Source organism: Ambystoma mexicanum, chromosome 10 (assembly GCF_040938575.1).
Source record: "Ambystoma mexicanum isolate Mex_15411 chromosome 10, UKY_AmexF1_1, whole genome shotgun sequence".
Classification (NCBI taxonomy): domain Eukaryota; kingdom Metazoa; phylum Chordata; class Amphibia; order Caudata; family Ambystomatidae; genus Ambystoma; species Ambystoma mexicanum.
Genome location: NC_090932.1, coordinates 1,270,772,070 through 1,271,925,502, shown reverse-complemented (window position 1 = coordinate 1,271,925,502; position 1,153,433 = coordinate 1,270,772,070). Strand labels below are relative to the sequence as shown.

At 46.9% G+C, this 1,153,433-nt stretch overlaps 1 protein-coding gene across 2 annotated transcripts; it reads left to right on the top strand.

Annotated features, from left to right (window-relative positions):
• Positions 1–355,899: 355,899 nt before the first annotated feature.
• Positions 355,900–949,605, top strand: DTX1 (deltex E3 ubiquitin ligase 1). Of its 2 annotated transcripts, XM_069619247.1 has the most exons (10): positions 355,900–357,902; positions 485,919–485,957; positions 613,054–613,735; positions 816,664–816,725; positions 877,522–877,683; positions 882,609–882,670; positions 893,888–894,046; positions 895,198–895,359; positions 916,711–916,800; positions 936,181–949,605. In XM_069619247.1, exons 1-10 carry the CDS (start codon positions 357,644–357,646, stop codon positions 936,403–936,405), a joined length of 1,902 nt encoding a protein of 633 aa, XP_069475348.1. In that variant the 5' UTR covers positions 355,900–357,643; the 3' UTR covers positions 936,406–949,605. The 2 variants fall into 2 exon arrangements, with proteins under 2 accessions (XP_069475348.1, XP_069475349.1); XM_069619248.1 differs by lacking the exon at positions 485,919–485,957 and having other exon boundaries at positions 355,910–357,902.
• The last annotated feature ends 203,828 nt before the right edge of the window (positions 949,606–1,153,433 follow it).

The following is a 1,153,433-nucleotide window of genomic DNA, read 5'->3' as shown; positions in this document are numbered from 1 at the left end:
ACACTCCTTTTTCTGGTGAGATGCTCTGCAACTGCAGTTGTCACACTTCCCATGATGCCTTTTGCAATATTGGAGGCTGCCGCTTTCATGTGTGGTTTAGCTAATTGAAAGCCACAGCATAAAAAGGGCATTAAGCATCTAAAATGTCTTCCAAAAATATGCCTGATTGCCTAAATCAGCTTAGTTCCTATAATATTCCATATATGCCCCATGGGTCTCCATAGTTCTTCGCCACAGCCATTATAACGCTGATTTATTCGTCTTTCAGCTGGAGTGGTTTGAAGTGCAACTGCAGTCAGATCTTTCCATATTTAAATGATGCAAACTGCCCCTGGCCGTCTCTTATCTGTATGTTGATGGTGTCAAAATGGTTTTTACACACAGGGATGTAATCGGGTTTGTTGTATTGAATGTTCACAATGCCATTGTTATTCCTTTGAATCTCCATGTTTCTAAGTAGCGGTGCATAGCTATCTCCCACCATTTGATACTCCATGATATCGCTGTAAAGCAGTAAGCGATAAAAAACCCTGTTAAGGTTGGTGCAGGTATTGTTCCATGGTTCTTTGCTTCCATTGTGTTGTACTGATCCCAATATGTTGCACTCCCCATTGTTGAAAACCTAAAAGATATGTCTGGACCATGTAGAAAAACTTTTTGCTGGTGCAGGTCTAGGTGTAGTGTCGTATCGCCATACTCGGGTATGATTGATACAGCTTTGTTTATGACTCTGACAAGTTCCTGCATATTTGGAGAGCCTCAGAGGGTGTGTTAGTTTTATGATAAACATGGCTTCCCTTGTGGCTAAAATGTCCCATGATCGGACATACTGAACTTCAGTAAGCGCTACCCTCCATTGCCCCTCCAAATGTACAGGTTTGGCTAGATTCACAGTAAAGTTGGAAATGTTGTTCTCTTGAAATGTCTCAAGTGAAGCATTGTTGTGGAGCATAATGTAAAAGTTATAGACTCCATGCCTCCCCATTACACACCTGTGGCCTCTAGGTATCCGGTGGGTCCTCAACTGTTGAATTTGTCAGGCCACCCTAGCTATTTAACTAGATGTTGCTTCCTGTCTCCACAACCTTTACTCTTTATGACTTTTTCTATTCTATAAACTCACTGTTTATTTTTACTCTCTTTCTAAATCTCCTCCCCATAAAAACACCTTCAACGATCTCCCCTGCATAATCAATTAAACTATAGATATAAAGAACCTCCCGCCGCACTACTCCATTTATGATAAATATCCCATTGCTGTAGTTATGATTATACCCCTTTGTAAAGACAGCGTTGTGTTTTGAGATAAGCCACATGATCCCCCCTATTAAGGAGTGTTAAGTGTTATCTTCTTAAAAGGTCTTTCGGCATACTGTTTTTTCCAGACTTCCAGGGAATTCTGCAGCGTTACACAAGATAGGGTGATTTTAATAGACCTATGATGCGTGTTGTTATACACATTTATGAATGCGGGTAACACCTCCACATATCTACGCGTGTTTTAAGCCATGAAGACTCACCAGAGTCGTGTTTTAAAGGTGCGTATAAAATGTTCTACAATAGAGTCTCTAACTTCCGAGTGTGTTACAAAGTGATGCACCCCGTGTTGCTTTAGAAGCCCCTGCAGCGGTTTATTTAAAAACTCTTTACCAGCATCCGTCTGTAGTTTAGCAGGGACTCTGCCTTTGTTAAATATGCATTTGAAAGCTGTTGCTACTCTGTGGTTAGTATTGTTCTTTAAAGCCTCAAGATAGGCATACTTTGATAAAACATTGATGATCGCTAGAATTAAGCGAAAACCATCATTATCTTCACGAAACTGGCTCAAATTCATAATGTCTGCCTGCCATTGTTGATCGATGTCAGATACCACAGTCATTGGCCATTTCAAATGTTTCAGGGCCAGCTTTTGCAGCATGTAGGCCTCCTGCCTGGAAACCATTCCTTAAATGATCCCTGTGACACCTTCTCACCATTGGTTTGCAGTTTACGGCCAGCCTGTGAATCCCTCCATCTCCTTCATCATAATATATTTTCAACAGCTTCAAGCCAGACATTGTTCCCGATAACCGATCAACATAAACAGACAACCAGATTTTATAAATAACATATTTTTTATCAACATTCAAAACATGTATTTTGCATTAAATCGTTTGAGGTTTGGCAGTTGCTGCACGATGACCAGTCTTTGTATGGATTCTGTAATACATAGGATTACTGCACAGACAAATTGCACATCGCCACCTTGATAAGCAAGCATGTCGACATTCCGTGTTCAATTACATAGACTTTATCCCCTCCCACTTCAAACCGTTTTCTCAACAATGTTTCTAACACCCATCGGACACATGCATCTAAACTGCTTCATTTTCAAAAGAGGGTGATTCGCTGATTCTATAGCCTAGAATGTTTTAGACATGCCCTGTTCAGTCTCTATGCCAATCCTTATCTGTGTCAGTGTCTGTGTCAATCACAGCAGATCTACAAGATATTTGAGCTCAACACGTAACATGTTTTACATAGCAAATTATCTGCATAAAATATCTTCAAACATTTGTGAGCATCCTGCTGGGGAGCCTCGGTTTTATGTCCATAGCACCATCTGTAAAATTGTAGTGGGGCAATTATTAACTAGAGAGCATGTTCAGGCTTCCTCAGAAGAAACAAAATTATAAAATAAGAAAGGACACATTTGAGACCGCACAAATTCTCCTGGAAATTCAGCTGGCACAAAGGATAGTTATTTCTCGCTAGGGACCAGATGAGGCATTAGCTTGCACAATTAGTGTGTTTAAAATAGAATAGAGTATGTGACAGGAAGGAGTGTACACAAGAGAGGGACTCACTTTTCCTTCAATGGCACACAACAGGAAGAAAAGATCCCTAGGTCTAAAACGCACAAAAGAACTAAATATTTTTTGCAAGGGGGACAATGTTGCATTTTATGAAATCCCAGCGAGTCATAAGGTGTTTGGTAAAACCAGATAGCTAGGTTGGAACTGTTAGAAACTATTAATGTCACAATAAATGCCATCAAGGAGGAGTTAAGAGCAGTCAGATTAATGACCCTATAGAACAGGCATGTTCTGGATCTCCTCACAGCCATGGAGGGAGGAGTGTGCACAAAGATAGGGCCAAGTTGCTGTACATAAGGCCCGCACATGATGAGGAGAATGGAACCTTGACAGAGGCCATATACTCCTTGAAAGAGCTGCATGATAAAATGGTGGAGGAAGTGGATGGCATTAAGGACGATAGCTTGTTCAGTTATCTATTCTCATGGATGCCTACCTGGCTGACAGATGCATTCAAATTCCTGTTGGCAATGTTGGTACTGGTCCTAATGGCTTTTTGCATCTTCAGAATAGCAATAAACCAATGTAAAAAGACTGGCAAGAAGGCACTACAAATGAAAGTAATGATTACTGTGGCTGACACAGTACAAGAGTACACTCAAACAGATGATGAAGTTTACTGTCTCATGTACCCATTGGGTCAGCAACCTGAAGCATTGTTTGCATGCTCAAAAGATACCCATAACTACAATGAGCACGGGATGAAATGTGGTGACAATGGCAAGTGCTGGCTTATGATATGCAGTGCAGCAGAATACGTAGCACAAGGAGATCACCAGAGGGTGGATGCTCAAGGCTGGCTATAATATGATGACACAAAATGAAGAAGTGGTTGATGGCTCGAGCAGAGGGGGGGAATCTAATGGGGCAATTATTGACTAGAGAGCATGTTCAGGCTCTGCCCCCCTGCCTTCCTCAGAAGAAACTAAATTATAATATAAGAAAGGACACATTTGAAACAACACTTTAAATTCTCCTGGAAATGCAGCTGGCACAAAGGATGGTTATTTCTTGCTGCACAAGTAGGGAACAGATGAGGCATTACCTTGAACAATTAGTGTGTTTTAAAATAGAATAGATTAGGTGACAGGAAGGCATGCACACAAGATAGGGACTCACTACACAAGTAGGGCAGTAAATTGTAAGGCAGATAAGGTTGCTGCTACCCATAGGGAGAAATATAATGTGACATGCATGCACCAGGAACTCGGTAAATAACAAAATAAATGCAAAATAAAGGTGTCCAGCATAGAAAAATAATGTGACAAGCAGTTGCCATTTTAAAACTAAACCAACACAGCAGAGAATTAAAAACTGCAGCTTTAAGAGAGGACCCAGCTAAGCAGGCAATTTGAACAAATACATTTAATTCATGAAAATGCTGTGGTGGCCAGATGGTCGCCTTGGTGTGTTCTTTTGAAAGTAAAAATTTGATGTGGTAGATAGTTTTACAGCAATTATCTCCCTTGTTGGAGTCAAAGGTTTTGAGTGAAGTGTCCTGTAAGGAATCACTTCATGGACGCTTCTGGTGTCTGACAGGGACGCTCCAACGAGGGTGATAATTGCTGTAACACTATCTACCACATAAAATGTTTACTTTCAAACGAACGCACCAATCCACTTACCTGACTCTGATAAGGGGGGTGGTTGCTTTAACATTAACAACAACATCAAATACCTATTTTTAAAAGAACACTCCAATCCACTTACCTGGCAACTTATAGAAAGACCCAATTGCCTTGAGAAAGACTTTCGAGTCTAAACATGTGTTGGCTGTTTTTGCTTACCTAATATCAGACAATACACTGGAATACAAATCTGTTGAAGACTTTGGGATACTATATATATATATGGACAATTGTTGCTAATTATATTGGCCAAGCGTGGAGTGCAAGTGGTTTCTTATCTTAGATGTATTTATGTAGTGGCGTCAGGGTTACCACATTCTACTCACCGTGCAGCTGGCACACAACACCTTTTCTCCCCAGCGCAATAGGACACAGTTAATCCCTGTTCTGAGTTGTTTACAATAGAAATAGTGTTGTCTTATATGCTATCATACCCCATTAACAAAACAAAGTCCTTCCATAGGTTATTAGCACTATGTGCTGGGTTTTCAAGTTGATTTGAACAGCAAGCACAGTAAATATTAATAGTCTCTGCTACAGCTTGACACTCCTCACTCCCACACACAGAACCGTGTTTTTCATCACGTCCTCTGGAGACAGGGTCAATTTCCAGCATCATGCCTCATCTGCCTGCAGAGCCATATATTCAAAGTCCCTGTCTTTGGAACCCACATCACCCATAAATGGTTGCTCCAAAGCCACATCGTCGTCATCCCAAACCTCTTCAGGGTTCATAGTCGGCCATCAAATCCTGAGCATCTTCGATCCCATCACACATCGTAAAACAATCAGAAATATGACTACCCTCGAAACACTCTGGGCTTCCTGTTTTTTTTTTCCACTTGTCGTAACTGTAGCTGTTCATAATACCTGTTTCCTGACTATCAAACCCGATACCCCCAAAAAGCTGTAAGAGCGCTTGTGTTTTCCATCCCTACTGCAAAAACTATATATCTGTATTGTAAACCCCACTCCATGGCCTCGTCATAGCCTCAGATCATGCCCAGACCTATCTATAGCTCCATCATTTTATACCAAAGGGATGTACGTTAAAAAAAAAGTATCCCAAAAGATCAAATTACAAAATCATAGAGCTCACTTGCCCGTATTTTGTAATTTGATCTTTTGGGATTTCCTCCATTTGTCCCCCTCACTTTTGCGTGGGACACCCCCGCAGACCATAATACTGAACTGGGGAGAAGGGGGCAAAAGATCTAATCTACTATGCCGACTGCACACTAAACATTCAGCATTAGATTTGATCTTTTCGTTCATCACCATAACAAAGCTATATACATGTTTAATGTTACTACCTGTGTCCTTCACATTGTAAAATAATGACATCATCTATACTCTCTATAAAACATTATAGCCGCTTCCTATCACCTTAAAGACCAAACCCACTCTGCGTCATCGCCGCATAACGCTGCAAAACCCTAGCTTCACAGTCCCTGTCTTTAGAGCTCAATTCTCCCTCCATAGTCGACCAGGCAACACCGCAACACGCTGCTCCCATGTTTACATCATTTTTATATCAAATGTATATTCACTTTATGTCCAAACTGATATAAATTATACCCACTTCATACCAAATGTACATTTTATATTAAATTGATATAAAGAAAATGCTGCTATCTCTTTTACATAAAATGTATATTAAATTGATATCAAAAACCGTAGCAAAAGGAGGGCGGGGCTAAAGCCAGAAGCAGGGGGAGTGCCCATCTGTCAAACATTTGAGTTACAAAAAAGGGGGACCTATTAACTACTACCCTTGACCTGTCTTCTTAGCTGCATGCAACATGCATCACACATATCAAGCACTCTTTCTGCAATATTATGCCCTGCCATCTACCACAGACACATACTGGCTCACCAAGCCTACTACGTTGACTGGCACAAAGGCAATGGGTTCCGGGCTGCAGAGTCATAGCATGACACACACACATATACACCCAAACACTGCCTCTTTTTTTCTGCAACCAAAGCACCAAGAGTCAATGACAATGGCATGAATCTGCGAACTGGCAAGCACCAATAACATAACATAGCAAACTTGTAATGTGCCCAACACATTATTAGTTATTGTAACAAAGTGGACATGTTAAAGTTGTTATTTACATGAAGCTTTGTGGTTAAAGCCCTGGTATACCCTGACCCCACATATGGCACTGATAGTCCAGGGGACCAGAATACCTAAGGTATATGAAACTTGGTGGTCGTCTAGGACTGGAATAGACTGCCCCAGAGGAGTAGCTCTTGATGGTTATCTGGAGTCCACAGTAACATGGACTTTGGTCGCACCCTGAAGTGGAAAACCCTGTTTCCAGGGATGCAGGCATTAGTAGCCTCCTGGACTAAGATACCTGGCACCCAGTGAAATGGAACCTGACGGTCAATAGTTACATGGCTCTTTGTGGAACCCAGGACTCCACATATGGATCTTGGAGGTCCCCAGCTCTCAAAGACCATTCTCACAGAGAGATGATGGTCCCGGAAATAGAATACCCTTTGTCTATGGAAGTAGCGCTTGATGGGCCAAGTGTTGGAATGAAATGTCCCCTCTGACGATAGACTTGGAATTCGCTGGTCCCTGAACTGAACTAAGTTACTGGGTCCTCAGTAGTTCCCTAGGTGTATATTAAAACAATATTGGCGCATGTTGCTATTATGTACGTTTTGGAAACTAATAAAGACTTGGCTCTGGGAAAGAGCTTTTAAAACATACTGATTATTTGATGGATTTGCATGGTTTAGGGCGTGCACCTATAAATGCTCGGATTACATACCAGTATTCTTCATTACTCCTAGGCCTACTCTTCCTTGTCACAGTAATTATCTATGAGGTACCTTATCTCTCATCAGGAACCCTTTTCACTTTCCTTTCTTTCCCTGCTTGGACCTGCTTCTCCCCTCCAGGGAATAATAGCCTTCCTTCACCATCCACCAACAGTTTTTACCAACTGCCATAGAAGGCCCATTTATCATAGCATCAATCGGGAGGGAGAGGCAGGACGGACGTCCTGCGATGACAAAGAGTAGTACTAGAAGATTACCGGTAAGTAATCTGAGCATTACCTCCACGTCCCGCTTCCTCATCCCAGTGCTTACCTATGAGGGATAAGACCTCTGGATAACGAATTGGCCTAGAATAGGAACACCAGACTATGCAGAGGTATGCACACCCGCCACTATGAGATGTATTCAAGAGACAACAAACCACGTCCTTGTGTTCATATCCAGTAGATTACAGCAGTGAAACTCACAAAACCCCATTACCAAAGGCCCCAGCCTCCTGACGGTGCAGATTAAGACAGCAGTGTCCAATGATGGTGTTCAGCTTCTGCCCAGGATGCCAACATGCCCTTGGTGGATCTCCCTTGAAAACCATTAGGGGGGGTAGAACCGCCCGATATGTAAGCCAGGGAAATTGCGTTTCTCAGCCAATGCCTAATGGTGGGTTCTGTTTCCTTCATTCCCGGAGATGGTCCCCCAATGGTGACAAAAACCTGGGAACTGAGCGAAAGGCCTTGCTCCACTCCAAGTATGGCAGTACAGCACGTCTGATGTCCAACTTCGACCAGAGCTCTTCCTCTGGGGATGATGGATCAGGGAAGAACAAGGGTAGAAAGAGGGCCCAAATTCCCTGATTGTCCACCCTTATAACGCTACCCCAAACCCATCCCGACCCATTTTAACCCCTTACCCCCACTGCCCTTTATATATTTATTTAATCTTTTCAGTGTTTTTCAGTGTTATTTGTTATTGTCTGCTCTGTTATGTACCACTCTGTAATGTTTGTGATAAAATGAATGGGCACTGGTAGAATGTTATCCTGTGGTTTGTGACATGTGGAAACCACCTTAGGAAGAAATGAGGGATGACACTTGAGGAGCAAAGCTTCTGGGGAGACCACTAAGTACCTGGCCTCGTGTGACAGGGCACTGATTTCCCCTAGTCTTCTGGCAGAGGTGATGGGTACCAGGAAGACGCTTTTAAGCATCCAACATTTTATATGTATTTCCCCCAAGGGCTCAAATGGAGGAAATTGCAACAACTTAAGGACCAGCGGGAGAGCCCCGTAAGGTTGCCCCGATGCCTAAACAGAGAGAAGGCCTTCAGGAAACGACCCAATAAATCCTGCAGTTTAGGAGCATTATTACCCTGGACTCGGAAGGAATGGATAGCAGGCCACTGTGCTCTGAGAGTCTAGATGAACACACCCATGTTAAAGCCATCCTGGAGGAATTGGAGAATACTCACTCTGGGGCAGGTGGACAATGAAAACCCCTGCAATTGGAATTAGGAATCAACATTTTTCCAATGCCTGTCCTATGCCCTCAGTGTGGAGGGCATTTTGTCACTGTGGATGAAACAAGCTACCTCCACAGAGAGACCCTCTGACATAATCCTCTCCCTTTCAGTTTCCAGGCCCTCCAAAATAATTTCTTTGGAGCGACCAACCCTAGCGGGGACAACACTGGCTTTGAAACAAAGGCGAGGGGAAGCTACAGCTAGGTCCAGGAGAAGGGGGAACCAAATCCTGCAGGGCCAGAAGGGAGCTACCAGAATTACCTCCACCCTGGAGTCTTTGATTTTGAGCAGAACTTTGCATTGGTGGAAGCAGAGGAAAGGGACATAGCAGCCCCTTCGACCAAGCCAAGGACATTGTGTCCATCCTCCATGCCGCTTGGAAGGGGAACCCTGAGCAAAACATTGGGGAAGCCTAAGAAATCTAGGGTTTGGAGACCCCAAGACACTGAAGATGTTCTGAAAGACCTCATCCTTCAATTCCCAGTCTGATACAGGAAACACCCTGTTCAGCCTGTCTACCACTACGTTGTCTTGGTCCCTGATGTGGAAAGCAGACAGTGCCAGGAGGATTGCCTCTGCCCAGGACCCAAAGCGAAGTGCCAGGTGGACCAAGGGCCTCAGTGCCTTAAGTGGCACTACAAAATGAGCAGGGGCTCATCAAGGGGGTGGGGCCTAATGGCGGGGGTCCTGCTGTCCCATTAGGCCACGCCCACCTGACGAGCCCCAGCTCAATGGGCTACCAGCACCCCTGCCAGGCAGCCTTTTGTAGCGATCAGCACCCTCTCCCCAAGGGGAGAGGGTGCTGATCTCTGCATTTATATTCTATAGGCTTGCCTGGCAAGGGACAGCGCCTCGCCTATTCAGCCTTAATGGTGGCGCTGCCCCTCGCCAGCTGGGGAGGGGCAGCATCACCATTATGGGTGAAAGAGTGAGGCCGCTGGAAGCAGAGGCCGTTTTCATGAAGACTGAAACTCCCACGAATGCGCGGGAGCTTCAGAATTTAGAAAACAAGGCCTCTGCTTCCAGCGGCCTCACGTTTTCTCCATAATGGTGCTTAAAGGGATGCCTCGCAGGTGCGGCACCACCATTATGGCTGAAAGGCATTTTTTTATGAAGCCTGAAGCTCTCCCACATGAGCGAGAGCTTCAGGCTATAGAAAAAAGCCTTTTCATGTAGTGGCTGGGGCTGCCACTGGAGATTAGTGGGCCCCCGCAGGGCCCCGCCTCAAAACAAGATTTTGGAGCCTGCCGGGGCCCAGCCCCGGGAGGCCCCAGCCCACTTAAAGCCCTGAAGGGCCTTGAGCGGGAAACCCACTTCTTGTTTATATTAGCCACTCTAGGGGTGTTGTCGAACTTGAAGAGGACCGACTTTCCCTTGGGCACCTCGGATAAGGTCTGCAGGGCTGTGAAGGCTGCTGCAAGCTCCCTCCTGTTGGATGAGTGTCCCGCCTCCTGACCTGATCATATCTCCTGAAGGCTCAACTCTGGGCCACTGCCCCCCAGCCTGTCTTGCTGGCTTTGGTGGTAACAATGGTCAGAGGTGGATGCTCTAAGGGAGGTACCATCTAGAGCCACCATAGTAGCTTTTCCTTTCCTGAAGAGATGATCCCGCAGGGACTGGTGCATTGAAGTCCAGGGAGCCCTCCCTGCAGAACTTGTGGAGGTGAATCAGAACGGGCCTTAGTTTTAGTCTGGCTCAGGGGACAAGAAAAATACAAGATTCAATGTGCTCCAGTACCTGAAGGAAGTCTCTTGCAGGGGCCTGGTGCCAGGATAGACATTTTCTTAAGGTGTCCTGCAACTTCAGAGCAGTATTGACTGGTAACTGCACTTGTCCCTTGGCTACCCGGAACCTCTCTCCTATGAACTGAAGGTCCTGTGACGGTTCTGATATTTTGACAAGTTGATGACCCCATGGTCTCTAGCATGTTGTATGCCGACTCTACATGCTGAACCAAAAGGGGCTTTGAGGAGCGAGTTGTCCAAGTAAGGGAGCATTTGGATTCCCTGGAGATGGAGAGCTGCCACAATGGGACCCGTTATCACTTTGTTTCATCGACAGTAGTTACTTAGTGGTAATTTACTACAAAGTAATTAATTAGAGATTTCTTAGAAAAATGTAGGGTCTCTGGGGTACGGGATAAAAATGGGTTGGGGAGAGTTTTGGGTAGCGGCAGTACAGAAAGAGAATGGGTGGCATTTGAAGACACATTTCGAAGTCATTACTTCATGGTAAATTACCACAAAGTAATTTCTGTCTGCGAAATGACATGCGACCTGGGACCCATGAACTTGGTGAAAACCCTTGGGTGATTTCAGTCAGAACGGGAGGGCCCTGAAAAGGAAATGCTCCCTGCTGACAGAAAACCACAGGAATTGCTGGTGCGTCTCCAGATCGCATATTGAAATGGGTATCCTGCAGGTCTAGCGATGCTAGGAAGTCCTTGTCCTGTACCAGCGGGATGATTTCTGCAAACATTCTATCTGGAAATGCTGTGTTGGTATACAAAGATTCAGGTGTTTCTGATATATGATGAGTCTGATCCAGAAACATTAAACACTATAGACCTCCCCCCTCTCCTTCAAAGGGACTCTCTTGATGGCTCTCTTCACACGCAGCTCATGGATCGCCTGCTGCATAGCCATCCTCTTGGCCCTGGATTGTGGGAGCAGCATCCGAACGGTGCCCGATTGGGTGTGGAAGCGATGCAAAGTCGGTCTTGTAGCCTGTTGATTCAGACATCGCCAGAAAGCTGGGTCAATTGGGTCCAGAAGTGCTGCAGACTACCCATAACTGGTCTGGCATCAGAATTTATAGTGCTTTGAGGGGGAGGGTCGCTTGATTGCCATTTCCATTTCTGTCCTGTAGTGGGGTATCCCCTAGTGCCAGGTCTTAGACCATGAGATCTTTCTGGGCGTCTGGCAGAAATGGAACATTTAGATCTGCGATACGATTTACTCCTGAGTTTCCCCGCACATTTTTCAGCTTTGAAGACATAGTGGTCATTGTCTTCCAATAGGCCCCCAAACCGCATCCGTCCTTCAAAGGGAATCCTCATTGCTGTATATCTTTGGTGAGAGTCCTTCCACCAATCCTTGATATGCAGGGGCCACCCCCAGCTACTATGGAGCCCATGAACATTACTGCTACCTTCACTCTTTCATTGCTGTCTTCAGCCTTCCCAGGGTTGTTTCTGCTGTATACGAGATGGTGGCAGATATGAGGACTAAGTAAGTACCCTCATATGCCTTCCTCAATGCGTCCTAAACCTTGCTTTCTGTAGGGTCCTTGATGGTCTCTTCTGAAACCATCAATGACCTCCCCACCCGGCTCGGGAGGACCTCATTCACCTGAATAGACTGCAGCATTGTCCTCTCCTCCCACTTCACTGAATAACGTTTGACCAGGAATCTGAGGACTACTGTCTCATCCAGCTCTTTCCACTCCCTGAAGATCTCCTCTTTTGCCTCTGGGAGAAATGGAAGCTCATTCTTCAGGGTGTGTTTAAACTGGGGAGGGGGGCCCTTGTGGCTCTGCATGCAGTCACTAGAGGCTTGGAATCAGGGAATCTATGTAATGGGCCACCTAGATGAGAACATTGGCCACTGATTCTTTGTCCAGGTACTTGCCCTTAAAGTCCTCACTGTGTGAGGAATGAGAGCCCTCTGAGCCGGAGCCATACGATTCTGAAGAAGCTGAAGAGGAAGGAGAAACATGCCTGGGCTTCTCCCGTTTAAAAATGTCCTCCTTCAGGGCTCCTCCTCGTCAGAGACCTTATCCTGTCTCCTCCTCTTATGTGATCTGACAGGAGAAGAGGAGGAAGAAGAGAAGAGTGACCTAGGCTCAACTGGGTTCCCTTTTCCAGTATCTTTCCCAGTTACAGGTTTTGCCCTGTCGAAGGAACCTGCCACACAAGGTTGCTGCTTACACAGTAGAGTCCGAGCTCCATTGCTCTTCTCCCTGTTGCGTAAATAAAGAATAATCCCTTGGGGCTTCGACTGGAGTGCACTGGTCGCCTAGCAACCCCAGCGTGATGCATAGGATGCCTCCCCTGGTTGCTCAGCAACCTGACACTCACCTTTGACTGGGACCGGATCACTGTGGGCTTCTGGGACTCCACCGGCGCTCTGCTCGATGGTCCGTCATCATCAAGGTCTTTCCTTCCCTGAGAAGACCTCCTCAACTGGCACCCGATGATTTGCATGGCCATCAAGGGTCCTTGGGCTGAAGGCCCCCTCCACCTGAGTACCCTCGCTCAGCAGGGTCTCCAAGAGCCTTGGCCACAGGCAAGGGATCCACAGACATGCAGTCTCCCTCAACTCACAAGAGTCTCCAGCAGAGGAAGATAAACTCCAGCACTTGCTCCCGCCTACAATAATTAAAACCCCAATGCAATTGTATGGGGAAATTCATTTCACCCACTTTCTGGAGCAAGGTCTCCCTCCCACCTGGCGGGAGAAAGAAATGATCTCCCTCCCCCCTAAAGAAAAGAATAACCGTCTACCACCCAACAAGATCACTCAGATCAAGCAACGATAAATAATGTGACTAAAATGTTACCATTGTAGAAACTAGCTAGATTCACAAGCCACTGAGTCCATACCAAAGAGGGCTCCCATTCCGCAAACAGCCTGCCAACTAGGCGGACAAACTACAGTACCAAACACACAGGATAACCATAGAGGTTGGATGCAGAAACGCAAAGACAAAGTGCTAAATATCAACAAAACACTTCAAATACATTTTAACCGTACCTTAAAAATTCAACTTTCCCCATGATCGCCACACAGAAACTCACACAACCACCTCTCTGCACAGCAATTTGCACGCACTTCACCACATTTCAACAACAGACTAAGAACACATAGCCCGGACCAACAGCACATGGGAATTTGGTACCGACCCGAAAACCACACTTAAGCTCAGCGAACAGTGCAAACCGAACTGAAGCAGCCAACAGAACACCACAACTCTCACTTTCCTATTCCCACTACACCTTACTAGCCCCCCCTTTCCTGACCCCATTTTTTACAATCTCCTTTTCAGATTGGCCAGAGTGCCTGGGGACCACAGCAGTGGTTTGTGCGGTACAAATGCCTTTAACATTAACATTAACATGTCAGGATCCCCCCACACTGAAGGGGATGCCTGGCCAGTGCGCTTGAACATCATGGCCCTCTTGGCTCAGCCAAGAAGGAGACTGGTGGAGGAAGGCTATTATGCCCTGGAGGAAAGAGGTGGGGCCAAGCGGAGAAAAAATCGAAAGTGAAAATGGTTCCTTATGAGAGGTAAGGTACCTCATGTGTAAGTACTGTGACGAGGAAACATGTCGTCAAGGTAATGGGTTATTATTTTATCAGGGAAGAGACGGTTTGCTTGAGTCTGTTACTGTTAAACGTTTATGCACTGTAAGCAGTGCTTAATTTGTGCCGGTGTTTGCCGGTGGGCAACACCGGCACACTTTTTTGGGCACCGGCACTCCTTGAGATTTAGGCGGCCTGAAATCATCTGGGAGACGGGCGAGGGGCCGGTCTTGCGCCGGCTCAGGGCTGCCTGCAGGCCTATTCTGATCTTCTCTGCATGATCAGGACCTGCATGCACTGAAACAGCGCGAGACACCATGGTGCCAGTGAAGGAAGTGTTACTTTTTTACAAAAACACCGGGGGCGCGCCTGGCTGGCCTCAGATCGGCCCGCTCCCAGGGTTTGGTAAAAAAGTAACATCCTGGGGCGGCACTGTGAAAGGCGGCACGCTACAAGTTGCCAGGGCCACGCGTCGCGACCCTCTCTCGGTTCCGGAACTAGCGAGCGGGAGGAGGGGTGGATCCGGACAGCTTTATTCCCCGCGGCACTAAGAGGAACTCAGCCGCCTTGCCCATACAAGAGCAGCCGTTGCCCACCACCAGCAGCACCCAGGTAATGCACACTAAAGGAGCTTTGTGTTCACAGTTGCATCCCCTGACACAAGTGCAATGGGTGGCGAGGAGCGAGTGCAGCTGCTCCACATGTGCAACAGTTGTGGAGCAGGAGCACCCCCGAGGCTGCACACGGCATCCACACATCGGCGAGGCTGCCAGCTGCAGGGAGTTTGCCCTGTTTACATCCACTCTCGTCCCATTGTCCATCTGCCCACCCACCCCTGACTTCTTAAGCTGTAATAACACAGCGGAAGCCGTGTATGTCAAAGGGGAGATGTGTTCCCTGACCTACAGTGCTCCCCGTTTTCAACTTTGCCTCTCTTGGCAGCAGACGTGCCCGAGCTGCGTGTGTTCGTGCCCGTTCTCGGGCAGGGAAGGAGCTGCTGGGGTTGCTGTCAGGACGTGCCAGTGGCTGCGCCTATGTCCCCGCTCCCCCGTTCCTCGGATAGGGACCACCATGTTCCACCTGCCCCGTGCTTTCCCCCACAAGGGCACCTAGTATTTCCGCAACATAAATGTCTGTGCTCTGGGTTGGGGTGCAAGTGGTCTAAACCACCCCAGCTGCTCTGTCCGTGAGTGGGTGTATAGGACAGGGAAGCTCGCAGGGTTTTCTTTTCTTCACCGCTGACCCCGAGTCTCAGTTTTACACCAAGGTGAAATCGGCACCTGTACAGTGCTGAAATGCGTGACATCTTCCTGCCATTAATCATTCCCATGTCTTTGAAAGAGGTGCAGGAGTGGCGTCTACAAATCATGCAACCATTTACATTGCCATTGCTAGGCTCTCCCAAGCACACGTCTGTCATGTTCTGAGTGGGTGGGAACATTGTGATTTTTAATCTGCAAATGTTCATGTTCAGTGGGCACTGAATGCTGTGGCTCTTACGAGCATGATTTGGGATGGGGGTCATTTGGGTAGTGGGAGCTCTCCTAAGCATTCCAAAGCCTCCTGTAATGGCAGCAGCATGCACATGGCGGTTTCTGCTGCCGTAGTGGAACCGTGGCTAGGGACCACTTGTCTCGAAGGCTAGACCACAGCCAGAGTGCAAGCTAAATGTCTGTGTTAGTCGGGAAAGAAATAATTCACCCCTGGCAGGAGCACTGGAACTAGCCTACATGACAACGGGGTGACTGGGCACGTTTACTAACAGGTCAGCTAAAAACCGCTGCAAGATTCGTGTGTCGTGTGCGAGTAGTGATAGATGGAGTGACGAGGATGAGTGGGTTTATGGAACGCGGAGGGAGGATGGAAGGATGTTCGAATAGAAAGGATGGCAGGAAGAGGATGGCTGAAACGACTGACGAGGATGCATGGATGAATAATCAAATGGATGGATGTAAAGGAGAGAATGGCTGGATAAGAAGGATGGGTGAATGGATTGGAAAGGGTAGGCAGGTAGATACGATTTATAGGTGGGTGGAAGGATTGGAGGGGATGGACTGGAGGGGATGATGCATGGATAATGCACACGTGCCTGGCTGTCGAAAAATCCTGGCTCAGGTAACATTTCCCGAGTTTTCCAGGCACCCAACGACCATTGCGTACGCTTCACATTTTTGTGCTTACACAAGAGCAACTTACATTTATGATTTAAATAAGTGTACACTCAATCCCATGTCCCTGTATTGCGCCGTAAAGAGACCATGCAAGTGTACGTCAGTAAACATCATTACGACCCAGGCGGTAAGTTACCACCTGGGTCGTACCTTTACCGCCATGGCGTAAACTACATTTACGCCATGGTGGTTGGCGGATTTACCGCCCCATTCCAAGGTGAGTGGGGCGGTAAATCCCTATTTCCCATTTACCCCCTTCCCCATTCCCATTTTTGCCCCATAGGGCATAATGGGAGTGGGGAAGGAGATAATTACGCCACCGTAAATTACGGTGCCGTAATTATCTCCAAGGTTTTAACGCCTGCAAAAAGCAGGCGTTAAACTCACCATGGCGCTAAGGGACCTTGTAATCAGGCGTTAAGGGTCGGCATAGGGGCTCATTACGACCCAGGCGCTAATTGCGCCAACTATACCACCATGGTGTAAGCTATGTTTACACCATGGTGGATGGCGGATTTACCGCCCCATTCCAAGGTGAGTGGGGCGGTAAATCCCCATTTCCCATTTTCCCTTCCCCATTCCCATTTTTGCCCCATAGGGCATAATGGGAGTGGGGAAGGCGCTAATTACGCCACTGTAAATTACGGTGGTGTAATTAGCATCATGGCAGGTTAGCGCCATGGATTTTAACGGCTGCTAAAAGCAGCCGTTAAAATCAAAATCAGGCGTTAAGGATTAACGACGGCGTTGACCCTTAACGCCTGGGTCGTAATGAGGCCCATAGTGAGTGAGGCACTTGGCTCGAGTTGCAAGGACCTTCAAATTCAAAGGCATGGATAGGTGTGATTGGAGCTGCTGCCACGACCTTTCCGACCACTTTTTCCCTGCCCAGCTGGATTTTATCTATCCTAAGTAAATTACAACCTGGGGCCTAACTGACGAAGCCCCTGCCTCCCTACGTGTTGAATATTTGTGGTGGTGGGCCGATTTAGTACATATCCGTCCCGGCCTGCATGCATTGCGGGCGCCGCGTGCTGGTGCCGGTATTAAGGAGCCAAGATTTTTTGGGCACTGGCACTTATTTTTTTCTACAAATTAAGCACTGACTGTAAGGATATATTTTTCTGAAATATGTTCGGCGCTCTTTTGCACCTTGGTGCTTTGTTCTTGCTGTTAAAAAGACTAATAAATAAAATAAAACTGATAGCCACACTTGACAGGAGAGGAGAATGCTTCGCAATCTGGAACTACTTTTGCAAGCAATCAAAACAGTTGCCTTCTGAATTCGTAAATATCGGAAAACTGAGCTTGGCCAGAAACTTCCGCGTCAGCCCCACAAACCCCTGAAATCTATGTGGCAGCAAAACACGTGCACAGTCACATTGCGCCCTCTTGTGGATGTAATACATGTACTGCACACAACACTAATTTAAAATGGAACACGTTTAAGTTAAAAACTAGAAATGAACCGGAAAGAATTACCATCACGAGGTTGCCGCATATTGAGGGTAGCATGAGGGTTGAACATGCTTAATTTGTGGCCCTGTTTGCCTGGGCGCAAACCTACAACTTTTATTCTGATCCGTGGCACTTAAGTACTGTTTGTTTCTAATGTTTTTTGGCAACTTTTATTATTTGAACTTTCAGTCAGTCATAATTCCACAACTAGGGGTGGACTGGCCTTAGGGAACACTGGAGATTTCCCGGGAGGCCTCTGCACCTTGGGCCTGTTTTGTGTGTTAACCTATTTTATTTCCAAATGTTCTCATAGGAAAAGGGTTGGGCTTGCTGAAAATGTGTAATATGCGGCCACTTTTTAACCTTATTTCCAGGGCCTCTTTTAGTTCTCAGTCCACCCCTATCCACAACAAGCAACAACAGTGTGCAATGTTTAGGGTCTCTGCATCCTGGGCACAGTGGCGTAACACAAAATGTGGGGGCCCCAATGCAAGCTCAGCTGATGGGTCCAGCCACAAACCCACCCGCCAGTGGGCCTCCCCGCTCGGAATGGGTAGCGTGGGGTCCCCTGCACCGTGGGACCTGCGGGGACCCCGTTACGCCAGTGCCTGGGCAGGCTCATTGTTATTCAGGAGCCTAATCTCAGGCGGACTGGGTACAGGTAGTCATCCATTTTCATTGAAAACAAGGAGTTGGTGATTGACAATACTGTGTGCTTGTGCTGGCTCTTACCACACACTGTTCCAGTCAGCTCCACTGCTGTAATAACCAGTATCACTGCCACAGCAGGGTGAGTTGACAACAACAGAAGAGTCAGCAGCCATCAGCACCACAGCAGAGGAAAGGCCAGGGAAAATGCCACTGTCGGAGAGACGTGTCGGGCATGATGCCTTTTGTGTTTTCGGCGTGTAATAAAACCATATAAAATAAAATAAAACTGAGTGGCAGACTACATTAGAAAATCCCACTGTAGTGTTTATTAGCCAAGTTCATCAGTTCAGTAATGATTTTTCCAGCATGGATTTGTCTATCAATTTACCATAGGGGCAAAGCATGTTGGGGATGGAAGGCCAATAAGTTCCATTTGCCACCTATAGAATTACAGCAAAATGTTAATGAAGTTGGTGTGTTTAAAAAAGAGCTTAAACTTTCTCCTATTTGAAGACACATTTAGTATATTATGTAATTTAGTATTAAATTGATTGGTGTCTGTAAATTACACATCTGTCGGCAGTGCATTTATCACTCCCAATGAGCCGTTGGGAGTTGCTGCTTTAACTACAAATATACTCACACTGTGGGGAGTAGCCGTGGGTGGTAGCAATTGAGTGTGGGGAGCTGCCCACCCCAATGTGTCACAGGCATGATACAAAATAGTTGATCCCGGGAACTTAATTTTTTGTACAAATTAAGCATTGGGGTAGAATGAGGCGGAAAACCAGTTGGGGGCCACCCTGTGGGTTCAGTGGCAATTTTGGGAATGGTTCAATGGAGGAATCCTCAGGCTCTAGTGATTCTGGCTTTGAGTGGAGTTCAGTTCCTTTGAAAAAGAAGTATAGGAGTCAGAATGAGACTAGGAGCAGGTCTCCTGTGGGTGGAGGGGTGACTGGTGGACGTGAGATTGCCGTACCCTCGAGATATGCGGTACTGGAGAACGAAGATGAGGGGGTGCAAGGTGGAAGGATGTTGTTGGGAAGCTGTGAGTACCACTCAATCTTGTGTGTAATTGGCAGTGCTGAATGATGCCGAAGTTGCTACCCCTGATGATAGTGATATTTTGGTCACAGTGGTGAGTACTGTAGAGGATCGGGATTTTAGAAATGTGTGCCGGGTGGAAATTGCGGCATCTTTACTGAAGAGGGTTCGGTCGCCTTGGTTTATACATAAAATTGGAGGTTGAAGGCTTCTGGTTTCTTGCAAACGTGTTGAGCAAAAGGAGGCGATATTGAGCTTCCTGCGGTGTGAACTGCACCGCCAGTGAGAGTGGAAAGAGGTGAGGGGTGCTTTATGGAGTGCCGGGCAGTCCATGTTTGGAGCTTTTAATGGTGGAGCTGAAGCATGATGATGTAGTGGCAGGCAGACGGTTAGTACTGGGGATGGGGTGGTGCATTCTACTACGGTATTGGTGATGTTTAAGTCAATGGATGTGCCACAGTATTTGAGAATAGGTTATGAAAGGTTTTGGGTGCCGAAGTATGTACCCCTTCTGTTGCGGTGGTTTAGCTGTGAGAAGTTCGGTTTGGGCAATGTTGTGCTAAATATAGAGGTTCCATGATATTAAGGACTCTTTAGATGAGAAAAGCATGAACATAGGAACTGTGGTGGGGATCACTGTGTTATGTTTAAAAAGTGCCCGGTATATAGGTGTGTGGCCAGGGTTAAACGATGGGAGTTTCTAACAATATGTCTTATGCTGATGTTTGCACAGATGCGAGTATAAGTTCAGAAGAGGAGTAGTCAGGATTGTCTGGCTTCATGTGAGTTATCAACTACTACAGGTGCTTCTGCAGATCATATGGCTCGGCACCTGGTCGATAAGAATACTTCTTTGGTGGTGACAAAAGAGAACATTTTGACTTTTGATTGAGGACATTAATTTTTCTTTTCAGGTGCAGAGTAAGATGGAAAAAACAAGTTGAATATATTAAAGATAACTGAGAAGTTCTTGAACATTGTCGGATTTAATAGGGACCACTCAAATGGGATCTTGAGCAGGGGGACTGTGTAATATGTATGAGGTGCCTTCATGGTGTGGGTACAGTGGTTATGATGTTTTGATTTTTTTCTGGAACGTTGGGCATTGATGAGGGGTCTGATTGTGTATAGTGAATGGGCGTACATCATCCAATGACAGTTAAACGCCTGTTCCACCCATCACAGGACGAAATAAAAAGAAGAACACAATTTAGATTCTTCCACCTGCTAGAAGTGCCAGCATGGACATATTTTCTTGCAGTGACATACATTTGTACTGCCATTATAGGCAAAGCCAACATGATGAGTGTGCTAACTTGTGAGAGTCGAAGCTACATTGGTGCAGGCAGCATGGAGATGTTTTCATATAGTTGGCATACCATTTTTACTGGCATTATGGGAAAAGCCAACATGGTGAGTGTTTTTTATGTGGCCATACTGGCATACATTGTTGCAATCAGTATGAATAGCTTTTCTTAAAGTGCTATCTCATATTTTACTGGCATTATGGGCAAAGCCAACATGATGAGTATGTTCATGTGGCCATAGTGGCCTACATTCCTACAAGCAGTATGTAGATGTTTCCTTACAGTGGCATGGAAGATTTGATTGTTTCTATGGGCAAAGCCAACACAATGAGTGCTCTTATGTGGGCATACTCGCCTACATTGGTGCAGTCAGTATGGAAATGTGTTCTTACAGTGGCATATCATTTTTTAGTAGCATCATGGGTAAAGTCAAAAGATGTGTGTTCTTGAGTAGCCATAGAGGCCAACATGAGTGTATCCAGTAAGTATATGTTTTCTTGTACTGGAATTATGGGCAAAATAATCACAATGACTGTTCTTACATGGCCTTACTGGCCTACCTTGGTGCAGATGGTATAGACATATTTTCTTACAGTGGAAGGACATTTTGCACTGCATTATGGGCAGAACCAACATGATGAGTCTTCCTACATGACCATACTGTCCTACAGTGGTCGGCCATTATGGAATGTCTTCTTATAATGGCATGGCATTTCTACTGGCTTTATAGGCAATCCCAACAGGAGTATGTTCTTACATGGGGATACTGGCATATGTTGATATTGGGATAGCCAGCATGGGCTTGTTTTCTTATTGTATCATTACTGGCATTATGGGCAAATTAAATATTATGCATACTTGCTTTTTGTTCCGCATTGATAGCTCCTGGTTACTGGTTAATGCTGGATACCCAGGAGTTGCTTTTAGCTCCTGCTTAGTCAATCTTAATTTTGAACCCTGGAACTTAATATAGCCACTGTGTGTGTGACGAATCAACGTCCCGGTCACCAGTGGTCCAGGGATGAATATCAGTTTCTAAACCAGTAATCAACCCTACACCTCTAGTACACCAGAAGGGATCCGAACAGATTGGAGCACAAGTGAATTATAAGACCTCCTTGTCCAATTTTCAGAACGTGGACAGAACAGCAGGCTTATCTTCGCAAGGTCGTGGAACGTTGGGTAGTTGCAACACCGCGAAAATACAATTATTTTCCAATGATAAAAGGGACTGTCCTGTCAAGGTTGTATACATATATCTACTTTACTACTACAATAGACAGTTCTAGCAAACTACAAATACGACCCACCCTGGAAAGGAACACAGAGAACAGACAGTTTTATAAAGGAACGGGATGCACTCTGGATACTGACAGGAGGGTGGTTGGTAAAGTAATCAAGCTTACAGTTCAAGGTTATTTGGTTCAAGCACCAAGGGGGGCAAAGGGTCATAACTGTCTCTTGGGGCAGTCAGAGAAGGACCATGGGGGAAGAAGCACAATGTACCTGGTTCTAAAGAAGCTCTTGGTGCTCAACAGCGTTGAGGCGGTTCCAGGGTGCTTCACAGCCCTTGAGACAGAGTTAGTGGCTGGAGACAGTTGCGGGTACCAGGCAGCAGGTAGTTCGGCAAGCAAGGCTGGACGGACGTCTGCAGGCTGTCTGGCGTGGCGGCTCAGGGCCAAGAATCATTGTCTCTGTGCTGGTTGGCAGATCTGTAATGCTGGTTGAGGCATCTTGGACGGCTCTGGTGACTGTGGCATGACAACAGTCAGCAGTGCAGCCCAATGCGGTTCAAGGACTCGACTGCCTCGAAAATGTCCTTAAAAGATGGACGCAGGATGATGCTTGTGTGGCACTCCTCCTAGCTTCTTCACAGGGCCCGTGTCCTTTCAAGGCGGGCGGCCGAAAGCTCAGGAGAGTGTTTGCAGGCAACAGACTTGTCCTTAGTTCAGATACAATACTCTCTTGCACTTCCCACCTAGGAAGCTTGCTGGCAGAACCTAACAGGGCATGCTGTGTGCTGGATGGGTACTGGTTCTGAGCTGCTGGATGGTCCTCTGAGTCCGGTATCTCCCTCTGGTTCCTGGGAGATGTTTAGGGGAGGGATCTTGCTTCCCTCTTGGAACTCCTGGCCTTCCTTCACTGGTGGGAGATGTAAGTTAGACTGTACCTTCAGCTCGGGTCCAAATTGGTCCTTCTTCTTACTCCTTTCAAAGTCTTCAGATGATCTGCTAAGTGAGGGGTTCAGCCTTCTTTTAAATCCAAATGGGCCACAGTGATTGGTGCAGGGTAAGCCTATCTAAATGAACCAATCCTGGGTCCCCACCAACAATCTTCTGTTATGCATGAGGTCAGGACCAGAGTGCTCTGCAACAGGACAGACAAGGGGGTGACAAGATATACCTAAGTCCCACCCATCTCCCTGTCTGTTGTAGATCAAAGTATCTCTCTGGTTAACTGAGCCCTCTGTGACTCTTGATTAAAGCGCAGGGTTCCCTTGAAGTTTGTGGTCAGAGCAGACTTCCTGTCTCCCCCAAACCACATACTTCTCTCCTCTGAAACGGGTCAGCTCTGCAGGGGTTTGCCTATGGTAAATAGTGGACCCAGACATGCATTTCACTGCCTTTCTTACAGAGGGGTGGGAACTAGCTTCAAGTTGACACATTGCATACCAAAGGGGTGTTAGCTCTGCCTTTCCTGTTGTCTTTTCTGCCAAGCAATCCCCTTCAGGCTTGCTTCAATAATGTCTCATTAGTATGCACTGCCACCTGCCGAGGACAAAAGGAATGCAGATCCATGGAACTTTGATATTTAAATTAGGCACTCCATGCTGGGGGAAGGTATGCCTTCCCCCTCCTTGAGATGCTTTGATGTACCCAGGGCTGTCACATTCCAGCTGAATGTGACAGGGGAAGACTGCGCCTGTAGGCAGTGTCTTCCCAGAGTACATGTGACTATGCATTTTGTGCGGAAAGCAGATGGACTGTGTGCTGAATGGCCTCACACAATCCTGAAAGGTTGATCACCCATCATTCATTTTCATTTATCAAAAAGCGTAGGCGAGCACACGCTCCCTGTGCAAATGGTCAATTTCCTCACATGCCCCCCAACATGTGAACCACCATCGTACTGAGGATCTGGTTCGTCATCAAGGTGAAGGTGCAAGCTGAGGCCACCTGCATGTCCATGCTGAGAGCCTGGCTTGTGCTGGATGTCCATAACTAATCCCTGTAGGGATATGGCCCACCGCAAAAGCTTAGGATTCTCCACTTGCATGGCCATTAACCATCGCAGAGGCCTGTGGTCTGTGTGGATCGTAAAGTGAGACCCAATGATGTAGGGTTTCAGCTTATTTACAGCCCACACGACTGCATATGCCTCTTTTTCGACATCAGCCCAGTTCCTTTCCCTTTTTGTCAATCACCTGCTAATGTAGGCGACAGGTTGCTCTAGCTCTTCAGAGTTCAGTTGTGCTAACACTGCTCCAATCCCAAAATCACAGGCGTCAGTCTGGATAATGAATTATTGACCCTAGTCTGGCACTTTCAGAACTGGGGCCCTGCACAGTCCATCCTTTAAATCCTGAAAAGAGGTTTGACAGGCGAGGGTCCAAGTTAACTTCTTCAGCATCTTTTTGGACGTTACATCATTCAGGGGCATGGCAATGGTCCCATACCCTCTGATGGACGAATGGTAGTACCCAGTGAGACCTAGAAAGACTCTCACTCGTGTCTGTGTGGTGGGGATGTCTCACTCCTTAACAGCCCGTATCTTTGCTCCGAGAGGTTGTTTCTTACCTCCACCGACCAGGTAGTCTCGGTAAGTCACGCTATCATGCGCTATCTGGCACATTGTGGCCTTGATAGCAAAGCCCGCTTTCTTCTGCGCCTGAAGAACTTGTTTCAAATAGGATACATGATCCTTCCAGGTGTGGCTGAAAATAGCAATGTCGTCTATATAGGCAATGCTGGAGGTTTCCAGTGCAGACAAAACCTGGTTAACCATCCTCTGAAAAGTGGCAGGTGCATTCTTCAATCCGAAGGGATTCACAGTTAACTGATAATGGCCTTCCAGTGTTGAGATTGTCAACCTCTCTTTCACTCCATCTATCAAGCTGACCTGCCAATACCCCGCTGTGAGGTCAAACGTACTTGTGTACTTGGCAGCTACGAGCTTTTCAATTAGCTCATCTGCCCAAGGAATGGGGGATCATCTGTCTTTTTTACCGAATTGTGCCCCCTGTAGTCCACACAAAAGCAAACATCAGTTTTCCCACTACTGGTCATTTTAGGGACCAGTACCACTGGGCTAGCCCAGGGGCTGTGTGATGGCTCTATCACTCCTAGGGACAACATCTTGGAAACGTCGTCCTTGATGGTGTCCCTGACCTTATCGGACATCCAGTGAATCTTACTCTTTACCGGCTTACTGTCTCCAGTATCCACATCATGGGTGCACCAATCCGTGACTGGGAGTCAGCGAAAACAGACCGGCAAACTGTGCCAGTAAACAGCGACAGTCTGTCACTTGCTGTTCTGATAGGTCTGTTGCAAGGTGGACACCTTCAACTGACCCATCTGTGGCTTCAGTGTGCAAGAGGTCTGGGAAGGGATCGGTCTCCCGGCTACAATGGGGTTTTAGCCGGTTGACGTGAAATACCCTGCACATCTGTTTAAGTCCTTTCATGTCAATGAGATAATTCACCTGACTGACCTTTTCCAGCACGCAGTAAGGTCCAGATCACTTGTCCTGGAGGGCACTGGGTTTGCCAGGCTCCATAATGCACACCCACTGACCTGGAGAATAGAATGTCACTGTGGTCTTTTGGTCGTGCCAGTGCTTCATCAGCTCCTGACTGGCCTTTAGATTCTTTGTTGACTGTTCCATGTACTTTGCCATTCTAGACCAAAGGCCGAGCACATGGTCCACCACATCTCGTGGCTTGGATGAGGGTTTGCTTTCCCATCCCTCCTTCAATATACTGAGGGGACCTCGTACAGGGTATCCAAACAGAAGCACAAAGGGGCTAAACCTAACTCTGTTCTGTGACACCTCCCTATAGGTGAACAGAAGGCATGGCAGGTGAATATCCCATTTTCTTCTCAGGTCCTCTTCCAAGCCACCTATCATGCCTTTCAGGGTCTTGTTGAACCGCTCAACAAGCCCATTGGTTTGTGGATGGAAGGAGGTAGAGAACTGGTAGGTGACTCCACACTCTTCCCACATAGCCTTCATATATGCTGATATGAAGTTTGATCCCCTGTCAGACACGACTTCCTTGGGGAATCCAACATGGGAGAATATCCCAATCGGAGCCTTCCCAACCACGAGGGCTTTAATGCTCCTCAGAGGGACAGCCTCAGGATATCTTGTGGCGTGGTCCACCACCACCAAGATATATCTGTTCGCTGAGCTGTTTTGAGGATCCAACTGACCCACAAAATCCATTCCTATTCTCTCAAAAGGCAGCCAAACCAGGGGTAGTGGAATTCATGGGGCCTTTGTGGCATCACCTGACTTGCCAGAAGCTTTACAAGTTGGGCAGGACCGGACAAATTTCCTTAACTTTATGCTGAACTGCGGCCACTAAAAGTGCGCAGATAACCTGTCGGATGTCTTAGTGACCCACTAAATGAATTTGGTGAGCCTTAGCTATAAGGAACTTTCTGTGACATTGGGGAACCACCAACCTTCTGTTGTCCTCGCCCTCAGAATCCTTTGGCTCACTGTACAGGAGTCCATCCTCCCAGTACACTTTGAACAGTTCAGGTGCCTCGCCCTTAGTCTGCTCCTCCACCTCCTTCTGCAGATCCACCAGAGTGGGACACTCTGGGCTGTGTACAAGTCAGTCTGATCTGTGCCCCCAGCTGATGCAAACTCATCCAGCTTAGGTAGATCGTTCAGTCTGCGCCCACCTGGTCCTCCACCTCAGGTTCCTGTGCTGCGCTAGGCAACTCTGAAGTCACATGGTCCCCCGCTACCAAAGTAGGGTCCTCCGTAGCTACTAGCCCCTCTCCTGCAGGAGTAAGTGACTCAGTAGTCTGTGGAACTGGAATAGGGGCTACCAGCCATGCTAGTCCTTCCAGCAAGCCCTCTCGAAGCACTCCAGGCCCTAAGGTTTTAAGAGCATTCAGTCTGGTGTTCTCTTTGGCCATCGATCGTGTAGCCACTGCGACTATTTGGGTATCAGGAAAATCATAACCCAACAAACATGGGACAGGGATGCAGTCTATTACCGCAACACAGCGCTGGGTCATTACACTTTGCCAGCTGAATTCTACTATCGCCAAGGGACACTTAGTCTTACCATCAAATCCACTTAAGCACATCTCAATATATACTGGCCTGGCTGTACCCACTGCCGGGTGACAGAGGTGACGCTAGCCGCAGTGTCTCGAACCACAGGAGTTTTGGGTCCGTTGATGTACACGTGCTCTAGATAGAGTTCAGTATTGTTGGGAACTGGGGTCTCTTCTGGAGAACCGGTGCCGTTCCTGTAACCAATCCACATTCGCCCACTCCCTGGAATAGTGGGAAATCCTCCTCTGAGAGGCCTGCGCTAATGATGGCCTCTTTCACGAGTCCAACATTCACTATGGCTTGCTTTGGTAAGCCGTTACAAGCAGGATCCCCTTTACTATGGCCCAGCTCCTTACACACAAAACAACCGTTGGGTGGTGAGAAAGTAACTGTCCCAGTGTTAGGGGCGACTGCGCTCTTCCTTTCGGTGTGCACGGCTGAACTAGAGTTTGGGGGTTACTCTTTGTTCTTTTGGGTACCTGAATTTGAAGAGGATTGTGAACTGAATAAAATCAGCCCCTTAAGATGAATAGCAATTACCCTGGGGATGGATGGGGATTCAGAAGTTATTCAAACATCAATAATCAAAAAATGACTCAGTTAGTTGGTAAAAAGGATAACTGTTTTATTTGTAATTGTCTAAAACAGGGAGCATAACGAACATCAACGAATTTGCTCAAGCCTCTTACTCAATAAGGTTAATAAGAAACTATATATCAAAACTTGTCATCATTGACATTGAACTGCGTCACTACCAACGTCATCCTACGTGGCAACCTACAAAAACCTAACAGCAACTGTGATAGGCTCTTAGTGAGCATCTAAATATATGATCTATTCTAGTATGGGATAGTGAGTGAAAGTGATAGGTTTCTTAACAGCAGGTGGGGCAACTAAGCCCTTCCCTCAAAATGGCCACTATGAACGTCCCATTGGCTACACAAACTATAGAACCCTTAATTAAGCGGTCCCCCACAATTGGTTGGCACTCTAATTTTCGTCAGTACTTTTCCACCTACGTCTAGCAGCACACTGATTGGACTTCCAGGTGCTGGGGAGTTCATCTTACCCCAGCTTCCCACCAATTAGCATATCAATCTATCATCACCTCAGTGGTCAGCGTAGTCAATTAGTCTTTGAAGCTCGGCCTTGAGTTTGTTCTGTACTGTGGAGAATCAGGGGAGTGAAGGCATGCTCTGCCTTCATGTGTAGGTGTGAGCATCTTGCTCGTCCAACTTCATCCTTCCACATGACTGAAGACCACAAATTGAGCTTTCACTGTCTTTAAAACAATATTTTTTAATAGACCTCTGACGTCTTCCTTATTTGTTCATGCCTTCTAAACAGGAGCTTGTTCTTTCACACGGTTTTGTATCCAATACTAGTTAACTTCATCCTGATAAGACCTTAGCTTCTTGGCTTGGCTTCATGGTTCATCCAGCCTCGCCTTTTGAGATTCACTTTTAATTCATGTGTTTTCTTACTGCAACACACTGAGAAGAGGCCTTTCTTTTTTAGTCCTAATCTGCTATAACACGTAGTGTAAACATCCATTGTTTACTCCTTATGCATATATGTATATATAGGTGCATGCCGCATTCTATACACAATAAAGCTAGCCTCAAGAATACTTCATCTGCTTGCGTTTCGTTTGCATCTGTATATATGTAAACTGACTTGATATCTTCATCCATTTTATGGCATAAGCTTCTACACCTTGATCCGAAGGTGTCACTTATCCTTGTTACTTTCTTGATGCCTTACAGAATATCTGCATTCTCTAGTCTCTGCATCATTTCTGGCACGTCAGCTCTGCTCTGTGTGACGTCACTATTCGTCTTGACAATTCATTTGTTCTGCTCCTTCTTGGATTTCATTCAAACGGCCATCATATTTTCTTGTATGCAGTTACGGTTTTCTCAATGGGAGCCTTGCCTCCAGGATTCTCTTAGGTATTGGTATTTTCACTGGTACAGCATGATTTTCACATCCGTGCCCCCAACATATAGGCAATATAGGTGAAGTAGTTGAGGTGGGAGGGGTACTTGGCTCCTCCTCTAGACTCCCCCCTCTGGGTGATTTATCAACCACTCTCTCATCATTCCTCACATCCAGACATCTTAGTCTGAAGAAGAACTTCTTTGGGACACATATCTTTTTGACTCCCTTCAGGCATCCAATTGATTTCACATGCTTATCTTTATTCCATGTCATGAGACTGCATTGTCCATTTGGACTACAATAGATCCATCTACCCACATGCTTCTTATGATTCTTTGGATACAGAAACTTCATCCCCTCAGGTGCATGGATACTGGCGTTGAATCCCTTTATGGTAGTGTTGATTGTCTGTAGCAATTCCCATTTAGTAATCTGCAGCCATTTGGTATTTGCTCCAACCTGGACACTTGGCATGAAGATCAACGAAAACACTGAATCTGTCTGTCTAAATAGTCTGTGCTCATAGGGAATAGCATCAAAAGCCTCTATACATTTTCCTGAGAAATAGTTCTCTCTCTTCATTCTACTTATCAGCTCCACAGATCTCTTCTTTCTCAGGTGAGCATCTGCTTTTGGAAAGCTGTCAAGGTTCAAATCACTTTTCGGAATCACCAATGCTGGAACATGAACATTCACTAATGAGCATCATCCTCCCCAATACTTGGGTAGCCTCATGTATGCTTTGGAGCCACAAGCCCAATAGTGATCCATGATTACTGCTGTTGCAAGTATCTTTCTTGGTACATCAAAGATTCAACCACAGTTCTGATTCTCTCCAACTTTTCATGTGCCATTATTTCTGAAGCACAGCTTTCCACTCTCCAAAGGCACTATCTGCAAGGGTCCTCCCCTGTCTTTGACCCAATACAGAAGTTTAGCAAGTCTTGGCTGTAGTGGCTTGCAGCCATTCTGCACTATGTAAAATGGCAGGGTTATTACAACCAATAACCACCCAGGCTCTGCAGATCGCCACTCCTTCTTCCCATCCATCTGGTGATAGCACTGATCCCCATAACTGCATTTCGCCTCTGTTCTTCCATATAGGGATTTCTTCTGCAGATTTTCCTGGACTCTCCAGTCTTTTGTTTACTCCCCATCTGATTTCAGCTCTATCCACTCCAGGCTTCTCGTATCTGATCACATGATTCTTAGTATGAGCTCTGTTTCATGTCTTTGTGTCCTGGACATAGTCATCATCATCTGGATCTGTCCATTCAGTTGCCCATTTGAGCTATGCATCTCAGCCCATAAACTGGCCTCTTGTTCGGCAAAGTGCTATGTGGGAAAGACAATGTTCTGTCTGGACGTCTATTTCAATATCTATGAAGATCTTATACTTCCCCATACTATAAGGCAGGAGTGCACATACAAAGCATTCCTCTTTTGAGGTCTTCTTCCCACTCTTCCCACTTTCCTCATATGTTGATACCATATGTTGTTTCCCAAATGTGCTGTACTATCCAGGTAATCATGTAGCTCAAAGTCAACTTCCCAATATCTCTTTTAGGTCTTAATCTTCTCTTATGATCTGCCACGATTATCTCATACAACATGTCAGCATAACTCATTCTTACTGGACCAATCATAGTGTATGATTTGTGACAATTATAGCCACTGCAAAACTCTTACACAAGCGATAGACAAAGATATAGCAAGGACTGGACCCTTACCCAGAGACTCACCAGCGGAGTGGATTATGGAATGCGTCTGTGTCTGAAGTGTAGGAGAACCAATGCTATAGGAATCCCCCTGAAACTCCTCTCTCACCCCGTGACACAAGGCCCCAGGTGGAGAGAAGAACTCCAGGGAAACCCTTGAGGGGAATAAAACCCTGTGCGTCTGGATATCGTCTGCCTCAGATGTTTCTTCTAGGCAGAAGGCTGGTTCAAGGCAGTGATGTCTACCAAGGAAAGACGAAATGGATATGGTAAGTTGTTGTAAAATAAAGGGTATAGTAAGGTAAGTAAAAGAGAAGCGGACGAGATTCACCCCTTTAAATGTTGAATGCAGTGGGTAATGACACAAGGACCGAGGATCCAGATCCTTGAGAGGTTTCACTATCAAAGAAATAAGAGATAGACCAAGATAGTTAGAAGGAATAGTGACTGGGTTTCTACCGACTGAAATGTACCTGGGACGCGAAACTGGATAGTATCTGAGCTGTAAACAGAAAGTAGTGTAACGCTTCTTGTAAGGAGAGGACTGAAACATAGGAGATTACAGAGTTAGGCAAGAACTAGTAGTTGAGCAGAACTAAGAAGCTAACGCGGTCCTTTACCTCCGAAGAAGCCGGAAAAGAATTGGAGTGGGAACGCAAAGGAGAAGTCTGTGTTTGTGTAAGCGTTCGTTCCGGGAAGTCTGGGATAGAGTTTTCAGGCCCGCGAGTATGAATCAATTCGCTCTGATAATTTGAAAACAGAAACAGAAAGTGAGCTTGAACAGAGTTTGTAAGAGGGACAGGAAGACAAAGCCTAGGTCCATACTTACGAAGCGTTGTTTCAGAAGAGTAGCAACGCATCTGCTTGTTGGAGAGAGCACCAGGTATGCTGTGCACGGTGTAGGGGGCGGAGTCAAACTGCCATTTGGGAGTCGAACATCTAGACTGCTGCAAGCGGGATGGACTGCCATTTTGGGAGAAAAAATGGACGCCGCATACCGTCGAGTCCACCGATGCCAGAGTGACCAGTGCCTCCCAAGGGGCGTGACAGTATGCCCCCTCGGAAGGGTCGGGGCACCCGGCTTACCAGGATGACAACGATAGAAGTGGCGAAGCAAACCCGGTACATGGACAGCAGAAGCGGGTTCCCAAGAACGCTCCGCTTGCGAATAACCTTGCCAATCAATCAGATATTGAAGGCGGCCCCTGTAATAGCGGGAGTCGCAAATGCCAGCAACCTCAAACTCAGGGCCCGAAGGAGTAGAAACAGGAGGGGGATGAGAACCCTTGAGTCTAGAATAACGGTCCACCACATCCTTCTTCAGCAGGGAAATGTGGAAAACAGGGTGAATACGGGACCAAGAGGGAGGGAGACGTAGACGAAAGGCAGCGGATCCCACACAATGTACAATCGGGAAGGGACTGAAGTACTTAGGTGACAGCTTAGAAGGCACCAAGTGACGGGGCAGAAAGCGAGAAGTCAACCATACAAGATCACCTGGAACCAGCCGCGGGGCTGGAGTATGGCATCTGTCAGCAAAACGTTTGACACATTCTTGAGCGGCCAGAACAGAGGTCCGAGTAGATCGCTGGCCATCCCGAATATCCAATAGTAAACTGTCAACGTCAGGAAACCTAGATGGGGAAGAAAGACCCACAGGAAAGCAGGTAGGATGAAAACCATAAGAGCAAAAGAAAGGACTGGCGTTCAGTGCAGAATATCTAGAATTATTATTGGCAAATTCTGCCATGGGCAATAATTCGCACCAGTTGTCTTGCGAGGCCAAAATATAACAGCGTAAGTATCCTTCAAGAGTCTGATTTAGGCGCTCTGTCTGACCATTGGTTTGTGGGAGGAATCCAGAACTCAGAGCCCTGTTGATGTTAAGACTCTTGCAGACCTGGCGCCAGTATCGCGAGGTATATTGTGGCCCTCTATCCGAAACAATGGTCTCAGGGAGACCATGCAGTGAAAATATCTGTGCGATGAAGATCCTTGCCATCTGAGCAGCAGTGGGAACCTGAGGAAGTGGAATAAAATGAGCCATTTTTGTAAAGAAGTCCACGGCCACCATGATTGTCATACAACCTTCGGAAACGGGTAGATCCACCACAAAATTGGTAGAAATATGTTGCCAAGGACGAACAGGAATGGCCATCGTGGAAAGAAGGCCCAGTGAAGCAGAAGATGGGGTTTTGATTTGTAAACTGGTAGAGCACGTTGAGACGTAATCCTGTATGTCTCTGCCTAAAGTAGGCCACCAGAAATGTCGTAGAACCAATTCTGTAGTGTTGGCAATGCCCCTGTGTCCAGCCATCTGTGAATCATGACATAATTGCATCACAGTTCTTCTGTTATCTTCTGAAGGAATGAATAAACGTTTCTCACAGTAGGCACACCCTTGGAACAATACCAGTTTCAGGTTATCCAGGACATCTGGATCAGCTTCCAGAAGGTGTTTTGTAGATTCTGTGATGGATTGTAAAAAAGTAGTAACCATCTGTAGAAATACGGCTCTGGGAAAGAGGGGTTCTGACCAAAAAGGGCTAGAAAAGTGTCGTCTTTTCTTGATAAGGCGTCAGCCTTGAGATTGATTCTGCCAGGAATAAAAGTAAAAACAATCTCGTAAGGAGAAAAAAAATGTGCCCAGCGGGCTTGTCTTCTGTTCCATGTCTGGGCATATTGTAGGGCACGGAGGTTACTGTGATCGGTTCGAACTTCGATAGCATGACTAGCTCCCAACAAAAGATGTCGCCATTCCTCAAAGGCCTGTTTGATAGCAAGCAGTTCTTCTCGAGGACGGTGTAATTCCGTTCAGAAGGAGAAAGAGTCTTGGACATGTAAGCCACAGGACATTCCACTCCCTGGTTATTCTCTTGTAGTAGAACGGCTCCTAATGCATGGTGTGATGCATCCGACTCCACAATAAAACTCTTAGTTTGATCAGGGGTTATAAGAATCGGTCTGGATACAAAGCATTTTTTGAGTGCTTCAAATGACGATTGAGCTGCCTCTGACCAACCGAAAATCGCTCCTTTCTTCAGAAGGGCGGTCATCGGTAAGATTCTTTCTGAATAATTGGGAATGAAGCGCCAATAAAAATTAGCGAAACCAAGGAACCTCTGAAGTTCTTTAACACTGCCAGGAGCCGTCCATTCGGTAATTGCTGAAACCTTTTGCGGGTCCATGGATACTACGTTGGCCGATAAAATGTATCCCAGGTACGCCACCTTTTCCTTGTGAAACTCACATTTGTCCAACTTACAATATAGGTGGTTATCAGACAGACGTTGGAGTACCTCTGTGACGTGTTGCATGTGTACAGCCGTGGAGGAAGAGAAGACCAGAATGTCGTCCAGATATACGATTACAGAGTGAAGAAGGAGATCGGAGAAGATGTGATCCATGAAGCGCTGGAAGACGGCAGGGGCATTAGAGAGACCAAAGGGCATAACTCGATACTCATAATGCCCAAAAGGTGTTCGGAAGGCCGTCTTCCATTTGTCGCCAGCTCGAATACGGATAAGATGGTAAGCCCCACGGAGATCCAATTTCGTAAAGACTACAGCCCCTTTTTCTGCTTCAAGAATCTCAGGGATGAGCGGCATGGGATAACGATCAGTAATGGTGATTTTATTCAATCTGCGATAGTCAATGCATGGTCTGAGTTCAGTAGTGTCTTTTTTCGGAACAAAAAATAAAGAAGCCCCAGCGGGCGACGTAGATTCTGCAATAAGACCATGACATAAGTTCTTTTGAAGGTAATCTTTCAGAACTTCTTTTTTTCTGGATGACAAAACGTACATCTGCCCAAATGGAATAGGGGCATCAGGCACCAATTCGAGAGCGCAGTCGTCTCTCCGGTGAGGTGAGAGTTCGGCATATTCGGAATTCGAGAATACCGTATGAAAGTTCTGAAAGATCTCAGGAACACCCTGTATATGATTAAGGACAGTGGTGTTCGGCTTGTTTTCTTGGGAGGACAACACAGGATGAAAACCCAAGGCACCACTTGAAAGACAGTTTCCTAAACAGTATTCTGAACCTAAAAAGAGGGTTCCAGCTGTCCAGTTAATATATGGGTTATGAACCCGAAGCCAGGGTAATCCAAGTATGATGGGATAATGGGCAGTTCGAATGATACCCAATATCATGGTCTCTATATGGGAAGCTATCTTCATCAAAAGAGGTTGTGTCTGTTCGGTAATGGGCCCGGAAACTAGTGGACTTCCGTCCACTGATTCCACCGGAATAGCTAGGGATTTTAATGAACTGGGTATTCCCATCGGTTTCGTCCATAGATAATCAATAAAATTACCAGCAGCCCCGCAGTCTACTACGGCAGACACCTCCACAGGTTCTGCAGTATTCCATAGAAGGGTAATGCGTAGAACGACCATGGGGAGTTCAGGTGGGGAGTTCAGGGGCTTCTGTAATCTGAGAGTGCACATGTACCGGTGAGGAACCCTTCACTAATTCCCTATCCATGGTTCCCCTGATGGTAGGGTGCGGGCGTTTCCCTGCCCCCTAACAGGAGCAATGGGAAGATTTTGCACCGCATGATCCTTTGCCCCACAATACATGCATAGCTTTAGTTGACGACGTCTATTTCATTCATCTGGAGTCAAGCGACCATGTGTCGCCCCAATCTGCATAGGCTAGTCTGTGTGGGCTTTGGTGGTAGTGGAAAAGGGAAGATCAGAAGAAATGCACAGATTCTTAGTTTTACGACATTCCCTATGTCTTTCTTGTAAGCAGTAATCCATTTGCATCAAAATGGAGATTAATTCTGCGAGATTAGGGGGGCGAGGCACTCTTGATACCTCATCCTTTAATTCCTCATTTAGTCCTCTTCTAAATATCGTGATTAGAGCATCATCAGCCCAGGATGTGCCTGCAGCCAACTGTTTGAATCTGTTAATATACGATAATAAGTCTTGTGACCCTTGTTTGAAATCTAAAAGCTGTTCTTGAGCTGAAACTGTGATTTCTTGCCTCCGGAACATGGTCCGAAGGCTATTCAAAAAGGGGGGTAGGAATCCAACAAGGGATTATTAGTGGTAACCAATGGAGGTGCCCAGGCTAAGGCAGGGCCGGTTAGATTTGAAATCATGTGCCCTACCTTGTCCCGATCACTGTGAAAGAATGCAGATTTAAATGAAAACTGGACTGTACAAGCTTCTACAAAAGCTTTTAATTTATGGGGATCCCCATCATATAAACCCCCAGGAATCGGACCGGGAGGCAATTCAGAACAACCAGGGGCTCTTCCCATATGTTGGCGAAGTATTGCATTTTCCTGTTTTAAAGCCTGAACTTCGACAGTAAGTGATTGAACAACAGCCAGCAATTGTTGTTGCTGGGCTGGGTCAATTTTTGGGGATCGACAGTCCACTGGAGCCCTCTACCAAGGGTCCAAATCCTGCCCTACTCAATATTTCTTCCTTTTGGGCGTTGCTAACTGTAGGATTTGTGACAATTATAGCCACTGCAAAACTCTTACACAAGCGATATACAAAGATATAGCAAGGACTGGACCCTCACCCAGAGACTCACCAGCGGAGTGGATTCTGGAACGTGTCTGTGTCTGAAGTGTAGAAGAATTGATGCTATAGGAATCCCCCTGAAACTCCTCTCTCACCCCGTGACACAAGGCCCCAGGCAGAGAGAAGGACTCCAGGGAAACCCTCGAGGGGAATAAAACCCTGCACGTCTGGATATCGTCTGCTTCAGATGTTTCTTCTAGGCAGAAGGCTGGTTCAAGGTGGTGATGGATATGGTAAATTGTTGTAAAATAAAGGGTAAAGTAAGGTAAGTAAAGAGAAGCGGATGAGATTCACCCCTTTAAATGTTGAATGCAGTGGGTAATGACACAAGGACCGAGGATCCAGATCCTTGAGAGGTTTCACTATCAAAGAAATAAGAGTTAGACCAAGATAGTTAGAAGGAATGGTGACTGGGTTTCTACCGACTGAAATGTACCTGGGATGCTAAACTCGATAGTATCTGAGCTGTAAACAGAAAGTCGTGTAACGCTTCTTGTAAGGAGAGGGCTGAAAGATAGGAGATTACAGAGTTAGGCAAGAACTAGTAATTGAGAAGAACTAAGACGCGAACGCGGTCCTTTACCTCCGAAGAAGCCGGAAAAGGATTGAAGTGGGAACGCGAAGGAGAAGTCTGTGTATGTGCAAGCGTTCGTTCCGGGAAATCTGGGATAGAGTTTTCAGGTCCGCGAGTATGAGTCAATTTGCTCTGATAATTTGAAAACAGAAACAGAAAGTGAGCTTGAACAGAGTTTGTAAGAGGGACAGGAAGACAAAGCCTAGGTCCGTACTTATGAAGCGTTGTTTCAGAAGAGTAGCAACGCATCTGCTTGTTGGAGAGAGCGGCAGGTATGCTGTGCGCGGTGTAGGGGGCGGAGTCAACCTGCCATTCGGGAGTCGAACATCTAGACTGCTGCAAGCGGGATGGACCGCCATTTTAGGAGAAAAAATGGATGCTGCATACCGTCGAGTCCGCCGATGCCAGAGTGACCAGTGCCTCCCAAGGGGCGTGACACATTTTATAAGATAATCGACGATTGGATGCAGACAAACTGGATGTGTCTGAACGACTCTAAAACCGAGTTGATGCTGTTTGGATCAAGTCATCAGCTAGCGAACTTGGGGGCTGAGTATAAATCGTTTAAAATCAAGAATGGCACTATCCAGGTGGTCCAGAAAGTGAAGACCCTGGGAATAATGGTCAACTCACAGGTGGATTCTCATGCCCAGACTAGCTACCTACAAAAAAATACGGCATATTACTTAAGGCTCATGAAAGCCATTAGGCCGTTTCTTAATGAGGGTAATATGGCCACCGTAGCCAGGGCCATTATACTATCAAGGCTTGACTATGGCAATGCCCTGTTATTAGGGGCCTCCTCTAAGGATGTTTCTAGTTGTCAAGTGCTTCAGAACAACGCGGTTAGGCTGGTAAAAAATCTGAAGAAAAGAGATCATGTTACTGCAGAGAGAATAGCCTTGCATTGGCTCAGAGTGGAGGAGCGTATTAAATTCAAAGCTCTCTGCCTGGTGCATAAATGCCTGTACGGCTCTGCTCCTGAGTATCTGAAAAAGGGCTTAGTGCTTCATACCCCCAGTAGGAATCTTCGTTCAAAGGGTAAATGTCTGTTGATCGTCCCCAAGTTTAAATTGAAATCTGGGCTGGGCAGTTCCTTTTTGGTGCAGGCCCCCAGCTTGTGGAACAGTGTTCCAGAAACACTCAGAACCGTTACCAACCTTACTGTTTTTAGGAAAGGGTTGAAGACTCATCTTTTCAGATGATGAACTGGGATACGGGGGATTATGACCACCTCATGGCTTAGCGCAGACGTTCCTATTGTATTGTTTTGCTTTTCGTTGTTTGCCTAAGCGCCCTGATGCCCACGGGCTATCGGCGCTATACAAAAAATAAATACATACATACATACATACATACACATAGGTACATTTGTCAGTGGGATGGGTGTGGTTACATTAATTTTCTGTGTAGATTCACCTTTCAACACCCATTTCCTTTGTCTCCCTTGCAAAGCCTGTCGCTGGTGTCTAAAAATAATCTCTAAGACACCTTTAGCATGTGACTGACTGTCAGTAACGTTTACCTCAGACTTAGGTGATTCCTCATCATTCTTTGTAACAAGCATAACTACATAGCGTAATGTCAGCCTAGTAGTTGCCACGTCTATACCTTCCTTCTGCTTAGGAAGATTCACATGAGTTTTTGTTACATTCAGATCTAAGTAATAGGACGTTCGCACAGTGAGCGAAAGCAATATTATTATGAACAAAATGCAAGCATAAATAAGGCAGAGGTATGAGAGTGTACAGCATTGATTTGTTACATACCGTGGACGTTCTCTGGATCTGGCATAATGATATTACTACTAATACTGCCCATTTTTTATTGCCTAAGGAAGGAAAAATGAACCTTTAATATGACACCATTATGCACTGGTTTCTGGATACTGCTGATCTCACTCAATAACCTTCCTTGGTCAACCGACTGCTTACTGGTCGATGAACACAAAGTCCCAGTGAACTCCTCGAATCAGCCTTTCGCTAGACGACATGATGATTTTCTTTCAGCATGAAACAAGGGTTCTTTTTTTTTTACTTAGCAATTCCTCGATCTTTCTCTCAAAGAAAAAGCCTCATTCAGATCTCAGAGTTCTCTCGAAATAAGCATTTACTTGAAATATGATGTCTCTCAAAATCTCATTTAATGCTGCATTATTTCTAGGATCCCTTAGGAACGTGCAGACATCTGTGTGTCTCCCACCAAGCTGTGGACACTCTTCAACCAAGTAATAAAATACCAAACGACCAGTCTATGTGCATTGTCAGCGGATAGGGGCATTTGTTCTTTCCCCAGCGTATTCAGGAAGATGAAGAATTTGTTCAGTGATAACTATAAGCAATCTTCTCACAACTGGGGCATTCTTAGGATCTTGCAAGAAAACAGGAATGCTAGTAGTTCTCCCCACAAGTGAAGGGTATGCACGCAATACAAACTCGAAATAAGCAAGAATAATCCATGAAACGTTACCATCAGACATCACCATGAGCAAATCCAAACAGGAACTCAATAAGAAATGAATCAGGGTACTGTACCTGCTTCCAATTGTTGAAAGCAAAATCAGGATCTGGCATATTTCTTCTTCTTATCAAGGCTTCAGCATGCCTCAGTCCAATGTCACAAACTCCTGTGGCTCAAGAACACATATCTTCCCTTAACTCTACCCCAAATGACTGAAAAGAGTGTTCGAAATAAGCCACAGTCCAAATAACTCTTTTTCTTTACTCAACAGCTTCTGCGTCCTTCTTCCTCATCACAGACCTTGTCTGGCAATTCTGAGGTTCTTTCCCGATGCTTGCTTCCGAAGGGTGCAGGGGTGATGGGGTATCTCCAGCATAGATCTTTACGTCACTTAGAAAAGTCCAAACACGTCTGCCCTGCACTCTGACTGCAGATGGCGTGACACCTTCCACGGTGAAAGGACCGTTAAAGCGGGGCCCGTCCCACTTTTTCCTTGTATGGTTGCGGATAAGGATCGCATCTCCAGGGAACACTTAAGGAACACATAATTCATGAAGTCTATTTGTTGAAGCATCTCCTTCTGCGTTCTGCGCTGCCCCACACCCTCTTCGCTGTAGCTGACCTGAACTGACAGAGATACTTGAGGTCATACACGTAAGATAATCACGTAACTCCATTGCTAACAGTTCGGACATTGGCTGAGCATCACTTCTAACTCTGGATGGAGGTGTGAGGGGGTCCTCATTCGCCTCCCTGTCACTATTTCATGGGGGGTGAGATGGTGGTCTGAACCTGGTTGGTTCCTCAATGCATATAATGCCTGTGGTAGGCAATGCAACCACTCTTTCTTCAAGATAAGCTTCAACTTGGCTATTCTTTCTTTAAGCAAGCCGTTGAGCCTCTCACAGACTCCATTCCCTTGTGGATGATAAGCCGAAGAAAACGTGTGCTTTATACCAAGCAACAAGCCAATCTGTTCAAAAACTGTGTTAACAAAATGAGAACCAGTATCTCATCTTAATACTTCACATATTCCCCATCTAGGAAATACTTCTCGCACTAATAATTTTGCTGCACAAGTGGAATCTGGGTGTGTACATGGACCAGCTTTAATCCATCCAGAAAAGGGACAAACTACCACAATCATGTATCTATACCCATTACATACTTGCAGCATGTCAACATAATCGATATGCAAATGCTGAAAAGGGCCATTAGGTCTCGGGATAACTCCTCTAACTGTGCGCAGTGTGTGCCCAGCAGTGAACTTTTGACAAATGATGCAATTCACTACATAGAATGCTACGTGTTCTAACAAATTTGGTACAAACCATTCCTCTGCAATAGTTGCAGCAAGGTTTTCTCTAGTTGTGTGCACAGGGTAGTGTAGCTGTTCCAGCGCCACCCTTAATAAGTCTACAGGCATCACTGGTTTACCAGTGCTGTCTTGTCACCACATGATTCAGAGGGGTTTAAAGAACACCCTCTTCGCATCCATAGATCCTTCTCAAACTGAGGTGCTTCTCCCCGAATCTCTATTAATTGTGTCTTTGAAAGATTACTATATGGGTCAGACACACTCATCATCACCACCATTTTTTCACATTAGGCGTATCAAAAGATATTATATCTTCTAAACATGCAGCACGTTTGGCTTCATCATCTGCTGCCTGATTTCCACGTGAGATCAAATCTGCCTTTTTAGTGTGAGCTGCATATTTAATGACTGCGATGGCTACTGGGAGTTGTAGTGCCCTAATAAGCCTATCCAATAAGGCAGCATGCTGTACTAGAGTGCCATCCGCTCAGAGGTAGCCCCTCCTTTTCCAACATGCTAATCCTACGTGCACTGTTGACATCACATAGGCAGAGTTACTGTACACCGTTACTTCCTGGTCTGCATGATTCTTGAGCGCGACTATCACTGCCACTAACTCTGAAGCCTGTGCTGAATAGTGAGCCAGGAGTCGTGCACTTACCAATGTTTCAAACTCCCCATTGGCTGTGTGCACAGAAAATGACCCCTCATTACTGGGTTAGAATCCCAATGTAATATGCAAGGGGCTTGTACCCCAATGTGGTTCTCTGTGTGAGGACTGCCGTCATAATGGTAAAATCTGTATGCAAAAACAAAAAGAATTCCCCAGCATAATTGGGAATCCCTAAAACTGGAGCTGTACAAATTGCCTTTTTCAATTCCTCAAACCCTTCTTCCATTTCCTCAGTCCAAACTATTTTCTCTTGCGTTGCCTGTGCTTTCTTCAGAGCTTTTAATAAAGACCTTGTATATGAACTGTAATCAAAGACCCATGCTCTGACATAGTTACATAACCCCAAGGTACACTGACGTATTACACGGTGACTCTGACATCACCAAGATGCCCTGATCCATCATGGCGGAAATTGTCTTAAAAATACCTTCATCTGCCTCTCGAGACATAGGATACTGTCATGTTCGAGGTAAAATTGCTCCTGTTTTCAATTTAATCTTCACTTCTCCAACCCCCTTCAATAGGCCTACGTCATAGGGGTCTGTCGGCCATAATGAAGCTGGCACTTTTGCCATGTCTTCCTCAAAATACTCGGGACAGGACACTTTTGTGTTAGCATCATTCTCTGGGGAACCTCACATTTAATGGCTCGTACCCAATAAGTAATACTCATCTCAAATATCACTTCATCATCTGATGGATGATCTCCAAAGATGTCCTCATCTGTGACGTCAGTCAATCTGTAACCCTCCCCAATGGCAATCACTGTGCACCATCGTCTGCCATCGTGGTCATGTCCATCAAGCAAAGCCATTTCCCCTTGCACTATGCCTGCTCGTAATTCTAAAGGCAAGATTTTCCCTTCCTCTTCATCGATAGGTATCTTTGGCCTGAATAAAAACTCATCAGGTATTCTCACAGTTCTGCCTGAAAGGCCTGGTAGCCATGTCAACAAAATACTTACCCCATAATGAAACACTTCATGTTCCAACGGGACTGCTCTCATGGCCACTTGTCCTGCAAATACCATAATAAATTTGCTCACATTTAAATAATGCATTCCTGGTGTTAAACACACTATACCTTTATCGGTAAACGAAATTGTCATATTCAACTTAGTCATCAGCTCTCGACCTAATATATTGACAGGTGTCTACCTTGAATACCACAGTGGCACCGACATGTCAAATTCTCCTACTGAGACGGGTAAATCTTCAGTAAAAGGAACTCTGCGTGTAGCTCCTGTGAAGCCTTGAGTATTCATGGCATTGCCAGACATTGAACATTTTCCCTCTTTTATACATGAGTGTGTTGCACCTGTTTCTACTAAAAATGAAAAACCTTTGCCTCCTATACTGACTTCTACCTTCGGTTCCTTGTGAGGATTTGTCGTCACGGAAAGTATTGAACACATCAAGTCTCCCAGTGAGCTGTCCTATTGTGGATACAGCCTCATTCCTGTACTTGTGAAAGGATTCCCTCCCTCTACAGTGACACCTCCTATCCTTGGAGTCATTAACTGTCCTGTGCTCGTGCTTTGCTGTATCTGCATAGGTGAATGCTGCGACTGCCCTTGCGGTGGATTCTCTGCCGCTTGCTGAGCTTGCAAATGTTGCTGCACTCTCTGCGCGTGTGCCTGTTGCACCATTTGATTCTGTGCAAACCCATCTCCACTCTGCTGTGAATACGCAGACGGGTTTGAAGTCCCCCCTCTTGAAAATTGACCATTTTGCACAAACCATTGACTCCTACACATGCGAGCCAAATGACCTGTCATGCCACATGTCCAACATATAGGCGGAGGTCTCCCCATCTGTCCTCCCTGCATGCCTTGATTATCATTCTGCATGTTTTGAAACCCACCTTGATTGCTCTGAAAATACCCCTGATTATTCTGATAACCTCTTCCTCTAAAACCTCCTCTTCCTCGTGGCATAAACCCATTATTACCTTGGTCAAACTGCCTTTGGTTGTTCCCCTGCAGCATGTTTATAACCTGCTGTGAATTCAATCCGTCTCCACTAGTTATCATCGCCCCTTCAATAGCGTACTTAGATAACTTCTTTTGCACTAATTTTGCCTCTTTGCCTTTCCTGATATCATATTTTTTGTGATTCTTTTCCTGCAAGAGTCTGCAATAATGTGCGATGGTCAGCTGGATTTCCGGCCACGGTTTCGCCTCCATGCGCACTAACTTCTTGAGCTGCTTCTCTACTGGGTCTGGCAGCCCTTGGCATAATATATGATAGAATACAGGTATAGATTTTCCCCAAGCTTTGTGTGTCTCCAAGCTCCAGTGCTCTTGAAAATTCTGAATGGAAGCAAGCAGGTCTTCCCCTTCCTGCATCTTTTTCATCATTATAGCTCCCATATCGGACGTGTCTGGACACAGTACTCTAAGCGCTTTCCAGACTGCTGCTCTGCAATTATTGAACAGTGCTCTGTCATGAGCAGTGTTAACCGTAGTAACACCAGCGTATCCTGCTCCGGACCAAACGTCCTCAGCTCTCTCTCCAAGTATGGCAATCGGGAGACCCTTAATGCCCCCTATGGTCAATGTATTTCCTCCTGTCATCTTTTCTAATTCATGTATCCACTTCACAGCGCCAGAAGTTAAACTCAGAAGTTTACACCTTAAATATTCCCTGTCCATCTGCGGGCGCGGTATATACTGTGGTCTGGTCCCCCCCTTTCGCTTGCAAGGGAAACTGTGAAACCCCAAACTCTCATCTCCCATCGTCAGCCCATTTAAGGCAGGGACAATATTCCTGCACCGGCTTCTTCCTGGCAGCGATCTTAATCTGCTTACACATGGTGGCGATTCCCGCTCTCACCATGAGATTGTCCTTTAGGTTAATCTGACTGTGTCGATGATTTGGATGCCCGAGATATAGGCACATCCAAATGTGACCATCTCACTTCCTTATCCATTGAAAAGCAACCCTCAGGACCACATACGACAGCCCTTTCTTCTCCACAAAAGGTGTCTCTGTCTTCATCTGACATTTCATGTGCCCAACTCGTATAACTTCTCTCCTCCTCATCTGTGTGTAGTGTCAGTCTATCTGAAGACAACTGCTTAGGGGGCTTCGTGCTACATGAGGCTCCCTCTGTATCGTACGACTGTGTACTCTCTAGTCGATCATTTTTTCCCTTCCCTTTCAATTCTTTCTGGGCTCTCATATCATGATAAACTTTATCAATTGCTTCCCCAATGCATCTAGAGTCAAACCTGTCCTCTAGATTTACTCTAGACGGGCCTGGTAATGACTCGTATCCCGGGAAGAACTCCTCTATGTCCTCCCATGCTACTTCTGGATCAGGATTCCTTACCTCATTCTCTAGTCGATCGAGATCGCATGCTATTTGCCTTCTTTTTCGTTCTATGTCATCATCAAGCTCTCTGCACTTTCTGGCTTCCTCCCTTACCCTGTCTTCCTCTTTTTCCTTCATATCCCTTCTCTCGTTTGCCCTTCGTATCTCCTTGTCCCTTTGTCTTTGAATTCTCTTATCACTTAACTTCTGTTCTTCGTCTTCTATTCTTTTCCTTTCTAACCTTTCCCTTTCATCGATTGCCCTTTGTCTATTATCTCGTTTTCTTTGTTCCTCTGCTCTTTCCTCCTTCTTCAACTGTTCATCTTGCTATCGCTGCTCTCGTCTCTGTCTATATTTTCTTTTCACCTCTTCTTCTTTCGATCGTTCCTCCCTTTCTCTATCCTTTTTATCTTGCCCATCTTGATCTTCCCGTTGTCTTACATCCTTGATGCCTTTATCATCGAGTTTGAGCAAAATCTGTCCACCGATCCATTTGTTCTGTAGACGAGCTAACTCATCAGATTTGTCAATTTCTCCCTTGCATCTCTTTATTTCTCTTCCTATATCTAAAAATGTGCTTGCGCGATCACTTCTTTCATTGTCACATCTCTCCTTGTCACTCAGGACCTTAGGTATTACATCTTTCTCTGAATTTTTCTCTGGGCCCTCTTCACTACTTAGCGCAGGCGACTCACATGCTGGTTTACTATACCCTGATGCTGCCTTAAGCTTCCTCAATGGGTATAACCCATCGTCTTCCTTGTTTTTGCCATCAATTTCTGACGGGGCGGGGGAAGCAGATGGCTCCTCAACCCCCTCTTTGCATATATTAAGGATCCAATCTATAGGAGGCGGCTCTTCTCTTTCCTCTTGGTACATTTTCCAAAGTTTTAAGCTCGCTAGTCACTTGTCTAGCTTTTTTCCCATATATGGTGCATGCAAATATGTCGTCATATGCTGCAGGACTACCTTCAACAGTGACCCTCCTTACAGTCATGGCATAAACATTTTATCTGCGGTTCCCATAACCTATTCTGCACTATACTGTCTAAGCTCAGGTGCATGTTTCGGCAATTGCTTGCAGAGGTGCACAAGTGGAGTAACATCCTCCATTTTTGACTTGTCACTCTTGACTATCAATACTCGTTTGCCTTTGTCACAGATTTGAAAAAGCAACACATGTCAGAAAAATAATAGAATATGAGCATGCACCAGTCGTCGCAGGCTCCAATCCCTTTAAATCACGTTTTTTACTTTGAATTTGAGTTGATGGTGTTTTTTAGCAAGATTAAACGATCACTTAAATTCTTTAACCTTGTGTTTCTCCTTTTTTCAACAATCACTGGTAACTATTATGTCATCATCAACACAGAAATACATAAAACGAACAGACAAACAGACACACTGGACCGGTCACATATATCTCTTTTCTGTTACGATCTTTTCTCCAAGACTCATCTTGCCCGCTAATAAATACTCCTATGGAGTTTAAATCAACCTCTTTAAGTTACGTCTTTAACGGACCTCGTCGTCTAATGCTTCCACTGTGGGATTTTAGGTTAAGATTTCTTCTGTTACGTTCTTTAAAACACAGGCATAGGGCGTATACTATTATTGTGGCACTCTCCTCACGATACCTCTAATTACTTGACCTCACACAAGTCAATTTCTCTTCAATATTTAACACTCTTATTCTCAAGTTAGGTTTATCCCACCTCCCTCCGTTTCACTTCTTTCCCTTATCACTTCTCATCACTTATAACCCATATAACGTTTTACCACTTGCTCAGTTCTTACTCAATATTCGCATGTTCATCTTCCGACACTCAGGATCGTACGCCTCTTTTACCGCCTCTCTAACTTCCTGTCCGTTCAGCTTCTCGTATACCATGGGTGGGGTTTCCGTCTGAGTCATCAAGTCACCACACACGTGGGCAAAGGCTCAGGAACCTGTGATCCCCTTTTCGTTTCCGTTCCCAGGATCCACTCTGGAATTCCATACCCAAGATATACGTGTGGTTCCCGTTCTTTTCCCCATAGCATGAGTCTGGACTGATCTCTTCCATGCACACAACATCTGCAATGTTGACCACCAAGCATGCCAGCCGTCATTGCACAGTTGATTTCAATGCATAGCACCTGCTTTAGGAAAAGCAGCCACCATCCACTGAAAGGCAGCCAGTACGCAGGCATTAGAATGATGATCCTCACGTACTGCCCTGATGGGACCCTGCATGGTGCGGGAAATCAAATCAGAAGCCGCACTGTGGGGTTTCTGCGCCGGGTCCCTGCACCGCACAGACACTCTTCTTCACCCTCCCCAGAAAGCGGTGAATTCGACAAAAGGCACCAAAAGCCTTTTTCTGCATATTCTTTCCACATTAACCTCAGTCACAATTAAGGTGTTAGAGGTGGATGTAGGTTAGTGTGAGTGTTCGCCTACCTGTGCACACTGAAATGTATGCAGTGACCAGGAGTGTAGGACACAGTACAGTTCTGAAAGGGCAAGGTAGAACCTGGGGCTCCCAGTCCATTCAACATCACAGGCTCTAGGAACCTGAAAAAAAGGTATATTGTTAGATCAAACTCACTAAATCATGCCAGTTTTAAAATCATTTACAATCCAACTGAGTTAAATTTTGTAAAGACGATTTAGAACACTTTCCTTACGTTATTTTCTTTATAAAAGACAGCATAAAAGCAACCCTTGTCCTGGATTCCCACCTCCTCCTGCTCTGCAAGGAGGCCATATAAGACCCTCTACGGCCCCTGGACCAGGACAGCGTTGGTGGGGGAATAACTCCTCGCCCCTTAACCCTGGTAAAGTAAAGGTCCCCCAAACATCTGTGTTAGGGGGCTGCATGGAGGTCTATCACTTTTCTACCATCTAATGATGAGCCTGGTGGAAAGTGTTTAAGTGACCTCAGGGAATTCCTTATATGATTGACTGGTATGCTACCAACCCCTATATTATATGAAGGGGCATCTCACATATGTTGCTTTCAAGGGCCCTACCTGGCCCAGGTCTTTACGACTGTCTTGATTAATTGGTGGCTGGTTGTGAACAGGTCTGTAAATCCCAGGCATGTCTAACGCATGTGCGCTAAAATGGTTATCTTTAAGCTTATTGACACCCCAGCTGCACATGCCACACTTAACCTGAAGACAAACAAGGAGTTTGAAAGGTTCACCTTGGGTAGCGAGGCTGATGACTCAGTCTGTTTTTTGTAGAATGTGGCTGGACTTTCTCAGGTTACAGCAATGCACATAGACGAAATCCCAATAAATACATATGGGTATCATAAAAATATAACCTGTCATTCACTTAAAATATCATAGAGTTATTGAAAATATAATCTTTATTTCACAGAACAATATCACACAAATGTACTTCAGAAAATGTACTGATAATAAAATGAAATGTGAAGACATACATTATTAGCATAATGTGGAAGCAGGCCTAGACCACTTCCAAACCCCACTTAAACAATAAGGATTGTGAATGTCTTCCCCTGAACACCCTAGACAATGAGACTCTACATCCTTATAATATTCCGCGTTTTGCCTACTGCCACTTTTTGGTATTGTACCAAGACTGGGTACCTTCAGTCCATAGGTTAAAGGTCTACACACGACAGTCAGTGGAAAAGCCAAGTGTTCGCTTATTTTGAAGGCCGCCTTTGTGGGGCTTCACAGTGGATCTGCAGTACCCCAACCAATGAGTTCAGAGCCATGTCCATGAAAAGAAGAACACCACATCAGCTGTCCACACAGATAAAAGGCTCTTCTCAGTACACATCCGATCCTTAAACCTGTAGATTATGATTGGTCAAGCGAAATGGTCTTTGTTGAAGAGCCTCAATCACAAGGCTTTGGGATGGAACCTTCAGCTCAGAGTGATGCTCTTAGGATTGGAAGTGAGTGTGCACAGAGAAGGAGCGGAGCAGCGCAGAGTTACGCTCAGCGCTGAAGACACACAGCACAATGAAGATGCAGGACCTGCAACTGAGGGTCCATTTTCCCAAGGGGGGTACACTACTTCCAAATCCAGGAGACGTGTCTGATGGGACAAAAAATTCAGGAGCCAGGAACTAGGGCTTAAGAGGAGCATCTGAGCAGCATTTTACCGGTTCTGTGTTCCTTGAGATTTTTTCATCGAGGGGAAATCCATTGAATGTTCTTTTTTTTAAAGGACATTTTACCGCAAATATACGTGGGGGGAGCCCCCCATACCCTTCTACCTCTTTTATTACCCTAACCCACCTCTGACATACATGTGCAGTAAAATGTATTGAAAGAAACTCGATGATTTCTCCCTCGAGGGAAAAACCTGCGATGGAATCTACCTATCCCTATTTTATCTCATCGGGATCGTTTAGAAGGATTGTTCAATAGGAAGAGAACCTCTGCGAGTGCAGGTGATCATCCCATCTAACCATGAGATATCCATCGTGGATACATTCATTTCTCCCACAGACTCAAAGAAACTATGAGGCTACATACTCGTAATACTTAAATTCAGAAAAGCTTTTGAATGGGGAACTTTTGGGAGCCTCTTTTATAAATCTGTTGCCACTTCGTGTGGTCTTTCCCCGACTTTCAGAGTTTTTTTTTATTCCATTCATGTGATCGTGTTGTAGTATGTTAGTGCTCAGAAATTCCACATTGAATGTTACTGACATGTTGAAATCTCTGTCGGAGGGAAACTAGTCCACCAAACTCATCACGTCTTGCGTTTGTTGGAGGAATGCGCAGGTATTTTCTGCCACTGATTGCAAGCAGATACTGATGTATTTACAATAATGGTCAATATCCGATCTGGGCACTTGAGACCGGATTCTGATTTTGGTTGCTTGTGCAAGTGATGATATAGCGCCCCTCACCACTTTTTGTAAAAAATATTATGTGCCCAGTGCTTAATTTATAAAAAAAAAGTGCCAGTGCCCAAAAAATCTTGGCTCCCTAATACCGGCCCCGGCGGGCGGCACCCGCAATGCATGCAGGCCGGGACGGATATGTACTAAATCGGCCCACCACCACATTTATTCAACACGTAGGGAGGCAGGGGCTTCGTCAGTTAGGCCCCAGGTTGTAATTTACTTAGGATAGATAAAATCCAGCTATGCAAGGAAAAAGTGGTTGGAAATGTCGTGGCAGCAGCTCCAATCACACCTATCCATGCCTTTGAATTTGAAGGCCCTTGCAACTCGAGCCAAGTGCCTCACTCACTGTGTCAGGTAAACATAGAAAAGCTTCCAGGTGGGAACAAGTTGTGTTTTCAACCAGGGAACCCAGACGCAGAAACGCAGGTGCTTCTATCACCATGAATCCAGACTTGAAAGTTAATATGTTTACCGACGTGCAACCTCGCGGCCTGTTAAGAAGTACTGCCTAGCATCTTCATAGGGAACTTGCATGGTCTCTTTACTGCGCAATGCAGGGACATGGGATTGAGTGAACAATAATTTAAATCATAAATGTAAGCTGCTCTTGTGTAAGCACAAAAATGTGAAGCCAGCCCAGCCCGCCCCCAGTCTTTTGTCAAAAAGTAACACTTCCTTCACTGGCGCCATGGTGTCTCTCGCGCTGTCTCAGTGCCTGCAGGCCCTGATCATGCAGAGCAGATCAGAAAAGGCCTGCAGGCAGTCCTGAGCCGGCGCAAGACCGGCCCCTCGCCTGTCTCCCAGTTGATTTCGGGCCGCCTAACTCTCAAGGAGTGCCGGTGCCCAAAAAAGTGTGCCGGTGTTGCCCATCATCAGGGGTGTCAGTGTGGACAGCTATGCGAGCTGCTAGACCGGAATTGCATAGCCAATACTGCATTCTAAAGTGCATGGATGGGTGGCCATGCCTGCAGCCTGTGTCCACAGACGTGGTGCAAGGTATTTATAACTTAAACTCGGATGGAGCTAATCTTCATTGTCGGTTTTCTAGGTCCAACATGATTTGCTGGTCTCTCCAGTTGTGGTCTCCCTAAAATGAAAGTCTAAGCAGTGGGAGAGGGTTCTGGAGGAATGGGGGAGTTATGTACGATCTGTGGGTGTGGGCGAATTTATCACGGCGTGCTTCTGCGAACGCTTACGGCATCCGTGGAGATTAGGGTGTATAGGTGTGTTATCGGGAATGGGCCCAAACCTTCTGCCATTATTATACAGCGACAACCTATGAATAATTTCCGTCTAGCTGGGCATACAGTGAATCTCCGGCACTAGCACAGCACCCGTCCACGTGCCTGACCTCCGGGCTGCTTACTGGAGCTTAGCCAGCTCACCTAAGTCATAAACTTGCAAAATGCACACACTCATCTTGTAAATCAACTCTTAGAATCTCCCACACATGAACTACGTTCCCCAAGGGCGTTCCAACCACAAAGCACATTGAGGCCATACAAATGGGGAAAGGGTGCAATATAAATGACGAATACAATACAATATAATACATTTCCAAAAAATTGGCATCTAATAAAAGAGTGACCAGACGTCTTGGTTTTTCCAGGACTCTACCGGAAATGGGCCCTCTGACACCACAGCCAGAGAGTTTGTTTATTTCAAAAACCACGCCCGGTCTAAAAGGGAGTGTGTCACCAACAATTATGAACTAAATATACACAATAATATTTTCACAATTTTGCCATCTGAGGGTGGCCTTGAACTGACAGTTTTCCAGGTAGTAGCCTCATGCAGTTACTGCTTGTGCCACCGAGACTAGGTTTGAGTTTCGAGTTTTGAGTTTTGAGTCATTTGTATCGCGCACCAGATGAACTAAATCGTATTTAGGCGCAGATGGAAAACTGTGGATATTGGAATGTCTTTCTCCAAAATAGTAATTAGATTGCCCTTGTCACTGTTTCCCGTGGGAAGTTTCAACAAAACAGATGGGTTTTTAGGGCCTTACGAAATATCATAAGTGTCTTGGCCTCTCTGATATGTCCCGTGAGCTTATTCCATAGTCTTGGTCCATAGACCCCAAATCTACGGTCTCTTTGCTCACATATTTTGACCGCGGAACTTGGAGTAAATTCTTTTCCCCTGAGCGTAGCTGCCGAATGGGAATGTAGTTCTTGATTTTGTCAGATAAGTAGCCTGGTGCCAATTTATTTATACATTTAAAAACCAGGCAGAGAGTTTTGAACTCTATTCGCTCTTTCACTGCTAACCAATGTAAAGAGTTCCTCAAGTTGATGATTGGTGCCTTTTTTGATACCCTACACACTAACCTACCTGCTGCATTTTGGGCCACCTGCAATCTGTGCAGCTGGAATGCTGGTATTCCTGACAACAGTGCATTTCCATAATCCAGGCGCGCTTTTACAAGTGTCCCTACTGCCACTGCTCTATCCTCATTTGCAATAAATGGCAGAATGTGTCTCAGTAATCGTAGTGTGTAAAATGCTGACTGTACCTTTGTACTAATCTGCGCTGCACAATCCATATTATCTTCCCACACGCAGCCCAAATTTTGGATTTTCTTTGCGAAGTTGAGCTGCGCTCCTAGGAAACATGGTGGCAATATCTGTTTGTTCTGTTACAGATGATGTCTTGAGGCAAATAATGATACTTCCGTTTTGCTGGCGTTCAGCAGCAATTGGTTAGCACACATCCAGGCCTCTACCTCCTGTAGGTACTGTTCCACTATTGCAAATGTGTCTTCAACTCTCTGCACCTTTAAGAACACCTGAGTGTCATCCGCGTACGAATGAAAGTTGATGGTATGTTGCCTCAGTATGTCCATAAGCAGTTTAACGTATAAGTTAAAAAAGCAAAGGGGAGAGTGAAGATCCCTAAGGAACCCCGCATTTTTGTAGGACGGAAACTGATAGGAAATCGCCGAGCCATACCCTTTGTTCTCTGATAAACAGAAAAGACTCAAACCACTGAAGGGCTTTTTCTGAGATTTTTCCTACTTCCCTCAGTCGTTTCAACAGGATCCCATGTAGGTGGGAAACAAGTGAATATAGAAAGGCATGTAATGTCAAACTGAGCAACAGCTCCTTTTGTTAGTAAAGTGCTTGCACCCACAGACAAAACCTCGCAATTTATATGCTGATACTTTGGAATGGAGGGTGAAGTGGATGGGGTTAACGGGAGGGAGGAAGGGGGCAAGGAGGGAGTGGAGTAGTCCCTCTTTTATGTTGTTGGCTGTCCCGGTTTTTTGTCTTGAAAATCTGGTCACCCTATTTAAAAGTAACACATCCGCTGCGCTATTTTTAGATGCCCCATTCTTTGAGAATCTGCCCCTTGGGTCTACCTAGCGGATTTATAAGGTCTTTGTGCATTTTGTATAAAATGTATGTGTCCTTCAAATAGTACAGTTCAGAAATTGGAATGCACAATCACTCAAGATATTGGGCCTCATTACGACTCAGGCGCTAAGTGTTTAATGGCGCCGTAAAAGGCTGTGGTGCCATTAAATACCTAGCGCCTAATTACGAGGTCCCTTTGTGGGACCCGACCTTAACGGCTGGTTTTACCAGCTGTTAAAGTAGGGACCCGCAAAGGGACCTTGGTGCTAATTACGGTACCGCAATTTGCGGTACCGTAATTAGCGCCTTCCCCATTCCCATTGAGCCCTATGGGGCAAAAATGGGAATGGGGAAGGGCCATGGCGGCATGGGGAATTACCACCCCACCAACCTCGGAATGGGGTGGTAATTCCCCATTCCGCCATGGCGGACTCCGGCATGGACCATGGTGCTAATAGCACCATGGTTTAGCGCCGTAGTCCTAATGAGACCCATTATCTTCTATCGCAACAGCTGTAAATTCCTGAATTGCCAGCCTGATGTTTTTTGTTGGGTTTTGGTGTTATATGGTGTAATTTCCCTCTTTGTTGAGTAGTGTATAAACCATGGAGCCGCACCTGATCTAACTTAACAGTGCGACCCCAACCCCTTCATCAACTAGTTTGTTGACTATGGGCCTCATTACACGGATGGCGGTAAGGATTTACCGGTACCGGTAAAATACCGGTACTGGTAAATCCTTACCGCCTTACTACGAGGTCCCTTTGCGGGTTGGGGGATTTAACGCCTGCTTTTTGCAGGCGTTAAAAACCAACCCGCAAAGGGACCCATGGAGCTAATTACGGTACCGCAATTTGCGGTACCGCAATTAGCGCCTTCCTCATTCCCATTATGCCCTATGGTGCAAAAATGGGAATGGGGAAGGGCAATGGTGGAAGGGGGAATTACCACCCCGCCAACCTTGGAATGGGGCGATAATTCCCCTTTCCGCCAAGGCGGTGCCGGTATTTTACCGGCATGAACCATGGTGCTAATAGCGCCATGGTTCTCCGCCATCCGTGTAATGAGGCCCTATATCTTTTGTCATTCTTTCATTAATAGTGAATAAATCCCATTCTAATTCTGAGAAATGACTTCTTTGGGCCCGGGGTGCTTCTCTGCTAATCTTCTCCACAAATTTCAGCATTTTGTGGGGATGGTGCCAGGGGCGTTGCAAGGCTTTTGGCCCTGCAACATATTTCTTGACCATGGTGGCCAAGGGCAATGGAGGGTGGTGTGAGAGGCTGATGCCTCTAAAACGTACAGGGGATCAGTTCACCTTAAAATAAGACAGTGTGGAAACATATAGAGAGACAATAGCAGTGAAATGGCACACATTATTTCTGAGGAGCTGCATAAGACAACTCAGGCTGTACAGTGTATTAACAAATACCCTTGTGAATAGGACCTTTAGGTGCTGGACTCTTTTTAAGGGGGCACTGATAAGTTCTTGAGGTCGCAATCTTGGTGAAGCAGAAATAAATCATGCTGCAGGTTAATGTCATGGACCCTTGCACATGGGAAGTCAGAAGAACACAACACGCTGTACAGTACCCTCATAGCAAACTCTTCCAGGGCCATATTGCAGAAAAGGGCTGGGGAAAGGTACCAGGTAATAAGGAAAGAGATGGACACGTCGTACAGCACGGCAGCTAAAAGAAGAAGCCCGTGCATTCATTTGAACATCTACAGTGTTGATCAGATAAAACAATTGGGGGAGTGGAGATAGGACAGTGCAGACGTTGTTCTGCAAGTTACAGGAGGAGGTTCTGTGGGAAAGAAGATACAAAGGGACAGTCTCCGCTGAACGGAACACACTATTTCTTGGCATTCGCTGTTTCTGGCTGCTCAGTCCATTGAAAATCATCCTGGAACCAGGGGTGTGGCAGCAGTGCAAATTGCCCCAGGTGCATGGCGGTGAATACTATGGCACTTCGCAGTCAGTCTTGTGGAAACAAAAGGGAGAGGGGTGCCTAAAGACCACCTGGTGCACTTCCAGCTTCGCTGAGGGAGGCTTACCTTTCACCCCCGTTCGCGGGACCAACTCAGTGGATCTGTTTCTTGTTTATTTATTAACAGGAAAAGAGCTCTCCGTGTATATTTGTCTGATGTGTTTTTTCTTTATGAGCAACCTGAAACAAAACAAATGATAACGGTGTCAGTGCTGGAATGAAGAATCGAAGGCTATCCGCCGCTGTTTAAGGGTTTCCCAGAGATGCATACTATTCAAGGGCCTACTAGCACGGCAGGGATAGTAATTGGTTATACGGGGATCGAACCTGTGTTGCGTCGTCTTGCTTCCAAGACGAGCGCGTTGCCCCCGAGCTATCCTCTGGCAACATGGCAGGCGCCAGTATCTAGTCATAGCATCGAATGCCTTACCGTATAAAAAAAAGTGTAAAAAAAGCATCTACTTAGGTTTTTTTAAGGTAAAGGGTTTATTTTAATTGTATTGGGTTTTAAAAGGTTAACAAAGAGGGGCTAGGGGGACCCCCCATGAACAAAAAAAAAGAAAAAAAATGCATTAGATGGTAAGGCATTCGATGCTTTGGCATTCGATGCTATAACTATAAACCCAGACGCCTGAAAGTCAATGTGATTCAAAGTGCTTCTAAGTCACACGCTTCGACTGCTCGAGTGCCAAATGTGCTGTATACTGAACAAATTCACTAAAGCCCCTTGCTTTGTTGTAGAAGTTGAGAGCACCCAAAAAAGATTAGATTTAGATAAAACACATCCAATAAATCACTCTTTGACATGACTTTGTACATGTAGGATGAGTGCACGGATGCAGGGGAAAGCTTATATAGAGCGACAGTTGGCATAACTAGCTTTCTGATACTTGTAAAGGAACCCCTCTCAGCAGGGCAGTGCAAGAGAATAAAGGTGGCAGGGAGAATACGTAGCAATTCAGGGACTTTCTAAAACGTAAATGGCTTGTTCCATAGCTTGTTTGTAAATATTGTTCCCCTATGAGGGCGGGACTGGCCTACAGGGGATTCTGGACATTTCCCAGTGGGCCTCTGCACCATGGGCCTCTCTTGTGAGGGTACTCTTGATTTCTGCTCCCCTTAGAGGGGCTGGGCTTGCTCAGATCTGGTGGGACATGGGGACACTTTGAAAGTCATTTCCCGGGGCCACTTTTGGTTCCCTGTCTACCCCTGTCCCCTAAACAGTTCTGGATGTGGGATTCGCCTGAACGAAGGAGCGAAAGTTGCTTATTTTGTGAAAAGCTGAACCTCTGCCAGAGGATGCTTGGCGAACCATTCACAGAGCAGGGAATCCAGTCCTCCTCTGCACTGGTAGCCAATGAGGTACGCGTTGGGCTGGCGAAATGTGCTTTCTACATTTCACGTGCAGTCATTGGCCTACCTGTTGTAATCACTCTAGCTTTCTTATGAGAAAAGCAGCCAGACCAAGATAACTACGAGCTGCTAAATCAAATTTTGGAGAACACAAGACCATTGTTGATTGGACCTTGTGGTTAAAAGAAAGAAGAGGGAAGATCTCTATCTATGTAGGGTAGCAAAGCCAGCCTTGGTTGCTGCAGCGATTTTTAAAGGGAAGGATGAAGACATGTAAACGATAATGCCCAACCGGGCACGGTCATAGGCGTAACTCTGTAGGCCAAATTATGATATGATATGATATGGCATTTATAATGCGCCTATACACAAGTTGAGCTGGCAAGGGAACTGTTGTGTCCACAATCAATTGCGAAAGCATTTGATTTGAATTCTTTTTTTGCCATCCACGTATTGATTTGAAGAAGGCAGGAAACGAATTGACTGTGGGTTGCTTTATCATCTGCTTGCAGACTGACCAATATCTGCATGTCGTCAGCACAGTTATACAGATATACACCTGATTATTGCAGAAGTGTTATTAGGCAAAGCATACACATGTCAATGAGTACAGTGGCAGCAAGGAGCAATGCAGGAATCTGCATTTACTGCTACCAATGAGGACTAAAAATGAGTGCCTGTTCCCTACACCAAAGCAACATTAATAATACTGGTGGAGCAGGCGGATCCTGTTGTTCAGTTGATTGAGGGGTTTGCCCAGTTCATGAGGGGTTCACCGGATCGTTCCCCAGGCAGGCACCCAACTTCAGGTCCACCAATGTTACAGGGACTGATTAGGGGTCTCAACATCTATGTGCTTGACAGGCCTCATTATGAGTAATCCGGTCTGGAAGAAATGCTGGTAAACCGCCTGTACTCCGCTCCGGCAATTTTTGCGGACCGGGTTACTTCGAGTCAGGCCCCTCCAGCCAGACAAATCACTGAAGCACTGGCACCGTTAACAATGGTGCCAGTGCTTCAGTGGTTCCCATCCCATGGAGTCCTAGGGGATGCCATGGAATGGGAACTTACTGCTGTTGCCAGCACCCATAATATCTTGGTAACACTGGGATATCAGGTGCCAGTAATTGTAAGGCAGACTGCCAGAAAACCCGCCGATAGCACCGGTGGGTTAACATCAGTCTCATAATGAGGCTCCAAGTCACACTTATGTCTTCCTCACAGTGCAATCATCACAGAATGTGCGTGTGGCCAGTGCATGACAAGAAAGCTGCATCCAACATGTATCCGAGCCTAATTGGGACCAAAGTAGTGGTGAAATGTGTTGGGGAGATGGTTGATTCAGTGGATTGATAAAAAAGACCAATACATACAAATATCATTCTCCAGTACAGTACAAGAATAGTTCATTAGCACCCTGGGCTGGGGCGACAGCCTATCAGGAGCTCGGAACGCAGGCGATATCCTCTGGTATAAGCCTGCGTTCTGAGCTCCCCCACGGTTGTGCGGCTCTCGTCCTGTGCCTCTCTTTTATTATTATTATTATTATTATGGTATTTATTTAGTGTGGACCTAACTCCGAGAAGCAATGGAGTGCTTTACAGAGGTATACACCAATAAAGATACATAACGGAGCACTTTACAGAAGTGTGCAACATTACAGATGTATAAGAGAGCGCTGTTCAGATGTAACAACAGAACAGATATACAGCGGGGCTAGGATACAAAGGGACACAGAGGATGGGTACAGTTGTACTGCATGGCGGAGAAGGGAGGTACGGCCTGCACCTAGTGAGTAGGGTGGTGCAGGGGTCGACATGATGGCCTAGGTGTTGAGGAGGAGAGACTCCTTGAAATGGTAGATCTTGAGTTCTTTTCTGAATTTTAGGAGCGTGGGGGAGAGTCTGATTCCCACATGGAGGAGGTTCCATAGTCTTGGGGCGTAGGCGGAGAAGGCTTGTTTTCCGGTCCTTTCCTTTTTGCAGCGGCGGATTTCAAGTCTGCACGGGTCCTAGCTTCTGGTGGGTGGTGCGCTGTCCGCCGGCGATGCTGAGTTTCTCTGCGAGGTAGCTGGGTGACATGATGGCAACTGCCTTATAGATGATGCATCAAGTCTTGAAGGTGATTCGTGCTACCCCCACCTCCCTCATACAGCCTTTAGCGCACGCGAGTAACCACATGTGTGGGCTAACGACTAAGTACATTAAAAAAAAAAAGCTAAACCTACCTTTCTCCTGTCAGGCGACGCTGTATCTCATACAGGAATCTGCCTGTTTATTACGTCATTGTATTCAACACTGGAAACAGACTCCTGTTGCAGGCACAGCGTCCCTAACAGGAGCAAGGTACGTTTCCTTTTTTTAAAAGAATGTACTTAGCCAATAGTATCTGCGTGTGGTTACTCGCAAGTGCTAATGGTGATATACACCGCAGTGATGGACTGACACTGCCAATAACGGCACTGCAGCCTACGTTAAAGGGCCCTTGCTTCGCCTGCCGCCTCTGTTTATATCGCCTCAATAAAAGAGTTTTCAGTGTGTCCAAAATTCCTTTCATATAGCTGCAGAAACAAGCTTAGCCATAGTTAAAGAGCATGCACCAGTTCTGATCAGGTTACATGTTTGCAATAACTTTTCATAATGGCACGCTGGGTGCAAGACCTTTGACAGCAGGTAGTAAATGGGATGGCAAATTGCATTTGGGACAGTGACTCAAAGGCATCTTTTGATAGTTTTGTAATCCACATTATAGTGCCAACTATAAACAACTGCATGTGTGCGTGATTAGTCCAGCATGTGCTTGCGGTGACCATTGAAAACATTTCTAATTTGACATATCACATGTCACCCTTTTATACTTTAGCTCTATTTACTTAGGCATAATAATATAAGGTTTTTATATAGCCCTTTCTGCTAGAGTCCTCCTGTTTCTAATTGGTGTACTAATACTCTTGACATTTTTGTGGTACTCATCAAAGTCCTTCTGATATGTTTGTGGGTACTGTAATTGCCGTGTCACTGTGATGTTGATGGCCGCATCTGAAGTGCAGTCCTGCTTCTGAGTTGGAAAGAACTGCCTAATTGTAGTCCATCTTCTATGTCGGTGGCCTGTCCCAGTTTTTCATTTGGAAAATCTGGAGGCCGTATGCTTCAGGTAAGGAGGCACTCCTGAAACTGTTGGTGCATTTTGTGATTCAAAGTACCTTGGGGAGTAGCGGTTCATCTGAGACTGCCAGCTGCTGATGTGTCTCAATGCACCTGTTCTCCCCTTTTCACGGTTTTGGTGAGCATTGTGACAGGGTTCAGCAAGGCATCCAGAATGCACAGTTGTCGAGGATTGGATCAAAGCTGATCTTGCCAGGACAAAGTGAGTCCTGGTCTCACCCTGTTAGCTTGGCATGCGGATCTCTCATGTCTTGGAAAAACATTCTTGTCGGGAGCGACTTGGGAGGTTTTGGGGTTCAGCAGGGCTTCTTCACAGCCAGTCTTTGCCAGTGTCTTCTTACAATACAATTCCTTCCCCTAAGTAGATCTCAAGCTTTACATTCATTCAAACACTTTGGTGGTCATCGAATCAGGACGACATCAAATTCACATTTCACAGGTTTCTTCCCAGACAACCTTTCCAGGTGTGGAATCCCTTCTGGGATTTGCAAGGGTTTGCGAAGGATTCACCCGCCTAGGTACTGCCAAAATTCCACATGTATGATGCTTCTGGTGAAGTCTGGGTGTCTGCTACGGAGAAAATTCATTTGTGTTTTGTCAGATTCTAATGCAATCGCACTGGGTTGAAGTCACACATTTGTAAACATTAGAACATTCATTTGTTTCCCCTTACATCTTTCTTTTAATGTAAACCTTCTGTTTGCCTTGATAGGGGCGTCGCCCCCCACCCCATGCACACAAACACTTCTGATGGACTGCTACTTCTTTCTATCCTTGTGTTTTCTTGAATTCTTCCTACCAAATTTAGAATTTGTTGGCAAAGTCCATTTTTTCTTGTAAGGAAGTTTTGCTTATTTTATGTTTTATGTACTAGTATATTTATTTAAGCCCACAATCCTTACATTTTTGGACATAACGGTTTTGTTACACGAGCGCATTGTGGTATATCGTGTTACGTCATGCCATATTATGGCATGTTTTGTCATGTCATATTTGCAATGTCAGGTCACTTTGTACAAGGCCAATAAGGGTGGTGAAGCAGCAGAAAGTTGACATAGTGCTCCAGACACGCCAAATAACATTGCCCAATGTACACCTGCGAAAGCAGACTCTCCAACCCTTCTTGAAACTAAGATAATCCCGCTGCATATGATTAACAGGATGAGGTAAATGCAGCCCAGGCTAAGAATGGTAGACAATACTGGTTTATGCAGGTGAATTACCAAAAGAGCCCATCCTCAGGTCAAGCGAAATCCAACCCCCTGCACCACCTTTATTATTGACCACTTGCAGGCATCGTGAACTTCCAAGCAGCCCAGTCCAGGTCCTTGCTTCTAGTGGAGCCACAGACTAGATGCCACCCTCATTTCAGAGTGCCTTTAATTTCCAACTTTCCTGTCTATAATGCTGGCTATTTGGGGGACTTGGGAGCAATTGGAAGAATGTTTGCTCTCCTGCCGCTTTGGGCATCCCTTGAATGCACCTATGCAAAGCCTGTGCGTAATGTTCCAGGCAGCACAGTTACCTGTGTAGCGTGCTATCCTTAATGTGAATGCCTCATTTAACCTATCTACCCTGCCGCACATTATTTTACAGTCACGCCTCCATTTGCACATACTGCATTCCAGTGACTTTGTCACCAAAACACAACATATAAGGGAAACACTTGTTCTTTCTTCTCCACCCGAGGCCAATCTGGCATGGCTTGAGGTGGGGAAATCCTATTTGTCTAACCCTTCTTTTGTGCACCCCCAGCACCCATTCTACAATTCTGGTCATCTGTGTCATTCAGTCTTGGTTTCTTGAGAAGTGGACGGATTTGTCTGGTCTTGAGAGTCGACGGGAAGGTGCCTTGAGTTAGTGAGCTGTTGATGATTGTCAGGTAAGGGAGGAGTGCTTCAGTCAGAAGGGTCTTGAATATGGTGGCAGCGAGGATGTCGTTCGTTTACGACGTGACATTGAGGGATTGCCAGGGCGGGCAGTTAGGTCTTCCATAGTCAGTGTCTTGAAGGTTGATCAAGTAGTTGTGGTTTTGTGAGGTGGGATGTGAAGTGTGCTGCCAGTTGTAGCATTGGTGTCTACGTGTGACGGATCATGCTGTTCTTGTTGATGATGAAAGAGTTGATGGCAATGCATTTTTCAAAGGAGTGTGGTATGGGTGGGCTGGGCAGCAGGTTGATGCAGTGCTTGATGGCTTTGCAGAGGGCTCTGCTTTCATTGCTGGCCTTGGCTATGGTTATTTCGTAGTAGGTGGCCTTAGCGGTGGTGATCAGTTGTCTGCGTGTAGCACAGAGTTCCTTGAGCAGGGCGAGGTCAGATGCACAGCAGGAATATGATGATGATGTATGACTGCAAGTGTGTGTAAAGTCTCCTTACAAATGTTATTGGAATGTTAGCAGTCTGATGGGTTACCTTCCACATTGTCCGGGCTGATACAACAGACAGTGCACCATGAGTCCCAGTGCCAAAGGAGGTCTGTGTTGGAGGATTCTTGTCTTTCTTTCTGATGCACCATCTTGTCCCACAGGTTGGTTAGCAGCCTTTCTATGTCTATGTTCGCCCTCTCCTCTGGGTGATCTTCAAGTGTGTGTGGGATGTCACAGTGTAGTTCAACCTAGGGGCATGCACCTTGTGTTGATCCAGGAAGGAGAAAAGTAGGGTGGTGTGGCATATAGACTAGGCTGTGTGGTGTTGCATGTTGGGAATGAGGATGCTGTGTAGAGCTTCAGAAAACATGTCAAGAATCCTACAACCTCCTCCAGCCCTTCCTGGGAATGTGTGTATGTCAAAGAGGAGCTGCTGAGGCTGACCTCTATATGTCGCAGGTCAGTCTGTCATGACATTGGAGCTTCGGTCTTTTCCTTTCATCTCTGTTCTGGACCACCATCTTGAGGTGGTAGAAACCCTCTCCACACGCTGGCTCACCCATGATGGGTGCCAGACCATAATGGTTCACCCCATGGACTTGCTTTTCAGAGTGACTTCTTTGAGGCAGTTTCCCCAGAGGCCCCTCTCGGTGGCTGGCCTTAGTCAGACATGCCCGGGAGAGAGAAGGTGGCAGCCCTTTGCCCTTCTGTGCACCTAAGCAGTCATATTTCCTTTCCAATTTCACCTTCCACCAAAATGGCATTGGCTGAGTGTAACAAGTAAACAACTGTTTTTGATATATTTATCACTCAAAGATCTCAGTAAGAACTATTGCAGGTAAAGAGAGGACAAGGCAAGTGGTAGAAGCCAAGATTTGGTAATTTCCAGATACTAAATATTGAACATGGTCCGGCTTACGCAGCGTTTGGGAGGTTACATATATCACGCTGCTAGCATTTCTCACAGGGGTATATAGGGTGGGCTGAGCACTTTGTTCATAGCATTGCTATCCACTGATGACCATCAACCCTAGGGGTGTACCATCTTTCTCTTCTACCCAATCTCATGTCATCCCCTCCACCCCATTCCATCCCCACTGCAGCCTTCTCTTGCCCTTCAGCTTGGTTTGTGCTTAATAAAACCTAAAATCATGTTAATCATTTAAATAATACACCTGATCGATCATATGTTGATCAGGATGACTATTTTCAACCACTTGCGTGCACTCTCAACTGTGGCTGCACTGCTCTGGCCCCAATCAGCTATTTTTTGTAATTAAAACCTTTATACATGAATAGACTCAATGTAACATTTCTAATAGAACATGACTTCCAATTTCAATCAGAACTTGTTAAAAATACAAATTTAAAAAATCTCAATTTAAATATCACATTCAATATTCAACCCATAATATAATACATAAAGTTAAGACAACAGTCAATCCCAAGACATTATAATGAATTCCTAAAATACCAGTCTACAGTTATCCAAATGGCCAAGCGGCTATGCGTAGGATGTGGCCATCAACAATGGTCTTGCGAGGACGTGGTTGGCCGCATCCTCTTCAATTGAGTGGTTCATAACAATAACATGTGTTCGTGAAGGCCTCTTTGAATGCTCCGGGGAAGTTGTTGAACCTCAACTTCATTTAGTTGGCCTTTCTGTACAGTGATGCTATAAGGTTAGAGCCCTGCAAGCCCAGGAGCTTAGGGGCGGAGCATTAAGAAGTGGGAAAGTATAAGTAGTGGTTAGGAGTGTAGAATGAGATAGATGAGACTGGAGCAGAATAGGTAGAGTGGTAAACATGATGTAGAGGGCTCTGCTTTAGTTATGTAGCTAGGCAGTCCCATGTCAGAAGAATGTGTTGCCAGAGGAAGGGGTGGGTACCAGGCAACAAAAAAGAAATGATTGAACCAAACGTTAGCGCCTTCTCTAGGGAGAGGAAGGAATAGTAGGGTGACTGAAGAGGAGGCAGGTGCAAGCGTTTAAATTGCTCATAAGTGGAAGAAAGCAAAGCAATACCTTTCATCATCAGTGTCAGTTGGCCTCACTCTCTTCATGAGTAAGCCAGCCCTGCCTTGCTTAAGCCCCAACCTTCCTCTCCAAGCTCCATTTACTTCCTGTCTGGGAATGATGTCCCACTGTAGGCTGCATGCCTAAACTGCCACTTCCTGTTTACGCTATGCCCCATTAATGGCTAAGCCCCACCCTTTCTATTCTAAGCCCCAGCTGCTTCCTATCTGAGCCCCATCCACTTCCTCTTTAAGCACTGCAACTTCATGTCAAATTTCCCTTCCTGAATAATCGGAGTTTGTATGAAAATATATATTTATTTCACTTTCAATATACATAAAGAAAACACTTGCACTTCAAGCGCATTTGCCATGTGCCTTTTTGTAGAAAGGCAAAACGCTCACCACAAATACCCGTGGTACTTTTCTTATTATGATATGGGGTGAACATATTTATAAAATAATAAGGTTACACCATCCAAAACATTTTCTTTGCATAGGGGAAGGCAGGGTCCGTGGAGCATTATCTAGACAGACCAATGGGGACATTTATGACAAAGAATTAGACATTAGAGCCAAGAATCAGGGTTGTAAAATTTCTGGGGTGGGGGCTAGCCATCCTCTGATCAGCCGGGCTCCCGACTTTAATAGTAGGCCATAGCATAAAACAGTTTGAAACCATTGCGTTAGAAGCCTGTCATGGTCCCGGCTCCCTTTTGCCCCACCATCACGCATGATAGCGCCACCTGCCAAAATCATGCATGAGGAACCACACACAGTGTACTATCTAATCCTCCCCACTCCTGCTCCAACATCACAATCCACGCCACTACACATGACTATGGGCTAGTCACTTTAAATATAGACACACCTAACATTAATCAACTATCGCACTCAACAAACTTGCAGAGACTCTGGACATAACCTCAGACGGAACATACCGGTGCAATAAATCCAACCACACCGCACACAAACGCACACCAACACAACCCCATCAAACACAACCGCAACAATGGATCCCCTTATGTATACAGCAAACCAGTGAGCACGATTGTACTGCCACCCTAACCGCATACGACCTACACACCCAACATAAAACAGTAGTACATATCGGAGGCACTGAGTCTTACTCTTACGGTTACAACAAGCCGGGTAGCACAACCAACCCACACGCAAGACAGCATACACAGACGCCAGTTCATCCTGGTTCTGAACTTATCCTATCATCCTATCCTCAAGAACACACCCTGTCCTCTTTTGTTGCAGAACTATGTGAGCGCCTGTAGACTGCCCCTGGGTGGTAGCAGTGCGCAGTATAGATCAATATAACATAACACAGGAAGGAGTGTCCTTACATAAGTGGTAGGGAGTCACTGCGCAGCCTACAGGAAGACACAGATTGGTCAAAAAGGTAAACAAGAATGTTACAGGCTCCTTGAGAGCCTGACCGTGATCCCAGGCTCAGAACCCATGCAAACGCTCATGAAATACAGACTGAGAGACAACAGCGTGTCCGACACAGATCAGCGAGAAACAGAGAAAGCGCAGAATAATCTGGAACACAGGGGAACACTCCTTTCTCCCCTGCACTTCTCTGCCCACAGCGACATCCGGGGGCGTGGGGGAGAGGCTGTCCTCTAGTCGGAGAGGAAAATGAACATTTCCTAACACAATTAGAGATCTCTAAACTCTCTCTCGTCCTTGGGGAAATCACGGAAACTGTGACGAGTGAAGGAAAGTATGTCTCTGTGCGTCACCAGAAGAAACAAGGCGACGCATGCAGTAGTTCCCAGGCAGCAGCTTGAAAAGGCAATATGCATAATTCCTATTTATGCGTCACTTGAGATACTCAGTTTATTTGTTTTGCGAGGGAAGAAAAATCTCTAATTTAACGAACTTCCAATAATAACGCAGTGTGCCTCGGTATGTAGTGTGTGCGCCTCTTAAACATACAGTTCTGCCCCTTGTAATGCACTATATAAGCTATGATAATGTTTCTAATACGTTGCGTTGTCCAAGCTGTCAGCCCAATAAAATTGTATTGTATCTGCATTGTGATGGGTCAGGGTGAGAGCGGGTGAAGCAGATGAAGAGGTAGGGGCTGTCCCTACAGTGTTGGCGGCCCGCTCCCAGATCACCAGAGCGGGCCACCTATGTTGTCAGGGTCACCACCCATGCACCATGGTGCTGCGTTCACGCAGCATACACTCAGCAGGAAGCACCCAGGCCGGGGTCACCGGAGCAGGACATCAGTGCTGGGGGCACCCAGGCTACAGCAGCCTCGGCTCTGGGGGCACCCAGGCCGGGGGGTTGCAACCATAGCCGTGATCACACGGTACACAACAGACAGTGGCACAGTGTTGCCCAGCAAGGGCAACGTCCGGATGCCGGGCCACGTGGGCAGGCCGTCGGCATGCTGGGAGGCACCAGCATGGTGCAAACAATCATACATAGGAGTCAGGTCTTCGTCGACTGGTGAGCCGGAAAGGTCTTGCCCCTTTTATTAGTTTGGTCACATGGCTACCACCAGGTGACCATTACACAAGTCCTCAGAGCTACCATGCTCCCAGAAGGGGTGAAATACAACACTCCTCCTTTTTCATAACGACCAAACAAAATAACATCACGCCACACTACACACAATAATACTAGGACTTTACCTGCAACTAATCTTCACACACTTAGGGGCCAAGGTCACCTCGGGGTGACAGTCAGGGTTGGTGAGCTACTGATGACACGTTGGAAACTCCACAATGCAAGCACACCCTTTGTTAACCTGGGTGAGAGAACCTTGCACCACTGCCACAACACCATCGCTCGCACCAGCCATCCTCACTACAAACCCACAAGCGCAGGAGCACAGCTTCACACAATCTTTTGGCTGGGCCAGTTTAAGCATGTCCAGGGTCTGCGGGCTCCCAGCCTTGATGTGGATGACTACTGGGTTTACTTCGAGCACTTGCCGGTCCACAGGATACCCGTCCGACTTCCAATGGGATCTTCTTCAGGACAGTTCAGAGTTCACGGGCCCGCAAAGCCGGACCTGGGGACCCAGGGGCCACATCGGCCTAGTCCTTAGCTGGTGGGGCAAAGACCATGGCAGGATGCTGGTGGTAGCAGAATGACAGACGTGTGCACAGTTCCGGGGTGGACACAACCGCACCTGGGAGCACCAGGGGCCACACTGGCCTCGATCATAGATTGGTTAGGCCCACCGTTGCAGGGTACTGGCGGCCGGATGACAAACCACTCCTTTCACTTCTCCTTCCACCTAGGGGTCCCTGGCAGGGAGGCACAGGTGACAGGGTGTCTGGGTCACATGGCCTATTCCCCTCCCTCAGGCAGGAGTCTCTGTGGCATGGGAGGGCACAAGAGCTGCAACTACCATTTGCTCCTTCTTCCTCCTCTTGGGGGTTTCAGCGCCACCTGGCTCTACCGTGGCAACCGCACGTTTGGCACACTGGCATGGGGCCTGCCCGTATATGGTGGGCATGGGCAGCCCCACACTTCCATCACTGTGCCTGCTATTGTGCCAGCAGTGCAGATGCAGCAGTGTCCTTTCCTTGCCATCCCTATCTTCTGTTTCCACACCGGACATCACCGCTGCTGGGACCAGGATCACACTCGGGCACCTCTTCTGAAAGGCTCTGACCAAGAACAGACCCATTTCACCCACCATCGGCCCGGAATGTTAGGAGGGCCACCTGCATCTTCTTTTCCTCAACCCCTTCTCCCGGGTATCTGGTGGGCCTTGAGGGACTGTCCTTATGCCCCCCACTGGACGAGTGCAGTGCCTCTCCTTGGTGAAAAATGGAGGAAATGCTGCAGGGGTTTATGTTCTCCTTACTCCCCCCCTCCTAATTCTATAGGGGGCGGGTAAATACAGCTCCTCTGTGTGGCAGTCGCGCACGCACGACCCTTTATCCCTCACTCGAGTCGGAGTTGTGCTCCTCAGCGTTCCTGTGTAATGCCACCACAGGCCTAGGTGTCGATGGCCCACGCCCCCATTCTGGGGCCGCCGCGGGCCGCAATGACCGGTTGTTCCTATTGTTGTTGTTCTTTTCGCCAGGCCCGGGTATTGACGGGGCATGCCCCTCCTTCCCGCGGCTGCCGCAGGCTTTGACACCTCTTCTTTTTTCTTTTTCCGTATTTCTTTTCTTTTTTAGTGCTCCGGTCCGGAGGATTTTTTTTCCCATCTCTGGGTGGGCGCGTTCCTCAGAGCGGTCGCAGGCCAACTGGCCTCAGCACCCCACTCTCACTGCTGTGGCCCGCATTCACGGGCACGCACCTTCATGTCGAGGCCGCCTCAGGGCCGCCTCAGGTCCACAGCTGTTTTTCGTTCGGTGGCCCCCTCCACCTCCCGTGCAGCCGACGCAGCCTTCCTCCTCTTGGGCAATCAAAGGACTGGGCCACCCAGAGCACCAGCGGCGGACGCCGTTTCTCCCTCCTTCTTAACGGGCAGCGCCGCCCTCTCACACATGGGCACCAGGCGGCCTGTGCTATTACCACACATGTGCCATCCGCCTCCTCATTGTCGTGGGCACCAGACAGCTTGTCCTGGACCACTTTCGTCGCCATTTTTGGCGGCCAGCTCCCGGATCACCAGAGCGGGCCACCAATGATGTCGGAGTCACCCGACATGGACCATGGGGCTGCGTTCACACAGCATACACTCAGCAGGGAGCACCCTGCATGCCCCAGATCACCGGAGCAGGACATCAGTGCTGGGGAGCACCCAGGCCGGGGCTTCAACCATAGCCGTGAACACACCGCACACAACAGACAGCGGGACGGTGTTGCCTAGCAGGGACACAGTCCGGATGCGGGCCACATGGGCAGGCCACTTCGCATGCTGTGAGGCACCAGCATGGTGCATACAATCAGACACAGGAGTCAGGTCTTGGTCAACTGACGAACCATAAACTGTTTGCCCCTTTTATTTGCTTGGTCACATGGCTACCACCATGTGACCATTACCCCAGTCCTGGTAGCTACCATGCTCCCAGAAGGGGTGACATACAACATACAGTGGGAGAAGGTGCACCAGTTCATGCAGGCGGTGCGTGTGCTGGGGGCTTGCCACTCTATGTAGGGATCAGGGGGTGAATGTTCCTGCAAGTGAAGAGGGATGCATGGAGTACGTTCTCAGAGGCATATAGTTATAAGTACCTGCTGGTGAGAAGGATTGACGTTTTCGGCGCAGAGAGGACGCTCAGCTCATACCCAATGCTCTGCTTCCTCATTGGGTATTGGCTTCTCCCCTCTCAGTGCTCACCCTGTTTGTAGCATCTGGTCCCATTGCTGGTCCTATTTCTATGTCAGTGATGGCGTGCGAGTGACAGTCAGCCAGGTACTGGGTGAGGAATGGATAAGAGAAGGGGCGGACTGGGCAATTATCAGTTCAGTTATTCCTGGCCCGGATCTCTTAAATGCACCCGGGCTGCTCTGGTGTTGATTTAAGGCTGCCTCCCTGTGGGTCGTCATTGCTTTCCCCCTTCCCTCTCAAACCACAGGCCGAAACAATTAAAAGCTCACATTAACGGAGCTAAAGGGCTCATGAGACTCTATAGAGCACCTCTCGCCTAAGGTTCTTGTTTTGGGGGGCACGGGAAGCACTAGTCATCTGCATTTCCATGAGTGATGTTTCCGGTCAGGACTGACGGCTCACTGTATCAGGTGCATGTTGTTCAATTCTGGGCTAAGTCTGCAGAGAACATATGTCCCATTAAAATGACTAGTATTAAGAATAGTGCAGCAAGACCACCAATTCATTTACCGCTGACACTGTCTGCCATGCTAGGAATGGGGGTAAAAGTCTTCTCTTTTGAGGCAGTACTTTTGAGTGCAAAAGCGTTCACAATGCTATTTGTGCAGATGAATAGATGGAGATTTTTCGCAAGGGCTGCAGTGCCTTAGCTCCCAGCGTGCTGGTGGCCTCCCAGTCGGCCCCCGGATAAGAGCGAGTCTGGGGTGCGCGAGCAAGCAGAGAAAGAAGCCTGCCCCTAGCAGGAGCAGCTAGTCTTGCAGTGTTGTAAGAAATATAAAAAGTGAGCCCTCCTCCGTTGTATCCTGTCTACAATGGCGATGAGCTGGGGTGCAGAGCACGCGGAAGCAAAATGAAGGTCTTGAGTTGCTTCCGGAACCGGAGATGGTTCTGCACAAGTTTAAGAGAGGCAGGGAGACTGTTCCAGAGGGAGACCCTAGCCGAGGAGATAGATCTGCCCCCAACTCTCTGCTTAGAGAAGCATCTGACCCTCAGAGTGTTGGAGGTGGATGAGCGAAGAGCTCGAAAAGGAAGATGTTTTGGAAGAGAAAGTTGGAGGTAGAGGAGTTCTGGACCCCAGAAAGCCTTGGGGACAGTGCAGAGGGTCTTGAACTTGATCCTTGCAGCAACAGGGAGCCAGTGATGAGATTTCAGAGCTGGAGAGATACAATCCCTGGGCTTGAGGACAAGGACAAGTCTGGCGTGCCTGTTCTGGATAAGTTGTAAAGGTCGAATAGTAGAGGCAGGAAGATTTAGACGAGGCTGTTGCAATAGTGCAGCCTAGAGAGGACCAGAGCTCTGGAGACATTGAGCTTCTCGGGGAAAGTGAGAAAAGGAAGAATACCTCTGAGGAGGTGCAGCTGATAGTTTGACTTCTTAGAGCCGTCAGAGATGTGAGGAGAAAAGGAGAGGGTGGAGTCGAAGATGACACCGAGGTTTTTAGCCTCACAGGAAGGAGCAGGAAGAGGGCCCTGAGTGAGCGGCCAGAAAGAGAGAGGAAAGGAGGGAGTGGTTGTCCCAATGAGGGGGATCTCAGGCTTACTGGCATTAAGGCAGAGATCAATGGTGGCACACTATTCCTGAATTGTAGCCAGACAGTCTGGTATGCAGTGGTCGAAGTGTACGAAAAGAAGTAGTGGAGCTATGTACCCTGCTGGCCTGCACCCACTTCCCACAAACCCCATTGCCACGACCCCTGCCACACACAGTACACCCCTCAAACACGTGCACCTGCTGTTTAAGGGAACGTTCAGTGCAGTGCACTGAAAGTGAAGGTTTCAACTTCTTCCTACACTTTTATTTTAAAACAAAACCATTCCGGAACGCTTTCTTTTTAAAATAAAAGTATAGGAGCTGTAAAAGATAATTTAAAAAAGTAGAGGAGCACCGCTCCCGACCGCTCCCGCTCACTTCGACCACTGCTGGTATGAGAGAAAAAGCAGAGGTGGCTGAGGGGAGCCTGAAAGAGAGCTGAGTGTCATCCGCATTAACATTGAAAATTGGAGCAGAAAGTAGTGATGTAGTGGGCAGGAGGTGCCAGGTAGTGGTTGAAGAGCCAGGGAGAGAGGTTAGACCCCTAGGGAACACCACAAGTACAGAGAGAGATAGAAGAGAGGAAAGACCCCAGTTGGACCTGAGTGGGTCGGTCGGCGAGAAAGGAGGTCTACCAGGCCAGGGCCTGATCAGTAATAACAAGGTTGTCACACCAATGCTCTTTGTGGCTACACGTTATCACACACATGTATGTGCATAAGGTAGCACCCAAAAATACAGTTGTGCCGAAGAATTGAAACACATCACACAATTTACAAAGATTTCTACTTGCTAAAGTACAACCAGTACATCAGAAAATCATGCATCACCACGCTTGCAAAAAGGATTCATGACCAACGTGCCTTTAATGGAAAAGAGAAGATGCATATATACATTTGCAGAGGTTTCTTCAGGCACATTCAGCATGATATAGGTGGAAACTAAGGTTCATGTATGCACATAACACACATGAGGTTCTGATCAGCCTGGCTACTGCTCTTCCTTGGTAACTGTTTCTGTGAGCCGGCATTAGTGGCTCGGCAGATGATCCTGCTGAGAGCACAGAATTTACTACGGTGGAAGTAACCGGCCAAATGCGCTATGTGTCATGTTATGTGCCACTAATGCTGGAAGGGGTGAGTGAGGCATACCCCATGCAAGTAAGACAGGCATTGTGTGGGGGAAAGATGGTCACCAACAAGGAGGTGGGATCTGACATGAAATTCACCCGAAGCAGTCCCTTTATTTATTGGACATGTGTATGGCACATATACACAAAAGAATGTGCTGTGCTGGAGCCGTAGCTGATTGCAAGCCTAGGCGTGCAGGTATTGGAGGTTGTGATACCCAGGAGTGAAGCATCAGCAGAAGGTAGAGGTCAGTGGCAACAAGTTAACAAGTTAATTATGAAGTCTGTCGTTCATTTTACTTTTAAAACAGAAACTCTAACTCTACACTCTTAACTCTCTAACCTCTGTAACAGTTTAACTCTACATACTAAACGGTCAACTCGCTATATACGAAACTGCGCTATATACTAAACTATGTATGATAATTTACTAAATACTTTATATCTGTTTCCTTTTCTCAGATGGAAATCAGCAGGAGTCGCAGACGAGATCTTTCAGAGGTATGGCAACAGGCAGCTCAGCACAGATGTGGGCATTATACCTCAAGAAGAGAGAGCAGCCTGCCATGACCATTGCCCCCGCCCAATTGGCACTGACGCCATACCTCTAGGTTTGGTGGCACTACCCTTCATTGACTCTGGAAGAAAAGAAATGGGTAGTTCTGGGAAATCCAAAAACAGCTGGATAACACGCAGGTTATTAAATGGCATGTTGAGGAGAGATTAGACATGGCCTTCCATGCGGTGGGACTTTTATAGACCCCTTCCCATTGTTCAATTTTTCTCCTTGTTAATGTATTTTTAATGGTAAAGTCTTTGTGACTGGACAGTGAGACACTTGGGTTCCCTTTTTGTTGTACTTTTTGTGTTGCTGTAATAGCAACATGTTTGTATCCCCTTGAAACAATTGCCATCATACGTTGTTTGGTTCTTCGGTGCTACTAGACCAGTGTTTCACTCTCTAAGTGAGTTATGGCAGGATGTCTGGGGGATCTAAGACCTACGTCACGTGTGCTACTGGAGTGTAATAGTGGTGCATGATGGTCTTCTCTTCTATAGCTCTAAAAGGCTGATATTTTCTATTTGTGAGGTGAGTTCCATTGCATTTCCACACATCATTGAGTACTTTTTGTGAAATACTTACCTTAGGGGGTAAAGAGCAGGTAGTTGTTCTTTTGTTGTGCTGTAATGTGCATGTTTAGGTTATTTCATTTCTTACAAGGGGTCCATGGACAAATAAAGCATTTCCTAAAAAGTAAAGATGCTATTTGTAAAAATCATTTTTGTGGAAGGACTTGTTAACCCGGATATTTGGTTGAATCTATGAATGAAGCTGTTCATGATTCCTACAGTCTTCCTCGTACCCTTCCCTCTAAGGTGCTGCAGCTCACACAAGCAGCACTAGTAGATGGCACAATCTTCTGCATCATTGCCATCTGAATCTGCATCACGAGCAGGAACATGTGCCAGGTCTTCCAGATGAGCTTGTTTCACATACCCATGGTTGATTAAGTTTGTTTATTTATTTATAGCGCGCACCAGACCCGAATGTGTTAGGGCGCGAGAACAAGAATACTCTAGGCTTGCATAGTTACAATGTTACAAGGTTGCGTATTTACAGTGGTACCATACCAAGTTACCTAGTTACAGGTGTAATAAAGCAACAAAACCTATGATACATGTTTGGTTACAGGCATAGTTCCGCAAAAGAAAAGCAGGATTCAGTCCGGGTTACACAGGTCTGATACAAGAAATAGCAAGTTATGCAAGAGCTACAGGTCATTTTCTTTGAGCCAGGTGATGGTATTAAATCTTAAGTGTAGGTAGGATTGGTCAGTCCTCAAGGTTGGTGGGAGGGAGTTCCACAGTTGAGCAGCTTTGACCAGGAAGCTATTGCCCCCGATTGCGGTCATTTTGAAAGGGGGAACTGATAGGCAGTTTGTATGAGTCTGATCACCTTATACAGCACGTGTTTGCAGTGCTGGTTCATCTTCATTTTTCTTATGATTCCTTTATTTTGGGTTGACAGACTTGTCTTCTGTCTCCAGTGATCCCGCTTGCTGCGCTAGAGTTGACGCTACCAGTAGGCCACTATAAATATTTGATTGCCAGCCTGCTTAGTGTTGTTACTGCTGCGTTGGCAATGCCAACTAATCAGATGCATGTAATGTATGCTCAGCAGCTCATAATCTGTGAGATGCTGCTGGAGAATGTGCTCTGTTGTCATTCTTGTCAAGGACAACTGCCCTGTTGGCTGTGACTTGAGTTCCAATTTGTCTAGTCCTTTCCAAATAGGCTTCTCTGCTAGGGAATTACACTGCCCTAGTGTGGCGGCGGTGGTGATACCAATGAATCTGCTCTGTGGGGAGGGGCACGAAGATGGCATTTCACCAGTTCCAACCATGGGAAGTTGCAAGTGAGACCTCTCCCACTGGTGTGCCAGAATTCAGGTCAAGATCCATAGCTTGCATTTTGTCATATAATACTCCAAAAGATGTACCAAAAAAAACCAGACAATTGAGATTTGTGGGGTGCATATAAAATTGTGGCACATATGAACGCTTTGGAGCTATGTTTGTGTTTTTCCTGACATTTCGTCGGCCAAGCACAGAGCTTCAAAATTACTCTCCATCCCTAATTTACTGCCCCATACTCACAAGCTGGTCGTTGAGCACATGACCCAGAGAGATCCCAACGCTGATAGTAGTATTATGATACTTCACAGCCTCTGTAGCATGTTCAGAAGGAAAAGGCTTAATGAGCCATTTCATGAGCACCCATTGCCTAGGGGTCAAAGACATGCTGGACCTTTGTGTTGCATCACAGACTCTTTGATAGCTTTGTACGGTTCGAAGAGGCATTAAATATACAAAGGTTAGAATTCCATTTGTTCAAACCACCTGTATGAGGCTAAGCTGGGGAACACCATTTGCAGTTTTAATCTGCAAATTAGAACAGTGACTTCCGGGCTTTGACAGAAGGACTGAAATTGCCACACAGGTTGTGACATATGGCCTTACATTGGCAACCTAAGAGGCTTATTCCAGAGGTTCCTGTACTACATGGTTCGAGCAGCGTGCAAAACAGGGCACACAGCAGTAGATGCCATCAACCATTGCATGCACAATGTTGCTACCATTTTCGCTGACAACAAATCCGAAGGACAATCCTTCTGATCTGAGTCATTCCAAGATCTTATCATTGAATAGTGGCAGGATGTTTTCTACTGTGTGCTGCTTCTCCAGGGCATACATTTGAAGAGTTGTTTGCTGTCAAATGTTTTGTTGTATGGTAGTTGTTCTGTAGCCAGTAGTGTGCAATTGCTCAAAAGAAGCCTAATATGCCTGTCCACTGGTCCATATGTCCATTGCCACAAATATTGGTGTGCACATTGAACCTCATGAATGATTTTCCAATTTTCATTAAAAGTGTTCATGACGATCATGCACTGCAAATGTTGAAACATATGTTTTGCCAAATTCATAGAATCCTTCAGTGTCCACGGATAAATAGGTATGGGTTGAACTGCCACCATTTTGGCAATTTTCCCATTGTTAAGCATGAACCAAGAGATGGTTTCTGTGGTACCTTGTTGACTTGGTGAAATCAGTCTTGATGCTGGATTCTTTAAGGCTGCGAAAGAGTGCTTTTACTGCAATCAGGGGGGCCTGGCTCACTAAGCATCTCTCTGATGCCTGGAGGGGGCCGCAGGGGGCATGGGGCTGGGTCTTGATGTCCTGCTTACATCCTAAGGATGTGCGCTGACAGCTTGATGTGTGCCTTTTCACACTGACAAAGTGTTATTTATATAGTGCCTGCCCCTCCTCCAGTCACTCCTCCTCCTGCTCACCACCAAAGATCAGCACTGCAGCGCCAGTTCCCTTCTTTCACATATGATTCAAATCAGATGATGCTTTGAGCTAAGTAGAACCTCCTTGTTCTCCACCGGGCTCAATACTAGGGGTTTCACCAAGTTTACCAGATTATGAGGGATACAGTAGACTTCTCCTTCAGTATGGGGATGGTTTGGTGCCAGGCTGGGCACAATGCTTGTTTTCTTGGATGTGGGGACTTTCTTTTTTGCTCCATCTTGCTTCTTTTGTGCCCTTTTGCGGTTTTACTTCTCGTGTAACGGAATCGCTTGATTAATTGGTCTGCCTGCATGGAAGAGAAAAAATATGTAAGCACGCATGCACTAATGAATATTGAAGGAATCCCGGGGGACACTAAACAAACACAGAGTTTAGGGTGTCCGTTCTATCTAATCCCGGGTGGGAGATACTTTGAGTATCAAGGAAATAGAACAGAATGGGACAGGTCTAGGAAAGTCTAAAAGCAACACCAGTTGCACTGAATATCAAAAAACACAAGTTCAATAAGTTTGAACAAGCATAAAACAGTATTAAATCAAAAAAGCACATAAATCTATAGTATAAATATAGCTTAAGTTGTTAAAACGTGATACATAGGAATACAACAAAAAAATGGAGCCTACGATTGGCTTGTGTTCCAAAGGTAAATAAAGGTAGTGCACAGAAATGTATCAGTGGATACAATTGTCAAAAACTTAACCAGCAATGCTTGATACTGTTTTATGCTTCTTCAAACTTATTAAACTTGTGTTTTCTGATATTCCGTGCAACTGGTGTTGCTTTTACACTTTCCTAGACCTGTCACATTCTGTTCTATTTCCTTGATATTCAAAGTAATGATAATGATAATAATGTTATTTATATAGCGCCTTAATCCAAAGTATGCATGCACTATACATGCAATGAATGTATTTGCTTACATTGTCAGTAGTCGGTTTTGTTGTGAAAAATACAAACGTGTCAGGAGCATATATTCATAGTGTAAATATGTCTTTTAAGGTATTTCATTCAGCTGGGACTCTGTAGGAGCTGCTGCTGTACCTGACAGGAGTAAAGGTTGCATTCAATCCGAAATGGACACATTAATGATTGCGCCATTTTTGTGATAGTGTGCACTACTGAAAATTTGAAAAAATCAGCAGTCTTTGTAATGTTTTCTTCTTTCTCATTTGTGATGCAGCAACCATTGCATCGTCTTTTGTTATTTTCCTCTACCACACTCTGTTGCAATTCCTTTACTTGCATCCACACAAACCCTTTAATTGAAATAAAATAAGGGATTCATGAAAAATGCAAAGTGATGAAAATAATATGGATCAGAAATAACAGTAATCAAGATTAATACAAACTGTGAAAAATAATACATGAAAAATACAATGTTAGTCATACAAAATAAAAGTACACATTTTCAAAAGCTGTTCACGTTAAGGCCTGCAAGTTCATTGACTATCATATTTCGTTCGTTCTTTCTTTTGACATTTGTTAAGCACACTTAGCCGGGGGGCATCTAGGCGCTGGTAACAGGAGCATGCTGGTTAGATGATCGCTTATATTGCTTATGGTAACAGTTACTCATATATTTACATTACAGATCCTCAGGTACATTTATTATGCTGTTTTACACATGGTTTCTCATGATGCTTAGGGTTACAGAATTGCAGAGGTTCTGCCGTGGAAATCTGAGTAAAACATTGGTCATACAATGGTCATGCAGGGTACATGGTAGCAGGTTCATTAATGTTAAACCGTTGTGCCGTTGTCTCTAGTTCCCCAGATTGAAGAGCCGGGATTTTTTGTTCTTTCCTAAAGGACCAGAGGGCAGCTCTCAGTGCTACTTGTACGGAGTTCCAGTGTTTAGCTGCAATTACTGGGAAGCTACTGCCACCAACTTTTTGCCGTTTGAAGTGGGGGATGTCTAGGCAGAAGGAGTAAGCAGCTCTGGTGGGCCTGGTGGATTGGGTTCTGGTGATTTGGTTCGAAAGGTAGCTGGGAAGCCTTCTGTGTTCATCTCCTTGTTGTCAGACTTTGGGATAGACTCTACTCCCCACCAAAGGTCCAGATTAATTCTTGTTGTCCTTGTGGAAGTCCAATGTTAAATCAAAGAAAGGGGGCTGCCCATGTTCTTTTAAAGGCAAAATGTCAAGGGGATTGGTCCAAAGAAAGTCTACTGTAAGTGGTCCAGTCAAGGTTGTTGTAACAAGTGCCCTTTGCCTTATGACATCACACACAGAGTAGCATGTCTAAGGAAATGGATGCGGCAGGAAAAGGAAGACAGCCCTAACAGAAATTAAGGTATTGGGAACATTCTCCTGCCTACCTCTCCCTTCTGGCTGCTGTAACTCCTCCCTATACCCATGCTGACTTAACTCCAAAGTGTCTCCAGTAGTCAACATCCTGGTGTGAGAGGGCCATTTTTATGTCAGTGGTGCCTCTGAAGCACTGGTCCAGAAGAGACCACCTGAGGGAAGTCTCTATGCCCTGAGTGAAGGTGTTACCTGCCCTGCAGGAGAATCAAAGGGGCAGCATCGTAACTATTGTTCCACATGGCTGTAGTGGAGCCATGGCTGTCACAGATTCACATCAGTCCTGCCATAGCTGACATTTTGCGAAATCAAATTGCTGTCACCGTATGATTGTCTGTGTGTATAAAGGCATGGCTTACATGTAAACATCTATGTGCCACCAGACGGACAAAGGCATACAACTATTATATTTATTATAATTTAGATCAGAGCTGCTGATAATGAAAAAAACACTGCTTCCTACAGGGAATGAGTGTCCCAGCAGCTGTCAGTGATGCACATGTGACCTTTGAATCTGCTGTGTGTCACTGCAGAACTGTGGCTGTAGATCTCAGAAGAATGGTTGCAGCCAAGGCACATGCATGTACTATACTTTTGGCATCAAGCATTTATATAAGGGGGGGTCTGATTAGCAGTCATCTTTTTCAGAAACAGAATTACCTGCATTACTTTATGTGGACACAAATAAAAAAAAAATGTGATTTTACACCTTTGCAGGTGGCAATCCGTCACAACATCCAAAACCTTTCTGTCATGGAGGTGTAGTCAGCCTCAATTTCAGGGCAGCCACGAGAGAAGAACAGGAAGTGGAGGTGGTATACTGCCTTGAGTGCATGACATGCTCATCTCTATCCTCCTCTTGGCCTTGTTGGTTTGCGAGAAATAATTTAAGCAAACAGTGTTTTGCAGGAATATTCCTTGGCACCAACTTGCTTGGTATGACGGCTAATACATTAGCAGAATTATTTCTGCGTTTGCAGCTGGCTGAGGAGTGGAAACAAGCATCACCTCCAGAGCACCATCTATCGGACGAATGAAAGCATATGCATACTTAAATGCCTGCAAAGCCCAATTTGCAGGCATTCAATGATGCCTGTGGAAAACATCAGATGCATGAGATTTGCAACGTTCTGTAGAAAGCCTCACAAAGTGTGATGTCCCACAACTCTGCACAACCCAACTAATAGTGGGAGGAATAAAGACACAGATCACAGAGCAGTGACACAAGCTGCGAAACATCACAGAGTCATTGCTGCCACAATAGTGCTTCAGAAGGGAGATGCTGTGGTTTCTGTTTCTTGACTCCATCAAGTCCTGTTAAATGTGTCAGTGCCCCAGTGAACTAGACAGGCCGGCTGTGCTGAGCATGCTTGCAATGTCTGGCAATAGTACCTGCTGATTCATCCTGACTACCAGCACCTGGCAGGTATCACGTCGTGATCATGACGATTCATGCTGTTTCCATCCTGCATGACAGGAATAAGCCTCACACCAGGCATGCATTCCAATTCTAGATGACTTCTCAGCTTGGGGAATTGGGAAGGATTACAAATAAACAGGGCCGGTTTTACAACAGATTGCACCCCAGGCGGGAAGCATCGTTGGCGCCCCCCTCCCCCGATCTGTGATCTCATGCATGCGTCATGGGCCGAGCAGCAGGAGTGAGGACTATGAGTTAATAAAATTGTCAATGCTGGCATCTGCTGAATTTCATGAACCTCAGAAAACAGCAATAAGAGGGTCAAACCCAAACAGGCCTGGTTGTTAGTCTGCTTTTGCTCTTCATTTTTAGTAACAATGACCAGTTTGCTGCTGTGACTCAGGTCAGAGAATCGACAATGTCAGATCTACACTAATCTCATTCGTATGACCTCAAACATTTAGCCACTCTTAAGAGGTGATGAACTGGTCTTGAACAGTGTTACTTGAACCTCCAAGAACAAGCACCAGCAACATACCCACCGATAGCTGTACAAGCCCGTCTATCTCAGCATTAAAATACATGCATTTATGCAATATGTATTGCATCAAATATTTCACGGGAAGTTAAATATATTTAGGAGGGACACACGTAAACAATATCACTACTCCATGTGAGTGGTAAAGTCTACTTTAAACATATGCAGAGAGTTGACATGCATGTACAATTCAACATAGCTCCCAATGTTAATGTTGGAGAGGTGGCGTTCTAAAATTATGACATTACAATGTGGACTTTACATTGAAACACACTGCAGTGCATTACCGCGGCAGAGAAATGGCAGTTCGAGTATTGGGGTTTGTTTCGCTCATGCTCGTGAACTCTCAACATTTTTACATGTTTCCTTCGTGATCACTCATTTTAGCTCCCGACAGCACCATGAAACTGTAAGATCGCAAAGAAAAACGATGTCTACCATCCCAACATAAAAACAAAAACAATCAAATTCTTAAAGGGTGTAAGGCAACCTTTTCCTGGGACTCGTTAAGTTTACTGTTTGCAAATTACTAGTTGCGTGCTGCTTGAATAACAGCGGCCCTTGCACATTGTGCAGTGTACAGATGAATTTCATTTCAAGGGACTTGGAGTACTGCGGGTATCAGGGGAAGCATCTCCAGTGTACCCCAAGCTTAGTGCGCTTTGCCCTCCACCCTCACCCCCCAGCCTTGCAGCCCTACGCTTTTTAACATTCTTCACTATGGTAAAGAACATTGTCCCGAGCTTGGGAGAGAAATGGACTATGCAGAAGGAGCTGCCTCCCTAGGGTGTGTTTAGCTGCTGGTGTATCAAATGCAGAAATCGGTGGCATCAAGAGCCCCACGCTCTGAAACACCTTTTGCGCACTGGTTGGTCACACGACAGAAAGTGTGAGCAGGTGATTCCCCAACACTTGAACCATTCTTTAGAGACCTGGCTTTGATTAATGTGGCGTTAGCTAGTCATGGCCAACCCAGCGTTTGTGTTAAAGGAGATTGGAAACTGCACCGTGCAGGGTATTTTAAAGGCCATGGATTGATGCTACAGCATGTCGCCCCCAATGGAACAAAGAAAGTGAAGCATGCATCCTGCAAGTTTGGGTACTTGCATTATACGGAAGACGGGCCAACCGTCCACGGAGACGGTTTCTACTGTAGTTGCTGAGTCGCTTTCCCAAGCCAGCTGCTGTGCAGACTTCGCTCAGCTTATGGTCCAGCGCCTGCATCCATCCTTCACACCATCATTCACAAGGCGTGCTTGTGTAGGTGTTTGTTTACCTTGTTAGATAGCGTGATTGCTATTCCAAACAAAAGAAGCACAACGACAAAGAAGAGTATAAGACAAGTCTGAGCGAACAGTGAAATGTATGAAACTCTTGCATTTAAATAAAGTCAGCAGTGGATGCCCAGGAAAGAGGAAAGAGGGAACGACGAACAATATGCTTGGGAGTGGGAACCAGGGGGGTTTAGTAACCTCCAAACCGGCCCACACATGGTACTGGCCCCCAGGGCCTCGCCCTCAAAGTGATTTTGGCCTGGCCACGGGCCGAATGGCCGACGGACGGAACAATCCAACCCTGCTGGAACTTGCAACTGTCTAAGATCTGCTGACAGTGACACTCTGCCCAGGTCTTCCGAGAACCAGCCTTTTGATCTCCTGAGGAGAGTCCACCACCAGTGCTTGCTTCCTTCTTCACAACTACTTGAGCCTTGACAAAAGTGTCTAGCTGTGTGGCCTCCAGAGGCCGTTCTTGGTTGGCCCAGTCATCCCTGCAATACCATTTTAAAATAAATAAAACACCTATGCAGCAATATGCCTCACCTGCGAGGACGGGAGCAGAAGGTAAGAAGTGTGCTTGCCTCGGCAGGCTGTAGTTACTACCGGATTTCCTGAAACAAGGCCCAATCCGCGAGGGCAGGATGTGGCAACTGTTTGTATTTGCTGATTCTGCTGCTGCTTGGGAGTGTGTGCTTGTGAACAACGTCAGGATTTAGTGACCCAATCGCTCCTCTTTTCTGTAATGGCCGGGGCCGACAACACCAGCCAGCACCAATCGATCTACACTTCAGTGTCAGTGCACGCCCATAGCCTGGAGGAGGGCACACCGTACGTGTGCTCATGGGCCTGGCTGGGGGAAGGTAATAAAGCAACAAATGTTGCTAATTTATTTGCCAATTGCCCTGCCCTGCCTGAGGGCCGAGGCCAGGCCCGTTTCTTGGCCCGGGCAAGGCGGGCAACTGCCTGGGGTGAAATAGCCCCGGGGGGCACAATTGCCCCGGTCCCTGGAGCCTCTGGAGGGGATGGAATTCCCCAGTTTGTAGGGCGGCGCATTGATGTGGTGAAAGTTCCGCAGGTCAGGTCCTGGCGCTGCTCCTTCCGACTGTAATGTCACGTAGTACAAAAGTACTACGTGACATTACAGAAGTCAGAGGCTCCCTCTGACCACTTTCGTGAGACTTGGGGTGGGGGGCATAAGCACACCAATAAAAACACCTGTATCCGACACACATTGCATAAATAAATAAATATGCAGGTACCCCACAAAAATTGCATGAATACATAAATAATCCTGGTCCATGTATCCTTACAACAGTCAAGACTTCACTGTATCAAAGCATACACTTGATTCCCATTCAAAGAATGTTAAAGTGATTTTTTATTGGGTTCAGGTGTCTCCTTGTCATTTCCCATTTGGCTGCGGTTGCCTCCAAACCCCCTTCAGCATCTTGTGTTCTTTGTTGGTTGTACATACTGCATCCTATCCCATATTCATGGTCTCTTGGTGTGCCCAGTCCTCATTATCTGCATCCTAAGTGGGGCTGAGGCATAAAATTGTCTTGGGCACCAGTGAAAAAGTGGTCCACCGTTGCAAATGGCAAATCATTCCTTGTGTGACGGACTGTTGGACTTTGGGTAGGAGTTCCTTAACGGTGTAGTTTGGTAATGTAGAGCAGGGTGCAGTGGGAGTGGTGCACGGGGTGCGGTGGGAGTGGTGTGCGGGGTACGGCGGGAGTGGAGCACAGGGTGCGGGGGGCGCACATTCCTAGTGTTTCGCCCTGGGCACCAAATGGACTAGAAACTGCCCGGGCCGAGGCCACAGCCTGCAGCAGTGCCAGTGGTAGAATAAACGTGTAACACCTTTGTTTCCTAACATTATAAAAATGAACAGGCACATTGATTTTTATAATGTTAGGAAACTAACACGTGTATTGTAGCACTGGCACTGTGGACTGCTGGTGCAGCGCCCCCCTAGAGGTTGACTGACGTCAGGCAGCCGCCTGGGCTGCCTGATGCAAAGACCGGCACTGCAAATAAATATATATATATTGGCCCTCCATTCATCAGGAATGATTTTGCAAGATTTGCCGAATAAATGGGAAGCATGCATGTCCGAACTTTATAGTTCCCTCCCGGACAGAGAAAAAGGACTACGTGCCAGGCCTTTGCAGGTTTCTCCTCTGGCAATGTATTGTGCAAAGGGTTCCTTCTAAAACCACTTGCATTACCCATCCAAGCATGTAGCATTGCCCGACTCATCTTCATGCTGGAATCAAAGGTGTTGCGCATGCAGGAACTCTGAACTCAGAGGGAGTGAAAGCAGGCGTTGCTCCTATGTCTAACGCACTGCCTAAGAGAGCAGAGCTGTCTATCCTTCAGCATCTCTCCTCTGGAGTTAGTTCTGCCTCTTATACCCCACGGTGAGTAGAGATTAGATTCTCATAGAGATGGCGGGACATAAATGTACTAACTCATCCTGCCCAAACCTAGGGACCTTTACACTGTGAACATCTTACTTTGCTGTGTGTACCTTGAAATTCCATATTTAGCATTTCATTTCTGTTGGTTTCCATGGCAATCTTCTCCACATATTTCCACCAGCGGCTTCTACTGAATGCCAGTTTTGAAAATGAATCACCATTCCACCTGATTAGACTAAGTGCAGCAATTTATTCGCATTGTTTCTGCATTTGTAATGCACTCCTAATGTCAGTTTTCAAAATAAAAACATGTATTTTCCTACTTGTTCCTGGAGTCCAATGTGCAGTGATTAAAATTATTTAGCAGCAAACGGGAAGGGGGCACTCAAGAAGCTCTGCATGCGGTCTGTATTCTCTGGTATAAGCCCACATTCCCAGCAGTCTGAGTGCTGCAGGCCAGCACCAAATTCACTTTCCCGCTCCCCCCTCATCTCTTAGCACGTGTGTAGTTCCTAAGAGGTTACTAAGAGTGTTTAATTAAAAAGAAAAAGTACCTTGAGGTGTGGAACGGTGCCACAACACGGTCTCTAAAGTCTGTTTCCTTGTTGCTGACGTCAAGGCCATCAACATAGAAAACAGACATCGGAAATTAAAGGGGGGAGCTGCACAGCATTGTAAGGTAAGTTTGTTTTTAAAACAAAGTTAAACACCATAAGCTCTTTTGTAGGAAACCACACGGGTGCAAATGGCAAATGAATCGCTTCACTCAGGCCCTTAACTTGGGCAGTGGGGCATTCCCGGCAGGGTCGGCCCCATATAGTATCAGTATTTAAAAAAAAATACTTCTGAACACAGCAGCTGCCGATCTACCTACTACAGATTTATTAAGCACTACAGTGCTGCCTTCCGGCAGCATTTGAGCACATTACAGACAAATTGAAGCTTCAGACAGCCCACAGTAAAAGGAGAAGGCAGGCATTGCCACACGATCTGTGCTTGGGCCACAGGCACTAGGGTATCAAGAGAGCCTGGAGGTCCTGAAGAACCACAAGTACCATGTTTAGATTGGCAGGAACCTGGGGGAATCAGAGGGCAATCTCAATTGAGGCTGGCAGAGATCTCAAGTTTCTCATGGGCATGGGTGAGAACGTAATCAAGTCCTGTTTTTTCCTTTTGGATCCTAGGACTTGTAGTTTTTTCTTTCCCATGTAATATTTAGGAAAAACTACAAGTCCCAGAAATCCAAGCAGAAAATAGGACTGGATGGCCTTCTCACACATAGCTATGGGAAGCTTGAGAGATCTGGTGGCAGCCTCTGGCCCTATCGGAATCCTTTTAGGGTTCCAGCTATTATGTGAAGACGGAACCCTCATAAGACAAGGCTGTGCTCCTCTGAAAGTCTTCCACATATACCACTCCATGTCAAACATCCTACCTGTGCCACGGTTACTTGTGTTTGAAGGCGGCAGCAGGGTGAACGGTGAATACATGCAAGGCTAAATCCTACTCCTGCTCTTTACACGAAAAAGATGTATGGTTGAGGAGCTTTCGATTCTGCTAATATATGTCCCAAAATTTGTTGGAAGGATTTTTGCACAAGATGAATATGGAAACTATATATTTCGAGGTTATTTGCTGATACAGGCTGATCGATTGAGGTTTCCCCTCCCCTTGGCCCCCAATGAGGATAAACAGGTCTTCCTTCCTGTACTGTAGAAACATTAACAACCGGCTTGTCTCTAGGGGCAGGCAAACCGGGCAATGGCCCAGGTCACAGTGAAGGGCAAGGGGCCCAGCAAGCAGCCTGTTAATCTCCCCCCTGAGATGTTAATATAAAACCTATTACAGGTATTTTCATCATTCAGTAAGGAACTCGCATCACTGTCAGGTATTCACACAAATGGCCTGCTTTGTCATCAGACAACAACATCTAGCACAATTTACTAGACATTTCAATATGCTGGTATTGTACCTGCATCAGCTCATCATAATTTGGTGGTTTTTGTAGAGCTTCATTTAGATGGGGCACTTCTAAGCGCTGTATTAGTCAGTGTTATTATCACCCACTGATGGCACTCGATTTATCACCCCCAGAATGAAGAAGGGCCAGAGTTTCAAACTTGTTGCATGGCATTGGCCAAACCCAGCATGCTGCACATGAGCTATCGATCCGGCATGAAACTATTTGCCAGAAATTAACATTATATGCATAAGCACTTACCCAACTAGGTTGCTGTTGTCATCAAATGCCTAAGTACTCATGCCATTTTCTAGATACTGCCATCCTTTGCTCAGGTACTCTCACCATGTACCAGTTTTTCCCACTTAATGCTCATGCACTCACATCATTTGGCAATTATTGTTATAATTAATTAATTTATTTATTTTTACATTTGTAGAGCGCTCTAAACCCGGGGGCATCAAGGCTCTGGATACAACAGATCACATGGCAACATGCCTAATTGACCCCATAGCCTACAGACTTCCCTAGTCTTCCCCTACAGCGCTTTGAAGTAGCTGCAAGGAATTCTTTGTAACCTAACCTTACTTAATATAGCTGGGAACTGCATTCTTTTTCACCACTGCCTTACCATTTACCTTTACTTCACACCATCTTCTATACTTCTGCAGGAGTATTTGGAACCGCTTCTGAGCGCTGTTCAACAATAGTAGAGAGCTATTGGCTCTTGCTACACTTTCGATTGAGAGCAAAATTGTTGGGAGAATCGATTGGAGTAGCAGCAATACACGCTTTTGTTAAAGCGTCATGTAGGGGTGTCCTTCTGTTATACATTAAAGAAAAACATGAGATCGAAAAAGAATTCCTGTTTAAAATATTGTTGTATGCAATGTTTACTCATTACATTTAAGTATACGTCAATAAACCGTTAATTAACTTGCATTAGGGGTGTATTCTGGTGTTTCGCCTCATGCACAATATTCTCTAGAAACTGCCCTGATCACCAAGGTGGTGTCTTGGCAACACGAGGAAACATGAAGCGATGCAGCTGAATGACTGAGGGTAAAGAACAATTGGGCCTAATTCATAGAACCTTTTCCTATGGGATTGCGCCATTATAAAACACTTCTGTGAATCAGGCCCAAAGTCTTCATGGCCTGGCGCAAGGCAAGTTGTTTCTCACTGACGCTGATGCACGGAAGACGGCGAGTTGCATATAGGGAGGTTTGGCTACTAGCCCTGGTCTCACCGTGTTGTTGGACTCTCTGCCTCTGAGTGGTATTTTTCCTTTCTTAATAGAGAAACTAAATTCTTACTTTTTTTCCTCACCCCATCTCTTTCTTTATCTACTAATGTTTATTGGACTGTTCAGCTTTGGCAATTAGGTGGTGCTTAAGCATCACCTATAAAACCACACTATTGAATTGAAGTACATATAGGAGTGAGATGGGATGTGAGGAGGGACTCAGCTTGGGGTGTTTTGATATTTTCCAGCTCACAATGCCTGCCATTGGAATTTATATTTCCATTCTCACCCATTACTTGCCCATCCCAGCCGAAAACACATCCTACCGGGATCTATCTGGGAGACATGTTTTAATCTCCAGACTGCAAATGTCTGGTGTAAAAGCAAGGTGTTTGCCATTTACATGTTACTTCCCAGCCAGGAAGGTTTTTAGAGGCCACTTCCCGGGATTCTGTCACCTCCGGTATCAGGGTGCTGGGTACTAGTCCCTCAGTTGCAGTGATGGTTAAGGACAAAAGCCTGCCCCCGGCTTGGAAGTCTTAGGTATTAATTTATCTGGCAGCGGGCTATGGAGCAAACTGTACTTCTTCAAACATGTTCCAAAAATGAATCCTCAACAAGGGGAGTATAGGCCAAATGTTCTGCAGATTGGTTCACAACAAGTCTGTTGGTAGGGGTCCAATCCTGGATGCTGTAAGAAGGAGCTTTGCCTTTCCATATAAGATGCAGAGTGCCTTGTCTGCAGAAGGTCGGGATGCCAGCAGGAAGTTTAGGAGCCAACAGGAAGTTTAGGACCCGAAAATCCAAACTGGTGAGACGCCTCTCTCAAATGAAACTCATTCCACCCCTTCCTCTGTCTGCCTACTTCAAAATGACTACAGTAATCAGCACCCTGGTGTGAGGGGGTCCTGTGCAAAGACAGCACTGTCTCTGAAGCACCAGCTTCCAGAATCCCAGAAGATCTCCCAGGGTGTGTCCCTGTGACCTGGAGGAAGGTGGCAACTATTCCCATGGGATCAGAGAGAGACTTCCTGGCTGGATCCAATATGGTGTTTGTGGGTAAATGCAGGCCAAACAGCTTAATGTACATCAGACCCTTTCATGAACTCTACGCCAAGCTGACAATAAGATGACATCAAATGCTTGTGTTTTCATGAGGTTGTTGCATCATCCAAATAAGCCCATATAAGCAGGTTGAAGGCAAAATGAAGGCAAAATGTTGCTGTGTGCTTTTCCAGAAGTGTCTTGTAACCTCTAATAAAGACGGCTGTGGAAACCACCCGGATGCCTGTTCTTTTGCTCCCGTCCTTACATCATAATGATTTCACAAAAGACGGAAAGCTTGATGGGAATAGATCCCACTGTTCAGTATTTCACTTTTACAGATGGCATTCAAGACACTCATGCCTACACAAAAGCCGAATCTGTTGGCTTTACTAATACTTGCTCTTTTATGTTTTTTCTCTAACGATGAGTCTGGGATCTGTCTGCTGCTACAACATGGTTTTTATGTCTCTCTCTCTTGACCCTGTAGAGAGGCAGTTATTGACTAGAGAGCATGTTGAAACTACACCTCCCCCTACTTGCCTCAGAAAAAACAAAAATATAAGGTGAGCCAGGACACATTTCAAATTGCACTCTATACTCTCGTGGAAATGCAGCTGCCATAAAGAATAGCTAGTTCCACTACACAAGTAGGAAACAGACAGTGCCTAACATGAAGGCATCATTTGCCCAAATAGTGTGCTTCAAAATAGGATAGATTAGGTGACAGGAAAGAGTGTACACAGATAAGGGACTCGTCACACAAGTAAGGCAGAAGATTGCAGTTAGACAAAGGATGCTACGTACACATAGGAAGGGAAGACATATGAAAGGCATGCACCAGGAATCGGTAGGCAGAAGAGTAAATGTGTCCTGCAGAGAATAAAACGAGGCAAGCAGTTGCCATTTTAAACTGCATAGGCACAGCTGAGAATAAAGTTATGTGGCTTTAAGAAGGTTTCACAGCAAAGCTCGCTATTCAAACAAATACAGTTAATTCTCAGAAAATCTGCAGTGGCTGCAACAGCTAATGAAAAGGAATTTGAAGGGGGAGGTAACCGAAGGGAAGTTTTTCATAAAGGAACAAAACACACAAGATATCAGTACCTGCTGTGGCGAGGCAGTCAACCATTTTAATAAATTAGTAACAATAACACATCAGACAGTGCTTTGACGTCCATGGGACGGAAGGAGCTGCCCTGAAATATCTTAGTAGTTGACAGATTTGTGTCCCAGCAACCGGCAAGGGGTAACGAACAAAGCACAGATGCGGCAAAAATAAAAATAATGCAGGAATGGAAATCTTTAAATGCGGTCAAAGTAAAATAACTCAGAACAACAAGTTCACACCCAACACTCATGGCGAACGTGTGGGGTGTCCTTTACACCATGGCAATATTGTTACCGCTCCTCAACATTAATGCATGTAAAAAAACCACTCCTGCACTTGCCCAGAACAGTACAGCCTCTAATTACTATAGACCTTATGAGTAACCTTTACTCTTCCTCAACGTGTCACCGGTCAGTGGACACTGTCACTACGCCTATTAGGAATCTACCCTGTCCCACCACCCTCAGGAATGAGAGACTTGGCTCCCGTATCACTACAAAATACCTTACGCACTACACAATCCCCCGGCCTAACTCCACACCCATCAATTCCAACTGTTCTTACACACACACTCCTAAACTACCACAAATATTTACGCCTAGCCATCCCTTATCACTCCCACTGTCATAAGTTCTGCATGTTAAAGGGGCCCTTATCAATGCCAGATCTTTAATTGCACATGCCTTAGATATGGCAGACCTCATCTCTTCCAACAAGCAGTCACAGAAACAAGCAGTCATAGAAACGTGGCTACATCCAGCAGCAAGGCCTTCTCTCATACTATCAGTCCCGGAACACTTTGCCATCATTAGAGCTGATAGAACCAGTAGCAGAGGGGGTGGAGTCGCTATCATTGCCAAAAATACTTTGGGCATCAGAGAAAGTGTTAGTTTCCCCTTCCCCTCTGGAGAACTCCTCTCTATTAAACTCCCTCTCTCATCTGCGAGTACACTTCTTATCCACATTCTGTATAGACCACCGGGCCCGATTTCCTCCTTTGAGGAAGACATCACCAGCCTTCTCTCCCAGAACACCAAACCGTGCTCCCAAATTATTAGACACCAATGCCCTAGCCTTAGAAAAGGCTATCACAGAACTAAGCCTCTCACTGCGTATATCAGATCCAACACATTGCAAAGGCAGAACCCTAGACTGGGTAGCAGATTTAAAATGCAATACAAAAATTCTCTCAAACTCCCCGTGTGGACCATAATGTCATCTCCTTGGAGATCCATGACTTTAGACAACCAATCCCCAAGGATCACCAAGCTCCACCCAGCCTTAACCAGAAATAACCGCCTGATCACGCTAGAGAGCATACTCCCCCTAATTCAACCTCAACCTATCACTAATCAACGGAAGGTCACCAAATCAGATCTATCCAAACTGGTGGACACATACAATCAGAATTTACCCAATGACCTTGACCATCTAGCCCCACTCAAACTTAGGAAAGCCAAACCACTGACACATCTTAACAAATGGTTCACATCCGAGTTTAAAACTTTACATAAAACCAAAAGAGTTGCAGAAGCGACCTGGAAAAAAAAAAGCATGTCGGCTCAGAGCAAGAAAAATTTCACAACTGCCTCCAATGCCTATAAAACTGACTTACTGAAAGCGAAAAAAGTGAGACCTTCAATAACAGAATCCACAATGCCAAATCCAGCACCAAGGAGCTCTCCACTATCCTTAAAGAGCTGGAGTCGCCTATCTCCCCACCAGACTCATGCAATAAAGACTCCATCTGGTGCGCCAACATCCAGAAGGCTTTATTGGACAAAATTGCATTACTACAAGCAGAAATTGAAGCAAAAAGAACTTGTCTGGCTGCCACGGCCAAACCCATTGACCTAGATGCAACACCGCCCAGACACAGCAATAACAACGACACAGCCCCCAATCAAGGCAATCTCTTTGAATTTACCCCAGTCACACTGAAAGAGGTAAAATCCATCTTTGCAAGCCTTGAGCTGTCCAGGAGCCAAGGACACATTTCCCCTGCATCAATTATAAAAGAGGGAGACAAAGAATTCGCCCCCTTTATCACTTCCTTTATCAACTCCCCATTTGCCTCCTACACCGTCACCAAAAATCTCAAAGATGCCTGGGTCATGCCCCTCATCAAAAAGCCTAACCTCGACCCTAATATTCCCACCAATTTTAGACCGATTACTACAGTGCCTTTTCTTCTTAAAATACTAGATAAAGCAGCCTAAATTCCAAACCATCTCGAAGCCAATAATGTTCTAGGACTCCAGCAATCTGGGTTCAGACCTAGACATGGAACCGAGACAGTCCTCTTAGATTTAAACATCCAAATTGATGAGGCGAGAGACAATGGAAAGCTGCCCTACTCCTCCTACTTGACCTGTCGATGGTGTTCGACATAGTCGACCACAATATGTTAACCAATCATCTTACCACAGCTGTCTCCTTCTCCACCAAAGCCGCAGCATTGGTTTATTCCTTCCTCTCTGACATATCTATGAGGGTATTTTCCCCAACTGCATCTGCAGAACCATCTCCAATCCAACCACCAAATAGAGACATGAAGCCATTTTAATGACGTAGTGACCGGGCTCCTAAGCACAAATTCGGGACAATCCTTTACCTAAGGGTCACACCACGTCACCAGTTATCTCCTCCTGTCTTCCCCTCGTCAACAAACAACTCAGTACTTGTAACAAATAGGTACTAAGTCACAATCACACTTTGTACAACACAATTTTAATTCCATATAAATCACAATACATTATTCAATTCATTAAAACATCGTCTTAAAATTGCAAAAATTCATAAAAAACATTTTACAACACTCTCATAAAACAATTCCCATATATAAAACAACCTGTGTTATGCTCACCCCTGTGTCAACCTGCCTATACAAAACTCAATAATGTGTAGTGTTAGGATGAACACTCTACCTCAAGAGACCAAATGGTCGGTAGCTACGTGGTTCACTTTTACTAAAGGATACCACTATACACGTAATTAATCTGTTTACTGTATTCCTACCCCCTCCAGTGCTACCCTGGGGTGGATACCAGTCCGATATATCAGAATAATTTATATATTGTCACTAAATCACAATAACTTTAGTTGCCCAACATGTTTCATTCCTCATTCATTTATTCGACCAAGTGTTAAAGAACTTCATCAGGGGGACCATCTGTACCCTTAAACAATATCTCTTCGCCTATGGTAGATCCCTCATTTTCAAAACGCTTTACTGTGCATGATTAACTCAGCATCACAGAATTCTTGACCGTGTCACTTTTTTCAAAGGTTAATTGAACAACGGTTCCTGTAGGGGAGTATCCAAACAACAATGTCGGACCGCTCAAATCCTGCTATCAGGTGATCCCAACATTCTTCAAGGTAGAAATTTAAGTCCTCATGGACCTGACTCTCTCGTCGCTAACATCACATGGGGTAGTTCTCCATATCAGTAGTAGCGTTATAGAATCAACCGTTGTGATTCAATCACACCTGCGAACCCCTTTCGTAGCCGGTACACTGCCTTTCTGTCTTCCGTCTCTCTCTCTCTACGCTGCGGCTCATAGCATTGTTGATGCCAGACGGACAACCATCTCCAATCACCTGTGGAGTCCTGCAAGGTTCATGTGTTTCCCCCACCCTCTCTAACATTTTCACAATGCTCCTGTTTGACCACCTAAATGACCTTGGTGTATCCTACATTAATTATCCAGATGATATGCAAATTCTCATCACACTCTCAGGTTCCTACCACTCAGACTCAACACTCCTTAATGAAATCTACAGTAAAATCCAAGCGTGGATGACTAAGCACGAGCTATATCTGAATGACGACAAGACCGAGCTTCTGCTCATTGTTTCTAAGCTAAGACTCAATAAGCTTGGTCCCCAATACTCCTCCTTCAATATCAACGGGAACAACATCAAAGTCGATAAGGAAGCCAAAACTCCAGGTTTTTACTTAGACTCCTCCCTATCACTCCACTGACAAGTTAACGCTACATCGTCATCGACGGCCTACACATCCAAATTGATAAATGCATGTAGACCATTCCTGTCCACCAGTAGCTGCATCACCCTGGCAAGAGCTCTTATACTCTCCAAAATAAACTATTCCAATACTCTATACTTAGGCAGTGGCCAGAGAAACCTTCACAAGATACAAGTATTGAAAAACAACACCCTCAGATAAGGCTTAAACATTCCTCGCTCCAACCAAATCATACAAATCCGACGGAACACTAACTGGCTCCCTATTCAAGACAGAATCACTTTCAGAACCCTAATAATCACCCACAAGTGACTAAATAACTCAGCCCCTAAGCACCTGATCGACAAATTCTCTAGAAAGGAATACACTAGACCCACCAGAGCCAACTACGCCCACTGCCTCAACATCCCTAAATTCAAACTGACTAAAGCCGGAGGATCTAGTTTCCCAGTGCTAGCAGCCAAGAACTGGAATACCTTACCCCCTGCCCTAAGGACAGAACCTCTGTTCCTATCCTTCCTGAATAAGGTAAAATCCTGGCTCTTTTCCCAGTCTAATTAAACGCCACAACCTGCCATCATGACTACTGACTAAACCGCAAGACCAGAATTTGCCCATAGCCTAGATATGTATCAACAGGCGACCCCTTGAGGGTCCCACCTCAATACTGTTCCAGCTATGATATGAACCTTGTATATGTCTACTATGAACCTGCAACTTGATTTGTTTCACAAGTCAAGAACCCTGTGTTCTGCATTGCACTTTTGCTTCATTTCTCTATACCTGTCCTGGTATCTGCTTCATTAGCTAGAACACCACCTGAACTGGATAAGAATATTAACTATGCCTGAACTTTAATTCTCTTGCTGTAATCTTGTGACTTGACCTGTAACACAAGTCCAACACCTCGTTTCTGTACCACACTTTGTCTGCCACTTCTCGTTGTCACATATCCTTGTAATTCTACCTCATTGTTCTTTGTTTGTAACTATTGTTCTATACCCATGTAAAAGCACCCAGATACCTCTGGGTTCGGCACGCTATATAAGCAAATAAACTAAACTAAACAGTCATTATTCATAATATGCTAAGGAAAGATGGTGCATCTACTGTGCAAGACAAGGAGGGCTGGAGTTTGGCAGACTCGCAAGAACAAGGTGTTGGAACCTCGAGAGACGTAATGACTGCGATAACATGGGCTGTTTAATTTAATTAAGAACAAAGAGCAATACACTTGTTCTGCTCCTCCCATCTACATCCATATTTCCTCATGCACAGCACTTCAGGTATCGCGTGACCACATGCTAACAGATAAACAGTACCCTTCTCACCGGAGAAGTCGTTTTTGTGCCAACCAATGATATTTAAGAATGGTGATGTGGCACATTTAATGAGATGTCTTTGGGTGGGACCTTAGATAGGGAGTTATCCACTCATTATTATGGGACATATATGAAATGTATGTAGCTTAGCAAGGAAAGACAATGAACAATAGACATTGGTTTTTAAAACTTGGTGATCATGATGACAAGAGATATGACTCATTTGTATTGCATGAACTGCTGTTTCCTGTTTAAACGTTGGCGAACCTGGAGTGAGAGTTTGCCTGTTGGTCTTGTTTTTCTCCCAGCTTTTGCATATTATTAATACGGCACACCTGTGTGATAAAGTGTCAGGTGCCCAGGTTTATTTAAATGAGTTTAGCTGACTGTCTCACACAAGGGAAATGTGAACAGCAGCAGTGGACTCAGAAATGGTTTTGGTTTGCCTTTATCAAGGAAGTGAGATGGGCACATATACAAAAAAAGAAAGGAAACTGAATACTAAGAGAAACTGACTGTCTCATCCGATGTATATGTGAGCAGCAGAAGAAGAATTGATGGATGTTCTGGATTGTCCCTTTTCGAGGTAGTGAATTGGACAAATAAAAAAAGCGAAGGAGAAAAGAAGGATCTTCTTGTTTTGATGTATCCTGGATATATATTTATTTGATGCCAAATGTATTTTAGTTCTGTTGCAGATCTGCTGTTATTTATTGATTCATTAGAATGTTTCTTATATAGAAATTTCATATCAAATTTAGTTATATGTGCTGCCAGGAGCCCCCCTAAATGTTGAATTTGTATATTATGTTGCCTGTGTGCTGTGCGCATGGTGAGGGTGTAGTGGTACTGAGTGGTATTTCCTTGAATGACTGTTGCACAGTGCAGTGTCAGTGTGGTGTGATGAGGACAGAATGTAATGTTGTGTTTAACTGTGAGTTTCTATGCTGGATGGGAATTGCTGATTTGGGTGTTCAGTGGAGTTGATTGTGTAGCCTGAGGTTTTGTGTGCAAGGGGGGAAGTTAGCAGATTACTGACCCCTTCTGTGTTTGCTGTTCTAGGTCATGGGCAGCACCACCCTTCCTTAATTTCAGTGCTTGGACTTTGGTGGCGTGGTTAAACTGCCCAGGTGTTACTCCGAGAGTTGTGATGTACCCTGGTCCATTTGTTGGGCAATCCGTGGTTCTCTCCCCTGTCATGTTTCCCCACCTCCTGTGTCTAGGTTGTTTCCTGAGTGTTTCCATGAGGATGGTTTGTGCCAGGGTGTGGCAGACTCTGTATCTGGGGGTGGCAGCCCTGGAATGTGTTTGGTTGTAGAGGTGGTATGCTGTGTTGAATGCTAGGCTGTTATATAATGTGATAGTTATGTGAGTGCGCATGTTGCTTTTGATGGTGTATGGCTTTGTGTATGGAGGGAGATGTTGTGATATAGTCTAGCCCTGTTCTGTCTTGCTTGCCATGATGCGTGCTGGTAGAATGTTGGTGAATGTAATGATAGACAGCTCAGGAGACTGTTGGGTGAGTGTTGCGTAAGAGTGTTCCATGAGTGTCAGTTGGGGGCCTGAGCTGGAGATGTAAGGATGGTCGGTGGGTGTACTGCATGATCTGTGTCCTGTACAATACTACAAGTAAATGGAACTGTCTACAGAGGTTGTAAATAAAGCTACCCTGGAACTACTACAGAGGTTGCCCGGCTGGTCTGTGAGTGAGCCTACAATACAGCTTCCATATTATAACAAGCAGGTAGACTGGTGGGGACCCCTGACGCAGCCAACCCTCAAAGGATCAGCAGATGTAAGTATGTTAAGCGTGGGGTAACATTTGGGACTTGGGGAATTTATTATGTGGTATTTATGAAACAGAGAAGTAGATAAAGATACCCCTAGACAAGGTTCTTGGAAGGCTGCATACCATCTCATTTTTGGGGGAGTAAAAGAGATAGAGAGATAACGATACCCTGTGGGAAAACTGGAAGACAGCTGTACTTTATTATGTTGTATTGTGTTTAAATTGATTATATTGTTGTGTTGTGAGATACGTCCTGCAGAGGTGTTTTTCTTCTGTATTGTGGGCGTAGCAGATAGTATTGCAGGAAGAGATTGATGACAGTAAGTATGGTTTAGATTATGAGTTGTTATTGTTGGTGTAACGTATGAGCATAATTAAAGTATTGTGGCCTCAGACAATGAAAATTGATTTAATGGTGATGTATATTTGGAGTGGGGAAGGGGTGTAAGCAAGAGGAGAGTGTGAATGTGTTGTGGAACAAAGTTTATTTTGATTATTGGTAAACTGTTTATTGTTTATATTGGTCATTTGTTTAGTGCCAAGCTGTGCGCTGCTTAAAAGTTGTCACCATGTCAGATACCCCAATAACCCACTTATGCAGGGCATTCCCTAGATATAGCACCAAAATGACTAAGTAGCATAATGAGTGGATTAAAGAGACTGCTTGCAGGATGTATATGCCATGACCAAGAGAAGACACCCACTCGAAAGATGAACTCCAGCACATGTGCACATACTTATATGCCATACACAATGGCAAGAAGCTTAAGAATATGCTAGGTATATTAGAGCTCTGCCAGGCCTTTGATGAAGAAACAGAGGGGCCTAAGAAAGAATGGATGCTTAATATGTGTGAGGGGTAACGCGAGCAGCACATGGTGCTGCTTCCATCTCCTTCCTCTGAGGAGAGCGCTCGTGCACACCAACAGCCCTGCCGTCACCAGCTGAGTCGGATGCTTACAGACAGTTCACAGTACCGCCTCCGAATGAGGAGAGTGCTCCAGCTCCGACATCCCAGGAATATACCCACTACAAGCTGCAGCTGCAGGATATAGTAACCCAGATATGAATGCCCTTATGAGGAAAGCGACGATAGTAGGAGGAGGGCGAAAGTAGTAAAAAGAAAGACACCATAATTATCAATGGAGAATGAAGCATGGCACAGCTTAGAGACACAGGTAAGGGATAAGGAAAAGAATAGAAGGCTATATAGCCTAGAAAAGCAGCTAAGAGAAGCTGAGGAGGAGCTCCGGAGAGTGAGAGGCATGCAGACAGGTGGTAAATGGTGTTAAGTGTGCCTATAGGTAATGAAGGTAGTGGGGAGACAACGATTGAACCAGAGAAGTGGGTAGGAGGAAAAATATTGCTCATACTGATTGGGAAAGGCGCAGAAAATGATTATGGTGAGGTAGTGGAGTATGAAGAAATGAAGGACGCAGCCAGGGAGGAATTCAGGAGAGAGACACAGGAGGAGATAGAGCAGAGTTGAGAGAGAGACGGTACGGGGAGAAGTAACCCCGGAGACCAGGGGCAGAGATGTGTTGCCAGAAGTAATGAGTGGAACATATATAAGAGAACCTGTTAAGGGAGTGAGTTTTAATCTCATACTTGAGGATGACGGGAGTGGAGAAAGTGACAGAGAGACAGATTCGGTAGACATTGATGATGAAGAAGTGGGAGAGGAAGCTGTGCAAGCCCCACCAATGGATACAACAGGACCAGCAGTAGGAGAGATAGCAGATTTTCTGGGGCCAGATTTAAGCATATATCCACCCCTGATATCAGTACTCCCTATAAATGAAGATCATAGATCACCATTCTTGTTAAATTTAAAATGTTTCTTTTCTTTATAGAAATGTTATTCTTAAAGAAAAAATGCCCCTGATGAAGAGTTGTTTGCTACTCGAAACGCGTTGGGCCTACCATCTTGTATGAATAATAAATCGTCTTGCTTATGAATTTATCCTTCAAGTTGTCAAAATGTAATTATTTAGTGAAATTTTGAATATATATCTGAAATGCCTTTAAAAGACTTTCCATCTTTAACGATTCTCTAATCACCATTAGGCTTTGGCCTTTTAGATAGTGTGCAGGGGACGAAGCTTTCCTAATAGGAAAACACTCTCTTTTGTCCTCTATCTCCAGCCTAGGTACCAAGGCTGAGCACCTCTCCCCCGCACCTTTTGTCATGATCTCTGCTTCCAAAAGGTCAGGGTTTTCCCAACTCCCTTGGAAGCAGATCCATAACCCAGGTTCCGAGTGCCAACCAGTCCCAATTGGGACCTTTTGGACCCAGTCCTGGCGCCAGTGGCACCAGGCTCATAAATATGCCCAGTCCCAGCGCTGGAAGCGCCGGGCTCATAATGCTTGGGTGGACTTAACTGCAGCAGACCATGCTGCTTACTTGCCTGCCAGTTGAGCCTCTGATCCTCTTCTGTTTGGAACTACTTTTCCTGTTGGGTGGGGCAGGAGCCACTCCCTAGATTCAGAACACTGGAACTCTTCTGGAAAGCAGGAACTCTTTTCTTACCTAGGCGTGGCTGTGGAAGGAGACACCTAAGCACTACAGGAGGCTATTTAAACCACACCAGATGGATGAATCTTGCTTTGCGTTATTCTGCATCCTCTGCAGCAGAACGCTCATTGTGTCTTCTGCATCTGATCCTGGGCCTAAGGAAAAAGGCTTACCATCCTGAATCCAGTCTTCAGCAACACCTATAAAGACAAGAAAGAACAGGTTAGCATTACGGTCTTCAGTGACAGCTCTTCACTTACCTGGTCCATCGGCTGTCACCAACGCCTCGCGCTGCACTCCGGCATCTGAAAGACAAAGGCTTACCTACTCTTCGTGCGCTCCGGAGGTCTTCACACTGCATTCCGGCATCTGAAAGACAAAAGCTTACCAATTCTTCGCACGCTCCGGAGGCCTTCGGCGCTGCATCCCGCATCTGAAAGACAAAACAAGGTGCGTTTAAAGACATTGGGGAACTTTAATACTCACGTGCCATTACTCCTTTCCACATCTAACCCAGTGGGTATTCCGGCACCCTGCAACCGCTCCGAACTTGTACCTGCAAAATAAAAAGACAGTTAGAGCGCATCGTGAAGCAGGCAACAAGCGCTTACTTACGTGCTTCCAGGCGCTTCTATTCATCACACGGGCTCCATCTTCAACTCACTTCAGCCCGTCATCCGCCATCGCCGGAACCCTGCAAAACAAGAAACATCATTACTAAAGACTTTAAAGACATTAGAATTACTCGAAACTTACAGTTCGTGCAGTAAACGACGGACAGCAGTCCTCTGAAGTCAAGAGGCCTGCTCCCCTTATCCAGTGAAGAAACTGGTTACAGCACCCTGCCCCGAGGCAGATGGAGAGCACGGCGTTCACTTACCTAATGTGAGAGCGTTAACCTTTGGGGTTCTACAGGAGAAGAGAAAGGGAAGAAGAGGGAGACATTCAATAACCCAGTTCCTTAATCCCATATTTTCTATCTGCAGACATCTTACCCTTCGAGGCAGACATACAGTGCACAGAGGTCCAGCCCAAAGAGCCAGCCGTGTGTTACACATCACCTTTGAAGATACGGTATACGCCCAGTCAAGACCGGCGCCTCTACGGGAATCAGGTGAGCGTTACAGAACGCAAAGCCTACCACAAAACTCCCGTCCAGGCGCTATGGAAACCTCGGATACCGACCAGCTAGCCCAGTTACTTGGGGAACTAAGGGCAGAAGTGCATGCAGCCCGTCAGGAAACGAACGCTCTAAGAAGGGAACTGATTATTTCCAAGGAGCGAACAGATGATCTCGCTAGACAATTGCTACAGTCACAAGCCGGACAGACCCCGTTACCCGCATCTGGGGGAAATCTTCCTTCTACATCCTCTATGAATCCAGTGCAGATCAACCTACCTGGGAATGTACCTCTGGCTCCGCCCGAACGATTTTCTGGTGACCCAAAGAGGTTTGCAGTATTTATCAATCAGTGCCGGTTGCATTTCTTATGCCGGCCAGCAGCCTTTCCAACAGATCAAGCTAAAGTAGCTTTCGTGCTTTCGTACCTTAGTGGCAATGCGGCAGACTGGTCGATCCCTCTAGTAAATCAAGATGATCCGGTCCTCCATGATTTTCAAGCTTTTCAGCTCAGTATGGAAAAACTGTTCGCAAGACATTCACAGGGGCAGGCCTTGGACAATGAGCTTCTTTCGTTGCGACAAGGTAATCAAGACCTTTTGGCTTATATTGCGTCTTTCAACAGACTGATAGTGGAAACTTAATGGCCTGAGGACAAAAGGATTACGCTGTTTTATAGAGGTCTACGTGGAGAGCTCAAAGATGTGTTAGCCCAAGTAGTGAATCCCCCACAAGATTGTTCGGACTATATAGACTTAGTCGTTCAAATAGATCACAGACTGCAAAACAGGAAGGCCGATCGTTCCAAGTTTGATGCTTGAGTATTTTCCAAACCGCCAACTCCTTCCAAAGGAGTAGACTCCGGGGAACCCATGCAAATAGGGGGTCTGAAAGGTCCTCTAACACAAAAGGAGCGGGAAAGGAGAAAACTGTTGCAATTATGCCTCTATTGCGGAAACTCAGGGCACTTTCTTCGAGACTGTCCGGTGAAACCTGCCAAGAAGGCAGTAGGAGCTGCAGTTACCAAAGTTACAAACTCTGAGCAGGGAAATGACCTCGCCCGACAAGAATAGAGGTCCTCTTGCCGAGCGTGAAAACCAGTTCCGTGACCTCGCATTTCGTGATACCTATGGTCCTCATTAGCCCTGATAATCCGGATCGATTACATGCAATTGAAGCTTACATCGACAGCGGTGCCATCGGCAATTATGTGGATCATGAAATGGTTTTGAGGATGAATCTAACTCTTTGTCCCAAGGCTGTAAAGGACGTCATTACTACGGTGGATGGTACGGAGATAGCCTCCGGGCCAGTAACGCATACCACTCAAGAGGTGACGCTAGTAAGTCAAGATGGACACCATGAGAAGATCGTGTTCGATGTGATCAAGGCACCTCAGTTTCAGATTATTCTAGGAATACCTTGGTTATAGAAACACAATCCTCTGATCGATTGGCGAGCAAGAACGGTCCAGTTTCCAGAATGTGTCTCTACTTGTCACCCTCCACCTGGTGTTGCACTGGCAGCAATTTCTTCAGAGACTCCCCAGTTACCTCCCGAATACCTAGAATACCAAGATGTTTTCCGGAAGGATCAGGCTAACTCTCTACCTCCTCATAGGTCTTATGACTGCCAGATAGACCTGATACCTGGATCTACTCCTCCTTGTAGTAGAATTTATGCCCTCACCGAGCCTGAGAACCTTCACCTTCGACAATACCTGGATCAATACCTGGCAAATGGGTTTATTCGTCCTTCCAAGTCCCCTGCTTCTTCAGCTTTGTTCTTCGTTCCAAAAAAGGAAGGAGACCTTAGAACTTGTATAGATTATCGCTCCCTGAACCAGATCACCGTTAAGAATAGATATCCATTACCTTTGATCCCTGAACTCCTGGACCAAGTCAGAAAAGAATGCATATATACAAAGCTGGATCTTAGAGGAGCTTACCACTTGGTACGAGTAAAAGAGGGCGATGAATGGAAGACGGCCTTCCGCACCAAGTATGGGCTATTTGAATATCAGGTCATGCCCTTCTGACTTTGCAATGCCCCGGCCGTCTTTCAATATTTTATGAACGATGTCCTCAGAGAGCTCATAGATGTGTGTGTTGTTGTTTACATTGATGACATCCTCGTTTATTCTTCATCGGAATCTGAACATCGGAAACACGTGAAAATGGTCCTCGAAAGATTGCGTCAACACAAACTTTTCGCTAAGTTGGAAAAATGTGTTTTCAACGTGACTGAAGTTGAATTCGTGGGATTCATATTATCACCTGGCGGAGTGCGTATGGATTCAAAGAAGGTCGATGCAGTTCTCAAATGGCCATCGCCATCCTCCGTAAAAGGTGTGCAAAGCATGTTAGGCTTCGCTAACTTTTACCGCAGGTTTATCCCCGAATTCTCTCGAATAGTCCAGCCCATCACTGCCTTGTTAAAGAAAAACAAACGTTTTGAATGGTCTACCGAGGCGGAACAAGCTTTCCAGGATTTGAAGACTAAATTTATCTCTGCACCAATCTTAAAACACCCTCGCCCCGAACTCCCCTACATCGTGGAAACTGATGCTTCAAGCCTTGCCATGGGGGCAGTTCTATCACAAAAGGACCCGGTAACCAATCAGTTGCATCCCGTGGCATTTTGGTCCGCAAATTCTCGCCTCCTGAAATCAATTACACGATTACTGACAAGGAACTTCTGGCTATCAAGTCTGCCTTTAAGGCTTGGCGGCATTATCTGCTGGGGGCCCGACACACCGTTACTGTGATTACGGATCACCGAAACCTGCAATATTTGAAAACCGCAAAAGCCCAATCCTCTAGACAACTCCGTTGGGCATTATTCTTTGCCGAGTTTGACTTCATAATTACCTATCGACCTGGTACAAAGAACGGTAAAGCTGATGCCCTTTCTCGGATGGGAGAGGAAGAACACTTGATCAACCCTAAACCTGTACCAATCATTCCCGGACAAAGAATTCTGGGTGTAATCGCCACAGAATCCATAGAGGAAGTTAAGGATAAAGCCAGGCAACTTGTAACTCCAGCAGACATACAGAATTGACATCTGCAGGGAAAGGACTTTGCAGTAAAGGACAACTTATTGTATTTCCAAGAACGATTATACCTACCCAGCACAGATTTACAGAAAAAAGTAATCTCTTGTTATCACGATTCTTTAATGGAAGGACATCCCGGTATGGCCAAGACCTCAGAAAAGATCAAGCGCTACTTCTGGTGGCCGTCTTGGAAAAAAGATATCAGAGACTTTATAATGTCCTGTGGAGTATGCGCCCAAAACAAGAGTCAAAAGGAAAGACCAGCAGGCCTCTTACGCCCTATTGACATCCCACCTCGCCCTTGGCATACGCTTTCTATGGACTTCATCACCGATCTACCTCCATGCTCCGGATACAATACGATTCTAGTAATCGTGGACTTATTCTCCAAGATGGCGCATTTCATTCCGCTCAAAGGCTTGCCAACAGCAGCAACTCTGGCCCGAGAATTTCTCGAAAACATCGTCCGACTGCACGGTTTTCCTTCGGTTCTAATTTCGGATCGAGGTAGTCAATTTATTTCTCATTTTTGGCAAAGTTGCTGTCGGTCGGCTCAAATTGATGTGAGACTATCGACCAGTCACCACCCTCAGACCGACGGACAAACCGAGAGGACCAATCAAACTCTGGAACAGTATTTACGCTGCATGCTGCAACAAACTGAAAAAACTTGGAAAGACATCTTTTGGATAGCCGAATATGCCTACAATAACTCTGTCCATTCGGGAACTGGGAAAACCCCGTTTTTTCTTTTGTACGGCAGTCACCCTCGAACCTCGGAGTTGGATCCCCTCCAAGATCTTGAAACACCAGCAGTAGACTACCTGCATTCTACAATCACCCAAGCCTTTAAGGAAGCTGTTTCTCACCTTCAAAGGGCTAAAGAACAATACAAGAAAGGAGCAGATCAACATCGGAAGGAAGCCCCTCAATATCAAGTAGGGGATCAAGTCTGGTTATCCACCAAATATCTACCTCTAAAAGGGCCACGCACATTCAACCCAAGATACCTTGGTCCCTATTCCATCACTACCATAGTAAACCCAGTAGCGGTCAAGTTGGACTTGCCCCCGCACATGAAGATACATCCGGTCTTCCACATCTCTCTATTAAAACCTGTGCAACCTCAAACCCGACTAACTAAATCTCCAAAACCTATCCTAGTTGATGGAGAACTCGAGTTTGAAGTCAAAAGCATTCTGGACTCCAAGATCTCCAAATCTAAACTATTTTACCTAATTGACTGGAAAGGCTACGGCCCCCAAGAGAGATCCTGGGAACCTGCTGAATATGTCCACGCTCCTCGCCTAATCAAAAGATTTCACCGAACATTTCCTCACAAGCCAAAACCCCCGGAGAAGCCCGGTTTGGGAGGGGCCTTGAGGGGGGGTACTGTCATGATCTCTGCTTCCAAAAGGTCAGGGTTTTCCCAACTCCCTTGGAAGCAGATCCATAACCCAGGTTCCGAGTGCCAACCAGTCCCAATTGGGACCTTTTGGACCCAGTCCTGGCGCCAGTGGCACCAGGCTCATAAATATGCCCAGTCCCAGCGCTGGAAGCGCCGGGCTCATAATGCTTGGGTGGACTTACCTGCAGCAGACCATGCTGCTTACTTGCCTGCCAGTTGAGCCTCTGATCCTCTTCTGTTTGGAACTACTTTTCCTGTTGGGTGGGGCAGGAGCCACTCCCTAGATTCAGAACACTGGAACTCTTCTGGAAAGCAGGAACTCTTTTCTTACCTAGGCGTGGCTGTGGAAGGAGACACCTAAGCACTACAGGAGGCTATTTAAACCACACCCGATGGATGAATCTTGCTTTGCGTTATTCTGCATCCTCTGCAGCAGAACGCTCATCGTGTCTTCTGCATCTGATCCTGGGCCTAAGGAAAAAGGCTTACCATCCCGAATCCAGTCTTCAGCAACACCTATAAAGACAAGAAAGAACAGGTTAGCATTACGGTCTTCAGTGACAGCTCTTCACTTACCTGGTCCATCGGCTGTCACCAACGCCTCGCGCTGCACTCCGGCATCTGAAAGACAAAGGCTTACCTACTCTTCGTGCGCTCCGGAGGTCTTCACACTGCATTCCGGCATCTGAAAGACAAAAGCTTACCAACTCTTCGCACGCTCCGGAGGCCTTCGGCGCTGCATCCCGCATCTGAAAGACAAAATAAGGTGCGTTTAAAGACATTGGGGAACTTTAATACTCACGTGCCATTACTCCTTTCCACATCTAACCCAGTGGGTATTCCGGCACCCTGCAGCCGCTCCGAACTTGTACCTGCAAAATAAAAAGACAGTTAGAGCGCATCGTGAAGCAGGCAACAAGCGCTTACTTACGTGCTTCCAGGCGCTTCTATTCATCACACGGGCTCCATCTTCAACTCACTTCAGCCCGTCATCCGCCATCGCCGGAACCCTGCAAAACAAGAAACATCATTACTAAAGACTTTAAAGACATTAGAATTACTCGAAACCTACCGTTGGTGCAGTAAACGACGGACAGCAGTCCTCTGAAGTCAAGAGGCCTGCTCGCCTTATCCAGTGAAGAAACTGGTTACAGCACCCTGCCCCGAGGCAGATGGAGAGCACGGCGTTCACTTACCTAAGGTGAGAGCGTTAACCTTTGGGGTTCTACAGGAGAAGAGAAAGGGAAGAAGAGAGAGACATTCAATAACCCAGTTCCTTAATCCCATATTTTCTATCTGCAGACATCTTACCCTTCGAGGCAGACATACAGTGCACAGAGGTCCAGCCCAAAGAGCCAGCCGTGTGTTACACATCACCTTTGAAGATACGGTATACGCCCAGTCAAGACCGGCGCCTCTACGGGAATCAGGTGAGCGTTACACCTTTACTTTGTTTAATATCTCTAGATATATATAAAAATATACAACCTATATGTAATAAGATCGTCCAAATCAAGGTGTGCACAGTGTGTTGTTCACGTTTCTAGTATTGTTTACACTCACGGGTTGGTACCATAGCCACACACGAGCACCCACAAACACTAAAATGTCATTCTCGACTATCAGCGCTTTAACAGACAAAGCAGCTACAACTTTGGCCTTCTCAGATGAAGAGGCGACAAGAATTCTGGGTTTAATATCAGATAATAGTAAAGATACACCAACGGGAGAGAACCCTGAACGGCTAATCCATAAATTAGAACGACTCATCAGACGAGAGATTTCTCAAAAATTACATGCAACAACCCTCCCCCAGTACTATAAGTCTAAACGGATTCCAAGAGGACTTATAGTTTATCTTGGACCTACCCTTTGCAAAGAGAATAAAGATTTTGTCATCAGATGGGAGAAAATCCTGAACAAATGCTCACTAGACCTAATATTGCTAACCATTGAAGAATTGGCAAAATCCGTTTCCAACCTTAAACAAGAGATTGATGACATCACATCCCAACTGGCTAAATTCAAAACTGCAACGGAATTGAAACAAATTTTGGAAGACACTAATACAAAGCTTGACAGTTATAAAAAAGACATCGAACAACGAAAAATAAGAAAGTTTAGAAGGGATACACTAGACTACGCGAGGGACATTGTCTACTCGTGGCAGGAATTCTATGCGAATAACCGACCACCACAACATAGGCCACCAAGACAACCGCAGCCCACTAACAACACAGAGAGCAGTGAAGTCACCAGCGGAGAGCTGGAAGAGATTCCATTCACCAGCGAAAGCGGGCCTACCGCAGCATCTCAAGTGATACCACCTACGTTATCTTCCCAAAACCAACGGTCTACACCTTTTTTAGAGGGAGGAAGACAAGAAGAGGAAAGAAGAAAACCAAGACAGAAGTAGAAATAAAACAGAATCTGGTCATTAATATTTCCTCTAAATCACTGACAACAACACAGATTCAGACATTGAATCTAGGGGTCTCATTTATTCCTACAAACAACACCTCTTTCTTTGAAGAAGAAGTTAATCTTTTCAAACTCATCCGCAAAATGGAACTGAAAGTCTTTTTCCACAAAATTGAAGATACACTGCAACCACAATCAAAATCTAAATTTTTGGAACTCAAAAACAAAAGCAGTTTTCATCCTCAAGTGAACCATCCTTTGACTAACTTGTTTAAACAAAAGACTACAAGAGATCTCAACCGACTAAAATATGGGCAGCCAAATAAAATGAATATTCGTAAACATCAGATGGAAGCCATTAAGCAATTGGCCCAGGACAGTAGTCTAACATTAAAACAAGCAGACAAAGGAGGAGCTCTAGTCCTAATGGACACTACTATGTATAACATAGGATGTCAAAAACTCTTAGATGATACTAGGACATACATACAACTAGATGGAGACCCGGTAAATTAAATCAAAGAAATGATCAAGAAGGTGGTTGTCAAAGCATCAGACATGGATTGGATCACAGACAAGACAGCTGAATTTTTGATACAAAAATTTCCAGTGACTCCGGTTTTCTATGGATTACCTAAAATCCACAAAAGTGCCACTGACACTCCCTTCAGACCCATAGTTGCGGGGACAGAAAGTATCTTTCAGCCGTTAGCCATATATTTGGACACGGCACTACAACCAGCTGTACAAAGCACTCAAACCTATCTAAAGGACACCACCCACTTCCTGAACATCATCAACTCTGTTAATCTCACAGAGGAGAGCCCAATTCTTTTCACAATGGACGTGAACAGTCTATATACCTCAATACCACACAGAGAAGGGATAGAAGCATTGGAATGGTTTCTACTAGAAAACAAAAACATCAACATTCACAAAGTACTAGCTATAGAATTAATCAACATCATTCTATATAACAACTACTTTAGACATAATGGAACATTTTATTTACAAATTTCAGGAACCTCAATGGGTTCATCAGTGGCACCTTCATATGCCAACATGTTCATGTACCAATTTGAAATGAAATTTGTACTACAAAACCAACAGTGGAAATAAAAAATTAAATTTTGGCAACAATACATTGACGACATTTTTGGTATATGGCTAGGCACAGAAAGTGAACTTCTCCAATTCTGGAAATACTTAAATACCTGCAATGAACGAATCGGGTTCACAATTGAAATTGGGAAACCTTCAGTTAATTTTCTGGATGTTACAGTGGAAATACATGGACCAGGTCTTAAGACAAAAATATACATGAAACCAACAGATGTTAACAGCTGCTTACATCATAGCAGTTTTCATCCGAAACATTTAAGGGAGAACCTCCCCTACAGCCAACTTTTAAGGGTGAAACGTATTACATCTGATAGTACCACATTACAGATGGAATATGAAACCATGCGGAATCGATTCTGTGAAAGAGGTTACCCAGGAGAAAGCCATAACAAGAACCGAATCACAGGAAAGAAAAGAACTCCTAGCAAGCAACAGTAAACCAGTTCCCAAAAATTCAATTCACTCATTGAAATACTCTAGACAAAGCTTTCAAGCCAAAAGAATAATACACAAAACTGGGTCCTGATTAAGTCAGATAAAACCTTACAAGAATTGTTTCCAGAACCCCCTATGATGGCATACAAACGAGGAAGAAATCTACGGGACCAACTCATTAAAGCGGAAAGGCCAAAAAAACCACTACAAACAACATTTTCTAAACAAAAAGCAGGCACATTTCCATGTCTCCAGTGCCAACATTGCAACAACATCATTAAAGGAGAATATGTACGACATCCCAATACAGGTAAAAAAATCAGTCTGAGACACTATGCTACATGTGACAGCAAAAACGTCATCTATGCAATCCGTTGCCCCTGCGGAGTCTATTATATAGGAAAAACCAACAGAAAAGCCAAAGAAAGATGGACAGAGCACAAGTCTTCCATAAGAACAAAAAATATCAAACCTCCTGTATTTAGACATTTCCGAGACCATAACCACAACATCTCACAGATGAAAATGATCATATTGGAAGTAATACACCCACTCCCGAGGGGTGGCGATTTACAAAGACAACTTTTACAAAGAGAACTTTTTTGGATCCAACGGCTTGACGCAATGACACCACTAGGCATGAATGAGGACTATTACCTTGGACCATTCCTCTAAAGTTTTAACATCTATGAAAGTAAACCAATTGCTGCTACCAGTTTAAACCTTATAGGTTACTATTGCTTCTTTGTTTTTAAATAGATTCTCCCATCAAACATACCCTAGCATTACTGGGGTATCGAATATTAGAACAAAGACCTTTATTTTCTTCGCATATGAGTGTTTTAGTTACATTATCTGCTGTCAATTCACTTGTGATTTTCATCTTCAAGAAACTGCTTTTAGTGATGCTTTTGCTTTAGATTGTACACCCATACAATTGGGGTAGTGCTAACACAATGGCCTATATTTGTCAAAAAGGTTCACAACATGATAAAAAGTGTATAATGGTTTACACGAGGTCCTAGATTTGTCAAATAGGCCAATCACATGTTTAAATGTGGATAATGGTCGACACTAAAATATTCATTTCTTTAACCATTAATAATCAGGCAGGTACTCCATGACTATTTTGCATCTATGACCATGTGCCCATGTAGGTTTTTCTACTTATCATTAGGTTTAACACCCTCATTTACCCAAGTATGTCCTGTGGACCTTTGAAAAGCAGTCAATAAGACCTCACAGTTACATCTGATAAAATTTAATTTGTATTTTTAGTCAAACGTGTAAACATGACGTTAGTCAAAATACAGACAGCCATTTGCACCAAACCTATCACTGGCTTATCTTCTTCATTCTCCCCTCTAAGTGTTTTAACACACATATATAGATTTAACTTGGTGGACGTACAACGTGTATATGCGATTGACGTCACTAAGTTGGAGTCATTACCTATAATGTGACATGCACCTTTTCCACCTTCATTGGAATCGTTTCCCACTTATTTTCTAGCTGTAACAAGACGACATGCCCCTTGGAGTACCTGATCGCCTAATATTCCATGTTGATTACATAGACACCTTTATTTACACGTTGCACGCGCACGCGCGAACAACGTCACTCACTCAATATATAAACAACAGTGACGTCACTCGTGCATGCGCGAATGACGTCAGCTTGTCCGAAAGGTACATAAAGACGAGTTCCATCACAAAATGGCAGACGCCTCCACAGCCTTCGCCGGTCTGGATGTTGCTCCATTTTGGGACCTGTAAAAAAGGAAGAGAAGTAAGTTGACTTGGACTTTATCACTTTATTGGTATCACTTAGTTATGTAGAATCGAAATAAGATACTTACTATTTCCAATCTGGCCACATAGCCTTAACTTGTTCTATGCCAGGTACTTTGGGGAATAAAGCTTTTCTTCTGCCAAACACTTTTATGTAGAATCATAATAAGAGACTAACCATTTCCATTCTGGCCACATAGCCTTTACTTGGTCCGTGACAGATTTTCTAAAAAATACCCCGTTTCCCCTTTACTTACCTCTACCACCTTGGTTTTTTAGGTTACTCTTCTTGGAAACAGTTGATTTGGATTAGTTTTCATCGATTAACCGTTTACCAGATTAAGATACCCAGTGACCATTGAATGGTCAGCTCTACCATTGGACCAGTTGTTCAACCAAAGACTTGTAAGTGTGTTTTCACTTATGCATAAACATGACAACCAGATACCTATATTCTTGTCATTAAGACAGCGTCTTTCTCCTTATCTGAATATTGCTTCTTAGACCAGATCTCACGACAGGTCAAGAACAAACTTTGCGAAATCATCTCAGGAACACTTTCATCTATGGCCATACAAGACACTCCATTTTTTTTGGCCTATTTTAAAGAGGTAAAAACAACTAGCTATAATTGTTCCTTATGTGACAACTTCAGTTTATCCATTTTTGTTCAAAAACACTTAGAACATTGAATTATTCTCTCCGTGAACAGCATATACAGGCATTTAGCACCAGTAATAACCTGGTTGTACGAAAAAATGTATCTGTTTTGATGAAAAATGTATCTGTTTTGATTCAAATTAAGAGTTTTAAGTTTTTGTCAATTTTTGATAACGGTTTCACTCTAAAGGCTGTTAGACACTCTAAAACAATTAAGTCCATTTGAATTATGCGCTGTACACTTTAAGTCCAGGATCTGTGTGTTGACATGTATCTCACAGATGTCCTTGAATTGAGGTTGTTTTGAAATTGTTGCTTTCGAAATTGCTTATTGACTAAAAATATTATATTGTTTAAATTTAAAATGTTTCTTTTCTTTATAGAAATGTTATTCTTAAAGAAAAAATGCCCCTGATGAAGAGTTGTTTCCTACTCAAAACGCGTTGGGCCTACCATCTTGTATGAATAATAAATCGTCTTGCTTATGAATTTATCCTTCAAGTTGTCAAAATGTAATTATTTAGTGAATTTTTGAATATATATCTGAAATGCCTTTAAAAGACTTTCCATCTTTAACGATTCTCTAATCACCATTAGGCTTTGGCCTTTTAGATAGTGTGCAGGGGACGAAGCTTTCCTAATAGGAAAACACTCTCTTTTGTCCTCTATCTCCAGCCTAGGTACCAAGGCTGAGCACCTCTCCCCCGCACCTTTACTTTGTTTAATATCTCTAGATATATATAAAAATATACAACCTATATGTAATAAGATCATCCAAAGCAAGCTGTGCACAGTGTGTTGTTCACGTTTCTGGTTCAGGGAAAATGACATCATTTATGGGTGTGCATTTATGACTTTCTTTGTTTCCACAAAGCTACTTTTTACCAAAAAAGAGTTATGGAGCAAAACTTAAAATCTAGACTAGTCACCATCATGAAAAATAGATATGCAAATTCAATGGGTCAAAGGGAATTGGACAGTCCGATCGCCAACTCTGTGTGATGTTGCATTGCTTTTTGGCACATTTTTGCCCTTTGTATGAGACACATAACATTTAAAATGATGGCAATGAGTACAAATGTGCATAAGTACATTTAGCATATTTCCCTCAAGTTTCATATTTTTTCCATTGATAATTCACCCCAAAAGACATTTTTCATGTCAGTTTCAGTTCCTCACATGCTAGAAACATGCACCTAGTCTCTTTCTGGGTGTCTAAAAATCACATGAAAACTGCCATAATATCACATTACTGCTTATTCAGGTTGCTGGGAAAAATGTCTTAATGTACAACAATTCTTTAAAGTCAATGGGCTGGATTAGTCACATGTGTGGGTGGTCCTGCAAAACCCCACAGCCAAACTGTCTCCCCCTGGGTAAGCCTGCACAAAGGCCCTCCTGGGAATGTGTGCTGAAGGAAATTGCACCTCTGGGTCAAAACACAGGGCCAGTCACTTCCTTTCTATTTTCTGGCAATCCTGTCGGCCAGTCTCACAGAACTAGTAATTATCAAGCTGTCAGCCCCATCACATGTGCTTGCAGCATCAGTTAACTGGTAGGTGCAAAAAGTGGGAGGCAAGCCTTCCTGCCAAACTGGTTTCACTGGAATTCCTGGCCCTCAGCCAGGCTGATTAATATCTTGGGGGGGAGGGAAGAGCATAATGTACATGGCTTTGCAGCCCCTCCATCCCATATGCAATAATTGTCTTGTGTCATTTGACATTTGAATTTAAATGTCATTTTTCCTTTGTTTTGCAAATAACAAAGTAACATGTGTGCAAGCTTTACATTTCCTATTCCCAATGCGGTTTATGCAGACCATATTTTCATTTCACTTAATCTTCTGCGGTTTTTACATATACAGTTGATTTACGGACTCAAAAGGATGCTGCCCAGGCTGTCTTTGATATTGACATGAGAAAAAGAAGCACTCTGTTATTTCTTTCCTTTACTACAGTTTGTGCACAATGGTTCATAGCAAAAGAAAACAATAGCCGTGTTAAGTGGAAAACAGGATTCTTTTGCCTTTCAAGTGATTTCCCAGATCATCATCTGTCCTGGAAATATGTTGCCTCACTTCTTGATAATCAGCAGAAATAAAGCATGCAAGGGGATGTTTCCCTGAAGGGCGCAACTTTGTGATGTTTTAGAATGAAATCAAGAACACAAAGCTGTCTTGGATGTCATGTGTGCAGCTTTAATGTTCAGAAAACAGAATGGCAAATGTGGTGCCATTCTGCATGTAGGTCATTTTCAGATGATTTAAATGGAGGTAAAACAATGAAGAGCACTTCTTTTGGTGGCATTCTTGTGTTCAGTGCTCACCACACATATGCACCATGGAAAGAAAAACGCAGCCATTTTTCCGCATTATTTCCATGCGGTTTTGGTTTGAAAGGGGATTTCTGCAAGAGCCTTAAATTTTACCCCACAGACCCCCCCCTGCCCTGCTGTGACTTTTTGATGAGGGAGAGTACGGCAGAGTGGGGTTCATTTGGCAGAACTCTCCTTCATCAGGGAGGAGCACTCCAGGATTTTCTTCCATCTTTCGGTTGGAGGGTATGGAGCAGCACCCTCTTTCCTTTCTTCCCCTCTCAGTCCCTGAGGAGGTCCTCACCAGGCTAGGAGGTAATGGAGTTATTATCTAATAGAAGATAGATAGAAACAAGTTTTAGTACATTTTACGGGCATTGTTCCTGAAAGATTTACAGCAGCGGAACAATGATTACAGTTTACAATTTTCTGTGCTCTCTTATTCTCATTTTCACAATAACATCAAGCACATTATTCAACAGGATAAGGACAACAACTTGACTTTTAAAACAACTTTTTCTTCTATTTATGATAATATCAAGTAAAGTACTCCCTGTTATATAGATATACCTATGCATCTATATACTTCCCTCTGCTTTTTCTTTTCCTTTTGTCTCATTCTTCCAATGGTTCCTCTGTTTGATTGTCTTTTGGCTCATCAATCAGCGGCAAAGTGTGTCTGGGGTGACAACTTTTTAATGGATTGATGTGGACTCATTTCTCTTCTAACAGCTCTCCTTTGGGGATGTAGATCCAGTAGGCGACAGGTGAAATGTTGTCTACAATTTCAAAGGGACCGCGCCAGGAGGGGAGGAATTTCCTCTCCTTAGTCTGGTTCCTCTGAAAATTGTACAAGTAGACCCTGTCTCCTACTTGGTATTCTTTTTTAGTTGTTTTTAAGTCGTAGTGGGTTTTCATCCCCTCTGCTGATTTCTCCAAATTCCACTGAGCGTACGCAAAAGCATGCTGAAGATGTTTTCTTAGATTCTCAACATATTCATGTGTTGTCGAGGTGTTAATCAGTGTCTGCTCTCATGTTCTATAAAACAGATGCTGGATGCTGGGGTAGCACCATCCTTCATGCAGTCATTAGCTCAAATGGAGATATTTTGGTCACAGAAGATGGCGTAGACCTGATGGCCATCAGGACAAGCAGTAATCGGATGTCCCAACTAGGCCCAGAGTACGCCACAAACTTCTTAAGAATGCTCACATTTGTTTTATTGTACCTCTCAACTCCCCCACTAGAGGATTGGCGGTATGCAATATGAAGTTTCCTTTTTACCCCAAGTATCTCCCACATCTTTGTTATCACTTCGCTGTTGAAGTGACTTCCTCGGTCTGACTCAATCGTTTGGGAAAGGCCAAAATGCAAAAAGATGTGGATGATCATCAGGGCAGCTGCTGTTTCTGCCTTCCAATTTGGGGCCAGGAGCCATTCCACCCATTCGGTAAACAAGCATGTTACTGTTAACATGTACTTGTTCCACCTAGAGGAACGAATCACGGGCCAAATTAAATCTACTTGTAAATCAGACCAAGGCAGTGTCATCTCCCTCTTCTGGAGGGGAGCTCGGTGTGTGGGTGAACTTGGCTGAAGTTGTGCACACACAAGACACCCCTTCAAATATTAGTCGAGGTCCTGCCCCATGTGTGTCCAGTATGCGACCTCCCGCAAGATGTCTAAAGTAGTCTGAAACCCCCGATGACTGGCTGTGGCCGCGTCATGGGCGTGACTGGGCACCAGCCTTGGAATGAGGTAGGTACCACCCACTGGTCACATCCAGAGATGGATCTCCTTACCAACAAATAGCCTTGGATTCTGAACATTTTGGGAAACTTCATCAACACCCAGAGATCCTCTTTCCCAACGTCATCGGTTTCCGTCAGGGGAAAGTTCAATGTGTTGGTAAAATGTCCCAGTAATCGGATCCACTTTTTGTGCCAGGATTAAATCAGCATCTGGGGTCTCCTTACTCCACTGGGCAGTTGAGGGTTCATTGTGGGCAAGTGTTTGGGACCTGGTGACAGCAGTGACCTGGATTTCCCCCAACAGGGACTCGATCTCAAGGGGATCCCCCTGGATGGCTCTGGTTTTGACCAATTGATCAGCCAGGTCATTTCCAGTTTTGTTTGGTCCCTCTATTCTGGAATGACCCTTAATCTTTTTCCAATAGATGGTCATCCCATTAGAGGTGACCAGATCATCAATATTTTGTATGAGTTTGCCATGCTTGAGTGGTTTATTGTTTGCACACAGCATGCCTCTGGTTTTCCAATTAATCAGGTGCTCCACGAACCCGTTCCAGACATAATCTGAATCAGTAATTATGAGCAGTTTGTGGAGTCAATGCTGCACGGCAGTGAGGATGGCCTGGTGAACTGCCATCAACTCTGCCACCTGACTGCTGTGGGGACCGATCTTGTACGCAGCAGAGGGTTTAGGGGCATCATCCACCCAGGCATTCCCAACACCTGCCACCAGTTCCTTTTCACCATTGTAGTCAACATGGTAGGAGCACTCGTCCGCATAAACTGTGGGCATCCCCTGGCACTTGTCTTATTCATAGACCTTGTGCTGCAAATTCATGTACACCTCCATGTTGTTTTGGGATTTTAGACTTTCGTCCTCGAGACAGTTTTGTCATACACAATCATGCAAGTCAGCCAAAACTTGCGCCAGAAAGAATCCAGGAAGTAATTCTGGAATTACTTACATTTTCTGCCCCGATTCTGTCACTTTGGAAGTATTGCAAAGGCTGGTGTGGAGTCTCCACAATGATGTGCTCCCCTTGAATGAACATGCGGTCATTTTTCAATGCCCACACCGTTGCGAGGAGTGCCTTCTCACAATCGTTGAATTTTTCCTCCACAGAGGATAAAGTCTTACTTGCATAGGATATTACCTTATTGACCTTGTCATGTTTTTGGTATAATACTGCTGTTAAGCATGTATTCGAGAACCCTGTCTCAGAAGAAGAAGAACTCCTTGTTTTTGATGGGGTAAGCTAGACAAAACGCTCGTGAAAGGCTTCTTTTGAGTTGTTTCACTGCCTTGGCTTGTTCTGGACCCCACTCCCACTTGACCCCCTTTTAACAAATGGACCAGGGGTCTCGTGACCTATGCATAATCCTCAATTAACTTCCTATTGTAATTAGACAGTACAAGAAGACTCCTTAGTTCACGCAGAGTTGTGGGGTCTTTTAGTTTTAGTAGTGCTTCCACTTTCTTTACCTGGGGACAGAGACCCTCAGGGGTGATTTCATGTCCCGAGAAGTTGACACAGGACCTACACAACTGTGCCTTCTGGAAGGACAGTTTTGCTCTGGCAACCTTCAACTGGGACAGAACATAGCGGATTTCTGCTATATGTTCCTCCACAGTTGAGCTTTTAATCAGGACATCATCCACATAGGCCAGGTTACCCTTTTCACCCAAGTCGGGCATGGCCTTATGCAGAAAGATGTTGAATTAATTGCCAGAGTTTATGTATCCAAAGGGAGTTTGGGTCCATGTGTACTGCTACCCCCCGAAGGTGAAGACCAGCTTGGACTGGTCCTCCTTACTGACGGGTACTGTCCAGTATCCATTGGTCAGGTCAAGGGCGGTGTACACCTTTGACCCCTGGATCTGGGCCAGCCCCTGGTCAACGTCGGAAAGAGGCCATCGGGACATGTGGCCCATTTGTTCAGCTCCCTATGTCTGTGCAAAGTCTCCATTGGCCATTTACTTTTAAAATCCCCAGTACCAGATTATTAAAGGTACTGTGTACTGGATGAATTATCCCACGGGACTCTGGGTTTTTTATGATTTCTGTAAGGGACTCTATAGAAGCGAGAGGTAAGCAATACTGCTTCATAACTACAGGAGTTATTCCAGGGTCTGTGGGAATTGAGGTAGAATGTATCTCAGTGTGTCCACAGTGGTACGAGTCCACAGCAAAGATATCTTGAAAATCCAAAAACACTTGTTTCAACTTTTGATTTTGTTCTGCGGTCTCATAGGCATCAGTGAGGTTGACCCATTCTTCAACCATCTGTCTGAAGCCTGGGAAGACCTCAGGTTTTGCAATCTCAGCGGTCTCCTCCAGCTGTGTGGAGAGATCTCTGGTTATGATGTTGACCTGGACAGAGGGTTTCAGGTAGGAGAGGCAGTCAGTGTGGACCTGGAATATCACCACATCCTTCCTGATGTCACAGGTCACCTCTACCCCCCCGTAAGGGCAGGAAGAGTACACCAAGAAATGTCCCCCTTGCCGGGTGAGGATCTTTTCAGGCAGAATGTCATTGTCACAGCCATAACAGTCATTGGGGATTGGTCCTATGATTTCATTTCCTATGTACATGGAAAAATGCTGGTCATCAACCGCCATTCCAATAAGGTGTCTGCACCCAGAGTGATACTCCTAGGGTCGCTGTTATCCACCACTATTGGTATGGTGTTGTGTTCACTAATGGTGTCGGGTGCAACCCCAACCCCTGTTGTTGGAGATGGGAACTGAAGTGTACATAAGCGTCCGGGTTTTGGAGTTTCTGTCCTCTCTTAATTTTTAAATGAAGTGGGAATTGTCGGGTCCTTCTTGGGATGGTGACCACCTCTCCAATTTGAATTTCAACTGCATACGGTAGCAATTGAGCTGACCGAAATGCCTTTTCAGAATCATCAAAGCCCATAGGGTTGCCCCCTAGTCGGGACCAGGCTTTGGAATTTATGAGGTCCAAATTAATTGCGAACGGATTGAGAATGTCACTGCCTAAAGCAGAGGGGACATCTTGCACGACCCAACAATTATGCTCTATGCTTTTGTCACATAAGAACATTTTTAGCATGCACCTGCTAGGCAGGATATGTTTGGAATTGGGAGTTTCCAGGCCCATTTCCCACTTATCAACCAATTTAAATGTGGGAATGGTTGGATCTTGTGAGAGTTTCCTGAGCAACGTTTCGCTGATGAAGCTTTTTCCATTATTCAGGCACACTCTGGTGAGAACAGGTTCCCTCCCCTCATTTAACTGAATAGGGAGGAACAGCTGTTCACCCATTTTCTGAATATCAGCCAAGCTTTGAGCTGGTTTTTCATCACTTTCTATCATGGGACTTGGATTTTCAAATTGGGAATCGGTATAGAATTTCAAGGTATTTCCTTCGAGTGTGGAATCCCACTTGAAACTGGAAGGAAGGTTGATTTTCAGGAATGGAGAGGGGGTCCCATCACCAGTTTGTTGTCCTACAGCAATTACAGTTATGTCAGGTATTTGATTGTTTTGAAAATGGAGCTCAATTTGGTCAGATCATTGTTCAACCATGTGGCATGTGCCATTTAAACTGACATAGTTGATGCTTTGTTTTAATTTTATTGGCCGGTTAGCCTGAGTCCAGAGGACCTTGTTCACACAGTCTATCAGGGGAAACAACCTCCAAAGGACGTCATTTCCTAATAGACAGGGGGTTCCCTCTGTCCCTCTGGAGCCACAACTACGACCGTATGATTCACCTTGTGTTGCCCAATTTTAATCTCCAAATCCACAGTCCCCTCAATGAGAATTTCACTCCTGTCAAAGTTCTGGAGTTGTCCAGGAAGAGAGGTGAGAGGGATATGATGTCTCTCCCCCCTTCCTGAATTTAGCTGCTCAAAGGCCCTTTGGGACCGAAGAGTGGCTTAGGATCCAGTGTCCACCAGTGCTAAAAATGCACATTGCCATTGCACACGGACGGGGGCATAGAACCTACCTTCTTTCTCCTCCAAGGGGCAAAGGAAATGGGCATTTTTGGCAAGCTGGGCAGTTAGTTTCTTTATTTTTGACTCCGACACTGTGGGGTCTTGGACAGTTTTATTGTGTCGGAGTTTGGGAATCTGTAAAGAAAATTTGGCATCCTGAAATAGATGGGATTTTGGAATCCCCTTTCTCCCTTAGGTCTGTGCTGTCCCCCTTCACCTGGAAACAGTGACTAGAACCGGTTTGTGGGGAGGATCCCTCTGTGATCGTTATGTTCTCTGGATGACATTTCTGGGGTTCAGGGATGGACGATTCTCAATCAGTCCCCACACTTAACCAGTCTGGGTTATGGTCTTTTGGGACCCATTTTTCTTTGGGAGGAATTCCCCCATCCTTGAAGGAGAAGACTTTCCTCCAAGGATTCTTCTCCTTCAAACGGGAGGACACTGACTTCCTCCACAAATGGGTCTTTTTGGTCCCTTTCTTTCTCCTACCTACACTCTGTTCCTTGGGTTGCAGGTTTACGGGGGCAGGCGATTTAAGTTCTGGTTCTGGGGTGTCTAGGGGATTTTCATGGGTGAGGAAGGAAGCTTCCTCTAGGGTTTTGCATTCCCCTCCGCCCGTGCTGCCTCCCCTGGAACCGGTCGGTTATCAGGGTTCTCTCCCCATCATTGTTCTGAGGCGCCAGACCCTTGGTTTGAGTTATTCGAGTCTGCCATGTTCATCTGAGGGTTTTGCTGAGCCCTCAACATGTGAGTCAGATCTTGAATTAGGTTCTGGACCTGGCGCTCCAGTTGGGTCACCCGCTCTGGCTGGTACGGGGGTCTTGGATCAACTCTGGGTTGCTTTGGAAGGGTAACTATCCCTTCTCCTGGAGTAACCTGGGTACTGGGGGTTTCCCTGGTAGCCCTCCAACCTTGGCTTTCCCTCTCCCGAATTTGGTGGTCTAGACTCCTGAAAGTGGGGAGAGTAAGGAGGGTTGTTCTGGATGTTGGGGTTTTGAGGGTACCTGGGGAAGAAGCTTAAACCAGAATTTGGAATGTTACTGCCCTCCTGAGGGAAGCTTGGAGGGAAAGTTTCCTGGGGCCGTACTCACCTGATTGCCCCCCCCAGGCCAGGGGAGTCCACACGTACCCCCCCAGGATGGGTCTGTTGCCGTTGTACCTAGGGTTGATGTAATTGGCAGAGTTTAGGGGGCACATTTGTGGGGTACCCTATCTGACTACCGCCTGTTTGTGATTGGTCAGAGTGTCTTCTCTGCCTCTGATTTGGTTGGTTGTGGGAAGGTGTATTTTTAAGTCCCCCCATTTATAGGACCAAAATGGGGGCAATCTTCACCTCCGCCACCTTGGTAGCAGCGGGGTGTTGATTGGTTTGGCTTTTTTGTTGGATTTTTGTTTTCTATAGGTTTTTGGACCTCGTAGATCTGGGTAGCTTACTCTATTACCCATTCCAGGGTCCTGTCATCATGAAAATCCCTTACCAACTGTGTCATGATATATTTTGGGAGTCCATGAAAATAGGTATTTATAAATTCCCTACTATTCATGCGCACCCACCTAGTAGTTTGTGCAAATGCCCGTTTTAGTTCCTGAACAAATTCTCCTGGGGCCTGATCCTCTCCACACTGAAGATTGTAAGCCGCCTTGCGGGCCTCCTGGGGGTTTCTGTGCATGGAGAAGTTCTTCAAGATGGCCGCCTTATAGGTGGACCACCATGAATGGTTCTGGTCTTCCAGCCCAGCAAAGAAGCTGCACTACTCTGGAGAGAACGTCCATTTTTCAAATACTATACAATTCTGATCATTTTTAATGTCAAAAGATGTCATCATCTGTTCATACCGCTCCAGATGCTCCAGACAGAATATTTGGCATTTTTGAGGTACAAAGTCATGAAACTCCTGATAGCTTTAATCTGTTTAATGTGGTCTTTCACAAGAGTCCTTTTTGGTTTGTTAGCCTTCTTTTGCCACTGCACCTGAGTCCATTCGCCCTCTGACTCATAGCTGCTGCTATTTGAGGTCCCATTCCTATCCTCTAGGCGCTCCCTAATTCTTTGAGCTTGGGAGTCTCTCCCAGAATGATGAGGCCTAGTCTCATCTCCCCTGTTGAATTTCTGTCTCTCTCAGTCACTCCCCTTGGACTCCCTCTTTCACACAGGAGAGTAGTCTTCTGACTGCTCCATGCTTCCAGAGTTGGTGGAGAACTCCCCCCACCTCCCTGATTGGGTGGAGGTTTTCAAAATACTCTTTTGGGGCCTCAACGCAGACTTCTTTTTCTCTGCAAAGCGAACCAAGTGGCTCCTTTGTAGCCAATGTTTCTGCAAGTCTAACACCCTAGTTATTTGGTCATAGGAGCTTTCCTGGTCAGATCTATCAGCCATGACATTTTTGAACCTGAACAGGGACGCCCGTCCATCAGTCTCTGATCTGTCAGCTCAATCATGCTAGGCCTATTTATGTCTGGCTGCCTCATGGTTCCCGGTTCTTGTGCACTGGTGGGCATGAAGTCAGCAGTGCCTTGTGCATACAAGGTGGTAAATGGGTTTGAGGTACTTGGTACAGAGGGCATCACACTGTGATCAGGGGTTGCCCTGTCCCTCTCTACTTGTTCGGGGTGGCTCAAATTTTGATTCAATCAAGCACATGCTTTTTTTAACTTCCCAAGTTTTTCCTTCTCAGCACCTACCTTTTGATAGTAGGAAAAGGCCTGAGCCTTTTGCTCTGCTATCAGGGCTTGACTGGCCTATATTACCTCCCCTTGTGCTGCTACCTGGCTCTGGAGGCACCTGATCTCATCACAAAGGGCCTTGTTGTCTTTTTGTGCTTCTTGTATTGCCTGGGAACACTGAGACCATTTTTGTTGCAGGAGATGCATCTCCTGTTTCTGCACATTTTTGGCTTGGGTGGTCTCTTCTAGATCCCCTTCTACTTGTGTCATGCACCCCATTAACTTTGTATACTCCAGTTTTGCTGGAGTGTTTTATTAATCTGAAAACATATAACCTCGAGGACCATTTTACCTTGCTGCTCGAATTTTGGAAAGGCTGCACTGCGAGCATCTGCTCTTGCCGCCACAGCCACAGCCCCTTGCAGAGCTTCGTGAGCAGGGAGGAGCCACACACTGTCACGTGACGGATCACGTGACTGGGAAGGAAGTATTTCTTCCAGCAACGAACGCTCGAGCGGCGTTCAACTTTGCTTTTGCTGGAGTGTTTTATTAATCTGAAAACATATAACCTCGAGGACAATTTTACCTTGCTGCTCGAATTTTGGAAAGGCTGCACTGCGAGCATCTGCTCTTGCCGCCACAGCCACAGACACCTTACAGAGCTTCCTGAGCGGGGAGGATCCACACACTGTCAAGTGACGGATCACGTGACTGGGAAGGAAGTATTTCTTCTGGCCACGAACACCCTTGCGGCGTGAGCCCTGGTGGCAGAAGGGCTGGTGCTTTTTGGCCGTTTGCTCTGCTCAGTGCGAGGAGCAGGTTACTGGCTCTGCAAGGGTGCCGAAGATGAAAGACTGTTGAAGCAAGTCCTCTTTGATCCCATTGTTTTCCTTTAATTGCTATTCTGGTGATTCGAAAAGCACACATATTATTTTAAGCATTCATGGTGTGTAACGTTTACAACTCTGCTTAAAACTGTGTAAGTTTTGTTTTTTTACTCATACACACATCTGGAAACGGGGACTGTGGGGTGAGGCTGTTGTCTTTACCCTTTGACCCGATTTTTGCTCAGTAATTATCCTGTTGATGGATCCCAATGAGATCAGGATTACGAAGTGGAGTTGGCTTACGTACAACTGTACACGAGCCTATGATGTTATCCTGTGGAGCTAGTGGCACCCAGTTGGGGGAATTTTCTATACCTGTAAAGAATGGGCAAAGTATACACTCTATGGTAAATGTCCCACTACCATCAGAGACAGGGATAACATTTTCTACTGATAATGAGATTCTGGCATGTGAAGTCCAGTCAACAGCTGCAAAAATGGGACATATGCCTAGTAAACCAGTCTGTGTACTTGAAACAATAGGGCCTATCCGTAAGGGGATTGGTAATAGAACAAAGGCCCTAGAATCAATGTTGGAAAGTCTCCCCATTTCAATTATTACATCCCAAGGGTATCAGAAGGGGAGCAAAGCAGTAATTTCAAATGTTTCGGCCTCTCGGGCATCTAATTCAATGCAGCTCTTAAAGCCTATCTCAGGTCAAAGAGTTATGGATCACTATTTTGTTAAAACAATTACCACAAGCACTGAGATTAAATCCTTACCAGTCTTAAAGGGAACAGCCATGTTGGACCATTCAGTGATGGATACGCAGCCCAATTTTGGGGGTCTTAAAGATCTGACCGATATTAGCATCATTGAAATGGCTAATCAAGCAGGGGACGAACTGGAGGCTCTGATATGGAACATTCTAATTCTCAGTCTCAGCGGCCTCTTCATGCCGCTACTTTTGATTCACCAACTCCCTTGGTGGATGCTATAAATGAGGAATTACCTGGTCATTACCAAGAAGACTGTCAAATTCCCTTACCAACGAAGGAGGACCTGGGAGTTTACGAAGGCTCCTCAGAGTTACATCATACATTGAAGGAGGTGGATGAACGTATTCGCTTATCTCACCCTACTGTATCAGCCTTGAATTTGGTGTTAAGTTCTTTTGTTGCCCTATATGACAACATATGGGCTGAACTGAAATCCACCAACATTATATTGACTAATGTTACTTCAAAACTTGAGGAATTAGAGTTTGAAATTCGATTTGCTAACGTGCCTATGAGAGATGAGGATCAAATTAGATCTGTATCACAGCCTAAGGCAAATTCTGATAACGCCTTGGGGTCTGTCATTGAAATCTCTAACGATCAGGGCTCTAACGATCAGCCAATCCTCATGGGAGCGAGGTCATCTTTTTAGTGGATTGGACCCTTTAATTAATTGGCCAGGACAAGGATCTACTGGGACTGTGGGGGACATTATTGATATCTCTAATGATGAAATCCTAGTAGAGGTGGTGGCCAATATGCGCCTGGAGGGTGAAGGGACACTAACCAAAGGGCCACAGGGTCTCCTAGTTCCTAAAAACAAAATGACTGTTGTGGTGAAAGGTACAGCTTTGAAGCGGAGGGTGGGGGCCAAAAATAATAGATTGTTATTTTTAAGAAAGGCCCACCGGACTCTTTTTCAGGCTAGCCTATCCCCTGTTTTGGAACAGGTAATGCCAGTACCTGAACCAGTGCTGGTAACTCAGAGTATATCTGAGAATATTTCAACTATACCAGGTAGGGTGGTTGGGGTCTCGGCTCTTCGGAACCCTATCATAGAGTCACTGGCAAAGTGTACGGATATGACAAGGGCAGGGGAAGCCACCAATATGAATCAGGGTGTGAGACTGAACGATTCTCCCATGAGCCCATTCCCCTACTTAACTCCCTCCTCCCTGCTGTGGTGAGCAGGGAGGAGGTTCTGATAGATTCAATTCATTTAATCCATTTAATTCGCTTTCTGGTGCTCAATTTCTGTCTATCTGGGGTCCATCAGAGGGGGTAACTACCTATTTTATGTTGGGGAATAAAGCGGATGGGAAAATGGTACATGCAAGCCTGATTGTAAAGCCCCCTGTAGTCCCAAAAGAGGTGCCATCAGTAAGTCAGGGTGTTATAAACGACCTTGCCAGACCCATGTTGGATTCAGGGGACACCCCCATTACTCATTTGCCCCTCCCATGTCCTAATCCTGCTTCCCTATAGACAGGGTAGTGGCAGGATCTGGGATGGGGAAATCAATATTCCTCAAAGAGGTGGTTGACCTCCCCCCAGAATCTAACTACCCTAGAGTTTCAGCTAGTATGAAGAATTTGTTACAGCGCTTTCACTTCCCCTCAAGTGTTACTGCTCGAGGGTCTACTGGTGCTTCTGTAGGTAATGCAGAGCCATGTTATGGCCCAGCGGGCGTTCCTCTAGTGAAACCTTCTTATTCGAAAGTACTTAAAGGGAAAATAGTCACTCAGCAGAGGGGGAAGGATGGGGAACATGCAATACATCAAGTTAAGATCTGCTGCATTCTAGGTTCAGACTATCAGATCTGTCTGAATCGGCCGAATATTCTAACCACTTTTGCATCTATCCGAAGTCTGGCTTTGGTGTCATCGGCAGATATTGGGAGAGTATTATGTCTCTGCCCTCTCTGCTGGTAAGGGAACTAATTTTTACCCAAAAAGAAGAACTAGCAGAAATGGGTTTTGAAATTTCTCTGATTCAGAAAACAAAGAAGGGAATTATCAGGAATGCGATGAGCCAACCTACTGTTAGTCTTCTCAAGGCTGCCGCCATTTCCGAGGGTCCGACCCAGGGTGGAGTGTCGAACGATATGGATTGGGCATCCATTATCTCCTCTTTATGGCAAAAATTGGTCCCATGAACAGACTCCCCTTGTGGGAGAGAATTGGAATAGCATAACGCTATGTTTGAAATCTTGGAATACCCGAGGCAATATCCACCTATTTACAAACCCTGGATGTATGAAAACTTTGAGAAAGGCAAACTGTATTGGTCTGCAAGAGACATGGCTATCGTCAGCACCCACTCTGGATGGCTATAATGTCTTTATCCAATCGGCTAGAGATGGGACGGGGGGGAGACCATCTGGGGGCCTTTTGATTACTGTAGATATTTCTCTTTGCCTCAGTGGTGTGAAAATTGCAAACTTGCCCTTTGGTATATTGGGGGTTGACTGTAGGTCAATAGACGGTTCACTTAATTTGCTATTAATCAATATCTATTGGCATAAAGGTATTGAATTGGTTGGCCCATTTACAGATTGCCTTTGTCGAGTGTTGGATGAGTGGATAGAAAATCACCCAGATGGCAGGGTTATAGTCATGGGAGATCTAAATGCAAATTGTGTACCTTCCCACGGGTCGGGAGAATTGGGAATGACTGGTGGGGGTATCTCAGCGAAGAAAGCAGCTGGTCAAAAATGGTTAATGAATTTGGGAGGGAGGGGTCTCTTTCCATTGATTGGGAAGAGCACTGGATCAGGGAATTCTAGCAATTGGCATACTTGGCACAGAGGGGATAGTTCCTCACTGATTGATTATATTTTCATAGACTCTTCCCTTATGAACTCATGCCTGTCATTTGAAATATTCAATATTAATTGGAGTGACCACTGCATTCTTACGGCACAATTTAATTGGGTACTCAATATCAGAAAACGTGGGCAAAAATTATATCTAGTTGTTAAGGTAGGGCAGAATGCTGTTAAGTGGACTGACCCTAAGATTCGTGCCTTGAATTCTGAAATATATCATGCATTGAGTCGTTCAACCTATGATTGGAAACTCCAAAATTTGAATGCAGTTGAGTTCCAGTCATTTGTGGGCCAAATGACTGATAAAATGGCTTTGGGAATGAAAACGAATGGTTTCTGCAAAGTTAGGCATGCCCACTGTTATAATTCCAAAGTAGCATCAGCAAAAAGGATGCTAAGAAGAACATTAAAGCAGATTCAGAATATTAATCAGGATGAGGCAGTGTGCAGAATGGTCATAAAGAAGATTAAGCAATCATATAAGAATTACTGTAAGTCTATTAAATTTGTAATTCTGCAGAATGATTCGGAAAAAATGCTTGGGACACTAATTTCTGCAAATGCAAGTGCGTTCTGGTTTTTGGTCAATGGGCAGGACCCAAATTATGCAACTTGCCAGTCAAATTCAATTTCAGAAAAAGAGTGGGTTGAATATTTGGAGAACAGATTTGGGAACTCATTGAAGGACCCACCGTTGGTTTTGGACCTGACTAGAGAAGATAGGTGGATCCCAAAAGTAGAGTTAGAAACCATTTCAAAATTAATCACCAGATGTAAGCGCTCGAGGGCTCCAGGCCCAAATGGCCTAACAAATAATACATTTAAGGATGACCCTAATTTGTGGGCTCAGTTGTTGCGCCTGGAGTTCAGTGACATTCTATCTTCAGGGATGACCCCTGTATCCTGGAATACAGTACATATTGTACCACTCTTCAAGTGTGGCAGCAGGACTGACTCGGTGAACTATCGCCCGATTTCTTTAATCAATGCAGATTGTAAGATCTTTTCATCTTTCCTGTTGTCTCACTTGGAGGAGTGGGCTTTTAGATTCCACCTGCTGGCCCAATTTCAGACTGGGTTCAGAAGGGGTCATTCGACCAATGTCAACGGTCTGGCCCTGAAATGTGTACAAGAGGCGGCATGGTCAATAGCGCAGGGGGTGCACATATATGGCTTCAATTGACCTGATGGCCGCATTTGACTGGGTTGACCGGGGCAGGTTGTGGCTAGAATTGGTGGGTTGGGGTCTACCGGTTGGGCTTTTGAGATTAATCTGTGGGGTCTATGAGAACTGCGGGGTTCGGGTTCGTTTGAACCAAGAAGTAGATCTATCAAGGAGAATTAGATTCTATCAGGGGGTCAGACAGGGTTGCACTATGGCACCCTGGCTGTTCAACCAATATTTTTCAGATGTAGCCATCGCATTTGCCGAGGAAGGACTGTTGGCCCCTAAAATCGGCAAGGACAAAATTATTTGGTTAGGTTATGCTGATGATCTGTTGATCTTTGATAACACTAAGGTGGGGTTGAAACAGTCTTTAAGAAAATTTGAAGCTTACGCTAAAACCAATGGTCTACTGATTAATCCCTCGAAAACTCGTATTCTGTCCTTTAGAAAAGCAAGGGGCAAGTCATCAGGCTTTATTGGTAAATTGGGGAGACTCCTTTGAAATTGGTTGAGTCTGTGGGATATTTGGGGTTTAAAATCTCAGCCTACTCGGGCTGTAAGCCTTTAATTGATTCTATATTGGATAAGGCAAAATTGTTAGAAACATGGGTGGTCAGGATTGACCGAAAGTTTGGTAAATTTTCTCTAAAGCCTGCCCTGATATTTTATGAGAGTAAAATCATACCCAAACTGATCTATGGTCTGGAACTGGCTCCAGAGAGAGTGAGGGAGTCACTAAATAGTATTGAGGGGCGTATTTGGAGAAGATTGCTATGTATGCCAAATGCAATTCCAATCTCTGCAATTAGATTTGAATTGGGTATTACATCAATGTGGGCTCAGGTACAGTGGGCTTCTATATCTCTTTATGCAAAAATTAAAACTGGAGTACTAAACACATTGTATCACCTACTAGACAGAAACCTAGATCACTCGAGTACACTGACTTCTTTAAGGGATCGATCAGAGGCCATTTTAGAAAAGATCGGAATGACAACTGAGTCTTTAATCTGTAATCCTATGTATGTAAAACATGCATTATTCAATTTTGATTGGTGTGAAACTGTAGATGCATTCCATTCCTATTCCTCATTGGTGCATTTGAACCATGAACATAGAGCTCGGGGATCTGCCTCAAAGGTTATTTTACAATTTCCAGATAGATTATACCGTGGTATTGTCCTTAGAGGTAGATGGAATGTACTTCCTACCAGAGACATCTTGGTCAGAAGAGGGGAGATCCCTGTTGATATGGCTGGATGCAGGTTCTGCCTGGCCAAGGAGGAGTCTTTAAAACACTTGGTTATGAAATGCGTGTTTCTTCATCCACTTAGGGTAAAATATTTGGAATCCCTAAAACTGAATTATAATTTGTTTGAGGATGAGTAGGTATGGAAAAGATGTTTAAATATTCAAACCACTCATGAGGGATTAGCCCTATCCGGATTCATTAAAAGTTTGAATTTATAAATTTATAACACCATATAGCTATATATCTAAAATTGTTATGGAAGGATCATGAAATTGTTTATGAAATTGTCTATGAAATTGTCTATGTAATGTTTGAGTATAACGAAGATCATATTTTCTTGATTTTGTGTTAATTGTCGGTAGAGTTGTTCATGTATAATGTGAAAACATTTTCTTTCACTGTGTTTTTTTTAATGGATTGTTTTTAATAGTGTTTAAATGACTGTTTTCTGATGTTTTCTAAAGGTTTGAATAAACCGTATACAAATTAAAAAAATAAAGAAATAAAAGAAAAATTAAAAATACTCAGTTTTTAGGTCAGTCAGTTCCTGAAGGTCTGACTCTCTTTTCTGTAGGTCCTTACCTAGTGCATCTCTTTCCTGATACAGGATGACCCTCTGTTCAGCCAGGTCATCCTTCTGTTGTTTTGTAGCACCTACCTTCTGGCGTTCTTGGTCAAATTCTGTTTAGGAATGAGCTGCTTCAATGATTAATGTATTATTCTCATCTTTTAACTGCTTGATCTGATCTTGCAAAGCAACCATATCTCCTAGACAGATTCTATTTCAATTTTAATTGACTCTGTTCCAGAAAGTCAACCTTTTCTTGGCACTCCTCTGTTAATGTAGCTAATTGGGCTTCCTGTTCTGAATTAGTTAGTTGCTGTGCTGCCAACTCCTCTTTTAACTGTTGGGTGAGATTTCTCAACTCTGAATCAGGATGTTGGTTCTCTTGCATATTTTCTTCTACCTGCTTTAATTCACTCTGGGTTTGATTTTAAGAGGCCAGACTGGCTTTGTGCAAAGGTTATACTTTCTTGGTATTTTCCTTCCATAAACACCATGTGGCGGTATATGTAGGAAGTGAGTCGGACCATTTTAAGCTGCTCTTCTTTGATATTCTAAGTCATGTAAAACTCAGTCAACGCTTGATGTAACAGGCCACTGTCCTGCCACACATGCTTGTGGAGGTGACCGGTTGCATCATGCTGGATAGCCGGGCTTCCAGCTCCTGCTCTGCCCATTCCCCTCGAATGAATAGTTTGGACAGAAGGTGCTGCCTAGCCATGTTAATGTCGACAATGCTCATTCTGAAAAGTGTTCTTCCTTTATTTAATTATATATTTAAGGACAAGTCTCTACCCTGCTCTTGTGCAGTTTAGAGTTAACTTTATTTTTACACACAGGCCTGAAACCTAGGGTATACATTTTGGGATGGTGCTTTTACAGTGTAACACAGTTTTCTAGACACCAAAATTATCACTACCTTTTCTGGGTTAGACTGCTGTGTTAAGCTGTCATGGGTGGAAACACTAAACTCAATCACGGCACGAGCCTCCACTGTGTAACGATTTCATGAGATACCACACTCCAGCCAGGGATGTCTTCCACTGACAATGAATATGGCACACAATAAAAACATGCTTGATTTTTATTGGAACCCTGGTTTCTTTATTGAGAAGACACCCAAGCCGTCTCACACCAACCTTATCAAATGCCCTGTGTCGCAATGGATTATGAACCAGGCTGATGTGTAACAATGAAATATTTATACATTTTTTTAATTCAATAGAAATCAAGCAAAATGGAATGATAGGGCAGCAGCCACCACTGTTGTGGCAATACAAATGCAACAATCACACAACTCAGTTAATTCAAATTCCTAGCATAATCTACATTAACCTTTAATGGAAAACAGAAGCAACATTGTTTTTTGAGAATGACAGAAGACACACAGGTTAAGCACTCCCCCTGCAACACTTCCCCCAAAACCTACTAACTAAATTCTTTTTGGATGGAAAGTAGTGGCAAGGAGTCAGTAGGAAGAGGGTAACATCAATTTAAAATATAGCCCACCACCCCAGGATGGGAAGCCAGAAATGATATTGAAAACCTTCAAAAGGAGCAAAATGGCATACTCGGATTTTGCTTATTATTTGTGCATTAGTTTGCAATTGCAGTGAGAAAGTTAGGAAAGAAATTTGGGTGGCTGCCCTTAAATAATAAGGAAGCTTACAGACTACTAATCAGGTCAGCAACTCAATGTGAACATAGGTGAGAAAATCGACTTTGGGAAGAAAACAATGCAGAAGAAAACACACGCAGCAGAATTGCAATTAGTTTTTCACACAGGCTTTAATGTGACAATCAGCTAAGAAAAGGGGCTTAGATATCAAAATCGAAAATCGGTTTTGTGGATCAGAAACACAGGAACAGAACAGATAGGATTTTGAGGGAAGAGTATTAATTTGAATTGGATGTCAGTGTGGGTTTTTCTATGGGAAATGCAAGTCGGAATTTATAGAAAAGCACAATGCACATGCAAATTCGGTTTTGTTAGCACAATGACTAGTTCTACTGAGGCTATATTTTAATAGCTATATTATTAAAGAAAGACACTGCATGCAAGGGGGTTAATTCCGAATTTGAACCAGCTCGCACCATGAACCTCCTCATAGGGGAATTAATTAATTTACTTCAAAATGGTACTAAGGACTTACGCAGATAACTGGAGAAATTCTAAAAGGAATACGCTAACAGAGATGGACTAACACAGATTCTTCAATGGAAAAGGTAAACAGATGATACTGGCACTTTGGGATTTGACTGGGATTTGAATGGAGTTTGAATAGGATGCAAGGGTCAAAAGAGTGGGATATGCAGTTTTGGGTACTGGGTGTTGTGATACTTACAAGGTAAGATTGTGTTTGGTAGTTTGGACAATCAGTGAGGTCTCTGGACAAAGGGGCCAAGGGATCTGTTCACTGGGGGTCACTGGGACTGCTGGGCTCTCCTGGGTAGGATCTGATGGGCAATGTCTGGTCACTGTGGCCAGCTGGGCTCTCCTGAATGGGATCAGCTGGGCAAGATCTGGCCACTGGGCTCTCCTGAATGGGATCAGCTGGGCAAGGTCTGGCAACTGGGCTCTCCTAGATGGGATGAGCTGCCTTTCCTCCTTTTCCCTGGATTATTGGGTAGGCCTGGATCTAGATGGGTGGTTCTGCCTCGATGGAAGGATGGTTCTGCTTTCCTGGCTCTTGAATGGATTCAGAGGCTTGTTCCTTGTGTTTCTTTGTCTCCCGCTTATATAGCCAAAGTGACATCAGAAAATGTTACGTTCTGGGGGGAAGTACTCTGGACTTACCCCTCTACTGGGATAGGCCAGGCTACTGGTGTTCCCTCCTCCCTCCGGGCTGATTGATTCAGGGGAAAATTACATCATTTATGTGTGTACATTTATGACTTTCTTTGTTTCCCCAAAGCTACTTTTTACCAAAATGAGTTATGGAGCAAAACTTCCAATCTAGACTATTCACCATCATGAAAAATAGATGTGCAGATTCAATGGTTCAAAGGGAATTGGACAGTCCGATCGCCAACTCTGTGTGATGTTGCATCGCTTTTTGGCACATTTTTGCCCTTTGTATGAGATACATAACATTTAAAATTATGGCAAACGTTCATAAGTACATTTTGCATATTTCCCCAAGTTTTATATTTTTGCCGTTGATCATTCACCCCAAAATGCATTTTTCATGGGCGTTTCAGTTACTCATGTGCTAGAAGCATTTTTTAATTTTTTTTATTTTTGCATTTATATAGCGCTACGAACCCTCAGGCATCTGAGTGCTGCTTATTACCAGCAGTGTGTGGTGCTCATTTATCAACCTCGGAAGGATGAACGGCTGAGTTTGGCCCTGCCGGGATTCAAACCTGCATCAGCAGGCTCTGCACTGATGTCAAAGGGAGCGCTCTGCTCGCTGTGCTATCTGACCGGACATGCACCTAGTCTCTTTCTAAAAATCACATGAAAACTGTCATAATATCGATTTGTAAATATTCAGGTTGCTGGAGAACATGTTTTAACATACTACAATTCTTTAAAGTCAATAGGCTGGATAAGTCACATGTGTGGGCGGTCCTGCAAACCGCCACAGCCAAATTGTCTCCCCCTGGGTCAGCCTGCACAAAGGACCTCCTGGGAATGTGTTGAAGGAAGTCGCACCTCTGGGTCAAAACACAGGGCCCAGTCACTTCCTTTGTATTTTCTGGCAGTCCTGCTGGCCAGTCTCACAGAACTCGTAATTATCACAGTGTCAGTCCCAGCACATGTCCTTGCAGCATCAGTTCACTGGTAGCTGCGAAAAGTGGGAGGCAAGCCTTCCTGCCAAACTGTTTTGACTGGAATTCCTGGGCCTCAGCCAGGCTGATGAAGGTCTTGTGGGGGGAAAAGAGCATAATGTACATGGCTGTGCAGCCCCTCCACCCCGTATGCAAAAATATTCGTGTGCTAGCAATAGTCATTTGACATTTGACTTTAAATGTCATTTTTCCTTCATTTTGCAAATAACAAAGTAATATGCTTGCAAGCTTTACATTTCCTATTCCCAATGTGGTTTCTGCGGACCATAGTTTAATTTCACTTAATCTTCTGGGGTTTTTACATATACAGTTGATTTACGGACTCAAAAGGATGCTGCCCAGGCTGTCTTTGATATTGTCATGAGAAAAAGAAACACTGCATTATGTCTTTCCTTTACTGCAGTTTGTGCACAATGGTTCATAGCAAAAGAAAACAAAAACTGTGTTAAGAGAAAAACAGAATTATTTTGCCTTTCAATTGATTTCCCAGTACATCTGCTGTTTTGGAAATGTATTGCTTCACTTCTTAGTAATCAGCAGAAATAAACCATGCCGGGGTGTGTTTCCATGAAGGGCACAACTTTGTGATGTTTTTAAATGAAATCAAGAACACATGCAAAGCCGTCTTGGATGTCACGGGTGCAGCTTTAGTATTCGGAAAATAGAACAGCAAATGTGGTGCCATTCTGCATGTAGGTCATTTTCAGATGACTTAAATGGTGGTAAAACAATGCAGAGCACTTCTTTTGGTGGCATTCTTGTGTTGAGTGCTTGCCACACATATGCGCCATGGAAAGAAAAGCACAGCTGTTTTTCCGCATTATTTCCATGCAGTTTTTGTTTGAAAGGGGATTCCTGCAAGGGCCTTAAAATGCACCCCACATAACTGCTCGTCTACACGATTACCTTTCCATCAAAATCCCCATTTCTTCAATAGGTGACTTCACCCGCCTCACAATCTCCTGCCCCCACCAACTTGAACTGGACCGTCTCCTTTCAGACCACTCATTGACTTCCCTACACAACCAAACTTCTAGATAAGGTACCCTGGTGACATTTCTAGATTCCTCTCTCAACAAAACGAATCGTGGTAGAGAGCCGCCAATCCAATATTTCTATCCCTCCTTAACCCTCCTTTCCCCCAACCTCTTCCATCTCCAAGCACAAGTTCAAACTGGACTCCCTGTCTCCCTACATTGCCGAGGTCAGGTCCTGCTTCTTAGCTGCATCTCCTCCTCAGACCACATTTATTGAAAAGACTTTTGATTTTTACCAAGTCCCAACACCCTCTTTGAAAAACATGATCCTGTTTGTACCTTTAATCCTGCTACCTCGTCACCAACTATTGACTACCATTCGGTTCCACCTTTATAATTGGCACAAATCTGTAGCGATGTAACTGCACCTCAAGAAAGACACAAACTCCAGGTAGGTGCGTGCAATAAATAATGCTGCTTTATTGCACAGGTCCTTTAAGCTCGTGGGATAGTTAGATAGAAACATGAACATAGTCAGTACAGCAAACATTGGTTCCCCCATACCCTTTGGCCAGCTCTTCGTCCACCTGCCTGAACCAACTGTCCAGCTCAGAACCCCCAGGACCAGAAAACTCCAGTCACACAAGATTCCATGCAATGACATCAGGCCAGGCCCATAGTACCAGAACCAAGACGGCACACACCTCCCCCATTACTGTTACAACAAGCATGAGAATGGAACACTAAAGATAACCAGCACCCAAAAGTCCCTCTGTCCCATGAACACCACACGCCCCAAATGCCTCCCTACAAAGTGGCCACCCAAGTAGGAAAATGCTTAAGAGCCACACGATCCAAAGGAAACCATGAAACCAGAATGGTACCACAACAAAGGACAACGCCAAGAAACAGTAGCCACTCATATAATGTGGACGAACAAGATGAATGAAACACTTCTTGGCGTGAATAGAACATGAGATAACCAGTTGTAAATAACACCTCCACAAGCAGTAACACAAAAATGCCAAAGGCAAATATGCATAAAGCCAAAAACGCTCACAACCATGTATTCCACACAGTTAGCTGCACCCCACAAAAATGCACACAGACTGAATACCGGACCAACACCACTCCCTCCTTGACCAAAAAAAAAAAAAAGCAACAACAGGAACATTTTCCACCAAAATAACCAAAGGACAAAAACTGCCACTACCATCCACAGGATAGTCACAAACAAAATAAAACAAACATCCTTTTTCCCTGGCCTGCCCCCGATGCCTCAGACCTGCCACGTCCAAGCACAAACTGCTCTCCCCTGATCAAATTTCAACAATCTAACAATTTTAACCATCAGAAAAATAAACTGAGCATCCTTATGTCTGGAACTGCCACCCCCAAAGCCTCGGACCTGCCACACCTGAGCACAAGCCAAATACTCTTCCGTGAGCAGAACTAACCCTCTAAGCCCAAAACCTGTGGGGTACACTCTGAACAAACCACACGGCAAGCATCAGCTGAAAGTCAAACTCAGGGCACAAACATATGCATCAAAGGATGACCAAAATCACCAATAATACGCCATACCAGGCACGCTAAAAACCACCTGGCAGACAGCACATTAATGTGCAAAATACAAAAACAAAAGCTGGAAAACCAGGAAGAGACACACTCTGCTAATGCCAAAACCCAAAAACAAACCACTGTACCAGCTGCGATGAAACAACAAGGTAAAGGACACATACATAAATTGTGCCATAACCCTGGCACAACGGTGGAAGACAGCCTTGTGCCAAACCCTCAACAAAAATGCATTCTACCATCAATGTTGGAACAGCCGGCAAAACACATCCTTGTGCTGAAACCCAAACCAGCAAAAATGCAGAACCCGAAACGTCAACACTGGAAATCCACCAAAACCAGCAAATACTGTTAAACTAGCAAATCCGACAAACCCAAACCAAAATCCGCTGTACCAGCTGGGCTGGAATAACTGGTAGAAAAAACACATACTTGTGCTAAAACCAGCAAATCCGCCAAAACCCAAATCAACATCCATCACACCAGCTGTGCTGGAACAACTGGTAAACCAACAACCAACAACTGCTGGAATCACCCAGAGCATAACACAGAATATTGCTATGGCCACCCGGAAATGTCCCTAATCCCCCAAAACAAGATAACACATTGACATGACAACAGATGACAAAATATGCCAATCACCCCTAGTCATGACCCCGACCCCACACCAGCATAACACAAACCTCGGGTAGCAGGTATAATGTTCCAAAAATACTTGTAAAGGAAAGCATGTTAAACCCAAATGTCCAAGTTCAGCTGAATAAAATGATCACAAAAACCCCAACCCTTATGTCCAAGAAAACTGCTAAAAACACTTTAGCAAACCCCAACCCTCATGTCCATGAGAAAAAACTGCTGAAAACATTTAAGATAAACATAATGATGACTCCTGTGTGAACCACACCCTTTAAGTCCATGAAAAACATGTAACATCAAGATCAAGCCCCAACCTAAACAGCAAAAGGCCACCACATAAACATAAACAACCTCACATCACATGCCTTGAACCTACCATAAACCTGTGACCACCACAAGGATCTTCCTTAAAAGGGCCACTACTACAAAACATTGAACAATATGACACACTGACCTGACCCCAACACAACCAAAACCTAGAGAAAGCTTTTCCTAACGATAGTCAAACCTGCCGGGGTCTGTGAACAACAGCCATAGATCAAAATCAACCTACTTCATCTTGGAAGCGATACTCTAACACCTGTTGGAAACCTCAGCAACAAACCAGTCTCCCTCCAGGCAAACACCAGAGCTCGGGAAAACCTGCTGATCCTGCGCCTCCATTGTTTCCCCATGACCAGCTGTTGCGACATGCTGGAACTCCGTTGTGCAAAACCTTGATCTTTCTGGCAGGCAAAGCAACAAATTTCCTACTGTCCTGATGACCCAGGGCATCCGCATCCCGAAATCGGTACTTGTCCAGAGCTCCAACTTCCCCTCAAGGTATTTGTGTCATTTGTGCCAGGCAACATGTCACCTGACCCCTCCGAAGTCCTGTGTGCGGCGCAACGGCCACACGCAGACTAGCCTTCTGGCTGATGACATTGCAGCGCACTGTCTGCGCTGTGCAAAGTCATTACTCCATCTGCAGCGGAATAGCATGGATCTCCTCTGTCTGCCATTCTGCGGCTGCCTGGATGTCACGGCCGCCATCTGCCTGGGTGCGACTGCGAGGAGTTGCTCACACCCACCTCGGCACCCCCGACAAAGCACATCAGCTCGCGGGACAGTTCCAGCTCGAGGGACATGGTCACCTCCTGTTGAATCCTCCCAGCCATCCAGCTGCAACGAAAATGTCTGGTTCCCGCTGCGCCTTCCCCAAAAGCCTCACTGACTGGCTCTGACCGGGCCGCCAGCCGCAGTGAAACCTGGCTCTGCTCCTGCTGGCAATAAACTGGGGAACAGAGATGGCAACCAAATGTTCTTCCCCGCAAACCCAACCCCTTTGGGTTTTCCCCACAGATGAATGAGACATTGGATTTAGTGTTGGCAATAAAAGGCAGTGGATTTTCTTGCTCACACATAAATCATAAAAACATATTTGTAATGTATTTATAAATTACACTCATAATAAAAAGTCTCATCTCTAGTTGTACTTTTGGGCACCAAAGAGGACTGGAGTTTCCCTCAAGTTACCTCTCCTCATATTTCTCATGCATAGCCTGGAGTTATGCCATTTGTTCTTTGTCTGGGTGCTTGGGTGCACCCCTGGCCAGCTGGCGCTGATGGCTCGTCACACTTTGGTGTGACAGGCCTTTCTTCTTTTGTTGCCATTGTCCCTTCCTCCTTGCCTCATCCTGTTCTTAGATCTTAGTCACCTGGCTGCTATTAGCACCCTGTTGTGCCTCCCTTCCTGTCTGGTGTTGGTGACATTGAGCCATGTGTGATGGTGGGCAAATGCGGCAGGGAGTGCTGATAATTGTTGCTGTTTATTTCACTGTTATATTCCTTATGTCCTATGGCATTGCCCCTTATCCTCTTGCTTATTCCCTCATGCCCTGTAGCTCCATGTGTCCCTCATTCCGCGGCACTGGCAATGATTTGGGGTCTGTATTAAGTCCTCAGATCCGGCTGGCCCTCACAGCAGCCCTCAATGCCCACTCCTGCTATTCCCCACCAGCAGATCTTGAAGTCAACTCGTCACCAAAATGTAGTGATGCACCTCCGGTTTAGGTAAGACACGAACTCCCGGTAAGTGCAATACATAAGGCCTCATTACGAGGCTGGCGCTCCCGTAATGAAGGGTGCCAGTATGGGACCGGCACCGTTCATTACGGGATGCCTCATCACGAGGTCCCCTAGCGGGACCGGAACAGACGTCTGGTAAAACCAGACGTCCTTTCTGGGTCCCGCGAGGGGACCAAGGAGCTAATAACGGGCCCGTTATTAACGGGCCCGTTATTAGCTCCATCCCCATTCCCTCAAATGGGAATGGGGATTGGTTTTGTGAATGAGGAATTACTGGGTCCTCCAAGGTTGGAATGACTCGGTAATTACTCATTCACAGAACCCGGTATGGAGGCAGCCATGCCCTTATTAAGGGAATGGCTGCCTCCATACTCTCAATGAGGCCCATAGTGTTGCTTCATTGCCCATGTCCTCCAAGCACGTGGAATGGTAAGTACAGCAAACATTGGTTCCCCCACACCCACAAAACGAAAAACCTATCTTTCTGAAGCTTCTGTGAACTCACGAATAACATCGTTTTGCTGTTGTGTTGGTGTATGCAGGCCGGAAGACCCCAGGTGCTGCATTTGGGGCTGTTTCTAGGTGATTTGTGTTGAGGGCACTCGAGATATATGTTTCTAGCAGGGAGTCTTGTGTGCTCATACTGCACAGACGTGTTGGTTGGGGAGGTGTTATGCAAGTTGGCAGCTAGTGTTCAATTGTCAAGTGTCTGTGCGCCTTTTACGAGGTGGAAAGAGGTGGTAGCTGGTGTGTTGGGGTACAAGGGGAGTGCATGCACCCCTTGTTTGAGGTAAAAAGATGTAAGTTCATATTTCAGATCTAAACTTACATCTTTTAACTAGTGCAACACCGTGGCAGCCGTTCTCCAAATCCACTGGACTTTATGATGGGGAAGGACACATGGGGGTCATTACGACCTGGGCTCAAAGGGATACTGGGCACCGGTAATGACACCAGTGCCGGTAATCCCTTTGCTCCCTATTCCGAGGTCCCTTTGTGGGTCCCTCCCTTAACGCCTGGTTTTACCAGGTGTTATGGACGGGACCCGCAAAGGGATACCGGGGTCAATAACGGTACCAGAATTTGCGGTACCGTTATTGACGCCTTCCCCCGTCCCATTGAGCCCTATGGGGGCTCAAATGGGAATGGGGAATGGGTTTTCAAATGGGGACTTACCGGTCCCGCAATGGTCGGAATAAACCGGTAAGTCCCCATACCACCAAGTCGGTGGCGGTACCGGTATTGGTGCTAGTCATGGCGCTACTAGCACCAACCTCGGAATGAGGGCCATGCTGACTCTGCAGTGGCGCTAAGTTACTTTACAAAAAGAGGCCAAAGTCTCTACACAAATGCAGCAGTCATTTTTTATTGAGAGGCCGGCAGGGCATTTGAGGTCTGGTCATACTGCCTTTCAGTCTGCCTGAAGCCCAACCAGAGACTTGAGCATGGGCAGGGTGTCCGGGTAAGTATGCGGTTGCAAGTGATATTGCCCCAATGTGAGCAGGTAAGAAAATACTTGTGTTTGTGTAAAGGCACACAAGCGCTCTCTGCACGCATTTGAATGCGTGCCTGTGTGGATGTTTCTGCATGTCAATGTGTGTGCATGTACGTTGACACAATACAGCCGTATATACGTGTGTGCAGGTTCGAGCACACTCTGCATGTTTGTGTCCGTAGGGGCAGAAGGTGGGGGGTCTGACGATTGTGGCGCGAAGTAGATTGTGTTGTGTTGAGTGGAAAAAGAGGTGCTGGCAGTGAAACCTCGAACTTGGAAGCCAGCATTGATAAATGATATGGCATTTAAAACGCGCCTATACTCAAGTGTTTCAAGGCGCGATTGACTTCTTTTCATTTGAAATAAATTTGATTGGGGAGGTCTTCTTAAAAAGTTATTTACACGTGATGGACCAAAATTGAGATATACTTACTTTATCTCACTAGATATCTAGAAGAACCTTCTGTACAAGGTGTTTTGCAAAGAAAAAACAAACGTTAGTATATGTACACTTTCAACATTTGTAACAAACACAATAAATAAAAATAAAACTGCCAATTTAACAATATGGGCTTCCTCAGACAAGATTTGCTGTACCTTTAGTATTGTTTTGTTTTCTACAGGAGATATCAGAGTCAATGAAGACGTCTGCTGACTCCAGGGTCTTCAGGAACACAATGTGTGGAATGGGATACATTCCCCATTAAAACCAGTCTGGATTTACAGTCATTGATTGAAGGTATGTTAAATATTTATACCAGTTTGCCATGCATGACAATTACCAATCGTTTTGTCTATCCTACAATTTGGTACAAAATCCCAACCTTTAATTTCTATCTTTGTAGTGTTCTTTACATATGATGCCTGTTGCCTCTTGACGAAGTTCAAATAATGTCTATGGGGAACGAAACATGTTAGAGATATTACTGAAACTTCCTCAGAGAAAATCCATGTCTTTCAAAAAGGAATTAACTAGGAAAGGTTTCATGGGCATGCGAGAACTGTATATGGGCATTGATACATGCTCTTATAAGCAACCTCATTTTATGGGACTATTACCCTGTTTTAGGCTGTTTAAAGTGTGCATATCTGACCCTGTTATTGTATTTTATGTGAAAAGAGACTGTAGTTTGATACTAATCTGATTTTATTTTACATGTACATGTTTTATATTATGAAATCTGGAGTAAAAAGGAATATATATGGTGATTCTGATCATTTGGCTGTGTTGATATATAGAGGTTATCTGAATATAAGTATTTTTTAACATCTCATTTAGTATAAAACAGTGCAATTCTGTCTTTGGAGGTGATATATGTGTAGTTTGTAATGAGTGGAAAATCCAACATAAATGTTCTTATGTGGGTATACTGGCATATATCGACATAGCAAGCACGGCTCTGTTTGCTCACAGTTGCATTACTGGCATTATGGGCAAAAGCAACACAATAGTGTCCTTATATAGGAATACTGTCATATATTGTCACATCTAGCATGGGATATTTTTTAACTGTGGCTATTGGCATTACAGAAAAAGCCAACATGAGGCCATCTGGCTGAAAATATTGGCAGAAATTAGTACAGCTGGCCATGGCTTGTCTTCTTACAGTGGCATTATGCCATTATGGGCAAAGGCAAAATGATTATGTTCTTGTGTGCGAATACTGCCATATATTGGAAGGGACCACACCATCTACAACTGGCTCTCCCAAATGCTCTCCCTCCAGATCTTTATGCTCCTCCTTTGCCAACTCTCTGTGTATCAAGCGCTTCTCAAAACAGCGAGATGGTGGCTGATCTCGTTCCTCGGCTGGCTCCCTCGTCTGGAACAGCCTCTCCTTCCTCTCTGTCTTGAAACGGATCTCCTCAAATTCCGAAAGCTCCTCAAGACTTTCCTTTTCACCTCCTCTTTCCCCCTACCCCTCCCTTGCTAAACCCCATAGTACCTGAGATTGGTGACTAGGGCCCTTGTGTATCCTTCTGGGTCCTGTCCTCCCTCCCCACAATCGCCATCAACCTCTGCCCACAACCAGCTCTTGCCTTAGGGTACCTAACGGACAGTGCTGTCCCACAGGACTGCACTTATTGGATTGGTAGTTGACCACTCTTACCAAGTGATCTCTGACAGGCACTTAATAGATGCTCGCAACTTACTCCCTAGCACTTCCTCCAGTGTAACTCCTAACCTTACCACCCCACCCCCTCCTTCTCCCCATCTCTCTCTCTCTGCACTTGGACGCTCTGAATGCTCACAAGGCCTAGTAGGCCAGTCTTTTTCTTTCTCCTCATTGTTATTATATGTGCCTTTCGTTCCCATGCTCCCTCCCTGTTGCCCTGTGGGCGCTATGAAACACCTTTAACTTGATGTATAAGCACCTTACAAATGCAAAATAAAATAAATAAATAAAATTGGCCGAGGCACCATGAATTTGTTTTCTTACAGTGACAATACTGACATTATTCAGCTCAATCAACCTGAAAATATTTTGTTACACTGGCAGAGTACTGTAATACCTTGTGGTCGCAGAATGTCTTCTTACACTGGAAGAACAATGGCATATATTGTGTGCAACGGCATCATGAAAATGCAATGGAAAATGCTCATGTATAATGTTGGTGACGCCTGGCGTCTGGTAGATTGTGTTCATGGTACTACCCTACGTAAACCGATTATGAATTGTATGTCTTTTTAGCCAATTTATGGGCTTCACAATGCGCCATTTTAACATATTCTTTTGAAAAATGTCTAGGGCGAGAACCCTCTACCCCCGAACCCACCTTGATTGGTTGCGGCTCATTCATTACGTTTGGTTGCTCGTGCACATCCGTGGAGAATATTTACTTCCACCTTCAAACTATCCAAAGTACTCATCAAACCATCTAATAACATAAATACCCTTATACACCCCAGAGCAAGTACATTAATGAACACACACAGATATGTGCATGTATACTCCTAAAAAGTTAACTTGCCTGTGAACTAATATTCTTATAGCACATGCAGAAGTATTCAGGAACATTGCTATAACACATCTCTCCTCCATATTGACCATCCCATTGGCAGAGACAGATTTTGGTGCTAGGTGGGAGCAGTGGCTTTTGAGAGAGGCACTGGCCAAATACAATTTTACTACTTTTAGTTTTGACTATTAGGTGGTGCTAGAGCACGACCTATATACCAAAACTATTTCATTAGAGTAAAGCTGGGGAGAAATGGCATATGAGGAGGGACACAAAGCTTGCAGGTGTTGTTTGGGTATTTACCCACCCATTGACTGCCCATGGCCAAGCTAATACCTATGGCCATTCCCACACACTTCTGGGCCCTCCCTGCACAAAACACATCCTTCAGGAATCTATTTGAGCTAGCTTTATCAACCCTTACCACTAAACGTTGTGCTCGAAGGTCCTGTCAATTTTTCTTCAAAGCAGTCTTCTGAGAGTTAATAACTTAATTGGATCTGTAAACTTGCTACTGGTGTAATAAATATGTCTTATCCAGGTCTGCATTCAGCCACTCGATTATAACTACTATGCATGTACTTCACTGAAGTTCTGTTAAAAACAAGCATTGACAAAGCTAACAATTTTGGCTTGTGTACAAGTATTAAACATTTGGCAAGCGGTGCAATTATATGCCTAGGTAATCACACCATTTTGCAGCTGCTACCATCAGTGGCCAAATTACCACTACGGCTGTGACTGGCAAATGCATTTCCCATGCCTACACAAAACCCAAAACGGTTTGGCATGGAGAATGCTTGTTGAAATTGTGAGTACATGCTCAGGACTTTTTTGTAGAGGCACAGGAGAGAATACAAAGCAGCAGGAGGCAAATCAGCTAAAGAAATGGAAGCTCTATGCTTATAAAATCTTGAATTTTGATGTCTATAACTATGGCTTGGGATCAGGCTTTGCTCAAGCCCCCTAAAAAAATGTTTCCCAAAAGTAACCTTAACTGTGTTACTCCAGAGAGACCCAAAATTATAAAATGTCAAAAATATAGAACATAAATGTGTAATTGTTGAGTGGGCACCGCTTATTCTTTTATTATCACTTAAGCAATAGGCCCGAGCAGGGGCGCATTTCCTGAACTGGTAATGCCCCCCTGCTCTGGTCCTATTGCCATTAGTACCCCGGCCCATAAGACCGGAGTACTAAAAGCATTTTTTTTATGTTCTGAAATGCTCTGGTGTTTCGGAACAGAAAGATATTTTTTTTAAATGGCCCCCGGGGAAGGAAGGGAAAACTAAATCAGTTTTCTCTTTCCATGGTGGCCATTGAAAAAAATAGAAAAAAGTAAACAAAAAATGGCCGCCATGGAAACGGGAGAAGGAACTACACATAGTCCCTTCTTCCTTTCCATGACGGCCTGTTGCAGATCTGGAGCGGATGTGCTGGGGACACAAGTGTTCCCAGCGTGTCCGTTCCTGAAATGGACAGCAAATAAGGTATGTGGGGGTGGGAGGACGTGGAGGGAATTCTGTGGATGGGGGCTGGGGGAGGGGAAGACGTACCGGTGAGGGGAGATGGCCACCGCCAGACCTGAAGAGGCTCAGGGCGGCGAGATTACCATCTGCTAACACCAGCGTTCTGAGCCTCCCCGTTGACTGGAAGGTCACCACACCCTCCTTTCCGGGTACTAATTACAGATAATTACTCCAAAGATTCTTCTTTGGTTCTGGAAATAATGTGAGTGGGGTGCAAACCCATTAATTAGTGCCTCCGTGCTGGGCACAAATGGGTAACAGGGGAAAAAGACCAAGGCTAACTAGCCTTCGGTGTGGGCTGCACACCCTAACATCCACAAAGTGGTTTTGTTAAATGCTTAGATACAGTTGCTCGTATTGTTTCAAAGTCATCTGTCTTTCATAATGTTAAGGATTTCAATCAGGCAATAAAACTGGGTCTCGCCTAGCATGTAAAGCACAGATTAAATATTTATTATGTCTATAGATTCAATATTCTGAGTGATGTACCACTCATATCACACCTGTCTCAATATACCTCCAGGTCACAGTGGACCAGGAATCGGGCTAGTTTGCAAAGGTAAATATGTATTTATTTATTTAAAATTCAAATCACACATAAGTTTTAATATATATATATATATATATTCAGTGAAAAAACTTTGTTAAAGGGACGTTATGGTTAAGTTGCGCTACTAAAAACCTATGAAATTCAGTGAAAAAACTTTGTTAAAGGGACGTTATGGTTCCAAGTAAAACCGAAAAACCCTTGAGATTCGCCAGTTATGGTAAGCTAAGCAACCATAACTCGCGCCACCACCGTGCACTGCTAAGACTAACACCCAGGACATCAAAGATGACATCACAAATGTCATTGATGACATCACTGATGACATCACATGTGTATGTACTTTTCATTAAATATGTGTACAAGGGATTCTTATTATAATGCTGCGAAAAAAGTGTCAAGGATCATTGCAATAAATATCATACCCTAATTAGTGCATTGAACGATGCATTGATATAAATAGCATTCTATTATGGGGTTCTATCTAGTATACTAAGCTACTCATGCAGAAACATAGCATTGTGTGCAGCGTACAAGATGAAGGTATAATATTCGTAATGTTAATATGTTGAATACTGAAATGATAATTGTTTTTTTAATATATTTTTGTGTACTGTGAAATATGTAATAAGTAGCTAATAAAACCCATGTATTACATAATTGCATTACTATAGACAAAACACAAAGAGACAAGAACACGTACCAATATGGGTATATACAGGGAAAGTGAAGTTAGCAAAAAAGCACAAGTAGTAGCAGAAACAATTCATAACCTAACTGATTATTTTCATGCAAATAAATGATTGCTGTTTCAAAGCTGCTATTTACCCTATGTATATGTATCACTTGATGTGATTGGACCCTAAGGAAAGTAGTGTGAGTACAATGTATACAAATATGACCATATACAGGTAAAGTACAGCCATAAAAAAACAACAGAACTATCAGAAAGTGCTGATAAGTCTATTGATTATCTTTATGCACAAAAAGGATTGCTGTCTTTCAAGCTTGTGTCTTCCCCTATGTATATGTTTCATATGATGTGACTGGACTCTAAGGGAATTACTGTAAGAACCTACTTGAAGGATACATTTACAAATAAAATACATTTTTTAGTTTTTGACTGTTACTGAAGAAAACCATGTGGCCAAGATATGTCAGCAAAAGAAAAAAGAGTGAGTCAGACATGTGATGTCATCAGTGATGTCATCAATGAAATTTGTGATGTCATATTTGATGTCGTGGGTGTTAGTCTTAGCAGTGCACGGTGGTGGCGCGAGTTATGGTTGCTTAGCTTACCATAACTGGCGAATTTCAAGGGTTTTTCGGTTTTACTTGGAACCATAAAGTCCCTTTAACAAAGTTTTTTCACTGAATTTCATAGGTTTTTAGTAGTGCAACTTAACCATAACGTCCCTTTAACAAAGTTCTTTCACTGAATTTCATAGGTTTTTAGTAGTGCAACTTAACCATAACGTCCCTTTAACAAAGTTTTTTCACTGAATTTCATAGGTTTTTAGTAGTGCAACTTAACAATAATGACTTTGACTTTATATACATATCATATGGAACTGACTGAATCTCTTCTACTGTACTTGATGTCCGCGAACTCATTTAATGTACGCTGACATGTTCGAAGAACAGTACCACTACCTAAAAACTCTGGGGGGGTATGTTTGATTGTTATATCATAACATAGGAACATTTAACAAATTCAAAAAGAAACACACAAACACATTATGGAGCCGATTCATGGAACAAACGTGCGCCGAAAATCTTTGCGCAAGCATGCGCAAGCATGCGCAAGCAGGCGCAAGCGGAAAAAAACAGGTGCACGCGCACCCGTGCGATTCATGGAAGTCCCTGCGCGTGTTCACCTCGGGATGTGCGCCAAACCCGTGCATGGCGCACAAGTCACTGCAACATCCCGAAAGGCGTGCGCAACGCGCACAGTGAAAGCGCACAACCTCGGCGCATACACCAGAAAGTGGGCGGGACACGGGGCGTAACGCGCGGAATGGGGAACAACGCGCGAAAATAAGGGCGTAACTGGGGATGTACTGCAGGGAAGCAGACGGAACGCCCACACGCACTCGAACCACACGTATTCATGGAATCGAATAGGGCAAAGCCACGCACAGCCAAAGACACGCACAAGCTGAAACACGTCCGCCACACGAAGGCAGGCGGTACAGTCCCAGCGCATCACAAAAGTGGCAACATACAGCAATTGGGCCTGTGCGAGCGCGGCACGTGTATTGCGGGGGTGCGCGGGAAGCAACACGCACGATCGAGCGGGGTACGTGTATTTCGGGGGTGCGCGGGAAGTCACACACGCGATTGAGCGGGGTACGTGTACATCGGGGGTGCGCGGGAAGTTACACGCGATTGAGCGGGGTACGTGTATTTCGGGGGCGTGCGGGAAGTTACACACGCGATTGAGCGGGGTACGTGTATTTCGGGGGCGCGCGGGAAGTTACACACGCGATTGAGCGGGGTACGTGTATTCCGGGGGCGCGCGGGAAGTTACACACGCGATTCCATCAGGGTATGTGTATTACAGGGGTGCGCGGGAAGTTCCACATGCAATTCCATCAGGGTATGTGTATTACAGGGGTGCGCGGGAAGTTCCACACGCAAACTCATCAGGGTACGTGTATTACAGGGGTGCGCGGGGAGCAGCACATGTGAATTGCACGTGTGGGTCCTCCCAGGTGTTCCCTCTACACCCTCCACGGCCCCTGCAGGTGGCTCACACCACAGGGGCCTACCCAGCACATGTCCTGCAGGCACCCCATCCACCATGGCCATGCACCCCAGCCAACCCACATGTCAACTTGCACTACTGCCCACCAACACATGTCCCCCTGCACCCCCAGCCACCAGGGGCACCCTCCACCAGGCACCCCCCCAGCAGTGCAGGGGCACCCACCGCAAGGCCCCCACCCATGTCTAACACCCCCCCACCCCCCAGCAGTGCAGGGGGACCCACCACCAGGCCCCCACCCATGTCTCCCAGCACCCCCACCCCCCAGCCACCAGGGGCAGCCTCCACCAGGCCCCCACCCATGTCTCCCAGCACCCCCACCTCCCAGCAGTGCAGGGGCACCCACCACCAGGCCCCCACCCATGTCTCCCAGCACCCCCACCCCCCAGCCACCAGGGGCACCCACCACCAGGCCCCCACCCATGTGTCCCAGCACCCCCACCCCCCAGCCACCAGGGGCAGCCTCCACCAGGCCCCCACCCATGTCTCCCACCACCCCCACCCCCCAGCAGTGCAGGGGCAGCCTCCACCAGGCCCCCACCCATGTCTCACACCACCCCCACACCCCACCACCAGGGGCAGCCTCCACCAGGCCCCCAGCCATGTCTCCCACCACCCCCACCCCCCAGCAGTGCAGGGGCAGCCTCCACCAGGCCCCCACCCATGTCTCACACCACCCCCACACCCCAGCCACCAGGGGCAGCCTCCACCAGGCCCCCACCCATGTCTCCCAGCACCCCCACCCCCCAGCCACCAGGGGCACCCACCACCAGGCCCCCAACCATGTCTCCCAGCACCCCCACCCCCCAGCCACCAGAGGCAGCCTCCACCAGGCCCCCACCCATGTCTCCCACCACCCCCACCCCCCAGCCACCAGGGGCACCCACCACCAGGCCCCCACCCATGTCTCCCACCCCCCCACCCCCCAGCAGTGCAGGGGGACCCACCACCAGGCCCCCACCCATGTCTCCCAGCACCCCCACCACCCAGCCACCAGGGGCAGCCTCCACCAGGCCCCGACCCATGTCTCCCAGCACCCCCACCCCCAGCAGTGCAGGGGCACCCACCACCAGGCCCCCACCCATGTCTCCCAGCACCCCCACCCCCCAGCCACCAGGGGCACCCACCACCAGGCCCCCACCCATGTGTCCCAGCACCCCCACCCCCCAGCCACCAGGGGCAGCCTCCACCAGGCCCCCACCCATGTCTCCCACCCCCCCACCCCCCAGCAGTGCAGGGGGACCCACCACCAGGCCCCCACCCATGTCTCCCAGCACCCCCACCCCCCAGCCACCAGGGGCAGCCTCCACCAGGCCCCCACCCATGTGTCCCAGCACCCCCACCCCCCAGCCACCAGGGGCAGCCCCCACCAGGCCCCCACCCATGTCTCCCAGCACCCCCACCCCCCAGCCACCAGGGGCACCCACCACCAGGCCCCACCCATGTCGCCCAGCACCCCCACCCCCCAGTCACCAGGGGCAGCCTCCACCAGGCCCCCACCCATGTCTCCCACCACCCCCACCCCCCAGCCACCAGGGGCACCCACCACCAGGCCCCCACCCATGTCTCCCACCCTCCCACCCCCCAGCAGTGCAGGGGGACCCACCACCAGGCCCCCACCCATGTCTCCCAGCACCCCCACCCCCAGCCACCAGGGCAGCCTCCACCAGGCCCCCATCCATGTCTCCCACCACCCCCACCCCCCAGCAGTGCAGGGGGACCCACTACCAGGCCCCCACCCATGTCTCCCAGCACCCCCACCCCCCAGCCACCAGGGGCAGCCTCCACCAGGCCCCCACCCATGTCTCCCAGCACCCCCACCCCCAAGCCACCAGGGGCACCCACCACCAGGCCCCCACCCATGTCTCCCAGCACCCCCACCCCCCAGCCACCATGGGCAACCTCCACCAGGCCCCCACCCATGTCTCCCACCACCCCCACCCCCCAGCCACCAGGGGCAGCCTCCACCAGGCCCCCACCCATGTCTCCCAGCACCCCCACCCCCCAGCAGTGCAGGGGCACCCACCACCAGGCCCCCACCCATGTCTCCCAGCACCCCCACCCCCCAGCCACCAGGGGCACCCACCATCAGGCCCCCACCCATGTGTCCCAGCACCCCCACCCCCCAGCCACCAGGGGCAGCCTCTACCAGGCCCCCACCCATGTCTCCCACCCACCCCCATCCCCCAGCAGTGCAGGGGGACCCACCACCAGGCCCCCACCCATGTCTCCCAGCACCCCCACCCCTCAGCCACCAGGGGCAGCCTCCACCAGGCCCCCACCCATGTCTCCCACCACCCCCACCCCCCAGCCACCAGGGGCAGCCTCCACCAGGCCCCCACCCATGTCTCCCAGCACCCCCACCCCCAAGCCACCAGGGGCACCCACCACCAGGCCCCCACCCATGTCTCCCAGCACCCCCACCCCCCAGCCACCAGGGGCAGCCTCCACCAGGCCCCCACCCATGTCTCCCACCACCCCCACCCCCCAGCCACCAGGGGCACCCACCACCAGGCCCCCACCCATGTCTCCCAACCCCCAGCAGTGCAGGGGGACCCACCACCAGGCCCCCACCCATGTCTCCCAGCACCCCCACCCCCCAGCCACCAGGGGCAGCCTCCACCAGGCCCCCACCCATGTGTCCCAGCACCCCCACCCCCCAGCCACCAGGGGCAGCCTCCACCAGGCCCCCACCCATGTCTCCCACCCCCCCACCCCCCAGCAGTGCAGGGGGACCCACCACCAGGCCCCCACCCATGTCTCCCAGCACCCCCACCCCCCAGCCACCAGGGGCAGCCTCCACCAGGCCCCCACCCATGTCTCCCACCACCCCCACCCCCCAGCAGTGCAGGGGGACCCACCACCAGGCCCCCACCCATGTCTCCCAGCACCCCCACCCCCCAGCCACCAGGGGCAGCCTCCACCAGGCCCCCACCCATGTCTCCCACTACCCCCACCCCCCAGCCACCAGGGGCACCCACCACCAGGCCCCCACCCATGTCTCCCAACTCCCCACCCCCCAGCAGTGCAGGGGGACCCACCACCAGGCCCCCACCCATGTCTCCCAGCACCCCCACCCCCCAGCCACCAGGGGCAGCCTCCACCAGGCCCCCACCCATGTCTCCCAGCACCCCCACCCCCCAGCAGTGCAGGGGCACCCACCACCAGGCCCCCACCCATGTCTCCCAGAACCCCCACCCACCAGCCACCAGGGGCACCCACCACCAGGCCCCCACCCATGTGTCCCAGCACCCCCACCCCCCAGCCACCAGGGCAGCCTCCACCAGGCCCCCACCCATGTCTCCCACCACCCCCACCCCCCAGCCACCAGGGGCACCCACCACCAGCCCCCACCCATTTCTCCCCACCCACCCCCCAGCAGTGCAGGGGGACCCACCACCAGGCCCCCAACCATGTCTCCCAGCACCCCCACCCCCCAGCCACCAGGGGCAGCCTCCACCAGGCCCCCACCCATGTCTCCCAGCACCCCCACCCCCCAGCAGTGCAGGGGCACCCACCACCAGGCCCCCACCCATGTCTCCCAGCACCCCCACCCCCCAGCCACCAGGGGCACCCACCACCAGGCCCCCACCCATGTGTCCCAGCAGCCCCACCCCCCAGCCACCAGGGGCAGCCTCCACCAGACCCCCACCCATGTCTCCCACCCCCCACCCCCCAGCAGTGTAGGGGGACCCACCACCAGGCCCCCACCCATGTCTCCCAGCACCCCCACCCCCCAGCCACCAGGGGCAGCCTCCACCAGGCCCCCACCCATGTCTCCCACCACCCCCACCCCCCAGCAGTGCAGGGGGACCCACCACCAGGCCCCCACCCATGTCTCACACCACCCCCACACCCCAGCCACCAGGGGCAGCCTCCACCAGGCCCCCACCCATGTCTCCCAGCACCCCCACCCCCCAGCCACCAGGGGCACCCACCACCAGGCCCCCACCCATGTCTCCCAGCACCCCCACCCCCCAGCCACCAGGGGCAGCCTCCACCAGGCCCCCACCCATGTCTCCCACCACCCCCACCCCCCAGCCACCAGGGGCACCCACCACCAGGCCCCCACCCATGTCTCCCACCCCCCCATCCCCCAGCAGTGCAGGGGGACCCAACACAAGGCCCCCACCCATGTCTCCCAGCACCCCCACCCCCCAGCCACCAGGGGCACCCACCACCAGGCCCCCACCCATGTCTCCCAGCACCCCCACCCCCCAGCCACCAGGGGCAGCCTCCACCAGGCCCCCACCCATGTCTCCCACCACCCCCACCCCCCAGCCACCAGGGGCACCCACCACCAGGCCCCCACCCATGTCTCCCACCCCCCCCCACCCCCCAGCAGTGCAGGGGGACCCACCACCAGGCCCCCACCCATGTCTCCCAGCACCCCCAGCCACCAGGGGCAGCCTCCACCAGGCCCCCACCCATGTCTCCCAGCACCCACACCCCCCAGCAGTGCAGGGGCACCCACCACCAGGCCCCCACCCATGTCTCCCAGCACCCCCACCCCCCAGCCACCAGGGGCACCCACCACCAGGACCCCACCCATGTGTCCCAGCACCCCCACCCCCCAGCCACCAGGGGCAGCCTCCACCAGGCCCCCACCCATGTCTCCCACCCCCCCACCCCCCCCACCCCCCAGCAGTGCAGGGGACCCACCACCAGGCCCCCACCCATGTCTCCCAGCACCCCACCCCCCAGCCACCAGGGGCAGCCTCCACCAGGCCCCCACCCATGTCTCCCACCACCCCCACCCCCCAGCAGTGCAGGGGGACCCACCACCAGGCCCCCACCCATGTCTCCCACCCCCCACCCCCCAGCAGTGCAGGGGCAGCCTCCACCAGGCCCCCACCCATGTCTCCCAGCCCCCCACCCCCCAGCAGTGCAGAGGGACCCACCACCAGGCCCCCACCCATGTCTCCCAGCACCCCCACCCCCCAGCCACCAGGGGCAGCCTCCACCAGGCCCCCACCCATGTCTCCCACCACTCCCACCCCCCAGCCACCAGGGGCACCCACCACCAGGCCCCCATCCATGTCTACCACCCCCCCACCCCCCAGCCACCAGGGGCACCCACCACCAGGCCCCCACCCATGTCTCCCAGCACCCCCACCCCCCAGCCACCAGAGCAGCCTCCACCAGGCCCCCACCCATGTCTCCCACCCCCCCACCCCCAAGCAGTGCAGGGGGACCCACCACCAGGCCCCCACCCATGTCTCCCAGCACCCCCACCCCCCAGCCACCAGGGGCAGCCTCCACCAGGCCCCCACCCATGTCTCCCAGCACCCCCACCCCCCAGCAGTGCAGGGGCACCCACCACCAGGCCCCCACCCATGTCTCCCAGCACCCCCACCCCCCAGCCACCAGGGGCACCCACCACCAGGCCCCCACCCGTATGTCCCAGCAGCCCCACCCCCCAGCCACCAGGGGCAGCCTCCACCAGACCCCCACCCATGTCTCCCACCCCCCCACCCCCCAGCAGTGTAGGGGGACCCACCACCAGGCCCCCACGCATGTCTCCCAGCACCCCCACCCCCCAGCCACCAGGGGCAGCCTCCACCAGGCCCCCACCCATGTCTCCCACCACCCCCACCCCCCAGCAGTGCAGGGGGACCCACCACCAGGCCCCCACCCATGTCTCCCAGCACCCCCACCCCCCAGCCACCAGGGGCAGCCTCCACCAGGCCTCCACCCATGTCTCCCAGCACCCCCACCCCCCAGCCACCAGGGGCACCTACCACCAGGCCCCCACCCATGTCTCCCAGCACCCCCACCCCCCAGCCACCAGGGGCAGCCTCCACCAGGCCCCCACCCATGTCTCCCACCACCCCCACCCCCCAGCCACCAGGGGCACCCACCACCAGGCCCCCACCCATGTCTCCCACCCCCCCACCCCCCAGCAGTGCAGGGGGACCCACCACCAGGCCCCCACCCATGTCTCCCAGCACCCCACCCCCCAGCCACCAGGGGCAGCCTCCACCAGGCCCCCACCCATGTCTCCCAGCACCCCCAGCCCCCAGCAGTGCAGGGGCACCCACCACCAGGCCCCCACCCATGTCTCCCAGCACCCCCACCCCCCAGCCACCAGGGACACCCACCACCAGGCCCCCAACCATGTGTCCCAGCACCCCCAACCCCCCGCCACCAGGGGCAGCCTCCACCAGGCCCCCACCCATGTCTTCCACCCCCCCACCCCCCAGCAGTGCAGGGGGACCCACCACCAGGCCCCCACCCATGTCTCCCAGCACCCCCACCCCCCAGCCACCAGGGGCAGCCTCCACCAGGCCCCCACCCATGTCTCCCACCACCCCCACCCCCCAGCAGTGCAGGGGCAGCCTCCACCAGGCCCCCACCCATGTCCAACTCATGTTCCCCACCACCCCCACCCCCCAGCACTGTGGGGCACCTGTCAGCAGGCCCCCACCCATGTCCAACTCATGTTCCCCACCACCCTCACCCCCCAGCACTGTGGGGCACCTGCCAGAAGGCCCCAACCCATGTCCAACTCATGTTCCCCACCACCCCCACCTCCCAGCACACTGGGGCACTTGCCAGCAGGCCCCCACCCATGTCCAACTCATGTTCCCCACCACCCCCACCCCCCAGCACTGTGGGGCACCTGCCAGCAGGCCCCCACCCATGTCCAACTCATGTTCCCCACCACCCCCACCCCCCAGCACTGTGGGGCACCTGCCAGCAGGCCCCCACCCATGTGCAACTCATGTTCCCCAGCCAACATGTCATCACAATCTAGATCCCGGGTCCCTATGGTCAGCCTCCAAATGCAAAACACCCACCCGAGTATCGCATCCACCCACTCATAATTTGCAATTACGTCACAGAACACCAATTGCAAGTTCCGAAACAAACACATTTCCCTCACATACACCCAATGGGTGTCAGTGAATCTCAAAACACATATCATGAAATGCATGAAACCAATGAGATACCACACATTGAAGTTCACCAAAAAAAATATGTATTAAAGGAAACATAAATAGAATTAAAAATGAAGAAACAGAAATGTGAATGTACAAAAATTAAAAGAAGCATGTCCGTGAAAAAAAGCAAAACCAAAAATAAAATTCCAAAGTAATGTTGTCCAAAGTCAATGTCCACAAAACAAAATCCAATGGGAAATAAAAAAGAAAGCCATTGCTCCATGGTTAAAATGTTAAAAAAAAAATACAATCCAACAGTGAACTATGTACATGGGAACAAGCCAGGGTCCATTATCCCAACAAAAGAAAGGAAACCTATCTAACTACACTAACTAATAAAATAAACTATATACAAAAATGTGGCCAATGTCCGAAAGGTCCAAATAAAAACAAAACAAAAATGAAACCTAACTCTACCTACATAACTATGTACAAGGGCAGCGGGCTAGTTTCACGGCTCACTTGTGGATGTCCCGGGCCAGGGCATCATCGAACTCCTCCTCAATGTCCCGGAGGCGGTCCTCCTCCATGGCCCCGAGGGTCCGCAGGGCCGTCGACGTGTCCACCTCCAAACCCCTGCGGATTGCCTCGAGGCACTCAGCCCGCCTCAGGGCCCTCCGCATGGAGTTCTCCACCCTGACCATTGTGAGCCGTGCCTCTTCCGCCCACTGCCGCTCCGCATCTATGGCGTGGCCCAACCGCTGCCACACGGAAGACACTCTCTGTCCTGGGTCCTCCTGCCCTCCGGCCGATGCCTGCCCCTCCGATGTTGAAGGCCCTGAGCCTTCATGGCTCCCACCACGTTGCTGCTGCTGCTGTGCCTCTGCCCGTGCACTGCCTCCTGCTGCCTGCACATCCTCCGCCGGCTGGGGTGCTTTAGTAGATGTGGCCACCCCTGCTGGACGTCCGACTCCCGACTGTGGCAGGGATGCCTCCTCCACCAGCCTGGGCGCACCGTCAGAGGCAGCTCCACAGGGCACCCAGGTGACTGATGGGTGGGAAGATGGCACGGAGGAGGACTGGCGCGTAGGGGGTCCAGTTGAGGAGGGGGTCGTAGCAAGCCCCATCAGACGGAGGAATCCGGCCTGGGTGACCTGTCCCAGCAGGCTGACTTGGTCAACGAGCCATTCGAGATGACGTGCAGTCTCCTCATGAAAAGACTGCAGGTCACCTCGCATGGCCCGTTGACGCAACGCCACACCAGCCAGGACAGGCTCAACCCGGACCCGGATAGCCACGTCCGCAGGCAGAGGAAGGCCAGTTGACGTGAGCTCATCCCCTGCCTGAAAACGCGTCTGGACGTAGGCATCCCTGCTGGTGCAAGATGATGCAGGGACAGGATCAGGGACAGGATTGCACACAGACACCTCCGCGGCGGCCTGTGCTGCCTCCTGTCCCTGGTCCTGCACTGCACCACTAGCACCAGTGGGATCCCCACCTCCAGACCCCGTCTCTGGTGCTTGCACGGCCTCCTCCTCCACCAAACCCCCAACCAACCTGGATGACTCCGTGCCATCTTCCCCTGTTGGGCCCTGTGGGGTCCCAGCTGCCACTTCTGCTGCCGAGGAGTCCAACTCCAACCTCCGCCTCTTGGACCTCCCCCCAGCAGCTGCGGCCTGGGACGCGGCACCGGACTCCTCACTCCCCGACGAGAGCACAACATGGGAGGGGAGCCGGGTCTTGCATCTCCGGCTGGCGGTGGGATCCCCGCCGCTGTGCTCCACAGCACCTTCTCCGCCCTCTTCATCAGTTGACGCTGCAGACAGGGAGAAACAAAACACAGGCATCAGGGCACTGTACAATGGACACATACACACATGACAGTTGTACATGAGTGGCATTGGCAAACCTCAGACATGTCATCACAATCCCCAACACATGTCATTTCAACTCGCACACATGAGCCATACCACAGCCATATCGCAACTGCCAGCACCATCCATACACATTCAACAGCATGAGCAGCCAAAGGTGAGCCAGACATCACATGCAACACAGGAAGTGCACCACACATGTACACACACCACCACACTTGCATGCATGTGTACACCTCTGCCAATTGTCGCAGTGTTCAGACGGGCATCCATGTCACATCTGCCAATCAGGCTTCCACATACCGCTGTCACATGCATCCATGTTGCATCACTGTTGCACCCTTGTCAAATACACACACATGCACATGTACACAGTGCTGATACATGCAGCCGAAAACAACATACATGCGTGACATCACGGACATGTCTACTTACATACACATTCATCCAAACATGTGTGCCCACACAACTGCATTTTCCATGCAAGCCTACACACACAAGCACCATCCATGTCTCACACATTCCAGCCCTCGCATGTGTTAGCCCCACGGCCCTGTACACCCCCACCCATACTCAACCCCATACAAACAGATGTGCAACCTGCACACTACAGAATAATCACCACACGCACTGCTCACAATCAGGATGCATGTACACTCACCGCTCGACTCCAGACGGGTCTGCCTCTCAAGGACCTGGACGTGGAGCGCTGGGGATATGCGTTCCAGGACCCTCATCTGTTCTTCCGACAAGTGGCCCCGGCGCCCCTTGGCATCCGCTGCCTTCAAGAGGCGCTGGGCCTTGTTCAGGGTCCTGGACCTGAAGTCCTCCCAGCGCTTCTTGATATGTTGTAAGTCGCGGACTGCCACCCCCTCCGCGTTGATGGCAGTCACAATGTCAGTCCAGATCCGAGTCCGTCCTTCCTTGTCGGCGCGGGAACTTCCGAAGAGGGCATCATACTGCCCCAGGACTTGCTCCACCAGGACACCAACTTCGGTGGCACTGAAGCTGGTGCCCCTCTGCCTCTCTGGCCGGGGGTTGTCAGTGGTCTCAGATGGTGTTTGCCCCGACATGACAACCCAAGGCAGGAGTGGGTGGGCAACTGGGTCCTGGGGCTGGGCTGTGGAGCGATGGAATCCCAGTCGGGAGTCTTCGGTTCCAGCAGGGGTGGTCACAGCAACAGCACCCCTGGCTGATGTGCAGGCAGCAAATGGCAGGGCACGTGGGAAGCAGGCAGTCAGGCAGCAGCAGATGGCAGGTGGGAGTGTGCTCGGGGCTCTGGGGGGCAGTAGTTCGGCCTTCTGGGCAGGAGCGTGGTCTTCCGTGTGCTTACGCGTGGCCAGCTTGATACGGAGTGATTTGGCACGTGAAAAATCTGCACGTCAGCGTGTGATTCGAGGAAAGGCCCTTAGCGCGTAAGCGCGTCTGCACGCATACGCATTTTCATTGGACAGAAGGCCCCTCAAGCGCAAGCGCCCCTGTGACGTGACGTGTACAGACGTGCATGGGCATTTCAGCACGCGAAAAAATGCACGTCCGCGTGTGATACGAGGAAAGGGCCCATGCGCGTAAGCGCGCGTGGAAAACTGCACGTCCGTGTGTAATACGAGGAAAGGCCCTTAGCGCGTATGCACGGCAGCACGCATATGCGATTTAATTGGACCAAAGGCCCTTAGCGCATGAGCGCGTCTGTGATGTGACGCGCGCGGGTGTTTCCCTCATTGCACGTGATGACAGAACACACGTGGATTTCCACCAATCACGTGTGAAAGTTCCCGGCACCCCGGAACACAAGTACCCAGGCTAATTGCGTGTGGAACTTCCCGCGCACCCCGAAACACACGTACCCAGGCCAATCGCGTGTACGCTCACTCCCCTCCGATCACACGCGATGACACTCGGACCTACAGTCTTACCACGTATCCGAATACGGGAAACCCGCTCACGGCAAAAGACGTGCACAGGCGTCAACGCGTCCGCCCACACGAAGGTAGGCGGAGGCATCCCCGCGCACAGCATAAAAGTGCATGCAAACAACAAACGCGTATATACAGCTACGATGAATGCCCCATTTGTCGCTGCACTGATCGTGGGACACCGCAGGAGGAGGAGAATAGCCAGGGAACGCATTTTCGCACCACGGACAAGCCTTTTTGGGATGCCTGACGACCAGGTCTACGGCAGGTATAGGTTTCCAGCCCATATCATCCTAGACCTGGTCAGGGAGTGGGAAGATGACCTCACATCCCCCACCCTTTGCTCCCAAGCATTGAGCCCCTTGGAGAAGCTGCTCAATGTCCTGCATTTTTTGGTCACTGGGTCATTTCAGCGGACCACTGCCATAGTGGGGGGGGGTCTCACAGGCCACGCAGTCACGCTGCCTACACCAGGTACTGGCAATCATGACAGCGCGCCCCTCAGTCCGCAGGCACATATACATGCCCAGAACACCCGCAGAAAGGCAGGCCGTTGTCCTGGATTTTTTCAGGGTGGCACACTTCCCCAAAGTGCTCGGTGCCATAGATTGCACCCATGTGGCCCTACGTCCACCTAGGGCCATTGAGCACATCTACCGAAACCGCAAGCACTGGCATTCCATCAATGTACAGGTGGTATGTGATGCAAAGGGAATCATCACCTCTGTCTATGCAAACTACCCTGGCTCCACCCATGACAGTTTCATATACAGAATGTCCGCCCTGAGCCGGGCCCTGGAAGCTGGGCAGCATGGCGACACATGGCTCCTAGGTCAGTACAAATGCCCTTGCACATGCATGCAAGTCACACACAGACAAATATCCAAACCCTAATAATCTCAACTATTATCACCTCCCCAGGGGACAGTGCCTACCCTCTGAGCAACCACATGATGACGCCAATCCGGAACCCCACCACACCACCCCAGGTAAGATACAACGCCGCCCATATTGCAACCAGGGGCATAGTGGAGCGCACATTCGGAGTGCTCAAGTCACGTTTCCGCTCCCTTGACCGCTCTGGTAGGCAACTACTCTATGCACCACCAGTAGTGTGCAGGATCATTGTGGCAGCATGTGTCCTGCACAATGTTGCAACATGGCAGGGCGTCCCGGTGGACATGGTGGTGCCCCCACATCCCCAACCACAGGCACAGGCGCTGCCCATGGGAGGGGACAGGGCACGTGGCGAGGAAGCCCGGACCCAGCTTGTGGCCACATTTTTCACCTAAACTCCCACCCCTGCGGAGTGCACACAGGCCTGGCACATACCAGGTGACAATCGATGATGACAAAGAGACAGTCAACTGTCACAACCCTACCACCCTGAGATAGTTGCCATGGAAGTGCCACATTGTCTGCATCCCTAGCTACTTAAACACAACCTATCCTGTGTGACCAAAAGGCACACATATGACATATGACATGATATGGGCCATACACAAGTATTCCAAGGCGCAATGAGGCAGGGAGGGGGGAACAAGGGAACACAGAGAACGGTACTACTAGGCCAGGTGTCATTGAGATCGTGCAAGTGCAGGGGTAGGGGGAAGGGAAAAGTGCAAGGGGAAGGGTGGGGGGGAGTCCAGTACAGGGGAAGTAGCCCAAAAAAATAATACATAGGTCGCCTGGTGGCAACTGCAAAGGTAAGTGCAGACAAGTGCTGGGAAGGGAGGGCTGTAGGGATAGAGAGACACTACTGCAGTGCAGGGGTTGCCAGGGAGGCAGTGCAAGTGGAGAGTGGCTGGGCCAGGGACCGAGGTCGGTGAGAGTGGCCCAGTTGCAGCTCCTGTGCAGTTCCAGTGAAGAATTCTGCAAGGGAGAGACAGAGAGTAAGCAGAAGCAAAGAGGAAGGTCTTGAGGTGCTACCAGAACTGGAGATGGTTCCGCTCAAGTTCAAGTCAGGCAGGAAGTCTGTTCCAGGGGGAGGGCCCTGCTGCGGAGAGAAATCTACCCCCAGCTAGTTGCTCTGAGAAGCGGATGACCCGGACATGCAAGGTGTGCATCACACACACCTGCAAAACAGGCCATGCCCATCACTGTCATGTCACTCAAACCCTCCCAAACATCAACATGACATGGCAAACAATACCCATACACCAACGCAGTAACGATAAGGTACACATTGCCATGTCCTAAATGTACAGTGGCATCGGACAATGATGCCTGACCCGGAATCTGATGAAATGACAGACCAACAAAATCTCCCACCCAAAATAAGTCATTTCCAAATGCATTACAACAGTCGTAGACGTAACATAACAATGAATGCCTGTCTACATGCACATTATGCATTGCAAAATCAACACTGCAGCTCATGTGTGCAGTGTCCTACTCCTGCATCACACTGCTCAGCGCACAGCACAATGAACAGCCATTGTGTGTGATGCACACCCTGAGCATCACATCTAAGTGACAGACCACATCAAACATCAAATTAGGCATGTACTGGATCCATAATCGGTCACAGAACATGTGCTGCCGGGACACAGTGGGCACCAGAAGGCAAACAGTGTACACGTGGATATGCAAGGGTGGGAGTACATGTAGTGCATCAGAGTGCAAGTGTGTGGTTCTGCAGGGACATGCACTCCACATATGCATGTGCACTCAAGTGACCATCAGTGTTCCCTACACATCACATGTGAACATCCACCATGTGTACACCCCAGCATGTCAAACCACAACTATCCCCTCGCACCTGAAAGGAAAACACAACACATGAACAGGCATTGATCAGCAGAACACAACATGTACATAGGATACCACCATTACTATGTCAGAGTTCCCATCACACTGCAGGGCAAGGCAACTATCAACAACAACCCCCCCCCCCTCCCTCACAAATGACCATGACCCACTGAACAACTGCACCTGGGTCATGGAGCCTCCAAACCTCAATTCCACCTGGCCACAGGATCACCTTTACCCTTCGTCACCATCTCCCACCTTGTGTGTAAAAAGATGCCTGAACCCTCAGAATCCACACTCATTTCCAAAATCACAAAATCCAAGGCATGAAAACGAACCCGAACACCCTCCAGTAGATGACTTGACGTAGCAGTACCTCACAAAGGCCAAGTACTACCACAATGATGCAACAACCAAGGTAGCACAGCAAAACAATGTCACGACAGGATGTGAGACATGTGTGGTACATGACATAGGATGATGCACCATGAATGGATGTGTACTGTCACAGGTCCCCTGTACAGGCGCGGGAGTGTCACGAAACAACCACCCCCACCATGTCCCGGGTGCCTGCAAGGTCAAACTCACATAGGCCCTGAGACCCTGGTGGGGAATGAGGTTCAGGGATATGCAGTCGGGACAGGTGTTGACACACTGGATGACTGGAATGAGTGGCAGGAGAGGGGAGGAGGAATGACACATGAAACTAGGGAATGCACGAAAATGTACAACCTGCATGAACACATACACAATCCAAACAAACTTGAACATCATTGTCATGGCCTTCTGTAGTCCAGGCTCAGGAGTGGTACGAACCAACCACCCCCTCTAGGGTTTTGGCGCCTGCAATTTCGGGGCTTACACAGGCATCCGCAACCCCAGTGGGGAAAGAGGGTCAGGGAACGTTGCTTGGATAGGTACGGGAAGCAGGAACACCGGGTAGAGGGTACAGGTTTCAAAATTGCATAGGATCACGGGTGATTAGGGAGGAAAAACATATCAAATTGAACCACACATACATCCATGCATCAGTACACTCCCCAGCAAGCCTATGCAGAGCAGTTCGAGAGAAAAACAACAAGACACTTAGCTCTGGTTTTGAGTGCTGGCCTCTAGCCTGCGCACTCTCAGGTCCGGTTACAGGAGCACTGCAATGCTGCAAAGAGAGCCACAGTCAACAACCTGTACATGCCAATTACACAAAAACACAACACCAAACATGCCCCATAGCAACAAACTACTCTACAAACAGACAATCTGTGCTCGATGCTTCGTACCCATATATACCATCACCCCTGTGACGGGTCATACACAGTCAATGCAGTAAGTCAGCCGCTGGTGGGTGCGTGGCAAATGGAACACCAATGTGTCACAATTCACACAACATGCAATGTTCCCTGGGTAAGCAGACAGACCCATATAGCAAGCCATGACTACAGAGCAAGTTGCGTACCACCATGACCGAAACAAAGTTGGCAGTGCATTTATCATGAAGTACGTGGAAAAGACATGCACTGCACCCGAGTATGTCCCTTGCTGTATGTCCCTGTGAGCTGCCCCTTTCCATGTCTCAGAAGGCTACATGTTTGATACAAGTGCTTCAATGGACCTTGGTGTACCGGAGGGTATGTGCCACTGCCCCTGCATGTGTCCCAGACAACCCTACTATCAACAGCCATCAGTCCACAAACACATCTGAGCTGCATTGTGTGCTTCAACACCAATATTCGTCTAAGCTCACCCTCAGTGCTGTGACTAAGCCTGCATGTGCAACTCGCCTGGTGCAAGCTTTGCTGTGTCGTGGCCCCCCTGTGATGCTCACCTTGCCTGGAGTTCCTTGGGACATGTCAGCAGTTCTAGGATGTGGGTCTGCAATCACTGTGCCTCTGCTTGTGCACACATGTGCATGTGGGCACCAACAAACGGGTCCAGAATTCCGTCGTCCAATGGGCCATGTCTGCTGGCAAAGGTGCTCTGGAGGCTCATCCCCCTGCAGAAAGGGCATGAAACACATGATTAATGCTTCAAAGTCATCTGTGTGTGTCTCATCAGGCATCTCATTACTTGACCATGTCAGAGAGTCACATCACAAATCACACCATCAGTCCGTCTTTCACCTCCAAAGTGTGGAACACTATCTACAGCATGAATTGCAACAAGCACGTGTACAGGAAAGATATGAAACATACTACACAATGCATAGCAATCAATGTACACATTGATCATGACACACCCCATCTAGCAAAAGCTGAACAGTGGACAATGACACCTAAATCATCCCCACTAGGGGTGTCAACACAAGTCACACAGCACCAGACATGCCACAGATATGACAGTCCAAAGCCCTTGTGTAATATTCTGTAACACCGAACCATCCTTGCGAGCCCATGGATAAGGGAGGCAGGAGTGGCATATGTGCGTCAAGGACCCAAAGCAGCAAACACATACACAAGACAACCATGAAGGGCCCAGCTGGAACAGACAGTGGATGCCTTCAAAAGCCACAAAGCACCGCACCGTCACATGAAAGCACAATGGACTAGCAATTTTAAACTAACTCAACTATTAACTAATTACACTAACTATGGAAAACCTACATTACCTATTTAAACTAACTATCAAACAGAAACTTAACTAACTAAACTAAAAGAAAAATCAAAAATGGCCACATACGACCAGAGGGGGAGGGGAGGCACCCAGGAGGGGGGAGGTACAGGGTGCTGCTCAACATCCACAAGCGATGATGCTGAGCCAAAAAAAAAATCCTCCATGGGCTCAACGCCTGCACAGCACGACCTATGTGGGAGATAGATGGTCGTCCGAGTCTGGCTCATCCTGTAAAGGAGGATGTGGCACAGTAGCCTGGCCATGCCTAGCCGCAGCTTGCCCCTCGTCGGCAGCAAGTCTGCCGGATGGGTGAGCCTGGTTCTGTGTGGCGATGTGACATAGGTCTGCATGCAGAACCTCACGTGATACACGTGCTTCCTCTTGCAAGGTAGCACGTGTAACACGGAGTTCCTCCTGCAAGGCCTGGCTGGACAACCGCTGCACCTCCCGGCAAGCCTGTAGCTCAGCCGAGATGGTACGCTCAAGCTGTGCAAAGCTCTCCTCTGCCTGCTGCCTCTGGGACATCATAAGGACACCCAGAGTGGATCTGAGGGAAGCATACTCCTCCCTCAGGGCATCCATGTGCACCTCTGCGTGAGCAGCAATTGCTTGACGCAGAGACGACATTTCAGCCTGGTGTGCCCAGTCTGAGGCCGCCATGCCCAGCCTGAGCGAGCGGGCCGTGGACCGTGCCGCCTGCTGCTGGAGAAGCACCTGCCTAGCAGGGGGGAGCACAGATCGGGCCACACGCTCCATGCTCTCAGCGATGTTCTCCATTGCTGCCCCCTGCCGTTCGGAATTGGCAGTCATGTCTTGCTCCCACTCAGTATACAGCGGTTGCGCGCGGCGACCGCGTTGCCGGGCTTGACCCCTGTGGGACCCAAGGACCGGGGGTCCTCGCTGTGTTGGCACCGCCTGCGGCTGCACGACGACATGCCCCCGTCGACGTGATGTCCCAGGCACATCAGTGACTGGTGTGGAGGGTGACCCTGCGTCCCGATCCACCACGGGCGGAGGAACCAAGACTGTCTGATCCCTCAGTGCAGGTGTCGCAGACAGAGGAGTGTCCACATCAGAATCACTCACCCCTGACACATGGACTTGATGCTCATCCAACTCAACATGGACGTCAGAGTCGTCATCAAGGCTGGACTCATAGGCAGCCAGAGACAAGATGGACCGCAGCACTTGGGGGTTTTCGTGGCCTACCACCCCACGACCCCCACTAGTGCCGGGTTGATGTGGTGTTACCAACCCTGAGTCTGGCATGACAACACCATCCTCCGCCTCCATTGCGTCATCACCTGAAAAATAGAGAGAAAAAGGTCACTACACATGTCAGAAGCACACGACACACACACACCCCGACAGCAAAGGCATCCGGCAGACATGTGACACACAACATATGACCTGGCATGCATGCTGGGTCTACTTTGAATAGCTTCTGTGATCAGACCTGTTGAAAGGTGGCAGTTTCCATGGAAGTGGGTCTATGCAGTGCAGAAAATGTGTACGCCACTCACTACCTACATGTACAAGCACTCCATGGTGTGTGCCAGGAAATGTGAAGGCAGTGCAATGTCAAATTCAGACATCACGTGCATTGTGCATTCAATGTATACCATGTCTAGAAGCCAAGCACCCCTCCACCCCAGTACCAAAGCAGGGATGCCTAGCATGGTATCAAAAGGCTGACCATACACCTGTGTATTGACAGGCAGTGTTGACTGGGATCAACAGCTTAATGTGATTCAAATTACAACACTGCAAATGATGCTGGGACAGTGGGCAGGACACATGATGGAAAATCCGGAGGCCGCCCACGTGTGAAGAAGACACAACAAGAGTTGGACAGAGTCATTGGCCATTGAACAGGCTGAGGCCTGTGAGCCACACAGATTGTCAGAGCCTAAACATGTGTGCAACGCAGGACTGAGCCACAGTTGACATGGGGAGGCCGATGAGATGGCAGGCAATGTATGTAACCAAGGACTCATATTACAGTGATCATCCAGTCAAGGACACATAGGGGCATGCGTGCAATGCACATGGAGCAGGAATGGGCACTCGTGTCCCTGCGGGACATCTGACCCATGCACAGTACAAGTGGGATACCCTGCATCGAGTACTAAGGCTGTACCACACGGCATATGTCTGGCAGTTTCTACGCTGGAAGTTAGCATCTACACAGGACACATGAACAAGAAACTACACATTGGCAAGATTGAAGCAGACCAGTGCAAAGGTGGAACTGGGGTGCAGAGTGGCGGAGGAGAGGCAAGGGAGCATGCCCACATGGAGTCCCGCATGCAGGCAGAGGAGACATGCATGACGGTAGCATTGCATTACTTACACATCAGAACCATGTACACGTCACATGTAGCAGCAATCATGCACAACACATCCCACAAGTGAAACACACACGTCCTCAACAAACACGCATCAACACTCACTGGACTGGGCATCAAAGTCCAGCATCTCTCCCACTCCTTCGACCAATTCAGGTGGTATGAATTCCGCAACGAGAGCCTCATGCGGAGTGAGTTCTTCCTCCTCTGGTGCAGGCTCACCGCCAGTCACCAGAGTCAAGTTGTAATTTGAGGCACGCTTAGCCTTAGTGCTGCGCTTGATGTCATTCCAGCGCTTTTTGCACTCCTGCGCCGTGCGCACCTCATGGCCGAATGAACTGACATGTTCCGCAACATGCTTCCAGTGGGTGTCACGTTGGGCAGCCGTAGTCTGACTATTGGCACCCACTAGCATGTCACGGCTGTGGCCCCGCACGTAGTCCACGAGGAAGTCCAGTTCCTGCTTACAGAAAGGCTTCTTCCTCGACGTGCAGGAGGTCGTGGCTGTGTGTGGGGTCCCAGCCTGTGCTGCAGGTGCAACCTTCCTCCTCTTGGACTGTGGCGCAGACCCTGGCTGGCTAATGCCGCCCTGACCAGTATGGCCAGTGGGTTCGGTGGATTGAGCCGAGGGAGTGGCAGGTGGAGGGATGACCAAAGGCCTGACTTGTGTCAGTGGCAGCTGGGTGCCCACTAATGGACCCTGCGCAGCAACATCAGCTGTGGCAGGGTCATTGGCCCTCATTACGACCCTGGCGGGAATCGAAAAACGATGGGGGAAATGCAATACCGCCATCGAATAGCGCTCGGTGCGACTATGACCCGTCACCGTAAAGTACGATGCCATTAGCGACACCGTAGTGAACGCCAACTCTAACTGCACCAAGTACGCGCGCGCGCGCCATGCCAAACCGTAATTAGCACCATGGCGCAAGGGTACGCGAATTCCGACCCTAGCGGACATGTACTTAACGCCATCAAGCACGGCGGAAAGTACCATTCCGCCATGGTGAGAAGTACGGCATCGCGAATCAACCGTAAACGGCCCCACTGAGTGCCTGTACACCGCTCCCTGGCCACATAGTACAACTCCCCGTAGGTGCAACGAAGTCACAATGCAACCAGTGAAATGTACAAGTCACCCATGCATGCCAACGAACAAAAGAATCACAAGAGGGGCCAATGGGAGCTGCAGGGCACAGATGGCACGAATACAGAAGCTATACCAATGGACATGACCCCAGTCTCCCACCAAGAAACGCACGCAAACACAGGCACCTGTGACCAGCAATATTCCGATAATCACATCATTCCACCAATCCACCTGGCTGACCGGCATCTGTTACACAAAACCTAATCCCCCGCCCCTGAGCATGACATCATCCAAACAGTCATATTGGCAGCCCTCACCCCTGACCTCACTGGGCTTCGTAGGCAAACGCGCCCAGCACAGTACCACGCAACTATACTCCGAAGCTGGAACCCAATGCAGATCTCCTCACAATACATCGCTCCCCAAATAGGAATATGCCACATCACTTGCAAAGAAGAACGCTACACGGCCCATATCAGAATAGAAATTTAATGCACAACAAATTCACCAAGCCCATACAGCCATTAGGCCATGAACTCCAAAACACATTTCACCATTGTGGGCTGCATCCGCAATAAATGACCAGCTACTTCTTGTGTGACGCCCTGTTCCTTCATGGTACACAGGGGCTACATTCTCGTATGAAAAGGCAACATGGAAGCGCCTAGAACCGCAGGGACGTCCCAATAGGGAGGCACTAGTCCAGCTGAAAGGCCGAAATGTTGCTCCGAGCCACTAGTACTGCGTAAGGGCATGTGGCCCATTGGCGATCGTCCCATAAGATCGTAATGCTGCTCCACTGATTAACACGAAGCAGCAGGTGTCGGGAGTAAAACCCATCTGCAGGAGTGGCATACAGATGGCAGTGGCAAAAGGGGAGGAGATACCTGTCAACCAAAAGAAAAGAAAAAGAAAAGAATGGCCATCAGAACTACATTCGAACAACTCACTTCAATGATCACACTAAATCCACAGCCATATGCATGCTAGCCCACTCCAAAGGATCATCACCACCCCAAAACCACTTGCGACTCATAACTATCCATATCGAGGTGAAAACACCATCACAAACGAGTGTACCTGTGCATGCGTCTGTGAAAACAGAATCCATCAGATGGGATTGGTAATGTGCATGGACACAAGTGTCTGAAGGCGCGTCGAGACAGGGAGGGCTCAACAAGGCCAGATAGACGATGGTCCCACTATGGCAGCCCTGCATCACATAGCGCAGGGGAGGCGGACAGATTCCAAGAAGCCCTGTACATGGCAAACACCATATCAAATCATCTGCCCATGCATCCATTCATCATTCCCTCATCCCGTAATGATAACGCCTGTTTCCATACTCACATAACATGTGAGAATTCCATTGAGTCTGTGCGTTATGCAGCCTGCAAAATCCACTGTGCCCCAGCCCGTAATTCCAGTGTTGTGAAGTAACATGTATTTGGGAACGTCCGGCCTCATCATCCACTTCGCTATTGCGCATCCCAAACTATTCATATCAATCATTGCATCCTCGCCATGGCCCCTGTCCCAAGGACACTGAACAATAGAACGTTATATTTGCAGTCAGACCTGTGGGCATCTCCTCGCCGCTAGCTGAAGACCGAAAGCGCCGCCCTTCGAATTCCTCATTTGCAACATCACGTCGAAAAGGCATCTGTGGCCGCTTGAAATCACAAATTAATCCATCTAGTGCGGCTGTGTGTGAAAATGGCAACTGCCTTCACACACAAATGGGAGGCCCCGCCCGTCGGTGAACCTCGGTACAGTGATGCATGAGGGTCCACCGTTACTCGAGTACTACGTTCCACTGACCCTTCACAAGTCTGTTCGCGACTGCAAAGAATGCATGTGAAACAATGGGACCAAAGCCGAATGAACATATCAACCAATGTTACACGGCCATCGGGTACTAATACATGATTGTAATAGCAAGATGCCATTCCTCGAATTGCAGCGTTGTGTGCGGGACGTGCTCGCCCAAAGGGGAGAGCAGCTTGCACAGGTGGAATGAATCACCACAGGTGGAGGCCATACAGCCTGAAAACACATAAATTGCACGCCCAGTCTCCTCCCACAACCACTCCGAAATGCTACCGGCAGGACTCGCGATGTTGGCCCTGGGGGACCTGATAGCACTGCAAGTACTCCAACTCCAAGAAGAAGACGAACACCAACTACAACCGGCCGCACGGAGGAGACGCAGGAGGAGGAGGAGGGCAAGGCAGGGCCAGCAAGGGCTGCCAGCACAGCCACTACCACCACGCAGGCAGCCCGCAATCCCATGCCTCCGAGCACATCCGTTCAACCTCACTGATGAGCAGATCCACACCCTCTACCGTTTGGACCGGGACACCATAGCCGCCATTGTGGACATGACACAGGCTGACCTTGTCAGCATGATAGATAGCCCAACCGCCATCCCACCCCTACTGAAGGTGGTGTCTGTACTCCACTTCCTGGCCACAGGCACCTACCAGCACACAGTCGGACAGTTGCATGGCATTTCTCAGCCACTGTTCTCACGGACACTATTGCAAGTGCTCGATGCCCTCCTGCAGCACGCAGACGACTACATCTCTCTACCACGCTCGGAGCAGGAAATTACCAACACAAAAGTGGGATTCCATGCACTTGGCGGCATACCGGGTTGCATTGGTGCCATCGACTGCACCCATGTGGAATTGGTCGTCCCACATGCCATGGAGGCCCAGTACCGCAACCGAAAACAATTTCATTCACTGAATGTACAAATGGTGTGTGACTCCAACAGGATCATTACACATTGTTGTGCCCGATTCCCTGGATCAACCCATGATTCTATGGTCTTGAGGAACTCTACAATACCACGCTACATGGAGCGACACGCAGGGAACAGATCCTGGCTACTCGGTGAGTCTCATTTCATGCATGATGATGTGGGGTATGTGATGCGGCAATGACCTGGCAGGAAGGGGGGGGGGTGCGTACGTAGCAATGGCATTCCACATAATTCGTTTATCGTCCACATACAGGTGATGCCGGATATCCACTGAAGAGATGGCTCCTCACACCAGTCCGGAACCCACGGGACCAGCATGAGGAGGACTACAACCATGCCCACTCACATACCCGTGTAGTCATTGAACAGGCATTCGGCCTACTGAAGACTCGTTTCCGGTGCCTCAGCAGGTCTGGCGGGGCACTCCTGTACCGCCATGAGAAGGTTGCAAAGATGGTGACGGCATGTGTCATGCTCCACAACATGTGCGTACGTAGAAATGTGCCCATGCCCCCTGACGCAGAACTGCAAGCACCTGAAGATGGTCATGATGAGAGTGGGGATGTGGCAGCACCTCAAGGAGTCTGCGAGGCACAGGAGGGCCGTGAAATTCGTCAGCATCTCATAGATGCATGCTTCTAGCACTCACGCCTGGTGGCTGATACATGGACACGGGACTCGTGGCACTGTGTGTGTCTGGTACATGCACAATATGGACTGTACGCCTATGATGGCCTAGTACACAAAGATCATTGTCCACACATCTCATTGTTTGATCGTGCATTGTTTATGGCATATGTGATATCATGTGGAACACCCTATCGACCCGCCACCCAAGTGAGCCCAACACACCCCCTCCACCCTCCCACCTCCCCCCCGAACACCAGTGTCCAAAGATGCTCATTGTCAGTGGGCAGTCGCTATTGCAAGCCCCCTCTGCGGGTATCAGGGGCACCCCTGCCTGTGGAGTGCAGGTTCCTCCCAGATCTACGTTGGGGGCTGCCCTGGACGGAACTTGCAACGGATGATGTCTCTGCCTGCTCACGTCCATGCATGTCCCTAAGGGTTTGTGAGAGCTCAGTGAGCACACGGCGCACTGCGGCAAGTTCGGCACATACGTCTTTGGACGTCGCATGCAGTTCCCCCCTCAGGCTCTCGGTGCTTCTCTCCATTTGGACTCTCAGGCTCTCGGTGCTACTCTCCATTTGGACTCTCAGGCTCTCGGTGCTACTCTCCATTTGGACTCTCAGGCTCTCGGTGCTACTCTCCATTTGGACTCTCAGGCTCTCGGTGCTACTCTCCATTTGTGCCCTAAGTGTCTCAGTTGATGTTTCTATGTCTGCCTTAGTGCCCCCACATCCATCGGCATGGTCCTTGAGGAGCGTGGCCAGTTGCTGCTGTTGCACGATTAACTGGTCGAGGGACTGTTGCCTCTGCTGGGCCATGGCCATTTGCGGTGGTGTCACAGAGGGGCTGTTCGCCTCATGTTGCCCTGCCACAGGGCTTGTGGGGGATGGCCAGTCGTCGTCTTGTGGGTGCCCCTGCGTGGTATCCTCATGGTGTACGGGATGGAACAGACAGGGGGATTGGGACAGGTCATGGATGGATCTGACTTCGACATCCCCGTCTTCTGTGTCGGAGCATGCTGCCATTAATGGGGTGTCACCTATGGTGCTGCTGCCACCAGAGGCAGTACCTTCTGTGGCATCCATTGGGGGGACCTGTGGTGGTGCTGTTGTGGGCATGCTGGCTGCTGGGGTGCCTGTTGATGTTCCCTCCTGTGTGCTGCCACTTGATATGTGCTGCTGCCGTGTCTTGATGCGTGCAGCTGAGGTGGAGGGTCTTTGGCCGTCGGTCTTGGCCCTCTTTGCAGGTGTGCTGGTAGGGGTGTCCTGGAGCTCGTCGTTTGGATCGGACCCTGTGGTGGAGTAAAGGAGGGCGAGCGTTATTAATGGGTCTGTGGGAATTGGAATGGCAATGTATCACATGCATTGGGGTGGTACCTGAGGGTGATTTGGGTCGGGGCCTTGGAGGTGCTTTCATTTGTGTGTGGAGTGAGGGTGCAGTTGTTTGGCAGCCTGCAGTTAGGGTGTGCCTGCTGCACGTGTAGTGGGTGTTTTTGGGGTTTTTACTTATTTATGTATTTATTGTGTGTTTTAAAGTGCGCTATCCGGCCAATGTGTGTGGACGTTCTCCTGGCCATGTGTTGCTGTTGCGCTATGTGGACACATGTGAGTCACATGATTGGACATTGTGGATTTGGCATGGTTTTATTTGGGCCACCTACCTGATTCTCCGGATGTCTGCACTCCTTTCTCCATCCCTCCGACTCCCTCTATGCTCTCCATTCCAATGGTGGAGGCACAGATTTCTTCCCAGGGGGTCAACTTGATGGGTGATTCCGACCCTCCCCCGGTGGCTGTGGCAATGTTGCGGTTGGCAGAAAGTATGCTACGGACGCGTATCCGCAGGTCGTCCCACCGCTTCCTGCATTGCTGTGGGTTGCGGGGTGCGGTCCCCACCGCACTTACCCGCTGTGCCACCAGGGCCCATATGGCCTTCTTGTTCGCAAGTGCCGTCCTGGTCATTTGCGTGGAGAAGACGGCGGCGGCATTCTCCTGGAGGGTCTCTGTGAGTACGGTGAGTTCCTCACGGGAGAAGTGGACCTGCCGCTTGCGGTCGCACGCTTTCTTCGCTACTTTTCCCATTTTTCTTGGTTTCACTAGGGTGGATGACGGGTTGGGATGTGTCTCAGGGTGGTGTTTTTAGTGGTTGTGTGTATTTTGTGGTTTTATAGGTGTACGGGGTGTTGTTTCCCGTTCCGGGCCCATGTTTTTACTTCCGTTTCCGTATATTTACGGTCGCCGTACTTTCCGGTTGGCGCTCACTGCGGTGTCCGCTATGATGGGTGGCGGTATTGCACCTAGGGCGCCGTACGGCGGCGGTGTGGGCCGTTTTGGGGTCATTTCCGCCATCGCGGACTTTGCACTTCCGCCATGGCGTGGTGCTCGTGCCCGATGGGTCGGAATGGGCCGCACTTTGCTCCATCGTGCAATGGCGGAAACGCTATTTACGCTGTGGCGGTCCGGTCAGTCACTTTCCGCAAGGGTCGTAATGAGGGCCATTGACCGCAACGGTCCTGGTTGGCAGACTCACAACCGGGGTGCTGTTGGGTGCATCTGCCCCTGCACTTGCCAACACCCGGCTGTTCGGGGCAGCAGATGACATGACTGCCCCAGGGACACGTGTCTTGGTCTGAGCAGCCCGGCGTGCCCCTATGGTTTCCCCCCTGGCCTGTTGGAGATCTACCAAGGGCTCTTCAAGTGCCAACGCAGTCTGCGCTGGCAGACCCTGAGCCTGGGTGGCGGTGTCCACAGCTGCACCTGCAGCTACCACTACCCTTGGGCCCGTGGCAGTCGATGGAACGGACTGCCGGGTCATACGGGTGCCAGTGCCAGATGCAGGAGCTGCATCCCCCGGAACCACAGGGGGTGGTGGCATGGCTGCACGACACATGGCACAACATTGTGCTCAAGTGGCGCACCCCTGCCTCTTCCCCCTCTGTGGCTGCCCTGGACACCCTGGAGTCCCCCTACTCCCTGATCACCACGGCCACGTCCCCGACCACGCCCGCCACGAGGAGTACGCCCAGCTGAGGCGCCGCTCACCTTTGGTGGCCTCCCAACCATGGCACAGATGTAGTAGTGCTGGCACAGATGGAGTGGTGCCAATGGGAGGTGTACACCACAATTGACCTGGGCAATTGGGGTGAAGGGGGTGGGAAGCAAGATGTTAACAGCCCCCCTGCACCTGCAAGGCTGTATGTGACCCCGGTGATGTGGTGACGGGTCACGCAACGCTCAGGCACCCCAAAACTGCAGTAAAACCGTGCACGCAACCCTGCAGCCTACGTGCGTGGATTCAACCTCCCGCAGTACGCGGTGGCACCCAGTAACACGAATAACGCGTACGCGTGGGACACGCAGGCTACTATGACATCGAAAATGGGTGCGATACACAGGGGCACCCGCAGTGGGAAAAAGAGCGTGTGCGACTCACCGTCTGACTAGAGTAGCCAATACCCCCGCCAAAAGAAGAGATACGTCCTTGATAGCTGTGAAGTTGTGATGGCGCGCGAAACAACAGGAAGCAGCAACACACGTCGGTCTCCACGAAAGGCACGTACAGCGAACTGCTGGGCCCGCTCACCTTTAACCCGTGCTGAGGGAAACGCACGCGCGCGTCACGTCACTAACACGCATGGGCCCTTTCCTCGTATTACATGCGGACGTGCAGTTTTCCACGCGCGCTTACGCGTATGGGCCCTTTCCTTGTATTACACGCGGACGTGCAGTTTTTCACGTGCGCTGAAATGCCCATGCACGTCTGTACACGTCACGTCACAGGGGCGCTTGCGCTTGAGGGGCCTTCTGTCCAATGAAAATGCGTATGCGTGCAGACGCGCTTACGCGCTAAGGTCCTTTCCTCGAATTACACGCTGACGTGCAGATTTTTCACATGCCAAATCACTCCGTATCAAGCTGGCCACGCGTAAGCACACGGAAGACCACGCTCCTGCCCAGAAGGCCGAACTACTGCCCCCCAGAGCCCCGAGCACGCTCCCACCTGCCATCTGCTGCTGCCTGACTGCCTGCTGCCCACGTGCCCTGCCATTTGCTGCCTGCACTTCAGCCAGGGGTGCTGTTGCTGTGACCACCCCTGCTGGAACTGAAGACTCCCGACTGGGATTCCATCGCTCCATAGCCCAGCCCCAGGACCCAGTTGCCCACCCACTCCTGCCTCTGGGGTTGTCATGTCGGGGCAAACACCATCTGAGACCACTGACAACCCCCGGCCAGAGAGGCAGAGGGGCACCAGCTTCAGTGCCACCGAAGTTGGTGTCCTGGTGGAGCAAGTCCTGGGGCAGTATGATGCCCTCTTCAGAGGTTCCCGCGCCGACAAGGAATGACCGACTCGGATCTGGACTGACATCGTGACTGCCATCAACGCGGAGGGGGTGGCAGTCCGCGACTTACAACATGTCAAGAAGCGCTGGGAGGACTTCAGGTCCAGGACCCTGAACAAGGCCGGGCACCTCTTGAAGGCAGCGGATGCCAAGGGGCGCCGGGGCCACTTGTCGGAAGAACAGATGAGGGTCCTGGAACGCATATCCCCAGCGCTCCACGTCCAGGTCCTTGAGAGGCAGACCCGTCTGGAGTCGAGCGGTGAGTGTACATGCATCCTGATTGTGAGCAGTGCGTGTGGTGATTATTCAGTAGTGTGCAGGTTGCACATCTGTTTGTATGGGGTCGAGTATGGGTGGGGGTGTACAGGGCCGTGGGGCTAACACATGCGAGGGCTAGTATGTGTGAGACATGGATGGTGCTTGTGTGTGTAGGCTTGCATGGCGAATGCAGTTGTGTGGGCACACATGTTTGGATGAATGTGTATGTAAGTAGACATGTCCGTGATGTCACGCATGTATGTTGTTTTCGGCTGCATGTATCAGCACTGTGTACATGTGCATGTGTGTGTATTTGACAAGGGTGCAACAGTGATGCAACATGGATGCATGTGACAGCGGTATGTGGAAGCCTGATTGGCAGGTGTGACATGGATGCCCGTCTGAACACTGCGACACTTGGCAGAGGTGTACACATGCATGCAAGTGTGGTGGTGTGTGTACATGTGTGGTGCACTTCCTGTGTTGCATGTGATGTCTGGCTCACCTTTGGCTGCTCATGCTGTTGTATGTGTATGGATGGTGCTGGCAGTTGCGATATGGCTGTGGTATGGCTCATGTGTGCGAGTTGAAATGACACGTGTGTTGGGGATTGTGATGACATGTCTGAGGTTTGCCAATGCCACTCATGTACAACTGTCATGTGTGTATGTGTCCATTGTACAGTGCCCTGATGCCTGTGTTCTGTTTCCCCCTGTCTGCAGCGTCAACTGATGAAGAGGGCGGAGAAGGTGCTGTGGAGCACAGCGGCGGGGATCCCACCGCCAGCCGGAGACGCAAGGCCCGGCTCCCCTCCCATGTTGTGATCTCGTCGGGGAGTGAGGAGTCCGGTGCCGCGTCCCAGGCTGCAGCTGCCGGGGGGCGGTCCAAGAGGCGGAGGTTGGAGTTGGACTCCTCGGCAGCAGAAGGGGCAGCTGGGACCCCACAGGGCCCAACAGGGGAAGATGGCACGGAGTCATCCAGGTTAGTGGGGGGTTTGGTGGAGGAGGAGGCCGTGCAAGCACCAGAGACGGGGTCTGGAGGTGGGGATCCCACTGGTGCTAGTGGTGCAGTGCAGGACCAGGGACAGGAGGCAGCACAGGCCGCCGCGGAGGTGCCTGTGTGCAATCCTGTCCCTGATCCTGTCCCTGCATCATCTTGCACCAGCAGGGATGCCTACGTCCAGACCCGTTTTCAGGCAGGGGATGAGCTCACGTCAACTGGCCTTCCTCTGCCTGCGGACGTGGCTATCCGGGTCCGGGTTGAGCCTGTCCTGGCTGGTGTGGCGTTGCGTCAACGGGCCATGCGAGGTGACCGGCAGTCTTTTCATGAGGAGACTGCACGTCATCTCGAATGGCTCGTTGACCACGTCAGCCTGCTGGGACAGGTCACCCAGGCCGGATTCCTCCGTCTGATGGGGCTTGCTACGACCCCCTCCTTAACTGGACCCCCTACGCGCCAGTCGTCCTCCGTGCCATCTTCCCACCCATCAGTCACCTGGGTGCCCTGTGGAGCTGCCTCTGACAGTGCGGCCAGGCTGGTGGAGGAGGCATCCCTGCCACAGTCGGGAGTCGGACGTCCAGCAGGGGTGGCCACATCTACGACTGCACCCCAGCCGGCGGAGGATGTGCAGGCAGCAGGAGGCAGTGCACGGGCAGAGGCACAGCAGCAGCAGCAACGTGGTGGGAGCCATGAAGGCTCGGGGCCTTCAACATCGGAGGGGCAGGCATCGGCCGGAGGGCAGGAGGACCCAGGACAGAGAGTGTCTTCCGTGTGGCAGCGGTTGGGCCACGCCATAGATGCGGAGCGGCAGCGGGCGGAAGAGGCACGGCTCACAATGGTCAGGGCGGAGAACTCCATGCGGAGGTCCCTGAGGCGGGCCGAGTGCCTCGAGGCAATCCGCAGGGGTTTGGAGGTGGACACGTCGACGGCCCTGCGGACCCTCGGGGCCATGGAGGAGGACCGCCTCCGGGACATTGAGGAGGAGTTCGATGATGCCCTGGCCCGGGACATCCACAAGTGAGCCGTGACACTAGCCCGCTGCCCTTGTACATAGTTATGTAGGTAGTGTTAGGTTTCATTTTTGTTTTGATTTTATTTGGACCTTTCGGACATTGGCCACATTTTTGTATATAGTTAATTTTATTAGTTAGTGTAGTTAGATAGGTTTCCTTTCTTTTGTTGGGATAATGGACCCTGGCTTCTTCCCATGTACATAGTTCAGTGTTGGATTGTATTTATTTTTTCACATTTTAACCATGGAGCAATGGCTTTCTTTTTTATTTCCCATTGGATTTTGTTTTGTGGACATTGACTTTGGACGACATTACTTTGGAATTTTATTTTTGGTTTTGCTTTTTTTCCTGAACATGCTTCTTTTAATTTTTGTACATTCACATTTCTGTTTCTTCATTTTTGATTCTATTTATGTTTCCTTTAATACATATTTATTTTGGTGAACTTCAGTGTGTGGTATCTCATTGGTTTCATGCATTTCATGATATGTGTTTTGAGATTCACTGACACCCATTGGGTGTCTGTGAGGGAAATGGGTTTGTTTCGGAACTTGCAATTGGTGTTCTGTGATGTAATTGCAAATTACGAGTGGGTGGATGCGATACTCGGGTGGGTGTTTTGCATTTGGAGGCTGACCATAGGGACCAGGGATCTAGATTGTGATGACATGTTGGCCGGGGAACATGAGTTGCACATGGATGGGGGCCTGCTGACAGGTGCCCCACAGTGCTGGGGGGTGGGGGTGGTGGGGAACATGAGTTGGACATGGGTGGGGGCCTGCTGGCAGGTGCCCCACAGTGCTGGGGGGTGGGGGTGGTGGGGAACATGAGTTGGACATGGGTGGGGGCCTGCTGGCAGGTGCCCCACAGTGCTGGGTGGTGGGGGTGGTGGGGAACATGAGTTGGACATGGGTGGGGGCCTGCTGGCAGGTGCCCCACAGTGCTGGGGGGTGGGGGTGCTGGGAGACATGGGTGGGGGCCTGCTGGCAGGTGGCCCACAGTGCTGGGGGGTGGGGGTGGTGTGAGACATGGGTGGGGGCCTGGTGGAGGCTGCCCCTGCACTGCTGGGGGTGGGGATGGTGGGAGACATGGGTCGGGGCCTGGTGGAGGCTACACCTGGTGGCTGGGGGGTGGGGGTGCTGGGTGACATGGGTGGGGGCCTGGTGGAGGCTGCCCCTGGTGGCTGGGGGGTGGGGGTGGTGTGAGACATGGGTTGGGGCCTGGTGGAGGCTGCCCCTGCACTGCTGGGGGGTGGGGGTGGTGGGAGACATGGGTCGGGGCCTGGTGGAGGCTTCCCCTGGTGGCTGGGGGGTGGGGGTGGTGGGAGACATGGGTCGGGGCCTGGTGGAGGCTTCCCCTGGTGGCTGGGGGGTGGGGGTGCTGGGAGACATGGGTGGGGGCCTCGTGGAGGCTGCCCCTGCAATGCTGGGGGGGTGGGGGTGCTGGGAGACATGGGTGGGGGCCTGGTGGTGGGTGCCCCACAGTGCTAGGGGGGTGGGGGTGGTGGGAGACATGGGTGGGTGCCTGGTGGAGGCTGCCCCTGGTGACTGGGGGGTGGGGGTGGTGGGAGACATGGGTGGGGGCCTGGTGGAGGCTGCCCCTGTTGGCTGGGGGGTGGGGGTGCTGGGAGACATGGGTGGGGGCCTGGTGGTGGGTGCCCCTGGTGGCTGGGGGGTGGGGGTGCTGGGAGACATGGGTGGGGGCCTGGTGGAGGCTGCCCCTGGTGGCTGGGGGGTGGGGGTGGTGGGAGACATGGGTGGGGGCCTGGTGGAGGCTGCCCCTGCACTGCTGGGGGGTGGGGGAGGTAGGAGACATGGGTCGGGGCCTGGTGGAGGCTGCCCCTGGTGGCTGGGGGGTGGGGGTTCTGGGAGACATGGGTGGGGGCCTGGTGGAGGCTGCCCCTGGTGGCTGGGGGGTGGGGGTGCTGGGAGACATGGGTGGGGGCCTGGTGGAGGCTGCCCCTGCACTGCTGGGGGATGGGGGTGGTGGGAGACATGGGTCGGGGCCTGGTGGAGGCTGCCCCTGGTGGCTGGGGGTGGGGGTGCTGGGAGACATGGGTGGGGGCCTGGTGGAGGCTGCCCCTGCACTGCTGGGGGGTGGGGGTGCTGGGAGACATGGGTGGGGGCCTGGTGGTGGGTGCCCCACAGTGCTGGGGGGGTGGGGGTGGTGGGAGACATGGGTGGGTGCCTGGTGGAGGCTGCCCCTGGTGACTGGGGGGTGGGGGTGCTGGGAGACATGGGTGGGGGCCTGGTGGAGGCTGCCCCTGCACTGCTGGGGGGGTGGGGGTGCTGGGAGACATGGGTGGGGGCCTGGTGATGGGTGCCCCACAGTGCTGGGGGGGTCGGGGTGGTGGGAGACATGGGTGGGTGCCTGGTGGAGGCTGCCCCTGGTGATTGGGGGGTGGGGGTGGTGGGAGGCATGGGTGGGGGCCTGGTGGAGGCTGCCCCTGCACTGCTGGGGGGTGGGGGTGGTGCGAGACATGGGTCGGGGCCTGGTGGAGGCTGCCCCTGGTGGCTGGGGGGTGGGGGTGCTGGGAGACATGGGTGGGGGCCTGGTGGTGGGTGCCCCTGGTGGCCGGGGGGTGGGGGTGGTGTGAGACATGGGTCGGGGCCTGGTGGAGGCTGCCCCTGCACTGCTGGGGGGTGGGGGAGGTGGGAGACATGGGTCGGGGCCTGGTGGAGGCTGCCCCTGGTGGCTGGGGGGTGGGGGTGCTGGGAGACATGGGTGGAGGCCTGGTGGAGGCTGCCCCTGGTGGCTGGGGGGTGGGGGTGCTGGGAGACATGGGTGGGGGCCTGGTGAAGGCTGCCCCTGCACTGCTGGGGGGTGGAGGTGGTGGGAGACATGGGTCGGGGCCTGGTGGAGGCTGCCCCTGGTGGCTGGGGGGTGGGGGTGGTGTGAGACATGGGTTGGGGCCTGGTGGAGGCTGCCCCTGCACTGCTGGGGGGTGGGGGTGGTGGGAGACATGGGTCGGGGCCTGGTGGAGGCTTCCCCTGGTGGCTGGGGGGTGGGGGTGGTGGGAGACATGGGTCGGGGCCTGGTGGAGGCTTCCCCTGGTGGCTGGGGGGTGGGGGTGCTGGGAGACATGGGTGGGGGCCTCGTGGAGGCTGCCCCTGCAATGCTGGGGGGTGGGGGTGCTGGGAGACATGGGTGGGGGCCTGGTGGTGGGTGCCCCACAGTGCTAGGGGGGTGGGGGTGGTGGGAGACATGGGTGGGTGCCTGGTGGAGGCTGCCCCTGGTGACTGGGGGGTGGGGGTGGTGGGAGACATGGGTGGGGGCCTGGTGGAGGCTGCCCCTGTTGGCTGGGGGGTGGGGGTGCTGGGAGACATGGGTGGGGGCCTGGTGGTGGGTGCCCCTGGTGGCTGGGGGGTGGGGGTGCTGGGAGACATGGGTGGGGGCCTGGTGGAGGCTGCCCCTGGTGGCTGGGGGGTGGGGGTGGTGGGAGACATGGGTGGGGGCCTGGTGGAGGCTGCCCCTGCACTGCTGGGGGGTGGGGGAGGTAGGAGACATGGGTCGGGGCCTGGTGGAGGCTGCCCCTGGTGGCTGGGGGGTGGGGGTTCTGGGAGACATGGGTGGGGGCCTGGTGGAGGCTGCCCCTGGTGGCTGGGGGGTGGGGGTGCTGGGAGACATGGGTGGGGGCCTGGTGGAGGCTGCCCCTGCACTGCTGGGGGATGGGGGTGGTGGGAGACATGGGTCGGGGCCTGGTGGAGGCTGCCCCTGGTGGCTGGGGGTGGGGGTGCTGGGAGACATGGGTGGGGGCCTGGTGGAGGCTGCCCCTGCACTGCTGGGGGGTGGGGGTGCTGGGAGACATGGGTGGGGGCCTGGTGGTGGGTGCCCCACAGTGCTGGGGGGGTGGGGGTGGTGGGAGACATGGGTGGGTGCCTGGTGGAGGCTGCCCCTGGTGACTGGGGGGTGGGGGTGCTGGGAGACATGGGTGGGGGCCTGGTGGAGGCTGCCCCTGCACTGCTGGGGGGGTGGGGGTGCTGGGAGACATGGGTGGGGGCCTGGTGATGGGTGCCCCACAGTGCTGGGGGGGTCGGGGTGGTGGGAGACATGGGTGGGTGCCTGGTGGAGGCTGCCCCTGGTGATTGGGGGGTGGGGGTGGTGGGAGGCATGGGTGGGGGCCTGGTGGAGGCTGCCCCTGCACTGCTGGGGGGTGGGGGTGGTGCGAGACATGGGTCGGGGCCTGGTGGAGGCTGCCCCTGGTGGCTGGGGGGTGGGGGTGCTGGGAGACATGGGTGGGGGCCTGGTGGTGGGTGCCCCTGGTGGCCGGGGGGTGGGGGTGGTGTGAGACATGGGTCGGGGCCTGGTGGAGGCTGCCCCTGCACTGCTGGGGGGTGGGGGAGGTGGGAGACATGGGTCGGGGCCTGGTGGAGGCTGCCCCTGGTGGCTGGGGGGTGGGGGTGCTGGGAGACATGGGTGGAGGCCTGGTGGAGGCTGCCCCTGGTGGCTGGGGGGTGGGGGTGCTGGGAGACATGGGTGGGGGCCTGGTGAAGGCTGCCCCTGCACTGCTGGGGGGTGGAGGTGGTGGGAGACATGGGTCGGGGCCTGGTGGAGGCTGCCCCTGGTGGCTGGGGGGTGGGGGTGCTGGGAGACATGGGTGGGGGCCTGGTGGAGGCTGCCCCTGCACTGCTGGGGGGTGGGGGTGCTGGGAGACATGGGTGGGGGCCTGGTGGTGGGTGCCCCACAGTGCTGGGGGGGTGGGGGTGGTGGGAGACATGGGTGGGTGCCTGGTGGAGGCTGCGCCTGGTGACTGGGGGGTGGGGGTGCTGGGAGACATGGGTGGGGGCCTGGTGGAGGCTGCCCCTGCACTGCTGGGGGGGTGGGGGTGCTGGGAGACATGGGTGGGGGCCTGGTGGTGGGTGCCCCACAGTGCTGGGGGGGTGGTGGGAGACATGGGTGGGTGCCTGGTGGAGGCTGCCCCTGGTGACTGGGGGGTGGGGGTGGTGGGAGACATGGGTGGGGGCCTGGTGGAGGCTGCCCTGCACTGCTGGGGGGTGGGGTGGTGGGAGACATGGGTCGGGGCCTGGTGGAGGCTGCCCCTGGTGGCTGGGGGGTGGGGGTGCTGGAAGACATGGGTGGGGGCCTGGTAGTGGGTGCCCCTGGTGGCTGGGGGGTGGGGGTGGTGTGAGACATGGGTGGGGGCCTGGTGGAGGCTGCCCCTGCACTGCGGGGGGGGGGGGGGTGGGGGTGGTGGGAGACATGGGTCGGGGCCTGGTGGAGGATGCCCCTGGTGGCTGGGGGGTGGGGGTGCTGGGAGACATGGGTGGGGGCCTGGTGGAGGCTGCCCCTGGTGGCTGGGGGGTGGGGGTGCTGGGAGACATGGGTGGGGGCCTGGTGGAGGCTGCCCCTGCACTGCTGGGGGGTGGGGTTGGTGGGAGACATCGGTCGGGGCCTGGTGGAGGCTGCCCCTGGTGGCTGGGGGGTGGGGGTGCTGGGAGACATGGGTGGGGGCCTGGTGGAGGCTGCCCCTGCACTGCTGGGGGGTGGGGGTGCTGGGAGACATGGGTGGGGGCCTGGTGGTGGGTGCCCCACAGTGCTGGGGGGGGGTGGGGGTGGTGGGAGACATGGGTGGGTGCCTGGTGGAGGCTGCCCCTGGTGACTGGGGGGTGGGGGTGCTGGGAGACATGGGTGGGGGCCTGGTGGAGACTGCCCCTGGTGGCTGGGGGGTGGGGGTGCTGGGAGACATGGGTGGGGGCCTGGTGGTGGGTGCCCCTGGTGGCTGGGGGATGGGGGTTGTGTGAGACATGGGTGGGGGCCTGGTGGAGGCTGCCCCTGCACTGCTGGGGGGTGGGGGTGGTGGGAGACATGGGTCGGGGCCTGGTGGAGGCTGCCCCTGGTGGCTGGGGGGTGGGGGTGGTGTGAGACATGGGTGGGGGCCTGGTGGAGGCTGCCCCTGCACTGCTGGGGGGTGGGGTGGTGGGAGACATGGGTGGGGGCCTGGTGGAGGCTGCCCCTGGTGGCTGGGGGGTGGGGGTGCTGGGAGACATGGGTGGGGGCCTGGTGGAGGCTGCCCCTGCACTGCTGGGGGGTGGGGGTGGTGTGAGACATGGGTGGGGGCCTGGTGGAGGCTGCCCCTGCACTGCTAGGGGGAGAGGGTGGTGGGAGACATGGGTGGGGGCCTGGTGGTGGGTGCCCCACAGTGCTGGGGGGGTGGGGGTGGTGAGAGACATGGGTGGGTGCCTGGTGGAGGCTGCCCCTGGTGACTGGGGGGTGGGGGTGGTGGGAGGCATGGGTGGGGGCCTGGTGGAGGCTGCCCCTGCACTGCTGGGGGTGGGGGTGGTGTGAGACATGGGGGGGGGCTGGTGGAGGCTGCCCCTGGTGGCTGGGGGGTGGGGATGCTGGGAGACATGGGTGGGGGCCTGGTGGTGGGTGCCCCTGGTGGCTGGGGGTGGAGGTGGTGTAAGACATGGGTGGGGGCCTGGTGGAGGCTGCCCCTGCACTGCTGGGGGGTGGGGGTGGTGGGAGACATGATTTGTGGCCTGGTGGAGGCTGGCCCTGGTGGCTGGGGTGTGGGGGGGTGGTAGACATGGGTGGGGCCTGGTGGAGGCTGCCCCTGGTGGCTGGGGGGTGGGGGTGGTGTGAGACATGGGTGGGGGCCTGGTGGAGGCTGCCCCTGCACTGCTGGGGGGTGGGGGTGGTGTGAGACATGGGTGGGGGCCTGGTGGAGGCTGCCCCTGCACTGCTAGGGGGTGGGGGTGGTGGGAGACATGGGTGGGGGCCTGGTGGTGGGTGCCCCACAGTGCTGGGGGGGTGGGGGTGGTGAGAGACATGGGTGGGTGCCTGGTGGAGGCTGCCCCTGGTGACTGGGGGGTGGGGGTGGTGGGAGGCATGGGTGGGGGCCTGGTGGAGGCTGCCCCTGCACTGCTGGGGGTGGGGGTGGTGTGAGACATGGGGGGGGCCTGGTGGAGGCTGCCCCTGGTGGCTGGAGGGTGGGGATGCTGGGAGACATGGGTGGGGGCCTGGTGGTGGGTGCCCCTGGTGGCTGGGGGTGGGGGTGGTGTAAGACATGGGTGGGGGCCTGGTGGAGGCTGCCCCTGCACTGCTGGGGGGTGGGGGTGGTGGGAGACATGATTCGTGGCCTGGTGGAGGCTGGCCCTGGTGGCTGGGGTGTGGGGGGGTGGTAGACATGGGTGGGGCCTGGTGGAGGCTGCCCCTGGTGGCTGGGGGGTGGGGGTGGTGTGAGACATGGGTGGGGGCCTGGTGGAGGCTGCCCCTGCACTGCTGGGGGGTGGGGGTGGTGGGAGACATGGGTGGGGGCCTGGTGGAGGCTGCCCCTGCACTGCTGTGGGTGGGGGTGGTGTGAGACATGGGTGGGGGCCTGGTGGATGCTGCCCCTGGTGGCTGGGGGGTGGGGGTGCTGGGAGACATGGGGGGGGCCTGGTGGTGGGTACCCTGGTGGCTGGAGGGTGGGGGTGGTGTGATACATGGGTGGGGGCCTGGTGGAGGCTGCCCCTGCACTGCTGGGGGGTGGGGGTGGTGGGAGACATGGGTCGGGGCCTGGTGGAGGCTGCCCCTGTTGGCTGGGGGGTGGGGGAGGTGGTAGACATGGGTGGGGGCCTGGTGGAGGCTGCCCCTGGTGGCTGGGGGGTGGGGGTGGTGTGAGACATGGGTGGGGGCCTGGTGGAGGCTGCCCCTGCACTGCTGGGGGGTGGGGGTGCTGAGGGACATGGGTGGGGGCCTGGTGGAGGCTGCCCCTGCACTGCTGGGGGGTGGGGGTGGTGGGAGACATGGGTCGGGGCCTGGTGGAGGCTGCCCCTGGTGGCTGGGGGGTGGGGGTGCTGGGAGACATGGGTGGGAGCCTGGTGGAGGCTGCCCCTGCACTGCTGGGGGGTGGGGGTGCTGGGAGACATGGGTGGGTGCCTGGTGGAGGCTGCCCCTGGTGACTGGGGGGTGGGGGTGGTGGGAGACATGGGTGGGGGCCTGGTGGAGGCTGCCCCTGCACTGCTGGGGGGTGGGGGTGGTGTGAGACATGGGTGGGGGCCTGGTGGAGGCTGCCCCTGGTGGCTGGGTGGTGGGGGTGCTGGGAGACATGGGTGGGGGCCTGGTGGTGGGTGCCCCTGGTGGCTGGGGGGTGGGGGTGGTGTGAGACATGGGTGGGGGCCTGGTGGAGGCTGCCCCTGCACTGCTGGGGGGTGGGGGTGGTGGGAGACATGGGTCGGGGCCTGGTGGAGGCTGCCCCTGGTGGCTGGGGGGTGGGGGTGCTGGGAGACATGGGTGGGGGCCTGGTGGAGGCTGCCCCTGCACTGCTGGGGGTTGGGGGTGCTGGGAGACATGGGTGGGGGCCTGGTGGAGGCTGCCCCTGCACTGCTGGGGGGTTGGGGTGGTGGGAGACATGGGTCGGGGCCTGGTGGAGGCTGCCCCTGGTGGCTGGGGGGTGGGGGTGCTGGGAGACATGGGTGGGGGCCTGGTGGAGGCTGCCCCTGCACTGCTGGGGGGTGGGGGTGCTGGGAGACATGGGTGGGGGCCTGGTGGTGGGTGCCCCACAGTGCTGGGGGGGGGGGTGGTGGGAGACATGGGTGGGTGCCTGGTGGAGGCTGCCCCTGGTGACTGGGGGGTGGGGGTGCTGGGAGACATGGGTGGGGGCCTGGTGGAGACTGCCCCTGGTGGCTGGGGGGTGGGGGTGCTGGGAGACATGGGTGGGGGCCTGGTGGTGGGTGCCCCTGGTGGCTGGGGGATGGGGGTTGTGTGAGACATGGGTGGGGGCCTGGTGGAGGCTGCCCCTGCACTGCTGGGGGGTGGGGGTGGTGGGAGACATGGGTCGGGGCCTGGTGGAGGCTGCCCCTGGTGGCTGGGGGGTGGGGGTGGTGTGAGACATGGGTGGGGGCCTGGTGGAGGCTGCCCCTGCACTGCTGGGGGGTGGGGTGGTGGGAGACATGGGTGGGGGCCTGGTGGAGGCTGCCCCTGGTGGCTGGGGGGTGGGGGTGCTGGGAGACATGGGTGGGGGCCTGGTGGAGGCTGCCCCTGCACTGCTGGGGGGTGGGGGTGGTGTGGAACATGGGTGGGGGCCTGGTGGAGGCTGCCCCTGCACTGCTAGGGGGTGGGGGTGGTGGGAGACATGGGTGGGGGCCTGGTGGTGGGTGCCCCACAGTGCTGGGGGAGTGGGGGTGGTGAGAGACATGGGTGGGTGCCTGGTGGAGGCTGCCCCTGGTGACTGGGGGGTGGGGGTGGTGGGAGGCATGGGTGGGGGCCTGGTGGAGGCTGCCCCTGCACTGCTGGGGGTGGGGGTGGTGTGAGACATGGGGGGGGCCTGGTGGAGGCTGCCCCTGGTGGCTGGGGGGTGGGGATGCTGGGAGACATGGGTGGGGGCCTGGTGGTGGGTGCCCCTGGTGGCTGGGGGTGGGGGTGGTGTAAGACATGGGTGGGGGCCTGGTGGAGGCTGCCCCTGCACTGCTGGGGGGTGGGGGTGGTGGGAGACATGATTCGTGGCCTGGTGGAGGCTGGCCCTGGTGGCTGGGGTGTGGGGGGGTGGTAGACATGGGTGGGGCCTGGTGGAGGCTGCCCCTGGTGGCTGGGGGGTGGGGGTGGTGTGAGACATGGGTGGGGGCCTGGTGGAGGCTGCCCCTGCACTGCTGGGGGGTGGGGGTGGTGGGAGACATGGGTGGGGGCCTGGTGGAGGCTGCCCCTGCACTGCTGTGGGTGGGGGTGGTGTGAGACATGGGTGGGGGCCTGGTGGATGCTGCCCCTGGTGGCTGGGGGGTGGGGGTGTTGGGAGACATGGGGGGGGCCTGGTGGTGGGTACCCTGGTGGCTGGAGGGTGGGGGTGGTGTGATACATGGGTGGGGGCCTGGTGGAGGCTGCCCCTGCAATGCTGGGGGGTGGGGGTGGTGGGAGACATGGGTCGGGGCCTGGTGGAGGCTGCCCCTGTTGGCTGGGGGGTGGGGGAGGTGGTAGACATGGGTGGGGGCCTGGTGGAGGCTGCCCCTGGTGGCTGGGGGGTGGGGGTGCTGTGAGACATGGGTGGGGGCCTGGTGGAGGCTGCCCCTGCACTGCTGGGGGGTGGGGGTGCTGAGGGACATGGGTGGGGGCCTGGTGGAGGCTGCCCCTGCACTGCTGGGGGGTGGGGGTGGTGGGAGACATGGGTCGGGGCCTGGTGGAGGCTGCCCCTGGTGGCTGGGGGGTGGGGGTGCTGGGAGACATGGGTGGGGGCCTGGTGGAGGCTGCCCCTGCACTGCTGGGGGGGTGGGGGTGCTGGGAGACATGGGTGGGTGCCTGGTGGAGGCTGCCCCTGGTGACTGGGGGGTGGGGGTGGTGGGAGACATGGGTGGGGGCCTGGTGGAGGCTGCCCCTGCACTGCTGGGGGGTGGGGGTGGTGTGAGACATGGGTGGGGGCCTGGTGGAGGCTGCCCCTGGTGGCTGGGTGGTGGGGGTGCTGGGAGACATGGGTGGGGGCCTGGTGGTGGGTGCCCCTGGTGGCTGGGGGGTGGGGGTGGTGTGAGACATGGGTGGGGGCCTGGTGGAGGCTGCCCCTGCACTGCTGGGGGGTGGGGGTGGTGGGAGACATGGGTCGGGGCCTGGTGGAGGCTGCCCCTGGTGGCTGGGGGGTGGGGGTGCTGGGAGACATGGGTGGGGGCCTGGTGGAGGCTGCCCCTGCACTGCTGGGGGTTGGGGGTGCTGGGAGACATGGGTGGGGGCCTGGTGGAGGCTGCCCCTGCACTGCTGGGGGGTTGGGGTGGTGGGAGACATGGGTCGGGGCCTGGTGGAGGCTGCACCTGGTGGCTGGGGGGTGGGGGTGCTGGGAGACATGGGTGGGGGCCTCGTGGAGGCTGCCCCTGCACTGCTGGGGGGTAGGGGTGCTGGGAGACATGGGTGGGTGCCTGGTGGAGGCTGCCCCTGCACTGCTGGGGGGTGGGGGTGGTGGGAGACATGGGTCGGGGCCTGGTGGAGGCTGCCCCTGGTGGCTGGGGGGTGGGGGTGCTGGGAGACATGGGTGGGGGCCTGGTGGAGGCTTCCCCTGGTGCCTGGGGGGTGGGGGTGCTGGGAGACATGAGTGGGGGCATGGTGGAGGCTGCCCCTGCACTGCTGGGGGGTGGGGGTGGTGGGAGACATGGCTCGGGGCCTGGTGGAGGGTGCTCCTGGTGGCTGGGGGTGCAGGGGGACATGCGTGGGTGGGCAGTAGTGCAAGTTGACATGTGGGTTGGCTGGGGGTCATGGCCATGGTGGATGGTGTGCCTGCAGGATATGTGCAGGGTAGTCCCCTGTGGTGTGAGCCACCTGCAGGGGCCGTGGAGGGTGTAGAGGGAACACCTGGGAGGACCCACACGTGCAATTCACGTGTGGTGCTCCCCGCGCACCCCTGTAATACACGTACCCTGATGGAATCGCGTGTGGAACTTCCCGCGCACCCCTGAAATGCGTGTACCCTGCTCGCACGGGCCCAATCGCGTGTGGAACTTCCCGCGGACCCCTGGAATAGACGTGCCGTGATGGTATCGCGTGTGGAACTTCCCGCGCACCCTTGGAATACACGTACCCTGCTGATGTTGCGTGTGTAACTTCCCCCGCACCACGAAATACACGTACCCTGATGAGATCGCGTGTGGAACTTCCCGCGCACCCCTGAAATACACGTGCCCTGCTGATGTTGCGTGTGAAACTTCCCCTGCGCCCCAAAATACACGTACCCTGCTGCAATCGCGTGTGGCACTTCCCGCGCACCCCTGAGATACGCGTATCCTGCTCGCACGGGCCCAATCGCGTGTGGAATTTCCCACGCACCCCTGAAATACACGTACCCTACTGAAATCGCATGTGGCCCTTCCCGCGCACCCCTGAGATACGCGTACCCTGCGGAAATCGCGTGTGGTACTTCCCGCGCACCCCTGAAATACACGTGCCCTGCTGATGTCACGTGTGAAACTTCCCCCGCACCCCAAAATACACGTACCCTGCTGCAATCGCGTGTGGCACTTCCCGCGCATCCCTGAGATACGCATACCCTGCTCGCATGGGCCCAATCGCGTGTGGAATTTCCCGCGCACCCCTGAAATACACGTACCCTGCTGAAATCGCATGTGGCACTTCCCGCGCACCCCTGAGATACGCGTACCCTGCGGAAATCGCGTGTGGAACTTCCCGCGCACCCCTGAAATACGCGTACCCTGCGGAAATCGCGTGTGGAACTTCCCGCGCACCCCTGAAATACGCATACCCTGCTCGCACGGGGCCAATCGCGTGAGGTACTTCCCGCGCACCCCAGTGATACACGTAGCCCGCTTGCCGTGCTGGTACAGGGTTAGCGCAGCCCTTTGCGCTGGATTGGGTATATTGATGGCTTTTCCCTGCACGAGAGGCGTTCTTGGGGGCGTAACTGGCGCGGCTGCAGGGTCGCTGCGCCACTGTGCGCCACGGCTGGTTTTGGTGGCTGGAATCCATGAACACGCCGTGCGCGGAAATGGATTTTAGCGCACGCGGCTGGCGCAGGGATTCGCACGCGCACACTGTGCGCCAGCCGCGTGCGCCACTTGTGCGCTGAATTCTATGAATTACCCCCTATATGTACTAATACATAAGAAATGTAACCCATATATACAACACACTAACCATTCATTTAAATGCACTATGTTCTAAAATGGAATATACCACAAGAAAATAAATTGGCTTCCAACATAATTACCTCACAAACACAACAGAACTGAGAACAAGAGCAGACCCACTGAGTACATAGGACATATCTTACCTGAAATAGTAAGTGTACTTAATTTTCTTCACATATTTATAAACTTTCTGTATTAGATAAAAAAATATATTATCTTTTTTTTTCTCTCACAGAAATGTCTAGTACTCTGGAATGGCTAGAGGAGCATTTCCCACATGAAGAAATGTCACAAGATAGTGAAACTAATGGTAAACACTTTATAATATAAACCATTTAATTATTATTATTTTGAATACATTTAACATATATATATTTTTTTTGTACAGAGCATACCAAAATAGAAAATACTTCAGAAAAACCTGTTATGGATAACACTTTTCACAGTATAGAAGAAAAAATGGATTCATTGTTGACTAATTTTAATAATTTGAAAACTTTTGTGGAAGATCATTTTAAACCAAAAACCTCGTACCATTGCCCCACATGTCCCTCCTCACCATATCCCAGTCAATTATCCCCAAACCCTCTCCATAACCCAAATCGTTTTGATGAGACTTCCATCCCTTCTTCACCTAATAACAATCATGTTGAAACCCCTAATTCTCCTGTTTTTGTTTCTGTTTCTGCCTCACCTTCTCTGTCATAAATTATTAATATATGTTAAATAAAATTTAATTTTTATATTGTGTTGTGAATAGTTACGTTTTAAAAAAAAAAAAAAACAATGTAGGTGTCCGCGGACAGTGCAGGTGTTCTGAAATGTTCGTAAATAAACGAAAATGGAGGTGTCCTGAAGAACACTATACCTGTTCGTACTGTTCGCTAGCAAGATGAAACTATTCTAAGAACACACGCGGTGTCCTGAAATGTTCGTAAAAAAAAAAATTAAAGTGTCCTAAAGAACACTATGGGCCTCATTACGACCCAGGCGGTAAGTTACCGCCTGGGCCGTCACTTTACCACCATGGCGTAAACTACGTTTACGCCATGGTGGTTGGCGGACTTACCGCCCCATTCCGACCTTGGCGGGGCGGTAAGTCCCCAATCCCCATTTACCCTTCCCCATTCCCATTTTTGCCCCATAGGGCATAATGGGAGTGGGGAAGGCGTTAATTACGCCACCGTAAATTACGGTGGCGTAATTAACTCCATGGTCCCTTAGCGCCATGGATTTTAACACCCGCTAAAAGCGGGTGTTAAAAGCTCCATGGCGCTAAGGGACCTCGTAATTGGCGGTAAGGGGTCGGCGCAGCTAACGCTGGCGTAAACCCCTTACCGCCAGGGTCGTAATGAGGCCCTATATCTGTCCGTAGTGTTCGCTATCAAGTTTAAACTCTTCTAAGAACACAGTTGGTGTCCTGAAATGTTCGTACATAAACAAAAATGGAGGTGTCCTGAAGAACACTATACCTGTTCGTAGTGTTCGCTAGCAAGTTCAAACTGTTCTAAGAACACACGCGGTGTCCTGAATTGTTCGTAATTAAACGAAAATGGAGGGGTCTTAAAGAACACTATACCTGTCCGTACTGTTCGCTAGCAAGTTGAAAATGTTCTAAGAACACAATTGGTGTCCTGAAATGTTCGTACATAAACGAAATTGAACGTGTCCTGAAGAACACTATATCTGTCCTTACTGTTCGCTAGCAAGTTTAAACTGTTTTAAGGACACACGCAGTGTCCTGAAATGTTCGTTTCACGTGCGATGCAATTTTAATTAGTTCAGGACCCGAACAGTGTCCGTAGAACATCAACGCGCATGCGCTAGCCAATCTCCGTGCATTTGGTGTCCTGCGGACATGCACTTCCTTCACGGACTTGTTCGCGAACGGATCATATGACCGCGCCCACGCTGATCACGTGTTCTGAATGCGGACACTGTTTGGGGCCCCGAACAAATTAAAAGTACATTTTCAATTAATCCATTATATTTTTCAGTAAAATCTCACCATGGCACAAGTCCCACATCGTAATCCTGAGTTTCTACATACCTTTTGAAACTTTTCAAACTTCTTTTGTGTTCGATCTGACCGCGGACAGCGCGCATGTCCGCGGACCGCGCACAAGGACCCCTATAAAAGACCACGCCCTAGAGCTCATTCTTATTGTGTTTCTGGCTTTTCTACAGAGCACAGCGAATTTTGCTGCCAACTGCAGATTTCCATTGCATCTTTGATGGCATCCCTGGCTGCTGAACTGCCACCCACCTGGTGCTGCACCTGCTTCAGCACCATCCCCACCCCCTCCACCACCTCCCCAAGGGCCTGAAGAGGGGAACAGGAGTGAGGATGCGGAGGAGGAAGAAGAGGATGATGAGAATGAGGTAGAGGAAAACCCTACTACCCGCACTTTGCGTGAGTCTTGGGTGTGGCGGTTATTTACCATTCATGGGACTGTTCCTAAGGCTCGTGCGAACCGTGCTACCTGCAATGAGTGCAAAATGATACTCAGTCACGGGAAGCACGGTAAGTACAGCTTTGGGACCACTACTATGAAGCGACACCTGTGGTCATTTCACTCTGGGGTTATTCGCAGGGTTGTACCTTGCGAAGAACGTAGCAGGTTGATTTCTTCTACTTCATCCTCTGTTTCTGATCCTGTCACCACAAGGACCACCTCTGTGGGACAGATTCTTCCTCAAGCTGCCTCACAGGCCATACAGAATGCTGATGACCCTTACCTTTCGAGGGTCACAGTTGTATGTATGTACTGTGACACAGTACTCTGCAGGGGGGAGCGACTTTGTAGTGCTTTTGAGACTATCGTCTCAGAGCACGAGACGATCTGCTCACTACCCAAATAAAACCCACTCTACATCTTCCTCTCTCAGCTCGCCCTTTCTTATCCCTGTGGTTGGTGCCCCCCCTTTACCTTCCTTTCCCCTCCTCTCCTAGTGTGTCGTCTATAAAAAACCAAAAAAAATACAAAATATCAAAAATCCCAAAAAAAATAAGGCTCTTTTCAGAGCCGCCTTTCACAGTTAAAAAATAGAAGTGAAAATAAATGAAGCAGGGCCCTTTGTATTTTTTAGAAGTCCGCGGACAGTTTGCGAACATTTAAAAAATTGGGTTGCTACCCCATCACAAACATTGCAATTTTCTCTGGGAGGAAGTGGTGGCTCTGAAAAGAGCCTTTGGGAGGTGTTTGTAAGTCAAAAATTATAAATGCTTAACACCTACTTCAAAATGGATGTTGTAATTCCAAAAAAGGTCGCAATGCATTTTGTACATTTCTCAGAAAAATCTGATTGCCACCATAAGTAAGATGGACGTCATCTTTGCGAAAAATGTTTGTACTACGAAACAGAATATTTTCATTGTGAAAAGAAGACATGCCAAAATCTTTTAGAAAGGCACACACAGCTTTATTAACATTGCGCCTTGCTTTTTCCATTTGTGGACCAAATGAAGAAGAACGAAGCCACATTTGTCTCTGCGCAATCCGTGAAAATATCACTTGAGAATTAGGAAACATGTCCATAACCTTCCCAAGTCCTTCTTTCATAGCAAATTGCAAAAAAAATCCAGTCACATGTCCTAAACTGTTCCCTCCACAATGAATTACAATTATGTCTGGATGTTGCTCTGTCTCCAAAGTAGCACAGAGAGGTAGCAAGTCCAACCACTTCATTCCATGTACTCCATGCCAGTGTACTTCCACATGTGGGAATCCAAGATCTACAGCTACTCCACAGCTTTCTGCATGCACCTTCAACCAATATATCCATGAATCTCCCAAAATCCATACAATCTTTTTCCTAAAATACACAGACATAGCTATCTGTTGTTCTTTTGGCAAAAACAGTATATGAAAAACTCTCTTCTGGCACAACACACCCACTAAACTTTCCTGACCAATCCCTGTTAGTACTCATTCTCATTTGCATGACTTCTGAAGCCAAAAATCCCCGGATGTAACCCCGGATGTCCGTGAACTACCGCCATGTCCGCAGACATATCGTAACATGAACAGCCCTTCTACCATTTCCACTTCACTCTCTCTGCCATTCCCTCATTGGATGTAGCTAAGAAATCACATGACAATGCACCAATCACATTCAAGACCTCTACATCTAACTGCATCATCATAGATCAGCACTGAAAATGTACTGTGAATCTCTCTGAGTACAAGTGTCATATCATTGGCAAGCACCATCTACCAGAAATACTGTACAAGTCTCCAAGATTTCTACTTCCAGCTCCATGCATATCCATGTGCATGAACACAAACTTCAGGTATGCATATTTTCTGTACAGTAGATGAACACATTTTCAAACAGACTTTTAGCTTGTGTAATTTGTAAAATGAATTTACTGTATTTTTTCAATTTCCTAAAATCAACTATCACTTATAAACCTTTATACTATTTACTTTCTTTATACACACACACACTCAAATCATGCTAAACTAACATTTTTTAAATGAAATATATAGACTACATATATTCAAACAAAATTGCATGCAAGCACAATCTATGTTTAAATCTTTAAAAAAAATACTTATACAATTTCATATTTTTTTGTTTTTCATTTATTTATTTACTTAATTACTTTAATTTAGACATGACATTGAGGCGCTATTACCTAGAACAGCTTAGTTACAGAAATAGTGGTATTCACTGGTATATTATAAATTTCACAAGACATAGTAAAGATATTTTTTTTGCTACAGTTAGTCATTCAATACAATTTGTTCATTAAGAATATATCATATGTACTGAACGGATGCAATGTATCTTATGTAAATAAATTAGTGTAATGGTTTTAAAGAAGGCACTGAGGATTTCAATTAAAATAATCAATATCTAAATTAAAAACAGCGCTATATACAAACAAAGTTACTAATTTGAAGCTTTTACAATTGCAGTGAAGACCAGTCTCCTGAAAAGAAGCAGCCGAATTCGAAGAACAAAGAAGAACTAAGAAGTTACCTGTTAATTTAAGAGAAAAAGTAAGTAGAATATCACCATAATATTTGTATTATTACTCAAACATACTATAACGTTAATACAAGCTATTTCTGTGCCTAAAAATAGCGATTGTGCACCATTCTGTCCAAAAATCCCCATGTCTTAAACAGCGATTTACAGCCAGAATGGCCCACAAATTCCTATTTTTCGACACACAAATTACCCAACTCAACCCCTAGAATTTAGATGTTGTAGAACAAACAACTGTTTTAATTGTATAGCATTAGATATACTATGTATACTTCTCCACACCACTAGCTTACTTTTTTCTGTCCTCTGAACCCCAGTTTAGTAACACATTAATTTAATAATACCCATCCCTAGTAGTTGTAGTTCCCAATGCACAATCACACACCATTACATACATCTTTATCATCTTACTCAAACACTCATGCACACACCACACATACATTGCAGAACACCCCAACCCATACCTTCTTTATTTTTTTCAACAGACCCTAAAGAAAGCCTACCAAAAGTCAAGTCTGTAGAAAGCAACGCAAAAGTAGAACAAATGAAAATAAAAGTGTCCAACATAAGCATCCATCTCTAGCAGAATTTGTAAAACAAAAGTTGAAACAAAACAGCTAATACAGTCATTTAGTGAAACACAAGAAGTTTCAAGTACAAAAACGTTGCCTCCTCTATCAAAATGTAAAACAAACCAAAAAACAATTAACAGAAAATCAGCTATCACTACAGATAAAACTACTTCTTCAAATTTTAATATAGTGCAAAGTAAGCATACCAAGAAAAGTATTTTATCCAAAATGTACCGTCACAAAGTCCTTCAAAATCTTATAAAAACAGGAGAGAAATCAAGTTCAATGCTTAAAACCTATCGTAGGAAATTAATCTTAGAAGCGTCGATGGACAGTGCAATTCTTCTCAAAAGAAAGTTATTTATATTACTGTTAAACAAAATGAAACCACTAACAAAACTAATAACTAAATTACAAAAAAGACTTCTCAATAAGCGAAATGTCAACAGAAAGAACTTCTTAAGTATCTGCGGAGGTGAATGGAATCACACTACGAGCACAGAACCATATTTTAATGAAGAAGCGTACAAACAAAAGCAAACAAATACAATTGCCATACATAGCAGTGGTCGAGGTTATGAAAAAGTGAATAATACCATAATGGAACAAGAAGTACTCCTTACAAAAATATGCCCTGAAAACTTAGAATTACCCCTCCATTCAACTGAATCAGAACGTCTAGTGTACAAATGGCCATGCACGTCAATGTGTAACATTCCCAAACAATGTTTCAAATCTTTATGCCAATTCCTCAATAAATATGTAAAAAGCAAAGACAAAATCAAAATTAAATTACTGCAAAATATGGATACCTGTCTAGTGCGCAAGTACACAGGACTACAAGGACATTCATTGGCCTGCATTACAGGACCTACTTGTAAAACCACTTTCCATGATATCAAAAGGATATCAACACATCATTCAACTATAAGAAATCTAGTCTATAAACTGTACTTTGCTAAACGTCCTGCTTTAGCACTAGCAAAGTTAAATAACATCCTTCTACATGGTACAGCAAAAGACCTACTTGAAGAAATTCACTATATCCAGAAAAAATATTTTGGAAGTGAAAGCCATTTACAGAATGAAATAGCTTTAAACCAATTAAGCAACAATTCTACACATGGCAACCTTTTGCTAAACACATACAAAAAAGAAATACTAAAATTTAAAAGTACATCAGCTGAAGTACCAAACCATGTATGTGTATGTTGCCTAGAACTTTTTATAAAAGTAACACAAAAACCTATCATACAAAATAGAAGACAATGAAGATTCTAAATGGTTTGAATTAGCTCTCTACCTTGTAGCAGAAAACAAATACGAAATAACTGAGCCCTTAATACTTTGCAGTTACTGCACTACAAAACTTGACAACAACCAAACTCCTTCAAGTGCTACCACAAATAATTTGGAATTATACCCAGTACCAAAACCCCTACAACAACTTAATTTATATGAGAGCATCATAATTCAAACAGTACACCCATTTCAAGCAATAATACGCCTTCAACCAAAAACAGCAAAATTACCTCCCTCTGAATTGGTAAAAGACATTTGTGGAAAAGTAGTTTATTTACCATTAGATCTAAAAGAAAATGTGCATACTCTAGGAGTGCAACGTCCAATGCAGCAATCTTTAATTATCTTAGTAAATGGAGTACCTACAAAAGACAAAAAAATATGGCAACAGCTGGTAGATTTATATAAAGTTAGACAAGCCTTCCAGTATCTTAAAGAGAATAATGAATATTACAAAGAAATTAATATTGAAGAAAACTTGAAAGATACAACTGAAATAATTCAAGAAACACAAGAAGCTGGTCAATTTGAGCTACTAGATCCTGCTACAATATCAAATACTTTAGACCATTATACAATTCATCCTTTGCACTGTAATGACACCGTAGAAGATGTACTGGAAACTTACCAAATGCGTCAATCAAAAGGATCGCCAATCAGCATATGGGAAAAAAGTATAGAAGCACGTGCTTTTCCTCTACTCTTTCCTACTGGCAAAGGAGGAAGTTATGATGATAGACCTATTCAAATATCAGCTTCAGAATACCGCTCATTACAGATGTATTCTGAAGATCCCAGATTTAGACAAAATGTGGAATACATATTCCACCTACTCTTTGAAAGTGAACTAGCAACTTTATGTTACGGAGTTGCACACATATTAAAATCAGGATCACACTTTCAAAATATGACAGCTGCACAATTATTAGAAAAAGTGCAACAAAAGGATAAGGTTTTACAATCAAATATTACAAATCTATTAGCAAATATGCGTGGTACTAAAGAGTACTGATTTCGACGTCATGGAGATGTACGTTGTATGATCAGAAACCTTGACCCACCCACTTGGTTTGTTACATTAAGTTATGCAGAATATGCATGGGAAGATTTACATGATTTCCTACGCATATCAAATAAAAACAAAACAAACATAGATATACTAACACCTGGAGAACTTTGTTCTTTGGATCCTGTTAATGTTTCAAGATATTTTCACCATCGCTTCATTGCTATGCTACATTTTATTTGTAATAAAACTGTTCCTTCCCTTGGAGAAGTGCAACACTTCTTTGGAGAAAAGAATACCAAGCCAGAGGAGCACCACATATCCACATGCTTTAATGGATTAAAAATGCTCCTAAATTTGGTCAAGACAGTGATGCCACTGTTTTACAGTTTATTGAAAAATATGTCACTTGTGAAATTCCATCAGAAGCCACAAATAGTGATCTTCATGCACAAATTTTACAATTTCAAAAACACAAATGTGGAAAATATTGTCACAAATACAAAAACAAAGGGAAATACTACACCAAATGCCGATTTGGTTTCCCTAGACCAGTTACAAATACAGGTCAAGTGAACAACCTCATGTCTTCAGTTAGACATAGTGTTAAAGGTAAGTCACCTAAAAATACATATTACATAAAAAGAAAAGAAGAAGAAAAATATATCAATGATTATAATGCAATCATTGCCCACTTATGGAATGCAAACATAGATGTGCAGTACATTGCAGACAATTCTACTGCAGTTGCACGATATGTCACAGCATACTTAACTAAAGCAGAAAAGACAGAGCTCCAAGACCTCTGGAATGACCTGTCATCAGATAAAACAGTATCTCAGAAATTATACAGCTTGGGCATAAAAATGCTCACCCATAGAGAATGTGGATCATATGAAGGAGCTGATCGTTTAACTGGTACTGCATTGTATGGTAAATCTGAAAATATAGTATGGCTAAGTCTTGGTCCAGCTAAATCTAGAAAAAGAGTTCTAAAATCATATGAAGATATAGAAACAATAGCCAAACATGATCCCACCAGCCAAGACATTTTAAAAAACAATTTATTGGACACATACTACCCAAACAGAAGTAATACTTTGGAAAACATGTGTCTATACCACAAAGCCCAAAACTACACATACAAAAATAATATGAAACCTGATGAAAAGAAAGGTAAATATAGAGTGACAAACTGTGAAGGCAGCTTAGTTAAACTCACTAAACCAAATTTAATTAATCATATCAAATTGTCATTAAAGACTCCTCAACATAAAGAAGTATATTACATGTCCCTGCTACAACTCTTCAAACCATGGAGAAAAGAAGAACAATTACTAGATAACTATGACTCATATGAGGATGCTATCAAAGCAAATGAAAGCACTATAACTGATGTAAACTATACACAGTACAAAACAATGTGCCCAATGAACAGCAACACGAAGAAGAACTCCAAGCCCAACTAGATAAGGACACTCCTGACAGTAGTCAACCTTCTGTAACAGGAAGCCAAGAACCACTGGGAGAACCACTAATAATAAATGATGCAGAATTAGCTATGATAGACGTAGAAAACACCATGTGTCAGTATGAAGATAAAGAAGACTTAACTATACTACAATCAAAACTAAACAATGAGCAAAGTAGCATTTTTCAAGAAGTAACAAAACAAATTGCACATGGTATAAAACATGAAAATAAAGAATGTTCCTGCCATAATTATAAACCTATACTACTGTACGTCAGTGGTGAAGCTGGTTCTGGCAAAACATTCCTAATGAAAATCATTAGTAAGTTCCTTCAACAATTGACAAACAACAAACTGTCAGCTGTTGTCACTGCCCCCACAGGTTTAGCTGCCTACAACATAGGTGGTGTTACATTACACCAATTACTACTATTACCAGTAGAACACCAGAACAAATTAGACTATTACAAACTTTCTGCAGAAGCTGCAATGGAATTACGCAGAGTATTGAAACAAATGAAAATGCTACTAATAGATGAAGTGAGCATGGTCTCCAACCTGGTGTTAGCTTTGATTCACCTCAGATTACAAGAAGTACTCAAAACAGACTATGAAGAGCTCTTTGCAGGAAAACACATTATTGTTTTTGGAGATCTGCTTCAATTAACACCAGTAAAAGGTGAGCCTATTTTTAAAACATTAGGACACAAACTCTGCCGTAAAACTGTTGGCAGCATTGGAAATGTCAACCTTTGGCAACATTTCCAATACGGAGAATTAACAGAAAACATGCGTCAATCTGCAGATCTCACTTATGCCAACATTTTAAAAAGTATCAGAGTTGGTATACTTTCTAAAGAAGCAGAAGCAATATTGAAAACCCGGCACATTAATGCACTTTATGGCGATAATGCATGTGCTACAGATGTTATGGAACAATTAGCCCACAAAAATGTCAATTAAATGGCCTTAATGCCAAATCTTGCAAGCTGTTTCAAATTCAATGAAATCATGCTAAGTAAAGAAATGCAACCAATCATGGAAATTAGCACCACAGACAAACTAGATGTACATGGTATGACACTACCCATGTGTGACCAAGCCACAACAAGACTAAATAGTTTAGAAAAATCAATCTCAAACACAGCAGGCTTAGAAAAGATATAAAAATTATCCTTAAATTGCAGAGTAATGCTTAAACGTAACCTTGATGTGGACCAATGACTAGTTAATGGAGCACTGGGTACAGTTGTTGGCTTTCAAACATACCCACGCGACAACAAAATTCAGTTTGTCAATATACTCTTTGACAAACTTTCAGAAGTAAAAAGGATAGGACGCTCAACAGCTAGATTCCTTCTCTTCAAAGATATGTATGTACGCAGAGAACAATTTTCTCTAACTCTTGCATACGCAGTCACGATTCATAAATCACAAGGTCTTACCCTAGACAAAGCAATGATAGATATTGGTAACACAGTCTTTAAAGAAGGCATGAGCTATGTAGCACTATCATGCTTACGTACACTTGAAGGCCTATTTCTAATCAACTTTGATGCAAGTAAAATAAACGCTGATATTACTTGGATTTTAGAATACAATAGACTGCGTTCACTATACACCCCCCATCTAAACACATATTCTGTTCCACAAAAAGTAAAACGTTATAAAAGAAAAATAAATCAAACAGAAATGCAACAGGATGTCACTGCAAATCCTATAAGGGAGGAAAAGAAACTAATACTTCATCAAGTACCACAAGCAAAAAAGAATCAATTAGGGAAAGTAAACCAGGTACTTCTTTAAAGAAGGAAGACAAACTCCAAAAAAAGCAGTTAGATACAGAACTACCTGGACCATATAAATTCTCAAATATAGTTGGTGTAAGTTGCTATGCAAATGTAGCAATGAATATTCTATTTCAATTACCACCAATTGTTGACAACATTTACTTACACTTTAGAGTCCCATTGTGTATGCAAATGTTAGTACTTCATAGAAACGCAAAAAACAATGCTGACAACACATATAGTGTTTATGGAATAAGACAAGAATTGGACTACTGTGCTGGAATGGTGAAATTCACTATAAACTCACAGGAAGATCCACAAGAATTTCTAATGTACTTACTACAAGTACTGGAAAACAAAAACATACCTATAAATGAAATCTTTCAGATTTCATACATGTGGAAACATACATGCACTCTCTGCAACAATGTGACACAAGAAGAAATCCCCAATGAACGCTTCATATATATATCAATACCAAATTGTGAATCCATTCCATTTCAGTGACTTGTACAAAATGCAAACCATGGTAGATTATGCTCTACCTGCAATTCAGATAATCGCTCCACGTTAGTAATACAAACACATAGTAAATACATAATACTAATGCTTCTACGTTACAATGCAGATGGTGCCAAAAACAACTGCAAGCTGACTGGATTCACACATTGTCAAATATCACTTGGTAAGAAAACCTTCACAACAATAGGTATAATCTACCACGCAGGAGCCACAACCAATTCAGGGCACTACACTGCATATATAAAAAAGAAATGTGGATGGTTTGAATGTAATGATAGTACCATTACTCTAAAGCAGAGATTACCAGGAAATCTTACAAATGCTTATTTGATGTTCTTAAAACCAAAATTTGATAACTAAACTGTATTTAAACCCTAAGTAAACTTGTGTTAAAAAAATATAAACTGTTAGAATACTCCAAAAGCTATCTAACTGCTCAAAGATTCTACAACAACTAATCAGATAAATGAATACCACTAAATTAGACCAAAAAATATACAGTTAGAATACACCAATTGGTATCTAACTGTCCCAAAATTTAACAATATCCAAATAAATAAATCAATACCACTAAAATATATAAAAAAAATAGACAGTTAGAATATGCCAATTGGTATCTAACTGCTCCAAAATTTTATAATATCAAAACAAATAAATAATATGTTACTGCTCCAAAAAAATACAACAAACCAAAGTATAAAGCATTAGCTAGAAACAACAAGTGAACACTGAAAACAAACAAACAAATAAACTGCAGCATAACAGAAAAAGTTTTTTTTTTTAATCCAACATGGATTTTTTTTCTCCCACAGACCCAATGATTTTAGCAACAAATACAGAAACTGAGCAAATTGCACAGATTTGTAATCTACTAAATATGAGGGTCCAAAAAAAAAAAGAATATTGATTATACAATGTAATAAGTCATTACAAAACACTAATACTAACATGCTATTTTCTTTTATCACAGAAATTAACAAGAAATACATGTACTCCGGTTACTAGACCAAACAATAAGTATACAATAATAAGGAGAACCATAGCAGCATATCACATCCATAGTATCTAATACCTTTGTTCCTTATACATTTGTTTTTCACCCAAAGTTATAAGCAAATATGAATGTGATATGCTGCGGTGGTTGTTGCCAGGGCATAGAGTCTTGGGTGTATGGCCAAATGGCCATGCACCCAAGACTCTATGCCCTGGCAACAACCACTGCAGCATATCACATCCATAGAGTCAAACATTTCAACTATGGTCTATGGAAACCTTTAATGTCCGCGGACATTATGAGTGTTCTTAGAACACTTTCAACTTGCCAGTGAAAAATACGGACAGCGTTTTCAGGACACCCCCTACGAACATTTCAGAACAACGCGATAGTTCTTAGAACACTTTCAACTTGACAACGAACAATACGGGCAGTGTCCTCAGAACACCCCCATTTCGTTTATTTGCGAACATTTCAGGACACCATGAGTGTTCTAAGAACACATTCAACTTGACAGAGAACAATACGAACAGCATCTTCAGGACACCCCCTACGAACATTTCAGAACAACGCAAGAGTTCTTAGAAAACATTCAACTTGACAGAGAACAATACGGACAGCGTCCTCAGGACACCCCCATTTTGTTTATTTGTGAACATTTCAGGACACTGCGAGTGTTCTTAGAACACATTCAACTTGCCAGCGAACAATACAGACTACGCCTTCAGGACACCCCCTACGAACATTCAAGGACACCGCGAGTGTTCTTAGAAACGTCTTCAGAACACCCCCATTTTGTTTATTTGCGAACATTTCAGGACACCACGAGTGTTCTTAGAACACATTCAACTTGACAGAGAACAATACGGACAGCATCCTCAGGACACCCCCTACGAACATTCCCTGATACCGCAAGTGTTCTTAGAAGCGTCTTCAGAACACCACCATCTTGTTTATTTGCAAACATTTCAAGACACCGCGAGTGTTCTTAGAACACATTCAACTTGACAACGAACAATACGGACAGTGTCCTCAGAACACCCCCATTTCGTTTATTTGCGAACATTTCAGGACACCATGAGTGTTCTAAGAACACATTCAACTTGACAGAGAACAATACGAACAGCATCTTCAGGACACCCCCTATGAACATTTCAGAACAACGCGAGAGTTCTTAGAACACATTCAACTTGACAGAGAACAATACGGACAGCGTCCTCAGGACACCCCCATTTTGTTTATTTGCGAACATTTCAGGACACTGCGAGTGTTCTTAGAACACATTTAACTTGCCAGCGAACAATACGGACTACGCCTTCAGGACACCCCCTACGAACATTCCAGGACACCGCGAGTGTTCTTTGAAACGTCTTCAGAACACCCCCATTTTGTGTATTTGCGAACATTTCAGGACACCGCGAGTGTTCTTAGAACACATTCAACTTGAAAGAGAACAATACGGACAGCGTCCTCAGGACACCCCCTACGAACATTCCCCGGACACCGCGAGTGTTCTTAGAAGCGTCTTCAGAACACCATCATCGTGTTTATTTGCGAACATTTCAGGACACCGCGAGTGTTCTTAGAACACATTCAACTTGACAGAGAACAATACGGACAGCGTCCTCAGGACACCCCCATTTTGTTTATTTGCGAACATTTCAGGACACCGCAAGTGTTCTTAAAGCACATTCAACTTGTCAGCCACAACCCCCATTCATATTTGCGAACATTTCAGGACACAGCGAGTGTTCGACAACGTCTTCAGAACACCCCCCTTTTGTGTATTTGCGAACATTTCAGGACACTGCGAGTGTTCTTAGAACATATTCAACTTGACAACGAACAATACGGACAGCGTCCTCAGGACACCCCCATTTTGTTTATTTGCGAACATTTCAGGACACTGCGAATGTTCTTAGAACAGTTTCAGTTTGCTTGCGAACAAAACGGACACATATTGAGTCCTCAGAACACCCCCATTCAGTTTATTTAGAACATTTCAGAACACCCGTGATGTCCGCAGACAAATCGAACACAAAAAGAATGTCTAACACATAAAAAAACACAACTTTCATCCTATCTCATACACTCCCACCCTCCCCAAACACTCCTACACACCAACACACTCTACTAAATACAAATTTTGAACAAAGTTTCACCGCGCTGTCCGAGGACGACCGCAAATCCAAGATGGCGGCCGCTACCGAAAATCTGACGCGCTGCACGCTCCACGCTGTCCAATCAGCGATCACGTTGCATGTCCCCCTATAACTTTGCCCCCCCCTGGACGAATCCTCACCAAACTTTGCAAAGAAATTCAGAGTGACCCAAATACTTTTTTTTGCAAAGTTTGGTGAGGATTCGTCCAGGGAGAGCGAAGTTATTAGCCACCCAAAAAATGCTCTTCCTATGGAAACACCAACTTAACCATAACTACATGGCCACTATTGTGGCCATGTAGTGGGGCAGCAATAACCAATGTGGTGACAATACAATCATAAAATAAGTAAGACAATTGAATTCACTTTTAAGCAGCACAGAAGATAAAACTCTTGGAAAAGACAGTTTTGGTTTGTGAACAGATAGCGCTTAGGTTCAGATTTCCCCCTGCGAAGTTCTTAAGTCACACATGAGCAATTCTACACAGATGTAAGTGCGCAGCAGGTATTCAGTAATGAACAACAGAATACAGTGTTGGAATATTATCTTCCCTCCCCAAACAAGAGAGAAAACGTTTATGGAACTTGGACACTTTTAAAACTGACAGTTGGAAATGGCTTTGTGAAAATGAAAAGTGTGCAAAAATGTTTAAATTGATAAAAATTCCTATAAGAGCAACACTAAATAGGTTCTAACAAACATGAGCTACAAGATAAACAACAGTACACACTTTAGATCGGAATGGAAGTTAAGAAACACTTTGAATGGAAAATGACACATGTAAAAACTTTTGCAAAATGCAAATTCGCGGCAAAATTTCACTATGCGATTTTTAATAAAAACGGGTCAAATACACTGTTCCCCAATGCGGTTTTTAGTTGTGGATGTAGCTAAGGGTCTTAGGTTTAACTGAGAGTTGAAATTAGTTTTAGTGAGAGGCATTTTTGAAAATAAGTAGAACAGAGAAAAGTAAAATTTCGGTTTTAAAAATCTCCACATTTACGCACAGCCAATTATAACTCTTCACTTGTGATACTCTGGTTTCCGTTTTGTATGGGAATTACTTTATTTAATCCAAATCACTAATGGGTTATTGTTTAATGAAACAAATGAGAAAAGAAATCTGCGCAAGAATGGTTCTGACAATATTAGAGGTTCTGAAGTTAAAGATGAGATGGTTTAAGATTGGGATAGGACAAGCAAATATACTATGGGTTACTATGATTCCTGTTTATACTTACAGTCCACTGTAATTTCAGATTGGACCATTAGGGTTCTGGTCATCCGGATCAGGTCTACCGGCAGCAGGGCACTTCTGAAGGGATCGGTCAGCGGGGCAGTTCTGGTCAATTGGACTGCACCTCAGATTGGACTGGATTGGATTGGCCCTTCTGGTCACTGGTCACGGTAGATTAGCGGGATGGCGAGTTCAGTAGGCAAGCATGAATGGTAGCAAGCCAGACAGAATTAGAAGTTTAGGATGGTTGGATTTGGGCCTAGCTGAAAAGAGTTCAGCAAGTGCTGGGCCTTGGTTTTTGCAAATAAGTCTGGAATCAGGACAAGATGAAAAGTTCTGGACAGGATGAAGAAGTCAGGAACAAAGCGCTGCACGGAAATCAGGAGGTAGTCAGGAATCAGTGTGTCTCTATGTGTGGTGAAGTTCCTATATTTATCATGCCAAGTGACATCACAAAGTTTATGGTAAGGGCAGAATTTCAAACCACACCCCCGTGGCTGTGAGTGGTCAAAGGCACTTGCCTTGTTCTGGTTAGAAGTCAGAAAAGAGCTGTCATCTTTATGATGCTTTTTGAGAACTCCCACATTGATTTGAACCACAATTTAACTTTTTCACAAATGCAAATTTCTATAATTATGCCCCCTAATAAAATCAGACACATACATAATATATTTTGTGAGTTATACTTTGTCCAATTCCCATCTCTGTGAGAGCTGTCTTTGTCGTTCTGTGGAATTTTGTTAATTTTAATCATAATGGTTTGGCCTAACAATTTCTAATTCAATACATATCTGGGCGATTACCCCTAGAACATGGGTATACAATATCATATTTGCAGCATCAATAGTTTTGCCACAATTAGGGTTTTGGTGTAACTTTGGTTCCTTGTGTAGTACAGTGTTCACTAACGTCTCGACAGAAAGAGCATAAAATTAGATTTATAACTACCAATTTTTAGATTTGTCCTCCTTCATGTTGCAAAGTTAAAGGTTTTCAAAACTTAATCACAAATATGCATTTTAAACAACAGATTGCTTTGAGCAGTTTTTTTTCTCCTTTCAACAGACAACAGCTGTCAAATCCCTTTGATCAGGGTAGGGTGTAGAGGGAAGTTTCCTGCCCCTCCCCAGAAGGGGTCAATGCTCAGCCTGTCTTTTGTCCTTGCCTCAGCCAAAGACAAATGGATAATGAGGTTTTTGTTCTAAATATGTGAGAACCTCCAGCATCAATTAAACCTTCTTGGTAACAGCATAGTGTCAACATGAAGTGTCATCTTTCCCAGGCTGGGCACTGTCCAATCAGAATTAACCAGTTAACTCCAAACTGGCTTACTTTAGGATTCACCTAAAATCTTACATTTAAAAGATATAAAAATGAACAGAGTTTGTAGGGGATTTTGACAATTAAAGGAATTAAGCCCTTCACAAAAACATGCTTTTAAACAAGCAAATTTGGCAATTTCTTAATGGAAAAAAGCACATTTAAACTGAGTCTTTTACATCAGAGTTTCCTTTGTAGCATACACATAGACTCACCACCATTTCTGTCCTTGAGTGCTGGAATTTGTTTACAATCTAGAAGTAAATACTCAGCCTTTACTTGGAGTTTTCTCTGCACAGCTGAAAATCAAATGGATTGTTATATGTTGCCACTTTTAGCCGCATTTCTCCCATGGAACTTGACATAAATGTTGCTGGGTTGGTTTTTCATGAAATACATTTCTTAGCTGCTGTCAGTCAGTGAGGCCTGGTTTTCTCTGAGCCGCCTGGAGAATCTGTGATTTCAGTACACTTTTAATTTCAACAGTTCACTTGGAAAATGACTAAATTAAGTAGGTTGTAATTTGTTGGGGAAGCTGCATTTTAAAAGGCATTTTCAGTTTTTAGCCCACTTCTGTGGCCTTGCTTCATGTTACATGTAACAGCACCCACTGGCATTCTCCTGCAGTGATAAGTTCTGTTTTTTACCCCAACTTTGACTGTGTGTGACAGGGGTGTGCAGCCTTTTGTGATGGTGAACCATGTGCCATTTTGCAGATATTTGCGTGCACAGGGGTTAGCGCATCCATTTTTGGCTGATTCTTTCCCCATTGGCAAAGGGGTGCAGTGGGACGCATCGGCATGGGTAAAAATATCCCACAAAGCCCCCGCCCCCTGCTTTGGCTTGACTTCCAGTCATGGGGAAGTCGGGCACATGGGATTTTCTTTCTGTCCATGTGAAGAAATCCGGTTGCTTCTTCCCATCAGCGATTGATGCGACACGCTCTCCTCGCCGGTTCTGGTTGGAATGGGAAGATACTCCCGTCTTCTCCCCTGCTTTCTTTTCCAGTGTGGAGCGACACTCCGGATCTCTTGAGTTGTTCCTCCCGGGTCCCGGAGGAGGTCCTCCTTGGTGATTAGGTGGATTTAGTGCAATACTAGAAAACAGAACATAACGCAGTTATGAACATTTTTCCCACTACTGTTCCCAGGTGGATTTCAGTAGTGGGATAGACGCATGCATTCAATAACAATTGACAATATTCCCCGCATGTATTCAATGACAATTCTAACAATTTCCTTGCATGTAATCAATGACAATTTAATCCTTTTCCTAGGTGTCCGGATTATCTCCCTCTGGGTTTCTGGTAGGTTCTTCTATTTGCCGCAAAGTATGCCTGGGATTGCAACTCTTTAGCTGGTTTATGTGGACCCACTTATCTTCCCCTTCTGTCAAATTTACCTTGGGGATGCAGATTCTGTAGGCAACTGGTGAGATTCTGTCGACAATTTCAAACGATCCCCATCAGCTAGGCAGAAATTTGCGCTCCTTGGCTTGGTTACTTTGGAAATTGAAGAAGTAGACCCTGTCTCCTACTTGATATTCCTTTTTGGTTGTCGTAAGGTCATATTGGGTCTTCATACTGTCTGCAGATCTTTCTAGATTCCGCTGAACATACGCAAAAGCATGTTGAAGGTGTTTTCTCAGATTCTCAACATACTCATGAGTTGTGGAGGCATTTATCAATGTCTGTTCTTGGGTTCTGTAGAGCAGATGCTGGGGTAGCACCATCCTTCGTCCAGTCATCAGCTCAAATGGAGACATTTTTGTTGCAGAAGAAGGGGTAGCTCTGATGGCCGTCAGGACAAGGAGTAATCGAATATCCCAACTTGGCCCAGAGTCTGCCACAAACTTTTTTAATATGCTCACAATGGTTTTACTGTACCTCTGAACTCCACCACTAGAGGACTTCCAGTTTGCAATGTGTAGTTTCCTTTTTACCCCAAGTATCTCCCACATCTTTGTCCTCACTTCGCTGGTGAGACTACCTCGGTCTGACTCAATCCTTTGGGGTAGTCCAAAACGCGAGAAGATGTGATTGATCATCAGGGCGGCTGCTGTTTCTGCCTTGCAATTTGGGGACGGGAGACATTCCACCCACTTAGTAAACAAGCATGTTACGGTTAACATGTATTGTTCCCCTTAGAGGAGCGAATCACGGGCCCGATGAAATCGACTTGCAAATCTGACCAAGGCAGTGTCACCCCCCTCTTTTGGAGGGGAGCATGGTGTGTGAGTGATCTTGGCTGATATTGTGCACACACAAGACACCCCTTCAAGTATAGGTGAGGTCCTGCCCCATGTGTGGCCAGTATGCAACCTCTCGCAAGACTTCTAATGTCGTATGAAACCCCCGATGACAGGCTGTAGTCGCATCATGGCCGTGACTTAGCATCAGGCTTCGGAATGAGGTAGGGACCACCCACTGCTCACATCCAGATATGGATCTCCTCACCAACAAACCGTCTTGTATTCGGAACATTTTTGAACATTTCATCAACACTCTGAGGTCCTCTTTCCCAATGCAATTGGTATCCGTCAGGGGAAAGTTCTCAGGATCCTCAATGTGTTGATAAAACGTACCAATTTTTGGATCCCCTTTTTGAGCCATGATTAAATCAGCATCTGAGGTTTCCTTACTCCACTGGGCAGTTGAGAGTTTATTGTGACCATTTGTCTGGGACCTAGTGATAGCAGTGACCTGGATTACCCCCAACAGAGACTCGATCTCAAGTAGATCCCCTTGGATGGCTCCAGATTTGTCCAGCTGATCAGCTAAGTCATTTCCAGTTTTGTCTGGTCCCTCTACTTTGCAATGACCCTTGATCTTTTTCCAGTAGATGGTCATCCCACTGGAGGTGACCAGATCATCAATATTTTGCATTACTTTTCCATGGTTTAGTGGTTTGTTAGCATTCCTCTGGTTTTCCAATTAACCAGGTGCTTCACGAACCCGTTCCGGACATAATCTGAATCAGTGATTATGACCAGTTTGTTGAGTTGGTGTTGGACAGCAGTGAGGATGGCTTGATGCACAGCCATCAGCTCTGCCACTTGACTACTATGGGGACTGATTTTGTACCCAGCAGAGGGTTCTGGGGCAACATTCACCCAGGCATTCCCCACACCCACCACTAGTTCCTTTTCCCCATTGTTGTCAACATGGTAGGAGCACCCATCCACGTAGACACCTTTGCAAACAGTTGCCGAAACACGCACCCAAGCTCAGACATTACAGTGCAGAATGAGTTAAAGGGACGGCAGACAAAATGTTCATGCCATGGCCACAAGGGGGATCTTTATCAAAGGCAGTTTTGCAGCATATGACAACATATTTGCATGCTGCATATACAGTAAAAAAGTTAGACAAGTGATTAGCGAGCTTAGAGCTCTGAAAAATGTACCAGGAGGAATGAGAAGAGCCACCTCCTGAGGATTGAATATTGAATATATGCAAAGAGGGGGGTGAGGAGCCTTCTGCTCCACCTGCCGCGCTTGAAGCAGATGGTGATAATAAGAAAGATGATGGGTTATACCCATTAAGAGTGCTTAAGGCAACGACAGGGTACAGCAATCCGGCATATGAGTCACCTGCGCAAAGCAGCAACGAGGGCCCAGAGAAAATACCTGAGAGCTATGTAATCTCTAATGTCCTGAGGAACAAGGAGAGATGTGATAAAGAGAGAAGTGAACGACCAAGTACATCCGTAGACATAGGACGCGAAATAAAGAGATGGAAAGGAGAAAAATATAAGGCTGGTGAGTTAGCACTTATACCGAACAAATGGATGGGTAGATTTTGCACAAACTTGATGGTAAGAGCATCGAGGACGTAAGGCAAAGGGAAGATCAAGGCAAACAGGAAAAACGGATAGAGAAAGAGAGAGGAAATTGAAAGAAGACAGAGCTAAAAGGAAGGATAGACAAAGACGGGAACAGTTGTATCAAGAGGAGCAACTGAAAAAACAGTAAAGAGCAGAGGAACAGATAAAGTATGACAATAGACAGAGGGCAATCGAAAAATGACAAAGAATAGAAAGAAAGAGAGAAGAAGAGGAGGAACAGGAATTAAGGGATAAAAGAATACAAAGACGAAAAGACGAGGAGATACGAAGGGTAAATGAAAGGAGAGATATGAAAAGAAAAGAGGAAACAAGAGTAAGAGAAGAAGCAAGGAACAAAGAGAGTTTGATGACGAACTAGACAGAAAGAGGAGGCAGAGAGCACATGATCTTGAATGTATGGACGAGGAATTAACAGGTCCTAATCCAGAAGTGGCATGAGAAGACATAGAAGAGTTCTTCCCTGCGCACAAGCCAATAGCAGGTCCGTCTAGAGTAAATCTAGAGGATGAATTTGACTCTAGAAGCATTGGGGATGCTATTGATAAACTCTATCATGATATGTTTGTTTGTTTGTTTTGTTTTTTTTATTTATTTATAAAGCGCGCCAGACCCAAGGGTATTAGGGCGCAGACGAAGGAAAGGAGGAATGTTCAGCTTAGTTTACATTGCTGTATGATGCAGTACAAAATATTAATAAACAGTGCTGGCCTATATCATACAAATGAGCAAGGGTAAGAAGAGGGCATCGAGCAACAGTTATATACAATATATACAAGTTATACAAATACAAATATATATACAAATATACGCAGTGTGGTAGTGGGTCAAATGTCATGCTCCTTAATCCATTGGATGAGGTTAGATCTGAAGTGTGGGTAGGGCATGTCTTCTCTTAAAGAGGGTGGGAGTGAGTTCCAGTTTTGGGCCGCTTTGACCGGGAAGCTACTACCACCAGTCTTCATACGTTTGAAACTAGGCACTTGTAGTAGGTTGGTATTGGCTGTTCTAGAAGGGCGGTTAGTAGATTGTCTCCAGAATCTGGAGGTAAGGTACTGGGGGGCGGCCATATGTAAACATTTATGAGTTAGGGAGTCTGATTTGAGGAGAATTTTATCTTTGGTGGAGAGCCAGTTGTTGGATCTTCTAAAGTCAGATATGTGGGCTTTCTTGGGAATGTTGAGGGCTGCTCTTAAAGCATTATTTTGTAAGATCTGGATCTTATTGGTAATGTATTTATTGCAGCCTATGTATAGGGCGTTGCAATAATCCAGTTTAGATAATACCAAAGCTCTTGCTAGAGTAATGCAGTTGTTAGGTGTAAGGAATGGCTTAGCTGTTCTAATATACTTGCACGTGTAAGCGGTGGCTGAAGCCATAGAATTAACTTGTTTTTTGAAGGTGAGAGTGGAGTCTAGGTAAAATCCAAGAGTTTTCACTTCCTTGGCTACTGGGATGTTGTTGTTGTCTATGATAAAGTTAGAATATAGATGGCCTAATTTATTCAGATTAGCCGTTGTGCCCAGAATAAGGAGTTCCGTTTTATCATCATTCAGGCATAGTCCATGAGAGGCCGTCCATGCCTGGATGATGAGATATGCTCTGTTCACAAAGGCCAAATCCTTGTCGTAATCTCCCATCAACGGGATGAGGATCTGTGTATCATCTGCATAGTTAGTGTAGGTGATAGCCAGGCCATCTAGATCATCAAAAAGGGGCTTTGTGAAGATGTTGTACAGAGTGGGCGAAAAACATCAGCACTGAGGCACACCACAAGTGATAGGAATAGGGTCTGCGGCTGCTGAAGGTGCGAAGACCCGCATGGTTCTATTATCTAAGAAGGATTGAATCCAGCCTATGGCTTCTTGTGAGAAGTGGGTAGCGAGTCTAAGTGGAGTCAGAGAGTCTTATGATCAACCAAGTCAAACGACGCTGAGAGGTCAAGCAGTAGAAGAAGTGCTGTGTTTCCATTGTCCCTCAGGGTGTCTATTTGAGCTTTAAGGTCAATCAGTGCAGTTTCTGTTCCGTGTTGCGGTCTAAAGCCTGACTGACGTACTCCTAGGAGGTGGTTGCATTCCAAATATTGTTGAATTTGGAGGTACGCTACCTTGTCCAGAATTTTTAGCAAGAATGGCACTGTCGTAATGGGACGATAATTAGTGGGAATGGTCGGGTCAAGTGTTTGTTTTTTTAGAAGTGGGAGGACCCATGACTGTTTCAAATTGTTGGGAATAGTGCCGGAAGAGAATGAGGCATTTATAAGTTTGGTTATGAATGGGGAAAGGTCCCTTGCGGCATCCTTTATGATTTGTGCAGGGCAAGGGTTGCCATGGCAGTTGGATGGTTTGAGAGTTAAGATAACTTTTTCAACTTTGAGAATGGATAATTTCTTGAAGTTGAAAAGGGGTTTAGGTGGTTCGGACAAGGTGAGAGGTGAGGTATTCGAGGGCGCAGGGGCTGTAACATTGTTAGAGTTAGAGGCGAGGAGGAGTGATTCTTTTTTGTTGTTGATTTTAGCCTGCAAGGTCAATATTTTATTTGCTAGAGCACTCTGAATGCTAGTGCACCAAGTTTTGTCCTTGAGGCAGGTGTCAGGGGCTTGGATAGGTGTTTCCAGTTCTTTAAGGATTGTAAATAATTCTTTAGTATTGGAATTAGCTTGGGTGATGCGCAAATTGTAGGATTTTTGTTTAGCAAGGATTATTTCTTTTTTGTATAGGGCGGCTAGTTTTTTTAGGTTGTTTTTGTTAGTTTCAGAAGGGTTTAATCTCCATATCTGTTTGCATTTACGTTTCTCAAGTCTAATGGTTTTTAGGTGGGGAGAGAACCATGAATTAACATGTTTTTTCCGTTTGCATTTTCTGATTTTCAAAGGTGCTATGGTATCCAAAGCGGATAACATTACCTTATTGTACTCTTCAACCAAGGTGAATGGGTCTGCAGAGTCAAGGAGAGAATTCAAGGTAGGGATGATCAGAGGAGTTAGTTTGTCAGCTGTAATGTTCTTTTTGTTCCTTGTAGGAATAGCGGGGGCTATACTAATGGTATGATCGGGGGCTGTGAGTTCAAGGGCGAAAGAGATCATGTGATGGTCAGACCAGGGCATGGGTGTTATGGCATTAATGGACGTTACACAATGGTGTTCCGCTATCCAATCAAGGATTCTGCCCTTAGTGTGAGTGGCGCCTGTTAGCTTTTGGGCGAAGAAAGCGGATGGAATCATTAATCTGTGTGGCGTTAGGATCTGAGGGGTCTTTGTAGCCAAGATTAAAATCTCCTAGGAGAAGACTGATAAGAGGACTAAGAAAGTGCTACAAGGGAACAGTAAAAATTATCGACTCGAGAGAATGCAGTTGTACAACAAAGAAGGAGCCTCATGCAGTTTTGAGCCAAAGGAGCTGTCTTTAGATAGAGTGACTCTAAATAGAGATGAAGCGGAGAGAAGTCACATGAGTTGGGGACAGGATATGTCAGACAAGGACAGGGAAACCTTCCATGGGAAGGAGGAAGGCAATGTATGTGGCCCTGAAGGGTGCTTTTCAATGGGTAAGGAAGTAAGATGGTTGGATCTAGACCTACCCAAATCTCGGGCGTCAGAATCACTGACACGTCTAGACCCACCTAAAGGGTGATCCCATGGTGAGAGGGGGGATTCTCCATCTTATGTGAGCAGGTTAAGGTCACTATCAGGAAGGAAGCAGAGCAGAACCATTGTACCTGTTATGAACAGACAGACAATGGGGGATGAGTGTGAGTTTGGGGTTTCACAGTTTCCCTTGTTAGAGAAAGGAGGATCTAGGCCACAGTATATACCATGGCTACAGATGGATAAGGATAATTTAAGGTGTAAACTCCAGAGTTTAACTTCTGACGCTGGGAAATGGATACTTGAGTTAGAGAAGATGACAGGAAGAAACACATTAGCAATAGGGAACATTAAGGGTCTCCTGATCACTATCCTTGGGGAAAGGGCTGATGATGTTTGGTCAAGAGCAGGGTATTCTAGTGTTACCATGATAAACACTGCTCATGAAGAAGCACCGTTTAATAACTGTAGGGCAGCGGTCTAGAAAGCACTTAGAATACAGTATCCGGACATGTACGACATGGGAGCTATAATGGCAAAAAAGATGCAGGAAGGGGGGGATCCTCTTGTTTACATTCAGAATTTCCAAGTGCAGTGGGCTTTGGAGACACGCAAGGCTTGGGGGAAATCCATAACTGTGTATTATCATATATTGTGCCAAGGGTTGCCAGAAGGAGCACAAAAGCAGCTCAAGAAATTAGTGGGCATGGAAGCAAAGCCATGGTCAGAGATACAACTGACCATTGCGCATTATTGCAGGCTTTTGCAAGAGAAGAATCAAAAGAAAGACGATGCTAGGAAAGGTTAAGAGGCAAAGTTAGTGCAGAATATACTGTCCAAGTACGCCATTGAAGGAGCAACGTTGACTAGTGGAGACGGGTCAGGTTCACAGCAAACAGTAAACATGCTATCGCTATCTTACGGCTATAGTAAAATGAGCAATTACATGTCTGAATGTTCTCAAAGTCAGAAAGCAAATTACACTCTGTAGTGGATACCATTAGACTGTTAACTGAGATTTAACAGCAGGCCATCTGCAGGTCTGGTGCAAAGTTGTCCACATGTCAAGCCTGGGTGGATCTACTTTTCAGGCTTCAGAGGTTTGCAAAATGCATACCATTGGGAGGGCTCATAACTGTCCATTGAAAGATTTAGAGTAGCACTGGGAAAGGAGCGCACTCACACGGCATTGAGCACTGTGGGCACTCGTTACCTCATACATTCAAACAAACGTCCTAAACAGCATGCCAGGGAGATAGGAAAGAAAGACACATTACAACAAAGCATTAATTGTGGCTCAATCAAATCAAGGGCCACTTTATGTGCTATGCTCAAACATTTCTACACTGTACACAAGCTTTTAGACACATGGATTTTGTCAAGTGACCGAGGACACCGAGATGGAATGTCTTGTGATGATTGTAACGGAGACAAAAGCAGAATAAAACCTGCTATAACTGCAACTTGTGAAAAGCAAAATACATAGTGTGAATCGAATGCTTATTCTACTCTAAATGATTTTTGGAAGTTTTTGTCTGCATTGTGAATTTGAGGTGCTTAAGAACAGACGAAATCAGTGACTCAACCCCTGATGGGTGCCTTTAATAAACCTTTAATGAGTCTAGCAATTATTGTTTAGAATTCCAGAAAGACACATTATTTGTTATTCCTAATCTTTCTTATTTAGGGTCACTGCTCAAAGTGTTACACTTGTGGAACCCCCCCTGTTTATATTACAAGGCCTGAAAAAGAATTTAAGAGACCTTAACACGAAAGCTAGCCACTCCAGAAGCAAAGAGCCACATGGCACTGGTCACATGCCCAACAGCTTCAATTTTTTAAAAAAAGAATACAAATAATTTTTTAAAATGTTTTTAGGGGTAGCAAGGGAGGCCACAGAGGTAGTAACCCTTAGTGACCCTCAAATGACGTCCCTGACTGGGGAATATGTCTGATCACTTTGCGAGTTTCATCTTGGAAAATGCCTGCTACCAATCAGATGCCGAAACAGAGGCATTTATACCTGAATAAACATATGTGTGTTGCAAAGTTTGTAATATATTGTGAAACTGGATGTAGTTCCAATTGGTGATAGCCTTTGTTAAATCATGCTTGAAGAATATGGTAGCACCATGTAATAGATGTGCCATGGCCATCATTCTCTCCGCTAGGTGCCTTTCCTTTTCTATGGTTTGGTTCAGTGTACACATGTCGATACAAACAAATGCATTGGCTGGGTTCTTACTTGGATACTGGCACTATTAGGGATAACCAAGGTGTCAATCTCTCACAGGATCAATAATATCCTGGTCTACTAGTGTTTTGATTTCATCTTACACCTGCAGCTGTATATTTAATGAAATTCCTTTGTAGTGTTGAGTTATTGGGTTTATGTGCTCATGTGGACTCTATCTGTTGGCCCTTTAATTTCCCAAAGTCCTGAAATAGCAAGGGAAATAGTTTCATAACTATGTCCTTGGTGCCTGATGTATAGGCCGTCATCAAATGATATATAAAGTGGACCAAGGCCATTTGTACTGCACATTTGAAGTGAAGAATACAGCTTCCTGGCACGTCCGCTCGGATGACAAAAATACCTATTCGTACTGTCTTGTCTTTGCAAGAGCAGGTTGTTGTGAACATGTCTTAGCAGGGGAATGCCAATTTTGAGCCGTAGGGATATATGTCTATGTCAACTGGATTCATCTTTGGAGTATGACTTAAGAGTGTATGAGCAGTTTCCATATGACGTTAACTGTAGCTCCTGTGCCAATTAGACCTTCAAGGGGACTTCTGTTCGGTAGAGGAGTAGGGCTGTGCTCGATGGCGGTAGGATTTCCTCTTGCAAAAACATAGCCGTGTTTTCACAACACTTGAGGAGGAATCAGATTCATTGTGCTGAAGAGTCGTGGATTCAAGATATCAGACTTTATGACATGATTTTCAATCATGAACTCTTCTAGTGCTTTCTGGTATCCAGGTGGAGATCGTCGATGATGATCTAACGATTGTTGAGATATATATGGTGAATGACGTGGGTGTTCAGGTGACTTTTTCCATGATTGTCTATAGGAGGTTGCGGCTCTTTGTGACAAATGCGTACCACTGGGGAGACCAGATTGTTGAAGGATTTGTAACCAGATATGAAATGGTTTTCTCGACCACATGGATCAAACATTTTGCATATTGCTTGGCACACGCCTTAATGTGGGAAATGTATAGAATGTGCATTTTAAAGTGGTGTTGGATCTTTGGTTTATACTGGCATATCGGCACCATTGTTCTCTGGGATATTTTTAGTTTATCCTCTGCACTGACTTGGACATCAATTGCCATTGCTTTGCAAGCCATTGTCAATATTTTTTTAGGGTTCTTGTTGTCTGTAATAATTTAGTCTTGAATGTGGATGATTCACATTCGGCAATTATCTGTGAGCGGGGGCTTCTTGATTTGAGTAGTTGTCGAAGTCGCTGCACTTTAATCGTGTTTGTAGCCTCATGACAAATCTATCCAGTGTTTCCCCTTTAGCTTGAACTGTGTTGTGGAAAATGTGCCTTTCATAGTCTACATTTTTATGGTGGGGCAAATAGTGTTTAGGCAGTCTTTCAACCCTTGAAATGTCTTTTCTGATGCTTACAGCCAGTCATATATAATGTCATACACCGTCGGACCAACTGATTACATCAGTATGCCTCTTACTCAACTGTCATCACCAATACGTTACAATCTTTCATCCATCTGGCCCAACCAGGCTCTAACTTGCTGGAATAAGCTATGTCAAATTGTGGAATTTGTAGTATTTCAACAGGATCGTTAAATACACGAGATGACAAGAGTACATCATTTGTGGAGGGGGAAAGGTCATCATCCGCCATGTTGGACAAAGAGGTAATATGTGCAGGAAGAGAACTGGTCTTAGTGAGTTGAATGTGAAGATGATAATACAATAGATGTACCTGTGTATGGTGAATGCATGGTAGAGAAACCGTCACCGAAGTGTAGACTTTGGGCCTCATTACGACCCAGGCGGTAAGTTACCGCCTGGGTCGTACCTTTACCACCATGGCGTAAACTATGTTTACGCCATGGTGGTTGGCGGACTTACCACCCCATTCCGAGGTTGGCGGGGCAGTAAGTCCCCAATCCCCATTTACCCTTCCCCATTCCCATTTTTGCCCCATAGGGCATAATGGGAGTGGGGAAGGCGTTAATTACGCCACCGTAAATTAATGTGGCGTAATTAACAACAAGGTCCCTTAGCGCCATGGATTTTAACACCTGCTAAAAGCAGGTGTTAAATCCGCCATGGCGCTAAGGGACCTCGGAATCAGGCGGTAAGGGTCGGCGCTGTTTACGCCGCCGTAAACCCCTTACCGCCTGGGTCGTAATGAGGCCCTTTGTAAGGCAGAGATCTTTGTGTCTTCTGATCTGATGCCTTGGCTATGTAATAGTAGCAGCAGATGCAAAAACCAGACGGGAGCTTTAACAGTGCGTCTTCGTTATTACTTTATTTATTCTTGCCCCTAAAGCACTTCCTCCTCTTGCCGCCCATCCCAAGTTTAGAAAGAGAAAGAGGACATTACAATCTCCATGATAGTTTTCTTTAAAAGAGACCTCATCTCCTTTTTCTCCAGGCTATCATTGCGTGATCTGGAAGAGAAGACATAGATGTGATGGAGGAGTTCTTAGTGACATGCATGTGGCTTCCTTTTGTCCATTGGTTTTTTGAGAAGCTCACTTGTATAACTCTTCTCTCTGTAGCCCACGTTGCTAAGATTTACAGGAATCAGGGACTATCCCTTTACCTGTTAAAATAATCTACTTTCTTGCCTCTCACTACACTCCAAGTAAATTGCATTGTAGCGTAAATGAATAAGGGACAGCACCAGTGCATTCCATCCCATTTATGCTTCTTGGTGCACGAGTTGGGCCTGCTGCAGCTTCTTGCTAAAATGCATGTTTCAGGTAGGACGGATTGCGTCTGTCAGCTTTGACATGATGAAATTATGTTATTCGCAAGCTTCGGAAGAAGCTACTAATTGCGTATAGCCCTCACCCCATGTCTAGGAAGCCTCCATCCACGTGAACCGTTCACCCACCTCTGCAACAGCACTGCTCTCCCAGGATGTCCCTGGTCACCGAGTTTATCAGGAGTGGGAACGGGATCTTCTGCATACTGACTGCGATATGTTCTTCCCCATCAACTAGATCCCTGCAGGAGCTGGATTGGGGCCCTCCCCCACTTTGTGGCAACTAGTCCTGCCACTCAAACCCTATCAGCAAAAGGAAGTGTACTGTTACGTGCGGGGTTGGTACATCTGGGTTAAATTATTTAGAAAAAAACTCTTTAGTCCAGCCCATCAATATAAAACTCATTTGTATATTCAGTCACATAAAACACCTTGTAGACCACAAGTATCGAAACATTTGTATATATTTTTTTACAGCAAACAATGCAAGTGCATTAAACAAATCAACATATCAAAAAAGAAACAACAAATACAGGCACAGCAACTTATAACGATCTGTACATACATATATACATATTGTTAAAAAAATATTAATTAACAACAGAAAATTAAGGAATAACCAGAAAAGAAGAAGTGTTTTTTTCAAAAGGAAGGTTTGGTGAAAAACAAAGATTCAAGAATACTTAAACATGAAAGCCCAGCAGGAGTGTTTGAGACCTGTGCATACACTAGCATGTGATTCTTGGCATCTAGACCTACTAGGGATCACTGTCTACTACTATGGAGTCTTAGTCCTCCAACTCCCAAAGGAGGGGCTCAAGACTCCTTACTTTTGCCCTACACCTCTCCTGGCCCTGCCCAGCATTCCCAACGATGCACCTATAGCAATAGCAGGCACTTGTCATTGATCTACCGCCTGGATAGTAGGTAATTGCGAGGGCTTACCTTACTGAATGGAGTCATGGAGACATGCCGTGGAGGTTTTCCAGCCACTGTCTGTGGAAAATAAAAATAGAACTAGAAGTGGGCTTGTTGGGGGAGGGGTTTATGCCCTCCTGCCCCAAGAAGGAGAGCCTCAATAAAAGCATATTTTATGGGATAGCAGCTTCTCTCTAGTTGACCGGGCCTACTCAAAGGTAAGTACAGAGAAAGATCAGATAGAAGGATTTTGTAATCTACTAAGGATGTCTGTTCCTTTGGTTACAAAACAAAGAAGAGGCGTAACAAAAAACGGAAAACTTAGTTTAGCCGTTGCTGCGGAATCGCTAGGAACAAGCTTTGGGCCAGACCGAAAAAATCATAAATAGAGAACGGATTACTTTAAAGAGAAAAGATTACTTTTGAGTATGCGCGGAAGCCAAAGAGGAGCTTGCAGCAGGACATTGGGAAGAGGTGGCAGGAACACCTGATTATCTGACTCCAAACGTTTCTGGCAGCTGGTGGCACAAGGGACAAACGTGCTCTTTTGATTTAGAAACAAATGTGCCTGTTCAGGCCTGACTGTCCACTTCTCCGGTATCTATAGGAGAAAATGTTCACAGTATGGCTGCAGGCTCTGCGAACCCTCTATTGTGTCTGGTGTGAATGAGATAGGAACATCTCCATTGGTGCTCCCGGAAGTTCACCAGGAATTGGAAGATCAGAAGCCTAATACAAGTCCAGGGCCTGATGGAATTCTCATAGATTATTTAAATATCTGGATCTGCAGGTTCCATCTCACACCCTTATAGTCAATTCCATAAAATACGGGCTTTGTCCCCCCCAATATCTGGTAACGAACATTTAGCTTCACGCTTTACACACAAGGGGATACATCGTCACCAGGTTCATATCCTCGGTACATTTTGGATGGAACTTGGAAGATATTTGGATATTGACTCCAGTTTATTGGATTGGCTTATGGAGTAGGCAATCCCAGCTGGGTCTCTGTCCAGCTTCTGCAAGGCCGTTCCCGCCCTCTTCCCCACCTCCTCCTATCTACTTTTGGAGGACCTCCATCCTATCCAGCGTCTCCCGCTTGGCAGCCCCCTCCGTATTCCCGCCCCCACCCTACCTACCCCACATGACAGCACTTACCTGCCCCCTTCTGCTCAGCTCTGCTTTTCCTCATAGGCCGTTAGGGGAAACGCGTTGCACTATTGTGCATCGGTCGTTGTCCGAAGCGCTTTAATATGTCACGGTTTAAGGGAAGGCCCAGGCACCATTGGTTATGTCATGAGCCTTTATCTTGCATTGCAAGGCTCAGCAATGTACTTGCCCTGAATGTACCTGTCAACAGCCTTCGACCTTGTGAATGAACAGGGGTAGGGGTCCTTCTGAAGGAGGCCTCTCGTAGGGACCGAAGCTATTGTGAGGTAAGACAGGGACAGTAGGACATTAGGTGTACAGCCCCAATTCACTTTAAAAGAGGGATGAGGTGGGTGGGGAACCGGGGGGAGGGGTTGTCACCCATCTTTTTTATAATTTAAACACCACGGCTCTTCAAGAGGTTTTAGTAAAAGTGATAGCTGGCGTTCCCATGTATGGCAAATGCACGCTACCTGTCCTTGCCTATGGTGATGACGTTGTCCTTATGGGCTGCAAACCAAAAGCATTACAGTCCTTAATTGATTAATCTACTCTCTTTTAGCAAGACTGGTCTCTGAAAGTATTTAAAAAATCTGTTGTTTTGTAAATTGGAAGGCCTCAAAGGGGGAAAAGGGACATTTTTCTCAGCTGGGGGATTGTTAGAGAATGCGAAAGAGTTTGACAATTTGGAAGTACGTTTTACCTCTGACCGAGGGTGGGGGCATATTGTCCAGCAGGCAGGTAGAATGGCACAGGCTGTAGGAGACTTAACTCAGCTACTAAATCGCCTTAACTGGCCGACGTAATATTTAAGTGTTATGTGGCAAACGTGCAGTCCTTGGAGATGTGGGGCTATGTGACCCTTGCTGCATACACTAGTGTTAATATGATTTGTGTATGAAAATGTTGGGGCCAATAAATGCTGCACACGTAGAGTTGGGGTTAGACTGACTTACTGGCAGGAGCTCCAACCCTTGTTTGGTGGACAGCCGGGGGCAATGGCCAAGCCACTTTCTCCAGATTATCTTTGTGTGATCAAATGGGTAGCTCACGTGCCCTCAGGATTTCCTGACGGAAAGTTCAAATCGATCTTTCTACCATCAATTGTGATGTCTGGTTCTCTTGCCCAGAAAACATCCTTGTGCGGGATGAAGAGGCTGCAAAAATCTGCTTTTGAATAGGCTCCAGACTAGTAGAGGCAATGCAGCATAAACGATGAGCAATAAGAACACGGAATGGAGGGAGGCTATTGTGAGCATTTGTGATGGCATTCAGCCGGGCCCAGGTACCTGCTCATCCTGCCACTATCCCGCACTGCCTCCAGGCCACCCCCTGCATTGGAGTCTGTTTCTGTACCCATACAGAACTTATCAGACCTATCCTGTCTGCTGCCTTAAACCTAGCATTTGCAAATTGCTGGCTGCACAACCACTGTTTGTTGACTTTTTTATTTATTGTTATTTATATGTTTCTCCTCTGCTTAGCACTTTCCACCTCTCCCCCCTTCCATGCACTTTTCCCCTCCCCCTCTCCCATGCACTTGCGCGTTCTCAATGTCACTGGGCCTAGTAAGATTGCTGTTTTGTTCTCCCCTGTTCCCCTCCCTTGCCTTGTCGCGCTCTGAAGCACTTGTGTACGAGCGCGATAGAAATCAAATGTCAATATCAATATCAATACCTTGCTGCATGGTGTATAAAGTGCAATACAGCAATAACACCGAACCGTGGCAACAGCCTAGGGCCCAAGTAATAGCGCTTGGGCCTTAACAATAGGGCCCGGTGCCGCTGCCACCCGATCCGGCGGCCGGATCCTGTGTTTTTGCTATTAGCACCTCAGGTTTTAAATCTGGAAAACCAGGGTGCTAGCAGCAGTGTATTTTGTTTTAATGAACAGGACGCATTGAAACAAAATACTTAAGATCAGAGTTCAAGTCAAGGGACCATGCGGGTGGACACTGTCCGCCCACTTTTCTGAGAGGTCAGAAGCCATCCCAAGGATTTTTAAGAAACGCAAAAAAAAAAACAGAATAACAGATTGCTGCGTTGTGGTCTTGACCTTGCGCCTCTACAACGAGACACATAACCACAAGACCAGAGCAATCGCTGGTCGAGGAGCTGCAAAATGTCTCATATTGACATCTTACTATACAGGACATGCTTTGTTACAGGCTCTCAGATTTAGAAGGTGCATACTTTTTTTTTTACTTAAGCAGCATGGTAATATAAACATCTATTCTCTTGGCAAATGCTTTAAGACAAGCCTGAATGACATTTGCATATTTCATTTGACGTCAATGACGACACTCCGCCAATGCACGTCATTGTCGCCGCACTTTATTTAGGACTCTATCCCTTATTAAGATGACCGCTGTCGAGCTGGAGCCCTTTCCATGGTGGCCGGGGTGGCCAGGACAGAGGCTGTAGCGGTGGCAGCGGTTTCCCCCACCAGAAAAATAAGGTGAGTGGGGTAGGGGGGCAGAGAGGGAAGGACACGGTGGCCAGAGGGGAGGGGTGGGTGGGTGAAGAGATCAGGGGATTCAGCCTGTGATCCGAGCAACCTGATTGGTTGGCTCCGCCACCCCAGGTGCCAATTGACATTTTTACATTACAGGAGCTAGGTTTAATATGCTCTACCTGGAAACAGTTAATGGCATTTGAAATGGCAAAGATGTAGCCAGTTGTTGTCTTTTCTGTTCTCGGGCAATTGAATCACTGCTACATGTTCTATTCCTTTACCCTAGGTGCAGGGCAATCAACAGAGGGGTCTCTTAGGTAGACCAACATTATTACTCCTTTATTTATTTATTTATTAACATGTATAAAGTGCACAGCAGGCCTAGGGCATTGTGGCTCCTAACCAGTCAAGGCGTCTAAGGCAGTTCCATTACTACTTGGGTGTTGGATCGTGTTATTTCTTTTACTTCCACTGAAAGCTGTTCCATTGTTGCCAAAGTACTCATTGAGGGAGTTAATTACCTGTGAACGGTTTCTCTCAATCCGGACTCACTACAGACGTGTCCTGCTTGCCGCATATGGGTGATCGAGGGCCCGAGCTGCTTATATGTGAACTCTTAGTCCCCTCTAGTGGTCGATCACAACAGAAGAAATACCTGAACAGTTAAAGCAGCCACATCAATGCAGCTATTGCTTTTATTATTGAAATTGGACTGGCGTCGTTTTGAAAGAGATTTGAACAGGGAGTATTTAAACGTTTTATATGAACTGCATTACCCAGAGAGTCTAGTTACTAATAAACTAAACTTCAAACTTCAAACTAAGGACGACCAGATTCCATTTCATCACAGTTGTGCCGAGAACATGCTGGTCACCTCTTCGTTTTCCCTTGCCTCCACGCCTCTGTTCCTCGTCCTATTCCTTACTATCGAGGATGTTCGGTCTCCACGCCAACTGTTCACCAACTGCTTCTTTCTTTTACCTTAAAGGGCTACACTTTAAAAATACATAACTTACCCATAATCCTCCTGATTCTGTGTGTGAAAAAGGGTGTTGATCATCCTTGTACTCGGCCTGACTGGTGGTATGTGAGTAGTAATGCTGGGTGTTGGGCTCAGCAAAGGGGGCACACCAACCACCTTTTGGCCTGCATAGCAAAAGTAAAAGAGATAAACTGTGACTGAGTGCTTTTACTACACACCAATCACTTGATAATTTAGGAAGAAGAAGAGAATGAAAAGCACTTGGAAAAGACTAAAGAAGATCCTTTGGAATCCAAATGATTTAAGGACTACAAATCCCATAATCCATACAAGCTATACGTTCCAATGCTCGTATTTCTTACACGTGGTGACGCGTGTTTCGCTCTTCAGATATTCTTCAGGGCTTAACATGAGTTTGATAATATTACAGTGAATCGTGCAGCAACAGAATGGCAAATGATTGCACAAGCATGTATCAAAAGGATTGAGGGGGTAGAAAAGCAACACATGTCTCAAGATAGTACCTACAAATTCCATGGCCGCAGGAGTATGAAGGGAGGATAAGGGGAGCCATGAGAGAGCATTGTAGAGGTGGGGGCCAGAGGAGTAAGGAACCTATATCCCAGTCGAACCCAGATCAGAACAGAGCCGCATCAGGGGAGACCACGCAAGCTGAGGGCCTCAACTCAGGATGGAGACGCAAACTAACCAACCCTACTAACAATTTCCCTTTCTGCATACACCTCTCAAACTCCAAACCAAACACAACCAAAACCTACAGCACAACAAACCGCACAAACTTCACTAAATCACAAAAACAAAACAATAACACACATAGTCATGCACAACAGTACACAACGACTACCGGCCGCAAACACCCCAGGCCCAGCCAACGGACCAACCGGGCTGAGGCCACCAACAGCACATCACTGGTCTCTTGCACTTTTCCTACTTCCTCCCACTAACTCAACTTCCCCTCCTCTTTCAGAGCCGCCAGAGCGCCAGGGGACCACTCCGGTGGTGATAGTGCGTGGTACAAATGTCCTTTAACATTAACATTAACATAGTGCTTATTCTTTTCATTATATAGTACATTTTGCCAAAATGCACACTGCATGTGCAGTGCACTGAAGCCCTTCAGTCAGTAAGCTTTAGGTAGTCTGCCCCATCAAAGCATCTATTTTATGTTTTCTTGATGAGTCATGCGGAACAATTTACAGTTCTGATTGCTTAATCAATTTAGAGCTTAATACAGCCCACCGATACTGAGGCACCTACAACTTTTTGTAACATGAGGCACGCTTAAGAAATGTAATCACCGATTGTCCAGGTAATCTAATTTGGCTTTAAACAAGCCGGCAATTAAGAACCCACCACCTGTTTATCTACTTCAGGATCAGAACAATACATTGAAATTAATCAGCACTATGATTGATGCAAATGTACTGTATTCAGATATTCATTGTCTTAAATGTCTCTTTATGGTTCACAAGGATTCAGGTGGCTTCTGGATAGTTCTGACCTTAAAGCTGGGGTGTTAAACAGAAATCATATTATGCCTCCTTTTGACTTATATTGGCCTAAGCCTAGTTGCTCTGCGAAGAAAACCGCGTTGCAAAGTTCCGATTTTGGATCGACTTCGCCGCCATTTTAGAATCATCCGCCATTTTGATTTCTGTTTGTATGATTCTCTGTTCTAAAATGGTGGACTGTGTTTCTAACTTGCAACCAAGCCTCCTGACCTTTGAGTTCTGTTAATGGTTAGACTGTCCGCGGGCCGACTGTTTAGACTAGTTAAAGAGACCCTGTACTACGAATGAACTGTCATATCAGTATTGTCTGCGCTAACAAGCCTCATCCACAAATACACATCGGCGACAATGAAATGTAAACGCCAAGCGTGGACACATGACTGCCTTTATGCCACAGAACAAGAAACTAAAGGCAGAATCGATTTGAAAGATACACCTTTGAACGATCCACAAGGGGAGCTGTTTTGTGATGGCTCCAGTTTCAAACTTCCGGATGGTACATCCACTGCTGCTTCTGCCATCACTACACTCAGCACAATTGTGGAAACTAAAAGAATTTCGCATAACTCCGCGCAGGCCGCAGAGATTATTGCATTGACCTGAGCTTGTGAACTTTCCGAAGGGCTTAGAGTAAACATATATACTGATAGTCAGTATGCTTTTGCGGTAGTTCACAACTTTGGTAAACTTTGGGCAGAACGAGGTTTCTTGACCTCACATGGAACGAAGATTCAATATGGCACCTTGATAGTTCAGCTACTCTCAGCGCTTGCACTTCCCACTCAGCTAGCAATTATGAAGTGTGCATCAGAAAATCATAGACGATGTAGGAAAAGGGAACGCTTTCGCTAACCAGATAGCCAAACAGACTGCTACTGATCTCTATTCAGATATGTATACTATAAGGGAAGCCACGAATGTCTGTACCATAGACGAAGGAATTGAGTCTATAAAAAATATCCAAGCTGACGCCACTCTAGAAGAAACTAAGCAATGGGCTGAGGGCTTGGCGCGGTTGGATGATGATGGGTGTTGGGTGGATAACCTAGAGGGAAAATAGATGCTGCCAGATGCGTATATTACTATGATGGTTTCACTGGCTCATGGTCCCACTCACATATGCACTAGGAACATTTGTAAAATGTTAGAAATTGTCTGGGTAAATGTTAACATCCCGAAAACTGCTGAGCGTTTTGTCCAGAGTTGTATGGTCTGTGTACAGCACAATATGGGGAAGGGTACATCAACATCAAGGGGTAGTTTTGGTCCACCTTCTGTCCCTTTCGAAGTGCTCCACTTCGACTTTATTGAAATGCAGCATTGTAATAATTTCATATTTGTTTTGGTTGTTATTTGTGCTTTCAGTAAATGGGTTGAAGCCTTTACCGTAAAAGATGCCACAGCAATGACAACTGCGAAAACCATGCTTAAGGAATATTTTCCTAGGTTTGGTTTGCCAAGAGTCATCTGGTCGGACAATGGTCACATTTTATCGCTGCTTTAATTCTACAGATATGTGCGGGATTACAGATCGATAAACGGTTCCATTCGGCCAGACACGCACAGATTGCTGGATTGGTAGAGAGACACAATGAACAAGCTTGCTAAGACGTGTGCCGCCACCAATTTGATATGGCCGGACGCCGTACCGATAGTGTTACTCTCGATGCGAACAACCCCACAGACTAGGACTGGGCTCTCCCCCTATGAGATGTTGATGGGGAGGCCAGCTAACATTTGGAATCTTCCTAATCCCAGGGCTTTAAGGGAAATAAAACATGCACTTCTTTCTGAATATTGCAAAAGGTTAACTAAAAATCTGTATTTGATTCATCAACAGGTGCGAGAAGCCCTCCCAGCTAAATACGAGGGGCCAGGTCATAGCATCCGATGTGGAGAATGGGTGCTGAATAAAGCATTTTAGAGAGCATCCTGTCTCGCACCGAGGTGGAAAGGCCCTATCAGGACCTATTGGCTACACAGACTGCGGTATGAGTAGCTGGAAAGAAACATTGGATACACACTTCGCATGTTTAGAGGATACCTTTCCCTTTGCCACACGATGAAGAAGATAAGGAAAAACTTACTTGCTCTGTTCTGAATGATCATCCAGCATTGAGCAGTACTGAGAGTGCTTCGGAGGTACTCCCTGAGCCTGTGGGGCCTGGGGAAACAGCTGCTTCATCTCCACACTCTCCTGCAGATCCTTTTGCATCTTTGCCTGGTTCAGCTGCAAATTCATCACTTCCATCAGGAAGCAATGACACACTGTTCGCAGATCACACTGTATGAGGAGTCACAAGGTACAACCTGCGTCCACGGAGCTAGACTTACTGCATGGTTCGGCTGTGCCCACAAGGAAAGTAACCATAGGGCTTGTCCTTCGCCCCATCTTTTGCATCTGAAGGAAAGTTGGTGGCTAGGGATAGGGAAAGACTAAGAGAATGCATGATCAGGAGATCACCAGCAAAAGGACTACAGAGTTTTCGCTTCAAAGTAACAATGCCTGTTATCGCCCCTACTCGTATGGAACAAATAAGTGACTGTGTGGCCAACAATGACAATGGATGATCAAATACATGGTCTTTCAAGACGTATTGTTTTGTTGTAATAATGTTAACTGGTTTTGTAGTATTAGTTGCCTTAGGATTTTGGTATATGGAAGAAGTACGCCCACTACAAACATTCTTGCCTACTGAGAATGTTCCAACTGTATCTACACCTTTCGTGCACCTGCACACTCTATCTCCGAGAGTACTGGAGAAAAGCATCAACCGGACCACTGACATACTCTATAACATGACTCCAGAACAGAAAGCAATCATATTAGTGGTGCTGCAAAACCGGATGGTATTAGACATCATCTTGGCTGAGCGTGGTGGAGTATGCAAATTAGTGGGGTCCGCGTGCTGCTTTTTCGTACCAGATTCCTCCAGAACCATCTTTAAGACAATACAAAATCTGCATGTACTAAGCTCTGAAGTCCCGAGGGAAATTGGGATCTTGGTGCTTGGTTCTGAGTCTTCGTACGATCTTGGGGATGGAAGCTTCTCTCAGTCTTATTGATTATTCTGGGTATTCTGTTGTTCTGTTGTTCTGTTGTTGCTGTATACAATGTCTTCCTGCCATATGTTCAATGTTAGGGGGATGTTGTGTACAGACTGTGACCAAAGGTACACATACCGGAAACAATGACCAACAAATTTGTGATGAAGGAAATTTCCATCGTAGATCTTATGGCGATTGATATATCTGATGAATGTGATTCAGGTTGTATGGACATTGAGATGTGGAGTTACTCGTAAAGTAACTAGTACTTAGTTTAGCACTTGGCTTAGGCCAAAAGAAGGGTTTGTTAAACAGAAATCATATTATGCATCCTTTGACTTATATTGGCCTAAGCCTCGTTGCTCTGCGAAGAAAACCGCGTTGCAAAGTGCCGATTTTGGATCGACTTCGCCGCCATTTTAGAATCATCCACCATTTTAATTTCTGTTCGTATGATTCTCTGTTCTAAAATGGTGGACTGTGTTTCTAACTTGCAACCAAGCCTCCTAACCTTTGAGTTCTGTTAATGGTTAGACTGTCCGCAGGCCGACTGTTTAGACTAGGTAAAGAGAACTTGTACTACGAATGAACTGTCGTCTCAGTATTGTCTGCACTAACAAGCCTTATCCACGAATACACATCGGCGACCATGAAATGTAAATGCCAAGCGTGGACACAGACTGAACTACATTGTGTTGGGATATAGAATAAAGCTTAACGTGAGATCTGAGAATATACATCACCATTGTAACTTGATGGAAATACAAACTTATGTAATCCTTCTGCATATTATTGTATAAACTGTATGTGAACTTGGCACGAACTCTAGACCACAGATTATTAACATGTAGAGGGGTTGGACAATATTGTTGAAATGTATAAAAAGCATGAATGTTCAGATGTCCAGCACTCTCTCTCCTCTCTTTGACTGGCTGGTACTCATTGTGGGGTATTAAGAGCCAGATAGCTATCTGTATCTGTTTCTATGTTTCTTTGTAAACTGCACAGAATAAAAGATCTGTGAATCTTTATTGCCCGTGTTTGGTTTATTTCTAAATTACTATAACTTAACTTCCAGCTAGAAAAGAGGGTGGAGGTTTCAAACTCCTCCGAGATCCCCTGTGTCAATCTATATGGGAGTTAATTAAATTAATATTTAATAACATATGCTAAGGGTCTACACAGTTTGCTCCCTTCCCCAACCACTAGTAAGGGAAAAATATTAGGGCAAGCAGATCCACCACACACTGAGTTTCATCTGGATTAAGCTACTTATATTGGATCTCTCTGTTTTTGGCACTCAGGAAGAGACAACAGCGTTTCAGGACTGTCTCTTGGAGAAGCACAGAGATCTGGTCAGGGACTTCAGTCAAAGATAGCCACGAACATGAATCCCTCTGTTCCTGCTCTCCTTGCCAAAATCCAAGCTTTCTTTGTCTTTCTCATTTGCTGTCATCCCAGGCAAAGTTAATCCTGCAGCAATGTTTAGGCCTTTCCAACCCAGGTAAGGCAGGCAGCTGTGTCAGTATTCACCAAGATAGTCTTAAGGCAAGTCTTCTTTCCAAGATTTTTAGGCAGCTCTCATCTCTCTGGCTTGTGCAGCCACTTTTTAACGCCTAAGTCCCACCCCCGATAAATTAAGATCAGGAGGTGTTAACTTATTAGCCTTGAATTTTCATTGGACTTTAATTGTCGTCTCCCCCCTCCAAGGGACCAATGGAGTTCTGAAGTGGAATTGATGCAAAAGATGGATCCACCCACCAGAGTTAACATTTAAACTTTTCAGATTTTTCACACCAAAAGTCACAACATAACAAAAACGTTCAATTTCCATATAAACATCATAATGGGCCTCATTATGACCTTGGACGTATCCATGCCGCTGTGTGCGGCATGGCTACCCCCATTCCGTGTACTGGGTCCGGGTTCCCTGAATGAGGAATACTAGGCCATTCAGACCTTGGAGGGCCCGGTATTTCCCCATTGAGGGGACCCGGACTCGGTACATCTCCATTCCCATTCGAGCCGCCACAGGGCTTAATGGGAACAGAGAGGATGCAAACCACAAGCCCATTAATAACAGGCCCGTGGTTTGCTTCCTGGTCTGCTCGCGGGACCCGCTAAGGACGCCTGGTTTTACCAGGCATCCTTACAGGGTCCCGTGAGCAAACCTTGTGATGAGGCGGTGGGGGGTTAACGGGGCCAGCAGCTCTACTGGCCCCGTTAACCCCTTAATGCCAGGGTCGTAATGAGGCCCAATATCTTTATATTTATGTTCCCATAATCATGGCAGATTTATCGAAATGTCACCCATTTCGGCAGGGTATTGCACGTGCGAGCTGTGGGTTTTCTCCATTCCTACACAGTTGATAAAAGTTCTGAATGTGAACTGTTCTACCCAGATATCTAATTTAATACGTCACCAGCTCCCCAACTTTCAGCTTCCCAATATTTTTGGGAAAGCTAGAAACACATTTTCGATTATTAGGGGTTTTCAAAATTAGAATTTAGATACAACTTTGATCAACTCAATGGCTCGAATTAAGCTTTAAAATGACACTTGTCCCATTTCTGCAAGTATCATGGTTCAAACAGTAACAGGTAAAATGGAATTCCTAATATTAACCTATAGTCAACTAATTACATAGATATAATTCTGAATTTAATTTGACAGTTTAAGTTCCTTGGTTTGATTTCCTTGAAACAGCATGTGTGCTTCAATGTTGACTGAGCCTGGAGTTAAATACATAATCATTCCTATGAAGTCAAAAAGTCAGAGTTAATGGATGCTTAAGATATTTTATCTGTCAAGCCAGATGGGTCTCTGATGTCATGTGACACTCTTAATGGCAGGCCATTGTCCAGTCAGGCCAGGGGTAGTCCACAAAATGTATTTGAATTTTTGAGGATTTTACAAAGTTCAGCCCCTGAACTGTGGGCTTTCTGTCGATCAACACAACAATACATTCCTGACATGAATGAGCCAAGCCCTTCTGCTCAGGCCTCAAAGGTTTAAAGCAATGGTCTTTCAGATGGGGAGCCTGAACAAAGCCAGGAATGGGGAGAAGTCATTTTGCCTGTGCCTTCACATCCAATTAGAAATGTAACTTTGGCTAAACCCGGAGTCTTTCTCCCCATGCACAAACTTCACTTTAAACATGGTATTTAATCATCAAAGAGGCCTTTGAATTGTTTTCATATATTTGCATAGCACCACCAAGGTTTATCTCCCAAGATGATAGGTTCACATTGTTTCTGGCAAAAGAGACATTTCCACTCCAAGTATTCATTGCACGCTGCAAAATGCACACACTTTTCCATTTAACATGATGTCAGTTTCTATATTGAAAAGTGGGCCTTACTCACATGAAATGAACGATACTGACAGGCCTGGAGGCAATCCATTGTGTTTGCCATATATCAAAAGGAAACAGGAAAGGAATGGCACAGAAACAGTTGCCAGTTTCTAAAATGTATAAACAAATGCAGCATATGCATACAAGAACAAACATTGTGAGGGCAAAACCATTGTACCCCTATAGAAGACTTATTTTCCTTCTTGCAGGAAAGAAAACAATAGAACAACAATGCCCGACAGCACACGGGCCAAGCGCTATAAAACAGCTACCATGTTGGGCTTGGGCACCAACGGTGATGTTCCAAAAAGCATGCTTGGCGTTTGCACTCAAGACCTTCACTGAACAGGACATGTTTCCAAGAAGCTCTGGTGCTGCACCTACATGTGAGATGCCATGCCCCACTGGAGAAGCACGCTGACCCCTTGTTTGACAAACATAAGTGCTATAGTGCTATTACAGCTCAGTGGGGTAGCAGGGAAATGCACAAGCGGCCCAGCCCCACCGGATTAGCCGGCCCCTGCTTCCATCAAAGCTAAGTGTTATTTGCCACTGCGGCCAGCAAGCACGCAAGAAGGTGCATTGATAACATGCACATACCTAACAATCTGCGCCGCACAGACTGAAAACCCCAAGGCGGTTACTAACAGTGTAGCATCCTGCATGGGAACTGATGCATGTTACAAGCCATGTGTGGCCTAACAACACATGCCATAATGCCACATACGGCCACATACCCAAACGCAATACCAGCCACATTAAGTGAATGACCGAATCCACGCATGTGGTATAGCCACGTGTGGCATCGAGGGAGCATAGGGGACGTGCACTAATTGTTGCAGCTTTTTTGCAGCATTCGACCTGCTATGGCAACACAGCATGAATTGAGGGTAATAACTTGCTCGCAGGAGAAAACGAGGGACACTCCAAGCGAACATGAACTTATGATTCTTAAGTATTGTGCATGCAATGGATAGGGTTTGCAGAATAACTCTGTGTACAAATAATCAAACCAACTCAGGAAGATGGCAAAGGTTTTATTAACAATTATCTAAAGCAGGGAGGTTACAACGGACATCAACGGACATTCCCTCAGTTCTCAACAAATTTCACATAAAAACATCCTATATGCAAAAAAATACATCATACTGCATGGCAAATAAGAAAAACCTATGAGGGATTGTGATACGTGCAGGGGGAACATCTAAGTATACTTTCAATAAAGGATGGGATTGTGATTGGCTGTCTACTGTCAGGTGGACAACTTATCCCTACAACTTATCCCTACCTCTAAATCATGTCATCTTCAACACTATTAAGTACATTCATTGGCTCTCAAACTATAAGGCCCTTCATTATACTGCTTCTACAATTGGTTGACACGCTCGTGCCATGTCTGGAACATTCAGTTCACTTAGCAGCACGTAAGCTCATTTCCAGGTGCCAGGAGGTGGACCTGACTTTACCTCCCCACCCAATTAGCCCAACATCTCTCATCACCCATGCCTTCTGCCATGCAGATTGTCTTTGAACTTGGCCTCGCAAAGTATCCTTCTCTGTCGGAATATATGGGATTACAGGATTTCATTATCATTGGCATAGGACTCCAAGCTCAACTCTATTTCTATCCTCAGCTCATGTGTCAGGAGACCATGATCCTGGTCCATTCTGCAGCATTTAAATGTCTTAAATGAATCAAATTTGGCACTCTTGGTGTTCTTTCTTTGCCCCTCGATAAGGGATGATTCATCCTTCTAACATTTATTGCTTTCAAGAATAGCTAACCAACCTTGGCTACTTCTGTTTTGATACCAGGCCAGACAGCCCTGCCAGGCTCTTCCAGATCTCAGCTTATTCAGGCTGTTACAGAATTCTCAGCCTTTTCTCTTCATGGATTTCAGCTTACTAAAGTTCATGACACCAATGAACAGTTTCTATACAATGGCGGCTTCGCCTGTAGTCTATTCACTATGTACAGCCAGCTTCTTGGTTCACTTGGTCTACTTGAGTTTCAGCATCTGTACAATCATTGAACGGTTGCATTTCTATAGCACTTTGAATGCATGCAATCTTCTTTTCTGCATATGAAAGTTTGCTTAATTCTTAACTTAGTCATCAGTTTCCGTAAGATCCATACATTCTCTTCAGTCATTATTCTCAGTGTGTCACGCTCATCTCTTGTGATGTCACTAGCTTCTCTTTCACTCTTTTTCATTTTCTTCAGGGAGTTCCTCCCTTAGATTGTCATCTCTTCGGGGATACAATAGATAGGGTTTTCTCAGAGGATCCTTTTTCTCAAACACTTGTTTCAGAATTGGCACAACTGCTGGTGTCAAACATTGCACAGTCTCCGACTTCCAACATATGGGGGGCAGGGGGTAGGGATTTCCTGCAGAGGCATGCAGCTTCTCCTATACAAACAACTAACCAAAGCAAAGTGCCACCCAAATTGTGTATCACGGTCTGCTTATGCATGACATGTAATGTCTATAAGCATATTTAGAGCTTTGATGAATGCAGAGTTTGCAGGGTCTGGGAAAACAACTGTAGCATAGTGTGTGAATGCATGTTGAAATATGCCTAATTGGTTGTGAGCTGCCCCCCCTTTTGCTGTCCCCCTCAGCTCTCACATTCCTCACCCTGGTATTCTTTCCTTCCTTTCCCTTCTTTCTACTCTCCCACTCCTCTGTCCGCCGTTCTCTATTTTCTCTCCCTCTCTATCTATCTCTCTCTCTCTCTCTCTCTCTCTCGTCAATTCGTTCGATGTTATCCCATCTGACGTTTACTCTCTACTCTTCACTCCCGCCCACTCCCCACTACACTTTACACCCACTACTCTCCACTACTCTCCACTCTGACTACTCTCCAATCCACACTATGCTCCACCCCCTTATCTTGCACTCACCCTCCTTTCACTCTTTGAGTCACCACACTTACTCAGTCTCATTTACTCCCCTTCTCTCCCACTTAGTCCCACTCACTCACATTACTCACCATACAAGTGAGCCGGTCAATTGGCACAGCGAGTAGAGCGCTCGCTTTGACATCCGTGCAGAGCCTGCTAGCGCCGGTTTGAATCCCAGCAGTGCCAAACTCAGCCTTTCATCGTTCACGGGTCGATAAATGAGCACCACACACCGTGGGTAATAATAAGCAGCGCTCAGATACCGGAGGGTTTGTAGCACTATATAAATGCCAAATTATTATTATTATTATACATAGGGCCTCATTACGACCCAGGGGGTAAGTACGCCAACTTTACCACCATGGTGTAAACTACGTTTACACCATGGTGGATGGCGGATTTACCGCCCCATTCCAAGGTGAGTGGGGCGGTAAATCCCCATTTCCCATTTTACCCTTCCCCATTCCCATTTTTGCCCCATAGGGCATAATGGGAGTGGGGAAGGCGCTAATTACGCCACCGTAAATTACGGTGGCGTAATGCGCACCAAGGCGGTTTAGCGCCATGGATTTTAACGGCTGCTAAAAGCAGCCGTTAAAATCGGAATCAGGCGTTAAGGGTTAACGACGGCGTTAACCCTTAACGCCTGAGTTGTAATGAGGCCCATAGACTATCACAGCCAAGTTTCACGTTCCCTCACCTTCAACACTCTCTCTGCTTATCTTCTCTGTGTTCCGCTTCACCAATCTGCCACTGGCTGGTGTCTTGGTCCACCTCCCTGCTCCTTGACCTCACCCAAACAACCCACACTCTCCCATTCCGTTGTCATTTTTTTATCTTCCTCACCCAACTTCAATTGACTCTCATGCTTGCCAGGTTCCCCAGGCCAATCTCTGCCTTGCTCTCCTCCTGGGGACCAGGCTACAGAGACGGAAAGGCATACAGTACAATTTAAACCAAAGCCCTTTTCAAACGCAGGTCACCTGGTCTTCCGCGATGGCGCCCGTCATAGCAACTGTCAATGTCAGAGTTCGTAGTCCTGTGCAATTGAGTATGCTATTTGCCGGTCTTTCGCGAGTAATGCTCTTCCGGCTCTGTTTTCTCCATTCCATCCAAAATCACAACTCGCAGATTATCTCTTTAGTAATAATGTGTTCTATACTGAGGGCTCTTTAAATGCACATAATATCTGAATATCACCTTCTCCAGCTTTAAGCGTGTCTCGGCAATCATCATTGTTGAACCCTGATTAGATCATAACCTTTCTTCTACACTAGGCAGTTCAGATTTCAAACTCTAAGAAGCTGTGTGAGACAGAGCCTACCTGGACCAGCTCCAGATTAAAACTCTCCTCCGCCTCTTTCTGCGACTCCTTGGCAATCACCTTGATCCTGATTGCTCTATGCAATCTTCTGCACGAATGCTCCACTTTATCAATTCCTCAATCAAGCGAACAGCCAGCTACATTTCTTCTTTGCTCAGAATCGAAAAGAAATCAATCCCCGCTCCTGGTTGGTTTAATCAGTCTCGCTCTGTTTAAACAAAGCTGTCTGCGAGCAGAGGCTAAGTGGAGAACACTGTCTCAGACGCTGCTCGGGTAGACTACAAATGAGACCTCCGAAATAGCGAGCTGCCATCCACTGCTCACAAAACAGAACAAACAGAAAAGCCAGAAGCCGGATTAGAGGGCCTTTCCGGGTCATTCCCTGGATATCACACTGCGGCCCTGTCAAGAAATGCCCTATTCTCACTCCCAGACTCCAGGGAGATCCCAGCGCATTAAAAAGCCACCACATTCATAATGCAAAGAAAACTAAAAGGTTGCGGGAAATTGTGTTAGCAGATGAAAATTCGTTTTTTTTCAAATATATATAAACATCTTAAGGCCTTCGGGGGATAGTTCCCTTATTAAACTAGCTCACAATTTACCTGCTAGCTTTCAAGACGGCAAATGTCCCTTCCCCACGAAAAATAACAAGCTCTCTACCCCCAACACCAAAATAGCCCCGGAAACGTATAACCTCTGAATTCCACAAAGCATTGCAAATGGTGCATGCGCCAATCTTAATTTTCAATGGTTTATTGTTTTTGAGAGAATGGTTCTCGAGTTTTTCCCAGAGGGTTCTTTTCTTCTTCCTGAGTTAATTCCCGGGTCCATCTTCTGGCTGTTGCATTCTGGCCTCTGGTTGTGTGTCCCTGCTTTTTCATCCCCCCTTTTCTTTGAACAGAGCTTCTGATTATTTTCCTTTTGTGGCTTCTCCCCAGCCAAAGCTCTGGCCTCTTCCCTCCACACTCCCTCTTTGGACAGAGCTTCTCCCCCTTCTCCTTTCACTCTCTTTCTTCATGGACTGCCACCTTTTCCCTTTCTGTCTTCTCCCTAGCTCCCTAATACACCTGCTCCTTAGCCGGGGCTTTGGCCTTGTCCCTCTGTGCCTTTTCCTTGGCTTCTTCTACATGGGCCGCAGCCTTAGCTGCTCCGGGGCTGTAACCTCTATCTCTGTGTTCTTTATATGTGTGCTCCACTCACATTCTTCTCCTCTCAGGTTATGCTTCCCATAAAACTCTCTTCTCCTCCTTCTTGGCATTCTCCTCTTCCACCTTCCTCCACATGCTGAGTTCTCTTTCTCTCCTCCATCCTCCGCGCTCAGGGTTTTCTATTCTCCACCACCTCTGTTGCCTCTTTCCCTTCAGCATCCTCCACTTTCTGAGCTTCTCTTGCACTTCACTTCCCCCTCTGGAGTACTGTTTACACCTTCTGGGATTCTCTTTGATCCTCCCTCTCCATTCTATCATGTTACCTCCATCTCCTTCTGTCTTAGTCTCATTGAGGTTCCTTTACAAGTCTTCTTTCTTTTCCTCCTCTTTCTACTCGTTCCCTCTCCATGATCCAGCCCACCACGATGAGCAGTCTATCTGTCTTTTCATCTGCTCCTGCTATCGTCTTCTCCTGGTGGTTCTTCCTGATGTTTCCTTCTTCTCCTGTTCCTCCTGGTTCTCTTCCCACTTTTGCTATCTTTGTCCATACCCCCCTTAGTCTCTTCACCTCTTGTACATGTACCCTGCCAACATGGCCCCCTTTCACTTTCACCTCTGATCCAATTCCACTTTTATCCCTCTCGGTTCTTTGACCTCCCCCCAAACCCTGCTGCTGCCTCATTGCTCCCTCCCTGCTCCTTCCTTCTGCTGGTTTGCTGTCCCCGGCTAAGTTTCTCCTCACTTGCACCTTTTTCCCAGCGTGCCATCACTTTGCCCCTAGCCAGCTCCGAGTGTAAATCTAGGTGCCTTTCCTGGTTTGAGGGCCCATGCCCCTCTATGATTGGTCTGTCGCATCAGGGGGGTTTATCTGCAGATCCTGGATGTACGAGCTGGACTTGCTGCCCCTGTCCCTGTCAGTCACCTCTGGCCCTGAAACTCCTTCAGGGCATGACTCTGTGGAAAGAGGCCCTGCCATGCCAGCCTGTCAGCTTGGGAAGTAGGCGAGTCCTTTAACGGCTTCAAGCTGTGGATGTCCTGCTCGCCACGTCCCTCACTCTCTGTCCAGCAGAATGCCACTCCAGACATGATGCCCCACCTCCAGACCCAGCCCCATCAACTACCCGTGGTGACTTCCCAAGGCTTTAACTGCTCGCGCATGACACTGCAATATCCCAAACCCATTTAAGGGTTTTCAAAGTGGGCTTTATGTCTGTACTGCCGGGCCATCGTCGCACCCTCTAAACTATTACCCCTAAATGGGCATTCCTGACTCCCATCACAAATCTCAATAATTATGCATCTGGAGCATCTGTCTCTGATCAATTAAATAGCATTCAAAATCCTGTTCACTCAGAGCCCACTTGTGGGTGACGTCACCTCAACTAATGACAGGTCAATAGGCAATTTGCAGACTTTCACATTTCTGGAGATGGTTGCGCAGATTCACTTACAATTCGAGGTGTGCAGCCAGGTGAATAATTTCCAGTTTAATGAGGGGCCACTGACACGGAATGGAACCAGTCCTCCAGAGAGGGACACAAGATGGAGTTCAGGCGCAGGGCGCACATATGGCGGTTATCAGTATAAGCTGGGACTGTGGCTCTCTGGACGTATGCATCGGCGATGCAGATCTGTGTTTGGCCACTTCTAGTGGGCGTATAATGAGCAAGGACGGCATCAAGGCCTTTCAATCTTTTCAAATGAAAGGGGCCTCGTGCCTCAGTGGGGCCCTCAGCAACTGCCCCCCCCAACCCATGTAGCCAGTCAGCAGTCTCGTAACACAGAAAAATATTCATGTTTACGGGATATACAGCAGTGTTATTGTGACGAATCAACTTCCAGGGCACCAGTGGTCCAGGGATGAATATCAGTTTCTAAACCATCAATCAGCCCCACACCTCCAGTACACCAGAAGGGATCCAAACAGATTGGAAACACAAGCAAATTATGAACCTCCTTGTCCAATTTTGGCAACGTAGATGGAACAGCAGATTTATCTCCGAAAAGGTCGTGGATCGTTGGTTAGTTGCAACACAGCGAAAATACATGTATCACCGAATGATAAAAGGGACTATAAAGCTTGCATAAAAATATCTACTTTATTATTATCACAGCAGACAGTTCTAGTAACAATACGAAATGCAGTCCACCATGTAAAGGAATGCAGAGGGCAGACAGTTGCAAAGAAGGAAAAGGTATGCACTCTGGATACTGACAGGAGGGTAGTCGGTATGGTAAATAACCACAATAGTATAAGGTTTCTTGATTTCAGCACAAAATAACTAACTGAATAAATTCTCATATAGCACAACACTAACCCAAAGTTCTCAGGGAGCACTGGATCTTAAAATGTCTCTAAGGGCCTCCTGGGAAGGACCAGGGGGACAGAACCACAATGTATCTTGTGCTGTAGATGTTTTTGGTGCTCAACAAGGTTGAGTCGGCTTCAGGACGCTTTGCAGACTTCTGTGACAGAGTTCAAAACTGGAGCCAGCTGCGGGTATCAGGCAGCAAGACAGTTCGGCGGGCAAAGCTGGATGAACGGCTGCAGGCTGGCCTGCACGGCAGCTCAGGGTGAGGAATCTTTGTCTCAGTGCTAGTCGGCAGTTCTGAAGCACTGGTTGAGACGCATCAGATGTCTTTAAGCAACTGCTGCTTGACAATGGTCAGCGTTATAGTCAGTTGCAGCTCGTGGAACTCGACTGGCTTGAAAATGTGTTTCTAAGGCAGACGTCGGTAGATGCTTGTTGAGGCACTTCTCCCAGCTTCTTCAATGGGCTTGTGTCGTCCTTTAAAGAGGACGGGCCAAAGTTGAAGAGTGTGTTGCAGGCAGCTGCTTGTCCTTGGTTTAGGGTTCAGAGACTCTCTGCCACTTGCCACCTAGGAAGCTTCCTGCAGAGCCTAGCAGGGCACGCTGTGTGCTGGCAGGGTACTGCCTCTTGAGCTGCTAGAGTGTCCTCTAGATTCGGTATCTCCCTCTGTTCCCTGAGAGATGTTTAGGGGAGGGATCTTGCTTGCTTCTTTGGATGTCCTGGCCTTCCTTCACTGATGGAAGATGTAAGGCGCCTTTATATCAATTGATACATGATTACTAAAGCTCCATGCTGCCGTAATATTTCTTTCCAGCTGATCACACCTGTTTCCTAAACTAAAGTATTTTTATCGTGGCTAACCTAAACTATAAGCTGTTTTGTATTTTATCCATTGATCATGGCTCTTGAGGTGAAAGATGACTGCTTATTTACCTTGGCCCCCAGGCTGTAATCATCTTTCTCCTAGTTTTTTAGACATTTTAAGCATGGCAGTGCTTTCTCATTAACTTGTTAAAACTATACGCTGCTGTAGCAATTGTTTTTAGTGAACTACATCTGTTTTCTTTTTATCCAAAGTACTTTTAGCGGGGCTATTTTAAATTGTAAGCTGCTTTCCATGTAATCTATTGTGTAATGTAAATGATCCTGATGACTCTGTGTCGAATAAAGGTATTTGAAAATGAGGAAGGCCTACTGTACCTTCAGCAAGAGTCCAATGATGAGTTCTTCTTGCTAATCCTTGCAAAGTCTTCAGATCATCTGTCAAAAGAGGGGCTCAGTCCTCTTTTTAAGCCAAATGGGTCACAGTGATTGGTGTAGGCTAGGCCTACCTTGTCCCCAAAAACAATCTCCTGTATGCGTGAGGTCATAACCAGAGTGCTATGCAACAGGGAAGGTAAAGGGGTGAATACATGTGATATTAAGTTCCACCCATCTTCCTGTCTTTTGTGGATCAAAGAGTCTCTCTGGTTAATGGATCTCTCTGTGTCCCTGTTTAAAGTGGCAGGTCTCCCTTGAAGCTGCAGTAAGAACAGACTCTCTGGCTCCTATAAAACACATTCTCGTACCTTATGATGGCATCCACCTGTTGGGTGAAGTACTGAAAACACACAGTTCACTGTCTTCAAAACTGAGGGCAGGAGCTGGCTTCAGGTTGACACAGTTGCATATGAAAGGTTGTTGTAGTTTCCTGCCTCTTTTGTTAGCCTCCGGAGCCAGGCCCCATGTGTGCCTGTTTGAATTAACCTCTAATTGGTATGCAAACCGCTGCCACCAGCTGCAGGGCCCAACAAAAGAGCAGGATGGATCCATAGAGCCTTTATTAGTTCATCAGACTGGCCATGGCAAGGGAAAGATGTGATCCTTCCCCTTATGGGGATGCATTGTGTACCCCTAGCTGTCATATCCTAACTAAATATAACAAGAGGGACTGTGCCTGTAGGCTGTGTTCATCCAGAGTACACATGTCTATGTGTTTGTCATGCTGTAAGCATAGGAAAATGTGTGTGGGTTAGCGCCACACATTTTCCTGAGGTTGGTCTACCAACATTCAATTTAATTAAACATTTCAAAAATCCCAGGGGAGCGCACACCCACCATGGCGATGGTTGAATTACACACAGTTATCAACTCATTGCCTTCTAACACTGGTTCCTCCACACCATCCCCTTGCTGACAAGGAAGGGTTTAGAGCTCTTCAGTTGGGATTTAGTGTTTAAGCTCCCTGCTGTATGGCCGTCTCGTGATAATCGGCGGCTATTAAGGTTATCTTTGCAGCCATTGTAATGTATGCACCCCAGGGACGACTCAAATGTTTTCACTCTAAGCAGGGGGTCCCCAACTATCAGGTTGAAATGGCGCATCTTCAGGCGGGCCTAATCATGAGTACAGTAATGGCACACATGAGTACAGTGGCCCATGTAAAAAGCATGCAGGAGAGCACAAATCTGACAGAGTTCAAATGCCCCCTCGTAAAGGTAGAATCCAAATGTGTGCTACATGGTGTCCACCTCGCAACACCTCTTACCCGAATTACTAGGATCCCACTTCACCCTGTAATTCCAGATTGATGCGTGAGTTGGCTGAATGGCAAAACAAAGGATAAGACTGCTGCTCTTGGGGTCAACCTCTAGGCAGAGTAACAGGGGCTAATCCCTGAAGCCCCCGTTTAATGCAACAGAGAAAAGCATGTGCAGGCAAGCATAATACATCATCATGTAACCAATAGTTACTGATGACACCAAACATGAGACATGCTACGCAGATATAGGGGGTCATTACGAGTTTGTAGGCAGCCATGGCGCTGTCAGCGCCATGGCTGCCTCCAAACTCATGTCCGGGTCCTCAGAATGGGGACTTACCGGGTCATTCCAACCTTGGAGGACCCAGTAAGTCCCCATTCTGAAAACCATTCCCCATTCCCATTCGAGCCCCCATAGGGCTCAATGGGAATGGGGAAGGAGCTAATAACCGTTATTAGCTCCCTGGTCCCTTGGCGGCTCCCACTAAGGATGGCTGGTTTTACCAGCCGGCCTTAGTGCGACCCGCTAAGGGACCTCGGAATGCGGCGGTAGGGGCTTAAAGGCACTGGCATCCTTATCGGTGCTGTTAACCCCCTACCGCCGTACTCGTAATGATCCCCATAGTCTGAGGAACTTTCTTTAGCTTAAGTTCAGGTGTGAGGCTGTACTTTTACACTAGACTTTAAATCTGGTTTAGTTGCCGTCTTTCCGGGTCATTGACAGTGTACAGGATGCAATGAAGCCTCAAGACAGTACTTCAGACCTCAGAATTAACTCAGAACTACAACCCATTCATTCACCACCATCTAAAAACATAGCACCAATGTTGAACCAACAAGTCACAGAATGCATTTGGTGTGGTTTATCTAGTGTTCTCTCTGTAAGCCAGATACAAGGATTATCGAATAAAAGTGCTACTGTTTTGTGGCAGCTGTAGTTTGCCACTAAAAAAATAACAGGGAACCAGGTGGAAACAACATTGGCAAATCGAACGGTGTTGTCTTTATGTTATGTTATGCTATGTTATGTTACTTGGCATTTATGTAGCGCTTTATGTATCATCGGTATGACCTCAAAGCACTGGTAGGTTGAACGCCCCGGGAACCGTAGTTCAAGTCAGTAGAGAGTGAGAGTGTCGTATGGTGCGTGGGTGCACTGGATATGTGTTAAGCTGGTGTGGCTGTTGCATGATAGCTGCTTCTTAGCGGTAGTTGTGGTGATGAGGAAATCAGTTGGATGTGTTCAGTCTGGAGGGTGGACACCCAGACCAGGTTCTGGCTGCGTTGGGCCTGAGGAGACGCCTAAACTAGCCGGTATGTGCTCAGCTAGTTGTGTTTTATTAGGATGATGAGGTGTTCGATGGGTCATGTTAGTATGAGAACAGCTAGACCGCATGTGTTATAGCATAGCTGTGTTCTAGTTGAATGATGGTGTATAGGAGAGTGTAAGCATAGTAGTGTGATATGGTGGTAATCAGTAAAGCTCTCAGTGGGGCCCGGCGTTCGCCATTGTGCATGAAACATTGACATGTCAATTGCGCCATCATTTCATGTGAGGAAACTCGATCGATGTTCATTATATGCTCAGACTGTGACTACATATTCATATATTTATCAAGGTGTCCAACAGCACACATAATGGTGCCAACAAATCTTACTTGCTGATTTCGGCACAATATATACTATGAAAGCCTGTATTACATGTGGCGCAGAATGCACATATCCCGTGCTCCGGATTGTTCAATGAGAACACTTGAGACATTAGATTTGATCCAAAAATAACATATATAGTAATTTATGTTAATTTGTGTGCTTTGCTAAACATTTGTACGCCCTGAAGATGACCTTTTTAGGTTGAAACGGCCTGTCTTTTGTTAAATTATTGACTTGTAATAACGTTTATTTGATGGGCCCTTACACCAGGTGTGCTCTTAAGTTTTGTTGAACCATATGTGATTCCAAAACAATCAATGTGCCAACTGATGGTTTGTGATATAGGATTAAATACTTCATTAATTCTATAACTATGATCCTCTCATCTCTTTTTACAATTTATTGTACGCTTATATAAAATGGTTTGGCGCAGTCAATGAGGTCAGTACCTCCCAAGAAAAGTTATCAGTAAAGCACCTGCGACCAAGCACGAAAGCAGGACAGGGGGCGTACATAGCGGCTTACGTATATAAAGCGACAGGATGGATAGGGGTAAACATGTGATACAGATAACATGGGGACACAGGAACGTAGCATATACATAGCACATATCGAAGATAACACCTTCCTACTGGAAGTCCCCAGATTCAAACTTACCACAGCGGGCGGTGCTAGCTTCCCAGTTAGAGCCGCACAATCATGGAACACACTCCCATCTGACCTTAGATGCCCTTTACCCTACACAAGATTCAGATCCTACGCTCTCAAATGGCTGCACAACAATGATATGCAACGACCCTCACCCTAGCGGAAACGATACAACCTGCTAATATGCTACTCTTATGCGCCTAACCCTTGTTATTTTATATGCATTGTATCACCCACTGTAAGTGACCACTGTTTTGCTGTGTTAGCCTGTGTCATGCTTTGTAACTAAGTTTCGAGTCCTCTTGTACTGCTGCGCCTAGATGCCCACGGGCTCGGAGCGCATTACCAAATAAATAAAACAAACAAACAGAGATATACAGAGATAAATCCACTCCATCCACTCTGTCCTTTCCATCCATTCCATTCACTCTATCCTTTTCATCCACTCCATCGCCCTTTTCCATCTGTTTCATCCGTTCTATCTGTTCCATCCACTTTATCCTTTCCATCCGTTCCATCCACTCCATCCGATCCATCCACTCTATCCGTTCCATCCACTCCATTCACTCTATCCACTCTAGCCACTCTATCCACTGAGGACACAGGGCCATACCATGCAGATAGAAACACTTTAAATACACCAATAAAATAAGGTGTGCAGTTATCAGAGTCAGTGGGAGATATCAGAAGCGAAGTACCACTATTTTTTTAACAGTTGCACTACTTTTTACACCCATTTCACTATTCTGGAACTGTTCTTTTTGAAGTTAAAGCATATCTCTTGGTTTTACCACCCTATGGCAGTTACAGCTAAACTGAAATCTGTTTCACCATATAGTCACACAGCCTGGATGTCCTCTCAGCCTGGATAGACTCGATCTGCCTTCATACTAACTACAAGAAGCTGCAGGAGGTTCTGCTGGCACTAAGAAATGATCTCTAGTGACACCCCATAACTCGTTTTGGAAAACTTGTCAAGTTTTATCGCATTTGATGAAAATGTTTGGCTGAAAAAACTCATAACATTACTTTTTTATATTTGGCGGGTTGCCCCCAAATCCCTCTTCCCTATTATCTAGTCCCTATTACCCACACCCTGTATCCCTTATATCTCTTTACCCACCCCCCATATTTTTCGATGAGTTTTTTCAGTCAAAAATGTTCAGCAAAAAACTCCATGAAAACAGGCCTATTGATGTAACGACGTCATACCGTGCTTCATGTTACACTTGATAAAGGTCTAACCAATTTCCACTGGCTTTTAGTTTAGCATTATGTGGCTATGTGGGAGTTGCCCATCCATGCCACTGGTCAAGGGTGCAGTCATACTAGGAGCCTTAGTGATGAATCCTTTGTACAGGTAGCATAGCTCAGTGGCAATGCGCTCATCTTGGAAGCAAGACTAAGCAGAGCAACACTGGTTTGAATCCCAGGTCCGCGCTTTGAAATCTGTTCAGTATTAAGCATGTTATAAATAACCAAATATCCAACTGCTGTTGTGCACTCCTGTGGGCTAATTCAGGACCACAGAGTATTCATATGTTAGAGCAGAGGAGATATGATTTTCCATCTTAGGATTCTGGCTTTGTATTAAATTACCAAATTCTATTCTTGGCAGCTCACATGCGTCTGTCTAGTGGCAGGCCCTTCTTGAAGCAGCTGCTGTTCGGGATGTGTGAAGTATGGGTTCCAGCAGAGCCAAGATCAGCGAATAGGGGTGATTTATTTACAAAGACCATAGTTAAATGTCCCAACTGACTGCCAAAATGAGAGAAATTAATGCAAAACAATGCAGAGGACCTCCATTTTTGCCTGTTACACCCACATGGCTGTCAGCCTGCCCCATCCACAACCCCTTAAACATGTTGCGCACCTTGCTTGTTACCCAACACAGTCGCACTACTTGTTTACCACACTTCTACCACTGCCGGCGTCACTTCAGCAATCAACTTTCACGTATATCTGTAACAAATACACTGAGCCTCATTACAAGGACAGTGGCATTCCGCCGCCGTCCCCGTAAAACAGAATCCGGCACCTGACTTGCCGGTGAAACCGGGACATTACAAGTCCCAGCGGATCGAGAAATCTGGCGCCGGAAAATGTTAGTTCCTATTCCGGGAGTGGGGACTCTGAAGCACTGGTACCGTTGTTAACATGCCGGTGCTTCCGTGACAACTCTGCTTTCCGGGGCCGTTGCACACGGCAGGTGAGACCTGCCGGGTACAAAGGCCCTGGCAGGCAAAGTTGTAGTGTGCCAGTCCGTACAGGGTGCCGGTAACTTGCAACTGGCACCCTTATTTGCAGACCGGCAAACTCGGAATGAGGCCCAGTCTGTCCGACAGCAACCTGTGCCTTACATACACTGGGGCACACTTATAGCTTATGGTGTGTTATGGGGAAAGTTAAACATTGTCAGTGTCTCACCAGAACTCCCCTTTATATAACCCATAGTGTACACTGCTGTAATGTCACTATTGTGTTCATAGCGAATAAGCCTGCTCAAATGCAATTCTGTGTACCTAAAACAGTGGACGGCCATCCCCGGCACCTTGCCATGGATCGGTAACACCTGAATCTGACAAGGGGTTGTATCATGCCCCAATTACTTACTGGTTATCGTCATGACAAGAAGGCTCTTCACCTTCCACACAGATATTCTCCATTCAATTTCTTGATTTCCTTTTCGCCCTCAGGACACTTACCATATCACTTCCTGACATCTCACACTGACAAGGCAACTCGTCCTTCAGGGAGGGAAAAGGGAGCGCAGGTACAGGGACGAGGAAGAGTAGGACTAGGACGAATGCAAATTACAGGTGAGTAATCCAGCCATTACCTCCATGTCCCCCTTCGTTGTCCCTGTCCTTACACATGAAGCATACCTACAACACAGATTGGTTTGACAGCAAAACACCATGGGCCTCATTAGGACCCAGGCGTTAAGGGGTAACGGCGCTGTTAAAGGTGTCGGCGCCGTTAAACCCTTAACGCCTTACTACGACGTCCCTTCGCGGGATCCAACCTGAACGACTGGTGTAGACCAGCCGTTAAAGTAGGGGCCCGAAAAGGGACTCTCGAGGTAAGTACGGTACCGCAATTTGCGGTACCATACTTACCGCCTTCCCCATTCCCATTATGCCCTATGGGGCAAAAATGGGAATGGGGAAGGGCCATGGTGGCATGGGGAATCACCGCCCCGACAACCTTGGAATAGGGTGGTAATTCCCCATTCCGCCATGGCGGACTCCGGCATCGACCATGGTGCTAATAGCACCATCGTTTTCCGCCGGAGTCCTAATGAGGGCCCATGACACCATCAACTGCACATCCTGTGGTTTTAAGTAAACAGAAACAATTACAGTAATACAGCCCGCAAAGACCCATTGGAAAATTCTCTCACTTCCATACCAGGTAGATGTGACCGATAGCGGTTGGCAACAGTCAACAGGGAAAAGCATGTGGCAGCCTGACAAATCTCCTAGATGGAAGCATACATCGTCCTCCCAAGATGCAGCCATCCCGCGAGTGGGACGGGCCTGCGGGAACAGGAGATTCTCCACATTGTAGGCCTTGAAGTTCATTCTCTTTAGTCAGAAGCTGATGGTAAGCAGGGAGACCATATACCCCCCAAAGGTTCCATACAGTCTATTGGATCTGCAAAGGTCGGCAGTTTTTGCAAGATACTCCATCGGACTCACCCTGACATCTAGATGAGCAAACGTGAGAGTATCTGCCGCCAAGAGGTCCATAGGGAGGGATGGGTTGAGATATCCTGATACATGTGGAAGGATGAGACCAATTTAGGCATGAACGACAGGTCCCATTGAAGAGTGACTGCCTCTGTAGATAACACTGAAAAGGGGGCTAGTAAAGAATGACCTCAAGGTCATTCAGGCCCCTCCTTGAGGTAATGGTGATCACAAAAAGTTTTCCATCTCAGGAACTTCATGTCAATGGATTCCAGGGGAGCAAAGGGGGTCCTCGAAATGCCTTTTAAGACTTTACGTTAATCCCACCCCAGGGAGATTGACTTAATGCGGGGTGGGCTGGCAACAAACACACCAGATTTTGCCCTTCCAAACCCTTCTCTCAAGGGGTTCCCAGAAACCCTTCATCACTCCCCACTGGGTCTGGAGCAAAGAGGGGGCCAGACCCAAATTGAACCCATTCTTCAAGCACTAAGAACATTCTGGGGACCCGCACTAAATCGGACGGACCCTGCGACTCCATAACAGGACACAATCGACCTTCAATGGCGCTCCTAGGAGAGAAGCGTTAAGTTCTTATGGGAAGCCTGTAAAGACAAACAGATTTCATCCATTAGACCCTGTTGCATAAGCCATTTCCCTTCAAGAGCCAAGCTACCGATTGCCAGTTTTTTATCAGCCGAGAGCCCTTGGCAGTGAGAACTGGGGGCATGAGCTGTGAGAGAAGCAAAGGAGGGGCAGATATCAACGCCATTAGATGAAGGATCTTCATCCTCAAGTCCAACAAGGCACGGCAAGGATCACCTTTGCATTTTCTGACCCTGATCCTCTGAATCACTCTGGGAATTAGCATAATTAGAGGAAAGATATAAAGAAAATCCCTTGGCCTTTGGAGAGAGAGAGAGAGAGAGAGAGAGAGAGAGAGAGAGAGAGAGAAAGAGAGAGAGAGAGAGAGAGAGAGAGAGAAAGAGCATCCATCCCCACACACCCTCCACCCTGACTATTGAATAAAAGAGGGACAGAAGGGCATTCTTCTGGTCGCAACATGTCTATTCTGGGTGCGCCCAGGTCTGTGTGAGGAAGCTGAATGTCTCAAACAACAACCTCCATGTCACCAAAGATGATGAAAATGATCAACTCAAGTTATCCATCAAAGAGCTGTTTGCCATGCTCTCAAATGGTAATGGCCCAAAATGTCGCCCTCACAATTACGATGGCCCAAAATGACGAATTGTCTTTTTACCCCCCTTACACCTCATATATATGTGGGGGGATATATGATATAATATTAATATGGAGGGCTGCTGGGGTTTTCCCCAGCATATATATGTGGTGTAAAGGGGTTAAAAAAAAGTCTGCATTCTCGACCGTCGTAATTATGACAGTCACAGTGATCACATAGATCCTCTCAAATGAACCACCCTGAAAGCAGATTGTCCTCCACCAAAGGCCAATTTGCCAGACGATCCACTCCATCTTCTTGGACATTTTACACCCTGCCAGTTCACATAAGCCATATCAGAAGACCTGTCTGTACAAACCTGGACTGCTTGCCCTTGCAGATCCTGTTAGAACAGAAACAGGGCTCGAAAAATGACCTCCAAGTCCCCACGGTTGGAGGAAGTTCTGCTTTCCTTGGGGATCCATCAACTCTTGCAAGTTCTGCACCCCAATACCATCCCAACCAGCTGCACTAACATCCATGGGGAGAATCCGAAGCAACAGGGGCTTTAATAGGATGAACCAACGGCACCCTGAGGTCCACCGAGATAGGAATTCTCTTCCCAAAATCCCAGGAGCAAGGTTTCCAGCCACATCTGATAAATATGGAACAAGAAGGGTCACAGGTGTGGGTGTGCCCACAGAGTGACAAATACTGTTGCCACCGTGAGGCCCAGGATTCGTAGACAAGACCTGATTAATGCTTTGCAGACTTCATTGAAGTAGAAAACAGTCCCTTTAAAGGACAAAGCCCTGTCCTCCAGTAGTGGGACTATTCTATCTGTAAGAAAGACAGAGCCAATGAACTGTAACCTCTCTGCTGGAGTCAGATGGAAATGTGTGAGATTTATCGGAATACCATGCGCTTGTAGAAGGCTGCAGGTCTTGCGCGATCTGAATGATACCTGGCCTAGTAGGATCGTTGTCTGTCCTCCCTCTGTGCCCCTCCCTTGCCTCGTCGTGCCTTGAAAAACTTGTGTATGGGAGCGTTATAAATGCCATATCATATCCTATCATATCATAACCCTGCGCATGGACCCAAGAGGACTCCTGAAACAATGAATCATCCAAGTAGGAAGAGATGCTCGCTGCTGCTTTGTGTAAAAGACCCACTAGCAGGTCCAGGGTCTTGGTGAACACCCAGGAGCAGATTTCAGGCTGTAAGTTAGCGGAGGCCACCATGCACCACAGGAAGTGTTGATGGGGGTAGATTGGTATGTGAAGATATGCATCCATCACGTCCTGGGATGCTAGCAAGTCCGCTCCTGCGAAGAGTGGAGTAATCCTCTGCAATGTTTCCACCTTGAAGTGAATATTTTTCAGAAAGGTGTTGACCTCCTTCAGGTTTCGAGTGTGTGGTACCTGCCTTGCCCTGAGATAGGTGGTATGCATCATGCCTTGTCCCACGGTGGAATGGGATCAAGTTTTGTTGCACTCTGGGCAGACTTTCTGCGGAAACCCAGGCTTCGGCAAAGGCCTGAAGTCAAGGTTGCTGCATATCGTATCGCCGGTCTCCGCCGCCGTAGCCGCATGCCCAGGTGTTATCTCTTGATGTGCCGTCTCTTACTAGTCTTCTTCTTCGTAAGGTAAGCCTGATCACGGCTCCCGTTTCCACCCATCAGCCACGCCACGCTATCCTACGCTTGGAAATGTGCTGTTCCTAGCATAGTGAATCGTTCACTCTATCCACCCGGAAACCTTCCTCTTTGCCCCCACTATGCTGCAGACTGTACCCCCTCATCACTGATGTATCTACACAAGTGCCCTCTATCCCATCTTCAGCTGGCGCCCTAGCCCCCATTGGAGAGTTCACCCATGGACTGCCGTGCTGGAGAAACTAGCCTGCAGAGCTGTGCCGTGAGGCAAAGTCTACCATAGCCAAAGACCCTGTCTGCCAATCGGCCTACTAGCCGCTAAGGTTTACACCCGCATCCACCCACAATACTTATCCACTTACTCGCAAACTTCTGTAAAAACATTGGCACTGGCCCGTCTGCAAGCACTGGATTACCATACCCCCCCAGGAACTCATATGCATGCTCACACAGCCGATGTAGCCCACTAGTTGTGTCTTTTCGGGAGTGTGCACACAACCTAATTTGTACTGTTCCCTTTTATGCTTTGTCTCACACAGCAGATGTAGCCTCCAGCCCCCCGGGTGTGGCTTTTCGTGGAGTGCACTCACAACCTAATTTGCACTGTTCCCATCTATGCTTTGCCTCACACAGCCGATGTAGCCCCTAACGCCTTGGGTGTGGCTTTTTTAAAAAATTTTTTATTTTTTATTGAAACATCAGCACAGCGAACCCTGAAAGCGAGCTGACAGGACGCTGAACTTTTATTACAGCAAATTATCCCGACCTTTCCTCTTTCCACAAAAAGAATGGTCTGCAAATCGTAAAAGCATCAGCCTCGATTACGAAGCTAAAAAAAAACGCGATTGCCATGGAAAAAATTAGATTAAGGAAGTCATTGTGAGGCGACATTCTCATTTAGTTGTAAAGAATCCAGGAAGTCCACAATAGCGCAGGTCAATTTAACATTGTGACCAGCGGTGGAATATAACCACCAGCTCTGATTGTCGGATTCCACAGGTCGGAAACTCCCTAAGTGGCGCATTCGCCGTGAGGTTATCGCAGGACATCTGGTGACTAGATGTTCTAAGGTTTCAGTTTTGATGTTGCAGAAGCGACAAAGATCGTCCTTTACTTCCTTCATATGCCGGCGAAATTGCATCTCCCTGGTCTTCAGGGCGTTTAGACGTAGCCTCAAGAATTGCTCACAATGATGTTGTGATGGGCAGTTTGTCAGATAGCGACACTGGACATTGAGCTTGTGTTCACCAATACCTAATTTCAGTGTAGTTGGCATCGTTTGTCACAATCGCAATTCTAGATCCAGCTCCACGACTCAAACTTCTTTTTTTTTTTTAAAATTCGTCTTTTTATTAGTTTTTGAAAGAAAAGTTTGACAATCATGTAAAGGCATTTGCAACCGAACAGTCAAGTACAAAAAAAATTATACCACATCTATAGTAAAACCGTGTATAAAACGTTTGGGATCTGATGCACATCGCATAGACTTTGAGTAGGTTCATCAAACCCAACTACCCCTACCCTTCCCCCTCACCACCTGCACATAGTACCGTCTGAAGGGCTGGAAGAAACCAGTATCTATCTCTGAACCAATATTAACTACCTGACATCAGGTACATAGACATATTTGAACTTGCAAGTTTAGCCGAGCAGCGAGATTCAGCCATCAACCAAAATGCCTCCAAACATTGTAACGCTTTGCACACATTTCTTATATCACATATTTAGCCTGAAATTCCGTCCATGCATTCTCCACTGAGGTGCGATCTCCGTGAAGGACCGCCGTGAGGGTGTCCATTCTATATATATTCAAGGCAACACTCAGCCATTCGGTTTTATTAGGGAGCCTTGCTCTTTTCCACACCATGGTGAGGCACGCTCGAGCGGCCAGCAGTAAACCCAGAATCATTTTAGGTGATTTCTTAATTGTGTCTTCTGTTTCAACCAAGCCAAACAAGATCAGGAGTGGGTGTACCTCTCTGTCATCATCATCCAGCTCCTTGATCCAGCTGAGGACCTCCGTCCAGTAGGCTTGGACCCCCTCACATCCCCACCACATATGCCAGTAATCGGCCCGTTTTCCACAGCCCCTCCAGCAATGTGGGCTTATTCCCTGATACATTCTGGCCAACCGGACGGGGTCATATTGCCACCTGTATAACAACTTGACGGCATGCAATTTATATTGGCAGAATATGGAAGATTTCGCTGTCCTTCTACAAATTTGGAGCTATAGCTTTTGCGAAATCTGCCTTCCCATGTCTGATTCCCACCTGTTCCTCAGTGTGTGTGATGGTGCAATGTCAACCTCAATCAGCGCTGAGTACATTGCACTTATCAAGCCCTTTGAACTCGTACATGTGTTGAGAATGCTTTCAAACGTGGTGAGATCCCTTAGTAGTTGTTCTTTCCATACCGCCCTTGTCATCACCCCTTTGAGTCTGAGATATAGGAAAACCGAGAGTGGGCCTATGTTGAGCGCCTCTTGTAAGTCCTGAATTGTAATAAAGCCACCGTCTCTCCAGAGTTGACCAGCCCTCTCTAATCCCGCATCGTACCATGTCTCGAAGCTCCCTGGGTCTGGGATAGCGTCCCAGATCCCCGGTGACCATAGGTGTCCAAGGGGAGATGGCCAAGTTCTTACTCCCACCATTTTCTTGCCTGGTGTCCAGATTGACAATATTGTTCCAATAATAGGGTGGTTTTTAACACTATTTCGCAATTGGGGCCCCGGAACCCATAGCCATTCGCTTAGAATGAATGGCCGGAGATGGTAGTTGTCTAGGGCTAGCCACTGTGGCTCTGACTTTTGCCTGATGTGCGGGACAAGGACACGTAATTGGGCTGCCCTGTAGTATGCTTCTATATCCGGGAGGCCCATTCCCGCGTTGTCCTTCCGGAGCTGTAGCAAGGATCTGGAGACTCTCGGCTTCTGGCTCTGCCACAGGAAGGCTAAGAGGGTTTTTCTCATGCTTGTAAAGTATTCTTTGGGCATTTTAATGGGGAGCATTTGGAACAGATAACATATTTTAGGGAGAATCACCATTTTTATTACATTTAATCAGCCCAGCCAGGAGATGGTGAGTCTGGACCACCTTTGGATGTCCTTTTGGAGGGAGAGCGATAGTGGGGGAAAGTTAGCCTCATAAAGGGAGTCAAGGTCTCGGGTCACATTAATACCCAGATATCGAAGCGTGGTGAGGCTGACCTTTACTCCTAGGGGAGCGAATCGTTCTGCATCAGAGTCTCCACTTTTGTCAAGTGGAAGGAGGATCAACTTTCCGGTGTTGATTTTAAGGCCAGCCAGTTCTCCATAGTCTTCGATGATGGTGATCGCGGCCGGGATAGAACTTAGGGGGTCAGTTACGTGCAGTCGTATATCATCCGCATAGAGGCCTAGTTTGTATTCGCAATCTCCTACCATAATGCCTTTTACTTTAGCATCCTGCCTCAATCTCTGTGCCAACGGCTCAAGAGAGAGCACGAATAGTATTGCAGATAGTGGACAACCCTGCCTCGTTCCCCTTTCCAAAGGGAACCATCGCGAATAGCCCCCGTTAACTGTCACTGATGTTGTGGGAGATGTGTACAGAGCCGTAATGACACGGCGTAATTTCGGCCCCAACCCGTTCCAGACTAGTACCCTTTCTAAGAAGCCCCAGGCAACCCAGGCAACCCTGTCGAAGGCCTTCTCAGAATCTAATGAAAGAAGAGATGGGTCCCCTCCCATTCCCTGCACCTCATAAATAAGATGTAAAGTTTTCCTCATGGTGTCTGCACTCTGTCTCCCGATGACAGAGCCAACCTGGTCAGAGTGAATTAATCGTGGTAAGTATGTTTCGAGTCGGGTTGCAATGACTCTCGCGTATTAGCATCTATATTCAGAAGAGAGATGGGGCGGTAGGAACTGCAATGCGTGGGATCTCTCCCTTCCTTCGGAATGACAGCGAGAAGGGCTTGTGAGAAGGACGGGGGTGTCTGGTCTGTTTCGAAGATGTGATTGAATAAGGATGCAAGGAAGGGGGCGATGAGTGTAGAGAAAGCCTTGTAGAATCCAGGTGTGAAACCATCGTCTCCCGGGGCCTTCCCAGTCTTTAGACATTTTATGGCCTCTGTGACTTCTTCTTCAGTGACTGGCGTGTCTAAAGATTCGGCTTCTATGGGTGTGAGTGTGGTGATCGTAACTTCTCTAAGGTAAGTGTCAATGCTTCCTAGGGGAGGGGGGGGGCTGCAAGTGTATAAATCCTCATAAAAATAGGTGAATGCCTCCTGTATCCCCTCAGGAGACGTGACGATCGTATCTATGAGGGTGCCATCAGCCCTTTCAATACGATCTACCCATCTTTCAGCTTTCTGCGCCCGAAGACGAGCCGCCAGAAGAGCATCTGCTTTATCGCCCTTTTCATAGTATTTTTGTTTTAAATATTGCAGGGTTCGGGCTGTCTTACCAACGATGAGTAGTCGGAGCTCTTCCCTGAGCCGTCTGGCTTCAGCCATGTGTTTGGGTCTGTCACACGGGGAAGATTGTACTACTTTTTGGCCTATGTGGAGCTTTTCCCTGATGTTTTTTTCTAACAGTGCACGTTCCCTCTTTTTTTGGGCCTCTTCCCTAATGAGTACCCCCCTCCAGGTGGCCTTAGCAGCTTCCCATACGTGTACCTTCCCGACCTCTCTCGTATCATTGGTAAGAAAAAAATGCTCAATCTCAGTTTCAAGGGTTTCCTTGAAGACCGAGTCAGTCCATAGGGAATCGTTGCACCTCCGTTTGGAGTTTAGAGGTGCCAAGTCGTCTCAGCACAAATCGACCACGAACATGTCATGATCTGACCACGCGGTGGGATGAATATTTGCTGCACGAAGTATCCGCAGGAGGCCGTCGTTAAGGAAGATATAATCAATACGCGTAAGCATGTTGTGGGGGAGGGAGTGGAAGGTGAAGCATCTATCTGCTGGGTGCAGGTGACGCCAACTGTCAGTGAGACCATATAGGTCAAGGGTAAGTTTAATTTCGGCTACATTTTGAGAGGTGGGTGGGTTATGCGCATCTGCCCTGGTTTGTCTATCCATCGAACAGTCCATCCAGGTGTTAAAGTCACCCCCAAGAGCTATGTGTCCCTGTGCCATGGTGAAGACTTTCTCCGTAATCTTATGGAGGAACCCATTCTGCCCCTGGTTAGGTGCATAAAGTGTAGCCAGGGTGAAAATTGTGCCGCGAATGTTCCCCACCACCACGAGAGCCCTTCCCTCATTATCCGTCCAAGTGTCAAGAGTCGCCATCCGGAGACTTTTGCGAATAAGAATCCCCACACACCCTTTTTTTGTGATATTGGAGCACCAGAAAGAGGGGCCCACCTCACGAGATGGAATAAGTTTCTCCTCCCCTCTGCGGTATCTTGTCTCTTGGAGAAACAGGATGTCTATGTTCGACCGCCTAAATTCCCTGGCCACCATGGAGCGTTTTGTGGGGGAGTTCAGTCCCTTTACATTCAGTGTGCATATGCGTAGCGTATTGTTAGTGGATGCGAATGCGGGAGACATCACAGAGTTTATGTGAATGTTTCAATGGTTGAATCGCCTGCTTCATGGCCCTTGACTTGTTTAATAGGATGGGGCGTGAGCTGTCTTTCTCAGATTGGGACCGAACATGTCCTAAGGAGGCCAGTGATTGACCCGCCCAGTACGCCCTCAGTTCCTTCATAAACTTGCATCGTATTCTTCTGCCCCTTAGGATTACCTTCCAGCATACTACGTGTCGACCCGTCCCACCTACCCACCCCTTCTCTCCTCCCCGTGCAGTCGGCATCCGGTCCTTCCAGGTTAACATCACCCAGTCGGCCTTGGACCACCAATGGGAACCGCAAAACAAGCGGTCCTATCAACGTATAAACCAATATAACAGTGAGCCCCCAACTTTGCACTCATAACATTCATCAAAACCAACTTGTAAATATGACTTCCAGCCTCAATCTTGGGCATCTGTCCAGTGTCTGACAGTAAGACAGGAGTTCGACCCTTATGCCGAGCATATCAGTGGCGCGCACCGGGAGTCAGATCGACATCAAGTGAGCTAAGTTACTCCACCCATTGTTGGGCGACGCTCATGCTCCCGGGCCCCACCATGTTATCACCTCAGTGTTTCTCTCGCGTTATGCGGCATGATGTGAGAATCCATGCCTCAGATTAATGTTCCATATCCTGGGAATTGTTCATCCTATGGAATTTTCTGGATCCATGAATTCTTCTCCGCCTTGGGCCCTTGGTGCACCACTCACCCTCCTCCTTTTTTGACTCCACAAGGGAGGAACCCTCCCCCTGGGGACCCAATAGGTCCGCTATACAGTCAGTGATATCCCTCTCCGAGCCGAGTCTCATCGCCGAGCCTTCCCATTCAAAGGTGAGGGAGAACCTTTAGCATCTTCGTGATCGGGGAGCACTTCTTCCTCAGCGCCAGCGTGAGTGATGATAAATCCTGGTAGAGTGAAATATTGGAGTCTTCTAGCGAAAGTTGTGTGGTAGTCCTGGCCTTCTCCAGGATTCTTACTCTGTCAGCATAATTGTGAAATCGGGCCAGTTCCGATCTCGGGCCTCCCGGCCTACCCCCAGCTCTGTGAATACGGTCTATTCTGGGTTCATCCACCGAATCATCCTTGAAGAGGAGCTTTAGAATCTTGTGTAGGGTCTGCTTTAGATCGAATTCAGTTTCACCTTCTCTCTCGGGAACACCAAAGACCCTTATGTTGTTGCAGCGTTCCCTGTTTTCAAGATCATCAACCTTGAGGCGGATTTCTTCCTCTTTATGTTCTATCTCGGCGATGCGATGATCCATTTGTGCCTCCATTCTGGTCATAGAGGTTTGATTATGCTCAACCTGTTCCAGCCTGTCATCCATCTTGTCCATCCTTTGTGTAATTTTGTCTATTTTGCTGCCAATGTCCGCTCTCATGCCTCTCATCTCGGTGAGTAGATCAGCGACGTCTGCCTTGGTCGCAGCAGCATCAGACCCCGCCGTCGACATCTTGGACTCAGAGGAAGATCTCAAAGGTTCGATGGCTGGTGTGAACCTGTATTTTGCCAGTTTGCCCTTAAGGTTCATGGAGGACAGGTCTCAGATGAATTTAAGAGGGTTACGCCGCCGGGGTGGTCATTCGAGTGTAATACGCTTGTGCGTGCGAGCTGTTATCCCACGTTGGCCAGGGGAGGCATTGAGGCAAAGAGCTTTTGTAAAGGTCGCCACCGACGAGCAGGGTTCCTCAGAAAATCAGGCACCACTTGACTCCTTCTTGTACCTTGTTTCGTTTTATTCTGATGGGGGTTTGTCAGTGGCATAGCGTAACGGAAAACTCAGAGGATATGTCCCCAAGAAGAGGGGCAGCTAGGCACGGGGAGGACACGGCCCTCCTGGATTCACCACGTGCGCTAATACCACTCCAGGTGGAAGGCCGGGATCGTCTTCCTAAGCCCGGGGAACTTAGGAGCGTGTATGTGGTCAGAGGCAAGCAGGGGTGCGTGCCGCAGCACGGGACAGTCTCTTGCCTGGCGGAGTCCTTCAGACAGGGGGTGAGGGGCGGCCGCTTACCTTATCTCATTGGGTGGGGCCCTTCCAGGTCCCTCGTGGGGACAGGGCTCAGCTTGCGGCGTCCGTCCCACACCGACGGGCCGCGACACGAGCAAGGCTGGGCAAGGCTCCCTCAGCCGTGTAGGGGCCGTCGCGCATATCAGCTTCTCCCCTCAGGCGTGTTTTCAGGCGCGGAGGTGTGCTTTCCGTTTGTTGCTGTGCTCGCCGTGGCCAGGGCCTCTGAACGTTTATCCCGTTTTCTCGGTGAAGACTCCTCCGATTTTCTTTGGGTTTTTCCCCAGATGGGGGGGTCGCCTTCGGACGTGTCCTGCTCCGTAACCAGCTCTGGGGGGTCATAAAAGTGGGGGCTCAGAGCCACTTTTGGGACCTCAGGTGCGGAGCTCACACGAAGAGCAGGCTCATCCGTGCACCCCCTGGTGGCCGATCCTCAAACTTCTTTTTGACACATTGGGGTTGTGAAATCAGATCGGCTATTTAAGTCAACATTATCTAGAGCATTCTTCAACAACAGTCGCCATTCATCTAGGAGGGTTGATCTCCCATAACCTGGGATTTTTTCAAAGATTTGATACGGTGGGGTCAAGGGATTCAACTTCATCTTGAATGAGAGTTCGTATCGAAGTGAGGTCATCGAGATGTAAAGAGGCAGCCTCAGTGCCCGGCGCCAAAATATACCTTCTAGTTTCTGCCAAAACTGGGCATCGATGTTCCAAACCGATTCGGACCCAAAGGTGATTGCTGGGAGAACCTTTTGAGCGTAGAAGATTAAAACTGGGGCAAGCGTGAATTTTCTATAAGACTTATTTATTTTGAGGCCTTGGATACTGAATTACGTCATTCGGTTGACAAGGTCAAGCTTCCAGTGATGTTCACTGAGAGATGTGTTAAAGTTGATGCCGAGATATCTAATGGAATTAACCAAACTTAAAGGTGTACCGTTGATTTTCCACTGGAAGGTGTTTGACTTTTTGGTTCCTGCTGCCCCAATGGTCATGATCTTAGTCTTTTCGGTGTTTTGTTCAAGATCATTCGTAATTAGATACTCGTATAGTTTGGTTAAGAGCCGTTGGAGACCAATCGGCGTTAGGTCCATTAAGACAAGATCATCGGCATAGGTTATGCAATGAATTTCCTTGTTGTTCATTTTTGGCGGAAAACAACTAACAGATTTTAGGTGTATTGGGAAGTCAGAGATGAACAGTTTAAAAAGTTCCGCAGCCAATGGGCATCCCTGTTTCACACCTTTTTCCGTTGATATTTCCTTTGATAGGTCGCCCTGATTATTTAGGCGTATCCGTATGACGGTATTGGAATGTAAGGCTTTTATTGGTTGCAACAAGTTTTGAGGGCAATTCCAGTTTGACATTTTCTGCCAAAACATACCCCGATTTACGTAAGTCGATGAATGCCAGATATAGTTTTCTTTTTGCCTTTAAGATTTCAAGTTTCAATGAGTTCAGTATCAGTAGGTTGACTTCTACTCCGACTCCCTTGGTGAATCCAGTTTGGCGGACATCGTAGATCAGTTCTCGCCTAGACCACCGGACCAGTTTTTGGTGTAAGAAAGAAGCAAAGATTTTTCCGGTAGTGTCCAGCAAGGCAATCGGGCAATAGTTGTTGGGATCAGCCCGATTGCCTTTCTTGTATATAGGAACGATAATTGCTTCACGCCAGAAATCGGGAAACAAGATTGAAGAGGACAATAAAGAGAACAGTGCTTCGATGAAGACTGACCATTGACCATCGTTTTGTTTTAACATCATGTTTGATAACATTTCAGGACCAGCAGCGTGCAAGCTTTTCAATGCTCATATTGCAGTCTTGATGTCATCCAAAGAGATTTGCAGATCCCACGAGGTAAGATTGCTTTGTGGATCAGGCATTGGTTCACTCCGGGGAGCACTAAAGATGTTCCTAAAATGCAACTCCCATTTGGCTGCTTCAATTTTGTTTGACCAAGACGCAGAGTGTTGCGAGTTTCCTGCATTTAAGAATGCCCATATTTCACGTGTGTTCTTTAGAATCAGTTGTTTCATTATTGATTCAGCTTTGTCCTGTTCAATTATCATTTTTTGAGATTTCAACCAATTTCTGTATGTTTGTCGTCGCAGCCGAATTGCAGCTTTGAGATCAGAGCCAAACATCTATGTGGAAGAAGACTTTTTCAAGGTTCTTAAGTCCCATCGCATCAGTCTCTTTTCACTTGTTACCAACATAGATGATAGATGTCTGTGAGAGATGCCCATCACCCTGTCGGACACTTTGACAGTGATGAAATCAGCAAGGAGCAGAGCGTAATTAACAGACGGAACTGCGTTTTGGTTGAATAATTGCTGGCTCATGGTGTGAATTTGAGTGCCATTGATCCGCAGTCGATTGCCCCCTGCATTGACTAGTAACAGGATTACGTAAGTCTTTGTACAACGTGTCCATTCAACTATGCAGGAGAAACGCAAGAGGTCGTGGTCACTATTTGTCATCTCACATACTACCAGATTCAGATCTTGGCAAAAAAGATTTTCAGAAACCCAAAAATAGTCAATGATTGACCGTGATTTTAAGTTTGACCAGGTTGCGCAAGGTGGTTGGTCTCCTTTAACGTTACCATTGACCCTTTTGCAGTTTCGATTTTGCAATGCAAGACTCCACATCTGACCTCTTGCATTTACCTCTTCACTCCAAAGTGGGATAAAACACTGAGTTGAGAGATCGATTTTAAACCATGTGCAGTTCAGATCACCGCAGCAAATAATAGAGATGTTCGTATAGGTTGTCAAAGCCTCATAAATTAACTGTGTGATGGAATTTAGAAAAGCCTTTGTGCTAATTCTATCGGGATTCCAATATCCATTTATAATTAATAGTTGTTTCCTTGATGTTGTATTTTCGTCTCCAGTCCGCAACAAGACACCTTGAACAAAAGGGTTAGGACACCAAGTATTCACAATTGACCACCAGGAATTGATTTTTATTAGTGTCAGGAGACCCGAAGAAGGTCTCCCTTTTAAACTTTTAATGGCTGGGTTCAATAAGGTGACATAGCCATCCCTTGATGGAGCTTCACTTAGCCAAGTTTCCTGGAGACAGATTACGAAGACTTTTTCTAGAGAAACATCAAATCTGTTGAATAAATGAGAAAAACCTCTGGTATTCCAAGATAAGAATTCACACAACTGGTTGCTTGCAACCGGTCGTGGCTAATTACAGTTCGCTGGATTTATCAGGTCGTCGTAGGCGTGAGTGAGTCGCCTTTGAGAATTAATGTTGCCATGACATGGCTTGACAGAAGTTTTCATGGCTTTGCGTATCTCAGCACGTTTGATGATCGTGGTCCTCAGATCTCGATCTCGACTTTTCCACGCTTGAGTGAATGGAGTTATGTCAAAACCGAATACAAGCAGTTCCTCGGAAGCCTTCAGAATTATATTACGAACGAAGGCGGAAACAATGTGTAGAAGAACCTGGTTACAGCATTTCTCAGTCGCATACTCGACTAGCTTTATGTCATCGGACGTGATGGTACGAAGTAATGGAATGCAATTGAAAAGTTTCATCACATTGTGACGGTTCAGATTTAGTTTGCTGTCGTCCGAATGGGGATTTTGTAATCGCAGCTTGCAGTTCACTGAGCTTGAACTTTCAGCCCGATGGACACGGGATGTATAATGGATTTGTTTATTTTTCTGAACGGTGGTTTGTTTTGGGTTCATTTTTGAGATCACTGTCGATTTACGAACAGGTGAACCTTTCTTTCCTTCCACTTGCTTGTCGCTCATCACGTTACGTTTTGTAGACTTTGATTGCTTTTGGTTTCCTTTTACAGCATCGTTATTCACCTGTTCGTGGTACTCTGATTGCTCAAGAGAGTCATCAGAGTAGGTTGACAGGTCACATAGGTCGGTGACAGACCCAGGAGATCTTATCACTGACCCTACTGTTTCCGATTCAGCTCTACGTCGTTTACTTGGAGGTACAAGTGAACGGTGTTGTGTTGGAGATGAGAAATCATCTATTTCATTACCTGCTGGAATCTGGGGATTAGATATTTCCTTTCTGCTAAACAGCCCAGGTTTTGTCAAAGGCGTCATATTTCTGATGTATTTCCGTTGTTTCGTGGAACCTTGGGCTCGTTTGGAGCCTTGACTTCCTTTTGTTGATGATGACTCCTATGAGTTTATTTTTCTTGCCGTCATTTTAGGATCAGACTTCAGATTTGGAGCTATTGAATTCGCAGCTCCCTCAAAAATCCCAAACGAGGCCGAAGGAATATCTAGGGTTTTGCTTGGATTTTGACAAGTCCTTTGTTTGATTGCGTGAATATATTGATCAGGAAGCTCAATTGTTAGGTCATTCACAATTTGACAAGCATTTTCGGGGTTACTTTGCGTAATTTCAGAAATTAGTAGTGTTTTGTTTGAATGTGGAACTTCTTGTGGAACAGGACCACCATCAGCTACGTCTAGAGTAACAGTTTGCATGTCATTATTGGACTTGGCTTTTTCCTTCACATACATCATACTGGGTCGAGGGGCATGTGGTTGTGAGTAGGTTGGCGTCTTGGCTATAGGAGCGACGGATATTTGATCTTGGGCCAGTAAAGATGCCGCTTGCTGGATCGAGGTAACAGTTCAATGTCGCATCCATTTGACAGCTTCGAGCAGACCTTCCGATAAGGCGTCATTCTGACAATGATGTCGAGCAGCTAAAACACTCAACCTTTCTTGCCAGCGTGTTGTTTGATCTGCTCTCACGTAGTAGTTGATTTTGGAGAAACAAGGTCACAGCTTCGAAGTTGTCAATTTTTTCTTTTAGAGTTGATATAAGTGAAGACTGGTCGTTGAAGGCTTAAAGAAGGGATTCATACATCTTCGGAAAGGGCAACAACGCAGTTGATGAGGCTGCGAGAACGTTGTTGTAAATCTGCACAGCTGCTGCCAACGAGAGACTGGGTTTGGAACTTGAGCCAGGGTTCTCGTCGTATTTGAATGCATGCTGTTTACCGTGTCAGAATGAGAGTCACTTGTTAAAGATGTGTTCACAACTGGAATCCTACATGGATCTCTCAATGGATAAATTGAGATTGTACGTGTGCATACAGTTCGCAGAGTACTTGAAGAGGCCTTTCTATTTCAGGATCTGTGTGATTTTGTATGCACAGCTTGCTGAGAGGCGTCATCAATAACACATTTCCTAGCTACCTCAATGTTTGGCGTTCTCATCTGGGGCCCATGTACTGCAGGTGTATTCTGATTCCCTTTGGGTTGTGTTTCATTGCCCTGAATGCCGAGGTGCATGCTGAGGTTCAAAGATGACTCCGGCAAGCGAACCTTGTATTTGGTCAATGGCACCTCCAAACAGTCAAGCAGAAAAGGAAGTGACTTTGCCATCGTCACACCATTAGCCAATTGTTGATTTACATTTGAAGCGTTCTTTTTTAGCAAGGTTGTGTCAAGCCTTGGGAGTAGATTGTGGTTATTAGAGACCACCTCACTCATAGCCTGACTCTTTACTCAGGGCTCATTTTCAGTGGCACAGGCTGCAAGAGAAGAGCTCTCCAGCGGCGTTGCAACGATTGCATGCGTTGCAGCAGCATTTAGCCCAGGCTGAAGCAGAATGGCATCCTTGTCTTGTGAAGCCTCCATAAGTTCAGCATCAGTACAGTCAAAGGGTGAGAAGAAAACATCTATGGTTTCAGGGGTGAACAAAGACGTCTCTTTGTTTGCCTTTGTTGGTGTAGGAGATCTGTGTGGAGCAAGCAGTACATTTTTCAGAGTAAGAAGCTTGGCATGTTGCTTGGCATAATGCAGTTTATCGACATTCTCGACGTTGTGAACTGCCTCAGCCAAAGTGTTTCCCAAGACGGGCACCTCACTGGGCACCGTAATCAAACCAGCATCGGGTACTTCAATTTCATCAATTTCAGATGGACAGGCGCTCGGATTGCATATCTCCTCCCCCCCTTGAGGATCCGACTCTTCCGCAAACGCGGCAGACATTCCGGGCGCCACCGCCATCACAGAAGTGTTAATGTTAGTGGGAGTGGCAAAGGTGGGTGAGGGCTCTAGGGGGTCAGGGAGATCAGAGGTTGTTGGTGGTAAGAAGCTTACCTTAAGAATTTTGATGGTCGGGTCAGCTTTCAAAGCGGTCCATGGGTTCTGCATACAGCGTTGCTGCAATGTTTTTCACCTTAGAGCAGGACCCTCGTGGGCCGTAATCGCCGTTATTAGTGTCGCAGTCCCGCAGCAGCCTGATGCAACCTGATGCGGACTGGGGCAGACTGGGAACTCGAGCCGGAACTCCGCGCCACGCTCCGCGCCCTCGAAGCATTTTTATTGCCAAACACAAACGCAGGACTCTCCCTCGTAGTGCAGCTCCTCAGGCAAAATGAACGTAGTGACTGGGGCAGACTGGGAACTCAAGCCGGAACTCCGTGCCGCGCTCCGTGCCCTCGAAGCATTTTTATTGCCAAACACAAACGCAGGACTCTCCCTCATAGTGCAGCTCCTCAGGTAAAATGAACGTAGTAACTGGGGCAGACTGGGAACTCAAGCCAGAACTCCGGTGTGGCTTCTCTGGAGTGTGCCCACAACCTAATTTGTACTGTTCCCTTCTATGCTTTGCCTCACACAGCCAATGTAGCCCCTAACCCCTTGGGTGTGACTTTTCTGGAGTGCGCCCACAACCTGATTTGTACTGTTCCCATCCATGCTTTGCCTCACACAGCCGATGTAGCCTCTAACCCCTTGGGTGTGCCTTTTCTGGAGTGCGCCCACAACCTAATTTGTACTGTTCCCATCCATGCTTTGCCTCACACAGCCGGTGTAGCCCCTAAACCCTTGGGTGTGGCTTTTCTGGAGTGCGCCAACAACCTAATTTTTACTGTTCCCATCTATGCTTTGCCTCACACAGCAGATGTAACCCCCAGCCCCCTGGGTGTGGCTTTTGTGGAGTGCACCTATGAACGGTTTTGAACTTTTCCTATACAAGTATTCCCACTGTGATCCTGCATGCCCACCATGCCTTATTATGAACCTCAAACGGGACATGTCTTAAAGATACTTCTGCAAGCTCTTATATTATTGTCATGCTCCTCAGCTAATCAACCTGTATCTACGTAACTTGCTACCATCTTGTCTCTGTGTAACATTTATCCTTACGGTAACTGTAACTAGCGCCTGAGGGCTTTGTGCGCTGCTACAAATGCAAAAATAAAAAATAAATAATAATAGATGAGAGTGGACTTTCCACCTGAGCATGTTTTCAGGTTTGTCCTGTTTGTGGACTGTAAAGTCTGGAGGGGGGTGTCTGTACTTCTGCTCTCTATATGATAGAGGAGAGGCACAGAGGACCCCAGCCAAGATTCTCTATTCAGTAGCTATGGTCGAGCAATCAAGGCCTGGCTTCTCAGGAGGTGATTCAGGCTGGTCCTTAAGTACAGTGTAGTCCCCAAGCACCCGCAAAGGAATGTCCACACACTGTATCAGTTACAACACAGTCTTTATATAATTAATATTCAAGGTCATGTACACTATCACGATAACTCACTTTGTACTCAGAAATCAACAATGGTAAATATATACAGTTCTAAAGTGGTACCACTAACGTTATCAGATCTCATTAAAGTGCATACAGTCAGAATAACACACAGATCAAAATAAAGAGGAAACCAGCAGTAGAGAGAGGAAGGAAAGGAAGATGGTTGAGCAATTGGCAGAATACTGGCCCCGTTACCTAGACACAGTTCTGTGTGGAGATCCCCCCACCTGGGCATCCTGTAGAAGAAAGATACAAGCCCAGTCCATATATTGTTCACACTAGACTTTCCGATAGTTCTGCAACCCCAAAGTACCTTGGCGTTGTAGCGTTCCACGTCGGGGAATCGACAGCCCTTCTTGAGTTTCCTCCCTTTCAGGCAGGAGTCACGGGTCGTCGAACGTCCGACGGAGAACAGGTCGAGCTACGGCAGTGAAGTGGCCACGTCGTTTCTAGCGGTGCTTGTTGACAGGGAAGCGTAAACGTCCTGCCAGGAAGAGGCGTGCGGGGCACCTCGGTGTCGATAGTTCTGGACTGCAAAGAGTTGAAGAACTGTGGCCCAGCAAGGGTGTCGAGTCGTCGGCGTCTCTGTGGTCTTTGGGTGGCGGGAAACCCACCGGTGAATGCTCCTCGGCGCGTCGATGGTCAGCAGCGACGATGCGGTCGAGAGCGTCCTTGGATCAAGGAAGTTCTTAGGCCACGGGAGCACGGCGGCTCTAGTCAGCGACGGCGGTCGTCGACAGTGACGGACAGCAATATGGGCTCTTCTCCTTGGAGTTCCGCAGCAATCCCTGTATCGGGTCGGCAGCCTGTCGAAGGTCTGTCTACCATGGAGCTTAGGCAAAGATCCGCTGTGCACGATGGTCCCTCGTAGCTCGGGAAGTGGGCGCCTTTCCAGGTCCTCTCTGGGTCAGTTCTTGAAGCACAGCAGCTTTCAGATTCTGAAGGAGAGCAACAGCAATTCTTCCCTTCCAGCAGGGTTTCAAGATCAAGCTTCAGTTACTCCAATTACTCGTCGTAGTCTACTTCAGCTTCTGAACACGATTCCTAGCATTGACAGGTCCCCAGATATACTGTTGATCTCCCATTAATTCCGCTGGGACACACTCAAGCATCCAATCAGAACTACGGTCATTCATGCAGGCAGGCAGCCAATCAGGCACACGGGGCATTCAGGCCATTCACTTCTCTCCAGACACACACAACAAGTTATGTGTATTGGGACAAGTACCGAGCCATTCAACACTCCAAGCTGCATTCATACCGGGTTCGGGCAGGGCTGTCTCAACCATTGCATCAACTACCAGATACTAGACAGCCAGAACATAGAATGCATTTTCGTCACACACTCCATTCACCCAGTTCCCACCCACAGCCGTACCCACAACATACGGTCGTTGAGAAGGCTCCAGCCAGTCTGGCCGGCACTTCCCCACACTACCATATATGGAACTTCCACCCAACAGCCAGTCAGGGAGAAAAGGCAGGACTTCCCGGGACTTCGGGAAGATCAAGGTAACAGGTGATGGATGGCAAGAGACCATGGGGGCCATTTTGTTTCCATCCGGAATCTACCAATTCCAAATGACAGGGCCTGGGCATCCCAAAATGGAGGACACTCAGGGCACTAGGCATTTCACCATGGAGCTGCCACCAGCCCATACCCTGTTCTGTGGGTCACACACAGGTGCCCAAAACATACACTAGGGGCCCAGGGTTGCACCCCTACCTATGGGTACCATAAGGGTATCCCATGGGTCTGTTCACCAAACCAAAAGAGAGAGAGTTGCACCGCCAGGAGTCCCACACGAACTCCTGCGTGGAAAACACAACAGAACACACAATAAAAAGCAGTAAAGGACAAGGATACAGAGGCCCTGTCCCTCCGATGCATTTCCAGCATCACATGGACTTGGTCGACTTTCCTTTCCAGATTATTCTCGAACAGCTTGGCACTAAGGAAGTTGTCATTTTCTGGGCGTTGTATGTCTAGTAGTATCTCAGATGGATCTGTCTCCTGGCACGATAGAGGATCCCATGGTAATGGCCGCAGCATGTACTCCATCAAAAGCCAGATTAGACAAGAAGTCTGCTTGCAGATGCAAGATTTCAATTAATCATAAGCAATCCTCCCCTGTGTGCATTAATTCCTACAAATGCTGGAAATCCTCCAGCGTGGCCTTTGCAGCATGAGAAGCATACGACCAAGATGTACTTATTTAATTCATGTGTTTATATACAGGAGGAATGATGCTCTTTTGATCACAAAAGAATGTACAACAGATAAGAAATCATATTTGACGGGAAGTGGTGAACATGTTACAATGGGGTGAGTTTGAGGGACATTCTGACCAGGTTGTGGAGGGGAGTAAATATAACAGTCACCAGGGACAACACATAAGTGGACTTACATAGATTAAGGACAACAAACATTGGACATTTTTAAGTGCCGGTAGGCGGCATGGCCAGCTGTGCTCGGGATGTGGCCATGATGGGTGAAGTGCTAGAATGGAGGCAGAGGAATTGAAGGGCAGATACAGGTTAGAAGCAAGGGAAAAGTGTTAGCTAGCAGGCAGATGAGAGGTAGGTTAAGAGGGTAACTCGAAGGTGAGCAGGTAGACTTTTAGTTTTCTTTTGAACAAATCTGTGTGGACTGTTTCTCGGATGTCCAGGGCAAGAGAATTCCATGCAACTAGAGAAAAAGAGAGAAGGAGCGCTAGCGAGAGGAAGCACAGGGAGGGTGAGGAGCCACAAGTGTAGTGGAAGAGGAAGAGACGAGATTATGAGAAGGCTAATAGTGGTGGTTAGAGGAGGATAGATACAGTGGTGCCTTACAATGGATAGATATGTGAACCAGGAGAAGACATTTCAATCTGGCCCTGTTTTGCATCATCAGTCATCCAGCCTTGTGACGGTACAAGGAAGTAGGTGTGCAGTGAGGGAGTTCAAAGAGAGCCCTGAAAGCGAAGTTAATGAACTTGTCAAGAGGACAGAAAGCATAGTTGGGGAGAACAAAGAGGGAGCTGGCACAGTAGTCCAGTTTAGAGAAGACAAGAGTGATTGAGTGATGGTTGGCGGTGCCTGATTTTCCTCATGTTTAGGAGGTTGAGGCATACTTCCAGTTTTGGAGACGACAGTAGAGATGGTGTGAGAAGGGTCCAAGATGACGCTGAGGTTTTTACCTGAAGAAGAGTAGGGTATAGTGTCTGGTGGGAACTGGATAGGCAGAGGAAGGCATGAGAGAGAGAGCTTTTGGCAGGGTAGAAGAGTACCTCTGTTTTGGTAGCGTGTAACATCAGAGAGTACATAGCCATCCAATATTTAATGGCAAAGAGGCAGTTGGAGATTTTGATAGAGAGATCACAGTAGAGTTCAGGAAGGGAGAAGAAGATTTGGGTGTCGTCCATGAAGAGTTGGTATGAGAACCAAAAGGAGGAGGTTAGTGCCCCAAGAGCAGGGGTGTAGAGTGTAAAGTGGAGCAGACCCAAGACAGAGAATTGTGCAACACCAGCAGTTAGAGGAGTGAGTTGAGAGGTATTGTTGCTGCAGGAGACAGAGAATAGGCAAGGCAAAAAATAGGATTCAATCCGGTCAAGGGCTCAATCGCAAATCCCAATAAAAAAGATAGTATTAAGGAGATCAGAGTGATTTACAGTGTCAAAGGCAGCAGATCGATCAAGGAGAATTGCGATAGAGGATAGGTTGGAGTGCTTAGCAGAGGTGATGAAGTTGGAGACATTCATGAGAGCAGTTTTTGTGGAGTGACAGGAGCGGAAACGTTTATGTAAGGGGCTTTGAAGGTTGTGGATGTGTAAGAAATTGGTAAGACAGTTGAACACAACCCTTTTGAGCTCCTTAGAGTATTGATGCAGGAGAGACAAAGGGCAAAGGTTAGCCGGTAGGTTTGGGTCAGGCACTTGCTTTTGAGAAGAGGGATGACCATGGCTGTTTTGAAAACAGAGGGAAAGTAGGCGGAGTCCAAGGACAGGTTGAAGAGTTTAGTAAGGTGAGAGGCCACTAAAGGGGCAGTAGGCTTGACTAGCTGAGGAGCAAGAGGGTTTGATGGGACACAAGAGGGGTTAGCCTTAATCAGTAGAGATGGCACATCATTTGTATTAGTGTGACTAAAGTCGGAGATAGAGGCAGGGGATAATGGTAAAGTAGGCAGTGTAAAATGTAGGAGGAGGGCGTGGGAGGAAGGTCAGGAGAGAGTCTCTAATTTTGGAAATGTTTGCAGCAACATATTCAGCTAGGTCATTCGCTGTGAGAGTGGAGTTGATAGTCATAGACTTAGGAGGAGTAAGGAGTGAGTATAGGATGCCCTGGATGGTTGGAGTTAGAATCAATGAGGGTTAGGTAGAATTTCCTTTTTGCTTTATCAAGAGTAAATTTGAGAGAGTCCAGGGCAGAGAGGTAGAGTTGCAGGTCCTCATGGGAGTGGGTATGCCTCCATTTCAGCAGCAGCTGATTGATGCATGTCTATGCAGAAGGAGCAAATGAATGGGGTGACCCATGGATGAGGATGCTGAGACTTAGGGGTGAAAGTAAGCAGTGGGAAGTGAGAGGAGAAAGAGTCATGTAGTAGGTATTGGAAGTAGGAGAAGGCAGTGTTAGTGAAAGAGGCATCGGGTATGAAGGAGGAGAGTGAAAACTGTAGGTTGGGGAATAAGGAAGGAATGGCAGAAAGTTTACACTTCCTTTTAGTAATAGATGAAGCAAGTGGTAAGGAAAGGTCAGGGTGTCGAAAGAAGATGGTGGTGGAAACAACTGAGTGATCAGATATGGATGGCGTGACAGTAGTATTAGTGGTGGAGAGAGAGGTGGAGATGGATAAAATGAATAAGAGGTCCAGAGTTACACCCTGTGTGGGTAGGTAGGTTATGGATAGAGTGGGGAGCATGATCACTATGAATAGACTGAAGTTAAGATTTCTGAAAAGTGGTTGGAGAGAGAAGGTTAAAGTCACCTAAGAGAATGAGGTGATATTTGGTGGAAAGAGAATCAAGGAGTTCAATACATCATTAAAGAATGGTCCAGTGGGACCAAGAGGGCGACAGATGGAGATGGTGTGAACCGAGTGAAACAGAGCAATAGTAGAGGTGGTGAATTCAAAAGAGGTAGGAGAGAACATGGCATTGGAGATTTGTGAGGCATTGGGACAGGAAGAGAGTAGGTGTCCGATGCCTCCACCTCTGCCAGTCAGTCGAGTAGAGTGAATGAAGGATAGTTTGGAGTTGTGTAGAGCTGCCAGAGTGGCAGTGTCATATGGAGAAATCCAGGTTTTAGTGATAGCAAGAAGGCCTAGGAGAGGAGAGCTGCAGAGAAAGTAGTGAATGATGAAGGAAGTTTTGTTGCATACAGACTGAGCATTCCAGAGTGCAATGTTCAGTTGATGAGGTAAGGAAGAGTAAAGAGGTTGAGTCTCAGAGGAAGAGAGGCGAGGTGAGGGTGTTAGAGGAGGCATGGTTAGCTCGTCGGCTTTGTTTGTTGGAAGGAGGTGGAAGAGAGGTGGAGCAGTCGGAGTTTAGAGTTCCAAGTTTTGTAATAGTTATAGGAACCGACAGTGCTTAATTTGTGGGGGGATTTGCCAGGGCTCAGCCTGACACTTATTTCTGAGCACCAGAACTTATTTTTAAGCCCAGCTTGATTATGCTGTGGTGTTTTGGCAACTTTATTATTTTAACTGTTAGTCAGTTATAGTAACATAACAACAAACAACAGTCTGTATTGGCCAAGGTCTCTGAATCCAGGGCTGGCACATTGATATTCACAAACCTGATGACCCAGGTTGGCAGGGCAGGAAGATTTATCCATTTTATTTTTTGAAAATATTTTATTGTACATAGTTTAAAACAAACCTTATACAGTTTAGAAAAAAAAGAATCAATACATAAATCTTAACACACTTCTGTAACTAAGCTTCCTAAGTATTCTTGCATTGTATTGTAACTAAGTTTCTTAAGTATTCTTGTAATGTTTGCGCCCAGCTACCTGAGGGTTTGGTTTTGTGCTATATTAAATAAACAAACAAACACAGTACACCTTAATCTGAAATACATAAGTTAAAGGGGCGGGGGGCCAATATGCACCCCTGCCTCAATCCTCGATCTGTTTTATAGGTTTGGATACATCTCCATTAATACCCAGCCTCACCTTTACCACAGTGTCGCTGTGTAATGAGATCAAAATGTCCAGCATGTGTTTTGGGAGACCCCACCTCAGGAGATTTGCCCAGATCCTAGGCCTGTCCACCTTGTCGAACACAAGGCTCAGGTCAATGCTCGTTACGTAAATAGGTTCCTTCTCCTCCACAATGGCCTTGTCAATTAGAGCCTGGATAAGCAGCCCACTAGCATCTGTACCAGTTGCCCTCCTAAATCTGGTTTTAAAACGGGATAGTCGTTCTGTCACAATGCTCCAATCCTCTATACTCATCAGGACGCATCTAGCAAAAATGTGGCTCTCTGCGTCCAGGAGAGCAATCGGGTGATAACTCGAGGGCTCCAATCGACTCCCCTCCTTAAAGATAGGGACCATTATAAAAAGTATGCCATGTAGAGTGCATATTTGTATTGTTTAGTACATTTTGGAATAAGGTATTCAGCATCATGGCCCATAATTCAGGGTTTTGTTTCAACACCAGATTACACAGCCCATTAGGGCCGGGTGGTTGTGAATTGGTCCCTGATTTTCTTATTCTAGGTGGGTGATCAATAGTAATGTTGATGTCCCAACAGACCTCACCAACCACATTAATGGGTGCATGCTTCACTTCTTGGTATAACTCTGTATAGTTTTTTTTTCCCAAACCTCTTCAGGGAGAGGATTATCCATACCCACGTCGACATTCCCATTTCTTTTATTTATGCTATTACAAAGAATTTTTTTTTTTTTTTATAACTGCTTCTATCATCAATTCCCCATCTTTTCGTAGCAATAGGTGCCTATGACTTTTCACCTAATTTTTATGGGATTGCTTTTGTTGTCTAATTAAAAGCTGTTTCTCTTTCTCGCAGGACAGCCTTAAGAGAAGCTCCCTGATTCTCCTCATCAATTGCTTTTTACTCAACTGAATCTCCCTATCATAAATATGAGGATGAGTTGAGTAGGAATAAGTGCCATGATTTGGAAGTGATTTAATCACCTTATCAATTATAAAAGTGGGAAAAGTCTGTACTCCCAATACATTAATTTCTTCAGGAAAGGTAGTGTTTTCCCAAAAGTCTCCAATCATCCCATTTATTTTTTCGAGTCCTTTCACACTTCAACTAATTATATTCTTTTTCTTGTTCAATTTTAAGTTTCTACAGACTGGCATTTCGGGCAATTTAATCTCTGTAGGAAGATGTAAGGCCAATACATCATGATCACTAAACATGTTAGAGCGTACTTTGAACAAATCTAATTCCTGGACCACGCCTTCCGAAACCACCATATGGTCAATCCATGATTGGAAATAGTCTCTATGCCAGGTGGATCTCGCAGGACAGTCTCCCAGGGGTTGCCCGTTCAAAATGTGTAAACTCCAACCTTTCCAAAGGTCCCTCCATTCCTTGCACTGCTCTATTTGGAGTAATGTGTATTTGTTGGTAAAGTCCCAATCCCTTTCCAAAACCAGGCCAAAGGGCAAACAGTGGGAATTAAAATCCCGTAACAGAATTATTTTAGATTCTGGGAATTGTACTTTATAAGTTACCAAAGGTTTCTCTATATTCCCCAACATAAGAGATAACTCACAATGGGACCGGTGCCAACAAACTTCATCAAGTAGATGTGTTTCCAGGATCAGTTAATTGCCAACTCCATGTCCACACTTAATACTCTCTGAGAATCATTAGAGAACAGACTTCCCTTAATACCCACCCCATGTTTGAGGCAGATACATAGAACCCCTGACGGGCATCCTCCATTTGTCCTGGAAGCCCTTTACTGGTAGACAAGACGACTATCGCAAACCAAATGTTCCATCGCACAAGTCTCCTGAAGACTTACAATCGTTTAGCCATTTAGCATTTCCATTATACTCAAATCATGGTTTAGCTTGCCAAAACCCCTTACATTCCATGAAGTCATAGCTTGCCTTTGACTGTTGCCGATCGGGTCCAGAGCCCCCCGAATCACCATATTTTTAGACCTCTGGTACGCTGTGTCACCGACTAGCTGGATGCCACAAGGTTGAGATAACGGTAGACCAGTCTACTTTGTTTATCCATTTTCATGAAAAACAGTGAAATGCAAGGTGACAATCCTGGGCACTGATGCTGGCCATGTCCACACATGGCTCCACTCAGCCTGCATGACATTGCTGCTAATTCTCTTGTGTAATAACCAACAGGGTGAGTTGACAACAACAGGACAGTCACCAACCAGCAGCCCCAACAAAGGAGCAAAGTCAGTGAAACAACCCATATCGAAGAGGAGAGTCAGTAATGAGTGCCAACCTAAGCAAGACGATCAGTTCAGTAAGGATTTTGCTTACATTCGTCCAACAATTAACAATAGGAGGAAAGCATTTTTGCTTTTTGTTCCTGTTGTTAAATGGTTAACATGCTCCACTTGACATCGAGAGGATTGAAGCTAAATGTTAACGATAATGTGTTTTAAAGAAACTCTTAAACATTTATTTTATTTCAAGAAACAACTAATAAGTTATGTTGATCGGTCACTCAATGAATCAGTGGGAGTTGGAGCTTTAACCCCAAATATGTTGACACTGTATGGAGCAGCCAGGTGACATTGTATAGAGAAACAGTGTTGGTGTCAACAGTAGTTGGGAAGCTGCCCCTATCCCCCATCCCACATGCAGGAACATATTTTAGCCCTGCCACTTATTTTCTTATAAATTAAGCACTGAGAAAGGAGGTAGTTGTAGCATAATTCGAGAAAGCGTGGGGAGAGGTGAGTAGGAGGAGCAGCAGGAGCAGGGGAGTAGGAGACACATCAAATCTGGGGGGACAGGGGACACCTTGGGGACTTTACTTTTTTTTATTCATTGTGTTTTAGTCAAAGAACTCGGCTTTTCACAAAATTAAAATTAAAATAGCAGTACGTATTAAATTACACATATCATCACTGTATAAAACAAGAGTAAAGAAGAAAATAAAATTAAGAAAAAGAAATGGAGTTCAAAGTATAAAATCCTTCAATTTATCATCTCACTTCAGATGCTCAGTTCACGTAAAAATGTTACCACTTCCCAGGTCAAAAGGCTTCATGGCCTGAGCAGATGGGTGTCCACCCACTATTCCTTGTCCTGTCCACAAATCACCACAGAGTAAAATGATCTGCCAATGATTTTGTAGTGAGTGATGATCATCAGCATTTGTTCACAAATCCATATCCCCTAAAGGAGTGCTTTAATCTAATGTGTGATGTGAAGATTGGAGATGTGGCTTAAGACAGACACCCAATGTTACAATTTTTTTTTAATTAGGCCCTCGGTGCTCTAAGCATGGCTTAGTGAATACCATAGGCCATTAACAGCATGTACTGCAGTTAGGATCATACTATTGGGGTAGGACTGAAGGCATCCCCTGACCTGGCACAGTGTCTATTGGGTGTGGCACCAGGCCATGAAGAAGCATTAAAAAGCCCTCTTTCCTGTATAGTGGAACAGGGCGTGCAGTGGGCTGTTGGAGTGAGAACTCTGTGTGTTTTCGGTGACAGCCCAACCCAGCCAGCCCAACCCGTCCTTCGTTATGGGTGTTCGATATGCTCGGGCCTACAACCGGAGTCTGTAATGCCCCCGCCGCGAGGGGCATATAGCAATTAGTACCCCAGCCCGCAAGATCTGCGTGACCGGAGCACTAAAAGCAACAGAAAAAAAAAATGACCAAGAAAATGGCTGCCGGGAAAGGGAAAATAGAGTCCGTTTTCCCTTTCCATGTTGGCCATCTGGAATGGACGTGCTGGGAACAGAAGTGTCCCTGCTTCGAGTCTCCACATGGCTGGAGGCTGCCATCGTCCCCCACCGGGGACAAAGCAGGCAGAAGGTAAGTGGGGGTGGGAGGGAGGAGAGGGGGGAGGTAAAAAAAAACATACCTGATCCCCGGCGGGAGACGAAGGCGGTCTCCAGAGCGGGGATGACCCTGCTTCGAGCCTCTTCATTGGCTGAGGGGCTGCCACTACCCCCGCCGGGGACAAAAGCATAAATCCAGGAATTCTCGGTCGGGTAATGCCCCGGCGAGGGCCAATCAGGATGGTCCTTTCATTCTGATTGTTACTCGCCGGGTACTAATGTTGTATAAAACACAGGAGGGCAGCGCTGTACCTCCCCAAAGTAATGGGGTGGTGGAAAGTGTTAATCGCTGCCTGATGGATGTGGTGCAAATGTCGAGTGCAAGTGATGTGGACAAGAAGGAGGCAATCTATGAAATAGTGAGTTGATTGCACCAATCTCCACACAAGGTCATGGGAGTCTGGGATTGATGGTTGCTGGGAGATGAGGCTGAGGCTTGCCATACAGGGGCTTTTTTGATGTATACAGTGTGGAACCTTCAATGGTGTTCAAAGTGCATGTGAGACATCGCTCAAATATGTGTACGAAGAGGAGGCGTGTGTTTTTGTCATTGCATGAGATCATATGGCTCCCTCATTCCAAGTCCTTCCTAGAAGGGTGTCAAATGCAGAATCCCAACCCTATAGGGTATTCTATGTCCACAAAATAACAAAAAGCTGTGCTCCCATATAAAAATAAATGTTCCCTTCCTCTTTGAGGTGCCTGAGCACCACCAAACCACAGTGGTTGAACCACGGCAGCTGGTTTCAATCTCGGCTCCTGTGCTAGCGGGCTCAATCCAACCAAAGCACATGGTCCAGGATAACTCAATTTCCTACACTGCAGGCCTCTTGTTGCCCACACCTGTGAGTAGAATGCATCAGCCCACCCATTAGCCAAAACCTGCATTAGCGTCACGTAAAGTAGGGCTGTGAGGGTTCCCCATATACAGAAACTGCCCTGTTCAGCCTCAGGTTTCCCTATACCTGCATCCCCTATCCCACAATATATAAAGCTTCTTTTATTATTATTATTTTTTTTTGCAGATGTTTATGCTACCGTCAAGAACTTATTTTTTGAAGTGCTTGCATCTTACTTTCACCAATAGACTACATGTACTCACACAATATCTTCTTCTATTGATTTTATCCTAATTGATTTGAAAAATAACAAGCATTGGCAATGCCAATAGTTTGGGCTTTTGTGTCAGCAAAGTCACTTGTGGTGTGAGTACCTGGGCATCTAACAGCAGTGCTTGGCAAATGCATAATACTTGTACACAAGCCAAAACTGCTGGCTTTTCCAATGTTTGTTTTGACCAGGACTTCAGTGAAGGACACACATAGTGCTTATAAATCGAGTGGCTGTGCACGAACCTGGTTACAACATTTTGATTACACCAATAGAGCATTGGCAGCCGCAACATCTATTTCTCAGCTGTGTGCCTACAATCTGTGGGAGCTGGCGTAGGCTGGTGTAGGCGAGCATGTTTTGCAGCATTCTGGGCCGTACTGCGGCTGAATGGGACAGAACTTCAACTGAGTATGCAGTGATTAAAGGACCTAAAGAGCCTGGTGTCCAGACTGGTGAGGTTCCATGAGGCTGAGTGGAATTTATAATGAAGGTCACTTTGGATACTTCTCTATTTCGAGCCGTACTGGTTGCCCAAACATGTGCATGTGCAGTTAATTCACCGAGATATTTTAAGAGAAGGAATCAGGATATGTGAATAAGGATCAGGCGCTACTGACTTATTATCTCACTGATGTCTGACAGACAGCAGCTTCCAGCTGCTATATTGTTAACAGCAGGGCCTAGTAGGACTGTCCTTCGTGTTTTCTTCCCTGTCCTCTGCCCCCTTTTTTGTCTTGTGCACTTTGAAACACCATTTTCTGTCCAGGCGCTTTTTTTTTAATACCCAATACATACATAAATAAATAGCTATGTTCCCATGACACCATGAACCCAGCAAAGCATTGGATTAGTGATGCACAAGTGCAGGAGCTGAAAAGGCCCTGTTGTTGTAAACACACCAATGCAAGTGTTGTGTTGCGAAGGAGCTTTCAATAAATACAAAGTTAAAATGATGTGGCAAAGGTTTCCTATGATTACTTCAGGGACGTAATTTCACCAAAATGCCAGGGGGTAGCGAAGTGACATCACACGATGCTTGACTTCTGATGACATCACAGGATGTGATGTAATTATGACCCCACCCAGTTGTGACATCACAGGAAGCGATGGAACACGACCTTTCACCCCTCGACAAAACAGGAAGTGGCATCAAATAGCATTGTTTCTAAGCACACTACGAAAAATATGGTTACGATATCACTGTAAAGTGATATACGTTTCAGACAAGAATGGATCACCATATGTATCGTTAATATCGGTGCGTCTAGGCCCATAATACTAAATCACTGGGAATGCAAGGCCAAACAATAATGATGCGTTATTATATAGCACTTATGTTTAAGCGCTTCATATAGAACAAATACACATACAATATTACCCAACCTGTGTTGGTACTCAATTTTCAACCTCAGCAGGATGAAAGGCTGAATTGACCTTGCTGGGAGTCGAACCTGCAACCTGCAGGACACGCACACATTACAGCAGTGAGCACTCAACCCACTGAGCTATCTTACTGGCTACAGCTATCGAAAAACCAGCCACTCCAGAAACAAAGAGCCACATGCTGCTGGCCACAGCCCATGAGCCTCAATTTAAAAAAAAAAATGTCTAAACACCTTTTTTGGAGATTTTCTTAGGGGTAGCAAGGGAGACCACAGGGGTAGCAAGAGAGACCTCAGGGGTCGTCGCCAATGGCATGTAAAGACACATTTTTGGACCTGATTCATGGAATTGTTTGCACGGTCGAAAGTGACTGCAAGTTTGCACTGCTGAAAAGTGACTTTGCATTGGCACTGCCGACCCAAAGCCTGATTCATGGAACCAACACTGACTTTGCACGCCAAAAATGCACTTTACACAGTTCCATGAATCAGGGTTTGTGTTGGCAGTGCAAAGTTACTTTTCAGCAGTGCACAGCCTACAGAAGTATATTTACATGTTGCCTGCAACTGCAGACAGTGGCAGAGACACAGTGCACTGTGCACAACACAGACATATTCTGGGGGGGATCAATGCCATTATATCCCCCCACTTAAAATTGTGGAGGAGATTTGACCCCCCTGCCCCCCCATGTCCTACGGCCTTGAGCAGGAGGTGCAGGAGTGAATGCATTATAGGTGAGTAGCACAGTGTGGACAGTAGAGTTATTAGGAAGCTTGGGGTACTTACAGATGCAGCAGATAGGAAGGCAAAAACAAAGGCTCATAAGCTAAGAGGCAAAGAGGCTGGTCAATGGCTGGTATTCACCCTTCACTGTTCCGTCCTTCACTGGGGCGACACCTGCTAAACACCCCAAGGAAGTTCAGAACGGATGACACATGCTATTTTCACCTGATTGTCTAGTCCATTAGTAGTTGGTCTCTATGATATTGTACCCGGTGTTGCTAGGATGAGGCGATTTCTATCTGATTGGTGCTCTCAGAGGAGCCTCTTTTGGCCTTCGACTGGAGATGGGGTTGGTCCAATATGTCCCCAGGCAGTGATGTTACTGATCCAAGATGTTAGTTTGGCTCTTATCGGAATGACACTCATCTACTGAGTGGATATTTTCTAAACAAGAATGCTTGGACTTGCCAAATTGAAGTTGTGATAACGCCTGTTGCCGTAGCTGCACCATCATTGCATTTTCTTTGCATTGACCCTCTTCTTTATTTGATATGGGGCTGTTGCTGGTCTGGTGGCCAGAGTGTTCCATTTCATCTGGCCTTCGAAGCACAGGACTATAAAAGCAAATACACTATAATGGTTCTCCTGATGAAGACATTGACTTAATCATCTCTTTACGTCGAAACCAGTTGAGAAGATAAATGGGGATGTGATCTGCTGAATAAACATCGTTGTGTTCCACCCCATTAGTAGATTACATGTGACAGAATTATTGTGATCTTTAACAATCAATATATATGCAACAAAGTTGCTTGTGGCGACAATTAGAATGTCCCACCACATAATGTTCTACTAGATTGGTATGCATTTTAGTGGCTTTTGGAGGAATGTCTGGCACTGAATTTAGTGAAAGGTGTGTATGGAGTACAAATGGTATGGCGGAGTCGGTGCAGAGTCTCGTGAGTCTCTGACCCACTGCTTTTCCTGGAGTCCCTGTTGGAGAAGTGTTGTCCTTCCTCTATTGCTACCACTAAACAGAGGGGTGTGGACTTAAAAACCTCCTCTGTCCGCGGAGCGGCGCGGAGTCGGTGCAGAGTCTCGTGAGTCTCTGACCCACTGCTTTTCCTGGAGTCCCTGTTGGAGAAGTGTTGTCCTTCCTCTATTGCTACCACTAAACAGAGGGGTGTGGACTTAAAAACCTCCTCTGTCCGCGGAGCGGCGCGGAGTCGGTGCAGAGTCTCGTGAGTCTCTGACCCACTGCTTTTCCTGGAGTCCCTGTTGGAGAAGTGTTGTCCTTCCTCTATTGCTACCACTAAACAGAGGGGTGTGGACTTAAAAACCTCCTCTGTCCGCGGAGCGGCGCGGAGTCGGTGCAGAGTCTCGTGAGTCTCTGACCCACTGCTTTTCCTGGAGTCCCTGTTGGAGAAGTGTTGTCCTTCCTCTATTGCTACCACTAAACAGAGGGGTGTGGACTTAAAAACCTCCTCTGTCCGCGGAGCGGCGCGGAGTCGGTGCAGAGTCTCGTGAGTCTCTGACCCACTGCTTTTCCTGGAGTCCCTGTTGGAGAAGTGTTGTCCTTCCTCTATTGCTACCACTAAACAGAGGGGTGTGGACTTAAAAACCTCCTCCGTCCGCGGAGCGGCGCGGAGTCGGTGCAGAGTCTCGTGAGTCTCTGACCCACTGCTTTTCCTGGAGTCCCTGTTGGAGAAGTGTTGTCCTTCCTCTATTGCTACCACTAAACAGAGGGGTGTGGACTTAAAAACCTCCTCTGTCCGCGGAGCGGCGCGGAGTCGGTGCAGAGTCTCGTGAGTCTCTGGAGGCTCACGAGGCACCCGAGGCACCCACTGTCAGCCCGCGGTCATCCAGTGTATGACTAATATGAACCGCGAAAAGCAATCATCGCGAAGCGTTCACCACCCGTTAACGCGTCTACAGCTGCGCAAGACCGAACGAGGAGTATCTTCGGAGACAACTAGCACTACGAGCCCAAACGAGGAAGATCCTGCGATTACACAAGTAAGAAAAATATCCGGTCTTTCTTCCCCAGCCCCTCGCACAATCTCCCTCCCGCACCCCAAAACATTTAAGTCACATGAAACTCGCATAAATATGAGAGCTAATGAATCTGTATTTGAGATAACTGACATGACAACTGATATGAAACATACAGCTGATGATCCACCTCAAACTCACCTCGCGGCTAAAAACCACGAGATCTTACCGCACAATCAGTCAACTTCCGCGAGGTCTGTTATGTTGGGAACTGCGGGAGTTGGTTCAGCTGCAGTGAGCAATAGTTGGCGCACCGAGGAGGAGGCTGCCGCGAATGATGCATTGGTCCGCCATGCGCCAGGAGATCAGGGTGGCCAGCATGCCTGGGGGAAGGTGTGGGGTGACCATGTCTCCACGGCGACCATGGGGGGGGGAAATCTCCTTATCTGAACCGCCACGTTTGCGAGTGTTGGCCGTGCGAGCCGCCCAGGTGGCTGAACTGGATGCGAACCCTTTGCCTGTGAACACAATGCCAAGAGACAGACGCCTAACTTCCGAATGTACAAGTGACTGGTTAGAATGCGCGCCGATCTGTCCAGGAGTCTTCGAACCCGCGCAAAAGCGCCATATACCCATCACTCACCCTGAGATCATACCCGAGCCTGGTGAAAATGACACAGACCGTACCATAGAGACTATAGAGACTCGAGAAAAACACACAGACTGCCGCAAGGAGCGCACGGCAGATTCACTTTTGATGGAAGAGACAGATGTAAACTACAGAACTAATAATCCATCCTTTGAAAAACTGGAAAGACGCAATGATGTTTCTCGCCAAGACAAGGCGGGGACTGCTTCGCCACAAGAAAATGCAGATCCTGTTTGCCCCAAGAGCAACAGTAAGAAAAAAAGCATGCAATCCCCTGCAAAAAAACAAAATTCGCTGACTATTGTAAACAAACTGCTGTTAGACTTGACTGAGCTAAACGGCTCTCTAAACTCGAAATCGGCTGTAGTCAACAACTCAAAATGCAATCTAGAAGAAATACATAACGAACCATGTCGAACAAAACAAACACCACCAATACCAGTCAAAGTCTCTACCCCGCGGAATCATTGGCCAGGTGGCGCAAGAAAAAGAAGACGGGTGGTTGAAAGTTTGTCACCTCCGTTCGAATGTTCACAAAATAGACCCAGGCTAATCAACCATACTTCTTCTATAAACTTAAACTTAAACGACAATCACCAAGAGAGATGTTCCTCACCCAAGATAACTCTCAGTCTAAGCCCAGAAGAACGGCCAGCCTCTTCCAGCAATGATGAATCTCTCGCATACTCTCCAGAAGAACAAAGGTATAATTCAAAACCAAAACGCTTGAGCAATAGAGCTCCTTCAATTAGAAGCAGGAACGATGCAAACGCTCAGAAATTAATCAAGGAAGCTCTAAACGAATTAAGACCTTTTGTCATGTCTTCACTAACAATAGCGATAGCCCCCATGCTCAAGATGCATGAGCAAATTAATGAGAACATAAAAGATCTCTCAACCCTGTCTGCCTTGATGAATTCGAGACTGCCTCTTGCAGATACCCAGGGAGCCATGACATCTGCCAAATTATGGGGAAACATTCAAAGAATAGACCAGTCCATTAAGGACCTAGCAGACCAAAAGAGAAATAATACTGAAGATAAGAGAGTTCTAGCAGAGGTGACCAAAGAGGCACTGGGTTTATTAAAACAAAGTCAAAAAATAAGAAGGGATGAAATGGACTCAAACACAATGATATCTTTGCAATCTACATCGAGGTCTGTGGTCAACCAAAAGAAAGATTCGGAGGGGCTGAATCAACAACTGGTGAGCCAGCTCACCACGGCACCACCATGCCTGCCTAAATGCCCAGACAAAGAATCAACACAAGCCTGCCTTGGAGAATTAGAAGGTATGGAACCACCTATCGTGGGAACTACATGTCCCTTGTTGTCACAAACTACACAGGACTCCTGCCCACTGCCAAAAGTGGCGAAAGCTACTCATAATAATTACCCTGTTACGTGCCAACCAAATATCTGCAATCAACTGGAACAAGAGAAGATCGCAGTCATCCAGGAGCCTACTCCCCATGCAGAAGCGTGGCCAACAATCTCTGCCAACGCTGATGGCATCATAGGATCTGGAGATACCTATCCACAATCCCCACAACTCACTCAAATTCCTCCGTCCACAGGTGAAAAGACAAATGGTGCGAATACCCTTAACATACCAAATGAAATTGATATTTCAGCTCTATGTTCAACAAATGAAGTGGAGGACTCCAATCCAAGTGGAGAAAATAGCGCTGGCCAAAAATCTAGCAAGGGCAAAACCTACGACATATTTCTGAAACCCAACCTGACCATTCCAAATCAAGAACTCGAAAAGAAGTCAAAAAATCAAAAATGTAAGAGAAAACGAAATAATCTAGGCTCAAGAAAATTTCTCAGGAACCTGAAGGCAGTGAACGTCTTTGTAAACGCAGAACAGCCGAGCAAAAGTCTCCAAAAAGCTCTGACAAATTCTAAAACAAACGAAAAACCTATTGCAGAAGATACAATTGTCATAGAGGACAGCGCAGAATTTGTACAGAGCGAACTCCTTGACTTTTCTACCTACGAGGAAGAGTCATGCAATGAGGAAACTGAAGAACAAACTGTGGAGGATTCTGAGAATCCAAGTTTTCCGCAACCTGAGAATAAGCAGGTGATAAAACACACACAAGACATGGCAAGCCGTGGAAGAATCTGCCAATTAATACTGCCTATTGAAGACTCAAAAGCCCCAGATCCAGTACAACAAAAGATCAAGTTCGAGACAATGGACGAGAAAAGAAATCGGCTAAGAGCTGCTAATGGTCCGAGTGAAACATCACACAACCGAAATGATTCCGGAACTACAATAAAAGGTCCAAAGGTGATGGACGCCCCTGAAACTTCGAGTTGCCACACTCCACCCTGTAAATCCTTGTTTAAAACATACTCAAAGGATCTCACAGTAAGATCAATCACTAACAAGAATGTCAGTACCAGCAGACAAGTCGCTCAAAAAAATAACCTGCAAAGTGTGATTCATAAAAAGTCTGGGAGGCACGTATTGATTCTGGAACGCATCTTAGACACAAAAGATGGCCTAACGCTAAATAGAAATAACGTTCTTCGCCTATTACACCATGTGCCCGGCCTTCGGTCCATAGAGTCAAACGACATTCAAACAGTCGAATTTGTAAGTGATCATCAAAACGACAAAGTTCGGCTTCACATTGACTCTAGACTAATATGTGACCTACTCTTGAACGCGATCCAGTTCCTACTGACCTTGGGATTTGACATTCATGAAGAAAGAAACACATCACGGGAAGACAAATTTTCCATCGACACCCAAAGTGAAAACCCGGCAGATGTCAAAAGTCTTGACAAACACGTTGTGAAACTTGATGCGGCTCAACCAGGATCCACCAGCGAACACGCAACTGAGCGACCAACAATACTCCAGATCGAAAAGGAGCCTAGCGACAAAAACCAAGTACGCTTTACACTTGGCGAACAAATAAAAATCACAATAAATGGAAATTCAAACCCAGCAATAATCGAAAACGACAAAACACAAGGTGCAGAAATGCAAAGTAAGTGCTCAAACTGGAATTGGCTAGCAGGTGCCTTAGGCAGCAAATCAAGCTAACGCCAACAAGGGCCAGACGGCCTGTTCATAAACATACTCTCTTGGAACACGAGAGGATTTACACATTTATTTAATGACACAAAAAACTGGAGTAATGATCACACCGTAATCTGCTTACAAGAAACATGGATGGCAACCTGTCCTGTATCTGATGAATACGAGCTGGCTATAAACCCGGCCATCACAAGAGCCAAGGGACGTCCATCCGCTGGTCTCTTAATAATGATAAGGAAGAACTCTGGCTGGAACCTAGAGAAAACAATAAACGTATCACCTTTTATACAGTATTCTGTGATTGCAGCAAAAAATGAGGTGAATAACAACAGAACCCGATTTCACATCATCAACATCTACTGGCATCACAAGAATGCAGGGAAATACAAATTCATAATAATGGTGTGCGACCTAATTGATGGAATAAACAGTGCTCATCATAACCCAAACATTATCTGTTGTGGTGATCTTAATCTGGACTGCGTGAATGAGGCGAAGATGCTTGGACCCAAAACTCCGCTACAAAATCTGGCAAAAAAATGGTGTGATGAGCTTGAGGAAAGAAATGTCATCATCTTAAATGGGAACATCATGGGGGATATTCCACCAAAAAAAACGTGGAGATCACTGAAGCAGACCTCTACCATCGACTATTTCTTCATATCTGACAGTCTGCAACAACGAGTTATTGCACTCAACATCACAGCAAACTCGAACAGTGATCATAGTCAACTAGAACTGGTAATCAAAATGTCGAACATCAAAAAGCCACAACAATGGCACAATCAGATACATGTTGAACCCAACAGATCCCGATTGAGAATAAAACCCCATGAAGTAAAGATCCTAACAAAATCTTATGACAAGCATATTCTGAGTGCAACAGAACAGAGAGCCGAATATAATTGCCTTCTACAACAATTTATGATGGTAGATTCGGGGTTGAGAAGACCTTCTCTTCAACCAATACACCGATATGACAAACAAGTTCGCGAAAGAAAACAACAACTGCGAAAGGAATTGAGGCAACATAGAAATTTGAACATTGAACAACAAAAGAAGGCGGTTAAAATCAGCAAACAGAAATACAAAAACTGGCAAATTTCGCACAAAGCAATTATGTATCAAAACAACAGCGAAACAATGCTTGCCAGCCTCAATAATAAAAATTCCTCAGAGTTTTGGAAACTAATAAACAATACCAACTGCACGCAAGACGCAATCCAAGCAAACATGGTGAATGAAAAAGATTGGATCACCCACTATAACTCAGTATACGAAAAAAAAAGCACCACCGTCGATCCGATGCTCCCCGAGCTTTCAAAATGGGACTTGCGCTTTGACAAAGAGGACATCCTACAGAGTATCCAAAGATGCTCCTCTTCCAGGGCACCGGGACCAGATGGTTTGACGAACTTCATCCTTAAACAAAACCCTGAAGAGTGGGCAAATTTTCTGTCAAAACTATTTGCCACAATTGCTAACGAAGCAAAAGTCCCAACCAGTTGGAAAACCGCAATTGTCATTCCAATCTTCAAAAAAGGCAATAGAGCCGAACCTAAAAATTACAGACCAATTGCCTTGTTAGACGTTGTGGGAAAAATATTTGCGACTCAAATACAAAAACAACTTCAAGATTGGATTCAGGAGTCAAGTCATCTGGACACCCGCCAAGCGGGCTTTGTCAAAGGTGTAGGCTGTGGCCTAAATCTTCTTTTGCTAAATCTACTCAAGATGGAAGCAATAAAAGGAAACAAAAAGATCTACCTGGCATTTGTGGACTTATCACAAGCCTTTGACAGCATAGACAGAGAGCTACTTTGGAAAAAAATGTTTGATTGGCAATGTCCACTCAGCCTACTTTCAGCAATAAAAGCATTACATACTGACACAGAGATAAAAATAAAGCTGGACAAAAGCGGCACCCTATCGGCTCCAATAAAAACTTATCGAGGAGTGAAGCAAGGGTGCCCCCTGGCCTCTATTATCTTTAATCTATTCATCTCAGACTTAGGTGATGCATACAAAGGTGCAAACACTTTTCCTCCAAAAGTAAATGGAACAGATCTTCATTGGCTCCTGTATGCAGATGACCTTGTCCTCTTGGACTTGACGCCAATAGGCCTACAACGAAAACTCGGGATCTTAGCGAAATACATCCAGCTAAACGGATTAAATGTAAACACACAAAAATCAGAAATCTTAATCCTACAAGACCTGCAAAAGAATAAAGATCCCACTGGAAAAAAAAAGTTCACGTGGAAAATGAACGATGAAAAAATTGAGCAAAAAAAACAATCCCTGTATTTGGGCATGCTGCTCAGCTCAAGCATAAACGATGCTCCATGGGTGGGAAAAGTTAAGTCAAAATGCAAACAATTGACAGCGCAGGCTTGCATTATTAACTCAAAATTCGGGAAACACTCACTAACACCTGTCTTAACATTTTATAAGACAAAAGTTATACCGGCCCTGACCCACGGAGCTGAATGTGCCTTCGGATGTCCAGCAGAACTATGGGCCTCCCTGGAGCATTCGTTCTGGTCAAAAGTCTTGTGCCTACCGCCTGGTGTACGAACTGCCTGCATAAGACATGAGCTGAGTCTTCTGTCCATTAATGGAAGGATAACGTGGAACACTTTAAATGAATTCTGTAAAGCATCTGCTAAAAAGCCGAGCATTCAATACAACATTCTAAAACCCTCGGCTACAGAGCATGGTAATTCTGTGTTCTCAATGTGGCTCCAACGCTGCGAAAAAATCCTTAGCGATATAGGAGCGGACAGAAATCTACTGCAGGAAAACCCGAACAAGGTTAAATCCTTGTTATGGATCCAAGATTGGATTGATACGGGTGACACATGCAAAAAACACAGAATCATGAAGCTGATGCCAAACAGTGAGAGAAATTTGAACAAAACTCAGCCATATTTACATACATTTCCAGACAGAAAACGCAGAACATTATTCATGAAATATCGTCTCAACCAATTTGCAACCAGAGAAAATCTAAACATACAGAATGACAAGAATCAAATCTCTACAACGTGCCGACTCTGTGGGAAAGATACTGAAACGCTAAAACATCTGACGTTGGCATGCAGCGGTCTAACACAGGAACGCACAAAGCACTTTGGAAGATTCATAAGGGCAAAGCCTTCATTGTCCGCCGAAGAATGGTGGATACGACTTTCCCAAGATGCAGATCGTAGCTTAACAATTGAACTAACCTTCTTTTTAGAATCAATGTTGGAGAAGTTACTAAAGGCCGAAATTAACTCGGAATTACAACAGCCGAAGCCATCAGAGACGGGTGAACAACCAGCTTAAGAGGGTGAATCATTCTCCCCCTAAAAACACCTAGCCTTGAAGCTCTAGCGATCGTAAAACTAACTCAAAACACTGTATCGCCAAATGCATGTCATATGAGGGACTTACAGATAGGATCATCCTCCTTGAGGGTCTCCTAGTCCGGTGGTTGCTCCTAAGCTGTGTTTACACACTCTTCTTGTGGGCTGTCTAGGCTGATGGCCCTTTATAGTCTTCCCAGCTGCATCGTGTTCTTACTTTTTTAAAGGTTTGTAACAAACCATATAAAAATAAAAAAAAATAAAAAAAAAATACTCTTTATAGCTTTTATGTAGTTTTATGCTTTCCTGCAATGCAAATTAAATTTTGAAGTGAGCTTTAATATATGATTGATTCTATTTCTATAAAATGTGTATCATGCAAAATAAATGTTGATACTTTTCTAAATAACGTCCTCTGGACATTTCTTTGGCATTCTCTGGTTCAATAATACCCTGGTCGAGAGCGTAGGGTTTTCCTGCGCTTTCCAGTTTTCCACTGATCCAAGATGGCCACAGAAGTGATGTCACCAATCCAAGATGGCTGCAGGAAATGATGTTGCCAATCCAAGATGGCCGATGGCAGTTAAGTTCCAGACAGAAAGTGAAGCCCAAAACCAGAAGGAATGACACACGCTGTTGTCACCTGATCGCCTAGTCCATCAGTTGTTGGTCTCTCTGATAATGTCACTGGTGGGCCCCAGATGGGCACCTGTTGCTTCCTCAGGGGCCATTTAGATCGACCTGTGGGGCTGGATAGTAGGGATTCCACCACAGTGGTAACTGACAGATTCTCATCTGGTGCCAGAAGGTAGAACTTATTCATAAAATGATGCACCACAATCTTCTTAGTGCCAACCCCCCACTTCTTTTAGCAGTTTTTTCCTTAATGGCAGGGATGAGGGGTAGGCCCAGGGGCACTGACTATGTGGGTGCTATGGGGCCCGGGCACCCCCCAGGAAAAGGAATATTTCAAAATGTTCCTACAACTGTAATTTAAATTCCCTAACATCTGGCTGCTGGCCCCCACCGGGCAATTCAAATGTTGGCTCTAATAGGCAGGCCTCTTTCGATTTCCTCCTCAAATCACTGAACGGTTGGATCCTCCTCAGCCTTAGGATCTAGTCCCTCAAATTTCTTGCATCTGACTGCATTGGCCAGGATCGTAGCTACTGCCTTGCGATCTAGGAGTTTGCCCTTAGGCTTGGAGGCTTCCTCTGATTCTAACGAGGAAGCAGACACAGAAGAGACAGAATGGTTCCTGGAGCACTTTATGGAAGCTCTCTTCTCTCTTAGAGTCTACCTGATTAGATCTTTTAGCTGTTCTGAACTCAGTTTCTTTTTAGCAGGAAGAGAATCAGCATCAGAAGAGGAAGAAGAAGAGAGCACCACACGCTTGGTGTTTAACATAGATTTGAGGGTGGGCGTGTGGTTAAAGAGCCATGCGACAGGATGTGCTTTTGGAGGAGCTCCTGCTGATCCTTCATGATGCGGACAAGAACTATGCAAAAAACACGTTATGGTGTGTAAACTTGAAAGAGCAGCTGTGTGAAGATCTATGGCACACAGACAGCGTGGAACGGAAATGATCGGCGCTCAGATGCGTGAGTTATGAGCAGTGAAAACCTTCTGAGACTAGCCGGAGGCAGAACCAAAATGGCGGCACTCTCTAAACAAAGATATGGGCAGGGGCGTTGCTAGCGGCGGGGGCTAAGGGGGCTATAGCCCCTGATCTTTTGGTTGTAGCCCTGGATAGAATCTCAGGAGCTACAGCCAAAAGACTAGCTAGCCCCCAGTCCCAACAGTTCCAACATCAGCTTAGCCCCGGGTCTTTTCCAGACCTAGCAACTCCCCTGGATATGGGAAGGAAGATAGAGGTCAAAATAGAGTCGCCGCCTGAGCTGATACCAAGACCGGTGAACAGCAGCGAAAGAGGTCGCCAGCGAGAAGCGGAGGAGTGATGCACAGCGTGCGCTGAGCAAAGGAGATTATAGACGGTGCCCGTGGAAGTTCCATTGCAGGAGAGGACTGTCTGCAACGGAACAAGAGAACGGGACTAGAAGAGCCCTATGCATACGGGAAGAATCGCTGATAAGTACTAGCTACTCTAGCGAGCTCAGGGACACAGTGTGGTGCAGGAGCCGAACACGGGAGCAGTAATGTGCAGCTGAGCGGGGCCAGATACATTGTAACACGCGGAAGAAGGACACACATCGAACGGACGTTGCTGATGGACGGAGCTGAGGCATGCGGGACACAGTCTCTCTCTACAAGTAGCGCTTTTGGAGCCTCGGGCATAACATACACTGCAGCAGATATATACGTCAGCTGGATGACGTCGGAATAGCTGTGAATAGTGGACACGGACGTGTGCAGCCTGATTAACTATTTGCACAGATAAGGAGGCTCATGGGTGACTGCCCGGGGGTAATCTGATAAACCAACCACAGAACTGAAGTCTGTCTCGCACAAGTGTATCTGTCCAGGGCAAGACGAGATTAAACACTGAAGTGGAGCACACTGCAGGAAACATAATGCGCCGTGAGACCTATATCCTTTGTTCAGTACAGGCCTAACAGCAGATGTGAAACTGGCCACTGGCACGGCAGCGCAGTGACACACCTCAAGCAGACAAGGTCACAGAAGAGGTGAAGATGAAGCAAGTACACTGCCAAGACAGCGAGCTGGCAACATGGGGAAGAAGTAATACACTGAGGTGATGGAGCAGCATTGGTCAACTGTCCCGGTGCAGGGGGGGCCCGTAATACGCTATCTGCAGTGACAAGAGGGCAGAGTGGATTGGCCCCACCTTGGATACTGTAGGGAATGCACGGTCTGAGGGAGGCACGATCAACGGAATTGCAGAGCGGGATGCAGTAAACACTGTCAACCCTTGCAATATACAGCTAGGACGGACCTTGCAGCCTTGGCTGTTCCTTGAGTGTGATGACTGCAAGTTTGGGCAAGTACAAGCACTGCAACAAATAGCCTTGTGGGTGCAAATATAAAAGCCGCGCTCTCCCTCAAGGCGAGGAGGCTCCCGAGAAGTGCAGATTGTATCGCATCTGAGATGGTGAATGGACATACATAAGTGGCGCAGCAGCCCATAAGTTAAGACACTGCAGAGAAGGGTCAGACTGTGTGCAGAACCCTACCCACCTGCAGTTGGACAGTCCCAACTGACGCAGATTGGAGAACGGTGGGGCAGGGTGGAGGAGAATCCGGTGGGTCGAACTGTGCGCCTTCTGGAAGCGCCCACTGGGACTTCATTGCACTAGCTAGCAGCAGTGTCAGGCGTAGAGACAAAGTGTGAGCAAGGAATGATAGAAGTGGGTGCACGCAGTAACATCTCATTGGTGGTGAAGTGCCTAAATGAGCGATCTGTGGGAGGGATAAAATAAATATCCTGAAAAATAGGGCTGGCAGACAGCTTCTGCCGCGATTAGCCCTAGGGGAGACCAGTCGGGGATGAAAACACCTCAGAGACAAATGGGATCCGAGAGCTGAGGTCTATGCGGGAGAGATACGAAGAACGCCCGAGGAGCACAGGGTCACCAGGCCACAACAAGCCGGAGGTGCATCGCACTGCCCATAACAGACAAAGAGAACATAGCGTTGGGAAGTGAGATGGCATCCAAGTCCAAAAAGTCCAAAGGGAAACAATCCTCAATGGACAACTATGCGAAACCGGCACAAACCAATGAAGCTGTGAAGACGATGGGGCAAGAGGAACAGAACGCAGAAGACCCCAGACGTTGAGGCCATCACAGAGCTGAAAACATCCTTGGAATTTAAAATGAATGTTAGTGTTGACGTTAACCTCCTGAGGCAAGATGTTAGAGCATTAGCAGAGCGCACAGGTGTGCTTGAAATAGAGGTGAAGGCTAACACGGATACTTACACCCCCAACTCTCAGGAAGTTTCCAAGCTGCGACAACAAATTCATAACTTAGAGAATAGGGCGGGAGAAGCAGAAGGGAGAGCACGCAGAAACAACGTACAAATTGTCGGGCTCCCGGAGGGAGAGGAAGGCTCAGACCCGACCAATTTCATTGAAAACATGTTGCTGCAGGAGGTTAGTGCAGGGTCCACCACCCAGGGATTTACAGTCGAAAGGGCACACAGGGCGCTGACGAGAAGGCCACCAACAGGAGCCCCACCCAGACCGGTTATTGCCAAAATACTAAACTATAAAGACAGAGAGAAGATCCTGGAACATTTGCGGAAAGGAGGAACTATCAGCAGAACATCGGCGACCATCACGGCGTACCCGGATTATACGTTTCTGATACAAAGGCAAAGACTGCACTATGTGGCGATCAAAAGGAGGTTATGCGCAGCCAACCTTAAGTATATGTTGCTATACCTCGCAAAGCTGAATGTCATACACAAGGACCGGGCTGTCTTCTTCGAAACCCCAGAAGATGTTACTAAATGGATGGATGCATTGAACTTTCCGGCAGAAGCAGACGGCCCTACCAAGAGTGGAAGTGATAAGTGAACCCATGTTGTCCGCATGATGTACATTTGAAATGCTTAGAGACCTTTGGGAAACAAATGCACTAGTAAATTTGCAGTTCAATTAAGCATGGTGATAAAGGATTGGCAAAATGCAGGAGCATCTGGATCGTCTAGACACAGACGACGCCAGGATCATGCTATCACCCCCAGTAGATTTTTTTTTTTTTTTGGGGTGTTAGTTGTAGAGTGTCCGCCTGCTGTGCACTGAAGGCAGACAGTAGAGCTGATGCCGCAGTTGGGATGGTTTTGGGGAAGTCGGCCTACAATCACACACATACTAGAGGAAGGAGGAGGGAGGAACGGTTGGGTAACAATAGGCGTGACCAAACAGAATGGGTGACCTCAAATTAATGACCTGGAATGTCACAGGGTTAAATAGCTATATAAAGAGGAACAGGGTGATGACATATTTAAAACGCCAAAAGATAGATATAACCCTATTGCAAGAGACACACTTAACCAAAGAGGCAGGAGACCTTAGCACGAAAATGGGGAGGGATGATCTTGGGTTCTACCTACTCAGCCTATGCCAGAGGGGAGTTGATTTGGGTGGCACCGAATGTCCCGCTCAAAGTATTGCAGACCTATAGGTATACGGAAGGCAGGATGGTTGTATTGCGAGGAAAGGTGGAAAATAAAGAAATATGCGTTATTAACACATACACCTGAATCATGACACAGCAGCATATTTCCGATCTTTATATGCCAAGATAGGTCAATGCAGAGACTGGGTGCTATTACGGGGCAGAGATTTTAACTGTGCGCTGAACCCATTATTGGTTAGATCGTATGGGAAGTTTGTGCACCCAACCCCTGCAGCGAAAGCGTTGAAGGCACTACTGCACACCTTCAAGTTGGAGGATGTGTGGAGAGCGATGCATGGTCAAGACCGGGTGTATTCCCACCATAGTACCCCTGCAAATCTGTACACAAGGCTGGACTATGTTATGGTGGGGGGAGAATTGTCAGGGGAGTTTGTTGGAGCAGAATATAAAGCACAGGTCCTCTCGTGCCATGCACCTCTCGTGGTTACGTAGCAAGCTCTCCCACCGAGGGCCAGGATTCCAACATGGAGGTTCAGAGTTGAGGCACTCAGAGACACTGGGTTTCGTGAAAGCCTAAGGAGAAAAGTGGAGTATTTTATCCATAACACAGGTAGTGTTGGGTCAGCGGGTACACTTTAGGAGGCTTTTAAGGTAGTGGTGAGGGGAGCAGCCATGTCCCAGTCTAAAGGAATGCAGGATGTAATATTACGGGAAAATGCGGGGTGCAGAGAATAAGCTGGAAAATATATCACAGACAGGGGACGGGTCCTTAGAAGAGGCACAAGAAGTGACACAAGTACAGCAGGAATATCGGAAACATTAGGACAGGTTGAGCAATCTAAGTTACAGGAGGTATATTGAGAGGCAGCATGCAGAGGGAGACAAGCATGGGCACTTATTAGCCTGGATTTATAAGAGTGAGAACAGACAGGAACCGATTACGGCGGTAGTAGGGGATAATGGGGAATAGCAAGAGACACAGGAGGGAGTAAATAGATGCTTTTATGAGTACTGTAAACAATTATATGAGGAGTCCTCTGCGTGTGGTGTGGTGTAGAAGAGATATGGGATGCACCGCTGGAGATAAGACTGCCCAAGTCGCGTGCAGAAGAATGGGAGGGATTGGAGGTTCCCATTTCAGTAGAGGAATTGGAATATGTGATTATAGAGCTGCCGACAGGTAAAGTCCCAGGGGCAGATGGGCTCCCTAGCGAATTCTATAAAGAATATAAGGCAGAGATTCTACCACCACTGCTGGAAATGCTTAATGAAGCATTAGAAACGGGCAGACTACCTGGATCTTTGAGGGAATCGATAATAGTTCCCCACCTGAAACTAAACAAGCCAGATACTGATTGTGGCTCATATAGACCCCTCTCGCTACTGAATCAAGATGGGAAGATATTTACAGCGGTGATGGCACATAGACTCAGGCCGCTTATAGCTAAGCTAATACATTCATACCAGACAGGATATGTCCCGTATAGGAATATAACTAGTTAGTTGCGCAGATTGCATCATGTGATAGATTGCACACATGGAGATGCGTGACAGTAAGGAGTGGCATCACTAGACGCAGTCAAGGCGTTTGATTTGGTTAGGTGGTTATGGCTTCTGACGGTGTTGGAAGAGTTTGGTATGGGACCAACATATATTAAATGGGTGAAACTGCTATACAGCAAACCGATGGCTATGGTGAAAAGAGGTACGATTATCTCAGAACAATGGCAGTTAAGTAAAGGTACAAGACAGGTGTGCCCGTGGTCTCTGATGCTATTTATATTGGCGCTGGAGCCGCTCGCAATCTATTTGCGAGACGAATATGGAAAGGCAGGGATAGCTACACCTGAAGGACAGCATTTAATATCACTGTATGCAGATGATATGTTGCTTTACCTGCAATATCCAAAGACCAATTTGCAGTTTATTCTGAAGGCGATGGAACGCTATGCCACTCTGCCCGGTATAATGATTAATCCACAAAAGTCAAATCTGTTCCCGCTAGGGGGATATGTTGGGAGCCCGTTGGACAGACTACCAGTGCTGCCAATTAAATGGGAATTAGATATGTTTCGCTATCTCGGAGTGCATATTTATCATGACCCACAGTTGGAACATACACATAACACAGTGTAAGCACTGCATGGCATCAAAAAGACCATAACCTTCTGGGGAAGATTACCATTATCTATGATGGGGAGAGGGGCACTGCTGAAGATGGTGGTGCTGCCAAGACTCCTCCACTTTTTTACAAATGTATTGTTCGCGATACCGAGAAAGTTTTTTAAATAAACTGAATAGCATATGTAGAGATTTCTTGTGGTGTAATTCTAGATGTAGGTTAGCACTCTGGAAACTCCAAAACACATACGACCTACAGGGGATAAAGCTGCTCACCTTTAAGGTCTATTTTGTTGCTAGCCAACTGCAATTTGTTCCCAAGTGGCTGTAGGATGAGCAAACGCATGAGTAACGGTTGTTGCAATTGCAAGCAACAGGGGAACAGTTTTATTGAAAGAAATTGTATAGATGGTGAACTCATTCATGGTCCGCTTACCATTGGGGTGGGAGATGTGGCGTAGAGCTAGTCAACTGAGAGAGGTTGTTTCACCATATTCCCTTTAGATCCCGCTGGTGGCATTGGAGGGAGTGAGTGACCAATTGAGGTTACATGTACGGAAATATTGGGAACCTAACGGAATAGTGACAGTTGGAGACTTGACCAAGGAGGGGGCTCCGAAAGAGTTTGAAGTGTTGGTAGAAGAGGATGGAGTGCACCCTGGTCAACACCGGGTGCACTCCTGTCTACTACGGAGTATACGCAGCAGGTGGCCAGGGATGGAAACGTAACTGCAACTGGACGAAACAATAGTGTCACTTTATGATGTGTTAGAGGGCGGACAGGAAGTCTCAAGGATATACGAGTTGCTAATGTCCAAGGCGGGGAAGGAATTAGGACAGATGAGGCAACAGTGGGAAACGGATCTGGGAGAAGCAATATCTGACGCAATGTGGAATAGAGCCATGGTGTACCACAAGAAAGTGTCTAGGAACTTTAGGCTGCAGCAGATACAATTGTACATAACCCACAGAGTGTATTTAACCCCAAACAGAATAGCAAAGTTTGGTCACGCAGCGATAAAAACGTGCCCGAAATGTGGAGAGGTGAATGCAAATTTGATTCATATGTTCTGGACCTGTATAGAAGTGCGCAGGTTTTGGGGAGAGGTGGCTCGAACACTAGCGAAAGCAGATATTAAACTGGATACTGGATCCCCTCTGGTGTGTTTAATGGGGGGATTTACGAGACCAAAAAGAGCCAAACATATAAGCAAACTTAAAGACCTAGCATATATATTGGCTAAGCGCCAGATAGCGATGGGGTGGAAGGCACAAGCGAGACCTATGGTGCAGGTGTGGTGGAAAGACCTAGTAAAATGGGTGAATGCAGAAACCGTGGTATGGCAAGAAGCAGTAGATAAGACAGAAGATCAAGGGGAAGGAGTGGTGGTAGCTTGGAGGCAGTTAATTGAGGAGTTGATCACCTCTACAGCGGGAGGAAGAGAGCCGGAACATGACCCGATCGAGTGACTGACAGTCATATGAGTCATTGCATATAGACGATGAAGTGGTGGAGTTCTATGTGGTAAAGTAGGCCCAGGAAATGGAGGGAGGCAACTGGGGGGTTTTTGGGGGATAAACATAAAATGATAATGTACTAAGACACAAAACATGATGTGATGACTGTATGTGGTTGTTTAAACTGAACATAAACATTGTTTTAAAACAAAAAACAAAAACAAAACAAAATGCATTTGCCCATTAGTAAAATCTAACCAGCCTCACAGAGACTTCTTAAACCACCTGCATCCTAGCAATGTCCAGTTGTGAGAGAGCTACATTTAAAGGAAAAAAATCTGCCTGCCGGTCGTGTGTGAAACCATTCACCCCTAAACACAGGGGTAACCTGTGTGCTGTCAACTTCTTTTCCTCCCTCTCCCACTCTCTCTAAACATATCAGGTGTGAAGAGGACAGAATCCCGTAGTTCCTCCAGTAACCCTTGTTGAGGTGACAATCTCAGTACAGGGCTGTGTAGCTGCCCTGTGCACAATGTTCTCGTACGCAGGGGAGTGGGCACCTTCACCCCATATGAGCCTTCATCTGGTGGCCTTGTGCAGCCCCTCTGAACATTGGGCACCTCGAGCGGTCAGTAGAGTGAAAAACTCACAAAGCACAAAGGCCTCTCGACCTCCCCTATCCTCCTTCCCTAGTCTGGAGGGTAGGAGATCACTTCAATTTCATGCACCTGCTCTGGATCCTGACATGAGAGACATGCCCAGCAGGGCTCCTTGATCTCCACTGAAGGACAGAAAAAAAGAGGACGTGGTATAGTGAGTGCCCTCCTTTATATGAGGGGGTGAAAAGGAAATCAAGAAATGGACAGGAGAATCTCTAGGGGGAAGGCAGAGAGCTTTCAAATGTAGGACTGAGATGATGAAGAGAGGCAATGGTGGTAATAGTTACAGGTTCACATTTTGGGACGTCCACTCAGATAATCATCCTTCAGAGGACATACAGTGAATGCTGTTGAGTTGGGTGACAATAAACAGGGAATATTGCTGTTATTCGTAAACCAATGTCTCTTACTTCCTGACCTGAGTTAGAAAAGGAAGCCAGGTGAAGGGGATTAGCAATCATCTGGAGGGGGTTTGAATCTTCGGGCTCCAGGGTTGGTGCTATGTACCCAGCTGGGAGGCAGATGGGGCAAAGCCATTCCCTGACTCGCTGATGAAGATCCCTAGCAGGAAGAAGCCTAAGAACCAGGATGAAGTGGGTTGTAAGAGGTTTTACTAGACCAATAGTAAAGTCTGTTGTTGGTATGCCTGTCCTGTCCCGTTCACCAGGACCTGAAATGAGAATACGGTCGATATTTGGTGGGCAGTTGATGAGTACAGTTGGATATGCTGTTATCTCATGATCCGTAGATGCTATAAACATCTTAGCAGGGGCAGTTCTGCAGCAAATGTAGATGTGCGTTAGTGCTATTGTGGTGTAACTCACCATTACCAAAGCTTGTATCCTGTGTGGTTTATTTTATTTTAGATATATTTTATAAGGCACCAGGTTACAACAGTATTGTTTCAAAGTGCCAGTGAGAATGCATGAGCAACTCAAGGGAGCAAGTAGTGCATACAAACAAGCAAGCATGAAAAAAGGCAGCTGCATTTCTTTTTTTCCACAAGGTATGTGAAAAGCAAGTAATGAACGTTATAAGTGCAGGTCTGCTGGGGTGTGGTGGTGTCCACATACCAAGGGGTTCGTGGCTAGGGTTGGGAATTTTAAGACTTGATAGCACTTCATACCACGAGGGAAGGCCTAGTTGAACAAAGTGCAGTCTGGGCTTCAAGAGACAATAGGTCATCATTATTCGGATGTACTCTGAAAGGAAGGGATTGCCACAAGAAAAATAGGAGCACATTGATGCGTACATGAGCCAACAGATTAAGTCGTTCAATTCAGGTTCCCTCCCTGGTGGCAGGGTTTGTCTGGGAAGCAAATGTGGCCCTGGAAATGTTTTTAGAAGTAGCCCCGTATGACACTGTTTGAGCAGGCCCAATCCCTCTAAGCACAGTTTGTGGGTTCTCCCACAAGAACATTTGGAAATAGTAGATCACAATAGTGACCTTTAAAGCACATTTGTCCCTAAATAGAGAATAAAAAGTAGTTAAACATAAAAATAAACTGCCGTAAAACATGTGCTAAAATTGAGAAATAACATACTGGGAGATTTATAACAAATTCTTTACTTCAACAGGATGTGAGGTGAGCTTATGGCCCTTTAGGAACGTGCATGCAATGGATGGGTTCACACAGAATAACTCTGAGTCCAAATAACCAAACCAACTCAGGAAGATGGCAAAGTACTGTTTTATCAACAATTATCTAAAACAGGGAGTTACAATGAACATCAACGGATTTACGCTCGATTTCTCGCAACAATCTTTTCATAAAAACATGGATATATACCCAAAATACTTCAGAGGTGACGTCATACAACATGGCAAATAATGAAAACCTACTGGGGATCGGGATAGGCTTAAGGCGAACATCTAACTATATTATCTATAGGAACTAGGATTGTGATTGGCTGCCCACTGTCAGATGGACAACACATGCCTACCTCTAAAACATGTAATCTTCAGAAACATTAGATACATGGTTTCTTATTGGTTTTCAAACTATAAGGGCCTTCGTTATATGGACAACTACAATTGGTTGGAACGCCTGTGCCATGTCTGGAACATTCGGTTCACTTAGCACAGCGGTATTCAAACTGTAGGGTGTGGCCCCGTGGGGGGCGGCGGCCACATCCCTGGGGGGCGGCAAGAGGCCAGCATGAAAAGTAAAAAAAAATGTTTTAAAATTATTTTGTTTCTTTTTTTTTAGATTGGAAGAAATGGGCAGGGGCGGCTCACATGGTCGGGCTGAAGCATGACACTGTCTCAGGCACCAATGAAAAAGTGGCCCACATTTGTAAATGGATATTCATTAACACACTGTTTGAATAGTACCTAAGGGGGTGCTTTGTGTTAAAATGTAAGTACATTGTGATATTTATAGAATATTTATTCAGCAACAATGGTCAAAATTACTAATTGCGTATGGAAGTAGCTCATTAAACTGGCCCACATTGGCCAAAAAGGTGGCCCATTTTGACTGACCCACACTAGCATTTATTATTTTTGGTACAGGCATTGCCCTATGATATGATATGATATTTTATTTGTATCGCGCTCGTACACAGGTGTTTCAGAGCGCGACCAGGCAAAGTTAAGGGGAACAGGCCAGTAGGCCAGTCCGAGCCTGGCAGCTCATCCATAATGGCGAAGGGGTGCCCACCCAGTGGCTCCCTCATCCATTATGGAGGAGCTAAAGAGCCAGCCCAGTGGAACAATGAGCACTCCCTCAGCTGCTTTTTTCAGCTGAGGGCTGGCTGAACCGTCAAATGGAACCCCTATTTCCCTTTGACAGTTCAGTTCATTCCCCAGCGCACATGCTCACTGAGCCATGCAAGGCTGGGGCGTTTTGCTTTGCCAGCATTGCATAGCTCATTGGAAATGCTGGCTGGGGCACTGCATGTCTGTATGTGCGAGGGGGAGCTCCTGCACCTCCTCGCACATACAGACAGAGCAGCCTGGAACAGGCGTCTCAGCACCCACATGCAAGCCAATGCAGAAGGTATGTTTATGTTCATTTATTTTATTGAATCATTTGTATGGATGCCTGAATGCTTGTGATGTGTGAGTGTATGGTGACAGATGCTCGTGTGAATGATAGAGTGATTGCTGCATAAATGTGTGTGTTAGTTTGTTTTGGTCCGTTGAGCTGATTTTGGCAAGTGGTGGATAGAGGGATAGAGGGGAGAAGAAGGGTTGTACAATAAAGGCATTTTAAAAATTCCAAAATGCCTTTGTTTTCACAATCCCCCTACCCACCTGCCAAAATCAGCTCTCCTGAGGTGCTGTGGAGCCCAGGGGACAGGGATGGTATTTTTTTTACTGGATTTCTATCATAGATGGCCAGTCCAAATACCATGCTTTCCCCCTTGGCACCCCAGCGCCTTGTATACACACATAACCATGTTGATTGTGTTAGGCCTAGTGGGGCCCAGGGGACAGGTATGGTATATTTTTGCTGGACATCTTTCATAGATGTCTAGTAAAACACGTCATGCCGGCCCCCTGGTCCTCCCAGCAGCAATAGCAAACTGTTAGGATATTTACACATTTTTTTTAAAGAATGCTCTACAATGCAACATTTAACCCATTATTTTATTAACAAATTCACGGGGGGAAACCCCCCAAAACCCTCTTGATTGGTTTGTACTCCCTCACTGCGCTCGGTCGCTATGGCATTTCTGGGGGAAATAGTTATGCCCCTCCACTTAAATAATTCACCAGCCGCCACTGGCTCTCGGACTGTGTTGGGAACGGGATGGGGAGCCCAGGGACTGTGGTGGGAGCAGGATGGGCGGGAACCATGGGATAGTGGTGGGAGCAGGGTGGGGAGAGCCCAGGGTGTGTGATGGTGTGGGGAGAGCCCATGGACTGGGTAGGAGTGGGATGAGGGAGCCCAGCGACTGTGATGGGAGAAGGTGGAGGAGCCCAGGGACTATACTGGGAGTAGGGTGCAGTGACGGTGCGCAATACATACTGTCCATTTGGCATTTTTTGGGGGGGCCCGGCCTGCCCAAAATTTGCACAGGGGGGCCCAGGCTAAACATTTTTGAAGACCACTGGCCTAGTGGATTTACAATGTGAGGCAACTTCTTTGATTGGCATGCTCGTCAGAGTCTCATATACAAAACAATCCAGTGTGCTCGTGTATGGACATCACACATTTCGCAGCTATCTCTATAAAAAAAGAACTCCAACAGAGAGGGGCAGGGGGTGTAGGATATTTTGTGTAAATTTGGGGTCTAGCAGTATTTTCTTACTGCCAAAAGATGAGTGGTAGTTTGGTAATAACTTATCCTTGCATTTAGATTGGGTTTGGCCTCAAATCCTTCTAGTGACCATACCTTGTTATATTAGATTGGCGAATTTAGTAATATGTACTACTCGCATTTTGTGGTGATAGGTCATTTAGTGGTGAGCATAGTTTCCTTCCCTACATTATAACCCCATCATAAACAAAACCTTCCTTTCTATTAGAATACCTCCTAGTGATCTATAGAGGGCCTTGGACCTATACACACAAGGGGACCCAACACTTTTATAAAGAATGCCACCTACAGCCTGTGGCTGGTATCACAGGTTTATCTACACCGGTGACCTATGCGCCCGTAGGCATCATTACTGGCTCATAGACCTCCAGTAATCTATGTATTATATAAGAATCCCCCAAACAACATGCAAGGAGGACACACATAGACACACACTTATTTTATGACTGCTTATTCTGTTTGTTATTCTATCTGTATGGGCAAATTGACAAATGTACTACCAAAGAAAATGAATCCCCCCCGTGTCCACATACGCAATCCCCAATGCAATAAAAAAAAACTCTGAACAAGCTGCTTTTATATATTGGTTGTATTGCAAACAAATACAATTCACAATAAAAATCTTACCACGTACATTTCACCATTATCTGTAATGAAAGAGGAAGAGAAAAACAAAAAAAAAACAACAGGTACTGAGCAAATAAGCCTTTTTAAAAATAGGCATGACTATTTAGCATTATGAACATGATGAATTAAAATGCAGGGGATTTCATTTGCTACTCTGCCTACGTGACATTTCTAGAGCGCTCATTCATAGAACAGCACACAGTGACCTCACTTAAACTGTGTCTGCTTACCAGAAATATTTGTGGCTCTCTCCCACACGACCTTGTCCTTGCTCCCCTCAGAAGAACAGGCCCAGTCAGCATGAACCGTCCCTGTAATCTTGGTGTCTGGGATGCACAGCGAAAATTCCAAGCCAGTGCTTAGTGACACCAAGAACTTCTGTCTTCAGAGCCAAGCCAACACAAACTAACTTGTCCCTGTCAGTTTTCCCCTTAGCAGAGCTCTGAACCTACCCACTTTGCCTACGTGATATATCTGCAGACACTTTCCTCCAATCAGGCAGCATCACCCTTCACTTTTACAAAATGGGATCTTTGCTCACTGAGCAACTGTTTCAATTATTATTTCCTTTCGCAAATACTTTCTGCTTTCTGCAAACACAGAAAGAGAAAGAAGAAAAAAAAATGCCAGTGCACATTTGAAAAAACGAATTTCTAAATATTTATTTTCACCTCATTTTGTACATGCGGCTACATTATAATGTTAAGGAGTTAGCATTAGTGATTAGTAATTGTTAGTTAAGTCAGTCAGTTATATAAATAATGTAGTCTTCTATGCATGAGGTATTCCAGAGAAAGAAAAAAAATGGTGCACTTTTACTCTTTGCAGTTTCACATTGAGCTTTTGCTGCATTATGGATCCTGTACCTTACATGCCACCAGCAACCTATTCACATGTTATACTGGCAGCATAAAATGGCTATATGTGTGTGCTACATTATTGCTGGCAACAAAATGCCATCACATTTATTGAAGCGCTATATACCCTAAAGCGCTATAAATATTATAAAGCGCTATATATATTACTACAGGGGTCCCGAACAATTTATTATTTGCTCAGAGGGGCCTTGGTATAAAAAGTTTAAAGACCACTGACTTAGCAGCACACAAGCCCAGACCCAGGTGAAAGGAGATGGGCCTGACTCTACCTCCCCACGCAATTAGCCCAGCATCTCTCATCAACCAAGCCTTCTGCCATGAAGATTGTCTTTGAACGTGGCCTTGTAAAGTATCCTTGTCTCTGAGAATACATGGGAGTGCGGGCACTCACAATCGTGTTCTAGGACTCCAAGTTCGAACTCTATTTTCATCTTTGGGTCACGTGACAGGATACCACGATCTGGTCTATTTTGCAGTTATTAAATGTCTTAAATGAATGAAACTTGACACGCTTGGTGTTCCTTCTCTGCACCTTAACAAGGGAAAATTCAGCTTCTCATGCCCACTGTCTTCAGGAATAGATAACTGGCTTTGGCTGCTCCAACTTTGACACCAGGCCAAACAACTTCCCCATTCGGGTCTGCAATCTCAGCTAATTCTTGCTGTGACACAGCTCTCAGCCTTTCCTCTTCATGGGTTTGGGCTTACTAAATTTGTGACACTGATGTCCAGCTTCTATACAATAGTCGCTCCGCCTGCAGTCTCTTAACTACTTATGGCCAGCTTCTAAGATTTCTTGATCCACTTGCGTTACAGCGTGTGTACCCTTATTGAATGACTTGCATTTTCTGCAGTGCTTTTCACACGTCCAATCTTCTTTTCGCATATGACAGTTTACTTGATTCTTTACTTCGTCATCAGTTTCTATGAGGTTCATACATTTTCTTCTTCAGCTAGTCTTCTCAGGGCATCACATTTGTCTCTCATGATGTCATCAATTCCTCTTTCTCTCTTTTTCATATTCCTTCAGGGAGCTCCTCCCTCAGATTATCATCTCTTCGGGGATACATTAGATAGGGTTTTCTCAGTGGATACCTTTTCCCGAATATTCGTTGTGGTATGGTCACAACTGCTGGTGTCAAGCATGCCACAATTTCAGGCTTCCAGCATACAGGTGGTAGGGGGGCGGGACTTTGTGCAGACGCATGTAACTGCTACTCTACAAATGGATAGAAAACCACAGAAGGAGTTAGAAGAGGGTTTGAAGGCAGTGCAAACGTAATTGGTGTGATTGAGGGCCCTCATGGAAGAAGGGAACAAATCAGGTTGCGGTCTAGACAGATGGAGGGCCGAAGATATTTTGTTTAGATTAGACAGTGCTGCGATCAAGGGTGTTCACATTGAGAAGGGGAAGGGGAAGAGTGATGAACGAGGAGCAGGGAGAATGGGCTAAGGAACAGTAAAGTCGGATGGAAATACAAACAGGGAGTTGCGGGAGGAAGACTGGGACACGATAGATGAATTAGAAGATCAAGAGGAGGTGCCTGTAATAACCCCATGGGTAGAAAGCTTGTGGACTCTGAAGTTTAGGAATAGATTTGGGTGGGCACCGGTGGCAAGGAAAAAAAGGCAAGTGACGGCAAGAAGGGGAGAAGGAGAGTGGGTGCACAGTTGCCATTATTGCATAAATGCCCCAGGAAAGTGGAGTATGCACATTGGGCTCAGATGGACAATAACAACCTTATTTAAGTGCTCCCGCCCCTAACTGCAGGGGCTGGGAAATGGATATATGCATTTGATAAACAAACTGTTCCCATCCCTTTAGCAGTAGGAGATATAAAATATTTGCTTGTAGCAATTGTGGGGGATTAGGCAGAGGACATCTGATTTGAGGCTGGATACCCAGGAGTTAGGAGAGATGATGATGCACATGACGGGCTGCACTTTAACAACATAAGAGCGCAGGTGTGGGCTGCACGTCAGAGGGCTTACCCCGATACACTGGACTTGTAGTCCATAATGCAGTACACAATGGGGGAAGATGAAGACCTAGCCCAATACATTTTTAAAGTACAGGAGATATGTAGGGCAGAGACGGGGGAACAGTGAGAGCGGTCAGTTCCGCTTTTCTATTTTGTGTTGAAAAGGGGATTGTCCAAGGAAGTGCAGAAAGCTCTTGATAAGATTGTGGGCATTGAGGCAAAAAGGTTCGGCTGAAATGCAGACTATAAATATGCATCACTGTAAGCAGATCAAAGAAAGAGAGAAGGAAACGTCACAAAGGTTGTAGGCTGAGGAAGCGAAGCTAGTATAGAAGAAACTAGCAAAAATTGCAGTTGAAGGGGCTGTCGCGGCAGTAACTCAAACAGACTTAGCAGAACAGGCAGCAGTGCGAACAGACACATGAATAGCAGCATTTTGGCCAGGCAGAGGGCAATGGAGTGGTGGGCCTCAGTGACAACACCCTGAGTAGTTCCAATGGGGTCATCAGCGAGGAAGAGGAGTGTTTCCAGGTGGAAGGGGAGGCAGAGGAGGATTCAGAGGAATGGGGCCGAGAAGGGAAGTGGGACCAGTTCAGTGTTGGGGATGCAGAAAGATGGGTCATTTTGTAAGAGAGTGCACATGCAGAATGAGAGCAGGATACAATCAGAACACTCCCATGGGCCCAATGCCACAGCAGCAACACTTTCTGGTGCCCCCAATGCCCACATCAATACCCTACGAGATACACCAGGCGTATACCCAGCTGCCATGAGGACCCTCTCAGACACAGTTGCCTGCCCCACCCGGCATCCCAACACAAACTGTGCCACCAGGCCAATCATATAGCACCCAAATGCCCAGAGGCAATGCTGTTCCTAATGGGACAGTGCATCCCAATCAAGGAGTAACTGTCATGGGAGGCAATCTTTTGTGTTCTTGGGTTAAAAAACATATCCCGACTAGGACAGCCCACAGAAAGCTCTTACGTGCCCAGTCCTGTCCATGACTACCCACTCAGACAAGGAACCCTTTGTGGGCGCTGAGATAGGGAACAAGCAATTCATCTTTATGGTTGACAAAGGGGCCACTAAATAATGCATTAGTGAAGGAAACTTCCTTTTATCAGTTGAAACTCTTGACATGCAGGGCTTCTCTGGGGCTGTGGCAATGGTTCCTTTTACAGAAGATGTAGCCATCAAAATAGGAGACAAGGTGGTGCGTGCACCCTTACTATGTACAGAAACCTCACCAGTAAATTTGGGATGGCGTGATCTCTTGAGCAAGCTAATATGAACATCTCTTTTACTGATAGGGGATAGTATGTGCTACCCCCGGAATGTATACCCTGAGAGCAATGATGATAATGCATGCCAGAGGTGGGGAAGTGGTGGTTCTCAGCATTCCTGTTCACTCTACATTTTTGTGTACAGGATTACAGTTTTGCTTGAAGCAGTGGCCCTGGTTGGAAAAGTATGTTGGAGGGTACCATCTGATATTATCTTTACACCCGTTGTGTCCCCGTAGCTTGTAGCAGGCACAATAATTTCACTGGACTTGCAGGGGTTGGTGGTGTCAGAAAAGAGGATTGTCGTAGTTGGGACTGATTCTGATGGGTGTAAATGGAGCAAAATATTGTGTATTGAGCCAACAGTACCCTTGAGAGAAATAAGAGATGCAGAATTGTTTGAGGATTGGGTTGTTGATGGAGAAATACCGCTGACTATTTGCATACCCTGTGAGATAATGGTGCAATATCGCAAAGTGCAGTGTTCTATGATGGCCCTTGTAACAGTGCCCCCTCTCACTGAAAATGACCTAGCACAAGTCCCTGAGATGTTCTGGACAACCAGTGCCCATGATATAGGCATCTTATAGTGAGTGGCACACATTCAAATAATGCTCAAACCAGGTGCAGTGTTACCCCAGGTGAGACAATATCCACTGTCCAAAGAAGCAGTGGAAGGGATATGATATACCATTTCTGCACGCCTTTATCAAGGAATTAAGTTGCCCTCCAACCCCCCTTGCAATACGGCTATATCCCTGATAAAAAAGGCAAAGGGGTCAAGTTGGAGAATGATTAAAGATCTCCACCCTTTGAATGACATAGTACAGGTGGAATTTCTGGAAGTTCCTAACCCTGCAACGATTCTGTACCGCATCCCAAAGCAAGCAACACATTTTACTGTTGTAGACTTGAATAATGACTTCTTTTCCATACCCTTATACCCATACTCCCAGTATCTCACTATCACACTGTTTACGCATGGCGGAAAGCAGTACGAGCACACAAGATTCCACAGGGGTACTGTGAATGCCGTAGTATCTTTAACAGAATTCTATCCAGCACTATCATTCAATATGTGGACAAATTGATAGTATGCAGTGATGAGCAACAATGTCAACAGGATTCATGCTCTGTTAGTGGAACAAAGTGGATAAGGCTAAGTTACAGTATTATCTCCAGGAGGTTCTTTATTTGGGCCAATTGATATCTGTCAATGGGAAGAAAGTAATACCAGAACGCGCTGCATCTGTGCGCAGTGCCACCCAGCCAAAAACTGTCAAACAAATGCAAAAGTTGCTCGGGTTGTTGGGGAGAAGCTGGACCCCCACCAGGGCAGTGGGGGGCCAGCAGCCATACCCTCACCATCTATGGGAGACCCCAACACCTCCCATATGGCCCCCAGAAATGCAACAGAGTCCCAAGCAGGCAGCAGCATGTTCCAAACTGCGTTTATTTCTGGGCAGCAAAAAACACGCAGAGCATCGTGCACATCGAGAGTTCAGGTGCCGTCTCCCCCGGGGCAGGCTTGCAAGCCAGCTTTGTAATCACACTGCAGGCTGACCTCACAGAATTGGATCAGCTCCCAGAAATCTCCTCCTGCTATTGGCTGCTAAGTGATAGGTTACCTATGTAGCCCTTATAGAGAGCCTGACAATTGGATGTTAGCCTTTTGCGTCAGTGGGTTGGTTTAGCTGTGCCAGCCCCCCATTACCCAATTCTAACTTGTTGCAATATGACTTTGTTCCCATAACTTTTTAGCTGAAGCAAGCAGTTTGCACCTGAGCTCTGAGCGCTGATTGGCTGGGCTGAGCCATTCTTGTTACAATTATGTTTCAAATGTTGTGCGAGTCCTTGAGAAAATGTCTTTCTTTCCCAGAAAGAAAAAAAAAACACACTGGGTTGCCGTGGTTTATTCGCATTTGTGGAGAATTAAAAATGTTTGTCTGCAGAAAGCAATCTTATCTTGAATGTGCGACCTTGGCAGCTTGTGGGTTTTGCGAGGAGCATTGCTGAAGGCTTCTGCAGCCAGTGTTCAGTGAGAGAAATGAACTTGGCTGTAATTTTCCTGAAACATGGCTTTACACTTTGCAATTAGACCATGTTAATTCATATAGGCATTTGCAAGCCTTTAAACAGGGATTTTTGTGTTTGTAGATTCTGATATTGCAGCATTGATTCTAATGTTGCATGGAAGTTGCACTGTTGGTGAAGTGGGTGTGTTTCAGCATATTTGTCACCCATGGGTGCGCTGGGGCCTGGTTCAAATGATAAGTGCGCTCCTTGTTCTTCCTGCTGTTCTTCTGTATATGCGCCTGGGGTGAGGGGGCCTGGGTTTGATCTCGGTTTTCCCTCTTCGGGGTTATGTAATTACTGTAGAGCGTGGATCCTAGATTACACTGCTTACACTAGGCCCCTATTGCAAGGTCTGAAAGAAGCACAAAAGACAGACAATAAGATAACATGGACAGAAGACATGCTCACAAGCTTAAACAGACTGAAAGAGGTTATTCCCACTGCCCCAGTTTTGGCAACCCCTGACTACACACAAGAATTGTATTTGTTCTCTAATTCTGACGGTCAAATGATGACAGCAGTACTCACTCAGAAAACCACTATGAGCCACAAGCCATTGGCCTATTACAGTGGGGTGCTAGTATCAGTAATGCATGGGCTATTCCCTTGCAAATAGGCACTTACCACTGCTGCATTTGCAATAAAAAAGAGTTCCACAATGACCATGGGATGTTCTGTAACACTGTACTTGGAGCATGCAGTATTTACCATACTGGAACGTTCTAAATCAACGTTAACCACACAGTGGGCATCCGTGTATGAAGTCATTTTATCCAGCCCAAATATTCACATAGTGCAGTGCAAAACCTTCCTGACAGAAATGTGTGTGTAGGAAGACCTTGCCAGATATGACTGTGTAACTTTTGAGGGGGAGGACATACCCAAAGCAAAAGATGGCCCACTTGAGGGGGGAGGAGTACATTTTGTTGACGGTTCAGCAACTATTGACCAGGGGACAGGCCTGAGACATGCAGGCACAGCACTTATTGGCTGTTGAGTACAAAATACTGGTACAAAAAAGGCTGCCCATGCATTATTCAGCCCAGGCACCAGAGCTCATAGTGCGTATTGAAGCACTTTTAGCATTGCAGGGATGTGGCGTGACCATTTATTCCGATTCAGCCTGTGTGACAACAACAGTGCATTCTGGGCTCGAAGATGGAAAAGGGGTGTTTGGGAGGGCTGACGGGTCCCTGGTTCAACATGCAGCATTATTGGATAAATTGATCGATGCCCCTTTTCCAAGCCCTCTGTGACGGTGGTGGTTAAATGCACTACCCTTACAAATGACATAGACAAGGTTTCACTCAGCAATGGCGCCATGGCGCCAAGCAGGCCACTTACCTTCAAGTGTCTAACATCTCTGAGTATCCAGTACTAGCACAGGGCGAGAGCAATTGCCAACACCATACACTTCACTTCAAATAGCACACATTATTTAACTGCAGACAAGAGCACCACAGGAGGAGAAGGAGATATGGTGGAAAGGAAGGTGTACATAATCCCCCACAGACTTTCAGACAAGAAAGCAGGGGTAAAGTTTTCATGCCGCACGAGCTGTTACTGGTCGCTTTTGACCAGTTGCATCATCCGTCTCATTTGTCAAAACAAAACATTGCTGCAAATATACAGGAGGACTGGTGTGTCCCTAATCTGCAGGAAATTCTTACTAAAATGCTGATGAATTGCATCACATGTCGGACCTAGAGTACTGACCACACCCTTTGAATGATACGAGGTGCACTGCCTCACCCTACTGGGCCATTCCGCGAGCTCCACATAGACTATGCTGATATGGGAGAGAGGTACAATGGGAGTAGGTATTTGATAGGTGTGGTGTGTTCCTTCTTCCGGTGGGTCGAGGCAGATCCTTGTGCACATCCAAATGCTAAATGTGCTGCCAAATCTTTTGTGAGATAGTTGTTCCCTCTCTGGGGTGTTTGCAATGTGCCTTGTGTCATTGGGATTGTGAAAGTGCAGTAACAACAAGTGCAGACAGGAGTGGGGGGGAGTGCAGGTCGGGGAAAGAGATAATGCTAGGATGGGAGGGCAGTGCAGGGCAGAGTCGAGGCATGCAAGTGCAGGGGGGATGAGGAGGGGAAGAAGATGGCCCATGGGGTTAGGCAAGTGCTAAGGGGGAAGTGCTAAGGGGCAAGTGCTAAGTGCCAGGGGATGCAGGGAGTGCAAGGAATGAGGCCCACATGCTAAGTGCAAGGACTGGGGTGGACTACCAGGCTAGGTAGAGATGCACACCCCACCAGGCTTGTCAGGGGAAGAGGGTCTGCAAGGCCAATTGCAGATTAGGTGGGTAGGGGGACTGGGGTCCTGGGGTACACTTGGAATGAGGGCCTGGTGCCCTCTAGCACTCAGAAGGGACCATGCAGTGAGTCAATGCAGCAGGGGGGGTATTAGCAGGGGAGGGTGAGAGGGAAGGTCTTCTCTCTCCTTCTTCCTTTCTGCTTCTTCTAATTCCCTCTGCCTCTTCTCCTGCCGTTCCGTCTCTTTTATTTCCCTTTCCTCCACTTCTTCTATCCCCCTTTGCCATTCGCTTTCCTCGTCCTATAACTTTTTTCTCCACCGTGCGTCTTCTTCCCCCTTGTCCTGCTTCTCTCGCACTTCTGTTTCTCTGTCTTTCATGTCACATGGGCTTTTCCTGTCTAGTTTAAGCAGTATCTGTCCTCCCATCCATTCACCTGTGCTAGTCATTGTTAAGACGGATTTCTGAACTCTGACCTGGTGGGCAGAGGTTCAGAAGGACAGCCTAGTTTCTTGGAACAGGGTAACCTTCTGGACAAGCCAGACCAATCAAGGTAGCTTGGTGGCGGTCAAGACTAGATCTCAGAAGGGTTGAGGGTGACTGAAATGAGCACAGAGAGTAAAATACACTTACAAATCACTCCCAGTCAGGTGTATATATATTAAAAATACAAATACATTTATTCCAAGGCCTTTGCAATTCAAAACACAGCAAGAAAATCACAACAATACTATTAAACCAATATCTATACACATATAAACAAGACCTATGGGGTCTAAAGAGTTAATGCATGAAATTGGTCCACAACCTAAAAGGGGAAGGAAACAGGCAGTGAAAATAGTCTTTAGTCCCTTCTATATCAACCACAATCCTAACTGAAAGGAAGTCCAATCTCTAAGACGAGTGGAGCCTATTGCTCAAATGTACTTGCAATGCTGGCTCACGCGTTAATGCAGATGGCCAAAACGGGGTCTCTTCAAGGTTCTATAGCAGCTCAGGGAGGTGGGTGAGGAGATGAAGAAGTTTGGATCTTATCCTTCGTTCAGTGAGAACTCCAAAGATCGACATGGTATGGTTGTTTGGAGCCTTCTCTTATCCAAAATCTCCTTCGTGCCAAAAAGAAGAGGACCCAATGGGAGATCTGCTCACATACAGGCATACGATACGTGGACCAATCATGGACCACGGTGGTCCCAGGCACTCACAGCACACCAGACTCTCTAGCACCCAGGATGTGTATTGGAACTAGACAGTCCAGCCCACAGTCCGGGGGCGCACACTCAAGGCATGTATAAACCAGCGAAAGCTTGGCGCTTTGTGGGAAAATGCATGCCCACATAAGGACTGACCCGAGTTGGCTCGACCTGCGGAAGGTGAAGGAGGCAAGATGGCCAAAGGACAGGAGAAAGAACCTCGTGGTATGGCCATTTTGGAGCCAGGCCACCTAACCGCGCCAAATGCAGAAAAATGCGGTTTACCTGGCAGGAAAGGGTTAAAAAGATATATGAAAAGATAAGCTGCCACCAGCCCTGTCCAAGGCACATCTGCACTTCTCCTTAAAAATCCTTTGAGAGTAACTAGGGCCTTTTTCACTGCCGATACTTACTTGACCACAAAACAGGGTTTTTTGTAATAAAATATAATTACACTTTACTCTCCCAATTTCTCATCAACAACAAATCTGTATCCTCCAAATTTCAACACTTTTCGAACCTTTCCAAAAGCCTGTCAGGCTTCATCAACACCATTTGGGGTGTGCACCACAAGCGCTGCCCCCAAACGAAACTCTGCTCTTTAAGGCCAAACTAAAGTGTCACATGCTCCTGAAACATGGACCACTATCAATACCACCTTTTTTGCCACCAACTCAAGCCAACTCCTCACCCTTCTACTGTTATCATACACCTCTAGAAAACAAACTCTTTCCGCTACTTCACCACAATCTTTGTGCCCCCTACCGAGGGCAAGCCAAATTAACTCCTCCCATCACTCCTCCAAATCCTATTCACTACCTCCTACTGGAGGACACCCCTTCAGCCACTTGTCCTTGCCCCTTTTCACTGGCACCAGTAACCTCTAAACATATAGGACATGTGAATATGCTCTCAAAACACCACACTATGCAGAATGCCCCACAACCGTCTTCCTGCTTCACTTCGACAGGGGATCCATCTTCTCATAAATAACTGCCCCTTGGGGCGAGGCGCCTTCTTATATGCCCTACACTTAGCATAACCTCATTTATTTCTTTGTTTTTCTTTACCTTTTATCTTTTCTTATCTCAAAACTCAACACACCTTCTCTGAGTTGAAGGCGCCCCCTTCCGTAACCTCGAATACAGGGAAACTGTCATAAATAACACTTTGTCACTCACAATACTCAAACAGCTCCCCCTGCCACTTTCGTTTGTCAGATTAATGCTCTCATACTTACACCAGTGGGTTAGTCAAAGCCTTCTGAACCACTCCTCACCACAATCTGCCACTCCACCCTCCAGACTGCGGGGTGTCCCCCAGGGAGCGGGCAGGGATTTCACCAAGGCGGACTCTGACGACTGTCTCAGTTCATGCGTGATTGGGATTCCGGACCTCACGGGTCACTGCGCGGTGCTTCAGGCTCATGGCAGGAAAAAGCAATAAATCCCTGAGGGCATTGGCCAACCATCCTTTGCTACCACATGTAATGATGGGGAAGAAGACCCCTGTGGAAAAGCAAGGGGACAGGCCAGGGGAAATCCCACACCCAAAAAACGGAAGAGACCAAATATTTGACAAACCCCTTTTTTATTTAACGAATCCCATATAAAACAGGGACAGCATGAACATCAAGCAAATCTCTGTGACAGTACCTTAAAAAGGGGTGTGACATCACAATTGATGTTTCATTTCAAGAAAACTCTAACTGGGAAGGAACTGGATAGGGGAATCACCTACATATGCATTGTATATGGGTTAGTACACTCATTCATTCATTGTTCATGCTCTATCTACTAACTCCACCTGAGACCACCTTCTAAGTTGCTACAGGTGAATATGTGTAATCTCTACAACATTCTATTGGCCGGGGCAACAATGTGTGAAGTTACATGGATGGGAGGTAGGGATTGGTCAGTGGAGGCTTTCTCAGCCTTGGCACTCAGGAAGGTTACCAGCACATAAGCACAACAGGGGGTGGTGAGAACAGCACCAAGGAGCTGCTTGTCCCAATAAGCTTAAAATGTCTGATTCCCTAGGTCAGAGGCCAGGATATTTCGCTTTCAATGTTGCGCTACCTTGTTTCTTTTGTCCCGAAAACTGGATGGGAACGAATGTATCTGTCTGTGTCTGTCTCTAATGTATAGACATGGGGCCTCATTATTACTTTGGAGGCAGCCATGCCCTTAATAAGGACATGGCTGCCTCCAAAACCGTGTCTGGGTTCTCTGAATGGGGAATTACCGGGCCATTCCGAGTTTGTAGGGCCCGGTAAGTCCTCCCTCAGGGAACCCGGACCCGGACCTTCCCCATTCCCATTTTAGCCCCCATAGGGCTCAATGGGAATGGGCGTGGGAGCTAACAACGGGCCGATTACGACCGGCCCGTTGTTAGCTCCCTGGTCCCCTCGCGGGACCCGGTAAGGACGTCTGGTAAAACCAGACGTCCACATCTGGTTCCGCGAGGGAACTTCGTAATATTGCGGAATGGGTTTAATGGGTCCGCCACCATTAGCGGCACCCGTTAACCCATTCCACAATACTTATAATGAGGCCCATTATCCTCCAACCGCAGGTCACGTGTGTGGGGACCACATTTTGGAATATTCTGCTCAGCATTTATAAGTAATTTAGCCCTTTTTACTGCAGATGGTGTTACCTCCCTTGGCCTCTAGAGACTTGTTTGAGTTATTTTCCTCTCAATACTGAGTCTGAGGTGGTGGGAATCTGACCTTCTGCCATTACTTGTTTTTTTACTAATCTGAGAGAACGATGTCTCCCGCCTGTGAAATAGTATTGTCTGTACATTTTGTGTGCTGATTCAGATCTGTATAGCTCTGGTAACCTTGGCAAGCATATGCTTTTCATTGTCTGGGCTGTTTGACTTAGGTTTTTCTGCTAATTCAAAGAGCCAGGTCCCCCTCCAACTGTAGAGGAGCAGCTGAATACCTCTGCAGGAAGACACCCCACCGCCTATATGTTGGAAGCCTGAGATCGTGCCATATTTGACACCAGTAGTTGTGACCATACCACAGAGAATATATGAAAGAACATACCCGCTGAGAAAGCCTTACCAAATGAATTCCTGAAGAGACGACAATCTGAGGGAGGAAATCTCCAAAGGAATATGAAAAAGAGCGAACGAGGATCTGGTGATGTCACAAGAGATGAGCGTGACGCACTGAGAAGACTGGCTGAAGAAAATGCATGGATCCTATAGAACCTGATGACGAAGTTAAGAATCGAGTAAACTTTCATATGTGAGAAGAGGATTGGATGTGTGTGACGCACTGCAGAAAATACAAGTCGTTCAATAACTGTACAGATGCTGCAACGCAGGTAGATTAAGTAATCTTATAAAATGGCTATACGTAGTGAATAGACTGCAGGTGGAACTGCAATTGTATAGAAGCACAAAATCAGTGTCATGAATTTAGTAAACCCAGACCCATGTAGAGGAAAGGCCGACAGCTGTGTTGCAGCAAGAAGTAGCTGAGATCGTGGACATGAGTGGCGAGGCTGTCTGGCCTGGTACCAAGGTTGAAGCATGCCAAGGCTGGTTATCTATTCTTAAAGGCAGTAAACGTGAGAAGCTGAATCATCCCTTGTTAAGGTGCAAAGAAAGAACACCGTGCATGCCAAGTTTTATTCATTTAAGACATTCACATGCTGCAAAATGGATGAAAATAGAGTTGGGCATGGAGTTCCAGAACTAGGATAGTGCATGCTCACACTCACTTCTATTCCCAGAGACAAGGATAATCTGCAAGGCCAAGTTCAAAGACAATCTTCATTGCAGAAGGCATGGGTGATGAGAGACATTGGACTAATTGGGTGGGGAGGTAAAGTCATGTCGAACTCCTTGTACCTGGGTGTGAGCTTAGGTGCTGCTAAGTGAACTGAATGTTCCAGACATGGTACGAGCATGCCAACCAATTATAAAGGGCCATTTAACGAAGGGCCTTATAGTTTGAGAGCCAATGATAAACTATGTACTTAATAGTGTTGAAGATGACTTGCAGTAGAGGTACGCATAAGTTGTCCTCCTGACAGTAGCCATCCAATCACAACCTCACCCCTTATAGAAAGTATACTTAGATGTTCCCCTTGATCCTATCACAACCCCTCGTAGGTTTTTATCATTTGCCACGTAGTATGACGTCACGTATGATGAATTTTTAGTATAAAGATGTGATTGTTTGTAAAATATGCTGAGAGACTCGAGCGAACGTCCATTGATGTCAGTTGTAATTCTCTGTTTTAGACAATTGATATTAAAACAGAAAACATTGCCATCTTTTTGAGTTGGTTTGATTATTTGGTGTCAGAGTTATTCTGCATCCCATCCACTGCATGCGTTCTAATCAAATGGCTCTAAGCTCACGCTTATGATATTAAAACATAAAACATTGCCATCTTTTTGAGTTGGTTTGATTATTTGGTGTCAGAGTTATTCTGCATCCCATCCACTGCATGCGTTCTAATCAAATGGCTCTAAGCTCACGCAGTAGCACTGCGGATGATTAAAAGATCCAAACCAGTTTATCTCTAGAGTTTCGGACGATCAAGTGTCCGCCGCCATTAGCTGGAAGATCGCAGGGTTTCCTGTTGAGAGCGGCTGAATAGAAATCTTGCAAGAAGTACCAAGACGGTGGGCAGGTCCCCTTTTGATGAAATCCCTGCCGGGTTTCCACGGGCACCTGTGTACAGAAGGCGAAGTGGTCAGATTGGAGGAGTCGATACCGAAGGCCTCAAGTTGATTAACGAATTAATGGTGAGTAGACTAAGGAGAATGGCAAGTTAAGAGTATGGGATTGTGATCATTTTTGGACAACGGAAATATTTTGTGTAGAGAAGAAATAGCGCATAGAGTCCTAAACTCAAGAGAGTTTCAGGAGGAGATGTCTCAAATCCCAACAGTGGTAGAGCAGAAAAATATAACGCACAAACAGGTTCGTGTAAGGTGACATCTCAAACACTGTGCAGGGTATTAAGAAAAAGCGAGAGAACAAAAAAAGTGTGATTACAGTGTTTATTAATGTGTAAAGTCGACTAGTCTGTCTGTTTGTTTATTGAGTAAGGACATCAAAGAGCGATAAAAGTTGTGAAGTCATTGAGAAAGGTTTGAGAAGCTATAGTGACTACCAAGTGAAGTGGTTGGTACCAACCACTGCTTACTGCTTACTCACTGTTCTCTTCTGCTCTCCCTTTCTCCCTTTTCCTACCTCCGCCCCTCCTCCCCTTACTTTCTTCTAAGCACTTACTCTATCAGTATTGTCCCTGGACCTAGTATGATAGCAACCTCATCTGTCTCCTCTCCCCTCCCCTTAATTTGTTCCCCCCCTTCAAGCACTATCCGAAATGTCGTCAGGCCTAGTACAAAAGTCGCTTGTTTTGTTCCTCTCTTCCCTTTCTGCACCCCTCTCTCTCACCTTTTGTTTTTCTCAGGCTCTACCAGAAATGTTGTCAGGCCTAGTACGGTAGTCAAATGCGTACAACAAGAGGGGTTTGTCCTGACTGGGGAAGTCTAAGCTGACTAAAATATATTTTTTGCAGTATAAGTTTAAAGACAGTATCCTATCTTTGGGTGTCGCAATTTATATAGTTACCCAAGATAGCAGTACATGAAAAACAACAGTAATCATCCACTTTCAAGATCATTAGTTTATGCAAGACAAGCTTTTATTAAGTGGCTTGTCCTTATTTCTTTAGACATTTTATGAAAAACTTGTAAATATCATACAAAACAGGGGGGGGGTTTGCACATATTTCACCCCCTATAGACAATAAAGTGGACTTTTTCATGGACTGAGATACAGTTAACAATACTGCATCACTGCCGGCTATTGCAAGAGAAAAATAGGAAGAAATATTAGACTAGGAAAATTGATGAAGCCAAACTAGTTCTGAAAATTGTTTCTAAATTTGCCATAGAAGGGGCGGTATTGACAAGCGGAGAAGGATTGGGAATGCAGGAAGTAATGGGTCCCGATGGATCAAGGTGGATATGGGTTTGTGCCACAAGGCAGAGATATGAGCTATATTGGAATAGGAGGAATCCAAAATAATCAAGATGGAATTCAAAATGTACAGAATGAAAATCAGAGCACCCAGGGAGGATTTAATCAAGGGGGACGTGTCAGATGAGCACCCCCAATATGTTGGACTTGTGGGGTGACAGGGCACATTGCACGCATATATGGGAGCCAAGGAAATGTACAGAATGGCCAATTCTCAAGAGAGGGGACAGCTTATCTTCCACCATATAGCACACAAACTAGGGAAGGAGATGCCCAAGATCAGACAGTGTATCAAACACAAGCCTGAATGTGCAGCAGGTACAGCAGCCAGAACAAGTGCAGATGAATCCACCACAAGGGCAGTCACAACAAGCCCCCATGCATACACAGCAGTATGCAAACACAGGACAGGTGCTGACACCCAGAATAGGAGGTGCCACTGTGGTAGGAGGAAATCCTTTCACAGGAGCGGGGATATGCCTATACCCACAATAGGACAGCTCACAGCGTGACTTGATGTGTTCAGTACTATCTGTGACACCAGACCCCCAAGAGGAACCAAGGGTCGATGCGACGATAGGAGGCAACACTTTTTCTTTTCTAATAGACACTGGGGCTACAAGTTCATGTATATGAGAGGAAAAATATCCAATGTCGGGAACTTCCATGAATGCTCAAGGGTTCTCTGGAGCTATGAGTCGAGTTCCTTTTACTGATGAATTACAAGTCTCTATAGGAGAATGTGACATGACTGTTCCTTTGTTATATTCACGACAGGCACCAATTAACATTTTTGGAAGAGATTTAATGACAAAACTTAACATGACAATTTAATTCACTGATCAAGGGATAGTGTGCTCCACTCTAGGAATACCCGATTTAAACATGGGCAAATTCATACTGGTATTCACAGGGCAAGTGGCTCTGCAAGGCGTTCCAGAGGTTTTTCTGTACGGAGTGAGCATTCTACTGACATGGCTACCTAGCTTAGTGAGAACAACTGTGAAGATACTTGTTGAGTTTTTGTTCAGACCACAAATACCTATCGACGAAGAGGGGGGACAGACAATTCCTATAGAATTAGAAAGCAGCCATAGTATGAAGGGAAATGGTGTTGCTTGAAGGAATGGACAATGAGGGCAGACCATCGAGGACAGTAATAGCTCTTAAGGGAGGATATAGAAAGACTGACATCACTGATGATGATATGTTTAGGGAAGACCGAACAGACAATGAAGTGGTGTTCTTTATGAGCATCACATACTGGATAAGGATAGAGAAGAGGGAAGGCCCACAGCGAATGGCGATAATGCGGCACCGTCCAGCATATTTTCAGGAAGACTTGGAGAAAGTGCCAACCGTCCTTTGGACCACAGGCCCTTATGATGTAGGTTTATTGAAGAGAATATGGGAGGTCAAAATAAAACTGAAACCAGGAGCGATTTTACCTCAAGCAAGACAGTACCCCATGTCTCGGGAGGCTGATGAGAGTATATTTCAGACTATCTCAGCACTGATGAAACAAGGTATTCTGGTGCCATCAGAATCATTGTGTAATACCGCTGTATATCCAATTAAAAAATCTAAAGGAGGGTCATGGAGATTTATACAAGATATAAGACCGATTAACCAGATTGTAGAGTCAGAGTGTCCTTTAGTTCCAAATGCACCGATGATACTGTGGAGTATCCCAGTGGAAGCTTGATATTTTACAGTGATCAATTTGAAGAATGTGTTTTTCTCGATCCCGTTTCACAAAGATTCACAAGATTTGACTTATTTTATGTTCTGCCAAACTCAACTGAAACATATGTGTTTGCCCCAGGGGTATTGTGAGTCCCCATCAATCTTTAGCAGAGTTCTACAGATGGATGTAGGCAATAATGCAGTGATACAGTACGTAGATGACATTATGATTTGTAGCACGACGGAAGATGAGTACAGACCAGATTGTAATCAGTTGATGACTATTCTAGCAGTCAAGGGATACAAGGTGGACAAGGAGAAGTTACAGTATTGAGCTGAGGCAATTATGAAAACCTTGAAGCCAAATACACTGAAACAGATGCAGCAGCTTTTGGGATTATGCAACTATGTTAGAGCATGGGTGTTTGATTACAGTTCGTACACGAGACCCCTTTTGGAAGCTTTAAAGAAAGCACAAGTGGATAAAGTAAAAATAGAATAGACTGGGAAAATGGAGGAAGGGTCTGAGGAACTGAAAAAAGCAATTTGTACGGCCCCTGTTCTGGGAATTCCCAATTATGCTGAGGAATTTTATTTGTTTTCACACACGAATGAGACAGTCATGACAGCCATGCTCAAACAAAGGACTACATTGGGGTACAAGCCTTTAGCATATTAAAGTGGGATTTTAGACCCATTTATGAAAGGACACTTTCCTTCCGAACAGTCATTGGCAGCCGCCACATTCGCAATTGAGAAATCTACTACAAGTATTGTAATGAGCTGCTCTATGACTCTCTTCGTGGAGCACGCTCTATTTGCCATTTTAGAGAAACCCAAAGGTACATGACATCCCAAAGAGCTTCAGCATATGAGGTGATGATTTCGAATCGGACCATTAAGATTGTCAGATGTAAAATAGTGAATCCTGCCACGTTTATAACTGAGCCAGTAGCAGAAGATGATCAGGTGCATGACTGTGCTAATTATGTTGAATTTTATGATGATATACCTCGTATAAGGGAAAATGCTTCAGCAGGAGGGGAAATTCTCTTTATTGATGGTTCTTCAAAAATTGATCAGACTAGTGGGGAAAGGCATTCAGGCGTGCAGTAGTAAGACACAGATTAAATGGAGAATTTGAAGTTGTAGCAAGCGCAAGGCTTCTGTCTCACTTTTTAGCGCAAGCAGCAGAATTAGTAGCGCTCATTGTCACGCTCGAGAAACACGAAGGACAGGAAAGGATGGTGTACAGTGACTCTGCCTATGTGACGTCAACCGTACACACAGGGCTAGCACGTTGGAAAAGGAGGGGCTGCCTCTGTGCAGGTGGCACTCAAGTGCAGCATGCATCCTTATTGGACAGTAAGTGCACAGTGCACACTAAGCAAACATATTTTATCTCTTGTGGGAAGGAAGCCGCAGAAGCTAAAAGGGTTGCATATTCCCCTGACATTTCAAGTTTAGATACTGAGAATATTAAAGAGAAAGTAGTCACAGCCATGGTATTGCAAGAAGGGTTTAATAAATTGTCAATAACCCAATTAATGGAGATTCAAGGAAGTGCACGGAGGATGAACAGGAATTATGGAAACAAAGGGGTGTTCTTCATCCCCCACTGAAGCATTATGGCGACAAGACAGCACTGGAAAGCCGGTGATGCCAGTAGCATTATTAAGGGTGGTGCTTGAACAGCTGCATTACCCAGCATATGTAACTAGCGAGAGTCTTGCTGCTACGATTGCAGAAGACTGGTTCATTCCGAATTTGTTAGAACATGTTGCATTCTTTATGGTGAACTGCAGGGACATCATTTAGCGGTATGCGACCCCTGAGTTCTCCCTTGCTATCCCTAAAAAAAGGGGTGGGGGAAAGGTTTTTTTTTCTCACAAATTGAAGCTTCGGGGCTGTGGCCAATGCCATGTGCCTAATCGTTTGTAGAGTGGCTGGGTTTCTTGTTCAGGCTTCTTAAAAAAACAGGGGGTTCCACAGTGTAACACTTTGAGCATTGACCCTAAATAAGAAAGAATAGGAATAACAAATAATTTGTCTTTCTGGAATTCTAAACAATAATTACTAGACATGTTAAAGGTTTATTTCAGGCACACTTCAGGGGGTGAGTCCCTGATTTAGTCTGTTCCTAAACACCTCAAAATCACAATACAGACAAAATCCTCCAAAAAGCATTTAGAGTAGAATAAGCATCAATTTTGGACTATGTATTTTGCTTTTCGCAAGTTGCAGTTATAGCATGATTTTTTCTGCCGATACATATGGTGATCCATTCTTATATGAAATGTATATCACGTTACAGTGATAATGTAACCATATTTTTCATAGTGTACTTAGAAACCATGCTATGTGATGCCACTTCCTGTTTTGTCAAGGGGTAAATGGTTGTGTGCCATCGCTTCCCATGATGTCACTTCATGGTGTGTCAAATGACATCACTTCCTGTGATGTCATCAGAGGTCAAGGGTTATGTGATATCACTTCCACTATCCCTGACATTTTGGTGAAATTACATCCCTGGTGAACTGCATTGTGTGTCAAATGTTTACTGCAGGCATACACTGGGAACAATTAGAGGGGCAACACCTCGACCAAATGGTCTATTTCAGCATTTACATGCTGACTATGTCGATATGCGGCAAGTACGTAATGGATACAGGTATCTTTTAGTGGTGGTGTATCCCTTCTCTAGGTGGATCGAGGCAGATCTGTGTATACACCCTGATGTCACTTGCACAGCAAAGTTTCTAGTACACAAAGTCTTCCCAAGATGGTGTGTGTGTGAAGTGCTGAGATCCAATAATGGGCCACATTTTGTTAATGAGGTGTTTGAACAAATAGGGCTTTTATTAAATATTAAACACAAGTATTCTTCTGCTTATCACCCGCAACAGAACGGGATATGTGAGAGATTCAACAGCCTCCTTAAAGAAAGGATTGCCAATATTAAATTGACATTGTAGAAGGGATGGCTATACTGCCTGCCCTTAGCTTTATATGCCCTTCGGAATCAGCTTGGTTCAGACCATCACCTCACCCCTCATGAGCTAGTGACAGGACGGCAAATGAGAATGCCTCTTACACCTCCGTCTAAGAGTAAAAGTCATGCCCGGAGTGTAGCTAAGACTTTAGGTGATGAACTGCATGATTTTTTGACATGTATGATTTCTAGCATCTCTCTCATTTCAGATCAAGTCAAGCATCATGGGGGTCGGTCTCAGAACACAGATGAAGACAAATAAACAACCAGCCCCAATGAACTTCTTTTGGCACTCAAGCTCTATGCTGGTGATTTGATATTAATAAGGAACTTTACCCGGAAGTGGCACGAGCCACGTTTTCATGGCCCCTTTTGTGTTGAAAATATAACCCCTTCAGCTGTGAAGGTCCAACGCAGGCAGGCTTGGCTTCACTTGGGCGACTTGAAAGCCTGTAAAGGTGAGAATCACCCTCCCACTGTTGCCAATCCAGTTGCAAGACAAGAAGAAGAATTTCAGCATGTGCAGACTTGATCGATGACGTAGAAGAATGACGCTAAAGCAACGGCCAGTGGATGATTCATATTTTGCTCTTGGACTGAGATATGAATGGACAATCCTTATAGATATTTTAGCAGGAGTGCAAACCCTTGCTGAGAATCTCAGGAGTTTTGGAAAATGAACTCTAGAAATACATTGACGTATCAAAGTTATGCCTAAACATCAGTTCTTGATCAGAAATTGGAAACAAGCTCAGTATACAGATTCATTTCATAGTGCATACTTGTTCTAAGCATATAAACCTTATGGTACTTACAGACAGTGATGTGCATCTGCTTGTTCTTGCTGTTGTTGTATTTATACTTCAAGCTTATCCTGCTCTTGTCAGAAGACGTTGATATTTGCACTTTTTTACAGGATCCTAAGAATGGCCCTGTGATCAGATGGCTCCTTATTGCAATTATTGATCAAATCTGTAGCTACAAGTATAAAGTAATTTGACGATTGTATTAAAGATGACACATTTGGAAGCTTGTACAGTTCTAGAGAATGAGCAACGAGTATCAGGATGGCGAAAAAAGTGGATGCCAGTGTTTTGGAGCTTATTATATGCATGCACGATTACACTCTTTGTCTTTCTGTTCCTCATTTTTCACAGTCTCTGTCGCATTGGCACTTCCACTGAGGCAGAGGCCATTATGGTTTCCCCCACCATGGGAACTGCTTTTGATTTGCTTACTTCCACTGAGATAGAAACCCCTATGGTTGCCCCATTAGAAGAACTGATTTTTGATTTACTTTGTGAGTATTGCACGAGTGAACTGGATAGTCCAGCTCCTTTGATAAGCAGCAATTACCCTCAAGATAGACGGGGATGCATTCCTTACTCATACATCAATAATAGAGCCGACTCAGGAAGCTGACAAAAGGAAGATTGTTTTAATATCAATGATCTAATAGCAAAATGTGTCATCAATTACGTCTACATCACATGTGTACTAACGTCACCCTACGTGGCAAACTAAAAAAACCTATGTGCATGTGCTATGGGTTCAGAGTGAACATCTAAGTATATGATCCATACTAGTCTAAAAAGTGTAACTATGTGATTGGTTACTTAACATAAGGTGGGGCAACTAAGCCCTCCTCTAAATATGACCACTATGAACGTCACTTAATACAAAACGTCCCATTGGTTTACACACTATAGGACCCCTAAATACGCAGTCATCTACAATTGGTTGGCACTCTTTCCATCTTCAGTATGTTTCCACTTACGTTAGCAGCCTGCAGGTCGGCCATCCAGATGCTAGTGAGGTTGCCTTAACTTTAGCTTCCCACCAATTAGCATATCAATGTATCATCACCTCAGTGGTCTACTGTCAATTAAGCCTTTGGACTTCGTCCTTGAGAGTGTTCTTAGCTCTGAGAAAATTAGGGAGTAAGAAGCACAGTCTGCCTTCAGGCGTAGGTGTGACCATCTCGTTCTTCCAACTTCATGCTTCCATGTGACTAGAGACCATAAAATCGAGCCTTTTCGTGTATTTAATTTTCTGTTCTAATAGACCTCTGATGTCTTCCTTGTTATGTTTATTCCTTTTGAAAAGGAGGTTTGTTCTTTCACACGATTTTGTATCCAAAGTCAGTTTACCCCAGTTTGATAAGACCTTGGCTTCTTGGGGCTCATCCAACCTTGCCTTTCTGAGCTCTGCTTCTGCAATTTAATGTCTGCTCTTTAACTGTGACATACTGAACTGAGGCCTTTTTGCTAATGTCCAACCTGCTATAATACGTTTAGTGGAAACATCCATAATTCTCTCCTTCCTATGTATGTATACGTTTGTGCTTGCCGCAATCTATTTTACTATAAGCTTAGAGATAGCTTCATGATTACTTTGCTGCTTGCGTTTCTTCTGCATCTGTACACGTGTAAAATCATTTAATATCTTCATCTGTTTCTGTGGCATAAGTTTCTTCACCTTGAGCCCAAGATGTCACTTATCCTTATTGCTTTCTTAATGCCTTGTAAAATATCCGCATTTTCTGGTCTCTGCTTCCTTTCATGTACTTCATCTTCAGCTCCATGTAACATATACTTGGTAATGGCTAGTGATACTACCATTCATTCTTGCCGTTTATTGGTTCAGCTTCTTCAGGGATTTCATTCAGATGGCCATCATATTTCTTTGTATGCAGATAAGGTTTTCTCAATGGGTACCTTGGCTCCCAGATTCTCTTAGGTACTGGCCCTTTCACTGGTACTGGACTGAGTCCATATTCTGCTCTTTGTTGATTCATCTGTTCTTTATATGTCACATTCTCTGGTTTCCAACGTACAGGTAACAGGGGCGGGACAATTGAGGTGGGGGTACTTGGCTCCTTCTCTACATGAATTTTCAATTTGGGAGGCATAAGAGAAATGTTGAGGAGGATAATGATGAGATAAGTACCTATCTAGACAATGCAGCACACTTAGGTCATAACATGAGGTATCAACACATGAAAAAGGTGGGAGTGAGAACATCTAGGGAGAGTTGCTACGTCTGCGCTCTCATACCCTATGCCATGGATACAGTGCAAACTTTAATTTCCAGAGAAGTTCCAGAACGTGATGCCAGGTGTCTCGTTCATCTTGCAGCATGCATGACCAGAGGACAATTCCAGGGAAGTTGGGCCATTTTACAATGGAAATCGAAATGGTTTTTTCCATTCAAGGATGATTATATCAAGACTTCAGAGATGAAGAAGCAACCTGGATGGGAGAGCAAGATGCTTGTGTATCCTGCTGATGGACAGAAAGAAGTAGTTATAAAAGACATAAAAAGAATGGAATGCCTTGATATCACAGAAATAGTTGGATCGCCTGGATGTTGGGAACAAACTCAAGTCTTAGTATATGGACAAATGAAGTCCAAGAGGGGATGGGAAGCAGGACTGATGTCCTGTGCAGCTCCTCTACTGAAGTCAGAATATGTGCAAGAGGTGCAGAGAGTAAACGATGGGTGTTTGAAGTCATGTGCTAAGCATGTCAAACTGCTGACATGGGTAGAAGATGAATCAGGTCCAATGGTTGTGATTCCATTGGCAAATGCGACATTAGACTTCCGAAGAGAAGGAAAGAAGCGTGTGGGAGATAACATAGGCTGCAAAACTACAGTTGAAGTTTCCAGAATGGGAGCAGGGACAGCCTTTCTGGTGGATCGATATTGGGCTTGTGGACCTAGAACCTACATGAAACTGCCCAAGGATTGGAGAGGAGCGTGCTCCTTATTGCTCATCCATGTTCCAGCATTATTAATTCCTCAGTGTGACCTCAACATTGGTGAATTTCCAAAGGTAGATGCCCATTTGAGAAGGAAGAGATCGATTGAATTTCTTAATCAAACCAGAAGAGAGAATAACTTCTCAGCCAGGTCAATTGAAGCATATGAGGCCATCCCTTATGAGCACAGGTTGTTCACGAAGACTGTTTCAGTATTTACGACTATCTTCATGCCTGGGATCCAGATGATGGCTAATGCCAAATGGTTGCAAATTACCAGATGGGAGCTCCTGCAGACAATTAACACTACCATAAAGGGATTCAATGCTATCAAGGAAGAGTTAAGGGCCATACGACTAATGACCCTGCAGAACAAATACGTCTTTTACATGATCACAGTGATGGAAGGAGGAGTTTGCACCAAAATTGGGCCTTCATGTTGCACGTTCATAACTTCTCATGATGAAGAGGATGGGACCTGGGCAGAGGCCATAGCGTTGCTGACGCACCTGCACACCAAGATGGAAGATGAGACAGAGGACATTTTAAAAGACAGTAGGTTTACGTCATTATTCTCATGGATCCCACAGTGAATGGCAAACATCTTCAAGTTTCTTGAGCACTATTGCTCATGGTGATGTTTGGATTCTGTATAATCAAGATAATAATCGCTCAGTGCAAGACAATAGCGAAGAAAGCAGTAGGGATGAAGATCATGATTAATGTCGAATCATAGTTTAGACGCAAGGAGTTTACTGATGAGGATGTCAGAAAATACATAGAGCCCTGCATCGTAGCACCTGAAGGAATGAAGTTTCTGTATCCAAAGAATCATAAGAAGTACGTGGGACGATGGGTCTATTGTAATCCGAATGGACAGTGCAGCTACATGGTCTGGAGTGTGGATGAACATGTTAAATCAGCCGGCATCCTGAAGGGGGTGATGAAGATCTGGAATGAAGTATCAAGATGTGGAAACCGGTGAAGAGGTGGTCGATGAATCGATCAGAGGGGGGAGTGTAGAGGAGCAGCTGAATGCCTCTGCAGGAAGTTCCGCCCCCCTACCTTCTATATGTTGGAAACCTGAGATCGTGCCATGCTTGACATCAGTAGTTGTGACCATACCACAGAGAATATATGAAAGAAGATACCCCCTGAGAAAGCATTACCAAATGTATTCCCAAAGAGATGACAATCTGAGGGAGAAACTCCCCAAAGGAATATGAAAAAAAGTGAAAGAGGAGCTGGTGATATCAATGCACTGAGAAGACTGGCTGAAGAAAATGCATGCATCCTATAGAAACTGATGATGAAGTTAAAAATCGAGTAAACTTTCATATGCGAGAAGAAGATTGCATGTGTGTGACGCACTGCAGAAAATACAAGTCATTCAATAACTGTACAAATGCTGCAACGCAAGTAGATTAAGTAATCTTAGAAGCTGACTATACGTAGTGAATACACTGCAGGCTGAGCCGCCATTGTATAGAAGCTGCACATCGGTGTCATGAATTTAGTAAACCCAGACGCATGGAGAGGAAAAGCTGAGAGCTGCGTCGCAGCAAGAATTAGCTGAGATCGTGGACATGAGTGGCGAGTCTGTCTGGCCTGGTAACAATGTTGAAGCATGCCAAGGCCGGTTATCTATTCTTAAAGGCAATAAATGTGAGAAGCTGAATCATCCCTTGTTAAGGTGCAAAGAAAGAACACCATGCATGCCAAGTTTTATTCATTTAAAACATTTAAAAGCTGCAAAATGGTACAAATCCTGGTCTCCTGTCACGTGAGCCAAGGATAAAAATAGAGTTGAGCATGGAGTTCCAGAACTACGATAGTACGTGCTCGCACTCCCTTATATGTCAAGAGACAAGAATACTCTGCAAGGCCAAGTTCAAAGACAATCTTCAGGTGATGAGAGATGTTGGGCTAATTGGGTGGGGAGGTAAAGTTATGTCCACCTCCAGTCACCTGGGTATGAATTTACATGCTGCTAAGTGAACCAAATGTTCCAGACATGGCATGAGCGTGCCAACCAATGGTAGAGGGTCGTATAACGAAGGACCTTATAGTTTGAGATCCAATGATATACTGTGTACTTAATAGTGTTGAAGATGACCTGCAGTAGAGGTAGGCATAAGTTGTCCACCTGACAGTAGCCATCCAATCACAACCTCACCCCTATAGGAAGTATACTTAAGATGTTCCCATTGATCCTATCACAACCCCTCATAGGTTTCGATAATTTGCCACATAGTATGACATCACGTATGATGAATTTTTATTATAAAGATGTGATTTTTTGTAAAATATGCTGAGAGACTCGAGCGAACATCCGTTGATATCCGTTGTAACTCCCTGTTTTAGACAATTGATATTAAAACAGAAAACTTTGCCATCTTCCTGAGTTGGTTCCAATATTTGGTGTCAGAGTTATTCTTCATCCCATCCACTGCATGCCTGCTAACAAAGGGCTCTAAGCTCACAACCTTAAAGATTCTCCACAGTCCCCCATTCACCCACATGTGGCTGCGCTGTCCTTCTTGTTTTGCAGGGCCACTCATTTTAGTTGCGCTCTGCATTAAGCAAGCATTATGTGTATTCTTGTGCGTCTTGCATTTCAGCGTAAAGCGAGTTTATGGGCCTCATTCCGAGTACGGCGCTAACCAATGGTGCTATTATAGCCTTGGTTGACGCCGTACCCGGACCGGCAGCGCCTTGGTGGATGGCGGAATTACCGCCCCATTCCAAGGTTGGCGGGGCGGTAATTCCCCATTCACCAAGGCTCTTCCCCATTCCCAAATGAGCCCCCATAGGGCTCAATGGGAATGGGGAAGATGCAAATAACGGTGACCGTTCATTACGGTCCCCGTTATTGGCTTGGAGGCCCCTTTGCGCCCTCGACTTTAACACCTGCTCAAAGCAGGCGTTAAGGGCGAGGGCGCAAAGGGAACTCGGAGTATGGCGGTAAGGGATCACCGCCACCGGTCTCTTTACCGGTGGCCGCTATCCCTTACCGCCATACTCGGAATGAGGCCCTATGTGTTCTGAAACCTAATGGAGGCAAGCATATTCTTCATGTCTAAGTGCAGTTTGACCTATTGTTCATCTATCTTCGTGGTGGATGTGTATGCGCTTCGCATCTAATGCACCTACATGTGTCAGTGTTTAGCAGTGACGTCATTTGTTCTCTTCATCTTTGATCACAGCTCGTTTATGTCCTCAAATACCTGTAGGTTCATTGCTTCTTCGATCCCTGTGGGGTAGGGCCTGTATGGTTGTCTCAGCGAGTACCGTATTTCCCATCTGTGGTACTGTTGTGGGTATGAGTCAGAGACAACCAGTGATGTGCACCTGCCATTCCTGTAGCATCGGGACAAGGGAGGGGCTGATGAAATAAATGAATGACACATTAATTTGTCTCTCTTCATTCTCACCCTAGCCCCACTTACCTTGTGCTTCATTGTCCCCCACTGGTGCCGGGAACAGTTGTGCTTCCGGCGCATCTCCAAATAGGCGTAGTCCCATTCTCCCCGATCCATGGTGGCCATCTTTTTTTGACGTTTTTTCACGAGATGACAATGACACGTTGTTTCTCATCTCGAGAAAAATACACTATTAGTACCCTGGTACAATGTGTCGGGGTACTAATAGCAATATAACCCTTGCAGGGGGGCATTTTGGGCCGGGCTTTAGTTATATTGCTTAAAAATCATGTTTTGTATTGTGCTTCATGAAAGAATCCTCACACTTTTAAGTGCTGTTATGGCTGTAGTTATCATTCAATTTATTGTGACTCAATGCATTAATCTTGGAAGCATGAAGGACCGAGTAAGCCTTGCAAGCATTCAAAAGTGCAAAATGCAGGCTTGCTGCATGTCAGAGGCTGTGACCTATCCACCTGGACATGGATAGTGCATCGATAGCACATTGAACACTAATGGGCCTGTGATCACCATAACAGTGTCATCCATGGAGGCCAAAACTAATACGGGAAAAATGTTCAATGAGCTGAAGATTTTATTCATCAGTCTCTCTATATGACAGTAAACAAAATATATTGCTGCTTTAGCAGTCCTGGTTCCTGCCTATATTATGACAAGCTATTGTGTACTTTGACACCAGAATATCTTTAACTCCCTATTCTAGCGCTGTGCAACACTATTGTTGCACCCCTTACTGTGACTTTTTGTTCATCCATCAGTCACCGAATATTTAAGAAATAAAAATGGTTGCTTGTAAAAATTGACGTTTATATTCAGGGTTGTGCCCACAAATTCATGTACGGGTGGACCTACCCCTCATACCCCGTGTAACTTATGGTGGCCTAAAACAAGTCCTCATCTATAAAGGATATGTATTAAATTGGAGTGTTGCCTTTTGTGTGCATTCTCTTGTAACCAAGCTGAGGTTTGACCCTGCCAGAATATGAACATATCCATATAGGTTCCATTTTGCAAAGAGCGGACCCGAAAACCATCCTTATCTTGTCATGCACCCACCCTCTGGAATTCGATCCCGGTGTCGGCTCGGAATGCCCCCTCAATTGTCCAATTACGCAAATCTCTATAAACATGGCTCTTTCAACAACACCTACTAATTCTAATGGACGCACACACCGACACACAGACCTCACAGTACTGCGCTACTGTTAAAAGACGCCAGCCCAAATGCCGACTACTCGCACTCTGTACAGTGCTCCACTGCTCTCCAGCTAGGTTCATGCTTTAAACAATTCAATTAAAAAACAGAAATAAAATAAAGATCTCCTGAGATCTATATGTATGTGAACCTCCTACCATTGGCTGAAGGCTATTAATCGGTCTCCCACCCCTGAGATTTCCCCATTGTTCTCTTTCTGTAGTCTCCCCTTTTCTACACAGCATTCTGTTGCTTGTGGCTTTGGTTGCGCTGTATACCTCCCAGACATTACATGTTTTCTACTGTACAAGAGTATTCTGCGTGAATAAATAACTTCTGGGTCCTAAAGTTAGTCATTCAGAAAAACCAAAGACGACTTTTCTCAGTGATCTTCATTCACACTGTTGTTTTGTAAAAGATATGGCAAAGCAGAGCGTTCAGATCCTGTTCTGTATGCCTTGCCTTGTTAGCAGATGCCATTGTATAATCCTGTACAGTTAATAAAGGACTTAAGGGAACAGAATGCAGTGTAAAGCTAAACTTAATGAATATGTCATACCTGTCTAGGGACAACTTGAGGTCTTGCCCAAATAGTTGCTTGGAAGAGATTGACAGCGTCTCTGTGGTCAGTGACCTCATATCCTAGCATTTCAACATTAATCAAAGAACATCTTTTCCCAGCTAAATGTAATCCTGCTCTGTCTGCAGGGGAACATCAGGTGATCTGGTTATACTGGACATAGGTGTACACTCACTCAAAGTGTAGGGTTCTCAAACTTTCAAAAATAATCTTCAGATTCTACCAACAGATGATATTAATGAACCTAGCACTCCATTCAATTAACAATTATGCAGCCAAAATTGCCATGTGGTGTGAAGGTGCCTTTAACCACTGGGGTTAGCACTTCGTTAAAAGCAGGCAGTGACCCAGGAGGACTCTATGTTGACACCTGCACTCAATTTGTATTGATACAACCATTTCCTTGCCAAATAACGGAGACCTGATCTAGCATGTGCCCAGCGCCATTACGGTTGGTGCTGATGTCAAAGTCCTGTTGTGTTCTGGGCACCGTGCTTTGAGGCAACGTCTCTCGGCTTTGAGGAGCTATCTTAGACTAATTCTGTCTTGGGTGATCCTGATGAATCCTTCTTTCCCCTCTCTTCTAGAGGGACTGAACACAATAGGCACAGGGTCTGCTTGTAGACACTTGAATGAAGCTCCCCGTTTTCTTGATGGAGAACTGGAAGAACCACTTCCTGTTCCCTATGAAATGTTGACATGAGAGTGCGTCGGAAAGATGGTGGGAAATGCAGAACAACCTTATCTTCCAAAAACTGGAGGGCCTTTCACATAAAATGCTCCAAATTTTCCTTACTCTACAACCTGAGGTGATGGTGAGGAGAAAAGCCACTTTGGCAGACAAGAAGCTAAGTGGGACCTCAGATAGAAGCAGCTCAGTACAGCAAGAGCTCCCCAAGTTGTGTCAGAGGACGCCTATGTTCCAAACTCTACAGCATTCTCAGCACTACATTTTCTATGTCAGCTTCCCCCCACCACTCCAAGTAAATCGGCAAAGTGGAATAGAAGTCCACTGTCCTCTCAACATGGAAGGGGACGGGTTCATTAGGAATCCATCCCAAAGGAAATTCATGATTCAAAGGGGCCTCATTACGACCCTGGCGCTCCCGTAATAAAGGGTGCCGGTACGGGACCGGCACCCTTCATTCCCTTTGCGGGACTTGGAACAGACGTCTGGTAAAACCAGACGTCCTTTCCGGGTCCCGCGAGGGGAACAGGGAGCTAATAACGGGCTGTTATTTACGTGCCCGTTATTAGCTCCCTCCCCATTCCCATTGAGCCCTATGGGGGCTCAAAAGGGAATGGGGAATGGTTCCTTCAAGGAGGAATTACCGGGTCCTCCAATGTTGGAATGACCCGGTTATTCCTCATTGAAGGAACCGGGTTTTGGAGCCCGGTATGGAGGCAGCCACGGCGCTAATAGAACCATGGCTACCTCCATACTCGTAATGAGGCGCAAGGAGTCTATGGGCCTAATTACGAGGTGGGCATCAAGGGGTTAACGGCGCAGGTAAAGGTGCAGTAGATGTTAACCACCGACAACCCTATTACGAGGTCTCCTCGCGGGACCCAGTAGGGATGCCTGCTAAAACCAGGCATCCTTAGCGGGTCCAGCTAGGGCACCGGCATGCTAACAACGGGCCCGTTATTAACGGGCCCGTTGTTAGCATGCTCCCCATTCCCATTGAGCCCTATGGGGGCTCGAATGGGAATGGGGAGGTACCGGGTCCGGGTTCCTTGAATGAGGAATTACCGGGTACTCCAAGGTTGGAATGGCCGGTAATTCCTCATTCGAGGAACCCGGACCTGGTACCCGGTAAGGCGGTAGCCATGCCGCTAATAGCGGCATGGTTAAGCCCTACCTTGTAATGACCCCCTATGAATAGCAACCAGGAACCCTTCTTCCAGCACCATTTATCAAAGAATTGCCAGTGCTGCTGGAACACCTCTAAGGTGGCATGTTTTCTAGCCTCCTCAATACACAGAGTCACCCCCTTAGAGAAACAAAGCTGCTGGAGCCCTACCCTCCTGACCACCAGGTTGTCAAGTGAAGGCTCTGGAATGTGTCTTGTGTCAACTGAGAAAATTGACGAGGCGGGAGGGAGCAGGGGTAAGAGCCATGGTTCTGTCTGAGCCAAATCAAGGAGGGGCAGGAACCAAGGCTACCTGGGCCAGAGAGGGATGATCGCTGGAGCTCTCTCCTCCTAAATCTTCCTCAGCACCCATGGGACCAGGGGAATAAAAAGGAAGGCACAAAGCATTTCTTTGGACCATCAGAAGGAGAGGGCATCTGCCCTGCAAACCTTTGGAGAGGGGGGCGCTGTGATGAAGCATGTCAGTAACTAGTCCTGTTTGGCTGTGAAGAGATCCACAGTCGGCCAAGACAAATGTGTAGAAACAGGAGAGGCCTGAGCTGAAAATACATTTATATGGGAAAGGTCCTTCTGAGGTGATCCACGTGCATGTTCTTCTTCTCTGGAAGATATGCGGCAGTTAAGGACAGAATATTCCCCTTTGTCCAATGAAAGATCTGGATCCCCCATCTCTGACAGGACTTTGGTTCACTTTCCCCCCTGGTGATTAATGCAGCTCTTGGCTACCTGGTTGGCCCAAGCTACTCCTCATCGATGAGGCCCAACAGGCTGAAACATGTTTGGGGATGCTTGTCGTCTCGTGCAGAAGGGATGTGACCTAGCAGTTCGGGCTGGACTGCCCCTTTTGGGGTGGGACCAAGCCTGATTTACATATGGTCTTTCCCCTTCTGTAATTTCTTGGCAGGCGAATAACGATTGTCTGGAGGGTTGCCCAGAGCAATGCCAGAGGTTAAGATTAATTCTAAACCTTCCAGCCATCACCTCTTTGTTTTTGCTTTGTCACTCCGGGTGGGACGGGTATGCCCAGATGTGGGTCCCGTGCCTGATGAGCCTAGAGACCCAAGCTACTCCTCACTGATGAGGGCCAACAAGGCTGAAATATGTTTGGGGATGCAGAAGGGATGAGACCTAGCAGTTTGGGCTGGACTGCCCCTTTTGGCGGGTGGGACCAAGCCAGATTTGCATACAGTCTTTCCCTTCTGTATTGGCTTGGCAGGCATAGAACAATGGTCTGGAGGATGTCCCAGAGCAATGCCAGAGGTTACAATTCATTCTAAACCTTCCAGCCATCACCTCTTTGTTTTTGCTTTGTCGGGTCAGACCAGAACTACTTGAACCAGGAGAAAAGGAGCAAATTGGAGGAGGGTCCTGTAAATGGCTGTCAGCTTGCACCAATTGGAGGACTGAAAAGACTTTAGTAGGGCCCATTTAGCCGGGACAGGTGCCTCCTCTACGATAGTCCCACACCCAAAATGATTGGCACCCATTGTGATCACCTTGGGCATAAAACGGACAGGAGCAACACCACCTGGAGATAACTGGGATTGAGCCGCCACCTGAGACTGTCCCCAAGGAGAGGAGACCATGGGATTGGTGATTCTTACCCTCCCACCCCATCACCGCCCCGTGGACTAGTGAGAGAGAATTTGTGGAACCAAGGGTTTCAGGTAAGATTGGATCCTGAGAGAAACATGGGTGATGGCCACCATGTCCCCCAGTATTCTCAAACATTACATGGCTGAGGGGGAATCCAGAGTCATTAGGTCCCTCAATCTGGATTGTAACGTCATCATTCTGTCATCTTGGAAAAACACACAGGCCAGAGCTGTATCCAAATGCACTTCGATGAACATCAGGGACTAAGCCGGTCCCAGGTAACACTTGTCCCAATTGATGAGGATCCGTGTCTTGAAGAAAATCGTACACTCTTTTACACCCCTTGAAGCCTTGAAGAATAAAAAAGCCACAATTATCAGAGGCACCAGGATCTTCGTAAAGACCTGCATGGCTGAAACCAACCTGAATCGCAGCACCAAACTATTAATGGGTTTCCTGGTAGGTGAATCTCACAGAGCTGTGGGCGACACTCCATGCAGATAGGCATCCCAGACATTGATGTCTCTTCCATGAATGAAGAAGCGGGATGATTGTTTGTACAGTCACCATCTTGAAAGGCTTGTAGGCCACCCACTTGTGGACCTGCTTCAGGTTCGGTAGTAGATGGAACTCCCCTGATGGCTTCTGAACAAGAAACAGACTGGAGTATCTTCTCCTTTCAAATTCTTAATGCGGTACCCTTGTAGTGGTCTTTTTCTCAAATAGAAATTGAATGCTTTATATCATTGTATGCCGTTTGGAAGGGTCACTTGGGCAATATGTAAGGATTACTCCTGTGAGCGGTGGGCTGGCCACAAATTCTATACTATACCCAGTGTTGACCGTTTGTAATACCCGCTGGTCCTTTATGGATATTTCCTAGATTCTTACAAATGCACTTAACCACCTCCTACTGGACCATGCTAATCTCTGTAAACTGGCTACTTATGACTTCGGGGCAGAGGAATGGCTGTGGTAGATGGTGAGAGACGATCTAACACAGGGGCCAACCAACCTCAGACCCTTCCTTGAAAGGACTGCCTGCTTTGTGACCCCTGGAGCCTGCAGCCTGCATGTTATCCTTCTGTGCAGAACGCTCCTGCGCCCAGGCTGAATTGGTTTTACAATGCTCCTGTGTCCTGTCCTCCGCCGATCTTTTCATAAGACCCTCTATTTGAGGCCCAAACAACTTGGACCCATGGAAAGACAGGTGGAGCAGCATACTCCCCTGATTGGTTTCCATTTTCGCAAACATAATCTTGCTGCTTCCTTTTTTGGCGTTGGGCATTCGCCGTTCTACACTCTGCAAAACGCTGCACCACGTTAGGCACTCATGTGACTGGATCAGCAGTTGTGCGTCGGGGGAAATGCCTCCAGCGGATGCGTAAGTGGCGTTCTTGCCCGGCGCCCACTGCTTCTGATTGACTTCGTTCTTTCCAATATCGTCTTACAGTTTATCCTTGGATCTACTTCTTGACCTGACGAACCCTCCCTGTTTTCCTGGACTCCCTGGCCTGCTGTTTCATTGTTGGATTACCACGCCCATTGCTGAACCTTGCTGCGATCTGCAGGCCGCAGGTTTGAATCCCGGGAAGGCCAACTCAGCCTTTCATCCTTCCGAGGTCGATAAATGAGTACCAATTTCAGTTGGGTGATACTGTATGTAAATATGTGCTCTGTAAAGCGCTTTGGATTAAGGCGCTATATAAATAACACATCATTATCATTATCATTATCGGACTGTCTTTCAAACAATGGGGTACGTATCTCTCTTTTTTGTTCGTGAGGGGTTATATAAGACACATAGATAGGGTGGACATAGGCTACCCCTCCCTTTTCCACCTCTAGGTCTGTGTAATGCGCCCAATTGGTGACAGATCTATGATTGCATCTGTCTTTTTCTAGCAGTACACTCACTCAATTGTTATATCACAAAATATATTGAGTTTATTTGTTTTTGTACAGTTTTTTTTTTTAAAACAAGAAAAAATAATACATGCTACAAATGTTGCAATTCAAACAAATGTTTACACAATTCATCAACAAATTCCTTTGTCGTCTATATTATCAATCATATAGAGCTACTATAGGTTGAGTCCAGTACAGCATTGTTTGGTGGGGGTAGTAATTTGTGACTTGGTGTATAGCTGTCGTTACGATAGACTTTCATAGTGACACTTATTGGTGTTTCTAGCTTGAAAACGTTGTCACTCAGTTACAGTTCTTGTGTTTGGCTGTCCTCAAGCTTTCCTCAGGACCAGGAGATATAAGCTGTCAGGCTCACCACTGTCATTAATGGTGGATTGGGCATGATTTCGTTTATGGGCGTGTTGTCAGTACCACGCTCGGTTCTGGTGCTGGCTCTCTGTAATAATCCAGGTTGTGTATCCTGGTTATCTGGAGGCGGTCACGTCCGTTATTTTCAGGGTGTTTTGCTTAAACTCCCCCCGTTCTGCAGCCGCGTATATCAGTCTGCTCTCCGGGTTCCCTTGCCTGCTGTTTCATTGTTGGATTACCACGCCCATTGCTGAACCTTGCTTGCATTATCGGACTGTCTACTGCTTGCCGTTTGGAACTTGGTTGCTCCGCTCGTTTAGAGGCCACATCTGCTTTAACGGAATGTGCAGGCCTACCGCGTTTCCCACCACTCCAGTGCAGCTTATAATTCTGAGGTGTACGGAGTCCTTTAAGATAGGTACCACTGTTTGCTTATTTCCAACCGTTGAACTGTATTGTTTACAAACCGGACCACGGGTCACTTTGCATAAAAGAACTTGCACTCCCTCATATCAATAAAACACTTATGGGATGCTCTCTGGTACAAGTGATTCTCTTCTGGATATAGTGCACTCTTCTGGACGCCTTGCTGATCGTGTTAGTGCACCATCCCGGAACTAGAGCGACCCTCGATCCGGCCGGGTTAGCTCCCTTACTAACCTTCCCATTTATTATTTTACACCTTTCGTTTTGTTCTTACCTACTGGAACCCAATTCCCATTTCCACCATCACTCCACTCCAGTGGCCTTATCCCGTAATATCCTGGCAAGAAAAGCTCTGTTTACCTTTAACAACAGTTCCTCTTGATGGGGCTCCCACATTGACGGTCTTGCTGTGCCTTGAATGAGGTACCTGAATCCTGCTGAGCTGCCTCCTTATTCCTTAAATCACCAAGCCACATAGATCAGGTTAATAATCTATACTGTGAGAGTATTGTCTACCTTTTCATAGACTTACATTAACCACTGTGTGTTTTCTTCATAGCTTGAGACCATAGCGGTGTGGGCTCCCCGCTCTTTCGCTTGATCCGTTCGTCTGTCTGGTCTAAATTGGAATACAGCAGAGGGGTGTAGCAAGAGGAAGAGCACCCTCAGGTGAGGAGGCCTGGGTAAGGAATAACCCAATCAAGCTGATCAGGCCGTAAATTCATACTCACCTTTTCGTGGCTCCATATCGATCCTAGTCGGTGAGTAACACTGCTGTGCTGTTAATGTGAACACTGTATCTCTGCATTTAGGGTGGTTGAGGTTTGGACCCTAGGCCTTTTTGATGGGTGTGAGTGGGACTAAATGACTTCTTCCCTGCAGGAGTACAAGCATAAGTAGTGGCCAAACGGCCTAACCAGCCCTCACACTTCAACAAAACAAGAGTGATTCCAATCATAAAGGTGTAACAGACACAAGTAAGAGATACCGTCCTCATCCTTTGTGATAAGGTTGGTCAAAGGCAGGCTTTACTCTTAGCGTGTGGATGTGAAACAGTAGCAACCCACACAGCAAAGCAAAACAGTCTAAAATATAGGAATGTCCAATCAAATATCTATAAACAAAACAATGGACCGGGAGCACGAGGATAGCAAGACAGTTATTCAGTAATTATTTCTCAAAAATATATTTATTTCTAAATTGTATTCATTTAGTGGTGCTAAACCAACATAGGTTTGCAAAAAGAATACATACATAAACCATACAATTCACAACTCCATTTAGTTCACTCCATCACGCATACTCACTCACTCATTCATCAACATCTACCACTTAACAATGTTATATCTAGGTCTTACACTCTATGAGGCCATTTAACAAATGTTGTCTAAAAAATGTTTACACCCCTTTCATATATCAGTGTCTCTATTTGTTCTGACACAGATGTTTTCAGTCGACACGTGTTTCAGTTGGTTTGTTGCGGGCTTAACAATGTGCCCCTTGGCATCCCCAAACTTCTTCAGGAAGGATGTTGAGCACTAATGAGGCCTCACTTCTGTATATATGGAATGGGAGACATCATCTACAAAAAATAAAAGATCGAAACCTATTACCACCATGGTTCTTACTATCCTCATTTATTCCTAATAAATGCACACAAAAATTGTGCATGTAACTCGTACGTAATTACATGGATTGTACTCACCGCCAACTTTTATTTTGGAGGCAGTTCAAAACGGTGGAGTTAATCCTAAATGCTGGGGTGCCCCAAATGATCCTTGGCCGAGACTATTGAACAAAGGCACAGTGTGAGGCCAGCTCCTTCCCTTACCCTGTCAGCCCCAAAAGAGTGCCGCTATTTACAGTGGGTCCCCCCGTCCTACTATTAGGAGTTTTTACCAACACAATGAAACAAGTACTTACTCATCTTCCATTGTGGTATCATACAGTGCCAACTTGCTTCTATGGTATTTTCTCTTCAAACAGCCTATAAGTGAAAAACAGTGCGTATGGGATCACTCATATCCTCGTGTTAAGGTGTTCCTAAAACACTTATGTCACATTTGTTTAACTTAGCAGGGTGTTCATGCTTACAGCAGCCACAAGGTCCAAAGGGGGATACCTCTGTCCAGAGAACCTCTCACAGAACTCAACTCACCCCCGGGATGACACTATTACTGGTTTGTCTTATGCACTTTCTTCACTAGGGGAAAAGAAAGGCCAGGGGATCACAAAACTACTCAAAAGGAGCTGAGATGTTTTCCTTCAGCAGCGTGTGCCGCAGTCATTAGCACATTCTTACCTGGAGGACCGTGCGTAGACCAAGTACCCTTTATTTTTTAAGAGTGTTAGTACAGCCCTTGGCTGAAAGGGAACTCACTATATCTGGCAATTGAGACTGCCTGAAGACATGGAAAATGTGAATGTATATTAATTTTCCGATGAACATTACAAGAAATGACTTAGTACCCCAGCATTGTTTACAGATGCAAGGGAGATTGAACCCATAGCAGCGCTAATGATGATTTAGAAAAAATTACGCAAAAGAAGAAAAAACAAATGCGGACAGATTTACACGGGAAATGTATGCTGGAGCATTTAAAAGCAGGCATAATTCCTGGGGGACTCCAGGTAAGAAACATTCCCAGAATCTTCATTGACAACCCAAGGTTTAAAAAAAACTTCAGTGGCGTTGGTAATAAATGCTTGCGGGACTGTATCATCCAACGGATTAGCACCCCTAAATGATTAAAATGTAGATATAAATACATATCAGAGAAATAATTACTGAATAACTTTCTCTCCTCTCCTCGTTTCTCTCCTCTCCTCGTGCTCCCGGTCCATTGTTTTGTTTATATCCATTCTTAGCTGGAGGATTGTGAGTAGACAAGGTACCATTTATTTTTTGAGACAATCAAATATCTATACAAATATAGATTACAGGGCCTGTGGTAGCGGCCCTGTAGTTATGGTTAAGTAGCTCAGCCCATAGGAAGAGCACTTTTTCGTCGGCTTACAACTTTGCCCACTCGAGACAAATCCTCATAAAACTTTTCAAAAAAAGTATATGTCGCATCAGATTGATTGTGCAAAGTTTGGTGAGGTTTCGTGAAGGGGTGTCCCAAAATGTGTGTTTTTTCCCACAGACGCAATGGAAAATGTGCTTTGCTCACGCCTACAGCCCAAATCGCTAGACGGATTTTCACCGAATTTGTGACAGGAGCGGTGGCTTGGTCCTGAAAGTGTGGTTTTGTAAATTTGGTGTAAATCCACCCAGTCGTTTTTTTTAAAAGGCTCAAAAGTAGGTCAAAAATAAAAGTGTTATCTGGGTTCTGTCGGCGGACCCACTTCCCTATTCGGTCCACAAATGGGCCTCCGATTAGCCCAGGGGGCAATGTGATGTCTGTGGACATTGGATGTGCCCGCTGATTGGATGGTGAAAAGCACAAGGTTGTGTCAGATTTTTGGAAAGGCCCGCCATGTTGGATTCGCAGACAACCGCCGTTGACCTCGGAAGCCAAGGTGCTGCATGTGCTACACCAGAAGAGGGCGTTCAAGCATCGGAAGCTTGATCCGACGTCTCCCTCCCTCAGGCTGAATCTTACGGCCTTAGAGCGGTATTAACTTCAACTTCAACTTCAAACAAAATCTACTCACCTAATTAATGCTTTGTGCCTCGTCTGGACTCCTGTTTTCTTGTATTCTTCTCTTCTTCAGGCGCCTTCTGACCTCCTTCGGACTCTCCGCCTCCTCAGCGATTTCAAGATGGCGACCTCATATTCCCCAACGGCTGTTGGTCTCTGACTTTGTCGCTCGAGCTCAACCCTGGGCCGTGGCCCCTTTGGCTCTCCTGCTTGTCTCCTGGGACCTTCTCTGCCTGCGGAACTCTGGCTGGTTCGCCTATCCTCAGCACCTTAACGGCTCTACCGGTTGCTGACTGCTGCCTCTGCGCCCGGCTCCTTCATCTTCCGCCAAACCGCTCCTCCTCGGGCAGAATTCAGCTTCTCCGCCCCGGCACCCATGCTCCCGGGGCCCCGAGCTGATCTTGTCCACTGGTGAGTCTGTCGCCTCGGAGCCTGGCTGCATCGCCCCCTGTCAGCCCGCCTCTCATCTGTTGGACTGCGGCTTCTCCAATCCGCCACCCAAGCTCCTGGGTCCTTCTGTGCCGGCTGCGTCCGCACCCGCCTTGCCACCTCGCCTCTTGCGGGCTGCGGCTCCTCCACCTCGACGCCAGTGCACCTTGAACCAACGCCTCCTGTAACCGACTGCTGCTCCTCAGGCCCCTGGCTGAGCGAATCCTGCGGCGTACTCCCCAACGGCTGTTGGTCTCTGTCTTTGTCGCCCGACCTCAACCCTGGGCCGTGGCCCCTTTGGCTCTCCTGCTTGTCTCCTGGGACCTCCTCCGCCTGCGGACCTCTGGCTGGTTCGCCTATCCTCAGCACCTTCACGTCTCTACCGGTTGCTGACTGGTGCTTCTGCGCCCGGCTCCTTCATCTTCCACCAAACCACTCCTCCTGGGGCAGAATTCAGCTTCTCCGCCCCGGCGCCCGCGATCCCGGGGCCCCGAGCTGAGTTGGTCCACTGGTGAGTCTGTCGCCTCGGAGCCTGGCTGCATCGGCCCCCGTCAGCCTGCCTCTCATCTGTTGGGCTGCGGCTTCGCCATTCCGGCGCCCAAGCTCCTGGGTCCTTCTGTGCCGGCTGCTTCTGCACCCGACTTGCCACCTCGCCTCTTGCGGGCTGCGGATCCTCCACCTCGACGCCGGTGCACCTTGATCCAATGCCTCCTGTTGTCGACTGCTGCTCCTCAGGCCCCGGGCTGAGCGAATCCTGCGACGGTCTGTTACCTCGGAGCCTGCTGCACCGCACCCGCCAGCCCGCTCTTCCTCTGTTGTTTGCTGCTCCTCCACTTCGGCGCCCGTGCTCCTGAGCACTACGGTGTCTTCCACTCCTGCACCCACTTGCTGCCTCGCCTCCTGTGGGTTGTGGCTCCTCCTCCTCAATGCCTTTGCACCTTGCACCAACGGCTCCTTTTACTGACTGCTGCTCCCGAGGCCCCTGGCAGACCGAATCCTGTAACAGTCTGCTGCCTCAGAGCCTGGCTTCACCGGCGCCCACCAGCCCTCTCTTCCTCTTTGGATTGCTGCTCCTCCATTTCGGTGCCCCTGCTCACGAGTCCTACGATGCCTTCTACTCCTGCCCCCCAGCTGCCCCGCCTCATACGGACTTCATCTCCTCCACCGCAGCGCCCGTGCTCCTGGTACCACCTCTCACTGTCTAAGTCCTCCTATCCCAACTGCTTCATCACCCCCGTACTGCTCCACTATCCAGGATCCGAGACCTCCGTGTTCAGCTGCTTCTTCACCCATCGTACGGCTCCTCCTTTGACGGGACAGCCCCCCCTCTGAGACAGGTCTCCTTTGACTCCACCAGTAGTGGGCCACAGCCACAGTGTCCTTCCAACGGCTATCTACTGGCCCGCATCATCCACTGCGACCCACCTACTGCCTGTGTTCTCACCTGATCTCACCTGCTCGCCTCTTCTGCCTGTTCTTCACTCTTTACCTCTTTACCTCTGCTGCCCTCACCGTCATCCGGCCTGCTTCTACCACTAAGGCCTCTCCTGCTTGCCTCCTGCCGCATCTTCCCTCATCTGTAACTGGCTGTGCTGTGCCCCTGCTCTCACTGGTTTCATCTCGAGTGGCTTCTCCCACCTTCCCTACTCCCTGCAGACTCTTCTCCTCGTCTGCGGCAACTGACTACTGTGCCTTCCTGTGGGCTCTTCTTCTCGCTGCTTCAGGTCTGCTTTTACCATCAAGGGATCATCAGCTCACCCTATGCCTGCTCCGTCATCTGCAGCTTCCTCTACACCTACTCCTCCTGCCTTCCTAGGACCTGCCTCAACTACAGTGACCTGCCTCTTCTCCATCCTACCTCCCCAGGACTGCTTCCTCTACTGCGGGCTCACCTAAAGTGACCTTCCTATTCACTCTCCCTTTTATGCTTTTTCCTCCCTCTCAACACTGACACTCTCCTCCCTCCCTTTTCCCCCACCACTTCCCCCTCACTTTCCTCTACATTCTTCTAATGGCCATCTCCTCTCTCCATCTTCCCCTCTCCTCCCACACCCTCTCTATCCCTCTCCCCAGCACCTCACCTCATCGCCGCAACCTTATCTATCCTCCTCTCACTAACACCTCTAATACCTTCGATGTTGCCCTTTGGAACACCAGGTCCATCTGTAATAAAACCTCTGCCGTCCTTGACCTATTCCTTCGCCTTAACCTACAATTTCTCTGCATTACTGAAACCTGGATCCCCCCTCACAACACCTCTGTTCCTGCCTCCCTCACCTCCTCTTCCTCTTCCTTTGAACATGTTCCCCACACCACTGGCCATGGTGGTGGTCTTGGCCTCCTCTTTCGCCCACACGTTACCTCTTCTCCATCCCCTACTTGTCTACCCTCTCTTCCCTCCTTTGAATACATGTTCAAAATCTTTAATTCCCCTCATGCTATCTCCTTCCTCATCATCTACTGCCCCCCTGGGCCAGTTTGCTCCTTCTATGAGGACATTGACCATCTCCTCAGTCTTATTTCCCCCAGTCCCACTCCACTTCTTCTTCTTGGTGACTTTAACCTTCATCTCTCTTCTAACTCTCCTCTCATCTCATCTCCATCCTCGACTCCTACCTCCTCTCTCCCCTCTGCTCCCCTCCTACCCACCAATCTGGCTCTACTATTGATCTCATCTTTACTTTCTCCTTCTCTGCCTCCCCCATCTCCTCCCTTCCCACTTACCTATCTGATCACTCCCTACTTTCTTTTTCCCTCTCCCCTCCCTCCCCCTCTCCTCCTCCCCCTCTATCCTCTACCTCCTTTCTCCGACGTGACCTATGCTGCTTTAACCCCTCCCAATTTCTAGCATCCCTATCCTCCTCCCTCTCCCCCATGCCAATTCTCCTCTACCTCTGCCTCTGATGCCTCCCCCATCGTATCTTCCTCCCTCTCTACTACTCTTGATCTTCTCCACCCCCCTCTCCATTTCGCCCCTCTCACAAACCTGCTCAACCCTGGCTCTCTTCTCATCTCTCCTCTATGCGCCACCTCCTTAGGCGCCTTGAACGTCAGTGGCTCAAACACCTATCCCCCTCTAACCAATCTGCCTATTTCTCCTATCATACCCTCTACGATTCATGCCTCAACTCTGCGAAACGCACCTACTACTCTGACCTTCTCCAGTCTCATTCCTCTCACCCTCGCCGCATCTTTCAAACATTAACCCGTCTTCACTACCTCCTCTCTCTGCTACTGACCTTGCCTCCTCCTTTTCTAGCAAAGTCCTCAATCTCCGCCAAACTATCATTTCCTCCCCCTCCTACTCTCCTCCCTCCCCTCCTCCATCCCCCACTACCTTCGCTATGTCCTCTTTTGCACCGGTCACACATTCTGATGTCACTCTCCTCCTATCCCAGACTCATCCTACTGCTTCCCCTTCTGATCCTATTCCCTCTCCCCTCATCCCTAAAATCTACCCCTTCTCATTCCCTACCTCACCTCTTTCTTCAACGTCTGCCTCTCCACCTCCACCTTTCCCTCTCCTTTTAAGCACGCTACTATCACCCCTATTCTCAAAAAACCCTCTGCCAACCCCCATTTTGCCTCCAATTATCGCCCCATCTCTCTTCTACCCTTCCTTTCTAAACTTCTTGAGTGTATTGTCTATTCTCTACTCTCCTCCTTCATCTCCAACCACTCACTTCATCCCTCCACCCAATCCGGCTTCTGCCCACGGCACTCTACTGAAACTGCCCTCACCTCTGTTCTCAACTCTCTCCTATCAGCACGCTATGCAAAGCACTCCTCTATCCTTATTTTCCTTGACCTCTCTGCTGCTTTTGATACTGTTGACTATCCTCTTTTCCTCACCTCCCTCTCATCATTTGGCTTTAAGGACAACGTTCTTAACTGGCTCTCCTCTTACCTTCCTAACCGTACCTTCTCTGTCTCCTGGGGTGGCTCCTCCTCCCCTTCTTTTCCTCTCAACTATGGAGGTCCCCAAGGCTCTGTTCTTGGCCCTTTTCTCTTCTCACTCTACACCTCATTCCTAGCTCCTATTATCTCCTCTTTTGGCATTTCCCACCACTTCTATGCTGATGACACCCAGCTGATGACACCCAGCTCTTCCTCTCCTTCTCCTCCTTCTCTCCTGACATTCATGATAAACTCACTTCTTGCCTCTCTGCTATTAAATCCTGGATGTCCTCACACTTCCTCACTCTGAATACTGACAAAACTGAGCTCTTTTTCTTTCCACTGCTCCTCCTCCCTCCCCTCCCCCCTTCATTCTCTTTCTCCCCACCCAGCTCTCCTTCTCTCCCCATTCCCGCAACCTTGGTCTCCATCTTGACCCTCACCTCTCTCTATCTCACCACATTTCTCTCACTGCTAAATCATGTCGCTTTCACCTCTATAACATTCGTAAAATTCGACCCCTCCTTACCTTCCATGCCACTAAACTTTTAATTACATCCCTCCTCTTCTCCAGACTCTTTTACTGTTCCTCCCTTCTCTTCGGACTCCCCTCCTCTCATCTCTCCCCTCTCAAATCCATCTACCACTCTGCCATCCGCTCCCTATGCCTTCTCTCACCTCTTGATTCCATCTCATCCTCCCTCACCTCTCTAGGTTGGCTCTCTTTCCACTCCCAACTAAAGTTCAAATTCCTCGTTCTTATCTTCAAATCCCTCTATGATCTTGCTCTCCCTACCTCTCCTCCCTTCTTTCCTTCTACACCCCTCCTCGTCCTCTCCGCTCTGCTAATCTTTTCCTACTCTCTCCTCCTCCTTCACCCTGTGCCCCCTCCCGCTTCCGCTCCTTCCAACTCCTTGCTACTGGAACCGCCTCCCCCTTCACATCCGCTCTTCTCCCTCCTACCCTTCCTTTCGCTCTTCTCTAAAATCTTACCACTTCCACTCACCTCCCTAACACCCCACATTTCCCTACCTCCTCCCTTCCGCTTTACCTCTTACTCCTCCTCTTCCTACCCTCTCCATCCCTCCGATCCCCTTCCTCCCTTCCCCCCGCTTGACTCTTGTCTCACCTTCTCCGCTCTTCCCCCTTCACATTCCTGCTCTTTCCCCCGTACTTACCGCCTCTTACACCCACCACTCCCTAGCTCACCTCCCCTTCCCACACCCTCCTCTCCGCTACATTACTGTAAGTTGCTCTTTATGCTGTTATCTGGTTGTGGTTCATTTGTCATCTAATGCTTGCTGTATATTTACTGTTCTTATGTAAAGCACTTTGGAGTAAGGGCTATATAAATTAAATAAAATACAAATACAAATGCAAATGACATTGGTGCTCTTGGCAGCTGTGCCAGAGCAGAGTGTTTATGTCTGTAAGTTAGTGTGATTGGGAAGGGGATGAGCCTATGCTTTTTTAAGTGACCCCCTCACCTTAGCCACCTCATCATTCCATTCGTAAGATGCTTGTCCAGTTCTGTTTTTTGTTTCCATTTTACGACGTGTAGTACTGGGTCACTCTATTATAAATACAGGAATACAAGTTTCAGAATATAAAGAAACAAGCATTGGTAATGCCAACAGTTTGGCTTTTTGAGTGGGAATGGGAAAGGCACTTGCCAGGCACTGCCATAGTGGTATTGGATGGCCATTGATGATAGCAGATGCAAAATGGTGCGAGTACCTGGGCCTCTAATAGCAGTGCCTGGAAATTCCTTATACTTACTCGCAGGCCCAAAGTTGGGCTTTTCCAATGCTTGTTTTTAAAAGGACTTCAGTGAAGGGCACGTTTAGTGCTTAAAAAGGCAGACGTGGTTAGACATTGTCATTGCACCAAAAGAGTTTATGGTTCCAATTAAGTCATTAACTCTCAGTTTTGGGCCAGGAGGGGCAGGAACTGGGTGGGAATGGCCATAGGGATTAGCATTGCCATGGGCTGTCAATTGGTGGACAATTAACCAAACACAATATACAAGCTTTGTGTCCTTCCTGTTTTGCCATTTCTAACTATCTGTACTCTCATGCAATAGTTTCGGCTTATAGGTGGTGCTAAAAGCCACAAAACTGCCCAAAATAATACAAATGGAACGGGACCACCATTTCCCGAATGGAATGGGGCATGTTGACATTCATGCATGAGTGTGGGGCGTGGGCCCGTGCATTGAGTGTGGAGTCTGTGATTGAACGTCTGAAGTCTGAGGGCAAGTTCAGGCCCCTGCGCTTTCGCGTGTGTGCCCCAGGCCCCGTGCTGCACGAAGTGCGGCACGATAGAGGGCCTGGGGGGTTAGGCGCAGGGTGGGGGGGATCCCAACAGGCGGGAAAGCAGAAGGGAGGGGCAGACAGAGCGGCGCCCCCACCCACGGAGCGACCAAAAGGAGACACAAGGAGGGAAAAGCAAGGTGTGAAAGTAGCAGGGGGGTGGGGGGACAGGAAGGGACACTGCGGCCCAAAATCACCACAACAAAAGGCGGAAGGGGGATAAATACCCCAGAGAAGCAGGAGCAAGACACAACCAGGTTAGGAGCTCACCTCACTCGGGTAAGCTCCCAGCCCCTGGTTAAAGGCGGTAAAGGATTCGTTTTGTCGCTTTCGCCTCTGCGGGCTTAAGCGGCGTGGTGTCGGTTCTTCCTCTTGGTTTTGCCTCTACGGGCTTTATTGAGAAAGAGACCGCCGGTGGAGCAGAAGGAAGGAAGACTCACCTCGTCGGGTCGGAGAACGGGACCACGAAGCAAGAAGACCGGAAACCCAGTGCATCGGAGGCGGCGGTCGGAAGCAGGAGAAGCCGGGAGAAGCAGTCACGCCATCGCCGGCTAGGAGAGTCTGCAGCAGAGGCGGCGGTCGGAAGCAGGAGAAGCCGTGAGAAGCAGTCACACCATCGCCGGCTAGGAGAGTCTGCAGCAGAGGCGGCGGTCGGAAGCAGGAGAAGCCGGGAGAAGCAGTCACACCATCGCCGGCTAGGAGAGTCTGCAGCAGAGGCGGCGGTCGGAAGCAGGAGAAGCCGTGAGAAGCGGTCCCGCCATCGACGGTTCGGAGAGACTGCATCGGAGGCGGAGGTCGGGAGCAGGCGAAGCCGGGAGAAGCGGTCCCGCCATCGCCGGCGAGGAGAGACAGGAAAGAGGAATTAGGTGCCCGCGGAAGAGCCGAGGAGCAGGAGAAGCCGGGAAAGCGCATCGCGGAACAGGAGCACCGAAGAGGAGGAAGCAAGCGACCGCGGAAGGTGCGGAGGACGACGTCACGCATCGGAGGCGGGCATAAAGGCATACAGGAGGGGGCCTTAAAGGGGCAGCACACCACCAAGCGAGAGCGGCCCCAGTGGCCTGATGGATAAGGCAGTGGCCTACTTAAACCAGAGATCGTGGGTTCGAGTCCCATCAGGGGTGGATCCTGGAATTTCGAAAGAGCAACGAGGGGCAGGTGGCACAGGGAGTGAAGGCGCGAGTCGCACATCAGCGGCAGTGCCTGCGAACACAGGTTCGAAGCCCGGCAGGGGCAATCTCAGCCCGCCAGGGGCAATCTCAGCCCGCCACCCTTCCGGATCAGGAAAAACACCCATCAACCAACGGCATTATTGATTTGTTTTAGCCAAGCCAGTTGCTGTGACACGGGCAGTAAGTGGCAGGATTGGCCCTGAAAGTAAATCATACAGCTCCAAAAAGATTACAAAAATTTTCACCAGAAGCAAGAAAAGGAGAGGAATGGAGGAAAAGCTAAGAAAAGCGCAGGAGTTCAGCGCATGGGCCAAAAAGGCAGAGAAAGATTATGGAGCTAAATGGGTCTTGGATGTGATACAGAAGGAGGAAAGGGCTAGGGCAATGTCGCCCCTGCTGCTGGAGGATTCCACAGACAGCGAGGAGGAAGCAGCGGTACCCCAAGGCCAAAAGAGGGCAAAAGGAACAGGGGAAGAGCTGCAAGAACCGGAGAGGCCCAGGAAGAAGCAGAAAAACAAGGGTATCTTAAAATTAAACAACAGTATTAAGCACAGCTGAGAGACCCGTGGGGCAAGTCATTCTCGGTTGGTGCCGATAGCACATGGAGCAGAACACAGAGTCCTGCGCAGAGCCGGTCGAGCTCAGGTTCGAATCCCGGCAGCATCAAACTCAACATATATCGAAGAGACCCAAAGGCAATAATCTGGAAGGAAAAGCAAAAGGCGGAAACGTAAAATGGCAGAGGAAAGGAGCAGTAAGGTCGGAAGAAAGGGCTAAGGCAATGTCGCCTCGGCTGCTTGAGGAATCCGCTGGCAGCGACGAAGAAGCTGCAGTACCACAAGGTCAAAAGAGGTGAAGAGAGATCTCAAGGGAGCGACATGAAGAAAGAGCAAGAAGAGCACAGGAATTCAGTGCATGGGCCAAAAAGGCGGAGAAGGAATATGGAGCGCAGTGGGTAATGAATGTGGTACAGTCGGAAGAAAGGGCTAGGGCAATGTCGCCTCTGCTGCTTGGGGAATCCGCTGGCAGCGACGAAGAAGCTGCAGTACCACAAGGCCAAAAGAGGTTAAGAGAGATCGCAAGGGAGCCACAAGACCCCGAGGATAAAACGGAAGAAAGGAACCACGAAAGGTATCGTAAAATTGAATAACAATATTAACAAAAATGATGAAAGTGTTAAATGCAGGTATCACGGCTCAGGATAAGTCGCCCAGAGCCAACAAGGGGAGAAGGAAGGAGTACAAAAATAGGGCAGGGGCTGCCATCCGAGGCAAATAGTAGCGAAGATGAAGAGAGGGATCACCTGCAGGCATGGGGGGAAACAAAAGGGGTAATAAGTAAAGAAAAACAGAAAGCGGATAAGGCAGGGGTAGGTCAGGGGGCAGGAGGTCAAGGGCCAACAGACAGCGGGGATCCAATAACACAAGGGCCTCCACAAAATACGGGTCCCCAGGGGTCACCTGCCATTGAAGCAGTAACTACGACAGAGCCGCCCGTAGTGAAATAACAGAGCCTACCTCAGTTATGGCTAAGTAGGCCAACGATAGGCAAGGATGCACAGGGTCGGTCCTTAAAGGCACAAAGCATGGTATAGCTATTATAGGAAACAATATGTTCAGAATGATTACGGTAACGAGTATAGGTACAACAGGAGATACGAGACTCCATATGACAGATCAAGGGAGCAGAATTCTCGGAGTAGAGAGGGCGGCAGAGCAACATATCCCCGACGGCACAAGGGGGTGGTAAAGGGAGTAACGGGACAGCGAGGTCGGAGCCAGCACTAGGAGGTGAACCCCAGCTTACCAGTGGCACCCGCAGGGTTCACCCATGTACCAACACAAGGGACAGTCATAGTCCCAGCAGGGCCACTCACTGGCACAGCAGGAAAGGAGGGTGACCCAGTATGGTGGGCCCACGGTTGGGAAGGACACCCAAGGCCAGTCCATGAAGGCACAGTCATGGCACATTAGGGAGAAGGTAAAGGAGAAAATAGGGAGAAAAGTGTTTATAGATATTTCTTTGAAGGGCCCGGATAGCTCAGTCGGTAGAACATCAGTCTTGCCCTGCTGGAATGCCAAAAGAGAGGACAGAATGCATCAATAGGGGGAGGATGAGAAAGGCGTATTAAGGTACCAAAGAGTTTTTTAAAAATAGATGGCGGTTTTTCAAATAATGTCCACTATTATACTGCAAAAATACCCAGAGGACGGGGTACCGTTGGGGAAATACCAGCAGAGAGTATTAAGGTACAAAGCATTTAGGGGGGGAAGCATGGAAAAATAGGACCACGAATTTAAGAAAGAAATGGTTTGCTTCCCAGATTTAGGTTGGAATGAGGAAAACTGCAACATGCACATGGCCCCAACACTTCAGGGGGCACCAATAGTGCCAAACTCAGGAGGGGTACCGCAAGGTACCAACCCACAGCCAATAGGACCCATAGGAGCAACAGCAGTACCAGTGGCAGGAAGGGGTACTGAGGAGGGCAACAGTCGTAAAGAGCTTCGACAGCTGGATGACTGCCTTTCAGACAAAAGCCGACAATTATATTACAGAAAACTCCCAGAGGGCGGGATAGCATTGGTAGCATATCAGCAGTGGGCGTTAAAAGTATACAAGGCATGCGGGGGGGATGCATGGAATGAAGCAGGAGCACGAGTTTAGAGGAGAAATGGATTGCTTTCCGGATATGGGATAGGACTTTTTTTTGAACCTGACATATTTAACATAGTAAAAGAAGAGTTGATCAGGAAAAAGGAAGCACAGAAATGGCTAGGTATGCAAGAGGAGGAGGAATATTTCAGGGAGATATGTCTACATATGGGGCGTGCCAGCCCACGGCATATGGATAGAGGGGAGGTTCAGTCCGGCAAGGGGCAGTCTGCAAAAAGGGAGGAACAAGGCCACCGTGACAGAACGGCAAGCATTAGCTGAAAAGCTAAATACGGCGGGAATGGTTCACTAGCTGGGTAGCATTACGCGCAGCGGGAGGGGTGCTGAATAAAAAAGAAATAGCGGTGCAGTCGGATAACATGGCAGTGGTGCACGGGTCGAATAAAGGGGGTGCACCATGCCCAGCTGTAGTAAGGCTGTAGCTGTCACCTTGGCGCAGTTTCAGTGGCGAGAGGTGCAGGGAGCCAAGGCCGGGCACCAGAAAGGAGAAAACGCCCACGCCAAAGAAGGCATGGGTCCCATCAAAAACCCTGAAAAGGGAAGAACGGTTGACCGTAAAGGTTAACTCAAAAAATATGTGAAGGCTTGGTAAGGGCATTGGCCAAAAGGAAAAGGAAAAGTGGAAATGTCAAAGAAAAGCTCTGGAAATAAGTGCAGAGAAAGTGTGTGAAGGTTTGGAAGAGGCATTGGCCAAAAGGAAAGAGAAAAAGTCCATTAAAAACCTGGAAAGGAAAGTACGGTTGACTACAAAGGTTAACTCAAAAGGGAAAGAGGATACAGGACGGGTCATAAACAAGCGAGCAAGGAACGCCCTAATGTACAAAACAGGTAAGCAGTACGAGAAGCAGGTAATAAATGCAGTGGCGAAAACAGGAGCACAGGAGGTGGGCGTAATTTCGGCAAAAAGGGGTTGAATGTTGGGAAGAGGCATTGGCCAAAGGGAGAAAGAAAAGCTGGGCCGAGTCATACCATGGGGTTTTTTTCAGGGCAGGGGAACTAATGGCCCGTAACACGATAGATGGGGAGAGCCAGGCGAAAAGCAAGGTTCGGATTCCAATAGGGGCGGGCTGACGCGCAGCATAGGCGAGTCATTAAGGGCAATAGCCCAATGTCGGTGGAATACCGAAATTTTCATGTCCGAAATAATTACCCGCAGAACTTGGTATGGGGCACGCTGACGGCAGGCCATTTGAGACGGCACGGGAAAAGCTAAACATAGCTGTAGGGAAATATTGTAGGAGCACGGGGTTACAGTTCATAAAACAGGGGCTGTCTCAAAATGACCCCGAGTGGTTCCATCAGGACGGGGTGCACTTATCCAACAAAGGGTTGGGCAGATCAAGGCTGGGGCAGATTTGCGGACAACATTTTTTCAGCGCTAGCGGCACAGGGTTACAAATAGGTAGGGCAGCAGGGTCACTGTTTTGGGGGGACCTGAGCGGTTTAGCCAAGCAACCCCTCAGGTGTGGCGGCACGTGTCCAGGAAAGGATGCCACAGGACATCGAAAGGGAGGCCAAAGGAATGGGGGCATCCCAACCCCTGGACACGAGGTGCCCAAAAAAGTGCTGATTACTGTACAGCGGTCATAACCAGTGTACAGTGCCATTATTTGTATATAATAAAGGCCTACGGCCATTTTTAATTTTCCACACAAACAGATCTATTGCGTCATCATTTATGGGACAGGGCACATTACAACAGGGTCAAGAGCAGGGGGGGGAACCCACACTACTCAGCCTATGCCCCAGGCCCCGTGCTGCACGAAGTGCGGCACGATAGAGGGCCTGGGGGGTTAGGCGCAGGGTGGGGGGGATCCCAACAGGCGGGAAAGCAGAAGGGAGGGGCAGACAGAGCGGCGCCCCCACCCACGGAGCGACCAAAAGGAGACACAAGGAGGGAAAAGCAAGGTGTGAAAGTAGCAGGGGGGTGGGGGGACAGGAAGGGACACTGCGGCCCAAAATCACCACAACAAAAGGCGGAAGGGGGATAAATACCCCAGAGAAGCAGGAGCAAGACACAACCAGGTTAGGAGCTCACCTCACTCGGGTAAGCTCCCAGCCCCTGGTTAAAGGCGGTAAAGGATTCGTTTTCCACCCAACCCACCCTACAAAAAAGGGAAGAAGAAAACCGGAACAGGAACGCCGAGTACTTCTGACGGTACACGGTAGAAGAAGAAAAAGTCGTAGGCGGCGGCACGTGTCCAGGAAAGGATGCCACAGGACATCGAAAGGGAGGCCAAAGGAATGGGGGCATCCCAACCCCTGGACACGAGGTGCCCAAAAAAGTGCTGATTACTGTACAGCGGTCATAACCAGTGTACAGTGCCATTATTTGTATATAATAAAGGCCTACGGCCATTTTTAATTTTCCACACAAACAGATCTATTGCGTCATCATTTATGGGACAGGGCACATTACAACAGGGTCAAGAGCAGGGGGGGGGGCCCACACTACTCAGCCTATCAGATTCTGCCCCTGTGTTTAGGCAGCACTGAGGAGGGGGCACCCCGCAGCTTGAGAGGGAGGACGAGTAACCTGGGGGGCAAGGAGGCCACAGGGGGAGGGGAAGGGGCAGAACACATGCTGCAAGGCACAGGGTCAGGCCCAAACCCCTTCCCTCTCACCCAGCTGCAGAGGGACAGGCAGGAAGAGGGCCATAGCAGGGTGCCAAGGCGCATTAGCAACTGCCACACCCACACAGGAGATCAGGGAGGCAGGAAGTTGCAACAGGTGATCAACAATGGGTACCATGAGGTGCTAACTGCAGAATACATTTCTTTTCCGAGAACCCGCCAACCACCCAAGAAAAAGAGAAAAAGAGGGAAGAAGAGAAGTACAGGGCAACGAGTGGTGCCCACGTCGTCGTGGGAAGAAGAAGGCGGCACCGGCCTAGCTCTTGGCTCCACTAATACCCTTGGCCGGCATCAGAGGGTTATTGGAAGGCCGTGTGGCCGACGCAGCAGTGCTCGGCTCTGGGTCTGAGGTGCGCTGACGCGGCACCGACCTCTGCCGGGTCCAGGCAGTACCTACCCTCGGGCTTTTGCCGCAGAAGTGCTGGGGGAACTCACGCGTCAAATATTTTGCACGAGGCAGAGCCAGATTGCGATATTTACGTGGCTTTTCTTCACAGGATGGACAGACAAGACACACAATGTAATCGCCGTGAAATATGCATCGTCTTGTATGTAGTACACCTGCCCGCGAAGTGAGGCAAGAGAGGCGCGTGGGGCGGTGAGGGGGGATTGAAACATAACGGAAAGCCAAAATGAGGGCACGGTGGGCAATGCCTGACAGGCGCCAAGGATAAAATAAGAAAGACGGGTGTGAAAAAGCAGAGCGTAGAAGGCGGATGAAAGGAAGGGCGGCAGCTGGAACTAGGATGAAAGCGTGACGGGGAAAAAGATACGGGAGAGGGCTAGAGAGAGCGCGACAGAGGTATGGAGCGGCTGGAGGAGGGGGCGGCGCAGAGGGTCCGCGTGTGCGGCGAGGGATACAGCAGAGGCGCAGAGACAGATGCGAGGGGAAGGAGGGGGGCGAGTGGGGGAGACGGCTAGGGCGATAGACTGGACCTGCGCTAGGGATAAATAGCACATGACAGGGGTGGGGAGGCGGCGAGGGCCCGCCAGAGGTAGGCACAGAGGGTCTGCACCGTGGGCAGAGACCGGCGGAGCGATGGGGAGAGGGGTCGCGAGATGAGGAAAAGGAAAGGCGACAGGTGGATGGAGAAACAGCGGTGTAGGATTTCCCAACACCGCTGCAGGGGCGGCGAGGGTGGCATCAAGCAGATGAGTTGAAATCCCTGCCACCTGCTACGGGTTTCGCTCATGCATGTTTTCTTATGAATTATGTGCAGCCCCCTGGGAGCAGAGAGACAGCCAAGCCCTAAGCGCTGAGCGAGAGAGCGCAGGAGAAGAGAGAGACTACAGTCTGCACCTCTGCAGAGACCCCCATGAGCAGGAAGACCCCGCCCCCTCCCGGAGACCCGGGACACGCCGTGCACGCCAGCAACCGGTTCCCACATCACACCAACGCCATAATAGTATATGTGTGCAGTCCCCGCCACCCACACATTGGGCACCAGCTCCCCAGAGCCTCGCTGTTTGTGGGCAGCCTCTCCTCGCCCCCCCCAGCTGCATCTGCAATCACTACAGGACGGCAAAGGAGGGAGGGGGCGCGATCTCTGTACATCAAGGGGGAATATTCGGGGGATTTTAATGAGCAGAGGAGAAGCGCTGCTCCCCTGCAGTGAGTCCGATCCTCGCCCCTCCTCCCGCCGCTGCTGCAGGATCCCGAGGCTCCGGTGCAGGAGGGGGCGGCACGCGAGGAGAGCCTCCGGGCAGAGTTGGAGGAGGCATCGAGGGTGCCCAGAGCCGGCAGTGATGTCCAGCCGGGGGAAGCTCCCAGGGTGGGCTGCAGGTCCGCGCGGCTCCCGTGACGCCCGCCTCCCGGGGCTCTCCCGCCACGCTGGACCATGAGCTGCCGGGGCTGCGCGCATCGCTGGTTTCAGTGGCTGGCGCCTTTTCTGGGACATCGCCCAGAGGACAGGAGGAAATATAGCCCCGGGGACCGGTTGGAAAAATGATCCGATGCAAGAGGTCGCCATGGACACCAATTTGTCGACAGTCTCCGAGGGGAAGCTGACATCTGGATGAACCATTTGACCCAAGCGACAACATGATGGCGGCGCATAGAGTCAAGGGGGCGCACGAGAAGGACCCTGCTGGCGGCAGGTCTTCAACGAGGAATGAATGATTAACACCCCAAACCTTTCCATTCGATCTTCGGCTGGACTACCAAGGGGTGTACCACATGTGGCCCCTTGGCAATGGAGCGTTGGAGGATGTTGGCCTGGTTCTGGGCGCCTTGAGTTTCTCATAGGACGCGGATTGCCACCTCGAGAAGATTAGGGTGTCCCTTGACTTGCACGCTGGAGCACCTCTTGGGTTCCGCCATTGCACCCAGAAGAAACTCCCAACATTCCTAATGCCCATGGGGTTGTGACCACGCGCAAGACAGATATCTAATGGGAACTGACAGAGTGACACGCTTTTTCTGCGTAGACCCTCTCCCTCTCCCCCACTGCCAGTCTCCGTGAACTGGATGCTTGAACATCGATTTCTCCTTCTCAAGGACCTCTTCCTTCCTGCTCAGCATGGATTGAATCCTTTCTCTCGAAGTTTATTCCCTCTTTTTGGTCCCACTTTGGGATCTATCGACGCGGCATAATGTCGCGGCCTGGCTCTGGGATTCTGATCTCGGTGAATGGTCTGGGCTTCCCACCCCAGAACCTGGCCAGGGTGGTGGTGTGGGAGTGGCTGAATGAGCATGGCCGATGGAGGCCCTACACGGCCACAGTGTGCCACCACATCGAGAGCGTGCTGAAGGAGGACACCCGTGGCAGCGTGGTGCTGGGGCAGGTGGACGGCCAGCTGACGCCCTACATCATCGACCTCCAGTCCATGCACCAGTTCCGCCAAGACACAGGTGAGTGCATGTTCTGAGGTCGCTTCTGCACAGCCCTCACACAGCGTGGCACTCTCTTGACCTCAGCCAATGTCTTCACCTAAAATTCTCACACTCAGCATAGGAGGAGCTTATAGACCTGGGCACATCACTGACCAGAGGATAGATCAGCATCTCCTGGTATCAAAGAGGGGAGCCACCCCTGTACCCCATTGGCAGAGGTCTAGGTCACAGGTGTCAGGCCTGGAATAGGACTCTCTGGGTACAGTTGTGAGCAGAGCAGATCCTTCCGCTCATTGGTGGGGAGCGCGATGCAGAGCATGAGAACCGTGATGCAGGAGAGCTACCCCGGCAGCTTCGGGATAAAGTTGTGGGGTTCTTGTAGGTATCTGTCTGTACCCCGAATGGGTATCTGCTACTCCAATGCAGGATCAGAGCGTTGAGTCACAACCCAAGGGTCCTTGTCGACATATCTTAGCACATTGTGGGCACCTGCTTCTCCCGCACAGGAGTAGACTTTATTTGTGAGAGCACAAGGTTTCCTTCTGGCCTCTCCTGGTAACTTGTGGGTAGATGCACCTGCAGTTTAAGGGTAGAAGTTTGAGCCCAAGCCTGAGGGTGCAATTGAGGTCTCCTACAGTAGACTGGCTCACTGCCATTGTAAATCAGCTCGAGTTTTATCTCGGAGGCCTTCGAGGTCGGGTAGATCCAGCTCAAAGGTTAATTTTGGGTCAGAGCCAGGGCTTGATATTGAAATTTCCTATCTCCGCTTAGGGCAGACTTTGGAGTCCTATTATTTTGGTATTGGCATTGGCATTTTCTGGCATAGTGGTGGTAGACACTCTTCTAGATTAACCCTTAGAACCCTGTGTAAGAGTTTTTGTAGGTTACCCCAACATAACATGGGTAGGATACTTGATGCCCAAACTTATAGGAAGAGATTTTTGGCAGGGGCTGTGTCTTTATATAATACCTCCTATATCAGGTGGGCACTGCTCATGAGAAGAGTCCTAGGTCAGGGCCTGAGGCGTGTTACTAGGAGCTAAGAGCCCTAGGTCTGGGCCCAGGGGTGCGATTGGAAGCTAAGTGTCCTAGGGCAGTGCATTGAGTCTACAGATGTTTAAACAAAGAAATGAAAGACACTCCTGTTTGCCTAATGCTTCATACTTGCTATAATTTGGCTTTTGCACCCCGCTTATGTTAGGTATACGTTTGTTTGTCTCGTTGCGTCCTTAAGCCTACGGGTCCATGGATGCGCAATGTATATGTATAAAGTACGTAAAGTAACTACGGGTGTTATTAGAAGCTAACAATCCTAAGTCAGGGCCTGGGGTGTTATTGGATGGTATGAATCATAGGACAGGGCCTGGGTGGTACTATTGGAAGCTAACTGTCCTAGGCCAGAGCTTGTGGGTGTTACTAGAAGTAAAGAGCCCTAGGCCTGGGCCTGGGGTTTTATTGTAAGCTAATAGTCCTAGGTCTGGGCCTGGGGGTGCTATTGGCAGCTAAGAGTCCTATGTCAGGGCCTGTGGGGAGTTATTGGAAGCTAAGAGCCCTAGGTCAGGGCCTGGGGGTGCTGTTGGAAGGTAAGAGCTCTATGTCAGGTCCTGTGGGGAAGTATTGGAATCTAGGAGTCCCAGGTCAGGGTTTGAGGGGTGTAATTGGAAGCTAAGAATCCTATGTCAGGGCCTGTGGGGAGTTATTGGAATCTAGGGGTCCCAGGTCAGGGCTTGAGGGGTGTAATTGGAAGCTAAGAATCCTATGTCAGGGCCTGTGGGGAGTTATTGGAAGCTAAGAGTCCTAGGTCAGGGCCCCTGGGGTGTTACTGGGAGCTAAGAGCCCTAGGTCAGGGTGGGGGTGCTATTGGAAGCTAAGTGTCCTAGGGCAGGGCATTGAGTCTAGAGGTGTTTTTTAAAAGAAATGAAAGACACTCCTGTTTGCCTAATGCTTCATACTTGCTATAATTTGGCTATTGCATCCCGCTTATGTTAGGTATACGTTTGTTTGTCTCATTGCACCCTTAAGCCTACAGGTCTGTGGCTGCGCAATGTAAATGTATAAAGTAAGTAAAGTAACTAAGGGGTGGTATTAGAAGCTAACGATCCTAAGTTAGGGGCTGGGGTGTTATTGGAAGGTAACTGTCCTAGGCCAGAGCTTGTGGGTGTTACTAGAAGTTAAGAGCCCTAGGCCTGGGCCTGGGGGTTTTATTGTAAGCTAAGAGTCCTAGGCTTGGGCCTGGGGGTTTTATTGTAAGCTAAGAGTCCTAGGTCTGGGCCTGAGGGGTATTATTGGAAGCTCAGTGTCCTAATTCAGGGATGAGGGTGTTATTGGAAACTAAGAGTCTTATATCAGGGTGTGAGAGGTGTTATTGGAAGCTATGAGCCTTCGGTCGAAGCCTGAGGGTGTTATTGGAAGCTAAGAGTCCTAGGTCAGAGCATTAGGGGTGTTATTGGAAGCTATGAGCCCTAGGTCGAAGCCTGAGGGTGTTATTGGAAGCTAAGAGCCCTAGGCCAGGGCCTGAGGGTGTTATCAGAAGCAACCAGCTGACAGAAGGGAGCTCTTCATCCTTCCCTGGGGTAAAGTTTGGTCAGAACCTGAGGGTTGTTATTGATGCTCGTCAGAACAGTGATTAGGGAGGGGCAGTGATCTCAGCTGCAGTGGTTGTCCTCAGTAGGGTATGGCCTGCGATAATAATCTGGTGCAACCACAGGGTCAACATTCATACAGCCCCAGCCGGCCTGTCAGCATGACTCCCATCAAGAAGCAACTGGTGCAAGATTTTCTGTCACAATCTGTTGGCTATGCAGCACTTGGCAAGTCAGGTGTCTGATGATTGGGTGTTGATTAATACCTCACAGGGTGGCTGTTAGCACTGTAAAGCTATCTGAAAGTGGACCTCCTTACAGTTCTCTAACACTGCCCCATTCCATGGTATCGGCCACTGGGGTGGACAGTAAACATGCTGCTGGCATTTAAAAAGGCATTTGCCAAAGTGTGGCTGCACTGCCACGTAAGATCTGGGTGGCATGTCCAGCGGTGGAGGCAAGTAGCAAAAGGACGAGGTACTCGCCTTTCCGTTCAAGATCTGGGCTACAGGTCTAGGGGTGGAGGCGAGCTGCAGATGCCTGGGGTACGTCCATCTTCAGTATAAGATCTGGGCTGCAGGCATAGGGGTGCAGGTGACCTGCATATGGATGGGGTATGTCCATCTTCAGTATAAGATCTGGGCTGCAGGCCTAGGGGTGCAGGAGACCTGCATATGGATGGGGTACTCAGCCTTCAGTATAAGATCTGGGCTGCAGGCCCAGGGGTGCAGGAGAGCTGCATATGGATGGGGTACGTACGTCCATCTTCAGTATAAGATCTGGGCTGCAGGCCTAGGGGTGCAGGAGAGCTGCATATGGATGGGGTACGTCCATCTTCAGTATAAGATCTGGGCTGCAGGTCTAGGGGTGCATGGGAGCTGCATATGGACGGGGTACTCAGCCTTCAGTATATGATCTGGGCTGCAGGTCTAGGGGTGCAGGAGAGCTGCAGATGGACGCGGTACTCAGCCTTCAGTATAAGATCTGGGCTGCAGGTCTAGGGGTGGAGGGCAGCTGCAGATGGATGAGGTACTCAGCCTTCAGTATAAGATCTGGGCTGCAGGTCTAGGGGTGCAGGGGAGCTGCAGATGGATGAGGTACTCAGCCTTCAGTATAAGATCTGGGCTGCAGGTTTAGGGGTGGAGGCGATCTGCAAATGGATGAGGTACTCACCTTTCCGTTTAAGATCGGGGATGCAAGTCTAGGGGTGCAGGGCAAGCTACAGATGCTTGGGGTACGTCCATCTTCAGTATAAGATCTGGGATGCAGGTCTAGAGGTGCAGGAGAGCTGCATATGGATGGGGTACCTCCATCTTCAGTATAAGATCTGGGCTGCAGGTCTAGGGATGCAGGGGAGCTGCATATGGATGAGGTACTCAGACTTCAGTATGAGATCTGGGCTGCAGGTCTAGGGGTGCAGGGGAGCTGCAAATGGATGAGGTACTCACCCTTCCGTTTAAGATCGGGGATGCAAGTCTAGGGGTGCAGGGGAGCTGCATATGGACGGGGTACTCAGCCTTCAGTATAAGATCTGGCCTGCAGATCTAGGGGTGCAGGAGAGCTGCATATGGATGGGGTACCTCCATCTTCAGTATAAGATCTGGGCTGCAGGTCTAGGGGTGCAGGGGAGCTGCATATGGATGGGGGACTCAGACTTCAGTATGAGATCTGGGCTGCAGGTCTAGGGGTGCAGGGGAGCTGCCGATGGATGAGGTACTCAGCCTTCAGTATAAGATCTGGGCTGCAGGTCTAGGGGTGGAGGGCAGCTGCAGATGGATGAGGTACTCAGCCTTCAGTATAAGATCTGGGCTGCAGGTCTAGGAGTGGAGGCGATCTGCAAATGGATGAGGTACTCACCTTTCCGTTTAAGATCGGGGATGCAAGTCTAGGGGTGGACGGCAAGCTACAGATGCTTAGGGTACGTCCATCTTCAGTATAAGATCTGGGATGCAGGTCTAGGGGTGCAGGGGAGCTGCATATGGATGGGGTACTCAGACTTCAGTATGAGATCTGGGCTGCAGGTCTAGGGGTGCAGGGGAGCTGCCGATGGATGAGGTACTCAGCCTTCAGTATAAGAACTGGGCTGCAGGTCTAGGGGTGGAGGGCAGCTGCAGATGGATGAGGTACTCAGCCTTCAGTATAAGATCTGGGCTGCAGGTCTAGGGGTGGAGGCGATCTGCAAATGGATGAGGTACTCACCTTTCCGTTTAAGATCGGGGATGCAAGTCTAGGGGTGCACGGCAAGCTACAGATGCTTAGGGTACGTCCATCTTCAGTATAAGATCTGGGATGCAGGTCTAGGGGTGCAGGGGGGCTGCCGATGGATGAGGTATTCAGCCTTCAGTATAAGAACTGGGCTGCAGGTCTAGGGGTGGAGGGCAGCTGCAGATGGATGAGGTACTCAGCCTTCAGTATAAGAACTGGGCTGCAGGTCTAGGGGTGGAGGGCAGCTGCAGATGTATGAGGTACTCAACCTTCAGTATAAGATCTGGGCTGCAGGTCTAGGGGTGGAGGCGATCTGCAAATGGATGAGGTACTCACCTTTCCGTTTAAGATCGGGGATGCAAGTCTAGGGGTGCACGGCAAGCTACAGATGCTTAGGGTACGTCCATCTTCAGTATAAGATCTGGGATGCAGGTCTAGGGGTGCAGGGGAGCTGCATATGGACGGGGTACTCAGCCTTAAGTATAAGATCTGGCCTGCAGATCTAGGGGTGCAGGAGAGCTGCATATGGATGGGGTACCTCCATCTTCAGTATAAGATCTGGGCTGCAGGCCTAGGGGTGCAGGAGACCTGCATATGGATGGGGTACGTCCATCTTCAGTATAAGATCTGGGCTGCAGGCCTAGGGGTGCAGGAGACCTGCATATGGATGGGGTACCTCCATCTTCAGTATAAGATCTGGGCTGCAGGCCTAGGGGTGCAGGAGACCTGCATATGGATGGGGTACGTCCATCTTCAGTATAAGATCTGGGCTGCAGGCCTAGGGGTGCAGGAGGGCTGCATATGGATGAGGTACTCAGACTTCAGTATGAGATCTGGGCTGCAGGTCTTGGGGTGCAGGGGAGCTGCAAATGGATGAGGTACTCAGCCTTCAGTATGAGATCTGGGCTGCAGGTCTTGGGGTGCAGGGGAGCTGCATATGGATGGGGTACTCAGCCTTCAGTATAAGATCTGGCCTGCAGATCTAGGGGTGCAGGAGAGCTGCATATGGATGGGGTACCTCCATCTTCAGTTTAAGATCTGGGCTGCAGGTCTAGGGGTGCAGGGGAGCTGCCGATGGATGAGGTACTCAGCCTTCAGTATAAGATCTGGGCTGCAGGTCTAGGGGTGGAGGGCAGCTGCAGATGGATGAGGTACTCAGCCTTCAGTATGAGATCTGGGCTGCAGGTCTAGGGGTGCAGGGGAGCTGCAAATAGATGAGGTACACACCTTTCCGTTTAAGATCGGGGATGCAAGTCTAGGGGTGCACGGCAAGCTACAGATGCTTAGGGTACGTCCATCTTCAGTATAAGATCTGGGATGCAGGTCTAGGGGTGCAGGGGAGCTGCATATGGATGGGGTACTCAGCCTTCAGTATGAGATCTGGGCTGCAGGTCTAGGGGTGCAGGGGAGCTGCATATGGATGGGGTACTCAGCCTTCAGTATGAGATCTGGGATGCAGGTCGAGGGGTGCAGGAGAGCTGCATATGGATGGGGTACGTCCATCTTCAGTATAAGATCTGGGCTGCAGGTCTAGGGGTGCAGGGGAGCTGCATATGGACGGGGTACTCAGCCTTCAGTATATGATCTGGGCTGTAGGTCTTGGGGTGGACGGGAGCTGCATTGGGATGGTGTACTCAGCCTTCAGTATATGATCTGGGCTGCAGGTCTTGGGGTGCAGGGGAGCTACATATGGATGGGGTACTCAGCCTTCAGTATGAGATCTGGGCTGCAGGTCTTGGGGTGCAGGGGAGCTGCATATGGATGGGGTACTCAGCCTTCAGTATGAGATCTGGGCTGCAGGTCTTGGGGTGGACGGGAGCTGCATATGGATGGGGTACTCAGCCTTCAGTATGAGATCTGGGCTGCAGATCTAGGGATGCGGGGGTGCTGCAGATGGATGAGGTACTAACCTTTCCATTTAAGATGGGGGATGCAGATCTAGGGGTGCAGGAGAGCTGCATATGGATGGGGTACTCCATCTTCAGTATAAGATCTGGGCTGCAGGTCTAGGGGTGCAGGAGAGCTGCATATGGATGGGGTACTCAGCCTTCAGTATAAGATCTGGGCTGCAGATGTAGGGGTGCAGGAGAGCTGCATATGGATGGGGTACTCAGACTTCAGTATGAGATCTGGGCTGCAGGTCTAGGGGTGCAGGGGAGCTGCCGATGGATGAGGTACTCAGCCTTCAGTATAAGATCTGGGCTGCAGGTCTAGGGGTGGAGGCGATCTGCAAATGGGTGAGGTACTCACCTTTCCGTTTAAGATCGGGGATGCAAGTCTAGGGGTGCACGGCAAGCTACAGATGCTTAGGGTACGTCCATCTTCAGTATAAGATCTGGGATGCAGGTCTAGGGGTGCAGGGGAGCTGCATATGGATGGGGTACTCAGCCTTCAGTATGAGATCTGGGCTGCAGATCTAGGGATGCGGGGGTGCTGCAGATGGATGAGGTACTAACCTTTCCATTTAAGATGGGGGATGCAGGTCTAGGGGTGGAGGCGAGCTGCAGATGGATGGGGTACTCACCTTTCCGTTTAAGATCTGGGATGCAGGTCTAGGGGTGCAGAGCACGCTACAGATGCCTGGGGTAATTCCACCTTCAGTATAAGATCTGGGAAGTAGGCCTAGGGGTCCAGAGCAAGCTACAGATGCCTGGGGTACGCCCACCTTTCATATACGATCTAGGAGGCAGGTCTAGGGGTGCAGGGCAAGCTGCAGATGGATGGGGTACTCAGCCTCCAGTATGAGATCTGGGCTGCAGGTCTTGGGGTGCAGGGGAGCTGCATATGGATGGGGTACTCATCCTTCAGTATGAGATCTGGGATGCAGGTCTAGGGGTGCAGAGCACGCTACAGATGCCTGGGGTAATTCCACCTTCAGTATAAGATCTGGGAAGTAAGCCTAAGGGTCCAGAGCAAGCTACAGATGCCTGGGGTACGCCCACCTTTCATATACGATCTAGGAGGCAGGTCTAGGGGTGCAGGGCAAGCTGCAGATGGATGGGGTACTCAGCCTCCAGTATGAGATCTGGGCTGCAGGTCTTGGGGTGCAGGGGAGCTGCATATGGATGGGGTACTCATCCTTCAGTATGAGATCTGGGATGCAGGTATAGGGGTGCAGAGCACGCTACAGATGCCTGGGGTAATTCCACCTTCAGTATAAGATCTGGGAAGTAAGCCTAGGGGTCCAGAGCAAGCTACAGATGCCTGGGGTACGCCCACCTTTCATATACGATCTTGGAGCCAGGTCTAGGGGTGGAGGCGAGCTGCAGATGCCTTGAGGGGGAAGCAGTTACACATATAAATGACCCAGTAGTGTTTTGTCTCAATTCTCAGGGGGAGCAAAGGAAAGCAAGAAATAAAGCTGGCCCTTCAGCTAAAAGGAGTCATGGCCTCGATTGGTCAAGATTCATCAGCGGTCCCTTATTGCCTGGTTTTGTAGAAGAGCTTCTGCATTTCATCTGAGGGTGCTGGTGAGGTATAGGCTTTCCTCCCATGACCCAAGGGACCTTCCACTATTTCAGACCATCTGTTGTGCCAATAAACCCTGTCTGCAGACCACCCGACTTTATCAGCTTCCTATGGCAAGCAGTGGGAATAACATTGTAAGATATTTACACACCAGTTCCTCACTACCAGGGGTTGGCCTATGGGAAAGCTCTTCCCTTACTATAGGAAATTACGTTAAGGCAACAGCTCAGGACACAAGGGAATTATTGCCTTGATGAAGACAAGTCAGTTGAAACACGTGTGGGCAATACAATTGATTTATAAATGTGATGTATTCATTGTGCTATGACAAGACAACACAAATGATTTATGGATTTGAGTTCTTAGTTGTGCTATGACATTAAATGGTACAGCTACAATACTTGAGTAATAGTATTATTGATTCAATTGTTTTATAGTGCAGGCACATGACTACACAATCTTTCGTCTTCGAACATCATTTTTGGAACATGCATTGTACCATGATGTGCTTTATGCTGCCTTAGCACATATGACTCATGTGAGTGGGCACCAAGGAATTTATGCTTTTGGGGTACTGCATTGATTTACTATCTGACAATATTAATAAACTCCTAACCGGGGGCACCCCTACGTAAAATAAGTACCACCAAAATGATCATGCCATTTTCCGCACAGAGGGGCACCCCAGCACCTCTAGGTAATTACACAGCCTTTGCATCATCTGATCATACCACTGACATCACACCTGAGGGGCACCTCTAGGTAATACCTGCGCCCCATCACCATCGGACCCTACCAGCAACCCCACTCTGCTGAGAACTTCTCCTAGGTAATACCCATCAGCCCCAACCCTGCTGAGGAGTACGCTAGGTAATACCAGTACCCTCTCACCATCCAATCACACCAGCGAGACCTGCCCCAGAAACACCCACAGGTTATATCAGTGCTCAGTACATACACACACTCTGAGCCAACCAACAACCACCCCATTGCCCACATAAAAAGGGGCAGCCCTGGATAGTAACACTGACGGTGAATACTTGGGGAAAGTAACAGATGATGTAAATTCCCAGCAAGGAAATGCCAGCCTCTTTTGGTGAATGTGGTGTACGTGCTCACTTGGGGTAACTTCATTTTATAGGGATTTGTATGTTTTTTTCTTTTGCCAGAACTTAGTACTTTGCATGGAAAGTATCTGCTTTGGAGGAAACGTGGAATTGTAATAAGCAAAGTAAACAGGAGACCACCCCGTTTGAGCCTGTTCATGCCTGGCAGGGCAAAGGCCAGACTCTCTGCACATCACTATCATAAGACAAACCCAGCTCATTCCCCCCCCCCATCCAGGAACCCATCTGAGCAAACACACTCATCTAACCCAGACAACCTTCTTCAAATCCTGTACGTCGCTGCTCACCCTTTCCCCTCGCACTGTGCGCGCTCTTTAATGATGATTAACACCCATTCATCTGTCCTGCATGCAGCAGACATTTCAGACGTGATCACTGCGAATAAACGCATTGCTATCTTCGTTACTGAAACCTCGCTCACACCAACCTCCTCCCATTTATTCGATGTCCCTGTCCCAACAGGATACAGCATCCACGTTGACAGCTTGGGGAAAACAGTGGTAGGAGTGGCAGCCAACCACAAAAATGGACTGCCCTTGTGCGGTACACAATCAATCATCATGAGATTCAATGGAAGCTCTCACTTGCCAACTTCCTCCCACTTTCCACCTCATCTACAGACCACAGCACAGGACTGGTACTTTCCACCATCATACAGCCTTCCCATTCTCCGTATCACACGCCCTGACAATTCACAAGAGTCAGGATTAACACCCCATGGTGGCATGTTGCACTTTTTGAAGAATATCCAGTAGAGGAGCTGGATAACAGTTTCTCAACGTACTCAACTCTGTAAATGTCCCCTTGAAGCACTTTGAAGCACTTCACTTGTGTATAAGCACTTTACAAATAAACAATTACAATTGCTGTTAGAAACCTTTAGCCAAACCTTAAAGAATTTGACAGACTTTCACTCCGGACCACCCCAGAAACAAACCATCCGGCCCCTGGTATACTCAAGAGCTCTCCATCAACAATTCATCCATTAGAGGTCTTGGGAAATGCTGGAGCAAAGCCTATAAACCGAGAGACCTTGTACCACTCAAGGGTTTACATTCCAAACGGCGGACCCTGATATCCAAAGCCAAGGCTACTTTTTACCCCACAACGGTTAGGGCAGCCTCTAACATTAGCAAAGCCTGTTTTCAGCAGGCAAACACTGCTCAAACCCCACTCGAGACCCAGAGGTACCAGAATTCCATGAGAAATGTGAGGCTATCAATGAGTTCAATATAAACCAGGCCAACACCATCAGGCTCCATACCGAGGGCTCCAAATCCCCTGAAGCACAGTGCCTATATCCCTCCATGGGCTGTTCAGCCGTGCACTGACTTCTCTCCCCTATTGCCAGAGGACCTCTTATATATGCTCACATCCTCAAACCTGCTCTAAAAGCCTTGTTTAAGTCAGTGCCTTTCTTAGTGAGGGCACATTTCGAAACATCCTAAAAAGAGGGCTTATGCACCCAATCGTGAAGAATCCCTCTCTCGACCCGGAATACCTAACAAACTACCGGAAGATCATAAGCCTCTGATTATCGGCAAAGTCATCGAGAAGGTAGTTGCTAATCAATTACTTACAAAAATGGAGCACCTTGGTCTGCTCCAGGATTAACAAGCCTGGTACTACCGCAAACACAGCACTGAAACAGCCACCATGCAGGGAGTCAACAACACCCTTCTGATTATCAATAAAGGGGTATTGTGGATGCTAGTCCACTTAACCTCTCAGGTGCATTTGACAGGGTCAAACATCACACACTGCTAACCATCCTTGCAAACAGGACGAGCTTCTGTGGCCCTGACCTTAAATGGTTCAGATCCTACCTATTTGGCAGACACAAGGCTGTCCAGATAGGCTGCCACGGGTCAGAAGGTGACACTGTTACCTGTGGAGTCCTTCCCTGTTCCATTCTCTTCCTGGTCGTCTTTAAGCTCTATTTAGAACTGCTGGCCTCACTCCTACACAACCCCAACATTGCGATACACCACTCTGCAATTGATGCACAGCTGTAACTAAAGGTCAAAGGCCACAAGATATTGCTTGCCTTTGGTCATGCCTTGAGACCATTCAAACATGGATGTCAAGTTCCTACTTAGAGCTTAAGCTCACCAAGACAGGGTTTGTACTCCGTGGCTACCCCTTCAAGTAGGTAACCAATCAAAGGTGGCTAGAGGAAATGAACTTGGGTGGGTTTAACCCTCAACTCACCCACTAAGCAAAATACTTAGGCTTCATTGTGGATAGCAACCTATCTTTCCAACAACTAAGTGTGAAAAAGGCTCAATCGGTTTGGATCAGATCTCTCTACTTCACAAGATCAAGCCTTTTCTTCCCCCCAGGGCTCCCGAATGCTGGGGCAGGGCCTAGTGATCTTGCATATTGATGAGGATAAAGCCCTCCTTGCAGGGCTCCCGGCTGCTCACCTGGCCCCCCACAAAGTAGGCCACTATGTCATGACTCCCCTCATCATAGGCTCTAGGAAATTTGACCACCTTAACCCCACCTTGCACCAATTACACTGTCTCTCCATCCAGACTATGATCTGCTTTAAAACTTAGGTCTCACCTACCAGGCAACACCCCACCAATGCACCAGCCTACATGACAGCCAAATAAAAACATAGGATGGCATCACACTGTCATCTCGTATTAAGATCCTCACCCGAGTGGAAACTAGAGTGGCTCACAAGCAGAAAACTATGAAACCGCACATCTCATGTTGCGCTCCATTCCCCAGGAACCCCTTCCCGGTGGAAATCCAGATTACTCCTAGATAAAAACACCGCTCAAAACAAATGATAGGATGCTAAGTAATTGTAGCCGAGCATGCCACCCTGTGGAGGTGTTTGCCTCCACAAACACTTGTTAAAATTTTACACTGCCTTATTTATTTATTTACTTACCGCTTTGACTTAGTGCGGACTAGACAATCAAATGAATCAGGGTGCTGTACAACTGATTACATATAAATTGGCAATATGAAAAAAAAATGCATTAAATAGCCACCATTTTAAAAACAATATTCCATCTTTTATAATCTTTGCCGCACACTAAAATCAATTCTAAAAATGTTCTGAAGTCACAAAATATTTTTCAAGTCAACATTCTAAACAATTAAAAACCTACTTAAAAACTGTTTTCGAAAAACCTGCTTTTAAAAATTCTCGAAATATCTGATAATCAGATGTCACTCTTAACCCAATTGGGAGTTATTCCTGCATTAAACGAGCGGTTCATAGTGGCTGACCGATTGAATCCGGGCACTTTCTATCGTAAAGATTCTCGGCTCCTAAGCCCTCTTGTACCTCTGGAGATGTTCTGTTTTTCCGCAAAATACGAGGGGGTCTTAGTATAAAGTGCTCCGTGCGCAATACAAAGTAGTTTAATCTTGATCCGCTGTTCTAGCGGAAGCCAATGGACTGTTTTAAAATGGGTGATATATGTTCATATTTTCTTGTGCCCACACTTACGTGGGCAGCCCCATTGAAAACAGCCTTTAGCAGGGCTAATAAGGATCTAGAGGGGGCAATTAGCAGCAAATTCGCAAAATCGATACGAGATAGTCCCAATAATTAGACAGGTAGAAGGAAATGAGCTTCCATGAAAAAGGGTCTCACTCATCTCTCATAATTTAAACAAATGGAAATGAGCAGCTTGCGTTAGCATGTATGTGTGCAGATACAGATAAATTAAAGTCTAGGATAAATCCTAAAGATTTGGCTGAATTTGTAAAATGAATGGGCTGAGATCCTAAAATCCTAATGTTAGAAAACCAACCATCAATGTGGGATTTGGTACATTGTGAGAACAAATTAAAAACTCTGTTTTTGATGGATTTAACTTTAAAAAAATGCACTGCCACCCAATCTTCAATCTCATGCCGCTTTGAAACACTATCTTGTTTTATAAACGCCTTATAAATGTCCAATAGATAAAAATGGAGACAATGGGCCTCATTACGAGATTGGAGGTAGCCATGGCGCTATTTGCGCCATGGCTGCCTCCAATGGCGGGACCGGCACCGGTCTTGTGTTCAATGGGAACTTACCGGTGCAGTCCGACCCTGGCGGGACCGGTAAGTCCCCATTGAACAAACCATTCCCCATTCCCATTTGAGCCCCCATAGGTCTCAATGGGAAGGGGAGGGTGTTAATAACGGGCTCGCGACTTGCAAGCCTGTTATTAGCACCCTGGTCCCTTAGTGGGACCCATAAGGGACGTGTGGTCAGACCACACGTCCCTTACGGTCCCCGCCAAGGGACCTTGGAATAGGGCGATATGGGATTACCGGCACCGGTCCCCTTACCGGTTCCCGGTATCCCTTACCGCCCAGGTCGTAATGACCCCCAATCTCTCCATCATTTTTACGCCTGCCTCAGAAACAATTTTGATGTACAGCTGTGTATCATCTGCATACTGGTGCATGTGTACTTTGCATTTTCTTGCAATTTCCCCCAAAAGTTCTATATGCAAGTTCAAAAGAACTGGTGATAAGATGACCCGTGAGGCACACCATACGGTACTGGATTGGGGTCAGGACGTTGTCGGCCGATAACTATTGTCTGATGGTGATTGGTCAGAAAAGACAGTATCCAGTCCGACACCTTTCCTCTGATCCCCATTCGGTACTGAAGAGTTTCCAGTAGTACTTTATGGTCAATCGTGTCAAACGCCGCTGATAAATCCAAAAGTACCAGCAAACATTTGCCTCCGTCATCTAACATTTTAACGTATCATCCGATAGGTGTAAGGTTGTAGTTTCAATACCGCAGCCTTTCCTAAAGTCGTTCTCTCGACTGGGATAAGGTGGACGAAACCCCCTCTCTAAAAATAGTAACAGGATTTCATACACTGCGCGCAAACTGCAGTTGTGCCCCAATGACGGTCCTTCACAACAGCTGAAATTTCCAGAATAACTTTATTTATTTTATTGTATTTGTGATTTAATTTAAAGGAGTGCACTTAACCCTTGGGTGTCGAGGCGTTAGTTACAGGCAATTGACGACTGTGCATGAATATTTAGGGAGCAATAGGGACGCTAATTGAACAGGTAAGTCTTGAGAGGTTTTCGGAACACGCTGTAAGAGGATTCTGCCCTCAGGGCGGCAGGGAGTGAGTTCCAAAGTGTGATAGCAGAGACGGGAAGGCTGGAGCCAACCGATTTGGATCGCTACCACCTGGGAATGGACAGGCGGTTGCAGTAGGCGGCACGAGTTGGTCTGGTGGAGGGTCTGGGTAACCTTTTGGCCAGGTATCTGGGGGCATAGATATTACTTATGCCCCCCTACATCTCTCCCCACAATCGTTCAGCTTGGCGGCCTGGTGCCCGAGTTCTGATCTTTAGCGCAGTTCAATCTGTCTGATGACAACATGCGCATAAACCAAGCAGCCAGGAAACCTTCCACAAGGGATCAATACAGGAGCAAGGAGCTCCGTTTTTGCCATTTGTGTTTGGCCAAAGAGCTCGATCCCAGGCATGCTTCTATCGGCACTGTTCTGTCCTTTGTATCTGACCTGGCAGCCTCTGGCATACATGTCCTGTCATGCAGGACTTATTTGTCCGCCATTGCCGCCTACCTGTCACAGCTGTTGTTTTTCATTGTCTAATCCAGTCATCAAGAAATGTCATAACCCCTTTGAACCTATGGCTACTACTGAACTTATGTACCTATCCTGGAAGGTGGATTTTTTGATTGCGGAAACATCTGCAAGACGCTTGGTGAGCTTCAGGCTCTCTGTGGAACATCCGTTCCTACCTTTCCGTAAGGATACAGTGGTGCCTCACACCCACCCTTTGTTCCTTCCGAAAATGGTTTCGAATTCCATTTAAACCAGTCTATATCTCTGCTGGTCTTCTTCCGGAATCCGGTCTCTGATGCTGAAAGGGCTCTGCACAACTTAGATGTCAGACGGGCTCTGAAGTTCTACCTCGACAGGACTAGCAAACTCAGACGCTCTTAACTTTTTGTCACATTTGGTGATCCAAATGGGAAAACCTGCCTCAAAGGCATCCATCTCCCGCTGGGTTGCTTCATGTGTTTCCAAGGCCTACAAGGTTCAAGGCCTTAAAACACCTAAAGGCATTCATGCACATCTCATTGATGCACAAACTCATTGACCGAACCGCCTACTCCCAACTAAATGCCTTTGTCGAAGCCATCAATCTCCTAGACCCCGCACAATCAGGTTTCAGAGCCCGTCACGGAACCAAAGCCACCCTAACCTCAATCTGGGATGTCCTTAAAATGACGGCAGACTCCGCGGGATGCGCTGCACTAATCCTTCTTGACCTATCTGCCGCCTTTGACACAATCAATCACTCAATCCTCCTAAACCGCCTCCACTCCCTAGGAATTTGTGGAACCGCTCTCAAATGGATAGCTTAATCCCTCAAAGATAGGTACCAAATAACTATACCCTCCACCTATACCTCCCAAGCCCGACAAGTCGACACGGGAGTCCCATAAGGAGCATGCCTATCTGCCCTCCTGTTCAATCTCTACCTGATCACCCTCCCTCGAATAATTTGTTAACACAACATCCTGTGTTACAACTACGCCGACGACACTCAACTAATTCTAAAACTAATGAACTCAAATCCCAACACCCGACCTGACCTGGTCTCCTGCCTCCTCAACGTAGAACTCAGGATGACCCAAAGCCACCTCTTGCTAAACCCCTCCAAAACGGAAATCATGGTATGTGGCAACTCCGAGCTTCTTCCGCATCCACTACCCTGGCCATCCGCCATGGGCAGCTCACCAACCCCCTGCAACTCAGTGAAAAATCTTGGATGCACCCTTGACTCTGACCTAACACTCTCGCGCCAAGTCAACAACGTCTCAAAATCCTGCCACTACCACCTTAAAACCCTTAGCCGTATCTTTCCATATCTCTCCTTTCCTAACAGACTCTCCGCGGTCCAATCAATCGTTATATCAAGACTAGACTATGCAAACCCCCTATACCTCGGAATCCACACATACCAACTGAATAAACTTCAAAGGGCACAAAACGCAGCAGCCAAAATGCTACTTGCACTCGGCCCAAGAGACCACATCTCCCCAGCCCTTAAGACGCTGCACTGGCTTCCAGTCGCCCGAAGGGTGACTTTCAAAACCATATGCATCTCCCATCGAGCACTGCATAAAACAGGACCTCAATATCTTCAAGACAAACTAAAACCCTACCACCCCCCCTCGCACCCTAAGATCAAGCTCAGCTGGCCTCCTAGTCATACCTAAGACAAACTCAGTCAGATTAGGCGGATCATCATTCTCAGCCTTGGCCCCCACCCTGTGGAACTCACTCCCACCCCACATCCGCCAAACTGAGGATTTAAAATCTTTCCGCAAACTGCTGAAAACCTGGCTCTTCCCCTAAAACCAACCGGTACCAAACTAACACAAACAGACAAACAGCATCTCAATGACACCCACCCAACAAACTACCTGATGCGAGAAATTGACAGCCAATAACCCCAAATATACACTAGAAAGATAAATAGAATTAAATGAGTAAAGTAGATCAAAATAGTGAAGTGGATAATAAGAATAAATAATAGGGAAACAGTAAGGAGATGTAAACTGCTGAAAGGCACATAATGCATGAGGAGGGAACGAAGTGAATGGCGTGGATGAAATAGTTAGAATGGATGAAGCGTGTTGAACAGATGAATGCACTGAGTGAAAGAATGCATAAGTGGAAGAACAGATGACTATATAGATTGAATGAGTGTGTAAATCGAATGAGTATGTACATCGGATAAGTGTATAGAATGGATTAACATGTTAAGCGGTTGAGTGTGTAGAGTGGTTGAGTGTAAATAGATGAATGCACTGAGTGGAACAATGCATGAGTGGAAGAACAGATGACAACATAGATCGAATGAGTGTGTAAATCGAATGAGTATGTAGATCGGATGAGGGTATAGAATGGATGAACATGTTATGCGGATGAGCTTATAGAGTCGTTGAGTGTGTAGAGCGGACGAGCGTGTATGGCGGATGAGTGCATAAATACAGAGAAGCGAATAGAACGCAGGAGCGTGTAGAACTGATGAATGCACAGAACATATGACCGTGGATGAGTATGTAGAGCGGATGAGTATGTAGAGCGGATGAGTATGTAGAGCGGATGAGTATGGAAGTGCGGATGAGTGTGTAGAGCGGATGAGTATGGCAGTGCGGACGAGTGTATAGAGCGGATGAGTGTATAGAGTGGATGAGTGTAGAGAGCAAATGAATTTATAGAACAGGATTACTGCATATTAGCGAATGACTCTAACGGCCTGATGAGTGCGTATTAATGTTGAATGCGGGGAAAGCGCGAATGCATAGAGCGAATGAGTGTGGGGAGCGGATGAGTGCGGGGAGCGGATGAGTATGGGGAACTGATGAGTGAAGCGAGCGAATGAGTGCGGGGAGCGGATGAGTGAAGCGAGCGAATGAGTGCGGGGAGCGGATGAGTTGAATGCGTGGAAAGCACGAGTGCATAGAGCGGATGAGTGCATAGAGCGGATGAGTGTGGGGAGTGGGTGAGTGTGGGGAACGGGTGAATGCGGGGAACTGGTGAACTGCGTAAGGTTGGTGAATGATAAATACAGGGGCAGATAGGAGTGCATGCGTGGGGCAGACTGGAGCGTGCGGGGTGGACATGAGCGCGCGGGGCGGACTGGAGTGCATGAGTGCGTCGAGCAGACCGGAGTGTGTAGCAGACGGGGACGCATGGAATAAATAAAAGTCCATAGAACGGACTGCAGCGCATAGAACTGCGCGACATAAACAGTATGGTCTGGAATGCAGGGAACGTTTGAAAGAGCATGTAAACCATCGTATCTCACCCCACGCTTACTCTCTTCTTTACACCACCACTCAACTAGAACACAGAGATACTATGACACCATTCGGTATAACTGTTCTCATACCAACATCTCCCGCTCTCTCCCCATCATTCTAAGTAAACACTGCTGGTTACACCCCCCCCAGCCAGGCGTTCTCCTCAGGCACTAACGCAGCCACAGTCGGTCTGGATAAATCCTGCCAGAATGAACACATACCCCTGATGTCAACCACCACACTTACTGCTAAGAAGCAGCTATTACTTGAATACCATACCGGTTGCACACATAACCGGTGCGCACATGCGCCGTTGAATCTCCCTACTCTCTCTACTGACCTGAACTTCGGTTCCCAAGGACGTTCAACCTACCAGCTCCTTCAGACCATACCAATGGTATATAAGGCACTATATAAGTGCAAAATAACATAACATAACATCTGAGCATGCAGGCAAACTCCCCCTTAAAAAAAGTTGCCATAGGTAATGCCAGTGCCCCTACCCCATTTGCACATTCTAGAGGGCTCCCGTGCCTAAGTGTGCCCCTTCCGCTTCTGGCCATTCTAACCCACCTTCTGAAAGGCAGCTGAGCTTTTCCCAGTCATGCCATGTGGAAGTTCGAGACCCGTGGCAGGGGGGGGGGGGGAGAGGGTCTGAGTGCCGAACTCTTCAGCACGCCCAGTGTTTACACAGCTGCTGCCTCCTTCTCCCGCCCCATCAAAGGATGTTTGGTTGCAAGCAACACGGCCCAAAGCAACACTTCCCCCACACGTTCAGCGGGTTTACATGACGACGGCGGCGCGCTTTAGTTTATGGGCGCACTGTTGGCAGATAAGAGACACACGTAGATAAGGATTTGCCCAGGATCACACGGCTGCTTCAGTCGTGCTGTTTGGTATTGGTACCCGCTTCTGCTGATCCCACAATTTACTCTGACCAAGTTCTGGAGGCACACCTCCAGTGTCGTCACCACCACCCAGTCCAGTGAGATGCCATGCACAGCTCATATAATACACACGCGCCCTGACCTCTGTGGGATTCGGTTGCTCCCGAATTGATATATATGATATGGGATTTATAACGCGCCTGTACACAAGTGTTTCAAGGCACCTACATTGGCAGCATTGCCAGGGCACCTCTGCCTTGCTCTCATGTATACGCACGTGCCTCTGCCTTGCTCTCATGTATACGCACGTGCCTCTGCCTTGCTCTTATGTATACGCACGTGTTATCAAATTGATGTCCCCCGCATGCACAGATCTGCCGATGCACATAACCAGCCTTGGCATTTAGTAGCGATCGAATTGGCATCTTCCCCTTCTCAGACCTGCCGCTGAGCCTGACCTCTGACCCGAATGGGCCCCTGCTCACAGGATAGTTGACAGCCCTCACCTGCATATTTCTGCTAGTCTGTTAGTATTACTCGCTGTTTCACACACGCACAGCTCTGTCCTGTTGGGCATATTCGGCTGAAAGTTTAGCACTGACACCCCTCACGTGTACCGGAAGTCTGATGCAGCTCGGCCCTGACGCCCTTATATGATTCACATGCGCATGCGTGTCTGTCAAAGCACCACCATCCCCACTGATAGAGCTGTTCTTTTTATTTGTTTGTTTTTGTTTTATTGGTTTATTACAAACCTTTCACAAACCATTCACAAAATTAGACATAGCCTTTAAAAGAAGGCAAGTAAGAGAAAAACAGTCCATACAGAATTAAAACTAAATATTAACAGAGGGAAAGGGGCGGGGCGGAAGAACACAAACTAGAACTATCAGCAAATCCAGCCATCCCAAATAATCCACACACTTATACTCACACAGATTATGCACAGTTCCTATCTTTCTACACACCACTCACATCACTCCCCTGCTCCCCCCAACACGAACGGGCCAGTTATCCCAAGCCCCCCCCCCCCTTTAAGCTGTGCAGGGCAGCAGGGTTTACTATCACTCGTTCAATTCCTCATCATCATTCTTACCCTCAGTCAGGCCCTCAAGAAATGTTACCACCACAAATGTCAGCGGTAATTGGGTTCCCCTCTGCCGCCATCCAGCCCTTGTCAGAGTAGGAGCTAGTGCTAGTGTGTCTCTCAGGAATTGGGTGCGCCTATCGGTCAAGCCTGTACATCAGGTTAGTAGATAGCTATGATAGTCCAACAGTTCCCATTGACATCTCCCGCGTGCTACTGCACCTCTGCCTGATATGGAGGTACCTCCCCGAGGCAATAGTTGATGTCTCTTTCTGCAAAGACCTCTGTCCTGCCTTGCATTACCGCCGCTAGTCCAATAGTTGCTATCCCCTGCATGCTTATATCTGCAAAGACAGTTCTCTCCTAGTTCACCACTGCCACCTCACACGCCATGGACCTCTGTCCTGCCTTGCATTACCGCCGCTAGTCCAAAAGTTGCTATCCACTGCATGCTTATATCTGCAAAGACAGTTCTCTCCTAGTTCACCACTGCCACCCCACACGTCATGGACCTCTGTCCATCCTTGCATTACCGCCGCTAGTCCAATAGTTGCTATCCCCTGCATGCTTATATCCGCAAAGACAGTTCTCTCCTAGTTCCCCACTGCCACCTCACACGCCATGGACCTCTGTCTTGCCTTGCATTACCGCCGCTAGTCCAATAGTTGCTATCCCCTGCATGCTTATATCTGCAAAGACAGTTCTCTCCTAGTTCACCACTGCCACCCCACACCTCATGGACCTCTGTCCATCCTTGCATTACCGCCGCTAGTCCAATAGTTGCTATCCCCTGCATGCTTATATCTCCAAAGACGTATCTCTCCTAGTTCACCACTACCACCTCACACGCCATGGACCTCTGTCCTGCCTTGAATTACCGCTGCTAGTCCAATAGTTGCTATCCCCTGCATGCATATATCTGCAAAGACAAGTCTTGCCTACGCCAACAACTGCCATCTCACATGCCAATGGACCTCTGTCCTGCCTTGCATTACCGCCGCTAGTCCAATAGTTGCTATCCCCTGCATGCTTATATCTGCAAAGACAGTTCTCTCCTAGTTCACCACTGCCACCTCACACGCCATGGACCTCTGTCCTGCCTTGCATTACCGCCGCTAGTCCAATAGTTGCTATCCCCTGCATGCATATATCTGCAAAGACAGATCTCTCATAGTCCACCAACTGCCACCTTACACGTCATGGACCTCTGTCCATCCTTGCATTACCGCCGCTAGTCAAATAGTTGCTATCCCCTGCATGCTTATATCTGCAAAGACAGTTCTCTCCTAGTTCACCACTGCCACCCCACACGTCATGGACCTCTGTCCATCCTTGCATTACCGCCGCTAGTCCAATAGTTGCTATCCCCTGCATGCTTATATCTGCATAGACAGTTCTCTCCTAGTTCACCACTGCCACCTCACACGCCATGGACCTCTGTCCTGCCTTGCATTACCGCCGCTAGTCCAATAGTTGCTATCACCTGCATGCTTATATCTGCAAAGACAGTTCTCTCCTAGTTCACCACTGCCACCCCACACGTCATGGACCTCTGTCCATCCTTGCATTACCGCCACTAGTACAATAGTTGCTATCCCCTGCATGCTTATATCTCCAAAGACGTATCTCTCCTAGTTCACCACTGCCACCTCACACGCCATGGACCTCTGTCCTGCCTTGCATTACCGCCGCTAGTCCAATAGTTGCTATCCCCTGCATGCATATATCTGCAAAGACAATTCTTGCCTACGCCAACAACTGCCATCTCACATGCCAATGGACCTCTGCCCTGCCTTGCATTACCGCTGCTAGTCCAATAGTTGCTATCCCCTGCATGCTTATATCTGCAAAGACAGTTCTCTCCTAGTTCACCACTGCCACCTCACACGCCATGGACCTCTGTCCTGCCTTGCATTACCGCCGCTAGTCCAATAGTTGCTATCCCCTGCATGCATATATCTGCAAAGACAGATCTCTCATAGTCCACCAACTGCCACCTCACACGCCATGGACCTCTGTCCTGCCTTGCATTACTGCTGCTAGTCCAATAGTTGCTATCCCCTGCATGCTTATATCTGCAAAGACAGTTCTCTCCTAGTTCACCACTGCCACCTCACACGCCATGGACCTCTGTCCTGCCTTGCATTACCGCCGCTAGTCCAATAGTTGCTATCCCCTGCATGCTTATATCTGCAAAGACATTTCTCTCCTAGTTCATCACTGCCACCCCACCCGTCATGGACCTCTGTCCATCCTTGCATTACCGCCGCTAGTCCAATAGTTGCTATCCCCTGCATGCTTATATCTGCAAAGACAGTTCTCTCCTAGTTCACCACTGCCACCTCACACGCCATGGACCTCTGTCCTGCCTTGCATTACCGCCGCTAGTCCAATAGTTGCTATCACCTGCATGCTTACATCTGCAAAGACAGTTCTCTCCTAGTTCACCACTGCCACCCCACACGTCATGGACCTCTGTCCATCCTTGCATTACCGCCGCTAGTCCAATAGTTGCTATCCCCTGCATGCTTATATCTCCAAAGACGTATCTCTCCTAGTTCACCACTGCCACCTCACACGCCATGGACCTCTGTCCTGCCTTGCATTACCGCCGCTAGTCCAATAGTTGCTATCCCCTGCATGCATATATCTGCAAAGACAATTCTTGCCTACGCCAACAACTGCCATCTCACATGCCAATGGACCTCTGCCCTGCCTTGCATTACCGCTGCTAGTCCAATAGTTGCTATCCCCTGCGTGCTTATATCTGCAAAGACAGTTCTCTCCTAGTTCACCACTGCCACCTCACACGCCATGGACCTCTGTCCTGCCTTGCATTACCGCCGCTAGTCCAATAGTTGCTATCCCCTGCATGCATATATCTGCAAAGACAGATCTCTCATAGTCCACCAACTGCCACCTCACACGCCATGGACCTCTGTCCTGCCTTGCATTACTGCTGCTAGTCCAATAGTTGCTATCCCCTCCATGCTTATATCTGCAAAGACAGTTCTCTCCTAGTTCACCACTGCCACCTCACACGCCATGGACCTCTGTCCTGCCTTGCATTACCGCCGCTAGTCCAATAGTTGCTATCCCCTGCATGCTTATATCTGCAAAGACAGTTCTCTCCTAGTTCACCACTGCCACCCCACACGTCATGGACCTCTGTCCATCCTTGCATTACCGCCGCTAGTCAAATAGTTGCTATCCACTGCATGCTTATATCTGCAAAGACAGTTCTCTCCTAGTTCACCACTGCCACCTCACACGCCATGGACCTCTGTCCTGCCTTGCATTACCGCCGCTAGTCCAATAGTTGCTATCCCCTGCATGCTTATATCTGCAAAGACAGTTCTCTCCTAGTTCACCACTGCCACCCCACACGTCATGGACCTCTGTCCATCCTTGCATTACCGCCGCTAGTCAAATAGTTGCTATCCCCTGCATGCTTATATCTGCAAAGACAGTTCTCTCCTAGTTCACCACTGCCACCCCACACGTCATGGACCTCTGTCCATCCTTGCATTACCGCCGCTAGTCAAATAGTTGCTATCCCCTGCATGCTTATGTCTGCAAAGACAGTTCTCTCCTAGTTCACCACTGCCACCCCACACGTCATGGACCTCTGTCCATCCTTGCATTACCGCCGCTAGTCAAATAGTTGCTATCCCCTGCATGCTTATGTCTGCAAAGACAGTTCTCTCCTAGTTCACCACTGCCACCCCACACGTCATGGACCTCTGTCCATCCTTGCATTACCGCCGCTAGTCAAATAGTTGCTATCCCCTGCATGCTTATGTCTGCAAAGACAGTTCTCTCCTAGTTCACCACTGCCACCCCACACGTCATGGACCTCTGTCCATCCTTGCATTACCGCCGCTAGTCAAATAGTTGCTATCCCCTGCATGCTTATGTCTGCAAAGACAGTTCTCTCCTAGTTCACCACTGCCACCCCACACGTCATGGACCTCTGTCCATCCTTGCATTACCGCCGCTAATCAAATAGTTGCTATCCCCTGCATGCTTATGTCTGCAAAGACAGTTCTCTCCTAGTTCACCACTGCCACCCCACACGTCATGGACCTCTGTCCATCCTTGCATTACCGCCGCTAGTCAAATAGTTGCTATCCCCTGCATGCTTATATCTGCAAAGACAGTTCTCTCCTAGTTCACCACTGCCACCCCACACGTCATGTACCTCTGTCCATCCTTGCATTACAGCCGCTAGTCAAATAGTTGCTATCCCCTGCATGCTTATATCTGCAAAGACAGTTCTCTCCTAGTTCACCACTGCCACCTCACACGCCATGGACCTCTGTCCTGCCTTGCATTACCGCCGCTAGTCCAATAGTTGCTATCCCCTGCATGCTTATATCTGCAAAGACAGTTCTCTCCTAGTTCACCACTGCCACCCCACACGTCATGGACCTCTGTCCATCCTTGCATTACCACCGCTAGTCCAATAGTTGCTGTCCCCTGCATGCTTATATCTGCAAAGACAGATCTCTCCTAGTCCAAGAACTGGCATCTGCCACGCCATGGACCTCTGTCCTGCATTACAGCCACTTGTTCAATAGTTGATATCCCCTGCATGCATGTATCTGCAAAGGCAGATCTCTCCTAGTCCAAGAACCGGCATCTGCCACGCCATGGACCTCTGTCCTGCATTGCAGCCACTCGCTCAATAGTTGATATCCCTCGCATGCATGTATTTGCAAAGACAGATCTCTCCTAGTCCAAGAACCGGCATCTGCCAAGCCATGGACCTCTGTCCTGCATTGCAGCCACTCGTTCAATAGTTGATATCCCCTGCATGCATGTATTTGCAAAGACAGATCTCTCCTAGTCCAAGAACTGGCATCTGCCACGCCATCGACCTCTGTCCTGCATTACAGCCACTCGTTCAATAGTTGAACGAGTATGCATGTATCTGCAAAGACAGGTTCTCCTAGTCCACCAACTGCCATCTCACATGCCAATGGACCTCTGTCCTGCCCTGAAATACCACCATGAGTCCAATAGTTGATATCCCTCGCATGGATATATCTGAAAAGCCAGATCTCTCCTACTCCACTAATTGAAATCTCTCTTAGGTACATATCTGACAATCAACTTCTGTCTTCATCACATATGCTTTTGCTGTCTCTTCCAAAAATGGATCCCTCTCACCTGTGCAAATGTCTCATTTACCGCTGTCTTGACTTTCCTATGCTTCTTCTAGTCCAAAACGTAACATCACTCACAAGCACAGATCTGCCAGTGCACCTCTGCCCTGGTCTGCATACGCCTGTGCTAGTACAGTTCTTTGACATCACTCACACGCACCCATGTGCCAATGCACCTGTATCCTGGCCTGTATATCCTCCTGCGAGCCCAATAATGGACATACATAACACAACATAACATACGCACGCCTGCCTTGGCGTGCATATCCCTCTGCCGTCCAATGATTGATATGCCTCCCGTGGGCAGCTCTGCCAATGCACCTCTGTCCCGACCCACTGATGGCACCGCTCGCCCCATGGGTTGGCCCTTGCTGCCACTGCACCCCGCCCCCTACTATTGCAGCACTGTGTTGGGCTGCAGCCCCTGGAAGGGGGGGGCAGTCCTTTCTGGGGCTGTGAGGCGGTATTGATCGCTGCACTCAGCGATTCCTGAGTGAATGGCTATATATTATTGGGAAGGTTTATTGCCGTGGGCGTGGACAGCCCACGGGTTCCCTCAGCCCCCATGGACTCCCCCCACCTCGGAAGGAATGGATTTGCTTGCCTTTCAAAACCCAACCGCACACCCTCAGCGGAGCCGTTTCATAAAATATGTAATACGCTTTAAATACAGATTACACCGCGTTCATTCTCACTCCATTAAAGTCTCCCCAGGGCCCAGGGGTGCGCTCAGGCGCTCCTCTGGGTTCTCACCTAATCATGGGACTTTTAATGCTGGCTCGATCCCAATGCATTTCTCCTGTCTACTTGTTTTGGGGCTCGGCAGGCAGGGTGCACCGATAAACAGCGTGACCATCCAGCCGTATGACTAGCTGCCAAGGGCCAGGAGAGGAAAGGCCCTTTCTCACAGCTGACCTGAACCTCATCTCACAGCAGAGCGTTGCATAGCGCCATCACACCCGCCAGGGAGAACTTGCGGCTGCAGGTGGATGACATCTGATCCATTAGACTCGTGCTGGTGGGTTACAGGGACCTTGTCGGTCTGTGGTGAGCTGTATAGTCTTTCAGGTACATTGAGGCTGCTGCTTTATGGCTTCAAGCATTAGGCATAGAGCTAACAACTCACAGTTACTCTCTCTGGGAGTCAGAAGAAAGGCCTTTCTCACGTGGGCGCGTCTTCCAGTCCCACTGACCAACTTTGCAGTAACGTTTTATAACACTGGGGTATCCTCCATAGCAGAAGTCTGTAAACTTTGGAGTGCCAGATCTTTAGGATTACAACCCCCATCAGCCCTAGACAGCATTGCCACTGGTGAAGAATCAGGGGAGCCATAGTACAAAACATCTGGGAAGCCACAGGCTACAGACCCCTGCTCTGCAGGCTGCTGGTGAGACTCTCATAGAGGAGACCCAGTAGTCCAATTTGCAGCTCGCATGGATTGGGTTACTGCGCTCTCCTTCAAAGTTCTGTGCTCTGCAAAGATAGCCTCCGTAGTTTCCACCATGAGTGCTACACTCAGGGCTTTAAGTGGACCAGGGTTAGCCGGGGTAGAACCATGGCCGTCTCCAAAATGGTGCTTCTGAATTGGGGCTCTTCCAGGGCTTTTCTTGACCAGCCCTAGAAGTACCAACCTCCTCTCGCAGCCCTTCCACGCAAGTGCTGCATGATTAAGGAGCTGTCTGCAGCGGTTGGTGCTTCCAATTAGAACAAATGGAGAGGTGGGGGCAACAAAAAGTATGATAGCAGTGCCTCGCCTCTGCTTTTGTTTCTCAATCAGAGGCACTGCTCCCACAGGCAGCACTTTCAACACACAGCTAAAATGAGTAAAAGGGCTGCCCGAGGGGCTTGGTGCTTCTCAGGAAGAAAAAAAAGAAGAAGCGGGGCTCACTGCTATCATTCCTTTCGGTGCACTCTGCATCCCCTGTTGTTTCTTAATCACAGGCTGTGACCCCCACTAGCAGCATGCTGGTGGGGTTGGAGCCTGTGATAAAAAAAAGGAGGGATGGTGTCACCAAAAGGAAGCTAGCACGGCACCCTGCCTCTCCTGCTTGGCTCTCACTGACTGGGAGTCAAGCAATTGCAAGCCCCTCCACAACCCCCAACCCACCCACCCTTATTTGGGCCATGCACCCTAAGCGAGTCACCCTCAATTCTTCCTCCCACTTAAAGCATTAACTGCCCTCCCACCTATGACCCCTGAAAATGCTTCTCTACATCCACCCAGTGGTCACCTCTTCTCCTACCCGTCTCCTCCTGTATTGCCCGCGCCCTCCGTCAATCTCCTATAAATCAATGCTCAGACGCACTCCCTCTGCCCATTTTACACTCGCAAATCCTGAATCCCAGCAGCCCCGAGGAGAGCCACGGTGGCTATCAAGAATGCGGCAGAGACGAGCTGGCCTTGTGCAAAGTCATATCTCGAGACACCATCCCAGAATACATTCTGTATTGTTTTGTGACCATTTTAATTTGAACAGTACATTGCAGAGCAAACACAGAACACTAATAACTAATCGAGTGACTGTTATTTATTTATTTAATTAGTTATACCGCGCCTAATACTGTTCCTGAGTATGGTTTCTGAGCGCGGATCCGAAGCTCTGTGGCTCTCCGTGGTGTTGCTTCTAAGACCTCCGCGTTGCCCCTGTGCTATCCTCCACTATCAGGTTTTGACTCCCTACTTCAACATAATATTGCGTCAGGTGTCATCTTCTTTTGCAAGTGGTCGTTCATTACACGTCTGGGTATTCCTATGAGATGAAAGGTGAGTGGGGGCCCAGTATGGGAACGTCTGATCACTGATCTGTGGGACTGCGTCTTCTGGGGCATTCTGTGGAAAGGCACTGTTGTCACTTCGACTCCTTTCTTGTTCTAGTCGAGGTTTGTGAACTTCCGCCCCAGTGCATTGTTTAAGTATAGTTCTTTTGATGTTATTTACAATAGTGTGTTCAGGAACTACATGTGACCTCCATTACTAGAAGATGTGTGTTAATGCACCAGTATCAATGAATATTTATTTATTTTTTTAAACACTGTACACGTGTAATATATTCAGAGTTGAGATGTTATGTTATTGTGGCATTAGCACTCCCTTTCCAGCCTTTAGAAAAGGGTGGTAATGCCATACACCCCGGGTTACCAAACCATTAAGTGTTAAGAATGCGTCCCATTCTATATACAGATCCATTAGCTAGGGTCCTAGTAAACCCAGTTCCCTCCTCCCTCTTCAGACTACACCGCGGGACCCGCCAGGGCTGCCCATTTTCCCCCCTCCTCTTTGCGCTTGCCATCGAGCCCATGGCGGACCATGTTAGAGGGCGCCACGTCAATAAAGGCATCCGGTTGATTGACACCCCGAAGTCATCTCACTCTATGCGGATGATGTCCTCCTCTATATCAGAAACCCCTCCACATTTCTGGACCCGATCATCCGTGACATCACTAAAATAGGCACGTACTCCGGGTTCACAATAAACTACTCTAAATCGAAAATGTTCCCTCTGACCACAGCAACGCGACAACCAACATGCGAGTACCCCCTGCGTTGGTCCCCGGATGGAATCAGATATCTCGGGGTTCAGGTGTCACTAACTAAACCGTCCCTACTAAAGGACAACTATGAGGCTGCGTCTCACCTCATTATATCCAAGTTCTCCAAGTGGCGACACTTGCCGCTATCCTTGGCAGCCAGACTTTCCCTGATAAAGATGATAGTGGTTCCCAAGCTCCTTTATGTCTTCACTAATGTTGCAATCTGGCCCGGGAAGCAATACTTTAAGAGGCTCCACTCAGAATGTGCCCACTTTCTCTGGCATTCGTGGTCGGTCCGCAAGAAGTGGCAACACATGACTGCACCATATGACAAAGGGGGGTTCGCTGCTCCAGACCTACGACTGTACTGGAACGTGGCGCAGGCCCAACAAGCCTCTCACTGGTACACATTCCAGAATCCACCTCCGCATGTAAAACTGGAGAAAATGGCAGGGGGTGGGACCAACATCATGACCCTATTGTTGCACCGCACGCTCCAAACGGACGCCCATGTAGACCCAGTGACCACCACGATAAGGGCGTGGAATGCTATTCTGTACTCCGAACAAGAATGCAAACCGTACTATAAGTGGCTTCCCCTGTGGCAGTTTCCTGGACTCTACCCCACACACGACCAGCATCTCGCATGACACTGGGAACATCTCGGCTATCGGGGCCTGACTGATCTCTTCCCAGATGGCAAATTTATCACCCCTCAGACATGGCGCCCAGAGCACACTAACTCCCGGCTTGAGACGCTACAGTACTACAGGCTACGAGCTGCAGTTCGGGCTATGTGGCCCTCATATCTAGACGAGCCCCCAGAATCACCCGCACTCCGGTACATAGCAAACTCCGCGGGCTCCAAGGGGGTGCTATCCAATTTGTATAAGATGCAGCTGGGAGGAACAGTGACTGGGTCCCTCAATCCACGAGAGGCATGGGCTAGGGAACTCGAAATGGAAATAACCGATGGTCTATGGGGTAAAATGTGTGTACATACGCGCATGGTCTCCCTCAGCGGCAGATTCCGCTGTATACAATTCAAGTTCCTCAACAGGCTCTACTATACACCTTATAGAGTGGCGAAATTCACAGGTTCCCCATCTCATACATGCCCGAAATGCAAATGCCCCAAAGCAGACCGTATCCACATGTTCTGGGCCTGCCCTATGATCAACGCATTCTGGGTAGCCGTGGCTGAGGCCCTCTCCGAAATAATAGAGTCCCCGGTCGATATGGACCCACTTGCCCTATTGTTTGGTATCTGGGGGGGGAGAGTGCAAAGAAAATGTCTACATTTTTGAATGTGAGCGCCATTGTTGCTAAAAAGTGCATATTGCAATGCTGGAAGTGCCGCAAACCCCCCACCTTTGCGATGTGGCTCAAAGCCCTTACATGGATACAAGTGTGCGAAGAGGAATATATTGGATCCCTACCAACCACATCACGACTCAAAAATATATGGACAGAATTCTGCAGTTACTTGAACAATAGAGATGCTGTGGAATGGCTGGCTACCCCTCCCCAGACACGGCCCGCTACGCCATGAAACTTTAATCATCCCCCCTATCCGTCCCTTCTGACCCATTCCAAGTCACCAACTGTTCTTTTCCGATGAAGCTGTGCCTATTTGTTTGGTGATGATATTGGTGATGCAAAATTGATTGATTGCTGCCGTGTATCCTGTACTGTACCTGTCTTAACTCTTTGTCAATAAACAAAGTTTAAAAAAAAAAAGAATGCGTCCCATTCAATGAATGAAAATATTTATCCAAAATGGCCACCATGGTTGTAGAAGGCCGGGATCTTTATGGAGCCTCTCTTCTATTACCATGGCGGCTGGAAAAGCGAGGAGGGAAGCTGCTGCAGCAATAGAGTGTGCAGCCGCTGCAACATTCAGGTAAGTGAGACTGGGGAGGATGGGAAAGTAAAAAACAAACAAAAAATCAAAAGGAGGGTGGCTAGAAGATGGCGGCCCACGGCGGTGGAGGCAGCCTGCGGGTTCCATGGAACGCCGGCTGGGATTAGCAGTTTCAGTCCGCATTTCATGGAACCTGATTGGTTGATCCCCCCAGCTAATGGGATTTATACGTTGCCCTGCTGCCTTTTGCATGGTCTCTAGGTGCATTGGCAGATATGAAAGATGGGAGAGGTTTCAACGTGTAGCTCGCCGGGGAACATGTTGCTTGTGGCATCCCGAAACAGTGGTCGCCAGTTGGAGCTGTCTCCCACCATCTCCCGGCAGAGGGTGAGGAGGCCCTGTGGGGATAAACAGCAATGGCGGCATAGTTGGAACCGGGTGCACTTGAGATATGATTGGTTGAGGAGCCTCAAAGGTTTGCTGAGAGCGTGGTGGTTCGGCGGGACTGTCTGAATAGTCTCCTTCCACCCGTGCTCTATAACAGTGGGCCGTGTATGGGTTTGCACTGTGCGGGGAGCTCATGAGGTGAGTCTGAAAGCTGCAGAGTAGGTCGGCCCCGCGAAAGTCTTGCTACTGCTACACTCCAATAACCATCAATCGCAGCAGCGGTGCCAGGGGCACCCTGGTGAGCAATGCGTAGGGCCGTTGGCAGAGGACAGCGAGACAGCCTGGAGGAGGAGGAGCCACAGACCAGGGAGCAGGGGCGTTGCTAGGGGGGCTAAGGGGGCTATAGCCCCTGATCTTTTGGTTGTAGCCACGGATAGAATCTCAGAAGCTACAACCAAAAGACTAGCTAGCCCCCAGTCCCAACAGTTCTGATATCAGCTTAGCCCCGGCTCTTTTCCAGACCTAGCAACTCCCCTGCCAGCGAGGCCCTGTGTATTCAGCAGCGACTGCCAGACACACACCAGGGCACCCATATTGCCTGGGCTACGTCAGCATGCAGACCGCCGCTCAGGTGGCACCTGATGTTCGTCTATGCCATCCTTAATTGATAGCAAAAGAGAAGATAGCTGGAAGGTTTAGAAATAATCTTAACCTCTGCTATCGCTCTGGGCAACCCTCCAGACCACTGTGTTCCACTGCCGAGCCATTACATAAGGGGAAAGACCTCATGCATATCAGGCCTGGTCCCACGACGAAAGGGTCAGTCCAGCACAAATTGCTTGGTCACATGCCTTCTGCACGAGACCACCAGCATCCCCAGACGTGTTTTGGCCTGATTGGGCGTCATCAGTGAGGTGCCACCATGAGCCATGGATGTCTCCATTTTCAGAACTACATTTTGAATGCAGTTACAAGTTAAACTTGCCCGGACTGGGTATTTATCGTATACATTTATCCCTTTGACGTCCAATTAAAATCCAGTGCATTTCTATTAATAAGGACCACTTCAAATTTCCCCCAAAAGTGCCCAAAAATAACACCATGGTAGTAACTCACGCCACCTTTGTGAAGGGATGTTTAAAGTATCCAAGTAGCGACCAATGTAGCTAATCACAAGTGCTTAAAGGGGCACCATTTGCAAGTACATTTCATGAAAATCCCCTGGGGGGGGGCCATCAAGCATCCGACCCTGTATAAATATTAATATTCATGTCCTCATTTCCAAGCAACTTTGCTAATTCTGTGCTTACAAATGTACCATTTCCTATTAATTTCACCCGAAAATCCACAAGGGGAAAATCTGCACATTCAAAGTGGTCTTTAAATGCTCCAAGTTGTGACCAACTTTAACGGGAAAATGTGCTTAAACATGCACCATTTTCATTGCAAATTCACCTGTAACAGGTGTCATTAGTGAAATTAACATTGCTTTTTTGCAATGTTAAGATCATTGTACGAGGACAACACCCTCCATGTACTGGATGAGGGTGTTGTCTCTTTAACTTTTTACACTATCCCATATGGACCACTGTTGAACATATTGACCATTTGGGTGAGGATACGGGACAGCATCCTGGTATGGTTGCCCTCCTTTCTTACGTGCCATTCGCAGTTAGTTCAGATGGGCCCTTCGACGTCGAGCGCCATTGCCATACGTGTGGAGTGACACAGGGTTTGATACTGTCTTGCATCTTATTTAACAGCTATGTGGAACCGCTGGGAGAATTAGCGTGTGTGTGTTGGGGGGTGGGCGAGTTTGGGTGTTGCCATTCACCAGGATGCAGGTAATATTACCCCAAGGGTACTGCATCCAGCATGCTGACCGACCAGGAAGGGCAGGAGGAGGAGTGGCAATCATCCACAGGAGCGATTGCCCATGCTACATCATCCCATCTCCCAGAACAAGCTTGTTTCAATCACTCACCTGCCGGTTCACGCTCTCACACAAGGAATCCATCAACTTCCACCTCATCCACAGACTACCTTACAGGAGAGACTCTTTCATTGCAGGTATCTCCAACTTACTCTCTGTCAAATTAGAAGAGTCTAATAATGTCTTTCTCTGTGATTTTAATATCCCTGAGTCCAAGGCTAACAATCACACTTGAAGAATGCTTTTCGCACTGACCACTTCCATGGACCGTAAGCAAATTGTACTCTCTCCCACAAACAGCAAAGGAAACACCCTGGACTTAGGGCCTGATTCATGGAAGTGTTTTATAAGGGTGCAAAGCTATGGGAAAACGTTCTGTGATCCAGGCCCTTAGTCTTCACACCATCCCCCTGCATCACCTGTGCAGAACCTAGCCCACTTGACACGCTGCCATTTAATTATCAGTTACCCACTTGACTACGGCCCACCACATCCTTCTCTCCCTCCTTGCTGACAGGGTGGGATTCTCTGGCATTATCCTGAGTTGGATTACCTCTCAAGCAGACACCAGGCTGTCCAGAGGAACCCGTTGCATTTTAACCGACTCCAGGTCACCTGCAGAGTGCCCAAAGGCTCCATCCGCTCACCAACCCTTTTTAACCTTTACATGGAGGCTCTGGGTACTCTCCTCAAAGATCTCAATCTAGCCATCCACCAATAAGTGGATGAGACTCAGTTGTACATGAGAGTAAATAGCGCGTAGGACATAATTCATCTCTGCGATTATCTAGCCATCATCCAGAACTGGATGCAGACTCTCTACTTCAAAGTAAACCTGTTCATCCTCATCGGTCCGCCTGCTAAAAAACAACTTTTCCAACAATGGCTCCATGATATGCACAATGAAGGATTTGATCCACAACTCTCAGACTCAGCAAAATCCTTAGTCTTCACCATTGACAGCAGCTTGTCCTTCCAGAAACACGTAGCCAAGAAGGCTGAAATAGCCTGCCTCGGAATATCTACCCTTAGAAAAATCAAAAGCTTCATCCTGCCGCAAGATATCCAGTTGCAGTGCAGGCCCTGGTGGTCTTGCACATCGATGGGGGAAATGCTCTCTTGACAGGTCTTCCAGCTGTTGAATTGGTTCCCTTAAAAGCAGTCCACCACACTGTAGCGCGTCTTATTACGGTAGCATGGAATTTTGACCTAATCACCCCCCATCCTATGTGAACTACATTGGCTTCCTCTCCAGGTCAGGATACTGTTCAAGACTGCATGTATCATCTACAAAACAGTCACAAGTAGCACACCAGCGAACCTGGCGGCTAAGCTCCACATATCTGGTGGCACCTCACACAGCAAATCGACCAACCGGCTTGAATCACAACTCGTCGGTAAAGAGAGGACTTGCAAACAATCCTTATCTCGTTATGCATCCCCTCTCCGAAACTTTATCCTGGTGTCAGCTCGGAATGCCCGCACATTTCTCAATTTTGCAAATTTCTCACAACATGACTCTTTCAGCAACACCTGACCAAGGACTAATTCCAATCGACGCACATGCCAACGCACAGACCTCACAGTACTGCGCTACTGTTAAAAAAATGCTAGTGCAAATGCTGGTTTACCCACACTCTGTACTGCGCTCTGCTGCTCTCGAGCTAGGTCCGTGCTTTAAACCCCAAAAACCACCAAAATATAAAATTGCATCTAAAAGCAACATTTGTGGAAGACATCTATCGTCTGAGGGTCCTCTTGGTTGCGTTAGAGGAGCGGATGTCTGTTCACTCTTTTAATTTGAATTCATCAAAAAAATAATTTATGTTGACATCTTCTCTTTCATCACCTGCTTCTCTTGTTCAGTATGGTTATAGTCGCTATTTTCTGTAGGCATGACACCTGCACATGTTTCTGCAATTTGCTCCTTAGGTTTCACTCTAGTTGCTTTTCAAGATTTCCACATCCATATCATCATTGTTAAGGAGAATACAATTTTCCCTTCTACCATCTGGCTTCCAAACGGTAGTCAAAACCTGAGTGATATCCATAGTGGGTGGTGGAAATCATTTTCTTTCTGCTCTTCCTGCAAGCACACTTGCCCCTCTGAAGTCTGTTCTGCACTCTGCTGCTCGGTCGGGGCGGGTGCCTGAGCAGTCGATCATATCACCCCTTTTTTATATTATCATCACTGCACTTCCCTTTCATTTTTAGAAATGCTGCCTCATCTTCGAAGCTCATCCCACAGCACATCCTCTTATCTCATGGATAGGTTGCATGCTGGAGGGAGTAGTAGAGTTACCAGAAGCACTGACTTTAGTAGGGTGGACGGTGGCAAACTTGCGTAGGCTAAGTATTCGGTTCAATGGAATCTGCTCGAAAAATGTAATCTAATTAATGTATTTATACTGTTAGATTTTGCAACACATATATGCAGGTTGAGACCCCCGCCCTCTGTAACGCCTCCCATAACCCTTCTACATTAGTTATTAGCCAAAAACCACCTCTCACATATATTTGGGTCATAATCTGATGAAAAAACTTAGATGAATTCTACTTCGATTAAATCTCTTGCGGCAGAAACTCCCTATCCCAAGTATTCCAACTACGTCTTTTCTGACGCAGACCGAAAACTTTGGGGTTCGTTACCTGTGAGGATGTATCTTCTTCCTTCATCATTAGTCTTTAGAAAGGAAGGGTTTAAAGACGCATTGTTTGCTTTTTAGGGTTAGCCTTTCTCCATCCGGTCTAAGAATTGGTCAATTGTAGCAGTCAATCGACCCATACACTGTATTGTGATCTATTTTCTGCTTCAACACTCTTTTGTTTTCGTTTTATTGTAATTCTTCTGTGTGCTTTCTTTAAAACTGAGCCTGTGATTGTTTTATTTTATACTGTTGTAGCATGGCCTACTGCCTTCATGGTTGGGGGGTGCTTTCAAAATAATTTAAATTAAAAATAAATTACAATGGAACAGATTTAATGAAACTATTTTGCAAACACATTTACACCGATTTTTTCCAATGAGATTGGATGTTGAGCACCCTGTCATCTGATTGGAGCCCATTTCTTGTTCGCAAAAGGTTTGAGGCTCCTGATCTAGTAAACTGCTCCAGGAGAAGAAACCACTGAGAGGGATAAGTGAGGAAATGGAGACATTTCTAGAATGGTAAAGGCATTATGGGAAATTTTCATCCAAGATCTGTGGCATAATGAAGCGATAATAGAGTCATAGAGTGGGCCATGCCATGCGATACCGGCCTGCTGTAATGAACAGAGCTTAGTGAGTGCATAACGGATATGTGAGGGGATGTTACCACACGTTTGGCCATGCTCCAGTACCATGTTGTTTCATCGCCTGCTGTTACATCGCCAGGCTTTTAAACGTACACATTACATCGTGTGTGCTCATCGAATTTTTTAGGGGTGTTGGGAAAGGGCAAATAAGGGTTTGGCCGAGTGGCCAATACTAAAAAATACATGTGGGTAAAAAAAAACGATGAGCACATTCGATGGAATGTGCACGTTTAAAAGCCTGGGGATGTAAAAGCATGGAACCCAGGCCCCATACTAGGTCAGGTGATGGGATGTTACCACACGTATCGCCTGCTCCATGGTTAGGGGGATCATGTCAACCTCTGGGGAAGCGGGCACCACTTCTTCTACACGATGTTTAAATTAAGTTGACCGAGAATTAGATATGTACAATTAGAGACCCAGGAGCAAAACCCCTTAGGCTGTCTGGTCGTTTGCAAAAAATGCTGCTCATTTCAAACGCATGTTTTAAGTAAGCAGTTAGATGCTGTTCTCAGTAGCAAATGACCCTCTAGAAAAAACACGTTGTTAAAATACAAGTTTTAATGAGTAGACAAAATGCGAACACGTGTGGATGTCCAATGCATTTTGGACCATGGGAAGTCCTTTGTCAGGGACCACATCTGTGAGAATATAATGACATGTAACAAATAAAACACAAAAATAAAACAAGAAAACCTGTTTCAAAATCACTGATCACGGCACTACTTTACACATCTCCTTTTCTAACCATCAACCTCCGAAAGGGAGGAGAAACGCCCATCTCTGCATAGAAGTAAATATAAAGAAATAGGAGAAACCTACATGGTCATTAGCTTGTGAGCCTCGGTCATCTAGATATACAATGCAGAGATCATTCCACTGATCATGAGTGAAGCAGCAATTCCCACACATTGTCTCCACGAGTTGTGGTACCCACAACACAATGTTGCTCACTGAAGCACGCCCTTCGTGACAGCTTGCTAGAGCGTGTAGATCTGCTAAATGAACCTAACTAGTAGTGAGAACACCAGGTAGCTTAACTATCAGTGGGAACACCAGGTAGGTTAACTATTAGTGGGAACACCAGGTAGCTTAACTATTAGTGAGACCACCAGGCAGCTTAACTAGTAATGGGAACACCAGGTAGCTTAACTAGTAGTAAGAACGCCAGGTAGCTTAACTAGTAGCGGGAACACTAGGTAGCTTAACTATTAATGGGAATACTAGGTAGCCTAACTGTTAGTGGGAACAACAGATAGCTTAACACCAGGTAGGTTAAAGATTAAAGATTAGTGAGAACACCAGGTAGCTTAACTATCAGTGGGAACACCAGGTAGGTTAACTATTAGTGGGAACACCAGGTAGCTTATCTATTAGTGGGAAAAAACAGGTAGCTTACCTATCAGTGGAAACACCTGGTAGGTTAACTATTATTGGGGACACCAGGTAGCTTAACAATTAGTGGGAACACCAGGTAGCTTAACTAGTAGTGGGAACACCAGCTCACTTAACTACTAGTGAGAAAACAAGGTAGCTTAACTAGTAGTAAGAATGCCAGGTAGCTTAACTAGTAGCGGGAACACTAGGTAGCTTAACTATTAATGGGAACACCAGGTAGCCTAACTGTTAGTGGGAACAACAGATAGCTTAACTATCAGTGGGAACACCAGGTAGGTTAACTATTAGTGAGAACACCAGGTATCTTAACTATCAGTGGGAAAAACCAGGTAGCTTAACTATCAGTGGAAACACCCGGTAGTATAACTATCAGTGGCGACACCAGGTAGCTTAACTATTAGTGGGAACACCAGGTATCTTAACTAGTAGTGGGAACACCAGCACACTTAACTACTAGTGAGAAAACAAGGTAGCTTAACTAGTAGTAAGAATGCCAGGTAGCTCAACTAGGAGCGGGAAAACTAGGTAGCTTAACTATTAATGGGAACACTAGGTAGCCTAACTGTTCGTGGGAACAACATATAGCTTAACTATCAGTGGGAACACCAGGTAGGTTAACTATTAGTGAGAACACCAGGTAGCTTTACTATTAGTGGGAAAAACCAGGTAGCTTAACTATCAGTGCTAACACCAGGTAGGTTAACTATTAGTGGGGACACCAGGTAGCTTAATTATTAGTGGGAACACCAGGTAGCTTAACTAGTAGTGGGAACATCAGCTCACTTAACTGCAAGTGAGAAAACAAGGTAGCTTAACTAGTAGTAAGAGCACCAGGTAGCTTTTAGCTTAACTATTAGTGGGAACACCAGGTAGCTTAACTAGCACTGAGAACACCAGGTAGCTTAACTATTAGTGGGAAGATCAGGTAGCATAACTATTAGTGAGAACACCAGGTAGCGTAACTATTAGTGGGAACACCAGGTACCTTAACTAGTACTGAGAACACCAGGTAGCTTAACTATTAGTGAGAACACCAGGTAGCTTAACTAATAGTGAGAACACCAGGTAGCTGGTAGTTTAACTATTAGGGGGACCACCAGGTAGCTTAACTAGTACTGAGAACACCAGGTAGCTTAACTATTAGTGGGACTCCAGGTAGCTTTACTATTAGTGAGAACACCAGATAGCTTAACTAGTAGCGTGAACACCAGGTAGCTTAACTTTCAGTGGGAACACCAGGTAGCTTAACTATTAGTGAGAACACCAGGTAGCTTAACTATCAGTGGGACACCAGGTAGCTTAAATAGTAGTGAGAACACCAGGTAGCTGGTATTTTAACTATTAGGGGGAACACCAGGTAGCTTAACTAGTACTGACAACAGCAGGTAGCTTAACTATTAGTGGGACTCCAGGTAGCTTAACTATTAGTGGGAAACAGAGATAGCATAACTATAAGCGAGAAAATCAGGTAGCGTTACTATTAGTGCGAACACCAGATAGCTTAACTATTAGTGAGAACACCAGTTAGCTTAACTATTAGTGGGAACACTAGGTAGCCTAACTATAAGTGAGAACACCAGGTAGCTTAACTGTCAGTGGGACTCCAGGTAGCTTAACTATTAGTGGGAATACCAGATAGCTTAACTAGTAGCGAGAACACCAGGTAGCGTAACTATCAGTGGGAACACCAGGTAGCTTAACTATTAGTGAGAACACCAGGTAGCTTAACTATCAGTGGGACACCAGGGAGCTTAAATATTATTGGGAACACCAGGTAGCTTAACTATTAGTGAGAACACCAGGTAGCTTAATTATCAGTGGGAACAGCAGGTAGCTGAACTATCAGTGGGAACACCAGGTAGCTTAACTAGTAGTGAGAACACCAGGTAGCTTAACTATTAGTGGAAACACCAGGTAGCTTAACTATTCATGGGAACATCAGGTAGCTTAAATATTAGTGAGAACACCAGGTAGCTTAACTAGTAGTGAGAACACCAAGTAGCTTAAATATTAATGGCCAACATCAGGTAGCTTTACTTTCAGGCAGCTTAACTATTAGTGGGAACACAAGGTAGTTTAACTATTAGTGAGAACACCAGGTAGCTTAACTATCAGTGGACAGCAGGTAGCTTAACTATTAGTGGGAACACCAGGTAGCTTAACTATTAGTGAGAACACCAGGTAGCTTAACTGTCAGTGGGACACCAGGTAGCTTAACTATTAGTGGGAACACCAGGTAGCTTAACTAGTAGTGAGAACACCAGGTAGCTTAACTATTAGTGAGAACACCAGTTAGCTTAACTATTAGTGGGAACATCAGGTAGCATAACTATTAGTGAGAACACCAGGTAGCGTAACTATTAGTGGGAACACCAGGTACCTTAACTAGTACTAAGAACACCAGGTAGCTTAACTATTAGTGAGAACACCAGGTAGCTTAACTAGTACTGAGAACACCAGGTAGCTGGTAGTTTAACTACTAGGGGGAACACCAGGTAGCTTAACTAGTACTGAGAACACCAGGTAGCTTAACTATTAGTGGGACTCTAGGTAGCTTAACTATTAGTGGGAACACCAGATAGCTTAACTAGTAGAGAGAACACCAGGTAGCTTGACTATCAGTGGGAACACCAGGTAGCTTAACTAGTACTGAGAACACCAGGTAGCTTAACTATTAGTGGGAACATCAGGTAGCTTAACTATTAGTGAGAACACCAGGTAGCTTAACTATCAGTGGGACACCAGGTAGCTTAAATATTATTGGGAACACCAGGTAGCTTAACTAGTAGTCAGAACACCAGGTAGCTTAACTATTAGTGGAAAAACCAGGTAGCTTAACTATTTGTGAGAACACCAGGTAGCTTAATTATCAGTGGGAACAGCAGGTAGCTGAACTATCAGTGGGAACACCAGGTAGCTTAACTAGTAGTGAGAACACCAGGTAGCTTAACTATTAGTGGAAACACCAGGTAGCTTAACTATTCATGGGAACATCAGGTAGCTTAACTATTAGTGAGAACACCAGGTAGCTTAATTATCAGTGGGAACAGCAGGTAGCTGAACTATCAGTGGGAACACCAGGTAGCTTAACTAGTAGTGAGAACACCAGGTAGCTTAACTATTAGTGGAAACACCAGGTAGCTTAACTATTCATGGGAACATCAGGTAGCTTAACTATTAGTGGAAACACCAGGTAGCTTAATTATCAGTGGGAACAGCAGGTAGCTGAACTATCAGTGGGAACACCAGGTAGCTTAACTAGTAGTGAGAACACCAGGTAGCTTAACTATTAGTGGAAACACCAGGTAGCTTAACTATTCATGGGAACATCAGGTAGCTTAACTATTAGTGAGAACACCAGGTAGCTTAACTAGTAGTGAGAACACAAAGTAGCTTAAATATTAATGGCCAACATCAGGTAGCTTTACTTTCAGGCAGCTTAGCTATTAGTGGGAACACAAGGTAGTTTAACTATTAGTGAGAACACCAGGTAGCTTAACTATCAGTGGACAGCAGGTAGCTTAACTATTAGTGGGAACACCAGGTAGCTTAACTATTAGTGAGAACACCAGGTAGCTTAACTGTCAGTGGGACACCAGGTAGCTTAACTAGTAGTGAGAACACCAGGTAGCTTAACTAGTAGTGAGAACACCAGGTAGCTTAACTATTAGTGAGAACACCAGTTAGCTTAACTATTAGTGGGAACATCAGGTAGCATAACTATTAGTGAGAACACCAGGTAGCGTAACTATTAGTGGGAACACCAGGTACCTTAACTAGTACTAGGAACACCAGGTAGCTTAACTATTAGTGAGAACACCAGGTAGCTTAACTAGTACTGAGAACACCAGGTAGCTGGTAGTTTAACTACTAGGGGGAACACAAGGTAGCTTAACTAGTACTGAGAACACCAGGTAGCTTAACTATTAGTGGGACTCTAGGTAGCTTAACTATTAGTGGGAACACCAGATAGCTTAACTAGTAGAGAGAACACCAGGTAGCTTGACTATCAGTGGGAACACCAGGTAGCATAACTAGTACTGAGAACACCAGGTAGCTTAACTATTAGTGGGAACATCAGGTAGCATAACGATTAGTGAGAACACCAGGTAGTGTAACTATTAGTGGGAACACCAGGTACCTTAACTAGTACTGAGAACACCAGGTAGCTTAACTATTAGTGAGAACACCAGGTAGCTTAACTAGTACTGAGAACACCAGGTAGCTGGTAGTTTAACTATTAGGGGGAACACCAGGTAGCTTAACTAGTACTGAGAACACCAGGTAGCTTAACTATTAATGGGACTCCAGGTAGCTTAACTATTAGTGAGAACACCAGTTAGCTTAACTATTAGGGGGAACACCAGGTAGCTTAACTAGTAGTGAGAACACCAGGTAGTTTAACTATTAGGGGGAACACCAGGTAGCATAACTATAAGCGAGAACACCAGGTAGCGTAACTATTAGTGCGAACACCAGATAGCTTAACTATTAGTGAGAACACCAGTTAGCTTAACTATTAGTGGGAACACTAGGTAGCCTAACTATTAGTGAGAACACCAGGTAGCTTAACTGTCAGTGGGACTCCAGGTAGCTTAACTATTAGTGGGAAAACCAGATAGCTTAACTAGTAGCAAGAACACCAGGTAGCTTAACTATCAGTGCGAACACCAGGTAGCTTAACTATTAGTGAGAACACCAGGTATCTTAACTGTCAGTGGGACTCCAGGTAGCTTAACTATTAGTGGGAACACCAGGTAGCTTAACTAGTAGTCAGAACATCAGGTAGCTTAACTATTAGTGGGAAAAACCAGGTAGCTTAATTATTAGTGAGAACACCAGGTAGCTTAACTATTAGTGGGAACACCAGGTAGCTTAACTAGTAGTCAGAACACCAGGTAGCTTACCTATTAGTGGGAAAAAACAGGTAGCTTAACTATTAGTGAGAACACCAGGTAGCTTAATTATCAGTGGGAACAGCAGGTAGCTTAACTTTCAGGCAGCTTAACTATCAGTGGGAACACAAGGTAGTTTAACTATTAGTGGGAAAAACCAGGTAGCTTAACTATTAGTGAGAACACCAGGTAGCTTAAATATTAATGGCCAACATCAGGTAGCTTACCTTTCAGGCAGCTTAACTATTAGTGGGAACACAAGGTAGTTTAACTATTTGTGAGAACACCAGGTAGCTTAACTAATAGTGGGAACACCAGGTAGCTTAACTATCAGTGGGACAGCAGGTAGCTTAACTATTAGTGGGAACACCAGGTAGCTTAACTATTAGTGAGAACACCAGGTAGCTTAACTATCAGTAGGACACCAGGTAGCTTAACTATTAGTGGGAACACCAGGTAGCTTAACTAGTAGTGAGAACACCAGGTAGCTTAACTATCAGTGGGAACACCAGGTAGCTTAACTAGTACTGAGAACACCAGGTAGCTTAACTATTAGTGGGAACATCAGGTAGCATAACTATTAGTGAGAACACCAGGTAGTGTAACTATTAGTGGGAACACCAGGTACCTTAACTAGTACTGAGAACACCAGGTATCTTAACTATTAGTGAGAACACCAGGTAGCTTAACTAGTACTGAGAACACCAGGTAGCTGGTAGTTCAACTATTAGGGGGAACACCAGGTAGCTTAACTAGTACTGAGAACACCAGGTAGCTTAACTATTAATGGGACTCCAGGTAGCTTAACTATTAGTGAGAACACCAGTTAGCTTAACTATTAGGGGGAACACCAGGTAGTTTAACTAGTAGTGAGAACACCAGGTAGTTTAACTATTAGGGGGAACACCAGGTAGCATAACTATAAGCGAGAACACCAGGTAGCGTAACTATTAGTGCGAACACCAGATAGCTTAACTATTAGTGAGAACACCAGTTAGCTTAACTATTAGTGGGAACACTAGGTAGCCTAACTATTAGTGAGAACACCAGGTAGCTTAACTGTCAGTGGGACTCCAGGTAGCTTAACTATTAGTGGGAACACCAGATAGCTTAACTAGTAGCAACAACACTAGGTAGCTTAACTATCAGTGCAAACACCAGGCAGCTTAACTATTAGTGAGAACACCAGGTATCTTAACTGTCAGTGGGACTCCAGGTAGCTTAACTATTAGTGGGAACACCAGATAGCTTAACTAGAAGTCAGAACATCAGGTAGCTTAACTATTAGTGGGAAAAACCAGGTAGCTTAACTATTAGTGAGAACACCAGGTAGCTTAACTATTAGTGGGAACACCAGGTAGCTTAACTAGTAGTCAGAACACCAGGTAGCTTAACTATTAGTGGGAAAAACCAGGTAGCTTAACTATTAGTGAGAACACCAGGTAGCTTAATTATCAGTGGGAACAGCAGGTACATTAACTTTCAGGCAGCTTAACTATCAGTGGGAACACAAGGTAGTTTAACTATTAGTGGGAAAAACCAGGTAGCTTAACTATTAGTGAGAACACCAGGTAGCTTAAATATTAATGGCCAACATCAGGTAGCTTAACTTTCAGGCAGCTTAACTATTAGTGGGAACACAAGGTAGTTTAACTATTAGTGAGAACACCAGGTACCTTAACTAATAGTGGGAACACCAGGTAGCTTAACTATCAGTGGGACAGCAGGTAGCTTAACTATTAGTGGGAACACCAGGTAGCTTAACTATTAGTGAGAACACCAGGTAGCTTAACTATCAGTAGGACACCAGGTAGCTTAACTATTAGTGGGAACACCAGGTAGCTTAACTAGTAGTGAGAACACCAGGTAGCTTTACTATTAGTGGGAAAAACCAGGTAGCTTAACTTTTAGTGAGAACACCCGTTAGCTTAACTATCAGTGGGGCACCAGGAAGCTTAACTATTAGTGGGAACACCAGATAGCTTAACTAGTAGTGAGAACACCAGGTAGCTTAACTGTTAGTGGGAAAAACCAGGTAGCTGAACTTTTAGTGAGAACACCCGTTAGCTTAACTATCATTGGGAACAGCAGGTAGCTTAACCACCAGTGGGAACACCAAGTAGCTTAACTATTAGTGGGAAAAACCAGGTAGCTTAACTTTTTGTGAGAACAACTGTTAGCTTAACTATCAGTGGAATCAGCAGGTAGCTTAACCATCAGTGGGAACAACAAGTAGCTTAACTATTAGTGAAAACACCAGGTAACTTAACTATTAGTGGGAACATCAAGTAGCTTAACTCTTTGTGGAAACACGAGGTAGCTTAACTATTAGTGAGAACACCAGGTAGCTTAAATTTTAATGGCCAACATCAGGTATCTTAACTATCAGGTAGGTTAACTATTAGTGAGAACACCAGGTAGCTTAACTATTAGTGAGAACGTTTAACTATTAGTGAGAACACCAGGTAGCTTAACTATTAGTGGGAACACCAGGTAGCTTAACTATTAGTGAGAACACCAGGTTGTGTTGAATACATCCAAAGTTCCAAGCAACACAAAAACAAACACTGAGGTACACGTATCCTAGTAAAGGCAAGGTATAATAGGCACTGCTCACATGTAAAACACTCCTCGTTAAGATCTGCAGTTACAAACTCAGCCGTAACAATGTTAGGTACTGAACCAAACACACCAAAATGTAGACTATATGTACAGTCTCTAGTGAGGTAAGGCAAACTTACTCATGTAGAATGGTGGCTGCCAAACATTCTGGAGTTTGTTAACTGGAAGAAATTCCGCCCAAGACTGAGCTGATGGCTTATAAACCCGTAATGTACCCGCCCACAGGTTTATGCGGATGATGTGATGTCATTGGTATGATGTGATGATTGTAAGGGCGGTGTGACAATGGTATGGTGGGGACCGCTGAGAATACAGAGGCCATAACAGATGGTCTAAATAAATAAAAATGTTTCATCATGGAAGTGACACCATAAGAATAAAAAAACATAAACAGGAAATATGTGGCGAATTGTATGCAGAATGCATGTCTTCTAAATCAGTGGCTCAATGTAGCAACATACTATAGTATCTATAGCAAGTAATGTCAAACAGGTAACCCAATGTGGTAAAAGTACCATTTGGGTAATGGTATATTACTGTGCTGTATCTGGTGGCCAGTGTATGAATCTGTGGAATGTGGAGACCCAACTACGGAATGTCTGTTGTAATTACTAATACCATACCCATGGTTGTTAAATACATATGACACAATAGAACGATAGTAAATGCATTAAATATCAAATAAATTGCCCATTGAGCATAAAAAGTGATTCAAATGGAAAAACGGAAAAGAAAATGATCAGGTATATTCTTATGTACAGTTCATAAAAATATGTAGACCCCAAAAGAACTAACATCATATGTGACCTTTCCATATTAGCAGTACTGCATAAATGTCAAATAAAGCAGGCAAAATATTGTTCCTCATTCATGCCTTGAGGATGTAGAGAGTCCAAAAGTACTATCCAGAGTGTTTTTTTCTATGTCAATATTGTGTCTCTTGTCTTCTCTGATCTTCAAGACCTGAAACCTTATTTGCATGATGTTGTGTCTTGCTTCTTGAAACTTTTTTGCGACTGGTGAGCGTGGATTGTTGGTTCTATCATTCGAGCGATGCTCATTCCATCTGTCCTTGACTTTTCTTGTAGTGAAGTCGACATAATAGATGCCATACAGGCATTAGATGCTGTACACAACATTCCTAGTATCACATGTTTCAAAATATATTTAAAAAAACATTTTGCCTGCTTGGGGGGAAAATAACATTCCCCTTAGTCACATTGTTGCAATGAACACAGGTCAAACATGGAAAAGTGCCTTTGTCGGGTGCCTAGTTCCAGTATTCCTGTCTTGTCCCCCATCCTTGCGTACTGACTACACTGGTATGCGAAAACAGGATATTTTCTAAACAGTTCCCCATATTTATTATCTTTGCTGAGAATTTCCCAATTCTTAAGTCTCGATCTCTTGTTTTTATTCTTCTTTATAGAGCACTTTGCGACATATACCAGGGGGCGGTTCTTTTTTTGGGATCGGGCTCAAGTAGCGTTTCCCTGTCCTTGCTCTGTGTCCTGGTGATTGCCTCATTCAGATCTTCTTGGGAGTAGCCTCTGGCAGAGAATCTATAGGTGATGGGAGGTTACCATCTGTTCTGATGATTGCTAGCACAGCTCAATTGTCGGCTGAGTCCATACACGCGTGCACAATGATAGCGCAAAAAGCGCTGTGCGGGTGGGGTGCGTACACACAGGGAAGTCGCGAGCACGCCTTCCCAATTGAAGTCCACCCTAAGGAGCACCGAGGGAAAGTAGGTGATCCATAGGGCTTGAGCAGCTGAGTAGTGTAAGCCAGACATTTAAAAACAGGTGTGGTGAGGCAAAACGGAGGTTGGAGAATGCTGGGGGCCCAGGTTTGACCTTGTGTTAGGATTGCTGCAGGCACCCACGCAGAGTGGTATTGTCGAATTGTACTCGGGTTCTCTTCATTGAAGAGGTGAACATCTCTGCTGAAAGAGATAGATATTTAATGATGAGCAGTGCAGCAGTAACACTCTTCCACCGCATACCCCGAAGCGCGATCCCTGTTCCCTGCAAGAGACTTTTTGGAAAGAAACATGTTGTGTCTTCCTTCTCCCTGTCCTCAACTTCCCCTCGGGAGAAGGACAGCTCTTTATGAAAAGTTATTTCTGTATTTGTGTTCTGTAAAGTGCTTGTCTCACCGGTAGGCATCATAGCGCCTGGGATAAAAGTGGGGCTAGAAGCTAATCAGGCTTTTAAGATTCTCTTTAAAGTGTAAGGATTTTTTGCTAGATGCTACAATGCTAGATGCATTCAGATTACAGCTGGAGTGGCAATATATTCACACTAGCCAGAGCTTGATAGGAAAATGACCTGGCAGCGGATCTTGTTTCTCTGATTGTAAGGACGATCCTGGTTCCAAGAGCTGGCCCAGGTTGGTATTGATGTAATCTGTGCCTATGCATGGCAGTGTGTGGCCAAATAGGGTTTCGGTAGTGGTCACAATTCTTTAACCAGTACCCTTCTTTTCATTGACAACCTATTCTGGGGGCATCATGTACTTATTTTAGAACAAGTCTGACTGGTGCATTTTGGTCTCTTGCAAGTGTGTCTAGTGTTTTTCAGGGAGTCCTAAATGTATGCTGTAACAAAATCAAGCCTTGATGATATAAAAACATTTGGGGCCAGGAGCCAGATTACAAAAACTTTGCACTGGTGCAAGTGCAAAGTTTGCACGGTATTAGCACAAGGGCAAAGTGTGGCCTATTTTTTAAAACATTGGGACACGTTAAAAAACCATTGCACCTGAACAAGTGCAGTTCGGAAAATTAAAAGCAGCAGGGCAAAAATTGCCCTAGTGCAAAAAAGATGCATTTTCACTACACGTTGCACCAGGGCAAAGCTTGACCTAGTGCTTATACGGAATGGTATTAGCACTAGGGCAAACTTTGCCTTGATGCAAAAATGCATCAAAAATGTATCTTTTTAGCACTAGGGCAATGTTAGCCCTAGTGCTTTCAATATGCCAAATGGCACTAGTCGAGGTGCAATGTTTTTTTTTAATGTGTCCCAGTGTATTTTTTTTAAAATAGGGCAGACGTTGCCCTAGTGCAAATACCGTGCAGATTTTGCACTTCCATCGTTGCAACATTTCTGTAATCTGGCCCCAGAACTCTGTGGAATAGATAGTATGGGCAGTAGTGGTTAACATCTTCAAAGCTGAAAATATCATGACTCGACCACCGCAGGGTCTAATGGCAGGAAGCCTTACTCCGTTCTCCAGCTTTGCAGGGCAAATGTGGGGCAAAGACCCCTTACTCTGACCATTTCCATTTTTTGCTGTACTGGTGATTGTCGGATACATGTATCGGCCCTTGGACATAAGGTTGTCATCGCAAAATGTCCCAACAGTAGTGAAAGATACATGAGCACCACTGTGCATATCCTTACATGTGTCACATTTAAAAACAAAACCAATTTTTTAATAGGCGATTAGTTTATTATAAACTTTTATCAAACTACAATCGGACTAGCCAGTTACAAAATCCAAGGAAACAGAAATGGAAAGAAGACATCTCAAACAGCAACACATTCGACATGAGGGTAAAATAGGCAGAACATTCAGTGGAGTACATCATTAAAAGAACACTACAATTAAAAGGAAACCTAGTCTTCACAGAACTCATAATCACTTACAATTAATAGTTAATTCATTCCGGGCCTCCACCTCCAAAAATCCATCTCTAGAAATTCTACCAGAACACATAGCAAATCAACACGTAGTATGGGGCCTCCCACCATGCTTCCGCGTCTGTTCCAAATGTTTGGTTCATATGGTTGTAGAAAGACAGCGTTCTTAAAGATCTCAGTTCCGGGCAGAGTCTACACCGGTCATCTCCCGGTCTGACTCCATATCTGAGTAGAGTAACCTTTGTGTGGAGTATATTCAATCAGAACCTCAGATATGGATCCCTGTGCTTTGAGTCCTCTTTCTATGTTTATGTCATGGCATTGCAAAGTGAGAACACTGCGATCCTCTTTGATTGAGGGGGTCTATCTTAGCATCACAGGCAGATCATGCAAGATCCTTTGTGATAAGGTTCTCAGCCCATGATGACCTTTCTGCAGAAGGATCTCTTTGAATCCGTACGATTGTGAAGAAAGTGGAAAAGGGCAGCTGCCTGGTAGAATCTCATCCTTGGGTTGTACTGGAAGTGATAAAACTGTACATTGGCTGGAACATTAATCCTGCAATTTTTTCTATACTTATTTTGCAACACTCATAATCATATTTAGAATGATCCTTTTATTTTGATGTTCTGTGATATAAATCAGACTGCTTTGGATTTCCAGAAGCAGTTTTCTTTGTGACACTGTATATGTTGCCTCTCTTGGAAATAATATAACATTTATATGTTTTAATGAAATATTCTGCTGAATATTTGAGCCAATAGAAGAACATTTGAGCCAATAGAAATACCCTGTGGCTGCTAATGCTACCAAATATAGTCCGGAAACAAGGGTGCCGGTAAGCTCACCGGCACCCTTGTTTCCGGACTGGCAATCTATGTGTGTGCCTGTCGTGGCCGCTGTGCCCGATAGGTGTGACCATGCCGGATGCAGCGGCCACAGTAGGCAGACCATTCACGGAAGCATGACACCATTAGTAACGGTGCCGTTGCTTCCGAGTCCCCACTCCCATGGGACTCTATGGGAATGGGCACTCACATTTTACCGGCGCTTGCCTTCCCGTGCCCCCGGACTTGCAATCTCCCGGTAGCATCAGGAAGTCAGGTGCCAGTACAGGTTTACTAGTCCGGCGGCAACCCGCTGGTAGCACCGGCAGGGTTACCGCTGGACTCGTAATGAGGCCCATTGGGTTCTAATGTCTACCTGAGATAGGGCCCAAGTATCTTCCAAATTATTTACCCATCATTGAGCATCAGATCACTGCAGTCAGAAAACGATTGCAAAGTGCACCCAGCACTGGTCAATGGACCTGGCATAGCAGAAGGTTTGGCCTACTGGCTACGTTGCTGCCTATTAGGTCAAGGAGAGCCGGGTTTCTACTCAGCGTTGGCACCTGTTACTAAATGTATGATCTTGAGAAAATCCGTCTTCTATCTCAAATAGTAAATGTGTGTAATATTAGACATTAAAAATAATAACTGCACAGTGTGCTTTATGGCATTGTCTGAGTTTTATGTTCCCAGTTCCCCCATCACATTCTTGTTGATAAAATCTTTACAGAATCAGACAACTACCCCAGTCTATGTGCCATGCACCCGAGATACCCCCCCACCTCAGCCCCTGCTACAATACATGATCTCTTGAAATTGTGCTCCCGGAAAGAGGGCCTGTTTTTGGTCCTTCTGTGATGCCCAGTATCAGTTTTAGGTTTTGCCATAATAGAGACTGCTGACTAAAATGAGAGATGGTGAAACCAAACAGCTCCAGTCACCAGATGGACATCTGGGTGCTTATCTTACATAAGACAGGTATATGGAACATTTCATTATTAGTCACAGAGAGCATAGTACAGGTTGTTGAAGTGTTGATTTAGTTACATCACACAGTTACAAGAGTTTGTTACATAGACCCGGTGTGAAGAGGTGGGTTTTCAATGTTTGCGAAATGTCCAGAAAGAGTTGTCTGCTCTCAGTTTGGTAGGTAAGGCGTTCCATTGTTTATCGCCTATTGTGGGGAAGCTATTGCCTCCTGCTTTTTATAGGTTGAATCTAGGTGTAGCTAGTAGGTTCGTGTTAGCTGAGCGGGTGGGCCTGTTGGTCTGCATTCATGAGTAAGGGTGAGAGTTTTAAATTTGATGTGTTCTTGAACCGGTAGCCAGGGCACATTTTGTCTAACTGTAGAGATGTGGGTAGCTTTATGAATGTTGAGTGCTGCCCTAAGGGCATTATTTTGAAGTACTTGGAGTTTTTTGATATTTCGGATCTTAGTGCCTGCATAGATGGCATTGCAGTAATCCAACCTAGACAGAATAAGGGCTATGGCCAACGTAATGCAACTGTCAGTTGACAGGAAAGGTCTGCAGGCATTGATGAGCTTACAGATGTATGCAGTTGCTGACGCTGTAGCATTAACTTGTTTGGCTAATGTGAGTGATTAATCCAAGTACAATCCAAGGGTTTTCACTTCTTTGGCTACTTTTATGAGGTTACCATCAATTCTGAAGGTTTTGAAGGCGTCGTTTAGCTTAGCAACACAGAGTTGTGATTCTATGAGGAGCAGCTCCGTCTTTTCGTCATTCAGGCACAAACCATGGTGTGCCATCCAAGCTTGGATGGTTAGACAGACAGCATAAAGAGTGGCCATGTCAGTGACATGGTCTCCTGTGATAGGGGTGAGGATTTGTGTGTTATCTGCGTAGTTAGTGTAGGTGACATCCAAGTCATCGAGACGGTCAAAAAGAGGTTTAGTAAAAATGTTGCATAGCGTTGGGGAGGCACAGGACCCTTGTGGTACTCCACAGGTGACTGGAGAGGGTTGAGCTTCCGCACTAGGGGAGACTCTTGTTGTTCTGACAGCAATGATTGAATACCCTGAATGGCATTTGGGGAGAAGTGAGCAACCAAGGCTAGGTGATTACATAGGATTTTGTGTCCAACAAGATCAAATGCTGCGGAAAGGTCAAGTAGGAGCAGTGAGGCTAATTTCCCTTTGTCTTTTAGTTCATCCATGTGGATTTTTAAGTCCAAGAGGGGGGTTTCCATCCCATTTCTAGGACGGAATCCAGATTGTCAAAGACCAAGGCGGTTATTGGTCTCCAGGTATTTTTGTATTTGTAGGTACGCTACTCTGTCTAGTATTTTCAGTAGGAATAACACTGTTGTGATGGGGCGGTAGTTTGTTAGTATGTTTGGGTCTAGTGATTTTTTTTTAGAAGCAGTAGTACCCTGGCGTTTTTGAAATCCATTGGGACCATGTTGTTAGCGAAAGAGGCATTAATTAGGTTTGTGATAAATGGGGTGTGTTCAAGGGCGCAGTCCTTGATTACCGTGGCCGGGCACAAAAAGCTGGTATCAAAAGCTGGGCTAAAGTCTATGAATGTACCATAGACAGGCATCTTCCTTATTTCCTATGCATATTCAACCAATTACAACAAGACTATATTGTGGACCGTACTCGTTTTTTGCCGAAAACCAGTCTGAAGAACCTTGTGAACAATTTAGCTGGAATATCTAACATCGACAAAAGGCAGTAGTTCCCTGGATTGGTCCAACAGTCCTTGTGATGTTACTATCCTTCCATGATGTGGGTACTAATCCTTCAGTCCAATATGGATAAACAGGCTATGTAATGCTATTGACTATAACTTCGAGTTCTGCATAAGTTAAAGATTACAGGTCCCGTCTGGGCCGGCAGCACGTGATGTTTTAAAATTTTGAACATATTTTTCAAGTTTAGCAACTCCAATAGAGCAATTCCAAATCTCGGTGCCTCCAAAGGTACTAAGCCTCTCATCTTCCATGCCCCCCAAATTAGCCCTGATGAAATTCGTCCACATGCCATCATCAATACAGATAACTGTCAGACCCCTATTCTTTGCACAATGTATTATTTTGCACATTCCTCTATGATCATTTTGTGTTTCACAGTATAATAATTGTTTCCAATGTGATAGTGCATCATCCATTTCCTGGGATTTATTTTTAAAGTATGGATATTTTCTGCATTGCCACATCTATCAAATCGGTTAATGGGGTCATAAAGAAAACTGCGTATATCAAGGTGAGGCTGTTTTTTTTAGCATTTTGAATTTTACAGTCACAACTTCAATTTCTTCGCTTACAAAAATGACATCTTCTTCACGTGTCTTATAGTACCTGTGCCCCAATGTCCCTGCCGTTGAGTTTATGGCCCTTGGAAATGTGAACCTGTTACTTGATAGGATCACACCAGAATAATTCTGAGTCCAAATAACTGGACAAACTCAAGAAGATGGCACATTGCTGTTTTATTAGCAATGATCTAAAACAGGGAGGTTACAATGAACATCAATGGACATACGCTCATTCTCTCAGAGATTTCCACATGAAATACAATTATATACTTTCTTTCTGCGTCAGAATGACATCATGTTACGTGGCAATAGTAAAAAACCTATCAAGGGTTGGGACTGGTTCATGGACACATCTAGATATAGAATTATATGGGAGCTAGGTTGGTTATTGGCTGTCAGATATCAGTGGATAAGTTATGACTTCCTCTTCATACGTGTCATTTAAGAAAAATGAGTTAGACAGTGTTTCATTGGTTTCTCATGCTATAAGGTCCTTTGTTATATGGACTAATACAATTGGCTTGGCACCATTTTGAGACATGTCTGGAACATTCGATTCTATCCGCAGCACATAAGCCAAGGCCCAGATGCACGTAGATAGAACATGAGGCTGCCCTACCACCCAATTAGCCCAGCATCTCTAATCACCCATGCCTTCTGCCATGAAATTCTCTTTGTATTTGGCTTTGCAGAATATTCTTGTCCTAGGAATGCAACGGGAGTGAGGGCACTCGCTATCGTACCTGAAACTCCAAGTTCAAGTCCTTTTTTCAGTCTCGACTCACGTGACAAGAGACCACGATTCTGTTCATTTTGCAAGCTTTTAAATGTTCTAATGAATTAAGACTTGGCATCCTTTGTGTTCTTTCTTGCACCTTAATGTGAGAGGATTCATCCTCCGCACACATGTTCCTCTTCAGCGTAGATAGCTGACCTCGACTTTTCAGTTCTTGACTTCAGGGCAGACAGCCTCGCCACACAGCTCCAACAACCTGCTATTCTACTGCGACACAGGCTTTCATTTTCTCTTCATGGTTCTTTGGCTTACTTATTTTCCGATACCAATGTCCAGTTGTCTGTATTCTATTCACTACTTGTATCTAGCCTATACAATGACTTGATCTATCTTGCGTTTCAGCTCATGTACATTCATTATACTTCTGATTTCTGCAGCACTTTCTAACGTGTAATCTTCTTCTTTTACACTTTTAAGGTTCACTCGATTCTTTACTTTGTCATTTCTCCCCTAGGATTCATACATTGTTTTCATTCAGTATTTCAGGACTTTTCTTAGCTCTTTCTCATATTCCTTCAGGCACCTCCTCCTGCAGACTGTCATCACCTCGAGGGTACATTCGATATGGTTGTCTTAATGGATACCGTCTTCCAAATACTTGCTGCGGTATTGGTACAATAGCTGGTGTTAGACAGGGCACAGTCTCATGTCCCCAATACAGGGCAGGTAGGAGACTAGCATCTCCTGCGGATGTTTACATCTGCTCCTCCACATAGTTATAGCCTTAGGGTCCGATTCATGGAATTTTTTGCACAGTTCAAAGTGACTTTGCACTTCTGAAAAGAGACTTTCCTCTGCCGCCACAAACCCGGATTCATGGAACTGTGAAACGTGTATTCTTGCAGGGCAAAGTCTGTGCAAAGTAATTTTGTACTGCAAAAATGACTATGCACTGACTTTGCACTCTGACGAATTAACTTACGGGGCGCCAGTTGTCCAGGGATGAATATTGGTTTCTAAACCATCAATCAGCCCCACACCTCTAGTACACCAGAAGGGATCCGAACAGATTGGAAACACAAGTGAATTATAACCCTCCTTGGAAAGGCGGGCTTATTTCTGCAAGGTCACGGATCGTTGATTAGTTGCAACACAGCGAAAATACAATTATTGCCCAATAATAAAAGGCACTGCCCAGTCAAGGTTGTACCAACATTTCTATTTTATTATTATTACAACAGACAGTTCAAGCACAGAACAAAATACAACCCACCACGTAAAGGAACACAGAGGACAGAGAGTGTCACAAAGGAAAGGGATGCACTCTGGGTACTGACAGGAGAGTAGTCGGCAAAGCAATCTGTCTTAACTGTTCATGGTTATTTGGTTTCACCACCAAGGGAGCAAGGGGTCATAAATGTCACCAGGGGCCTTCAAAGGAGAACCATGGGGACAAAACCACAATGTACCTGGCGCTTGAGACGATCTTGATGCTCGACAGGGTTGAGTCGCTTACAGGCCACTTTGCATTTCCTGCGACAGAGTTCAAGACGGGAGACAGCTGCGCCTATCAGGCGGCAGGCAGTTCAGAAAGAATGGCTGGATGGACGGCTGCAGGCTGGCCCACACGGTGGCTCAGGGCCAAGAATAATTGTCCCTGTGCTGGTTGGCTGATCTGGAATGCTGGATGAGGCGTCTCGGACGGCTTCAGTGACTGCAGCGTCACAACAGTCAGTGTTACAGCCAGTCGCGGTTCGAGGGCTCGACTGCCTCGAAAATGTTCTTAAAAGATGGGCTCTGGTTGATGCTTGTCGTGGCATTCCTTCTAGCTTCTTCACTGGGCTTCTGTAATCCATTAAGGCGGACGGCCTGAAGCTGAGGAGAGTGTTTGCAGGCAGCGTCCTTGTCCTTTGTTCAGAGACTCTCTGGCACTTCCCACCTAGGTAGCTTGCTGGAAGAACCTAGCAGGGCACGCTGTGTGCTGGCTGGGTACCGTTTTCGGAACTGCTGGACACGTTCTCTGAGTTTGGTATCTCCATCTGTTCCCTGGGAGATGTTTAGGGGAGGGATCTTGCTTCAATCTTGGAAATCCTGGCCTTCCTTCAGCCAGAGTCCAAATGAGTCCTTCTTCTTGCTCCTTTCGATGTTGTCGGATGATTTGCCAAAAGAGGGGCTCAACCCTCTTTTAAAGCCAAATTGGCCCAATGGATTGGTGCTGGCAAAGCCTTCCTTAATGAACCAATCATTTGTCCCCACCAACCATCTTCTGTTATGCGATAAGTTATAACCAGAGTGGTTGGCAACACTGTGGCTCCTGATCAAAGCGCAGGTCTCCCTTGAAGTTATGGCGAGAACAGACTGTGGGCCTCATTATGAGTTTGGAGGCAGCCATGCCCTTAATAAGGCCATGGCTGCCTCCAAACTCATGTCCGGGTCTGGGTTCCCTGAATGGGGAATTACCGGGCCATTCTGACTTTGGAGGGCCCGGTATTTCCCCATTCAGGGAACCCCGATGATCCCCATTCCCATTTGAGCCCCCAAAGGGCTCAATGGGATTGGGGAGCATGCTAACAACATGCCCCTTAATGACGGGCCCGTTGTTAGCATGCTAGTTCCCTCGCGGGACCCGCAAAGGACATCGGTCTGACCAGCCTTCCATAGCAGGTCCTGCGAGGGAACCTGGTAATAGGGCGTAATGGGTTTAATGGCACCGGCACCATTACCTGCGCCATTAAACCCATTCCACCAGGGTCGTAATGAGGCCCATTGTGTCTCCATCAAATCACATACTCACTCGTACCTTCCTGAATGGGGTCCCGTGGGGGGATGACCACAGTAAAGAGTTGTCCCAGACCTGACATTTACTGCCATTCATACTAAGGGGCGGGAGCTGACTTCAAGTTGACACAGATGAATATCAAAAGGATGTTGGGCATCCTGTCCTTTGTCTGTCATGCGACCAGGCCTCCCGCAGGCCTGCTTCAATTAACTCTTATCAGTGTGCTCTGCCACCAGCAGGTGGACAAAAGATAGGGCGGATCCATGGAGCCTTTGATATTTAATGAGGCTGGCCATGGCAGTAGGAAGGTGTTGCCCTCCTCCTCTTGCTGTTTTCATGTTCGTCTGGCTGTCACATTCAAACTGAACATGGCAAGAGGACTGCCCCTGTAGGCTGGGTCCACCCAGAGTACACGTGACTATGTGTTTGTTGTGCGGCAAGCAGAGGAAAATCTGTGCAGATTAGCCCCACACATTTTCTGAGGTTGATCGCCCATCATTCAATTTATTAAAATAATATCAAAAAAGCCCAGGTGAGGGCACACCCGCCATGCAGATGGTCGAATGCCTCACATGAACCCTACTAAAAACTCACTCTTCCGCATACACCATTCAAACTCTGAACTAAACACAACCACACCTCTATAGCACAACAAACCGCACACACTTGACAACACTGCAACAATTAAACAAACCACACATAGTCTTGCCCAACACCATATGGCGGCCACCAACTGAAAAACACCCCTACGCTCAGCGGACAGTGTCACGGGACTGAAGCTGCCAACAGCACATCACAGCTCTATTGCCATTTTTCCCTCTCAGTCCTACTAACTTACGTGCCTCACTCCTTGCTTTATAGATACACCAAAGTGCCAAGAGACCATTCAGGTGGCAACAGTGCACGGTATAAGAACCCTTAACATAACATGACGTAACATGAACTCAACCACCTTCACGGGTCTTAAAATGGTGCCTGACCAACTCACCAGCACCGAAATTAGTAACCATCCACCTCAGCAGCAGCCCACCAGATTTCATACACCTGTTACCGGCACCCAAAGTGGAACCCATAACCCTTTTGAGCACGTTTACTCCAGTGGCTGCCTCAGTATGTGGCATATCATTGCATTGTTCTCTTTCACTTGATTGGTTGCTGATGTCACTCCTGTAATGTACCCTTGTGTTACTTTCCCTCTGCACTCTTCTAAGCACAGACTCGAGGTCAAATGTACATTGAATTAAGTTTTGTGTTATTTTACTTGTATTGTTTAGGGGTTCTCAATTGGATGCTCCCACAAAGTTGAGTATTGTAAGCAAGGGAGACTGTTTTTACACTTGTTGTGGCACTCCATACTGCTTGTTGCCTGGAAAATGGTAACTTGATGGGGCCTCAACATAGACACGTGTCCAGTGTGTTGTGACACATTTCTGTGTCACCTCCCGTGGCATGTAGAAAGGTCCTTGGGGGTGCACACACCCACTCAGGCCTTACTTGTCTTTCTCATGTTCTGTGTTCTGGGGCCTGACCCCAGCCTGCCTAATCTAAAACATAAGCAGGGGCAACCACATTCTTAGGTGCAACACCTGGTAGACCACTAACTGCACAGTACCTCTGACTCCCCGGCATGGCTGCCCCTCTGTACAGTTTCTCCTACACCGCTGCACTCAGCTCACCTCGTTGACTTGAATATTGCGCATTCCACATGCTTGCCATCCTTCCATGTGCTTACTGCAAACATCTTCTGGTAGGAAGTCCATGATACGCTCTAGCTGCTCCCATAATAGATGAAACACCGGAGAGGAACAGCCGGACTTCATTATTATACTGCTAAAGAAAGCCACAGCAGATTCGCAGATCTAAACATACACCAAAGGAACAGCACAAGGACATGATCCTGGGTGGAGGCCGGAAATAAACACCAGCAGCCATTACACGGCTGGCGTCGCCCTAAGGCTGTCACAGGGCTTTTCGGAGGCCTGCAATTTGCATCCACATTGACTGCCTTTTTGCTATTTCTTGGTCCGGTAAATAAGACTACAGATTAGAGGATAGAATCTTTAGGCGAAGGTATCTCACCCCCAAACTCTTCCAGAGAATCTAAAGTCTAAAGGCAAGGTTCATTTGTACCATGCTGTAGGTGTAGACCCTTGCAAGGAAGGGAGAGAAGCGTTTCCTAGAGGTTTCTGCATAATCCTGGTAGCTAGGGGATGGGTAAAAGGATTCTGCCAATCACTCATCAAAACATTCCTTAAATTGCCCATGGTGAATTACCTCAATCTGCAGCAATGAGACTTACCAGAAGTTTCAGAATTATATCTCTAGTCCAGCGAAAAAAGGGAAACAGCCCTGGTATTGTCTAGGACATGGCTAGCTGCTGCTTTCAGTGAGGAGCCCTGTCTCAAGAAAGGCCCTATGAAAGACAAGGAGGCTGTGATCAGGGGATATACATGAAAATGTGAAAGGGAAAAGTCAGCGGGAGGAAAAATCGAAGTTTATTTCACCGCATTTCTCTTTCGATATTTTCACGTTTCTCTGATTACCCTCCCCACCCTACTTAACTTTTGATGGCACACTTCGCTGTGTGCCGCCGACTCCCCTGTCTCCCTGCGACGCAAGTTCCTTCCACTTACGGGGACAGGAAAGGGCGCTGCAGGGTCCCTTTCTCTCTAAACTTTACTGTTTAGAAAGCGGGGGACACCCCCTCAACCACTGATGCCATCATAGTGAACAAGGGTGCAGAGACAACCCCGCAACCCCCATTCCCCTTGCTCACTATAATGCTGCCGTATGGTGCAATTGTTTGGAATTTTCGGCTGTATGTAATTTTTGTTCAGCCGAAATTCGAACAATTCTAGCATAGGTTTTTTTTCCCAACCTTTTCTACGGATTCTATGATCAGGGCCTTGAGAATGTGCCATACTGTTATCCACACTCTGCCTGGAAGTTTAGGACTGAGCTTCAATTCCCAGAGAGTAACAAGCATAACATTTTAAAGGCATTTCTATAATGCTACCCCTTTTAAAATGGTGTATACATGTAATACAAGTTCCTGAGCATCACACTTTGCTATGTGCACGCCTGAACGACTTTCAAACAAAATACATCACCACTATACTATTGTGGCTCCAAACATACCTCGACATGCGGCCAATAGGGCAGCACTTTAAATCACTTCCCATGGTGTCCTACTCCTTGTCCGGGCTGAGGCCCCCGCCGTGCATATTGTGCACTTAATAACGCACGTGGGCCGAGAGGAGGCTCTCACGCATGGCGATAGGTAACGGCTCCTCGCGAGAGACCTAGAGAGATGAAGGCTATAAATGGGCAACATGTGCGATCCTAGCTGTATCGATCATTCTCTGCATGATACTGGAATCACTCTGAAACACATCCGAAGCTCTATAATACTGTTCTGGTTACGCTAACGTACTTGCTGCCTTCCAAACAGAAGGAAAGGGATATAGTGACATCGTCATTTACGAACTTTGGTGGACAAATAGGAAAGCCAGGAGCCACACAAGAAGGCTTCTCTTTGCCCTGACAATCTGCCTAGTTTCCAACTGTGTCAAAGGCCTATAATGGGAATACAGCATGGAACGAATACCTTCCCTGAGGGAGATGATGAGACCCCTAAAGTGAAACGCAATACTGGTGAACCACTGCCATTTGGGGTATACCACAATTGAGCCTAAGGACTACAAGGAGTCCCCACTATCAAGAGACGCTCACCTTAGTACATAACATCGAGGGCCAGCAGAGGGTTGGGCCCCTGAACACCAGGGCGTGTGGCCTCCTCAACACTGTTCTCATCTGTCAATAATTATACTGTCGCCCCCAGTCTAAGAACGAAATGCATACAAAGCCTTAACTATCTTGAAACCTTGTCCCGCCACGAAGGGCATCTGAGGTGGGAGACTATATGCTTCGGTGGGACGACTACCATTCCTGTAGTACCATCACGTCTGGTGACTGCAATTCTCTCTACGCTGGACCCCAATCGTCTGACAGAAGGTTGGGCCCCCACACCTGGGGTGTGTGCCCTCTTCTCTTCAGGCGCTAACAGGGAGATCAACGCTGACACACAGGTACCTGCTACGCAGGGCTGGGTTCTGCCCTCTAAACCGCCTTGCGTCCGGAGCACATGAACATTAAGGAGAGGCTCCCCCCTTACAAATTCTCCCCCCACCATGCTCATCACGTTCTTCCCCGGGTCATCATAATGTTGTCCCCAGGGCCTGAGGCATCCGCAACCAAAGCAAATGTAGCCGATCTACTGAACGAAATGAGGAGCATGAGAGCTGATATAGGGGGAAAGGTTGATAAGATAACCCAGAGAATAGACAAGATGAAGGAGAGATTGGAAGAGGTGGAGCATAACCAGACCTCCCTCACCACACTCGAATCCCAAATGAACCAGAGGATCGCAGACATTGAGGCCAGGGAGGAGGAATTCCGCTTGAAGGTCGACGACCTGGAAAATTGCGAAAGACGTAACAATGTATGTATTTTCGGCATAGTCGAAAAGGAGATGGAGACCGAACTTGACTTGAAGAGAACTTTGCACACACCATTGAAACTCCTATTCGAGGATGACTCTGTGGATAAACAGAAAATCGGCCGCATTCATAGAGCCGGAGGCACATCGACAACAGTGCTAGTAAGGTTCCATAACTATGCAGACAAAGCAAGGGTCCTCGAGAAAGCCAGAAAGTGCCCATAGATTACCATTGCTACTGCAAATGTTTCGATTTATCAGGATTTGTCCTCCCTCACACTGGCAATGAGAAGGAAGTACCTCCCGCTCACCAAATGGCTAAAATAAAGGGGTGTGCGATATTGCTGGGGTTACCCTTTTTCGCTTACATTTGAATGGGAAGGCAACACGATCAGGCTAAATACGACAAGGATATTCGTGCCTGCACGCTGGACCTGGTGGGAGAAGAAGATGAAGGAGCAAGGAGGAAAAAGAGGGGGGGGGCGGAGAGTGGCGGATCAAGGGACCGAGGCGGAGGAAGATACCGGGTTCTAGAAAATTTAGGAGGATGAACGCATCCCCGGACATAGAACATTGAAATTCCACCATCGCGCATTGCCACGATCATGATAGAGGATAGAACTGAGAGCCCGTCCAAGCACTCTGGGCTAAGGGCTCATATGAGCAGAACACCAAAGACTATGAAACGGGTGATCATAGCCGAGGGATCGATGTTTATGGAACGAATGGCCTTGCCTGTGCCCCGGTAAAAAGGGGGAGGCAGAAACAGGGGTCTCATTGTTGCTTGAGGTGATACATTCTGGGGCTGTGAGTTGCACAGTCCTTACTGGTGGTCCGAGACTGCCTTGGTGACGATAACCCAGCTAGACTGGACGCCGCAGGGGGAGGGCAGGGAGAGGACATGGGGCAGGGGAGGTGGTGGGATAGACACAGGATTTCGTACAGGTGCATACAACATTGTACTTCTCAAAATGACAGGTGGTTTGCTTTGGCCCCCTGATGAGCGACTAAACTACAGATATGGCCATGCCGATAGACGATATAGTGGGTAGATCCGGATTCATCAGGGTGGGTACGCTTAATGTGAAAGGATTTAATTCCCCTACCAAGCAGTCGCTGGTCTCTCAGGTATTGAGAAGGGCTAATCTGGATATCCTTTTTCTCCAGGAGACTAAATATATGCGAGGGGAGGAACACAAGGTTCTCTATTCCTGGGTGGGACTTGAATACTGGGGCTCTGGTCCACACCGGAAGGCAGGAGTGGGTATCCTTATGAAGAAGGGGCTTAACTTTGATGTTTCCAAGATTTGGTCAGATGTGGATGGTAGGGCCAATGTGTTGGTGGGTAGAATGCACAGCACCACCCTTACCCTAGCGACTCTATAAGCCCCTAACACTGGGCAATCCTATTTCCTCCAGCGTATTGTCCCGAAGATAATGCTTGAGGCGGCAGGAGAGGTCATACTTGGCGGAGATTTTAATATGTGGTCGGACCCTACACTTGATAGAGTCCCGAATCATTCTCACAGGCGTTAATCTCTGTGATTCCTAAAGAGGGCAAGGATCCCAAACAATGTGGATCATACCGCCCCATCTCCCTTATCAATATAGACGCGAAGATTTACACCCGCATACTGGCAACCAGACTGGAGTCCCATATGCCTAACCTGATATACCCCGACCAAGTCGGATTTATTTTGGGGCGGCAAGATGCTGACACTATACGCAAAACCCTTCACCTAGTACACGAATGAAAGAAAATGATAGGCAAACCCTCACTATTATCTATTGATGCTGAGAAAGCGTTCGATAGGGTAGATTGGGACTTTCTGGAGGCAGTGCTATGTAAGGTGGGACTTGGCCCCACATTTAGAAAAGGGGTCAGGGCAGTGTACACATCCCCCCCAGGCATCGGTCATGGTAAATTCTGAATACTGAAGATGGTTCTACCTCGAGAGGGGAACAAGACAAGGCTGCCCCTTATCAGCGATACTCTTTGCTCTCTCTTTAGAACCCCTAGCTCAAACACTTAGAGCTGACCACGAGCTGACCACCGGGTGGAGGGTTTGCGAGTAGATGGGAAGGAATACAAATTAGCTCTCTACACCAATGATATTCTACTGCATGTCCAAAATCCTTACGCTATCTGGGGATCAACTTGACAAGAAACATGGAGGATATGTATGTGTATGAGGCAAACTTCCCCCACATCCTTGCCTCTTTTCGCGCAGACCTAGCAAAATGGCAACCACTCACACTCTCCTGGATGGGGCGGCTCAATGCAATCAAAATGGTATGCATCCCTCGATTTTCATACCCCTTTCAGGTCCTCCCTATTAGGATCCCCAATGAGTTCTTCCGAGATGTAAAAAGGGCCATATTACACTCCCTATGGCAGGAGAAAAAAGCCTGAATACCGTATGAGGTACTCATAATGGCCAAGGATAAAGGGGGGGTGGGCCTCCCGGACATTAAATTGTATTACCAGGCAGTCCAACTGCATGTATTGATTCCCCACTTGAGAGGGAGGAAAGACTTGCAATGGGTTCATCTCGATAACTACAACTTGGCCCCAGCCACGATCGCAGAATGGCTGTGGGTTCCCAGAGCCCAACTCCTGAAGAGACTCCGAAATCACCCCATACTGGGCACTCTGTGGGATCCATAGAAGGAAGGAGCAGACATGAAAGGCGTCACCACTTGGCTGTCTCCCCTAAGCCACATATGGGCCCCTGGGGTCCGTGAAGAGATCCCTGAACACTCGCAATACCAGCCCTGGTTCAATGCGGACCTAGATAGGGTTGGACAGTTGTGGAAGGGAGGGACTTTTCGCACGAATCCCTGAACTAGAGGAAGCACTGCAGATAAATCCGATCCCGGTTTTCCTCTACTTGCGTCTCAAGGGCATACGGACGAGGAAAGAGTGGCGACCGAAAATACAAAGAGAACTTACGCCCTTTGAGAAGCTGCTTGTCTGTGTGTCTGCAACCTAGGGCCTAATCACGGACATATACAGGACACTGTTGGATAATGGGAGGAGATTGTCTGCAAAACTTAAACATAGATGGGAGCTAGACCTAGGTCGAGAATTAGATTGACGCCACCATTAAGTTGTTACATAGGTGGCAGTACGATCCCTACAGATTGTCAAAAATGTACCAATCTACCAGCCCGTTGTGCTGGAGGTTATGTGGGTAAAGGGCCGATTATTGGCATATGTGGTGGATGTGCCCTCGGGTCCAAATATATTGGAATGAGGTCCTGGGCTGGATGAAGCAGATTGATGGGCTCTCCCAGGATGTACCACCTCTCCTCATATTGTTTGGTTTGACGGAATGTGGTGATGAGAGCTAATGGAATTGTGTTCCCCATATTGCTTGCCGCACGCGCCTGTCTGGTTATCAGGTGGAAGGCGGAACTATTTCCATCCAAGAAAGGATCGGAGTGGCCACAAATATATATATATATATATGTATATATATATACCATGGAAAGGATCACAGCAGCCCTACATGAGAGGGCTACCCAACATGAGATTCTGTGGAGCGACTTTGCTAATTTGTATATCCCAAACCCCTAAAATATCCAGCAAATGGGAATGACGAGGAAGATGGAGAATAGTATCGCATCTTGGAATTATTCTGAAGTGTGAGCCCTGGAAATCGGAAAGTATACCTACTGATAGTACTGTATTGCTCCGTCTGGACGTTCTGGCACGACAAACCACAGAGTGGTCCTCAATCCACCTAAATGTGTCTGTGTGATAAAGTGAATACTGAATAGAATAATCCTGTCTCGGAGGGAGGGGGGAGCGATAGGGGGAGTGGAACCTAAGTTGTTGGTTACGTAATTATATGTGGTGGGTGGGGGGAAGATGTTAAGCGACTCTACTTTGACTCGTCTGCCAAATGTAAGATGTATGTTCTCACTGTTTTAAACCAAATAAAATCAGATTTGAAAAAAAATAAATAAAGAAATGAACTATAAAACGTACACAAGGCGTCTCTGGTGCTGAGCCACACGCCCCAAGGTCCCTTTCAGCGCTGATTGCATCGCTGCAATCAACATAGAAAAGGGATTTCATCTCAGTGGAGCCACGCCCAAGACACCTCAGGTTGAGTTTTCATTTTCATAATGTTTAACTTAAAGTAAGTCCCTGCACCTTCTGCCTGGTGCTTGCAGGAGCTGATGGTGGCATAACCCAGAGTGGCTTAGCTTGGGCGGTTAGCCTGTGCGGTGGGCCATAGTGGCAGGGTGTGCGTGCCACCACAGGTTATATAGCTTCAGAGAAAACAGAACCGGTGAGTACCTCCCAGATGATGTAGAGCATGTTGGCAGGTGTGTTTAAATAACACCCAGTAAGGGAAGCAAAAGAGTAAGTGTGTTCCTGTTCGTGGGCGATAAAGCACTGATATGCTGCCTTCAGGGTACCTCTAAGCGCTTTGAGACAGTGCGCAATGTATGAAGCCAGAAAAGGTAAATGCTCAAACAGCAGTATACCGAGTGAACATCAGTGTATCACAGGGTCTTTGCTGGGGCCCACGATCTTTGGCCCCCGAGAAGACTGAATACCTCAGAAGAGCATCCGAATGGCTTCAAATGCCATGTTCCCTACAGGTGGGGGTACTCTGGACGCTCAACTGGGAGCGAATTTCCACATTTAACTTCCAGACTGAGAGCAGTCCCTTTGCCTGCTTTCCCAGAAATCCCCCACCCTGCAGGTATTTGGGGTCCATTGATGTTGTGAAGACAGGACCCCACTTAAGTCAGTCTGTGAATCCCCTGTCAGGACAATTACTCCCCCACAAACAACACCCTTGTGGCACAGTTACTTCCGTACGTGGAAAAGGGGGCTGCAGAGCAGGGGGGAGCCCTACATGTGTACATGAGAGACAAGGATGCCGCTCAGTATGTCCATGGATGCCACGCAGTATGTCCAAGGATGCCGAACAGTATGTCCAAAGATGCCGCACAGTATGTCCAAGGATGCCGCTCAGTATGTCCATGGATGCCGAACAGTATGTCCAAAGATGCCGCACAGTATGTCCAAGGATGCTGCTCAGTATGTCCATGGATGCCACGCAGAATGTCCAAGGATGCCGCTCAGTATGTCCATGGATGCCACGCAGAATGTCCAAGGATGCCGCTCAGTATGTCCATGGATGCCACGCAGTATGTCCAAAGATGCCGCACAGTATGTCCAAGGATGCCGCTCAGTATGTCCAAGGATGCCGCTCAGTATGTCCATGGATGCCGAACAGTATGTCCAAAGATGCCGCACAGTATGTCCAAGGATGCCGCTCAGTATGTCCATGGATGCCACGCAGAATGTCCAAGGATGCCGCTCAGTATGTCCAAGGATGCCGCTCAGTATGTCCATGGATGCCACGCAGCATGTCCAAGGATGCCGCGCAGTATGTCCAAGGATGCCGAACAGTATGTCCAAAGATGCCGCACAGTATGTCCAAGGATGCCGCTCAGTATGTCCAAGGATGCCGCTCAGTATGTCCAAGGATGCCGAACAGTATGTCCAAAGATGCCGCACAGTATGTCCAAGGATGCGGCGCAGTCTGTCCATGGAGCAGTATGCCTAAGGATGCCCCGCAGTATGTCCAAGGATGGCGCACAGCATGTCCATGGATGTCATATGTGTCTTCTTCCTTTAACCTCCTCTACCTCCATTTGAACCCCACATTTGCTTGATCTGTACCATTCTTCCCGCGTGGATTCACCCCTTTGCTTTTCCTCGTCTCAGCAGACTGTTCTCGACATCTTGGCAGTGGGCACAGCACACCACACTTCAGACATGCGCTACCATGATCAGTCCACCATGGTGGTGATTGTCGCAGTATTAAAGCTGAGTAACATAGCATAAAATAACGTGCACTATTTGCCCATGACAGACCGAGGCGAATCTCCTTGAAATTGACCTGAGGATACATATTGCCGGGTCCCCTCAGAAGTAGAAGTGAATCCTGGAGCAATTTGGCCGCAACAGACCAATAACACATTTCCCAGTAACCCGTGGGCCAATCAGAACCCTGAATCTCTCTGGAATATTCGGGTGTGTCAGCCTTTGGAATTCTATTTACAATGCTACATCCATTGCCCTGGCGCCTGTCACAATATCCCCAGCCTTGGTGCTCGCCTGCTTCTGGTACAGTAAGCACTAAAGCTGGGAAGGCGTGCTGCTGTCGAGAAAATGATTGTTTATCGTCTGTTGCAATCAGCAAGATTCCCTTCTGTGTTTGCAGTGCGAGGCCGCCTCACAGACCAATTATTGCTATTTTGGTAAAATAGCCAATCCGAACGTTCTATATTTCTTTGAAAGAGACAGCGGATAATCTGAAATCTGGGAAACAGTTTGACAGCTGAGGCTGGAATTAACAAACCATCCACATTGCACACCAATTCTTATGAGAATATTAAGTAGTTCTTAGGATGGTAAATTCACACAACATATGCTGCTTTTCGTTCGAAATTACTGTAACACTATTGAATCTTACCTTTTCTTGGAGCTTATTGTGAAGAATTAGAATACTTCTTAAACATTATACAATACTACTCTTGGATAGTGTGCATGGAATTCGTGGATATCCCTTTTCTCTACATCTTTCAATGAATTCTACCTGACATTATTTCTGTATTTAACAGCTGAGCCAAAGAGGCCCAAGTCTGTAATTTAATGTACTTTCTAGTGTGTGTGATTATGAATGTAGTCACTTATGTGGCATCTTTTCCTCTTTTATATCAGCAGTCGGATATACACAAAAATAAAGAATCAACGTTAGCTAAGGTGCAGCTCTTTCTGTTTCTGCAGCCCGCGCCACGGAGCACTCTCAGACTTTGCAGTGCCTAGAATCCTTTAGCAAAGCACTTATGGATGCTGCGTTTCGCATATTCAAATTAGGCTTAGTCCCACTCCAAAAGGGGCAGACCAGCCTGAGCAGCTAGGCCACTTCCCTTCATCAAGAGGCCCCAACCAACCTCTGACATGTGTCAACCTCATTGGGCTTCGTCAGTGAAGTGCACCTTGGGTCTCCAGGCAGAGCGGGCTCGGGGCTGCCATCTTGGTATACCCATGCAAATCTGGGTGACATTTGCAAAACTGAAGATTGGCGGCTGGAGGGTTTTTGGAATTAATCACAACAACTGGCATTGCTTTGAGAATGAAACATGTAAGGGCTTGTGGTTTCGTACAGAACGGATGTGGCCCTCAGACCTTCAGTTCTTATTCAATAAGAGTGCATTAGATTGTCCATCTTAGAATAACTTTATCTCTGTAAATAATGTATGCGGCTCCTCTTGGATTTGATCGTATGCTTTGCTCAGTAGGACAAGTGTAACATTCGTATTACGACTACAATACATGAACATTGTCAAATCTTAAAAAGAGGCTGTTTATGATGGAAATACAATTAAATATTTCTTTTTTTGATAGCTTCTTTTGCCACGACCACACACCTTTTTGTCTCCCAAAATGTCATTCCTTCTTGGAAAGGGTCACCCTCAGATTAAAACCAACTATCTGTTCCTTCGGTGAGCACCAAGGCGATGTTTAATTTTGCATTCTGGCCACGGATTGCATAAACACTGCTCCATCATCTTGGAATTTACTCAACCCTTTTACTGCAGCAATACAACCCTGCTTCACCATTTACACAACTCTGCTTCTGCATCGATGCAAACCTGTTTATCTATGCAAACCTGCCCCCCCTCCACCCAGTCACCTTCTGCATGGATGCAAACATACTCTTGAATCTAAAAAATCGTCACCCTCTAAGCCCTCCTACTGCTGCATCTGAACGACCATGCTCGTACATTCACACAACTGCTCCTCTAGCATTGCAACCATACTCCTACATTCAAGCAACCCTGCTCCTCTGTGCAGCCCTGGTCCATCATCCAATGCTTTTTCCTCTAGCTATGCAATCCTGCTCTTGAATCAACACAAACTTGCTCGTGTAACAATACTACCCTGTTACTGCTTCTATGTAACCCTGCTCCTGCATCTACAGAAAGCATTGCCTATATTCACACACCCCTGCTTCAGCATCTCTGCATCTACTCCATGCTGTGCCTGCAGGTAGGTAATGCTGTTCTTTCATCTCTTCAATGCTATGCCGGTATCTACTCAGTTCTAATCTCGCATGTCCTTAGAGCACTTCATGCATCTACTCGATACCGCTCCTGAGGGGAGGCTCTTTGTCCCACCAGACTTCCATCTTTACCAAGAATGATTGCACTCACCCGCGTGGGTTTATTTCCTGATACAGTTGCCGGCACGGTGGCCTGCTGGGCCAAGATGGAGTCAAACAGTATGTCCAGGGATCAAAATGAACTGTTCGTAAAGGCCAAGAATTATCACCTGTAGGGGAAACTGTTGACAAGAATGTAAAACATAAAAAAATATATTACAAAAATCCTTGGCCAACTGGCATACTGAGTCGATTCACCTTGAAAAGCCTATCAATGTGGCATAACCCATTCGTTAAGTTAAATGGGGAGGTGTGGGAGCTGCTCTTTGCGCAACAAGTATACACTGCTGATTGTGTGAAAACGTTTCACACATCTATAGGGGACTTTAATTTCTCACCGAGGACATTATGGAACATAATGTGGCTTAAACGTAGCCTTAGTGTGTCTGGGCCTGAAGCCTTGTCGGGCCAGGAGAGGCGTCAGTCATTGTGGACACACCGCTGACTCAGGGACAACAGGCTATCCTGCTTGTCTATGTACAGGAAATTACAACCTGACAACAAGCATATTCCTGAGAATGAGAAATGTCGCTTCGACTGCAATAAGCAACTACGGCGTGACATCTCTGGTAAAGACTGGAGAACAAGTCCTGCAGATACCCTGAAGATTCAAATCACTGTGGAAGAAAGTCTACACCAGTAGAAACTAGACCTCCAGCCTCATTGGACACCTACTCATTTAAACAAGGAAATCTGAACGAGAGTGACCCCATGGCGCAATTGTGGCCAACCCAGGGCATCTACTCGCACGCTTTCTACTTCTGCTGTAAGGTCCTCCTGGGCTGGCGTGAAACTGAAGACAGAATGATCCGAGTGATGGGCTGCAGGCCTGAGCTCAATGCAGGAAAAGCTTCAGGGGATAACCCCCTTGCCACCTGGTTGGAAGCTTTTTCTGCAAAAAGGACTGTCAGCAGGTAAGAGGATCATCCCGCGTCATTCAAGGACTCGCACGACTCTGAGTGTAGAGGACTGGTCTGTGGAGATGGTGAAATTGGTAAATGTGGGAAGAGTGACTCGGGGGACAGAGACTCTTGTCTTCCAAGTCATATGGAGAGTTTTGCTTGAGTTTTATGATGATGCATTGATCTTGGAGCACAGTGGAGAACCCATAGTACAGACCCACGTAGGTCCATCCCATGGCATGTTATTACTTTTCTTCTCCTATCACCAAATGGTTCAGAGCTGTATATTGGCAATAACTGGGACTGTGATGACTCTGCCATGGTGCAAGGGTATGCAGGAGTTGCCATGGAATGCTGCCTTCCCTCTAAGCCACTGAGACCTGTACATTATTTATTTATTTACTTATTTAAATTTATATAGCGCGCAAGTAACCCATGGGCATTGAGGTGCTGTTACTTGCAAGAGCTTAGTTACAGGCATAGAGTCATTCAGTGGTACATTATGCATTCGACAAAGCATAGAGCTGACATTTTGGTTGGTACAGTTGGTCATTACAGTACAGTTTATGCATTAGGAACAAATGAGATGTATTCGACTGGTGCGAGGCATCTTATGTGAATAAGATGGTTCTCATGGTTTTGCGGAAGGTGCTGAGGGAGGCCTCACCTCGGATTGTGGGGGGTAGGGCGTTCCAGTGAGTGGGTGCGAGATATGGGAAGCTGGATCCGCCCGCTCTGACTTTTTTTACTAGTGGCACAGAGAGCATGTTAGTATATGGTGATCTGGTTGGTCTCGTAGAAGAGACGGGATGGATCCTCTGGGAGAGGTAGTCAGGGGCAGTAAGGTGAATGCACTTGTGTGTCAGTGTCAGAGTCTTGAAGATGATCCTTTCTTTTATTGGGAGCCAGTGTGCTAGTTTTCTAGCCTCTGAGATGTGTTCTCTTTTGGCAATGCCTTGGGCTGCCCGGAGAGCACTATTCTGAATGATTTGTAGCCTCTCTAGGTTTTTGTTAGAGGTGCCTAGAAAGAGTACATTACAATAGTCAAGCCTAGATCCAGTGATGGCTCTGGCTATGTTAGTGCAGTTCTCTCTGGAGAGAAAGGGCCTGACTGCGTTGATAAGTTTGGCATGGTATGCAGCTGCCGAGGCTATAGGGTTGACTTGTTTATCCATGGATAGGTTGGAATCCAAGTAGACTCCAAGGGTTTTGACTGATTCTGAGACAGGTATTTTGATGGAGTCAATGGTGAAATGACTGAATTGGGAGTCTAGATTTTTCAGCGTGCCGGGTGAGCCTACCAGAAGGAGTTCGGTCTTGTCTGAGTTGAGGCATAGTGCATTGTCTGCCATCCAGGCTTTGATGGTGTTGTAGAGGTTGTTGAGGGTCATGGAGTCAGAGTCGTAGTTGCCAGTGAGAGTGAGGAGGATCTGTGTGTCGTCGGCGTAGTTAGTGTATGAAATGCCCATGGCGTCGAGGATGAGAAAAAGTGGTCGTGTGAAGATGTTGTAGAGGGTGGGTGAAAGGCAGGAGCCTTGGGGCACACCACAGAGTATGATGGTTGGTGATGCGGATGCTAAGTCCGAGAATACTTGCATGGTTCTGTCTTGTAGGAAGGAAGTGATCCATGCTGTGGCTTCAGGGGAGAATTTGGCAGTAGAGGAGAGGTGGTGGCACAGGACGTCATGATCCACGAGGTCGAAAGCCGCGGATAGGTCAAGAAGTAAGAGAAGTGCTGGTTTGCCCATGTCTCTGGCATCATCCATTTGGTTTTTCAGGTCAAGTAGGACGGTATCAGTCCCGTGTCTAGGGCGGAAGCCTGATTGGCGGAGTCCTAGGAGTTTGTTCTCTTCAATGAAGTGTTGAACCTGCAGGTGGCTGCTTTGTCCAGTATTTTGAGGAGGAAACGGACAGTGGTGATAGGTCTATAGTTGTTGAGGGATGTGGGGTCGAGAGTAGGTTTTTTTAGGAGAGGGCAGACCCAGGCTTCCTTGAGGGAGGCAGGGACTTTCCCAGTAGCAAAGGAGGCGTTTACAAAGGCTGTAATAATTATCTCTGATAGTCCCTTCTTTAGGGGTAACCATTGAGCATTAACTGGGATCTACTAGAGAGGTGGAGTGGTTTGGGGGTATATTGTTGCACTCTATTTATCCTTGATTGCCCATTGGAAAGTAGTTGGCCTTGCATAAAAATAAAATACAATTCAAAAATACAAGTCATGCAGTGATGCAACCCTAACCTTTTATGTATGCAACACTGTATGCACATCTGTGGATACCTGGCCCTGCATTTACAAAACTCTTTGCAACACCTATTTAACTATTCTGTAAAACTGTCCAAACATTGCCCCTTTATCTCCGCAGCACTGTTCCTCCATCTACCTTACCGTGCTCCTTCATCTACGTAGCCCCACTGCTCCTTAATCTATGCAGCCCGTATCCTCTATCTGCCTAACCCTGCTCCTTTATCTATGCAGCCCTGCTCCTCCATCTACCTAACCCTGCTCCTTCATCTACATAGCCCCACTGCTCCTTCGGCTATGCAGCCCCGCTCCTTCATCTACTTAACCCTGCTCCTTCATCTACATAGCCCCACTGCTCCTTCGGCTATGCAGCCCCGCTCCTTCATCTACTTAACCCTGCTCCTTCATCTACATAGCCCTATTTCTCCTTCATCTATGCAGCCCTGATCCTCTATCTACCTAACCCTGCTCCTTCATCTACGTAGCACTGCTCCTGAATTTACGTTACCCTGCTCTGTCATCTAAGCAACACTGTTCCTCCATCTACCTAACCCAGCTCCTTCATCTACGTAGCCCCACTGCTCCTTAATCTATGCAGCCCATATCCTCTATCTGCCTAACCCTGCTCCTTTATCTATGCAGCCCTGCTCCTCCATCTACCTAACCCTACTCCTTCATCTATGCATCACTGTTCCTGTATCTACCTAACCCTCCTCCTACATCTACATAGCCACACTGCTCCTTCATCTATGCAGCCCTGCTCCTCCATCTACCGAACCTGCTCCTTCATCTACATAGCCCAACTGCTCTTTCATCTATGCAGCCCTGATCCTCTATTTGCCTAACCCTGCTCCTTCATCTATGCAGCACTGCTCCTGCATCTACCTAACCCTGCTCCTTCATCTATGCAGCACTTCACCTGCATCTACCTAACCCTGCTCCTTAATCTATGCAGCCCTGCTCCTCCATCCACCCAACCCTGCTCTTTCATCTATGTAGCCCCACTGCTCCATCATCCACGCAGCCCTGCTCCTCCATCTAAACACCCATGCGCCTTCATCTAACTATGAAGAAAGTTCATCTCCAATGGCCATTTCATGTGCAAAGTTCCAAATCGTCAAGAACAGTGCTAATGTGTATATTGTTAACTGTCATGGGCCAACTACATTTTATAGCCACGTACACCCCCGGTCCACACAACTCACACAGATTAGAGCAACTGATTGGTTAATTTGTACATGAAAAAGTGAACCAAATGCTTTAAAAGTGTACCAAACTATCTGCTTGTTTTAGAACCAAAACGGTATATTTTATTCACATAAAGCACAACAACAAGCTTCCACCCTGTTTCAAATAGTTAAAAAAGGCACGTGACCTCTATCGAAAACGCAGCCAACCCACAGCAGCATACACATTCATCTCTAGATATCCCTGTGTCACATGTCAACAGCACTTCCGGCACTGCTCCCTTTGCTTGCCTTCAGTCACTCGCAGCTCCACGTTCACAACTGAAGAGCAAGCAGCACACTGTGAATACCAACAAGCAAAGAAGCGCGCAGCGCAGGATGCAGCATTCACAGCTGGCGCGCAGAGTTGCAGATCTCTTGGCACTTGGGGGTCATTGGGACAAATAATTAAAATCCAATAAATAAACAAACCCGGCGCACATGTCATTTCAATTGTGCTCGGCACATAGCATCGGGTGTACTGTGCGCTGCATCTTGACGTGCATATGCTACAGACAACTCGCTTGGTCCAATGTCACGTGTGAGCAGCTGGCCCAGCCCAGATGTTCTGGTTTCTTTGCATGTTAGGTACCTATAATTCTGGACTTGTATTGGGAAAAGCACAGAGGTACACGAATGCAGAGAAACACACAAGGCAGGGGCAAGGTGTGGACACCATATAGAGCAAGTAGGTAGTCATGAGAAATTAACTAAAGGTCTGCGAATGGGAATTGCCTTTCAATGCCTTTCACTGGATGGAGATGTCAGACATGTCATGCGTCCAGGCCACTTAGCAATATTTAAAGATTGCTTAAGTTGCTTGGAATATAGTTCCCTATTTCTAGATCTATTAGTCTGTGCACTGTCACGTGCCAGATACTCCACCAGTGGAACGTGGAGCTCCGAGTGACCCCCAACATAGTAATGTTACTGCTTGCTTTGTTCTCCTTCTTTTCCATTACCTCTTGCCTTACTTGTTCTATGCACTTGCACTATCAGAAATGTCCACAGGCCTATTACGATAGTTATTTTTCACATTCTGCATTGTTTCAAGGACTTTTACTGAATGTAACTGTATTTTCCTATGTTCCCTCCCTCCTTGAAGCGCTTTGAAACACATTGTGCATAGGCGCTATATAAATAAACAATAAATCAATCAATCATTCAAAGCCCTGACTTCCCAACACGCAGCACCATACTAATGTACTACTTGTAGAACTGCATTTATGTTGGGAACATTAAACTTCATTATTGTGTAAGGAAGCAAAACGGCGTGATCTTAAAAAGCAGGACTAGCCCAACCTATCACACCTGTCATTGAGTATACAGTAGTTTTCATTCGGGATTTGTTTAGAAATTAGTGCAAATGAAGAAGTGAAGGTACATGACACAAGTGGCATTGGATGGTCATGATTACCCATATTCAAAATGTTCTTACTCAGAAGTTTTTTTTTCATGAAGACTGCTAACATGAGGCAGAACAATGCAAGTTATAAATAGGTCCCACGTTTTTATTCTTTGTGCATGTCTTTAAAAGGTGTTATGATTACCTGACTGTTAGGAAAGATTTCTTAATTGTAGGTAATTTTCCTTCCATGTGACAACCCCTAAACTTTTTGCTGTTGTTTTGACCATGATCTAGACTTTGCCAGAGAAGCACAGCCTTCCGCCGCACTCCTCTTGGCTTTCGCTCCATTCTTACGGGGAAACTGACATGCCCTTAAGACAATCAGTACCGGGAAACATTGTTTTCCGTAGTTCTTTTCTCATGTTGCAGCTTTCGCGCAACATGGCACAAGAGTGCACCGTAACTTACATTACCGTGCTCTTGGGCCTCTAGTCATTCTACAGGCCCTAGTTACTCTCGATGGATTTATAACGAGCTGTGCAAGTATGTCTCGGACGGGACTGGTGGCAGCGATCGTTTCTTTGTGTTTTTGAACCCCCTTTTACCCTGTTAACCGCGCTTCTCGCGTTTGGCCAAAATGGGTGGCCTGGCTTCCAAAATGGCCATGCCACGAGGTTCTTTGTCCTGTCTGTTGACCGTCTTGCCCCTTCACCTTCCCCAGGTCGAGCCAACCCGGGGCCATCCTTATTTGGGCATGTACTTTCCCGCGAAACACAGATGCTTTCGCAGGCTTCTGCATGCCTTGTGTGTGCCTCCAGGATGTGGGCTGGGATGTCTGGTCCCAATACACCTCCTGGTTGCCATAGAGTCTAGTGTGTCTTGAATGCCTTGGACCACCGTGGTCCGTGATAGGTCCACGTATGGTGTGAGTGTTTTGTTAGCAGATCTCCCATTGGGTCCTCTCCATTTTGGCGCGAAGGGAACTCTGGATAAGAGGAGGCTGGAAACACCACTACCATGTCGATCCCCTGAGTTCTCACGAACGACAGATACAGGAGCCAAGTATCCTGCAACTAAGAGGCTGAACCGAGGAATCGCTGGTGACCCGCTGAAGGACTGCCCCTCTGCACTGCTGTCGCACTCTGAAACCATTCTGCCTCTGATCAAACGAGAAGGCCTGTACTGGTACTTCGACCCTTTGGAATAGTGGGAACAACTATTCTCGGCATCTTCATCATCTCCTGCACGTAAGCCTTCGGAAGCGTCTCTGGGCCATCCAATGGACAGACAAGTTTACCCAGGAGTCTTGCTCTGTAACCGCCGTCAGGTTGCTGCTGTATTCCGAGTCCTTGACACTCTCACACGATTCGTACACTTGGCATTCCCAGGTCTGAAGTGAGAAGTGTACATTGGGCTGAAATACACACAGCCGCTTCGATGCCCTGCTGTGGTAACAATCTGTGCGGGTTCACTGCGTTTGGGACATCCTCAACTCTAACTTCTGCTGCCGCGGAATCTACACGACGCCGAGACGTCCCCTGCTCGTATCTGAACCTGCCAGCACTGAAACTGACGCAGAGAAGCCTGGGTCTGCGTGCATCGGGGACCGGTGAGTAGCAACGCTAGGAACTGGTCGCCCTCCTGCAGTAGCCCGTAGCTTTTCCTCACTGTATTAAACAGCACACCTTTTTCGCACTCGCGCTCTGCTTCTGCCCACAAGTGGAGGCCGCGCTTGAGTAGCAGAGATCTGTTCGCCCTCCTTTGTTCACTGCTCTGAACTGCCTGACTTCCTTGAAGAGACTCCCCTTGGCCCATTGGCACCAGCGTGTGCAGGTACTTTTGAGCACAAGGCTCCACTCTTCGTAGGGCTCAGACTTCCTTCTAGTTAGGTGGCCTCTGAAGGCGAACTGGGTCTAAACGATTACTTGCACTACCTGTTTTCCTCCCCATCTAGGTGGTCTGCATATTTCGTGCTTCTAACTCTTTAGACCCTTCAGTAATTGTATATATATTGTATCTGATTGTGATGTGTTGGTTTACTTGAGTTTTATCGTGATTCTTTACTATGGTCAATGTTACAAAGGCCTTGTAATAAATGTGTCTATATTTTTAATATAACACCTGCTTGGAGTAATTTGCAAGCGTCCTTGCTTTGTGTGCTCATTGCGGGCTTTCAGTCACCCTCACCCCTCTTGAGACCTAGTCTTGACCGCCGCGATCGCTACCTTGATTGTTCTGGCTTGTCTAGAGGTTACCCTGTTCCAAGAAACTAGGCTGGCCTTCTGAACCTCTGCCCCTCCAGGACAGAGTTCAGAAATCCATCTTAACAACCTGACACAATAATTGTTTCATTGACTGATGAAACACCATGTCTGCCCGACCAAGATTGCTAGGGCAAAGAGCATATCCACGTACCACACACACTTACACACACACATATATAGATGATGGTATATGCTGTAGTGTGTATCTAAACAGCCAACACTCATCTCTCGCTAAACGATATGTTGTCAGAAATCCAGCTACGTGTTGCTCATTATGACAACGCTGGCAGCGTTGCGGTACCATACTAAGATGGCGACCACACGCCACACACCGCCGCAGACATTATGATGTCACTTCCAACATGGCGGGTGTTCTCTCCCGTACGCTGATATAGTAAGCACTTGAATCCAGTGCTCTCCGGTACTTTCCGGTAAACCACCCATTGCCTGACTCTCCGTTTCCTTGTCCTCACCGTTCCCCCTGCCCTGTCTTCTCCCTGTTCTTCTTGGCTTCTCTTCCCGCCCTTCTGCCATTGCCTACCCTGGTCTTCCCTGTGACTCTGTATTTGCTACTCTAAAATGTTCTTCGTCCTGGTCCTCCAATTTGTTATCGCCTATCCTTCTTCAACCCTTGACCGTGGCACACCTGGACGTGAGAGGTTTTTCCTGTTTGGCTTTCCTCTCTTGGGGTTTGGCTCCTCTGGTAGCCCCTGTTTGCCTGTTCCATCCAGGTATCAACCTATTGGGCCTCATTACGACTTTTGCGGGATGGGTTAACGGGCTCCGCTATTGGAGGCGGACCAGTTAAACCCATTCCGCAAAATTACGAGGTCCCCTCGCGGGACCCGGTAAGGACGCCTGGTAAAACCAGGCGTCCTTACCGGGTCTCGCGAGTTGACCAGGGAGCTAACAATGGGCTGGTCGGAATCGGCCCATTGTTAGCTCCCGCTCCCATTCCCATTGAGCCCTATGGGGGCTCAATGGGAATGGGGAAGTTCCGGGCCCGAGTTCCCAGTAGGAGGAATTACGGGCCCTCCAAACTCAGAATGGCCCGTTAATTCCCATTCAGGGAACCCGGACCCGATTTTGGAGGCAGCCAGGGCTCTAATAGCACCATGGCTGCCTCCAAAGTCGTAATGAGGCCCATTGTCTTTTGTGGATCAAAGCTTTTTATGTTACCCTTGTCTAACATGGTACAAGCAAACTGAACTTTCATATATAAATAAACACAGACGCACACACTATTTCCCTTCCTTTTATTGCTGTGTGGTGAGCAGCATATTAATGTGCACTCTATTGGATCGCACTTTCACAGGGAAGCATACTTTTTTCCTGTCAAGAAAATCAGCTTGGTTTACCATGTGATTTGGTGCTTTCCACATCAGCTTGTTGCACGCATAGCACTAGTGTAGCTTTTGAAAGACAACAATGCAGAAAGCATTGTACGCTGACGTAAAACTAAAGATGGGATGCCGGAGATGGCGCCCACTGCCTGAACTACAAACTGTAGAACCAGGACATTTGTAGCTAGAACCCCAGCTTCTGCACTAGACCAAAGTATGTGACTCTGGGCAAATCACTTGACATCACTGCGCCTTAGATTCAGAATCGTTATACCCTTGAAATGATTCATGTACGTGTTGCCCACACAAAGAGATTCGCTCATGAGTTGTTCAACACATCGAAGTGTTACAGTGTATAGTATCAATATAGACCATTTATATGGTGCATGTTACAATCGCTCTTATGTTGCGAATGGCTACATCTATTGTTAGCCATGTTTCTCTCCTTCAAGATTAAGGGAAATAAAGGATACAGCAATGTTTGTTAGGTAGGTGTAGAATGGTGGGGGAGGTGAGGAGGGGAGTGAGATTGAAAAAAAGGTATTTGTGTTGCAGGTTTGAAAGTATGTCCTTATGACTGACACATCCTGCAAATTTAGACAATAAGAAATCTGAAGGCCGAGCAGTCATAATACAATATAGCTATTGATTCATTTCAAAGTTCATAATAGTCTCGGGAGGATGGCTCAGGGGCAACATGCTCACCTTGGAAGCAAGACGGTGCGGAGCAACAGGTGTGATCCCCGGGTCCGCACTTAGAAACCTCTAGGAACTAAGCGCATTATAAATAACCTATCATATCATAATGAAGTACTGATCCCCAACTTGCACTGCTCATCTTTTAGATGGGTACAGCGCATAGCTTGTTGGGGAAAAACTTAGAAGTACACTCTGCTCCCCAATCACCAATATCTTTGACTGAGCTATGCCCCTGTACACAACACTGTTACATCTAAAGAACTCTGAACTGCATGAACACGACTCTTCTGTCATTTACACAACCCTGCTCTACATCTACGCAACCATTTTCTGAATCTAGGCAACCTTCCACCTCATCTACACAAGCCCACTCATGCATGTATGCAAGCGTTTTTTACATTTACACACCTTTGCCATGCCATGTTTTAAAAAGAAATTGTATTACGTGCTTATGGTTAACAATATAAACCTTGGCACGATAAAAATAGCTTTAGGAACGTTTTGTGTGCAACATATAATTTAGACATATGTGTATCTTTCATTGAATACTCCTGTAAGGTGAGAGAGCTGCCGATGTTATAGTGCAGCCGTTGATAGAATCCTGCATCATTGGTTATGGGAAAAACTAGTTGCTTGGGGATATTCCGTGAGGTCTTTTATCCATGATCATCAGGCTATATTCGGAAACTCGAGTCAGAATTAGCCTTCATGCTACCAGTAGTTCTACTAATTGGATAACTACAACCATGGTTGTTAAACAGGGTTGTTTCCTTGAGCCTATATTGTTCAATCTATATATGGTTGATTTTAAAGAGGCTTTGGTGGTACCTGGCACGGACTGCATAACATTTGGAAGATTTGCAGTATCCTGGCTTGGATACGCAGATGACCTGCTGATCTTAGATTACACCCCAAAGGGATTACAATTCAAACTGGGAGCATTGGGGGTGTATTCTGAAATAAATGGTCTAACAATAAATGCTGACAAATCAAAGAAATGGTTTTTAGACCCGGGAATACTGGAATGAAGAGATATTGCTGGAAGAGCAATAACAATAAGATTGAGCAGGTAACTAAATAAAAATATCTGGTAGTCGTTTTTGATGAAAAATTGAAGTGGAGTGACCACTGGGAATATTTGAGTAACAAGGTTAAACAGCACATTGGGGGCTTGAGTAATTTTGCTAGAAAAAGCATTGATCACTTACTTCAAAGTTTACTGACAATGTATCTATCTAAGTGTATGTCTTTAAGGTTGTATGGAGTAGAAATTTGGGGTACACGATGTACAAGTTTTTTAAAAGCCTTTGAAGGTAAATACTTGAAAAAATTCATCAAGCTTGCGATTACTCTTCCAATAGAATACATATATTTTGAATTTAATATGATTAGCGTAGAAACTGTAATCAGATAAAAGAATATTATTATTTGGCCGCAAGTTATTGTTTGAAGGTGAAGGAACGTCGCAGTGTAGGATAGCTCTTGATTATTCCACTGTATCCTTGCGCATTAAGCGTGGTTGTACAGAAGGCATACAATCAGTTATGAATCGTTGGACACCATTGGTGGGTCTACATTCCTTTGATCTACCTCGCAAAGCCTTCAAGGAGTTGGTGAAAAAATTGCCAAACAGCTATGATGTGGAGCAGGTCACTGTCTGTTAATCCACTGCGGTTAATAGTGGCATATTTGGGGATTATTATATTTGAAGACAAAATCTCCCTAAATACATCAAGGCTTATCCCCATGGTTATATTGTAGGGCATTGTAGTCATATCAAATGTAACCTAGTGCACATCCTTGAAATCATAAGTGTACGAAGGGGCTTCATCATGTCTTCCAGAGGCTGCAGATTGTGTAGTGATTGTGTGCTTGAGACCACCATGCATCTCCTTATGTATTGTAACAGCTTGGAAGCTATATGCCACCAATTTATGAAAACATATTCTTGGGCATGGAGGGACAAAACAATTGACAACGTATGGGTGTATTTCATGGCTGGACATTACTATAATTTAATATTTTATATGGTTACTTTTTATGACTTTGTATGGGGTAGCTTGAATGAATTAGATTGCTATTAATATTTTGTATTTTCTTATATTCTTTGACTTTAATGATTGATTGATATGTGGTTCTAATATGAGATTGTGTTATTGATGTTTTAATTGTATATAACGTCATTATATGGATATATGTATGCAATAAAAAATAGAAGTACAGCTCAAACAATTCATTCAATTCATTCAATTCATACAATTCACACAACATATAAACAAAAAGCAACATACATCCCTATTTCATTATTATTCAGTTCACATCAAACAACATATTCCTAATATTTCATTTACATATTGCTGTTTCACGATCAACGCAGTCATTAAGCATATTAAGATATATCACAGCAAAAAATAAAGAGCTGTTATAGTCACTACCAAACGACTGAAAAGCACACTTGTGCTGGTAACACCACTCTTTTCCAAAAAGAATAGGCTGCCCCAGTTATAACCAAAGACCTGGCAGAATATATCACAGGCCAGAATTGATCATAGGAGATAGATGTTATTTCACTAACCAGTTCGGCATAGCCTTTTATATAGTATTGGGTCAAAAAAGGACAGCCAGTTAATAGGTGCCTTGCAGTCTCTAAGTCTAATGTACAGTATTAACATTTCCTTTCTTCAATAGGGGCACCAGCCCACACACCAGTATATTAATGACAAGGTAATATATTAAACCTTAGATAGATTATAAAGCGCCTAAGGCCATAGCTACAATATTTCATAAAATATTCACATGGGCACCTCGGATTAAAGCCCTGGATAGCATATTCTCTGTAGTGCTTTTTAGAGCAAAGTGAGCTTTTTTTCTTGCGAATTGTCCCATTCTCTCCATTTAATTTTAAGGTTTAAACTGATATTTCCCAGCAGTTCCAGGGACTCAGATAGATTTTTTAATCATAAAGACTGCAGAAATGCTTCTGAGGCTATATTAATATTTTTCAGTAACAGGTTATTTTTCTTGGCAAAGAAGTCGCTTTCTATCAGGCCCATCATAGAATCTTCGATCAGGCGTTGTGCCTCAATTTTAACATATAGCTTTCACTGTTGTACTTTCCAAAGTGTGTGTAAAGAAATAATACCTACTTCACACCTGATGGCCTCAATAGAGATAGATCTTGGCAATCTCAGTATCAAAGTCCACAGTGTACCCTCTAATCTGTCAAGCCATTGAACATGTTTCTCAGTGAACACCTCAAGACCATATATGATGCTGGGTATAATATCATCCTATACATTTGTAGAAAACCTTCAATGAAATGACAGCCTCTTTTTGGGAGGAAATATTTGATAATGTTCCACTTACTAGCTACCTTTCTGGTCAATATTTTCTCATACAAATTATTAGAGGGATTAGTAAACACAGCCATACCAAGATATACATACTTCAAGAGATACTCCAATAATTTCCCAGCAAAACTTAGATTTTCTACGCAATGGGGCACCTATTAGAATCACCTTGGTATTATTTAGCTTTATCACCATGTTGTTTCCTGTGACAAAGTTATACAATGCTTTTAGAGAATGCTGTAAGCCGATGGGAGTGCAATCTAGGACAACTGTGTCATCAGCATGTGTAAGCCAGGACCAGTACACAGCCCTTCCCTTGGCCTATATTTGTCTCGATAGTTTTACTTAACATCCCCTATGTGTCCAGGCGAGCTGACACTGTGGTCACAGAGTGCATTGCCTTAATAAGGTCTATTAAATAAGGACATATTCTGCAGTTCTGTACTTTCCACCATAGCCTCGATCTATCAACACTGTCAAAGGCAGCAGATTAGTCCACATAACAAAGGTAAATATTATATTCCTTACTAGCCCTTGTTCCAGATATTAGATGCAGAGACAAAATATTATCCAGTGTGCCCAAAACCAGATCTAAAACCTGTTTGCTGCCAAGAAAATAGCTTGTTTTGGGTTGCCCAGTCATTTGATCTTAGTTAATAGAAAGGTAGTGAAGATGTTTGAACAGACATTAGTCATGGCCAGCATATGCTAATGCGATGGGTCTAATCTGGACCCCTTCTTATGCACAGGTATATATATAGCTTTCCGTCAGCTATCTGTGACTCCCTAATGAATAAAAACAATCTGAGTAGTATCTGTGCCCAGCTAGGGGGGTCTTGTTTTTTGGCTGCAATTGACGCTGTCCGGGCCCATGAGGCTTTCAATCTTGTAATGACTTTCACGGAATCCTCCTGATCAAACGGCAAGTTATATCTACATTTATGTCCAATATATACCTCAGTGGAATTTAGGAAAGTATCACTATAATGCACTCATAAATCTCCCGAAGGCTGGCATTTATAGGGTTGACCATTATAGGATCCTTTTCTGAGATATATTGACTTTAGAGGCACCAACATTCCTCTCATCTTTAGACCTGGATATATTAAACAACATTCTCCAGTTGGCATTTCTGACATCTTGATTATACGATCGCAACCAGTTTTTATTTTTCATCCTTATGGTAGCGGTCCTCCTGTTTTTAACCATCCCACTTAGCAAGGCAGGCCTTTTTATTCTGCGTGTTTCTCCTGTATATACTTTTTTCCTATCCTGAATGGTCATGTCATATATGTTATCATGATGTTTACCGTTAATTAACACGGCAGATGATTTCATGGCTCATGCAAGTACATCGCTTAAGATTGTTACTATTTCAGTGTTTCCCATTAGGTTCAGATCATTAATAACCAATGAGAACATGACAAACAGGCGGTTAAATCTATCTATTCTTCCTTCAGACCACCTGATTCTGTTCCCCCTTAAAGATACGTGGATGTTCTGGGCCCTCTTGAGCGTGGTAAAGGTATCTCTTTCCCTTATTACTAATTCCAGGATCTTGTGGTCACTGAGTATGAGATATCTGGTGAATATATTTCTAAGTATTAATTTGTAAATATATAATCAACTCGAGTGGAAGCCTTACTATTGGACCATGTATCCCAACCATTTACCACTTCACGGCTTGCAGGGTTCAAATATTGAAATCCCATTCCATGTAAATATTCCAGCCATTTTCATCCCTTTTCCCTTTGGGGTATCCCCCAGGTTATGTTGGTGCTGGCCACTGCAGGATGTTCTCTCAGATCATCATTGCTATCCAACTATTGCACAGCTGCTTGGTGACAATATGAGTAAAAATCTCCTGCTAATATTATTACGGCATTAGGAAAATCACGATGCCAGCAGTCAATTGGGTGTTCAACATATTTCATAATGCTGTGAGTGTTTAGTTCCCCAGGGGATAATGTATGTTAATGACTAATAAGCTTCCCAAAATGTCCAATCCTTTTACGCAAGCACTTAGTGCAAAGGAGGAAGAACCTGGTTTACAACATTCCATTATCTTAAGACTAGTCTTCCCCCCTATGTACAGGACACCAGATGGGCGGCCAATTCCAGTTGTTCTTGCAAACCGTTGGATAAGGGTTCTGCCATTTATAGCAACGTAACGACATAGATTACTCTCTTGAAATGCAAAAATATCACTATCCGTTATAATAGCCCTTCCCTCCATACTATAAAAGGACCTGAAACCTCTGCAGTTTCACGCGATCATGGTTAGACATTCTTTTTGGTCTGCATCTCATTCGTCATAATATCTTGTGCTTTCTGTGGTCCACCTTTCCACAGCCTTTTTTGTACGATTACCCAGACTGGTGTTAGAGCGTGCATGTAACAGGCTGAGCCTTTCGGATGTAAAGCCACATTTCTCATTCATTTCTGTTTCTGAGGTCTTCGGATATTATACAGTCATAACCCAATTTTAGTAAAGGTGCGGATGATAAAGCCACTAGTTCAGTTATTATCAGGGATACAAGTTCCACTATAACCCAGTGACAGGTAACTCCACGAGTAGAATATCTGTAGCTGTGATCCCAGTCAGACAGGGAACATGGTACATTGAGTTCAGTACCCTTTGGCGGTTTAAAAAAAAGCTGTCTCTTGTGGCAAACATTTCCAAGATTTCTATATTTTTACCCAGTTGTTCATCTTTGCTAAAAGACCACGGGCTTGTGGAGTATCCGCTTGGGCTTTTCCAATTGGACCTGGCTGTATGCAACTGAGGGCAGGCCCACGCTCTATCGGACCAGTTTCCTTCAACACATTCATTTCACACATCCCTCTCCCCCTATCTATATCTGTCCTTTCATTTGGGGGATTTGGTCATCGTAAATTGTCTTCCGCATAGGTAGGTTGCCCATTGGTTTATTTTATTAATTTCTTCAATACAATGTATCTCTATGTTTCTGGGTTGAACATCCTTGTTGTCCTTAGAAGTTAGCCTAATGACATTTGTGGCTTTTACTAGCAGGTTACTAATCGCCCCCCCCTTTGCCACGGTCCTTTATTTTTTGTTGCAACAAGTCACTTATCCATTGGTCCTCTTAGTTGGGGGTCATAGTGCAAACCACCCATTCAGTGGTGTAATGGGGGCCCCCGGAACCCCTGTGGTGTAGGGGGTCCAGCCACCAAATGTACTGGGAGGGGGGCCCCTTTGGACTAAAAAAACGTTTTTTTTGTCACTCTGCCTTCATAAAGAAATTATTTCTGTTACAGCGTAACAGAAATAATTTCTTTATTTCTTTATTAAGGCAGAGTGACTACAAAAATAAACTATTTCTTTTTCATGTCCGAGGGATCCCCCAACCCCATGGCATGGAAGCCTCTTGGCTGGAGGCCTCCATGTCATGGGGTGGGGGAGCTCGACTTCAAAAAGAAATAGTTCATTTTTGAAGTCACTGTGCTTTCATAAAGAAATTATTTCCATTATGGTTTGGTCCTGATCGACACACGTTTCGGTTGATAGTGGAGTCTTTTGACATTCACAGCCTTGGGTCCTAAGGGTGGTAATGAGAAGGCAACTCAGAGATGACAAAAGCCACCATCGGGGACATCATTTCACCAAAATGCCAGGGGTCATGGAAGTGACATCACATGACCCTTGACCTCTGATGACATCGCAGGAAGTGATGTAATTTGACCCCTACTCCAAGTGACATCACGGGAAGTGAAGGCACACAACCTTCCACCCCTTGACAAAACAGGAAGTGGCATCACATAGCATTGTTCCTCAGTACTGTAAAATATGGTTATGACATCACTGTAATATGATATACATTTCATACAGAAATGGATCACCATATTTAGCATTTACATCAGTGTGTATAGGCCCATGTTACAAAATGACTGTTAATGTAAGCAGACGTCCAAGGCAACAACCTCGGCTATTGTACATCAATCGGGCTAAACTGTAAACAGACAGAGCAACTCGATGAGGCCTAAATCCCAAAGCGCATACATCCTGCCCCTGCCAAGTGTCTGGTCACAGACTGTAAACAGCAACTGACCAACACAAGTCCAACGAGAAAAACGATGGTCTGGGGTTTGCCTAGAGCTGTGCCAGTGGTTATGAATGATTTATTTGTTTGTTTGTTTGTTTGTTTGTTTATTTATTTCTAATGCGCACCAGACCCAAGGCTGACAGGGCGCAGCAGTAAGAAAATGCAAGGCTTACATGGTTACAAATATCCTTACATGGCGACCGAAATAGTTGCGGGTTTCAGTTTAGATAAATATACAAATGTACACGTTAAAACAGGTTATGATAAATAGGCACAAGGCAGATATTACCATGTTACGGTATAATAGAGAGAGGGCTAAGGCGGCCTAGTTGAAGCTAATGCATCAGTACAGACTAGTGGTCAGTCAAGTTAAGCAGGTTGATATAGTTGATTCTGAAATGTAAATAAGGTTGATCGACTCTGAGGTCATGCGGCAGGGGGTTCCAAAGTTTGGAGGCCTTCACGGGAAAGGTATTACTGCCAATCTTGGTAAGTCTGAATCTCGGTACCACGAGGCAATTTGCGTTGTTGGCTCTCGTAGGTCTGATAGACTTTCTTCTATTTATTCTGTCTATGAGGTAGCTAGGGGCAGCATTATTTAGTGCTTTGTGGGTCAGGGTTACCATTTTTAGAAGAATTTTGTGGTGGGTAGAGAGCCACTTGTGTTGGCATCTGATGGTAGAGATATGTTCTCTTTTATTCACCCCTAGTGCAGTTTTAAGGCGTTATTTTGAAGTGTTTGTAGCCTCTGTATAATAGCTTTGTTAGTGCCACTGTATAGAGCATTGCAATAATCTAGCCTACAGAGTATTAATGCTCTAGCCAGGATCATACAGTTGTTCTTGGAGAGGAATGGCTTGCCTGCCCTAATAAGCTTACAAGTGTAGGCGGTAGTGGAGGCCAGCGATTTTACTTGTTTGTCAAAGGACATGGTAGAATTAAGGTAAAAGCCGAGGGTTTTTACCTCCTTGGCTAACCTGATGATGTTACCGTCGATAGTGAATGAAGAGTATTCATGACCTAGTTTACTAAGGTTAGAGTGGGTGCCCAGGATTATCAACTCTGTCTTAACATCATTCAGGCATAGACCGTGAGTGGCCATCCATGCCTGGATGATGAGATACACTCTATTCACCAGTGCCAAATCCCTGTCATAGTCCCCAGAAAGTGGGAGGAGAATCTGAGTATCATCTGCATATTTAGTGTAGGTGATACCCGGAAGGTCCAGATCATCAAACAAGGGTTTGGTGAATATATTGTATAGAGACACAGGAGCCTTGGGGATTTGAAACAACCTTCCAGCCATCACCATTCTGTTTTGCTTATTTGGTAAGTAACCCACATTTGTTGTTGATAGATGGGAGCTAGAGGGGAAGGATGTGTTGCAGGTCACAATAATTCCATGTTTTTTTAAATTTTAAAATGTAAACAGCATCAGCTCCATCCCATCACCCCTAGAAAATGCACATTATTATTTTCTGTGGTCCTTCATATCTTGCGTAATGCCAGCCTCCTCCAGCTTCTAAGCACTGGAACAGGAACTGGACCCATGTTGCACTGCATCCTCTTGTTCCCAAAGCAAGTGCATTGCCTTTGAACTATCCTTCCAAATATATACTTGTTTTTGCTTGAGGACACAACAGATGGTTTACTTCAAAGGCAGAGGGCAACTTCATGTAAATTAATTATCTTACCATAGGTCTATCTACAGTGTGCCTGTGATGCAGGTCTGGCAGATCTGGGTCAGGGCACACAGTGCCCAGTCAGGATTGGTGGCAGAAGCCACCGGGGCTCACCCCTCTGATTACAGGGCCATTGGCTCACTGGATGTGCAAAGCAGACAACGAGAAACACTGATGAAATTTGCGTTCATGCAGTGCTGTCACTGAGTACTGCAGGCTGCTCTTACCCATTCCCAGCTAGCCAGACCTAGCCCCCATACCCTTCTTGTTGCTACAGTACTAGGTATGAGCTGCACAGCCAGCTCCACCTCTGAACCCAACCATTCAGGCATTCTTCACTAATGGACTGCCAACCTGTTAGTGATGGCGGCTTCATGGTTTTGAATGCATTCCTGTTATTTCTCCAGCTAACGGCATCTAGATTCCCGGTGATAAAAGCTGTGGCATATTTAGCTGCATTTACAACAGACTGTTTCAGGTGCAACACAAATATCTGCTCTTGGCACTGCCTCTTTGTCCAGTGGCCCAGGGGTTGCAAGGACAGGTCTAGGGGTAGCAGAGGAGGCGCCAGAGGTAGCAGCTGCTACAACTGGCAACCCTCACATGACGTCCCTGTCCACCATTTAGTCAATTCTACTACACACATTTAAAACCCTTCATGAATAATAGGAAAGAGAGGAAACAGTAGATGTGGTATAGATAGTAGTTCACAGGGCATCAACACCTGGCCTAGTTCCTCATTGTGTCATTCTTCAGGCGTGCATGCCCCTTAAAGGAGGTCATAGCTGAGCACAACATATTGGTACACTGTGGTGCAGGCACTGGTGTGTGTCAGATGGCTAGGCGAGATGGTGCCCAGGCCCAACCCTTCTAACTAGCTCATGACGGATTCAAGTGCCATGGGGATCCTTCGGAGGAGTGCATTTACAATTACAATTAAGAGAAGAAAAACCCACAGCAGGCCAGCATTGTTAGCAGTTTGGAGAAACAGTCAATTACTAACTCAATCCCCAGGGAACTAGTCCTGTGCACTGTACAGTTATGAGAATAACACCAGGGCCAATAACAACCACCTTTGATGATTATGAACCAGCTGACGGAAAAAACAAGTGCCTACAAGCAGGGTCAAGAAACCCAAACTGGAAAGAATGGACCAGTAGCCAACTGAATTAATATCATGCGGCAATGAAAATTGAAATCTCTTCTGGTTTTAGATTATCTTTTTTCCTCATCTACGGGAAGCTTACTTGTACAAAATTTCCAGTACAGGGTGGCTGTTCATTAGGAATTGGATTAAACATCAGCAGGATTATCGTCCAACTCCAAAACTCGGGGAAAAACAGAAAGTGGTCATCGCTCTATGCATAGCAGTTCCCCCTTCATTATCCTTCAGCTTGAATTTGCTGTTTGCTGTCTGAATTGTTTGTGTCGCCTGGGTACAGGGGAGATGCTCTCACTCTCCCTGTTCCAAATTGTCTCCCTTCCTACTGGCTAATATACATTCTTAAAAATACGGGAGCTGAGCTAATGCGCCAGCCAGGTTTTAATTATCATACCGAGTATGTGGCATGTTCTTTCAATGAAAGACTCTGAAGTTAATAATTAGATTGGAAGAATTTGCTGTTTATTGATCAACACTCCTTGGAGGTTACACAATTCCAGCATAATCACGTATTCAGTATAGGTACAAACATCATATCTCTCCTCCAAAGGTAGAGGAAGTTCAAACAAATTAATTGTAGAGTCCTCAAAATTAAGGTTTCAAATTTGATTCAAAGGAAAGTCCTCAAAATGAAAAAAGTCCTCTGCATGTGTTTCACCACTTTAGTTGAGTGGCTCATCAGGAAGATTAAACAAAGAATTGTAGGTGTTGATAGCTAACTAAATTGCATAGGCCCTCATTACGACCCTGGCGGAAAGTGACTGACCGGACCGCCACAGCGTAAATAGCGTTTCCGCCATTGCACGATGGAGCAAAGTGCGGCCCATTCCGACCCATCGGGCACGAGCACCACGGCATGGCGGAAGTGCAAAGTCCGCGATGGCGGAAATGACCCCAAAACGGCCCACACCGCCGCCGTACGGCGCCCTAGGTGCAATACCGCTACCCATCACAGCGGACACCGCAGTGAGCGCCAACCGGAAAGTACGGTGACCGTAAATATACGGAAACGGAAGTAAAAACATGGGCCCGGAACGGGAAACATCCCGCCGTACACCTATAAAACCACAAAATCCACACAACCACTAAAAACACTACCCTGAGACACACCCCAACCCGTCATCCACCCTAGCGAAACCAAGAAAAATGGGAAAAGTAGCGAAGAAAGCGTGCGACCGCAAGCGGCAGGTCCACTTCTCCCGTGAGGAACTCACCGTGCTAACAGAGACCCTCCAGGAGAATGCTGCCGTCGTCTTCTCCACGCAAATGACCAGGACGGCACTTGCGAACAAGAAGGCCATATGGGCTCTGGTGGCACAGCGGGTAAGTGCGGTGGGGACCGCACCCCGCAACCCACAGCAATGCAGAAAGCGATGGGACGACCTGCGGATACGCGTCCGCAGCATACTTTCTGTCAACCGCAACATTGCCACTGCCACCGGGGGAGGTCCTGAATCACCCATCAAGTTGACCCCCTGGGAAGAAATCTGTGCCTCCACCATCGGAATGGAGAGCATAGAGGGAGTCGGAGGGATGGAGAAAGGAGTGCAGACATCCGAAGATTCAGGTAGGTGGGCCAAATAAAACAATGCTAAATCCACAATGCCCAATCATGTGAAGTACCATGTGTCCACATAGTGCAACAGAAACACATGTCCAGGAGAACGGCCACACACATCGGCCTGATAGCGCACTTTAAAACTCACAATAAATACATAAATAATTAAAAACCCCTAAAACACCCACTACACGTGCAGCAGGCACACCCTAACTGCAGGCTGCCAAACAACTGCACCCTCACTCCACACACAAATGAAAGCACCTCCAAGGCCCCGACCCAAATCACCCTCAGGTACCACCCCAATGCATGTGATACAATGCCATTCCAATTCCCACAGACCCATTAATAACCCTCGCCCTCCTTTACTCCACCACAGGGTCCGATCCAAACGACGAGCATCAGGACACCCCTATCAGCACACCTGCAAAGAGGGCCAAGACCAACGGCCAAAGACCCTCCACCTCAGCTGTACGGATCAAGACACGGCAGCAGCACAAATCAGGTGGCAGCACAGAGGAGGGAACATCAACAGGCACCCCAGCAGCCAGCATGCCCACAACACCACCACCACAGGTCCCCCCAACGGATGCCACAGAAGGCACTGCCTCTGGTGGCAGCAGCACCATAGGTGACACCCCATTGATGGCAGCATGCTCCGACACAGAAGACGGGGATGTCGAAGTCAGATCCATCCATGACCTGTCCCAATCCCCCTGTCTGTCCCATCCCGTACAACATGAGGATACCACGCAGGGGCACCCACAAGACGACGACTGGCCATCCCCCACAAGCCCTGTGGCAAGGCAACATGAGGTCAACAGCCCCTCTGTGACACCCCCGCAAATGGCCATGGCCCAGCAGAGGCAACAGTCCCTCGACCAGTTAATCGTGCAACAGCAGCAACTGGCCACGCTCCTCAAGGACCATGCCGATGAATGTGGGGGCACTAAGGCAGACATAGAAACATCAACTGAGACACTTAGGGCAGAAATGGAGAGAAGTACAGAGACACTAAGGGCACAAATGGAGAGTAGCACCGAGAGCCTGAGAGTCCAAATGGAGAGTAGCACCGAGAGCCTGAGAGTCCAAATGGAGAGTAGGACCGAGAGCCTGAGAGTCCAAATGGAGAGTAGCACCGAGAGCCTGAGAGTCCAAATGGAGAGAAGCACCGAGAGCCTGAGGGGGGAACTGCATGCGACGTCCAAAGACGTATGTGCCGAACTTGCCGCAGTGCGCCGTGTGCTCACTGAGCCCTCACAAACCCTTAGGGACATGCATGGACGTGAGCAGGCAGAGACATCATCCGTTGCAAGTTCCGTCCAGGGCAGCCCCCAACGTAGATCTGGGAGGAACCTGCGCTCCACAGGCAGGGGTGCCCCTGATACCCGCAGAGGGGGCTTGCAATAGCGACAGCCCACTGACAATGAGCATCTTTGGACACTGGTGTTCGGGGGGGAGGTAGGAGGGTGGAGGGGGTGTGTTGGGCTCACTTGGGTGGCGGGTCGATAGGGTGTTCAACATGATATCACATATGCCATAAACAGTGCACGATCAACCAATGAGATGTGTGGACAATGATCTTTGTGTACTAGGCCATCATAGGCGTACAGTCCATATTGTGCATGTACCAGACACACACAGTGCCACGAGTCCCGTGTCCATGTATCAGCCACCAGGCGTGAGTGCTAGAAGCATGCATCAATGAGATGCTGACGAATGTCACGGCCCTCCGGTGCCTCGCAGACTCCTTGAGGTGCTGCCACATCCCCACCCTCATCATGACCATCTTCAGGTGCTTGCAGTTCTGCGTCAGGGGGCATGGGCACATTTCTACGTACGCACATGTTGTGGAGCATGACACATGCCATGACCATCTTTGCAACCTTCTCATGGCGGTACAGGAGTGCCCCGCCAGACCTGCTGAGGCAGCGGAAACGAGTCTTCAGTAGGCCGAATGCCTGTTCAATGACTACACGGGTACGTGAGTGGGCATGGTTGTAGTCCTCCTCATGCTGGTCCCGTGGGTTCCGGACTGGTGTGAGGAGCCATCTCTTCAGTGGATACCCAGCATCACCTGTATGTAGACGAGAAACGTATGATATGGAATGCCATTGCTACGTACGCACACCCCCCCCCTTCCTGCCAGGTCATTGCCGAATCACATACCCCACATTATCATGCATGTAATGAGACTCACCGAGTAGCCAGGATCTGTTCCCTGCGTGTCGTTCCATGTAGCGTGGTATTGTAGAGTTCCTCAAGACCATAGAATCATGGGTTGATCCAGGGAATCGGGCACAACAATGTGTAATGATCCTGTTGGAGTCACACACCATTTGTATATTCAGGGAATGAAATTGTTTTCGGTTGCGGTACTGGGCCTCCATGGCATGTGGGACGACCAATTCCACATGGGTGCAGTCGATGGCACCAATGCAACCCGGTATGCCGGCAAGTGCATGGAATCCCACTTTTGTGTTGGTAATTTCCTGCTCCGAGCGTGGTAGAGAGATGTAGTCGTCTGCGTGCTGCAGGAGGGCATCGAGCACTTGCAATAGTGTCCGTGAGAACAGTGGCTGAGAAATGCCATGCAACTGTCCGACTGTGTGCTGGTAGGTGCCTGTGGCCAGGAAGTGGAGTACAGACACCACCTTCAGTAGGGGTGGGATGGCGGTTGGGCTATCTATCATGCTGACAAGGTCAGCCTGTGTCATGTCCACAATGGCGGCTATGGTGTCCCGGTCCAAACGGTAGAGGGTGTGGATCTGCTCATCAGTGAGGTTGAACGGATGTGCTCGGAGGCGTGGGATTGCGGGCTGCCTGCGTGGTGGTAGTGGCTGTGCTGGCGGCCCTTGCTGGCCCTGCCTTGGCCTCCTCCTCCTCCTGCGTCCCCTCCGTGCGGCCGGTTGTAGTTGGTGTTCGTCTTCTTCTTGGAGTTGGAGTACTTGCAGTGCTATCAGGTCCCCCAGGGACAACATCGCGAGTCCTGCCGGTAGCATTTCGGAGTGGGTGTGGTTGTGGGAGGAGACTGGGTGTGCAATTTATGTGTTTTCAGGCTGTATGGCCTCCACCTGTGGTGATTCATTCCACCTGTGCAAGCTGCTCTCCCCTTTGGCCGAGCACGTCCCGCACACAACGCTGCAATTCGAGGAATGGCATCTTGCTATTGCAATCATGTATTTGTACCCGATGGCCGTGTAACATTTGTTGATATGTACATTTGGCTATGGTCCCATTGTTTCACATACAATCTTTGCAGTCGCGAACAGACTTGTGATGGGTCAGTGGAACGTAGTACTCGAGTAACGGTGGGCCCTCATGCATCACTGTACCGAGTTGCACCGACGGGCGGGGCGTCCCATTTGTGGGTGAAGGCAGTTGCCATTTTCACACACAGCCGCACTAGATGGATTAATTTGTGATTTCAAACGGCCACAGATGCCTTTTCGACGTGATGTTGCAAATGAGGAATTCGAAGGGCGGCGCTTTCGGTTTTCAGCTAGCGGCGAGGAGATGCCCACAGGTCTGACTGCAAATGTAACGTTCTATTGTTCAATGTCCTTGGGACATGGGCCATGGCGAGGATGCAATGATTGATATGAATAGTTTGGGATGCGCAATAGCGACGTGGGCGATGAGGCCGGACGTTCCCAAATACATGTTACTTCACAACACTGGAATTACGGGCTGGGGCACAGTGGATTTTGCAGGCTGCATAACGCACAGACTCAATGGATATTTCTAATGTTATGTGAGTAAATATTCAGGAGTCCTTATACCGGGATGAGGGAATGATGAATGGATGCATGGGCAGATGATTTGATACAGAGTTTGCCATGTACAGGGCTTCTTGGAATCTATCCGCCTCCCCTGCGCTATGTGATGCAGGGCTGCCATAGTGGGACCATCGTCTATCTGGCCTTGTTGAGCCCTCCCTGTCTCGCACGCCTTCAGACACTTGTGTCCATGCACGTTAACATTCCCATCTGATGGATTCTGTGTTGACAGACGCATGCACAGGTACACTCGTTTGTGATGGTGTTTACACCTCGATATAGATGGTTATGAGTCGCAAGTGGTTTTGGGGTGGTGATGATCCTTTGGAGTGGGCTAGCATGCATATGGCTGTGGATTTAGTGTGATCATTGAAGTGAGTTGTTCGAATGTAGTTCTGATGGCCATTCTGTTCTTTTTCTTTTCTTTTGGTTGACAGGTATCTCCTCCCCTTTTGCCACTGCCATCTGTATGCCACTCCTGCAGATGGCTTTTACTCCCGACACCTGCTGCTTCGTGTTAATCAGTGGAGCAGCATTACGATCTTATGGGACGATCGCCAATGGGCCACATGCCCTTACGCAGTACTAGTGGCTCGGAGCAACATTTCGGCCTTTCAGCTGGACTAGTGCCTCCCCATTGGGACGGCCCTGCGGTTCTGTGCGCTTCCATGTTGCCTTTTCGTACGTGAATGTGGCTCTGTGTACCATGATGGAACAGGGCGTCACACAAGTAGTAGCTGGTCATTTCTTGCGGATGCAGCCCACAATGGTGAAATGTGTTTTGGAGTTCATAGCCTAATGGCTGTATGGGCTTGGTGATTTTGTTGTGCATTAAATTTCTATTCTGATATGGGCCGTGTAGCGTTCTTCTTTGTGAGTGATGTGGCATATTCCTATTTGGGGAGCGATGTATTGTGAGGAGATCTGCATTGGGTTCCAGCTTCGGAGTTTAGTTGCGTGGTACTGTGCTGGGCGCGTTTGCCTACGAAGCCCAGTGAGGTCAGGGATGGGGGCTGCCAATATGACGGTTTGAATGTTGTCATGCTCAGGAGCGGGGGATTGGGTTTTGTGTAACAGATGCCGGTCAGCCAGGTGGACTGGTGGAATGATGTGATTTTCGCAATATTGCTGGTCACAGGTGCCTGTGTTTGCGTGCGTTTCTGGGGGGGGACTGTGGTCATGTCCATTGGAATGGCTTCTGTATTCGTGCCATCTGTGCCCTGCAGCTCCCATTGGCCCCTCTTGTGGATCTTTTGTTCGTTGGCATGCATGGGTGACTTGTACATTTCACTGGTTGCATTGTGACTTCATTGCACCTACGGGGAGTTGTACTTTGTGGGCAGGGAGCGGTGTACAGGCACTCAGTGGGGCCGTTTACGGTTGATTCGCGATGCCGTACTTCTCACCATGGCGGTATGGTACTTTCCGCCATGCTTGATGGCGTTAGGTACATGTCCGCTAGGGTCGGAATTCGCGTACCCTTGCGCCATGGTGGTATTTACGGTTTGGCATGGCGCGCGCGCGCGTACTTGGTGCAGTTAGCGTTGGCGTTCACTACGGTGTCGCTAATGGCTTCGTACTTTGCGGTGACGGGTCATAGTCGCACCGAGCGCTATTCGATGGCGGTATTGCATTTCCGCCATCGTTTTTCGATTTCCGCCAGGGTCGTAATGAGGCCAGCTGTGTGGATAAAATTTAAGTCTCAGGCAATGTGAGGAACTTCAATATTCAGCTTTGTAGGGCTTGCAGAAGCAGGGCTAGAAGGATGACTGAGTAACAGTTGTCCTAAAAAAAATGATAGAGAAATACCTAAAATAATGCTCACCTTAAGAAATGTGGACTGGATATGATAACGCAGCCTGCACAGTGGGATCCCAGAACACCGATTTTGTTGGATTCAGCGTTCTAAGATGGCTGCCATGTATCTAGGCGCGTGTGACGTCATGATGAGCAGGAATTACAACAAATACAATCCACACTTAAAGAGGCAAAAACTTCATATGAATTCATTACCATATGTAACTGTAATAAATACCCTTTCAATGATAAAATGTGACAGTACATCAATACAGCTCATAAAAGACACAGAAAAGAAAATTAATAACTGAAACCTCTGTATAAGAGCAGAACTATTGCACATTAAATAGAAACTGATTGTGAAACCCTACATCTTGAGGGTAGCTAAGTTCATGCCCAGCATTGCAAATTGATTGCAAATGCATAAATCTCCTACATCCTATATACCTTCTGTGTCCAAAGAATCAGACTTTTGCCACTTAGTGGTTGGACGTGAAACTGCCGTTACACGATTTTGTGACCTGCAGATCCACACTCTTAATGTGTCACCTGCCTGGGAAAAAAGCCAACATGTCTGAACTTAGTCTCTGTGGGCGGGGGCCACCATAGTTCCCAGGCCGCCCAGGAGAGGTTTGCTGCAGATGCATAACAAGCCCCAGTCCTAATCCTGCTGGAAAAGCTAGACGTTACTTTGCACTTGAACATAGAGGCAACTTAAAAAGCTCAGGTGTCTGGGCAGCACCAGGGTCATCCAACCCTTATGGTGGAATTCAGAGGTCTGAATCCCCATCTCTTAGCCCTGCCTCGGATAGGATGGTTATGTATGTTACACAACTGTATGAGAAGTCCCTTCAAGGATGAAACCATTGGGTCATAAGGCCATCTTTCATCAGGCTACGATAGCTTGCCTCTTCCAGATCCAGCCCTCACAGCACCAGGGAAAGGCATAGAGCACCCAGAAGTTGATTGTGGGTGTAATATTCATTATAGGCCTCACACGTCTCCGCAAATAAAATCGGTGATCATGGACACCAAATTCCTCCTGTCCATGTGCAGAAAGATCCTGCCCATCCACAAAATAACACTTGGATGGAGCAGTCGAGCCCTGGTGATGGCGAACTTGTTTTAATGAAAGTAATCTCATGGTCTCCCCATGAATAATAATAATAATGTAATAATATCTAGTTTTTATATAGCACTACAAACCCAAAGGTTTCTGAGTGATGCAATAACAGTTGTTATTATGATCCCACTGTGTGTTACTCAATTCATCAACCTCAAAAGGATGAAAGGCTAAGTTGACCCTGCCAGGATTCAAACCTGCATCAGCAGGCTACGCACAGATGCCAGAACAAATGCTCAACTCGCTGTGCTATCTGACCAGCTTATGAAGTACATTCGTAGATGTGAAGGCTGAAAAAACATGTGGCTGCCCTCTGTGTATAACATGTAAATTTGCCAGGGTATAAAACCAGCCTTAAAGGGACTCCACGGGCTCCCCCCAGAGTCTGGTATTACGTTTTGTGCACTACACACCATGTTGCAGACAAATCATCAAAGATCCGCTCCACAAGCTGGGGATACAGATCTTTAAATTCCATCATAGGAGTCGCCTGCTCCAAACAAACAATATATCATGAGGCCCTGCAAACATGTGGGTCATGAAGGACCATCTCAGGTGGTCCTGTCTGCCTTCTGTAAATAAAACTCCCTGGACTGTGGGAGCCCTTCTAGGGCCACAGATCTGACATAATGTTTGGAGAGTGCCGGTGAGATTATGGCTCTTGGAACGTACATCTATGGCAGGATGGGATTACACCAGAACAATTCTGAGTCCAAATAATCGGACAAACTCAAGAAGATGGGAAGTTTCTGTTTTATTAACAATTATCTCAAACAGGGAGGTTACAACAAACATCAAAGGACGTACGATCAGTCTCTCAGCGATCTCCACAAAAAATAAAATTATATACTTCTTTGGCAATAGTGAAAAACCTATCAAGAGTTGGGTTTGGTTATGGGACACATCTAGATATGCAATCATATAGGAGCTAGGTTTGTTACTGGCATCCGATATCAGTTGGACAATTACCTCTTCAAACGTGTAATTTAAGAAAAATCAGTTACACAGTGTTTCATTGGTTTCTTAAGCTATAATGGGGGTCATTACGACCCAGGCGCTAATTGCGCCAACTTTACCACCATGGTGTAAACTATGTTTACACCATGGTGGATGGTGGATTTACCGCCCCATTCCAAGGTGAGTGGGGCGGTAAATCCCCATTTCCCATTTTCCCTTCCCCATTCCATTTTTGCCCCATAGGGCATAATGGGAGTGGGGAAGGCGCTAATTACGCCGCCGTAAATTACGGCGGCGTAATTAGCACCATGGCGGGTTAGCGCCATGGACTTTAACGCCTGCCAAAAGCAGGCGTTAAAGTGGGAATCCGGCGTTAAGGGTTAACGCCGTCGTTAACCCTTAACGCCGGGGTTGTAATGACCTCCAATGTCCTTCATTATGCAGACTAATGCAATTGGTTTTGTACACTTGTGCCATGTCTGGAACATTCACTTCAATTAGCAGCACATAAACCAAGACCCAGGTGCAAGTAGATAGGAGATGAGGCTGCCCTACCACCCAATTAGCTCAGCATCTCTCATCACCCATGCCTTCTTCCATGAAATTCTCTTTGTACTTGGACTTGCAGAGTATTCTTGTCCTGGGAATGCAACGGGAGTGATGGCATTCGCTATCGTGTTTGGAACTCAGGTGACCAGAGACCATGATTCTGTTCATTCTCCAAGCTTTTAAATGCTTTAAATGAATTAAGTCTTGACATCCTTTGTGTTCTTTCTTGCACCTTAATGTGAGAGGATTCATCCTCCACACACCTGTTCTTTTTCAGAGCAGATAGTTGTCCTCAACTACTCATTTCTTGACTTCAGCCCAACGCAGCTCCAAACACCTGCTATTCTACTGCAACACAGCCTTTAATTCTTTCTTAATGGTTCTTTGACATATTATTTCATGACACCAGTGTCCAGTTTCTGTACAATGGCGGCTTTGCCTGCATTCTATTCACTATTTGTAGCTAGCCTATACGATGACTTGATCTATCTTGCATTTCAGCGTATATACATTCTTTATACTTCGGTTTTCTACAGCATTTTTACCATGTAATCTTCTTCTTTTAGACTTTAAGGTTCACTTGATTCTTTACTTTGTAATTTCTCCTCGAGGATCCATACATCGGTCTTCATTCAGTATTTTAGGACATCGTACCCACTTACTTATGACTTCATCAGTTAATTTTCTTAACTCCTTCTCATATTCCTTCAGGGGATTCCTCCTGCCTGCTGTCACCAACTCGAGGGTACATTCGATATGGTCGTCTTAACGGATACCGTCTTCCATATGCTCACTACGCTATTGGTATAACAGCTGGTGTTAGACAGGTCATAGTCTCATACAATACAGGGAAGGTGGAGGGTAGGATCTGCTGCAAATATGTACATTTGCTCCTCTACATTCCCCCCTCTGGTCAAGTCCTCAACCCCTTTCTCAAGTTTCCCTGCTTCTTTGAATCTTCTCTTGAAGAAAGGGTTCTTTGGTATCCATATCCACTCAGGGTGCCCACATTTTTGATGTTATGTTATGTTATATTATGTTAAAGGTATTTGTGTAAGCGCACATTCGCCCGAAGGCATCTTGGCACTGAAGGAGGTGAGAGACATGCTATTTAGGAGGATGATTAGAAAAGCAGAGTTTTTAAATTCCTCCGGAAGATAAGGTGATCAGTGGTATCACGCAAGGGAAGAGGTAGAGTATTCCAGGTTTGAGCGGCGGCCACCGAAAAAGCACGGCCTCCCTTGCGGGCCCATCTGAAGCGAGGTACGGCCACCCGTTGGGCAGTTTGGGAGTGTAGAGAGGGCGCAGGAAGATACGGGGGAACTTCACTTTATATGTTCGTCCACACTCAAGGTCATGTAATTGCATTCTCCACTTGAGGTACAGAAGACCCAACGTCCCACGTAATTCTTAGGATCTCTTGGATACAAGAACATTGTTCCCTCAGATGCCACAATATTTGCTTTTATGCGGTCTCTGATCGTACTTTCAGTCTGAGCAATGTCTTCTGTTTCACCCTTCACATCGATCATGATCTTCATTCCCACTGCTTTCTTTGCTGATTTCTGGCATTGTCCAATTATTATCCATATAACACAGAATCAAAACTTTCTCATTGTCAATACTGCTCAAAGGAACTTGAATACACTCGCAATCCATTCAGGAATCCATGAAAACAGATATGAGAACCAATCATCATCTCCAATAGCCTATGTCTAGTCCAATTCTGTCAACATGGTTATAGCGTCCGTCAGAGTCCCGTTCCCACTATCATGAGATGGTATGAATGTACAGCAAGAAGGCCCGACCTTGGCGTAAACACCTCCTTCCATTGCTGTAATCATGTCAAGGACATAGCTGTTCTGGAGGGTCATTAATCTTATGGCCCTCAATTCTTCTTTTATAGCGTTAAATACTTTTATAGTGGCGTTGATTGTCTGTAACAGCTCCCATCTGGTAATCTGCAGCCATTTGGCATTCACTATTGTTTGGAGTCCGGGCATGCATATAGATGTCATTATCATAGCAGTCTTGCTGAACAACTTATGTTCATCAGGAATGTCTTCATAAGCCTTTATTAATTTTGATGAGAAAAAAATCTCTCTTTTCATCTGCAAGTGACCTTCTTTTTCTCAAGTGCTCATCCACTTGTGGAAATCCCTCGATCTTCAGGTCGCTCTGAGGAATCACCAAGGTTGAAACATGGATGAGTACAATGGAACACACTCCTCCCCAGTTCCTGGGCAACTTCATGTATACTCTGGATCCACAGGCCCAATATCGATCCATTAGGAGGGAAGTTCCTTTCCTCATTCCTGGGACATCAATTATGTTCTGGCATCCTTTATTCTCACCAACTTGAACTTTACCTATGCTTTGAAAGCACCTTGTCGCATTAATCAATGGGACCACAGCCATTGGTCCTGATTCATCGTGCACCCATGTCAGTAGTTTAGAGTTCTTGGCCCATGACTTTAGGCACTCGTCATTCACCTTCTGTACTGGTTTTTTCCTTAGTAGATGACCTGTACAGGACATAATCCCATTTTCCCATCCTTTGTTTGTGATCCCTCATCCAGCGCTCCCAGCATGCAGGCATTCCAGTTTTTTTCATTCCTATCATAGCAATTCATCCTCTTCATTTCTTCAATTATCACTTTGTCTTGTCCTGCAGAATGATACACAGGCATCGTGTCTGTCCACCCAGGCTCCTTTTCCATTTGCTGTGTCTTGATATAATCATCCTGGTATGGAAATGACTGTCTTGATAGCCATCACAGTGTTGCCCATCTCCCTTGGAACTGTCCTCGGGTAGTACATGCAGCTAAATGGCTGAGGAACTTTGCATCATGTGCTGGCATCTCTTTTGAAATGAACTTTCTTACTGTACTCATGGCATCGGGTATGAGAGAGCAGACATAACAGCTCTCATCAGATGCTCACTCCCCCACCTTATTCATGTGTTGGTGCCACATATTATTCCCCAGGTGAGCTGAATTATCAAGATAGGTATTATCGCCTGGTTATCTTCTTCTGCATTCCTCTTACGTTGTTTGACATGCCCAAATAGGTCAAAGAAATGATCATCATTTATACTTATACTGTGAAAAATCGCATGTGTAGTGTTTTCAATTGAACCATCAGCATGATAAAGACTTCGAATTGTAAGATACAGAAAGGAAAAGAGAAAGCACATGTATATCATGCATAAGAGTCTAGAAAAACATTTTGTGTGCCATGCCATTTCCCTTTGAATTGCTAGTCTCCCTGCAACTGCATTTTCTTCATCCTGAATCATCTTCAGTACATGTGCTCAAATCACATTCATAGTTGCAAAATCTGCTCAATTATTGCAATTAAAAGCCTTTTTATAACTGGGCCGTTCCTTGGGTCATGAAGAAATGTGAGAATATTAACATCTCTCCAAACAAGGGTATGGTATGACTGGAGTATAAACACTAAAACTGCAAGTACAAGCCTATGTGTGTCACTATCGGCTGGTGTCATGTGTTATTCTTAAAATAGATATACTCCCAAAAATGAATTTGGGTATTGAGCTCTCTTCCAATTTCTAATAATGAATTGGCGCTTGGGCATAGTGTCGATAAGATTTGACTTTTTCAAAGAATCTAAAAAGTATGTTTAAGCTCTGGAATTCTCTGCAAGTCCATGCACTTCCTGCTTGATTTTTATTTTTAAGGAGTGTGCAATAAATTCCAGTCCAAAAAGAAATGTTTTTTAATTGCACACTGTTTCATCATCCTTGTTCCTGGTCAGCAATTTGTCTTCTTGTCTTGCTTCCTGTTCAGCGGGTACTAGAGGGAGGGTCTCGCCTTTGTAGATCTTTACATCATCCAAATGTAACCAAGCTCTTCTTCCAGACACCCTAATGCAGTAGGTGAAACTTCTGCATGAAATGATCCATTAAACCTTGGCTTGGGCCACCTACGGGTAAACTTTTAATACTCACTTGATCTCCAACATATAACTTTGGTGGTGATAATAATTCACTTGGATTGGTTACTGTGCCACCCTCTTCCGTGTTCCTCCACCCCTCCCTCCGATGCTTGACTTGATCTGAAATGAAAGAAACACTGGTAGTCATACATGTCAAATAATCATGCATTTGATCACCTAGAGTCTGCGCTACACTCTGGACATCACTCCTGAGTGTAAATGGGGGTATAAGGGGGGGTCCTCATGCAGCACCCTGTTACCAGTTCATGGTGTATAAGATGATGATCTGAACCTGTCTGATTTTGAAGGGCATACAAGGCTAGGGGTAGGCAATATAGCCATCCCTTTTTCAAAGTTAATATGATCTTTGCTATCCTTTCCTTAAGGAGGCAGTCACATTTGCTGTTAGCTTGTGGGTGATAAGCAGAAGAAAATGTATGCTTTATGCTCAATAAAAGCCCTATTTGTTCAAACAGCTCATTGACAAACTGTGGCCCATTATCTGACCGCAATACTTTGCACACACCCCATCTTGGAAATATTTCACGCTCTAGGAACTTTGCTGCAGAGGTGGCATCGGGATGTGTACAAGGACCTGCCTCAATCCATTGAGAAATGGGACCCACCATCACTAATAGATACCTATATCCATTAAATGTCAGCAGAATATTGATGTGATCAATATGCAAATCCTGAAATGGGCCATTTGTACGGGCTATTACTCCTCTGGTTGTTCTTAGTGTATGCCCAGCTGGAAACCTCTGAGACAGGATGCAATTCACAATGAACTCTGCAACGTGTTCCAATAAATTAGGAACAAACCAGTCTTCTGCAATGTTGGCAGCAAGTTGGGTTATTTGTGTGGGGTAATGCAGCTGCTCAAGTGCGACTGTTAGTAATGCCACTGGCATCGATGGCTTTCCAGTGCTTTCCTGACTCCATAGTGCTTCCATGGGGGATAGTGAACATCCCCATTTCTCCATAGCTCTTGCTCTTCCTGTGCGGCTCTACCCTGTAACTCAATTAGTAGTGTAATTGACAGCATATTAAATCCCTCTCATACCAGCATGCTTCTACTCCTACTCAAACTCTTTAACATTTTCAGTTTCGAAACGCGTAATTTCTGAGGAATATGCAACCCTTTTGGCTTCTAAATCTGCGGCTTCGTTTCCACGAGGGATAAAGTTTGTTTGTTCAATATGCGCTGCACATATTACGACCGCTATGGCTACTGGAGTTGTAGTGCCTGAATAAGCATGTCCAATAAGGACGTTTGTTGCACTGGAGTGCCGTCTATGTGGAGATAACCCCTTCTTTTCCAGCATGACAGCCCTATATGTACGGTTAACGTCACATAGCCAGAGTCACTGTACACTGTCACTTCCCGATCTTTATGTTTCTCGAGCGCAACAATAAGCGCTACCAATCCTGCTGCCTGTGCTGAAAAATGGGACGATAGTCTTGCACTCGCCACTACCTCAAATTCACCATTTAATCTGTGTCTTACAGCTGCAGATCCTGAATTCCTCTCCCCACTAGTTTGGTCAATTTATTTTAGAACCATCAATAAAGAGAATCTCCCCTCCAGCTAAAGCATTTTCTTTCACACAGGGTATATCATCATAAAATTCAACATAATTAGAGCAATCGTGCACATGATCACCTTCTTCTACAGGTTCAGCTACAAACGTGGCTGGGTTCACTATTTTACACGTCACAATTTTAATTGCTGAATTAGAAATCATTACTTCATACGCATATGCTCTTTGTGACATCACTGTACTTTTGGGTTTCTCTAAAATGGCAAATAAGGCGTGCTCCACGTATAGCATCATGCACAGCCCATGGTAATACATGTGGACTCCTCAGTTGCAAATGCAGCAACAACCAAAGATTGTTCACATGGAAAATGTGGATCTAAAATCCCACTGTAATACTCCAGAGGTTTATACCCTAAGGTTGTTCTTTGTGTGAATACTGCTGACATTACTGACCCATTGGTGTGCAAAAACTAATGCAATTCTTTACTATAATTGGGTATTCCTAAAACTGGAGCTGTACAGATTGTTCTTTTAATTCCTCAAATCTTTCCTCCATTTCTTCACTCCATTCTATCTTTTCCTTACCAACTTGTGCTTTCTTAAGTGCTTGCAAAAGTGGTTTTATATATGTGCTGTAGTCGAAAACCCAGGCCCATCAATAATTGCATAAACCCAGAAATTACTCCATCTGTCTCACTGTATTTGGCTTTGGTGTTTTCATGATAGCTTCAGCTCTTTCAAGTGTCACTTTCTTTCCTTCATTTGAAAGTAAGTGGCCTATATACAACACCTCTTCCTGGCAATACTGTCTTCTTTGTGTCCCTTGTCTGCCGATATAGAAATTAACTGAACAGGGTCTTGCCTACATTCATCCTCTGTTTCACTGCAGATTATTATGTAATCTGTGTACTGAATAACCGCACTCTTGAGTTCAATGTTGGCTAAATCCCTCTGTAGCACCCTGTTAAAGATCAACAGGGGCTCACAGTACCCTGGAGGCAGTCGAGTATGTTTTTGTCTCTTTTGTCTGAAGGTAAAGCAAGTAAGGTCTTGTGAGTCCTTGTGCAAAGGTATTGAGAAAAAAGCATTTTTCAAATCGATCACCATGAAGTACTAAGCTTCAACTGGGATGCTACACAATATTGTAACAGGATTCGGAACTAATGGAAACTCTGCTTCTACAATCTGATTAAGAGGGTACAAGTCCTGAATAAATCTCCATAACCCTCCTTTCGATTTTGGATACACTGCAGTATGGCATGGGGACTCCGATGGCACTACAATTCCCTGATTGATCAAGGCTGAAATAGTCTTAAATATGCCTTCATCAGCTTCTCAAGACATAGGATACTGTTTTGCTCGGGGTAATATTGCTCCTGGCTTGAATTGTATTTTAACCTCTTCGACTCCCTTCAATTGGCATCACATGTGCCCGAAGTTCAAAGGACAGGCACCTTTTCTATGTCTTCCTGAAAAAACACTGATCTCTGCCACATTAGTGGTTCGCTGTGGGATTTCCCTTTTCTCAATCATTATCCAATATGTTATGCTTATAAAAAACACTACCTAATCATCTATACCTTCATCTCTGAACATATCTTCATCCATTATATCCGTCAATCTAGAGCCCTCCTCAAGAGCTATCACTGTCCTCCATGCACAGCCTTCTTTATTTACCCCTTCAAGCATTGCTCTTTCCCTCGTACTATAGCTGCTTCCATTTATACAGGAATAGTCTGACCTTCTTTCTCATTCAAAGGTACTTGAGGTCTAAATAAAAATTAATCAAGTATCCGCACAATTTTCCCTACTAATCCAGGAAGCCATGTTAATAAAATGCTCACCCCATACATGAAGACTTCCGGATCTACCGGTACACCTCGTAGAGCCACTTGTCCTGTAAATGCCAGTATAAACTCTCCTACATTCAAATAGTGTATTCCTGCAGTGGCGCACACTATTCCTTGATCAGTAAATGAAATTGTAATGTTATGTTGTGTCATCAAATCTCTACCCAGAATGTTAACTGCCGTTTGTCGTGAATATAACAAGGAGACAGATATATCACATTCCCCTATAGACACAGGTAATTAATCAGTAAAATGAACTAAATTTGTAGTGCCAGAGAACCCTTGAGCATTCATGGCAATACCTGATATTGGGTATTTTCCCTCCCTAATACAAGAGCGAGTCACATCAAGTAAAGCTGTGCACTGTCCTATTGGGTGTACAAATTCATCCCCTCACCGTAAAATGGTTCCTTCCTACATTGGGCATTTTGAAATCTACCTTGTGTGTTCTGGAATCCACCATGGGTGTTCTGAAATCTACCTCCTCTTCCTCTAAATCCTCCACCTCTTCCTCGTGGCCAAAACCCATTTCCACTTTGATCCACTGGGTGTACATTATTCACCTGTGATGCACCTGTTATTTCCTGCATTCCTACTGCTTCTCCACTTGTCAATATCACCCCTTCTATAGAATATTTTGATAATTTCTTTCTGAACTTGCCTTCCTCAATTTTTCTGTTCTCATCTTTCTTTCTGTTTTTCCCTTGTAACAATTGGCAATGATGCGTGATGGTCAACTGTATCTCAGCCCATGGTTTTGCTTCCATTCCTACTTGTTTGTTCATTTGTCTCTGTGCTTGTTCTGGCAACCCCTGACACAAAATACATGATAGAATAGTGCCACTGTTTTTGCCCACGGTTCACATGTCTCAAGCTGCCATTTCTATTGAATATACTGAATTTAATGGGGTTTTTATCTTCCTTCATTTTACATTTCATAATTGCACCCATATCTGACGTAGCAGGCTACTGTACCCTGATAGCCCTCCAAACATTCCCCCTGCAATTATTAAATGGGGCTGCATCATGCGCTGCATTTTGTGCTGTCACACTTGCATATCCCACTCATCTCCAAATATCGTCAACTCTCTCTCCAAGAATAGCTGCCAATAGACCTTTTATGTCCCCTATGGCTAACATATTTCACCCTGTCATTTTCTCTAATTTGCATATCCACTTCCCATCCCCCAAAGTCAAACTAGGTAACTTGAATTTGAAATTATCCTTATCCATCTGAGGCCATGGAATATATTGCCGTCTTGCCCTCCCCCTTCTCCAGCAAAGATCGTTGTGAGAACCCCATCCCATAGCTGGATCCCATTTCTCGTTTACCCAATGCGGGATTCATTGTCCCTATTCGTCTTTGTGCTGGTAATGGCCTTAACCTACTCACATAAGGTGGAGATTCTTCTCTAACACTACACGATTGTCTTTGGGGAAGTTCGGGATATGTAATAGATTCTGTTTAATTTCCTTAGGGTGCTCCAGATCTGACAATTTTACTGCCTAATCCAGATTTGGACTTCCCAGGGGGACGCATGTACCCTCCCCTTCTATCTCACGACCTGACTCCCTTTCTTCGTCTGACATTGCTACACCCCAACTGGTGTCACCATCATCCTCCTCTTCTCTGTCTTAACTTAATCTACTCAAAGCCAAGGCTCTTCGTTCATCACTAAACATGCTTTCCTCATCCCGTGGTTTTGGTATCGGGCATTGTTTGCCGCTCCCTTGAGTCCCATACTCGCTGTTCTGCCTCATTTGCTGATATATCTTATTAATTCCCCCTCCAATACTTTCTTCATCATATCTTTCTTCTTTCTGTGCTACATAAGTATTTCTTGAGTCATTTCTCTTATCGGGAAAACTTCACTTATCATGTCCCATCGCAGCTGTATTTAATTGCTCAGTCTTGTTCATTCTTTAAGAAGGAGACTGGCGTCAAGACCTCACTGCTTTGAATTCTGCTCTATTCCTTCCTCTACTTCCCTTCATTTTCTTGCATCCCTTCTTGCCCTCTCTTCTTATTGCTTTTGTGCTTTCCTTCTTATATATTACCTTTATTCTCCTTTTTCTCTCCTTCTCTGCAAACTTTCTTCTACACTCTTTGTGCCTCTTCATCCTCTCCTTTTCTTTCTCTCCTATCCCTTTCTTCTATTTCTTTCTTCCAACTGTCATACTTCCTTTGTTCATCTCACCATTTTTTGTCTTTCTCTAGTTCTATTCTATATATCTTTTCCTGTCGTTCCCTGCGTAGTAGAGGAAAATACAAGTTATAAAATAGTAGGTGGAACATAGAATATGGAATGTGGAATGGCGGGGGGATTCGGGATGTGGAATAGAATGAGGAATGTTGGTGTCAGTTGATCTATAAAGATAAAAGGAATAACATAACAGGAGTCGGTGTCCGGATCATATTTATATCGAGATAAAACATAACAATTGGCTACAAGGGGAACAGAATCCAAGCGAGAGTGATGGTCGATTCAAGGGAACTGAAGAATTAAACGAACAGTGACACGGAAGAATAGTGAGAAACGGAACGAAGAAAAGAAAAGAAAAATACAAAAGGAATTGGTGAGACATACAGTGAAAATTCGTGATAACGTGACAATGGCGGTATCTGAGGCATGAAATCGAAAGAAAAACAGAAGCGTTGAAGAAAGGACCCAGGTACGTGAAGCCTACGTGCCACTATTTCCAGGAAATATATATCACAACAACATTAGAGGAATGAACCTAAATACATGGCAGTACATGCCACCATTTTAAGAGTGAACGAGGAAGCGAAAGTTATGAATGATGATTACGGTTGCCCTAGCAACATAACGCTTTTGAAATAACGTGACGGATACAAAAGCGTATAATGAAACAAAATTGATACACATAAATGAGCGTCGATGAATAAAAATAAGACAATTTCAAGAGGAGTGAAATGAACATTCGGCATAAATAAATATTGCAGTACTGTGAAGAAAAGAGTTCACAATAAATAAATAAATAAAACAGAACAAGCAACTAAATAGGCATGAACTAAATTTATCACCTGATCTGGATGCAAGAAATAAGACAACACAGAACAAATAAAGATTAAGTGAAGACTAAAAAGGAGAAGAAGACAGCACACAAAATTAAATGAAATAAAGTAAAACAAACATAGATACAACAGAGAATCAGCATATAAACAAACAAACATGTCATCGGATAATGCCAGCGGAGATATGAATGTGCAACAAGGTGCTTCTCAGGGTGTGTCAGGAACACTCATGTCAATAAATCCCTTGAACTATCTGCGCCGCCCAAATCCATTCGGTTTAGAGCCACAAGAAAACCAAGGCCAAAGGTTGCAAGAATGGATTGATGAATTTGAAGAATTCTTAAGAGCAGTGGGGGATCATAATGCCCCGAACAAACTGGACATTTTTACAAACCTAGTAGGAAAAGAGATAAAAAGCATAATCAAAACAATACCATATCAGTAGAGGACAACATATCAGTCATTGATAGCAGCAATCAACACACAAATAATAATCCCGCTCAACAGAGACTATGAAAGATATGTATTAAATCATTGTACACAAAGCCCACATGAGACCATAGCTCAATTTGTGCTGAGACTACAAAAAAGGCGACGTTCTGTGAATTTATGAACTTCAATGATGATGAGGCAATAAGGTTAAGGGTCATTGAAGGATGTTTGTCTTCGCAGTTCAGAAAATATCTACTAAAGAAACCTTTACCTTTGCGGGAAGTATTGGAACTTGCAAGAATATACGAAAGAGTGGACACACAAGCGGCTAATACAAAGATTGAACACTATTGCTGCTATAAATCAAAATTCACAATGGCAGAGAAGATACCCTGGTATAACCTCACCAGGATCAGTACGCAGAAATGTAGGTGAGAGACAATGCTCCAGATGCGGATTTGAATTTCCTCACAAGGGTCTATGTCCTGCCATGGGTCAAATATGTCTAAGATGCGGGCAAGGGAATCACTTTCAAACGATGTGTCGAGAAAGAATAACAATACCGACAAGCCGCTACAACACTCAGACAACAAGCTCGGGCAGAAGATATGATGGTCAAAGAAACTTTGGAGGAGGAGCATATACAGAACGAGAAATGATAAGACCAAATACAACATCAAAAACAAACCAACAAAGGACTCAACCAGGATTCGTCAGAGCTATGGACAATTTACAAATTGAGGCAACAAACCTAGGTAGTCAAGAGTTGGGACAGAACATGATGTCTCACCAAATTCAGAGTCAAGAAGAAAGAGAATGTAGAGATACGTATGAGAATCCAGATATCTCTTGTGAAGAAGAAGGAATGACAATGGAACATTATCAAGAATATGATAGATACAGTAAAAAATATGTACGATTGATATACGATACTGCAGTTAACAATATGATTAAAAAAATGACAGTGAATTTAGGTGGACATGAAATACCGTTCTTGGTAGATACTGGAGCAACATTAAATGTCATGAGTGAAGAAGCATATGAGAAAATAGCCAATCAATATCCCCTAAAGTCATCGAGAGCAGAAATCTTTCAGTGGGGAGCAAATCAACCACTATTAAATAAAGGGCAATTTCAATGTAATCTAATTCATGAAGAACAATTTATACCAACTAGCATACATGTGGTAAAAAGCCCTGTTGTGGGTAGATGTCTTATTAGTTGCAAAACTGCCACGGATCTAAGACTTATTGATATGAGATACAAATAATCAGAGATGATACAGGGTGTTCCGTCACAACAACATGACATCAGGTTCATGTCAGGAGAGGTGCCAAATTTGGAAATATTGAAAGAAAGATTTCCATACTTGTTTCATGGAATCGGGAAACTGAAGAATACTACAATACATTTACATATTGATGAGCCGGTTCGGACTGTTCCTCAACACCCAAGGCGCATAGGGTTTCATTTACAGGCAAAAGTATCACAAGAAATGAAACAGTTAAAAAAAAATGACATTATTGAGAGAGTTGAGAGTGGCCCGACTCCTTGGGTATCTCCGTTGGTAGTGGTACCTAAGGCAGATGGGCGTCTTCGTCTGTGTGTAGATATGAGGATTCCCAACACAGCCATTCTAAGGGAAAGGCATCCCGGACCTAATAATGAGGACATGATAATATGTTTAAATCAAGCCAGCAGATTCACAAAACTGGATTTAAATCAGGGATATCATCAGCTAGTGATTGATCCCGAGTCCCGGCCAATAACCACTTTCAGCACACACAAAGGTTTGTTCAGATATAAGCGCCTCAGTTTTGGCATCTCATTGGAAGAAGAAATATTTCAGGAAGCAATAAGGAAAGTAATAGCACCAATAAAGAATGTGCTTAATTACAGTGATGATATTCTTATTTATGGAACTCCTCCTGGTAGGCTCACCCGACACGCTGAAAAATCTAGACTCCCAGTTCAGTCACTTCACCATAGACTCCATCAAAATACCTGTCTCAGAATCAGTCAAAACACTTGGCGTCTACTTAGATTCCAACCTATCCATGGTTAAACAAGTCAACGCTATAGCCTCTGCAGCTGCATATCATGCCAAACTAATCAACGCAGTCAGGCCCTTTCTCTCCAAAGAGAACTGCACTAACATAGCCAGAGCCATCACTGGATCTAGGCTTGACTATTGTAATGTACTCTTCCTAGGTACATCCAACAAAAACCTAGAGAGGTTACAAATCATTCAGAATAGCGCTCTCCAGGCAGCCCAAGGCATTGCCAAACGAGAACACATCTCGGAAGCCAGAAAACGAGCACACTGGCTCCCAATAAAAGAAAGGATCATCTTCAAAACTCTTACACTGACTCACAAGTGCTTTCACCTTACTGCCCCCGACTACCTCTCCCAAAGGATCCACCCCGTCTCTACTACGAGGCCAACCAGATCACCATATACTAACATGCTTTCTGTGCCATTAGTAAAAAAAGCCAGAGCTGGCGGCTCCAGCTTCCCATATCTCGCACCCACTCACTGGAACGCCCTACCTCCTATAATCCGAGGTGAGGCCTCCCTTTGCACCTTCCGCAAATCCATAAAAACCATCTTATTCACATAAGATTCCTCGCACCAGCTGAATACATCTCCTATGTTCCATTGCATAAACTGTTTGTAATGACCAACTGTACCAACCAAAACAGCAGATCTATGCCTGTTGAATACATAATGTACTGATGAATGCTTCTTTGCCTGTAACTAAGCTCTTGCAAGTAACAGCGCCTCAATGCCCATGGGTTACTTGCGCGCTATATAAATTTAAATAAATAAATAAAGGTCAGCATGATGAAGCTCTGGAACAAGTATGCAAGCTATTGCAAGAAAATGGGCTGACTTTAAATGGGCAGAAATGTGATATAAAAAAGAAAATCCTATGGTTCTTTGGACATATATTTTCAGAGAATGGAATGAAGACGGATCCAGAAAAGGTGAAAAGTATTGTGGATCTTGAAGCTCCAAAGGATATAGCAGAGCTAAGATCTTTTTTGGGAATGGTCGGTTATTGTGCACGGTATTTACCGAACTATGCAACCCTCACTGATCCACTAAAGGGATGTGGCATTTGTGTGGGAAATAAATTGTGAGAAGAGCTTTAAAAAAATCAAAGAGGAATTGGTCAGTGACAGGAAATTGGCGTATTTTGATCCTAAGTTGGAAACTGAGATAATAGTGGATGCCAGCCGAGTAGGTCTTGGAGCTATTTTAGCGCAAGTGGATCCAAGAGAAGGGCAGGAAGGTGGAGGACGCATTGTTGCTTATACTAGCAGAGCATTGAGGGATATTTAGAGAGCATACTCGCAAGCTGAGAGGGAAAGCCTGGCAGCTGTGTGGGCATGTGAGAAGTTTAACCATTTTGTGATCGGAAAACCTTTCATACTTATTACAGATCATCAGGCACTCCTCGGGTCAGGATGCCTCCCAGAATTTAAAGATGGGGTATACGATTACAGGAATATGATTATAGGATTATTCATAAACCTGGGAAACAAGAAAATCCAGCAGATTATTTATCAAGGCATCCTGCAGACGTGGCAGAAACCAGAATGCAAAGGAATGCTGAGGAATATATATCATATCTATCTCTCAATGCTTTACCACCGGCAATCACTAAGGAAATATTTAGGGAGAAAAGCAAGACTGATCCAATGATTCAGGTGGCGATTAGACTCACCAGAACAGGGAAATGGCATTGTCTTAATTTAGAAGAGGGAGTGGAAGAAGGAGATATGAAAGATCTGCAGAAGTTGGCGAGAATGAGCAGTGAACTGTCGGCAACAGAGGAGGGAGCACTTCTTAGAGGAAATAGACTTGTAGCTCCAAAATGTTTTTGGAAAGTTCTAGTGATGCTAGCGCATGAAGGGCACCGAGGGGTTGTAAACACCAAGAAGATTCTGAGAAATCAAGTCTGGTTTCCCTGTATGGATGTTATTGTGGAAGACATTCTGCAAAACTGTTTTGCATGTCAAGTGGCAATGTTGGATGTTCATGCAGCACCTCTACAGATGGTGCCACTTCCGGATGGTTCATGGAACCGTGTGGCGGTTGACTTCTTTGGACCATTAGATGAAGGAGGATACTTACTGGTGGCCATAGACAAGTACTCACGGTTTCCCCTGGTGAAGCATTTAGCATCTACTGCGTTCCATCATGTTGCAGTGGTACTGGATGAATTGTTCAGTGAGTGGGGAGTGCCGAAAGCTGTAAAAACAGACAATGGGCCACAATTTTAGGGTCATGAATTCAGCAAGTTTGCTTTACATATCGGTTTTAAGCACCAGAAAATAACACCATTATGGCCTCAAGCCAATGGTATGGCTTAAAGATGTATGAGTACTTTGAAGCGGACTCGACAGAAGGCAATTGTAGATAATGTGTCAATGCCACAGGCTATTTCTCTGATGTTAAGAAGTTACCGTAATACTCCTCATGAGGCGACTGGATATTCTCAGTCAGAGTTGATGATGAAATATAAGCCCCGTACAAGACTGCCATGTGTAGAGGACTACACACTTGCTGAGGACATTCAAGAGCGAGATAAAGAAAAGAGGATAAAGATCAAAGAGTGGACAGATCACAAAAGGAAAGCAAGAGGCAGTGATCTTCAAGTGGGAGATTCGGTATTGGTTCGACAGAGTCAGCTTAGGAAATTGGATCCTAAATATTGGCCAGTGCCGCTGACAATTAAGAATGTTAAAGGGTTGATGGGAACTGCTGAAGGGGGTGATTGTGAGATAACCAGAAATGTATCCTTTTTCAAAAAGTTGTTTTGTGATAACTCTGAGGGGGAGGATTGTGAGATGAGTGAAGGGGGTGATTCACATGACACAGACATTGATTTAACTATATTGGATGAAGATGACACTGGGATATCCAATGATGTTTCTGTACAAAAGGGGTCTAGTGGTCAACAGAATGGTGTTAATCCAGTGAATTTAGGAAGTGGGGTGGCTGAAGGTGATGTCATAAACTCTGGTGGTATTATAAATTCTGACCCATCAGAGGAAGTGTGGAAATGTCGCCCTCGCAGAGAGGTGCGCAAGCCAAATCACCTGTTTGTGCAGATGTAATTTTCTTTATTGAATTTAAGTTGAATTTACATGATAAGTAAGGGGGGGTTGTTGTGTAGGTGAGGAAAATACAAGTTATAAAATAGTAGGTGGAACATAGAATATGGAATGTGGAATGGCGGGGGGATTTGGGATGTGGGATAGAATGAGGAATGTTGGGGTCAATTGGTCTATAACATTAAAAGGAATAAAATAACACGAGTCAGTGTCCGGATCATATTTATCTCTAGATAAAACATAACACCGATGGATGGGGATGTGAGGCAATTATTTTTTTAAAACATTGTCGGACAGCTAGATGGGCGATTTATTTTCAGATTGATTTGAATAGTATGTTACCAAGCTGGGGTCCTTGTACTGATGTGAAGGTTTTTATCTGAGTGCAGGGGCCATCTTGGATGTAGCTTTGTAGATTGTTGAGGAGGGGTCTGAGGACCTTGCATGCATTCACAGGTAATGAAGAGGTTAGAGATATCAGCATTACTTTGTTGGATTCTCAGGGCCGCTTTGTTCTGGAGGACTTGGAGATGAGAAATTTGATATTTGGGCAGGCTAAGATAAGGAGAGATATTGTAGTATATTGTGGTTCCCGCTGTCCTGGGAGGTTTTTGGGGAGATGGGAGAAGCAGAATTGGCATGTGTTTCTGAGAAGGGAGAGGAAGGTGTGGGATTGGTTGATCACAACACCAATTAGGGCAAAGAGCAAGATTTGATTATTGCGGCTAACTCATGGGTTTTTGGTGGAGGGATAATGAGCTGGTCCAGTATGAGTGGTGAGTTCCACCCAGTCTGGGTGAAGGTGTCGAGGGACATGACATTCTGTGGCATCTGTGGAGTTCACATGGCTTCCATTGATGATCTGCTGGGGGTGACGTTGATTCTAGAGCATCAATTAGACAATGGAGATTGGTGGGAGGCCCCAGACAAGACTTGATGGGAGCCAGAGAGGTGGGGATCAGTCTGAGTCACTGAGAACAAAGAAAGAGCGAGGACAAACACATGGGAGGGGGGAGTCTGAGGGTTCTGCTTCTGTGGTCAAGATGAAACAGGATTTCTTATTGTTCAGTGTTAAATGCACCAATGTGATCTGGCAGTGTGAGCAGACCTGTCTGGCCTTCTTCCGCTAGTTCTGCCGAGTATGAAGAAGCCTGTGAGTGTCAAGGTGAGCCTGGAATTTGGCAATAATGTCCTTCCTGAGGAGTGTCCTGGAAGACTGGCGATTTGGAGTTGGAGAGAATATTTTGATCTAGTGTATTTCTTTTTAGCAAGGATGTGATGGTGACTTGTTTGGGGGGTAGGGAGTTGCAGCTACTCCACTTTTTATAGACTGATCTATTAGCTAGGGAAGGGGTGGCTGCCAAAAGCCCTCCCCATCACTATGGTTGATTTAATTGTTGAAGCTGTTCAGGGTCTCCAACCGAGCCATCCCTCCACATTGAGCTATCAAGCATGCTGCAAGCCCCTGAAGTTTGGAAGAATTCATAATTGTGACAATTCCTTGACAGGCCTCTGGATAATCCCCGGAGGAGCCTGCCCTTGGAACAGGGAACTCTAGGGTCCTGATCTGTTGGGGTTACTGCTGCCCAGGGCGTGTCCACATTTCAAAGACGTTTAAGAACCTGGGTAAAAGGAAATCCCAAATGAATGGCGTGGCCTTCCATCATTTGAATGCCATTCCCACCGTTGACATCTACAGCTACATATCTGGCCCAGGATGAAGAGCTCCACCATAATCCTTCTCCTTTACAAAAAGTGAGAAATAGCAGCACATGCTTGCTCAGTGCAAATTAGAAGCTGAACCGATCGAATTGGTTCTTCGGTTTGGCTGAATACCAGAACAACATTTATTTTCTTCGGGTTTTTTGTTTTTATTGCAAAATACATTCAATGATCACCTGGCAGCGATACAATAAAGCAACAGAAAATTTAGAGAATTTTTTCTGTGGCAAACAGAGACTAGTTGACAGAGGAGAATCATTTTTTACTGACACTCCACGGATGACTAGGATGGATTGATCTATTTGAGATTAATCAGATGGGCAAATGGAAGTGTTTATTTATTTGGTAGAGATTATTTTAGAAATTCCCCTTATAATTATATTATCATTGGTTTTGTATAACACGCGTTCTAAGCGCAGACCCGGGATTCAAACCTGTGTTGCTGTGTGTCATTTTGCTTGAAAGAGGAGCACGTTGCCACTGAGCTATGCTAGCCGTGCTATGTAGAGCTTTGTGCAACATGCGCTCCACAAATAATCTCTCTCAATCCCTGTGCACCTAATGACCTTCCTTTACCCCTCCTCACTCTCTGGGTCCCCTCCAGAACCCTGTGCCTCCCCACCCCCCCTTCTCCGAGCTCCTCTCTTCTTCCAAACGACACCGGCAGAACCCCCGCAACTCCTCCCTCACCCTAATGCTCTCCCATGCCTCCTCCACCCTCCGCTCCCTGGTTTGTTTGCCTCCCTCCCCTATCCATCTCTCATAACTCTTCAATTACTGCTCTACCATCACTGTCTTGAGCTTCCTTGATTGCACGGTGGATGATTTGCAGTGGTTATGTGCGAAATGTTGATTGCGCAGACACGGAAGTACATTGAATGGCAAGATTTAATTCAATCCTCCCTTGATTTGGGGTGTTTGTTCAATCATGCCGCTAGATTGATTAGCTCTTCATTTGTAGAAGATAGCTCTCTAGCCCACTCTTCTTCTCACCTGATGAAAACTTGGGACCACCCTCAGCCTCAGATCTTCAATGCATGAGAATGTTGCTGTTCAAACCAAGCGACTGTCTTGTTATTTGGTGACGAGCCTGATTGCCACTTCAATTGATGAGGTAGTGCATAGTACAGGGAATGGACCTTAACAGTTAAATAATGCAATGTAAAGTAGTCTTGTATAGTGTCCCAGGATGTTGGCAGCCTGGATGAACAGGACGCTGAAAGATAACAGACTGAGGTGGTGGTTAGTGGGATAGACGGGAAGGCAGATGTGAACCTTGTGGTGTTGATGCGTGCAGGACGGAAATACTTGAGATCTGAGTGCCAGTGTGATTCTAGGTAGTTTGTGACAGAGACCCTTCGTTTATAATAATAATAATAATAATAATATTATTATTGTGCTTGAGTGTCCGTTTCATCCAGTGGTGAGAACTCAAGATCAGTCAGTTGAAGGCAGCATTGTGAGAACATGGCTAGATGCTGGCACGGGTGAGTGTGATCAGGTTAGAGGACTGTGCATTGGCATTACTCTGTTAAAATATGTTCGAAAGCAGCTTGCTGCCATGTGTGAGGGTGTATTGATATAGTTGTGTAAGGTGGAGAGGGATTAAGACATGAGTCAGTTAGTGGGGTAAAGAAGGGGATTGTTTAGTGAGTGAGAATCTTTTGATTCTAGATTATTGATCCAGGGTCAAGTGTTCTTGACTTTCCCGTTTCTTTAAGTGGATCAAGGATACCAAGCTAAATTATTGCAATCTTGCGTGTTCCTATGCTGATGCTGTGGGTGCAGGCCTGTGATATGTTTGTGGGACTAGAATTCCAATTTAATTTAAATGTCGCAAGAAGAATGAACACAATGGCCCTCATTAGGACCCTGGCGCTAAGGGGTTTGCGCCAGCGTTAGCTGCGCCGACCCCTTACCGCCAACTACGAGTTCCCATAGCGCCATGGTCATTTTTCCGCCCGCTTTTTGCGGGCGTAAAAATCCATGGCGCTATGGGACCTCGGTGTTAATTACGCCACCGCAGTGTACGGTGGCGTAATTAACACCTTCCCCACTCCCATTGAGCCCTATGGGGCCGAAATGGGAATGGGGAAGGGTAAATGGGTCAATGGGGACTTACCGCCCCGCCGACCTCGGAATGGGGCGGTAAGTCCGCCATCCGCCATGGCGTAAAGGGACTTTGCGCCATGGCGGAAAAGTCCGCCGACGGCTGTAAAAATCCGCCAGGGTCGTAATGAGGGCCAATGAGTCCAAACCCTCATAATCCTTGGCTGATGCATTGGGCAGAGGTCGGTGTCAGGTTCTTGTGGGTAGGCAGAGAAAGGTTCTGCCTGGCTGATGTTACCGAGAAGCAGCATCTGCTGATTGATGCTGTTCTGAGGTTCATTGCTGCAGTTTGGATTTTACTTGTGTCATACTGTTGTCAAAGGGATAGGAGGGTTTTTAGGGCTTTTCTGAGGGCCAGGAGGTTTCCCTCTGCATGCAGATATCTTGGCCTAGAATTGCATATCTTAGCTGAGTAAAAGAGGAAAGGGCACACAATCCTTTTTTGTATCTTTGATCGAAGCTTGGCACCATTACTAAGGGTTTGTTACTGGATCAAAGCATTCTAGTTGGCTTGTGGTGGATGCATTTATTTGTGGTGGATTCTGGGCTCTCCGAGGAATGCATGATGAGTGAATAGAGTGTTTAAATGTATCCTCTCTTTGGGAGTTGTGTCCCTCATTGCTATTCAGACCTTGCTACACTAAACTCTAGGCTTCCTTCCAACCTTTACAAATTGTAAGACATGCTAGCCCCTTTGGCATAGCCCTTCTGCAGGGTCCTACTCTTTGTTCACTTTCAGGATGGCATATTTTCATACATTCTAAAACCGACCTCTGATGTTGCATCAGCAGATATCAAGAACTCCTCCTGAGCACCCCTGGTGTGAGTCTGGGTAGTACGCAACATATTGTGAGCAATACTGGACCTCTGTGATGTCGATCAACTTCTGCCTCTAGCCCACGATTTTAGGACATTTCACTATGGGATCTCCAAGATTCGTTCACATGATTCTCAACTTGTCCCACTGCCAATTCGTCAGGTTTGTGGTGGACACCTTTCTTTTCAGTACAATCCCCTTAATCTCTGCCTTATGATGGTTCCTGGCTTTTTCTACTAAGGCACTGCTCTCACCGGAGGCATTCACCCATTACTAAGTGAATCAAATCCACTGCTACCTAGACTACTGGTCAGTAAGAGCCCCTTCCCCAGAGTTGACTCAGTCTGGCCTGCTTTCACGTTTGTAAATATGATATCATCTTTGAGTAACAGTGAATCTTATAAACTCCTCAATTTTTTCCACCCAAGAGTATTTAGTTCAAAGGCACCACCATGCACGTCTAGGATTTTGCACTTTCACCCCTCCCCCCCTAAAAAGTGTGGCTTCAAAGGCATAGCCCACGGCAGTACTGTAGTCTAGGGAAATATTGAACCAGCAGTCTCTTCTTTCAACATATTCCGTCAAGCAAGGCTCTGAACGAGACCTGTCCAGATTCCTCCTATCCTAGGACTAGTTGGCAGCACCTCCTAACAGAATGCTGCAGACTCTTTAGGCAGAGCTCCATCACCTTAATTGATGCTTTTACTTGGTCACCCTGTTAGAGATCTCTTCTTCTCATTAAGTGGCAGACAGGACAAACACGTTCTGCATGCCCACCGAAGTGATGTGCGAAATATAGTCCAGTGAAGGGTCAATGCTTGAGCCCATGGTTAAGGTGATAATGTTCATAGCAGTTAGCACAAAGATGGCCCACTTGTACTGTATCAAAAACATGGTGGTGTGGTATCCAGTATTCCTCTCTCTGATGGCTGGTGTTGAAGCCATTGGGGAGAGCCATTTTCAAAGACTTTCTTGATTGTGGTCGATATACGTAAACCACAGAACATTCAAGCCAATTGGTTCTGATGATTCCTAATTAATCCGCTTCAGTGGAACTGAGCCACATGCAGTGGTCATACATTTTCAGAAACTGGATGAGTCTTCAACCATCCTCTTTGTAAACAGCAAATGCACACCCGTGTATTGCACTCGCTGGTACTCTGAGGCAATCATTTAGTACAAAGGGCATTGGTCATTTCAGGTCATTTTAATTTTAAATTGTTGTTTACGACACGTGTTTCGACCTAGGCAGGTCTTTTTCAAGTCTGATGCTGGCTAATCTTGCTGTGTCATAATAGTCATGGTTACAGTGTTCAATTACTTGGTAACGCTGTATGAATAATCTCAAAATATCATCTGATATGTTTCTGATTCTGTGTATGAGTTTCGGCTGGTGAAGTATATTTGTTGACTCATTGGTCAATCAAAGTCTGATGCCACAATGCGATGCCAGAGTCGGCATGTTGCCGTGTTCGGCGTGCGATCAGTCCTGATTAGTGGCCGTGATTTTAATTTAGGATTAAAATGAACTGAAATTACCAACTCCATTTGTACTAAATGATTGGCTCAGGGCACCAGTGAGTGCAATACATGAGCGTGCATTTTCTGGTTTGGTATACTACACTGTCAGGAGGCATAGCCACTTAAACCATGGGCACGCAGCAGTCCCCTTATTTTTCTGCAAGGATCCGTGCATTAGCTAGCGGGTCTATGTGCCCAGTTGCCTTCATATACTCTTTGTAAACAGTTGTAACACAAACTAAAAACGAGTCCCCTGCCTAACCTGACCAGTCATAAGGTGATGTGATATCAACTTGAGTAGCAGTGCATGTCTTTATTTGACAAATGACAATCCAGGATGATAATCATGAGTATGTCAACAATCCAACCGCTTCCACAAGATGGCTGCCTATGACTAGATCCGCTGCAATGGAGAACGATCCCTGAATCTCAAGGACAAGTGCTTTCAGAGCTAGGCCTTAATCTATGGCCCAGTAACTTGCACAAGTGCTATGCAACATAAAGGCTGCCTGCCTAAGTGACTTCTCATTAACTTGTGAACTAAGAGACTTCGAACTGCCTCCCCTTGTAATGAGCATTACCCAAACAGCAGCCTTCAACGCCGGTCCTTCTGCAATTTCTCATGGTAAAATCAATGTGGATTTTCTGCCGGTAGCATTCGATTTCATCATTGTCTGTAGATTCGACGTGTCATTACAGAAATGGGCCCTCCATATGCAAATCAGTTCCCTACTCACCCTCAAAAGAGAAGTCAAGGCAGAACTGCTAGGCCACATCCACAGTCCATGGGCACACAAGCAGCACCGTGTATAGTCTGCTTTTTTGGGCCTCATCGTTGAGACATAGCTAGGTCACCCTGTCACATCGAAGTCTCACTGAGAAAAGAGAAATAATAAGACACGCCATTTACATTTGAGAGACAAGAATGAAAACGGATCTATTAAGGGTTGGATATGCAGTTCCTGATTCTGGAAATGGATTATCGATTTTGACTGCTAATGATAAAGAGACTGCGGCCTTCAGGCCACAAGGAGATTGGCAAAGTGTTGCTGGGGAATACAGCGATGATTTGGATTTATGCTGTTTACAATGTTTCACAGTTATTGCTAACCTTATTCCTGAAATAGCGCTTCTTACTAACGCACTGAAGTTTGGCACTAACTGGGAAGCGCCACACATGCAATTCTCATGTTTCTTTAATAATTTGAGCAATTCTTTGTGGTGTTACTAGATTCTGAGATTTGTACAGCATAGACACTGTTTTTGCCCATACATATTTCTTTTATATAGTATATCTTTTTGACTTGAATATAGATCATATAAAATAGGATGACTGTTTGACGAATCTTCTTATGAACAATTTGCAATCCACTGTAAAACAAGCATTGGATTTATTTTTGGGATGTACATGTAAGCCGTGTTTGAATTGACCCAGGACTCTTCAGAGATATCCTGACAGACTCATTGAAGGTGTGTGTTTTTGCTGGATCGCCAATTGCGATGCATTCCTCGTTACTGCAAAAGGCATGACACCGGAGCTAGAAGGCAGGCTGAGCACCGGACGCCAAGATATATAGGACAAACATTTAGGGCCTTCGCTTCTATCACAGACCCGATTATCATGTCCCACATCTGGGGTTTGTGTTCCCAAAAACATTGTTTTATGATTCACAGAAGGGAAATGCATCTCATTCCATGGGAGGCCGCAGTCAGGTGGTTATTTTGATATCACAACAAAGGGGTAAAAACAAGAAGGTCAAAAGCTCCCACACTGGTGCCTAAACTTGCCACACAAAAAGAGGACTGAAAAGCAAGCACAAAATAAGAGGGAAAAATAATGTGAGCTTTTGTGATGTGGGAAATGTACAATGTCTAACGACGAGTGCTAACCCGAGATAGTGGTGCGGCTCTGACAGTGGTCTCAGTATATTGTAAGAGGTACTTCCCCAAACCTATCACCTGTCAGAGATGGAGATAGGAAGCAGATTAGTGCTTGCTCAAAGGGAGTCAAAGGGGGTCATAACTTGTCCCAAACATTAAAAAATCAAGTAGTAGCTGAATTATTTCAGAATATTTTAGCAGCGAGACAGTACTTGGTTAAATGTAAACCAGTTTGACTGACAAATAGTTTCAGACAGTTATAAAAACCGGATTTTCTTCAGGGATAACCAATTAAAACACTTTAAAAGCATAATTCAATCATGGGGTGTGTTTTTGTAAGCAAATTTGGGTGTGTTTTTCATTTCACTTTGGACCTCAACTGTAACCTGCGAGCCCAGTGACTGTTCCATACCTCTGCACTTGCATATTTCTCCCACTGCCCCCTCTCTCTACCTGCCCATGGCGCTGTTTCTCCTATTTACTCAAACTGCTTCACTATCAATTATCCCTCCCTTCTCACTAAGTCTGGTAAGAAGAAATTTAAAAAGGATATCCTGGCCTCCAACCCAGGTCTCCCCATTGCTGATACCTATTCCAGCGTTTCTGCCAGACAAACTCTCACTGACATCCTCTTTGTCGTTTCTTCGCCAAATCTCTGGACCCCTCATATGATCTCTGTGCTCTGTCCTATCTCCTCCTCTCCCATTAATAGTGGCACCCGCTGGGAAGTCCGTATGGATTCCTTTGACTCCTCCAGAGTCATCATTAATGTCTACCTAAATGGCACTGTCATGATGCAAGGCCCTCAGGCCAATCTCCTTCTCTTTGATAGGCGGTTTGCTCACCTCATCATCTTCCTCTCATCTCCAGCTGTCCCCTACTCTCCTCCCTTGGCTACCTTGCCTTTTCCTCCCTCCTCCTCTGCTCCATCTCATGCTCCCTCCACACCTTTGCAGGGCGTACCTCTGATTTGTACCCCTCCCCAGAAGGTCTTTAAGGCTGGCAACCTTCTTCATCTTGCCACCCTCAACTCTTGCTCTGCTGTTAAACACTCCTCTGACACCTGCCACCTATTAGAAGAACTTGACCTTGATGTCCTTGCTCTTACCGAGACATGGTTCACGGCCAGCTCTGTCACAAGCTTTGACACTCTCCTCCCTGATGGCTACAAGATCCTCTTGGCACCGAGATCCACCAGGCCCGGAGGGGGTGTAGTCCTGATCTTCCCTGAGTGGATTCCTGCCACTATCATCCCCACTCAGACTTATTCCTCTTTCGAATGCCTTGTCTGTAGGCTCTGTCTCTCTCCTAGCCACTCTCTTACTGTTGCTACTCTCGACCGGCCCCCTGGTGAAATCACCTCTTTTCTCTCAGAGTGGGCAGACCTCTCCTCCGCCCCCCTGACCTCTAGCACTCAACTCCACCTCCTTGGTTACCTCAACATCCATCATGATTCTCCCTGTTCCTCATCTGTGCTCTTTCGGGACCTCTGTGATTCACTCTCCCTCTCTATCCTCCTCTCTGGCCCGACTCACTCTGCTGGTCACACACTTGATGTCTTGATCTCCTCTGGCCTCCCCTATCTACTCTCCTCACCACTCCTCTCTACGGAATGATCACTGCGTCCTCTCCTCTCATCTTTCCATCTCCTCCCCTCAAGCCAAGCCTACCCCAAGATTGCCACCACCCTTCCCGGACATCTGGCCCATGAAGCGTGGGTCAGTCGAGGCTTTCGCTACCATCTTCTCACCCACTCCTTCACTCCAAGCTGACTCACACCCTGCCACAGCCCTGTCTCTGCTCTACTCCTCTATCTCTGCTACTCTTGATGCTCCTGCCCCTGTCATGAGGATCCATTTGAAGTCCAAAGCCAAGTGCAATTCTTGGTATGACTCTGACCTAGCTACACTTACACGTAAGTGTAGGGCAGCCAAGAGCAAATGGAGGGCTTCTTGCTCATCCTCTGACAAACTGGCCTGTCGCCTGCTCCAAAGGCAATACTGACTCTCTGTACGCACCAAGAGCGAGTCCACATTCAAGCCTGTGTCTCTGCGGCATCTAACAACTCGGCTGAACTCTTTAAAATCTGCAAGGAGCTGGCCAACCCTGCTGCAGTATCCACCCCTCCTCTTGCCTCCCAGGCTCTGTGCAATGCCCTGGCCTCACACTTTATCTCTGAAACCCAGGACATCTTGTCCACACTGTCTCCTCTCCCACTCCTCTCGCCTCTTCTTCTCTGCTTGCTGGCCCACCTTAAGCTACCCACCTATCCCTCTTTCTTCTCCTTTCCTCTTTTCTCCCCTGATGAGGTCGCTAGACAAGTCCGATCTATGAAAGCCTCATCAAAACAGGTCCATCCCTGTTCCTTTAAAACCATTAAGGACCACATTGATACCCTCGCTCCAGCCCTTGGCGGTTTCTGCAACATCTCCTTTGCCTCTGGATCTTTCCCCTCCCCTCTGAAGCACTCCCTTGTGCATCCTCTCCTCAAGAAACACACAGCTATCCTTCTTGTCCAGCTAACTATTGCCCAATTTCCATTACTCCCTTTTTGGGTAAGCTCCTGGAAAAGCTTGCCATCTCTCAGCTTAAACTTCATGCTGACACTGTTGGCTCTCTCCATGACCACCAATCTGGCTTCAGAGCTGCCAGAAGCACGGAAACTGCTGTCCTGAACATCCATGAAGACCTGCTCTCCAACCGTCTTTGACTCTAACATTCCCTCTGTCCTCATCCTACTTGATCTCTCCTCTGCTTTCGACACAGTCAACCATACAACCCTGCTCAATCGCCTCAGTGACAACCAGGGTATCACCAATCAGGCTATGGCCTGGCTGACCTCTTTCCTCTCTGATCGACCCTCTCAAGTACAACTTGGGTCCTTCCTATCTTCTATCTCCCTCTCTACCAGTGATGTTCCCCAGGGGTCTAACATCTCGCCCTGGCTTTTCAACCAATACCTTGCAACTCTCACCTACTGCATTTTCATTTTCTGCTCAAATTCCCAGTGCTATGCTGATGACACCCAACTCATTTTCAGGCTTCCTTCAGCCACCTCCTCTCCTTCCCTCATCTCTGACAGCCTAATCGGCATTCAAAATTGGTGTGCCACCAATGATCTTTGTTTAAATGCCAACAAGACTGAGATCCTCCTCATTGGTACACCCTCTCCATCCTTTCCCCTCACTCTCTGGCCGGCCTCCCTTGGCCCTCCTCCTGCCTCTACCTGTGAGGCTAAGAATCTTGGGGTCATCTTTGACTCCACACTTTCCTTCTCCGCAACACATCTCTGATGTCTCTAGAAAGTCAAACTTCTTACTGCACCTCCATAGAGGTACTCTTCCTTTCTTCTCCTTCCCTCAGAAGCTCACTGTCTGCCAAGCTCGTATTCTCTCTAGGTTGGACTACTGTAACAGCTGCTTCCTAAATCTACCTGCCTCCACTCTCCGACCTTTACAACTAATCCAGAACCGGACTGCGAGACTTGTCCTTGGCCTCAAGCCCTGGGATCGTATCTCTCCAGCTCTGAACTCCCTTCATTGGCTCCCAGTGGATGTAAGGATTAAATGTAAAACCCGCTGCATTGTCCACAAAGCTTTCTGGGGCCTGGGTCCAAAATACCTTCAACTATCCCTCCGTAAATACCTTGCCTCTCGAGCCCTTCGCTCCTCTACCTCTAACTGCTCCAGGGTCAGTTGTTTTTCAAAGAAACAAGCTGGGGGTATCTCTGTCTTCGGCTGGGGCCTCCCTTTGGAACTGCGTCCTTACCACCTTGAAATTTGAGGAGAACCATCTACAGTTCCGGAAGCTCCTCACGACCTTCCTCTTTGATTCTGCCTTTGTCCTGCTTCTCCCCTGCTGATCTGTTTTCTGTCTCGGCACTGTGCACTCGGCCACTCTCTGTCCTTCGGGCCCAGGTACCTGCTCACCCTGCCACCCTCCTGCACTTCCTCCCGGCCACCCCTTGCAATGGGGCCTGTATCTGTACCGATATAGTCCCCCACCCACTCCTCTTCTGCACTAATCAGATACACCCTATCTGACTAACCTACCACTTTTCCACCTAAGGGCTGCACTAACAATGTTTATCACCCTTATTTGTTTATTTGACCTATTATTTTTTTCTCTCCTATGCTCTGCACTTTCCAATTTCTCCCTCTTCCATGCACTTTCCCCCTTTTTCCTCCCCCATGCACTTGTGAGTTCTCAATGCCACTAGGCCTAGTAAGAACGCTGTTTTTGTTTCTCCCCTGTTCCCCTCCTTTCGCCTGGTCGCGCTCTGAAACACCTGTGTACGAGTGCAATATAAATAAAATATCATATCATATCATAGTATCATTTACAGAAGGGTTGTAAAATAACAACTATGTATGGTAGCATATTTACACTTTTCCACGACTCTGAAGATTAAGTTGTAGAGCAAAGGACCGAATTGTACGACCATGGCTAATAGAATACTTTGTAATTTAATACATATATCTACATCTCCCATAACTGGTTTCAGTTCTTAGACGCTCTCTTGGGTAAAGCTGCCTGTTATGGTCATAACGCCGTTTTGTAGGTGGCACAATAGCACAAGAGATGATTACGCTATTCATAGTGAAATAACTATTATTTATTTGTCTGTGCATTTCGGGGTATTGCAATCTCAGCTCGTTTGCCTTTTGTCTCATTTCAGAACTGACCAGTAATGGTGAAAGGGATTTTTTTCCATTGGGTAAGTTGAGAAACCATATTATTTGGAAACATAGCATTCCTTTTCTTGTTTTGTCCGAGATATAAGTCCTTGTAGTGACGATTGCCTGTGTCCGTACTCCGCCAGACAGGGGAGGTCTGTAAGTGCATCCCTAGAACTGATAATCTCTGAGGGCTGGATTTACAGACACATTGTACAATGTGTCAATCCCATTGAAAAACGCTTTGTAAATCAGGCCCCATGACTACAATAGGTAACCAACAGGTGGTCCAGTTCCTGCGGAGGGCTTGGAGAGAAGGCAAGAGGGCGCTCTAGATGGGGAAGTCTACTGACCTCCCTCAAGAGAATAGTACAGCCCTCTTGGATGAGACCATGCTGGCGGGGTGGTGGCAGATCCTTGACCAGTTACTGGAGATATCCCTGGAGGGTGCTATTGTGTAGCTGACGCACGAGTAGCCGTACCTGTTTCTAGATTTAAGTAGTCCAGTGAAGCAGAATCTGAGTTACGCATGGGTCTGCTTCTTTTGTAGATTAAAAAGATCTTTAACCACTTATAACTGCATTCAGCCCTCTTTTGCCCTAGCCCCCCTGTAGCCTCCCTCTTCCTCTACTCTCCTCAGCTTCCTCCACACCCTTCTTGTATCCCCCTTCGGTATGTCCCCTATGTACGGCGCTCTGTTGCTTCCCAGCTAGATTTTCACTTTATAAATACCATACATACTTACATTCTACTTCAAGGGTGGTTTTTCTTATTATGTTTCAATGTTATGCACCTTCCTGATGCTTTTGTCAATGTTTGTAAAATAAAAGTGTAACAGGATGTTTGTTGATGATGTTGTGTGTAATATTGTATGGTAGTATTATGTGGATTAAAATACTATGTCCCCACCCTGAAGAGTAGGAATTTCTTTCAACCACTATTAAAACGCACCCTATGTCACACCTTGACTGGGTTGATTCTGCAAGACCACTTACAGTGAAATAAGCTGTGAATGTTGTGTTGCATCCAGTGAAGGTTGGAACCCACCAATTGAAAAAAGAGTGAAAGAAAATGATACAAATATTTTTAAATCTAGAAATGGAATCGATGATGGGTGTCAATACTCAACCTCAGCATTTCAGGATCCAAAGCAGAAACATCTCTGCAGCGATTACTGAGAGCAATACTTTTCAACCCAGTCCTTGATAATCAAAAGCCTGATACATCTTCGTGTGAAATCAAGTAAACAAAATAGGCTGTTTAAAGGTTTTTAGGGAAAATATCTAAAAAGTAGATGGATGGAGAGAAAAGTAGCGACAGAGATAAATACAGATGACAAAATATAGAAAGAGCATGGAGAAAGAAAATGAGTGATAGCTTTCCCCTGTTCTTATCGTGTGCCGCCAGCGACGTCCTGTCTGTGTGGGGGGATTCGGATCCTGCACCTTCCGCTCCTTTCTCTTCCCAGCTGCTGTCATCCTCCTCCCACCTGTAATCACAAACATTTGTCTTGTGTTGCCTCTGAGCTGCCCCTAACCTTTATCTCCTGATGTGTGTCTTGCTTGCCCGCTGCCGCCCCTTCTACCATCTGTCTCCTGCCACCTTTCCTGCTTACTTTGCCAGACACCACTCCTTAGTCTCTGGATGCATCCCTATGGATAGGCAAAATAGAATAAATGGGCTTTGTTTTCAGAGCCTTCCTAAATTCCAGAAAGTTGGGCAGATGATGTAGGAAAGAAGGACCCACATTCCAAGCTTGGGGAAGCTGCTGCAAATGTCTGAAGAGATACATTGAAGTGCTTTGTTCCAAAATTCATGCGCTCAACTCTTATATATATTTTGAAAGAAGTTTAATAATTATATCATGCAATAGCTGTTGTGATTCATTAAGTAGCATACCAATCTTCAATTGGATAAACCTTTTTAGTTTGAGAAAAGTTTAATCATTATGTCATTCAATATATGTTGTAATTCATTGGTATTTCAATCGTTCATTTGATAAACCTTCAGACAAGTTATCTTCAAAATAATTATATCATTTAATATCTGTTTCAATTCATTGATTAGTATTCCAATCTGAAGAGATAAACAAGAGTGTTTAAATCATAGAATGATAAGGCGTAAAACATTGGCCCTTCCGGTACAGCTTGAGCCCTGAAAAATCGCCGGAATTGTAGCCAGATAAGCAGGATGACGTAAGAACAGTGCCTTAAAGGTAATTAACAGAAAGTGAAATGTGTGCATACGTGAATTTCAGGAAGGTGCTTTAAATTCTGAATGCTGGAAATCAACCGACCTGCAAAATTCAGTACTGTTTTGAAAGGCTACATAGAGGTAGCCGTAAGACCCATAAGAACAGCACCACTGCTGTCCAGACAAGAAAGAACTAAGGCCCTGAGAGTGGTCCAGAAGTCTGAGGGAGAAATAAAAGGTTTAATATATTGAAGAGACAACTGAAAAAAACAAGATTTTGTAAGATGATTCATATGTGATTTAAAGTTCAAAATAGAGTCAAAAGTAAACCCAAGAGATTTCACTGCTGGCTCCAGGGTTGGGCTGATACCTAAAGACGTGAGTTGGACAGGCGGCTCTTGAAAATGTAAAGAAGGAACAGCAGAGGAAGATACCAAAGGAAACTCTGTCTTCGTTGGATTATGTTTGGGAGAAAGTTGACATCCAATCCTCAATAGCACTGAGATAGTGCCTGAGTTGAACAACATCTGCTGGAGACGACACTCTAAGATACCCCATGTGTCATCAGCGTATTGAGGTATCTGGACTATGTTAAGGGTGGAATGTTGAAGGGTGAAAACCAGCATTTGACCAGTCTCTTTGCCTCTTAGCTCATGAGTCTTTGCTTTGCTGTGTCCTGCTACGTCTGTGTAAGAATCCATTATTGCTTCTTCTGAGCTTCACCCTCGCCCTTCATTTCTCATGCTATCTCTTCCTTTCCCCTCTAGTTCTCTCTTCACTTTTTTCTACATAGAACCATCACAACTCTCTTCCTGTCCTTATCATCTCTTCTCCTTGACGCAATCTCTCTTCTCGCTCCACTACTCTCTCTAGTTACAAAACCTATACCAAACCTAACTTCCATTACACTTCCTATTGTTGCATCTAACCCCTTGCCTCTCTGTTTCTCAGACTAAACAGCGCTATGCTTCTACATCTCAATCTTTTTCTATTGCTTTTTGGAATGCCTAAATCTGCTTTCCCATTTGGGGCTCTCGGGCTCCCCCAGGGGAGCCCGAGAGCCCCAAATGGGAAAGCAGATTCAGGCAGAAACAACGCAGCATTTAGCATTTCCCATTTGGGGCTCTCGGGCTCCCCAGGGGGAAATCAGCTGTAGGCAGAAACACTACGCGGCATGTAAACACAACCGCGTTGTGTTTCTGCCTGCTGTGGCTTTCACTTTGGGTCTCCGGTGCTCACCCAAAGTGATAGCCACAGCAGGCAGAAACACAACGCGTTTGTGTTGGAAAACACTGAGGTTTTTCTTTCCGAGTTTCTCAGGCTCCTCCGAGCCGGAGGAGCCTGAGAAACTCGGAAAGAAAAACCGCAGCGTTTTCCAACACAATAACGTTGTATTTATGTTTGCGGTCGCTTCAAAAGCAACCGCAAACATAAATACAACGTTTTCAAAGCTGCGGTTTTATTTCTAAGTTTTCCGGGCTCCTCCAGCCCGGAAAACTTAGAAAAAAAACCCCAGCTAGTGCTTATTTTTATTTTTTTAAATAAATAGCACTTACCGAGATTCAGCTGCAGCTTTCCTGCTCTGGTCTCCGGTCCCCGTCCTCCGCGTACAGCACTAATGAAGGGAAAGTCACCCAGCGGTAGCTTTTGTTTACTACAGCTGGCTGGCTTTACCTTCATTAGTGCCGCAAAAGCAAAAGCCAGCACAGGAGGGCATCCATTTCACAAAATGGATGCGCCCATGTGCTTGCTTTTGCGAATTTTGAGCTTGAATAGCTCAAAATTTTACATAGGAAGTTTTAAAAAAGAGAATGCTAGTATTTTTTTTTATTTTGCCTATCTATTTTTTAAATAACATTTTTTACTAGACCATGCCTTTAAGGCTTCCTCCTGCAAATTTCTCAACTCACAAATAAGCAATTCTACACAGAGGTAAGGGAGCAGCAGGTATTCAGGAATAAAGAACAGTTTACAGGATTTGAACACAATCTTCCCTCCCCAAACAAGAGAGAAAAATGGTTTTGGAAATCTTACACTTTTAAAATGACATTCAAAAATGGCTGAGCAAAACAATGAAAAGTTGCAAAAGTCCTTAAATCAATATAAATTCCTATGGGAGCAACATTGAAAAGATGCTAACAATCATGAGCTTTAGTATGAGCAACAGTAAACACTTTGAATCTTAATGGAAGTTTGGAAATAATTGAAATTGAAAATCACACGTGTAAACTTTGCAAAAATGCGAATTCCAGCCTAAAATTCACTAAACAGTTTTTAAGATAAACGGGTGAAATACACTGTTTTCAGATGTTTTTGTGTTGGGATGTAGCTAGAGGTCTTATGTTTAAGCCAGAGTTGAAATGAAGTATCTAGCTATTAAATTGAGGAAGTTATGCAAGGTTGAATGAGAGGCGTTTTTAGAAAAATGGAGCAGAGAAAAACAGAAAATTGGTTTTAAAATGACAGGTTGAGTTTACTTAAACTAGATTAATGGCTAAGAAAAAGAGAATGCCACCCGTGAACCCCCACAGTTACACGGCGCTTGTAACCTTTCATGTGGCAGATACTCCATTTTCTTTATGGAAATTACTTTATTTAATCAAAATCACTAATGGCTCCTCCAGCCCGGAAAACTTAGAAAAAAAACCCCAGCTAGTGCTTATTTTTATTTTTTTAAATAAATAGCACTTACCGAGATTCAGCTGCAGCTTTCCTGCTCTGGTCTCCGGTCCCCGTCCTCCGCGTACAGCACTAATGAAGGGAAAGTCCCCCAGCGGTAGCTTTTGTTTACTACAGCTGGCTGGCTTTACCTTCATTAGTGCCGCAAAAGCAAAAGCCAGCACAGGAGGGCATCCATTTCACAAAATGGATGCGCCCATGTGCTTGCTTTTGCGAATTTTGAGCTTGAATAGCTCAAAATTTTACATAGGAAGTTTTAAAAAAGAGAATGCTAGTATTTTTTTTATTTTGCCTATCTATTTTTTAAATAACATTTTTTACTAGACCATGCCTTTAAGGTTTCCTCCTGCAAATTTCTCAACTCACAAATAAGCAATTCTACACAGAGGTAAGGGAGCAGCAGGTATTCAGGAATAAAGAACAGTTTACAGGATTTGAACACAATCTTCCCTCCCCAAACAAGAGAGAAAAATTGTTTTGGAAATCTTACACTTTTAAAATGACATTCAAAAATGGCTGAGCAAAACAATGAAAAGTTGCAAAAGTCCTTAAATCAATATAAATTCCTATGGGAGCAACATTGAAAAGATGCTAACAATCATGAGCTTTAGTATGAGCAACAGTAAACACTTTGAATCTTAATGGAAGTTTGGAAATAATTGAAATTGAAAATCACACGTGTAAACTTTGCAAAAATGCGAATTCCAGCCTAAAATTCACTAAACAGTTTTTAAGATAAACGGGTGAAATACACTGTTTTCGGATGTTTTTGTGTTGGGATGTAGCTAGAGGTCTTATGTTTAAGCCAGAGTTGAAATGAAGTATCTAGCTATTAAATTGAGGAAGTTATGCAAGGTTGAATGAGAGGCGTTTTTAGAAAAATGGAGCAGAGAAAAACAGAAAATTGGTTTTAAAATGACAGGTTGAGTTTACTTAAACTAGAATAATGGCTAAGAAAAAGAGAATGCCACCCGTGAATCCCCACAGTTACACGGCGCTTGTAACCTTTCATGTGGCAGATACTCCATTTTCTTTATGGAAATTACTTTATTTAATCAAAATCACTAATGGCTTATGGTCTAGTAACACAAAAAGGAGGAGAAAATCGGCGCTAAGACTAGGAATCACAAACAGGGTTGCAAGAATGGTTCAGACAATATTAGAGGTTCTTAAGATAAAGATGGGATGGTTGAGAGATTAGGATAGGACAAGGTAAGGCAAGATATGCTATGGGTTACTATGATTCCTATTGATACTTTAAATTAAGATTTTGGACCGTCAAGGACTCTGGTCATCACACGGGTCGGGTCTAAAGGACAGCAGAGCACATCTGGCAGATTTAGGTCAGCTGGGTGCTTCTGGTCACCTGGACTGGCACCTCGGACTGGACCGCACTGGACTGCGCTGATTACTGGAGACCAGAGGTCAGTGGGATGGCGAGTTTGGAGCAGGCAAGCATTAATGGTAGCAAGCCAGTTGGATCAATAGCTTCCCTTAAGTTTTGGGATTGCATCACTAAAGATTATGGTAGGGGCAGACTTACTACCGACACTCACAAGGCTATGATTGGGCAAGAGCACAGTTCTTACCTTGCTCTTTGCTGGTTGGATGACAGAAAGGTGTGTCATGTTTTATGAGATGTCCTGGAAACCTCCCATAGTTATTGGGACCAAAATCCAACTTTCCCACAAATCCATATTTATGTAGTTATGCCCTCTATGAAAATTGGATACATAAATTACATATTTCATGGGTCACATTCTAATCCAACTGCCAAGTCGGTGGGAGCTGGCTTAGTCTTTCTGTTGAATTTTGGCAATTTTTACCATGAAAGGTTTGTCCTACCATTTCCGAATTCTGTACATATATGCACAATTACCCCTATAATCTGGGTACACAATATTACATTTGCAACATTAATAGTTTCTGCGCAATTGGTCATTCTTCATAACTTCAGTTCCTTACACAGTAAGAAATTCTACAAAGTTTTCAAATGAGTAGCAGAAATTCCGATTTAGATGTATGTACTTTTCACTCTTTTTCTTATTCTTGCTGCCAAGTTAAATGTCTTGAGGTTCAGTGGCAAAATAAGCATTTTAAACCCAAAAATCACATGTCAGTTTTTTTTCTTTCTTACCAAGTGTGAGCAAATGGCAAATCTTTTGAAGTTGAATAAAGGGCCTCTCCCTGGAGAGTGGAGCTTCCTGCCCCTCCCCTGGAAGGGTGAGTGTCCAAGCATGCCATTGTCTTCACCTGGGGCACAGACGAATGTCTAATGAGGTCCTTTGTCATGAGTATGCGAGGCCTCCCAGCAGCAATTAGCCTTTCCAAGCAACATTGCAGGTGTCAACCTTTCTCAGGCCCAGAGCAGGGTTGTTGTTTTTTATATAGTTGATTAACTCAAACTAGGCTTACCTTTAAGTTTCACCTAAATCTTTCATTTAAACATATAAAATGAACACAGTTTATAGGTGGATTTTTTAACATTAGCAATCTTTTGACATTCTTAAAGAATTAAGCCTTAAAACAAGAACATACTTTAAAACAGGTGATTTTGCACTTCATTCATGAAAAAGCACATTAAACTGATCTATTTGAATCTGATATTCCTCTGCAGCAAAATACACATTTTAGTCAGCATTAGTTCTTCCCTTGAGTGATGGAATTGTTTGCAACATGGATACATGTATCATGCCTTTGTTTAGAGTTTCTCTCTGCATAGCTAATTCTGTGTTTTCCCATGGAAAATGAAAACAAGGGTTCCTGGGTTGCTTTTTCAAAGATACAGTTTGTAGCAGCTGTCAGTAAATGATACCCAGTTCCTCTGAGTCACACTGGATGGTCCTGGGCATTGCAGGTCCCTTTTAATCTCAATGATTTAGTAGATATTAATGGATCTGGTGCCAAAAACAGAACTTTTTGAGGTTAGGAAAATGTCATTTTAACAGGCATTTTCGGGTTTTCAGCACAATTCATTCACTTTTCTCCATGTTGACTGTGGCAGAGCCCACTGGCATGCTCCTGCAGTGAGGACTGTGTTTTCACGCCCCCTGACTGTGTCTGGCAGGGTGTGCAGCCTTTTTCTGGTTGTGCCACAAACGCAGTTTTGAAGATTTTGGTGCGCTCAGGAGCAAGCGCGGTAATTTTGGGCTGTTTCCTTCACCATTTCAGTACAGTGATGTAGCGGGGCACATTGGAATGGGTCAAAATAGCCCACAATATCTACATAAAAAGAGGTGTGCTACAAAAAGTGTGGCATGTAAAGAGCTCTCAGACTAATCAACTAAACAGTAGTTTAGCGTAAAGTCTGACCGAATTGTTTCAAATGTTCAAGAACAGCTTTCCATTCTGAATGATGTCTTGTTCAACCCCACAAGAGTGACATTGTGACAAATCAAATTCTGGGGCACCAGTGGTCCAGCATTGAATATCGGTTTCTTAACCATCAGTCAGCCCCACACCTCCAGTATACTAGAATGAATCTAAACAGATTGGATTAAAAAGCATACAATTAAAATTATAAACCTCCTTGTCCAATTTTGGCAACATGGATGGAATGGCAGGCTTCTTTCCTCTAAAGGTTGTGGATCGGTGGTTATTTGCAACACAGCGAAAATACAATAATTATCCAACGATAAAAGGAGTGTCCAGTCAAGGTTGTATAACAATATCGATTCTATTATTATTATCACAACAGACAGTCTAATAACACTCCTAAAAACAACCCACCATGTAAAGGAATGCAGAGAGCAGACAATTTCTAAGAAGGAAAAGGGATGCATTATGGATACTGACAGGAGGGTAGTTGGTATGATCAATAACCACAATAATTTTTTAAAAGGCTTCTTAGTTTCAGCAAAAAGGGAGAAAGGGTCTTACAATGTCTCTAGGGGCCTTCTTGGAAGGGCCAGGGGGACAGAACCACAATGTACCTCTTGCTGTAGTTGTTCTTGGTGCTCAAAAGCATTGCAGATAGTTGCGGATTGGCTCGAGAATGTCCGTTAAGAAGGACGGTGGCAGGTGCTTGTCTTTGCACTTCTCCCCGACTCTTCACTGGGCTTGCATTGTCATTTAAGGCGGACGGCCCAGAGACAAGGAGTGTGTTGCAGGCAGCTGCCTTGTCCTTGATTTAGGCTTCAGAGACCTTCTGGCACTCCCTGTCCAGGGAGCTTGCTGCAGAGCCTAGTATGGCACGCTGTGTGCTAGCTGGGTACCGGTTCTGATGCGGCGGGAGTGTCTTCTGAGTTATTTTCTCCCTGTGTTCCCTGGGAGAAGTTAAAGGGAGGGATCTTGCTTACCTCTTTGGAGGTTCCCGGCCTTCCTTCACTGGCGGAAGCTGTAAGGCAGACTATACCTTCAGCAAGGGTCTAAGGATGAGTTCTTCTTCATGCTTCAAGTGAAGTCTTCAGATCTGCTGAAAGAGGGGTTCCAGCCCTCTCTTAAAGCCAAGTGGGCCACAGTGATTGGTGTGGGCCAATCCTACATTAGTGAACCAATCCAGGGATCTCTACCATCAATATTCTGTATGTGTGAGGTCATAAGAAGAGTGCTTTGCAACAGGAACAGATAAGGGGATCTGACAGGAAAACAGGGTGTCCCAGAACAAATATGGCTCAACTCTTGTCTCAACAGAAAGAGTTCTGAACTCACTCCCCTGTGATACTAGATCCACCAATCTTCTTGTCTTCTGCAATCAAAGAGTCTCTCTGGTTAATGGTTCTCCCTGGGTGGTTCCTTTTAAAAGCGGCAGATCTCCTTTGAAGATGCTGAGAGACCAGACTCTGAGGTTTCTGCCAACCACATTATTGTATTTTATGAATGGGGCACCCTTAGCAGGGGTTGTCTACTGCAAGAAAAAGACTCAAGTATGCCAGTTCACTGGCTTTGATGGCTTCAGGTTGACACAGTTACATATGAAAGTTTTGTTGGGTTTCCTGTCTCCTTCGTTATCCTCTGCAGCTCGGGCACCATTGAATTGGGGGCCTGTTTAAATTACCCTCTATTGGTATGTTCATTGCTGCCACTAAAGGGCTAACAAAAGAGCAGGGTGGTTCCATGGAGTCCTTGTCAGTTAATCAGGCTGTCCATGGCAGGGGAAGCTGGTCCCCAGCCCCTGCTAGGGATGACATTGTGCTCTGCTCTCCTGTCATATTCCAACTAAATATGACAGTGGTGGACTGTACCTGTAGCCTGGTCCATGCTGGAGACATGGGTCTATGCATTTGCTGTGGAGTGAGCATAGGTAAATGTGTGTGGATTAGCCCCACACATTTTCCCGCGGCAGTTCTACCATCATCCATTTACTTAACCATTTCAAAAAAGCACAGGTGAGTCCACACCCACCATGTGGATGGTCGAATGCCTCACAGACTTCTTTCTTAAATCTGATTGGCGTTTGGTCATTTCAACCATACCTTAGCCTTTTAAAGCTGTATGAAGTGTATGCCTATTGGGTACTTTTTTGAACATTTTCTTTTTTTTATTGAATACTGTTTTTTAAGCTAACTATACATACAGTGAAAGCCCGGGACGTCATTTAGAGATCGCCCTGAGGTCTCCCTTGCTGCCCCTTTGGTCTCCCTTGCTACACCTATTTTTTTTTTTATACAAGGTCCTGGGCTGTGGCCAGCACCATGTAGCTCTTTGCTTCTGGAGTGGCTGGCTTTCTTGTTCAGGCCTCTTAAAGATAAACATGCATTCCACAAGTCTAACACTTTCAGCAGTGACCCTAAATTAGATAGAATAGGAATACCAAATAATGTGTCATTCTGGAATTCTATGCAATCATTGCTAAACTCATTAAAGGTTTATTTCAGGCACACTGCAGGGGGTAAATCACTGATTTCGTCTGTTCTTAAACACCTCATCCTTCTGAGGTCTATAAATGAGTACCAGGTTGGGTGATATTGTATGTATATATTTTCATAAAACGCTTAATAAGCATAAGTGCTATATAATAACACATCATTATCATTCAGCTATGGACGTCTGCCTGCATTCACAGTAATTTGGTAATATGGGCCTATACACACTGATCTTAATGATACATATGGCGATACATTCTTGTATGGAATGTACACATTATAGTGATATCGTAACCATATTTTTCGTAGTGTACTTAGGAAAAATGCTATGTGATGCCACTTTCTATTTTGTCAAGGGGTGAAAGGTCGTGTTCCATCGCTTCCCACGATATCACTTCTTCTTCTTCTTCTTCTGCTTTATTTCTCTCGAAAGTGAATTATGGGAATTGGGCCTGTGGATCAACATTAAGAAACAGTTAGTCGCTGTTCTTTGAGCAAATATATTTCTTTTGCAAACCAAACGTTGCATTTCTTTTGCGAACCTATTTATTTTGGTCACAAATAGATTGTTTTTTCACAGAATCGATTTTTTTTAAAGCAGACTTCTTTGAATAAAGAATACATGTTTTTATAATCAATATTTTTTAATTAAGTGCTTTGTTTTCCTTAAAAAGTAAATACTTTTTTGTATAATTTTGTCAGTGCAAAAATATAAAGGCGACATGGGGCTGATTTTCAGATCGATTTGGAAATAAATTGTGGCTCAAAACGCCAAATTCACTGGACCCTGCATTCAAGGCATGGGCATAGCCACATTTTCGTCCTAAGGCAAACATGCAAAGAACTCCTGTAAACACCACCAGCTGTTCCCGACATACAAACTCGGAACACTGAGCGCCTCCGCACGCAAACACATTGGGCCCTCTGCCTGGTAACCTTGCAATATCGGTCAAAGCGTGACAGGATTTAAAGACCACTTTACAGAGAGCATTTGGTGCTCTCCACAGGGACATTCTGTGGCAATGTGGGAAAAATAGAGCATTTGAAAGTACATTTAGCCAGTATCATTAGTCCAACTCGGGTATGAATTATTAAAGGCCACTTCACAGAAGGAGGGCAGTGGCAAATGATGGCTTTTAATGCAATTTGTTGTCAGTGACATTGCCCTGAACTTGACAGTACCAGAGACCCCACTAGAAGGGAATTGGACGACACATGTTCTTATGCCAGTGTAACACAGCCTGGCCAGCTTCCACTGGCCACTGAGATAACACAGGGCAGGAGTCTCTGCTTCACAGCTAACAAAGCAGGGCCCGGTTCCTGCATTCCCAGTTAGCACAGAAGCCCACATTCCAAGGTTCCGAGTGACACAGAAGGGCCTGGCCAGTCTCCTTTACTTTACTTTAATAACTTATATAGCACAGCCGCAGACCCGGAGGCTTAAGGGCGCTAAGCAGACAAGACATAACAGAAACAGGTGAAAAAGACAGCAGGGTCAGCCGTGAGAACACAAAGGGAGGTCTCGTTAATTAAACAAGAAAGTCTTCAGTCCCTTCTTCAAGACTGTAATTGAGGTTTCTTCTCTCAGGCCAGCAGGTAATCCATTCCATAATGCTGGTGCAGCCGAGTAGAACGCTCCTTTTTTTACCTGATTCAACTTACATGCCAGATTTTTGAATTGGGAACAGTTATTAGATCTAAGATTGTGATTGTGTGTGGCAGTCCTTGGAGGCAGTCTGTGATCCTGCAAATGTGAGGCGGCGAGAGTGCAATCAAACACAGTTATTCTTTAAATAAAGGCTATGAAAGAATTGATGCAGAAACACTGACAAAATTAAAGACAAGTAATTCGATAACACAATTTCCTCGAAATACTTAAAATAAATCGATCCATCAAATAATTCTGTGTGAGTGCACTTTTAAACTGAATGTTTTTTTCCACAAACTACGATAGCTCGCCATTTATTTAGTACATAAAATGCAACATCAACCTTTGCAACTTGCATGATATATAATCTATGCTACAGAGATGCAGAGCAGATTTCAACACATTAGTGTTAGCGTTGCCAACTGGTCTCATGTCATCAGCATCACCCTAGCACTGTATGTTACAAGTGACATGTCACATGATAGGACTGGTAGATCCTACCTATAGTACAAAAAAAGCGTCGGCAATGCCAACAGCATTGGCTTTTGTGTAGATATGGAAAGGGTATTTGCCAGACATTGCCATACTAACTGGCCTCTAGTGGCGGCAGCTTGAAAATGATGCACAAATCCAGGCATATGATAGCAGTGTTTGGCAAATGCCTACTTAATACCTACACACAAGCCACAAGTGTTGACTTTGCCAAAGCTTGTTTTTAACAGGACTTCAGTGAAGGACACGCATACTGTTTATAAAGGTAGACCCAATTAGGATATTTTTATTACACCAGTAGCGGGTTTACAGGACCAATTAAAACACTAGCTCTAAGAAGACTGCTTTCAACAAACTCTGGCAGGCACTGCAAGTGCAAAGTTTGATGATAAGGCTTGATAAAGTTAGATCAAAGAGATCCCAGGAGGGTGTGTTTTGGGCGGGGAGGGGCAGGAAGTGGGCGGGAATCACCATAGGGATTAGCATGGCCTTGGGCAGTCAATGGGTGCGTAAATAACTTATAGCCAAACTAATGACACAACTCCCAGAATGTAACGCTGTGTTTCCTTAAAAGCCCGGATTAGATTTAGGCAGTACTGAATGCTTGGAATTAGTTGGCAAGTCTGTAATGCCCATAACATTAAAATAGATGCCTTTAATTGCTAGCCAATGTGCCACAAAAGGCAGTTCTCGCATGTCGACAGCGTGGACTAGATGTCATTGCAAGAATTCACTTCCGTGTGTGCCTCAGCAGATAATTAAATGGCACTCAGGTCAGGTGAATGAACCTATCCAGGCATGTTTTCTTCTATGCGTTCTGATAGGTATTGTCATGATTTTACAATAACAAATGCAAAACTACTTACATGTAATTTAAACAAAAAAAGGGAGTGGATTCGCTGCTAACACATGGGTTACCTGTAAATCTGGGGCTCATGTTTCTTTTCCATTTATAATTTACTTCATTTAGAAGAATTGTGATATATACCCTCATACACATGGTGGTATAACAATAATAATAATAATAATAATACCCCCAGTAGTAATAATAACACTGATGATAATAATACTGTTTAACTCAGTAAGAAAATGCAAAATTCAGGGCAATTCTCACTCTAGCTGTTACAGAAAGGGGATGGCAAATTAACATGTTATGCAGCTGCAACACCTTGAAACTAGTACCAGACTGGGAGCAGCAAACACACACGTGACTGCTCTTGGGCTGCGCAGATCTTATAGGGATGCAGTGAATGCATTCCCATACAGGACCCAGCATGCTGGTAGGGTGATAACACTCCCTCGTGCACTGCGCTTCAGATGTGTGAACTGCAAGTTCTATATGGGACGTAGTACCCCCTACCGTATGTTATAAGGCTATTGCAAGTCACCCCCGAGTCCCGTGGCCAGACAGAGGAATGAAGCGGAAGACGAAGTTCCTTTATAAGGTTACAGAACTTCGAAATGACTTGCAATATTGTAAAGAACATTTTGCTGCTTATTATGCATGGTCTTAAACTGTCATCCCCTTAGCTGGCCCTGTGCTCATTGTAATGTAAGAGATCTTCCATGAGATGATACATTCAATCAAAGGGGAACCTGAATTAAAAAAAATAGCATGCAACTACTAGTGTTTTACAGAAAATATTTCAAGCAGTTTAATAAAATGCACCTAAAATCCTTTTCATTTTGTGCTTTCGAATAAGTAACATCTTGCAGCTAGATTCTCGCGTTTATGTGTTAAATGCCAGCAGTGCACAAAAGAAACAAAGTACCATAAACAGGAACTGTATCCCAGAAAGCTATTTTACAAGAAAGGAATTTGAAAAGCCTAGCTGCAGTGGGAGGTGGGATCCGGCTCTGTGCTGGCTCACCCAGCAGCAGGGCCGGTGCTATCACTAGGCAAGGTTAGGCGTTTGCCTATATTAGCAAATGTTAGAGCGGCAAAACGCTAACATTGCCTGTCATAGCACCGGCCCTGCGCAGCAGGCATTGTGACATCACAACTCAACTGCAATAACTAATTGCAGTGTCCCAGTGATGTCATTGTATTATTACAGGTTAGTAGTGATGTCACAACTAGCCTGTAATAAGAACATTATTTACAGGGTTTTAAATGGGTATTGCAGACCGCCACGAATTATAAACACATCTCCGCAGCAAACGCATTTTCACTAAGATATCTTAATGGGATTTGAACATGAGGATTTCAGGTTGCACAATGATTTCTGCAGCAGGCAAATGAAACCACTGAACTAAAATAGTGTGAGTTGAACCTGTGACCTGCATGCTACACGTCAATACTTGCAACAGGATCATTAAACCATTGACTTACCGCATCAGCAGTTTAAACAGAAATCCTCCCCCCAGTTGCAGAGGCAGCCTTTGGCCTGCCCACCCTTAATTCCCCAGAGCCCAACCTGCCATACAACCAGCAGAACAGGGGATAAGTGTGAAGGGAGCAGCTTCTGCTGTCCATGAAGGAAAGGAATACTACTCACAGTGAGTGTGCACATAGGTTGTCCAACCGCGGGCCTCGAGGGCCAGTATCCTGACGGGTTTTCAGGGTATCCCTCATTAATATTCATGAGGAAAAATGTGCATACATTTATAATCATTGCATGCAAATTTATCTCATGAATATGAATGAGGGGTATCATGAAAATCCGGCATGGATCCGGCCCTCGAGGCTTGGAGTTGAAGAGCCACTTAAAAGGGTCAGACACAATCTCACAAGAAACAGCAAACAGTACAAGAGGAAATGAAATCCAGAGAGACCCATCACCCCCAGGCCTGTCGGCAGGGCGGTTTCTTTCATGATATTACATACAAAGTCCTCCCCTATTTCTGTACCTTCCCTAGGGGGTCATTCAGTCTTTGCACAGTATTTAGCACACATTCTTTGGACAGTATTTCCTTTCTCTAACTGCAAGTTGGTAGCTGGCTCTTTTGCAATGGATGAGCATGCACTGTAGCTGCACACCCTTACTAAGAGCTATTTCACAGAAGGAGCCCTCTGCTTTCTGGTACCTGTAGTACTGCATTTAAAATATGTCCAGGAATACAAAATGGAATCCGCCACACATTCCAGGACTTATTGAACATGATTTGAGAGCTCTGCTTAAGCATATTTCTAAGCTACAGAAATGAGCATGAGCTGGTGATGTTAGGTGAGAGAATGAGATTCTGTATATTTGTGCATTGCTTGCTTTAGCGGGCATTAGAAGGTTCATAAACACTTTGCTTGCATTTTTCTCTCCTGTGGCAAAAGGAAAAAAAGGGCATATGTTGGAATTCTGTCAGGGCCACCTGTTTCATCTGAGGAAGCCAGTACATTGAATAACTTTTAGTTGAGCAATAGTAACATGTGTTTTTGCTCACTTTGATGCAGCATGGTTGTTCTTTTGCCTGGAAAGGTTCCTCCTAGTAAGCATGGATCTCAGTGATTTGTACGGTAATGCCTGCGTTGGCACTAAAAGACCCACACCCCACACTCCTGCTGGCAATCCAAGCTTTCAAGACTTCAGAATCACACAGTAAATGACCTTTACTTTTCAAACTGCTTAGTTTATTTCCACAATGTTGGCTTTTTAGACATGCAAAAACAGTTTGCTTTTTTAAACACTTGAACTCGTGTGTCACATTGCACACAGTACAATCCAAAAACAAACGTGGGGACCCCTACATGGGCATCTGGGGTGAGTTCAATATTTACTAAACAGAGAGGATGCCCTATGTGCTAAAAAATTCAGTAAATGTATTTAAGAAAGCGCATGCTGAGGACCAGAGAGTGTGTTCTTATAAAAAATATATCATTTTATTCTGTTACAATTTCATAAAATACATCCGTTTTGAACAATTATATGACAACAATTCATTTCCAATCAACATATACTTTTGGGAACACAAGTTTTTTTGTGCAAATAGCGCATTTTTGTGTAGACATGTCTCCTATGTGTATATCACTGACACACCATATTCACAATCAAATCTAGTTTGTATAGAGACATTCTAAATAACTTTTACAGTAGTAATATTCCTACTTTGACAGTCTACCATTATGTATCAACTATACGTATCCAAGATTATTCTAGTAGTATTCCTCTCATCATTGGATTTCCTTTTGTATAGTTTCGACTTGACATCAATTGGCCAGATTGTACAGAACCATTGGTCAACGTCTTCGTCAGGATAAGTAGACTTAATGAAAGGCTTTATCAGTGCCACAACATATAAAACAACAACACCATGATTTAAAACATTAAATAATGCTTAAAAACATATACAAACAACATTGTTAAAAAACACAATCTCTGAGCTCCCTCAGTATGCTACCGTTATTTCATTAATGGGGAGAAAAATTCAATGTTGTTATAAACTCAGACCCAAGATGCTCAGGGTTAGTTAACCTCCTAATGCAAAAAACAGGGGTAAATGAATTGCCATTGTTAAAATTGGGCCACTAAGTCCCCAGCTGTCCTCAAATAAAAACCAAAAAAAAACCCCTTACTGTACATTCCTGTGAGTTCAAGCAATTGTAAGCCCCCAAAGGGTACACCATACCGAGGGCCAGGGTTAAATATATCTGTAAATCAAGGCAATCTCATTTGTACCTTTAAACGTCCATTTAGAAAAAGTTTTCATTTTGCAGCTTTGCAAAAAGTTCTGATTCCCGTGGTTTCCCACAGTGTCTTTCCACTAGCGTTCAGTAAGCGAGTGAAATATTTATAGCTCCGCCTCAAAGGCAAAGTATTCCGCTAAATACAATTCCTGTGAATATAATAGTATAAAATAGATAAATATTAGCATAGTGTGTCTCTAGTTAGCAAAAAAAACGCTGTTGTACCGTATCTGATTAACAAGAACGGTATAGTACCGTTGTGCTTTTGGTAATTCCAGTGCTAGTGTTGATTTTTGCATATGAAAAAATTCATTTTACCTTCAATAAGTTTATACCGAGCTGGGGCACGCTTGCTTCCCTGCTACCGAATTTGCTCAACAGTGAATAACTACCATGAGAAAGAGGAGGGAAGAGAAGGAAGAATAGTCAATGGACTTATTATTTCTAATGTGTGAAACTACATATCCCATAATTCCATTTCCATTTGCTTAACATCAGAATTCGTCTGAGAAAGGGTGCTTTAAGTCTTTCATTGCTAGTGTAGATTTTTACATGAAAAAGGTAATTTTACCTTCAAAAAGTGTTCTAGCACGCTGGGACACACTTGCTTCCCCACTGTCAAATTCACCCACCAGTATTAGACTAAAAAAAGGGAAGGTGGTGGGAAAGAAGAAGGATAGTCAATAGACTTAGCCCTTTGTTTAGCATCAGAATTCGTATGTGAGAAGGGGTCCTAGGTTAGCTTACCTTGAATGCTGGCTTCAAAAACAAGGGCTTCGCCTACTCAGGAACACTTGAAAAACGGCAGAGATACAGAACCGCGGCAGTCAGCTGTTCCGAACTGGCCATTAGGTTTACTTCCTGCTTCCTTTTAAAGGGGTACTTGCATTCTAATCTGCCAATTGCGTGACTGCTTCTTCAAACATAAAGGAGATAGAAAGGGGACTAGGCATTACCTCAGTCTAACCCAAGCTCAGGGTACACTCATAGAAACAAAAAGTGGACTATTTCTTCAAGATGAATTTAGCATTGCCTCCGTCTAACCCAAGCTCAGGGTACACTCATAGAAACAAAAAACTGAATATTTCTTCAAGATGAATTTAGCAAAAACGCTCTCTAAAGCATGAAGGTGGAATACGATTAAGGCTACAAGATAAGGACAACCCAAGTTAGTCAAAAAATAAAAATAAGAAGTATAATCATTAATGTATATCATAAAAAGGAAAAGGAAATAAATAAAACAAATAAAAAATAGAAAAACGAAAATAGATTGAATGAAATAAACTGAATAAAGCAGCCCAGCTAGCAGTGATCCTCAACCCGAGTGTAAACCTTACGATAGAAAAAAAAAATCCTAAAGAGTCTTAAGAAGGACTTGCCTAGCAACAAACAGCAAACAAGCGGATGTGTCCATATGTCTGAATGTCTATTGTATCATTAGGGAACAACAGGACCGCCAAAACTGGTTCATGATATTTCGCAGCATTACTAAAGACAGGAGTGTAAACATAGCAGATATATGAACTCCATTCCTCTGGCGAATTAAGCCAGTCAGTGTAACTTTTGGTATGGTAGATCCACCATTGTTCCCTTTGCGAAAGCCTTTTCACAGTGTTTGCTAAATCTGTGCCTCTTACTTTCTCAATGGCCCACCATTTTAGGGTATCAGGGTATGATTAAATTCTAGAAAATGTGCCACAAGCGGAGCATTAAGCTGTTTATTCCTTAGTTTTGATCTATTTTCAGTGATTCTTAATTTCACTGGCCGCGATGTCTTACCTATGTATGTTTTACTGTAGGGGCATACAATAGCATAGATAACGTCACTGCTATTGCACATAGTATGATCCCTATGAGTATTCACTAGGTAATCCGTCTGCTCCCGGGGTCTTACTAGTAGGTAGCTGCCTAACAACCCCCTCCAGCTCCTCCAAAGTGATTGGTGCGTCTAGTTCTTCTCTTTCTTCTGCGCTTATCTTGGGCAATCCTATATCTTGCAGAGTTTCCAGCATCTCATCCCGGCTTCCTCCCCCTCTGTCCTCATATAGTTCTCGATAATAATCCGCAAATTCCCTATTAACTCCCTCTTGGGTCTCTGCCACCTCCCCATCTTCCCTTGTTATTGTCCTAATCGGGGGCCTCGGGGTTTCACTCTTGTATAACCACGCCAAAAGACGGCCTGTTTTATCTCCACCCGCATGTTGTCTCTCAACGTACTTTTTGTAATTAAGGTTGCAGAGTCTTTCCCAGTATTCCGTACATTGCTGCTGTAGTTTAAGCACCAGCTCAGTGTCTATGCTTTCACTTTTTAGTTCTCTTTCTAATTCCTCTTCCGCCCTTTGTAAGTCAGCCAGGACCCCATCCTGCAGACCTTTCATTTTAGCGATGGCCACACCCCTCATCGCCACCTTGAAGGCCTCCCACAGTGTCCCAGCCGAGTCAACACTGCCTGTGTTTACCTCAAAATAGCTGATAATCTCATCTCTTATATCCTCTCGAAAAACCGGATCTTTAAGCGCCTCTGCACGGAGGCACCATGTCGGAATCCGTGCCCTAGGGCGGCAGTATTGCCATCCCAGAACCAGGGGCGAGTGGTCCGACAGGACCCTCGCTTTATATTCTATTTGAACGATCTCTATCATTATATCTGGTGTGGCAAAAACATAATCAAGTCTAGTGTGCAGCTGTTGTGGGGCAGAGTAATGTGAGTATTGCCTCTCATTAGGATGCTTTGTTCTCCACACATCTGCCAATTCGAAGTTGTCTAGCAGCGTCTGCAATGCCCTAGCCACTGGGGCAGGCCTGACCTATCTTGTCATCCGATCTGTCCACTTCGGGGTTTAGCACGCAATTAAAATCCCCTCCCCAGATCACTGCACTCCCCACGCACAAGCTCAGGTTAGTGCACATAGTCCGGAAGTACTCTGCCGTGTTCTGATTGGGGGCATACGTATTTACAATGCACACCTCTTTATTCTATACCAAACCTCTCACTATGACCAAACGCCCCTCAGTTTCCACTGTTTCCTGTAATAGCTGGAACGGGACGTGCGGTGCCACCCAGACCAACACTCCCCTAGCATAGGCCGAGTACGAAGACCCCACCACAGTACCTTTCCATTTTCTCCCCACCAGCTTCAATTTTTCCCGTGTCAGATGCGTCTCTTGTAACAATGCAATATCTATCTTTTGTCGTTTCAAATACAGCATGACCTTATTCCTTTTTAGATAACTATTGAGTCCCCTGACATTCCATGTCACAATTCTGAGATCCCCATGACTCGTCAGTACCCATCTCCCTCCCTCTCCGCCAATCCCATCCGCCTGTGCAATACAGATACAGTTCTAGGGCTATTCCCTGTAGGCTCGTGTTTAAACTCAAACTCCCCAAAACTATATACACATCAAACTCCCCACCTTCCTCCCCTCCCCCCGCCCATCCCTTCCCCAACAACTCCCTCCCCAACTGTTGCCCAGCTCCATCCCTGGATCTCAGGCACCCCCACATCTAGCCCTGTCTGGTACGCTCAGAGCTCAGTAGGGTGAAGTCACCCTAATGGCCATTTAACTATTAATACTAAATGGGGGTGCGAGGACTAGCCCTGCAAGGCTCCTCAATAAAGCTACAGTCGCAGTGCACACAATACAATATCTATTCTACTCTGGTCCCACCTACTAACAGGCCACATCAATGACTATAATCAAGTCCCATAGTCTTAAGCCGCACCATCTGCCAGTGCTCCCATTACTCTTTACTTATCTCGTCCGCCTCCTTCTTTCGTCTGGATGTCAGGCTCCTGGGGGCAACTCTGCGTATCAAGCCATCCCATGGCATCCTCTGGAGTGTCAAAAAATAAAGTTCTGTTTTTGTGAAAGACCTTCAATTTCACCGGGTAAAGTAGCATGTATTTCTGGCCCGCTTCCCTCAGTCTCCTCTTAACAGCCCCGAAGTTCATTCGGCTCCGCTGCACCATCAGGGTATAGTCCGGATAGGCCGTTATGTTTGCCTCCCCTCGCTTGATTGTTCCACCTTTGCGAAAGTGTTCAAGGATCCTTTCCCGGTCTCGATAGTTAAGGATCTTGGCGATAACTGGCCTAGGCGGATTGCCTGGCGGCGGCCTCCTCGTCAAAGCCCTATGTGCTCGTTCCACAGCAAATCCTTGAGACAGAACTCCTCCGGTTATCTCCTGTAGCAACATGTTTTCAACAAACTCCGTGGGGTTATGGCCCTCTGTTCCCTCCGGTATACCCACAATGCGGATGTTGTTCCTTCGGGCGCGCCCTTCCGCTTCCTCCGCCCTGCTTTCCAGGTTGCCCACTCTCTGCACCAGGGCATGCAGTTCCGACTTGTGTAAGGCACAGTCCGCTGTGTTCAAACTCCCTTCCTTCTCCAGATTCTCTGTGCGCTCCGACAGGGACCTTACATCCTGTCGGAGTAGATTTACCTCCTCTTGCACTTCACCGACCTTCAGGTCCAACGCTGTTTTCAGTTCAGACACAACTGTTTCGAGCTTGGCTTCCCAGGCCGCTTTCAAGTCCGCTTTCAAATCCACAATCGCGGCCAGGACCTCCTGATTTGTGCCTGCGGCGGCCATGCCACCTGTGGGGGGCTTGTCTTTGCTCCTGGCACTTTCCGGGCCCGGCGGTGTCCTGGCAAATTCATCCATCGTAGGTTGTTTGCCCTTTGCTCTGGGCACTTTGTTGGCCATCGTGGTGTTTTCAGGCTTGCGTGTACGTGCGCCTGAGCGAAGCCACGGGTCTGTCACTCTCCGGCAACGAGTTCCATCCGGGCGCTGATGCCGCCCGCCCGCTTGTACAGTGTGCTTACTCCGGGTGCCCTGCACGCTTCGTCCTTATCCCCCCTTTGTTGGGCTCAAGGATCCGCACTGCCTCTGGCCCTTATGATCTCATTCTCCAAGCTTTCTATTGGGGACACGCTCCAGCCCTCCCTCACATGCTATGCGCTGGCTGCACTCTAGGCCCATCCCCCGTATACCGGGCAGATTCAAAGGCTGTTGCCAGCTTCCTTGTGTCACTGGGCCCCGAGGTCTTTGTTGGGGCCTTGTCTCGAGTGCGCTCCTGCAGTCTTCAGGCAGCCTTTGGTTGTGATGCCCGCAACACTGTGAGAGCCTCCCCATGGCAGCCACGGATGTGTGGGTGTAGCTTGTTCGCTCCTGCTGCACGTGTTGTGCCGTGTGCGCGGCCCAACCGTGAGCCTGCAACGGGGCTCTTTCAAGCAGGGCCGCCTGGGCTTCGGGTGGCCAACGCCACAGGCGTGTCTGGCCCGCGGCCCGCCCTGGTCGCTTCAAAGGGGTTGCTTGGCTCCCTGTGCAAGCCTCAATTTGGGAGTATTCCCCCAGTGCGCCTGTGGTGGTCCTGCCATCCGGGTCCTCCTGGAGCCCCTCCCGGCGGCTATCACGAGCACTCTCGTGCTACCTGGTTAAATGCTTATATCAGGCTCCGCTCCCTCTACTTGGCGCCGGGCTCAACCATGAGACCGCCATCAAGGTCCTCCAAGCAGGGATGCCCGTGCGAAGCTGCAAGCAGCGCCAGAAGTACCCACCCCGACAGCCCCCGGTGCAGGGTCACAGGCCTGATGCGAACCTCTGTTTAGAATCGCGCCGCTCCAGGCCACCGCTTCCTTGGCTAACTCTCCAGCCCCCACTGGCTGTTCGGCGATGACCCACCGCCGGTATCACCTTCCCACTGGGTCCGCCGTGGGTCCTCCTGACCGGATGCCTCAGGCCGCTCCGCTACCTGTTCCGTGGGCGTCCCGACGCAGTCCTGCGCTGGGCTCTTCCGTTCCCCTTAAGGGGTTCGCCCCTCCTGCGGGCTGCTTCCAAGCCGGCCTCATTGTTGTGCTATGCTATGGCGGGGGCCGTGCTTGATTCGGCCGGTCCGATCGCTCTGCAACTCTGTCTTGCGCATCCCGCAGGGTCGTGGAGGGCCACCGTGCTATAGCGATGGCGAGCCTGGGGGCAGTTCAGCACGTCTCTCAGTCACTTCGTACTGGGCACGGTCCGTTCCACTGCCTCTCGAATCCCAACGTCATCAGGCACACGCACACAGTGCCAGGGTGCCCGTGTGATATGCCTTGTGGGCGGGCGTATTCTCTGTCGTTTTCGATCTGTCCTCACCCGGACGACTGTTTTCTTTGTCCGAATCTCCCGATCGCCATTTTGGACCGTAGTTTTTAGATGTGCGACTTCGGCAAAGTCCTTATCTGCGTCCCCACTCATCCAGCGAACGTTTCTGCACACGTGTGTGCCATGTTCATGGGCCGGTATGATGTTTTACAGAGCGTGTGTGCCTCTGTGTGTACACTTTCAGCAAGGATCAATATCAGGATCTGAGGAGCTCCTTCAGGACGCTACTCCTCACATGGCTCTCGTAGCCACGCCCCCCTCCCATATTATAAGGATGTCGTCAATGTATCTTTTGTAGAATTTCAACGCTTTTGTGAAAGGATTGTGGTCTGCCAAAATATTACACTTTTCGAAGGCCCACATATATAATGTTGCATAATTAGGGTCAAATGCTGCCCCCATCGCAGTACCTTTAATCTGCATAAAATGCAAATTCTTAAAGCAAAAGCAAAAGAATTTTTTTTTGTTAACGCAATCTCTAGAAGCTCAACTAAGAAGTCACTAGGTACTGTATCTTTGTCTGCCCTTTTCTCTAAGCATTTCTTAATGACTCTTAATGAGTCTAATTGCGGAATGTTGGAATATAGAGACTCGACATCAAGAGTGATCAAAAGGTCACTATCCACGTTAAAAGGTAACAGTTCCACAGCTCTGATCACATTGATGGAATCCGCTAAGTAGGTAGGTGTTAATCTGGCCATGGGTTTCATAAAAAAGTCCAGATATTGACCAATGGGTTCTAAAATAGACCCACAAAGGGACATGATGGGCCTTCCCGGGGGATTAGTTGTACTCTTATGTATTCTTGGCAAAATATATATTTAAGGAGTCCTCGTCTTGTTAGGAGTTAAGAACAAAAATTATTTTTTGTTTAGGATACCCTTTTCTAGAGCTGTATTGCATAATTCTCTAATGTCCTTCAAAATGGACTCAGTAGGATCACCTTGCAGTTTGACATATATATCAGTATTGTTTAATTGCCTCATCATTTCTTCATCATACTTATGTGCATCCCAAACAACTAGTCCTCCTCCCTTGTCGGCCTTTTTAATTACCACAGATTTGTAATTTCTTAAAGACTGCAGGCATTTCCAATCTGTTTTAGAGAAACTGAAACTATGTTCTGTGTTTTTTTCACCATTTTTCTTTTCATAGATGGCCCCAAACTCCGGTAATACGGCTTTTTCAAAGGTTGCTGTCTCCTTTGAAATCATATTCAAAGTGGGGATAAAGGAGGAAGCTGGTTTAAATGGGGTATTAGCCCCTGTCAATTGACTATTCAATTCATTAGCACCAAATAAATCTTTAAGTCTAACTTTACGCAAGAAGGCTCGTAATTCTATTTCTGTCTCCTTCTGGCTTGGGTTCTTCATAGGGGTAAAGGAGAAGCCCTTTTTCCAAAAGTGAACTTTCTTTCTATAAGAGAGATTAAATACTGAAGAAGGTGAACTTACCTTCTGTAAGACTTTCTTCTTGTTTCGAACACATTTTGTAAAGGCGGTGGTCCTACCTGCTGAGGTGGAAAAGAGTGTTCCCGGGGAGGAAAAGGCAAACCCTGACCTTTGATATTTGATATTTGATATTTGATGTTGAACCCTTGGGGATAGCCGTACGGGGGGAAAAGGGGAATACATTCTGAAATCTTCTCCCGCCTCCCCTCGCATGCCCTCTATTTCTCTGTGCCTTTCCACTAACTTTCAGTAAGCGAGTGAAATATTTATAGCTCTGCATCAAAGGCAAAGTATTCCGCTAAATACAATTCCTGTGAATATAATAGTATAAAATAGAAAAATGTTAGCTGAAGCATAGTGTGTCTCTAGTTAGCAAAAAAACTGTGTTGTACCATATCTGATAAACAAGAACGGTATAGTACCATTGTGCTTTTGGACAAAAATGCGCTATTTGCACAAAAAAACATTTGTTCCCAAAAATATATATTGATTGCAAATTAATTGTTGTCTTATAATTGTTCAAAAATAATGTATTTTATGAAATTGTAACAGAATGAAATGATATATTTTTAATAAGAACACACTCTCTGGTCCTCAGCATGTGCTTTCTGAAACACATTTATTGAATTTTTCAGCACATAGCGCATCCACATTGCGCACAGTAAGCTGATTTTCATTCCAAACAAAAACTACAAGCAGGTGCCCTTATCACACAATGTTCTTTGATGTGTGTCTTGAAAGTGCAGCGATGCAAATCAGATTGTGTTTGGGCTCCGATCATGTTTAGTTAATAGCATACAATGGGGCTCATTCCGAGTCGGGCGGTCTGGTAAAAAAGTGCCGGTATCCACAGATACCAGCACTTTCCTGGACTGCCCGACTATGGGTTTGCCGGTGGGGCACCTTGGCTTACCTCTGGAGGTAACCCAGGCAACCTACCTGCAATAAAAGCCCTTGTTACCGCCACTGCCAATGCCGGTGGCGGTAATGATGGCAAATCCCCTCATAGAATCTAATGGGACTCCATGAATAGCGATTTACACTGCACCTCCGGCACTCGTAATCCGGCGGCAATGCAGCCGGACCGAGTGCCGGAAATGGTAACAGCCTTTGCCGGTATGCTCGCAGCTCTACCGCCGGGATACCTGCAAGGTTGTAACGAGGCCCAATATCCTGTAATAGTTCCTATGTTATCCTCCTTCGCATGTGCCGGCTAGAGAACAGGCTCAGGTGAAACATCGACCTTCTTTACTTGTTTGGACCCCGGCTTTAGACCTGTGTGTGTCCTATGCAGGCCCACCCTGTCCACCCCACCGCATCTACACTGAATTACTTCTGTGCAAATGTACAACACCCCTGGGACCAGCTCAGAAAATGATGTGATTGTTAAGTCAAACTGCTTATTTGATGTACTTATTTTCATGGCTGTAAATCACCTCCCAATCATGGGTTGGTAATAAGTCACAGCATTATATTTTGCACGGAAGTAGAAGCTTTATAATGTCAGCGAGGGTAGATTTATCCTGGATAGCCGGATCATTACCTGGGTCGTGCACATCTGTTCGGCACTACTCTGCCTCTTACCCATGGCAGGTCATCCAAAGCCTTGCACAGAGTGACTGGGGACAGACAAATGGGCACCTCCAGGCCCAGATAGAAGGGGCAGGAGATTCAATTGTTGCAGTTTGTTCTTCTACCTCGTCCAGAGTGGAAGATGCAACTGCCAGGAGGCAGCAGCGCGCCAGTTAAGTGTTCCTGGAAACTGCTAAGTGCACTCATCTCCAGAGATGAGCAGGGCACAGGCTGCTTTCTCCTCCTAAAACAGGCAGCTGTAACAGCAACAAAACTCAGGAGACGAAGGTCAATGAAGAAAACAGGACACAACAGATACATTGGACGCTTCTTCCGGCCATGCAGCTTCATGGATATGGGCAGACCAGTGGTACCAGCAGAGCAGTGTCACAGAAAGCAGTTCCTATATTAATTCTGCCTGATCCGAAGAGCAACTTTAAAAATGCATCGTCTCGGGAGGATAGCTCAGGGGCAACGTGCTCGCCTTGGAGGCAAGATGACACGGAGCACCACAGGTTTGATCCCCGGGTCCACGCTTGGAAACCTGTGGGTATTAAGTGCGTTATAAATAACCTATCATATAAATAACCTATCATATCTGTTCATTTGTACGAATTACAGGAACAGGAATTATGTAATTATGTTTTAATTCCCCAATATATAATTTGACTCCCAGATAAAATAAAAACAGGGAGTAAAACACTCCCATGTCAAAAGCTAGTCTCGAGTCCTGAGTGCACTGCAGTGTAGAGGCGCCTGCCTGGACCAAGTTCTACACGTCACGCAGGTGCTTGTGATGTCCGCGGGGGGCGTTGTGGGGAAGCAATCTGTGTGCCCTGACCCCTGGAAACTACACTACTGCTGCCAGGCTTTGTTATAAGGGTGCTCGATGCAATATTCCTTTGCCTTACTATGTAGTACAAAATACTTTTGATATTCCCCTAAATGCCCCTTTAACATTTTGTAATCAAAACCTTCTAAAAACCAATGATAATGCTAATAGTGCGATTTCAGCCACTCTTCCCTCTTCGAAGGGTAATTTATTTGAGCATAAAACTGTTGCTTAACATAAACTGAAAACCTTACCACAGTGCTATTCCTTGGTCAAGAGGGTGAAGCACCCCTTTTCAGCCTACTTATGATAGCTCTTGAGCCATCATGCTGTGCTCTAGCACCTTGAAGCGTCTCATGTGCTAGATGGAATTACCAATAAAGATCTCCAACCCAAATAACTGGACAGACTCAAACAATATGGCAACGTACTACTTTATTATTAGCATAAAATAAAGTAGGGCAATCTGGCGAACAACAAGCTGTAGCCCACACACTCACATCCAAACTTGATTATACAAAAGTGTTCTACGTTAATGTACGTCAGCTATGATGCCATCCTACGTGGCAAACTGTAAAACTTATTGAAAGGAGGTATTGGTTAAGGGAATATATATACCAAATGTATGCATACGTGTTAATGACATTGGCTGCCCCTTATCTGTTAGTTACGCCTTGAACTACCTCTAAATGCATGTAATACTGATTATAGTGGAAAAATAGCAGCAGGTTGGTCTTTGCAACATTGTATAGCATGCTGTGCTACATAGACCCTCTGATTGGTTGGCATGCTTTCCCATCCTTGGACATTCGCCTGGTTAGCAGTACGTAAGCAAAACGAAACCCAGATGCCAAGAGTAACGTCAGACTACTCCCCACCTTTCCAATTAGTACATCATCTCTAATCGGTCTGGCCCTAAGCCAAGGATTCTCCGTTGTAGTTGACCTTGCAGCCTGTTCTTTATTCTGGGACTTTTAAGGGAATGTAGGGGAACCATTATCTTCGTCTGAAGCTTAATGGATAGCCCCTGTTTTCGACTTCTGAATCACATGTGAGGAGACCACAAATGTTCCCATCTCGACCTTCCCTTTACTGATTTTTGATTCAATTGTACTGGGTTTCATTACTCCTCTCGGCCTCTAGAGACTTGCTCACTCCACCTTGCATAGGCTTTCCGTCCTTTTAATTGTCCAATACTTTGCTCGTGCAGATGTTTTCTTATTTTCTTAATCTAAGAGAAATATGTCTTACGTGCATGGCTTATCCTTTTGACTCTCCTTATGCCTTGCAATTATTCCTTGAATTAGCATCGTTGATGCCATTGCAATAGACTCCTCTTTATTTCTCACACAGAGCTGTTTTTCAAGCATCTCCTAACTCTGCAGCCCTGGTCTGTCTCTAAGGTGGATTGGTTTTAATATGATTCCGACGTCCTTCTTTTCATCATGGCTGCTCTAGTCACGTTATGTTTTTCTTTGCAGCAAGCTTCTATATGTCTCAACTACCTTGTGTTTCTGCGTGTATACACTTATCGGTCAGTAGGTTACTCTATCTCTTTTGCATATATGATTTCTTCTTATTTGAGTAATTGTTTCGCTTGTTACTTCTGCTACATCTTTATTCTTAAGTATTTGCATATCGTTTCAGTGCGTCTTTGTGTCTTCCCATCATGACGTCACTCTGCCCTTGTCAGATTTCACTTATAGCTCTATGATGTCCAATGGTGTATGCTGACATCCTTCCACCCTTTCAGTATGAGTGTACATTCGGTACAGGGGCGGGAGCTAGGGATAACATATCCACCTAGGCCTCTATATTGCTTAATTAAGCTGCACACTTGCATGGCTGGGGTTCAGAAACACATGCAATAGATGGTGCAGGCTACAAGCTAAGGTGACCCATGGGAGAAGGAATCCTGTGGGAACTGCCTGGTGAACATTCATGCTCTAATACCAGCATTAAGGGTGGAGGGTGATACCCTGGGGGAGACACCTTGGGTACTGAATAGATCAAGAGTGGACCTATGACTTGCCACCCAAAGACCCATGTTCATTTGTGGCAATCCATTTGATGAAAGTGACTAGGTAATAATGTTAGGGGCCTGTCTGCACCGCTCCTTTAAGTATGCCAAGAAATCAAAGATTCTTCCATTTGAATCGGTGCTAGAGAGGAACAATATTGTGACCACATTACAACAATGTTCCAATGTAATATTCAATTTAAACAACAGAAAAAAGACATTAATAACAAACCAAAAAATGAAACCTAACATTATGCCAAAGGCATTAATCTGGAAAATAGAGACTCCATTCTCTCTGATCAATTTCTGGTCAACCTACACAACCGTGCCACTTAAACTCCATCTATCAGCTCTTCCTATCCTTCACTCTTAGATCCTCTGCTCTGCCTATGGGTCCTTCTCCCCAGACAACTCACACATCCACTTCACCATCTCCATTCCCCTCTTCTCTCACCACCTCCCTCCTCACCCATCACCAAAAGAAAATTCAAGCCTGACTCTGTGGTTTCCTATCTTGACCAAGCCCAGGTCTGCCTCCAAGCTCTCTCATCCCCACTTGCCCAGTCTAATAGGCTTCCCTTCATTCAGTTCATTGTCGCACTGGCTACCCACTTTGAATATCATTACCCTGCTCGCTCTTTCATCTCTCAATCGTGGATCTCCGAAGCCGTTCAACAGCTGAGGGCAAACATGCACCTACACATAAGCTGCTGGTGTGAAGATTATTTCCCTGCCCTTCTGTTTTCAAATAAACCCTCCCCTTGCACTCATTGCTACTCCTGGCTCTACTAATGCTCTTACTATACAGATCAGATATCCTCCATCTACTCGCACTACTGCTGACTATCCAAGACTCTGTGGGACTTGCTTTGCCCCACTAAAAAGCTTGCATTATCCCCTCTTCCATCTGATGACTTTGTCTCCTATTTCTCCAAAATCACCAAAATATGCTACACCCTGTATATCCTACTATTCTTTCCACTCACTGCCCCCTTCTCTTCACGTCTGTTGCCCTGCCATTACCTCCTAATCATCCTTCTCTCAAACCACCTCACACAGTGACCTCATACCCATCTGTAATGATCTGGAGTTTGCCTTCATGTTAGTAACTCATTCATGCAGCTAAGGTGATGTCATATGAATGGATTTTGGAGGGGAGTGGAATGTTGTGTGTGTTTGGGTTCGAAGTTTGACAGTTAGTGAGGAGAGTGTGGCTGACCATGGGGGCTGGTGGATGTTTATGTCTCCATCCTGAAATGTGGCTATGAACCTAATGTTAGCACTATAACAAATAAAAGTGCTCTTGTAACAAAGAACTGTGCGAAGTTTCTTACGAACAGCCCACTTTGTTTCACCATCCACCTTTGATCTAATCCATCCTATTTATAATTTGTTTTTATTGCTTATATAGCGCACCAAGCCCTAAGGCATCTGGGCGCTTTCTTATGATAAGGTTGCCATTGGTACACATGTTACAAGTAAATGCTAAGGTTACAGAGCAGATACAGGCATTTTCAGAACAGTTAAGATACATTGTTAAGTTTATATTACATTTACATTCATATTAACATTACATGTACATTGTATTTACACTATTTACAGAGCTGCTAGAGTGAAGGCATATGTGTGGCTGGGGGCATTCATTGCCTGTGCCTAGGGTTAATAGGTAGGTTTTGAGTTGTTTGCGTAAAAAAAATCCAAAAGGAGTCTAGTGCTCTTAGGTGGACCGGGAGGGTGTTCCTTTACTTACTGGCAATCGTTGGGAAGCTATTTCCGCCTGCTTTTTGGAGCTTGAATCTTGGGGTGGTGAGGAGGTGTAGCTGGGCTGTTCTGGTTGGTCTAGATCGCTGTGGTAGTGTGAGCCTGTCAGAGAGGTAAGCAAGGGCCACCCGGTGAAGACATTTATGTGTTAATGAAAGTATTTTGTATGTGATTCATTCTTGTACTGGTAGCCAGTGTAGGTTTTTGGAATTTGCGGATGTTTAGGGTCTTGGTGAGGGCATATAGGGTGTTGTAGTAGTCGATGCTAGACAAGACTAGGAGTCTGGCCAGCGGAATGCAGCTATCAGGTGATAGGAATTGCCTACAAGCATTAATGAGTTTGCAAGTGTAAGTTGTAGCTGAGGTGGTGCGTTTACTTGTTTGGTGAGGTTGAGAGATGAGCCTAGGTATAAACCTAGAGTTTTTACCTCTTTGGAGACTCTGATGGTGTTACCATCAATGTTAAATGATTTGAATGCATCATTTAGTTTGTTAAGTCTAAGTGGAGATCCTACGAGGAGCAGCTCAGTATTGTCGTCATTCAAGCAAAGCCTGTGGTGTGCCACCCAGGCTTGAATGGTGAGGTAAATGGAGTTGAGAGTAGCAGTAGCTGAGATATAGTCTCCGGTGATCGGTATGAGGATCTCGGTGTCATCCACATAGTTAGTGTAGGTGACACCGAGATCGTCAAGTTGGTCAAAAAGAGGCTTTGTTAAGATATTTTACAAAGTGGGAGCGACACACGATCCTTGGGGAACTCCAGACGAGACGAAGGTGGGTGGTGCTTCAGCTTTAGGGGAGAAGACTTTCATTGTTCTCTCTGTTAAAAATGATCTAATCGACTGGGTGGCATTAGGGGAGAATTGAGCAGCTGAGACCAAGTGTTTGAACAGGATGTTGTGGTGCACCAATGCAGCCGAGAGGTCCAGGAGGAGAAGAAGGGCTAGCTTCCCTTTATCTTTTAGGTCATCCATTTGGACATTTAAGTCCAGGAGAGCTGTTTCCGTTCCATGTTTTCAGCAAAATCCAGACTGACGTAGTGCTAGGATGTTGTTGGTTTCAAGGTGTTTCTGAATTTGTAGGTAGGCTACTCTGTCAAATATTTTAAGTGGAAATGGAACTGTCATTATTGTGTGGTAGTTTGTGGGGATGTTAGGGTCAAGGTTGGGTTTCTTTAGTAAAAGGAATACCCATGCGTTCTTTATGTCCGTGGGGACGCAGTTGTTTTTAAAGGACACTTTGATGAGGTTGGTGATGAAAGGTGTGATTTGGAATGCACAGTCTTTAATGACTGTTGGGGGGCAAGGGTCGCCCTGGCATCTAGACGGTTTTAGACTAGAGATGATTTGGAGGACTTCGGAATTGGTTACCTCTGTTAATTCAAATGGAGGCATTTTGTTGTTATTTGGGCTATTGCAATAGGTATGTTGTTTAGGAGGATCGGGGAGTTCAGCTAGGCTTTTTCTTTTAGCTTCGATTGTGCATTGAAGTTGAGTGATTTTGTTTTGAAGAGCGTTCTATCTGTACAGGCACCAGCTTGCATCTTTGTTGCAGCTTTCCACAGGGGGAATCAGGGTTTCTAGTTCCCTTAGGATTGAGAAATGCTCCTTTGTATTTGTGTTGGCCTTAGAGATTCTGTCATTATACAATGTGCTTTTAGTTAGTAGCACTTGTTTTTTGTATTCCCCTGCAGTGCTGTCAAAATCAATTTAATTTAGTGCAGTTGGGGATTTCTTCCAGTGGGCTTCCACCTTTCTTTTAGCCTTTCTTAGAGCTTTTAAAGAAGGGGCAGGTTGTTTGGCTTTGCGAACGGAAGAGGGGGATAATTTTTTAATGGCTGCGAGTATGGTGTCATTGTACTGTGTGGTCATTTCTGTCAGGTTAGGGCTATTCAAGGGTTGTGTTGCAAGGATGGATTGATGGCGGTAGTAGGTTGTTGGCTATGATATTCCTTTTGTTTCTTGACGGGGCAGCTGGTGCAGTGTTAGGAGATTGGTCTTACTGATCTTGGTATTGATTTTGAATGTTATAAGATGGTGATCAGACCATGGACAGGGAGAGTTCGACAAGATGGTTGAGTTGCAGTTGATATCTGCAAGTCAGTCGAGTGTTTGCCCCTTCACATGGGTGAGCTTCTGGATTCTGTGGGAGTATCCGAGAGCTGACATAGGGCCTCATCACGAGTTGGGCGGTAACACCGGCGGTATTACCGCTGGCGGTATTAGCCCTACCGCCAAACCCCCCAGCGCTATTAGCACCGGATCACAGGTTTGGCGGTAATGGAATTCCCCATTCCCCACTGAGCCCATTCGGGAATGCCCCATTCCCCATTGGGCTCAATGGGGAATTTTCGCGCTCTTACTGCCAGCGGATTTCCCGCCGGCGGTAATAGCGTGAATTTTCAGCGGATTTCCCCCCAAGCTTAGAGCTGGGGAGAAATCCGCCAAAGCCCTGATTTGGCGGACCCTTAAATCCGGCGGTAATAGCGCAACCGCCAGATTTAAGGGTTACCGCCAAACTCGCGATGAGGCCCATAGCGTTGACCAAGGATAGAGCATTATTGTCAAGTGGGTCATTAAGGCCTAGGTTAAAATCACCCAGAATAATAGTTTGGGATTTGGGTTTGGCATTGGAGGAAAGGATTTGTGTGACCTCATTCTCTAAGGCGAGTACAGGGCCTGGTGGTCTGTAGATGAGGTGGATATTAAGGGTGGCCGTTGAGGATAGTGACATTTTTACAGATAGTACTTCACTGGATCTGAGGGTAGTGATGGCCGTCTCTCTCATGTTCAGCGAGGTTATTGCAATTATAGCTACTCCTCCACCTTTGGCGTTGGGGCTATCCATCCTGCAGATAGAGTAGCTATCTGGGACAGCTAGGGGGAGGATTGGGCCGGCTGCAGCATGGAGCCGGGTTTTTGTTATGGCAAGGAGGTCTAGTTTATGTATTGTTATGATGTCTGTGATGTCTAGAGCATAGGCCGGTAAGGATCTGGCATGATGAGGGCTCCTAAAATCTTGTAGTCAAGCGTGCAGAGGTTGGTAAATTGGAGTTTGCAAGGATGTGTGTATGTGCGGATTGTTCTAGAAGTCAGGAATAAGTTCTTTCTGAGGGTGGTGGGGGCATTGGATTGGGGGTGTCACTAGTGGGTTTTGTTCTGGATGCTAGGTTGTTGTTTCTAAGTGTTAGTGGGCAGGGGCGATTGGGGGGATGATTGAGGCTGTGCTGGGTTGTCAAGGAGCCAATGTTGAACATGCCATTGTGCGTGTACAGTCTGTGGCTGGGTAGGGTGGATATCAGCCTGGCATCAATGAAGTTTTTGATTAGGGTGGTGGACATGTTGGTTAGGTGTTTGATAGACTGCGTTGCTTTAAGATTAAGAGAGACTGTGTGTATCTTTGTGATTCACTTCACAGGCTGGAGGCCTAGAACAGATTTGGAGCAATCGATTGACACTGGGCTTCAGTGCCGCTTGGGTGGCTGCCGGCTGCGTAGCGAGACGGGGCAGGGCAATGTATGCCAGTACAGTTCAACGTAGCTATTGGGCGTAAAGACATATCGTGGTCATAAGGTAAACCATGCTAGGTAACGAGTAGCCGTTCAAAATAATTTGCTTGTTCTGTGTATAGGGCAGGAGGTGAGCAAGCGGTTAATGCAGTGCTGCTAGCAGGGCAGGCCTCTACGGACGACTGGTTCAACAGGGATCTATGTGATTATTGCAACCCTCACAATTGCGACGGCCGAAAATGCTGACTTTTTTTTTAAACCCTTTTACACCACATATATATGTAGGGGGAGACCCCCGCAGACCCCATATTAATATTATATTCTATACCCCCACATATATATGTGGTGTAAAGGGGGGGGGTCTAAAAAAAAAACATCAGCATTTTCGGACGTCGTAATTGTGAGGGCGACATTTTGGTACGATTCCGTTCAACAGGGCGACGCAGCATATACCAATACCAGACAGATCACAAATATTAGGCAAAAGGCATAAAGTGGTCTAATGGTTTATAGTGCTACGCAGCTAATAGTCATTCAAGTTTTCTACAAGTTCTAAAAATGAGGCAGGAGGTGAACACAAGTTTACGCTGTGATGCAATCAGGGCTGGGAATATGAAGGTGCTCACACTTTTCCAGAAGCAGATAAGTGGGGTGCTGGGGGAGAGGACTCCTGCCCTCCCGCTAACGATGCAGCGATCGATGTGAAGAGGGGCACAGACAGTGCCTGGCCTTAAGCTGAGGGCCTTTGGTGTAGGGCCGGCTTCCTCCTGCTGGTCGCATAGATTGGTTGAAACCCAGGGATGCAGCCAATCAGCAAGCACAAGGCCGAGGCAGACGCTTGTGAGGCCTCCTAGCAACGCGGGCAGAATGCAGCGGCCATTTTCAAGCGGTCGTGTCGAGAAGCACAAAACAATGATGCAAGTGGGAATGGCGGGCTCCGTGGGTGAATTCTGAGCTTCTCGTGGAGGTCAGTTTCAAAGGTCAGCATCGGGCACACTTGCAGTAATTCTGATAGTGGTTGGGTGAAGATGCTCAATAATGCACTATAGTAAAAGCAGCGGTTCTTACCCGAAGGTGGGAATATGAAGGTGCTCACGTTTCTCCAGAAGCAGATAATCGGGGTGCTGGGGGAGAGGGCTCCTGCCCTCCCGCTGAAGATGCGGCGATCGATGTGAAGCCTATGCCCCATCAATCTCTTCAGACCTCAAACATCAAAGAACTTGCATCTGTCACCTCCTCCTATCCCTCCACCCTATGCAGTCTCACTTGCAATATGTACCTTCCCAGCCTTCAAAGAAATAGCCACTGTGATACCAATAGTAAATAAATCCACTGCAAAGCCCCAAAAATCCCTCATTCTACATATCCGTCTCCATCTTGTACCACCATTCCAAAATCCTTGAGGGAGTTGTCTCCATCCTCATCAAGGCGCTTGCACTATGTGACCATCCCCATTCAGATTTCAGAGCCAGCACCTCACTGAAACTGCCCTCGCCCATATATCTCCAACTTTCATCCCACTCCCACCTATCCTCCATCCTAATTCTACCTGAGCTCTCTGCGGCCGCCAGCACTGTGGATCATCCCTCCCTCCTCCATTCCGTTCCCTCTTTCAGCTTGAAGGCCGCTGCACTTGATAAGGTGAGCCCCTATCGTTCTGACTGCTTATTCTCCATCATATGGAACTCTACCATCTCCACCCCCAGGCCCACTCTAGTGGACATCCCTCAAGAATCAGTCCTGGGCTCACTCCTCTCCACCCTCTGCACGCCCTCACTGAGTAAACACATTACTGCCCCTCTTTGCTGGTGACACCCAGATCTATTTTGTCTTCCCGTCCTTCACCCCTGGTATTTCAGAACACGTCACTGTCTGCCTCGCTGCCATCTGTGGCTGGGTGGCTGTGCAGTGCCTGTTCTTAAACTCTTCTCCCAGCCTCCGATGCTAACTCCACACCCTCACCTCTAACAAAGTTCTTGGCTTTGCAATATGCACCCTCTACAATCTGCCCAGATCATCTCCCACCTCAACATACTGCTACGATGTAGGCTGGATCTCTATGTGAATTCAGTCCCTCTTGCATAACTCTCTTCGTCTATAAATCAGTCCATGATCTTACCGCCATCTCTCTATACACTCCCTCTCGGACTCTTCGATCCTCGTCTCTGAACAATCCCAGTGAGCTGGCCTCGATGGACAGAAAGGTGTAAGGCGTGGTACAAGGCATCATGGGCACTCATAAGTCTCATTAGAAATCCCTCCTCCCGCTTCCCTTCCCACCCTTATTAGACTCTCCCTCCACCTCCCAAAGAAATATATGAAAGACATCACTTCTCTTGACATGGTACCACTGGTCAACCTCCTCCACTGCTTCCCTCTGATCTGTAAAGACCAAGGGAATGGAGAGTAGTTGCCCCTGCAATGAGCCTCTTATTCCACTATCCTCAGATCTGCAGCGATACTGGGCTACAGGTGAGGAGGTGGCTGAAGAAGCCCCTAGGTTTCAGTAGGAACAGGGGGCAAGCCACAGATCCCTTTTGTGACACCACAGCTGCTTACACTCCTCTGACATCACAGCATTGAGCAACCTTAGTTCCTGCAACAGCCTCATTTTGGAGTTAAGATGGGCAAATACAGCAAGTGGGCTTTGAGGTAGTTTTCATTTTTAGTTATCGGGTTTTAAATAGTGCAGCTGCTGTCATTTTCATGGTCTCCTTTGGACCTTCAAGAGAATGGGCTGGGGTTGGTTAGTAGAAGCTTAGCAAGACCGTGTGCTGACATAGGAAAGACAGAGCAACTGAGCATATGGACACCACCCTCACTTGGCTGAGCAGCCATTGGGTCCCAATGCAGTGGCCCAAGTTGCAGCCATTTAATCCTCATTTCCACATTCTGGAGCTGGTTGTGGTTCAGTTGTACAAACATTTGTGAGTGTTGTGACAAACGAAATGACCGCCAGGCCTAGTGTGCGTTATGCGCTGAGTGATTCAAGCAGATGACCCTTTTTATCAGAGACATATTTGTCAAATTTATAGGATCTGTGGTCAATGTTATTTTCCTAAAACACTCTTTGGTTGTAAACAAAGCAGGCTGGAGCGCCCACTCTTATTTGTCCCCTGCCCTTTTCTCACAGAGGTATTTTGAACGAGTACAATAGCAGTATACAAGACTGTCCATTTTGGAAAGATAACTTTCTATAAATAGTTCCGCTTTTGATAACGTGTGTTGCTTAGTAAGACAAGCGCAACGCTTTTATTATAACTTAAATATGAGCTGTAACCGATCTTTAGAAATTACTTTTTTTTAAATGTAAATAAAGGTCAGCTTGCAATGTTAGTGCAAGTAAAAAGTGTCCTTTTTTGTATCTCTAGAAGCTGCTCTTGCAAAGCACCCTCTCCCCTTTCAAGAGATCTGTTTTTTCCTCTATGTCGCGCAGCTGTCACCAACTTCTGGGGTGGCTCTTGCAAATGCGCACCTGACAATGCAACTGGAGCAATGTAGAAAAAGAGGGGCAGAAAGAGTCCAGAGAGAGTGAAAGAGAGTGCCAGAGTGAGAGAGTGCGAGATGGATAAATCGGTGTACGATACACTTAGTACAGCTAGTTTTATTAATTTATTTGTTTTGAATAAAAGAATCAATAAAATATAATCACATAGGAAAACATTACAAATCGCAAACAATTTTAAAAAATCATTATTAATACAAAATTACGAAACATGCATGCACATTGTGAAGCTCCTGAAAGACTGTTTCTACGATTTTATCAATTAGCTTCGCCTTAGTCTCCAGGCTTCAAATATATGCTTAAAGTCCGGGTAAATACTCATGGTCCAATCGGCCTATACACGCACCACAATGGCAACCTTTGTGTTTCTATTTTGAAAAATGCAAAACAGAGGTAGCAGTTATTTTTTTTTCTAGTATGCTCAAAAATAGGGCATCAAGAAAACACACATCGGTGTTTTCAGCAGCTGTGTCATTACAAATGCCCTTATCGAAGACATGTAGAGACCATTTAAAGCCTGCCTTATTAATAGAATTCATCTTGCAGGCAATGTTAGTCTTGATTTGTGATTTTAGGAACATTTTTAATCATTGTATGTGTTACCTGATTTCTACATTTTAATTAATTTCATAGCATCTACTTTGCTTTACTTAACGTTACTGTGTCCTTTGGCTGCAAACGCCTGCCTTATTAGCTTACTACGGCAGAGACACCCCAAAGAACTACAGTCCCAGGCGAGACTGTAGTTCGTGGCATTACTTATTCTCACATCAGGCGCGTATACGCCGACGCGTAGGAACCGGTTTGTTCCGGTATTTAAACCCTGCACGCTTCAGCATTTCTTTGATATGTTTTGGTAGTATGTGCCACACCTTATTTGTGCTGTTATTTAGTAGCTAGACATCTGTTTAGAATAGAATTTAGTTTGCAGGCAATTTTTGCCTCGATTTGTGATTTTAGGAACATTTTTAATCATTGTATGTGTTACCTGATTTCTACATTTTAATACATTTTGAAGCATCTACTTTGCTTTACTTAACGTTACTGTGTCCTTTGGCTGCAAGCACCTGCCTTATTAGCTTACTACGGCAGAGACACCCCAAAGAACTACAGTCCCCAGCAAGACTGCAGTTCGCGGCAATACTTATTCTCACGTCAGGCGCGTAAGCGCCGGCGCGTAGGAGCCGGTTTGTTCTGGTATTTAAACACTGTGCGTTTCGCCATTTCTTTATTTGTTTTGTTAGTGCGTGCCAGACCTTATTTGTGCTGTTATTTAGTAGCTAGCCATCTGTTTGGAATAGAATTTAGTTTGCAGGCAATTTTTGCCTTGATTTGTGACTTTAGGAACATTTCTAATAGTTGTATGTGTTACCTGATTTCTACATTTTAATACATTTTGAAGCATCTACTTTGCTTTACTTAACGTTACTGTGTCCTTTGGCTGCAAACGCCTGCCTTATTAGCTTACTACGGCAGAGACACCCCAAAGAACTACAGTCCCCAGCAAGACTGTAGTTCGCGGCAATACTTATTCTCACGTCAGGCGTGTAAGCGCCGGCGCGTAGGAGCAGTTTTGTTCTGGTATTTAAACACTGTGCGTTTCGCCATTTCTTTATTTGTTTTGTTAGTGCGTGCCAGACCTTATTTGTGCTGTTATTTAGTAGCTAGCCATCTGTTTGGAATAGAATTTAGTTTGCAGGCAATTTTTGCCTTGATTTGTGATTTTAGGAACATTTCTAATAGTTGTATGTGTTACCTGATTTCTACATTTTAATACATTTTGAAGCATCTACTTTGCTTTACTTAACGTTACTGTGTCCTTTGGCTGCAAACGTCTGCCTTATTAGCTTACTATGGCAGAGACACCCCACAGAACTACAGTCCCCGGCGAGATTGTAGTTCGCAGCAATACTTATTCTCACGTTAGGTGCGTAAGCACCGGCGCGTAGGAGCCGGTTTGTTCCGGTTTGTCACGTGAGTCAGGAGTCAGGCTAACCTCCGTCTCTTCATGGAAGAAAGCAAAAGGGCCATTTTAGAGGTCTTGCATGATATAATAATGGCTAGAGAAAAACTGGATGCGAGATGCTTGTTACGCACTCCTACAGAGTCAGATAGACTGAACCCCCTATTACCTAACATTGCCTCTAATAAACTGACGGCAGGTCACCTCCCTCCCATATCGCCCTTGCAGGAGAAGAGGATTCTAGTAACACATAGTGACAACCTACGGGCCTGTTCTAATATAGTTTCTTGAGTGTATATAACTGATGTCCGGCTCACTGCCACTGGCATGCATCCATGTGAGGAGGCATCCATAGCCTTTATGAGGGAGATGGTAGTAGAAGTATCATCTCACTACAACCAGATCTCTCAAATAGCGGACTCTCTGCCCTTCCCTGTCACTATTTCACCAGTAGCCACTTGTATTGTTAATCATAACGCTAAGAAGATTACCAAACCACACTGAACTTTAAAATATATGCTTTTAAACACTAAGGGCCTCTTAGAGTGTGGCCGCGGAATGAACAGTGCCGGTAAGGGCTGCCACATTATGAGGTCTGCAGCGGGTCCTGCTGAGGATGTCTGGTCAGACCAGGCGTCCTTAGCGGGACCCGCAAGCAGACCAGGATGCTAACAATGGGCCCGTCATTAACAGGCCCGTTATTAGCATCCTCCCAATTCCCATTTGAGCCCTACAGGGGCTCAAATGGTAATGGGGATGTACCGGGTCCGGGTCCCGCGAAAGGGATTTACCGGGCCCTCCAAGGTCGGAATGGCCCGGTAAGTCCCCTTTTGCGGGACCCGAGTTTGGAGGTAGCCATGCCCTTATTAATGGCTTGGCTACCTCCAAACTCATAATGAGGCCCTAGGTCTAAACATGCCATGGAAGTGGCTGCCATTATTCAAGAATTTAACCTGGATGTATGTGCCCTTACAGAGACATGGGAAAGTAAGATTGATACCATACCTGACACAGAACCCTTTTGGTCAAATGAGCTATTAGTGCTGAAACCACACTTAAAATCCTCCTATTATATAGAGCTCCCTCATCTAATTCAACCTTTCCAGCCACTCTGAACAGCCTTTTATTATCGCTTTTGAAGCCAAACACCAAATTCATCTTATTCTGAGACTTCAATCTTTGGCTAAGGTGTGCCACAGATGCTATCGCTAAAGTTAAGGAGAGCACTCTTGACTCTCTGGGTTTCTCTCGTCACATTAGACAGACCACCCAGCTTATGGCGATTTTGCGATTTGCAAAAAAACCGCAAAATTTGCCTTTTCCCCCGCTATGGCCGCTATAAATCATTAAATGAGCGCAAAAAAGACACATTAGCTTTATGTATCTTTTTCACGCTCATTTAATGATTTATAGCATCCACAGAGGGGTTGCCAATTGCAGCAGCTCAAAGGTTAACAACTCCACTGAGCAAAAAGCAAATAAACCGAGGGGCTTCAGTTCAAAGGTGTGAACCAGGGTTGACACCTTTGAATTCAAGCCCCTCCATGGAGCTGATCGAGCTGTAGCCCTCTCCCCCCTCCACACCCCAAAATGTAAGGCTGTGGTGACTCAGCCTGGCTGTCCTAAAGAGCGTGGCCAGACAGAACGGGACACAAATGACAAAGGCCTTGCAATTAATTACCATAGCAGCAGCTGGCAATTCCTATACACAGTTATGTTAAAATCAAGTCAATACTGTTGGATTTGCAAATGCTTGTTTTTAGCAGGACTTCAGTGAAGGGCACTCATAGAAACTATCTTGGGGAAGGAACCCACGTTTTGTGTTTGGCAGAGGTACTGGACCTGATTAAGTGTAACAGAGTTATTCTAGGGAGGGTCTGCACTGACACCAAGCTTGCCGAGACCAAGCTTCGGCAACAGCAGTATCCTATATCCTCTTCACATGGCAGCAAGCTCCTGTAAAGCGCATTGCTGCCACAGCTGTGCTGTGACCCTCACCAGTGATGTGGCCTGTCCACCGCACTAAATGACTTAAAGGATTTAAGGTGCCAGGAAACCTGGCAGGATTACTGGCAAGAGCGCTTACTGGATCCCTTGAGCTTAAGAAGCATCTTGAGGGACCCCTCCCCCAAATAACACAGTGTTGCTGTGGAGGATTAAAGCTTTGGGAGCAACTCACAGAACACTAGTAGCGATGGACCGACCGACTGTGGGAGCACCTCAGAGTGTTATGCGGTTTCGAGAGTGCTTCCAGAGGAGCAGGCAGTGAATCTGGTAGAAAGCTGGAATAGGAACTGGGAAGGAGGTGATTTTCAGACGCAGGTGACCCACAGTGAAGACTAAGAGCTAAAGGAATTACATAAATGCCCTTGTTATGTGTCAAATAGGCAATTCAGAGTACCATGAAATAAAGCAATATGCTGGAGCATGCAATAAGACAGGAGCAGAGACCAGGCGTAGTTAACAGCTTCGCTTTATTTCTCGAACTGCCGCTCGAGGCGGTAACCCCGCCTCTCCCACCACGTGGGACGCAGCCCACCTTTCACTGTAATAGATATAGGACTAATCCTCTGAAACTGTAATCGGACTGGAGGTAGGACATTACATCTCCCCCCTCCTTAAACACTTCAATGATATTCAGTTGGATTCTTCAATCCATCTAATGGGCCTGCGGATGACCCTCTTGGAAGGGCTGCGCACCGGTGGGGCTGATTTTGCCAGTGCGCTGTCGCTTTCACTGCCACTGTCATCCGCATCTCTTTCCTCTTCCTGATATTCGGAGTTCGTGTCCGATGAGTCACTTCTCGATGTTGTTGAGGTGCTGACAGTGGTGTCAGTGCTGTCAAAAGTCTTGAAAAAGGATGAATTTCTGGTGATTGTGCCATTAGGGCTAGCAGCGGTTATCATCGACCCTTGGATGTGGGTCACTATCATGGGATCTGGCTTGAAAGCAGGCATGTCCTTAGTGACCTGCTTTTGTCGTACTAATACTTGATCGCCAATGCCGATGGTGTTGGGTCGGGCACGTCTTCGGGCATCTGTGTACGTCTTCATCTTGTCCTTACTTTCTCGATCTTTGCTTCTAGCCCTCTTTGTGTGTGTGGACTCATCCTTCCTTTGCACGTGGTGTGGAAGTCGTGTTTTGATGACACGCCCAAACATTAGCATTGATGGGCATTCACCAGTTGAACTATGCGGTGTGTTCCGATATTCTCGTAGTAAGGTACAGATGGCTTGCATGAATGATCCATTTGTGATGGAGCAGATTTGTAGAGTGCGTTTGAGGTTTCCCATGAAACGTTCTACCATTCCATTCGCCTGTGGCCACAGTGGTGTAACTTTGTGGTGTTGAAATTCTAGATGTTCTGCGAACATGGCAAAGTCATGGCTCGTGAAAGGAGGTCCATTGTCCGATTTGACTCTGGAAGGGATGCCATAGTCAGCAAATGTTTTGTCCAGCGCAGGTATGATGGATTGTGCGCTGGTCGAGTGAACCAGATGGACTTCGGGGAATCGTGACATTTCATCAATGATCACTAGCACGTATTTGCCATTTGCCAGCGGGCCAGACATGTCTATGGCTACTTCATCCCACACTTGCAGCGGCATTTCCGATGTCTTGAGTGGCTCGGGAAACGTGCGCGGTGCCACCACCTGACATGCTAGGCATTTCCGTAGGAGCTGTTCTACTCGCTCATCTATGGAGGGGAACCATACCTTGGTTCTCAGTTGCCTCTTGGTCGACACTATTCCTCTGTGTCCTGCATGGGCGATGTCCAGTACCTGATCTTGTAGGGTTTTTGGGATAACTATTTTGTTTTCCTTTAGTAGTAGTCCTTCAGGTGATGTGGATAGCGTATGACGGACGAGTTTGAATGTGCGAAAGTGTTGTTCCTCTTCTGTGGACAAGGCGGATGCCCCTTTTGTTCTGACATGCCATTGGTTCGACTTGAGGCAAGATTGTACTCTCTGGAGTAGTCTGTCCTTTTGGGTTGCTTCGAGCAGTTGTGCCTTGGTTATGTATTTAGGTAGTGCGCTGCTGATTAGGTACCTTAGATATTGATTTGCTTTGTGGGATTGGCGCTCATCTTGAGCTGGGAGCGGGTATCGTGATAGGAAGTCGGCGGGGTTGTTGTCTTTTCCCGGTCGATGTATTATCTTGAACAAATACTCTTGTAGCCTTAGGCCCCATCTGGCAATTCGTGGTGGCATTCTCGCAGTCGGCTTCCCATAGATGGTGGTGAGGGCCTGGTGATCTGTAATTATGGTGAAAGGTCGTCCATACAGAAATAGATGATAGTGCTCGCACGCCCACACTACTGCTAAGCTCTCCTTTTCGGGCTGGGAGTATGCGCATTCTGTCTTGGATAAACTACGGCTGGCGTAGGCTACAATTCTTCTTGGCGAGTCAGGTGGGGCACCACGCCTGGATTGTGCGAGGATTGCTCCTAGTCCGACTGGGCTCGCATCAACTGTGAGTTCTGTGTCAAAGTCAGGGTCGTAATAAGCCATGCAGGAGGCTGTTGCAATTCTTTTCTTGATTTCTTGAAATGCTTCTTCGCAGGCATTCGACCACTGGAATTCCTGATGTTTCCCGGTTAGGAGTCGAAGAGGCGTGCTTACTGAGGCGAAATCTTGTATGTATCGGGTGCAGTAGCTCGCCATTCCCAGGAAGGAGCGTACTGCTGAAGCTGACGTGGGTGTGGGAGTCTCAACGAGTGCTTGAACCTTTTCCGGGTCTGGTTTCAGGCCATCTTTTGAGAAGATGTGTCCGAAGAATTTGAGAGTGGATTTGCTGATTTCACATTTGTCCTGGTTGAGTGTGAGGTGGGCATTCTCCAGCGCCATGCAGACTCTCCTCAGTGTGTCATTGTGGCTCTCTTGTGTAAGGACGAAAATCAAAATATCGTCCGAATAGTTTAGACAGTTAGGGATGTGTTTTATTACTTGATGTATTTCATTTTGGAATATTTCGGCAGCCGAAGATACTCCAAAGCTGAGTCTTTTGTATCTGAAGAGACCCACATGCGTTGAAAAGGTGGTAATGTATCTCGAAGTAGGGTGTAATTCTAGCTGATGGTATCCCTTATTCAGGTCTAGCTTAGAGAACACTTTGGACCCATGCAGTAAATGCATCATATCGGTCATCCTAGGTGCCAAATGTCGTTCCAGCTCTATGGCTATGTTGGGGGCCCTCATGTCCACGCAAATGCGAATGCTGTCTTTGTTGTCTTTCTTCGGCACGGGTACGATGGGCGATACCAAGGGGGTTGGTCCCGACGCTGGCTCTATGATGTCCTGCTGCAATAATGCCTGAATTTCGTCCTCCACATGTCTTTGTATGTTTAATGGTATGCCTCTGTAGTGTTGCGCTGTCGGGGTTATTTGGGGATTGATGTGTAATTTCACTTGTTTGTCCTTTAATTTGCCTAACCCCTTAAAAAGAGAGGGAAACATTTGTTTTATCATGTCTTTGGGGCTGGTAGTGTAAGCCGACATTATTTGGTACATAATTTGAATGAGTCCCATTTGAATCGCAGACTTGAAACTCAGAATGCTGCCACCTGGTACGTCCCCTTTTATGACGTATATTTTGATCTTCTGACTCATGTCTTTGTACTGACAGTGTGCCATGAACATCCCTTGACAATTGAGGGGCGTGTTTGAGCCATATGAGTATATTAGTGTGTCTGATTCCTTCAGTGACTTCTTGTGATTGAGTCGCTTATAAGTCTCATCATTTATGACATTAACTGTTGCCCCTGTGTCAATCAGGAATTCTCTGTTTTGCCCGTTTATTTGTAATAGCAACGTGGGACTGTATTCTGTGGCTATGCTGTTTCCAATGGCATGTACGTATCCCCTTTTCCTGTCCCCACTGGATGAGGATGAGTGGGAGTCTTGCCTCCTGAGAGGCGAGCTTTCTAGATGTCTGATCCTCTGTCTGGAATGTCTCCTGCTCGCGTGTTCTCTTCTTTCTTCTCGCCTTCTCCCCTCCCGTGTCGTGTAACGGGATGAGTTTTGAGATTGGTGTCTGGATACTGTGGGTGACTGTCTCCTACGAGATCCCGGGCTTTCTCTTGTTGAAAATCGGTCTGACCTCCTCGTGTCCCTGTGCATTTCAGTTGGTTGGAAAAAATGGATGTTTCTGCATACCGATTGAAAGTGGTTTTCACCTCCGCACTTGTCACAATTGTGTCCTATGGCAGGACATGGACCGACATGTGGATATTTGAAACCGCATCTATAACATTTCTTTTGTTCAGTGGGACGTGGTGCTTCTTTTTCTTTGGATGTTCTGATGGGGCATATTGATGCCGTGGAGGCAGACTGTGTGATCTTGATGTTGTCCAGTGATTCGGTCTGTTGCATGAGGGCAACGTCCGCTCGAGCGAGTTGTAGTATCTCTTCTAATGTCCTGCTCTTTTGCAATAATTTCTTCCTGAATTCTTGAGATGCGCAGCCGGCAATAGTTTGGGACTTTATTGCTTCTTCCGTTGGGTATCTGTCAAAATAACAATATTTTGCTCTTTTCCTGAGACGCATTACAAAACTGTCCATGTTTTCGCTGCTGTCCTGTGTGGAGGTGTGGAAAATGTGTCGTTCGTAGTCGACGTTTCGCAAAGGTGCGAAGTAGGCATTCAATGCATCGATGATACCTTGGAAGGTGTCTGTGGTGGATTCGGGCATTTCAAAGACGATGTCTCGTACTACCGGTCCTAGAGGGTGGAGTAGGATTCCTCTAAGTCGGCGCTCCTCCCTTACCCCTGATGCATCAATGTAGACATGTAGCTCTTTGAGCCATCTGCCCATCTGGGGGCAAGGCTACTTGTGTCTGAAATGTCAAATGGCGGCACTGCCAGTAGTTGCAGTGATTCCGAGCCACAGTCATCTTTGTGCGTGGCTTGACGGGGCGTGGAACTGGAGGAGGGGCTTAGGATACCACTGTCCGGGTTATCTTCAGACATGAATGCTTTCAATCTATTGTCAGCGATGCCTTGTCCGTTCGCTGTTAGCGCTCGCAACACTGAGGTCTACTAGGCTTGAGATATGTTCAGCGCACCGACGGTGTCTTGGCGTCTTGCCGTGTCGTTTCTGGCAACCGCGTGCTGTGTGAGGATTGCGCGCGTGGTTGACACTTGATGCTGGTGTTGCTGCGTAATGTGGAGAGCGCGATGAAACGTCGCGCGTGCTGGGCCTGTACGTAGGCCTGTGGCGAAATGTCAATAGAGCGCGATGCAATTTCTCGCGTGCTGGGCCTGGTTCTTCGGCTGCGTAGCGGCATACGCGTGCTCTTTCAGCAGGGTACCACGTGTGATACGCGGCTCGTGGAACACGTGGGTTGACAGCTAGCCGTTTACAGATTAGAGGCTCTTACTTGAGATCGATGCTGTGCCGCGTGCTTCGTGACCGGCTCCGGAGCAAAAAAATATGCGGCAGAAATCCTGGAGTCAAGGACTTGCGGCAGGCAGGATTTTCGTGCTCCGGCACCGGATTACCTCGTCGCCATTGTTATGTGTCAAATAGGCAATTCAGAGTACCATGAAATAAAGCAATATGCTGGAGCATGCAATAAGACAGGAGCAGAGACCAGGCGTAGTTAACAGCTTCGCTTTATTTCTCGAACTGCCGCTCGAGGCGGTAACCCCGCCTCTCCCACCACGTGGGACGCAGCCCACCTTTCACTGTAATAGATATAGGACTAATCCTCTGAAACTGTAATCGCACTGGAGGTAGGACATTACATCCCTGATTTATGCAAAACAATTCTAGCAGTGCGCAGCAACGGACAGGGAGTATAGATCTGGGGGACGAATGCTGGCGAGGGAAGTGCCTTCAGCCTTGGAGGCAAGCCAGATGGCCTGCAGAGGATGCTCCTGTCCTCCGCTGAAGGGAGGATTCTCATGGCTCATTTGGATGGGAGACTGAGTCTTTTTGAGATTATCGTATCGACGTTGTCATCTTTAATCAAGATACACCTTCCATTTACTTTTATAGGGATCCCACCACCCCCATGCCATCTTTGGATTTCCTCTTTCTTCACTGCACTCACCCACTATCTATACCCAACGCTTCACTCCCCAGTCTTTTAAAATTTTCGATTTTGGTACTTATCTGCCAATTTAGGCTTTGAGGGTGTTTAGCTCCACTTCAATGTCATTGTTTTGAAATGTGTGGACCTAACCCCGGAGGACTGCCCGTACACATTGGGTTCACATGCCATGACTAAAGAGTGGTAGTGAAGCAGTGATGGGCTTCCAGAAATGGACCATAAGGGTTACCTTAACTAGGGACAGGTGTGCCTGGACGCACCTGTGTGAGAGGATCTCAGTAGGGGGATAGCAGAAGGGGCGCATTTTAGAATTTAGGTAGATCAGCAGAGCTGTGTGCGTGTGTGCCTGTATGTGTCTACATCCCAGTACTGAAAATGCAGGGGTTTATAGCTGGGCAGCATTATGAAGGTACCAAAGCAGGAGTTGCGTAGAGTGCTGAAAGTCAGGACTGAGGTCGACTGGTAGAGCTATATTTAGGAACCCACAGAATAAAAGAGGAGCTGCAAGTCAGGACTGATGTGATTAGGGGAGATGGGATTGAGACCAAGTACTGAAATTGATGTTGCTCGGGAATGGACGGGGGTGCTCAGAAAGCTATGCAATCAGTGCCATTATAGTGCTTATAAATCAAGTGGCAGAAGGCATTAACTCAGAAGACTGCTTTGAAAAAACAATGACGGGCATTTCAGGCTCACAGTTTGATGCTATTGCTCGATAAAGTTAGCTCAAAGGTTTGTTAAAAGTTCTCCACATCACCTCAAACATTCCTGTTTCAATGTGCAACACTCTGTACTGTTCAAGTTCTCTGTTTTTGGATAAAAAAGATGTTAAATGATGTATTTTTCGACAATAAATAATGCCGCAAAAAATGCAGTTGTATGCCGCAATTTTTTCTTTTTTGTGCCGCAAAATTTTCCATTTCATGCCGCAATATCCTGGAGGGTCTGATTAGAGTCCCGACCCATATTAAGGGACATACACTGGATTGGGTGTCCTCCCTTAATTTGACCCTTACTGACATAGAGGTCAAGGCCTGCCCATGGTCTGACCACTCTTGTATATGTTTTCAGATTGATTATTTTAATAAAAAAGCTATCCAGCCCAACTTGTCATCAATGGTCAGAAATCGTAAACATTTGAACCTGATGAATCTCATCGACTGGGCCTCTGTCCTTAATAGCAAAGTCTGTACCACAGATAATTTAGAAGAAATCTCAACCACTCTTATGAACTCTCTAGGCGCAGCTACAGAGAAGTTTGCGCCAGTAAAAAGTAAGATTCAATCACCTATGGTGCGCAATCCTTGGTTTAATTAAGATCTCAAGGAACTTAAATCTAAAAAAATCTAACTCTTTTATGCATGGCGCCAACTTAGAGAACCGCTCAGTTTTGCAGCCTTTAATAAGGCAACAACAGAGTAAAAAAAAGTCTATATTTACTGCCAAAAAAGAGTCACTTAACACAAGAACAGTGAACGCCAAATCTGACAGCAGAGAACTTTTCAAAATCTTAAAGGAGCAATCTCATACACCTGGCCTCACTCAAGATGCCATTCTCAAAAATGAGTCTTTGTGTACTGAAATCCAGCAGGCCCTGTCTAATAAATTGGAAAAAATCAGAGAGGTTATCAAGGAGAAAAAACGTGTCATGCCAAAACAAGATTTGGAGGTCAATTTACATACTCCTGTAATTAATGATAAGGATCAGCCCATTTTTAATTTTAAGCCAATCTCGGAACAAGAACTGGCTAATATTATCACTCAGCTTAAAAGTACGAGCTGCAAAGGCGACCCATGTTCATCCATCATGATAATGGACTGCTCTCCTATTCTTATTCCTGCATTGACTAAATGTGTCCATTCTTCTTTCGCCCTTAATAGGGTTCCAGACATTATCAAAAATGCTTGGATTACTGCGCTTTTGAAGAAGCCTAATCTCTGTCCTCAGAGTGCGTCGATTTATAGACCCATTACAAACACTACTTTTCTGTTAAAGATCTTGGACAGAGTGGCCTACAATCAAATCTCAGCATTTTTAGAGCAGAATCATATCTTTCACGATTATCAGTCGGGTTTTAGAATTAATCAAGGAACCGAGACCGCTCTGTTGGCTTTAAAGTCTCACGTTCTTCAGAGCATGGATAGGGGTCATATGTCCCCTCTCATGATTCTTGACCTCTCGGCAGCCTTTGACCTGGTGGACCATTCCATCTTGTCCACCAGGTTAAGGAATAATGCCAAGTTCTCCCAGGCAGCAACCAATTGGACTACCTCCTTCTTCAAGGAGAGGCAAGTCAGGGTAGCCAGTGACATTGCAGAAGTGAAACCCACTACTCTTATGTATGGTGTCCCACAGGGAGCTTGTGTGTTGCCCTGCTTTTACAATATCGTTATGATCCCCTTCTTTCAGATGTTGGAAAAGGAAGGGACCATATTTTAGAATTACGCGGACGGCACTCAGTGTGTTATACCCATATCAGGATCATACCTGGAGGATGAAAAATGTATCAATAACATGTATCAAAAGATTCAGCACTGGATGGTGGCTAATGGTTTAGCCATTAACAGCTCTAAAACGGAGTTTCTATTAGTTGGGTCAGAGACTAAACTTGAGAAATTTGGACCAAGCTATAAGAACTTTAATATAGATAACTGTATCATCAAAGTCATGAGTAAGGTGAAGACCTTGGGCATCTATTTAGATACAAATCTGAATATGAAAGCCCAGGTCAACAGCTTGGCCTCCTCGGCTTCATATTTTATCAAATTGTTCTGCAGCCTCAGACCATTCGTTTCTGAAAAAAACTCTAGCGAGGGCAATCATAGGCTCCAAATTAGATTACTGTTGCAGCCTTTTGGTGGGCTTGCCCCTATCAGACTTTCACCGTCTCCAGGCTGTACAAAACGCAGCAGTAAGAGTTGTTAAATGCCTTATGAAAAGAGATCATGTGTCGGAAGCAAGAAGAAGTCTCCATTGGCTACCCATTCAGGCCAGGGTTTCCTTCAGGCTGCTTCTCAGCACCCATAAATGTGTGCAGGGACAAATGCCCACATAGCTGAAAGAAGACATCATCTTAAAGCAGAGTACAAGAGCTCTTAGATCAGATGACTCTAATCTTCTTACCATCCCTCGTTGTAAGACCAAGAAGCCCAGGGATGCTGCTTTTGCATCGGCGGCCCCCCCAGGCATGGAATACATTAATGCTCTCAATGAGAGTTATTGCATCCACTGAGGTTTTTAAGAAAAATCTGAAAACAGTTCTCGTCTCCTAACCTCTGTCTAACCCATAAAATGCCATGTTCCTCCTTGAAGTCTCTTCTATGACCTGCTACCTGTTCCACACTTGCAGTCTGTTCTGCTTAGTTCAATGTCTGTATGTCAAGCGCCCTTAGGCCTTTGGATACCTGGTGCACTATATAAATCTCGAAACATAAACATGTTGCCAGCGGTAGAACTCCTAGGTGGGCTTTCCTTTAAAAGATTAACCTCCAAGTCAGAAAACTGCAATCAATACACAGCTTTTTTCCCATTTCGTGTTTTAATTTAAAAAGTACCCTGTAGCCACTGGGCTGTGAGTTATTCGCCTATCTAGGTATTTTGTGAATCTGCAACAGCCTGCATTGTAGTTGGCACCCACCTAGTGAAGGCTTAACATAACAGGTCTATTTATAGAGCACACATTCTTCCCAGTGGGCATCTAGGCACTGATAACAGATGTAAGTGTAATGGTCCTCATTTCATTTGCCTCACAAGGATGAACAGCTGAGTGAACAGGCCAGGGTTTGAATGATTGAACTTAAAGTCAAACAGAGATTTCTCCAGTGGATGCATTAATCTACTGAGCCTAACACTAAAACTTGAGTGTTAAGTGAATGATAGTAATGTGTTAATTATATAACACTTTCACCAAAGCTCTTTACATAGAACATGTAGGTGACCTTTATCAGCTATTACATTAGAGGAGTTGTTCAAAATAAATTTACAGTGGGAGATGACATGAGTGTACTATTATGAGAAGTTACTCATACATTGTTTGTATTTATTTTCCTTTTTGGGTTATTATCCTCTACCCCATGCTGTGGAACAAACCTTTGATACATGACCTGGTTGGTATTTAACATTTAATTGCAAATACCTTTGTTAAAAAAAATCTTCTTTTCTTATGATAATTGGTATCATGATGGTTGAAACAATGTTTATATGGATGGTACATGACATGTGATTGAATTATTTGTATTGATGTGATAGTATGACATTTATATAATAGTGACCTGCATAAAAGGTGATTTACCAGCCCTGATGAAGACTGATGTATTTTTAGGTCAAAACACGTGTTGGCAGGATTAAGAAAATCACCAGGAAGGAATGAAGGAGTAAACAATTTTGAAATTCCTACATTTGTTGGTTGAAAGAACACTTGTTAAGTGGTCGTTTATTCACCTCTATAGGAGTGCAATAACTGGGTTAAGTATAACTTTCAATTAAATCATTGAGGGATAGGTGCAGTGAACAAACAAACCGAGTTTACATAACAATTTGTCTAGTGTCAGTCTGTGTAGGGGACTTTGAACCTGTTTGTTGGTAGTCGATGCAGCAGATATTCCACAACATACTCAGGGCACAAAGTTGAAAATGAATACGAGAAGTGGTATGCGCACCGTATGTTATGGTATGCGCAGAGGAGTATCAGTCCCCAGTTCTCTTGTTTGTGGTGAACTTGAAATCAAACAGATTTCTCCAGTGGATGCATTAATCCACTGAGCCGAACACTAAGACTTGGGTGTTAAGCGATGATAGTAATGTGTTAATTATAGAACACTTTCACCAAAGCTCTTTACATAGAACATATTTACATACAATATCACCCAACTGAAGTTGGTACTCACTTATGGACCTCGGAAGAAAGGCTGAGTCGGCCTTGCCGGGATTTGAACCTGTGACCTGCAGATCACACACAGGTCGCAGCACTGATTGTTCGACACGCTGAGCTGTCTTACCGGCAGGATCGTTCTATGTCTAAGAATTCTGTGTGATGCTATGCAGGAACCAAAGCTGTGTTTATTTAGGACTGTAGCCATTTTGAGACAAGAATTATCAGGTGCAGCATACATTGCAAAGGACCTAACACATGAACACCCTTTGAGATTTGGTGTTTGAATTATCCTCTATTAGCCTGGATCAGTGATCCACACTAGAAATACCATGAAATAGCCAGAAAACGTAGCTCCTCTTAAAACACGATGCTTTGCTGAACCCCCACAAAGCCAACTCACACTCAGCATTACGTGCTCTTAAGAGGTGATGGGCCCACCCCGGCAATTAGATACTGTGCCACAAAATGCCTCTCCATCAATTCCTTACTGGCTCCTAGGGCTGGAGTGTTATGCATACAATCCCCACTATCTCCACTGCTGTTAGTACTAAAAACTCCAAAGGCAGGTTTGCACCAGGACCCCAACCGGCCCATAAAGCTGGGGGATGCCGAATAGCACTTTAAAATGAGGTAGCAGCACCCGTGACATGGATGGGGATGCAGATTCTTACTCTAGCATCGAATCAATAATGACAACTCAATGGTTTGGCAAAGGGAGTCCGTTTAATGACAAGTACAAAAAACGGGGAGTTCATGAACATCAGCTGTTGCTTGATCTTCCTTCTCACTTCAACTCCAACGAACTTCATAGAAAACACATTTTTTATACTAAAATCTTCTCATCACTGACGTGTAACGCTTAAAATGTTGTATGCAATTCTATTGGTTATAGGAAGGTAACTTTACTATAGGTACTATAGTATATGGAACGGGGTGACAGGATTGGGTAATCAGTCTCAGATGGGGCATCTGAGCCCTTCCTTCAGAATAGCTATTGTGGACATCACTAAAAGTATGACGTCTCATTGGTTCTACAAACTATAGGATCCTAGATTACTTGGTCCATTGTGATTGGGTTGGCACCAAGCCTCCTTGTACTTTTCCGTGGCTCTTCCATGGCCAGCCATCTATGGAGCAGGAGCTCCCCAGATCACTGCAGGAGCAGTGGCCAACGCTGGAAACCCCAACTGTTGCTACCCACGGTTGCAGTAAGTGCTTGGATGAATGCGCATGAGAAATCCCAAAAATCTACCCCGCACCGCCACACGATCTGACTACATTTTAATTATTCCTACTAGCGCCTCATTGTGCATAATAGCACCCTGCCACTTTGATTCAAGCTCCGTTGGCCTGTGCTGGTGGGTTCCCTAACTTTGCGTGCAGTTGTCTCCATTGTCCGACATGCAAAAGGAAACACCTTCCAAGATGGCCACCCGCCGCATGGCTCGCCTCACTCCACCTAACCAGGCCCAGTGTATTTCGTGAAGCACCGATTGGCCCCTGGCTACTTTAAAGCAGCCTATCCCGTGAGCCGGCAGGCGGATGCCGGACCACGTCACCAAGGCCCAGGAAAACAAGGACATCTCCTGTCCTCAACCTGTCACCAGCCGTCTTGCCGTCTGCCAGACCCACTGGCCATTGTGGTCCTTCTCGCTGGCCAAGTATCTAAAAGGTAACTTTATACCCATTACTTTACTGCTCTCCTCCCCTCTGCAGTAACGTGCTGCAAACAAACGCTCATACCTTCGTGACTCGCAATAACTCCACAACGTTACATTGTTCACAGCTTTAAAAACTAAACGGAAAGTATTCCAGGACCTCTATACATGCGGTCCTCCTGAACTGTCCACACAGACTAATACCAATTGCCCTAGAGCAAAAGCCAAACGTATATTGCCTATACCTGTTTGCACCATTTGTGGAACCAACCTTGTATGCACTGTATTCTCTGCCATCTGAATAGCTTAGCACAGCCTTCCCGATTAACATGAACATTACAATTGTCCACCTCTATCTATGTTCAGCATCTACAGATGCAAACTCAACTGTTTCATGTGTTTCTAATGCTACTGTATCCGATTGTTTTGTACTCTGCACTAGTGGCTTTACTGGCCTATGGTGACACTGCCGTGACTCTACCTCATGACGAATGCCCAGTCACGATATTCGTAGTCCCTGTCACCATATTGTATTATTAGCACCGCCCCGCCGATTGCTCAGCCCTCTAATAGACACCTATCTGGTGTCATATCATATTGATTCAAACTACACTACCGTTAAGTGTCCTTTGCCTCACATATTGTAGTCACCTGCTACATGCGGTTTTATACTGCCCTGATGCACACTAACGACATACATATTGTGTTTGCATGATCATATGCAGAGAGTATTGTATTGCCTATTGAACCTATGCACTGTGCTTATATACTTGTACTTATTTAGCACTGCTCCCATTTGCATGATCGTATGCAGGCAGTATTTTATTGCCTATTGATACTACGCACAGTGATTATATATTTGTGCTTATTTAGCCTAGTGACCCTATGCACCCTGATTATATACTTGTGCTTATTTAGTACTGTTCCCAGTTGCAGGATCGCATGCAGACCGCACTCTATTGCCTACTGGTCCCATATACTGTGTTTACATAATTGAGCTTATACAGTACTGTTCCCATTTGCAGGATTGTGCCTAAATTGTACTCTACCCATTATCCTTAGCAATCTGATCTTCTAACCTAATTTACTGCCAGGACACTTTGTTCCAGCTCCCAGTGAACCCTCGCCACTCTACCAGATCTCAACTAGACCATAGTATAATCACTGTGCACCACCACTTACTAGATATGCTACATGTACACATTATCTACTTGGAAACAGTGGCCAACATACACTGCCCAACTAGTACTTTAGAGCACAGTGACGGGTGGCTCTGTCAAACTCCATCCATATTGTCAAAAATGACAGCCAACAATTACAGCATTAGCTATCCCAACTGCTCCATTACCACAGACCTAAGAATTCCCGAAACATACCCATGCCCTACCATTGCTGGAAACCTTAATCTCCGCGCCAGACTAAACTGCACAAACCTCTCACGAGATCATTACCCCCCACTAACAAGAGGACCAACTGTCATGCTAGCATGAAGCCTCTTAACTCTATCCAAGGCACCTGTGGGACTTCTCGCATTAATGCTAACCAGTATAAGTCACGAAACCTAAGCCATCTGTACAGCACACACTCACTCCCACACAGGTCATATCCAAAATAGATGAACACCCTCTCAAAGGAGCACTCCTGAATGTGAGATCGCTAATTGCCCACGCCACAGACATCTCCGACCTAATAGTGGAAAATAATCTCGACTTCCTCTCCATAACTGAGTCCTAGTTACATAACGCTGCAGGACCATCGTTTATGTTAGCCATACCTGATGGCTACACAATATCTAGACAGGATAGAGATGTAACCCGAGGCGAAGGCATCACCATCATATTCAAAGTAAGTCTATCACTGAGACGAGCCCCCCCGACAAACTCTGCAATCATGTGAAATCCTCACGGTCAAACTCCCCCTCTCCAACTCTCAGTCACTCACTATCCACCTAATTTACAGACCTCCCGGTCCCCTTGGGACCTTCGATGAGGATTTGGACAGTACAATAGCCAACAACCTTAAAACAACTACATAACTACTACTTTTAGGTGATTTCAACCTAGGATACAATGACCCTGCAGATAAGCATGCTTATGAAATAGCTAGTACTATTACTGCATTAGGACTATCACAAAAAACCAACAAACCTACACATATCAAGGGGAGAACCTTAGATTGGGTAGCCGATTACAACTGCACAGCTGACAACACCTCCATCCTGCCATTAGCGTGGACAGACCACTCTCTAGTGTCCACCTTATCTACTACTAGAGCACCCCTTAAAACACCCCATATTGCCCCTCCCTGCCCAACCAGAAATAGAAAGAACATCACTATGGACAAAGTGATCCCTGCCATCATCCCCACTCTAAACACATTGCCAGACAACCTAGACCCGATTCATTGGTCCATGAATACAACACAATTATGCTCACCACATTGGGTAAGATTGCACCGCTTAAACTTAGACCAAGCAAACCCAAAGCCCACCTAAACAAATGGTTCACTCCACAACTAAACAACCTTTGCCTCCTAAAATGAAAATCTGAAACTACTTGGAGACTATGTCCATCCAATGAAAACAAAAGTAGATTAGCCAAAATCTCCATGCAATATAAAAATGAAATCTGTCTGGCCAAACATAACTCCTATAACAAACGTATCTCCAACTCTAATTCAAGTATGAGGGAACTCTTCACTATACTTAAAGATTTAGGGCCTCATTCCGAGCTTGGAGGTAAGGGAAAAACGATGCCGGTAAAGGATTAACGGCATCGCTTTCCGCTACGGGCTATTCTGACCTGTCAGACCGCTATTTACGGCACCGTAAACTACGATGCCGTAATTATCGCTCTCGGATCGCGCGCGCGCCCCACCATGCCGAAAGTAGCGGCATGGCGTAAACCGGAGCTGATCACAAGTAAGGAGCACACGTAAATAACGGCCTCCTTAAGGCCGTAAAGTACCTTACCGGCATGGAGTACATACAGACATCTCAGAGAAGGAGTAAAGAACCCTGAACTGAGGGCAGCAGGGATACCACACCACATCACCGGTTTGGCACACCCATAGGAGTGGTGGAAGTCACCATAGTATGGATCAGAGCAGTATGATGAATATGAGCCACTGACTACAGCCAACACACCCAACTATGGATTCACACAGTACACAGCACTTCATGGATATAACATCAAGACTGCTGCATGCATCAATGAAGCACGTACCACGAGATGTGCGTGCCATTGTTCATGGACCATCTCGTAGACGCGCCCCCCTACAGCATTCCATTGCACTGGACACATATTGTGGCCATTAATGGCCTGAATGCATCATGGACATGTGCGTATGGGCCTCAATGACCTGCTGCCAAGTGAGACAAGTTCAGTTCTCCACGATGACAGACCAAACACTTACCTTAATTGGCTAGACATGCAGGCGTTGGTGGCTGTCCCTTGACACCATGGTACGGGACCCCTGTCAGAAACCCACAGAACAAGCCCAGGGAGCCCTGAAATACTGGCCATACCCGTGCATGCGTGCAGATGAAGTAGTCACCTGGCTTGCATAAGGCACATATGAGTTGCCGAAGCTGGACTGGTGGGGGACCCATCCACTGCAATGTGATGTCCAAGACCCCCATGTCATGTGTAAAGCTGGACAAAAGGTGCATCCCTTGGAATGTGGCTCTGTCCCCTGACATGGGACTGCTAGCACCAGATGAAGATGGAGTGAAGGAGGAGGAGGAAGGGGCAAGACAGCATCATGGAGGCGGTGCACGGGAGGGACATGTCGTGTGGAAAACATTGGTTAGACATAATAACCACAACACAAGTCAGCAGAGGGCGGCATCACATGGGCACACAGGGCACTGGGTGGGTGTATACTTGTAGACCATGCACTGTCAGACGTCATTATGCACATGCTCAGTGATGAATGTCCACACTGGTTAAACTTTGCAACTCTAATGGTGTATTGAAAATATAAATGGATGAGTGTGAACATTCCCTCCACCGACCCCACCCACCTCCCCCCCCAACTCCACAACAAACCCTCACCCCCCACCCACCTCCCCCCCAGCTCCACAACAAACCCTCACCCCCCCACCCACCTCCCCCCAACTCCACAACAGTAGTCCCGTGTTCTCCATTAAGGGCACATGTGGCAGCAATGCCGATTAATCCATGCTCCTGGGGCCCAGGGGAGGCATGTCCCGGCGCCGCATGGAACGCAGAGTGCATCGCGGCGGGCTTGCTGGGGGGATTGGCTGGATGAGGGTGGGTCCTCCTGCTGAGGCTGCTGATTGGTATTCGCAGCCTGAAGGGCATCTGCGATGCATCCTAGGACGACACATAATCTGTTGCTGCTCTCTGTGACCACCTGACGCATTTCCCTGAGCTCATCTAGCCACTCCACCCTGGCGGTTGTCCTCCATGAACCCAGTGATGAGGGCAGTCAGCTGACCTGCACGTAGTGCATCCATTGATGCTTGTTCATCCCTGCAGGGTATTGGGCCTACATGCCCTGGCATGTCCTCGACTGGGGAACTGGGGCCAGGATCAGCGTCTCCCTATGTATCGGCACATGCACTACGGCCAGGTGTTTCAGGCTCCCCAGAGTCACTGCACGATGCCTGGGGGACATTGCTGGGCTCCGGAGTGTGGACTGTGGGGTAGAACTCCTCTTCAGATGCCCCACAGATGGACAAGGGGCTGTGCACATTCTCCTGGGTTGCCGTAGCTGCCACCTCCCCAGCAATGCTAGACTCCTCCAACCCTGGGATGGGCATTGTGCCAGGTGCCGATGCAGGGAGAGTTTGGGGTGTTGCATCCTCCACTGACCTTTGGGGAGCCGGGGTGGCTGTTTTTGTCTGGGCTGGTATGCGTCGGACCCTGCCTCTGCCCGTGGAGGTGGTTGGACGGCTTGTCTCGGGCTCCCCGCTCTCCTGCTCGGTGCCTGTTGGGGTAGAAGAGAGGGACGACATGAGTGATCGTTTGAGACGCTAATTACATTGATTGCTGCATTCACATTTCAGTCATTTGGGGTTTGGGGCCTTTTGGGCGTTGCAACAGCACTAGTACATATGCATGTGTATGACATGGACGCAGGTGTCAGAGTGACTCATCCTGCCCTGGTAATGTGCAGTCTGGCTCGCACACTGCTGAACCTGCTGCACAGTGTGCATAATGGGATGTGCAAGTTAGTGCACTATGGTTGATGTGCGTTATGTACTTGCACTTGTCCCTTGATTGCGTGGCAGTTGGCTCTGCATTATTTGGATGGGGGGAAGGCAGCATGACAAGGTGCCTTTGACGGCCCTTGGGGGAGTATACATCATGTAAATGCCATTGCCAGTGTCGTCTTTGGACACTCACCTCCATCGACAGGCAAGGTTGCCCCGCACTCCATATCGCCGATGCCCTTTATCGGTTCAGTCCCGATCAATGAGGCGCATGTCTCCTCCCATGGCTCCAGTCTCATTGGGGAACTTGGGCCCCTTCCGGTCTGCAGTGCCAGACTCCGGTTGGTGGAGAGGAGGCTCCGCACCCGCACCTGCAAGTCATCCCACCACTTGCAGCAGTCCTTGGGGTTGCAGGGGGTGGTGCCTACTGCGCTCACCCTTTGGGCGGTTTGTGCCCAGATGTTTTCTTCCGGATTATTGCCTCTAGACACATGTTGGTGCTGGCCACAACATCAACGTGCTCCGCCAGGTTGTCCACCATTGCCTGAAGCTCTTCAGTTCTGAATCTCTTCTTGCGGAGCCGGTCCTCAGACTTCTTTGGGGCTTTAGGCATTGTTCCTGGGTGTGTGGTCCTTTCCCAGACTTCGGATTGCTCCCAAGGGTGCTGCCTGATGAGGATCGCAATGGATTGTGTTTTTAAAGATGGTTGCCGCGCTCCTTCCCATTCCTGTGCGATGACGTTATTTCCGCTTCCGTTGTTTTGCGGTGACCGTAATTTATGGGATCCGTAAATTACGGTCACCATTATTTACCAACGCTGCTGCTTCCGTGGCGGTGTTGTTAAGTACGTCTCACAGCATGCCGGTAGGGGGTTTTACGGGTCATTTAGCGGCATGCCGCTAGGTAATTTTCCGGCATGGCGGAAAGCGCGTGCCCGCGAGGTCGTAATGCGCCGCAAATAGCGGTCTGTCACGAGGCCGGTCTCGTAGTTTCCGCCATGCCGTAAAGTACCTGTACTTACCTCCAAGCTCGGAATGAGGCCCTTAGAGTCTCTGATCCCGATACCTGACATCTGCACCAAAAATAAAACCTGGTGTTCAGGCATTCAAAATGCCTTAGCCAATAAAGTAAAGACACTTCAAATCAAAATCAACCAAAAACAAAGACTCACTGACCTTACAGCACCCCCCTAAGACCTCTTGCCCCAGTGACACATCCACTGCCCAGGCCACTAGATTCAGCTTCACCAAAACCTCGGCCCTAGAGGTAGAGAAAGTTATCTTATCTCTTAAACCCTCCAATTGCAAAGGTAACCACTGCCCAGCTCAAATTATAAAAGACGCCGCCAGAGACTTGTCCCCATTTATATCCAAACTGATCAATGCCTCCTTCACGTCTGGCACCATCCCTTCCAACCTGAAACAATCCCCTTACTAAAGAAACAGACCTTAGATCCACTCATACCTACCAATTACCATCCTATCACTACGGTACCATTCCTCCTCAAAATACTGGACGAAGTCGCATACTTACAGATCCAAAAACATCTTGAAACATACAAGCTCCTGGGAGTAAGACAATCTGGGTTTCGCCCACTTCATGGGACGGAAACTGCCCTTATCGATTTAAAAACTCAGATTGATGAGCTGAGAGATAAAGGCAAGACATCCCTCCTTCTCCTTTTAGATCTCTCAGCTGCATTCAATCTTGTGGACCACAAGGTCCTGTGCAATCACTTAGACTCTGCAGCTCACTTCTCCACAGAAGCTATCAAATGGATTGAATCATTCCTGAGTAACAGAACCATGAGGGTCTTCTCTCCATCAGCAGCAGCAGACCCAGTACCTATCACGTGTGGTATACCCCAGGGCTCTTGCGTCTCCCCCACTCTCTATAACATATTCACCAAACCTTTGTTCGATGATCTGGATCTTCTGGGTATCACCTACACCAACTACGCAGATGATACACAGATTCTCCTCCCTCTATCTGGGGATTATGACGGGGATTTGGCGCTGGTGAACAGAGTATATCTCATCATCCAGGCATGGATGGCCACACACGGACTAGGCCTGAATGATGGGAAGACAGAGCTTTTAATCCTGGGTACTCACTCCAACCTTAACAAACTAGATCAGAAATATTCCTCATTTACTATAGATGGAAATATCTTCAAAGTAACCAAGGAGGTCAAAACCCTTGGTTTCTACCTCGATGTAACTATGTCCTTTGACAAACAAGTGAAATCACTGGCCCCCTCTACTGCCTACACCTGCAAGCTTATCAGGGCAGGTAAGCCATTCCTCTCCAATGATAGCTGTATGAGATTGGCTGGAGCACTAGTCTTATCTAGATTAGATTATTGCAACGCTCTATACAGTGCAGCCAATAAAGTTATTATCCAAAGACTACAAACTCTTCAAAATAATACCCTTAGATCAGCATTAGGCAACAATAAAAGAGAGCATATCTCTGCTACCAGAAGGCTATGGCTCTCCACTCACAACAAAATACTGCTCAACACTGCCTACTTGACCCACAAAGCACTAAACAATGCTGCCCCAAGTTACCTATCTGATAGATTAAACAGAAGAACGACTCTTAGACCAATTAGAGCTGGCAAAACTAACTGTCTGGTGGTCCCTAGATCTAGACTCACCAAAATCGGCGGTAAGAGTTTCCCTGTGAAGGCGACTACACTTTGGAACTCCTTGCCATATGAGCTCAGAGCTGACCAACCATATTTACACTTCAGAAAAAATTACATTAATTTACTCAACTCTTCTGATCACTAATCCATATACTACATTAGATCACTGTGTAAATATATTGTAAATAATATACTGTGAATATTTTGCTTCCCTGAACCCTACTTGCTATAACATATACACCTGTCTATACCTTGCTCTATATTCATACCTGTAACCAGATTGTATTTTATGCTGTTGACTGTAATACTTACCTTTTGTAACCTGTAAACTGTGTATCTCCTTTTTGTTGCGCCCTTTTACCTTCGGGTTTGGTGTGCATTAGAAATAATAAACAAACAAACAAACAAACAAACTTTTCCACTGGCTTAGCAGCTTGCAGAATGGTCGGCCAGGTGCAGGTGCTCACCCGCTCTTCCAGCCTTCCCCCAACCATTGCCATCATCAAGCACCTCCCCAATGGTCAAGTGTAAATTATTTCTTGTTGGTTTGGCCTTAAGACTGTATCTCTGTCGGGAAGAGTTCAGATATCTGCGTATGGCACAAGTCCATGCGTCGATGTGAAGGCCCCAACTCTTCTTAGTTGGCAGGTCACGTGATTCAGACACTGTGAAACGTCTCCCTTTCCCTGCAATTTGTGTATTTCATTTAGCTTTCTGCCCACCACCTGCCTTTTGCTGCTTATCTTGACTTCTTTGAACAGAATACTCCGCTCTTTGCTTCATAAATCGTATCTGTGGTACGTCTATGTCAGCCAATGCGACCTTAGCTTCTTGGTACCGGTTGCATGTGTCTGAGTTTCGTTTCTTGTCTTTTAGCTTTAGATTCTGGTGTTGAGGGGCTCCTCTCCTGTGGCCTTTTAGTAACTTTTGGTTGATTCTGTTCTTGTGCACAGTGGACGTATCCTTATATAAAATGCTCCTTTTTGAGGTAGACATGTATAGGTGGTGCTTGCCGCAATCTATTTTACTACTAAGCATAGCAAGCTCTACGATTTTCTCAGCTTTCTTGCGGTTCCAAGCATATGTACACGTTTAAACTGGCTACATATCCTCATCACACTTATGGCATAAGCTTCATATCTTTGACATCGTTATTTCACTTTAGATTCATGATTTCCCTTATCCATGGTGTTTCGTCTCTTTTTGTCATTCGCAGGTTATCATATCATCTATATGTGAGTCAGTCTGGGTTCTTGTGATGTCACCATTCGTCTTCCTTTAGGACTTTCTTGGTTTCTTCAGGCATTGCCTTTTGACAATCATCAGTTTGTCTCACTTGTCGATATGGTCTGCTCAATGGGTACCTTACTGTCCAAGGTTTCTTAAGTACAGGTGCTTCAATAGGTGCTGTCTGTCTGATAGGTACCGGGCAGAGCCCCACTGCGGCTCTCTGCTGGTTTATTTGCTCATCATACGTCACATACTTCGGCGTGAAAGTTCTTGGCACTTCATAATGGGCAATTTGAGTGCGGGTCGGGCTTGGGACCTCCTCTACACAGGTGATCTAAAAAGTGGGAAGCTCAATGGTGCACCTAAGTGCCATTACTTTACCAAATATATGTGGCACAGTGAGGATTTTGACCTGAGAATTATACAAGAAGGGAAGTTAAAAGTGAATCATTCACCAGGAGGAGATCATGTGGGCACTGGTCCAAGCCTTCTCGCATCGTGGGCACTGGGGTTTTAAAATACTCAGTCATTAACTTGGATTCTGGGATTCACAGAAGGTCCTCTGTAGCGCCTATGAAAGCTACTGTAGATACGTCTGTGTACGCAACTGCAGCATTAGATCAGGTTGCTCAGTGTCGTTAAGAACCTGTTGGCAAATTCAACTTCATGCCAGTTGAAGATGGGACAAATACAATATTTGGTTAGTCATGGGTGTCTTTGACTCCTGCTGGGAGAATTCTCTGTCTTTGAGGGGCACGGGTATGCAGTCATGGAGGCAGAATGTAACACAACAGGAGTGTCTGAGTTACAGTAGTCAAGACATGAAGGGAGTGGACAACAGGAGGAATTTCTCCTCAAACTCTCAGGACAATAGCAATTTTGCATTAATTGTGGAAATATGGCACATCAGTGGACTCCTCCCTTCTGCCACCTTTCCCGTGCTCTCAGCTCATCCGTCTGGTACCTAATTTCCTGACTTACTGATTTCCAACAGCCCTCTGCTGTGGATTGTCTGTGAACTGTTTCATTTTGCATTATGAAACTGAAGGCAGGCCGGCCCTGCACTCACCTGCCTCTTATGACCTCCTCTGATCACGGTTTGCATTGGTCCGCATAATAAGGTATTCATGGCTCTGGATCTGTTCAGCATGCAGAATGGCGCACCACCCCATATAGAGTCCATTATCTGAAAATATGCAAACACACGAGCAAAAGTAAGAAGAACCAGCACCAGACATCCATGTTGCTGCCTCTGCAGTGTTTCTCTCACTGTTTGGTCTACTGACTTTTTGTGGTAATTTCCCTGAATATTAATTGACTTTTCCAGTCACATGGAATAGTTAAGTGACATAACCCTGCAAGCCTATCAATCCCATGTCCAAACGTTGTAATTCAAGCAGGAATGATTTGCTTTCAACCGGATTATGAAGAAACATATTCAATCCTTCTCTCTCTTCTGTCCGACAGCCATTTTGTGTCATCTGAGCTCGATTATCAAATCAAACAATGGTTGTCCCCACAGGCACTTCCTGGGTATTCAGGGCCCCTGCAGAGTTGATGCATCTCTTTCCAGTGTTAAAATGGATTTCTAAACTTTAGCCTGATGGACAGACATTTAGGAGGCCACCCTAGTTTATTGAAACAGGGAACCTTCTGGACAAGCCAGACCAATCACGGTAGCTTTGCAGGCGGTCAAGACTAAGTCTCAGGAGGAGTGAGAGTGATCAGAAGCCACAAAGAGCATACACAGTAAAGATACCACATAATACTCTTAGACAGGTGTATATAAAAATACAATAAAACAACACAAATATCCAAACTAAAAATGCAACAGTTACACAAGCATTTCACTATTTAACATATATACAACTACTGTAGCTTAATGCGATAAAGTGAGTAAAACATCCACAACCTGTAACAGAAGGGGGGGTTAACACAAATTATGCATTAGGCAGTCTTCAGGATAGAAACCCTAACATATTCATTCCAGTCGTACGAAGTGGGGAGGCTTGTGCTCAGTATACAGCAGTGCGTAAAAACATGCAGTCGTTAGGTAAGGGTCCTGAAGGGGGTAGAAGAAGTTCCACTCACCAGGGAAGGGTCTGCCTCGCGGACAGAGCAGTTTCTGACTTTTGGAACAGGCCAGGGAGAGCAGGCTATCCCAGCCAAAGAGAGGATCCCAAGAAACCCTCCTGCATAAAAACAAATGAATGAGCCAGGGGCCACCGGTAAGTTATGCAAGTACTCACCGCCCCTAGGTCCATTCCAGACCAAACTATGCCAGTTTAGTCAAGGTCATCTGAGGTAGTAAACACCACCTTTACCTCTCGGATCCGGCTCTCTGGTGCTGTGGGACAGGATAGTAGACTGTAACAGGACAATAGCCACAACACCGCCCACGAAGGCAGGAAGAAGAGCATTCTAGTGAAGCAGGACTCAGGGAACACCAGAGAAGGCGGGAAAGTCACCCACAACAATTGTCACCATGAAGCTGAGACCGCAAAGGCTTGAAGCATGACAGACTCTCCTAATTCGCCACCCAGAGGAGCTAGGCCTGTGATAATTGAGGAGAGTGTCAGGAACCACAAGCTCAGTGTTACGCTCACCTGGCTCCCACAGAGGCGTCGGTCTGAACTGGACAGCTGTGGTCTCCACCAATGTGACGCGTAGGGCTGAGATGACGGACTGGACTGGCCCACCTAGCTTCGTTTGCTTGGCCCGTAGGAATATTCTTCTGTAAATGGAGAAAGGGAATTAACCACCCGTGGGGTTGAGTGTAAATCCCCCCACCCTCGCTGTTCTCCCCACAGATCACCTTTGATATCCCCTCTTATAGTCTCACCTGATGGTTTGAAAAGATGAGCTCTCCATCCTGCATTGAGCGCAGGGGCGCGTTGATAACCAGTTGCTTCACTGGCTCGAAGGAATTGGTGAGTTCCAGAACAATATTGACTCCGAAAAGTATGTAGTTCGTAAGAGTTCACATGTCTGACTTTCACTCTTGTCCGATTCCTTGTAGTTTGCAGCTTGACCCCAGCGAAGAGTTCCTTGTGGTAGCTGACGAAGTTCAGGTAAGGATTTGGCTTATCCTACACAGTTCAATAAAATAAGGCCAGAATGTAACCTTTGGCTTGCTCCCTTATTCAGGTGTGGAGAGAAAATATGAAGTTCGGGGAATAATGCCTCCGGCGGTAAAATTAGGTAAGTCTATTGTGGTGAGAAGAGTTCCCCTTGTTTGTCCCTTCGTCTCACCTTGTTGTCCTTTTGTTCCCCTTATGGGCCGGGGTACGGCGAGGATGCAATGGAGACTGCACCGACCCGTGAAGAGGAATAGTACCCGCAGCGGTAATCAGGTATGTCTATGGGGGTAGTTACTATTGCCTCTGTTTATTCCCTTGGCTCACCTTTGCTGTTCTTGTGTCCCCCTTAGGTGCCAGAGTGCGGCAGGAACGTGCAGAAGGATGCAGTGGATCGTGAGGATGCTGCGAAGGCCGGTGAGTTCAGCGTGGCGCTGCAGCAAGCGAGGCGGCGTGCATAAAATGCTTCTTTCTTCCAGCTCGAAGGTGCAGTGGATCTGGAATTCAGGTAAGGATTGAAGGTTTTGCTCTTATTCTAACCTCTTCTCCTTCTGTTCCTCCCTTTTTCTAGGAGCTGCAGACTCGAGGCGGGCGTGGCAGAAGACTGGATGCAGGCTTGCAGACACGGTGAGCGTTACGCTGCTGGATGCAGAATAACGCGAAGCGTGTGCTGCTCTTCGGGCGTGATTTAAATAGTCTCCAAAGTAGTCCCAGGTAAGTATTCCTCCCCAGCCCCACCCGAGTAAAAAAATAGTCCCTAGGTAAAATAGTCCCTTTCAAGCCTCATTTGGCTTGGAGCTCTGCAGCATGGTCTGCATCAGGTAAGCTTGCAGCATGGTCTGCATCAGGTAAGTTCTACTCTATGAACCTGGCGCCATAGGCACCAGGATTGACTCTCCATATGAGCCTGGTGCCATAGGCGCCACTACTGCACCCAAACATCCCCTAGCAGGGGTTTTTGGGCTTGCTCAAAATAACTTGATGCCTGCTTCCAGGGTTGCTGGACCTGGTCTGGTTCCCCGGGGGTAGGCATCATGACAGCACTCCCCCCAAGGCCCCTCCTAAAGTCGTTCTTCCCCATGGTTTTGGTTTGTCTGGGAAATTTCAGTGGCATCTTTTCACCAATCGAGGTGCATGCACGTGGTCACTAGGTTCCCAAGACCTTTCCTGTGGTCCGTAACCCTTCCAGTCGATTAAATAAAAAAGTTTTGACTTCACCATCTTGGAGTCCAGGATGTTCTTAACTTCAAATTCGGGTTCCCCGTCTATAAGGATGGGGTCTGGTGGCTTGGTTAGTCTTGTCCCTGGTTGCACTGGCTTCAAAAGTGACACATGAAAGATGGGGTGAATTTGCACATTAGCAGGTAAGTCCAACTTGATGGCCACCGGGTTGATAATGTCCTTAATAGAGTAAGGTCCCAAATATCTAGGGTTAAAGGTCCACGTTGCCTTGAGAGGTATGTGTTTTGTGGCCAACCATACTTGGTCCCCTATCTGGTACTTTGGAGTATCACTTCTATGCCGATCAGCATTTTTCTTATATTTCTCCTTCGCCTGTTTTAAATGTGCAGTTGCTTCCTTAACGGCTTGTGTAATCGTAGCGTGTAGATGGTCCACTGCGGGCATTTCTAAGTGTTGGGGTGAGTCAAGGTCTGAGGTTCGAGGGTGGTGCCCATATAGGGTATAAAAGGGGCTTTGTCCAGTTCCAGAATGTACTGAATTATTTTATGCATATTTGGCGATCCAAAGAATGTCCTTCCAATTACTCTCAGTCTGATGTAACATACAACGCAGGTATTTTTCAAGAGTCTGGTTGGTCTTCTCCGTTTGACCATTGGTCTGGGGGTGGTGACTGGTCGATAATCTCACATCGATTTGCGCCAATTGACAACATTTCTTCCAGAAATGTGAAATGAATTGACTGCCCCGGTCACAGACCAACATGGACGGAAATCCATGTATGCGAACAATGTTTTCAAGGAATTCTTTGGCCAGGATTGAGGCTGAAGGTAGTCCTTTTAAAGGAATAAAGTGGGCCATCTTGGAAAAAAGATCCACAATAACTAGAATGGTGTTAAACCCATTACAAGGAGGTAGATCGGTAATAAAGTCTAACAATAAGGTGTGCCATGGTGTAGGCGGAATGTCTAAAGGTTGTAAGAGTCCAGTTGGTTTTTCTTTTGACTTTTGTTTTGGGCGCAAATGCCACAAGACACCACAAATGATTTAATATCCTTTTGCCAGGTGGGCCACCAGAATTGTCTTTTAATTTTAGCTTCAGTTTTTGCAATACCTGGGTGCCCCTCCATTAGGGTATCATGATAACTGGAAATGACTAGCCCTTGTAGTTCCTTGTGTGCCAGAAATAGCCGCCCTGGGTAATAAGGCAGATCATTGGTGACAGAGTAGTCTGGGCCTTTCTTTACCCAATCCTGCAGGGCTGTAGGATCAAAGAGTTGCTGGATCTTTACCTGAATGTCCTCTAGTGTCTGTAGAGTAGTCATGCCAAGAATCCTTTGTTCGGAAATTATAGGTACTGGTTCTGGGTTCACTTCTGTCTCTCCCATCCCTATTCGGGATAAGGCGTCTGCTTTACCATTCTTACAACCTGGTCGATAGGTTATCACGAAATCGAACTCGGCAAAGAACAATGCCCATCGGAGTTGACGTGACGATTGGGCCTTGGCTGTTTTTAAATACTGTAAGTTCCGGTGATCGGTGATCACAGTAATGGTATGCCTGGCACCGAGAAGATAGTGCCGCCAAGCCTTGAAGGCAGATTTAATGGCTAATAACTCCTTGTCGGTAACCGCATAGTTTAACTCAGGTGCCGAGAACTTTCTGGACCAAAATGCTACTGTGTGAAGCTGGCCAGTTTCAGGATCCTTTTGAGACAGGACAGCTCCCATGGCTAGACTGGATGCATCAGTTTCCACTATGTATGGAAGTTCAGGGCGCGGGTGCTTTAACACAGGTGCAGACATGAATTTCGCTTTCAGCTCTTGGAAGGCATTTTCAGCTTCTTCAGTCCACATAAAGAGTTTATTTTTTCGCAAGAGTGCTGTGATGGGATGTACGACATGTGAAAAATCTGGGATGAATCTGCGGTAGAAATTGGCAAAGCTGAGCATGCTTTGTACTCCTTTAACTGAACTTGGTGATGGCCACTTAAGGATTGCGTCCACCTTTCGTGAGTCCATTTGGACTCCCATTGGGGTCAGGATAAACCCAAGGAATTCAACTTCTGTGGCATGAAAAACGCATTTTTCTAGGTTTGCATATAGTTTGTGCTGGCGCAATTTCTCAACGACTGCTCGGACGTGCTTCACATGGTCAGATTCTGAAGAGGAGTATACTAGAATATCATCGATATACACGACAACACAAACGTCAATGAGTTCACGAAGGACATCGTTCATGAAGTATTGGAAGGCTGTTGGTGCATTGCACAACCCGAAAGGCAACACCTGGTATTCGAATAACCCATACTTAGTGCCGAAAGCAGTCTTCCATTCGTCGCCCTCTTTTACACGTACCAGATGGTATGCCCCCCGGAGATATGATTTAGTGTATATACAAGCGTCCTTCACTTGGTCTAGTAGTTCAGGGATCAGAGGCAATGGGTATCGGTTCTTAACAGTTATCTGGTTCAATGCGTGGTAGTCTATGCACGTTCTGAGGTCATCTTCCTTTTTGGGTACGAAGAACAAAGCTGAAGATGCAGGGGACTTGGATGGGCGAATAAAGCCATTGGCAAGGTACTGGTCTAAGTATTGTCGTAGTGAAGGTTCTCAGGTTCCGTAAGGGCATAGATCCTGCTACAGGGGAGTTGTGCACCGGGTATGAGATCGATTTGACAATCGTACGATCTGTGAGGAGGTAAGGTGTTTGCCTGTTCCTTTTGGAAGACATCCTGGAATTCTTGGTATTCTTTAGGTAGTTGCATGACTGCTGTGGTTACTATGGCCAGGCCTGCGTTCAGATTTTTCTTTTGGTAACAGGTTTGTGCACAATCCGTGAAGGTTATTCTCTTCTCTCGCCAATCAATACAAGGATTATGTGTTTCCAACCAAGGTATCCCCAGTATTATTTGGAACTGTGGGGCTTTGATTAGATCAAACACAATAGTCTCTCGATGCCCATCCTGACCCAATAGTGTCATCTCTGCGGTGGAATGAGTTACAGGCCCAGAGGCAATTTCTGTTCCATCGACTGTGGTGATGACATCTGAGGTGGTTTTTCAGCAAAGAGTTAGATTCATCCTGGAAGCCAATACATAGTCCACATAGTTTCCTATGGCCCCGCTATCAATGTATGCCCTTACTGCGTGCATACGCGATGGCTGCCCTGGATCTACGAGGACCATTGGTATGATGAAATGCGAGGTCTGAGTATCCTTCTTCAAGCTCGGCAAGCGGACCTCTACGCTTGTCGGGTGTGGTCGTTTCCCGAGTCTGACTCCATATGTCTTTTATCAGCAGCTCCTACCACCTTCTTGGGTGGTTTTACAGGGCAATCCCGTAGAAAATGTCCAGAAGTTCCACAATATAGACACAATTGAATTTGCCGTCTCCTTTCTCTTTCCTTCTGGGTTAAGGGTCCTTTAACCCATCCGATTTGCATGGGTTCTGAAGCATCTGCTCCTTTGGGGTTAGCGTGGGTTTTGACCAACACCCGATTCTCAAACTTGGCTCGATCAGCCTTTCTGTTCTGAAGTCTGTGATCTAACTGGACCACTAAGTCTATATATTCAGTGCAGTCTTGAGGTGGGTTCACGACCTAAGCCAAGACATCCTTGAGTTCTCCTCGAAGCCCTCGATGAAATAACGTGATTCGTTTTACCTCAGGCCATCCAGTTTCCACTATTAACCTATTAAAGGTCGCGATGTAGTATAGAAGGTGCTGGTTACCCTGTCGTAGGGACAAAAGTTTGTTATCCAGGGCCTGTCCTTGGGAGTGCCGGGCAAATAGTCTTTCCATGCTAGTTTGAAAGCCCTGAAAATCCTGAAGAATTGGGTCATCCTGAGTAACTAGTGGAATTGACCAATCAGCTGCACTGCCACTGAGATATGACAATACAAAGGCTACCTTGGCTTGATCGTTTGGGAAGGCTCCAGGTCTGCATAAAAAGTGCACGCGACATTGGTTCATAAACACGGCAAACCTTTTGGGATCTCCGGCAAAGCGTTCGGGTGGAGCTAATGGAATATTTCCTGGTAGGTTTATTTGCACAGGGTTACTCGATAACACAGGAGCTGGATTTCCCCCGGAACAAGGTAGGGGTGCTTGTCCAGCCTGGCTTTGCAATAGTTGCCTAGCAAGGTCATCGGTTTGCTCCTTTGACAAAATCAGTTCTCTCCTAAGAGCATTGGTTTCTTGATGGGCGGAATGCACTTCAGCCCTCAGTTCCCCTAGTAATTGGGCTAATTGGTCAGTCTCTGAGGTATCCATAACGCCCGGGTGGGAATTTGTGGGTAGGCTTCGCGTTCTGTTACGCTCAACTGGCTCCCACAGAGTCGTCGGTCTGAACTGGACAGCTGCGGTCTCCACCAATGTGATGCGTAGGGCCGAGATGATGGACTGGACTGGCCCACCTAGCTTTGTTTGCTTGGCCCGTAGGAATATTCTTCTGTAAATGGAGAAAGGGAATTACCCACCCGTGGGTTTAAGCGTAAATGCCCCCACGCTCGCTGTTCTCCCCACAGATCACCTTTGATGTCCCCTCTTATAGTCTCACCTGATGGTTTGAAAAAATGAGCTCTCCATCCTGCATTGAGCGCAGGGGCGCGTTGATAACCAGTTGCTTCACTGGCTCGAAGGAATTGGCGAGTTCCAGAACAATATTGACTCCGAAAAGTATGTAGTTCGTAAGAGTTCACATGTCTGACTTTCACTCTTGTCCGATTCCTTGTAGTTTGGAGCTTGACCCCAGCGAAGAGTTCCTCGTGGTAGCTGGCAAAGTTCAGTTAAGGATTTGGCTTATCTTACACAGTTCAATAAAATAAGGCCAGAATGTAACCTGTGGCTTGCTCCCTTATTCAGGTGTGGAGAGAAAATATGAAGTTCGGGGAATAATGCCTCCGGCGGTAAAATTAGGTACGTCTATTGTGGTGAGAAGAGTTCCCCTTGTTTGTCCCTTCGTCTCACCTTTTTGTCCTTTTGTTCCCCTTAGGGGCTAGGGTACGGCGAGGATGCAATGGAGACTGCGCCGACCCGTGAAGAGGAATAGTACCCCCGGTGGTAATCAGGTAAGCCTATGGGGGTAGTTACTATTGCCTCTGTTTATTCCCTTGGCTCACCTTTGCTGTTCTTGTGTCCCCCTTAGGGGCCAGAGTGCGGCGGGAACGTGCAGAAGGATGCGGTGGATCGTGAGGATGCTGCAAAGGCAGGTGAGTTTAGCGCGGCGCTGCCGCAGGCGAGGCGGCACGTGTAAAATGCTTATTTCTTCCAGCTCGAAGGCGCGGTGGATCAGGAATTCAGGGAAGGATCGAAGGTTTTGCTCTTATTCTAACCTTTTCTCCTTCTGTTCCTCCCTTTTTCTAGGAGCTGCAGACTCGAGGCGGGCATGGCAGAAGACTGGATGCAGGCTTGCCGACACGGTGAGCGTTACGCTGCTGGATGCAGAATAACGCGAAGCGTGTGCTGCTCTTCGGGCGTGGTTTAAATAGCCCCCAAAGTAGTCCCCGGTAAGTATTCCTCCCCAGCCCCACCCAAGTAAAAAAAATAGTCCCTAGGTAAAATAGTCCCTTCCAAGCCTCATTTGGCTTGGAGCTCTGCTGCATGGTCTGCATCAGGTAAGCTTGCAGCATGGTCTGCATCAGGTAAGTTCTACTCTATGAGCCTGGCGCCTATGGTGCCAGGACTGACTCTCCATATGAGCCTGGCGCTATAGGCGCCAGGACTGCACCCAAACAGCCCCTAGCAGGGTTTTTTGGGCTTGCTCAAAATAACTTGATGCGTGCTTCCGGGGTTGCTGGACCTGGTCTGGTTCCCCGGGGGTAGGCATCATGACACTCAGGTTCCCCAAGGTTTCAAGTCTCAACTCAAAACGGCAGCTCTCTTATGCGATGTCCCGGGACAGAGCTGGTCAGTTCACTGGATGGATGGCCCAGGAACACTTCTGAGAAGGCTCTTTTGGCCGGAAATCAGGAGACACCGAGAGCAGTTGTCCCCAATACTGAAATGAGTCAAGGTGCCTTGCAGACCTTCTAAGGTCGAGAGCAAAGCAAGGGTCCGATGGGACAGCAGCAGGCTCAGGGTGCCAAACCTTCAAGCTCATCTCTGGCGCGACCATGGGTCTGCTTCAGCTCACAGGATACTTGGCTCCTTCACTAGTTCAAGATCAACCACTGTAGATCGACCTCGAATAGATGCAGGTCCTTCTTTTATCCAAAGTTCGATGCTTGGTCGAATCTGGACAATCAATAGACGATCTGCTCCCTTGCATGCACACCAGCCGTGGTCCAATCATGGTCCACGGTGGTCCTCATGTATTCATGCATACCAGACATCCTAGCACCAGTCGTGTGGATTGGTACCAGAGAGTCCCAACTTTCTTCCTGGGTGCTAACACACGTGACATGGAGGAGCCCGCGAAAGATGCGGTTTTCATGGGAGGCTGCATGCCCAAATGAGGAAGTCCTGGTCAGCTCGACCTGGGGAAAGGAAAAGGGACAAGATGGCCAAAGGACAGACCAAAAGAACAAAAGACTTTGTGGCACAGCCGTTTTCAGCACTGGCCACAGTCATGAGCCATCTGCGGTAAACGCGGTATGGCTCGATAAAACTTAGTTAATATACTAGAAAAGTAAACTGTTGCCCCAGTGGACGGTACAGTAATGTACTTTGCGAACTGATAAAAAGTTACCAAGAAATGGCAACAAAGTAAAAGACTAAGGGAAACATAGTTTCCCAGTACTGACAGCCTGATGTTGTGTCAATTTCCCCATAACAAATGAGCAAAAAGCCCATGGGGAGTGCGGCTGAAGATTATGCTCCACTGGAAAAAGTCCGGTCAGGATAGCCAAACAAAAGCAAAATGTTCGGGGGGTCCATGATATGGAGGGAAAATTGCTTTCAGAGAAATATTTCCTAAAACCCAGAAACTGCGCCTCTCTCATTCCTGAGGGGCAGAGGGGATTGTGCAGGGGGGGCAGTTGGCCCCCAGGCTGGCAGTGCTATTGTATTCTGGGCCAGCCCAGGGATGCAAAGCATTAACAAAATAAAAAGAGACTCCTTCAACAAGCAACCTGCTTGGAAGTAACAGCATGCTGCAAAGCCTGTTCATCTCTTGTGTAGATGGGGTGCACTAGTGTTTATTTCTACAATGTTGCAAAAGCTTCTGGGTGACCGACAAATCTATGCCTTCACAGCAAGTGAGATGAAGAAGAGCCTGGGCGACAGGTGCATGTTCAAATCACTCTCGGGCAATGCACACATTTGAATGGCAAATGTGACCCTGGCTGGTCATTTTGACACCACTGCAAATCATTACCCAGAGTACGCTGGATACCACCAACATGGGTTGCTAAAGGGAGGTTATAGTAAAAGCGTTTGCATTGTTTTGTGGTGCGGCCTTTTGGGCACAGTTGGCAAGCCTGCAGAGACAGCTGTGACATTCGGGTATTCATTATTATCAGACTGCAAAGGGAGTCTGCAATCGTGTTTCATTGGCTTACACAAAACACTCTTATGTGAACAACAAAAGACACATATCCAAACCAGCAATGTATACACACATATAAATATATACAAAGTTGCATAAACACACAGATCAATCCTTGCACATATATTGAACACAGTCACAAATACACCCAGCACATAACCTTAGTCTGACATGCTAAACAATTAAAAGACACACACACTCACACACATTATAATACACACATGCACAAGCACATACACACACCATTCCATGTAAGCACAAATAGACCTAATTGGTCCCTCTTACTCCCTCTCCATCACCAGCTCCCCGGCAGACAGTCCTTGCAATCTCCTCTGCCTCCGTTAATTGAAGTACGCAGCTGACTTCGCAAGAAGGTAAAACTTGATTGCACAATGAAAGCCAAGTCTCCTTGTAATCTTTAGCTCTGCATTGTGCAAGTGCAGACCTCAGTGCCAGAGTTATCAGTAAGACCCCAATCACAGCTCCTTGGTGTGCCTGGCAGAGGCTGACTGGCAAATCAAGGTGGTCTAACATCTACATGTGAGCTAGGGCAACATAGGTTGGTAAGTGGCAATGAATTGCTTGGGTGATGGACAATCGGAGGGGTGAGTGGCAAGGAATTGATGAGCAATATGTGCAAGGGAACAGGTTGAGTGAGGGATAAGGGAAGAAGGAGATTGAGGTAAAGGTTGGAAGGAGGGCTGAAAGCGAATTGTAAGGTAAGGGGGGTGAAGGGGCATTGAGGATGAAGCACAAGGGAAGGGCACGGGGTGAGGGGCAGTAAGGAACATAGAGTAAATGAGAGCGAGCTGTCAATACGGAACAGTACCTCTGCATATAACCTCCACATCACTGCCCCCTATTGTAGGTCAGGCCTTGCCTCTTTGCGTTTTCTGACAAAGTGATGCATACTTGCTTTTTCAACATGCGAGTCTGCTAAAGAATTCTCTTCTGTTTTGTCATCTTGCTTTTATCATCTGACTTGCTGTTTTGAAATCCAGATTGATTGAACAATGTGCTAGTTCGGCCTTTGGATAACAACTTTGCAGAAAGCATTTTGCTGGTTCAAAACCTGAAGATGAAATGGGAGAAGATGAAGTCACCTCAGCTGTCTAAATTCTAAAGTGGGGCACAAGGAAACCAGGGTTCGCACATTATGTGATCTGAGCAAATCACTTTTTGTCCTTAGTTATCAAAATTAACAACACCCAGCAGTGATTCTGTTCTGTGTCTGCTTTAAGTCTCACTCATGGATTTATAATTTATTTTGTTAGTACATGAATAATTATTATATTAACCATATATATCATGGATACTGGAGGTGGGGCAGGATGCTGCCAGAAGAGTGCCTTGTGTTGTGTTGTGGGGTGTGGAGGCAGGAGTCAAGATACAGGTCTTTTGCAGTGCCAGCTCATGTTTGACTCGGCTCTGGGTGAGCTCTACGAATGAATTCTCTATCTGCTCCTCCACATTACATTGGTTTATTGTATATTGTTTGTTTCTTCTATAGTGCTTTAAACCAAAGCACTTTACAATTATTAAAGAGATGATAGATAACAGAGAACTGATGGCAAAATACCATGGAAAACAGAACAGCCAGAACAAGACAAGAAGAGAAAACCAAACCACATGGCAATGACGTGATGATCCAAATAAAGCAGTGTAAAATGAAAGGCCAGCAAAATGAACGTTGCATGTCAAAAAGACGGCCTCCCTGCCCCGTACACTAGATCACAAAGTCTTGGGTAAGAGGCAAACTCTAAAACATTACCAAGTCACTGTAAGGCAGGTAAGATGGGGTACCTAGATAATATTGGGTTGCATGGCTTGCAAGTCCCTTGCTTGGTTTGCTCCTACTTTGCATAGAGATGCTTTCAGGTGTACTTTAACAGCCTTACCTCTTCACTCTCTATACTCCAGCTCTAGGCACCTTAATCTCCTATCACAGATTCTTCTATCAACTCATCGCTGATGACACTCAGTTCTCCTTCTCCTTTCCCTCGTCATCCGATGAGCTGTTGTCAAAATGTTCAAACTGCCTCTTCACCATCAAATATTGGATGGCATCTCACTTGCTCGTGCTCAACTCCACTAAGACTGAAGTTCTCTACTTTCGAGGCAAACAGACTATCTCTTTCTCTCCCCCTCTTCTTTTCTTCTCTCCTGGCTACCTTCCTTACTCTGCGTTTGGCTCATAACCTTGGTGTCATGATGGTTTCATTGTATCATGTAAGACTCGCCCTGATGAAGGAGGAAACTCTGAAATGCATTGGCAATTGAGTCTAAATTGCATAAATATGTTGTTTGCTTCCTCACTAAGAAATTATTAGTGATAAATGAATCCCATGGATATAAACTTATTTCTAAAAGAACAAAGAACAGACTGATTTATTACAGACCCTCAGTTGAATTCTATTATTTTTTACATGTAAAATACTTTTGGAACCAGTAATTCACACATTTTCTATATCTCAATATCCCAAGCTGGGACTCACAGAGAGTGACGGTGTGGCTTGGCATTTACACCTAGCCTTTTTTCATACAGTGACAAAACCAATCCACAATGGTTTAAAAGTAAAGATGGGATAGAATGGGGGGAGCTGTAGCCTGCAAACAAATTGCAACCTGGGATACAAGGAAGCCTGGGCTCAAATCACGGCTTTCCCATTTCTCCAAGTTAGATGATTCTTTAAAAATAATGTTACATTTGGTGTGTAGGGGGAGCTTCTCTCTGACCCAGGTCTATATGAAAACACGAATATTAATGAAAACTATGTTTCATCCTGTCCCCAAAGCATAAAAGGAAAGCAATGTCAATCAGTTCTCTATATATGTTATGGAAAATGTGTGGGTGGGGGAGAGGTTGGTATTGCGTTTACTTGCTCTGGAAGTCAGAGCAGCTGCATTATTGGCTTGCCCCACTAAAACCTGGTCCCCTAAATCCCGCTACCACCCCAGGTCTAATGCTGCCAGATCTCGCCAGGGTGTACCTGCCTATACATGATCTGTGTCAAATTGGTCCCTTCATTTACACTTAGAGAACAGGGCGGACCTGGGCTCAGCACGGACGTACAACTTGGTGTTGTAACTCAGAGCTGTAATTAATAATATTTGTATCTGAGTCTAGTAAGGTCTGTATGTCTTAAACATGTTGGGCTCATTACAACTCAGGCGGTAAGGGGTTTACGGCGCCGTAAACAGCGCCGACCCTTACCGCCTGAGTACGAGGTCCCTTAGCGCCATGGCAGATTTAACACCTGCTTTTAGCAGGTGTTAAAATCCATGGCGCTAAGGGACCATGGAGTTAATTACGCCACCGTAATTTACGGTGGCGTAATTAACGCCTTTCCCACTCCCATTATGCCCTATGGGGCAAAAATGGGAATGGGGAAGGGTAAATGGGGATTGGGGATTTACCGCCCCGCCAAACTCGGAATGGGGCGGTAAGTCCGCCAACCACCATGGCGTAAACGTAGTTTACGCCATGGTGGTAAAGTCACGGCCCAGGCGGTAACTTACCGCCTGGGTCGTAATGAGGCCCGTTGTCTGTCTTGGATGTGGGGAAGGGGACTGTAGCACTGTTGATCTTTTTTGACGACCTCATTTTTAGTTTGAACTATTATGTGTTTTTTAAGTGCCACCTATCGGACAAAACGACTGCATTGGAGTACAGGGAGGGGGAGATGACATCAGTAGCATAGCATAACATTTGGGGGCTCCCCTGCTAGTCTTGCTGAGGCCCCCACTTCATCAACAAATCATGGGTCACTCCACACTCTGGGCTGTCCTAGACTATCACCCAGCTGCCAAAATCAGCTCATCTGCGCAGAATTACCTCCATGTTCCTCATCCTCATCCCAGTACTTACCTATGAGGCATCATGCCTCGTAGGTAGGTAAGGGGACAAGGAAGAGTGGAATTAGGAGTAATGAATACAACATGTAACCACACCGGGCATTACAACCAGAGCCCTCTACCTCATCCCAGTACTTGTGTAGTACTTGTGTATGAGGTAACATGCCTCATACACAGGTACTTGGATGAGGAAGAGTAGGGCTAGGAGTAATGAGGATCACCAAACAGTAAGCCAGGCATTAAACACAAGCACACACCATTACCACCACGTCCCTTTTCCTTGTCCCAGTACTTACCTATGAGGCACCTTACACCTTGCCTCATAGGTAAGTACTGGGATGAGGAAGAGTGGGATTATGAGTAATGAAGACTGCAGGTAACTAAGCCAGGCATTACATCCCTTTCCCTCTACCTCCTCCCAGTACAATACTTGTGAATGAGGCAATGTGCCTCATACCCAAATATTGTGACGAGGAAGAATGGGACTAGGAGTAATGAAGATTACTGGTAAGTCATCAGAGCATTCACCATACACTCACACATGCACACCCAGTAACCCATACATTTACATGTGCATCCTTTCAACATACACTCACACACACACACCCAAGCAACCACCCGTACATCATGCACTCACTCACTCATTCACATATACACACTTACATGCACACACACACACATTTACACACAATACATTTTCTTTCCTTTGAATCCATTGATCCAGGACAGGGAGCAAGGCCTCCAGTGCAGCAGGAACGCTTGTTCCCGTCATGGAGCTGGAGGCCTGTGCGGGGGACCTCTATGACTTGAAAAAGAAATTCTTTCTTTTTGAAGTCACTCTGCCTTCATAAAGAACTTATCTTCATTAGAGGACCAATTACGATAATGGAAATACTTTCTTGATGAAGGCAGAAGGACTTCAAAAAGAAACTGTTTCTTTTTGATCTTTTTGATGTCATAGGGCTTCCCCCACTGGGTGACATGGAGGCCTCCAACCTAGAGGCCTCCATATAATGGGGTGCAGGGGGGCCTATGACTTCAAAAGAAATAGTTTCTTTTTGAAGTCCTTCTGCCTTCATAAAGAAATTATTTCTGTTACAGGACCATGTCGGAAATCATTTCTTTATGAAGTCAGAGTGACTTCAAAAAGAAATCGAGCCCCCACCCCCAATCAGGAAATATGATAGAGAGGCACCCCACACTGCAGTGTCTGCAGTGGCCTCCGCTATGCCATTGGATGACATGTGAGGAGGGACACACAGCTTGTGGGTGTTGTTTGGTTGTTTGGCTACCTACCCACCCATTGACGGCCCATGGCCATTTATTTATGTATTTATTGTGTATTAATAATGCACCTATACAGCAAATGGTGTTTTAAGGGGCAACAAGGCAAAAGGGGTGTGGAAACAGGGATGAAGAATAACAAAAATGGTCCTACTAGGCCTTGTGACAACTTGGCTCGTGCTAGTGCAGTAACAAGAAGTACAAGGGAGTGGGGCATGCGGGGGAAGTGCTCGTCAGAGCAGAACACACTAATGCTATTCATTTGTTTATTATTTATTGTCGCATGTATAGCAGCGCCCAAGACCCTGAGTTATTACAGTGCTGCTTACATTAAGTGCAAATTGTCAAGATAAAGGAGGCATGCTTTGGCAGAGCTATGCCCCATGGAGGCTACATCAAATATGCAGGTACAAATAGGTAAAATGCAACATTAGGATGGGTGCACAAAATGGGAAAGCCTCTCCTCATGGTACAGGGTCTACATCAAATAGAAAGGTACAAATAGGAAGTACAGCGCAGGACTGAGAGTGTAATCCGGTGGTTACAGGTAGTTTAAGTACAAAACACAGTGCAGGGCTGCAGTGTCAATCATAGAGCTGCTGGGTTACATCAGGAGAATTGCAAACATGGAGAGTTGTGTAGGCAACATAATGCTGCTTGGTCACATCAGGGAGTGTGCAGCAAGGGCTGTGGGGGCTGTTGGCAAAATGGTGGGTTGCAGTATGCATTAGTATCGGTGCATAGATTGGGATGCCTCACCACATGGTGCGGGGCTACATCAAGTATGCATGTACAAATAGGTGGTAGCAACATAAATATGTGAGCACAGATTGGGAAAGCCCCACCTCATGGTATGGGGGCTATTTCAAGTATGCAGGGACAAGTAGGTAAAGTAGGTCACAATCTGGAAAAGCCTCGCGATAGAGACAGAGTAAGATACGTTGCAGGTCGGTTATACGTATAACGTAAGCTAAGAGACAAGTTAGGTGAGTGTTGAGGAGCAGTTGGACCCATTATTCCTAACTCCCAATGCCTCACCGCCGCCATACTGGAACAGTAGGAGAAGAGCTCTGTATGGGACTCCATGTGTTGTTCCTATATCACATTGAGTGTACGAGAGACGATATGTTATATTATGTTGTGTTATGTTATGTTATGTTATGTTAATGGGTTTGTATCGTGCCAAAGCCCAAAGGCATCCAGATATGCACTCAGGCAGCCGTACCGAATGTACCCTCGCACTGAAAGTGTGGAAGGATGCCGTAAGGAAGGATGTGAGCATGCACCATTGGACATCAGGGAGCGCTGAGTGAAACCTGATGAGGACAGAGTGATGTCATAAAGCAAACATATAAAGCCACACTGAAACGATATGACAATACTTAAGAGAGATGATGAGACTGAAGTTAAAAGAGAAACATGTACGAAATGATAAAGTAATCATGACTGCAAAAGAAGACAAAGCGGGTCATTACAAGTGAGGCGGTAAGGGGTTAATGGCGCCGGTAAAGGTGCCGGAGCCGTCAACCACTTACCGCCCCATTACGGGTCTGCTCGCGGGAACCTGCTAAGGACGCCTGGTTTTGCCAGGCGCCCTTAGCGGGTCCCGCGAGCAGCCCAGGATGCTAACAACGGGCCCGTTACTAACGGGCCAGTTGTTAGCAGCCTCCCCATTCCCATTGAGCCCTATGGGGGCTTGAATAGGAATGGGAATGTTCAGGATCTGGGTTCCTTGAATGGGGAATTACCGGGCCCTCCAAGGTTGGAATGGCCCTGTAATTCCTCATTCAAGGAACCCGGACCCGGTACACGGTAAGGGGGTAGCAATGCCGCTAATAGCGGCATGGTTGCCCCCTACCTCGTAATGACCTCCAAAGTAACTTGCTGACCAATAAGTGTACATACGCAGCAAAGCAAGGTAGAACACACATATAGAAGCTTGCTATAGAGGAATATATAATGTGGTTAGGACGGCATAATTGGAAAATGAACACCGGCTCGTGTTGATTCAATTCAGCTACCTCAGAAACAGACCAGGTTGAAGAGTAGGGAGAACAGCTTTGTGTGCAAAACAAAGAGGCGTCTATGTTGGCTTGGAATTAAGGTTGCTATTTCTAAGGAATAGCTGCAAAGCACAAGGGGAGGCAGCCATGGACGAGACATAATTCTTATAGCTTAAAGAAGACAAAAACATCTGCAAGAGCCAAGTATTGGACAATTAAACGTGTATAAAGTCTATACAAGGTAGAGTGAGCAAGTCTCTAGAGGCCAAGACGAGCAATGCCACTCAGTATTATTAAATCAAATAGCAGTAAATAATAGGTTGAAATGGACACATTTGTGATTTCTTCACATGGAGTCGTGTTGAATCACACGCTGTGGTGGCGCAAACCAGTGCAAGCTTGCGCGGCCGGAACCAAGGAGACAAGGAGTAAGGTGGGAAATAGGGATCGGAGAGAGCTGAGGTAGGGGGACTGAAGTGAGGCTCTGCATGGAAATGGATTAGTTACCTGCCATGTGGGGCGAGGATGGGTGCCGTGTGATCCTCGTTGCTGAGTTTGGAGTACAGGAGCGTAATGGTTTAGTGGGAAGGGCATGATGCCCTTTCAGGCCATTTGGCAGCTTGGATGCAGCTTTGTGATGTTGCGACATCCCGCGCGAGGAGAACTGAAAGGCAGGAGGTGCCAGGCTTCCAGTAAAGGTGAGCGAGCAGTGGGAGCCAGGATCATAAGAGGACAACTCAGAGTGTGGAAACGGTCGCCAGCTACGGGCCGTGGCTTGTGGAGGTTGAAAGTCATGGAAATACTGTTTTTTTTGCAAGGAAGTAAAGGTAGAGGCTGCAGAAGTGCATGTTTTCCTTCTCGGGTTACAAAGGTACCCGGCATAGCGTGAAGTGGGAGAATGGAACAAAAGGCTCCCACCAATCCCCTCACGCCCCTGGCCTAGAGGATCGCGGCCCAGACACCCGCCACGAGAGGAGTTTGCCTATCTACCAGATGACCAAATACCCTGGTACAGGAACCTACGGATGTGCCCACCAGCCTGCCCACCAGCCTGCCCTGCCCATGCCGACACCTGCGGCATGGATGAACTCGACTGAACCATTCAACAGTAAATAAACACATCGTTAGAGATGCCATGACGACCTAGCCAACGGTCAGCACACCCGTGCAAACAATGACACTGGTCACTCCCACACCAAACCACACGAAGAACATATTCAGTGCTATGACATAGGTGACGGACACACCCACTGACGCGCATCGTTATTATTTTTCACATAGGTTTTCAAAATGCAGAAACGCAAGACGCACAACAAACTCATCTAAAATGCTTGCTGACGCTTCTCCTAACCCATGCATTGCAATGAGAAATATAACGAAGACATGATACTGGGGATAAAGCAACATGACACCGTAACTTAAAGCGCCGTGCATCAAACATCCCCACCTATGCACCAGGCCCAAGTAGGCCGCAAGCAAGAGCCTCCATGAACATTGAACGAGCAAGAGTACAATTGCTGACCCTGCAGAGTGAGCCCGGCGAGAACAGACAGTCAAGGGCACAATGTTGCAAACTCGCATGCCACAAGCCGCAGCCAAGGTCACACCTGCAAACTAAGCCAGACACACAGTGGAAAATGCAATATTAAATATGCAGAATTCTGCCTCAACCACGGTCTCTCCTCACGTGACCAAGCCGAACCTGACAGGGTGCCAGACCCAGGAGGAAGGAGGCGCCTGGATCCCACGTTTTGAGACACAGGCAGCAACAATGAAGCGACTCAATGGACATCTGCGGCGGTGGGAGTAGTCTGCCCTCCAGCATATGAACAAATCCTCGCATTGTCTGCACATACCCATAGTTATACATTGTTGCAAATGACAGGTGCACCGCGAGCTGGGAACAGCGATGGTCCCAGGCTGGGGGGCTCGCGAGTGGACCAATCAGAACATGGGGCACTTATCACTGACGCCATTAACATTAGCCAATCCTCAGGGGTCTTCATGTAACAATTTTCATGTATCTAATTGAAGGGACAATCCAAGTATACCACCTGACTGACCCTCAACCACTAACAGCGTTCTCTATACGTATGCTATACTAACCCTACCACTCGAGGAACCAATCCAGAGTGGCGATAGGTTTTTTGCTAACTTTCCCAGGTGACGCGAGTAGCGCGTCATACCGAGGTAAAAAAGGGCCTGCGAGCCCCACGAAGGGAGAGAGAGAGTCAGGACGGACGCGTACGATCCTTGACCCATCCCTGCCGTTTTTTTTAATAAACAGCAGAACCACCTTGCTTCTTGCGTGTGCCTCATACTCATTTTTGGGATACGCGGGAGGAGTTGGGGCCTCCCTGCCCAGGGGTCCGCGGACGGCCAGCAGACCCCGGCAGAATTTCCCCCCGACAAGTTGGAGGCACTGCTGAGATCTGTTTAAGATCTGCTTTTATTTTATTTTTCCGAGTGCTCCCGTTGCGAGGAGGCCCGGCGGCGCGGCCCCCTCTGCCGCTGCCCCCTTTTGAGGACTACAGGACCATCGCGGAACTTCGAGAAGACCGGACAGCGCAATCCGGATATTGGCCTTCGGGAGCCGGTTGAGAAGTATCCCGCCCGCGGTTGGCGAGTGTCCAGACGTGGTCCAGACGAGGGGAGGTGGCGAGCCGCTTGGAGGGGTGCACGCAGTCGAGCGGCCCCGCATCAAGAGAACTTGGTGAGTATGCCACGCCCAACAAGCAATGTGAAATTGTGAGGGAGGGGGGAGGAATGGAATACGGGAGGCGGGAGGTGTTACGCAGGTTCGCGGCGAAGGTTTGATAAAATTGACGTTGAAGTGAACGGTAGCTGGACAAGTGCGAGAGCAGTCTACTACGTTACGGAAGAGGAGGGGGCGGAGCACGAAAACATCACGTGCGGCCGCTCGTAGAAACTGATTGGCCTAGGTCGCAACCACGTGTAAGGGTGTGTGTGTGTGCGGTTTCCTACGATTTGGTGATTATTGATCAATGAGTAGATGAGGATCCCTATTGATCGAGCAGGAAACTCGATAGATGGATGACGTTTCCCTGTAGGCGGTAGCTAGCTGGTTGCCTAATACGGAAGATAATTGGCTGGTTAAGCCCTCCTGTCGAGGGGCGTATCACACGCGAGGCGACGCAGCGTGCGCAGTCAGATTATATTGTTGATTACCTTGTTCCAGGCGTGACAAGAGGACAGCTGTGGGGTTAACGGGGGTAGATTGCAAGCATATTTTGGCCTTTTAAAAAACATGTAAAGAACTTACCAGTAGTTTTGGAAGCGATCGGTGACGTCACCAGTAGGGCTTTCATAGGATATCTCGAACACAAGGCATTTTTCGTCGAGTGGTGGGGAAGAGAATAATGGTAAGGGAGTGGAGACGGAGATAAACGGTAACGAGTAGATCGGGGCAAGGTGAAAAGGTGGACGTGGCCGCGCACGGAAAACGCCGGCCACGACAAGTGAAGAAAGAGGCGGAGGGGTAAAACAAAGTGGGACGGCTGTATAAGAACGTCACACAGGGCACGCAGTCGCTGGGGCTACGTGCGCCTCGGCCGCAGGGGGCCGTAAAGGTGTTCAGTAAAGGAAGAAAAGAAAGAAAAGAATATACAAATGCAAATGCTATATTTCACTATTTTGTTTTAGCGGACAATCGCAAGTCCCCAAAATTACGGGGGCACGTAAAGATCTGAAATTGTATAGCGTACACTCTTAGCAAGATAACCACTACCATATAGAGGGAGGATAACAATTGAAGTGCTACTATGTCACACGGGACAGGATCGGGAGGGTGGGGAAACCACTACAGCATATATGAAAAACACTGTCACCCCATAGGGAGAAACTGATCAAATACAGCATAGAATGGACACAGGGGACGGACAACAAAATGACGACACGATGGCCACCTAATGGCAGTTTCGATCCATATACCCAACATTCACTATTAACCCATCTGCATAACACATACAAGGGGAAGAAGTTGACACACCACATGGAGGTGTTTAACTTATGGAGGATGTTCCAAGGGTCCCGACCAGGACCAAACGGAATGTTCACTATGGGGGAAACAACGGAAGCGAAGAAGATTAAGGAGGAAGGAGAGAATGGGGAAAAAGAGAGTGAAGGCACACAGAACACGGGGAACGGACAAGAGGGAGGAGAAAAGAGCAACAACTCAAACGAAAAGGAAATAAAAAAGGAACAGAGCGACGATATGCCCCTAGCGAAGGTAGTGAAAACGGAGGGAAGGGGGTTGTATCCTTTAAGAGAACTAGGAGAAATAGTAAGAGAACAATTAAGGGCGGCTGACGGGTACTCGAACCCGACATACAGCCTGCCACCATCTACAACTACAGGTGGCCACACGGGAGGGGAGCGGACTAGTACGACGGGATCAGCTCATAGGAAGATGCCCGCAGGGGAGGGGAGGACTGGCGAAGAGCAGATCGCGGCAATAGGACATGATGAGTGGGTAGCTGCGCAGGTACTATTAAAATTACGAGGTTCATTAACAGGAGAAGAGAAGGAGGTAGTAAGGAAAATGGATGAGGATAATACCAGGAAGAGTGAAATGAATGGGGAAGAGGGGAAAAGAAAGGAGGAAGAGCTGTTACGACAAAAGGAAGAGATTTTGGAGGAACGATTAGCAGAATTAAGGGATGAGCAGAATGCACTGATCAAGCAGCTCGAGAGAGAGGAAAGAGAGAGAGCACGGGAAAGGAAAGAAAGTAAGAATGAGTTGGAAAAAATGAGGGAACGAACTGAGGAGCAAAAGAAAGAAGCCGAAAGGGTAAAGGCAGTAGCAGAAAGGGTATCCAGAGCAGCACTGTGTGACAGGAAAAGAGAGGAAGAAGAGAAAGAAAAAGAAATGGCAATATGGAAGAGGAGATTACTATCAGAAACGACAAGGAAATACGAAGAAGGGAGGATGATAGAGAGTATATTAGAACGGGAAAGAGCGAGATGGGAAAGGAAGAAAGAAGAAGAAAGGATATTGGAAAAGATGAGTAGTGAAGTAATGGAGGAATTGAAAAAGAAAAGAGAGGAAATTGGTAGAGAAATAGCAGAGAAAAATGAAGGGGAAAGAGAAGATAGGAGAGGGGAGAGTGAAGTAAGGAGGTATGTACACGGAGACACAGAAGTAGCAACAACATCAGCACAAAGGGGAGCAATTGGTAAAGAAGAAACGGGAGGAACGGATCTAATAGACTTAAAAACAGTAACGCTTAGGGGGAAAAGGACGGATTGGGGGTTGCCATTCCTGGATGGTTTTTGTTGTGAGGAAGAGGAAGGAATGGAGAAGGAAGGAAGAAATAGTGAAAGGGAAAGCCTAGATAAATTATACATCACCCGGACAAATAGAGAATCACCATGGGCCTGCAGGAGAAAGGAAGAACTGGAGGGAAGTAAGGGGGAAGAGCAAGGAATGGTGGGCAGGCAGACACGTGCAGCTACACCCTCATCATCCCGTCCAACATGCTCCACCACCCCACACTCATTACGTGCAACATGCCCACCTAAACTCGCACCCTTCCCCCACGAACTGACACCCTATGCAGGCAGTCTTAGAGACCTCCCTGGACGCAGGCAGGGAGAACGAATACACACGCCCACATTAAATAAAGGAAATGATAAAAGAAGGGGAAGAGATGGAGGAGAAACAGTTACAAGCAGGGGAAATATGGACTCAATTGATGATGTAGAAGACACGGAAGAAGAGGAGGGGTGCACGGACTCGATTTTGTGGAACCCAGGGGGTCAAACAGGACACAACTTAATGCCACTTCTGGAGAGGGAAGGGGTTAGACCACAATACGTCCCTTGGAAGCATGCAGACAAGGAAAATATAAAGTGCAGGCTCCCATCATTAAGTGGAGGTGCGGGAAAATGGATATATGAAATGGAAAAACACACCACAGGACAGGAACTGGCAGTGGGGGATGTAAAGGGCCTTCTAATATCAATATTGGGGGATGCAGCAGATGACATCTGGAAGAGAGCAGGCTTCCCCGGGGTCACAATAACAAACACATCACACAATGGGGCACCATTCGCAAACTGTAGACATGCATTATGGCAAGCGCTGAGGGTACAGTACCCAGACACATCAGCCATAGGAGCCATTACCTCACGCAAGATGCGTGAGAACGAAGATCCTGTTGATTATATCCAGGAAATTCAAGAGAAGTGGCGTATGGAAACTAGAGAACAATGGGACAAAACACCAGCAATATTCTATCATATACTAATACAAGGGCTCCCAGAAGCAGTTCAGAAACAACTGAAGAAGGTAGTGGGGATGGAAGCAAAAGCATGGCCAGAAATACAACTGACGATAGTACATCATTGTAGGACATGGCAAGAAAAGATGAAACAAAAGGAAGAGGATAGAAAAGCGGAAGAGGCTAAATTGGTACAGAAAAAACTTACTAAATACACAATGGAAGGTGCACTAATAACTACACCTGCAACAATTACTCAAAACCCCACACAAGTAGTGGCTGCACAAGATCCCTCCCAAATACAACCTTCACAGATTGTAGCACAACAACTGCCACCACCCCAACCATACACGACTAACATGGGAGGAGGATACTCAACGCCAGGAGCTGGATATTATAATTATAACAGGGGAAGGGGAGGAATGATGAGGGGGAGGGTATACGGCTATAACACACAACAGCAAGGGGGAGGATTCAGAAATTTCTACCCCACCGGGCAACCAGTATACCAGGACAATTCAGGGAGCTTTCCATGGCAGGACAGGGAACCACCGGTATGTTGGATTTGTGGATTACTAGGGCACATGTCACGCACATGTAGAATGAGACCAGGCACACCATCATGGGGAGAACAGGGACAACAAGGGCCTACAAGAGAACAGCAGGACACCCAACAACAGCAGGCACTGCAACCGGGAAATGTGCAGCAACAACTAGTAACACAACAACAGCCACAGACATATTCACTACCACAACAACAGGTAGCGATAACACAACAACATCAAGTGCAGCAAGTACAGCAATCTGCCCAAATTCAAGACCATAAAATAACCTCTACCAATACACAACTACAGCAAACACAACTGGGAAGGGCGACGGTCCTGGGACACAACCCTTACACAGGAAGTGGTCAATCATTATACCCTCAATAGGGCAGCCGACAGACGGCCTTGGTGTGTCCCATCCTGTCGGTAACACCTAATAGTGCGGAGGAACCATGCATAGAGGTAACGATAGGTGACAAAAAATTGTCATTCCTTGTTGACACCGGGGCGACCCGGTCTTGCATAAGGGAAGGTAAATTTAAGATGTCAGGTGAGGCCATGAACACCCAAGGATTCTCTGGGGCTAGGGGTTGGTTCCCTTTACTGATAGCATTCCCTTATCGATAGGGGATTATGACATGTCCGTCCCGCTTCTATATTCTAGGGACTCACCAGTAAACATACTCGGGAGAGACATAATGAGAAGGTTGAATATGACGATCTCCTTTACGGAGGACGGCATAATTTGCTCCACTCCTGGAATAAACATGCTCACTGCACGACAAATCATGCAAGCATATTGTGGACAGACAGTGATTAGGGCTGAGCCAGTAGATGACGAACTATTCCAGTACGGAACAGACATGGCATTTGCATGGATGCCAGGAATAGAAGGAAAGATCTGGAGGAGGTCAACAGCCTATTTGTTTAGACCAGAAACACCAGCCAATGAACCAGAAGGAAAGGTGATTTCAGTGAGCATGGAGAGCATTACAGCAACTGCTGATTATATCGCAGTACATGCCCAAGACAGAGAAGGAAGAGCATGGAGGGCAGTGATAGCCCTAGCTGAGGGATGCAGGCTCACCCAGGTGTCAGACGAGGAGCTCTTTTCAGAAGAAAAGGAAGAAGGTGAAATGGTATTTATGATGAGTGTAGAAATATGGCTAAGAGTGACATACAAACAAGTGGCACAGAAAATTGCAATGGCACTTGAAACACCCACATCCACCCCAGTTCCCTTCTTTGAGGAGGATATGGCAAAAGTCCCAACATCATTATGGACTACTAGTCCCTATGACGTGGGGTGCATAAAGAGTATAGGGGGAGTAAGAATAAAGTTGAAAAAAGGTGCAATACTCCCTAGAGTGAAGCAATACCCACTATCAAAAGAGGCAGATGAGGGCATATATGAAACAATAACGGCCCTTATAAACAATGGCATATTGGTACCATCAGAATCACCATGTAACACAGCTGTATATCCAGTGCGCAAAGCTAAAGGAGGGTCTTGGCGGTTCATCCAGGACCTCAGGCCCTTGAACAACATAGTGGAAGCAGAATACCCCATAGCAGCAAACCCAGCCACAATATTGTGTGGCATTCCAGCAGAGGCATCACGATTTACAGTGATTGACCTCAAAAATGCCTTTTTCTCAATACCCCTGCATCCAGACTCACAAGATCTAACAAGCTTCACGTACAGAAACACAAAATGGAAACACACCAGATTGCCACAAGGGTACTGCGAGTCACCCTCAATTTTCAACAGAGTAATACAGATGGACTTGGGAAACATTGAAGTGGAAAGCACAGTGTTGCAGTATGTTGACGATATAATAGTTTGCAGCACAAGCGAAAAAAATTGCAGAGATGACTCATTGAAGATGCTGACAATATTGGCTGAAAAGGGTTACAAGGTAGACAAAGAGAAGTTACAGTACTGTCAGGAACAGGTACTATACATTGGCCAGCTCATATCCCAATACGGAAGAAAGATTGCACCACAAAGAGCACAGGCCATATCAAAAACGCCGTTGCCACAAACGGTGAGGGAACTGCAGCAGTTCCTGGGACTGTGCAACTACTGTAGAGCATGGGTATTTGATTACAGCTCGTACACAGGACCCCTACTTGAGGCATTAAGAGAAGCTAACAAAGGGGAGAAAAAAATTGGGGTGGACAATGGAAATGAAAGAGGCCTTTGATGAACTGAAAGATGCAATATCAACTGCTCCAGTACTGGCCACCCCAGATTATGAACGACAATTCTTTATATTTTCACATTGCGACTCAGCAGTAATGAAAGCAGTTTTGGCTCAAAAAACAAGCATGGGTTACAAACCAGTAGCATTTTACAGTGGTCACTTGGATCCTGTAATGTTAGGACATTTCCCTTGCGAACAAGGTCTCGCCGCAGCTGCCTTCGCGGTAGAGAAACCATCATCAATTACAATGGGGTGACCAACCACACTATTTGTGGAACATGCACTATTTGCAATATTGAATAAGCCTAAGTCCACACTAACCACACAGAGGGCGTCAGGTTATGAGATCATCTTATCTAGACCAGAATTATCAATTGTTAGATGCAGCACAGTTAATCCTGCAAGGTTTATAGCGGAAGTGATTGAGGAAGGTGACTATGCACATGATTGTACGCAGACTACCGAAATGTACTCATGTGCTAGAAAAGTTGAAGAGGACGCGCTAAATGGAGGAGAGCTCTTGTTCATTGATGGGTCATCAACAATAGACCAAAGTGATGGGATAAGGAGAACTGGGGCAGCAGTGGTAAAAATGATAGAGGAATTGGTGTATGTGGCGGTGAAATGCGTACAATTACCACAACATTACTCTGCTCAAGCAGCAGAATTGGTTACACTGATCTTGGCGTTGAAGGAAAGCTTTGACAAAAGAGAAACTATATATTCTGACAGTGCATATGTCACGTCTACTGTCCACTCAGGATTGTCCAAATGGAGGAGAAGAGGGTTTAGGAGAGCTGACGGCACCCCAGTGCAACATGCTCTCTTATTAGCTGAATTAATTGAAGTAAAGCTTTGGTCAAATGTACTGCACACACTAATGGAGAAGATCATATCTCAAAAGGAAATGCAGCAGCAGACGCACATGCGGAGTATGCCGCATATTTTGGTGAGATATGGAACCCCCCAGAGTCAGAGAGAGGGAGAGGGAGGGGGATAGCTAAAGAGATGTTGATAAGAGAAGGGTACACCCATCTCCCAGCCACACAGATAATGGAGTTACAAGCGGCTGCACCAATGGCAGAAAAAGAAATATGGGTAAAAAGAGGATGTACAATGTCACCAACTGATGCACTATGGCGCCAGGGTAACACTGGAAAGATGGTAATGCCATTGGCTTTATTGAACACCGCCCTGAGCCAACTCCACCACCCAGCCCACACAGGCAAGGAAGTTATTGCAGCACGAATTAGGGAAGATTGGTTCTGTCCCGAGTTAAATTCCCATGTGACAAATTTTATCAGCAATTGTCTCACATGTCAACAGTTTACGGCTGGTCACACGCTGAAAGTGATAAAAGGTACTATACCCCGGCCAGAGGGACCCTTCCTGCAAATCCATATTAACTATGTTGATATGATCAACGTATGTCAAGGAAATAGGTATATGATTGTAGTAGTATGCCCATTCTCCAGGTGGATTGAGGCAGGACCCTGCTCACATCCAGATGCATTTAGAGCAGCTAAATTTCTAGTGAGGGAGGTTTTCCCCAGGTGGGGAGTGTGCGAGGTACTGCGGTCGGATAACGGCCCGCATTTCGCTAATGAAATGTTCCAGCACATCACATCCTTACTGAACATCAAGCATAAATTTGCATGTGCATATCACCCGCAGGCCAATGGTATATGTGAACGCCTGAATGTCCTACTGAAGGAGGCAATTGCAAAGATACAGCAAACAACAAAGAAGAGTTGGTTGTATTGCCTTCCGCTAGCTCTATTTGAGCTGAGGAATAGACCAGGCTCCGACCACCACCTCACTCCTCATGAGGTGGTGACCAGACATCAAATGCGCCTTCCTCTAACGCCAACATCAAGGGCATTCACAGACTATGAAAACACTGCAACTGTTCTTGGTGATGAAATTTACCAATATGTGTCTTCTTTGATTACTAGTGTAGTGTTTGTGTCTCAACAGCTCGAGCGCACGCGGGGCGGGTCTAAGAGCTATCAACAAGAAGACGAGGACCAAGGATCGGAAAAGGAAAAACTGTGCAAAATTGCTAAAGGTGACCGCGTGCTACTCCGCAATTTCAATAGAAAGTGGAACAGCCCACGCTTCACTGGTCCCCACCTTGTAGAGGAGGTATCTACGAGAGCAGTAAAGTTGCAGGATAAGCGTGCTTGGAATCACCTACACGACGTAAAGATCTGCAAACTCCAGACCCGCCCTAGCGTCACCGACAGGGCCATTGGAAGAACAGCGACAGCGTCACCCACGGAGGAAGAGACTTCTACCACAGCTGACAACCTAAGTGTCTCCATACCCTGCCACCTCCCAGATTCCCCCGAGACAACTACTGAAATAGAAACTGGTAATTCCTATACCGCCCACCCCATGGTCACACGATCAAAGAGTAAAGAGACTCCTGACAATTGAACCTCTGCCCATCGACCTCCTACCCACTACAGTAACCACCCAATTGAAGGACATTGTCTTGCACATATACACATGTAAACACGTGAATGTTCTCTTTTTCTTTCTCGCACATGCAGGTACCGCGTATTATTGTATTGCTAAGAAAACAGATAACTAACAAAGTTCATTGCCCAGGAGTAGATGCTACCCTCAGACGATAACTACCCTGAAGCCCTATCACACCAATTTGTCTATCACATAAAAAGGCCAAAGTACCTAAAAAGAAGGAGGGTACGTGTCTACTACACAGCATTTATCTTGGCCATAGAACAATCAATGCCCCATCTTCACCAACACTTGCCTGCCCTAAGAGACAGATCACTTAGATTGGCGTGGGAACAGCTCTTCGCCTGGGCACTGAACGACTACTTGATAGGAAGAGCTTGAAAACAACAACTAACACTAATAACAAGCCTATTGAGAATTTTCAGGCGGGCAACTTTAACGTCGCAAGAATAAGCAGCCGGGCTGCAGCAAGGTAAGAGCAAAATGCCGGTGAGACTAGCTTCTGTAATAAAAATGATAGTGATTTTGATGATCACTGGGTTTTTGGCTGCCTCTGTATGGCAGAAAAGTTATGCTATCAATATTTTGGCTGTACCCAAACCTAATGTACCCCCATCCACGGCTGCAACAGGTGTTACGTCAGGTGGTACTAGCAAGCCTCCACATAAGGGAAATAGAGTAAAACGTAGCACATACTCAGATAATAAAGGTATTGATAATTACATAACAGATTCAGCACACGTCTCGAACAACATGTGGTACCAACACATGACCCAAATAGGTAAGCAGACAACAGAAGACAGTTGCTAAGTCTGCTCATTGATCCCATACGCCATGAGCGCTTCTCGAACATTTGTTGCCACGGAAATAGATGAAAAGACAGCACGATGTATAATATACCTGGCACTGTTCCAAACGAAAGGGAGATTTCAAGGGACGGTGGTGAAACCGGTGTGGAAAACACGAGACACATATCCATACGAAAACAACATCCTCAAGACTTATTTGAGCTACCACAAGAGTAGTTTGCATGCTGAAGCATTCAGATACATGACAAGTGGTCCTGAAAAGGGAGAAACAAAGAAAGTAACACTACAATACCTACCATGTGACTGGTACGCCACTGAAGTTCCTGGTAAACAAGGATGTTGGGAAAGACCACTGGTAACAATAACAGGGAAGGTGTACATGGACCACAAATGGGACATAGGAGTGATTGGCAGCCACATGGTAACAAGAGAAAATATTACAACTATTGATGAACACAATAACAGATGTTGGACGATTTGGGGCAAGTACGTACCCATGCTGACATGGATGGAGAAGGATGAAGACCCAATAAGCATACTGCCGCTGTCTGCACCTAAGGTATGCTACCAACATAGAGGAGAAGTGGACGTGGGATACAACACCAACTGTGCAAGCTTGACAGAGTTACCTGAGGGGGGAGCAGGAACAGCAGTATTAATGGACCATTACTGGGCCCGCGGAAACAAGGCATACCACACACTGCCCCCTCTGTGGAATGGTATATGCACAATGGTACACGTTAATGTACCATCACTAGTGGTGCCCCAGAAACATGTGAACGTGGCGAACTTCCCTAAAATGGATGAAGGAAACAAGAGGAAGAAGAGATCTGTAAAACCTCAGAAGGGGTCAGAGAACGAAAACAACAACAACAACAATGTCCTGAATAGAAAGAAGAGACAAGGAGAACCTCTGACAGGAAATTACCTATGGGGAAGGTCGGAAACAGCACTCACTTCAATCCCACCAGAACACAGACTATTCAGCAGAGCAGCAATGTTCTTCTCGTCAATAATACATCCGGGACTACAAGCTTACGCAAACGCAAAATGGCTCCAGATAACTCGATGGGAGCTAATGATGACAATTAATTCTACAGTAAATGGATTCAACGCAATAAAAGAGGAGCTGCGAGCAGTGAGGATGGTAGCACTACAGAACAGATATGTATTAGATCTCCTTACAGCAATGGAAGGAGGAGTTTGCGCAAAGATAGGACAATCATGCTGCATATTCATTCCTGCTAATGATGCTGACAATGGTACACTGACAGAAGCAGTATCACAACTGGCCCAGATGCACTGCAAAATGATGGAAGAAAGTAAAGGAGTGAAGAAGGATGACAGGCGGTTTTCAATGTTATGGTCATGGATGCCATCTTGGCTGTCGGACGGACTGAAGATTATAGTTGGATGCATAATACTGGCTGGAGCTGCACTGATCATACTAAGATTTTGGAAGGCCCGGAAGCATGCACTACAGACGAAATGATCGAAATGGTTGGTATGCACCCCTTGATGCCGGCAGATGATGGCCAGCACACAGGCACAATCATAAAAGAGAGAGAAAAACTGCACAAACAGATCATCACCAACCACCTGGACCCACCATCTGTGAAGCTCGAAAACCCAAGAAATCCAAGGAGCTACATAGGGAAATGGGTATACTGCACACCTGGAGGAACATGTGTATATATGTATTGGTCATTTGAAGACCATGTCAACCACTATGGACATTTGGGAGGAGTAACTAAAATATGGAGAGTAAGAGGAGATAAGGAAAAAGATATGTTTGTGGTCGACAAGTCGACCAGAGGGGGGACTGAAGTGGGAGAATGGAACAAAAGGCTCCCACCAAACCCTCACGCCCCTGGCCTAGAGGATCGCGGCCCAGACACCCGCCACGAGAGGAGTTTGCCTATCTACCAGACGACCAAATACCCTGGTACAGGAACATACGGATGTGCCCACCAGCCTGCCCACCAGCCTGCCCTGCCCATGCCGACACCTGCGGCATGGATGAACTCGACTGAACCATTCAACAGTAAATAAACACATCGTTAGAGATGCCATGACGACCTAGCCAACGGTCAGCACACCCGTGCAAACATGCACACTGGTCACTCCCACACCAATCCACACGAAGAACATATTCAGTGCTATGACATAGGTGACGGAAACACCCACTGACGCGCATCGTAATTATTTTTCACATAGGTTTTCAAAATGCAGAAACGCAAGACGCACAGCAAACTCATCTAAAATGCTTGCTGACGCTTCTCCTAACCCATGCATTGCAATGAGAAATATAACGAAGACATGATACTGGGGATAAAGCAACATGACACCGTAACTTAAAGCGCCGTGCATCAAACATCCCCACCTATGCACCAGGCCCAAGTAGGCCGCAAGCAAGAGCCTCCATGAACATTGAACGAGCAAGAGTACAATTGCTGACCCTGCAGAGTGAGCCCGGCGAGAACAGACAGTCAAGGGCACAATGTTGCAAACTCGCATGCCACAAGCCGAAGCCAAGGTCACACCTGCAAACTAAGCCAGACACACACTGGAAAATGCAATATTAAATGTGCAGAATTCTGCCTCAACCACGGTCTCTCCTCACGTGACCAGGCCGAACCTGCCAGGGTGCCAGACCCAGGAGGAAGGAGGCGCCTGGATCCCACGTTTTGAGACACAGGCAGCAACAATGAAGCGACTCAATGGACATCTGCGGCGGTGGGAGTAGTCTGCCCTCCAGCATATGAACAAATCCTTGCATTGTCTGCACATACCCATAGTTATACATTGTTGCAAATGACAGGTGCACCGCGAGCTGGGAACAGCGATGGTCCCAGACTGGGGGGCTCGCAAGTGGACCAATCAGAACATGGGGCACTTATCACTGACGCCATTAACATTAGCCAATCCTCAGGGGTCTTCATGTAACAATTTTCATGTATCTAATTGAAGTGACAACCCAAGTATACCACCTGACTGACCCTCAACCACTAACAGCGTTCTCTATACGTATGCTATACTAACCCTACCACTCGAGGAACCAATCCAGAGTGGCGATAGGTTTTTTGCTAACTTTCCCAGGTGACGCGAGTAGCGCGTCATACCGAGGTAAAAAAGGGCCTGCGAGCCCCACGAAGGGAGAGAGAGAGTCAGGACGGACGCGTACGATCCTTGACCCATCCCTGCCGTTTTTTTTAATAAACAGCAGAACCACCTTGCTTCTTGCGTGTGCCTCATACTCATTTTTGGGATACGCGGGAGGAGTTGGGGCCTCTCTGCCCGGGGGTCCGCGGACGGCCAGCAGACCCCGGCAGAATTTCCCCCCGACAAGTGGACATTGCCGGACAGGGCCAGACAGGTGTCGATGTGGCAGGCCTTAGTGGAAGGCCTTTTGTGGAGGCCGGCTTTGCCTACTGCTCCCAGTGCAGGATGGGATATTATAGCAGCCAACGTGGTGAGAGAGAGGGAGGCACTAATAGCTTAAATTTATGACGTTCAAAGCTTTCAATGACCAGATTTAATTGGTAAGTAATAATTCTAAAATGATCTTCAGGTGCACCGGGGCAAATGTCACAGGGCCACTCGGGACTAACAGCAAAACTGGAGAAAAAGACGTGTATTGCTACCCGCCAGCCCACAGTGCACTCCAAAGGGAGAAAAAAATCCCAAATATATTAGTGTAGCTAATAAGCATTATACATATTCAAATTTAGAAGTTTGGGGTTGCATCATTCAATGCATTTTTTCAATATTGTAAATAAGGCAATTCAATAACACAGATTCTTGCAGAAGGAAAAAGAACCCTCCACTAGTTTTTTTAATTAGGTAAGGCATCAAACAATTTAATTTATAAACATTGTAAAAAAGGAAATTCACAGGATTTGTATAGCAAAAGAATTCCAAAATTTGTTTAACCAAAACATTCACCGACAGAAATTCTCATATGTCCATAGGAACTTCATTTGGTCAAAAGGAAAAATGTTCTTTTGGTTGAAATTCACCAATCCCCCAAAAAGTACCAGGTTTATATTATGTCTTCTATTGGCAACACGTTTCGGACTATACATCAGTCCATCTTCAGGTTAGATGATACTATTAGTTCTAAAACATGAGTTCATGCACACCTTCGATCCCTAGGGTAAAATGTAGAGAAAGGGCCAGCTATTAGTGTTGTGTTCAAAAGACTAATTCAACAGTTCACAACTAACCAATTGTGCAGGACCCACCTGTTTTTTATGCAGGTGGGATCTCTAATCTCAGACTTGATAGCACTCCCTGCTGTTTGTATGTCACTGCATACGTGCACACTTGTGTGTCGTACTTTCACCCTCAGGATGGTCCACTCAGAGACAAATGGTTCTAAAAATAGAAGTAGAGATCGATATAAATTAGTTCACTAATAGAGGGAGTTCTGGGCACTCAGATAAGTCCTAATATTTAAATTAAATGTTTGCATTTTTTATTACTGAATTTAAGTTTGACCATAGTCATCCATCTAGCCAACTTGTTCAGTTCTGACTACGAATAATAACTCAATCCGTGCTCAATATATATAGTGATTAGTCTAATTGTATTGTATTGTCTCACCCGGAGTGGTATGTTTCTTGTAATTAACCATACTGATAAATAAAAAGTAATTTGGGACTAAAAACCAGTCATACATCTACCAGTGTTGCTCCTTCTGAAATAACTACTAAGCCCATGTAGCTATAGCGAATCCCTAGAGATTGACACAACGGTTTCTGAAAATCGTAGGCCACGTGTAGTGGATAATTACTTACCCCACAAGCGAGAATCAAGTTAGACCGTCAGAACTCCTGCCGTCCAGCGCAAGAGTGTATGTCTCTCGCTCGGACGAGAAGCTTTTCTTGTGGTGGTGTTATGCCTTATTGTGCATGCGTGAAGGGAGTAGTGCGGATCAATACGACCGACCATTACTCCTTCATGCATGCGCCTAGATGATATCCTTAGCGTGGACCGCGCGCGCCTGCGTATTAATGTTTATAATCCCCGCACATGTGCACAGTTGACACCAAAAGTGTCTCCCTCCTCCGCCTGCGTCTTAGTGATAGTCGTTTGCTTGGTCAGCTCTACGTCCTGGAAAGAACTCAGCGCTGTAGTATATGGCCATAATCTTACCGGTTCACCAAGGATCAGTGAAAAGGTGATCATACGGTTATTCTCTATATGTAGGTAACAATATATTGATGACTATTATGTCTCAGAGTCACGAATGATCCGTTATGGTGACATCAAGCAACTATTCCCTGTGTGTAGGTAGCAAAAAAATACACACCATGAAAAATAGGAAAGTCAAGACTACACTCATCGAAGAGCACACGTGAGTTGAATATTGTCGCTCCTAGTCTCTCTTATTAACATAAAAGTAAGGTGTTGAGGTGAACACCAGCCAACATTTTCAAGTGGACAAAAATGTAAGGAATGTGTAATAGGAGGAGTGTTTAACTTATCAGCCTAAAGAAAGCATATTGTGCATCGTAAGGACTGTCAGTAAGGTAATGGGGCAGTTTTCACTCACTAACTATGTAGGGTCCTTGTACCAGCGAGGGATTAAATTGCATGTACTGTTGTCCAGCTGAGTGGGGATGATGCAGACACAGTCTGCTCGGGTCCCCATGTCCTCCAGGCAACAGTCTGCATGTGTTGGAACCAAAATTCTAAATCTCAGATGTGAGTGTTTCATTGGTAGATGCACTTATTATAGCAGCCATCCAGTCGATCATGACTAGAGGCCGCCAAACAGGCCAGCGTTTTCTTTGTAGAAATGATGTCTGCATGGTGGAGGCCATGTCGAAATAGTGACAATAAAAGAATTCTGTATTGCCCTGCAGGGCTTTACTCGCAGCAATCTCATGGGCAGGCAGCACGATGCAGGGGGGTAGATGTAGCGGGTCCTGGAGGCCCATGCAGTGCCATGATGTACCAGAACCAGGACCAGACAGGCCAGACCCTGGCCCATCACTATGGCCATTCCCACCAACTACCTGTCCCCCCTTAACCTAAACACATCCTCCTGGGATCTCTTTGGGCTCGCTTGCTAAAGCAATAATATTAAACTTTAGCCTGCCTGTGCTTTTTCCAAGCAGTCTGCTGAGAGTTAATGGCTTAATTGCAGTTTTAAATGGCTACTGGTTTAATATAAACGCCTTAACCAAGTGTCTCTAGAGGCACTTGATTTAAATTTCTGCCATGCCCTGAAATCCTGTTACAAACAAGAAATGACAAAGCCATCCATTTTGGCTTGAGGTATTAGATAAGCAGTTGCCAGCTACTTCCATCATATGCGCTGGGAATCTCTCAATTTTCCAGCTGTTGCAATCTTATGTCCAGGTAGTACCCTTATATATGTGCCTCACAAATGCCCATCCCATGCCTACCCAAATGCCCAAACTATTGGCTTTGCCAATGCTTCTTTGGCACTGTCTTCAAATTGTCTCTCTTCGTCTCTCACTCTTCCTGTCTGTATTAATCTTGTTCTCGCTCCCGGCTTTTGGTCTTATGCCATTTCTGCTGCTCTCAAACCAGTGTGTACCCTTGATATCTCCTCCCCCTTCTCTCTTCACTCCATCAGACCAGTGGTCGAAGTGTACGAAAAGAAGTAGTGGAACCATGTTCCCTACTGGCCTGCACCGCTCCCCACAGACCCCATCGCTGTGCCGCCTCCCATGCACAATGCAAACCCCAAAGCACATGCTCCTGCTGTTTATGGGAACGCTCAGTGCAGTGCACTGAAAGTGCAAGTTTCAACTTCTTCCTACACTTTTATTTTAAAACGAAACCATTCCAGAACGCTTTCTTTTTAAAATAAAAGTATAGGAACTGTAACACTTAATTAAAAGAAGTAGAGGAGCACCGCTCCCGACAGCTACCGCTCACTTCGACCACTCCATCAGACAGATCAGGTACAATAACAGCATCCGTGCCCCCTCCCGAGGCTGCCTCTGTGCTGCACGGCTTGGTTGCAGCAGTCTCTGCAGGGCATGGAGCCAGCCTGTGTCAGGCCCCAGAGAGCCAGGTTCGCTGGATGTAAACAGCAAGGAAACCACTAATGTCGGCCTGTTCAGCTTTATGGGCCCCCTGGGACGTATCTATCTCTAACACAACACTTCAGACAGCATTATTCATTAGACGCTGAGCTTCTCACTGTGGCTCCGGTGTCATGCGTGTAGGCCTAGACAGGGAGGAAGAGCGGGGGCTGGGCGAGAGGAACTGCTGCGGGGAGTGTGGTATGCACGGGCAGGATGCGCCTCCAGGTTCCTTGCATGCAGATCAATGGCACCCCAGTGCCTTGTCCTCCCCCCTCTTTATCCAGACCCCTTGTGCCCCCCTCCGTCTTCCCCCCCCCCTACCTCCCGGCATAAGTCATACAATACATGTGGAAGCAAATAATGACACCGACACTTTGTTTAAGATTGGAAGATTAGAATGCGTCAGCAGCTTTATTTTGCATAAAGTCTTGGAGTTATCTTACAGGCGATCCGTAATTCACCGTCACTGATATACTACTCAATGTGCGGCTACCTAGGGATTCCTTGCCCTCCCCCCCTCCCTCATCGTCCTCGTCCGGTGGACGCCTCAGATTGAGCCCGGCCCTGGCTATCCACCTCTCTCTACCCCGGCCGTTTGTGATTTGATTTCCGCCCCGCATTTCCCCATGCCCCCATTTTTTCTAGGTCTTTAGTTGTGAATACCCGACCCCCCCGCACACTTCCCCCGTGTCCTGGTCTGGGTCTAGCCAAAACCGGCAGCCACGCGGTGCCTCGCTAATGTTCAGGTTCCTATAACGGCACCACCACAAGTGCCCCAACATTATACATATTACATATCCGTAGTTCGGGCCGACACCGCCCTCCGATGCCGGCCACCACTTTCTGCCTGCCTAGTTGGTCGTCGCTTTGCGACGTCCATCTAACCTTTTCTTTTCCAAACTCTACTCTGCCCCCCCTACGTCCCTCCCTTGTTGCTGGTATTGGAATCCCAGTCCTATCTAAGCTATGCAACCCCCAGGTCTCCCTTCCGTCTCCCCGAGCCCCCAAAAACTTCCCTGTTCCCTCTCTCCCAAGGTCCCCCCCCCCCGGTGAAGCCTTACCCGGTGCCCCCCCCCTGCTGGTGTCCTATCTCTTCCGGATACCCTGTCCCTCCTTCTTCCCTCCTTTCCCAACTGTCTCCCCCATTCCCCCGGTCCCCCTTTGCTGCGCCCCGCCAGGCCCCCTCTTTCCTGTCCTTTCTGGCCCTCCCTGTCCGGGCTCCCCCCCCCGATATTCTTCCCTTTCTTGAATCCCTCCTCAAGCTCCCCCCCACCTCATGTCCCCCCCTTCGTGACGACTTCCCCCTTGCTGTAATTTTGTCCCCGTAGCATAACCCCCCGTATTCTCCTCTTGCCCCCCCCAACCAGCTTCTCTTGCTGCCCTCTTTGAGTTTGTTGTTCGTTCCCCCCCCCCCTGCAATTTTGGTCTTGGAATTGGCTCCCAAGTCCCCTACATCCCTCCCCTTTTACCCAGGGCCTCCCCCAAGCCTATTGCTCTTGGGGCGCCGTACATCTAAACTGTTGGCTGATCATTCCCCTGTAGGTCTGTCAGTGCTTCGTTAAAGGGATCGAAATGTAACTCCGCTGGGCGACCTGTAAAACAAAAGACAAATTCTTACTAGACATTTTTCTTTTTTGGGAGGGTGGGTGGGATAACGAAACGGAGCTCCAGTGAGGCAGGAAACCGAGGGAGAATGTGTGATTGTTCACACAAGCCCGTGCCTTTATGGGCCGGCTTCTCTCCGGTTTCCTGCCCCGCCCCTCCGTTTTCGCGCGCTTCAGGGGGGCGGGCTCCGTGTGCCTCGCATCCTCCCGCCCCCCTGACCCGTCGACCCTTGTGAAGGGGGGGTGGCTGGGCCGCCCCCCCTAAGGGGCGGCGCCCGCCATGCCAGCTTCCCTGGCGCGTTCGCCCGCCATAGCGTGGGCACCCCAGTGCCTTGTCCTCCCCCCCTCTTTATCCAGACCCCTTGTGCCCCCCTCCGTCTTCCCCCCCCCACCTCCCGGCATAAGTCATACAATACATGTGGAAGCAAATAATGACACCGACACTTTGTTTAACATTGGAAGATTAGAATGCCTCAGCAGCTTTATTTTGCATAAAGTCTTGGAGTTATCTTACAGGCGAACCGTAATTCACCGTCACTGATATACTACTCAATGTGCGGCTACCTAGGGATTCCTTGCCCTTCCCCCCCTCCCTCATCGTCCTCGTCCGGTGCACGCCTCAAATTGAGCCCGGCCCTGGCTATCCACCTCTCTCTACCCCGGCTGTTTGTGATTTGATTTCCGCCCCGCATTTCCCCATGCCCCCATTTTTTCTAGGTCTTTAGTTGTGAATACCCGACCCCCCCGCACACTTCCCCCGTGTCCTGGTCTGGGTCTAGCTAAAACCGGCAGCCACGCGGTGCCTCGCTAATGTTCAGGTTCCTACACCGGCACCACCACAAGTGCCCCAACATTACACATATTACATATCCGTAGTTCGGGCCAACACCGCCCTCCGATGCCGGCCACCACTTTCTGCCTGCCTAGTTGGTCGTCGCTTTGCGACGTCCATCTAACCTTTTCTTTTCCAAACTCTACTCTGCCCCCCCTATGTCCCCCCGTTGTTGCTGGTATTGGAATCCCAGTCCTATCTAAGCTATGCAACCCCCAGGTCCCCCTTCCATCTCCCCGAGCCCCCAAAAACTTCCCTGTTCCCTCTATCCCAAGGCCCCCCCCCCGGTGAAGCCTTACCCGGTGCCCCCCCCCTGCTGGTGTCCTATCTCTTCCGGATACCCTGTCCCTCCTTCTTCCTTCCTTTCCCAACTGTCTCCCCCATTCCCCCGGTCCCCCTTTGCTGCGCCCCGCCAGACCCCCTCTTTCCTGTCCTTTCTGGCCCTCTCTGTCCGGGCTCCACCCCGATATTCTTCCCTTTCTTGAATCCCTCCTCAAGCTCCCCCCCATCTCATGTCCCCCCCCTTCGTGACGACTTCCCCTTGCTGTAATTTTGTCCCCGTAGCATAACCCCCCGTATTCTCCTCTTGTTCCCCCCAACCAGCTTCTCTTGCTGCCCTCTTTGAGTTTGTTGTTCGTTCCCTCCCCCCCCGCAATTTTGGTCTTGGAATTGGCTCCCAAGTCCCCTACATCCCTCCCCTTTTGCCCAGGGCCTCCCCCAAGCCTATTGCTCTTGGGGCGCCGTACATCTAAACTGTTGGCTGATCATTCTCCTGTAGGTCTGTCAGTGCTTTGTTCGGGGATTGGCCTGTGACTCCTCCAAGACTCTCTGCTGGCTGCCGGCGGCGGAGAGTTCCCCCCCCAGCTTGCTTGCACAGGGCACTCCCTTTCTTTATTCCATGGCATTGTGGGTGATAAACCCCAACTTTCCTCCCCCCCCCTTCCTGAGCCGCGTCCCCTCGTACACATCCCGCGTTCTTAAGTGCCACCATCCATTCTAAGGACATCATGGCGGTGCCCACCTCGGACAGGTGGGTCCTGTCCCCCTCAAAATACCCGGGTACTTTTAGAGTGATGAGGGGATGCCGAATCCAAACCATCCCCCTGCTTTTCAGGAAACTCCCCATCCGATTGTTTGTTTTCCTCCTTGCTTCCTCTATGGCCCTGTGGCGTAGCGCCCCCCTCCACTCCTGTCTTGTGATTATCTCAGACCACATCACCTCGCACCCCCTGAAAGTCCTCCCTATCCTGTTTAGTAAGTTTCGCAAGAGTTCTGACAAATCCTTCCTTCCCTTAGTCACCAAATCATTTCCTCCTATATGTAACAAGATAATGTCGGGCGAAGGGTGTTGCTGCGCCGCCTGTTCCAATGTCGCCCATACGGACGTGACTTTCAAGCCACCCTTGGTGATCCAACTAATCTGTGTGTTCCGTAGGCCCAAGTTCCCGTCCCGAAACGCCTTCCGTGCTCTGGCCGCTGCCCGGGCCACGAAGGAGTGGCCCACGACCCATACCCTGTTGGCTTCTGTGGAGACATGATTGGTTGTATTAGCTTGTGTGGCCTAGTTAGTGCCCCCTTGCCTCATGTGCTGCCCTACCCCCCCGCCCCCACTGGATGCCAACGCATCGATTCCATTAGCGCACATATAATTTGCATTTGTCCGATGTCCATCTCCCAATCTTTTTGACCCTGTCTTCCCCCAGCCCTTCCCTGCTCGCTGTTGTTGCTGCGCCTATGCGGCATGAGTGAGTTGAATATTGCCCCGGATCCACACCCGAACCTGCCAAGGCCCCTCTAAGACTCGCCTGAATTGAAACTGGGTGAGTGGGGTTCGGTCCTTGTGTCGGAATAAATACCCCGGCTCACCCCCCCTGATTGCAAAGTATGCTGTCGTGCACTCGACCGGACAAAACGCCTCCCGTCCCAATCTGGCCAACACCAGTTCGCTTCCCTTGGCCTTCTGGTCTGTTTTTGATATCCTAATGTTGACTGATAACCCCTCCCCAATATGGCGTACGTCCCCCCATAACAAGACTCTGCAACTCTGGTCGTTCTTGGCTTTAGCCACCAACTCACTAATCCGTAGAGCCCCAAAAAAGGCCAGTGCGAAGCATGCTTTCAACATAATGCATTCATATTGCGAGTAACACACCCTTGTAGTTGCCGTCATGACCTTTTGTAATAATTCAAAATCAATGGGTTTCCTCACTAGAGTTGAAGGGGCTGTTGCCGTGGCCGAACCACCCCTGTTCCACCCTTTTATTGCAGCTCTCACCAGAAAACCTTTTGTCGGGTTTTGCTGGCCTGCCAGCTGGCTATGAAATGCCACTGCACTAAGGTGTCCAGCCAGCCATGATCTTGTTTTTCCCATCCCCTTTGCCCAAAGCACAAAACCGTCCACCCTCTTGTCCATGCTTTCGCCCTCCAAATGCTTGGTGTGAAACAAAAATGTATCATAGTTGGCCTTGTATCGATTCCAAGTGCTCCCCGCTAAGGCTCTGGAAGCGAGGTTCCTCATTCCTTGACCCAACTCACTAGCTGCCATAGTTCCTTGTCGAACGGAGACATGATGGGCTGTGCTTGGCTGTGCGCTTTCCTGAACCGTATCATCAATGCTGGCTCTTGTGCTGAAACGGAGCTCCAGTGAGGCGGGAAACCGAGGGAGAATGTGTGATTGTTCACACAAGCCCGTGCCTTTATGGGCCGGCTTCTCCCCGGTTTCCCGCCCTGCCCCTCCGTTTTCGCGCGCTTCAGGGGGGCGGGCTCTGTGTGCCTCGCATCCTCCCGCCCCCCTGACCCGTCGACCCTTGTGAAGGGGGGAGGGTGGCTGGACCGCCCCCACTAAGGGGCGGCGCCTGCCATGCCAGCTTCCCATGCGCGTTCGCCCGCCAGTACGCTTGACCCGCATGACTCGGGTTGACTCCTGGAGGCAGAGTGGCTCAAGGTGCGCTCAGGGAGTGCGGCCGAACAAGGGCACCCCTCCCGTGCAGCAAATAAAGGGTGCCTTTCCTCCAGTTTACATGACACTGATCTGGAGGCTCCAGCTCAGTGTCATGTAAAATTAAGTATTGGTCTGGCCCAGCGCCTATTAAAGAATATAGATGGGCACGATGCTTAAACACACTTTACAAAAACAGCAGTGTGCTCAGTTCTGTTGTTTGGCTGATACTTGTTTTTGATTACATCAAGAACAAGTATCAGCCGAACAACAGAACCGAGCCCCCTACTGTTCTGCATTTGTGGTGGGTTGGCACGATTAGTGACAGACCCAGGACTCCTCACCGAGGGGTTCATGGTGCATCACTAATCAAACCAAAAAAGCAGTGAAAAGCGCCCCTTGACCCAGGCTGCCCCTGAAGTACTATCACAATGTCGGGGGCGGGGCAGCGCACACAGCTCACACAGAGCGCTGGCAGACCTTGGGCGGGCCCTGCCTGGAGGCTGCTGCTGCTCATCAACAATCCAATAGCTCTCAACTTTGCAGATCTGTTGCACACTACATATCAGAGAAGTAGGGCCACAGCAAAGCTCCCCACTGGTGGGGGGAGTCCAAATAAGGGACTGGGCTCAGGGGAGAAGCAAAATCATAGACAGCTAGACCAAGCAGAAATCAGCCAACTGTACACCTGCCTGCTCACACTGTTATGTTATGTTAAGTGAAGTTGTAGAGCGCACAAACGCCCGAAGGCACCCTGGCGCTATGAAAATGAACAGAAAACCTAGACAGCCAAAATTAGAACACAGATGTCTTTAGCAAACGACGAAAGGCGAGGTGATCACTGGTCTTGCGCAGCGGCAGGGGAAGGGCGGGCCAAGCCTTAGCAGCGGCAACTGAGAAGGCACGTCCGCCAGTACGCAACAATCTGAAGCGAGGTACCACAACAAGAAATGCGGATTGAGAGCGGAGACACACAGTGTGGGAATTTGTCCTGAATGTATTCAGGTCCCACGCCATTAAAGGTATGGTGCACCATACACAGGGACTTTAACAGAATCTGCTTTTCTACCGAGAGCCAGTGCAGCTGCCTCAGTAAAGGAGTCATCTGGGTGCCAAAAGGAGGTCGTAAAACAGCTCTAGCAGAAGTGTTCTGCAGTAGCTGAAGGCAGTTAACCAAATAGTGTGGCTGAGCTAAATACACTGAGTTGCAGTAGTCTAAACCACTCATGACAAGAGAGGCTACCACCGTGGCCTGCCATTTATCAGGCAGAAAAGGAAGGCCTTTCCTGAGTATGCGAAGTTTAAAATGGCAGCTCTTACATACTGCCACCACCTGACCATCCATGGTAGGAGAGGAAGAGATAATGACCCCCAGATTCTTCATAGATAGAACAGGTACCGGAAGGGGGTCAAGGGCGGTGGGCCAGCAGTCATTAGTCCAGTAAAGAAGGGGTGAGGTAGTACCCACCACCAACACCTCGGTCTTACTGCTTTTAAATTTCTACCAGTTCGATGTCATCCATTCCCCTGCCTCCTGAAGACAACACCTGAACCGAGTGGCCGTCTCGGCTTGTTTTAAGTCAAGAAGGACCAAGATTTGTTTGTCGTTGGCGTAGGAATAATAGCAGAAGCCATGAAACAAAATGAGGGACAGAAGGTGCATAATATAGAGATTAAACAGAATAGGGGAGAGAGCAGATCCCTGCGGGACACCTCAGGAGAGTAGAACCGACCTAGAACAAGAAAGCGTGAGGGAAACCGATTGAGAGCGGTCGGCAAAGAAGCAGATGAACCAGTCAAGGACTTTACCAGACAGCCCAGCCGAGGACAGCCTGGAGATCAGGGTGAGATGGTCATCTGTGTTGAACGCGGCTGACAGATCTAATAGAACAACCGGGCCGACACCCCCCTGATCCAACAGGTGAGCCAGGTCATCCAGCACTGAATTAAGGACAGATTCAGTTCCCCTATCAGGCCGAAAACCCGATTGAAAAGAATCAAAATAAGAAGAGGATTCAAGAAATGTAGACAACAGAGGAGAAGCCAAGGCTTCCAACAGTTTAATGAGGAAAGGCAGCAAAGATATGGGGCGATAATTGGCCAGTACCTCTGGGTCTAACTAAGGTTTTTTTAATAACGGGATCACAAGTGCATGTTTAAGTGTAGAGGGAATTACGCCGTCCGTGAAAGAGGCATTTACTGCAAGAGTAATATGCGAGATGATGGACTTTGAATTTTCCTTCAACAGAGCCAGGGGAATAGCATCAGTTGGGGAGGCAGATTTCAGACGTTGAATAGCTGCCAAGATGTCAGATTCTGAGAAAATGGGAAACGACGACCAAGACCCACGAGCCGGATGGGGCTCAGTAGAGCCATAGGCAGCCGATGAAGGTGTGCTCCAGTATTAATATTAGCACGCATAGAGGAGATCTTAGATACAAAGAAGGTAGAAAGAGAATCACAGAGAGCTTGAGATGGGGTAGGCTGGGTGCTGGACATTGTGGGGTAGAGAGTGATTGCACAAGCTGAACTAGAGCCCTAGGCTGATGAAGGGCACCCTCTACCTTGGAGCTGAAGAAAGCTTTCTTTGCCTCAATAACTAGCTTATGATAAGCACTAAGTGTGCAATGAAAGGCAGACTTAGTCTCTGCAGAATAGTCAACCCTCCATTTTCTCTCAGCTTGTCTACATCATAACATCTCAGCCTTAAGTTGATCCGTATACCACGGTTCAGAAGGGCGCACATTCTGCTTTCACATCCTAAGAGAGGCCACAATGAGTTAGCAAGGTGGTAGTTATCGAAGAATTAAGTACCCTGTGCCAGTTACGTTTCAAAATCGCTGGCTTAGCTTGCAAACAGATGGGAGCAGGCTGGAGGATAGTAAAAGGTACCAGACAGTGATCGGACCAGATAATAGTAATGGGAGGAGACAGGGTGATAGACTTCTCGAAAGCAAAGACTAGATCAAGAATATTGCCCCGGTCATGGGTGGGTTTAGTGACCCATTGACTAAGGGCAAAATCCCTCATCATATCAAGGAATTTTTCCACCTGTTATTAGCAATGTTGTTAGGGAGATTAGAATCACCCATAACTATAAGATTGGGGTATTGGATCTTCAATTTCAGTGCCAGAGAATCAGTACAGAACATGCTGTCCACCCCAGGGGGCCGGTATATCAGCAGCACTGAAAGTATAGATGTAGGAGAGACCCGAATACGGCAAAAAGACATTCCATTTTAAGGGTGTGGTTGGGACTGGAGTAATTAACTTTACATTTAGTGTTATAGATGATCGCCAATCCACCTCCAGGATGGGTAGCCTTCCGGTCAACATGTATCAAATCATAGTTAGGGGGAAGAGATTGCACAATTGCAGGGCCAGATGTCTCATTCAGCCAAGTCTCTGTCAGGAATAAGAAATCCAGTCCCAGGTTGGATATTAGATCACAACATTCCATAGAATGTGCAGCAAGGGAGCGAGTATTCAATAACCCACAGTGAAGCTTGTGCCCATTCGTTCTATGGGCATTAAAACATTTCAAAAATCCCTTAGGTCATCTGGTGGAGCTAGGGCCCCGGGCTATCAGAGAATTCCGTGACATATTCATTTTCTTGGTAGCAGTACCGGTCAGGGGCAGTATCAGACTTTCCTGCGCAGTCCGAGCACGGACGGGCACAGCTGGGATTGTCTTAAGCGCGCCATCGTCACGCTGGCGGCATGCCCGCTGCTCCCATCCGCTGAGTGGGTGAGTCACCCAGCACATTAAGAGGCAGGAGGAATCAGGAAGTGAGGCAGAGGATCTGCCCACTTCAGAACTAGAAAGAGGACTTGACCGCGAGGCGGCGTCCTAAAGTTAAAATCACACACACTGAATTAAAACAGCACGTAGTAAAAGCAAAGTACATCAAGAAACATTAGCACCAATTTCTAGCAGCAAGGTAATAGTTCACAAAGAACTACACACTGCATGGGAGGGGCGTTTGTTGCCCACTGGTTCATGGATCTCGTGAATAGACCATCCCAGATACAGAACAGAGATTTATGCTAATACCAGCACCCAAGATCTTCCATATGAGAACTTAAACGACGCAACTTACTGGAATCTAAGCATCCAGCTGTCCTCTGAAGTGTCTGGAAAGCAACGTATTTGGCCCCTTACAAAAAACTCAACATTAATAAAGGAATGAATGCGCGTGTTCCCAGATAGCCTTGCCGCTGTGCCTGGGATACACTGGCAGCCGTCTCGGGCCCCTCTAGATGGATCATTGAAAGGAGTTGTCTCTTCGAGGCATGGTTATGTTATGTGTAATTGACATATTTACTTTAGGGTGGCCTGAATGTCTGGGGCCAATACATTGGTATGGCCTGAATTACAATGTATCTGAAGAAGGAGTCCACACTGAATGCCAAGGGTCCTAGTTTGATGCTGGAGCGACGCTGGCGAGGCGCTGGAGAACTATGCATGTAGGCTTCATTGAACGTTAGCATTTCGGTTCTTTGTTTCAGCTGACTCAGCCATTCTCCATTTCCAGGTATTTTGGTAACTCCGTCAGTATTTGACAGCATAGGGATGTAAGTAACTCAGAGCATCACACACTCTCTCACAGTATCTTCCCACCACAACTCACCCCTAACACAGCCGTGCAGTAGATCCTTCTGCAGAGAGACGCTGGACCATATGCTGTCACACCATGCAAAAACCCACCCTGGGCATTTTTCTGGTACCAACAAGGGACTCGGGGAGGTCTAGGCCAATAACTGGATGTCTAGTATATATGAGGGATTTGTAATGTCTTTTTAAAGTTCTGATCGTCTCTCCTGTTAAAGAGACAATTTTTCCTGTGTGGTAAAATGTCTGGCTCCCTTTTTTGCCCACCCCCTTTTGTATTTGTGCTGTGTGCTTATCACCAGGTGTAGGGACTACAGCATTTAGCAAGAGTGGGTAGGACACTATACTGTGTGTTGTGCAGACACTAGGGAGTTTTAGCTGTTTTGTTAGAATGTCTGCACCCCCTCCCTTTGCAACTCTATGTTGTGTGTCTATTTGTGATAGTGGCCACACATTAACAGATAGGGGTGAGGAGAGTGCTCACAGACCTTACTGTTTTTATATATACACTGTGCATTATGTATCTAAGTACTTATTTGAACTAAAAGAGATCTACGTGTGTAACATAATAAAATAATAAATGTATATCTTTTTCAGTGAATCGGTGTGCTGAATATTTCTCTGGATAAGTGTGTGGACTAATTGTACTTTTGTGCCAGCCTACTACTCTTTCCCGAGAGTTAAGCCATGTTGGTCTGCCATGCTACTTGCCTTGAAGAGAGGCCTGGCTTCCATTTTTAATTGGGTGTGTTAGCCGTCGCACCCTTAGCGTTGGTTGTTGTACAGCCCCTTTTGAGGGTTGTACAAAGGTGATTCAACAACACTTTTGCTTTTGAAACTCAGATTCGATAGCGAGGCACCTACAGACACAACCGGCATGCAGATTATGGAAACAATACACTTAAACAGTGTCAGGTGATGATAGGAGACTCATCACCGTGCAGCATTGCAGTGAAGCATGGAAAGAAACCTATAGGGCCTCCAGCTACAGGGAACCCTCCCCAGATCAAAAGGTGAGGTCGTAGTGCCAAAGTTCATAAACGTGAAAAGCAAACAATGAATGGTGAAGATGGTAAACCAGCAGCCTCCACCGAGACAAGCAGAACTTGAACTTCGACATAAGAAAAACATACTACAGAGGTGGCTGCAGTGTGTGCAGGATAACCAATACTCGAAGACCACAAAGCTGCAATGTTGCAGATGAACATGATCCAATTCTGTTCATATGGCTCATTGCAGCTCATCCATGTCAAAAATGTTACCCTCCAAGGTTACCCTGAAACAAACATGTTTGACACTGATTGCAAGACCTTAACGGAAGAAACAAAACCAACACTCCCCATCTAGACTCCTGGCATCTCCTAAGGTAAAATACCTTTTGATTGACATACTCTTTCAATCCCTCGCATATAATTCTGGGGGAAAATATGGTCACCATAAAGACTTGAGATCAGGACTCTCCTTTGTTATTCATCAACTTCTTCATCAATGGCAAAATATTGGTCTAAGCCAGTCAGACCAATTTGTTGGATTTTGACCATAAATCCCAATCCCTAAATGACTGAACAATCGGGAAGATACATAGGATCTCCTCCTAGTCAGTACTTCAGACGATGGGAGCAGCTAATCAGGTTCCAAGCAAGTATTGCCTGCTCTTACACTCACCCCACATCTCAAATCCCCCTCATTGCCTCACCACAATCCCCTTCACCACCTCCCCATAATGCTTCTCTCCCTCCTGCCACCGTTCCGCCCCAAATTAAGAATTGTGCACTTATCTGTCACTATTCCCAGATCCACACCCCCTTGATACTCTGGACCGACCAAGGAAAAAGGAAAAGGGATTCCCCTAACAGCTCCTTTGACATTTCTATGGCGGCCATTTTGGCTAGAGTTTATATTTTTATAGCAAAAAAGCCTTGCACTAACCACTTTTCTTTCTGTCAAAAAAAGAAACCAAGAGCACCCCAGCCTTTATCCCGGGGTGCTTATGGCAAAAATGCCTTAAGTGGTCAGCCATGTTGTGATGGCAACAGCTGGCTGCTCTCGATAACTGTCTGTTAGGATTAGCCTTCCCTTCTATGGTTTGTAAGGGAAGGAGGTGTAGGATCAGCCTTCCCTTCCATGGTTTCACCTTCTGAATGCTGTATGTATGTGGTGATGTCATTTGTGGAATGTATGAGGTATCTTGGAGTGTTTGTGTATGAAGGGGTTCTAACCCGAGCAGTTGATCTAAAGAAGCCTGGGTGGTGGGAGCCAGTGGGTTTCCCTCAAGATTTCCTCCTATCTCCTTATGGACTTGATGAGACCTGATTTGTACCTGTAACTGAAGAACCTGAATAAAGCAACCATTAAGCATACCTGCAACTGTATCCTCTTTATATCACTATGACCCAGAGGGGTTATAACACTTGGCGACGAGGTTTGGTCTCCAACAGGACTGGTTGGATGGACCCTGAAGGCTACAAGGCAACAGGTACCTGTGTGTGTGTGTGTGTGGTTCACATGAATCAGAAAGGAGATGCTGCTGCGGGGGGCGCAGAGCAGGAGGAAATTGACATGAGAGACTGTACAAGGAGAGGGAACCCACTGCCCCCCATGGTCCAGGAAGAGTCCCACCACCCAGGGCTAAGGAAATGTTGGTGCACTGAGCAGGTCTCAGAAGGACTGGATGTCCCGGTAGGCACCTCGGGCAGAGTAAAGCAGGAGGCCTATTATGCACCCAGCAGTAAATGGATTTTTCTTATGCTCTGGGAAGAAGGTCTGGGCTGCAGAGGCAATTTCTAGTTGGTAAACATAAGAGAGAGTGCTAAACTCCATCTTCCCACGGCGCCAGTGAGTGGATGTGCCCACCAGCCAGAGACAGTTGGCAAGCAGAAGAGGTAAATAGAAGAGAGGGAGCGACTTCCCTACTAACTGGCTCCCACCACCCAGGCTTCCTTAGATCAACTGCTCGGGTTAGAACCCCTTCATACACAAACACTCCAAGATACCTCATACATTCCACAAATGACATCACCACATACATACAGCATTCAGAAGGTGAAACCATAGAAGGGAAGGCTGATCCTAACACTGTCCTTGCTAAGCTTAAGCCTAATAACATGGGTGATGGGCCATTAACTGCCAATATGGCGCTCCACTCAATGCATTATTGCTGATTCCAACACCCGGTCATTCTGTGGAGACATCACCTCGCCCCTCTTGCTGAAGCACAACACACTGAATCCTTCACCTACCACAACTCAGCTACGTCTCCCATTTCCTCTGCCTGCCCTGAAGCCACCAATGCACAGACTTCTTTTTGCACTCCTATAATCTTCACCCATGCTACTTTTGTCACCCCTCCTTCTCAAATCCTTTGCCCACATCAATTGACAAGAAGACATTCATGGACACTTATCAATGTTAGATAGGTTTCTAAGCATGCATCCACCATCCAGGACATTATTATGAATTCCTACTGCCACTGCCATTCAACAGCGTCGATTCACTGTATTTTTGACTCTTCTTCTGCCTGATCTTCTTCCATTGGGCTAAAGCATTCTCTGGAAACACAGTCTATTGGCTGAGGGATTTTTGGGCTAGCTGTAATCTACGCAATACCCACCATTCCCAAAGAGGTTGCGGCTCCTTCTTAGAAATGGTCAGAATACTTGCTTGTCAAGTGCATTACCTGCCCCATCTCTCCACAAGTGCAAGCGCTTAATCTCTTCCTATGAAACCTTGATCTTCCTTTCCTACTGGTATTGCAGACCAGGGTCAGTATACGTCAGCAGTATCCAAGAATGCCCTTATCAAAGGAGACCTTGACATCGGGTCCGAAGATCATTCATGCCCTTGTTGCCCAAGAGTTTGTTGCTGACCTCGCAGACAATGCTCACTACTGCTTAGACTACTTTTTATGACTGAAACCAAACCTCACGTCCCTCTTGGTCAGACCATGTTTGTGTCCTTTATAATATTCTTACGAAATTCCAGACCAGTAAACCCTAATAAAACTCCTCCAATGGCCTCGCGTGGCCAGGGAAATGCAACAATATGCAAACAGATGCCCTCCCTGAGGCCTTCATGGACAGTGTGCTCCGAAGCCTCCCCGCTTGCCGATCCTATCTATATTCGGCTTAAGTGTGTTGGTTGCCTTGTGCTCTGTGCTTTGTCTAGAAAAGCACACAGAAAATCCACCAAATCAGTGTGAAATGAATGGTTTGAGCCCGATGGCCGTCCCCAAGTAATCTCTGGACGATTGCTGAAAAGAGGCAGGAGGAAGTCCACCTTGCCTTCCGAATGCTAGCAGGCTGACTGAACAGCTATGGCTACAAAAGAGCAGTACTAAGACCAAATAAATCGTTCTCCCAGGCCCGACCTGAAAAGACAGCAAATGAATCATCCATGCTCTTGCTTTTCCATCTGGAGCTGACCACCTCTCTGACCAACGCAGCTCCCACCTCCATTTTCCAATAGTTAATGTCTTTGTTCCAAGACAAAATGAAATCAATCATATGTATTGCATCTCAGTCTGGTGCCCACCCCACCGACCTTACTATCTTTTAGATAATGTACGCCGTACTGTACGATATAAGGCTATTGCAAGTCAGAAAGGAGTTCTGTGACCAAACAGAGGAATGACGCAGAAGGTTGAGTTTTTGTATAAGGTCACAGTACTCCGAGGTGACTTGCAACATCCATTTTGTGTACGATAGTGGGTATTTTATTCCATCTAATACCTGGCATTTGCTAAATCGAATTTAAGATGTTTGACATACTACAATAAACCGTTCCTTATCAAAAAAGTGTCTGTAACGTGTCACAGAAAGCGATAGTATGGGAGAGGAAAACGTGCCATGGCTTTAAGTTCTGCAATGCAGCTGGAATTCTGTTCTTTTTTGAACAGGCATTGTGATGTCACAACTCAACTGTAATAACATATTAGCATCCGGGGTGGGGCGAGCAGCCAATCAGGTTCCTTGGATTGCAGGCTAAAACCGCAAATCTCATCACATCACATCACACTTTCCATGGTACCTGGAGGTTGCTTCCACTGCCCGCAGCGCCATCTTTCCCCACCCTCCTTTATCTTTATTTTTTGATGTTCCCTCCAGCCCCCTGCCTCATTTACCTGTTTTCTTCGGTGACGGATGCCCCTCTACTGCCACGCTTCTGCTCCCGATCTGTGGGCGCCATAGAAATGGAAGAGGGGCTCTGTACGGAGCCCTGCCTTCCATATCCATGGTGGCCATCTTGGGACAGTATTTTCATTCACTGAAAAGGACGCGTGCAGCGTCCCATTCAGTGAATAAAAATGCCTTAAAAGGCCATAACACCCTCTCCGGCTGCTGGATTGGGTGTTAGCGCCACATTTAAGAACGGTACTGGTGTCATTTTCAGGTCAGTAGTGATTTCACAACTAGCCTGTAATAAGGACATTATTGCAGGCTGTCATGTGTTATATAGTGATTACAAACACCAATCCTCTATTCTAACCTGCAACCATCTAAAATTCTAGTGTCAATAAAAGACTTCACAAACTTAGGCCGACCTCTTTAGACATTTTTAGTACACCAGTAGCATGTTTACAACTCCAATCAAATCATTAGCTCTCAGAAAACAGCTTTTGAGAAAACACTTGCAGGTAATTCAATTGCAAAGTTTGATGGTAAGGCTTGATGAAAGCAAGCTCAAAGGGTTCCTACGAGGAGGTGTTTTTGGCAGGGAGGGGCAGGAACTGGGTGGGAATTGCTATAGGACTTTGCATGGCCACGTGAAGTCAATGGGTGAGCAAATAATCAAACATCATCTATAAACTTTGTGTCTCTCCTCATATGCCCTCCTCATATGCCATTTCTCCCTAGCTGTACTAAAATGCAAGAGGTTTTGCTTATAATACCCCAAACTAAAATGTGAGTTACACAATCCACCTGTCTGTACCCTCGCCTCGTGCGGTGGAGTTGTAGTCTAAAAGATCTGATGAGCCAAAGGTTGCAGATTCTTGGTGTAAATCTTGACGTGCTGCACGAGTTTTTTTGTGCGAGGGAAGCTTGTACTGCTTTCTGCAACTTATCGAGAGTGGCACCTGCTGTAGACAAGCACATTGACTTTCACTCTTATAGAGTGTGGAGAGGGCATGGCGCAGAACATGTAAACAAACGTATGCGTTGAGCGTGAATGCAAACATTAAAACACATCTGCAATGGTTTATGAACAGAACATAGAGGATCAGTACAAGAAAGGTATTTTGTTATATGCAGGGTTGCTAACATCTGGTGCATCAAATTTCCTGCTAGTTGAGCTCAGCAAACATCAGCAATATAGTGCACAGGGAAAAAAAGAAACCACACGAGCTCTGACAAGTTAACCCATTTCCATGTGCCCAGCTGACCAACTCATGGCGAAGGGTGGCTGGGCACATCAAAGCAGGATCAATGCTTTGCCCACACGGCTTCTGGTGTGGTGTTCTGCACAGAAGTACAAAAGGAGCATAGCCATCAGCTGATGGGCAACTCAGGCAATCCAGAGTCCTCCCTCCCTCACTGTATGTTATGTTAATTTATTTATTTATTTATTTATGTTATTTATACAGTTCACTGCCACCATGTTCATGGTCTCCAGGCTCTCTGGTTGGCCTGAAAGGAAGAATGGAAGGGGTGGGTTTTAGGGGGGGCAGAGGTGGTGTGCAAGACTGCTTTTGCTGTTCTGTTTGTAGTTTCAGTTGGAAAAAACTGTCACTGTATGTTTGGTTTGTTTCTAGGTGGTACTGGTTGGTGGGTGTTTGGGCGTTTAAGAATGTATGGGTGGTTTTGTGTGGATGTGGTGTCAGGTTGGAATGGAGTGTATTGCAGTTGTGTGAGTTATTGGAGGAGGTGTGCATTGTGCTGCATGGTTTTACAGTTGGTGACGTGATAGCCATGTGCGGGTATTGTATTTGGTCGGTGTGTGGCGTGTTTTCTGGAGTATGGAGTGTTTTAGTAGGGTTAATGATAGGAGAGAGGTGAAACCTGTGCCAATGTTGCATAGATGGGTGTTTAAACTGAAATGCAATGTGCAATGGTTAACAAGGTTACGTCTTCTTTCGGTGGGGGCTAACTAGCTGGCTTGACCTTAAGTCCCACGCTGGACTCCATCATGCTTTGTGGACCTATTTGTATTGTAGTTGGGCATTTCTCTTAGACTACGGTTTGGCGTTTTAGGCTGCTGAATCAAAGAGTCCGGTTTTTAATGAGTTCCTGAAGGCCAGGTGTTCCTCTATTGTACATATTTCTTTGAGGAGTGAGTTAAAGACTTTCGTTGTGATGTATGAAGAAGCTGATCCACCATATTTCATTTTTCCGATTATTGGTTGGTTTCCAGATGTGTCATCACTAGATCCCAGGGTTCTTTCCACCCAAAAGATGCAGACTTTTTCATACAGGAACTAGGCTTCTTGGCCATGAATGTCTCTGTGGATGGTGCAGAGTGTTTTGAAATGGATTCCTTTCTTGACAGGGAGCCAGTGTAGGGATCTTAGTGTTGATGGCATATGCTCTCCCTTACAGAGTCTGTGAAGTAGACTTGCTGCATCACTTGCAGTTTTTGGGTATGGTTGTATGCCATTCCAAGGTAGATGCTCTTGGTGTAGTCTATACTTGACATGATGAGAGAGGTGATAGAAAGGATTCTGTGTGGGAAGGTGGGGAAGGGCAGTATAATGATGATTGTGCGTGGATGGAAGTCACTACTGCATTAGATTAGGGCTCTGGAGTTAGGTTGTTATTCATCAGAAGGCCGAGATGTGTGACTACTTTGGATGCTTCCGCTCTGTTTCCCATTCCAGGTGGCCATGGAATGCGCTGATGAATGGAGAGGTCATTGCGCGTGATTATAATTTCGGTTTTGTCTGGGCTGAGTTTGAGGCTGTTGCTGCTCATCCATCCATTGATTTGTATGGGGAGGTAGGAAGATGCCAAATCTACAAAGGGCCCATACACAAGGTATGAAGCACAAGAGGACGCAATGGAAATCAAATTGCAACCCTACAAAGACCACTCAAACCTACTTGAGCGGCAGAACGGGTCTTCCAGCTACTTAGATACCTTATATCAGGTTTTATATGGTGCCACAAACGAGGACCAATGAGAGCTTCAGAGCATTTCGTGCTACAACTCAAAGCTGGAAAAAGATTAACATAAGTCTGGGGCATGTTCCAATTTGATGTCTGTATTCGCGGGCAGGCAGCAGACCGTGGTTTTCATTCTGGATGACACTGCTGCCTTGCTCACCTGGCCCTCGGCGAGGGGTTGTGTATGAGGCAATGGTTGGTGCCGTTTCATTGCTGGGCTCTTTCTTTCTTTGCAAGGACCTCATGAGAAGCCAGAGGTTTACTTTTTGAGCTGGAGAGAGTTAGTATTTATTATGGAGAAGAGCTCTTTGGCACTCAAGTTCCATGCAAGTGCGTAACACTGGGCAGATCTGCTGCTACCTTCCATCAGGGCTCCAGTCCTAAAATAGTGGGGTGGGGGCTTTTAACATGCAATTGGAAGTGACAGCAAGGAACTGAACATATCCTAAAGTGAAATATGCAAATGTCATTCAATGTGCCTGTCCAATTGAAGAAAGATCAGGAACAAATTAGCATTTGACAAGATAACAGTTTTTTGTATAACAGTGCTGGTTAAGTATACATGGTGTGCACCTTTTATCTCTAAGAATCTTTAACAAAGTATGTCCTACACGAATCGTTAACAAAGTATGTCCTGTGTAGCAGACTGTCAATATGAGGCATTTACAGCCTCCCGATGAACGTTTTGTGTGGTGTTGTCGCTAGGTATTTTCCCTCACAGCGCAGTGACCTGAGTTAGAATCCTAGCCTCGGGTTTCTGGGTGATATTTCTGCTTTATAGATGGCGTGCGTCAAAAAGATCAATTTATTTCAGCCGTTTGCATGCAGCCTCTAAAAGTGGAAATTGCACACTATTGGGGGAATACCCCTTAACCCCGCTCAGGAAGCGGTACCTCTGGCAACCCCCACAACAGACACACTGGCCCATGCACAAAGACATGCATACACACTCACATTTACCCGCTCCACCTTGCCTCCCACATGCCACAAACATTCCCCCTCTTTCCCCACCGACACATGCAGACACTCACTCACACTCTCACACACCAAAAACACTTATCTCGGGCACCCGCGTCGCTCCTCTTTTGGCCCAGCCGCACCTGTCAGCCCCTGCGTGCCCTCGGGTGCGTCGCAGGGGCTGACAGTTCGATTTGGAAAGACCGCTCAGAGCGGTCTCCGAGCAGTCTTTCTAAATACATTTTTTTCCTTCGTTTTTTTTAAAAACGAAAAATTCACCTCATACGTACCTCGGCACTGTTTACTAGCAGTGGAGCAGCAAAACATATATTTTTTTTAATTTCTTGAAAGCACACTGGGGGACAGCATCCGTTCCCTGGGAAAAGTGGACAGACGCCATACTCCCGCGTGTTCCATCGACTCGTGCCTAGCCTTCCATGCAAGATGTCAAAGGTTTGGGGAGATAATCAATGTGTCTAATACATGAACAGATTTCATCTTAACAGGGTGGTGAGACCCAATGGCAGCCCCCACTAGAGTTAATCATCCAACCGTGACTCCTCTGTGTAGATTTCCTCCCTCCCCCAGACCCTGCCCCCTGGGACCAGATATCCCCCCCATCCCCCCGAAGGAATATAGCACTCCCAGGTTTCCTGGAATCGAATGTTGGCCAGGCCTGAAACAGTCTCTGTCTCTACGTGGTTTAGCGGTTCTGAAATAATGATCCTAATTAGTAAAGGTCCTATGTCATTTCATCGATGGGTGAAATTTCGATGGTTTTTTTTTCAGAGTATTTTTTGCCGAAAAAACGAATCAAAATTAGTTTTCTTTTATTTTTTGGAGGGTTCCCCTCCCAAGCCCCATCCCCTTTTGTTTTTTACCTATTCCCGACCATCCCCAGCTTTTATATATACTTTTCCAACCCCCCACCCACCTATATGTTCAATGAGTTTTTTCGCTAAAATGTACTGGGTGGGGGGACCATCGAAATGTCACTCATCAATGAAAGAACGCTATACCAGTAAAAGGACTGTATTGGTCCCCTTCTTCGGGGGAACATGACATCTTTTGTATATATGAATTTACCTTAATTTGCATAGCACGAACCTGACAATTTGTGACTGCTTCAAAGCACTTTTAGACACTGTAAACATACAGTTTTGCAAAAATGATGAAATACAAAGAACATAGCACAGAGGGTGTGCAATATTCGTCCAGGTATCGACGGGACCCTGAGCTGAGCACCTGCATCGTGGTGCAGATTGTGATAAATATTCATCGATGATGTAAGATACGGCAGAAACGATATGCTCATCTGGTAACAGTGCAACATTGGATCCACACTACCTGAGCACCTCCCTAGGGTCTGAAACCTGTGGCTCTCCAGATTTTTGGACTTCGATGGCCATGATGCATTACCATTGACGCTGCTGGCTAGGATTGATGGGAGTTGTAGTGCAAAACATCTGGAGAGACTCCACCTGCAGACACCTGCTCTATAATGTCGTGTGGCAGCATGGAAAGGCCATGTGAGGTGCATTTTTTCAAAGGGTCTGGGTCGTAGAAAGTGCAGACACTCTTAGTAAATTCTAAAGTATCATGGAGCAGTATGGACAGTGCCGGCACTGAGTAGACTCCAGCATAGTCCTGCATCTGCCAGTCGAAGAGTTCTCTCTTATAGAGTCAGCCTCCAAAGCTAAAATGGCATATTCCCCTAATATTTCCCTCCTTATAGGGTACTATGTCGACGTCAGCGATAAGGTTGGTGAAATGAATAGGCAGTGCGTCAGTCTTATTCTTCCCCATGAAATCCTCTCGTTTTGCATTCGCTTAGCTTCTCTTGAGGTTCCTGCACGTCGATGCAGAGAGCCATCTTGAACTGGCGATCTCCACTCAGTAATGCGTGACCAGGAGCTTTTTCCAATGTTCCTTGAAGCTGTTAACTCTTTTTCGCAAGCTAGCCCGTTCTTTGCTTGTGCAGTTATCTACCGGACAGAGTCCATCCTAAAGTGCTAACGTTCCTAACATTATCTGGAAGGCAAGCCTTTGGGGACCGCAGCATATGAACAAGGCTCATTAGATCAAAGCACGGGCAAGTCCCAGTCTCCATCTCGCAGGATCTCCTTCCCCGGTTAGAAACATAAAGGGCTTCATTACAGGTACAGTGGAGTGGTAAAAACAGCAGTAATGCGACAATATTTCAGTTACTGCTGCAGTACCACTGCATTACTGTCCCGCCATGCTATAGGTGGTGAGGTGGAGGATTTTCATCCAGCAAAATGGGCTGCATTACCACTGCATTACCATCCCACCATACTATAGGTGGTAAGGTGGAGGATTTTCATCCAGCAAAATGGGCCGCATTACCGTCCTGCCATACTATAGGTGGTAAGGTGGAGGATTTTCATCCAGCAAAATGGGCTGCATTACCGTCCCTCCATACTTTAGGTGGTAAGGTGGAGGATTTTCATCCAGAAAAATGGGCTGCATTACCACTGCATTACCGTCCCACCATACTATAGGTGGTAAGGTAGGAGGATTTTCATCCAGCAAAATGGGCTGCATTACCACCGCATTACCGTCCCGCCATACTATAGGTGGTAAGGTGGAAGATTTATTATCCTCTACCTTACAGCCATAAAAACTGCAAAATCGGCTGAATTACTGCCAATGGTAATTCTGCTGAAATCCAGGTGGAGTCATATGGGCTCCAAACATGGGGACTTACGCCCCCCCACCACCGTGGTCAATCCGCGGGACAAAGTGGCAGTAATGGTAATTCTGTTTGGTGATACCGCCAAGCTTGTAATGAGGCCCAAAGTCTTATAAAGCATGGAAGAAGCACAGACCTCCCCTCTAAAAGAACTCCTATGAATCTTTCTCATGTTGTATGTCCTGCAGAAAGCCCTTGAAGCTACTAGTCGTCAGATCATCTATGTCTTAGTAAACATGTCCAAGTGAGGAGCTATCTTAGATTCCTTCCACTTAGTCTACTTGGTCACACAAGTCACCCTTTTCCTCTACAGGTTTGGTGTCAATCAGTTCTAGTTGCTGCTAAGTGTTCTGATTTCCACACTTCTGTCACTTGGCAGGTAATGGCTGTTCACCTGGGCTATTTTCTGAGCCTGCCCTGTCCATCTTGCCGCTGTTGATACTAGGTGTTTTATGGCCATATTTGAGCTCACTGTTCCATGAAAGTTTATGTCCACCATTTCCCACACAGGGAACGTTCTAGGCATGTCCTGCCCTTCTTTCACATCTTAGTACTAGGTAATCCTGGTATGACTGGCCTACAGGGATGCAGTCCATGTAGTCATAATCTGCAAACCTCGCTTGCACTCTTGAGTGGTGTTCATAAGGTACTCTGCATGCATCTTCATTCAAAACTGTACCGTATCAGGTGCTTCCAGTACATGTCTCATTACAGAGTTGGCTCACATGTATGACAGAGCAAAGGGACATAGAGTCAAAGGCTACCCCTCTCTTCAGCGCAGGGGAGGAGCAGAAGAACCTACAGCAGGCTAGCTGTAATTATAGAGTAGCTATTTGTTCACACAAACAAAGTAGGAGTGATAATGGTAAAACAAATTGTATTCACATTATAAATATATCTTAAAAAGCAAAGACCAAGATAATAGTCATACACTGTGCAAAACCAAAGCAAATAATTCCATATAAAGTGTGGTTAGTAGCACATCAGGTGACAATTTATGTACTAGCAGAACATTAGCAGTACATATCTACTGTCACCCCATTTTCTCTGCTCACATGTCTGACATCCATGCTCCTAACAAAGCTGGGGGTGCAGCCTAGTTCCTGGACCTCAAAAAGGCAAGCTTGAAGGCCTCTGCTTAGCCTAGCTTGTGACTAAAGCAGATATAGCAGTCTTATATGTTCAGATACTACAGTTGATCTTAGCCAAAAGGCAGAGAAGATATTACAGCCATTTCAGTCGGATGCTGTTCGAATGAGTATATGGTTGCAAACACTTTAATGTTAGAGTGAATGTTGTGAAAAAGTAAATTAATACAGAGCCCAGTATGCAATTAGTGATTCAAGCATATGATCCTTTTATCAAAAATATATTTGTGAAATATAAAGATCAGCCATCATTTTTATGTTCCCAAAATGCTCTATGGTTTTATGCAAAGCAGCCATGAACTTTTATTTGTGCTTTATGTCCCCTTCCCCTTTTTCACATGAGTATTTTGAGAGCACAATGCTAAATTGAAATGATAACCTTTTATTTCAAATGGGTATCCACTAAGTACCATTTTTGATTGGGTAATAACAATGTATGTAAAAATATGTTCCATGTAAAGCGCTTTGGATAAAAGCACTATATAACTGACAAGTTATTATTATGGATTTTAATAATGTGGATTGCTCAATAAGATAAGCGTAAAGTTCTTATTATGTTTACAATGTATGATAGAAGGTATCAATGAAAATGAACATTGGTACATTTTAAAAAGAAACATCTTACAGTGTTAGCCCAATTAAACAATTTCATTTTTTAATAGCTTCTTTTGATAATATATACCATTTTGGCTCTGAAAATGTCGTTTCTTCCTGGAAATGGTCTCTTTCCTCTCTGAACACCAGGGCAATTGTAAATGTTGTGCACTGGCCACTGATTGGTTGGTGGTGCTGCTAAACCCACACATGCATTACTGTTCACTAAGGCATATAATAGGCAAACAAAGAAAATAGGAAATGCAGTTGTAAATGCTGCAGCCTCGTCATCTGGAGTCTTTCCATGTCTGTCAGACCCCCAGCATTGCTTGCAGAGCCTATTTGCTTCCCCATTACTTCCTTCTGTATAAATAATGCAACCTAGGTGTTATTATGACATTCATGCAGGACACAACCAATGACAAGGGATGACCACAAATGCCCAGAAAATCCCCACCTCGGGAGTGACTGTCAGTATTACTCCCATTCTATTACTTTTAACCATCCAAAATGACAGCACTGCCCCACATTAAAACAAACTGTGTTTTTTGTCTGGTCGCAATGCTGCCAGACACATTTGCCGTAATGGGTTTTGGGAATGCTCAATGGTAAATGAAAAACAAAGGGATGGGGCAATAGTACTGCATGATCTTGTATTTCGCTGTTGTTGTAACTCACCATTTCTTTATATGATAGTTTTTATTTTTTTGTATTTTGCTTCTCATATTTTGAAGATGCTGCAATAGTGTTCGGATGGTTAGAATACCACATGGCAACCAAATATCCCAGCACAAGATTACAGCACTTTCTAAAAAATGTTATTAAAAAACGAATCCAAGATGGCTACCATCACATCTGACAGACTGATCCAAGATGGCTGCTAGCATTTCGCAGACTAATCCAAGACCGGCTTTCTCAGAAATACTGAATCAAGATGCCTTCGAAATGGGTGGCAACTTGTTGGCAGCATTTTATCAAACAGTTTACATACCACAACATCACACACATTGTATTATTACGACTGAAAAGTATACACTGACGAAACAAAACAGAAGGAATCATTTCAGCTCTATTACACGTTGTCAGAAATCCAAATTTCCCACACACCATCGAAAGCTGCTCTTGCTACAGCATCACAGAGACTGGTGTAGATTGTTATTGTTAAATAAGAAACGGTAAGAGACTGAGGCTAATCAGCTTCTCTCATGAGGAGCTAGCCAAACACACAGCACTGACTGGGGCAGGCTTATTGGGACAATACAGTATGGATAAAGAAATAGACTTATTCTCTTTCCCTAAGTTTGTAATGTAGACTATGCACACAGCTTCCTATGTGCATTACCTCTAATTGGTCAATTGCATTCAAAGAAAAACAAGGTTTTGACTTTTTGTTAAAAATCTGCTGGATGAGATACAAAAAATGTGGGTGATCCAAAGCATGAAACTGATTAATTGTAAAGCGAAATTTAGATTTATACCACAAATGTGTGGGTCTGATGCAAACAAGCTTTACAAAAATAATTGTTGAATGCTAAAACTTATGGCTCGCTCTTTCTTTTTTTTCCCCAAGGGACGATGCGCCCTGTAAGGAGAAACTTCTATGATCCATCCTCCGCTCCCGGGAAAGGGATTGTCTGGGAATGGGAGAACGACAATGGCTCCTGGACACCGTATGACATGGACATCTGCATCACCATCCAGAATGCCTACGAGAAGCAGCACCCCTGGCTTGACTTATCCACGTTGGGCTTCTGCTACCTGATCTACTTTAACAGCATGTCCCAGGTGAACCGCCAGACGCAGCGGAAGCGCCGCCTCCGGCGACGCATGGACCTCGCTTACCCGCTTACCATGGGTTCAATTCCCAAATCACAGTCGTGGCCTGTGGGCACCAGCTCTGGACAGCCTTGCTCCTGCCAGCAGTGCCTGCTTGTGAACAGTACAAGGGCCGCCTCCAATGCCATTTTGGCATCGCAGAGAAGGAAAGTGTATTCTGGCAATGGCACTGGGACCCTGACTGTACGGCAGAGCAACACATTTAGTGGAACGGCACTGTGGTCAAGCGCCAGTGCACCTACTGGAGGAACAACCAAGATGGAACAAGTGCGTACACCGAGTAGCACACAAGTGAACACCTTCTCCCGGAGTCAGAGTGCCCCGGCCGGCACGCAGCTTCCAGGACAGAACAATCTTAACCGTCCGGGGACTCGGCGGCCAGCTATTCTGAACACCCGGGCAGCCATTCCACCAGGGTAAGGCCTTGTCCACATTTGAGACTTGTCATAGCACCATGTTACTGGCACACTGCTGTCCTGTTTGCACATGCACTGAGGGGAGTGTGTTATTGAATTGCCTTGTTGATTGTTTTTTATCAGCACGAATTTCAACATTTGTCAGATTTCCAAGTATGCGAGAAGATGTCTTTGCTGTCCCTTCCTAGAGGGCTTTCTTGTGTGTACAGTCGGTAGATCTACTAATTAGCTGTCCCTTTACCCCTTTTCATCATTTCATAATTCCTTCTTCCTGTTTTTTTTTCTATTCTCTGAATCATTTTATTTTAGTTACAGAAAAATGATAGAGAATACGGATAAAGAAATATAACTTAAAGCAAGCATAGCTAGTTTCAAGAAACCACCTATAAAATACAGAAACAATTGTGAAGCTAGTACATTAATAAATATAATATATATTTAAATACATTCATCGATTTAGAATAAGTACATTTTGAAAACAGAACATAATCAAACCCCACTGTATAGCCAAGATATTATTTCTAATATTAAGATTTAAACTAAAGATCTCTAAAGTGCAAATGCACGCAAATGTACAAACATCTGTTGACAAAATCCCTCTTAGAAAAATGCAAAGCAGCATGAAAATATATAAATATATCAACCTTTGTTTGATCTTCTATTGGATATATAAAAGATCATTAAGCGAGTTGGTACAGATATAAATCCCTATTTCAACATGAAATAGACAGACAAATAGATATTAAAATGTTTCCAGGTATGAAATATATTATATGTGATATTTAGCTATTAGACCAGCAATCTCTAAAAGGTAAAATGCATGCATAAATACACACATCAGACAGTAACCCCATTAAAAAACACATATTGTCATGCAGGTGCTAGATTCAAATTTAAAGCTGTCCCCAATGCACGGATACCTAAATATTTAAAGAATTCCATATATCAAAGTGTGCAAACATTTAAATAATGTATTCTCTTTCAATCAATTCGCCCTATTGATATGTATTTCACTTTATGGTATCTGTAGGTATATGTTTTCAAATTATACAGCAAGCAATAAGTCAATTTAATATATATGTCTGAATCAACGGGGTCGATCAAGATCCCACAATTACACAGCTAAATCAAATTGGCTTATGACATTTTGCGATCAATAAACAAAATGAATTGACAACGCGTGTTCCACACTACATGGACTCGATATTCTCACAACATGTGCTTCCTCAGGATCTCCCCAGAAACAATGAGATGTATCTCATTGACATCATTCCTTAATTCTCTTTTACCAGTTTGATTTGGTCAGTATTTTGTGCAAATCCCTTTGGGCCTGATTCATGAAATCATCTCCATGGAAAATAGGGTACTTGCGCGTGCAACTGTGCGCAAATCCGCCTTTGATGATTCATGGAATCGAATGCGCAGTACTTTTCCTGGGCTTACGGTGAGTTTGCGCTGGCTCAGCACGTCTGTGCTAGCAGTTGAAGGCCTTGTGCGAGACTCCACGCAAAGCATGGGCATGGCTTGCGCAGAAGGCTGGGAAGGGGGCACACCCACTATTGCACGAGACGTATACATGGATTTGATTGTGCAACCTCTCAGCTGGGAAATGGCCACACAAGTCCTTCAGATGATCTGACACCCAAAGGCAGGCGTAAATATACTTGCACATAGGATATGCAGCGCAGAGGTGGGGTTGCATGTCGAATTTTGGGGTGCGTGTACTCAACCGGGTTTCCAAGGTAGCTTAGAGGTGCGCGTAAGCAGTCTAGCGGGGTGCAGGAATGGTTTACGGGTGTTTGCAAGCAGATCTTCCAAGTTTAGACTGAGTTCCAATTTTATATACGCAGGTTGTCGGGGTGCCGCTAACAGTTACGGGGGACCCTGCACAGGGTCCCTGAGATGCAGGTTTGCTTGCAGGTGACACCACAAACTGTTTGAAGGGTGCGTGCATTCACGCCCGGGGGAGTACGCAAAGGTAGCTGAACTGGCAGTTTTTGCTTTCCTTGTGGGAGTGTCATGGGCGTTCCGGCCACATTTGCGAATACGGTTACTTTGCGCAAACAATTCCATGAATACGCGGTGTACACATTTTTTCTTCTGCGCACAGGCTTGCGCAGTGTCCTTCTCTGCACGCGGTCATTGCAGGATTTCTACACACATTTCCATGAATCAGGCTCTTTTTGAATAGTATGTGTAAGAGGAAATCCTCAATGTGATTAGTTATTGGATTTTTTCCGTCCAATTTCCTTCTTCTGAAGCACGAGAAACATCAAACACGAGCCAATTGCACTGCTTGCGAGATAAAACAGAAAACTGTAGAGTAATTAATTACATACAATAATAAGGGAAAGTGAAAAAATATGTTTTTCCAATAACTAATCACATTGAAGATTTCCGCTGACACAAAGGGTGCTGGCTTCAAATTGGCCGGCTAAACACAATGTCATGACATATTAGTGAACCTAGCCAATGCAATGTCAGCTTCTCAGTGCTGCAAGTCATTGGTTCATCCATGCCAGTCTTGCATCGCCTCCAAGGCTGTGGTGTCACTTCCAACTTTCATTTCTACAGTTAATAACACTGCCATGCAATGGTTCCTAGAAAGATAGAATGCTGGTGTCATGTTCCTCCAGAATATGATCATGCCAGTGTATTTACTTATGAGAAAATGTCCCCATTTCAGTTTCACGCCCCACCTCCTCCAGAAAATGTACCCACCCGTTCCAAATTGCTTCTTGAAAAATCCTATGGCAGCTCCACCTTTCCCAGTGCTTAATTTGTAAAAAAAGAAGTGCCAGTGCCCAAAAATATTGGCCCCGTAATGCCAGGCGCGGCGCCGCCCTCAGCACGGGCGCGCCGGCTGTGCCAGTTCAGTGCTAGACCTACCTACATTGGCCCACCACCAGCCCATCACACTGCTGCTGCTCCATGTCACAAGTTTGGCACTGCAGCAACTGCTGGCACAGACTAGTAGTAAATACGCAACTAAGACATGCTCCTCCTGTAACTGCGCCTCAATGCCCCCGGGCTGTGTGAGCGCTTTAAACATGCAAATAAATAAAAAAATCATTCTGTTTCAGTCACTGTTGACCTGCATTTGTCTCTACCCCTTCTGCCCCATCTGGCAGTCTGTTAAAGTACACCAAGTATTGTTAATCGGTTACCTCCAGGAAGAGCACCCTCCCTCAGCCTGTTCTTCAGTCACCTCATCCAGGTGTTTTGTGTAATCAATTTACTCACAAGCCCTTATCAGTCATCACATCTCATAATTGCATCCCCCTTCACCCTTCCTTCAAGCATGAGCATGGTGTTGTATAACTTGGAAAAAGTCATTTCTGCAAGACATTGTTGTGAAATCAACAGCCTGTGCTACTTCTGCTTTAGGGCCTCTTTCCACCTTAATACATATTAAAAAACTAAATATGTTTTGTCACCCAATATTCAGAAGCCAGAGGGTGGTGCATATTCGGATATCTCCTTCCCACTGACATGTTCTTGACATACTTCACTAAACTGCAGGGTGTAACAGACACCCGCCTCCCTATCTGAGGATTCCTATCTGAGGATTGCATGTGCTCTCATTCGGAGTACATATTTCGGAGCGTATTGTACCCAGGTTAAGGGGCCACATATGGTGTATAAACCACACATCAGGATAGAAAACATGCGCTGGAATTATGTAAAAAAATGACAGCAAAAGACGGTTGAGAATTATACACAAATACTCAACTAGTGCTTTTATTTATGACAACAGATTAGTGGGCATGTGCACCATGTTTATCCCCGTCTAGTTTCCATGTGTGTATCTTTAAGCCTGAAATGGCATTTCAGAAGTTCGTCTTTGCGTGGGCTTTTCTTGCGAAGTGCAGCCGGTTCGGTTTCGGCCCAATACTTGCACCGTTCCAGGTCCCCTCGCTGAAACTCGTTTGTGAACTAATGAAGCCGATAACATTAAAAGGAAGAATGGAAACACCCAGGCAAACATTCACAGTTCATGTTTTGATTAGATGAATGCTATCCAGGGTCGTACTGGGGCATACAATTGTCTCGAGTTGGGCTCAGCACCAATGAAAAGGTGGCCAAAGTTGCAAACAACAATTCATTCCTTTTGTGATAGACACTAGTGGGACGACGCTGCCGCCCATGCCCCGGTCCTGGGCCTTGTCATGCCTTGCCCCAAACACTTAGGCTACCTTCCGTGGGGCCAACACCGCCACGGCCATGCTGAGCCTGATGATGACAAAAATAGGTGCGCAGTGGCCCCAAAGATTTTAAAAGAAAAAATGTTTATTTGGGCAGATGGGGCCCATCACTTTCGAAGTGATGGGCCACAGCCGCCACTCAAAATAAGTTATTTCTTTTAAAACCTACCTTCCGTGGAGCGGGGCCCCGGCCACCGGCCCCACGGAAGGTCAGGTTTTCAAAGAAAAAGGTAACAAAACATACTTTTGGGCACAATCTACGGGCCCGGCCGCCCGCGGCAGAGTCATCCGACTCAGTCTGTGGCAGCCGTCAGCCCCTGGTCACAGAAATTGGCATGGGCCTAGCACTGACTGCAGTCAGCAGCACACTGCACACAGGTAACACAGACAGAAGCCCGGGCACATGCTGCACCGCACGCAACAACAAGTGACTTACCTGCTTTGCCGGCTGGGACTTGGTCTCCTGTCGGGGCCTCAGGGTGGGGCGCGGGGGGGGCAGGTGCGCACACTGGCACCCGCACAAATGAAAAAGCAGGCAGAGGGGGCCCCAGGAAGCAACTAGGCCGCACCACGCAGTGCAGCAGGGCAGGCTCTCTCTCTCACAAGTCAGGACCAATGATGACACGCCTCGACACCTTCACTTCACAGTAACTCGTGAAATGAAGGTGGCGCCGCGCTGCCTCCTGTGGCAACAACAACACGTCACCATGTAATTTCACTGGTTCAGAAGAACAGCCAATGAAAACTGCACATTCTGTGTTACTATACAGAATGTATCAAATACTGCATTATAACAACAGAATGGTAGTTTTCATTGGCTGTTTGTAACAGTTTGTTATTCATTGCTATTGCTGGCCCCTCCTGGGCCAAGCCAGCCATGGCCTGAAACCTGCAAGCACGAGAGAGATCGAGATCAGAATGACAAATCCCAATGATTTATAATTGAAGCAAAGCGAATTGGAAGAACAAACAAAGCAATGGCACGTATGAGTTCTGGTGCCCAAAAAAGAGTGCCGGTGTTGGGCACTGGCAACCACCCCCACAAATTAAGCACTGACCTTTCCCCCTCAAATGTCCACGTGCAGATACACCTGCAGGTCAATCCATATGCTAAGTAGAGCCAGTAGCTGGCTGCACCCCTTCCAACAACACACATACCTTCTCTCGCACCAGTATACACACACGGTGTGTGTGTGCACTCTAACACCACACACTGCACTCAAACACACACTAACACAAATACAAATCGATACAGGCTGCCATAGTTTGCCGTCTGTCGCAGCTGCTTTTCTCCCTGTTCTGGTCCTTGCTACTTTGTCACATGTAAGCACAGGCCAGAGTGAAGGCTCACACTGTGCTGAATGGGATTCCCTACCAGGCAGTGCTGCCATTCCCAGCAGAAGAATCACTTGTGACTGAGTGGCTACTTTCACCCTGCCATCTCACTTCTTGTGTCCTTCCGACATGGTCCAATTAGCGAGCTGCCTCGCCCAACCAAATGCTCCCACCCAGGGACGGCCCTAGGTTTTGTGGGGCCAAGTACATCAAATTAAGTGCGGGCCCCGTAATTTGAATTTGAGGACATCACAGGAAGTGACATCACAGGAAGAGACATCACAAGATAATGACCACTACGTATGTAGGTAGGAGCAAAAACATGGTAAAAAAAGAACTAATCTATAAATAACTAATCTGAGAAGAGAATTTGCAGTAACTACTCTAGCGAAGAATAAAAGATGCCCACGTTTTAAGCCCAACCATTTATAAGAAAATATTCCAAAGAAAACAAAATCCAAGCATGAGACGTGTGTTTATATTGCAGTTTTATGTGTTCGTGTGGGTAAGCGTCTGCATTGGAAACATGACCACCTGGTGTGAAATTCTAGTAGCTAAACACTTGAGCAAGCAAACATTTTTTTAATGCTGGCCTCAAAAACACAGAACCGGGGTTGCGTCTACCCATTGAAAAAAGTGGGTGGACGCTGTCCACCCACATGTATCGACTTGCACCCTGAAAATCAGTGCAGATCCAGAGCCAGAGAAAATATCCCCTCCAGTGTCCAGAATGACAAATATTCATGGTTCACTTACATTCTCCATACACAATGTGAGGAAAATGTTACATTCTACTTACACGTTTTTTGGATTGGTAACTATAAACATGTGGAATTAAGGCAAATAGCTAAAACGGTTTTGTGCAATATGTTTAATTGCGCTGGAGGAGTACACATTTTTTAGGCAGCTAACTGGTGCTTTGCAAGTGCTTTCAAAATAAAAAGGGTATTACCCAAATTGTTCGTTTACAATTGTTCGAATGAACAATTGACTGAATTTAAAGGGTCACAATTGACCTTTTCACAATTGACCGAATATATATATATATATATATATATATATATATATATATATATGGGTTTAGGGGGGTTTTGCGTTGGGTGGGGGGTTGTGGGGGTTTCCCCCCACATATATGGTACAATTGACCTTCACAATTCGGTCAATTGTAAAAAGGTCAATTGTCATTCGAACAGTTGTAAAACGAACAATTCGTATACAACCATAAAAAGGCCCCTTTGCATATCTGATAGTCAAATGCACACTGCAGCTGGCATTGCGCTCGAGTGCTTCAAGGCTGAGGGGCATGCGCTGATACTCGCCATCATCCTTGGATGCCTGGCGGTGGGCAGATGGCAAAGGCTTCCTTAGAATGTTCGCTGCCCAATTTACGCTATGCATCAGAATATCATTTTGCGTTAAATCTCGCACGTGCCTGAGAATATATGGCCAAAGCGGAGGGCTGGCAATGGCTAACAAATGTCTCTAGTAGCACCCACTGTCAACATTTGACGGTGTTTGTTCGGAGGCTTCAGATGAAACAGAATTAATTGTCAAATTAATTTTAGGCCTGGGGGTTCTATCCTTTGTTCCCTCTACACCAGGCTTGTCCAACCTTTTTGAATGTGGGGCCGAAGCATTAACTTTTTGTCACCCGGTGGGCCGGCGAGCCAAAAGTCAACACCCTTACCCAAAGCAGTATATTCAAAATCGATGGTGTGTGACCTTTGACACAATAGCATCACAGGCAGTGATAGCCATGCAGTCCCAAAGATAGCTTTGGGTGTCAGGGGCAGTGGTCAAAGGTTAGTTTCTTGTGATTTCTTCCACCAGTGTGTGTTGATATTTTTCTGAAACAGTGGGGGCGACCGAGCATAGCGAGGGAGCTATAATGATCTAGGGAGGGTTTGGGGGGGCCCCCCCCCCAAGATTTTATTTCCAAATATGGGGCTGAAATGGTGCATTTTACAGCAGGAAAACTGGCCAAAAAGCCATAAGTTTACAATCTGTTCTAAAGGGGAACATGTACATTCCAGGTCACCAACAGCAGACAAGAACATTGTAGAACACAACACATTTTAATGATCAATGTGTCCACAGTGTTGTAAAACAGCACTGTCACTGATGTAACACATTGGCATGCTGGTTGTGCCCAAAATATGCCCCTGTAGCAACATGTCTATGCTGGTTGTTCCCAATTTAGGCAGCATTGTCCTGTACAAAGCATGATTGATGCTGCCTGAGCATACCATGGCACTGGTGATTAGGTACTTCACTATGCAGATAATAGTTTTGACCAGTGTTGTCAAGTAAATATTCTGTATCTATGTTGACCATGTCCCCTACTTTTGCCTTTGGCCCCCTCTGTGCCCCTCCTAAATTTGATTCCTGATGACATCACTAGATTGACCAACTATGGGGGTTCATGAGGAGCAGGGGGCACAATTAGTGAGCTGCAACTAGATCCATTGCAGCCTGTATGTCTGCTACCATAGGTGATTGGTCCAGGGGGCACCAGAGGCAGCAACAGTCCTCCGCCATGGCCCAGAAATAAAATTACTCGGGTCCACGGACCCGACAAACATTGAACACATTTCATACAAGAATGGATCACCATATGTTTCATTAATATCTGTGTGTATAGATCCCTATTGTCAAATTACTATGAGTGGCAGCAGACGTCCAAGGTCAAATGATAATATGTTATATTATAGCACTTTCACTAAAGCTCTTTTTTATAGAACAAATATGCATACAATATCACCCAACCTGTGTTGGTACTCATTTATCAACCTAAGAAGGATGAAAGGCTGAGATGGCCTTGCGGGGATTCGAACATTCAGATCACACACACATCGCAGCAGTGAGCGCTCAACCCACTGAGCTATCATATTGGCTATAGCAAAATGAGCAATTATTCTGTAGTGTAGTGGATATCATTAAAGTGGTAACTGAGATTTAACAGCAGACCAGTTAAGTTCATCTGCAGGTCTGGTGCAAAGTTGGCAAAGTCTAAAAATGCACTGGGCCTGTAACTGCAGTGGCTGTAACTCTGACATGGCCTGGTTTATTTATTTATTTGTTCATTGTTTGTCAGGTCCGTGGACCCGATTAATTTATTTATTTCCACAATGTTGGTCGAGCCTAACATTGCAGAAATAAATAAATTAATCGGGTCCACGGACCCGACAAACATCAAACAAATAAATAAATAAACCAGGCCGTGGCCTGTTACTGCCTCTGATGCCCCCTGCAAGAGGGCACCAGAAGCAGTAACAGTCCCCCGCCACGGCCCAGAATTCGGGTCTACGGACCCGACAAACATTCTTTAAAAAAAAAAATGCATCGGGCGTGTAACTGCCTCTGGTGCCCCCTTCCAGGGGGCACCAGAGGCAGTAACAGTGCTCTGCCATGCACGGCCCAGTTTATTTATTTATTTGTTCAATGTTTTTCGGGTCCGTGGACCCATTTAATTTATTTATATCCGCAATGTTGGTCAGGCCCAACATTGCAGAAATAAATAAATTAATCAGGTGCACGGACCCGACAAACATCGAACAAATTAATAAATAAACCCGGACGTGGCCTGTTACTGCCTCTGATGCCCCCTGCAAGGGGGCACCAGATGCAGTAACAGACCCCCCCCCCGCCATGGCCCAGAATTCGGGTTTACAGACCCGACAAACATTCATAAAAAAAAAATGCACCTTGGCCTGTAACTGCACCAGAGGCAGTAACAGTGCTCCGCCATGCACGGCCCATTTATTTGTTCAATGTTTGTCGGGTCCGTGGACCCGATTAATTTATTTATATCCGCAATGTTGGTCTTGCCCAACATTGCAGAAATAAATAAATTAATCGGGTCCACGGACCCGACAAACATCGAACAAATAAATAAATAAATCAGGCCGTGGCCTGTTACTGTCTCAGATGCCCCCTGCAAGGGGGCACCAGAGGCAGTAACAGTCCCCTGCCACGGCCCAGAATTCGGGTCTACAGACCCGACAAACATGCATAAAAAAAATGCACCGGGCCTGTAACTGCCTCTGGTGTCCCCTTTCAGGGGGCACCAGAGGCAGTAACAGTGCTCTGCCATGCACGGTCCGGTTTATTTATTTATTTGTTCGATGTTTGTCTGGTCCACGGACCCAACGAACATCGAACAAATAAATAAATAAACCAGGCCGTGGCCTGCAAATAAATTTTAAAAAAGAAAAACTTACCAGGCCTCGGTCACAGGCGTGATGCTGGGGGGCTGGGCTGGTGATTCACACGAAGCTGACTGGAACAGGAGTGTGAAGGTGGTGCGCTCGCCGTACCTTGCATGGCAACAGTATTTCCATTGGCTGTTTCTCAGCCAATGGAAATCACAACCCATGCAGCTTGTTCTTTTGGATTTCCTTTTTTTGTCTGTTCGGCCTCGCGGGCCACATGAAATGGCTCTGAGGGCCGCATTGTGGCCCGCGGGCCGTATGTTGGACAACCTTGCTCTACACTATTCATATCTGCATGGCACTATTTCATTGTAGGCCTGGGGATTCTATCCTTTGTTCCCTCTACACTATTCATATCTGCATGGCACTATTTCATTTTTAGGCCTGGGAATGCTATCCTTTGTTCCCTCTACACTATTCATATCTGCATGGCACTATTTCATTTTAGGCCTGGGGATTCTATCCTTTGTTCCCTCTACACTATTCATAATTGCATGGCACTATTTCATTTTAGGCCTGGGGATTCTATCCTTTGTTCCCTCTACACTATTCATATCTGCATGGCACTATTTCATTTTAGGCCTGGGGATTCTATCCTTTGTTCCCTCTACACTATTCATATCTGCATGGCACTATTTCATTTTAGGCCTGGGGATTCTATCCTTTGTTCCCTCTACACTATTCATATCTGCATGGCACTATTTCATTTTAGGCCTGGGGATTCTATCCTTTGTTCCCTCTACACTATTCATATATGCATGGCACTATTTCATTTTAGGCCTGGGGATTCTATCCTTTGTTCCCTCTACACTATTCATATCTGCATGGCACTATTTCATTTCAGGCCTGGAGATTCTATCCTTTGTTCCCTCTACACTATTCATATCTGCATGGCACTATTATCATCTTACCTGAAATTGCAGTCTGGAGGGATGAGTGAGGGTTTTGCATGATTCATCCTCAAACTTACAAAGTGGTCAGTTACTTTGTGGTAGATTTCCTCTTTTATGGGGTGGCCCCCAAAATACCCCTCCTGTCTCGCAACCCACCATGTCTCCTATACTTCAGAGCCCTCCAGACCCCTTGCCACTCTAGATATTTTTAATGTGTTCCCACAATGCCACCTACCACGAAGTAACTGGCCGGATCGGGTGGTAACAGCCCGGGGCCCAAGTTAATATGTTGCGACACAGGGGCAGTGTCCAAAAGCTTGGGTAGACCCCACCTATCGGTGATGCTGATTGATCTTCTTTGGGGATTTTGTCTGGAATGAGCAAGTAAGTTATATAGATTTTTGTTCTTTTTTAACAAGCGAACATGGGTTTTCTTTAAATTATCTCCCCTCCTTCCAACAATTGCAATAGTGGTGTATATGAGAGAGTTCAGTGGTGAGGGGATGGCGCAGGAGTGCTCCTTAATGGTTTTGATTGTGCCTTTCTGTGTAAGGACGGCTTCTCGAATCTAATTCCAGGCTTATCTGATTGACCTCTTGAGTAGGCTCCTCGGGCACCCGCGGTTCCTCAACATTATGGTCACTGTGCTGCTTCGTTGAAGCAGTCATCTACGTGAGTGCAAGTACTCCTAAGGCATAGACATTGGCCAAATGGCAGTGATGGGACCACACTCAACATTTTGGGGCTAGAGACCTGTTTTAAGAGGTGAGGGCCACGAGTGCGGTCATGAGTGATCACCCAAAACCTGTATCAGTGCCTGCACGGCTACAATCAATAGTGCCTACGCTTTGTGCATTCTGGCTCCAGTAACCCTCATACATAAGCTGTCTCTCTGCTGCCTTGAAAAGATTGAGGGAGAGGGAAGTAAAGCATAGGGGTCAGTGTTGATAGGTTACTTGAGCTGGGCATCAAATGGGGCAACTTCTCAAGGTGAAGCTAGGTTAGTGTGGAACTTTGTATTGCCTGCAAGTTACACATAGCTGCCCCGCGGTACCCATTCTCCCTCTCGCACCAGAAGGCAGAATATCTATTAAGCCTGCCTTTGGCCCATTAGATCCATCTGTCACCCCAATTCAGAGGATGTTTAGCTTCACAAAGAGATGCTCCTCATCAGAAGGTGTGCGCCTTCGCAAAGCTGAGCAGAGCAGTTCATTACTGGGCTTCATGGTGGAGCTTTATGGATACGGCAGTCGGCAGGCCAGGCTTCTGCCCTTTGCCACTGCGCGTTTGTTGGTGCCGCCAGTTAATGATTGTTTCAACTTAAACACTCTGCCCTCACAGGTGTGCCGCATAGTAAACGCTCTTTCAACACCTTAGGGCACTTTGAGATACAATTTACTGTATGCATAAGCACCTTACAAATGCACAATAAATAAATAAATATCTGGAATAATGTGGTAGTGCTGCGATCTGCGGGTTTCCTGAACATCATCCCCTTCACCATGTGTGATGTACAGCTGGCCATTATCTCAATGTTTAAGTCATAGTTGAGGCTTTCGACCATAATGATAATTCCCCTTCTGTCTTGCAGGTGTGATTTAGTTTGTTCGGCCACAGGTTTAATGGCTCCTCGCTTGTCCGTCACACAGTGGTGGAGCCAGCCATTGGCTTGCGAGTGCTTAAGCCCTCCCACATTGAGATAAATAAAAGTAGAAGGCAGCACTCTGCCATAAACACAAGAGCCCAATCAAATCTCTCACCTCTGAGAGCAGAGCGGGTACATACAAAAAGTATTAAGAGGCAACAGAAGTAAACATGACAGAGGCAAGAAGCTTGTTCTGTTATGCCAATATCAGTACCCCCTCCCTCCCATGACCAAGACTGGGTCTTAACTGCTCAGCTCAAAGTTTAAATGGCTCTCCCCTCCCGATGATAAGCATCTCGTTGTGAAACTAAATATCCTCTGAATTGGGATGAAAACAGGACAATGGAAGGCATAAACGATATTAGTACCCGGCGAGGGCGCAATCAGAATGAAAGAGCCATTCTGATTGGCCCTCGCCGAGTGATTACCAGGCCGGGAATCCCTCTGTCGGGATTCTACGGCCTTTGTCCACGGCGGGGGGCGTGGCAGCCCCTCAGCCAATGAGGATGCTCGAAGTGGGTCCATCCCCGCTCCGAGCCTCCCCATGCTGAGGCTATCTTCGCTCCCCCCGGGAACTGAGGTAAGCCAGTTTTTTTCGCTCCCCTTTCCTCCCTCCTCCCACCTCCCTGCCCTTCCCACCCCACTTACCTTCTATCCCTTGGTCCCTGCTGGGGGACGATGGCAGCCTCCTGCCGTGTGGAGACTCGGATGGAAGCCTCCACACGCTGGAGGCTTCCCTCGTCCCCCACCAGGCACCCAGGTACGTTTTTTGTTTTTCTTTTTTTTTACCCTTCCCCTCCGTTCCGCCCTCCCAACCGCACTTACATTCTTTTTTTTTGGGAGCGGACGCTCTGGAAACTCTATTTTCCCTTTCCCGGCTGGCCTTTTCTTTGTCGTTTTTTTTTCTTCTCCTGAAAAGCTGCAGCGTTTCGGGACCAAAAAAAAAAACTTTCAGTGCCCGGTCACGCAGTTTTTACGGGCCGGGTACTAATAGCTATATGCCCCTTACGGCGGAGGCATTGCAGACTCTGGTAATGCCCCGGGGCCTTCTTATAACTATGGGCCCCGGGGCATTACCTGAGTCGGTAATGCCCCCACCGCGAGGGGCATATTGCTTTATTCAGTCCCCTGGTCTCGAAGGAAGGGGGCGGGAGGGTGTTCAGCTATCCACAGCTCCTTGTGAGGTGCTGAACAGGTTTGCTTGCTACACTGGGACCTGTAGTCTCGACAACACCCCAGGAGGGTGACCGGTTTTATTCTCAGCACAAGTAACTGGTCAACACTGGCCCATGCGTTTCACTGTTTCCCCTCCATTTTTCAGGACAATTGGGAGAAGAGACACAGTTTATGTATGATGGTTGCTGAGTCCAGTGGGCCCATAGAAAAGCCATGATTAACAACAGTGGGCATGCAGGCACTTGGCCAGACATTGGGCGATCACTCATTGCTTCACTCGCCACCTGCTTATTTAAAGTGTCCTCTGCCCCTCCCCCCCACACACACACAAATGTTGAGGCTGGCTTCTCCAGTGCCTTCACACTGCGGCCCCTCTTCCTTGATGGAGGAGCTGTGCTTTCTGTTTCACTAGAATGGTGATTTTGACTGGATTCCTGCCCCTAGTGTCCTCCTCCAGTCATTACACGTCTACTACTTCGGTGTGCTGCCCGCCTTCTCTGCTCACTCTACTGCGTTTTCTGGTTGGTGGTCCTTCTCTTTATCCTTCGTAGCGCAAGGGTTCATTGTCAGTCCATTTTGTGGGGCGTAAAACACCCAGCATCGATGTGTGCCACCAAAAAACAATCAGCACAGTTACAGCATCAGGTGTGTTTTGCACCACATATATATGCGGGGGGAGACCCCCGCAGCAACCCATATTAATATTATACACTTAACCCCCCACATATATATATGGTGTAAGGGAGGGGTTAAAAAGAAAAAAAAGTCTGCATTTTCGGCCGTCGCAGTTCCCAGGTCGACATTTTTGTACGACTCCGGTGTGTGGCGATATGTTCGTTCTTGCGACGTGGCCTTAAAGCATCTGTGATTGTGACATTTGTTGAAAGCTGATCGCCTGGCCAGTGGTTCTGTGGCCTACAATGTAACAAAGCCACAGCAATTACAACGTCGCCTGTGGTTGGCCTTGTGTGCAACAAAGCATATGTTGGAAGGTGTTGGTCAGCCACCCCCGCCTACTGATTGGTGGATACTGTTCTTGCTCTGTGGATACTGTTCTTGCTCTCCTAAAGGAAGGCAATGCTTGTGACGCATCCTACGTGTTGCGCTCCGGCATGCGTGCATGGATGTAAATCATCGCCACTGGACAGTGCAGTCTGGCTTAGGATGGAGCTGGCCGTCGCGTTCATGATGTGTGTGTACTGTACCGGCAGCAGCCCGTGCCTGTCCCCAGGGTGGGCAGCCCCGAGTACAGGAGCAGCAGGGCAGATTGTCTCAGACTGCTGAGCACAGGCCTGCCCGCGCCTGCGCACTGAGGTGCAGCTTAGAAGGTCGCTGCTCCTTGTTGCTAAGGTAACCCGGCTCAGGTGCAGCCTGCTGGAGGCTCAAGAGGATTGGCGGATAATCACAGGAGCCTAAATCACAGGCTTCCGCCTGCCCTTTCTCTCGCTGTCACCCATGCCGGCCCCCCCTCTGCTCTGGCTCACTCCTCGTATCTCCCCGTGACTAGGCGAATCCCACCGTTTGTCTCTTGATGTGCCCCGCTCTAATTTTTTTTACCAATATGCCCAGGATTCTCCCGCCTATATCCCTGCCTCTTGTCTTCTTCCGTTCTTCTATGCGCCCCTTTACACTGCCTTAAAGCCCGCCTTCTCTCGCTCCCCACTTGCCCTCTCTGACTCTTGCCCACAATTCGCTCCTTTTAAATGCCACATTTCCTCTCTCGCTCGTCCTCCACTCTTCCTGTCGCTCCTGGCTACCTCTTTTTAGCTCCCCCTATCTGTTGAGTGTCACCCCTGGCTCTTCTGCCCCCGCCCCTCACCCTTACCACCATATAGCTCCCCCCCCCGTCTCTATGTGTAACTGACCATCGTCAATCCATCCCTCCCCACTGCCTCGCCCTTTCCTTTCATCTCCCTCCTCAGGCTCAGCCCCGCCCCCTCTTTATACACAGAGCTCCCCTAATCCACCACCTGGTTCTCTGCCCCTTTATGCTCCTCTTTCTCCTCCTCTCTCTCCCTCTCTTCTTCCAGCCGCCCCTGACTCTCCATCCACGCCATCTCCCGTCTCTCTGGTTCCATCTACCTTCCTCTCTGCATCACATCCGTTGCTCTGGCCCTCTGCCCCTCTCTTCTTCCATCTCCTCCTTCCACCCTCCATAATTCTCACTGTTCCCAATCTCTTACCATTCCCTCTTTCGTTTCTGTTAATCCCCCCTCTCCCGCGCTGCATCTCTCGCTTTCACCGCATTGCTATGGCAACCTCCGTGGTGCAGCGCTCATATCAATCTCCATGACTCTGTTCGCATTCGCAAGGCTCGGCCTGGAAACAGCACAGGCTGCCTTCTAGGCGGCAGTGTGCCATTGCCCAGGCAGCAGCCGAGATCCAGCCACGCCTCTCATGGGAGCTCTCAGGGTGGGCAAAATCATTCTCTGAAGCTGGCTCCTGATTTCACCAAGGCCAGCCACTTGCCTACATTTCGGAAACGGTTGCAGGTCTGAGTACCACGAGAATGGGCAGTGGGCAGGGGTCTTTTCTCTGGCAGAATGGAGAGTGCCGTCATTGCCCAGACACTCTCACCACTGACTGACCACCCCAGAAGCCCCATTCCACAAGTGAAAAGCCCACACAGTTTTATGTTATCTCTGTAATCTGTGACTCGAATTCCTAGCAGGGCAAGATAAACCACAAGTGCAACGAAAAGAAAAACAGGATAGGATGAACATCTTCTGAATGACCTGGATGAAGCTGACCTCTGTCACCTGCCCCTCCGATGGTAACGAGTGCTAGATAAAAATCAAATAAATTACATTAACTCTTGCTGCTTAAGTCACCAAATGTTATGATACCATGAGTTACTTTATAAAACCGAAGAGGTTCCTAAACTGGGAGCTGAACCTGTGTTGCTCTTCGTCGTCTTGTTCCGAGCGCGTTGCCACTGCGCTACTCTAGCCGTGTGCCTGTGCGCTTTCAATAAAGCGCTTGGTTTATTTATTTATTTATTGATTTAATTTATTTGTGAAGCGCTGAACAGGAGCCCTGAGTGAGGCATGAGAGCGCTGAGATTAAACAGACAACGAGCAACATATAGCAGGCAGGAAAATCTATGAAGGTAGAACAGACTAGTGTTTGAGATTTATTCAAAAAGTAGGGTTTTCAGATTGCGTTTGAAACTAGCGAAACTAGGACACAGCCTCAGGTCAGGTGGCAAGGTATTGCACAGACGTGGGGTCGAAAACGGGAAGCATCTTCTTTAGTGACAGTTTTGCTTCCGGCAGTTATAGTAGACCAGTGTTATTGGACCTAAAGCTGCATCTGTCTGGTAGCCATATAAGTTGTGCTGTCAGATAAGTCAGACCTTTTCCATAGAGACAGGAGTGTGCAATGCACAGGGTACGAAACACAACCCTCTTGGCTATAGGAAGCCAGTCCAGTGATCTCCTTGCTGCTGACACATGGTCAGTTTTGCGCAGGTCTACTACTACTCCCTAACTGCGTTTTTCTGAACAACTTGTAAGAAGTTGATTTCCCTCTTACCCACTCCCAGTAGAATGCTTGCACAGTAGTCCAAGTGACTACCTATAATAGCTCTGACCAGGGTGGCACAGCTGGACACTTCAAGATATGGTCTAAGTTGAGCCAGAAGCTTGATGTAATATGAGGAGGTAGACACTAGACAGCTAATGTAAGCCCTCATTGAGAGTTCTTGATCGATAGTGACTCCCAAGGTTTTCAGTTTCTTAAGAGTGGGCAGCAGACAATCTGCAATTTGGATGGAGGAATACGATTGGTCTAACTGATAACTGACACAGTGTAGATGGAGAGCCTAGGAATATAAACTCTGTTATGGAATTATTCAAAGCAAAGCCTATGTGCAACATCCAAAGATGAATTCTGTTGTAAGTGGCGTTGATGACCTCAGGGCCTTTAATGTAATTCCCGGTAAGTGGGAAAGACACTGAGTGTCATCCGCATAGTTGGTGTAACAAGTACCTTCTGTATCCAGTTGATCAAACAGAGCGAGCATGCATATGTTAAAGAGAGTGGGTGACAAACAAGAGCCCTGCGGCATTCCACAATCCAGAGCACAGCCCTCTGACATGGACTCCTTGTGGAATACCTTAGCTGTCAGGTCTGATGGGAAGGAGAGTACCCAACAAGCTGCTTCCCTAGAAAAGAAGGCCCTCTCACATAGTCTGCTGCTAGAATGGAATGATCAACCAAATCGAAAGCAGCTGTTAGATCCAGGAGCATCAATAAGGAAGCTTTGCCTTTATCCATTCGTTGTAAAATGTTGGTCTTGAGATCTAATAATGTAGATTCGGTACTATGAAAGCTTTGAAAGCCCTATTGCTTGGGGCCTAATATGCAGTGAGCGCTCAAGAATGCCTGGATCTGTTTGTGTGCCATCTTGTCCAAAACCTTCAGAAGAAAAGGGTATTTTGTAATCGGGCGATAAGCCATACCAGATCTAAAGAAGGCGTCTTTAGAAAGGGGGTTATCCAGGCCTGCTTGACCTCCTTTGGGACTAACATTTCTCCAAAAGATGCATTAACAAATTTAGCAATGAAGGGAGCCAGGGGCAGGGCACTAGCTTTAACTATTTTCACAGGGCAATTATCACATTTGCAGGTCTTAGGTTTTATCCTACCAAGTAGTCCCAAAATCTCTGCTTCAGTTACCTCCCTACAATTAAACGGCTTAGGCTGATCAGACCTATGTCGGGCCAAAACAATAGGAGGTGGAGAATTCAAATTGACTAACCTGGATTCAATATCCTCTTTGATCAGACGGATCTTGCTGGACATGGCCATTTTAATTTGAGTACACCAACCAGAATCTTTCCCAAATGTCAATGTCAAAGTTTAGGTAGAGTTCTACTGAAAACCTTGATGAGCTCCCAATGGCCATCACAATGCCAACCTTCTGGAATAAACTCGACTGTGGCAAAGTAACACAGATGAAGAAGTTCACAACAGCCACGACTGTATGCTCATCCATCAGCGACAGATTTAATCTGTTAGACGAAAACGTTTGCTTTTTAAATCCAGTAACAGACTCCACTTGCACCCTGTCAGTGCTTCTTGACTAAGGTCTTTTACAGAAGTAGTGATGGACAGGAGTGGGGGCAAGCACCCTATTTGCCGCAGCGTGCAAACACTGCGATCCCCACTAGCATTTCATAAGCACACACAGAAATGTAGACACTGAAATAAGTTGACTTGTCGCTGTTGGGTGCGGGCCTGTGCCTCGGGCCGCCTCAATCACACGCGCACACACTCACATACAGAGATGCACGGAGATGCGTCTAGTGCTCATGAAGTCCCAGCAGCAACTGCCGTTCGGGACTTGTTTATTTCAAACGCGCATGAGTGGGCCCGAACGAGGCTCACGCATGCGCACACCTACTCGCAACGTAACATCCCTCCTTTTCTTTAAACAGAAACGATTAACAACAATATAACTCAAACAGGACTCAATGTGAGTCATTCATCAGGACGTGCTATCGGCTCAGTCTCCTGAGTCCATGATGTAGTCCTTGAACCGCACCGGGGGTTGGCGCCCTTGTCTCACTGGGTACGGGCTGCTGCTCCCTTGGGTCGGCAGCGGTACGACATCGTTTGGCGGAATGTCCGCCGGTCTGTCGGCTTCGGGGATGTCTTCGCTCGCCTCTGGTCTTACAGTCTCCTCTGGCACTCTCTCCCTGGGAGTCACATCCACTTTCTTGAAGAAGGACTTGTTCCGGGTTACTGTTCCTCTTTCACTGGCCGCTGTTACCATCGCTCCTTTTACGTTGGTGACTGTCCAGGGTTGCGGCACATACGTAAGTGACAGTTTACCCTCAGGACGGCAGTTCTTGACCAGCACTGAGTCCCCCAGAGATACCTCCTTTTCCAATAGGCCTCTCCTCTCACTCTCCTTCTCGTTCCGGGCTGCTCTCTCTTGTCAAACCCTGGCATCATCAATTATGCCAGGCGCACGTCCCTCCATTTCCGGAAGTAACCCCCTTGGGCACCGTCCAAACAGGGCTTCCGCTGGGGCGACTCCCGTCGATTGGTGGGGAGTGGTTCTATACTCACATAGGAATTCGAGCAGGTTTCTTCTCAGTTCACCACCTCCATTTGCCGAGATGTGGAATATTTTGTTCACTGTTCTCATAAATGTCTCCGCTCTCCTGGGTCATAGTGGCGCTACCTTCCGGTGTTGTATCCCCCTCTCCTTCAGGTGTGCAAACTGGTTTCCTGTGAACGGAGGTCCGTTGTCTGAGCAGAGGATGGTTGGGAATCCGTGGGTCGCGAACATTTTCTCAAGTGCTAAGATGGTGTGATCACATGCGGTGGAGTCCACCAACTCTACCTCGGGGTACTTCGACCACTGGTCCACCACGGCCAGGAAATACATCCCTCTAATGGTTGAGCCAAAGTCCGCGTGGACTGTTCCCCATGGGAGTTCACTCCTGTCCATGGAATTTATGGGAAGTGCCCTTTCTGCCGGGCTTGCCGCTTGACACAGTAGACATCTTCGCACGTGTCCTTCCACCTGGTCCTCTAAGTCGGGAAACCACACCTTTGGTCTCAGCCGCGCTTTTGTTTTCGCGACTTCCTGATGACCAGTGTGCGCCAGTTCCAGTACTCGCGGTACCAGTGCACTTGGAATAACTATCTGTCTGCCTCGTAGGAGTAGGCCCTCTTCTGAGATTGAGAGTTCATCTCTCACCTTCCACAGTGCCTGCAAATCTCTCTGCTCTCTTTCCTCCCGCCTTGTGTTGTTATTCAGGACCTCCTTCCATTCTCCACTCCGTACGGCTGACTGTATCACTTTGAAAATTTCGTCACTGTTGGACTCTCTGGCAACAACCTCCCTTAACAGTTCCACCGGCATGGCCACTTCCACGACGTTATGAATGATCTCTTGACACAGTATAATACTATCTGAGCAAGGTTTGTCCACTTTTTTGTTAGGGGCTTGTTGGGTGAGGACTACAGATCAGCGAAAAAACAGGGGGTCCACAAAAAGGTTTGGTTTACACAAATAAATTAAGTATATTTGTGTAAACCAAACCTTATTTGCATCTTGTGGTATATGCTTCACATAAGATGATCTCCTGCAATCACCCACTGTTATTTTGAATTTCCAACCTATATGTGACATCAATAGGTAGCTTGTTGTGGACCCCCTGTTTTTTCACTGATCTCTGGACATGCCACAATTTCCCCTCGGCCTTGTTCCAAATTGCTGTTCGGGTGGCAGGACAGGTAGTCCGCGGGGTTGTTCGTCCCAGGCCTGTATACCAGTTTCACCCCATACTCAATGAGGGAGAGCATCCAGCGTTCAATGCGTGGTGGGGGCTTCAATGACACTCCGCCCAGGATTGGTATCAGCGGTTTGTGGTCGGTTACTACAACCACCGGTTTCCCTAGGATGTAGAGACGAAAGTGCCGGCAGCCCCACAATATCACAAGTGCCTCCCTTTCAATTTGGGAATATCTCCTTTCAGTATCTGTCAGGGCCTTGCTTGCATATGCGATCGGGCGCATGCTTCCTCTGGCATCCGCCTGCATCAGTACCGCTCCCAACCCCACCGGGCTGGCATCCACTACTATCTCAGATTCCGCCGTGGGATCAAAGTATGCCATGGTGTCCTGATCTGATAGCGCTTTCTTGATGTCCTGGAATGTCTCTTGTTCCTTTTTGTCCCACGTCCACGGCACATCGTTCTTTGTCAGAGCCCGGAGCGGTTCTGAGAGTGAAGCAAGACCTTTAATGAAACGTCCGCAGTAGTTCACCATTCCAAGGAAGCTGCGCACCTCTGCAGGCAATTCAGGCGCAGCGGCCTCACGAATGTCGCAGACTTTTTCCGGATCCGGGGATATCCCCTTTGCATGAAAAATGAACCCAAAAAAATCTATGCGATCCTGATAGAACTCGCACTTGCCGCGATGTAGAGTCAGGCCTAGCTCGTTCAGTCGCTGCAGTGTCAGTTCCAGCCGCTTTAAATGTTCCATCTCCAACGACGCAACACCAGAATGTCATCGCTCATGTTGAGCACTCCCCTAAGGCCCGCTAGCGCACCTCTTATGGTGTTCTGAAACACTTCGGCGGCAGAGGACACGCCAAAGCTGAATCGCTTGAATTCATAGAGCCCTTCGTGGGTGGTGAAAGTTGTTATGTACCGCGAGTCCAGGTGGAGCTCAAGCTGATGGTACCCGGACCGCAGATCTAGCTTCGAAAAGACCTTGGCTCGCTTACAATATCATCCAACGTAGGAGTGATGTGGCGTTCTCTCTTTATGGCGGCGTTAGGTAGCCGCATGTCCACACAGATATGGACAGCACCTGGTTGCTTTGGCTTGGGTGCTACTACAATAGGCGACACCCAGTGTTTGAGCGCGGTAGGCCTTATCGTCTCGTCAATATGTAGACGAACCGGAGCTGCTTTGAGTTTGCCAACCCCTTGAAAAATGCTTACAAACCTGCTCAGGAGCTGTTCAATGTCTGCCTGATACACTGCCAGCGTAAAGTGAACGATGTTGAGGACCTCTGATGCGGCACAGCTCAGAAGCGAGTGGGGACTGATGTCAGTTACGTAGAAACGAGCCTTGATTGCATTTGGGCCGTGTGTCACTGGTGCAACGAATACTCCTTGTATTGGCAAGGGTGTGTCGCCACCAAACGTGTAGATTTTCGCCTTAGATTGGTCAAGCTGTGGTGGGCCCGGGATTGCCATTTAGTGCTCCGTTGCCAGCACACACACGGAGGCTCCTGTGTCAATAAGGACTGGTGTAGGGTGCCCTTAATGTCCACGACACAGGTGGGTTGCCTCCTTCTCTTGGTTCCGGTGGCAGTGTTCAAAATAAAGAAGATCTCTTCCTCATCTTCTTCCTCCTCCGCAAAGTTTAGTCTCTGTGCATCGTGTTCCAGCATGGCTATGCTCTGCGGCCTCTTGGGATTGCTCCTACTCCCCCTCGCGGGTCCCCTGTGTGTCATCACTGGAGCCGCCGCTCGGCACATCCTTGCGTACTGGCCTGGTGTGTTGCATCTCCCACATACCCTCGACTTCGCCGGAGAGTCTTCAGCGTGTGGCAGGTCGTACCCGCAGTATTGGCATACCGCTGGAGAACCCTGTGAGGGAGATGCACCCTGGCGCTTCTGGCTCCAGCGGGCTTTTGACGGGGTAGATTTCCCTATTGCGAATGCTTCTTCCCCCTTGCTCAGGGGTACAGCCATGTCCATTTTCGCTCCCCTGCTCTCGCCGAGCTTGTATACCCTGCCATTGTCCAAGATTTGTGCTAATGTCATGCCCGGTTCTCGCAGAATTTGCCTACTTAACTTGCTGGAGCTAACTGGTTCCTGATCATCACCTCCTCATTGTCCCACCTGCACGTGCTCGACAGTTGACGCAGTCGTGCGCAGAACTGGTCCAGGGACTCGTCATCGTGTTGTTTTTCCCCGCACATTATGAACCTTTCAAAGTCTACGTTCAACAGTGGGATAAAGTGATTCCGAAGCGCTGTTTTGACGACAGCATTAGTCACCACTTGAATGTTCAGAGACTCATAGATGCACAACACCTCCGTACCTGCGGAGTACAGCAGCGTAGCAACCTTCGCATCATCATCATCCTCCCCTGTCGCTCTGAAGAACATGTCCAGCTTTTTAATCCATTTGAGCCACTTGGGCCCCAACTTGGAGGGTGGGCCAGAGGTGTCGGACTCTTGCATGGGCGCCAATGAGCTGTGCTGTCACCTTGCCACTCTCGCAGGTGCTGCAGTCTGTCCATCGCTGTCACCCATACTCGCAGGTCACACAGGCACCTCACTACGTAATTGAGGCCGCAAACCTGTTCTTCACGAGTCGCCAATAAAGATCATAACATTTGGCTCAGGCTAAAAATGCTACAGTTATTACAAATTTCAGGGTCCACTTTATGTTCAGAAAATCCCCTGAACAGGAGAGCCCCTGTTTCAGAAAGATAGTTACCAAGGAAAGGCCAAACGCTTCTTCCCCGCATGCTGCTGACGAAGACGACAAGCAGCACGTGAATGGAGGGCATCTGTCCCTTATCAATGACATCATCATACAAGGCCCAATCACATCATTCATGGGGCATGGTGAGACCATCGGCCAGTGTCGACATAGCTGCAACGGCAATTGCAAATGGAGAGGCACAGGAGCTGACCAGAAAAGGCCCCCGTCCAGTGGCAGACTAAAGGAGTGGCAAAGTCAACCAAAACAATGAGGCTGCCTGATGGGCCCTGCTCCCCGGACCCTGTGACCTCTTCTTCATCTGTCTTGAGGTTACCTGGCCTCAAAAGTAGTTTGCCACCTCACTCTTTCAACTTGTAGCTTGAGAGCAGACTCGACCATAACGGTGCTCATCATTTTTCTATTCACACCTGGGGAAGGGCACTCAGCAAATCAGGTTGCTGGAAGCGCAGGCGAGAACAAACAGTGTACTGCCCATGTTTCTCCAGCCACCTAAGGACCTTTCTCGGGTGCCGCCATCTTGATTACGGGGAAGCACCAAGGAGCCCCTCCCTGCTGACTCCCCATGCCACCACTCTCTCCCTCAGCCTCCAAGACATCCCGCACCCTTCCCTCACCCCTTCTCTCCCTCCACACTTACCTTCTGGACTAGAGCCTTGTGCTCTGGTCCAGGCAATCAGTCCCTTTTCTATTCACCATGGCAGTGACCATTTCTTTTGTTTTGTGTTACTGTTGATTGTGCTCGTGCAATGTGCACAGAGCCTGTCTCCAGTAAACAAACAAAATAAATAAAACTGTTCACTCCCCGCACAAACACCAGGGTGCGAATAGCAATCACCCCCACGTAGGGGGCATAGAGGGCTGGGAACAGCCTTGAGCCCTCACAAAGGTTTGAGTTGACAGACCACTACCGGCCCTGTATGCCACCCTATGCGGGGGTGATAGCTACAATGTAACAGTTCATCGCTTATATTCCGATGTATACATATATAATTACTGTCTGTGGCCCCTAGTTATGTACAGCAATCCAATGCTTTTCAAAGCTTCGTTTGTGAATACGTTTGTGAATGACTCAAGTGGACTTCCACTTTATTATAGTGGTGCTCATGGATTTCAAGGGCCTGATTACGAGTTTGGCAGTAAATCGTTGGTAAATCTGTAAGTTTACTGCCAAACCCATTTACTGTTACCGCCACTCAGTCCCTTGAGCTTACCACAGTATTACGAGTGGTGGTAGGGCAATGAGAGTCCCCATTTTTGGAGACCATGGGGATTTTTGATAGATTTACCATGAGTAGTTATACCATGCAGTAGATCTGCTGAGATGAGTCCTCCATTTTACCTCAAAATTCGGTGGTCTGGTAGAGGTGGCGGTAATTCCCTTACCACCAAAAAAAGTGGAGGTGATGGAATTCCCACCACGATTTTACCGAAGAGTGAACTCGTAATGAGTCCAGATGAGTGCAGGTCTGGTTTTATAGTGCGGGCGGCTTTCTAATCATTTTGCAGATATGTATGGCCTGTTGTGCTCATGGTCCCCGTGAGAGTGAATCTGCTTGCTGTGCCCACATTTGCCATGTGATTTCATGCTTTGCATTCATACATTACATTTGTTCCTAAAGTACTGTCTATTATAAATCCAAAGATGGGAGATAAGGGGTTTTGGTCTGCTGCCTGCATTGTAAGCTTTAAAACAAGGAAACCAGGGCTCACGTCCCAGCTTCCCAACTTGACTAGATGATGTATTCCTTAGAACATTTCTTTACTCCTTTGTATAAAAAATGAAAGCATCTGGCAGGGGTTTAGGTCAGTGATAGCAAGAGAAAAGTCTCACTTGTACGGGCCATAATGTTGTTCCATATGAACCACAAGACGCCATATGTGGTATACGTTGAAGTTTACGAATGTGTTGCACTAACAGTAATAATAATATTAACCAGTTATGTAGCTCCCAGCAGAAGCTGAATGGTCTTTTAGCTCCCACATGAGAATGCTACATGCGAGCCACGGTTCTTTCGTCACAGATAAATGGAATTCATTCTGCCTCATTACAAGTTTGGCGATACTTTGATGGTAAATCTGCGGTGTTACCGTTTACCGTTACGGATTCCTGTGGCCTTACCACAGGATTACGAGTGGTGGAAGGGCAGTGTAAATCCCCATTTCTGGAGTCCATGGGGATTTTGGCAGAATTACCACAAGCAATTTTTTTTACAGAGTTTTTGATGAAAATTGGAGGATTCACCTGCAGCTTTTTGCTGGAGGTAATCCCTGCACTTTTTCTCCAAACTCAGAACTCAAGGGTGTTGTAAAAACGTTGGTAATTCTGTCACCCCCAAAAAGTCACAGTAACGGAATCACCTCCAATGTGTTGGACCGCACCCCCAAACTCGTAGTGAGGCCCATCATAGGCTGTGTTTATTGACACATATTTCAGATGCACGTTTAATTGTGAATACCTTCTCGTGTTGGGGACTTTCAGTTTTGTACCAAACGCCCAACAACGCTTCCTAGAGACATCTCTGATGCAGGCCACCCTAGAATTGCTCGACATTTCCTTGCCTTTGCCAACGCTTTCGCTGCTGTATGTTTTACACAGAATCTGCTTTGTTGGTTTGTTAACTGCAAATTCCTAGCTTGCTGTGCGCAAGCAAAGACCCCATGCCGCGTGCACATCTAAAGATATTAACTTGCGAATCTTCCCTCGCCTCCTAATTAGAGGATGTGAACGTGGGAATCTCGGGCTTGATGGTGCAGCAAAGGATGGCCATTTTTCTACTCTATGCTTAAATAATATTAGAAAAACAACGGAAAGCGGCAAAAAACATGTTTGCACCACTTACTTAGAAGTATCAGGTTTTAATATAGCGCTTAATGCCAGATTCCTCCCACTTCTATGTGCTGTAATACTTCCTATTATTGTTGCCCACGTTATGGTACTAAGTTAACTTACCTCTATGGATGTTGGACTGAGTGGGCACTACCAAGGGTTCATAGATTCCGACGGGCAAGCTTGCCCCATGCCAGAGGGGAGTGCTCCATCCACGAGCCATCCTCTGATCCTCTGGACCGCTGGCAGCCTCCCTCCCTACCTCCTTCCCTTCCTCCCTCCTTCCGTCTTATTCTGTGTCCTGTCTTTACAGATTGCCTTCTCTCCCCTTCAGCCCCAGCACCCTTCCTTCTGGCTCTCAGGGCCTCCCTCTGCACGGGTCCCTCCCCAGCTTATCGTCTCCTCTTTCTTTCTCAGTGATCGCGTAACTACCCACCCTGCTCTCTATATACGGTGTGTTCTCAGTGCACACGCCTCTGTCACACATTTGCCCTCTCTGTCCACAGGGTGTCTTGTTCTGCTCTCCCTCCCATGCTCACTATGCTGCTTGACCCCCCCCCCTTTGCCAATTCTCCCTTCCCTCCTTGCATGCCTTTCTTCAATGCCCCTCTAGTTTTTTTTCTCTTTTTAGTTATTCGTGTCATCCCTGCCATCAATGCCTTTGTCTCCACTTTTCTTCTCTCTCTAATTCTCTCAATACTCTTATCCCTACCATCTCTCTCTCTCTCTCTCTCTCCCTCTCTCTCGCTTCACAAATGAATAACTCTTAACATGAACGTCTCAGACATAAGATGCTGTCTAAAGAGCAGCGTCGTGTGTGGTGTTGTGTCGAGAAAGGATCACAGACATCATCATCTGATGGAGTACAATCCATAAGATTCCAGGAGGTCCAAATATCGACTCCTTTTGCTCCCTGGAGCTCTACAATAAGGAACCCTCGAACACCGAGAAAAGCCAATGGGTGTTGCCTGTCATATGGCAAGTGTAGACTCAGAGGCCCAATAAAACGCTGTGCCGTGACCAAAGGGCAGAAACACAGTTCACATCTTAACTGATAACAATCATTCAAGTTTGCATTACTAAACAGGCAGGCATTTCAGGCGGAACAATCACTTTTAAGTCAAGCTTCGGAAGTCGGGGACTCCTTTCATTACACGACCAGCAGTGGCAACTCATTTCAACTGCAATACAAGAAACATGTAAAAGGAGAAAATGGCATATCATTAAGGCATCTGTGCATTCAGCCATATTACATTCACAAACATACATAGGTTTTTACTTCACTGTGTGTTGCAGAATCAACCAACGCCTTTCAACCAAAACGTAAAGAGGCTTACACGAATACCCTCTTCATCAATTTAGGTCTGAGGCTGAACCCTTTGTAGAGTATGCATGGCACGTGTGGGAGGGGTCAAAGTTTAGACCATAGACATAGAGCATGGATTAATTCCCAATAAATCAATAGGGTTTTAGCAGGCTATTATGAACGTGGAACCATTTATGCACAGAGGACTGTCAGACAATGAACTAAATGAAAAGTGGGGGAATAACCTTGGTTGGGTGTGCTGAGTCCCCAATCTATATAGTGTGTTGCATGCAGCAGCATCAGCATTAAGAAGAAAAACCCCAAAACATCTGGGTCAAATGAATATAAAATGTGTGTCTAATGCTGACAAAATGCGCTACAACTGATCATAGTCAATACACCTAGTTGTGTCCTAATAGACAGACCAGTTGAACTGTTATTGTAAGATTATTTATATTTGTCTAATGTTGACGGCTTGACACGTGTTTCGACCCGTGGTCGTCTTCAAGGCAGCTTTTTTTAGTTGTATTCCCTAATGGTTGTCATGCCAGTAGTTAGCTTGCAAATTCCATCTATATAGTTACCAATTTGCAATCCTGTAGAGCTTCTGACTCTAAATTTGATCACGCTATTCAATTACTATTATTAGTGCCCTTCACATATATATTTTTTGATTTGCAGTATATCACAGGTCCCAATACCCAAGATTTAATGTTTCAAAACTGGGATCAAAACACGTGTCCACGGGCGCATTTAATAACAAAAGAGTGCCACGCCTTCTCTCACAACGCCAGCTAGGGGAGCCCTTGAAAGATTCCCCCGGCCTGGTGTGGCGGGGACTAATGTTCTGATTACTTACCGGTAATCTTCATTACTCCTAGTCCTACTCTTCCTTGTCACAGTACTTACCTCATGAGGCACCCGCCTCCGACACAGGACCTTCTTCTATTTCTTCTTATTTCTATAACTCCTCCCCCACACCCACGTCACTTAGTTTCATATTATTAAGCCGTAGCATGGGACCTTCCCCGCAGGGAGGGTGAGTAGGGTCGTCAGTACTGTGACGAGGAAGAGTAGGACTAGGAGTAATGAAGATTACCGGTAAGTAATCAGAACATTACCTCCACGTCCACTCTTCCTCGTCCCAGTACTTACCTCATGAGGTATACCAAAGCAACAAACGGGGAAAAAGGTTCCAATGAGAGACAGAGTCAAAACAGTGCAGAAACACACACCTTTAATAACTCCAATTTTACATCCCCACAGACAAAACTCCAACCCCGAAGGAACCAACCCCCGAGTGGGAGACATTCAACCTATAGTGGTTGATGAAGGTGCTCTGATCAGCCCAAGTGGCAGCTCTACATATCTCCTGTAGAGAAACCCCCCTAGCATCGGCCCATGAGGCCGCCAAACCTCTGGTGGACCGCCCCTGAACGTGCGCAGGCACGGGCAGGCCCGAAGCCACATAGGCCATGGAGACCACAAGACGGATCCATCGGCTAATGGACACTACAGATGCCTTAAGCCCAGTCCCAGCCGGGCCAAAAGTAATCAGAAGACTGTTAGAGCGGCGGAAAGGGGCAGTTCTAGCCAAGTACTCCAACACCGCCCGCCGCACATCAATGTTATGCTAAGCCACTTCCTCTGGCGTTTGCGGATTTTGAAAAAAGGCAGGGAGAACCAGATCCTGAGAGGTGTGAAAACGAGAAACAACTTTAGGGAGAAACGTCAGATCACACCTCAGCACCACCGAGTCCGGCAGAACCCTCAGGAAAGGGGGGGGACATAACAGAGCCCCAATCCCCCCAAGCCTACGGGCAGAAGTTATGGCAATCAGAAAAGCAGTCTTCAGCGTCAGATGTTTCATATCAATTTCGGAAATGGGCTCAAAGGGAGGCCCTTGAAGAAACTTTAAGACAAGATGGAGATCCCAAGGAGGAAGCCCCTTATAAGTACAAGGACGGGAAGAAGAAAAACCCCTGAGCAACTTCCCCACCAACACCTCTCCATCCAAGTGCCCATCAGAGTCCCCCAAAAGGAATTTTATGGAGGCCCACTGAGAGCAAAGCGTGGAAACCGCCAGGCCCTTGTCAAACCCATCCCGGAGGAATTGAAGGATAGCGGGGAGGCCAGAACGCAGGGGGGGAATCCCAGACCGCCCACACCAGTCCCGGAAATGGCTCTAATGTCTGCCGTAAGCCTTCAGAGTGGAGGGTCTAAGAGCATTCATTATGGAATCCACCACAGGACCAGAAAACCCCTGAGATATCAGCCTAGCCCGTGCAATATCCACACTGCCCATTGTATCTGGCGGACCCCCAACCGTAGCTCCCCCAGGAGGGGACAAGGCCACTTCAGAACCAGCCAAGGCTCCTGGCACCGAAGCTCCAACAGAGAGGGGAACCAACTCCGGCGGGGCCAGTACAGAGCGAACAACAATACAGTCACCCTGGATATTCTGATGTGCTGAACCACCTCAGGCAGAAGAGGAATAGGTGGAAAAGCATAAAGGAGACCCTGAGGCCACTGCACAGAGAGGGCGTCCACCCCCCACGCACCCTCTGTCTGAAAACGAGAGCAGAAGAGGGGAACTTTTGCTGAGGCTGGAGACGCAAACAGGTCCAGAATAGGGGTCCCGAACCTGACACAGATCTCTGCAAAAACCTGGGTCGAGAGGACCAGTTCCACCGAGGAGGGAAACCGGCGGCTGAGTAGATCCGCCCGAACATTGTCCACCCCCCTGATATGTGAAGCCACCAGGGGCACCAGATGTGATTCCCCCCAAGCACCTATCTGAGCTGCCAGGGCATTCAAGGAGCGGCCGGAACCCCCTTGGCGGTTGACGTAAGCCAAAGCTGTCGTATTGTCCGTCTGGACCAAAACTGCCCGGCCCATCAGCAACCTCCTGAAGTACACCAGAGCCCGGAGAATGGCACACAACTCTCGCCAATTGGATGTCCGATGGCTCTCTTCCGGATCCCACAACCCCTGAGCAGAGAGGACTCCCAACGTAGCTCCCCAGCCCCTTCCACTGGCGTCGGTAGTAAGTGTGGTCACAGGAGGAATGATCAGGGACACCCCAGCCCGTAGTTTCGGAACCCTCAACCACCACTGCAGGGAGACCCGCAGTGCCAGAGACACCGGAATCAAAGCCTTGAAAGCTTGAGATGAAGGGGGCCAGTGGGAGAGAAGGTAGGACACCAGGGGGCGTAGATGAAGACGGGCCCAGGGAACTAGAAACACGCAAGAAGCCATGTGCCCCTGCAATTTCAGCAATAGGCGGGCCGGGACATACTGCCTCCCGAGAACCCTGCCCAGAACAGTCAGCAAGCGACGGACCCTCTCCAGGAACAGGAACACCTTCCCCCTCCTGGTGCAAACCTGTGCACCAATGAAAATTAGATCCTGAGAAGCCTACAGTTGGGACTTCTGCCAGTTCACCAGGAAACCCCAGTCCTGCAATGCCTGGCAGACCAATCGGAGATGAGAAATGACAGTCTGCTGGCAGGACGCTTTGATCAACCAATCATCCAGGTAGGGAAATATCTGAATGCCCCGCAGATGTAAGTGCGCCACCAGGGGAGCCACCAGCTTGGTGAAAACTCTGGGGGCAGATCGCAGTCCGAACGGGAGCACCCTGAACTGAAAATGTCGGGATCCCACCGCAAAGCGGAAGAACTGCATGTGCCAGGGATGGAGAGCCACATGGTAATAAGCGTCCTGGAGATCCAGAGATGTCATCCAATCCCCCTTTAATAACATCGGAAGAATGTTCTGTAAAGTCTCCATCTTGAAGTGTTTCTTTTGGACGAAGCAGTTCAGGGCTTTGAGGTCCAGAACTAGACGGTACTTCCCCGAAGGTTTGGGGACCAGGAACACCCGTGAGTAGAACCCCTGACCCTGCACATGGAGAGGAACGGGCATGATGGCCACCTTCAACACTAATCCGGAGAGCGCGGCGTCCATGGCCAACCTCTTGAGCCGAGACCTGGGAACCACAGTCCGAACCATGCAATGCTGGACAGGAGGAGACAGGAAATGCACTTGATACCCCCATTGTACTGTGTCCAGAACCCATGAGTCGGAACACCACCTTTCCCATACTGGAAAAAACTGCCGGAGCCGCCCGCCCACCGGCAATTCCAAACGGTCAGGACTTAGGTGCCGGCCCAGGACGTGAAGAGCGTGGAGGACCCCGACCCCCCCTAGCTCTCCGAAAAGAATGTGATGAGGAGCCAGGAAAAGACCTGCTGGTCACTGGACCAGCCCCAGAGGAAGATTTATTGGCCGTTGAAGGAGGCTTGCGTCGAAGTTTGTCAGCATGTTTGTCCGCCCTAAAAACTTTGTGCACCTTATCCTCAAGGCAATCACCAAAAAGCCTGGACCCAGTGAAAGGAAGTTTCAGGGCAGCCGCCTTCTGGGACCCATCTGTCTTCCAGTCCCTTAGGTGCAAATGCCTCCGGGCAGATATACCAGCCCCCATGGCCATGGCTGAACCACGCACCCCATCAAAAGTCAGATCGGCCAAAAACTCAACCTGTCTCTGCATATCTGTAAGCAAAGGGGCACAATCAGAGCCTTCATTGACAGCCTTTTTCAACTCCCTGAAACCATTCAACACTGTTTCAGCTGTGTAGGAACCATAGATATTTGCTCGAAGGGCCAGATGCGCCCTTGCATGAACCTTCTTAAGGCCAGAATTAACTCGGCGGTCCACTGGATCCAGGACGGCCGCCTCCTCGGCCGAATAGAGGAGCGACCCACCCGGCTGGCGAGGATATCATCGACCTCAACTGGATCAGACAGCTAAGTCTCGCCCTTCAAAGGGTAAAGTTTGGACATGAAGCGGGGCATTGCAATCTTCTCCGGGTCATGCCATTCCCGGAGGATTTTTTCCCGGATATCGGAAACCAATGGCAACCCCTTCCTAGGTGTATGCCTATACTGGCGAATAGAAGGGTCGGCCCCCTCCACCGGCACCAGGGGCTCTGAAAATCCCATGCAATCCCCAACTTGAGCCAGCACCTCCTCCACTCCCTCTGTGTCCAGATACTTCCCTTCAGCATCAGCCGAAGAGGAACAAGAAGAGGCCGATGACTCAGCGCCAGAAGAAGAGGAGGATGAGGAAGACAGACGCCTGTGCTTGTGTCCATGAGCACGTGTGCGACTCCCTCTATGATGCTTAAGCAGCTTCTTCAACTCCTTTCTGGTCAGGGAAAAACGCTTAGCTTTCTTCTTTCTCTTTCTGTGTAAATCAGGAGAAGAGGAAGACGAAGAAGAAGAAGACAGGACCAGATGCCTGCTCTTTGCAGAATGTTTTCCCATGTTGAGTAAGCTCAAAAACAGTGACCAAGGAAGCCTGCTTCACCAAAGACCCCTGTACACCGAATCAAGGCTCCACATACAAACAATTGCTAACGTGCCTCTCCCACATTCAAATAGAGGCCAGAAAGAACAACAACCATCAATTAATTCCTATGGCAACATGCCTGCAGCACCAGAGGAGGAGCCCACCCTCCTCCGGAGCACGTGGCTCAAACAAGAAAAAGGAGCTGCCAATCCGTGCAAAGCCGCCCATGCAGCATGGCCATGCAACAGGAAAAACATGCCCCCCTTCTCCTTACCTTAACCCGGGTCCGTTCTCCCAGAACCCGGGCCACGATGCCCTGCGCTGGCCAAAGCCCAGCAGAAACCAGGCAAGGCAGCCTGACTCAACCGGGTCCCAAGCCCCGCAGGGAACCCAGGAGTCTTGCCACACCTGAAGGAGCCAAAGGCCCCGCCACACAGCCCCACCAGGGGGCCAGCATTCGGAGCTCCCCAGCGCCCCGCGCCGGGAAGAAAAAACAAGCCCAACCTGCCGGAGGCAGGAAAAATTAAAGTGAAACTAAGTGACGTGGGTGTGGGGGAGGAGTTATAGAAATAAGAAGAAATAGAAGAAGGTCCTGTGTCGAAGGCGGGTGCCTCATGAGGTAAGTACTGGGACGAGGAACAGTGGACGTGGAGGTAATGGCGCTCTGGGGAAATAATGCCCGGGAAGTCGCCCGGCCCGCCCTGCCGTACAGCCGGCCCTGCCACCACCCACCCCCATCCTCGAGGAGCTGCACAAGCTACCACAGCATATTCAAGACTGCCTGCACCACCGACAAAGCAGTAATTACCAAAACACCACTGTTTGTAGCTAAGACCCCCCCCCACCACCACCAGAGCACCACCAAAAGCCACAATATAACCAGGCTGGAAACTAAGAACTGCTAGCAGGAACAACAACCAGGTAATAGTCCTTTTTCTTAATGTGTGTGTGTGAGCATACAGATGCGATGTTTTCTGAGCTAGGTTATGACTTCCTCTCGTTATAGGGACAGCAGTATTTACACAAACATTATGGCTATGCCCAGGGCTACAGTCGAAATTACTTTTCGGTTATGTATTGTGCATATATGCGCACATGCCCCATTCCTTTCCAAGTTAACTGGTACTTGATAGCTTTCACAAAAAAGCAGCCCTTCCTTGTGTCCAATTGGCATTTATTGTATTATTCAAACTTTTTAAAGCAAAAGCCAACACGTGTTTCGATCTGTGCTGTCTTCTTCAAGGCTATAATGCCTGTTGTGTCAGGGTTTCTGGTTCTCATGAATTCCAAATGTTTTCTAATATGTTGTGGCAGATATCTGCTAATATGTCCATTCTTGGTTCTTGGGATAGGGGCATGTATTTCCTTCTGTTAGGAAGATTTTGGATGTTTTATTTGCCTTGAAGATATCAGGAATTTCCTTAGCCTTGAAGAAGACTGAATAGTCAAAACATGTGTTGGCTTTTGCTTTACAAAGTTTAAGTAATACAATAAAACACCAATTGGACACATGGAAGGACCGCTTTTTTGTCAAAGCTATCAAGTACCAGTTAACTTGCCCTGACATGTAACCGGTTTCTGGAACAATTCACCAGTGCAGATTAGGCTGCCCACCACCTCCATCCTACACTTCCCAAAGGACCTGAATACCCTACTCTTAAAAGAATATTTTGGCAATATCAGAATGCTCCACTCAACCCATTCTCCCTCTTTGGAGTTACCTCCATCCCCTGCTCCCACTGCCCATTCCAGCTCTTATGCTACACCTAAACCTTAATTGTAACCCCACCTTGGGTAGGGTTTCTCTGTATAGTGCCCCATTGCTTCTCAGCTAGGTTCCCGCTTTACAAACCGCACACATACATGCATCCAAAGATCACACATGCAAATAAGCATGGGTACTTTTACAAAGGTGGTAACATGTCAGAGTGCGTTTCTAGAGTTCTTTGCTTTGCAACAATCCCATGTGAGTTCTTACGAGGGAAGATCAACCTATTGATGCAAAGTGTATAAGGTAATTCGTTTGTAAACAGGGATGCGTCATTGCTGCAGTTTCTCTTTTAGAGAGGCCTGCCAGTCCCTCTGCTGCCCTCTTCTGGCACAGAGGCTCAGGTTCCCCCGCATCCCCACTCGAGCAGGTGTTCAGGTCTCCTGCCTCGCTGTGACAGGGCGTCTCGTGGTTTCCGTTGCCACCCTGCAGCTGTGAGCCGCAGCAGCTACCCTTAAAGCACGGCAGGCACAGACGTGAGCCGACGGCCCCAGGGATACCTGCGGCACAGCACGGAGACAGGATTAACGACGGCGCATCCCTTATTCCCGCGGGGGAGGAGGGACTCCGGTCCTCCCCAGCCTCCTACTTTGATGTGAGGGATGCCCGAGGCCATGGCACAGCATCCACGAGAGAGCACCGCGCAGCCGTAGGCCTCAGCAGGGGAGCGGCTTGCAGACAGTTCCCCCATTTCCGGCCCTCTGCCCTAGCACCGGATCATTGAAAAAGAAGACGCCATGCATGTGTCTCCCGATGATTTGTCACGTGATTAAGAACTCCCACAATACATCTTGACAAAATAAGTTTATTATTTTACTCTCAACACCTTATTTTACTCTCAACACCACCTGCCAGGAACTTTTTGCGCCTTCACCTTCACTCTTTCAGTATTTATTTATTTGTATTTATAAAGCGCACAACAGCCCCCAGGCATCGCAGTTACAGACCGATTACTTAGTTACACAAGTGATTGCAAAAACATGCATGCGCACATGTTGCCTAGCCCCATGTTGTAGGGCAGCTAACTTAGTTGCTGAAGTTTGCACACGACTGTGCCAGGTGTTTATCAGAATTGCACCAGGACACTGCACAGACTTGTTTATTTGGCTTGCCTTGTTGTGTACTCAGACAAGCAATACATTTTCGCGTGTCACAAAGAAGGCTGTTTATTGCCAGTGCTTAAAGTGGGCCGCGGCCTGCCGGGGCTGGGCCCCAGCAGTCTCCAGAAAGTGGGACTGAGCCGGGGCCCTGCCGGGGCCCCCCATCCCACACAACATTGGTGGGATGTATTATCCCGCCGTAGCCGCGACGGGAGATGCGCCTGTGATGGTGTGGGGCGATGGCAGGCCCCACCTATAGACACACACACACACGCAGCGCACACGCGCTAAGAGACACGCCGGAGACGTGTTGCTGCTCTGGTCTCTGGCGCGAACTGCCGGCCGGGACCGTCTTTATTGAAAACGCGCATGCGCGAGCCTCGTTATGGGCCGCGCATGCGTTGAACCGCGTATTACTACGCAACATCCCTCCTTTTTCCCCAAACAACGAACAGTGATCAACAGTAGAACTTAACAACATATTCTTCAACCATAAATGTTCCAACGCGACCTAGATGCCTAGGCAGGGTCCATAATAAAGTCTTGGAACCTCTGCGGCGGCTTGCGCCCCACCCGGGTACCTGCGTGCCTCGGCCGGATGCATCTCTTGTGTCCCTTGAGTCTCGGCCAGTCCATCAGGTCTCAGGGGCGGTTCATCGCTCGGCTCAGGTGCCGGAGGGTTGACTTCATCAGTTAGGCAGACCCCACCCACTTGAAAAACGAGATATTCCGGGTGACAGTTCCACGTGCGTTGGCCGCTGTGACCATCGAGCCCTTCACATGTGTCACCCCCAGGGGCTGGGTTTCGTAGGTTAACGATAACTTTCCTTCTGCTCTTCTGTTTCGCACCAATACCGTATCCCCCACCGCAATGGGCCTCTCCGAGAGCTTCCTCCTGATCGTTTCCTTTTCATTCCTCTCTGCCCTCTCCGTTCGCACTTGATCCTTTTCAATCTCCCCCGGGTGGCAGCCTTCCATTTCGGGCAGGAGCCCTCTCGGTACAAGCTTGAAGAGCGCTTCGGCAGGGGCGACCCCGGTTGACTGATGGGGGGTCGAGCGGTACTCTCGAAGGAAGTCCACTAAGTTGAGTCGGAGGTCTGCGCCTCCATCTGCTGATATGCGGAACACTTTGTTTAGCGTTCGCATGAAGCGCTCTACCTCCCCATTTGCCCTCGGCCAGAGCGGTGTGACTTTGCTATGGCGTATTCCCCTCTCCTCACAGTACTGAGCAAAACGTTGCCCCCGAAATGGCGCCTCATTGTCTGAGCATAGCTCCACCGGAAAACCATGCGTGGCGAACATTTTCTCCCGCGCCATGATGGTGTGGTCACTCGCCGTCGACTCCACCAGTTCAACCTCCGGATAGCGGGACCATTGGTCTGTCACCACTAGAAAGTAGAGCCCTCGGCCGGTGGATCCAAAGTCGGCATTGACCGCCCCCCATGGCTGGTCACTTCTCTCCATGGTTTGGGGCCCTCTCCACCGGGTGGGCTGCTTGGCAGGGGATGCACCTTCTCACAAACTCCTCCACTCTGCTTTCCAGGTCGGGGAACCAGACCTTGAGTCTCAGTCTTGCTTTCATCTTGGCCATCCCTTGGTGCCCATTGTGTGCGAGCTGCAGAACCTTGTCAACCAGTGTTCTCGGGATGACAATCTGGTGACCCCTTAGCAGGAGGCCATCCTCGGCTACTGAGAGCTCATGGCGCGCATTCCAGAGGGACTGCAGGTCTTTCTGAGCCCCTGCGTTCCTTTGTGAGTTGTCCTGGAGGACCTCTCGCCATTCTCCACTTGCCATGGCAACCTTGATCCTTGCGAATGTCTCGTCCATGTTGGAGTCTTCGGTGATCTCCTGGCGGGATAGGGCAATTGGCAGCGCCGATTCGACCGTGAGATGTATCGCTTCAACACCCTCTGCCACTTCCACTGTGTCTTTTGGCCTCCCCGCACCTGGATGGCGGGACAGGTAGTCTGCCGGGTTGTCAGGGCCTGGTCGATACAGCAGTTTGACCCCGTACTCCATTAACGACAACATCCATCTCTCTATTCTAGGCGGTGGTTTGGATGATGTTCCGGACAGGATCGGGATGAGAGGCTTGTGGTCAGTTACCACCACGACCGGTTTTCCCAAGATATATATCCGGAAGTGCTTGCACCCCCATAAGATGGCTAGAGCTTCCCGCTCGATCTGAGAGTACCGTCTCTCCGTCTCTGTAAGCGCTTTGCTGGCATATGCGATGGGCCTCATGCTTCCTTGATTGTCAGCCTGCATGAGGACAGCCCCCCAGTCCTACGGGGCTTGCATCGACGACAATTTCGGACTCCCGATCCGGATTAAAGTATGCCATTGTTTCTTGTTCCGATAGGGCACTTTTGATGTTATCGAAAGCCCTCTGTTCTTTCTCCCCCCAGTTCCAGGCGATGTCATTTCTGGTTAGCGCTCTCAGGGGCTCCGACAGGGAGGCTAGATCGCGGATGAAGCGACCACAATACGTCACCATACCCAGGAAGCTTTTGATTTCGGAAGGCGTTGTTGGCGGGGTCGCTTCCCGGATATCCTTCACTTTCTCGGGATCAGGTGATATGCCCCCCGCGTGGAAGACGAACCCGAAAAATTCCAGCCTGTCCCTCAAGAACTGACACTTCTCTTTGTGCAGTGTCAGCCCTAGGTCGCGCAACCTCACCAGTGTGTTTTCCAGGCGCTTTAGGTGTTCAGCTTCGGAACGGGCAAAGACCAGAATGTCGTCCGACATGTTTATCACTCCCTTGAGTCTGGACAGGGCTCCCCTGATGGTGTTCTGGAAGACCTCTGCCGCGGACGAGATACCAAAACTGAGTCTTTTATATTGGTATAACCCCTCATGCGTCGTAAACGTTGTGATGTATCTTGACTCTAACTGATGGTACCCAGACCTCAAATCCAGTTTTGAGAAGACTTTCGCCCCTTGAAGCTCCCCAATCATGTCATCCAGGGTGGGTGTTATGTGGCGCTCTCTTTTGATCGCTAGGTTAGGAAGCCTCATGTCCACGCAGATGCGTACCGCACCCGGTTGTTTGGGCTTTGGGGCTACCACGATCGGGAAGACCCACGGGGTGGGGCCCTCTATCTTCTCAATTATGTCCTTGTCTATCAGGGATTACAGCTCGCGTTCCACCTGTGTCCTCAGATGGAAAGGGACGCGGCGGTGCTTTAGAGCCGTTGGTCTCACAGACCCATCGATGTGGAGGCGTATTGGGTCAGCCTTTAGTTTTCCTATCCCTCGGAATATCGTTTCAAAACCACTCAACAAATTTTCCAAGTCGGTGTGATAGACTGCAAATGAGAAGTGTACCAGGTCCAATGCCTCAGCCGCAGCACAACTCAGAAGGGAATGCGGGCTCACATCTGTGACAAATAATCTTGCCCTTATTCTGTTTTGTCCGTGAGTGACTGGAGCAACGAACACTCCTTGGATGGGAAGCGGTGTGTGTCCTCCGAAAGCGTATATCCGTGCTGTGGACTCTGCTAGGCCTGGTGGACCAGGGAGTGCGTTGTAGTGTTCTGTCGCCAGCACACATACGGACGCCCCAGTGTCTATCAAGACCGGTGTCGGTGTCTCCCCAATGTTCACTGTGCACTTGGGTTGTCTTCTCCTGCCTGGGCCTTCGGCTATGCTCGAGATGAAGAAGATTTCGTCTTCCTCCTCCTACTCCTCGGCGATGTTCAGGTCCTGTACGCCTTGTTCAATGGATGATACACCCCTCACTCTCCGAGCGCCGCCTCTGGCAACTCTTTCGGGCCCTCGCGACGCGGCGACAGGTGCTGATGCCCTGCACACCCTAGCGTAATGTCCTGGGGTGTTACACCGGCCACAGGTCCTCGATTTGGCTGGACAGTCACCCGCATGTGGCAGGTCATACCCGCAATATTGGCACGAGGGAGCGTTGCTCGGCCTCCCCGGGTTATCACCTCCTCTTGACGCCCACCTTGACTTTCTTGGGTTATTACGGCCAATTGCAAAAGCCTCACCTTCGATCCTCCCATGCGTGGCTGCATCCATTTTCGCACCCCTCGCATCAGCCAGCTCATAGGCCCTTCCCGTGTCCAGAATCTGTTGTAGGGTCAAGCCAGGTTCCCTCAAAACCTGCCTCCTCAATTTACCAGAGCTGCAGCCCTGCAACAACTGGTTCCGAACCATCTCCTCTTCATTCCCCCATCTACAGGAGCTTGCTAGAACTCTGGGTCGTGCACAGAATTGATCCAGTGACTCTTCCTCTCGCTGTCTTTCCGCACTCATGACGAATCTATCAAAGTCTACATTCGCCATTGGCAGAAAATGATCTCAGAGCGCCAGCTTCACTGCCGCATATGTTGCAACCGGAATGTTCAGAGAGTCATATATCTTGTGCACCTCGGCCCCTGCCGAGTACACCATGATTGCAATTCGTTCTTCGTCCTCCGTGATCCCCGAGGCTGTGAAGAACATCTCCAACCTCTTCACCCACAGGAGCCATTTAGGCCCCAACTTGGAAGGTGGGCCGTGGTATCAAATTCGGGCATGGGGGCCAGTGTACTGTTCACCCTGCGAGGGATGGGGGCAGGAGCGCCATCCTGTTCATCTTCCTCTCCCATTTCCTTGCCTGGTACTTACAGGAGTACGTTGAACTGCTTCGAAGACAGGGCCCCGGATCACCCATGGCGCAATATCTTCACTGGTGCCACTCTTTTCTTCTTTTTTTTTTTCTTCTGTTGTCTTGACAGAATGCCCCAACCTTGCGGCTGCACAGGCTGTGGAGGGTCCAAAAATTCACTGTACTCGTTGTGAATTGCAGGTGGCGCACGAGCCCCCTCACGGGCCGCAACCACTGCGTTCTGTGCTCAATCCAAAATGGCCGCCGGCCACACGTGTGAGCCTGTGCCGACACGGAGCAGCGTTCTCCTCTCTGGATGCTACCGGAGCGGAGGACTGCTCCCGCGCCGTCCTCGTCGGCAGTGTGATGGTGTGGGGCGATGGCAGGCCCCACCTGTAGGCACACACACACATACGCAGCGCGCGCACTAAGAGACACGCCGGAGACGTGTTGCTGCTCTGGTCTCTGGCGCGAACTGCCGGCTGGGACCGTCTTTATTGAAAACGCGCATGCGCGAGCCTCGTTATGGGCCGCGCATGCCTTGAACCGCGTATTACTACGCAACAGCGCCCGCCAGTTTAATTTCAGGCGAGCTGACAGAAGTGCCTGCCAGCCAGGCACAGCGTCGCTGAGGCTGGCTTGCACTTCTGTCAGTCACTGTAACTTCCCTGATGACCCCTCATCTGAGGGGTCATCAGGGAAGTTACAGTTCCTTTGTTTGCCCTCGCCAGGTCACTGACCCTCAGCGAACCTGCGGGCTCCGTGATCTAATATGCAGATTAGATCACGGAGCCCACAGGTTCGCAGAGGGTGAAAGGCGCCTCGGGCTCAGTGATCTCTCTGCTCAGAGCAGATAGATCACAGAGCCCGAGGCGCCTTTCTCCGTTGGCAAAGCTTTATAAAAGATGCCTTGAATTGTATACGTTTCAAGCCATCTTTTATAAACGTAGAAATATTTCTATGTTTATAAAAGGCCGCTTGAAACGTGCACAATTCAAGGCATCTTTTATAAAGCTTTGTCGATGGACAAAGCCACCTCGGGTTTTGTCCGTCCTCAACGCTTTATAAAAGATGCCTTGAATTGTTTACGTTTCAAGCCGTCTTTTATAAACATATAAATATGTTATAAATGTCTATGCTTATAAAAGGTGGCTTGCAAAGTGCACAAACCATAGTAGTGCGCATACAAATATATAAATGCTCACATACATTTATATATTTGTTTGCGCACCTTACAATGATTTGTGCACGTTTTAGGCCACGCCCACAATGGAAGCCACGCCCCCAAACGAGGCCCCCACTCAATTTCTCACCCCACTTAAAGCACTGTTTATTGCTATGTCCCCCCTTCCCCTGTAGGTTCCTGTGTGCAGGCTCAGGATAGGAAAAGAAATGTGAACCATGTTTCATTTGTTTTTCTTGTGTTCTAATGCACACGGGACACGATTTGGGCTGGACGGACCCTGTTGGGGTGGAACCAAGTCCAGTTGCATATCTTGCCTGCCCTCAGTGATGGCATAGCGGGCCTGCTAGGTCCGACACAGGAGACAGCAAACGGGACATGCTTTAAAGACTCTCTCGTTTATTAAAATAAAATGAAATGCTGCACCTAGCCCTACTTCCAAGGTGGGGGTCCCCTAATATAAAAAATAGGAAAAGGGGGCTTGTCATGACACCGTACATTCATCAACCTCGCCCTCCATCCAAACCCGTGCTACCCTACTGGCCGTCTCTACAACTAACAAAGGAAACAAAAAGACTGAGGCGAGAGAAGTGTTTCTTGGCTTGTGATGGTTGGTTCACGACCCCCGTCCCTAATGTCTCTCTCGAGTACTCTTCTCTTATGCTTTGTCAGGCCTTAGCCTGCTCGTACCGTTCAAAAACAAAACTCAAATGTCTCTTGGTTGCTCTCCTGATTGCCTAGTTATACAATTCACAACAAAGTTGCAGTATCTTCTACACGGAAGGGGACTCCAAACTCCTCACCACAAAGCTGTGTTAAAGATAAGACGTTTTTTTCCTAAAGCATACAATTTGACTCTGCAAACCCTTTAATTCATGTTTACCCTTTCGGGGCATTTCTCATGCTTTCTGCTCTCTGTTAACCCGTCGTGGCTTGGTGGGTTCATGTTCACCTCTTCCGGGTGTTTATTGTGCTTTCTGCTCTCTGGTAACACCTCGTGAGTTATTGAGTACACGTTTGGGGTGTTTCTATTGCTCTCCAGGTCCTTATAACCCCGCAAGGGCCTCTCAGGTACTCTATCTGGTTTCTCGTTACTCTTACTAATTTCTGGAGTGTTGCAGAGTTCGATCCCCCCTCTCTCTCCTTGGTGTGACTCGCGCACCTGTTTATTTATGGTGCTCTTCTGTGCGGGAGGCAGTCACTCCGCTTCTTAGGTCGTCAGTTCCCTTCTTGTGCTCCTACCTTTGGACGTTGTTGTTCGTACATGCCAGTATGCTGCTTTGGTGCCGGTGCAGTCTCTCTGCGTAGGAGACCTCAGTGCCTAGGGCTCTCGGCCTTCCTGGGCTCAACAATGTTCGGTGGGATCTCCCAGCCACCACATGTGCAACATAGTCCCGCCTTCAGGATATCCTGACTCGACACTGCACTTAAAGCTACGGAAGAGCACAGTGTTGTTCGGGCTGGCTCTTGCCCCATGGCTAGTTCGCTCGGAAGCTGCTTCTCCCCTCCAGGTAAGGGGTGCTTTTATATTCGTCAAAGAGAGACATAATGCCATTGGTTTTTAGTTTTGTTCAGCGGTAAGGAACAGCAACCAAATCAGGCATATTTAATGTGCCCTGTGTATTGGTATTGTGATTAACAGCCATATATCCAATAAATGCTCGTGACTCCGATGTTAAGGGAGATGTTATGAATTGTCAACTGGGGATTCATTTTCCCCTAAGGGGGCGGGGGGACCTCCAGTAGAATCACGCTTGGCCTTTCTCCTAGAGAGTATTTTGCGTTGCAGGCTCACCTTCTTAGTTCGAAAGAGGGTGGCTCCCCTATGGGAGAAGGGACAAACTCCCTGGATCCGTCACATAGGATGAAAGAGGGTGATCCTGGTGGCGTGGTAGGGCGCATAGCAAAGCCAGTCGTTATGATTGATTTGAAACATATTACTTTTGCATCAATCACACCAAGTGGGACAGGTATGGCCAGAGAAGTATCCCAAGCTTGATCTGTCTAGAAACTCAAGCTACATATCACGCACTGATTACATTGAAACATGTATCGGGTTGCTTCTGGCCTTATGCAGAAGTGATGTAATCTAGCAGGTAGGGGTGGGCTGTATCATGTGGGGCTGGAGCCTAGCCTAAGTTGCATATTAATTGTTCTCCTTTTGTAAGGGATGTTGGTCTGCAGGGTTCTCAAGAGAAATGACATGCATATGATTGATACAAAATCTTCCAGCCCTCACTCCTCATTCTTATATTTCTTTTGCAAACAACATTTATTATTGTTTGGTTGTGTTTCTCAGAGGAAACTGAAGAAGCATCCAGAGGTCTCTATTCAGATATTGGGCCTCATTACGAGTTTGCCGCCAAACTCGCTAGCGACACCGGCACTCGCAAATGGGCCATTACCGGTCCATTACCAGTTGAATGGGCCGGTAATTGCCCATTCACGGGTGTCGTATGGCCGGGCTTCCGATTCCCATTCTGCCCTACGGGGTGGGGAGCATGGTTGCACCGGCACCGTTTATAATGGTGCTGGTGCAATCACGAGTTCTGTTCGCGGGTGCCGCTCTGCACGCCCGGTCTGACCAGGCGTGCAGAGCGGCACCCGCAAGCAGAACCCGTAATGTGGCGGTATGGTAACAACGGCGCCGGTAGCACTACCGGCGCCGTTGATGCCTTACCGCCACATTCGTAATGAGGCCCATTGTGTATCAAAATTATTTATTTCACTTGATACAAAATTTACAAGGACGAGTCAATCATGTATCAATCCACACTCTATATCACATTTAAGTTGCAGAAAGAACACATTTAAAAAAAAAAAAATTGCAGATAACCAAACATTTCTGCAGTGAGCAATTCAAGCATTCATCAACATACATACATTCTTATACACACATACACATACAAAAGTACATGGACATATTAGTCTATGGCCCTCATTAGGACCATGGCGCTAAGTGTTTAACGGCGCCGTAAAAGGCTGCGGCGCCGTTAAACACTTAGCGCCTTACTACGAGGTCCCTTTGCGGGACCCGACCTGAACGGCTGGTCTAGACCAGCCGTTAAAGTAGGGACCCGCAAAGGGAGCTTGGTGCTAAGTATGGTACCGCAATTTGCGGTACCGTACTTAGCGCCTTCCCCAGTCCCATTGAGCTCTATGGGGCAAAAAAGGGAATGGGGAAGGGCCAATGTTCAATGGGGAATTATTGCCCCGCCAACCTTGGAATGGGGTGGTAATTCCCCATTGAACATTGGCGGACTCGTTATGATACCGGCACCAACCATGGTGCTAATAGTGCCATGGTTTAGCGCCAGTATCATAATGAGGGCCTATGTGTAAAAAGGCATTCAGATGACAACATGAAAGAATTTTGAAACAAATTTCATAATATTGCAGCAATTTAAGAACATGTCATCTAATAGCGGGTCGTCATTTTTATTTTCATTTGATCTCATCTCCAACGATCTTCGGTTTCCGACCCGTTTCGACGTGTTGGAATTATTTAATCCATGTCTTCATCACAGAATCCTAAATAGTATGCTGAATAGTCCAGCACTAATTGCGTGGACACGACGGGATCTGCCTGCAGTTGTGTGTCTATGGAAATGACACAAGAGTCTCTCAAATTGGGAGAAATTATTATACGCTCCCACTTGGTAGTGCCGATACCAATATTCCTGTCAGTCTACAGCATGAGATGATTAAAGTAGCCTGAAGTGGCACTTTTAAAAAGAATGCAAGTTCCAATTTCACTGCACTTCAATAAAGTCGTATTTCACTCGGACATCCGTTCCAAAAGAGTATGTCCTTCGGTCTGGCATTGACTATGCCATATTGGGTCCCCTGCGTTTTTCAGTATAGTGGTTGTGTTTCTCAGACAGCTAAACATTAATATTGACCAAAATGTAGGCTAATGTTACCCTGAATGTTCTAGGTGTGGCAAGGTCTGACCAGGCATGCAGAGCGGCACCCGCAAGCAGAACCCGTAATGTGGCGGTATGGTAACAACGGCGCCGGTAGCACTACCGGTGCCGTTGATGCCTTACCGCCACATTCGTAATGAGGCCCATTGTGTATCAAAATTATTTATTTCACTTGATACAAAATGTACAAAGACGAGTCAATCATGTATCAATCCACACTCAATATCACATTTAAGTTGCAGGAAGAACTCATTTAAAAAAAAAAAAACATTGCAGATAACCAAACTCATTTCTGCAATGAGAAATTCAAACATTCACCAACATACATTCTTATACACACATGCACATACAAAGGTACATGCACATATTAGTCTATGTGTAAAAAGGCATTCAGATGACAACATGAAAGAATTTTGAAACAAATTTCATAATATTGCAGCAATTTAAGAACATGTCATCTAATAGCGGATCGTAATTTTTATTTTCATTTGATCTCATCTCCAATGATCTTTGGCTTCCGACCGGTTTCGACGTGTTGGAATTATTTAATCCACGTCTTCATCACAGAATCCTAAATAGTATGCTGAATAGTCCACCACTAATTGCGTGGACACGACGGGATCTGCCTGCAGTGTTGTGTCTATGGAAATGACAGAAGAGTCTCTCAAATTGGGAGAAATGATTATACGCTCCCACTTGGTAGTGCCGCTACCAATATTCCCGTCAGTCTACAGCATGAGATGATTATAGTAGCCTGAAGTGGCACTTGCAAAAAGAATGCAAGTTCCAATTTCACTGCACTTCAATAAAGTCGTATTTCACTCGGTCATCCGTTCCAAAAGAGTATGTCCTTCGGTCTGGCATTGACTATGCCATATTGGGTCCCCTGCGTTTTTCAGTATAGTGGTTGTGTTTCTCAGACAGCTAAACATTAATATTGACCAAAATGTAGGATAATGTTACCCTGAATGTTCTAGGTGTGGCAACACCAAAAGTGTGTCATTATTACGAGGATTTGTGGCTGCAATAATGGGTCTCAGATAGCTCAAAGGAATCTATCGGGGAGTGGCAGACCTCCTGCCACTTCAGTGGCAAATCCAATTGAATCTATCTGTCAAGGCGTGGCAGACCCACCCCCACTCATTGACAAACCTGAAGGATTATTTCAAAGAGTGGCAGGCCTCCCCCCACTTAATTGGAAAACTCATGGGAATCTATCAGAGATTGGCAAACTGGCAGCGAGCGGTACATCCTTCATTGGCGCTCCAAATGGAATCGTTCAGGAAGTGCCAGACCTCCCCTTCTTCATTGGCAAACCCAATCGAATCTACCAGGAAGTGACAGCACCCCCTCCCAACTCTTACTTGAAAATTACAAAGGAATCTTATCAGATGCCCCCACCCCTTCAATAACAAACCTAAAGGAATCTACCAAGGAGTGGGAGACCACTGCCCCCACTTCATTAGCAAACCCAAAGCAGCCTATCAGTGTGTGACAGACTCTTCTCCTCCTTTTCATTAGCAACCCTAAAGAAATTCATCAGCAAGTGGCTGTCCCCAACCCTTAATTGGCAGACCGAAAGCAATATATCAGCGAGTGACAGGCCTCCCCCCTCTTCATTGGAAAACCCAAAGGAATCCATCATGGAGTGACAGACCCCCCTCTTCTTTGGAAAACCCAAAGGAATCTGTCATGGAGTGACTGTACTCCTCCCCCCTCTTCATTGGAAAAACCCAAAGGAATCTTTCAGGGAGTGACAGACCTCCCATCCTATTAGTTGGCAAACCCAAAGGAATTTTTCAGGGAGTGACAGAACTCCTCCCCCCTCTTCATTGGAAAACCCCAAAGGAATCTTTCATTGAGTGACAGACCTCCCACCATCTTCATTGGTAAACCCAAATGAATCCATCAGTTAGGTATTTGCAGACCCCACTCCTGCTTCAGAGACAAACCTAATAGAACCTGTAAGTGAGTGACATCCCCTCATCTTCCTTGACAAACAAAAAGGAATCGATCACAGCTTGACAGATCCCCCCCGTTCGAAATATTTCAATAAATTGCAGTCCCTCGCATCTCTTATCTCTTCAAAAGCGAACCCAAAGCAACCTATTGGGGAATGACAAACCTCCCACCTTCTTTGTTAGAAACACCAAAGGAATACACCAGGCAGTGGCTGAACTCCCCTGCCCCCTCTACATTGGCAAATATATCAAGAAGTGACCGACCTCCCACCCTCTTTGTTGAGAAAACCAAAGGAATCTCTCAGGCAGTGGCAGACCCAGCATTCTCCTTTGTTGGCATACCCAAAGGAATCGATTAGGGGGGGACGGGCAGGGCTCAAGTCAATAGTACATCCAGGTGGAAGGAGTCTGAGACTTTTTTCAGGGGGCACCTTGATATGTTTTTTCTGGTGACACCACATTTAATTGGTACGTTAATGTGCCCCTCATTTAGTTTTAGGACTTGACCCCTGGGGACAGACCTCCTCCCTCTTCAATGGCACACCCAAAGAAATTGATTAGGGAGGGACAGACCTCCCTCTTCATTGACAAACCCAAATAAATCTGACAGAGAGTGAAAGACAACCCCCTCCTCCCCCCACACGCACACACTTCTCTCCTTTAGCAAATCCAAAGGAATGTCTCATTGGCAGACCCAAAGGAATCTCTTTAGCAGAGACAGCTCTGCAGTAGCGCAGAGCAGGTTTAAAGGTCACCTGTGCTTCCCTGACCTCTACTGAGACACTAAGTCCATGAATGCACAGGCCACATTTTTACTATCTAAACTTCTGAACTAAATTCAAATGGTTGTGCAATCTAGACAGTATCATGTAATTCTGTAAATACAATTCATGCCTTGTTTAGCATGGTGATTGGTAGAATCACACAATTATACACCCAAAGCAATTTGATATCACACAGTTTCAGCTCTGTGAGAAGGGTCAGCTATGACAAGAGAGATGCACATTGGGTCTGGTCTGACTGTTTCCATTACAGCCATGTAGAATAATAGCCAGGATGCTGCCCTTCAATTCTCCGGTAGGAAGGATAACACCCTCCTCTCAGGCCACAGGAACCTTTCCCAGTGTGTCCCCTCGCAACTGTGCTTCTGGGCACCTTCGATTCTCTCCATGGCTTTACATGAGAACCACCACAGTCATCCTTGCTCCAGATGTACAACCACCTCTGCATCTATGAGATTTCTTGACACCATGCCGAAGCTATGCCATCACCACATCTGAAATGTGCCACATTTTGTAGTGTCCCCAAATTGACACTGCCACCTAGTCAACTTCTCCGAGCTCCCAGCTGTCGCTGCTGCGCTGTCATGATGACTGGTTTATCCAGCCGAGCCCTCTTACTAATGAAGGCAAGTCTCAGATTCTCCGTTTCTGACGTCAAAAAGTCACCCAGTGATGCTGACCCGACACTGCCTGCCATTTACAGTGTCTTTGACCCACAAGACAGTGCTACTGCCGAACAGCACCACATCATTGGGATATGTCACTGCTGCCCCACAAATGGACTGCAATCCAACACTGAAAGTGCTCAGACTCCAGGTTTGATTCCGAAAAGCCTTGCTTAATTCTGTTGAACACCAAAAAACACAAATAAGGTACTGTGAAGAGACCCTGTCCTCCTTGTCCACTTTTGGGACTATATTGACTTTTTGCCTCCTTTGCTGAATTTTCTTCTATGACATTGTTGAACATTACCATTATGCCATTTAAGTGCCTAAACAGCCCTGCTTAACTACCCATAGGGCCATTCTTCAACTGTCTGCGTTTTCCACATTTTCTTTAAATGTGTTTTATTTCTAGTGTTTTTTGTTAGTTGATTGAATTTTATTGTTTGATTAAAAGTTTTTATTTTTAGAGAACCTTGTTTGGACATTCTTGTATTTTGGAATATTCATACTTAAGTTGTTTGGGTTCCTACTATTATCAGCTCACGCTCCTCCTGAAGATGTAACTTGCCCCCACACTGCACTACCAAAAGAGGCAGAGGAGGTATACCTTGCAAGCTGTAGGTGTTTCACTATTATGACTGGGATCACTGCTTGTTTGGAAGTAGTGTGGATCTCAGTAGGCAGTCGAGCCACTACTCATTCCTGTACTCCTGCAGAGCGGTAGTCATTTTGTCACACTGAGACGACAAGCAATCTTGTAAGGATAATGCCTGCATTATGCTAGCAGACATATTTGTTGCTGAAAACTGAAGTCTGGAGCAGGCGTATTTTCTAAATTTGGAGCTATCATTCTGCTTTCATACAAAGTTGCTTCAGAGCACCAGGAATGAGGTGGCAGGTCGGTGAAAGTAGGGCGAAGTGTAAATGCAGTTACACTAGTCTGTAGTTGAGAGGATCAAGGCATTAACCAATCTCACCTTGTGATTAGTCTTGGGAGGATAGCTCAGGGACAAAGTGCTCGTCTTGGAAACAAGACAACACAAGACCACAGGTTCGATCCCCGGATCCGTGCTTAGAAACCTCTGGGTATTAAGCGCGTTATAAATAACCTATCATATCATATAATTAAGATCAAGGAATTAAAAGAGTTTCTTCAAGGTTTGAGATTGGTGTTGGGATTTGCTGGGTACCTTCCTGATGTATGCTCGAATAAGGGGTCAGATGGTAAAGTGCTAACCGCGCGTGCTTCTTTAAGCATGGGTATACGTGTACGGGAGAGAACTGAGCAGGGTATACTAAGCTCTGCATAGATTGGTGCTCCCAGGAAATAGGGAAAGGCTGGCATGTAAGTGCTTGTTTAAGGTAAGAAATGATGGCGTTGTAGGATAATCCTGGTGTGTCAGTGACCCTGTAAATATTTGAGAGATCACATGTAAATAAAGGCTTGTTGGTGTACAAAGGAAATGCTGGCATGGAAGTGATACTGAAAATGTATGGGGGAGCATATGCAAACAAAGCAGTTTTGTTATATTGGCACCTTATGGTATGTCATATTATACCATGCTATGTCATTTATTTAATGTCATTGGACAGCAGTGTCTTGTCGCTTTGTACAAAGCCGATAAATAAGGGCTGTGAAACAGATGGAAGGTGACATATGGAACTACACAAACATCCAAGTAAATAAATAAATAAATAGTGCGCATTAACAGCACTCAATTCACGAAAAGGCCACAAAGCCCAAAGTTGATATGCGAATGTAACCTGGCAAGCAGACTCTACAGCCCTTCTGAATGCAAGATTCTCCTGCTGGCCCCTGTTAACAGGACAAAGTAGCTGCAGCTCAGGTTGAGAAGGGTAAACAAGGCTGGATGCTAAAACGTACATTCTAAGGCATCATGTTGGTGCAATAGTATCTACTAAATCATACAAATAATTCCATATTCTGGAAACCACTGTTGCGTTCAGATGGGCAGTCGTGCCTGGATTGTCCGCTTGATTTGTTCAGCAGAGCAGAATGGGACCCCCAGGTGTTTCCTGTAGCTGGGTCTTAAGCCCTCCTAAATGGAAGCCAGCAGTCATTTGCCTCAGGGGAGAATAGAGCAAAGGTGTCATGGATGGTTCTCTCTTTCCTTGTGCACTTAATTGATTCTCACTTTCCAAGTCTAACTCTGTGTGTGAGTTGCACCATGCTGTGTTCTGTTACGGTACAATATATGTGTTTTGTTCCCATGCATTTTTTCCAGAAATGTTAACATGATATTGCTCTTTTGTATGTTCTCCTTCTTGCTGCCTAGATGGGCGTGTACTCCCCCCACACATACTTACATTTGACTTCCACTTCTTTCCATTCTTGTGTTTTATTTGAACCGTTACCGAAGGCCATTTTTCATTTCTACAGGAGATTTGCTCATTTTTAATATTTATTTGCGTTTATTCACTTATGTAGTCCTTCTCCACCATCCTTTGTATGTGGTGTGTGTGCTGTGACATGTTAGCTCTGTGCTCTGTTCCCAAATGCATTTTGGTTTCAAAACTTAGCATAATATTCTCATTTTCAATGTACGTCTTCTTGTGATCCTGATGGGGGTGTCCCCCGTGCCCCACACACACCCCTATTAGACTTTGACTTCTTTCCATCTTTATGTTTTCTTTGAATCCTTCCTTCCAAATTTCTGTTGTTTTACCAAAGGCAATTTTTCTTGTTTGCTGATCACTTACCTGTTTGAAAGTCTGCTGAAATAAGTTAATCTCTCAGCATTCCAGTACAGTGACTGCAGGGTCACTCTCAACCCTTTCAACTGCCACTGGAAAGATAAAAGACAATGGTGATGCTAAACTGACGCGTGAAGCGTGCAAAGCACATCGCGTCACACAGTCATTCGGCAGCACCGCTTGCGGGCTTCTGCTGAGTGCATCGCTCCTCCATTCGCCGTCTACAGTCGTTGTCATGGAGTGGATTGTTTTGTACCCATTGAAACTGGCACGACTGATCATCTGGACTCTTTGGTAAGAACTGCGGGCCACCAATGGTGACATTAGACCTGCTCGTTCTTATGATCTTAGGCATCCTAGAACATGCTGGCCAAAAATCACTGAAGCACCCGCACATGCCCAAACAAACGAATCCCTGAATATCAGCAGATGTGTCTCTCCTCGTACCCAGAGCGAGTCCGATCTACCATCCCAGGCAGTTACTCATTTATCTGCATCCATTAGCTGCCTGGGTACTAAAAAGGTTGAGCATGCGAGTAACTCCGTAATGGCACCAGTGAGCAACAAGCTCACCGATCCTCAAATACTTTTTGTTGTACCCTTGTCTTGTGGAATTGTGTCTCGACACAAATGCAACAGACATGACTGCTCCTGGTACCGCTCGTGATCCACCCATGGTGCAAGTAGAGATACATCAGCCCCGTACTGATGGTTTATACCACAGCCTACTAGATACTCCAGATCGGCCTATAATGAATTCAACTCTGGACGATGTAGAAAGCAATGGCAAGGCGATTCTTGTTGCCGATCATTCAGCAATTGACTCTAAAGCCTCACACTCGTCGACTTTATCATGCTCTCAATACATGGCGCTGGTGCATTGCTGCCAAATGTGACAACATTATTGCCACCACTAGGACACAGTCTTCCTTGTTTGATCAGTTAATAACCAAACTAGCTGTTCCTAGAACTGATACTAATGTTGCCCACACAAGAGACTTGTCCGTTGAACCGATTTGGTCATCCTCCTCATATTTCGGTTAGTGCTCCTGCTTCTTCAGTTGTTAAGATTGAGCACCGAACATGAACTGTACATAAGTATTATTGCACTAACACACATATCTCTAATAGTTCTGCAATATATAATACCGGTGAACCAAGCACTCAAGCCAACGTAAAAAACATGGCGATCCTCATAGTCAGCCTTATGCCTTCTGCGGAGAAAGGTAACTCTCATCAAGATGTCGATGTTCCCTTAAATTGCCAAATCGATCCATTGGTCTACACCTACAATAAAGATGACATTGCAATGACAAATATACAGGGGGCGCCGACAACTCAATTGAGGAAAAGGAAGAAATCGCCACCGTCCATTCCCATTAACACTGATAACAACGTTCTAACTAATCAACAAAAGTAGTTGGGAAGTAAAATAAAACTAAAGGGAATACAAATACCAAGAAATTAATTGGCTCAAAAAGATATACGTACTCTACTTGGCATGCATTGTACACAGGTTTCCACACAACGACTTTCAACACTTCCATTGAGCACGAAGGCGATGCTTCTTGCATATTGGAAGACACGCATCATATATTTGAGGCAGAAACTACCACGCCCGTGCCCATTATCATGCCCAATTAAATGTTTCGCTCGCATGAGGATAAGGCATGGACTTCATGCTGCAACAATTGTAATTGTGTACATCGCTTAAATCCAAAGAATCAGATTTTGGATTGACAACCCAATTGACCAAATCAGCTGCCTTCCACGCACCCTAATGGAGGTTCTTGCAGTGTTCATGGGCCCGAATCACAGAGCGTCAATGGTGGACTTCGTATAAACATCTGCTCTGAGTCTAGCAAACTTCCCATTGTGCTCATACTCAAGCGCATCGTACTTACATCACCTCAACTGCAGTCCATCGCAACCAATTTATTCGCACTAAGAGTCCTTAAAATAAGTAGTGTATTTAAATGATCTAGTTCCTACTACCTGAACCGCTGTGCATTTCTTGAGCTTTGAAACCTCATTCTGCGTTTACGTGTTATGTCTTCTCGTGATATTAAGCTAGTTGAAATTTCGGACCATTGTGTCTTGATCACCACCATTTTCTTTTTTTACCAGAATTCCACAATAGACCTGTCGATCTCTACTGCATGGGCTATGAATGCTCAACAATGACTCTGCCTGACTATTACACAGATGTTGACAACATGCTAGTTCACAAAAGCAATGGCTTTTTCATGCTAATAGCAAACCTATCTCACGGGCCACTGGGGGTCTGTACTCGCCTCTTAGAGTCGCCTCTAACATGGATGGATCGCATGCATTTAAACGTATAGACCTTCCTGACCATCATGGAGTCCAACAAAAATGAAGGCTGCTCTTGGCTTGCAGGTTTACTGCAGAACAACTACCAGAAGCGTCCCTAATCATGGCTTGTACTTTCTGAATTGGAACACTTGAAGCTCTTCACATCTGTCTGATGATGATGGTTTCTTTAATAATGTGGCTCCCCTTGCTATCATCACTGTACAAGAGACATGGCTCCTGGCCCGAAGTCATTATTGATGGTAGAGTTACCATGCAGAGGCCGACGACCAAAGGTCGCTTGGGAAGACCCAAGGAGGCGGCGGGGGGGGGGGGCTACTTCTGAGTTGCTCTACAGCTTTCGGCATGACTAATCTCAACATCAATTCTGATTATATTCTTGTCTGCATACTTGAAAGGAAATGTATTGATGGATCTGATTTAAATCTGCTGATTATTAGGTTCTATGTCAATTTTTCTGCTTTCGCACATAAGAAAGCAGGAAAAGGACATGATTGAGGTTTTTTTTGTAAATTCAGGGGATTTAACTCACCGTTGCCCCTTTGCTCCTCACCAAGCACCCCTCCCCCACCCCTATACACACAGGTATTCTTAAAACAGTTATAAACACACACGCACACACACGCACGCACGCACAGACACACAGACACTCACCGGCACTGTCAGCTCCAGCGCGCACTCGTGTGCGACAGGGGCGTGACATTACAATTTTGGAAGACTGCTCTGCGCGGTCACAGAGCGGTCTTTCTAAATCGTTTTTTTTCCCCTTTTGGTAAAAAAGGTCTTTTGACCTTATGCCCATTATTAATATATATGCTCTGCCCAATAACTCCTGCACTAAAGAGCTGTTATGGCTAAACACCAAAATAATACTTGAACGGAGTAATGACACGCAGGCCCTTTGTTACTGATTCAGTGCTTTTTCAAACTAAAGTCAATCAGATTGGCATTAGATGGGCTTAAGCCCTAGGGATGATGGATTTGTCCATGCTTAATGGCATATGTTTGCACGATTCACTAGGTAATTTCACCAGAATCACTTCCTCTTCCGCAACAATGATCGACTATGGACTTCATTATGACTGTGGCGGTCTGGAAACAATGGTGCCGGTAAGCCGATTGGCACCCTTGTTTCCGGACCGTCACACTACAAGTTTGCCTGCAGAGGCTGCTGCTCCCGAAAGGCCTGACCCTGCCAGGTGCAGCGGCCTCGGTAGGCAGACTCACCACAGAAGCATCGGCACCATTAGTAAGGGTGCCGATGCTTCCGTGTACCCATTCCATAACATTTTCTGGCACCCAGCTTCCCGGTCTGGCACCGGGAAGATAGGTGGTGGTAAAATGTTACGAGTCCGGCGGCAACCCACCGGTAGCACCGGCAGGGTTACCGCCAGACTCGTAATAAGGCCCTATGTCTTTTGCTCTACCTCTCTTCTTCAGACTGACCTAGATGTGTTGGTTTTACCAAGGGACGAAAGCGACCATTTCCCCTTACTGATTACTCTGAGGCTTGCCACCATCCCACCCGTTCTTGACACAATCGGGATTATTGATATAAATCCTAGTAAAAGCCAACTCAGATAGAACTCTGCAAATATACTTCAGGCTAATCAATATCTGATGGGGTCTGACATATGGCTGGAGCAGGGTGTGAGGGATACTAGTTAATGTGTAGTTAGGGGATCCTAATTTAACAATAGGGGTGTCAGTAACTCCTACTTCTTTTTCATTTGTCCATACTAGATTTGTACTTGAAAATTACCTGACCTTAATTGCAAACTTTATGGCTCATCATTTCCCCCTATAACTAGAGAGACTCAAATTGCTTCTCTTACACATAAATACAAGCACAAATATGATAATAAAAACATTTTTGCTGAGAAAAGAATGCTGCAAGGAGAGCTTAGACGTATCTATTCAAATAACCCTACTGGAGCCAGTGGCTTTCCCTAAGGCCCAATCATGGTAGCAGGTAGGCAAATGCTGGCCCCCGAACCAAAGGCCCACATCTAAGGCCCCCGTCTGAGCCTTTCCTGCCTCCACACATCCTCAGCACCAAACAAAGCGACATCTGCGGCCCCCAACCCTCACACGAGGCCACAGGAGCAGTGCTCACCATCCATACAGTGAGGTGAGCCCAGATGGGCTTTTTGTATTAATTTGGCACATAAATTTGAATGGGAGCAACCTGCGCTCCAAATTGCTGCAATTGCCTGATTGTTCTGTATCTTATACATGGCAGCATTCTTGGACTAATTAATTTTTACTCTGCATATTTTTCTTCAAAAGCCCAGTTGGGCTTTATATGCTCTGGTCTTTTGTGCCTACTTCCATGATGGCCGCCATATTCACTTGCACATGAGTGCCAGCCTTTGCCCCCTACCACTTCACCGGCCACCGTCTTTCCCTAAGGGCCAATCACAGGAGCCGCTAGTGGAACGCCGGCCTCCAAACCAAAGGCCCACAACTAAGGCACGCACTAAGGCGGAGCATGATGGGGCATGGGGCACCTCTCCCTGCAATCTCCTGTGACCTCTTAGCCCTATGAATCTCGCAAAGATCTACCGCCAGCCCGGGTGAGCTACCATGAGGCACGCTCTCTCCTCTCTCTGTGACACTACCTTTTCTGACACTTTGGCATTCTACTTCATGCACCAACTTTCTATTACTTCCACTCATCACAAGTCATCATCACCTTGTCTCACTTGCCTGTAAACGCTTGCCTAGCCAAAACATTTCCTCAAATGCACCTTTCATCAGTGTTGCCATTTTCATGGTTGTGTGTTCAAGGTGCCTTATATCAAAAAATGATTTTAGCTACGCTACCACCTGTGTTGCCATTTTCATTTTGGGTGTGTGCCATTTTCGGTTTTGTGTGTTCAAAGTGCCTGTATCAAAATTCGAATTAAGCTGCCCTTACATCTGTGCTGCCATTTTCGTTTTTGTGTGTTTAAAGTGTGTTGTATCAAAAATCGAATTTAGATGCCCTTACATCCGTTTTGTGTGCTTTGATTGCTATTCCCATTGCATCTGTTTTCTTGCTTCCCTTGACCACTAGGCCTCCTAGTGAGTTTATGCTCGTACTGTGCAGCTCCGCCTCTTTCCTCCTCCCATCCTCCGCCACACCTATGGCACTTACCATCCTCCCTATCTTTTCTAACTGCTATACTATCATCTATCCTCCCTCTCTCACAAAGTCTGGAAGAAAAAAGCTTAAAAAAGATATCCCGATCGCTAACCCTGGCCTACCTATCACAGATACCTATGTCAGCGCATCTTCCAGACAGATCTTCACTGACATCCTCATTTTTTGTCCTATCTCCTGATCTATGGACCATTCTCACCTCTCCTCTCTCTCCTCTCACATCTTCACCCATTAATGGTGGTACTAAATGGGAAGTCCACTTGGCGGGCTTAGCATCATTCCAGTGTATCATTAATGTCCACCACACTGGCACCATCTTGGTTCAGGGTCTTCAAACCAACCTCCTCCTCTTTGACTGATGCCTGCCAACCCTCATTAACTTCCTTCCCACTCCTGCTTCTCCTTCTTCCACTTTCTCTGTCTCCCCATCCTCCGACTGGTGTACCACGCCCCTGTACCCCTCCTTGGAAAACCTTCAAAGGTGGAGACCTTCTGCATCTAGCCACGCATAATGCTAGCTCTTCCATCAAACACTTTGCCGACATCTGCCTCCTCCTTGAAGACCTTGACTTCGATATCCTTGCTCTTTGCGAGACGTGGTTCAAGGCCATCTCAGTCACTGCTTTTGACTCCCTTCTCCCTGATGGCTATAAGATCATCTCCAAGCCTCGCCCTAACCGTGCTGGTAGTGGAGTTGCACTGATCTTCCCTGAGTGGATCCCTTCTTCCCTCATACCCCCCCAGTCCTACTCTTCCTTTGAGAGCCTAGTCTGCAAGCTGGTAATCTCTCCCACCTCCTCCCTGACCATTGCCACTATCTACAGGCCACCCGGCTATACCACCCTGTTCCTCTCTGAATGGGCTGATTTCTCCTCCTCTCTCCTCACAACCACCTCTAAACTCCTTTAAGTGGGTTATTTCAAGATCCACCTTGACTTTTCAATCACAGCATCCATGCTCCTCCGTGACCTCCGCTCCACACTCTCCCTCTCCATTCTACCTTCTGGTCCCACAGACATGACTGGACACATTCTTGACACCTTCATCCACACTGATCTTTCACTCTACCCCACACTGATCATCACACTCTCCTGGTCAGACCACTCTTTTCTTCTCACCTGGGTCCTCTCAGCCCTCTGACAGCACCTCCCCCAGCCCTGCCAACCTCGTTCACGAACATCTGTCCGATGAAATGAGTGTCAGTTGCTGCCTTCAGATCTACCTTCATCCCTCTCCCTCCCCCCACTAGAGACTCTACCTCTGACTCTGCTCTCAGCAACCTCCATCTTGCCATTAAGAATACCCTTGACATTCTTGCCCCAGTCATGAGGATCCACCTGAAACATGCTTCCAAGTGAAACATCTGGTACGACTCTAAACTTGCAGTCTTGAAACGCAAATGTAGAGCTGTTGAATGGAAGTGGCAGACCTCAGGCTCACCCTCTGACAAACTTGCCTGTCGTTTGATCCAAAGACAATACAGGCGCTCCATCCGCACCAAGAAAAGGGCCCACATCCAGGCTTGCATTTCTGGTGCATCCAATTACACAGCTGAACTCTTTAGAATCTGCAGGGAATTAGCCAATCCTTCTGCAGTCTACACCTCACCGCTTCCCTCGCAGGCCCTCTGGAATGTATTGGCCGCTCACTTCACTGGAAAAACCCTTGCATCCCTCTCCCCCACCCCTTCCCCCGTCCCCTGCCTCCTATGGCCTCCCATCCTCCCTCTGCCTTTCTCACCTTCTTCTCTCCTATCACACCCGACAAGGTCACCAGAGTTGTCTGCTACATGAAGGTCTCCTCCAATCAGGTTTCCCCATGCTCTTCCAGAGCCATTAGCGACAAGATTGGCTCTTTTGCCCCTGCACTTGCTGATATCTGTAACCCCTCTTTTGCTACTGGATCTTTCCCCTCCTCCCTCAAGCACTCCCTTGTGTGCCCCCTCCTGAAAAAACCTTCTGCAGACCCCTCTTGTCCAGCCAACTACCACCCCATATCTATCACCCCTTCCTTGGGAAACTCTTGGGGAAGCTGGTCTTCCCCCAACTTACCCAGCACACTGAACTTATTGGTTGCCTTCACGACAATCAATCTGGATTCCGAGCATCCAGAAGCACAGAAACTGCTCTTCTGAACACCAGGGTGGAGCAGCTCAGATCTCTTGAATCCAACACTCCAGCTGTTCTCATACTACTTGCTCGCTCCTCTGCATTTGATACGGTCAACCACTCCATCCTCATAAAACGGCTCCATGACACCCTAGGCATCTCAGAGCGAGCACTGGACTGGCTGACCTCCTTCCTCAATGACCATACGTCCCAGGTTATTCTGGGCTCTTTCTCCTCCCCCACCTCTAACTCCACCTGTGGCACCCCCCAGGGCTCCCACCTCTCTCCCTGGCTCTTTCATACCTATCTTGCCCCACTTGCACACCCCATCTGCACCTTCTCCCCTAACTTCCAGTGTTATGCAGATGAAGCACAACTCTTTTTCAAATTTCCCTCTGACCCTCTCCTCACTTCCTCCATAATTCCTGAGATCCTTCCTATTGGGACACCTGCTCTCTCTTTCTTCCCCTCACTCTGGCCATTTTCTATGGGCTCTCCCCCTTCTCCTTTATCTGAAGCCAGAAACCTGGGAGTCATCTTGAACTCCTCTCTTTCCTACCTCACTCACATTCTGGACCTTGTCCAGAAGGCCCACTTTCAATTCTACCTCTCAATGGAATTCTGCCTTTCTTCACTTTCCCCCAGAAGCTCAATGTCTCTAGAGCTCTGGTTCTCTCTAGGCTAGACTACTGCAATAGCCTTTTCCTTAATCTACCCGCTTCCTCTATGACCCCTCAAGCTAATCCAGAATAGGGCTGCAAGAGTTATCCTTGGCCTCAAGCCCAGGGACTGCATTTCTCCAGCCCTAAAAACTCTCCACTGGCTTCTGGTTGCTGCAAGGATAAAATTCAAATCCCTCTGCATCATCCATAGGGCTGTCTGGGGCCAAGGACCACACTATCTACAATTTGCTCTCACTAAATACTTTCCCTCCAGATCTTCACGTTCCTCCGACACCAACTCTCTGTGTGTCAATCGCTTCACTAAACAGTGAGCTGTGGCCGATCTCTTTCCTCTGCAGGCTCCCTCCTATGGAACAGCCTCCCCCTTCCTCTTTATCCTGAGCTGGATCTCCTAGAATTTTGGAAGCTCCTCAATACTTTCCTTTTCACCTTTTCCTTCCCTTCATCCCTCCTCTGCTAAAACCCACTGTTGCTGAGATTGGTGACCAGGGCCCTTATGTGCCCGCTTGGGCCCTGGCCTCCCACACCCAATCGCCTTCAGCCTCTGCCCGCTCCCAGCACTTGCCTCAGCAAACACTGCCCTATGCCACCATAGGTTTTCACTTATTTATTTATAGGCAGCTGACCACTCACCTAGGCACTTACAGCTGCTCACTCCCTAGAACTTGGCTTCTGGTACACCTTGCACTTATCCCCCAACCCCTCATTGCTTCTCTCTCTCTGTCTGGACTTGCACGTTCTGAATGCTCACAAGGCCTAGTAGGTTTGCCTCTATCTTTCATTGTTATATCTGTTTTTTTCATTCCCATGTTCCCTCCTTATTGCCTCGTGGGTGCTTTAAAACACAATTAATTTACTCTATAAGCACTATAAGCACCTTACAATACACAATAAATAAAATAAAATAAATAAATAAATCATCAGAATCATAAGAAAAAAGAAAAAGGGTACTCTCTACTGACGGCTGTTCAAACTGGTAATCCTAAATTATTTTGGCAGATTATAAGATCTCGAACCAGCCACTCGCCGGTCATTTCTGAAGTTACCTGCAAAAAATGGTCATAGTTTATTGAGAATACCCTGGGGAAACATTCAGTCCATACATATAAGTTAAACGTGACCACTGACGTGTGGTGCTTTTCTCTCCGGCGTAGTGATTTGATGAAGATCATCAGGAAGCTAAAGAACTCACGAGCCCTTGGACCTCATGGCACTAGCAACATCTTAATAAAAATGTAATCCATAATAGTGGAGCCAACATTTCTTCCGATTATTTAGATCTATTAGTATTTCAGGCTGCATTCCATCAACATGCTATGAAAGTGTTGCTGTGTCGCTTTGTTTATTGATTTTTGTGCGGAATTCGACACTGTTGGGAAAGATTATGGTGGAAACTCCATACATGGTGTATTCCAAGTGGTCTACTTAAAATGATGATTTCCCTTTACACTGCCACAAAAGTCAGGATCAGGAAAGACAATTCTGGTACAACCACTCAATCTCTTGACACCAGAGGTGGTCTAAATCAAGGATGCATAATGGCTCCGATACTATTCAACTTTTTAGCTTACCTTTCTGAGGCATTGAGTAGTACCAACACCAATCCTCCACATTTAGGAGACTCCTGTATCCCATGGCTGGACTATGCTGATCCTCAGGACTGCAACATTCATTTCATCTACTCCAGCAGAACACGCCCACTAATGGTCTTTCCATCAGCATTGACAAGACCAAGTCCACGGTATTCTGCCCCTGCACGACTAGAGACTCGAAGAAATGTTGCTTAAGACTTGGAGATCAACAAATTGAGGAGGTAGAAAACTATCAAATATTTGGGATTGACTTCTGGTCCTTGTTTAAAGTTGGATAAGCATGTGCAGGGGCTCCACGTGAAAGTTCACCAATTAGCTGGGGTTATACTTTGCTTTGCTAAATCATATGCAGGATATACGCTGTCCACGCTGATACAACTTTATAAATCGAAAGTTCGACCAGTTGTCCTTTCATGCACTGAAATTTGGGGTGAAGCACATGTGAAAACCATTCATAAAATGGAATCAAAGGTTAAAATATGTCCTAAATGTTCCTATTACAACTCCCGATGAGCACATTTACCCAGAGTTCACACTGCCCTCAATCCATTGCAACATTCTGATTAGTAAGCTCCACCTTTCCTTAAAGCTGTATCAAGCTTCACCTAACACTTTGCTAAGGCAAAATGCCCGACATTTTTGGAACGCAATGGTTGGATACCACACTACATATAGTTATACATTTTCTAAGCAACTACAGAGTCGGTTCACTCGGTTTGCCTGTCCTATTGATTCTTATTTTGTCCATAAGATAACATGTTGTCATAAAAAGTGATTTACGATTATGACAGGGAGCAAACCATAGTGACCCTCTCAGAAGCCTAGCCTACGAGTATTTATGTTTACTATTCTTTTAGAGATACCGTTGGCAGAAATTGAGTGCCTACCCTTTTAATTGGGTCATCATTAAATATCTAGATAACAAAGATAACTTGGTTCCCTCCAGATAAATGGAAGGAGTGTGATTGGCTATACCAAAGCATTTACGTGGCTTTAGACTCAACAGGGTAGTAGCCATGGAAACAGTAAAACACTTGTTTTTAGAATGTGAATCTTTGAACCATTTATGAAAATTTACATTGTTAGCTCAAGGTTTTACTGATATGTTAATTGATGTCAATAATTTAAGGATGGAATATCTAAGAGGTGACAATGTAGGCTTCATTTATCATTTTACAAAACTGTGGTGTCAAATTGAGTTGATATTTAATATTGACTGACTGGGCTTAGCTTATTTAATATGAAATGTCAATACTTTTATTGTTTTACTTGAATCCTTTTGTGTCTTGTGTTTTAATGTAATATATTGGATTCCTTGCAAAAAGCGATTTAATTAGCCGTATCAGTATTGATGAATAAATATCCTCCCTCATCATTATTTATTTTGGACATAATAGAAGTTTTATTTTACTTGCATGCTATGACACATTGTGCTATATCCTGCTGTATCGTGTTATGTTTTTTATGTCATTTCACAGCAATGCCCTGTTGTTTTGTACAAGGGGGCGACGAGGGCTGTAAAGCAGCTGGAGTTGGACATGTAGCACTAAACAAATGCCCGAATAATTAACTAATATCCAGTAGCGCACTAATTTCATGACAATGGTAACAGGTAACTACGCCCAAAGTAGACCTGCAAATGTAATCTTGTTATCAGACTCTATAAACCCTCTGATCTAAGATTCCCCTGCTGGCCGCTATTAACAGGACAAGGTAACTGCAGCCCAGGATGAGGGTAGACCAGACTGGGTTATGCAGATGACTTCCCAGGAGAGCCCAGCCTCTTTCCAAGAGGAATCAACTCTCCCCTCTCCCATGAAGTGCTTACAAGACCTCAAAAACGTCTAAACAGCCTCGTTTAGAATCTTGTTCCCAGAGGAGCCACATATCAAAGCCCATCCTCATTTAAGAGTGCCCGTTGTGCCGCCAAACTTTCCTGTGTATAGAACCTGCAGCTTGTGGCTGTTCGTGGCCTAGGTAGTAAGTAGAAGAGAGTGTGAGCTCCTATTTTCTTCGGTATTGGTTGAATACACATAGGCAGTGCAGGAAGGCTCTGCAGCCTGTGCCTAAGGTGTCAGATGGTCTCTGTATACAGGCATTATAATGAATAGTTCCCTACGTATAGTGTTGTCCTTAATGTGAATGTCTCTTTGACATAGCTAGCCTGCCATGCATTATTGTACAACCTTGCTTCTAATTTAGTTCTCCTATACTCCATTACATTCACTACATATAAGGGTGATACTCATTCTCTTCCCCACCCAAAGCCAAATTGGTAAAGCTGTTAGCGAGGGAGATTCTTTATTTTTTTTAATGACGCTTTATTGACATTTTCATGAAAAGACAACAAAACAAATCAGTACCAACATACACATTGTGGTCCCTTTCTACCCTTCTTTCTTGTAACCAAACCGATCCACCCCCCTCCCACCTTCAGACTTGTGCTCTCTGGAACCCTTGTCTGTCCTTTATCAGGGGACTTTACACTCTGCATCACCCCATGCTTTCCTCGCACTTTCCCCCTATTTTCAGACATTTCCCCAGCAACCCTCTATTTCGGTATGTTATTTCTTCCATACAGCGACAATGCAACATGCCTATTTGCTAAACTCTCTATCTTGGGCATTTTCTTAGATCCCCATTTGACTGCTAGGTCTCTTTTAACCACCATTGCCACCATTGAAATAAGTTTACTGTCCCATCTGTTCCCATCAAATTCTTCATTGGTATGCAATAGTAGCAATTTGGGATCTTTAGGGATTACTCTGCCTAGTATTCTTGACCATTTGTTGAGGACCATGTCCCGTAATTCCAAGACCAATCGGCAATCTTTAGCGGGGGAGATCCTTTGGTGTACCTTTGCACTCATTCTGCACGCAGCAACTTCCTGGCTGACTCTGACAGCTCCATCTGGGGCTAAGCCTTAAATGAACCCCTGCTGTTATCAGCAGAAAATATGATTATCTTTTTAGGAGCACAACAACTCCTGGGCACTGTTGAGCAATTCTCAAGGCTATCACACATCCACAACATGACTGGCCGTAATATCACCAAGATACTAGTAATTGCCTCCATGTAAGTTCTGCTAGACCCGAATGGAATCCCTCATCCGCCCTCTTAATTAAATATTCTTGTGGTTAAAATGCCAAAAACTGTACATGCATCCCAACGATCACTATCACTCATCCTTCTGTTTTAATTTTCTTACATGTTGTGAGTTAAGTCTGTATGTTTTCGTCTCCCCTGACTTTCCCCACACGTCCCCCTTCTTCGGCCCGGTTTGCTGTTCACCCCACAGACCATGGTCTGCCTGCTTCCCTGGACGGGGCTTCCTCTGCATGGACACGACTCGGCACTTTGAGGACAGGTGACTATGTGCGCCGTATATAAGACTACAACTTAACAAGGTGTGGAAGAACACATGTTCAGTGAGAAATGTTGTGAAAGGGACATGCTGATGCGGAAGTGATCCATAGAGAAAGGCTCCTGTGGGAGAGGTCATACAAAGTCAGAAATGCTGGTGCACCAGTGATCCTTCAAGAGAAAGGCTTGTGCAAGGACACATGTAAAGTCAGAACTGCTGGGGTATTAGAGAATTACTGGTGTGCCAGTGATCCTGTAAAGAGAGGAAAGCATGTGCCAGGACACATGTAAAGTCAGAAATGCTGGGGTAGAAGGGAAATATTAGTGTACCAGTGATCCTGTAAAGAGAAAGGCTTGTGAAAGAGCACATGTAAAGTCAGTAATGCTGGGGTAGAAGGGAATTACTGGTGTGCAAGTAATCATGTAAAGAGGGGAGGGCCTGTGAGAGAGCATATGTAAAGTGAGAAATGCTGGGGTGGAAGGTAAATACTGGTGTGCTGGTGATCCTTTACAGAGATGAAGGCCTGCTGCTGGAGCCCTTGTAAAGTCAGCAATGCTGGGGTAGAAGGGAAATGCTGGTGTGCCAGTGATCCTGTAAAGAGAGGAAGGCTTGTACAAGGGCACATGTAAAGGAAGAAATGCTGGGGTAGCAGGGAAATGCTGGTGTGCCAATGATCCTGTAAAGAGAGGAGGGCTTGTGACAGAACATTTGTCACATGAAATGCTGGGGTAGCAGGGAAATGCTGGTGTGCCAATGATCCTAAAAAGAGAAAGGCATGTGCGAGAACACATGTTAACTGAGAAATGCTGGGGTAGAAGAGAAATACTGGCGTTCCAGTGATCCTTTTAAGAGAGGAAGGATTGTGAGAAAGCACATGTGAAGTCAGAAATGCTGGGGTATTAGGGAAATACTGGTGCGCCAGTGAGTGATTAGACAAAAGCTTGTGCAAGGGTACATGTGAAGTCAGAAATGCTGGGGTAGCAGGGACATGCTGGTGTGACAGTGATCCTGTAAAGAGTGGAGGGCTTGAGTCAGAAATGCTGGGGTATCAGGGAAATGCTGGTGTGACAATGATGCTGTAAAGAGTGGAGGGCTTGAGTCAGAAATGATGGGGTAGCAGGGAAATGCTGGTGTGACAGTGATCCGGTAAAGAGTGAAGGGCTTGAGTCAGAAATGCTGGGGTAGCAGGGAAATGCTGGTGTGACAATGATGCTGTAAAGAGTGGAGGGCTTGAGTCAGAAATGCTGGGGTAGCAGGGAAATGCTGGTGTGACAGTGATCCTGTAAAGAGTGGAGGGCTTGAGTCAGAAATGCTGGGGTAGCAGGGAAATGCTGGTGTGACAGTGATCCTGTAAAGAGTGGAGGGCTTGAGTCAGAAATGCTGGGGTAGCAGGGAAATGCTGGTGTGACAGTGATCCTGTAAAGAGAGGAAGGCTTGAGTCAGAAATGCTGGGCTAGCAGGGAAATGCTGGTGTGCCAGTGTCCTTTACAAAAGGAAAAGTTGATGTGGGAGAGGTCCCATGAAACGAATCGGTGCATAATTGCTGCTGTGTACCTGGAAACCCCGTGATGAAAGAGTGCTCCTGTAAACCGAGCTATGCTGGGGTTTAGCTGTGCCTGTGAACATATAAATACTGGGCAATGGGCCCTGCTCTAAACAGGTAAATTACGTTTTAGGATTATGAAAAGTGGGAAATGGTGGCGGCGGGATAAAGAAGTAACTATTGCTGTGGGGCTGGAGTGCTCCTATCAGCAGGAAGCCATGATCCTGGCATGATCTTGTTGTGGACAGGGAATCGGTGATGCGCTCACGCTCCTGTACATGGGGCCATGTTGATGCCAAGGGGCTGCTGCATGATGGCTGTACATGTGAAAGCCCAGAGATGTGGGGCTTCGAATGTTGATATTCTGTAAGTGGTCATATAAATGCGGAATTGATGGTGCTGGCTGTGCAAAGCTGGGGCGGCCATAGTGCACCCGCTGCTAGTGCGCTCCATCTCTGGTCTCATGCTTCTTGGTGAAGCAGCCGTGCCACAGCCCGGGAGGGCAGAGGGGGGTGGTCGTTCCCCGTGGCTTTCATGCCATGCCTCCCCTCGAGCCAACTGCAGGGGTGATTGAAAGGATCCAAAAGGTGTGTAACATTAGAATACATTGCATTGAAAAAGTAGTCTGTGAACAAGATATGGCTCATAGTGTACCAGGGTCTATGATGTTTATGGTATCTCCTGGCCCCACTAAGATAAAATGATCAAAGTGGAAAAAGGGTTTTCTACACTATGTTAAGGCAGCGTGTAGGAAGACCTTTGCGACTGATAGGAAGGTGTCCCTCCTAATGCGTTATTTGGGCTATGAGGTTCAGAGAATATTTGAGATTTTACCTGAAATGCCTGATGCTAGGTGATTGATGGTATGAACGAGTTTGACGAATCCCTATTGAAACTGGATGCACATTTTAATCCTAAAATGAGTATTATCCTAGAAAGGTATAACTTTGGTGTTCGGTACTGTGAGACAGGCATGGTATCAAGGGAGATGACCAGACAACTGAACTCAAGTTTCAAAGAACTTTATTAAAATGTCAGGATGATGTAAGGCCTAACTTGCCCTATAGCTAAGGTAGGGATTTCTCCTACCTAAAGAAAACTAACGGAAGTTGTTTCTGTACGTCCAAATTAAAAAACTGTCTGTGTCAAAACCCATGTTTGGCCTCACATCTAGAACAAACATGGTATGTGGTTTCTTCTTAAGCAAAAAATAGTGTTCAAAAGTAAAGTCTCAGCTGCTCTCAGCTTAAGTCCTTCTTGGGCTTTCTATTTCAGCCTCAATACAGTTCCAATAGCTGTTTGTCTCACCAATGTTCACCCAGCCCTTGAGGTTCCCTTCCCCAAGTTCAATATGGTACAGTTCACACAAAACGAAGATCTTGAGGGCCCCTTCCCCAAGACAACTCTTCTCAGTTCCTTCTCAGGGTTCCCTTCTCCATGATTTCAATGTAGAACATATTCTAATGTCACGTGTTCAATGTTCAATATAAGAAAACAACAGGTTCACTTGATCCGCCTTCTGGCATGTTGTACCAATTAGTTCAAAGTTCTCAGTGGCTCACTCACAATGCCCTTTGCTTGTCATCATTTAGGGCTCCCTGGTCTAGGCGCAGTTATCTGACCACACAGTCCACCCATCACTGGTTGCGCAACCAGGAACCCTATGCTTCTGCTTTGATTTGTTTGTCCCCTCACAAGTTTTTCTGCTTTGGGCTTCGGGTTTTTCACACTTGGCTTTCTTATTGGCTAGTGTAACCATTTTCTGCATCATTCTTTGCTTTGCCACAAGTTCATACATCTTCCTCACATTTGTAGTTCGAATACATAAGTCTTTGTTCAATTTGCTTTAGTTCTGTTCACAATGTTGCTGATATACAATTTGACATTCACTATGTAGGTTTAACTTCCAAATGTTTGTTTGGTATTCAATATCACTTGTTCTTAATTAAATAGCTGCTTCCACTAAGTTCAGTGTTCAATATGATGTGCTTTCACTCAAACAGCCATTTCCATTCAGTTTGGAATTCAATATAATTGGCATTCACTTGTGCTTATGGACTGTTACTTGCCTGCGGTCCCATGGGAGCGCTCCAGTCTTGCAGTGTCCTCTGACACTCTCGAGCTCTTCGCATCTACCCAGAGGCAGTTTGTGCTGCTCCCGATCACCCCCCCCCGTAGTCGCGAAGCAGACCGCATATGTTCTGCTCACTTACCGAGCATATCCTCCGACACGCCGGCTTCCCAGTTCCTAGCCAAGAACGCAAACCGGGTTCTCTGCTCTCAGCTCCTTTCTGCAGCTCGGCTGTTTGGGAGATCTGTCTGCCCGCCTTCCACTGGGAAGGCTCCCGGTCCTGCTAACGCCACACGACTCATGCTCTCCATGTCCTGCAAGTCCTTTGGGATCATTGCCGGTCTTCAGACCTCCTAGTCTCACTCCAACACAGCAGTTCTCCTCCTCTGACTTGTCTGCATTTCCTCCATTTATACACCTGAGCCCAATTAAGGGCCCTCAGGTGTGAGTCGTTGATTTGACTTGCCTGGCTAAAATTAACCCAATTAATGTGACATGCCCTCTCTTTTGCTTCTCAGTGCTAGAGTGGTGTTTGTAATACCAAGTGTGCATTGCTCCTAGTTGCTTCTTCCTCTTCTCAGTACTTGCTGGGGATTTACAGGGAATGACAGGGCATGAGTGGATGAAGCCCATGAAGGCTGAAGGAAGGAAGGGTGAGTCTGTATTAGGGAAGTGGGGATACCATGTCTCGCCATCCAGCACTCTCTCCCCAATCCCCAAGGACCATCCAACTAGGTGATCCCCCCTTGCTTGTCCACCCCCTTGGTTGGGATCCAAAAGAGATAGCCCTTCCCTTGCCACCTGAGCAAAAGGTGTATGGGAAGTGGCTGTGAGAGTGCCTTCTGGTTCCTCACAGTACCAGGAACCTAGTGAAAGTATGGAGGAATATGTAACTGCATTGCACCATTTGGCACTGATGCGCAATTTTAGAAACTCGTTAGATGAGCACATCCGGGACCAATTTATGATTTACTGCCATAACAACAGGATACAGGAAGAACTTTGGCTGAAGGAGGATCCGAAGTTAGGTGAAGTGTTAGTAATCACCAAAAGGGTGAAATATTCTATGGCATGTGTGGCTAAGATCACCAAAAAAGATGGGAAGTGGAAGAGAAAATTGAGGGGCTAAAAATTGCAATTGGAGGATGAGAAGAAAAAGAAAAATAAGGGTGCTGGTAGGAAAGAAAAAACTTTGGGGGAATCTAAATACATGTCAAAAGGAGGAAAAGGGTGATTCAGTGAAGAGCGGTTGTGTTTCCGATCAGAGGGCAAGAGACACTTGGCTGGTTAATCCATATGTCCTGGATGAAAAATGAATTGTACCAGATGTAAAAGATGGGGTAATTTTGCAAATTGTTTTAAGTACTAACAAGTGTTGTTGTTAGTACTATCAAGCCTCCTGGCTTTACTTATAATTTATCACTCTTTATTTGTCGACGTCCGACATCGGGGCACCGGAATCCTCCTTGGATGCCTATACCATCTGCACTGTGTGTTATCCCTTCTTGTGCCTTTCTTTGTGCTTGGGGTGCCTCGTGGCCCAGGGGGCTCTGTATTGCTGTGGTACCTTTACCCTCCGGACATGGCCGCCACCTTTTCCATCGGGCACCAGAGTCCCTCTTTGCTTCTGCTTGCTGCTATGGCCCTGATTGGCTACCGAACCCCATCTATTAGCCAATTGGGTGTCGGCAGGCTGGAAAACCAGCCCATCGAACGAAGGCCCATGACCAAAGGCACCTGTGTGCTCCCTGTCCGCTACCAGAATGCTTCATTAGGTATTTCCTTATCACCCGTGCACTTGAACTTCCATGATGCTGCTACCTCACTTAACTAAGATATTGGGTCTTCCATAACACACCTCCACAACTATAGGTCAATTCCAACCTTCTGGACACACTTCCACCCTCTTTTTGACTCTCAGTTTCCTTGCTTCTCTGCTTGTCTCCTATGCTTTGCACTTCTGATTGCACTGAATGTTTGCACCCACTGCACTGCTAGCATCTGATTCTGTTGCTATTCGAATCTGGTTGTGTTGTTATGCAATTAACTTAGTTTCAAATCTGGTTGTGTTGTTTTGCATTTAACTTAGTTCAAATCTGTGTGTGTTGTTATGCATTTAGCTTAGTTTCAAATCTGGCTGTGTTGTTTTGCATTTAACTTAGTTTCAGATCTGGCTGTGTGTTATGCAAACTTGTGCCATTTGAGCAGCTCTCCCCTGCTTTATGCTTGTGTTGTCTGTTTGCCTGCCCTTTGTACTTCGCTCCCCCTTCCCCTCCTGCCTGCCTCTTCTTCTCTTCCACCACACTCACCGTTTATCAGTCTTTTTCTCCCTCTCCCTATTTTTTCCCTCTCCCCTTTCCCCCTTCCCCTTCTATATTCTTTGCACTTACTCAATCCGAAATGTCATCTGACCTAGTACGATAATAGTTGTTTGTTTTCATCCCATTCTCTTCTGGCCCCCCCCCCCCGCACTACCTGAAATGTTGTCAGACCTAGTAAGATAGTCGCTTGTTTTGTCCCTCTCCTACCCCCTACCCTCCTTATCTTTGTCATACCTCTTGCACTATCTGACATGTCGCCAGGCCTAGTACGATAGTAATTTCATATTCTTCATGTCTTAAGGCCTTATAAGAATATCTTTGTATTTTTCCCTTGTTCCCTCCCTTGCCTTGAAGAGCTTTGAAACACAATGTGTATAGGCGCTATACAAATAAACTATCAACTATCAAGGGAACTTTAGCAAGAAAAATGTGATATAGGTAAATGGTGAGATGGATGAGTCATTGGGGGATGATACCGATGAACATGTGGGCGTCATTACAATGAATGTGGTCAATGATGGCAATGTTGACAAGGATTGTGAAAGTACTGAGGTAGAGAAAAGGGTGAATGGAAAAAGGGTAAAAATTATGCCAGACTCAGGGACAAAGGTATCTCTCATTCTACAGAAGATATACAAGGAAACTGTTTTGCGGAATATGTGTGATCTATTGAGGGCTGATGTTAAGCCTGGTGGTTACAATGTGGACAGAATAAAAGTGTAAGGGTACTTTGTTGCCAATTTGGAATTCAAGGGAAGAGTTGTGGAAGGAAAAATATACGTGACCCAGAATGGAGCAACCCTCTTGTGGTGGCCAGAGCAAAAAACGTAAGGGATAAGATTAGATCCTAATACAAAGGATAGTGTTTTGCAGGTAGAATTGTGAAGTGGTGAGGTTGATGCGGATAAGTATAAATCAGTGTTTGTGGATGGTGTAGAAAGAATCAAGAGAATGAGGCACCAGATAGTGTTGAAGGAGGGGAGTGCACCGTTGTATCCAAGTTGTGAAAAGTTCCCCATGTGTTGTGTGAGGGTGTGAAGAAAGAACTGGATAAACTGTGTGAATCACGTATAATTTAAATGACTTGGACAGGAGAGTGTGTATCTCGACAGGTTGCGTTTGTGCATTGGCCGTAGAGAATTTAATAAATGTGTGGTTGTTGAAAGACATCCACTTCCCAACGTGGCAGAGATGTTAGCTATGATAGGGAAGGGTAAGATATTTACTAAGTTAGACTTATCTTCCACACACCATTAGTTAGACCTAGTCCATGAGTTATGGAAGTTGACTGCGTTTGTTACACACAAGGGTATAGTCCAATTTTGGCAGATGCCATTTTGTCTGGTCTCTGCATCGTCAGTGTTTCAGAAGGTTATGGATAAACTATTTGATGGAGTAAAAGGGGCACTTCCAGGATGATATACCTATATGTGGTGAGATGCAAGAAGAGCACAAACTGATTTTGAGGTAGGTGTTGAATATTCTGGAAAAGCGGGGTATGACAGTGAGGAAGGAGAAATGTGTTTTCAGGAAAGAGTCGGTATAATATTTGGGACGTGGGATTAGTGGAAAAGGAATTAGTCCAAAAAAGGACATGGTTGACAGTATAAAGAATGTGGAAGTATCACAGACAAAAAGTGAATTGAGATCATTTACTGGAATTATTGAGTTCTATCAGGGTGGATGCCAGTGAGGTTGGAACTGGAGCAGCTCTTATGCAAAGAGATGGTGCAGGATCAGAGATCATTATACCACATGCATCAAGGGTTCTGTGAGGCACTGAATAAATTATTCAGTGATAGAGAAGAAAGGTTTAGCGTGTTACTCAACTGTGGATAAATGTAAGAGTTTGGTGTGGGGGTCAGATTTTGTGTTAAGGACTGACAATAGACCTTTAAAAGAGAATTGGAGTCGAGTGGCAAAGTGTCGAGAAGAGTGGCAGAATGGGTTGCAAGAATGCAAAGTCAAGCGTTTGACATGGAGGTAATCCCTAAGAAAGAACATGGAATGGCAGATTGCTTTTCCCGCATGGGAGAGATGGAGGAGAAAGGTGATGAGGATATTTCTGAAATGGTGTTTGTGACTCATGATGAGGTTATTGAGAGAAAGGTGCGGGAAGAAGGCATGGCTTTGGACGAGGCAATAGTTTGTTCAACGCAGGGTGTGCAAAATGGGTGGCCTCAGAAATGGAGATTGGGTGGTGAGAAACTAATATGTTAGGAGGTGAAAGAGGAATTGAGTGCTGTGAAAGGTTTGTTGTAAAGGCAGGGAAGAGTTGTGGTACCCAAATATCTAATAAGAGAAACATTACTTGATGTTGCATATTGGTGTGTTGAGGACTAAAGCTATGTTGAGGGATGACTGCTGGAGGCCAAGCTTTGACAGGACAATTGAGAAAAGATTAGAACAATGTGTTGAATGTGAGAAAGTTGGGAAAGGTGTAAAGGCTGTGTCACAGCCAATGATAAAGGTGGAATCATCCAATGGAGTTTGGCAGGAAATTGTCATGGACATGTTAGGTGACGGTCAAGGAAAATGTATTATTATGGTCGTTGATGTGCTATGGAGATGGATTGTGTTTACAATTAAAAGGGAAACTAGTGTTGTTGGTGGGATAACTTTCCTGAAATAGATTTCTGAAAGAAAGGGCTGTCTAGTGTCTTGTCTGACAATGGAACGCAGTTTGGGGGCAAGAGTGTCCAAGAGTTTTGGAGGAAACGTTGTACTACACTGTATCATCCCAAATGCAATGGGATGGTGGAGAGGATTCATAGTAGCATTATGGATGCCATCCATTGTCACAAGTCTCTCCCCTTCTCACCTGTTTTTCCTGTTTGCCACCTTCTTTTGTGACTTCTTTCGCACGGTCCGGGATTTGTATAAGCCTGTGCGCGGGTCTTCGGATTCCAGCGTGCTTCGTTCAGATTGTCTGGGGCGGAACCAGGAAGGAACAATGTCTGCGCGTGGAGGCACGGAAGCCGTGACTCGAGCGCGGGTGAAAATCCAGGAAAGTTTAGTAAAGTTTGAAGGATGAAAGGAAAGGAGGATTCTGGATCTGAGGTCGGAGAAACTGTGGGTTCTGGGCTAGAAGGGTGGTCTATGACAGCCTTGTGGAATGATGATTCCGACTTCTTTTTCTCTGCCTTTCTTTCCTGGATTCGAAAATCAATTTGCAAGGAAAGGTCCAAGAGGGCCTGGAAGGAATTAGGGAGAGCTACCCTGGCTAGCTCGTCCTTTATTTCTTCATTCAAGCCTCTGCGAAAGAGCGTGAAGCTAGCCTCTTGGGACCAATCAGCTTCCTTCATAAGTTGTTTGAAACGGGTGACGTAGGTAAGCATATCCTGGGATTCTTGTAGAAAATCAAGCAGACGTTCATGAGCGCTGTAAACCTGCTCAGGACGATCAAACATGGCCTTTAGGGCTTCCACGAATCCATTGTAATCATCCAGGAGGGCGTCGCCCGAATTGACTAGGGGAGTTGCCCAGGTTAATGCGTTGCCAGTGAGGTGTGATATCATAAACCCCACCTTTGCTCTAGGGGTGGAAAAGTAGTAGGGCTTGAAGGTGAAATGCACAAAGCATGAATCAAGGAAGGCACAAAGGGTCTTTGGAGAGCCATCATATTTGTCCACCAATCCTCCCAATAACACACTTTCCTTGGTAGCAGAATCACAAGACAATACCAGCTGCTTTAAGGCAGCGTTCTCAACTTTAAGGTTTTGAACTTCTGTGGTGAGTTCCTGCATGCCTCGCATGAGGTCTTGAACTGTGGCTTCCATCCCTGTATCCATATCGATTTTCAGGCGTCTCAGTGTGTCACAAGTCCCTTCTCACCTGTTTTTCCTGTTTGCTTGCGATCTTCTTTTGTGACTTCTTTTGCACGGTCTGGGTTTTGTATAAGCCCGTGCGCGGGTCTTCAGATTCCAGCGTGCTTCGTTCAGATTGTCCGGGACGGAACAAGGAAGGAACAATGTCTGCGCGCGGAGGCACGGAAGCCGTGACTCGAGCGCGGGTGAAAATCCAGGAAAGTTCGGTAAAGTTTGAAGGATGAAAGGAAAGGAGGAGGAATCAAGGAACCGGGAAATAGAATTCCGGAAATGAGCCCTGAGTGAATTCCGGTAGCACACGTCCAGCTACGGCAAGTAGTAGCGTTGAGATGCGCAGAGCCGCGGGGGCATGTCTGTTTTGTAGAACGTAGAGCGTGTAGCGCAGAGACTGGCAAGCAGCGTTCCGCATCAAGCGGCCATGTTGGAAGGATTACTGAGTTCAATCCCCTATGTGTCAGGGACCACAAAATCCAGAAGGGACGCAGATGGCGGTTCATGACAGTATGCCTCCTCTGAAGCCCAGCTCCTCCGGGTTTGCCCGGATGTATAAGATGGTATCTTCGAATCAGCCTGGGAGCATTCATGTTTGACACGGGTTCCCAAGTGCGCTCACTGGGAGGGTATCCTTTCCATTCGACCAAATATTGTAGTTGACCATGTCGGTATCTAGAGTCACAGATTCTGGAAACCTCATATTCGAGTTGGTCATTGATAATCACTGGGGTAGATCTTGGAGCAGTTCGAGAGGGCTGAACATATGGTTTCAACAGAGAAGTGTGGAAGACTGGATGGATCCTTTTCCATGATTCCGGTAGCCGAAGTCGAAAGGCCACTGGATTGACGATTTCTTTTATAGAAAAGGGCCCGTAATACCTGGGAGCCAGTTTAGTTGGTCGCAGATGTCGAGAAAGGAGTTTCGAGGATAACCAGACTTTATCGCCTACAGAGTAAGAAGGCCCAGGTCTTCTTTTAGAGTCGGCATGATGTTTAACGTATTTTCGGCCCTTTTCTAAGTGCTCCTTTGCTTCTTTGTGTACATTAATAAGGGTTTCAATCCAAGAATCAACCGAAGGAACTGGGGTAGGGTGTGGGAGAATGGACGGTAGAACTGAAGGATGAAATCCTTGACTACAGAAGAAAGGACTGGTGTTGATAGCTGAATGATCCGAATTGTTATAAGCGAATTCGGCCACAGGTATTAAGAGTGACCAATCATCCTGGACCTTGGTGGCGAGGCAACGAAGATACTGTTGCAGAGTTTGGTTTACACGTTCAGTGGCTCCATTGTTCTGTGGGTGATAACCTGAGGACAAGACACGTTGGATTCCCAGTATACGACATAATTGTTTCCAGAACTGGGATATGTATTGGGCTCCTCGGTCAGAAATAATCTTGGAGGGTAGCCCATGAAGCCGGAATATGTGTTACAGGAAGATTCCGGCGAGTTCAGATGAGGATGGCAGTTTGTATAAAGGCGTAAAATGAGCCACATAAGTGAACAAATCAATGGTAATCATGATAGTTGTGTATCCCCTGGAAGATGGTAGTTCCACAATAAAATCCGTGGCGATGAATTCCCAGGGTCTTGTTAGTATTGCTGGTTGAAGCAGTAGACCTGCCGGTTTCTTATTATCATGTTTGTTCTAATTGCAGACTGCACATGCCTGGATATGGATCCGGATATCCTCTTTCATCCTCGGCCACCAAAATTGTCTTTGTATTAAACGGAGGGTGTTGGTGATGCTACGTTGTCCTGAATGAAAAGTATCATGACATAGACTTGTGATCTTTTGCCACAGTCCAGGAGTAGGGATGACCAAGCGATTGTCCTTGAACAGATATCCGTCCCTTGTCTTGAGTTTCCATCGATTGTTTCTCTTAAACTCCGTCCAGGTTTCAGATGACTGAGTTTGAATTCGAATATCCTTCAGGAGGGTGATTGCTTGGGCAACAAATATTTTGTGGGGAAACATCTTAGGAAAAGTCCGATCTTCAAGGGTTTCGTAATCAGGACGTCTGGATAAGGCATCGGCTATTATATTGTGTGTTCCAGGGACATGATGGATTTGAAACTGATATTGAGCAAAAAAGAAGGCCCAACAGGCTTGACAACTGTTTCTACATTCTAGGGATTGCAGGACTTGGAGATTCCGATGGTCCGTGCGGACCTGTACCGGGTGTTTGGTTCCCAGGAGAAGATGACGCCAATCAGTGAAGGCTTGGCGGATGGCTAGCAGTTCCTTTTCCAGGACGGAATAATGAGTTTCACTGGGAGTCCAGGTGTGAGAAAGATAGGCGATGGGGTGTTCTAACTTATCATCAAGTTCCTGTTTTAGGACTGCCCCGATGGCGTAGTTGGAGGCATCAGTTTCCACAAGAAAAGGGCGATCAATGTTGGGTTGAGCTAGAATGGGAGCTTGTGTAAACTCCGACTTCAACCGTTGGAAAGCAGTATCTTGGGCTGAGGTCCAGTGAAAGGGCATATCTTTCTTTAGCAATGTAACAATAGGATGTACAATCTCTGAAAAGGCTGGTATAAATTTCCGATAGAAGTTAGCAAGCCTCAGGAAGGATTGAATTTTTTACAGTAGTTGGAACGGGCCAGGATAGAATGGAATCTACCTTTGATGGGTCCATTCCAATCCCCTTAGGGCTAAGAACGAATCCAAGACAGTGAACAGTTGATACATAGAAAAGACACTTCTCGGATTTGGCCAAGAGCTTATGTTCACGTAGACATTGTAAAACTGCCTTTACGTGTTCTTCATGTTTCAGATGGTCCTTGGAGTATATCAATATGTCGTCCAGATATACAATGACGAAGAGGAACAGCATGTCAGAAAACACCCGGTCCATAAAACGGCGGAAGACCGCCGGGGAATTAGCAAGTCCGAAGGGCATAACCAGGTATTCAAAATGGCCAAAAGGTGTTCTAAAGGCTGTTTTCCATTTGTCACCTTCCTTTATACGAATTAGATGGTAGGCACCCCTGAGATATAATTTTGTGAATACTACTACACCTCTTACTGCTTCCAGGATATCCGAGATGAGAGGCAATGGGTAGCGGTCCTTAAGAGTACACTGGTTAAGGCCATGGTAATCTAGAAATGGTCTAAGCTCCTTGGTATCTTTCTTGGGAACGAAAAATAATGAAGCACCCAGCGGGGACTTGGATGGTCGTATGGTGCCATTTTCCAGGTTAGTATCCAGGTATTCCCGGAGGGCCCTCTTTTCAGGTTCTGATAAAATAAACATTCTCCCGAAAGGGATCACTGCTGAAGGTTCAGTATCTATGGCACAATCCTCAGGTCTGAGAGGAGGAAGAGCTTGAACTATGGCAGTCGAAAATACATCTGTGTAAGCCTGATAGGCCCTGGTAATTCGGATGATGTTAGAGACAGTGATTGGACTTTGCTGGATTTATTGCAAGTTTTCAGAGGACTTTGGTAAGGAATCTAGGAGTAAACAGTGGGACATACAGTGTTCAGAACCAAGAAACCAGGAGCCTGCTGCCCAACTGATGTAGGGGTTATGCTTCTGTAACCAGGGCATGCCTAGAACCATTAGATAGTGGGCAGATCTTATGATGTCAAATTTTATCCTCTTATAGAGAGTAGGATCCCTTTAGTTTGAAGGGTTATGGGTGCTGAAGGTAGGGGTCTTCCATCAATTGCCTTTACGGGTTGCATCGTCTCTCGAGTTTCATGTGGAATGTTGTGAGTAGTGACCCATTCATGATCTATGAATATACCCATGGCTCCGCAATCCACTAATGCCAGAATGGGGTAAGATTCTTTCTTGGAAGGCGATAGAAAGGCCTGAAGAATCATGAGCTTATTTGGTCCAGGAGAGTTCAAGGAAGGAATTGATGTGGAGCAGACATCATTCTCCCGAAACTGTGCCCCATCTAGGATAGGGAGCTGGTGTTTCCCGAACGCCATGGAGGAGCAATAGGGCACTCTCTGACAAGATGTTTATCAGAGGCGCAATACATGCAGAGACCAGTGTGAATACGGCGCATCCTTTCTTGTGGGGTAATGGGTCCACGGAATACCCCAGTTGCATGGGTTCTGGATCTGAGGTCGGAGAAACTGTGGGTTCTGGGCTAGAAGGGTGGTCTATGACAGCCTTGTGGAATGATGATTCCGACTTCTTTTTCTCTGCCTTTCTTTCCTGGATTCGAAAATCAATTTGCAAGGAAAGGTCCAAGAGGGCCTGGAAGGAATTAGGGAGAGCTACCCTGGCTAGCTCGTCCTTTATTTCTTCATTCAAGCCTCTGCGAAAGAGCGTGAAGCTAGCCTCTTGGGACCAATCAGCTTCCTTCATAAGTTGTTTGAAACGGGTGACGTAGGTAAGCATATCCTGGGATTCTTGTAGAAAATCAAGCAGACGTTCATGAGCGCTGTAAACCTGCTCAGGACGATCAAACATGGCCTTTAGGGCTTCCACGAATCCATTGTAATCATCCAGGAGGGCGTCGCCCGAATTGACTAGGGGAGTTGCCCAGGTTAATGCGTTGCCAGTGAGGTGTGATATCATAAACCCCACCTTTGCTCTAGGGGTGGAAAAGTAGTAGGGCTTGAAGGTGAAATGCACAAAGCATGAATCAAGGAAGGCACAAAGGGTCTTTGTAGAGCCATCATATTTGTCCACCAATCCTCCCAATAACACACTTTCCTTGGTAGCAGAATCACAAGACAATACCAGCTGCTTTAAGGCAGCGTTCTCAACTTTAAGGTTTTGAACTTCTGTGGTGAGTTCCTGCATGCCTCGCATGAGGTCTTGAACCGTGGCTTCCATCCCTGTATCCATATCGATTTTCAGGCGTCTCAGTGTGTCACAAGTCTCTCCCCTTCTCACCTGTTTTTCCTGTTTGCTTGCCATCTTCTTTTGTGACTTCTTTTGCACGGTCTGGGTTTTGTATAAGCCCGTGCGCGGGTCTTCAGATTCCAGCGTGCTTCGTTCAGATTGTCCGGGACGGAACAAGGAAGGAACAATGTCTGCGCGCGGAGGCACGGAAGCCGTGACTCGAGCGCGGGTGAAAATCCAGGAAAGTTCGGTAAAGTTTGAAGGATGAAAGGAAAGGAGGAGGAATCAAGGAACCGGGAAATAGAATTCCGGAAATGAGCCCTGAGTGAATTCCGGTAGCACACGTCCAGCTACGGCGAGTAGTAGCGTTGAGAGGCGCAGAGCCGCGGGGGAGTGTCTGTTTTGTAGAACGTAGAGCGTGTAGCGCAGAGACTGGAAAGCAGCATTCCGCATCAAGCAGCCATGTTGGAAGGATTACTGAGTTCAATCCTGTATGTGTCCGGGACCACGAAGTCCAGAAGGGACGCAGACGGCGGTTTATGACATCCATTTGGCAGGTGTGTGTGGAAGGACTGGAAATGATTGCATCAGAGAAAGAGTGAATGCCTTGAAAATGTTGCCTCATGCTTCAATGGGTGTGACACCATTTGAACTGATGAGGGGAAGGAAAGGAAATACTGGTGCATGTCCCATATGGTTGGAGAGGAGTAGATCCTCTGATTCACGGTTGGAGAATGTTACAGGGCAGTAAGATCGGAGTAATAGTGCTCTTTTCAGTTGCGAGATACCGTTGGTGTTTTGCAACTTAAAAAAGAAAGAAAGCATAAAAAATGGCTGCCACGTAACACGTAGAAGGGACTATACGTAGTCCCTTCTCACTTTCCATGGCAGCTATTGGGAAAAAGGAAAAAAAAAGTAAACAAAGAAAATGGCCACCATGGAACGGGAGAAGGTATTACATGTAGTCTCTTCTCTCCTTTCCATGTCGGCCAGTCGAGGACAGAACACCAGAGATGTGGCAGAGATGGGCACAAGAAGGAGCGTCGGATGAGGGATTACCAGTCAGTTAAGGCTCGGAAATCCACCAATTGACGTGAGCTGTAAAGTGAGAAAATAGCACGCTGGGTAATAATTTCATTTATTGGCTAAGGTTCTGGTCTGCATAGTGCAAGAATCCTTGTAATTCACAGATATCTCTTACTATCCTGCAATGGCTATTGATGCTGGTGTATGTAGTGCGACACTATGAAATGCATATTGTCTGCTAGCATTCAGCGGCTAAGAATGCTGGTCTATGTATTGTCAGACTCTATGAAATGCATATTGTCCTCTTGTATTCAGTGGCTGAGGATGCTGTTCTATGTATTGCAAGACTATGAAATGCATATTGTCCTCTTGCATTCAGTGGCTGAGGATGCTGGTCTATGTATTGTGAGACTCTAAGAGATGCATATTGTGCTCTTGCATTCAGTGGCTGAGGATGCTGTTCTATGTATTGCAAGACTATGAAATGCCTATTGTCCTCTTGCATTCAGTGGCTGGTGATGCTGGTCTATGTAGTGTTAGACTCTATGAAATGCATGGGCGCCTCTTGCATTCAGTGGCTGAGGATGCTGGTCTATGGATTGTGAGACTATGAAATGCATATTGGCTACTTGCATTGAGTGGCTGAGGATGCTGGTTTATGTATTGTGACGTTATGAAATGCATATTGGCCTCTGGCATTCAGTGGCTGAGGATGCTAGTCTATGTATTGTGAGACTATGAAATGCATATTGGCTACTTGCATTGAGTGGCTGAGGATGCTGGTCTATGTATTGTGAGACTCTATAAAATGTAAATGGGCCTCCTGCATTCAGCGTCTGAGGATGCTGCTCTGTGGAGTGGCAGAATACATGGCGTGTATAGAACACCCTTTCCTACATTAATCAGTTGAATTCCCTGGTCTGTGCATTGCGAGCATCCTTGGGTTGCATTGATGCCTCTGACTTCCATTCATTGGTTGAATAGGCTGGTCTGTCACATTCAAGAACCCCCTGTGATACAGAGAGATATCTTACTTCCTGGTCTGTGCAGTTAGAGAAGCTTTCAGATACTTACAGACCTCATACTGACTTTTAGTGGCTGGATTCTAGTCTGAGGACCTCTGTGAGACTTGTGTAACACACCATGGCCCAGTGACTAGAGTTATGTGACGGGGCTGCTGGCAGTGCTACATGTAATCTGTGTGCAAGGCCTGGGATATTCAGGATTGCAGGGGTTGCAGATATGATATGGCATTTTAGCATGCCTGTATACAAATGCTTCTAGGTGCCACAAGCACAAGACAAGGGAGGGAAGACAAAGGGAGGACAAGACACATGATCCTACTAGGCCTTATGTCATTCGATCGTGCAAGTGTAACAATAGAAGTGCAAGGGGAAGGAGAGAGGGAAGGGCAAGGGAGAGGAAAGGTTGGAAGTGCAAACAGAGCAGCATGGCTCTGAATAGGTGCAGCCAGGGCAGCACTGCTCTGGGTAAGTGCAAGGTGGTAGGGGGCTGTAGGGGATACACATACAGCCCCTAAGTGCACACTAGGCCCGGAGGCAGTGCAAAGGAAGAATGGTCATGGTGGAGTCTGGAACCCAGTGAGACTCTGAGGGAACCAAGCAAAATCAGTTGGCGCAGCAGGCAGGTAAGTTAGCAAGAGAGAGAAGGCGGGTCTTGAGCTGCTTCCGGATCTTCAGGATGTCCGGCAGAAGTCTGAGAGGGCCCGGGAGGCCATTCCAGAGGGAGGCACCTGAAGAGGAGAGAGATCTACCCCCCATTCTCTGCCTGGAGAAGCGTCTGACCCTCAGAGAGTTGGAGGTAGCTGACGGAAAAGGCTCTAGAAGGAAGGTATTTTGGAAGAGAGAGTTGGATGTAGTGCAGGCCCCGGATTAAAAGGGTTACTCTTGCCCCGTTGGGATTTTGGTGGCGTGTTCAGCTGAAGATGTATTTTCCCAGCAGCACACCTTGCCATTTTTGTGAAGCGGTGAAGGTGAGCAGTGCCTCTGCCCCTGCCGAAGTGGTAAAAAGTTACAAATAGTGAAAAAGGAGAGTTACCAGTGAGGTGTTAGTGAAAAAGAGGGTGACTGGTTGTACCTTAGAAGGGTAGTCCTGAAAGAAGAAGGTAAGGAGAGGGGTCCCCAAATCGTGCACCTAATCAATGATTACCATTACCTGCACAATATCGGGGGAGCCACGAGGAGAGTGTGTGGGCTGGGGGGCAAAGCGAGAGAGACATGGCAGTCTCTGGTTCTATGTGAACATCTCGTGGGCGGTAATGGTGGTCTCTTACTTCCATGAATCAGCTGAGGGTGCTGGTCTATAGAGTGCGCAAATCCCAGGGGTGCAGAGGGATCATTGGCTCTAGAGGCAGCTCAGTAGAGTGTAATGTCCCTGGGATGAATGGAGGTGTCTTAAACTAGCCTCTACAATCGAGGAATGGAGTGAAGGTGGTAGACCACCATGAGGCAAACACATCCTCCTTCATGCCTCAGTGGATCAGGTTGCCCATGTCATTCATGGGCCTTAAGGGATAATCCTTCTATAGCATATTTTAAATTAGGAGTGTTTGTGGTGCCTCTTAGGGAAATATAGTATTACATTTCCAAACCAATGTTAAAGCATCAACAACTAACAAAACTCCAGATTTCTCAGGTGTGCAATAGTAAAGCACTCAATTATACGTGATTCAAGCAACACTAAGCCACAGGGACATCATATGGAGGTTGACAGGGGCCGCACCTGTGACCCATGAGGGCTCCATTGCTACCCCTAAAAAATGTTTTTCAAAAATGTTTTTTTACATTTTTATTGAAGCTCCTGGACTGTGGCCCGCGCCATGTGGCTCTTGATTTCTGAAGTGGCTGGCTTTCTTGTTCAGACCTCTTAAAAAAAGGGGGGGTCTACAAGTGCAACACTTTGAGCAGTGACTGTAAATAAAAAATAGGAATAAAAAATAATTTGTCTTTCAGGAATTCCATACAATAATTGCTAGACTCATTAAAGGTTTATTTCAGGCACACTTCAGGGGGTGAGTCGCTGATTTAGTCTGTTCTTAAACACCTCAAATTCACATTGCAGACAAAAACGTCCAAAAAGCATTTAGAGTAGAATAAGCATCCCATTTGGAATATGTATTTTGCTTAACGCAAGTTGCAGTTATAGCATGTTTTTTTCTGCCGTTGTCTCTGTTACGATCATCACAAGATATTCCATCTCGGTGTCCTCGGTCACTTGTGCCTAAAAGCTTGTAAACAGTGCAGACATGTTTGACCATAGCACATAAAGTGGCCCTTGATTTCATTTTGCCACAATTAATGTTTTGTTGTAATGTGTCTATTTTATTTTGTTTATTTATAGAGCGCACATGCAGCCCGGGGGCATTGAGGCGCTGTTACAGAGATAGCAACTTAGTTGCATGGATCCCGCAGTGCAAGCTTGCAAATTGGAAGATTACGGAGTACAGGTTCAAACAAACAGCCATGTTTTGAGTGCTTTTCGAAAAGCGAGGTGTGAAGATTCTGCTCTTAAGGTGAGCAGAAGCGAGTTCCATTGCCTAGAGGCAATGAATGGGAAACTTGCCCCAACTCATCTGGCTTGGTTGTTTCTAGGAACTACGAGTCGGTTGGAGTAGGTTGTTCTAGTGGGTCTGGAGGCACAGGTTCTGCTTACTCTCAGCGGGAGGTAGGGTGGGGTTGTGTGGTTGATGCCCTTGTGGGTGATGGCAAGAATTTTGAAAAGGACACATTCTCTAATGGGTAGCCAGTGGGCCTGTCTCCTTGCTGATGAGATGTGTTCCCTTTTGGGAATGCCTATGACTGCTCAGAGAGCATTATTTTGAATGGTTTGGAGTTTCGTTAGGTTTTTTTCTGACGAACTGGTGAAGAGGTCTATCTTTCCTATCTGCGATGTGTGTGTGACCTGTAGGTTGCAGGTTTGAATCCCGGCAAGGCCAACTCAGCCTTTCATCCTGCTGAGGTTGATAAATGAATACCAACACAGGTTGGGTGATATTGTATGCATATTTGTTCAATATAAAGCGCTTAAGCGTAAGTGCTATATAATAACACATCATTATCATTTGGCCTTGGTCGTTTGCTTACATTCACAGTAATTTGGTAACATGGGCCTACACACACTGATATTAACAATACCTATGGTGATCCATTCTTGTATGAAATGTATATCCCATTCCAGTGATATCGTAACCATATTTTTCGTAGTTTACTTCGGAACAATGCTAGGTGATGCAACTTCTTGTTTTGTTAAGGGGTGAAAAGTCATGTTCCATCACTTCCAGTGATGTCACTTCGGGGTGGGATCAAATGACATCCCTTATTGTGATGTCATCAGATGTCAAGGGTTGTGTGATGTCACTTCTGCTACCCCTGGCATGTTGGTGAAAGGACGTCCCTGCTAATCCACAACTTTTAGCACAAGATACTCATAGTGCCAACTCTTTGCAGTGGCGCTGGTTAGAAAAAATAAAGAAAGAAATACAAATATGAAAACGAATGTCAGGTAGGAATTACACAATACCAGAAAATTAAATTATTTCAAAATAAAACAACTGACCTTGAAGCTTTTGCGGACCCTCACGTTTATAGCGATTTTGCATTTACTGCAAATGGAGACAAGGCAAGTCATTTCACAGGTGGTGACCAATTCCTCTTATCCTGCTGCACGTTGCTTGCCTTGATTATTCCTTTGGTCTTTAAATGGCCGCCACTCCACAGGGGTCTTCAAAATGGCCACTTAGCTTTTGAAACAGCCTTTTCAAAGCTGGGCAGCAACAGAATTCCAGTTCCCCAGCTATTGGTTGACTCTGCACAATCCTATAATCCCTGACCAACCAGGAGAAGCTTCTAGAGAGGGGGCAGGGGGAGGCTACATGCATGCAGGGTTTAGGCAGCAGCCTTCCATTGCATCTAATCATCTCTGCAGCACAGCGATCAGGCTACACACAGCAGCAACGGCGTCACCAGGCCTCGCGCCCCCAGACAGCATCATGCCAACCATCTACAAACCACAAGAGATGCATTCATTCTAAATGCATCGCTCACATGCTAGCATCAACTTCCAAATCTGTCTCAAGTTATGTGAAAGTGGAGCCGCACATTTCTGTGAAGCTGCCTGACAGGTGCGATCGTAAACCCCCGAACACACATCAACATAAAATGCAAGCACACTGCACTGCTGTGGCATAAAGGAAATGTGAGGTGCCTATCAGCTCCCCTTTTTTCTATTTGATTTAACTCGAATTTAACTGTTCACTGTTTTATCGCAGCTGATTTCGATTCAACAACAGTTGTATTTTAGGAATGTCCACAACCTCTGCATTATCCCAAATGTAAGGAATAATTCTACATTCCGAGAGCATTAGATGGTGGTAATGGCTCTTGGTCCAAGCTAAAGGCCAAAACCAAGCGAGGGGATTTACGGAGTGCCAGGGGCCCTGGTAATGGTCCATGGAGGAGGTCATTATTGCTATTAGAACATTCCAATCCTAGGCAAGACAAAGTAGATACATTGCAATATTGGGACAAAGGAATACCATTATTGCCCTATGCCACTGCACATCTGCAACGGAATTACCAACATTCCAGTGTTCTAATATGCAATAACAACCATTCCGCTGTGCCGGATCGGTTGGTAACGGCTCAGGTACCAAGTCGTTCGGGTCTTAGCTATGGACCCTGGTGCTGTTACCCCCTCGCCCCGATCCAACCCACCCGATTGGGTGTTATTGTCATTAGCACCCTGGGTTTCTAATCCGGAAACCCCGAGTGCTGATAGCAAGTATTTTGTACGAATGAACGGGACGCCCCCGTGTCGCCCCATTCATTCATACACAATACTTACTTAAGAATACTACCATGGAACTGGAGGACGAGCCTCCATGCGGAGCCCTCTTCCATTTCCATGTCGGGCTGGGAGGCTGGAACAGCAGCAGTACTTGGGCTGCTGCCAAAATAATAAAGGGAGTGGGATTGGGGTGTGGGGAGGGAAGGAAACGGTGAGCACAGGGCACGGGAGGGCATGGTGTGGGGAAGATGGCGGGCGGAGAAGCAGCTGTCAGGCTGCTCGGAACACGCGGGCTTGGATCGTGGGATTCAGCCCGCGATCCGAGCAACCTGATTGGTTGGCTCGTCCGCCAAGGCTGCTAATGATTATTAAAGCACTGTAGCCATATACAGTTAATAGACATCAAGTTTCAACGTTTATTTAATGTGGGATTCTGTAAACAGCCCAGGTATCTCTCACTTTTCCTCGACTCCTGGAGCTTACTGGTTGCTTCCGTCCTCACCCTACGGAACCACCAAGACTTAGTCGAATGCAATACTTTGAAATATATGAACATCTGCGCCCCAAAGCTCAAAAAGGGCAATTTTAAGTGATTTCCTTCAATTAATTTCCCAAGAAATGTGCAAGCATACACTTGATTTCTCACCTCACTCTAGGGCCTGATTCACGTAAAGTGTTTTATAATAGCACAATGTCATCGGAAAACGTTCTGTGAATCAGGCCCTCTGCCACCAAGTTCCGATTTTTTTTCTAGAATGAGGACAACCAGCACATTTTCGAATGGGTTCCAGAAGAAATACTTACATTCAAATAAATCCGCCGTCAGAGCGCTAGTCGCCACTGTTGGGGTAATGGGTACTAGAGTGCATCTCTGAGGAGCTGGCATTGCAGAAATTCGCTGAATCAGAACGGGACTATGGCAAGGCACCAATCGATTAACCCGAACCAATGGAGTGCACACACGCTCTATTGGGTGAGGCAACATTTTATCAGAGTTTAAGTCTATTTAGCGGCTGAAAAGTAGTCCTTTTTGTAGCACCTTGCCAGTGATTGTTGGGGCGGGAGCGGGCAGTGCAGAAGGTACGCAATGTCTCACAGGTCAGGATGTAGACTTCTCAATGGATGCATTTAGTCCCCATTTTGGCCTGTCTTGGACAAAATATGCAAATAATCGGGCACTTCAGACAAGTCCGGAAGTACGCTTGCATAATGGCCTGGGCGTATGGGTAATGCTCGCTCAAGTCCGAAAGTACGCTTGCATAATGGCCTGGGCGTGTGGGTAATGCTCGCTCAAGTCCGGAAGTACGCTTGCATACTGGCCTGGGCGTGTGGGTAATGCTCGCTCAAGTCCGGAAGTACGCTTGCATAATGTCCTGGGCGTGTGGGTAATGCTCGCTCAAGTCCGGAAGTACGCTTGCATAATGTCCTGGGCGTGTGGGTAATGCTCGCTCAAGTCCGGAAGTACGCTTGCATACTGGCCTGGGCGTGTGGGTAATGCTCGCTCAAGTCCGGAAGTACGCTTGCATAATGTCCTGGGCGTGTGGGTAATGCTCGCTCAAGTCCGGAAGTACGCTTGCATAATGGCCTGGGCGTGTGGGTAATGCTCGCTCAAGTCCTTAAGTACGCTTGCATAATGGCCTGGGCGTGTGGGTAATGCTCGCTCAAGTCCGGAAGTACGCTTGCATAATAGCCTGGGCGTGTGGGTAATGCTCGCTCAAGTCCGGAAGTACGCTTGCATACTGGCCTGGGCGTGTGAGTAATGCTCGCTCGATGCTCACCTTCTTGCCCAGGCGACCCACTTCTTCCCTTCATGATTGGCATCTTTAATTCTGACCAGGTTATTCCCGAGTTAAGCAAGTGCCCCAAACGCAAGTTTCAGCTCCTCTTGGAGGCTGGCAGGACCTGCAGCAAAGTGGATATCTGCAGCTCCTGCTCTTTACAACCTTGTGATGAGTGGTTGCAGAGGCCCCCGATCTTTTGGTTGTAGCCCTGGATAGAAGCTCAGGGTCAACAACCAAAAGGCTAGCTAGCCCCTAGTCCCGACAGTCCTGACGTCGCATAGCCCCAGATCTTTTCCAGACCTAGCAACACCCCTGATTGGTTGCTTCCTGGGCCTTTCTGTCTTCAGCGTGCTTATTTCTTCCCTCCACCTCCATGTCTTGAAATGGTTCCTTGTTTCAGATCTCCATATTTAGTTTTGGCTTTTAGTGGGGGCTTTAGCTCCACCTTTAACCCAGAACTATTGGCATGAGTACATCTAGGAGCAGTGCTTTAAGTGGGCCAGGGACTGCTGGGGCCGGGCCCTGGCAGCCTCCAGAAAGTGGGGCTGAGCCGGGGACCTGCCGGCCCCCCGTCCCACACAACATTGGCGGGATACACTATCCCGCCGCGGCCGCAGCTGCAACTGGAGATGCGCCCGCCATTATGTCAGTCAAGCTGACAGAAGTGCCAGCCAGCCACAGAGACTTCTGTCAGTCAGTGTAACTTCCTCTGATGCCCCCTCATCAAAGGAAGTTACTGTCCCTTTGTTTGCCCTCCCAGGTCACAGACCCTTGCGAACCCGCTGGCTCCTTGATCTAATATGCAGATTAGATCACGGAGCCTGCAGGTTCGCAGAGGGTGAAAGACGCCTCGGGCTCTGTGATCAGTAGATCACAGAGCCCGAGGCGCCTTTCTCTGTTGGCAAAGGTTTATAAAAGATGCCTTGAATTGTGTACGTTTCAAGCCATCTTTTATAAACGTAGAAATATTTCTATGTTTATAAAAGACGGCTTGAAACGTACACAATTCAATGCATCTTTTATAAAGCTTTGTCGACGGACAAAGCCACCTTGGGTTTTGTCCGCCATCAACGCTTTATAAAAGATGCCTTGAATTGTTTAAGCGTCAAGCCGTCTTTTAGAAACATAGAATTGTGTTACAAATGTCTATGTGTATAAAAGGTGGCTTGAAAAGTACACAAACCATAGTAAGGAAAGCACACAAGTGTGCGTAACTTACTATGGTTTGTGCACTTTTCAAGCAACCTTTTATAAACATAGAAATATGTAACATTGCTACATTTATAAAGGATGACTTGAAAAGTGCACAACTCATAGTAAGGTGAGCAAATAAACATATAAATGCTCACATACATTGATATATTTGTTTGCGCACCTTACTATGAGTTGTGCACTTTTAGGCCACGCCCACAATGAAAGCCACACCCTCAAACGAGCCCCCCCCCCTGAATTTCTTACCCCTCTTAAAGCACTGTCTAGGGGGGTGATGGGAGGAGGGACACACTGCCTGTTGGTTCTGGTTAGGTTTTTTACACACCCATTGACCACCCTTGGCCATGCTAATCCCACGTACATTCCCTCCCACAGTCTGATTCTCTGTACGCAAAACCCAACCTTCTGGGATCTCTTTGAGGTAGCTCCATCACTCAGTAACTTCAAACTAGGTGTTGTTATAGGCTGCCATGTTATTTCTAAATAGTCTTCTGAAAGGTGATGGCTAAAAGGCAGCCTTAAATCAGTCCCTGGTGTCATAGGAAATGTCCGAACCAAGTGCACCTTCAGCCACTTGATGTAGAAGCAGTCTGGCCTTGCTTCTGTGCATTGCGTTACGTTCCCGTTGAAAGAAGCACTAGCAAAGTCAACGGTTTGGGCTCTCGATTCGTCATTTGCCGGACACTGCCATCATGTGCCCAGGTGCTCACACCATTTCTCAGCTATTGCCATCTCATGACCAAGTAGTACCATTATAGCAGGGCCTGGGAAATGCCCACCCAATGACTACACACAAGTCAAAACTGTTGGCTTTGACAGTGCTGGTTATGTCTTGAGATGTCTTGTTTTTACAGCCTGTTTCTGTTGTGAGATGGCTTTGCTGTTTCACATCTTTTTTTTCTGCCTTGAATCAGTTGATTATGCCCCCATCTTGCTTTTTGTGAAATGGCTGGTTGTTTTCTAGATTCTCTTTTTTTTGTCTGGAGATGGTTCGTCATTTCACAGCCCTTTTTTGTCTTGGTTGACTTGCGTCTCAGGCTTTATTGTCTAGACTGTCTCGCTCTGCAGCAGCCTCTTTTGTGTCTTGAGGTGGCCGATTGTGCCGTAGGCATTTTTTGTCTTTATGTGGCTAGCTGATTCCCATCCCCTTTACGATCTTAAGACAGATGATGGGCTCTTAGTTTGTTTTTCAGATGTCAGATTGCTTCCTTGCATTTTTGCTCTCATGTGATGGTGGGCGGTTTCTCAGTTCCATGTGATTTCATCGCCTGCTGTTTCATCGCGGGGTTTACCCCCAAAAACCCCCATTCCCTTTATTTTTATATCCCCGTACACCCACACCCAATTTATATAATTTTTTAACCCCCCCAAAAAATTTGATGATTTTTATTTGAAAAAAAATCCGCTGCAAAAAACCCTGCGAAAAAACATCCAGCGATTAAATTACATCGTACCGGTTTCCCGCCCCCTTCTGTCCTAAAATGGCTGGTAGTTTCCAAGCCTTTTTTGATCTTACGATGATCCTTTGTCTCCAAATCCTATCTGAGGTGGCTTTGGGGCACAATGGGGATAAGGTCCTCTGTTTCAAGTAGAAGAACCAGTAATTAAATGCACTACTGGCATAGAGACATCCATCTGGTTGCTTGGCTTATGTGTACCGGCTGCAGAGAACGCTTCGTCCGATACCCTCTCAGCGTCAAAGAGCCCCCCAGACGGATTCTGTGCTCCCAAAGAGTACACTGGATTCTCGGGGACCACGGACTGGATTACATGTACTGTTATTTTTTGCGGGGACAGGGGTGCAGTCGAGTTAAGCTTCCTTAGCTAAATTCCTTTTCTGAGTTTCTGAGTTTTATTGCTCCAGCTTTGGTAACAGCACCCTGGAATATTGTGCAAGGTGGTGTTAAGTTGCACCTGGGGACCTGTTCTGCCCTCACCATTACCAATAGCACTACATTTCAATTTAACACAACAGCCTCATTTTCCCCTCCCAGGATAGTTCATGCAATCCGGATTCATGTGAGCTCTTTAAAAAAAGAAAATTTGGTGAATTTAAACATTTAAAGGAATTCCGCAAAAGCAAACTTCTATGCGCTGTGATGATTTGTTTGCAGCTGTGAAATAAATGCCATTAAAGCAGATAATCATTACATAAAACAGGGGATGGAGCTACAGGAGTCAATAGATGAAATGTCCTATTCTATGGCCGGTGGTGGGGGTGGTGTGTTACCGTGGAGCAGTGGTGGACCTGGGAGTAAGGGAGTAGCCCACCTGCCCCCCCCCGCTGTCCCCTATTGCAACCCACATGAAAAAGTGGCCCACAGTTGCAAATGGCAATTCATTCCTTTTGTGACAGACTGTTTGACTCGTACCCAAGGGGGAGGTTTCTGATAAAATGTGATGCAACTTGTGCATTGTAAAGAATATTCATTCAGTAACAATGGTCAAAACTGCTAGCCACATGGTGAAGTAACTTGCCCAAAAAGTGGGCCACTTCGACCAAATAAAAACGGGCCCACGCGAGCATATTGCGTGTTTGGTTCAGGCATTGCCCTATTGTCCTAAGGCCAGTCCGAGCCTCCAGGCATCATTCATGGTCCCTGCAAGATTCCCAGAGTCCTGTGCCATTTGCATGCGGTGGGGTCTATTCAGGAAAGGGGGCAGTGGCAGAGTATTATGGAATAATACGCTGAAATGCTGCGCCCACATCCTCCCACAGAAGTCCCCGTATTAATCTCCATATACACCGAGCGGATCAGTATGCACGTGCAACGGCTGGCAGCGGGCACGCGGCTCCACAGCCAGCCCCTCCATGCATATGTGAGCTTTGGGTGCAGTGCCTGACACTCACATATGCATTGGTCCCGTGACCGTCCACGCCTGGGGGTGCAGGGTGCGCAGTGGCCCTGCCAGCGCTCTGCCGCTGTCAATGTTTTGCTGGACCCTTTCTATCAGAGGATGAGAAATGCAGGCACGGGAGCTGTGCAGGCCCCCACCCGCATTGTCATTTCCATTGTGTTTGACCTGCCGCAGCACCAGGGACCATGTGCCGGGAAACAGCCACGGGGACTACTGCATCCCTCAGCTCATTGCTTCATGAATAAAAGATGCTCGAGGGGGCGCTACTGAGCAGCAGATGCAGACGTAGGATTATGCCGCTCTGCGAGGCTGTATACACCCGGAATAAAATCCTGATTTAAAGTTGCATGCTTAAAATCCAAAAAAAGCGGTGCCGTGGCGGAAGCTGCTGACAACGGCCTGCAGCACTCTGGGGACGACTGGCGGCCGGGAAGCAGAGGAACGAGGCAGCCACCGGGCCGCGTTGATGCGGCCTCCATCACGTTCGCAGACTGAGAGCACGGAGACACCGCCGGCCGCTTCGCCGCCCCTCAGATCGCACACTGGTGCGGCTGCCCCAGCAGGGAGGCGATTGCGGGCTGCTCGGCGGCGGTGAACAGTATGTTATATTGTCTGCTGGAAGCGTAAAGGAGCGGTGGGCAGGGAACCCTGTGGCGCATACACGCAGAATGCGCCTGCCCAGATCGTAGCAGCAAGAGCTCAACCTGCTGGGCTTACTTAAAAATACTCCATCATACTGTTCTGCAAGGCCTACCCTGGCATGTATGAGTAAATCACAACAGAGGGGCACATTTTCTGATATGGAAAAATGCTACATCTCACTGATCGACAACTCCAACCCCGCTGTACATGTTTATTTGTTTGTTTTATTATATATAATGCGCGCCAGACCCGAGGGTATCAGGGCGCAAGAGGCAACAAGAGCATTTTCAGCTTAGGTTCCATTGCTGTGCAGTCATATAGAAATATATACAGTTTATATGTGCAAACAGAATAAAGGCAGAGAGGTGGCGCCAGTAAGGGGCAGTCAAAGTGTTAGCAGTCATTTTCCTTGATCCAGTGGATGAGGTTCTGCCTACATGTCACATCACGCAGAAGAAGAGATGAGGCCATACTACATCACACTGATCGACAACACCAACCCTTTGCTATGTAGCACATCATACAGACGAGATAAGGCCAATCCTCTGATATAAGCACAGAGAAGAAGGACAGCTGCAGGGCAACATCCCTGCACAGTGAACAGGTAGCATAATGGGCAAGCCTCTCTCACACAGAGAGAACAGCCGCAGAGCAAGCTTCCATCACACACAGATATAACAATGACAGCCGCAGAGCAAGCTTCCATCACACACAGATATAACAATGACAGCCGCAGAGCAAGCTTCCATCACACACAGATATAACAATGACAGCCGCAGAGCAAGCTTCCATCACACACAGATATAACAATAGCAGCCGCAGAGCAAGCTTCCATCACACACAGATATAACAATAGCAGCCGCAGAGCAAGCTTCCAACACACACAGATATAACAATGACAGCCGCAGAGCAAGCTTCCATCACACACAGATATAACAATAGCAGCCGCAGAGCAAGCTTCCATCACACACAGATATAACAATAGCAGCCGCAGAGCAAGCTTCCAACACACACAGATATAACAATAACAGCCGCAGTGCAAGCTTCCAACACACACAGATATAACAATGACAGCCGCAGAGCAAGCTTCCATCACACACAGATATAACAATAGCAGCCGCAGAGCAAGCTTCCAACACACACAGATATAACAATAACAGCCGCAGTGCAAGCTTCCAACACACACAGATATAACAATGACAGCCGCAGAGCAAGCATCCATCACACACAGATATAACAATAGCAGCCGCAGAGCAAGCTTCCAACACACACAGATATAACAATAACAGCCGCAGTGCAAGCTTCCAACACACACAGATATAACAATGACAGCCGCAGAGCAAGCTTCCATCACACACAGATATAACAATAACAGCCGCAGTGCAAGCTTCTGGACTGAAGGAGTGCGAGCTACCCACAGAAAGCAAAGATACATCTAGGACAGAAGTAGTGCAAGAGTCCCTTGGCAGGGCAAGCTTCCGACACACACACAGAACATGTACAAAAAGGACATCAGCAGTGCAAAATCCCTTCACAGTGAACAGGCAGAGGAAGGACAGCAGCAGCGCAAGCTTCCCTCACACACACAGGGGACAGACTCAGCAAGGACAGCCGCAGAGCAAGCTTCCCTCACACATAAACAGAACAAATACAGCAAGGACAGCCACAGAACAAACTTCCCTCATAGAGAACAGCTACAGCAAGGACAGCTGCAGAGCAAGCTTCTGGAATGTACGTCAAGGATAGACGTAGTGCAAGGGTCCATTGGCAGGGCAAGCTTCCCACACGCCAAGAGAACATGTACACCAAGGACAGCAGCAGTGCAAAATCCCCTCACAGTGAACAAGGAGATGAAGGCAGCAGCAGCGCAAGCTTCCTTAACACACAGAGGACAGACACCCCAGATGATGCCCCAGAGAAGCACCATACTGAGTGTGTGTTTTTCAGAGCATGAAGACGTTTTGCTGTGGAATTAGCAGATGTCCTTGCTGTATCTGTTCTCTGTGTGTGAAGGAAGCTTGCTCTCCAGCTGTGCTTGCTGCATTTATTCTCTGTGTGTGAGGGAAGCTTGCTCTGCGTCTGTCCTTGCTGTATCTGTTCTCTGTGTGTGAGGGAAGCTTGCTCTGTGGCTGTCCTTGCTGTGTTTGTTCTCTGTGTGTGCGGGAAGCTTGCTCTGAGGCTGTCCTTGCTGTATCTGTTCTCTGTGTGTGAGGGAAGCTTGCTCTCCGGCTGTCCTTGCTGTGTTTGTTCTCTGTGTGTGCGGGAAACTTGCTCTGCAGCTGTCCTTGCTGTATCTGTTCTTTGTGTGTGAGGGAAGTTGCTCTGCGGCTGTCCTTGCTGTGTTTGTTCTCTGTGTGTGCGGGAAGCTTGCTCTGCGGCTGTCCTTGATGTATCTGTTCTCTGTGTGTGAGGGAAGCTTGCTCTGCGGCTGTCCTTGCTGTATCTGTTCTCTGTGTGTGAGGAAAGCTTGCTTTGTGGCTGTCCTTGCTGTGTTTGTTCTCTGTGTGTGCGGGAAGCTTGCTCTGCGGCTGTCCTTGCTGTATCTGTTCCCTGTGTGTGAGGGAAGCTTGCTCTGCGGCTGTCCTTGCTGTATTTGCTCTTTGTGTGTGCGGTAAGCTTGCTCTCCGGTTGTCCTTGCTGTATTTGCTCTCTGTTTGTGCGGGAAGCTTGCTTTGCGGCTCTCCTTGCTGTATTTGTTCTGTGTGAGGGAAGCTTGCTGTGCAGCTGTCCTTGCTGTCTGTTCTCACTGTTTGCACCGCTGATGTCTACTGCTGCTCTTGATTTCTATGCTTGAGGAAACCTTTCACTGCTGCCCAAAGGACTGGCACTTGGGGTGGGTGAGCCATACAATGGCCTGGTAACCCCATATTTATGGGACCCACTCAGGGATGTTTTTAGGTTGCGGTCACAACAGTAAACGTGCTATCATTCACCATGCCATTGAATGCAATCTGGTTTGAGTTCTTACACACTGCAATAATTTTTAAACACACTTGTCCAAGAAAACTGCTTTTTTCTGTGGGTAAATTCCTTTCACACATTACTCCAAAGTCTTTTCATTCTGTTTACAATAGTTCTAATAGCAGGAATCCCACTTATTTCACTTTTTGTTCAGCCATAAAAACTAGATAGATCGAATTCTAACAACCCAAGAAGATACGCTGATTATAATAACGGGAGACCTGAATGCAAGATGCCCAAGAAAGGGACAAGACAACATCTCCACAAAAGAAAAAATCAAGGCAGATTCTCGAGGGGATAAATGGCAGTCACTTATGAACACCAGAAACCTCCACAACATCGAGGAAGCACTCTTCCCAACGAATCCGATCCCGTCTTGGGAAAGAGGCAGGCAAAAGGGGACAATAGATTACATCTTTACATCAGAGGCCCTGTTAGCCCGGATGACCTCGTTTGAAACTTTGCGCTCTGGGGCGAGCGACCATAACATCTTAAAAACCAGCTGGCCATCCAAGCGAGACGCAAGACTTTTTCTATCTGAAGCCTCGGAACTTACCCTGCAAGGAAACCGACTCAAACTCACGAGCGAAAGGATTAGAGAACTGACGAGTGCGTATGAAAGGCAGCAGTATAGAGAAGTGGATCCTCTAAACCATCTAGCAGACTACCAACCTCTGCTAATTCCATATTATTCTAAAACTCAAACAAAAAGAACTGCAATTAATCCTTTTCATGAGTACAACCGAGAATTAGTACTTAAAAGACGACAGCTCCGAAAATTGAAAAGACAGGCGACAAACTTAAGAACGACTGACGCTGTGAAACTTTATATCCAAGAGCAAAAAACCTATAAAGCTTGGTTACGATTCCATCGATTTGCTTTGTATCAAAAAGACGCCGAAGAAATGCTTAAGAAATTAGCAGACAAAAATTCGGGAGCGCTTTGGCAACTGATAAAAAAAAAAGACGGCACCGATATGTCATTTACAACCTCAAACTGTGTTGGAGACGCATCAATGATATCCCACTTCTCGTCCATTTTTAAACCCCCTGAGACGAATGTTAAGAACAGAACATCGCCAGTTGCAAATAATGTCTGGGAGGATCTTTCTGACATTGACGACATCAGGCTAGCCATAAAAAGGCTAAAACCATCCAGAGCGCCGGGCCCCGACGGAATCACGAACATCGACCTAAAAAACCATCCCGCAGAATGGGCCTTGTTTATTAGCAAAGTGTTCAAGAACTGTACTCTGTCTAGATCAATTCCGAAATCCTGGTCTACTTCAGTTGTTGCCCCCATATATAAGAAACGGGACAGGTCAGCCCCGGTCAATTATCGCCCAATCGCCTTGTTGGACACTATTGGAAAGATCTACGGGTCGCTTCTCCAAAAAAGCTTTCAATCATGGGCCAAATCAGCAGAATGTAATGATCCCTTCCAAGGGGGCTTTATGAAAAACTGCGGAACCCAAGTCAACATATAGATTCTCAGCATTTTGAAAAGCAAAGTGATCGAAGGTTCCGGGAGGATCTATTTAGCCTTCATAGACCTTACCCAGGCTTTTGACCAGGTCGATCGAGAGCTGCTATGGAACAAATTATCTACATGGAACTGCCCGCCATCATTATTGGCACCGATTAAAGCTCTCCATACAGAAACTTCTATGAGAGTAAAATTGAACCGTCAAGGGTTACTTTCTGAAGCCATATCGACCTTCAGAGGAGTAAAGCACGGCTGTCCCCTTGCACCGGCCCTGTTTATCTCCTTTATGGGGGACTTCAAAGAAAGCGCAAGCCAGATAAAATCTTTTCCACCTAAAATTGGCCAAACACCTTTAGCCAGGCTTCTCTACGCCGACAATATTATCCTTCTCGATCAAACAGAAATTGGTCTATAAAGGCAACTTAACAACTTGGCCTCGTATATATCCGCTAACAACTTGGAAATCAATAAGGAGAAGACGAAAATCTTGAAAATAGAAAAATGCCAGGGAAAGAAGCAAAGAAAAAAATCAAGGTGGAACATTGACAAAGTACCCTTGGAGATTATTAAAACCTATAAATATCTCGGCGTAATGATTGACAGCTCCAAATCTGAACTCGCCATGCAGCACCATCTGTGGGACAAAACCCGAAAAATAACAACACAGGCGATGATCATAGATAGGAAGTTCGGACGCTTCTCGTTGATACCGGTGCTCAAATTCTACAAGGGTAAGGTAGTTCCTTGCCTGGTCTACGGAGGCGATGCCCTTCCTACCCTCCCGAGGGCTTTATGGGGTAAACTGGAGGGGTACTTCTGGAGGAAGGTCCTCCAGCTTCCAAACTCGGCACCGATTGCAGGTATCAGAAGGGAGCTAGGTCTTCGATCGCTGAAAGCAGCCAAAGAGGCAGGAGAAATGTCACTATTTAGGAAAATACTTATGCCCGAGTCCCCTCCGCTATACAACCTGTTAAATACAGAAATGAGCAGCAACACCTGTAAGATGCTGTCCACATGGGCGTCTAAACAAAGAGCTATTCTTGAGAACATCGCATGCACAGAAGAGACATTGATTGGTAACCTAGTCAAAATAAAAAAAAAAATGGACCAAGAGGACTGGGTTGAAACCCACACAATGGCCGAAAAGAACTAACTTCTAAAACATCTTCCGTCTCAACCTAAAAAATTGGATGCGATTCCTGAAATAATCAAAAGATTTCCGGATAGAGCTCTCCGCTCAACCCTTTTAAGGGCGAGATTAAATCTTTTGCCTACCAACGAAATACGGGCCATAAGAGGCCTTTCTGACTCAAACCTCTGTCGACTGTGTAATACACAATCCGAAAAGGAGTCAGTGAAACACCTTCTCATGAGTTGCCCTAAGACCATCAAATGGAGAAGAGCGTTCTTAGGTCCTCTACTAAAACCCTTTTCACAGTACGATGAAGAAGTGTGGTGGTCCCGCTTAATGAGTGGCTCAAGGACCACGTGATCTATAGCAACAGCCAAAATTCTCAATGCTGCGCTGGAGGAATGTGCAAAGAAAGGTTTGGTCAACGTCAGTGAATAGTACTGAATTGAACTGAACCGAACAGCTAACTGAAAAAAACCCACAAACGGACGGGCTAACAAGAAATAAACATTCGGAAAAAAAAAAAAAAAAAAGGAAATTAAGTGGAAAGAAATGAAACGTAACAACAATTTTTCAAAATCATAAAAATGATAAAAGCAAAAAAAAAAAAAAACTAGATGGATCAATCATACCATCTTGTGTGAAAGTGTACATTTTTGGGAACTCATCATTCAGTCCTACCTTATCCTCATAAAGGCAGCCTCCTCTTTTTTAGTGCAAAGAGCTGTTTATGGGTGAAGTGGGTCCTTCTTAGCTCCACCTAGGGGACACCTTGCCAAGATGATTAGGCCTGACAAACCCATAAAAGCCACTGAAAGGACGGGCCCTAAAATTACATAAATAATGTATCTCTGCTTTTGCCATGGTTCATTCTTCAGCTCTTGTGCAGAGCAGCCCATCGGACAGTGCTCTGTGCCCAGTAAGGCGCCAGAGATGCTGCACATTTGAGACTGCTGCTGTGTGGTTTGATGCCCATTTTATCTCTCATTGGCAACTCTCTTTCTGTCTCGAGAGCATGCACCCTTCTATTCACCTTCATGATATGATATGATATGGTATGGCATTTATAACGTGCCTATACACAAGCGGTTCAGGGCGCGACGAGGCAAGGGAGGGGAAACAGAGGAAAGACAGACAGCGATCCTACTAGGCCAGGTGACATTGAGATGACACAAGTGCATGGGAGGGGGAAGGGGAAAAGGGTGGGGGCAAGTGGAGGGGCAGTGCAGTATATAGGATAACAGTAAAATAAATAAAGGAAAATAAATAATAAATAAAAGTGCAGCCAGCTGGTGGCAAGTGCAAGGGTAAGTGCAGACATCAAGTGTCAAGCGCTAGTAGGGGCTGTAGGGATACAGAAACAGTCCCCGAGTGCAAGGGTTACCAGGGGGGCAGAGCAGGTATCCAACTGGAGGGGAGGGGACCTGGGCCCGAGATCAGAGGGTAGCTGGTAACCAGTGCAGTTACAGATTCAGCCAGGAGATCAGCAGTGGATAGGAGGAAAGAAAGCCGAAGCAAGGAGGAAGGTTTTGAGGTGCTACCAGAACCGGAGATGGTTCTCGTCAAGTTTCAGAGAGGCAGGGAGGCTGTTCCAGAGGGAGGCCGCAGCAGAGGAAAGAGATCTACCACCAACTCGCTGCTTGGAGAAGCAACTAACTGTGAGGGAGTTGGAGGTGGATAAGCGAAAAACTCGAGAAGGAAGATATTTAGGAAGAGAGAGTTAAAGGTATTGAGGACCCAGGCCCCAGACAGCCTTGTGGACAATGCAGAGGGTTTTGAACTTAATCCTCACCACCACTGGGAGCCAGTGCAGAGATTTCAGTCCTGGAGAGATACGATCCCTGGGCTTGAGGCCAAGGACAAGTCTCACAGTCCTGTATTGGATGAGTTGCAGAGGGCAGAGAATAGAGGCAGGCAGATTTAGAAAGAGGCTGTTGCAGTAGTCCAGCCTAGAGAGAACACAACCTCTGGAGACAATGAGCTTCTGGAGGAAGGAGAGGAAAGGAAGAATACCTCTGAAGAGGAACAGGCGTGAACCTGTTTTGACGAGACTTTCATAGATCAGACTTGTCTAGAAACCTCTTCAGAGGAGAATAGGGGAAAGGCAGAGAAGGGAAGAGGAGAGGTTGATGTAGAAGGGCCAGAGGAAGAGCAGGTAGTGGAGGGAGGAGGGAGAGAGGCAGAAAGAGAGGACAGGATGTCCTGAGTTTTAGAGATGAAATGAGAAGCCTGGGCTGAGCAGAGGGCCTGGGAGGGGACAGGAGAGGCAGAGACTGCTGCAGGATTGGCCAGTTCCTTGCAGATTTTAAAGAGTTTGGCCGAGTTGTTAGATGCCGCGGAGACGAGGGCTTGGATGTGGGCTTTCTTCTCGGTGCAGACAGAGAGCCGGTATGCCTTTGGGGCAGGCAGCAGGCCAGTTTGTCAGAGGATGTACCGGAAGCGCGCCATTTCCTCTCAGCCACCCTGCACTTGCGTTTAAGGGTGGCGAGGTCTGAGTCGTACCAAGAGTTGCACTTGGCTTTGGGCTTCAGGTAGATCCTCGTGACAGGGGCAAGAACATTGAGAGTATCAGATATAGCAGAGTGGAGCATGGAAAGGGCTGTTTCAAGGTGTGAGTCAGCCAAAGGGGGCAGATGGGGTGAGAAAGTGGCGGCGAAAGCCTCAACTGACACACTCTTCATGGGTCAGATAACCGAGAACGTAGGTGGCAGTGCTGGAGTTGTCTTGGCCTGAGCGGTAGAGAGGGTGAGATGGGACGAGAGGAGAAAGTGATCCATCCAGGAGAGAGGAGTGGTGAGAGGGATCAAAATTGGAAGGTCTGTAGAGATTAGAACATACAGAGTGTGCCCTGCAGAGTGAGTCGGGCCAGAGGGAAGAATAGAGAGTGAGAGAGAGTCGCATAGGTCACAAAAGAGTCCAGTGGAAGGACAGGAAGCATCCAGGTGGATGTTGAAGTATCCAAGAAGGAGGAGTTGAGTGGTCGAGACCTGGAGGGAAGAGGAAAGGTCCGCCCACTCAGAGAGGAAGGAGGAGATCTGACCAGGTGGCCGATAGATGGTAGCCACATTAAGGTAATGGCCAGGAGCGAGAGAGAGAGCCTGCAGATGAGGCATCCAAAAGAGGAGTAGGCCTACGTAGGAATGATAGAGGCAGGAATCCACTCCGGGAAGATCAGGGCTTCACCTCCTCCAGAACTTTTGGATCTGGGCATGGAGAGGATCGTGTAGCTGACAGGGAGGAGAGTGTCAATGCTTGTGATAGATCTGGCCATGAACCATGTCTCGGTGAAACCGAGGACATCGAGATCAAGTTCTTCCAGGAGGCGGCAGATGTCAGAGGAGTGTTTGACAGCTGAGCGAGAGTTTAGAGTGGCAATATGGAGAAGGTTGCCATCCTTAAAAGACTTCCGGGAAGGGGTACACATCAGAGGTACGCCCTGAAGAGGTGTAGAAGCAGCCCGGGGGGTGTAGAAGAGGGCAAGGTAACCAAAGAGGAGACAGCAGGGGTAGGCAAGGAAGCCGTGGAGGGGAGAGAGGGGGCAGCAGGAGATAAAAGGTCTATCAAAGAGGAGAAGGTTGGCTTGAGGGCCTTGGACCAAGACGGCACCATTCAAATAAACATTAATGATGACCTTAGAGGAGTGGAAGAGGCCAAGAGGGCCTCCCACCGGGTGCCACCATTAATGGGAGAGGAAGAGAAGGGAGAGAGCACAGAGACCATGTGTAGAGTCCATAGGTCAGGCGAGGGAACAACAAAGAGGATGTCAGTGAGAGTTTGCCCGGAGGAGGCACTGGTGTAGGTTTCAGCGATAGGGAGGCCTGGGTTGGAGACCAGGATGTCCTTTTTAAACTTCTTCCTACCAGAGTTACTGAGGAGAGCAGGATAGTCAATAGAGAAGCAGTTAGAAAAGATAGGAGAGACAGAGAGCACCATAGAGTAGGTAGGGAGAGGTGAGAAGATGAAGAGGGCGGGGAGAACACTAGGAATGGACACAGAGCAGGGAGCAAGCAGACGAGACAGAGAGATGAGACAAGTTGACAGTTGACCAAGATGACAGGCACTGAGATAATGGTAGAAAGGTACGCTAGATGAGTGCTTTGCTAGGGGGCAAGACACATCACGGAATTACTTTCACAATGCAATTTTAAAACAGGAGAAAAAACACACCTACATTTTAGAATCCTGAAAGGGGGGAAAAGGCCTAGGTTTTTACAATGCAATTTTAAATACTTACACAATGCAGTTTTAAAACAGGAGAAACACACACCTAAGTTTGAGAGTCTTGAAAGTGGGGAAAAGGCCTGGGTTTCACAATGCAATTTTAAAGGCTTTCACAATGCAATTTTTTTAAACAGAAGAATAATAGGAAGAGCACACCTAGGTCTGTGAAGCCACTAAGTGGCAGGGTTAACGGGGCCACTCCTACCTTACTTAGTCGCTGCTGGTTGACGGCTGGCAACTGGCTTCCCCTGCTGACACCTGCAGACACTAACTGGAGCCGCCTCAAATGGAGCTCCCCTTTGCCTAGGGGCCCTTAGCCGCAGGGCTGCCGGGCAGAGGGCTGCCCAAGGAAGGTCAGTCAAGACCAGAGAAGTAGCCTATCATGGGAGGTGGGCGGGCTAGGAGGAGGGAGGCAAGGGAGATGGAAGGCGGAAGGGAACGGAAATGAACAAGTGGGGACGCAGGGCCCAGAGGGGCTCAACAGTGGATCTCTGCGGCCAAACCAAGACCCAGGAGGGCCGTTGACACAAGCACTCACCTGTGCAGTCGCCTGGTGAAATGGCATTGCCTCGAGGTGCCGGAGCTAGGCCACACTAAGGAAGGGAGGATCAGGAGCCTATCACAGGAGGTGAGTGGGCTAGAAGGTGGGAGGAGGGAGGGAAGGGAGATGGAAGGCAGAAGGGAACAGGAATGAACAAGTGGGGACGCCGGGCCCAGAGGGGCTCAACAGTGGATCTCTGCGGCCAAATTAAGACCCAGGTGGGTCGTGGACACAAGCACTCACCTGTGCAGACGCCTGGTGAAATCGGGCATCTGCTGCTATGATACAGGAATGATCCATCTAGCTTAGTGAGCACTCCGAGGGATGTACACTGCACCGTTTGTTTTCCTGCTCCTCATCTCATCAATCACTCTATGAAAAAAAAAAACTGGGTTTTAACATCGTACTGAAACCGTAGTTAAGGAGCTGCTTCCACCCCATGAGAAGGGAGGAGGGTGAGGTTTGAGATGGCTCTCAGCCTGCCAGGCAACCTACTAAGCCAGGTTAAATGGGTGCCTGAGGTGCTCATATCATAGACAGCGTTTTCTCTTAACCCAAAATTCACGGCTCCCTTCACCCTTCCCACGTCGTTTATGGTAATGAGCAGAGCCTTCCCCCGCCATTCATTTGCCAATTTCTAGTTCCTGTCAAATGGGAGCTGTCGGCAGCAGCCAGTGCTAGGAGATCAGATTGTTTTGCAAATGGGGAACCGGGATTTGAGGCACTGGCAAGCACCTTCAAACAAGGGCTTGCATCTGTGGCAAAAGCCTGCAGTCATGCTTAGCTGATTGGCTGACACAACTTCCCTGGGTGCTTATTACACACCAAGGGCCCGATTCATGGACTTTTTTGCACGGTTCAAAGTGACTTTACACTGCTGAAAAGTGAGTTTGCACTGCCGACACAAACCCTGATTCAAGGCACTGTGCAAAGTGTATTTCTGGAGTGCAAAGTCAGTACAGTCATTTTGCACTGCAAAAATGTCTATGTACTGACTTTGCAATGCAAAAAATTTACTGAATCGGGCCCCGAGTGGCCCTGTGCGCCTTTCTATTCTGGTGAATTCACACTACTGCCCTGGTCCCTCCAATACATGTGAAGTTGACACCCACAGCCCTGGGGAGTGGGTGACTTACACCACGCAACCACCCCACATCCGGTTTCCAGATTCTAATATACCCCGGCCACCCACAAAGTAGTCAAATATCAGGGAAAGGTGCCCTCTGAGGAATCCTTTGCCCCCACTAGCACCAAAACCTGCTTGTGCCACGCACTCTGTGATGCCTCACAAAAGGGCCTACGTGGCAGGGTGTCTCCCTCATATTCGGCTCCATAATCTATCATATAAATATTTAACACAAATATAAATAAAAAAGCAATGGGCAAATCATGATTACAAATAAAGATGGAACATGCATTTTTTTCCATCGCAAACATATTCTGACCTTTCCCATTGAGTCCCACTGAAAGGTGGGTTGCCATGGAAACACTACTGCAGTAGCTCTCGTAGTTATTTTTAGAGTCTCATGAAAGTCATGAAATAGAGGTCCTGGTGTTAAGATTTCTACTTAAGAAGGACTATCTGTGGCATTTAATCCCCACACCTGATGTAAATGTGTAGGACAATTTCATAATGATCTTCCTAAATCAGAATAAATATTTTTCTAAAATCTATTTACTTCTAGTAACAGTACAGAGGGAACAGCTGGCGTGTCAACTAGATCCTTCCACTGTAATATTTACATGTGGTGGTAGACGTGATGTTATGCCAACTGACTGTATAGCGTCAAAAAAGCAACCTTATGCCATCTTCAAAGCGCTGTGTAGGAACAGAAAATGAATGGAGGGTGTGCATGACATATCATAGAAGAGTGAAAAAGGAACATTGGGGTCTGCTGAAGGCTATAATGGCAAAGAATGCCACTAGCCATGTCCCCCCAAATGGTAGTATGCTGACCCACCAGAAGATGCACTCGAACGACCAGCCTATCGCCATGGGAGACTTAGGGGTCAGCAATAAACCAGACAAAGCGACATCGAAGATGATCTCTGTCCGAGTTTCATGTATTTATAAATGCACCACGTCTGTGGACACAAGCCGCAGGCACTGCTCCCCATCCATGCACTCTAGAATGCAGCTATGGCTATGTCAAATCCAGTCTAGCTCCTCACATAGCCGTCCACACTGAAACCGCTGACGTGTCTCAACACCTCTGCCATTAGTATACAGCGGCAACCTATAAGAAATTCGGTCTAGCTGGGCACACATTGAGTCTCCGGCACTAGCACTCTGTCTTGACCACTGACAGCACCCGCCCATGTACCTGACCTCTTGAGTTGCTTACTGGAGCCAAGCCGGCTGTTCTAAATACTAATCCCGACAGACTGCACACATGCATCTTAAAGTCTACTCTTAAAACGTTTTCCCATACCTGGACTTCGGTCCCCGAGGGTGTTCCAACCACAAAGCGCATTGAGGCCATACAAATGGGAAAAAGTTGTTATATAAATGCCGACTACAATACTACTATATGATAGCAAATGGGAGTCAGTTTGAGGATCTGTCTATAGGGCCTATGGTGAGCAGTTTGCGGATATGGGTTAGGATGTGTTTGGGGCTGTGCTAGCCTCCATTGCAGCTATGGGGGACTCTGATGTGTGTTGTTATGTTGCATACTTGTTATAACCAAGTAACAAACTCAATTGTCTCTTGGTGCCACTATCAAAAGGACACCCAAGGGTGCAGAGTGATTGTGGAATATTATCCAGGTTGACAAAAGGGAGTGGGATCAGGAAGACTGATGGCTACAAAATGTATTATGAAATAGCAATATGTTAGCTGAAGAAGGGTACTTTCATTGAAAAAGAGAAAGTTTCAAGAATGCAGGTGTCATGGGAAGAGTGTCCCGCTACCTCCCTCCCATCAACCCAATTGCCCATGCCCAGGTTGACTACAGCAAGCTCGTCTGCCCTTTGTCTCCCGGCTTCTTCCTAAAAGATACATGAGGAATACATGAGGAACTATGCAGAGCAAGCACCTGGGAAAGCTGGTGCCTGGTGGTGGCATTGATGCTGCTGGCACTCTTCCTCTTGCTTCCCCTAGTTTGGGTTTCCGACGACAGTTACACTTAGGGGCTCAAAGGGGAGTGCTCCGAAGGGTTCCCAATCGCAGGCACATCATCCTCCTTTGGTTAATGTGACTGCAGCACACCGTGATGTTTTAGTTGGTGCTTGGACATACACCTTCAATTTGGTGGAAATCCATAATTCTGGTACAGATTTAATGATCTACTTCCACATTATTTTACCGGAACTGAACTCCAGTCACTCTAATATTCCTGATAACAATGACATAATTTCAATCCAAATATTCCCATCTAGTCACAACATGTTTCAGGTCATCTACCTTTCATCAGGTCAAATGTGGATATTTGATATAACAAAACCTTCTCCTTCCAAACATTGGCTGAAAAGGAATCATTGATATGAGCGGAATTGACTTCCAGTGGTGAAGATGGTGGGGGTGCAAACAAAATGGTGGATTGGTTTTGAATTATATTTCTCCATCACCCTCTTTTGCCAGGACTGATGAAACAGGGTTGAAACAGTAGCATGCGTGGCAATTGAAGCGAGTACCCAAACAAGGTTCTCCCCACATCTGCACAAGGATGTGTCCCTCTCCGTGAGTGGAGGCGGGAGCGGATGGACTGTCTAATGTTAATAAGACGCCCTTCATACTGTTAAAGGTTGCCACCTTGGGGTTCAGGCACCAAGCCCTACATTCTTAGATTTCACTTGCTCTGTATTGAAAAAAGTGAACTGTATGTTTGTCCCAATCCAAAACAAAATAAAATAGGCATGGCTTGTCCACATATGCGCGACTCGTTTCAACCTTTTGCTTCAATGGCACCGCTGCCATTAAATAATGCTGGGAGGAAATGGTCTTGGGTCCAATCCAAGATTGTTCATGAAGGCTAATTAGCGCTTAATATAGACTAATGTTATCATCCCCTGATGTATTCATATAGTGCACGTGGATCACAGGATTAAGTGACAGCTTGTACTGGGAAAAATGAGCGCTTGATGGTCCATGACCCTACTCACCACCACCAAGGAAAACAGCAGAACCAGCCTCCTTCTGTCACCGTAGCGTCTACTTTACAGAGTAAGCCAGACGAAGAGGTTCTTCAAGTTGATGACTCAGCAGGGTTCTATGTGCTATTTCTGCATTTTAAAGGCCGACCGTTTTTGTGTGCTATTGCCGCATTACAAAGGCTGAACACAAAAAAAAGAATATTTTTGGCCGTTTTTGTGTTGCCCTTAAAATGCCGAAATATCCTACTAAAACACCCCCGCAGCCTGAGAAGGCGATCACATCGCTACCCCCACCTCTCCCAACAGTTTTCCATTAAATCGGGGGGTTTAACCCCCATGAACTCGCCCTTTTCCGAACCCAACACCCCTGACCCTCCCCAACACATACTCCCAAAAAACACACACACACTCGAACAAAACATTACATATATATACCTCACCTGATGCTCCTTTCCTCTGCTGCCCGCGCTTGTCAGGCCCTGCGCGCGCACTCGTGTGCAGCAGGGGCGTGACAGTTTGATTTAGAAAGACCGCTCTCTGTGGTCACAGAGCGTTCTTTCTAAATCGGTCTTTTTTCCGACTTTAAACAACTACTTTTTCACTTAATACCCTGAGCAGAGCGCTCAGAATTGTAGACTGATCCCATTGTTCTGTGACCACAGCACCCACCTGCGCCAGTAACATTTCCAGCATTATTGGTGCTGTGAGAAACTGCAGAGATTCATGGCAGGGCTGCCAAATCAGAACCATCTGCAGAGACTTTGGTCTCACTTAAAACTCAAGGGTCCCATATGGTTTATAGTGATAAAATCAAAAACAAAAAGGTCGAAAGTCAAAATATCGAAAAAAAATGTCGATTATTTTTTTTATTATGTTTTTTATTCGAAATGGGTGGGGGTGCCCCCAACCCCCAACCCCCAACCCCTTTTTTTTTTACCCATTTTTTTTATTCCCGGACCCCAAAATAAATATATAATTTTAAAAAAGGAATTTTACTTTTTTTTGACATTTTGTTTTTTGACATTTTGTTTTTCGATATTATGACTTTCGAAATTTTGACTGCACACCGTCCCATACATTACCTAATCATTGCCTTATCAACACATGTATGGGCCCCCCTACCACCAGCCCTCACAACCCCACACACAGATACAGTCTGCACCCACAAACACTTGCATACATACACATATGTACACATTCACAAACACACGTAATACCTTGCATGCATACATACATACAGACGCACAAACTTTGTTTTGAAATATTTGCTTACCTGCAGTGCTTGTCACTTCAGCTCAGGACTCTCACTCACCATCTCAGCTGTTCTGGGACAGTCCACTTCTTGCACCCTTCAGGTGGAACGCCAGGAATTAGGGCCAATCAAACACCTCTCTGTGAGTCCTGGTTCCTGGCATTGTCACAGGGCATCAGCAACTCAATGCCCCAGGCCCTTCTATCCTGTGGGGAGGTGCAAGAGAATCCCTTACACAATGTACAGGGTTCAGCACCCCAGTCAGCATGGTCAACAGGCCATGCAAACCTGGGGAAGCAAAACGCCCCCAGCCTTATAAGGCTCTTGTGTGGGATAGCTTTGGCCTAGCTATAATTGGGGAGCAGATCGGCACCCCATCACCCATTATGGACGAACCGCCCCTGCAAATTAGTAAAGAAAGAAGGTGAAATGTTATGGCGGAGAGAGAGAAAAGTGGAGAAATTACATAATTTGCGCGGACCTCTCCTTGATGAGATACAGGTGTCAGAATGTGAAGGCAGACAGTTCACCTTTACAACTAGACATGCCAGGATATGCCCACTGGAAGTTTCAAAAAACGAGAAGAAGAAGCATGTATATGATAGACCATTAGCAAGGGTGAGAATATTAGGCAAGGGATCAAATGTTTAAGCTTAAGTAGCAGCAGAGAGATACAAGAAATAAAATACACAAAAGTGCAAAAGAAAGAAAGGAAGTCCATACGTTTCCATAAAAGAACGTTATGAAAACGTAAAACACACAAGTCTATGTAAAACAATTCCAAAACAATGCATTCAACTATTTTTAAACAATAATTTTCAGAACAAACAACTTACTCAACTTATTTTAAATATCCATTATAAATGGAGTGTGATCCTTTTTTGCCTTATCACAAAGGATCTATCTCAATAAAGTGTGAGTGCATTAGTCAAAGAAGGATCAATTACCAATAGAAGAGAACCCAATGCCGGGAGGCAGCTCTTGATACCTATCTCCTGTAGAGGTAGAAATGTGGGGGGCATGAGGGGGCAGAAGCATGTTATATGCCTAGCCATCAGAGAGATGCAAGAATTTAAAAAATACAAAAGTGCAAAAAAAGAAAAGGGAGTGCAAGAAATAAAGTCATGGCTATGGAGAAGTGACTGTTGTCGTAAAAAGAGGGAAGTTCAGACCTGGCAGAAAAAGAAGGTTCTTAATGGGACTCAAAATGATAGGGAGGCGTTAAAGATAACAAGAAGGACACGCAGAGAAAAAGTGCTTCAGTCTGGGTCTTTCTTGTCTTTTTATAAGAGCAAAAACAGCCCCAAACCTCTAATGACAATACCCAGAAATTGACGCTCTGCATAGAGTGCCTTGTGTTTCTGCTTGCAAGATACTTACGTGGACTATTGCATCCGCTGCAGAGATCTGTGTGTAACACGGTGTGCAAGGGTTAGAATCCCTGATGGATCCACTCATACTCCCCTCCTTCAAAGATCGATAAAAAGAGGATCATTCTTCAGTTAATAGTAATACAGAGTAATAATAAAAACCCCTTCCAACTGCAGGCTCAAAAGTATTCTTAAATGTCCTGGTGGCCATATTTGTTTCCTTGAACACCTAAGTACTTGCGTCCTTCCACTGTTACCACGTTGACACTCTAAGACATCCAATTGGCAGCTCTGTTCTCAGTCTTGAATAATGCAAGACCATTCTGAGACCTCCCCTACTTACAGATATGTGTCCTCTTAAGAAAAAGCAATTGTTTTCTCCAAAATATTTGAAGCCAGGCTACCAGAAATGGGTTGGCTTGCAGATTTTAGCCCTGGAATTCATTTTAGGTCTTTCTCACGCATAAAATAAACTGCTTCCCTAGAGGGAAGTCTACCTGAATCATCATTTGCTTTGACTCCACTGCGGTGGACTTGAAATCTCTTGGGTCACGCTATCGTTGGAATATTGAATTTAAAATACATTCTGAATCCACTGTTGAAGCCGTCCGAGCCATCAGAGGTTGATGCCCGCAGTCTACCTATTCTGGGTACAGACTATTTTTGACCAACACTGATGGAAATCCAAAGCTATCACACTCAACAGCACAGAGCTGTGGGCTTTTATGGAGTAGTCAAAGCACTACATCTTGCTGCAGGCCTAGAATCTGCCAGAAAGAGCCGGACCACTACTGCTTCCCCGGAAGCATGATGCGGTGGTAGGCACTGAAACCGGTCCTGCCCCAAGTTCCCATGAATAAGACTACATCATGTGATGATTTCGCTTTGATCTCGCCCAGCAGATCTCAGTAGTGGAGGCTGCCATGAAAAACCACTGCAGCTTCAATGACAGCAGATCCCTGAGGACTCCAGATGCTCTTTATGCCTACAACAAATCTAGCAGAGACAGTAGAGAACCCTGCCCCTCTGACCACAACAGACTTCTAAGGTGGGTAGGGATGCAGTTATACTCCGTGCACCAAGCGGGGAATTGCATTGAGCTTTTGTCCGTTCCGCGTGCCTGTGCAATTTCACACATCCAAACACGGTGGAAAATTAAAGATATTGAATGGAAGAACACATATAAATGGTCACATGATGAACCAGCAAAAGTATTTTCATTAAAAAAAAGTTCTGAATGAATTTCATCTGTTTGATCACAAGGAAATGTGATTTATTATTTTGCCAAACGGTGCTAACCATTAAAGTTTCCAAATTTAGAAGAAGAGTAATTTACAAGAACCTGAGTTGCAAGAGTGGAATTTGATTATTTGCTGTAAGGCCTTTTGCTGCTGCTTGGAGCTCAATCTCTACTATAGAAATACATAAAAAATATAGCAAAGCAATCTAATGAATAAGCTGCAAAAGCAATGTCCTTTCCTGCTGAAACATTCAATAAGGGCCCTTTGTGGCCGTGCCTGCTCATTGGGACCCTCAGAAAGAACGAGTGGACAGCGAGATGCTTCCGGGTGAGTACAAAAATGAAGCCCAGTCTCGTCTTGATGCTGAAGATTGTCTCATCACCTTTCTAGGCATCATGGCAAGGCAGGACACCTGTAGCACTCTTTACCTGTCTCACACACTAGAAGCGGTACATAGTGAAATATATACACAATGAAGGCATGCAGAAGTTGAAAAGTATTCTGAAGAGGGGCCTTCTAGGTCAGGGGTCTGCAACATCTGGCCCCCCAGATGTTTTAGACTACCTATCCCATTAGCCCTAGCGAGCATAGTTAATGGTGATGAATCACAAGAGTCGTAGTTCAAACCATCTGTAGAACAGCAGGTTGCAGGTCCCGCTCTTGGTATATTTATCATAATAATTATAATTATCATTTTTGTTCTTTTATAAACCTCTAAGCGCAGGATCAGGATCGAAACCTGTTTTGCGCTGCTTTGTCTTGCTTCCAAGACAAATGCGTTGCCCCTGAGCTATCCTTCCTCCCCTGATTTATTTTTAACTTTGTTTATTGGCATTTAAGATAATATAACTAAGCATCAATAGCTCACAGCAGCAAGTGATAGAAATAATGTACATGTGAAGCAGAAATTTCTGAACAACCAGGCAGTGTGTAGCAGGCCAAGAGAATAGAGAAAAAAGAGAAGAAGAAAAAAGAACAAGACAAAACGAAAAACAAGTGAACTTTTCGTCCATAACAACTGAGCTCTCATACAGGGTGTAGTGAGGAATCCACCATTTCCGGAACAGGGGTGTGGTACTGGCACACATGGATAAGCGTGCAAGGGGTCAGAGGCCATAATGCAAATCAGGGCTCAGGCAAGGGCGAAGGTAGTGCACAATCTTGTAAATTAGGAGTAATATAACATTCAGTAGGGACTCATGGGGGGTTGTCATCAGAGGGGTGGAACATAGTAAAGACGAGTGCTTTCCAAGATTCATAGGTTCCCACTCGAGGCTCGTCCAGGCCTGGCAGTGACCTAGCCCATGCTCTGCCTCGCACCAAGTCTCAAGTTCAAGATACTACAGTTTATATTGTGGGCCCCTCGTTTGTTAATCTGGAGCAGCTTAATTCTGACATTTCGGGAGACATTCTTAGGGAAATGACGTACAAGTACCCAATCGTGGTCAGTAATCGTAGCACCCATATCAGATTCCCATAGTGTTTTCAGGCCTGGGTTTTGTAAGTGTGACCCGCTTAGTAGGCAACTGTACAGTCTGGATACAGGCCTCAGCAGTCTTCACACATGTACATTAAGGTCAGAAGCTCTGTCTCCTCAGGCTCTGCCGGCCACCCCTGCCATCTGCTATTCACAACTCCTTTCACTTTCATGTATCCCAGAAAATGTCCCTTAGGCACCCCCGTCTGTTGGGTTAGGGTGTCTATTTTCCTGAATGTCCTGCCCTCATACATTTCTCCCCATGTAGCGATATCCCATACCTCCCAGTGCCGGATGATTTCTAGGTCTTCCCTAGTTTTACATTATGTGCCACAATAGAGGCATTAGATGAATAGGGGTAAAGCACATGGATCAGCTTTAATGCTCGGGACCAGATTTTCTTGCCTAGAATCAGAAGGAATGGTAGGGCGTTTCTGCAACTGGCCAGAAGCCATAGAGTTTCTTTAAAGCAAGCAGGTGAGACCAAGCACTGAAGCTGTATTGACTGAGAAGTGGGGTCATCAGACAGCAATTTCATGACGGGGTTTAGTTGGGGGGCTAGATAGTAAAGTTCCAGTCGAGGCAGATGTACACCACCTTCGACATACGGCAAAGACAGCACCTTTAGGGAGAGTTTGTGGCGGTTCGGGCCCCAAAGGAAATCTCTGATTTGCATGTCAAGACGGCAAAAGAACTGGGCCCCAATATAGTAAGAGACGGTAGTAAAACAGTACAGGAATCCAGGGAGAACGATCATCTTCATGATTGTATCCCTACCAATGAGTGACAGTGGTAATAGGGACCAGAAGGACATGGACTGCTTAAGGCCTTTCATGACCTTGAGAGTGTGAAGTGTGTGAGTGCCCTCTGGTGTACATGTGATGTGGATCTCCAGATATTTAAAGGAGTGCACCCCCCACAGGAGGCTCAGGTACGGCAGTAAATCCTCACTCACCCTACGGAGACCAGTCAGGGGGAAGAGGCAGGATTTCTGCCTATTAAAAACTATCCCAGACAGCTCTGCGAAGTTGTCCAGTATATCGAGCACCATGGGGAAGTTATGTTGCGGTTCACTTTTATAAAGTAAAACTTCATCGGCGTGCAGTGATATCAGGTGTCTGGTTCCCCCAATTAGGATGCCTACACCCAAGTACTCCTGGTGCAAGTATGCTGCAAGAGGTTCCAGAGCTAATATATATAGCATGGGTGACAACGGGCACCCCTGGGAAGTCCCACAACGTATATCCCACATTTCGGAAATCTGTCTGCCGGAGTTCACTCTTGCAGTTGGAGAGGTGTATAACAGCTTCACCCAGCGTGTAAAACTTTCCCCATCCCAAAGCTCTGCAGTGACACGAGTAGCCATTCCCAGTAGACTGAATCATAAGCCTTAATTGCTTCCAAGGATGCCACTGCATAGCTCTCGATGCAGGGATCAGTCTGGTCTATGATGTGTGGTAGCCTACAGAGATTCAGGGAAGTGCTGCGTCCTGTGGCAAACACGGTTTGGTCAGCATGTATCAGGGAAGTGATTACCTTGCAAAGACGTACTGATAGCACGGTTGTGAGTATTTTAATGTCATAGTTTAACATGGCCAGAGGGCGATACAAGTCACAGTTGTCCAGAGGTTTACTAGGTTTGAGAATAGGCACGACCAGGGTTTCTCTCATACTAGCCGGGAGTGTGCCTTCATTGTAGGCTTCCACAAAATCCTTAAGTAGCAAGTGGGCCAGGGTCGTGCTGTAGGCCTTATAACATTCCAGGGGGAGTCTGTCCCTCCCAGGGGCTTTGCTGGAAGAGATGGGAGCTGTTTCATTGGAGAGCTCTTCCACAGTGATGGGCTTGTCCAAAAGGGCCTGTTGTATTGGTGTGAGTCTTGGGAGCGTGATTAGCGAGAGTGCCTCAGTAATACTACTCTAGGGCACCTATTTATAGTGGCTGTACAGCCGAGTACAATATGTGGTGAAGATATCATTTTTTGCTAGTTGAGACCTCCACGGTGCCCCTCATTTATCATAAAGTGAGGTGGTCAAGGATCTGGTGTTTTCTCTCTTGCATAGCCAAGCTAGTAATCTTCCAGGCATATCAGTATTCTGTCTGTTTGTGTGACGTAAACAAACTTGGAGAGCGTTTCCCATGCTTCCAGGCAACAGATCCTGGTCTGTGCTAGTTTTTCCTCAGCAGACCGCAGGCCCGTATGTTGGGCCTTTTGTGTCCTGATTTCTTCCCCCATAGCCTCTAGATCTTCCCGTAGTTTCTGGCGTATGCCACCAGCACTTGCTATCACTTCACCTCTGGTCACCACTTTCATTGTTTCCCAAATACTGCCTCATTCCTAAACACTTCCAATTTTATGTTCTAGAAAATCAGTCAGGGAGTCATGGAGTGTATTTTTAAAGACCGGGTCAGTCAAAGCTCCCACCGGCATATGCCAGGTCAGGATGGGGAACCTAGGGCATGTGGCATTTCACTCAATTACCAAGGGGGAGCGGTCGGATATGGAGGGGCCCAAATATTCTGCACTGCATAGCTCGGCCATCTGTCCCACCCCGGCAAATAAATCATCAATTATAGTGTGCAATTTGTTGGGAGATGAGTAATAGGAATAGGCTCTGGTGTCTGGGTGTAATTCTCTCCAGACATCCACCAGATCTACATCAGTTATTGCTGCATTTAAAGCAATAGTGGCAGGGGATGGGCCCCCACAAAGCGGGGGGATCTATTAACTGCAGCGTCTCTCACACAGTTAAAATCTCCACCCAACAGGAAGAACCCCTCACGTCTTGACACAGCAGAGCAGCTTATTGCGCACACATGGGATGGTATGTTATGGTTTGGGAAATATAAGTTCACAATGCAAATTTCCCTGTGCTCTAGATAGCCACGCAAGTTTACATACCATCCCTCCCTGTATTTTACTATCTCTAATAGTTGAAATCTTAGCAAACCGTCTAACCACGTGAGCCACCCCCCTAGCAAACTTAGAGAATGAGTCCCTGTATCCTGTCCCGCCCCAGCAATTTATAACCTCTTCCTGTTCATCCGCCAGCAAGTGGGTCTCTTGAATCAGTGCTATGGATATTCGATTGCGCTTCAGGAAGGAATTAGCTCTATTTCTGCGGAGATAGGAGTCCATCCCCCTCACATTCAAAGTCATTATTCTAATTTGGGCCATAGGTACACAACATGAGAAACTTCATAAGAAAATATTCCATCGTCTGCACCCCACGGTGTTGTGCCCGTCCCGTACAGCAAAAAGACCAATAGTGGATATTTGACCATGTCGTGGCTGGCTGCATGTATAGCGTGGGAGCAAACAGACCATGAACACCCGCTCCCCTCCCCCCATCCCCACTTTCCACAGCATCTTAAGAGCCATAAGGTTCGGAGTAAACAAAAAGAAAAAAACATTGTTAACTAAACTGTATAACATTGCCCAGCAAAGCCATATTGCATGGGCATGCCTGTACTACCAAGGCCAGTGTCGACTGTTGAGTACCAGGTAGGGGGGGTCAGCAACAGGCAGATTCCCAGTGCCAGCTTAGTGTGGGTAGATAAGGGCAGCAGTGGGTAACTGGGCCATACACGCCCACTGAAAAAGAAAGCACTGTTGAGGCAGCAACAAGCATGAATATAGTGGACAGTGTGATGGGCTTATAAGTTGTGTGGCATCCAGGTTCGGTCGTGTCGTGGTGTCACCTCAAAACCTCACCAAAAAACAGCTAGACATTACTAAGGCATCTAGGTAACATAGGGCGTAGTAAGAGCTTTTGGGACTACGCGGCCAGTCAGGTGTCAGTGTCCTTTTTATTATCAAAGTTGTTGTGTTCGATCCACATGGTAGCCGCCGCAGGGCTGTCAAGAAAGTGCAATCTGGTGTTGTAGAGGTTCTTCAGTCTAGCAGGGTAGATAAGCATATACTTGATGCACAATTGTCGTAGTCTTGCCTTTATCGGCACAAAGAAGTTCCTGGCTCTCTGGACCGTAGGCATATAGTCTGGGTATATTGCGCTCTTGGAGCTATCTCTGCGTATATCTCCGCCTTCTCTGGAGTGTTTAAGGATAACTTCCCCGTCACAGAACTTCAGGATCTTAGCTATAACTGGCCTTGGTGGGATCCCTGCGGGGGTCTTGTTTAAGTGAGCGAAGGGCTTGTTTAATGGTGAAACCCTGTGAGAGGTTGGCGGGTCCGATGTCCTACAGCAACATGTTCTCAATGTATGTCGTGGGATCTGGTCCCTCCGCTCCCTATGGAAGGCCCAGCATGCAAATATTATTTATGTGGGATCTGCCCTCAGCCTCTTCCACCCGTGATTCCATTGCAGTGTTCCTCCAAGGGCTGGCGTATGGTACCGCACCTCAGTAATTACCTCCACGTGATCTCATCCACGTAAACGCGGCTGGAATGGCGTCATCCTTGGCTGCAGTGCTCCGTGGTGACGGCCAATCTACAGTTAAGCTGCTCTTTGTTAATGAATGGGGTCACCGTCTGGTACCGTCGCTGACCCGCCATCACTGGGACAGTGAGGGGGGTAGGTGCAGGGAGTGGATTGCCTTCCTCTGGGCTCGCTTCATCACAGGCACATTCTGGGCACAGACAGGCTTGGATTTTGGTGTCCACCGCCGTGTTGCCAGCCTGTGGTCCCTGCTCCCCAGAGCGCTTGGGTAGGCCTGGTCAGGGGCTTCAGGGCCATGAAGATAACTCTGGAGGGAAGGTGAGTGGGCTGCTCAGTGAGAAGAAAGCAGAAACCTTGAGAGGGGCAGTCTAACAGACCAGGAAGAGACTGTGCAGGGACAGTGCCTGTAGGGAAAAGTGGAGGGGGTGGGAAGTGCGGCGGGAAAGGATAGAAGAGTGTGAGATTGGGAACGAAGAGGGAAGGAGAGGTAGGAGATGTCCGAGTGCGACAGTGCAATGACATAGAGATGGGACTAGAAGAGGAAGCTGATGTGATAGAAATGGGGCTTATGGAGAGAATAACCAGTAAGTGGGCTGGACCGTAGCGAAGGACAATGTAACATGCAGAGGCGTTGCTAGGGGGGGACAGGCAATACCCCGGGTCTTTTGGTTGTGGCCCCAGATAAAAGCTCAGGGACTACAATCAAAAGCGACAGTCCCGACATTAGCTTAGCCCCAGGTCTTTTCTTGACCTAGCAACACCCCTGCCCGGAACAGAGATCTGGGTCCCGGATCGCTGTTTGAGGGCAGGCTGGCCCTTTTCATGCACTGAATGCCAGGGGTTACCCAGTTTGGTGAACCATCTGATTCGGGTAGCGTAGGCATGGGCGTACACAACAGGGGTGGCTCCTCAGTGCCATCTATAAATATGTATGCACCGTGTCTACCAAACACATGCACTAAACATGGTGCATAGCTGGATTCTGTGGGATCTCGCACACACCTGACGTGCCGCTGAGAACCACTGTACATTATCTTCAGCACTCAGTGTCGTGTGTGATATTCTGAGTGGTGCACGCCCACTTCTACCATTGGCTGAAGGTGGTCTGCAGTAGAAGTCTGTGGGTGGGTTATATTTGCTCTGTCAGTGTGGTACCCACGCTGCATGGTGGCATCTGGCCAAGTAATTACACTCAACACGGTTTGCTGCTAAAGGATCCGGTTCTCGTTTCCTGCAGATGTGCACATATGAAATGTGACTTTACGTCATTATGAGACCTACAAAATTCAGTGACAGAATCTTCAGCTAAGTGGACGATCAGGCTCTTAACTTTACTGAAGGGCCCTGCTTAAAGGAGGTTAAGGTTGCAACATCAAACTTTAAGAAACAGCCACATTGTCTGCTAAGGAAGCAACACAACCTTTACCTCCAAAGTTCATAAGTACTTCTCATAATGACCCCACAAATGACATTTTGGATTACATCCCAAATGCCATCCTAGATTAAATGATATGTGGCATCACCAGAGGCATTGGCTAGGGCACCACTCGAATGCCAGTGAGATCTGATCTGATATGATAGGTTATTTATAACGCGCTTAATACCCAGAGGTCTCTAAGCGCGGACCCGGGGATCGAACCTGTGTTGCTCAACTTATTAACACATTATAGTATTGCCACAAAGCCAAGTGGTGCCCTCGGGTGTGCTTAAAATAGCTTTAGTCTCCCCTTCTATATACAAGTAAATGCCTCAAGCTGGCTCAGAATGTCAAGCACAAAAGGAAATGAGTCTTTTCGCTGCAAAACAGTTTCTTAGAAATATCCTTTCTGGTTCATATAACAGTTCCACTCACAGTCTTTATTGTATTGTATTGTATTTATATTTATAAAGTGCTATCGCCCAATGGCATCTGGGCACTAAGAAGCAGAAACGGGGGATGTGGGACATCGTAAAGATATGATATGATAGGTTATTTATAACATGCTTAACACCCAGAGGTTCCTAAGCGCGGACCCGGGGATCGAACCAGTGTTGCTCTGTGTCGTCTTGTTTCCAAGGTAAGCACATTGCCGCTGAGCCATCCTCCCGAGACCACAGAGCTAGGGAGCTAAAACATGTAAGTCTTTAGAGCTCTGCAGAAACTGAAATGATCAGAAACTTCACAAAGCTGTCAGGAAAGCGTATTCCAGTAGGGGCGAGAACAGAAAAGGAACGGCCTCCAGCCGCATTTTACGGAACCTCGGACCTTCAGCAAGAGCTGTAAGGATGATCGCAGATCTTAAAGGGATATTGCGGGTCAATTTGGATTGGAGATAAAGCATACCAGATTGCTGAACCGCATGATGTGTAATCAAAGGATCTTAAAATGAATGCAGCTTTTCATGGGAAGCCAATTAAGTTGCTGGAGTAGAAGATGAGAGTGTGCCAGCCCAGGTGCTCCCAAGGCTAAACGAGCTGCCGAATTCTGTACAATCTGCAGACGCTGAACTATAAACTCAGGTTGACCAAAATAGATTCCATTACAATAATCCAGAGAACCCATGATGGAAGAGGTCACAAATGTAGAGCGAAATTCGGATGGTACAAAAGGAAAGATCTTTTTAGGAGTTTCAGTTTAAAAAAGCCGGAGGTGCAAACTGATAAAATCGGGGCTCTGCTGGAGCCTGCAGGTAAAGGTTTGATCCCCAGGCTCTAAGCAGATGCCCTGGAGGCAGGACAAGGCATAGAGAGTCGGCCAGTACTCAGCTTTCCAAGCCTCATTAGGATTGGAGAAACCAATCACCAAGACCTCTGTCTTGCCCATTTAGTTTCGAGAAGTTGCTCGACATCCAATTTCTGATAAGCTCAAAGGAGTCCATAGGTGATATCCAGTTGATTGTTGAACATACCAGGGCCACATCACACTTGGGCACCTCAAGATCAGTAGTTGTTATAGTTCCAGAATCTGTTGAAGAATAGTTCACAGCATCTCCCAGAGGTGAGGTTTGCCCGGAGGGTCATTAGATGCCTGCTGGGGATTTTGCTCTCCTCTCTCTGAATGGCCTGAGCCTACTACTACCCCCACCCAATAGTACTTTACTCCGCACTGATTCACTCCTAATTTGTGCCTTGGGTTCTGACTCTGGGCCTAGGGCCTGTCCCTGGCAATGGCTGTAATCTAACTTCCTCCATGGTCCCTTGGCTGCCCATTCTCCCGCCCACTACTTCTGGGCAACTTGTGTCCCCACACCTTCCTTCCTTCTCTCCAGATGCACCATTTCTGTGTCTCCTCTCCTCCTTGAACTGTGCCTCCTCCACACTCTCACCTGTCTCCCCTGATCTATGATCGTCAGCATCTTCAACCTTGTCTCCTTTCTTTTCTCCTGCTGTCCGCTGTTTACCTCCAACCTTCCTTCTCTTCCAACCTCAATTTTAACATCTTTCTCTCTTTGCCTCCTCTGCTTCTTCCACTCTCTCTGCTCGTTCACGTGTTCCTGCACTTGCAGCTCCGTCTGCAGCTCTCCTGTACCTCCTCCACATCATCCAGCACACACACCTCCTCCTGTACCTCTGCTATTTCTGCACTTCCGCCGTTTCCTGCATCTTCTGCAGCTCTCCTGTACCTCCTCCACATCATCCAGCACACTCACCTCCTCCTGTACCTCTGCTATTTCTGCACTTCCGCCGTTTCCTGCATCTTCTGCAGCTCTCCTGTACCTCCTCCACATCATCCAGCACACTCACCTCCTCCTGTACCTCTGCTATTTCTGCACTTCCGCCGTTTCCTGCATCTTCTGCAGCTCTCCTGTACCTCCTCCACATCATCCAGCACACTCGCCTCCTCCTGTACCTCTGCTATTTCTGCACTTCCGCCGTTTCCTGCATCTTCTGCGCTCTCCACTCCTCTGCTTCCTCCTACACCTTCTACTCTCATTCATTCTTCACTCTGCTCATCACTCCACTACTCCAACACATTACAGTGACCTAGGGCAACCTCCCATTTATATACTTGCTCATCCCAACCCCTGTGGGCTAAGTCTCCAGCAAGGGCCGGGCCTGGAGGATAGCTCAGGGGCAATAAGTTTGTCTTGGAAGCAACACAACACAGAGGAACACAGGTTTGAATACCAGTCCCATGCTTAGAGACCGGTCCCTAGTACAAAGCACGCTATAAAAGATTCATTAATTAAAGGACTCCAACTGGGAACTATAATTATGGCCTCTCTGAGATCGACATGGTGTAATGGCTATTTCCTTGCAGGTTTGGGTGATTGAATTTGGAATCTTTGAGCCCAGTATCAGATCCAGTCTTTAAAAGGCTGGTCCTCCACCTAAAATGTATTTTGAGGGTGGAAAAGCATTGCCAAGCAGCTGCTGGGCCCTGCTGAAGGTGCCAATGGCTCCCTCTGCTTGCCCCATGCCCTATGCTATCACAGCAGCGATTGATCTGTTGGCACAATCTGCAATATACTTTGCATTCTAGGCAGGGGTGTTGCTAGGTTTGTAAAAGATCTGGGGCTATGCTAATGTCGGGACTGTCGGGACTCGCGGCTAGCTAGCCTTTTGGTTGTAGCCTCTGAGCTTCTATCCGGGGATACAACCTCAAGACCTGGGGCTATATCCCCCCAGCCCACCTAGCGACGCCTCTGATTCTAGGCACGCTCAGTGAGTGTTATTCTGCTCTAGTGTGGCTCTGCCTATTACTGATACTCTTACAGTGCTGGTCCTTTCTGATAGGGCTCGTAGACTCTGGGGCACTCGTTGAGAGCAAACCTTTCCCTGGGTCGTTACGGGTGGTTGGAATGTGACGATCCCCCACTGGCCCATTACGTGCTGTGGGTGATATAAAATCCCAAATACAGTTTAAACCCAACAATGGGACCAGGCCAAAATGCCCATGGAAAATGGAATACCAAGGCTCTTCCATAGCATTAAATGTGCATGCAAGCTATGCTTGATAAGACCATCACTGTACCAAGACGTAGACGCACTGATGCAGTCTGCCGCCCGCAGGAGGTTGCCACTGGACTATTTGCCATCAGAAAGGGCCACAGCCTTGCAACACACTTCTTTAGCAGTGTGAGGAGAGGGAAAGGGGCTTCCTGGTGTCCTGGACCCTGGTGCCACCAAATGTCTGCTTTGAAAAATGTATGAGTAGCCTTGGGAGTCAAGAAAGCAGCAAGTCAGACCCTTGTTCCTGTGAAGCTGTGTGTCCTGATCAGGCTGCCCTGCAACTTGGAGCTGTGGGCTGCTTTCTCACTCTATGCGCCAGTCCATGCATCTGAGGAGTTCAGGGGAGAGCTCCAAAGTGTCAGGTATCCCGCAGAGAGACACAACCGTCTGGGACCTGCTTACGGTCATGGGGAATGCAAACGACCTCACTGAACTAGAACCTGCGCGGATGTTTGTTGTATGCACTCTTGCACCAACATAGGTAGTTTGGGAAACAGAGGTGGATACGCAGAAGGCAGCTCCACTGCACCCCAGCAATTGTGGCGGGGTCATGCATAAACCCATGATTTCTGCCCTTTGTTTGGTTTCCTGATATGCCAGTCTGGGTATCTAACGAGAACAAGGGTAAAGTGCCCGGAAGACGGGACCCAATGCACTGGTGCACTTTAAGCCTGGGACCCACAAAAGGCCCGGAAGAGGGGACCCAATGCACTGGTGCACTTTAAGCCTGGGACCCGCAAAAGGCCCGGAAGAGGGGAACCAATGCACTTGGTGCACTTTAAGCCTGGGACCCGCAAAAGCTGAGGCTAAAGAAAAGTCTCCATGCTGCACAGCAGGCGTCGTGCTAAAATACACACTCACCAAAAGGACACATATCACAACAGAAAGGATTGGGGGCGGGGGTCTCCCCACACTGAGGGCAGCCATTGCTGGGTGCTACTGCACTTCCCTGTTTTCATCCTACATATATGGGATAGGGTAACTGTGCTGCGTGTTCCTGTTATCACTTAGAATAGAGCAACTATACAGGGGTTTAGCCTGGCAATGTATTGCCCAGTGCGGTATTTCCATTAAACCAGCATTTGGAAACTGGCAATCGTGTAATGTCGGTGCCCCCTTTCACAGTGGTTCATCAAGGCTTCATCCTTCTACAGATACGCGTGGAAAACCCACACACTTCATTTGCCAAATAAGATGTACCCAACAGGACTAAGTCCAAGTAGCTTCTTGCCAGTGTACCTGTGCTGGACAACATCCAAAGCGATGTCACTTTTTACTGATACCATCAAGGATGTCATTGATGATGTCATTAGTAATGTGCTGTTCAATGTCTCTTGCAGCGGTTGAAGCCTACCTTACATGATGCCTTTGGACCTCTTGGTGCTTTGGAACCTGCAAGAGATGGGTTGTGTTCAGGTTTATGGGGGTGGAAAGCTAGTGGAGGGAGAAGAGCATGCATGCTTTCGATGCAGTGTCTGCGGGTGTGGACCAGAAGAAATTGGTCTCTGTGTGCAGGTAAGCTTCTAGGGGTTTTTGGAGGTGCACTGTCCAGCGAGGCCCGAGTTGAGCATATTGTAGGGTAGGTAGGCTTGATGTCAAGTGTGTGTGTGTGTCTATGTGTGTGTGTGGTGGATCAATCAGGTTCAGTGGTTCGGTTCATGCATCATGTCATGTGCTTTGAGGTTTGAGGTTGTGGTCAAAGTTGCTTGGCACGGCTCGATATGTCTGTTAAGGAGTCAAATTATTTCCTGAGTGGCTTTGTAAGGGTCTCGATGTGGGCATTTTGCTACTAGCGTACATTGAATTTGCATGGGCTGCGTGACTTCCGAGGGTCCTGAGAAGAATCAGGGGTAAAAAGAGCTAATGGTTTTCTGGCCGTGGTGCGGTGGGATATGGGACTAGATGGTTCGTAAGGAGACTAGGCATGGGGCGGCACTTCTTTGTAATCTTGTCAGTCATACAGGGCGGATTTTAAATGACGCAGTCATAAAAATCCTGTGTGAAGTTTGTATCCATGCTTTTGGCAAGTGACTTCATTGTCATGGCTTTGTATGACAGAGCGGGGGCACAGATCCTAAATTGCAAATCAGTTGACCCATCTGCTGTGCCCCACACATCCACAACCATCTTTGCCTGCAGATTTTAATGTGAGCAGAGATGCCATGGAATCCACCAGCTGTTTGCTAAAAGCTAGCACTTTCCATAGGAGACAAAACACTCCATGTTCCCAAGTACCGCTGAGTAAACAAGCAACCCTGAGATCTTCTCAACCTAAAAATAACTCTCTGTGTGAATACTTGACCGAATCCGGGCCGAGTACATAAGTTTATCAGGAAAAGACCAAGTACAGCCACGTGGATCGGAGAAACCGACGCCAAGTACAGACCAGGATTCCATCCATATACTATGTGCACACGGCGTACGAATCAGAACATGCTGTGCCAGACTCACTGGATGAACAGATTCAGTCGATCTAAATGAAATTAACAGATCCTGAAGAAGCTGATGCATGAAAAGACAGATCACTGAAACCGATCGACCACAGACCCAGACGTCCGGAAAATAAGGGGGACACAGATTGCAAAAGACCGATAAGAACCGCCAATCACTACAGTCTACTCGGGACGCTGAAGTGTGGGTCATAATTTTAATATAGGCTCTTTGCTTACAAAGAGCCTTTTTTTCTAGTGGTGACAAAAGAGGCCACACAGATAATAGTGAGATGATGTAATTAATCACAACTCTCACTTGCTACAGAGTTTTATTCAAAAACACCATTGCGGTGAGCAGACACACCCCACAGAGGGCAAATAAATAGCCGTATGAGCATGGAGAACCAAGTAAACTGTCTGTTTTTTAGTAAATTCTGCTATGCATAGTCATAGCTAATGATAAATAATTTTAGAAGTTGACTCATTTTAGCCAGAGGGCAAGTCTCTCCTACCTATCCCTTTTAGACAGGCGGAGCCACAGCGCTATCTAGGGCTAGATCACAACACAAAGGGAAAGGGTGTGCTTCCGATGAGGGCAAGCTTTGAGGGTTCACAATAATAGTGTGAAAAAAGTCTACCTTGGCACAAAGTAAGCCACATATGTTCGTTGTTTAGCATGATATTTTAATTTCCATAGGAGTCCATGTAAATGCCAACTGAAATAGTGTACAAACATTCTTCAATCTTTTGGGACTGAGTTCTGTACCCCCCTCTGTCACTCATTTCCCCTTTATGAGGATTAAAAGGCTCTCCCGCCTCTCTGTTGCTCACTCCCCACATCTGGAGATCCAGGGGCTTTCGCCAACTCTTTTGCACATCCCCTCTTCTAGGGATCAAAGGACTCTCCCTCTTTGCTGCTCTCCAGCTTCCTCTGTAAACTAATGTAGAGGAGCAGTTGGACGTACTTTCCCTAACTACCGCCCCCTCACCACCGTCATACTGGAACAGCAGGAGAAGGGCTGTATATGGGACTCCATGTGTTATGACTATACTGCATCAAGTGTACAAGTGACAATATGTACTCACACAACTGTATTGAATGTACCCTTGCACTGAAAGTGTGGAAGGATGTCAGCACGCACCATTGGACATCATGGAGTGCTGAGTGAAACCTGAAGAGGGCAAAGTGATATCATAAAGAAGCTATACAAAGCCATACTGAAACAATTTGAAAACACTTAAGAGAGACAATGTAACTGAAGTGATAAGAGAAACATGTATGAAATGACGAAGTCATCATGAATGCAAAAGAAGACAAAGTAACTAGTTCACCAATAAGTTTAAATATGCACCAACGCAAGTTAGATGATATACATAGAAGCTTGCTATAGTGGAATATATAGCATGGATGGGACGGCCATAGTTGGAAAATGGATGCCGGCTCGTGTTAAGATTCAATTCCGCTACCTCAGAAACAGAACACGGTTGCAGAGTCAGAAGACACTGGAAGAACAGCTTTGCGTGAAAAACAAAGAGGAGTCTATGGGTTGGCTTGGGATCAAGGGTGCTTTTTTAAGGAATAGCTGAAAAGCACAAAGAGAGGCAGACAGATAAGCCATGGACGAGACATATTTCTCTTAAATTAAATAAGAAGGAAACATTTGCAAAAGCCAAGTATTGGAAAGTTAAAAGTGTATCAAGTCTATAAAAAAGTTGAGTGAGCAAGTCTCTAGAGGCGAAGAAGAGAAATGACACTCAGTATAATTAAATCAAATAGCAGTAAATAAGAGGTTGAAATGGACACATTTGTGGTCTCTTCACATGTGGCTCAGAATTCGAAAAACAAGAGCTATTCATTAAGCCTTGGATGAAGATAAAGATGGGTTTACACCCCCTTGAATGTCCCAGAACAGAGAGCAGGCTAAGAGGTCAACTACAGATGGGAAACTTTGGCTCATTGCCAGACAAATGCGAGATGATGGACTAATTGGGAAAGTGGGGAGTAATCTGATCTCATTCGAGCACCTGGGTTTTGTTTTGCTTATGTGCTGCTAGCCAAGCCGGAAGTCCAAGTTTGGAGGAGAATGCCAACCAATCAGTGGGTCTATGGGGCAACCTGCTATACAATGTTGCATAGACCAATCCGTTGCCATTTTGTTTGCTTTAATCAGTTTTATATGTATTTAGAGGTAGTTTGAGGCATGCCTTACAGATAAGAGACAGCCAATGGTGTACTAATCCATATGTATTCTATAAGTAGACATGTTCCCCTAACCAATCCCTCTCGCTAACAAGTTTTATGGTATAGGATGATGTCATAGATGATGCATAAAGATCTCTGTGTAATCAAGTTTGTGTGTGAGTGTGCAAGCATCCGTCCGATGTCTGCCAGTTGACCCTGCTTTATTAAATTGAGAATAAAGTAGTACTTTGCGATATTCTTTGAGCCTGTGGTTATTTGGTGTGAGATCTGTATTGGTAATTCCATCTAGCACAAGAGATGCTTCAAGGTGCTAGGATTTCTTTCCTTCTGTTTCTACTGTGGGAGCTGGTGTGTGTTTAAAGGTCTTTTCCTCTCCTGCCTGCTGATTGTCCGTCTGCACTTGTCTTGTGTCCCTTTAGGATCACCCCGGCCAGCCAGAGCTCTGTGTTTAAGGGTGCCCCCCCACCCACGGCTCCCAGCTTAGCTGAGAGTAAGTTCTTCTGCTCTGCTGTGCGACATTGAAGCTACAAGCCACTGATTTAGAACCCAGAGGACATCTCCTCTAGTCTCTGTGCAGTTTCAATTTCGCTCTAGCTACAATTAGAATTATTTACTTGTGCTTAGAAGTGTATCCCCTACCGACCTCATTTGTCACAGGTCTGTAACATGCACACCTGGTGATTTACTTACAAGCTCTGCAACCCATCCACAACGTTGCACCTAATGTTCAAAATAGATATGGATGGAGAGACAGAAAGACTTCAGGGGGAGAGCCATAATGCATCCCAACACACAGTGTTGTTCATTAGCATTTCACTGTACCAATGTATCACAGAGTCTGGAATTACCATGTTGCAAAAAAAGAAATAGTTCATTCACATACAAGATATCCCTTGTAATAGTCTCTCTAGATCAAAACAACATTTCATCTTTAAACCCTCATGTTTTCTTACTACAATCACCTAGTTATCAACTACATTTTTTTGGTGGATAAATCACTCTATATCAATGTCCCCAAACATGGTGCTTCAATCACATGGGGCATTTGCACCACACAAATCCCAGTCCAACCCTAAAATGCACTGCTCGATTTAAGTCACAATTCAAGAGCAAACCTGTAGAAACCTACTCTAGGGTTTCCAAACTAATCCAACTTCTTGGATCAATAACACAACCAGTGCATATTAATATATCATCTTCATACACAATGCAAAGCACAGATTCACTGCATCAATCATAAAAGAGCAGACCAAAATTAGAGTACATTATTCAGGCAAGAAAAACCCATATCAAAATGACTCTAAGGTACAGCTATGAGCTACACCCCCTGCACCGTCTGACAGGATCTCAGCAAGACACCGTCAAAGCAAATCAGCCAGCCCGCTGCATGTAGGCTGTCATGACATATTTATAGGGTATATGTTGGAAGGTCCCTTACCATCAGAATTGCTGTCATACAGTGGGAGCAGCTTCTAATGCTAACATGCATAACATGGAAGCTAGTTTCTTCCTCCATATGGGTGAAGTAGTTAAATAATTCGCGAAGTATTCCTTTTAGCAGCTCTCTAAAATGTCAGCCTCTAACCAGTCGCTCTGAAGCATCTCGCTGTTATATCAATGCAGGACCTAAGTTGAGGACTCTGTGTGATACTTGTTTCGGTACCGGTTCACAGACAGAACGCTGTTTACTCCCTCAACACAAAGAATACAAAAAGGATTTGATTTCACGGCCTATCAGTGCAGTGATAAGACATATGGGATCCTTGCACGGACCTGCTTACAACTACATATATGCATGCATGTGTGAATAAACAAGCTGCTATTCTATTATAAATAGTCACCCAAATCAATGAATGAGGAAAGTTAACACAGAAAAAACACATTTCTTGCTATGTGACTACTTTACAATCTGAGGCTATTATAGGCCTTTAAGAGCATAAAGCGCTTTGAGTATACTTCTGCTGTTGGAAGCACTACGGTTGCTATTCTAAATATGTCATGTTGCAGCATGGACTGCCCTTTAAGCATGTTTCACAATGCTGGCTTTAAGGCACGACATTCTACTCGAAGCCCTGTCTAGCGAATGCTGGTGCACTATTATGATGCGAATTCTGACATGTAATGGTATCTCAAGTGCTGTTTCTACCCTTCAAGGCAGAATGAGTGAAGTCCCATGACACACTGCAGATCGTTTTGGGGCTTCCTACTACTTAGAAGGCCATGATGATGGACACAAATGCCTCCAGTATTTTTCCCTTTTGGGAAAAAATGGTTCCTTTGATAAGAGAAAGAATTTTTTTCCTATTAGGTGCTGCAGCTTCATGGGAGAGAGAGAAAGGGGTTCTTTGTTAGAGCTGCTGTGAGGAAAGAACTTAAAACCGCTTTACGAGTTTTGCAGTAATTCAGTGGTAAATCTGCTGAATAATCAGCAAACTCGATTACTGTTACCAATACTTGGTCCCACAGATTTTGCTCAGGATTAAAAGTGGCGGTAGGGTGGTGTAAATCCCTATTTTTTGGATTCCATATGGCTCCATCGGGATTTCGGTAGAACTACTACTGGCGGTAATTCTGCTGTAGTAATTCCACCACGTTTTGTCAATTTATTGAGATAAAGTAGCAAATTCACCTCTAGCTTTTTGGTGGAGGTAAATCCTCCACTTTACCATCAAACTTGTAGCAGGGTGGTGCGGTAATGTGGTGGTAATGCAGCAGTAACGGAATTACCACTGTATTACTGCCGTTTTTAACCACACCACCAAACTTATAATTAAGCCCAAAGGCTTCTCCCTTTCAGGCTCCCATCCTGTTGTCTTACAGTTCTCTGGAGGTCACTAAGCTCCCACCATAGCTTATCTTTCTCTGGGTTCCTCTTAGGCATTTTCTGGATCCACTCAGAGGTGTTGAACTCTGAACATAGTGCATCATGGGAGAGGCAGTCTAGAACGTCCTGGTTCTTCAGGCCATTGTAGTTATGAGCCTGTTAGTCTCTTGGGGGGCGAGGGGGGTTCAGGGATAGTACTGGGACGATCTAGACATCTTGTGTCTGGTTTATAGAGGCCACCCGGTTGGGTTTTGGGGGAGAAGCAGGTGGGTTTAGTCTGTAAGGAACTCTCTCTGTGTGCAGTACCTCTCGTTGCAGGGGAAAAGACTTAGGGTGACTGGCTGGCTTGGGTTTGTATTAGTGCTATATCAGTGTTACTCTTGGTGGCCCAGGCCGTGTAGCACTCCACATTCTTAGCACTTCGTCTATGGCTCATCCACGAGCTCGGACTCCCCAGCACTTACCACCTCTTCCCTCTTCCTTTTCTGCACTTGCACGTTCTGAATACTCACAAGGCATAGTAGGTTCGTCCCTCTCCTCTTTCCCCCCTCTGCTCTTAAATATTGTATTGTAATGTATTGCCCATTTTTGCTCCCTCCCTGCCCTTTAGGCGCTTTGAAATAGTAATTTTCTTATTTTATAAGCGTCTAACAAGCAAATAATAAAACAAACCAATAAATAAACAAATACATAAATAAATAAATAAATAAATAAATGGTGGGCAGGACACGCTGTTGGCCTTGTCACAGTGGGTATAATTGAGGGTGGGTCGTTTTGCCCACTGCATGTGGAGGGTTCATGGTTTCTGAGAAAAAGAGCACAGACGTGTGCCTCTATTTTTGTATAGTTGACGCTTGACCCATTAGCAGCCATTCTAAAAAGTGCAGCCATCCCTCTCAAGGATGGGAACTAAACTCCATTACATTCCTCTGAAAAGTGAGCTGGCTGACACTGGCTCCATTGAAAAAGAGCGAGTGGCACAGGCGGATGTGGAATGTGATGGCTGCTGTGTCCCTCTTCCTTTCCTTTACACTCTCCAATAAAAACGCAACGCTCTCACACGCCAAAATATGCAAGTCACTTTCTCATAGAACCGCGTATTTGTGCAGGCGCTTTTCAGTGAAAGAAGACGGATCATAAAAGGCTTGGCTGTGCACTGAAAATGGGCACTAATTTCAGGCACACAACTTTATTACACGTACAGATAACCCTGCATACTGTACGCGCACACTAAACCTAGCATTAAAAAACATCTGCAGCCTTGATAACTAATGCAAGGCAAAAATAATGCCAAAGGAAACACTCTTCTGCCCCCTCCAGTCAGCAGATTGATCTATGATAAATTCTGCAAGAGGCTAACCTTCAACAGGCGCTAATTAGCCTGGAGTGGAAATGACATGAGAAGGGCGGGGCAAGGGTTATGTACGCTTGAAAAACAAGTGATTGGTTGGAGAGGTAAAAGGGAAGTAATGTTACACTGTAATAATGCGTTACAATCCCCTTCGACCTCTGCTCTCTCTTGGTTTCTCATGTGATGACAGGGATACCGTGATCGCTTCGATGCTCAACGGTGGAGTAGGAGGAGAGTGGGAGGAGAGATTAGTGATGTCAGTACACTGACTCTTAATCAGGAGACACTGCTAAGGTCCCTGCATAGTCGAAGGGCTTTAAGTGGCCAGGGCTAGCCCTGGCTGTCTCAAAATAATGCCATTGAGCCAGGGCTCTCCGAACTGACCTCATTTACCAAATGTCTTTACAGATATGAGTGGCAATCCTGCTCTTTCCCAGAATGTGTCACGTTCAGCAATGTTTACAATCAAAATATCAGTTAAAGAAATGTGAAATTAAGCACTTGTCAAACAGGAAAGGGAAATGATTAGAGAATACATTGTTTGATTTTTGCCACACGTATTAAAGTATTATCATTCAAATGCCTTTAATTAGTATGTATGAATAATGGATTTCTTTCAGAAGAACTGTGGGGTTGCGTGTTGTACTGACCCCTTTTGATTTGCTGTTCTGTTTCATATTTGAATATATTTATCTTTGCCGAAATCTGTACATGCATTAACCATGTTTAAATACATCTTTTCAACCATCATTTTTGCCCTTTCATTGCACATATGTAAACTCGATTGGCTTTGTTAGGTTACTCCTTTAATTAGTTTGCGCCTTGAAACACTTGTGTATAAGCGCGTTATAAATGCCATATCATATCACACAGGCCACTCCTCTCTTAAAGCTTTATTAACTACTTGGCAGTTGAGGCTGCATAAAACCATTTTTATGCTCCCTCACCCCCACCCAAATATTGCATCATGACGCATTAGAGCCCCCGCCCCACCCCCTTTGATTGCTTATCCCACTTTAAGCACTGCAGCCCACAATATTATTACAGGCAAATCTGCGACAGTCTTCTGCTGTGGCCTTGGTGTCGATTTCTTGACACTGTTGAAACACTGGCTATATACAATTGTATTCTAAGTCACTGTAATACTAGCTGCCTTTGCTCTGCGCCAGCTGCTAGGTGGGCGCCGAGGGGGCCATAGCCCCTGGCCTTTTGGTTGTGGACCCAGACAGAAGCTCATGGGCTACACCAAAAAGGCTAGCTAGCCCAGGGTGCCGACAGTCCCGACATTAGCGTAGACCGGGCTCTTTTCCAGACACAGCAGCACCCCTGCTCTGCGCTATGGCTGTGCATTGGAGATACCGGAAGTGTCCTCGCTGTCTTAGAGGACAGGGGACATCTTGACGGTTAGCACGCATGCTGGTGGTGTTGCACCTGACTCGAGCAGGCGCACCGGTTGTGGCTGGCGTAATCACTTAGCGTGGCAACCCTGACCCATATTCCAGGCGGCTCCTCGGCCGGGGATTAGCAGCGCGCGTGAACTGCAATCCCAAAGGCGCGAGCATGCTAATTCTTCGTTATCAAGAGTCAGGCAGCCCATGTAATGCCAGTGTTCCCGTGTAGTCTCGCCGACCTAGGCAAACTCAGAGGTAAGTGCTCTGTTAAACACTACAACGAGTGAATGGCTTTCAACGACTCACCTCAAGCCCACGATCCCACAGTTCCTCAGCCTCCAAAGCACCATTTATAAATAGAATAGCGTAAAAACAAAGTAAAACAGGAACGTATTAAGAAAAGTAGATTGGCTGGGCCTAGAATTAAGAGCACTAAAATACAGAGAGCAAAGTGAGAGAAGATAAAATGGCGTTCTTATTCCAGGTTAGCAATCGGAATGCCCAACACACAATATATACATATATTATTAGGCTTTTCTTTTCCCTACTGTTTCAGGTGCTCCACAACCCCCTTATGCCCCCACCAAAGTGTGTTCCTTTTTTTGTTCATGAATGAACTGACCCTGTCATAATTAGACACGGGTATGCAACAAGAGGCTCTTCAAATGTTTTAGACTTTCACTCCCATGATCCCTCACCATTGACTATACTGGCAGGAGTTAATGGGAGCTGTAGTCCAGATCATCCGGAAAACCAAAGTTTGAAGTTTACGCAATAAGGCAACCTTTATTTGTCCAGTTCTCACCACATGATCCCGTTCAGGCATAGTCTTATTTGTTTCTGAATTTCCAAGATATATATTTTGATCACATTCCCAAACTTCACTATTTAGCCTTTCACTGAAGCCGGGAGAAAGCGTCATAGTCTCTGTGTGCCGTATTGAACAGCGGAGCAACAGTCTTCTATGCACCTCATCTGCCTTGAGCTACATGGGCACAAAAGGGCTTCAAGGCAGGGTTCAAGTCCTACAAAAAGAGGGGGGACTCTCAGATGCCCAATGGGTAGGGGTGTCACAGGAAGAGAACATAGCCTAAAGGGAATTATACACATTTCATTCAATTGCCTTTGCTAATTGAAGAAACTGCACAGGACAAATACGAATTTGCCAATATTAAGCCAAGTCAGATTCCCTATAAGGTTGCTGGCTAAGTATAGAAGGCTCACACCTTTTAAACTTCAGAATATGTATCAAAACATATCCTGTAGAACACAATGCAACTATGAGACATTTTATCAGTTGATAATCAGAACTTCGTGTGGTCTTGTGGGTAAGAACCTGACTTCGAAACCTTGCAACCTTGGCTCTAATCTCGGCAGGCGGCCGCATCGTTTAGTTCAAGTGAGTGCAGCAAATTATATCTTTTTTAATAATTCAAACAAAACATACAGGGGGGACAGCGTCTTCCCTCTGAGGAAAGTGGGCAAGCGCAATTCCCCCCTGTATTCCCTCACCTTGTGCCCGGCCTAGTGGTGGGGTATGGGCCATCGGGCAGCAGCCTGGAGGCAGAGATGTGCACCTCTGCTCAGAGACAAAGGGCTGTACAAGTGCACAGGAGTCCACCTGCTCAGTAGACCTATGTCTCAAATCATGTGGAATGTTCTGAAGGGCGCGTCCGACATCAAAAAGGAGATGGCGAAGTGGCTGTCAATAAAGGCAGGGCTTTAAGTGGGCCAGGGCTAGCTGGGGACAAGCCCCAGCGGTCTCCAGAAGGGGCTCCTGGGACAGGGCCCGCCCCGGGCCCACCCCTACTAGCCCCAGCCATGCCAGCACCTCAGGAAGCTGTGTAGCTGTAGTGCTGCAGTTACACTGACTGCCTACAGCCAGGGGAGTTGCTAGGTCTGGAAAAGATCTGGGGCTACGCTAATGTGAGCACTGTCGGGACACAGGGCTAGCAAGCATGTTGGTTGTAGAACCTGAGCTTCTATCCAGGCTACAAGCAACAGACCCGGGGCTATAGCCCCCTTTAGCAACACCTCTACTGCAGATGTCAGCACTTCAGAAGTACTGACATCTGCAGACAGGGAGTGTAACCGTGCCTTTTTAACCATGCAGCGCCTTGAATGAAAGGGCTGCCTGCCGCGTGTGAGAACTGGAGCACAATGGTGTTACACCTTTGGTGCGCCCAGCCTTGGGGAGATCGGTAGGGAATTATGAAGAGATGGAGGGCAGAGGAAGCAGAGGGAGGGAGTCCAGGAAGGTACAGTAACAGGGAGACCAATAATGCTGTGAGTGAGGGAATGAGGGAGTCAGGTAGGGATAGAGAGGGAGAAATACTAGGAGAGGGCTAGCGAGGGACCAAACATCTGACTGGAAGTAATCTATCAAGGGGGAGGACGGAGGTGACATCAGCGTGGGACTAGTTGCAGAGAAAAGGAGAAGCAGAAGTGGTGCACTCTTGACGAAGACCTGGGTGGGCATGCCCTGATACATGTGGTCATTCTCACTGCTCCCAGATAATTCTTCCTTGTCCCTTTCATCATTCTGGCAAGGATGCCACTATCTGTGACAAATGATGTACAAAATGTGAAGCAAGCTGCCCCTCCCTCATAAACCACTGATTTAGGAATATAAGGAGAAATGCAGAAAAGTGGATAACTACATTACATCTGAGCCGAAATAAGTAAAAACTATTTTATTACACATTTCACAACCACATAAATTCAACAAACAATATTCCATATCTCGAAAACATATGTGCAAAACTAGCAGATGTGCAAACTAATGGAAGAAAAGTGCAACATATGGGTTAGTATAAAGTGCTCAAAATTGTGCAAAACACTGCATTAAAAGTCTAAGACAGCCAATACTACTTTTCACAAATGGAGAGATGAGGCAGCAATCACTTCATTCTCTTGTAAAAAAAATTAAGATTTTTGTCAGCAGAGCTTAATTTTCTTCAACTGTTGAGTCTCAAACATGTTAATTATGATTACATCACTGGAAAGAGGTGACGTGCCACATGTTGCATCCCACTTACTCAAGCTATTAAAAAACCAGGATGTGACCAATTAAAATGGTCGATACAATGTGTTTCGGCCCTTCACTGGGATACATCCATCCATCAACGTTCCTCTCTTCACTAGCAGTGGGCCTTCATCAGGACAAAGGTGACTTAAGATCGAGACTTAATCCGTTGATAACCCCTCACTGGTCTTACTAAAACCTCTAGGTGATTACAGGCGTGGGAGGAGATAAAGAGCACTGTATTGCATCTTTGTTGCTGAATGCTTTCGATGCTGAAATGTCATCACTGAACAGCTATTTCCAATACATCTAATTGTATATCTTAATCGCTGTCAGTTCTCAGGACATTGAATGTCTCTTACTGTTCAACCAAGAGGAAGTCATCAAACTACTGAGTTTGTGCCTCATCCAGGCCTTTTGTTCGATTACGCTGATGGTCCAAATGAGGCACAAACTCAGTAGTTAGATGATTTCCTCTTTGTTGGGGGAACAGGACTCTCATAGACCAAGCAGGTGAAATCTGCTGTATCGGATTTCCTGCATCCTTTTGGTTCTCCCACTTCTGCCTGGATTGCCAACACTGTGTCTTCTGCTTTCTGCCTCTGCTACTACAGCACACACCCCAGCCACAGTTCCAGTTCCTTTCTATTGCCTGCCCCTGGGGGGACCTTTAATGCCTCTTAGGTTCCTTCCGGTGTTGGCTGTTAGGATTAATTGCCTGACTACTGCTACAGCATGCCTCTTTAGCCCTCTTCCTCGTCCCAGTACTCATGCGATTATGGGACTTGAACTCCCCAACAACACAATTAGTTATTTTAGGTAGCTGCTTCATTTTAAGGGCAGATTCATTTCCCTTAAAGTCATTTATGGATGAAACATTAGAATTCATTTTTACAGAGGAAGATAATTCCCCTAAGGTAATATTTCTAGATTTCTTTACATTATACCTTTGGCAGTAAGGAGGGTGTTTATCCTGAAATGCCTTGAAGGGTCTTTCTGTTGGTAAGGCTGGCTCAGGTTCTATGCTACTAGTGCCCAGCCTGACAGATCTTATTTGTGTTTCATATGTATCATAATGACAATGCGCCATCACCTGTTATGACAACCTTGAAAGGTGCTCCCTTTTAAAGCACAAATACTGTGACTCATCCCACGGGATCTCCTCTCTACCCTTGGCCTGGTCTCCTCCCAGGTGACCCTCCCGCCGTACACAACCCCGAAGGTCAGGATCCAGAAGCCTCTGCCTTTCCCTGGCCACCTGGGAGGGTACTTTAGGCATGGTTTCAGTGAGGGAGCTGTAGGATTCTTCACAAGGACTCAGTGTAATGAAGCCTGCCATAGGTAAACAGGGCAGCAAATCAACAATGTCACCAGTGAGATAGATGCCCTTTGCAACATAAAAGCATTATCAATAGCATAAAGATCCCAAAGTGGCAGTCCGATCTCAAAAGAGCAAACCAAATATTATCCCACCTTTGATCGATAATGAGAGATGGACGGTGTGATGCGAGGACCACTTAGCAACATCCACGATGTAAGAGATTGAAACTCCCTTACCCTTGACCCATGAAGCGGCCACTGATCACCCAACTTGACTTACCTTTAACCAGCAGGGGGTTGAGACGCTTTGGACTGAGCATATGCTTTTACAGAAGAGGTTCTTGTCCTTCCGTGTAGGGTAGCAGCCGAAGGCCAGAGTCCATGTTTGAGTACACCGAGTGGTGTAACACAAAATCTGGGGGCCCCGTGAGATCCTTTCTGAGCCCACCTCAGTCCCTTCAAGCTCAGCTCCAAAGGACGGGCTGCACCACACTCCGGGACATCCTGCACCACCATGCATGCATAATGCGCATGATGATCGTGCTGCTGCAGGGGCATGACTTGCACTGCACTAAGCAAAAGATGTAAGTATGTGTTTTAATCAAATCTTAAATCTTTCCTCTAGTATAGAAACAAGTCACCCAGATGTACCAGCCAACTCTGTGCGTGGCCCGTAATATTATGCACAGCAATGATTCCATAAGAAAACGTGATCATGCTGGCTCCTCCAGTATAAGGCAGTCTCACCAGGTGCCAACATGCTCTTGTTGGCTTTGCTCTTTATACCAGTAAACATCTCTGCCCGCATGAAGAAAACGTGAAGACACAACTGAACCTGCTGCACCAAAACACCAGTCTAGCTATGTAATAACACTTACCATGCCTACTTTATTTTAGATGCTTAGAATAAAATGTCATGCCACGTTAAGACATGGCTAAACTGGCTACATTAGGATTAGGGTTGCGGTACCAGGGGTTATATTATTTCCGATAATAAAATACCAGCTTGCATATCTGTTAATGTTGGAACTGGCACTTGATCCATCAGCAGCAATTGTAGAACATGTGCACACATCTGAACATACATGACAACAGTGTAATTAAATAGCACAGTGATCTTTATCATCACTTCACCACCTCGAATGTAGCCTGACTCACACTAAATGCAGGGGAAAGGGAGAGCTGGCACTATTTTGTTTGGTGATGAAACGTGGCGAATTTTCATACTTTAGATCGGTGGCCTTCAAACTGTGCAGCAGGCCACCCTGGGAAGGAGAGGGGGTGCGGGGGGGGGGGTCGAGGGGTCAGGGGCTCGATAAAAAAAGAGAAGACAGTGACTGCTTTTAATAGAAAATACAAACAGTTCTGCAATTGAAAAGGCACCCAACAATAGTTTATTGAAGTGGGTGGCTCGTGATAAAAAAGGTTTGGATACCCCCACTTTAGAGTCTTAAAGAATACATTCACATTTTCCCACAACTATGTTCGGTGCATTTAATAAAATATTTGTTTTGAGATTGTGCGTTGCAGTGAATTTCTTTAATCATGAACGTGCAAACTTGAAATAGCATACTCATGTCATAAGTGACGTCCTCTCAGCTAAATCGAACGTTTGGAATGTAGTCAATAACTTGTGTTATGGACTGCATTTGGAACACTCTGACGTCAAAAGGGGACAGGCTATAGCATAAAGCATGTGTCTGCAATCAAGAAAAAGCAATGCGGTTCCCAGCAACATTTCTTTCAAGTAGGCTTCGGATGGATACTTTTTTCACTGCGCCTTCAAAAAGTGACAGGGAAATCATTCTTTCTCACTTGTAGAGTGAAACTGCTTAGTGTTAGAGGACGCCTAATAAAGAAACGGACAACTGCCCAAAATAAAGACAACCTTGTGATTAAAAAGCAAAAAAGGCCGGGTGGAGGGTACAGACTGAACCAAATGGGGGCTCATTGACTGAAAGAGGAGGAGCTGTTTGCAGTGGGGATGGGATGGGCAGGGGAGGAGGAAGAGGAGCGCCACTGAGTAATGAAGGAAGGAAACCGTGGGGGTGGGGGTTTGTGAAGGTGACAGAATATGGAAGCGGAGGCACGGCAGTAATTGGAGATAACGAGGGGGATACGGCAATTATCAGCCCGTTATTTCATGTAATTACTGTAATGAGTCCTATTAGTGAACAGACTCCCTAATTACTGACATTACCTTCGAACGCAGATTATGTAAATAATGTGCTTAATATTGTGATCGGGGCACAGAGAGCCATTCTCATATAGATTCTGCAATTTCTTCCACCTATTAATAAAAGAAAATGAGTTGTATAGATATATCATTTTCGTTATATAAAGTTGTATCACAACAGTGCCGACTTGAACAACGAGTATGGGCAAAATAAGCCATACATCAGAGTATTCAAAAAGCATAGAAATATAGAACTTGACATGAGGGTTCCGCCCAGTCTACCCCCACTGCAGGCCTCAGTGTGTCTCCAGCTCTGTCCTTGTGCCCCCAGTACTGTAGCTTCTCTGTGGTAGGCCAATGCTTTCTTCAGTCCAGTTACAGTTCATGTTTCACTCAACGCCCCCTTGCAGCAGTCTCTTTTGCCCACGTAGCGCATCTTAGTAACCTATTCTGTAGACCACTTTGGTGTTCCAATAAATGGTGGGGCTTGTGGGATGCATTGACTTTCTTCTGTGCAGGGTCTCTGGTTAGCTCCCTTTTACCTAATGAGCTGACCTTGGGGCACGTGGATAGACAGTGTGAGGAGCTTGGGGCATGTGGACAGACAGCATGAGACACTTGGGTACATAGGCAGTGTGAGGGGCTTGGGGCATGTTTATAAACAGCATGAGACACTTGGGTACATAGGCAGTGTGAGGGGCTTGAGGCATGTGGACAGACAGCATGAGACACTTGGGTACATAGGCAGTGTGAGGGGCTTGGGGCATGTTTATAAACAGCATGAGTGGCTTGGGTACATAGGCAGTGTGAGGGGCTTGAGGCATGTGGACAGACAGCATGAGACACTTGGGTACATAGGCAGTGTGAGGGGCTTGGGGCATGTTTATAAACAGCATGAGACACTTGGGTACATAGGCAGTGTGAGGGGCTTGGGGCATGTTTATAAACAGCATGAGTTGCTTGGGTACATAGGCAGTGTGAGGGGCTTGAGGCATGTGGACAGACAGCATGAGACACTTGGGTACATAGGCAGTGTGAGGAGCTTGGGGCATGTGGACAGACAGCATGAGACACTTGGGTACGTAGGCAGTGTGAGGAGCTTGAGGCACATGGAGAGACAGCATGAGACACTTGGGTATATAGGCAGTGTGAGGAGCTTGAGGCACGTGGAGAGACAGCGTGAGACACTTGGGTACATAGGCAGTGTGAGGAGCTTGGGGCATGTGGACAGACAGCATGAGACACTTGGGTATATAGGCAGTGTGAGGAGCTTGAGGCACGTGGAGAGACAGCGTGAGACACTTGGGTACATAGGCAGTGTGAGGGGCTTGGGGCATGTTTATAAACAGCATGAGTGGCTTGGGTACATAGATTGAAGGTTCCTCTTTCTCCTCATCAATCTGGCCTCCGCCTACTCCTCCTTCTCAATAGATGGCACCTCCATCTGAGCCCCCGTGGGATCTACTTGGACACTGAACATGGCTAAGCACATTGGCATCCTCCACAGCTTACAGCACGAAACTCATCTCCCTGAGTAGACAATTCTTGTCTCTGACCAATTGTCTCATGCTTGCAAGAGCTATTATCATCAGCAAACTTGACTATTGCAACGTTCTCCTCATGGGCATGTCTGCAGCTAACTTATCCAATTTGTAACTCCTCCAAAACAAAGCTCTTTGTGCAGCATTTGACACTGGCTCATCGCTGCATTTACAATGTTGCCCTCAAGTACTTGAACTAGAGCATCTCTCAGAAACACCATTTGCATGCTCTCTGCTCAGAAACCTCCTATACTACCTTCAAGAAGTTGGTGAAAACCTGGCTCTTCAATGAATATGAATAATGTCACCTTTCACCTTTTATCTGCAACCACATTCTCCTACCACGCCTGTCCCACCTGGCTGTCACTTTTTTCTTAACCAACCTATTCTGTAAAAATTCTGTGATACCCTTGGGTTTAGGCGTTACAAAAATGTTATAAATAAATACAAATAAATAAATAGCGTGAGGCACTTGGGGCACGTGGACAGACAGTGTTAGAGGCTTGAGTGCATAGACAGTGTTAGGAGCTTGGGGCACATGACAGACAGTATGAGGGGCTTGGGTACAAAGGCATTGCGAGGAGCTTGGGGCACCTGGACATTGTTAGGGGGTTGGGTACATAGTGTGAGGAGCTTGGGGAATGTGGAGAGACAGCATGAGGGGTTTGGGTACATAGATAGTGTGAGGAGCTTGGGACATGTGGACGGACAGCATGAGGGGCTTGTGTACATAGACAGTGTGAGGAGCTTGGGGCATGTTGACAGACAGTGTGAGGAGCTTAGGTACATAGACAGTGTGAGGAGCTTGGGGCATGTGGACAGACAGTTTGAGGAGCTTGGGGCATGTGGACAGACAGCATGATGGGCTTGGATACATAGACGATGTGAGGAGCTTGGGGCACATAGACAGTGTGAGGAGTGTGGGGCACATAGACAGTGTGAGGAGCTTGGAGCATGTGGACAGACAGCATGTTGGGCTTGGATACATAGACGATGTGAGGAGCTTGGGGCACATAGACAGTGTGAGGAGTGTGGGGTACATAGACAGTGTGAGGAGCGTGGGGCACGTGGACAGACAGCATGAGTGGCTTGGGTACATAGACAGCATGAGGAGCTTGGGTATATAGACAGTGTGAGGAGCTTGGGGCAGGTGGACAGTGTGAAGAGCCTGGCTCACAAAATGCCAGATTTAGAGCTTGTCTTGAACGGACAAACATTTTGCTTTGCTCCTACTTGTCTAGGCGCCCCCAGGAAAATGAGATTTTCAGCTATGAAACTAGATTTCTTTGGGAATGTCCCTTTGTAGGTGGCACGATTGATCTTAAAAGAGAAATGGACATCCAGGGGAAGGTCATGTGATGAGTGTGGTCGGCGAGACAATCCTTTGCTCCGCAGTCGGGTGGGCTGCAGCGGTGGAATGGTCTTTAGTGCACTCAGGAGAATGTGTATCTGTGAAAGACTTTAGTATCCTATATGATGGTTCATCATATTCATCTGTCCAACTCCCCACGACCCAGAATTCCATTGTGCGATGGCTGCCCTGAGGAAGACCCTGGCAACTATCATGGGCAAACCCTTCTCATCCATCACCCGGTCCATGAGGCACGATAGCCAGATGCATCCAGGAGAGGCACCTGCTTTTGATATGGTCACAGGCCCACTCAGCCCTCTATCCTTCCGAGGTCGATAAAATTGGTACCAATGAGTTGGGAAGCAAGAAGTATCTGTTACCTCCCTTCAATGCCAGCAGACTGCCCTGCACACGCTGCCCAGGGCTGAACACACTCTACAAAAACACTACACAGGTTATTTTCCAGCATGTTTGATTAAAGGCAAACCACACATTATTGTTCTTTGTCAATGAGCATAAAAACAGGGCGTCCCTCCTCCATCCATGGCAGACTTGCTTCCCATCCTCAAGGCGCTCCTCCGATCTAAACCGGTTCAATGTTTGAACAAGAATTTCATGGAGACTTGCCTATACAGTAGATCCAGAGTATAGCCTTTGCGTGTGGCTATACTGTGGATCTACTGTGTAGGGAGGTCAATGCCTGTGGATAACGGACAGAGGGAGGGGGAGGGAGTGAGGGGCAGGGGAGTATGGTCCGATTCACAAATCCCAGCATATGTTCAAAGACTGGTACCCTTAAATGTGACACGATCTCTATGATAAGCGTATAGCATTCATTTCTAATGGATATGGGTTGTTTGACCTAAAAAACATGAACTACTGCCCATTTGACCTAATTGTTTTGACATCATTTTTATTACCTACTGCGCAGGGAGACCCCTGCAACCTCCCTAATGTGAGGAGAGAGCCCCTGCACCCTCCTTACTTAGCACCACCTCAACTTATTCCCTTACGCCACCCCACAACATTTTTTTTATTAAAGTGTACCATTTGACCTACCTAATTAGGTTAAAAAGATGCGGTCAAATGGGATTAGGTCAAATTGGCATTAGGTCAACTATGCAAATACCATTTGTAATACCTTAAACTCGATGGTAAATAGATCATTAATGAGAGCCAGTGGAGCCTATTAAGTTAAGCTTGCACTGCCCCCAAATTGCATTCAATCTGTTTTTCCTCACCCCATGGCATATATATTTATAACTTTCTACCCTGCCATTCTTGCTTGAGGAATGGTTCGTTATTTATCATGCTGATAGAGGTGTGAAGCCTAAACCTACATGGCTGTCAGTCAATCCCAGGCCATTCAGAACACTATAGAATAAGAGAAGGTAAACACTCCTTTACATGACTAGTTTAATCAGCCAATGGTGTAGCCCGTACAATTGTGCATACCCAAGGCCATAGCTTGCCTACATCACCTGAAGCTTCCACCTGCAAATAGTCCTCTTAGTATGAGGGCATATATAGGAGCGGAAATGGAGGAAACCTTATTCTTGAGCAGTCAATTTGAAATCCACCACAAACTGCATAGTTCATACAAGAAGTTATTTTCAGAGCCATAAATAAGTTCTTCAGCTCCAGCAAGAGTCTGCCTATCCACCAAGAAAGATGTTCCACAGTGTGGGAGCTTCTGGTTCGCCTGTACTCAAGAAACAGCCTATTTCTACCCAGGAGGCATATGATTAACTTGAGTAACAGGCAGTGGAGGAGACAGGTTTGGGTGGTGGGGCGGTGTCTCCTAAGGACTCTTGAAGTTGGATCACAATCCATAAGTAGATGGGTGTTTTCATCTGCCAATTGTCTCAAACATTCTTCTCTATAATCCCTAGGGTTCATGATTACAACAAATCTGCTTTTATCCTAAAATATACATAAAGGTTGTGTTGGAGGAACTAACAGTGAAGAAGGTAAGAGTGGATAATATTCCGGGCTAAGAGTCCGGGTGAAACAGGCAATATTATTGTATTACATATAGAGAGAGAGGGATACTAACTTGAGAATATCCATATACTATTATTTAAAATAAAGGCACCGTACAAAGGCACAGGCCTGTCTGTGCCGGTCTGGGGCGCTACGGCCGCACGTCGCCCCACTCTGTCCATTTGTATTCCCACTGCACCTCCCCATCGTGACCACTGGACCCCATTTCTCATAAGATCGCTGTTGAACCCTATGCAAAAGAAAACCCTACCAAGGACCCTTCCACTCTGTTGATCACCTTGCTGACTATACAACATGGTAAGCGTGCCATTCTGAAAACGCAACTACTGTTTTATGTGCGACCTTTCACCTTCAATGTTAATCAACATCTTAAGACCCCACTCCATCGCCGCCGCTACTCCTAGAAGGAGCTGCACTAGCCTGTTACTGTTAATACATGTACTCACTATTATAACTGTATGCCTCACCCGTATCAACTATGTATACTCAGTTGTTGTCCCTGATGCTCCCGTAGTCTAACTAAACAGTTTTGCGCCATGATTCATATTGCAGAGGATCACTGTTTTGTAGCTGTCCGACCCGGTAAGCCCTACTCGGCCCACCCCAAGCACTGACTTGCCCTTAGCTTATGTATCCAGTGTACAAATGTCCAATACCACCACGTTACTAGAGTAGTACTATTATGCTATTCAGGGTCGGACTGGGACAAGAAATAGGCCCGGACAACAAAATAAAAGTGTCCCACCCCTCGCCTCAAAAAAGTGGCCCACCCCTCGCCTCAAAAAAAGTGGCCCCTTTCGGGATACCAATGCCCCTATGCCCTCGACAAAGACACTGTGGGGTGCTTCCGAACTGCACACAGTCAGCAACAAAGGCTAGCTATCATCCGGGGTCAGACTGGGCCATGCAATTGTCTCAGGCACCAAAGAAAAAGTGGCCCACAGTTGCAAATGGCTTTTCATTCCTTTTGTGATACTGTTTGAATAGTACGCAGGTGGAGCTTTTTGATAAAGTGACATGCAAATTGTATATTTTAAAGAATATTTATTGAGCAAGCAACACTGGTCAAAACTACTACTCGCAGTGTGAATGAACTCATCAAACTGGCCCACATGGGCCAATAAGGGTCCCACTTTGGCCAAAAAAACGGTCCCACACCAGCATTTTGTGTTTTTGGTTGGCCCTGGGCCTATTGTCCTACAGGCCAGTCCGAGGCTGCTCCCAGCTCAACTGACTTTTCAGTACTGACACTTTTTCCCTCATCTTTTCCCCCAGTTGCAACCCCTCCCCACAGAAAAAAAGTCATGTTTTAACATGGGGAGGACCACAATCCACCTCTATCAAGGAAGCCTACATGCTTTGAGAGCAGTGTAGCAGCATGCAATACTCTTTACCTAACTATTCATGCCAATGAACAGGTACAGCCAGCTTCCAAAATGGATACGGTTACATTTCGTTCATGCCCACATTGCCCAACAAATACAACCAGCTCTGATGCCCAAGGGGCCATACAGCATAACTGGTACAGCCTGCTCCCAGCTATGGTAAAACCAGCTCAAACACAATCGGCTCCTGATCATTCTCTGTGAACGTTGCTGCACCCATTTAGTAACAGGTAGAGGAGCGAATTCCCACATATGTCAGGCAATAGATAGCGCAAGGTAATGAAACGGGTATTTGTAAATCAAACCACATCTGGCAGGGATGTCATGTAGGGGTTGCCAGGGCTCTGCCTGGTGACCCCTGAAGCCTCCCTTGCTACCCCTAATTTAAAATTGGGGCTCCGGGGCTGTGGTCAGCAGCATGTGGCTCTGTGTTTCTTAAGTGGCTAGTTTTCTGATAGCTATAGCCGGTAAGATAGCTCAGTGGGTTTAGCGCTCACTACTGCAATGTGCGTGTGCTCTGCAGGTTGCAGGTTCAGCTCCCAGAGAGGTCAACTCAGCCTTTTATCCTGCTGAGGTTGAGTGAGTACCAACACAGGTTGAGTGACTTTGTAGGTATATTTGGTCTATATGAAGCTCTTACAAGTAAGTGCTATATAATAACACAACATTATCATTTGGCCTTGGACATCTGCTTGCATTCACAGTAATTTGGTAAATTGACCCATATGCGCTGATATACTGGTATGGAAACACGCTGCACCTACTAAGGCACAAAGGTGGATAACACACACCAGCAGATACCCAAACCAAATGCACACATACAGCAGACAAAGATTTGACACACACACACACACACACACACAGATCCAAGATACACATTCTCTGCAGAGATATACACAGGCAGACACACACACACACATATATACTGTGCCAACCAACCACATACAGACATGAGCAACATAAACTATATATTCACACATAATCACGCACAGTACATATGTGGTGCACCCAACACAATCATGAACGTCCAGTAAAACACACGCGATACTTACTGCACGTCCACCACATATACCCTCTCAAACATATACAAGGTGAACTCGGGCAGCCAGATGCACGAGACGCAACTAAACATACCCCCCCCCCAAACAGCAGCACACAGCTCTGAGCCTAGCAACATTGTAATGAAGTCCTCATGCGTTTAAATATTGACACTATTTATTTGCACATTCCATTGAAATGCAGTTGAGATCAGATGGGGCATCATTTTTGTGTGGGGTGGCCGTGGAGGGGTCACAGGCGGGATATGGCCATTTTATAACTAAATATGAGTGTAAAACGCTGGCCCTGACTTGCAAAGGAAGGCGATTTCAAAGCTATGCATAGAATCACTCGCACGCACATCCATCGCTCCAAGACATCATTATGGCGGGTGTAGGTGTGTGCAATGTAAATGTTTATAAATGTGTACATTTGTCACAGTGACCCCAGACGATCACAACAGAACGAACAGAGGGCAGATGGCACACTGATGATAATAAGTAGGAAAGGCACCAAGGCAATGAGTGCCATAAAGTTGTTCCTTCATAGTTAAGAGTTTTGCCGGGACTGTCCCGTAATCGGGTGTCCCCCTTTCTCAAGATTATTTTTTTCACTGCATTGTTCCCGGTTTTTGGTAGTAGGTCTTCTTAGCTGGCAGGCAGGAATGCACAATCTCAAACAGTAGGAATGTGACATTTTACGAATTAAGATTGTGATTGTAATTATTTGTAAAGCGCTTAAACACAAGTGTAGTGCTTCAAAGCTAGTGGTAATTTGTGATAAAATAATTATAATATATGTTTATTCCACCAATAACACTTGAACCTCCTTCTGCTCCAACCACTATTGAAATGTAGTGCCTTGACAGCCACTTTCAAGCGCTATTCCTACTTTTATGTTAGTTGCCCTGTCCCGGTCTGTTACTTTTTAAATCTGGTCACCCTATTTATACTACCTATTATATGGAGAGAGAGAGAGAGAGAGAGAGATAAAAGGAGGGAGAGAGAGAGAGAGAGAGAGAGAGAGAGAGGGGGAGAGAGAAAAAAGAGAGAGAGAGAGAGAGAGAGAGAGTGTGACTTCATCAAGGAGATTTGATCGACTGCAAATCCATCAAATATTTTGTTCTTTTAAGCCATATTTCAGCAAATATATGCAGGTGGGAGACCCCCGGAGCCCCACCTTGCCCCCACCTCAATTATTACCCTTAACCCCTCTGCCCACATATGTTTACAGGCAGGTCACAGAGTCGTAAAAAAACGCACTCATTTTGAAATACCGCTGCGATGCTTTAACATTCAAATTTGGAAAAACCAAAAGGCGGTCCTAAGTCTCTATGTGCAGGTTACTGCCTTTTCTGGCTTACACATTTTCTGAATTTGACCTTTTGCAGTCAAGCAGAGAAGAAACGCGAAAAGCAGTACATTCTTGTAACATAGTCCCCTCACTCTGACCGATCCATCATTACAGAAGGTGCGCCGCCCACATGTAATGCAATGCACACACGCGCCCTCTCCTACAAATGAGCCATTTGCCCTAAACATAACTTAAACCGTTCCCATCTGTAGACCACTGGGTTGCTTTTACCACCTAGCCACATTTCACCTCCTCGCTCCGGAAACGGCTAAAATCCCGGCTCATCCAGACCCTGCGCTCTTGTTCATAGTAGCGCCTAATACTAGTTTTTGTGGTCTCTGCACCATCCAAGCACTTGAATGTGTACTGTACATCTTAAACAAATAAATGCGTGTGCTTTTCTAAAATAACACAAAGTGAAGGGTAAAGGGGTGGGTCAAGTCATTGAGACAAATAGGATGCAGGAATGAAGTGGTGCGATTCTGAGCTTGCCCCCCCCTCCATTCGTTTCCTGTAAAGTGTGCTAGTAATTAATTCATTATGACTTGACCAGGTCATCTGCCCTGACAATATTCCATTCATGGATCCCAGCACTGCTGGTTTGTATGGCCAGTGTGCCACACTCCCTCTTTTCTGGAATTCGTATAGCCCCCATACTTCACATGGCAGGCAGTACAGCAGGTGTATATTGTCACTGGCGTTAAAACAAAACAAAAAAAAAACAACCCAAAAAAAAACCACAGTGATGAATGAAGCGAAAAATGCTCAGGGAGCGGACCCGACCATTTGCGGCCTAATCTGCGTGAAGGAATCGGCTACTGTCGACGAATGATGCCCTGCTCAAGAGAGATGGGAGGCGAAACGTGGGTTATGTCACTTATGTGAGATTCTGGCAGGAAAGTGGGGGAAAAAAACGCAGCCGACGCAAAATGGCCATGGTCTAAAGTTGACAGCTTTTCTCAACGCTGCCTGGAAGTATTTTTTTTTTGTTCTCATTTGAATTTCTGAAGATTTAATGCACTGCACAGCGGTACATGAGTTTTATGTACTCAGATGAAATGCTTGTTTCCGTGAAATGACTGTGAAATGGATTGTGCAACTAATTCATACAGCTGGTAAGATAGCTCAGTAGGTTGAGCTCTCGTTCGTGCAATCTGTTTGATTCACAGGTTCAAATCCTGGCAAGGTCGACTCGGGCTTTCTTCCTGAGTAACATCTTCTATTGGGTAATATAAATGTATGTAACATTTGTTCTATGTAAAGCGCTTTGGGTAAAAGCGCTATGCAAATAAAAAAAGTTATTATAATGTACTTGTGTCTCAGGTAGGTTTGCCGTCAGGCCAGAGGTTAGCCGTTGTGCTTTGTTCTGTTCTAATGATTTACACATGGTTCTTTTTATGTCAAAGCAGGTACAGAGAGTTTTTTTTCTGGAAACTTCTAGAAGCTTTGTATATCTAAAATAAAGAACTTGGGGACAGATTGTAAAATGTAAACATGAATAGAAGGGGAATTTGCACCCAGTCTTAATAATTAGTACCCAGAACTGTTGAATCATTAGAACTCGCATTCCTCTACAGAACCCTGCAGCTGCCGTTCTGCAGCCTGTCAGGCTATTAAAAAGGGGGAAAAAACATGTGCCAACCAGGCTTTGTCTCGGGAGGATAGCTCAGGGGCAACGCGCTCACCTTGGAAGCAAGACGACACAGACCAACACAAGTTCGATTCCCCCGGTCCGCGCTTAGAAACCTTCGGGTATTAAGAGCGTTATAAATAACCTATCATATCATATCAGTTTTGGCTCCACCCCAAAAAGGACGGGCCACCTCAAACTGCAAGATCCCAGCCAAATTCAGTTGAAAAGATTCGATGGATTTGGCTTCGACCAAATCTCCTGCCAGTAAACCTTTGGCTGGCTGCTCGGATTTGGGTGAAGTATTCCAAACAAAAAGTTTCTAATGCCCCTCCAAAACTGGAAAGATTGGGAAAGATCCATTAAAAAATGTTAAAATAGTACCTGCAGTGATATTAATGATACATATGGTGATCCTTTCTTGTATCACTTCACACAGCAGACCTGCATGCAGCCCACCCCCCCCAGCCCCACCCCAGGCACACTCACATGGCATGGCATGGCAGGGAAAGCCCCTGAAAAGAAAGTCCACTCCTTACCTCAGTTGGCTGGCTGTTGGCTGGGCTGCCTGATGCTGTCTGTGTGGCCGGCACTGGCACTGGGCACTCCACTGTCTGCTGGCCGGCCGCCTCAGTGCTGCCTTGTGGTCCTCCTGTCCTGTGTGGGCTGTGGGCACTGGCACTGTCGTCGCTCGTCGGTCTCGAGAGTCGAGGTCCACTGCAGACGGGGTGTGCTTCAGTGCTTGTGTTATGGGGCACTGGGGCTCATATAGCAGCAGCCCAGCCACTCCAGCAGCGTAATGTATGAATGCATTTGGCGGCAAATTGGGCAGGCATTCGTCCACGGCGCCGGCGGCCCCGGGGCCCAGCCCAGCCCCCAGGCACACAAGTTGAAGACAGTTGCTAACTTGCTTTCAACTTTGCAAAGAAGTGTTACTTACTTCCTGCAGCAAATTTGAAAGCAAGTGTGAAATCAATGTGGAGTGTCAGTCACTGTGTTTACAGTGCCGGGCTCGACACCTCGGCCCCAGCTCAGCGGAGCCCGCAGGAAGGGTGCACCCCCCAGGGTCAGGAGGTCTCGGAGGGGAGAGGAGGGAGGCAGGTGTTACAATTGCTTTGGTCGGTGTACCGTGTTTGCAATTGCTAAGTTCAGCCTGCCTCCCTCCCACAGTACAGATTCACAACTGTCGTTCTCTCTCTCTGTGGGCTGTGGCCACCGCAGCCGCAGGCCAGAGGCTCGTGAGCTGACAGCAGGTGCACCGGCCAACCTGCAGTGACACTGGCGGGCGCCAAGCAGGCCCACCGACGCGACACCGGCCTGTGAATTATGCACATGCATCTGCATCTGCATGCATCATAAATTATGATGCATGCATGATGCAGATGCAATCATCAAAGCAAGGTAACATCTAGTGACTACTAGTGTTACCTTGCTATGATGATTGTGCAGAGCAGCCGGCACCGCCGGCGCGCGGCACCTCCCCCTCGGCCTCGCCCCTCCTGGCTGGCTCCCGCCTCCCGCCTCCATGCCCTGCTCCTCACTCACACCAGGGCACTGGCAGGCGAGGCGACTCACTCCCCCCCCCTCCGGCCATCCCCATCTGACTTGGCCACACGCGGGCCGCGTCGCCGCAAATACTCGCGGCTCGGCACACTGTCTGCAGCGCACACACGCAAAAAAAAAGACATTATTATTATTTTTTTTTAAACGGCCCAGAGGTGGCTGCCGGAAAACCGGCCCCAGGGGACGCCAAAGTCGTTCGGCCATGGGCCGAAAGACCGAAAGGGCCAGTCCGACCCTGATGCTCTTATATGAGTAGACCTATGTCATCGCCCTCGATTGCTACTTAAAATCCAGTACCTAATATTGCACTATGCTATGTGATCCTGCTTCAGATTTATCGACACATTTCTGACTGGATTTATAACTATACATGCCAAGTACCACCCAGTATCTTGCCCCCTTGCACCACATACTACCACCTTATACTTATTAGATACTTGCTAACCATTGACCACAGTCTACTTCTTGTATTCATTTTTTTTTTTAACTTTCTTTATTGTCATTTTCAAACAAAACAAACAAGCAATAATGCCATGTGCCGGCCGTAATGTGAGATCCTCTCCCTTCCCGCCACCCTCCCCCACGCCCGTTGTATTGAATAGTGTCATTAAGCCAGAGCTGTTATCCCTGCAACGCAGCCTCCGCGGTTTCAGCTCTGTGTGTTGGGCTGGAATTTGAGTCCTGTGAAGGAGATGGGTATTGTGAGTCCAAAACGTCTGTTGTTGAAAGCAAGTATGCGATGTACGGACCCCAGATGTCCAGAGGACGTGTGTGTAGTGGCAAAGTCTTGATAAAATCAGTTTCCACATCCTGGCAGTATGTTATGTCTTTCAGCCAGAGCTGCAATCTTTTAGGGGGTCGCCTGTCCCAATTGTATGCGACTCTTCTTCGTGCTAGGACCAGCAGTAGGTCCGTTAGTTTTCTTACTGCGTACGGCAGCGGTTGAGTAAGGCCCAGCATTGCTACTTTTGGCTCAGGGACAAGGTCTGTTCCTATTATTGCTGAAGTCTTTTCAAATACTACTTTCCAGAAGGTGGCTACTGGGGGACAAGACCACGCCAGGTGAAGAGAGTCTGCTGCTGGTGCCCCGCATCTGCTGCACTCTGCTGATATGGAGTCTCTTTGGGCAGGTAGTTTCACTGGTGTATGGTATGTTTGATGGAGGAAGTTGAAGTGAATCAGCTTAAACCTCGAGTTGATCACTACTTTTTGGGTAAGTTTTAGTATGTAGGCCCATTCCTCGTCTGGGATTGTGCTTTCTAGTGATTTTTCCCATCTCTTTTTGGCTTTTGAGCAGGGCGGATTTGGTTCGCTAAGGAGAGCCTTGTAGATGTTTGTTACCAAGCGTCCATCTCCCTGAGCTTGGATTGTGTTATGGAGTAAGGGGCTTGTTGCGGGGTCAGGAATGTGCCTTCAGGGAAGATGTCGTTCATGGAGTGTAACTGTAGTTTTTCTGACCAGAGCAGGAATATTTTTTCAGCTGTGATGGGTATTCCAGGGATGTGTTTGATCGGGAGAAGAGGAGAGAATCTGGACGTGATGTTACTTTCCTTAGCAATCTTTCTCCAAATTGAGTATGTGGTGACGACAGGGTTCATTGATGATTGGGTGCCTGGGAATTGGCCGAAGATTATGGAGCGTAGGAGATGCAGTGTCGCCAGCGCCATCTCCATCTTCACCTGGACATGGGGTTTTACGAATTGCGTCGCTTACCATTGACTGAGATATTGGGCTGCCCAATAATAGCGTTCCAAGTCCGGGAGTGCCAGTCCTCCTTGTCATGTCGGCAGAGTTAGTGTAGTGTAGGTGACTCTCGCTACCTTGCCAGCCCAAATGAGATAGAGGACCATACATTTAATGCGTTGAAAGAATCTTTGTGTGAGAAGTAAAGGGATATTTGAGAATAGGTACAGTAGTATTGGTAGAATAATCATTTTCACTATTGATATTCTGCCCCAGAGAGTGAGTGGTAGGGCTTTCCACCTGTCGATTTTGGATTGGATAGTGTCTGCAGTGGTTTCATAGTTGTCGCAAATGATCTCCTCTTTCAGTCAGGACATATAGATGCCAAGGTACCTCACATGCGAGTGTTGCCACAGGAAGCCAAAATCATCAGCGAATTCGGTGGTGTACGTGGTAAGTGGAAAGATTACTGATTTGCTATTGTTGCTTCTCAGTCCCGAAAAACACCCAAACTGTATTACTGCTCTTATTGCCGGGTTCAGATTCTCTCTTGGGTTCTGGAGGAACAGGGCTATGTCGTCAATGACCATCTTGTGTGGGCCGAATGAGAGGCCTCTGTGGAGGTGATGCATGCGCATGTCGGAGGCTAGGGGTTCCATTACTAAAGGGAACAGTAGTGCGGAGAGTGGACAGCCTTGCCTGGTTCCCCTTCTCAAATGGATGTCGGCTGAACGGAGACCACCCAATATGATGTTGGTTTTTTGTAGAGTAGTGAAATCAGGTGTATAAAACATTTGCCTAGACCCATCCTTTCCAGGACTGTGAAGAGGAAGGGCCATTCGACCGAGTCGAAGGCCTTCTCTGCGTCTAGTAGTACTGGCACTGCCTGACAATCTTGTTCGAGGGCCTCCATTGATCCAAACATTCTTCTTATTCCATATGAGGTGTTTCTCCCAGGAACGAAACTAGCCTGGTCGGCTAGCACCATGGCTGGCATGAGGGGTAATAGCCTTTTGGTTAGGATTTTTGCGAACATTTTATTTATTGTCGAGATTTATCAGTGATATTGGTCTATATGAGCCGCATTCTTTCGGGTCCTTGCCGGGCTTATGCAGGAGGATTATATTGGCCATGTATAGTGATGGCGGTAGTTGGTCATTGGTCAAGGCCTTGTCGTAAACCTGCAGGAGAAGTGGGCCAGGATGTCTGCGTAGTGTTTGTAGAAATCACCGGACAGGCCATCCGGACCTGGCGCTTTTGTATTGGGCAGTTCTTTAATGGCCTCAAGGATCTCTTCAGTAGTAATGGGGGCATTCAATGGTTCTCTGAACTCTGAGTCGACCCAGTATAGTTCCACTGTGTCTAGATATCGTGCCAGCTCTGCAGGGTTAGTGGAGTATTCTGAGTCGTATAAGTCTTGGTAAAAGCTGCAGAATGTTTCGACGATGTCGTTTGCCGAGTGGACAGTGTTACCTGTGTGGTCTATCACTGAGTCGATCGATGTGGGTTTTCTGTCGGCCGCTATGAGCCTCGCGAGAAGAGCTCCGGGTTGCTGTCCCTCGCCATACTGACGGATTTTGTGGTGCCTGTCTAGGAATTTCACTTCTCTTTCAGCTGTGTTTTGGAATAGTTCCAATTCCTTCTTGATTGCTGCTAGCGACTGTGAGTTGTTGTCCGTAAGGAGAGCCCCTTCGAGGTCTTTGAGACGGGATTCGCTAGCATCCAATTCCCTTCTTAATAGTTTTAGGATTCCGCATTCTTTCGTTATGCAGACCCCCCTGGTCAAGCACTTCAGTGTCTCCCACAGTGTCCAGGCTGAGGACACCGACCCTTGGTTGATGTCTAGAAAAGATTCTAGTTCCTTTCGGAGTTCTTCCGCAAAGACAGTGTCTTGCAACGTTCTGAGTTTAAATCTCCAGTGAGGCCTAGGTTTGATTACTTGTGTAGTATTGCATTCTAGGGACACCATGGAGTGGTCCGACAAAGCTCTCGGTAGAATGTGGCAGTCCCCCCACTGCAGACGATTATGGGCGGATACCAGAAGATAGTCTATTCTTGTGCTGGTTTGATGAACCCAGGAGTGAAAAGTGAAGTCTCGGGTGTTTGGGTTTTTGTGCCTCCAGATATCAACGAGATCATAGGCCTTGCAGATTTCAATAATTTGTAGGCTCGCTTTGGATGGGGCTGCCGTCGTGTTGTGCGATTTGTCTTTGGCTGGGTTAAGAGTTGTGTTGAGGTCTCCGCCCCATATGATCGTGGATCGCCTCGTCGTGCTTAGATGGGTCATTACCCATTCGAAGTTGCTGGGGCTGTCTGTATTTGGGCCGTATGAGTTCACAAGGGTAATTTCTTCTCCCTCAAGTGTTCCATTTAGCCGGAGCGATCTGCCCTCAGTATCATTTTTTTGAGAGATCAGTCTGAAGTTGGTTGCTTTATTGATTAGAATAGCTACTCCTCTAGCATATGGCGAGAAAGAAGCGAAGTAGCGGTGGCAGCCCCAATCCTTTGCCCAAGGGTGTTCGCTTCCCAGATGTAGGTGGGTTTCTTGAATAAACGCTACTTCGATTTTGTCTCGGCGTAGGTACTGTGTCATTTTTCTCACTTTCGCTGGCTGGTTTCCACCTTTGATATTCCACGTGGCTACTGTGAAGGCGCTGACTTTTTATTTCTTTGTGCGACCGGTTTCTTGCGGTTAGCTGCTGGAAGGCGCAGGCAATGGGTCTTGGCGTGGTGGCGTTGGGTGAGGTGTGGTCTTCTCTTGGGCGGTGCATGTGGGGAGCCAAGGACTAGGTAAAACTTGTTGACTCCCAACTTGTGTGGAATCCCCACCCGTTTCTCGCGAGCAACCCCCAACTTGCTCATCATGTTTCCCACTTTTTCTAACGTGTAACTTGCTGTGCTAGGGGCGCTTGGATCTTCCAAAGTCTCGTGGCCTTGGGGTGTTTTAACCCCTTATTTGTGTTCGGTGGTGTTTTCTTTCATGCTGGGCTGCGTTCTGTTGTCTCTGTTTGCCTATGGCGGGTTTCTCTGGGCCCTTTCTCATTGAGCGCAAGCTTGGTTAATCTCGGGAGGGCCACAGGCTGCTTGGTCAAGGAATACACTTACTTCTTCGGGGGACTGGAAAGACTGGGTCTTTCCTTGGTGTTGTACTCTCAGTCGGGCAGGGAACAACATCGAATAAGGGATCTGGTTTGAGCTGAGTCTTTGTTTGATGTGTGTGAAGGACCTTCTTTGCGACTGGATGGCTGGTGAGAAGTCAGGGTAAAAGTGAACAGTGTCGCCATCGTGTTGTAGCTTGCCTTTCTCTCAAGCCATTTGAAGTATTGCATCTCTGTCTTTGTAGTTAAGTTATTTTGCAATTATTGGTCGGGGTGGTGCTCCGGGAGCGGGTTGTGTCGTCAGTATCCTGTGTGCTCTCTCGATGACGAATAAGTGCGAGAGTGTTTCTGATCCAAAGAGGGATTTACACAGTTCTTCTACATGGTCCTCCATTTTGCCCTGTAGTTGCTTCTCTCTTATCCCTACTATGCGGATGTTATTCCTTCTAGAGCGCCCTTCGAGGTCTTCGTTTCACGCATTAACTGTTTTCATCTGGGCTTCGAGGGATGACACCCTGGTGGTTAAGGATGTTACTCCGTCGTCGAGATTGGAGATTCGTTGCTCTGCTTCATCCAGGCGCTCATTATGGGTATCCAGCCGGTGTTGCACTTGATCAACTTTGGAAGAGAGGTCATCTAGTTTGCTATCCAGGTTGTTGATACCAGTTTTCAATTCCAGGAGAAGTGCTGTGATGTCTATCGATTGGGCGTCACTGTCCTCATGGCCTGATGCGTGTGACAGGGAGACTGGTTCGCTATTGTGTCTTGGTGTCTTAGCTGAAGTGCCGGCTTCAAAGTTCAATTTGCTTTGTAGTTTGTCAGATTTCCCCATTGCGGAATCATGCGGGCAGAGTTTTTGGTCGCTCTGTTGGGGGGGTCTAGATGGTGGTTGATGCAGGGTGATGGTTTTGGGGGACTGTACTGACTATTGGGGTCCCTGCGCCCTTGGGGTGCTTGGAAGTCACTTTGTTGCCTTGTAATGCCGATTTGCACTGGGCTTTTCGTTCTCAACGGCACACTCAGTTAATGCCAGGAGCGCTGGGGTACTATCAACCAGTTTGTTTGCTGGTGAGCCACCGTTTTGGGTGGGGGCTGTTGTACTGCTTTGCGTGGCCGCTGGCCGTTTGTTGCAGGGGTGCATTTAAATTTCTTGTGGCGGATGGCTGAGCATGTGCCGGCTGTAGTGCGTATAAGCTGATTCTGTTGGTGCTCCTGTGTTGCCGGGCCAGGGTCCTTTGCCAGGTGATGTTTATTGGGGTTAGCTAGGAAGGGTGTTGTCTCACCACCTCGGGGGGCCAGTGGGGCGTGCACTCGGGTTGTGGGCAGAAATGTTCATGGGTTTTTGATGTGCGTGCTCAGCAGGCTCTGCCCCCCTTGCATGCGCTGTACCTGGACACTCTGCCTGGGCCTTGCTCCGTCGCTTGTGCTCTGCTGCTGGCTGCCGCTGTAATCCCCGGGTGTGTCGACAGTTGTTGAACTGGAATGGGTTTATGGGGCTTCTCTGTGGGGCTGCTGGTTACCTCCCTTGGCCCCTGTGGGATCGTGCCGCTGTAGCGCCGGAGTGCTGTGCGGCAGGTCCAGGCTGCGACGTGAGGACAATCAGCCCGCCCGCCAAGCCTCACCGGCACCCTCTCCCCCGGGTGCTCCGGCGAGCATTGTTTTGCTAATTTTGTTCAGGGGGAGGACCGCCGGCCCGCACGCTCTGTTTCTCCGTGTGTATTTCCGGATTCAGTGGGACCCTCCGGAGCAAGGGAGGGTCTGCGGAGCTGGGCCAGAGCGCACGCCACACTCGGGGGTCGGCCGCGCCTCCCGAAACCAGCTCCCAATATTGCCAGGGGCGGGGCTGGGGCACGTCTGCGGCTCCGGCGACCGACGAGGTCTCCCCCAGCCCTCCCCTGCTCGCGGGCTCACCAGAGCCGCACATCTGTCGCGGGAGCTCTACCACAGGGCCGAGGAGTGCAGGCGGGTGACGATGGGCCTTCGGATCCCCTCTGCCTCTCAAGGGCGCCGTAATGTGCCGTTCAGGCTGTACGCTGTCTGGGCCTCTGGGATCAGCTGATACTCAGGCCAATTTGTTCGCAGCACTCTTGCAGGGGTATCGGTAGTTGTTTTAAGGAGTCAGTCCACCGGAATATTCAGGATTAGTAAGGATTTTGAAGTAGGCCGCGAGGGAGCTCTCAGATGAGTGGCCATCTTGTTCGGGTCTCTAGCGCCCTGTTACTTCTTGTATTCATAGAAGATGTTCTGCTCCCGCAAAACTAACACTGCAATGCTCAATTTGATCATAGTGTTCTGTTTATCCCATTATATATACAGGACCACTAGCCTGCGCTCTAATCCTATTGCATTGCTCCTAATCAGTAAGAATCACAATCGAGCTAGCAATGCACTGCTGTCCTTACCCTGTACCAAAGGCTCCTACGCCTACCATGAATCAGGCCTGGCCTGTGTCTACTGTCCAAGGCACTACCCATTACCTTGCCCTATACCTTTCTTACCCAAGACAGCAGCCTTCCTGCCTAAAGTCCTCTCAGCCAAAAGTATATCCAACAACAGCTCCAATATAAAACATGCTAATCTCAGAACCATAACAGAACCAGACTCTACCATCCTGATACACCCCCCTAGACCAGCCAGTTCCTCACATCCCCCTACATTCATAACATCAGAGCCCCCTGCCAAGGTCTTTGGCGCCAGAAACGACTTAGAGTAAGAACATGAACCCTCAACCTGCCCTCTACCATTCCAATACTAGGAATCAACAGGAGACTTAGACTCTTGTCAGGCTCACAGCATTGTCACCCTGTCCCGGTAAAACAGGAAACGTCCTCTAATTCTCCACATCACACCCTTAGTAAACAGAAGTCTACATGCCTATTTGTCTTTCCAACCTGCAAGGACATCTGACAAAAGTACAGGATCCCAGCCACAAACCACATACCAACCCACCTCAAATTCCTTGCCCACATCTGAAAGGTGCTCTACTGCATGTGTGATCCCTAGGAGCACACGCTACTGAACTACACAACCTTATTTTGGAACATCAGCTAGACTATATAGCACTGACTGAAACCTGGTTACACCCAGCATCAGGCCCTTTACTGACGCTAGCCATCCCTCCAGAGTACACCATGCTCAGATCAGACCGCCAAGACATTTTGGGAGGAGGAGTAGCCGTCATAGCCAAATCTTCCTTACAGCTAAGAGCTTGTAGCATGGATAGTATACAGGGCTTCGAGCTCCTTACCCGAAAACTAACCACTGATCCAAAAACAACCATCAACGTTCTGCTATTTTACAGATCACCAAGTTTTTATAATCATCCAGAAATTGACATCCCATTACACATTACCCCCTACTCAAACCTAATACTAAATGTATGTTATTAGGCGATAAAAACGTATGATTCAGTGACCCTCATGACCATAAAGCCACAGCTTTCCCCACTGCATTACAAGAAATGCAATTCTCCCAAATCATGAATGCACCTACCCATATTAAGGTAGAATCCTGGATTGGATACGAACCCTGAACACCAAAATAAATAAACTACAAAACCATTATATTAAAAAAGACAGTCACAAGGGGGCACGGATGGGGTGGTGTTCAAACAGTCAAGTCTTTTGGTCAGACCATTTTCTAATTTGATTCAATGGGCCTCATTACGACCCTGGCGGCCGCGGTATGAACGGTGCCGGTAAGGTACCGGCACCGTTCATACCGGGCCGCTACATTACGAGTTTGCTCGGGGGTGGTGGTATGCACGTCTGGTCTGGCCAGACGTGCATACCGGCACCCACGAGCAGACCAGGATGCTAACAATGGACCCATCATTAACAGGTCCGTTGTTAGCATCCTCCCCATTCTCATTGAGCCCTATGGGGTCTCAAGTGGGAATAGGGACGTACCGGGTCCGAGTCCCGAAAATGGGCTTTACTGGGCCCGCAAATGTCAGAATGGCCTGGTAAACCCAATTTTTCGGGACCCAGACCCGAGTTTGGGGGTATCCATGCCGCTAAAAACGGAATGGCTAACTGCAAACTCGTAATGAGGCCCAATGTCTCAACCATCAAATCACAAAAAGCACACTGTGTACCACCCACTCCTGTACTAGTGAGAAATTCATGTGAGCTTACTCAAGATAAACTGTCTCCTATCCTCAACCATCTATTAATGAACCAACCAAATACTACCCCCAACCCAGGTAGCATATCCCAACCACTCATGTCTGAAAACAGCCATTGACAGAGTAGCCCTAAAATACCCAAACCCAAACGCAGTAATTCCTGGTTCAATGACAAACTTATAGAACTTAGGAGAAATAAAAGAGCCCTTGAGCACCTCACTAGAAAAAGAGTGATGTGAATGACACTAATACACTTGTTGTGATTGGAATAATCTGAAATAGCTTTCAAATGAGAACATATTTAATGATAAATTGTTTGATTTTATTTTGATGCATTAACTGATGGCTGAAAGGTTTTGAATTAATCATGACTTCTGGTACAGCTCTGGGAAACCCTCCAAACCATCATTCTTCACCTGCCAATCCATTACAGAAGGGAAAGACCATATGCAAATTAGGCTTGGTCCCACCCCAAAAGGGAAAGTCTAGCCCAAACTGCTAGGTCACATCCCTTCTGCACGAGACCACAAGCATCCCCAGACATGTTTCAGCCTCATTGGGCATCATCAGTGAGGAGTAGCTTGGGTCTCTAGGCCCAGCAGGCTCTGGACCCAAGTCTGGGCAGACTATGTCCCACTCAGGGTGACTAAAGCAAGACAAAAGGTTTGTTTCAAAACCGTTCAAGACCCTACTTGCGCCACACAACATCCACATCCACCAATACGCAGATGTCATACAGCTCTACCTCTAGATCTCCTCTACTGAAGACATCCACAGTCTCAATGCCTACCTCACATTGATCATGTCCTGAATATCCAGTGCTTACCCGAAGCCCAACACAACCCCTCCAAGACCTAATTCCTATAGCTGACCAACCATAATGGGAACCCTGGCATCTTGACTGCTCACTCCACTATGAACTTCGAGGGCTTCACACCGCAGCTGATCACGTGTGCCAAGTCCCTTGAGCTCTACATTGAAATACACCTCTCTTTCAAGGAGCACATTGCAAGGAGGACACACACAGTTTGGTGCCAACGTCCCCTCACACATATAATCAACTCCTTCATCCCACCAAACAACTTAAGATCTGCTGTACAATCATTGGTCCTCTCCCACCAGGATGGTGGCAATGTCCTCTTGGAAGGCATTCTGGCAACCACCTGGCACCCCTGTGATTTGTCCTTCAGGCTGCAGCATAACTCATCAAAGGACTCGTCAACTGTGATTGCATCATTCTGACTATCATCCAACTAACTGCCAGCATGTACACCTTCAAATCCTGCTGCATCATCTACAGTGCCTTCACCCTCAAGCCCCCAGGCTGCCTTGCTGGGAAGCTCAACATCTCTGGGGGCCTATGATCCACCAGAAGCCAGGTTATGCGCAGATGTGAACTACGCCAGTGCAGGAATTAAGGAACCATAAAACAGACCTTCTCTGTCTACACCCCCAGACCCTGGAATGTCCTCCCTGCCAACATCAGGAGTTCAGGAAGGAGCTCAAGACCATCCTCATCAAGCAATGGCTTCTCCTTCACACCTAGGTCCACATTATGTCCTGACCTGAGGCTGGCGACCTGATCCCCGGTTTCCTTTGTACATTTCTTGCTGCCAAATGGCCCGCCCTACACCTCCCCAGTTGCTGGCTCCCCACTCCCTTGTATTTATCTCTTATGATATGATATGATATGATATGATATGATATGATATGATATGATATGATAGGTTATATATAACATGCTTAATACCAAGAGGTTTCTAAGCACGGCCACAGGGATCGAACCTGTGGTGCTCCGTGTCATCTTGCTTCTAAAGCAAGCACATTGCCCCTGATGAGCTGGCATCCTAGCCACGTGCTTCCCCCATGACTTGTAAAGCACATTGTTGTTTCACTGGACTTGGTCCACGCTGAATAAATGCCCTAATAATAATAATAATAATAATAATAATAATAATAATAATAACCACAGGGTACCCACAAGTGAAGCCTGTGATCATCATCACGCCTAGATGTAGTCTGGCACTCAGATCATCGCCCCAACGTTCTTTGATGGCAAATCTATGAGGTGTGTGATGGGGCAATCTGGGTCCCCTACCTGAACCAAAATCACAAAATTCGGTCATGGGTGCCAACTTTTGATTTTCAGCACAGGGGCAGTCATTTCGCCACACCTGTCCAGAATGCAAGCAAGCGACTGTCTGATCGAGGAAGTCTGAACACTCCCCAAGTTGAAACTGTGGAATTTAAAGCATATTTTTTTAAATCTATGTGATCACTTCATCGCCCGTAACTACGCAGATGAAAATGTTGATGTCAATTACGGTGTGACGCAGTGATCAGATAAATCCCTTTGCCCGCATCCCCTGGCCTGCATTTCCCTACCCGACCCTCCCACCCCACTTACCTTTACAGCGGCACACTTCTGTGGGTCCCGCCGGCTCCCCACTATCCCTTCGACGTCAGTTCCTCCCACTTACGTGGGTCGGAGCTGACGCCGGAGGGTGCTTTTTTCTTTTTTTGAACTTTCTTGTCCCCCGCTTACCACAATGGTAAGCAGGGGACACCCCCGCAACCCCAACTCCCGTTACTGCACCCAAGGAGAGTGGGGGTGGGGGTCGTGGCCTGAGCTCATGGGGTTAGGACTTGCTAAGACAGAGCTACCGTCTTGATCCTTATAGAACACGGCGAAAATCGAATTACATAGGGATAGGCAAGTGTCCATTGAAGATTAAGGATCCCGCATACGCAGAGAGAAATACCAGTGAAAATCGGAGCTAGCAACCCCTGAAACGGAGTTATTGAAGTTTACCTCCGAGAGGGGCAAGAGGGTGGCCTGAGAGTGAAGGGAAGGAGGAACCGAGCGCTCCAAGCCGAGTCCTGACTCGCATGCGGAGGGGGAGCTGGCTGTGGCCCCAGGTCGGTTCCGGGACACAAGCGATCTAACTCCTGAACCCTGGGGGTGGCGAGGACAACCGGAGGAGCCTGGCAAAGTACTGGCCAGGGACTGCACCACTGTTTAGGGGAAGGTGCCCCGAACTGCACATAGTGGCTGGGTGAAGGAGACCCCGGAGCGTGGGGGCAGCAGAGAAGCGAGACAGACCATCGGCCTGGAGAAGCAACACTCCTGGAGGGGAGTTCAGACCCACGAAGCCCACGACTGGGGCGAGCTTCACAACATTAGAAAGAGCTCCGAAGCCCAGGCGGATACCAAGCGGATCACCACAGCAACGCCGCCAGGGGGCCAGGAACCTGAAGCGACTGCCGATCGCCTCCCAAAGAAGACTGCCCTGAGAAAGACATCCAGGGGACTGGGCACCAATACAACGGCAGGACCGTGCTGCAGGCACAGGTACTCCGAACAAGCGGCACAGTGGATCCTGGCACCCTGGGAACTCATAGCAAATAATTCTGACAAGCGCCATACGTTGGGAAGAGAACGCCGCCCCTACGCTCGTAGTTGGGATGCTGCCAAAGCACCGGGCGAACAAGAGAGGTGTGAACGCCAGAATGTAAGGCCCCACAGCGAAGCACAAGCAAGCTCCAGGTGACCCCTGACACAGCGCAAACGGCACCAGGAGCACGCAGACACCAAGCCATACCAGACTTTGGGGAAACCAGGCTGCACAGTGGGGCGCACAATAGACAAAGCCTGAAGACACTGCAATCCTAGGCCCACAACACACAAAGTGATTGAGTTCACCCACAACCATAGTTCAGTGGCGCTGGCCCGAGGTGGGCGCCCCACAGCATTGGAGGTAGTGATCTGAGCAGACACCGGCTGGAAGAGGGAGAGCAGCAAAGGGGTGGGAGCCGAGGCAGGGGGCGCTATACCCAGAAACTGATCACCTGTACCGGCTGGGTGACAGAACACTAGTCAGCCCGCCAGGCCCAAAGGCAACCCTGAGTGCGTGTTGGAGTAAACACGGGCAGGACACATACCTCCTAACAGCACTCCACTCCTGATATTACGCAGGCTTGAAGGATAGGTTGCAAGCGGAAAGCGCACACCACAAGACCCGGACAAGATCACAAGCTAGAGCCACAAGAATCCACCTGGGTGCAGAGGTAGACTTTGGCCACTGGCAATAAATCGAAGGGTCAGTCCACGCAGCCCGCAAAGAAAGCGAAACCACCACGACTGGGCCCCATTCACAGAATGAGCTCCTGGCGGACTGCAACCAACATAGGCTGTCGAGTAATACACTAGAAAGGGCCAGAAGAACCATTACTATAAGAGGGGGGTTGGCAGTGGCAGCCTCACGAGACAAGCTCCAGATCACACAAGGCGCCGATCCAACTAACAGTCCTTGCTATCCCGGTCTACGACCTATGGCTATGTACACTCTCAGGGGTAAAAACAAGGCCAACCTTATAGAGTCCTTTGCGGCAGTCAGGCCAAAGGAACAAAGGCAAGAAGCTAAAGAGGCCAGCCCAGATCAACAAACTAATCAAGAACATAGTAAGGACAAACAAGTACTAGAAACCATCGCCAGACTGCACTCTTTCATCGACACAAAGATAGAAGAGGTGAAATCGGACATGCAGTTAATGCGTCAAGATATGCACAACCTCACAGAGCGGGTAACTATTACAGAAACAGAACAACGAGAGACAACTGAAACGCTGAAGGACATACAAAATAGAGTATAGGAACTGGAAAGATGCAAGAAAGTCCTGGAAGAAAGAGCAGAGGACGCAGAAGGGAGATCCAGGCGCAACAAAGTACGCCTACTCGGAATACCCGAGGGGATAGAAGGCCCCAATCCAACAAACTTCATAGAAACCCTGCTAAAACAAGAAATAGGAGCTGGTCGTCTCTCACAAGGGTTTGCGGTCGAAAGGGCTCACCGGGCCTTGCAGAAGAAACCAGCGCTGGGATCACACCCCCGTCCGATGATACCGAGGATCCTAAACTTTCAGGACAGAGAAGTCATATTGCGTTACTCACAAGGGAGGTGAAATAAAAAGAGACAATGTCAGGATCGCCATATACCCAGACTACACCCCAGCAGTTCAGAGAGCAAGGAACTCCTTGGCCCGGTCAAAGCTAAACTTGAAGTACATGCTGATGTACCCATCCAGGCTCAAGCTGATACATAAAGGAAGAGCGATTTTCCTAGGAACACCAGCGGCGGCCAACATGTGGCTTGAACATAACAATATGGCAGGGGGAGAAGAAACTGCATCATAACACACACATTGGGATCATCTAGAAATACTCCAACCGTCACGGACGGGCACTCAACACGGAAACGACTAAGCCAAAGTTTACACAATAGACGGGGAACCTGCAGCATCGTTGGACCCAAGCTGGAAGGCACTACCCCGCGAAAGGACTGGTGCCAGCCTGTTGCTGATGCACCGTGATCCGCCCAGGATGTTCTGGAGGGACCAAGATGTGGCGGGGGCACTTGAGCATTGCCCACACGGTGCAACTGCTAGATGCAGTTGGTTCAGTTTAAGTTGTTGTTTGAATGTTTTACAGTCTTCACAGTAAAGGATGCATGGGGACGGCGGGCACCTAGCCGGCGGATATGAGAACCGTTGAACAGGGATGGCAGCTGACATTAAAATACTAATGTGGAATGTAAGGGGGATGGGATCCTACATGCGCAGGAACAGGATTAAGTCCGTCCTGAAGAGGAAGAAAGTCTCTATTGCATTCTTGCAGGAAACCCATCTCACTACTGAGGCAAACACAAAAATGATGGAGTGGTGGGGCAGACAGGGTTTTGGAGCAGTGTACTCAAGTATGCGCGTGGGGTATATACTTGGATAAATAGCACAGTACCCTTCAGACTACTATCGAAAGAGATAGACACAGAGGGAAGGTACCTGATACTTTGGGGTAGCATTGAACAACTAGACATCTGCCTAGTTAACACTTACCTTCCCAACTGTGGGACCTCGGCATACCTGATCAGACTGGGAGCTAAGCTAACTCTCTACAGGGATTGTTTTTTCATATGGGGGGGAGATTTTAACTGTGTAAGGGACCATACTCTCGATAGATCAATCACACCGACACAGTCGCCCAAACCAACTAATTCTTTGGTAAACAAGGTGATAGAGGACCTGGACCTAGTGGAGGTGTGGAAGGAACTACATCCAGAGGGTAGGGAATACTCCTACTTTTCATCCCCCCATGAGCTCTATACGAGAATAGACTATTTACTAATAGACAGGCCGCACTTGCCCCAAGTGGAATCGGCGTCCTACCGGGGCAGGTCTATATCTGATCATTGACCCCTTCTTATGGAATGGAAAACACGTGGACCTAGACCACCCATACCACTGTGGCGGATGCCAGCAAAGGCCCTGACAGATGGGGCCTTCAGTGAGGGACTCCGAAGTAAAATATCAGAGTACCTGGACAACAACGTGGGGAGTGTAAAGGGATGGGACACGACCTGGGAGGCACTGAAGGTTGTGGTCAGGGGGAGGCGATAGCCAGTCTTGGGGGCATCAGAAAGACACTGAGGAAGGAACTCGAGATGGGAGAGGGGAAAATTATGTGAATGGAAGCTAGCGCCCGAGGGCGAGGGAGGCAGAGAAAGAACTAGCGGCAGCTAGAGAAGACTGCCAGAACGCCTGGGCTAGACTAGCCAAGTTTGACTATGTCGCAAAAACCACAAGAGCTCACTCGGAGGGCGACAAATCAGGTAGGCTATTGTGGCTATGCAAGAGGGAAAACCCGAAACACCCGATCACTGAAATCAAAGGGCCAATTTCTATGGTACAGGAGGGTCAGGAAGGCAGCAAAAGAGAAATGGAAAGAATGGCCGGAGGAGCCAGAATCAGACCTGCTGCTGACACTCCTATACAATCTGGGAGATGGGTGGAAGCCCATGTCCAGGCTTTATGCGCAACCTGCAGACAGACCCAACCCTAAAAGCGACACACTAAAGCAGAGGTGGGAAGCGGACCTGGGAATCAACATAACTGGAAAGGAGTGGGAAAGGATCCTGCTATACCCCCGAGAAGTGTCCAGACATGCCTGGTTTAGGCTAATCCAACTAAATGTCCTGTACAGAACATATATGACGCTGGATCGAATAACCAAATTCAACAAGAACACAATTCTATTGTGCCCCCGGTGTAACTCAGGGGAAGCCGGAATGGTGCAAATGTTTTGGGGATGCCCAAAGATACAGAATTTCTGAGTCAAGATAGAACAAGCCTGTAGAAGGGCAGGGGTGGTGAGAAATGAATGGTCACCGAAAGAGTGCCTCCTGGGGGGCCTACCCACGAATAAGCTAAGTGAGGCATGTTTTAAAGTTCATGGACATAGTACGTGTGCTAGCTAAACAGGCCATTGCAATGGCTTGGAAAACAATCGGGCGCCAAATGGCACAGTGAATTGGAACACTGGGCAGGCACAGAAACTAGGGTGTGGGGAGAGGGAATAGCCAGGGCAGGAGGAGAGCCAAGCCCCACATGCGAGGCCTTGAAGACCTTGACCTGTGACATGTTCCACCCATCGGATGATAAACCCCTGTGAAAGACTTGTGTTCATTGGTAAAGTGGCCATTACCATTTTCACACCAAAACACCCCGGTCTGCCAGACCTGGGCAGGAAAACCCTTAGAACACTTGAGGTACCCGAACTGTTCAGAAGATGGGGCCAGGAGCCCCCACAGAAGCGCTTTATAATGAAGACTGTTTTTTTTTTTCCTTTTTGTTGTTGAATAAGTTGTTGTTAACGATGATCTCTTCTAAGTTCAGGTTGATCAATGATGTAACATTAATAAAGTACTGCAAATGTACAATATAAATGCCAATAAAAACATTTTAAAATAAAATAAAGGAGAGTAGGGGCACCCCTTGCTCTGCTTGGGCTCAGTAATGGGAGTCGGTAAAAAGAAATGTACCAAAGTCGCCATCACTGCATAGTCGCAGTTACTTGGTGAACATTTTGGTACATTTCTGATTTTTACAGTGGCGGCTGCTGAATTCTTGAAGTGGAGGGGCGTAAATATTTCTTGCAGATATGCTCTAGCCACCAAGTATAGCGAGGGAGCCCGAACCAATCAAGTGGGATTCGGGAGTTCTCCCCATGAGAATTTTTTTAAAATAATGGCTGAAAATGGTGCACACTTCAAATAAAATTGGGTAAAGAGCCAAACAGTTTGCAATTGGTTTTGTAAGGTAAATCATGAAAAAAAAACAATGTATGCAAGTCACCAACAGTGCACAGGAGCATTTCTCCAACACATTTCATGATGCCTTTGCCTATAATATGTGCCAGTATAAAACATCTTCACACTGGCCGTGCACGTGCATTTCCATGCTGGCTACACCAGAATATGCTAGTATCCCCATATAAGAACACTAGTCATGTTTGCTTTGCGCATACAATCAGTAATGACACTATAAGAAAACTAGCTGCATGAAAATGCCAGTCTAGCTACCCAATAGCACTGATCATCCTTGCTCAATCAAAGATCTCCAATACAAAATATCATGCCATAGTAAGAAATAGATTGACTGGCTGCACCAAAATGTCAGTCCAGCCATGTAACAACACTTATCATGCTTGCTTTATCAAAGATGCGTTATACAAAATGTCATGCCATAGTAAGATCATTCATGCTTGCTTTATTAAAGATGCCCAATACAAAATGTCATGCCACAGTAAGAAATGGCTAGACTGGTTGCATACAAATGCCAGTCTAGCTACATAATAACACTCATCATGCTTGCTTTATCATCCATGGGCAGTACAACGTGTAAAAATGCCATGCCTGCCTCCCTGGTGTGCCAGTGCCTCACATGTGATTATGTGTGAGTGTGAGGCGCTGCAGGACCAGGGCACAGATGTGTGTTAGGTGCTGTGATCCCAGATTACAGCCATGTCATTTTGTACTGGGCATGTCTTCCCCCTGGGCCCTCCACGCCTCACATGCAGAGATAATCAATGGTGTGAGCATGCAAGGCAAAGTGGGGCGTAGGGGTCAGGCATGCTATTTTCTACTGGACATCTATCATAGATATCCAGTAAAAAAATGACATGCCTGCCCCCTCGGTCCCCAGCTCCTCACGCATGCACACATTCAATGTGATTATGTATGTATGCCAGGGGTATTTTATAGATGCTCAGTACAAAATACCATGCATGTCCCCTGCCACCCCCCAGTGCCTCACACACACAAATCCAATGTGAGTGTGTGTATGTGAGGCACTGGGAGGCACAGTGGTCAGGCATGGTATGTTTTTACTGGACATATGTTAGATGTCCATTAAAAAAAATACCAAATACCATGCCTGCCCCCTGGGCCCCCAGCGCATTACGCACATACAATCAATGTGATTGTGTGTATGCAAGGTGCTGGGTGGTATAGGGGGCAGGCATGGTATTTTTTCACTGGACATCTATGATAGATGTCCAGTATAAGAAAAATACCATCCCTGTCCCCTGCCCCCTCCAGAGCAACAGAAGGGAAGTTGATTTTGGCCAGTGGGGGGAACAGGAGGTGGGGTTGTATAACAATAGCATTTTGAAAATGCTGCTTTTGTACAAACTTCCTCACCCCCACTCGTCGAAATCAGCTCCCTGGCCAAGCACAAAGACACATACTCGCACAACACAACATTTATTTCACACACAGCATGCACTTGCCACTCGCTCATTCACACAAGCACCCATCTTTATACACTCACTCATAACACAAGCATACATGCATCCATAAACATATTTAAATAATTAACATAATAAATGTACCTTCTGCCCGGCCGGTCCTGAAGTTTGTTTCCTCACAGCGCTCCAGCTCCCTCGTATCAAGAACAAGAGCCAGCATCCTGGCACCTGAACATGCCTGCAAGAGCCAGAGCGTTGGTTAGGAAGTATCCCTCGATGTCCGTATGTGCAGGGAGGTGCAGGAGAACCACCTCGCACACACAGACATGCAGTTCCCCAGCCAGTATTTCCAATGAGCTATGCAAAGCTGGGGAAGCAAAAGGCCCGCAACCTTGATTGATTGATTGTTTATTTATTATGCACTTATACACAAGTGTTTCAAAGCGCAACCATGCATGGGAGGGAAGACAAAGGGAAGACAAGACAAACAATTTTACGAGGTATTGTACATTCAGATCATGCAGGTGAACAGAACAGGAAGTGCATGGGGGTGGGCAATGGGGACCAAGTCTGCCCAGTCCCTTCAGAACATGGGTTAAGTGCAGAGAGATACCACTCTCATGGGTCTTAAACCGAAGTGCAGTAGTGCTGTGGCAAGTCCAAGTCCCCGGGGCAAGGGCAGAAGACTTTGGGAGGAATGATTGGGACAGGTGAGGCTCTGAAGGTACATCAGGCAGCCAGTCAGTGAAACTGAGCAGACGTAGAGGAGAAAGAGTGAGAGAGCAAAAAGAGGTGGTTAGCAGGGGAGGGAGAGAGAAGGAGGAGGCGAAGATGAAAGTCGTAATGAACTCATTGAGCATGCACCGCTAGGGAACAAAACTGTCAAAGGGAAACCATGTTTGATTTATTTATTTATGTATGTATTTTAACAAATGGTGTTTCAAGGCACCACAAGACAAAAAGGGGGAGGAGGGAACAAGGGGGAAATAACCGTCCTTCTAGGCCTTGTAACATTTGGATTGTGCAAGTGCAGTAACAAGTAGTGCGAGGGGGGAGTGTCGGTTTGTGTGAAATACAAAGTGCTAGGGTGGGAAGGGGAGTGCAGGGTAAGAGGAGAGAGTGAAGCGAAAAGGAGGGGTGGGGTGTGGAGGGGAGCAGGTCAACAGGGCTAGGCAAATTTTAAGGGGAGGCCAAGTGCACAAGTGCCAGGGATTGCATGCGGTGTGGGGGGGGTGGAGGGGATCCACATGCTACGTGCAAGTAAGGGGGTGGACTGGGCAGTGGTATAGAACTCAGAGGGAAACAGGCAGCCAGTCACTGCGGCAGACGGGGGTTCTAGCAGGGGAGGGGGAATGAAGAAGAGAGGAGCTTCCTGAACTTAAGGAGATCCAGCTCAAGCCTGAAAGTTCAGCCAGCCCAAGATCACTCCCTCAGCTGAAAAAAGCAGCTGAGGGAGCGCTCAGTGTTTAGAATGGGCTGGCTCCTCCATAATGGGCAAGGGGGCCGGTGGGTCGACGCCTCCTACCCCATTATGGACAAGCCGTCTCTGCATTTTTCAGAAGGTATTGGAAAAAAGGACATATGATTTACAGCCAGCTGCAACAAATAACATCTCATCACCAGTCACTGAACTTGGTGAGCAACCTTTACAGCGTTGTGATTTAGGTCGCCTCACACAGCCCTCTAAGAATGCAACATCAGATTTTAATCCCTGATATTGCTCAAAATTGCTGCGTTACCACCAGTGCACATCTCATACATGTCTTAAATGACAATAAGCAGCGTTGCATTCACAGCCACATTGGCACTGTGCGCCGACTCATTTAGGTGGTACAGTTGGAAATGTAAACATGGAAACATCTCTAAGGGGGAGAAGTGAGGCTCCTACCGCCTTTGCTGAAGAACTAAGCGGGCAATTGTGCACTTTGTCCAAATTTACTTGGCGCCTATGACTAAGATGCACATGGTAATTCTGCTGCCCCCGACCCCTCCTTTCAGATCCCTGCACTACTTGGCGACTAGAACAATAGTATACAGGGTAGTGCTGTTAGCCCACTGCTCTTATCAGAGTTCTGCACTATTTGGCGCTTATGACATTAGATATTGAAGTGCTGCTGCCCCCCACCCTCCTATCAGAGACCTGCACTACTTGGATCGTGTGACTATGGTACGCATGGTAGTAATGGTGTGCTCCTCCTCCTATCAGAGCCCTGCACTGCTTGACGGCTATGACTATGGTACACATGACAGTGATGCTGGCCCACTCCTCCTTTCAGAGCCCTGCACTACTTGACAACCATTACTATAGTATACATGGTAGTGCTGCTTGCTAACTCCGCCTATCAGAGCCCTGCCCTACTTGACGTCTATGACTATATTAGACATGGTAGTGCTGCTGGCGCACCCCTCCTATCAGAGCCCTGCATAGCTTGGCGCCTAGAACTATAGTATACAGGGTAGTGCTGCTAGCCACTGCTCTTATGAGAGCCCTGCATTACTTGGCGTCTATGACTATAGTAAACATTGTTGTTCTGCTTTCCCACTGCTAGTTTTACAGCCCTGCCCTACTTGGTGCCTATAGACTACAGTACCCATGGTAGTGCCTCTGGCCCACTCCTCTCAGAGCCCTGCGCTACTTGACGCATATGCCTATAGTATACACGGTAGTGCTGCTAGCCCACTCCTCCAATCAGAGTCCTGCATTACTTGTCGGCTATTACTATAGCAAATATGGTAGTGCTGCTAGCCCACTCCTCCTATCAGAGCCCTGCATTACTTGTCAGCTCTTAGTATAGTACATATGGTAGTGCTACTGGCCCACTACTCCTCTCAGAGTCATGAACTACTTGGCGCCTATGGCTGTAGTACATATGGTATTGCGGCTGGCCCACTCCTCCTCTCAGAGCCCTGCACTACTTGGCGCCTATGACTATGGTACATATGGTAGTGCGGCTGGCAAAGTCCTCCTCTTAGAGCCCTGCACTACTTGGCGCCTATGACTGTAGTACATATGGTAGTGCGGCTGGCCCACTCCTCCTCTCAAAGCCCTGCATTACTTGGAACCTATGACTACAGTACATATGGTAGTGTGGCTGGCCACGTCCTCCTCTTAGAGCCCTGCACTACTTGGCGCCTATGACTGTAGTACATATGGTAGTGCGGCTGGCCCACTCCTCCTCTAAGAGCCCTGCACTACTTGGCGCCTATGACTATAGTATGGTAGTGCGGCTGGCAAAGTCCTCCTCTCAGAGACCTGCACTACTTTGCCCCTATGACTATAGTACATATGGTAGTGCGGCTGACCCACGCTAATTTCATTGTCACATGTGACTGTGGCTTTTTAGCTATCTCTATGGAACCTGAAAGTACCTGAAACCATGAAGATGCGTAACCTACTGGCCACAGGATTTTAATAAGTTGGCTCGGCAGGTTAATGAACCTGCAAAACAGGAAAAATGAACTTTGAATGAGCCATTTTAAGAGAATGCATTCCATGTGAAGCCCAGGAGTCACACTAAGGTCGCTCTATCTTTTCCGCTTTTAAAATATTTGAATTCTGGTAAGTGTTTAACCTTCCATCCACACAAGTGCCAGAAAAGACATACTCATTTACGAATCCAGGCAAAGTGTTCCAATCTGGATAATAAAATGCCATCAAAGCTAAACTGGAGTAGAGTGAATGCAACACTTCCTCATTAGAACGGATAAGAGGAGTATAGCATGGTCGTGACACGAGCAAGGCACCCTGCACCAATGAGACTAAAACTCTGTGCTGTCTAGACACATACCAGCACATTAACTCTAATCCCATTGTAGTTGAAGAGTATTGGAGTAGACTAATACAATCCACACAAGGCACACACCTCCATCTGCACACACATCAAGGCCCAGACCTCCATCTGCAGCCCTGATTGGCTGAATCCACTTCCTACCCCCCTACCTTTGGTCCGCCAGATGGCGGAGCTGGCATCATCCCAAGGCAGGCATCCAAAGCAGCAGGAGCTGACTGCAGCTGGGCTGTGCCCACTACCTGCAAAAGAGACCATCCAGCCCCCTCGATGAATGACCCGGTTCGGGGTGGAATCAACCCGTCCAAAGATGGCTGCCGCCGAAAAGAAAGAAAGACGCAACCTCCTGGAGGATGCACACATCTCCATCTGCAGCCCTGATTCGCTGAATTCACTTCCTACCCCCCTGTCCTTGGTCCGCCGGATGATGCGGCCAACATCATTCAAGGCAGCAGGAGCTGTCTGCAGCTGCCCGCTGCTTGCCGCAATTGCCCAAGGCTGCGCAATACTTCACTATCCCAACTACCATGCACCCCGAAGGTAAGCCCAACGTGCTAAATTGTACCGCCGGAAGCTACTTTTCATTAAGTAATGCATATGTTTTGCCACTCTGCCCACGCCATATCCATCACCCCTGCCCCACCTCCTTTCCCCAACCTGCCATCTTCGCAAGTCCCATGAGAGATCCCTGTTAGGACGAATCAACTTCCGGGGCACTAGTGGTCCAGGGATGAAAATCGGTTTCTCAACCATCAATCAATCCCACACCTCTAGTACACCAGAAGGGATGTGAACGGGTTGGAATACAAGTGAATTATTAGACCTCCTTGTCCTATTTTGGTAACATGGACAGAATGGCAGGCTTATCTCTGAAAGGTTGTGGATTGTTGGTTAGTTGCAACACAGCGAAAATGCAATTATTACCCAATGATTAAAGGGACTGTCCAGTCAAGGTTGTATAAACATATCTACTTTATTATTATTACAACAGACAATTCTAGCACACTACAGTTACAAACCACACTGTAAAGGAACACAGAGGACAGACAGTTTCAGGAAGGGATGCACTCGGCATACTGACAGGACGGTAGTTGGTAAAGTAATCAGTCTTATAGTTCAAGATTATTTGGTTTCAGCAGCAAAGGGGCAAAGAGCCGTAACTGTCTCTAGGAGGCATCAGCGAAACACAATGCACCTAGTGCTGAAGAGGTTCTTGGTGCTCCACAGCGTCAAGGTGGTTCCAGGGCGCTTTGGAGCCCGTGAGACAGAGTTAGTGGAGGGAGACAGCTGCGGGAACCAGACAGCAGGCAGTCCGTCAAGCAAGGATGGACGGACATCTGCAGGCTGTCCGGCGCGGCAGCTCAGGGTCAAGAATTGTTGTCTCTGTGCTGGTTGGTGGATCTGGAATGCTGATTGAGGCATCTCGGACGGCTCTGGTGACTGCGGTGTGACACCAGTCAGTGGCGCAGCCGGATGTGATTTCGAGGACTCGACTGTCTCAAAATTGACCTTAAAAAATGGATGCTGGATGATACTTGAGTGGTACTCCTCCTAGCTTCTTCACAGGGCTTGTGTACTTTCATGGCAGACGGGCCAAAACTCAGGAGGGAGTTAGCAGGCAACGGCCTTGTCATTTGTCTAGAGACTCTCTGGCACTTCCCACCTAGGAAGCTTGCGGTCACAACCTAGCAGGGCACGCTGTGTGCTGGCTGGATACTGGTTCTGGAGCTACTAGATGGGTCCCCTGAGTCCGATATCTCCCTCTGTTCCCCGGGATATGTTTAGGGGAGGAATCTTGCTAACCTCATTGAACTCCTGGCCTTCCTTCACTGGTGGAAGATGTAAGGTAGACTGTACCTTAAACTCGGGTCCAAATGAGTCCTCATTCTTACTCCTTGCAAAGTCTTCAGATGATCTGATCAGTGAGGGGCTCAGCCCTCTTTTAAAGCCGAACGGGCCCCAGTGATTGGTGCAGGCTAAGCCCACCGTAATAAACCAATCCTGGGTCCCCACCAACAATGTTCAGTGATCCTTCAGGTCAGAATCAGAGCGCTTGGCAACAGACAGGGGAAGGATGACAACATATACTTCTAAGTCCCACCCATCTTCCTGTCTGCTGTACATCAAGGTGTCTCCCTAATTAACCGAGCCCTATGCAGTGCTTGGTCATAACATGGACTTATTTTGAAGTAGGGGGTTGCAGGCAGCCATTCGTCTCCTCCAATTCACATGTTTCCCTGCTCTAAAAGGAGTGGTTCCAGACAGGACATTCACTGCCCTTTCATACCAAGGAAGGGTGTCAGTACCAAGTTGACACATTGCATTACAAAAAAGTGTTGGTCTCTGGTCTCCATTGTCACTTCCTGCACCCAGGCCTTCCCTGAGGCCTGCTAATTAACATTCATCAATGACTATTTTTCTGCTGTGCGGTGAGCGTGGAAAATATGTGCGGGAGTGGCCCCACATATTTTCCAGATGTTGATCTCCCATCATTCATTATTTTAAATGAACAAAAAAATCAAATAGCCCAGTCGAGCCCACTTTCCATGTGCGGATAGTCGAATTCTTCACACCCATATGCTATTAACATGCGCAACATCCAGCACATTGCTCCACACCACAGTAAGCACACCCATGTGGCCACCACTCCCCTAGCCTCCTCCAACACCATTGCACCCCGCCAGCTCAAGTACATGCACAGAATGGCCTAATTACACGTCCCCACAACAAGATGTATCCCTCTTGGAAAGATTCACCAGCAACACCATTACCATTTCCCTGCCACTTCCTGACCTCACTCCTACTCAGATCTACACTTCCCCAGCCACAGCGCAACGACCCCACCCAATACTGTGCGCAATTCTGTATCCAACCCTCCTCCATCCACTTGTACATACACTAACACACTCTGGACTGCCCCTTTCTCCCTCTTTGCCTTTACACCATCCCTACCCCACGTAATGCCACTGAGCCTTAGCACTACCTATCCCCTACCCTGCTTCCTGCTATCCTTACACCGACCCCCAAGCAAACACTCATCCCAGCACCTATCTCTTCAAGGTATGTGAGGCTAGGTTCCAGAATAAGCAAATACCCCCCAAACCACTAAGCTGCTGCACCCGCCCCAGCTATGATCAGGAATCCATGCCCCATTACCAGAAGATGCCCCCCTACAACTGCAATGCCCCATTTCCATCCCTCATCTCAGTTAGGAATCAGAGGCAATGCTCTGGGACCACCCGAAGCCACCCCACCCACCTCCCTGCTTCGAGCCATAGGAAAAATCTTCACTTGGGCATAAAATGACAGCAAAGACCCATGCACAGAAAGCAATCTCAACACCCCTTCACCCACCGCCGCAGCTCAGCTTAAAACAAAAGCATTACCTACCCCTTATGCCCTCCCCCATCACCGCTCCATCTTCCAAGATATAATCAGTGCCAAATCCACTCTAGAACTAAGCTCTACTCTCAACGCACCATTTAACACGAAGCCTCTGAACAGCATCTTCCTGGCACCATCCAAGAACCCATACGACACCCATTGCTCCATGGTGCCCTCATCAACGCTAGGTCGCTGCCTGCCCATGTCCTTGACAGTAATTACCCGATCCTCAAGCAAAACTTAGACATTCTTGCCATCACCAAAACATGGCTTCACCAGGCCTCTGGCCCTGCCTTGTCCCTCGCCCTTCCTGAGGGTTTCACCATCCTCAGGTGTGATAGACCAGACTCGACGGGTGGAGGCATTGCCCTCATTTACAAGGATCCTAATTAAGCCCCTCAGCATTTCTACAGAAGGTCATTGCGAACGCTTTGCCCTTATATTGTCAACCACCCCCACATAATCCATTACCGTTCATATCCTCTATCGATAACCAGGACCCATACATACATTCAAAGAAGATCTCAACCATATTCTAGGTGACAATATCAAGCCCACCTCAAGAATCCTACTTATGGGTGACCTCAACCTAGGCCTTGATGACTCAAGAGATACAGCAGCTACTGCTTTAGCCAATGCCCTCTCGTACCTGGGGTTCAAGCACTGCGTCTCATCCCCCACCCACAACAAGGGCAGAATTATTGACTGGGTTGCTGACCTAAACAGCCATGTCACCATCACCTCTAACACCCCCAGTCCTTGGTCAGACCACCACATCATTGGATTCTCATTCGCTTCTCAAAAACCACCCCCTCCTTCCGGGCCTTCTCTTCCACCGACTCCAGCCCAAAGCACCAAGAAAATCCCAAAAGAATCAATTTCACCATCCCTCGCCACCCGCAGCGTATATTCGTTAGAGGTAAATGACCACCAACTCTTAGCAGACCTTTATGTCAGCACTCTAACCAAAGCAGTCAACAAAGTCGCCCCCTCCTCCCTAGAAAGTTCAAACCCACATGCCATCTCAACCCCTGGTTCACAGCAGACCTCCAGACCTTACGATACAAAGAGACAGACGGAAGCCCTCTGGAAAAAACACCCTTCAGATCGCCCCAAAACAACCTTCAACATAATTGCAAAATAACATAAACTAGCCATTACCTCAGCTAAAGCTCAAATCTACAACTGCAGAATCGAAAAAGCCAATTCCAACTCTCAGCAATTATTCAAAATCCTCAGAGAACTTGAGACAACAATCACAGCCCCCAACTCCATTAACATGGTGCACGCAAGGCCATGTGGGACAAAATCCTCACTCTACAGAACAAAATTGAATTGAAACGGCTCAAAACAACCCCTACCCACTCACCTCTCCCTCCCATAGCACTCCCCACACACGCCTTCCACTTTGAGGAAATCTCAGAATTAGATACAGCCAACATCCAGAAGAACCTTAAACCATCAAACTGCACGGGAGACGTCTGCCCAGCTTCCATAATTAAAGAATGTTCTGAAACCCCGGTCCCCTTCATTACAAATTTCATCAACACCTCCTGCACCACAAGTTCTGTCCCACTCAGCCTCAAGGAATACTGGGTTAGCCCCCTACTCAAGAAGCCTTCCCTTGACCCTGCAGCACCTAACAACTACCGCCCTATCACAACTCTACTTTTCCTCCTTAAGATCCTTGACAGAGCTGCATACAATCAGATCCAGGCCTATCTTGAATCTAACCATATTCTAGGCATGCGACAATAGGGCTTCCGACCAGGCCAAGGCACTGAATCGGCCCTACTTTATTTAAAAATACAACTTGACACCTTCAGAGATGAGGGCAAACCAGATATCCTACTCCTACTGGATCTGCTGGCCGGCTTTGATCTAGTAGGCCACAGGACCTTATGTCACCATCTCTCCACTTCAGCCAACTTTTCGCCTGAAGCCTCTTCCTGGATAGCCTCCTTCCTAGAAGGGAGAACCATGAGAGTCTTCTAAGACACTGCTAATGCTTCTCCCATCCCATGTGGCGTCTCACAAGGTTCCTGTGTATCCCCCTGCCTCAACAACATATTCACCAAATACCCTCTTTGACCTCCTAGATGACATCGGCATATCTTATACCAACTATGCTGATGACACCCAAATACTCCATCCCGTCACAGGCCGCTATGATGAAGATACTGTCACTCTCAACAAAATCTATTCTACAATCCAAACTTGGATGGCAACCAATGACCTATGTCTAAACGACGACCCCGAAGAAACTTAGCCCCCATCATACCTCCTTTAAGATTTGACGAGTTCCAAATCCCTATTTCAACCCTGGGTGTCCACCTGGATGCCGCCCTTTACCTCATCCACAAGTAAGTGCAGTGGTCTATTCTGCAGCTTACACAGCCAAACGTATCAAATAACCCAGAACAACGCCCTCCGACCTGCGCTCAATAACCCCAAAAAAGGTCAAATCTCTGTCGCCAGAAGATAGGCGCATTGGCTCCCCATACGGGAAAGGGTTATCTTCAAAACCCTGTCCATCACACTCAAATGCCTGAGCAACACCGCCCCTCAATACCTCTCACAGAAAATTAAGAGGGCAAATTCAAGCAGACCAGTCAGGTCTCGCTATGCCAACCGACTTACCCTACCTAAAGTGAAAAAAGCCAAAGGAGGAAGGGTGAGATTCCCTACTGTTGCTGCCAACCATTGGAATGCCCTGCCCACAGAACTAAGAGCAGAACATTCCTACTGGTCCTTCAGTAAGGCCTTGAAAATGTGGATGTTTGCCTCAATGGACTTCTTATCACACATGCCATTCTAGCCAGGATAGATGCTACTAACCTGCACTGTTGTTGTTGTATGTACCTGTCACTGTATTCATAGGCGCCTTATGATATGATATATGATAGTTTATTTATATAGCACCTATACACAATGTGTTTCAAAGCACTTCAAGGCAATGGAGGGAACAAGGGAAAATACGACAACATTCTTACAGGCCATGAACAGTAAGGATGTGAAATTAACTATCGTACTCGGCCTGATGACATTTCGGATAGTGCTGGAGGGAGGGGGGGCAGCAAGGGGATGGGGGAGCGACAGACGAGGTTGCTATCATACTAGGTCAAGGGACAATTCTGATAGAGTAAGTGCATAGAAGAAAGTAAGGGGAGGAGATAGGAAAAGGGAGAGGGGAGGGGAGGAGAGAACAGAGAGTAAGCAGTCAAAAAGAGTGGAGAAGCAAGAGGGGAGAGTGAATACAATTTCAGAAGTCAGTAGTAGTACATAATGTTGCAAGCCAGGATACAAGATGAAAATGGGAACAGCATGATTCAGGGCCACCATGAGTACAAGATGCAAAGGAAGTCCAGCATGAGAGTTGAGAAAGGGTGAATCAATGAAGTCCATAAAAGTAAAATCCAGCATTGGCCACAAGACGGTGATGGTGAAACCAGAATGTATCAGGACAGACTCCTGTGTGCAGAAAGGGGGGGCACAAGGGAACAACACAGGGGGACCAGAGAGGGTGGGAATGGCCTGTGGGGACAGAGGGTGTAAACACATGTTGGTGCATGCTTACCTGATGTCTCAGCAGGGGGGTCAGACCCTGGATCCTCCTGGTCCGAACAGGTCCAAACAGGAATTGCCCTTCTCCTTGGACGCCTAGGCGAGAGACACCCTTGATCTAGGAGTTAAGAGAAGGAAGGAAGAGGCAGGGCTAAGAAGGTGGGCAGGGCTTATGCCAGGTGACCTATATCCACTTACACCTGCTCCCCAGCTGCAAAGGAAAAGAGGCTAGAGGGCTCCTTAAGAAGGGAAAAGAGTAGCAAGCAGGAAGAAACCAGGAGGGCAGGGCTTGCTAAGTGGTGAAAAAGAGCGGCAACCAGGAAGGCACAAGGTGGGCGGGGCTTAGGCCAGGTAACCTAGATCCACTTACACCTGCTCCCCAGCTGCAAAGGAAAAGAGGCTGGACTGCTCCTTAAATAGGGAAAAGAGCGGCAAGCAGGAAGGCACCAGGTGGGCGGGGCTTAAGTTATTTTGCTTCATTTAACTGGTCTCGTAACAGCGCCCTGGCACCTCAGGGTTTAGGCGCTTTACAAACGAAACAAATAAAGCCAGAAAATACATCTTCTGCTGAAAAATGTGTGAGGCAGTGGTCGAAGTGAGCGGGAACGGTTGGGAGCGGTGTTCCACTACTTTTATTTTTTACTGTTAAAAGCTACACTACGTTTTGCAAACATTTTCACCATTGCTGAAGTGTTCTTTATTTATTTTATTTATTGGACATTTGTAAGGCGCCTATACACAAGTGTTTCCAGGCACAACAATACAAAGGGGGGGATAGAGGAGAAACAACCACAATAAATGGTCCTACTTGGCATTGTGACATTCGGACCATGCAAGTGCAGTGACAATAAGAGAAGGGGGAGGGGGATGTGCAGGAAGGCTGGGGCCCCAGGGGCTGGGTAAGTGCTGAGGGGAGTCCAGGAGGGCAAGGGCCAGGGGAAACCAGGTATAAGGGTCAGCTAATGTGAGGATGGGGTGGACCAGATTCAGGCTAGTCAGGGAAGGGTGGCTGAGGGAAAGTGCTGGTTAAGGGGTAGTGGTGTGGACGGGATGAGGAGGGCCTGGCCCCTGTAAAGCACATAAGGGACCAGGCACCGATAGCAGTGGCAGGGGGACATTAGCAGGGTAGGGGGGAGGGAAGGAGGAGGGAAAAAAGGACAATCTTGAAAAGATTATGGAGCCTAAGGAGATTCAACTCAAGTCTGAGAGGGGCAGGAAGGTTATTCCAAAGGAAGGCTCCTGCAGAAGAAAGAGATCTACCCCCCACTCTCTGCTTGGAGAAACGTCTGCTCTGCAGAGAGTTGGAGCTAGAGGACCGAAGGACTCTAGCAGGGAGGTATTTAGGGAGAGAAACTGGATGTAGCGGGGTCTCAGGCCCTAGAGAGCCTTATGGATGATGCGAGGGTATTGAATTTGATCTTTGCAGTCACCCAGAGCCAGTGGAGAGGGTTCAGGACTGGATAGATGTGGTCCCTGGACTTGCAGCCCTATTCTGGATTATTTGAAGAGGGTGAAGGGTGTAAAGAGGCAGATTGAGGAAGAGGCTGTTGCAGTAGTCCAGCCTAGAGCGAACCAGCGCTCGGGAGACATTGAGCTTCTGGGGAAAGGGGAGGCAAGGGAGAGTGCCTCTGAGGAGGTGGAGATGAAAGTTGGACTTCTTGGCAAGGTCTGTGATGTGAGGGGAGAAGGAGAGAGAGGAGTCGAAGATGACCCCAAGGTGTTTTGCCTCACAACTGGGTGAGGGGAAGTGGACCAATGAGGGCAGCCATAGGGTGTGAGGGAAGCAGGGAGCAGGCGTCCCAATGAGAAGGATCTGGTCTTACTGGCTTTAAGGCACAGATCATCAGCAGAACACCATGCCTGAATAGCAGTCAGGCAGTCAGGTCCGAAGGAGGAAAAAGAGGAGGCAGAGGAAGGAAGCTTAAATGAGAGCTGTGTGTCATCAGCATAATATTGGAAGTGAGGAAAGAAGGTGAAGATAAAGTGGGCCAGAGGGGCAAGGTAGATATTGAAATGCCACAGCGCAAGGATAGAGCCCTGAGGGATGTCGCAGGCATAGAATAAGGTGGCGGAGAGGAAAGGGCCCAGTTGCACTTGAGAAGGTCAGTTATAAAAGAAGGCCAGTGGCCGGTCCGTGATGCCTAGGGTATCAAGCAGATAATTTATGAGGATGTCATTATTGACCGTGTCAAAGGCCGAGGAAAGATCGAGAAGGATCAGCATGGAGGGAGAGTTTGAATCAAGGTTTGAGACCAGGTCTTCACAGGTGTTGAGGAGAGCAGTTTCCGTGCCTCTGGATGCTCTGAAGCCCGACTGGTGGTCTTGGAGACAAGCAGCAGATTCATGTGGTGGGTCAGTTGGGGGATGACCAATTTTTCCAGGAGTTTGCTCAGGAAAGGGGTGATAGAGATAGGGCAATTGTTAGCCAGGCAGGAAGGTTCTGCAGATGGCCATTTTAGGAGAGGGTACACACAAGAGTGCTTGAGGTTTTGTGCGGAAGAGCCAGTGGCAAAGGAATGATTACAGAAGTCAGCCAAGGCAGGGGAGAGAGAGGGGGAATTGTCCTTGATAGTTCTAGAGGAGTAGCGGAGCACCTAATTGAAGGAGACTTTCATAGAGCAGACTACTCTAGAGACCTCATCTGCTGCAATGGGAGAGAAGGAGGAGAGTGTGTGGGAGGGCAAAGTTAAGTTGTGAAGTTAAAGCACGCTTCTCAACTTTACCAATCAGTTATAGCTAAAGTGAAATCTGTTTCAATTCAATTGGCTGTCAACCAGCATGACTGCAACCCTTGACAAGTGTGTTGCACGTTGCTCGTTTCCTACTCTGTCCGCTGCAGGAGTCACAGTTCCACTACTTTTTTTGGTACACTTCTACCACTGGTATGAGTCCTGCAGGGAAGAAATTAGAATAATGTCATGTAAAGAGTTCTTGTTGTACAGTGGAACACGTCAGCCTTGCAGACTTTGTTAGCAAGCATAGTTACAGAGTTACAGACATAACGGTCCTGACTGGCAATGCATGGCAGCGTACCCACTAGGGATTCTAAGGTAAGAGAACACCCGCCCTCTGTATCACTGCCAGGCCTGGTTGTTGAATCACTTGCGAGACTCGGCAACAGCGAGCTCTCGCGCAATCTCGAATGAGAAGCGTGGAGGCCTCCGGAAGCAGAATCAGCTCCCAGTGCTCCTTCTGCATTAGAAAGTGGTGACCGCCCCAGCACCCAGAGACTATATAAAACCCTAGAGACTTGCACAGCTGAGACAGTGGAGTAAACTGTCACTGGGAATTTACTGTATATATGCTGTTATGTGTTTGTACCATTAAAGTCAAGAATTTTACCCAGCTCAAGGCCTGATTAATATGCAACATAATTGGCGACGAGGATTGAAGGATACACCGAGACCCACCATGCAAGGTGCAACGCCACCCCCACCTTTTCTGCAAACTCCAGGTAGGACATGATTCCATGGCCTCAATGGGAGCCCCTGTTTCCGGCATATGTGGATGCGCTGGGAGATGCGGGCTTCCAGGCTGCGAAGCACAGAGAGATGCACCGAAATGCATTGGGAGTAGAGGACCAAAGAGTGTTTGCTTTGCTAGCCTTACGCTAGAGGTGGTTGAGGGGCAGGATGATGATGTGTACAAGGATTCTGAAACCGTGGATGACTACATCACAAAGTTACGCAAATTAACTGCCCTTTGCAATTTTGCGAATAATGCTGACAGTATGATTTGCGACATGCTTTTGGTGCACACAAATAGCAGGAAAGTGCAGGCACGTTTATCATGGAGAAGGAACTTCAGTTGGATAAAGCCATTGAAATTGCGAGAGCTGGTGAAGAAACTGTGGGCAGAGGCAAAGTGTTTGCCGGCACCTCAGTAGCAGTGGAAGTTCAGGCTGTTGCATTCAGAGGGAGGAAGGAGAAGCAACTAAATGAACCCAGAGAAGGAAGATGGGGGAGGAAGGAACCCCTCAAATGTCATAGATGTGCCAGTACAAAACATTTGGCCTATGGCAGAGAATGTCCCACGTGGGACAAGGAGTGCTCCGTCTGCAAGAGGATCAGGCATTCGGCAATCATATGTAGGTGGCATAACAAAAAAGTGGCCACCGTAGAAGCGGAAGAAGGGGAGGAAGGAGACAGTTTATCCAAAGAGGAAGGAAGACCCACCGTCATAATGGGCAACAGCTCGAGATCCAGGAGGGAAAAGCCCTGTTGTGTTATCAGGGTGGACGGGATGGAAACGAGAGTGATGGCTGATTCATGATGCGATCTAACAATAATACCCATCCACACGTATAAAGAGATGGTAGGAAGCGACCAAGTGGAAGCACTCAGCACCAAACACAAGCCCCGTGTATTTGGAGGCGCCTCAGTAAGTTTGTTGGGGTATATCAACAGTGTCTTTGACTTTAAATGAAGAGAAACCAGTACCAGAGTTTATTTGGACAAGCAAGGTCCAGCAGTCTTGTGGTAGGATGATCAAGCCAGACAGAAGATTATGCTGGAACCCAACACAGAGGATCAAGTATTACCAGTCAATGCAGGAGGAGTGCCGGTGTCGAAAGAAGATGTTCCCAAGTTGTTTTCTGAAGAGCCGGGAAGGATCAAGAATTACGTGCAGAAGATAATGGTCAAAACCAACGCAATCCCCATAAAGCACAAGGTGCATCTAGGCCAGTGACGGCGAGAAACATGCTGAAGTTGAAACTTGAAAAAATGGTGAAAGAAGGCAGCATCAAGGAGGTGGAATGAGCCGAGTGGTTAAGTCCAGTGGCTAATAAAAAAAAGAATTCAGAAGACTTGAGGGTATGCATAGACCTCTGCAGCCTTATCTTGAAGGTCATTACAGTCAGCTATCCTCTCCTTAGCATAAACAAACTGATATTAATGATGAAGGAAGCCAAAGTATTTTCCAAGCTGGGCAGGAGGGATGGCTATCACCAAATACACTTGCATAATAAATCAAGGCCCCTAACTGCGTTCATTACCTCATTCAGAACCTATAAATTCACCAGAATACTGTTCAGTCTATCATCTGCGGCCTCTGCATTCCAACGGATGATGGATTCATTGCTGCGGAACGTGGAAAAGGGCTCATATTACCTAGGCAATATCTTGTTATATGCTGAAGTTACAAGTTACAAGATGCATGGGTGAAGCTGAGACACTATAAATGCGTGCTGAGGGCCAGGGAGGTGGAATACCTAGGGTATAAGATATCCTGTCAGGGGATCAGTCCCAAGCAAAATCTTGTACAGGCCATTGTAAAAGCCCTGGAGCCTGCTAACAAGGAAGAGTTAAGAACCTTTTTGGGGTTTGCTGAATATTACGCAAAGTTTCTTCCTAACCTTTCAGAGGTCACCACACCATTGAGAGATCTGCTCAAGAAGGGAGCCGAGTTTACATGGTTACAGGGGCAGAAGGACGCATTTGAAGCCATAAAGGAGAGAATTGTGAAAGCCCTGTGCTTACAACTGTTCAATCCCTCTTGTGACATGATCATCACCACTAACGCCAGTGTGTATGGGTTGGGAGCCGTGCAGACCCAAAAGAGGGGAGACACTGAACACGTAGTGGCATTTGTGTCAAATGCATTGTCCAAGGCTGAAATAAACTACTTGACAGTAGAAAAGAGATATTAACCTGCATGTGGGCAGTGGAATACTTCAGAACATACATTTGGGGCACCAAATTCAAGCTAGTCACAGATCATAAACCCTTGATCCACATGTTAAGCCTTGGAGGGACAGAAACATCCACCCCTTGGCGACCACGCATTGTAGCGAAGCTCCTGGAGTAAACCTATGAAATAGCCTACATAGCAGGGTGGAAGAACGCCCAAGGAGACTGCCTGTCCAGGTTACCAGGAAGCAGAGAGAAGGCTACCACGTTCCTGAAGGACAAATGCATAGTAGCGTCAATTCAGGATGTGAAGAGTACCGAATTCATGGAAATGAGTGAGGGCCATTGGAACGAGGAAGCTTGCAAAGATCCAACAACGGTGAGGCCCACTGAGTGGGTCAGGAGAGGGTGGCCGGAGGAAAGGGCCATCCCAGAAGGCATGAGGCCATATTGGAAAGTGGCAGAGTAAATATTTGAGGCAGAAGGACTGATAATCAAGGGCAATCAAGTGAATCTACCAGTGGGCATGAGAAGGTCATCCTGTGTAGGGCCCACACTGGACCTTTAGGGAATACCATGACACAACGTTGCGTGATTGAGGCCTACGCGTGGCCGGCCATGGATCAGGACATTCGTACGAAGATTGGCAGGTCTCACGAATGTCTGAACAGTGATAAGAGGTTAAAGACAAAGCAGGCGCCACTCATACCCACTGAAGTTCCGGAAGGAGTGTGGCAAAAGTTAGGATTAGACTTTATTGGCCACCTGAAAGCAATGTCTCCCGAACATCAATATGGAGTGGTCATGATCGACTATTTATCAAAGTGGGTGGAAGCCGAATTTGTGCCACACATCACCACTTCGACCGTTATAGAGGTACTGACATCCGTTTTTCAGAGGAAAGGGCTACCCAAGGACATTGTTACCGACAACGGAGTCCAATTAATCTCACAAGAAATTGAGACATTCATGAAAAATAACTACATACAACAGATAAAAGCAGCACTGTACCACCCCCAGGCCAATGGACTAGTGGAAAGGGTGAACCAGTTTATCAAAGGAGTCACACAGTTGGCCATGGCGTCAATAATGGATCTGGTGAAAACAGTCAAAGAAGCCATAGCAGCTCACTGCTTGACCCCCAACGGCATTACCCAAGTGTCACCCTCCCGCATGTTGAGGGGGAGGAGAGCGGCATTCACGCTGGTACCTCCATGGTTGGCTAGCATAAGGGAGGATGAAGAGGCGAATATGGAAGATGTAGGATGGAGGATAAAGAACAGCAAGGCTCAGAATTAGAAATGAAGCGATCAGCGAAGAGCAACCCAAAATCGATAGGTCAGAGGGGACTGGATCAAAATCGGGTTGCCGCTCAAATATCCAGGGACAGGATCCAGGTTCAGCCACCAATCAAGGTAGTACACAGAGGTACCAACCACTTCCGCACCCAAGACGACCGCACGTAGAACATGGAATGAGTGGCAACGTTTCAGAGGCATCAGCCAACAGAGGAAGCACGAGAGGAGACAAGCACGAGAGGAGCCAAGCACTCAGGAACATCATGACCATGAGGCAGCAGGGGAACCACATGCAGATGCACAGAGTGTACCCACCGGAGACAGTGAGACCGAGACTGAGCTTCCGCAGGTAACGTTTGAAGCAACCAACAGGCCGGTTGGTGAGGGTGAGAGGGTGGATCAGCTGTGGCGAGAGCGCAGAATACCAGTGAAGTATGACTATATGATGGGATAAAACATTTGTTGTGGTTAACAAGGGGAGGTATCTAGAATCACTCACGAGATGCAGCAATGCCAAGCTCTCGCAAGATCTCAAAGGGGAAGCGCGGAAGCCGCTGGAAGCGGGAGCCGCAAAAAGAAGGGCTAGAGAGCGACGGAGCAGGAGCAGCTCCCTGCGCTCCTTCTGCATTAGGAACTGGCAACCTCCCCCAGCACCCAGAGACTATATAAAACCCCAGAGACTTGGACAGCAAAGACATTGGAGTAAACTGTCACTGGGAATTTACTGTATACATGCTGTTATGTGTTTGCACCATTAAAGTCAAGATTACTCCCCAGCTCAAGGCCTGATTAATATATAACACTGGTTCAAGATGTGTTGTGATCATGCCTTCAACATGATGATTGGGACCCCCGTCTATTTGAGTATTGACTCAACAGCAGCTTTTCTTACCTATCTCCGCTTTGGTTCATTTTTTAAGTCTAAATTCTCCATATCAAATGTGAATGTACTTTGACTCTGGCCACTGCTGCTTGCACATTATCTGCCCCTTCTTTCGCCCTTCCCCCTCCTCATAACTAGACTTGAGCCTGCAGGCCCCATCTTCTGCCTTTGGCTTTGCGCCCTTTCACCCTTTCCTCCAATCCATCTATCGTGAACATCGTGGGATGCCTTAATCGTGTGGTTGTCTTTCCTTTTTAAAACTTTAACATTTTAGCTTTCTCTCGCACTGTCGTTAGGGCATCGAGAAGGGTACTGCTTAAGGTGGTATGGGAGCTACTCACTGGCCGCCGAGTTACCGGTAGTTTCCCAGCTTCCTGCTTTAAAGCATGGCACTACACCACAATGGCCTCCTTGATTGATTGCCTTGTGAGTTCTATGGGTTTCAAAGGCTGAGGCCCGAAATTGTTCACTCTGTTTATGAAGAATAACATTTAGCAGTTTAAGCTGCGGGCATGTTCTCTCTGGTTTTGGCAATTTTGTATGGAGGCCCCAGGCAGGGAAGGGGCGGACTGGCCTATAGTGAACACTGGAGATTTCCCCATGGTCCTCTGAAACCATGTGCTTCTTTTATGTGGGTAGCCTGCTTTCTTGCTCCTCTTACTCTTTAGACATGGGCGAGCCAGGTAATTCATGGCAAGGGCCGAGACAGGGCTGAGCCTGGGGGTCTGGCCTGACTCTTAGGGTCAAATAAGAACCGAGTCAGTGAAATGGCAGCACAAAAGGGAAAGAAGCCTGTGTCAGGGGCTTGGGGACAGGAAAAGAGGCTAAAGGGCTTGGGGCAACACAAAGGGCTAAATGGGTAAGAAAAGGGGCCAGAGCAGCCGAGGGGCAACAAAGGGAGCTAAATGGGACTGGGGTAAAAAAGGGGCAAAATGGGAATCAGGTCAAAAAAGAGGCAACACGAGGCTGGGGCTTAATGGGACTGATGGAGTCAAAAAGGGGCAAAATGGGATGAGGCAGCAAAAGGGGTTGAGGTGCAAGAAAAGGGGCTAAATGGGACTGGGCAAAAACGGGACTGTGGTAAAAAAAAAAAAAAAAGGGGAGCAAAACGAGCCTGGGCAACACAAGGGGTTAAACAAGATGGGGCAACTAAAGGGGTTAGGAGCAACAAAGGAGGCTACAGGGTTTTAGGCGGGGCAAGAAAGGGAGCTAGTGGGTAACCAAGAGGTTCGCTCGATTTTTTAAAATTCGCAGCCACTGCACAGCATCACCAGGAAGAGTTACTGGACCAGGAAGTGTTCCTGGCGTGCCGCAGACAATCAATGAGTAGCTGGGGCGGGAGTTGGAACAACCACCAATATAAAAAAGACACGTTCTTGGTGTGCCGCAGCACTTACATGAGCGAGTCTGCCGGTTTTTCGGTTGCGGCCACCTGAATTTCTGTCCTGCCCCAGCCCATCAATGAGTGGCTGGGGAGGCACCGGAAGTCAGGCAGTCGCTACCGGATGTCAGGCATACATGCTCCTGTAATTGCTGGCTGCACACCAGGAGCGTGTCTTTTTTTAATTTTTTCCAGTAGAGGAGTGGGCGGGCACCCTGTGGGACTCGTGGCCAGCCCCTGCTTTTAGCATTCACTGACCTGAGTGGAGGATTCAGTCCAGAGCTCTGGGTGGAGCTGGTTTCAGCCTAACCTCACCTGGCTCGCTCAACTCTATTACTCTCTTTTAGGCATACCTCCCACTTCCTTCTTTCTCTCTGCATCCTCCACATCCCTCGTTATTTGTCAGTTTTTTGTTATGTTTAACTACTCTTTAATCTCAATATAGGGACATACGTGCTTCAGAATTCACCATGTGGACCCATTTTTAGTTTTGGATAATAGGTGGCGCTAATGCACCACTTATTAACCAAAGTTATTGCATTAGAGTACAGTTGGGGAGAAATGGCATATGAGGAGAAACACAAAGCTTGTAGGTGTTGTTTGGTTATTGACCCACCCACTGACTACACATGGTTAATTTCGATTGGGTAATAATAATAATGTATGTAGATATGTCCTATGTAAAGGGCTTTAGATTAAAAAGCTATATAAAAACAAATGATTATTATAAAAAACAAAATATTATTAATCCCTTTGGCCATTCCAACCCCTTTCCTGCGCTAAACACATTCTTCTGGGATCTCTTTGAGCTAACTTTAACAAGACTTACCATCAAACTTTGTGCTAGAAGTGCCTGCCAGTGTTTTGTTAAGGCAGTCTCCTGAAACTTAATGACTTAATTGGAGTTGTAAATGCTCTACTGGTGTAATAAAAATGTCTTAACCAGGTCTGCCTTCAGCCACTTGATTTAAAAACACTATGCCTTTTACTTGGAGTCCTATTAAAAACAAGCATTGGCAAAGCCAACAGTTTTGACTTCTGTATATTATGCATTTGCCAGGCACTGCTATTATATCCACAGGCACTTGCACCATTTTGCAGCAGTTCTATGAACCTTTGCCGGACAATTTTTGCAGAATGCATTTTTGCCACCATTTATTTTGTGGCGAAATGTGGATGGGAGACATCCTCAAACACCCCTTACTTGCCCCATCCCTACCCCGTATATACCTTACTCCACTTATCATATGCATTTTACCAGAAAAAAGGGCAGAACCCCCCCCCCCAGTGAAAATACATTTGGAGAAGTGGGCTAGACCTTTGGAGCTGCTGCCATCGATGGCTAGTGAATACCACAACGGCAGTCTCCGCAAATGCCTTTGCCATGCCTATACACAAGCCAAAACGGTTGGCATTGGCAATGGTTGTTTTTTTCTTGTGGGAGAACTCTCTGAGCCCCTACTTAGTGGTTCGGGTTGCTCACATGCTAATATAAGGGGCCACTTTGAAACACATGTCCAGGGTTACTTTTGCTTACCGACCCCTGTCCTCAGGTCTTAACCTCATCTTCAATCCTTTTTAATGTATGGTTCGAAGTTATGCCACTAGGCCAACGTATAACAATATACAACAGCTTCTGCAAGTGTCTGAATTTAACATCAACAAGAGTGACTCTTCTATGTTCTTGCATCCTGCTACCTGCCAGTCAGAACACGAAATCGAGATGTGTACGTTGTAGCAATGTGGAGGTTGTTGAAGTCTGTCCTCTCTTTTCCCCCTAAATGACAATACAGCTCTATTTTCATTCACAGCCTACTGTGATTTTATTACTCGTAGGACCTGGCTTGTACTATGAAAGGAGAAGCAAAAACAGAAGTATTATGAGGAAAGTTGGCACTGACTATTTATTGAGTCGGAACTGAGTGAGCGACTGCACCATTTATTATTTTTCTTATAGGTTGTAATAAACATTAGTAATGTCACATTCATGCTCTTACACTGCTAGATAATTCATTTTATTTGCCAGTTTAATTCATTTTTGCTGCTGGAATATTTCATTGTGTAACAAGATGAATTAATTTTGTTGCCCCACTAGAGCCTTTCAGTAACTCCACCCACTAACTACTCAAGTTCCAAGCTCAACCACACTGTACCTAGACCAACGAATCCATTTGCACATGGCTTCATGAAGCCCCCAAAGTCAGCAAACATCAGAACACTACACCCAACAACAAGCTTACATGCCACAACCTCGGTCCACACATCCAAGCAGGAGGGGCACAAGCGTTCTCCTTTCTGGACAGGATCGCCGTGTTACTCTTGACACAAAACCCCTGGAAACCCATCAGCAGACAGAGCACGGAGGACTTCCGGCCTGCACACATCAACACAAGAGCAAAGCCACCTTGCAGCTCCCTCTAACCCCACTAACCAAACCCACCCGTTCGTTTCCCGATTCAATGGTGTACTGGACACCACAAAAATTCAATGTTGCACTGTATAAATACGATAACCTTCGCACTGGAAAATAGGGAAAACATAGCAACAATCATACCAGATGTGTAACTAAATGTAAGTTAAATGCAACTAAAGTCATGGGGTTTGATATTCTGTCCCAACCCACTTTTACTTTAACACATCACAGACAGAATAACATTATTCAAAAGTTATTCCTGCATCTACAATTCTTTTAGATAACTAAGTGTCCCTAAAAATAAATGTTCACTATCCCTTGAGTGTGCTCATCCTAGTCAAACGCAGGTGTGTCGCCTATCTAGGTGAGGGGATAGAGGAGAAATGTATCCTATCCTGGCTGACTACTTTCCTCAGCCACTAAAACTTAGAGCGCACCGTTTGGAAGTCAAAAAACCTCTGATTTTATTTGTATTGCTTCCATTCAGTGTGACTTCAATCAATCTTAAAATTCAACTATAAGAGTAACTATGTAGGTTTTATATATATCACACTGTTTACTCTTTTCTGATAAAATGATGCAGTTGTACCAGGCTCACTCTTTGTTATGTGAGTCTTGGGGATCAGGACATCACCCTGAGCCTCTCTGTGTCAACCGGTTTCAGCGGGAATTAACCATTTACCGCTTTCTTCAGGACTATATCTGTGGCTCAATAGGTTGCATTACATCCTAAAAAAGACAATATTCTTATTTTATGTCTTGAAATTCCATGTCTTGTCTGGAGGGGGTATCTTAAATTTTCATGGGACGTCTTATCCTGTTTCACAATCCCTGTCTGGGTATTTCATGAAGGTCCGTATATGACCACATCAGGATCTTCACGGTCCCATCAGTGGTTAGATTGTTGCCTCCCCTAATGTCGGAGTTGTATCTCAAGATGTGAAGACTTGCTGAGTCACACTCGGGTGGACAGCCTGTCATGCACAGCATGTCCGAGTTACTGATAGTGTGCTCTCTAGTGCAGTGGGCTGTTAGTTTAGGTCGCTATGTTGCGTAAGTCATGAAGCTATTGTTGGTTATTAATAGAGAAGGAGGGCTAAGCACCTCGGTTTGCTTCACAAATGCTAAAATCAGCACATCACGACCAATCCATCTCTCCTTAGTTTCCCTCAACCTAAATCAAGGTGAGGCGCTAGGATTGGAGGAGCAGAACCTAAAAGAGTGAACCTTGGCATTCGAGGCGCTAGGAGTGGAGGAGCAGAACCTGAAAGAGTGAACCTTGGCATTCGAGGCGCTAGGAGTGGAGGAGCAGAACCTGAAAGAGTGAACCTTGGCATTCGAGGTGCTAGGAGTGGAGGAGCAGAACCTGAAAAAGTGAACCTTGGCAATCGAGGCGCTAGGAATGGAGGAGGCGAACCTAAAAGAGTGAACCTTGGCATTCGAGGCGCTAGGAGTGGAGGAGCAGAACCTAAAAGAGTGAACCTTGGCATTCGAGGTGCTAGGAGTGGAGGAGCAGAACCTGAAAAAGTGAACCTTGCCATTCGAGGCGCTAGGAATGGAGGAGGCGAACCTAAAAGAGTGAACCTTGGCATTCGAGGCGCTAGGAGTGGAGGAGCAGAACCTAAAAGAGTGAACCTTGGCATTCGATCACTAGGAGTGAAGGAGCAGAACCTAAAAGAGTGAAACTTGGCATTCGAGGCGCTAGGAGTGGAGGAGCGGAACCTAAAAAAGAGTGAACCTTGGCATTCAAGGCGCTAAAAGAGTGAATCTTGGCATTCGAGGTGCTAGGAGTGGAGGAGCAGAACCTAAAAGAGTGAACCTTGGCATTCAAGGCACTAGGAGTGGAGGAGCAGACGCAGAATGGGACAGAGAATATGAGAGACTTTCAACAATTGACATACATGCATTCTCCGCAGTCAGGTTTAAAGACTGTGAAATGAATAATAAAACATGCAAAGGGGGAAGGTGTTTGTTGATACCAGCACATTCGGCTCCCCCCTTCGAGGCCAGCACTCAGGGAAAAGGCGAGCCCAAGAAACCTGGGCTTCGCTTCCCCCTCTGTGGCTTCTTCCATGATTCGACATACTTCACCATCAATAGTTGCACGGGAACAACTGCTGCCCCTGGTGTCGTCAACAGACCCTATGGAAACACCTCGCATTTTTATTTGGATCCAGGAGCTGGGGAGACTTGGAAGATTGTTTAGTGGGGAGGGGTCGGGGATCCAGTAGATCCTCCCCGTGTTATGATACAAGGACTGATCTTGATCTGGGACTTCAGATTTACCCTAGTAGCAAAGTATTGTTACTCACAGCCTCAGGTGAAGCTCTTGCACAGACCTGGAAAGGGGCATTAAGTGACGTTAAGTCACGCTTCCGGCACTTAATGACTGAGAATACCTGCCCCCTCCCCACCCTGCCCATGCACTAAGGATGAGGTTCTACGCATTGAATTATACCTCCATGGGGAGAGTTTGCCCACGCTGCACAACACGGGTTCAAGATCTGATTCCGTGGCCATGATCCCAGGAGATTACTTGGTCAGTTGGGGATCCTGCTGCCTCAAATGGCTGCTTCCAATCCGAGCTTGCCACTTTCTGCCATGGCACACTCAGTCCGCCTCTTGCTTGCATTGGCTTACACTTAGTTAGAATACAATTATTCAAAAGTTATTCCTGCATCTACAATTCCTATAGATAACTAAGTGTCCCTAAAAAGAAATTCTCACTATCCCACAAGCGCAGGTGTGCGCCTGTCTAGGTGAGGGGGATAGAGGAGAAACTTGCCTTATCCTGGCTCACTACTTTCCTCAGCCACTAAAACTAAGAGCGCACTGTTTGGAAGTAAAAAAAAACCTCTGATTTTATTTGTATTGCTTCCATTCAGTGTCACTTATAATCAATCTTAAAATTCAACTATTAGAGTAACTATGTAGCTTTTATATATATCACTGTTCACTTTTAGGTTCTGCTCCTCCACTCCTAGCGCCTTGAATGCCAAGGTTCACTCTTTTAGGTTCTGCTCCTCCACTCCTAGTGCCTCAAATGCCAAGGTTCACTCTTTTAGGTTCTGCTCCTCCACTCCTAGGGCCTTGATTTAGGTTGAGGGAAACTAAGGAGAGATGGATAAGTCCTAATAAGATGATTTGAGAAGTTCTGACGCAAACCGAGGTGCTTAGCCCTCCTTCTCTATTAAGAACCATCCATAGCTTCATGACTTACGCAACACAGCGACCTAAACCAACAGCCCACTGCACTAGAGAGCACACTATCAGTAACTCGGCCGCGCTGTGCATGAGAGGTGCACATCTTCTGCACATACATTGTGTAGAAGGGTACAGCACCAAACCAGAGAGGCTCCAACTCTTTGAAACCTACCGGCAGCTTAGTCTACCAAAGGGTTTTTGTCTTTTTCCCTTCCACCATTTTATTCCAACTCTTTCTCATCCTTGCTTTTTACTTCATTCTCTCTAACTATTGGTCTTTGCTCAAAATTCTTCTCTCCCTTTTGATTTTCACTGCTTTTGTTACTCTTCCTGTGTGTTTATAATTGTGCCTCATCCCTTCTGTTGTCAACTTTTGATTCTGTAACTTTTTTGTTTCACTCCGATCCCCATCTCTTAATGTTGTATATAGGTTCTCATGTTAGTGCCACACAGGCCAGCAATAGGGCCGTGCCATTCCATGTTAGTACTTCTGTGTGTCATCTGCTATGGAGTGTTATTGTTTTAGAATGTTGTTCTTTGACTGTTGTCAGTTGGACCCTGGACATTGCCTGTGTTGGGGGTCTCTTACTTCGCTGCTTGAGACAAATATAATAAAGCTGTTTCAACATAATGATGTTGTCACTTGCCTTCATCATTACAATGGCGACGAGGATGGGATTGAATTGGATTATCTCTGATGAAGGTGACCAGTAGCAGAGACCCCCGACCGCCGTGTAGCGTGAATAGGCTGCGTTGCGTTTGGCTACAGGGCTGCAGGAACCGAGGGAAGGAAGGAACGGACGTCCGAGACGCGGCCCTGCTGGTGGCTGTCTGACTTTGGCTCCGCTGTACCGTGACTGTGGAGGCCGCTCTCTGTTTCGCTTTGGGAGCGCTGAAGCGGACCCTTTCGCAGGCGGGCACTGACGCTGTCAGCTCTGGGTGTCGCGAGTTGCCCAGAAGTCGGACTGAGTTGCAGACGGTTTTGAAGTCTGTGGGGAGAGTTGCCGTACAACAGCGGACCAGGCCGCAGAGCAGGAGTCTCGATCCGCGAGGATACGTGTGAGGCTGTGCCCCGCCGAGCCAGCGCGGCGGCTGCGGAGCCGAGCTGCAGAGTCTCGATCCGAAAGAGTGCGTGTGAGGCTGTGCCCCGCTGGACCAGCGCGGCGGCTGCGAAGCCGAGTTTTCAGCTCCTGCTGCCGAGTGGACTGTGTGGGGGGGCCCGCCACGCTCCTCTCATTAAGTGGAGGCGGCCAGCCTGACGTAGAGACCGGTCCCCCAAAAACAAGGCTGGCAATTGGGCCGGGCGGGTGGCCTACCACGCCCCTACCCATCACGTGGAATGCAACGCAGCGAAAATCAGGAAGTGTTATCCCACCCTGAACGTGGCTGTGGCGCTACGTTCTGTTTGACGTGTCTATAGGATTTCTGATTACAAGTCCCTGGAAAAGCCGAACATTCGTGAATTTTGCCCAGGGCCCCTTGTGGGAAGGCAAATTAGGTTAGGACCACCATGGAGCACCACAGGTGAGGAAGAGCATGCTACCTTTTTGGAAGTCAATTGATCACATGGATATTTGATCACAGCGTACATTTCTTCTCTTCTAATCTGTTGAAGGCAAAGGAACTGAACAATAAATCTGCAGGGGTTTGTTATTGTAAGCCCAGGCTTATTTTTCCACGCAACATCAGTTGATACCACCTTGGGAGTGTCTTACCTGGTGGTGCTACTGACCCAGAGTGAAAAGAGGCCACTATAGTGACATTATATCCAGAACAGAAAATATGGCACTGTCTGGTGTTCCGGGTCCACAAGTGTTCATGCCCTCGCCGGGTCCCCCAAGAATTAAATGGGCGCCCTGGAAAAGGGTTTTTTTTCACTATGTTAAAGCTACATGCGGAAATGGTATGTCTGTTGAGCGAAAAGTAGCTATGTTGATGCATTTTCTGGGTTATGAAGGGCAAAGGATATATGACACTCTACCTGATGTTGTAGAATTAGATGTTGAAGAAGGTGCAAATGATTTTGATCTTGCTTTGGTCAAACTCGATAAGCATTTTGAGGCTAAAACCAGTACAGTGTTGGAAAGATACCATTTTGGCATGAGATGCCAACATGAAGGCGAATCTGTTGAGGACTATATAACTGCCTTGAGACATTTAGCCTTACATTGTAAATTTGGTGGTGGTTTGGAGGAACACATAAGGGATCAGTTTATGATACATTGTGCAAATTATAAGATACGTGAAGAGATCTGGTTAAAAGATGACTCAAATTTAGATGAAGTCATTAGCATTGCAAAGAGAATTGAACACACACTACAATGTGTGGCAAAGTTGTCGGTAAAGGAAAATAAGTTGCCAGTAGGCACTGAAGTGTTAAGGGTGGGAGATAAAAAGGGATCTTACCCTAAGGAAAAGAAGAAACAAAAAACCAGACCCAATAGGCGTTATGAAAATACCCAAACGAAAGGTGGGGGGCCTGAACAAGCCAATAAACGCACTCAGAAGGAAAATCCCCAATTTAATGCAAAGAGGGAAGATAGATTATGTTTCCGTTGTGGGAGTGCACGCCACCTATCAACATCTCCCATATGTCTCGGGAGGCGTGCCAATTGTAATATATGTAAGAAATGGGGTCATTTTGAAAATTGCTGTAAAAACTATCGGATAGGAGCAGGTAGCAAAGGAACACTTTTTGTTGAAGAATACGATGGTCCCTCCTCAGAGAAGGCGGATATTTCTGAGAATGAAATTGTTACGGTACATATGGTAAAATGTTTAGAAACTGATGAATGTGAGCATCCCTCAGCATGGATAGAGGTGAATGGCTGTCATGTTAAAATGCTTGCTGACTCATGTTCTAAGATCACCTTAATGCCTAGAATGGTTTTTGAAAATGTTATTGGAGGTGCAATTGAACATTTACCCCCGTCTGATAAAACCCCAGGGGGATATAATGGTGACAGAATAGAGATTTTGGGGTGTTGTGATGCAGAATTCAAATTTAAATGGAGGGTGACGCATGGAAGAATATATGTCACCAAGAGAGGAGAAACATTGTTGGGTTGGAGGGAACAAAGAGGGTTAAAAATCAAGTTGGATCCCAATGGTGAAGAACAGGTTCTCAATGTGATGTACCCTTTAGAGTCCAGTGGTAAAAGAGCCAAATGTGAAATGGTAACGAAATATCCTGAAGTATTTTGCGAAAAGGTAGGATGTCTTAAGGGAATGGTTCACAAGATTGTGATAAAAGAAGGGAGTAAACCGATTGCCTCAAAGCTTAGGCCGTTACCGCTGTCAATGTGGAAAGCCGTGCGGGATGAATTGGTAAAGTTGGAGAAGGAAGGAATTATTGAGCCGGCCAAGGCAGTAGAGTGGATATCTCCTGTGGTGGTGGTGAAGAAGGGAAATTGAGATCTGAGGGTGTGCATCGATTTGAGAGAGCTAAATCGCTGTGTTGTGGTGGATCGCCATCCCCTACCAAATATGGGAGAGCTTTTAAGCAGGATTGGGAGTGCAAAATGTTTTGCAAAGCTTGACATGGCGAGCACTTATCATCAGATTGGTTTGGATGCAGAGTCACGCAAGTTAACTGCTTTCATTACGTATGAAGGCATATCCCAATTTAAACGCATGCCATTTGGATTGGTATCTGCTTCCTCTGTGTTCCAGAAGGTGATGGACAAATTACTAAAGGAAGTGAATGGAGTATGGTGTTTTCAGGACGATGTCCTGATTTGTGGGAAAGATGAGGAAGAATTGAGAAGTAGGCTTGATGTGGTCCTAAAGATATTTAAGTCGAGAGGAATAACTTTGAGGGGTGAGAAGTGTGTTTTCATGACTCAGGTTGTAGAATATTTGGGTCATGAGATATCTGAACAAGGTCTCAGACCAAAAAGGAATTTAGTGGAGTCTATTGTGAAAACACAATCACCAAAGAACAAGGGTGAGTTGAGGTCATTTTTGGGTACTCTTGAATTTTATCATCGATTTGTGGAGAATTATGCATATTGCATAACGAATTTGAGGGCATTACTGAGGAAAGGTACTGAATTTGTGTGGAGCAATGAATGTGAGAGAGAGTTTGAGGAGATGAAGAAGAAAATCGATATGGCAAAACCATTGTCGATGTTTGATACCAGGAAGAAAACAATTTTATCTGTGGATGCCAGTGACACTGGCATAGGAGTGGTTATGCTACAGCCAGATTTGGATGGGAAAGAGATGGTGGTGATGCATGCGTCCCGCATGTTAAGGGGTGCGGAATTAAACTATTCCGTGCTGGAGAAAGAAGCTCTGGCATGCCACTGGGGAATCGAAAAAATGAAGAATTTTGTCTGGGGACAGGAATTTGTTCTTAGAACCGATCATAGACCTCTAAAATCAATTTTTGAAAACAAGGGTCTTGACAAAGTTTCGAGGAGAGTAGCTGGATGGGTAACCAGACTACAGTGTCACAAATTTGTAATTGAGGTAGTTGCTGGTAAAGAAAATGTTAAGGCTGATCATGCCTCAAGGTTGAAGCTTGAGGATAATGCGATTGATAATGACAGAAGTGTGTGTGGTGAAAATGATATGGTGTTCGCTACTGTGGAAGGTGTTATACAGAAACAGGAGTGGATTCAGGCTTTAAAATCAAATGAGATGTGGAGACGGATCATGGCTTTTGTAGAGAGTGAATGGTCAGAGAAAAGATTACTATCGAGTGAAGAAAGGTCAATGTGGGAGGTGAGGAATGAATTATCAGTGAAAGGAGAGTTGTTGTACCGGTGGGACAAATTGGTTGTTCTGGGAGGTTTGAGAAGTAAACTAATAAGTCGTGCACACCATGGTCACATAGGTGTGTGTAAGACTAAAGAAGTTATTAAGGTTGACTACTGGTGGCCAGGGATGGATCGTGAAATTGAAAAACTTGTGGGTGCTTGCACTGACTGTATCAAGTCAGGGAAAAACCTTCTTGCTATATCTCAACCAATGGGGAAAACTACCACCCCAGCAGGTGTGTGGCAAGACTTGTCTATGGATGTTTTGGGTCCATTGGATATGGGTGCGGGTAAAGGAAGGTTCATTCTCGTACTGGTTGATATCTTTTCTAGATGGACTGAGTTTAGGATTTTGAGGGAAGTTACCTGTCAACGGATAATAGAATTTTTGGAAGATGTTTTTGAAAGGGAGGGTTTGCCTAGAAGCATCCTCACCGATAATGGCCCACAATTCGTTGGGAAAATCTTCTTAGATTATCTTTGTAAATGTGGTGTTAAAACAAAAGGACACCTTTATACTACCCTCAAGCAAATGGGATGGTTGAGAGGGTCAACAGATCTATTATAGAAGCTATTCGTGGAGCGAATGTGAGTGGACTGGATAGAAAGGTAGCTGTGAGAGATAGATTGTATGCCTTAAGGATGGCTCCACGGACTGAGAAAGGAAACAGTGCTTTTGAATTAATGAGAGGACGGAAGGTTAATACTTGTGTAGCACCTGCCTGGTTGGGCAGGGCAAGAGAAACGGATGCAGTGGTGGATGATGTGAGGAAAAAGATGGATGCACGCAAAGGTAGGTGGGTGGAGAGAGTTAATGAGAAATATCCAAAAAGAAAGAATGTGGTTGAGGTTGGGGATTTGGTGCGTATAAGAAAGGCGGTTGTCTCCAAGAAGGGGGAGCCACTCTAATCAGAACCTGTTAGGGTGACACAGATCTACAAAAATTCTGTGTGCGTGGAAAGTGGTCAAGTCTGGAGTTTATGCAGAATTGCAAAGGTAAAAAGATAGATGTGCAATTCCAAATGTGTTATGTCTGATAAAACAGATGTTTATTTCCAATCTGTTGCACCTGGTAATTTTAAATTAGTTTTAATGTATAATAAAGAAGTTTTTTTTGTTTTTGTAGGGAGGGAGATGTGTTGTATATAGGTTCTCATGTTAGTGCCACACAGGCCAGCAATAGGGCTGTGCCATTCCATGTTAGAACTTCTGTGTGTCATCTGCTATGGAGTGTTATTGTTTTAGAATGTTGTTCTTTGACTGTTGTCAGGTGGACCCTGGACATTGCCTGTGTTGGGGGTCTCTTACTTCGCTGCTTGAGACAAATATAATAAAGCTGTTTCAACATAACGATGTTGTCACTTGCCTTCATCATTACACTTAAATTATGGTCTTATTCAATCTGTCTCTTTGTTAACCAGCCTTTCATTCTTCTGTGGTCAACAGATCGAGTACCATTAAAATGGGGGTATTCATATTTAAGCTTTATAGATCCAGGCCCAAGGCTCTACAGGGAGTTATGGGCCCCAACAACCGAGTTAAAGGTCCGAGTCCAGGGAGGTACAGGTACACATAAGGGCGAGGTTTATCAATCTATAATAACCCTTGGTTGTTCCTGTGTATTTATTTTATTATTTATTCTATTCATGTTGTTTGTAAGTTTTGGTTTTTGTGTAGTGCTCTGAGACCTATGGGTTAGTAGCGCTTTATAAGAATAAAATTAGATCAAATCAAAACCCACACAAGTGTGTGGTGGGAAAAACAAATCTGCCTGGAGCCGTTGCTGGGAACTGGATATTTCCCAGCATCGCAGTAGAAACGTGATGTGGTGTGAGGTTGCAGGGTTTAGTAAACAGCCGGGCTGCATCTGCCAAGTGTGGCCAGGTGAAGTAATGTAGGTGGTCTGGGCCGTTAGGAGGAAAATCCAGACACTGTCTGCCACGTGCAGACCAGAAAAGATTGAGGCAGTAGGGGGTGGAGCCACCTGCCCCCACTCGATCAAGATTAGGACAGTGTTTCTGGTGCCAGACCACGTCTGTGAGAAGGGGAGTCGTGTGGGCAGCGGGGCTGTCAGCGTGACACTCCTGTGATGAGAGGGAGCACCTTGCTGAGACCCTCGTCCGTGGTGGTGGCTGGGGGAGTCACACAGCTCCCTCATTGGGCACGTTCCAGGCTTTTTAATTGGATTTCCAAGCCATACCGGCTTGTATGGACCAGAAATTGGCCAGTGGGGGAGTTCCACATCACTTCCCCTTGTTATAATACCTGTAATTACATAACATAGAAGCTGTAGAATTCCCGCATAAAGTGCTATACAAGATCACATCATATGTATCTATAATTCTCTAAGGATGTCTGTGCATTGTGCACTGGAATGAAAACAACCCCATAAGCACATACATCCTTACTGTGAGACCAGGCTTCCCCTGACAGCCCCCCTTCTTCTAAAATGCAGGGTGATGAGATTATATATTGTCTCATGAACAAGGTTGGCTGGCCCTTGGATCCCAATAGAGTCACAGATGTCATATCTGTTATATTCTCACATCCGAATCCTGAGGCTGTCCAAATCTGTATGTTTGGCTCAAGGTTACGCTCACTTTAATGTTAGGGTGAGTGTTGTGAAAAATAAAATGCACACCAATTCCATTGTGCATTATGTACTTAATATTCCAAGCATGCATCCCTTTAGATATAGATGTCAAATATAACAATATGTGGCATATCTTATGTTCCAAAAATGCCCTTTGATTTGCAATCAGGAACCCTCATTTATGCTATTTGTCCACTGCCCCGTTCTCATATGGGCATTTCGAAAGAGTGTACTACCAAATAAATGGCATGTTTATTCTAAGTTTTGATAATGTGGTTCATCAAGTAAAACAGATGTATCAGTCTTGTTATGACAATAATGTGTGCTGGAAATTGTCATAAAAAATGAACTTTGAGATTTTTTTAAAAGAACCGTTTACAATTTTATCACAATAACATAAGATTTTTAAGAACTTCTTTTGATGTGAAAACAACATGTTTTGACTCTCAAAACCAATGGTCTGTTTCTTCTGTGAGCACCAAAGCAATGCTTAATTGAGAGAAAAGCAGGGGGCGAGAGAGAGTGGAAGAAACAGAGGGAGGAAGGGCAGAAAGAGAAAAGGACAAAGAGAGAGAAAGACAGAGGGGAGCTAAGGAGCGTGATACACACAGAGGCAGAGAGGGAGAGGGAGAGAGACACAGAGAGGGAGTGGGGTAGGAAGAGAGACAACCAGACCCGCCTGAATGAGAGCACACCTGTATACAATAATGCACTCAAAGAGAGACACAGGATACCTGCAAGACGACGGTAACAGAGGAAGAGATAGAGAAAGTCAGACTGCATTGACACAGAGAACGACAAACAGGCTGCACCAACAGAGAGATGAAGAGGCTGCGCCAGACCACATTGACAGAGAGAGCACACCTGACAACACAACTCTCTCCCACAGAGAGAAATAGACAGAGAGAGAGCGATAGAGGGAGCGTGCGCAAGAACAGAGTCTGATACGCAAGGCACAGTTAGGTATTACTTGTGTTTCTTCTCTTATTCTAAATGTCTTGCTCTCCGAATGTTGCCTCCGCTATTCGCCACCATAATGGAGCATGTCGCTAATCATACCATCCTTTCCACCCTCTCTAGAGTTCCTGCTCTCCCAGTCAAGAACCTGAATGGCACAGGACCAGTCCACCCAGCCCTGGCAGGTGAGAGCCACTTTCTCTTCTGTGATGTTGTAACGTGGGGATCCCTCGCTCCCCTCACAAAGGTTCTGAATTGCCATCATGTCACTGTTATCTACACTGTGGACGCACACAGAGATGTACTTTCTTGATCAAAGTCATTGTAAACATTCCATTGAGTATTGTCTTCCCAGCATCAGAACTTTGCATAATCTATTTCATCTACCCGGGTGGAAAGCCCTCCAAAAATGTTAAACGATCACCCACCGACCACTGATTCACAAGTGGAGCATCACCAGGAATCTCCATAAACCACCATAAATAGGCAATCTAGTGAGCAATTGTCTAAATCATGGCCCAATGAAACTTCAGCTGGGGCAGTTTGGGTATTGTTGAATATGTAAAGACCTGTATATTTCCCTTTTCATAATTTAGCTCAACGTTGATTGATGTGATATGGCATTTATAACGCGCCTGTAACACAAGTGTTTCTAGGCGTGGCAAAACAAGGAGGGGGAAACAAAGGGAGCACAAAACAACGACCTTACTAGGCCTTGTGTCATTCAGATCGTGCAAGTGCAGGCAAGTGGAAGGGTAGCAGTGCCAGGGGGGAGGGGAAGAGAGAAGTGCAGGTAAATCAATAAGTGCAGCCAGCATGTGGCTCAGAAGTGCAGAGAGAAAGGACTGCAGGGTTGCAGGAACAGAGCCTTAAGTGCTGGGGGAGCCCAGAGGCATTGCAAAGGCAACTGGACATGCAGGAGCCTGGGCCCGAACTCACAGGGTAACCAGGTGACCAGTGCACAGAGCAGTCAGTTACATCAACAGGGGAGCGGAAAGGGGAAAGCGGAAGCGAAAAGGAAGGTCTTGAGTTGCTTCCGGAACCGGAGGTGGTTCTGCTGAAGTTTGAGAGAGGCAGGGAGGCTGTTCCAGAGGGAGGGCCCAAGTTGAGGAGAGAGTTCTGCCCCCAACGCTCTGCTTGGAGAAGCGTCTGACCTTCAGAGAGTTGGAGGTGGATGAGCGGAGAGATCGAGAAGGAAGAGAAAGTTCAAGGTAGAGTGGTCCTAGCCCCCAGAAAGCCTTGTGGACGATGAAGAGGTTCTTGAAGTTGATTGGTTAGTCAGTTAAGAGATTTCAGTGCTGGAGAGATATGATCCCTGGGCTTGAGGCCAAGGACAACTCTTGCAGTCCTGTTTTGGATATGTTGTAAAGGTTGAAGAGTAGAGGCAGGCAGATTTAGAAAGAGGCTATTGCAGTAGTCCAGCCTGGAGAGGACCAGAGCTCTGGAGACAGTGAGCTTTTGGGGGAAAGTGAGAAAAGGAAGAATACCTCTGAGGAGGTGCAGCTGATAGTTTGACTTCTTAGAGACATCAGAAATGTGAGGAGAGAAGGAGAGAGTGGGGTCAAAGATGACACCAAGGTTCTTAGCCTCACAGGAAGGAGCAGGAAGAGGGCCCAGGGTGGGCAGCCAGAGAGCGAGAGGAAAGGAGGGAGCAGGTGTCCCAATGAGGAGGATCTCAGTCTTACTGGCATTAAGGCAAAGATCATTGGCGGCACACCATTCCTAAATTGCGGCCAGACAGTTTGGTACGAGAGAAGGAGCCGAGGTGGCCGAGGGGAGCCTGAAAGAGAGCTGGGTGTCATCCGCATAACACTGAAAATTGGAGCAGAAAGTAGCGATGCAGTGGGCAAGAGGTGCCAGGTATTTGTTGAACAACCGGAGAGATAGGTTAGACCCCTGGGGAACACCACACATAAAGAGAGGGATAGAAGAGGGGAAAGAGCCCAGTTGGACCTGGAAGGATCGGTTAGTGGGAAAGGAGGTCAACCAGGCCAAGGCCTGATCAGTGATACCTAGGTTGTCACAGAGGCATTTAAGCAGGATGGCATGATTGACTGTGTCAAAAGCAGACGATAGATTGAGGAGAATGAGAACAATGGGGAGATTAAAGTCAAGGTTGGAGAGCAGAGTTTTCAATGCTTCCGGCAGCTCTGAAGCCAGACTTGTGGTCATGGAGGCAGCCAATAGATTCAGTATGCAGATTAAGCTGGGAGATGGTCAGCTTTTCCAAGAGTTTTCCCAGGAAAGAAGTGATGGAGATAGGGTGATAGCCACAGAGGAAGGATCGGCTGAGGGCTTCTTAAGAAGGGGTGCACAAGGGTGTGCACAAGGGAGTGCTTAAGGGGAGGGGAAAGTTCCAATGGCAAAGGAGTGATTGCAGAAATTGGGCAAGACTGGAGCAATGGTGGTGATGTGGTCCTTTAGTGGTGAAATGAGAAGCCAAGGCCGTGCAGAGGGCCTGGGAGGAAACAGGAGAGGTAGAGACTGCAGCAGGATTGGCCAGCTCCTTTCAGATGTTGAAATGTTCGGCCGAGTGTCTAGATGCTACAGAGATGGAGGCTTGGATGTAGGCTCCCTTCTTAGAGAGGACCATGAGTCTGTACTTCCTTTGGAGAAGGAGCCAGGCCAGTTTATGAGGGCGTGCACCTGATGCCCTCCACTTCCTCTCCTCTGCGCTACACTTTCGTTTAAGGGTGGCGAGGTCGGAATCATACCAAGAGTGCTCTTGGATTTGGGCTTCAAACGGATCCTCATGACAGGGGCCAGGACATCCAGAGTGTTAGAGATGGAGAGATGAAAGTTAGAGAGGACTGTGTGAGGGTGTGAGTCAGCCAAAGGTGCAGGAGGAGCAGAGAAAGTAGCGGCGAAAGCCTCAACTGACACGTGCTTCATGGGTCGTATAACCAAGAAGGTAGGTGGCAGTGTTGGAGTTAGCTTGGCCTGAGGGGTAGGGAGATACAGAGAGATTGAGTATTTAGAACAATTACATGGAGTTGAACACAGGTTGGGCGTAACTCTACTTGTTCATTTGGGCTCTTGTTGAGTATTTAAATGATGACTACTTCAAAATGATAGGTTAAGCTCTGATTAACATAGAAACATATGTCTACTCAGGCAAATCCGACAGGGGCCAGATTACAGAAGCAAGTGCAAAGTGTGCATGGTATTAACTCTAGGGCAAAGTTTGCCCTATTTCTAAAAACACTTGGAAATATTAGAAAACCATTGCACCATGATAAGGGCATTTTGGCATGTTACAAGCATTAGGGTAACAATTGCCCTAATGCAAGAAAGATACATTTTCACTATATTTTTGCACTAGCTTTTTGAGGTGGAGGGAAGGAAGGGAAGGACCCAGGAAGGGGGTTTGAATTGAGGGGCGGGGGTGACTGTGAGTGTGGGGGATTGAAGGGAGAAGAAAGGGGGTGGGGATAAAAGGGGGCGGAGCAGAGGAACATCGTTCCACTACTTTGTTTTGTACACTTCGACCCCTGACGGGAGCAAGGTAGTGTCAGTGTGTTCCGTATTCTCGCTCCGGCTTTTCGCAGTGATTTTCCTTGTATTTTCTCCATGGAGGGTATTGATTGCTTTTCAGATTATTCATTTTCACAATTTGATAGAATTTGATAGAAGACTATGCCAATGTTTCATTTTATACAACATTTATTTTGCTGGTTTTTTTTTTTATATAAACTTGTAATGATGCCCTCCTAGTCTTTCCTAGGCTTACTGTCTCTTCAATGGAGGGGGATCCATACAATGTTGTTATCGTTATTATTAGTATTAGTAGCAGTACTAGTAATAATGATGATACTATTTATGCTGTCAGATTTATATATAGTGATTCACGCCAGCGTCCTTCCTCTTCTAAGTACTGTGGTATTAGTTGTGATCATTTATTACACAATTCAATGGGTCTCACTGCATAGTCCTGTGAAGGATGAAGGGCTTTGCACTTGAAAAGTGCAGGCTGTCCCCATAACCGCGGGAAGCACTTAACACGTGAACTAGTCACCAAGTGTGATGTGCTCTGAGATTTTCTTGTGATTGTACTTATCTGCCCGCACCCCTCATTGGTTTTTGCCTAGTGGAGCAATGAACCTTATGTTGAGTGTTCTATGTGAAAACACTATTCTTACTTAACATCGCCCAATGTTAAAGTAGATTCTTTTTATCTGACTGTACAGTCTTCCCAACACAGTCTATGGCCAGTATAATCATATGAACAAACTCCAGCCCTAGAATCTATGGGGAAGTGCTGGATAGTGTAAGAAAAGAACAGCTTTCCCGTGTGCAGGCTAAGTAGGTGCAATATTTCCTCATGTTAAGATTCCAAGGCTTCCATTTTTAGTTTTGACTATTAGGTGGGGCTTGCATTGCAGTACAGCTATGAGGATCATGAGATGAGGATCATGAGATGAGGGTCATGAGATGTGGGGAGGGACATACAGCCTGTAGGTGTTGTTTGGTTATTTACCCACTCATTGACAGCCCATAGCCCTGCTAATCCCTCGGGCCATTCTCTGTCCCCTCAAAAAAAACCTTCTTGGATCTCTTTCATCTAATTCGAATTTGCAGTTACATTAAACTTTGTTTCGGGCATGCCAGTGCCATGTCTAACTGGTCCCCTGAAACGTAATGGCTTAATTATCACTGTAAATGAGATCCTGGTGTAATAAAATTATCTTAACCATGTTTGCTTTTAGTCACGTAATTTATAAGCAATATATAACTCCTCGCATTTGTTCCTTGAACTGAAGTCCCGTTAAAAACAATTATTGCCGAAGCCAGCAGATTTGGCTTGTGTATAGGTATTAGACAGACATTTGCTAAGCATTGTCACGACATGCCCAGGTACTCACACCATTTTGTAGCAGTTGCCATACAATAGCCAGGTAGTACCATTATGGCAGTTTTTGGCAAATGCCTATCCCGTGCCTAAACAAAAGCCAAAACTGTTGGCTTTGCCAGTGTGTGTTCATTTTTTGTCATATCTCTTCCTGTTGCGACGTCCGTTGAGAACCAATGAACGATGAGGGTCTCTGTGTGCATTTCACGAGAGCTGTGGAAAAGTCCGTCTTTTCAAAAAGGTTTAGGCCATTCGGAGACCTTCATGGTGCCCACGTAAACCACTGCATAATCTGTCTTGTAGCATTTTAGGTGCCAGTCCAAGAGCCAATGCTCCGTTTTAGTGGCCTGCATTGTGCTGTCTGCTTCACTGCAGCTCGCCCTGGCGACCTGGTTTTGTAAACTCTGACTGGAGCATTAAGACGAACTGCAGTGGTGGTTCTAGGCAAGGAAAAGATCCAGGGCTAAGCTGATGTCGGGACTCGGGGCTAGCTAGCATTGTGGTTGTAGCCACTGAGCTTCTATCCGGGGCTACGACCCGTGGCTATAGCCTCCCCTAGCCACCCCCTAGCAACGCCTCTGAGATGAAGCAATTTTCCTGTAAATGTGCTGCACATTCTTATCAAATGACTTGGGTTATACTGGCTTACTCTCCACCCATATGTGGCTGTAGGTCTTTATATAAACCACTCGTTGCATGAACACATTGGAATTACACACAGAATGGAGGGGATTCGAGGATGGGTGGGGGTTAGGATGGATTTTCAGAGCCAGCCCTGAGTGAGGGTTCTGAGAGGCCACTCTGTTTTAGTGCACATGGAAAAGACACTGAGGTCGTCTAGCCAAACTCTATCCAGGCAGGTGCTGGAGCAGCAAGGCTTGGGCCTCAGGAAATGTGGGGGTGGTGTAATGGTAGAACGAGATGCACAGAGCACTCAATTAGAGACTGCATATACAAATACACTATTAGACCTGTGCACACACACCAAGCAATGAAAACAACAGGTAGCTATCACTACCTAGCTACTGTTACACACATCCATAATGGCTGACCTCACAAGAGAATAGCATTACTTTACATTTAAGACAGATGGAAATGATTCATTTATGAAACCTAGAAAACGGTGTGCAGTAAAGCAAGTGAAAACAGGTAAGTTATCCAAAAGCAATCGAAATGCAAGGTAAGTACTTTAAAAGAAATGAAAACACTGTTGCCCTTCCTTATACAAGAAGGCTCCTAACACTTAAAAAGGCCTTCCCTGCTGAGGCGAGTAAGCCCAGTGCCCCTCTTGGTCCTGAGAACCATGCAGAAACCTTTGGTAGAGAGACAGCAGTCTTTTCAGTGAAGAAGCAAGAAGAAGCAAAGCCAACGGTTGTTTAAAATATTCCAGTGATGAAAGAGCAAAGGAATGTTTGAAAGCTTTAGTGGTCCTCTCCCAATACCACCACTCTAGGGCAACACCAGAGGGGACGCTTGGCTAGATCCCCACTGATCACAACCAGGCAAGAGATCAGTAGCATCAGGGCACCTCTGCGGTAGTAAGGGGAAACAGCTATGCTGTTTCGTCAACCTTACTCTGATCCCACTACAGTTCCTATATTTGCTGGGCCCACTTACTTCTAACATTGGTCCAGTTGCAGGGATTCGAGGGGCCGGGGGTGCAGTGGTAATTTTCGGCTGGAGTTAGGTGTGGATAGGCAACTCTTAAGAACTCTGACAAGACGGTGGCTGAAACATTTTAGCTGAACGACCCACGCACCCCGAGATGCAGACCACCATGAGCCCGGCTGCGACGGGAGACTGCCAGGACACAATGAAGTGGACAGCAGTTAAGAATCCTGCGCTCAGGTGGCGGGTCACTCATGCAGTGAAGGCAACGAAACTGCTTCAAGATGGAGCGGCAGGAGAACTGTTCCCATGCCATAGGCTGGGCGGAGCGTTGGAAACTGCAGAGTTCTAAGCCGAAACTTGGAACAGAGAATGATGCGCAGCACATGCCTAGACGGAACTGGTCAACCCACAGGTTGGTTCTGAGACACCACCAAAGGCTCCAGAGGGCAGGAGGGCAGGATCAGCGTACAGGGGTCCATACTGGTTGGTCCCAGCAACCCATGGGTCTAAGCACTGTTGAGAGGCTTCAGGAGGTCGATCCAGAGAAGCAGGGATTCACCGGGACTTGGGTAAAGACAATGCTGGAGGTCTTCAACAGTCATCCCCGGCTCTTCAGCAGGCTGCATCTTTTCATAGGAGTCTTGGACTCATTAACAATATACAGAACGGCTGCAGGAGTACTCCTTTTATCCTAAATTCGAGAAACGATCATCCTCAGGCCATTAATGGTAAGAATCTGCACCAAACGGGCATGAGCTGGCTAATCATGGACAACCTCTTGCCCCACATCTGGCCAGCAGCAGACATACTCCTGGCCAGAGTATGGACTGGGACCAGACAGTCCCACCCCCCACTTCTGGCCAGATGCTCAGACTGCTGCTTTGCTCAGGAAAGTCAAGGCTTTTCTGTACAAAGTCGGGGCTTTGCTCGGGAAAGGTCTTTCTATATATGGTACTTCCTGATCTGAGAAACCTGGAAGAAGGCGAAAGGACAGGGTGAAAAACGTGTGGCACAGCTGTTTTCAGTATATGTACTGAAAAACACATTGTATGGTCAAATGCAAAAGTGCAAATGTGAAAAATGAAAAACATGATAGAAAAATACCCACTGCAACTTGCCCATTTTGGTTGCATCATGAAAGTAACTGAAATGTAACACAAAGAAAAAGGAATGGGATAAAAGTACCCCCCTGACACACTGTAAGGAGATGTGTGCAGCTTAAAAACACAAGGAATCTTGCAAAGGGTACAGGCTCCCCCTGCACTGTTAGCCTCAGGGGCTGAGCAGGGCCCCTAAAACAGATGAGCTAAATAAGGGAAGCAAAGGAAAAAGGCTTTACCTACCACCAAAAGTCAGGATAAGAATCAAACAACAGCAAAAAGTCATGGTTTCTATTATGAGAATTCACAATGTGTCTGCCTCGCTTCTCCATGGACTGTAAACTGCCGAAGGCCATGTCACACTTCCTGGCCATTCCTGAGATCAGTGCTGGAAGTGGACAAACTTTACTCTGGGAATGCTCCCATCCCATTCGTGGAGGTGGGGAGTGGATTAAAGTGATGTGGGCGGGGCTGAGAAGCGGAGCCAGCCCAGGACGAGCAGCGCCACAGCTGGGGGCACCTGCACGAAACCCTGAGTCCTACTTATTTGCATAAAAGCAAATAGCTTTTTGGGGACATGGGAATAACCCGAGAATTTTACATTTGAAATATGTCTGTGATTCATGAATTAAACCCTTCTGAGCCAGTAATGTAAACCGGGTTCTCTGCTGCTTCGATTTGTCACACTTCTCACCCTAACAGTAAATGTTTGTAAACCGCAAGACATATATACATTTGGCGAATTCATGCCTCTGGAGGCTTCGACTTGTTTCTCACAGAGGAGACCCACTCCAGAGTAAACATGGGAAGACTGCTGGGCTAGCAGGCCTCGGGTCAACACAGAAGGTGACCCCAGGAAAGCAATCATTGCTGAAGCCGTACCCTTCCTGTCCCCATTCCTCCCAAGATGGAGATATAAGGTTTCCAAAATATTCCATTGAAATGTTGCCAATGGATGAACAGTGCCTGTGCTACTTCTAAACAAAAAAGCCCTGTGTTCTGTGAAAGTGAATACTTTGAAGTGTATTTACTTAAACAGCCTTGCCTACAACGTGTTGAGAAATCCGTGGCAAGCTGTTCTACTTCCTGCTTTGTGTTTGGATTGGCACTGTGCAGTTGGTGGAAAGGTCATGGGTTTGCTCAACTCAATGGGACCTCCTCCTGGTGAAAGATGCTTTTGTTGGAGCGTTAATGCACATAGAAAGGTAGAAAAGAACACAGGCTGTGCCGGTGAAACCAGAGGTCCAAGTGTAATGTAAATCATTGGTACGTCATACCATTAGTTTTGTAGTTTCTCCAAAATCGTAAAGCGTACCATTATTTCCTGTGTCGCCTCAAAAGCATCTCTTTCCCACACTGGCCGCAGACACTTTAGAGTTTCCCCAAAGGTGCAGTCTCCTGTAGGACAGGGGGACAAGTGGGTGGAAGGTGGCACCAACAACATCACACAATTGAGGACAATACTAGAAAATGATTCAATTACTCCCTAAGATACACGTCCCTCAAAGAACCACTCTACTTAGCCTACCTACAAGTGCCTGTCCTTAGGACCCACTCATGTACCGCCTGTCTAAAAGAGGACAGAACAAGAGAGCAGCTCTCGCTCTCTACTAATACAGAAAGTACAATTGAAAAACGCATCCTAAACTGGTGCACTAAGGAACCCATTTTACTCTTCCTTACGCGTCTCCCCAGAGAGGAAGCCTGGTAAGTCTGAAAACAGAGGGTGATACAAAATCAATACGTATCGTTTCCCTATGTGACCATACAAAATGTAACACTATCACTGTTTATTTGGAAACTAGCGACAAGTTCGACCGGTTTCAGCGGTATGTTCCAAATGCACTGCTTTCTTCAGGGCCAGAAAAGCCCTAAGTGGGCTTTCAAAACCCACTTGAGCAATTCCAATATTAATCTGGAGGCTCATATCAATGCAATCATTAATGTGTTCAGTTTGGTGTACATTGACTTTTGTACTCCTTACACCAGTGGACCACCATTGATTCTCCTGCTCTTCAACTCCAAACGTTGTCAATGATTTCACTCACATATGTATTATAATTGTAAATAATTGTTCATTTATAACGCACTTAACACCAGGAATGGTTTGTAAGCATGGGATCGGGATTCAAACCTGTGTTGCGCTGAGTTGTCTTGCTTCCAAGACAAACGCGGTGCCCATGAGCTATTCTTTCTACCTGAACAAGTAGAAGCAGCTTAAATCAGCATTATTTTATCTCATTCACATGTGTGGACCCGCTTTGTCGTACGGCTCCAATTCAGGGGGCACCATACAGCAGAGCACCAGCGCCGTCCCCTTGCAGGGCCGCGATTCTTATGAGCGGGCCCCCACCATAAGGCACGATCGTCACATATTCATACAAATAGTTCCTGCCATGTGGTTCAATAAACACTATTTATTTTGATTTGCATCAAAGACAGACCATAATCTAACATTTAGCAAGACAAATATCACATAATTTGTTATAGTGCATAAAAACCTTCATTCTTTGTTGTCATTCAGTGGTGTGACACCCACAGAAGCACAATATAAATTGCTAAGCAGTGCCATTCAATTACGAACAATCAAACAGTGGATGGTCAGCTTGTTTCAAGATTGTTACACAGCCAAAAAGTGCAAAACAGTGCAATATCTAAATACACAATCAAGCAATACATGCATAATGAATACTGCACTTAATTTGCATACAGAACTAGATTTTTGGTTTTGAATTTACTATTAGGTCAATGTGACATATTTCCAGCAGCAAGCAGAAGCTTAGTGGGGGCCCCCTTATTTCATGTATATATGGGACCTAAGGTATAGGTTTCATACACCGCTCGAGCGACTGTATCTGCCGGTTAATCGCTAGGCGGCTTTTTGATCCATATGATATTCTTGGACCGAAGCAGGTCCACATTATTACAAAATTTCGGCGCTACATAAATGTGATCGCCTTCTTAGGGATATATGCAAAGTCTTCATAGATGGGCCTGTAGTTACATCAACCCTAGCCCTTGCCTCTAAACAGAGAAAAACAATATTTGATTATTTAGTTATACAAAAAATCAGTTTATGAAATCTTCAAGTCTTGCTCAAAAGTGGCTTGTTGAACTCGCCCTTATGTGACGGATCTTATGGAATTTCAAATTCAATATTGGGAGCAATGACATCACCCTGTGAAAGAAGATGTCATGAATAATTGTCATGAAAAATCATAGTGATAGAATGGAAATCCTTTTTGTCAGGGAATTTTGTTTAAGGAAATCATGTTTACCATCGTCACAGCCACATCCTCGGTGGGGGGAGGGGGGAGACGGCAGGCGTTCCTACCTCACATCCTTAGGAGAGGAGACAGCAGGCGTGCCTACCTCACATCCTTAGGAGAGGAGACAGCAGGCGTGCCTACATCACATCCTTAGGAGAGGAGACAGCAGGCGTGCCTACATCACATTCTCGGGAGGAGACAACAGGCGTGCCTACATCATATCCTCAGGGGAGGAGACAGCAGGCGTGCCTACATCACATCCTCAGGAGAGGAGACAGCAGGCGTGCCTACCTCACATCCTTAGGAGAGGAGACAGCAGGCGTGCCTACCTCACATCCTTAGGAGAGGAGACAGCAGGCGTGCCTACCTCACATCCTTAGGAGAGGAGACAGCAGGCGTGCCTACATCACATTCTCGGGAGGAGACGGCAGGCGTGCCTACATCATATCCTCAGGGGAGGAGACGACAGGTGTGCCTACAGTACATCCTCAGGGGGGAGATGGCAGGCGTGCCTACATCATATCCTCAGGGAAAGAGATGGCAGGCGTGCCTACATCATATCCTCAGGGGAAGCGACGGCAGGCGTGCCTACATCACATCCTCAGGGGAGGAGACGGCAGGCATGCCTAAAGCACATCCTCAGCGGAGGAGACGGAAGGCATGCCTACATCACATTCTCGGGAGGAGACGACAGGTGTGCCTACATCACATTCTCGGGAGGAGACGACAGGTGTGCCTACATCACATCCTCAGGGGTGGAGACGGCAGGCGTGCCTACATCATATCCTCAGGGAAAGAGACGGCAGGCGTGCCTACATCATATCCTCAGGGAAAGAGACGGCAGGCGTGCCTACATCACATCCTCAGGGGAGGAGACGGCAGGCGTGCCTACATCACATCCTCAGGGGAGGAGACGACAGGCGTGCCTACATCACATCCTCAGGGGAGGAGACGACAGGTGTGCCTACAGTACATCCTCAGGGGGGAGATGGCAGGCGTGCCTACATCAAATCCTTAGGGGAGGAGATGGCGGGCGTTCCTACAGTACATACTCATGGGGGGAGACTACAGGCATGCCTGCATCACATCCTCAGGGGAGGAGACGGCAGGCGTGCCTACATTATATCCTCAGGGGAGGAGACATCAGGCGTGCCTACATCACATCCTCAGGGGAGGAGACGACAGGTGTGCCTACAGTACATCCTCAGGGGGGAGATGGCAGGCGTGCCTACATCAAATCCTTAGGGGAGGAGATGGCGGGCGTTCCTACAGTACATACTCATGGGGGGAGACAGCAGGCATGCCTGCATCACATCCTCTGGAGGAGACGGCAGGCGTGCCTTCAGCATCAAAGCGTTGTTGGCTGGTCTACATCCGGCTCAGGGTGTCGCATTTAATGTGATCACAACCCCCCATGCTCTCTACCCTATGAAGCCAAGCGCTGCCCCAAAAGAGACACAAATATACAGTTATGCCTATACAGATCTCTGTATAGATCCATTATGCAGCAACTTCCCCCATCGTAATAATTGTGACACGATGTCTAGCTTCGGGGTCAAAGTGTGCACACAAACTGTGGAACTATGTTCCCTGCTGCCCCGCCCCGCTCACCACGCCTCCTGCTCCCCCACAATACACACCCCATGCCTAGGTATTGCCTTTCCTCCACTCCACTACCCAAAAATGTGTTTTACAACTGTGCTAGAAAAATCTAGGGCAGAGCTGGCATTTCATCTGGATGGAGTTCTCTGTGGGCCCATCTCCACAGTCCAGCCATTCCCATATGTTCGCGCACTCCACACACCCATTATTACATTGGCCCACAGAGATCTTCATCCGGTTGAAGCACCAATTCTGCCATAGATGTTTGTATGTATGTTTGAGTTTGGCATTGCACAACCGTTTTTATTCTATGACAACTGTACTACAAAGACTGAAAGAAACACAGTGCAACAACATTCCCCTTAAATAACCACCATTAATTACCCCAAACATCATACACATAGTTGGCAACATAATACATTCCAATCTGTCGGTGCTTATCCAGTCTTGGATTTTTCCGTTGCATTCTGGGACTTGTAGTTCTGCCTTTCCCATTATAAAACTCAGACTACAAGTCCTGGAACTCAAAGAAAAAAGCCTGGACTCGATAAGCGCCTACAGATTGGAATGGATCATTTTGGCATCCTTGCATACAGCTTGCCTTAACTCATTCTCCCCTTTCTAATCACCCACCATCCACACCTCTTAAAATGCATGTCAGAGAGTAAATCCAACCCTCCCTCCCACCCAACAATTAATCACCTATAGACACAGCCGTGCCTGCAACAATTTCACTGTAACCCTTTGCTTAAATGCAGAAGATAAACATTGATTGCTGCGAGCAAGGCTATGAGGGGATTCGGGAATGGGCTTCATGTTCCAAAGAGGCTAGTAAATTAAAAACATCAAGGCATGGCTGCACGATAGCTCAACAGAATGTTACATTAGCGCAGATCCAGCAGGGCAGAAGATTGACTCCCCAGCAAGGGGGCAGTAAAATACAATTGCACCCTTTGCCACCTGTCCAGAAAAGTTTCACAGTGTAAGGGTAGAATGGCTGCTTTTACCAAAAAGTAAAGGAACGTTGTCCCCTTAAGTTCCCATCCACTTTGACCTCTGTCTCATAAGCTAGATCTACAAATCTCAGCTCATCAGCTTAGGTGCTTGCTGATGCGATCTGTGTTCACATTGCAGGTCATGTGTTTAAGTCCCATTAGAGCAAGCTCAGATTCTGATTCTTCTTGGGTGGATTTGAATAGATTTGAATAAATATTTATAGAGCGCATGAACACCCTAAGGTAACTTGGCACTAATCCCAGCAGGTAGAGGAGCCAAACTATCCATTAGAAAAGGAAGGCCTTTACAGCACGCCGGTAAGCCGCAACTTAAGCAGGAGTGAGTTCCAAAGTTTGGAGGACGCAACAGAGAACTCACGGCCTCCTACACGAGAGAGCCGGATTCTTGGCATAGCCATAACAACATTATCACGAGAATGAAGAGCTTGACTAGGAACATTGGGGCAGAATTTTTGTTGCAGATATTCAGGTCCCGATCCATACAAAGCCTTATGAACCAGACAGAGGGATTTAAACTGCACATGGGGAGCCAGAGCAGCTGGCAAAGAATAGGGTAGATGTGAGAGGAGAATGTGACATGTGAGACCACTAGTGCTGCAGACCTTTGAAGAAGCTGAAGGTGTTGGATGAGAAAAGATGGTTGAGCTATAGTGAATTACAGTAGTCAGCTCCACTGAGAACGAGAGAGGCGGCCATGTAGCAACAGGGGAACAAGAAAATAACTTTCCCAAGTATTTTTAATTTAAAATGCCCAGCTTGACAAACAGCTGAGGCCTGTGCTTCTCGAGAGAGTGAGGCAGAACGTTTGACCCCAACATCTTCACCACTAGAACAGGAGAGGGAGGAGAACCAAAAGAAGCAGCCCAGAAATCCACAGTCGAAAGAGAAACAGTTGAAGGTGGACCCACCACCAGGACCTCTGTCTTGTCCCCATTCAGCTCAAGCCAGTTATCACCCATCCATCCAACCACCTCCCCCATGCACTTCTGCAGCTGAGACACAGCCCCCATATGCTGGAGATCAATACAAACAATTATCTGTATATCATCATTTGTTCACCATCATCAAAGCGAGCAGTGCAGGCCTCCCCTCAACACCTTGTCCACACTGTCCGTATTTACTTTGATTGGGGTGTGGGAGCAGGAGCTCCACACTAACATGGCCGCCTCCCCAGCATCCACTTTTCCAGGAATTTCGTCTCCTTTGCCTCTCCCTGCTGAGCCTTGCAATTGGCTGACGGGGACTACATCCTTCCATGCAGGATCGAGCCGGACGGTGAAGCCGGCTCGGTCCGACCTCAAAGGCCGACATATGAGGCCCAGAACCCTGTCTGGGCCTGTCCAGGCATGGACGGTGCATCAGCACACATCTCTCTTCTGTCCACACTCGTTTGTTTCCACTATACCACCATGAACACACAGTCTGCTTCCGGGATTCTTGCCTGCTGCCACTGTTTCACTGTGCAAGCATTTACAACCGGAAGGTAAGGAGAATAATACCTCCTTTGTGTGTACTGTATCGCCTGGTCCGCAACCGTGTATGCCCCCTACAACCACTCCTTCTCCACTTAGCACTGCTTGGGATGTACCCTTGCATACCTGAATGGCAGGCGCCCATCCTGCACCGTGCGCACTTGTTTCATCCACTGAAACTACGAGACTACTGACACAATCATATCTGTCTTATCTACTGTGACCTCATGCGCTCCAAATGCTACAACCGGTAATGTTATGGGATTAGACAGGCAGAGGCTCACAGTAATTGCTGTTGATATTACGGTACCTCACCCCTTTGTACCTGCATATCCAAAGTAGCCCCACGCACCTTGAGGCACAGCCTCTCCGAACTTTGCATTTACCAATATCTTGACACCCAAGTATCTGTTTGCCTGATGTAGCCCCGTACCATGAGATGTGGCTTCTCCAGACTTTGCATGTAACAATATCCTGACACCCATGTCTCTGTTTGCCTGATGAAGCCATCCTTCCATGAGGCGCGGCTTCTTCAGACTTTGCATGTACCAATATCTTGACACCCATGTATCTGTTAGCCTGATGAAGCCCCCATACCATGATGCCCGACTTCTTCAGACTTGGCATGTGCCAATATCTTGCCACCCATGTATCTGTTTGCCTGATGAAGCCCCCCTACCATGAGATGCGGCTTCTCCAGACTCGGCATGTACCAATATTTTGACAGTCATGTATCTGTTTGCCTGTCGTAGCCCTTGTACCATGAGGCACCACTTTTCCAGACCTTGCTCTTCATGAGCAACATGTCTGTTGTAATCTGAATAAGTAATCTTACACTATGAAGTATGTCACCTCGTACTTACTGTAACTAGCGCCCTGATACCCAAGGGTTTGGCGCACTGCTATAAATACAAAAATAAAATAAAATAAATAAAATCAGCATATGAGTAGCACCTGAGTATGTGAGAATGGATGAGTCTGACGAGAGGCTGAAAGTACACATTAAAAAGTGTAGTGGGCAAGACGGAGCCCTGTGGAACACCGCATGAGAGAGAAAGAGGAGCAGACTGAAAAGTAGAAAGAGACAGCGATTGAGTGCGACCAGTAAGAAACAATTTCAGCCAGGCCAGCACCTGACCGGGCACCCGTGGCCTCTATTCGTCGGTCAACCAGGAAGGCGTGGTCGACAGTGTCGAATGCAGCTGAAAGATCAAAAAGAATCAGTGCACCCACCCCACCCAGGTCAGAGGGCCGAGAGAGATCATCCAGAGCGGAGACAAATACATATTGTGTGCCCCAGCCGGGACGAAAGCTCGACTGGAATGGACGAAAGAAGCCAGTTCTTTCAAGAAAGGAACTGAGTAAAGGTGATCTAGGTGACTCAAGCAGTTTCATAGAAAATGGAAGGAGAGATATAGGGCGAAAATTGTAGAGGTCATAAGCATCCAAGGAATGTTTTTTGAGAAGGGGAATCACCAACGCGTGTTTTAAAGGATCAGGAATGATTCCAGAACTGCATGAAAGGTTCACTGCCTGAGTGACCCATAAAGCAGTCTGAGAGATCGTATTCTTCAGAGGGATAGGGTCAAGGGGAGAAGCAGCCCTTATTTTCAGCATGGCCTTGTGTCGGGGCTAAAGGTGGGAAAGACAGACCATAACTACAAAGGGCAAGTGGAGACAGTCAGGGGAAGCCTAATTCCAGATCTGAGGCCCGAGGTGGCAATTTTATCTCTAATATCCACGATCCTCTGAACGAAGAATTGGGACAAGGAGTCACATAGAAGTTGTGAAGCAGTAACCTCCGACTGGGTATTGGAAGGAGATGAGAGTCTATGCAGTAAACTGCAAAGTTATCTCGGCTGATTAATAGTTGCCTGGATCTTCAGAGTATAAAAGTGATAGATGGCTTTCTGATAGCTATTAGTTTCTTGTCGCAAAAGTCGGCAGTCAACCTCCCAATAGGTTTTCCTCCACTAACGCTCAGCCTGCCAACCTCTGAGACGGTGCAGCCAGAGATCACCAGTGAACCAAGGCTCATAGGAGAAAGAGCAGGTAGTAGGAAGTCTAAGAGGAGCCAAATCATCAGCAACAACAGTCAATGTGTGTACATGAAGGAAAATCAACACAATGGGTCTTCAGACACCCAGATTTAATATGAGCGATAATAGCAGAATCAGAAACAGGCCTCGACCGGCGTCTGAAGATTTTAACACCAGGAGTTAAGCCACATCGCATCTTAACATTGTTATAAAAAGGTACAACAAAGTGATCGGACCAATGAATTGGAAAAACCGGTAACACCAACACTAAGCCAGCAGAAGCAAAAATTCAATCAAGTATATTGCCATGTTGGTGGGTGGGCTGATACACCAGCTGCAGCAACCCCAAATCACGCATCGCTGCGACCAACTGATTTGTCATGGGAGATGCAATATTCTTTTTTAATTGAAATCGCCAACTATAATACAGCTTGAATATAACCAATGCAATTCTGCTGCTAATCCAACAAAAGAATTTCAAAAAGTGGCATCATAGCGCGGAGGGTGGTAGCTAATAAGAACATGGCAGGTGTCAGTGGGAGCGATAGATAGACGTACCAAACGCGCTCCTATTTTAAATATTATGGGACAGCAACAAAAGGGTAGCTTCAATGTGGCATTGATAAATTAGTGCAATCCCCCACCCCCTCACCCGGGTGGGGATAAACTGGGTATGTGCTAATAATAAAACTGGTGATTTAAAACAGGATAGTAAACTATGCAAGAAATCCTCAGAGACGTGTATTTTTCTGATAACTCATGCACAGTGCCTGTGTGCATTGATTTAGAGCGGTTGGCACATGAATCCATTGTCTGGCGACAGCCTTTTTAATTGTGGCTGTAGAAGGGTTCTTTTTCTGTGGCAATGCTTCTGAGTGCAGAGGTGTTCACTGTTCTTTGTGTGGATGGGGAGTATTCTAAGAGTTTCTTTTAAACTGGGCTGTAGTCATTCCAATCAGCTAATGCCCAAGCCCCTCCTATTTTATTTGGAGTGCTCAACTTAGTTTTGCTGGCTGTTCACTGTATTGTATGGGTGTCTCTGGGTTAGTTAATTGTAAAGTGCACAAACTGGACCGATTTATGTGCGCATGATGCAAATATTAAAACTGCATTTAATACTCTTCCTTTGAAGATCATATTGCAGTCAAACCGGTGCATGTTCCTCATTCCTTGCGCTCTTCCTTTTAGCTTTCTCTCGTCACGCCTGGCACCCACACATTGCCTAAAGCTCAAGATTCAAAGATATGTAGAGGAGCAGATGTGTACGTCATTGATAGAACCCTCCCCTTCACCTCGTACATATTGGATGGATAACAGGAAGACACTGTGCATGCCACCGGGCATCATTCCAATAGCGCATCAGGTGTATGGGAGACGTTATGCACTCAGACAACCGTACCAAATGTGCCTTCTAACTGAAGTGGTAGCAGGAGATTTGCAGACACCACTGAACATCAAAGAACTGTAAAGAATATCTTGTCGTAAGGAGAAGACCCAATGATGCACTGAAACGATATGAGGGTACTGAAAGAATGAAGATGTAACCAAAGAAACAAGAGTAAGCCTGCACACAAGTAATACGAAACCATATATGCAAAAAAGATATACAAAGAAACGCAAGGTAGATGAGTCACATACAAGCTTGCTGCAGTAGAAAATATAACAAGGATATAGCAGCCAGGTTGAAAAGATGGACATCGGCTCTGAATAATATTACGTGAAAAGCTTGAAGGAGAGAGACCAGGACTGCAGAGCTGACACACGCTGGAGTGAGTTTGTGCATGAACAAAGAATAGCTGTTGGCCAAAGATCAAGGATGCCACAGCAAGAAGCAAATGCAGAGTACAAAGGGAGTCAACGAGGATAGGCAATATACGCAGGACATATTTCTCTTACATTAAGTAAATAAGCAAACATTTGTGAATGCCAAGTATTGAACAATAAAATATGCACAAAGCATATGTGAGACAGAGCAACCAAGTCTCCAGAGGCCAAAGAGAGTCATGATACCCAGGATAATTGAATCAAATAGCACTAAATAGAAAGGCGAGATGATCAAAATCATGGTCTCTTCACAAGTGGTGCAAGACCAGAAAACAAGGCCTATTTATAAGTCCCAGATGAAGATATGCAAGCCTTGGCTGCAGGCTTGGCTATTGAGAGATGGTTGACTAATTGGGCAAGTGGGTAGTAGTCTGACATTGTTCTCTGCACCTAAGTTTCGTTTTGCTTACGTGCTACTAACAAACCAAATGTCCAAGGTTGGGAGAGAACACCAACAAATCAGAGGGCCTATGTAATGGTGAGCATACATTGTTGCAGGGGCAAATCTGCTGTTATTATGCTACAATCTGTGTCATACGTAGTAAGAGGGAGGTTCAAGGTATGTCTGCCAGATAAAGGACAGCCAATTATGTTACTAACACCTAAACGATGTATAGGTATATATGTTCCCTTAGCCAATCCCTCCACCTGATAGGTACTATTATTTGCCACGTAGAATGATGTCATAGCTGACACACATCGAGGTATAACGCCTTTGTGTATTTGAAATATGATTCAGAGTGTGTTGACTACGATTTGATGCTCACCAGGTTTCCCTACTTCATTGAACTGATAATAAAGTAGTATTTTGCCATATTCGCTGAGTCTGTCCGGTTATTTGGTTCCAAAATCATTTATTATGGTAACCCCATTCTATGCATAAGAACGCTCAAAGGTGCTACTGCACATTTTGGTATCAGAGGATGGTTCAGATCCAGACCCTCGATTGTTCGACGTCTTCCACCATTAGCTGGAAGACCACAGAGTTTCCCTTGGAGAGACGTAGTACAACACATGTGACCTGAGATGGTTGGCAGGTGCCCCTTTGAAGAAATTCCTGTAGGCACCCTGGGGACTGAAGGTGAAGTGGTTGATTGGGGAATGGTCGATACCGAAGAGCTCGAACTGAATAACGGATGTAAGTAGAAGCATCAAAAAGTGGCAAATAAAAGGGGAGGGGCCATATTGCATGAATATATAGAGGGGGAATGCAATGGGATTTGTTAGGGAAAAGGAGAATGCCTCGATACCTGTCCTCAAGGAGGGGGAAAGGACCTAACCAAACTCCAGAACAGAGTATTATGTAAGGGATTTCTGCGGCTACAGCAAAGAAGGGTGTGCGACACGCTCCGAAATGGAGTAAAATAGAAATTAGATATGTCTATCAAGAGAAAAAGACAAGACGATTGTAGAAAAAGTGTGCACACGTTTTGGGGGGTCTTTTGAAAAATATCAGTGCAAAAAATACATTGACGTGTTTTGTATTACTGGTGCTAAAATAGGTTGAAAGCTTAAAAAACTATAAAAATGATAGCAATAAAATTTGACAAAGTTATTATACCCTAGAAAAGCAAGTGTTTGCCACCAATCAAACGTAGGAGAGTAGTATTTGAGGAAAAATTGAATAAAATAAGATTCTTAAATTATCAAAAATTATAACAGGGTAGTATGTATTCATACAATTATAAATGAAGAGATAAACTGGATATTGTTGTATGGCTTGGAAATTGGAGAAATAGTTTTTTGGAAATGGGCGGTGATTGATGGTGCTGGCCTAAAGTGATTGTTGAAGTGTGTTTAAATAAATAATAACTGAAAAAACCCAGTAAGTATTGACAGTTAAAAACGACTTGTCATTATGGGTGACACTCCCCTTTTACATCTATGTAGGACATTGCCAAGATACACGCCTAAGATTAGAAAGTACCATGCTGAGTGGGTAAAAGGCACGACTAATAAAACACTCATGCCATGGCCTAAAGAAGGCACATTATAAAAAACAGTACTGCGACACATGACAACATACTTGCATGCTACATATACAGGGAAGATACCACAGATAAGGTTAGCTGTTTTAGAACTATGGAAGATTTCTCAGAGTGAGAGAGAAGACCCACCTGAGAAGGAGTGGATGCTCAATCAGCAACCGCCTCAGCTCCCTTTTCTCCTCCTAAAAACATAAGCACAATGTAAGATAAACAGGGAATCTATCCTCTAAAGGAATTAAAAGCAGCGGCAGGGTATGTTAATCCAACATACGCACTTCCTGCTTATAATAGTGAAGACAGCATGGAAGAAAGTAATTAAGAACGTATATATATGTCTACACGCAACATACATAAAGAGTGCGATGAGAGAAGGGACATACAGATAGAAATAGAAGAGGAAGTCATGAGACAAGAAAGAAAGAAAGAAAGAAAGAAAGAAAGAAAGAAAGAAAGAAAGAAAGAAAGAAAGAAAGAAAGAAAGAAAGAAAGAAAGAAAGAAAGAATGAAAGAGGAATGACAGCAGTATTAAACAAGTGGATGGGAGGACAGATATTACTTAAATTAGACGGAAAGGGCATTGAAGATGTTAAAGAGAGAGAGGAAAAAGAAAAGAAGGAACAGGAACAAGAAAGGGCATACGAGGAAGAGAAAGAAAGAGATAGGAAACAAAAGGAAGAACAGAGAAGATATGAAGAACAGAAAAAAAGAGAGACTAGAGGAGAAGAAACGTGAAGAAATAGAAGCCCAAAGATTGAAAGAACTTAGGTTGCAAAGAAGGCAAAAGGAAGAAGAGAGATGAGAAGAAGGTAAGAAGAAATGAGAAGGAGTAGGGGACAAAGAGATGATGAAATAGATCATATTGTTAATAGAAGTATGATACCCAGGTTCCATGTGTTAATTCCGCTGCAAAAAAATTGCGATGCAAAAATATCACCATATTTTTGCGGTGAAATTCACACATGGACCCTGCGGGAGAGACGCCTGCAACCACTGCAACATTTTTTAATGTGCGGTGGACATCCCCGCAACCCCCGCTCCCACATAATTTCCCCAACAAAAAAATCGCCTATGGTGAACCAAACGGCCATATCTACGGCAATGTTTTTGTTTGGGGATATTATGTAGTGATGCCGATACCCATTGAAGCATGAGAGCAATGGGTAGAAGCGAGACGATCACAACAGCCCCACATGGAGCTGCAAGAGATACCAAGAATACAGACATGGGCTGATGAGCATGAGGCAGAAGTCATGGGGAAAAGGATTGGGGACCTATATAGACAAATCAGAGAGAAGGGTGGTTATGAGGCTATGTGAAGCGTCGCAGGATCTCAAAGGAAACAGGAGATAGAGTGGATAACGTGTTGATGGAAAAGCATACACCTCTGTCCCTAAGTAGACTACATCTTGATGATGAGGAAAGGGGTAATAGCCATACCAATTGGGGTGAAATTATGTCAGATGAAGAGAGGGGGGAGAATGAGAAAGCGTGAAGAGAAGGCGCATGTGGTTTTTCAATAGATCCAAACATAAAGAGAGGGGTAAAATGGTCAGATTTAGAAGTTCCAAAAACAAAAAAAACACCAGAACCTATTTCATATTCTGAATGACCCCCGGCACGGTCACGTAGTGCAGGTGCTATGTCCCTGCGTTATGTAAGGTTAAGGTCATTGCCAGTAAGAAGACGAATGGGCTAAACTAGCCCTACATGGAAGATGAGAAGTGTAGGGGGATATGATTTTGGACCAGAATTTACATAATTCCCAGTATTGGAGAATGAGGGAGGACGACCACAAAATATTCTGTGGCCACAAATGTACGAAGAGCATTTGAAATGTAAATTACTTAGTTTGACTGCAGGTGAGGGAAAATGGATTTATGAGTTAGAAAGAATGACAGTAGTAATGACACTAGCAGTAGGTGAAGTAAAAGGCCTACTGGCAGCTATTCTAGGGGAGAGAGCTGACGACATTTGGAAGCAAGCAGGATATGTGAGTGTAACAGCACAGAACGCGACACATGATGGAGCGCTCTTTAATAATTGCAGGGCAGATATTTGGAGGACGCTTAGAGTACAATATCCTGACACATCAGACATGGGTGCGATTATGACAAGGAAAATGGGAGAGGATGAGGATCCTGTTGCTTTTATTCAAGATATTCAGGAACGTTGGCGTCTCAAGACGAGGGAACCATGGGATAAATAAGTGACATTATTTTATCATGTTTTATGTCAGGGACTGCCTGAGCCAGTGCAAGGGCAGCTGAAGAAACAGGTAGGGTTGGAAGGGAAGCCATGGCCAGAAATACAGTTGACTATTGTACATCATTGTCGATTGTTGCAAGAGAAAAATAAGAAGAAACCTGAGAATAGAAAGCAGGAGGAAGCAAAGTTAGTCCAGAAGAAATTGTCAAAGTTCACTATAGAAGGAGCAGTGTTGACGAGTGGTGAAGGCATGGCCACACAAGAAGTACAGTCAGCACAGCAAAGCAATGTAGTGCACCATGTGGATCAGAGTGGGTACAACGTTTGGCCACGAGATAGAGGGAATGGACCGAGAGGACGAGGCAGATTTCAAAAACCCTCAAGGAAGAGGAGGATTTAATTGTAATTGTTTATTTGTACAGCGCTTATACACAAATTAAGTGCTTCAAAGCACTTCAAGGTGGGAAGGGTGCAAGGAATACAGTAGTCATTCTTAGGCCTTGAGGTTTCCGAATGATCTAACAAAAAAGTAACTAGCGTACTAGTGACAGCATTTCTCCTAGTGCAAGTGCATTAAATGTTTCAGGCGCAACCAACTATCGAGGGGAGATAAGGGGGAGACAGGACAGAACCTACTAGGCCTAAACAATTCAGGTCATGCAAGTGTACAGACGGAAGTGTGAGGGAGGGGGTAAGGGGAAACAAGTGCGTCCAGTTCAGCAGGGCCCTGGGTTAAGTACAAAGAGGTTACCCCTCTCATGGAACTTTGCTGAAAGTGCAGTAGTGCTGAACATAGTGCAGATGCCGGAGGCAAATGCAAAGACTTGCGGGGGAGCCTGGGACCTGTGAGGCTCTGGAGGTGAACCAGACGACCAGTCAGCAAAATCTGAACATAGTTAAGGAAGAGAAGGAGGAGTGAAGCAGGAGAGAAAAAGAGAGGCGGTTAGCAGGGGAGAGGGAGAGAGAAAGAGGAAGAGAAGGGGAAGGTCTTGAGGAGTTTCCGGAACTTAAGGAGCTCTGACTCAAGGCAGAGAGAGGCAGGGAGGCTGTTCCAGAGGGAGGCACCTGCAGAGGATAAATATCTACCCCTAAATCTCTGCTTGGAAAAATGTCTCACCCGCAAAGAGTTGGAGGAGGATGAGCAGAGGGCTGTAGAAGGAGAGTATTTAGGAAGAGAGCTTTTAAGATAGTGTGGGCCCTGGCCCCAGAAAGCCTTGTGGACTATGCAGAGGGTCTTGAACTTGATCTTAGAAGCCACGGGGAGCCAGTGGAGGGATTTCAGCACGGAAGAGATGCAGTCCCTGGGCTTGAGGCCAAGGATAAGTCTTGCGGTTCTGTTCTTGATGAGTTGTAGCAGACTGAGAGTAGACGTAGGAAGATTGAGAAAGAGGCTGTTGAGTAGTCCAGACTAGAGAGAACCAGGGCTCTGGAGATGGTGAGCCTTTGGGGGAAAGTGAGAAACGGTAGAATACCTATGAGGAGGTGCAGCTGGTAGTGGGACTTTTTAAAGATGTCCGACATGTGAGAAGAGAAGGAGAGAGTGGAGTCAAAAATGACCCCCAGATTTTTTGCCTCACTAGCAGGTGGGGCAGAGGGGCAAGGGTGGCCAGCCAATTAGAAATTGTGAAAGCGGGGCAGGTGTCCCAATGAGATGATCTCTGTCTTACTGGCATTGAGGCAGAAATCATTAGCAGCACACCAAGATTGAATTGCGGACAGATAGTCAGGAATGAGCGAGGAGGAGGAAGAGGCCGAGGGTAGCCTGAAAGAGAGCTGCGTGTCATCCACCTAACACTGAAAGTTAGAAGTGAAGGTAGAGATCCTGTGGGCCAGAGGGGCAATGTAGACATTGAAGAACCAAGGGGATAGGTTAGATCCCTTGGGGACTCCACAAGTAGGGATAGTGATAGAGGAGAGAAAGGACCCAAGCTCCACCCGGGAAGGACGGTTAGTGAGAAAGGAGGCAAGCCACGTCAGGACCAGATCTGTGATTCCCACGGTATGACATAGACGGGAGATCAGGATGTTGTAGTTTACAGTGTCAAAGGCAGAAGAGAGATCGAAAAGAATGAGGACAGAAGGAGAGTTAGAGTCAAGATTTGAGTGCAGGTCTTCACAAGTGTTCAGAAGAGCAGTTTCTGTGCCTCGGGATGCTCTAAAGCCAGACTGATGGTCATGGAGACAACCAACAGATTCACTGTGGAGGGTAAGCTTAGAGATAGCTAATTTCTCTGGTAGTTTGCCCAGGAAATGAGTGATAGAGATCTGGCAATAGTTTGCCAGGATAGAAGGGTCTGCAGAGGGTTTTTTGAGTAGACAGTGCTCAAGAGAGTGCTTGAGAGAAGTGGGGAAGACTCCAGTGGGAAAAGAGAGGTTGCAGAGGTCGGCCAAGGCTGGAACAAGAGAATCAATGTTGGCCTTGATGGTTATAGGAGGACATGGGTCAACCTGTTTGGACGACACTTTCATGGACTAGACTTGTCTGGAGACCTCCTGAGGTGTGACAGGGGAGAGGGAGGAGAAAAGAGGGGGGATGGCCGAGGGGGCTCAAGAGATGTGGGTGTAGGCGAAGGTTCGGGGGAGAGAGAGGACAGGATGTCCTGTGTTCTGGCAGTGAAATGAGCAGCCAGGGCCAAGCAAAGGGCCAGAGTGGGTGCAGTAGAGGAAGAGGTTGCATTAGGATCGGCTAGTTCCTTGCAGACTTTGAAGAGTTCAGCTATGTTGTTAGATGCCACTGCGCTGCACTCTTGAATATAGACTCTTTTCTTGGAGTGGATGTAGAGTCTATATTGCCTTTGAAAGAGGCGGCAGGCCTGTTTGTCAGATGGTGCATCTGAAGATCCCCATTTCCATTCCGCTGCTCTGCACTTTGGTTTAAGGGTAGCCAGCTTGGAGTCTTACCTAGAGTTGCACTTTTTGGATGGCTTCAGATGGACCATCATGACAGGGGCAAGAATGTCATGAGTGTTGGAAATGGAGAGGTGAAAGTTTGAGAGGGCTGTCTCAGGGTGGGAGTCAGCTGCAGGGGGAAAAAGAGGAGAGTAGGTGGAGGCAAAGGCAGCCCCTGTCACTCTTTTCATGGGTCGGATTACCTTGAAGGTAGGAGGCAGTGAAGGGTGTGCCGGTGCTAGAGGAGAAGAGAGCTTCATGTGGGAAGAGAGAAGAAAATGATTAGTCCAAGAGAGTGAAGTAGTAAGAGGGATAGAGAGAGGGATGTCTGTAGAGATAAGAGCATCTAAGGTGTGGCCAGCGATGTGCGTCGGGCCAGAAAGTAGAATGGAGAGAGAAAGAGAGTGAGAGTCACATAGAATGCGGAAAGGACCTGAAGAGTCAGGAGAATCAAGATGGATGTTAAGATCCCTGAGCAGGAGGAGTTGGGAGTAGGAGGGGATAGTGGTTCCCTGAGTAAGCGGTGAGAGTGCCTGAGAGATAGAGGAAGGAAGGGGCAGAGATGCTGAGACTGACAAGGATGTCGGTGAGGGAAGTGTAGGCAAGCAAGCCAGGGCAGTAGTAGAGCCATGGTAGGTGGGTCTACAGGGGGTAATGGGGACCCAGATGCAGCGGCAGAGGGTGGCAAGGGCACCAGATTGGTTGGGGCTGACAAGGTTGTCAGAGCAGTGCGTGTAGGCAAGAGAGCCTATACAGTTGCAAGTGACAAGGTAGCAGTTGTGAGAGAGGTGGTGAGGTTAGTAGGGGGTAAGGTCGCCAAGGTGAGAATAGCTGGCGAGGGAGCCCGGGCGGCTGTAGAAACAGATGGCAAGGGGGCCTGTGAGGAGGAAAGTGGAAAGTTGATAAGGCAAGAAAGAAGCCTATCAAAAAGTGAGAGGTTGGATTGAGGCCCTTGTGGCAGGATGGTACCATTTCGATAGACATTAGGGATTAGACTGGAGGTGGAGAAGAGGGCACCAGAAGAAGGCAGAATGGGGGACAACCACAGCATTGTTGGAATTGTGGGAGACCAGGACATATAGCACGAATGTGTGAAAGTAGAGGAGGAGGCATACAACAAAACTGGCAAGCTCCAAGAGGGGGGTGGGCTATTCTCCTCAGTAAAATACAGAACCACTGGAATATTATGCCCAAGATCACACGCAATATCAGACAGGCATGCCACAAACATATCAAGCACAGCAGATCTCACAGCAAACACAGTCAAGACAAGGGCAACCTCAGCAAGCACCCATGCAGGCACAACAAATACAGACACAGCAACCACAGTATGCACCAGTACAAGAAGTGACAGTGCCACATTGGAAGGTGAATAGAGTAGCCCCACAATTATCCACACCCAGGATGTGACAGTAGTGGGAGGGAAACCTTTTACAGATCCAGGGATTAATGTATATCCACAATAGGAAAGCACACAGAGCGACTTGATGTGTTCATTACTATCTGACCCACTATCTGACCCACATATGGGTCACCAGACCCACAAGAGGAACCAAGGGTAAGGGTAACAATAGAAGGCAAGACATTTTCTTTCCTCGTGAATACAGTAGCAACTCGCTCCTGTATTCAAGAGCGACAATACCCAATGTCTGGGATCACCATGAATGCACAGGGATTCTCTGGGGCAACACGTTTGGTTCCATTTACTGACAAATGGCCACTTTTTATAGGTGAACATGACGTGTCAATGCCACTACTATATTCTCGGCAGACACCATTAACATATTAGGGCGTGACTTGATGGAAAAATTAAACATGGCAATATCTTTTCATGACGAAGGAATAGTGTGTTCAACTCCAGGGATACATCTGAAAGAGTTTATACTAGCTTTTACAGGCCAAAGTGCATTATGGGAGATCCCTTTAGATCCAGAAATATTTTTGCATGGAGTAAATATTTTGTTGACATGGCTTTCCGGACTGACAGGAAAAATATTGAGAATACCTGACGAATTTTTGTTTAGACCAGAAATGCATATGGATGATGAGGAGGGGCAGGTCATTCCCATAGAGTTAGAGGCAGCAGCGGTAAATAGGGAAAGGGTGGTTGCTCATGGGACAGGTGATGAAGGAAAAGCATGGAGAACAGTAATAGCCCTTAAGGAAGGATACAGATTGACATATTTGATAGACAAAGGGCCTCATTACGAGTTTGGCGGTAGCCATGGAGCAATTAGCTCCATGGCTGCCACCAAACTGGGCTCCTTTACCGGGTTCCTGCAATGGGGACTTACCGGGTCATTCCGACATAGGAGGACCCGTAAATCCTTCTTGCAGGAACCATCCCCATTCCCATTTGAGCCCCCATAGGGCTCAATGGGAATGGGGATGGAGGTAACAACGGGCACATTATGAGTGTCCCGTTGTTACCTCCCTCTTCCCCTCACGGGGCCCGGAAAAGACACCTGGTTTTACCAGGCGTCTGATCCGGGTCCCGCGAGGGGAAGCTCGTAATCAGCGCTCCCGTAATGAAGGGGGCCGATCCCGTACCGGCCCCCTTCATTCCGGGAGCACCAGCCTTATAATGAGGCCCAAAGACTTTTTCAGAGATTAATATTGGGATGATGAATTAGTATTTTTCATATGTCTCACTTATTGGATGAAAATTGAGAATAGAAAAATACCACAGAAAATAGCATTGGTAAAAAAGTAATCGACATTTTTTATGGAAGATTTAGAAAAGGTGCCAAGCATCCTATGGACCAGTAGTCCATATGATGTGGGTCTGTTGAGTGGAGCTGTTAATATTAAGCTTAAACCAGGAGCAATTCTGCCATGAGCCAAACAGTACCCCATGTCCAGACAAGCAGATGAAGGTATATTTGAGACCATTTCCACTTCAATGAAGCAAGGAATATTGGTGCCATCAGAGTCCCCATGTAACACAGCTATGTACCCAGTGAATAAATCAACTGGGGGCTCATGGAGATTTATTCAGGATCTCCACCCCTTAAACAATATTATTGAAGCAGAGCTCCCTTTGGTTCAAAACCCTGCTACAATATTATGTAACATCTGAGCTAAAGACAAATATTTCACAGTAATAGATTTAAAGAATGCTTTCTTTTCAATTCCCCTTCATGAAGACTCACAGGATTTGACTTTTTTTCGTATAGAAATCAGCACCTAAAACATATGAGACTGTCTCAGGGGTACTGTGAGTCCCCATCAATTTTGAGTCAGTCAGATGGACTTAGGTGACATACAACTTGAAAGCACAATAATACAGCATGTAAATGATATATTAATGTGCAGTGAGACAGAGGAAAGATGCAGGGAGGACTCAATTCGACTAATGACAATATTATCAGAAAAAGGATACAAAGTAGACAAAGGAAAATGACAATATTGTCAGGAAGAGTTCTGGTACATAGGACAGTTCATCTTTCAGGAGGGTAGAAAAGTGATACCTGAAAGAGCAGAAGCAATCATGAAAACTCCAGAACCTGAGACAGTAAGAGATCTGCAACAGTTCTTAGGCCTATGTAATTATTGTAGGCCTGGGTTTTTGATTATAGTACATATATTCAACCACTTTTAAAAGGACTCAAGGAAGCACAGATAAGCAAAAGTAAGATAACCTCGGCAGATGGCATGACTGAAGGATTCGAAGAGTTGAAAAGGTGCGATTTGCACAGCCCCTGTTTTACAAATACCAGACTATAATGAAGAGTTTTACTTATTCTTGCATTCAAATACAGAAGTGATGACAGCTGTACTTACACAGAAGATGGCATTAGGACATGGACACAAACCATTAGCCTATTATAGTGGGATTATAGACCCAGTAATGAAAGGACATTATGCTTGTGAACAAGCGTTAGCTGCTGCTACTTTCACTGTTGAAAAAGCTACCAGTATTACAATGCAATGCTCAATAAACATTATTTGTGCCGCATTCCCTATTTGCCATTTTGGAGAAACCTAAAAGTACATTGATTACACAAAGAGCATCTGAATATGAACTGATTATTTCAAATCAAAATTGTTAGATGTAGAATAGTTAATCCAACGACATTTATAGCAGAGCCAGTAGAAAAGGAGCACTATGTACATGACTGCACAACGTATATTGAATTTTATGATGAAATTCCACATGTTAGAGAAAATGCGCTCGGAGGCGGAGACATTCTCTTTATTGATGGTTCTTCTGAAATTGATCAAATAACTGGTGAAAGGCATACTGGGGTGGCAGTAGTGAAGTTAAAAAGGAATGGTGAATTCAAAGTAGTGACGAGTGTGAGATTGCCTTCACATTGTTCAGCGCAGGCTGCAGAATTAGTGGCACATATTGTGGCACTTCAAAGATTTGAAGATGAGGAAGTGACATTGTATTCTGACTCCACCTACGTGATGACAACCGTACATGCTGAGCTGTCCCATTGGAAATGGAGGGGTTTCCTCTGCACAGACAGCACTCCAGTGCAACATTTGGCCCTATTCGGCAAGCTCATTAAAGTACTAAAGCTCCCATTGGCTATCGCCATGGTGAAATGCACAGCCCATACTAAAGAGGCAGACATGATTTCTCACAGTAAAGAAGCCGTACACGTAGAGGCCAAAAGAGCAGCATATTTTTCAAATACTTCTGATTTTGAATTGGAGGATGTTAAGCAAGGGTCAGAACGATGTATGATAATCCAGGAAGGATTTAATATATTGTCCATTGTACAGTTAATTGAGCTGCAAGGCTGAGCTCCACAGGAAGAGCAGGAGTTATGGAAGGGACAGGGGTGTTCTTTACCCCCCACCGGGGATTTATGGAGACAGGACATCACTGGAAAGCCAGTTATGCCTCTAGCATTATTGAAGGTGGCGCTGCAGCAGCTTCACTTCCCCATGCACCCCACTAGAGAGAGTCTTGCTGCAATGATCGCAGGAGACTGGTTCACACCAAATATATTAAAGCATGTTGCACAGTTTATTATAAATTGCATTGTGTGCCAGAAATGTACAGCAGGGCACACCTTGCGAACAGTGCAAGGAGCAATCCCAGTCCCAATGGTCCGTTTCAAATCTACATATAGATTTTGTAGATATGTTACAAGTATGCAACGGTTATAGGTACATGCTAGTAGAAGTATGTCCCTTTCCCAGATGAATCAGGGAATCAGAGTAGGTCCATGCATGCACCGCGATGCCACATGCACTACCAAGTTTCTCGTGCGTGAGATGTTTCCTAAATGGGGTGTGTGCAAAGTCCTGCAGTCTGATAATGGGCTGCATTTTGTAAAGGAATTGTTTGAACAGATAGTTCTTCTTTTAGGCATAAAGCACATGTTTTTCTCTGCCTAACACCCACAGGCAAATGGCGACCGTGAGAGGCTAAATGGACCTCTCATAGAAAGTATATGAAATATCCAAATTACTCTGAAGAACGGATGGCTACATTGCCTACCCCTTGATTTATTTGCTCTCAGAAATAAGCCCGGCTCAGATCACCACCTAAATCCTCATGAGTTGGTAACTGGACGCTGCAGGAGAGTACCACTTTCTCCTCCCACTCGAATAGAAACTGATTCCCAAAATGTAGCAAAAACATTAGGGGATGACATGCATGATTATTTAACAAATATGACCGCTAGTGTTTCTTATATTTCTCAACAGATCAAAAATCAGAGGGAAGGGTCGAAGAAGATTGATGAACACAGCCAAACAACTGATTTTATTGATTTACTTAAGCAGCCTAGTTTGTACCCAGGAGACCAAATAGTAGTAAAGAGTTTTGTTCGTACTTGGAACAAGCCCCGTTTTGAGGGACTGTACCTAGTAGAGGAGGTCACTCCTACTGCATTGAAACTTCAAGAGAGAACAATGTAATGCTCTACAAAGGAGAGACGCTGACCCCTCTGGAAACCGCCGACTGTGAAGCAAGAGAAGAAGTTCCACGCATGCAGACCAGATCAACTACCAAGGGCAAAACTAAAGAACCAGTGGACTAAAAACATTCTGGAACAAATTGACATTTCCTAAGTTTAATAGGAAACAAAGTAACTTTCTGCAGTTCCAGAACTTTTTCAGTTGAATTAAAAACAGACTATACATTAAAAATAAGAGACAAAGATTGCACAGCACACTTTATGCTGCCTGAAATGTTCCACACATTTTGCATGCAGTTTTTGTATACATACTCTCAACATATCCAGCACTAGTGAAACAAAACATGGACATTGTTGTATTTTTTGGAAATCCTAAAAACAGTCCTATCATTTCCAGAGTTATCATTGCAATCACAATTAATTTCCTGTTATAACAAAGTGCATATTTTGAAAAGTGATTGAAGGTGAATAATTGAATTAAAATTTTTATTTGTTTCATTATATAAGTCACACATTGCTAACAAGAAGACCACCTACTCCAAAGAGATAATGAGTCATCTGAATACAGTGGCAATACTTCTTGTAACTACATTTTGCCTAATGTGTTGTCTTTATTTGCTTATGCTCTTCACATCTTGTGATATATTGTTTTATAATACATTTGAAGTATCTGACATTGAGACATCTATTCTTATCCCCAACAAAAGCATGAGTGATATATTTCATGATATTACCAAACAAGTTTTCTGACTTAAAAGGGAGGCTGGGGAAGATAATGAAGCTATACATTCATATCTTGATAATTCAGTCCATTTAAAGAATAATAAGTGGTATCAACACATGAAGAAAGTGGGGAGAAGAACATCAGAGGAAAGCTGTTATGTATGTTCCGTTATTCCCTATACTATGGGAACATCTAAAATATTCCAGTTAAAAAGGCACACTGCCTAATGCACCTTGCACTTTGGCTAACCAGAGGACAATTCCAAGGCAAGCCAGCATCATTAGTATGGGTGAATAAAGCGACATTGCAAAGGAAAGACAATTATGTACAAGAGACGAAGTCGAGGGAAAACCAAGAGACAATTAACCAAATAATAAAATAATGTCAGCCTGGAATAAATGGAGCAAGAATCAGATTCAAGGAAAATCAGATGTTACAATGCAAGGATTAGAAAGGGAAAGAAGTACCAGAATGCTGGGAAAGAGGTCAACTACAAATCAAAGGAACAGTCCTTAGTCTTGAAGGATGGGCTGATGGACTGATCTTGTGCAAGCCAATGATATTGTTGGGACAATGGGAAGCAGTTGTAGTGAATGCACAAAAAGGAATGCAAGTCAATGGCCTAAGATCATAAAGTTGTTAACATAAGTTGATGATGAGGGAGGACCATTGCAAATATTGCACCTGAATATGCTTCAGAAATAATGGCACAATAAAACTTGGAGAAAACCGCAAGTGTGGTTGTGCTTTTGACAAACTAGGGATGAGGGGAGGAACAGCAGTCCTGATGGACCACTAATGGGCCTGTAGATCAAGAGCATATATGAAGTTTCCACCAGAATGGGGAGGAGTTTGTTCATTAGTACGGATGAACATGCCAGCCCTAGTAGTAACACAAAGTGACCTACAGATCACAGACATTCCTAAAATGGATGCACACCAGAGAGAAAAGAAATTTCTTAATCTTATTCGACAAAAGAGAGAGAATTACTTCTCGGTAAAATCAATAGAAGACTATCATGATATTCCAGATGAGCATACATTGTTCAGCAGAATGGCAGTGATATTTACAGCTATATTCATGCCAGGAATTCAAGCTGCAGTGAATGCCAAGTGGTTATATATCACAAGGTAGGAGCTGCAAACTATCAATACAACAATAAAAGGATTTAATGCGATCAAAGAAGAACTAAGGGCCTTCAGGCTCAGGGCCCTCCAGAAAAGGTATGTCTTGGACTTAATTATAGCGATGGAAGGAGGTGTGTGTGCCAAGATCGGATCTTCCTGCTGTACATACACACCTGCCCACAATGAAGAAAATGGAACTCTGACAGATGCAATAACTATGCTGTCAACCCGGCATACGAAGATGGTGGAAGAAGCAGATGAAACCGAGGATGAAGATTGGTTTTCATTCCTGTTTTCATGGTTTCCAACCTGGTTGGCAAATGCCTTCAAACTACTTGGAGCAATATTAGTGTTAGTGCTGCTGGGATTCTGTCTTATAAGAATAATCATAGGTTAGTGCAAGAAGACAGCAAATAAATGAGGATGACATAATGATCGATGTGAATGCTGTGGCTGATGAGCATACACAGACCAAAAACATCACCCATGAGCACCTCTAAGACAGTCCTCTGGCACTCCTACGAACAAAGTTTTATTGCCCCAAAGATCATAAGAATTATGTAGGGCATTGGGTGCTCTGGCAACCAACTGGGGAGTGCTGCCATATAATCTGGAGTGTGGATGAACACATAAAATGCAGGTGACCTGAGTGCGGTGACTAAGGTATGGATCCCAAGGAAGTCATTCTGTGGAAGAAAAATTAAGACAATTGAGGCGGAGGAGGTGGTCGAGGATTCGACCAGAGGGGGGACTGTAGAGGAGCAGATGTGCACATCATTGGTATAACCTACCCCCTCACTCCCAACACATTGGATGAAGGACAGGAAGACACTGTGCATGACACCAGGTATGATTTGAGTACCACATGGTGTGTATGAGAGACGTTTGCACTCAGACAACTGTACCGAATGTGCCCTCGAACTGATGGGGTAGCAGGAGATTTGCAGACACCACGGAACATCAAAGAACTGTAAAGAAAATCTAATAGATACAAAGTGATGTCATAATGAGGAGACACAATGACACAATGAAACTATATGAGGATACTTAAAGAATGAAGGTGTAACCAAAGAAACAAGAGTAAGTCTACATACAAGTGGGAAGAAACCATATATACACAAAAGATAAGTAACCAGATGTGTAGTAAATGTATATACAAAGAAACGCAAGGTAGATGAGTCACATAGAAGATTGCTGCAGTAGAAAATATAGCACGGGTAAAGCGCGCATGTTAAAAGGATGGATGTCGGTCGTGTATAATAGTACGTGAAAAGCTTGAAGGAGAGAGAAAAGGGCTGCAGAGGTGACACACGCTGGAGTGAAGTTGTGCATGAACAAAGAAGAGCTGTTGGCTAAAGATCAAGTATACCACAGCAAGAAGCATTTGCAGAATACAAAGGGAGTCAATGAGGATAAGCATACACACATTTACTTATTTTTCTTAGATTAAGTAAATGAGCAAACATTTCTAAATGCCAAGTATTGAACAATAAAAGATGCAGAAAGCATATGTGAGACAGAGCAACCAAGTCTCCAGAAGCCGAGGAGAGTCATGACACCCAGGAATCATGTAGCAGTAAATAGAAAGGCGAGATGGACAAAATCATGGTCTCTTCAAACGTGGTGCAAGACCATAAAACAAGGCCTATTCATAAGTCCCAGATGAAGATAACAATGTACCTTAACTCCCCATAAATTTCCATAGAAGAATAGTCAGCAAGGTCAAGTACAAAGAAGAAGCCTTGGCTGAAGGCTTGGCTGATGAGAGATGGTAGACTAATTGGACAGGTTGACAGTAGTCTGACGTTGTTCTTTTCACTTGGGTTTCATTTTGCTCACGTGCTGCTAACGAACTGAATGTCCAAGGTTGGGAGAGAATGCCAACCAATCAGAAGGCCTATGTAATGGTGAGCATACATTGTTGCCGAGGCTAATCCGCAGTTGTTATGCTACTACAATCTGTATTATATGCAGTTAGAGGGAGGTTCAAGGTATGCCTGCCAGATAAGGGGCAGCCAATTATGTTACTAACACCTAAACAATATATAGGAATATAAGTTCCCTTAAACAATCCCTGGGGGTGTGGCCAAGCAGCCATGGAGTGAGGACGCTGAATCCATGAGCTCCGCCAGAGCCGCAGTAGTCTGATCCTGAACTGGCGCTCCGAGCCCTACTACACCTCCACGCGTTGCTCCAGCCGCAACTGGGGCGAGGACCTTTGCTTTGCAGCCTATTCCGAAAAAAATCGGAGCGAGGGAGCCTGGTGCGACGCTCCGGCCCGGCTCCCCCTCTGCTCCGGACAGCGTACATAAAATGGTGGCCGCGGCGCGCTAGCGGTCCCGGACCGCGCACAGGACCTGCTGGGGACCTGCTGGTCAGCGACGCCCGTGGCCGGCTGGGCACACGCACCTGCCGTTGGCCGGCGACGCCTGGGCATGCGGCCAGACCATCGGAGCCGTTCTGCGAAGCCTGAGGTGCGCAACAGAGAATCTGGGGGGCGGGTCCGAGTGATCTCCCGAACTACACCCGGGGCGAGCCGACCGGCTGGTGCTGGGCACCCCCTGCAGCTGGGGAGCGAGACGGTGCACTATCGGTGCATGGCTGAGGCATTTGGTCCAGCTGCTGCGGACCGGGGCTTCCCTGAGGAGGAATCTGCTCGCCGACGGCCTGGGCTGCCTGCCGCGACCAGACGCGGAGCCTCCCCCGAGGCATTCACTGAAGGCTGTGCCCCCACTCCCAGGATCAGCGAGGTGAGGAGCTGGGGGAACCACACGATACTGCAGCGAGTGCTGCATGTTCCCCGCACTCGGCGCACATCACAGACTGCGGTGAGGGAGCCTGCCCTGGGGAGCGCGCTGGAGCCCCGTGTGATGAACTGAGCCCGGTGGGGCCGACTTGATGGGCGCACTTAGCAGTGCGCGACCGGACACGCCGCCCCCCTGGGCACAGGGTTGGACGGCCTGCATTTGACAACACCATTGTGCACTCATAGCGGTACACCAACCCTACAACCTCGCAGGTTGATCCTGCCCTCTGCACTGCGCCCAGTGGGTTAGCCCGCAGTGGTGACTGGGATAGACACTATCTGCAACAACGGTGCGGTGAGAGCCCACCTACTCAACACTAGGGCCGGGCCACCAAGGAGAGTTGCTGCGTTGAATCCCTGCGAGGGGGACAGCGAGAAACTGGAGAGGGTCGCGCCACTCCCTGGCTCGAGGGGGCGTTCTGGACGCCTGCACCGCTTGACGGGGCCTGGAGACCCTGCAATGGACACCTCAAGGAGTAAAGCTAAAAACGCCACGATGGATCCCTTTGTGACATCGAAGCCTCACCATGCCTCCCCCTCTGCGCTGAGAGGCGCAGCAGCACAGGCCAGCTAAGAGGAAAACACCAAGGACAACCAGGTGCTGGAGGCGATTGCAGCCCTGAGAACTTTTATAGACACGAAAATAGGCGAGGTCAAAGCTGACATCCAGCTCATAAGACAGGGTGCCCGCAATCTGACGGAACGCGTTACTATCATAGAATCCTCCCAGAAGGATATGTCGGACGATACAGCGGACCTCAAGGCTGAGGTGGCAGACCTTAGGAGAAAGGTGTGTTTTCTGCAGGCGAGGTCGGAGGAGGCGGAAGGACGCGCAAGGCGCAACAACATCAGAATACTCGGCATTCCGGAAGGGACAGAGACCACAGACCCGACAACCTATGTAGAATCCTTAATACAGCAGGAAATAGGAGCGGAGAAGCTCTCACAGGGCTTCGCCATAGAGAGGGCCCACAGGTCGCTCCAGAAGAAACCCCCTCCGGGTTCCTACCCACGTCCCATCATAGCGAAGGTCCTCAACTTCCGAGACAGGGAAGTCATCCTGAAATTTTCAAGAGAGGGAGGTGTAATAGAACGGGGTAACTCTAAAATTACCATCTACCCCGATTACACACAGACGGTACAGAGAGCAAGGAACTCTTTCGTCCCAATCAAGGCCCGACTGAGAAAATTGAACTTAAAGTACATGCTCCTGTATCCTTCCAGATTAAAGGTGATCTATAAGGGACGAGCGATATTCCTGGAGTCGCCGGCCGCGGCCAACATGTGGATGGAACACAACAACTTAGCTGAGGTCCCCGGGGAACCCTCCCACGAGAGTCACGGCGAAGAAAGTAATGAGCGGTAGACGGACGTCTCGGCATGGGCCCCCTCGACCCTTGCCTGGAGCACTAGAACGAGGAGGTACACTACCACCACTGAAGCAACACTACGACAAGAGAAAGCGAAATGACTACTGGGCTTGCGCGGCCTCCTCCACATGTGCACAAACCACAAACCCACTAAAGACAAGTGCAGGCCTGTTGCCAACATGCACCAACTTGCGCCAGAAACCCGGATAGGGAAAGGCAGCGCAAGAGTGCCCGAGCACTGCATCCTTATGGCAGAGGCTGGGTGCACCAGTTATAGTTACTGTTTTCATGTTACGGTTGAGACTGCCCTACTTCTGATGACCATTAGCCAAATTGAAGCGGACCCAGGACCAGACCTCGGAGCTTACCAACCTGAGCAAGCAGAGCGAGATGTGACGCCAGACAATGCATTGCCGAATCACAGATACTACGTGGAGTCCACCACGGCTAAAAGCAATTTCACACAATGGCCGCACGACCCAAGATAATCACATGGAATGTTAGGGGGATGGGATCCTACCCACGAAGAAACCGTATACATTCGTACCTGAAGAGGAAGAAAGTATCAATCGCCCTCCTGCAGGAAACACACCTCTCAACGGACACTACGGACAAACTGGTAGATTACTGGGGGGGGCAGGGTGGCGGTGCATCCTACTCGAAGTACGCACGCGGTGTATACACATGGGTGAACCCAGGTACACCATTTCACCTGATGGGTGTGGAAGCGGATAAAGAAGGTAGATATGTGATCATATGGGGCATGCTGGAGAACTCTCGGCTGTGCATAGTGGACTCATACTTCCCCCAACACGGTATCCCTTCTCATCTCAAGAAGCTATGTGCCATAATCACATACCACAGGGAGGACATCATTTTATGGGGGGGAGATTTCAACTGCGTGTTGAATGAAGAAATGGACAGATCCACCGCGCCACGTATCCTCAACACCTCCGCCCCTTGGGCACTTTGCATCGCGATCGAGGACTTGCACTTAGTCGACGTCTGGAGAGATTTACACCCCACCGATAGGTCCTACTCATTTTACTCGGCCCCCCACGACCTGCATACCAGGATAGATCTTTTTTTCATCGACAGTGGGCTAACCTCGCAAGTCGAATCTGCGTGCTACCTGGGCAGGTCAATATCGGATCACTCCCCGCTGCTAATACAGCTCTGCCTTAGGAGCCCTAGACCACCTATCCCGATGTGGCGCATGCTGATAGACACTTTAACGGACCCCGCATTCAAGGATGCCCTGGGTGAAAAGCTGGAAGAATACATAAATATCAACAAGGGATCAGTTGAGAAATGGAGCACACTATGGGATGCAATGAAGGTGGTAACTAGGGGCGAGATAATAGCTGAAGCAGGAGGGATTAGGAGACAACTGAGAAAGGAGCTGGAGTCAAAGGAGGAGGAGATCAGACACCTAGAGAACAATCTCCACCCTACCAATGAGAAAGAAACCAGACTGAAGGAGATCAGAGAAGAGTGCAGAATCGCATGGGAGAGGCTGTCCAAATTCGACTTCTCTGCGTGAACCCTTAAGGCACACAAGGAGGCAGATAAACCAGGCAGCATACTTGCCTGGCTATGCAGGAGGGAGCACCCGAGGCAGGCCCCCAAAGAGATCAAGGATAAAGACGGTATAACTCACAGGTCACAGCAAGCAATAAACAATGTCTTTTCAGACTTTTATGCCGAACTATATGCCCACAGAGACCAAATCCCTGAATCAGACATCAGAGATACCCTGGCCGAGGTTGAACTGCCTAAACTGAGCCAGGAACAACGAAATATGCTGGGAGAGGCCATCACTATTGAGGACATTTCAGAGGCGATCAGATCCCTTTCCACGAGCAAGACCCCTGGGACAGATGGCCTAACTCCAGAATTTTACAAGGCCTGTGAGGAGGTTCTTGCTCCCATGCTGCACGGAGTATACGTGGAGGCATATGAGACCAGGACGCTACCGAGTAGTATGAGAGAGACCCTCATAGTACCAATACTCAAACCAGCCAAACCAGCCGACGAGTGTGACTCATATCGCCCTCTAGCGATGTTAAACTATGATAGCAAAATATTGACAACGATATTAGCTAAGAGGCTCTCTAGGGTGATAGGATCCCTGATACACGAGGACCAGAATGGTTTTGTCCCAGGACGCAACACAACGGCCAACCTGAGAAGGCTCCAACACATAATGGCTCAAACAGCTGAGTACAATGACGACCTGGCAGTACCTTCGCTAGATGCCATAAAGGCTTTCGATTCAATATTTTGGGAATGGCTGTATGAGACCCTAAGGGAGTTTGGACTTGGTGAGCATTTCATCCGATGGGTTAGAGTGCTCTACAACAACCCAGTGGCAAGAGTGAAGACAGGAGGCATGGTGTCGAGGGCTTGGGCTATCCAAAGGGGAACCAGACAAGGGTGCCCACTGTCACCAATGCTATATATCCTTGGCCTGGAACCAGTGGCAATCTATTTCAGGAGGCAGCTCTTTGACGCTGGCATCAACATTAATGGGGTAGATAACATCATTTCCTTGTACGCTGACGATGTCCTTTTATATCTGCGAGACCCCCAACTGAATGCACCAACCGCACTAGACATCCTTGATAATTTTGCGAAATATTCAGGGATAAAATTCAGCAGACAGAAATCTTGCTCCTTCCCCCTGGCTGGGCTTAAAGGGAAGGGTACAGAGGAACTCCCCGAGATCGGGATTCAATGGCAGCCGGAAGCCTTCCGCTATCTTGGTCTCACCATTATGCACACCCCAGCCTCCACTCATGAGTGTAACACAGAGGCAGCAATGCGCGGAGTGCGCAGGTCTATCAAATTCTGGTCGAAGTTACCGCTCTCAGTGATGGGCAGAGCTGCAATCTCCAAAATGATTATACTACCGAGATTCCTCTATTACTTTACCAACATAACATACTACATACCCCCGTCCTTCTTCAGGAAACTGGAATCCCTAATCAGAGACTTCCTTTGGGGCCGGGCCAGACACAAACTTACATTGAACACCCTTACGCTCCCATATGCCGAGGGTGGCATTCAACTGCCTGAGTTCCAGAGGTACTATTTAGCAGCACAACTATCGCATGTCGCTAAGTGGCTACTGGATGAACCCACTGCTGAGACAGGCCTCCTCCGACAGCTAATCACACCTATGCATCCTAAAGAGGTAATATGGAGCACTCAAATAGGGCCCCCTGACCCACCCATGATAGTAAAGCTGGGGAGACAAATCTGGAACAAAGTCAGATCATTGCTTGGACTGCAACACTTATATGCACCGGATAGCCCCATGCTTGCAGACGTATGCAAAATCCCCACTGACTTACCAACGATGAGGAGCTGGGAGAACTGTGGCCTCTATACATGGGGAGACATGTTCGACGAGGGGCTGTTCAAAGACTTTGATTCATTACAATTGAAGGATGGGCTTGCCACAGGACAATTTCTATGGTACCAAAGGGTGAAGCACGTAGCCAAGATAAATTGGAACACTTGGCCTGAGGAGCCAGAAACGCACCCTCTTGTGCAGGAAATGTACAACCTTGGCGACGGCTGGAAACCGACATCGAGGCTCTATACACGAATAAACGACAGGCCTAACCCGAGAAGTGCGCGCCTGAAAGAGAAGTGGGAGACTGATCTGGGGACTGAAATCACAGATGGTGAATGGGCAAGAGCCCTGCTGTATCCGAAGGAGTTGTCACAGAACGCCAGGTTTAGGCTGCTTCAGCTGAATGTCCTTTATAGGACTTACATGACCCCGCACAGGATAGCCGCTTTTAATGATAAAGTCTCCCCGACTTGCCCATGGTGCCCCTCCGAACATGATGACATGATCCATATGTTTTGGGCCTGCCCCAAATCACAGAAACTCTGGCACACTGCTGAGCAGACCTTCAGGAAAGCGGGAATGGAAATATACGAATGGCCACCCAAAGAGTGCCTGTTGGGCACTCACCCGAGACTGAGCAAAGTCAGGCACTTAGTGAAACTCATGGACATGGCATGTATACTAGTGAAGCGAACGATCGCTATGGCCTGGAAAGTCGCCAGCTGGCCCCAGGTTTGAACCATGGATCAGGGAACTGGAGAGATGGTCCGCCGCCGAAACAAGAGCCTGGGAGGAAGGGAACAACCGGGCGGAGAAGAAGTGAGCACCACACTGGAGTCTTGGAGGGCCCTTATGAGAAATATGATCTTCTCCACAAGTTACAAACCCCCTTGAATTGACTCTTCTGGCACAGACTGTAAGCTTGATGCACTGACCAGGACAGCGGGCCTGGGCACTCCCTCGAGCCACCTCCCATGTGAAGGCAATGAAGAGCGAAGGTGTTGGGCTCTGGGCTTGAAGTAGGAAGAATGAAGAACTGCAAGGCAGAAGGAAGAGGACAGTCAAAGTAGTTACCACTGTTTTTCTGTTTCTGTTTGTTGTTTTTTCTCTTTCTTTTTTCTCTCTTTGTTTTCGTGTGTTTTTTCTGTTGTTCATTGCAGTTTACTTGGCAAATAAGACATGCTACAGCTGATATGACGCGCATCTTTTGCGCAACTGTTTCTGGTATACCTATAAATGCCAATAAAAACATTTAAAAATAAATTAAACAATCCCTCCACCCGATAGGTTTTATTATTTGCCACATAGAATGACATCATAATTGATGCATATTGAGGTCTAAAGCCTTTGTGTAATTGAAATATGATTGAGAGTGTGTGGACTACGATTTGATGTTTGCCAGGTTTCCCTACTTTATTGAACTGATAATAAAGTAGTATTTTGCCATATTCTTTGAGTCTGTGCAGTTATTTAGTTCCAAGAGCATTTATTATGGTTATCCCATTCTGCGCATAAGAACGCTCAAAGGACTACTGCACCATGCATGCAATCGGTCTAGTCCGTGGTGGAGGTGGCCTTTGGTGCCAGTGGAGGTGGGCAGGTGGCTGCTGAGGTGGCAGCAGCATTGTAAACATTTTAAGGCCAGTGGCGGCTGCTGAATATTTTAAGTAGAGTGACATTAATATTTCCCTTAATTTTGTTCAAACCACAGAGGGTAGTTAAGGAGTCCTAAGTAATTTAGATGGTTCACGGGCTTCCTAGAAAATGTTATTTTAAATAATTGGTTTAAATGGTGCCTTTTACAGCACAATTTCTGAGGAAAACAGGTTAAAAGCCATACAATGTACACTCAGTTATGTAGGGTATCACATGGAAAAACCCAGACTACCAAAAGTACACAGAACCATTTACAACATTTTCATGAGGATTTTGTACAAAGAGCATGCTAGCATTACCATTGTAAAACACTTTCATAATCCCCAACATACTCTATGCCATCATTGCCACCGTGGAATATGTTTATGATGCTGTGCCTACAGTATTTGCCAGCATTCCCTCTCGATTCCATGATGTTGCTTCCACAATATAGGCCAGCATTGTCACGGTTAAACACTTACATAATGATACCGTCACAATATATGCCAGCATTTTCATTGTAAATTACTTTTATGATGTTGAACCTACAATATTTGCCAACATTGTCACTATAAATATATTTCATGATGCACTCATAGTATATGGCAACCATTCCACTGTAAACAACTTCCATAATGCTGTGTCCAATATATGTGCCTGCATTCCCACTGTAAATAACTTTGATGATGCCATGCCCTCAATGTACTCCAGCAGCAACACTGTAAAATTCCTTTTAGAATTCTGCACCCATAATGCATACCAGCATTCACACCAGTGCTGGATTAAACCCGGTGGAGGCCGCTAGGCAGTCGAAATGTCAGGCCCCCTTGCAAATTATCTCCTAATACGTTTATAATGTTCTGCACTGCTTTATTTTGATCCGTTGTCGCGGACCCTTAAAAGGTGTAGGACCCATAGGCTGGTGCCTACTTGGCCTAATGGATAATCCAACACTGATTGCCACTGTACATTACTTCAATTATGTCTTGCCCACAATATAACTACTTTTACCAATGGTTGCACACTGCAAAGCTTTAACTCTTGAATAAAATACTTCTTTAAGCAGATCTCTTATTGTATGGGTGCTAGTACTATTGAACATGCACAAGGTTCAACGTATACAACCAATGGGAAGTCTGCCAGAGTCGTCTGGTGAACTAGTACCGCACTCTTCTATGGAATAAACCCATTAAAGGTTTAAACATAATAGCAAAATGCAATTATCTCTATTCAGTAATCTTGTATTACTGCCATACACAAAACATAACAATTACTTAATGTGTTTCTCACCGATTATGGTTGCTTCTGTAAGCCATGTGCTGATATTTAGGTAATTGATAAGAAAAAAAAGAGCTACATTCGTTTTGATTCGTCATTCATTCTTAATTCCAATGAAGCTGTTTGCAAAAAATTGAATAAGTCTATTTCGATTGATATATTAACTAATTGAATGCAAATATCTTTTTAAATTGTCCATGTAGGACTCTCATGCTGAAGTTCGGCCTAGCCCAGCCTAGACAACACGTGTTTAGACCATTAAGGTATTTTTCATGGCTGCATGGAAGAATTAATAAGTGATGAAGTTGAGAACGATATACATTGTCCACCATTCATATTGATAATCATTCACTATCAGATGATCAGTGGTTCCGGTCAAATAGCACAGTGAGCAGAGCGCTAGCTTTCACCTCTGTGCTGAGCCTGGCAATGCAGTTAAAACCGACAGGGCCCAACTCAGCCTTTCATCCTTCTGAGGCCCATAAATAAGCATCACACACGGTGGATAATAATAAGTAGCGCTCAGATGCCTGAGGGTTCCTAGCGCTATATAAATAAAAATTATTATGATTCCATTGTGATGAAATAGGTGCAACACACAAAGGTAATAAATCCCAAGTGAAAAAACAAAGAAATGACAAAGGGAGAAAAGACGGAAAAAACACACAAGAATCTGTTAGATGCAAACATTGATAACCTCCATGTTCATTCCATGTTGGCACTAATGTATAAGAAGTATACCCTCGACTAGCCAAAGAGTTGGAGTATCTCACATTGGCATGCTGCTCCTTGAGCTTAAGTTATTCATATCAAGTATCTCAGGTCTATATTCTGTTATCTGATAAGATGAAAACAGAATGATGTGTTGATCTCGCTACATATGTATTGTAATTAATGAAGTTAGGCTGATTGCCTTTAAGCCATATAAGCTGAAATTTAAATTGCTTAACACGTGTTGTGTGTATAATATTGTGTAGGCACTGGTCTGTTAAGGTTTCATGTTCTTGCAGTGTTTGGCAACACTCATTTCCATGCGACACCAAAAACACATTATACATATCTTTATAATTAATTCCAACTTGAGGCCTCCATGTGTGAGGCCGGATCTCATGCTGAAAACAAACCTATATCATTTCCAATTGGATACCTGTTTTATCCCGCCTGTTAATGTATTCCATTTTTTGCAAACAGGTTCATTGGAATCAAGAATGAGTGATGAACCAAACGCATTTAGTTAATCTTTCTTCATCAATGATCTAAAGAGCAGCACATGACTTAGAGAAACAACCACAATTTGTGTACTCGCGTGTGTCTATGGGCGCAGCAAAAGCTTCTGGCACTCAAGCAGCAGCTCTCAGCACTTGATATTGCCCATACCTTAAGTGTTTCTCACCCATGTACACTTAATAGAAATGATCAAATGAATCTGATGGGATTTCAGTTCAGGTTACACTACTGTGTGTAGATAAACATTTAAAATGAGGTATTTCGCAAATTTCAGAGGAATCTTCTAAAGAAAAAGAGCATTTTAATCGTAATTTCAATTATTATTTCTATAACGCATTTTAGCATTAGTATAGTCTCAAAGTGCTCGTAGGGGGAAGGTTCTCAGTGGACCGAAGTGCACAATGTTGGAGATCACGCAGTAGGATTATAATGTGTGAGCACATTTCTCCACGATAAGGCTTAGCGGGCTGGCCAAGCTCCGGTAGAAACAACCCACAAATATCAGGCAGGTGGATGGGTGCTGAGAGAGGTCAGGAGATGACACTAGTACCGAAGACTCGCTATGTGTCCAGCATGCCCGACTTTGTCATAGGTCTTCGCTGCATACTGATGTCAGGGTGTTAAGGCATAGTCTGGTAGTGTCCAGCTAGACCCAATTTTGGTCCTAGGTCGTATCTGTATTCTACTGTGAGTAGATGGACAGCCGAGCCTGTGGCAGAACGTCCACCAAGAGCAACCAATGGAGCTTATATTTGATGTCGCTGTGTCATCCCAAAGTCTATGGAAAAAAGCTACCCTCATAGACTCATCTAGGCATCATGGCGGGGGGGGGGGCTATCCTCAAGTCTTCTTAGTGCTAGAAATTTTTTTTGTCTTAAATGATCCACGGAGCCATGTAAATGGTGAACGTTGTGCTATGTAAACACTGCCTAAAATAACATGGCAGCGTTCCTGTTCCCTTTGTTGTCTTTGCAGTGAGGAACGGGCAGTTCGAATCCGCTGCCATGTACCTTTTGTGTAATAAAGCGTTGGATAGAGGATACATGTTGCAATGCATCCACCACTAGTTCGAGCCTATTGGGATACAATGGCAAAATATCTCTCGAGTATCCTATATCTCTCTCCAAATGGGAACAGACCGTCCAGTTTTCTGATATCTTTACATTCTGCAACGATTTAGCATAATGTCGAACTGGGATTTGACTCTTGCAACAAATGCATGCCTACACACAAATGTGAATATTCTAGCTATGTGCGCATTTATTTGGACATTTGCTAAGCCCCTCATATCAACTGTCAGTCTCCTCATGGGGTTGGGTGGGGGTGGGGGGTGCCATAGCGACAAGGTGTTCGACATGATACTGCCTCCCTCTGATAAAAGGACAACTTGAAGAGCGGACCGGGCTTGAGGGTTTCAAGAGTCAGGAGTGGCGCAGTCATGTGTCAGACTGTGGCAAATGATGAGGACATCTCTATGAGCCCCCCCGCACCCCACCAATTCATAGCGTGTGCAATAGTAACATTAACGCCCTTGCAGTGAGGCTGCAATCTCTCAACCCATACTAGAGATGGGACTGGTATTAGGCTTCTGAGCGTGCACTTATTTCATGCAGCGTCGATTGTAAAGCCTTGCGGTGGGAAGGGACATGTTGTCTAGCCATGCCTGAAATGTCAGGGATGCAGCTTGTTTTAGGCTTCTGAGCAGCAGAAAGTGTTCACGTTGAGTTTGCAATCTACTATGTAAGGGGGATGCCAGACTGTAGCCTGAGTGAAAGAGGGTGGAATGAACCACAATTCTCGTAAAAGCGGTGAGGGCTTTTTCCAAAGGCCAGAACTGTGAATGTGGAGTTACCTGCTACCTGCCCTCATTTTGGAAGACGTCAGATGTCTGCATAGCTCTCAGATTTGAAATACCTTTGCAAGTAATACATGAGTGTGATTTTACACAGGATCTGAAGTTGTGTCCATTCCCTATTTGGAGGCCATCACATGGATTTCTGTACTGGCTTGATTGTGGTTGAAGCACTTCTGGCCAATTCTAGTTTGAGTGACCTGTTCTCTTTGGAGAGTTAGTATTGGCTTGCTCAGACATCCTCTCTACGAGCCGTTGCAGTCGGAGGAGCATGACGTTACCACTCTGAGGACTTTGGGAAGATGCAGATGTGGGCGGACCCTGCAGAGCAGGTGTCAGTGATTAAACCAATTCCTGACTACAGCATTTGCTGGCAGTGTGAATGAGAAGTTATTGTCAACCAGTGCTCCAACTTGGCTTGCTTTGATGGCGGGCTTTGCGCAAGGTTGTGCATCCTCACGGTGAAAGACCTAGATCCGGTTTTCTGACAAATGGGAATAATAAACATGCACATCTAACGGCAGATAATTCCCCAGGAACATTGTCCAGTCTATGGTGGATCTGGGCGATTGTGGCAAATGTTTGGAAGCCCCTGTTGTGGGTTTATACAATGTGGAAGAGCATGTCTGTGTTAAATGCAATTGTGGAAAGAGGTGATACTTAAGGTACTCTGCAGCTGATTTGTGTCTGTTTTGGATGGTAGGAGGCTCTGCTTGAATGTATTTATCAATGTATAATGTAAACCAGAATATGACACTTTGAAAATGATTTGAGGTCAAGAAGCACTGCATGGTCGGAAATGTAGGAGGTAGTTGTGAGGCTGGTTAGTATTAAAGTGCAGGATTTTTATTTATCACTAGCCAATATACTTCTTCACCTACATTGAGCAGCTTTGCTTGAGGCTCTCAATAAGGTCTGACTCCTAACTGGAAATCGATCCGAACGATTATTTAGTAAGAGGTGGGGATACATGCGAAGAAAACCTGAGCTAGCTCTGTAGTTTCTCCAGGTGTCTGGGTTTACAGTTGGTCTGGAGAAGCCATATAATGATACTGTACTACAAGGCCTGAATGAGAGTGAGGTCTTTATGGGGATCGCACTCAGAGGCAAGTCTTGCGTGTATGATTGCTGCATTCTTTAAGGTTTCCAAAGTCCTTCTCATGTCTGCTTCCTGGACTGCAGTCAATTTGCACAGATGTTACTGGCAAAGTGGCAGGTTGGAGACAGAAAATGTTAGTGGGCAGTGCTGTAGCAACATTGTTTCCCCATGGGAAGTTGATTTTTCTCAGAAGAAAGTAAGCTGGATTTTACAGTGTTATGAAGAGGGTGATGGAGTGTCCTATAAGTTTGGCTCCACCAGTGCCTAATACATTCTGAAAAAGGTATTTGATAGAGTGTTCAGCCTCTACAACGTGGATCTGGGAGTGGAGCTTTTGTGATCTATAGCATGCATATTTCTAGGCTCTCGGCTGTTTTGTCACTCAGTTCACTCCTCAGGTGATTGCATTTTGATCAAAGTCGTCCAAGATGCCTGCTCTGTATTTCAATAGGCAGAGGTCCTATGTGAACCGCTGCTTTTCCAACCTGTGATGGGAGACGTATTTGTGGTGTTTAGGGCCGCCGTGATGCCTCGATCAATTTAATCGTTTCGTTCACGATGTGGGCTTTTTTCAATGAGGCTTGATAGTAGGTGTTCGAATGGGTTTCTAAACTCTGGCCTGGGGGACAGATGTTTAGGAGGCCACCCATGTTAGCTGAATAGGGGACACTTCTACGTAGATAGCCAGACCAATCCACGGTAGCCTGGAGAGCAGTCAAGGATACATTTCAGGAGGCGTGAAGGTGATCAGGGGTCTCCAATGAGAACACACAGTGAAACACCAAGAATTACAATTAGACAGTACTATACAAAAATATACCATTATAAGCCAAATAACATCACAATGAATAACGAAATGCTCTAGTAAAATACCACACCAATAACATACTATGTAATATATATACAACCACTGCACTCAGTGCAAGAAGGTTAATAACTCTGCCAATATCTGCAAAGAAAGGAAGAAGGTGAGTAACTTTTATAGCACCAATGGACTTCAGATATGACAATCCTAACTTTAGAAGTTCACCCCTAGGATGAGGGGAGCCTTGTGCTCAATGTTCAGTGCACGCGTAATGCGTGCGGTCATGCATAAAGTTCCCAAGTACTTTTTAAGGAGCAGGAAAAATTATTCTGAAGCGGTGAAACAGGTTCCAAGAGTCAGGTGAAGATATGGTACAATGAACAAAGCTGTTCCCAACTTTTGGAAAGCTCTAGGTAGCAAGTACCACCCAAGCCAACAGGAAAGTCAAAATTTAGCCCTCAATGAAGGAATATATTTGGATGAACAAAGGGCCACGGCTAAGTGACTTCACTGTTCACCACCCTTAGTTCAGTTTTGGTTCAGACTTGGGAGGTCCAGAGGTGGTCACCAGAGGTACGATATCCCACTCTCAGTTCGGTTCCAGATGCACAGGCGCTGCAGGTGTAGCTACAGGTCAGGTATGGCACAGGAGCTGCTACTCTTGATTTCGATAAGAAAAGAAGAAAAATACTGATGCAGCAGGTCTCAGGGCACTGGAAAGAATGCAGGAAAATTGCATTCAGAGACACTCACTGTAGCACAGTTACGCAAGGGGACCCAGAAATGTGCCAGAAGGTCGCTTTGTTGGACAAGCTAGGATTCCCCAAAGTCGCAGGTCAAAACTCGAAATAGTGACGCTCCTGCATCGTAACCTAGGTTCGAGATGGACAACCCACTGGATGGCCCAGGGACACTTCCAAACAGACTCACTTGCAGGATTACCAGGAGGCATCGAGAGTAATTAGTCCCACTACTCCAAGCGTTGGAAGCACCTTCTCAGGTCTTCTGAGATCAGGTGCAAAGCAGGTCTACAATGGGACAGCAGCAGGATTTGGGTGCCAGGCCTCCTCAAGTGCATCTCAGGGTCGTCCTTTGTATTTGTATTTGTATTTATTTTATTTATAAAGTGCTGTCAGGCCCAGGGGCACACAGGCGCATAAGTTAGATCTGGTTACAGTTACAATTGAAAGCAGTCAAAAGGGTTACGTTACAATACAGTTACAGGTAGGTACAAACTTAGTAATGCAAATGGGTACATACATAGACTAGTATAAATACATTACTTACAAGAATGTGCCAATGACGGTCAATCATGCTGGGAGCAGGCGGTTAGGCTGTCATAGAGTCCATGTTGTGAAGCCAACACTTCGTGTTGTGTTTAAATAGGTTAAAAGATGGTTCTGCTCGCAGAAGCGCAGGGATTGTGTTCCATAATTTAGAGGCTTGTACAGGGAAGCTAGCACCACTCGAGTTATGAAGTTTGAATCTCAGTATGGACATGGTGTTAGCTTGTGCTGCTCTAAGTGGTCTTGAAGAAGTGTGAAGTGTAAGTTGGTTGGTGAGGTAGGCTGGTGCAAGGTTGGCCCTGGCTTTGTGTGTAAGGGCCAACGTTTTAAGGGAAATTCTGTGCTTGACTGGGAGCCAGCGTATTTTGCGTCTGGTCTCGGAGATGTGCATCTTTTTAGGGATGTTGAGGGCGGCCCTAATGGCATTGTTTTGAATTACTTGCAGTTTGTTGATATTTTTGTGGCTAGTACCTAAGTAAAGGGCATTACAATAGTCTATCTTGGATAGGACTAATGCTCTAGCAAGAGTAATGCAGTTGGGTGAGGGGATGAACGGCCTACATGCAGTGATCAATTTACAGGTGTAAGCGGCTGAAGATGCTACTGCATTAGTTTGTTTGGTGAAGGATAAGGTGGCATCGATGTACACACCAAGGGTTTTGGTGTTATTTGACACGGGTATGAGATTGCCATCTATGGTGAAGGATTTAAATGCGGGATTGAGATTTTTGAGTTTGGCGTGAGTGCCAAGGATGATCAACTCGGTTTTCTCGTCATTGAGGCAGAATCCATGATGTGCCATCCATGCTTGAATTACTGAGTAGATTTCATTAAGGGTTTTGCTGTCTGTTTTATAATTACCCGAGATAGGAATGAGTATCTGGGTGTCGTCCGCGTAATTGGTATACGTGACACCCAGATAGTCAAGGATATCAAAGAGGGGCTTTGTGAATACATTATAGAGTGTCGGGGACACGCAAGAGCCTTGCGGGACTCCACAGGGTACTGGTGAGGGTTCAGCAGAATCAGTGAGAGAGAAGACCCTCATGGTTCTGTTCGCCAGGAAGGAACTGATCCAAGCCGTGGCTGCGTCAGAAAAGTGTGCTGCAGTTTTCAAGTGGTGACAGAGTGTTTGATGGTTGACCAAGTCAAAAGCTGCTGACAGGTCAAGCAGTAAGAGGAGTGCAAGTTTGCCATTGTCTTTCAGTATTTGGATCTGGGTAGTGAGATCTATTAATGCAGTTTCCGTGCTGTGTCTCGGTCGGAAACCTGATTGCCTAAGTCCTAGGAGATTGTTTGATTCTAAGTAGGACTGTATTTGTAAATAGGCTGCTCTGTCCAGTATTTTTAATAGGAAAGGTACAGTTGTAATCGGCCTATAATTAGACGGGTTGACTGGATCAAGAGTAGGGTTTTTAAGGAGTGGGATGACCCACGCATCTTTTAGGTTATCAGGTACTACTCCAGTTTTGAAGGAGGCATTGATGAGGTTGGTTATGAATGGTGCCAGATCGTGCGCAGCAGCTTTGATGATTGGGGCAGGGCAGGCATCGCCTTGGCAATTTGAAGGTTTAAGTTTACTGATGATGTTTTCTACTTCCCAGATTGAGAGGGGTGAGAAGCTGAAAGGTTTACAGGTGGACTTGAAAGTAGGCGATTTGTTAGGTAGTTGTTTGTAGTCCGGGTCAGCTAGAAGTAGGGATTTTTTTGCATTGATTTTAGATTGTAGGCGAGCTATTTTGTCTAATAGAGCTTTCTGTATATTACTACACCATAGTGCATCTGTAACACATTTGTCTATGGGGGCGGTAGGGGATTCTATTTCTTTCAGAATCTTAAAAAGTTCCTTTGTGTTGGATTCCGCTTGTGTTATCCTTTTGTTATATGTGTCTTTTTTAGCAAGAAAGATGGCTTCTTTGTAACTAGAGGATGCTATGGTTAGCTCAGTCTTATTGGATGCTGTGGGGTGTTTTTTCCAATGTGTCTCTGCGGTTCTCTTAGTTTTGCGTAATTCTCTTAACTGTGGCGTGAACCAGGTGTTAAGGTGACGCTGTGGTTTGGATTTCCGCAATTTTAGGGGGGCAATGGTGTTCAGTGCTTTGAATATAGCCTGGTTGTAGATATCCACTAAGACTGTGGGATCAGCATCTGAGTCGATATTGTTCAGGATGGGGAGTAATAAGGTCAGAGTTTGTTAGGTGTAATATCTTTCTTATTTCTCGTGCTGGTGGCTGGGGCGATGATAGGCGCCAGGTGAGGTGTGTTGGTTTTGATAGAGAAAGTTATTGTGTGATGATCCGACCAAATGCATGGGTCATTGGATAGGAGGTCAATAGAGCAGTTGAGGTGAGTGAGCCAGTCCAGTGTTCTGCCTTTGATATGGGTGGGCTCGTGAATAATAAGCGTGTGACCCAAGTCAGATAAGGTGTTGGCTAGGTCATGGGCGTTAGTGTTCTTAGGGTCATTAAAACCAAGGTTAAAGTTCCTAAGATGGTTTGTGAGTTGGGTTTGGTATCTGTGGTTATGAGTGATGTAATGTCCTCTATAAATGAGGAGATTGCTGCAAAGGACACCTGGCTCCTTCTTCAGATCTAGTGAATGAATCCAGGGCCCCTCCTCTAATCCACAGTTAGGTGAGTGTTCCCATCCAGCCCTCTAATGGTAAGATCTGCTAAATGAATTCACACCAGCAGTGGTCCAATCAGGGACCACTGGGGTCCTCATGCTTCCATCACCAGAAACCCTGGCATCAGTATGGTGGATTGGGATCAGACATTCCCAGCCCACTTCCTGGGTGCCTACACACGTGACCTGCATAGGCCCGCAAAACAGGCAGCTTTTGCAGGCAAATTCATGCCCAAAAAAGGAAATCCCAGTGCTGGATGGGCAGTGGGAAGTCAAAGGGCCAAAATGGCCAAAGGAACAAACAATAGACCTTGTGGAATGGCCATGTTAAACACAGTCTGCAGCCACACGCGGTAAATGTGGTAAGTCTCGATAAAAAGGTATACCAATTTAAAAAAGCTACTGCTGCCACCAGTTTGTCCTGAAGCACATTGTAAAATCACCAAAAATTCCTTAGAGGGTGCCATAAAACACAAAGGCCCCATTGCGCTGTAATGGAAGGTACTTTGCACAATTATAAAAGGTTATTGAAAACTGGCAACAAAGTGGAAAGACTAAGAGAAGAAAAGTTTCTCAGTACTGACACCCTAAAGGACGTATCAGCTTCCCCATAACAATGAGCAAAAGCCAAGGGGAGTGACGCTGAAGGCTGCACTCCACTGTAAAAGGTCAGGTCAGGATACAAAAACAAATGCAAAAGGTTTGAGGGTCCATGTACTAGTGAGGAATAGTTGCTTCTAGAGAACTCTTTCCTAATAGTAGGCAGTCTGCATCCATCACTAGTAGTGGCAGGCTGAATGTGTTGGGTGGATTTTATTACTTATAGTTCTTGTAAGGGAGTGATGATGTTATTTCACTTGTTTGGGACATATCTCTAGTTTTTCCTCGACAAAGTGGATTATCACAGTGTGATCTGACTAGGAGAGTGGCTGGTACCATTAAGCTGACTTACAAAAGCTCAGATATATATCCACATGATGACCTATCTGTAAGATATCCTTCAAAACAGCTGCAGAACTGTAAATATTCAGAAAAACATACTCCATCTGTTAAATCAGTTTTCGGCCTGCAGTGCAGTATCTCAGATGGGACATTGGGTTTTCTCCATAGAGAGCAAAAGCTATGAGGATTTAGTATCAAGAAATGATACTGACTATTACGCCAACTCCTAAATCAATTAACTCACCATTTAGATTTTATAAAATAAACTTTCTAAAACATCTATACCTCTTAGTTCCTTTCGTACATACCCTGCAATGATCCACTGCCCATATATTCATTCCGCATTGAGTTGGAGAGTTGATTGAGTTAAATCCCGTACTCCCAGTCTTCCTGCCTGATCCTCCTGCCTGACAAATGACTTTTGTTGTCGCATTTCTGTCTGTTCTTCATGTGCGCTCTGAGACCTATGGGCACGTGGCATGTAATACATATTAAAATAAATAAATAGAGGACACATACTATGGCTTCTCATGAGGAGCTTTCATCTCCTGATGGAACAAATACATCCTCATATCAGTTATTTTCCGTCCCCCGATCTTGCACAGTGTACTTTGTCCAACTTGAAACAGACAAAGACACCACTCCATACAAACGCCATACAAGTTCTAGCAAGTGGGTCCAAGAAGCGCCCAGTGAGAAATGTTCTTAATGCAGCCTGTTTCACTTCTCCATCTCATCTTTATGTAGCAGGGACTGTTATTTAAGAGCAAAGAGACAAGTCCGCGGGTGCAGGGAAGAAGCAAAGTTCACTAAACATGTTTACCAAAACGCCTTTGAGGTCGGCGGCCAAAACCTCAGATGAAATGCCCACCACCTCGGTGCCGTCGGTCCCAGAGGACTCTCAGAAGAAGCTGGAATATATTCGGGAGGGCTTCACCACATTACATACTAAACTTGATGACATGAATGGCACCATCTCCTCCATAAAAGCCCATATCGAGAGAATGTACGGGCGAGTAGCCGAAATAGAAACTAGGGTGGGGGCCACTGAGGACGACCTGGGCTCTCTCCGCGCTGCGGTCTCCACACTCACCAATCGAGTGATGGCAGTTGAGAAGAAAAATGACAATCTCGAATCCCGCTCGAGACGAAACAACCTGTGCATTGTCGGAGTGCCTGAAGATAACATCACAGAGCCCATGGAGGATTACGTGGAGCGCATCCTCATGACGCTTCTGGATATGCGGAAACTCTCTCCGCATTTTGCGGTCGAACAAGCTCACCGATCCCTAACCGCGTATGCCCAGACCGGGGTCCCCCCACATCCCATTATTGCCAGAATCTTAAACTTCCGGGACCGGGATGCACACTTACGAGCGGCCAGGATCAAGGGAGAACTCCTTCTCGGGGCGGCCAGGGTCCACCTCTACCCGGACTTCTCTGTATCGGTACAGCAGGACCGCAAAACCTTTGTAGCTGTGAAAAAGAGACTCTATGACTTAGGAGTCAAATACTCCATGTTGTTCCCTGCAAAATGAAGGATCAAACATTCCAACAAAACATTCTTCTTCACGATTCCGGAGGAGGCCTCAAGTTTCATCGATGAACATTTCCCTGGCTGACCTCTCCTTCTCACCATAGTGAAAGTTTATTCCGATGTGATGTTTACCACTTTCGCCTGAACCAGCAGTGGGCTGCACACGGCCTTACTACTGTTGGTGGTTGTCCTTTCCTAGTAACTTTAGTTGCCAGTTTGTCCCATCTTGTTAAGTTGATTCTCTACTTGTACGATCCTCTCGGATCGCGCTATTTCAATGTGTTTAGCGAATAACTAATACCCTAATGCCTCCCCATCCCTAACTGTTGGCACGGAAATGATCCACATGTCCCCAGATGTGTTACCAGGGGCCGGACAATGTTTGCAAATTTACTGTGTCATTCTAAACCCTCATGGGAATGTGTTAGCAGGTTGGCATAGCCCCTCTTATTCTACCCTAAAACCCTCTCATCGCGTTCTCTACACTGAACACGCTTGCAAACCCTGCTGCATTTGAAATCTCCTCACGCTCCCTCCAGTCCATTGCACCATTGCCAGGCCAACTGACAGGCCCCCACGCGCTGATGCCGAGAAGTTTGCTGTTGTTCCATATAAGTGTCCGCCGTTGGCAAGGCCTCATATGACTCTTACACTTCAACTGAAATGTTTGGTTACTAGTTTTGCTCTTGTTGCTCCATTGATCCTCTGCAATGTGGCCTTATCTGCAGTACAGACTCACTATATTTAGAACAGTTCGATACTCAGATGAAGTCCCAGCCTGGAAGCTATCCTACAGCCGCCTCCAGACCCCCGGTGATTGGTCACTGGGACCCTGGGCTCTCCTGAGCCACTCAGGGCCTATAATGTGCTCTTGTATTGGTGCTCTAGGGTCCATGGTTAATGTCCTTGTTTCCAGCTCCCCTTTTTTTCCTGGGCTGGGGCCCCCTATGAGCCCTCGTTTCTACACTGTACACTCTGATTAAACGTTGCTGTATTGTACAATCTCCCCATGCTCTCCCCAATCCGGCGCGCCATCGCCAGGCTAACTAAAAGCCCCCCAGGCGCACATGCCGAGTGATTTGTTGTTGTTATGGGTTTGTTTGGGTCTCGTCCCTCTAATTGGGGGAAGGATGTGGGCGACGGATGGGAGGGACGTTATGGTTAAAGAAGTCTTGACAACCACCGGTGGTGCCGCATGTGCTACAGCAGTACATCACTTATATATTGACGGGGATTCGCTTACACCCAGATCAACCGACCCCTTTCTGTCTAGTAACCTGTGTGCGGAAGTCCAATCAACACCACTACATAAATGGTAAAGAATGACCTGACGTTTATGAGCTGGAACGTCCGAGGCTTGGGCAATTACAAAAAGATGCGGCAGATACAACTACATGCTGAACACCATGGCGTCACAATTCTATGCCTACAAGAAACCCACGCTCGCTCCGAACAATGTGAACAATTCGCTAAACAGTGGGGTCCCCAGAGGTATTACACTAACTATTCCACACAAAGCCGCGGCACACTCACTTTAATTCACAGAAGCTTGAAATTCGTATGTAACCATTCGAGTATAGACCCCCTGGGTAGATATGTATTGACCGTCAGCACACTGCAAGACCAGGAGGTAGCCATCCTGAATATCTACGGCCCGAATGTTGACGATCCCGACTTCTACCTACACCTAGCCTCGGTCCTAGAAAGCTTCCCCCTAATTCCGATTATATGGGGGGTGATTTTAATACAATATTAGATGTCACCCTAGACAGGTCGGGCTCGCGACCTCGCCAACTCTCCAAAGCGGTTTATACCATTCTCACAACGCTCCCTCGACTGCAACTAGTAGATGCCTGGCGGCTAATGTACCCCGATTCCCGTACGTACTCATTTTACTCCTCAGTCCATGATTCTCACTCTAGAATAAACCGATGGCTCATAGCCGACATGCTAGTCAGGTCCCTGTCTCACCAGGCTATCCTTCCCAGAACATTATCAGACCATTCACCGCTACTTATCTCGCTGAAATGGGGCCCGGACGCCGAAAGGGCGAGACAATGGAGGATGAGTCCCCATGCACTTCTTGATCAGGTTTTTGCTACCGAACTTGATTCCTTCGTTGAAGAGTTCTTCGAGGTTAATACAGACTCTGTAACAACACAAGCCATACTGTGGGAACCCTTTAAAGCATTTGTGAGGGGAATCGCCATTTCCAAGGGATGTAGCATTTTAAAGAGAATCCAAGCAGATATCGCCGTTAGTGAATCATTCCTAGCCAACCTCGAGACCTAATATGCTCAAGACCACTCCCCAACCACTCTTTCAGCTCTGGGCTCGGAACTGGAGAAGTTCCGTAGTCTTGCGGAACGAGAGATCAAATTCCTGGACTCCCCCCATTCGGTAAGGAAATATGGGGAGGGAGAGTGCCCCGGCTGTATGATATCAAGGTTGCTCTGTCGTGAGTTCAGAGCCCCCAATATTCCAGCTATAGTGAGGTCTGACGGCTCACTGGCCACTTCCCCACAGGACATCAACTCTGAATTTCTATCGTTTTATACCTCCCTCTACTCAGAAGTTGATGCCCCCCCTATACCAGAGATCGTCTCCTATTTAGATTGCCTTCCTCTCTCAGTCCTGTCCGAGGAAGCTGGCATCTGCCTGGAACGGCCCATTACTACCGAAGAGCTCACCGAAACCATCGAGTCGTTAATGTCGGGTCAAGCCCCCGGCCCGGATGGTCTCCCCATGGAATTTTCAAGACATTACTGGTCCCGCACTTGCTGGCCCTATGGGGGGAGTCATGCGAAAGGAGTATACTTCCTCCTTCCCTTCGTGAGGCATTGATAACAGTCCTCCTCAAACCTGGCAAGCCCCCTGCCCAATGTGTCTCATACCAACCCCTCTCATTGATTAACTGTGATGTTAAAATATACGCTAAACTTCTGGCCAACTGCTTAGCCCCATTCATGCCCCACATTATCCACCCTGACCAGGCAGGATTTGTCCCAGGAAGGTCCACATCCCTAAATTTAAGAAGGCTCTTTAATGTGATTAGCAGGGTCAACCCGACCACACAGGTGGTAGCGGCCACTCTAGACATGCAGATGGCATTTCACTCGGTCTCGTGGAAATACCTCTGGCGAGTTCTCGAGAAATGTAAATTTGGCCCCAACTTCTGAACCTGGGTTAAGCTACTTTACACCGCTAGAGTTTGGCTAGAGTTTGCACCGAGGACAGGTGCTCCATTCCCTTTCAGATATCCAGAGGGACACGACAGGGGTTCCCTTTCTCCCCGCTAATCTTCGCCATTGCCATTGAACCCTTCGCCGACATGATTCGCCAGTCACACTCCCATAGGGGATTACGCATGGCGGGCCAATCCAATATAGTTTCCCTCTATGCTGATGATGCTCTCCTGTACATCTGCTCCCCGGAAACCAACCTTGCCCCTATCCTCATGGATGTCACCCGATTTGGAGACATCTCTGGGTTGAAAGTTAACTGTTCTAAATCTATATTATTCCCACTTACAGATACTACGCGAACCCCCTTGCACTTAGGAGGGTTCACCTGGTCTCAATCTAGCATCACTTACCTGGGGGTGGTAGCTTCCCGGCACACGTCACAGCTGTGCGAGGACAATTACCAGAACTACCTGAAGAACCTGGCCATAAAAACTTCCAGCTGGACTAGACTCCCTATTTCACTAGCAGGCAAGATTGGGATACTTAAAATGGTAGTATTACCTCAACTTTTTATCGTTTCACCAATCTGCCCATATGGCCAGGAGACGCATTCTTCAAATCACTACGGCACATCAGTAACACCTTCCTCTGGCACTCAGGTGCAGTCCACCTCAAACTCTCTACGCTGACCACCCCCAAGGAATTAGGCGGGTTTAACGCCCCAGATTTCACTAGATACTGGGTGGTAGCTCAATCCCAATTTGCCTCTCACTGGTTCAATACCACCGACCCCCCCCCCCACATGTTCGGTTGGAGAAACTGACAGTCTCTGACCGGGTGATTGGCTCCCTCATCCTTAAACCCATACCTCCCGACCCTGACTGCGCAGACCCCGTAGGTAGCACATCCTTAGCATTATCCAAACTATGGGCTATGGTTGATACACCACACCCATTTCATGGGGACCTGCCGCTATGGAACTTCTTCCCTGATGTCCCACCCATCCCACAATCTATTGTGTCCCGCTGGGTTGAAGCTGGCTTCCTGACGCTCTGCGATATATACGAGCAGGGCAACTTCGTTGAGTGGTCTGAACTCCCTCCTTACCTCAAGCGTCGGCCCACAGCGTGGCTACAATACTCCTCGCTTTGGAGGAACCTCAAATTCAGATACCCTGATTTCCCCACGCTACCGCCTGATGAACCCATAGTTGCGGAACTCTGTTCCTATTCCTCCTTCAAAGGGAAGGTGTTGAGACTCTACTCCTTATTGCAGGCTAGAGCAGCCCCCACCTTTACTAAGTTGAAACGCAGCTGGGAGGAGGATCTTGAAGTTGAGATCACTGATGAGAGGTGGTCCCGAATGTGTGCTCGCACCCACGATGTGTCTTACAACTCGAAATTTAAGTTAATGCAATTTAAGGTACTGCACAGGTATCATCATACACCTAAGAGACTACATCGTATGTTCAGTGACTCTCCTCCCAACTGCCCCAGGTGCAGAACGGATCAAGCAACTTACATCCATATGCTCTGGCACTGCCCTCACCTGACCCAATTCTGGGCTGACATCTGTTTCACGTTGTCAGACATATTGGAGTACACTATTGCCCCCACCCCACTGCTTTGTCTCTTCCATGACTTTCCCCAGTTGGGGCCTGACTCGAAGAAACTTGCGGGTCTGTGCATGTTGCTAGCGGTCCGCTGCATATTGTTATGTTGGCTCCGGCCCAAGGCACCCACATACACACAATGGCTTAGAACAATTACATGGGCACATGACATGGAAGAGGCCTGGTGCGCAACGCAGCACCCACATGCAAGGCCAAGAGACATCTGGCGAAGGTTGCGCAACTACATGTCCGCCATGGCTTCTTCTTCAAACCCTGCTCATTCTTCTCTTGGTTGTTCTTCATAATGTGACCACTCTGTGACCTGTGTCTCCTTTGAATCAAATATTAATGCTCTGTCTGTTCTCTGATCCCCCCGTTCCCCCATAGATAATTCAAGGTATACTGGTGAAGATGTATGTCACTTGTTATCGCTGCTGGTGCCGTGTGGTCCCCTCTGTTTTTCTGTGTGTTGTCAAGGCAAATAAAAAAAAGTTTAAAAAAAAGAGCAAAGAGACAAGTCAATGTTCAAAGAGCACTGTGAAGAATCATTGATATACGGTTAACCGTCAGAGACCTGCAGTAAACCAGCCTGCTCCCTGATGCCAAGGTGGTAGAAAGGTACTGATGGAAAGCGTAGTTAGCAGTGACAGTATGAGCAAAGTGTGGAGCAACCAGGAGTCCCAATTATTGTGCTAACTTTCAATTCACGTTGGTGGTCTTAGCCTGAACACTGTGTCTTCCTGTCTCCCCCTTCTGTTGTCTTTAGGTATGACCGGCATCTTGATGTGCGCGGCCGGGCTGCCAGTCTGCCTGACCAGAGCCCCGAAGCCCATCCTGCACCCGCCTCCGGTTAACAAGAGTGACATCAAGCCCGTGCCGGGCATCAACGGGGTCTGCAGGAAGACCAAGAAGAAGCACCTGAAGAAGAGTAAGGAGTCGGCAGTGCATGCGTCCCGTGCCCTTGCGCCACGTCCCGCCTTCTTCCCTGCGTGCACCAATCCCTCAAAATCACGTATCTCATGTTTTCCTTTCTTCTGCCTAAACTCCCTCAAGCTCTCTGCAAAATAACCCTCCCCTCCGGGCTTTTCAGTGCCGCTCTCACCCCATGTACACTTCTCCCTGTTACTCAGTACTCACAAAAGATCCAGGCCCATGCAGGGACCAGAAGGGATGTTGTGGGTCACCTAGAACCATCTTCACAAAGAGTACTTTTTCTCATATGAAAATGAATGGCCCGACCCACGCCCAGCTGCCCTGAATAGTATCCATTGGTAGCACAGTGGTCAACGCTCCCCTTCTCTGTACTGGCAAGGACATTGATTTTGTAGAAGCCAGACATGTCCACGCTTCCTCCAGAAGACTGAGGCCTGGATTTTTCTGTACTGGGGTAAATATTTCGCATAGTATTTACATTGGCGTCGTGCACCTGGGCAAACTCTGTCCTCTGGGCCAGGTATCTGGTCACCCTGCCACCCTCCTGCACTGCCTCTGGCCACCCCTTGCACTGGGGTCTGTATCTGTACCCATACAGTCTCCCCTTTTTTCTTCCGGTACTTATCAGACCTACCCTGTCTGCTGCCTTAAACCCAGTACTTGCCACTTGCTGGCTCCACTACCACTGTTTGTTGCTTTTATTATTTATTTATTTATTATTTATCTGTTTCTCCTTTGCTCCGCACTTTCCACCTCTCGCCCCTTCCATGCACTTTTCCCCTCCCCCTCTCCCATGCACTTGCGTGTTCTCAATGTCACTGGGCCTAGTAAGATAGTTGTTTTGTTCTCCCCTGTTCCCCTCCCTTGCCTTGTTGCGCTATGAAACACTTGTGTACGAGCGCGATAGAAATAAAATATCAATTCAATTCAATTCAATTGCTCCAGCATTCCATCTTATGGCAGCTCGAGACCCTATAGGATAATATATACATGTGTAGAAAGGACATAACACGCATCGATTGCACTATTTGTTTGGTACACTTTTGGGTAGACTGGATATTAAATAGATCAGGTGACTCAGTGATGTTTCTAGTTAATGCCTCCTTCTCTGCCCAGGTCTTTTTCCCTACTTTAAATCTCCCACAAACACGAGAGAGTACAGGCTGTCTTCTTCCAGGTGGGGTTGAGACAACACCGCCTCAGACCTGTGAATTCTTTCCTGTCTGCACTCTGGCGGAAGCCTTTGAGCTGTGACCGACATACACGTTCAGCAGGCAGGCAGCCACCTGCGGCGCAGTCTCCTCTCTTGCAAGCAGCTTCATAATAATATTCCTATTCCTATGGTTTGAATTTGTGCTATGTCCTCGGGGCAAATGAAACAATAAAAGTGACCTGGTTGCTTGTCCCTTCTGCAAAGAACTCGCGGTGCACTCTTGTCCCTGAGTTTCATAGACACATGAAGGTGAAGGGCGTATTGCATATGTTGCTGCATAGGTTTTGGGGCTTGATCCCTGGCTTTTTCAAGTGTCTTTGTTGTATACACCATATCATTTGTCCTCCTCCATAACTATGGGTTTCCAGCCTCTAGAGCAGCGGTTTGCAACCTTTGGCTCTCCAGAAGTTTTGGACTACAACTCCCATCATCCCTAACCAGCATAATCAATAGGCACATATCAATGTTAATTGTAGTCTGAAACATCGGAGAGCTCAAGGTTGAAGAACCCGTCTCTAGAGTGTGTTTACGTACTGGATTTATAAGAGCAAGCCTAGCTGGGACGAAATGGAGTGCTTTACCTGGGAGACACACAAAGGGGCTTACAAATAAGGTGCAGAGTGCACCAGGGGATATCAGATAAATAGGGGCCGCAGAGAAGAGGAATAGCCATGATTCTCTAACAAGTGGGGCCTGCAGCTAATGTAGTTGGGCCCACTGTAGAAGATATTAAAATCTGTAAATGCCCACACAGCGCTGTTGAGTGGGGTTTTATAGATTTTGGGTATACCATGCCCGCTCAGGCCCTACCCTGTCTATGCCTCTGCCGCAGAGGAGGCGAGGAGCTCCAGAGGAGGAGAATTGGGGTTGAGCATTGTGATCAGCAATTGGGGAGATGTTCTTTGAAGAGGGGTTCTTCAGGTCCTCTCTGAAGTGTAGGACAGAGGGGGCCTGTCTTACCTGCATTGGCGACTTGTTCCAGAGACTGAATGCGTGGCAGGACCAGGGTCTGTTTCCTGCTAGTTATTTGTTTGCAGCCTGGCATGTTTTGGCTTCTGATGGTATGCCAGCCTCCGGACTTCCAGAGATGGTGAGTTTCTCAGCCAGGTAGAACGGAGTGTCCCTTATAACTCACTTTACAGAATTCGTAGAAATAAGCTTTTCTGGACTTTTTCAACTCCAAGCACTCTTGGCACTTCAACAGGTAGCGACCGAGGGAAGAAGGAAGACTGGGCAACCAAAGAAGAAGAGTTTTAAAAGCTCATTGAATGTCAGATGATTAATTATGTTACGTTATCTGCAGGATTTATATAGCGCTATCACTCACCACCAGGACATCTTGGCGCTGTGGAAGATAATATGCAACATCGGTTTAGTGCAGTTAGAATTATAATTTTAAAAGATGCATCTTATGTTTTTTGCAAAAAAACAGTAATTAGTTTCAGTTTGCAGGCATACAGGGAGGTTATTCCAGGCTTTCAATGCTAGAACAGGAAATTAGCCACTTCCAACTGGCTCCTACTTAGGGGCCGGGATCTTCAGGCAGCATAAGTATCGTGAGTGGAAACATGGTGCTTTCGTGATACAAAACTTTGTGTAATAGACGCATGCATTTAAAGTGGACTGTCTTCTTTACTGCTTAGCTGGGAGCCATCCAGGAAAGGCTTTAAAAGAAGGGCACATTTCTCTTAAGCAGAAGTGAAATCATCGGCAAGTGCCAATGATTCGACAATCAAGGATGCGAAAAGCATATGTAAGATGGAACGACCAAGTCTCCAGAGGCCAAGAAGAGTAATAGCACCCAGAAAAATGAAGTCCAATGGCAGTAAATTAAAGGTTGAAATGGAAAAATCTGTGGTCTCCTCACACGTGATTCAAGAATTGAAAATAAAGCCTATTGATTAGGCTATAACTGAATACAGTGGTGCACCCTGACTCCCTTAAAAGTTTCAAAGAAAAAAACAGTCAGCAAGGTTAACTATAAAGGAAAAGCCTTGGCTTGTGGCCTGATAAGAGATGGCAGACTAAATGACCAGAGTGGGCAGTGTTCTGACATTGTTCTCTGCACCTGGGTTTTGTTTTGTTCATGTGCTGCAAGCGAACCGAATGTCCAAGGTTGGGAGAGTATGCCAACCAATTATGAGTGGCTATGAAGCGGCATGCTATACAATGTTGCAGAAGCCAATCCGCTGTTAGTATTTTTGCTATAATCAGTATTATACGTATTTTAGAGGTAGTTTGAGGTGTGCCAACCAGATAAGGGGCAGCCAATGATGCTATTAACACTTAGACATACTATAAGTATATATGTTCCCCTAACCAATCCCTCCCTTCGATAGGTTTTGTTGTTTGCCAAGTAGCATGATGTCATAGCTGACGTAAATCGAAGTATAAAGTCTTTGTGTCAGAGAAAAGTAACCGAGAGCGTGTGAGCTGCTACTTTTTATGCTTGCCAGATTTCCCTACTTTATTTGAGCTGACAATAAAGTAGTACTTTGACATATTCTTTGAGTCCACCCGGTTATTTGGGTCCCAGGTCATTCATTATGGTAATTGCATGAGATACGCTCCAAGGTGCTACTGCACAACCCCCAGACCCACAGTACTCACAAGGCGCTAGAAGCTATATGAGGAAAGAGACGCTTCTTTCAGCTTTTGTTGTACTCTGCATCTTCACAAAGTAGGTTTGGAACTCCTCTGGATACAGGTGGGGGTGGCACTTTGGTCTTCTACATCCATATTCTGTTTCCATGACCTGGGTAAAAACATGATGTAAAGGCATTGCCTAGAACATACCTGTGCTGCTCGCCCCACTGATCGGCTCCACCCATATCTCTTTCATGGAGATTGTTCTTTGTATGAAACCGAAGATTTGAAGGTAAAGAAGAAGCGTTGAGAATGACGTGGCTTAATTACACCTTCTGGGGAAAAAGTTTTACAAAGGACTTAAGTTGTGTGATATGATTTAGAACACTGCAATGGATCGAAGATACCATAGCAAACTGTTGAGTTTATGGCTATTGGAAGCAGCTAGTAGAATGAAAAGGGTAAGCTGACCTTCAATGATCCTATTATGAATACCATCAATAAGCGGTCAAATACAGAAAATGTAGCATGTCTCAGACAGTGCAACACCATCTCCCTCCTCAACATTGTAACCCATTCCTGTGCTCGCTGCATCCCCCAAATCAGGGGGGGTGAAATGGAAATGTAACCTAACATGCAGGTAGTTGGTGATTAAATAGCCCATGTAAGAAATAACTCCCACCCTGGGCTTCAAATGGCACACGAACACACATGCACATATAGACACATCGACTGAGTCCAGTCCTGTCATGGACTGGATGTCGAATCCCTATGGTTGTAGAGAAGTTCACTTGATCCATTCAGGGCTTAATGCCTCATATACTTCTGCTGTGAAGCCTTTTTCCTGCTCCCTGTAAGGACCTGAGATCCGTTTGACCTCTTAGACCCTCAAGCACACTGAGGCAGTAGTTATGAAGTAATGGTTGAAGCTAAATTTGTCCTCCATACTCAACCAATGCCATTCACTTTGGTTTCATTTATCGGACTGGGGTTATTGCTTGCTGTCAAGGGTGTGAATGAGGGAGCTTTATATAGGAAGGTGTCTCAGTCCTATTTGAAATATGTTGAGCCCACTGGAAGATCACACACTTGACAACTGATTTCTGTTCCTTTTCTGATAGGCAAGAATCCAGAGGATGTGGTGCGCAGGTACATACAAAAGGTGAAGAACCCTCCAGATGAGGTGAGTCCCAAATACCTGCCCATTGCTAAACTGCCAGCACCAATGAACGCTAAACCTTTACATACCATATTTGTGTGAGAAATAGCATCGACTAGCATGATAGTCACTGTGATGACGAAATACAGACAGAACAAATAGAGCAACTAATTGTAGTGAAAGAAAGATAGAGAAAGTGGAGAGCGTGAGACTGATGTTCAACGTAACATTTGGCAACATGGGGTTGGAGTCATACAAAGGCAGAAAGCGTTGATGTGGGGAGTTGTACATTCACATGGGTCTCAGGTACACAATTTGCCATAGACTGAGCGATTGGTTGGGTGTGGGTCTGATCAGTACAGGAGTTGTGGTAAGAGGTCTGCAAAGCTGTATTAGACAGAACTTGAGAGAAATTGCACAACTTTGAGGTTGAAAGGTTCATCTATGAGCCACAGAGAGGTTTTTGCTGGTATTAAGGTATTAAGGTGTCTCTCTGGAGTCTTGGCAAATGCAACGCTTATTTTTTTTATTATTATTTTTTTAGTTTATTTATTAATTTGCATAACAACATACAATCAACAAAGTCCCCCCTGCCTCCCAACTCCCCCCACCCTCGACACACCATACGATACTGTCTACCACCAAGTTTACAAGTGCAGTTCATCCCGACAATTATTATCATTGCCACCGTAGATCAGTCTGCGCAGACCTCCAAAGACAGTCCAACTATAGACGGCTCCGTACGTAATCCCATGTGTAACAACCAAATTGTCCATCTAGACCTCCCCTTCATCATCGCGCACCAATGTCCCACCAGCGCCAGAGGCGGATCTTTAGAGCAGATAATGTGTATACGCATCCCACATGCCAGTATTGCAACTTCGTTGCCTATTCAATTATCCCCACCCACATTCCATGTCATTACAATACAAAATGTCATTTTTCCATTGTGAAACCTTCAGAGCATGTCCCGCCCCCCACAGCATAGCTACCCTTTGCTTAGCCAGGATTAGGAGCAGCGTAACCAATCTCCTCATTCCTCTAGGAACCTCCTTAGTGTAGCCCAGCAAACCCAACATAGGATCAGGGTCCATTATTTGGCCTATATCCCCCCCCAATTATTTCAAACACTCCCTTCCAGAACAATTGTATGCTCGGGCAGCTCCAAGCAACATGGAGGAAGTCAGCCATTTCTGAACGGCATCTATTACATCTTCCTGTGGCCTCCGGGAAGAGTTCCTTGAGCCTAACAGGAGTATAATAGAATTGGTGAATATACTTAAAATGGATTAGCTTATACCCAGCATTGATAGCCCCTTTTCGAATACCCTTGCAGCAGTATTTCCATGTTTCTTCTGAGATCTCCCTACCCAATGATTTCTCCCATTTTGCCAGCAGGCAAGATATTCCCATGCTCCTAGTCCGGATAGCCATTGAGTACAATCCCGTGGTTATACGTCTACCCAGCAGGCCATGAAGTGCCTTATCTAACATGGGGGATATCGGCAGCTGGTCAGGGAAGGTATTAAACACTAATCGAAGACCCACCCTGAGTCTAAAGTATAAAAACACATCTAGGGCAGACAGAGACCCCTTCTCCCTCAATTCCCCCAAAGATACAAATCTACCCTCAGGGAACAAATCACCAAAGCATGTAATACCCAGTTTTTTAACCATATCCACAAAACTTCTTTCTCCAATAATGGGTATCCCCGGTGTATGTGTTACTGGGAGCTGGGGTGAATGGAGAACCCCACCCCCCTGCTTCTGTTCTAGTTTAATCCATGCCCTACACGTTACCTCTACTAAATTATTTGGGCATCTCACATGACTCGGGGCTAACAGGATGACTGACCGAAGCAGGTTGGGTGCAGCCACTGCTCTCTCCACCTCTATATGATTCCTATCATGTTGTAATCTGTGCCAGTAAACCAGAAACCCAGCCTGCGCCACCTCATAGTACGTTTCAAATTCCGGCAGCGCCAAGCCTCCCTCTGACACCGGGGCCATTAGCTTATCCCACGAAACCCTGGCCGGTTTATCTGCCCATATAAATCGCATTATCTCAGTTTTCAGACTACGAAAATATTCCCCGGGGACCCTTACTGGGGCGTTCAAGAAAATATAAAGAAATCTCGGGAGCAGTGTCATTTTAACAACGGATATCTGCCCATATAGGTTCAGTGGGAGCTTCTTCCACATGCTCAAGGCCGAGTTAGCTTTATACAGGGCGTTAAGATAGTTATTATGATACACCACTTGCGGGTCTCTCGCAATGTAGATGCCCAAGTAAGTTGTGTAGATCATGTGCCATTGAAATCGCCATGTATCATGTAATTGAGACGTAGCTTCCGTCAGAGGGAACGACACCGATTTGGATGTATTCACCTGTAGCCCGGACACCACCCCAAATCCCTGAACTTCCTCCATCACCGGGTCCAAGTTCACCTCAGGATCTTTAATAAACAACACCATATCATTAGCATACAGTGAGATTATTAGTTTGTGATTGTACAATTGAATCCCCCGGTGTATATGCACATCTCTAATCCTTTCCGCTAGTACTTCAATCACCAAGGCAAAAATTTGGGGTGACAAGGGACAACCCTGTCTGGTGCCCCGCTCAAGAGGGATGGCCGGTGTTAATCGGCCATTCACCCTCACCCTCGCTGTCGGCTGTGTATACAGTAGCTTCACCAAGCTCACGTAATGGGCACCCATACCCATTCGCTGAAGAACTGAAAACAAAAACGGCCATTCTACCGAATCAAATGCTTTGGTGACCTGCAAAAGGGCGGCCACCACCGATTCCCATGTAGCCACAGCCAACATCAACCCGAACATTCTCCTAAGGCCATATGAGATAGAGGGGCCGGGATAAAGCCTGCCTGGTCTGCTATCACCATTTCCGGCATAAAGGGCACCAGTCTCGAGGCAAGAATCTTTGCAAGAATCTTGTTATCGATGTTAATTAAGAAGATTGGGTGATACAAAGAGCAGTCACACCCAGGTTTGTGGGGCTTCAACAGGACCACCACTATTGCCTCTCGCAGCGAGTCCGGCAGGGTCCCTGATTCCAAGCTGTGCTGGTACATCTCTAACAATTGAGGTGCCAGAGAGTCGGCAAAGTGTTTATAAAACCCCACCGTAAAACCATCGGGTCCCTGCGATTTCCCATTCGGCAGAGCCTTAATCGCCTCTACAACCTCCTCTAACGACAACGGACGATTCAGGTGTTCCCTCTGGGCTTCCGTGCACCAATGTAGCGCGACCCTATCTAAATATTTCTCAATATCCCCCAGTGAAGCCTCTGAACTCGAGGAGTACAAACGACTATAGAACCAAAAGAACTGCTGGACAATTCCAGTATCCTCAAACTTGTTATTCCCCTGCTCATCCGTGATCACCTGTAATCTACCCGCAAAGGTATCAATTTTTTTCATCCCTGCAAGGGTGCGGCCGGGCGTGTTGCCTTCCCCATATTGCCGTATAGTAGATGCATTTCTCATAAACTTGACTTCCCTAAGTGCTAACGCTTGGAACTCCTGCCGGTGCTTAAGAATCTCCGCCCGAACATGATCGGGAGGAGCTGGGTTAGTCACCTGCAGTTTCCGCAGGATCTCTTCCTTGGCCACTAGTTCCCTCCTGAATAATTTGAGAATGCCTGCCTCTCTGGATATACATTCCCCTCGTAACACACATTTCAGGCTCTCCCAAAGTACACCCGGGGATTGTGCGGAACCTATGTTCAGTTCAAGAAAGGTGTCAATCGCCGTCTGCAAGCCATCCCTAAATACCGCATCGGACATACCTTTGCTCTTGAATCGCCATGTAAACGCCCTGAACCCGCCCTTCTACGCCCAAATCCAGAAGCACAGGTGCGTGATCCGAGAGGGTGAGAGCAAGGATCTCGACCCCTCTGAGCTTGCCAAGCAGCGATTGCGAAACAAGAAAAAGGTCAAGCCTCGAAGCCGACCCATAGGTATCGGAGTGACATATATATTACCGTGACCCAGGGTGTCGCACAGTCCACACATCTGCAACATCCCAGAAAAGTGACATCTCTCGCAGGCGGTGCCTCCCTTTGTTCCCAAAACCCTGCATTCCCCTGGATCTATCCAATTCAGGTTAGATTTAAAGTGTTGAAATCCCCGGCCCATGTCACCACCCCAGCCACTGAAGCACCAAGCTGCCTATCTATCCAATCGAGGTCTCTACCGTATCATTGTTAGGCCCATAGTAGTTAATAAAGGTATACAGCTTCCCTTGTATGGTGCCCTGTACTATAAGACTTCTTCCCCCTTTGTCCTTCACCGATGAAACCAGATGGAACCCGACCCCATGATGAATCAATATGCAAACCCCCCTGGCATATGTAGAATACGACGAGAAATACCTATGACAGCCCCATGATTTCCCAAAGGCGGATTCATTATCCCTCATTAAATGTGTCTCTTGGAGAAATGCTATTCCAACTTTATGTCTCTGCATATACAGCAGTACCTTGCGGCGTTTTATGGGGCACTTCAACCCTCTGACATTCCATGTACAGAATTGTTTTGACGCCATACTTCCAGTAGGTAGCTATATTGCCCACAGGTTGACCCAACCCTCTGGGGCACTGCAGCAGGACAGCTTTAAAAAACCCTCGATCAAGTGTGTCAATCCCCTCCCCCACCAACAACCCCAACTTGTCAGTGAACACATGCCCCACCCCCATCCCTTTTAAACACCCCCAATACCCAAACTGAGACCTGAACATCAGACCTCCCTATAGCTTCCGCCTGAGGTACCACTCTGGGCCCAGCCAACCCTGCTCACCTCCGAAGAACAGTGCACCCCGTCAGCCAAGCCTACATTAACCAGTGGCTACTGTAAAGGATATAATGTCATGAAGACCTTATTGTTCAATATTCCCCCTCTGCCGGGGCTGCTGCAGCAGCCGCTCCAAGAAGCTGGAGGCCTCTTGCGGAGTGTGAAAGAACTTCGCTTTGCCATCGTGCTCAACTCGAAGTTTTGCCGGGAACAGCATAGCATAACGAATCCCTCGATCCCTCAGCTGCTTCTTCACTTCCAGAAATGATTTCCTGGATGCTTGGACTTTGTCCGAGAAGTCAGGGAATAGTCTAATGTTGTCTCCCTTGTAAGAAACTGACCCCTTCTCCCGCGCCTTGCGGAGAGCGGTATCCCGATCCCAATAATTTAGCATCCTTGCTATGATCGGACGCGGGGGCGCCCCAGGGACCGGCTTCATTCCCAAGGGCACCCGGTGCGGTCTTTCCACTATGTACAATTCAGAGAAGCCCTCCGGGCCTAGGGCCTCTTTAAGCATGTTCTCCACCTGTTGCTCCATATTTTTCTGATCCATCAATTCCGACACACCAACAATCTGCAGGTTGTTCCTCCGAGTGCGTGATTCCAAATCATCCTGTTTATCGTCAGCTCTTTCAATGCCCTCTTCACCGATGTCATATCTCTAACGAGGGAACTGGACTCATCCTCCACCGTTGACACCCTACCCTCCACTTCAACTAGCCGATCGCTATGCTTGTCTAGTCTGACCTGCATTTGGTCTACCTTGCAGGTGAGTGTGTCCATTTTCCCATCCAGGGCTTGAATACTGGACTGTAATTTATTAAACATTATTTTGATATCCTGGAAGGCCCTCAGAGGATCGACCGTTGGCGGGGACTGCAACCCCTGTGACTGCTCCATGGAATCCACGTTCCCCGCCGAAGCCGACTTCTGTTGTCTGCCTCCTTTACCTGACATCGACATCCCCCTCCACTCGGGAGGAGGGAGGAACCCGACTGGCCCCTCACAAGTTCGCCCCTCCAGGGCACCAGACAAGAATGACAACCGTACCCAGATCACCGCAGATGTTGTGTGTAGTCACAGGCGCGCCATCAGTCTTGGAGAGCTCCCCCAACCATCCCCGTCGGGGGGCTCCAATAATTAAGGCCTGCGGAGTATAGAATATACTCAGTGCGCGGCACTGCAGTTTACTACATGGGCTGCCCTCAGCCTCCCTCAGCTGATGCTCCGCCGCTCGGATCACTGTTCCACCGCAATGCCCAGCAGTGTATCCAAGCCACTCCTCCCTAGGCACCGCCACCAGTGCCAAGAGTTATATCATAGGGCTCAAACTTCCCGCTCCAGGGCGTGCGCAGCCCCCTCTCAGCTCGCCGTATTTCCAAGCCGTGTACGCCGCTCCTCCTCAGCCCCGCTCGGGCTCAGCGGGACCGCCCCCCGGCAGACCCGAGCTCACCAGCCTCCTCCTCTTCTAGCAACCGTGGCCCCCTGATGCCGCCTCCAGGCCTCGTCTCCCCAGGGAGCGCAATGCAGTCCCAGGCCAGGTCAGGGGAGCCTGATAGGAGCCCACCATGCCGCCAAGGCCAGCCCAGGCAAGCCTCCACCACGGTACCGGCCCCGCCGGCACGCCCCGGCAATCAGAGACGTGCGCAGTCCAAGGGAGGAGCGCCCTCATCTCCACTCCCAAGCTCCCGGGCTCTGCTGTCAGCGTGCCTCTCCCGCGAGCCCGGAGCACCTCCACTCCACTGCCCGGCAGCCGGCAGGTAGACCACACATCCCCCACCAGACAGACCGCACCCGAGGGCCTCCGAGCCACCAACTCTGCCTTCGCCCTCCACCAGTCCTCCTGTCGGGGCCACGATCCGGGGGCCGTCCACCAAGCACCAACACGCCCGACCACACCACGCGGCCGGGGCTCTCACCGGAGTGTCACCCACAGGAGAGGGCCAGACCTCCACGGGCAGCACCACGAGTCGGCTGTGCCTCTGCAAACGCCACCAGCCCGAGGACGGGGCTTTCATAAAGACTTGCCCCACGTGTGGAGGCAGGACGCTGTCAGGGAAGCGCCAAATTATGTCCGTATTTCTCAGGGTAGCTGGGAGCTCACAGGCTCGCGGCCATTTTGGCTGGGCTCACGAGCGCCCCCATGCAACACTTATTCTAAAGTCAAGCAATGAGTTTACAAGGGCATATGGCTCAAATGTTGGTAGCAAGCTGGGGTCATACAGCAACTTAGAGGTATCCTGAGTGTTTGCAAATATCCATCATCATATGAGTGGAACCACAGCTCTGCAAGTCAGAGAATAGCTAGTGGGAGGCCAGAGAGCAGAGTTCCCATGAACACATAAGACAGACTCTGATGCGCAGTGCATAGCAACAGACAGAAAAGAGATTCATGAACAAGGGTTCCTGCTTCATTGGAAGTAGTATGCTGATGAGCCGCACCTGCTTAGTAACAGCAGGGTGGTTTGCAAATGAGTTGATGCCACTAGAAATCCTAGGAGGGGCCAGCAGCGGGATGTCCAACATGGCTGTTAAGGACTCGGCCAAGCCCTCATAACCTTTAATGGCCATTATGCACACACGCATACTAGCACCTCCCAACTTTCCCATACTTCGGACTTCGGTCCCGCCGAGGGCCTTCAATCGACAGTGCATTGGGACCATACCCAAGGTGAAAGGCGCTATACAAATGACAAAATCAAATTAAATGAAATAGAGTCCATAAGCAGCGGTACATAGAGTAAGACAAGCAGGAAAGAGGAACAAAGCTTTGGATGCCTCCCAGGAGGGAGTGTGGTTGCGCACTAGCAGGATGTTGGAGTGCAAGGATACCACTGTTGAGCAACCACCCAGAAGGGATACCGTGTGAGAGATAAAACACTGACACAATAGTGTGAGGGATTGGAGGGATCCAGAGAGAAGGAGGAGGACAGAGAGAACAGGCCGAGTTGCTGAGTGGAAACACCAGCCACTGCGGGAAAACAATGACCACTATGAGAGAGAAAGAGAAGCCATGCTCCATTCTGAAACCTGGAATGAAAGTTCCCACGATTGCAATAGCAACAAGTGAACATTTTGAGAGAAAAGGGTATTATAGCACCTGAAGCAAGGGGAGACCCAAGCATGCAACAGTAACCTGTAATATTGCGATAGGGAAAGGGCGGTCACGCTGCATCGCAGAACCTGCATTGTAGGTTTCCAAGCATGGTACAGAAACCAGTGACCAATGGGAGAGAGAAGGTGAAACCACAATGCATTTTGGAGCCTGGAGTGAAGCTTCCCAAGAGTGTAACCATGAAGGAATCTGTATTATAGGTCAACTGGCACATAACAGTAACAAGGAAACATCATGAGGAAGAGAAAGCGACTGCACTGCATCCTGGGAGCTGAAGTGAAGGCTTCCAAGAGCACAACAGTAATGGAATCTGGGGTCCCCAAGGACATGCAGGAATCATTCAACATTGTGAGAAAGATAGAATCTAGTGCTGCATCCATGACCTGGAACATGTCAGGTGTATCACAGCTTCCAACAGTGATACACGCTCTAGATGAGAAGAGACTTGCACTGCCTCCTTGCACCTTGAGTGAAGGTTCCCCAACGCTGGCCCGCCCACTCTGTGGGCGATTGGGGAGGAGACAGAGATAGAGAAGATGTGGGAGAGGGAGAGAGAGCGGGGGCAAGAGACAGAGAGATGGAAAGAGAGGGAAAGAGAGAAAGATGGAGAGGGAGGGAGAGAGAAACAGAGAGAGACAGAAAGATAGAGATAGAGAAGAAGTGGGAGAGGGAGAAAGAGAGGGGCGAGAGACAGAGAGAAAGAGGGAAAGAGAGAAAGAAAAGAAAAGTGGGACAATGAGCGAGTGAGAGTAACAGAGAGAGAATGAGAGTGAGAATGGGAGAAAATGAAAGAGGAGAGTGGAAGAGAGGGGGAGAGAGAATGTGAAAGAGACTGAGAGAGAATAAGAGAGAGAAAAAAACAGAGAGCGCGTGCGAGAGTGAGAATGATAGTTTCGGGAATCTGGAGGGAACGTTCCCAAACAGGAAGCAACAAACCAAACACTGCAGGAAACTGCCCCTCTTCATGATGCAGGCAGACAAATCATGCCCATCTGATGCTGAACAAAAACCAAAAGAAAAGCTTTCAAATTAAATCGAGCAGTCTAACTCCATCATTGTGTATGCATACACCTCACCAGGAGCCAACAGTTTTTTACGCGCAAGGACCGCATCCAAGGTGATAAGATCTGACCTGAGGGTCCTTTAGGCAACAGCCAGGTTAATAGATGCTCCCCGTCAAGCCACAAGGAGACACCAGATCACAAACAATGTATTGCGTGGAGGTTCTCTAGAAAGGAGGCCCTTGCACAGAGAAGGACTCTCATGGGCTCCCACAGTTCAGCAAGAGCCGAGGTGCTCCTCCCTTGCAGCCAGTGCAGAGGCAACTGTGGGGCAGAAGAGAGACGTGCCTGTTCTCTAGCGCGCCCCCGGGGTCCTTCTCCAAGGGTGTGCCATGAGATGCCACTCCATCTCAAGGGCAGCTGCATAGATCTCTCAGGATGAAAGGTCTCTCTCTGGTGGAGCATGTCAGTATGAGGGAAAGGTCTGGATGATGAGAGGAGAGAAGTTGTACTATGCCCTCTTGGAAGCAGACCAGGAGCCTCAGGGTTTCCATGTGGCGTTGCCGAATTTTTTGGACCAAATCAACTTTTACCGATTTTGTTTTAATTGGTGGGGGAGGGGGGATCTCCTTGCATTTCTATTTCCAATCGACACCCCCACCCCATATATATTTATTATTCGATATTTATTCGGTAAACGTTGATTCGGTCTTTTTTTTTTGTTGGTAACATCACTTGATACCAAAGAAATACACTAGGGACGGACCTCCCCACCAGCCTCTCTCAGCTGGTAACACACAGACACACAGCATTCTGCGCTCAGAACATGTATGGCATGACAGCATGCCAGCAGGGAAAGCAGACTGCAGACCACAGCAGAGTCATCACCACAGGGCTACCCCAAGTCTAGTACAATAGCGCTGGCCATCCAGTCCTGCATAAATGCCCTTCCTGCTGGCAGCGAGGCCTGCGGAAGCAGCCGCGCTACCCGAGGCCTGCGGAAGCAGCCGCGCTACCCCGGCGGGAGCTGCTCATTTGCACTGAAGAATCCGCTTAATATAAAGTGCACAGGGACTGTGAACTGGGCGCTATCCAAGCTCATCTCCATTTTGAATGTCGTTGTCACCTGTGTGGGGTTCTCCTCAGCGCAGCTGGGGGAGGTTGCCCTGCAATCACTTCCCAGTGACGTGCCATTTATTGGACCTTTCTTCTTAATGGAGCAATAGAACAAAGCAGATGTTAATAAGTGTGCAGTCCCTCTCAGCTGTGGCTGGTGGTTCTTCCAGAGCAACACTCCCCACTATCAACACGTCATTTGGCAGCTATGGTTTTCCCTTCCGCCCTTTATTTCACAACAACAATTCAGGTATTTATAAGACAAGTTCCCCAACTTTCTATAGCAAAGGCGAAAGGCAAGTTGCAACTAGTTGTCAAGAGTTTCTGTACAGGCCCAAATGCTATTGCAAATATTTTATTTTAACATATTCCCAAACTCCTTTAATTTCTTTGAAACTTGGTGTAATCCTCCCACTGCGGGAGGCTAACATTAGAGAGATGAACCCTCCCAGGGCTAGAGATCTGTGTACATCCATGAAATGGAACTCCAGTAGGATCCGTGCAACTCTCGCATGTTATTAGATCTGTGATGTTGGTAGAGCAGTGCCAGCCTCTCATCTCCAGGGCAACACAGCTGAGCCTTAATCCATCCCCAGAACGTGTACCAAAGCGGAACAGCGGAGCGAGTTTAACATAAACATACTGTTTCGGATTTTCAGAAGTTATAGTGCAATTTGGGCCAGATGATGAATGGGGGGAAGTAACTTTAATGGGGACCAAGGCGCAGGAAGGGGGCCTCGAGCATGGGCAGAATGTCAGGTAGAGGGCAGGGAAGTAAACGTGTGACATTAGGCACAGCGCGCACAGTTAGAAGATGGAAATAATGTTTGGGCTGAGAATATGTTAGGCCGGATAAGGATACGTGCATTGGGATCAGGACCTGGAAGTGTAAAGCAGGCCCTGGGGGTGGGTGTTGGGCATGGGAGTCTGATGTGGGCAGATGTTAGGTTGTACAGTTGAAAGTCTAATTAAATAAAGTTTGTATGCCCCCTCTCATGTTCTCTCTCTCTCTCCCTCTCTCTCCCTCTCTCTCTGTCTCTCTCTCTCTCTCTGTCTCTCTCTCTCTCTCTCTTTCTCTGTCTCTCTGTCTCTCTCTGTCTCTCTCTCTCTCTGTCTCTCTCTCTCTCTTTCTCCGTCTCTCTGTCTCTCTGTCTCTCTCTCTCTCTCGCTTCCCCTCTCTCTCTTTGAATCCAGGACTGCACAATCTGCATGGAGAGACTCGTAACGTCATCTGGCTATGAAGGGGTCCTTAGCCACAAGGGTATCAAACCAGAGCTTGTTGGCAAACTGGGAAAGTGTGGGCACATGTACCATCTCCTTTGCCTGGTGGCCATGTACAATAATGGGAACAAGGTAAGCATCAAACCACGCTGCACCCCTCCCCAGGCCCCTGAAACAGCACTGATGCACAGCAGTGTGCCACAGAGCCCTTTGCCAGTGTGTGCCTCCTATGTGAGATGGCATGAGCGACCTATAGCACCATGTCCCCCATACCAGTACTCCTTACACCTCTTGATGCTTAAGGCATGTGACTATCATTACTACCACCTCCTGAGGGAAATGTGCCCTCGACAGTAAACCTTACCGGATTGGCAGCAGCCGTGGTGGAAACATCCGACTTCAGATACCACTTTCGTGGTTGGTAAAGTTAGGGACCTTCCACTAGACTATTGAGTATGAGCTCCATGTCTGTGCGTGTTCTCCATGAGGAGGACATAAATGAGCTTCAGGCGGTGAAACAGAGGTGGTTATGCATTTAAAATAAGGCTGATAGACTAAGACCTGCCTGTCGATTATTTTGTTGTGTCAATTAAATAACTGAGGCTTTCATCCTGGTGGCGGTGTTAAACATTTGCTTACTGATGGACATCTCGGTAGATTACAGCCCTGGGGTTATCTCCTACAGCTCTGACAAACATCCTAGGGCAGGGAGCCTTTCAAAATGGCCGCTGTCATCAGCACTGTGAGACCTAGAGTGGCGCGCGACTCTCAAGGGTGGCTACACCAAAGCATCACCCAAATTCCCAAGCATAAACCAACACAGGCAACATGAAATCCAATGTTCCCAGAGTCTTCATGCCCCCCCCCGAATTGACTGAGTGTACAAGAAGAAGACCAGGGTAGGGACAGAGCATCTCAGGAGTAACGCGGCAGCTGACATTATGGGATCTCTGCCTTAGACCTATACTAGCGAGGAAGCGACAAGGTAAAACCCAGTGCATTAAACTAGACTTGGTTTTCCAGTGTCCAATCATTATTCAGATCTAATCCCAGGGGGAAATGAATGAACCCTGGTCATTTCCAGGACCGTGAGCCCAGGAAAGGTGCGGCACGCGGGTGGATGATTCGAATACTGGTCTGATCTATTCCGATCCCGGAACCAGATGTGAAGAGAACCCCAGCTTCTAATGTGGCATTCCAGTGTGGTGTGCCAAGCTTTGTTGCATGTTTTTTGTTGTATGTTCACTTTGCCCTCTCTGCTCTTACCCTCCCTGACCCGGAAGGATGGCAGCCTGCAGTGCCCTACCTGTAAAGCCATCTATGGCGAGAAGACCGGAACGCAACCACCTGGGAAGATGGAATTTCACCTCATCCCTCATACCCTGCCAGGCTACAACGAGTTCAAAACCATCCGCATCGTATACGACATCCCATCAGGAATCCAGGTGAGGACATGCCCTCGTTACCCCGTGCCCAGCATCGCACTCCTTCCTGTCCACCCTCATCTTCCCTACCTTTTCTCATACCAAACATTGAGCGATCCAGAGTGATGCACAGGGCACTCTGCAGGTCAGAGAATAAGTCCTCACGGCGCAGAGACCACACTTACCATTATATACCAAGAGCATGCCCTGCACATTTCATTGTACACCTAGCACACAGCCTGCACTTTGCATTGAAGGTAGAGCACATGCAATGAACTCTACATTATAGGCAGATGGATCATGCGTGTGCACACACAGGCACACGCTAGTTTACATTGTGTGACTGCGATTGGCCTATAGGGTGGGCTTTCACAACAGGATAGTTCATAAATGCAATTCAAGACGTAATTAGGTCCGTGGTAAATTATTATTTAAATATGCAATCTTGTTCCCAGAAAAATATCGTACAATTGTAGTTCATCAAAACTATGGCTAATTACCAAAATCAATGTCGAATCGCTGTAATTAGTCTTAAAATAATGGCATGGTTTAAGGCGCAGGAGCTTCTCCGTCCGGCATTCTGTTAAATCATTCATGGTTAAGATCTCCTTTCCATGAACATTATGGACAATGATAAATTCCAGAATAGTCTCTAAAAGTAGAGCTGGCGATTTTTTAAAGTGGTGGTCGAATAATGATTTCCCAGGATTAGAACAAACTCAGTGAGTGGACCAAAACAAACTCATAGCAATACGGGTGCTCTCCCCTTCAAAGAATTATAAAAATCAAGGCTTTTTACACCACAAATTTCGAAAGAATCTGTGAAAACCCATAGAATTTACCATCGGTCTTGTAGGTGAGCACAGTAAATACTCCAATAGATGTCAGGTCACAAACAGAACACAAGACCATTTTGCAACACTATTTCAGACTGGCTGTGCCAAAAGGAAACTATGAAGCCCTGTCACGATATATGCCGGCATTGCCAATGTAAATCCCATGTACTTGCTACGTGTGTTCAAAGCAAACCATGAGGACTTATCTCAACAATATATGTCAGCATTGCCAATGTAAAAAAATATTCATGATGTGTTAAGCAAATAATGAGGCCTATCCACAACATATTCCAGCACTGCCCCCCCTTTATGCTGTTTGTGGTGCCAAAGATATTAATGAGGCTTGGCTCATCTGTATATGCCAGCATTTCAACTGTAAGACACATTTTGTACTGATTCTTGTGCATAAAGTACATCATGACGACTGTCAACATATGCCAGCACTGCCCCACTTTTGTGCTGGTTGTGCACAAAGAACCTCATGGGGCTTGTCTCAACCATACATGCCACCATTGTTACTGTACAATACATGTTCTTGCTGCTTATGTCCAAAGTACATCATGCCGACTGTTAAAAACAACCCCGCGCTACTCCCCTTTCATGCTGATTGTTTCCAAAGAAGGTCATGAGGCTTGTTTTAGCCATATATGTCAGCATTGCCCCTGTAAAGCATATTTCCATGCTGCTTGTGCATAATGCAGGTCACCAATGTATGTTGCAAAGCTGCCCTAATTTCATGTCAATTGTGCGTAAAGCAAATCATGGTACCCATCAAGCTGTTACCATTTCATGCTCATTCTGCAAAAAGCAAATCACGTAGCCTGGCCACAACATATATTTCAATTGCATCCTCCTTGCCGCCTGCTTTGCCACAGAACTTTATTGGGCCTGTCTCCACAACGTGCAGCATTGCTCCTGTTTCATGACGATATTGCCCATAGGAATGCCTGACGCCTTTCTCAACAACCTGCTCTGATGTTCCAGTTTCATGCCGATTATGCTCCAACACATTATGAATCCTATTTCAACAATATGCCTCATGTTGCTGCCCTTGTTTAATTCAACAATATGCCTCATGTTGCTGCCCTTGTTTAATGCAAATTATGTCCAAAGAAATTGAGACTTGTCTCAACATTATATTGCAGAATTGCCACTGCAAACAAGATGTTCGTATTGATTTTTCTGCATATTTTCCTTGCTGCTCCTTCACCCAAACATCGCCACCAACATATTCACACACAACCCAACACACACGCACACGCACACGCACACGTAATCATGTGACAGACATGCTAGGGGGTGTGGTGAAGGTCCATCTCTGCCTCAGTGGTGCTTCCAATTTTGTGCCTCCAGACGACCATTTGTTCCCGGTTTGTGGAGTGCATATCCCACAAGCTGGGAACAAACTGTAGTGTGTATTTGCAGTGAGCTTGGCTGCGCATTTCACATTTTCAGCACAGAGAGACAATGTCCATGAGGGAGGGAGACAGTGTTAGGCCGACTGTCACTCAGGGACATTGTTTCTCATCATTGGTGGCTGAAAGATGGTGGGGCACCTCCCATCCACCTTAACGGGTGACCCGGCACGGGTCTCTGGCTGAGCTGGAGATCAACAGCGTTCCTTGCTACAGTTCTGATGCCGTGGCGGGTGCTGCAGCCAGCTTGATGCTGTTTCCAGCCTGAGGTAGGTTTGCAGTCCAGGGGTCATTTGGTCGACACCCGCAGGGCAGTCAGAGATGATGCAACATCTAAATTAACGCAGTGAAGAGATACATGAGAACGTGGTAGAGCACAAGTTCTGTCAAACCACATTCTTTTTTATTTACAAAATAGTGTGAGAATGTATTGTAAAACATCAGAGTTATGAACAATGAAACATAAAAATGCAAAAACAGTTTGAATAGTCACAATTTACAAAATGGGTTTAGATTAGAGAAGAAAGAAGATCAGTGATTGGGCTTCACCCAAGAAGCTATTGGTTGGCTATCGCCTGTAAGATATCGCAGGTAATCTTGCAGGAGCTCTGAGTTCTCCTCGAGAAGGGAATGCAATGTCTCCTGTGGTGCGGTAAGCAGGGAGGGTTTCTAGTTGCCTGATTGAGTTGAGGTTCACCTCCCTGAGTTAGGTTCCTGCACCTCCCACCCCTCATCCGTGTTTTACAGGCTTGTGATGTTTGACACATGGTCTCCTTCTCTGACGGCATAATTGTTTCCTCTCCTCCAAGTGCATGTCCTTCCTCCTTGCAATGTCTATGCCTTTCTCTCTCATGATAATTTTCTATAGTTCCACTAACCTGTCTCCTATAACTTCTGCTTCCCCATCTCCTCATGGAGATTAACCTTCAACTCTTATTCCCAAGAGCCCTTTAGGACGAGGTGGCACTACTCAGAGGTGGATGGGGGTGCAGAAGTTACTCAGACATCAATAATCAAAAGGACTCAGGAAGTTTGGCAAAGAGCTTTTCTGTTTTAATTTCAATTGTCTAAAACAGGGAGTACAATGGGCGTCATCCGACGCCGCACAGTTTAGTCTCCAAGCTTTTAACAAAAAACAGTTATTTTATAACAAAAATGAGTCACTGCTGACATCATATTACATGGCAAACTACAAAACTTATGGGCACCCATGATTGGCTCTTCGTGAACATCTAAGTATATGTTCTATATAGCCACTGGTTATGATTGAGTACTTAAGTCAGGTGAGCATCAGAACCCACCCCTAATAACTGGTCATTATTGTCGTCACTAAATACACAACGATTCATTGGGTCTTCATACTATAGGGCTCTTCATTAGGCGGCCCGCTAAGATTGGTTTGGCCCCCTTGTACCCTTCTGTAATATTCCTTACACTAGCAGCACCCAGGCTACCATTACAGGTGCATGGAAACTCTGCGTGATCATGCCTCCCCTACAATTAACCCATTATCAGTCAACACTCCTTCAGTTTGTTCAGACAATTAGGTTTTGAACTTGGCCTTGTAGCTGAGGACTTTGCCTGGGAAATAAAGGGAGGATAGCTTCACTGTGTCTTTTTAGTTTCGGTACAGCCTGACCCAAGCTGTTCTGATATTACCAATGTGACTTGAAGACCACTCTTTTGAGCCTTTTGAAGTATTTCATCCTTTTAAATAATGACCTGTAGAAACATTTACTGTTTTTTCCATACTGCTTCAAACGGTAGCGTGTTCCTTTCTTACATTCCTTGTAACTTTCTTGACAGTCATCAGTTACACTGTGGTCTTTTCCCTTGGTTCTGAGCCAGCCCCATCGTCTCTAAAACTTGCCATGCCATCAGTAATTTCCAGCTGTGCCACACATTTTGAAAGTCTTTTTCTTGTTCATGAACTTTCTGCCTGCTAAAGTGCGTTGTGGAACATCCAGGTTATATACATTCCTATGTACATACATTGGCGCCTCGCCGCAATCTAATTCACTACGTAGCCAGCCTTATGAATACATTTCCCTATTCGTTTCCAGCAACTGTACACGTGTAAACTGATTTACATTTTCTTCACTGTTTTTGTAGACTGAGCATCTTCATCTCGAGCCCCATATGTTGCTCATCTATACCATCTATTCTTTAAGTCTTTAGAGAATACTTGTTATGTTTCTTATCTCCATCCAGCTTCTAGATACAACAACTCCATTTCATGTGACATCATAAGGCTCCTTTCTGTGTTCAATTACACATTTCTTCTGGTCCTTCATCCAAAAGAGTGCTATATCTCTGTCCATTTAGATAGGGTTTCCTTAATGGATATCTTGTCTCGAAGGTTCTCTACAGTATTTGTACACTGACTGGAACTGCACATGTCGTCATCTCTGGTTCCACACATATAGGTAACATATGGGCGGAGCTTGGAGCGACGATGTCTGCCTGTACCTCTACAACCTCGCCCAATCTCTTTGACTTTCTCCCCTCATTCTGGAAGGTCACCTCTTCCAAACTCTCTTGCTTTCTCCGTACCTTCTGTTGTTTTTTTTCCTCCAACCTCACATGTATCTCTACCTGCAGTCCATATGCGTGTCCAGGGAGTGGCCTGGGGTGGCAAATGCTACCCAAGAATCTGATTGAGCACCCCGGGTGCCACCCCATCATCCTAAACTATGATCATTATCTGTGTGTGCGCTCCTACTTCATTCCACCCCTGCATAGGTCAGCACCCCACTTGGGCCACCCCAGTCAAAAGAGTCTGGACATGCCACTGGTCCACCCTGCCCCCCAACTCCTCCCTGATCTTCAACTCCTCCTGAACCTCCAACTCCTCCTCCATCTCCTGCTCCTCCTGCACCTTCAACTAAATACAGCTTCTACTCCTCCTGCACCTTCAACTAATTACAGCTTCTACTCCTCCTGCACCTTCAACTAATTACAGCTTCTACTCCTCCTGCACCTTCAACTAATTACAGCTTCTACTCCTCCTGCACCTTCAACTAATTACAGCTTCTACTCCTCCTGCACCTTCAACTAAATACAGCTTCTACTCCTCCTGCACCTTCAACTAATTACAGCTTCTACTCCTCCTGCACCTTCAACTAATTACAGCTTCTACTCCTCCCGCACCTTCATTTCAACCGCCCCACCAACTCCTCAGCACCTTCAATGGCTGCTCTCATATTCCAAACTACCACACCACTATTCTCCCTGCGTTGGTTTTTACTGCACCATGGGCATATTTCTGGTAGAGACTTGCAGCTGTGTATGATAATGTTCCCAGTTCAGGGATTGGCTGGGCCACCAGGGCTTCACATGCTGAGGTGTTTCATTTTACTGTGCTGAATTCCCTACCAAAGGGGGCCAAGCCTCTAAAAGGCTGACATTGAATCATGTAGCAAAGTGTCCATGGCGAGCTTCATAAGCGGAGCCGGCCGGACCCTTGGCTGCTTGCTGGTCTGCTGGGCCCTCTCCTCTGTAGCAGTGAGCAGGACCTTGATTGACGCTACTTGGGTAAACCCTTGCGTGTTATCACAATGGATCAGATACTGTGGGTCCAGGATTACAGGTTTCACGGATTTCAACACAATAATCCGGCTCTGGTTTCTTAAAAGGGCAGTACCGTGCTTGAGCATTGTCGTAGGCCTACAGAATTGTTGGGGGACCTGGGAGTCCGCCGCATATCACCCTCAAGCCACATATCATGTAACTGGTAGTGTGGCCCACCCCCCTGAGTCACCCTCACATGCACCTTAAGGCCCAGCCATGGGACATCATCACAACCCTGTATGAGGTCCAATTCAGATAGGGTTCCTTGAAGCTCCTCAGTCATGGGAAGGGCTATGATGCACAAGAGAGTCTTCTAGGCCTACTGGGAGAGCAATGGGCACTATATAGCGCCAAATTGTTACCTGGCCAAACTGCGTTGATGCAGAAGGGCTTCTTTTTTACAATGAGGACAGCTTCCAAGTGGCTGGATCTCATAAGACCATGCTTTAAGCAACAGCCAGAGTGAGAGAAGATCTGGCTCTAGCGGCAGCAAAGTGACATCATGTCCCCCAAAAATGTGTAAAGGTGAGTGATTTGTAAGGTAGGCAATGGTATAGAGGGGAGGTTTAGCAGACTTACTGTTGTTGTAGCAGCCCCCACAGAACATTACCATAAGTGGTGCCCTCAAGATGTTGCTGCTGCTGCTGCTTCCAAGCAGGCCCACGGGTGTCTTTGGATCAGGGGACGTTTGATTTACACAGGCAAGGTGGGCATGTAACGCTAGGAGGAATGGACTTGACTATGAATGGCTGTCAGCAGAGTCTTCTCAATGTCCAAATTGAATGCTGTGTCCCAGGACAAAACGTCTTCTCCAAAGTAGAAGGATATATGTGGGGCAAAGGGTACCCTCTTTGTTGTTGAAGGGGGGCCTGACTGTAGAGGGTGGATTTGCACCGTGGAAAAAAGAGTCAAAAACTAGCCCTGATCAGGGACGCATTATAGGCAAGGTACGGAAAGCATCAAAAGCTAGGGTTAACAAATACTAGCAATGGGAGAGGTCACAGAATAGGGCCGATGAATCCGTAGAACAAAGATTTTAATTAATAATTCACAAACATCGAAAAAATGTAGGCCTGTAACTCGACATGAGGCTTTTAAAACATAAACATAAACCAAAAAGAAAAAAGGTACAATGACACAATTAGCTACACGTTGTTGGGAGGGTTAGTAGCAGAATTATTTGTGCATTTTCTTGTTCTACTCAGTTATAGTTGTACGCAATTGTTGTGAACAAAACATTAATTCATTAAATCATCCTTATTATGTGACCTCTCTCATTGCTAGTATTTGTTAACCCTAACTTTTGCTGCTTGCTTTCCGTACCCAGCCTATCATGCGTCCCTTCTCCAAAGTAGATACATAGGTGTCTCACAGTAAGAGAACTCTTGAGGACAAGATGACTCTTTCCGCAAAGCACTGTACATTTTTCAATAAACAGAACACATATGAATGAAGTTCATATAGAAATATGAGAATAATGAAAATGTAGATGGAAAAGGATATCTGAATGTTAAGAAGGGAGCGAAAAGTGTTACAAGTCAGAGGAAAATGGATTGAAAGAGGTAGAGCCTCACATATGTTAGGTGCAAGAAGATAAAATATAAAGTAAGCAGTAGATGCTAAGGTCAGAGCAGACGAGTTGCAATAGAGGAGTGGCAAGATAAGGAGTGGCCAGTCCACAGCTGCATTTCAACATGATATAGAGAAGCCGAAATATTACAGCTCAGTGGGTAAGGTCATCCACTGTGGAGATGCCCAATAGCGAGCTGCAAAGGCTGAAAAGAAGGTAGATAGTGGAATGGAAGATAGAATGAAGAAGGGAAAGAACTTACACAGGTTGTCCAGGATGAAGAGTGAGCGGTGCTCAAGACGAGAGAAGACAAACATAAGACAATCTAAGCCTCATTAAGGGACAGATTTGACAATGATAAGACGATGGACGGTGTGTTCAAGTACAAGAACCAATGGATATGTGATAGAGGCTTTGCATTCTGAGCTGGCTGGCACGTGCTTCCTCCTACTCCCCTGTGACTTAAAAAAAAAGAAAATGTACATGTTTTCTTGTTTTCTCGCATCCCTCACTCCCCATCACCAACTCCTTCTCTATTATGGTAGTCACAGAAAAGGGTTTTTTTGTTTTTTGAATGAGCTCCTTGCTCTCTTTAAATGGCGGCCATCTTGTTCTTAATTGTGTTGGATCAACGGGCCTGTGCTCTTAGCACAAAAAACAGTTCACTAAAATGGTGTTCCCATTGTATGCAGTTGCCCTCAATGAATGAATGTCATTTATTCGGGCTGGCAGGCTCTTAACAGCTGTGATACCACACCCTGCAGTGTATTAAGTCTTGCTTTCAGTTTTAGATGAGTTCAAGTGAAGCAGGGGGTGTCTCTGTATAGCTGACAATATGAAATAGTGGCATGAAGGGTAGTGTCGGATGGATTACGTCACGGAGGAACTCATCTCCCATTCCGGAAACTCCTGAAAACCCGCTTACTTGAATAACTGATTTGACCCTGCTGCTGTTGGCTATTTTCTTATCCTGTGTCCTGTCTTTTGTGTTGTGTCTTGTGTGTTTGTGTGCGCCCTGATGCCTGCGGGCTATGGCTCGAAACAACCAAATAAATCAAATAAATAAATGGAAAAAAGAGACAAAAGTGTAGGGATTCATTAATAATAATAATTTAGCATTTATATAGCGCTATTGAGCGCTGCTTTCTTATTACCCACTGTGTGCGGAAGGATGAAAGGCTGAGTTTGCCCCTGCGTCGGCAGGATCTGCACGGATGTCAAAGCAAGCGCTCTACCCGCTGTGCCACTTGACCGGCTAATAAAATTGTCTGCATAAAAGAGGCAAGGACGACCAAAATTAGGGTATGTTAAATAAGAGAGGAGGGGATCAAGAACAGACCCCCCAAGACACACCACAGAGAAGAGAAAGAGTGGAAGGGAAGAGGGGGTTTGCCAACCCAAGTTACAGAGTAGGCGTGGTTGAAGAGGTTAATGACAAAATGAGAAAACAATAACTAATATAACAATAGAGGACAGCAAGGAAGAAGAGCTAATCTAGGGATCAACAAGGTTGAAAGTTTCCATTAGGTCAAAAGGGATGTGAATAGAGTTGTATAATGATGTGCAGAAGCAAGACAATGAGCCTCATTATGAGATGTGCGGAATGGGTTTAACGGTGCCGGTAATGGTGCCGGCGCGGTTAAACCCACTGCGCACTATTACGAGGTTCCCTCGCAGGACCCGCTGGTTTATGAGTGGGCCCGTTGTTAGCTCCCTCCCCATTCCCATTGAGAATTACCGGGCTCTCCAAACTCAGAATGGCCCGGTAATTCCCCATTCAGGGACCCGGACCCAGACACGATTTTGGAGGCAGCCATGGCGCCAATAGCGCCATTGCTACCTCCAAAGTCGTAATGAGGCCCAATGAGAGATGGGTAGATGGGTAGTTTTATTTCGAGGAAAGCTACATTGAAGTTGGGATGGGAGTGAATTAGAGTCCATGAGGTTCATTACGAGTTTGCCGGTATCCCCTGGGTTTTACCAGCGGGATACCGGCAAACTGTAACACAGTTTCACCACTTGGGATGCCGGAATTACCGACAGATTCCAAGTGGCAGAAACACTTGTAAATCCCCATTCCATGGAGTCCTGTAGGATTCCATGGGGGGATTAGCTGGTATTACCGGCCCCAGTGTTACTGGACCAGTAGTACCAGCAATTCTTTGCCGTTAGTGTGGTGGATATACGTCCATGCTGAAGATAAATCCTCCACCATACCGGCAAACTTGTGGTTGGCAGTCTGAAAAAGTGCCGATATATGTTATTATCAGCAAATTATTTCCAGACCGGCCAACTTATACTGAGGCCCCATGTATCAAGAGAGCTGAGTATAAGTCGCCCACTCAAGAAGATTGGTGAGAGAAGGGGCATAAGGCAGAAGGTGAAAATATGTGGTGAACTTCACATTATAGACAGTCAGAACATACACACTTAATGGTATAGATATAATAAGCCCTTTCAGCTAATATACCAAAGCCAGACACACTGCAGCCCGGAGGATGGAGAGAGCCCACACGCTAAGCTCAGAGGAGGGACGGAGCCCACACGCTAAGCTCAGAGGAGGGACAGAGATAGGGGACACATTATAGCCCAGAGGATGGACAGAGCACACTTGCTAAGCTCAGAGAAACGACAAACATAGGGAACACACTGCCGCTCGGAGGATGGGTGTAGCACACATGCTAAGCTCAGAGGAGGGACTGACAGAGGGGACACCCTTTAGGAAAAGGGGTAGACAGAGCACACTTGCTAAGCACAGAGAAGAATAGACAGAGGGGACACAATGTAGGCCAGAGGATGGACAGACCGTACTTGCTAATCTTAGAGGAGGGACAGGCATAGGACACAGACTGTAGGCCAGAGGATGGACAGAGCACACTTGCTAAGCTCAGAGGAGGGACAGGCATAGAGGACAGACTGTAGGCCACAGGATGGACAGCGCACACTTGCTAAACTCAGATAAAGGACAGGCATAGGGGACAGACTGTAGGCCAGAGGATGGACAGAGCACACTTGCTAAGCTCAGAGGAGGGACAGGCATAGGGAACAGACTGTAGGCTAGAGGATGGACAGACCGTACTTGCTAAGCTCAGAGGAGGGACAGGCATAGGGGACAGACTGTAGGCCAGAGGATGGACAGACCGTACTAGCTAAGCTCAGAGAAGGAACAGGCATAGGGGACAGACTGTAGGCCAGAGGATGGACAGAGCACACTTGCTAAACTCAGAGGAGGGACGGGCATAGGGGACAGACTGTAGGCCAGAGGGTGGACAGAGCACACTTGCTAAGCTCAGAGGAGGGACTGACAGAGGGGGCTCACTAGAGGCCAGAGGATGGACAGTGGGTAAAGTGGATGTTGGGGGGCTAGGGGTTGGCCAGTCATTCGCCTTGATATAACCTGTGCGGATTTGGCTGTCACTGTAAGCCTGCCCATAAGAAAGGAACTTTTGCTCTGATGGTCTTAAGTTTTAAGACTTTCTCACAGCAAGGTGCTCCTCAAACATGCAGCCATTTGCGAATTCTATTCACGTTGGTAACTATGTAAATGTGTATTGTACCCTTTTCCTGTGACTCTCTAAGTGTTCAAATAAATAAATAAATATATTGCTATTTCAGGCCTTGCTATGAAAACCTTTCCCAGGCAGCCGCTGTGGCACAGTCAGTCCATGCATGTGGCTGGTTACTAAAATGTTGGAGGTTTCAGCCCACACCTGAATGCCTTACATGCTTCAATATAAAATATAACATTGTCAAACTACAATAACGATCATTTGGTTTATTGTTGTTGGTGACTTATTGGCAAACAAGCGGTAAATGACGTTGTATAATCACATCTGTGAATCTCGAAATGGTCCCCCTCCCGTTGCCCAAAACCATAATGTGTTTTTTTTAAATTAAGAAACTGTCGGGACGGGGGGCAAGAGGGCCACATTACAGGGCAGTCCTGATAAAACCTGGCCGTCTGCTCTCCCTCGCACAGGGCATAGACAGAGAAAGCACATAGATAACAGACACAGGTAACATGCTGCACAGGGGATAGACAGGGAAAGCACATAGAGGGAGGCACAGATGACAGACACAGGTAACATGCTGCACAGGGGATAGACAGGGAAAGCACATAGAGGGAGGCATAGATGACAGACACAGGTAACATGCTGCACAGGGGATAGACAGGGAAAGCACATAGAGGGAGGCACAGATGACAGACAAAGGTAACATGCTGCACAGGGGATAGACAGGGAAAGCACATAGAGGGAGGCACAGATGACAGACACAGGTAACATGCTGCACAGGGGATAGACAGGGAAAGCCCATAGAGGGAGGCATAGATGACAGACACAGGTAACATGCTGCACAGGGGATAGACAGGGAAAGCACATAGAGGGAGGCACAGATGACAGACACAGGTAACATGCTGCACAGGGGATAGACAGGGAAAGCACATAGAGGGAGGCACAGATGACAGACACAGGTAACATGCTGCACAGGGGATAGACAGGGAAAGCACATAGAGGGAGGCATAGATGACAGACACAGGTAACATGCTGCACAGGGGATAGACAGGGAAAGCACATAGAGGGAGGCACAGATGACAGACACAGGTAACATGCTGCACAGGGGATAGACAGGGAAAGCACATAGAGGGAGGCATAGATGACAGACACAGGTAACATGCTGCACAGGGGATAGACAGGGAAAGCACATAGAGGGAGGCACAGATGACAGACACAGGTAACATGCTGCACAGGGGATAGACAGGGAAAGCACATAGAGGGAGGCACAGATGACAGACACAGGTAACATGCTGCACAGGGGATAGACAGGGAAAGCACATAGAGGGAGGCACAGATGACAGACACAGGTAATATGCTGCACAGGGGATAGACAGGGAAAGCACATAGAGGGAGGCATAGATGACAGACACAGGTAACATGCTGCACAGGGGATAGACAGGGAAAGCACATAGAGGGAGGCACAGATGACAGACACAGGTAATATGCTGCAGCTCTGAGGAATGACAGAAGGTCATGCCCAAGGCAACTCAGCGGACAGGCAGTGCACACACACCACTGGTTCAGAGAATGGAAAGGCCGAGCACGAACTGCATGCCAGAGAATGGTGCCATAGGGATCACACAGTCCAGCTCACATGAAGAAAAAGAGACAGCACACACATATCACTACTTAGAGAGGAAGCAGAGGCAGTGCACAGATGCTGCGCAGAGGAAGGACACGCAGACTGTGGAGCACTCGCTGTGTAGCTCAGAGTAGGTAGAGGGCCAGAGCACACACAGTGCGGGTCAGTGGAAGGAAAAAGCACACACACACACACACTCAAATACACACACACACATTCACACACACACACACACACACTCACACACACATTCACATACACACACTCACACACACTCACACACACACACCCGCATTAACACACACACACAAACACACACGCTTTCGCATACACACACTCATACACACACACACTCACACATACACAAACTCAAACACACACCCGCATTCACACACACACACAACACACACGCATTCACATACACACACTCAAACACACACATCCTCAAACACACACCTGCACAGTCACACACACTTATACACACACACTCTCTCTCTCACACACACAAACTCTAACACACACACAAACACACACACACACATTCACATACAAGCACACACTCAAACACCCACACACTCAAACACAAACAAGCATTAACACAGACACTAAAACACATACACCCAGTCACACACACGTATACACACACACACACACACACACACTCTCTCTCGGCAGTGCAAAGGAAGACAGAGCACAGAATCTGCACCTCAGAGGAATGGCAGCGTGTGCCTACTCCATCTCAGCTCCAGCTCATATGAAGAACAGGCGTAGCTCACACTGAAGATTACAGTAAGGGCACCCAGACCACCCACAATAAATGTAGCAACGTATTCACACACAGAATACCAAATGTAGTAACATACCCTTTTTAGGTCAGAGTGTGTGGAAAGGGCATATACACTGCCGACCCCACACTCTACAGCTCAGAGGGAGGAAAGATGGCACGCTTTGCAACTCAAATAAAGACAGAGCGCAGCAACTGAAGCTCAGAGAATGCACACTGCAGTTGAGGAAGCGCAGACATAGCACGCACAATGCAACTCAGGAGACCATACACAGCACACACGCTGCTGCACATTGGAAAGTCAAGTGTAGCACCAGCACTGTTGCTCACAGGAAGGACAGAGGAATGGCACCCACGCCAAAGGGCATAGCTTAATCATTTTGGGAGGTGTGGATATGAGTTTTTACCAACAAGCTGTGCAGTGTACCTAACTAAAAAGGGGAGTGTGGGGAGTTGGTAACCATCAGTTTATTATTTAATTGTATTAGAAACAATAGCTTTCTAATGTTATAACTGCTATATCTTTGGATCTCTTTTCTAATGTCTTATATTTGCACTATGTATGTCACTCTTAATCACATCCCGTCACGTCTCCTACATACAGTTCTCATTTACACTCTCAAACTACCACCCCACATATCTAACACACTCTATACACATTGCATTATCGTTTATTTCACCTGATCTTAAGAGTGAAGTCCGACTGCACTTCCACACTACCATTAATAGGGATTTTGAAAAACTTCATAGACAGACTGTTCAGACACTACTAGTTTGGTCTTCTAAATGCCTCACACAGGCATTCTGAAAAACATCTATAAAAGAGGCATGTGGCATTGTACAAATCCCTACATAAATGAATGAATTAATAATGACTGCAACTCAGAGGAGGGATGGAGCGGGTTTGCGCATTTGCGCATGCGTGAGTACACACACACACACACACACACACAGGATTTTCAAGGATAGACAGAGCCCACACATGCCATCTTTGAGGATAAAACAAAGCCATGCAAGACAGTTTACTGAGGTAACAAAGCGTGCCAACTACCACTCTACACTACAGCTTCCTATGGCACCTCAGAGTATAGGCAGACAGAGCACACATGCACTGCAACTCAGGGACTAGCCAGGGAACGCCAGCTGCCACCCGGATGAGAGAGCGCGCACCCTGCATCTCTGAGGATGGACAGAATACGCAGAGAGAGCAAGAGAGAGTGAACTTACACTGGCTCCAAGAACTGAGAGAGCAGCCACACAGCAGTGTAGGAGACAAGCAAGAACACACACTACTGCTCACCGCATGGACACAGCACATGTACGGCGGCTCAGAGGATAGGGAAAGCACACACTGTTGCTCGGAGAGTATCTAGAGCATGCATACAAACACATCCACACACGCACACAAACAGTATCTATTCTCAACTCAAAGGATGGACAGACCACACACACAGGGCCTCATTACGAGTTTGGCGGCAGCCATGGAGCTACTAGCTCCATGGCTGCCGCCAAACCGGGCTTCTTTACCGGGTTCCCAGAATGGGGAATTACCGGGCCACTCCGATTCCGGAGGGCCCGGTAATTCCTCCCTCTGGGGACCCGGGCCCGGACCTTCCCCATTCCCATCTGAGCCCCCATAGGGCTCAATGGGAATGGGAGAGGGAGCTAACAATGGGCCGATTACGACCGGCCCGTTGTTAGCTCCCTCTTCCCCTCGCAGGACCCAGGGGACCTCGGAATTTCGCGGAACGGGTTTAACGGGTCCGCCTCCATTAGCGGAGCCCGTTAACCCGTTCCGCGAAGGTCGTAATGAGGCCCACAGTGCTTAATTCGTGGGGGTGTTTGCCAGGGCTAAGTTATTTTTGAGCCCCATCACTTATTCTCTCAGACTCAGTCTGATCATGATGAAGTTTTTCGGAAAACTTTATTATTTTAACTTTCATTCAGTAGTTGTCACACAACAAGGAACAACAGTGTGCACTGGGAGCAGTCTCTTCATTCTGGGTCGGGTAATTGTTATTCCTGAACCTAATTACCCAGATAGGCAGGACAGTGCTAGTTTTCATGGATAGCAATGATTTGGAAGGTGACAATGCTGGGTGCTCCAGCCATAGTGCATGGCAATGGTGCAGCTCTGCTACTTCAGTGTGGGTTGGCAATAAGAGGACAGTCACCAGCACCAACACAGGGGGCAAAGACAGGGAAAAGGCCACTGGCTAAGAGGAGTGTCTGCCATGAGCGCCAAGCTATGCACGATTGTGCTGCAGTGTTGATGGCAAGTTCAGGAATGATTTTCCCTGTATTTGTCAATTAATTTACCATAGACGGCAAACATGTTCACTTTCTTTTCTGTGGATAGATGGTCAACATGTTGCCCTTGCCGCCTATTGAATCCGAGCAAAAGGTTAACAATGATGATGGCCCTCATTACGACCCTGGCGGAGTGGGTTTACGCCAGCGTTATTCGCGGCGGACCCGTCCGCCCTACTACGAGTTCCCGTAGCGCCATGGAACGTTTTCCGCCTGGTTTTTCCGGGCGGAGAAATCCATGGCGCTACGGGACCTTGATGTTAATTACGCCACCGTATTTTGCGGTGGCGCAATTAACGCCTTCCCCACTCCCATTATACCCTATGGGGCAAAAATGGGAATGGAGAAGGGTAAAATGGGGATTGGGGATTTACCGCCCCGCCAAGGTCGGCATGGGGCGGAAAATCCGCCAACCTCCATGGCGCTATCGGCAGCTTTCCGCCGTGCTCCGCGGTGCATTTAGCACCGCGATTTCCGCCAGGGTCGTAATGAGGGCCGATGTGTTTAAAGAATCCCTCAAACATTTGCCTTGAACTAGTATGTGATGTTATTTTATGTCGATGATTGGTATCTAAACATTGCACATCTGCCATGGGTAATCCATCCATCACCTGCAATAGCCAGTAGGAGTTGCAAGTTATACCTTAAATATGCTTTCAATTTGGGGCACTGCCGTGGATGGGGCCACCAGTGGGCCAGGACCCACCCCCCCGACCCCTCCGAATGTGTCCCAGATGTGCTAGAAAGTATTTGGGCTCTGGCACATATCGTTTGATACATTAGCCACTGCGCACACACACACACATACAGTGTAGTTTTGGGGTTCTCTCTCTCTCTACTGCTCACAGACGCTGTACCTTAAAGAACAGTCAGAGCACACAGTGTGGCTCAGAGAAAGGACAGACAGAGCACTCCCTTCAGTGCAGGGACAAAGTGTGCATGCTACTGATCGTAGTAAGGAGTGAACACTGCCTCCCCCCTGCAACTCGGAGACCAGTGGAAGCAAAAGCACACCGGCTCCAAGAATGGACAGAGCATCTACACTAGATTGCAGGAGACTAGCAAGCACAAGCACTACTGTTCGCAGGATAGACACAGCACATATGCTGCAGATCAGATGACAGACAGGGCACACACAGACGTGCACAGCTGTACACAGGATAGTGCACACACTGCTGCTGCGAGAGTAGTCATAGCACCAATAGTGTAGTTCAGAGGATGGACTAAGCACGCACACATCAGTGCAAGGATACACAGTACATCTTACAGAATAGAAGAACAAAACATGCTACAGCTCAGCAGAGAAGCAATGGCTGCAAATATTCTACTGCTCAAAGGACAGGCGGGGAGAGCACACATACTGCAGAAGAGAGAGCGAATAGAGCACTCCTACTGCAGCCCAGAGGATGGGCTGAGCTCAGAGGCTTCAAACACTTTGAGTATTACAGAGGTTCTGATAGCGCCCAGTCACACGGTCCAGCTGGCAGCTGAAGACACTCTGGGGCTCCGAAACTTGACAGATGGACCTCCCACACCAAAGCTCAGCTTCTTAGCGAAGTGTAGACTCTGCTGCTCCCCAGCGCTGCAGGGATACGAGCTCACATCTGTCAAATCACTGAGCACAGTTGCCTAGGGTCCAGGCAGGCAGAGCACCTTCTTCTGCTAACAGATTGCAAGGGCTACGCTGAACTGCAGCACACTGAGAAGCTCATTAGACTGCTCAGTGATTCCTAGAAAGGAGGGTGGTAGTTGCCTGCTCTGATCAAAGCACAGTGGTGAACAGAACACATTGCGCTGAACTGCAGCACACTGAGAAGCTCATTAGACCGCTCAGTGATTCCTAGAAAGGAGGGTGGTAGTTGCCCAATCCGATCAATGCACAGTGGTGAACAGAACACACTGCGCTGAACTGCAGCACAGTGAGGAGCTCGTTAGACCACTCAGTGATTCCTAGAAAGGAGGGTGGTAGTTGCCTGCTCTGATCAAAGCACAGTGGTGAACAGAACACATTGCGCTGAACTGCAGCACACTGAGAAGCTCATTAGACCGCTCAGTGATTCCTAGAAAGGAGGGTGGTAGTTGCCCGCTCTGATCAAAGCACAGTGGTGAACAGAACACACTGCGCTGAACTGCAGTACAGTGAGGAGCTCATTAGACCACTCAGTGATTCCTAGAAAGGAGGGTGGTAGTTGCCCGCTCTGATCAAAGCACAGTGGTGAACAGAACACATTAAAGCTGTAGGGCATTGGGAGTCTCTAAACGTGTGTGTTCCTCTGTATCATTGAGTCTCATTGTGGATCCTGGTTCGCCATCCTTCCCAGCCATTCCTTTTATGTAATGTCAATATCTATATATTTACCATGCGTAGAGATGGAGTGGCCATTAATGTCATTAGACAAAAACCCAGTTGCCCCACTCTATAAAAACCCCAATGGCTGGACCCTTGCTGATTAACAGCTTCATCACTATGTGTTTGAGTTCCAAAACTGGGGTTCCTCCCATCCAGGGGGAATCATTGAAAGTGATACATATGAGGAAAGAGCTCCTGCGCTGCCTGGATGACAACCAGTTGTTGGTGCTCACATTTTTTTGACTTTTTTCTGCCTGTGAGACAGTAAACCACTCTATCCTACTCAAGCACCTTCAATACATCAAGCGTATGGGGGAGGTGCACTGAAATGGTTTGAATCGATCCTCGAGTAGAGAATCAGTCAATTTAGACGGGCCAATCTGTCCACCTGATGTGGAGTTCTATAAGTGTTGTCTATCTAACCTTGGCTCCTTAAGATTTACATGAAGCTCTTGGCCACTCTTATAGACTCCTTTGAAATGCCATTCCGACTGTATGCGGATGAGGTACAAGTGATGATACGAGTAGGTGCATATCACATCCACCACTATTCTCATTGGGTTGATGCAGGACTGGATGGTTGGCACCTACTTCAACCTAAACACTTACAAAATGGAGGTTATCTTCTTTGGCCACTGGAGCACCAATGTGCAACCATTTCCATGGCCCTTCTCCTTGGCATCCCTGATAACCTCTGGCCCCCGAACCACTGGGTCATCTTTGACACCGAACTCACCTTTATTCCAGAGATTAACATGGTGTCAAAAGAGCCAATGTCCAAATCTACATGGTGAAGAAGGTCGTACCCCTCTTCAAGCACCAATGCAAGGTTGAGTTGATTAGGCCCCTTATACTCCTTTGCCTGGATTATTGTAAGAGCATAAGAAGCTCAATCGTCAAATATGATTCATCCAAAATAGAGTGCCTCATATGGTCACTGGCAGCAAGAGACAAGAACACACATCCCATCCATTAATGACCTCCATTGGCTCCCAGTGAAGGACTGGGTAACCTTCAAGGTAATGTGCCTCACCCACAGGGTAAGCTGGAAACTCTGTCCCCAGCTCCTGACCTCCCTCACATCTCCATTTGTCATGGTCTGGAGCTGCATTCAGTCACCGGGGGCCTCCTCCAGATGAGAACTTCCAGGAACAGGAACAAGTATTCATTGATCCCCGGTCTCCAGGAGAGCCACCTAATCCTGAGGAGATTTCGACCCACCTGCTCAGCCAGGCCGTGCAATGCATTTCTATCTAATACCACGTGGCCGGACTTTTGGTGGGCTCCCATGGCTACTTTCAGTGGGCTCTCCCCTCGTCCCGTGATTCTATGGCAACATTAACTGTGTGGAAGAGGTGGGTTGCCTTGGCACCCAAAAAGCCTCACTCATCCCCATAAGGCCATCCTTAGCAGGACTTCCTTTGTTGCATCCCTATGCGTTTACAAAAGAAAATTGGATATCGATGCCCTTATAATATTGACTTTTTTTTAAGCTGCTGCAGTGTTTTATGTTACGCTCTTAGGACAGCAGGCATGCAACAAAACACAATGATTAATGACCCCCCTCTCTCCTTCTATCATCCCCACTTTTGCTCTCTGCACGCAGAAGCGTTCTCACACGTGGCAGGTTATAACCTCCCCAATAAATAAATACAAGCATTTTTCCTTTGCTGTTAGTGGCATCGCAATCTGCTTCTGTAATTTGTGGGTCCATTCGCGCGGGCATATGTGTGTGTGTGTTTGCGTGTAGCTGTCTTGCCTATGTGTTGGCAATCTAGCAATCCCCACCTGGAGCACAAAGATGCTTGACTGTTGCATAGTTTGTTGTTTAAAGAACTGAGCAAGTAACTAATATGGTCTTGAAAGCCAGCAGCCAACGCATGAGAGAGTATAATAAAGGCATCCTCTCGGCACAAGCTGGTGTGTTTCTTTTTAATATCACCCAGAAAGGATGGACGTTTTTCAAGGTTCTATTCGGAACTTCTATTCAAACAGCGGCCTAGAGCTTGCTAAATCTCCCTAACAGAAAGTCTATCTATCCCTGTCGCAAGTAATAGGGCCTCATCCCGACTGTGGCGGCCACGGAATGAACGTTGCCGGTAAGGGACCGGCACCAATCATTCCGGGCTGCCACATTACGAGTTCTGCAGCGGGTCCCGCTCTGTACGCCGGGCCAAACCAGACGTGCAGAGTGGGACCCACTAGCATTTCAGGATGCTAACAACGGGCCCGTCATTAACGGGCCCGTTGTTAGCATCCTCCCCATTCCCATTGAGACCTATTGGACTCAAATGGGAATGGGAATGTACCGGGTCTGGGTCCCGCGAAAGGGAATTACCGGGCCCTCCAAGGTCGGAATGGCCCAGTAAGTCCCCTTTTGCGGGATCCGGACCCGAGTTTGGGGGTAGCCATGCCGTTAAAAACGGCATGGCTACGTCCAAACTCCTAATGAGGCCTATTGTCTCGTCCTAGCTGGCGCTGGTGTGCCGCTTGTCTAGGCTAACGAGAGACGTGAGAAGCAGGGAGAAACTGACACTTCATGGTCGACGGGCAAAGCAATAAGAAAAAGAAAAAGAAAACAGTGCCGAAATTGAAGAAAAACTAAAAAAACGGAATTATGTGTACCAAATGACAAGCAATATTGAGTGGCTCAGGAGCATGGTACTGAGATAGACTAGCCGGATGAATGGTACGGAGTGCTTGGATAAAACCCACTGGAATTATTAAGGTCTAATACAGAAGAAAGGAAATACCCTTCTTTCTTTTCGAAATTTAAAACAACTCTAGGTTGTTTTGGTCCTGAAGAAAGCTGCTATATTGTTACATAATCTGCTGACACCAGTAGACCATGAGAGTTCAGGCTGATTCCCCAAACCCCCAGGACATTCAGACAATGGAATGCCAGAAAAGAAATCATATTTTTTACTTCCCGCAGAGGATTCTGCTTTTTATTGGACACAGAGAAGAGGGAGAAATAAACTAAAATACACTCCCCCAGTGTTGGGTCTTTAGAAAACTATTATTATATGGAAAGTAGTGAGTCAGACTAGGGCTGGCTTCTTATCCATCTCCTTTCCTAGACCAGCGCCAGCTAGGACGAGACAATTACTTGCAAGAGGGATAGACAATCTGTTAGGGAGATTTAGTGAGCCGTAGGCCGCTGCTTGAATAGAAGTTACGGCTAGAACCTTGAAATACTGCTTCCTTTCTGCGTGGTATTATATGCAGCATTTGGTGGAGGTTGCAGCTCCTGTGGCCCTGCCCACTGTGTTTTGTATTTATTTTTAAACAATGAGCCATGTTCTTTGTCTGGCTAGCAGATTGTTCCAACCCCAGTTGCATGCCATGTTCCCATAGTCTAAAAGGTTTATTCCTCTTTCAATTTGTTGTTCTGTTTACAGGGCCCCGAGCACCCGAACCCAGGGAAAAAGTACACCGCTCGAGGCTTCCCACGCCACTGCTATCTTCCAGACACAGAGAAGGGCAGAAAGGTAAGAACACTGTGGCAGGGGTCGAAATTAAGATTTCATGAGCAGGAGCTAAAACTAGTTTCTGGGTATTGGGCATCACCTAGTAGGCAGGAGCTACCCCTAGAGAACCAGGAGCTAGTACATTGTGTGCCACAGATATGACGTGTATGTGAGATGCAAACGTGAACCTTTTGTCCATTATATACAATCCATGATGCTTCAAATCTCTTCTGGATGTCTCTAGTACTTATATACAGACATTTACCAAATACCAGAAAGGTAATGTCATGTAGCTATGTTTGTAGGGCACCAGATGGCCTTGGGAGCCAAACGTAGCTACTGGTAGATGTGTCAGTATAACAAGGCTCCCCAGTGCTAGAAGCAGGAGCTAAATAACCCCGAGCCATGTTGAACTCTGCTGTGAGAAAAGACCACAGCACACTCCATTTTCTTATATTGTACTTTTTTTTACCATAGCGATTCATTTTGGAATCCTCCCATGGTGCGGAATGGCACCCAGCCTGACATTTTTAAATCTCTGTCATGGTGAAATGGCCTGCCAGAAACCATGTGGATTCTGTGAACCTGAATAAATGTGCACAACTCAAATGTATTAAAGGAAGCCAACTCGCACAACATTTGCGCTCGGATGCACAGCCCCCAGGAAATGCGCTAGTCACCTTTGTGAATACAGTGGACTGCAGATTCCGCAAAATCACAAAATTCAACAAAGTGCATCCTCTGCATTTTGGTTTCATTGTGTGATTCTTGGTGGCTCTGCCATTTATCACGCTATGCATTCTAGTCCCCCACATTTACCAGCAGACACGCAGATCCCGTTATCCACGGAGTGAGACATGTCAGACGGTACAGAGGGAAAGTGTTTGTACGGTTTGTAGCTGGATAAGCACAGAGATACAGAGATAATACTGTGAGGAATTTGACCATCCGCACGGGGAGTGTGCGCTCGCCTGGGCTTTTTTTTATTGTAATGAAACTTAATGATGGGAGATCAACCTCAGAAATTGTGTGGGGCGAATCCGCACACATTTTCCTCTGATCACTGCACAAACAACACAAAGGGCCTGATTCAAGGAATTTTTGGCATGGTTCAACGTGACTTTGCACTGCTGAAAAGGGAATTTGCACTGCAGACACAAACCCTAATTCATGGCACCCTGAACATTATATTTTTGTAGTGCAAAGTCTGTGCAAAGTCATTTTGTGCTGCACAAATGACTATGAACTGAATTTGCATGGACTTTGCAGTGCAAAAAAACACTTTGCATGGCCATGAATCAGGGTTTGTGTCAGCAGTGTAAAGTCACTTTTCAGGAGTGCAAAGTAACTTTGAACCGTGCACAAAATTCCATGAATCAGGCCCATAGTCATGTGTACTCTGGGGGGACTCCCTGTCGCATTCAGCTGGAATGTGACAGCCACAGGTACTTCAAAGCATCTCTGAAGGCGGAAGGCAGCACCTTCCTCGGCCATGGCCAGCCTAATTAAAATATCAAAGGCTCCATGGATTTGCCCTGTGTGAAAACAAGGAAATAATATGAGGCAGGGTAACCAAAAAGGAAGCACACCAAACACAGGTTACAAAGGAACATACAAAGCACTTTATTTTATACTGAATCCAGTTACAAAAGAACAGAACAAAATTCAGATAGCTATCGACCCTCAGCACAACCCAGCGAACTCCGGCGTGGTTCGGTGTGCTCAGTGAGTGCAAAAATTCATTGAAACAGTCAGGCTTTTATACATTTCTCCATCCTGTTGTCCAGCCTTTCTTCAGGTTAACCATTCCATAAATAAGTTACTGCTCTAGAGTCCCTTGCCAGGTCAAATCTAGTTCATCTTAGGTTTATACATTAACAAGAAGAAATGGTAATAATGTATGCTCTAGGCCTAACATTACAATGTGGGACTTAATTTATGCAATATAGTTAAGCAGGTGTTCTCATTCAATTATAGAGCAGTTTCGGTGATAGAGGTAATCCATTGCACACAGGTCAGCAGAAGGACAAGGTCTCAGCTCATGACCCTAACAAGTGGCCTGCAGGCAAGTTATACATTAGCTGTACAGAGGTCATGACAATCGAGTTCTATTCTGAATAACATAGGCTACCATTTTAGCTCACATGGTGATTTTATAGAGCAAGAAAACCTAAAATGGCGGCTTGACCCAAAATGACAGTTTACATGGTTTCTAAGGTCAGGACCTTGCAATGCGAGTTTATTCACATGTAGTTTATAAGCAGCTTGTTAGCAGCTTGGCGTAGGCCAATATACATATATTCATAGCAATAGGAGGCACAATATAATTTCTAGTTTGACAAACCCTCCTTTTGGCCTTTGCCAAGTGCTAAACTACTTCTGATCTCCCTGCAAATAACTCCATGTGTCATCGTCCATACACCCTGAATATCTGTCAGAAATATCTATCGCCATTAGATCTTTTACTAAGATCTCTTTCAGTACATACTCCTTAGAGGTTTTATCCGGGGCATACACTTTATGTCCTATTGTACCTATCGCCTGAGCGCAACATCCCCCTAGCATTGAACATATACTTGGTAGACATTGGATACAACAACAAAGAAATAGCAGAATTCCCAAAATAATCAGCAAGACTGAAAGCACTTTCCAACCCCAAGACCGCAAGAAGTCCCAGAACCAAGCGCTAAGATCCCAATTTCCCTCGGGAACATGCACTTCTGAACTAAGAATGTGCAGTTTCTGTATTGCCTTAAAAATAGTTGGGAAGGAATCCGGTACGAAAACACAGCAAGCGGACCCCACTAGTTTACATACTCCACCACGTTCAGCCAGAATGACATCTAATGCCATCCGGTTCTGAAGCGCTACCAATCTGATCGCTTTCTGCTCTAAAGTCATATTATAGAGCATATCTGTGGTCCGGTTGATGGTTCTCTCCAGTACTCTCGCTAGTTTCCTGATATCCTCGGAATTCGCTATCTGCCCAAAGAATGGAAGGAATGATTTCGCTACATCTCCTAAAACCTGTGCTGGAGTGTCGCCATTCTCGTCCCGCCGTGGACGAGCCTTCAAAACCTCTACAGTACTTGCTATAAACACCCCAGGTAACAGGATTCCTAGATAACAAGTTCCCTGCCAATCCCTGGGCAACCACGGAAATGCTACATTACAGCAAACAAAATAGATAGGTTCGCCTACATAGAAAGGTCTGTCTTCCCCAGTCAAATTTGCAACGTTGGCACAACCTTTAAAATCTCCCATTGACCGGGTGCCATTCCTCTGTATGCAGAAAGAAACTGAGTCGGGGCTATGGTTAACAGTATAAGAAGGAGGCACGGCATCCTTATTGCCTATCGGAGCCATTTTAAAGGAAATCAAAGATTGGAAAGGACGAGACAGTCTATCAGAAGGCGTAATAAAAGCAATATTGAGCTTACTACTATTTGCGAAAAGCGAGCATCCCAGGGGAGTCAGAACACGTTTCTCAAAACTATTCAAATTAGTGCCATAAAAGTTCCCCGAGATGCTATTGTTCCATCGGCCAAGGAACAGTGCTCTAAGTGAAGCATAACAAGCAGTTGTCAAAGGTAAAGGGTGAATATACCAACCTAGCCCCTTATCCCCATGTTGCGGTAAATGTGAGCAGACCCAACAATTAGTCTTATTAAAAATGGCATGTGTTGCATTCATTATAAGCAACAAGGTATTATTGTGATACTTCTGTCTATGCTGTGAGTCCGTAGGTGACAGATTATGCAAATGTACAAAAGCTGTAGGAACAGTGGGTACAATTTCAGTCGGCAGCAAAGACTCTAAAGGATGAGTTTCTTCGAAATACCAAAGGCCTAAGACAGTGACTATTATAAAACCAAATATTATCATAAAAACACAGCAATACGTTTTCGGGGCCCAGGCACATTGTTCATTGTCCGAGTTGGTCACCCCCTTATTTATAAGTCCAATACGAGCAGCAGCGGTGGCGGTAGCAGGCATTGTAGATTTTCAATTGACGACCCCAATGTTCGTTGCTGGCGACAGTACGTTCGCGCGGCTTCTTAGTCCTTCCACAACCCCTAGCCAACAGAATCCCCTTCCTCAACTTTTTGGGCAAAAGCAAGCCCTTGATGATCCTTTCCTTCCTTGAATGCACAGCCGAACCGTGCCGTATGTCTATCAGATGCACAGCAAAACCGTGCCGTATGTCTATCTTCGTGGCCGGAAGTTGTATCTTGTTGTGCCTGGTATTGTTTGATCCGAGAACAAGATGTCGTCACTTCCCGTTGGAAGCAACGTATCAGAGGCAAGTGAAGTTGGAACAGCAATTTCCGGGAGCAAAATTTTCGGAGAGTGCGGAGACAAAATGGCAGCTTCCCCAAGCCTCACGGGCTCTGAAAGATTCTCCGACGCACTCTCAGTGCTACTCACTGCTTTGGGATCATTGGTTGCAGCGTCAGCGAGGGGTTCTGTTTCTTCTGTTACGTGTGGCACTGGGTGAGGAAGTTTCTTGACATGCGTTGCGTGGATCCAATGCTTCCGGCCTGCGACACGCACCGCTGTTTGGGTGACCAGCAGGACCTGGAACGGGCCCTGTCACCGAGGTGCAAGGCAGGAAGATCGGTCAAAGGATTTGACCAAAACCCAACTTCCAGGTTGTATACTGTGGCCTGGGCCCTTGTATCGCGCGGATAAAGCGTCTCGTACCTGGTGATAAATGAAATACAGGTTTTTAGTCAACTGGCTACAATAGTCTGAAAGCAATACATTTTCTACATTCCTCAATGCCCTAGGCTTCGGAAGACCCCAGATATTGGCAGGTCTCCCCATTACCACCTCAAATGGAGAGAGCCCAGTCTTAGTTTGAGGGGTTGTACGCATGGCTAGTAACACGATCGGTAAGGCGTCCGGCCATTTTAGTTTGGTGCCGGCACACGTTTTAGCGAGCTTGTTTTTTATGATACCATTGTGTCTTTCCACTAATCCGGCGCTCTGAGCATGTCTGGCCGAATGGAATCGTTTGTCAATTTGCAATGCCGTACATATCTGTAGAATTACAGCAGCGATAAAATGCGGACCATTATCCGACCAGATAACTCTCGGCAAACCGGACTGTGGGAAGAATTCCTTTAACATGGTCTTTGCAGTGGTCATGGCTGTAGCGTCTTTAACAGGGAAAGCCTCGACCCACTTACTAAAGGCGCAAATGACCACAAGGACATATTTTAGATTGTTACATCGCTCCATTTCAATAAAGTCAAAGTGAATCACTTCAAACGGGACAGAAGGAGGCCCAAAGCTACCTCTTGGAGTTGCTGTCCCCTTTCCCACATTGTGTTGTAGGCAAATCATGCAATTTTGGACATAATGCTGGGCAATTTTTGAAATCTTATCATTTACCCAGACTTTCTCTAACATTCTCGTGATCTGTTGAGCGCACACATGTGTGGGACCGTGTGCCATGGTAACCATCATTACTATATAGGCATTGGGAAGCAACCATTTCCCTTCAACCATGTCCACCCAACACCCATCATCATCGAGTTTCCCCAAGCCCTCAGCCCACCTCTTGGATTCTTCTAATGTGGCATCGGCTTGGATATCCCGTACAGACCCGACACCCTCATCCATTGCATAGGCATCTACAATCTCCCTTGAAACACACATCTCCGTGAAGAGATCAGAGGCAGTTTGTCTAGCTATTTGATCAGCGAAAGCATTCCCTTTCCCTACATCATCTATAATCTTGAGATGTGCTGCGCACTTAATGATTGCTAACTGACTAGGGAGTGCAAGCGCTGAAAGCAATTGTACTATCAGGGAGCCATGTTGGATCTTGGTGCCATGCGAAGTTAAAAACCCTCTCTCTGACCAAAGTCTCCCAAAGTTGTGAGCCACCCCAAAGGCATACTGGCTATCAGTATATATGTTTACTGTTAGCCCTTCGGAAAGCTCACAAGCTCGAGTCAATGCTATAATCTCTGTGGCCTCCGCAGAGTTATGCGTAATTCACTTGGTCTCCACAACCGTACGTAATGTAGTGACTGCATAAGCAGCTGAGGATGTACCATCCAGTAGTTTGAAGCAGGAGCCATCACAAAAGAGCTCCCCTTGTGGGTTATCCAAAGGAGTGTCCCTCAAATCAACTCTGCCTTTTGTATCTTGTTCAGTAGTATACAGGCAGTCATGTGACTCTTCGTCACCGCAAACATTATTTTGCGGGAAAGGTAGGAGTTCAGCGATTAAGAACGCAGCACCTCCTAATTTGAATGTGGGGAGCAAACAAGATTAATTCATATCTTGTCAGTCGTGCGGAAGTGAGGTGTTGCGTTTGGGTTTTGTTCAATAGAATATCTACAGAGTGAGGCACCATCAGGGTTAAATCATGGCCTAGGACCATTCCCTCACTCTGTTTTACAGACGCAGCAGCAGCAGCGACAGCGCGCAAACATCTTGACAAAGCGCATGCAACAGGATCAAGGGCGGAAGAGTAGTAACCGCATGGCCTAGTCTTCCCTCCATGTTCCTGCGTTAATACAGCCAAAGCACATCCATCACATTCATGCACAAACAACACAAAGGCCTTCTCATAGTTCGTTGTGCCCAAAACTGGCGCCGAACATAATGCAGTCTTGAGCAACTCAAATGAATGTTGATGCTCCGTATTCCATGGCAATGGCGAAGAAATACCCTTCTTCGTCAAGGCCAACATCGGTTTTATCACTAGTAAGAAGTTTGGGATCCATAACCTACAGTAAGAAGCCATACCTATCAAGGCTCTAACTTCCTTTTGTGTATTTGGGACAGACATGCCAGAAATGTGTTTTATTCTTTCAGGTGTCAATCTTCTTCCCTCCTTTGACAGGAGATTGCCTAAATAGGCGACCTCCTGGCAGCAATATTGAAACTTTTTAAGCGAAGCTTTGTGACCATGCTTAGCTAGATGGATGAGCAACAACACAGTGCCCTCTTTACAAGAGCTCTCAGAGTCCGCGGCTAAAAGCAAATCATCAACATATTGAAGCAACGTACAAGTAGGGGGCAATCCAAGGGTATCAAGCTGCTCTTTCAAAGCCCTACTATAAATACTAGGACTCTCAGTATAACCTTGAGGTGCACGAGTAAATGTGAATGAGCGTCCCCCTAAGGTGAACGCGAACAAGTATCTACTATCCTCATGTACAGGAATACTGAAGAAAGCATTCTTTAGGTCCACAACACTGAAGTGTGTAGCCGTAGCTGGAATCATGGTTAATATTGTCGTCACATCAGGCACAATTGGAAATTGCGGAGCGACGACTTTATCAATGGCACGTAAATCAATTATAAAACGAAATGGAATTGCATTATCACCTTTTTTGTACACGGGTAAAATCGGCCTATTGCACAAACTTCCTGCAATCTCCTCAATCACCCCACAATGCACAAAATCGGAAACAATGCTCTTCAAAGCTTGCTCGCCTTCAACTGAGATCTTATACTGTGGAATATGGGGCAGCTTAATTCCATGTTTCAAAACTATTTTAACAGGCTCAATCTGCAAAACACCGACATCATTGTCATCAACTGCCCACAAACACTCTGGTACATTACTGAATTCTGGCGGCAAAGACCTAGTCAAGAATTGCGAAACAGAACATTGCTGTGGTGAAATCGTCAAACGCACTCCATCAGAAGAACAATGAATTACCACATTTAATTCCTTCAACAGATTCAACCCCAGCAAGTTCTCTCCACAATTCGAAGTCAAGAGAAATGCACAGTGGTCCGTAAAGGGACCCAAAGCAATAGGTACCGGTGAAGAAACCGGACAAACAACTGGTGTGCCAGAAAACCCTACAGAAACATTGGTTTGCCCTGACAGTGGAATGTTTGGAACCCGAGAATGATCAATGGAGCACTTCTGTGCTCCAGTGTCTATCAAAAATTGATGTTTCCTATTTCCCACTACCATTTCAACGTAGGGACCTTTCTGATTAACGGGAATAGGTGTAGGTTCCAAACCCTGCTTCGGGCAATCCTAACGAAACAAAATATCATCAAAAGGAAGCTCTTCAGATAGATATGCAGCAGAAGGATGATCAAATATGTTTCTAGCATCCACACTCGAAGTGTGATTATCCTGTGAAAAAGGTTGTTGGGGATCCTGCGAAAACTGGCCTCTACCAGGGCCCCCTACACCTGGGCGACCTCTGGATCGTCTACCCATATTTCCAAATGTGTTATTCGACCTCTGTTGAAGGACGGGGCATTGTGCACGCCAATAACCCTCCTGGCGACAATAGGCACACTGGTTAATATTCACAGGACCCAAGGGCACATTCCCTTGTGGAACATACTGACCTCTAATCTGCGAACTACCCCCTCTGGGGCCTCTAACAATTTGCTGTAACAATACTTTAGTCTTCAAATCACCTTTTCTCTTCTCAACTCTATCTTTTTCATTATTGACACGGTTCTCGTAGTACTGAGCCATGTGCAGTACTTCTGATTGGGAGTTCGCCTGTCAAGCGCTCTCAGAAGTCATAATTTGTGACTAGATGTCAGGCAGCAAACCACGTACAAATGTGTCCACAAATAATCTTTTCCCAGACTCTGTGCCTAAGTCTTGTCCACTGAAATCCGAGAATACCTGTTCGAACCGATTAAAGAACTCGGTAGCACCCTCAGATTTTCCTTGGACACAGGCCGTAAGCTTGTCCCAAATAATTCTCTTTTCAGGGATTATAGTTTTCAGTTTTGCAATGATTCTCTCAGGCAAAGTTAGTATCACCTGAGGTGGTCTCTCACCAGCTGGCCTTTCCCCATCAAGCCTAACTATGTTAGCCCATGTATCTCCCAACCCTGGTACATCGTCTATAGTTCTAACTTGTTTCCACAAATCTACAGGCAGGAGTACAGGGAATAGCAAATCAATGTCGCCTAGGGTAAACACTGAGGACTGCAAAACGGACTCTATCTCTTTATAGAACCCTGTCAGATTTTTCCTAATGTCAGGAATAGTTTGTCTAATAGTGTTCACTTCCTGTCGTGAAAACGGGACGTGAACAAACTGCGATACATAATGTGCAGGAATGTCCACAGCAGGTGTACCTGCTGCAGCATTAGCAGGAATCTCAACCTTTGGGACAAATGTCGGAGGAACCTCTCTCATAGGCAACTGAGATGTAGGCAACTCCGAACGCTTACTAAGCAACAGAGCTAAGTCGAGCGCTAAAGCAGTTGAAGAAGTGTCAAGTGAAAAAGCTCTCTTATAAATGCTCCATAACTCTGTGGGACAACTAACCTTTCTCTTTAAACATTCATCCTGCAGGCACTCTACCATTACCTGTATCACTTTCCTCTGCATTTCTAGCGTATATTGACTGTATGTGTCATATACCTCAACTGGAGTTATCGATATGTCTGAAATCCATCTAATCGCATCTTTTGTACAAATCTGCGCCTCCTCAGATGTCGATTTACGACATGGAAGAAATCGTTTCTGTACATACATACTTTCTTCTTCGTCATCCTCATTCCGTAACCTTTCCAACTCCTTTCTACACTCAAATATCCTCTCAACATGCTCATGTACCTTCTCCACAGTGTCTCTTGAAAACGCTAAAGTATTCAGGTCCCTCAACCCTTGTGGGAGGTCTGCATTATTTAATTTACCCCACATTACACATAAATGAATCCCTAAACCTTCAATGAAAACATTTTTCTCAGGAAAATTATCCATATTAGAAAGTGTGGCAAGAACATTAGCTCGATCATCTCTCTCCATACAATGCTTAGCCCATGCAAACAAATCCTGTTTCTTTTTTATAGGTACAGTATTACGAGTAACAATCCTCGACCCCGCACCCTGATCAACTACAGGCGGTACGGAACTACTTGGGAGTGAGGGTGCAGGCAAATTCAATGGAGGTACTATTACTGGTGCAATGGGAAGAGGCAGAGGAGCAGGTGGAGGGACAACAACCAGAGGAATAGGAACAACAGGTTGAGCAGAAAGAGCAGGAATAACAGCAGGAAGAGGTACAGCAGGAGGAAGAGGAACATACAGAGGTGGTGCAGAGGCACCAGGCCTTCGTTCATTTAACAATTTGTCGATAAACTCATCAGAAACATGAAGATCTTTAGAAGGATAGATTTTCTGAACACCGAGTGAGAAAGCCCTGTCCATATTCCTAACCGACTCAGACTGTTTGTTCTGATCATATAACAACTCCTTTTCAGCATTTATTTTATGACGGCGCACATGCTTTTCCCTACTTTTAAGCTGCTGCAACGCTTCTCTTTTCCAATTTTGCAAAACATCAAATGCTGCAGGTCTGGCCTTCTTTTTTAACAAGACTGACTCTAAATATTCAATACGAGGGATCTCAAAACTACCATTGACTGGCCACTGAAGTTCGGAGGCATGTCTGGTTTGTCTGTGCCAAATTTTATTAAATACTACACTTCCAATGCCATGCTTACAGTACATAGTACATGCCGGTGACCCCTCCTGTGGTGCCGGACGGCTAAATTCCAAAGATTGTCTATCACTGCGGAATAATGCCCTAAAGCAGCTAGACAATTTCCCAGGCATTTCTCAAATACTCGGTGTTACCTGGTCAATAATTGTGTCTGCAGATACAATGCGCCAAATTCAAATTGTCAGGGTTGAATTAAGAGTCGGGTAACGACTCACCTGACCAAACCTAAGGAGGACCGATCGGTTTACAAAGGACTTACCTAAAGAATTTTACCTTGTGTATGGTGACTTCGGCAAATGTGCCCGCCTCAAAAAATTGACCCTCGTCAAGATGCCGTCCCAGACCACACGGCTATCGTCCAGGGAACGGATCGTGCAGCGCTGTTGAGGTGTCGCGTCTCGTTCAGTCGGGCCCGTTATGTCACACCGTCCGATCCCGGTCCGATAGCGTGCGTCAACCTTCAATAAACCGGCATCAATCTTGAGGGTCCCTATTCCGGGCGCCAACTGTGAAAACAAGGAAATAATATGAGGCAGGGTAACCAAAAAGGAAACACACCAAACACAGGTTACAAAGGAACATACAAAGCACTTTATTTTATACTGAATCCAGTTACAAAAGAACAGAACAAAATTCAGATAGCTATCGACCCTCAGTTCAACACAGCGAACTCCGGCGTGGTTCGGTGTGCTCAGTGAGTGCAAAAATTCATTGAAACAGTCAGGCTTTTATACATTTCTCCTATGCTCTAGGCCTAACATTACAATGTGGGACTTAATTTATACAATATAGTTAAGCAGGTGTTCTTATTCAATTATAGATCAGTTTCGGTGATACAGGTAATCCATTGCACACAGGTCAGCAGAAGGACAAGGTCTCAGCTCATGACCCTAACAAGTGGCCTGCAGGCAAGTTATACATTAGCTGTACAGAGGTCATGACAATCGAGTTCTATTCTGAATAACATAGGCTTCCATTTTAGCTCACATGGTGATTTTATAGAGCAAGAAAACCTAAAATGGCGGCTTGACCCAAAATGACAGTTTACATGGTTTCTAAGGTCAGGACCTTGCAATGCGAGTTTATTCACATGTAGTTTATAAGCAGCTTGTTAGCAGCTTGGCGTAGGCCAATATACATATATTCATAGCAATAGGAGGCACGATATAATTTCTAGTTTGACACCTGTTCTATTGTCAAAGTTCTGCTGGTGGCACCGCATACTGATGAGAGTTAATTGAAACAGTCCTGTGATAGGCCTGATCGCAGAACTGACAAAATGGGACAGGAAACCCGAACACCTCTTTGATATGCAATGTGTGAACTTGAAGCTGGCTCTCAGCCCTCTGTATGAGGGGCAGTGAATGGCATGTCTAGGACAACTGTTTACAGCAGGCAACCCCTGCAGGGAGACCCCCTTTTAGAGGGAGGTAGTATGTGAAGTGATGGAGATAGAAAGTCTGTTCTCATCACAAACTTCAAGGGAGACCTGCGATTTGATCAGGAGCCACAGAGAGCTCAATTAACCAGAGAGACACTTTGATCCACAACAGACAGGAAGATGGGTGGGTCTTATCAGTGCATGTTGTCACCTACTACCTTTCTTGTTGCAAAGCACTCTGGTTATGACCTCACGCACAACAGAAGATGGTTGGTGGGGACCCTGGATAGGTTAATTAAGGTAGGCTTAGCCTGCAGCAATCACTGGGGCCCATTTGGCTTTAAAAGAGGCCTGAGCCCGTCACTTAGCAGATCATCCGGCGACTTCAAAAGGAGTAAGAAGAAGGACTCATTTGGACCCTTGCTGGAGGTACAGTCTGCCTTACAGCTTCCGCCAGTCAAGGAAGGCCAGGATTTCCAAGAGGCAAGCAAGATCCCTTCCCTAAACATTTCCCAGCGAACAGAGGGAGATACCGGACGCAGAGGACCCGTCAACCAGTTCCAGAACTGGTACCCAACCAGCACACAGTGTGCCCTGCTAGGTTCTGCCAGCAAGCTTTCTAGGTGGGAAGTGCCAGAGTGTCTCTGAACAAAGGAGAAGGCGGTTGCCTGCAAACACTCTCCTCATCTTTGGCCTGTCCGCCTTAAAGGATGACACAATCCCTGTGAAGAAGCTAGGAGGAGTGCCAACACAAGCATCAACCAGCATCTATCTTTTAAGGACATTGAGGCAGTTGAGCCCTCGAACCACAACCGGCTGCACCAATGACTGTTGTCATGCTGCAGTCATTAAAACCGTCCGAGACACCTCGACCAGCATTACAGATCCACCAACAAGCACAGAGACAACGCTTCTTGACCCCTAGTCGCCATGTAGGCCAACATGCAGCCGTTTGTCCACCTCACTTGCCAAACTGTCTGCTGCCTGATACCCACAGCTGTCTCCCGTCTTAAACTGTCGCAGGAGCTGCAAAGCGTCCTGGAACCGACTCGCTGCTGTCAAGCATCAAGATCATCTCAAGCAGCAGATACATTGTGGTTCTGTCCCCCTGGTCCGTCTCTGATGGCCCCTAGTGACATTTACGACCCCATGCTCCCTTGGTGCTGAAACCAAATAGCCTTGAACAGTTAAGACTGATTGCATTACCGACTACCCTCCTGTCAGCACCCACAGTGCATTCCTTTCCTTCGTGAACCTGTCTGTCCTCTGTGTTCCTTTACATGGTGGACTGTATTTTGTAGTGTGCTACAACTGTCTCTTGTAATAATAATATGGACAGTCCCTTTTATCATTGGGTAATAATTGTATTTTTACTGTGTTGCAACTAATCAACGATCCACGACCTTTTAGGGCACCCCTAACACTCGGACACCTGCGTTCTCACCGCCCAAAGGTTGTTTTGTGTGTAAAGAGCTGGGCCATAGGAAAGGAGATCCTGCTTGCAAGGGCTTACCCAAGCAAGCCATAGTGAATGTTGGATTCATGGAAGAGGCCATCATTAGTGTGTTCCCCTTAGAGTAGGTCTTCCCACTAGGCATGGAAGTGGCTGAATGTGCATTGGTTACAATGAGTGGGAACGGTACCGGTCTCCAGAAGCGACCGCACTTCTCAATAATACTCAACTCTATATAGAACATGTTTATATCAATGGACACAAAACTCCTGCGGTCCGAGACACCGTGGCTAGTGTCACTACTGTCACCCGCAGTGGGTACAGTCAGGCCAGTATGTTGATGGGCCTGATTTCTGCGTCAGTGGGTTTGACGGAAAGAGTAAGTGCCCCTTGACGATAGTAGAGTTCAGCTAGCAAGGTGAAACGACCCAGCGCTGTGTAGCTGTGGAAGACTCCATCCCTGTCCCATGTCTGTTGGGTAATGATCTATCTGATCCCGAACAAACCCCAGAGGGTTTGTTGGATGGACCGTTGTGGCTGGGATCCCCTAGTCCAGTTCCACAGACTACTGAGTCGCCTACTCCTGCGGGAGAGTGGCTAGTCGCTTCTGAAGACCCTACTTTGGTAGCAGGGAACTCAGTGCCTTCAGAGTTGCCTGGTGCAGTTCAGGAACCTGAGGTTAAGGACCAGGTGGGCGCATATCGGAAGGGCCTGCGCAAGCTTGATGAGTTTGTATCAGCTGGGGGCCCAGGTCAGATTGACTTCTTCAGAGCCCAGAAAGAGTGTCCCACTCAGGCGGGTCTCTTGGAGAATGTGAAGGAGCAGGCTAGGGGAGAGGACCCTGGCCTGTTCAAAGTGTACTGGGAGGATGGACTCCTGTACAGTGAGTCAAAAGACTCTGAGGGTGAGGGCACCAGGAGATTGATGATTCCCCAATGCCACAGAAAGTTCCTTTTGGATTTGGCTCACCAAATTCCTTTAGCGGGTCACTTGGGAGTGACTAAGACATCAGACCGGTTGTTTGCGCACTTTTACTGGCCGCAGTTTGGCATAAAGGTTAAGGAATCTGTCCGGTCATGCCTGACTTTTCAAGCTTCTGGCAAGTCATGTGTTGCCACAAAGGCCCACTTAATTCCACTACGCGTGGTTGGGCGGCCTTTCGAGAGAATAGGCTTGGATATTGTGGGTCCTTTAGATCCTCAAACTAGCTCTGGTAAAAGATATAGCTTGATTGTGGTAGACCACGCCACAAGATACCCTGAGGCTGTCCCTCTGAGGAGCAACAAGCCCCCATGGTTGAGAAGGCTCTGATTGGGATATTCTCCCGTGTTGGATTCCTCAAGGAAGTCGTTTCAGACAGGGGATCAAACATCATATCAGCGTATATGAAGGCTATGTGGGAAGAGTGTGGAGTCACCTATAGGTTCTCTACATTCTTCTATCCACAAACAAATGGGCTTGTTGAGCGGTTCAACAAGACCCTGAAAGGGATGATAGGTGGCTTGGAAGAGGACCTGAGGCGAAAATTTGATATTCTCCTGCCATGCCTTCTGTTCGCCTACAGGGAGGTGTCACAGAATGGAGTAGGGTTTAGCCCCTTTGAGCTTCTGTTTAGGTCTCCTCAGTCTAGTGAAGGAGGGATGGGAAAGCAAACCCTTATCCCCTACATGAGATGTGTTGGACTATGTACTCGGCCTTCGGTCTTGGATGGCCAAGTATATGGAACAGTCGACAAAGAACCTAAAGGCCAGACAGGAGCTGATGAAGCATTGGCATGACCAGAAGGCCATAGTAACAGTCTATTCTCCAAGCCAGTGTGTGTGGATTATGGAGCCTGTCAACCCCAGTGCTCTTCAGGATAATTGTACTAGGCCTTACTGTGTGCTAGAAAATATCAGTGAGATAAATTACCTCATTGACGTGAAGGGACCTAAACAGATGTGCCGGGTCTTTCACGTCAACCGGCTAAACTCTATTATAACCAGGATGAATTGGTAATGGCATTAGTGACTGACGGAGAGACTGAGGAGGAGACCGGTCCCCTCCCAGACCTCTTGCACACTGCCATAGATGGGTCATTTGAAGGTGTCAACCTTGCAATGGACCTGTCAGAACAGCAACTGACAGACTGTCGCCATTTACTGGACCAGTTTGCTGGTCTGTTTACGCTGATTCCGATGTGGACACTGGAGAGAGACAGTAAGCCGGTGAAGAGTAGGATTCACCGGATGTCCGATAAGGTCAGGGACACAATCAAGGAGGAAGTTTCCAAGATTCTATCCCTTGGAATGATAGAGCCATCCCAGAGCCCTGGGCTAGAACCAGTGGCACTGGTCCCTAAAAAGACCAGTGGTGGGAAGACTGAAGTTCGCTTTTGTGTGGACAACAGGGGACTCAATTCTGTCACGAAGACAGATGCTCACTCCATTCCTCAGGCAGATGGGCTCAATGACAAGCTAGGCGTTGCCAAGTACATGAGTTACTTTGACTTCACAGCATGGTATTGGCAGGTCGGCTTGACAGAAGGAGCGAGAAAGAGGCCAGCATTCTCAACCCCGGAAGGACATTATCAGTTCACTGTGATGCCCTTTTGGATTGAATAATGCCCCTGCCACTTTTCAGCAGATGGTTAACCAGGTTTTGTCTAGTCTGGAAAACTTAATTGTTGCCTATTTAGATGGCATTGCCTTGTTCAGCCAGACCTGGGAGGATCACTTATCCCACCTGAAACAAGTGTTTCAGGCGCTGCTAAAATGCAGGTCTGACTTTCAATGTCACTTACCTAGGCCACCTGGTCGGTGGGGGTAAGAAGCAACATCTTGAAGTAAAGGTACAGGTGACTCGAGCTGCCATGTAAGCCAGCCTGCAGCCGTCCATCCAGTCTCGCTTGCCGAACTGCCTGCTGCCTGATACCCACAGATGTCTTTCTAGGTCTTACCGGGTACTACCGGTCGTTCATCAGAGGGTGTGGGACCATGGCCATGCCCCTGAATGATGTAACTTCCAAGAAGATGCCGAAGAAGGTTACCTGGACCCAACTGTCAAACCTCCTTTCAGGATTTAAAGGATGGATTATGCAGGGCCCCAGTTCTGAAAGAGACAGACTATGCTCAGGAGTTCATTATCCAGACAGACACCTGTGATTTTGGTATTGGAGCAGTGTTAGCGCAGCTGAACTCTGAAGTGGTAGAGCAAATTGTCACCTATATTAGCAGGCGGTTAACAAAAAGGGTAAGGAACTGGGCTGTCATAGAAAAAGAGTCGTACACACAGTTGTGTTGGCCATAATGAAGCTGAAACCCTACATCTTTGGGTCTCTGTTTATGATCCAGACAGACCACCGGCCTCTGCGATGGTTAATGGCCATGCAAGGGGAGAACCCTAAGCTTTTGCCTTGGGCCATATCCCTACAGGGATTAGATATGGACATCCAGCACAACCCAGGCTCCCAGCATGGAAATGCAGATTGTCTCAGTCGGTACTTTCGCCTTGATGAGGAACCAGACCCTCAGTAGGGTGGTGGTTCCCATGTTGAGGCTGGGGGCCATGTGAGGAATTCGACCATCCGCACGGGGAGTTTGCGCTCGCCTGGTCTTTTTAAATGTTTTGTAATGAAAATGAATGATGGGAGATCAACCTCGGAAAATATGTGGGGCTAATCTGCACACATTCTCCTCTGCTCACTGCACAACAAACACATAGTAATGTATACTCTTGAAGGACACAGCCTACAGGTGAAGTCCTCCCTGACATGTTTAGCTGGAATGTGACAGCCACAGGTACATCAAAGCATCTCTGAAGGGGGAAGGCAACACCTTCCTCCGGCCATAGCCAGCATAATTAAAATATCAAAGGCTCCATGGATCCGCACTATTCTATTGTCAAAGTTCTGCTGGTGGCAGCTCATACTGATGGGAGTTAATTGAAACAGGTCTGCGATAGGCCTGATCGCAGAACTGACAAAAGGGGACAGGAAATACCAACACCTCTTTCATATGCAATGTGCCAACTTGAAGCTAGCTCCCACCCCACTGTATGAAGGGCAGTAAATGGATTGTCTGGGACAACTGCTTACAGTAGGCAACCTCTGCAGGGAGACCCCTTTCAGAGGGAAGAAGTATGTGAACTGATGGAGACAGAAAATCTGTTCTCGCCACAAACTTCAAGGGAGACCTGCGCTTTGATCGGGAGCCACAGATAGCTCAATTAACCAGAGAGACACTTTGATCCACAACCGACAGGAAGATGGTTGGGACTTAGTAGTACATGTTGTCACCCCCTACCTTTCCTGTTGCAAAGCACTCTGGTTATGATCTCACGCATAACAGAAGAACATTGGTGGGGACCCAGGATTGGTTAATTAAGGTAGGCTTAGCCTGCACCAATCACTGGGGCCCATTTGGCATTAAAAGAGGGCTGAGCCCCTCACTTAGCAGATCATCTGGCGACTTTGAAAGGAGTAGTAAGAATGACTAATTTGGACCCTGGCTGAATGTACAGTCTGCCTTACATCTGCTGCCAATGAAGGAAGGCCAGGATTTCCAAAAGGGAAGCAAGGTCCCTCCCCTGAGCATCTCACAGGGAACAGAGGGAGATACCAGACTCGGAGGACCTGTCGAGCAGCTACGGAACAGGTAGGTTCTGCCAACAAGCTTCCTAGTTGGGAAGTGCCAGAGAGTCTCTGAACAAAGGACAAGGCTGTTGCCTACAAACACTCTCCTCACTTTTGGGCCGTCCGCCTTAAAGGACGACACAAGCCCTGCAAAGCAGCTAGGAGGAGTGCCACAACAAGCATAAACCAGCATCCATATTTTTAGGACATTTTCGAGGCAGTGGAGCCCTCAAACTGCAACTGGCTGCACTACTGACTGTTGTCACATTGCAGTCACTAAAACCATCCGAGACACCTTGATGAGCATTCCAGAACCACCAACCAGCACAGAGACAATGATTCTTGACTTGAGCCGCCGTGTAGACCGGCCTGCAGCCGTCCATCCAGTCTTGCTTGCTGAATTGCCTGCTGCCTGATACCCGCAGATGTCTCCCCTCTTGAACTCTGTCACAGGAGCTGCAAAGAGTCCTGGAACTGACTTGACTCTGACGAGCATCAGGATCATCTCAAGCACCAGGTACATTGTGGTTCTGTCCCCCTGGTCCTTCTCCGAAAGACCCTAGTGACATTTAAGACCCCTTGCTCCCTTGGTGCTGAAACCAAATAACCTTGAAGAGTTAAGACTGATTGCTTTATTGACTACCGTCCTGTCAGTACCCAGAGTGCATCCCTTTCCTTTGTGAAACTATCTGTCCTCTGTGTTCCTTTACGGTGTGCGCTGTATTTTGTAGTGTACTAGAACTGTCTGTTGTAATAATACTAAAGTAGATATGTTTATACAACCTTGACTGGACAGTCCCTTTCATCATTGGGTAAGAATTGTATTTTCGCTGTGTTGCAACTAACCAACGATCCACGACCTTGCGGAGATAAGCCTGCGATTTCATCCACGTTATCAAAATTGAACAAGGAGGTTTATAATTGACTTGTGTTTCGAATCTGTTTGGATCCCTTCTGGTGTACTGGAGGTGTGGGGCTGATTGATGGTTTAGAAACCGATATTCATCCCTGGACCACTGGTGCCCCGAAAGTTGATTTGTCACAAATACATATTTTCTATACTGTAGAATCAGATAGTTTGAAGGATTGGCACAGAGACATCCACCCTTGAGACACGATGGCTACAGGGGTTTAGCACATCCATACAGTTTAAATCGTCTGTGCCCATTTTCATTCATTGAATTGAATACATTTTGCTCCTTAAAACCTAGTCCACGCCCTCTCCACTCCCCGCCTAACCCAACATGGGACAATCTGCCCCCTCCCTGTTTCCTCCCCCGGTTGCTTTGCTGCCAAATTGCCAACCCTCCCCACCCTTGTACTTAGCTCCCTGCCCCCTTGTATTGATTCATTGAACTCTGCTTCCCTCGCAGTGTACTTCCCTCTATGACTTGTAAAGTGCACCTTTGCTTCCTGAAGTTATGTCTGTGCTCAGCAAATACCATAATGATAATTGTAATAGTTCTATGTTCTGTTTCCTTCCTCTGAGCAGGTTCTGAAGTTTTTGATCGTAGCTTGGGATCGACGACTTATCTTTACAATTGGAGTGTCGAACACCACAGGAGAATCGGACACGGTGGTCTGGAACGAGATCCACCACAAGACAGAGTTTGGCTCCAACCTCACTGGTCACGGCTACCCTGATCCAAATTACTTGGACAATGCGCTGACCGAGCTGACCGCACAGGGCGTGTGTGATGACACTTACAAGGACTGAGGAAGGAGCCCAGTTGGACCCGTTTGCCTGACCCACCGCTGAGTCACAACTTTAGACGGTGCATGCCTATCCCTCACTCATCCTCGAGGAAGAGGGACATGGACGCTCTCTCCACTCACGTTTCTACCCCGGCGTGCTCACTCTGCTGCCTTGGCCCAAGCACCCTCATCTTGCCTTGTCTCGTGGATACATCTGCTGGATTGGGGCAGTTTGGTAGACCCGTGACAAAGTGAAAGGAAAAGGAAAATGTGACGGTGGTGATCTAGGGACGTCAGCTGTTCTCTACTTCTGGTTCCGGTTCCAAATGACTCCCTAGCTTCTGTCTCTTGCATACAGATTTGTATTTATATGTTGAACACATATTTCTCTCAATGTAACATACCTGCGGTACATGAAGGGGGTGCCACAGAAGCGAAGCCAAGAGCATGCAGGTTTTTCAAAACCTCCAGTTGCTTTCACAATACCCGCTGTAGCTCCCATGATGCCGGGTCAAACCAGACCACCTCTTGTGAGAACAGGGGATAGTCCCCAGGCCCTGCATCTGCAAACCACTGGAAAGCATGACTGCAGGGTACCTCAGGGAAGGGGCCATGGCCAGAGGTCAGTGTGTGGTCATGCAGTTTAGATGCTGGAAATGACACAGACATATCCCTTATTGTTGTGTTGGATGGGAAGCAGGATTTAGGGAGGAAGGGTTATGTTGTATGTGTGTATAGAATGAAGGCAAACCGAAATTTAATCCAGGTGGGGCCACCCTAGGGTCAAGGTGTAGATTTCTAGCCAACTGTCTGCTGACAGGCGCAGTGTAGACTGAACATTCGTGTCTAACTCAGAAGCCATCCTGGACAGAAAAGCAAAACAGAGGCCAAATTTGACTTTGCTTCTTAGGGCAGCAATGTCACTACCATAGCCTAGCTTTTACCAGTAGTTTGTGTGATGGGTTTTAACTGGCACTTTGTTCTTCTACAGCCCCTTCGAGCACACTCACGTTGCCCCATATGACTGGCGAGTATCTCATTCCTGTTTTAATTTTCTTTGCCTTGTGATTCTTGTCCCTTTTCTCTTTTTTTTATTATGGAGGCCTACAAGTCCAAGAAGGCAATGAAAGATCTATGACTGCATGATGGATTTAGGAATGCATGATCGGTTCACTTATGGGATTGGAAAACATGGAAGCTCTGCTCTACCCAATAGAGAGGTCCTCTCAAAGTCTGCCAACCCTCCATTGTTCCAGGTGTCTGGAGGCAGTCATCTGTCCTCTAGGCCATGGGTCTTCGACCTTTAGCTGTTCAGATATTTTGGGCTACATCACCCCTAGCCACCACAGTCAGTGCTAAGGGATATCATGGAGGTTGTACTTTAACACATCTGGAGAGACGAAGATTGAGGAGCTATGCTCTAAGCCGTCCGCCAGCATACCCGTGAACTCACTCTCCAAACCCTGGCATTGAGTGAGTTTGCTCACCTGCAATCCTCTTGCCCATCAATAGGTGTCAATGGAACTCTCACCAGCACAAATGAAATCCTTTTTTTCACCCTCCTTGGCATCTGAAAAGGTTGACAGGTAAGCGCCAAGGTCTGTATGGTAAATGCACCTTCTCGCCCAGCTAGATGAATGGGGATGCAGGCTGTCACTGACTTCCTGGAAATAGGGAATTTCAGCAGCTGCTGTAATGTGTTAAGAAATACATCCCCACTCTGTCAGATATCCGGGATCACGAGAAATCTAATGGATCAGTTCTTGAAAGCACAACATGTCGGGAAGTTGCACACATCCCTTCTTGCTCCCATTAAATGCCCGGCTACACCAGCTGCCTGCTTTTCTTTTACTTTGTTATCTTGAATATAGTCCCACTCCCAGCCTAGTGATTTATGCTTCATTTCCCATTGATATTGACCTTTTGTTTTATTTGCTTGTTTTGAGGTTTTGTGGAAAGGAAGCATCTTACAAGGGCCACTTGAGGCACATCTTTGGAAGACTTACAGAAGGACTGGCTGAACCGCGTTGAGTCAGATGTCTTATACAGACCACGGTTGTTGACGGAGGCCATGCGCAAGTAGTGAGTCCTACTCATAATGGGTGCAATGCACAAATCAGCGAGAGGGAGTCAAGCAGTTGAGAAGGAATGAGACCTCAAAACCAAAGCCGGACAGTGATCACTGCCGGGAGAGTGAGGTTATGTCAGGTAGGACACCATGCTCTCTATCGCTTGTCAATCAAGATAGTTTGTCAAATGAAACCACTGATCAGTCGAACGACAAACCCTTGAGTGTCGTAGATCTACTAAGTCTCTCCAGAACCTAGCGGTGGTACCCTTGCATCAAAGAAGAGACTTAGTAGCGCCATAAGGGTAGTGCTTAAAGGTTCTTCTTCTGGTCTGGATGGAAAAAGCATCTCATAACATGGACATCATCTCCACTTTATGGGATCTATGATGCTCTCTGAACAAATCACTTGCACGAAATATGGCATTGGTTCGTCCTAGGTCTAGCTTCTTGCATTTTATGTCCCATTAAACCAATAACATAACCATAAAAGTCAATCTTCACATCGGACTTCTTTATCAATATAGTTCATCTGTGCATCAGGTTTAATTCTAAGAGACTGATTTTAGTACATCACAAATTGATTCAAAGTACATTAAAGAAGTGAATTTTCCTTTTTTGGGTCAAAAAAGCAGGATCTTGCTTTGTATCCTCCCGTTGCATATTGTGAGAATTTCCTTGTGACTGATATGTGTAACAAGGGATGCAACCATATGTGGTTATCTGCAACTCTGTAGTATTGTGACTAGTGCGAGTCACTCGATCCTTCCTTAGGGAGCGTGCCACAATCGTATCTGCACTTCGGACAAGAGATGAAGCACACTTCGTCCCGTTAAATCCTGGGCGGCAGAGGACAACCCACTCATGAACTGACTCCAGCCCATGCTGTTAAACCCTTTAGGGAGGGATGGTCACATGGTAAGGTGCTCACGGCCTTGGTATCCTCCGCCAATGACATTCCGCCCCAGCGGAAGTCTTGCTGAGATGCCTTGGACATGTGGAGTATGATCTACCTGGGAGTTCTTGCTCAGGCAAGGATTTCCTGATGACCTTTGTCCCTCTTGCCCACCAACAGCCCGGGGCCAGTTTTGAACTCTGGATGAGGCCTCATGATACACTGGATGCTGTCTTATCACAGCCCAAACGGCATGTTGAATGCTATAAGAAAAGCATTAAGAGGTCCTGCCTTTTAATTGAAACCCATCCACATCAACACAAAAATACTGAAACGAACATATTTGTAACCCCAATGCAACATCTATGAAAGAAAGGAGCTGTGCAAAAATGAAAAAATTGAGCCCAGAGCATAATGGAATATATCTGAAATCAGTGAATGAAAATCTATTGCCCTTCCATCGTGCCTCACAGTCTACTAGCAAGAAAAGGACAATATCCAAGCAAAGAAGCATTCTGAGTGCCTTGCCACAACCAGGCGCCACGTGACACATTGGCATCATTGCTGTTCCAGATGTCACAGTCCCTGTATTTAGTGTCAGGCAGGTCACTGGTTTGATATTGCTGGTATTTCTGTTTTTGACACACTGTTCTAGGCCCCTATGAACAGGTGCTTGCAGTACCCGTTCAATCGCACATATTCTCCCATCTCCACTGAGCTCAACTCTCTTCCACTGCTCTCCAAATCGGATCTTCATTAATCGCAGACGGCTCGGGCATGTATACCACTCTTTCCCTTGCCCCGGATGTAGTGGCAAGGGCCGACAGGCTGTATTTTGAGGGTCTCAGCCTTGAAGGAACCCATTCCAGAAGGCTTTGGGAGCAGAAACACCAGATTCTAGTAACAAAAACATTTAAAATTGTATTTGATTCCTTCTACTGAAGCCATTGAAAGCCTACACAACAGTGAGTAGGAAGGAATTTCTTATTTTGCCTTTGTGGCTTGGCATAGATCTCTTCTATAGGTCCTCCAGCATATAGATACAACTACGATATAGCCTGTAGGTGGTACATGCAGACCCATCTAACAACCCACTGATGAATCCAAAACAGTGGCGCACAGGAGAAGAGGTGTGTCACCAGCAATTCATAGGAGCTATCCACTTCCTGCATAGGAAGCACAGAAGGAGAGAGCTGGTGGGGCCAATACCTCTGGGAGATCCCAAAACCAACATATGAAAGAGAGGTTTAGAATCGGGAAGTCCTAGTTCTGGTTTAAAGAAATAAGCTCCAGTTACTGACACCATTATCACATGTGATGATCTTCAAGAGAGAGTCTAAGAGGAATCGAAGGTCAAGATAAGTCCCAAGTACATTTAGATGGAAAAGTTGGGAATGGGAGAGATCTTGCATTAGCTATTTTCCCGGGCGCTGGCAAAATGATGGTCAACAATAGCTGACCAACAGTTAATTGAACCAGCACTGAGCAGGGCAGCTGGTTAATGTAAGGTGAGGGTTTGAGGTTTCAAAGGCACACATAGGTAACTAGGTCTGTGTTTTTAATAGTCAGCCAGTGCGTCATGATGACATGGGCATGACTACCTGTACTGACGTCTCCGACATACAAATGCACACTATGCACTTTTAATTAGCCCATGTGCTCATGATGTATGTCTTGTGCTAGAACTAGCCCTTGCTAAGTGATGTGGTAGGAACGGATGAGATGGCGCCCTCTGTGTGCAGAACATTGTGTCTGCCCTTTGGAACCGACAGAAAACTCCAGAAGGCAAGCTCTGCACAGCCGCCGTCACGGGGTGATTCCACTGTCCACGCTTCCGGAGCATAAGGCCACGGTTAGCAGGTTTCCAGGTCCCCACTTAGCTGCTCCTGTCCTGTTATCACCAAAAGATGTCCAATAGAGACAATTATTGATACAGGGCGGCGAGTGGTGTCTAGTACTAACTCTGAAAAGAGGAGTGATAGTATGTTTGGGACTTTTCCTAAACAGCTCTAGCATTTTCAGCATCAAGTCCTTGGGAAATATGTGTCAGATTGTCGGTACCAGACAGCTGCTACTTCTAGCCGAGTTTCCTTTTCATGGATCCCGCAGGGAAATACTCCAGTGCTCGGGATCATGGGAAAAAGAAGACCTTTTAAAGCCGGGCTTAGTAGATCTTCCATTTCTCTAGTACACATGTGTTCCTCTGAGCTAGGAGGGAGATGTAAGCCCATACTCACAAGAACAAAGCAAAATGCTTCTTCTGGATCTCGTCACCCCCAGAATCTCTAAAACCATCTCAAGGTCTGACGAACGCCACTGTGAGGGCAGGGCTATTCGCATCTAATGTCATTCGTTTGCCCCCATTCTTTGCCTTTCCGAATATCTGGACTTCTAATGGTCTTCCATTTCGTAGAGGGGGCAATTCAAGTCAAAAGACTCTTACCAAATTAAAGACGGTGGCAGCGAATGGCTTTCTCTTCACCTCATACACATCTTATCTGTGAATGCGTGAATCGTAAATGTATTTGGAATCTTGAAGTTTCAAATATGTTCATGGCCAACCATGTCTACAGAATCCAGTATTCGGTCATTCCTTATGAAAACCAACTGACTCATGTCAAGAAGGATTCTTTTCTAAGACTTCATAAACGACCACTGCTTCTAGATCTTGTGAAAGAGAGCTTCAAAGCATGTTGCATGCTCTTGAGAATTCATGATCCACTCAATTCCTTTAGCGGCACCGCTTGCTCCAGTTCCTCTGCCAGAACTTGTAGGCTTTGCCACTTATCCCATTCACAATGTGCACAGCAACAGTGTCTGGTTGAGAGGGCTTCTGTGTGACAATTCTACTACGCTTTCGGAAATCGGTCCAGTAAAATAAAAGATGTTGACAACAAACCTAAAATGGAGGATATCCTTCAACAAATCTTACCTGCCAGGCCCTGCAAACTTAATAGCAATTCCAATATGGTCCTGAGATGCAGCACACGTCGGAGTGGAAACAGAAAGGTACTGAAACGATGTACACTACAAAAGCCATCAACATTGCAAGGGGCCCATTAGGAGGCAGGATATATCTGTTATCGTTCTACGGGAAATTATTTTTTCCATCATCACTGCCCACTGCCAATTTTTCTTTGGTGCTCCTACGTGTGAGAACGGGGGATAGCACAGGGGCAACGTGCTGGTCTTGGAAGCACGACCATGCAGAGCAACAGAGGTTCGAATCCCTGATCTGCGTTTGGAAACTGAACTCAGATGCTTAGTAAAAAAAAGCAATTAAAGTAAATGTGTGGTGTGCAGAAACATGGTGTGTTTGTTTCCTAATTAGCAAACAAAAGGTTATTGGGAGCCACTGCCATGATTTTCTATTGCAGGTTGTCATGTTAGGGTTCCTCTTGGAGGGAGAGTAACCTCTATAGGTCTATCATTAGAGCCAGAAGGCACTTGTGCCTTGGAGTGTCAAACTTCTGAAGCACTTTCAGAGTTCAGCAGCTTTTTCCAGAAGAATCAGGAATCAGGGTGACCATCACTGTCTGTCCGCCTTTGAGGTGTATTCATTCTTCCCCAGAGACAAGGTGACCTTTTGAACCATCTTCCGCTTTCACCAAGACTGCTACTGAAATCGAAGCTTGATCCCACCCACCTGACCCCACGCCTGGGCACAGGGAAGATCTTCTATTTGTATTTGTATTTTATAAATTTGTAGTCCTGAAGATGAGATTTCTTAGTCCTGAAGATGAGATTCTGACGTGTCTTGGTGCCAGAAAGCTTGAGCTTCAATATCAGAAAAAACAGACAGCAATGGCAGACCCCCAGGTCTGGCACTTGCGCTGACCCTCTGCTAAAAGAAGCTGGTGTCTATAAAAGCTTCATCAGATTGTGTCACAGTCTGCATTACATTGTGGAAGATCCTGCTGAAATGCCCAATCTACTAGAGCGCCAGCACATTAGGTTACGGTCATCGACTGCACCCTACTCCCGTACACTGTTGATCCACCTCTTTGCGTGCATTTGTATGGACAAGCGTTTTGATGACAGGCATAGACAGAGCAGTGTCAGATTCCACCGAGCTGATAACCGCCACCCAATATTACTTTCTATGGCCATCCCATGCCAATACTTGAATGAATCTGGTGAGATGGGGCTGCAAGGGGAAAGCCAGTCTTGTCCAAGTTGTCTTCTCCTCAGATTGCCAACAAGGTCCTTCCTTTTTTTAAAACAAGTGGCACTTAAGTATTCTGAGTAGTCACATCCTACGTCATGTAGAACTGGGGAGACGGATTGGACAAGGTATTTACAGGGTCCTTATGGGAAGCCTGTGTGCATGCCTTCTGGTCTGCATTATATATCTTATGAGCTCACAAAACAGCTCACTGGGCCTCGGTATGGCAGCCAGGACACCGATAAATAGGTGTTCTAGCAGAGCTTATAGTTACAGAGATCCCATATCACCTGGACAATGACTTGACTGCAATTGTGGTTGTCCGCCCATTCCAGATGGATCCTACGCTTGAGTCGCTCACAGGGGGAATGTGTTCGATGTCCTATGTGTTATATCAGGAGATAACTTTAAATATATTTCTTGTAGGTTGAAATGCCATTTCTTTCTGGCATTGTCCACCCTTCACCAGAGTTCAGGTGGCTGCTTGAGCCTCTGGGGGAGGAGAGTGCAGTGTTGCTATGGGAATTCATATGCTAAATTTTTCTCTATTGATACCGATCTCATCTGATGCAGCACGTGTTCCATCACCGCGCAGGGTCCCTCCATCTGGGACACTCAATGGCATCTCACGCTGTAGACCACACTGGATGGAGGTTGTCATAGAGCGCCCCCTGTTTGAAGGGTCAGGTTGAAAGGATGGTTTGCAATGATCTCAGGAAAGCCCCGCCTGCTTCCTCTCCAGAACCGCTGCCGTCTCTCGCTCACTCCATGGGGTGAGGGTTGAACAACCCAAGCATTTCACCTCCCGATATCAAAATATTTAAATAAAATGTTTAATTTTTGTATGAATTGGTGCGTGCAAAATGTTGATAAAAGTGACGCAGGGTGTGGCTTGTACCAATTCAGGAGGGCTAGAGGACTCGGCGAGGTTAAGCCCCAATATGGGGGAAATTGAGATAGTTGCAAAGGACTTCTTGTACTTCAGAAAGACTTCCTTTTTCTGGCTATTGTTAGCATTTATTTCTTTTACTTTTTTTATTAACAAATATACAGGACATTTGAAACAATCAGGAACAACAGCAATTGAAATACAGAAAATACAACCGAGAGAAAGTGATGGGGCAAAAAAGGAGGCAAAAAAACCCACACGGATCCAGCCCAAAAGATACAACACAAAAACAAGAATAGAGATGCCGCACTCCCAACCTCGACCCTCACCCCCCACCCAAAACAGTTCATCAGGATCTAAAAATCGACCCCCCCCCTCCCTCCCCCCATATCTTCAAAAAACGTAAACTGTTTCGGCTATTGTTAGCATTTGTTAACAGCGAGGCAAAGAATTCCAATGCTTGTTAGTGGGTAATTCGTGGTATTTCCCATACTACCTGGAGCATTTCCATGCTAACTGGAGCATTCCTATACTACCTGGAGCATTCCAATGCTTGCACGAGAGATAGCCCAGGATGGAGCACCCTGCTTGGACGAGAGATGGCCCAGGGTGGAGCACCCTGATTGCACGAGAGACTGCCCAGGATAAAGCACCCTGCTTGCATGAGAGATGGCCCAGGTTGGAGCACCCTGCTTGGACGAGAGATGGCCCAGGGTGGAGCACCCTGATTGCACGAGAGATAGCCCAGGATGGAGCACCCCGCTTGCATGAGAGATGGCCCAGGTTGGATCACCCTGCTTGCATGAGAGATGGCCCAGGTTGGAGCGCCCTGCTTGCATGAGAGATGGCCCAGGTTGGAGCACCCTGCTTGCATGAGAGATGGCCCAGGTTGGAGCACCCTGCTTGCATGAGAGATGGCCCAGGTTGGAGCACCCTGCTGCACATGATATGATAGGTTATTTATAACGCGCTTAATACCCAGCGGTTTCTAAGCGCGGACCCGGGGATTGAACCTGTGTTGCTCAGTGTCGTCTTGCTTCCAAGGCGTGCGCTTTGCCCCTGAGCTATCCTCCCGAGACAGCCCAGGGTGGAGCACCCTGCTTGAAGTGGAGAATGCTAAATGCAGATGCTCCCTGTGCTCAGTAGTCGCGTCATCCTTGAAACATCTGCCCATTAAAATCACATGTGCGGTAGGCTGCGGTGTAAATCATGGAGACTAAGTGGGTTTCTTTCAGAAGCACTGACCCCAGATTTGGACTCAAAAAGGGAACCCTGTGTGTAGTGTACCCTCCTATATATTTCAGTATAAGCTATTTGAATGAGCCTAATATGCTTCTTGAAACACATTTCATATTCTGCCTTGCACGGCAGATTTCACACGGTCCCATGTGTGATGGTGGGAAGCTGTCATGTATGTTATTTTGTGAAGCTTTGTTAAAGCACCATGATGTCAGCACATGGCTGTTTCATGGCGCTAGACTGCCCATAATAGTGAGGATACGCTGCACTTGTGGAAGGTTGAACAGATGAGATTTCCTTAGCTTTTAATTACTAAAGGCAGTTCTTTCCGAGTGCTCAAAGATACTAATGTAATTTAGAAATCTGTAATATTGTCTAAAGGGTGCGAATAAAATAACATCTTGAGCACTTGGAAAGAATAGATTCCTGCTTTTGTTAATTGTGTGCATGGGGGGGGGCCAAAGCCTTGACCAGGTCTGCCTGGGTTTCTTCAGCTTTCCCTGACCTGACAATGACTGGGATTTGCATGAGGCTTCCAGCGGTGCATCCCAATAACAAGAGCCCCAGGACCTCAAGGGTTTTACCTTCATGTTTCTGCATATGGAACCAAGGGATGATGAGCTTGTCTTTGCTTGTATGAGACACGCATGTCCAATGGAGGGTATAGCCTCATGGGCAATGTAGAGAATCCTGCTTTGCATGTGTTCTTACGTTGGTAACCAATGGCTGCCTTTTGGGTTCTTTGTGATAGGATTTCTAGGACACAGGTGTATTCATGCTTGTGAGGCAGACCCATTTGATACTGATGTGTCCCTAGATTACACACTTCTGTGAAAGGCTCTTTGAGGCTCCTGATGCCCGGCTTTCTGCCTGAAGAGTTCCCTAATATGGAACACCCTGGTTATGAAACCTGCTTCCTTGGGTTTCAGTCTGGTAACCAATACTCAACTCCCTAATCTGCTCCACTGAGGTTCTTAGATGCTCTTGGGATCCTGAAGTCTGGTCGAAGCCTGAGCATCTCTATTGTCACCCATTCCTTCCTGACTAGGAAGTGACAATGTACCGGGTCAGCTGGAGATACCCACATCTGTTGCGGAGAACTGTGGGCACCTGAGAATGAACAGGCAGGACTGGTGAGGGCTGCAGTGGGCCTGCGTTTATGGAACAGTTCACTGCTTAAAATAGTGATCAAAGAAAGCAGACCTCAAACATGGGGGTCTCCAAGCTCAGCACATGTTTGGGCCCCCCACAGACATAGTTGCCCACAGGAAATATCCAAATGATGACATGCCCAAATATTTTGTGGAGAACCCTGGGAAATCATGTTGACATGTAAGGAAATGAGAAGACATGATGCACAGGAGAATCTTTATTCCAAAACGCTGTCCAGAGAGGAGACACCGGCGGGCCCGGCAATCCAAAAACAAAAAAAGAGGACACGGGGGCCCAGAAGCAGATCACTACCTGACTAGAGTAAATCCCCAGACTGGGAGGAGCCAAGCCCTACCACCTAGAGGAGAAACCTTATGACTAGAGTAAATGCCCAGATTGGTGGACCCCAAGGAAGCCTTGTAACCAGGAGGTTCCTAAAGACAGAGCGACTCTACCAGATAAAGGAAGGCCTATGCACATACACTGCAAAGGTGGGATCTGCATTGCTCACAGCTCCAGGCCTCAATTCCATGTGCTAGGACTCAGTTATGTTGATTCACATGTCTGCAAGTTGTTTCCGCCCCACTGGCACTGTTTGCAGCTGAGGCTTATAGGCACCAGTAGGCTGAAGGACAGAGGTTCAAATTAAAGTGGAAAATGTTTACCCACAGGTTTCATCCACCACCATAATCAGGCAAAACCGAAACAGTTACATCTGCTGGGCCAATCTTCAGTGAATAACCAGACTACTGACCGCGATAGCCAGAAAGGCTTGCATAGAAAGGAAAAGCTTTCGTCCAAAGTAAGATAAGACCTTTCAAAAGAAAGATGGCTTGAGGTGGCCAATTGATGTGCCAAAGGGATCCCAATTCTAGTACCGCCATCTGAGACCGCCTACTGTCCCCTTCCCAATGTCCCAATGACAATCCAGACCCAACACGGATCAGCATTCCCAAATTGCTGAATCTAAAAATCAGGTGAACAGAAGCAAGTGCCCAGACCTCTAGAGCAGCGTGCAGCTATGCATGGAATCCAAGGGGAGTCCAAAGGCAAGCCGAATACAAACGAGAATAGCCGGAACACGAGACGAAGTCCGAAGCTTCCCAGCAAGCGTGTTTCAGAGCACCACGTATTCCTTTGGGAGGTTTTTACACCCATGGCTGTTAATGTGGCCCCCTTCATGAGTGTCCTCCCAAAGACCTTCTGGGAGTTGTAGTATTTGAGCATGTTGGGCTAGGGTGGCCAGACATCCAAGACCACCAGGCTGCCATTGCAGTAGTTTGCTTGCATACCTCGGGAGGATAGCACAAGGGAAACGTGCTCGCCTTGGAAGCAAGACGACACGCAGCAACACAGGTTCAATCCCGGGGTCAGCGCTTAGAAACCTTTGGGTATTAAGCACGTTATAAATAACCTATCATATCACAGCCATCGGCGCGCTGCATAACCAATGTCTACCATGGGATAGACAGCCATGACTAAGAGGGACCACAGTCTAGACCCCACGTGTCATGAGAAGGCAAAGTTCTAGTCAGTCGAGAACGAGCCTCCGGCACACCCTGTGAAAGCAAGTGAGAGGAGACATGGATCAATAGGGGGAAAGCAGGTGTGGAAATTCCCAGGCCCCAAGCCGGGGATAAGGACTGAGTGTGCTGAAGTTCAGGGATAGGGAGGAAATACAGCTCAATTGAGCTGGTAAAAAACTATGTTGCAAACAGTGAGATTTCATTAAGGCCATGAGAACAGTCTGGGAAGCTAATATGGTTTATTTAGTAATGGAGGATAACGCGACTCTACATGGGAGAGTCTGAAGGTGGTTGCATCTGTAAGAGAACCTTGGTCATGCCTTGTACATTTTCTCTAGACATACTCTCCATGTTGATTTATTGCAGTGCTATGTGGTCAAGAAAGACACCAGCAAAGATTGTGAACATTGATGGCAAATGATGGAGCATGCAGATGGTCATGCTACAAAAAGCGCACGAGGAACAGAATGATTGACCTTCAATGAATGAGTTACTCATCAGTTCTGGGGAATGAGTGCGTGCCATTCCAAGTCCATTCATATGGGAATGATTGGCACTCATTTGAATTGTGTGGGTCAGAAATTTGTGGGGTACAGCACACAGCTTTCCACTGTTCATGGCTCCCAACCATTCAACACAGCATTAAGAGTGATCGTATAATGTTGGGTAATCAAGCATGCTGTTTCCATTAAAGTGTATTGTACTGGGTGGTTTGGGGTGGTGGGGGGCGGGGGAGTGACACCAGAACATGGATCTTTTTTCATGAAAAATCAGGGCCTTCTAAAAAATTGGTTGGGTGGCACCCCTTTCGACAAGCAACGGGGGGCAAAAGGGTAATTACTTTCCTTTCCCCTATACCAGCCCCTTAGCATGAAGTGTTGCACCTGGAACTCCGCAGGTGCCAGCAGTGGCATGAGGGACTTGTCGGAAAATGTGTTGGCTGATAAAAGTCCATTGATGTCCATGGATGCTTTAGCCCTGCGTTGTCTCTGTGTCTCATCAAACAAAGGCTAAATGTCTGCATTCAGAGGCGGGTGGCCAGATAAGAGTGTAGGTCGAAAGGAAGGACCACAATTCATTTTGGCATCTGACCATGTTGAGGTGGTCAACACTTTAGCTGCCAGGAGTCTGGGACCCAACTGAATGGACGACCTAATTGATCGTCAGGTTCACCTTTGGGTTTTCCAAGGGACTGGTTCTCATCTTCAGACTGGAATGGAGCCTCTCTTCCTGCTCAGCATGTCTTGGTGTGTTTACAATTTATTTCAGTAAATAAATGTGAGATTGATCACGCTGTGGTGGCTCTTTCTTCCGTCGCTTGCCTCTTCCTTAACGGATACCTGTCGGTGCCGGGTGGCAGCCTGTGTTTCGGTAAGTGTTCAAGTGAAAAGGACAGGTTCTGTTCCCTGATGTGCACCCACCAACACCACCTGCTTCACCAGTGCATGGGACCAAGGTGCTTCTCATCTGCTTTGTTTTTGAGTTTGTATTTGGAGGGCACCATAGGGCCCGAAAGGGCCGCGATACGATAACAAAGAGTGCATCAGTCAGATCTTTCACACGTGCCTTACTCCTGCCACCTTCCATTTAATTATATCAATACCATGGCTATGGCTCTGCCAATGCGAACTCTCCTGCAGGTTCTAGCACCTCCATCTTCTCACTGTAGCACTACTGTATCCCACACCCAACTCTGTAAGCAGACACCAGTTGAGACCCGCAGCTCCCCGCTACAACCCTAGTGGTGATGTTGCGCTATTGGAATCCCCTAAATCAGGGGTCTGCAACCTGTGGTTCTCCAGATGTTATGGACTATAACGCCCATAATCCCTCACCATTGATTGTGGTGGCTGGTACTGATGGGGGGGTTGTGGTCCAAATCCTCCGGAGAGCCAAAGGTTGCAGACCCCTGCCCGAAACAGAGGGTGCCCTTGATTTGTAGCACAAAGCACTTCCTTCTATCCCAGTACACATGACTTTGCACCATGCACTCCAGATGAGCAAACATTACATGACATGGCTGAACAACGCCCACTGTTTGACTAGCAGGGTGTATCAATAAAATGTGTTTCAGAAGAATTAACCGGGCATACCACTCTTCCTTGTAGGCTAAGGCGGTAGCCACAGAAATGATTGAATCCAAAAATACCTAATGAGAATTGACCACATTTATTTGGTCGAATTTGTTAGCTATTTTTGTATTTTTGTACATTATTAATAATATATAGATATGGGGTGGGGTAAGAGTATAGGTGAATGTAGGGAGAAAAGAGGGGATCGATACCACATTATTAAAAAATTATTCAACCCCTAAACCCCTGAAAAATTCGGTAAGCTACCGGTACCATTGTTAACAGACCGGCAAACTACGAGTTCTGCTCGCAGGTGCCTTCCCGCCCGCCAGGACTGGGCTGGCGGGCATACCGGCACCCGCAAGCAGAGCATGTTGGAAGCACCAGCACCATTCTGAATGGTGCCGGTGCACCCGACCTCCCCATACCCATTGAGCCCTATAGGGAGCAAATGGGGAGCATTTTTTTCCGGTGCCCGCAAATGGGCAATTACTGGGTCCGGCAAGGCCGTAATGACCTGATAATTGCCCATTCGTGGGCGGCGTAAGAAAAAATTATACCGGTGGCAGCCTTACCGGTTTTACCGGCGCGGCTCCCGCCAGTATCATCATGAGGCCCAAGCACACTCAGGTGCTGATTCACAGAAGCGTTTTATAATGGTACAATCTCATAGGAAAACGTGAAATGGAACAAGTCTGCCTTCGCTGAATGAGGACTGGACCTCCGAAGACATACTCCTGGGCAGGTTAGTCCCAGCGCATTCCTGTGCCATGATTGAGACGCACCACTGAACAGAGCCCTTATAAACACACAGAGGCCTTATGACTCCCTCAGCTATAACCATAAACTTGATCAGGACGATAACCGAAGAGCATCCCAGTAGAAACATAGGCTCGCACAATCAAAAAATGTTGCCGCTCTCTGTCAACAACCCACGACGACTGGGCCCTCAGTGTATCTGTACGGCCAGTGCATTAATAGCAGAGTGCATGCTAATAGTGCGGGGACCCAGCATCCATTTGAGCAGAGAAACTAAGTTTTATTACAACAACAAAAGCATAGCAGTGCCCACATACAGGAACAACAGGAATTGTCGGTTACAATCCTGCATATGGTTGAAACAAGGCACCTTCAGGACCACCAATGGTGTTGTTTGGCAAATCAGGCAACCAAAGGCTCGTGGATAATTGGGGGTACAAGCCAAACAGAGGCTCCACAGATAAAGAAACTGCCTTGTTACAGCTGAAAGCCTCCCCGATACAACAAGCCTTACACTCTCTGTGAGGCTGGCACAAGGTGTCCCTCATCCCAGCACTGTAAGACTATTACAGACTTACTGTCGCATCCCCAGTGACGGGCAAATCACAGCGAGAAACACCACAATCCCTGAGCGGCGAGATGCAGTAAGAAGCAGCAACCAAGGCAGACATCCAACTCATCCTGGAGGAAATTAAGTCACTGCGGAACAAAGTCCAGATGTCAATGGCAAAATTACGGGGAAGGATAGACAAGGTCGAAGACAAAATGGATGGCACTGAGAATAACCAGCTATAAGCTGTCCTTATTTAAATGAAAGACCCGGAATCCAAAGAAGCGGACCTAGCCTTGAAGGTCGATGACCTGGAAAACAGAGAAAGAAGGTGTAATATACGTATCTTGGGCATACAGGAGCTCCAAGGGGAATCTCTGGCCACCCTGGAAATGTCTCTCTTTGAGGGTTCCAAAACTCCTGAAATAGCCTTTGATAGAATGCACAAGGGAGGTGGGCCACCAGGTGGTCTGAGGTCAGTACTGGCCAAGTGCCACTATTTTCAGGCAGAAAATTGACATCTTGGCCAAAGCCAGACAAAAAGGAAATATAGTCCATGAAGGATCACAGGTCCAAATCTACGTCTCATTGTATTCCAGGAGTAGGGAGTATAATAAACCATAAGTAACTGCTACCTGGACGCGTTAACATTTTCCAGATTGTCAGAGGTGGGCACTTCCCTGATTGTCAGAGGTGGAACTACACAAATGGATGCCAGAATAGAAGCCCCAGAAATACTGTACTTCCCTCTCTCCCTTCCCCAGCACGTCTTATTATCGCACTTTCACAGTCCAAATGTCACAAGACCTAGTAGGATCGTTTGTCTTGTCTTCCCTCTGTCTCCAGTCCCTTGTCTTGTGCCGCCTAGAAACACTTGTGTACAGGCGCGTTATGAATGTAATATCATATCGCCATCGGGTTGCAAAGAGAGCTGGAAAATGTATCAAAGTACATCAACTCCAACGACTTGGAAATAAATAAATCAAAGACCAAAATCATGTCACTCGAAAAGCGTAACTGGAAAGGAGAAAAACTGAAGAGGCACCTGGAAGGATGTGAAATCGAAAAAGTAATAGATTTCAAATACTTTGGAGTGACGTTGGACAGTTCCAAAACTGAACAATCTATGCAGCGCATTCTCCACGCAAAAATAAGAAACCTGACATCACAGGCAAAAGCGGTCGATAAACAGTATGGACGATTTTCTCTTCAACCAACCATCAACTTCTATAACTTATGGTACCAACGCCATGTGAAACGTACCTAAAACCATCTGGATCACACTTGAAAGTTTTTTTTGGAGAGCGGTCCTAAATCTGCTGAAATCGACCCCAATGGTCTTGATCAGACAGGAACTCAACCTCTCATCCCTCCAGGCAATCGTTGACCGTAACAGCATGATGCTCTAGAGAAAGATCTTACAACCTAACGGTCCTCTGATATTTTCATTGATGAATACGCAGCTAAAAGATGGCCACTGCAAAATGCTTGCTCAGTGGGATCAAGAATGTAAGGAAAAACTATCCGTCATTCATAGCTCTGTGGACGAACTGATCCAAAACCCCACCAAAGTGAAAAAGAAACTGGACAAACTGGACTAGATCCTCACTTTGAACACAGTAGCAAAGTACAAACTTACTGCCCACCTTCCTCCGCAGGTGAGAAAATTAAATGAGACCCAGGCATTTATGAAGAACTATCCTGACAGAAGATTAAGGAACACTTTCTTATGAGCTCGGCTGAACCTTCTTCCATCCAACGAAATTGTGATGATCAGAGGGCTTTCAGCAACGAACAAGTACAGATTTAGTGAGAAACCAGACCAGATTGAAACACTACGACACCTTTTACTGATGTGCCAGGGCACGCAAAGCATCAGAGCTCCATACCTGATGAGCCACCTGCCTCAGCATACATTTACGAAGAAGAGCTTTGGTGGGTCCGTCTGATCGGTGGGGAAAAGACTTTGTGGGTCACAGCAACGGTAAAAATCTTAGAACATACTTTCCACCTAGAAAGATGAAAAGCGTGACTAAAATGGCTATTGGAAACCCCTTCAGGTTTCACAACTTGAACGAGTGACGACATCGTAATAACAATCATAGAGGTGAAAGTAAACAAAAACCTCTACCTTGCCCTTCTTCTTTTTTTTCAACTTTCCTGTCTTCTTAACTACTTTTGAATCTGCATCTTGTAAAAATTGCTAAAGCGATTGAATCAAGTAATAAAAACAAATATCATATCACATCATACTCCATGCAATCTCTGAACTAGAAATTGGATTATCCCCGGGTCTGGCCAGATATGCCACAGCATTCTATAAATGGCAAGGAGCTGACCTCGCACATTTTTTAAGCAGGCTCTTTATTGAAATTCTGGATGGTAGGCTGATACCAGACTCCTTCATGCAGGCAAGGATTGTGGTGATTCCACAAGAAGGGAAAGATAAATTAGACTGTGCCTCCTATCTCTCGATATCCACACTCAACGTGGACGCAAACATATATACTAGCGTCCTAGCACAGAGACTGAGACTACACCTCCCCAAGCTAATTCACCCAGACCAAGTTGGTTTTATCAGAGGCAGATGGGGATCTGGGACTATCCGGAAAACTTTTGACCTATTGGCCACCATTGAGGCTAAAGATGTAGACCCATGATTGGTCTCCTTAGATGCTGAAAAAGCGGTATCCAGTCATTTTATCACAAACATTACAGAGTGGTATATATCCGAGTGGACAATAACACCAGAAACCCTATAAACAATTAAATAAATAAAGTGTAGTGGGGTAAACAGCTTAAAATGGGTCGGGATGGGGTTGGGCTGGCGTTGTAAGGGTAAAAAAAACAGGGGTTTGGTGGGACGCCTCCCACCAAATAAAAAAAAAATAAAAATCACTGTTTTTCAGTGTTTTGCCTACTATGAAATGTACCACACTGTAATTGTGGTCGGAAAAATCGGAAACAACCCGAAAAAGCTTTTGACCTGGTCAAATGGCCCTTTTTTAAACCGATCTTGTGAAAGGTAGGGTTGGAATCGCCATTTTTTCAGGGAGTCCCTGCTCTCTATGTGAATCCAAATGTGAAGGTCATAGTCAACGGGATTTGTTTTGGAAAGATTTCCCCTCAGTAGAGGAACAAGACAGGGTTGTCCCCTCTCACCTCTGATCTTTGCTTTAACTCTAGAACCCCTTGCCGAACACATCAGGGGTGAAAAAAGAATTCTGGGGCTAGTAAGATATGGATGGGAATATAAACTGGCATTTTCTGCCGATTATATTTTAGCCTATGTTACTTCCCCCAGTTCATCACTACCCAAGTTAATAGAAGTTATCAGCAAATATGGTACCCTTTCTGGCTTCAAGATTAACATCACCAAATCACAAGTGCTTCCAATGACTGAAGGTACTCAGGACTCAGAATTACACCTTACCAAAAATGGGTTTCGGATACAAAACCGAGAGCTTAAAATATTTAGGCATTCGACTGGTAGGAGACTTAAGTGCCCTCTATGGGACAAACTATCCTACCTTGTGGGAAAATATCAAAAAAGACCTAATGAAGTGGACCGGACCGGTCCAACAATGCGCAGGCCACCTGACTACACTAAAGATTAATATATTGCCTAGACTGCTATTCATGTTCCAAGCACTACCTGTTGAGGTTCAACAAGTTTTCTTTGAGGGGGCAAAAAGAAGCTTTATAAAGTTCCTTTTGAGAGATAAGAGATCTTGCATAGCCTACAAGGCATTGACATCTTCCAAAGGTGAAGGTGGAGCAGGCCTCCAAGACATGAAGGAATATTACAGGGCAGCACAATTCCAGATACTCCTAGATCATTTAAGGAGAAATAAAGAAAAGCAGTGGGTTGAGTTCAAAAACGGTCTAATTGGAGAATGGTTGTTGGTTCCCTACAGACGATTGCCGTATAGAGTATGATACCATCCCGTGTTAGCTACATTATGGCAACTGTGGAGGAGATCTAAGGCAATGGAAGGGGGGACAGCCTGGTCCGCTCCCCTCAGTTAACTGTGTGCGCCCCGATTAGGGATAAAATTCATGAACCGTTTCGGTTCCAGCCCCTCTATGAAAAGGGATTGATGAGGGCAGGTCAACTATGGCGGGAAGGAAAATATTTGAGGTAATTAACAATAGAAGAGTTGCTTGGGCAACCCATGTCCACCTTTATATACCGACAATTAATGGGTGTCCTGATGGACAGAAAATGGGAGGGTTCACTGGGTCGATCATTAACAGCTTTTGAACAGGTCTAGGGCACTCAGTTGGTTTCTAGGGCCTCATATCAAGAAAATATATTTCATTGATACTAAAAGGGAATTTCCATGCATAGCGTGCCAAAACTGTGTGGGGGTGGGGGTTGATTTGAATACTCCTGAGGGAAAAGACCCATGGCTGGCCATTTATAGACAGACATGGTCAGACATGGTCATCATCGATCGCGATGCAATACAAAATGCGAAATTACAGGTTACTATAATGATAGCAGTTTACTCCATGCAGGCTGTCCAAGATGTACTCATGGGGTTAATGCACTATGTTGAAACGGGCGTGCAAGGGTAGGAGCATATTGGCACGTTTGGTGGCAATGCCCACGGATACACATTTTTTGTAAAGAGGTTCTGACCTGAACAAAGGAAATAGATGGCATAGAAAACCATTCACCCTATTATTGTTGCTGTTTGGTCTGGATGAGGACAAGGAGAACTACACCGGTTCAACCCATCTGACAAGGAACCTGCTCTTGGCGGCAAGAGTGTGTCTAACAATCTTTTGCATAACATCTCATCCTCCAACACATAGAGAATGGGCAGGAAAAGCACTTGAAATTTACGAAATGGAAAGCCCGACCGCTGTTCTCTTCGGAAACGTACACACATATTGACTCAGAATGGTTCCCGTTTATAACATACTACAAACAAATGGTACATGGTGACTATTAACACTAACAGACACACACACAGCCCGAAATCAATATTGTAATGAAAAACGGATAATCTGAGACATCCAACAAAACGCACAAGTGTGACCATTACACCCAGATTAAAGGCCCCCGAAAATGACAGGTTGCCCTGGACAGGAATGTTTATTGAAGAACTGGCGTATGGTTGTTGCCCTCCTGTTATGTGGGAAAGTGGGAGGTGGGAGGGATATAAGAGAGGGGGAGAAAAACAACGGGAGCTAATTGTACTTATACTATATTTGGCCGATTGTATGGCAATATCAAGGGTACAAATGGAGAAAAGTGATAGATTTTTTTCTTTTTTGTCTTTGTATTGGAAAAACCAATACACAAAATCACTTTAATTTATTGGTTGCTTCTGAGAAATTCAATAAAGTGTGAATTTATAAAAAAAAAAGGTCATTTGTCGGGTGGCACAGGACATTACGTTTACATTGTTACGTAAGCAGTTCACCGCTGCCAAGCTTTTGTCATTTGCACTGCGCGGTACATTCCGCAGTCCAAAGTGAGTAAACGCTGCCTGGCATGCTGAAATGGCGCACTTCATAGGGATCTCCAGCATTTGTGCTGCAAATCCATGGCGGCGCAGATGCTGGAGTATTTGTATGGTGGAGGGGGCGGGAGTGGAGGAAATGCATGTTGCGTTCTGCCCCTCCTCTCCGCCAAACAAATGATTGAAAATGAAGGGTAACGTTAATGGAAGGCGCAAAAGCCGTACTCAAGACTTTTATGCTTTCTACGACCGTTACTCCCCCCTGCAAAATGAGCCCCAGTCAGAGAGCTAAACAAAACAGCATTGCATAACATGTCACAGCACACACACACGCACACACAATAAGTGGGCGGGGGTGGGAATAAATGAACAAATATATATAAACAAAAAATTACAAGAGTCGCCATGAAACTGTCTAATGTCTTTCATTTTCAAAATCGAAATTGGAAAGGTGATAAAACCACAGGGGTGGAGCATGTGCAGTGATTTCGGAAGTGGAAGTCCACCAGGAGTGCGTATAGTGAAGAAGGAGCCAAACCCCCACCATAAGAGCAAAAGGAAGATGCACATTATAAAGCAGAATGATGTATCCCTGAGCCAGTGATGACAGGGAGCAGGAACCAAGCTGACTCAGGTAAGTGTAAAAGGAAACAGGCTTTATTCTTCTTGGTTACATAGCATAGTCATAAGAAGTAGGAGAGTAGGTGATAAGCCTCTGTCCTGGTTCTCAGTCCATCTCCCAATCCCAACCGTCACTCTCTAGAATCCCCAGGCCCCCCACACTCCAAGCTCCACTTAAACATTCTAGGAGGCCCTTGCACACACTCAGCCATTCAATACAGTCATACCAGGATACCAGCCATTCATCACAGTCATACCAGGATACCACACATCCCCCTCCTTAACAAACAAACAGAAATCAGAATACTCTCACCATCATGTTAGGAGCACAATCAAAAGAAACCCAACACCTTCTACCCCGGCCTGCCCACCGGGGTCTCAGTGCTGCACCACTGAGCGCATACCTTGCCACATGGACAATCAAATCTAAACTACCATCATAAACCCTCCTAACCTACCACCTTTTGCCAGAACTGCCACTAATGGCCTCAAGCCTGCCACACTTGAGCACTAACCCTGTCTCAACGAGACCAACATACCTTCCAACATATAGTGTAGCCACAACGTACACAATTGGCCTGAACAAAATCCTAACATGCTAGCAACAACAAAACCAACAGTATCCAAAACAAACACACCTCAGCACCCATCCCTTCTCCACTAAAGAAAACATAGAAAAGGATGAATATAAAGGCAAAGAGACTAACTGGACAAAGACCACATAAACCACAACACAACCACAAAAGACGTGGTCGTAAAATGTGCACAGTTAGTACCATAATAAATTCATTGTCTCCCCATTGTCAATTAAAACTTATCTCAACTGTCTGTGTGGTAAACTCGCAGTAACTTCAACCTAACTAGGTATAAAAAGAAACTTCTCTCATGAACTGCACTTCCTGACACCACAGACATTAGGAGTCCAAATCACTCCTAAAAAATCACTCATAACCCCGACACTATAACATTCTACAGGAGACATGAAAACAGAAACACTAACTAATGTAGTGTAGAGCCTACTCCATGACTTCATGCGTACTACTTATGCCTCAATGTCTCCTACTATAGTGTCCTACTATAGGATGCTTATATCTAAAGATCCTCCCTGAATAGGATGCTTCTATCTAAAGATCCTCCCCGAACACAAATCACCTATTTGTGTTTAACCTCCAAACACCGGTCTCTCTAGGGTCTCCATAAGGTATCACACCTGGCCAGCATGTGATCCTCCCCCTCAACTACATGCGTGCTACCTCTCACACACCTACTTCTCCCAACGTACGTACTCACGACTGCACACACCCAGTGCAGTAACATTCACTTCAAACGTGCTACTTCACACACGCACCCAACATACACATGTATGTCACACATACCTACAGTTGTATGCTCCAAATGCACAATCATTTTCAAATGCATTCTACCAATGCCACGTTATACGCATGTAAATTCACTAAAATTGCATTAGACATTACATATGCACTCTATATTTGCCCACTAAACACCTCCTGAAAAGGGATGATAGACACTAACAGACATGGTGTTGATCAGGCTCCATTCTGGAAGTGTGTCATCTCAGACATGAAATTTCTTTTCGTAACAATCCCTTATTAGTGTAATCATCAATAAAATACATCTTTCTCTGTGATTGCATAAAAACATCTGTGGACATTAACATCTTAAAAGCAAATCAAAGCATAATTGTCTTGCTAAAACTTCATTTAAAACCTAAGTTTAGAAATCTACTTCCAACTCATTTCAAACCTGGGCATATTCATCACATTCCCCATAAGTATACCGGATGAATACGTATAACTGACTGTGCATATTTTCCTAAAATGCATTATCAGTCACTTACAACTACAGCACACACTGCACCCCGACGTGCATTCACTTCCCCAACAGTTCATTTCACTACAAGAGTTTGTAATTTGACATATGCTTAAATATTCAACTTTACCATTAGTCTCAGCATTTGTAAATAAATAGCATTAGTCATGAACCTACAGTCATGAACGTCCTCCTGAAAACAAAATTATTAATGAAAGTCCTCCTTAAAATAAACATGTTCAATAATATTTCAGAATTGCTTAGAGAAAAAAAAAACTTATCTGCAATTATTTAGCATTTACTTCACTACCAATTTAGCAAATCAACACGGAAATGCTCTATTCTTCCACAACTCACACTGCTTCTGAGATGCCAGGCGTGAGCGTTTAAATAAGCAACATACAATTTGTTCTCCACGAACTAATTGTTCTCCACAATGCCTTGGCGAAGAAAATGAAAACACAGTACCTCGTAAAAGCATCTCTCCAAATACTCCACTACTGATTTCATCCATGAAGCAAATGTCAAATACCTCGCAGACTAGCATTTCTCCAATCCACACAGTAAGTTAGTATGAGTACCTCTTTAACAGTCCATAACAGACTTGTTTCCTTGCATCGAGTGTTTATATAGAAATGGTTCCAAAACACGATCCTTTAACCCTTTTAGGTAAAGTACACTCTACAACTCCGGTGGAACCTTTTCAGTTAATTTCTTGGATTCTCTTCATGACGAATGACTCACGGTTCACAGCCCTTCCTTTGATGTTGGCCGTGATACGCTCTTCCGAAGCAATAACAATGGCACTTCCCGGTACATCATCACGCACCGCCACGCCTCTAGGACCTCTCTTCAAATGCAGGCCTCATCTTCAAACCACGCAGCTCCGGAGCTCCGAAAATGGAAAAACAGACGGCGCAGGCATTTCTCATGCATTCCAGCCAACGGCACGGCTGGAATGCAGGGGCTCAAATGGGCACGCGCCACCCACGGCCCCCAAGGACCCTCCAGAAGAAGAAAAAAAACACCAATATTTTTTTTTTTTCATGTTGATTTAGAAAGTTCCTCACGGACTTCAGGTTCCTGAAACCCTTGCAACAGCGCTCAGATCCACAGTAAATCTCCGGGCCAAACTCCAATGGCAAACTGCATCTGTCAGTGAGTCCTGTTTGATGCCATACAACAGGCTGCTCCATGGCCTTCTGGCATAAAATGGCAAAACTCCTGCTGCCAATCTCCCTCAGCTACTCCAGTACCCATCCTCATGCCAAAGTCTTCATGGATGGGTTACCACTACCTGATGCCCCAGTCATTGCCAGGATTACTTCATCTTCCGATGTCAAGACAGGTACACGGGCATCAGGATTCTCCTCTTCAGTACTCCTTCACTCCTTCACTCTCCATACCATACTCCAGGTTCAAAGTCCTCGTCGCCAAATGATGTATCCTGAGCCAGTGATGACAGGGAGCAGGAACCAGGCTGACTCAGGTAAGTGTAAAAGGAAACAGGCTTTATTCTTCCTGGTTACATAGCATAGTCATAAGAAGTAGGAGAGTAGGTGATAAGCCTCTGCCCTGGTTCCCAGTCCATCTCCCAGTCCCAACCGTCACTCTCTATAATCCCCAGGCCCCCCACACTCCAAGCTCCACTTAAACATTCTAGGAGGCCCTTGCACACACTCAACCATTCAATACAGTCATACCAGGATACCAGCCATTCATCACAGTCATACCAGGATACCACACAGAATTCCGTGTTAACATGTCCAGCAAAGATGCATTGCGGAATAAAGCACCCCCTGGCACGCACAGACGCACACCCTACACTAGACTCACCGCTGGTGAGGTGTGCTCCTCTGCAGTTTATCTGAAGGATGCAGAGCTCTAGTGAAAAGGACACATCGCTTGACAGCTCTACTGCATTATATTTCTTCTCCCAGACCAGCGGAAAATGAACTCAATAGTTATCCTCCATTGTGCCTAGAAGCTATTGAGCTTGCAGTGCTGTGCGGTATAACTACTCAAATTCAAAAAATCATTATCCACACTCCCCATGTCTGGGGAGATTACTTTGGCTCTCTTTGAAGAGTATGAGGTAGTTCTCTGGTGTTCTTACATATTTTCTTTGTGCCACTACTTTCATCTTGCTGTGCTAGTGCTAGCCAGCTGGGCCTAAAGCCTTAATGGCATCAGTCCCTTATAAGGACAGTTTCACCATCATCACTACTCCCTTCTAGTACCTGAACCCATATATGCTGGCTGCCAAGTCGCAAGCTGAAACGGCATGCACATAGAATCCCTACGTACACTATGAGCAGTGTGTACAATGGAGCTTTCGTTTACCTCCTAACGAAACCTTGTTTGATTTTCAACTCGTGCTCACACACTCTCAGTGCCTCAGCCCTTCTTTCGTTTCGAGCTGTCGTGTCCGGCGAGGACACAGTTAATGGAGCTAGGTTCCTGATGTCACTAACGCCGAGGGCCTATAGGAGGGCCAGTTTGTACCGCATGCGCAGAGGACAAGCAGTCACGCGATACTCGGCTCCGCGCCTTCATTTATTCACGTCGGCACACAGGGTATGTTACCGCGCGTAGACAGGAGTCAGGACAGGAGCTACAATCGCTCCTTGAATCCAGGCTCTACACCAGTCCCATTATAGCCTCCTTAGAGGATGACTGGAGGACAAGAAATGGCATAGCTGTGTTTGGTGCGATCTGCCGCCAGCAGAGGGAAAAGAAGGAAATGGCGGCTAGAAAAAGCGGAAGTGACCAGGTGACCTCTGCCCAGGCATTTGGCAAGAGAGACTAGTGCACGGATGCCAATCTGGGATAATCGTTTTGGTGATGGCAGGCCAATGGAGGGTAGCATGTTGGGTGATATCTAAGGTAATTAACAGAAGGAGGAGGCCTTTGTTTGGGATTTGTCATGCAGAAGCGTGGTTCACCCACTCAGGAGGGTCCATCATCAAATTTACGCTGCCCACCCACATAGGTAGTTCAGCACCAAAATGCAGGACATGCCACTTCTCAACAAGGGTACCAACAGCAGCCTCGGTCGATGTATCTGCCTTGATGGGCATCCATGGTGTAGTGTGGTTGTGCTGCTGTGCTGAGAGCAAGGAGTTTCATGCCGGGGTTACCCTTACAAACTAAGGGAGAAACCCCATGCATTTAAAACGTTGCCCACAATGTGAGAGCAAACAGCTGAGAACAAACAAGGATCAATAACCTGTGCTACAGGGTGGTGTCCAGTCAAAAAGGTCTCTTTAAGACACAGCAGTGAAAAAATATGAGTTTGCATATCAGCCTGATCCCACCTACAGGGACAGTTCAGCACCAAAATCCCAGGCTATTCTCCTTTGAACAAGAACACCAACAGCAAGCCCAGACATGTGTTCCTGTCTTGGGGGGTGTCCTCAGGGAGCTGAGGGTGAGCAGCAGCTTCTATCCAAGGGTATCCCCAGTGCTTTAAGTGGGATTAAAAATCGACTGGGGGGGGATCTCGTTAGGCAATGTTGCCTGTGTACTTAGGCCATGCCCCCTATCGAAAGCCCCCCCCCCGCCTAAGGGGTGGAGACTGCTAAAAGAAGGAGAGCTGGGCTGCACTGGCATTATTACCTTTGATACACCCAGGCCCTACTTTTAAACTTTTGCGCACCAAAGTTGTGACACCAGTGTGCCCCAGCTCACACCCAGCAGGCAGCCTTTTCATTCAAGGAGCCACATGGTGCAACGCTTTAGCCACGGGCTCCTTGAATGAAAGGGTTGCCTGTTGCTGATGGCTCTGTACTATGAAACAGGAGGAGGGCTGGAATACCTAGCTCTGTTTTTGTTTCCAAGTAAATAGACATCGCCCAGCATGAGAAGCACAGGGGCTTCATGCTGGGCCTCCTCCTATTTCAGAGTACAGAGCCATCAGGCAGCCTGCTCTGCACGATTACACGAGCGGCCTGCATGTTGGTTTAGAAAAAAGAAAAGGTTTTCTAAACCAAAGTGCGAAACCCTGCAGGCCGCTCATGTAACCGTGCAGCCACTACAAGGCTGCCTCAGGTGTCACTGTGGCTTGGGAGCGCTTTCTAGAGACTGCTGGGCTCGGCCACGACCAATTTAAAGCTCTGAGTTTCTTGTTGTTTAAAAGACTTTCTCATGACAGGCTGCAGTTTGGTCAAACACTTTTGATCAATTCGACCAACTACATACACGTACCCGTATATATATATGTGTAGGTGGGAGTATCGATGACGGGGTGTGCACTGGTATGGTGGAGGCATGGTGTAGTGGAATGGGGGAGACCCCCATAACAATAAAAAGGTCGAATTCAGGTCGACCAAAACTAGTCGGCCAAACTGTAGAATTTCACAAGACATTATTTTTGAAAAATGTAGAACCATAGCCATGTCTACTTCTGCTAGCCTAAGAGCCGGAAGCTGGTTTCCAGAGTGAGACACTGGGCCTCATTACGAGTTTGGAGGTAGCCATGCCCTTAATAAGGACATGGCTACCTGCAAACTCGGGTCCGGGTCCCGCAAAAGGGGACTTACCAGGCCATTCTGACCTTGGAGGGCCCGGTAATTCCCTTTCGTGGGACACGGAGCCGATACGTCCATATTCCCATTTGAGCCCCAATAGGGCTCAAATGGGAATGGGGAGGATGGTAGCAGCGGTACCGTTCATAACGGTACTGTTGCTACCATCCTGGTCTGCTCGTGGGTGCAAACTCGTAATATTGAGGCATGGCGACAACAGCGCCTGTAGCACTACCGGCGCCATTGTTGGCTTACTGCAACAGTTGTAATGAGGGCCAATTTGTTAAAATTAGGAGATGGGTTGAAAATCCCGGAAAATTAGGCTTCTCGTTGGGGGCGAGAGGGTGGTTTGTTCGCTACAGAGATCAGATTGCTAGGCGAACGCACCATCGGGACAGCGATTGGCGGGCGCCCTGGGCTAACTAAGAGGGGAGGGACTGGGAGGCCCCTGCGCATCGGGAGGACGGAGCGCAAGCCACGTCACGGAGCGGCGAAGGAAGGGGAGCAGGGCCAGAGAAGCGCTTATATAAGGGACCTACGGCTAAGGTTGCGCACTTACTGGGGAAGCCATATCGAGAATACTCAGCAGAAGGCAACCGGAAAGATGGCAGCCAGGGTCGGATTGGTCTTTCGGCTCATCCCTAGGGGGTTGGGGCCAGTTTCTGGCCATGCCTGGGCCGGTTTGGAAGATAAAAAAAAGTTTCAAAAAAATATATCTTTTTTCCCAAATTTTTTTTTTTCAAAAAGCCTTTCATCCTTCTTAGGTCAATAAATGAATACCAACACAGGTTGGGTGATATTGTATGCATATTTGTTCTAGAAAAAAAGGCTTAAGTGCTATACAATAACATATCATTTGGCCTTGTACGTCTGCTTGGATTCACAGTGATTTAGTGCACTTAAGAACAATGCTATTTGATGCCATTCCTGTTTTGTCAAGGGGTAAAAGGTCATGTTTCATCGCCTCCCGGGATGTCACTCTGGGGTGGGGTCAAATGACATCAGTTCTGGTGATGTCATCAGAGGTCAAGGGTCATGAGGCGAGTAGTGGGCCACTTTTTTTTTGGGTGACCGGGCCTATTTCTTGTCCCAGTCCGACCCTGATGGCAGCTCTCTACCCACTCCTGAAGACCAAGTCCATGCCCCTCCGGAGAAAGATTAACATCTACAAGGCGATCATCAGACCTACCCTGACGTATGCCTCACCAACATGGATGACCCGTCATGAGCGACAGCGGAAGAGTCTTCAGATAGTCCAGAACAAGGCCCTGCGGATATCATCTGGAGCTCCAGTCTTCACAAGGATAGCTTACCTTCACAGGGAACTGGACATCGAGATGTTGGACGAACATCTAGCAAAGCGGAGTAAGAACTTCTGGCAAGGACTGGATCAGAACCTGAACCCTCTGATCAGGAGTCTCACTGCCACCACTGCAAACCCCTTTGACCGCTACCTGCGGCCCATCACAGCAAAGACCCAGTGAAACCAACCCTACCGTGACAAGTCCACAAAGACCAAAAAGAATCCTAACCCACAACTACATACTCACCTGAGAAGATGGAGTAGTGAGGCTCAAGTCTCGGTACCCAAAAATCACAGCTGGTGGATAAAATATCAGCCTGAAGAAGACAGACAGAGGTTGCGCCCTTTTTGGTCCTGTTCCCCACAGCACAGAGGCTACTTTTGTGGGTGTCAGGCTGAGAGGAATATTGGCGCGAAGTGCAGTCAGAAAGTAAGTGTGGGGGAGGGGCAGTGAATGGGCTTGTTCCTTGTGAGGTTGGCTCTTCAAGCCCTCTGTTTAACAACCACCCTCCCTCCACTTACCTCACGTTTGGGCATTTCGGTTTGTGTTTTGCTCTAGGATAGAGCAATTCCTTCCAGATAGAAAAATGTCCATGTTGTGTTGGTCGCTGAAATTGTGTGAATTTAATCCGTTGTCTGCCTGGAATGCTTCCGTGTCACGTGGAGGTCTGGTTATGTTATGTGTCCCTTGGCCTGTAGCCACCCGTGCCGCGGGTTTTATCAGGTGTGAGGTTGAGACAAGTAAATTAAGCAGGCTCTTGCAGGGAGCTGGGGTTGTCCTATCCATCACCTATGATCTGGACAGTTGCGAGGTGTTGGTACTTGAGTATTGGTGTTTTGCAGGTCCGCTCACATGTGCGGGTGGCCTCCCTCGTGAGAAGTTTACAAGTGTTGCTGTTGCTTAGAAGGGCTAGTGCGACGGTGGCCCTCTCCTGATCACCCCAAAACAGATGGTGCTCTGCAGACTAGTCACCCCTGGGTTGCGCGTGCTCCCAGCACCCTGCTAAACCCCTCCCCCAGGGGGACCACAAATACCAGAATGCAATGGTGGATAAGTGCCAATGTCAGGAAGGGAAACATTCAAGCACTGTCCGTTCCCAGGTCATAGCTGGGCAGACACGTACAGCATCTGCGGCTCTGCTGGTCGTCAGGTGCTCTAGCAGCAAACACATTACTTCCATCAGTGGCAGAGCCTGTCTTAAGCACGATGGAACACTCCCTACTCAAAGAGCTCGCAAAGCCCTGGCGAATCAGCGACGATATGAAGGGAGCAACACAAAGCACCCATGTAAAGATGTGTTTATATCCTTGATGATTACTGTTCTCACACAGGAAGGAAGTGTTCAGGAGGGGGAGCCAGGCACTGATACCAGGAAACGCCCCCTCACCTCTCAGCAGATGGCGTGAAGGGAAGGGAAGGCCTGCATGGCGAACAGAGAGGTGCCATTTAGGGGTAGGGGGACATTTCTTATCTGCGATCGGAAGCAGACACCCTAGCGGGCCATACATGCCTCGCAGGGGAGCTGCATCTTTAAAGGAGCATCTGCTTGGAGGATAGCAGCGGGGGAGGGGAGCATGCAGTCCAAAGCTATAGCAGGGCGGGCTTTGTCTCTTTCCCTAACCCCCTCATTCTCTCTCATGTTGAGGGCCTGGTCTCGGAAATGGTCAGTTAGGGTCGATGGCGGCACCCACTAGAAGGTAGAGTTTTGAAGACAATGGGAAGCCCATGGGTTAACTTGGGCATAGTAACGCCACGGATGGCATTTTGGCCTTGATTATGAAAAGGTTTCAGAGTGCCTTGACAAAAGGAGGTGTGGAATGAGGGTTTTCTTGAAAGGCACCCTCTAGTGAGAGTGTGCCTTTTTATAGCCTGGTGGGCAACGCAGTAGGGACGGTTTGTCAATGCAGAATTGTCAGACAATAAAGGACAAAATAAAAATAATTCAAAGGACTGCGCTAGTGTCGACTCCTGAAAGTATTGCCCTCTACGATCATTTGATTTCCCCAACAATCGACGATTCAATGTTTGTCAAAAATGATGCACAAGAAACATACAGGAATCACAACGAGAATGGGCAATGACAACAGTTTCGGCGTTTAGATGGGCATGAGGGACGCATCTGCCATAGCCGTACACCATGGGCAGCAGATTTGCGCGCATGCGTAATTTTGTAGTGCTGGTGTGGTTTTACAGTGTATGGAGCAAGGGTCTCTGAGGGTTTCGCGTAGTTTGGCGAAGAGCAGTTGACATTTGTCTCGAATATGTGGCGGAGTAGGAAGTGTGCATTTATTGAATGCCGGAGCCGGGCTTTGGCCTGAAAGACATGAACTGTGGAGCAGTTCTTCTGCTGTTAATGTGGAGGGCACACGCCTGGTGCCAAGAAGACTGAGGGCACACTGTGCTAATGGGGAAGAGGTGTGGCACGGGGTGGTCATCGGATTAGGTAGATTTACCTTAAAATGTTTATTTACTTTGCATCACACAATCATTTGCTGCATCTTCAAGATTTTGTGAACAGTTCTTTCGAATATATATATATTTGTTTATTAATTTATTTTGGTTTCTACAAACCTTTTAAATACATATCACCTCACATTTAGTTATAAACATCAAAAATTATCAATCACTTTCATTACATAGAAATCCGATGTATTCCAGTCCAGCAGTTATAGCACTAGTCTATTGGAAGATTATTTAAAGTTTCTTCCAAAAATGTAATTGCTGCTATTATCAGACTGGTGTCGCTGCCAGTAATAATTCTGTTCCACCAGTCCTCTGCTAAAAGTGATGGCATCTTTCCCACAAATGTATCAAAATGAATCGATCTCCCTGTTCGCAATGCTGGGCAAGTGATTAATAAATGCCTTGACGTTTCACAGACTTCCAGACATTTACAAAATCTACAACCCACGCTGGTATATGTGTTCTTGTTCCAAAGAGATAGAATTTGACCCATTGGTAATACGTTGAGACGAAATCTCAGAAATAATTCTCGAAAATGTTTTGAGGGAAATTTGTTTCAGATATTGTGGTATATCCTTTAACGATCATCTGTCGAATGGATTATCATCACACATACTAAAACTAGTATGGAGTTTTACTAAAAAAAATTGGAGTTTTTAGTTTGTGTCAGTATCCAATCCTCATCTTTCAATTTCCTTTTGATCCTGTCTGGGTCTGTTTTGAGTATCTCTTTGGAGCCTCCAGTATCTTCCAGAAGTGTTTGACACATAAACTTCCATTGATCAAATAGAGGTTACTTTCTTTCATTTATTTCTGTCCTCAGCATTTCAAATGGTGGAGCATAGTCCTCTGTGGTACACTTTCTAAACAAGGAGAGAGATTTACACAAGACGTGTGCTTCCAGAGATTGAATTCCCATCTCGAACCTGATGAGGCTCATTGGTATTCCCCTGGTTAGGGATAGAACCCTTTTCCAAAAGAGACCCTCAAGTAACGTCCACGATTTCCAGTGTAGGTTAAACAAGGTTTCTGCCCAATACATTACAATCGGGACCACCTTTTGCTTGTAGAAAACGATTGCAGGAATTAGTGTGTGTTTTCAGTATTTCCTGATGATTATGATGGTTTGTGTGGCTAGCGTTTGGATTTTTTTGATGCAACACTTCCATCCATTGTTTTTCATTCACGCTGCAATTGAACAGCACACCCAGTTAAACAATGATATTTACTTGGCTAAGTTGTTGATTTCCTATTTTCCATTTAAATGTTTTTTTTTATCATGATCTTCAACCTTGTTTGGATTCAAGTTCCAGAATGCAAGTATTTTCACATTTATCCTCAGATTGTTGATGATGGTATACTTTTCCAAGGCATTCACCCTCCTCTGTAACCCAATCTGAGTCTGGTTGATAATGACCATATCGTCAGCATAAAGAATCCAAGACGTATGGCATTAAGCTATTTTTGGAGGCAAACCAGCAACAAGCCTCTGTGATTCTGGAAATTCAGATAAGTATAGACTGAATAGGATTGAGGCAAGTGGACCCCCTTTTTTTAATCCCCTATATGTTGGGATTTTTGCAGTTAATTCGCCCTGGTTGTTTAGCCTAACTTGGATATTTCTGTCCGAATACAATGCCATAATGGCATCTAGTAGGTTTGTTGGACAATTCCAGGTTTCCAATTTAAGCCTCAGTCTCATTCTATCTACACTGTAGAACGCCTGTTTAAAATCATTATATGTTTAATATAAATAAATTGAGAGCTGTGCCGATACCCTTGATGAAGCCTGTTTGCCGGTCATCTAACCAACTATTACTCTCTGCTCATGTCGTCAATTCCTGCAGAAGGAATGAGCAAAAAATCGTACTCAACACATCCGATAGGGCTATCGGTCTGTAATTTCTGAGATTTGCACGTTCCCCTTTTTTAAATATGGGTACTATTAATGCATTGGTCCAGGAGAATGGTATTTGCCTTCATTGTGTAATTCTTTGGAACAGGACTAGTGTGAAGTTGGCCCAGAGGTTCGGATTTGCTTTTAACATACATTTGGTTAAACCATCTGGGCCTGCTGCATTTGATGTCTTCAATTTACTAATCATTCGCAGAATATCATCAATGTTCCAGTTGAAATTCCATAGATTAGATGATGGTTCCACACAGATTTTCTCTGTAGACACAGGAGCATCATACAGCTGAGTATAGTGAGTTATCCATTGAACCTCTGATACACAAGAAATTCGTAGACTCTCCTGGAATTTTCCGTGGTTATTTATTAGCTCCCATAAATGCTTGGTGTTTTTCTTGGCTATTGCCTTCATAATGGTCTGTGCATCATATTGCATTGATGTTGTACTCTTCAACCAATTTCTATATTGTTGTTTCCTTTCCCTCAGAATGTCCATCTTGTCTGGGTCTGCAGACTTCCTGATCTTTCTTAAATATGAACGCAGAGCTTTTTTTGCCTGCTCAACTAGTTGATTATGCAGATGGATGGGCTTGAACAATGGTTTTTGACACTTTTATTTGTTTGTTTGAAATTCAACAGCAATCCAGTATATTCCACATTATGAGCGATCGTATCTTCTGTATTAACCAAGAGATCTGTGATGTTTACAATATCTCTGGGTTTAATTCTTAATTTATTTCGCCCTTGCGTCACTTCAAGTGGATTTCCCATGTATTGATGATTCTTCCTATGTGGGCAGGTGCATACTAGCTCCAGCAACTCATGATCACTGGTCATCATGTTTTTTACTCTAAATTCCATGACAATAGATTCCTGGAAATAAACATATAATCCAGGTGTCCTTTTATTCTGAGATTTCTCAAAGTATGTCGGCCTGGTATGTCGCCTTTCCTCTGTCCATTAAGAAGGTCCAAATTTCGATCTTCCAAATTTTAGACCCATTGGAGCGCATTTTTGTCCAAGAGTCGCTTGTTAATGGTTTTGCCATCTGCTCCAAGGAGTTTAAAGTTGATATCTCCAAACAGGATAGTTGCACAATCTGGAAACTGTTTAGCTATTTCATCAAGTTGTTCAAGAATCTTTGATAGAAAGGTCTTGAAGTTGCTCGTACCAGGGCGTCGATATACATTTAGAATGATTACTGTTGGACAAGCAAGGGTATCTTTCATGGAGTTCGAGATTAGAAGAATCTGACAATAAAGGCCCTAATTGTTACATTCTTCTACCACAAACATTCCAGTTTTCCTAACAAGTGTGAGTAGTCCAGAAAAAGGCCTACCTGATGGTCCCTTTTGAGCCGGATTCAAGTAACAACAGTAACCGTCACATAGCGGGGTTTGTCTAAGCCAGGTTTCCTGGATACAAATAATATCATAACATTCTAGATCTATTGTATTACTGTTGAACACGTGCTGAAACCCATGAGAATTCCAGGATCTAAGTTTAACTGTTGTACTCTTGTCTGAATCCTGACTCTATTCATCCCTTCCTTTTGCTAGCGTTGCCCCAACCCAACTCATATTCCTCAATAGTCTTCTGAGTGATTCCATGTTCAGTGTGAGAATGTTGATTTATTAGTTCTGTATCAATATTCACTTGTATTTGTATCTGGAACATTTCACTTGCATCTTGTCTCCAAGATGTTTTGGATAGATTCAAGTCATCGGTAAGCCGCCTTGCTGGTTTTAGCATTGGCTTCTCAACATAAGCCCTTCTGTTACGTTTCTCCGCATGACGCCTCTCGAAACTATTCAATTCAATCCCAGAGGTAAAAAAATCATTGGCTGATTCAAGTATGCTCTGTGCAATGAGAGATGATTTTAAGTGCAAGATAACCCAATCCATACACTTTTCATTCGTGAATTGTACAATTTTGATGTCTTCAGAGGTGAGATATCGCAAATTGGGACTGTGATGAAGGAGTTTTACCATGTTCTTACAGTTCAAAGCATCACGTTCAAATAGAAGTCTTTCAAGTGATATCCTATTCACTATACTTTCATTTGGAATCACTTTGGATTTTACCATATTGACCTCGACCATGGGTTGGGGAACCCTATTGATGGGTGATAATGGCCATTGCTTATTAGTTGTCTGCATTTTAGCTCGCTTTTGTTCTAATGTAAGAAATTGTTGTGTGTTTGTAACAACTTTATCTCTTTGTGCGGCAGATCTTGCATTTTTCTGCCTCTGCTCATCTTTCAGATAGTCACCTCCTGCCGGGCCTATACCATCAATGTTGATAGTATTGATTCTATCTTGCATTGCTATTTCTTCCAGGAGATCAGATATTCCTTCATACGTTTCACTAGCATCGCTGTATACCGAAAACGTTTAGTTTCCAGGATATAACTCTTGGTTATCATCATGATTAGACGATTTATTTAGTTCCTCAGATCCCTGTTTGTTCGTTTCCCAGAATAACTTGTTGTTTTTTTCCACTTTGAGTTTGTTGTTGGGTGCCTGCATTGGCTTTATTTGCTTATTTTGATCCACTATAGGTAGCCTGATATTTTGTAGAAAAGCCAGGTAGCCATTGGATTTGGGCTTCTGAATAATGCAGAAAGTTTTAGATTTCTTTTGTTGCACTTCACTCACAAGTCTCTTCTGGATCGATCCTGACTGTGTTGTTGTTATGTTTGTCTGTGATCTTTGTCCTGATTTGTTCTGAAATATATCACAGGATGGAGCATTTTGATGGACAATTTTCACATTTGCCGGCTTTGTTAGATCAATTTGGTTTTCCTTAGGGATCGTATTGCCTTACTTGCTTTTTGTAATTGAAGAGCTCTGCTTAGCTTCCATGCTGCATTCTAGCTCATCACCAATTGAATTATGCTGATGCTGCTTACCAATCCCTTGCAAGTTAAGTGATGATTTTGCACCTGCACATTGATTATGAACCACTTCAGTAATCAGTATTCCCTCTGTAGTGATCATGGAATGTGGTGCTTGCATGCTTCTGTTGTGAGGGTGGTTCTGTTGTTATAAACAATACATCAGCATCATTTAAATCTCGATTTAAGTGCTTTGGTAAGGGTTTTATCGATGTGTGTGAGAGTGGATTTGATTTGGGATGAGATGTTGTCATTTGACGTGTCCATTTACAATTTTCCAGCAGAGCATTCATTAGAACCTTCTTGTCAGAGGGCGCTAGAGGGCCAACCAAGATGGCAGCTCCTCAGTGAGCTCTGGCGCAGCTCCCGAATAAATCCTGTCAATTACCCTGTTCAGTGTGTGAATCACCCGATACTGGAACATAACTGCAGCTGAACTGTGGGTGAGTGTGCAGTGAGCTTGAGGGAAGTGGAAACCTCTCTGGGCGCCTGGGGTAAGATGGTACATAACAGAAGGAAAGACCGTGACACCATCCTACGCCTGGCCAGGGACAAATGCGAACTTCAATTTGACAGCGACAATATCCAGCTATTCCCAGTGCAGCCTCAGAGAAGATCCTTTGCAGGAGTGAAACTACAAGACAACCAGCTACTATACTCCATGCTATTTCCAGCCAAACTACGCTTTGAGTACGATGGAAAGGCACAATTCTTTAATTCTCCGTAAGACGGAAATTCCTTCTTAGATCGTATTGGTTGTAGACCCACAGACAATAATCCACGGCCACCTAGGAGAGATCGTGTATGGAGGAATCCGCCATGATACCACACTATAAGCAGGCTCGCTCCACTCCACAAGACCCGTCCTCGCACACTGGAACCCAAAATCACGACGTCGTAAGGGAGCCCAATATCTTGGAAGGACACTAGCGCCCCGAGCGCAGCAAAAGTTGACTTTGTTGTTTCAAGGGAGGAGCAGAACAACGGGCAAGTTGGGGGTTACCCGTGGGAGAGGGTGGGAAAATAAGGGCAAGTTGGGGGTCACCCAGGCAAAGGAAACACACAGTTTTGGAAATGCACTGATCACGTCCCGATCATCCGACGGCCAACTCCGCCGCAACCCCAAAATGCTCTCCTGTAACAGATTAAGTGATCACCATCGACCTACAGCTAACAGAAATATGCCATTATCTAACCATAAACACAGAGAACACTGGACAATCCGACAGAGGGATAGACTTCAACCATCATGTTCAATATAGTTACTTGGAACATTAGGGGAGGCAATCAGCTGTCTAAAACTCGATAAATAACCCAATACTTACGAAGACATAAGATCGACGTAGCCCTGGTTCAAGAACCACACCTCCTCCCCAGCACTGAAAACAATTGGGCCCGAGACTGGTGGTGCCATAGATATTTCTCATCATACTCTTCCTTTACCAGAGGAGTCGCCTTCCTAATTGACAAAAAGGCCAAATTCAGACTAATATCAACCAAAAAGGACTCAGAGGGCAGGGCTCTTGGAAGGAAAGTAAATCATCTTAGTGAACTCCTATGGCCCCAACTCAGACGGACCAAATAATTTTGACTGGGTGATGACACACCTCGGAAATGCAGGATCAGCTACGATCATCTGGGGCGGGGACTTGAGCATGCCACTTGATCCCAAAAAGGACAAATCTCACAGTCCAAGGGATTCCCCATCCAAGGCTAGCCTTCAGATTACAGAAATATGCGGTGCCTATAACCTCAGAGACATCTGGAGACACGAACACTGGGAGACCCGCAAGTACACGTGCCACTCCTGGGTCCACAACACAAGCTTGCGACTTCACTACTTACTGGTGTCCTCCCACAGCCAGTTCCACTGGGGACATACCCAAATCCTGCCCAGAACCCTATCAGACCACTCCCCGGTGTCTCTTGAATGCACCATCCCAGGCAGCAACAAAGGAAGTCGCAGGAAGACCCCCAACTTGCCCTTATTTTCCCACCCTCTCCCACGGGTAACCCCCAACTTGCCCGTTGTTCTGCTCCTCCCTTGAAACAACAAAGTCAACTTTTGCTGCGCTCGGGGCGCTAGTGTCCTTCCAAGATATTGGGCTCCCTTACGACGTCGTGATTTTGGGTTCCAGTGTGCGAGGACGGGTCTTGTGGAGTGGAGCGAGCCTGCTTATAGTGTGGTATCATGGCGGATTCCTCCATACACGATCTCTCCTAGGTGGCCGTGGATTATTGTCTGTGGGTCTACAACCAATACGATCTAAGAAGGAATTTCCGTCTTACGGAGAATTAAAGAATTGTGCCTTTCCATCGTACTCAAAGCGTAGTTTGGCTGGAAATAGCATGGAGTATAGTAGCTGGTTGTCTTGTAGTTTCACTCCTGCAAAGGATCTTCTCTGAGGCTGCACTGGGAATAGCTGGATATTGTCGCTGTCAAATTGGAGGTTTACACCAAGAGCCTTACAAGATACGGTCTTCGCAGATGACCTACGGGCTGAGATACTGTCCTTCATCGAATTAAACCAGGGCTCGGTCCCATCAGCAGGCACCCTCTGGGAAACGCTGAAATGCTATGTCAGGGGGGGTCTGTTTCGCGAAAGAGAACGGGATACTGAAGATAATCAGGAGAGAACTTACCACTAGTGAATCCCGACTGAAAGAGCTCGAACGAGAATGCTCATTGTCAACCAACTCTCAACCCAAGGCAACACTCAAGACAGAACTGGCAAATTTTAGATCCATAGCTGAGAGAGAAGTGACATTTTTGTCCAGGGGCCACGAAGTACGCCAATATGGCGAGGGACAGAGACCCGGAGCCCTCCTGGCACGACTAGTAGCAACCGAAAGAAAACCAACCCTGGTAGAAAGAGTTCATGACCAAGATGGCAGACTAGTACATACAGAAGAGGAAATCGACGAAACCTTCCGTGAGTTTTATCAAAAGTTATATAATACTTACTATACCACCGATTCAACAGACCTGTCCCAATACCTAGACAATATTGAACTGTATTGGCTAAGCTCTGAACTCCGAGAACCACTCAACAACCCCATCACCCTGGAAGAAATCCTTGAATCAATTAAAGGTCTCCCCAACGCTAAAGCTCCCGGCCCAGACGGCCTAATAGGCAAATTCTATAAAACCTTTGCCCATCTGTTGGCCCTGCTCCTACTACAGGTATATGACAAGGCAATAACACTGGGGCACTACCACCAAACCTCTGCATGGCAAACATAACCCTGCTTCACAAGCCCGGTAAACCAAGAGAAGACTGCGCCTCATACCGACCAATTTCATTAATAAACCTTGACAATAAGATACTAGCAAAAATCCTGACCTCAAGTCTCCTCCCCCTCGTGCCTGCCATGGTACTAGCTGATCAAGCAGGATTCATACCAGGCCGCAACACAACATTTGACATAAGAAGGATGTTCGGTGTGATGGAGGGTCTTGATCCAGAATGCCAAGCAACAGCAGTCCTTTTAGATGCCGAAAAGGCCTTCGACTCAGGCCATTCCTCTTTACCATCCTGAGAATTATGGGCCTGGGCAACTACTTTATCAGACTGGTCACCCTCCTATATAAGCACCCGATCTCCAGCATTATTCTGGGAAACACACAATCAGCTGACATAAAACTACAGAGAGGGACAAGACAGGGCTGGCCTCTGTCTGCAATACTGTCCACGCTGGTGATGGAACCCCTTGCATCGGACCTCCGTGGCTGCCATTTGGACAAAGGACTCTCCCTTGGCCCACATAAACTGATTATATCCCTGTATGCAGACGACGTAGCCGTCTTCATCCATAATCCTACAGAGAATCTGAATCCAGTGATGCGAGCAGAGATCAAATTTGGCAACTTCTCAGGGCTGAAAATCAACCACTCGAAATCCATCATCTTTCCCCTGACCGCCAACACCAAACAATTCACGGATGACTTTGGATTCCGGTGGCAACAGTCGAAAGTCAGGTACCTGGGCATTTTCTTGTCCAGATTCACCCACAACATCATGCATGACAACTACGAAAAACAGTAGAAACAATCCAAAACAAAGTGAACAGATGGAAGCTCCTCCCGCTCACGCTCTGGGGGAGAGTCTCCCAATTCAAAATGATTATCCTACCTACATTTCTATATTTGTTTTACAATATTCCTTTGCTGCTAACACAACAATTTATCCACCGCATCAGGAGCCTGATTCTAGATTTGTTGTGGGCAGGCAAAGTGGCAAGAGTGGCCTACACTTCCAGACCTGGAACGCTACTACTGGGCCGCACAAGCCCAATTCCTTGGACATTGGTACGCTACACACTTCGTCAGACCTCATATCCAGATCGAAAGAGCCTTAGCGACCTCTTACCTCTTTAGAGCCATCATTTCCGGACAGCTGCAGTCGCCTCACACAACAACGAATATCATCAATACCACATACACCATCTGGAAAAAAATTGCATAAAAAAGTGACATCTGCTCCAGGTTCTCCCCCCTCATCCCGGCGAGGTTCATACCGGGAATGCCTACAACCACGTAGAGGATCTATCTATAATGGACTGATAAACTGCAAATAAAATCACTAAGCGACCTCTTTGTCGAGGGCATGTTTCTATCACCATAACAAGCACGGGACAAGGGAAGCAACAACGCCCTAGACACCTTCATCTATTTTCGGCTGTGACACGTCTTTCAAACTAGCCTGACCACCTTCCCACATCAGCCACCCACATGGGAACTTCTTCACAGGGTGATAGAATCCCAGGGCAAAGGTTGGCTAGTCTCTATGATTTACAAAACGCTCCTAGCAGACACAACCCTCACACCCACAAACCCCAGAAGGAAATCGGAAAAGATCAGTTGGCACTCCAATATCCGACGAATTTTGGTCCTTCATACTGCGACAAACTCAAAAGGTTTCCCTCAATACAAGCTATAAGCAGATACACTTCAATTATCTACACCAGGTGTATCATACACCAGCGAAACTCCATGCACAACGCACAACAATCACAGCAAATTGCAGCCGCTGCGGTGCCCCAGATGCAGACTTTATACATTTAGCGTGGTCCTCCCCACGCCTCCTCTCATTCTTGTGCCTAGTAATAGAAAAACCCTCAGCAATCATAGGCACACAACTAGACCCAGAACCCACACTGGCACTCCTCGGCTTAACCCGGCACATACCAGCCTCTGATCGCAGACTGACAGGCCTGCTACTATCCTGGCACGAAGAAGGTTCGCAATCAACTGGGGTTGTGGGCCCTCGCCGAGTCTACAAAGCTGGTTAAAAGACGTGACCTACTGCCAAGACGTAGAGACATGCTTTATAAAGACTCTCCCTCTGTCCCTATATCTCATATCTGATCTCCAATGCAGACCCGTCTTCTTCGCTGAACACATCCCCTATTGCAATCCAGCGGACACCTTCAAGCCAAGGAAACATCGGCAGCATCATGTAAATCTGGTCGATGAATGATATGATATGATATGGCATTTGTAACGCGCCGATACACAAGTGTTTCAAGGCGCGACGAGGCAGGGAGGGGGGGAACAAGGGGAAGACAGACAACGATCCTACTAGGCCAGGTGTCATTTAGATTGCGCAAGTGCAGAGGTAGGGGGAAGGGAAAAGTGCAAGGGGAAGGGGAGGAGGGAAGTGCAGTACAGGGTAAGTAGAATAAAAATAAATAAATAGGGCCAGCTGGTGGCAAGTGCAAGGTAAGTGCAGACAAGTGCTAGGAAGGGGGGGCTGTACGGATACAGAGACAGTCCCGCAGTGCAGGGGTTGCCAGGGAGGCAGTCCAAGTGGAGAGTGGCTGGGCCAGGGACCGAGGTCGGTGAGAGTGGCCCAGTTGCAGATTCAGTGCAGTTTCAGTGAAGGATTTAGCAGGTGAGAGGGAGAGAGAAAGCTGAAGCAAAGAGGAAGGTTTTGAGGTGCTTCCGGAACCGGAGATGGTTTTCCTTCAGGAGTGAATGTCTGTCACTATCTTAGTTTGAACTATGGACGGGGGGAGTAGCGGGATGATTGGGAATTTTACTGTGGCCGGTGCATGGCCTGTTCGTTACTCTGTTTAAAAAAACAAAAATAAAGTTTTTTTAAAAAAAGAACCCCCTTGTCAGCTTCAGCACGCCTTGCAAGCTCGCATAGTCTGTTCTGCCGCGTAAGCGATTTTTCCGCTTCCTGGTTAAGCCTCTCCTCGACTTTGCTCATTACACCATCCAGTTATAATAGTTTGGTGTGAGACATGGCTAAAAGTGTAGCTTGATCTTTTAGTGTCTTTGAGAGTTTCATAAAGTTTTATGAATGGTGTTACTGAATTGCACAGTATAAGCAAAATACTGTTTTGTGGTTGAGTTATCAATTCTGTATTGATAAGCATGCCATGGTTACACGGACCTCCCTGTGTTGTGGACACGTGATGAGATGATAAGTGCCCCCGATGGTATGGTGGTTATACTGGACCATCATCACTTCGTGAATTATCATAACTGTGCAACTCCAGACCTTCAGTGTTTATTTGGGAAACATTTAATTGACTAACAGGAGCACCATTATGATCATACCCATTATCAGCCTCCTCCTCAATAGAACACTGGACTTCATTTTCCATAGCCATGAATGAAGCGTCCATAGATGTCATTCCATTTGTATTCCTTACCTTTCGTGCTCTATCCGCATCTAGAGCATACATGGCAATGCGTTCCCTCATTTCAGCAATGTTGCGTGTTAGGCGCACTGCTAGTGCAGAACGCGATTTTCCTGGCTGCTAGAGTATATTTCTGCTAGTCAAAAAGCTAGGCTGCAAACAACTTGCTATATTGCAACAGCTATATTTGCCAACACTGGGGAGTTTTGATCTTCAAAAACTCTCTCTAGTGAGTCGTTTTCTATTAAGGGACTAATCGCCACCCTATAATCTGTATTTTCCAAACCACCCGATCCAGATTCCAGTGGCGCATGTGCTGCTGGCAGATTTCCAGAGTCAATTTCATTTTGATCGCCTTTGCGATTTCTCTTTCCACACATGGCTCCACGCAGTCCGTGCAGCATTGCCCCCCAATGCCCACAGTACAACCTAAGTCCATACCGCCTCCCACCGAGGCCTCCCCAGCATCATCACATCCCCCCCAGCACACAGGCGAGCTCCTCTGTAGACATCACTCCAACGATGGTCGGTGTAAGAGGTAAATATTTGCTTGTTGGAGTTTGCTTGTTATTTGCATGCTGTGGGCTTGATGTTTTATTATCCTTGTGCCGCCCCTTCTTGGGGGTCGTTGTTATTAGAAATGTTTCCCAAGTTGCATTATTATTTCCACATGACATGATCTTCCCAGTGCCGACTCCGATATATTCTATCAGCCCACATTTTCATACTGCGAAATCATGTGGGTTGCTCTGCAGCTGTGAATATAAAGCGATCTTGGCTGTTCCTGTTCCACAGTGTTGTACCCCAAATAAAGACACGCTTTTCAACTTACATTGGAAGATGGAAACATCCCCCACAGGCTTGTGCCCCTGCTCACCCCTTAGCTCCCTCCCATCTGTACGCCACTGCCAATGGTTTTGAAGGTGGTGCGAGCAGACAGTGTGAAGTGGTGGGTAAATTACCATCTGCATGGGGCCAAAGAGTTTTAGCAATTCCAAATTGCGATCGTAATAAAAATCCTGTATTATATGGTGGCACTTACGCACCATAGGTGCTCACCCTGTGTATTTCCAAAATGAATAGTGTGGGCACTGGTGAGAAGGGGGTTATTGAGAAGGGGGTGGCATCCTATAGCTCTCGCAGGGAAGGAAGTTTCCTTTGGTGTTGAAACATATTAGCAGGTCTCAAGGTCAGGCAGGCTTGCAGGGTATGTGGCGCACTAGGTGAAAGCGCCTCACCCCAAATCCACCAGAAACAAGGCACTAATGTGAGCTAGCTCCCTCGCTACACTATTCCCAAAACATCTTTGAATGCTGCCTTCATTCCATGTAGGGCCTAACCCAACCATCCCGGTCACCTGGCATGTCCCTGCATGTAACTTAAATGATCGCTTGCGGACCGACATTAAAACTAGTGAGCCGGTGTTAGTGCCTGACCCCTGTGAGTTCCCTGTAGCAAGCAAATAAAAGCCAAACAGGAAAGATGGACACTGCGTTTGCATGTTATAGAGTTAGTACACTTATCGCGTAAAGTCTACCTTGAAACAAAAATCGAAAAGAAATAATATAGCGTCATGGGATCTTTGTTGATGCCTTGAATCCTTGGACTCCACGGATTGTCCATGTGTAACTGTTTTGGAAGGGTTAAACCTGGTGGCGAAACACACGCTTGAAGATATCATGTAACAATTGTTGTGTGGGCTGTCCGGTTATCAGTGTGCACATATACCTTAGCTGAATGAGCTCATCATCCACAGACCCCAGGACGACATTGGACATATAATGGGGAATTAGTAAGAACCGTGGGTTGGATCAAGCACCTTCTAAACACATTGTAAACGCACAGGTGCGTAGGTTGCATCAGAGGGGCTCACAATGGGGGGTACACTGGGATTCTTTCTCCTAATTTAACGCACTGCCGTCCTCGGACGGGGGGGCCTCCGTGCATGGAGCCAAATCGGTGTAGGTTTGAATGTACTTCGTGACGCCAATGGCTGCAGGCGGCAGGCCCTACGGATAAAGAGCCCAGTTGCATTACCGATGGTACGAGAGACACCTTCACACAAGGGTGAAGGCCGGGAACTGATATCCCCTCCATTGTTTGTCATGCCACCGGACACAATCTGGGTGGCCTTCTGCTGTCATCAATGCTTGTGGTGGATGTTGGTGTGAGTGCTTGATGAAAGGTGATTGCTATTGAAAAAGTCCACTGTCCAACGGCGAGCCACAACCAGGCGACTGGGGGGAACTCTCTGCCGCCGATAACCAGAAAAGAGTCATGGCGGAGTCACAGGTCGAACTCTATAGAAAGCAATGGCAGACACCACAAGGGAACAGTGCAGCCACAAGCTTAGAAAGTACAGCGCCCAGGAGTACTAGACTCAGGGGAGGCCAGGGAAAGAGGGAGGTTTGGGTGCAAAGACTGGAGGGGGGTTCTGTACTTCTGCACTCTATGCGGCCGAGGAGAGGCACAGAAGACCCCAACCAAGATTCTCTATTATTGGTACGTGGTCGAGCAATCAAGGCCTAGCTTCTCAGGAGGTGATGCAGGCTGGTTCTTAAGTACAGTGTAGTCCCCAAGCCCCCACAAAGGAATGTCCACACACCGTATTAGTTAAGAGACAGCCTTTATATAAATAATATTCAAGGTTATGTACACTATCACAATAACTCACTTTGTGCTCAGAAAATCTACAATGGCAAATATATACAGTTCTAAAGTGGTACCACAATTATTATCAGATCTCATTAAAGTGCATCAACTATACTCTGGTCAAATGTCACACAGATCACTTAATAAAGGCAACCAACAATAGACATAGGAGAAAAGCAGTTGATTAGAACAATTGGCAGAATACTGGCCCCTGCCAACTAGACACAGTTCTGTGTGGAGATTCCCCCAACTGGGCAACCTGTAAAGTGAAGATATATCAGAAGCCCAGTCCATATATTGTTCTATAAGTCTTATTTCCTTCTACATTGTTTCTACCACCCCAATGTACCTGGAATAGAAGAGTTCAAAGTCGGGACGTCGACGGATCCTTCTTGAACGGCTCCCTTTAAAGCAGGAGCCACGGATCGTCGAGATCCCCCGAGGAAAAAGGTTTGAACGACTACAGTGAGGTGGCAGCTTCGTTCCTAGCGGTGCTCGTCGATGATGGAGCGTTGGCGTCCTGCAAGGAAGAGGCGTGCGGGGCACCTCGGTGACGATAGTTTAGGAACGCAAAGAGATTGTGAAGAACTGTGGCCCAGCCCGGGTGTCGAGTCGTCGGCATCTCTGTGGTCTTTAGGTAGCGGGAAACCCACCGGCGGATGCTCCTAGGCGCATCGGCGGTCTCGGCTTTCGCCGGCGAGAACGTCCTTGGATCAAATGTTACTTAGGCAAAGGGAGCACGGTGGCTCCGGTCGGCGACGGCGGTCATCGACGGTGATGGACAACAGTGTCCGGATGCTTCTCCTTGTAATTCCGCGGTGGTCCCTGTCTCCGGTCGGCAGCCTGTCGTAGGTCTGTCTACCAGGGAGCGCGGGCAAAGATTAGCAGTGCACGATGGTCCCTCGTAGCTCGGGAAGAGGGCGCCTAACCAGGTCCTCTCTGGGTCAGTCCTTGGAGACACAGCAGCTTTCAGATTGGTGAAGTAGAGCAGCAGCAATACTTCTCTTCCAGCAGGGCTTCAAGGTTAAGCTTCAGTTTCACCTCCAGTTTCTCTTCAGCTTCTGAACACGAATTCTAGCAGTGAGAGGCACCCAGATATACTAGTTGATCTCCCATTCATTCTGCTGGTCACACTCAGGCAACCAATCGGTCAGAAGGGCATTCATGCAGGCAGGCAGCCAATCAGGTGCATAGTGCATTCAGGCCCTTCACTTCTCTCCAGACACACACAACATGTTATGTGTATTGGGACAAGTACCCAGCCATTCAACACTCCACACTGCATTCATACCAGATTTGGTCAAGGTTGTCTCAGTCATTGTGTCAAACACCAGAAACTAGACATCCACAACAAGAAGTGCATATTTGTCACACACTCCATTCACCCAGGTCCCACCCACAGGGTGTACCCACAACATACAGTCACTGGGAAGGCTCCAGCCAGTCTGGCCCGGACTTCACAACACCACCATATATGGAACTTTCACCCAACAGCCAGTCAGGTGGAAGGGACAGAGTCAGGGCTTCCCAGGACTTTGGGAAAGCAAGGTAACAGGCGATAGAAAGCAAGAGGCCACAGGGGCCATCTTGTTTCCTATCAGGAATCAACTGATTCCAATGCAAGGGCCTGGGCATCCCAAAATGGAGGATACTCAGAGGACCTGTCAAATTCAGCATGGAGCTGCCACCAGCCCATGCCCTGCTCTGTGGGCCACACACAGGTGCCCAAAAACATACACTAGGGGCACAGGTTTGTACCCCCACCCATGGGTGCCATAAGGGTATCCCATGGGTCTGTACACCAAACCAAAAGAGAGCTGCACCGCCAGTATTCCCACATGAACTCTTGCGTGGAAAACACGACAGAACACACGATAAAAACCAGTAAAGGACAAGGATACGGAGGCCCTGTTCCTCCGATGCATTTCCAGCATCACAGTCGCCCCCCCCCCAGACTTAGGTTAGGGTGCCTAATCTCCCACGAGATAGACACCCTCATCCAGACGGTCAACATACCTTCTGGAAAGGCCATCTGCATTATCGTGACTCTTCCCTGGTCTATGCTCTATGGTGAAGTCTAGCCCTTGCAGGCTAATGGACCACCTGAGCAGTTTCGGGTTTTCACCCTTCATCTGTATAAGCCACTTCAGGGGCTTATGATCTGTTTGGACCTTGAAGGTGGACCCTGTAAGGTAGGGCCTAAAACGCCTAAGGCTACAAACTATGCTAAAACATTCCTTTTCAACAGTAGCCCACCTAAGTTCTCTACCCTTGAGTTGTCTACTGATGAATATGATAGGATGTTCCCTCCCTTTGTCATCTAACTGGGACAAGACAGCTCCAATTCCGGTGTCGCAGGCATCCGTCTGGACGATAAAGGGTCGGCTGTAGTCAGGCGCACACACCACAGGTGCCCTACACAGACTTTCATTCAAGGCATCAAAGGCCCTCTGACAGTCTTCAGTCCAATTAACCTTCCTAGGCTGTTTGGGTGAAGTCAGAACTGTCAGTGTTGCAGCTATGGTTCCATAGTCCGCCATGAAATTGCGATAATACCCAGTGAGGCCCAAAAAGGCTCTCACCTGGGTTTTAGTAGTTGGAGTCTCCCAGTCATGTACATCCTGTACTTTACTGGGGAGAGGTTGGATTTGACCCCCTCCTACCTCATGACCAAGATATATGACGTTCCCCTGAGCTATCTGGCATTTGGTGGCCTTGATAGTGAGGTTAGCCCTTTTCAAGGCCTGTAACACCTTATCCAGATGTGTCAAATGCTCTTCCCAGGTGGAACTGTAGAGGGCAATGTCGTCTAAATAGGCCACACAGAAGGCCTCCAGCCCACTGAGCGCATGATTGACCAATCTCTGTAAGGTGGCAGGGGCATCCTTCAACCCAAAAGGCATGACCCTAAACCGGTAGAGTCCCTCAGGTGTTGAGAATGCTGTCTTTTCCTTGGCATGGTCCGTCAGAACTATTTGCCAATAGCCTGAGGTAAGGTCAAAGGTACTCACAAATTTGGCAGCACCTATGGTGTCCACGAGCTCATCAGCCCTGGGCAATGGGTGCGTGTCAGTTTTGGTGATGGCATTGACTCCTCGATAGTCCACACAGAACCTCCAATCCTTGGTACCTGCCTGGGAACTTGCCTTGGGGACAAGGACCACTGGACTGGACCAGAGACTGGTTGAGGGTTCAATAACACCCAGATCCAACATCTTGGCGGCCTCAGCCTGGATGTGGTTCTTAACGGTATCTGACATACGGTAGCACCTGCTTTTGACAGGCACACTGTCACCAGTGTCAATTTCATGCCTACACCAAGGTGTAAGGCCTGGTGTCAGTGAGAACAGGGAGGCATGCTGCCGGAGCAAAGCCCTGCAGGCCTTCTGCTGCTCTGTCGTCAGATCGGGAGAGAGATGTACTCCCTCCACTGAGCCATCCTGAGGGTTGCTATGCAGTAAATTAGGAAGGGGCTCACTCTCATCCTCTTCTTGCTCTGAAGCTAGCAAGAGACATGAGACTTCTGCTCGCCTGTGCAAAGGCTTGAACCTGTTAACATGGAATACCTGAGGGGCTACCCCAGGGACTCCCATGTCCACCAGATAATTGACTTCGCCCATCTTGGAGATGATCCTGAAGGGTCCAGTCCACTTGTCTGCCAAAGCTCTAGGCTTGGTAGGCCCCATCACAAGGATTTCCTGTCCCGGAGTCCGATGCACTTGCGAGGCTTTAAGGTCATGCCAGTATTTATTCAGTTCCTGGCTGGCCTTGAGATCTGCTGTCACCTGACCCATCATCTGTGTCATGCTCCATCTGAGGCCTAACACATAGTCCCCCTCTGACCAAGGCAAGGGGCCCCCTCACGGGATGTCCAAAAAGTAACTCAAAGGGGTTGAAACCAACACCCTCTTGAGGTACCTTTCTGTAAACAAACAGCAGGCATGGCAGGAAGAGATCCCATTTCCTCCTTAGGGGCTCTTCCAAAGCGCCTAGCATGCCCTTGAGAGTTTTATGAAATCTCTCAACCAGACCATTGGTCTGGGGATGGTAAGAGGTGGAGAACTTGTAGGTTATCCCGCACTCTTTCCACATGGTTTTCATGTAACTAGACATGAAGTTGGATCCTCTGTCAGAGACAACCTCCTTGGGGAATCTAACACGGGTGAAAATGCCCAGGAGAACCCTGGCAACCACCTTGGCAGCAATAGTCTGAAGGGGTATACCCTCAGGGTACCAGGTGGCTTGATCAAACAAAACCAGGATGAACCGATGTCCACCTAAAGTGGGAGGGTCAAGGGGACAGACAATGTTGATGCCCACCCTTTCAAAAGTGTGTGCCAACCACTGGCAATGGCTGCAGTGCGGCAATGACACTGCCTCCAGTCTTGCCAGACAACTGACAAGTGGGACAGGTCCTGCAGTGGGACTACACTTCTACTCCCATCCGAGGCCAGTATAAATGGGCAGTGAGCCTCTGCTTAGTCTTCTTGGTACCAAGATGACCAGCTAAGGACACCTCATGCGCCAACTGCAGCAGGAAAGGCCTGTAAACCTGGGGTATCCTCTCTATGTCCCTTACAGAAGTCCGCCCGGGAGGGTCCCCCTTCAGCTAACAAGCATGGAAGGTCGGGGTGGTCCTCCGGGTTGAGTACCCCTCCCACAGGAAAGTCTTCTGGCTTTTCTCCCACAGGAGTTGAGACAGGGTTTACCACTGGACCCAGCCCGTCCGGAGCATGGATCCCAATGGGTGCTGTAGGAACAGCAGGAAAAGAAGGAGCCCTTTTCACAGAGGTGGCCTTCTTGTTCTTCCTTCTTCTTGCCTTAGGCCTCACCTTTGGCTCGGGTACCTGACTCACAGCCAGACCCTGTGTCACCTGTGACCTAGTGACTGCAGCAGCAGTCAGGGGGAGACCATCTGAGATCAACCCCAACTCTACTAGATCATTTCCTAACAGAATGTTAGCAGGGACATTGTCCTGAACCAGGACAGGAAGCTTTGCTGTCTTGTCTCCAATCATGAGTGTGACTAAGGCTACAGACGATAATTTGGGAGGCCCACCAGCTAACCTGGTGGTTCTCAGAGGAGCACCTACATAGTCCCCTGGCTTGAGCAGGGTCCTGTCCACTGCTGTCATGCTTGCCCTAGTGTCTCTCAAACCAGTAGAAGGCTGGCCATTCAAGAGGACACTTCTCAAAAACCTACGGGTGTTCTGTGGGATAGTCGCCAGTACTTCTGCATACTGGTCCCAGACCCCAAGGGACACTAAGAAAATCTCTACAGGAGCACCAAATGTGATCCCTGTAGAGAAGGGGAGGACAGTGGCCTCCACCTCAGACATGGGATAAGGGTAGCACAGGCTGACAGCCTGTACTCCAAGTGCCTTACCTTTACACTTGGAGTCACCCTTCTTGTGATCCAGAGCCCCACAGTCCCAACAAGTGCCAGGAATGTGGGGTACGGTACTGGAACCACTGGGAGCCTGACTTGCAGCAGGTGGACCACTACTCTTATTCCCACCCGCAGATGAATTGCTTCTGGGACTCCTCAGCTTTCTGAGAGGTCCCCTTTTCTTTGTCCTTGTCCTTCCCACTAGAGTCCTTAGGGGACACCCGGTGGGAGACCCACTTGTCAGACAACCTAGCCAGCTTAAAGGGATCCAAAATGTTCTGGTAAGCAACATACTGATGCAGCTCTGGTGAACAGGCTTCAGAAAAATGCTCAAAAAGCAACAGGTGGGACAATTCAACAAACGTTTTCACTTTGTAACCATCAATCCACCCCATCATGTTCATGTGCGCAGCACTCACCCAGTCAACCCAAGACACATTCTCTATCTTCTTAAAATCTTTGAACCTTTTAAGGTATTGGGTAGGTGTCTTGCCAAACTTGGCAATCAAAGCAGATTTCATGCACCCATACTGACCCCTTTCTTCCACACTCAGTTTCAGAATACAGTCATATCCAGTCTGAGACACTCTGCTTAACAAACACTTAGCCCAATCTCTTTTATCAACATCACTTCAATCCATTGGAGGATATCATACCCTCCACAAACACACCAACCAAATCTTTCATAAACTTGGTGGCTGGGGACCTGCCACTCTCAACTGGTTTAGCTGAAGTCTCCACTCTAGCTTTCTATAGCTGAATTCTCTGGTGCTCAGTATGCATATCTTTGAGTATCACTTGCTGTGCCAACTCCTCTTTCTTCAACTCAGCTTCTGTTGCCAACGTTTTGTATTGAAAGGCTAACTATTCCCGTTGTAGCTCCAATTTTAAAAGTTCAATCTTCAGGGCTTCCCCCTGAAGTGCAGTGCTGGGGTTTGGAACAGAAGCAGCAGGAATGGTGGCATTCCCAGAATCAGATTCAGCAACAACCCCAGGGGCAGAGTCCTCATTGGTTGCATCCCACCTTTCAAGAGTTTCACCATCATTCTGGTAGTCCAACAGGGCAGCTATCAGCTCAGCCCTAGACTTATCCACAAAGTCTAACTCCCTGGCTTCACAAGCACTCTGGGGGGCCTCTAAGCTCATCCTGGTCAATTTACCATTTGCAATAGACTCCATTGCTTGTAATGCAGTTATCTTGTACACAACTAAACCTCAATTTAACAAAGTGCAGATATTTTGTAAGTGGCACGGTTATACACTGATTCTTAAAACCATAGGCATCCCACTGCTGCCACCAGTGTAAAGACTGGAGGGGGGTCTGTACTTCTGCTCTCTATATGGCAGAGGAGATGCACAAAGGATCCCAGCCAAGATTTTCTATTATTGGTACGTGGTCAAGCAATCAAGGCCTAGCTTCTCAGGAGGTGATGCAGGCTGGTTCTTCAGTACAGTGTAGTCCCCAAGCCCCCACAAAGGAATGTCCACACACTGTATTAGTTAAAACACAGTCTTTATATAATTAATATTCAAGGTTATGTACACTATCACAATAACTCACTTTGTGCTCAGAAAATCTACAATGGCAAATATATACAGTTCTAAAGTGGTACCACAATTATTATCAGATCTCATTAAAGTGCATCAACTATACTCTGGTCAAATGTCACACAGATCATGTAATAAAGGCAACCAACAATAGACATAGGAGGAAAGCAGTTGGTTAGAACAATTGGCAGAATACTGGCCCCTACCAACTAGACACAGTTCTGTGTGGAGATCCCCCCACCAGGTCAACCTGTAAAGTAAAGATATATCACAAGCCCAGTCCATATATTCTTCTATAAGTCTTATTTCCTTCTACAATGTTTCTACCACCCCAATGTACCTGGAATAGCAGAGTTCGACGTTGGGTCGTCGACGGATCCTTCTTGAGCGGCTCCCTTTAAAGCAGGAGCCACGGATCGTCGACATCCCCCAAGGAAAAAGGGTTGAACAACGACAGTGACTTCCTTCCTAGCGGTGCTTGTCGACGACGGAGCGTTGGCGTCCTGCAAGGAAGAGGCGTGCGGGGCACCACAGTGACGATAGTTCAGGACCACAAAGAGATTGTGAAGACCTGTGGCCCAGGAAGGGTGTTGAGTCGCCGGCGTCTCTGTGGTCTTTAGGTGGCGGGAAACCCACCGGCGGATGCTCCTTGGCACGTCGGCATCCTCGGCTTTCTCCGGCAGGACAAAGCAGTCGACGGTGCAGGCGAGGGCGTCCTTGGATCAAATGTTACTTAGGCAAAGGGAGAGTGACAGCTCCGGTCAGCGACGGCGGTCATAGACGGTGATGGACAACAGTGTCCGGGCGCTTCTCCTTGTGATTCCGCGGCGGTCCCCATCTCTGGTCGGCAGCCTGTCGTAGGTCTGTCTACCAGGGAGCGCTAGCAAAGATCAGCAGTGCACGATGGTCCCTCGTAGCTCAGGAAGAGGGTGCCTAACCAGGTCCTCTCTGGGTCAGTCCTTGGAGACACAGCAGCTTTCAGATTGGTGAAGTAGAGCAGCAGCAAGACTTCTCTTCCAGCAGGGCTTCAAGGTTAAGCTTCAGTTTCAACTCCAGTTTCTCTTCTGCTTCTGAACACGAATTCTAGCAGTGAGAGGCCCCCAGATATACTAGTTGATCTCGCATTCATTCTGCTGGGTCACACTCAGGCAACCAATCGGTCAGAAGGGCATTCATGCAGGCAGGCAGCCACATGCAGGCAGGCAGCCAATCAGGTGCATAGTACATTCAGGCCATTCACTTCTCTCCAGACACTCACAACAAGTTATGTGTATTGGGACAAGTACCCAGCCATTCAACACTCCACACTGCATTCATACCAGTTTCGGGCAGAGCTGTCTCAGTCATTGTGTCAAACACCAGAAACTAGACATCCATAACAAGAAGTGCATATTTGTCACACACTCCATTCACCCAGGTCCCACTCACAGGGTGTACCCACAACATACAGTCACTGGGAAGGCTCAGGCCAGTCTGGCCTGGACTTCACAACAACACCAAATATGGAACTTCCACCCAACAGCCAGTCCAGGGGAAGGGACAGAGTCAGGGCTTCCCATGACTTTGGGAAAACAAGGTAACAGGCGATAGAAAGCAAGAGGCCACAGGGGCCATCTTGTTTCCTATCAGGAATCAACTGATTCCAATGCAAGGGCCTGGGTTTCCCAAAATGGAGGATACTCAGAGCACCTGTCAAATTTAGCATGGAGCTGCCACCAGCCCATGCCCTGCTCTGTGGGCCACACACAGGTGCCCAAAAACATACACTAGGGGCACAGGGTTGTACCCCCACTCATGGGTGCCAAAAGGGTATCCCATGGGTCGGTACACAAAACCAAAAGAGAGCTGCATCTCCAGGAGTCCCACATGAACTCCTGCGCGGAAAACACAACAGAACACACGATAAAAACCAGTAAAGGACAAGGATACAGAGGCCCTGTCCCTCCGATGCATTTCCAGCATCATAGTGGGGGGCTTGGTAGTCCTTACAACTGCACCAAAGCGGGGGGTGGGTGTGAAGCTCGTAAGAACGGGATTGAAAGCATATGGGGAAGTAAACTAAGGGGTGAATGAAAACTAATGGGGAAGTAGTGGGGGAAAGGAAAATAGTGGGGAACGGGAAGTAGTGGGGAACTGGAAGAATTAGGGAACAGAAAGACTTAGGAAAATGGGGGGAAAGGAAGGAATTGGGTAAGGAAAGAACTGGGGGAATGAAAAGAGTTGGAGAATGCAATGAGTAAGGCTATGGGAAAGAGTTGCGGAATGGGAAATGTTGCGGAATGCGGAAAGAGTTAGGGGATGGAAAGGCATTGGGGGGAGCAAGGAGTTTGGTACTGGAATGAACTGGGTCGTTAAATAGGCTTGGGGTGTGGGGTATTGGAAGTCTGGGGGAATGAGTGTTATAGGGATAGAATAGATTAGCGAAGGTAGGAGTGGTGGGCAGGCAAAGCAGTGGGTACTGAGATGGGAGTCATAGAAGGAATTGGGGAGGGAATGCTAGGCATTTGGGGAACACGAAGAATTGAGAAATGGTATAGTGGTGGAAAGGACAGGACAAAAAAGGAGGAAGAAAGCACAGGGGGAGTGAAGATATTCGGGGAATGGCAGAACTGGGAACGGGTTAGAAGGGGCAAGAGGTCCTGAGTGGGTGGAAAGAAAGAATGTAAAAAGGAAAAGTGGAAGGGGAGTATGAGAAATAACTAATGAAAAGAAGGGGAGAATGTGAAGAAAGAAAACCAATCAGAGCGGGCACAAGTCTGGAGGCAGAGACAGGGTCGGGCCTGAACATTAGCTTCAGGCCCCACTTGTTAGACAATCCTGGCTACGCCGCTGGTCTGTAGCCCGTGGATTAACTTCCTCACAGTAGATGAGTATTTCTGGTTTACCAGACGTTTTTTGCGAACATAGTAACTAGCTTTCTTCAAGCTTTTCTGATTGTAATGCAGTAGGCTCACAAGATCCCTAACCCTACCCCACCAACAGTGTGATGCAGTCAGCCTTCTTCCTAGCTCTGGGTATCTGAGTCCTGTGACTTATCTCACAACTGCAATCTGTGAAGGTCCGCGCAATGCACTGGAAGAATAAAGAAAAGAAAATGGCAGGTCAAGTAAAAATATGAAAATAATTATTTACACAAAAACATTCTAGGAAAAAAAAGATGAAAATGTGCATACACGACCTCACCAAACCCCGTGTAGAAGGAGAGATTAAGTTCAGAAATGTCAAGACTTTGTAAATATTGAGAAACGTGCCCAGAGTTTTTCCTATTTGGTCAAATATTTGGGCACCTGTAAGGAAACGTGGGATGGATGCCATGAAGATCACATTTAGCCTGGTCGAGTTTATGTAGACCCAAAAGTGTGAATCCCAGATAGCAAGGGACAAAATCAAAGCAAAGCTAGACCATAGGACTAAGCTGCCCCACAAAAGTAAATGTCTCTTATTAAGATAGCATATTTCCAGAGTTCAAACAGCTTGTTTGGGGGCACGAGAGGCCAGCTGATGCTCTGAAAGGGGCGGGATGCCTAGAAATGAATTTGTGTTTGATGAGCGCTCACGCAAAGGGTGGGTGCGGGGGTGGCCGGGATGTACTAAACACCTTGGCCCTCAATGTCAGTTTGGTGGTATCCCACCGGTAAATCCGGTGAGATCCCACCAAACAGACCTACCATTACCAGCGCCTGATATGCCGGAATTACTGGCATATTACAGACGCCGGCAATGGTAGATTAATCCCCATTCCATGGCGTCCCTCCAAGGGGGGATTGCTGATATTGCTGGCACCGGTAATACCAGCTGTTTTTTGCCAGTGGAGTGCCCGAGTTACCTGCAGCTCTTGAATCAGGCCACAGCACCAGCAAACTTGTAGTTTGGCAGTGGTGGAAAAGTGGCAGATGCCGGCAATGGTAGGTTAATCCCCATGCCATTGCGCCATAGGACTCCATGGGGGGATTGCCAGTATTACCGGCACCGGTAATACTGGTGCCAGTAATAGAGGCTGTTTTTTGCCAGTGGACATGCCTAAGTTACCTCCAGCTGTTCGCTGGAGGTAAAAAAGGCCACGCCACCGGCAAACTTGTAGTTTGGCGATACAGCAAAAGTGACGGTAACGGAATTGTCGCCACTTTTTGCCCGCACCGCCAAACTTATAATGAGCCTCCTTGTCTTTTATCCTTTCTTCAGTGAGTCTTAGGGTCCCCAGGGCCTGGGTAGTGGGGTGTGGGATGTCTTCTTGTTGCTTGATAGGGTTGGACGGGGAGAGTGGACCTTGCACCAGTGAAAGGAACGTAATGGAACAAGGTGGTTTCAATTTAGGGCCAAGTAGTTCTGCGTCACTGTTTCTCAAGGTCAGGAGGGTTGTTCCTCCGTACAAAGGAAGGAGGCCAAACGTTCTTCGCCTTTGAAGAAGCACCTTCCGTCTCAGAAAAGGGTGAGGGGCAATGTTTCAGGGAACCGCTGCATCTTTCACACCACAGCCTCCTACTGAGCTTCCTCCAGCACTTTGGGATGACACAGAATTGACAGGAATATGGAAATCCAATGTTGTCCTGATTCCAGTTCTCGGCTCCTCATACTAGAGACCAGTTGTAGTGACCAACAGTTTGCACGGCAGCTGGGAAAAGAAAGAGTTGTGCTTCTTTGTCTCCGAATTCGTAAAGTTGGCGCTAAGAATTTCCAAGGGATACCTGCCACTATCAGGGGAAGTGGTTAGACCCTCTGTGGTCACTGCTCAGTTGTAAGGGGCAAGCCTATGCCACAGGGATTCGTACTACTCCCCGCTGCCATTTATATGGTCTCTAGGCCCTATGGCGGATCCAAAAGAGTGGGGGATGGGTAAGGTTAGCGGGGGGAGAGAACATTAAAGATGGCTTTGCTGCTACGTTGATGCCTGCAGTTCTGAAGTAATCGGGTAGGGTATGCATGTCTGTTTGAAGGTGCTCTAGGTCAAGGGCACAGAGCAGAAGTATGGCAATTGTGATTTCACTGCCACCTCTCCCTTACTCGGAGCAGAGGTATGACAAGAGTGATTTCACTGCCACCTCTCCCTTCCTCAGAGCAGAAGTATGACAAGAGTGATTTCACTGCCACCTCCCACTTCCTCAGAGCAGAGGCATGACAAGAGTGATGTCACTGCCACCTCTCCCTTCCTCAGAGCTGAGGCATGACAAGAGTGATTTCATGCCACCTCTCCCTTCCTAGGAGCAGAGGCATGACAAGAGTGATTTCACTGCCACCTCCCCTTCCTCGGAGCAGAAGTATGATAATAGTGATTTCACTGCCACCTCCCCCTTCCTCGGAGCAGAGGCATGACGAGCGATTTCACTGCCCCCTCTCCCTTCCTCGGAGCAGAGGCATGCCAAGATTGATTTCACTGCCCCCTCTCCCTTCCTCGGAGCAGAGGCATGACAAGAGTGATTTCACTGCCACTTCCCCCTTCCTCGGAGCAGCGGCATGACAAGAGTGATTTCACTGCCACCTCCCCCTTCCTCGGAGCATAGGCATGACAAGACGTTGATGCCTGCAGTTCTGAAGTAATCGGGTAGGGTATGCATGTCTGTTTGAAGGTGCCCTAGGTCAAGGGCACAGAGCAGAAGTATGGCAAGAGTGATTTCACTGCCACCTCTCCCTTACTCGGAGCAGAGGTATGACAAGAGTGATTTCACTGCCACCTCTCCCTTCCTCAGAGCAGAAGTATGATGAGTGATTTCACTGCCACCTCCCACTTCCTCAGAGCAGAGGCATGACAAGAGTGATGTCACTGCCACCTCTCCCTTCCTCAGAGCAGAGGCATGATGAGAGTGATTTCATGCCACCTCTCCCTTCCTCGGAGCAGAAGTATGACAAGAGTGATTTCACTGCCACCTCTCCCTTCCTTGGAGCAGAGGTATGACAAGAGTGATTTCACTGCCACCTCCCCTTCCTCGGAGCAGAAGTATGACAATAGTGATTTCACTGCCACCTCCCCCTTCCTCGGAGCAGAGGCATGACAAGATTGATTTCACTGCCCCCTCTCCCTTCCTCGGAGCAGAGGCATGACAAGAGTGATTTCACTGCCACTTCCCCCTTCCTCGGAGCAGCGGCATGACAAGAGCGATTTCACTGCCACCTCCCCCTTCCTTGGAGCATAGGCATGACAAGACGTTGATGCCTGCAGTTTTGAAGTAATCGGGTAGGGTATGCATGTCTGTTTGAAGGTGCTCTAGGTCAAGGGCACAGAGCAGAAGTATGGCAAGAGTGATTTCACTGCCACCTCTCCCTTCCTCGGAGCAGAGGTATGACAAGAGTGATTTCACTGCCACCTCTCCCTTCCTTGGAGCAGAGGTATGACAAGAGTGATTTCACTGCCACCTCCCCTTCCTCGGAGCAGAAGTATGACAATAGTGATTTCACTGCCACCTCCCCCTTCCTCGTAGCAGAGGCATGACAAGAGCGATTTCACTGCCACTTCCCCCTTCCTCGGAGCAGCGGCATGACAACGAGTGATTTCACTTCCACCTCCCCCTTCCTCGGAGCATAGGCATGACAAGACGTTGATGCCTGCAGTTCTGAAGTAATCGGGTAGGGTATGCATGTCTGTTTGAAGGTGCTCTAGGTCAAGGGCACAGAGCAGAAGTATGGCAAGAGTGATTTCACTGCCACCTCTCCCTTACTCGGAGCAGAGGTATGACAAGAGTGATTTCACTGCCACCTCTCCCTTCCTCAGAGCAGAAGTATGACGAGTGATTTCACTGCCACCTCCCACTTCCTCAGAGCAGAGGCATGACAAGAGTGATGTCACTGCCACCTCTCCCTTCCTCAGAGCAGAGGCATGATGAGAGTGATTTCATGCCACCTCTCCCTTCCTCGGAGCAGAGGCATGAGAAGAGTGATTTCACTGCCATCTCTCCCTGCCACCTCTCCCTTCCTCGGAGCAGAAGTATGACAAGAGTGATTTCACTGCCACCTCTCCCTTCCTTGGAGCAGAGGTATGACAAGAGTGATTTCACTGCCACCTCCCCTTCCTCGGAGCAGAAGTATGACAATAGTGATTTCACTGCCACCTCCCCCTTCCTCGGAGCAGAGGCATGACAAGAGCGATTTCCCTGCCCCCTCTCCCTTCCTCGGAGCAGAGGCATGCCAAGATTGATTTCACTGCCCCCTCTCCCTTCCTCGGAGCAGAGGCATGACAAGAGTGATTTCACTGCCACTTCCCCCTTCCTCGGAGCAGCGGCATGACAAGAGCGATTTCACTGCCACCTCCCCCTTCCTCGGAGCATAGGCATGACAAGACATTGATGCCTGCAGTTCTGAAGTAATCGGGTAGGGTATGCATGTCTGTGTGAAGGTGCTCTAGGTCAAGGGCACAGAGCAGAAGTATGGCAAGAGTGATTTCACTGCCACCTCTCCCTTACTCGGAGCAGAGGTATGACAAGAGTGAGTTCACTGCCACCTCTCCGTTCCTCAGAGCAGAAGTATGACAAGAGTGATTTCACTGCCACCTCCCACTTCCTCAGAGCAAAGGCATGACAAGAGTGATTTCATGCCACCTCTCCCTTCCTCGGAGCAGAGGCATGAGAAGAGTGATTTCACTACCATCTCTCCCTGCTACCTCTCCCTTCCTCGGAGCAGAGGTATGACAAGAGTGATTTCACTGCCACCTCTCCCTTCCTTGGAGCAGAGGTATGACAAGAGTGATTTCACTGCCACCTCCCCTTCCTCGGAGCAGAAGTATGACAATAGTGATTTCACTGCCACCTCCCCCTTCCTCGTAGCAGAGGCATGACAAGAGCGATTTCACTGCCCCCTCTCCCTTCCTCGGAGCAGAGGCATGACAAGATTAATTTCACTGCCCCCTCTCCCTTCCTCGGAGCAGAGGCATGACAAAAGTGATTTCACTGCCACTTCCCCCTTCCTCGGAGCAGCGTCATGAAAAGAGTGATTTCACTGCCACCTCCCCCTTCCTCGGAGCATAGGCATGACGAGTGATTTCACTGCCACCTCCCCCCTTCCTCGGAGCAGAAGTATGACAAGAGTGATTTCACTGCCACCTCCCACTTCCTGGGAGCAGAGGTATGACAAGAGTGATTTCACTGCCACCTCCCCTTCCTCGGAGCAGAAGTATGACAATAGTGATTTCACTGCCACCTCCCCCTTCCTCGGAGCATAGGCATGACAAGACGTTGATGCCTGCAGTTCTGAAGTAATCGGGTAGGGTATGCATGTCTGTTTGAAGGTGCTCTAGGTCAAGGGCACAGAGCAGAAGTATGGCAAGAGTGATTTCACTGCCACCTCTCCCTTATTCGGAGCAGAGGTATGACAAGAGTGAGTTCACTGCCACCTCTCCGTTCCTCAGAGCAGAAGTATGACAAGAGTGATTTCACTGCCACCTCCCACTTCCTCAGAGCAGAGGCATGACAAGAGTGATGTCACTGCCACCTCTCCCTTCCTCAGAGCAGAGGCATGACAAGAGTGATTTCATGCCACCTCTCCCTTCCTCGGAGCAGAGGCATGAGAAGAGTGATTTCACTGCCATCTCTCCCTGCCACCTCTCCCTTCCTCGGAGCAGAAGTATGACAAGAGTGATTTCACTGCCACCTCTCCCTTCCTTGGAGCAGAGGTATGACAAGAGTGATTTCACTGCCACCTCCCCTTCCTCGGAGCAGAAGTATGACAATAGTGATTTCACTGCCAACTCCCCCTTCCTCGTAGCAGAGGCATGACAAGAGCAATTTCACTGCCGCCTCTCCCTTTCTCGGAGCAGAGGCATGACAAGATTGATTTCACTGCCCCCTCTCCCTTCCTCGGAGCAGAGGCATGACAAGAGTGATTTCACTGCCACTTCCCCCTTCCTCGGAGCAGCGGCATGACAAGAGTGATTTCACTGCCACCCCCCCTTCCTCGGAGCATAGGCATGACAAGAGTGATTTCACTGCCACCTCCCCCTTCCTCTGAGCAGAAGTATGACAAGATTGATTTCACTGCCCCCTCTCCCTTCCTCGGAGCAGAGGCATGACAAGAGTGAGTTCACTGCCACCTCCCCAATCCTCGGAGCAGAGGCATGACAAGAGTGATTTCACTGCCACCTCCCCCTTCCTCAGAGCAGCGGCATGACAAGAGTGATTTCACTGCCACTTCCCCCTTCCTCGGAGAATAGGCATGACAAGAGTGATTTCACTGCCACTTCCCCCTTCCTCGGAGCAGCGGCATGACAAGAGTGATTTCACTGCCACCTACCCCTTCCTCGGAGAAGAAGTATGACAAGAGTGATTTCACTGCCTCCTCCCCCTTCCTCGGAGCAGAGGCATGACAAGAGTGAGTTCACTGCCACCTCCCCAATCCTCGGAGCAGAGGCATGACAAGAGTGATTTCACTGCCACCTCCCCCTTCCTCAGAGCAGCGGCATGACAAGAGTGATTTCACTGCCACCTCCCCCTTCCTCGGAGCATAGGCATGACAAGAGTGATTTCACTGCCACCTCCCCCTTCCTCAGAGCAGAGGCATGACAAGAGTGACTTCACTGCCACCTCTCCCTTCCTCACTGCCACCTCTCCCTGCCCCCTCTCCCTTCCTCAGAGCAGAAGTATGACAAGAGAAAATTCACTGCCACCTCCCCCTTCCTCAGAGCAGTATGACAAGAGTGATTTCACTGCCACCTCTCCCTTCCTCAGTGCAGAGGCATGACAAGTGATTTCACTGCCCCCTCTTCCTTCCTCAGAGCAGAGGCATGACAAGAGTGATGTCACTGCCACCACTCTCTTCCTCAGAGCAGAGGCATGACGAGTGATTTCACTGCCACCTCCCCCTTCCTTGGTGCAGAAGTATGACAATAGTGATTTCAATGCCACCTCCCCCTTCCTCGGAGCAGAGGCATGACAGGAGTGATTGCACTGCCACCTCCCCCTTCCTTGGTGCAGAAGTATGACGAGTGATTTCACTGCCACTTCCCCCTTCCTCGGAGCAAAGGCATGACAAGAGTGATTTCACTGCCACCTCCCCCTTCCTCAGAGCATAGGCATGACAAGAGTGATTTCACCGCCACAGAAGTATGACAAGAGTGATTTCACTGCCCCCCTTCCTCGGAGCAGAGGCATGACAAGAGTGATTTCACTGCCACCTCCCCCTTCCTCGGAGCATAGGCATGACAAGAGTGATTTCACTGCCACCTCCCCCTTCCTCAGAGCAGAGGCATGACAAGAGTGATGTCACTGCCACCTCCCCCTTCCTCAGAACTGAGGCATGACAAGAATGACTTCACTGCCACCTCTCCCTTCCCCACTGCCACCTCTCCCTGCCCCCTCTCCCTTCCTCAGAGCAGAAGTATGACAAGAGATAATTCACTGCCACCTCCCCCTTCCTCAGAGCAGTATGACAAGAGTGATTTCACTGCACCTCTCCCTTCCTCGGAGCAGAAGTATGACAAGAGTGATTTCACTGCCACCTCTCCCTTCCTCAGTGCAGAGGCATGACAAGAGTGATTTCACTGCCCCCTCTTCCTTCCTCAGAGCAGAGGCATGACAAGAGTGATGTCACTGCCACCACTCTCTTCCTCAGAGCAGAGGCATGACGAGTGATTTCACTGCCACCTCCCCCTTCCTTGGTGCAGAAGTATGACAATAGTGATTTCACTGCCACCTCCCCCTTCCTCGGAGCAGAGGCATGACAGGAGTGATTTCACTGCCACTTCCCCCTTCCTTGGTGCAGAAGTATGACGAGTGATTTCACTGCCACTTCCCCCTTCCTCGGGGCAGAGGCATGAGAAGAGTGATTTCACTGCCACCTCCCCCTTCCTCAGAGCATAGGCATGACAAGAGTGATTTCACTGCCACCTCCCCCTTCCTCGGAGCAGAGGCATGACAAGAGTGATTTCACTGCCACCTCCCCCTTCCTCGGAGCAGAGGCATTACAAGAGTGATTGCACTGCCACCTCCCCCTTCCTTGGTGCAGAAGTATGACGAGTGATTTCACTGCCACTTCCCCCTTCCTCGGAGCAGAGGCATGACAAGAGTGATTTCACTGCCACCTCCCCCTTCCTTGGTGCAGAAGTATGACAATAGTGATTTCACTGCCACCTCCCCCTTCCTCGGAGCAGAGGCCTGACAGGAGTGATTTCACTGCCACTTCCCCCTTCCTTGGTGCAGAAGTATGACGAGTGATTTCACTGCCACATCCCCCTTCCTCGGAGCAGAGGCATGACAAGAGTGATGTCACTGCCACCTCTCCCTTCCTCAGAGCAGAGGCATGACAAGAGTGATTTCATGCCACCTCTCCCTTCCTCGGAGCAGAGGCATGAGAAGAGTGATTTCACTGCCATCTCTCCCTGCCACCTCTCCCTTCCTCGGAGCAGAAGTATGACAATAGTGATTTCACTGCCACCTCCCCCTTCCTCGTAACAGAGGCATGACAAGAGCGATTTCACTGCCCCCTCTCCCTTCCTCGGAGCAGAGGCATGACAAGATTGATTTCACTGCCCCCTCTCCCTTCCTCGGAGCAGAGGCATGACAAGAGTGATTTCACTGCCACTTCCCCCTTCCTCAGAGCATAGGCATGACAAGAGTGATTTCACTGCCACCTACCCCTTCCTCGGAGCAGAGGCATGACAAGAGTGATTTCACTGCCACCTCCCCCTTCCTCGGAGCAGAGGCATTACAAGAGTGATTGCACTGCCACCTCCCCCTTCCTTGGTGCAGAAGTATGACGAGTGATTTCACTGGCACTTCCCCCTTCCTCGGAGCAGAGGCATGACAAGAGTGATTTCACTGCCACCTCCCCCTTCCTGGGTGCAGAAGTATGACAATAGTGATTTCACTGCCACCTCCCCCTTCCTCGGAGCAGAGGCATGACAAGAGTGATTTCATGCCACCTCTCCCTTCCTCGGAGCAGAGGCATGAGAAGAGTGATTTCACTGCCATCTCTCCCTGCCACCTCTCCCTTCCTCGGAGCAGAAGTATGACGAGTGATTTCACTGCCACCTCCCCCTTCCTTGGTGCAGAAGTATGACAATAGTGATTTCACTGCCACCTCCCCCTTCCTCGGAGCAGAGGCATGACAGGAGTGATTGCACTGCCACCTCCCCCTTCCTTGGTGCAGAAGTATGACGAGTGATTTCACTGCCACTTCCCCCTTCCTCGAAGCAGAGGCATGAGAAGAGTGATTTCACTGCCACCTCTCCCTTCCTCGGAGCAGAGGCATGACAATATTGATTTCACTGCCCCCTCTCCCTTCCTCGGAGCATAGGCATGACAAGAGTGATTTCACTGCCACTTCCCCCTTCCTCGGAGCAGCGCCATGACAAGAGTGATTTCACTGCCACCTCCCCCTTCCTCGGAGCATAGGCATGACAAGAGTGATTTCACTGCCACCTACCCCTTCCTCGGAGCAGAAGTATGACAAGAGTGATTTCACTGCCTCCTCCCCCTTCCTCGGAGCAGAGGCATGACAAGAGTGAGTTCAGTGCCACCTCCCCCTTCCTCGGAGCAGAGGCATGACAAGAGTGATTTCACTGCCACCTCCCCCTTCCTCAGAGCAGCGGCATGACAAGAGTGATTTCACTGCCACCTCCCCCTTCCTCGGAGCATAGGCATGACAAGATTGATTTCACTGCCACCTCCCCCTTCCTCAGAGCAGAGGCATGACAAGAGTGATGTCACTGCCACCTCCCCCTTCCTCAGAACAGAGGCATGACAAGAGTGACTTCACTGCCACCTCTCCCTTCCTCACTGCCACCTCTCCCTGCCCCCTCTCCTTTCCTCAGAGCAGAAGTATGACAAGAGAAAATTCACTGCCACCTCCCCCTTCCTCAGAGCAGTATGACAAGAGTGATTTCACTGCACCTCTCCCTTCATCGGAGCAGAAGTATGACAAGAGTGATTTCACTGCCACCTCCCCCTTCCTCGGAGCAGAGGCATGACAAGAGTGATTTCATGCCACCTCTCCCTTCCTCGGAGCAGAGGCATGAGAAGAGTGATTTCACTGCCATCTCTCCCTGCCACCTCTCCCTTCCTCGGAGCAGAAGTATGACAAGAGTGATTTCACTGCCACCTCTCCCTTCCTTGGAGCAGAGGTATGACAAGAGTGATTTCACTGCCACCTCCCCTTCCTCGGAGCAGAAGTATGACAATAATGATTTCACTGCCACCTCCCCCTTCCTCGTAGCAGAGGCATGACAAGAGCGATTTCACTGCCCCCTCTCCCTTCCTCGGAGCAGAGGCATGACAAGATTGATTTCACTGCCCCCTTTCCCTTCCTCGGAGCAGAGGCATGACAAGAGTGATTTCACTGCCACTTCCCCCTTCCTCGGAGCAGCGGCATGACAAGAGTGATTTCACTGCCACCCCCCCCTTTCCTCGGAGCATAGGCATGACAAGAGTGATTTCTCTGCCACCTCCCCCTTCCTCGGTGCAGAAGTATGACAAGAGTGATTTCACTGCCACCTCCCCCTTCCTCGGAGCAGAGGTATGACAAGAGAGATTTCACTGCCACCTCCCCTTCCTCGGAGCAGAAGTATGACAATAGTGATTTCACTGCCACCTCCCCCTTCCTCGGAGCATAGGCATGACAAGACGTTGCTGCCTGCAGTTCTGAAGTAATCGGGTAGGGTATGCATGTCTGTTTGAAGGTGCTCTAGGTCAAGGGCACCGAGCAGAGGCATGACAAGAGTGATGTCACTGCCACCTCTCCCTTCCTCAGAGCAGAGGCATGACAAGAGTGATTTCATGCCACCTCTCCCTTCCTCGGAGCAGAGGCATGACAGGAGTGATTGCACTGCCACCTCCCCCTTCCTTGGTGCAGAAGTATGACGAGTGATTTCACTGCCACTTCCCCCTTCCTCGAAGCAGAGGCATGAGAAGAGTGATTTCACTGCCACCTCTCCCTTCCTCGGAGCAGAGGCATGACAATATTGATTTCACTGCCCCCTCTCCCTTCCTCGGAGCAGAGGCATGACAAGAGTGATTTCACTGCCACTTCCCCCTTCCTCGGAGCAGCGCCATGACAAGAGTGATTTCACTGCCACCTCCCCCTTCCTCGGAGCATAGGCATGACAAGAGTGATTTCACTGCCACCTACCCCTTCCTCGGAGCAGAAGTATGACAAGAGTGATTTCACTGCCTCCTCCCCCTTCCTCGGAGCAGAGGCATGACAAGAGTGAGTTCACTGCCACCTCCCCCTTCCTCGGAGCAGAGGCATGACAAGAGTGATTTCACTGCCACCTCCCCCTTCCTCAGAGCAGCGGCATGACAAGAGTGATTTCACTGCCACCTCCCCCTTCCTCGGAGCATAGGCATGACAAGATTGATTTCACTGCCACCTCCCCCTTCCTCAGAGCAGAGGCATGACAAGAGTGATGTCACTGCCACCTCCCCCTTCCTCAGAACAGAGGCATGACAAGAGTGACTTCACTGCCACCTCTCCCTTCCTCACTGCCACCTCTCCCTGCCCCCTCTCCCTTCCTCAGAGCAGAAGTATGACAAGAGAAAATTCACTGCCACCTCCCCCTTCCTCAGAGCAGTATGACAAGAGTGATTTCACTGCACCTCTCCCTTCATCGGAGCAGAAGTATGACAAGAGTGATTTCACTGCCACCTCTCCCTTCCTCAGTGCAGAGGCATGACAAGAGTGATTTCACTGCCCACTCTTCCTTCCTCAGAGCAGAGGCATGACAAGAGTGATGTCACTGCCACCACTCTCTTCCTCAGAGCAGAGGCATGACGAGTGATTTCACTGCCACCTCTCCCTTCCTCGGAGCAGAGGCATGAGAAGAGTGATTTCACTGCCATCTCTCCCTGCCACCTCTCCCTTCCTCGGAGCAGAAGTATGACGAGTGATTTCACTGCCACCTCCCCCTTCCTTGGTGCAGAAGTATGACAATAGTGATTTCACTGCCACCTCCCCCTTCCTCGGAGCAGAGGCATGACAGGAGTGATTGCACTGCCACCTCCCCCTTCCTTGGTGCAGAAGTATGACGAGTGATTTCACTGCCACTTCCCCCTTCCTCGAAGCAGAGGCATGAGAAGAGTGATTTCACTGCCACCTCTCCCTTCCTCGGAGCAGAGGCATGACAATATTGATTTCACTGCCCCCTCTCCCTTCCTCGGAGCAGAGGCATGACAAGAGTGATTTCACTGCCACTTCCCCCTTCCTCGGAGCAGCGCCATGACAAGAGTGATTTCACTGCCACCTCCCCCTTCCTCGGAGCATAGGCATGACAAGAGTGATTTCACTGCCACCTACCCCTTCCTCGGAGCAGAAGTATGACAAGAGTGATTTCACTGCCTCCTCCCCCTTCCTCGGAGCAGAGGCATGACAAGAGTGAGTTCACTGCCACCTCCCCCTTCCTCGGAGCAGAGGCATGACAAGAGTGATTTCACTGCCACCTCCCCCTTCCTCAGAGCAGCGGCATGACAAGAGTGATTTCACTGCCACCTCCCCCTTCCTCGGAGCATAGGCATGACAAGATTGATTTCACTGCCACCTCCCCCTTCCTCAGAGCAGAGGCATGACAAGAGTGATGTCACTGCCACCTCCCCCTTCCTCAGAACAGAGGCATGACAAGAGTGACTTCACTGCCACCTCTCCCTTCCTCACTGCCACCTCTCCCTGCCCCCTCTCCTTTCCTCAGAGCAGAAGTATGACAAGAGAAAATTCACTGCCACCTCCCCCTTCCTCAGAGCAGTATGACAAGAGTGATTTCACTGCACCTCTCCCTTCATCGGAGCAGAAGTATGACAAGAGTGATTTCACTGCCACCTCCCCCTTCCTCGGAGCAGAGGCATGACAAGAGTGATTTCATGCCACCTCTCCCTTCCTCGGAGCAGAGGCATGAGAAGAGTGATTTCACTGCCATCTCTCCCTGCCACCTCTCCCTTCCTCGGAGCAGAAGTATGACAAGAGTGATTTCACTGCCACCTCTCCCTTCCTTGGAGCAGAGGTATGACAAGAGTGATTTCACTGCCACCTCCCCTTCCTCGGAGCAGAAGTATGACAATAATGATTTCACTGCCACCTCCCCCTTCCTCGTAGCAGAGGCATGACAAGAGCGATTTCACTGCCCCCTCTCCCTTCCTCGGAGCAGAGGCATGACAAGATTGATTTCACTGCCCCCTTTCCCTTCCTCGGAGCAGAGGCATGACAAGAGTGATTTCACTGCCACTTCCCCCTTCCTCGGAGCAGCGGCATGACAAGAGTGATTTCACTGCCACCCCCCCCTTTCCTCGGAGCATAGGCATGACAAGAGTGATTTCTCTGCCACCTCCCCCTTCCTCGGTGCAGAAGTATGACAAGAGTGATTTCACTGCCACCTCCCCCTTCCTCGGAGCAGAGGTATGACAAGAGAGATTTCACTGCCACCTCCCCTTCCTCGGAGCAGAAGTATGACAATAGTGATTTCACTGCCACCTCCCCCTTCCTCGGAGCATAGGCATGACAAGACGTTGCTGCCTGCAGTTCTGAAGTAATCGGGTAGGGTATGCATGTCTGTTTGAAGGTGCTCTAGGTCAAGGGCACCGAGCAGAGGCATGACAAGAGTGATGTCACTGCCACCTCTCCCTTCCTCAGAGCAGAGGCATGACAAGAGTGATTTCATGCCACCTCTCCCTTCCTCGGAGCAGAGGCATGACAAGCGTGATTTCACTGCCACCTCTCCCTTCCTCGGAGCAGAGGCATGAGAAGAGTGATTTCACTGCCACCTCTCCCTTCCTCGGAGCAGAGGCATGACAATATTGATTTCACTGCCCCCTCTCCCTTCCTCGGAGCAGAGGCATGACAAGAGTGATTTCACTGCCACTTCCCCCTTCCTCGGAGCAGCGGCATGACAAGAGTGATTTCACTGCCACCTCCCCCTTCCTCGGAGCATAGGCATGACAAGAGTGATTTCACTGCCACCTACCCCTTCCTCGGAGCAGAAGTATGACAAGAGTGATTTCACTGCCTCCTCCCCCTTCCTCGGAGCAGAGGCATGACAAGAGTGAGTTCACTGCCACCTCCCCCTTCCTCGGAGCAGAGGCATGACGAGAGTGATTTCACTGCCACCTCCCCCTTCCTCAGAGCAGCGGCATGACAAGAGTGATTTCACTGCCACCTCCCCCTTCCTCGGAGCATAGGCATGACAAGATTGATTTCACTGCCACCTCCCCCTTCCTCAGAGCAGAGGCATGACAAGAGTGATGTCACTGCCACCTCCCCCTTCCTCAGAACAGAGGCATGACAAGAGTGACTTCACTGCCACCTCTCCCTTCCTCACTGCCACCTCTCCCTGCCCCCTCTCCCTTCCTCAGAGCAGAAGTATGACAAGAGAAAATTCACTGCCACCTCCCCCTTCCTCAGAGCAGTATGACAAGAGTGATTTCACTGCACCTCTCCCTTCATCGGAGCAGAAGTATGACAAGAGTGATTTCACTGCCACCTCTCCCTTCCTCAGTGCAGAGGCATGACAAGAGTGATTTCACTGCCCACTCTTCCTTCCTCAGAGCAGAGGCATGACAAGAGTGATGTCACTGCCACCACTCTCTTCCTCAGAGCAGAGGCATGACGAGTGATTTCACTGCCACTTCCCCCTTCCTCGAAGCAGAAGTATGACAATAGTGATTTCACTGCCACCTCCCCCTTCCTCAGAGCATAGGCATGACAAGAGTGATTTCACTGCCACCTCCCCCTTCCTCGGAGCAGAAGTATGACAAGAGTGATTTCACCGCCACAGATGTATGACAAGAGTGATTTCACTGCCGCCCCTTCCTCGGAGCAGAGGCATGACGAGTGATTTCACTGCCACCTCCCCCTTCCTCGGAGCAGAGGCATGACAAGAGTGATTTCACTGCCACCTCCCCCTTCCTCGGAGCAGAGGCATTACAAGAGTGATTGCACTGCCACCTCCCCCTTCCTTGGTGCAGAAGTATGACGAGTGATTTCACTGCCACTTCCCCCTTCCTCGGAGCAGAGGCATGACAAGAGTGATTTCACTGCCACCTCCCCCTTCCTCAGAACATAGGCATGACAAGAGTGATTTCACTGCCACCTCCCCCTTCCTCGGAGCAGAAGTATGACAAGAGTGATTTCACCGCCACAGAAGTATGACAAGAGTGATTTCACTGGCCCCCTTCCTCGGAGCAGAGGCATGACAAGAGTGATTTCACTGCCACCTCCCCCTTCCTCGGAGCAGAGGCATGACAAGAGTGATTTCACTGCCACCTCCCCCTTCCTCGGAGCATAGGCATGACAAGAGTGATTTCACTGCCACCTTCCTCAGAGCAGAGGCATGACAAGAGTGATGTCACTGCCACCTCCCCCTTCCTCAGAACAGAGGCATGTCAAGAGTGACTTCACTGCCACCTCTCCCTTACTCACTGCCACCTCTCCCTGCCCCCTCTCCCTTCCTCAGAGCAGAAGTATGACAAGAGAAAATTCACTGCCACCTCCCCCTTCCTCAGAGCAGTATGACAAGAGTGATTTCACTGCACCTCTCCCTTCCTCGGAGCAGAAGTATGGCAAGAGTGATTTCACTGCCACCTCTCCCTTCCTCAGTGCAGAGGCATGACAAGAGTGATTTCACTGCCGCCCCTTCCTCGGAGCAGAGGCATGACAAGAGTGATTTCACTGCCACCTCCCCCTTCCTCGGAGCAGAGGCATGACAAGAGTGATTTCACTGCCACCTCCCCCTTCCTCGGAGCAGAGGCATGACAAGAGTGATTTCACTGCCACCTCCCCCTTCCTCGGAGCAGAGGCATTACAAGAGTGATTGCACTGCCACCTCCCCCTTCCTTGGTGCAGAAGTATGACAAGAGTGATTTCACCACCACAGAAGTATGACAAGAGTGATTTCACTGCCCCCCTTCCTCGGAGCAGAGGCATGACAAGAGTGATTTCACTGCCACCTCCCCCTTCCTCGGAGCAGAGGCATGACAAGAGTGATTTCACTGCCACCTCCCCCTTCCTCGGAGCAGAGGCATGACAAGAGTGATTGCACTGCACCTCCCTCTTCCTTGGAGCAGAGGCATGACAAGAGTGATTTCACTACCCCCTCTCCCTTCCTCAGAGCAGATGCATGACAAGAGTGATGTCATTGCCACCTCCTCCTTCCTCAGAACAGAGGCATGACAAGAGTGATTTCACTGCCACCTCTCCCTTCCTCACTGCCACCTCTCCCTGCCCCCTCTCCCTTCCTCAGAGCAGAAGTATGACAAGAATGATTTCACTTCCACCCCCCCTTTTCCAGAGCAGTATGACAAGAGTGATTTCACTGCACCTCTCCCTTCCTCAGAGCAGAGGCATGACAAGAGTGATTTCACTGCCCCCTCTCCCTTCCTCAGAGCAGAGGCATGATGGCAAGAGTGATGTCACTGCCACCAGTCCCTTCCTCGGCGGAGCAGAGGTATGACAAGAGTGATGTCACTGCCACCACTCCCTTCCTCAGAGCAGAGGCATGACAAGAGTGATTTCACTGCCACCTCCCCCTTCCTCGGAGTAGAGGCATGACGAGTGATTTCAGTGCCACCTCTCCCTTCCTCGGAGCAGAGGCATGACAAGAGTGATTTCCCTGCCACCTCTCCCTTCCTCGAAGCAGAGGCATGACAAGAGTGATTTCACTGCCACCTCCCCCTTCCTCGTAGCAGAAGTATGACAAGAGTTATTTCACTGCCCCCTCTCCCTTCCTCAGAGCAGAGGCATGACAAGAGTGATTTCACTGCCGCCTCCCCCAGAGCAGAGGCATGACAAGAGTGATTTCACTGCCACCTTCCTCAGAGCAGAGGAATGACAAGAGTGATTTCACTACCACTCCCTTCCTCAGAGCAGAAGAATGACAAGAGTGAGTTCACTGCCCCCTCTCCCTTCCTCAAAGCACTATGACAAGAGTGATTTCACTGCACCTCTCCCTTCCTCAGAGGAGAGGCATGACGAGTGATGTCACTGACACCACTCCCTTCCTCAGAGCAAAGGCATGACAAGAGTGATTTCACTGCCACCTCTCCCTTCCTCGGAGCAGAGGCATGACAAGAGTGATTTCCCTGCCACCTCTCCCCTTCTCGGAGCAGAGGCATGACAAGAGTGATTTCACTGCCACCTCCCCCTTCCACTGAGCAGAAGTATGACAAGATTAATTTCACTGCCACCTCTCCCTTCCTCAGAGCACTGCCGCAAAGACGTGAAAGGGGTTTGGTTCTCCTTTAAAATACAGGACTGTGGGAAGTTTTTGCCTGCTTATGTTTTCCCGATTACTCGAGACATGAAGAAACAACAACCAAAACCTATTTATAAATGTAACATACTACAAATTCCCATCAGCACTAGCCAGCATATTCAATGGTGAGGCACCATGCAGTGCAGAACATCTGAAGAGTTGCATATTGCAGACCCCAGCAGACCACTATATGTATGGGGACAAGCCTCCTAAAGAGTTGCATTTATTTATTTAATTGTTTTTTATAACGTGCCTAATCCCATACTTCAGTCGGTTTGCAGGTGGACTAGCCTCCCAAAGAGGTACGTACAGTTTAATATAATAATAAGTAGTCTCCGGGATATTAATAAAGAACACAGTGAAATGAGGAATATCATTTTCAATGATCCCACAGTCAGAATACCGACTAGCCAATACAGAGCCGTGAGCAAGACACTAGGATGCTCCCCCATGGACCAAAGCTTGAACTGCAACCTCTCCCCAACATTACAAGATCACTGGACTACAGACAAAAGCTAGTTTTGTTAACTTGTAATGAAAATAATGAGTAGGCACAAGAAATTAGAGATTGGGGTAAATGTATTCTCCTAGATGTTGTTTCTGTAATAGCATTTATTACTGCTGTGTAATCTATTTGTCTATCATATTGCTCCCATTTGACAGAATAATTAAAACCAATGGCAGCCGTTTCAAGACCTTAACCATATTTTTATCAGATTTCATTTACTGGAGATCCTCTCAACAATCAACTGTAACTGAAAACCTCGGGGTGACCCACAGATTTGGAATCAAGTATTTCTTTGCATGGCCAATACTTTGCAACACAGAAAACATATTCAATATTGACACACCATAATTGCTGGTTTTGAAATACTAAACTATTCGTCGATAAACCACGTGGAGGCTTTTTTTACATTGCACGTATTGCGAACTTAATCAGTTCTAAGGAAACACAATCTTGTCAGATAAGGCACAGTTACACTAAATGATTTTCCCAAGATCACACAAGCTGGTTAAGTAGTGAAGCCATGATTTGAGCTAAGTCAGCAATGTAGGATCTTCACCACATGTTTTCCAAGCTCCAGTTAGTGCAGACATGTGTTTATTGGAACCTAAATATATTTGGACATGCAAACTTAAAGATGCACAGCAGAAAGAAGTTACGTGATGAGGTTGCCTACTTTCAGTTATTGTTCAACCCAGCATGCAGGGTTCCATGTAATAATGTCCCCGCAAAGATGTCTCCTGACAAAAAAAAGTCACTGTTTTTCTGCAGAGACATTATTACATTGAACATGCAGGGGACACCCCGGCATCCCCTGATTTTATTTTTGTTTAACAATGGGAGCAGGGGACATCCCCGCACGCAACCCGTTCCCATGCATAATGCCATCATACATAATGTTGGCAATGGCTTTTCCCAGCGACATTATGTATGGGAACATTATTACCTGATACTCCATGGCAGCTTGTTAAGCACCCTTTTAATTTCCAGTACCCAATAATTGCACCTCACAAGGGAGATCCCACTAACAATCGCCACACCCGCTTTCTAAACTGGGAGTGGCTGCGGGTAACTCAGGGCAGACACATGGCCAGGCTAGCCCTCCAAACTCCTTGGTCATCAACACCAATAATACTCATAGAGAAATGTAGTTACAGCAAAAATGTGACCCGTAGACACAGAAAGACACTACATCTTTGATTGGGTTGAAAAGAGGACACAACTAGCCCACTGTTTCTATCATTAATGGGTCAAACTAATAGGGTGGGAAAGCCCCCCTTATAGGAGCACACTTGTTTACAGATGCCACCAAGATGGTGGCCACCTACAGAGACACTGGCGTCTTTGTTTTGCAAGCAAGGTCACCCGCCATTCCTTTATGCATCCGCCGTCCACCCTAGGGCTACCCCAGATTCAGCCTTGATTACTTAATTAAAAGTTTGTATTTTCTTGATGGGTCCCTTCATGACACAATAGGCGCTTATCAACCTAACTCGGTCATTTCTCACTGGACAGGCAGACCAAGATAGTTGGCATGATAGAACCATACAGACCCCAGCTTCTAGTGTAACTTTATCCCTGGTTCCGGTAGCTGAACATGCTTACCCTGTTAAATAAGAGGCTGCCAACCCAGGACAAATGGGTGCCTCCCGGTGCCCTAACTGGTACCAGCCCTTGCACTGGGAGGTTATGATGCTAGAACCCGCTGCTGAGTTTTGAGCTCCTTCTAAGGGTGGTGGGAAAGGGAAGCAATTCCCTCATTGTGAGCTGCCACCCGAAACACCTCTGTGATGTGTGGCATCCCTCTAAGTATCTCGGCTTGGCATGAGGCAATGATGCCATAGCACTGGGCCACTTAACCTGCATTGGTCTTGGTGGGAGCGCTGGGTATCTGGCTAATTGCCCCCTTCAATACTTAAGCTCCTGCAAGTCAAGAGGCCCATGTCCGCGGAGGTGGGCTGGGGCCGGGGCAGGGAGTAGCCTCAGAGCACTAGCTGGGAACAGTAAATCCTACCGTGTAACAAAGCACCTGCACCTGACAGCCATCCACCTCAAGAAATGGTCCTGGCTGCAGTGTTTTCCATCATACATTCCTACACCAAGGCCTGTTGAATCTGCCCTAATTTCCTCCTGGCATGAGATATCAGCTACAAGACGCCTGTGAGATCCTCAAGCAGGAAATCAATCAGCCAAAGCCCTTCCTACAACCATTAACCCAACCCCAACTACAGAACCTACTCCCGTCTCCCCAACCTCTGAATGCCAACAGCAAAGTGGCAACTTAAACTCCAATAACGGCTCAGCCAAGACCTGACTAGGACATTGTAGGAACCATTAGGGATCAGAAGATGGCAGATGCAGGGCATAATGTTGGGGAATATGAACAGCAGAGATGGTAAAAGTACTTCAGAAACCATAGAATGCAGCATTACTCATAGTAGGACATCCTATCAATACCAGGATCCTGGGAAAAAGCCTGTCACAGAAAAGAAGGATGAGTAGGATACCAACTCAGGAAAATGGCGTCCGGATCAGACCGGTGGAAAAAGAGCTAGTGCCAACAATTGAAACACAGAGGAAGGAGATTGGGCAAGTTGTAGAGAATGGACAGACATAGCAAGCCGGTCAACCCAGACCATACTCATTCAATCACTCACTCAATCACCTTCTGGTAGCAGTCCTAGAACCATTGCTCCAAAGCACTTAGATAAAGATTCACGTCACTGTACCACACTCCAACAAAGCAGATTGCTTTCTGCACAAACAGGAGGAGATCCATCTCCATAAGAAGGGTCTGGAATCTGACCGACCAGTGCCCCAAGCAAGCCACCCACAGATAGCCACTTCTAGAAAATACACAAAACAATGGATACACATTCAGAACCCCAAATTCGCATTTCCATTGGCAAAGGGCTCAAAAGTACCAGAAATTATCAATCATAAAAGAAATATAATAACCAGGACCCCAAGAAATAAATCTTTAATCTGGCCGAAAGGATGAGCTTTTTCTGCAAGTGTTCGGGGATGGACCAGGTAAGTGTGCGAGATATACAGAGTGGAACCTGAACAGTCACTGCATCATAAATGACTGCATAAAGAGCCATTTGCCAACATCAATTGGGATGTGAATTGGAGCACGAGGAATTTGCGCACGCCTAACTGTGGTGTTAAACTCTTGAGGCTTACCCTTATCAAAAAGAGAAAGCAATGGGCAGGACATATGCCCAGCAATCCCAGCTGTATCTTCCTATGAGTGGTGGATTCAAAGCTAGAACATAGGGATAGTCATCACCAAATCTGCTGAGATTGTAATGCCCTAATCCACTGGAAACCAGTTACACTGGCCATTATTTTTTGTAGCCTTTCCTGCACATAGAAATATTACATTATTAGTTTGTTGTGTATACTGTAAGGGAGGTATGGCATCACAAGTATGACATTGACACAAGAGGTACATGTTTCAAAACCTTTATTAAATTCTAGGGGTTTGGAAAACTCATACTTTGCCCTATAGCTATTATGGGAGTAGTCACTACCATCAAATAATAAAGAAAACACAGTCCTAGTCAGTATATGTCAAATCAAAATATGGGCTATACTTAAAAAACAATGTATGCCTGCCCTTTCTCTTATACAAAAAGTGCGTAAGGGGAAATGTGTATGCAAACGAAAGTCAGTGTTATAACATAAAGGATCAAGCGTCAACTCTCCTCCCCACGTTGGACTGCACTGAGTAAGGTGACCCCTGTAGACAGAATGACATGCTGGCTCATGTTATTAAAAAAAGGCAGTTCAAAATGTGGGTCGAGGCCCACTTGGCCTTCCACATTAAAGTCACTTAAGTTCGGAAAAAAGTTCTTTCACGATTCAACAACATTCATGCAGGTCTCACTCTATCGGGCTCGGACCTCTCAAGGCATCAATAGTTTGCCTAGGTCTCCCTCTGTCGTGCTCGGACCTCTCAAGAAAAGTACCTGATTCAATGTGGATCTCCCTCTGTCGGGTTCAGACCTCGCACTTGTAGGGGCTCCCTTCCCCAAGCTTTATTCACATTCAACAAAAGCCCCTTCTAGGTCTCCCTCAGTCAGGCTCGGCCCTTCCACTGATGTCAAAGACTTTTGAATGTGCAGGGTTTTCCACAAGCCTCTGCAGGACCACTTTGACTTCCACTTCAGCTCTTCCTTATAATATTTGCCTCGTATCTCTTGGTCTGGGTAGTTCAAAAAGTTCTAAGAAGTCTTTCTCTTAAAGTAATCACAATTCAACTTCGCCTTTCGTTAGGGTTACTCTTGACTATCACATATTTAAAAGTTGATTCACTTTGTTGCTTTATAACAAACATCAAACATTTCGCAGAGACTTTCGAGTGGGTTGTTTCCTTTTGCTGGACCACTCCCCTATTCTGTATCACTGTCTTCACAGTTATCGCTGACTTTAAAGTTCGCTACAGGTTTGCTTTCTTTTTCATCTCATTAGCACGCGTGCAGCCTTCAATTGTGAGATACACTGTCGCAACTTTAATCTTTCCTTGACACAAACCAGCCTTTCATGTCTTTCGCGAACTCACTGGTTGTGTGCATTTTATTCTGCTCTCTGCGGCTTTGATTCACGAGTCAAGGTTAATACCACAGGCTTGGTCTTGCCTCCCCAAATCTGCCGTTCACCCGGAAGGGTTGCTGGTGTCTTGAAACACAATGCAGGCTTCTTTTTTTTTTTTTGTTTTATTTGATTTAATTGTATAAAACAATTTTTACAAAATGAATAAAAGTCCCCACATTAGCTGTTCCGGATCCCCAACACGTTCACTCCTCGTTCAATATCCAATTCGTCTATCAGCTCTAAACAAACCAAATGTCACTTTGAAAATGAAAATGAAAAAGCGAGGAGCAGAAAAGGAGAAGGAGGGGGAGAAAAAGAGAAAAAGCAGACGAAGAAGAAAGATCCCAGTCAGTCAGTTCAGCTCAGTTTCAAATTCACATTCAGAGTCGGTCGGAGTCGACGTCCCCCTAGGAGATGTTAAGATGAGAACACCATCTTTCGGCCCTGCCCGACCATAACGACAGTCAAGTGAGTAGGTCGATATCTCGGAAGAAGCCCACCACCGCAATAACCCAAGTGGTCTTTTCCCCACTCAGAAGCCGACACCACCATTCCTCTTCATCATAGACATGCAAGTTTTTAAACAAGTGCCCCAGGTGTGTCGAACGGGGGCCCGTGACCCCTAAACAATTTAGCAGGAGATGTCTTATAGTTTCCACCATCTCTGGTTTTTTGCAAAATCTACAAGCTGCATCCGCTACCAATTTTCTTCTTGACAGGGCTTCCCTTGTATGAAGGATATTAAGGCGGATTCTTAGAAAGTTCGCCCGGAGTTTAGGGTCCGGGCCTTTTATCAGGTAAGGTTTTAGTTCATTCACTTTAGTCAGCTGCGGAGGCAGATCTTTTAACAGTTTCGAGGCTGCTGCCTTTTCCAAAGTGTCTATCCAGTCTTGGTTTAAGAGGCGTTGTTTGACCTTAGAAGGGTTATGAATGAATTCTTCTGTGGAGCTGCCAGCCCCATCTAGCAATGATTAGATCTTTACTGCCCATTCCGTTAACATTTTACAGGATCCCGATTGTATTTCCCGCTGGATTTCTTGCAGAATCAATGGTGAACCTGGAAGTAAGATCTTTCGGAATAACATAATTTCATTGCGAATCACGATGGAGCCCAGAGATTGGAGAGAGAGATCCCTTCTTATTAACACAGTTGGAAGTGAGTCAGGAAGATTGAGAACCTTTCTCCAGTAAAAACCTTCCAATTTTAACCAAAAGGAAACTGGAAGATTAGGTAAGGCTTCTGCCACATAAGTGAGAGTTGGGATCACTTTCGACTTATAGAAGATCACCACTGACGCCATAGTGAATTTGCCGTACTTGTTCCTCATAGCCCGAGATTGTGAGATAAGCAATCTCGCCTTTGACATGATGCTCTCCTGCATCAGCGTTTCATTACTGCTTTTGTTAATGATAACGCCCAGGTATTTAAAGCTATCCACAAGTTCAATTTTGATGTTATTTACCGACCATGAAAAGTTCTCTGACTTCCTTTCATTTCCGCCCAAAGTCATGATTTTAGTTTTTTCCAAGTTCATCAGGAGCTTGTTCTCTTTAAGATAGGAGTCGAGATTATTTATCTGTCTCTGGAGGCAGATAGGTGTTACATCAAAAAGTATTATATCGTCCGCATATAATAGGCGTGAGATTTTGCTAATTCCCAATGTTGGGGGGAACATACGGACTCTAGCTTCATAGTCTTTGTAATCGGCCGTGTATGCGTTATACAAGGCGGGGGCTAGGGGCACCCCTGCTTTACCCCTCGTTCCGTCTGAATCCAGGACGATAGGAGGCCTTGATTGTTCAACCGAACACACATTGTGGTTTCGGTATATAAGGCCTTTATAGGCTCCAGGATCCTTGGGGGACAGGCATGGCGTTGTAATTTTGACCAAAGTAGTTGCCTGTCTACCCGGTCGAAGGCCTGGACCAGATCAATAAATGCCATATAGATCTTCGGGCTGCCCTCGAACACTTTAGCTTTGAATGTGCTCACCGCCAAGATGTTAACTGGTTCCGACGTTTTTCACAAATCCGGCCTGAAAGGGATCCGACAGGCCAGTCACGGAGATCCAATTGCTGAAGTTGTCCAGGATTAAGGCACCAAAAAGCTTTCCTATAGAGTCGAGTAAAGCGATCGGCCGATAGTGTGAAGGATCGTCTTTGTCTCCTTTTTTAAAAATGGGAACCAAGATCGCTTTTTTCCAGGACGATGGAATGATCGAAAACTGGACGCAATTTGAAAAGACCTCCTTGATGAATAGGGTCCAAAATTCCATGTTGTTTTTTATATCAAAATTGGTTATTCCATCCGGGCCTGCCGCCCTTGACCCGTTAAGATGGGTTATTTTCCATTTGATTGTGTTCAGGTCCAGAGGAATTGCCCACACTTCCCCAGGACTTGGGACCCGGATCACTTTCTCCTTGTCCGGAACTCCATAGAGATTTTCAAAGTGGGATAGCCAAGATTTCTCACCAATTGAGTTTTGCAATGCCTGGTTCACTAATTTAGAGTTACCCTTAATCAGTGACCAGAAATCGCGTGCCTTGTGACCACAGATAGCGCGTAGCATATTTTCCACTTCCACCTGGGCCCTCTGTGCATTTGTTGACTTCAACCAGCGTTTATAGGATTTTGCTGCAGTAATAGCTTCTACCTTCTTTCTTATTGATATGGAATTAGCAGCCTCCCGTTGTAACTTTCTGACTCCTTTTCTTCGGGCAACCAGCTGTTCGTAATATGCATGTCGTGGAGCCTTATTTCCCGGTTTCACCACTCCTTTTTTCTGTTGATACACTGTCAGGAGAGGCGAATATTCAACCAAACTTGCCGGGCTAGAAAGGTCAACCATATGGCATTCCTTATATTGCTTGGTTAGGTTGGCAATAGCTGTTTCTGACAATCTTAGCCTTATACCGCTCTGGTTTACTACCAGGTTCTGAGCACCATAAACCGCCTCTCTTCTCCGTGAGTACCACGAGAAGGTTAGCAGGTTATGATCGCTGTGCTGCGTCCTGGTAACTGTAAAAGATATAGGGCCTCATTACACGGAAGGCGGTGATCCAGGGTGCTATTAGCACCCTGGACCATGCCGGTAAATTACCGGCACCGCCTTGGCGGAAAGGGGATTTACCACCCCATTCCAAGGTTGGTGGGGCGGTAAATCCCCCTTCCGCCATTGCCCTTCCCCATTCCCATTTCTGCCCCATAGGGCTCTATGGGAATAGGGAAGGCGCTAATTATGGCACCGCAATTTTGCGGTGCCGTAATTAGCTCCGAGGTCCCTTAGCGGGTTGGTTTTTAACGCCTGCAAAAAGCAGGCGTTAAAGCACCAACCCGCTAAGGGACCTCGTAGTAAGGCGGTAATGGTTAACGGTCACCGTTACCATTAACGGTGGCCGTTAACCATTACCGCCTTCCGTGTAATGAGGCCCATAAACACCGGCAGTAGGCTCCTGGAAACCTGGATGTAATCGATTGTTGCCTCTTGGTCCTCTCTCTCCCAAGTGGGGAAGACTTCGGTCACCACAGCGTCCTTTTGTTTGAGAATATGCATCTCTCTTGAATTTAGTAGATTGTGCCACATGCTGTTTCTACTTTGGGGCGCGTTGGAGGACAGGGATAGGTCGACATTTAGATCTCCAGCAATGATAACATCACTGGACTTGGTTGTAATCAGAAAGTCATCTATTAGGAACTCGATTTGGGCGAGGGAATGGTCGTTAGTCACTCGCTTTGGGTTCTAGTAGGCGTTGATCAGCAGGATCGCTGCACGTTGAATTGACTCCGAGGGGCTTTCCACCCTTTCCCACTCAAATAGCGTCGCCAAAATGAATTCTGAGGCCAAAAGTACCTTGGACAGTGATAAACCGGAACCCACTCTAATGGCAGTAATAAGGCCAGATCTAGGCCTACCCCTCTCACCTTTGAGGGCAGGTGAGTGTGCCAATTGGAAACCGTCCAGCGTGGGTGACTCGGTTAGCCATGTTTCTTGCAAAAATAAGGCGTCGAAACTCCCAAAATTAACATCTGATATAGTAGTTAAGTGGACGAATCCTCTGGTGTTCCACGAGCCCAATTTCAAAATCACCTCCAGGGCTTCCAGGGGAACCAATTCCTTCTGGGTGGAATCACAGGAAAGTCCCTCTGGTGGCTACTGCCTTCTCACTTGAGGTTTCGGGAAGATCCTGCTGTATCTAGTTCCCTCCTCACAGGGAACAATTTTTCTTGGTGGACTACTGCCCTGCTTCGTTGCGTCATCCGTTTTTTCCACACGTTCAAAAATTCTACGAGTGGAGTTGAGTGTAGAGTGAGGTACCGGAGAGTGACCCCTCTTCGGGCTCGGTCTCCTATACACATCACGTCGAGTACTGGCGGCGTTAGTTTTTCGAAAAGTCCAGTTTTCAACGTTTTCACTGTGAGCCTTTTCCCCAGAAATGTTCCTGTGAAGCAAAGAGCCTTGATCAGATTCCTGGTGTCTAGACCGGGATGTTGAGGGGCGACGATGAGCCCGTTCCTGAGGAGACAAGGTCGACGTTTTGCCCTCAGCTGCATTTATCAGGTCAAAACCAAGGTTTCGGGCTTCTTCTTGTCTGGGTTGTAGTCTTCTCTGCGTATCTCTCACGGTTTCCCGTAGTCAACAACCTCTTGAAGGGATGTTCAGGGTTTCCCAGCCCCTCATTCTGGTCCCTCGATCGTTTATCCTGCTCCAGTGGGTTCACCTTTGCCTCGGAACATCTACTCTTTCTCGTGTTCCACATTGCTCTGAGTGTGTCTCCATGTTCTGCCTTTTAACTGTGTGGGGGGAGCTAAGGGGTATCAGATGTATGTGATTAAGGCCAAGTGCCTGACTTTACCTGACCTTATTAACGGGACATGTCCAATGGGATATGTATGGGTTAGCCTCTTTTCTCGCATTCCTCCTCTTCATCGGCCCAGTCTTTGTGTAGAACAGGGTGGGGGGGGAGTTTGGATGTCAGAGAATCCTATAAAATAGGATGGGGTATCGGCACAGGAAAGGGGGGATACTGCGACCATCAGTTGTCTCAACCCCACTCCCGAAGATCCCCCACCCAGGTGATCCTCCTGCACTGGTCCACCCCAGGGTCTAGATCCAAAGGCGATAGCCATGCCCTGGCCACCTGAGAGAGAGATCCCCGGGGACTAGCAAGTGAGAAACCCTTTGGTTTCTCACAATACACAACATAACTGTGATGGATTGTCATTTGCATAGGTGCAACAGCTCTGGCTTATTTGAATTTTAGTGATATAAAATGATGCAGGTAATTCTGTTTCTAAAAGGGAAGTCGGCTAATCAGCCTTCCCTTTTACAAATGTTCTATACCAAATTTATGGTGCAAACATGTGCCTTTGTAGAGACCCTCAGACATAGCCCTACAGTGGCACATGGCATGTTCAAGATCAAATGTGCATTTCTGACAGATGCTGGAACACAAACCTCCTTCAGGAAGAGGTGGCTTTTTAATCTTATGTATCTCTGACAGAAAAAACGAATAGTTGTACACCTTAGTCAGTCTGGTCGCATGTAAATTTACATATAAACCATGCCTGGTTATGGCCTGGCAACTACTGAGAGCACACAATGATACAGCCATGGCAATTTAATATCACACTAGTGGCACCTCTGTGAGCGGGGCCTAGCTATGACTGGACTGATGTGAATTGGTGTCTGGTGCGGCTGTCTCTATAACTGCCATGTGGAACAATAGCCTGAATGCTGGCTCTCTGATCCACCAGAAGAGGGCCAACACCTTCCTCCCAGGGCACAGGGACCATCTCCAGGAGATTTTCTGCCAACTGGTTCTTCAATGGCAGTACTGGCTTAACAAAGTCACACTTACATCAATTAGACAGTTTGTGTATATATAAAATTCATTGCATATCCAAAAAATAGACACAATCGGATTTCCTTGTCAAGGTTAGTTGATTTATTGGTAGCCCAACGCGTTTCGTAAACAATCACTTCTTCAGGGGCAACAAAGAACAATTTTCAACATTTTGTATCTAGAAAAAATATTTAAATAACATACATTAGTACAGGTGGTGATGACAAATCTCACAGTATTAGTTCAAAAGACAACAGATCAAGGCATTTTTGGTATATCGGATGCTTATTCCTAAACATATAACCAACTGTTAACATATTTGCAGAAAATACCCTATTGTTTCAAATAGGTTTGTTTTAATCAAAAAACCTCTAAGCAAAGTGTGTTAATAATCTCTAAAGTGTGTAGTTAAAGTTTTAAACATAAGCGTTTCCTATGATGCATAGTATCTACTTCACTTTTTAGAGACTAGGGGCCAATGGGCCTGTTGGTAAGAATAACAAATCCCTCAGACTAAAAGATAGGGGATATTGTAGAGAATGATGGGCGGAGGATAGGAATAGAACTTACCAAAAGGCTATCTAATACAGTCCATCAGCGATGGAGATAGATCAAGTAGAAGGATGAGTGTCCATCCATTTTGTTTTCATAAATTCAAATTTCTATGGTCACCCTAATGGCTGACATCTGATTTGTGGGAAGGATTCCTAAGATACAAGAAATAGGCGAAAATGAGAATTGAATTATTCTAATTCAAACAGGATCAATATAAATGAGGTGAGGAAATGAACTTACCCAAAAAGGGTTGTTTAAAATCAGCAAGGCAGGGAGCCTATCTATTTAGATTCCAACATCTGGGTAACAAAGTATAGAAGACTATGGTTGGTCGGACGTCGGCTGATTAGAGGCAGGTTGTGTTCCTGAAAAGGAGCAAGTCCTACTGGTGGAGGATAAATAACGTTGAAAAAAAGGGGTTAAAAATAAAAATTCTAAAGCCAGAATCAGATCTGAAAATTACTTACTTCACTGCAGGGGATCGTAGTAATAGGGCGCCTTCATCCACAGGAACTGCTTCCTAGTAAATGCCTTAGTCAGTATGGTGGCACATAAATCTTTAAATATAATCCCAGCCTGGTTGTGGCATGGTGACTGCTAAGTGCACACAATTATACAGCCACACCGAATAGATAACACACTGGTGCTGTTGGGTAGAGTGGAGCCCCAGGAAGCTTTAGGGCTTCTGGTGGCCCCTGGGATCAGAACTCCTGGGAGGCCCAACACCTCCCTTCATTGTCAAAATGAATGTAGCAGGAGCCCAGGGAAGCAGCAAGTTTCAAACTGTGGTTTATTGGCCAAAAACACACAGGGATTTGCACAGGGTCAGACATCCAAGCACTCTCTCTCCCAGGGACTGGCTTGCAAGCCAGTTTTGTAACACACCAGCATCATGTTGACGTCACAAAATTGGGCCAGCTCCCAGAAACCTATCTCATCCTGAAATTGGCTGCTGAGTGATTGGCCACATACAGTTCCCTTATAGAAACCCTGTTAATTGGTCCTGCGTTGTCAGGGGGCTGGCTTGGCTGTTTTTCCCCATTAGCTAATTCTAAAAATATTGCATTGTGAATGTTTAGTGTTCAAAAGCTACCCACACATGGGGCCTCGGATGGTGATTGGCTAGAGCTGAGGTCTCCAGGCTTGAGACAAAATCTGCTCCCAGGTCGAAATGTGTATGTTCCCCACATAAAAGTAACTATCTCTTCTGCGTCGTAAGTATGTGTTAATAACCACTGCTTTTTAGTGCACTCACTTTCAAATACAACATGCCGATATTCTTGTTACACATTGTTGCAAATCATGTCTGGCTTTTTCGAGCGTGTCTTTTCATTCTCATAGAAGACTCCTCGGCTGGCTGGCGGATCCACTGAGTCATGTGTCTTGTCTCCATACTCTGGATTGAATTCGCTGTATTTTACAAGCATTATTGAATCTGTCTGCGCTTAGTTCACTGCCGGTCAAAAGAGAAGAATTTTGTCTTGTTACAAGAAAAGAGTTTTTCTTGTTACACGACCTTGGCTGAGCCGGGCTTGCAAGATGCATTCCTTTGTCTCGTGCCGTCCCAGCGCCACTAGACTTCAGTAAGACAAGTGTATTTGGCTGTAGTGTCCAGAAGCCGGGCATGGCTTACACTATGCCACTTGATAATGCATGTATTAATGAGTTATAGCGCTGATAGGTGGTCCACTTACTTTTGCTTTTCTATAGGGTTAATTCATATGAACATCTGCAAGCCTTTAAACAGGAATTCTTGTGTTTTGTAGATTCTGCATGGCGGTATTGCTGCATTGAGGCTAATGTAGCATGTCTTCTTAGCGCTTTTAGCCACCACTGTCAATTGAAGTGTCTCTGCTGACACCCAGAAGCTCCTCATCCACTCTGGGCAAGGTTTGTGGTCCTTTTAGGTTGAAATGTTGGTGAAGTGAGTATCTTTAAGCATATTTGTCACCCATGGGCGCACTGGGGACTTGTGCAAAATGGTGAGTGTGCTCATTATTCTTTCTGCTCTTCTTCCCAGCACATGCATCTAGGGTGAGCAGGGGCAGGAGTAGAGCTTGGCCCTTCCTCTTCGGTGGCATCTCTGATGTGAATCTGTGTCTAATCTGACTCTCTCTGCAACTGCGATGTGGAACAATGCCCAGGAGGCGTCCTCTGTGATCCACTAGAGGAAGGCTAACTCACTCAACCGAGGGCACAGGAACCAGGTCTCCTAGGAACTGGTGTGACACAGGGAGCACTGACATAATAAAGGCACACCCACAAAAGTTGCCTGTCCCAAGCTTCTTCATGCCACTGCAGCTTGGACTACTCTGCATGTTTGACCAAGTCGACCAGCTTACTAACCTCATGCTGAATCACCATCCCAGGAAGCTTAAACAAGCCTGGCTCCATGCTGCTGAATCCTCAAAGACAAGGACCCAAACGTTCCTTCAAAAGGCCCAGTTCCCTGGTCTCCTTTTTGGGACCAGGGTAACTTTTAAGCCCCCTTCTTCAAATAAATATCCTTGAACAATAACATTGTTGTCAATCTTTCACCTGAACATCACTACCTATCTAACTAGTGTGCATTTTCACCTATGTTTGCATTCTCTGTGTTTCTTTTACAGGGGTAGGGTTTTCTAGTGTTTTCTAATTAGTTGATTGCATTTTATTTGTTTCAAAGTCCGTATTTGTATAGAACCTTGATTGAACATACAAAAAAGGTAGCAGGCGCCCCTCTCTAGAAAGAACATGAAAATGTTGATTATTTTGGAACCATTGCGCCTTTGTTGGTGGGTTGCCACTGTTATCAAATCAAATCAAATCAAATAAACTTTATTTGCGGTATGTACCTATAAAAGCAGAACAACAATCAACAATTATAAACGATCTTACAATATAATAATTTAAAAGCAGTCTACATAGCAACAATTCACTTCACACATCCTCTTTGCTGAAACACAATTGTTTGGAAATATCAGCTTTGGTCCCAGTCGTGGTTGTAATACGATTCTAGATAATTGTACCATTAAACCAACACACCTAATCTAAAAAGCTGACCAAAATAAAAATAATCTTAAAATCGCTCGCATGACTAGATTCCATCGTATCACTTGAATATGATATAACATTTTTAGCAGGGTAGATGACAAGTTCATTATAAGAGAGCTTAATTCATGTAGCTCTGCTGATAGCTAAAGCTCTCCTGACCCTGCCCCTGGCCTGCATTACCAGAAGGGGCTAAGGAGGTAGGGGCTGTCCCTGTTTCACCTTTATGATTGGGATCACTGCTGGTTTAGTAGTAGTGTGAGGCCGAGTAGGTGGTCTATCCATTACTCATCCCTGGACTCCAACAGAGCAGAAGTAATTTCTTCACAGTGACCATTTTGATAGTACTGCACTTATGCATTCCTTGCTCTGCTTTGCACATGTATCCATATGTTTTTGACATCTTTTCTTTGATAAATGTCTGCCTTTTGACAATTTTGGTCAAATAGATCTTGTTGTGCCAAATGCAAATAGAAAATCCAACCCATTAACTATTTCTTTCAGGTTCCACAGTCCGCCTACCTGGGAAGCCTTTGACAATCACATTAAGTGTCCGAGACTAGCGTGTTGTTAGAGCCATTCGAGGATCGACTGCTGTCCTTAAACCCAGAACTGGACTATAGTCCCTGTCATCATTCGCTTAACGTCATGCCTATTGTCCATTTCCCTTCGAGCCACCTTGACTTGGCGCTGACGACTCCTCCTTGGCAGTGGTGCTGTTCTGCTTTGGTTCGTCCCACTTGGACTAATCTTGTTTACCCATCTGTAAGTGTTTCTGCACCTTCTGACCTCCCATTGATGCACCACACTATGCTCGGTGGACCTCTTCTGGTGTCTCTCTGGCTGATCCACACCCTGCTCCACGGTTGCACTTTTTCTTGCGTGCATTCTGCACCTGTCCATTGGACATCCTGTTTTCTGCTCTGACAGGTCTTCCCCGCTTCCTCTCTCAGCCCTTTCCATCCTGCCTTCTCTCCTCTTGCCCTGCAACTCCTGCATGGTGCTTCCAAACCCTAGAGTCTATCTCTTGCATACTTCCCTGCTGCTTACCTGGACTTCCTCCAAGCAGTGGTCGAAGTGTACGAAAAGAAGTAGGGGAACTATGTTCCCTGCTGGCTGCCCCCACTCTCCACAAACCCCATCGCTACACCCCCTCCCAAACACAATCCAAACCCCAAAACAAACACACCTGCTATTTAAGGGAATGTTCAGTGCAGTGCACTGAAGTGCAATCTTCAAATTCTTCCTATACTTTTATTTTAAAACAAAACCATTCCAGAATGGTTTCTTTATAAAAAATAAAAGTATAGGAACAGTGAAACCTAAAAATAAAAAGTATAGGAGCACCGCTCTCGACCGCTTCCGCCCACTTTGACCTCTGCCTCCATGTCCACATAGTGTCGAGTTTCTGGACTTGGATTGCCACCTTCCTTAGCTGCTGTGTCCCTGAGCCATTGTGTATTCTTATGACCGTGCCTAGTCTTCTTCATTTGTCCATTGGAATAGGCCTGGACCTTTCGGAACGCTCTTAGGGGTACTGCTTATCTTGTTACTTCCACCTGTTTCTTATTTTCTTTTTAGCACAGGGGGTGCAGCCTTTGTCCTTATTTCTCTCCACCTTTTGTTGTATCCACTATTAGATGTTGGCTTCCTTTGTGTCTGCTACTAGCATATAGGAGGAGGTTCGTGAGGGCTGCCATTAAGAGCAGCCTATGGGTCCCTGAACTGGTTTCCTTTGTGTCTGCTACTAGCATATAAGAGGAGGTTCGTGAGGGCTGCCATTAAGAGCAGTCTATGGGTCCCTGAATTGGTTTCCTTTGTGTCTGTTACTATGGGTCCCTGAACTGGTTTCCTTTGTGTCTGCTACTAGCATATTGGAGGAGGTTCATGAGGGCTGCCATTAAGAGCAACCCATGGGTCCCTGAACATTTCTAAACTTTCTCGATGATATGTTCAAATGTGACAGAGGCAGGAGAGAAATCCCATTTTTTGAGACTGCTGCTACATGCAGGGAAAAACCATTAACACCAAAGTCTATGGCCCGCCAATCAGAAGGAGAGAAATCTGCAAACATGTTTAGTTCCTTTTCAATTTAGCTAGGTAGGTATTGAGCTGCGTAGGAATGTAATGTAATGTAAAGTGCTCTTCTATATCATCCTTATGCCGTCGTGGAGGCCTCAGTGCACAAGGCCCTGCAAGAGAAGAGCGTGGGTGGGGTGTTGTTAGAGCTAGAGGTAGAGGCAGATGTGAACCTGTGGTTTTGCCTGGTCCAAGTCCGAAGTGTGCGAATCCCATGTGCCGGTATTGTTCTGTGAATATACCAAAATCTGGGTGGGAGAGCACAAGATCTGATATACAGTCCAGCAAATTTAGATTAACTGCTTGTGGTGGGATTTATGAGGAAGGTGAAGATGTAAACTTTATCATATCTTCATTAATGACAATGAGTAACTTGTAGGCGTGAGGGTGCTATTTGCTGGGGATTTGTGTGTGTGTGGTGTAAGGTGGTCAGTGATTTCACAGCAGTGTCTGTTAGCCAGAGAGGAAAGAGGGTAGTAGACATACTAGGCGTCCATGTAGTGGGGTCCATTGAAGTGGTTGGCATAGATTCCATTAAGGTTGCCCGACCCGAATGAGTCCATTCTCCCATTGTCCTTTGCTGACGAGCTTCTTGTGGGTTTGCAATATTTTCATAAGAGATTGGACGGGATGCTGCCGCCTGTCAAAATGACTGTTATTGGGTTACTTTGCTTGATGTGTCTCTGCTGGTCTCGTGCTGGTCTTAGTTGTACAGCCAAGTTTCTAGCTGTTTCTGGAGGACAGGTGATCTTGTTCTGTGCAAAGCTGTTTTGGTAGTACGTTCCAGAATTGGTTTGCGAGGAAGGAGAAGGAAGGTCCCTGTGGCATTTCCGGTTAAAGGTTGGGACCTTTACCGGGGCCTCATTGCTGGATCAGAGTGGTATTGATAGTTGATATCTAGGGAATTACCATAGGATGGATTGTCAGTACTGGCTGTGGGTAATGAAGTGAATCATCGGTTTTATAGGGAGCCAGTTGAGGGTTCAGAGACCTTGGGTGATGTCGCCTCATTGTTTAAGTCTCAGAAGCTGCCTGGCTGCGGTGTTTTGGACTTTTTGTAGACTGGTGATTGGGTATCCTAGGAGAACAAGGTTAAAGAGGTTTGTGCTATGCAGTCTTGGGAATACTAATGCAGTAACTGTGCTAGTTCTGCGTGGCAAGTTCAGCGAGGACATTGCTGGTTGGATCATTCTGAGCTAGAAAAGGTAACTCCTTACAATGGATTTAACCTGTGGCTCCTGTGTAGCTTTCTGTCCACCACCAGTCTAAGGCTTCTGACAGATGGCGTAGGCGGAGGGCACGTTTCCCTTTCTCTGGGCCTGGAGTCCGGGCCTCATTACACGGACGGCGGTAAGGGTTAACGGTCACCGTTAATGGCAACGGTGACCGTTAACCCTTACCGCCGTACTACGAGGTCCCTTTGCGGGTTGGTGCTTTAACGCCTGCTTTTTGCAGGCGTTAAAAACCAACCCGCTAAGGGACCTCGGAGCTAATTACGGCACCGCAAAATTGCGGTGCCGTAATTAGCACCTTCCCCATTCCCATAGAGCCCTATGGGGCAGAAATGGGAATGGGGAAGGGCAATGGCGGAAGGGGGATTTACCGACCCTCCAACCTTGGAATGGGGCGGTAAATCCCCTTTCCGCCAAGGCGGTGCCGGTATTTTACCGGCATGAGCCATGGCGCTAATAGCGCCATGGCTCACCGCCTTCTGTGTAATGAGGCCCCATGTGTGTGATGCATGTGCTGTGAACTGGTGAGTTTGTTGTCGGCTCATTTCAGAGCTCGTACATAATTTGAGTAACAACAAGGTAGTGTAAGTCTGTGATGCCAGACGTGTTAATACGTTTTGGAAGAGGCAACAGTGTGGATTTTTGGCGCACTGCGCATGTCACGTTGCAGGGACGTCACATGAAAGAATCCATGTGGAGTCAGACCTTTCTGTAAGGACTGAGTTGCTCCAGCATAGAGTGTGTTTATTTAATCTGATGTCCTCTAATTATTTTAGTAGGATCTCATGACTGATTTTGCCAAAAGTGGGTGAAATGTCCAACAGAATGAGTGCCCACATTGGTTACGGTGTCCCCTTTTGGCCTTAGTGTAGATTCTATTTCACTCGTTGGTCTGTATCCGTGCTGCGACTCATTGAGGAGTCTATTGTCTTCAATGGATTTACATAGTTGTAGACAGACACATTTATCAAGGAGTTTGGCGATTTAAGGTGTGTTGGAGTTTGGTTAGCAGTTAACTGCGTCGTTGGGATTAGCTGTGAATTTTGTGAGCAGAGGTTTTAGACAATTCCTTATCTGATGGGTGGTTTGTGGAGGGCTTCGAGGGCGGGTGCTAGTTTGGGTTTCTTAGTAAATGTTTTGTAGATCTTGAAGGGTAAAGGGTCTTCTGTTAACTCGTGACGGTCTGATAACATTAACCATAGTGAGGAAGTGTTGGGCAGAGAAGGGACAAAAAACCTACTCAAGTCGGGATGGGTGGTTCTGTTGGTGCTATTTCCCTCGATGAAACTGGTGGAGTTAACCCTTTTCTGTCCTGGTGGTCTTTGGTTTGTTGAATTTTGTTACTAAAATGTGTTGGAATTGAGCCCCAGAGGTCTTCAGAAGTTCTTGGTGCCGTATTGCAGGCTGCAGGGTTTTTGCATGTGTGGATGAATTTGAAGACTACATTTTTGGCCATGTTATGTTGACTCTGTTCTATGTGTGTGATGTTTTTTAAAAATGTTTAATTGTTTCATAGAACAGAAGATTTCAATGGTAGGACAGTTTTCTGTTGGAAAGTAATTTCCTCTTAAAGTTTTCCTGTGCCTCAAATTTTCATTTTTTTTGGTGATTCAATTTAGGGGTAGACCATTGTGTGACTTGTTATTTTGTGAGAATTTGAAGTACTTTTATGGGCCTATCGTATAAAGAGTGTTGGTTATCTAGTTAAGTTGGTTGTTCAGAGTTCTCTTCTGGTTTTCTATAGTGGGTAGAGGTTTGAAGGCTTCAAGCTTTCCCTGGAGGATGTCCAGACCCGTTGGATCTCCTTCCATTGGCTGATTAATATCAGTGGAGCTTTGGTTGCTTTTGCAAGTGGTACACCTTTCATGAAGATGCTGAATGGGAGGGATGGATGGTCTCCCTAGGATAAACCACCTGGGGAGGAGACTGTGGTGAAATTCTCATTACAGAAGAGCCTGTTCATTTTGTATCCATCTCCATGGGTGGGTCATTTAACCTGTAGCTTGAAGTGTAACATGTAGAGGTTCGCAGAGACTTACTTTGTCGCTGGGTGGTCCTTCTTATCTTTGCAGAGGATGAAATATGCCAGCATGATGAGGGGTTAGGGGTCGACCGAAAAGTTAGCAACCTCATTGCTCAAGTTGTCTGCAAAAGATGAATTGTATGACTCTGGTCTGTAGATGAGATGGATGGTTAGTGCAGAAGTGTATGCGGTGGCGGAGATTAGGATTGATTCAGAGTCCTCTGTGTTGTCAGATATTGATATTTTAACTTTAGTGGTGGTCGTACAATTCCTGCTCCTCTCTTTGCTGTTCTATTGTATCTTGTGGGGATGGCTTTGTGTTTCACCAGAGAGTAGGGAACTGGGCTTCTCTGATGAAAAGTAGCTCTATTTTGGCCCTGTTAAGGAGATCATAGGTATAAGAGGAACATCTGGACCGCTGATGTTGCGCTTATGCAGGTGCTGTGATTTGCATTAACAAAGGGTGATGGAGTGCGAACTGTGAGCTGTGACAAAATCACACCGGGCTGCCACCCAGCAATAGTATGATAGTCTGAATCAGAAAATATATTCTTTTTTTTTAGATTTGGGTATTTTTCTGTGATTGTTCACCAAAGTGATAAAGATGTTGGATCCATATAGCTGAAGAGAAGCGTTGGGATGGAGCTTTGCCTATGAGCAGAGGGTTGGGGTGAGATTGGAAGCCAAGCGCAGCGTATACCTGCATGGGATCAGTAGTTTCAGGAGATCCAGGGACCCAGATCTTGCCCTACCTATACTGATTACACATTTCTGAGTAAGGCAGGGAAAATACTGGAGCAACATACACAGTGCATTCTCCATACTTGCACATCACGGACGGAGAGGTGTGCAACCCACTGATATATTTCTTCAAGTGACAGATTAAGAAAATGTGTGGTCTTGGTATGTTTACCTAGTTCTCCAGGGTTCATCATATCAATTATCAAATTACCTGCCTCGGCTGTTTTGGTTATGTTGCCTGGCTGGGCCGAAGATTTTTGAAAACCTATACACAGAAGTAAGGTTACTAGATGGCTCAGTGCCACTGGAAACACCCTACCAATCCCCACTGGAGACTTTGCTTTTGCTTTAGTTTTGTTTATGTGCATTCTATCCTATGGAAATGACCCAAGATGGCAGCTCCCAGAATGGAATTGATGGGGAAATGAAAGCCCAGGACTGGGGCATGGTGTATCAGGTGCCTGTCATGGGTTTTGACCCATATTGAATCAATAGACTGGGTAGATGTGGGGATGAGCTGTCGCCGCCCATTATTCTATCCCAGAACAAACTAAATCAATAGACTGGGTGGATGTGGGGATGAGCTATCGCCGCCCACATTCACGCCAGAACAGGAGAACTGCGCAGTTGGCACGAGACCACTCCAAAGATACAACCTTCTTGTGGGGAATTCCTTTTCTTAATCCCAAAAATGGTTGCATTACCAGTACTCACCACTATCAGAAAGCCGGCGTTTTAAAACCACCAGACTTTTGTGTAAAACTGAACAAATGAAACAAAACCAGACCAAGGAAAGACTTGCTAAGAGGTGGATACAATGTAAAACTATATTCTGAAATGACTTGAAGGAAGTAATTATTTAATGTATATGTAAAAATTGTAAGTGATTTAAACTGGGAACGAAAAGTGACATTTAGCTGAAACCTGGCTTAATGAAACTGAATTCTGCCTGACATCTACCCCCACAGGAGTTAAAACCTGCTCAGCCACTCTTCCCCTTGCCAAAAGGAGTTGTCACCTCTCTGATTAGATTAGGGGTGGAGCAGCTGGGGACTACAGGGAGGTGAACAAAGGCCTGTCCCGGACTCAGGCAAATGTTATATTGGGGGCGTCGTAAAAGTGGCTTCCTCTTGGGAGAAGTGGGAGGAGAAGTGCCTCTGGGAGCCACCCGAGCTGGAGGCGGGGACAGGCAGAAGCTTCCCCCATGTGCTTTGGAACCTAAACCACACCCATCTGGGCCAGAGCATAATTTTAAAAAGATAGATAACTCATAGTGCGGACTTGTCAGAATTATATAAGTAATATCATTATTTTTGTGATTTTTCTGTGAACATTTTGAGATGCGTTAGGACCCTGTGGTGTATTCTGGGGGGTTGCTAGCAGAAAATAGGGTCTCACTCCAAATGTTAAAAATCTGACACTTCATCAATTAATGTCCATACTCCTTGCGCACATGTGTGTAAATTTGGGTAAATGTCTGATATTGCAAAACCAGTTAAAAAGCGCAAAAAATGTTGTCATTTTTGAATGCAAGCCCCCAGGAAGATCAGAGGCGGACAAGCATGGACCATAAGGAATATATAATGTGCACATGTAATTTCAACAAATTGTATATCTGGGAAGGATGTATTTGAATCAAATATAGATTTGTGGGCAAACTGACCAGGGGAGGATCCTCTGGCCCATAAAACCTACAGCATCACTCTGACTCACATTTCCTTCCCCCAATCATGGGAGAGGGGAGAATTGGGCCAATGACAAGTAGAGAGGGGCAGGCTTAGCTAGGCCCAGGCACACACCCATTTTAAAAACACATAAAAAGAGACTGCTGGGACAGGTAGAGACATTCAAATCCATTTGCTGCTGAGCGTTTTGCCGGACCACACAACATCCAGAAGATACCAGTTCCAGACTGACTCCAGCTACATACTCCAGAACCTAGAACTTATACTTTAGAACCTAAATCAGAGGCCTAAAACCACAAGCTAAGTTCTCTGCAGCAGGCCTCAAATCATTGCAAGCTACTCACAGCCGGGCGAGCTGCTTGAATCCAGGACCAGTGCAGAGATCCAGGAGCCGTGCAGAGACTGCTGTATCCGTACAGACCAGACCAGTGCCAGACCAGACCGTGCAGAACCGCAGACCCAGAGACCAGATCGCTGTGAAGTGCCGCTAGCCTGATTGATCAGATCCGTGACGAGGTCCAGTCCTTCCAAAATATATTGTGAGTACTTAGGTCAGATTGTGACAGAAATAAGCTCTTAGTTTAAAATAATCTAATCCAAACTATTTTAATCTAACCAAAACTGCCTCCTAGAAGTTGTCACTTGTCATTTTGTAAAGCTGCACCACTGTCATTTGTCAATTCTGCAGCTGCAAGCTGTCACCTGTCATTTTGAGTTTACTTTCAATCCGAAAAACGACCTTTACAAATTCGTTCATATCTCTGGAACCGTTTGGGCTACGAACTTGGTACTTTTTCCGCAATCACGATTCACGCACTCGCGTATTTTACGGCGATTTGCGATTTGGTTAAAAATCCAGCCACGTGTAACCATCAGCAGTCATTTCTTTCCTTGCTAAAAATTTGTTTGCCTCTTAATCACCATCTCTGAATCATTGCTAAAGTGAGCCTGAACTCATCCCAAGTATCTCTCACTCACCCTGAACCTCCTAAAGGGAATTAAAAGCATTTTCAGCATATTTCTCACTTCATTGCCACCACATTCAAAGCACTTGGGCATGTGTTTTAAAACTCATACCGGTTTTCTCTAAGCTTGCTGGGGGGGAACTGAATTTCGTATTGTATTTGATTGCATTCCTGAGAACTGTGTGCTCCTCTTTCCATCTCCTTCCATTTCTTACATTGCATAGGGGCGGGTGGTGAATTGCCAGAGAAAAGTGATTATCTTGTCTTTTGCTAAAATCATATCAAGTATTTCTGTACTGCATTTTATTCCTCATTGCTTTTCCCTTGAAATCATAAAAGTACTTTGCTGCTTTATCCATCCTATACTAACTCCTCATTGATTGTAAAGAAGTGTGCTAGTGTCAGATTACCCATTGTTGATTAACATTATATTTATAAGGGCGATATCGATTATTAATTTATTATAAAAGCGTGGTATCTATATTTTGTTTTATTTCTCAAATAAACCTTTTAAACTTGCAAAACAGAACTCCTTCTTGGCTCAGTGGGGTCAGGGGGATTCTAAGAGAGGGGTGTTATATAGGGGTAGTCATCCAGAACTCATCAACTGGACATAAAGATATATCAATAAGGGTTTCCATTCAGTATCCCAGACTAGGCATTGACTTAGCTGTAGTGTTGAATTGAATCTTCTTACAAATTGGGGGCTCGTAGCCGGGGATTCCGGATTAGACCTATCACTTGTGCAGATTAATACAGTGTGCTAACTGACAAGATACATACATCCGGTCGGATCACCACGCTGTGTTACGCTGTAAAGCACTCCTCAAAAGGACGCTCTAAGGGAAAGGTCTGTTTTGCAAAAATAAAATACAAACTTCTGTAAGTCAGGAAGGAACTCAAATTCCAGAATGACGACCTTGGTAGATATGAAAATAGCCAGAGAGCACTTCTTACATAAGGGCATCCTGAAAACCTCTGCCCAGTTAGGTCAGTGGGGGGGGGTACCCATCAAATCCTGGCAGCAAGGAGGAATCTGAAGACTCCTCTGAACGGCGCAGGACACAGGAGACCAGGTCCCCACATTCTGCCAGCCATTCCCAGGCTCGCAGAATCCGGGAAAACCTGGAAGATCAGACAGGAACCTCTGGGAGCAGTGCCTCTGAGTCAGAGGATGAATGGACCAGGGTTAGCCGAACCAAAAAGGCCAATAAGGCAAAAAGGGCCTTGCTTAAGGACCCATTGAAGCAAATAAAGGCGATAAGGAGTGTCATCACGCCTTATCACAAGAACGCCAAGTATTCTGTTTGGGAACACTTGGAGCTTTACGAGCAAATGATGGAGACTTTCCATTTGAAGGACAGCCAAAGCTGTATTCAATATGTAAAGTGGACCTTCTCACCAGAATACTCCAGTTTCTTTGCGGGGCTGGAGGACCAAAACCATTCAAGATGGTCCACCTACAGGGCGGCCATCTTAAAACATTTTTCTGTGCACATAAATCCTCAAGAGGCTCGCAAGGCAGCCTACAATTTGCAATGTGGGGAGGATCAGGCCCCACAAGAGTTTGTGCAAGAATTAAAGCGTGCTTTTGCGCAGACCACCAGAAGGGTGCGCACGGATAGCAGAGAATTTATCAATACGTTTTTCCATGCCTTACCCAAATACATAATGACCCAGCTCGTGAGAGATTTTCATGAGAAAAGATCTTTAGACTGGGTCATTGAACAGGCTACCCGGATCTATGAGGTGCAGAAGCCCATCGAAAATAAAAATAATGCGCCGAAAAACCCCAAAACCAACAGCACCCCTGCTGCTGCCAAGGTGGCAGAGGTAAAGGTTGCCCCTGTTTTAGATTTGGAGATGGGTGGGCCTAAAAACCTGCCTGCACCAAATAATTCGCAGCCCAGAAGACCCTCGGGCCAGTCACAGACAGGGAGTCGAGGAGGTAGTCCCACAAATGGGGTCCCCCGCTCCCCTGACTATGTAAGTCCCCGCTGCAAGGGAAACTGACCAATCCTGGGTTATGTGTGGACTCCTCCAGCCCAGGGGGGGGATCCAGCCAAGCACCTAACCCAGGGAACTTCCCTCCCAACTTCCCACAGGAGGGCAGAAATTCTCCAAATCCTGGGCAGAACTTTTTTCCCAGGTATCCACCCAATATCCAGCCCCAAAATCATCCATCCTTCTTTCCCCAATTCCCCGAGCCCAGACAACCTAATCCGGGAGAGGGGAGGCCAAGGGTGGAGGGGTACCAAAATCTTCCCAACCAGGGGTACTACCAGAGAAGGGATAGCTACCCTTCCCGGGATCAGCCCAGGGGAGAAAATAGAGCCCCGTATCAGCCTGAGCGGGTTTCACAACTTGAGCGCCAGGTCCAAAATATGGCACGAGATCTGGGTCACATACTGAGGGCTCAACAGAATCCTCAGATGAGCATGCCACCGCAGAATGCCCCAAACTCGGGACCTGGTGCTCCAGAACAATGACGGGGGCAGCACCCCGATAACCCACCGGTTCCCAGGGAGGAGGCACAAGGGGAAGGGGGGTGTAAAGCCTTGGAGGAAGCTTCCTTCCCAACTTGTAAACAGCCCCTGGAAAACCAGGAACCGGAAACAAAATCTCCTGCCCCTGAAAGCCTGCCTCCCAAGGAGCAGAGGGGGGGTAGGAGAAACAAAGGACCCAAACAGACCCACTTTGTGGAGGAGGTACAGGTCTTCCAATTTGAGGGAGAGGGATCCTCAGAAGATCCTGGGAAAAGGATCTTCTCCTTCAGAGATGGGGGAACTCCTCCCAAAGAAAAATGGGTCCCAAGGGATTCCAATCCAGACTGGGGAGATATGGAGACTGAGCTACCGCCGCCCATCATCTCATCCCAGAACCCACAATACCGAAATCCCCTGGTTCAAACCCATCCTGGTGACTGCCTCCAAAAAGGGGGGGGGGCGCCCCAGAACCGGAACCAGGGGAACCCACAATGGCTCTGATCTCCAGTTGCCAACTTTTTGTTTCAGATTCCCAAGACTCTCCACAGAATGCCCAAATCTCTTCTCTAGCAATGTCCAAAACCAGAAGGTTAGCCGACCAGTTGTCCAAAAATGTGCATTATCTGTGCCCCCTTGAGGAGAAGGAGGGAAGATACTATGCCCCGGTACAAGTACAGGGGCAGGGTACAATTTTGGCACTGGTGGACACTGGATCCCAAGCTACCCTTCTGTCCAAAAGGGCCTTTGAGGAACTAAATGCAGGAAGGGGGAAGAATTACCGAATTCCTCTCACCTCTCTTCCTGGACAACTGCAGAACTTTGACGGGAAGGAAATTCCCGTTGAGGGGACTGCAGACTTGGACATTAAAATTGGGCGACACAAGGTGAAACACCCGGTCGTAGTGGTGACTCCAGAGGGCACCCCTTGTTTACTAGGGAATGACCTCCTGAGAAGGTTGTCACCCCTAATAGATTGTGTAAACAAGGTCCTCTGGACCCAGACTAGCCGACCAATAAAATGAAAACAGAGTGTCAACCATGTTTAAACGGCACCTGCCACATGGTTGAATAAAAATCTGACCAAGTAGAATTTCACTTCCAGAACAACCAAATTCCAGACGTGACAGTAATAGCAGTAGGACAACAGACTGGTGATGGGGGGTCCTCTCTATTTCTGAAAATCAACCTTCCTTCCAGTTTAAGGTGGTATTCCACACTGGAAGGAAACACCCTGAAATTCTTTACTAATCCACAATCAGAAACTCCAACTCCTATAGTCCAGAAAGATGTGAAATCAGCTCAGAGCCTGGCTGATATTCAGCAAATTGGAGAGCAGTTGTTCATCCCTGTCCAGTTAAATGATGGGAAGGACTCTGTTCTCGCTCGAGTGTGTGTGAACAACGGTAAGAGCTTCATCAGCGAAGCCATGTTCCGCCAACTCCCAAAAGATCCAGCCATTCCCACATTCAAACTGATAGACAAATGGGAAATGGACCTGGAAGCACCTGATTCCAAACATCTCCTGCCAAGCAGGTGTATGCTCAAAATCTCCATTGGCAACAAGAGCATAGTCCATAATTGTTGGGTCGTGGGAGACGTCACTGCCGCCTTTTACTTAGGCAGTGACATTCTCAATCGCTTTGCCATTAGTTTGGACCTAATAAACTTCAAAGCTTGGTCCCGATTAGCGGATAATCCCATGGGCTTTGATGATCCAGAAAAAGCATTTAGGTCAGCTTAATTGCTACCTTATGCAGTTGAAATTCAGATCAAAGAGGAAGTCACCATCCCAGAAAGGACCCGACAATTCTCCCTGGAAGTGAAAGTTAAAAGAGGACAACATTTGAAAAACCCTGATGCTTACATACATCTAAACGCTTCTCTCCAACAGCAAGGGTTGGGGGTAAACCCAACTCCATTAGTCAACATAGAACATGACACCATTCTAATAGAGGTGGATAACAGCGACTTAAAGAGTATTACTCTAGCCGCAGGCACCATTATTGGAATGGCGGTTGATGACCGACATTTCTCCATTGATCTAGGAAATGAACTGTTAGGACCAATCCCCAAGGACTGTTTTGACAGCGACAGTGATGACAACACAACACCAGACAGGATCTTCACCCGGCATGGGGGGAACTTCCTGGTGTACACTTCTTGCCCTTTACGGTAAGGAAGATGTGACTTGTGACTTCAGGAGGGATGAGGTGATTTTCCAGGTCCATGAGGGCTGCCTTTCCCACCTGAAGCCTCCAGTCCAAATCAGCACTCTGACCAGGGACTTCTCCACCCAGCTGGAGGAGGCCGCTGAGATAGCCAAACCAGAAGTCTTTCCAGGCTTCAGGCAGATGGTGGAAGAGAGGGTCAACCTAGCTGATGCCTGTGTGACTCTCGAACAGAAGCAAAAGTTGAAACAAGTTTTCTTGGATTTCCAAGATCTCTTTGCGGTAGACTCATATGACTGTGGTCGCACCGACATCCACACCACAACAATTCCCACGGACCCTGGAATGACTCCAGTGTTTGTGAAGCAATATCGTTTGCCTCTCGCCTCCATGGAGTCCCTTACTGAAATAATTAAGAACCTTGAGTCCCGGGGAATAATACGTCCAGTACACAGCACCTTCAATAATCCGGTGCTGGGAATATTGAAGCCAAACGGCCAGTGGAGACTCTGCGCCGACCTTAGGGAGCTCAACAAACGGGTCCATACTTCCCGATGGCCTCTGCCCTACATTGACCAAGGGCTGGCCCAGATTCAAGGGTCACAAGTATTCACTGCAATAGACCTGACCAATGGATACTGGACCGTGCCTGTCAGTAGGGAGGACCAATACAAGCTGGCTTTTACCTTTGGGGGCCAGCAGTACACATGGACCCGGACTCCCTTCGGATACCTCAACTCCGGCAATTAATTCAACATTTTCCTACACAAGGCCATGCCCGACCTGGGTGCAAGGGGTAACCTGGCTTATGTAGATGATGTCCTCATCAAAAGTTCATCTGTGGAGGAACACATAGCGGAGATCCGTTATGTTCTGGCCCAGTTGAGGGCCGCCGGAGCAAAACTTTCCTTTCAGAAAGCACAGTGGTGTAGAACCCGTGTTAATTTCTTGGGGCATGAGATTACTCCTCAGGGTCTCTGTCCCCAAGAAAAGAAAGTGGAAGCACTCCAGAAACTGAAAGACCCCACCACTCTGCGGGAACTAAGGAGCCTCCTTGGGCTGACTAATTACAGCAGAAAGTTCATTGAAGGCTACGCAGAGATCACTAGACCCCTGATTCATCTCTTGAAGGGGGGGTCAAGTGGGAATGGGGTCCAGAACAATCCGAGGCGGTAAGACAACTCAAAAGAAGCCTCTCACAAGCGCCTTGCCTAGCTTACCCTGTCAGAAACAAGGAGTTCTTCCTGGAGACGGGATTCTCTAATACGTGCTTGACGGCAGTATTATACCAAAAGCATGACAAGGTCAATAAAGTAATCTCCTATGCGAGCAACACTTTATCCTCTGTGGAGGAAAAATTCAACGATTGTGAGAAGGCACTCCTGGCAACGGTGTGGGCATTGAAGAATTACTGCCCGTTTATCCAGGGGGAACACATCATAGTGGAGACTCCACACCAGCCTCTGCAATATCTCCAAAGTGACAGAATCCAGGCCGGAAACGTGAGTAATTACTTCCTGGATTCTGTCAATGCAAGGCTTTCCTGTGGAGGTCAGATATGGCCAAAACAAGAAGAGTCCCCTCGCGCAAGGTCTGGCTGACTTGCATGATTGTGCCGGAGAAAGCTGTCTCGAGGACGAGAGTCTAAAAATCAAGGACAACATGGAGGCATATCTTAATTCCCCACACAAAGTCTTTGAAGAAGACAAATGTGAGGGAATGCCCACTGTCTATGTGGATGGATGCTCTTACCATGTTGACAACGATGGGGAGAAAGAACTGGTGGCTGGCGTAGGGAATGCATGGGTGAAGGAGTTCCCAGAACCCTCCGCTGGATACAAAATTGGTCCCCGAAGTAGTCAGGTGGCAGAATTGATGGCTGTGCATCAGGCCATCCTCACTGCTGTCCAGCATCAACTCCACGAACTGGTCATAATCACAGATTCGGATTATGTACGGAACGGGTTCGTGGAGCACCTGGTTAATTGGAAAACCAGAGGCATGTTATGTGCTAATAACAAACCCTGGAAACATGGGAAGTTAATCCAAAACATTGATGATCTGGTCACATCGAATGGGGTGACCATCTACTGGAAAAAGATCAAGGGTCATTCCAAAGTAGAGGGACCAGACAAAACTGGAAATGACTTAGCTGATCAGCTGGCCAAAACCGGGGCCATCCAAGGGGATCTAATCGAAATAGAGTCCCTGTTGGGGGAAATCCAGGTCACCGCTATCACTAGGTCCCAGACAAGTGCTCACAATGATCTTTCAACCGCACAATGGAGTAAGGAGACCCCTGATGCTGATTTAATTACAGCTCAGAAGGGGGATCCAATTATTGGTAAGTTTTACCAACACCTTGAGGACCCTGAGAACTTTCCCCTGACGGATACCGATTACATTGGGAAAGAGGACCTAAGAGTGTTGATGAAATGTCCAAAAATGTTCCGAATCCAAGACGGTTTGTTGGTAAAGAAATCCCAAGCTGGCCATGATCAGTGGGTGGTTCCTACCTCATTCCGAAGCCTGATGTTAAGTCACGCCCATGATGCGGCCACCGCCGGTCATAGGGGGTTTCACACAACACTGGAAATCTTAAGAGAGGTTGCATACTGGCCACACATGGGGCAGGACCTCGACCAATACTTGAAGGGGTGTCTTGTGTGTGCACAATTTCAGCCATCATCCCTCACACACCGTGCGCCTCTCCAAAAGAGGGGGGTGACACTGCCAGGGTCAGATTTGCAAATCGACTTTGTAGGCCCTGTGATTCGCTCGTCTAGAGGAAACAAGTACATGTTGACCGTTACATGCTTGTTTACCAAGTGGGTGGAATGTCTCCCAGCCCCAAACTGCAAGGCAGAAACAGCAGCTGCCCTGATGATTAACCACATCTTTTCCCGTTTTGGTCTACCTCAAAGGATTGAGTCAGACAGGGGTAGCCACTTCACCAGTGAAGTAATGACAAAGATGTGGGAGATAGTGGGGGTCAAAAGAAAGCTACATATTGCTTACCGGCCAGCTTCTTCTGGAGCAGTGGAGAGATATAACCGAACCATTGTGAGCATCTTAAAAAAGTTTGTGGCAGATTCTGGGCCAAGTTGGGATATCCGATTATCTCTGGTCCTAATGGCCATCAGATCTACCCCTTCATCTGCAACCAAAATATCGCCATTTGAGTTGATGACTGGACGCAAGATGGTGCTTCCCCAGCATTTACTCTACAGAACCCAAGAGCAAACGTTGATAAATGCCTCCACAACTCATGAGTATGTGGAGAATTTAAGGAAACACCTTCAGCATGCTTTTGCCTATGCTCAGCGGAATCTAAAAAGATCAGCCGAGAGCATGAAGACCCACTATGATTTAAAAACTACCCGAAAGGAATATAAGGTGGGTGATCGGGTCTATCTATACAATTTCCAAAGGAACCAGGCCAAACAGCGAAAATTCTTGCCTACATGGAAGGGACCGTTTGAAATTATAGACAAAATCTCCCCTGTGGCCTACAAGATCTGCATCCCCAAAGGCGGTTTGGCAGAGGGGGAAGACAAGTGGGTACATATAAATCAGCTAAAGTGTTGCCATCCCAGGCACACTCTGCAACAACTGGAGGAATCCACTGGAATCCCAGAGGGGGCCGCTCCAGAGTAATTCAATTCCAACCCTAAAATATCCTACATATAGCCTATCAAATTCTGTGTTTCTCAAGTTTATGTGTTCCTGTCTCTTAATTTAAAAAAATGTGCATGTTCATATCTGTTGAGTTCTAAAATATATATGCCACCCCACTATATCAATGGTGGGGGAGAAATGTCCATGAATAGGTATTGCCGCTCTTCCTTTGTCGTCCTAGGAGAAAGAAAACCTGGAGACTGGCCAAGGAGGACGATCCGGAGACCGGGAGCAAAGGACCCAAGGGGCCCAGGGTACCGCCCAATCCTCCCATCAGGACCAGCAAGGAGAACTGATTGATCGACTGGAGGGAGGAAAAGATGCTGAACTGTGCCACCTACAGGATTGGAAGAAGATAATGGGGACATTCCCGCGCAAGGGCTCAAAACCTCCTTTGCACCCGACTTCCCCTCGACTTGAATCAAAGCGCAGTCGGGCGGGGGGATTTGTCATGTGTTTTGACCCATGTTGAATCAATAGACTGGGTAGATGTGGGGATGAGCTGTCGCCGCCCATTATTCTATCCCAGAACAAACTAAATCAATAGACTGGGTGGATGTGGGGATGAGCTAATGCCGCCCACATTCATGCCAGAATAGGAGAACTGCGCAGTTGGCACGAGACCACTCCAAAGATATAACCTTCTTTTTCTTAATCCCAAAAATGGTTGCATTACCAGTACTCACCACTATCAGAAAGCCGGCGTTTTAAAACCGTTTGTGTAAAACTGAACAAATGAAACAAAACCAGACCAAGGAAAGACTTGCTAAGAGGTGGATACAATGTAAAACTATATTCTGAAATGACTTGAAGGAAGTAATTATTTAATGTATATGTAAAAATTGTAAGTGATTTAAACTGCGAACGAAAAGTGGCATTTAGCTGAAACCTGGCTTAATGAAACTGAATTCTGCCTGACATCTACCCCCCACAGGAGTTAAAACCTGCTCAGCCACTCTTCCCCTTGCCAAAAGGAGTTGTCACCTCTCTGATTAGATTAGGGGTGGAGCAGCTGGGGACTACAGGGAGGTGAACAAAGGCCTGTCCTGGACTCAGGCAAATGTTATATTGGGGGCGTCGTAAAAGTGGCTTCCTCTTGGGAGAAGTGGGAGGAGAAGTGCCTCTGGGAGCCACCCGAGCTGGAGGCGGGGACAGGCAGAAGCTTCCCCCATGTGCTTTGGAACCTAAACCACACCCATCTGGGCCAGAGCATAATTTTAAAAAGATAGATAACTCATAGTGCGGACTTGTCAGAATTATATAAGTAATATCATTATTTTTGTGATTTTTCTGTGAACATTTTGAGATGCGTTAGGACCCTGTGGTGTATTCTGGGGGGTTGCTAGCGGAAAATAGGGTCTCACTCCAAATGTCTGCATGTTAAAAATCTGACACTTCATCAATTAATGTCCATACTCCTTGCGCACATGTGTGTAAATTTGGGTAAATGTCCGATATTGCAAAACCAGTTAAAAAGCGCAAAATGTTGTCATTTTTGAATGCAAGCCCCCAGGAAGATCAGAGGCGGACAAGCATGGACCATAAGGAATATATAATGTGCACATGTAATTTCAACAAATTGTATATCTGGGAAGGATGCATTTGAATCAAATATAGATTTGTGGGCAAACTGACCAGGGGAGGATCCTCTGACCCATAAAACCTACAGCATCACTCTGACTCACATTTCCTTCCCCCAATCATGGGAGAGGGGAGAATTGGGCCAATGACAAGTAGAGAGGGGCAGGCTTAGCTAGGCCCAGGCACACACCCATTTTAAAAACACATAAAAAGAGACTGCTGGGACAGGTAGAGACATTCAAATCCAGTTGCTGCGGAGCATTTTGCCAGACCACACAACATCCAGAAGATACCAGTTCCAGACTGACTCCAGCTACATACTCCAGAACCTAGAACTTATACTTTAGAACCTAAATCAGAGGCCTAAAACCACAAGCTGAGTTCTCTGCAGCAGGCCTCAAATCATTGCAAGCTACTCACAGCCGCTTGAATCCCTTGCCAAGAACTTTTGCCAGGACCAGTGCAGAGATCCAGGAGCCGTGCAGAGACCGCTGTATCCGGACAGACCAGACCAGTACCAGACCAGAACCGCAGACCCAGAGACCAGATCGCTGTGAAGTGCCGCTAGCCTGATTGATCAGATCCGTGACGAGGTCCAGTCCTTCCAAAATATATTGTGAGTACTTAGGTCAGATTGTGACAGAAATAAGCTCTTAGTTTAAAATAATCTAATCCAAACTATTTTAATCTAACCAGAACTGCCTCCCAGAAGTTGTCACTTGTCATTTTGTAAAGCTGCACCACTGTCATTTGTCAATTCTGCAGCTGCAAGCTGTCACCTGTCATTTTGAGTTTACTTTCAATCCGAAAAACAACCTTTACAAATTCGTTCATATCTCTGGAACCGTTTGGGCTACGAACTTGGTTTAACTTTCCTCTGTAAGCTTAGGATCTAAGCTTTCCAACAAGCCTAGAACCGACTTCTTATACTTTTTCCGCAATCACGATTCACGCACTCGCGAATTTTACCGCGATTTGCGATTTGGTTAAAAATCCAGCCACGTGTAACCATCAGCAGTCATTTCTTTCTTTCCTTGCTAAAAATTCGTTTGCCTCTTAATCACCATCTCTGAATCATTGCTAAAGTGAGCCCGAACTCATCCCAAGTATCTCTCACTCACCCTGAACCTCCTAAAGGGAATTAAAAGCATTTTCAGCATATTTCTCACTTCATTGCCACCACATTCAAAGCACTTGGGCATGTGTTTTAAAACTCATACCGGTTTTCTCTAAGCTTGCTGGGGGGGAACTGAATTTCGTATTGTATTTGATTGCATTCCTGAGAACTGTGTGCTCCTCTTTCCATCTCCTTCCATTTCTTACATTGCATAGGGGAGGGTGGTGAATTGCCAGAGAAAAGTGATTATCTTGTCTTTTGCTAAAATCATATCAAGTATTTCTGTACTGCATTTTATTCCTCATTGCTTTTACCTTGAAATCATAAAAGTACTTTGCTACTTTATCCATCCTATACTAACTCCTCATTGATTGTAAAGATGTGTGCTAGTGTCAGATTACCCATTGTTGATTAACATTATATTTATAAGGGCGATATCGATTATTAATTTATTATAAAAGCGTGGTATCTATATTTTGTTTTATTTCTCAAATAAACCTTTTAAACTTGCAAAACAGAACTCCTTCTTGGCTCAGTGGGGTCAGGGGGATTCTAAGAGAGGGGTGTTATGTAGGGGTAGTCATCCAGAACTCATGAACTGGACATAAAGATATCAATAAGGGTTTCCATTCAGTATCCCAGACTAGGCATTGACTTAGCTGTAGTGTTGAATTGAATCTTCTTACATGCCTTTATGTTATTTGGTAACCATAAATAAAAGTCACATGAGCATAAACGCATGGGTGCAGCTTCCCCACTTACACACACACCGCTGATGGGAGCAAAAAAGAAGTGTCATATTTTTAGGAAAATTCATGAAAAAAAAGAGATGCACATTATCCTGAGATCTCTTAGCTATCAAATGCTGAAGAGAAAGTCTTGGCAATAGATGCACTGCACATTAACGTGATAAAATCTGTATGTCTATTTTCCACTTTGGTTCCATTTTATAACTATTACCAAAAGGAAAATGTATGGGAAGAAGTGAGTTTGGCATAATTAAGTGATATTGTATTGTAGTCATCATTTATATAGCACAATTTCTCCATTTGTATGGGCTCAATGCGCTTTGTGGTTGGAACGTCCTCGGGGACCGAAGTCCAGGGATGGGAAAGCTCTAAGAGGAGGCATGTGCGCTTTTGGCCAAGATTAGGATTTAGGATTTTTTTTTAGAAAAAATACATAAATAATAAAGAATAGGATTTAAGAGGGCTGGCTAGGCTCCAGTAAACAGCCCGGGGGGTCAGGCACGTGGATGGATGCTGCGGGAGGTCATGACATAGCGCAAGTGCAGGAGACTCGATGTGTATCCAGCTAGGCTGAATTTTGGCATAGGTTGTCGCTGTATGCTAATGGCAGAGGTGTTGAGTCAGGTCTGGTGTTTTAGTGCGAAACTGTTATGTGACCAGCTAGAACAAATTTGACATAGTCGTAGCTGCATTCTAGAGTGCCTGGATGGATAGCCGTCCCTGCGGCAGATGTCCACCGAAGTGGGCGTTTACACATAACGTAAGCTCAGATGGAGCTTATCTTCGATGGCATTGGCATCGCTGCCTTTATTGGCTGCAACAACCCTTATTGAAACCTACCCACTAAAATTTACAGTGAGAAATCCAAGGCATTCAGGGTAACCCTAAACTGATGTCCCAAGATGTACATTTCTCTGAGTAGCAAACACAACAAAATGTTGAGAAATGTAAAAACAAAAGCAGAAAGCCTCGCCGGCTGTTCTGGATATCCAGGTGTTAGTATGTAGGGCCATGTTCTTTTTCGTCCGGTGGTTGCAACAATTGGCTGGAGCCTTATTGACAGTGTGTTTGCTCTTCATGAAGTAACGCTCTTTTTCAGTTGGCCCTTATTTATTTTGGTTGTTGTTTACATTTGTCTCTTGGCAATGCTTGTTCTTTCCTGAATGTGTCCTTCCTGACATGTTCTGACTGAACTTGCAAAAACAGCAGTCTGACACTTTTTCGTCGTACCAGTGCAACTGCTTTGGTTCTGGTCACACAAGGATCAGTTGCAGAAGTACAGGAAGCTCAAGGATCAGTTGCAGAAGTACAGGAAGCTCAAGGATCAGTTGCAGAAGTACAGGAAGCTCAAGGATTAGTTGCAGGAGTACAGGAAGCTCAAGGATCAGTTGCAGAAGTACAGGAAGCTCAAGGATTAGTTGCAGAAGTACAGGAAGCTCAAGGATTAGTTGCAGAAGTACAGGAAGTTGTCTCTATGACAGGGGCTTATGGAACCCTTACTAGGGGAGCAAGCTGCACAGGGGAACCCGTCACCAGATGTGTTTGTTTGACATCCGCCTCCACGTCAGGCACATGTAGTAATGGCGTGCAATACATCATATGAAGCGGAAGACCTAGCGCAAGGGTTCTGGAGTTTCGAATAAGTCTCAAGTGACCTATACATGTAGCAGGTCTGGAGAGTGGGATGGGTTGTTCCGGTCAGTTCCTGTAAAATGAAGATGAGGAAGCTGTTTCTGGTTTGCCACTAACCTAAATGTATGTGTGAGCTTGGTTTCCCCAGCAGGCACAAAACCCAATATTTTATTTATGTATGTATTTATATGCGACAGCCGTAAGATAGCTCAGCGGGTTGAGCGCTCGCTGCTGCGATCTGAGCGTGATCTGCAGGCCGCAGGTTCGAATCCCAGCAAGGTCAACTCAGCCTTTCATCCTTCTGAGGTTGATAAATGAGTACCAACTTCGGTTGGATGATATTGTATGTAAATATGTGCTCTGTAAAGCGCTTTGGATAAAGGAGCTATAGAAATAACACATCATTATCAGGGGGCAACAAGAACACAAGTAGAACAACAAAAAGAACGGAACGAAGAGGCCCCGAGGTGTAGACAGGGTGGCCCACCCAGAATATTTAAATGCCCACTCAGCAGCGCTGCGTGGGCATTTACAAATATTAATATTACTGTGGTGGGCCCAACTACATTAGCTTCGGGCCCCACTTGTTAGACAATCCTGGCTACGCCTCTGAGGAGGCCTAGAGGTTAAGTATCAATTTCAGGGAGTTCAATTGAATAGGTGAGTTTTCAGGGGTTTTCTAAAAAAGTTTCAAATTATCCCATTCATCTGAATATCCATTCAGACAAGCCTCCGCGTAGGGAGAGCAAGTTAAAATTGCCTTAATGTATTGAGACCATTTTAAGGGTTAAACCAGAATGCGCTGAAACCCATAACGTGATTCTAAGCTGTGACCAAATCAAGGAGGTAAACGTGCCTCTTGGACTTCACAGGAGACTTTTGAAAATGAATCTGCACCGGGCATGCTCAGAAGGGGTAAAGCAAATGCTGTGGGTAGGCAGGTCACTGTTTGTTATCAACGCTGCAGCATCAAGGGTTGAAACCTTCAGGACAGCCTCCACCAGCCACACCGCATGTCCACCTCTCAATGGTGCAGGCGCGCGCTCACTGGGCAACCAATGAAAAGGCAACAGCAGCAGCGTGCCAAGGCAGCCTCTCCATTGGCAAGAGTTCTGCACACAGTATTGGTATCAAAGCTCACATCCGAATGCATTCTGGGATTGGATTCCTTTGTTTTCTCATTAAGGCTGGGCGAGCTTACAATTCCTATTACACGCGATGATAGGAAAATTAAAGCCCGGAGTTGATTAATTTCACTTCGATGTTGAGGTCTGTGATCCACAAACATGCGGGGTTCAGTTAGCATAATACAATTAAGAGGCAGGCGTGGAGAGATGAAGCCGCTGCAGGTGACCTTTAGAAACTAACAGGCCGATTCATGGAATTAATGTGCGCCGAAAAAACGGCGCACGCGTGCGAAAACGTGCGATTCGCAGTGAAATAGCGAAAATCGCAGTGCAAGTGCGATTATCGCACAGAAAACATCGCACATCAATTCATGGAAGTCCGTGCACGCGCAAAATGTGGGATGTGCGCTGAAAAAGTGCGCGGTGTACGCTGGCGCACGCTGGCGCACAGGTCATCGAACGCCGTGCGATAAGGCCACAGCGAATTCGCACATAGTGCGGCGCACATAACAAAAGTAGGCGTAACATGGGGCGTCACACGCAGAATGGGGAACAACTCGTGAAAATGTGGGCGTCACGGGGGAAGTACAGGAGGCAAGTGCGCAGAACGCCCACACGCTCGCCTACAACACGAATTCATGGAATCGAATAGGGAAAAACAGCGCACGGCCAAAGACGCACACAGGCCCATACATGTCCGCCACACGAAAGCAGGCGGTAGCGTCCCTGCGCAGGAAAAAAATGTGCGCCAAAGTTCTACACGCGCGAGAAGGCCCACACGCGATTGGGCCTGGGGGAGCGTTTGCGTGTATCTCAGAGGTGCGCGAGAAGTTTCACACGCGATCGGGCCTGGGGGAGCGTGTGCATGTATTCCAGAGGTGCGCGAGAAGTTTCACACGCGATCGGGCCTGGGGGAGCGTGTGCGTGTATTTCAGAGGTGCGCAAGAAGTTTCACACACGATCGGGCCTGGGGGAGCGTGTGCGTGTATTTCAGAGGTGCGCGAGAAGTTTCACACGCGATCTGGCCTGGGGGAGCGTGTGCGTATATTCCAGAGGTGCGCGAGAAGTTTCTCACACGCGATTGGCCTGGGCGCGTGTATTTCAGGGGTGCGCGAGAAGTTCCACACGCGATTGGCCTGGGCGCGTGTATTTCAGAGGTGCGCGAGAAGTTCCACACGCGATTGGTCTGGGCGCGTGTATTTCAGAGGTGCGCGAGAAGTTCCACACGCGATTGGCCTGGGCGCGTGTATTTCAGGGGTGCGCGAGAAGTTTCACACGCGATTGGCCTGGGCGCGTGTATTTCAGAGTTGCGCGAGAAGTTTCACACGCGATTGGCCTGGGCGCGTGTATTTCAGGGGCTCGCGGGTGTTTTCACACGCGATCGGGCCTGGGGGAGCGGGGTACGTGTATTTCAGGGGATCGCAGGTGTTTTTACACGCGATCGGGCCTGGGGGAGCGGGGTACGTGTATTTCAGGGGCTCGTGGGTGTTTTTACACGTGATCGGGCCTGGAGGAGCGGGGTACGTGTATTTCAGGGGCTCGCGGGTGGTTTTACATGCGATCGGGCCTGGGGGAGCGGGGTACGTGTATTTCAGGGGCTCGCGGGCGGTTTTACTCGCGATCGGGCCTGGGGGAGCAGGGTACCACTCACCGTCTGCCTTGCGTGTAGAAGAATGCGTAGCCAACACCCACCCGCTGTGAAGTAATAGCGTGTGAACCCTAACGCCTGCAAAACACACGCACCGCACCCCACGAAGGTTTCAACCCTTGATGCTGCAGCGTTGATAACAAACAGTGACCTGCCTACCCACAGCATTTGCTTTACCCCTTCTGAGCATGCCCGGTGCAGATTCATTTTCAAAAGTCTCCTGTGAAGTCCAAGAGGCACGTTTACCTCCTTGATTTGTTTACCTCCCACGAAAAGCAACGCCCGTGCGCGATACGTCACAGACACGCATACGCGCTAAGGGCCTTTGGTCCAATGGAATCGCGTATGCGTGCTGACGCGCTTATGCGCTAAGGGCCTTTCCTCGATTCACACGCTGACGTGCAGAATTTTCACGTGCCAAATCACTCCGTATCAAGCTGGCCACGCGTAAGAACACGGAAGACCACGCTCCTGCCCAAAAGGCCGAATTACTGCCCCCCAGAGCCCCGAGCAGCCTCCCACGAGCCATCTGCTGCTGCCTACCTGCTGCCACCGTGCCCTGCCATTTGGTGCCTGCACATCAGCCATCTGCAGGGGTCCAGTTGCTGTGTCCACCCCTGCTGGAACAGAACACTCCCGACTGGGATACCATCGCTCCACAGCCCAGCCCCAGGACCCAGTTGCCCACCCACGCCTGCCTCGGGGGTCACCATGTCGGGGCAAACACCATCCGAGACCACTGGCGACCCCCAGCCAGAAGGGCAGAGGGCCACCAGCTTCAGCCAGAAGGAAGTTGGTGTCCTGGTGGAGCTTGTCCTGGGGCATTATGATGCCCTCTTCGGATCACCACGCGCCGACAAGGAAGGACGGGACAGGATCTGGGATGACTTTGTGGTTGCCATCAACGCGGAGGTGGTGGCAACCCGCAACATCAAGCAAGTCAAGAAGCGCTGGGAGGACTTCAGGTCCAGGACCCTCATAAAGGCCCGGCACCTCGTGGAGGGGGGCCGGGGCAGCATGAGTACCATCCAGCTGAGGGTCCTGGAACGCGTACGCCCAGCGCTCCATGCCCAGATCCTTGAGAGGCAGACCCGTCTGGTGTCGAGCGGTAAGTGGCCAAGCATTGCTGTGTGAGACAGGGCATGTTGCAGCGTGCTGGTTGTCTGATACTTGCCTGTATGTGTGACATAGGCCATGTACGCGTGTGTGTGTGCAGGGACATCATGGTCATGCATGTGAGACCAGTAATGTGTGAAGCACACGGTTGGTGTATGTGTTTAAATGTAACATGGGGAGCCCTATGCGGAATGGACACATGAGAGCATGCCAGTCTCTGTTCCTGGACATGGGTGTGGGTGAGGGATGGGTGCTGATGCCATGTACATGTATGGTGTCCATGTCTGTGTTTCTGACCTGCGTGTCTGTGACTTGTGGATGCCATGGATGCATGACACATGTCTGTGACAATGTTCAGATTCACTGATGCAGCCTAGTTATCCTTGCATCCACTGTGTCTGGGGTGTACGAGTCCAGATGGATGAAAGTACGTTGAAGTGTGTGTATGTGATAGGCATGACCCATGATACATGTGAGTCCAAAAACAACATTGTATGCTTCAAGAGTCCCTTGGACATGTTTGCTTATGTCCATAGCATGCGCCATGCCTGTTACTGCATGTGTTTTGCCTGCACTGACCCATGTGTTGTGGAGGGACATGATGGAAGTGATCTTTGACAGTGCCACTCATCTGCTATTGCTTCCTGTCTAGGGGACCATTGTACAGTACCTTGATGCTTGTGTTCTATGTCTCCCTCTACACAGCGCAAAGTGAAGAAGAGGGCGGAGACGGCGCTGTGGAGCTAAGCGGCGGGGATGCCCCCACGGCTGCAGCGGAAGGGGTGGGTGAGCCCCCACAGGGGCTTGCAACGGCGGAGGACGGTGTGGAGCCATCCAGGTTGGTGGTTTCCACAGAGGAGGAGGAGGCCGCTACTGAGCCGCACATGGGGCCTGGTGGGGGCATCCCTGCTGGTGCAAGTGGTGCAGACCAGGGGCAGGGGCAGGAGGCAGCACAGGTCGCCGTGGAGGTGCCTGTGCATGTCACTGTCCCTGACACTGTGACTGCACCACCATGCACCAGCAGGGATGCCCCATCCCAGGCCCGTCCGCAGGTAGGGGGGATGTCCATGTCAATTGACTCCCCTCCACCTGCAGACGAGGGGACCCCTGGCCGTATGGAGAAGGTCCCGATTGGTGTCGTGTTGCGCACGGCTGTCATTCGTGATGAGGTGCGTGCTTCCCGGGGGGAGCACGCACGTCATCATGAAGAGCACCGTGCCAACGTGGCCCAGTTGGGAGCGGTCATGGTCGGGGGTCTCGTACATGTGTCGGGCACTCTGGTGACCCTCTCCTCCTCTGTGGAGGCTATGCGCCAGTCGTACTCCATGCCGTCTTCTGGCCCAGATGCCACCAGGGCCCCCTGTGGACCTGCCCCGACCAATGCAGCCACCTCGGTGGGGATCCCATCCCTGCCACAGTCGGGAGTCGGAGGTCCAGCAGGGGTGGACACACCAGCAACTGGACCCCAGCAGATGGAGGATGTGACGGCATCATCGGGCAGGGCACGTGCACGACGGCGTCGGTGGTTTCCATCAGCCTGGATGCCGTCGTGCTGGCACAGGCAGTTGCGTCGGAGGCAGCGGCAGGCTCGACGTGGGAGGCATCATGGCTCGGGGCCATCAACATCAGGGGTGCAGGCATCGGGCGGAGGGCAGGAGAACCCTGGAATGGGAGTGGCTTCCGTGTGGGAGCGGTTGGGCCAGCAGATAGGTGCGGAGCGGCAGCGGGCAGAGGAGGAACGGCTCACAATGGTCAGTGCGGAGAACTCCATGCGGAGGGCGCTGAGGCGGGCTGAGTGCCTCGAGGGTCTTCGCAGGGAGTTGGAGCTGGACACTGCATTATCCCTGCGGGACCTCGGGGCCAGGGAACATGCCCGCCTCCAAGCCATTGAACAGGAGTTCGATGATGCCCTGGCCCATGACAACAACCAGTGAGCCTTCGGACTAGCCCGCTGCCCTTGTAAATAGTTATGTAGTTAGTGTTAGGTTTCCTTTGCTTTTTTATTTATTTTGGACCTTTTGGACAATGGGCCACATTTTTGTATATAGTTTTATTTTATTAGGTAGTATTTTTATGTAGGTTTCATTTCTTCAGTTGGGATCATGGACCCTGGTTTGTTTATCTGTATATAGTTGACTGTTGTTTTTTTTTTTTTTTTTTGGATTTACCCATGGAGCAATGGTTTTCGGTTTTGTTTTTACCTTGGATTTACTTTCTTGAACTGTGACTTTGGACACCTTTCCTTTGGATTATGATTTGTCGTTTTTCATTATTTTACGGACATGCTGCTTTTGGTTTTTGATTCCCATTGTCATTTGTTTATTTTTAATTCCATTTATGCTGTTTTTAATACATTTGTTTCATCAAACTTCAATGTGTAGTATCATCTCATTGGTATCATGCATATCATGATATGGGTTTTGAGATTCACTGACACCCATTGGGTGTATGTGAGGGCCATGTGTTCATTTCCAAACTTGCTATTGGGGTTCTATCATGTCATTGCCATTTCTAAGTGGGTGGATGCAATACTCGAGTTGGTGTTTTGCATTTGGAGGCTGACCATAAGGGACAGGGATCTAGATTGTGATGACATGTTGGCTGGGGGACATGTGTGGGGGCCTGCTGGCAGGTGCCCCGCAATGCTGGGGGGTGGGGGTGCAGGGGGACATGAGTGGGACATGAGTGGGGGCCTGCTGGCAGGTGCCACGCAATGCTGGGGGTGGGGGTGCAAGGGGACATGAGTGGGACATGAGTGGGGGCCTGCTGGCAGGTGCCCCGCAATGCTGGGGGGTGGGGGTGCAGGGGGACATGAGTGGGACATGAGTGGGGGCCTGCTGGCAGGTGCCCCGCAATGCTGGGGGTGGGGGTGCAAGGGGACATGAGTGGGACATGAGTGGGGGCCTGCTGGCAGGTGCCCCACAATGCTGGGGGTGGGGGTGCAAGGGGACATGAGTTGGTGATCAGTAGTGCAAGGAGACATGTGCCTTTGCTGGGGGGCATGCCCATGTTGGGTGGGCTGCCTGCGGGACATGACCAGGGATGCAGGGTAGTCCCCTGTGGTGTGGGCTGCCTGCAGGGGCCGTGGAGGGTGTACAGGGGACACCTGGGAGGACCCACACTGCCAAATCACATGTAGGACTCCCCGGCACCCCTGAAATACACGTACCCTTCTGAAATCGCGTGTGAAAATTCTCGCGCACCTCTGAAATACACGCGCCCAGGCCAATCGCGTGTGGAACTTCTCGCGCACCTCTGAAATACACGCGCCCAGGCCAATCGCGTGTGGAACTTCTCTCGCACCCCTGAAATACATGCACACGCTCCCCCAGGCCCGATCGCGTGTGGAACTTCTCGCGCACCTCTGAAATACACGCGCCCAGGCCAATCGCGTGTGGAACTTCTCTCGCACCCCTGAAATACATGCACACGCTCCCCCAGGCCCGATCGCGTGTGGAACTTCTCGCGCACCTCTGAAATACACGCGCCCAGGCCAATCGCATGTGGAACTTCTCGCGCACTCCTGAAATACACGTGCAAAGGCCAATCGCGTGTGAAACTTCTCGCGCACCTCTGGAATACACGCACCCAGGCCAATCGTGTGTGGAACTTCTCGCGCACCTCTGACATACACGCGCCCAGGCCAATCGCGTGTTGAACTTCTCGCGCACCTCTGAAATACACGCGCCCAGGCCAATCGCGTGTGGAACTTCTCGCGCACCTCTGGAATACACGCGCCCAGGCCAATCGCGTGTGGAACTTCTCGCGCACCCCTGAAATACACGCAAACGCTCCCCCAGGCCCGATCGCGTGTGGAACTTCTCGCGCACCTCTGGAATACACGCGCCCAGGCCAATCGCGTGTGGAACTTCTCGCGCACCCCTGAAATACACGCACCCAGCCCGTTCACGTGTGAAACTTCTCGCGCATCTCTGAAATACACGCACACGCTCCCCCAGGCTAGATCGCGTGTGAGACTTCTCGCGCACGCGTGTTCCCGAAACCCGTAATACACGTTCCCCGCTTTGCGTTTGCTGTTTGCCGTCCGGTAAACTGGTACAGGGTTGGCGCAGCCCTTTGCGATGGTTTTGCGATCTTGATGGCTTTTTCTTGCGCGAGGGCGTTCTTGGGGGCGTAACTGGCGCTGCTGCAGGGTCGCTGCGCCACTCTGCACCACGTCTGCTTTTGGAGGCGAGAATCCATGAATACGCTGTGCGCGGAAATTGATTTTATCGCACGCGGCTCTCGCAGACATTCGCACGGGCACGCTGTGCGCCAGCCGCTTGCGACACTTTTGTGAGGAATTCCATGAATCAGCCTGAAAATGTCAGTGATGTGACACATCTAAACCTGTGATAGATGACACGTACAACCAGCCGTGGCCCTTCACTCAACTGTACTTTGCATTTTTGCACATGCTGACTTGCTTTTTCCAGTCTCTGCTTGGGCCTAGCTGTCCCACCATGCAATGTGTTGCTGGCTAAAAGAAAGGGAATGGCTCTAGTAGAGCGATGCTTGTGGCTCTGCACTTCTTGATGTGGGACGTGACAGAGCAGCAAATATATCATGTATATTACACACTTACAGGCCGATTCATGGAATTCCTCACAAAAGTGTCGCACGCGGCTGGCGCACAGCGTGCCCGTGCAAATGTCTGCGCCAGCCGCGTGAGATAAAATCAATTTCCGCGCACAGCGTATTCATGGATTCTCGCCTCTAAAGCAGACGTGGCACAGAGTGGCGCAGCGACCCTGCAGCAGCGCCAGTTACGCCCCCAAGAACGCCCTCGCGCAAGGAAAAGCCATCAAGATCGCAAAACCATTGCAAAGGGCTGCGCCAACCCTGTACCAGTTTACCGGACTGGCAAACAGCAAACGCAAAGCGTGGAACGTGTATTACGGGTTTCGGGAACACGCGTGCGCAAGAAGTCTCACACGCGATCTGGCCTGGGGGAGCGTGTGCGTGTATTTCAGAGGTGCGCGAGAAGTTTCACACGCGAACGGGCTGGGTGCGTGTATTTCAGGGGTGCGCGAGAAGTTCCACACGCGATTTCAGCAGGGTACGTGTATTTCAGGGGTTCGCGAGAATTTTCACACGCGATTTCAGCAGGGTACGTGTATTTCAGGGGTGCGCAAGAATTTTTACACGCGATTTCAGCAGGGTACGTGTATTTCAGGGGTGCCGGGGAGTCCTACATGTGATTTGGCAGTGTGGGTCCTCCCAGGTGTCCCCTGTACACCCTCCACGGCCCCTGCAGGCAGCCCACACCACAGGGGACTACCCTGCATCCCTGGTCATGTCCCGCAGGCAGCCCACCCAACATGGGCATGCCCCCCAGCAAAGGCACATGTCTCCTTGCACTACTGATCACCAACTCATGTCCCCTTGCACCCCCACCCCCAGCATTGCGGGGCACCTGCCAGCAGGCCCCCACTCATGTCCCCTTGCACCCCCACCCCCAGCATTGCGGGGCACCTGCCAGCAGGTCCCCACTCATGTCCCCCTGCACCCCCACCCCCCAGCATTGCGGGGCACCTGCCAGCAGGCCCCCACTCATGTCCCCTTGCACCCCCACCCCCAGCATTGCGGGGCACCTGCCAGCAGGCTCCCACTCATGTCCCACTCATGTCCCCCTGCACCCCCACACCCCAGCATTGCGGGGCACGTGCCAGCAGGCCCCCACACATGTCCCCCAGCCAACATGTCATCACAATCTAGATCCCTGGCCCTTATGGTCAGCCTCCAAATGCAAAACACCCACTCGAGTATTGCATCCACCCACTTAGAAATGGCAATGACATGATAGAACCCCAATAGCAAGTTTGGAAATGAACACATGGCCCTCACATACACCCAATGGGTGTCAGTGAATCTCAAAACCCATATCATGATATGCATGATACCAATGAGATGATACTACACATTGAAGTTTGATGAAACAAATGTATTAAAAACAGCATAAACGGAATTAAAAATAAACAAATGACAATGGGAATCAAAAACCAAAAGCAGCATGTCCGTAAAATAATGAAAAACGACAAATCATAATCCAAAGGAAAGATGTCCAAAGTCACAGTTCAAGAAAGTAAATCCAAGGTAAAAACAAAACCGAAAACCATTGCTCCATGGGTAAATCCCAAAAAAAAAAAAAAAAACCAACAGTCAACTATATACAGATAAACAAACCAGGGTCCATGATCCCAACTGAAGAAATGAAACCTACATAAAAATACTACCTAATAAAATAAAACTATATACAAAAATGTGGCCCATTGTCCAAAAGGTCCAAAATAAATAAAAAAGCAAAGGAAACCTAACACTAACTACATAACTATTTACAAGGGCAGCGGGCTAGTCCGACGGCTCACTGGTTGTTGTCATGGACCAGGGCATCATCGAACTCCTGTTCAATGGCTTGGAGGCGGGCATGTTCCCTGGCCCCGAGGTCCCGCAGGGATAATGCAGTGTCCAGCTCCAACTCCCTGCGAAGACCCTCGAGGCACTCAGCCCGCCTCAGCGCCCTCCGCATGGAGTTCTCCGCCCTGACCATTGTGAGCCGTTCCTCCTCTGCCCGCTGCCGCTCCGCACCTATCTGCTGGCCCAACCGCTCCCACACGGAAGCCACTCCCATTCCAGGGTTCTCCTGCCCTCCGGCCGATGCCTGCACCCCTGATGTTGATGGCCCCGAGCCATGATGCCTCCCACGTCGAGCCTGCCGCTGCCTCCCACGCAACTGCCTGTGCCAGCACGACGGCATCCAGGCTGATGGAAACCACCGACGCCGTCGTGCACGTGCCCTGCCTGATGATGCCGTCACATCCTCCATCTGCTGGGGTCCAGTTGCTGGTGTGTCCACCCCTGCTGGACCTCCGACTCCCGACTGTGGCAGGGATGGGATCCCCACCAAGGTGGCTGCATTGGTCGGGGCAGGTCCACAGGGGGCCCTGCTGGCATCTGGGCCAGAAGACGGCATGGAGTACGACTGGCGCATAGCCTCCACAGAGGAGGAGAGGGTCGCCAGAGTGCCCGACACATGTACGAGACCCCCGACCATGACCGCTCCCAACTGGGCCACGTTGGCACGGTGCTCTTCGTGATGACGTGCGTGCTCCCCCCGGGAAGCACGCACCTCATCACGAATGACAGCCGTGCGCAACGCGACACCAATCAGGACCTTCTCCATACGGCCAGGGGTCCCCTCGTCCGCAGGTGGAGGGGAGTCAGATGACATGGACATCCCCCCTACCTGCGGACGGGCCTGGGATGGGGCATCCCTGCTGGTGCATGGTGGTGCAGTCACAGTGTCAGGGACAGTGACATGCACAGGCACCTCCACGGCGACCTGTGCTGCCTCGTGCCCCTACCCCTGGACTGCACCACTTGCACCAGCAGGGATGCCCCCACCAGGCCCCATGTGCGGCTCAGTAGCGGCCTCCTCCTCCTCTGTGGAAACCACCAACCTGGATGGCTCCACACCGTCTTCCGCCATTGCAAGCCCCTGTGGGGGCTCACCCACCCCTTCCGCTGCAGCCGTGGGGGCATCCCCGCCGCTTAGCTCCACAGCGCTGTCTCCGCCCTCTTCTTCACTTTGCGCTGTGTAGAGGGAGACATAGAACACAAGCATCAGGGTACTGTACAATGGTCCCCTAGACAGGAAGCAATAGCAGATGAGTGGCACTGTCAAAGATCACTTCCATCATGTCCCTCCACAACACATGGGTCAGTGCAGGCAAAACACATGCAGTAACAGGCATGGCGCATGCTATGGACATAAGCAAACATGTCCAAGGGACTCTTGAAGCATACAATGTTGTTTTTGGACTCACATGCATCATGGGTCATGCCTATCACATGCACACACTTCAACGTACTTTCATCCATCTGGACTCGTACACCCCAGACACAGTGGATGCAAAGATAACTAGGCTGCATCAGTGAATCTGAACATTGTCACAGACATGTGTCATGCATCCATGGCATCCACAAGTCACAGACAAGCAGGTCAGAAACACAGACATGGACACCATACATGTACATGGCATCAGCACCCATCCCTCACCCACACCCATGTCCAGGAACAGAGACTGGCATGCTCTCATGTGTCCATTCCGCATAGGGCTCCCCATGTTACATTTAAACACATACACCAACCGTGTGCTTCACACATTACTTACTGGTCTCACATGCATGACCATGATGTCCCTGCACACACACGCGTACATGGCCTATGTCACACATACAGGCAAGTATCAGACAACCAGCATGCTGCAACATGCCCTGTCTCACACAGCAATGCTTGGCCACTTACCGCTCGACTCCAGACGGGTCTGCCTCTCAAGGATCTGGGCATGGAGTGCTGGGCTTACGCGTTCCAGGACCCTCAGCTGGATGGTACTCATGCTGCCCCGGCCACCTCCACGAGGCGCCGGGCCTTTATGAGGGTCCTGGACCTGAAGTCCTCCCAGCGCTTCTTGACTTGCTTGATGTTGCGGGTTGCCACCCCCTCCGCGTTGATGGCAACCACAAAGTCGTCCCAGATCCTGTCCCGTCCTTCCTTGTCGGCGCGTGGTGATCCGAAGAGGGCATCATAATGCCCCAGGACAAGCTCCACCAGGACACCAACTTCCTTCTGGCTGAAGCTGGTGGCCCTCTGCCCCTCTGGCTGGGGGTCGCCAGTGGTCTCAGATGGTGTTTGCCCCGACATGGCGACCCCCGAGGCAGGCGTGCGTGGGCAACTGGGTCCTGGGGCTGGGCTGTGGAGCGATGCTATCCCAGTCGGGAGTGTTCTGTTCCAGCAGGGGTGGACACAGCAACTGGACCCCTGCAGATGGCTGATGTGCAGGCACCAAATGGCAGGGCACGGTGGCAGCAGGCAGGCAGGCAGCAGCAGATGGCTCGTGGGAGGCTGCTCGGGGCTCTGGGGGCAGTAATTCAGCCTTTTGGGCAGGAGCGTGGTCTTCCGTGTGCTTACGCGTGGCCAGCTTGATACGGAGTGATTTGGCACGTGAAAATTCTGCACGTCAGCGTGTGAATCGAGGAAAGGCCCTTAGCGCGTAAGCGCGTCAGCACGCATACGCGATTCCATTGGACCAAAGGCCCTTAGCGCGTATGCGTGTCTGTGACGTATCGCGCACGGGCGTTGCTTTTCGTGGGGTGCGGTGCGTGTGTTTTGCAGGCGTTGGGGTTCACACGCTATTACTTCACAGCGGGTGGGTGTTGGCTACGCGTTCTTCTACACGCAAGGCAGACGGTGAGTGGTACCCTGCTCCCCCAGGCCCGATTGCGTGTAAAACCACCCGCGAGCCCCTGAAATACACATACCCCGCTCCCCCAGGCCCGATCGCGTGTAAAACCACCCGCGAGCCCCTGAAATACACGTACCCCGCTCCCCCAGGCCCGATCGCGTGTAAAAACACCAGCGAGCCCCTGAAATACACGTACCCCGCTCCCCCAGGCCCGATCGCGTGTAAAAACACCCACGAGCCCCTGAAATACACGTACCCCGCTCCCCCAGGCCCGATCGCGTGTAAAAACACCCACGAGCCCCTGAAATACACGTACCCCGCTCCACCAGGCCCGATCGCGTGTAAAAACACCCACGAGCCCCTGAAATACACGTACCCCGCTCCCCCAGGCCCGATCGTGTGTGAAAACACCCACGAGCCCCTGAAATACACGCGCCCAGGCCAATCGCGTGTGAAACTTCTTGCGCACCTCTGAAATACACGCGCCCAGGCCAATCACGTGTGAAACTTCTCGCACACCCCTGAAATACACGCGCCCAGGCCAATCGCGTGTGGAACTTCTCGCGCACCTCTGAAATACACGCGCCCAGGCCAATCGCGTGTGGAACTTCTCGCGCACCTATGAAATACACGCGCCCAGGCCAATCGTGTGTGGAACTTCTCGCGCACCCCTGAAATACACGCGCCCAGGCCAATCGCGTGTGAGAAACTTCTCGCGCACCTCTGGAATACACGCACACGCTCCCCCAGGCCCGATCGCGTGTGAAACTTCTCGCGCACCTCTGAAATACACGCACACGCTCCCCCAGGCCCGATCGCGTGTGAAACTTCTCGCGCACCTCTGAAATACACGCACATGCTCCCCCAGGCCCGATCGCGTGTGAAACTTCTCACGCACCTCTGGAATACACGCACACGCTCCCCCAGGCCCGATCGCGTGTGAAACTTCTCGCGCACCTCTGAGATACACGCACACGCTCCCCCAGGCCCGATCGTGTGTGGGCCTTGTCGCGCGTGTAGAACTTTGGCGCACATTTTTTTCCTGTGCAGGGACGCTACCGCCTGCTTTTGTGTGGCGGACATGTATGGGCCTGTGCGCGTCTTTGGCCGTGCGCTGTTTTTCCCTATTCGATTCCATGAATACGTGTTGTAGGCGAGCGTGTGGGCGTTCTGTGCACTTGCCTCCTGTACTTCCTCCGTGACGCCCACATTTTCAGGAGTTGCTCCCCATTCTGCGTGTGACGCCCCGTGTTACGCCTACTTTTGTTATGTGCGCCACGCTATGTGCGAATTCGCTGTGGCCTTATCGCATGGCGTTCGATGACCTGTGCGCCAGCGTGCGCCAGCGTCTGCCGCGCACTTTTTCAGTGCACATCCCACATTTTGCGCGTGCACGGACTTCCATGAATTGATGTGCAATGTTTTCTGTGCGATAATCGCACTTGCACTACGATTTTTGCTAATTCACTGCGAATCGCAAGTTTTCGCACGCGTGCGCCGTTTTTTCAGCGCACATTAATTCCATGAATCGGCCTGTTATTTTTTAAGAGCTTGAGCAAGCTGCCGCCCTCCAAAGAATTGATAAGCCAGAGACAAGCCGGGCAAGCAGATGGCACAGAAACAGTACCAGGTGGTAGAGGGACCAGCAAGAATGGCGATGACGACGTGGGAGGCGGAGCCGACCCTCAAGGAGGCATAAGCTTAACGGGCCGCAGCCCTGGAGGAGGAACAATGGAAAGGGCTGAAGCCCGCGAAAGAAACTAAGGGCTGGAAGTGGGAAGGGGGGGGAAGCAGAGAGGGCAGCCAGTAGGGGGCTGGCCTCTTTCCAGCTATTAAAAGGCGGCCCGCCTTTCCAGGACCCTCTTTTCTGCCGCACAGCCGCCGAGACCCATGAAGAGGCTCTTTTTTGGTCCCATGTCTTAAAATCGTGGAAAAAAGGGCCGTGTATACAAAATATTGTGGCAAAAATGTTGTGGTTTTGCCGCCACAATCATGTAAAGGATGCAGGGGACACCCCAGCAGCCCCCAGACCCATCATACCATTTAAGGGGAGCGGGGCACACTCCACCAACCCCCACGCCCCTTAAATGGTATAATGGGGTACCTTTACCTGGTCAAACCACAGCATTTTTGCTGCGATTTCTTTTTTTTTACCAGTGACAATTTTGCCGCAATTTTATTACCTAATACCGCTTTTTTCCTCTCACCCACCCGACAATATAGGATGTTTTGAGCAATGGCAGGTTCTGCTGTCATGTTGATGCAACTGCCGCTGTTGCAGGGCAGGTATGCAAGCAATCAGTTGGACTCAAAAGACTAATAAGTAAGGTTGGCAACAAGCAGGAGGGTTTATCGCCTCTCCCGTGGTGAGCTCCCCTCTGAAGCCAAGCGGCCAGGGGGGCTTTAATAAAGAAATAAAAGTCAGCTTCCCCCATCAGGAAAGGCGCTCCTCCAGCCCAGGATCTCCTGCAAGGGCAGGCAGACCGATGAGTCTTGTGGTTGGAGAGTTTAGCCTAATAAAATATGGAGAGGACTGATGCAAGGGGGAAGGAATTTGATTGTAAACATTTCAACAAAGGAATAAGCTCAGCTTCCCCGTCAGGAATGGCGCTCCCCCAGCCTGGTAACTCATGCAAGGCAAGCAGAGCAATGAGAATTTTGGTTGGGGAGCTTTGGCCTAATAAAATATGGAGATGAACAATTTGAGGGGGAAGAATGACAAGCGTGAAATAGTCTGGTTGCCGCTTAAGGAGAAATATTTTATCGCAATATGTGTTTGGAAACAAGGATTAATAATGTAACCAAAGTGTGATTTGGAGTAATGGTTTTATTGGAAATATGTTGGAAATATGTTGTTTGGAACCAAGGATTAGGAATGTAACCAAGGAGTGATTTGCAGTATGGACAGTCATGAATTACAACCTAATAAATGTGATTGTAAATATGTAATAAAGCCTGCAGCCTTATTAAGCCGCAAAGAATAAGCTGAGTAATGACATTTGTAATTACTGTAAAGGTTAGGCCGCAGCTGTTGTTAGAAATTCATAACTACCAGGAATATCCCTGGAGGGGATGGGGGAGTGTACCAAGAAGTGGCCAAGTCCCACGGTTATGCCCCTGGTGCTTTCATCATGAACGTTTTTACAGTCTTGGTACAGAGCCACTGGCATAATGCACACCCCTGCAGCACCTGCAGCGGCTGATGCACATGGCACCCACATTGTAAGAGTATCTAGGGTGGCCTACGGCATGTTATGTTGTGTTAGTTGGGGCTTTAACGTGTGCTGCGGCCATTTGCATTTTCTCGAGGCGCTCTGAGGGTTTTGGAAGAGAGACAGTGGGTGTGGTTAGTCGGAGGAGAGGGAAAGACCAAGACGGCACTGCTTTGTATTGATGGAGCAGATGGGAATTACCCTGAGATCTGGGTGCATGGAAGCGTTCTAGGAGTGATGTGTTAGAAGCATTGAGTGATGTGCACCCAGAGGGGGAACCTCGTGTTTGCAACGTTAGCATGCGTTTGCCAGGGGGGTTGGTCGGTGTGGCAGTTGGCATTCGAGATGTAGATGTGTGTTGTTTGCAATCTGGGGAGAGGGTCTTTTAAAGGTTGTGTGTGTGTCGGTGGCTAATTTGAATGTGCATGTCGTAAGGTGGGGACATTGATGTTTAGTCGGTAGTGTAGAATATGATGCACTTTCACAATGGACCCCTAGATGCAGGCCACAACGTCATGTAGTGCGACCCGGATTTTTCGGAGTGACATGAACCTGATGAACACAATGTATTGCGGTGCAATGGACTTTTCTCTGAGACACCTAGATACATAACTCAATATACAACAATGCAATATACTTATGCCTGGGGCCCCTAGATAAATAACTCAATGTGTAGCAATGCAGTGTTGTTATGTCTGGGGCACACAGATGCAGAACTCAGTAAATACGATTGCAATATGCTTTAGTCTAGGGCACCTAGTTGCTGAATACAGTAAATGACAACCTGATGTAATTATGTCTGGGACAGCTAGATCGAAACCACAAAACAATATAACACACTGTGCTTTTGTCTACGATGTCTAGATGCAGAATGGAGTAAATGCAATATGCCCTTTGCTGGGAACTAATATGCAGGATAATATATATTAAATGCACTTTTATCTGTGCAGTGGATTCACTGGTAGCTACAGTAAAATGAATCTAGCTATACAATTACATTATCTGATTGCAATTCAAACCAACCAGGCTATGCAGTCAGGTTTCTCGTAACAGCAGTATTTTATCCTGGCTGTAAAAAGATTTATCTGGCAGCAGAATGAAAATAGCAATCAATTTGAATTTTTCGACAGTAAAATTAGGATTGATATGGAAAAATAAATAAAATAAAATATTGGTGTACTGCCTTGCCTGGTTGTTGATTTGTCCCCTAGGTGAGAGGCAGCAGGAGCAGGACCTGGGCGACAGGCAAAGAGGCAAACAGCGGGACCCTTAGCCTCTGCCCTTCTCGGGCTGCCCTGGGAAGCTCATTTATATACTGGGCCCCTGGTCCCGTGACTAGTACAAGTGTCAATAGGGGGATGAGGAGGGTGTGCTCAACGGTAGAGAAGGGGAAGTAGAGAGGGGAAGAGAGAGGGACAGGGAAAGAAGTGTGAATTGATGTCAAGGGGCAGTCACACAAGGCGCTGTGTGATCAGATTGCATCCAATGGTTTCAAGTGCAATGGGCTAAAGTTATTCAATGCAACAGACAATCAAAGAAACTCTGGTTGGAGAACAAATGAGCTACCACAATCATGGGTCAGCAGGAAAGGTGGAAGGTATGAATGGTGAGCAGTTCCCCCAGACAGGGTGCAGTAGAGGGAACCTGGTCAATGTTGCTGGAGGTAAGAAAGATGAACCAGATTCTGGGAAAGGTGCAGATGTGAGGTAGCCAGGATTGCTGTGTCTGTAATTGAAGTGGTGTAGGTGGTGATCCAGCAGTACAGAAATGGTAGCTTGCTGTCTTGAGCATTCAAGAATGGCAGATCCTTCCTTACTATCAGTCAATTGCAGTAGACACAGGATTGCAGCAAAACAAGCGATGGCTGGAAGTTTTAGAATTAATCTGGACCTCTGGCATTGCTCTGGACAACCCTCTAGGCCATTGTATTTCATCTGACAAGCCATTACAGAAGGAGAAAAACCGCATGCAAATCAGGCTTCGTCCCACCCAAAAAGAGGCAGTCCAGCCCAACCCTTCTCCACAAGACCACAAGCTTCCCCAGACAAGTTGCAGCCTTGTTGGCCCACATCAGTGAGGAGTAGCTTGGGTCTCTAGGACCAGCAGGCACAGGACACACGTCTGGGCATACCCGCCTCACTCGAGGTGACTATAGAAAAACACAAGAAGTGATGGCGGGAAGGTTTAAAATGAATCTTAACCGCTGGCATTGTTCTGGGCAACCCTCCAGACCCTTGTTCTTTGCCTACCAAGCCATTACAGGAGGTGTAAAAGCAAGAGGAAATATCGAGGCTGAGTACCACAAAAGGAAATACACCAAACACGGGCTTATAAAGATTCACAGATCTTTATTCTACTGCGCAGTTTACAAAGAAACAAATCAGATAGCTATCTGGCCCTCAGTACATCACAGTGAGTACCAGCCCTTCAGTGTGAGGAGTGAGAGGTACTGGACATCAGGACATTCAGGTATTTATACAATTTAGTAACAATGTCCAGCCCATCTACAAGTTAATAATCCATGGTCTAGAGTTCGTACCGAGTTCACTTATGGCTTATACAAGAATATGCACACGGATTACTTTGGTTTATATTACAAACAAGTTACAATGGCAACAGCGTATTCCCGTATTTAACAGTAAGCCTTAGCATATATCCCTTCACAATGCAGTTCAGCCAGTGTCCACGTTCGACATTTGCATAACATTGTCTTCGTATTGTATGTTCGTGGATGAGGCTTGCTGGTGCAGACAATCCTAAAACCACAAGTCATGGCTGGGACAAGGTCTCGTTACCCAGTCCATACATTCGGCCCGCGGACAGTCTAAACATTAACTAGGTGCAAGGGTTGGGAAGGCTCGGTTACAAGTTGAAAACACAGTCCACCATTTTAGAACACAGAGTTACATTTGGACAGAAATCAAAATGGGAGATGATCCTAAAATGGCGGCGAAGTCGATCTAAAATCGGAACTTTGCAACGTGGTTTTCTTCGCAGAGCGACTGGGCTTAGGACAATATATATTAGAAAGGAGGCACAATATGATTTCCCGTTTAACAAACCCTCCTTTTGGCCTAAGCCAAGCGCTAAACTACTTCTAGTCACTTTACCAGTAACTCCACGTCTCAATGTCCATGCACCCTGAATCACAATCATCAGAGATATTGTCACTGCCCAAGGCTCCTTTCCCAGGGATCACCTCACCTGGGTCTTTACTGTCGCTGAGTACCTTCTGCCTCCTTCTCCGGTCCTTTGGAGGTTTCTCTTCTTCTCCTTCCTTCTTTAAAGATCCTTTACCCTTCTTACGTTCAAAGAGATAGGGACGGTCTCCTCCCGAGGCCACTTTGACCGTTAATAGAACAAACAGTCAAGTGAACCCTGGGGAGCCCGCTCCTTCAAACAGGGAAAAAGCCTGATTGGCAGAAAAAACCCTGTGTAGCTGCAGATGACGATGGCCGGTTAGATTTGAAGGTCCAGAGGCAGGTAAGGACTTTCTACTATGATCTTGGTTGTAAATCCAAAGGATAGTGGGGCTTTTCAGGAGGAAGGAGCCCGGGAAGGAGAGGTAAGGAAGAGTCGCTGTAGAGGACCTCCGCAATACACACGGAAGCGGGCAAGGAAGAGTAAGCATGGGAAAAGTACTCCCGTAGAAACAGGTAAGATCAGAGAGAACGAGAAGTCAGAACGAGAGAGAGCACAAGAGAGAATGAGTGAGTCTGAGTGAGAGAGAGTGAGAGAGGACGAATGAGTTTGAGTGCGAGAGGGTGAGAGAGCGAGAGAACGGAAATGTAGTGAAAGTTTCCCCGAGCGGGTGGGAGCCGACAAGTCAGAACCCCGCCGCCGGGGAAGGCAGGTCTGCGGCAGCTCGAAGCAGATAGTTGAAGCAGAACTAGACAAAGCCGGAAAAAACACGTAAACAAAGAGATATGCAAGGAAGGCAAAGGAAGAGAACCGCAAACCGGCGAGAAGGAAAGGGCAGCAGCGAAAATATATATCAGCAAGGGGAAATGCTGAAACGGGAGGAAATCAAGGAAGGCACTGGTACGGATCAAAACGAAAGTCAGCGAAAGCAAGTTGCAACGCGACTCGCGGGGGGCGTGGCTTCCCTATATGCCCGTAGCAAAAAAAGGGCTAGACCGCTAACAGACAAGCCGTAGAGTCCTAATAGCGCCTCCATCTTTCCCATAGCTTCCATGGCCGCATCGGTGTGACAGATATCGATCGCCATAAGGTCAGAAACAGAAACTTCTTTCAACACAAATTTGTTTGTCATTTTCTATGGGGCGCGTACCTTTTGTCCTAATGTTCCCATCGTCTGTGCACAACATCCTCCTAACACCAAACATAGGCCAGGAAGACACTGTATACAGCAACAGAAAAACAACAGAATACCCAAAATAATCAGCAAGACTGAAAGTAGCTTCCATCCCCAAGATCATAAGAGGTCCCAGAACCAAGCACTAACATCTAGGTTTCCCTCGGGAATGTGCACTTCTGAACTAAGGATGTGCAGATTTTGTATTGCCTTAAAGATGGTTGGGGAGGAATCTGGCACGAAAACGCAACAAGCGGACCCCACTAATTTACATACTCCACCACGCTCAGCCAGGATGACGTCTAATGCCATCCGGTTCTGAAGTACCGCTAACCTTATCGCTTTCTTTTCTAAAGTCATGTTATAGAGGATGTCAGTGGTCCGGTTGATGGTCCTCTCCAGTACTCTCGCTAGTCTTCTGATATCTTCAGAGTTTAATATTTGCCCCCAAAAAGGTACAAAGGATTTAGCTACGTCACCCAGAACTTGCGATGAAGTATCACCATTCTCGTCCCACCTTGGACGAGCCTTAGAGATTTCCATGGTGCTTTCTATGAATACCCCGGGTAACAGAATTCCTAAATAACAGGTTCCCTGCCAATCCCTAGGTAACCATGGGAAAGCTTCATTACCACAAATGAAATAGACAGGTTCACCTACATACAAAGGTCTGTCCTCACTGGTCAATTTCGCAACATTGTTGCAGCCCTTGAAATCACCCATTGACTGAGTACCATTCCTCTGTATGCAGACAGAAACTGAATCGGGGCTGTGGTTAACAGTGTAGGAAGGTGGAGTGGCATCCCTATTGCCCATAGGGGCCTTCTTGAAAGAGATCAAAGATTGAAAAGGACGAGACAGTCTATCTGAAGGCCTAATAGAAGCAACATTAAGCTTGCTCCTATTTGCAAACAATGAGCATCCCAGGGGCATTAGAACTCGTTTCTCAAAATCATTCAAATTCGTTCCATCAAAGTTCCCCGAGATGCTATCGTTCCATTGGCCAAAGAATAGTGCCCTTAAAGAAGCATAGCATGCAGTAGTCAAAGGTAAAGGATGAATATACCAGCCCAACCCCTTTTCTCCGTGTTGCGGTAAATGCAAGCAGACCCAACAATTAGACTTGTTAAAAATGGCATGTGTGGCATTCATTATGAGTAATAAAGTGTTATTGTGGTAACTCTGTCTATGCTGAGAGTCTCTAGGAGATAGAGTGTGCAGATGCACGAAAGGTGTAGAAGCAATAGGTACATTTTCAGTGGGCAAAAGAACTTCAAACGGATGTACTTCTTCCAGATACCAAAATCCTAAAGCAATTACTATTGTGAAGCCGGTTATCATAATCACAAGACAATACATTCTCAGAGACCATACATTCGATTGTCCATTGTTACGAGTGGGCACAAAGTCACATATTTGTTCCGTATGAGCGGGAGCGATTGCAGGCATTGTTTCTTCAAACAAAATACCCCAGAGTTTATTTGCTGGTGATCTCCTGATCGCGCGTTTTCTTAGTCCTTCCCTAACCCTAGCAAACAGAATTCCTTACGTGCAAAAGAACGGGGCCAAAAGACAAGCCCTACAATGATTTTTCCTGGTGGCACAGCCGAACTGTGCAGTAAGTCTAGCTCCGTCGACGCAGATCGTACCTTGTGACTCCTGATACTGCGTAATCTGCAAACAACGTGCCGTTGCTTCCTGATGGAAGTAGTGGATTTGTGACAGAACCTGACAATGATGAAAAAGGATCTGTAGGAGAGTGTGGAGATAAAGCGGCTGTTTCCCCGGGCCCCACGGGCTAAGGGATAGTCTCCAAAGCACTCTCGATGCTGCTCAATGTTGCGTGATCACTGGGAGCAGTGCAGGTAGGAATTTCTGTATCTTCTGTATCGTGTGGCAAAGGGAAGGTAATCCTCTTGACATGCAACGCGTGAATCCAATGCTTTCGTCCGCTCACCCGTACGGCTGTCTGTGTAGCCAAGGGGACCTGATCAGGGCCCCTCCAACGCGGTGCGAGACAGGATGCTCTTTCAAATGATTTGATCAGCACCCAGCTACCAGGCTGAATGCGGTGACCTGGACCCGCATATCTTACTGGGAGGGCTTCTCGCACCTGTTGATAAATCAAATACAGATTTTTAGTTAGCCGGTCACAGTAAACGGAAAGAAGTACATGTTCAATGTCCCTCAAGGATTTAGGCTTAGGCAGGTTCCAAATGTTAGCTGGCCTACCTATAACCACCTCAAAAGGGAGAGAGCCCACTCTTAGTCTGTGGGTTGTTCTCATTGATAATAACACGATCGGTAAGGCGTCCGGCCATTTCAGTTTGGTGCCGGCACACGTATTAGCGAGCTTGTTCTTTATAATGCTGTTTTGTCTCTCTACCAATCCAGCACTTTGAGCATGTCTAGCCGAATGGAACCGTTTATCAATCTGTAATCCCGCACATATCTGCAGAATTACAGCAGCAATAAAATGTGGACCATTATCCGACCAGATGACACTTGGTAAACCAAACCTAGGAAAATATTCCTTAAGCATGGTTTTCGCCGTTGTCATTGCTGTGGCATCTTTAACAGGAAAAGCTTCAACCCATTTACTAAAGGCGCAGATAACAACTAGTACATACTTGTAATTATTGCAATGTTCAATTTCAATGAAATCAAAATGTATGACCTCAAAGGGGACAGAAGGTGGACCAAAAATACCCCTAGGTGTCGTCATGCCTTTTCCCATATCATGCTGTAGACAGATCATACAACTCTGAACAAAACATTCGGCTATTTTGGAGATTTTATCATTCACGCAGACGTTTTGTAACATTTTGGAAACCTTCCTCGCACAGATGTGGGTGGGGCCATGAGCCATTGCGACTATCATTGTAATGTACGCATCTGGCAACAACCATTTTCCTTCTAACTTGTCCACCCAACACCCGTCATCATCCAATTTTGCCAAACCCTCAGCCCATTGTTTAGATTCCTCTAAAGTGGCATCAGCTTGAATACTCTTCACAGATTCAATACCCTCATCCATAGTACAAACATTGGTGGCTTCCCTTGTGGTATACATATCTGAATGGAGATCAATGGCAGTTTGTTTGGCTACCTGGTCATGGAAAGCATTCCCTTTTCCCACATCATCTATGATTTTCTGATGCGCTGCGCATTTCATGATTGCTAACTGAGTGGGGAGTGCAAGCGCTGAGAGTAACCGTACTATCAAGGAGCCATATTGGATATTTGTTCCATGTGAGGTCAAGAAACCTTGTTCTGCCCAAAGTCTACTGAAGTTGTGAACCACCCCAAAAACATTCTGGCTATCAGTATATATATTTACTCTAAGCCCTTTGGAAAGTTCACAAGCTCGAGTCAAAGCTATAATCTGTGCGGCCTGCGCAGAGCTATGCGTGATTCTTTTGGTCTTCACAACCGTGCTCAATGTGGTGATTGCATAAGCAGCCGTGGATATACCATCCAGAAGTTTGAAACAGGAGCCATCACAAAACAGCTCCCCTTGTGGATTGTTCAAAGGAGTATCTTTCAAATCGATTCTGGCTTTAGTCTCTTGCTCTGGGGTGTAAAGGCAGTCATGTGACGTTTCGTCACTGCAAGCAGTACCTTGCGGGAAAGGTAAAAATTCAGCCGGATTCAATACGCAACACCTCTGAATTTTAATGTGCGGTGCGAACAAGATCAATTTGTAACTCGTTAATCGTGCGGAGGTGAGATGTTGCGTTTGTGTTCTGTTTAATAGAACATCTACAGAGTGAGGTACCATCAGGGTTAAAGCATGACCTAGGACCATACCCTCGCTCTGTTTTACAGACAGAGCAGCGACAGTTCTCAAACATCTTGGCAAAGCGCATGCAACAGGATCAAGGGCGGAAGAAAAGTAGCCACACAGCCTATTCTTCCCTCCATGTTCCTGCGTTAATACAGCCAAAGCACATCCATCACGTTCATGCACATACAACACGAAGGCCTTTTCATAATTTGGTGTGCCCAAAACTGGTGCTGAACACAGTGCAGTCTTGAGCAGATCAAATGCTTGCTGGTGTTCCAAGTTCCACGGCAATGGCAAAGAAATGCCCTTCTTTGTCAAAGCCAACATTGGTTTATTCGTTAACGAGAAGTTCGGAATCCATTGCCTACAGTAAGAAGCCATTCCTATCAATGCTCTGACTTCCTTCTGTGTATTTGGGACAGACATGCTAGAAATGATTTTTATCAGTTCAGGCGTCAACCTTCTTCCCTCCTTTGACAGGAGATAGCCTAAATAGGCGACCTCCTGTCGACAAAACTGAAACTTTATGAGTGAAGCTTTGTGTCCATGTTTTGCTAGGTGAATAAGCAACAACACGGTGCCCTCCTTACATGCACTCTCTGAGTCAGCAGCTAAAAGTAGATTGTCTACATATTGAAGCAATGTACAAGTGGTAGGCAACTCGAGTGTATCAAGCTGCTCTTTCAAAGCCCTACTAAAGATGGTCTGACTTTCTGTGTAACCTTGCGGCGCACAGGTGAAGGTAAACGAGCGTCCCCCTAAGTTGAACGCAAACAGATATCTGCTATCCTTGTGTATAGGAATGCTAAAGAAAGCATTCTTAAGATCTACAACACTAAAGTGAGTAGCAGAAGCCGGAATCATGGCTAATATTGTCGTCACATCAGGCACAATAGGAAGTTGTGGAGCAACAATCTTATTAATGGCACGTAAATCAATAATGAAACGAAAAGGAATTGCATTATCACCTTTCTTATATACAGGCAAAATCGGACTATTGCACAAACTACCTGCAATTTCCTCAATTACCCCACGATGTACAAAATCAGAGACTATGCATTTCAAAGCTTGCTCACCATCAACCGAGATCTTATACGGAGGAATACGTGGAAACTTTACTCTGTGTTTCAAAATGATCTTAACAGGCTCAATTTGTAGAACACCAACATCATTGTCGTCAATTGCCCATAAACACTCCGGAACATCACTAAATTCCGGCGGCAAAGGTCTAGTCAAGAACTGAGAGACAGAAAGTTGCTGTGGTGAAATCGTCAAACGCACTCCATCTGAAGAACAATGAATTACCGCATTTAATTCCTTCAACAGATTCAACCCCAACAAATTCTCTCCACAGTTCGTAGTCAAAAGAAATGGACAGTAGTGGGAAGTTGAGGACTACAAGTCTCATAATGTCAACGAAAAAACAGGACTGGAAATAACCTACCAAATGGAATCCGGCTTGTTGGCATGTATATCTAAGGTTTGAACTAAAACAAAGTTCTCTAACCCCTCGCACTACCCCGAAATAACTGAACCCTGTATTTTTGGGTGCTCTTCCTCTTTCCCCAAACACGTACCACGCACACCATGTCAGGCTTTGCAAGTTCAATCTTGCCACCTGCCCAACCCACTTTCTTTCTCCTGACTTTCTAAAGTCCCAAAAGAAAGGACGTCATGGCCATTGGAAACTTCATTAGAGACACACCCAACAGGACTGAAATAAGGGCAGCATACCTAGGGACTTTCGATGCCCTTGATTTGATTTGATTTAATATTTGTAAGGCGCTAAATCACCCATGCGCCTCGAATGGGCACAGAAAACAAACAAAATGGACAGACAAAAAAGAAGAATCCTGAAGAAGAAAGAGGGAGCTGTCATGGGAATTCGTCGGCATCATGCTTGAATAAGTGGTTTTTTACTCACTTCTTGAATTCGGCAATGGAATTGGCCTGCCTCAGGTGGATCGGGAGCTCATTCCAAGCTGTTGGAGCCTGAACGTCAAACATAGCGCTACCAAACCCAGCCAGTTTGAATCTGGGTTTTGCAAGCTTAGAAGGGTCATAGGAGCGTAGTGAGCGGCTTACACTACAAACAGATAGCCGATCGAATAGAAACTGGGGCGCGTCAGAATTGCGACATTTGTAAATCAATGAAAGAATTTTGTGCGTAATACATTGTTTCACCGGAAACCAGTGAAGTTTCTGGCGGGCCTCTGAGACATGGGGGCTGATTCATGGAATTATTTGTGCTGAAAAAAACGGGGATTTGTGCGCCATTCTGCCCGCAAATCCCTATTTGTTAAACAGGGATTTGCGGGCAGAATGGCGCACAAATCCCCGATTTTCGGCGCAAATAATTCCATGAATCAGCCCCATGATCTCTACGCGCCAGATGGGAACGGCCATGACGGCATTGTTTTATATAATTTGCAGCGTATGCACATTTGCCTTTGTAGTACCTGCCAGCAGACTATTTCCGTAATCAAGGCGTGAATTAACCAATGCCGTAGCTAGCAGGGATCTATTTTGAATGGAGATATATGGCCGAATGTGATTGAGAAGTTTAGTCACATAGCTGCATGTAGCTCTGACCAGAGAAACCTGTGATTTCATGGTGAGTTCGACATCAATTATGATGCCCAAGTTCTTAACTGTTCTGGCTACTTTGATGGTATTATCGGCTATGATTAAACTATCATAGTCGGAGCCCAGTTTTTTTATTTTACTCTTGGAGGCAATAATCAAAAGCTCTGTTCTTTCGGCATTAAGAGCAAGTTAATTAGTGGCCATCCAGGCCTGAATGGTTTGATTTGATGGAGTTTATGGTTTTGGTGTTGCTAAGATGGTTTATTGATAGTTCAATTATGACCTCAGTGTCATCAGTATAATTAGGAAATTGGACACCCAGGGCTTCAAGGAGAATAAGGAGGGACATGGTATACACATTAAATAATGTGGGTGAGATACAAGAACCCTGAAATTAGGTAACTAATGCAGGGAGGGAGCTAGCAGTATCCACTGCTACTCGTGCATATCTAGGCCCAAGAAAGGATGCAATCTATTGTGAGGCCGGCAGTGAACAATGTGCCTGGTCCATCAGTTGAGCAACCAGTCGAGAATGATGTATGAAAAGATATCTACCCACGTTGCTCCTGATCTGCCAGTCATCTGGAGGAGGTTGTGAGATCAGGAGCAACAGTAGTGCATGCCGTTTCATACCAAGGTCAAGGAAAGTCTCCTAATAAGTTATAATGTTTTAGTCCTGCATGGAGCGTGTCCATCCACGTTTCCAATGGTGATGATGTCCTGTTTTATGTGAGCTGCACTTTTTTAAGTACTGTAGGTCACATTGCGGTGGTTTTATTCTGTGAGTGGAGCACTTTTTCACTTCTGTATTGAGGGTCACCTTTCAGTATTGTAGTGGTGGTGCCTTGTGTCCTGCTTGAGATGCACCTATTTCAGTCCTGCTGTGAGAGACACATTTCAGTAATTTAGGGGTAGCTCCCTGTCCTGCTTGTGGGGATCCTGCTTCCACCCTGCAGTGTAGGTCACCTTTCAATTTTGGAGTAATGATGTTTAGTGACTTTTACGCAACACAATAGACATGTAACAAAAGAAATAATAACTGTGCGCCCCAATTGCCTCCAACATGCCATCCCAACCACAATCTCGAGCCAAAAGGGGATACTCTTGACTATATGGCCTTCACAAATATACCATTTTAGCTCTGTAAGGCATAATTGCACGTTTCAAGACCACAATGACTTCTAGCCCAGATGGACACTTTTTATCAGTCTACCAGAGGACCTATCCACAGTCTTGATGGATGCAGAAGAGTGATAGGTTAATTTCCCATCCCCTCAGATGGCAATACATGTCCATGTGCCCCACTGCTAACTACTCCAGCAGAGGTTTCCGTTCTTTCACGCATTTCTTGTGGTTTCAATTGATGACGTATTTGATCTGTTCCACCTCCAGATTGTTCTGCACTCCGTGAATCCGCCACAAGAATGAAAGATGGCGAGTCAGATCATTTTCACACAGACTCCAATGGCATTCTGGCAGTGAAGACAGAAGTGCAAATCATTTTCTGTCACTATTTTCCCCTCAGACATTCCTTCAATGGAGGGTTCACTAAGTCCAAAGTTTAGGCTGGATCTTCAGTAAATCGCGAGCTCAGTATGTCCTTCACAGCACTTTCAGTACATTTTGAAAAACTGATTATGGAGCACACCCCTCTTTAGCATAATAATGTCCCCAATCTTTTCTTAGAGGGGCTGAAAAATATCCTATTTAGTTTGGTAGGTAGAAGGTACCTGTCATCTAGCACTGTGTGGCAGAATTCTCTATGTTAAACACTTGGGCTCCATTTGGTGATATCTCTCTGCAGCTACTATGGAAATATCACATGCTTTAAAGATAACCCCCATTAGTGCCCTGTGTGCATGAGAAGAAATGTATCCAATGAGACTTGATCCCTCGAGGTTTTGTTTCTAAAATCTCTGGCTGTAGAGCCTTAAGTCTGAGTAGCAAGTATTTGAGCCAGTCATGTTCCAATAGTGCATGTTCAGCCTTATACTGCTTGCAGGATGTCATAACTCCAGAGGTACATATGTTTCCCTTAGTATGACATCTGCTTTCTATCCATGTGGGAGAAGGACCTCCATCAATGCTGTGAGAGAAGCGAGGCCTTCCGTTTGGAGCCTGCTCTGAGACCACAGACAGTTGCTGCAATTACTAAATGGAGGGATATGACCCCGCAGCCACCTGCATATGCCATCCTTTGGGCCATCTGCTCCGTAGCTACCTGACATGGAAGATGGCCCTGTAGCCTGGCCGCATCTCCCCCAAAGCTGTGATAATGTACCCATGGAAAGGTGGTGATGCAGCGGCTTTCGGCCCTCAGGAGATTGCCTTCCAAGTCTCTGGACTTTCAAACAAAATTGGCTACACAGATATTTTCTGTTCCAATACTTCAGTGGCTCCACGCCACTTAACTGCACTCAACAAATTATAGGCATGTGCTCCTGACAACGAAACCACGACATGGGGACATTACAATGTGTTTCCCTTATTGAACTTGATGAAGGACAACAAGCATCCACAACCCTCGCCAACAACTCTATAAACTTCCTGAGTGTGTCCAGATCTATCTTTCCTAAGGGATCAGTCTATTCAATATTGATCTTTCACCTTCTGGCATGGCTTTTGCCCCGCTTGCTGAACCTCCTCCCACGCGCCCCACACTCAAGCAGACCAATCCTCAACATGGATTAATGCACACTACCAAAAACCCTATGGGCTCCATCTCAAAATGCACTTTAAAACAATGTATGCTCTCAATATTCTCTCCTTACCCAAAACCTCTGCAACTGAACCTATTCAAAATGACCTATGACGCATGTGAAAAAAAGATCAGCGAAGAAACATGCATCATTAGTACATAATCTCATCGTAGATCATCCGTTAGATGTACTCACACTATCATAAACCTAGTTTGGTGATTCCTCAAGGCCCACTTTAGTTTAGGCCTCATAGCCCCAAAGGGCTACAAAAACATCACACTTCACTGACTCTCAAAACAAGGAGGAGGACTGGCTGTTATTTATCATGCCTCCCTCAGACCCTCTATCATTGACTCCTCTTCAGCAAACTCCTAGTCATCAGTTTTACTTGCCCTTCTTCTACAGGTCTTGTCCTCATGACTATCTACTACACCACAGCTAAATACCTCAATTTCATTTGAAACTTTCTGGACCTTACATTATTTCTACAACTTAAATTAAAGGGTTATTTAAAGTGGTGGGAATAAACCAGTATAATGAGCTGCTGATGGTTGTTTATAGGGTAAATATGAGTCACACGTGAGACATTTGGGTGCACGTACCAGGCACATCCCAGTTATGAAACGAACTACAAAAACACAGAGCCTCACTGATCGACATCACTCAACACATCGAGAGTCATTTACCGAGAGTACTTTGTGGAGAATAGATAGTTTGTTTATATGTTAATCGAAATTAACGAAAACAATGATGATAGATCAATCAGATTTCAACAAGTCATCTGACATCTTTCCAAACTGAAACATGATGTATCACTAAGTCAATAGTTCTACAGATCAATAAAAACCAAAGTAATCAGCCAACACGTGTTTCGAGCTTTGCTCTTCCTCAGGACTGTTACTGATTGTGTACTTCTTCTTTCATCAATGTGCTCTGTAGACAGAAAGACAATCTGTGCTCCTGGACAAATGATTTGTTGAGTGAGGAACTCTGTGAGGCTCTGTACTTTTGTAGTTACTTTAAAAGGTATTCCCATCAAGGGTGACAGCAACATTTGTATTGACGATTTCTCCACCCCGTGTGTCCAATCCTTCAAGGACACCCTTCATGCTCCCTGCCTCCATAAATGCATGAATATCCCACTTTCTCTGCCAGAAACACCCTCAACGTACTAATTTTTTCCACCCAACACATCTCCCTACCTTCCGTTTTGCATATAAATTGGTCTGACCATTCATCTCTTGGCTTTCATCATCCTTTCTGTGTACTCTTCTCCTCACCTGACACTAACAAAAGTGATCAGACACAAATCCACACTGAACCCACAGCTGGTTGCCTTCATCAACAAAGTCCATACCCTTCTTCAATTCAGAAATCCTTTACTTCTTGATATATACCACCATTCCTTGTTTTCAACATCATATTGCTCCTAATAAAAGAGTTGCATCGATCCCGAAACCATCAGGTTTTGGATTTAAACAAAACTGCTTTGCTGGAAACAAGATCTCTACAGGAACTAATGTATATGGAGAAAGTCTAACAGCCTCATTTCCAGTTTGATGGTAAAATGGTGGTAAATCCACCAATTTACAGCAAAATCATTTACCGTTACTGACATTTGGTCCTGTGGTAATAGCACAGGTTCACGAGTGGTGGTGGGGTGCTGCAAATCCCCATTGTTGCAGTCTGTGAGGATTTTTGGTGGGTTTACTGTGAGCGGTAGTACCATGCAATAAATCCACTGTTTTCAGTCTTAAAGTGGAGAATTTACCTCCAGCACCATTTTGTGGGTATATCCTCCACTTCAAGGTCATACTCTGAATTTGGTGGTGTGGTAAAAGTGTCAGAAATTCCATTTATGATAAAAAAATGGCGATAATGGAAGTGCATTCACTTTTTTAGTGCAACACTGAACTTTTAAGGAGGCCCTCGGTCCTTAAACAACAAAGAGGATCTGAGAAATGCTGAAAACCTCAAGCTTTATGGAATCTAACAAGCAAAGACAGTCCCCCTCTCACAGGTCATCCACAAGGCAGCTAATAAACTGAAAGATCTTCTCATAAAAGTGGCACATTTTAAAACATCCTCTATCCATTCCCTCTCTTTAATGCCTTCTGTATACTGTGCATTAAGATGCAAGACGTGGATAACACCCTTGTCATTGTATCTTTTCTATCCTCCTTCAACTCCTGTCATTCCACTACCCAATCCATCCTTTCCACAACCGCTCTCACATCATGCCACCAGGCTTGACATCCAACTATTGTTCTCCACATTACTTAAAAGCATCGACCAGTCCCATCATTGCATCATTCATTTCACACCTTTATCAGCTTACCTTTTCCTGTGGCTCCTTCGCAGACAAACTGAAACTATCCTGTAGCAAACCTCGATTGAAGAAGAATACCCTCAATTTTACAGACCCTGTAAACTACAGACTGTGCCTCACATTTCATTTTTGGCAAAGGTCAGCGTGTCGGTTGCCAACAAACAACTCCAATCAAATCTTGAACACAACCTTGTGTTAGACTCAGTACCAGCTGGATTCTGTTTCAAATGCAGTGCTGAAAGGACAATGGTAGCAATGGTTGATGACCTCCTCCAGATCGTTGGCTCATGTGGGTGCCTGCTCTTGGTTTTTCTTGACCTGTCTGCTGCTTTCAAGACCTTGCATGACCACCTTACATTAGTAGCCAATGTGGTGCACTCGGCTCAAAAATGGTTCCGATCATTTATTTACGAAAATTCTCCAAAGTGTACATTGGCCCCCGTGCCTCTCAAGCAAGTCCATCTACTTGTGATGTCCCTTTAGGCTCCATCCTTTCACCCACACTTTTCAACATTTATATGTGGCCCCATGGCAACTACCTCAACTCAGCTGGTGTGGGTTACCACATCTACGTCCATAACACCCAAATATACATTGGTGTCCCAGGAACAGCTCCCACTGCTAAACCAAATGGCCTCCACCCGTAGCCAGATTCAAACCTAGATGAATGTGAATCTGCTGTCCCTGAACAAAGACAAAACTGAATTTCTCACATTGGGATCCCACCAACAGTTCTTTCCATTCTTTGCTCCTCCTGCCAAAACCCAGCCATATTGGACCATGACATTTTCAAAACAACAAAGGACAAAAGCTCCAGAGTGACCCTGGATCACTAGCTCCAGAGTGACCGTCTCATCTAACTCCACCTTTTTCATTGGTCACTTCACTCAGAAACTACTTTGCAACATAAAACCTTTCTCTCCCTCTCAAATCTTCGGGCCACTACTTATGCTCTTATTACCCAGAAATTGAATTAATGCCACTCCATCATTGAAGGAGCTAAGTCCACTTCAATAAATGTGGAACACATTTTTTAGAATTCAGTGGCAGTACTTATTGGTAATATCAACTGCCGAGACTATATGCAACTGACCCTCCAATCACTACATTGTCTTCCTGCTGGAGAGAGATGTAAATGCAAATCTCTGGTTCTTATCCACAAAGTTTTGCACAAAAATACCCTGCACTCCCTATGCAATTTGATATACATCTACAAAATGAGCAGACTTTAAGCTTATCCAACAAGAACTCTCTTGCTAACCACCCCCCTATTAATCCACTAAAATAATGGAGGCAGAAGATTTGCAGTTTGAGCATCACTTCTCTGGAAGTCTGTCCCCAAAATTGTAGGGCAGCCCTCCAGACAACCAGACAAAGAAAAATCAATCCTCTAATAAAAAAAGCTTGGTGCACATCTTTGCCAGGAAAACACATTTATTTTGTATACAAAAGTGAAAAAGGTGGTAGAGGGTGCCATAGAAGCCAACTGCCACAGAGCTCATTGTTAGTTCAAAGCAGTCACACCGTTTTTAAGGAAATAAATCGTCACTCATGATGTAAACAATATACAGTGTTATCCCACCACCCTCATTAGCTACCACCTATATACATGCTGCCAGTCCCTTGAACTATTGGCCGCATCTTGGTCTAACCCTGCCCTCTAACACGTGGTCTTCTAATCCATCATCTTGGTTCCCCGCTAAAAGATTGGTGGGTTACGTGATGTATTCACATGGTGTGCACCTGGTCATTAACATGAGCTCAACGGATGTTTTCAAGGTCAAGTTGGATCTTTAGAATAAAGGGAGTGCTTCTCTTGATTCCAGACATACAGGCGACCCAACCTCGCCTCCCCATCGCAGGACTACATTTGTTGGCTTTGCCTCTTGCTCCTCATAGTACAAATCAAGGGATGTTTCACACCTTGCTCCCCCCCTATCAGCTGCCCCTCCCAGGAACTTCTTCTGGGCCTCTCAAGGACCACACTAATCAACCAAATTCTGATGGATTTAGGTATTCTGTTTGTGGGCATCTGGCAGTTCAGATGGGTTGGCCATCATTCTGGGGGACGATAGTGCCCTTAATCTAGACCAGGCCTTTGGCAGCTCAAGACCTCTGCCCCGGCTCCCATGGGTTTGTCCTTTGGTACAACACAGCCCTACCCGTGCTCAGCCATTTACATTCCTTTCTGGTTTCCCAGGCCTGCAACACAATACAATTGTATTTTATCTCTCAGGCCTGAGGGCCTCTATATTTGTTTCCCTGTTGGGGCTTGGCATGGGAAACTGATTCAGAACTAATTGCCTTGCTGTGCTGCTACTTTCACCATGGCCTGCGGCAGGCTAGGCCTCGCTCTAAATATGGCAGTGCTTCAGTATTTCTCACAGCAGGGAACAGGGCTTATGTTTACATTATTATTCATTACATTTCAACTATTGGACTCTAATATCACACACACGCGCCCTATTCCTGGGCCTACCTATGTTTCCACAACTGCTACAGAATGCTGTATGTGTTACACCTATTTTGGCTGTTTCACCCCCCTCCAGCCAGGCATGTTCATTTTCGCATGCACTAGTATATTTTCCTCCACCTAAATCGTTTGGGTGGACATGGGAGCTGGACATTCATCCCAACATTCCCCCTTTAGTTAATCCTCCATTAACTAACCCCGCTGCTTCCCATCTTCTATAATCATCATCCTTGAACATGCACACCCTGCACACGTGATGTAAACTCCCCCCATCCTGGGCATACTTCTACATCACAGCTAGACTGACCCAGTGTTCTACATAATTTTCTGGATCTGGCAGGGGTGAAGTCAAGTTCCCAGGGGGATCTATAGGCCGTTTGATTCTCACCATCTGTGTTTTTTTGGATCATCTGTTTGAGCATGCCTATCTTTTGTACTTGGAGGAGCTATACCTACCCCTATCGAGACCATCATCATGGCATGGTTCGGGAGTGTCTTTAAGCAGCAACAGAGTATCATTTGGCACGTGCTGAACATCACCAGCAGGAGTACCATGATAGGGACCAATATCTTCACCAGTGCTCCGAGCCATGTTGGTACCCACGAGAACATTGTATCGAACCAATCTTCAGCTTCCATTCCTGTTCAGTTTCCATACTTGTCTTTAGCTTATGGAGGGCTGGTATTATGTGTGACAGGGACTCATTTTCTGCATAGTTTGGGGGAATGTATGTGCAACATGACAATCCGATTTTCTTGCAAACGGCCCCCTTCCGTGGCCCTGAACAGATCCCGGACATACCAGTTTTGGATAGTCATCAACCGGATCAACAGCCTCTCTCTCTTGATCGCGTTCCTTGCTCCGTATCGTTCACCAACTGGATCATTTACCACTATATGATCTGGAACCATTAAATGTTGGCTGGAGCCTGGACCCCCGGTAGCAGAAGGAAGGTGAAAAACACCTCTGTTTTGGTGTACAGGCAATTTCTGGCTGGAATATTTTTTAGCAACTTGGAGGAATCTTCGGATAAATAATTTGATCACTTCTGCCATCTTCTTAGTGAGCGCTTCTTTTGTCTCACTTGTGGGGGTTGGGAGGGGGTGGCCTCAACTGTGCTCTGATGGACATGGGTGCTATAGGCAGGTGGACATCAGGAACCATGAGGACAGCTGAATGTAAAGTCGTTAGTGAACATGCCCCTCCCTGTGATGGTGGGAGATGCATGTATGCTCGCTGGCCACACACCCAAAAGATGTCCATAAGGGCTTCTGTGTCTTTACTGAGGTCTGGGGTGAATACTGTCTTGTTACACTTGCTGTTAGTTCCTACTGGAACAGTTCCATGTCCTCAAAAACAGAATTAGTATTTGTCTGCTGCTTGCTTCTTCATTGGCCCTTCTCTTGCTTCAATCCATGTTTCAAGACATATGTGGCCCATATGGTGACACAGTTCTTGTTGATGTTCGATATAATTTCTTCACCAAACCCTGCCAATCCCCACGGCACAGCTCACTACACCTCCCCCCATCTGTATGACATGAACAACAATCTGTCTATCTTTAAAAGCGGGCGTGGCTTACATCGCAGGTCTTGGTCGTACTTTACATACTTTTCTTCATCTTTGTCCATCAGCACAACTCATGCTCCCTGCCCCTGGAACATGCTTTGAACCCACCACAGTGCCAGATGAATCAAACACTGAGCTTCTAGAGGTGGCATCTCTTGGAGTTTTGGGTGCTCCTGACACATGGGGGATGTGTGGAGAATCCAGCAGTTCCCCCACTAAAACCTTGCCTAAAGTCCCCGCCCTGGTGGCCAGGAAAGGGCAGACGCTTCCTGATCCCATTCCTGGGGGTGGTGTACTGCGGGTGGACCACCTGGGTGGAGACAGGACCCAGGGTAGTGGGGAGATTGTGCAGGGTGACACATGGTATTTTTTCTCTTAGAAGGATACCTTTACTACTCTTCCAGAAGAGGTAATGGTTTATTGTGCCTCATTCCGAGGTGGGCACAGAGGGATTACCGGCACTGGTAAGGACCCCGGTTCCGGTAATCCCTTTGTGCCCTATTCCGAGGTCCCTTTGCGGCCCCGTCCTTTACGCCTGGTTTTGCCAGGCGTTATGGACGGGGGCCGCAAAGGGATTTCAGAGCTAATAACGGTACCGTAATTTACGGTACCGTTATTAGCGCCTTCCCCATTCTCCTTGAGCCCTATGGGGGCTGAAATGGGAATGGGGAATGGCTTTTTCAATGGGGACTTACTGGTCCCGCAAAGGTCAGACTAGGCCGGTAAATCCCCATTGAACGAGCGCGGACACGGTACCGGTATTGGTGCTAGTCACGGCGTTAATAGCACCATGACTAGCACCAACCTTGGAATGAGTACCTTTTTAATCTAGAGTTAAAACTAAGGTAGTAAAACCTAAGGTTGAAACTTTGAAATCTATTATATCAAAAGGACAAGCCTTTTTTATACCTAAACTTAAATGTCCTTGTCAATTACAAGGGTTCACTACTAAGACTGGAGAAAGTGTTGCCTTTTCTATACCATTAATCTCTAATAAGGATAAACCCCACAATCCCTCTTCTAAAAATATTAAGGGAATTAATACCACCCTTAAAAGTGTTAAAGAAGTGGAAAAACCTAATTTCTTTAAAATTGAGTACGTGTTCCAGAATCCCTCAAGGACTGTGACAAAGAAGAGGGCTGAAGATATGATATTGTATGGCATTTATACTTCGCCTGTACACAAGTGTTTCTAGGCGCCACAAGACAAGGGAGGGAAGACAGTTTGGAAGACAAGACAAACGATCCTACTAGGCCTTATGACATTCGGATTGTGCAAGTGTGACAACCGGAGTTGCAGGCTGAAGGGAGCAGGCGAAGTGCAGGGGAGAGGGAATGGGGAAGTGCAAATAAGGCAGCAAGCTCTGAGTAAGTGCAGCCAGGGCAGAGCAGATCTGGGTAAGTGCAAGAGGCAGGGGGGCTGTAGGGGTTATAGTTACAGACCCTTAGTGTGTGGTAGGCCAAGAAGCATGCAGGGGGAAAGGTCAGGCAAGCAGTCCTAGCAACCTTTGCCAGGGTCGGGCAATTGACACTAAGGGCCTCCACCTGAAACCAAATGCCCCACCTCAGAGGCATAAAAGGCTGCAGCAGGAAGGAGCAGAAGAAAGAAGCTGGAGCAGAAGCTGGAAGGTTGGCTGTAGTAGCAGATGAAGAAGCAGAGCACAAGGCTGGAAGTTCACAATGAAGTGTGACCACTTGAGGGATGCCAGAAGGAGAGAAGAGCAGATTTCACCTGTAGGTTCTGTATTGGTCCGGTGCTCAAAAACCCTGTTTGGATGTGGTTGCCTTGGACGAGACTGGGAGAAGTTAACAGTCTTTCCGGGTGTGCCTAATTGCTGTGAATGCAGAGCTGAAGCTGTGCAACTACCCAAGGTCCATGTGCAGAAGCAATCTGAGGAAGGCAGAAGAGAAGGAGACTCTCTAAGGTCGAGGCCAGATCAGAGACACCCATATTGCAGAGGTGTGTGGGTCCCAAGAGTGCCTGAAGCAGTAAAAGTAGAAAGAAAGTCGGAAAGTGAAAGCAGTCTGCAACAGTTGTGACTTTGGAGCCGGTGATTGATGTTTCGTACTCCAATTCACATGAAACACCTTGCCAGTAACTGTAACCAGCTAATTTAACACTGACATAGAAGTGGGAACAAGTAAAAGTTGTTTGTTGAAGTGAGAAATCTTTACAACAAAGTAATTGTATCCTGTGCGTGTTGAGCACAAGTTAAAGTGCTTGCGTAGGAGAAAATCAACCGTTGTGACTTTGGAACGGTGAGTGAAGCTTCACACTCCAATTCACTTGAAACACCTTGCCAGTAACTGTAACCAGCTAGATTAACACTCACTTAGAAGTGGGAGCGAGTAAAATTAGCTTGTGAAGTAGGAAGTCTTAACGGCAAAGGAATTGTATCCTGCGCGTGTGGAGCACAAGTTAAAGTGCTTGTGCATAAGAACAGCCTATTAATGTCCATTGTTGTACTAAAACCATTACCGAAGTGGTCGCGTGTCTCCTATCAAGAGGGAGAACATTAACGGTAATCACTCAAGAGGTAGCAGCTGAATTTCCCGAATGATTACAAGACATACTTACATTAAATAAAGGTTGCTTGTAAGCAATTGTGATCCCCGATTCACATTGAAGCAGAACTCTATATAGATAAAAGGGAACGCAAGCCTTTAAGTTGAAATTCATCATCAAAGAGTGGTCACATGCACCAAATGTCAGTTCTCTATTGAAACCCGATTCCTGTAACATTCAGAACAAATACTTTGCAGTTCTAGAATTTGCTAAAGTCACAAGAAGAACAAACATGACCTAAGCCAGTAGATCGATCCATTCTAAACTGAAGCCAGTCCTATTAAGACCTGAACACCTATGTTTTGTAGATGTTGAAGCTGTTATAAATCTAGAGTCCTCTGATACAAGGGTGACAAGGTTATACAAGGCAGGAAGTGTGGCAACACAGCTTTGGGGTAAGTACCGAAAACAAGAAGGTGTGCATAAAGCCGGGGAAGCGAGCTGGGTGCTTGTTAGAAGAACTGATCAACAATCTGCGAAGCTGACATTGTTGAAGCAGAAATAGAGAAGCAGTTTAGAAGCCAAGACAGATTCTAGAGGTAGCTGTAAGGCGGACAGAAGAGGCAAAGAGGCTGATCTTTATTATGGCATAGGAAAGAAGAGTGCCTTGCCTACCTGTAGAGGTCGAAGAGTCTGGTCTAAGTTGCATGATCAATTCCTAAAGTTTCAAGTTGCAGTAGAGTCAATAGAACTGTGGTTTCTATAATATACTTTATATTGAATGCAGTTTAAGTAGTAGTAGACTGTGAAGCAAAGGAGCCTGCTTTCACAATATCATTTATAGAAGGGAGTTGTCATGGAGGAGAAAACATCCCCCTTAGGAGAAGCATCCTGACAAGTTATATCCAAGACGCTGCAGAGGTTACAAAAAGAAAGACAGTTGTTAAAGCAGAAGTAGTTTTGAACTTTGTCAACTCTGTCCTGGAAGGAGGTTATCCAGGATTACCATTGGTGCTGCTTTTTTGTGGAGACTGGAAGGGGAACTTTTCAGCAAATGCAGAAGGAACTGTTACCAGTGGATTTGTGTTTGGATAAACTTTTCTTTCCTTTGAACTTTTCAAGAATGGATTTAAGACTTTATTTTTCTTTGGAAGAAATTGACATTCGGCATTCCTGGGGAACGAGATCTACCCAGGACAAGTAGAAGTCATCCAAGATACTGGTTATTTGGTAATATTTTCCTTATGTTTTTTATGCTTTGCTTTAACTGTTGTTTAGTATGAGGGCCTGTTTTGTGTATGCTAGGAGATTTTCCCTTAGATTCTAGATTAGCTAGGGAGTTCCCTGGCAGAGTAGGCTGTTAGGTTTTCTTTGCATTTTCTGTTTAAAATAAAATGTCAAATACTGAGAAAACTACTCGCAGTTGTCCCACTCACATTACTGACCCCCACAGATGAGAGAGAAAACATAGAAGCTCTCATTTGACGTCTGCCTCCACACTGAGCAGATGTGACTATACCATAGATTACTTAATTCTGGATGGTGCACATCAGTCATTGTATCAAATACAACACCTTTGTACTGGTCGTACTCTTTCTCTTCCTCCATCCCTCTTCTCACACAAGGCTTCCATTGCCATGTAACTGTATCAACTACCCGTGTTCATTTATATTCATTAGACTACATGAAAGAACCTCATTGCGAACAGTACCATAGTTAAAAATATCATTTTTATACACAGCCTATAAACCCCCCCTTTATATGTCCCAACCATGTAACTTGTGTGAAACACAAGAGGTTGTTTCACTGCCAGGACCCCAGGGATCCATTACTCAGGTGGCCAGGGCATGGCCATCACCTTTGGATCAAGACCCTGGGGGTGCACAAGTGCACGAGGATCACCTGGGTGAGGGGTCCTCAGGGAGTGGGGGAGGAACACCCGATGGCAAGAGATGGCATCCTCCCATTCTAAATACCACTGTCTCATCCTATTTTATAGGATATTCCAACTTACCAGATCCCCCCCTTTCCTACACAAACACTGAGCTGAGGAAGAGGATGTCTGATGCTAAAAGGACTACCGCCCGTGCAATACATTGGACTTTTCCCACTAATAAGATCAGGCAGGGTCAGGCACTTGATCTTAATTACATACACCTGGTATCTCTATTATTTCTCCCCACATGGTTAAAAGGTGGAACACTGAGACACACTCTGAGCAAGGTGAGCAAGGCGATGCATGGGAAGGGGTAATTCTTCCAGAGCGACGGCAAACCAGGCGGAGCAGAGCGACAGGCCAAAGGACAGAACCAGGGTTACGTAGAAACCTTGGGCACCCCGGTGAGAGATCGTTACCTCTGAATGGCCTTGAAGGTTGTGCAAGGAAGCCAGCTAGAGAAAACAGAGAAACCTTTTTTGTGTTTCAAGGATCCCAGCCACCCTGCCGGGTGAACAGTAGAGTTGGGGAGGTGCAGCAGCTGTTGTGGTATAAGCCTTGACTTCTGGATCAAAGCTGCAAAAGACAGAAAAGAATTAACAGAGCCAGTGAGTTGATGAAAGCATTGAAAGTCTAGTCTGTGTTCAATGAAACTTGATACCAACAGTACCCGATGAATGAAGGTTGCGCATGTGCCAATAAGATGGGAGAGAAAGCAAAGCATTGTAAAGAACTGTAAATCAAAGATACGCAAAGTAACAGAGTGGTCCGGCAAAAGACGATTGTCCAATTGAAAGTCTCTGTGAAATGTCTGATGCCGTAAAAGCGTCAGGAAGAGAAAGAAACTGAGATACAAGATTTGAACTGTTGTTCGGTTTGATCGGCCTGGCTCCAGCATGAGTCAGGGGGCCCGCCCCCCCCCAAGGCCACTCCGTGCCCTCCACTAGATAGGAGGCTCTTGAATGTGGGACCCAAGAGAGCGGGGGAGTTGGGTTGGGGGGGGCGCATTTCACCATAAACGTGCAGCAGAAGAAAGCTCTGAGGGATTAGCATCCTGAGAGGCTGCACTGCTGGAGGCCCAGCCAGGATTTGTTTGGTTGCCTAGAACAATGATCTATGCCCCACAGCCATGAAAGCACAAATTATCAGGGAGATGAAGAGCCATTCACACCTCTAAGTGAGGTAGCACACTTACTCAAGCACACCTATTCAAGCAGGCTGTCTACAACTATTTTCTCAAATCTAAAATCACAAAGTTGGTTTCTGTAATTTAAAGTATGTTTATTTTTTGTGGGAATAAAGAGTTTTTTCACATCATGCTTAATACAATGCTTAACTATATCAAACAATGAATGACACATGATTTTGCTTGCACACATATTTCGCCAGAAGGTGCATCAATCGACTGGCGGCCCTTACAAATTACATTGAAAATATATATTCTGCTGCATTAACAACTTAAGTATAAGTGAAAAAATAAGGTTGGTAGTGACAAAAATGTAATTCTGGAGGGGAGTAAAATCAAAAAGTGATAGATACATTAACATATCAATTAAACATTACCACTATCATTGCTCTGCACAACATTCCATGCATTCATTCTTTAGAATATCTGTGCCATTACAGAGGGGGACACGTCATTAGCAAATGACTCTTGGTTCTACATGATATGATTGGTTATTTATAATGCACTTAATACCCAGAGGTTTATAAGCGCGGACCCGGGGATCGAACCTGTGGTGCTCCATGTCGGGGATCGAACCTGTGGTGCTCCATGTCGTCTTGCTTCCAAGGCGAGCACGTTGCCCCTGAGCTAGCCTCCCGAGACCTACCACCAAAAGGTGCAGTTAAGTCTTAATTTCTAGGCCATGTACCCTCTGCACTGGAACACAGGCAACCACAAGCATTTTTAGGCGTTGTGGTCTAGCAGTCTAACAGTTTGTGGAGGGCTGCTCAGATAAGTGGCAGGGCCAAGGCTGATTTGCAGACAATGTTGGGGAAGGCTGACCAGAGGAATGCCATTGGCGATGATTGATTCTGAGACTTACATCCATCCTTTTTTAGTTTTGCCTGCTAATTGTAAGCCAGAACTCTTGCAGTGGAACACATATAGGATGAACACAGGATGTGAGGAGAAGCACACATCGTATGGGCATGGTGGGTCATTTACCCACCCAATGACTAGCCATGGCTATGTGAATAGCTATAGCATTACTATGAACTACCTGCCCCTCACCACCAAAATGTACCCTTAGGGAACTCTTTGAGCAAGCTCTCTCACAAAGTAGCACCAATATTTGTGTTGTACAGGACCTGTCAGGTTTATATCTAAGCATTCTTTTAAGTGTTTAATTACTTAAATGGCTCTGTAAATGAGCTCATGGTGTGATAAAAACAAGTTGATTTTATAAGCAATATGTGTGTCAATGCCTCTTTCTCTTGGACTGGAGTCCTGTCTAAAACAAGCAATCACAAAGCCAGCAGTGTTGTCTTGTGTATAGGTATTAGACAGACATTTATCAGGCAATTACATCATATGCCCAGGTACTCAGACAGTTTCCCAGCGGTTCCCATTTTATGACCAGGTGGTAAATTTATGGCAGTGTCTGCCAAATGCCTATCCATGCATAATCGAAAGCCGAAGCTGTTGGCTTCGCCAATGTATGTTGTTTTCAATTTGTCTCCCTAAGTGAAAGTGTATATGCCCAGATGTGTGTGCCTTGTTTGCTATGCCTAGGGAATACAGCATCACCTCACTGGTTTACTCCAACAAGGCCCTACATGAAAATGACAAGGCAGGCTAGGATGGCAAGTATGGACTCGTTTCAGATCTTCCTCTCATGTGTACTTGCCAGTGGGGTTCAGACCTAAATAGAATGTATCTTTGTCTGTGTGGAAGTCTACCCTGAACTGCCAGAAACTTTCATGATTCAAACTGGTAAGAACTGAATTGATAACCTCATACTGTTTAAATAACTTAACAGAGTTGGCATGCAAATAGAATACATCATGTGTGCCGGAAATGGAAATGATTTACTGTGGGACCCCACTACTGATGAGGAGGGCAGTGGTTTGGGGGGATTATTACCACCCCCTACCCTAAATAAACATTTGCCTCTCAAAAGAATAATCATGAACACCTGGAAAATAACACAAGAGAATAGCATGTTATTTAATGTTGTGGGTAAAGTATAAAAGGGGTACATCTTTTAAAACTAAAAAACAGTATTTAAATATGGCCTAAAGAGTGCAATCAGAGGTGGATTTAACATTTGCACAAGGGACAAATGTCCATGCCTCTGAACCCCTACTCTGTCTCTCGCCCCTCAAATACAAACAGCCAGGGATACACAGGCCCTCCCAGTGAGGTCTTATCTTTTTAGTGTGTCTCAGAAGCGGATTATTTACAACCGGAAGTGATTAGAGATGCGAAACGATAACTGGCAGTGACCATTGCTGTGGCACTATTTTCTTTAAAATTATATAATGTGTGACTGTTGGGTGATTTGAAACTAAGGGGATGCAGAACAAGTTCTGTGAAACAATGAACCTGTCATGCATTTCATTTCACTTTGTGTTTTATGAGATTTATTTTTAATTCTCATTACTTTCTATGCTGGAACTTGTGGCTTCCATTCAGGATGGGGAAAATAAAGCTACAATCATAGGGGGTCATTTACAAAGTCAAGCGGAGTGGGAAAAGTGGCGCTAAAAGCATTTATCACCACTTTTCATGCGCTGCAGGATTTTGTATGATGTAGCAGGCGAAGTTGGATAGCAGATTGCACTTAACAAGTTTGCCTGCTCTTACAGGCCCCCCTGCCGAATGCGATTGGTTTTCCACCAGCATGTATTTTTATGTTGGTGTAAAACCAATGGATTCCTACAGAATCCTCCTGACTTTAACACACTGGTAAAAGCAGGCAGATTCCAAAAGAAACCATTGTGGATGGATCCCACAATCGTTAATTGTTGGAGGGATTTACACTTGTAGAGACACATAGTGGAAAAGTGAAGATCAAAGGCGATATTCACCAGTACTTGGTCGAAACCATTACAATTGCATGGAGAGGCCCCTTTGCAAATAAACTTGCTAACCAGAGTGGTGCAATTTAGGATTCGAAACAAAATAACTCCCTTACTCTTTTTCATCAACACGTTTCTACAATGATGACATTGTCAGGTTGGTTTGTCATGTGACTTTTTAAAGTAATTGTATAACATTTTGTATTATTTTAGGTATTCAACACAAAACTTCAACATATATTTATACCAACTTGAACTTGGAGTATGCGTGGTCAAATATCTAAATTTCAAGCTAGTCTCAAAGTGTGGAATTCTGACAAATCATTTAATCACATTATTCCTTACCTGCCAGAATTAGATGCCTCTAGAAGTGATTCAGTTCACAGTATAAGCTATTTCAAAAAAGTCTCACTCACGGTTTAATAGATGGGCAGTGCATGTGTCAGGGCCTGCCAAGAACATACACACCTTTCTTTGAAAATATCAGGCCACATGTATTGAACAAAATTGTGAAATTCAATAGCAAATCTAAGTAAACACATCAAACAAAAAACCATCATGGACAATTGCATATTTTATAACCAGTATGTACCAGACATGGATGTACAGGGGAAGGGGAGCAAGGGCCTCTCCTCACTGCCAAGCCCCATCGGGAGCGATACCAGGAAGCTGGAAACCCCTCAACCTGCAATGTGTGTCTCCTGAATCCACTTCCCATAAACCCCGGCTCTCTGTCCTGAATGCTAGCACTCCCATGTGCACTCAACTCAATTAAAATGTTCTTCAAAAATGCAACACAAAATTTTAATGTTGTGCTTCGAAATGTCATTCTGTAAGAAACAAGGTGTCCTATTCCTTGCTTCAGCATTCTGAAGGAGGGGCTGTCTTTTACAACAAGATTGCCGCACCACAAGCACCTCATTCGGGGCCTGCTCGGAGTAGCCACAGTGTTAAGGGGAGCATTGTAGAGGGCACAACGTCTGAGATGAAACAAAGACTGGGGGCCTCGCTGCTCAGTCCTCGCAGAGGACGAGGAAGCATTACCCTTGATTCACCCCAGCCAGGCCAAGAGAGACATGGTGGGTATTTTTGGGGTAGGTGGAAGTGTAGGTAAATGGGAATGGTGGTCAGAGAGAGCTGATGTAAGGTGACTGGGGGGTGAAAGGTGAAGGGGAAGTGGAGAGGTGGATATAATAGAAAGGGGAGAGCAGATGGCAAGGCAAGATAGGTAGATTAATGTTGCAACACTATTTTCCTTGTTTCTTTTTTGCTCTGTACTGTTTTTTTTATAGAGCAGTACTAATCTATTTTTGTCCAGATCTAAGAAGACATTTCTTTCTGGATCACGGATCTGGGAAATAAGGATTAATGCCAGCACTTTGTTTAGGCTACTCATACACCCACACACAATGGAATTTGGGCCACCCTGATCACAAACCTGGCCCACCCGGATGAAAATTCCTGGAACCGGGCCCGGGTTTGATCCCAGCAGAGGGAAACCTGGATGTGAGAGATGTCTTTGAACTGTTAGATTTGATCCCGGCAAAGGAAAACCCGGATGTGAGAGATATCTTTGAACTTTGAAATAAGTACTGTGCACTTAACTACATTTACCAAGAGGCCTTGGTGTAGGAGAGAAAAAGTGACGATAAGGAAAGATGGTCGAAGTGGACATGCCGAGGTAAGAGCAAAAGCCTTGCAGTTTCAAAAGTCTTGGGCAGCGGAAGGAACGTGAAAGGATGCTTTTAGCCTGATGGAGGGAAGCCTTTGAAGGTGTGATTGAATCTTGGGGAAGGGAACCCCACACATTGTCATTATAAGGTTTGACCCCAGTGGAGGGAAACCTGTATTGAATTGTGGTAACCAGAAGGAAACAAACTTTTTGGGAACTGTATTACAAGTTAAAAGATGACCTGGGAAACTAGTGACTTTTCATCGAAGGCCAAGTGGGCCCTGGTCCATTAAACAGGCTGCATCTGTGTGTCTGAAGCCAGAGTGTGTCGAGAGGTCCAGGTGTGCCACCTTACCTCGTGCTACAAAACCTGGGGAAGGGAGTTTACTCAGCCATACTGACATTTATTTTGAACACTGATTTTCCTTTTTGCATTACACATTCCCTTTATGCATTTATTGTATTAGAAAGAGGGCAGGCATTAGGTAAATTAGTATAGGCCATTATATTTTGCGTAAGGACTAACTAGGGCTATATTTTCTCTTTGTTTGATGGTCGAGAATACTCATATCTTAGTTATAGGGCAATTAGGAGTTTTCCAACCCCTTTTAAACCCTCAATAAAGGTTTTGAAACTTGCAGCTCTCGCGTCAGTGTCTACTTGTGATACCATGCCTCTCTCACAGTTGGCTGAGTGAGTATATATATATAAACCTGAAACAAAATCACACATATGTACATTTTTGACATAATTACATGATGTTTGTGATGAGAAATTTGCAAGGGGCGAGAGCGGGTTAACAATGCAATACTCATAGAATTGTTCATGTTACCCAGTGCAGCAATAATAGTTTGATAGCAGTGGGTGAATATTACAGCAAAAGGAATGCAGATTCTTTAATATACTGTTATTTGCCCCGATGGAGCTGGGATAGAGATGGTATGTATTGAGGCAGTAGGGTCAGTGACAATCCAAAAGACATTGACTTTATGCACACTGACAGAGCACTCTGCGAAGGAGGTGCTGTATGGGGAGCCTTTCAGACATCATAGAGGTGCACCCACTGCCGCAGTTCCTTTTCTTTGACGCCCAATGGAGTGACATAAATCACTGTCTAGGGCCCATTACACCGCGCCACACACCATCTGTTGGAAAGGTTTCTTACAAAAATAGTGTCTCCCAGTTGCAGCTGTAGAGTTGGTGAGCTCGCAGCTTCTGGTGCAGCGCTGTTTTCTTCTTCTGTTTTTCTTGGCATGATCTGTCGAGCGAGGATCTTAATGGATTTTGTTAACTGACACAAATATGCTTTAAATCCATCCCCTAATATGGACGCAGCCCTGTGAGCATCAGACGTACTACGCGTAGGTGAAAGTGGCATGTGCATGTGCTGCCCGTCACTATTTCGTGAGAGGGAAGGTGATAGTCCTGGCAGGGCTGCGTCTGCAAATTTAATAGGGCTAAGGGCAAACAGTGGACCCATTTCTTTTTTTGGGTAACACACAATTTGGATAATTTTGCCTTTAGGAGGCCATTGATCCACTCAACAATACTGTTGGCTTGAGGATGATAAATTGACCACATCTTATGCTTGATTCCTAAAAGAGCTGTTATATCTTCAAATAGCTCATTCAAGTGGGTGCCATTATCAGATGTAAGTGTTGTGGGGAAACACTTCTTGTACTAATAATTTGGCCGCTGATTTAGCATTTGGATGTGCACATGGTCCTGTCTCAACCCAAACAATAGCAACTAAATAGTGGTATGTGTTGCACCGATCTCCCATGTCAGGAAAATCTATATGTAATTCTTGGAATGACTTGCTGGGGCTTGGTAATGTGCCTCGCAATGTCCTCAAGGTTTGCATAGTATTGTATGTCTGGCAAATGGTACAGTTAGAAATAAACAAATTAAACAGTTCCTGCATATTAGGCACAAACCAATCCTCCTCTATGTCCACAGCAATATGCTGCTTCGATTCATTTGAGGGGTAGTGCAACTGTTCAAAGGCAACCATTCCCAATGCCTGAGGCATTACTGTCTTACTTGAGATGACCTGCCTCCATATGAGGTCAGTGGAAGATTGCTCACACCCTCTTTTTTGTAATAGCACCTTTTCATCCTGAGTTGCCTTCCCCTGAAACTGAATTATTTGGTTGACTTGTACCACAGTGTGTGGAACTTCTAATTGTAGCTGCATGCTATCTATTTCTGGGTAAGCTGTGATATCTAGTACTGGGAGATAGGCAGCTATTTTGGCCGCTTGATCTGCTGCATCATTGCTGAGACAAATTGGGTCAGTGTTGTTAGTCTGCGTGGCACACTTGACGACAGGGACAAGTGTAGGCCGTGAGAGAGCATAGATCAGTACTGGGGATCGACTGGGGATCCATCTGCCTTTGGAACCCTCTCCTCTTCCATTGTGACAGTCCTGAATGAACAGTGGTAGTGGTAATATATGCTGAATAAGAGTAAATGGTAGCCCAACATCCTTGTGATACCTCTATTGCTGTCATGATCTCTGCTTCCAAAAGATCAGGACTTGCCCGACTCCCTTGGAAGCAGACCCATAACCCCGGTTCCGAGTGCCAGCCAGTCCCAATTGAGACCTTTTGAACCCTGTCCTGGCGCCAGTGGCACCAGGCTCATAAAGATGCCCAGTCCCAGCGCTGGAAGCGCCGGGCTCATAATGCTTGGGTGGACTTACCTGCCGCAGACCATGCTGCTTACTTACCTGCCAGTTGAACCCCTGATCCTCTTCTGTTTGGGACTACTTTTCCTGTTGGGTGGGGCAGGAGCCACTTTCCAGGTTCAGAACACTGGAACTCTTCTGGAAAGCAGGAACTCTTTTCTTACCTAGGCGTGGCTGTGGAAGGAGACACCTAAGCACTACAGTAGGCTATTTAAACCACACCCGATGGATTAATCTTGCTTTGTGTTATTCTGCATTCTCTGCAGCAGAACGCTCATCGTGTCTTCTGCTTCTGATCCTGGGCCTAAGGGAACAAAGGCTTACCATCCTGGAATCCAGTCTTCAGCAGCACCTGTAAAGACAAAGAAAGAACAGGTTAGCACTACGGTCTTCAGTGGCAGCGCATCTCTTACCTGGTCCATCGGCTGTCACCAACGCCTCGCGCTGCATTCCGGCATCTGAAAGACAAAGGCTTACCTACTCTTCGCATGCTCCGGAGGTCTTTGCACTGCATTCCGGCATCTGAAAGACAAAAGCTTACCAGCTCTTCGCACGCTCCGGAGGCCTTCGGCGCTGCATCCCGCATCTGAAAGACAAAAGAAGGTGCGTTTAAAGACATTGGGCAACTTTATTACTCACGTGCCATTGCTCCTTCTCACGCCGAATCCAGTGGGTATTCCAGCACCCTTCAGCTTCTCTAAAGCTCCGAACTTGTACCTGCAAGATAAAAGGGACAGTTAGTGCGCATCGTGAAGCAGGCTACAAGCGCTTACTTACGTGCTTCCAGGCGCTTCTATTCCTCACGCGGGTTCGATCCTCAACTCTCATCAGCCCGCCATCCGCCATCGCCGGAACCCTGCAAAACAAGAGATATCATTACAAAAGACTTTTAAGACATTTGAAGTGCCCAGAATTTACCGTTCGTGCAGTTAACGACGGACAGCAGTCCTCTGAGGTCAAGAGGCCTGCACCCTTATCCAGTGAAGAAACTGGTTACGGCACCCTGCCCCGAGGCAGATGAAGAGCTCGGCGTTCACTTACCTAAGGTGAGGGCGTTAACCTTTGGGGTTCTACAGGAGAAGAGGAGAGAGGCACCCAATAACCCCAGTTCATTAATCCCATATTTTCTATCTGCAGACATCTTACTCTTCGAGTCAGACATACAGTGCACAGAGGTCCAGCCCAAAGAGCCAACCGTGTGTTACACATCACCTTTGAAGATACGGCATTCACCCAGTCAAGACCGGCGCCTCTGCGGGAATCAGGTGAGCGTTACAGAACACAAAGCCTACCGCAAAACTCCCACCCAGGCGCTATGGAAACCTCGGATACCGACCAGCTAGTCCATTTACTTGGGGAACTAAGAGCAGAAGTGCATGCAGCCCGTCAGGAAACAAATGCTCTAAGAAGGGAACTGATTATTTCCAAGGAGCGAACAGACGATCTTGCTAGACAATTGCTACAGTCACAAGCCGGACAAACTCCGTTACCCGCATCAGGGGCAAATCTTCCTTCAACATCCTCTACGAACCCAGTGCAGATTAACCTACCTGGGAATGTACCTCTGGCTCCGCCCGAACGATTTTCTGGTGACCCAAAGAGGTTTGCAGTATTTATTAACCAGTGCCGGTTGCACTTCTTATGCCGGCCAGCAGCCTTTCCAACTGATCAAGCTAAGGTAGCTTTCGTGCTTTCGTACCTTAGTGGCAATGCGGCAGACTGGTCGATCCCTCTAGTTAATCAAGATGATCCGGTTCTCCATGATTTTCAAGCTTTTCAGCTCAGTATGGAAAAACTGTTTGCAAGACATTCACAGGGGCAGGCCTTGGACAATGAGCTCCTTTCATTGCGACAAGGTAATCAAGACCTTTTGGCTTATATTGCGTCTTTCAACAGACTGATAGTGGAAACTCGATGGCCTGAGGACAAAAGGATTACGCTGTTTTATAGAGGTCTACGTGGAGAGCTCAAAGATGTGTTAGCCCAAGTAGTGAATCCCCCGCAAGACTGTTCGGACTATATTGACTTAGTCGTTCAAATTGACCACAGACTGCAGAACAGGAAGGCCGATCGTTCCAAGTTTGATGCTCGAGTATTTTCCAAACCACCAACTCCTACCAAAGGAGTAGACTCCGGGGAACCCATGCAAATAGGGGGCCTGAAAGGACCACTAACACAAAAGGAGCGGGAAAGGAGAAAACAGCTGCAATTATGCCTCTATTGCGGAAACTCGGGGCACTTTCTTCGAGACTGTCCGGTGAAACCAGCCAAGAAGGCAGTAGGAGCTGCAGTTACCAGGGTCACAAACTCTGAGCAGGGAAACGACCTCGCCCGACAAGAATAGAGGTCCTCTTGCCGAGCGTTAAAACCAGTTCAGTGACCTCGCATTTCGTGATACCTATGGTCCTCATTAGCCCTGAACATCCGGATCGATTACATGCGATTGAAGCTTACGTCGACAGCGGTGCCATCGGCAATTATGTGGATCATGAAATGGTTTTGAGGATGAATCTGACTCTTTGTCCAAAGGCTGTAAAGGACGTCATTACTACGGTGGATGGTACGGAGATAGCCTCCGGACCAGTAACGCATACCACCCAAGAAGTGACGCTAGTAAGTCAAGATGGACACCATGAGAAGATCGTGTTCGATGTGATCAAGGCCCCTCAGTTCCAGATTATTCTAGGAATTCCTTGGTTAGAGAAGCACAATCCTCAGATCGATTGGCGAGCAAGAACGGTTCAGTTTCCAGAATGTGTCTCTACTTGTCACCCTCGACCTGGTGTTGCACTGGCAGCAATTTCCTCGGAGGCTCCCCAGTTACCTCCTGAATACCTAGAATTCCAAGATGTTTTCCGGAAGGATCAGGCTAACTCTCTACCTCCTCATAGGTCTTATGACTGCCAGATAGACCTGATACCTGGATCTACTCCTCCTTGTAGTAGAATTTATGCCTTCACCGAGCCTGAGAATCTTCACCTCCGACAATACCTGGATCAATACCTAGCGAATGGGTTTATTCGTCCTTCCAAGTCCCCTGCTTCCTCAGCTTTGTTCTTCGTTCCAAAAAAAGAAGGGGACCTTAGAACTTGTATAGATTATCGCGCCCTGAACCAGATCACCGTTAAGAATAGATATCCGTTACCTTTGATCCCTGAACTCCTGGACCAAGTCAGAAAAGCATGCATATATACAAAGCTGGATCTTAGAGGAGCCTACCACTTGGTACGAGTAAAAGAGGGCGATGAATGGAAGACGGCCTTCCGCACCAAGTATGGGCTATTTGAATATCAGGTCATGCCCTTCGGACTTTGCAATGCCCCGGCCGCCTTTCAATATTTTATGAACGATGTCCTCAGAAAGCTCATAGATGTGTGTGTTGTTGTTTACATTGACGACATCCTCGTTTATTCTTCATCGGAAACTGAACATCGGAAACACGTGAAAATGGTCCTCGAGAGATTGCGTCAACACAAACTTTTCGCTAAGTTGGAAAAATGTGTTTTCAACGTGACTGAAGTTGAATTCTTGGGATTCATATTATCACCTAGCGGAGTGCGTATGGATTCAAAGAAGGTCGATGCAATTCTCAAATGGCCATCGCCATCCTCTGTAAAAGGTGTTCAAAGCATGTTAGGCTTCGCTAACTTTTACCGCAGGTTTATCCCCGAATTCTCTCGAATAGTCCAGCCCATCACCGCCTTGTTAAAGAAAAACAAATGTTTTGAATGGTCTACCGAGGCGGAACAAGCTTTCCAGAATTTGAAGACTAGATTTATCTCTGCACCGATCTTAAAACATCCTCACCTAGAACTCCCCTACATCGTTGAAACTGATGCTTCGAGCCTTGCCATCGGGGCAGTTCTATCACAAAAGGACCCAGTAACCAATCAGTTGCATCCCGTGGCATTTTGGTCCCGCAAATTCTCGCCTCCTGAAATCAATTACACTATTACTGATAAGGAACTTCTAGCTATCAAGTCCGCCTTTAAGGCTTCGCGGCATTATCTTCTGGGGGCCCGACACACCGTTACTGTGATTACAGATCACCGAAACCTGCAATATTTGAAAACCGCAAAAGCTCAATCCTCTAGGCAACTCCGTTGGGCACTATTCTTTGCCGAGTTTGACTTCATAATTACCTATCGACCTGGTACAAAAAACGGTAAAGCTGATGCCCTTTCTCGGATGGGAGTGGAAGAACATTTGATCAATCCTAAACCTGTACCTATCATTCCCGAACAAAGAATTCTAGGTGTAATCGCCACACAATCCATAGAGGAAGTTAAGGATAAAGCCAGGCTACTGGTAACTCCAGTAGACATACAGAATTGGCATCTGCAGGGAAAGGACTTTACGGTGAAGGACAACCTATTATATTTCCAAGAACGGTTATACCTGCCCAGCACAGATTTACAGAAAAAGGTAATCTCTTGTTATCACGATTCTTTAATGGAAGGACATCCCGGTATGACCAAGACCTCGGAAAAGATCAAGCGCTACTTCTGGTGGCCGTCTTGGAAAAAAGATATCAGAGACTTTATAATGTCCTGTGGAGTATGCGCCCAAAACAAGAGTCAAAAGGAAAAACCAGCCAGCCTCTTACGCCCTATTGACATCCCGCCTCGCCCTTGGCATACGCTTTCTATGGACTTCATCACCGATCTACCTCCATGCTCCGGATACAATACGATCCTAGTAATCGTGGACCTATTCTCCAAGATGGCGCATTTCATTCCACTCAAAGGCTTACCAACAGCAGCAACTCTGGCCCGAGAATTTCTCAAAAACATCGTCCGACTGCACGGTTTTCCTTCAGTTCTAATTTCGGATCGAGGTAGTCAATTTATTTCTCATTTTTGGCGAAGTTGCTGTCGGTCGGCTCAAATTGATGTGAGACTTTCGACCAGCCACCACCCTCAAACCGACGGACAAACCAAGAGGACCAATCAAACTCTGGAACAGTATTTGCGCTGCATGCTACAACAAACTGAAAAAACTTGGAAAGATATCCTTTGGATAGCCGAATATGCCTACAATAACTCTGTCCACTCGGGAACTGGGAAGACCCCGTTTTTTCTTTTATATGGTAGTCACCCTCGAACCTCAGAGTTGGATCCACTCCAAGATCTTGGAACACCAGCAGTAGACCACCTGCATTCTACAATCACCCAAGCCTTTAAGGAAGCCGTTTCTCACCTTCAAAGGGCTAAAGAACAATACAAGAAAGGAGCAGACCAACATCGGAAGGAAGCCCCCCAATATCAAGTAGGAGATCAAGTCTGGTTATCCACCAAATATCTACCTCTAAAAGGACCACGCACATTCAACCCAAGATACCTTGGTCCCTATTCCATCACTACCATAGTAAATCCAGTAGCGGTCAAGTTGGACTTGCCCCCTCACATGAAGATACATCCGGTCTTCCACATCTCTCTATTAAAACCCGTGCAAACTCAAACCCGACTAACTACATCTCCAAAACCTATTCTAGTTGATTGAGAACTCGAGTTTGAAGTCAAAAGCATCCTGGATTCCAAGATCTCCAAATCTAAACTATTTTACCTGATTGACTGGAAAGGCTACGGTCCCCAAGAAAGATCCTGGGAACCTGCAGAATATGTCCACGCGCCTCGTCTAATCAAAAGATTTCATTGAACATTTCCTAACAAGCCCAAACCCCCGGAGAAGCCCGGTTTGGGAGGGGCCTTGAGGGGGGGTGCTGTCATGATCTCTGCTTCCAAAAGATCAGGACTTGCCCGACTCCCTTGGAAGCAGACCCATAACCCCGGTTCCGAGTGTCAGCCAGTCCCAATTGGGACCTTTTGGACCCTGTCCTGGCGCCAGTGGCACCAGGCTCATAAAGATGCCCAGTCCCAGCGCTGTAAGCACCGGGCTCATAATGCTTGGGTGGACTTACCTGCAGCAGACCATGCTGCTTACTTACCTGCCAGTTGAACCCCTGATCCTCTTCTGTTTGGGACTACTTTTCCTGTTGGGTGGGGCAGGAGCCACTCCCTAGGTTCAGAACACTGGAACTCTTCTGGAAAGCAGGAACTCTTTTCTTACCTAGGCGTGGCTGTGAAAGGAGACACCTAAGCACTACAGGAGGCTATTTAAACCACACCCGATGGATGAATCTTGCTTTGTGTTATTCTGCATTCTCTGCAGCAGAACGCTCATCGTGTCTTCTGCTTCTGATCCTGGGCCTAAGGGAACAAAGGCTTACCATCCTGGAATCCAGTCTTCAGCAGCACCTGTAAAGACAAAGAAAGAACAGGTTAGCACTACGGTCTTCAGTGGCAGCGCATCTCTTACCTGGTCCATCGGCTGTCACCAACGCCTCGCGCTGCATTCCGGCATCTGAAAGACAAAGGCTTACCTACTCTTCGCATGCTCCGGAGGTCTTTGCACTGCATTCCGGCATCTGAAAGACAAAAGCTTACCAGCTCTTCGCACGCTCCGGAGGCCTTCGGCGCTGCATCCCGCATCTGAAAGACAAAAGAAGGTGCGTTTAAAGACATTGGGCAACTTTATTACTCACGTGCCATTACTCCTTCCCACGCCGAATCCAGTGGGTATTCCAGCACCCTTCAGCTTCTCTAAAGCTCCGAACTTGTACCTGCAAGATAAAAGGGACAGTTAGTGCGCATCGTGAAGCAGGCTACAAGCGCTTACTTACGTGCTTCCAGGCGCTTCTATTCCTCACGCGGGTTCGATCCTCAACTCTCATCAGCCCGCCATCCGCCATCGCCGGAACCCTGCAAAACAAGAGATATCATTACAAAAGACTTTTAAGACATTTGAAGTGCCCAGAACTTACCGTTCGTGCAGTTAACGACGGACAGCAGTCCTCTGAGGTCAAGAGGCCTGCACCCTTATCCAGTGAAGAAACTGGTTACGGCACCCTGCCCCGAGGCAGATGGAGAGCTCGGCGTTCACTTACCTAAGGTGAGGGCGTTAACCTTTGGGGTTCTACAGGAGAAGAGAAAGGGAAGAGGAGAGAGGCACCCAATAACCCCAGTTCATTAATCCCATATTTTCTATCTGCAGACATCTTACTCTTCGAGTCAGACATACAGTGCACAGAGGTCCAGCCCAAAGAGCCAACCGTGTGTTACACATCACCTTTGAAGATACGGCATTCACCCAGTCAAGACCGGCGTCTCTGCGGGAATCAGGTGAGCGTTACAATTGCTTCAATTAGGGCAATGAGCTCTGCAGCATGTGCAGAGTAATGCATGGGTAATCTCTTTTGTACCAGCACTTCATACTCTCCATCTACCAACCTTCTCACTGCCACACCTGTGTGGCTCTTACCCGTCTCCTGGTCAATTGTTCCTGAACCGTCCAAAAAATATATTTCTCCATCCTCAAGAGCAGAGTCAATTGCTTTTGGTATATCATCGTCAAGGCCTTCATATGTGGCACAGTCATGCATGTCATCAGCGTCAGTTATTGGTTCAGTTATAAATGTGGCTGGGTTCACTGTCTTACATCGGACAATATGGATGGACTGGACAGTATTATTTTGTAAGCTGAAGCCCTATGTGTTGTCAATATGGATTTGAAACTTTCTAAGAAGGTAAACACTGTGTCTTCTTTATACATAGTCACTGAATAACCCATCATGATAGTGGCAGATTTCTTGATGGCAAAGGCTGGTGTAGCCACAACCTGCTCACAAGGAAACTGTCCTTGCATTACTGAGTCCACCATGCTGCTTTAGTATGCTAAACGTTTGTGGCCCATAGTGTTTTTTTATGTCAGGACAGCTGTCATCATTTGCTCGTCTGAGTGTGAAAACAGATAGAACTCTTGTGTATAGTCAGGGCTTGCTAAAACTGGGGCAGTAGCAATTACATCCATCAGCTCTTGAAAACTAGTGAACATTTCTTCAGTCCATGTGATGGTGCTCTTTGTCTTTTGGGCCTCCTTAAGTGCTTGCAGTAATGGTTGTTTGTATGTTTAATTGAAGATCCAGGCTCTGCAGTAATTACATAACCCTAGAAATGTCTGCATGTCTTTAACCGTTACTACTTGGGGTGGCCACACACTGCTGGTGCATGCTCTGCACTTACCCTTTTGCCATTAACAAAAATCAGTTGGCCTAAATGTAGTACTTCCTGTTGACAATACTACAGCTTTGCTCTGTCTACTTTGTCAGTGAGCAATTTCAACAATGTGATGGAGTCCTCTCTGCATTGCTGTTCATTGGTGCTACACACCAGTAAATCATCAACATATTAAATGATGGTACTCAACATGCGTGGTGCCTAAATGTGCATGCAGCTCCCTGTTAAAGATCCTGGGGGACTCACAGTACCTCTGTGGGAGCCTTGTGTGCTGGAATCCCCTCTTGCCATATGTAAGTGCAGAGAGGTATAGAGAGTCAGGGTGCAATGGGACAGAGAAGACATCCTTTTTCAAATGGGCCTCATTACAAGTTTGCCAGTCCAGTAACTATGGTACCGGTAAGCTTGGTGGTACCGTAGTTACCGGACCGGCAAACTAGGAGTTCTGCTCGCGGGTGCCTTTTCACCCGCCGGGTCAGACCTGACGGGCAGACCGGCGAGCAGAGCATGTCGGATGCACCAGCACCATTCTGAGTAAAAGTTTCCGGCCCCGGGCAATGGGGAAATACAGGGTCTGTCAGGGTTGTAATGGCCCTGTATTTCCCCATTGGCAGGGCCCGGAAAAATTTGCAAGTTTGGCGGAAGACTGCTGGTTTAACCGAAAAGGCTACCGCCAAACTTGTAATGAAAATAACAATGGGACGCAGCACCCTGTTACCGACTTTGACAGGCAGTTCTTCTGTGAATGGAACTGATTTTATTGCCCCAGAAAACCCCTGAATGTCCATTACCTCACCTGACAAAGGGAAGGCCCCTCTCTAATACATTATTTTATTGCACCGGTGTCTACCATAAAAATGAATGGTTTGTTTCCTATCTCCGTGCCCACCAATGATTCCTCTTCTGCGTCAGCAGCGACTGATAGGACTGGGCATGCTAAGGTTCTCTGTGGGCTGTCCTAATCTGGATAAGTGTTCTTCCCTGGAAAGACAAAAGGATTTCCTCAAATCACACTGGCCCCTTCATAGTATGTTACTGTGCCATGAGGCAGTGCATTATTGTTAGGAACCTGAGGGGCCTGCGACTGTGTGGGGTGTACCACATATGCTAGTGTACCGCTGGGCGTCAGTGCTTGCATCTGTGGAAACTGTGGTGGGGGAGCAGAGCTATGGGCGGTGGTGCATTGTACGAAACACTTGGGGGTGCTTGGGAATAGGGCTGTAGTACGGGGCAGGGACACCTTGCAGGTACTGGGGCATTTGCTGGTTGTATGCCACCACTTACCTGCTTGAGCACTCCCATGAGAAATGACCCATGCCCTGTGTTTCCCCCTCTCAGGCCCATTCCTCCAAAATCTGCACTTTCTCCCCAAAGTCCTTCAAACACCTCGCCCCCCTGCAATACCCTCCCATGGGCCATCCCTGATACTGAGGATGATAACTACCATTCCAGTTGTATCCACCTTTCCACACAGGTGCGCTTGTACTTACCCCAGGACTGCCCTGTGTTCCTTCTGGCCTTCTTGCGGCGCAGCTACTGCTGCCCCCTCCACTGACAGTTTCGTTAACTTCTTTTGCAATAGTTACGCACCCTCTGTGTTGTTTACTTTTCCCTCTCCTTCAACCGCCTCCAATGGTTTAAAATTATAGACTGTGTCTCCGCCCACCTCTTCGCTTCAATCCCTACTATCTTGTCCAGTGCCTTTTGCAACTCTTTGGGGAGCCCTTTCTTGACCACAAAATAGAAAAATGCAATTGACAGATCCCATGGTTCACCTGTTTGTGCGCTCCACATCTCTTGTATTTGTAGAATCCTCATCATCCCATAAAATACGTTGCATTATCAACTGGAGATCTGGTGTATCAGGGTAAGCGCGCAGCAGCCCCACCCATACCTGGGCCCTGATATCATTCCAAATGGTCACTATCATGGCTGTCATCCCCTAATAGCACCCCAGGATCCCCTGCTCTAGCCCAAATGCCATCAGCATGCTTCAGTATTTCTCACAGCAGGATCTAGGGCTAACGTTTAAATTACTATTCATTACATTTCAACTATTGTACTCTTATATCACACACATGCACTATACCTGGGCCTACCTATGTTTCCAAAATTGCGGCAGAACACTGTATGTGTTACACCTATTGTGCATGTTTCACCCCCCCCCCCTCCAGCTGCGCACATTAATTTTCTCGTGCACTAGTATATTTTCCTCCACCTAAATTGTCTGGGTTGGCATTGTAACGGTTTATTGAGAAGCCACCCTGAACACGGGGCGTTCGTTCCCTCCCCACTCAAGTTGTTATGCAACAAACTGTTTAACAGATTCCTTTTTAGCCCTATCTCAGACACATATCATGCCCCTTGGGTCCCTCTCCCCTGAGCTAGCCATGAGTCAAGAACCAGGCCAGTGTAGGGGAAATATGTTGGTATTTATTTATATTAAAAGTAATAGAAATGAGAGACCACCAGGGGGCTCGGAGCATGTTGGACGTGGAGCTCTCGCGCTCCTCCAGCACCGCAGGGCCTAGTGTGCCACATAAATCCCCAGCCGGGATTTCTGTGTGGCGCAGGAGAGGACCCGAGCCCCGCGGGGGCTGCCTGGCTGTTTGAAGGCCCCCCATAGACCTTACAAGGACGGGCCCTGGATCAAAGATCCAGGAAGACACCACCAGGAGAACGTTCATGGTGGGACATCCTGCACACCAGAGCACGCTAAGACGGCCCACCCCACGGAGCCACCGGCCCCCGAGAGGACCGCTGCGGGGCCCGGCTCGTCTGGACCCCCAACCCCCCACCGCATCCACGGAACGGGACTCGGAGCCGGGGGTTGAGACCACCCCCCCACCCTGGTGTTCGGACTATCGTCCGGTGGGCGTTGGGGCACATCCCCCATGGGGACGGAGCCCCCTACGGACCTGAAAACTGACAGGGGCCCAGTTTGATCCTCCGGCACCTGGAGAATACCTGGAGTGGCGCACGGGAGGAGGGTGCCCAGCGGGCTCCTTCGGGCCACCTGTTCGGGGGTGACGGAGGACTGGAAATCCACCTCCCGCAGACGCCCGAGCTGAGACGCGCAGGCACCGGGGCCAACAGCGAAGAAGCCCGGGCCGTGTGCGCACACCCCCGCGTACGCCTCAGAAGCGCATCGGACCCCTGCTGGCCCCAGTGAGGCTCCTCCTGAAAGACGCCCGCCTCGGAGATCTCCCCGTAGCCAAGCCTCAGAAGACGGCTCTCCTCACAGAACTACCGCACTCAGAGAGGTCTGCCGCGGAGCCGTGAGTGCCGAGACTCGCCCCCTCCCCGCACCACTGACCAGAGCCGAAGAGCGGGGGTTGGGGCTTCCACCCCCTCCCCAGTCACCAAAGCCTTGAGGGGAGGGCGCAGGGGCACGTTCCCCGCCGGAACTGGGTGCCCCACAGGCCCGAAGGAGGAGAAGGGCCCAGCCCAGGCCCCCAGCACCTAGACGGGACCCGAAGCGGCACATGGCGGGGGGACTCCTGGAGGGACCCCAGGAGCTACCTCTTGGGAGCGTGACCCACCTCCCACCAGAACAGAAACCAGCACACATCAGGGCCGACAGTGAAGGAGCCCAGGCCGGGTGCACCCCAGCAGGAGCCAGGAAGAGGTGAGGAGGGTGTGGGGGAGGACTCGTGCGGAGAGGTGTGCCACCTTCCCCCCCAGAGCCCTGCGTGGGCTCACAGGAGTGACCCACTCCTCAGAGAGAGTGGAGCTGGCCGAACTCGCCCCTGGAAGGCCCACGGACGTGGCAAGAGAAGCTTCCCCAGAGAGGAGGGCCCCCATCCGAATACTGTGTCCCCTAAGGAGTCCCGGGCCATCACCAGTGCCCCCCACCAGTGAACATGGACTCCTGGAAATATGGAGGAACCGGGGCCATCAAGTGGAATACCAGGGCCAGGCAGGGCGGGAGCACATAATACCCCCACACCAAGGTACATCATAGAGACGGAGTCCTGGAGCAGACCACGTCCGCTAGCGCAATCACCTCCCTCCAACGCTTTCGTCTGTCATATACCGCCCCGAGTGAGGCGCACAGAGCCACCATTCCCACGAGTAGCAACCCCCACGCTGCAGCGCTAACGAAGGACGATCTCAAGGACATTCTCCAGGAGATTAAAGCAATCCGAACTGATATACAAGCCTCAATAGTAGACCTTAGGGGGAGAGTGGACACGCTAGAGGAAAAAATGGAAGGAATGGAAAACAACCACCTCCAGACGGATCTGTTGGACATGGAGTATGAGGCGAGACTGACAGACTTAGAAATAAGAGAGGAGGACATAATCTTGAAGATGGATGACCTAGAAAACAGGGAACGCCAAAACAACCTGCGCATCATGGACGTGACGCAGCGGAGAGGGGAGACACCCGCCGACGTGGGAAGGAAAATCCAAGGCCTCATAGATCAACGCTTGACATTGGAGGGGGGCAAGGAAGTCCAGCTGGAAAGAGCACATCGAGGTGGGGGGCAGAGGTGGGGGCCCAAGGTCCATTGTTGTGCGCTTCCTCTGCTACAGGGAGAAAATGGAGATGCTGGAGAAGGCTAAAAGGCTGGAGAGCTTCATCTTTGAGGGGAACACAATCAGGATATACCAGGACCTCTCAACCCTCACGCTCACCCGCAGAAGAGAGTGTCGGCCGCTCACCCAGTGGCTCACTGGCCAGGACACACGATACAGGTGGTCCTTTCTATTTGCCCTATCATTCGAACGTGCTGGTGTGGACTACAGAGTTACCAGCGGCAAGGAAGCCTCGCAGGTGCTACAGGTGCTCAAGGGTGACATCCCGGAGGAAGGAAACGAGATGGACATACAGGCAACACCGGACCCCAGGAGAGAACCGGAGGGCCCTTGATCCACAAAGAAGAAGACAAAGGGCAGGAGAAAAATTAGTAAACCAAACACCCCTACAGTGGAAGCTGTGGAGGACTAGGTTGACAAAAACTCACTAATAAAGAATGCAGGGGCTCGAAATACATACCCCCGGCCGGGGACACAGAGCTTGCCAAGGGAACTGCAATGGATGGACAGGTTTTCACCCTGGTGGCTTGCCCGTTGGCAGGCGTCAAGCATAAGGGTGGGAGGGGGCAAGGGATAGGGACGGGGGTTGGGAAGAGGGACTCTCGGACTCAATGCCGACCCAAGGTTGTATGGGAACAGAGCAGTTCACACAGAACCGGGAAAATGATGCACTCAAGGCAAAGAACCTATGGCGGACAATGAGAGGAAGGGTCGGGTTGAGTCGCTGAGGATAGGCTCTCTTAACGCTAAGGGGCTAAATTCTCCAGCCAAACGCTCCCTCCTGGGAGGGAAATGAATGCCAATTTGGATGTCCTCTTTGTCCAAGAAACCAGAACGGTGAAGGGGGAGGAGAGGGCCATCCCGGGATCACAGGTAGGCCAGACCTTCTGGGCATCCGCATACACCAAGAGGGGCGGAGTTGGGATCATACCACACAGAAAGCAGAGGCTTATGGAAATAACCAAATGCGGAAGGGAGGACGAGAGATCCTTGGTGGTATCGGGAAATCTACACAACTCCAGAGTCACCCTAGCGGTCATATACTGCCCCAATGTGGGCCAGATCGAATTCATCCAAGAGGCAATGGGATAGATAATGGCCAAAGCTGAAGGTCTTCTGTTGCTGGGTGGGGACTTTAACATGTGTGCGAACTGGGAACTGGACCAAAGTGGAGAGGCCGTTCCACTAGGTAGCAGGGGGGGACCACTTGGGAAATTTCGGGACCTGATGTGGGAGTATGGGTTGGTAGACATATGGAGGGAACTACACCCGACCACAAGGGGGTACACCTTCTACTCTGCAGTCCATGGTACTAGGACAACAAAAGATTATCTCTTCACAGAATATCAGAACATGAGCAGAGTGGACTCCTGTGACATCCGTCCGGTCAGCTGGTCGGATCACGATCTGGTCTGGTCAGACTTTAGTATCCTAGGTCTGAAACCCAGGCAATCCCTGAGATATAGCGCTGAGAGATCCAAAGGGAAGAGGGAGGAGGAGAGGGAGAGGGACCTGGGTGATGCAAGGGGGAAGAGACAAGAGCTTAGAGAACTTGAGATGGGCAAAATCGTAGCGGGCCTCCAACACCTGTGTCAAAGATATTATGAAAAAGGCAATAAGGCCAACGCCATGCTGGTGTCCAAGCTCTGAAGCCAGCGGGTGGACAGATGGGTGGCAAGAATTGCAGGTGGGGAAGAGGGGGAAGGATCAGATCCGGAAGGAATAGCCGAGAAATTTGCCGGGTTCTATGAGACCCTCTACGGAAGGCAAGGAGAAGCTGAGGAGGTGGCACTCGAGGCATATCTCGATGGGGTTAATCTCCCCGCCCTCAGTACCTTGGAAGCATCGGCCTTAGACTCCCCAATAACCGAAGAGGAGGTCCTCAAGGCAATAATGGGTCCAAAGCTGGGGAGGGCCCCAGGGGAAGATGGGTTCACCGCAGGCTTCTATAAGGCCTTTGGGGGTAAACTGGCGGGGTTCCTGGCTGGTCTATTTACTAACATCATGGCGACGGGGAGGGCACCTCCGTCCTTCGGTAAAGCACTAATCACAGTGATACCGAAGGAGGCAAAGGATCCGGCTGACTGCCGGTCCTATAGACCAATCTCACTCCTAAATGTGGATGCAAAACTATTAGGATAATTGCTACGAGACTTGATGGCCATATGCCGTAACTGATTCACTCCGATCAGGTAGGCTTTATTCAGGGGAGGCAGGGGACGGATACACTCCGTAAAACGCTGCACATTATGAGGGAAGCAACCCTGAAGGGGGGCAACCCGGTCCTGGTGGCCATCGACGCTGAAAAGGCATTAGACCGAGTGGACTGGGGATTTCTACATGGAGTCCTCTCGAAACTGAGGTTTGGAGTGGGTATCAGGCAAGCCATCAAGCCCCTATATGTAGATACTTCAGCGAGAGTTACGGTTAATGGTCGCCTCTCTCGCATATTCGGTCTCCAGAGGGGGACTAGGCAGGGCTGTCCCCTCTCCCCGCTCTTGTTTGCCATGACCATGGAAATACTCGCAGAATATCTCAGAGGTTCCCCGATGGTTCCTGGCATAGACATGGGAGACCAGACTTTTAAGCTTGGCCTTTATGCAGACGACATCCTGCTACATCTGAGGGAACCCACAAGATCAGTCCCAGCCGCCCTACAGGTTATAGAATGTTTTGGTCTCTTCTCAGGCTTCAGGGTCAATATAGGCAAGTCAATGATCTTCCCGTTCGCGCAAGACACGGAAAGAAATCTGGGCAAGCTGGCTCCTCTGGGACTCCAAATCTGCACTGAAGGGATAAAATATCTGGGGATTAACATCATTAGACCCCACGAGGACCTAAACCAGACAAACTACCCCCCACTGTTTGACAAATTATATAAGGATATGGAGGGATGGGGTAAGGGGCAAATCTCATGGATGGGAAGAATAAACGCCATAAAGATGAACCTCCTCCCCAGGGTCCTATACCTTTTCCAGATGCTCCCGCTTGAGGCCCCGGAAGCCCACCTAAAAGAAGCCAAAAAGCGTATAATGAAATTCATATGGCAGGGCCAGAGACCTAGAATAGGATACGAGACCCTCACCCTCCCCAAAGAAAGAGGAGGAGTCACCCTCCCGGACCTGCGCACGTACCACAGAGCAGCCCAACTCAGGGCTCTGGCCCCACACCTTAGAGAGGACCCGGACAAACAATGGGTTTACCTCGAGAACTCACTCCTGAGCCCAGTGACGGTGGTTGTGGTTATGGGTCCCAACGAAAAGCTCCCAAGAAGAATCAGGGACCACCTGGTATTGGGCACAATGTGGAAGGCATTAGAAGGGAAGGGACACGAAAAGAGGGTGACCACTTGGCCCTCCCCCCTGAGCCACATTTGGTCTACCCCAGTGCTGGAAGAAATACCAGGCCACGAACACTACCAGTCCTGGTTTGAAGCAGGTCTCTGTAGAGTCAGCCAGCTGGTGAGGGAGGAGTCCTTTATAAGTATTCAAGAGCTAGAGGAGACTCTGGGAATCGGGAGGCTCGCCCCACTCCTTTATTTACGGCTGAAGGGAATCTCAATGCAACAGAAACTAAAGCCCCTCGTACAAAGAAAACTCACCCTAGTAGAGAAGATCTTAGACACCCATGTGGAAATGAAAGGGCTTATCTCACTCCTCTATACTGCTCTCTTGGCTCCCCGGGAGGGAACAACCAAAAGCCTCAGGAGGAAATGGGAGAAGGACCTGGGCTGTGAAATCAGGGACGGTCTCTGGGGGCGACTATGCAGCAGATCATTTAAAACATCAATCTCTTGCCAATATAAGACACACGTCATCAAACTTCTTCACAGGTGGCAGTATGACCCGATCACCCTTTCGAGGATATTCCCGGATGTAGTCCCATTGTGCTGGCATGGATGTGGGGAGAGAGCCAACTATTGGCATATGTGGTGGTCATGTAGGAAGGTCCAAGCCTATTGGTCGGAAGTGCTTAGCTGGCTCAAGGAGGCGGGGGAGGGGATATTTCATATAGACCCAATCCTGATAATATTTGGTCTGCAGCAGAAAGATGAGCATTGGGAAAAGTTACCAGATCTCACACACTCACTATTGCTCGCAGCCAGAGCGGCCAGGGCAAGAACTTGGAAAAGGCCTGCCCTTCCGACGAGAAGAGAATCGGTGGCAGTGGCCAAGGATATTTACTTTATGGAAAGGCTTACGGCAGCAATACATGGCTCGAGTGTTCAGATAGAGACTGACCGGCTGCAGTTTAATGAGGTGTTTACCAATAGGGGAGATTTGCCCGAAGACCCCAGGGGCCCTTGACCCAGCCCAATACACGCCTTGATACTGAACAAACTGACTCTGAACCAGAAGAGTTGGTTCATCACTGACAACCTTGAGCCTGGTCGGAGCTGCTCCGAATTGTTTAGCATGGACAAGTGGATTGAAATTTTCCGAGACAATGGGTTAGGGGGTGGGGGGAGGCTGGGAGAAAAATTCTTAGGTACAATGTGGTATTGCTTTATTTGTTGTGGGCATCTGCCCAGAAGTTGTGTTTTGAATAACCCGGTTGTTGTTCCCGAAAACTTAATAAAAATTGAATTAAAAAAAAAAAGTAATAGAAATTAGCACGAAAATGTCAAAACACCACTTTATCCGTGGAACAATACAATCAAATTCTCACAGCATAAATAAATCACAAAGGTGAGTTAAAAAGAACACAATCACAATTCTTCACTTCCTGCAAAATTCACTTCACAATATAATTACACTGATCAATAACGAAGACAGTTATCATGTGATGGTGTGCGATTTAGATTTTCCTGCCGGCTTTAAAGGCTAGCAGTAGGGTTTCAAGATTGGTTCACATACAGATGGCAATTATGATTTCACCTACACTTTTGGTTTAAAATAAACACAGGGTGATTCATCTGTTTTTTTTCAGACCCCCCCTTGCTTTGGTCTATGTTGGGAAGTCAGATAGAAAAATTGGAATGCTTTGGGGAATTTTGGATTTCAGACCCCCCTTACTGAAATACCTGTGTTATGGAAGTTGGATAAAAAGGTTTGACTGCTTAAAGAACAAAGACACCCCTCTTACTTAAAGAATTTGGGGTCAGCAGGACAACAAGGATTACCCAATTAATGTATAGGGTATAGTTTTCAGCACACACTGGGAAGTGAGCTTTGTAAATTTAAAATGTTAACAAAATTCATCCGTAGTGTTCTGTCAAATGGGGAATTAATTAAATTATTATTTTTGGTTAAATAGGCTAAGGATCTACACAGTTTTGCCCCCCACCCACCCACTATAAAGGTAAAGGATTCAGGGCCAGCAGGCTCCCCTACATTTTGGTTTCCCGGGCTCAGTTCTACTTACATAGCAAGCCTCTGTTTAAGGTTCAGGAAGGTCAGCTGCATCTAAGGACACTCTGGAAAGATAGGGCAGTGGTCTGGTTACTACACTCTCAAATATGGCCACACACTCTCCACCATAGGAACCGGTCAGCTTTGAGCCTTCCTAGAGATAGACAGCTCCTCCCAGATGCACTCTCATCAATCTCCTCTGGTGTCTCCTTACAGCTGTCAGATGGTCAGTTTCAGCAGTTTTCCTGATGGTCTGTCTCCTGTCTGTCTGTCTTTCTCCTTTTCCCCTGTCCTAGTGCAGTTCTCCTTATATAGCAGCGATGATACCACCAATTTTACAATCTTGGGGAGGTACCCTGCAATAATCCCTGCCACTAGGATTGGGCAGTTACCATTCTCTCTCCTCCAAAAACCCAGCCTCCACGTCAGGATTGGTTAGGGGTGTTGAGCTACATATGGCAATTCCCATTTGTCATCGCCCTTTGTAGTCCTTTCAACTTTTTTGGCAAAAATGAGTTATGTATCACAACTTCATAATTTTACTAGAAACTGCCATACTAAACATATTTTCTGATAACGCTAATCATGAAGAATTAGATAAACCGACCAGCAAATCCATACCATGTAGCACGACCATGTGGCACATTTCTGCTGTTTCCATAAAAAGCACAACAGTTATGAATATGTAAGTTATTAAGCACATCTCTAATTCATTTTCCACCTGCTCACCAACTCTCCCATTTGGTACATGTTCCGATCACTCAGAACCCTAGATTCACTGGCCATTACAGTTCCCTGAGTCACAGGTGGATACATTTTATATCCCCAAAATCGCCTGGAATTTACATAAAAAATGGTACATAGATGAAATCCATCTGCCGTATGATGGCTGAGAAAAAGGCCTAAATGATAATAGTCCTTTTAAATTAATTGTGAATCTTCATGTGGGATAAATGCCCTGACTCCCGCCTTCCAGCCATTTGTTTTTACAGGGTCAGCCTGTTCCCAGAGTTTTTTTTTATCAGTCTCCTTTGTGCTGGAAGCTTGCACTTTGAAGTGGTTGCCCCCATTTTCACACATATTAGTCATGGTCCAGCCAAGGGAAACTTTTTCTTGAAGTCAATGCTTTCCGAGCCAGCAGGTCTGGAGAACACAGAATTCTGACACTTTAGCAGGACATTTTATTGCAATTGGTCATTAGATGGGAGATGTGCCATCCAGGCTGGCAGTGGGAGATGTCCTTGTTATGTTTTACCCGCAACCAGCAAAAGGGTCTGCCTTGGGCTGACATTTTCCATGAAGACAAAGTGGCACTTCAAATGTCACTGGAGTTTGTAGATGAAACATAATATACATTGCTTTTGGGCACATCATGTTTTGTTTTCCTAACATTTTTCGGCGAGCAGTGATATGTTTTTAACTTTTACTTTTTAAGACCATTTCTATTTGCACACACTTTTGCAGGCCATTTTTTTGTTTCCAACGTGTAAAACTCCTGTTTTCCATGGCACCCCTTTTCTTCCTTCTTTTGGGAGTCAGCACTCCAGCCTCCCCTTCCATCTTTGGGTTGGAGGGCGTGGCACGGTACCCAGTTTCCGCCTTCCTTTCCAGGTCCCTGGGGTTCTCACCGGACTCCGCTCTCCCCTCCAGGCTGGAAGTTAAGGAGGTTAGTTCTCTAAAAAGATAGAAAAAGAGGTTCAGTACTTTTTACACACATTTCTCACCAGAAGATTTACATAGAATTTACAACAACAACATACAATTACAACCTGACATTTTCATCATTTCACAAAACACATTTTATTTATTTTCTTCATTTGTACAATAACACCAAATAAATGTCTCCCTGTTTTATATGCCTGCAGTTTTCGTTTTCCACTGCACATTTAATAAAGGATATTTGTTAATGTGGATACTTTGGTCGTTTGTCTGGCAGTGTTGGGGATTCATCCAAACTGCTGCTCCTGGAGTGCTGTCCGCTTTTTGTACCTTGTGCAAGCTTTTTTCGAATATATATATATATATATATATATATATATATATATATATATATATATATATATTTAGATTTTTATTTTCCATCCGATTTTTCATCCTTCCTTTTCATTCTTGAGATGGGATGGTTCCTCTGCTCGACATTAATTTGGCTCATCAATCAGTCGTAAAGCGTGTCTGGGATGACAGCTTTTCAACTGGTTGATGTGGACCCATTTTTCTTCTGCCAGTTCTCCTTTTGGTATGCTGATCTTGTAAACAACAGGTGATATTTTATCCACAATTTCAAAGGCACCACGCCAAGATGGGAGGAATTTATGCTCCTTGGCCTGATTCCTTTGAAAATTATACAGGTAAACCTTGTCACCTATTTCATACACTTTCTTGGTGGTTCTAGATCATAGTAGGTCTTGATTCCTTCAGCCAACCTTTCTAAATTGCGCTGAGAAAAGCATGCTGGAGGTGCTTCCTTAATTGTTCAATGTGCTTATGAGTAGTGGACACATTTATCAGTGTCTGTTGCTGAGTCCGATAGAGCAGATGATGTGGTAACACCATTTTTTGTCTGGTCATGAGTTCAAATGGAGACATCTTTGTTGCAGAATAGCCATAAGAACAAGCAGCAATCAGATGTCCCAACTGGGTCCAGAGTCTGCCACAAACGTCTTTAAGATACTCATAATTGTTTTGTTGTATCGCCCCAGCCTCCCACTTGAGGCCAGGCGGTAGACAAAGTGGAGTTTTCTTTTTATCCAGAGAATCTCCCACATCATTGCCATTACCTCACTGGTAAAATGGCTTCCTCATTCCAACTCATTCCTTTGCGGGAGGCTGAAACGAGAGAAGATGTGGTTGATCATTAGTGCAGCAGCTGTCTCCGCCTTACAATTCAGGGCTGGAAGACATTCTACCCACTTCATGAACAAGCATGTCACAGTCAACATGTCTTGTTTCCTCTAGAAAAGGTCAATTACTGGCCTGATGAAATCGTCTTGCAAATCTGACCAACGCAGTGTTATTCCCCTTTTTTGTAGGGGAGCTCTGTGTGTGAGTGAACTGGGTTGGAAATTGCAGCACTTCAGGTAAATATTGAGGTCCTGGCCCAAGATTTCCAATGTCATATTAAACCCCCTTTGACCGGTAGTGGCTGCGTCGTGGGAGTGGTTCAACATCAGGCTTCGGAATGGGGAGGTACCACCCACTGGTCACTGCCAGTTAGGAATCTCCTTACCATCAAACCATCTTGGACCTGGAACATCTTGGAAAACTTGATCAACACCTGGAGATCCTCTTCACCGGCATAATCCGACTCTGTTAGAGGAAAGCTTACGGGGTCTTCAATGTGTCGATAAAATTTCCCAATGATCGGGCCATCTTTCTGTGCAGTGATCAAATATGCATCTGGGGTATCTTTACTCCACTGGGCTGTTGAGAGTTTGCTATTAGCCTGAGGTTGTGACCTGGTGACAGGTGCCATTTGGATTTCACCCAGTAGGGATTCTATTTATATTAAATCCCCCTGCAGAGCTCTGGTTTTAGCTAGCTGGTCAGCCAGATCATTCCCAGTCTTATCTGGCCCCTCTATCTTGCAATAATCTCTTCTATTCCGCCAATAGATGGTCATCTCATTGGAGGTCACCAGATTGTCGATTGACTAGATCAGTTTGGCATGCTTCAGGGGTTTGTTGTTGGCACAAAGCATGCCTCGATTCATCCAGTTAATCAGGTGCTCGATAAACCCATTCCTGACATAATCAGAGTCAGTTATTATGACCAGTTCATTGAGGCGGTGGTGCACTGCATTGAGGATGGCTTGATTAAAGGCCATCAACTCTTCAACCAGACTACTTCGGGGTCCTATTTTATAACAGCCGAGGGCCCTGGGGTATCATTCACCCAGGCATTCCCAATGCCAGCCACCAGTTCTTTTTCCCCTGTTGTTATCAACATGGTAGGAGCACCCATCCACATAAACTGTGGGTATCCCCTAACACGTGTCTTCTTCATAGACATTGTGTGGGGAAGTTAAGTACGCAAACATGTTGTTGTTGTGGGTCATTAGACTTTCGTCCTCCAGACAGTTTTCTTGAGCCCAATCATGCAAGTCCACCAACCCTTGCGCTAGGGTACTCCTCTTGTTTTGCCCATATGTGACCTCCACAAGAAAAGCCTTGCATGGACAGAATCCAGGAAGTAATTCTGGAATTACTAACATTCCTCACCCGGTTTCTTTGACTTTGTAGATACTGCAAGGGTTGTTGTGGAGTCTCAACAAGGATGTGCTCTCCTTGTATGAATCGGCGGTAATCTTTCAGCAGCCACACCGTTGCCAGGAGTGTCTTCTCGCAGTCATTGACTTTTTTCCTCCACAGAGGACAAAGTCTTGCTCACGTATGAGATGACTTTGTTGACCTTTGTCATGCTTTTGGTAAACTACTGCTGTTAGGCAAGTATCTGAGAACCCTGTCTCCAAGAAGAACTCCTTGTTCCTTATGGGGTAAGCCAAACAAGTAGCCTGGGAAAGGCTTCTTTTCAGTTGTTGAACTACCTCGGATTGTTCTGGACCCCACTCCCACTTGACTCCAACCTTTAATAAATGGACCAAAGGTCGAGTGATCTCTGCATAGTCTTCAATGAACTTTCTACTATAATTAGTAAGTCCAAGAAGGCTTCTTAATTCTCGCAGAGTGTTAGGGTCTTTTAATTTCAATAAGGCTTCCACCTTCTTCGCCTGGGGATTAAGACCCTCAGGTATAATCTCGTGCCCTAAGAAGTTCACTCGGGTCTTACACCACTGTGCCTTCTGAAAGAGCAGTTTTGCTGCAGCCTCCTCTGCAACTGCGTTTGAACAGAGCAGATCTCTGCTATATGTTCCTCCACCATTGTGCTCTTGATCAAAACATCATGCACATAGGCCAAGTTTCCCCTTTGGCCCAAATTGGGCATGGCCTTATGTAGGAAGATGTTTAACTCATTGCCAGAGTTTATATATCCAAAGGGGGTTCGGATCCATGTGTACTGCTGCCCCCCGAAGTTAAGTTCAAGGTCTTCCCTACTCACGGGTACTTTGCTTTAACTGTTGGTCAGGTCATTGGCAGTGTACACATTTGACCCTTGGATCTGGGCCAGTCCCTGTTTGATGTAGGGAAAGGGCCATCTTGACATGTGGACCCATTTTTTCAACTCCCTCAGGTCTGCACATAGTCTCCATTGGCCATTTGGTTTGAGGATCCCCAGTACTGGGTTGTTGAAGGTACTGTGGATCCGACAAATTATGGGGGCCTATGGGGGCTCAAATGGGAATGGTGAAGGGCCGTGGTGAATGGGGAATTACCGCCCCCGCCAACCTTGGAATGGGGCCGTAATAGCTCCATTCACCAGGGCAGAGTCAGTAAGGATTTGGAGGCAGCCATGGCGCTAATAGCGCCACGGTTACCTCCAAACTCCTAATGAGGCCCATAGTGTTGGAAAAACTAGGCATAGTCAAAAAACACACAAAGATCAATTCCATTTAGTCATGGTCAACTCCTTGGGGATCAATACCGTTAGCGTTATCACATGGAGGAGAGCTCATGGTGTACACTGGTTCTAAATCGTGGAATGCAGTGAATGGACCTCTATTCGAGAGTGCAGGGTAGGATTAAAGTATAACTCAGGGTCGAAAGGAGAAAGTCCAGATTACGTCCAGAAATTTTTCCATTCAACAGTAATGTTGAGACCATTTTTTACTGTATTCAGTCTATGGACCCACTTTTGTTCAAGTCGGGTGAGGGCCAAATTTATGTTACCCCCTCGTTTCTGTGGGTTAAGTTGCTGAAGGACCATCCACGTGAATTGTTCATTGCTGTGTCCTTTTTTGCGAAAATGGTCAACTAGAGGTTTGTCTGCCACGCAATTTTTGATGCAAGACCTGTGTTCTCTGATGCATTATTTAATTGGCCTGATAGCTTTGCCAATGTGTACAGTCACCACCCAAGTCAGTCACTATGGACTTGCACCTGCACTGTATTTTCATAACCTTGCTCGTGTTCAGCATTGAATCACTGCACACACATCTGCACAGCCGTCACTCGCGGCATCAACATAGTCACGTCACTATTGGATTTGCTATGAACTTTCATTACATTGCTCCTTACAGTACACCATGCATTCAGGTGTATTTACACCACCACCATCCAGTTCGATTACACCCCCTGGACTACATTTCCCAGCATCCTCTGCCCGGAGCCAACGTTGATTGACAGGGCTTGTCCCTCTCCAACACACGGCACTCCCATTGGCCCACTTGCTGACAGATGATTGGACCGCCCGATCTGGGGGCGGGTACTACCTGTGACTTGCAGTTTTTTTGTTTCACTTTCATTTGCACACGCCGCGACGCTACAGCTAGACGCTTCTGCTCCAGTAACCAAGTACATTTTTTAAGAATTGCGAATTGTTTCTCAACTATTCGCTGGCCCATAGTCTATTCTGGGACACGCCACGTCCCTCACACGATTTCACTCAGCCTTCGACCTCATGCCTGTTACTTTTTGGCATTTCACTGCTCTCTCATTTCTGCTGCACAGTGACCATGACAATTGCTGGGACCAACAGGCACCTTCACCCGGCACTCCCTCAGTTAGTCATTTTTTCTGGATCACTTTGACCACACAGCTCAACCACACGGGCACCATAAACCACGATATATGCCTCCCTCCATGCGTCTCCTATGCATTGCACCTCACGGATGATCCTGCCTTGTAGTCAACTTGGATGCATATAGGCTATTATAGCCTCCACTCGAACTGGACATCACACACGTTCTGGTTCTGTTGAATCAGCCTCCTGGCTCCTTCACCCCTGATCGGGTATGTACCACCCCTGACCGGTTACCCTTTTCTGTTACAAGACCAAGACCACTAGATGCTCTTGCCTTTTTCTTCCAGTTGCTGGCGGCATTAATTGACGCTACTACCATCTGTAGAGCCTGGTTCCAGATACGGTTCTTTGGACTAATTCCATCAGCAACAGTGGCCACTGGGCCACTGCCTTCACCTGACTTCCCGCATGGTCGAAGACTCTCAGAAGCCCATACCGCCGCACTGCTTGTCAGTTCACGGTAAGCTTCTGTTCACTGGTGCTTACTCTTTGCACCTGTCCTGACACTAATTGGTCACTAATAACTTGCGCAAATCACCAATAAACTCTGGAGATCGCACTCCTCCTAAACTATCTGTCAATGAATCCCACAGATACCCCACGGACAGTGATTCATCCCTTCACCTCCATCCTGAAGAAGGCCATCCCAGTCACCTACATCCAGTCTTCGTACTCTGTGGCCGAAACACTACAGTGTCGATCTATGACACAACTCCACCCCTTGCATACTTGTACACATCTGTTGTTGTGTTTGTTTCCCTATGACAATACCAATGGTCCAACTGAGGTCCGAAGCTGCATTCACTCTTGAGTTGTAAACCCTTGTTAACTGTGTATCCAAGAGATCTTGCATCATCAGAAGGCTTGCACCCTCCACACTCTTGAGGGTGGTACCTAGTGGTACACCTACATATGAAATGTACAACTGTCCGTCTGTCTGTTATTATGCTAACAATTGATATATTATATGTATCATCACCAAAATTCAGAGATTAAACTAAAATTATCCTGAATCCCAAAAGTGTGGATCTCCCATCCTGATTTTTTGTTTGAATATACGTTCACCCTCCTGGGCATATCAGGACCTAGCCAGGCGCCCTGTATTATTACCTCTATTTCCCATTTGTCCATCAATTTAAATGTGGAAATGTTCTGATCTTTTGGGAGTTTCCTGAATAATTATTTGCTGATGAAGCTCCTTCCATTATTCTAGCATACTCTGGCGAGCACTGGTTCCTCCCCCTCATTTACCTGAATGGGGAAAAGCCACTGCTCGCCCCTTTTTCTGAATGCCTGTCAGACTTTGAGCGGATTGTTCCTTATCTGGTTTTACGGGACTCAAGGTTTCCTCTGATTTTGGACTGGTGTAAAATGTTAGGGTGTTCCCTTCCAGTGTGGATTGCCACTTAAAACTGGGAGGAAGGTTGATTTTCAAGAATGGAGACGTGTTCCCATCACCAGTTTATTCTCCTACAGAGATGACTGTAATATCTGGAACTTGATTATTTTTTAAATGGAACTCTACATTCTCAGAGCATTGATCAATTATGTGACAGGTACCATTCAGGCTTACATAATTGTCACTCATTTTTTATTTGATAGGGTGGTTAGTCTGAGTCCAGAGGACCTTGTTTACACTGTCGATCAGAGGTAATAACCTCCTCAGGAGATCGTTCCCCAGTCAACAAGGTGTGACCTCTGGAGTCACAATGATCACCGGATGTTTCCAGTTCTTATGTCAAGATCTGCAGTCCCTTTGACGGAAATATCATTCCTGTCAAAATGTTGGAGTTGTCCGGGAAATGGGGTGAGTGGAATTTAGTGGCTCTTCCCCCTCATCCTGAGATTAGTTGGTCAAAGGCTGTTTTGGACAGGAGGGTGGCATGGGATCCAGTTTCCACCAGAGCTGTTAATTCAAACTGACCCTGCACCTTAACCTGTGCATAAAATCGGCCTTCCTTTTCCTCCAAGGAGCAAAGAAAGTGTGATTTATTTGACAGCCCAGTGGTCATTTTCTTAATATTGAACTCCGACACTGTATGATCTTGGGCAGTTTTCTGTGTCAGAGTTCAGGAATCTGTAAAAAAAACTTTGCAACTCGCAATGGGAGTTTTTGGGGAATCCTCCTTTTCTTTGGCTCCTTGCCTGTCCGTTGTTACATGGCAGCAGTTCCCAGGACAAGTTTTGAGAAAGGACAACCCCTCTGTTTCACTTCTTTTTGACTCACATGTTTGAGGCTGAATAGTTTCTGGTTCTGGGTCAGTCTCCATACTTACCCTGTCCCACTCAGGGTCTTTTGGGACCCATTTTTCTTTGGGAGGGATCTCCCATTTTTGAAACAGAAGGTCTGCTTACCTGAATCCTCCAAGGCTTCTTCTCTTTCAAAGGGGATAATCCAGAGTTCCTCCACAATGTAGGTTCTTCTTTGGGCTCTCCTACTTACCCTTTACTCTTTGGTTTCTAAAATGTTGGGGGTAGAAGAGACTCTTTCAGGCTAAGATGTTTTAGGGGTTTTGTTTGGGTGAAAAAGGAAGCTTACTCAAGGGCTTGGCATCTCCCCTCCACCCGGGCACCCTCCTCCATAACCTGTGGTTTGTCAGAGGTTTCCTCCTGTCATTTCCCCCCTGGGGCATCAGAACTGGGTGTTGGGGTATTCTGGGAAGCAGGGTTAGGTTAAAAATTGGACTTGGCCCATAGCATGTGCTCCAGATCATTGGTCAGTTGCTGGACCTGTCGCTCCAGTTACGAGACCTTGTCTTGGTGGTAGGGAGGTCTCAAGTCATACCTCTGCTGCTCCTGAAAGGGGTAACTGTCCCTTCTCCCAGAGTAGCTTGGGTACTGGAAATTCCCCCCATAATTTTCCATCTTGAATCTCCCTTCTCCCGGGTTCAGGGATCAATTATCCTGGAACCGGGGAGAGAGAAGAGGATTGTTTTGGAAGTTCTGGTTTGGTGGATAACTGGGAAAAAAGCAGATTGGGAGGTGGAGTGATACTTCTCTCGTGAGGGAAGTTTGGAGGGAAGTTTACCGGGGCAGTACTTACCTGATTATTTCTCCCCCCCCTTGGACCGGGGAGTGTATACATACCACAGGATTGGTTTAGTACCCTTGTACCTAGGACTTATATAGGTGGCAGAGTCAGGGGGATCATTGTTCTGAGCCCCTGCCTGACTACCATTCGATTGGGCTGGGTTGGGTGGTCCCTTCTGCTTTCCATTTTGCTTGTTGTCAGGAGGGTTACTTTTAGACCCCCTGTCTCCAGGTCCAATGGAGTGGTAGTTTTTACCTCCGCCACCTTTGCAGCAGCAGGAGTGTTTGATGGTTTGGTGGTGTTGACAATATTTTTACTCTCAGCAGGCATTTGGACCTCAGAAATCCTGGTGGCCTGTTCAATCACCCAATCCAGGATCCTATGCTCGTAAAAGTCACGCACCAACTGAGTCATTTTGTATTTGGGGAGAGCATGGAAATATGTAGTTATGAATTCCCTACTATTTGTGTTCACCCACAGGGAAGTCTGAGCAAATGCTCGCTTTAACTCGTAAACAAACTCCCTAGGCGCCTGATCTTCCCCACACTGCAAGTTATATGCAGCCTACGGGCCTCTTGTGGGTTTCTATGGGTGGAAAGTTTTTTCAGTATGGCCGCCTTATAAGTGGACCATTTATAATGATCCTGGTCCTCCAGTCCTGCAAAGAAACTGGAGTACTCAGGTGAGAACCTCCATTTAGCGAATGCTATACAATTGACATCATTCCTGATCTGGAATGATGCCATCATCTGCTCATAAAGTTCCATGTGCTCCCATACCGAATACTTGGTATTATTGTACTATTCGGCCAGGAAGCTCTTTATGGCCTTGATTTGTCTTATTGGGTCTTTCAAAAAACCCTTGCTCTGCTTCGCTGTCTTTTTCTTCTTATGCACCTGAGTCCATTCACCTTCTGACCCAGAACTGCCACTGGTACTCCCTTCCCTGTTGTCTAGACGCTCCCTATCTCTATGAGACTGGGACTATCTCCCAGAACGACGGGGTCTGGACTCCTCTTGCCTGGACCAAAGTGAACTCTCAGAGTCACTCTACCTGGAGTTCCTTTTAGGCTCAGGATAGAACCCGGTTTCATCCCTCCTACCGGGGACTCTGGGGAATTTCCCCCCTTCCCGTGAATATACAGAGGTTTTAAGAATGCCCTTCCTAGGCTGAGGGTATGGCTTTTCTCCTTCAGTGAAGCGGGTAAGGTGGTCTCTTTGTAGTCGCATCTCCCGCCAATCTAACTCCCTGACTTTCTGCTCATAAGAGTTTTCATGGTCTGAAGTACTTAACATATTATTCCTTACTTCCCAGGACACAGTGGTCCAGCCAATTTCCCTTCTGTGTGGTAGAGATGAATACTCATCAATATCAGACAGTGACTGGCCTTCATGATCAGTTGGACTAGGCCTGCGTGAAGGTGTGGCAACACAGGAGTTATAAGCAGCACAGCCAAGGAATGTATGGTGCCCTATAGATCAAAGTGGGTGCAATTTCTGGCCATGAGGTTGAGGGAATGGATGTAGAGGAGGACGAGGTGGATTTCAAAGCCCTCAAGGAGGACGAGGATTTAATGGCGGACAGCCGCAGCAATGCTAAAATTGTGGGAGAACAGGACATATGACCCAAACTTGTAGAGGTAGACGGGGCATGCACCAGAACTGGCAAGCTCAAAGAGGGGGAGGGCCTATTTTCCACAAGTATAACACAGATCCGCAAGATAAGTATGCCCTAGATCACACACAGAATAAGACACGTGTGCTACAAATACAGCAAGAGCAGCATGTTCCATTGCAAGCACGGTCGCCACGAGGGCAAACACAGCAAGTGCTTATGCAAACACAAGTACAGACCCAGCAAGCACAGACACAACAAGCAATGGTGCCACAATGGAATACGAATACAGGAGTCTCACAAGCATTCATACACAGGATAAGGAGTGTGACCATGTTAGGAGGAAACACTTTCACGGGTACAGGGATGAATTTATATCCACAATAGGAAAGCCCACAGATCAAACTGATGTATTCAGCACTATCAGTGACACCAGACCCCCAAGAGGAACCAATGGTCTGGGTAACGATAGAAGGCAACACATTTTCGTTTCTTGAATACACTGGAACGACTTGTTCCTGTGTTCGAGAAGGAAAGTACCCAATGTCTGGTATTGCCATGAATGCGCAGGGATTCTCGGGGGCTATGAGTTTATTTCTTTTTACCTACGAATTGCCAATTTCTATAGGAGAAAATGATGTGTCTATCCCACTATTCTCTTCTCGACAGACACCAGTTAACATATTAGGATGTGACTTGATGACAAAACTTAACATGACAATATCTTTTACTGACAAAGGGATAGTGTGTTCCACTGCAGGGATACATTACATGAATATAAGAGAGTTTATATTTGCATATACAGGCCAAAAGGCACTACAAGGAGCTCCTTTAGGCCCAGAAGTATTTTTGCATGGAGTAACTGTTTTTTTAACGTGGCTCCCTAGGCTGTTAGGTAAATTATTGAGAATACCTGACACATTTCTATTTAGGCCAGAAATACCTATGGATGATGAAGGACAGGTTATCCCTTTAGAGTTAGAAGCAACAGTGGTCAGAAAGGAAAGGGTGGTTGTCCATGGGACATAAGATGAGGGAAGAGGATAGCTATTGGTCAAGGAAATAGAATAAAATACTTGACAGACGAGGGACTGTTCAGAGATGATTATTCAGACGATGAATTATGATTTTTCATACGTTTTGCTTATTGGATTAAAGTAGAGAATAGAGAAATACCACAGAGAATGGCATTGGTAAAAAAGAAACCGTCATTTTCCTAGGAAAATTAAGAAAAGGTGCCAAGCATCCTATAGACCAGCAGTCCATAGGACGTGGCCCTATTGAGTGGAGCAGGAGCAGTTTAAATTAAGCTCAAGCTAGGAGCAATTTTACCACAAGCAAAGCAGTACCCTATGTCCAGAGAAGCAAATGAAGGTATATTTGAAACCATTTCTGCTTTAGTACAGCAGTCAATGTTGGCGCCATCAGAATCCCCATGTAACACGGCTGTGTACCCAGTGAAGACATCAACAGGGGGACGTGGAGATTTATTCAGCCTCTACATCCCCTAAACAATATTGTCGAAGCAGAGTTTCCTCTTGTTACGAATCTAGCTACGATATTATGCAATATTCCAGCCACAGCCAAGTAAGTATTTTACAGTGATCGATTAAAAGAACATATTTTTCTCAATTCTCCTTCATGAGGACTCACAAGATTTGACCTTATTTCCATATATAAGCCAGCGCTGGAAACACACAAGTCTTCACCAGGGCTACTTTGAGATCCCCTCGAACTTTAATAGGGTTCTCCAGATGGACCTAGGTAATGTGCAACTTGATAGCACAATAATTAAGTATGTAGATGATATATTAGTGTGCAGCTAGACAGAAGAAAAGTGGAGAAAAGACCCTGCTCACCTAATGACAATAGTAGCTGACAAAGGATATAAAGTAGACAAAGAGAAATTAAAATATTGCCAGGAAGAGGTCCTGTATAAAAGACAGATAATCTCTGAAGAAGGGAGAAAAGTGACACCTGAGGGAGCAGACGCAATCATGAGGACTCTGAAACCAGAGCCAGTGAGGGAAATGCAACAATTTGTAGGCCTATGTAATTATTGCAGTGCCTGGGTTTTTGATTACAGCACATATATTCGACAACTCTTAAAAGGACTCAAGGAAGCACAGGTAGGCAAAAGTAAGATAACATGGACAGGTGAGATGCCTGAAGGACTTGAAGAATTAAAAAGGACGATCTGTACAGCCCCTGTGTTAGGTTTCCAGATTATCACAAAGAGTTTTATTCATTCTCACACTCAAATGGAGAAGTAATGAGAGCAGTCCTCACACAGAAGATGACATTAGGACATGGACATAAACCATTAGCTTAATATAGTGGGATTTTAGACCCAGTAAAGAAAGAACATTATCCTTGCGAACAAACATTAGCTGCTGCTGCTTTTGCAATTGAAAAAGCTGCAAGTTTTACCATGGGGTGCTCAATGACATTATTTGTCGAGCATTCCTTATTTGACTTTTTGAGAAGCCCAAAAGTACATTGACTACACAAAGAGCATCAGGATATGAGGTAATTATTTCGAACCCAGCTATCAGAATTGTGAGATGTAGAGTAGTGAATCCAGCAACATTTACAACAGATCCAGTGGGGAAGGAGGACTAAGTACATGACTGCACAATGTATACTGAATTTGATAATGATATACCCCATGTTAGAGAAAATGCTCTCGGATTCAACGATGCTACAGACGTTGTAGCCAAAAGGCCAGCATATTTTACAAACATTTCTGATTTTGCAGTAGAAAGTGTTAAGCAAATGTCAGGACGATATAAAAGAAGGTTTTAATGTGTTATCCGTTGTACAGTTAATTGAGCTACAAGGTCGAGCCCCTCAAGAAGAGCAGGATTTATTGAAGAGACAAGGGTGTTCTTTATCCCCCACCGAGGCTCTATGGAGACAAGGTAGTACTGGAAAGGCAGTTATGCCTGGAGCATTATTGAAGGTGGCGCTGGAGCAGCTTCACTACTCCGCGCACAGAACTATAGAGAGTCTTGCTACAATATTCGCAGAAGACTGGTTCTCACCAAATTTATTAGAACACGTGGCACCATTTATTGTGAACGACATTGTATGCCAGAAGTTCACTGAAGGGCACACTTTGAAAACCGTGAGAGGAGCAATCCCCAGACCCAATGGTTCTTTTCAGCATCTACATATTGATTTATGTGGATATGTTGCAAACATGCAATGGTTATAGATATATGTTAGTGGTAGTATGTCCCTTTTCCATATGGATTGAGAGAGGTCCATGTACGCATCAGATGCCAAGTGTGCTGCCAAATTTCTTGTATGTGAGGTGTTTCCTAGATGGGGTGTTTGCGAAGTCCTGCGGTCTGATAATAGGCTGCATTTTATAAATGAACTGTTTGAACAGATCACTCTTTTATTAGGTATAAAGCACAAGTTTTAATCTGGCTATCAACCACAGGCGAAGTGGATGGCTACATTGCCTACCCTTTGCATTATTTGCAATAAGAAATCAGCCTTGCTCAGATCACCACCTGCCTCCTCATGAGTTGGTGACTGGACACTGAATGAGAGTAACTCTTGCTCCTCCCACTCAAATAGGAACTGATGCCCACAGTGTAGCAAGAACATTAGCTGATGAGATGCATGATTATTTAACAAAAATGACTGCTAGTGTTTTTCTATTTCTCAACAGATCAAAAATCGCAGTGAAGGGTCGAAGAAGATTCAAAAAGACAGCCACACACTTGATCCCAGTAACTTGCTAAACAGCCTAGTTTGTATCTAGGAGACCAAGTTCTTGTAAAGAGCTTTGTATGTTTTGTATGCACTTGGAATAAGCCCCGTTTTGAAGGACCGTGCCTAGTAGTGGGGGTCACTCCCACTGCAGTGAAACTCGAGGAAGAAGAGACTGGCTGCATATGAACGATGCAAAGCCATACAAAAGAGAGACCCTGATCCCTCCTGCACCCGTTGACAATGAAGCAAGAGATGAAGATCAATGGATGATGATGAGATCGGCTACCAAGGACCAAAACAAAGACTTATCGAAATAAAGACAATTTTATTTTTTTTAATTCCCAAGTCTAAGGGGAAAGGACAAATAAACTTGACAGCAGTTCCAGAACTATTCTAGATAGCTAAAAGAGACAATCAGTTGGTCATAGGATACAAAGAAGAAGAGCACCCAACACTTTATGTTGTCTATAACAGTAACGTTGCACACATTCTTGTATGCTGTTTTCACTTATATACTGTAGTCTTACACAGCTTTTGTAAAACGGCACGTTGATGTTGTACAATTTTTGGGAAATCCTAAAAACAGTGCTATTATTTTCAGAATCATTTTTGGGATATTTTACAATTTCTAATATAAATAGTGCTGTTTATAAAAGTGACAAAAATTACACATTGAAAAAAAAAGAATGGGAATTTTCAAAGCTAGAAGGGATAGTGTTTGGTAGAAGATTGATAAGTTTATTTGTAACACTTCTTGTAACATCATTCTGTATAACGATTTGTCTTTTCTTCCTTATTATCATGGCATGTTGTCAAATAATGATCAATAATGCAGATGAAGTAGTAGGCAATCAGACATCTAGTTGTATACCTAACAAAAGCATGAGTAATATTTTCCCTGATATTTCTAAACACATTATCGGACTTAAGAGAGACATTAAAGAAGATCATGAGGATATAAATGCATATCTAGATAATTCAGCCCATTTAAAGAATGATATGTTTTATCAGCACATGAAGGAGGTGGGTAGGAGAACTTCAGAAGAGAGCTGCTATGTGTGTTCTCTCATACATTATGCCATGAGCAAGCCAGAACACTTATTGCAAGAGAGATACCTGTACATGATGCAAAGTGTCTCTGCCATCTAGCAGTGTGCACAACAAGAGGACAATTTGAAGGAAGATGGGCATCCCTACTATGGAGGTCGAAAAAGACATTTCCATATCAAGATGAATACATAAAACCACAGAAACCATCCCATCCTGCTCAATCATCTCTGTGACAACCTGGGCATTTCTGGTCAGGCCCTACCCTGGTTCACCTCCTTTCTCTCAGATCGACCCTAACAGGTCTAACTTGAGTCTTTCCTCTCTTCTATCTCTGTCACTACATGTCATGTGGTGTCCCCCAGGGGTTTAACCTCTCTCCCTGTCTCTTTTACCACTACCTGGCATATCCAGCCCTGAAATCTCTCCACTGGCTCTAAGTGACTGCAAGGATCAAGTTCAAGACCCTCTGCATCGTCCACAAGGCTTTCTGCAGCCGCGGACCACACTACATCCAACTTTCTCTTCCTAAGCATCTTCCTTCTTGAGCCTTCCGCTCATCCACCTCCAACTCTCTGATGGTCAACCACTTCTCCGGGCAGAGAGTGGGGGCAGATCTCTCTCCTCATTTGGGGCCTCCCCCTGGAACAGCCTCCCTGCCTCTCTCAAACTTGAGTAGGGCCACCTAAGGTTCAGGAAGCAACCCAAGACACTCCTTTTCGCTTCTGCTTTCTTTCTCCCTCTCCCTTGTTGATTTCCCTGTCGGCTGCGCATTCTGGTTACCTGGCCACCCACTAAACCTATGCGACCAGGTTCCTGCATGACCAGTTGCCCTTGCACTGCCTACGGGCCTCCCAACCACTTAGGGACTGTATCTGCAACCCTACAGTCCCTGACTATCAGCACTTATGAGCCACCTCCATGGCAGCACTTATGAATTCCTTTGCACTCTGCCCTCCCCCTCCCCCCTGGCACTTCTCCTCCTCCCTCCCCCACACTTGCGCAATCTGAATGACACAAGGCCCAGTAAGATGGTTGTTTTGTCCTCTTTTCTCTTCCCTTTCTTGTCTTGTCGCGCCTAGAAACACTTGTGTACAGGCCTGTTATAAATGAATTATCATATCATATCAGAAAATGGAAGAAGACCCAGACTGCAAAAGTAGAATGCTTGTGTACTCACTCAGTGGTATAAGTGTAGACCAGATAAGGATTGTCGAACAACAGAGACTTGGTTGTGTAGATGCATGGGTAATGCCAGGACAAACAGGATGCTGGGAGAGACCTCAGCTATTAGTATATGGACGAGTAGCAACCAGCACAGGATGGGTAGACAGAATACTGACCTGTAGTGCACATCGAATGATGGCAGCACTAGTAGACCCTGGCCCCTTCTGCACCCGTTCACAGTGAACCAAGAGAAGAAGCTCCACGGATGATGATGAGATCAGCTATCAAAATCCAAAACAAAGACTTATCGAAATAAAGACACTTTGAACTTTTAAAATTCCCAAGTCTACTGGGAAAGGACGAATAACATTTGCAGCAATTCCAGAACTGTTCTAGATAGGTAAAAGAAACAATGCGTTGGTGATAGAATGCAAAGAAGAAGAGCACATGGCACTTTATACTGCCTATAACAATAACGTTGCACACATTCTTGCATGTTGTTTTCACTTACATACTGCAGTCTTACCCAGCTTTAGTAAGATGACATGTTGATGTTGTTACATTCTTTGGAAATCCTAAAAACAGTCCTATTATTTTCAGGATCAATATTGCGATCATTTTACAATTTCTGATATAAAAAGTGTGGTTTATAAAAGATGACATGTTGAATTAAAAAGAATGGGACATTTCTAAGCTATAAGAGATACACTACCAGCAAGAAGATCGATATGTTTCTCTGGAATACTACTTGTAACCTCATTTAGTACAATGATTTATCTTTTCTTCCTTATTATTATGGCATTTCATCAAGTAATGATCAGTAATGCAGATGAAGTATTAAGCAATGGGACATCTATTTTTATCCCTAACAAAAGCACAAGTAATATTTCCCCCCAATATTTCTAAACAAATTATCCGATTTAAGTGGGATGTTGAAAAAGATCATGAGAATATAAATGCATATCTTGATAATTCGGCCCATTTAAAGAATAACATGTGGTATCAGCACATGAAGGAGGTGGGGATGAGATATCAGATGAGAGTTGCTATGTGTGTTCTCTCATTCTTAATGCCATGAACACAGCCAGAACAACAGTCTCAGCCATCTAGCAGCATTCACAACAAGAAGACAATTTGACAGAAGATGGGCAACCCTACGATGGAGGTTGAGGAAGACATTTCCAAATGAAGATGAATATATACAAACACAGCAAATGGAAAAAGACCCAGACTGGAAAAGCAGAATGCTCAATGTATTCATTCAGTGGTATGACGGGAGACCAGATAAGGATTCTTTTTTTTTCAAACTCTTTTTATTAGTTGCAACATAGGGATACATAGCACCTTTCCGCCTACACCATACGTATTCAAAACAAATTATAAGCTTCATGGTTATGACATTTACATAGAATTACATAGATTCGTCATCATCAGAGGACAGGTTACATAAGTAAGTTCTGAAAGGGCCCCATATATCTTTAGGTCTGCAGGCTGTGGGTCGGGTCATTACATACTGTTCTTCTGATTCATTTACGTACGTCAGTTCACAAAGAAATTGGTTCATACTGGGTGAGCCCACATTTTTCCACTTCAGTAGGATACACTTTTTAGCAATTGCACATGCAACCTTAAACAATCTTCTAGTTTTCTCGGAACATTTGCCTATGTCCCCAAACAAATATTTTTGTGGCTTCAGGTCTGGGGGGATCTGTGTGATTTCTTCCAATATTTCAGGAACTTCTTTCCAAAAGCACATCACCACCCAACACTCTCAATACATGTGAAAGTCTCCTGCCTGTGGCCTATTACACTTGGGGCATGTATCCGACCCGCTGGGGGTAAGTTTCGCTATTTTAATTGGGGTGTAATGTAGCCTGTTCAGTATCTTGAATTGGATTATGCGCAGGCCAGCTATAGGGAGACCTTCTTAGTCAACGAACAATATCTAAGCCATTTCTCGTCCTCAATGGGTACCTGTAAGTCCCTTTCCCATTTTTCTTTTACCTGGTTTATAGTGGGTGTTTGGGCTTGTACTGCCGCGTACAGTCTAGATATTCCCAGGCCTCCCGGAGCGGTCACCATCTGTACACATGGGTGTGGCTGGGGTTCGTCCGGAAATAGCGGCCATCTTTTTTAAAATGCTGACCGCATGCAGTAATATTGAAGTGTCCTGAGTGACCCACCTCCAAATACTCTCAATATATCCCCCAGGGTTGCAAATTTGCCATTTATGAACTTATCACCAATTTTAATTTCCATATTGGGGTCCCAGGATTCCTGTATTGCGCTGTCATGTGTGGGGGGTATACCTGGGTAGTTCCAAAGAGGTACCTCTGGATTATATGGTGTTTCTATCTGCAATCTTCTATATATGGCTTCCCACGCTTTAACCGTGCAGCTAACTGGGTTGTATTTGCACGTGTCCTTGTATTGTGTATCAAATATGACTGATTGAATATTCGTGGGGTGTGTGGTATATTCCTCTATTAGTGCATGGGATGTCTGTCCCCTGCGCGGTATCATACCAATGCTTTCCAAATTTCCCAACTAATCCTAGCAGTTTTCCCATTCCAATGGAATGTCACTACCATGGAATATGGGAATATTAACAAACAGATAGAGCAGCTTGGGCAGGATTATCATTTTAAGGACCGCCACTCTGCCTTGTGCGGATATCGGCAAACGCCCCCACATCTGGAGCTTTGTGGTGATGGTCTCCAGTGTAGCCTCATGATTGTCCAGGTATAGTGTGTTCCTATCCCTAGACACCAGGATCCCCAGGTACCTGATGTGTTGATCTGACCATTTAAGTCCGTGTAGCACTTCAGGGCACCCCGTGGATGTTGTGAGTGGAAATATTTCAGACTTGGCTCTGTTCACCGTGTACCCCGAGTAGGTAGCAAAATTTTGTATTTCTGCCATTATGGGTGCTATATTTGTCTTAGGTTCACAAATATATAGTAGAGTGTCATCGGTGTATAGTGAGATTAATTGGACGGACCCCTTTATATTCATGCCTTTATCAGTGTGTCTCAGTCTCACCGCAGCTGCCATAAGCTCTATAGTCAATGCAAATATCAGGGGCGAAAACGGACAGCCCTTCCTGGTGCCCCTGCCCGCCCAATAAGAAGAGGTCAGAGATGGACCTATTAGTCAGGACTCGAGCCCCCGGTTCAGTGTATAGTAGCTTAACATACCTAATGAAGTTAGACCCCATGCCAAATGCCTCTAGCACCGTAAGGAGGTAGACCCAGGACACCGAATCGAAGGCTTTCTCAGCATCTAAGGATATTGGGGCTGCGTTTTCCTTGCGGTCTATCTGCGCCATTAGCCTAAAGAGCCTGCAGAGGTTCAGGGCTGTGGACCTGGCGGGAATAAACCCATTTTGATCGGGGTGGACCAGCCCGGGGACCCCCTGTAAAAGTCTATTGGCCATTACTTTTGTGAATATTTTAGCATCCATATTTATGAGTGACAGGGGCCTGTAGGAAGACACATCCTGTGGTGGTCGTCTCGGCTTGGGGAGCACTGTGATCACTGTCTCCCTCATGGTTGAGGGTAGTATATTGCATTTGAGGGATTCCTCCCACACCTGGAAGAGTATCGGGACAAGTTCTTCACGGAATTTTTCATAAAATTCTGCCCCTATCCCATCAGACCATGGTGCCTTACCCGATGATAATGTTTTGATAGCTTCTGTAATCTCTTCCGCCGATATCGGCTGATCCAACGCTAAGCGATCAGCCTCTGAGAGTTGGGGAAGGTTGAGAGCTGCAAGATCATTTTTAATGTCTTTTTATCCTGATTCGAATATAGCTTGGTATAAAATTTGACAAATTCTTGGTTTATCTCCTCTTGCCTTAGGAGTACCTCCCCCTGTTTTGTTTGTATACTAGTTATTTGGTGTGGTTTTTTATCATATTTGAGAAGATTAGAGAGTGTCCTGCTGGCCTTGTTACCTTCTCCGTACCTACGTGCGTGCATAGGGGGCAGCCATGTAATGCACTTCTCTAGCGGCTAGCTTATCAAATTCCTGTAAGTGTGTGTGTATATCCGCTAGTAGTTCCCTATTTCTGTGTTCGGGTATATCTCCCCTCTAATACATTCAATTTACTTTCATTGTCCGTTAGTTCAGCGCGCACTCTATTTAACATGCCAACTGACTTGGACAGCAGTACCCCCCTGATCCAAAATTTAAATGATTCCCACACAGTAGAGTATTTGCTTATCGTTCCCACATTGTTAATGAAGAATCCTGCTATCTCAACATGTAGTGTTTCCACCACCCCGGGGTCACCCAAGATTCCACTCGGCATTCTCCATCTTTTAGCGGGACAGAGGGTGTCCTGAATCTTCAATTCTATCATTACTGGGGAGTGGTCAGAGAACGTTCGGGGCAAGATTTCACAATTCAGCAGCGCAGAGGACATGATCGATGCAACAAACCAGTAATCAATCCTGGACTCAGAGTCATGAACCGAAGAATAATAAGTATATCTCCTGTCCCTAGGGTGTATCATAAGCCAGGCGTCAACCATTGACAACTGTGAAAGAATGCTGCTCAGGGTGGAGGCAGTTTTACTAGGGGCTCTAGTAACCTTGGAAGACCTATCCAACACAGGGTCAAGCACCACGTTGAAGTCCCCACCCCTTATCACATTAGACAAACCATAGGCAGTGATCAACTGCTATATATTTACATAAAAAAAGGGTCGTCTATATTAGGCCCATATGTTTTAACCAGAAGCATTTGCTGTCCAACGAGTCTGCCCCATACAACCACATATCTACCCTGTTGATCCACCTTATGTCCCTCCAGTCCAAACCCCAAGCTTGGGTGAATAAGAGTAATTACCCCTCTGGCCTGTGTAGAATAGTCTGTGTAGAAACGCTGGGATCCCCATTTGGGCATTATGTGCAAGTTACTGCTCCCCATTGTGTGTGTCTCTTGCAGCATTAGTATCAGAGGGCCATGTCTAATAACATAATTAGCAATTTTCTTGACTTTCACCTGGTTATTCAGTCCTCTTACATTCCAAGTAAGCAGTTTTATTCTCATCCCGTCACCAGTATTATGTGATAACAAATCTTTCCGAATCCATGACCATTAGAGTCGTACCGTACATACCAGCCGATCAGCGCCACTCCCAATGCAGCCACTTTTTCAACATAGAACAAACTGTTAACCATAGTCAAACTATAACCTGGGGCACTCTTCTCCAAGTGTCTAGAACTTCTGCCTTCAGCGAAATCTTTTCCACCAAAGATCGACCAACTCCCCCTACCTCCCTTTGCCCACCCACCCTCATCATCAACCCCAACTCGACGGTGTACCCAAAATAACTCTTGGATCATTCCAGGGGTAGCCATGTTGCATCACATGACCGCCCAATCGTTTCCACAACTCCGCCAACGATATGGAGTGGAGCCGCCTTGATCGAGGAAGCGCTAGGACTGTAGCCCCGATGATGCAGCAGTGTAGAAAGCGTTTTGACTAAAAAATGTACCTTAATCTTCTGGTCCGGGTCTGTTGTTTTGAGCCGTTCTACCTCCTCTGCGTGGGAGGGGTATAGAAGCCTCAATATATTGCGTGGCCTCAGCTGGGGTCTCGAAAAAATGCGCCCTACCCACATGCTGAATCCTCATTTTGACGGGGAACATTAGAGCGTATGGTATTTGCCGTTCTCTTAGGAGTCTTTTGACCGGTTTGTAGGATCTTCTACTTGCTTGAACACCGGCCGAAAAGTCCGGGTATATATGTATTCGGTTTCCTTCATCTTGTAGTGTTCCAGCCTCTCTAGCCATATGCAGGATTAAGTCTCTGTCTCTGAAATGAAGGCGTCTTGCAATTATTGTACGAGGCGGTGCCCCTGGTTTGGGGACCGGGGCCAGCGTGCGATGTTAGTCTATCTTCTTTATCACCATTCTCTGGGTACAAAGCTTCACTGTTATTGATGGGTATATCTGGAGCAGTAGATTGTATTTGGCTAGCAGTGTATACGTCCATAGGGCCTTTTTTCTTGTTGCTGGTGTTCTTGCCCCCTTTTCCCGGTTTTTGGGTTTCACCCATGTCGCTGGCCGTAGTATGCTTTGCTATGATATCTTTTCCCTGGCCGTAGCCTGTGTTTGCCTCTTCTGAGTGTAGCATAACGTTCCGCCATGTCACCTGGCTCCTGGCGTGTGGGCAGATGGTGTACCAATTCTGATGGACTGTGTCCTCCCACGTATCACTTCATAATTGCCAATAGTATGGCTCTGAGGATCGTCCCAGGATTTCCAGTGTCCAGGTCAGCTAAACCGCCAGAGAGGGGTTTCTGCCTGCCGTCCCCTTAACTTCAGTGCTGTGTCCTGACCATTGAACAGCTCTTGGTATGTCAATGGGAGATAGGTGTTGAGTGTGTACCCCGGGGCAGACCGACACGGCCCGCACCGCAACCGCGATCCAGTTTATTGGGCAGCACCTTGGTTTTAGCGGGAGCACCAACCTCCCTCCTTCCCTCCATCCACCACACAAACCTCTTTCTCCCGGCGGGTGCAGGTCGGGTGTGGGTCACGGGCCAAGTTCTATTTGCAGGTTCAGCACCAGCTCAGTCTCCGCCGGAGTGCGCACATGTATTTGATGTTCCGGGCCGCAGCGTTGTCAGCAGGGCCCCGTGCTGCCGCGGATGTCTGCCTCTGAATGTGTCGCCTCCCCGCCATCCCGGGCAATCAAGGGCGGTGGCAGGTGTGATCCGCCGGCATCTCCGGGTGGGCGAGGGCCACACCCCCCACCAGAATCACTACCAGCGTTATCCCGCAGCAGTTCGGGTGATTTTATATTTTGACGAGCGACGGACCGCCAGGCCTCCTTTCCCGCAGCCGTCGTTGTAGTTCTCCTTACGTAGGTGAGCGACGGGCTGCGATCCCGCTCCACCCGGTGCCAGTGCCTCCCGCGGGGTCGCTGTTCCGCCACTCCTCAAAGGAGCGCTGCAGGGCAAGTAGGATCACTAGGGCCTCCGCAACAGCAACGCCGCAATGGTGCCGTCGCCGTCTCTTCCTTACAGCTAATGCGTCTTTTGGATCTCTTATCCAGCCACAGGGCACGGGCCGCATCCACAGGTACCGTCCCCCACCCGGCCCAGCATTAGACTGCGACCGCGGCCTCCAGCTACTTCCTCACGGAGCCCTTAGGCAGATCGCGCCCGCATGAGCAGCCGGCAAAACTTCTAGTCCCCCAAACTTCAATGTTTCTTGCCGCAGCACTCCAGGATTTGAAGGTACTAAGGACGGATCTATAATGAATCTGTACCTCGGTTCTTGAGTCTTACGGCGGCTCCAAAGAGGATTAATAATTTCAGGATTTTGAGCCAGAGTGGGAGCTCACAGATCAGGCAGCCATCTTTACAGTGCGCAACAGCTCCCCCGACCCCAAATAAGGATTCCTGAACAAAAGAGACTGGGTTGTGCAGACTCATGGGAAATGCCAGGATTGCCAGGATGCTGGGAGAGACCTCAGGTATTAGTATATGGACAAGTAGCAACCAGCACAAGATGGGAAGACAGAATGCTAGCCAGTAGCACATACTTATTGATGACAGCACCATTACAGATAGTGCAAATAGTGAATGATGAATGTCTGAAAGAATGGGCCAAGTACTCGAAATTATTGACATGGATTAAAAATAAAGCACGACCTGTATCCATACTGCCATTAAAGAATGCCACATTGTGCTTCAGGAACAGGGGTTTGACTAAAGATGTAGAAAAAAAGAAATGCACGTACCAAGAATGAATGGAGGAAATGCTGTGCTAATGAACCACTGCTGGGCCTGTCGTCCAGGGCGTATATGCAGCTGCCTAAGAATTGGGGAGGAATTTTCTCCATAGTGATCATACATGTTCCTGCATTGGTGATCCCCCAAAGTGATCACCGTATAGATGACTTTCCGCAGATGGATGCAAAACAAAGAAATTAGAGGTCGCTTAACCACATCCAACTGAAGAGAGAGAACTATTTCTCTGCAAAATCAATAGAAGCCTATCATGACATTCCAGCTGAGCAGACTGTGATGATAGTATCCCCTTCTTCTCAGTACTACGGAATTGCCCCTTCACAACATTCTAACTCAAACATGGACGTGCATTCTACCCGTTGCTAGGGTCTAATCTGTCCTGCAAGGGAGCTTTCACGGGTGGCCACGCCCCCTTCCTCTCCAGCATATCCGGACGGAGGATCGAGGGCTCCTTGCGTCGCTACTCTACTAGGAGTCTGGTAGCGCTTCGTGAGTTCGTTTAGAATTCTGTTTATCTAGCTTGCATTCATGGTTTTCTTATTCTTCTCTTATGCTAACACTTTTCCCGTTCCATAACCCTTTCAAGTCCCGAACACAGAGACCCACACCCGACTCGTGAATCAGTTCCCGACATCTACTGAGCTCGGTTTACCTTCTGCGTGGTGGGTATTTAGATTCTCAGTCCAGGTCCCTCCTCCTGGTCGTTCCTCTGCTCTCGAGCATCGGGCGAACGAGCATTACTCCGCCCTCTTGTTTTGTAATTCATACACTTCTCCCTCTCCAGGATTACACGTAGCAGGCAATATCGACCTTCAGACTCCCTTGATCTCAGATACACAAGTTGTCCGGATCTTGAATCACAGTCAGCGTCCGGTAAGGATTCTGTTTGTTTCCTGCTGGTAGACGGCACACCTTACGGCACACAGTAGATTTATGAACCGCCATCCACTATTCTCTTTTTCTTTCTCTCCAGCTGTCCTTATCCTGTTCTCAATCCATTTGGGCACTGAGTCCTCTTTAGTGACAGGAGGCTCTGTTGCTATCAGCCTGGGGTAAGAAGCTCCACGGGTGTTGGGGGGAACACTGCCCAGGAGATAAAATCTCTATTGCTAACGTCCACTCTTCACCTATTGTTTAGCTGATTCCCAGAAGGCTTCCTATTCAGCCATCACTTTAGCCATCCTTCCCGGACCTCTCAAGTCAATGGTCCTGGTTCCCTGGAGACTGCGCATTGGAGACTACGCACCCCAGCAGCTCTCCACTGGGGTTTTTTCCCCTTGGGGTTTCCCTGGAATCCTCACGGTGCCCTAGCCTTGAGCTGATTCACAGAGGGGATTTTGGGTAGATTCCATTACTTCAATCAGCTACCTCCATCAGAGCCCGTTACCTATACAGGTAGGTGGTCTTCCTGTTCCTACGACAAGCTCTCAGTACAGAAATAGCTTCGTAGCATAACACATACACTGTTCAGTAGAATGGCAATGATGTTTCGAGCTATATTCATGCCAGGAATTCAGACTGCAGCGAATGCCAAGTGGTGGCAAATAACCAGGTGGGAACTGTGACAAAACAATTAACACAACAATAAAAGGATTAGAGAAGAATTGAGGGCCATTCGACTCATGAACCTCATGGCTCATGACCCTTCAGAACAGGTATGTCCTGGACTTGATTACAATAATGGAAGGTGGCATGTGGGCCAAGATCAGGCCTTCTTGCGTACATACAGACCTGCCAAGGATGGAGAAAATGGAAACTTGACAGAGGCAATAACTATGCTGTCAACCCTGGTTCTCGTCCCTATTCTCGTGGGTTCCAACCTGGCTGGTGAATGCCTTCAAGTTGCTTTGATCAATACTAGTGTTTGTATTGCAAGGATTTTGTCTTATAAGAATAATCACAAGACAGTGCAAGAAGACAGAAATGAAAGCTATTGGGATGAAGATCATGATCAATGTTAAGGCTGAGACTGGCGAGCACACACAGACTGAAAGCACAAGCTGTGAGCACCTAAAAGGAGGCCCCCTGCAATCCCCAGGCACAAAGCTGTATTACCCTAAGGATCACAAGAACTAAGTAGGACGTTGGGTATTCTGTCAACCGACTGATGAGTGTTGCCATATGACCTGGAGTGTGGATGAGAACATAAAGAATGCAGGTGACCTGGGGAGGGTGACGAAAATATGGATTCCAAAGAAATCAAAGTGTGAAGAAAAGGTGTAGAAGATTGAGGAGGTGGTCGAGGACTCGACCAGAGGTGGGAATGTAGAAAGGCAATGTAAATGTCATCTATAGTGCCTGCCTCCTCAACTCCATCATACTTGAGGAATAACAGGAAGACACTGTGTATAACACCAGGTATCATCACAATACTGCATCAAAGATACAAGAGATGTTATGCACTCAGACAACCGTATCAATTGTACCCTCGCACTGACCGGGGGGAAGGATTTCTGCATACACCATTGGACGTAGAACAGCTGTAAGTGAAATCAGACAAGAGTAAAGTGGTGTCATAAAGAGAAGACACAAGGATGCACTGAAACAATATGCAAATACTTCAAGAATGTGATGCAACTGAAGTAACAAAGTGCAGATACGATGAAACCATATATACTAAGAAGATAAGTGAGAAGTGTATTAGTAGATGCATAATCGCAGAAACGCAAGGTAGATGATACATATAAAAAATATAACACGGGTAAAGCGGCCATGAGTAAAAGATGGATGTCGACTCTGCATAAATAGTAAGCAAGAAACTGTAGAGGAGGCGCCAAGTATCTCTACTGGAAGGCCCGCCTCCATTTTGCCTATATGTTGGCAGCCGGAGATTGCGACATGCGCAAGGCCAATAATGGTACCTATACCTATACCGCGAAAAGTCCTTGAAACAATGTATCAATTGAGAAAACTCTACATAATGTATCCGCAGAGAAATGACAGTCTTTTGAAGGAAGTTCCGGAAGAAGTGTGAAGATGAGTGATAGAGAAGACTGATGAGGTCACATGAAGCACAAACAACGCACCCAGAAGAGATGCCAATGAAAAAAGTATATAGACCTTATAGAATCTAATGGTGAAGTAGAGAATCAAGCAACATTTTGGGAGCAAAATGAAGATTGCATGTGTGGATAAGCACTGAAGAGAATGCAAAGCTATTTCACAAATGTACAGATGCAGTAACGCAATGAGGTCACATGAAGCACAAACAACGCACCCAGAAGAGATGCCAATGAAAAAAGTATATAGACCTTATAGAATCTGATGGTGAAGTAGAGAATCAAGCAACATTTTGGGAGCAAAATGAAGATTGCATGTGTGGATAAGCACTGAAGAGAATGCAAAGCTATTTCACAAATGTACAGATGCAGTAACGCAAGTAGACAAAGTAATCATAAGGCTGGCTATAGGTAGTGAATAGACTGCAGGCAAGGCCGCCAATATATATATAAGTGTGTATAGAATCTGGATGTTCCACAATGCATTTTAGCAAACTTGGACCCCGTCAATGGAAGGGCTGGAAGTGTGGTGCAGTAGAATAAAATCAGCTGACAGCAAAGGAAGAGTTGAGAAAGCTTGCCTGGCCCAGTGGCAAAAGTTAGGGTCGCCAAGAACCTGGTTATCTACTCGAGGAGATACAATGAACGTCAGAAGCGAGCCGAGCTTCTGTTTGAGGTGTAATGGAAAAACACTAGAAGTGGCAGGTTTTCTTCATTTAATAGTATGAAACGCAACGAAGGACCTCAAAACCTGGTCTCCAGTCACATGGTCAGATGAAAATAGACTTTGGGGCGAGATACACAGAGACCAGAAAATAAGGTCATGCTCTCACTCCCTTTTATTCTCAGGCACAGTGAACCTTTGTAAGGCTGAGTTCAAAGACATTAATTGAATGACAGACCAAAGGAGTGTTGATGGATGTTAGGCTAATTGGGTGGGGAGGCATGGCCAGGTCAAACCCCCAGCACCTGGGGTACCAGATTGCATGCTGCTAGCAAGTAGAATATTCCAGAAGGGTACAAGCATGGCAACCAATCATAGAGGGCCATGTAGCAAAGAGCCCTATAGTTTGACAAGCCAATAGAACGTTGTGTATTAGTATGACACGGAAGATGTCTTGCACTAGGGGTGGGCACAGCTGTCCACCTGACCTTAGAGATACAACCACGACCCCATACCCCATACAAAGTATACTTAGATGTTTTCCTTAAGCCTATCACAAACCCCGTAGGTTTTCCTATTTTGCCACATAGTATGACATCAGTGATCAGAGACGTCTTTATGGGAGCGCAAAAGGGGCACTTGCCCCGGGCCCCCACCTTGGAGGGAGGCCCCACAGAGCTTCCTGAGATAAAGAAGTCAGTTTCCATTGTTCATTAACTCAAATAGCACATCAGGATCCATTCTGCTCTGATCAATTCATCCTGTAATGGTTTGTGTTCACTGTGGTATACATAGTTTGGGCATTCACTATGGCTCATTTTGATTGCTGCGAGGCAGCATATCAAACTTTGGGTTGTGATCGGTTCGGTGGAGGGAGGGCCCAAAGAGGTCTGTGCCCCGGGCCCCAAAAGTGCTTAAGATAGCCCTGTCAGTGATGATGAAATTTTTAGTATAAAGTGGTGTTTTTTATGTGATGCATTGAGAGAGAGAGAATCTTGAGAAAGAGAATACTTTTGCGGTGTCCCTTGATGTCCGTTGCGTTGTACTCCCTGTTTTAACAAAGTGTAATTAAAACAGTTGTGTTTTTGCCAACTTCCAGAGTGTGGTAAAATAATAAATTAACGGGGGCTTGATTAATATATGACGAGGAACGTCAGAGATATATGACGAGGGGTGTCAAAAAGAGCTCAGAGTCCTAGTTTAAGGAGCTTTTAGAAGGAGTAATTTCAAAACCCAAGTGGGTACTTAGGCAGCACATAAACAAGGTTTATGATGATTCAAACTCCAGTCTGAGTATTTTATGGGCTGAGAGAAAAGGTGTGTCATGACGAGATATATGTAAAGTCGACTAGTCTGTCTGTGTATTTTGAAGTTGAAGAAAGGTGTTGAGGAGCGGCAAAAGTAAAATTGTGAGGTTAAAGGAGAGTAAAAAGGTGTTATCTATCTTTTTAGTCATTGTCGGTGCTGACTGAACAGGTAGATTGGAGTAATTGGGAAGTAGAGGCTTTGGACGGCGAGGGTGGTGCACGCTCATATTTGTTATTTTTCTGAAACATACTTATTGTAAATCAAAGGTAAGTATTGACAGTCAATTAAGACTTGTCACAATGGGGAATGTTACTCCACTGATGCACCTGTGGAAAACAATACCAAAACACGCACCCAAGCTCAAACAGTATAGTGCAGAATGGGTAAAGGGTACAGCAGACAAAATGTTCATGCCATGGCCACAAGGGGGTTCATGGTTAAAGGCGGTTTTACAACACATGACCACATACTTTCACGCTGCGTACACAGGGAAGAAATTGTAGAAAAGGCTAGCTAGTTTAGAGCTCTGGAAAATGTACCAGGAGGAACTGGAAGATCTGCCTCCTGAGGACTGGATGCTTAATCAGTGTAGGGAGGAAGGCGCTGAGCCTTCTGCTCCCCTTACACCGCCCAAAGTAAATGCGATAGTACAAAAGATGAAGGATTGTATCCATTAAGGGAATTAAAGGCAGTGACAGGATATAGTAATCCGATACATGAACCACCTGCTTACAGCAGTGATGATAGTTCAGAAAAGTCTAAAGGAAAAGAGGAGATCTTTAAGGTCTTACAAGACGAAGAGGAGAAAAATGAACGACCAAATGTGACCCTAGATATAGAACAAGAGATTAAGAGATGTAAAGGAGAAAAGGATAAAGCTGACGAGGTAATGCTCGTACAGAATGAATGAATGGATGGACAGATAATGCTCAAGCTCGATGGGAAAAGTATCAAGGAATTTAGGCAAAGGGAAGATCAAGACGAACAGGATAGACAAGACAAGGAACGAGAGAAACGATTGAAAGAGGATGAACACAAGAGAACGGATAGACAAAGGTGAGAACAAATTTACTAAGAGGAGCAGCAAAAGAAAGAGCAGAGGTGCAAAGGAAGTATGACAAAAAGCAGAGAGCAATCGAAGAACGAGATGGGCTAGAAACAAGAGAGAAGAGGAAGAAGCTCTGAGGTTACGGGAAAGAATGCAAGGACAAAGGGCAGAAGAAATGCATAGAGCCAATGAAAGAAGAGAAAAGACAAGAAGAGGAAAGGATTAAATGGGAAGCGTGAAAGCAAAAGGAATTAGATGAAGAAATGGAGCAAAAAAGGAGACAGAGGGAATGCGATATTGATCACACCCAGAAAGAGTTAATGGAATCGAGCCCTGTCATATCATGGAGCCAGGTAGAAACGTTCCTCCCATCGCAGGGAGCAATGTCACATTAGATCAGAATTTCGAGATAGGAAACGCTGGAGATAGGATCGATAAAGCCAATCAAGAGATGAGGGCAAGAAGCAAATCGGGAAACAGAGGGATATAGTCGTCCAATCACAAAGTGAAGAAGAAAGCCTGTTTAGTCTCGAGCATAGAGCCATGTCCTTAGTTGGGGACTAGACATGTCAGAGGAAGAAAGAAAAACCTTCCGTGGGGAGGAGGGAGAAAGTGCAAGCGGTCCTGAGGGATGTCTGCAGAAAGACAAGGAAGTGGGATGGTGTGATCTAGAGCAACACAAAGATAGGACACCAGATCCCATGGCGTACCCAGAGTGACCTAAAGGACGATCGCATAGTGAGAAGGGAGAGTCGCCAGCATATGTAAACAGGCTGAGGTCCTTGCCAGGTCGAAAGCAATCAGGAACCATTGTCCCCACTGTGGACAGGCAGACGATGGGAGCCAATTGCGGATTTGGGTTCACGCAATTCCCTTTATTGGAAAAAGGAGGGGCCAGACCGGAGTATATTCCCTATCCCCAAATGGACAAGGATAAGTTAAGATGTAAACTCCCTAGTTTAATGGCGGGCGTGGGAAAATGGATTCATGAGTTAGAAAAAATGACAGGAGGTAATACTCCAGCTATAGGGTACATAAAGGATCTCCTAGCAGCCAGTCTTGGGAAAGAGCTGATGCCATTTGGACATGAGCAGGTTACTCAAGTGTCACAGCACAGAACACAGCCCATGATGGAGTGCCATTTAATAATTGCAGAGCAGATGTTTGGAGAGCACTCAGGGTACAGTATCCTGATACGTCAGATATGGGTGCAATTATGGCATGTAAAATGAAAGATGAAGAAGATCCGCTTGCTTATATTTCAAGTATTCAGCAAAGCTGAACTTTGGAAACGAGGGTGCCATGGGGTAAATTAGTGGCAGCACTTTACCACATTCTGTGTCAGGGATTGCCAGAATAGGTACAGAGACAGCTCAAGAAGTTAGTGGGAATGGAAGCAAAGCCATGGGCAGAGATACAGTTGACTATCGCGCATCAATACCGTTTGCTACAAGAGAAAAATAATAAGAAGGAAGATGCTAGGAAACATGAGGAGGCAAGTTAGTTCAAAAGAAATTGTCAAAGTACGCCACAGACGGGGCAGTACTGACAAGTGGAGAAGGGCTGGGAACGCAGCAAGCAGTGGGTACATCGCAGACGAATAATCAACGTCAGATGGATCAAGGAGGGAACGGGTTCACACCGCGAGGTAGAGGAATGGGATACAGAGGTAGAGGTGGTTTCCAAAATAATCAGGGTGGTTTTCAAAATAACCAAGGCTGGTTTCCGAAAATGCAGAATGATAATCCAAATGTGCAAGGAGGCTTTAATCAAGGAGGGCTAGTTAGAAGGGCTCCTCCTATATGTTGGACATGTGGAATGACAGGGCACATTGCGCAAACATGTGGGAGCAAAGGGTATGTGCAGAAGGGGCAATTCTCAAGAGGGGGGACAGCTTATCCTCCAGCAGGATGGGTTTGCCCAAGATCAGCCAGTGTATCAAGCACAAGCGCTGCAAATGCAACAGGCATTGCAACCACAGCAAGCACCATTGAATCCACCGCAAGGGCAGTCACAGCATGCACCCATTCAGATACAGCAGAATGCAAACACGGGACAGTTATTGACACCCAGAGTAGGGGGTGTCACAGTGGTGGGAGGAAGTCCATTTACGGGTACGGGGTTAAGGATGTATCCACAATAGGACAGCTCACAGAGTGACTTGATGTGTTCAGTACCCTCGGTAACACCGAACCCCCAAGATGAAAGCAAGGGTTGATGTTACCATAGGAGGCAAATCTTTTTCTTTTTAGTAGACACTGGGACAACTCGCTCAAGTATACGAGAGGGAAAATATCCGTTATCAGGAAATGCCATAAATGCTCAGGGCTTCTCTGGAGATACAAGCAGAGTTCCTTTTACAAATGAATAACCAGTCTCTATAGTTGAGTGTGGCATGTCTGTTCCATTATTGTATTCAAGGCAGACACTGGTTAATATTTTGGTTGAGGATTTTATGACGAAGCTAAATATGATGATTTCTTTTACTGATGAAGGCATAGTGTGTTCCACTCCAGGGATCCATGATCTAAACATGGGAAAATGTATAATTGCTCTTACAGGGCAAATAGCTCTGTGAGGGATGCCATTAGAACCAGAAGTCTTTCTTTATGGGGTACGCATTTTGTTGACATGGCTACCCGGCCTAGTGGGGAAGATTATGAGAATACCTGATGAGTTCTTATTCAGGCCACAGATACCTATGGACGATGAGGGGGGACACACTATTCCCCCAGAGTTACATGCAGCCATAGTGCGAGGGGAATTGGCCATGCTCGAAGGAACCGATGATGAGGGCAGGCCATGGGGAACGGTAATTGCCATTGGGGAGGGGTATAGATTGACTGACGTCACAGATGAGGATATGTTCAGAGATGATCCATCAGATGACGAAGTAGTATTCGAGATGAGCATTACATTTTGGATCAAAATAGAGAGAAGGGAGACTCCACAGGGAATGGTCATAGTGTGGCAGCGCCCAGCATTTTTTGACGAGGATATGGAAAAAGTGCCAACCTCTTTATGGACTGCATGCCCCTAAGCCGAAAGCCTATTGAGGGGAGTGGGAGAAGTTAAGATTAAGCTGAAACCAGGAGCAATTTTAACTCGAGCAAGACAGTACCCGAGGTCTCCAGAGGCGGATAAAGGTATTTTTAAGACTATATCAGCCATGATGGAACAGGGTATCTTGGTGACGTCAGAGTCACTGTGTAATACTGCTGTGTATCCTGTGAAGAAATCGAAAGGAGGTCTTGGAGACTAATTCAGGATATGAGGCCAATTAAGCAGATTGTAGAGGCAGAGTTTGCTTTAGTTCCGAACCCTGAGACGATTTTATATAGTATCCACACAGAGGCACGATATTTCATGGTGATTGACTTGAAAAATGCGTTTTTGCAATCCCGTTGGATAAGTATTCTCAAGACCATATGTCATTTACGTTTCATCAGACTAAGCTGAAGAGCACTCATTTGCCCCAAGGGTACTGTGAAGCCGCTGATGAAGAGGCCAAAAGGGTTGCATATTCACCAGATATTTCCAGTTTTGATACTCCAGATGTAAAGGAAAAAGTGGTTTTGATTATGATTGTAAATAAAGGGTTTAATCATTTGTCCAGAACACAGTTAATAGAGGTTCAAGCCAATGCACCACAGGAAGAGAAAGAGCTATGGACACGGAGTGGGTGTTCTTTATCCCCCTCTGAAGGATTGTGGTGACAGTAGAGCACTGGCAAACTGGTGATGCCTGTAGCTTTATTAAGAGTAGCACTTGAACAGCTGCAGTACCCTGAGCATGTAACTAGGGAAAGCCTTGCAGCAGCTATTGCAGAGGACTAGTTCGTACCGAACCTGTCAGAACACGTTGACTTTTATGTAGTAAATTGCATTGTATATTAAATGTTTACCGCTGGGCACACACTGTGAACAATCATAGGAGTGATTCCTCAACCGAACAGTCCTTTTCAGCAAACACATATTGACTATGTTAATATGCTGCAAGAATGTAGTGGATATAGGTATATTATAGTGGTGGTGTGCCCCTTTTAATATATGCGTGATCAGCATCTATTATTGTTTTTCTGTTTTTGCTAATCTACACTGCTTACTTTGATGGTCCCAGAAAGGTAGGAGTCCCATTGATTCTTCCCATTCCAGTGACCTATGCAGAAATAGCTGTTGCAAAGAGACCAAGGCCATATGTGATTATCCCTACACCAGTGACACATGTAAGCTCATCCGTTTCTCTGATGAGTGTTCCTATGATTCCCCTGGTAGGGAGAACCCTTACTGATATATTTCATGAGCATTGTGCACACAGTCTCCTTGCAAGAAAGAGACACAAGAGAAGTGCAAGGGAAGATGATTATGAGTTAAATAATTATCTAGACAGTACAGTACATTCGGGGAACAACATGTGGTATCAACACATGAAAGAAGATAGTACAGTACATTCGGGGAACAAAATGTGGTATCAACACATGAAAGAAGTAGGAAAAAGAAACTCTGAGGAGGATTGCTATGTGTGTGCTCTCCTACCTTATGCTAAGGGCAAGTCCAAGATATTTATAGCTATAGAAATAGACGTCCAGACTGCTCATTGCCTGATGCACCTTGCACTCTGCCATACAAGAGGTCAGTTCCAGGGTCGGACAGCATCCTTGGTATGGTTGACTGAATGGTCAGCTCCAGAAGAAGATGATTATGTTCAAGATTTGAAGACAAGAGCAAGAGCACACACCAGAGATCATGTGATAAGATACGCACATTCTAGAATGAAGGGAGTGGGAATCAGATGGGAAATAAATAAGTAGCTTAATTGCCAAGGAAACACTGATGAAGAAATACGAAGATGCAAGGAGAGAGGCCAGATGCAGATCTGGAGAACGGTACTTTCTCCAGATGGCTGGGAAGAAGGCATAGTCGTATGCACAGCTGTGGAAGTAACAGGACATCACAAACCAGTTATAGACCATGTGGTAAAAGGATGCAAATCTCTCTGGCCGAAGCTGGCAAAATTGCTGACATGGGTCGAGGACAAAGGAGGCCCATTGCAGATAGTGCCTTTGGCTAGTGCAGAGCTATGTTTCAGAAACAATGGCAAAAGAAAAGTTGGAGAGAACCAACAGTGCGGTCAAATCTTTGATGTACCAGGAATGAAGGATGGAACAGTAGTGATAATGGACCACTACTGGGCCTGTGGATCCAGAGCATACATGAAGCTGCCCAGGGACTGGGGAGGACTATGTTCTATAGTGATTGTTCATGTTGAAGCATTGGTGATTCCGAAGAGTGACCTGAACATTGGAGAATTTTCAAAAGCAGATACTCACCTGAGAAAGAGGGGGTCAGTTGAATTCCTCAATCAAACAAAGAGGGAGAACAACTTCTCAGCTAAATCGTTAACAGCTTTTAATGACATTCCGTATGAACACAGGTTGTTCAGCCAGACTTTGGCGATATTCACGACAATCTTCATGCCAGGGATCCAGTCGATGGAAAATGCCAGATGGTTACAGATAACCAGATAGAAGCTCCTGCAGATGCACAACACTACCATAAAGGGATTCAATGCTATCAAGGAAGAGCTGAGAACCATAAGACTGATGACTCTTCAGAACATATATGTCCTGGATATGATTACAGCTATGGATGGAGGTGTTTGTGCCAAAATCAGAGAATCATGTTGCACATTCATACCTTCTCACGATGAAGAGAACAAGACCTTGACAGAGGCCATAACAATGCTGACAAACCTGCACGTCAAGATGGAAGATGAAGCTGGTTTACATGAATCTTCTCATGGGTTCCACAATCTTCTCATCGGTTCCACAATGGATGTCAAATATCTTCAAGTTCCTTGGAGCCTTGTTGGTGATGATCATGTTTGGATTCTGCGTGATCAGAATAATAATCACACAGTGCAAGTAGACAGCAAAGAAAGCAACAGGGATGAAGATCATGATTGATGCTGAGTCAGGGTTTAGACCCAAAGAACTGACAAATGAAGAAATCAGAGACTATGGAAAAGCCAGTGTTCATGCACCTGAGGGAACAAAATTCCTGTATCCAAGAAAGCATAAGAAGTATGTGGAAAGATGGATCTACTGCAGCCCGAATCGACAGTATAGTCTTATAACTTGGAGAGTTGATGAACATATGAAATCAGCAGGATCTCTGAAAGGAGGAATGAAGATATGTACTCGAAAGAAGCATTTCTTCAGATGAGGATGTCTAGATGTGAAGACTAATGGGAGAGTGATCAATAAATCAACCAGAGGGGGGAGTGTAGAAAAGGAATCAAGTACATCTACCAGAAGTCCCGCCCCCACTTTGCATCTATGTTGGCAGCTGGAAATTGCAACATGCGCAAAGCCAATACTGGTACCTATACCACGCAAAGTCCTTGAAACAAGGTATCCATTGAGAAAACTCTACATAATGTATCCGCTGAGAAATGACAGTCTTCTGAAGGAAGATCTGGAAGAAGTGTGAAGATGAGTGAAAGAGAAGACTGATGACATCACATGAAGCAGAAATGACACGCCCAGAAGAGATGCCAATGACGAAAGTATGTGATGCATTGAGAGAGACTCTTGACAAAGAGAATACGTTTGCGGCATCCTTAGATGTCCTTTGTACTCCCTGTTTTTACAAAGTGTAATTAAAACAGTTGTGTTTTTGCCAACTTCCTGAATCGGTCTGATTCTTGATGTATGAGTAAGATCTGCATCCCATCTATCTCAGATACTGTTACCTCGTCTTAAAGGGCCTACTGGTTCAAAACCGTGAAGAGCGAGAGCATGGAAGCAGAGATGGCAGGCTCTGAAAAACAGCTTTGTGTGAGGAACAAAAAATATCTGTTTGGCTGAGGATCAAGGATGGCACATCAAGAGGTAATTGCAAGGCACAGGAGGAGTTGAAGAGGATGAGCTACATATGCACAACATATCTCTCTTAGATTAAGTGAAGGAGTGAACATTTGCAAGTGCTAAGTATTGAACAATCAAGGATTGCATATGCAAGATGAAACAACCAAGTCTCCAGAGGCCAAGAGGAGTAATAGCACCCAGTATAATTGAATTAAATAGCACTAAATGCAGGTCAAAAGGGACATAATTGTGGTCTCCTCATAGGTGGTGCTAGACCAGAAAACAAGGCCTAATCCTTAAGCTCCAGATGAAGATAGCAATGTACCTACACTCCCTTAAAGGTCCCAATGAAGAGAACAGTCAGCAAGGTCAACTACAAAGAAGAAGCCTTGGCTCAGGACCTAACTGATGAGAGGTGGTAGACTAATTGGCCAAGTGGGCAGTGGTCTGATGTTATTCCCCCTCACCTCGTCTTTGTTTTTCTTGCGTGCTGCTAACGAGCCGAATGTCCAAGGTTGGAAGAGAATGCCAACCAATCATGCAGGCCTATGTAGCAGTGCACAATACATTGTTGCAAGGGCCAATCCGCAGCATTTGTAATGTTATTAATCTGTATGATACGTAGTTTCAGGTAGTACAAGGCGTGTCTACCAGCTAAGCGGCAGCCAATTATGTTACTACCACCTAAATGAAGTATACCTAAGATTATTATCATGCTAATTGTGCCTAAATGAATGTAACCACGCCACAATGCCTCAGGGCCGCTGTGCGTGTTATAAATGCAAATAAATAAATACATAAATATAGGTATATATGTTCCCTTAACCAATCCCTCCTTTCGATACGTTTTTACAGTTTCCCACGTAGGATTACATCATAGCTGACGTACATTGAGGTATAAAGCCTTTGTGTAATTGAAATGTAGTTGAGAGTGAGTGAGCTGCAATCTGTTTGGTCACCTGATTTCCCCACTTTATTTGAGCTCATAATAAAGTAGTATTTTGCCATAATCTTTGAATCTGTCTGGTTATTTGGGTCTGCGATTGCTTATTGGTAATTCTATCTGGCACTTGGAATGCTCCAGGTGCTACTGCACACAGTCCCTCAACTTTATCTCAGTCTTTCATCACAGTCTTTCTCCTTCATCACAATCCTTTCTCATCAGAGTTATCTAAGTCACCATCCTTTTACTTCATAACTTTCCTTCTCCTCCTTCTACTTAATTACAGTCCTTCTCCTTTTCAAGGTCCTTTTACTTCAACATAATCCTTCTCAACAGTCTTTCTCCTTCACCACATTCATCCTCCACCATCAGAGCCCTCCTACTTCACCACTGTACTTTGTCACACCCCTTCATTTTTATCACAATCCTTCTCCTTTATCACAGTACTTCTCCTTCTTCAAAGTCCTACGTCGTCACAGTCATCACAGTGTTTGAACTTCATCAGATTCCCGAGTCATGGTCAATCACCATCATCAAAGCCTTGCTTCATACTCCCTTCTCTTTCATCACATTCCTTCTTCTTCATCACAGTCTTCCTCATAGTCCTCCTTTGTAACAGTCTTTCCCATTCATCGTAGTTTTTTTGTCAAAGGCCATCTCTTTTGTGACAGTACTTCTCCCTCATAACAATCCTTCTACTTTGTCACGGTCCTTCACAATCTCTTTATACTTCATCACAGTCCTCCTTCTTCATCACTCTCCTCCACCTTCACCACAGTCCTCCTCCATTGTAACAGTACTTCACTTTCAACACTTCTTCCACTTCATTATTGTCTTTTCCTTCAGTGACAGCATCCATCCACTTTGCCACAGTCCTTCATCACAGTCCTCCTCCTTCGTCACAGTCCTTCACCTTCAACACAGTCCTTCCACTTCATTATTGTCCTTTGTCACAGTGCTTTTCCTTGACTGGCAGCATCCATCCCCTTTTCCACAGTCCTTCATCACAGTCCTTCTCCTTCATTGCAGTCATTTTCCTTAATTACAACCATTTGTCATTGACCTTCTCCTTCGCCACTGTCCTTCATCACTGTCTTTCTCCTTAGTCACATTCCTTCTAGTTTCTCACAGTCCTTTCTCACAGCCCTTTTATATATGTTTCCATGAGTCACAGTGGCTTTGTGTCATCAACACATCACAGCAAGAACTAATTGTAAGATCACAGTGCCCCAATCCTGACACAGGTTCAATCGTGAGACCCAGGTGCAAACGTGTATACCATATACTTAAAATGGCTTTCCCATGTGGTTTTAGCCTTATTCTTTGATCACTCTGCTTTTTGGCCATCTTCCTTTCCTCACAGGTCAGAAGCATCCTTCAAGTGCTTTGTGGTCGAGGCAGAGGGCCTTGAACTGGATTAATTTATTAATTGGTAGCCAGTGGAGTACTCTCAGAGCCAGTGTTATATGTTCCCTACTGTTGAGTTTGAGTAGTAGGCTGGCTGCTGTGTTTTGGATCTGTTGAAGTTGTTTTGTGATGTAGTCTGGCATACCTAGGTAGATGCTGTTAGCATAGCCGATTCTTGAAAGAATCAGGGTGATGACGGCCTGAACTCTCTTAGCGAAGGGGAGGTAGGACATAATCTGTCAGATAGAGTGAAGATGGTAGAAACAATTTTTGACTATTTCATTGACTTGAGGTTCCAGCATGAGTCTGTTGTCCCTTAACATGCCTAGGTTCATGATCACTTTAGATGGTTTAGGGCAGTTATCGATTTCCAAAGGCCATGGTAGAGGTGTTTCAGGTGTGGCAGGTGATGAGATTATCATTATTTCATTTTTTCTCCAGGGTAGATTTTTAGGTTGTTGGGCATCATGCATTCACTTATTTGTGCGAGGCAGTTGCCAAGGGTGGTGCTAGAGTTTCC

What these genes read in the sequence shown, in the direction of transcription:
- DTX1 (XM_069619247.1), top strand. Translation starts at nt 357,644, where the DNA reads ATGTCGCGGCCTGGCTCTGGGATTCTGATCTCGGTGAATGGTCTGGGC. An exon ending in AGTCCACCCAGCCCTGGCAG is followed by an intron (nt 816,726 to 877,521) that starts GTGAGAGCCACT and finishes TGTTGTCTTTAG; the next exon opens with GTATGACCGGCATCTTGATG. An exon ending in TGAAGAACCCTCCAGATGAG is followed by an intron (nt 882,671 to 893,887) that starts GTGAGTCCCAAA and finishes CTTTGAATCCAG; the next exon opens with GACTGCACAATCTGCATGGA.